The sequence below is a fragment of the Mytilus californianus genome, unplaced genomic scaffold (genome assembly GCF_021869535.1).
Source record: "Mytilus californianus isolate M0D057914Y unplaced genomic scaffold, xbMytCali1.0.p SCAF_4, whole genome shotgun sequence".
Classification (NCBI taxonomy): Eukaryota; Metazoa; Mollusca; class Bivalvia; order Mytilida; family Mytilidae; genus Mytilus; species Mytilus californianus.
The window spans coordinates 118,684,793-119,778,211 of record NW_026262690.1 but is presented as its reverse complement, the minus strand read 5'-3'; the positions used below and the strand labels follow the sequence as shown (position 1 = coordinate 119,778,211).

General features: G+C 33.0%; 17 protein-coding genes and 4 long non-coding RNA genes across 32 annotated transcripts; 12 read left to right on the top strand and 9 right to left on the bottom strand.

Moving 5' to 3' along the window:
- Positions 1-4,372: 4,372 nt before the first annotated feature.
- LOC127699192 (tRNA pseudouridine synthase Pus10-like) lies at positions 4,373-28,741 on the bottom strand. Its single transcript, XM_052202957.1, has 19 exons — positions 28,707-28,741; positions 26,319-26,450; positions 24,850-24,969; positions 24,150-24,236; positions 21,787-21,821; positions 20,681-20,792; positions 19,934-19,995; positions 19,569-19,620; positions 15,671-15,744; positions 14,341-14,426; positions 12,892-13,017; positions 11,563-11,619; positions 10,820-10,896; positions 9,625-9,680; positions 9,006-9,123; positions 8,221-8,264; positions 6,999-7,097; positions 5,978-6,077; positions 4,373-4,511 (listed from the first exon to the last, which is right to left on the bottom strand). The coding sequence occupies exons 1-19, from the start codon at positions 28,734-28,736 to the stop codon at positions 4,452-4,454; spliced, it is 1,527 nt and encodes a 508-aa protein (XP_052058917.1). The 5' UTR covers positions 28,737-28,741; the 3' UTR covers positions 4,373-4,451.
- A 26-nt stretch (positions 28,742-28,767) lies between these two features.
- LOC127699181 (ral GTPase-activating protein subunit beta-like) lies at positions 28,768-86,146 on the top strand. Of its 5 annotated transcripts, XM_052202923.1 has the most exons (30): positions 28,768-28,854; positions 36,849-37,073; positions 37,268-37,466; positions 38,679-38,843; positions 39,669-39,689; positions 42,248-42,487; positions 45,359-45,625; positions 46,158-46,298; positions 51,212-51,421; positions 51,744-51,973; positions 52,543-52,685; positions 53,047-53,147; positions 57,542-57,667; positions 58,590-58,694; positions 59,644-59,736; positions 60,737-61,104; positions 62,498-62,560; positions 65,647-65,757; positions 66,311-66,488; positions 67,234-67,325; positions 67,812-67,942; positions 68,563-68,742; positions 70,206-70,278; positions 71,017-71,190; positions 73,917-74,058; positions 74,622-74,762; positions 75,584-75,835; positions 80,204-80,360; positions 82,010-82,126; positions 83,488-86,146. In XM_052202923.1, exons 2-30 carry the CDS (start codon positions 36,870-36,872, stop codon positions 83,603-83,605), a joined length of 4,542 nt encoding a protein of 1,513 aa, XP_052058883.1. In that variant the 5' UTR covers positions 28,768-28,854; positions 36,849-36,869; the 3' UTR covers positions 83,606-86,146. The 5 variants fall into 5 exon arrangements, with proteins under 5 accessions (XP_052058883.1, XP_052058884.1, XP_052058885.1 ...); XM_052202924.1 differs by lacking the exon at positions 39,669-39,689; XM_052202925.1 differs by lacking the exon at positions 62,498-62,560.
- On the bottom strand, positions 54,802-56,365 carry LOC127699217 (uncharacterized). Of its 3 annotated transcripts, none has more exons than XR_007981130.1 (3): positions 56,218-56,365; positions 55,930-56,070; positions 54,802-54,926 (listed from the first exon to the last, which is right to left on the bottom strand). It is a non-coding gene; the product is annotated as an uncharacterized LOC127699217 (long non-coding RNA). The 3 variants fall into 3 exon arrangements; XR_007981131.1 differs by lacking the exon at positions 54,802-54,926 and adding an exon at positions 55,046-55,073; XR_007981132.1 differs by lacking the exon at positions 54,802-54,926 and adding an exon at positions 55,738-55,782.
- Positions 86,147-89,719: 3,573 nt separating the features above from the next.
- Positions 89,720-90,235, bottom strand: LOC127737208 (putative ankyrin repeat protein RBE_0220). The gene has a single exon (XM_052247741.1). The coding sequence runs from the start codon at positions 90,233-90,235 to the stop codon at positions 89,720-89,722; it is 516 nt and encodes a 171-aa protein (XP_052103701.1).
- A 246-nt stretch (positions 90,236-90,481) lies between these two features.
- LOC127737207 (ankyrin repeat domain-containing protein 50-like) lies at positions 90,482-94,807 on the bottom strand. Its single transcript, XM_052247740.1, has 4 exons — positions 94,595-94,807; positions 92,252-92,361; positions 91,274-91,415; positions 90,482-91,159 (listed from the first exon to the last, which is right to left on the bottom strand). The coding sequence occupies exons 1-4, from the start codon at positions 94,805-94,807 to the stop codon at positions 90,482-90,484; spliced, it is 1,143 nt and encodes a 380-aa protein (XP_052103700.1).
- Positions 94,808-125,959: 31,152 nt separating this feature from the next.
- On the top strand, positions 125,960-127,100 carry LOC127699223 (uncharacterized). Its single transcript, XR_007981138.1, has 2 exons — positions 125,960-126,058; positions 126,715-127,100. It is a non-coding gene; the product is annotated as an uncharacterized LOC127699223 (long non-coding RNA).
- A 34,505-nt stretch (positions 127,101-161,605) lies between these two features.
- Positions 161,606-204,298, bottom strand: LOC127737206 (uncharacterized). Its single transcript, XM_052247739.1, has 4 exons — positions 203,125-204,298; positions 183,257-183,486; positions 174,209-174,470; positions 161,606-168,256 (listed from the first exon to the last, which is right to left on the bottom strand). Exons 1-4 carry the CDS (start codon positions 204,296-204,298, stop codon positions 162,273-162,275), a joined length of 7,650 nt encoding a protein of 2,549 aa, XP_052103699.1. The 3' UTR covers positions 161,606-162,272.
- A 215-nt stretch (positions 204,299-204,513) lies between these two features.
- Positions 204,514-213,619, bottom strand: LOC127699182 (ankyrin repeat domain-containing protein 17-like). 4 transcript variants are annotated; one of them, XM_052202931.1, is made up of 6 exons: positions 213,387-213,470; positions 211,041-211,449; positions 209,554-209,783; positions 208,731-209,028; positions 207,951-208,171; positions 204,514-207,551 (listed from the first exon to the last, which is right to left on the bottom strand). In XM_052202931.1, exons 2-6 carry the CDS (start codon positions 211,255-211,257, stop codon positions 204,552-204,554), a joined length of 3,966 nt encoding a protein of 1,321 aa, XP_052058891.1. In that variant the 5' UTR covers positions 211,258-211,449; positions 213,387-213,470; the 3' UTR covers positions 204,514-204,551. The 4 variants fall into 4 exon arrangements, with proteins under 4 accessions (XP_052058891.1, XP_052058890.1, XP_052058889.1 ...); XM_052202930.1 differs by lacking the exon at positions 213,387-213,470 and adding an exon at positions 213,561-213,619 and having other exon boundaries at positions 204,514-208,171; XM_052202929.1 differs by having other exon boundaries at positions 204,514-208,171.
- An 8,522-nt stretch (positions 213,620-222,141) lies between these two features.
- On the top strand, positions 222,142-240,861 carry LOC127699197 (sphingosine-1-phosphate phosphatase 2-like). Its single transcript, XM_052202964.1, has 3 exons — positions 222,142-222,885; positions 231,194-231,283; positions 235,088-240,861. The coding sequence occupies exons 1-3, from the start codon at positions 222,238-222,240 to the stop codon at positions 235,661-235,663; spliced, it is 1,314 nt and encodes a 437-aa protein (XP_052058924.1). The 5' UTR covers positions 222,142-222,237; the 3' UTR covers positions 235,664-240,861.
- Positions 240,862-248,474: 7,613 nt separating this feature from the next.
- LOC127699185 (tyrosine-protein phosphatase non-receptor type 21-like) lies at positions 248,475-295,452 on the bottom strand. 2 transcript variants are annotated; one of them, XM_052202938.1, is made up of 20 exons: positions 295,312-295,452; positions 292,487-292,712; positions 285,372-285,550; positions 281,398-281,495; positions 280,676-280,746; positions 279,870-280,028; positions 278,758-278,846; positions 276,173-276,254; positions 274,024-274,106; positions 273,166-273,219; positions 269,975-269,999; positions 268,758-268,827; positions 266,721-267,889; positions 266,027-266,149; positions 263,459-263,677; positions 254,469-254,597; positions 254,058-254,132; positions 252,984-253,143; positions 251,930-252,087; positions 248,475-250,724 (listed from the first exon to the last, which is right to left on the bottom strand). In XM_052202938.1, the coding sequence occupies exons 2-20, from the start codon at positions 292,658-292,660 to the stop codon at positions 250,596-250,598; spliced, it is 3,246 nt and encodes a 1,081-aa protein (XP_052058898.1). In that variant the 5' UTR covers positions 292,661-292,712; positions 295,312-295,452; the 3' UTR covers positions 248,475-250,595. The 2 variants fall into 2 exon arrangements, with proteins under 2 accessions (XP_052058898.1, XP_052058899.1); XM_052202939.1 differs by lacking the exon at positions 273,166-273,219.
- Positions 295,453-295,641: 189 nt separating this feature from the next.
- On the top strand, positions 295,642-334,412 carry LOC127699209 (centromere protein F-like). The gene is made up of 17 exons (XM_052202978.1): positions 295,642-295,699; positions 302,807-302,969; positions 305,400-305,612; positions 306,089-306,299; positions 306,908-307,029; positions 307,315-307,663; positions 308,162-308,313; positions 312,275-312,487; positions 313,094-313,245; positions 313,793-313,920; positions 314,722-323,765; positions 324,508-324,699; positions 326,160-326,546; positions 327,007-327,126; positions 328,450-328,606; positions 329,735-330,187; positions 330,907-334,412. The coding sequence occupies exons 2-17, from the start codon at positions 302,832-302,834 to the stop codon at positions 331,101-331,103; spliced, it is 12,228 nt and encodes a 4,075-aa protein (XP_052058938.1). The 5' UTR covers positions 295,642-295,699; positions 302,807-302,831; the 3' UTR covers positions 331,104-334,412.
- Positions 334,413-383,749: 49,337 nt separating this feature from the next.
- LOC127737205 (uncharacterized) lies at positions 383,750-928,478 on the top strand. Its single transcript, XM_052247737.1, has 6 exons — positions 383,750-384,005; positions 844,701-844,930; positions 921,303-921,597; positions 925,147-927,312; positions 927,580-927,885; positions 928,408-928,478. The coding sequence occupies exons 1-6, from the start codon at positions 383,789-383,791 to the stop codon at positions 928,476-928,478; spliced, it is 3,285 nt and encodes a 1,094-aa protein (XP_052103697.1). The 5' UTR covers positions 383,750-383,788.
- LOC127699178 (uncharacterized) lies at positions 474,041-490,078 on the top strand. Its single transcript, XM_052202913.1, has 3 exons — positions 474,041-474,265; positions 481,474-481,831; positions 483,394-490,078. The coding sequence occupies exons 1-3, from the start codon at positions 474,071-474,073 to the stop codon at positions 488,814-488,816; spliced, it is 5,976 nt and encodes a 1,991-aa protein (XP_052058873.1). The 5' UTR covers positions 474,041-474,070; the 3' UTR covers positions 488,817-490,078.
- On the top strand, positions 846,899-852,137 carry LOC127699188 (uncharacterized). The gene is made up of 3 exons (XM_052202941.1): positions 846,899-847,279; positions 848,938-851,261; positions 851,846-852,137. Exons 1-3 carry the CDS (start codon positions 847,012-847,014, stop codon positions 851,885-851,887), a joined length of 2,634 nt encoding a protein of 877 aa, XP_052058901.1. The 5' UTR covers positions 846,899-847,011; the 3' UTR covers positions 851,888-852,137.
- LOC127699218 (uncharacterized) lies at positions 864,021-871,160 on the bottom strand. The gene is made up of 3 exons (XR_007981133.1): positions 871,079-871,160; positions 870,480-870,560; positions 864,021-864,617 (listed from the first exon to the last, which is right to left on the bottom strand). It is a non-coding gene; the product is annotated as an uncharacterized LOC127699218 (long non-coding RNA).
- Positions 902,992-917,453, top strand: LOC127699222 (uncharacterized). Its single transcript, XR_007981137.1, has 3 exons — positions 902,992-903,120; positions 911,619-911,729; positions 917,241-917,453. It is a non-coding gene; the product is annotated as an uncharacterized LOC127699222 (long non-coding RNA).
- LOC127737204 (putative ankyrin repeat protein RBE_0220) lies at positions 918,012-967,440 on the top strand. Its single transcript, XM_052247736.1, has 6 exons — positions 918,012-918,087; positions 953,684-953,913; positions 961,701-962,016; positions 965,251-966,772; positions 967,169-967,324; positions 967,408-967,440. Exons 4-6 carry the CDS (start codon positions 965,519-965,521, stop codon positions 967,438-967,440), a joined length of 1,443 nt encoding a protein of 480 aa, XP_052103696.1. The 5' UTR covers positions 918,012-918,087; positions 953,684-953,913; positions 961,701-962,016; positions 965,251-965,518.
- Positions 967,441-967,913: 473 nt separating this feature from the next.
- On the top strand, positions 967,914-968,347 carry LOC127737203 (ankyrin repeat domain-containing protein 50-like; the record flags this gene model as incomplete). The annotated part of the gene is made up of 1 exon (XM_052247735.1): positions 967,914-968,347. A coding segment is annotated over exon 1 (426 nt), but the record flags the coding sequence as incomplete, so codon positions are not given.
- A 23,125-nt stretch (positions 968,348-991,472) lies between these two features.
- On the top strand, positions 991,473-1,018,341 carry LOC127699198 (26S proteasome regulatory subunit 10B). The gene is made up of 12 exons (XM_052202965.1): positions 991,473-991,589; positions 1,000,307-1,000,386; positions 1,002,646-1,002,685; positions 1,003,207-1,003,327; positions 1,004,447-1,004,561; positions 1,005,455-1,005,604; positions 1,010,479-1,010,602; positions 1,011,379-1,011,440; positions 1,012,240-1,012,360; positions 1,015,940-1,016,020; positions 1,016,695-1,016,766; positions 1,018,164-1,018,341. Exons 1-12 carry the CDS (start codon positions 991,496-991,498, stop codon positions 1,018,280-1,018,282), a joined length of 1,179 nt encoding a protein of 392 aa, XP_052058925.1. The 5' UTR covers positions 991,473-991,495; the 3' UTR covers positions 1,018,283-1,018,341.
- A 7,963-nt stretch (positions 1,018,342-1,026,304) lies between these two features.
- On the bottom strand, positions 1,026,305-1,049,955 carry LOC127699194 (REST corepressor 3-like). Its single transcript, XM_052202959.1, has 14 exons — positions 1,049,758-1,049,955; positions 1,041,004-1,041,060; positions 1,040,573-1,040,644; positions 1,038,661-1,038,713; positions 1,037,043-1,037,204; positions 1,036,518-1,036,633; positions 1,035,384-1,035,447; positions 1,034,173-1,034,273; positions 1,033,318-1,033,522; positions 1,032,317-1,032,391; positions 1,031,701-1,031,758; positions 1,030,786-1,030,976; positions 1,029,341-1,029,453; positions 1,026,305-1,029,078 (listed from the first exon to the last, which is right to left on the bottom strand). The coding sequence occupies exons 1-14, from the start codon at positions 1,049,867-1,049,869 to the stop codon at positions 1,028,982-1,028,984; spliced, it is 1,476 nt and encodes a 491-aa protein (XP_052058919.1). The 5' UTR covers positions 1,049,870-1,049,955; the 3' UTR covers positions 1,026,305-1,028,981.
- A 5,092-nt stretch (positions 1,049,956-1,055,047) lies between these two features.
- Positions 1,055,048-1,092,057, top strand: LOC127699190 (CLK4-associating serine/arginine rich protein-like). 2 transcript variants are annotated; one of them, XM_052202949.1, is made up of 19 exons: positions 1,055,048-1,055,182; positions 1,065,170-1,065,280; positions 1,066,006-1,066,103; positions 1,067,806-1,067,904; positions 1,069,335-1,069,417; positions 1,072,771-1,072,855; positions 1,073,289-1,073,401; positions 1,074,436-1,074,532; positions 1,076,396-1,076,474; positions 1,077,230-1,077,303; positions 1,079,415-1,079,456; positions 1,080,241-1,080,384; positions 1,081,440-1,081,751; positions 1,082,300-1,082,509; positions 1,085,531-1,085,582; positions 1,088,583-1,088,643; positions 1,090,516-1,090,574; positions 1,090,919-1,091,085; positions 1,091,774-1,092,057. In XM_052202949.1, exons 2-19 carry the CDS (start codon positions 1,065,182-1,065,184, stop codon positions 1,091,829-1,091,831), a joined length of 1,932 nt encoding a protein of 643 aa, XP_052058909.1. In that variant the 5' UTR covers positions 1,055,048-1,055,182; positions 1,065,170-1,065,181; the 3' UTR covers positions 1,091,832-1,092,057. The 2 variants fall into 2 exon arrangements, with proteins under 2 accessions (XP_052058909.1, XP_052058910.1); XM_052202950.1 differs by lacking the exon at positions 1,091,774-1,092,057 and having other exon boundaries at positions 1,085,531-1,085,586; positions 1,090,919-1,091,061.
- The last annotated feature ends 1,362 nt before the right edge of the window (positions 1,092,058-1,093,419 follow it).

Sequence of the window (1,093,419 nt, the reverse complement as noted above, 5' to 3'; positions counted from 1 at the left end):
TATTTAAAGTTTTGTAAACAGACTTTCCTGGGAATGTCTGATACAAATTAAATGTCATATGAAAATAATATGTGGTATGATTGCCAATGAAATAACTATCCATTAGACTAAAATGACGTAGTTGCACAGCACAAATTGGAATAGCTACATGTCATAGTTGGTTTTATTTAGCTGTTTGGTGTGATTGGTTGTGAAAAAAATAAAGATTACAAGGATGTTCGCAAGTGACACTTTATTTGAGCTTCACACAGATTCTTACAAAGATGCATGGGAACTTGAGATTCATCACAACATTCACAGGGTTCTCATTAAGGCTAGTCCATGTGTCTAAACTTGAAATAAATTTAATTATGATAAAATTAACAAATGATTTTATGACAGACACATGACACATCCCGATCACACTAGCTTAGTCTTGTCCTTGTCGATTGATTGATTGGTGTTTAATGCCACTTTCAGCACTATTGGCTATTTCATGGCGGTCGATATTTATTGTAGGATGAAGCCAGATTGTCCTTCATCTTTCAAACAGTATGAAAGAATGTGCATTTTTCAATATTTTACTGAAAATTAACATCTTTTTTCATTCATTGCTTTGCATAATGACAAAACAAAATTCATTGGAAAGAAAATTATGCATGCATTGATTGCGTAAATAACATACACAAATTCAAAAAGTGAAGAGTCCCAGGACTCACCCTAAAAATATCCTAGTGAGGACTCTGCTATGATGTTGTTTTATTTCATGGACTTCAAAATTTGTGATTTTGAGGAACAATCCTGCTTGCAGAGATTTGATTTTATGTTTATCTTGACTCCAAATATCAAATCAACCCAAGGGGATTATAATACTTGGAAAATAAGCAATAATCAAACTATTCACAAAAATTTCCCACTTGGCATCTTATATAATAACAGTCATACAGTACATACTAGTTGATTCAGTAAATATGGTCTAATAGGGATGACACTGCAATATCTGAAAATTTCATATAGGAAATGCATATCATGTTTCAGTGTTACCATAGATTTAATTGAATCAACTTTGTGTTCCATATTCTGAAGATGATCGGATATCATGAATAGCAATAAAACTAAGGTCATCTGGTACATAGGTCCACGAGTTTGGCAGGATTTAATAACGATGTAAGGTCATCTGATAAATAGGTCCCTTACTTTAACAGGATAAATTAACAATAGAACTATGGTCATTTGGTACATAGGTCTCGGACTTTCACAGGATCAATTAACAATAGAACTATGGTCATTTGGTACATAGGTCTCGGACTTTCACAGGATCAATTAATAATAGAACTATGGTCATTTGGTAAGGTCTCAGACTTTCACAGGATCAATTAACAATAGAACTATGGTCATTTGGTACATAGGTCTCGGACTTTCACAGGATCAATTAACAATAGAACTATGGTCATTTGGTACATAGGTCTCAGACTTTCACAGGATCAATTAACAATAGAACTATGGTCATTTGGTACATAGGTCCCTTACTTTAACGGGATAAATTAACAATAGAACGATGGTCATCTGGTACATAGGTCCCTTACTTTAACGGGATAAATTAACAATAGAACGATGGTCATCTGGTACATAGGTCCCTTACTTTAACAGGATCAATTAACAATAGAACGATGGTCATTTGGTACATAGGTCCCTTACTTTAACAGGATAAATTAACAATAGAACTAAGTTCATTTGGTACATAGGTTTCGGACTTTCACAGGATCAAATAACAATAGGCCTAAGGTCATCTGGTACATAAGTTCCAAACTTTCACAGGATCAAATTGCAATAAAACTAACTTCATCTGGTACATGGGTCAATGAGTTTGGCAGGATTTAATAACGATAAAACTAAGGTCATCTGGTACATAGGTTCCTGACTTTGTCATGATTATGTTGCAATAAAACTATAGGCTATCTGGTTCAAATGTCCACAAACTAACAATTGTTCCATTACTGCAATGGAAATTGTCTGCCATATGCAGTTTGATAAGTACAGAAATTAAAAGAAACGAAATAAAGATCTTTACATAAAGATCATTACTACATTTATATTTTGTAGTCCTTCACAATTTATATAAAGCATAATAAGTGCATTGGTATTGAGATGTCCCAATAGGATATGCAGATCAGATTGTTGATGTGATATGAATATGAACCCTGTTTTGTACTAGATTGACATCTTACAAAGTCTATCCAAATTTATTTTTGCAAAGAACTCCAATCAAGCCAGTGCTAGGGGCTGTCTTAAACTTGCAGTGAGGTGAGAGGTTTTTTTGCTCCCTGTTGAAGACCTCACTGTGACTTTGAGATGAAGAACAGCAATAAAAGCGCTGTTCCTTTGCTTATTGTGTGTTTTTTTACTGTGCATGTACTGATTTTGTGTCATGGATGGATAACCCCATATCCTTTGTTTTTCTATTAACACACTGATCTCACTAACATGCTACTTAACAAAATCACAGTCCACAGGAAGATATGTCTCCCTTCCCCAACATTATTCTTACTCTAATTCTGAACAGACTTTTTTGTTACTCCAAAATGCAGTGTAACAAAAAGAGAGGCACAGGATACCAATGGGACATTCAAACTCATAAATCAAAAATAAACTGACAACGCCATGGCTAAAAAAGATTAAGACAAACAACAGTACACAAAATACAACATAGAAAACCATAGACTGAGCAACACAAACCCCACCAAAAACTGGGTGTGATCTCAGGTGCTCCAGAAGGGTAAGCAGATCCTTCTCCACATGTTGCACCAGTCAAAGATTTTCAAAAAAAGCAGCAAATATCAATTTTTTAAGTCTGGTTGAACTTGCCATGTGTAAAGCCATGACTTCCTACGCCAATGGCAAGTATGCTTTCTTTCATAGGAATTGAGTGTGTTTGGTCTTATAGAAATGCAGGTATTAAGTGATTCCAATAGCTCACATGATGCTAACAGGGCTGTGTCACCTAGACATCTAAGAAGCTTAACATCCATATTAAATATTTCATGCACATTCACAATGAGAATAAAACTATTAAAATACAACAAATAAAAGGTTCATCATGGTGAAGGCCAGAAAATTGGATGCCATTTGAAAAAGGGATTATTTGGGATATGGGCTTCAATTTAGCCTTTCAAGTGGCTATTTACAGACCTATTGGAAGGTCTTGAAGTCCAGAGCTCCATAAGAATAATTTGTCTAAAATTAAGTCAGACTTGCAAAAAAATTAAAAACAAGTGAAACTGCGAGCTACTGCTCACTGATGATACCCCCGCCCAAATATTTCAGTGAACAAGAAGTTGTTGAGTGATGAATCTGAAAACACATCACAGGGTGTAGATGACTTATATAAACCCTGAAACCAAATTTCAGAAATCCTTTTATTGTAGTTCCTGAGAAAAATGAAACGAAAATTTTCAACTAGGCTATCATGTGTAAAATGGTGTTCGGTAAAAAGGAAGTAGTTGAGTGATGAATCTGAAAACGCATCACACGGGTTAGCTGACTTATATAAACCCTGAAACCAAATTTCAGAAATCCTTGTATTGTAGTTCCTGAGAAAGATGCGACAAAAATATTCATGGGTTGGACTGACGGACTGACGGATGGACCGACGGACAGACAGAGGTAAAACAGTATACCCCCACTTTTTTTAAAGCGGGGGTATAATAATAATTTACAATAAAACTGACTCTGATATTAAGATGTCACCAAATAACCTATTTGAAAAGGGAGGGTTAATTTTATTTTGCTCAAAAATGGTTTTAAAGAAAGATTTTCAAATATATCAATGAAATTTAAATAATTCATAGCATGCTTCAATGCACAAATGTAGTATTATCAACATTTTTCAATGGATTCCACACAAACTGATGTTTTAGGGGTTGTCTTGAATTTGCAATAAGGAGTTAACCTTTGCTTTATTGTGAAATCCTCATTGTGACTTTAGATGAAGAACAGCAAAAAACAAGAATGTGTCCATAGTACACAGATGCCCCACTCGCACTTTCATTTTCTATGTTAAGTGGACCGTGAAATTGGGGTCAAAACTCTAATTTGGCATTAAAATTAGAAATATCATATCATAGGGAACATGTGTACTAAGTTTCAAGTTGATTGGACTTCAACTTCATCAAAACTACTTTGACCAAAAACTTTAACCTGAAGCTGGACAGACGGACGAACGGAAGGATGGACGGACGGATGAACGAACGGACACACAGACTGAAAAACATAATGCCCCTCTACTATCATAGGTGGGGCATAAAAATCTTGTTTCTTGGGGATTTATCTTGTATGGATTTTGCATCAAGATTAAAGATCTCATATCCTTTTCTTCCATGATATAAATCTGATGTACGATAATAAGATTTGAATCTATTTCATTAGTTTTTAGTTTATTTTCAATAAAATTTAAAAACTAGTATCAAATATGGCTAAAGTTCATCAGGTGTGTGGTTATTCTCTAATCTTTTTGGCCATTCCAACTCTACTGACTGAAAAGAAAATAAGAAAAATGGTAATCAAGTTCCAATTCAGTCAACAAATTCTGCAAACATTTATTTTTTTTTTAAATTAGCTCTTACCAGCCAACTTTGCTGATTTCCCTTTGCTATTTTTTTTATGTATTTATACAAGAGAAATTCAACATTTTCATGACATTTTGTAATTATTTATTTTCCCTGTAAGCCAAAAAAATAATAAAAATGCAAAAATAAATCGCTAAATTAGTTTCATACATATTGGCTAACATGTCATAACATCAACAGAACCAAATGATGCTGACAACTGACATTACAAAGATATTGATGAAAGCTTTAAAGGGGCACTAGCTACAAGATATATAAAAAATATAAAATATGATTTTTTTGTTCAATCGATAATGAAAGTGAAATAGTGATATAATATATCGCTTTTAGCAGCCAGTATGGTTCAATTTTTGTCAAAATAAGCTAAAAAACATTGATGATGAATTATTCACTTGCAAGTGAATAATTCAACCTCATTGAATCCCTATTCATGTGAACTTCAATTTAACCCATTAGCTAGAGATGGATACCGCATGCTTTGTGCGTGTTCAATTATTTAAATGAAAAGAATGTCAACATTGAAAGTGAAACAAAGGTAAATCATTTGATTGACTGATTCGATCCACAAAAAATCATTCTTATACAGGTAAAAAACGATGATTAACATATATTTTTAATCTATAATATGAAATTAAACAGACCTAGAAAAATCCAAATGCACGAGTCTGATATCTATTTATGTCTATATTTATGTTTAAATCGCTTATATGGCAATCGGAGGTGTTCAGAGGTCAACTCGACAGTTAATTAGATGGCGTCTAGACTAAAATACACACCAAACGAAGCTACATATTATCGAGCCCATGCCCGGTATATTGTTTATTTTAGACTTTTTTTTATTTGGATAAATGTTTTACATTGTTATAAATCAAATATGAGAATTTGACAGCTAGTGCCCCTTTATAGCCTAAATATTGAGGTCGTATTTAAAGAAAATTGATGAATGATAAAACATCATGGATTACTAAAACACTCAATTCAATAGCTAAAACAGATTATCAAGTTTTTGTCATTTGGCATAATATTTTTTTTCTTCAGCTTTTAAAAATGAGGTCCTATGGTACCCCGGTAATACTACATAGCACAGTGTTAATGTACAGGAACATGTTTTTCATGTCAGTCAATAAAAGAAAGACAATATAAGCTATAGTATAATATAGTATAACAAAGCTATTAACTTTAATCTGATATGGGACAGACTAACGAATGGAACAACGGACTTACAGACACACAGACCAAAAAACATAATGCCCTCTTCTACAGTAGAGGAGCATAAAATAAATGTCAGGTTTAATTATTTGTCACATTCTTCCTATCTCGTTTTTTGCGTTAATAATTACATTATATTAATTACTGATTTGACAATACCTTACCTCTACATCTAAAGTTAATATATCACACTCCATATCGAGTATTGTACAAATGTTTGGTTTTGTTCTACCAAAATCTCCATGCACAAATTCTTTTATATATCTATATGCTGTTAAGGAAACATAGCTTTATATTTACAGTATCCTCACAGCTTCTAGTTTGCTCTTACTAATGCTATTATTTTATGTTAATTGTTAATGTGTTTTTACTAGTAAACAAACATGTAGCGGTTTAATTGTACTTTTAAAATATAAGTCATTTCACAAATAACTTATAATCTACATGTACTTAAAGAAGCGACGAAAACTGTTTACTGATTTAAATCAGGCCCAAATCAATTACCAGTAGTGTAAATTCAAAAATTTTGCTTGCACTTACTATTGCAATGGACCCAAATGGGAGATTATCTAATGCTGCATTGAAATGATGCTATCCTAATTTAATTGCCATTTTTTATTTTTGAGAAACCATTCCAATTAATTTTTTTGCAACTATAAAAACATCACAAAAAAGATGAAATTACAGTATCTACACTGAATTCATTAATTTGCTTTGGTACCAATTTTGTAGATCCTTGTATATTAACAAATTCAATACTGGATATGTAAGACTTTATCTATTACTTGGTCCAGAAGATAATCCACATCGGCTACTGATAATAGTAATTGATTGTTGCTAGTATCAAATTTCCCATATTACCAGTATGAAAGTGAAAAATACCCATATATCTAAAGTTGTTTATTGAAAGCTGTTCAATAATTGTTAAAAATACAATATAAAAATTTGATTTATAATTTTTTTTTTATTGCAATGGTCCAGGTAAGCAGCCAATGGGACATAACTCTGTAGGAGAACTGAACAGTTTTTTTAAGTGATTTTTTTTAATTTGAACAATATTTTCCCCCAATTTAATACATTTTAAACCCCAAATTGTTTTTTTTTATTGTGGCTCCAATTACTTATTTTGCTTTCAAGGTGATATAGAAATTAATTAACACAAAATTTGACTAATGAAAAGGATACGTTCCTGCTTGAGTATTTAGAAGAAGTATAAAATGATGGTCATCTTGTAACTTGGCAGACATACTGTGAACAGTCCTTTCTCTAGTGGCTAGTGGTCTTCTATAAACAGAAATAGTATATTATTGTGTATTTTTCACAGAGGAACTTTAAACTTATATTGTTGCAATGTTTTATGAACATTTTAAACTTGTGAACCTTAAGTCTAGTAGTATTACCGTTAAGAGTATTTTCAGAGGTTTTTCAAGTCAGGAAAATGTTGTCTTCAGCTGTCAGATACTTTGGTGCAAATTAAATGTTTTTATAAGAAATATATATATATATATAAAATAAGAAAACATTCAGATAGGAAACTAATATGCTAGATGAAATTGTGCAAATCTACAGTTCTTGGCTTCAATGACTGCTAGTTGTATGAATTATACAAATAAACTTTAATGGCGTAATGAAATTTAATCTTTTTTCATCATGTTAGAACATTTGTCTTGTTTCAATGATTAGACACTGTCATTTTCAAAAGGCTAGAAGTGATATAAGGTTACATGTGATAAAAGAAGTGAAAAGTTATCTAGTTCCTAAACGACCCTGCTGTCGCATGGTAGCATTCTTTGCCATCAGATTCTGATGTTGTGGATTCTACCACTGACCTGACAGGAAAAACCAACAATTTTAAACATGGTAGTTCTTGCTTTTCTTATGAACATGCAGTATTTAGAAGATAGTAAAAAGACAGATCAGCTTAGCGTCAGAATAATATCTCTGGGTAGAGTGAAATATATTCTTACAGACAGCTATGTCAAATAGCTTGTTTAAAATCTGATTCAGCGTGTCTGTCTTGATGAAAGCAGGATGCATGTGTCTGCGGCTCTTTTCACAAAAATTTTAAAGAGTAAATACACATTTCAGTATAATCTACCAACAATTTTAATCGTTAGATTTTTTTGTGAAAAGAGTCACTGTTTCTTAGCACATTGATACAGTAAAATATCAGCCATGAGTCACTATGTTAAACTTTACCTTTTACACATATATTTTGTCATATGAACATCTCATGTTTTGTGTATGTTGGTAAAGATGTGTCTAATAAGCTTTTTGATGTCTTCTTTTTTCATATATATTAGAATATTTTTATGCATAAAGCTTTTATAAGTGCATCTGATGATCTAGAGGGATAGGATAATTCTCAACTTGTGATCCAGATTAGAATTTAATTTCTTGAACATACCTGTGTAGGACTCTTATTGGTGTCTTTTGCTGCATGACCAAATCCTATAAGGAAAAAACATCAGAACTGCTTCAAATTAAAACTACTAAAGATAATTATTACGAAAGTAAATATCTAATTTATAGAGTAAATAATAAATCAAGATGTAGTCTGTGTAAAACACACTGGTACAACGTGTGATAGCTGGTTTATAAAGTTTCCAGACTGTTTTAGTGATTATGATAAGGGATTCCGTGGTATCAATTCAGAAAACTGACTCTGTCTCTGAATCTAAGTTATGTCCTTTTTTGTTGTTTTTTTCACTACCCACCTACCCAAAATGTTCACATAAAAATCTGTTAATTTACAAATGAAAAACCCTTGCCTTACAAATGACATCAGAAACAAATCTCCTTTGATTCATTTTTAAAGACGTAGCAACACAAGCACAGACTCTTGCTTAACAAATTTTATTGCTATTTTTGAAATTCAAGTTTATAGAAAGAAATTTCAAGAAAAACATTTGTAAACAAAACTTCTACCTAAATTTTTTGTCACATGTATTACTGTGGATAAGTTATTTTTTCGTTGGATACCAATATTAATGTTAGTGGGTTTTGTAGGTACAGGCAAATTACAAATTTAAATGTTCAAAGAATTACAAATTTTTACATCCTTGTATGCAGACATTGGCAAAACCACGAAATCAAATATCCATCTTAATGCAAGTTTTCCTCAATCCATGAAAATTGGTATCCACGAAAATAAATGATTCCACAGTATAAGCCTGTCCCTATCCAACAAACCTTGATAGAATCTAATTGTAACAGTTTATCAGCAGTAAGAGGTTCAGCAGCCCAGCACAATGCTGAGTAACATTTTGTCTTTTCCATTTCTCCTTCCTTTAGATTATTTGTTTCTTCTCTGTAAAAAAAAATGTTCACTTTAAATTATACAGTAAATATATCATTAATTTTGCAACAAAATTAAGATGGCTTCAGAATATTATTTCTCAGTAACAGAAACTACATACCCATTTTTATAATTCTTTTATTAAAATTTAAATTTGTATTTTTTGTGGACATTCTATCTCTGATTTACAATTTTTAGCTGCAGACTTGTAAAACTTTTCATGTAAATGTAACTTTATAGCTTGCTGTTCGGTGTGAGCCAAGGCTCCATGTTGAAGGCCGTACTTTGACCTACAATTGTTAACTTTTTATACATTGTGACTTGGATGGAGAGTTGTCTCATTGGCACTCATACCACAGCTTCTTATTCATATGTGATTTTTTACAAACACAGGCTTTAATAAGTTCCCAGTCGATAAATGTTTTGTAATTATTAAAGAAATTACAGCTCTTGAAAAAAGTTTTCATTAAATTGCCTCCAAGAAAATGAGGTAAAGTTAATGCTGTACCTTACTTTGAAACGATCTGTAGATCTTGAACCTTCACATCTGTTGAGTTTTTGTTGATTTCCTGAAAATTAGCATCAATAAACAAAATGATATGACATACCACCCATTGAAAAAGGACATACAAGAAAGAAGTACATATTTTACACAAAGCATTTCCTAGGCATAGCTGTAACTTTGTAAATATGTAAAATATTTGGGTAATTTTAGTATAAAATGAAAGCTTCCGTGCTTGGGATCACTGTAGAACCCTTGTTAAAAGTTTCTTTGGAATAACAAAAATAATGTATGAAATTCAAATAGGATGGCATATTTTGCCGGTTGCTTCGATCAATCCAGAATAAGGTATAGTTTTGACATGAAATGACTGTCACCTTATTTGAACTTAAGACAAAATAGCTATGAATGCTTGAAATTGCAGAATTTAACAAAGAAAGCAATGGGGCTATGAATAAATGGTTTTATTTCATATACATAATTCATTGATCATCTAACAGTAAAATTATTAGCTTTATGCAGTGAGACAGGAGTGAAATAAATAAACCAGAGAAAATGAAGACTTGTAATTAGAACACTGCACTTGTTAACTTCAACTTTATTGTATTTTTTACTGATTTTGTATGTTTTTCTATGAACTTGTACTTAGTTTTTAGAGAATAAAGCATCTATCTATCTATGATAAGATATTTTGTGAATATTTCTTAATACCAGTAGTTTTTTACTGGTTGACATTCTAGCCTGTGAGGAAATGGTTAATTTATAAGATGATTATGGGCTTTGAGCTGGCTTTCAGTGACTGTTAGTATTCTTACATTGGTTCTTTGTGTCTTTTGTTTTGTTTTGTCTTTTTTCTTTGTGCTTAGTACTTATCTGATTGTGTTGTAACACCACTGTCTAAGGTTAGCAGAGGGTTGAATGCTCCTTATTTATGTGCCTGTCCCAAGCGAGGAACCTGCAAACCAGTTTTTGTCATATTGGAGCTTTTTATAGTATGCATTTTGCTCATTGGTGAAGGCTCCTGTAAAACTCCAGTAAATCTGAGGTATAGTCACTTCAACAAAGTTGTTTAACTGAACCAAATCCTATTTCAACAGTTAATGATTTCTTAAAAATTTCTCTAACAATCTATACAAAACTGACCAATTGCTAGAAAATTGATAAAAAGAATAAATGTTACTTCGAAGCTGACATAGATACACCTACTTGTTGTAAAAATATCATTTCTTCCTCTGTTACTGTAACTTTTCTTGGATTGATCATTTCTACAACAAAGGGTCTACCTGAAATTAAAGGTAAATACACGACCCAATTAATAAAACAACAATAGAAATGCCATCCTTGAATAATAATGTTTTGATCTGTATTATTTAATCTCACAGTTGATTCTATCGCAAGGGATTCTCAGTAAAAACTGTGCACCATACTTTCTCAGGTTTGTACACTCCAAAATGACAGTTTTTGCAGCCAAATAACTAAAAATCCTAGGTGGTGCATGGGCGTTTCTTCTGAAATTTGTTCATGTGTGCACAGAATTTCATATACTACCCTGGAAGTAATTTTGTGTTCTTTAAAAGTCATTAAAAGTTATGCAAAGAATTGATTGCCATATTTTTATTCATGGTTTGAATTGAATTTTATTTTCTTTCAATATATTCTATTTTGTTGTTATACTGTGTATTCCTTTATTTCTTGCGGATACCAACTTTAGTGGATTGAGTAAAACGTGGATATCAAATTTCGTGGTTTTGCTAAAGGGTGGATACAAGCCTAAAGAAAATTTGAAATTTGTTGTACATTTAAATTTGGGGTTCACATGAACCTACGAAATCCAGGAAAATTGGTGTTCCACGAATAATAAAGAATCCACAGAACCAAAGAAAGACAACTCTTGTATAAACATATAGAAATAGAGTGAACTTTCTTAGTTGGTGAAAACTGATATTTACCTGAACCTAACATTCTCACATCTACATCCTCTCTACCTGAGGCTGAAAATCTTCCTTCTGAAAATTTTTAATTTTATTTCATAAATGCATTACTTTTTCAGCAAACAAATAAATGTTGATTATTTTACATGTATAACTAACAAGAGATTAGATTTTTGCAATCATTTATTGTTGTGATTGTCGAAAACAGGAAAAAAATTAAAGAATAATTATTACAATTTCAGAAAATGTTGCGTACAAATTATGCTACCAAATTTTTAATCGATCCATTCCCAATTGAAGCAATAATTAAAAAATCCCTTAAATTTCATAAGTGCAAAATACTCCTTGCTTTAACTTCCTTACTTACACCAAATGGGTGAAATTTATCCCGTAAATCTGACATATAATTATTTTAAATATATTAGCTTAATATATTCTTACTAGTAAATACAAGTATGTGTAATATCAAAGGCAATTGTGCTGTATCATCAATCTGTTATGATATCGATATATGTCAAGAGTAGCAAAAGCTTTATCAAACCCCTAATGATATGTATGCTGTCATGTAATTGATATCAGTCATTGTTATAAAGGCTCTATCAACCCCTTAATAATATGTATGCCGTCATGTAATTGATATCAGTCATTGTTATAAAGGCTCTATCAACCCCATAATAATATGTATGCCGTCATGTAATTGATATCAGTCATGGTTACAAAGGCAATATCAAACCCCTAATAATATGTATGCCATCATGTAATTGATATCAGTTATGGTTGCAAAAATAAAAATAAGAAGATGTGGTATGATTGCCAATGAGACAAGTCGCCACTGGACACCAAATTACATAGAAATTAACAAATATAGGTCACCGTACACCTTTATCAAACTCATAATCTGTATTACATCATGTCACGTGAAAAAACATCTACTCCAGGTGTATAATAAAGTGTATAGGATTTGGCTTTTTCAATATCACAGACCGTATCAAACCCTCAACCTATATATCCTAGAGCAGAGCTCTTGGGATTATATTGGTGTTTCTAGGGTGAGATATTTAAAAAGTCATATGATATTCTCAATTCAAACAATAAAATATTAAAACTATTTAACATATAGCTTACACTTATTCATTAACTAAGGGTTGGATTCAATTTTCAACAATTGAACAATTTCATAGAATATATAAACAAACAGAGAAATGTTAGAGTAAAATAATGAAACCGATACAAGTTGGTTCTATGTCAATTCACCCCTTAATTTTCCCACATCATCTCTATTTTCAAAGATAGAAAAGTTGAAACATCTATCAATAAATATCATCAACAAACCGAGAAACCTTGTACCTTCATATTTAAATGTCTTTTTGATAAGATTACAAATTTCTTCTTCCACTGAGGATTCGCCTTTCCTTTTACCCTCAATTATCCACGGTGTCTGACTCAGCTCTCTGCTGTATTTATTATATCTACCTGAAGTAAACAAATCGATGTGACAACTAATGTTTCCTTTACTGTAAATCAACTAATTTTTATGACATTGGCAAATGAAAAAAGACAATATAAATACAAAATTGCAGTAATTAAACTATTTTTTAAGGCGTTTCTGCTCTGGCCTTCTTCAAATAAACCAATTTTAAGACATTTTGGCCACTGGCCTTCTTTAATTAAACCATTTTTCAGACTTTTTCACCACTGGCCATTTTCAAGTAAACCATTTTTTACGACGTTTTGGCAAATGGTCTTTTTCAATTATAACCATTTTTAAGACGTTTCAGCCACTGTCCTCTCTAGGTAAAACTTATAGGAATTTCTACACAAGAATATATTACCGTATATCGTTTTTTTTCGTGTCGTTTTTTTTTTGCGATTTGATGACAAAATGGGCAGGTTAAATTTTCGCTGAATGTGAAAATACACGCGAAAAAATCACCGTATTGTATTGTTAAAGATGTCAACAACATAAATTTGAATGACTGACAGATAATCGATTACATATAAATATGTGTATAACAAACGAAAATACACATATTCGGAGATCTTTCAATAATGGTTTAAATCAAGTCCATTGTGGCATGGTAAAAAATGATGTTTTAATCAAGTTTGTGATGATATAACAGAGCATTTTGAAAGCATATTTGAGTAAATAATTATATGTTAACACTAAATGTAAAATGTTTGGGTTATGACAACAATCAATAGACGTCGGTAATTAACATTTTTGAACATGTCACTAACTTCATTGTTGTCAAAAGGTATGGCATGTATGATAAGCCAATTTAATTATTATAAAAACAGATATCTCAAGTACACACTCTTGTGATCTACCGGTCAACACAAAAGACTGATTTTATATATAATGAAATTTCATCTTTAGGGTTAATGGGTTAACATATAAATTCTATGTAAACTCGATAATTAGTTTTATCTATGAAACGCTTAAAGAACAGCTGTAAATCTAGGAATATGCAGGGAAATTTATGCGGGGTCAAATTTTCGTGTTTCTGTAGGTGCCACGAACAAAGCGAATATTAAACACACGCGAAAAAACCTGATATACGGTAAATACATTTGAGATTCCTTTTAAATTTAATATACTGTAAATTCAGAAATTGTTCGATATTTTCATCATTGCGAAAATTACTTCTGGATAGATTTTGCCAAAAAATAAAAACATTCTAAATTTTGATAGCATTTCTGAAAATCGTAATAATTACTCTCACTTTTTGGAAATTATTCAATATTCGCAATAATAAATGCACACAAAAATTTCTGAATTGACAGTATTCTACAGACCTGCTACAAATACTGGTTCATGAGAACATTTGATATCCAGAAAATTACACAAACTTTTAGGTGGTGATGGTGGTGTCTTATACAATCTGTAATTATACAAAACAATATTTCACTGATACCTGAGTTTTCCTTCATTATACAAAACAATATTTCACTGATACCTGAGTTTTCCTTCATTATACAAAACAATATTTCACTGATACCTGAGTTTTCCTTCATTATACAAAACAATATTTCACTGATACCTGAGTTTTCCTTCATTATACAAAACAATATTTCACTGATACCTGAGTTTTCCTTCATTATACAAAACAATATTTCACTGATACCTGAGTTTTCCTTCATTATACAAAACAATATTTCACTGATACCTGAGTTTTCCTTCATTATACAAAACAATATTTCACTAATACCTGAGTTTTCCTTCATTATACAAAACAATATTTCACTTATACCTCAGTTTTTCTTCATTATAAAAATGACTGATGATAAAGTTTATTTTTTAGGAAAATTTAGTCTAAATTTAAACTTTTCAATTTTTTTAGGTAGTAACAATTTACCAATAATTTTTGTATAAATGTTACATGAATAACAAGACTATGAAAAAGGAAGTACAGTACATTGGGTTATCTTAAGAGTCGACTTTCTTTGGTAGAGTTGAAAAGAAACAAACAGGGTATATGACACCAGATAATCATAGCAATATAATAGTACCCGTTACATTATTCCATGTTTATCTTGAATTTATTGCTTCTTAGAGTTTTACATCCAAGTTGAATACAAAATGCTATATTGAGATAATGAACATAAAATGAATGATATAAAATGGAATTGAATTGAAAAATATGAGGAATATGGTAAGGTTGGAAATATTTATCCTCTAAACTCTAAAATGAGCCTTTTTCTTTATGAAAAATAATAGAGGAATTTTATTGTGCTAGCAGCATGACACTCTCCTACCACAATAGCAATGGGTTATTTCTCTACAAAGGAACTTGAATTGTCTTACAGCTCTTCTATAAAAGCATGCAAAGCAAACCTTTGATCAACTTGCTTGCTATGTTTGCTTGGATGTTTGCAAACAATAGGTAGGCAGAGTTTCAGTCTGTTTTATATATACTGGGATTTGATTGGACAATAAAAATTGACATGCAATGAAGTTAATGTTTATTGTCCAATCAAATTCCATTATATAGTAAACAGACTGAAACAGATTACCTACCTTTTGTTTACAAACATAGCAAGCAAGTTGATCAAAGGTTTGCTTTGCATGCTTTTATAGAAGAGCTGTAAATTGTCCTAAACTTTGGACACAAGATAGTTTTCTTACCTTTTAAACAAATCTTCTGACATACTGTCTAAAGCTTTCATCACATTGTTTCTGGTAAAAGTATCATCAAGGTTCTGGAAAATTGATGTTTAAATATAAAATCAGGAGAAGATAACCCATTGATTCTAATGATCTTTTAGACGTCTTTCAAATTAGTGCATCTTCCCGTACAATTCCAATGTCATAAATGCTTTTTAATATGTCACAGTAACAGTTGGAAAGCAAGTCCTTGGAAACGTCCGTTGTCGTCAAGTTCTATCAGCAACAATAGCAGGGGGAATTAATTAGGTGGCGCTACAGTCGTCCGTGACGTCAAAAAGTCCGCCAAATCAATCGGCTAAAAGATTGACGTTTAAAGTTTTTATTTCAACTTGTCATGCTTTTATTATATTTGAATTTTTAAATTTGTAGGTTTTGCGACCAATATAGTTTCAATACGTCATACAAACATTATCAAAAATAGCTTGTTATTGCTATTTCTTTATCCTGTCCGTTCTAAAAAAAATTCAACCATCTTTTTTGTTCGCCAAAAACATCGATTTTTCATAACTTGACGTTTGCGTATCCAAATACGGAAAAGAACGGTAATAATCTTAAATTAAACTTGGTAAACTATTTCAAATTTCTGCACAATTTTGAAGCCATCATTTTTTACTATTATACATCAATTTTGGTGACCACCATTCATGTCAATTTGTACCTGGTTTTGGCTGCATTTCTAGTTCAAAACAGTGAAGTTCAACTTCTTTTCATTGTACCTGTTTCCAAAGTACTCTAAAATACTGATTTTATTATAGATATGAATGAAATTGTTATTAAAAATTGTTGTTTTTCACAATTCCATACGATACCTCCATTTTAAAGTAATTAAAACCCTTTTTGATCCCCTACACAAATTGACGGTGACATTGTTTTCTTTTTCAACATACGTCATATAACGTTTACAAAATATGTGTCAGGGTCATGTGCATAGTGAAAATTTACACATTGGACAAGTGAAACAACACACAAAGTTCTTCTTTATGGCGTTTGAAACTATAGGTCTAAGAAAATTTCATTTATACTGGAAGCAAATATGACAAATTAATGATGGCCTATGGATAAACAAAAACACAAAAATAGCAATAGAAAATGCATTGCAAAGAAAATTTCAGGAGGAAAAACATGAAAAAAGGAAATGAAGGTCAGTTAATTATATTCATATTTTAAAAGTTAAAAACCTTGCTTATTAATTATCTCTTTACTAAGTAAGCTATATTAATAAGAGCAAACACTAGCTTTTCAAGTCAAACAAGAAATTAATTCATAGAGATGTGTTCTTACAAAATTGAATTTATTCAAATGGCAAATTTTTGTCAAATTTAATCATCATTGATCATTATTAAAGTAAAATGCACAATATTTGTCATACCAACTTTCATTTCTGATATTAATATCCAATTATTCAGGTAAAATATACAATACTTTGTTTATAAATATGTAAAGCAGCAGGTACAGCAACCTGAAGAGAAGAAGCCCCATTTTTTTTCAAAAAGTTTACTTTCATAAACTATAAAATACCCTGGGAAATTAGACATGGGCTACTGTGCTAGCTAATCTAATAGTTGAATTTTACAATAATGATTTTAAAATTCAAAATTATGTCACTTTCACATATGATTTTAAGCATTACTTTTTAAAAAAAAAAATATCATTTTTTTGGTAAACTTTTCCTTTTTCTGTATGATATTTTCTAGGCAGTACTGTACTGTTGAATTAAGAAACATAGGCTTGAGTTAAAAGGCTTTTTTACTTTGAAGAAACTAAATTGTGACACTTGGTCCCACTTTTTTAAAATATAAATGGTCAGTACTATTTTTTTTTCAGAAAGATTATTTAAATTGTATACAGTATGTTTTATTGCATTAAACATTGTTAGAAGTAGTTAAAAAAAAATCCATTAGGAGTGATCCCATATCCCATTAAAAAAATTAAAAACTGAAAGTAAATTTCATCAGCCAGAGCTAATTTATATCAATTTAGCTAGGTTTCTAGATCTGATTTTTACCAATTTTTTGTCTTTTATTTTTTGACCTGTAATCCTTCTCTGAAAAGTAGGGAAGTATCTCGTCTTAATATTATAATAACATAGTTGTTAATCGACTTTCTATTATTTTCTTCTTGATTTTTGTAAAATAAACTCCTTTTTATTCATTTTGGTGGGTTTTTATTTTTGACTGGTGATATCAAGGGGAGATAACCACTTGCACAATTCGGCAAAAAAACCACCGCTTCGTGTTGAACATAACTTGACGTTTGCATATCCAAAACTGTATTGCCTAGATATTCATATCGAGTGTTTGTCTTAATGAGATGCTTTATTAAATTTAAATTCAGCCCATCATTTGTAGTTTCCTCGAAAATATTTAGATTTTTCGATCAGGAGCCTTGACAATTTTCACACAAACTTCAAGTTTGAAGATAAAATAAAGAATAAAGGACCTTGAGTTGATGTGTAAGTTTTGACGAGTTAAAACTATGTATATTCAAGATTATTTTGATCAATAAGTTTTTACTATGACAGTGGTATTTTAGTGAGTAAAAGTGAGGTTTGTCTCATCCGTAGTTTTACTGAATTGTCACGGTCACGTGACTCTATTGTTGCTGATAGACTTGGGGTCAAACCATGACCTGCTTTCCAACTGAGTAAGAGTCAATTGTTCAATTAAGTCATTTATGTTGATTGACCTCCAATCAACCTGTGTAACTCAGTCATAAAAAAAAACTTGAAATGGGTGTATACATCTTTAGGTAAAAATAATGTCTTCATTAAAAGATCAAGCTTTAAGTTGCTATGGAAAAGTATCAAATCTAAAAGAGACTATCAAAGAATTACCATCATCACAAAATTCCCCCAAAAAAACAAAAAAACACATACAGATACTACAGAAGACACCAAGAAGGTTCTTTAGCTAAAGAGAATTACTGGTATAGCTGAATATACAGTATTGGTTTTGCTCATTGTTGAAGACTGTATGGTAATTTATAATGCTAACTTCTACGTCATATACATTCTGGTGGATAGTTGTCTCACTGGCAATCATACCACATCTTTTTTTTTCACTGAGGTTCCTGACTTGAAACAGACATGTGAATATGTCAATAGAAGGTTTTTGACTGGGAGAACATGGTTTATCTTTTAGTTTTGAATTAGCTTTTAGTAACTGCAAGTACTCTTAGATTTGTATTATGTGTCTTTTGTCTATTTGTTAGTTCCTTTTTTATTGTGCTTTGTGCCAATCTGATGAGTCAAGCCTATTCTAACTAGTTGTTCATATATAGTGCTGTTACACCACTGTCCCAGGTTAGGGGAGGGTTGTGTGCTTACAAACATGTTATACCCCCACATTTCCTATGTTCATGTCCCAAACCCTGAATCTGTAATCTAGTTGTTTTCATTGGTTGTTGTCTATTATATTTGTCTTTTGTTCTTTATTGTAATCTTTGTTCTTCTCTATTAATAGAGGTGTTAAAAAATTCCACATTGAACGACAGTTTAGATGAGTGGCTTGCAAACTTTGTTTGGAAGTTTGACTCAAGCATTGTTATTTATGATTGACACCTTAATACAATAAAAAAAATTCTACTTATCTTATAATACCAAAAATGAATCTGGAAACTGTCTTTTCATCATGATAAAGCTCTCATAAAATTCAATGAAGGTTTGACATAATTAGTGGTGTTTAAAAATACTTTGACTACAATTGGAACCTTAATGTTGATCTACTATTGTTGCTTTTTTTTTGTGGTGTTTCATGAAAAGTTATTTTTGTCTTCAAAATTAGATTTTCGCAAGTCATCCTTATTTTGGTTCAAATAAGGGTCTTAATGCCCCTATTCCTTCTCATATGAAGCTTACCCTGAAATTTTTACTTTTTCTTTTGACGAATAAATCAGGTCTCTCATCTGAACTGAAAGCAATAATTTAATTTTTTTTTTTCATGAATTATACATTTATTTAAAATATGTGTTGAATACACTAAAGGATTAACAACACTTAATTCCTATCAACAAACAAAAAGATTGCATGACCTTGAACCAGTAAGAAATGCTTGTCCTTACTATTAACATATCCATCAGTTAATACAAACACAAATCTTTTTTTTTTTTTCATGAGATAAAGCTTAACAAATCTTTAAAATATTTTTCCCATAATGCATTATCTGCTGAAGAAGTTTTAATTTTCATATGTCTTAACTAAAACCCAACATATACTTGACTTACAGGAATGCACACTCTTTGTCTGATCTGTCATAGGTAAACAACACTGCTATGTCAAACATACTCTGAAATATACAACATCACAGCTATGTCAAACATACTCTGAAATATACAACAACACAGCAATGTCAAACATACTCTGAAATATACAACAACACAGCTATGTCAAACATACTCTGAAATATACAACAACACAGCTATGTCAAACATACTCAGAAATATATACCATCATAGATATGTCAAATATACTCTGAAATATACAACATCATAGCTATATCAAATATACTCTGAAATATAAAACATCATAGCTTTGTCAAACATACTCTGAAATATACAACAACACAGCTATGTCAAACATACTTTGAAATATATACCATCATAGATATGTCAAATATACTCTGAAATATACAACATCATAGCTATATCAAATATACTCTGAAATATAAAACATCATAGCTTTGTCAAACATACTCTGAAATATACAACAACACAGCTATGTCAAACATACTCAGAAATATATACCATCATAGATATGTCAAATATACTCTGAAATATACAACATCATAGCTATATCAAATATACTCTGAAATATAAAACATCACAGCTATGTCAAACATACTCTGAAATATATAACAACACAGCTATGTCAAACATACATTCATATTAAATTCATATTGAACTGAAATGTTAGATAAACACAAATAAAACAGCAACCCAACATTATAAGAGAAAAATAATTAATCTGCCTACCTTCTGATCAAATGGCACATTGATGAGGTTAGATAGCAATGGACCGCACCTTAACTTCCATGCTTCTTTTATTGATACAAAATCTTGCAATGTCATAATTTCATATTCATCTCTGAAAAATAATGACATAAAAACTCTGAATTTCTGTTGTGTAGTATAGAGTCGAAAAGTCATAATTGTCAACTGAAATGAAATAAACATCATCGCTATTTTCTTAAAACAGAAAATAACACTATTTTTTAATTTGCTGCTTCTTTAATCAGAAATGTTGCAGGATTGCTCAAATAACAAAAATGAAAGCCAAGGATGTATAAATGCTTGATTACTGGAGGAGGTTTATGACCATAAAACCCTAAAAAGAATAGACAAATCCATCCAAATTTGCCTGGAGGAGTTGGAACCTTAGCTTTTTTTCAATTTCTGAATTTATCATCATAGAATTTAAAAAAGGAACTTTATAGATGACTTTTCTACAGAATCACTTATTACAGGCTCATGAACAACAATAAAATAAGAACAAGCCGGTTTACTGATTTAATTTTAATGTATTTATTGCTTTGAAATTTTTGGATCTAAATTTCATTCAATAGTATATGTTTATATAAATTACCTACTGGTTTCATATCTAAATGTGCATTATGTACATGCACTTTATGTTGGGATAAATTATCTCCCCTGTTTACATTTCAAATAGTTTGTTGACATTTGTTTTGGGATAATTATCTCCCCTGTTTACATTTCAAATAGTTAGTTGAACATTTTGGGATAAATTATCTCCTCTGCTTACATTTCCAATAGTTTGATGATATTTGTTTTGGATTGCTCTCAGTTGCATAGCCCAAATATCAAAGAAAATAAGGCAATTCACAATATGCAATTTATAGGTAATTAAAGGATGTAATGAAAAACAAAGGTATTTGTCAACTTATTTAGATGAAATCGTACATATTTTGCTTAATTAGCACACCTAGGACAAAAAGTGGAGGAAAATTTGCTGTAAATAGAAAGGACTTTTAAAAAACAAAATTCTTATAAAAGCAATAGTTTCGCATATTCTGATTACACTTTTACTAATAAGTAGTAAAGACAAAATAGGAATTACTTACTTAAACTTGTCTTGTAAATGTATTAAAACAGAATGCTGAAATAAAAAAAAATTTAAAACTGAAAATCAAGTGAGAATGTGTTGTATATATTGACAAGTCAACTTCATCATGGTATCTCATCTTATGAGAAAATGGAAATATTGTAAAAATATATTTTCAGCTTTTTCTTTACTCATTCTTGGCTAGATCATCTTGAGTTTACATTGTAATAGTTATATATAACTCAATGAAGACTTTACACTTACCATCTGACCAGGGCTTCCAAAATTTCCTGACGACAGCCGGACATTTTTCAAAGAAATATTTTTGACGGTCAATGATCAGCTGGATACTTAAATGTAACTGAGAGGATGCATAAATTGATATATGTGTCTAAATAATTAGTAGTGTTATATGCAATAAAATTATTTATAACTGTTTTGTTTTCTTCATTCTTAAAATAAATAAAATATTATCCTCGGTATTGTGTCATTTTTCTGTGTATCGTAATACAGTAACCATCATTGCATCAATCAGCTTCAGTACCTGACTGTTCTCATGTTTTTGTTTCTGTTTATATAATCTATCTTCTCTCTGTGAGTACTTAACACTTTGTAAATTAAGGCCATCTTATTTGAAACTGTTGATGTTGGCTTTAATTGCAGTACAACTTGATCATCAATACACGTGATACTTTTCTTTTTGTGTATTGATTACCTGACCACGTGACTTTTACAACTGATGCGGTATTTATAGATAACATTGAGGAGGCCCGATGAAGGATATTGTTTTAAACCGTGTAAAATCTACTGAACAGTGATAACATTTTTCTTTGTACAATTTCCCAACCTGATTTAGAAAATAAGGAATAAATAAAAACATACTCAGTTGATAAATAATTTAATGAATAACAACATGATATTTTATGTAAGCATATAACAACAATAAAATGTCAGAAGAGCACAATGCTGACAAACACACGCAATAAATATTACAATGAGCACATTGAAAAGAAGCACAGATCACAGCACAAGATTAGAGTTCATTTAGTCTAATTAAAGATTTTACATTCATGAGCTTGCTAAATGCATTGTTCTGATAAACATGGCGGTTACAAACGGATTGCCATTTGCGGATAGCAGGAACAGGGTCAAAGTCTTTAACATCAACACCTACTAAGCTTATCCTCATAAGTTGATCTAAAGCGTCAATACCTAGACTACACCTTAGTCGATCATAATTCCCACGGCGGGACTTAACTTTACGTCGGACATCACCTCTTTCTCTATAACATCGGAAATTGTCTGAATAAATTCGGAGCAGGCATTGTTCTTTTGATATAATTTAGAAGTGATCACGGCACCATTTAACTTAGTTAAATCATTTATTGACTGAAATTTGTCCATTGGTTTTTCCTATATATTTTAGTAAATTTTCCCCTTGAGAGTACCCCAGTATTTAACACGATGTACAGTGTTAAATAAAATAATATATATCATACTTATTCATTTATAAATATCCTTATTTGAAGAATAACTTTTGAATATCAGGATACTTTTAAAACTGAATGCTCATTTAAAATAATATCTATAAAGCGTAATTAAATAGGATGTTGTTCCATACACGCTTACATGTTTGACCTCGTTTACCGGATTACCTTTATGTACATTGTTATGCATCATTAATTCTATTGATAAAGATAAGCTAAGGACACCTCATCAAAGGTAACAAACCTGTAATCAGTGAATGATTTATGGCTTCAATATAACTTATTGAAGGGATAATTGTTTGACAGCTTGTTGTTATTTAAATAAAAGAAAACGTGTTTTTTCTACTTTTTATTGATGTACACAAGCTAAAGACCAAGCCGTACATTTATGTAGCCAGAGGATTAGACTAACTGAGACACTTCAAAGTATCTGAAATATGCTGCTTCTGTTTTATTAAACCCAATTATGACCGAAATATCTTTGTGAAATAGATTGCCACAATTATAAACTAAAATGCCCAAACGGACATGCCCAAAGCCCTAAACGGACATTTTTATCGATCGATAGTTGGTAAAAATTGAAATGACCGTTTCATGAAAATGCCTTGAATAACAAAATGTGGCACACCAATTCTATTTGACCGTTTGAGGCTGAGAGCAGCCGGTCTTTTTATGAAAGTTTCGGTCAAGTCCGGAATATATGACCGTTTTGGAAGCCCTGCATCTGACCTAAGATTTGTTTGTTCCAAAATTGTATTAAATGTTGTCTTATATCCATTTTAATAGTTCTTTCAAAACTGAATACATGTGAAATTGTCGTAAATCATTTGAAATTTTTTTTTCTTATGCACTGGTAGTATTGAAATTAACTGTATATGTATTAAAACCTCCTTACCTCTCTAACAAGAATACAAACAGGTATTGTCAGTGAACATATAAAAGTCTTAAATTCATAATCATCTTCCTCTACAGCTTTTTTAATCTATATAATATAAAAGTTTATTAGTTTCTTAAACATTTTGTCCCAAAATAAAAGATCTGGGATAAATAAAATGACAAGCAGACAGCTACTTAATACAAAAAAATATATATCTGGATGGCAAAATATGTTTTTGTCTGCATCTAAACAAAATGTGAAGATCAATCATGTGACCTGGCTATAGAGCACAATACAGCAAGCTTGTTCACAAAAGTGGTTTTTTTTTACTGTATCAATATGAAAAAACCTTAAAACCTCTACATATCTGGCCCTAGTTAAACAAAATTTAACTTATTCTTATTAATTCAATATCATAACGGTAATGGTGATAAGTCAAAGTATAGACCTTTGTAGATTGATTGATTCATTGTTGGTGATTAACACCACTTTCAGGCTATATCTTGGCATTCAGTTTTTATTGGTGGAGGAAGCCTGAGTGCATGGAGAGATCCACTAACCTTTGGCAGAAAAACTGAAAATCCAAGTAAATTAAGATTGAAGTCGAAACCCACTTGCCATGTGCTGGGTTTGAACTTAGTGTTGACAGACTAGTGATACAGTAGCTAAACTACTCAAACCGCCAAGATAAATCCCCCTAAATAAAGGAATGACATACCTTATGTAGAAATTCTTCATCTATATATGTCTGTAGTATACCTAAACAAACTGGACAAGGCGTAGTTAATGGAAACACATTTTCCTTCTTTAATATTGATTCAACCATCCTCTCAATTTCCTAAAAAAAAGAAAGTGAAACATGTGTAAAGTACCTATGTGAATCACAAAAATGTGCTGACGAAACTCTGTAATTAACCTTTTAATAGATATTCTTTCTTAATTCAACCAGTAAAAAGTGAACGCCTGTCTTCAAATCACACTTTTCAGTCACAAAGGACAAAGAAAACCATTTGCATAATAATCAATCTCTGATTAATCTCATTATAAACATGATAAAGTTGTAGCTTATGAATGAATCTTTATTGCAAAAGCATAAACATGCTATGGCAAAATCAACAACATATATTACATAATGTAAAGCATGGATAGACAGCAGTGAACAATAGGAAAATACTATGACAAATGTCAAGTTATGAGATCTAATATACACTGCAGATTTTATATAATCACATAATTTGGTAGTAAGAGACTTACTAGATGCTTGAAGTAAATTATGCCAAGAACAATAATATTATGGAAAAAATTGATTTCGCACAGATCTATAAGCTTGACAAACAAGAACAAAATGATATTTATCTTCAATAACACACATTTTACAGCATCTACATTAGCGATTTTCTCTAGGAATATTATTGTAATAAACCAACTTCAACTTTAAAGTTTAATGTTCCACTACGTAACTTTTAACAAAACATTATTGTTATAGAAATATATACTGGTATACTAGTATATAACAGTTTTACACCAAACATGTGATTACCAATTTTTTTGCAGGAGGTCCAAAAATCTATTTTAAATTTATCCACAGGTTTTTAAACAAAAATTCTCAAGTGTTAAAACCAAAATGCTCAGTTTGACCTAATGTAAATTACCAACTCAAATCAGTTCAAATATTATAATTAACTTTCAAAATATTTAAATCATAACAATTGTCTGTAATTGTTTGAATGCGGTCAATATGAATAAAAGGAGACGTAGGATATATGATACTGAGACAGCAATCCAACCAGAAAAACGACAAAAATTAACCAAAAGACATCTTAACTATACAACAAGAACTGGAAAGATAAAACAGTTCTGAATTTAGAGGTATTTTCAGTTTAAATTCTACCTTAATAACCTTCCAGTATACCACAAATTTGATAAACTTTATCTTGTTCTATGAAAGCTGACTATTTTCAAAGGCTTTCTGGAAATGTACATGTAACTGACCTAAGATTTTGAATTAAAAATATTTCTTTTAGATTCAATAAAGTGATCACTATAAATTGATATCCAGAAATATCACAAAGTTGAACAAAATCCCTGCTTACAATATGTATATTTACCTGTGTTGTCTGTAAACAATATGTATATATTCACAAAATGTACTTGTGTTGTCATTCTGTAAACAATATGTATATTTACCTGTGTTGTCAATCTGTACACATCTCCTTTTCTCTCACCAATATACCTCAGTATACATCTTGGACAACATCCAATTTCTCTCAATGTTTCAGTTATGTCCCTTAGTAAGTCAGTGTTTGAAGTTAACTTGGTCTAGCAAAAATAAATAAAAAAATCTTATGTAAACATTAGGTGTTTGAGAAAGATTAATATTCCATCATGAATCCAATTGATTAGCCTCGTACATAATGTAGATAGCAAATCAAATTCACTGATGTCTACAAGAGATGATTTTACCTATTCTGACATCAGACTCCGACTTCTTTTAAACTGAGTTTTACTGTGCATATTGCTGTGTTTGTTTATTCTACATTGGCTAGAGGTATAGGGGGAGGGTTGAGATCTCACAAATCATGTTTAACCCCGCCGCATTTTTGCGCCTGTCCCAAGTCAGGAGCCTCTGGCCTTTGTTAGTCTTGTATGTTTTTTAATTTTAGTTCATTTATGTTTTGGAGTTTAGTGTGACGTCTATTTTCATTGAACTAGTACACATCTTTGTATAGGGGCCAGCTGAAGCCTGCCTCCGGTTGCGGTATTTTCTCGCTGTGTTGAAGACCCATTGGTGGCCTTCGGCTGTTATCTGCTCTTTGGTCGGGTTGTTGTCTCTTTGACACATTCCCTATTTCCATTCTCAATTTTATTTATTAATCATTAACTCCAAACCTTATTTACTTAAGTTAGTTTCACTAAATACATGAAATTATGGTTATTGTACATACACATTTCCCTTGGCCATATTATCAATATTAAAATAATATACAGAGCTCTGGATCATCCATTAAATTTATATCTGTATTTATCGAATATAAGCCCTTTAGTGTTTTTTCCGGCGTAAGCTATTCAATCTCAAGCTGCATATTCAAGTAAACAAAACCTGGTATAAATTGAGAAACAGACATCAACTTGAATCAAAATGTCGATCTTTGAAAGTTCAACATACATAAAAATCTAAATACAGTTAAGTTTAATTTTTAACTAAAAACTACAGCGAATGAATTCTTGTGACGAGCCGATCCAGGGCGAACATATTGTAATTTGTAGGGTCGAACGAACACAATACCGGCTTCCAGAAACATAATCACATAGAATTATAGTTATCTCGTACCATTGAAAACTCGTACCAATGTCAACTCGTACCACTAAAAAAAAACTCGTACCAATGCAAACTCGTACCACTGCTAACTCGTACCACGGTAAATTCATACCATTGTAAACTCGTACCAACTTATTTAAATGCATTCAAATGGTGTTTAATGATGAATATATACTTTAATTTCCCTCAATACCTCGTAAATCTGTAAAGTGTATATAATTTGAAATTACAATGACCAATTTGTAGCTAATTTTCCTTGTCTAATTGGATAGAGAAAACCGTGGCAGATTGGCTTTGTTGTCTCCCTTGAGTAGACTCTTTTTTTAAACTTTTACCAGGAACATATATATTGACAGACGCTACCAAAATCCGTAAATCTCGGGAAGTCTCTGGGAGTCCGAGATTTTATCAATTTTATACTGAAAAGCGTATCAGATTCATTTCCCGTTAGATATACTGTTCCCAGCTTTTACTGACAACTATTTGATTTAATTTTTAATCATTCCAAATCAGTATCATTGAATAGATTTGTGTATTTTTCTTTTGTTTCTAAAAGGAATTTTTATTTAACGAAAGAATTTATTTATTGTGTTTTAAATAAACTCATCATAGATACCAGGATTAAATTTTGTATTTACGCCAGACGCGCGTTTCGTCTACAAAAGACTCATCAGTGACGCTCGAATCCAAACAAGTTAAAAAAGCCAAATAAAGCACGAAGTTGAAGAGCATTGAGGACCAAAATTCCTAAAAGTTTTGCCAAATACAGCTAAGGTGATTCTATTCCTGAGCTAGAAAAGCCTTAGTATTTCAAAATTGCAAAAGTTTTGTAAACAGTTAATTTATAAATATGACCATATCAATGATAATTCATGTCAGCACAGAAGTGCTGACTACTGGGCTGGTGATACCAAAACAAAATCATAAAACATTCGTATTTTTTAATATATTTTTAATGGTACGAGTTTGCAGTGGTACGAGTTCTGATTGGTACGACTTCCCAGTGGTACGAGTTTACGTTGGTACGAGTTAACTTTTTTGGTACGAGTTTACGTGGTACGAGTTTACAATGGTACGAGTTAACTTGCTTCCATCACATAATCTCAGTCACAACGTGTTTAAATAAGTGCCAGAAGGAAAGGAGAGAAAATAATGTTTTGTGACAAAAATAAACATTAGATATAACAGTTTTGGAGATATTTATCAATAAAATTGCGCCAACAACATTTAAAGGCAAATTTTAAAGTAAGACGAACTTGAATAATGGGCGCAGCCATCTTGTTCATCAGCGACATCTACAAACGGAAGTTTTGAAATTACCTCCCTTCTGTTTTGGACTGACCAAACCCTATCAGAAGAGACATTACCAGATATGCATTTACCATAAAAACAAACAGAAATACGGTAATTTTGTAAAATAATTTGACTCTTAAATACACTCCACATATTGAAGAAAATAAACCATGATAAAAATAGCGATTTGATATAAGAATCTGTTTTCGGATGCTATATTTTGTCCGAGTATTGACAAAATTGCTGCAGCCGGACCTTAGCAGATTTAGTGTCAAAGTGTCATTGCCCCAAAATAAAAATATTCCAATATCTTTTGTGCACAAAAAAGGGTACGACTATCAAACTGAACTATCAGTGTCAACCTGTTAAAATTGGATACAAGTTAAATCAGCACCTGGACAATATTCAGCACCTATAGAAAAGTCTTATTACCACCCGATCAAATTAACAAGGTACCATTTTGACTAGGTATGAAATGAACTATATTGAATGCCGAAGTATATATATAAATATTATATAGTCGCCGCCATGTAAAATTGGCAGCATTTATTTGAATCAAATATTTTGATATCGTCTTAGTACCTGTTTTGACGCGGACCAGAAATGACGCACCGATTTAATTAACGGTTTTATATTTCGAAACAAAAGCCGTGACGTCATCAACATTTGCTGTACATAAATGATGTTGAAGGTCATCTGACTAAAACAAAGATGCCTAAAACTCTGCCCAGAAATGTTATTATTGCTTAAAATATTAAAGACAATGCAATTTCCACCATTTTATTAAGGTAAAAAAAATTCTACCCTTCCCCGAAAGATTATCAGTCCTATCTCCACTTTGGTCAAGAAAAGTATGTAACCGTATGCTTCCCCATTTTGTGTTTTTCAAATCACGTGACTGTCATTTGACATGTTTGACATGGCTTTACATTTAAGCGGGAATCACTGTAGAACAAATGATCGTCGCCTATATAATTTTCTATGGTTTATCGATTTTTTTCATTCAATGTATGAAGTATACGTATGTACATATATAAATGTATTATTGTCAATGTTGTTTTATGAATGCAATTACTTTTTATTTTCAAATATATGGAATATGTATATCACTTTCATAAATTTTGGACATTTATATATCAAAATATAGGTTACAATTAAATTGATTAAAAATTTGGTGTTACAATCATCATGATCATTAAAATGAATGAAAATTTCAAAAGTTGTTAATAAAATTAAATCTGTTGAACAGTTTTAACTTTAAAGAATCCGGATTGAAGCAATTTTTCGATTATCAGTTACGTACAAGTGGTTTTTACTAGTTTGTTTACAGTGCGTCATTACTTGTACCCATCATTAGTTGGCAGTCGTTTTTAATGTTAGCAAACATGATTTTTATTGCTATTACTGTTTCAAATATCAACTGTTTAATAATTGAAATATAATAACAAGTTATCAATCTTTTATTCCATTCCGTTTTTCTAATTCTTTTAAATGGTAGATTAAATGCAGAGACAAAAACAACCTTAGGTGCGTCATTACTGGTTCCTGGGGATACTACAATGTATGTAGCTTGTTAGTTTGAGATGAGCTTTTCACTTGGCAGAACCTAAAATCTGCCTGAAAGACCATGAATTCTAGTCACTTTGGCACCTGGTTAAATGACACCTGGTCAAATCATCACCCAGAATAGTCAAATCGGCACCTGATGTAGTCATTTCGGCACCCATGTTAAATATGTTGAATATATATATTTTTTCAGTATTTTAAGCAAAAGATTAAAATAAAGAAGGGGGATGGCCAGAATTATTGTTAATTATCAAGTTCTTTTTGTTTCTGTACATGTACATGTATGTATTTTTTTCTGTCAATTTTATGTGTATTCAAGGTATTGGATATTTATTATGCATGTTTTAATCAGTTGATATTGATGAAAGGCTCACCGTCACTCATTATAGTTTGCCCTTTTATTGCTGCTGATTTGTTCATGATTAAACAACAGCTTGGGTAATGGCTTCAGCCATAGAATGTAATAAATTCAAACAATTTACTTATGTTCTAACTGCTTAATAACATGTGATGATTTTTAAAGATGTACTGAACAAAATAAAATCCAACCCCCAAATAATAAAAATTTTGTTTAAATAATCAAAAAGGTGAAAAATATTATTTGGTGCCGAATTGACCAACTAAATGCCGAAATGACTTTGAATAGGTGCCAATTTGACCAGATGCCGATTTGACTTTTTCTATAGGTGCCGAAATAACCAGGTGCCAATTTGACTTTTACCCAAAACCACTTCTGCCCTACCTATTATTGTGATTGCACTGTATAAACCTGACATTCACATAATCCTTAATGTTTTTTTTCTAATGGAAAACAAAGACCTGTAATAAGACCTTACAATTAAGAATATAATGTAATACTAAAATTTATCAAATTCAAAATCAGGATATTATTAAATATAAATGATGAAAATGATTGATTGATTGTTATTTGCCCAAGTTCAGTGTCAAATAGTTCGTGCATATTCAAGACTAAGAAAATGAATTCAAAGTCTTGTATCAAAAGGCAAGGACAAGGAGTGTACTTGTGAGATCAACTTCCTTACTTGTAAGGAAGTAAGGTTGTCCCAATGCTAAGTGTTCAATCATGTTCTCTCTCTCTCTGGTATATTCATTAACTAGAAATTGACCTACTTACTGTAATGCCATTTTTGATACGTTGGGTTTCCTTTTTTATGTCCTGCCTACAATACATGTAGTGAAGGGGCTATATGTTTTCTGGTCTATACACATGTATGTCTGTCCTTCTTGTATCAGATTAAAATTTTTGGTTTAAGGTATTTTTGCAGACACACCAACTTGAAACTTAGAAGACATGTTCATTGTGACTTTTTTGTTAAGATACATTGTATTTTGCTCTTCTCTAATTATGGAAATGTGAAAGTGCAAGCCAGAAATGGTGTCCCATGGATTCATAGTTTTGTTTTATTCTATTTTTTTCCCATTCTTTCTATAAAATTTTTGATATTCCTGTACTTTGTATATATGTGTTTGTATTTTTCTTTTGGTAATGTTCGTATTATCAATAAATGCATGTACAATTCATTTAGCTTTTGATTAACAGTCACCAACACTACACTTATCTAAGAAAATACCAAGCTTACTCAAGGGAAATAACTTCATTTCATACCATCAAGTAAAATAGAGTTGTTTCCATTTTAGTTTTTTTTTTTCCAAAACAGAAAATTTTATGGTTTTATTTTAATTTATCCCAAATCTAACTCTACTAACTGTAAAACAATAACAATGATTAACAGTAACACAAAGTTTTATACTGTTAAATTTTATATTAAACATTCCTTCCCAAAGGAGAGACAAGTCTTGCAATTTAATAAATGGGAGATAACTTTCAAATTATTGGTTTTTCAGGGATCTTCATTAAAGGGAGAACATATTTTTTTTCAATTTTTTGTCAGTTTTGTGATTTTTAAAAGATTTTTTGACTTGGAATATTGGTACATGTTGAATAAGATTTAGGTTAAAACCATGAAGGTCAAGGTACAGTTAATAACTTGAACTAATATAAGCACAGTAGCACATGTATGATCTAATTAAAATTCTACAGATCTCAATATTCTTGTACACAAGCAAGCTTTAAGGGTAGTGACTAAGTGAGTGGTCTGTGCCCTTTTCAGCAGTTTATATCAGTGTATTGAGTATCCAAATTGTATGGATTCATAATATCGTTTATGATATTTATAGAAAGAAAGGAATACCTTTAATAAATAAAAAGTCTCTTTGTTTTGTTTTTATTTTTAACACATAATTAAGTTTTTGAAAGTTGCAATTTTTTTTAGGTAGGAATACAAAATTAATTTTATTTTAGGAAGAAAGGAGGAAAGATTGTATATAACTGGAAAACAAGGATCTCCGCTATAAAACTACTGTAAATAGATCAAAACTGTTCCTAAATTAAAAAAAAAAGATGGACATACATGATATTAAATGCTTCCAACACTGTGAAAAAGGATTAAACATTTTATGCTTTACTGTCCCAGTTGTCTGCCCTTTGTGTGGAGTTGACGTTACAAGTACACCTTGCAGGATACCACCATACATCATCTCTACACCATTTGTCAATGGCAAGGGATATCCATGTTCAGTTATCATCAAGCCAACCGTCGGGACGTTTCTACAAAACTACAGTAACAATTCAGACCTTCATGTTGGTGTAACAGACTCAGCTGGTTGTACTTACGATTACAATGAAGAAGGCGTAAATATCGGCACGGTATGGGACCAGTGCGTTGTGATCAGAATGGTCAAAGAAGATTACAACTTACAAACTCAATGGGACTATGTGCTTAGACAAATAATACAATCTCAAACATGGAGTAGATCGAGATATAATGAAAACTCGCATAACTGTTTTGATTTTGTTCTAACCTTTCTGCACTCCTGTGACCTTGAAAGGACAATGCCAGCAGTACAAACCAAACAAACCTTTTGTGAAGAACTAGTCATCAAGCACACCCACAAAACTGCTGTTTATATTTCTATTTATAGAAAAATTCAGAAGAATGGATTTTATATTCAAAATGTGAACACAGACAAATGAAAAACTACATTTTTTTAGTATTTTATATACTTACAGGTGGTTCTGACTGTTTACCTATCTTTATACAGAAAAATACTGGTTTGGATTTTCCCTTTTAATAAAAAGCACCCAAACAAAATCACTTGTTAAAATAGCATTATAATTTAAAGCATGAAAAACAATGAAGTGGATCAAATTTATATATTCAGTCAACATTGTATTATGGTTGTGGTGTATTTATTCTAGTCAAAATATGTAACTGCCTTTTGATTTTATACATGAATATAACATTTTTATCTTCAGCTGCATTTGTGTATTATAAATTTTTTAATTAAAACATGATAAAATTATTATTTACTTGAGTTGTTTCATGTCAAAATTTTGTTATAGTTATCTCCCATTTCAGACCAATTTTTCACATTTAATGATCTAACATTTCAAAAAATTTAAGAAGGCCCTAGAAGATATTATACTCAAAACTTAGATAATTATGGAATTTATAAAGATTTTTGTCACATATTTTTCTATGCACAGAAATTTGAAATGAATAAATGCTACAAAGATAGTTCAGAGTATAAATTCCTAAATACTAGCAAATTTAGAAAATAAAACTTAACTCATTATTTCATCTTTCCTTGATATTTTATTTTACAACCCAAACGACAAGAAAAGTTCTTTGGTACAGAGGATAAAACTACACATTATTCTTATTAGAATATATATTTGCTCCAAAGTAGGATGTATCCTTTGATGGTTACAATGCATATACATGTACATCTTCGCTATCCAAGGGTTACTATCCAGTCCCCTCCTCTCCACCCTTGGCAGATTAAGCCAATATTTGTGATTACAATGCTGCACCATCTACCTATAGATAAAAGTCACGCCCACTCTGACTACATCATTCTTGACCAATGGCAGTACTTGAATTCTGTTCATTGTGGAGGTGTAAAAATGATTGTGTTTAGTGTTTACTAATTTTGTAAAGCAGAAACCGCAACTATACCATGACATTCCTACATTTGCACTAGAATTAAGAAACATACCCAGGAACTCCAATTAGCTGATTAAGAACTTTAAAACTGAATAAATATCGTCCTCTGATTTGGGGGTAAAGACTTGTTGCACAATCAGCACATGGAAATTGTTTATGTATATTTTCTAAATTTACATGCGATCATCTTAGAGGTGCTTTTTGATTGGATGCAGTCAGTTACAACTGCCACCAATGAATATCATTACCTCCTGGATCCAAAATTCTATCTTAATCCTCAAGGGTTGAGAGGAGGGGACTGGATCGTAACCCTTGGCTTGCGAAGATGATACATGTATAATGGAATTAAATTTGAAACATTGAACTTCCAATGGGCATTTTAACTTCATTAATGACACACCCTCTTGTGGTGGGCAACAATTGAAATTAAGTTTTGATAATATTTTTTTATGTCATTTGTTGCTGTATACATGTCATATTTGTTTTTTGTTCATTGTTTTGAACATAAATCAGGCGGTTAGTTTTCTCGTTTGAATTGTTTTACATTTGTCAATTTGGGTGTTTTTATAGCTGACTATGCTGTATGGATTTTGCTCATTGTTGAAGGCCGTATGGTGACCTATAGATGTTAACTTCTAAGTTATTTTGTCTCTGGTGGAGAGTTGTCTCATTGGTAGTCCTACCCCATCTTTTTATTTTTATATTCAAAGGGAATTATAATGAGCCAGACATTACTTGTATATATATATTTATGAAAAATAAAAAGAACACAACAGTCTACAAAACACCACAGACACACAGAAAAACCAAGGGAACACAACAATCCATATAACACCACACAGAAAAACCAAAGGGAACACTAAAATCCATATAACACCACACAGAAAGACAAAGGGAACAAAACAATCCATATAACACCACACAGAAAAAGAAAGGGAACACGACAATCCATATAACACCACACAGAAAGACAAAGGGAACACAACAATCCATATAACACCACACAGAAAAAACAAAGGGAACACAACAATCCATATAACACCACACAGAAAGACAAAGGGAACACAACAATCCATATAACACCACACAGAAAGACAAAAGGAAAACAACAATCCATAACACCACACAAAAAGACAAAGGGAACACAACAATCCATATAACACCACACAGAAAGACAAAGGGAACACAACAATCCATATAACACCACACAGAAAGACAAAGGGAACACAACAATCCATATAACACCACACAGAAAGACAAAGGGAACACAACAATCCATATAACACCACACAGAAAGACAAAGGGAACACAACAATCCATATAACACCACACAGAAAGACAAAGGGAACACAACAATCCATATAACACCACACAGAAAGACAAAGGGAACACAACAATCCATATAACACCACACAGAAAGACAAAGGGAACACAACAATCCATATAACACCACACAGAAAGACAAAGGGAACACAACAATCCATAACACCACACAGAAAGACAAAGGGAACACAACAATCCATATAACACCACACAGAAAGACAAAAGGAACACAACAATCCATATAACACCACACAGAAAGACAAAGGGAACACAACAATCCATATAACACCACACAGAAAGACAAAAGGAACACAACAATCCATATAACACCACACAGAAAGACAAAGGGAACACAACAATCCATATAACACCACAGTGCACAAAAAACACACTGCAAAACAACACATACAGAAAACCAAAAACTGAGCAAAACAAACCAGCCAAAAAAACGGGGGGGGGGGGGGGGGGGGGGGGGGGGGTTTGATATCAGGTGTTCCTGAAGTATTAAAAGTTCTATAATGTAGATACATTCAATGTGTTCTGACCAGCAAAAACTGGATGATTTAGGAAATATGAACCTGAAGCTGAATTAATTTTTCAGGAGATCCATATTTATAACCATATGATACTGTAAATTCAGAAATTATTGCGAGGTTTTTATTAATGCGAATAATGCGATTGCATGAGTATCGCAATAATAAGACCTCGCATTATGGTATCTAATACATATATTTCTATTCACTTTTTCCTGAAATCGCAAAAATTAATCTCGCATTTTTTCCAATTTTAAAAAAATCGCAATAATAAACGCACGCAATAATTTCTGAATTTACAGTATATCATTTTGTATGCATGCATGCATCCCATAGTTTGGGTCTCATTTTAATTTGGAAACATGGGAGAACCATTGCTTTCAGCTTTTGCATGCATAGATGCTGACTCAAAATGAGAGCTTGATAATTGCCATTTTTAACCGAAAAATATATTTTTTCAGGTGAGAAAGTGATTTGCTGTGGTTATGTGAATTTTCAGTATTATTGATGCAATTAGTCAGCTTTGAAGTTGGGAAATTTTTAAGCTTTTCGGTTATAAGTGCAATGCATTAACAAAAACAAACAATTACGAAGCCATGATAATTTTGACTGACTGGTGGTGTGTCTGCATGTAAATATTCTTTATAATCTGTAGGTCTTGTAGTGCATTGGCAACATGTATTGTGAATGGGCATCACTGCAGGGAGAAATACAATGTGACAAAGCTAACCAGAGTGTGCTACACAAGTTCCCAGCGACAGTTGGAAGAGATGTTGCCTACACGGTGGTTAAAAGTATTGCTCAGAACTTGAGCATTGCTGGTAGTAACTCAGAACCTAGTCACTTGGTATCTGACAAAGAAGTCAAATGGACTATGGAGGTGAGTTGCATCAATATGGTATTCTCGTTGGTGCCTTTAAGGCTTTTAGCACCATGGTAAAATTTATTGAATTTATTTCCATACCTGTAGCCTTGTAAACTGAATTCTTCCAAATTTATTTACAAATATACCTATTTCTTTTTGAAAATTCTATCATTTGAATACTTTTGATCAAATTGTTTACATTTTTCCAGGTATTGTGTTTTGGTTTAAGTTTACCTTTAACAGAACAAGACACTATCAAGGAGTGTGTTGGTGTGTATTGTGATTGGCTGTCAGCTTGTACAGAGCCTAAGGCCTGTGTACCCAGACCTGTCATGGAAAACCCTAACCCATATACTCAGGATATTATACATCATTTACTCAACTTGTTTGTTCCAAGACCAGGGTCAGGTAAGACTTGTGAATCAATAAATAATTGTGATGGCTAATGTCACAGATAGGTAGAATATACAAATAGATGTGAAGGCAGATGTCACATATAGGTAAGACATGTGAATCAATACAAGGAATTGTGAAGGCAGATGTCACAGACAGGTAATACATGTGAATCAATACAAATAATTGTAATTTGTATTGATTCACATGTTTTACCTGTCTGTAACAGACAGGTAAAACATGTGAATCAATACAAATATGATATCAGTGACTGAAGTACTGTAAATTCAGAAATTATTTGCGTGCATTTATTATTGCGATTTTGTCATTTTAGACTAAAATGCGATTTTAATTTTTGCGATATTGAGAAAAAATCCTGTTTTATTCATATAAAAAATTTCAAAATGCAAGTTTAAATTATTGTGATTTTAACCCTGTCGCATTTTTCGCAATAATAAAAACATCGCAATAATTTCTGAATTTACAGAATTGCATATGGAGCCAAGTTCAGGGTCCACTTATTTAATTAGACATTTGATTTTACTCAAATTTAGGTTGCCACTACATCACATAAAGTTGACTATAAACATTTTAACATCATTGGGTCATTACCTCTACTGGTGGACTATCAGTCCCTGAGAATATCACCAGCTTAGGAAGTACTGACTTTGGTTTATAACAAACATTTCTAAAAAATTTCTGTTTATAAATTTTGAAATTATAAAGAAACTAAGGTTTCAACTACCTCCAGCAAAGATGATGGATTTCGCCATTTTTATGTCCTTTTTATATGGTCATATAGCTCTTCGACTGTTTCAAGTCTTATACATAATTGGCTTTCAAATATTAGGTTTTGATCGTTCCTGATGAAGATAAATCCAGAAAAGTGGTTTGGACACATGAAACTTATAAAGTGTTATTGTCATTTTTTTTTAAGGCCATTTAGTTTTTTACTTGCACACATTTTATATTTAAGCTACCGGTACCCAAATAAATAGGTTTCTGAATTATTTTTTTTCATAAAGTATGAAAATAGTATTAAATGACAATATGATGAATCTACATAGGGACTGATAAAAAATCTGGCTGAAGGACAGGAAATAAACATTTTTTACATCACTTTTTTTTAAACAGTAATTTGAACTTGTGCAATATTGGAGGAATTTCTGGAGATTATTTGTAGATTTCATTTATCATTTTGTGAAATTATATGCTATTTCTATTTAGTTTTGGACCTTGTTAAAAGACAAGCCTTGCTATGTCACAGAACTCTGAGAGCTATAGAAGAAGTTGCTACAAAGTCCACCATTTTGACTAGAGATACATGGGAAACTTTATTAAAGTTTTTATTGGCTGCCAATGATAGTCTGCTATCGCCCCCTACAGAAAAAGGTAAAAGGTTTAAGATGGAAAAGTCAAGGTGCCTCTTGTTGCATCATGTTTGATTATACGACCAGTCACCTGTTTTGGAAACCAGAGTTATGTTGAATGCATTTTGAGATTTTGAATGGTTTTTTCAAGTTTATATGTGATTATTGAGTTTGAACTTTTATTTATAAATGATTTGTAAGGTCATAGTTTAATCTATAAAGCAACTGTAGTTGATTAAAGTCATCAATGACTGAATGAATTTAATTTAAACATGTTCGATAACGCATTTTGTCAAATTTTATTTTATTTAAAAAATTGAATAAAGGCTTAAAGAATGATGAGGAGGTACTGTTCACTGCTGGTAGAAAACCCTGACAAAGTTGAATTGAATGCTGAGTTAGATCCCCTTATAATTGAGTGTCTGGATGGGGGATTCTGTATTCTTTAATTTTTTAAGCCATTTTTCTCTATTCTTTATATTTGTTGCCCTATATTCTCTTTTCTTTATGTTTTTTAACACCCCTTTGTTCTTTATTCTTTTTTTTTTTTGGCCTGTGTTTCTCTATTCTTTATTTTTTTGGCTCATTTTTCTTTAGTATTGGTCCATTACCGGTATACTCGATTGTGTAAACCCCATCCAGACCCTCATAATTATAATAACTGTCTGTACATAATAAACATTGCTTAAGTGTATATCTCTGCAGTTTATATTGCAAAATTTAACACTTTATAAGTATATTGATGTTTGTGAAACATAATTATAATTCTGCACATAAAGCGATTTGATATTCATTGATTTGGTATGTGTAGTATAGAATTTGCATGTTTTTGTTTTCCTTCATGCAGACGACACTGGCCTGAGTTCATGTAAGTGTTTAAATGCTTGTAACATGTATATAGTGTACTAACAGTATCATTTCTCATCGGCAGATGCTAGGTTCAGCTTATTTAAAATACATCAAAAATATTCATACAATGAAATACTGTTAAAGAAACTGTGGAAGAACCAAAATTTTGCCACCACAAATCAGAATTTTTCAATTGTTGATGATACCTAATGTCAAAATGACCTTACTAACCTATTTGAAGGTCATTCTTCATAGATATTTAGTTTATTATATTGTAAACTAGAACCACTTAAAAATTTTATACTTTTACTCATTTTTCTTCAAAATAAAGATTGAAACTTGTAGGAATTAAACATTTTTTTACCTTATGTCATTTATTTTATTCTCTCACAAGTTACAGCATAAACCATTTATGTTTTAACCAATTTTATTGCATCTGTTTGAATTCTATTAGAAATTTAAAAAAGAACGAGCTGTTTGAAAGAAAAATAGCTATGGTGGAACTCGGGTAAATGTACGGTACAAGCACATGAATTAAGGCGTTACCCCATAGCAATATTTATTTCAATACTTAAAAGTGTTTGATTGGTATAATGGAAACAAGGATATGGCACATGGCAGAAAATCCCTGCTTACAAATGACAAAATAAAAGGAAATGAACCTTGCTTTCATTTGATGTTCTTCATCTCATTGATGTCTTCTACATGGAGCAAAAGACCACACCTCACTACAAGTTTAAGACAGCAACTAGCACTAGTTTATGTAGAAAACTTAGCTAGATGCTAGCTTTGATAAAATTTAGAAGTTGAACTAACCAGTTGCAATGAAATTGGTTAACACATGCCTGGATTTTTGCTGTAAAACAGTTTTTTATTTAAAAGATGAGATATGATTTGGGATATTGTAACAGTGTGTTGTGTGATTGCATGTATGAAGATAGGTTTTCAGCTGATCTTTGGATGGCAGATGACATTATTCTTTTCATTGATGTAATTTATGAAAACAGAGCAAGGTTTTGCTTAAGCTTGTTTGCTGTGAGGTAGTTTGTAAAACCTTGACAGCTTTAGACTGTATATTTTATTATTTGGTGCTAGTATTTTTGCTTTCTCACACTAGTAAGTAGATGTTTAAAAACAAGTATTCTAATAAAAGTGATAAGTTTGGGTTAATCTTATATAATTTTAATGCCTTGTCTATGTTTACAATAGTTTTAAACTTAAATTTTTTAATTGCTTGAAAAAAAATTTCAGTTTAGGCACATATAAAAATTCTCATGTCAGATGACTTGAAATGAGGGGAGACAATTTGTTGTTCACTTCATTTACATCACATAAAAATAGTAAAGAAATATTATTCACTTCATTATTGCCCTGTCTTTTGAATTGCTTGAAAAACATCTTAGTTTAGGCACATACAAAAATTCAGATAAATGATATGAGTTGAAATGAGGGCAGACATTTTGTAGTTCACTTCATTTACATCACACGAAAAAAATAATAAGAAAAATATAATTCACTTTGACATTTTTTTCATCTACAGTTCTGTTAAATCAGCATATTAGAAAGAAATGCATTGCTTATGTTTTGACTTTTTACTGTAGTCTTTAAAATACTTTTGCAGGGCATTTGTTTTTAATATTTTCTCTCTGATACCTTAAAGTGAATGGATTTTTCAGCATTGAAGACCTACTGCTTGCAAAATCTGGGAATTGCTTATGTCCCTTGAAATTTCTATTCTGAATAACATTGTTTCATTTGCTGAAAAATGAGTATTGTTGATTGTGATCTTTAATAAGCTGTTGTAAATACAGAACAAACTGGTCAAATAGGTTTTTCAGTCACACTTTTGTAATCTGTCTGATGTTTTGATTTAAAAATAAGAAGATGGGGTATGATTGCCAATGAGACCAAAGACCAAATGATGTCAAAGGTTAGCAACTTTAGGTTACAGTACAGCGTTCAACAAGGAGCAAAACCATAATTAAAATGACGAAACAGAGAGAGAGAGAGAGAGAAATTCTTCATAAGATTGAAAGTTTTAAGAAATATTATTGGATAAAACACCTAATGCATTTTGGGTAATATTTTAAAAGCTTATAGACTAACTTTGTGATTGGTTAATAATGTTCAGGAAATTTGATATTTAGCACACCTTAATATTTTTTTTATCGATTTTGGTTTACAAAATGAATAATCAAATTACCCACAATCCCTCAGTTTCTCAAACTAAAAGAAATGAAAGAATGACAGGAATAGACCATAACAACCAATATAAACTGAATGATATTCAAAATAACATAGAAGAGAGAGCGAAAGTTTCATCAGATCACAGGTTTTATAAGATATAAGTAGATAAACACCTAATGCTTTTTGGGTAATATTTGTATGGTTTGAAAACTGTCATTTATTATTATTTTCAGTTTTCAAACTGTACAAGTATTACCCAAAAAGCATTAGTGCTTATCTACTTATATTTCATAAAACTTGTGATCTGATGAAACTTTCACTCTCTCTTTTATGTTAATTTGAATATCATTCAGTTATCCAGTTTTAATCTGATTTAAATCTTTATTACAGACGATATTGGTGACCATTTATGTGAGCGAGTATTAAGTGTGTTATTTGAGATCTGGTTGTTGGCCTGTTACAAATGTTTTCCATCACCATCATTATGGAAGACATTCAGGAACATGTGTGTTAACTGGAGACATCATGAGACATTAGTAGTTCAATGGCATAAAGTGAACCATGCACTGACAGCCAGACTTCTCAAGTTTTTATATGGACCAGATTATCCTATATTACAGCTGGGCAATGGTAGGTATTACTTTTTTATTTATTCTGACTGGTTCCCTGTAGGTGTGAATTGTGATACTCTTCACTGATGGCCAGACTACTCCATTTTTAGCTCACCTGACCTGAAAGGTCAAGTGAGCTTTTCTCATCACTTTGCGTTTGTCGTCCTGCGTCCGTCGTCCGTAAACTTTTACAAAAATCTTCTCCTCTGAAACTACTGGGCCAAATTTGACCAAACTTGGCCACAATCATCATTGGGGTATCTAGTTTAAAAAATGTGTCCGATGACCCCGCCAACCAACCAAGATGGCCGCCATGGCTAAAAATAGAACATAGGGGTAAAATGTAGATTTTGGCTTATATCTCTGAAACCAAAGCATTTAGAGCAAATCTGACATGGGGTAAAATTGTTTATCAAGTCAAGATCTATCTGCCCTGAAATTTTCAGATGAATCGGACAACCCGTTGTTGGGTTGCTGCCCCTGAATTGGTAATTTTAAGGAAATTTTGCCGTTTTTGGTTATTATCTTGAATATTATTATAGATAGAGATAAACTGTAAACAGCAATAATGTTCAGCAAAGTATGATCTACAAATAAGTCAACTTGACCATTTTTCGTAAATTTTTGTAATCTTTTACAAAAATCTTCTCCTCTGAAACTACTAAGACAAATTTAACCAAAATTGTCCACAATCATCATTAGGGTATATAGTTTAAAAAATGTGTCCGATGACCCTGCCCGCAAACCAAGATGGCCGACATGGCAAAAAAATAATACATAGGGTAAAATGCAGTTTTTGGCTCATATCTCTGAAACCAAAGCATTTAGAGCAAATCTGATGGTATAAAATTGTTCATTAGGTCAAGATCTATCTGCCCTGAAATTTTCAGACCAATCAGGCAACATGTTGTTGGGTTGCTGCCCCTGAATTGGTAATTTTAAGAAAAATTTTCAGCTTTTGGTTATTATCTTGAATATTATTATAGATAGAGATAAACTGTTAACAGCAATAATGTACAGCAAAGTTAGATCTACAAATAAGTCAACATGACCAAAATTGTCAATTGACCCCTTAAGGAGTAATTGCCCTTTATAGTCAATTTTTTACAATTTTCATAAATTTTGTAAATTTTTGTAAATTTTTACAAAATATTTTCCACTGTAACTACTGGGCCAAGTTCATTATAGATAGAGATAATAGTAAGGAGCAAGAATGTTCAGTAAAGTAAGATCTACAAACACATCACCATCACCAAAACACAATTTTGTCATGAATCCATCTGTGTCCATTGTTTAATATGCACATAGACCAAGGTGAGCGACACAGGCTCTTTAGAGCCTCTAGTTTATATGGACCAGATTATCCTATATTACAGCTGGGCAATGGTAGGTATTACTTTTATATTAATTCTGACTGGTTCCCTGTAGGTGTGAATTGTGATACTCTTCACTGACGGCCAGACTACTCCATTTTTTATATGGACCAGTTTATCCTATATTACAGCTGGGTAATGGTAGGTATTACTTTTAACTGTGGATTTATTATTATTAGTTGGATACCAATTTTAGTGGATTTCATGCTTAAAGGTGACCAAAGAATTTAAAGGTTAAACAAAGTACAAATTTTCTATAAGCTTGTTTGCAGACTGATACAAAACCACAAAATCAAATATCCACGAAAATACAACATTCCTTCAATGAGGGTGGTAAAGGGTTATTTTCGTGCAATGTTTTTTGCCATTTTTATTTCACGTGCAGCCGTGAAAAAGGTTTGTTATTCACCGTGTTTCGTGAAATTGGTAAAAAGATCAACATGCAAGAAATTTTTAATTGTTTGTTCATCGTGAAAAGGCAATTTTATTTCACGTTCTTCCGTCCAGATACCCCCCCCCCCCCCCCCCCCCCCTTTACGCCCCTCTTCAATCCACAAAAACAAATGAATCCACAGTATATTAATCATGACTGGTACCCTGTCTGTGTGAATTGTGACAGTGTTTGCATGGTAGCAGACTTGTTCAAAGAGGGAAGGTTTTGGATTCAGTCTATAGTCATGTGAAACCAAAGTCTTTTACAATTAAAATTGTGTTTTTCAATAAGCACACATCATTTAAGAGTAGGAGCACAGCTTGGTCTGCTCAGAGTAAGAATATATCCTGGTGTGTTGCTTCTATGTTTTCTAGCAGACTGTTGCTATAAATAGTGAGCTAGGACATTTAAAGTCTAGATCAGTATGTCAGGGAGTACATTCATATATTTTATGACATTGAATATATGCATGTTATCTTTGCTGATGAACATAAACAATTAAACAATCAAATCACTTTTTAAGCATGCATGGACCTGGTTGCTGTACCATATATTCTATCATTTGGGGGCCTTTGTGGCCGAGTGGTCTAAGTAGTCAAACTACTGTATCACTAGCCTGTCAACACTGAGGTCGTGAGTTTGAATCCCACACGTGGCAGGTGTGCTTGACTCCAATCTTAATTGACTAGGATTGTCAGTTTCCTACCGAAGGTCGGTGGTTCTCTCTAGGCACTCTGGCTTCCTCCAACAATAATAAATGACCGCCACAAAATAGCACAATATTTCTATAAAGTGGCGTTAAACACCAATCAATCAATCAATTATATTCTATCATGACTATATATTTTGTCATAACCTTGACTAGAGTCATTGTCAAAGTTAAATAAGGTTGGCATGGAGATCATATTTACGCTCAAATGTTTTATTGCATTTAGTTTTCTGCTGCAAAAGTTTTATTGTTTATATCAGAATACAATGTTTAGTATTTCTTCTTTTTTTCTCTCAATTGGCTTCTTTTATGAGAACCAATACTTATCATTTATCATTGTGAAATGAAATAATTATATTTACTTTCTTATTTCAGTTCAAGAGGAGGGAGGATCCCAGTTGATACCTGATGATATGTCTTATGACACAATAGCCCAGTGTTGGTTCAGATATCTCCACGTATTAAACAATCCTGTAGACTTATGTCATCCAGATATCATTAGTAATACACCAAAGTTCCGACAACATACCATGCCAGGGAATGGTGTGGTAGACCCTATACAGCATGAATGTCTTAACAAACTGCCATATATCTTCTTCAGGGCAATGAGGGGTATATCCATAATGGTTAATGCATTTCTAGGTAAGGGTATGTCATATATTGCAGTTCAATGAAAATTCTGACCAAATTACAATCAAGTTACAGTAAACAAGAATTATGTAATTATCAATTGACAGTTCTTAGGTTTTGTAATGTATAAGCATTATTATTACTATTTAATTGTCTTCATAGAAAAAAAAAGAAGAAAATATTTGAATTGATGAGGTGGTACTAATTGGTTACGATAAAAACTTTAAAAAAGTATTTACATCAATAACTAAAAGGAGATATGGCCGGGGTACATTTCAATTAGACAGCAACCCAATAACACAAATAATCAAAATACATCTAGAAGTTTATAAACTGTCTTCAACAATAGACAGTTGTCTGTAGAATTTCTCAAGTCTAAATTGTCAGGAGTTTAAACAAATGTGAATAATTAATTAGAAACTATCAATGCAAGTTTGTATATATATTAACTTGATAAACAAAACTAAATAAAGAATCCTAGAAAATAACGAAAAAAACAAAATAAAGTTTCTTCTTTATAACATTTGTTATCTCCCCTTTTCAGGAATTGCTCAGTCTGTAAAAGCTGAAGATGAGCTTTATACAACACAAATAAGTCGACAAATATCAGGTCCTTCCACACCACCCGGACAAAGAAAGCCAGGTCGTCCTATATCATCTGTTATAGCAGGCACTTTACAGAAAGGTAAGAGACACCACCTGGACAAAGAGAGCCAAATCGTCCTTATCATCTGTTATAGCAGGCACTTTACAGAAAGGTAAGAGACACCACCTGGACAGAAAAATCCAGGTCTTCCTATATCATCTGTTATAGCAGGTACTTAACAGAAAGGTATAGAGACCACCTGGACAAAGAAAGCCAGGTCGTCCTATATCATCTGTTAAAGCAGGCACTTGACAGAAAGGTAAGAGACACCACCTGGACAAAGAAAGCCTAATCGTCCTATATCACCTGTTATAGCAGGCACTTTACAGAAAGGTAAGAGACACCACCCGGACAAAGAAAGTCAAATCGTCCTATATCATCTGTTATAGCAGGCACTTTACAGAAAGGTAAGATTATGAACACAAGCATGACAAGCATTTGTCTACTTGGACAGAGAACCAGACTGCTATACTGTGAAAGTATTATTGTTAGTTGGTTACCAATTATCTCAGATTTTGTGGTTCCCTACAAAAATGAAATATAGTATGCAATGAAATCTAGATGCTAAAAAATGAGCTATAAGTCAGTGAGACAGCAACCCAACAACATACAACCAAAAGACATCTAAAGGTCAATATACATAGTGGTAGGTACGCTCGATTCCAATCTTAATTGACTAGGATTGTCAGATTTCCTACCGAAGGTCGGTGGTTCTCTCTGGGCTGGCTTCATCCACCAACAAAAACTGACCGCCACGAAATAGCTCAATAGTGTGAAAGTGGCGTTATTCACCAAATAATCAATCAATCAATCAAATTTAGCTTGGACTTTGGATAAAGAATTGAATTAAACAGAGAATATTAAAGTTTTCCAGGCTAAATAGCATTGCCCATAAGATAGAAGAGATTTGATGTCATGCAAATAAAGAACATCAAGTTATCTCTTTATGTACAATATTGATTACAACAAGTATGTTTTCAACTGCTTTGACTTTCAGGCTGGCTAAAGGCCTTAGTAACATTATTTTAAATTTGAATTGTAAATATTACATTTCAATGCCCGCTGTTCAGATAAAGGAAGAAATTATTATGATGATTACAGGGTTTTAAGCTAGGATTCTGAGGGCTTTAGCGTTATACGAAACCAACCTTATAATGGTAACAGCATAAGTCTAGGGCAGTTGTTACATGGGCTTTATTACATGCAAAAAACATGTTTATGTGATCTTTCATTTTCTTTTTCATCATTTCAGTAGTATACAAATAAATTAAACAATAAAGAATAAAACAAAACAAACTGTTATGTTAATAAAGATGCATATCACATATAAAAAGTAGCTTTTTGACATCTAAAATAGCTACTATTGTTAACATAAAATAGCTACTACATGTAATTGCCTGAAAATAGAGCTGCAAGCATCTTTGATCCGAGACAAGTCCCTATAGGAATACACCTGAAAGATTGAAATAGTAAGAGTTAAGTTTCCTGTCCTTAGCCATATCAGCTGAGGGTCTGGATGTGGTTTACAGCAAGGCCGTAACTACCATTGAGGCAAGTGAGGCAATTGCCTCACTAAAATTTCAACACTGAATTTTTTTTTTTGGTGTATTTGTTTATGGTAATAAAATTTGAAATATAGTCATTTGTTTTTTCTGTCTCAACCTTAATTTCTTCTATAACTTGAGTCACATCGTTCCTTTTAAGTTGTTCTTCCCGGATATAACTCAGCATCTCACCGGGTTTCTCGATTACATTAACCTAGTAACGGTAATCATCATGGATCTCTGGTTAAAAACAGGCTCTTGCAGAAAAAGGAAAAACGATACTGAAGGTGAGGAAGGAATAGTTCTAGTAAACTAACTGCTGTGGTTTGTGATCACAACAGGTGTTAAGCAGGTATTAAGAGTTCGAGTATTGAATATATTTTCATTGGAACTAATCCAAAAACTATAAATAGACTGACAAATCAAGTACTGGGGCACCCGCATGGGAGCAGTCCTGTCTGCGTATTAATTTCCCTGTTTTCCCCAACTTTATTTGTTCTCTTTACAGATAAACAAAATATAAATAATATGAAACCTGCATGGATTAGTTTTTATCCATGTTTCTTTTACCTTAAAATTTTTAAGAACATCCCGTAATCCAATTTTGACATTATTGAGGGACGGTAGGAGCTTTAAAACGGGATTTCGTATTTTCTAATTCGTGACTATGGAATTTCGTGTCTACTAATTCAGGATTTCGGGTTCAGACCCCCTCCTACCCCCCTCATTATTGGATTCTCGATCTAAAATATCGACGAATGTTTGCTGTGAACATTCTTTTTCTGCCCTGAGATGACTGAACACATGGGAAAGAGCATGCATGAGTGGCGAGTGACTGTGCCGTCTGGTCTTGTCATGCTCCATGTTCATCGCAATAAGGATGTCAGCAGACCAAATATTCTGAAACGATTTGACGAAACCGGCCATAGAAAAATTGGCAAACTCCTATTTGAATAACAATTGCTACTGAGTCGATGTTTGTTCTCAAGATTGATATTTGGATGTTTATCTGACATATGAATTTAGATAAAGTTGTTAAAAATTTGGTGTTAGTACATGTCTTAAAATATGAAAAATATATAAAAAGTTTCCAAAAATAAAAACGATGTCAAGCTCTCTGTAAATGCCCAGAATGCAGGATTTTACACCATCTATCCCAGACCCCCTGCCAAAAGAATACAAAAAAAAAGTCCAAAAAATAAAGAATAGGGAGTTATAGGGGGTGCTTACATATAAAAATAGAAAATCATTGTCAAAATGAATTAAGATGAAGAAAAATGAAGACCCCCTCCAAAGACTTCCTTATCTATGCATCATGACTGAAAAGACCTTCATTTGTTTTTAACCTTAGAAAGATGGAGACAGATCTTACGTTGGTCTATCAGTATTGAGATTAATTTTAATTTGAGAAAAGGATTAATTTGAGTTATCTATCTCGGAACATAGGAGCTCCTACAGGTGGAGTTTTATAGTAGACACAGTACAGTAGAAACGAATACAAATGGTGTCGATTTTAAATCAGAACTGGACAGAAACACGTTTGATTTTAAAAATTATAACGGATTTCAAGATAATTGATGTTTTTAAATCTGAGTTACCGTGTTCGTCTTTCGATTAATTACTTTGGTATCATGAAACTATGGTAAAAGTGATCGTATGATAAATTGATTAAAATCTAAAATGCTGACTGACAACAAATTATGACACCTGTTGTGACCGTTGATTAGCTTTGGGTCGTAAACTTGTCATAAATAAGTCACCCGTTAAAGTTGTAGATTTTCTCAGAAATATCTATTTTTACTTTTACAAATTTAAGTGACGTAATTGATCAGAAAAACTTTTGTAATTTAGAAAATAGTTTCGTAGTTGACGAAAATGACGAGTGCTGGCAAATTACTGGTGATGAAAGCTTATTTTAAGCATTAAATGAAAATAGAAAAGATGTTGTAATTATTGAAAATACCCAATATACACAATTAAAAATAATTTTAATTTGGTGAATATAAAGTTGATGCTCTGTTAATAATTTATACATCTCAGCCTTTGTCTTCAGGAAATAGAATATCCTTAGTTTGATGAATCACCAAAAATTGTTATTTGTCGAATTTTTATACGACCGCAAAAAAATTTTGGTTTTAGCACTCTAACTTTAGTTTAAGTGAATGGATCTCTATGAAATTTTACCATAAGGTTCAATACCACACAAGGAAGGTTGGGATTGATTTTGGGGGTTATGGTACAAACAGTTAAGGAATAAGGGGCCAAAAAGGGGCCAAAAATAAGCATTTTTGTAACTTGCAGACATAACTTGTGTGTTAGTGTATGGATCTTTCTGACATTGTACCACAAGGTTCCATATCACAAAGGGAATGCTGGGATTGATTTTGGGGGTAATTGCCTCAAAATTTTAGGAATTAGGGGACAAAAAAGGGACAAAAAACAGGCATTTTTCTAGTTTCATGACAATTACTTGTGTGTAAATGTTTGGATCTGGAATTGAGTTTTGGGGTAATTGCCCAAAACGTTTAGGAATAAGGGGCCAAAAAGGGGCAAAAAATAAGCATTTTTCTAGTTTCCAGACAATAACTTGTGTTCAAGTGTATGGATCTCTCTAAAATTGTACTGCAAGGTACCATACCACAAAGGGAAGGCTGGGATTGATTTTGGGGGTAATTGCCTCAAAATTTTAGGAATTAGGGGCCAAAAAGGGGCAAAAAACAAGCATTTTTCTAGTTTTAGGACAATAACTTGTGTGTAAGTGTATGGATGTTTATGAAATTGTGCCACATGGTTCCATATCACAAAGGGAAAGCTGGGTTTGAGTTTGGGGGTAATTACTCAAAACGTTTAGGAAATTGGGGCCAAAAAGGGGCCCTAAAACAAGCATTTTTCTAGTTTCCAGACAATAACTTGTGTTCAAGTGTATGGATCTCTCTGAAATTGTACTGCAAGGTACCATACCACAAAGAGAAGGCTGGGATTGAGTTTGGGGTTGATGAATCATTAGGGGGTTCTAAAAATTTGGGGGAGGGATTTTTTTTTCCTTTTTTTCCTTTTTCTTTCTTTAAAATTTTCCATTTTAAATTGGTTATTTCTGATTTATATATAAAAGCAAATAATAACTATATGGTTTGAACAGGTAAATTAAAAAAAATTAAGTTCTTAGACCACATTCATTCTTTGTCAGAAACCTATGCTGTGTCAAATATTTAATCACAATCCAAATTCAGTGCTGTATCAAGCTTGAATGTTGTGTCCATACTTGCCCCAACTGTTCAGGGTTCGACCTCTGCGGTCGTATCAAGCTGGGAACAGCGGAGCATTTTATTAATGATTAGTTAATACAGTTGTGTAAAGATTTATGACTTTTTGATGTGTGTAATTAAATAAGATTTTTTTCAATTACAGGTTCAAAAATGGCAGCAACAGTAACTACTCCCAAATCATCAACCCTACCCCCAAACCTAAGTGGTCATGTGTCATTTGATGCTAGGCAACCGTTAGCTTCTTCAAGACCCAGATGTAATAGTATTCTTCATCTTTTTGGTGCTTGGTTATTTGATGCAGCTCTAGCCAGAGTGTCTCTTCATCCTTCTCACAAAGAAACTGCCGATAAAGGTGAAATTTGTAGTAATGAAAATTTATATATTTTAGTTTTTATGGTGAATAATGATATTATGATTAACCTTGATCAGTAGCTAAAAATAGTACAGTGAGCTTACCATAGGTAAACTTGTAACCTATATTTACAGACATACCATACAGAAACTGTATAATATTTTTTTCATATCTGTTAAATCAAACAAATGTTAAATCAGAGTACTCACAGCATATGAAAAATATATATATAGATATCACGAAAATTTAGAGTTGTCAAACTAGTTTCTTGAAATCTCAAACTTTCTACTTTTTAATCTCAATGCCTCCTTGTATTTTACAGCAAGGACTGAGAGCAGATCCAGTTCCTTCACAGATTCTCGTCATGCCTCCATATCGCTGGACTTCCCTGTCATGGGTCTGAATGGTGACAATACCTATGAAGCAGGAAGAGCTGAAGCTATAGGAGCATTATGTAGAATATTCTGTGCTCACAAAACAGGGGAGGCAATTCTACCTACATATTACTCCAGATTTTATATTGCTATGTATTATGGACTTCAAACTGGAGATGTATGTTTTGATATAACTGTTCAATTAATTAACATAATGAAATAATTGATTTTGATTAGCTCATGTGCTAGAAATTACACTTATTAACTTTTAATGTCCTTCTAATGAAAGAATTTTTTGATACAAATTTAAAGAAAATTAAGGAAATGTTGCAGCATTGTCATGATGAGAAAAAATAGGTTTACTTATACAGTTTTGCTTGTAAATAAGACCCTTTCTTTGATATGATATTACACAGAGACCTGATCAAATCAATATGGTAAGTCCAAAATGTTGACAGTTTACATTACTTTTTCCAAGCCAGATATTTTTATATTTGCATGGATGTATAGTTGTTTCTTTTTTATCATATTTCATGATTAATAGATGTTTTTGAGTCTTCAAATTTTGTCTTCAACAACCGTTGTTGAGTGGCAGGTCTAAAGACAATACAAAAAAAGGTATGATTGCCAATGAGACTACTATCAACCCAGAGATGCAATGACATGGATTTAACTATCTGAGTTCCTAAATTTAAATTCCAGTATATACATGAGCAATTAACACAATTCTTTGTCATTTTATTGTAGACGATGAGTGGACAGGTGTTATCCAGTATTTTTTTTAATTCCTGTGATCTTCTCAGAGTAAATCTTGATGGTGTACAGCTCTTAGTGCCATATATACTGACATCTATTCAACTTATACTGTCTGAAAATAGTTTACCATTCAAGTAAGTAAAGCAGCTGTAATAAGTAAACCTTAAAATAGACTTTCTTATATATGTGAAAACTTTTTCATGCTTGATTTCTCTATTTTAAATATAATGTAGATAGAATGATAGCGTTAAAGAGATCCTGCATCTACCTTTTACTGTCTGTATTTTAATTGTTATCTGTATTCCACTTTTTATTTAAATTTTGGAACAGTAGAATTACGAAGTGCCTGTATTCATCTGTGAGATCTGTAGAATAACCGAGATCTTATATCCATTTGTTTACTGTATTTCCGATTGACAGGATTTTGTATCCAGCTTATACAGACAACCCAATGATTTACAGAGATTTTTAATTCACTTGTTATCTATATTTCAGGTTAAATGATGACAGGACAATAGAATTACGGAGATCCTGTATCCACCTTTTGTTATCTATGTTGTGTTTACCTTTACATTTTAAAGACCTAAAGATTAAAGGTAAAGCATATTTCATGACTTTTATTTTTGTTAAAAGAAAAAAAATCATTTAATGTAAAGAAACATTACTTTAATAAGTATCACACTTTTTTGTAACATTGAACATTGAAGTCACAAAAGTGTCCATGTCATCATTCAAATTGTCGTCTGATATCACTTTTTTGAGTATGACACATAAAAATATCTTGACAGAATTCAATCAAACTTGCACAAATTCAAGACATACTTACTTAAATTCTGATCCTAGTGATCTTTAAGGTATGCTGTACGAAAATATTGATTTTGCCATTTTCACTTATATAATTTGTAGATGGTAGACGACAAATTTGTTTTTGGAGGCTCACTCATTTTTAGCTCACCTGGGCCCGAAGGGCCCCATGTGAGCTTATGCCATCACTTGGCGTCCGTCGTTGTCCGTTGTCTGTTGTCGTCGTAAACTATTTCAAAAATCTTCTCCTCTGAAACTACTGGGCCAAATACCTTCAAACTTTAACTAAATGTTCCTTAGGGTATCTAGTTTATAAATTGTATCCGAAGTTTTGATCCATCGACAAACATGGCCGCCATGGCTAAAAATAGAACATAGGGGTCAAATGCAGTTTTTGGCTTATATCTCAAAAACTAAAGCTTTTAGAGCAAATCAGTCGTGGGGTAAAATTGTTCAATTGGTCAAGATCTATCAGCTCTGAAATTTTCAGACGAATCGAACAACCCATTGTTGGGTTGCTGCCACCGAATTGGTAGTTTTAACAAAATTTTGCAGTTTTTTGTTATTATTTTGAATATTATTATAGATATATATAAACTGTAAGCAGCAATAATGTTCAGCAAAGTAAGATCTTCAAAAAAGTTAATATGACCATAATTGTCAATTGACCCCTTAAGGAGTTATTGCCCTTTAAAGACAATTTTACACAATTTGTTCATCAAGTTTGCTAACATTTAAAAATCTTCTCCTCTGAAACTACTGGGCCAATTACCTTCAAACTTTAACTTAATGTTCCTTAGGGTATCTTGTTTATAAATTGTATCGGAAGTTTGTATCCATCGACAAACATGGCAGCCATGGCTAAAAATAGAACATAAGGGTCAAATGCAGTTTTTGGCTTATATCTCAAAAACTAAAGCTTTTAGAGCAAATGTGACATGGGGTAAAATTGTTTAATTGGTCAAGATCTATCGGCCCTGAAATTATCAGACGAATCAAACAACCCACTGTTGGGTTGCTGCCACCAAATTGGTAGTTTTAACAAAATTTTGCAGTTTTTTGTCGAGCCTGCGACTTTTGTCGCAGAAAGCTCGACATAGGGATAGTGATTCGGCGGCGGCGGCGGCTACGGCAGCGGCAGTGGCGGCGTTAGCTAACTTCTTAAAAGCTTTATATTTTGGAAGGTGGAAGACCTGGATGCTTCATACTTTGTATATGGGTGCCTCATGTTACGAAGTTTCCGTCAGTCACATGTCCAATGTCCTTGACCTCATTTTCATGGTTCAGTGACTACTTGAAAAAAAAGTTAAGATTTTTTGTAATGTTAAAATCTCTCTTATTATAAGTAATAGGATAACTATATTTGGTATGTGCGTACCTTGCAAGGTCCTCATGCCCGTCAGACAGTTTTCACTTGACCTCGACCTCATTTCATGGATCAGTGAACAAGGTTAAGTTTTGGTGGTCAAGTCCATATCTCAGATACTATAAGCAATAGGTCTAGTATATTCGGTGTATGGAAGGACTGTTAGGTGTACATGTCCAACTGGCAGGTGTCATCTGACCTTGACCTCATTTTCATGGTTCATTGGTTATAGTTAAGTTTTTGTGTTTTGGTCTGTTTTTCTTATACTGTATGCAATAGGTCTACTATATTTGTTGTATGGAATGATTGTAAGGTGAACATGTCTAGCGGGCAGGTGTCATCTGACCTTGACCTCATTTTCATGGTTCAGTGGTCAAAGTTAAGTTTTTGAGTTTTGGTCTTTTTTTCTAATACTATATGCAATAGTTCAACTATATTTGGTGCATGGAAATATTTTATGATCTATTTGTCAGTCACGCAGGTTTTATTTGACCTTGACCTCATTTTCAAGGTTCATTGCTCAGTGTTAAGTTTTTGTGTTTTGGTCTGTTTTTGTCGAGCCTGCGACTTTTGTCGCAGAAAGCTCGACATAGGGATAGCGATCCGGCGGCGGCGGCTACGGCGGCGGCGGTGGCGGCGTTAGCTAACTTCTTAAAAGCTTTATATTTTAGAAGGTGGAAGACCTGGATGCTTCATACTTTGTATATGGATGCCTCATGTTACGAAGTTTCCGTCAGTCACATGTCCAATTTCCTTGACCTCATTTTCATGGTTCAGTGACTACTTGAAAAAAAAGTTCAGATTATTTGTAATGTTAAATTCTCTCTTATTATAAGTAATAGGATAACTATATTTAGTATGTGCGTACCTTGCAAGGTCCTCATGCCTGTCAGACAGTTTTCACTTGACCTCGACCTCATTTCATGGATCAGTGAACAAGGTTAAGTTTTGGTGGTCAAGTCCATATCTCAGATACTATAAGCAATAGGTCTAGTATATTTGGTGTATGGAATGATTGTAAGGTGTACATGTCCAACTGGCAGGTGTCGTCTGACCTTGACCTCATTTTCATGGTTCATTGGTTATAGTTAAGTTTTTGTGTTTTGGTCTGTTTTTCTTATACTGTATGCAATAGGTCTATTATATTTGGTGTATGGAATGATTGTAAGGTGTACATGTCCAACTGGCAGGTGTCATCTGACCTTGACCTCATTTTCATGGTTCAGTGGTTATAGTTAAGTTTTTGTGTTTTGGTCCGTTTTTCTTATACTTTATCCAATAGGTCTACTATATTTGGTGTATGGAATGATTGTAAGGTGTACATGTCCAACTGGCAGGTGTCATCTGACCTTGACCTCATTTTCATGGTTCAGTGGTTATAGTTAAGTTTTTGTGTTTTGGTCCGTTTTTCTTATACTTTATCCAATAGGTCTACTATATTTGGTGTATGGAATGATTGTAAGGTGTACATGTCCAACTGCCAGGTGTCATCTGACTTTGACCTCATTTTCATGGTTCAGTGGTCAAAGTTAAGTTTTTGAGTTTTGGTCTTTTTTCTTATACTATTATGCAATAAGTCAACTATATTTGGTGTATGGAAATATTCTATGATGTACATGTCAGTCTCGCAGGTTTTATTTGACCTTGACCTCATTTTCACAGTTCATTGCTCAGTGTTAAGTTTATGTGTTTCAGTCTGTTTTTCTTAAACTATAAGCAATAGGTCAGCTATATTTGTTGTATGGAAGGATTGTAAGCTGTTCATGTCTGCCTGGCATGGTTCATCTGACTTTGACCTCATTTTCACGATTCATTGGTCAATGTTTAGTTTTCTTGGTTAAGTCTGTTTCTTAGAAACTATAAGCAATAGGTCAACTATATTTAGTGTATTGAATGATTGTAAGGTGTACATGTATTTCTTGTTTGGTTTATATGACCTTGACTTCATTTTCTTGGATCATGTTAAGTTTATGTAATAGTTGTAGTAAAGCTTTCATTTAGGACTATCAACATAATATCAATGGTTAGTAAAGAAGGCGAGACATTTCAGTGTGTCCACTCTTGTTCTTAAACTATAAGCAATAGGTCAACTATATTTGTTGTATGGAAGAATTGTTAGCTGTACATGCCTGCCTAGCATGGTTCATCTGACCTTGACCTCATTTTCATGGTTCATTGGTCAATGTTTAGTTTACTTGGTTAATGTTAAGTTTATGTGACAGTTGTAATAAAGCTTTATATTTAGGACTATCAACATAATATCAATGATTAGTAAAGAAGGCGAGACATTTCAGCGTGTGCACTCTTGTTGTTGTTATTTTAAATATTATTATGGATATATATAAACTGTAAGCAGCAATAATGTTCAGCAAAGTAAGATCTACAAAAAAGTTGATATGACCATAATTGTCAATTGACCCCTTAAGGAGTTATTGCCCTTTAAAGACAATTTTACACAATTTGTTCATCAAGTTTGCTAACATTTAAAAATCTTCTCCTCTGAAATACAGGTGAGCGATTCAGGCTCTTGAGAGCCTCTTGTTTGGTAATAGGGGATATGTGAAGAATTTCAGGAACACTGAAAACCAATAATCAGTTTACCAAGGATGTTAAGCAACCAACAATCAATCAATCAGTTTACCAAAGTAGATATCTAGTTATAAATATAATTATTTTTGGGTTTTGCATAAATTGGACATAAAGTAGAATGAGACATACGCTGTTTGTCAGCTCTTAATCATCTAAAGTCTGGAATTCTTTCATTAGTTTACATTTTTTAATTATTATAATATAACAGGTGTTTTAAATGTCTATTTATAGATTTTGTACCAGCAGACAATGTCAACCAAGTAACAACATTCATTTCACTGCGGAAAAGGATTACAGAATTACTACTGAGAGCTTTGTTGATAGAGACTGATCCTACAAATACTCAGATGTTATTAGGTAAGATCAAAACAGCATTTAAGTTAATCCTTAAGAATGTTCACTGGTTGTGTCAGGTATCTTCTTGTCATATTTTAAGCTCTTCTGGCTTTTTAGCTTAAATTGCAGTGAGAAAAATATTTGAGAAGTAACCTCTACTTTAATTTCATAATTTCATGAAGTACAGCTTAAACAAACTCTGCAAGATCTGGTTTAGTCCTTAAATTTTTTTATAAGATTTTCACAGGGAAAACTTAAATAAAAAAAGTTTTAACAAAAATTCCAAACTCCAAGACAATGGGAAGTCCATAAAAACTGACAAAATCAAACTCTATTAAACACTATCTGTCAAATTCTATCTATATATGTGTAGAAATATAAAGAGCATATGTTTCCCTACATATTTTCAAATGGTTTTATCTTAAAAAGAGGCAGACAGATGTTTATCTTTTTTCTGTCATAATATTTCTTATTTATCAAACGTCTTTCAACATATAGCTACATTTTACTTTGTTGCATGTATTTTGAAACACATCAGTGAACTTTCATAAGTATAACACTTTTATTTAAAATGATATTTGAACAATTCACCATTTCAGAATCTAATGCATTCTGGGTAATACTTTCAAAAGGGTAAAGTAATTATCTTTTATGGGTATGAACAATGAGATTACCCATAATCCTTTAGATTCTGAAACCACGAATTGTTATAATGTTTAGATACCATTTAGTTTGAGCTAATTTTCTGTCATTTTGTTTTCAAATTTGGTACAGTTAATGGCTTATACATGATACCAATTCCTTTATGACTTTTAGGTTGTCCAAAATCCTAAATGATTACAAAATCTGAGGAATATTGCATTATTTAAAAAAAGTAAATAAATTTTGCTTTGTCATTGAGTCATAATTGTGTAGTTTTAACACTGTCATTTGTCGTGACCAGGTGGATTAATGTTAGCTGTTCAGGACCAAGCGATGTTTGAAGAAGCAGAACAGAACACTTTACAGCCTCAACATGATACAAGTACAGACTCAGAGGCACATGCAGGTAATAAAGCAATGTATATGTTTAAATTTATTTGATGAGGCTACAGTGTAAATATTGGGGACCATGAAAACACAAAATATCATATCAAATGATTGCCTAAACCTGTAAAACCGATAAGTGGCATTCATTAATTTCAGTTCTTTCATGGTATTGTTAGCCATTTTTAATGACTCAAAATGTTTCTGATTGTTAGAAAAAAGTTTTTTAGACTATATTGATGTGCTACTTAAGGAATGACTGTAATATTTTTTCTGTCTATGAAGAAATAACATCAAAAATGTGGTTCACACTGAATAACCCGCGTAGCGGGTTATTTTAAAGTGTGCACCACATTTTTTATGTTATTTCGAATAGACAGAAAAAATATTACAGTCATTCCTTATAATTTAATTCTAAATTTCATTATAAACCGGAGTAAATCATGAAAAAACGTTGACGACGTAACGGTCACATGACAAAATTATGTCTATGAGCTGATAAACAAAACAACGTCAGCCAATCAGAAGACGCGTTACATCCAAAATTAAATTATTTCAGTATAAACTATATTGATGTGCTACTTCAGTATACATGAGCAAATTTAAATGAGACAGGTTGTAAACATGATCTGAAGCCAGTTGTACGAACATGGCATTAGCCTAATGGGCCATTAAGTCTTCATTAAGCATTTACAATGCATTAGGCTAATGAAGACTTAATGACTCATTAGACTAATGACACGTTTGTACAACCGGCTGCTGGATATCACTGTATGCTGTATACAATAAAAAGGCTTTTATAACCATAAAAATTCTTCTTATTCATCTTAAAGTTTACAATTGATAAAATAATTCAAGTCTATGTGTCATGTAATTGGGTGAAAGCACGATTAATAAGAAGAAACAGAAACAGCAGCAAGATCCCAGAGTTTTATGTATGAAGGTTTAAACGTCATTTTCATCTTTATTAGATACAAGCCATACAAGTGTAGGGACTACATCCTCAGACTCAAGCTATCAAGAATCAGCCTATCAGAGACTGCCTCAGGCATCACATGATGTTGGTAAGTAATCAGCCAATCACAAACTGCCTCAGGTGTCACATTATGCTGGTAAGAAATTAGCAAATCATAAACTGGCTCTAGTATCACATGATAATGGTAAGTAATCAGCCAATCACAAACCACCTTCAGGCATCACATGATGATTGTTAGTAATCAGCCAATCACAGACTGCCTCAGGCATCACATGATGTTGGTAAGTAGTCAGCCAATCACAAACTGCCTCAGGCATTGCATGATATTGTTAGGTAATCAGCCTATCACAGAATACCTCAGGCATCCTATGATGTTGGTAAGTAATCAGCCTATCACAGACTGCCTCAGGCATCACATGATGTTGGTAAGTAGTCAGCCAATCACAAACTGCCTCAGGCATTGCATGATATTGTTAGGTAATCAGCCTATCACAGAATACCTCAGGCATCACATGATGTTGGTAAGTAATCAGCCTATCATAGACTGCCTTTGGCATCCCATGATGTTGGTAGGTAATCAGTCTATCACAGACTGCCTCGGACATCACATGATAATGGTAACTAATCAGCCTATCACAAACTGCCTCAGGCATCCCATGATGTTGGTAAGTAACCAGCCTATCACAGAATGCCCCAGGCATCACATGATGTTAGTAAGTAATCAGCCTATCACAAACTGCCTCAGGCATCCCATGATGATGGTAAGTATTCAGCCTATCACAGACTGCCTCAGGCATCACACGATACTGGTTAGTAAGTAGCCAATCATGTTAAATATTTTGGTTAAATTTTGCACTTGTGTGCAAGTGGTAGTTTTACAATATTATCCTTTAAAGGCTGAGTATCTTGTTATCTTTAGACATATTCTCTACCTATATTTGTAAAATTTGGATATTTTTAAATACTTGATAATTTTGAGTTTCTTAACACCACAATTGCACACAATAAGTATATCATGGTTAAACTATGAATGATCACAGTAATATAAAACAGAAAAAATTAACACAATGACTTGATGTTGATTACAGAATCTGCCTATGGACTGTTTGGACAAGCAACATCAGAGGTCTGTACCCGGTTGATGGTCAATTGGAAGACAGATTTGAACACAGCATTAGCAGCCATGGAATTACTAAGTGGTCTGGCAAAGGTTCAGATAAAACCACCCAATCTACTGATGTGTAAACGCACAGTCAAATGGATCTGTGACTTTATTGTGTTCCAGTGTAATCGTCCCTCACAGCACCATACTAGAGATCTACACTCCATGATTGTAGCAGCCTTTAAGTGTTTGACACTATGGTTGGTGGAGCACAGTAGACTGTTGTATGACAAAGAATGTTTACATAATGTCCTAGAAGTGGTAGAACTTGGTATATCTGGGTCAAAATCACAGGTAAGGAAAAAACTAGCTTCTCAGACACATCTGTTATTTTAAATACTCAGTTTCAGAAATTAACAGGGCAATTGGTAATTTACTTTTGAGTACTCCAGAGAAAATAACATCACTACAATGAGTGAAATCATTTGGGTAGTTTTCAATCAGCACAGCAATCAGTGACATGTTAAAAAATGTTAATTAGTGATGATCTATTGTTTGTTGTTATAAGCCGAACTCTGAATTCTGTCTATTTTAGTTTGTAGGACATGTATTTATTTGAAATTGATTACCTGTCAGTCAATTAATTTTATGAAGTTTACATCTTTAAAAGTATATCACAGTGATTTTTTCGCTTGTATTTTCCAATTTAGGGAAAATTATACACAGTGAACTTTTAATCTGCCCATTTTGTCTGATGTGAAAAAACTTACACTAACTTCCATAAACTATTAAAGTTTTAAAAAATACACCTTGACAGGGCTGTTTATTGGGGTTCCTGGCTCAACTCCTTTACACTGGTTAATTAAGGGTTGAAAAAATGAGGCAAGCACCCAAACTCTAATCAATTTCAAATTCCAACTGATCTAAGACTCTTAGATCAAAGATGTTTTCTAATTTAAGAGAAACCTTAAAATTGCTCACATGGATGGTGGGTCTCACATGAGAGTGGCTTATCTCAGAGTAATGAAAGGTAAATGATATTTTGCTGATGTACACCTTACCTTTGCAAAAATCAGATATGAGAATTAAGTAAGATTAAAACTTATAGTTGCAGATATTTTTAGAATGTTTGGTACCTGATAGAAATAATCATAAGGTAAAAACTTCATATGTATTGGAATATTTATAATTATTACCCTATTGATTTTACCTGACCAAAAGTAGCTTCAATGGTTTCATAACTTAAGTAGGTTCTATTTTTAGAAAAGGTAATCTGTTAGTTATTATTCTCAATTCACAGTACAATTTTATGATGATGTTAATGAAATGATATGAAATCAATATTTACCTTTTCTTAAAATAAAATCTTCTAAAATATAAAGCCATTTAAACCATATCCAGTCATGTCAAACGAATGAAATGATACAAGGGGAAACACCATATGTTATGTATATATAAACAAATTTTAGCATATTTATATAAATTAAAATATTTTGATACTGTAAATTCAGAAATTATTGCATGGTTTTTATTAATGTGAATAATGCGACTCCTTGAGTATTGCAAAAATAAGAACTCGCATTCTGATATCTGATAGGTATATCTATATGAAGCTTTTCCTAAAATCGCAATAATTAAACTCCCATTTATGTTCATTCTTCAAAAAACGCAATAATAAATGCACGCAATAATTCATGAATTTACAGTAGAATCAGGAATATTGTACAACTGTATAACTGCATTTCAGATAAAAGCAACCGAGGCATATTCTGTGACATTAAAGGACTCAAAATCTGTATCATTAAATAAGGTATCAGCGTGATGCTTGTCAATAGCTGCTACTAACCACACGATTAGATGAAACATTATCACTATGTTTCCACACTGACATTAACAAAATCACTTTAATGAATTTTTTTTATTTTCAAATTTATTAATATTTAGAAAATTTGCTTAGTATGAATATTATGCTTTAGTTTGAGGGATTTTATTCCCAATAGTTATTCAGTATTTAAATAACATCCATTCTTATAGGGCTACAGATGACAGAATCTGTAGGAACTGTATGAATCACCAGTTGTTTTATGTAATTTATTAATTATTCTTTATATCTCCTAGCATTTCATGGAATTTTTCATGAATGACATATAACCTATCTTCCTTGAAGTTAATTATAAATTATATTAAATTATTACAGAGACAAAATGTAGTTATAAGACAAAGCGTCACATTTTTAATAAGATCATTGAACTTTAATCAAGAAATTGTCAGTGTGGAGAAGAAATAATTCTTTCACTATTAAAATATCCAAAATCCTGTTTGAAATTGCAAGCAACAGTTTTTCCCCAGCTTAATATGCTTAACCCAAAAGCTATACAGATATAGTCATTTTTTCCAATGCAGTTGATGAAGCATTTTAGAAGTATGAAATTGATAGCATGGTAAATTATTGCCTTACAATATAGTGAATGTTGCCTGTTTACAGCTTACAGTTTACTGATTACAGAACAGTGTAAAACTAGTTATAGCGAGTGAATTATTTACACAGCCTTCAGGAGTAGAAAAAAATGCAAAAATGTCAAACTTTGGTTTTCTCCTGCATGAATACCTTAAAAAACAAAAATGCTATGAACTGCTGTAAAGTCGTCCAGAAAGTTTTTTTTTTAGATTTTGTTGAGCATGCGACATTTATGTCAGATTTGTCCAGATGTTATGGACTGACACCATTTGAAAATTGTTTGCTTTTGGTATAAATAAAGGACAGAATAATTTTACCTTGGTCACAGACAATTTTTTTGATATCAACATCTTTTGTTTTTATGCCCCCGCTGTAGCGGAGGGGGCATTAAGTTTTACCCTTGTCTGTCTGTACATCCGTATGTACGTCCCGTCTGTACATCCCAAAATTGTTTTCCGTTCTCTTAACTTTAGTTTGCATCAACCAAATGTTATGTAACTTATACACTATGCTTATTACCACAAAACAAAGATCAAGTTTGAATTTTGGTGGCGTCACTTTTACTGTTCTAGAGTTATGCCCCTTTACAAATGGAAAAATTGCTGAATTTTTCGTTTCTGTTCTCTAACTTTAGTTTGCCTCAACCAAATGTTATGAAACTTATACACAATGCTCATTACCACAAAACACAGATCCAGGTTTAATTTTGGTGGGTCATTTTTACCGTTCTAGAGTTAAGCCCCTTTACAAATGGAAAAATTTGCTGAATTTTTCATTTCCGTTCTCTAACTTTAGTTTGCTTCAACCAAATGATATTAAACTTATACACAATGCTCATTACCACAAAACACAGATCAAGTTTGAATTTTGGTGGGTCATTTTTACCGTTCTAGAGTTAAGCCCCTTTACAAGTGGAAAAATTGAGGAATTTTTCGTTTCCATTCTCTTACTTAAGTTTGCCTCAACTAAATGTTATGAAACATATACACAATGCCTATTACCACAAAACTCAGATCAAGTACAAATTTGGGTAGCATCACTTTTACAGTTCTTGAGTTATGTCCCTTTATAATGTTATATGCAAGCGGGGGCATCATCTGTGTCCCATGAACACATTTCCCATTTATTTTACATAGCCCTATTGATAAAAACTGTATAGAATTGATCAAATGTCAGCAACTAGGTATCTGGGAAGCTTGTTTCTGTGGTACTTAAAGTAGGATTGGTTAGTATGGAGATGTACAATTGTTTTAATGGTATTATGTCAGAACAAAGGACGATAATTGTACTGATAGTTTATTCGGATGATGTGTTTTCTCAGTATTAATATTGGATGTTTCATACCCTCAGAGATTATTTTCCCCCATTCAGTTTGTTCACATCTTGAGGGAAACTCTCAAAAGGAGCCTTATTTCCTTGAAAAAGTTAGCCTCCCTCAAAGAAGTCGAAAACCTACCCTTAAACAATCTTTTCCTACGCAGATATGTACTTTTTTTCCATAACCTCATGAGAATTAGAATTTGATTATTGAAGACAACACATTCAATGAACTTTGTTTTAACTTCAGTCAAAACGACAGAATTTTTGTTTTCAGATATTGATCCAAAATTTTCCCATATTTTCTCTTCAATGATAACATATTTAAAGAAACCTTTTGACAGCAATGAGTCTTACTATCAGAATTATAATTACCAAGGCCCTTTAAATAGTAAGAAACACATTGGAATAATTTATAATGAATGATTGTAACAATTTCTTACTAACTGTAAAAGCACAAGCATTTTTGTTGCATATTAATTGAAATTATATCAAGTCACGCTTTATCTTAACCCAGACTTCAGTAGGGTCATTGGTGTGGGCAAATTTTTTTCATATTACTTGATACAATTTCAGTTCTCTTCGTCAAATTTAGTACAGAAAAAGATTGAATACCATATGGATTCATATCAAATAAACTCTTTTAAGAAAAATATTACAAGTTTTCACATAGAAATGATGATTCAAAATCATTTTCACATTGACTTATCACTTAATTATTGATTTATTTTGAGCAAATTTTTTCATAAAAAATTTCTTGTTACTGTGGGAATATTTACTTGAATATATCTAAAATACAAGGATATTTTTTGTAATATTATAAAAATTTATCAGTGACAAATATTGAAATTCAAATGAGCAAAAAAAATACTCTTTGACAATAAGAAGTCTAGTTAGGACCGTGTCCTTTTATAGGTTCATAATAAATTTTCTAAAAAATGGAGAAAAAAAATTAATTGCAATTTCTTGAAATCTGGTTTTTACTATGACTTCTAAAATGTAAAATGGACTAGTAACCATTTTACAGTGTTGTAATATTTTAAGAAATGAAAGTCTTGAATTTGAAAGTACGATGTAAGTTATTGCCCTGAGATTAATTTCTTGGTGTACTGTAATTGCAGAATCGTGCCAGTGATGTACCAAAATTCAAAGGAGATAAGGAGTTAATGCCAGCATCAATGAGAGTAAAGGAGGCTGCTGAGGGTGTACTCACTGTCATAATTCAACATGTGGTAGGCACATTTTGTATGTTTGTAGGTTTAATAATTCCATAAACGAATTTTACAATAAATTACCATTTTCAATGACTATTTATACAATGAAATTACAATACAATAGGTGTGTATATCTGTTTTTAAATAATAATAGTTACACAAGATTTTGAGAAAAAATATATTGACACTGTGTGGTGAAAATTACAGGCATATTCGGACAAGATCCATTTTAAATTACTAAATAAAATTTTAGTACCTGGGAAGTAAAAGTTTGTGATTTAGCCAAATTACAATGTATTCTGATTTGAAATTAGAAATCTTAATATATTTGGTAGAAAGATATAGATAATTCTTTTATCTGATATGATAAATAAATCAGTTAGTTTGATTTGAAATTAGAAATCTGCAAGAACTTAATATAATATATTTATTTGGTAGATATGATATGATAAAAAAAATCAGTTTTATTGTCTGTTTTGAATGTTTATGAATGACTGCTGTAAACAAAGATAAATTTCAGACAATATGTAATACAATTATAATTTTAATTTAACTGATGTTTTTTTTGTAGGGAGCTTTTCCTCCACCATGTGGCCCAGAATCTTTGTTTTCATTATTGGATGAGAAATCCTTACTGAAGTACTGTAAAGGCAATTCTTTACCAGAGGCTGGATCTCCATTTAAATACTTTGTATTGGATAACTCAATTATAGTTGGGTTACTAGAACAGCCATTAGGAAATAATGAAGGTATCAGTTTAGGGAATAGCGCCAAGTTTCATGTGTCTAATGTGAGAGTTTCACACACTAAGGGAGATAATACAACAAATCAGTTGAACGATAAAAAAAAAAACATATATAAGTAAACTTACTTTTAGAATGATTTAATTTAATTTCCTAGCGAGCAACACCAACAAAACTGTCCATTTCGACCTCCGGCGTTGTTCAAAATACAACTGACGTTGCAATTTCAATTGTGACGTCAATCACATGCAGCCCATATTTTATTGTAATTAGAACATGGCCTTGCTTCCAAAGCGAAAGAAGGACATCATATTAGAATTTGTCTTAAATTGTGAAAAAGGATTTTAGATTTCAATGTCCTGTGAAATTTTACTCAGTTATCACTTAAAGTAAATAAATCCAGTTGTTTGCATAGGCTGACAAGTGTCCTCATCTTTCTTTGAGGATTTCCTTTACATCCAATCTGGTTTGACCCCATAGCATAAACAGCCTAATTAAGAAATTTGTTCTGGTAAATATGCAATTAACCAAAAACCATTGTATATGCTTCAATCAATCATAGATTTGATTTTTGCAAATATGAGTAATGATGTCATTTGTCAATACATAGTGATTTTTTTCAGCTTCAAAGTAATTTAAATTTTACAAAGAATATTTAATTTTTATGCCCCGCCGTAGCGGATTGGACATAAAGTTTTACCCTTGTCCGTCCCAAAATTGGTTTCCGTTCTCTTACTTTATTTTTTTTTAGATCCATTACCAACAGTTACAGCTTTAATAAGAGGACCATTTGGAAGACATGCATGGACCATGCAATTACGACATTCACCGAGAAATAATAAAGTAAGCTGACACTCGCTCATTTCTAAAAGTATCAAATTACCTCATCAGAATAACCACCTCTGAAATGGGATCACCAATTTTGTGAAAAGGGCTGAAATGTTCTTAAGAAACTAAAGAACTATAACCTTCAATATTAGTGAAGAAATATGTACAGTGGTAGGGTCAGCTTAATGTGAAATTTTCTCAATATTGTGGTCAAATACATGTATTTTTGTGAAAAGGATAAATGAAAGCAACATAAAAATTTTTCTCAATATGTCAAATACATGTATCTTTGTGAAAAGGATAAATGAAAGCAACATAAAATTTAGACATATCTATTTCTAAACGGTGGTAATATGACAGAGTACAATGGGAAAAAAGTAAGGGTTAGCACAATTTTTATGCAGAAATTTTAACTTATAACATTTGTTTAGAGATTTTAAACACATAGTAGTTTTTGTTCAGATGGAAGAGCAATCAACTGTAATGTAAAACTTTTTACAGATAAATTCTCGATCAAGATCACGTTTGACAGACCCAGGTCGACCATTACCTATGGAGAATGTTGGTATTCATCACAATATAAAACACAGATACTTCCCAGAATCAGCTGATAAGATACCACCCTCCAAAGCGTAAGTTGTTAGAACAATAGTTTAAAATCATTGTCCTTTTAGAACTAGGAATATCTAGAATGATCCTTCAAATACTTGGCAATGGCTTATAGGTCTCTTTAAAGGTGGTCAATATTTACCTGAGTGTGAAGATGGCTGGTCACGTCAACCACTTTGGTTGAAGTTCAAGACTAGCTTCAATCGTAAGCAAAAATGGCAAGGTACAATTGATTTAATGTTATTGATAAAGTTTTCTTAAAATTAAAAAAAAAAACCTGTTTAACCCATCATCTGTAGTTCTTTGAATTTTTCTGCAAGCTGGTAATAATTTTTTTTTTTTTTCTCAACATTATAGTAAAAAACAATGGTAAGTCCAAAAAGTCTGTCAGCATATTTATATTTTTTATTCTAAGGAACTTTTAAGGTATTTTATTTCTTGGAAACTCCAGATTAACATGTAGAGCAAAAAAAAAGAAGCTTTATATTGATTAAAAAATAAAATAAAGTAAAGACTTTGGAGAGGAAGTGAGTCTATGAAATAGCAAATTAATATGACATTTCTTAAAATATGGAAATGAATACATTTGTACATCAAAATATTAAATAGTGATCAATTTATTTCATTATTTTGTTTGTTTCAGAGATAAAAGTATACCCACATTAGAATCTCTTGTGAAAGACAACGATCGTACAGATCTGAACAAACTGAAATCATTTATTGACAAAGCTGTACAGTTTGAAAATGAAATCAGTAGGAGGAGTAAACTCAACATGAAACAATCACCATTTCCTAGCCAGGATATTGAATGTAAAACTCCAAGGTATGGCTCTAACTTTGAAATAATTTCCCAACTAGGATATTGATTGAAAAACTGCAACTATGAGACTACAATAAACATGAAAGAGGGTATAGATGGGAGGGTTGTTATTTCTGTATTCTTTAATTGACTATTTTCATATTACCGACTTTTGACTCCGGATTATATAATTTGTCGACTGGTTACCTTGGACATCATGGTACTTGGTCAAGTAAGAGCAACCAAAATAAGTAAAATCAAACATATAATCGGTGTAATTTGAGGGGAAAGTTTACTGTTTTCTGATGATTTTGTAGTGAAAAAAAAATATTAACCAGGTAATTTTCCCCCAAAATTGTACCGATTGAAAGCTTGGTTTTACTTCTTTAGCTTGCTCTTACCTGACTTGGTACCATGATGTCCAAGGTAACCAGTCAACAAATTATATAATCCGGAGTCAAAAGTCGGTAATATGAAAATAGTCTATTGTTCGTGCCATTTTTCTCGATTCTTTTTTTTTTAGTCTGATTATTCTCTATCATTTATAATTTAGTACCCAGTTAGACTTTAATCTTTTTTAGCCCCCTACCGACGAATTCAAAGGGGACTTTAGGTTTGCACTCCGTCCGTCTGTCCATCCGTCAGTCCGGCAAATCAGCTTTCCACACTTTTTTTCTTCGTTCTTGAAGATATTGATTTGATATTTGGTATATAGTTTTATCATGACAAGTTATAGATCAAGTTCGAATTTTGTTTCGGTCTGATGATTAAACCAGAGTTATGGACCATAACTCTGGACCATATCTAATGTTAGAGTACTATGTTAAACCATATTTCTGTACAAAGGGAGATAACTCAATTTTTTAAAAGACATTCTTTGTTAAATTATTTGAAGAATTTTTTGGCAGGTTTGTTTGTTATTTAGTATAAACTAATTTTCTGAATGCTATAGATATAAAAAAAAATTATGAAGAGAAATCCTTTAATTATATAATAATTTATTTTTATTAATGTATATATTTCAAAACATTGCATTGTGTAGATAAAAGTTGTTGACATTTTATAGATAAGTTACAAATCTATATTAGTTTGTGACAAATGAAAGAAAAAATATTTGGAACTATTAATTATATTTGATTATAATTTGAAAATAGATATACACTGTATTACATCATATCTAATTTTAGAGAACTATTAATCATATCTAATGTTTTTTTCACTCATATAAATCAGTTTTCCACACTGTTTTTAGTCATGCTTGAAGATATTGACATGATATTTACTTTTTGTTTACACCATGACAAGTTATAGAACAAGTTAGCATTTTGTTCCAGTATAATGAATTTTTCCCCGGTAGGGGACTATGTATTGCCATGCAATACTCTCAGAATGCGTGTTTATTTCTGACTTTCTTCTGCCTGCATTTTTTTTAAAAATTGTATGGTGAAAACTAGTGTACTTAACAGTTTGAAATTGTTTCATTTCAGAATTACACAGGAATACCAGACAGCTAGATTGTTCCTATCTCATTATGGTTTCTTGTCATTAGAAGCTTTAAAGGTATGGTGAATACTCTGTTTAAATGACCTTATATTGTAACAGAAGTAAGATGTTATTTGCATGGCAGGATCAACACAAATATGTATTTATACCTTGTTCTATCAACTAACGTAACATGTTATATGTTTTTGAGTTGTATGGATTTTCTATTTTTATTTGCTTTTTGCATTTCTTTTCAATTATCACAAAAATTGCTGAATTTTTACTTCGTTTTTTTTTTATATAATACACTTTGATCAAAGGGATATAACTACTTTCAACAACAACAACAAAACAACAACAACAACAACAATGTTCCATTCTTTAAACACCAATAAAATCAAAGGTACAGAGAATGACATGCGAAAAAGAATAAAAATAGTACATGATATGGTAGGGTAAGTGTAGTAAGATATACAATATGAAGACAACATGATAGAAGTTGGCATAGTTACCAACCTCTAGTAATGAGAAATCATGTCAATCAAAATGCTTGTAAAAATGTGCTTGCCAAATTTGTTAAGAGCTTTGCTGAAGCATTTCAACAGAAAGTCATATTTGACCTAGATAGAATTTTAATCTGCTACAATCATAAAGGAAGCTTTATTGAAAACAGAATTAAGAAAATATGGTATCATTGCCAATCTGACATCTTACCATAGACCAAAGGACAAAGATATAATTGATATGAATTGAGGTTCATCTTTATGTTTTATGTTTTGTTAAATGTACTATAAATATTTATAAATATAATTGTAGGATAATAATAACAGCAGTATACCACCAGCTTTAGTTATGTTAGATACAACCAATTCGGGATTGTTTACAGATTTGGAGATATTAGATACTGTGACTTCACGTGACAATGATACTGTTCATATATTCTATGTTAAATCTGGTCAAAAGAATTTTCATGATATTATAGACAATGTAGTAAGTAGTGTTATATATCTTCCTAGTTCAGTTTTTAGTGGGCAATATTCTGGACAGTTATTTCTATAGTGCATTTATTAATATATGAATATTTTTACTATTTTCACATGGAACATAGTTAAATAATTTTTTCCATTTTTACAATTTTCAAGAACTGTTCCCCCCCCCCCCCCCCCCCCCCCCCCCCCCCTTATTTGCATGTTTTTATACGACCGCAAAAAAAATTTTGTGGTCGTATATTGGTATGACGTTGACGTTGGCGTCGTCGTCGTCCGAAGACACATTGGTGTTCGCACTCTAACTTTAGTTTAAGTGAATGGATCTATATGAAATTTTACCATAAGGTTCAATACCACAAAAGGAAGGTGGGGATTGATTTTGGGGGTTATGGTACCAACAGTTAAGGAATTAGGGGCCAAAAAGGGGCCAAAAATAAGCATTTTTGTAACTTCCAGACATAACTTGTGTGTTAGTGTATGGATCTCTCTGACATTGTACCACAAGGTTCCATATCACAAAGGGAATGCTGGGATTGATTTTTAGGGGTAATTGCCTCCAAATTTTAGGAATTAGGGGCCAAAAAGGGGCAAAAAACAAGCATTTTTCTAGTTTCATGACAATAACTTGTGTGGATCTCTCTGACATTGTACCACAAGGTTCCATATCACAAAGGGAATGCTGGGATTGATTTTGGGGGTAATTGCCTCCAAATTTTAGGAATTAGGGGCCAAAAAGGGGCCAAAAATAAGCATTTTTCTAGTTTCCAGACAATAACTTGTGTACAAGTGTATGGATCTCTCTGAAATTGTACTGCAAGGTACCATACCACAAAGGGAAGGCTGGGATTGATTTTGGGGGTAATTCCCTAGAAATTTGAGGAATTAGGGGCCATAAAGGGGCAAAAAAAACCCAAGCATTTTTCTAGTTTCAGGACAATAACTTGTGTGTAAGTGTATGGATCTTTATGAAATTGTACTGCAAGGTTCCATATCACAAAGGGAAAGCTTGGTTTGAGTTTGGGGGTAATTGCCCTAAATGTTTAGGAATTTGGGGCCATAAAGGGGCCAAAAAACAAGCATTTTTCTAGTTTCCAGACAATAACTTGTGTTCAAGTGTATGGATCTCTCAGAAATTGTACTCATACATATGAACCTCCCAACGGGAGTACAATAATCCCGTTTTCAGGGGTCTCCTCCCGTTGAAGACAAAAAAAAAATCCCGTGTATGAAATATTTCATGAATGAAAAATTTCAGCCCAACATATCTGGTGTAACTGACATTACCTGAAGTTATATTTTATCTGTAAATCAATTAACATGCATAATTATATGGCTTCACTTGTCACCTTGGGTGTCAAACATACTGGTAATCAACGATTGTTACCTCAGGCTAATTGCCGTTGTGTAATAAAACTTTGTATTTAAAATGAATGTTGGGTTACTTCCCTTGATTTATCCAGTTTTAAGTTATTTTCCTTTAAATAATGTAAATTTTTAAAAGAATATAAATAAAATATAAATTGAACAAATAATCATAAAAGGATGGTCATTAAATGATTTTAAATGTCTTAGGACAAATAAAAAAATAATAATTTGAAAATTATTTGAGGGATCTATACTTCCTTTTAAGGCTTAAATTGAAATTTATATAATAACTATGACCCATGATCATAGTTTGAATGTGTTACTTATCATGCATTAAACATCTACTTGCATCATAAAGATAAAAAAAAAAAATCTACTTGCAAATAGATAAGCAAATGTTCTGATTGCAATGAATAATGGTAAAAAGGATATGTATGACCTAAAAAATTTAAAGAACATACTGATAAAGAAGAATGTTAGATTGAACAAGTTCAAAGTTTAAAAAGATAGAGAAAATTTATAAGTACAAGGGTACTATAAACATAATACATTCGGATGGAAAGTTGAAGAAAACACACTTTAACAGACAATTTCTACAGCACATGGTTACATTTACGACAGAATTTATGTCGATTAAAAACCTCCTGATCTGAGTCCTAATCTCTTGACCAAAATTTCCCAAACTCCTGATCTGAGTTTCACAGTCCAATACATGTATGTGTACTGCAAGGTACCATACCACAAAGGGAAGGCTGGGATTGAGTTTGGGGGTGATGAATCATAAGGGGGTTAAAAAAATTGGGGGGGGGGGGGGGGGGGTTCCTTTTTTTTCTTTAAAATTTTCCATTTTAAATTGGTTATTTCTGATTTATATATAAAAGCAAATAATAATGATATGGTTTGAATAGATAAATTAAAATTTTTTAAGTTCTTAGGCCACATTCATTCTGTGTCAGAAACCTATGCTGTGTCAAATATTTAATTACAATCCAAATTCAGTGCTGTATCAAGCTTGAATGTTGTGTCCATACTTGCCCCAACTGTTCAGGGTTCGACCTCTGCGGTCGTATCAAGCTGCGCCACAGCGGAGCATTTTATTTAATAATTACTTTATACTCTGAGCCTATTCAGTAATAAACAAATACCTTAAATTAAAACTTGCTGTCTGATAGTTTAAACAATATTTATTCAGATAAATTTCCACATACAATTAATTACTAATTTGAAAAAATTGTAAATAACTTTTTTAACTGACAGAAAATGATAATTTTATCTTTCTGAAAGTCTCTAATATTAAAAGGTTTTAAAAAGAAATTCAAAGTAGGGAGGCTTTAGATTCGCAAAAATGTTTTCTTATTATAGACATCAAGAAGTAATGTACAGTCACAGTTTATTGAGTTCCTTCATTCACTTGGATGGCCTGTAGATGTAAGAAAGCATGCTGGTTGGACTGGACACATAAGTACAAGCTGGAAAGTCATGGAACCAGAGGAAGATATCAGTGGTAAGTTTGTATCATGTTTTGACTGGGTCCCTGTTCAAAAGATACAGAAAGTATGCTTGACTATCAGTGATAAGTTTCTCTGTCTTAACAAGACAGAGCCCGAGGATATTGTTCTCATAAGATTTTCTGACAATATTCTTTGCAATTTATACAGTCTATTTCCATTTGGTAACATTGAAATAAACTACAATAATGTATATATATTTATCATCTCCTAGTAAGGCATCTATTTTTGCTTTAATTAACTGAACTGAAGTTAAACACTGTAAATACAGAAACTTATTTGTGCAATTTTCATTGCCATTTTTGAACAATTGATTAAAATACAAGATTTATTGTTGCTATTTCAGGAGTTTCTGCAAACAAATGATTCCATCAAAATTTAAAATGTATGAATTTTTATTTTTGAGGAACATATTTATTCACAATTTTTGCAATAATAAAAACATCACAAACATTTCTGAATTTTCTTTAATTTAAAAGCGAAATGTTTAATATGTCAACACATCAGTTGAAAATGTTTCAAGATATATTTTGGTAAATGACTTTTGATATATTTACAGCATCAGATTACCAGATGAGTACGGGTGGGAGTGTGTATGATGGTAGACAACAGGTATTATACTGGGCAGATGTTTCGTCAGAGGTCGCTTTTGTTGTTCCATCTACAGAATCGAGAATATCATCTAGTAACAGTTCTGGAGGTAAGGTGGAAAGACATAATATATATTTGTTCATGGTCCAAGTTAATTCCGGAGACCAGACAGAGAAGGATTCTGGTTGTGTCATGTGTAAAGTTTTGACCTATGTAGGTTGATTTTCAGCAAGAAAAAATGGGAAATATAACTTTATTTTTTTAACTGCTAATTTTCTTTTTTGTATGAAATATGTGAAGTATAGGATAGTGAGACAGCAACCCAGAGAAATATAACCAAAAAGACATCTACATACAGCTCTACACAATAGACAAGTGTCTATATAATATGTTGAGCTCTACTTTGCCTGGATTGAATATAAAAAAGTTGTGAATAAGTGAAACAGAACAAGTAGAGATCTTCTATCAACACCAAATTCTCAAAAATAACGAAAAACATTAAGATATAACAACCACTGAAAAAGGAAAATAACTTGAGACAGACACATTAGCATGTAGCAGAGTTAAGCTAGTTATCAAAGATAATAGTTCTCCCTCTTTACCCCTATTTTTGCTATTTTTACCTATTATGTCTGTTTGTTTTGTTCACACATCGTTGTCAATATAATGGAATTGTATGTGACTGTCATACAAGTGAGAGGTTTAGCTAGCTATAAAACCAGGTTTAATCCACCATTTTTTACATAAGAAAATGCCTTTACCAAGTCAGGAATATGATAGTTGTTATCCATTCGTTTGATGTGTATGAGCTTTTGATAGTGCCATTTGCTTAGGGACTTTTAGTTTAGAATTTTTGTCGGAGTTCGGTATTTTTGTTATTTTACTTTTTTCAATCTTACAGTTTGTCTCTAATCAAAACATTTATTCCAGATAAATCTCCTCTTTTGACACACAAAATGGCTGAGAGGGCTGCATCAGACATATCTATTAACAAGCCAAAGACTCTGTCATTAGATAGAGCTGATCATGTAGACAAGATAAAGGGAGACAGTCCAAATTCCCCACACGATCAACCAATTTTCAAGAAGTCTGGTCGTCAACCTGCTCTGATGGCTGGTCCAGATATAAAAATATTAGTAGTTTGGTTGGAGAACTTCCAGGATCATGAGAACTTCCCTACTGGTATGTTTATTGTTTAGTTTGATTGGTATAAAACATACTGTGAATTCAACTACTGTTGCTTTTGTGGGAAAAGGCGAATCAAAAGTTTAAATGTTTAGCAAAGTACAAGTTGTCTATAAGCTGTATGCAGGTTTCTACAAAATAAAATATATAAAAAAGTTACAATTCTGCCTCGAACAAAAAAAATTGGTACTCAGGAACAAATAAATCCACTGTATTTTCATTGGTCCTTTTTTTGGTGGAAGAAGACTTCAAGTCTTCTGAAAGCCTTTACTGCCAGCTGTAAAATCATTGAACCGTCACCAGGACGTATGCCGTATCCCTTTCTGTGCTTTACAATTTCATAACAACTTCTGTGCTATATCTTGACACCGATGTTTACACATGATCTAAACATCTGCATCATTTAATTTATTAGTTAGGCTTGAAAAATGATCACTATCGTTAGTGTTATAATTTCTCATGTTTTAATGTATTAATATCAACCCTTTTATTTATGTAAATTATTATATTTCATCTCATCTTACATGAACTTTATTAGTTTACTTGTAACCGGATGTCTTTAAAGTAGAGTTTGTAGTACGCATGCGTGAATTTGGTATCGGGTCAGTTCGCCCTGATTACATGTTCGCCCTTGGTCTGTTCGCCCTGAGTTAGTCCCCATAGAGTACGTTCACCCTGGGTTACTTCTCCTTACTTTTATCGTGGAAGTATTATATTGACTGCTTATATCAAGGACGTTTTATATGTCCTTGCAATTATTAAAAAATAATAATATTATGGGTATTAAAGTTTAATAAACTTATTCAGATATTTATATGGTATAAATTCTCGAAATTCATGAACACACATGAAAAAAAATTGATTAAAAGTTGATGGTTTGTTTTGGAGCATTAATAGGTCATGATAATAATTTTCACTGATTGTTGTAATAATTGTCTTTGGTAGATTAATAATTGGAATTATCGGAATAAAACAACTGGATTATTCGGGTTAATTTAAAGCATGTTGGTTACGTATCTGCGCATGTGCACAAATGGGAAATTTAATTGTGCATCTGAAAGTTTCAAAATAATGATAAACATAATTGTCATATATTCATACAATCCATCTTGAGTTAAAGTCAAGTATATATGTGGAGAGTACGACTTCAAATCAATGATGCTTGAAAAAAATACATGGATTTAGTTGTTCCGTCTGCGTTCAGATCTTTAATGCAATCAATTAAGTCATATTCCAGTTTTAGACAACATGTGTTTTTTAAAAAGAAAGTTAGAATATCTAAGTATGTTATTGCGATAATAAAGAGTCAAGCGCACACGTGAATCTGCTGGTGTTTTACACATCAAATGATGCACCGTCTGTTGACAGAAATATCAATGTACAAACTAATGTCTGTTGACGGATTCCATTTCGAAAGTACGTAGTTTTCATGTCGGTCATTGTCGGAATGTTCCCAATGATGGCCTTTATTGCCTTAATACGTTTCAAAGTTTTAGAAGTGATAAAAAAACGGGATTTAACAACTGAATAGTCCAGCTCTTTACTGTACCGTTATTCATCATTAAGGTACACACAAAAATGACACATTTCGAGGCTCGAGTACGGAACCAGTAATTCCTTGCTGTCAATAGTTTTATTTTCATGAAAAATTTCAGAAAAGGGCTGTGTGACTCCTGACGGAAAATGCCTTTCCTACCCTTATACTTTTGTGTAAAAATATTAGATGAAAAACAAATATGATATATGGGTCAAGCACTTTAAATGAACGGGTTTGAAATGCTAAAAGAGTGAAGCGAACACGTGATTCTGTCAACTGACGGTGCATCGTTTGATGTGTAAAACACCAGCAGATTCATGTGTGCGCTTGACTCTAAATTATCGCAATAACATAGCAAGGTCATCACCTGACATGACTGGTCAATCCTTGGCCTGACACATATCTGCATTGGATATATTTAGAATTTGTATACGACCGCAAAAAAATTTGGCGGTCGTATATTGGTATGACGTTGGCGTCGTTGTTGTCCGAAGACACATTGGTTTTTGCACAATAACTTAAGTTTAAGCGAATGAATCTCAATGAAATTTTACCATAAGGTTCAATACCACAAAAGAAAGGTTGGGATTGATTTTGGGGGTTATGGTACCAACAGTTAAGGAATTAGGGGCCAAAAAGGGGCCAAAAATAAGCATTTTTCTAGTTTCCAGACAAAAACTTGTGTTCAAGTGTATGGATCTCTCTGAAATTGTACTGCAAGGTACCATACCACAAAGGGGAGGCTGGGATTGATTTTGGGGGTAATTGCCTCAAAATTTTAGGAATTAGGGGTCAAAAAGGGGCAAAAAAACAAGCATTTTTCTAGTTTCAGGACAATAACTTGTGTGTAAGTGTATGGATCTTTAGGAAATTGTACTACAAAGTTCCATATCACAAAGGAAAAGCTGGGTTTGAGTTTGGGGGTAATTGCCCTAAACTTTAGCTGGGTTTGAGTTTGGGGGTAATTGCCCTAAACGGTTAGGAATTTGGGGACAAAAAGGGGACAAAAAACAAGCATTTTTACAGTTTCCAGACAATAACTTGTGTTCAAGTGTATGGATCTCTCTGAAATTGTACTGCAAGGTACCATACCACAAAGGGGAGGCTGGGATTGATTTTGGGGGTAATTGCCTCAAAATTTTAGGAATTAGGGGTCAAAAAGGGGCAAAAAAACAAGCATTTTTCTAGTTTCAGGACAATAACTTGTGTGTAAGTGTATGGATCTTTAGGAAATTGTACTACAAAGTTCCATATCACAAAGGAAAAGCTGGGTTTGAGTTTGGGGGTAATTGCCCTAAACGTTTAGGAATTTGGGGCCAAAAAGGGGACAAAAAACAAGCATTTTTACAGTTTCCAGACAATAACTTGTGTTCAAGTGTATGGATCTCTCTGAAATTGTACTGCAAGGTACCATACCACAAAGGAAAGGCTGAGATTGAGTTTGGGGGTGATGAATCAAAAGGGGGTTCAAAAAATTGGGGGGGGGGGGGATTTTTATTTTCCTTTTTTTCCTTTTTTTTTTTTCTTAAAAAATTTTTCATTTTAAGTTGGCTATTTTTGATTTATATATAAAAGCAAATAATAATGGTATGGTTTGATATCATCAAAAATTGAATTATTGGGGTTCTTTGATATGCTGAATCTAACCGTGTATTTAGATTCTTAATTTTTGGTCCCGTTTTCAAATTGGTCTACATTAAGGTCCAAAGGGTCCAAAATTAAACTTAGTTTGATTTTAACAAAAATTGAATTCTTGGGGTTCTTTGATATGCTGAATCTAACCGTGTATGTATTTAGATTTTGCATATTGGACCATAATAGGTAAATTAAAAAATTTTAAGTTCTTTGACCACATTCATTCTGTGTCAGAAACCTATGCTGTGTCAAATATTTAATCACAATCCAAAATTCAGAGCTGTATCAAGCTTGAATGTTGTGTCCATACTTGCCCCAACTGTTCAGGTTTTTTTTTTTAAAGTTAACTATCTGCCTTTGACAGAAAACTTTCAAGTGAAACCAAATCAATTACTGTTATAATTGTTTGGCGAAATTGCATTGCATCAAGTTAACCATGCTGAGGCGAATGTATGGAATTTAGTCATAGAAAATTTAATTTGAATCAACAGTATTTGCAGATTTTTATGTTAAGTATAGTGAGTTTTGGTTGAGTTATGAGTATTATTATTTTTGGAAGAAAAAAATAAGTCGAAAACAATAATGGGACAAAGCAGACTGGTTTGGTGGGCTGCTTTTATTGTAATTCAAGTTACCTTTTATGCATCTTCTTCCACCTCAGAGCAATCAGCTCTTTGATTATCATGTTCAGTTTTGTGGATTGAGGTAAAACTGCATTTAATGTGGATTTGAATGGTTTTTAAAAATTCTCAATAAAAGTGTTAAAGAAAAATGAAATTTAGTTTACATTTAGTGATTCACACATACTCATGCAAGTTCATTGGTTTTTTAAAAGTGTTTGCATAGTAGAAAATTAGTTTATATTGCATTTGTCAGTGATTTTGTATTGAATAACATATCACTTTGCAACAGTGAAACAAAAACATTGAATCAGCTCATTAAAAATTTGATAGCTTATTTTTTAAAATTTTATGAAATCTTATATCCTTTTCAACATTACTTGTATAACATTTTGAAAGTAGGAAACATTTTGTCAGTTAGGATTAAAATTAAACATCAGTCTCATGAGATATGAATCAAATATATTCATCACTACATATGTGACACAGTACATCATAGTATAAAAGTTGAATTTTGGTCACCGTGACCTATATTTTAAGCTTGAGTAGTTTTAATAAAGTTTACTATTACAGAGGATATACTGAGTGTGACAAGGACAGGTATGGAACACCTGAATACTTCATTGATGTCATCGACCACCAAATCAGCAGAGAAAGATACCTTCATAATCTTTATTCATGCTTTACAAAATGGTTTGTTTAGGATACACATGCAGGGCATAACAGGAAGGTAAGTGTCACTAAACTGTATATCTATACTACTAAAATAACGAAGTCCAATTTGTAAGCCGACATGGCGTCAAAACGATAAATCAAAGAATTCTACTTTATATATAACTAATAAAGTACAACAGTGATGTTGAAAAATTACACCATTCCAGGCCCTTTTGTTTTCCACATAATTAAGGAAGTTCGCTTGTCATGTTTTGGAATTTTTGTCAGATTTTCGGAATCCTCTGGTTTTATCTATTTGAATGCCTTAAAAAATTTTGCCCATTGACCCCCATTTTTCATTTAAAAAATCTTTTACATGCATAGTTATAAGCCATCTGTAAAAGTCTTATAAAATCTTCATTATTTTTTAATAGTTTTTGAGAACTTTAACTTGTTAATGATAAAGCTATGAAAAATCAAGAGAGAATATTCTTCCGCCAAAATTTCAATGGCTAATATCTCGAAAGCAAGCACATTGACCTATATTTTGTTTTTGCTCTTTTTGTTCCTTTATTTATCCCCTATCAATATGTACTAGTGTTATGAAAAGCTTGTTATTTTGAAACTGAGTAGCGAACTTCCTTAAGATTGTCAATAATTTACAAGTTCTGGGTCGAATCAGATACTAGTATTGATAGTATATATCACATGTAGTTTCCGTTTGTAACCTGCTGCCTTCTGTAAATATCTCCTTTATCTAGAGAATCTGGAATTCTTCCAGAAATTGTTTTATACCTATGTTACACTATATAACTAGTAAGTATTTAATATATCTGTATGCTAACCAACCAAGATGGCTGGCTTTACTACAAGGAAAACAAAATAAAAGAGATTTTTGAGAAATTGTAATAAACCGACGGTATGGTAAGGTAATTTTTTTACCATTGAATTAAATATATAATATAATATTCTTCCCATGTTTAGCATCAGTCTTTTAGATATCAGTTATAATAGGTTTTCATTTAGGTTCCTTTTGATCATTTAGCTACCGATGTATTCAAGTATTAATCTATCTTGGCTTTCAAATTTTTTGTTTTAAATGTTCTGATGAAGATTATTCAGAAAAGCACTTTTGATGCATCAAATTTATTGAGTGTTAATTTCCTGTTTTAAGTAAATTCCTCTAATTCTTACTCGATTTATCCGTTTCCTGACCTGTTGATTATTTTTATTTAATCAACATGTGGTTTGTTTCATCTCAGTTCTTCATTGGTCAAAATTCGATTATGACGTCAAATTTTCTTGCTTTCCTCTGAAATTCCTATTGTGACGTCATGAAAAAAGGCAAACCATGCCTGATGACGTCACGTAGAAGGAACACATATTTTGCATGTCTGAAAAGACGGCTTAAGATTGCTTGCATATCGTCTAAAAATCATTAGAGAAACAGATTCCACCACCAAATTTCATGCAATACAATATTTATCCACTCTGGACAGTTAAATTTTAATTATTTAAAACGCTCGGCGAGCCTCGCATTTTAAATTTAACTGTCTTGAGTGAATAAATATCTTATCACACTCGATGCAGTTGTAGAATCTATATGTATCTACAGAAGCTGATTCATGTCGCCTTTATATAAATCTGCCTTATGATAATATCACCATATACCATAGATCATTAATGATGGAATTTGTCAGATCATCAAATGTATATTTTCTTCAGAATCAATATGGCAATACCATTGATAGATGGGATGGTGGTCAGTCGACGTACGTTAGGACCAATGGTCAGACAAACAGCAATTAATATTGGTAAAAGAAAAAGATTGGAAAGTGAAACGTAAGTTGCTGGTTCAGCAAGAAACATGATAATAATAAACAAGCAATTTAAATCACATACATACAATGCTTTTCATCAACAGGAAAAATATAAATCAGACAAGCTATATAGTTATATTTAGATACATTGTTGAAAGGTATATGTTTTCTGAGCAGACAGTTGAATCATGAACAGGTAAACAAAAGAAAACAATCAACTATCAATACATCGTTAAAAGGCAATTAATCATCTTTACAACGTGCAATTTACAAACCTGAGTTTAAATTTCCCATTGAGTTTATATTATGAGATATTTGGATTAATTGAATGGTTATGTAAAATTAAGAATGGAAATTGGGAATGTGTCAAAGAGACGACAACCCGACAAAGAGTGGAAAACAGCCAAAGGCCACAAATGGGTCTTCGATACAACGAGAAAATCCCGCGATCGGAGGGGTTCTTCAGCTGGCCCCTAAACAAAAATGTGTACTAGTTCAGTGATAATGAATGTCATACTCAACTCCGAAATATATAAAAGAAACTAAAATTAAAAATCATACAAGACTAACAAAGGGCAGAGACTCCTGACTTGGGACAGGCGCAAAAATGCGGTTGGGTTAAACATGTTTTTTAAGATCTTAACCCTTTCCCTATACCTCTAGCCAATGTAGAATAAACAAACACATAGCAATACGTACAGTAAAACTCAGTTTAAAAGAAGTCCAAGTCCGATGTCAGAATAGGTAACAGGAGAAACTAAACAAAATGACAATAATACATAAATTAACAAAGGACTACTAGCAGTTACTGACATGCCAGCTCCAGACCTCAATTAAACTGATTGAAAGATTATGTCTTCATCATATGAATAACAAGCACAATCCTTCCTGTTAGGGGTTTAGTATCATACCATCATAAAATATATGAGAAGAACATAACCCATATCAGGCCAAAAACTGGTTTTAGAATGAATGTGTTTATTTCCGATGCAAAGACCCTATGAGTGAATCAATATTAAAGCCAAAATATGCCACCTTTAATGACCTGACAACAGTATTGTAACTATATCCCTTCTTAATAAGTCTGTTTAAAGGTATTGTTAGCTTTTGAGGTGAACATATTATTGAGAGTTTTGGGAACAAGACAAACTATTTAATATTTCATTATCAGTTTTAAACAAAGATGTCTTTTCAAATAGATAATTGAAAATTTTATGCCAAGACGAAATTATATTAAACTTTTCAATGTGTAAACTAGATTATTGATGAAAATCAAACTAATTTGCATGATAATTCAACTATATACTTTATTGAACCAATGCTATCCATGTTTTATTTAAACCAATAGATATCTTTATTTTTAATCAATTTATCTTTCCTCAGATATCAACCACCACATGTAAGAAGAAAGTTAAAGATTCAGGAGATGGCCAAACAGTATCGTCTAAAAATGTCCGAGCCTGAGTTCTACACGGCACTATTCCATGACGTACCAAAATGAAGATAAATATTCAACACATATCTCTGTTTGAAAATACCTGAATGTTGATATCTACATTGGGCTATCTATCTCAAACTGAAACTGTTGTCATTAATGTTAGATCCATGCAGTATACATTGTCTTTATTTCGTGTTTCTACTTATAAACTCATCTAAATCTCTTGTCTGAAATGAAGATATTGACAACTGTTTGAGGGATCATTGTAAAGACTTAGTAGTGGACCAAATGGAGACATGTATGATGTCTTTTGACGACCACGACCAATACTACTACATAGAGCTTATTATAGAAGGATCTTTGCATATAAATCTGTTTAGCAATGACCCATATCAATATGTTTAGATGATATTAGCAGTCTGAATGCATGCTGATGCAATTAGCTATTACCATTTTCACTTCATTTAGATTATATAAGTGGGCTATGTGTACATAACTGTGTTAAGCTCTAAGGATCATCACTATGTGCACACAAATGTAACACTTTTGTTATGACAACTACACCTACATTTAGCATTTAGATTATATTAGAGGGCTATGTGTACATAAGTGTGTTAAGCTCTAAGCATTATCACTATGTGCATACTCGATGTAACATTATTATGACTACTACACCTACATATAGATTTTAATAGAGGGCTGTGTGCAATGTATCTGTGATATTTTAAACAGCTTTTTACAACATATTCAATCAACTAAACATTTTAGATGGAAGGTAAAACTGTGGATTTTATATTATTTCTGGGATACCAATTTACATTGATTTACAGATGAACAACAAATTTAAATGTTCAACAAAGTAAAAAAATAGTATTGGTTTGTATGCAGACTTTTGTTAAACCACGAAATCAATATTCACGAAATATAATTTTTCATTAATCCACAAAAATTTTACCTATAAATATAGATTAATCCACAGTAGTTTTTCCCATAAAAAATATGTTTGAAAAGGCAACATTTTATTAGCAAATTGTTTGGGGTGTAATATATTGTTTAGAAAAGTTGTTAAGCCTTGCATTATTCTTAAATATTTATTGCACTAAATCATAACCATTTAATAAGTAATTTCAATAACTGAAGTAATCAAATAATTAACACGTGCCAAATTCAAACATCAGTATTCATCATAATACTAACAAAAATATACCTTAGAAAAGATTTGACAGATTTAAAGTAGTAGTTGAACTTTTATTTTGGTTTTCGTAGCATATCTTTCAAATAAAGGAAATTTTCTACTTTCTAATAAGAGAAATATGTTAAGATACTAGTATACAAAGATTAAGCGAGTATGTACACGAATGCCAAATTCATGTTTTGTTGCCTTATTATTTGTAAAAGCTTTGGTTATGTTTAAGCATTGTAATTTAATATTGTTCATCTAGTCTGATATCTGTACTACACATGCAATAGTGCTGTAATTGTTAATAATTGTTAATAAAATATTTATTGAAATTAAAGATGTTTTTAATGAACAGAATCTTATCTAGCTACCAGAAGAATATTTTATGATCGAATCGAAGGAGCTAATTTTTGGTGGATCCCTTTAATAAACTTGGTTGACAACTGCTACTTACTTTGAATTATCAATAACAGCACATTTATTTGATAAAGTAGCACATCTACTTTTCTATTGCAATCTAACTTCCTTAGTCACAAATCACTAAACATTAGAAATCATTCTCATAAAATAAGTAATATATCTCTGCAATAGAAAAATATTTCAGTACAACTATAGCATCACTCTAACAATATATATATATATATTATTCTAATATGACGTTCTTCAAACGCTTTGAGTACACACCCGTGGTAAAATATGAATATATTTTTTGGGCTGTTCCGATCATACTCCCACGTCATATGTTTTTTTGTGAATGAGCTACCCGAAGTCATTGAACGATGACGTAAGAATATAAGCATTTTACGGGAAAATGCATGATTGTGAAACCTAAAATCATGACAACAAGGAAACGTAAACAAACGATGATAAAATGTGTTGTAAGCCTTTTTTTTTTTTACATATAAGTAAAATTATCATTTAAATTTATCCAAACCTATCTAAATACGTTATTGCAAATAGTTTAAGCATGTCACTAGTTCAGTTTGCTCTGTTCTTTTACGTCAATGTAATAGTGTGTTTATTTACGGGAACGGCAAATATTTGCCTTCACCTAGAGCGCCGCGATCCAAAGAATTGCCATATTTGTCCTATTAGAATAGAGATAATTCCTAGGGGCTTGAATTTATACTGCTTATACCACGGGTTTGCCCTTTATTGCCGATATTTTACCCCTTGCTGTCGCTCATGGTAAAATATTTAGCATAAAGGGCCAACCCATGGTAAAATCAGTTTAAATTCAAGCCCTGATGAATTATTTCTTAAATATTCTTTTCAACAGTTGCAGTCTATTGAAAATAAAAGTATGTCTCCTCATTATAGGAACACTAGCAGATATATTTACAATAGAAACACATCTCTCTACGATAGTAACATACTTGATTACAAAAGTGGCATGTATCTCCAAATAAAAGTTATATATTGTCCTACATTTACAGCAGATCCTTTCGGCAAAACACATATATCTTTCACAAGGGACGATACTATTAAATGTCTTATCTGCTATGATATTTAAAAACTCAAAACTAGTAAAGTCACTCTCAAATTGAAATTTGTCAGGTGCATGTTCATAATTGATATAGAAGTGGTAGGATTGCCAATGAGACAACTATCAACCAAACAACCAACTGACAAGGATGCAAACAACTACAGGTCACTGTCATATTTTACAATGAGCAAAGACCGTATAGTAAGCTATAAGAGAACCTCGGAATGACCAAATGTGTTTCAATGCTCGACAGAAAAACGATAAAACATTAAACTTAACAACAGTTGTGGAAAAACACTACCAACAACAACCTAAGTATTACAGCCCCTGTTGTGGAATAGTCACATACAGAATTTGGCGCGGTTGAACATATTTGTAGTACTCAACCCTCCGCTTACCAGTTTTATAAAGAACTAAAATATAATCAGGAACAACAACAAATAGCTGCACAAGATAGTTTATCGCTTAGTAAGATTTACGTATGCCATCACGAGTTGGTTGACTGTTATAGAATATCCGTTCCACAGATGATAGTGGATCTGTTCCTAATGTTGTAACTACAATCACCCCACCCCCACCCCCATCCCCATTTTTCCCGAATTGGACCTACCTAAGTAGATCTATTACCGGGTTTGTACTTACATGAGCAACACGACGGGTGACACATGTGGAGCACGATCTGTCTACCCTTTCGGAGCACTTGAGATCACCCCCCGTTTTTGGTGGTGTTCGTGTTACTCAGTCTTTTGTTGTCTGTTAGTCTTTTTCTTTTTTAGGCATGGCGTTGTCAGTTTATGTTCGACTTATGAGTTTGAATGTCCCTCTGGTATCGTTCGCCCCTCTTTCTTGTGCACATTGAAAAAAGTTCCAAGAATTAGATAGCCTTTGTAGAAAGCTTTAATTTAAAAGTCAAAAGCTCTGCAGAAAACTTACAGGATACCAATAAATTTAACGTTTGAAGTCGTGTGTTTTGTCTACAATAGATATATCAGTAGCACTCCGTTCAAAACAGTTGGAAAGCCAAATTAGATACGAAATTAAAATGCATAATAAAACCTAAAAGAATCTGCTAAATCTGGCGACCGCCGTCTTGGATATTACCCTTAATGCTGAATATCTTATAATGACTCATTTTAATGGTATTATCACCGAAGACCTTATAATGATTGTCATTAGGATTCATTTTGTCACCGTTTATCATCTCTAGAGACCATGTAATGACTCGCATTTGGATTATTTTTACCACTGAAGATATGATAATGGGCCTATTGTTAACGTTAAGCTCAAAAACATCAATGAATTGAAAACAACTGTCTTATTCCTGACTTAGTGCACGCATCTCCTAAATAGACGGGTTCTTTGACATATATTTGTTTTAGACCTGATAATGAGTCTGATGTTCTTACTGATATAACCCTTATAATGACTCGTATTCTTACGACTGACAACCTTAAAATGACCTACAAGTTTATCCACTGACGATCTTATAATTACGGGAACTTTGTGCCGTCACCGAATACCTAATAATAACACTCATGTTTTCACCAATGATGACATTATAATGATTGTCATTAGAACTGCTTTCGTAAATGAAGACCCACTATTCATGTTAATATCTTGTGCTGATTTCAGTGATTGACTAAAACATTCAATTTCGAATATATAATTATCAGATTATGTACATTTAATGTGTGCAAAAATCAGTTAGAATAATGATATAAGATCTGTCTTAATATTAGAATATATCCAATTCAATTCAAAATATTTTATTGTTCAAATATCAAACGTACATTTAAAAAAAGGAATTGGACAAAAGGCAACGCCTATACAAATCCTTTCCCATACAAGATGGATTGAATAATCTGATAGTATATAATATTTTCTGCATGGTAATTCATAGATCATTCATTGTTGCAGTGAGTAAGGGGAGGTAATGCCCCACTTCTTGAAATATTCTATTTGGTATACATATATAAATAATAACTATGTGAACCATTGCAAGTTCACTACTGAAAATGGGTTCGAATTTTATACCACATTAATAAGTAATGGTAACGAATCAAATAGATCGTTTAAGTGATATCTACTCAAATTCACAAACTCACTGCAACATAGTTGTTCTATTTGTAAAAATAACAAGAATTATTAGAACATACGCATACATGTCAGTGATAAGACAAAAGATACATATTTATACATTAAATATTTAAAGATTTAAACTCAGGAGTTAATTTTACAATTAAAATTAACAACAAATGTACAAAACATTAATTTTGCTGCTATTTTAACAATCCTGTTTTGAAAATTAATAGTTTATAGATTATAAAAAGCCTTCATGACAAAAATCTTGATGCGAGTTTTTGTCCTTTTTTCGAACACAAAAACAATACAAACGCATCCCATTCGAGCCCGAGTAGGTTTTTGATTGGTGTTATATTAATTACACACTGTCTATGAATAACATAATCTTTATATATTTATCTTTGCTATGAGTGTTCCTGACAATAAAGCAAGAAAAGGTATAGAGTGTGATTTACATTTGATAGTAGATACCTTTTGAGACAGATCTTGAGATTTGCGAAATGTCTAGAAGTTGAAAAAACGAATACGTTCCTGTTTTGTATATCTTAAAAATTAACTGAATGAAAATTCGGAGAAAAGTTTATAATATGTATCAAATTCACGTTAAACCTTTTTTACAATAATTATATCTATCTATCTGAACCTTTTCATTGATTTTTCTAAGAAAGTGAAAAGTTTCTGATGTATTCTGTTTATTGTACCAAACTTCAAGGGAAATTCAAAACGGTAAGTCCTTTATATAATGCAATGGTAAAACCAAAAGATCAAACACACCAAAAAATTGTCATATTCCTGACTTGGTACAGACGTTTCCTTATGTAGAAAATGGTGGATTAAACCTGGCTTCATAGCTCGCTAAACCTCTTACAATGTGTGAACAAAAGAAACAGACATTATAGGTAAAATGTCAAAAATTGGGATACAGCAGTCAACATTGTGATATAATATAAATTACTATCAAACAAATAGTGAAACAAATCGGCATAAATACACTCTATAGACAAAGTACATAAGGCAAAATGAAAGACAAGAATACATAATTGACAATATAACAATAGGGAATGGCACGGATGAGAGTCAAAATACTGATATGACCAAAGATGAGTTGATCCCTAGACGAGGTAATAGATCGTTTGGTCGTCTGCTCTGAATTTCTACCGATGATGTAAAATTATCGTTTGTGATATTTTGACAATGTTTGACTGAATACAAATTAGCAAGGCGGGTGTTGCATTCAAAACAGTAATACGCCTACCCTTTCCATGCAATATTTCATGTTATGTTCTAATACCTGGATTTGCCTTAACTAATAGATTTACGAGATTTGAACATCTGTTATAAGAAAATTAAAATTAACAAGAATACCGAATTCCATTTTTGTTATCAAGTTACAATGGTCACCATAACTTTTTTTTATTTCTATACACTGCTATTCCGTATTATAAATCAAATCAACGATTTCTGGATAACTCTGATCATTAGCAATGTGTGCAGCTACATATCTGTCATTGTCACGTTTATTAAAGTCTGCTCCTCTATCTAACAACATCTTTACTATGTCTATATGACCACGTTGACAAGCCATCATTGCCGGGGTCTTCCCCGATCCGGTACATTTGTTACAGTCTGCTCCTCTGTCTAACAATATCTTTAATGTGTCTGTATGATTATTTTCACAAACCTTCATTATAGGTGTCTCTCCCCATCCGTCACAGGTGTTATAGTCTGCTCCTCTATCTAACAATATTTTTAATGTGTCTGTATGACCATATTCAGGAGCCTTCATCACAGGTGTCTCACCATATCCATCACAGTTGTTATAGTCTGCTCCTCTGTCTAACAATATCTTTAATATGTCTGTACGACCATTTTTACAAGCCTTCATCAAAGGTGTCTCTCCACATCCGTCATGTTTATTATAGTCTGCTCCTCTTTCTAACAACATTTCTACTATTTTAGTATGACCTTGTGCACAAGCCTGCATTACAGGTGACTCTCCCCAATCCCCACATATATGGTCGTCTGCTCCCCTGTCGACAAACATCATACCTACTACTCTATTACAATGTTTATAAGCCTTCATAAAAGTAGACCTACAGTTATAATCACATAAATTAAAGTCTGTCCCTTTATTTAACAACAATTTTAATATTTCTATATGACCATTTTCACAAGCCGTTATTATAGGTGATTATCCAAAACAATCACATTTATTAAAATCTGCTTCTCTGTCTATCAACATCTTTACTATTTCGATATGACCTTGTTCACAAGCCTTCATTACAGGTGACTCTCCCCAATTCTCACATTTATGATAGTCTGCACCTCTGGATATCAACATCTTTACTATTTCTAGATGACCATGTTTACAAGCCTTCATAACAGTAGACTCACCGTCATTATCACATAATTTAAAGTCTGCCCCTCTTTCTAACAGCAATTTTACTATTTCTATATGACCATGTTGACAGGCCTTCATAAGAGGTGACTGACCGCCATTATCACATTTATTAAAGTCTGCTCCTCTGGATATCAACATCTTTACTATTTCTACATGACCATGTTTACAAGCCTTCATTACAGGGGACTGACCACCATTATCACATTTATCATAGTCGGCTCCTCTGTTTACCAACATCTTTACTATTTCTGTATGACCATGTACACAAGACTTCATTACAGCCGACCGTCCAGGTATGTCACATTTATTATAGTCTGCTCCGTTGTTTATCAACATCTTTACTACTTCTGTATGACCATGTTCACAAGCCTTCATTAAAGGTGTCTGGTCACTAGTATCACATTTTTCAAAGTTTGCTCCTGTGTCTAACAACATCTTAACTATTTCTGTATGACCACGTTTGCAGGTCTATATTAAAGGTGACTCTCCATTATAAAAAGTACCCTTGTTAATATCTACACCATGATTACAACACCACAGAACCAAACAAATATCACCGATAAGACAACAGTTTGATAGAACATCATCATCAGCATCATCATCAACATCATCTTCATCATCTTCATTACCATTATCATTATGGCCATCTTGATCTTCATGGTGACCCCAATCATCATCATCATCAAAACAATAGATACCATCATCATAACCATCATAATCATACCTATTATCATCATCGTTGTCTCTTTTATTACGGATATGCGCGAGCTGTCTCTGGTAAGATATATCAAGTGTTTTCAAATGAAGAAGCAATTGCTCTCTGAACAGAGGCTTCTTCATATTAATGTTACTAAATACATCTTGAACTTTTCCCTTTGACCAATCATCAATCAATCTCTCTATGTACATTTGATGATACTTTTGTGGTATGACAGAAATAAACTGACGGAGACAGTCACTTTTTTCTACTGAAAATCGTTCTTTAATCAAACAGCTATCTGCATTCCTTATGAAGCATTGGATTATTTTTTGCCCATAGAAGACAGTTAGAAAGTCGAATATCTTATCATGTATACTCATGTATACGTTTTCTTCTTTCTTTATGAATGTATCTCTAAAGGAGTCAAGTTCATCCTGTAAAAAAGTCTTGACGTTCCCCTGTCTAATCTGCATGCCTCACATGTGTTCTCAATGATAGTCCTAGTTTCTTCACCCACCTCTTCTGTCAACATTTCTTCTTTTAATTTGTTATTAAAGAGCACACATAGAGCCAAAGCACAGTATTTAGTGTGATGTCCTTTCTAAAGTAGCTTATCGATCTCAGCTTCATAAACTGAAAATGGATTCTGAAAGAAATATTTAACATTAAGTATAGGATTATCATGGTATAATTTACGTAAAAGAGGGAAACAATCATTTAAATTGTAATAGCCAGTAATCTCAGAGGCTTTTGTTTTCAAATATATCTCTGCTATTGACTGTTTTTCAGTTTTTGACAAACACACATTCTCTGATAACAAGTTACATGCACATGATTTGAAGACTGATAAAGATTCAAACTTTTCATCCTGGTATACTTGTAATCGACATGCTGCATTTATTTTTGCTTGCTTTTCTTCAAGAATTTGTTTTATATTCTCCATTACTGGTTCCCAACTTTTGATGTCACTCTGATTAACAGAAAAGTTTCCACATAAATCATCAACAAAAACAATGTTTTCTTGTATGGATTGTAAAACTTTACAATTTCACCTGGATCTGTCACAAGAAGAACATCATTATTTTCCTCTGCCATCTTTAAAGCTGTATGTCGGAGAATGCACGTTTTTCCTACACCAGAACTAGCAGTAATGGTAACACAACTATTTTCCTTTATATATTTTAGTACCGTTTGAGCAGCTCTTGTGTTTATAAACATTTTATCATCATTGTCCTTCCAGTTTTTAAGTGTGTCATCAATTCTTTCTGAAAAACAAATCAAAAAGTATTTAATCTTGACCAAGTCGAAAATTGAAAAAAAATAATAAATTTTCGTGATTTTTGGGGAAAAATAAAGTTCAACATTTTTTAATTTCTACTTACTTTATGATATGTGCATAATTTAATTTTGCTAAAATACTAAACAAATGAGCGCTAATACACAAACCTAAATTATTACACATTGGCTATTGTGTTTATGATCTAAAAACCATCAGAAATAGCCAATGGCAGCTAATTTGGAAACGATGTGAATGCTAATACTTGTCCCGAACGAGCCTTATGTGTAAACGTTTAACAATAAGCTGTTTTACTTTTTTATGTCATTATTTCCAGATATATTATTATAAAGCAAATTTGGCATAAGCTATTTCAATGACAACTTAGCATAGTACAAACAACAAAGACGTTAATTAAATTAAAGTAATAGAAGATGACTAAACTATTTGAGATATCTTGCTGTATAGTTCGAAAAATAGTTTTCCATTGCGATTAAAAAAGTGCAACTACTTTGCAAAAAAGCACGCAATCAGCATTCCTGCATGTTCTTTTTGACAGGACTACCTACTTTACGACTAAACATTTGTTAAAACAACAGCAGATTTAACTGGTGCCACATGTGGAGCAGGATTTGCTAACCCTTCCGGAGCACCATAAGTAAGATAATTGCTGATGCCTTACCAAAACAACCTGTCTGGCCTGTAAATCTTGAAACCTTTAGTGAAATTCAGGCTTAACCTATCAACTTTCATCTCGTCGTTCCATGGTACAAAGTCGACTTCCTAGTGGGCACCTTGACAAGATATAGGAAGATGTGGTATGAATTCCAATGAGACAACTCTCCATCCAAGTCACAATTTATAAAAGTAAACCATTATAGGTCAAGCTACGGTCTTCAACACGGAGCTTTGGCTCACACCGAACAGCAAGCTATAAAGGGCCCAAAAAAATTACTAGTGTAAAACCATTCAAACGGGAAAACCAACGGTCTAATTTATATAAAAAAACGAGTTTATTTTCCACTTATGAGTTTGAATGTCCCTTTGGTATCTTTCGCCTCTCTTTTTTCATGTATGTCATCAAATTAACATAGCCAATCCAAGTGTTTACCTCTTATGTTCCAAGGTACTGTATCATCTTGAGCATTTTTGAACCTTTTAACTTCCTTTTTCTTTCTGCATGATTGCCTTGGAGTTCATCATTGGATCTTTTCAAATTAGCAAACAACTTTTTCAATTCCTCCATTTCATCATTAGAACGTTTAATATCCATCATGATTTCTCTATTTGTCTGGTCCAGGGTTTTGGTTTTTAATAGATCACAGTCCCCCTTCATATGCTGTCCGCCTAATCTTTCAATAGCCTAGTAATTTATACAGAAATTAAGAGCATGTTTACAATTGAGTAACTATCAACATTTGTATAAGTAATTGTATGAATCTCATTACACTGAAGGTAATGTAAATACACCAGACAAACATGACGATTTCTAAAATGCGGGTACCAGTTGAAATACTATCTTTGTTGCCATCTTAGTAGGTATATTAGCATAACAAAAGTTAGCCTTGACAACTAATAATTCCGTATTTTTGGACTCATACAAAAGAAGTTGATTAAGTTGACACATTTTCATTTACCTTGTCAATATATGAAATAAATCATTTTCATTTCATGACCAAACTGACAGAGTAAAAGTGAAAGGTTCTCAATTGAGCAACACGACGGTTGCAACATGTTGATCAGGAGTTGCTTACCCCGAGAACAACATCGGTTCTTGGTGGAGTTCTGTTTTACAGCCAAGTTTCTACGTTTTGTTTTATCGATTGTTGGTTTTCTCGTCAAGTATTACATGTAAAGCCTTATAAACTAGACACTGACATTGCCGATAGAGTTATAGTTTACAATTTACTCCGATAAAGAGACTTACCCCAGATATAATGTCCCATGCTGTGTTGAAGTCTATAGTTCCTACTTTCCCATCATCTAGATGAGCCAGGTAGTTCCTGTAGTATTTTATTGTAGCCAAATCGAAACCTGATGTGGTTTCCATGGCAGTAGGTAAGCTATCAAATCCACAATGAGGATGAGTTATGGTTGTGAGGTTTCGTAGAAGAGTTATTCCTTTTGACACATTCCCCATTTCCATTCTCAATTTATTTATTAAGACAAAATAATTTCTCTTTAGGTTTTTAACAATATTTTCCTGTGCTTATTGTTATTTGCATGCTCTCTTATTTACTTATCACGAGTCATATGTTCATATTACAGGAATCCTGTCATTTGTGGCTGATGTTTTGTATGGCATCGTATGATTATTTAAGAGAGGCTAAAGATACCAAACTCATAAGTCTAAAATAAATTGACATCGCCATGGCCAAAAAGGAAAATAACCAAACAAAGCAAAAGAACTAAAACACAAACAGCAGTATACAAAGCATAGATAGAAGGCTAAAGAACTGAGTAAACATCAATTAGTCTCCAGTGAAGGTGCTCCACTTATATAAAATCGGGAGATGTGGAATGATTGGCAATAATATATCTAATCAACAGAGTTCAAATAAATCAAATTAAAGCAATTATAGGTCACTGTACGGCAATATACAAATCCCATACTCTATAGTCGGTTACAAAAGACCCCGTCATGACATAAGGTGAAACAATTTCATCGAAAAAACAAACGGCATGACTTATACAAAACAACAAATGAAAAATAAATAAGACAGATAGCCACCAACGAATCCCAAGTACGCATGATATTCATTGACAGATTTCGAAAACTTATTTCAAACAGGATAGCACATTCTAATTTTTACGGGGATGTTATTTACCGAGCATGGAAATTAACGATTCGGGTAAACCTATCTATCCTTTAAATAAACTTATTATAAAAGGTTACCAATTCAGCACTGTAATTGGATATTTGAATATTGTTTTTATTGGTATTCATTTTATAATCAGTAAATGAAATCAAACTAAACATTATTTTTTATGTACTAAAAATTAAACATTGAACTATCTGTCTGTAACTGCGAGTACTCTAAGATCTGTACTTAGTGTGGAATGTATTTGAACCCTACCACGTCCATTCTGTGTTATTTTTACTTGTGTTTGTTCTTTGTATCTATTTAATAAGTTAAACCCTTTTCAACTGATATTTTTTTGGTTCTTTAAATGTTGTACCGTTACACTACTGTCTCAGGTTATGGGAAGGGCTGGCCTCCCACTTACCTGTTTAAATAAACTCATCATATATACTAGGATTAAAGTTTAAACCCGCCAAATTCTGTTTGTGCCTGTCTGAAGTCAGGAGCCTGTGATTTAATGGTTAACGCTTGCTGCTATATATCATATTTGTTTTCGTTCATTATTTTGTACATAAATCAGGTTTAAATTGTTTTATATTTGTCTTTTCTGGGCCTTTTATTACTGACTATGCAGAATGGACTTTGCTCTTTGTTGAAGGCCCTACAGTGAGCTATAGTTGTTAATGTATGTGTCATTTTGTCTCTTGTGGAGAGTTGTCTCATTAACAATCATACCACATCTTCCTATTTTTATAAAAAGAAACATGTTTTTGCTAGCTGAATATGCTATACATTGCTATAAAACCAGGTTCAATCCACCATTTTCTACATAAGAAAATACCTGTACCAAGTCAGGAATATGACAGTTGTTATCCACTCGTTTGATGTGTTTGAGCTTTTGATTAGGGACTTTCCGTATTGAATTTTCCTCGGAGTTCAGTATTTTTGTGATTTTACTTTTTACTTGTGTGGTCGGAAAATACCAGAATGCGTATAGAGCGATTTGTTTTTTTAGATATTGATTGAATTTGTTTGTTGAATGTGAAGATAGAAAAACACTTAATAAATTTTGGTTTCGTTAATCAAATACCTTTTCAAGACTTTATTCAGAAAACGTAACACGTTAGTGTTCATTATATAAAAATGACGGCAAATGCTTGATTATTGCATATCTAAATGACAAATCTTTGGGTTTTCAAGTTAAGGATGAAAAAGTCAGTGGAACAGATTTTATTTCCAAGAAGGAATTATCGTGAATAAGAAGAAGCAGTCCTTTTTTTATATCTTAGAAAATATTTTATTTATGAAAAATAAATCGATGTGACATGATTGTCAATCAAACAATTCAAGTCAACGTAGAATTTAACATTTCTAAGTCACCGCACGGTCTCTACCAATTAGCAAACCATTATCGCATAATAGTCTATAAAGGCCCCAAAAGTAAAACATTTCAAACTAAAAAAAAACAACAGCCTGATTTATGTTCAAAACAACAAAACACAAATATGATATACTGCAAAAAAAAAGACAACCACTGAATTATTGGCACCTGACTTGGGATAGGCACGAACAGAATGCGAAGAGATAAGACAGGATTGAAGGCGCCAACCTTCCCCTAACTTGGTGCAACGCCTCAACACAAAAACATTCTATAGTCTTGTTTGCACTTACCAGGAAATCTAGGAAACAGGAGGTTCCACTGTGATTGGTTGATTCTATGTTTCTTTTGTAAGTCCAACAGTTTATTATACTTTTTCTTCAGTGAGGCTTCTAAACATGTTTGAGCAAACTCCCTATCAAAGAAGGTTCTTGCTGCCCGTGGAGAAATTCCTGTTAGTAACAAACTCATTCTAACATAGTGTTCTTCCTCTATAGAAAGGGAGACCATCTTGCTAGATTTTCAGATTAGCAGTCAATAGGATTTCTGCTCTTCTATCAGAATTATAGACTCATAAATAAAATTGAGAATGGAAATGGGGAATGTGTCAAAGAGACAATAACCCGACCATAGAGTAGACAACATGTCTCCTTAAGGAATTGTCACAGCAAAAATTAAACTTGGCTGCTGCTCTATGTTTGAATTTTATGATGACAAAAATGACAAAAAATCTTCTTGACAGCATCAGATAATATTAGGAATACTCCTAAAAAAAATAAAATGCTATATGATAAGTTTCGTATTGATAATAAGAAAACACCTTTTTTCTTTTTCTTTTCTCTTTTGTATTGGAGTAGTTATAGAGGGTAAATCATTCTCCATTAAATTTGTTCGAATGAAGCTATATTTTATTCTTTAGTTTTTTGTAAAGCTTAAGGGTCGTCATCAAATATACTTTTTTTAAAGAGAAGGATGTGGAAGTAGTAACCAAATATGGTATCAAACATAAAACAAATACTTAGCGCAGGCATTGTAGTCCTTAATAATTCGCGACTTGACCAGTCTCACATGAGTTGTGATTTTATAAAAGAAAGCCATGATTGCATCCCAACTTTAGAATCTCATGTCAAATACAAATAAGAGACACAAAAATTATGTGCTTACGGCTTGACATATACGTGATAATTAAGACTGTACCTTCTGTTTCTTTCAATAATACTGTTCGACAATATAGTTTTTGATGTATTTGCTCCTGTGTAGGAGATGGTCCTAATTCATTTCTCCCTTATCAAAAGACTCCCAATTCATTAATTATTTAACGTTTTATTTGAAGTTGTCTTTGGGGATGTATTATCGCTAAACGAAATAAAAAATATCCAGAATATTTTAATACGTTTTTAACATGCATAGGCCAAATCAATATTACAAAAAGATGATTGCATTTTTAATACAATTTACAAAAGTATTATGTCTAAGCATATCTCATAAACATGTTTAACCCCGCCGCATTTTTGCGCCTGTCCCAAGTCAGGAGCCTCTAGCCTTTGTTAGTCTTGTATTATTTTTAATTTTAGTTTCTTGTGTACAATTTGGAGTTTAGTATGGCGTTCATTATCACTGAACTAGTATATATATTTGTTTAGGGCCAGCTGAAGGACGCCTCCGGGTGCGGGAATTTCTCGCTGCATTGAAGACCTGTTGGTGACCTTCTGCTGTTGTCTGTTCTATGGTCGGGTTGTTGTCTCTTTGACACATTCCCCATTTCCATTCTCAATTATATATATATATGTATTCCCCAAAAAAACTTTAGAATACTTACTCATGCGATTTTAACTTGACTAAAAGTTGAAAAAGTTTCTAATATTCCATACTTGATCAAATTAAGGTCCCACTAAAATGACATTAATTGAAATGGTTTATCATTTTATCCTGAAGTTTATATCCAAGGTTCTAGTACTTGTTCAAATGGCAAAAGGTTATCACTTATATATAACTTTGTGATTATGCTCATGGTTTGAATTTACTGAAAGATTAAATATACTTCAGTCTGTCACAACTGTTTGGAATTTCTTAATTTTTAAGTCTCTGAAAAAACTCGTGACACCTGAAATTTCATTGCGGAGACAAATCAGGTAAATACAGTTAAGATATGAAAAACATGGATTTTTCTTGTCTGACATCATACTACAACACCATATTCATAATCCATCGCCACAGACTGCACGTGATTATATTCCACTATTTCCATGCATATCGTCTTACCTTGTAGATACATCCGGTATATCTCCTATCGGAGTTCATGTAATTTCCTCATTTTCGGGTTTTACTCGAATTATATATCTATAATAAACAAAAACAAACACAAACACAAAACAAAATTAAAAACCAATTGTTCAGAGAACAATTGAAGGATTTTCCACACCTAACGATATATTTTGATTCACAAATTTTAATTTTCGGTTTAAAAGGTCAATTCTAGTATCAATTGATAGCTTATTGTTTTCTGATTCCAAAAATATATGGTTTTTATTCATTTTCCGGTCTAAAAAATGTAATAGTTAAAAATGTTGATAGTTAATTTGACACTACTTTCAAAAAGATTTTGTTCAATAAACTTTTACATGAAATAAGTACAAAAAATGGCCATTTCCGGTTTACACAAGGTCACTTCCGGTTTGATTTCTCAAGGTCATATTGCTTGTTACCTAATTCATTTGTAGAAATATGAATTTAAAGCAAAGTTCAATATCTAGAACGTCAAATTTACCTATGACCTTGACCTCAATTTCAAGGTCATAAACCAAGGACCTAAAATCAAAAGACCCTAGGTCTGTAATATGTATGGTTTATGAGTTATATCACCATACGCATAATTCTTAATATAAGAGGGGCGATATCTCCCATTTTATTTCTACGCACCCTTTCAACCAAAATGTATGAGTTACGATATGTCGCAATTAACTATTTGATAAAAAATATGTTGTCGATATCTTGTACTGTTTTTTGAATAAAAGTGAGAATGAGCAAAAATTTAAATTTAGAATATGACCTTGACCATTGACCTTGACCAATTCTTTTACGGTTGCGAAAGAGTAGTGGACACAAGAAAAACAGTGTTTTAGGAGATAAGTCTAACAAAGAAAATTATTCGATTAAACGGTGTCATTTTCAAAAGCGTATAACTGTTCGATATCATATACCACAAATTTAAGCGAAATCTTGTGAAACAATGATATCACGCATTAAAAAAATAGGTTAAAGAAAAAAAAAATAACAATCATAACAAAAGCAAGAGGTCTTTCCACGGAAAATGAAGTCACTCTTAATGAAAACAAGTGCAAACAAGTAAATTAATTTTTCGAGTATATATTGATATCCAAGAATACAAATATCGAGCACTGATAGTTAAGCTATGCGCTAGGTCCATTTCTGAATAAACGTGTTGTACGTTCACTCTTCGAATATTTATCTCTAAATAGTTTGCTTTTCTATTTGTTGATACATCCTTTTCTGATATCTGTCAAAAGACAACATCGTCATTGCGTTGCCTACTTATAGTTTCTCTCAACTTATAATTTTTGAATGTCCTCTTCGTACCGTCTTCCTAGTTTTCACTATCACTTGACTGATGTCACCACTGGTGGACCCCCTACCCCTCCCGAGAACATCATTCACGTACCACAAAAATGTTCGAAACATACGTCATCACGGACATGCCGTCGTCTGAAACGTCACATGTATCCCCTCATCACCAAGCATGACTATATACTCCGGAAACGTCAACTCCAGGTCATGATGCTAATGACAATACCAATATTCTTTGCACGCGACCACACATAATTAAGCTTCAAGAAACTTTGATTTTTACTGACTTTTAACAAAACTGTTTCATTTGCCAAATGTAAAACAAACTGCAAAACCTGTTAACTGCTGATAACAGATGCTGAATTTACTAGTTCACACATGATCAAGATGTTAATCCAAATTCACAATCAACAAATCTTGTAACTGATATGAGTGTTACATTAGCGGGCTGGTTCATGTCGGAAAATAAAGGTAGTATACAGTAGTATACCGTGAACGAAAAGAAGCTTTAGCAAACGTATGAACGGCATACATATATCAGACATAAAAATGAAACTTGTTATCAATATTTTATCCAGGCTGATAATTCTATTCTTTCTATGTTTGTTCGTATCAACGATAAAATTAAACCATACGAGTAGTAATTGTCATCTTGTAACACATATGTTTACAAAAAATGAGAATATTTGAGTGAGAAAACGGAACTTCAATACCCTATAGTTGCAAAGCTGATGGTACTAGTATTGGTATTCTGTTTAGTTCTTCCTTAATGTTATGAATGTTTTCAACTCCTCCTCGAATTACAAATCACATTATGCTCATGATTTGTCTAATAGTGACCTTCCGTCATATAAACAAAAGTCTATGGGTATTAATAATATTCACACAAAGCTGTATTCACTTGCCTGTTAGGAACTCCATTCTCTGTTGAATTAATGGTTGAAAACTGAAAATTAGATTTTTTTAAACTGTCTGTTGCTAATAAAGATTTCGATGCTACCAATTTAGGCAATATCCTTCATTGTGTAGAAGCTTAATCGAAATTTCCTCCATACTGTATATATCAATCTGTTCCTGTCATATTTTAATCCTATTTCACATTGACATGAAACCTCTTACTAAATCATTAACATTAATTTTATCAGCTCAAAGCCGGGCTTATTGTGGAACTGCCTATTCTAGAGGTGGCGTGAATCAGATGTGGATACTAAAAATTTCCAAAGTCTTTTAGAGTACATACAATCTAAGACTCTTTCATCTTGCAATACTATTAAAACATTTGACTTTTCTACACTTTACACAAGCATTCCCAATTCCAAACTAAAAGACAAATTGAAAGAGTTGATATTACTTTGTTTCATAAAAAAAGAATGGCCAACGTAAATACAAGTATCTTGTTTTAAGGAGGGATAAACCCTACTAAATATCACTCTGATTCAAGCAAAAATCTCTCTGAAACTGACATCATCAAGATGATTGATTTCTTGTTTGACAACATATTTTTTGCGTTTGGAGGACGTGTTTTGCAACAAACATTCGGCATTCCAATGAGAACCAACTGTGCTCCTCTTCTTTCCGACTTATTTTTTTGTATGAGGCTGACTTCATACAAAAACTTCATAGTAGGAAAGAAAAGGAGTTAGCAATATCCTTTAACTTAACTTTCTGCTATATAGATGATGTTCTCCCACTAAATAATTCAAAATTTGGTGACTATGTATAACTCATCTTTTCCATCAAACTAGAGATAAAGGATACTACAGATACAGTTAAGCATGCCTCATATTTTGCCTTACATCTAGAAATTGTCAATTAGAGTCGGTTGAAAACAATACTTGACGAGATGATGTCAGCTACCCAATTGTGAACTTTCCATTTCTTTGTAACAACATTCCCGCAGCGCCTGCATACGGAGTATTTATCTCCCAATTGATAAGATATTCCCGGACTTGTATTTCCTATCATGATTTCCTTGATAGAGGATTGCTGTTCACATTGAAGCTATAAGACCATGAGTTCCAAATGGTGAAGTTGAAATAATCCATTCATAAATGTTAAGGTAGCGATCATGAGTTGGTTGACCGTTACGAACTATCCATTTCACTGATGATATCGAATATGTTGCTAATATCGTAACTACAATTCCGTTTCCTGTCCACGAATATGACCTATCGAATTAGACTATTTATCGGGTTTGTAATAACATGAGCAACACGCCATGTGCCACATGTGCACTCAGGGAAGATTAGTGTTATAGCTAACTGTGTAACTCTCTTTGAATAAAGAATTATTAATTTTATTATTATTATTATATGATTATTACTGTCATTATTGTTATTATTGAATCATATACAGGCAAAAATAACGGAAACAATCTTTAAAAGGCAATTAACTACCTTAGGGACAGGCATATCTCAGTGTTAATCCCCATAGAGTTTAACATGCAGTTTTATATACAGATATTTGGATCAATCCTATAGTTAAGTGAACGCATTATTTTCAGATTTGAGAACAAAACAATCTTTGCAATAATTAATTCTCAGTTTTAAACAAAGATGTCTTTTCAAACAGATAAATACAACTTCTTACGGAGACTTTGATAGGACAAACAAAAAAGTTACCATTATCGAAAGGGAGATTTCTTTTACCATTTTCAACATCAATCATTACTTTCAATTTTCAGAATCGAAAACAGTTATTTTTAAACCTTTTTGGGGCATTTAAGTCTCGCTTGCAACAAAACTTTCGACTCAGTATCTGAGACATAGTAATTGCTATTTGGCCGTGGCGGCGGCATAAACTATTGAAGAATGCTTATATTTCAAAGTTGAAGACTTGGATGCTTTATATCTTGTATGCAGATACCTTATGTAACCAAGTATTTGTCTGTCATATGTCCTTTGTTGTTGACTTTGTTTTCATGGTTTAGTGACTGCTTAAAAAGAAATTATAGTTTTTTCTGTCATGTGAATTTCTCACTCATTATGAATAAAAGGATAACTACATTTGATAAATGGCTTCCTTGTAACCTCTTGACGTCTGGCAAACAGAGTTCACCTGACCTCAATCACAATTCATGGATCAGTGATCAAGGTGAAAGTTACATTACTAATTATAAAAAAAGAAGATGTGGTATGATTGCCAATGAGTCAACTCTTCACAAGAGTCAAAATGACACAGAAATTAACAATTATAGGTCACCGTACGGCCTTCAACAATGAGCAAAGCCCATACAGCATAGTAAGCTATGAAAGGCCCCGAAATGACAAATATAAAACAATTCAAACGAGAAAGCTAACGGCCTAATTTATGTACAAAAAAAATGAACGAAAAACAAATATGTAACACATCAACAAACGACAACCACTGAATTACAGGTTCCTGGCTTGGAACAGGAACAAACATCTAGAATGTGGCGGGGTTAAACATGTTAGCGAGATCCCAACCCCCCCTAACCTTGGACAGTGGTGTAAAAGTACAACATAAGAACGAACTGTAAAAAGCAGTTGAAAAAGGCTACACTCATCAGATGGATAAACATAGAAATACGTCTAACAAAAACACAGAGTGGACGTGGCCGGGTACTTGTATATCCCAACAACAAAAATACACTAAGTACGATCTAAGATTACTCGCAGTTACTGACAACTAGTTCAAAGCCAATAACAACTAATAATAAAAATAATGCATTTAAGACTAAATTATAGTCTGTTTCTAAAATACTATAAGCAGTAGGTCAAATATTTGTGATGCATGGAATGCTTGGAAGGGGTACATATCAGTCTAGCAGACTTCATCGAACCTGGACCACATTTTCATGGTACATTGGTCAATGACAAGTTTTTATTCGAGCGCAAACATTTTTTTGCGTTCGTATAATGCTATGATGTCGGCGGTGGTTGCACCGGCGTCGGCATTGTCTGAAGACAAATTTGGAATGTAAACAATAACTTTAGTTTAAGCAATGGATCTCTTTGAAAATTTATCAGAAAGTTCAATACCACAAAAAAAAGTTTTGGATTGTTTTTTGGGGTTATGGTACCATCATTTTACCACACAGGGAAGGCTGGGATTTAGTATTAGGGTAATTACTCCAAGGGGGGTTCAAAAAGTTTGGGAGAATTTTTTTTTATTTTTGAAGGTTAATATTCTTTTTCTAATTTTTTTTTCAAATTTGAAATTTTTTGAAAGTTTCAAGAAGAAATCTTCAATTGCTCAGTATTGCCCAATAGCACATTTTTACGAAATAGCAAGAAATCTTCAATTGCACAGTATTACGCAATAGAACAGTATTGCGCAATAGCACATAATTGCGCATCAGCACAGTATTGCGCAAAGCACAGTATTGCGCAATAGCACAGTATTGTGCTATATCAAGAAATATTTAATTCCACAGTATTGCGCAATAGCACAGTATTGTACAATATCACAGTATAACTATAGCAAGAAATCCAAAATTGCAATGAATTGTGCAATAGCAAGAAATCTTCAATTGCACAGTTTTGTGCAATAGCAAGAAATTTTCAATTGAAAATAAAAACAAATCTTCTAACCAATTTCAATGGGGTGAATTTAAAGTCTTAAATTTTTGGGGGTTCTAACCTTGTATTACTATTTTGGATATTGGGCCCCATTTTTAAATCGATCTACATTGAGGTTAAAAGGGTCTAAAATTAAAGTTTGTTTGATTTCACCAAAAACTTAATTATTGTAGCTGTATGATATGCTGAATCTTATTGTGCATTTAGATTTTTTGTTTTGGGCCCTGTTTTCAAATTAGTCTATATCAAGATTTGAAGGGTCCAAAATTAAACTTTGTTTGATTTCAACTAAAATAAATTTTGGTTTTTTTTTTATGCTGAATCTAGCCATGTTGTTAGATTTTGGATATCAGACCATTCTAGTGTTTTTTAAGATCTTTGACCACATTTATTTTGTGTCAGAAACCTGTATTATGTTAAACATTTTATCACAAACCAATTCAGACAGTATCAAGCTAGAACATTGTGTCCAAACTTGCCCCAACTGTTCAGGGTTCGACCTCTGCAGTCGTACCAGGCTGCACTCACCAAAGCTTTTTATTATGATTTGTTCTGTTTCTTAAGTACTGTAAGCAATGGTCAACTATATCTGGTATACGGAACGATTACAAGGTGTACATGACTATCTGGCAGTGTTAAATTTTTGTGTTTTGGTCGCACGTTTGTTTTGGTCAGTTTTTTTGCACTTCCACCTCTTCTTGCCGACTTGTTTCTTTATTATTATGAGGCTGATTTCATACAGGAACTTCTTAGGAAGAAAGATAAGAAGTTAGCTATATCCTTTAACTCTACGTTCCGCTATATAGATGATGTTCTCTCACTAAATAATACAAAATTTGGTGACTATGTTGAACGAATCTATCCCATCGAACTAGACATAAAGGATACTACAGATACAGTTAAGTCTGCCTCATATCTTGACTTACATCTAGAAATTGACAATGAGGGTCGGTTGAAAACAAAGCTTTACGACAAAAGAGATGATTTCAGCTTCCCAATTGTGAACTTTCCATTTCTATGTAGCAACATCCCAGCAGCGCCTGCATACGGAGTATATATCTCCCAATTGATACGATATTCCCGGGCTTGTGTTTCCTATCATGATTTCCTTGATAGAGGATTGCTGCTCACAAGGAAGCTATTAAACCAAGAGTTCCAAATGGTGAAGTTGAAATCATCCCTTCGTAAATTTTACGGCCGCCATCACGAGTTGGTTGACCGTTATGGAATATCCGTTTCACAGATGATATCGGATATGTTTCTTATGTCGTAACTACAATACCTTTCCCTTTTCACGAATGTGACTTACCGAATTAGACTATTTACCGGATTTGTAATAACATTAGCAACACGACAGGTGCCACATGTGGAGCAGGATCAGCTTACCCTTCCGGAGCACCTGAGATCACCCCCAGTTTTTGGTGGGGTTCGTGTTGCTTAGTCTTTAGTTTTCTATGTTGTGTCATCTGTACTATTATTTGTCTGTTTGTCTTTTTATTTTTGGCCATGGCGTTGTCAGTTTGTTTTCGATCTATGAGTTTGACTGTCCCTCTGGTATCTTTCGTCCCTCTTTTATATTTTAATTTGGTGTTCGACTTTTTTGTTTTACTTTTTAAGACCAAATAATGGATCTCATCGAATTGTTCTAATCACGCAAGACCTTGCAATGGCTACATTTATCTTGGGAATTGTTCTCGCAAATGAAGTCCTTGTAATTTTACTTGTGGTTGTTTTCACTGGAAACCTTTTATCGACCAATGACTCTCTTTGAATTCTTTAAAGATCATATAATGACGCTTACTGGAACGATTCTCATAACTAACAATTGAAGACATGATACTCTCTTTTTTCTCGATTTTGACATTACCGAGTATGAATCATCACTTAATTTGAACGTATCATGAACAATACGACTATTGACACTAGTGCTTAGCCTTCCGTATGGCACATAAGAGCACCACTTGTATTCGAATGTGGTTGTTTTGCTCTGTCTGAATGTGCTGTGTTTTATGGATTTGTTTTACATTGCATCGTCTTTTATCGTTTTTTTTTTGTCATGGCGCTGTCAGTTTTCTCTACTAATGAGTTGTGAATGTCCCCTTGGGATCTTCAACCTTTTTTTTATTAATATGTATATATCTTAAGACCCTTCATTGTCTCTCACTATACCTTTTATTGTCAATGCATTAGTCCTTGCTATCACTCTTGTGGTGTTTTGTTTTTCCATCGTGAACAATTTGATGATTCTAACGAGATTTCATCACTGAAGACATTATCAGGATTCTTATAATCATTAGATTTATCGTGGTTAACGTGAAAATGACTCTGACGACCCTGTAATGACAATCATGTTCTCACAACTAAATACTTGTAGTGATGGCAGTGCTAGTGATAGAATAATGTAAATTCTGAGTCCAATCTACAATTTATCTACATCTAATTTGTACATACAGTACAATACTTACAGGCGACTGATAATTTTTGTAACATTTATTACAGTCTGCTACTCTTTCTAACAATGCCTCTACTATATCTACAAGATATCATTACAAGTGAGACTGACACAAAGAGTCAGATATATCTTAGTTTACTACGATGTCTGACAACATCTTCACTATTTCTGTAAAACCCTTTTCGCAAGCCTTCAAAACCGGTGACTGACCGTCATTGTCACATCTAGTATAGTCTGCTCCTCTTTCCAATAACAACTTAACAATTTCTGTATAATCATAATCACATGCAGTAAATAAAAGTGACTGTCCCCACCTGTCACATATATTATAATCTACGCCTGTGTCTAAAAACATTTTCACTATTTCTAAATAACCATGTTCACAGGCCAAACGCATAGGTGACTTTGTATAATTAAAATATTCATCACAGGTTACTCTCTTGTAAATGCAAATATGATCCTCTTGTGTATAGACTGCACATTTATCTAACAACATCTTAAGAATTTCAGTATAACCATATTCACTAGCAATCACTACAAGAGACCGACTACTCGAATCGCATTCATTACAGTCTGCCCTTCTGTCCAACAATATCTTAACTATTTCTGTATGTCTATGTACACAGGTCATACTTACAGGTGACTGATTTTGATTGTCAAATTTAGCAAAGTTTGCACCCCTTTCCAACAACATCTGCACTATTTCGATATGACCATATTCACTTTCAATTGTTATAAGTGATAGACCATTATGGTCACATTTGTTTCAATTTACACCATTGTCTATTAACATCTTCACTATTTGTGTAAAGCTATGTTTGCAAGCTATCATTACAGGTAATTGATTATATATGTCATATTTATTGTAGTCTACTTTTTTGTTTAACAATATCTGTACTATTTCTCTATGACCATGTTCACAGGCAGTCATTAAAAGTGACCGACCCCACCTGTCACATATGTTAAAATCTACGCCCATTTTTAACAGCTCTTTAATTATATATGTATGACCATGTTCACAAGCTTTATTGACAGGATACTGACCACCTTAAGTACACTTGTTAACATTGACACCAAGGTTACAACACCACCGAAAAAGAGAAATATCTCCTATATAACACATATGCAGGAAAGCAGTATCATAGTCCCCTTCCACGTCCTCCGGCTTTTCTGCCTCCACCTCAGCCTTCCTGACCGCCGTTGTCTCCTTCGTCGTCTCTTTTTTCGTTGTGTTTGCCATCATCGTCGTTGTCTTCACCGTCCTCCTCCTTGTCATTTTTTCCCTCTTCGTCATTCCCTCCGTCCCTCCGTCCCCATCCTCTTTCTCCTGCTCCTCCTCATTATTATCATTAAATTGATGTTCGTGGTCCTCGTTGCCCTTAACCTTAACCTTTATTTTACATGATGTACGTTTAATACAAATATGTGCCAGATGTGTCTGGTATGGTATATCCAGCGTATTCAGATGCGCTAAAAATATTTTCCTGAATTCAGGTTTCTTCATATTGATGTTATTAAATACATCTTCAATTTTCCCCTTTGACCAATCAGCAACCATTCTCTCTATGAATATCGAGTGATACTTCGGTGAAATAATTACAGTAAACTCGTCCATGTCATTCGTTCTTCTAAATAAGAATCTTTCTTTGATCAAACTGCTCTCAGCATTTTTAATCAGACAAGGGAGAATTTGCTGCCCTAACAAGTGGACTAGAAAGTCAAATACTTTATCGTTGATTATCTTGTACATTTTTTGTTCTTTCCTAATGAATGTATCTTCAAGTGAATTAAGCGCACCTTGTAAAATAAGTCTTGATGTTCCCCTTTCTAGTCTACATGCCTCACATGTGTTCTGTATGATTGTTCTGGTCCCTTCATTCAACTCCTCTGTCAATGTTTCTTCTTTTAACTTGTTATTGAACATAACACATAAAGCCAATACACAATACTTGACGTGATGACCTCTCTTTAGAAGCATGACAATCTGTGCTTTATAAACTAAAAATACATGCTGGAAGACATCTGTAGCATCATGTGCTGGTTTATCATGGTACTGTCTACATAAAAGAGGAAAACAATCATATGAACTATAATATTCAGTAATTGTTGGAGCTTTTGTGTTTAGATATAACTCTGCTATTGACTGTTTTTCAGTTTTTGACAAACACATGTTCTCTGACAATAGGTTACATACACATAAGGTGAAAATTGATAAACATTCAAACTTTTCATCCTTGAATATTTGCAACCTACATGCTGCAATTACTTTTGTTTCTGTCTTTTCAAGGATCTCTTTTATATCCTCAATTACCGGTTCCCAATTTTTCATGTCACTTTGGTCAACAGAAAAGTTTCCAAATAAATCATCAACCAGAAACAGTGATTTTCTTTTGGGATTGTAATAAGTCAAAATGTCACCTGGATCTGTCACCGGAACTATATCATACTCTAGTTCTGCCATTTTTAAAGCTACATGTCGGAGAATGGACGTTTTCCCTACACCAAAACTAGCTGTAATAGTTACACTGGCGTTTTCTTTTATGCATTTGAGAACATGATCGGCAGCTCTTGTTTTAATGAACATCTTATCGTCATATTCCTTCCATTCTTTTAGTCTGTCTTTGTTCCGTTCTGAAATACAAATAAAGGAAAAATATACAAAAAAAACAATATCAAAAATTTAAAACTACTAGGGAAATTTAGAAGGGGGGAGTCCATAAGAACTGATATTTGACTGTCCCTCTGGTATCTTTCGTCCCTCTTTTAAACGCTGTCGTTCAACGGAACAAGCGAAAACAACTGCCTCAATTCTGACTTGGTACAGGCATTTTTTGAAGAAAATGGTTGGTTAAACCTGGTTTATAGCAGACATAATAGATTAATGTGACAATAATAATGATCTAGTAGCCAAAACTGTGTTAACTTATATCACAGATCATTTAATAAAAAATCAAAACAAAGAGGCTAACAAAAAAAGGTGTAGTTAACATACACTATCATAAAATATTATTTCTACCGATCATCCCCCGCGGAAGTCGTCAAGAATACAGTATTATTTTATTTAGGGGGTTCACTCGATACACGTAATCGTTATTAGTCTTAACTTCAAGGTTAATCAAGCAAATTTTATTAAACAATGATTTTATACGGGTTTTTTTTTACCTTTACACAGGGCATAAGGGTCTTATCTCTGATCGTGTTTCTGTGTCCACAATTATGATTCTACGTATTTCACCTGTATCTGTTTGGACAATTCCATGGACGATTCCATACACCATTATGCTTAAGGGGTTTTCATATGTCATGTCAAGATAATGTATACTATTTACCGTTGTCTGCGACAAATAAATATTTTTTTCTGATAAAGTCACTATTCTAAAAACCAATATAAATATAGTTAACATATATATTTTATCTAACTGTGTACATTAATCAGGATGTTAATGACAATATACACCTAAAATTCTTTTTGGTCTATCCCGTTTAACACATGACATTTCCGCGGGAAATCTCTCTTTAGATCGTAATTTAATGGACGTAAATTTGGATTAATGCATATGTAATGTGAATTGTTCTTTGTGTACTATTTTTGATGAATTGATAGGATTGAATGTAATACTATTTTCTTCAACATAATTTGACGTCAGGTTTGTACACATTTAGTCTTTAGTCTATAATCAAAACTGAAGTAGATGTTCTGCATATCCCATCACATTTCAACCAACAAACAACTTATTTCAACTATTGAATAGACCTTTATCAGTTGTATATGTACATATCTATATTTATTTCATCTCATGTCAGTCATACCAACTGACAAAATCAACGGAAACAGTGTATTCGCGAATTCTATGTCTTTCACCTGCTATGGACGATTCCATATACCATTGTATTTTAGGGGTTGTTTACATTTTGAGACGTTATGATAATTGAATATCTAGTCTATATAATACAATTTTTAAAAAGTATAATTCTTCTTATTGAATCTTAAAGTCTCAGTTAATAAATATTCTACGAATTAACTTTAAATAGTTTTAAAAACATAAATTTTCTATTTACTCTCATAATACACAGTAAATAAATTAGTAACAAATTAACTTTACAGATACATGTATAAAGGTGAATTTTTAAAGATCGCAGACCATAAATTTTATCTTTTTATACGACGTCGTATATTGGTATGACGTTGGCGTCGTCGTTATCGTCCGAAGACACGTTGGTTTTCGGACTCTAACTTTAGTTTAAGTGAATGGATCTCTATGAAATTTTACCATAAGGTTCAATACCACAAATAGAAGGTTGGGATTGATTTTGGGGGTTATGGTACCAACAGTTAAGGAAAAAGGGGCCAACAATAAGCATTTTTGTAACTTCCAGACATAACTTGTGTGTTATTGTAAATGCTCTTTTGTTCCGACGTTGGAAAGTTCCGGGCGGAAAGAACTAACTAGCCGAAAAGTTCCGGAGGAACTTATTAACTAGTTACTTTGTTCTTCCTCTGGTTTAAAAGTTCCACCGGAACAAAGTGACTAGTTGAAAAGCTCCAACGGAACATATCAACTAGTTAGAAAGTTCCTTTTTGCCAAATTAGTCAAAACCGGAACTAACAAACTAGCCCAAAAGTTCCAACGGAACTTATCAACCAGTCACAAAGTTCCATTTGGAGAATTGATGCAAAGAACCACATGAGGAAGGGGGGGGGGGGGTATTCTTCCCTCTCTTGAGGGTACTATGAATACTAAATTTGCATGATAATGCAACTTATTTCGTTTAATGTGAGCTATGAAATACAACTTAAATTTTGCATATTTGTCCCCAAAGAAACCCCTTTCAGTGCGTTGGGTATTCTTGTTACTATATAAATATATATATAAAAATATTAATTTTCGCGAACCATTTAGGTCACGGAAATTCCATTTTTTGCCCATCAGTAAGGAGAGTTGTATGAATAATGTGAATACACAGAACCCCGATCAAATTCATCTTTTGCTAAAAATATTTATCATTTTCTGTTTTATATCTCCTAACATCATTCCATTTTTCTCTAATTTCGATTAAAATATGCCAAAACCTGCAGTAAAAATAGATGTATGCCCCAAATAAACAATACCCGATTGGTTGAACTACTATGGCGTCGATGTAAAGCAACGCAAGCCTCGATGTAAAACACACGCTTCCCAAGAGTAAGGAGAGTTGTACAAATAATGTGAATTCACAGACCCCCGATCCAATTTATCTTTTGCTAAAAGTGTTCATCATTTTCTGTTTTGTATCTACCAACAACATTCCATTTTTCTATAATCCCGATTTAAACATGTCGAAACCTGCAGTAAAAATAGATGTATGCCCCAAGTAAACATTCCCCGATTGGTTGAAAAGCTGTGGCCTCGATCTAAAGCAACGCAAGCACACACAAACATTTCCGTTGATATGTTGAACTTCGACCCCGGGATTCAGCCGATTCCCATAGAGATTTTCTTGCGCTCAAATGTAATTCTAAGTGAAGTATACTGGTAAAGTAAAATTATATTCTTTTACAGAAATATTTACACATTTTATCATTAAAGTATTGTCATGCTTCTGCATATTTATGCTGAGCTTTAGTTAAATATAATTGTATACAAATTTTGTTACGTCAGGCATTGAGAGTAAGAATATATTTCGCGCCAAAACAAGAAAATAATCTGTGTCACCAAATAAGTTTATCAGCATCTTTCTGAAATTTTCCAACAGAAAATAGCGTTAATTATAGAGAAATTTTGGTGAGTATTACTTATTAATGTTAAGGTTCTCCAGAGGTGGTTCTTTACACCTTCTTTGCGGTCAATTTAATCCCATTTATCGATTATCCCCGATGGCGATGACACCCAGTCGATTTGTGTTATGAGTGAATATCTTATCTACTTGATGAAATAACTTCTTCATTAACTGTACAGTCATGTAATATTTTTGTAGTTTTTGATAACCGTGCACATTCCCATTGCATGTCCGCAAGATAAATGGGTTATGCATTTGTGAATTGTGTAAGTACAGTTATATTGTGTAATAAGAATAATGGCGGAGGATAAAAATTTGTGACGGTCAGTGCGTGATCACGTGACATTATTATTTGTAAACAAACGGACTCCCCATGTAACACGTGTCGGAACTAACCATACAAGGTGCAATCAATCTTATATTTCACTATTTGATGATATTTCTGTGTCTGTTTGTAGGTTTTGCAGATCAGATGTCATAGTGTACCATGATTGTTCCTGTTCAGTAGTTGTGATTTTTTTTTTATAGAATTAGAAGGTAAGTCTACATTAGTCATTATTTAAATTAAGTCTGAAAAAAATGACTCAACTCTCTGTGTCATTTCCCCCCAATTTTTGAAACATGCATAATTTAAAGAGCATTTGCTTCCCTTGAATCCTCCCCCCCTACAAATTGCCCAAAACTCATACTCATAGTCCGAGATTACTCTGATGTCCAACATCTGTTTTTGCGATTCTGGCATTTTAACTCTTTATTTTCAAATTGAACACACTCGGCCATTCAGCTTATTTGCATCATAAATGAACGAGGTGTAAGATTATGTTTTCCTATTGAATAAGGGTAATTTTTATAAATCAGCTCTCATAATGCATTGTAAATTACTTTTTCTGTTGGTCATGTCACAATCTTTTAAAGTTAAAGTAAAAATGCCAGTATTGATGTGTCAATGTGAAAACTGTCCAACTATGAGAAAATAGCGGGTGGCAGGTCGATTAAACTTACTTAAATGAAGAGAAAAAACTACTGGAGGCTCGATTTATATAGATTATGTTTTCCTATTGAATAAGGGTCATTTGCATAAATTAGTTCCCATATTGTTGGTCATGTGACATTCTTAGAAAGTATAAGTTAAAATGAGGGTGGTACTGGGGGTACCTTCATGACGAATAACGGTAAAAAATCTTGCCAAATGACGTTAACGGTAATTTTTGGTGCATGACGATAAAATGAAGACTTTCTTCAAGACGATGAAAAAATCGACAGATTTTGACGAATCACGTTAATTTTTTCCCAAAAATAACGGTAACGATAATTATTTGAGACCTCTGACGAATCACGATAAGGATATGTTGACGAATCACGGTAAAATGTTAACATATTTGACGCTAACGGTAGCCGAAAATGACCGTTTGACGCCTGACGGTAAAGGGCATTCATACCCTCTAAAATGCCAGTATTGATGGGTCAATGTGAAAACTGTCCAAATATGAGAAGATAACGGGTGGCAGGTTGATCAAACTTACTTAAATGAAGAGAAAAATGAATAAATTGAGGCTTGATTTATATGGATCCAGTCGCCTCCAGAAGCAACGAAGCAGCACATCCACTTTGGACGGGCAAATATCATCTATCTGATATGGGACCAGCTGAAGTCCCACTGCCCTACCTGGTGTCGCAAAACAGTCGTTGGAGGTTAGAGTAATCTCCGACTACAAAACTCAATTCCAATGACAAAAATGCCCTAATCTTAAATTGAAAGCATTGGAAAAGTAAACTGTAAATTATAATTTTGACAATGACCACAATTTGTTTTAGTTCAACGTACATGTAATAATATGCGGAATAATACATGAACTTAATACTGCTTCAAGGTAAAACAGGTTTGTCAATGTAAAAATAAAAATAATTTGTTTGCAAACTTAGGGAGCTACCATTTGATTTTTAGGGGGGGGGGGGGGGGGGGGGTCTAGGATGAAATTTGAAAAAAAGGCAGGATGAGACATAAGGAAAAAAAAGGCAGGATGACAATTTATGTAAAAACAAGTCGGGATAAACTAATAGAAAAAAAAAGGCAGGACAAAATAGAGTGAAAAATAAAAAGGCAGGACAGATTACATCTCGAACTAAAAAAAAAATGCCGGACAAAATTTTTCATCCTACCCCCCCCCCCCCCTTTCCGACAATAAAAATGGAAAGGAAGCTCCCTTACAGTGTTTCCTTCAGAGGGTGTTGGCCTGGAATGGTACCCTGCAGTTTTCATACGCCTGTTCATGAGAAATATTATGGTATGCCTTTGTCCGTCTGTCTGCCCTGATCTGTCTGTTTCTAGCATGTTGTTCACTAACTCAGTAATATTTTCACCAATTTGCATGAAACTCTGATGAACTGATTATATCTACTGACTTGAGCTCCCTTTTTAGGAATTTTATAATATACATTTTCAAAATGTGAGGTTTTATTCATTAAAAAAGGGGGATTTTCATGTTAACGCCCATTAACTCTAAAATTGCTTTGTTCACTAACTCTTCAACGCTTTCACCAATTTGCATGAAACTGTTGTGAATTGATTATTTTATAGATTTTAGGTTTCCCGTTTCAGAGTTATATGGGATTGTATTCATGTATTGATGTGAGCTCCCTTTAGATTGTTTTGGAATTTTAGAATTTACATGATCCAGTTACAATGTACATGTAAGGGGTTTTATTCATTCAAAAAGGGGGATTGCCATGTTTTCGGACATTAACTCGAAAATGCTTTAAGCAGTTGTCATTTGTCATGAAACTTTGGTTAATTGTTTATATATATCTATTGATGCAAGCTCCCTTTCAATTTAATAAATTGTGGAATTTTATTCATAAAAAAGGATGGCTTTCCCAGTTTGCAGATCAAATTCAAAAGTTTGTACATGTACTTCTCTGGCATGTTTCAGTAAATGTGTAAATTATAACTGACATAACTAACTTTGACAATGACCACATATTTTTAAGTTCAATGTACATGAAATATACAAGGTAATGCATGTAGACTCGATACTGCTGCAAGGTTATACAGGGTTGTCAATGAAAAAAACAAAAATTTGTTTGCCAACTTAGTGTTTCCTTCAGTAGTTTTGGTGTGGTATGACACCCTGTCATTTTTATACGCCAGTTTACGGGACGTACTATGGTATACCGTTGTCCGTCTGTCTGTCCGTCGTCGTCGGACATAACTCAAAACCGCTTTAACCAATTTGCATAAAACTTTGGTGAATTGTTTATATCTATTGACATGAGCTCCCTTTCGTTTTTTATAAATTTTAGATTTTACGTTTCTGAGTTATGGGGTTTTATTCATTAAAAAAGGGGGATTTTCCAGTTTTTGGACAATAAAAGCTTTCACCAACTTGCAAGAAATTGTGGTGAATTGTTTATATCTATTGACATGAGTTCCCTTTTGATTTTTATATATTTTAGATTTTACATTTCTGAGTTATTCATGAAAAAAGGGGGGATTTTCCAGTTTCGGACAAAAATCAAAAATGCTTTCAGCAGTATGTATGAAACTTTAGTGAATTGTTTATATCTATATTGATGTAAGATCCGTTTAGAATTTTATAAATTTTACATTTTACATTTCTGAGTGATGGAGTTTTATTCATTAAAAAAGGGGGGGGGGATTTTCCAGTTTTCGGACAATAGCTCAAAAATGATGTCAGCAATTCTCATGAAACTTAAGTGAATTGTTTATATCTATTGATGCAAGCTCCCTTTACATTTTCATAAATTTCTAATATGACTGGGAATTAATTGAACTTTATTTGTTTATAGTCTGACGACAGATTTACTAAGTATTGCGCAACAGCACAGTGTATTGCACAACAGCAAGAAATTTTTAATTTCATCACGTTCTAATGAAGTAACAAGCTTATTTTGCCGAAAGTTAGAATGATTTGATCTACGCTTGAGTAACAAGTACCAGAAGTGATAAAAAAATTGTCTTTATGAAAATAACATGCAACCAACTTTAAAATCAATGCTTTAACCTCCTAAAGAAAATAAATCATTTATGTCTTTGAATTTCTTTACTTTCAAATGAAAAATTGCTGTTTCATCGACTTGGTAAATGTTGAATATTGCCGATGACGAAAGCGACTGAATTTGAGTATCGTAAACAACAGGGCGACTAGATGTCGCTTTTGAAGGTCGGTCAAAGCGAAGTGGTGACCGGGAAAGCGACTTTGTCGCCCCAGTAGCATGGTAATGTGAGCCCTGCACAATGCTTATTACTTTAAAACACAGTCCTGTAATATTTTTTATTCTTCTTTGAATATTGCCTGCTTATTTCAGCAACTATTCTTACAAAACAATCCTCTATTTATCCTAGGTGTTGCACTCAGTATTGTTGATTATATTTATATGTATATGTAGTAAAGTGAATGCAACCCCCTTTTTGAAGGTAAGTAACAGTTAACAAACTTTATCACTTATCAGTAGTTTAGAATGGTTTAAAAAAAAGATCTAATAGATGTTACATGCATTATGCCTTCCTCTCAAAAAGTTTGCATGTGTTTTAAAGTGGTTATTTAGCAATGTAATTTTTTCCCTCAGTATTAACATTAATTTGGAAGTAAGTTAAAGGATTTCAGTTAACCAAAATTATTTCACGCCTAATTTATATAAACAAAATCCCACGTCAATATATAACATGTACAACAATCAAACATCAACCCACGCCAAACTGGATGTAACTGAAAGACATCTAGAGGTCAATATACAGTCTCGAACAAAAGACAAAATAAGGAAAAATATAGCGATTTTTTAGAAGAATTATTATTGCATGTATATTTGCAATATTTAAAATGCATAGTTTAAAATCTTTTGAGTTTTAGGTTAATAAAGTTCATGTCTTTTTCAGGACTTCTGATCCAACCATGTAGTATGGTATGTTTGTGAGATATGGTTTTGGCCAGTAGGATGTTCATGAAGGACCTGTAGTACAAAGTATATCACTGGATTGAGCTCATTGTCTAAGTGTATTATTAAAGTGCTTTGCTTTGAGCTCAGTTCATTGTTATGCAATTCATTCTTTGTGAAATAAAGATTTGACAGACAACTCTCATGTACAAGGAATTGTCAAAGTAGTATCTATTCTATGTACAATGTAAGTAATAGGGAGATAAAAGCATTTTATTTAGATTTGAACCAAACATTTTTTGTCCATTAGCCAAACTAAAAAAACACACAAATTCACCAAACAATGCTACTGGCGCTACTAGCAATATGATGCTAGGTTCTTTTGTTACACCTTTTTTACATCTGTACTGCCTACTGGCGACTCAGTCCTGAGTGTAAATGGTCATTCAGTATGTTAAGAAAAAGACCAAAACTTATAAGGCCTATCTGGCCTAATTGATTTCTAAAATATATTTCGTTGTACATGTTCAACATTTATCATTCATTTGTTTATTTCTTAATTTGTGTGAATTAATTACTACACTTTCATACCATAACAAAACGGCCTTACTGTATTGGTATCACTTATATTTGCATCCATATAACAAAAAAAACTGAAAAGAGAATACTTTTGCAATAGCTTTTTCATATTGAATACTAAAACTTTTTAGATATTTAGACATATTAAGTAGATGTTCATAATATCCACTTGACATTTTATCATATGACTTCTGTAGTTAGTTATGAGTCTTTGAAGCATGCTCAAAAAGGTTCTTTTGTTGATATCATTTTCATACTGGTCAAAACTTGTTTTTGCTTTGACCAGCTTTGAAGGAGATATTTTCAAAAAATTAATAAAGAATAACACAGAAATTCACTTTCTAGCTCATCTAGCCCCAATCATCATGTCAGGCATTGTCATTACTGAAAAAACATTAAATGTCTTCTAACCTGAGAAACAATTTCCACATTTAACCGAAATCTTTTACTTATGATACTGACAATCCCCCACAAAGTAATATAAATAGAACCATACAAATAGTAAGCAAATACATGTTCTCAGATACCATCTCCCATATAAAAAAATCACATTAAGAAAAAAATGAACCTATTATGTGTTCCTCTCCTAGCTACAAAATGTATCCAAAATCAAAGATGTGGAACATATATATTCTATCATAATCATTTGGTAATTAATGCAATTAGTATCTCTTCCATGCCCGTGTTGAACATAAAAAAACTAAATATTACATAAACAACACCCCTAATGCTCATGTTGGTTGTCATTGTGCAACACAGTTAATACATAGAAAACATAAAACATAGAACTCCTTTTGTCATATAAAACAGTGTCAAACATCCAATCATACTATCCACACTGATCTGTGTCCACACTTGTAGAAAATTAAAAACAACAAGGATCCTGGGGCAGATGGCATACCAGCAGAAGTTCTAAAAGCAGACATAAATCTTAATGTGAACATCCTACGTGATTTATTGAATGAAATATTGGAAAAAGAAATACTACCTACTCAGTGCAAAGATGATATCATAATAAAACTACCAAAGAAAAGCAACTTTACAGATTGTAACACCTGGCGTGGTATAACTTTACTATAAGTGCCTGATAAGATACTTTGTAGAATTATTTTAGAACGACTCAAAGACAAAATTGATTCTATTCTACGGGCATAACAAAGTAAATTTAGAACAAACCGTGCATGTATAGATAACATCCTCATATTGAGAAACATTATAGAACAGACACTAGAATGGATATCATCTATATATATAAATTATGTAGACTTTGAGAAAGCATTTGATAGCGTCCATAGAGAGTCACTTTAGTACATCATGAGTATGTATGGAATTCCACAGAAAATAATTAACATCATAATGGATATGTATGATGGTTTTAGATGTGCAGTCAGGCATGATGGAAAACTATCTAACTGGTTTTTCAGAACATCTGGAGAAAGACAGGGATGATTATATCTCCTTTTCTCTTTATATTGGTGGTTGACTGAGTAATGAAGAAGGCAACAACAGAAAATCATGGCATACAGTGGGGAATAACTACATTTTTGGAGGACATGGACTTTGCTGATGATATCAGTCTTTTTTCTCATACACATAAACCATGAAGAAAAAGAAGTATAAAGTTACATCGGAGGCAGCGAAAGTAGGACTGAAAATAAATGTTAAGAAAATTGAGGCGATGAAAATAGCTACAAGGAACAAAAACAGTGAACGGAAAAGAACTGGAACAAGTAAATTCATTCAACTATCTTGTTAGTAGAGTCAATGCAGAAGGAAATATTGAAGAAGAGGTCAACATCCGTATTGGTAAAGCAGCTGCTGCATTATAAAATCTGAACAACATATGGAAAATAACAGAATTTCTAGAAAGACTAAGATTAGATTGTATGTGAGCAATGTTAGATCATTTCTGCTTTACGGTTCAGAAACATGGAAAACAACTTGACAATTAGAAAGTCAAACTAGTTGATTTTAAGGACGCTGTTTGAGACGAATTGTTAACATCAGATGGCCAAATGTAATTTCAAACAGTGAACTATCAGATCATGAGAAGGCAGTGGAAATATATTGCACATATATTGCAAATGGATTACAACCGGCATGTGAAAAAAGTGCTGACAAGGACACCACAAGGGACAAGAAAGCCTGGAAGACCTAAAGGCACACAGAGAAGTGATATAGCAGCAGAGATAAAAAGACATGGTTACACCTGAAATCAGAAAGAGAAAATCGCGAAAGATAGAACGAGTTGGAAGTCCCTTGTTGATGCCTTATATGTTCAAGAACATGAAGAGGATTGAGAAAGTAAGTAAGTCAACGCTGTGTTATTATCTTAATCACTTTAAAAGCCACAAAAAAAATATGGGGAAGAAAATAAACAAAAATGAAAGACAAGAATACAAAAAATGACCAAAGCGCAATAACACAATGACGGATGACGGATGTTTGAGTATCGAGCTACACTGTCCTAGAATATTTCAAAAAATGGATTACACTGTAAAGGATAGCAATATACAAAGACAAATAACAGGGAAACTAAAGTAAAAAAAAAGATACACAACTTCACCACCTAGAATCTATTACTCAAGACCATCTTGTATTATTTGTTAAATAGACACTGATTTTTTATCTATTAAGTCTTGGTATTTTTCTATGAAGTTTTTTGGAAAAGGACTAGACGTCTTTCTATGTAATTCTATGTTCGTTCGCTAATGATATGCCTTTGTGAATACTAAAACGCATCTTTGATGAATTGTTTTCAAGTATCACATAGAATATGTATGGCATAGGTCAACATTTTTCTAAGAAATATATTTAAAAAAATGTGCTTTGTTATTCATTACTGCATTCATTTTACTTTCGGTTTCCTCATTTTCTTTATGACGTTTAATTGAAATTGATGACAGTTCTAATACACGTCAGTCACTGCACAATTTAAAATAAACGTCAATACACAATTTCAATTAACCATAACTGCACAAAAGAATGCCGAAGCTGATATCAAATTATGATTACACCTACGCGTCAAAAATTGTTATGCCTTATGAATGTTTTTTTGTATTCCAATAACTGCGTAACCGCCTTACTCAGCCAAAGCTTTAAAGCTGAAATATAATTTGCAGTATGTTAATGTAAGTGTTACACTTTGAAAAGTCTGATTTACAATTTTTTGAATTTCAGGGGTTAAATTTATTAGGATCAATATTGTTTTTGCCAAAATGTATGATAAGGTTTGATACAACTTTTCCGTATTTTTGGATATTTCTCTAGTTAATGTCAAAATTACTAAACTACATCTATGAATAGTCTTATCTGCATTACAAGTTCATAGCAAATTTTTTCATTTGTGAGTGCGTTAATTGTAAGCCTTCATTAGCTATAAATATAATACTTGGGCGATGAATGTCTGTATTTGTTTTCCAAATTGTTGATATATATGTATTTGTGGAAATAAATATTAATTTGCAGTTGTTGAAATTGGTACCAAATCACTAGCTGTAATTTGCCAAAAAGTTAAACTATTTAATCTTTAATACACAAAATATATTCATTGAATAATTGTAGTTCAGTTAAGAATGTTTAAATGCAATGTTTACCTTAATGGTTTTTGGATCATTCTTATCAGATTAAGTAATGAGGTGAAGGTTGTAAAATAGGGACTTCTAATGGTATTTCTCCTAAGTGTCATTGCATGCAAACAGTGATCTTAGCTATGAATTGTAATCCAATTTATTTGTTTTTAAAATCGTTCTAATGCGAGAATTAGAAGAGACGTAAATTGTCGAAATGAGCATCTGATGCAGATAAATTGGTACCGTTAATGTTAATATGCCACAACGAGCATATCAATCAGCGTTAAAAACTTGCATCACACGTGCAGTTAAATGTTTCCTATAAAAAATTAATTAAAATCAAAAGCTGTCTGGCTTTACTGTTGTTTAAATTAAAACGTTATGGTTGTGTTATCTTTTAAGACATTTACATTAGACGAAGTGAAGTCAAATGAAATGTATTTTATTGTAAATACATGATTCACAAATTACTCAAATGACACACAATATGACTTTTTCCGTCCTGTACACTATTTAAGATATCTATATAGAGGTATATAGAGGCATTTCTGATCTGAACGATAGGTCTTTCTTTTGAAGAAACACACCAGACGATACCTAGTTTCAATGAACTGTACATGTGTTTTAAGGTCCTATACCTCATCGCATATTTAGATTTTTGATACATCCTGGTGAAGTTAAACTCAGAAAAGTGCTCCGAACGCACATAATTTATGAATATCATTATCATTTCTAGCATCATGTCAGTACCTATATGCCTCAGTACTGACATAAATCAAACCATATATTTTGTATATTCATCGTCGATAAATGTAGAAATTATTAAAAACTAAATACACAACTCCCTGTAGCAAAGTAAGGGTAGTTTAATTTTATGTCCCTTTATGTCATATTGCTATTTTCGTATAAAAGTATGTTTGTCAGATTTTTCAGGTGAAGGTAAAACAAAACATGTGCTTTTAACGCATGCATTATATAAAAAATTTGTCACAATGTTTAGTTTATACCTCTTATATTCCATGGTACTGTATCGTTCATCATTTCTTTAATTTCAAAAGAGTTTAACGCCAGAGTTTTCATTGATTCTTTCATCTCCGTTATTTCATCACGAGAATGTTTGATGTCCATCATTATTTGTTGATTGGTCTGATCTAAAGCTTTGCTTTTTAAATGATCACATTCCTGCTTCATTTGCGGCCCTCCTAATCTCTCAATGGCCTTTAAAAGATATGATATCACTTTGTTTATTATAAAAAATATCCTGTCTGTGTCTTCGTTTAAATGTAAGAAAAAAAACCCCATAAATAACTAAGCCCCTCCACCCATCAAACTGGTCATTACAACATTAAGAATCACAGAAATGAATTGTAGATTAGCTTGTTTATCAATTTCTGTGTATACTTTTGAATGTCCCAAAGTGATCTTTTCCTCTCTTTATTTGATATTTTTTTCAAGCTTATATTTAATATACACACATGATTTTGTCTATTTTTGTAGGTTCCTTCAACTGTTTTGGTTCTTCCATACTCGTTGGCTTTCAAATATTCGGCATTGAACGTTCCGGATGAATGTACATTAAAAAAAAAGCTTTGGTCGCATGCAATTTATAACGTGTTGCTTTCAATTTTTATGAAAGTTTATATAAACCATCGTTTTGAAGAGCAATATCTCCGTAATGAATTATCCAACAATTTTTAGTAACAAAGTTTAACGGTAGACATTGGGTTAATAGGTCTATGTAATCCGTTAGATTTTACTGTTAACTACAGGATATTAAATAATTTTGATACAATATTGCAATAATTTCATATAATGTAGTCATTTCAATCTTTTGACTTTGGTATACATCATAATATACAAAAACGTTTTGTATAAATAGTTGATATACGAGGAAAACCATATCACATAGCAAGTTACAAAAGGCCATGAGAAGATTAACGGTCTGGTTTATGTAAAAAAAAAACAATAAATAAATAAAAACAATTAGACAAAAATAGCAACAAACTACGACCACTGAATTACAGAGTCCTGCTTTGTGACAAGGACACACTGAAAATGGATTGGTTTTAAGCAAACTATAAAAATCATATGAAAAAGGCTTACCTCATCAGATCGATATAAAAGCACAAAAGAAAAAAACAACTAGCAAATACACAAAAATGACAAAAAACAAAATGAATAGATATGACAGTACTCGCTGCTGCTTTAATCTAGTTTAAAGCCAATAAAAACTAATAAAAAATCAATTGATATATTGAAGGCATGTAATGTATAAATGTGTATAACAATAATACTAAATTGGTTTGAAGTTATTGATAACAATATTCACACAGATAAGAACAAAATTCAGAGATCAAATTACAGTGTTGAATCATTAATCTTCTATAAAACGTTTATTTAAAGGAGCATTTAGTTTACCTGGACACTGTAAAAATTAGGGTGTAATTTGGTACAGCCATACGTCCAAATTAGATTTTTTGTATTCATGAAAGAACTTAGTTTAAGTTTTCAGTAATTTGTGGTAACAAAATCCTTGAATAAATAATGCACAGGTGATACATAAATAACTTTCATTGAAATTCAAAACTTCATTACAGATACAGACATAGCAAATGAATTAGGAAATACTGACACCGTAAAATGGTGTCAATGGAATATTACCGTTTAAAAATGCAATTTAAAAACAGGGAATGAAAAATCCTCCCTTTTGTGTTAAACTTTTGGGTATTGTTTCCCGTGAAAGCCTTTTTTCCTTGAATTGCAAAAATACCCTTTTAGTAAAGGCGACTTCTAAAAAGCTCAAAACCGGTGAAATATATATTATACCTTTTGAAAGTGATTTTTTTCGGAAAAATATAGAAAAATGAAACCTTGCGTTTTTACATTTAACATGCAAATTTCAAATTGGAATATCTTGAAAGATAGGTAATTTTAGCAAAATGTTTAGTAAAAAATCAACGATACATCTTATCTGTATCGTACACATGTATGTCTCTAAGAACTCATTCGGAAACAGGAAAAAAGCAGGAAATAAATGCTTTCCAAATAATTTTGGCAATCCAAAAGTATCTTTGACGTCAGCAGTATTAGATTTAAATATTTATCTACTGAAAGTTATCCAACCTGACTTTAGATAAGAATTCAAAAAGCTAACTGACGGATTCCGAAAACTATTGAATTTAATCAATATAAGTACTCAATATTTTGAATTATATAAATGAAGTGTTGTGATTACTTCTACAAAAATATAAGAAGATATGTATTACTCCAATAATTAACTAGATGGAACTGCTTTATGTGAATATGACGTATTCTACGTTATTAAATAAGATTTAATCCGGAAAATGGAAGGCACATCAAACATAACCTTGTAAGGAACAGAGCTGTGACGTCAGCCGATTCATCTACCATGATTCCTTTTTATACATTTGTCGCTTCTTAATTCTGTTGATCACCAAACTATATTTATTTTTTCCTTTGTGTTTTTAATTTTAGATAAGTTTAAATAAACTTATCTACTAATTTCTGTTCACTTATTGAATAAATTAAAAAAACCCTTACCGCCTACTTTCCGTCACGGGGAAGAAATCGAACCACCTCTCCGTAGTCTTCATTTATGACTGATATCAAATGCATCGACGAAACCTTTGCTCTATCAGTGCGCGAACTGGTGACAAAATATTATCTCCCCTGTAAACAGTGCGTTCTTCTGACTAGAGGTGATCGGTAAAGAAAAGCGGATGATGCTGTAATTGTTTTGCTTGTTTGAAATGAGCTAGCACAGACGAACTAAGACGTGTCAACATAATGTGAATATGATAATGAATCAGGTAAATTATTAATTGTTAAGTTTGTCACCTCATCGTATCTTCTTATGATAGGTAAATGCGTGAATTTTCGATTTTCAGTGTCGTCAGGGTTCAAACTTGGAATCATGCCATCCTTTCATTATTTTTTTTTTAATACTATCCAATGGTTGGAACACCTTGATTTTCTCCAAATTTGTAAAATTGATCATGTTGCATGATATATATTTTTATCGGGGAAAAGAATTTATATGCCGCAAAGGTTGGCAGTTTTTTATTTGTGTTGCTACGTGAAATAAAAGGAGGTAAATTAAAGTAAAAGAAGGCGCGCTTTTTCAAATAGTAAACAATTTAATTCAGATGCATGGTATTTTGTCAAATGATAAAGAATATCGTAGAAATTTACTAGAAATTCATCTAATTTATGCAATTTTCATTAAAGATATACAATGTGACATACTGAAAGCCGAAAAGGGGTAAAACCACCATACCTTGAACAAATTAGGGGGGAGGGGGGGGATGTCGGATGAAAATATTACGAAATTTAGATTATTTTTATCTGTGGTAACAAGCATTTGGGGGCATTTCTCTGTTCAAACATTGGTCTAATATTTTCAGGTTCTCTTGGATTGCCAAATAATATTATTATCACCTAATTGAATGTTCAAATTATTTTGCAGCAATGTTCTGTATGGAAGGAAGACTGTCATAGAATCCAACAGTTCCGGAGGGGCCTTTAAACTAACTGCTTAACATCAAGATGAATGTAAGATTCAAGTGCCTGATCCAGTGCAAGTTGTAGCCAGTTTTTCCTTGTAATTGTGGCAGAAAAACCACTAGCTCTCAGCTGGGTAATAGACAGTTTCTGGCATTGAAAGGATATCAAACGGATGTTTTATGGAATGATTCTCAAGTACATATAACGATCATATGCATAGAAATGTGGAGCTAGTCTCTTTCATGCAGCAATTTGTAATTCCCAATTTAAACTCCGAAAAGACAAGAGCAAAGAAATGTACATCAATGAGAAACAGTCTCTGTGAATAAAATTATTCCAAAACTTAAATGTGTCATTAGTGTTGCATTATTTATCATAGAGATAATTAGATTACAGTAGGATTGCCCAACTGAAGGCTTTTGTCGGTGATGTTTTGTACATCTTGAAGATTTCTTTAATCAACATTGTTGCCTCCATTGTCAGTAAAACCACGTCTTTCAATATTTTTTGTGGTTTGTTTACATGTAAATTCTAAATGCTCATGTTTTAAATTTCTATTGATAAAGAAACTGAGCAACTGAGCTTTGTAGAAAGATGTCAAGATGAAATAAATGAGTTTTCCTAAAGTTTGTGCATTGCTATTGGACTGTTAAGAGGCCATCTTCTTTGTGTCTTTATTTGGCAATTTCTTTCAATCCAGCATCGAAGTACGTTTTCATAAGAACTGGCTAGGTGATTTTTAGAAAATGCTAGTCACTGAGGGAAAGGAAAGACCCACGAAAGTTCATCTGTATATTCAATTTTGAACATTAACGTATCATATGTTTTGGCATCAACGACATTTAAAATAAGGCTGCAGTTTAAATTTTAGCCTAAAGTTTCATGACTTTTTTAAGCTATATTAGGACATATTTGACAAGTGTCCGACCTTCTCTTTTTTTTTGTGGAGGACCCTGGGGTTTGACACATTTGCATTCTAAAGAAATGTTACAACTGGGACAGAGACGGTCCAAGAATCATAAGCTATGATTGTCTTGTTACCAACTTAAAAAAACTCCACAGGCTTGTTCATATTATGATACGATCCGTTTGCCGTCTTAATTCCACATTTGGCACACTTGACATTTTTATCAAGGATGGGCTATTGGTTTCAGTTTGCATGACATTGTAGTTCACAAAGTTTATGACAAGATTTAATTCGTTTATTAATACGACATGCCAAGTTATAGTCCGAGATTACCCTGATGTCCAACGGCTGTTTTGCAAGACAAGCTGGGGCCGTGCTTGTCTGGGAAAACAGTCTTTGGACGTCAGAGAACTAGCCAAGTTATTCTAAAAAAGCTCCTCGCATGCTACCCGCCTGATTTACAGACTTTCATCAGAGTCTGAATAGGGGGCAGGGTGCCCGGCCGCCCCTTTCAGTGTGAGACAAATTTTGTTAATTACATACGAAATCACTGAAGCAGGACTGGAGCGGGCCCTCTTTTAGGCAGTCAGTGGGCATCCCCTTAGGATTCAACCATTTAACTTCAAAACGGGTGGGGGGGGGGGGGGGGTAGGTTTTTTTTGTCCGAGTCAAACATTTTTCATATATTAATAAATTCAGATTTAACATATACTTTCCAATATGTAGTGTTTGTATAAAAGTATTAACAACAAAATTCATCAAATTGGGGATCATAATATTTTTAAAGAAAAAACCCATAACCCCCTTTTTTTTAAAAAGTTAAATGGTTGTTCCCTTAGGAAAATTTCTGGAATTGCCACTGTTTATACTTTAATATGCAAGTTAAAGATTTCACATGCGGACTTCTGAATCAACACCTGCAAAAGTTTTCAATTATACAAAAGATAAGAAAAATTAATGCATTTTTAATTTGACTCGGATGGATATTTTTATTTTGCACACACTCCAACATATTACATGAACTGACAATAAACATAAATCAAAGTTAGAGAAATGAGTATATTCATATCAAAGAAATACCAAATAGAAATACTCATGATTTTTTAACAAAGACAAAACTAATGCGTAGTGTGTAAGTATTTCAATTTTTTTTTTTAACAGATTTGAATATGGAAGATGCGCATACCTGCACATCATAAAAGTGCAAAGTCTGTTCTTTAACACACGTGGTTAATTTGGATCACATGTTTTGTAGTCCTATATTATAAGAATTCGAAGGTTCATATCATTTACATTCAACGTTTTTATGGGATTTTTTTTTCGCTATCAATGTTGAACCTCGAGGTTACATTAAAAGTAAAAAAAAATCCGATAAAAAACGTTGAATGTAAATGATATGAGCCTTTAAAGTCTTATATTATAGGACTCATGTTTTTCAAACATAATGTGTTGATTATTTATATTATGATGATTTCAATACACTTCACACTTCAATTTGTCACGTATATTGATTACATTATATCGAGTTGTCCCAACGATACACTTATCGGTGTGCTCGATCATACGAATTTACAGACATTGATAAAGACAAAATGACCCAACTTTGAAAAATTCTTGTGGCGAAACTACATTTTGGAACACTTTAAAAATTGGATCCTCAGAAAGCTACATTATTAAGGTTTGATATATATTTAAAAAAAAAAATATGCAGTCAAAATTGGCAGTTTTTTATTCATTATTATGTTGAGCAATACATTGTTCAATTAACAGCATATTTGGCAGCTAAAAAATCATATAACAACAAATTCAGCTTAAAAATATACTTTACTTATAGTGGTTGTATAAAAGTTATATTATGGTTTTGTGTTTTAAGAGATATTCATCCCTATGCATATCGAGTTTTATTTGTTAATTGTCTTTCTTTTTTTTTGACTTTTTCTATCTCTTTCATAAGAAGAGTCACTTTTCTATTGTTCTAGTGTCACTGGAAATCCAACTGCTATCCATTGTTTAAAATCAAATGTATCTAAATATGACATATTCCTATAATCAACGTGCCTCTTGTCAATATTTTTCTTTATGAGGCAATAAGTGGTTTATGCTGAAGGATGAATTTAATTTGTATGTTGTCAGCCTTAATTTTTTCTAGGTCCTGACGTTGTTTAAATTCTTAAAAAACGTGTTATAGATTTCTTTCATTTGTCTTTATAAATCATTACTTTTTCTGTTTAGTCTATTTTTTGTAATATTTCTTTTAACGCTCGGCGCTTGTACATTCCATCATTGTGTTATTGTGAAATGCTAAATTTTTGTATACTTGTCTTTCGTTTTTCCTGCTGCATTTTATCTATATGCCTTTTTGTTTTTCTTTGTTGGCATATTTGTTTGCTTTTATAGTGATTAAGATCAAAACACAATGTTGACTTTTTTGACATTTTACCTTTTATGTCTGCTAATTTTGTTCAGACATCGTTGTAAATATAATGGGATTTTATGCGACTGGCATACAAGTGAAAAGTTTAGCTAGCCATAAAACCAAGTTTTATCACCAGTTTTTATAGAAGAAAATACCTGTACCAAGTCAGGAATATGACAGTTGTTATCCATTTGTTTGATTTGTTTTAGCTTCTGATTTTACCATTTGCTTAAGGATTTTCCGTTGAGGATTTTCCTCGGAGTATTTTTGTTATTTATATTTATCAAAATAATTTATTCAAAAATATGATATAAACCGATAAAATGAATGAACATGACTTGTGCCTTGTATTCATATATACCGCGAGATTTAAAGGAATAAGTTATGAAGTTATCTTTACTCATCTCTTACAATGGTAAAACTTAATTACAGCTTTTTTTACCATGTTTAAATAAAGAATGACAACAATGAGAGGAGAGAATACCAAAGGGAGATTTAAACTCAAAAGTCGAAAATAAACTTACAACGCTATGGCAAATAAAGGCCAAAGAAAAATACCGCTATTCAAAAATTGAAATATTCGTGGGAAACAGGACTATACGGTGCTTATTAAAAATCTCATAGTTCTAATCGCATGAATAGTGTATACATGTTATTTGATAAAACCTACCCCTGCGATTTTATCCCATGCAGTGTCGAAGTCTGTACTTATTACTTTTCCATCATCCAAATGAGCCAGAATATTTCTGTAGTATTTGAATCTTCCTAAATCTGCACCGTGTGTGGTGTCAGTGACAGGAGGTAATCCACCATGTGGGGGGTTTAGATTCGCAAGGTTTGAAAGGAGTGTTATCATTAAGGAAATGTCAAATGTCTTGGAATCAACAACATCTGAAAACATAAAATGCGTCTTGACGAGTTTAGTTCAAGGTTATAACTTTTTACCAAAGATTAGTCAAAATATAAAAAAATATATTTGGGATATTCTCTTTTCAACTTTAAAGGAAAAAAAAATGATTTTCCTTTTTACTGTATGGTTTGTTATTAACGTTTGTAAATCCAATAATATAGATGAAAAGAGTAAGAGTTTTAAAAGGAACAACCATATTTGTTCGGTAAGTCCCGTATCAAATTTATAGTATGATGTCATATCTTAATGTTTTTCAAGTGTTATATTAGAATTGTGTGTTTAAGGCGCGCTTTGCTTGCCTTGTTTGATGTAATTTTTCACTTCTTTTCGACCATAACATATTGCAAAACACCTGTATCGTGCTGGTATTCTGTGGTTAGTCAGCACTTTGTTGTTGACATGAATATCAACTATATGGTCATTTTTATAAATTTCCTGTTTACAAAAATATTTGGCACAACGTTTTGGAAGTTTGGGTCCTCAATTCTCATCAACTTTGTACTTGTTTGGCTTTATAACTATTTTGGTCTGAGTGTCACTGATGAGTCTTATGTAGACGAAACGCGCGTCTGGCGTATTCAATTATAAGCCTGGTACCTTTAATAACTATTTACACCATTGGGTCGATGCCACTGCTGATGGACGTTTCGTCCCAGAGGGTATCACCAGCCCAATAGTCAGCACTTCGGTGTTTACATGAATATCAATTTAATGGTAATTTGATAAATTTCCTGTTTACAAAAGTATGAATTTTTTGAAATACTAAGGATTTTTTTATCCCAGGCATAGATTACCTTAGCCGTTTTTGGCACAACTTTTTGGAATTTTGGATCCACAATTCTCTTCAACTTTGTACTTGTTTGGCTTTATAACTATTTTGATCTGAGCATGACTGATGAGTCTTATGTAGACTTATATAAGATATAAGATATAATTTGATACGTCAGACGCGCGTTTCGTCTACATATGACTCATCAATGACGCTCACATCAAAATAGTTAGGAAGCCAAACAAGTATAAAGTTTAAGGTAGATGGGGTGTCTAAATTAAAATCCATAGAATTTTTTAATAATATGTCAAGATTTAGTTTATATCATGCTGTTCCAAAAAAAGTAATAAAATAAATAGGTCACGGTGCTTATTTTCACGCTAGAGGTTGCGCAAAATTGACAGATTTTGTAAAGATTATGCATGGAAAACTCAATTTTTTGCCATAAAACGGAAACTACACCATAGAATTTTGAGATAAAATATGAGAAGATAGCTCTAATATTATGCTTTCAGATAAGAAAAAGAAAAAAATATGGTCACGGGACATGTTTTCTTGCTACATAATAAAATAGGTAGATTCCTAACACATTCTATTGTAAAAGTAACTTTATCTGAATTATCTGTCCTTACATTTGAGTTGCCTCCCCTTATGTGGCAAAGTTGGAAAAAATGGAATCAAACAAAATTATTCTAGTTGTTTTAAAATACAACCATAAATATGATAAAACATGTCATTTTCTATATTGAATTAAAAATTCTTGCACATGAATTACCTACTACACTCGAAATTTGCACATCTTATTAAAGATTTAGACCGATTTGTTTCTGTTTTTTTCAAAATCCAAGATGGAGGAAGACACCCTATCTACCTTAAGAGCATTGAGGACCAAAATTTCCAAAAAGTTGTGCTAAATACGCCTAAGGTTATCTATGCCTGGGATGAGAAAATCCTTAGTATTTCGAATAATTCATACTATTGCAAACAGTAAATTTATAAACAAAATACCATATAATTGATATTCATGTCGACACCGAAGTGCTGACTATTTGGCTGGCGAAACGTCCACCAGCAGAAATGTCAGTAGCCCAACGACCCAACGGAATCTAAATCGAACAGCAAAATTCCTATAACGTTAACCTATCTGATGGAGTTTTAATTACTGACTTCTGAGCTGTTGGTACTTTCTGTGATTAACAGACAACAGTATCGACCCAGAGATGGTGAACATTATGTTATGCATATAATTTTGTAATTCAGTTTGATGTTTTTTTTTTACTTTATCAAAGTTTCGAATGAAGTGGAAGCTATATAGTCCATATTGGGATACTAAAGCTGTTAAAAAAAAGTTAAGAGGTAGAACGTCTGAAATTGATTATACATAAAATCACAAAAATACTGAACATCAAGGAAAATACAAAACGGAAAGTCTCAAATCAAATGGCAAAATCAAAAGCTCAAACACAAACGAATGGAAACGTAAGTTTAACGGTCACCATAACTATTGGTTGACTGATAAGATGTGCATGTGTCTCAATTCACTTTTTCGTGATCTTATTTCTTAAGATATCAGAATAGTCTTGCATCGATTGTGCCCTATTCCCGATTCTGACAAATCATATTGCGTGTGGTTTTCATGGTCTGTGATGCATATGTAACAAGAGACGCTTTCACTGTCGATGAAATCGATTTCTTGGCCTTTGGAGTTCATTCGATTTTTACATGTATTGTTTCTTACAGATTGATCTTTGAAATTTGAGGATCGGTAAATTACTGCTGCCTCAATTACGCACTGATCCTGACTAAATTTTTAAGTGATATGAACCGGACTAAGCGCAAAAGTTCGATCCTATAATTTACTCTTACACTCATAGAGGTGGTATGATGCCAACAATTCATCGAGACCGAAAGACAAACATGCGCACAACTACTTGCCGCTGTATTGTCTTCGACAATAAATAAAAATAATTCTGTATTATTAGCAACGAAAGGTCCCTGAAAACAAATATTAACAAAAGAAAAAACACACACATGAATGCTAACAAATAATAAACGAAAAACAATCATGACAGAAGACAGCAATCGACGACAGTTGCTGAAAAAAAGGTTTCAAGCTAGAGTCCGGCACACACATAATGTGGCTCTTTGCATTACTAACGCAGTGGTGTAATAACATTAACGGTACAAAAAATAAAGCCAGGAACCCGAATAAACGGCCATGTAAAGGTTTTTTTAATATTCAGATAAATATAATGGTTTTTCATTGCTAAATGTATGAAATTAAAAGTCGATCTGCTTCATATTTATGAATATTTTAGCCTGAAATAGGAATAGATTTGTTTTTGTCTATTTTTCAAGAAATGTTTCAACATTTTTTTGTGGTTATTTTATGTGGCACAAACCATCGTCCATATAAATTTTTATTGAAGAGTAAAGAATATGGTATATAAATGAATATTTCAGTCAAAATATTAGTCGGAGAATGTTGGCGCCACTGTGATTTTTTTCTTCAGAAAACTGTCATAAATTTTGCAGAAATCTGCAAAAAATCTGGTTTTTATAGTAGTCCCTTTCATAATGACGGCATAAAGACGTCGCTTATGACGTAATTGGTAAAAATATGTTTTAACTAAAACAATTGGACATAAAAACATATGTTGTAATCAAGTTTACACAACATTATCACAGTGAAAAAATTTCAAATTTGTGCGTGAGTGAGCCAGCTCATTTAAGTGCACTAGACCTGCCAGATACGAGATTCGACAATAGTTTTTTTTATCAGTGATAGGATAACGTCAGGATAATGACATTTATATGATTTGTACATGCATGTTTTACTATAAATGCTTTTAAGAAGGTTGGCTAGAATGATCAACAGTTTATTTCAATTGACTTCAAAAGATTGTTCATAATTGGTTTCGAATCTATATGACCCTTCATTAAGTTGATATACTTATCTTCAGATGAAATTATCATGAAATGATGTACGGAAAATTGTATGGTGATCGATTTATCAGACCAAATGAGAATGTGCTATTCTTACACTGCAACATTACTCTTAACTAGCGTGGAATCTTTAGAATAAGGTAAGTAACTGTGACAACTACTAGTATACAACTCAAACATCTACATATGCGCTTAATATACTTACTGGGATTCAGAGAACACTTAATTTGTTTTTCTAAACTTACTACGAACTGGTGGAAACAAGAGGTTCCATTGTGCTTGGTTGATTGTATTTTTCTTTTTCAATTCAAGCAGTTTATTATTTTCTTTCATCAGTGAGGCAGCTAAAGATACTGGAGGAAATTGACTATCGAATAATTTTCGTACGGCACGTGATGAAATTCCAGTTAGTAACAAATTCAATCTTGCATAGTTTTCTTCCTCAGAAGAATTAGACGCCATCCTGATGGATAATGTCAGCTTAATCAGGGGAATATACTTTTTCCATAAAATAATATATTACTTTTGCAGCAGAAAGTCATAGTAATAGCTGAATGATGAAAAGTTGAATTTAGCTTTTACGATGACAAAAATCTTCAGCTTCATTACCTCCTGAAAAGTAAGTAATATTAACTGAATTGACTATTATAGGAACAAATGACTTATGCGTTTTAATGTGTTTTTTTTTTCTTTTCTGTCAAACGAGTACGTTTACGGTCGTTGCTTTTATGTATTCTGTATTCCTGTCATGTAATGTTGTAAATTTAGCGTTATATTTAACATTGCCATCGTGTGCGAGGTTTGGCTAGCCACAAAACCAAGTTCAACCCACCTTTTTTTCTATAAATGTGCTGTTCCAAGTCAGGAAAATAGCAGTTGTTATATAATAGTTCGTTTCCATGTATGTTGCATTGGCATTTGTTTTTTTTGTTGCACTTCAGTGTTTCTGTTGTTTCGTTGTTTTCCTTTTATAGTTAATGTGCTTCCCTTGGATTTTGTTTGTAACCCGGATTTGTTTTCTCCCAATCGATTTATGACTTTTGAACAGCGGTATACTACTATTGCCTTTATTTATGTATCACATTTTATTTCAATTAGAATCCGTTTGATGAGGATTTGTTGTTTATTTGGACCATTTTTTATTAGACAAATGTATATTAAAAATTGATTGACTGCATAATATAAGACTAAATGTTTTATAATTTTAAAGAAAATGTTTCAATCATTTTCATCTTCACCTGCATATGGGATATACATTTCTCAACTTATTCGGTATTTAAGAGCTTGCAGATGCTACTCAGACTTTGTGAAACGTCACCAGTGTCTGATCAGAAAGTTGATGAACCAAGGAAATGTCAAAGAACGTCTCGTTCATTTTCTAAAAAACTTCATCGGAAGATACCAAGAACTTGTTTATAATAATTCTGTATAAATAATACACGAACATGTAGATTCTAAGTACTGATGTTGTTTATCATCTTAATATCGTTTCTAGTATTCTTCTTTGTTGCCTTTGTGAATATTACTCTTACTGTTTAGTCAATTTTTGGTAATGTTAATTTGACGTTGCTCGGTACTTAAACATCCCGTCATTGTGTTGTTGTGCTATGGTTAATTTTTGTATTCTTGTCTTTCGTTTTTGCTGGTGTGCTGTATCTGTATGCCTTTTTGAGTTTCTTTGTTGACATATTTGTTTGTTTTATAGAGATTAGGTTATAACACAATGATGACTGCTGTACCCCTTTTTTGACATTTTAACCTATTATGTCTTTTATTTTTTGTCGTTGTCAATAAAATGTAATTTTATGCAATTGTTTTACAAGTGTAATGTTTAGCATGCTATAAAACCAGGTTTAATCCACCTTTATCTACATAAGAAAATGTTTCTACCAAGTCAGTAATATGACAGTTGTTATCCATTCGTTTAATGTATTTGAGCTTTTTATTTTGCCATTTGATTAGGGGCTTTCCGTTTGGAATTTTCCATGAAGTTCAGTATATTTGTTATTTTACTTTTTCCTATATGTTTGTCTATATTATAATATTTCTTTACAGTTATACTTAACAACATAATCTTCCTAAAGTAAAAAACAATAACACCTAAAAATAAACCCCAAATCCTTTATCTTATGAGAGGAAAATAAACAAAGCAACACACATATAAATATATATTTCATAAATCAAAGAAAAGGAGGGGCGAAAGATACCAGAGGGACAGTCAAACTCATAGATCGAAAATAAACTGACAACGCCATGGCTAAAAAAGATAAGACAAACAGTCAAATAGTGGTACACAACACACAACATACAAAACAAAAGACTAAGCAACACGAACCCCACCAAAAGCTGGGATGATCTCAGGTGCCCCCGGAAGGGCAAGCAGATCCTGCTCCTCATGTGGCACCAGTCGTGTTGAAAATAGTTCAATGAAGTTCTTGAAAAATTCAGTTATTTGCCATTACCAGGCAAGTTTTATTGCGATATCATATAAGATCGAGTACTATATGGCTTTGAAACTTGACGACTGTAATGATTTAAGTAGAAAATACGCAAAAGTTTAAATCCCTCAAATGAACCTCGTTTTTGAGAGGATAAAATATCGTAACTTAAATTATTGAAAGTTAACAAAGTGGTCAGTGGAGTCTGAAAAAAAAAAATCCACAAAATGAAAAAAAATCTGAAATAGATCAACACTTCAACCTTCCCTTAAAGTTATTTTTTTTAACGGACGGGTGATTGAAAAGATATAACAGAGACACTGATTAAACGTTGATGAGGCAGCATCAAACTGCTAAAGGCAAACAATCATTATGATATCTTCCTTATAATTTAGAACGCTGGGCAATTTGTATAGTATACACAATGCTAATTGGTGAGACAGTCTTTTTAAAAATGTGTTTGAGCTTTTTATTTTGGAAAATGATAAAAAAAAACTCGATCGTCAAATCGTTTGATCCGTTGTTTATCGAAAAAATTAGTCCCTCTTCTGATTTGACAGAAACGAAGCAACAAGAATGCACGGATTGCTGAGCATTCCTCCTACTCTTTTAAAACGTATCTGAAAACAGGAAGTTTGTTTGACAGAATTTTTGAAGCTCACTCAGCACAACCAATATCAACATTTTATTAACGGAATTTATTTTACGAAAATGAACATCAATAACATTTCATTTCAACATAAATTAAAAATGTTGACTCCTTGGCTGAAGATACCGTCGGGGAAGAACGACAATGACCATAAATAATTCATTAACTGAGGAATTCAAATTTATACAAAGCATGTAAAGTTTATTGTTTGCATGACAATAAATATAATCTTGTCTGATTTAAAGACTGCGTTGTTCTACTTGGCATAGTTCTGAAATGATCTGGTAATAAGTTTTGATCGAATTGTATCAGCTTTTTAAAACATAAATTAAGTTATTATTGTCCACATCACCAGTCAGTTCACACTGAACAACGGGAGTAAATCATTCTTCCCCTAAATTATCTTTATTTTAGGTTAGCATGGAAAGGTCGCATAATATTTATTTTCATTTACTAGGACTGGATCGATGTCCCTGATTGTGAACCGTAAGTCCCCGATTGTATCATCACCTCAGTATTTAGTGCAGCTTCAATAATTGCAGGATTTAAAATATACATTTACAAGGTTAATTTAGACATTCGAACGCATACAATTTTTAAATTAAATTTTGATTAGTACCTTCCACATTGTTTGGATTTCTTCATAAATAAAGAATAGTTTAAGGATGTTCGCTCCTCTTGTTTTTGAATTATTGTCAGTTATTCGGAAACCTCTGGTTTTGATCATGTAGTGCCATTTAAGATTTTACGGACTAACCCCTTCTTTTCTTTCCATTATTTGAGAACACATAGTTTATAATGTTATCTTGGAAAATCTTATAAAGTCCGTGTTATTTTTTCATTGTTTTTGAATGGATAAAGGTGCCAATGTTTAATGAATAAAAAGTCTAGAGAGAATTATTTCCCGCCAAATTTTCATTGGCTTATATTTAAAATAAAAAAGGCACGCGTACTCTTCATTTGTACTTGTTTTTTAGGTTCTTTATTTATATACAATCAACTGATTACGGACTTTTAAAAAAAACTCATTGTTTTGAAACAGAGTAGCGAACATCCTTAAGGTTATAAATATCTGCTATTTCTATTCGATAATTTGAATGGAGGAAACAAAAAATTTTAATTACGTGAAAAGATCATGATATAATGGATATCGTACTGTTACACGGTCACTAATATTTCTCAAACAGTTTAGCTATAGAAGACCTTTCATTTTGATGTAACATCAAAAATTTATGAACAGTTATTCTTATAATTTGATCTGATCTAGATTTTAAATTAGATAAGTATCTTCAACACGCATCTCCAATAGTCATTTATATAAAATAAGACGGTATTTTCCATTTTTTGCAATTCATTAATTCGGATGTAAAAAAAAAGATGTAGATTAATTACCTCTTTTATTGTTGAAAAACCATGCATTTTTTATAACACACAGTTCTCTTATGTAGACACATTAGCAAGGAAGTAAACAATTTATAAGCTAATGTTGATTTATTGTTGATCGTAATCTAAGATTTTTTTTTAATAATATAACAACACAAGAAGATCAAAACAACATTGAAGGTTATAGATTTTGGCTGATTCTAGACATCGTTACAGATGTAAAAGAGGGACGAGAGATACCAGAGGGACAGTCAAACTCATAAATTGAAAATAAACTGACAACGCCATGGCTAAAAATAAAAAGACAAACAGACAAATAATAGTACAAAAGACACAACATAAAAAAACTACAATACGAAACCCACCAAAAACTGGGGGTGATCTCAGGTGCTCCGGAAGGGTAAGCAGATCCTGCTTCACATGATACACCGTCGTGTTGCTTATGTTATTACAAATCCGATAAATAGTCTAACTCGGTAGGTAACATTCGTGAAAAGGGAAGGGTATTGTAGTTACGACACAAGGAACATATCCGATATCATGTAAACTAACACTTACAATTACATGAAAGAATTTCAACATATCAAATTGTAAATCCCTTGATCTCCTTTTGAATAAAAATACTAAAAATGCTCTTTAAATGCATTTTCGAAATGTCTGGCTATACGGTAAACTACAAATAAACTATTTAGTAATCATAGATACCAGAATTAAAATTGTGTACGTCAGACGCGCGTTTCGTTTACAAAAAAGACTCATAAAGTAACAGTAGTAAACTGCTGTTCAATAGTCATAATTCGATTAAGTAAAAAAAAAATCCGGATAACAATCGTAAACCGAGGGAAAAACATAAACTTTGAAAGGAAAACATCGAAACAACTAAATTACAACAAAAGCAAACGCCAACTTACATAGACACGGACACAACTTACATATTCCTGACTTGGTACAGGACATTTTAAGAAAAAAAATAGTGGGTTGAACCTGGTTGTATGGCTAGCCAAGCCTCTGGCTGATACGGTAATGTTAAAAGTACCGTGACATGAATACAGTACAAACAAACGCAAGAACATTCAGCACTGAGAATAAATAATCAAACAATATAATAGTACATTACAACATGTAAATGACAGAATGACAAAGGACACCTCTCATGAATTAATTACGACACAACAGGACACCAAAAACAAAATATGAACAGCACGTCTCATGAATGAATTTTGTGACGTTCATAATATCACAGGTAAATTTCAAAAAATAAAATAGATATGTTTTATTTAGAAACACGTACAAGAATATAAATTGGGATTGAGTTTGTAATGGTGTTATTTTATGTATTTTCTAACCACGACAACAATATTAAAATGAAATTGTGTTTATAAAAAAGATGTGGTATGTTTGCCAATGAGACAACTCTCCATAAGAGACCAAATGAAACAAAAATTAACAACTATAGGTCATCGTACGGCCTTCAACAAACAACAACAAAGCCCATACCGCAGAGTCAGCTATAAAAGGCCCCGAAATGACAAATGTAAAACAATTCAAACGAGCAAACTAACGGCATAATTTATGTACAAAAAATGAACGAAAAACAAATATGTAACACATCAACAAACGACAACCACTGAATTACAGGCTCCTGACTTGGGAGAGGCACATACATACAGAATGTGGCGGGGTTAAACATGTTAGCGGGATCCGAACCACCCCCCTTACCTGGGAAGTGGTGCAACAGTACAACATAAGAACGAACTATAAAAATTAGTTGAAAAAGACTTAACTCATCAGATGGATACAAATAGAAATACTACACAGAGTGGACGTGGCCGGGTACTTGTATATTCCAACAACAAAAAGACTCTTATTACAGATCTGAGAGTACTCGCAGTTACTGACAGCTAGTTCAAAGCGACTAACAACTAATAGAACAAATCATGCCTCTAAGACTAAATTATTAATCAGTAAACATCCAACATCCAATGGATTTAGTGTAAAGACTTCATAAACGGTCAGAGAAAAGCATGACCTTGTGCAATGCCAAGATACAGGTATCGACAGATTGTGGATCCATGAATGTGTATATGTATATAACAATAATATTTAGTTTGCTTTTAATTTATTGATAACAAAATCAATATTAATACCAATATGAAACAATATTCAATGATCTAATTACAGCGTTGAATTGGTTACCTTTTAGAATTAGTTTATTTAAAGGATTGATAAGTTTACCAGGATCGTTTGTAAATTTCCGGGCACGGTAAACAACATTTCCGTAAAAATTAGCATATACTATCCCGTTTGAAATAAGTTCCTACATATACAACCAAACTTCAAAACCAAATCTTTATATCTATGGAAGAATTTAGTAAAGGTTTAAGTAATTGGTGGTAACAAAATTCCTGGCTTAATAATTTACCAGTGATACATAGATTACATTCGTTAAAAACAAAATCGTCACAACAGACACGGGCATAGCGAACGAATTGTGAAATATAGACACCGTAAGATGGTGCCAAAGGCACATCACCATCCCAAAAAGGAAAATTAACAATAGGGATGGTGCTATTATATGTATTTTCTGACCATGTCTGTTTTTCTTCTAAATTAAAACTGTGTATAAATTGATAAATAAGGCAAGATAATGTAAGACTAAACAGTAAAAACACACGATAAAACACAACAAAAAACAAAACCCTGTAGAGGAACCACGAGTAATCGACTATTCTGACAAATAAGACATATGTGCAATGTATCAAAAATACAGAATTTGAAACCACAAACGAAATAAACAAACAACGACTCAGCACAAAATGACCGACGGACCCATGCATATGAGAAAGAAACATCAAAATCCCCGGAAATAGTGATGCTACAAATGTAATTTACATCAACATTTGTATTCAAAAACTTACGATAAGTCCCATAGGAGCAAAATCAAAGCTCACTATTTTTTTCAAAATTTGATAACACTGGTCCTAAGCAAACGAAAATCAAAAATCTACATTACTTGTTTATAGACTTTGCCATATGGGATCAATTTGTTATTTAAAATAGTTCTTTATCACAAAAGAAATTAATTTTGAGTCTTAAATCTGCGAATGTTGCTTGCAATATTTTGTAGTCATATCGTAAGAATTATTCAAATCTGAAAATGCTTGGTTTACTTTTTAACAAGATTTTCCAGTTCGATTTCTAAGTAGACGAAAACACTTATAGAGTTTGCCTTGCTATTGACATTCAGTTTATCCGTTTGTGTACTTTTTATGCATTACGAACGTTCAATTCATTCTTACAATACACTTCTCAGAACAAACTATATTCATTTGTTATTTAATGTACCACGTTGTTTGAAATCCATATTTTCGTTTTTTTTTAAATGAATTTAAAGACAAAAATACCTTAATCGTTTAATTAACTTACGTGATCAAATCCAAAATTCAAAGTTAGAATAATTCTTCAACACAAATATCAAATAACTTTTTAAAGTCATACTCTATTTTTCTTTGTTAAAACACATGTTTGTTAATAGAATGACGTTTACAATTAGATTTGTTAAAAGACAAACAGAATTGTTTAGAAACAGATTTTGAATTGTTTCCTCTTCGTGGTTTTGGTTAAAACCCACTCAAGTGTTGGATAGAATAACGAAGAAGGAAATACAATCTACCATCTATTGTTAATTCATCGTCGATCTAATATTTGAAAATAATATAGTACAAAGATAGTTAATTCAATTATCTTTTTGAAATACATAGATACAGGAACATGCATGTTTTAATACTTTATAGGTGAAATAATACTTGTACAAAATAACATATGATTTCGCTATTGTGCTTTGTATTGAATGTGTTTTTTTTTATATATCTGATGAATTTTAAGTCAACTTTTGATAAATTAAGATAACACACTCTAATTAATTTTACTGATTTTTATTGTCTTCTCTTGCTAACAGTTGGGATAGTGTTCAGGTGGTATTGGGTTTTTACGAAAAAAGGAAAATAACAAAAATACAGAACTTCGAGGAAAATAAAAAACGGAAAATATATAATCAAATTCCAAAATCAAAAGCTTAAACACATCAAACAAATAGATAACAACTGTCATATTCCTGACTTGGTACAGTCATTTTTTTAATTGGATAATGGTGGATTAAATATGGTTTTAAAGCTAGCTAAACCTTGCACTTGTATGACAGTCGCATATAGTTTCATCATATTGACAACGATCTGTGAACAAACCAAACAGACATAAAAGGTAAAAATGTCAAAAATAGGGAGACAACAGTCAACATGATGTTATTATCATTATCACTATAAAACAATCAAAAATCACTGTAAAACAAACAAATATGAAACAAAAAAAGGCTTCTAGACAAAGCACATTAGCCAAAAATGAAAGACAAGTATACCTTTTTTTTTTATCATAGAACAATAACGCAATGACAGGATGTATAAGTACAAAGCCAAGATAATCGGATATCATCAAAACAGACTAAACAGTAGAAGTAGTATTCTGGACAAATAAAAGAATACTATAACACGTTATTGAGATGATAAACAACGTCAGTACCAAGAATCTACACTTCAAGACCATCGTGTATTATTTGTGAAGTTGATACGAAGTTTTTATCAGCAATGTCTTGGTACCATCCGACGAATTCTTTTTTAAGAAACAGGACGAAACGTTCTTTGACATTCCTCTGGTTCATCAACCTTCTACTCATAATACTGGTGACGTTTTACAAAGTCTGAGTAGCAGCTGCAAGCTCTTGAATGCCGAATAAGTTGGGAAATGTATATCCCATATACCGGTGAGGTTGGTATATTGCTACTATGGTGGTGGAAATTGATAAATTCAAAATTAAGGTCCTCACGTTTGTCATTGATTCTGGTACTGCGATGACCACGTATGTCAAATTCGAGGTACAAGTCTAAAAACGAGGCTGGTGAAGCTGTGTCTGTTGTTTCTCTAATATTCTAGTTCTGATGAATATTTAATGGAATCCAATCAGAAATTTTGGATTTTAAATGGTAAGAACATCATCAATATATGAAAGAGGGGCGAAAGATACCAGAGTGACGGTCAAACTCTTTGATCGAAAATAAACTGACATGGCTAAAAAGAAAAAGACAAACAGACAAATAATAGAACACAAGACACAACATAGAAAACTAAAGACCAAGCAACACGAACCCCAGCAAAAACTGGAGGAATGTGAAATTGAATGATCATCTTGTTTTTGACAAGTGTCTGAAGGAACTTCGACTGATGAAAATAAAAAGAGGCGCACAGTTCTTTCACATATGAATGCCAACAACTGCTTCCTCCAAAATCACCAAATATGCTGTCAATAAGGAACTCCAGCATACTGACCACTTGTTTCTATGTGTAGTATGTTTTACCTATTTGTTCACTATTTAAAAAATAAGCCGTTTGGTATCCCAAAGTAATAATTTTTTTTGCTTCCATTTTCATGTTCAAAAGTGTTGTGGATTATTTCTTTCCGAAGATTTTTCAATTTCACATGGGGAATGGTGGAAAACAAGTTTGAAAAATCAAAAGTTTTGATAGAACTTATTTCAGAAAAAAGTTCGAGTTTTTAATTTATTCAGAAGTTCTTTAGATTTCTTTTTTATGATCCACATATGGTTAATTCCACTACGCGAGTAAACAGTTTCAGAGTATTTCTGAAGACCCTCTTTCACATACAGAAATTTTGTCAATCTTATAAGCAAATCTTAAATGGAACATGCAGATGAGCCGGCAATGTACCGTTGATTGTACAGAATTTTTATGAAGCTTACGTATGCAATTCAGACAAGGTTAGTCCTTCGATTGTCAGTGCAATGTAATCTCATCATCAAATGATATGTTTTTGTATGTGGGATTTCCCAAGTGCTCATTTATTCCCAATTCTTTAACAAGACACTCGTAGTAGAACGGACTGTGGTCGATCCTTCACACAGTTTTTCAACTTATAATGCGACGGTTTACAGTTTGATTTAGAAGAAACACCGACATAGCTAGATAATACTATTAATTATCTAATTACTACCACATTTTATATTAATTAGTTTTGTAATTTTCATTGTTATTAATAAATGTTATATGAGTATTAAAAACCAAATCTTGAATTCTATCCTAATTCTATCCTATTTTGGTGAAATTTCAGAAATTCAAATGTGGCGTCACTTTTTTGCGTTGATCTCTTTGGCTAACTCGGCTGTGCATTTTTATGTGCTGGTTTATGTAGTTTTATGTATCCGTTTTTATTCTGTAGTTAGTCACCACTTCGGTGTTATCCTGAATATCTATTATATAGTCATTTTTATAAATTTACTGTTTGCAAAAGTATGAATTATTCTAAATACTAAGGATTTTCTTATCCCAGACATTTAACCTTAGCCGTATTTGGCACAACTTTTTGGAACTTTTGGTCCTCAATGCTCTTCAACTTTGTACTTGTTTTTGCTTTCGTACTTTTTTTACCTGAGCGTCACTGGTTAGTCTTGTGTGGACAAAACGCGCGTCTTGCGTATTAAATTTTAAACCTGGTACCTTTTGTTAGCTATTATTCGTATGTTTCTCTGTCCTATATGTTCTCCCATTTATTTATATTGTAGTCCTGTCATGTAATGTTGTCATTTTAATGTTATATTTAACATTGCCATAAAAGCGGGAGGTTTGACTAGCCACAAAACCAGGTTCAACCCACCATTTTTTTCTTAAAATGTCCTGTACCAAGTCAGGAAAATGGCCATTGTTATATTATAGTTCGTTTCTGTGTGTGTTACATTTTAATGTTGTGTTTCTGTACTGTTGTGTCGTAGTTCTCCTCTTATATTTGATGTGTTTCCCTCAGTTTTAGTTTGTAACCCGGATTTGTTTTTTTCTCAATCGATTTATGAATTTCGAACAGCGGTATACTACTGTTGTCTTTATTTAGCAGATAACTGATTGTTTTGACCCATTTTGACAAAGTGTCGAGTTCAATTTCTCGTTTGGCCCGTTCTCTGATGTAGTCCTCAACGGAATCCATAATTATTTTGAAGTTATGGTTCCAATTGATGTGTTGGGGTTCTCTAAATCTAGAACCATGATATATAACCTTTCGGAAATGTTGAATTATGTTTAGATCCCCAGAAGCAACATGACCAAAGGGGCTGTAAATATAAGGCGAGACGGACCAGTCATATGTCAGTGGTTATTTTAGGTATTGTTCTAAATCAAAGGTCCTGCAATGCTTGTTTATAGTTAAATACTTTGGGTGCAATGGTTTTTGGTGTAACTGTTGGATACAATTGGACCAGACTGATTTTGAAAATAAAGTGGAATTTTAGACCCCAATATAAATATATGCAACAATTCAAACGAGTTATTTACTCCCTCGTTTCACACTTCCGAAAATGAAGTTTTTCTTAACTAGATATCGTAGAAAAAAAACCCACAGTATAGGGTTGTGCATTTGCAACAAGATTGCCTTTAATTTAACATGTTCAACATAAATATATACAATCAGCCATGCATAAATGCATCAATTTTCACCATACACAAGTCGATTAGAAACGATAAAGTAACATATAAGATGGGTAAAAGGGATGGGAGGTGGGGAATTGTATACCAAATTAACCTTGTCTTTACTATTTTGTAACGAACGTCGCATTGGTCAAACACACCTTAAATTTTCCTTATATACCGACTACCGAATATAGATCGGCACAAAGCACAAACAAACTTACTAACATTAAAAGAAGAGACACAAATCACAGATATAAGAGTACTATAAATTACTGAAAGCAAGTTCAGAGCCAATTACAACTGGTAAATTATTCATGTTTTCCCAGAATAAAGTATCAAGCATTACAGGTGTTGGAATGAGACGTACGTACATTTGTATGCCATGCGGGTGTGTGTATTTGTTTTTTACACAAATACCTGCTAAATTTTTCATTCATACTTTTTTCTCGATGATGTACGCTATTATATACACCTTTTTCTAATTCATTTTCAAAGGACTTCATATAAAAGCGTATATTTCATTTGTTCCAATGTTTATTATATATTTCATTTAAGTTAATATTTATTGTCAATGGGAAATAATACAGGGACGGACAAAGTTTGTGTCTTTTGGGTTTTGGGCTTCAACCAGGCCTTTTTCAATATAATTTTTGTGTTGATATTTCATTCTATTGATTTACTACTGCTCTCCCTTATTTTTCTGACACAAAACTTTAAAACTTAAAGCTGCGAATATTGCTTGAAATATTTTGTAGTCATATCGTTAGAATTATTTAAATCTGAAAACACTTGGTTTACTTTTCAACAAGATTTTCCGGTTCGATTTCTAAGGAGACGAAAACACTTATAGAGTTTGCCTTGCTATTGACATTCAGTTTATCCGTTTGTGTACTTTTTATGCATTACGAACGTACTATTTATCCTAACAATACACTTCAAAGAACAAACTATATTCAACTGTTATTTAATATACCAAGTTGATTAAAATATATAAATTCGTGTTTTTAAAAAAAAATGAATTTAAAGACAAAGTACCTTAATAACTGAATATACTTACTCATCCAAATTTCAAAGTTAAAATAATTCTAGATCTTGATCTCTCTTATTTTTCTTACACATAGCTTTAAAACCCCAGTGTTTGCAACTGCAAAATATATATATAAATCATAAAATTTGCTTTACTGTTAAAAAAATTTAACATGCAATAATGTTGAAAAAATTATGAGTCCCATATTCGTGGTCCTCAAGATCCTTTTTTTTTCACAAAGAATCCAACGTTATCTAATGTATCTTGATATTGCAAGGTTATGATAAAAATGGGGAAAAAATTGAAAAAAAGCAGTCAACATTGTGTTATAATCTTCATCGGTTTAAAAACAAACAACTAAAGACCGCGAACAGATATCGCTAGTAAGTTGAGTTCAACTTATGCATGGTGTTTATTCTATTGCCGATTTAAAGAAGTGATCTCTTTTTTTGTGTGTTTGTCTTGGTTATGTGGTTCAACTTTAAAAGGACGACTCTTTATACAATTTAAAAAAACCAATTAACACCAAATGTAGCCATTTTGGAAGAAAATTTTAACTGTTCGTTAGTTTCCTTGTTTGTGTATATTTACATTGTAAACAACGCAATTGCATTAGTTTAAAACGAACCAAAATTGTATGCGTACATTAATCGATTTTTAAGTAAACGATGTGACTAGATCATCAAACACGAGAAAGCATGTACAATTCAGAAACATCATGCATATGACTTGCTACAAATTAGAATCTCATTCGTTCAAAATTTGTTACATCGTCAAAAACAAATAGTTAACGAATGTTGTATATTTCAATACTGATTAAATTTTTTACCCCATTTACACTGAATATAAAACGTAAGGTTAATTTCTGATTACAACTTTTGCTTTGCATATAAGTTGACAAATGTATAAAATTAGACTTAAGGCAAGAAACAGGCAAGATTGATTCATGTGCTTGAAATGGTTAAAGACCCACACATAGAAATAACTGGTGTCGCTATCAGAACAATACCAGACACGATGAAAGTGCTGATATGTTCCAATCTGGTACTCCTGGCCTATAATGGCTATTACCTGGGGTATATATTTTCCGATTTTCAACCCCCACATCAGTCCTTAGTAAGATATGTATCTTATACATGTAGGGGGGTCTAAATACAGCACACATTTGTTTTACATGCACACGTATAAAAATTGCGGTTTTTATCCAACGCAGTCATAGGTTTGAACGTTGTTTTCAATTTAGACTTGTTCATATAAAAGTACATGTATGTATACATATGCATTTTTATTTTTATGTAATTTTATTTGAACTGACAAACACTAACAGTATAATTTTTCGTAAGCTTACTCACATGTAGTGTGTAAAAACAAATTTGAAAAATAGGCATTTTAATTGCCCAGCTTATTAAAAAACAAAAAAGTCAAGAACTTAACAGAGAAATTTTTAAAATTCTGACATTTTTATTTTTCTGTTAGCAAATTACATTTTTTCAGTATGTAGTTTAAATCAGGTCTTACAATTATATTACATGTATGCACATGTACACATAATTAGTTCAATAATAAACATTGTCCAAGTATGTATTATCATGTTTATAAGATCTAAACTTCATGTAACTGAAAAATGCAAGAGGCAGCATCCTAACAAGAAAAGTGTTTGACATTTTGACAAATAGATAAATTAAAGATAAACAAAATAGGTTACCCAAGTTTTGTAATATTATTATAACTTTAATATTTCTCGTTTCTCGTTTTTTATATAGATTAGACAGTTGGTTTTCCCGTGTGAATGGTTTCACACTAGTAATTTTTGGGGCCCTTTATAGCTCGCTGTTCGATGTGAGCCTAGGCTCCGTGTTGAAGACCGTACCTTGACCTATAATGGTTTACTTTTATAATTGTGACTTCGATGGAGAGTTGTCTCATTGGCACTCATATCACATCTTCCTATATCTATTAAACACACTATTATGCAACATATCTTTAAATAAAAGATCCCCATATTTATGTGTAATACAGTATTTCAAGTGTTCAGCTTCAGAAACAAATTTGAGTGATCTCCCATTGTATGTAATACAACTTTATATGTTAGATTGCATATTGCAAGTTATCATCTTAATACTTTATGTGCATTTTATTTTTTTTAAATATGAACAGGGTATGGTTTACCCTTCAAATTAGCCTTTTTATTGATCCCATTTATTATGTCATACAAAAGAAGTTTACACTTAGCCTGTTGGAATATAAATGGTTTTAAACACAAGGGGTACACCAAATACAGTGATCCTATGTTCATCAACGAATTGAGTAATAAAGATATAATTCGAAAGGGTCGATGCCACAAATGATGGATTTTTGATTCCCCGAAGGTATCACCAGCCCAGTGGTCAGCACTTCTGTGTTGACATGAATTATTATTGTTATGGTCATAATTATAAATTACCGGTGACAAAACTCTGAATTTTTAAAAACTGATGCTTTTCTTTTCATGAATAGATTACCTTAGCTGTATTTGTAGAAACGTTTTGACTTTATTTGTTCAGGCGTCACTGATGAGATTTTTGTTGACGAAACGCGCGTCGGGCGCCAATACAAAATTTCAATCCTACTATCTATGATAAGTTTATTTACAGAAAAAACATTCTCCTTTGAGGATTCACTTTCGTTACCAGGATTAAAATCTGTTAATTTGATACTAACAAAATCAAAGCGCACACACAAAAGATCAGGAGATTTATTAATTTTAGTCCAAAACGCAATCAAATCAGGGGTAACATTTCTCGAATATTCAAATAATGACTGCATGTGGTTAAAATTGAGTAGCTCCTTTTTTAATCTCACAGAAGATGTGTTTCATCTATGACCTCCCCCCCCCTGAAAATTCATCTTACACCCATTCTTTAAATTACGACATATTTGGTCTTAAAGAAAAGGATATTGCAAGGAAAATTGTATTAGCAGGAGACTTGAATGCCGGAACAGGGACTGGTGAACTTATATATAATGATTCATATTCCTAGGATGATCTTCTGCCTTTATTTGATGATGGTAACCCTGATTATGATACATCAGTCGGTTATAGTAAAGACGTGCACATATCTACACGTTGGAAATTACTAAGTGTTATATTTGTGCAGACGGGTCTTCAAATTTTTAAAGGCAGAACCAGAGGGGATTTCATTGGACAATTTACTTGCCATAATCCTCGCGGGAGCAGTGTAGTTGATTAATTAATAGAATCAGAGGAACTATAAGATAAATTTGCCTTTCTAAAGTTTAACTTTTTTAGCTGACCTTTCTGATCACAGTCAGATATCAGTTATGTTTAATATTGATATGATATTATTTTTTCATATCATCGGAGGCCAGAGCTGTGTGAAATTTTAGTGCAAAATCCTCATTCCGATCTAGCCTCCGATGATATGCAAGAAAAAATATCTTTATTTGGTCAGATGAATCTGATTCCCAAAATATGATATCAAAACTGAATGAAATAATATATGAGGCAGCTGATAAATCTTTAGAACAAATATTCCCTAAAAAAACTCTTTTATTTCAAATACAAAAAATAAAACGACACATCCAAAGTGTTTGATTTTTCTTTAATTAAAATGCGTAAACAACTAGATGACAAGGAAAAACTTTTAAAACTATATTATAATGACCCTATAGTAAGAGGGAATTTGTTCAGTTTTTCTAAATATATTAGTTTTCAGATATATTAGTTCAACCCCTTAATATTTTATATTCATATTTAATATTATAAATCTAATATAAAGTGATGGAACTTGGTGTAATCGATTAAATTATAAAATCCTGGCATGGCGCAAGGAAAACAAATAAGAACTTATAGACGATTTAAAAATAATATTGAACTTGAAAAATAGTTACTGTTAAGTAATTATAAAACAATAAAAGAGTTAGAATCAGTGCACATGAACTTGAAATAGAAAAGGAAAGACACAAATAAATACCACCAGGCAAAATATTTTGTAAGTTATGAAATAATGACACTGTGAAGATTAAATTTATTTTCTTCTTCAATGTTCATCACTTAAAACTAAAAGGTCCAGTATCCTCTGAATTTACTAATTTTAAATTTCTAAGTGTCCTATTATAATTTTGTATGGTTTGTTGTGTTATGAAGATCCATTGGTTAATAACATAATGATAGAATTAATAAATAGTTTGATAAAGACTAGAAGAGCAAAATTAAGTAGTCACGAGGAGCACCAGCTCCTCTTTCAATAATACAACGGTACTGATGGTGTTTACTCATACATTATATTTGGGAATACACTGTATTTGTTGTCTCCCTTTTCCTATACAGATTTAATCTTATTGTCATGTATTGTAATTTAAATTAGTTATAAAAAAAAACACTACAATTATTTGTAAATTTTAATTTAAACTGCAATTGTACTGCTCCTCGGGGCGTCTTGATTGACAAATAAAAAAATGTTGTTGTTGTTGATGTTGTAATAGCATAGGATAAGATTATCTGTTTATTCTATTTAAATATTACCTTATCTACATACTGATTAATCAGTCTCACTTGCGGACAAACTTATTTCCCACATGCATTAATACACTACAGTAGTATGCTATACAAACAATAACTTTATTTGTTTTAGCTAACTCTAGTAACTCTGAGGTATAAAACAGTAACTGTTGATATTAAAACCTTAACTATGGATGATTTGGTGAAGAAAGGTGCAACAAAACATTGCTGTTATGGTACTTGCAATAGTGATTCACGTTATACGCACAAAGATTACATGGAGGGAGTGGAATTTATAAGATTTCCAAAGCCATGGAGGGACAGAGAAAAATGCACAAGATGGATAAATGCATGTAGAAGAGAAGGCTTTACAACTGACAGAGTAAAAAAGGATACATACATATGCAGTAAATATTTTGTTGGTGGAAAAGGTCCTACTGATGCTGACCCTGATCCAATTCCTGCTACCACTACAACAAGTGATGTATGTAAATATATTCTAGTATTTGTTGATTACTTTTTCTGATCATTAAGCATAACAAATAATATATCCAAAATGCATCAAATTAGTCATGTGATTTATAAAAAAAACAATTAAATAAATTTACTATTTTTTTTTCTTTTTGATAAATTGTATTCTATATTGTAGTATTTTGTTTTTTTATTTTATTGACTTTATTTTGATTTCAATAATTCTATGAATCCTACCCCTCTTTACACTTTTTTTTTAATTTAAAAAAATCATCTTATTTACCATTTCAGGTTCATAAGCTAGGAAAGAGAAGAAAACCACCAACTCCTAGAAATGTATCAGAAAAACTCAAAAAAACAAGAAAGTGCTTAAAGAATGAGATGAGGGAATACGGACAAGATTTACCAATTTCGGACACAGAAAATACAATGGATTGTTCCAGTACAATGTCTCTAACAATGGAATCCAACAAAACTGATTATGCTGTGCAAGTAAATCCACCTACTAATACAGAAACTACACAAACAGAAAAACATATTGGATTGGACCTTGAGGTCAGAATAGAAAATTCTGTACTAAAAAATCAGAACGCTTTACTTCAGTCTGAAATTGAGCTTCTTCAATGCACATTAAAGGAACAAGAAGATAGTGCACTTGCAAAGACCTCTGAACATGAAACTGTAGTGAAATATATAAATATGTATCTTGATGTCAATAATGTGAAAGAAGATCCAACTAAATTCAAATTCTATACAGGTCTTACAGTCCCACAATTTATGTGCTTATGGGGACATCTTGGTCCATCAGTAAACAAACAAGTATACTGGAACAAAGACTGTGATGTACCTGACAGATCTCCTAAAAAGAGACCAGGACCAAAGCAGAAGATGACACAAATGAATGAATTATTTATGTCATTAATCCGCATTAGGCAAGGTCTATTATTGGAAGACTTGTCTTATAGGTTCGGAGTTAGCAAAACAACAGTATCCCGTGTAGTTTAACTTGGATACAATTTTTGAACATACGCTTAAGTGCTTTTCGAACGAAGATGTTTCCTGATAGGGTCCAAAATTCGTAAACATCTCCAAAAGTCATTCAAGAAATACAAGAATATCAGGTGTATAATTGATTGCACTGAAGTATTTGTTCAACAGCCAAGAAACTTTGGTTATCAAGGAAACTGCTAATCGTCCTATAAGGGACATACAACTTACAAGTTTCTGGTTGGTATTGCACCTAATGGGACAATTGTATATATTTCTGATGCTTTTGAGGGTTCCATTTCTGATAAGGAAATTGTTAAAAAATCAAGATTTTTAGATACATTAAACAATGATGATGAGATTATGGCTGACAGAGGAGTTACAATTGATGACCTACTGATGTCACGAGGAGCAAAGCTGATTATACTTCTTAGGCTCACGAGATAAATTTACACCACAAAGGACATTACCAAACACCGTATTCATGTTGAGCGGGCAATCGGAAGAATGAAAAATACAGAATCCTGCAAAAAATTGTACCATTATCCCTTCAGCCAGTGTTTTCACAGATGATTTTTGTAATTGCTTGTCTTGTTAATTTTCAGGAGCCACTCTTGCAATAAATACATGTATCTATAATCTTATAATTTTTATATTGTATCAGATAAATAGATAAATGAGAAAGAAACTACAAAGTTTTTTGTCATGCATATTATAATGGCAATAAAAAATATAAAAAAATCACAAATATTTAAAAGGAAAAAAGTATGTTCTTTATGTTAAAATCAACTATTCTGGTAAATCGAAGGGAGGTAATCCTCTAGGTAATCTCATATCTCAAAATATTCCGGACAAAGACGAGTGTGGTGAAATTTAACAAGTTTCTTGGCCAAGCTATCCCAGAACACTTTATCAAAAAATATTTTTTCACTAAAACTGTCAGATTCAGACCAAACAAAAAGATCACACCACTGCAGTCCCATTGTTCCTAATTGCATCTGAATTTGAAAATAGTATTCATGATTTCTTTTTAACCTTATCTGGCCACTGGATAAGCGTTCAAGGCAAAAATTTGCTACTTGAGATTTTGATAAACTTTTCTCAAAGTCTCTTACGGAACACTTTTCAAGCATAAATGGACATTTTATTTCCACCAAACCAAAATCATCTTCTCTATTATCAGAAACATCCCTCACTAATCCATCTGGACTACAAGCAAGCTCTGGGTATTTCGGATTGTTTTTGCTTCATTAATGTGTAACCTTTCAAAGCATCATTCTCATGCTCGATTCCATTAGTCATAGCTCTTGTTTTGATCGGATCAGTTTTATAAATAATTTTCTTCAGTTTATTAAACACTGAAGATTCTTTCTTTAGTGTGGACACAGCCTTTGCATTTGATGCTGCTATCCTCATTGTTCTCTGGTGGAACCATTCATCACTTCTCTGATTTTCAACTATTTCATATGGCACATCATTACCATATGCAGATAAGTTATGCAACAACTCTGTTCGTTTTTGCTCCAGATACAATTTTGTGTCGATATTCATTTCATAGTCTTCATAATTGTAAGTAAGCACAGTGGACCACATAGTTTTTCCACAATTATGATATTGTAAATTGTAAAGGAAAACATTTTCTTCTTCAAATGAGTTGTCATCAGTTTACAGTGAAGGAGGACGTGGGTCAAATTCAATAATTTTGTCCACTTTCTTTTTCTTTTCCCCTATGTATGTAGATTCGGTCACCTTTTTGGGTCTTTCTTTTTCTTTCGCCCTACGTTCCATTCACACCTTCTGGATGTGCAAGAAGCTTGATCTGTACCAAACTGCTGTGCATAGTCTAAAAGTGCGAATAAAACTGCTGCTACATGACTAGATCTCCCCATGGACGAACCTACACAGTTACAAGATGCATCTTTCACAAATCCTGTGGCCGATGACACTGTTACAGTTACATTATAAAAAGTGTTAATTCTATAAGATGCCATAACTGTTGATTTAAGAAAATAAAATTTTCAGTTTTACAATCTTTCATGTTTTGTACATCTCCACTTTTAAAATACTGCCTCTCTTTTTGTAGGGGTTTTGATGTGTGAAGGTCCTCTTCTTTTGAGGTCTGTTTTTGTCCTACAAACTGAACACTCTCAATGATGTAATGATTGATATGCCCTTCATTGAAGTGATTTGGGAGATCGGTTGATCCTACTATAGGAGGGACTTGTGGGTTTGATGTGGATTGCAGACTTTCATTGTCTTTGACACCTTGAAGATTCAAGTCATACCATTTTCCATCATCTACTCCAACATTTATAACATCTCTCTTTGATCCAATACAGTCTTTTACTCTATTTAAGGAAAAGGTATTCATTTATGTATTTGCACTTTTTTCATTCATGATCAATTATTTATATGTTTTTCTCCAAAACAAATAATGAATTATTGAAATATGCAATTACCTGTATAATTAACTTCTTGGGATATCTTTAAATGTGTCAATAAATAGTGTATGTTTATAAGATAACCAACAGGAACATATTACATGCATGGTGATTTCATAATCAGTTCTTTAATCTATTTAACTTCATACATAGAATTATATTATATTTTATTTTATTTTAAATAAAATGTATTGCTTTCCTTTGTTTTCAAAGAATGATCAGCATATTCACAAGAATTAGATATAGCTTTGAGGTATATCCAAATTCTTATTTAAAGTCTATGATATTAATTAAACATTCCTTTCATAGCTTATCATTTTTTTATGGAAGAATTAAAATTCAATTATATTTTTTTGCTTTTGTTTCATTTTAGAGAAATTATGCATGTTGTTTTCCATGTGGAAATATGTATTGAAAACAAAGGGAAAATGCATTTAAGTAAATACCTTTCAATTGAAATTGATTTGTTTCCGGTTTTTGTAAGACCTCTACATAATAGCCATCTTTTTAATTGCACATTGGAATGGTTTTCTACTTCTGGATAAATTAATTGAGCTCCAGGTACATCTTTTTCTTTAAGTGTAACATATTGATATGCATTATTGCTAGCCATTGTAAACAGTAATGCTGTAGATGTTTGTCCGCAACATCCGGGTAATCAGAGATAAGAATAGCTATCAACATCTGCATCTCATTAGATGACGTATAACATAAGATAATCTGAACCTATGCTATTAATAAGTTCGGATCTGAAGACGTCTGACACCTATACTATAAAAAAAAAGATGTGGTTTGATTGCCAATGAGACAACTCTCCACAAGAGACCAAAATGACACAGAAATTAACAATTATAGGTCACCGTACGGCCTTCAACAATGAGCAAAGCCCATACCGCATAGTCAGCTATAAAAGGCCCCGAAATGACAATGTAAAACAATTGAAACGAGAAAACTATCGGTCTTATTTTTTTTTTAAATTGAACGAAAAACAAATATGTAACACATAAACAAACGACAACCACTGAATTACAGGCTCCTGACTTGGGACAGGCACATACATACATAATGTGGCGGGGTTAAACATGTTAGCGGGATCCCAACCCTCCCCCTAACCTGGGACAGTGGTATAACAGTACAACATAAGAATGAACTATTAAAATCAGCTGAAAAAGGCTTAACTCATCAGATGGACAAAAATACAAGTGGACGTGGCCGGGTACTTGTACATTCCAACAACAAAAAGACACTAGGAACAGATCTGAGAGTACTCGCAGTTAACTGACAGCTAGTTCAAAGCATCTAACAACTAATAAAAAAATCATGCATCTAAGACTAAATTATCAATCCGTACACATCCAACATCCAATGGATTTAGTGTAGAGACGTCATAAACAGTCAGAGAAAAACATGACCTTGTGCAATGCCAAGATACAGGTATCGACAGATTGTAGATCCATGAATGTTTATTTTTATATAACATACTAGTAATATTTAGTTTGCTTTTAATTTACTGATAACAAAATCAATATTTATACCAATAAAAACAATGATTTTATTACAGTGTTGAATTGGTAACCTTTTAGAATAAGTTTATTTAAAGGAGCGATAAGTTTACAAGGATAATTTCTAGATTTCCGGGCACGGTTAACAACATTTCCGTAAAAATGAGGATGTGCTATCCCGTTTGAAATAAGTTGAGTAAGTATGAATAGCAACTTTTCCTCATTATAATGGCAATATCAAAACTTGACAGCGTAATTATACTAAATTTTGCCATGTCATATGAAAATCAAAACATCTATAACAATATTGCAAAATACACTTAATTCCTTACTATAGATGAAGTTTAACTAGCCAATCACAGAAAAGAGGGCAGCCAGTTTAGGTAATAAAATACTCATCATTGACATGGTCATATTTATAAATTAACTGTTTACAAAACTTTTGAATTTTTGAAATACTAAGGCTTTTCATCCTCAGAAATCGATTACCTTAGCTGTATTTGGCAAAACTTTAAGGAATTTTGGTCTTCAGCTCTTCAACTTCGTACTTTGTTTGGCATTTTTAACTTTTTTGGAATCGAGCGTCACTAATGAGTCTTTTGTAGACGAAACACGCGTCTGGCGTAAATACAGAATTTAGTCCTGGTATCTATGACGAGTTTATTTATTATTAGAAGTAAAAAAAAATATTTTTTTATAATTCAGTTCTTTCCAATTATATATGTTGTTTATTTTCACATATCAATCATCTGTCATACGTCGTCTGCACTTGCACGTACGTTTTCATGGCATCATGAATTGATTCCATGAAAATTAGTGACGTTATCCAAACAAAATGAACGTTAAAACGATGTTGCATTAGAATACTCGTTGGATACCAGTTTCAATTGGTTTCATTGATCAAGCGAACTCCGAATTCAAATGCAAACTCCGAAATTAAATGTTTAAATATTTTGTATTGTCAAGTTTGCAGTTTGTCAAAACTACAAAAGCAAATATCCACGAAAGTTTTCCTCATTCAACAAAAAGTGAGACCGATGAGAATAAATGAATCCAAATTCAGTTTGGAATTTCGTTTTAACTCTCATTTTGGTACGAATTGCCAGACTGAATTAAAGAAAAAGATGATTAGATCATTTGTAAATTTGAAAAGGATGCCGAGCGATGTTATTATCTTTCAATAAAAGACCCCATTTAGGATAAACTAATGTCATGATATGTTGGTTGGTAATGTTACGGATGCACTTCTATCGATAAATAATAAAATGATGAAATCACCGTTCATTTTTCCTCAACATAATTCATATGATTATGCGTTAATTATAAGTGCAGATTAATTTGATCAAATAACTGTCAGATTCCATTTTATATTTGTTTTTGTCCTGGACGAACATATTTACCTCATGCAAAGCTCTGATTCCTTACCCGGTCTTGGCTTTACTTTTTTGTCCTTTTTGGTTAATACTTCATACTTTAAATAAGCTTAGATTTTCAATTATTTTTGCATCGAGCATAACTGAGGAGACATTGATTTATCGAAATTCACATCTGTTGCAGAAAAATGGGTTCTGTTTATGTTATTGACTCCCACTTAACTTATTCTCATTTACCTTGTTTCGTGAGTTCGTTTTTGTGTTCCTCTGTTTTTCTTTCGATGATATTTTCATTCATATCAGTTTCTGTACAACCTATGCTTAAGAGTCTGGATGGAGTCCTTTATTCCTGTTTTTATAAATGACAATTTTTCTCTATTCGTTGTTTTTTTTTTAGTTTGCCAATTATTCTCTATTCTTTATATTTCAGCACCAAATTTAATCTCTACATTGTTTTTTGCAGCAAGTTTTTTCTGTTCTCTATATTTCAAAAATCTTTTTTTTTTTTATTCTTTCTACTATAGCTTTTATTTTCGGCTTTACGTCATCACTTTCTGCACATAACTGTCTATTATGTCAACCCAATCCAGACCCTCATGCCTTTTTCATCTATGAGTACATTAATCTTTTCTGAGACTTATTTTTTTCTCACCCATGTTTTGCGAACATGATTAGTATAGTGGCAATAACAGTTTGTTTGAAAATATGCTGCTGTGCACGTAATTACCACTCAACTTCAGACTGGAAAATGAAGCAGTGGGATCAGCGGGTAACATAATGATAAAAGATACATACTGGTTTGGGCCCATATCTGGTTGGATTTTTGTTTCCTGCTATATCAATCATAGTGATCAAGAAATTGAAGATAAAATCCTTGCAACTAAACAATACACAGAGGGTTGAAATACTTAACATTGAAGAACAAAACTAAATTTCGAAAAAAAATCAATACACATGTAAATTTAGTTCCAAATTAAAGTACGTATTTCCCCTTACATCTCTGTAAATTATACTAATCAAATTACCAACAAAAAATACGTAACAAATGGTGACCAATTTTTTTTTTATATTTCGATGTAACGATAACCAAAATATAAGTGCGTACTCAAAACGTTCTATTTAATTCTTTCGTGAATGGACAGACTGAAGATTTTCATTGGTAAAAAAACTGATACAACACGACGGGTGTCACATTTGGAGCAGGATCTGTTTACCCTTTAGGAGTATCTGATATTCCACCCAGTTTTTGGTGGGGTTTGTGTTGCTTAGTCTTTAGTTTTCTATGTTGTGTCTTGTGTACTATTATTTGTCTGTTTGTCTTTTTCTTTTTTAGCCATGGCATTGTCAGTTTATTTTCGATCTATGAATTTGATTGTCCCTCTGGTATCTTTTGCCCCTCTTTTACTCTAGAAACCACCCGGAAAATATGAAATTTGTTTGAAGTTATGTACAAAAATATTAAAAAGTAAAGCCTGTAAAGAAGATTTGTTTTAGCAAACAGTTTAAGGGGTGTTGTTAAATGATGTGTCTGACTTTTCTGTTTTTGGTAAACTTCGTGAAATAAAAAAAAGAATTGCACAAATCCAGAAATTATAGAGAAATTAAGGTTCCAACTCCCACATACCTTATTATGACTAAAATGTTTGAACTCATCGCTGGAAACCATAATATGACGACCACTTATACTATTATCACTACGTACGACCTTATAATAACTCTTATTGTTGTTCTTGTCATTGAAACTTTATAATATCTCTCAATAGAATGTATTTCTCAAATGAAGACCTCGTGATTTCCCCTGCGGCTGTTCTTTTCTAATCACTAGACATTGTACATGTTATAAGTATGCCCATGTGCACGTAGATTTCTTAAAACGACTCATAGGATTTCTTCTGATCATTTTAGACCTTATTAAGACTCTTTTGAATTTTTATCACTAGAATCCTGATATTGTCTTCAAAGATAATCGTTTCCACTGCATATCACCTTATAATGACTCGTATGTTCTCATCGATGAAAAACCATTATGATTTTTTATGACAGTGCATGAACGATAACAAATGTAATTTCTGACAGTATAATTAACAATTTATTCACAATTAGTTTGTACATACATCCAACAGAATGATAATGAAAGATATGCCTTACAGTGTAAAACATAGAATTTAAAAAGTATAATAAGTATTAAAAGAAAAGATGGACATTTGTATTCAATGTCAAAACAAACTTTTTTTTAAATTATCAAAATCAATAGCTTATCTAGATGAACATTGTAAGAATATATGTCCAATTTCCAGATTCTCAAATAATATCTGGTAAATGATCCACTCACTTAGATCGATATCAAATCCTTAAGGAATAGTAATATATGTCTTACAAAACGAAACAAATGTAAAAAGCCATATGAGTTTCATTAATATCATTATTTCTCCAACGGTATATAAAAGATATCTTACAGAAGTGACACATTTAGTCAGTTTCTTCAAGTAAAAATGTCAACCATTTTACAATATAAACGTGTTTGTATCCCTCAAAATAGTAATAAACATTCATAACAGAAATATGTTATATCCTGCTACAATATTTTCTTATAATTTTGTGACAGCAGTACATGTATACTCTGCTATATTGTAATTCGTTAAGATGTCTCAATTAAAACATTACGCTCATGTATGTTTACACTAAACTTACTTTTCGATTTGCGGGATTTAAATATCAGTAAGTTACTGTGGCCTTAATTGACGCCAGCAAAAAATCTCAGAAACAGTGGCATAATTCTTTTTAAAGATTTAAATCTTACAACAATGAAATCAGCATTTTGTATATGATTATACACTGTTATCATACCCAGGAAGGCTTTGACATAAAACATATCTTAGTATTCTAGTGGCATATCCCAGCCCAAATTTATACATCTCAGAATAATAAAGCATATCTAAGAAAGATGAAAATATGTCAATCGTCGAAAATATGTCAAATTTTGATCTTTTTCTTAACTACATCAAGTTAATTTGAAAAATCCCGAAGTCGTCAGGAAAAGCTTAATTCAAAATGAAATAAAGTATTCGCAAAAAAGTTAGGTTCATTTAGCATATTTCAGTACATAAATAAAATAAATTACAGTAGGAAAGTTACATATATCAAATGTCAGTAAAATATCATATATATATATCTGTACACTGTCAATATACCACAGTACAATATTTATACAAAATTTTTGTGTTAAGAATTCAATACGTAAATATATCAGCCAAATTTGAACATGTAAAGAAAATCTTAAAAACAACATCTTTTGATTCCGCAACAGCAGAAACAATTTTGATTCTTTTCATCCTCATCAGATTCATTACAGTCGTCTTCGCTGTCTAACAACATTCTCACAATTTCTGTGTGACCCTTTTCTTTAGCCATCATTACTGGTGTCCAACCCATACAATCATTTATACTGCAGTCTGCTCCCTCGTCTAACAACAACTCTACTATTTCAGTATGACCATATTCACAAGAAATCATTAAAGGTGTCCGACCAATGCTATCGTATCGATCATAGTCTGCTCCTCTGTCTAACAACAACTGTAATATGTCAGTCAAACCTTTTTCACATGCTTTTGCTAACAGTGTCTGGTCATCTTCATTACATTCATTACAGTCTTCACCGATGTCTAACAAAATTCTCACTATTTCTGCGTGCCCCTCTTCACAAGCCATCATGACTGGTGTCCAACCCATACAATCATGTCTACTGCAGTCTGCCCCTCGATCCAACAACATCTCTACTATTTCAGTATGACCATGTTCACAAGAAATCATTATAGGTGACCGACCTATACTGTCACATTTACTATAGTCTGCTCCACTCTCTATCAACATCTTGAATATTTCTGTATGACCATATTCACAAGCCATCAATATAGGTGACTGATCATAACTATTACATTTATTACAGTCTACTCCTTTGTCTAACAACATCATTACTATTTCCGTATGACCATGTTCACAAGCTTCCATTACAAGTGTCTGATCATTGTCATCATGCATGTTAATGTCTATGCCTATGTCTAACAACATTTTAACTACTTGTGTATGCCCATTTGCACAAGCTTTCATAACAGGTGACTGACCCCGCCTATCACATTTTTTGAAGTCTGATCCTCTGTCTATCAACATCTCCAATATTTCTGTATGACCATGAACGCATGCCTTTGATACAGGTGTCTGGTCATATTCGTCACATGTATTACAGTCTGCTCCGATGTCTAACAACATCTTAACTATTTCTGTATGATTATCTTCAGACGCTATCATCAGAAGTGACCATCCTATACAATCAATTATATTAACGTCTGCCCCTTGATCTATTAACATCTTTACTATCACTGTATGACCATATTCACAAGCTTTCATCACTTGTGACCTACCAATCTTGTCACATTTATTACAGTCTGCTCCTCTCTCTATCAACATCTTCAATATTTCTGCATGACCATGTTCGCAAGCAATCATTCCAGGCGATTGGTCATACTTATCACAAATAGTATAGTCTGCTCCTCTGTCTAACAACATCTTCAGTATTTCTGTATGATCATGCTTACAAGCATTCATGACAAGTGTCTGTGCGTTTTCATCTTGTTGATCAAGGTCTACTTCTTTGTCTAACAACAAATTCACTATTTTTGTATGACCCTTTACACAAGCCTTCATTACAGGTGAGTGGCCCCTCCTATTACATTTATTATACCGTACTCCTTTCTCTAGTAACATTTTTACTATTTCTGTATGACCATATTCAGAGGCCTTCAGTAAAGGTGACGTACTATTACAATCACATTTGTTGTAGTCTGCCCCTCTCTCTAAAAGCATCTTGAATATTTCTGTTTGACCGTATTCGCAAGCCTTCATTGTAGGTGACTGACCATTACAATCACATTGATTCAAATCTGCTCCCCTGGCTAATAGTATCTCTACTATTTCTGTATGTCCAAGTTCACAGGCTTTTATCAAAGGTGACTGAGTATAATAGTCAGATTTATTATAATCTACTCCTTTGTCTAAGAACATACTTAATATTTCTGCATGGCCATGTTTACAAGCAATCATTGCAAGTGATTGACCTATCCTGTTAAATTTATTACAGTCTACCCCTCTGTTTAACAACATCTTGACTAAGTCTGTGTGGCCACGCTCAGTTGCTATCATAATATATGATCGACCTCTGATGTCACTTTGATTCAAGTCCGCTCCTCTATCTAACAGTATTTTTATTATGTTTGTGTGACCATTTTCACAAGCCATAATTAAAGGTGTCTGACCCCACTTGTCACATTTATTATAATCTGCTCCATTGTCTAACAAAATCTTCACTATTGCTTTATGACCATTTTCACAAGCTATCATCAAAGATGACCGACCCCAATGGTCACACATATTATAGTTTGCTCCTCTGTCATGCAACAGTTTAACTATTTTAGTATGACCATGTTCACAAGCCATTAATACAGGTGACCAACCGGTAGAGTCACACGTATTGTAGTCTGCTCCTCTGTCTAACAACGTCTTTATTATTTTTGTGTCACCATATTCACAAGCAACCATTAAATGTGACCGACCCCTTTTGTCACGTTTATTAAATTCTTTGTCTATTTTCAATAACATCTTGATAATTTCCTCATAACCATATTCATAAGCTATCATTACCGGTGACTGTCCACTTTTGTTACATTTATTATAGTCTGCACCACTGTCTAACAACATCTCAATTATTTCTGTATCAAACTGTTCACAGGCAATCATAAGAGGAGACTGATCATCAATGTCACATTTATTACAGTCTGCTCCTCGGTCTAACAATATCTTCAATAATTCTGTTCTACTATTATCACAAGCCTTCATTACAAGTGATTCACCCCGTTTGTCACATTTATTATAGTCTTCTCTTTTGTCTAAAAACTTCTCCACTATTGCTGTATGACCATGCTCACAAGCGATTATGAAAGGTGACTTATCATTATTGTCACATTTATTATAGTCTGCTCCTTTGTCTAACAACATCTTCACTACTGCTGTATGACCATATTCACAAGCTCTTAGTATAGGTGACTGGTTATCTTTGTCACATTTGTTAAATTCTGCTCCCCTGCTTAACAATATTTTTAAAATGTCTGCGTCACCACGATTACAAGCCTTATAGACAGGTGACTGATCATTTCGATCACATGTATTATAGTCTGCTCCTCTCTTTATCAATGTCTCTACTATTTCTGTATAACCACTGTCACAAGCCGCCATCAAAGGTGACAGATAATGCGAGTTACATTTATTATAGTCTGCCCCTCTTTCTAACAAAATCTCTACTATTTCTGTATTACCAAATTGACATGCGTTCATTAGAAGTGAGTTTCCATAAGAGCTACATGCATTAATGTTTTCTTCTCTGTCTAACAACACGTTTACTATTTCTTTATCGCCATGTTGGCAAGCCATCATTACAGGTGACTCTCCAGAATTGTCACATTTACTATAATCTGCACCTATGTCCAACAACATCTTCACAATTTCTGTATGACCATTTTCACAAGCCATACTTATAGGTGATTTGTTCTCTTTGTCACAATTATTATATTCTGCTCCTTTGTTTAACGACATCTTTACTATTTCTGTATAACCATGTCTACAAGCCATAAATAAAAGTGATCGACCCTTTCTGTCACATTTATTACAGTCTGCTCCTACGTCCAACAACAACTTTACTATTTCTGTATGGCCATGTTCACAAGCAGCCATTAAAAGTGTCTGACCCCATCTGTCACAGAGATTACAGTCTACTCCTCTGTCTAAAAACGTCTTTACTATTTCTATATGACCAAGTTCACAAACTTCCATAACAGGAGACTTTTTATAAGTACGGCATTTAGAACAGATTTGACCCCTGTTTAACCAAATACTTATTGCGTCATTATGATTCATGTCACATGTCTCTATTTCATCATTATTATCAAATGTTGTAAAGACTGCACCTCTGTCTAACAACATGTTCAGTATTTCGTTATGACCATATTCAGAAGCCATATCTACAAGTGAACGTCCACTCGAATCGCATTCATTATAGTTTGCCCCTCTGTCCAACAATATCTTAACGGTTTTTGTATGACCTTTTAGACAGGCTACATATATAGGTGACGAGTCTAAATTATCATATTTATTACAGTCTGCTCCTCTGTTTAACAACATCATCACTATTTCTGTGTGATCATTTTCACAAGCTGCTGTTAAAAGTGATCGAGACTGTGAGTCACATTTTTTATAGTTTACACCACTGTCTAACAATATCTCTACTATTTCTGTATGACCATTTACGCAGGCTATCATTACAGGTGGGTTACCATATTTGCTAGATTTATTATAGTCTACTCCCCTGTCTAACAACGCCCTGATTATTTCTGTATGACCATATATACATGCCTTCGTGACAGGATACTGACCGTCGGAAGTACCTTTGTTAATATCGACACCAAAATTGCAACACCACAGAAATAAATCAATATCTCCTATAGAGCAAGAATACATTAAAGCAGTATCATAGTCACCGTCCTCTTCTTCCTGATTGTCCTCGTCTTCGTCGTCATCGACGTCCTCAACCTCGGTATTGTCACTGTCCGTGTCCGCCTCGCTTTGCTCGTTATCATTATCCTCCTCTTCGACTTGCTCGTTGTCATCTTCCACTTCCTCTTCATCCATATCCTCATCATCCATCTCTTCCTGCTCAACATCATTGTATTCCGCTTCGTCCTCTTGCTCGTCGTCTTCGTTCTCCTCCTCCTCTACTTCATCATTGTCCTCCTTCACACCATTACCCTCTTCATCGTCATACTCATCTGACCTATAATTATGGCCATTGTAATCATCATCATCATCATCATCATCATCATCATCATCATCATCATCATCATCATCATCATCATCATCATCATCATCATCATTATTATCATCGTCGTCGTCATCGTCGTCGTCGTTGTCATTATCATCACCAGCATCATGTTCATGTTTATTACATAAGTGTGCTAGCTTTTTCTGATATGGTATATCCAGTTTATTCAGATATGACAGAAACTCATATCTAAATTCAGGCATCTTCATATTAATGTTATTAAATACATCTTGAACTTTTCCCTTTGACCAATCATCAATCATTCTCTCTAAGAAAATCAGATGATCCTTTGGAGATATAACAGTTATGAACTGCTGCATATCATCATTTCTGTATAATAAAAATCTTTCTTTGATCAGTCCACTCGCTGCATTTTTTATCAAGCAATAGGTTATTTCTTTACCAAAAAAATACACCAGAAAGTCAAATATTTTATCATGTATAATCTTGTACATGTTCTGCTCTTTTTTTATAAATGTATCTTTAAGTGAGTTAAGTTCGTCTTGTATGACAAGTCTAGATGTTCCCCTGTCTAATCTACATGCCTCACATGTGTTTTCAATAACAGTCATGGTTTCTTCGTTCACCTCGTCTGTCAAAATTTCATCTTTTAACTTGTTGTTAAACATAACACATAAAGCCAAGGCACAGTATTTTATGTGATGCCCTTTCTTAAGAAGCTTGCCAATCTCTGCTTCATAAACTGAAAATGGATTCTGAAAGAAATCTTTGACATTAAGTTTTGGATTATTGTGATACAGTTTACATAAAAGAGGGAAACAATCATATAGATGATAATAGTCAGTAATCTCTGGAGCTTTTGCTTTCAAATATAGCTCTGCTATTGCTTGTTTGTCAGTTTTTGACAAACGAATTTTTTTTGATAACAAGTTACATACACATGATTGAAAAACTGATAAAAATTGAAATTTTTCATCTTTGAATACTTGTAACCTACATGCTGCAATAAGTTTTGTTTCTTGATTTAGGAGAATTTTATTTAAATCTTCTTTTAATGGTTCCCAACTTCTGATATCACTCTGGTCGACAGAAAAGTTTCCACATAAATCATCAACAACAAACAATATTTTCTTATTTGGATTGTTAAACTTCACAATGTCACCTGGATCTGTCACCGGAATAATATCATACTCTAGTTGTGCCATTTGTAAAGCTACGTGTCGGAGAATAGAAGTTTTTCCAACACCAGAACTAGCTGTTATCGTCACAGTACTGTTTTCTTTAATGCATTTGAGTACATGTTGGGCAGCTCGTGTCTTTATAAACATTTCATCATCGTTGGTTTTCCATTCTTTTAGTGTGTCTTTTATTCTTGCTGAAATATGAATAAAGAAATATTGACATACATGGAACCTACATTCTGTAAACTTTGGTATCATAGTAAAATAGTTGATCTTATAAATAAGCAATTGACTGTTGCTTTACGGTAACCGCTGTTGTGAACTGTTAGTCCTCGCGGAAGCATCAGTTATACAACCAAACCTTGCGGTACATACATGATAAATGACCTTATATTAAAAAAAGCACCGTAAACAACGTATACACTAAGATTCAAACTCATTGACCTCAGATGAATTTGGCTATACATTTTAGATCCGTGATGATCATATAAATCCATATCTTTCTATAAATCTATACATCCTTAGGTTTTAAATGTCTTATTTAAACGTATTTTATGATATACATGTATATAAAATGTAATTTGTGTTGTGTTTAGACCCATCTACCAAGACATTTTTTTGCATGAACACGTATAAAATTGCAGTTTTTATCCAACGCAATCATAGGTTTGAACGTAGTTTTAAATTTAGATGTAGAGCCTAGGCGGTCGAGTGATCTAGCGCGTCGGGCAAAGTGAAGGGCGATTTTGTGTCACGATATCTCAGTAGCATGAGTTCGAATCCAGGCTAGGGAAGAACAAAACAATATGCTCTAAAAATTTACAGATCTAACATTGTTGGGCTGATATTTACACGAATTGTATATACAGAATGTCTTTTCAGCGTTGTATCACGAGCACTGGTGATCCGATGGATATAATCTGTCGTAGAGTTGTCACTGGTTCAGACGTACTAATATATATATATATATATATATATATATATATATATATATATATATATATATAAAGGTTTTAAGATGTGTCAAATATATAAAGTTTAAATTTTATGGGGATGTCATTGCATAATCATTATTGGTGGATCTTTTTGGTGATGTCCGCTTAAAATTCGTTTTCATGTCTTAGAGGATTATTTGAAAAAAAGACAAAAACTCCTTAAATGTCCTGAATTTGTTTGAGTAAAATATAAAAAGATGTAAAAAAAGCCTTCGAAAGAGCTGACTCGAGATAAAGGTGAAAACACCTTATTTTAGATGAAGGAATATGTATATGTAAATTTTTAAAAAATGTCATACTAAGGCATGGATTCCTCCTACATTTGTCTAAATTCATGAATTTGCCGACAAAACATATCACCTTAACTTATTACTTGTAAAAGAAAACAAACTGGACGTTGGTCTTCTTATTTTGTTCTTTCTCGAGTCTTGAGTAGAAAACTCTATTACTGAAATTTCATTAATTTTCTTAGGATGTCAGTGTTGTAAGTATAATTTAAACATATTTATTTATAGTGGATTGGGAAACAAGTTATTGCAACTTATATTAATTCCTTTCCACTTTGTGGGTGCGAGTGTTGCCTGTTTGTCATTAGCCTGCTCTTTTTCGAAATCTACAAGCGTGTCTTTTACGTGCAAGAGATATGGCTCTCTCTTAACACGGGTCAGCCATTTATCGTCCCCTTCCGATGGACTATACTCGCAAATGGTGTCAAGGGAGAGTGTTGTAAGTATATGCTGAACCAACTAACTGCAGGAAGATCGCGTGCGAAAATGAAAGAATTATTTCCTATATCAAATGTAACTTAACTTTACTTTCAATTTCAAAAAGAAAACGAACTATCCACTTCTTTTGAAATTGGGTGGATAGTTGTCTCATTGGCAATCATATCACATTTCCCTATTTTTAAATGACATGCAAAAGTCTGATACAGAACATTAAATAAAATTGAGAATGAAAAAGGGAAATAAAGTTTATTTTCAAAATAATTGCTTTGCTTAATTGCAACCCCCTTTTTTCCGCTTTGTTTCATTGGCTTCAAACCACGTCGTGCCACATCAAGTAGACATTTTTGTTAGATGTATTTCTATTTGTATCCATCTGATGAATTAAGCCGTTATCAACTGATTTTTATAGTTCGTTCTTATGTTGTACTGTTACACCACTGTCTCAGGTTAGGGGAGGGTTGCTACATGTATAGCAGGATCTGAACACCCTTCCGGGTCACATGATATCACCCCCATTGTTTGGTGGGGTTCGTCTTGTTTAGTCTCTAGTTTCCTATGTTGTGTCTTCTGTGCTGTTGTTTGTGTGTTTGTCTTTTTCTTTTTCAACCATGGCATTGTCAGTTTATTTTTGATCTATGAGTTTTACTGTCCCCATGGTATCTTTCGCCCCTCTTTTGGGATCCCGCTTACATGTTTAAATAAACTCATCATAGATACCAGGATTAAATTTTGTATTTACGCCAGACGTGCGTTTCGTCTGCAAAAGACTCATCAGTGACGCTCGAATCCAAAAAAGTTAAAAAGGCCAAATAAAGTACGAAGTTGAAGAGCATTGAGGACCAAAATTCCTAAAAGTTTTGCCAAATACAGCTAAAGTAATCTATTTCTGAGGTAGAAAAGCTTTAGTATTTCAAAAATTCAAAAGATTTGTAAACAGTTAATTTATAAATCTGACTATTTCAATGACAATTCATGTCAGCACAGAAGTGCTGACTACTGGGCTTGTGATACCCTCGAGGAATTAAAACTCCACCAGCAGTGGCATCGACCCAGTGGTTGTAAATAAACTCATGATAGATACCAGGATTAAATTTTGTATTTACGCCAGACGCGCGTTTCGTCTACAAAAGACTCATCAGTGACGCTCGAATCCAAAAAAGTTAAAAAGGCCAAATAAAGTACGAAGTTGAAGAGCATTGAGGACCTAAATTCCTAAAAATTTTGCCAAATACAGCTAAGGTAATCTATTCCTGAGGTAGAAAAGCTTTAGTATTTCAAAAATTCAAAAGATTTGTAAACAGTTAATTTATGAATATCAATGACAATTCATGTCAGCACAGAAGTGCTGACTACTGGGCTTGTGATACCCTCGGGGAATTAAAACTCCACCAGCAGTGGCATCGACCTTTAACCCCGCCACATTCTGTATGTACTGTCTGTCCCAAGTCAGGAGCCTGCAATTCCGTTGCTGTCGTTTGTTGATGTGTAACATATTTGTTTTTCGTTCATTTTTTGTACATAAATCAGGCCGTTAGTTTTCTCGTTTGACAAATGGAAGTAGGTTCTTTGGCATGTTTATACTAAGTATTGCATGTAGACTCGTTTGAATTGTTTTCCATTTGTCATTTCGGGGCCTTTTATAGCTGACTATGCGGTATGGGCTTTGTTCATTGAAGAAGGCCTTACGGTGACCTATAGTTGATAATTTCTTGGTCATTTGGTATTTTTAGGAGAGTTGTCTCATTGGCAATCATGCCACATCTTCTTGTTGATATTGGTTATTCAATGCATTTTCCCTTATTAGAACTTAACGGGGAATGTGTCAAGGAGACAAAAAGCCGATCAAACAGCATAAAACAGCCCAATGCTACTAAACACACAGCGATAAAATGATGCACCAAAAGGCGTGATTCAGATGGCCCCTTAACAAAATTGAGGAGTAGTTCAGGGGAAATGTACGTCACACTAAACTCTACCCATTGTAGAATAAATAAACATATAGCAATATGCATACTGTGGATTCATTTTTTTTCGTGGGTACCAATTTTCGTGGATTGAGAAAAACTTGCATATTCGTGGATATTTAAATTCGTGGTTTTGGCAAAGTCTGCATACATTCCTTTAGAAAATTTGTAATTCGTTGAACATTTAAATTCGTGGTTCCACTGTACCCACGAAATCCACGAAAATTGGTATCCAACGAATATTAATGAATCCACAGTAGTTAAACTAAACTTAAAAGAATTCCAAGTCTGATGTAAGAAAAGGTAACAGAAAAAATGACAACGATACGGCCTTCGGCTGTTGTCTGCTCTATGGTCGGGTTGTTGTCTCTTTGACACATTCCCCATTTCCATTCTCAATTTTATAAATTAAGAAAGGCCTGCAAGCAGCAACCGACTTACCAGCTACATACATCAATTAAACTGATTGATTATGTCTTCATCATATGAAATCAAGCGCTATCCCTCACGTGAACACGATTTAGGTGAACACTTTTTTCATTAATTGGATTTGGACGAAAAAACTTTGCAATTGTTTCTTTTGAATGTAATTGACATCGATATTTCAAAGGCATATATTACGTATTCATCTGTTTAAACTAACTTGTCTGTCTCTATTACCAAAACTATGCACTATTAGTGCAACAATATGTTTGTACAAGACTTTCCTCGCATGGATTTCGAATTTTTCCCATTTTCCCTTAAGATCACGTGACTTTTCGAAAGATACCATTTGACCTAAAACAGACACATTGTCATCAAGTTTTGAATTTTTTTAAATATTCGATAAATCTTCTTTTATTTAAGTCAGGTATGACCAGTGAATGACTTTTGGTGCGAAAACAGTATTCAATTGAGCTTAGGTGGTGTATTTTCGGTTAGTTAAGGTCTAAAATGTCTGAAACCTAAGGCAACGGGTAAATAAAGCAAATATTTTGTAGAAATTTAAAAAAAAATTGACCGTAGAAGCCAAACGAGTTATGAATTTAAATAGGAAATTGAGAAATCAAAAACTGTAACATTTATTGAAATAAAAGTCTTCTACTTTAGATATAATTAATTTATAGTAAAAAATAAATGTTTTATGACTATAACAGTATTATTAGTAAAATTAATTGCCCACTACTGATATTTTAAAGATAAAAAGGGGATCCCTTGACACTTAATTTCTATTGATTTTTTTTTTATCTTCTAAACTCGTGCTGAATGTTACAAAAAATCTTAAACACAGTAGGATAGAGCCAAACAAACCAACCGCAATTGATCTCCATATTTAAAGTTGATGTTTATGTAGTCAGACATTGAATATCAAGTAATTTCTATTAAAGTCATACATTACAGTCTATTCAAATCGAGCTTTATATTTTGTGATATGATATGATATGCTTATTTACTTCACAATGTCCGAGGATAAAAAATATAGCAAAACAAAAGACCACTAATAAACTTGTATGTCTCTTTAGGTGTTAGACCACCAATGAATCGACTCCACTTAAAAACATATATATCCTTTCCCTGCCAAAAATGGTTCTTCAAAACAAGTTGAAAATTAGCAGAAATGAAACTTTTGATGAAAGGAAAATATATCTTTACTTTATACATGAATAACAATGTAAGTTTTTATTCATGTTATCGTCATTTTTTGCATTACTAGATTACAGTTTAACTTACCTCTTGTAGATTTTTATGGATATGATTGGTTAAATGACTACATATATTTGATATAGGGTGTCTTGAAGAAATTGGGGTTAGTTAACATATAGGGTTAATTATCATATGGGGTTAGGAAGTAGTTACTTCCCTTTTAAACAAGAAGAAAATTGAAAGGTTTCAACAGACGAAGAAATTAATAATGAAAGATTGAAATAAATTCATAAAACAAATGTAAAGCTTAGAAGTTGTTATTGTTGGCAATTGATTTTTGTATTGACAAATGGAAGTAGGTTCTATGTCGTGTTTATACTAAGTATTGCATGAGGACTTATTTCCTTTGATAGGCCGTTAGTCTAAAAACCACATGCGAAGATAGTCAGTATGATAACATCGTTACATGATGTGCTAGTGACCTAATACGATATATACGGCGTCAGTAAACTACATATGGAAATTCGAGCTTTGCTCTCGACCCATATGTAATTTACTGACCCCATATATATCGTATTAGGTCACTAACAAACCCTTTAACAAATATTATCATGACAATCCAGTTTCTTGTTCAGTATTTTATTCATGATATTATAAATAAGTTAAGATAGCAGATGAACCATCTTTCTGTGAAGAAAATCCAGAAAGTTCTATTATCATCGAAGCTTATAACACTTTGTCGTTACTGCTGCATATAGAATTAATGTAGATAAATAAAGCGCTACGAGGTCCATTTGGCAAATTTATAATACTTTGTTATCATGTTTACTGTTTACCTCTTATATTCCATGGTACAGTATCTTTCATTATTTTCATATTAGTTGTTACATCTACATGGTCTTCCTTTAACAATTCATAAGATCCCTTGATTTCATCATGGGACTGCTTCAGACTTTTAAAAGATTCTTTCAGCTCTCTGATTTCGTCACCAGAATGTTTGATGTCCATCATTATTTCTTGGTTGTTCCGATCGAAAGGCTTTATTTTCAAATGGTCACACTCCTGTTTCATTTGCTGTCCTCCTAATCTCTTACAGGCCTAGAAAAGATATGATTTTATTTTTTCTTTTCACGAAATATCTAATTATATATATGTGGTCTAGAGCGCTGGACATGAGGCTAAGCGATTGGTGCTGTAGTGTATCAAAGGTGTGAGTTCGAATCCCGTTGAGGGACAAAAATTTGTCAGCATAAAAGTCTAATTCTAACACTGTTGGGTGTAATTTTCAGACTTATATAAATATTTGTATTAACCCTGTGTCTCAAACACACTGAGATCCAGTGGGCATATATATTGTATGGTTGTCACTTGCTTAGACTTGTTTGTATGATATACTTATTTCTAGTGACTGTATAATGAATTGATTCATTATCCCATACGGTATATAAAAATTGTTGAGTTAGATTGCTGACAAATAACAAATACATTGTGTATTAAATAATAATATAACATCTTCACACGCTTAAAAAACACATGTCTTAGGTCTATCTCTAGATTCGCCTTACGTGACAAGGTAACACTACGACTATTGAAGTTATATTTTTATATAGCGGATGTGGTCGTGTGGTCTAGAGCGCTGGACATGAGGCTAAGCGATTGGTGCTGTAGTGTATCAAAGGTGTGAGTTCGAATCCCGTTGAGGGACAAAAATTTGTCAGCATAAAAGTCTAATTCTAACACTGTTGGGTGTAATTTTCAGACTTATATATATATATATATATATATATATATATATATATACAGCACAAACAACATATATATATATAAACACGTCTAAATTGAAAACAACATTCAAACCTATGATTGCGTTGGATAAAAACCGAAATTTTTATACGTGTGCATGCAAAACAAATTTCTTGTTAGAGGGGTCTTAATACAGCACAAACAACATTTTCCAAAAGACCAAAAAAGTAAAAAGTATATATAAATTTTTCATACGTTTCGGCCATTACGGCTTTCTTCATTGAAATACATTACAACATTGAAACAACAATTACACCGCTTGGATACATTACGTTATAATAACTACTATGACGTTTATTTGTCGCGTATTTTTCTTTTTTTTTTTTTTTTTTTTTATAAATAATTTCACTATCTTTCATACATTGTGTTGAGTCCATCAGGATCTAAAGTTTTTTATTTTTTTATCCAAAGGCTTCTTTAGTTTTTCTGTAAATTTCTGTTCCAAATACTCTTTCTATGGCGGTAACTTTTAAATTTTTCATCGAATGATTATGCTGAATGAAGTGGTTTGCTACTGGATCGTCTGTTTTGTTTGTTCGTATTTTTGAAAAGTTCAATAGCATCCGTTGATAAAGTGTATCACCTGTTTGTCCTTCATATATAAGTTTTTCGCATTTTGTACAGTTAATTGCATATACTACGCCCACGGTTTTACAGTTTATTTGTCCCTGAATGGTATATTCTTTCCCGGTGTTGTCACAAAATACCTTGGTTTCATTTATGTGTGAGCATAATTCACAATTTTTACCGCATGGTCCACAGCCATTAGTTTGTTTATAAAATTGTAAGTTGTGCTTCTTGTGTACTAAGATATCTTTTATGTTGTTGTCGCGTTTAAATGCTACGATAGGCGGATCGGGGAATATTTTCTTTAGCCTGTTAGATTGATGGAGAATTTTAAGATTTTTTCTGAGAATTGAATGTATATTTGGAAGCGCTTTGGAAAAAGTAATCACCAAGGGTACTCTGTCGTTTTCTTTCTTTGGTTTGTACTGTAATAGATAGTCTCGGTTTAAAATGTCGACTTTTTTTAATTGAACTTCAGTTGACGAGTTATTGTATCCACGTTTTTTCAGGTGCGTTTTTATTTCTTCTCTTCTTATTTTGTAATTTTCTTCTGTTGAGCAAATTCTTTTGACACGAATACCGAGTCCATATGGTATAGCATTTTTTACAGAATTTGGATGGCTTGACGAAACATGTAAGTGCTGGTGTTTATCTGTCGATTTTGTAAAAAGATCTGTTTTAAGTTGTCCGTTTTCTATGTTTACAAACACATCAAGAAATTCGATTTTTTCAGTTGAGTAACGCATTTCTGTTTTAATTCGCGTTTTAATTCGCTGTTTTAATTTTCTTCTAGTCGGCACAAACTTAAAACCTTTCGACCAAATCGGCTATAAGTTTTCCCATGTCTACTTTTCTTCTAGTCGGCACAAACTTAAAACCTTGATGGACTTTGTCATTGAAAATAATAATTTTAGCTTTAACGGAAAGCACTTTTTACAAACAGAAGGAACAGCTATTGGTTCCCATCTAGGCATGAATTATGCTTGCACCTACCTCGAACAATGGGAGGAAAATTTATTCCAAAACAGCAATTTACACCCGTTTTCATATTGGAGATGTGTTGATGACATCTGGGGAATATGGGAACATGGTTTAGATGAATTAAAAAAATTTCACGAATTGTCCAATAATTTACATCCGCGAATTAAAACAGAAATGCGTTACTCAACTGAAAAAAATCGAATTTCTTGATGTGTTTGTAAACATAGAAAACGGAAAACTTAAAACAGATCTTTTTACAAAATCCACAGATAAACACCAGTACTTACATGTTTCGTCAAGCCATCCAAATTCTGTAAAAAGTGCTAAACCATGTGGACTCGGTATTCGTGTCAAAAGAATTTGCTCAACAGAAGAAAATTACAAAATAAGAAGAGAAGAAATAAAAACGCACCTGAAAACACGTGGATACAATAACTCGTCAACTGAAGTTTAATTAAAAAAAGTCGACATTCTAAACCGAGACGATCTATTACAGTACAAACCAAAGAAAATAAACGACAGAGTACCCTTGGTGATTACTTTTTCCAAAGCGCTTCCAAATATACATTCAGTTCTCAGAAAAAATCTTAAAATTCTCCATCAAGTAAATGTTAGAGTATTCAGTATTTGTTGGCAAGTCAGACATCGTCTGTTACCACACGACTTGCACCATCCTGCAGTTGAACAGATTTTACTAGAGGAGACGTCAGCTCTCACAAATAAGTCTTTCAGACTTGCTGGTCTCCGAAAAGCTAAGACAGGAGGATTGGGAAAGATCTTGGATAATTTTGGGTGATTGGCAATAGTTTGCCAATTGGCACGTATCAAACGTGAAAGGTTAGTAAAGACGGGATTGTATGTTAAAACAAACGGAACTATTTTGTTGCGCCTCTTCTGTTTGTACTGTAATAGGTCATTGCGGCTGTTGTTATTAGCACGCGCAAATCCCTTATCTATGTCCAATTTCTTATAACCTCGTTTGGTAAAAAAACCGCGAAGTTCCTGTAACCGTTTAGTGACAGCCTCCTCAGAGGAGCAAATCCGCTTTACTCTGAGAGCTTGACTGTATATATACAGCTCGTCTAAACATCAGCCCAACAATGTAAGATCTGTAAATTTGCTTTCGCAAATTTTTTGTTCCTCCCTCGCCGGGATTCGAGCTCATGCTATTGAGATATCGTGACACCAAATCGCCTGCACTGTATCCGACGCGCTAGACCACTCGACTACCTTGGTTTCACTTAATAAAGCTTTCGGTGGCCGGATGTTACCTTTCCTCGTCAGTTTTAATCTAGCGTCGTAATACAGTACATGATGTATAAGGCATGAAGATGGTATTGTTACAGATCAGCTGAATTATCTATAGTATATGAGACGTGAATTACCGGAAAACAAAATAGCGGAAAATTGTTGTTATTGTTGAAAGAAAAAAAAAAGAATGTGCGCTTTTTTAAGTTGCAAATTTCCAATTTTGACGAAAAGTATGGGTAAACTTGTAAATTGACGTATTCAGTGTTCCAAAAAAAACCCCTCTTTTCCTCGAAAAAAAACATATGAGAAAACACATGAAAACTACTCATATAAAAAGAAGATGTGGTATGATTGCCAATGATACAACTCTCCACCAGAGACCAAATGACACAGAAATTAACAGCTATAGGTCACCGTACGACTTTAAAAAAAAGATCGATGACATATACTTTATTTGCTTTGTTTGAATTAGAAATTGAAAAATATTTTTTTCAATACTGAAAATGTTTTTCATTCTTACGTATCTTTTTTGGCGTAATCGAAATAAATAACACTTTAAATTGAACATCAAGAACCTTAATCTCTATAACTTTTAATTATAACCACAAAGCTTGACATACCTGGACAATTTATCTTCAATAAGTCAGCTATACAAATGAATGACCATCATATATATAAAATGCGTGAAAAGGCTTAAATAAACGCAAGAGTAGTATACCGCTGTTCGAAAGTCATAAATCGATTTAGAGAAAACAAATCCAAATTACAAACTAAGACCGAGGGAAACGAACTGTAAGAGAACAACTGCCATTTTCCTGACTTTTTAAGAACAAATAGTAGGTTGAACCTAGTTTTGTGGCTACTCAAACCTCGCGCTTCCATTGCAATGTTAAATATAACACTTAAAGGACAACATTACATGACAGGACTGCAGTAAAATTAATGCAAGAACTTTCAGGACAGACAAATACACAAATAAACAATACAATTTAACATTTCGACATGCCAATAGTTATCAAAGGTACCAAGCTTATAATTTAATACTCCATCTACATACGACTCATCAGTGACGCTCAGATCAAAATAGTCAGAAAGCCGAACAAGTATAAAGTTAAAGAGCATTGATGACCCAAAACTCCAAAAAGTTGTGCCAAATACGGCTACGGTTATCAATGCCTGGGATAAGAAAATCCTTAGTACTAGTATTTTGAATAATTCAAACAGTAAGTTTAAAAAATAAAAAAAAACAATTAAAAAAAAAGAACATATGATTGATATTCATGTCAACACCGAAGTGCTGACTAACCATAGAATAAAAACGAACACGTAAAACAACCTATGGCAGCACATAAAAACAGCACAACAGAACCACACATTGATTATCACACGACCAGATCGACGCTACAAAGTGACGTTACAGGTAAATTTCGAAAAATTTGATATACAAAATGTAGTTCAAGATTAGGTTTGAAATTATCGTATTTGTTGTGTTTTATAACAATTACAAGACTATAAATATATAATTAACGCATAAGGTTTCTTTTAAGTTTGACGAAGTTGTCTTTATATATATAAAAAGAAAAATGGTATGATTGCCAATGAGACAACTCTCCACAAGAGTCCAAATGACACAGAAATTAACAACTATAGATCATCGTACGGCCTTCAACAATGAGAAAAGCTCATTACGCATGGTCAGCTAATAGAGCTGATTGTTAGAAACGTTTCACAAGAAAATACATATAGTAGGGTGCCCAATGTCCAAAAAGTCCTCTAGTTATCGAGTTTAAGTTAACGGATAACACACGGCTGATTATTTTGCACATTGTAGGAAGATCATTATATTTTACAATCATGATTGTCGTCGTAAGTTCCCGTGCTCACAATTTTCTAAATTTCGTGTTTTTAAAAGGTACCACCAGATACCGTATTGTACGGGGAATCTTTAACATGAAAAATTAAATTATTGCGCTCTTTGTTGGTAGTTAAAACAGTCCCTATAATATAGTTTATATATTAAATATATCATATAACGAAATCGAAAAGCATTTAAATGATTTTGATATAAGTATTTCAACATTTTAGTAAGAGTAAAATTTTACCCGAAATTTACCCTATTTTCATCGAAAGCAAAATAATTACGTGTATCATCACAATATTTTTTACTCTGATTTAAGCAATAAGACACAGTGCATGTGTGTGCCAAATTGCATGCGTGAAATAAAAATCGTTTTGAAGAAATTAGCAATTAAAAACACAAATTAAGTCACCATTTTGGTATTGATTAAACACGGATTATCTCGTGCCATTAATTATTTTGTTGCTTACACTATTAGGTCATTAACAAGGACAGAGGTCACTCAAAACATTTGTCTTTTCTGCTTGTTGTGTGGTTGATTTATTTGTTGTGAATAGCCAACTAACTTTATAGATTGTCACTTTGTTCGGAGAAATCTGTTTTGTGTCTGTTTTTCAAAACTTTAAAGTTTTTATTGAATAAATATTTTGTTATAATTGTAGTATAAGAATCAAATCGGTCGGTTTTGTTTCACACCCGGAATATGGCACATCAAAAGTCTTGTATGATGTTTTCGACCTAAATCCCACTAGGTGGGAACGACAACAAAAATATACCACCGTTCGTGTAACAAAAAAAAAACAGATACAACAGACAGCAACCAACGACAACCACTTAATTGCAGGCTCCTGATTTTGGACAGACATATACAGAATTTAGAGGGGTTGAACATGTTTGTGATCCTTCAACCCTCCCCTGACCTGGTCAATGGTATAACAACACAGCATAAGAGAAATCTGCTGAAATGGCTTGACTTATCAAATCGGCATGAAGCACAAAAACAACTAACATGAAGACAAAAAACACAAAGTACCGATATAATAGTACTCGCCGTTAGGGTAGAACATTTTATATTCTGAAGAAAGGGATGGGGCTGGCGGCGCGAAAATTTATTTTCACTTTTGTACACATTCATATCCTCAACTATCCTGCATTTCATGTTGAAGAGTGTTCATTCTCATCCTGTCTTGTGCAAAGTCAATGATTTCAGTTCATACCAGGCCAAGTAATTCATTTTCAAAATCCTCATTCCCTCCCTGTTTTCGAAATCAAATGGGTGTTCCCTTAATGAAAACTAATGAAAGGACGTCATCAATAGTCTGAGAAAAGTATGATCATAAACATCATTACCGTAAAAACTAGCTTTTGTTATAAATCAGGCCGTTAGTTTTTTTTTTCAAATGAATTCTTTCATTTTTTTCATAACTGGCCTTTTTATAGCCGACCATACGGTATGAGTTTTTCACATGGTTGAAGGCTGTACGGTTGCTTATAATTGCTTGCTTCCACATCTCCTAAGTTTTATATTATACAACAAGTATAACATAAAATTAACACTATCAATGTTCCATGTAAATGAATTAAGGTCAGATGCATGAACTCTGCCACAAAATCACGTACACCTTGTTACCATTCCATACACCAAATATATTTAACCAACTTCTATCTGAAACTGTACGGACTAGACCACTGAAACTTAACCTTATTCACTGATCCGTAAAATTAGGTCGAGGTCAGGTGAATCATGTCTGACGGTCATGTAGACCTTGCAAGGAAACCATATATTAGTAACCAAATATAGTTATCCTAAAACTCGTGATAATTGAGACTTTCACATGACGAAAAAAGCTATACAGTTTTTCAGCAGTCACTTAACCATGGATATGAGTTAACCATAGGATAATGATTATATGACGGAAACTTCGTAACACAATGGATATATATTGTCTGCTCAATGGTCGGGTTGTTGTCTCTTTGACACATTCCCCATTTCCATTCTCAATTTTAAAGTATGAATCATCCAGTTCCTCTGCCCTCTGAAATATAAAGCTATACAAATAGTTTACGGTGTTACCGCCACCACCATCAGATTGTATTCTGTATGCCTCGCATTCTGCTACTTGCGTCGAATGCGATTTAAAAAAGAACAACTGAAATTAGCTCTCTTACCTAAACCTAGTCGATGGGCTTTCACCTTAACAGTAGACAATGAAACGTAATAGCTACTACTAGCTTCGGTAATTTTTCTATGTTGTTTCGCTCTTATTAAAATTCTGATCTTTATTAACTCGCGTGCTCTTATATATATGATCAAATGAGGATAACGAAATCAGAGATCTATATTTTAATTAGATTGATGTTGTTTACAAGTGTTTGTAAAATACATCGATGCTGTTCAAAACTTTCTTTTTGTAGATAATCTTTAACTTCATGTCAATTGTAGGCCAATTTATGTTCGATAAGTCATGTACATTACACTTGATATAAGTGTGAAAGATGGAGTGATTAGCCTGCTATTTCTAATTCTCATTTTGTTTTCATAATTTGTAACATAAACCCTCCCCCTTTTTCACCGTTTGCAGTTTGTTTTTTATTTCTGTAAAGCAAATATATGCTCAGACCTGCTAATTCAATGAATTCTGCGTTAATATTCATCAGTATGGGAACTAAGTACTATTTGATGTGCTTCCACGTTCACCAAAAAAAATTGGATATTTACCCAGAAAATCATGACGAACACCTTATATCAAAAGACGGAAAAAATAACATTTTGGGAGGGCAACTTATAAATGTTAATATCTAAAAAACATCTCCGAAGATCACTTGTATCGAATCTTATGTAAAAATTCCGATTTTGGAACTTTTAAAAGGTCAAGGTCACTATTATTTAACAGCTGAATGAAAATTGTAAATGTGCACCCTATAAGTACAAATGTCAATCTCGAACCATATTTGGCAATAAAATTATCAAATTAGTCCTAAATATAGAAACTTTAGTTATAATCCTTTGAATTATTCGAGTTTATTTTGCTATAAACGCAAATATGTAGGGGTGGCCAGCTGTCTAAACGTGACTCTACGTTTTCCTTGAAATTTTAGATTTGACCTTTGACCCAAATTTAAGAAAATCGTGACCACTGTAGACAACGACGACATCAATATTTCGACGAGGCTTGTTCTCCTCTTTCCAATGATATAAAATATAGCCGTGTGTTATTCCGTTAACCCAAATCGATCACATTTGTTGACTGGGCACCCTACTAATAGTTTCAATTACTGCTGACACTTTGTAAAGATTAATCATTCCTTACCCTATCTATAAATTGTACACTAACCAAGCCTCACCCTAGACCTTGTCATAGTGATTGATTAAAATCTCTATATTCAAAGTCTAGAAAGTGTATACATATTTCATTAAACCTACCCCAGATATATTGTCCCATGCAGTGTTGAAGTCTGCAGTTCCAACTTTTCCATCATTAAGATGAGCTATGTAGTTTCTATAGTATTTGATTCTGGCTAAATCTGCACCAGGTGTGGTTTCTATGGCAGAGGGTAAACTGTCAAATCCCCCATGAGGAGGATTTATGGTCGTTAGGTTTCTAAGGAGTGTTATTATTAAGGTAATGTCAAATTTCCGGGAATCAGGAACATCTAAAAAAAATAATAAAGTGCATCATGGATGTGTTATGTTTACAAAGTAGAACAGATTCCTGTAATTTAGTGGTTGTCGTTTGTTTATGTGTTACATATTTGTTTTTCGTTTATTTTCTGTACTTAAATAAGGCCGTTAGTTTTCTCGTTTGAATTGTTTTACATTGTCATTTCGGGGCCTTTTATAGCTGACTATGCGGTATGGGCTTTGCTCATTGTTGAAGGCCGTACGGTTACCCATAGTTGTTTATTTCTGTGTCATTTTGATCTCTTGTGGAGAGTTGTCTCATTGGCAATCATACCACATCTTCTTTTATTTTATTTACATTAACTTGATATGCTTAATCCTGTATTATCGTTTTTACACGCTTTTCCTTTGCTGATTTTACGGTATTTTCAAAAAAAAAATAACGAGAAAGACAAACACGGCTATAAAAGGTCCCGACATGCAAAAATGTAAAACAAAAAAAATTACGAAAAGAAAATTATGAAAGACTCAAAAGATCTGTACGGAGCACAAAACAACTTACAAGAAAACACTAGACATCAGAATCTGAAGTTACGGAAAGCTAATTCAAAGCCAATTGCTACTCAAAGAAAATCATGTCCTCCCAGATTCATATTGCAAAATCCTACCGGCTTTATACTTTATTCATATGATTCGCACTACGTGATTGTGGCCCTTTTGATTAAATTACTTCCCTTAGTTATAGATTGAAAATATAAATTATTTCAAATTTGCGGATAATCCAGTCATTTTCCGTCTTAAATCTTAACCCAAACTATCTTTGAAAACGGATATTTACAAAAATGTTGTGCAATTCTAAGGGGGAAATGCTTAAAATTTGACTGGAATGGGAAAGATGAAATCATCACGTTTTTAAAAGAATTTTGGCCGAAAACTTTAAGAAAGCTGGTCAGATAAAAGTTATTAAACTTGAAAATTCAACCTACATGGTGTTTCCGTATATGCGGACAAATCATGAAAAATATCTTCTTGTATCTTTATTTCTATTTTGAGTTTTGCTTTTCTTAGGATTTTTTGTTATTTTATATAGCAATAATTTTACGGTTACGCTTCCGATTTTCAAACTAAAAAAAGCAATTAGCAAAGTACCATAAAATTTGACTTATGTGAAGTACACAAAGTTGTGTAATGAAAATTATAAGTAAACAGGATTTACAGGATTTTGGATCATGAGATTTCAAAACTGTATGTTTTTCAAATATATATATTTCAATATACATTTAGTTATGATTGAAATTTTCAAAAGGAAAATCAATATCAGTCCCGTTAAATACGATAAATTTAGGGTCATTAGCACATGTTATGATTATCTGCATTTACAAGAAATTTTGGAATTATGAGATTTTGCAGTAAATGATATAAATAAATGCCTAATGTTCTTACCGGCAATTATAGAAGAGGTATCTTACTTTATTTTTTACACTTACCAGGTTTTCGAGGAAACAGGAGATTCCATTGCGATGGGTTGATTGTTCTTTTCTTTTTCAATGCAAACAGTTTATTATGTTCTTTCTTTATGGAGGCATATAAACTGGCCGGAGCAAATTCATAATCAAAGTAATTTCGTGCTGCACGTGGAGATATTCCAGTAAGTAACAAACTCAATCTTACATAGTTTTCTTCCTCTTGAGAAATGAATGCCGTCATAATGGATTATATAAATTATCATCCAGAGGAGTATACTCTTCTTACAAAATTATGATTAATTTTGTAGACGATTGTCAAAGCAATAGCTGATAGATAAAATGTAAATGTTGTATATTTGACTTTCACGATGAAAAAATCAAGATTACTTCATCTTTTTGAGAAAACATCAATAATATAACCTGAAGAAAAAAAAATACTGAATACAAAGCTATATCAACAATTTATTTTTTATACGGAAATTGTTGAAGGAAACATATTTTTAAATATAAAACTTTGAAAGTATGTTACTTCATATTTAGACTATTTAACATTTTTAAACAACTCTGATAGATATCATCCATACTTAGTCTTTTATTGTATAATATACAGTTATTGACTTTTAATACGCGCGACAACTCTTTGAGGGGTCGTAGGTGGCCTGTTGAAATCAAAATTTCTGTCTTTATCAAATACATCCTCATTTTCTAGTGGCAGTTCAAATTTACCCGACCTACATCCCGGATGGTCTCTTTACAAGACCTACATATTATGAGTATTGTTAACTTGTTCACATCCTGAACATTCATGAAATATTTGCCACTGGACCTTAAGCAACCAACAATCAATCAATCAATTAATGGTGTAATATAAGGAATGCTTAAAACCAAGAGATATGATGTTTACCTAGGCCAACTGTTGTTTTACTATATTTTTTTTTTATCATCTTAAATAATTGATATTTTCTCAAGCTAAGTAACTACTCCTTTTGTATTAGATATAGCATCTGCATGGTCACGTAATTTATTGACATAGCCAAACTCCGTAACCCATTAGTCAAAACGAACTAACAATGCCATTACAAAATAAAGAAAAACTAACAAAAGACAAGTAAAAGCCTTCACAAAAAATCATAGAAAAAACTAAAGACGGATCAAACGAACCTTAACTAAAAGCCCCTGTCTATGGACAGGGTTTAGAAGACTTTTTCGGGGTTTAAAATGTTTGCTTGCATCAATCATCCCTAACCTGTGATAGTTGTATATTACAGCACAGCATACGATTAAACTATCAAAATAAGTAGATGAAGGATGATAGTTGGTTCTGAGGTGAAAGAACGTTCCATTTACTGTCTTCATTTCGAGTGGCTAACAATCTCCGAATTCATGAGTCAAAAGCCCAGTTTCGACAAAGACCGCCATTTTTCAAACCTTAGCCGAAATATTTGCACAAAAAAGCAAAACAAATGGACATTATCTGAAACACATACCTAGTAACAACACGAACGTTATCATATCCATTGCACCAGATTCACATTTCAAGACTTAATGTAATTTCAATTATGCTCGTGGTCAACATAGATGAATTTAAATATAAATATTGAACAGTTGAGCAGTTGATTAAACCAAAAAGAATAAAAACTGCAAATTTATACTAGCAATAGAACAATATCCGTATTTTCAATTGGTACTGGCTACTGGGCTGTTGATTACCCTTGGGGTATAACATCAAACGTACAAATTTTACAGTAACAATTAACAGTTAATTTACATGTTGCACTATTTGTATTCGCACTCTTTTTTTAAATCTAAAAAACTTACAACGTCTGATCTGGATTTCAAAGTAAATAAGAAGTCTGCAATACAAATTTGATATAAATATCCATAGTCAGACTGTATTTTCCAATTGTCGTAGTACGTACGTGTTTGTTAATAGAATGATGCATAAAAATAAACTTCCAAAGTTATTTAAAAACCAACTATTTAAATGTTTCCTTGTCGTCTTTTGTTCAAAATGCACCCAAGTTTTGTATAGAATAAAGAAGACGCAAACCTTACACTCTGTCATCTATTGTTAATAAATCGTAGATTGTTATCTAGTAATTTGAAATAATATAGCATAGAATCAATCAGTGTATTTATTCGTTTGAGATGCGTTTATCACCTTACCGCTAAAATAATAATAGTATAAAGGCGATTACTCTGTTGCTCTTTATTCTAAAATGGGTATTTCATATTCCATTTCTTCTTTTTAAATTATCTTCTAATGTTGATTTAATTGCCATTTTTTTTCTTTCTTTATTGCATTGTTTTCTCCTTTTCCAGCCGTTAAGAGCGTTTTATCTAGAAATGCAGTCACGATTTTAAAAACGCACTCATGTGGACAACCCACTATCACGAAACTCTCATCAAAATGGTTCACACATGCTGAAAATACCTATAAATAATATGTATTATGGTATTTGCATTGAAAACCCCAGTTCTTTTCTTTTTATTAAAGTTAAACGGAACTTATTGTGTCACATGATAGTAACATGGGGTTACGCACTGTCTTAGCTCGTTCTTTTATCATTCACTTTTTTCGTACCAGTCATAAACAAGCTTTGCACTAAAATTTATATGGTCAGAATGTCAAGTCTAGTTAAGAACATTGATAACTCACCATTTGGTGGATATAATTACTGAGACTTTGAAGAAAGTATTGAACGCAGCCTATTCTTGAAAATAGCGGGTTCTACATGTAGTCAATTGAAATCATTCACTGTTAATCACTTGAGGGTCTCTTTCGATTAATCACTGATAAAGGTTGAATTATTTTATATCTCTACCTGTGTGACGTTTACATTCTGACGTCAAACACGCGATTCTTTGCCAGATTTAATGTTAAAATTACGATTCGGTCTCAACCTGAGATGCAGCAACTCAAGTACAGGTTTAACAGTCCATTTCTACTACTTATGTTTCCCAATTATAACTTATTCCATTGAAGTAAGAAATAGGTCATGCAAACTGTTCTGTCTGAGTCTTTCGTTTCAAAAAACAACAACAATATACTAGTTACAAAAATATTGAACTCCAAAGAAATTCAAAAATGGAAAGTACATAATGAAATGGTGAAAATCAAAAGCTCAAACACATCAAACAAATGGAAAACAACTGCCGTATTCCTGACTTCGTACCGGAATTTCCTTAGATAGAACATTGAGGATTAAACCTGGTTTTGTACGTAGCTATAAGCATCTCATTTGTATGGCAATCGTATAGAATTTGCAAAGACTTTGATGGACACTTCATGTTTAGGTAGGGAGAGTTGAAAAGGGAAGTTTATATTACAATTTAACAAAGTTTTTTTATCACTTCATTTTCCAAACATTATTTGGAAGAATATATAGTTTAGCACTTTGCCGGCTAAAAAAAACTAAATTTATTCATTTTTTCAATGCACATGTTTAAAAAAGAAATACCGAGTACCTTCCTCCTTTTGCTATTTGATTTATTCTTTATCACGCAAATATCCTATACAACAATGAAGAAGGCAGTAAATAAATCTATCAGCTATTTATCGTTGACAGTAATCTAAGACTGTTTTCAATAATATAACACCACAGGAAGATGAAAACAGGGGATAATGTTAAAGAAGTAAATGTAAATTGTTATTGCGTAAACGAATGTCAACACATGAAATGCCACACTTGATTTCATTTTTAATCAAAATACCAGAACATTATTTCAATACATGAACGTTCCTTAATTATTTTACTACATTGTATACTGCCAGTTTCGGTTACATCTCTATCTATGTTCACAAACTTGCAATTGGCCTTCCAAAATGAAGGTCAGAACTCGTTCAAATGTTAGCATTATCTATAAATGCAAAGAACAATTGTAGACGGAACCAAAAACATGGTTTGGTATGGATAATTAAGAAAAAGTAGAGGGTTGGCATATAGAGTGTTAAGGCTATAATGCGAAAGATGCATATAGTAAACGAAATTTAAACAATGCGTAAAAAGATATAGATTGTATCAATATCTTTGATATGATATTTTTTTTTAAACAAACGATTATTCAATTATATTTAAAATACCACAGTATTTCTAGTCCCAATTCTTCTTCTTTTGATGTGAACTAAAACAAATTATTTGACATGCGTGATCGGATCTGGATTTGAAAGTAAACAGATATCTTTAACAAAATATCAAATGACTATCGATGATTAGACTGTATTTGACAATTGTACAAAATCTGAACGTGTTTTTTTTTTTTAATTTAACCACGTTTATCACTAGGTCTGCTGAAATAAACTAAATTCATTCATTTTTAATTGCACATAATTAAGAAAAGAAATACCGAATACCTTCCTCCCTTTGCTATTGATTGTATTCTTTATCACGAAAATATCCTATACAACAAAGAACAAGGCAGTAAATAAATCTATCAGCTATTGTTAATTTATCGTTGAAAGTAATCTATGACTGTTTTCAATAATACACACCACAGGAAGATGAAAAAAATCTTTGATGGTTATAGATATGAACTGGGTTTTTTTGGGAGGGGGGATAATGTTAAAGAAGTAAATGAAAATTGTTCTTGCGTAAACAGGTCGGGAACACTACCTTATATGGAAATGCATGAATTAGCATACTTATGTCCTCGCACATGTAATTGTTTATTTACGTGTGACGCAATTTATTTTTACCTGGGTTTTTGACCAATCCACTAAATGAGTAACAATGCATGATGGACTACTACGTGTTTACTAGTACAATCAACCGAGAACGCGTGTTATTTACTGAAATACAACACATTTTTTCAGGCATTGCGGGATTAACAATTTCGCTTAGTTTTTCATTTTTTGTATCCACATTTATTGTTCGTGATATGAAGTATTCGTTCCATGCTCAGATTAACGAAGAGTTATTTCTATGCAAAAAAACGAGTGTTTGAATAACCCGATGTATAGCCATTAACATGATTGATGATGACACGGAGATTTCATGTATTCGTCCACAAGACAGCAACGAAACAACAGTGAAAAACACAATGACCTGTAAGACAAACTTACTAGTGTAAATCTAGCCGTTTATAACAACCGGTGCTATTATTCGATGTATAGATAGTTAAAAAAGATAAGGGATCGAACCTTGGATTTTATGTTTGTTAAAAAGGGGAAGACTTAGAATGTGTCAAATATCTGTTGGGGTCACTAAAATTTCAGCTTTTTCTGATATTGTACCTTCTTTTATGATTAAAAAGTAATTTAAATCGAAAAAAAGTATGTTTTTATTAATTTGTCTTTAGAAACAACAGCGTATAATCATCAATCGGGGCCATTTATAGCCGATTATACCGTACGGGTTTTTCTCATTGTTGAAGGCAATACGAATGCCTATCATTACTTACATCCACTTCATATAACTTAAGTGGATAGTTGTCCCGCTGGCAATCATACCACATCTCCTTTTTTGTGTATACAAACATCTTTCAGAAAGATCGGTTATCCATTATTTGATATTTACTGTATAATACTAAGTAATATTTTCATATTTAGAATTTGACAGGTACAGACCATGCATAAAGCCTATAGCATCCATCATATTTCATCAAAACTGCTCAAGACATTTTTTATGCCCCTGCAACTGAAATTTTACCCCTGTCCGTCCTTCCGTCCGTCTGTCCTATCATGGGTATGTAGTTATTCTGCATAACTTCTCCCACAGTTTGAATCTTATGAAGTTTTCACTTTGCTGTCTGTTGGTATATAGACATATATATTTAAGGTGTGCGTGTAGTCCGGGTTTGATTTTTATCAATATTTGCTCTTTTGGGAGATATTTGAACTTTGTCATTTTTTGGAGTATTTACTTGCATAACACAATTACCCATAAGACAAACTTACTAGTGTAAAGTTAGCCGTCGATAACAGCCGGTGCTAATATCCATGAGTGCAGCAACTTTCGTATAGATAGTTAAAGAGAAATGTGTGATCCTTGAATTTTGTGATCATAAAAAAGGAGAAGACTTAGAGTTTGTCAAATATGATTAACTACTTTTACAAGGCGAAAAAGAAAGTCGAATAGTGAAGCTCGTAAACAATACTTTTTTAATCTGAGCATGCAAATTGAAGATTGTGTTATATATTTCACAATGAACATATTCGCAGAACAAAATATTTATTTTGAGAGTCCCAGATACTATATTAGTTGACAGTTTTTCCACTTATTCCACGTGTTTTCGAGTGGTAGTAAACTCGTAGTAGCCCACAATGCATTGTAGTTCATTGAGTCGATTGGTCAGTTTTTCAAGGTCATTTTGGCCTTGTCTTTTGGAAATTACTATGCAAATATATTCTGACGTCAGGAAATCTAGAGTTCTCGACCTGGTAAACGAATGTCAACACACAAATTCCAACACACTTGACCTTATTTTTAATCAAACTATTATTCTAATACATTCCTTAAACGTAATATTACATTGAATACTGCTAAATTGGGTTACATCACTATCTATGTTCACAAACTTGCGATTAACCTTCCAAAATTAAAGTCAGAACTCATTCAAATGTTAGCATTATCCATCAAATGCAAAGAAAAATTGTAAATCTACATTACTTTGTGCGAAATTCTTTGTTGTAGGGTCATTACTCTAAATATTTGCAATACATTTGTTTTAACCCATTAAGGATGCAAGAATTCAATTTGGTACACTATAACTGTAAATATATCGATTTGGTTATAATATCAAATCTACTTAAGTCCAATGATAACTGCACAATTTCAGGAATTTATAACTAAAACTAAAAATTGTTGACTTAAGTATATTTATCAAAATAGCACGAATTTTATATGTAGTCAACTACAAACATCCACTGTCAATCACTTGAGGGTCTCTTTTGTTCACTCAATGATTATTTCTGGTCGTCCATGTCCATTAACGGTTTGTGATTGTCCCATCAGCTACACCTATGATCAATGATATATCAAACATTGGATGCAGCAAGCCCAATACAAGCTTAACAGTGTATTTCTACTACTTCGTACTTTCGATAAAAGATAACACAGATAAAACTAGGTCTGCTCTATATTTCAATTTAGATGCATATGACAATAACAGTAGCTCAGAATAAAACTTTACGTCAATGAAGGTCATATTAGCTTTCCAATTGTTAATATTGCCTTTTCAGCGACTTTTCATCAGCGCCTGCAAATAAAGTATCTACCAGTCGATAGTATAGTTTTCAGCTTGTGATTTCTTGCATGATTTCCTTGATAGTTGGTTTAAGGTTGATTAGGAATCAAGATTCTTTGTGGTAAATTAGAGTCCGCCCGTTAACAACATTTTCGGTCTCGATCATGTTTTGGTTGACAGATTTATCATGAATGACCAGTGACTTGTCCTGCTTTAGTATATTGCAACTCTTTTTTTTATATATTTGTAGTCGAAAACAAAAACATGGTATTGTATTCGAACAGCGGTATACTACTGTTGCCTTTATTGATGATTAAGAAAAAGTAAAAGGTAGGCATGTCGAATGGTTTATGCTATAATGGGAAAGAAGTATTTAGTGAACGAAATTTAAACAACTCGTCAAAGGATTCAGATAATATTAATATTTTTGATACGATAATTGTTTTTAAAACAAAAGATTATTCAATTATATTTAAAATACCACAGTATTTCTAGTCCCAATTCTTCTTCTTTTGATGTGAACTAAAACAAATTATTTGACATGCGTGATCGGATCTGGATTTGAAAGTAAATAGATATCTTTAACAAAATATCAAATGACTATTGATGATTAGACTGTATTTGACAATTGTACTAAATCTGAACGTGTTTTTTTTTTTAATTTAACCACGTTTATCACTTGGTCTGCTAAAATAAACTAAATTCATTTATTTTTTAAATTGCACATATTTAAGAAAAGAAATACCGAATACCTTCCTCCCTTTGCTATTTATTTTATTCTTTATCACTAAAATATCATATACAACAATGAACAATGGCAGCAAATAAATCTATCAGCTATTGTTTATTTATCGTTGACAGTAATCTAAGACTGTTTTCGATAATACAACACCACAGGAAGATGAAAACTATCTGTGACGGTTATAGATACCAACTGGGTTTTTTGGGGAGGGGGAAATGTTAAAGAAGTAAATGAAAATTTTTATTGCGGAAACAGATGTCAACACATCAATTTCAACACACTTGATCTTATTTTTAATCAAAATACCAAACTATTATTTTGATACATTCCTTAAACATCATATAACATTAAATACTGCTGAATTGGGTTACATCGCCATCTATGTTCACAAACTTGCGATTAGCCTTCATAATTCAAAGTCAAAACTCATTCAAATATCAGCATTGTCTATCAAATACAAAGAACATTGTAAATCTACGTTGAGTGAAATATTTGGCTGTAGGGTCATTAATCTAAATATTTGCAATAATATTTTTTTTAACTCATTAAGGATGCAAGGCTTCAATTTGGTACACCGCAACTTTTTTCTATTTAATAAGTTGATTTGGTCATGATATCAAACATAGTTCAGTAAAATGATAACTGTAAAATTTCAGGAATTTATAACTAAAACTAAAAATTATTAATTAAAGTCTATTCTTCAAATAAACTGTTATCACAGAGATATGTCTCGCTTTTTGGTAATTTCGATAATGCAAATGTTGAAATTAAAATAGCAACACTTTAACATGCAAGATTTGCAAAATATTTAAAGTCAATGAACCATGACTGAAGGTACATGGCTAAACAATCTCCATGGAAATGAGATGTGCCAATGCTAATACAATACATACCAAATACCATTGACTTATCATAAGTAGTTCCCTTTAAACAAACCTAAACACAAACTAATACATGTAAACTAAGCAAAATTTCAAAGTCAATAAACCATAACTGAGGGGGTGGGGTCAAATAATCTCCATGGTAATGAGATGTGCCAATGCTAATACAACTGCATACCTAATATCATTGACCTACTATTAGTGGTTCCCCATAAATTGACCTAATCACAAGCTAATACATGAAAACTAAGCAAAAGTTTCAAAGTCAATAGACCATGACTGAGGGGGCAGGGCCAAATAATCTCCATGGAAATGAGACATGCCAATGCTTATACAATCACATACCAATTATCATTAACTTACCACTAGTGGTTCCCCATAAACTGACCTAATCACAAACTTATACATGAAAATTAGCAAAAATTTCAAAGTCAATAGACCATGACTGAGGGGGCGGGGCCAAATAATCTCCATGGAAATGAGATATGCCAATGCTTATACAACTGCATGCCAATTATCATTAACTTACCACTAGTGGTTCCCCATAAACTGGCCTAATCACAAACTAATACATGAAAACTAAGCAAAAGTTTCAAAGTCAATATACCATAACTGAGGGGGTGGGGCGAAATAATCCCCATGGTAATGAGATGCGCCGATACTAATACAACTGCATACCAAATATCTTTGATTTAACACTAGTGGTTCACCATAAACTAGACCTAATCACAAACTAATACATTGTTGACGCCGCCGCCGTCGCCGCCGCCGACGCCGGAAACAGCATACCTATGTCTCGCTTTTTGACTCCGTCAAGCGAGACAAAAAGCGCGAATTCTACATGTATTCAACTCCAATCATCCACTGTCAATAACTTGAGGGTCTCAATGATAATTTTTGGTCGTCCATGTCCAATAACGGATTGTGATTGTCCCATCAGCTACACCTATGATCAATGATATATCGAACATGGGATGCAGCAAGCCCAATACAAGCTTAACAGTGTATTTCTACTACTTCGTACTTGCGATAAAAGATAACACATATAAAACTAAGTCTGTTCTATATTTCAATTTAGATGTAAATGACAATAACGGTAGCTTAGAAAAAAAACTTTACCACAATGAAGGTCATATTAGCTTTCCAAGTGTGAATATAGCTTTTTCAGCGACTTTTCATCAGCGCCTGCAAATTAAGTATATACCAATCGATAGTATTGTCTTCAGCTTGTTATTTCTTGCATGATTTTCTTGATAGTTAGTTTAAGGATTAGGAATCAACGATTCTTTGTGGTAAATTTAGAGTCCGACCTTCAACAATATTTTCGGGCTCGATCATGTATTGGTTGACAGATATATCATAAATGACCAGGGATTTGTCCTTATTGATATAGTCATTTGTGTATGTCTCTCGTCGACTTATGGCTCTCGCTTTAGTATATTCTAACTCTTTGTTTTATATTTTAGTCGGAAACAAAAAGATGGTATTGTATTCGAACAGCGGTATACTACTGTTGCTTTTATTGATAATTAAGAAATAATGATAATAAATAAAAAGTAGAGGGTAGACATATCGACTGGTTTTTGTTATAATGAGAAAGAAGTATTTAGTAAACGAAATTTAAACAACTCGAAAAAGGATTCAGATAATATTAATATCTTTAATAGGATATTTTTTAAAACAAACGATTATTCAATTATAATTAAAATACCACATTATGTCTAGTCCCAATTCTTATTCTTTTGATGTGAAATAAAACAATTTATTTGACATGCATGGTCGGATCTGGATATGAAAGTAAACAGACATCTTTAACAAAATATCAAATGACTATTAATGATAAGACTGTATTTGACAATTGTACAAAATCTGAACGTGTTTTTTTTTTTAATTTAACCACGTTTATTACTTGGTCTGCTGAAATAAACTAAAAATTATTCATTTTTTCGTTGCACAAAGTAATACCGAATAACTTCCCGTTTATGCTGTTGCGGTCGTGTATCTCATATAAAACAATGAACAAGGTAGTAAATAAATGTATCAGCAATTTTTGATTTATCGCTGAATGTAATCTAAGATTGTTTTAAAACATACAACACCACAGGAAGATGAAAACAATCTTTGATGGTTATCGTGTGGGATAATGTTAAAGAATGAAATGAAAATAGTTATTACGTAAAACAATGTCAAAACATCAAATTCTAATGCGCTCGCCTTGTTTTCCTAACAAATACCAAACCTTTGTTTCAATGTATTCCTAAAACATTTTGCTAAATAGTTCACTGCTAGTTTAGGCTGCATCGACATTTATGTTCAGAGACTTGCTATGAGTCGACTGAATATAAAAATAGGAAGACATGGTACGATTGCCAATGAGACAGCTAGCCACCATATACCAAATAACATTGAAGTTAACAATTATATGTCACCGTTAAAGACAAAATTCATCCAAATGTCACCATACCCTACCAAATGCAAATAAAATTGTAAATCTGCATTACTTTGTGAAATACTTTTCTATAGGGGTCATTACTGCGAACATTTGCAATCCAAAAAAAATTACTATATCAAAGCTACAAGGCTAACAATTTGGTACGTCAGAAGTGCGATTCGCTTACATACATTCACTTTAAATTTTCACATTCTGTGGGCAATAACTCTCATAAGAGGTTCTTTGATAGTTAAATTCAAATGTCTCTTTAAATTCCTATTTCTTCACATTGGTTTGAATATGAAAATCAATCAAAAAGTGGTGACTTTCACAGAAAATTTTTCTTTGTTGCACTATTGTTTTTGCATTCTTCTTCTTTCGATCTGAATTTTGAAACTCATTACTCTGATTCAGAATCAAAAAAAAAACCAAGAAGTCTGCATCACAACTTTAATATAACTATCCATAGTCAGACTATATATTCCAATTGTCGTAATACGTGTTTGTTAACAGAATGCTGTATATAACTGAACTTGCTAAAGGAAACAAAGTTATTCAAAAAACCAACAATTGAATAGTGTCATCGACATCTTTTGTTTGAAATACACGCAAGTTGTGTTGTATAGTAGAAAGAAGCAGCAAATCCAACAATCTATCATCTATTGTTAATTTATCGTTGATTGTAATCTACTATTTCAACATAATAAGGCATACAAGAATTAATGTATTTACTCGTTTAAGATGTTATTTGAGACTTTTTTGTTACAAGATTATTTGTTTAAAGTTGATTCTCTATTTCTTTTAATTTCAAAACTGCTTTTTATGTTTAATTACTTCTTAGTAAACTTATAAAATTATTTAATTGCCCATTTTATTCGTCGCGGGTGATAATTTTTTCATCGAGTTGCTTAATCATCCTTACACCTTCATCATAGGGCAGTATGTTTTTTACTATACTATGCTTAATGATACATACAAGTGTGCACTATGTTATTAGAAGGTCAATTGTAAAGAGAAAACGTTATAGATTTTATAGTTGACTAATGACAATAACAAAAATCGGTATACCTCGGTCGGAATGGGTGTTAATAGTTCCGGATCGACAAACTTTGGGCAGAGCGGGTGTTAATTTTAAACATTTGCATCAAAATACTTTACCAAATGTAAATTTACATAACTTAATGATATACTTTGCTGTAGGGGTCATTACTATGAATATTTGTAATACAAAAATTTTAATTCATCAAAGATATAAGTATTAAAATTTGGTACGCAAGACGCACGTTACACTTACATAAAGCGCATCAGTAGCGATCGAAACAGAAACGTTGAAATTATATTTGGTGTTAAAATGAAATGTGGATTTGTAAACCTCAACTAAAATATGAACATTGCCGGAAATGTTATGCAGTCATCGAAATCTTGGAAACATTAGCTAAGTAGCCGGTTTTCGGTCTGAAATGATTAATAAGAAACCTTTCTAAAATTCTAAAATCCAGAAATTCAAAAATCATATAGTTTTTCAACTGTTTCGATTCCTATACACTTGGTGGACTTATATTCGCCTAGATGGTTCCTGGTGACAGTGAATCTAGGAAAACGCTCTGGATATCTACAAGATGTTGTTATCAATATTTAGAACAATTGCTCGATTGTCCAAAAAAATCATCCTCCTGTTCGAATTTTAAATAAATGTAAAAAACATGTAGGAGTTATATTTGTATTGAGATTCAATTATCTTATTTATTACATAGCTATTAATCAATCTGAAACGTTATACATTTCATTAAGAAAACAATTGCTATGTCACATTATTTCCAATTCGAATTCTTATTTTTCTTGAAAATCAATTTTATAATCCATGACACACATGTGATATGATCAATATTTCAAAGTAAATATTACTATCGCACCTGCCTGTTCTTATGTTGTGCTATTTCACCACTTTCCCCTGCAATTATGGGAGGGTTGAGCGTTCACAAACAAGTTTAACCCTGCCAAATTCCTTATGTGTCTATCCCAAGTCATGAATAAGCTTGTAGTTCAGTGGTTGTCAATAGTTCATGTCATATTTGTTTTACGTAATTTGTTCTGTTATAAAGTATGTTGCTCGTTTTTCTAGTTGGAATTATTTCTCTTTTTCCTTGTCCTTATAGTTGACTATACTGTATACGGTATGGTTTTTTTTTTTTTGCATTGTTGAAGGCAGAACTTTTACCCATTGTTAATGATTCACTTATTTGAACTCAAGTGGACATTTGGTGCATTTGCAATCATGCACATCTCATTGTTTTATGTTATATTACACATAAATTATAAATAAATAGAGTCAGAGTGCCTGTGTCAATTGTTGTTGTACGTGTTTGTTTTTATGAATGAAGTGTATAGAAGATCATCCTTTGATGAATAAAGTAATTCAATAAAAGTATTTAATTGTTTTATCCTCGTATTTTTTTTTTAAACACACGAAAGACTAAAAAGGAAGAATGGAGAAGGAAATACTTCAGTTCATCATCTTTTGTTTATTGAAGTTGATTGTAATCAGATATTTTGAAATAACACAACAAAAAATAGTTTGCAATTTGAAATTACATTCTACACTTTAGATAATAATTCGACAAACTCAATATGTAATTTATCTATTGATCTTTATTTTGAACGTATTTTAATCAGTATTAATTCAACTTATAAGATATCTAATTTCATTTTCCCACTTTATCTTATTCATTTTCGTCGTCTTCCTCACTCTTACATATTTTTCTATGAATCTCAGTGTATGACCAAACTCAGTAAAGACACGTCATTGTTACATTTGGTTGATAAATTCAACAATACCTAACGTTATCTTGATGATATTGTTTCGTTGAATAATCCAGAACTCTCTAAAAATACTTCTGAAAATTACCCAAAGGAACTTACTTTAACCAAATCTAACTTAAACAGCAGTAGTTGTCCTTTCCTAGATGTAGACAGTTCACTTTCTAAAGAGGCCTCCATACTAAAATTTACGACAAAACAGACGATTTTTCAGTCCCTATTGTTAATTTCCCTTTTTTAGACGGCGATGTTTCTTTGGCTCTATCATACGGTGTTTATATATCCCAACTCGTTCGTTATGCCCGTGTGTATAGTGATGTCATATATTTTAGTGAACGTAATCAATGCATCACGGGTACATTATTAAGTCAGGTATTCTGTTACCATAAATCAATTTTACTAAATTCTTTCATAGATTCAACGATTTGATTTAGTAAATATGGTTGTACCTGTAGAAAACTTCTTAAAAACGGAATTTCACATCCTAAATTTTACGATAATATTGTACTAAAAGCGCGGAAATCACTATCCATGAACACTCATCAAACCTTTAAAAACACTTATTAGTAAAAATTACCTTACGATGTTATAATTAGATCTATGAATATAGTTAACATTTGCACTTAAATCGATTTTGTCATTAGCAAATTAAAACATAACTAAATTTGTATTCTTTGCAAACGGGATGTATAAATACGCATCCACGTTGAACTTCATGTTTCTATATAGGTGTTAGCTATCCTACAACCTGTCAATACTTTTATTTTTGGCATTGTACAAGTCATGTCTTGTCTGACTGTCCATGACGTTAAAATTGCTAAATCCCTGGGATGTGTTTAGTTGATTTTAGTCTCTGATGCATGATTTTTTTTTAATAATTGTTTTTGGCTTTTAACTAGCTTTCAGTAACTGCGAGTACTCTCAAATCGTACTTTCTTTTTAATTTGACCTATTGATACATTTTTTAATGCTTATTTGTTATTGAATGTTTACTTAACTAGGGTTATATCTCGTCTCTCTATTTTTAATATATACCAGCTTTGATAAGTGAATGTTCGGTATGACTATAAATTTTCACTTCTATTCTATGAACTATGAACAACAACATATTATTAGGTTGTAAACATATTTCCGTTTTCCATTTAAACTGCATACCTTCAACAAAACTTTTTTCATTTACCTGTGTACATTATTCTATTTGGCGGCATTTTGTTAATTTTTTTTTTATTCTGAAATTGATAAAAATATAACCCCTTATTTTACTGATTTTTGTTTTTTGTTTATTTACATAGATTAAATGTATTCGTTCAGTGTATGTTCACTTTTCTTAATATGTCTTTTGATTGAGTTAAGCCATTTTCATTGGTATCTTATAGTGTGTCTTTTTTATGTTGTGATGTTACACTATTGTTTCTGATAAGGGCTTAGGTTGGTGCCTATTAAACGTTTAAACCCGCTGCTTTGTTTGCCACTGTCCTTAGAAATGAATCTCATATTCAGTAGTTGTCGTTTGTTGAGATGGTTCATAACTGTTTCTCGTTTCTCGTTTTTTTATAAAGATTATACCGTTGCTTTTCCAGTTTAATTGGTTTTACACATGTAATTTTTTAGGGCCTTTATAGCTTGTTGTTCGGTGTGAGCCAAGGCTCCGTTTTGAAGACCGAGCTTTGACCTATAATGGTTTACTTTTACAAATTATGACTTGGATAAGAAGTTGTCTCATTGGCACTCATATCACTTCTTCTTATACCTATATTATAGGCATGTCAAGGAGTACTCGAGTACTCGTGTATCGCTTGGTAGTACCGAGTATCGATTACCAAAATTATACTCGACTAAACGTTTCCCTGTTTAATGGTGTTGCTTTCTTAAGTTAAAACAAATAATTTTTTTATTGAGAGCGCCTCCCAGGAAACTAAATATTAATTATAAAACAATAATAAAAATAAAAATACGATTCGAATGTTTGCGTTTAACTGTTATTTAAAATTCCTCTAAACAGAGGTAGGATATATGACCAAGAACACTTTTCCCAGGCTTACATTTTTTATAATCTAAGTCATCCCCCACTACTGTACCATCAGAGCATATATTTTCATCAGCAGGACTGTAAGATAAACAGTGAGTTACCTTACAAAGTTGAGAAATCGCCTCGTCCCAGAAATAATATTCTTAGATAAGAAAACATTCGTTGCATCCTGTGTCGATCCTCAGTAAATGATCAAATGCATCAGTAAGTTCTAATCATTACCCCTTTGTTGATCAATTGATGTATTTGTTAACATTTCCCAAATACGGTTGTTTGAGTAATAATTTTTCTATAGATATTAATTAATAACTTAATTAGATTATTGCTACATAATTATGGCAAACAATTTCCCATTATCTAGTCCTAGGTAATCAAGTTGAGGATTTTAAGTTCATAAGACAACAACCCTCATTACATAGAAAGTAAGTAAGTAAGTAGTTTATTCAAGTGTCACATATTGATTGATATGAATATAAGCAACATTATACAAATATATACACATAAAACAATCAATATCCAGCCATAAAAACGTCTTATGAGACAATATCAAATTTAAAATTCTATAAAAATTTCATAAAATGGTATAGTTTTGTGTTTCCATTTTGTTAATGTTTTACCGAGCGAGTACTCGAGTATCGCTCGTTAAATCGAACGAGTACTCGATTAGTAAATCTTCACCGAGTTGACATCCCTACGATATTATGAATAGTAAAAATAAAAATTTGCAACAAGAATCGGGACTTATTTCTCGTATATATATATATATATATATATATATATAAAAACACAAAAGGTTTTAAGAAAGGCAAGGAATGCAATAATTCTGATGTGAGCCAACTTAAATGACAGATGATTTTGAAATATCTATCTATTGATCATTATTAAAATGTTGTTATAAAATTTCAAATATTTTAATTATAAACATTGCATGTAAAAGCCCTATACAAGATGGTTTACATTGTCTTTATATAATATGATAAAGTTTTTTAGCCGGTCAAAAATAATTCAAATGTAATTCAAAATTACAATGACAATGTTATTGGGATGCTATTGACTGCATTTGCAAATTAAGGGATATTGTCATTGTAATTACGTTAAATTGATCAGTATGTTCCAAGTCAGAAATATGACAGTTGTTATCAAATAGTCCGTTTCTATGTTTGTTGGCTCTTGTGTTTTGGCTGTTCAGTTTTTCTGTTGTTTCGTTGATTTCCTCTTATGGTTGGTGTGGTTCCCTCGGTTTTGGTTAGTGACCCGGATTTTTTTCTCGCTTAATCAATTTATGACTATTGAACAGCGGTAAACTACTATTGTTTTTCTTGACATGAAATTTATAACTTTGACATGTTATCAATTCTAGTTCTGTTTTTGAAGATACCCATTACTCCTACCTCATAAGATTAAGCAGTCCCAGAAATAAGAGGTAAGTCTTTTGAAAAGTGCCAGTATTTCTCTTACATGTCTTTACAACATGAATATAACCTTGTCAATACAACTGGTGTCATAATGTATCACACAAATATTTAAAAATTACATAAAATGGAGAACGGAAATGGGGAATGTGTCAAAGAGACAACAACCGGACGCAAAGAGCAGATAACAGCCGAAGGCAACCAATGGGTCTTCAACATAGCGAGAAAATCCCGCACCCGGAGGTGGGCCTTAGCTAGCCCCTAAATAAAAATATGTACCAGTTCAGTGAAAATGCACGTCAGACTCACTCGAAAACATATAAATGAACTAAAATTAAAAAACATACAAGACTTACAAAGGCCAGAGGCTCCTGACTTGGAATAGGCGCACAAATGAGTCGGGGTTAAACATGTTTTGTGAGATTTCAACCCTCCACCTGTACCTCTAACCAAGGAAGAATAAAGAAATATACAGCAATGATTATAGGTATGAAGGTTTTAATAATTTTTGATATTATTTTACACTATTTTCTGACTTGAATGTTGATTAATGATATCAACTATATCTTTGTAACCTTTTCTAGTAGCAATATTTAAAGCTGATTGACCCTTAGAGTCACATCTATTATAGTCTACCCCTCTTACCAGCAACAACTTTACTATGTCTTCATGTCCGAGCTCACAAGCCTTCATTAAAAGAGACCCACCCACATCATCAAATAAATTCTGGTCTGCACATCTGTCAAATAACATTGATACTACTTCTGCATGACCATTATCACATGCCTGCAATATATGTGATTGACTTATCTTCTCGCATTTATTATAATCTGTGCCTCTGTCTAACAACAACTTTACTATTTCTATATGTCCCTGTTCACAAGCTATCGTTAACGGCGACTCATTCCAATCATCACAGTCATCATAGTCTGCTCCTCTGTCTAATAGCAACATTACTATTTCTGAATAATCATTTTCACAAGCCACCATTAAAGGTGATTTACCGCACCTGTCACATTTATTGCAGTCTGCTCCCTTGTCTAACAATATCTTTACTATTTCTGAATAACCATGTTCACAGGCCTTCATCATAGGTGACTCAGCCCACATGTCACATTCATTACAGTCTGCTCCTCTGTCTAACAACATCATAACTATTTCTGTTTGGCCATGTTCACATGCCTTAAGTAAGAGTGACTCACCATCATCGTCCCATATATTATGGTCTGCTCCTCTGTCCAATAACATCATTACTATTTCTGTATGACCCTGTTCATATGCTATCATTAAAGGTGATTGACCCAACCTGTCACATTTATCATAGTCTGCTCCTTTGTCTAACAACATTTTGGCTACTTCTGTATAACCATGTTCACAAGCCTTCATTAAAGTTGGCTCTTTCGAACTGTTACATTTATTATAGTCTGCTCCTCTGTCTAACAACATCTTTACTATTTCGGTATGACCATGTTCAAAAGCCTTCTTTATAGGTGAATTATTATCATCATCACATTTATTAAAGTCTGCTCCTCTGTCCAATAGCATCTTAACTATTTCTGTATGACTATGTTCACAAGCCGTCATTACAGGTGACTCGCCATCATTATCACACTTAGTATAGTCTGCTCTTTTATCCAACATTATCTTCACTATTTCTGTATGACCATGTTTGCAAGCTGTCATTAAGGATGACTCGCCATAAAAATTGCATCTTTCACTGTCTGCCCCACTGTCTAACAACATTTGCACTATTTTTGTATGACCATTTTCACAAGCTTTCATTACAAGTGACCGACAATAATCATCATATTTATTATAGTCTGCTCCTCTGTTTAACAACATCTTTGCTATTTCTGTATGACCAAGTTCACACGCCCTCATCAAAGGTGACTGTCCCCAGAAGTAGTATCAATGTCAGACTCACTCGAAAACATATAAATGAACTAAAATTAAAAAACATACAAGACTTACAAAGGCCAGAGGCTCCTGACTTGGAATAGGCGCACAAATGAGTCGGGGTTAAACATGTTTTGTGAGATTTCAACCCTCCACCTGTACCTCTAACCAAGGAAGAATAAAGAAATATACAGCAATGATTATAGGTATGAAGGTTTTAATAATTTTTGATATTATTTTACACTATTTTCTGACTTGAATGTTGATTAATGATATCAACTATATCTTTGTAACCTTTTCTAGTAGCAATATTTAAAGCTGATTGACCCTTAGAGTCACATCTATTATAGTCTACCCCTCTTACCAGCAACAACTTTACTATGTCTTCATGTCCGAGCTCACAAGCCTTCATTAAAAGAGACCCACCCACATCATCAAATAAATTCTGGTCTGCACATCTGTCAAATAACATTGATACTACTTCTGCATGACCATTATCACATGCCTGCAATATATGTGATTGACTTATCTTCTCGCATTTATTATAATCTGTGCCTCTGTCTAACAACAACTTTACTATTTCTATATGTCCCTGTTCACAAGCTATCGTTAACGGCGACTCATTCCAATCATCACAGTCATCATAGTCTGCTCCTCTGTCTAATAGCAACATTACTATTTCTGAATAATCATTTTCACAAGCCACCATTAAAGGTGATTTACCGCACCTGTCACATTTATTGCAGTCTGCTCCCTTGTCTAACAATATCTTTACTATTTCTGAATAACCATGTTCACAGGCCTTCATCATAGGTGACTCAGCCCACATGTCACATTCATTACAGTCTGCTCCTCTGTCTAACAACATCATAACTATTTCTGTTTGGCCATGTTCACATGCCTTAAGTAAGAGTGACTCACCATCATCGTCCCATATATTATGGTCTGCTCCTCTGTCCAATAACATCATTACTATTTCTGTATGACCCTGTTCATATGCTATCATTAAAGGTGATTGACCCAACCTGTCACATTTATCATAGTCTGCTCCTTTGTCTAACAACATTTTGGCTACTTCTGTATAACCATGTTCACAAGCCTTCATTAAAGTTGGCTCTTTCGAACTGTTACATTTATTATAGTCTGCTCCTCTGTCTAACAACATCTTTACTATTTCGGTATGACCATGTTCAAAAGCCTTCTTTATAGGTGAATTATTATCATCATCACATTTATTAAAGTCTGCTCCTCTGTCCAATAGCATCTTAACTATTTCTGTATGACTATGTTCACAAGCCGTCATTACAGGTGACTCGCCATCATTATCACACTTAGTATAGTCTGCTCTTTTATCCAACATTATCTTCACTATTTCTGTATGACCATGTTTGCAAGCTGTCATTAAGGATGACTCGCCATAAAAATTGCATCTTTCACTGTCTGCCCCACTGTCTAACAACATTTGCACTATTTTTGTATGACCATTTTCACAAGCTTTCATTACAAGTGACCGACAATAATCATCATATTTATTATAGTCTGCTCCTCTGTTTAACAACATCTTTGCTATTTCTGTATGACCAAGTTCACACGCCCTCATCAAAGGTGACTGTCCCCATATATTACATGTATTACAGTCAGCTCTTTTGTCTACCAATTTCTTTAATATTTCTGTATGACCAAGTTCACAGGCCATCATTAATGGTGACTGGGCAAAAGTATCACATCTAGTCAAGTCTGCTCCTCTGTCCAACAGTAACTTTACTATTTCTGTATGACCATGCTTACAAGCCTTTATTACAGGTGACTTCCCATAATTGTCACGCTTATTACAGTCTGCTCCTCTGTCTAACAACATCTTTGCTATTTCTGTATGACCAAGTTCACACGCCCTCATCAAAGGTGACTGTCCCCATATATTACGTGTATTACAGTCAGCTCTTTTGTCTACCAATTTCTTTACTATTTCTGTATGACCAAGTTCACAGGCCTTCATTAATGGTGACTGAGCCCATTTATCACATCTAGTAAAGTCTGCTCCTCTGTCCAACAGTAACTTTACTATTTCTGTATGACCATGTCCACAAGCCTTCATTACAGGTGACTGACTATCATCATCACATCTATTAAAGTCTGCTCCTCTTTCTAACAAGATCTTGACTATTTCTGTATGACCATGTTCACATGCCTTCATTAAAGGTGACTCACTATTATCATCACATCTATTTACGTCTGCTCCTCTTTCTAACAAGATCTTGACTATTTCTGTATGACTATGTTCACATGCCTTCATTAAAGGTGACTCACTATCATCATTACATCTATTAAAGTCTGCTCCTCTTTCTAACAAGATCTTGACTATTTCTGTATGACCATGTTCACAAGCCTTCATTAAAGGTGACTCACTATCATCATCACATCTATTAAAGTCTACTCCTCTTTCTAACAAGATCTTTACTATTTCTGTATGACCGTGTTCACAAGCTTTCATTAAAGGTGACTCATCAAAATAAATATAGTTGTTAACATCCACACCCAAATTACAACACCATAGAACCAAAGAAATGTCACCCATTACGCAGCATTTCAAAAGAACATCATCATCATCATAATGAAGAATGTTTTCCATAGGTTTAGGTTGATCTAAGATATGTGCTAGCTGTCTTTGGTGAGATATATCTAATGTATCTAAATGAAGCATAAATTGCCGTCTAAATTGTGGCATCTTCATATTGATGTTACTAAATACATCATGTAATTTTCCCTTTGACCAGTCATCAATCATTCTCTGTATGTACATCTGATGATACGTTGGTGGTATAACAGTAATAAACTGATCCATCTCATCGTTGCTTTCTAATAAAAACCTCTCATGGATCAAACTACTATCTGCATTCTTTATCAAGCATTGTATTATTTTCTGTCCAAAGAAGTAAGCTAGGAAGTCAAATATTTTATTATGTATTATCTTGTACATGTTTCCGTCTTTCCTAATAAATGTATCTTTAAGCGAGTTCAGTTCATTCTGTAATAAAAGTCTTGGTGTTGTCCTATCCACTCTACATGCTTCACATGTGTTCTCAATAATAATCCCAGTTCCTTCATTTACCTCATCTATCAATATTTCATCGTTCAATTTGTTGTTAAATATGACACATAAAGCCAGAGCACAATATTTAGTGTTATGCCCTTTTTTGAGGAGCTTGTCAATATCTGCTTCATAAACTGTAAATGGATTCTGGAAGAAATTTATAATATTAAGGTTAGAATTATCATGGTATAATTTACATAAAAGAGGAAAATAATCATATAAATCACTATAGCCAGTAATCGCAGGGGCTTTCTTTTTCAGATATAACTCTGCTATTGATTGTTTTTCAGTTTTTAACAAACATATGTTCTCAGACAAAAGGTTACATTCACATGACTTGAAAACTGATAAAGATTCAAACTTTTCATCCATATATACATATGAGTGACATGCAGCAATAATTCTTGTTCGTTTGTTTCCAAGAAGCTTTTTTATATCCTCTATAACAGGTTCCCAATGTTTAATGTCACTCTGCTTAACAGAAAAATTTCCGCATAAATCATCCATAACAAACAATGTTTTTGCTTTAGGATTGTAAAACCTTACAATGTCACTTGGCTCTGTAACCAGAAGAACATCAAACTCTTCTTCGGCCATTTGTAAAGCTACATGTCGGAGAGTGGCAGTTTTTCCTACACCAGAACTAGCAGTTATAGTAACACAACTGTTTTCCTGTATACATTTTAGTACATGCTTTGCAGCTCTGGTGTTTATAAACAGCTGATCGTCATTTTTCTTCCAGGCTTTAAGTGTTTCTTTAATTCTTGCTGAAATATAAATAAGAAACATTTTATCATAAATTTCATATATACTAGTAATAGCCCGTGATTAAAATATTCCTATGGTCAGGTGCAAAGAACACTTAAATATTCACTGTAGTTCATCAAAAACAATCTTCAGACAATTTCAAGACATTAACATGATTTCTAAGTTAAAAAAAAACATCTAACATTCAAAATATTAACCTGTTCTATTGTTTTTATGTCTAACATTTTATTCTCTCAGCGTTAAACTCTGACAGTCAAAAGGATTATTACGTTCTACCAAAGTCTATTTCTATAGCTCTCCCATTATTACCCGACTTGGATTTCAAAGAAGTTAATCACCTAAAACTATAAAAAAAATTGACTTGTTGTAAGACTATATAGAACCTGAAAATTCGACCTTGATTGTTCTCTTCTTAATTGGTTTACGAGATTTTAACATGGGTAAACCATTGTAACCTGCAGCGATATCCATACGGCTGATATTCCAAAGAATCAACATATCCTTCTGTTTACTGCTAATATATAAAAAAATATGTCATGAAACTAATCTCAAATTTACCTCTTATATTGCAAGGTACTGTATCATCGTGGGAAGTTTTCAACCTTTTAACTTCATCTGTCATTTCAATATGATCCTCTTGGAGTTCTTCGTAAGATCTTTTCAGTTCACTATGATCCCCTTCGAGTAGTACTTCGTGAAATCTTTTCAAAGTGTTAAGTGACTCTTGTAGATTCTTCATTTCATCTTTAGAACATTTAATATCCTCTATTATTTCTTTGTTTGTCTGGTCTAGTGTTCTGGTTCTTAGTTGATCACAGTCTTGTTTTATTTTCTGTCCACCTAATCTTCCAATGGCCTATAAATTTTCACAAAAATTAAAAACAGTCTTTGAATGTCTAATTACTAATAATAAATTTCATGTCAATAAAAAGATAATTTAAATGCATGTGACAACTCGTTATGTCTTTTTGTTTGTACATCTGTAAATCAAAAGGTCATTGCATTGTTTTTGTATCCAAGAGTATATATAAACACAAAAATGTCTAGTCTGCCTTTCCTTTATGATTAAATTTATAACGGAAGTCTATTAGAAACTGGTTTTAATGCTGGTATCACATAAACTTCACATTATCAATTATCTATGAAAACGAAGTCAAGGTCAAATACTTATGTTTAGAGATAGTAAGTGCATGTTTCTATTTAGATCCCAGCAGATTGCATCATGTTTTAACTGTTTATCCAGTAAAAAAAACTGAAAACCTGTATTTCCAATCAAGAAAAACAAATTTAATCATGAACAAACTGGAAACTTGTCTATAAAGAGCAGATCTGATAGCTTTAATAGCGCTTAATGGAAACAGGTTTCACTGATATTACTTACCCCAGATATAATGTCCCATGCAGTGTTGAAGTCTGTGGTTCCTACTTTCCCACCATCCAGTTGAGCCAGGTAGTTCCGATAGTATTTGATTCTAGCTAAATCTGAACCTGGTGTGGTTGCCGTTGCAGTGGGTAAACAGTCAAATCCACCATGAGGATTGGTTATGTTCTTAAGGTTTCTTAAAAGTGTAATCATTAATGTAATGTCAAATGTCTTGGATTTTGGGTCATCTGAAAAAATCAATAACTTCATCATTGTCTAGTGTTTCTTCTTTGTATTGATCTGATGAATTAAGCCTTTTTCAACTGTTTTTTTTTAAGTTTGTTCTTATGTTGTGCTGTTACTCCACTGTCCCAGGTTAGGGGATGGTTGAGTGCTCCAAAAATGTTTAACCCCACCACGTTCTTTATGTGTCTGTCCCAAGACAAGAGCCTGTAGTTCAGTGGTTGTCGTAGGTTCATGTTTGTCATATTTGATTTTCGTTAACAGCTGTTTTGTTACAAACTAGGCCGTTAGTTTTTTCAATTGAATTAATTCATATTTTTCATGTCGGGGCTTTTTATAGCCGTCTATACAGTATGGGTTTTTCTCATTGTTGAAGGTAGTACGGTTGCCTACAATTGCTTACATCCAATTATTTTGAACTTTGGGGGATATAGTTGTTCATTGGAAATCATATTTCATCTCCTTATCTTTATATCGAAAAGATTAACCAAAGTGAAAACAAAATATATTAAACTTGATATGAACATGATGAAATAATCTCTCTTTTGAGCATACTACCAAGTGGTAATTGTAATTGTATGAGCTTTCATTTTATTTTATTTTTTCATGCTAATACAGTAGGAACCTTATTCATTCGTTGTGCTAAGCATATCCCTCACTTGAAATTCAAAATAATGGAAAACAGGAAGTAGGTTCTAACAGATCTGAAAAGCCGTCATAGTTTCAAATAATCACTGCTAAGCTGCTGACTTAATAAGAATCATTCTGTTCAGTAGTGCTTGGGAAAAGTGTGATAAAAGACTGTATATTCATTCAACATACTAAAAACTTCAAAATTTTAGTTAACAGGAGGTAGTGTATGTAAAAAAAAATCACCAAAGATACCAATATAAATAAGAAGATGTGGTATGAGTGCCAATGAGACAACTCTCCATCCAAGTCACAATGTATAAAAAGTTAACAATTATAAGTCAAAGTACGAGACAATGATCAAATACCACAAGTTCTCAAATATTTTTATTTTCATTTTTTTTTTTATAAATTCTGCACTAAAACTGTAAATAATACTGTTGAATAATGCCCTATTTTTGCAAATATACATTTCATGAAATTGTATATTCTTTTTAAATTTTGAATTTGGGACAAAAACATGTCACATTATTTTTCAATGAGGAATTACTGTTAATAATATATTGCTCATGTGCTTTGTGTTTCTTACACAGGTTCTTAGAAAAGAGATTAATCTGGCTTTGTGAACTTACCAGGATATCGTGGGAACAGGAGGTTCCATTGTGATCGGTTGATTCTGTGTTTCTTTTTTAAGTAGAGCAAGTTGTTGTACTCTTTTCTCAATGAGGCAGATAAACATCTTGGAGCAAATTCACTATCAAAGAATTTTCTAGCTGCACGTTCAGAAATTCCTGTTAGTAATAAACTCATTCTAACATAGTTTTCTTCCTCTGCAGAAAGGGAGGCCATCCTGTTGGATGTGCTAATCAGAGGAATGAACTTATATCAGAGCTATAGACTTTTTCCTTTAGAGCAGTGGATTGTATAAGCAATGGTTAATACTTGGTTAACAGTTACTGATCTATATTTGTCTTTTATGATGACAAAAATTTAAATTACTGCTCCATTCATGATGACATCTGATAAAATCTGGAATATTTCCTAAAAAAGAATGAAATAAATCTAAATAATTGAGGGCTAATATGCACACACCTTTTTTTCATTTACTTTATATGGAAATGGCTTTAGAATCTCAAATATATATATAAAAAGTTTTCACAAAACTAGAAAAATGGAATTCCTTCAAACAACATTTTAATCAAGTTAATCACTAATTTAAATGTTAATGTGAGCTTTATATGGTTACTCTTATAAGTTACATGTAATACAAAGACCTGTTTTTTTACTCTTGGGTCGGGTTGTTGTCTCTTTGACACATTCCCCATTTCCATTCTCTATTTTACCTCTTACAATATTCTCAGAATAATGTCCTTGAAACGTTTAAAATGACTGAATAATATGCAGAAAATATGTGAGAAAAACTACACATATCAAACTAACAAGTGGGTAAGCTAGGGCATATACCAAACAAGAGTAATTAGATTTTTCTGAAAATTTCAAAGCCATCTTTTCCCAAAAAAAAACAACACATTATCAAACAAACAAGGAGGCAAAGGCATTTACCAAACAATAGTAATAAGATCTTAGTGTAAATAATAAAATAGAACTCTGAGTTCTTTGATTCTGTAAATTAAGACTTTTATCAGAAATCTTCTCCTCATCAACTATAATTTTAAGACAAAATTGGTAATTTTGAGAAAATTGATAAACTAACCCGCTGCAATTGTTTGCACCTGTCCTAAGTCAGGAATCTGATGTTCAGTAGTTGTCGTTTGTTGATGTGGTTCATAAGTGTTTCTCGTTTCTCGTTTTTTATATAGATTAGACCGTTGGTTTTCCCGTTTGAATGGTTTTACACTAGTAATTTTTGGGGCCCTTTATCATTGTTTATAGCTTGCTGTTCGGTGTGAGCCAAGGCTCCGTGTTGAAGACAGTACTTTGACCTATAATGGCTTACTTTTAAAAATTTTGACTTGGATGGAGAGTTGTCTCATTGGCACTCATACCACATCTTCTTATATCTAAAACAATTTGAAGCGAATTTCGGAAGTTTGTGAGAAGTTATCTTTGGTCGAGTAATACATGGGTAAATGAAAAAGAGGAGATGATTTTTTTATGAGTTGTCCAAACAGAATCAAAGATTGTCTTTGGAATTCCTGTTTTCCATCCATTAGAAAAAAGAGGACTCTAGATTCTTTATACATACAAAATTTGCTTTAAATTGCCTAATAATTCTCTACGAAGATTTAAATATTAGTTTGAAAGATTTTAATAGGAACTGTGTATGACAAGTCTTATTTTGTTTTTATTCAATTTTCAAGATATCTTATAAACTAATAGTATACTGTTTACTGGTTGAGGACAAGTAAGTAAAAGCTGGCATATTTTGCAACAACTGTGTTTCATCAAAAAGCAATACTGCTTGGGGGAACATGACACCATCACTTTATGACGTATTGATCTTAGAAAATTAATTTATAATTACTGTTTACAGAAAAAATTATTATAATATCAAAGCTTGCTTTAAAAATTGATTGGGAAACTGGGACACAATAAATTTGTTTGGAATAAATGCTATGACATTTTTCTCAAACAGTATCATAATTTTCAAGATACAAACGAAAATGTTAAAATAGGTCAAAATCCTCATGTAATGGCAATATAAAACTCCTAAACGAAATCAGTCTTGGGGAGATCTTGTATTGCTAATAATTTTGACTATAGCCTTTTTACCTTTTCTGTTCCCCTTTTATACTTTCCATGATAAATCTCAAAACAGTTAGATTTTTCATTTTTTGTTTACTCTGCTTATTAAATTACTGCCCACCCACTTGCCCACCCCACCCCTTTTTTCTTCACTTGCAAACAAAGATTTACACTATACGTAAGTATAAATCCTTGTTGCAACGCAACAACAACAACAAAACCCTTGTGTTTTGAATGATTGTCAAAATTTATCAATAAAACTAAATACATACAGATAACTTTGTCTTCAGTTGGTTGTTTTTTTTATATCAAATACATTGCATCTCTGTACACTGCAGTTCACTCAAAGAAAAAATTCCTTCTCGAACGTTTCCATTTGATGCTTTGGTTTGAGATTTAATTTTATTCTGATAATTCCTTGAAAATAAGTGTATTATTAAACTTACAAATATGGAAATATGGTAAGTACAGTGGCTTGAGAAATCCTTTGTTTATCTTAGTTACATAAATTTCCTACTTTCGTTTCTGATGGTCCATTCGCCCCAATTACATGTTCGCCCTAGGTCCGTTCGTCCGTAGAATCCGTTCGCCCTATTTAATAAAAAAAATATATTAATATTTCTGGTATTTAGGTTTTCATATACCTATGCAAACATTTATTTTGTAAATAAAGAAAATACCAATAGTTTTAAGCAAATTGCTTGTTAGCGGGCAATGCATGGCTTCTTTGTTACACTTTTTTTTATTTAGAATTTATTTTGAATACTGTTGATCGCTCCAGGAGAGAAGGGGACTGGATCTTCACCCTTTGCTAGCGAAGATGAAGGAAAACAAGTGATTTTGAGTCTAAATACCGAAAAGGACGCAACGTATCTAGTACTAAACAAATCCTTGGAGTTTCCGCTATGATATAAAAAAAATTAAAACAATGAATATTCAGTGCAAACAATGTAAAATAAAAAATATCAATATCCTGTATCCAAGCGCCTGTGGGTTTTCCAAGCACTGTTTTAATGTCTTATAGTTTCAAGTTTCTCTCCGGCATCTCAATTATATATGTAACCAGAGACATATAATACAATTGTATTATAGGTCTCTGATGTAACTGTATATTGTTTTGCGAGTATTTCATACAATAAACAGGGATGCTCGGCTCCTTCACAAAGTTTCAATTGTAAAATATAATTTTTGAGATTCATTACGTATAAAACTTTATTAAAATCAAACTTAATATGTATGTGACAACAATAGTTTGGTATTTCAGAAAACTAAATAGATCTTAACTTTTCGTTTATTTTACAATATAATATAAACAAACATTCGACTGTTAGCTGTGACCACTTATCCTAATTTTTAAGTGAACTTTTTTTATTTTTCTACATATGAAATTTAGCGGTCTTAAATAATTTGATCTTCTTATATTCTTTAGATAATTAAATGACTGGCATGCCGACAATCACCAATCCTAACAGCTGTGATCACAAGAGTTTCGCAATCAGTGGTGTTAATACGATATGGATACTATAATCGGTCAAACAGATTTTATGGAATGCTTTAATCTATTTAAGACCATTGTGTATAAACAAATTGAAATATAAAAACTCCATTATTTTACTCACTACATACGTCAATCGCTCGGATTGAAACTGTGTAGATATAAAATCAAATTAGAGTTGTCTCTCTTTACACATTTCACCAACCCTTTATCCTTGATGGGTTTTTCTCTCCATTTCAACCCGTTTGTCGCGCAATATATTGTCTTCTGAATAGTTAAATTAGAATAAGATTTGATTTAGATATGTGCAAATTAGTGTGAATCAGTGCTATTTTCCAGGCAACTTAATGGCATGATGAAAAAAGAGACGACATCAAAAACAAAAGTGCACAAACCACCATACAGAAAAACTACATGTATTTATTCATTAGTCAGAAGATGCTCTGACGTCTGACACACTTTTTAAGGACCTGCTTGGGTCGTTTAATTAACCATGTGTTGTTCGTTCACAGTGGTGTTTTTCTTTGTCTAATAAAATTGAGAATTGAAATAGGGAATGTGTCAAAGAGACAACAACCCGACCAAACAGCAGAAAACAGCCGACGGCCTCCAATGGGTCTTCAACACAGCGAGAAAATCCCGCACCAGGAGGCGGGGTTCAGCTGGCCCCTAAACAAAATGTGTACTAGTTCAATGAAAATGGACGTCACACTAAGCTCCAAAACATATAAATGAACTAAAATTAAAAATATACAAGACTAACAAAGGCCAGAGGCTCCTGACTTGGGACAGGCGCAAAAATGCGGCGGGGTTAAGCATATTTTGTGAGATCTCAACCCTCCCCTATGCCTCTAGCAAATGTAGAATAAACAAACACACAGTAATACGCACAGTAAAACTCAGTTTAGAAGAAGTCCGAGTCCGATGTCAGAATAGGTAACAGAAGAAACTAAGCAAAATGACAATGATACATAAATTAACAAGGGACTACTAGCAGTTACTGACATGCCAGCTCCAGACCTCGATTAAACTGATTGAAAGATTATGTCTTCATCATATGAAAATCAAGCACAATCCCTCCCGTTAGGGGTTTAGAATCATACCATCATAAAATATGAGAAGAACATAACCCATATCATGCCAACAACTGGTTTTAGAATAAATGTGTTTATTTCCGATGCAAAGACCCTATGAGTGAATCAATATTAATACCAAAATATGCCATCTTTAATGACATGACAACAGTATCATAACAATATCCCTTCTGAATAAGTCTGTTTAAAGGTTTGGTTAGCTTTTGTGTGAATGTCGACATGTTTGTGCTTTGTATAGAATATTACCTTAAAAAAATGGGATGTGAAATACCTGAACGTATAAGGTGTCTGCATGTTGATTCATATTTACGAATGATGTCCTTGTTCCGATGATAAAATTTAGTAAATGTTTTGACTAGTTTGTGATATCGAAAACCCTTGTGTAATAATTTTTCAGTAATACAGAGATTTCTTTCGTTAAAACCAAATACGTTGTTACATACACGAGCGAATCGAACAAGTTGAGATATATAAACACCATAAGATGGAGACAAGGGCACATCACCACCTAGAAATGGATAATTAACAATAGGAAATGAAAAATCATCTCTTTTATCATAAATGTTGGTATTAAGCTTCCCGTTAAAGATATAGATATCAAGATCCAGGAAAGGGCAATGTTCATTGTTAGTATTAGCTTTATTTTAAGTAAGTTTAGCAGGATATATCTCTTAAGTTTATTTACTTGGAGGAGTCAGAGACATATATACACACATATATGTGTATAATATGTGTGTATATATATATACTCTCTGGATGAGTCGAATGTTTGTGGTTGGTGTGGTCTTTTCACGGTGATGTCAAAATTTTTCGATTATAATGGATATTTTATTTATCTACAATAAGAGGTCAAAAAGTGTTTCACCATTCGCAAATTCTGCTATTATGTTTGATACAAAACACAGTTTTTAATAAAATTGCAATAACTTATTCCAGGTCCGATTTTGATGAAATCTTCACTGTCAAACTTATAAATGTCTTAAGATGTTTATAGTCACGACTAAATATTCTAATGACATTTGATTATACTGAGAAATCATCCTTTTCAAACAAAAAATGAAATAAAATGGGTTTTTTTTTCATCAGGCATATTAATTTGTGCAGAAGTTCTCTAAAGTTAAAATCAAACAAGTATTTAAAAAATATCGGCTAAATGCCATTCAAATCGTGCAAGTAATAACTGAGGGGCCTGATGGGGGGGGGGGGGGGGTCTCATCACGATTCACGAGTTGGTTTTTTTTTGTCAATCACGATTCACAGAAAATAAATTTCCATGATCATGGATCACGAATGTATAAAAAAAAATCTGTAGAAAAACGGATCACGATAGCGAAAATGCGCCGATCACGAAGAACGAAAATAACCCATCAGGCCCCTCATAACTGAAGGAGAACTTTTTTAAAATGTGATTTCATATGAATATATAGCGGAATTTTCAACACTTTTGACCTCTGACTTTTATATATACTACCGAGAAGATTTCATACAGTGATTTTGGATTTTTATATCAATAAAATCTTTTATAGTAATGTAAAAACATCATGTACAGGAACAGTTGATCGGGTTGACCTCTATAGATGTATTTTGATTTTGTTTCGTTTGGTTACTATCTAATTATACATCATATATATTATTCATGTAAATGTATAATAATTGATATTATTCTAATTCTATATAATTATGTTCCACTGTTACCAGCAATAATCATATTAAACCAAATGTTATTTTGCATGTTTGTTTGTTTATTTGTTTGTTTGTTTGTTTTTAAATTTATAACCAATAAATCGTTCACTAAGCACGGTATGTTTTCAGACAAAAACGTGCTTAAATTTTAAAAGCACCATATGGAATAAGCCAATAAACCGATAATTCCACTTTTTAACATAGAGGTTGGATTTCTTTGGATTGTATTCAAATAAAGTTTACGTGTAATAGTTTATTTTAGCTTAAAAGATGGTTCATACAATAGTTTATGTTGATTTGGGTTAATTGCTATATATACAAGTGATGTTCTAAGGTTTTCTTATTAAGAACCTTAGCATGCATGCGCTTGAGTTTTTTCGTGAAATGTTGATATGCTGTTTCCAAGACAGGTTAGTTTCTTATACTTAGTACTAAGCATTTGGTACGTTTATATCTTTTTGTGACTTCTCCCTTGAGGGTGGAACGATACTAAATAGGTCAACGTGATATGGTCTGCTGCATGACTACACAAGCTTTTTCCGATCATTCTCTCTCATCGATGACTTGTTGGCTATGACCAATTGTGTGTATGTCCTGTTACTACATAGTATTGCAGTTTGTTTAGTATTCTCTTATTTCGAATGCAATCAAGGGTCTTGGAAGAGTCGAGGTAGATATCTTCTACACCGTCTAGAGCAAATGCAAGTTATTGGCGTAGCGTGTTGTGTTTCTGAGCTTCCTTGTTGCAATAAAACATGCTGACATTTGGTATGTATTTTGTATTTGTCTACATGTTGCTGGCGATAATATGTTATAAGAAACCACAGCACAGACAACATGGGAATGATACAAGTTGGTGATATAATAATATGGGTTTCCTTTTCTAAATATAGCTGTAACTTTTGCCTGTTTCAAGTCTCCTGGCGAACCAACAAAATGATGCATAGCAAAGCTGCAATAGGTCGTCTGTACATTCCCTTTGAAACCTCGCAGGTATAATATCAGTTTGTCGGTCTTTACAATCATGGCTTTTACTTACGCTTCTACGCGACAGCTCGCTATCTCTGTCATTAGTGTAATTATATTGTTTACTGTTGGCTTTGGTACTTTTTGTTACCTTCTCTAGTGAAGACTTATTGATGTTGTCTCAGTGTTCAAGATGTTAAAAGTGGCTATGAAATTCAAAGCATAGAATCGTCTTCCGTTGAATATTTTAGAGGAGTTTTATCTGTGAAGTCTGTATTTAATCCGTTTATAACTATATTGCACAAGAAGCGTTTCTATTTGTAAGGGGTTTATACTGTTTGTCTCCTAATTCATATCTGGTGCTTATAATATAGAGTGTAGGAAATACATTCCGGCATTTTATTTATCTTACCTCCTATACATTTCTAGGAATATCATTGGTTAGAATATACCGCGTGGAGACCGTGTATATTTCATATGGGGTTAGTAGGCGGGGTTTATTCTAATACACGGTTAGTAGTGGTGTTATGTCCCTTTATAAAAACAATACGGCGTTGATGAAAAATCTGAAACGTTTCTACAAAGAAAGAAATTGATGATGAACGATTGAAATAAATGCAGAAAACATATTAAAAGCTAACAAGTTGTTATTGTTGGCATTTGTTTTTGTATAGACCAATAGAAGTAGGTTCTTTATATTGAAGACTTGATCAGTTTGATAGGTCACTAGTCTAAATGCCACATGTTAAGATAAATTCGAGAGCTTTTTCTCTCATCCCATATGTAATTTACTGACCCCATATATATCGTATTAGGTCACTACCACACTATGTATATAACTGACGTTCATTTCAATCTTGAATCTAAGAATATCAAAAATAACCCAATAAAGGATTTCGAAGTATCAGTGACAATAATATTTCGAGGAATATTTCGCCTTTTTGGATTGCAAATGACCGAAAATGATAGACGAAAATGTTCACTACAAGCAAATTTTCTACCCTTGAAACTTGACTGAATGTGAAATTTTGAAATACAAACACATTTATCATGAAAAGGATAGACAATAGATTTAAGAAGACGTGGTATGAGTGCCAATGAGACAACTCTCCATCCAAGTCACAATTTGTAAAAGTAAACCATTATAGGTCAAAGTACGACCTTCAACACGGGGCCTTGGCTCACACCGAACAGCAAGCTATAACTTGAAGGGCCCCAAAATTACTAGTGTAAAACCATTCAAACAGGAAAACAGACTTTATATCAACGGGGCAAACAAAACAGACATTAAAAAAAATAAAAAGCCGACAAGGAACAACACTTAAAAATAAAGCAAAGCCAACACGAACCACTGTTAAACAAAACTAGGGGTGATCTCAGGCGCTCCGGAACGCATATATGTGGTAAGTAGATAATGCTCCTCATGAGGGCACCTGTCGTGTCTCGTATAAGTACACACCCGGTCAATTGTTTTATTCGGTCGCGTTAAATTTTCAAAAGGTAGTAACAAACGGAGTCCCAAAAGCTGGGACTATTTAAACACTAACATATATTGGACATACTAACATAGTTAATTAGCTAGTATATTAGTCCTAACCAAAAGCGACGCGTCAGCAATAGTTAAAGGAGGATGGTAATGGGGGTACCTTCAGGACGAATAACGGTAAAAAAATCTTGCCAAATGACGTCAACGGTAACTTTTGGTGCATGACGATAAAATGAAGTCTTTCTTCAAGACGATAAAAAAATCGGCTGATTTTGACGAATCACGTTAATTTTTCAGTTCCTACAAAAATAACGCCGGGTAACGCATGATAATTATTTGAGACCTCTAACGAATCACGATAAGGATATTTTGACGAATCACGGTAAAATTTTAATCAATTTGACGCTAACGCCAGTAACGGTAGCCGAAAATGACCGTTTGACGCCTGACGGTAAATTTAGGGCATTCCGATGATACCCTCGTAAAGTGCTATAAGACAATTTCCAACAAAATAACTTAATAAGTTATAATTATTATATAGAATATGTGCGGTTAATAGGGAAAGCTTTCACGTAATCAATTTACAAGAAATCAAATCTAATTGGGCGTCATCAGATTTTTAGTCACAGGCACTTGTCTCTGAAAGCTATTTTTATTTCAGAGACAAACTTCCTGTGTTTTTAGTCCATAAATCAAGGCCGTAACTAGGCATATTATTTTAGTGAGGCAGAATTGTTCGCCGAGTTGAGGGAGTCGAAAAAAATGAGCCGAGCGAAGCGAGGCGAAATATTTTGGCAGGGTATGGGATAAATGGTGCAAAATCCTGCATTCTGGGCATTTCCAGAGAGCTTGACATCGTTTTAATTTTGGACACTTTTTATATATTTTTCATATTTTAAGACATGTACATGTACTAACACCGATTTTTAACAACTTTATTTAAATTTATATGTCAGATAAACATCCATATATCAATTTGAGTCTGCCGCCAGAACATAGAACAAACATCGACTCAGTAGAAATTAACGGTTATTCAAATTGGAGTACGCTAATTTTTTCTATGGCCGGTTTCGTTAAATCGTTTTGGAATATTTGGTCTGCTGACATCCTAATCGCGATGAACATGGAGCATTGCAAGACCGCACATTCTCTCGCCACTCATGCATGCTCTTTCCCAAGTTTTCAGTCATCTCAGGGCAGAAAAAGAACGTTCACAGCAGACGCTTGTCACTTGGAGAGTTAATAAAAGCACAAGAACACGTAATACGTTTGGGTAAAAATCCTGATGTGCGTATACTAGAGCTTGCTGAAGGGAATTGGGAACAGATTCCTTATCTGTGAACTTTGTTTTCAATCTTAAAATCTCCTGCTGCCAGTCTTCAATGTCTGGCAAATCCGTGTTGTATGCTTCTTTTATTTCATCTATGCATTCGTCTGTCAGGTAGTCAAACTTTCCAGGTAAAAGGTATTAACCAATCATCATTTGTCGCTGTTATTGTGGGAATCTTGTGGGAGGAGGGGGAGGGGGGAGGGGTCCGATCCCGAACTCCCGAATAAAAATCACACGAAATTCCGTAGTCCCGAATTAGAAAACACAAAATCCCGTTTTAAAGGTCCTATACTGTCCCTCAATAATGTCAAATTGGATTACGGGATGTTCTTTCAAATTTTAATGTTAAAGAAACATGGATAAAAACTAATCCATAAACCCATAGATTAGGTTTGAAGTTATATTCAATACTTGAACTCTTATCCTCTGTTGTGATCACAAAAAACATCAGTTAGTTTACTAGAATTATTCCTTCCTCACCTTCAGTATCGCTTTTCCTTTTTCTGCAAGAGCCTGTTTTAACCAGAGATCCATGATGATTACCGTTACTAGGTTAATGTTAATCGAAAACATCACCCGTTGAGATGCTGAGTTATAGCCGGGAAGAATAATTGTAAAGGAACGATGACAAGTTATAGAAATTGAGGTTGAGACAGAAAAAACAAATGACTATATTTTGTATTTGATTACCATAATAAAATACAAAAAAAAAAAATTCAGTGTCGAAATTTTAGTGAGGCAATTGCCTCACTTGCCTCAATGGTAGTTACGGCCTTGTAAATATAAACCATTTAAACATGTTAACTAATAAGTTTGTGAGATACTTAATTTTTTTTATTGTGTACATAAATCATCGATAAGAGTAGAAACATTAAAATTCATATTAATATTGAATCACTATCCTACACTGTAAAATTGAATGCCCAGATTGTTGAACAGAGTTCTCTCCCCTATTCAAGAATTGTCGCTGTTGCTTAGGTCAAGATTAGTCACATCGGGACCTACACACTCCACAGTTTACATTGTACACTACCTCAGTGCAAGGGAAGTATATATTTACAAAGTGAAAATGGGTTCTGTTATAAATAATTTATTAGGACTGAAAGACCCATCTCTTGTGGCTAATTTTCAGAAATATTGTCAAATTGAAATTTTACCAGGAACTGAGGAAAAGGATTCTGAGTCTGACTACCTGTCATCCTCATCTCATGTGACCTATGGAGATTTACACCAAAGACTTACTAAAACCAATGGGTTTGTTCAGAATAATAGCAATGGTGTCATTAACAACGAACACTGTAGTCAAAATGGGTCTATACACTCAAATAATGTTGACCACATGGAAAATGTGCAAAAAGACTGTACACAATCCGAGAATAAATCAGAGACCAAGTATATTGTGCATAGCAAATTTCTATATTGGACTTTTCGATTGGGAGCTGGATTTGGGAATGAATTCTTTTATTTGACATTTTTCACATTCTGCTTATGGAATCTCAACAGCTTAGTAATGCGACAAATGGTCATTATTTGGCATGCTGGAATGTATTTAGGGCAAGCGGCAAAAGATATAATTGAGTGGCCTCGTCCTTCTTCACCACCATGTGCCAGGTTAGAGAAAAGGTACTTGGAAGAATATGGAATGCCGTCAACCCATGCCACTGTTGGGGTTATAATTCCCTTTGGACTAATAATTATTGGCCATAGACATTATGAGGTAATTATTTAAATCAGCACTAATTTGATTATTTCACAAAAAATCATGCGATAAAAAATATTTGTAAGTCATGACCATTTTAGTATAACTTTTGATCAGTTTTAGCCGTATGATGTTTTGTGAAAAGAGCCACAGTTCAATAAGTGCAGTGTTGATTAATAGTATACATGTATGTAGTCCAAATAATTATGAGTCGGATGATATAATGACGTCTTGAAAGGCTATTTTAATTTTTTTCTGTGATGCCTTCCATTCAAGACGTCATAATTATTTGGACTACATGTAACATGTATGCACATTCGATTCCAGTTTATCTGCCATCAACCATTAAGAATTATGGGCGCAGCTAGTTTATGAAGATACATGTAACACGGTATTCAGAATTAAGAGTATGGCTAATCCTGATTGGTCGATATGTGCACCCGTTATTTTTTATTATTAGAGACTTCGTGCAATCTGCATTATACCAAATGCAAAATCTATATTTTCCTCAGCCCTAACAGAACTGAGAAATCTTTTCTACGCTAGGATGAGACACATGTTTTTAAGTGCAATATTGATAGGCAAGGGAAAAAAGTACAAATTACGTTAATTTAAGAAGAGCTACTGGAACCTATATTTTCTTTTACCAAAAAATACTGTCCTAATAATTCTAGCAAGTTTTCGTTAAAAAAAAATCAACTTTCTAAAGAAAAGTCTTTACCTCGAAAAAGGCTACCATTGTCGCCTATAGGGAATTTAATTGTTTTTTGCAATCTGTACAGTAAACTTCCTCTATACATGCTATACATGTAGGGAAAAAAGCAATGTACGTGTACTTCTGTTTATTCCATTATTGTTCATACCATAGTTTAGATCAATTTCCAAACATGGAAACAACTCCAAGGGCAATGTAATTTGAATTTATACTATTGTTTGCATGCTATTGAAAATGGTAACAAGGCACTACTGCACCAACATATTTCAACACTCTGTCATAAAAGAAAATTTGGCAAGATCAGAACATTTAGACATGTTGGAGACCAAAACAAATAGCACCTCATATTTTTTTTTATTTTACTTTGATCAGATAAGGTAAGAAAAAATTAACAATTAAATAAAGTTTTAAAAAATAAAACACAAATTTTTATCAAAATTCCTTAAATAAAATAAGCATTACAATATTTGATTGATTAATAAAATAAGCATTACAATATAAAAGTCAATATTTGATTGATTGTTGGTTTCTTAACATCCAGTGGCAAATATTTCATGTATGTTCAGGAGGATACAAAATTTGATTGTGTTTGAATAAACATACATGTATCTTATAATATTAAAAGTTGATTGATGGTTGTCATGGTATACATGTATACATGTATATATAGGTTGAACGTTGTTTTCAATTTAGACTTGTTTATATCATGTACATGTATACATTGTATATCTATAGTTATGCATACAATATTACATGTACTTATAGCATGTGCAACTTAGCAAGCCATATTAAGTAAAACTTTAAAGCCCAGAATATCATTCTTTACTTTGTGAACCAACAACATCAACTACATTTTTGTAATTACACAAACCTTCTAAATCTTGGAAACCTACCAGTCCCAGAGTGTCTAGAGACTAGAATTCATTGAACACATTAATTACCTTCAGGCATTTGTACTAAAATTCATGTCCAAGCACAGATTTGAGTATCATCCAGGTGGGAGAGATTATTTAGGGCTCCAGGAGGACACCCCCTAAGGTCACAAATTCACTTTTAACATTTTAACAAACTATGCTGATCTGATTCTTGGTTTTTTACCTTTTCAAAGGTCACAGGTCCTTTTACATGTAAATTAGACTCAGGTCAGATTTGACCATCATAATAACCATCTTGGAGCTTCGTCATTGTTTGAGGAAAGATTTATTTTTTGTGGTTGAAATTATTTGATTTTCAAATTCAAATCAAGCTTTTGCTAAGCAAAAAATATGAGTGTTTAATTCATGTTACATGTAGTTGATCTGTATGATAAAGATTAACTACATTGTAGTTAGCTAGAAGTAAAAATTATTTATCTTGATATTTTGAAACATTTTAAATATGATTTATGTTGTGAGCTGGTACAATGTACATTGAAAAACCTGATTCTTTTATTTTGTCTAATACAAATTAAAGGAAGATGTATACATAAAATTGAGAATGGAAACCGGGAATGTGTCAAAGAGACAACAACTCAACCAAAGAGCAGAAAACAGCTCAATGGCATCAATGGGTCTTAAACACAGCGAGAAAATCCCGCACCCAGAGCCGGGCTTTAGCTGGCCCCTAAACAAAAATGTATACTGGTTCAGAGAAAATGGACGTCACACTAATCTCCAAAACATATAAATGAACCAAAAAAACAAACATACTAGACTGACAAAGGCCAGAGGTTCCTGACTTGGGACAGACACAAAAATGCGGTGGGGTTAAATATGTTTTGTGAGATCTCAACCCTCCCCCTATACCTCTAGCCAATGTAGAAAAAACAAACACACAGCAATACTCACAGTAAAACTCAGTTTAAATACATGTACATGTACATGTATATATATATATTTGTATAAAGTTTTGTATAAATGTAAATGTTACTTTGTTGAGCATGTTGAATATGCATGTAATATTTATGGTTGGACATTATGCACCTGTCATTCAGCAAGTTCAGTCAGAAAACCATGTTTAATACTTTAGTGTAATTGTTTGGCTATTTTTGTATCATGTGTATTGGGCAATTTGGCCTTGATATCCAATGTATAGTCTTATAATAGGATCAAGGTGAGCTGTATTTGCCACAAGACTCCGAAAACATTCAATTACTATTATAAAATACATCATTCATGTACATGTAAATCATCTACACTAATTATGCAAATTTTATTTATCCGGCAACATGATATACATGTAAGGAACTTGGAAGAATAAATCAGACGTCTAATTACCCATTCTTGTTCTTATAGATTGCATTCTCCTGTTTTAGATTGACAGAAATGAACCAGTGATCAAACTGATCAATGCCAAAAGAATTTTCTTCTGAAAAAAAAACTTTTTCCTTTTCAAATCATAACAAAGTATACACCAAACAGAATTTTAACTTTTTCATGTCATTTAAACATGTTTAAATTTAATTACAAAATTGATACAAAAGCACCAGGGTTCTTACTTATCATGCTAAGTTTTTTTTTATACATGTAGGAGAGTCCAGGGACTCACCATTATTGGCCTTTTTGAGTCCAACAGTTATGACAGTGTGAAGAATACACATGTATGTGTACATGTGCAATGTAGTTGTCTTAGTTTTATTCAAGCCTTCATCATCACAACATACACGTAGAGTAAGGCAATAAAGTCAGAGTAAGATTGTTTTTTTGTCACTTGATAAGAAATGATGATGTAACTGAACTCAGCTGATACAATCTTGATGCATCTTAGGACTCACCAGTTCAAAAAATGCTGAGTCTAGGACTCGTGGACTCATTTAAATGACAAGCCTAAACAATGCAACATTTGCATGTAATTGAGGTATGAGAAATCCCCGTCTGATATCCATTTTACCCCCATAACCATTCATTGTTTCATATTTAGACAGTCAAATATTATTAGATATATTTTGAATATACTGTAAAAAAAAAATTCGTGGATACTAATTTTCGAATTTTTCATGTATTGCTGAAAAATTGTATTTTCATGGATATTTTATTTCATGGCTTTTCCAAATCTCTGCCCACAAGCCTACAGAAAATTTATATTTTCTTTGAACATTTAAATCTGTACATGTAGTTAATTTATACCCACCAAATCCACAAAAATTGATCATATCCCACAAAGAATGAACAGTGGATATACATGGTATAATAAATTTGAAATGGTAGAAAGACTTGAACTAAATGTTGACCACTGTGAACATGATTTCTCACTTCTTGCATGTGGTTTTAACTCTTAATTCTGTCATCCTCTAAACATGCTAAACTATAAGGTTTAAAACCCCCTCCTTTTGTCTGTGGTGCAAACTACATGTAGTTGTCTCATTTGCATCATACCACGTCTCCTTATTTTTATACGCCCGTTTACGGGACGTATTATGGTATACCGTTGTCCGTCTGTCCGTCCGTCTGTCCGTCCGTCTGTCCGTCGTCAACATGTCGGACATTAACTCAAAAACGCTATAACCAATTTGCATGAAACTTTGGTGAATTGTTGATATCTATTGACGTGAGCTCCCTTTCGTTTTTTATAAAATTTAGATTTTACGTTTCCGAGTTATGGGGTTTTATTCATTAAAAAAAGGGGGATTTTCCAGTTTTCGGACAATAAGTCAAGAATGCTTTCACCAACTTGCAAGAAATTGTGGTGAATTGTTTATATCTATTGACATGAGCTCCCTTTCGATTTTTATAAATTTATGATTTTACGTTTCCGAGTTACAGGGTTTTATTCATAAAAAGAGGGGGGATTTTCCAGTTTTCTGACAAAAACTCAAAAATGCTTCTGCAATTTTTATGAAACGTTGGTGAATTGTTTGTATGTATTGATGTAAATTCCCTTTAAAATTTTATAAATTTTACATTTTATATTTCTGAGTTATGGGGTTTTATTCATTAAAAAAAGGGGTGATTTTCGAGTTTTCGGACAATAACTCAAAAATGCTGTCACCAATTCTCATGAAACCTTGGTGAATTGTTTATATCTATTGATGTAAGCTCCCTTTCTATTTTCATAAATTTCTAATATGACATTGAGAATTAATTGAACTTTATTTGTTTATAGTCTGACAACAGATTTACTAAGTATTGCACAACAGCAAGAAATCTTTAATTGAATATAAATTCAATTCATATAACCAATTTCAAGTTCTTTGACTACATTTATTCAGAAACCTATAATATGTCAAATATTTAATTACAATCCAAATTCAGACCTGAATCAAGCTTGAATATTGTGTCCATTTTTGCCCCAACTGTTCAGGGTTGGACCTTTGCGGGCGTATCTAGCTGCGCTCAGCGAAGCAGTTTATTATATTTAAAGAAACCTAAAGCCGAAGTAAAATATCGCTTATTATCAATTCAAAACTGAAAAAGAAATACTGAACTATTCGACCCAAGATTTTAAATGCCTGACAAACACAAATAAAGAAATATGTAGAAGGTAAAACAGTCACACATGTAATGCATGTAGAATATTTTCTTTCATGCAGTATCTGTATGTCCATCATACTAATAATACTAGGTATACATGTTCTTAATGTAAATGTGAAGGATAAACTCTCTCAAGTGTAGCATTCTGTAGGACTACAAAATCTAAGGCAAAACTACATTGTTATGTCACAAAATCTTCATAAATATAAAACACCCACATAGGGGATGATACAATGTACTTGTTTATAAGTACAGCATATGAGTAGTACAAGGAATTAAATGTGAGATAATCGTCAAATTAATTTAAATGCCACAGACAGTATATGAGCATTTTTATTATTGTGATCAATATTGTGAATTTTAAACCGATGATTGATCAAATTTTATTGACAGAAACTTATCAGTGGTCTGCCCTTGGTGGTTCATTATATTTACATACTTTGGAAAAAAGAATTGTATGAATATTTTATTTGGGTCATTGCTACTCTTTTGTGTTAGCACAGTTGATAATAAAGAAATAAAAAGTTAGGAAACTAATGTACATACCCTAGTTTGTAGGCAAATAATATATAGATTTTATACCTGTGCACAGACAGTTGACATAGATTTTATACATACAGACAATTTATATAGATTTTATACCTACAGACAATTTATATAGATTTGACACCAGTTAGCATTAACATGATTTGTAAATCCCTCTCAATCATTGATTAAAACTTGAGTATTAAATATATATATAGGAATCAGCTGGTCTGTGAGTGATGACCAACTTCTTTTCACACAAAATAAATAATGATGTATACATGACATTTGCAAACAGGGTCAAGTATTAAAGTTTTCAATAAGACTATATATAATAACACTATTGTTATATTCCACAGGATAAAGTGATATATTCCACAGGATAACCTGATATATTTATCTCTTCGTGCAGTTGTTGCCACAGGCGTTTGGGTGCATATTATAGATATTGTATTTGTCATTTTTTGCTTAAAATATTCAATTTTCTATATTTCAACCATATATCTATCACTACTACTCATGTCTCTCCTAGTTTCAAGTGAATTTATTCGCACTGATACAACCCCTTATTTTACTATCATACTAAAAACCAATGTTTAGTATGGATACTAAAATAAGGGTTGCATCATAGTTCACTTGAAACTATGTGAGACATGCCCAGTAGTAAGATATACATTTATGTGGTTTGACAAAAACAATATCCATATCATGCACCCAAAGGCCTGTGGTTGTTGCTATTTAACTTTTTTTGTTGTCTGGCTTTATTCTGAGTGGTGTTCTTGCTAAGTATTGGTCACGAGTGGTGCCAGAGGGGTTGTTGTAGAGGGTTCTCTGAATTTAGTGGAGTTTTGACTGAGTATTGGTCCTGAATTATGCCAGATATATGTAGGTTGCTAAAGGAAGTTCCCTGTCTTCCTTAAGGAGAGTTTTTACTGAGTATTGGTCATGAATTATGCCAGATATATGTAGGTTGCTAAAGGAAGTTCCGTGTCTTCCTTAAGGAGAGTTTTTACTGAGTATTGGTCATGAATTATGCCAGATACATGTAGGTTGCTATAGGAAGTTCCCTGTCTTCCTTAAGTAGAATTTGTACCGTGTATTGGTCCTGAATTATGCCAGATACATGTAGGTTGCTATAGGGGGGTCCCTGTCTTTCTTAAGGAGAGTTTTTACTGAGTATTGGTCCTGAATTATGCCAGATATATGTAGGTTGCTATAGGAGGTTCCATGTCTTCCTTAAGTAGAATTTGTACCGTGTATTGGTCCTGAATTATGCCAGATACAATTGTAGGTTGCTTTAGGAGGTTCCCTGTTTTGCTTAAGTAGAGTTTGTACTGAGTATTGGTCCTGAATTATGCCAGATAAAATTGTAGGTTGCTGTAGGAAGTTCCCTGTCTTCCTTAAGGAGAATTTTTACTGAGTATTGGTCCTGAATTATGCCAGATACAATTGTAGGATGCTGTAGGAGGTTCCCTGTTTTTGCTTAAGTAGAGTTTGTACTACGAATTGGTCCTGAATTATGCCAGATACAATTGTAGGTTGCTATAGGAGGTTCCCTGTTTTGCTTAAGTAGAGTTTGTACTGAGTATTGGCCCTGAATTATGCCAGATACAATTGTAGGTTGCTATAGGAAGTTCCCTGTCTTCCTTAAGGAGAATTTTTACTGAGTATTGGCCCTGAATTATGCCAGATACATGTAGGTTGCTATAGGGGGTTCCCTGTCTTGCTTAAGTAGAGTTTTTACTGAGTATTGGTCATGAATTATGCCAGATACATGTAGGTTGCTATAGGAGGTTCCCTGTTTTGCTTAAGTAGAGTTTGTACTAAGTATTGGTCCTGAATTATGCCAGATACAATTGTAGGTTGCTATAGGGGGTTACTTGTCTTGCTTAGGTGGAGTTTTTACTGAGTTTGACATATGAAAAATGCATTAAGCATATACATGTACAATGTATGTAGCTCCATATGGGAGGGGGCCTCCCTCCAACCACTGAATTCACTTCCGGTATATATAAATAAATATATATATATATAAGAAAAATTGATAAAAGATAGTATATATATATGTATACTATACTTGCCACTATACACCATGTACTGTGTTACAACCCTAGTTAAAGCCAACTAAGAAAGGCATTACCCAACTAACGAAAGCTATATTTTTATATAGTCTAGTAGATTGTGTGGTCTAGGGTGCTGGACACAGTGCGGGCGGTGTTGCAACTATATCTTTGCAGATCTAACATTATTGGGCTTTTGAGACGAAGTATATATACATTATGGTGTAAGCCATGTATAACCACAAGTTATCCGATGGAGAACGTCTGTCGTAAAGTTGTAACATATTTAGACGTATATATATATATATTTAAATAATTTCTACAGTTGCCAAAAAAGTAGCAAATTCACAAAAATATAAAATATGAAATAAGTTTTATTAGGTCATAGACTCAAAGTTCATAGGACCCATAATGCTATATCCTATCTTTACTCAAATATAAAGTATGTTTATTTTGAACCAAATTGTTCATTGGAATTCAAAATGAATAAACTGAATTCTTTATAAGTTTATATGTTATCATAGTTTAGTTAAATACACATTAAATTCTAATTGCATGTAATTTTTTTTTATTTTCAGTTTGACTTGACCATTCCTTTAATAGTTGCATTTTTTTGGGCAACAGTTTGTGGACTGAGCAGAATTTATTTGGGAATGCATTCAGTTTTGGTAAGTGTCTAGTCAGATGATTAATATAAAAACAAGGAGATGTGGTATGATTGCCACTGAGACAACTATCCACCAAAGTTCAATGAAGTGGATGTAAGCAATTATAGGCAACTGTACGTCCTTCAACAATGAGAAAAACCCATACTGTATAGTCGGCTATAAAAAGCCCCTACGAGAAAAATATGAAACAATTGAATTGAGAAAACTAACAGCCTAATTTATAACAAAACAATTTACGAAAAACAAATATGACAGACATGAACCAACGAACAACCACTGAACTACAGGCTCCTGACTTGGGACAGGCACATAAAGAATTAACATCATTATTAGTGTTGGGAATCTGCTGAATAATTATGATCTATTAAACAAAATAATTGGACAGCAATTTCTTAGTAATAATAGTGTTTTTTGTATAAGTTAATATCATGATAATGTAGAATTAAGTAACATACTTTCCCTTATGAATAAAAGAAAGAGTTGGGAAAACGTCAATGAGACAGCATATAGTACTTGTGCAAGTCATATATGTAGCTACATACTCTGTCACAGTGTGGTTTTTAGTTCCAACCCTGCACGTGGCAGGTGGGACTGCCATCAATCTTACTTGACAAGGATTGTCAGTTTTCCAGCTGAAAGTTCAGTTGTTCTCTCCGGGCACTCTGGTTTCCTCCACAAACAAAAACTCAAAACGCCACGAAATATCCAAAAGTAGTGTTAAACACCAAAAATCAATCAATCAATCCCTTATGAATAATAGAATGTGTGCGATATATGTCAATGAGACACGTCACAGCATGTTATAATTGTGAACCTGGTGTATGTCGTATAGTTTAAGTGACATATTGAATTAGAATTACCCAAACATATAGAAAAACTAAAACAGTGTATATATGTGCAAAATGGATATTTTATGGGTTATTTATAAGGGGGTGTCAAAAGGCTTCTGTTAAAAAATAACATTTTATTGATTTTTTTAAAACTTTTATCAATAATTGATCATTTAAATTGAAAATTATAATCAATTTATCAAAAAATTTCCATAATTTATCAATTTTTGATTATAATCAATAATCTATATTTCTTTATAAAAATAAGGAAATGTGGTGTGATTTCCTATGAGGCAATCACTGTGTGTATTCACATGCCTGTTTTGGTTTGATGGTGGTGTTGGGTTTCTGCCTTATCATCATAAATCATATCATGACATTACATGCATTTAAAATTATGTTAACAAGTCTTATTACATGTAGGTTCTTGCATAAAACGCATACTTGGACATAGTTTGAAAAATCCCCAGCATCCTGCCATGTCTGACATTACATCGATGTTAGCCATTTATTGGGGGTCATAATCCATGGACCAGGTACTTCTTTGTTTTTAATATGAAAAATCAGTGATGCTGAGATTGGAAAACAAAACTGTTGTATTATTCCAGAATATCACTTTTAAGTATAAATTATAAATTTTCAAAAAAAGTAAAAAGTAAAATGAAATAATGTTATTATATTTCACTTGTTAAATTTCATTTAGATTTTACCTTTTATTTCCTGTCTTAATCTTAGTTGTAACTTTATTACCCTTAATTTATACCTGACAATTTTATTACACATTTGTTATCAACTGTTCCTCTGGTCAAAACAAGTGAAAGTCCAGTATGTCAGACATAGTAAGTGCTGCCACTTTTCAGAAAAAGTCTCTTGATTCTATAACCTGAATAATTCAGTCCCTCCCCGTAATCGATCTCTCCTACTTGCGAGGGCCTGAATTCCTTACACGATAAAAACTCTTCACAAATCCTGGATTTTGATTGGTGCCCTGTAGAAGAGGTGACCAATCAACAATTGGCTCAATTTTATCGAGATAGGTAAATCCCGAGCTAATTCCGAATGATTGATTGAAGATTTTTCATTGTCAATGCATTCAGGCGTTAATGGAGTAATCGTAGATCAGCTGAATATAACGACTGAATTATTCGGGTTATTGATTCTATTGTATTTTTGGAAAGGGGGTGGATCTTGAATGTCATTTCACAAAAAAAAATGTTTTTGGTGATTAGGCCAATATATAATATAGCTCCATTTTATGTCACCCTACCTTCCCTAAATTTCCAGGCATACTCATCATGCCCATACACTTTTTATGGACATTTATTTGAAACCATGTTAAAGTCCAGACATTTTTGGTTGACCACAGTTAAAGTCTAGAACATTTCCTTGTATAGTCGTTGTATTTAAGGAAATAAAATTATTTTACCTAAATACTAACCTATCCTATTTGTCTCTCAGGAGGCAGGAAACAAGAATATATATATATATGAGTTCGAATCCTGGCGAGGGAAGAACAAAAAATTTGCGAAAGCAAATTTACAGATCTAACATTGTTGGGCTGATGTTTAGACGAGTTATATATATATATATATATATAAACAAGTCTAAATTGAAAACAAGGTTCAAACCTATGATTGCGTTGGATAAAAACCGCAATTTTTATACGTGTGCATGCAAAACAAATTTCTTGTTAGAGGAGTCTAAATACAGCACAAACAACAATTTCCAAAAGACAAAAAAAGTGAAAAAGTATATTTTAACAAAACGCATTTGACTAACAGGTCGAACAACAAATGTTCTTAAACCCTGCTGACTGCCATTGGCGATTGCCAAATAAAAGGATCACCGATGTAATAAATGGATCTTAATTATAAATTTAATACTAAACAGAAAACAATAAACTTGCGGAAAAGATGATATACCGCAAACAAAAGGTGCAAAGGTTTTTGTACACCATATCCGGATTTCGACAATTAATGCCTCTTCAGTGATGTTAGGAATCGAAACGGTATTTGGAAAGCCATACAATTTACCTCAATTTAGGATAGACTCTTGAATTTTGAAGAGTCAAAATAGGATGAACGGATCATATATTATTTTGGAATGTAGGACAGAAAGTCACAGACAAAAAGTCATGGACAAAAAGTCACAGGACAAAAAGTCACAATTCAGTTTTGAGATTATTTTTCTTTGAATAAGAAAACACTTATTTTTAAAAACATGAATTGTATTTTTATTGAATTATTATCTAAGCAACTTTGTAAACAAAATGTATTCTGAAAAAACAATAATGATTATATAATTGTTAAGAAAACAAAAAAAGAAATAATTTCAAGAACTTTTTCTTATATATTCAAACAATGTTAAATAAATTATTTGTGACATTTTGTCCTGTGACTTTTGGTCCTATCAAATTTGTGACTTTTTATGTCCTGTGACTTTCTGTCCGTTTACCATATTTTGCATTATTATTGTACATGTTGTATAGTATACCGTTTCTAGATACACACTGTAGGAATAATTGATTTTTAAAGATGCGATAAAAAAATTGGATGAAAAAATACTGTGATGAATTATCAGTACATGAATCCCTTTATAAAACTAAATTATCTAAGTTATCTCCATCGATAATAAAAAATTTAAACAGCTTTTATTCAAACAAAAGCATTATTTGGGTAAAAAAAGATCTTATCATGAGATTTAATTGTTAAAAATTTCTTTATTTTAATGAAAGTCCAAACAAGTAAATTCTTTCTATGCATCAAATGTGCTAATATTAATAAAAATCTGGCCCACTCAATTGAAACTATTTGCAGACAAAGATTAATTATGTACCCCAACCCCTCCTTTTTTATCATGATTTTTTCAAACAAATAAACATGCTTAGAATCTTTGCTCAACAGTCATACACAAATTGTCATACTATTGATCTTTGACTAATTAGAAGTCTGTATACATTTTTATTTGTTTTCAGGATGTCATTGTTGGAGCAGCCATTGGAATAATCCTGATCCCACTCATGTTACCCTATGTTGAAGCCTTGGATTATTTTCAGATTACCAGCATGTATAGCCCTCTGGTTGTGGTGGGAGGCGAAATATTTTTATTGTACATATACCCAAATTCAACAATTTGGAACACAGCCAAGGGTGATACTGCTACGGTGGTAGGCATCGGAGCTGGTATTGCTGTTGCAACATGGTTTAACTATCAGTTAGGTTTTACCATCCCATCAGATGTGGCTAAGCCATATCATATACCATCCCTAATTACATGTATATCAATGATACCTTTAGCTGAAGTAAGACATCTAATAGGTATTCTAGTTCTAGTCATTGTAAGGGCTGTTGCCAAGCCTATCACTCACAAACTGTTTTGTCAATATTATAATGTTGATAGCAAAGATGAAGAAACACAGAGAAAAATAGGAATGGAAAAACCACAAAAGTTTGTTGCCTACTTTTGTGTGGGATTCGCCGCCATATTTATAGTCCCCAATCTGTTGCGGCCTTTAGGATTAATGAGAATGTCATTTTTTACTGAAATGTAAATGTGTATTGAAACAGTGCAATCAATTAGTTTGTATTTTTATTTTTTTATTTGTAGACTAGCTGTTTATAAATATATTTGCATTAATTTTTTAATTTTTTAATGTTTTATAATTATATGAGGGCCCTGATATTAATGCATGATTGTTGGACTAATGTGACAATCCTTGTAGGATTTATCGTACTCTGGATTCATTTGTTGTCGTGGATCAAGTAAAATTGGATATTTGAATTGATTTCATGGTTTTGCTAAAGAAAATTAACTTGGTGGTTCACGTTTACTCGCGAAATCCACAAAAAACTGGTATCCCATGAAAAATAATGAATCCACAGTATTAGATGTAATGACATGCACCTATTGACACTTAAAATCTGACAGAAGGGGTCCATGTAAAAATTTATTTAAGAAATTTTTCTCATCTGCACCAGTTGTGGTTCAAACTTTTTAAGAGTTCATTTAATTTCATATAATGAGGATTATGGCAATAATCAGACTCTTGTTACGATTTTTCATAAATATACTGTGGAATTTTTTCTTGAGGACCAATTTTATGTGGACCGAGGAAAACTTGTATTTTTCGTGGATATTTGATTTCATGGTTTTGCCAAAGTCTGCATATATAATTTTACCTATAGAAAATGTGTACTTCTTTGATCAATTAAATTCGTAGTTCAGCCTTACCCACGATTTCCGTGAAAATTGGTATCTCAGGAATAATAATGAATCCACAGTACTTGTAATAGAAGTATTTACACTTGTATGCGAATGTTGTCCGCCATTACTTAAAATCACACAAGTTCCCGTAAAATTTGACATCACAATTTAAAAAATCTGATGTCATAATTAAAAAGTGATTGTTGCTTGACGTCAGAAGGTTATTAGGAGCAGATCTAAGGTCATTCAGAGACAAAATTCAGCTAAATACCAAAAGTTTAAATATGTTTATTCAAATGGATATTTTATCATTTTGAAAAATTTGGGAAGAGCTAATAAGGAGTTTACTATGTTGAAAACACTTGAATGGTGCATGCCCACTGCCAGTATATACATGTCATGTTTTAAAAGGATTTATGAAAAGGAAATTTTAAATATATTTTAATTAATCAGGATCAAAGATTTCATATAAAGTATCAGTTAATGATCCATTGTACATACGTTATTTTACATGTATATATTCAACACATGAGTAGGAGAGCATTAAACACATTTTACAAGAATATATAAAGACTACATTTTAAATATTTTTTATCATTTCATGATTTCTCCCAGTTTAAAATGCAACCAATATATCATAATAATTATGGTATTTACTATAAAGTCTCTGTGGTGATGCTTTTATATGTTTTGCTTACATGTAAAAAAAAGGGTCTGAATGGTACATATTAACAGAAAAGAGAATATGGCCCCAAAAATACATAACAGAGAAAGATTGGCAAAACAATTAAGAATAGAGAATAATGGGCTGCCAAAATATTACAAATAGAGAATAATGGGCTGCCAAAATATTACAAATAGAGAATAATGGGATTCTAAGATATAAGGAATAGAGAATGATGGACCAAAAAAAGACTTAAGACTACAGAAAAATGGCCTAAAAATCTAAAGAATACAGAATTGTAGACCTATAGAGCCTCCATCCAGACCCTCCTAAAGTAGAATGATAATGGGATACTTTGTATAATTATAAGTAATATTTCAAAAAAGTACTGTAAGGAAAAAAATTAAATTGAAATCCCAAATTCAAAGATCTCATTTAAGAAATTCCTGTTTTAACATTACAACAACAAAGAGCATAAATAAAAATATTTAAATTAGACAGAAAAAGGTTGTTTTCCTGGTAATACTCAACAAGTTCATGGTTACCTACTTGTAGGATGAATTGGAACAGTTAGGTGATATTAATCAATCTGAAATTGTCTAGTTCAAGGACAGTTTAAAAAGTACTACCTGAACCTGAGAGTTTTGATTCATTTGTTGTAGTATAACAAAAACTGTTAAATATCTTCCTGTAATTTGATAACGTTATATAAGACAGTTGGGTAATAACTTTGTACGGGTAGTCCTTACAATAATTAGGCCAAAGTAGCTTGATTTGATAATTCTTTCAACAATAACATAAAACTGTCAAAAACTGTGAAAATTTTATTATTAAAATCATAAAGAAATAAATATATGTATAAAACTGTCATAAACTGTTAAAAATTTTATTATTAAAATTAAAAAGAAATAGATATACATGTATAAAACTGTCATAAACTGTTAATTAAAATTAAAACGGAGATATTAATTATTCAAATATTATAAATAATATAGGAACATTTTATGAAAGATCTTTAGATTACTTTCCGTCAGTTCTGATAGCAATGGATATTCACACATCTCTAGATCAATGTTGGCTTAGATTTTCTTCAATTAATGGGATATATTGTTTCTCATTTGTGTATAATACCATAACTACATGAATTTAATCACTTGCTAAATCAGAAATAAATGTAGAACTATCTGAACATTTTTAAATTGATTTTATGTTGCTTGTATTTATAAGATTATATTCAACACAATACAGTTTAAATTGCAGAGTAAGAAATTTATTCTCCACATGTAATTGTAAGATGTTTTTTTGATTTTTTTGTGTTGTCCGGTTGCTGTCTAATAGATGTATAGTAAATTATACAACTGGTTTACTTTTATTCATCTTGACACTATGGTGCCAATATCTTGACACTATGATGCCAATATATGTTATTGAAAATTATTCATTTATCATCCTTTACTATAATATAAGGTAAAATTGCCAAAAGACTCCCCTCCTAAATTATTCAAATCTATTAGGAGATTGATTTGTAAGTTTTTTTTAGATATATGATTAAAAAATATCCCAAAATTTCAAGGAACTTTTTTATTGGTTCTACCCAGGCCCATATTTGGGATGCCTCTGAGGGGGTAATTAGAGGTCATGACACTCTGACTTTAAAATAGTCCAAATTTCAATCTTTGCTTTGATAGTATTTTTTTACCCCCTTGCTTAGGGTATGCTACATATACCCTAGGTAAGAAAAAAAAAACTTCATATTGAATATTCTTGTGTCATAAACTTGAATGTCACCTTAAATTTTGAAATTGATTTTTGCACCTAATGTACTGATACAACTGATGATGTACCATGGGCCGACTTTATTAACCCATTTCTGTTATCAAAGCTATATCAACTTTGCACATGGTGTCATTATTTAACTTATTGAACTATGAACCTTTGTATTTAAAGCTTTGATTTGCTAAGATCAGGTGACATTTTTAGGACAATGAGCTCGGGTATTTGTCTTACCTTTGACCTTTAGGTTACATAACATGACATCATATTTTTCTGTTATATATTGTTATAGATAATAGGTCAATGGAAAAGTACGAAATAGGAAATTTGATTAAATTTTTTTAACAATTTTGATTTGATTATTGGAAAAATTCATTCATAAGTTCACTTGATAAGACCTATTAGAGAAATGTTTTGTATGTCCACAATTCTTAGATATTCATTAAATAATTATGCAGTTATGATCTTCCGGTGATTATTTCTATTGATAAGCATGTGTACATGAAATTAGGACCATATATTTTTGTCTGATAGATAAGTGTCATAAAAAATGGACAAAAGATTGTATTTGACCAATTAATTATTGATAAAGAAGAGCCAGTGTAAAAATAGTTGTCTGGTCAACTAAGACTGATATCTCTTATTTAAGATATAAGCTCCTTATAGAGATTTTATGTATTGAGGCCATGTGAAATTAATTCCATGATTTTTTATCTATCTTACAAATGTTTTAAAATTTTAAAGTTTGATTATTTTGCAAATTGTAAGAACAAATTTTTTTTTTGAAATATCCATTAGATACAAAAAGTGAATAATTGAAGGATATACAATTTTTTGTTGTTGGGATGACGGTTTGGAGGAAGGATAAGTTCTTATCAATAAATTTTAAAAGAAGGAATTATGAAAAAGACATAAGTAGTGAACTGGATTATTGTTCCATGAAATTATACATGGATTTAAGTCATTATTGAATAGTTTTTAATTCTTTGAAATAACTTTGACCTGAGAACAAATAACAAACATAATCTATCAAAACATATACATATATTATAGAATATATTGATACAAAGTCTTTCAGTCAGCAAATACTCATTATAGATTCAGCATTGACATTTTCATTTTAAACCATGTCTATTTATAGTTTTCTTGAGACTTTTTTACATATGTTAATTTTGCCATACAAAACGTAAAATTGAAAAGAGAAGAATTTCAATTTCAGCAATTATGTTAATCGATAGTTAACCATGTCCTTATAAAGGTGACACCACCATGATAATAGGAGACTAGAGAGTTTTGGGAAGGAAAAGGGGGAGGGTGGACAAAAGCTTACTTTATGGGAGGATGTCTATTGTCTAGCTGCAAAGGTTATACCTGGTTATTTTAAATCAAATCCATTGTTTTCAATTACAGGCCCATGAAGAGCATACAAGGTCCACAGGAAGACCTGTTACCCTACCTGTTCACATTATTTCAAAGCCTACCAGTTTTTGCTCTCTCTTCTAAATACCATGTACTTGGCAACAAAGTGGCTAATTTTAAAGTCTTTGGTGTGACTCTGTAGGTTTGAAAACCACAGCCTACTTGCACTTAAGTTAATCAGTCTGTCACAAAACCTATGAAGCAGTTTGAAGTGAAATCTGCCTTGTTTAATTCTGCATTTGTTGCCAGTATTCCCAAGAAAAATTGTTTGTTGTCAGTTTTACCAAGTTACAATTTTTGTTGCCAGTATTTCCAAGTTAAATTGTTTGTTTCAAGTATTTCCAAGTTAAATTGTTTGTTTCAAGTATTTCCCAGTTAAATTGTTTGTTTCCAGTATTTCCAAGTTAAATTGTTTGTTTCCAGTATTTCCAAGTTAAATATGCTGGTGAGGCATTAAACCACTATCAATCAATTAACTACAGTCAAACCTGTATACAAAGTTTATTCTCGGGACAAGAGAAAACTGACCTTGCAAGAGAGATGACCTTTGGATTGAGATTTAAATGGATCGGTATTACTACAGTGAGACATGGAGAGGGTGACCCGACAAGTCAAGTCTTTGTCTAGATAGAGGGGACCTTTATAGCAGGTTTGATTGTATGTTAAACGAAAATAAAGTGGATTAATCTTTTTTAAAAGAGTTTTCTTTCTTCCCAAGTATGAAAACCCAGTTGATATTGAGTGTGTTTATGATTTGCTTGTAATGATCTTTAACAGATATTATATGTATGTGAAGGTCCTTTGTTTGTAATTTTTTTATTGTATATTCTGGCTATTTACATGATTGTACTTCATATGTTTAATTTACTGTAAATCATTTATTCATTTTTGTCTCTGTCAAAAAAAGTCTCATTGATTTTAAACAATCCCAAATATCCTTGTTTTTATGCCAATTTTTAATGAAAAGAAAATCATATCTTATACTTAGAATTATAAGTAAAACCCAGGAAATAGATACTAGATCATTTTCTCTACGGTTTTTAAGTGTAACAAAGGAAGTAAACATTGATAAGGCCATCCTAAATTAATTCTATGTTTAAAGTCGACCTTGCAAAACCTGCAATAAAGGGATAAAACTAAAAAACTTTAAAAAGAATATAAGGTTGGGAAAGAATGGCAAAATTTACCTTTCAATGACATAACTTTTCATTTGTCATTTTATAAAACAACTTAATTGTTTTTTTTAAAGAGATATGAATATTATGAAATTTTTAAATATTTTGATTATGTGAAGTCTAAAAAGTGAATTATTGAGTGACATTTCAAACTTTTTATGACTGGTGTAAACAAGTAATTAGATAATCAGTTCAATACTGTAAATTCAGAAATTATTGCGAGGTTTTTATTAATGCGAATAATGCGACTAGGTGAGTATCGCAATAATAAAAACTCGCATTTTGATAACTGCAACATAGATCTGTATGTAGATTTTTCTGAATTCGCAATAATTAAAATCGCATTCTTGTGTATTTTTGCAAAATCGCAAAAATAAATGCACGCAATAATTTCTGAATTTACAGTATACTATCTGTTTTTTTCTCTTTTCTGAACCCAATTATAAACAGCTGATGTTAAACATAGAATTATTTTTGGATGATAATAATTGTTAGGTAATAGTATGTGAACCTTTGACCTTTCATTGTTTACATACAACATTAGTACATGTAGCTCTTTATATTTAAATCAACCACGAGACTGACTATAAAAAGGTCATCATAAATTGGTTTATAAGTTTCAGATCAACTGACTTCTTTTCTGTTAGTTAATTTTTTTATCGTTTTATTTTGGTTACATGCAGCAACATGCATATTCAGGATAAATAGTTTCAAAATAATTGAAAAGCAAAAAAAAATGTCTATACTTGGAAAAAAACTTTAGTTTGATTTTGATCTTAATTGACATGGATTGCCTATTCTCCTGCTGAAGGTTGGGGGGTTCTGTACCAGTACTGCAGCATCCTCCAGCAATAAAATATTCACACCATGATAAAGACGAGAGTACTATAAATCGTGTTAAACACCAACAATCAATCAATCAAACAAGTTAACTTCAGTGACCTTTAAATTGTAAACTTTAGTCTTCAAATGGATGTTTTTGATTTTACTGCAAAGCAGGGAAGATAAATGTCTGTGTTAACAATTTTATTATATGTATCATCTTTATAAATTTGGAATGCATATTTTGATGAAATATATAATTTTTTTATATTTCAGAAGCATAATTAAGAAAAAGTTTTAACTTTAGACTTTTCTTATTTTTAAGAATTGTGTGGTTATTATGATGGCATAAAAAAACAACCCAAAGAACATGAAAATGAAACATAAGATCTTGAAAAAAAATGAGATTAAGATCCTAGAGGTGCCCTCTATGATGGGCAAATAACCTTAGGATATTTTTGTGGTGAGAATAGCATGATTGTGAAATAGATGAGGTTCCTGAAAGGGAGTGGCAAGAAGAGAAATAAAAACGTTTATTTTACTATCAATGGAAAATAGTTTTAAGGTTGAATGGTACTTTTGTAATTATTGGCAATCAAAATATGCTGTTAAAAAAATAAGCATTACCATCTTTGTATTAAAATCAGAACATTATTATTGTCTTTTTTCTTTTATGATATATGACAAAGTCAAAGTTCATAATCTTAAATATACATCTGTAGTACATTGTATCGTTTAAAAACAAATATGAATAATTAAGAGCAACAGACTCTATAGAGAGGTTATATATATATAAGAAATCCTATGTAGGTAAAATGCCTTGTACAAGAAAGAAAGATATGTTAATAGTTCTTGCTGTGATATGTGTGACTGGCAATGTATTTAATTCTACTGTGAACAAAGTAAATAAAATTCATATCATTGTTTCTAACTTGATTATTCTTTTCGCCATGAATGATAATATTATATAATAAAATAAGCATGCCTCCGCTCAAGCTTCAAACAAATGAAATTGGACAGACCAACGTACAAGGGTAACACTTAATGCCCCTGTCAACTGCAGGGGCATAATAAAATAGCAAAGATGGTGATGATGTATAAGTGTTCAACGTCCAGTGGCAAATATTATATGTACATCCAGACAAGAACATGTGAATGTGATATGAATATTCTTTGTACTAGACAGACACACAGCTCAGTGTCACTCATCCAGATTTTTAACATGCTAGATTAAAAGATAACAGTCTGTAGGAAGTCTAGTCGCCCTACTAGGAGACATTGGTATGACTGAGCTTAACCAATCCTTGCTCTTACTATTAAATGCTGTGTGCTTAGCTCATAAGCAGCAAATACCAATTTTCAAGTATTAGGTTTAAAAATAACTAATGAGTTCATTATCTGATTTAATTATTGGAAAAATTACCGTATTGAATACTTCGTAATTACGGTACCAACTTTGATGCACATTTGGACAATAAATGTCTCCAGTGATGCTCAATGCTAAAATATTTGAAAGTCCAACACCTGATCAAAACTTTGAAGAGCTGATAAAACTGACAAGGACCCAAAGTAAAGGTAAACTTGGACAAGGAATCGGGGGTGAGGGACTTTCCTTAATTTAAAAGATTTTGAAATTTTATAAAAGCAAATTTATATAGAACACAATATCCTTAGTTTCATGACTACCAAAGTACTTGCTTAATGGGCTGGTGATACCCTTAGGGCCCAATCTCAAGGTAAGACACTGGGTTATTTTCCAGTCAGATTTGTGCTTTGTTTTTGCAGGAGATGGGGCAGATATATCTTTGCTATGTTCAATATTCACATCTCTGGTCTTGTACAATGCTTTCAAATGAACAGTGAAATGTTCACAATAGGAGTAAAGTCTACCTAAAAAAAGGGAAAATTTCTAGATATACAGTATTACAAGTTTTTGTTTTCTGTATTTGAGTAATTGATGTCCATGTAATCAAGCTCAGTACAATATCTGTCCATTATGGACAATGGAAACCAAAAGTGCCATGAAGGAAAACTAAATCTGCCTACGGTCAACTTACCCAAGGTGAGATGAAGCTTAGGGTTTTTGGTTTTCTTATTTCATATCAAGTCTCTTTTTTTTTTGAGAATTTGGTGTTGATGGCAGATCTTTGATTGTTTCTGTTTAATTCATTCACAACTTTTCTAAGAATCTTGACAATTTATAGCTTGACACCTGTGACTGTCTATTGTAGAACACTATATGTTGTCCTCTAGATGTCTTGAAAGTGCTCCAATATGTAGAATTTTTGCCAGATTTTTTTATGAAATTATATGGCAATGTCTCATACACAAGTTCAATCAATGCCTATCAATCCATATGAAATTGCATTGTAAGTGCTCTCAAGCCTACATTCCTTTTCAAATTCTAATGAAATTTATATCCGTTATGTCTTGGACAAATTTGAAGATCAGTCCTAGTCAAATTTTTTTTCAAGAATTATATCCCTTTGAAATGTAATTTATATTAAACATTGCATTGTAAGCATTCTCACAACTACATTTTCTTGTCAGATTTTTAAGAAATTATATCATAGGTTTATATCAGCAAGGTCTTGGAAGAGTTTGATATTCAGCACCAATCAACTATTTTAGCAGTAGATATGTCCCTTGAAAATATAAATCATTGTAAGCAATTATATGCCTACATGTACATTTCTTGTAGGATATTTGTGAAAAGGTATTAAATAGAGTTATTTCCCTTAAACATAAAAAATGTGCATCATTAGGGGACATTGGAATGCTGTTCTTTTATATGTTTCTTGTTATAGATGGCAAAAACAAAAACCCTGAATTTAATTTAAAGACCTTTATAAAGTTTGTGAATTTATCTTCATCAGGAATACATGGAGTCAACATCAAAATATCTTTATGAATGAGTACATGTTGAACTACAGAAGAAATAGTTTAGAAGATCACATTGCCAATAAACTCAATTTGCTCGTCCCCTTAACATGCATGAAATATTTGCCACTGGATGTTAAGCAAGCTACAATCATCAATTAATTTGCAACCATTAGATAGATCATTGATGCTCGCAATTATGCAAATGCAATACAGTCATCATTTTATTATGCAAATGCAATACAGTCATTTTCTTAACCGTTGTTGTCACAATGACACTCATACCTCTTCAACTTTATACTCTATTTGACCTTTTTAACTTTTTAGCTCACCTGGGCCAATGACCCTGTCATCCAACGAACATGGATGCCATGGCTAAAAATAGAACATCGGGGTTAACTATAGAAGTCTAAGGGAAAATTGTAAAAACAACAATTTCAAATGGTCACAACTTGAAAACTAATTTAAATAATGATAAGGGGTCTTCAGTAACTATTGTAAGACTACAATGGGATGACCTGCTTTTAATTTAACTACTGGGCCAAATTAAACTGAACTTGGCCTCAATCATTATTTGGGTATCTAATACTATTAATTATGATTTAAACCTTATTTTACATGATTTAGAAAACAACAGTAGATACAGATGAGAGACACAGGCTCTAGGGAGCCTCTAGTTTGATTCCAGCATCACTGATGAGTCTTTAGAGATGAAAGACACATCTGGCGTACACAATTTTAATACTGGTATCAATGATGAGTTTGTTTAACCACATCGCTTTATTTTTATGTCATGCAATAAAGAAAGTCACATATTTATAATTTTAAATATTTTATTTCAACAAGAACAACTTATTTATTAAAATAAGAATTTAAAATGTGTATTACACAGTAAAACAAGGTCTAGCACCATAAATCAATTATGTTTTGCATGAATAAAGCATATATTTACACATGTGTAAAGCTTAATAAAAAAGTTTATACAAATAAAATAGTATATTGGAATAAAAAATCTATATACAATTACAACCAAATGACAAGTTCTCATATTAACCTTCATTACTGTAAATCTACTGGTCTGAAATAAAAACCTTTATATATTTATTTTGCTTGTCAAGCCAGACATTTCAACCTTTTTCTAAACTTACAAAAATAAATTCTATGTGTGAAGAAAAATAAAATATTTACAATTACTGACCAAAGATAAGCATACAATAAAATTGTACAAGGACTAAAATATATATTGAGTACAATTATTAGTCAAAATTTATACATAATTTATTTTCAAAACCGTTTCACCCTAAAAATAAAGTTAACTGGTGGTATATATTTCATTAGAAAAAATAAACATATATTATATAAATAAACGCATTTTTGTGCCTGTCCCAAGTCAGGAGCCTCTGGCCTTTGTTAGTCTTGTATCATTTTTAATTTTAGTTTCTTGTGTATAATTTGGAGTTTAGTATGACGTCCATTATCACTGAACTAGTATACATATTTGTTTAGGGGCCAGCTGTAGGACGCCTCCGGGTGCGGGAGTTTCTCGCTGCATTGAAGACCCATTGGTGGCCTTCGGCTGTTGTCTGCTCTATGGTCGGGTTGTTGTCTCTTTGACACATTCCCCATTTCCATTTTCAATTTTACTATAAGTAAAGGACTTTTGACACTAAAAGCCATGTACATGTATTTCACTAAATATTACATTAAATCTAATGGACACTATGATGTTGTCTTAAACAAATATAAAGTCCTCATTGGGCTGTGATATTGTCTAGACAACAATCATGTCCTCATTGATGCTTTCATATTGTTTTAAAATTGATTGTCATATTGTCAATAACAAAAATGATGCCTACATGGACAGTGTCACTATTCTTCTCATGACTTCAAAATATTCAGATATTTGACTATTTTTCCACAATACTGGAGGTTTCTAATGGTTGATCTTAATCCAAAAATCTTGTTTATTTGGAAATACACAAAACTGCACTTAACTTGTTAACTTATAAGTCTCATGACAATTTAGAAGTTGACATATTGTAAAGACACCTGTCTTGTGTATGTTGACCTTGAGATGTCTCGGTTATTTTTGTTGTTGGTTTGCTGTCTTATTAATATATACCCCACAACTGTTTTCTGAGTTAACTATACAAAATCAGGTTACAATTGTTATATCAAGGCCAGGTAACTTTCACTTAGAGAATTATGCACAAGATTGTAAAAATCGAAAGGAAATTATGAAAGATACTTTTAAAAAAGCCATCTGACAACACAAGTTTCACTTAACTTTTTATAAATTCAAGATATTGTCTAAACAAAGAGGAAGACTATCACAACACTCTTGACTATCAAAATCTGCCGTGCCCTCAACCCATTTGCCGTCGGTCAACTTTATATCTTATTAAAGGTGAATAAAAAATTTAAATACAAATAAAAAAAAAATTTCAACAAACAAGCAAAGTATAATATTTATCACACTGTTTGCTTGAACATGTATACATAACATTGTTTTCTTACCAAAATAACAATATTTGGGAAACCAATTTTCTATTATTTTGTTTTTTTATATAAATGGGACAAGCATAAATTATACTGCATACATTCTTTTCCTTCAATATTGTTATAATGGCAGAAATGAGTCACAAACTTTTAATGTTGTTAGGTTGCTGTTACTTTACATTCTATCATGCCTGATTAAATCCTATATTAAACATTTTGACAAATTTGGGTTCATATGACACTCACTCAGCGAAGTAAAGTACTGTAAATTCAGAAATATTTATTACCAGTATTATTGCGATTGCTGAGCATTGGACAAGAATGCAAAATAATTAAAGAGATTACAGAAATGATACACTTATAATGGTATCAGCATTTACAATGCAATTTTTTTTTTGAACAACCTATCCAGTAGCAATTTTTCTCAATTATAAGAAAATCATCTCAAAATTTTATAAATTTACAGTATTAAACAAAATATAGATGTTCTATGCCTCTGTTAGTAGTATATGCCACAATACAAGCTGGTTCCCTGATAACTTCATTTCAATAGTAACCAGTAATCGTAAATATAAAGCTGTTTATAAAAGACTTAAATTGAAAATTCAAAATGTTAAAGGGTAAAGGTCAAGTTCATGGGAAAATAAAATGCTCCACTGGGGCACAGCTTGATACGACCGCAGAGGTTGAACCCTGAACAGTTGGGGCAAGTATGGACACAACATTCAAGCTTGATACGACACTGAATTTGGATTGTAATTAAATATTTGACACAGCATAGGTTTCTGACACAGAATGAAAGTGGTCTGAGAACTTAAAAAATTTTAATTTACCTATTCAAACCATATCATTATTATTTGCTTTTATATATAAATCAGAAATAACCAATTTAAAATGGAAAATTCTAAAGAAAAAAAAGGAAAAAAAAATCCCCCCCCCCCAAATGTTTTGAACCCCCTTATGATTCATCACCCCCAAACTCAATCCCAGCCTTCCCTTTGTGGTATGGTACCTTGCAGTACAATTTCAGAGAGATCCATACACTTGAACACAAGTTATTGTCTGAAAACTAGAAAAATGCTTGTTTTTGGCCCCTTTTTGGCCCCATTTTCCTAAAAATTTAGGGCAATTACCCCCAAACTCAAACCCAGCTTTCCCTTTGTGATACGGAACCTTGCAGTACAATTTCATAAAGATCCATACACTTACACACAAGTTATTGTCCTGAAACTAGAAAAATGCTTGTTTTTTTGGCCCCTAATTCCTAAAATTTTGAGGGAATTACCCCCAAAATCAATCCCAGCCTTCCCTTTGTGGTATGGTACCTTGCAGTACAATTTCAGAGAGATCCATACACTTGAACACAAGTTATTGTCTGGAAACTAGAAAAATGCTTATTTTTAGCCCCTTTTTGGCCCCTTCTTCCTAAGCTTTTTGGTCAATTGCCCCAAAACTCAATTCCAGCTTTCCCTTTGTGATATGGAACCTTGCAGTACAATTTCATAAAGATCCATACACTTACACACAAGTTATTGTCCTGAAACTAGAAAAATGCTTGTTTTTTTGGCCCCTAATTCCTAAAATTTTGAGGGAATTACCCCCAAAATCAATCCCAGCCTTCCCTTTGTGGTATGGTACCTTGCAGTACAATTTCAGAGAGATCCATACACTTGAACACAAGTTATTGTCTGGAAACTAGAAAAATGCTTATTTTTAGCCCCTTTTTGGCCCCTTCTTCCTAAGCTTTTTGGTCAATTGCCCCCAAACTCAATTCCAGCTTTCCCTTTGTGATATGGAACCTTGCAGTACAATTTCATAAAGATCCATACACTTACACACAAGTTATTGTCATGAAACTAGAAAAATGCTTGTTTTTTGCCCCTTTTTGGCCCCTAATTCCTAAAATTTGGAGGCAATTACCCCCAAAATCAATCCCAGCATTCCCTTTGTGATATGGAACCTTGTGGTACAATGTCAGAGAGATCCATACACTTACACACAAGTTATGTCTGGAAGTTACAAAAATGCTTATTTTTGGCCCCTTTTTGGCCCCTAATTCCTTAACTGTTGGTACCATAACCCCCAAAATCAATCCCCACTTTCCTTTTGTGGTATTGAACCTTATGATAAAATTTCATTGAGATCCATTCACTTAAACTAAAGTTAGAGTGCGAAAACTAATGTGTCTTTGGACGACGACGACGACGACGCCGACGACGCCAACGTCATACCAATATACGACCACAAAATTTTTTTTGCGGTCGTATAAAAATTCAGTAAGAAAAAATACATTTAAAGATTAGAATAGACATGCACCACATAATCATTGATATATACTAGTAGTAATAACAAATCATTTAAAAATCTAGACAGCTTAGGGATTCAGTCAATAGCATGAATATCTATAATTCTGTAAATTCTGAAATTATTTGGAACTCTTGACCTCTGGCAAAAATGTGAAATATAATTAATGCGATTGCTAAAATTTTATGAAGCAAAATCACTCCTAAAATTATAAATGCAAATTCTTATTATTACGAAACCGATTCTGTCACATTTACTAATAAAATCATCCAAAAATTTCTCAATTTACAGTAAGTGAAAGTAATTCACTAATGTCCTTTCTGTTTGTAACTGCAGCGATTATTTTTTGTGAATGTCTAAATTAATTTTGATTCATTTAAGAGAATATCTAAGATTTTTTGGGACAATTTGTATTTGCGATTCCATTTAATCAACAAACTTTCAAAAATGAATTGCTTGCAAAAGTTAGTTTTTTTACAGTACTTGCTTCTTAATGTGCTAAGTTCCATTGGGTGCTTTTGCATCAATGCTATATAGTTCATGTAAAACAAATCCAAGACTACTTGATTATTTTTCATGAATTGTATTTACCTTTTCCGACAGTATAAAGTTGTCCTTTCTAGTTTAATGTATGGAGTATAAGTTCTATGTATTATCACTGGCTTAGATCAGATGGATGTTTTAATTCATGAAATTTTACTCTTCCATTGTAAACACCTTGTAAATCTTGTTAAATAAATTTCTCAAATCAACCTTGTGTTTTTAAGGTACTGTATTAATGTTTTGTGTATAAAATTGTATTGTCCTAAAGTCTGCACCATAAACATTCTTTGGTTTCGTATTCCTGCCAGAGCTTTTGGTAAATCTATATCCTAAAAAACAAATTATAAAATAAAGTTGAGTATCTTCACCATTTTTTATTTATAAACTACAGTCAGAGTATTAATTTATTAACACAATTTCCCTGCAATAATTAATAAACTATTTTATACATCTTTCAGTAAAACAGATTTTTTTTGGCCATACTATAAATAAGGTTAACCGTTATGTATTTTTATCCTTGTAAAATTACCAATTTAATTCAATTTTTTTCAACAAAATTATTTAAATTCAAATGTATGTCTAACATTCTGCTTTGTTTACATATCTAAAGACATAAGGGGAGTATCGTCGGTCCCCCCATATCCCATTTTATCTCTGTTCACAGATCAACATCAAGTTTGAAGTATGATTTTTTTTTTTTAAATATGGTCTAGATAGTTAAATGATGAGTTTTGTGTGCAGTCAAATCTGGTTTAACCCTACACATTTTGTATCTGTACCAAGTTTTGATTGTAGTTGTTTGTCTTTGTTTGTTTGGTTTTTCTATTTTCTCTAATATAAAGAGTTTTGACCAAACTTGTCTAACTCCTTTTTTCAGCAGTTTACATTTGATTTATTGTTTCTCAAGTGCAAAGGTTAATTTATAAAAACATAAAAAAGATAACAGAAATAACCAAGAATAGTGAACATACCTAGCTTCTTATGTTCACTATTCTTGGTTATTTCTGTTATCTTTTTTATGTTTTTATAAATTAACCTTTGCACTTGAGAAACAATTAATCAAATGTAAACTGCTGAAAAAAGGAGTTAGACAAGTTTGGTCAAAAACTCTTTATATTGGGGAAAATGGAAAAATTACAACAGACACACACACACACACCTTTTTCCCCCCTTTCCTTCATTGAAATTTACTGCATCTATGTGATGCAGAATCTTCCTAACTTATAGCATTTCACTGGACAGAGATCAATTCAACCATTGTTTAGAATTAAGAATGAAAATAGATAAACAAAATTATTTTTTTTTCTGCAAGGCAAAAAATAGAATTTAAATGAGATAGGGGAGATAACCATTACATTTTTCCAGAAATTCTGTTTTAAGATACCTCACCATCTTATGTCCAGGTAATACTCTTTGTTTATAAAATTTTTATTATTCATCTTAAAGAAGGCAAATTAGATATTTCATTTTTAACAATTTTAACAATTTTGAGTGGTTTTACCAAAAAAAAAAAAAATATTGAAAGAAAACTTACATGGTTATGTTCTAAGCACCACTTCATAACCTGTGTGAGTATGACTACACCAGTTCTCCCCACTCCAGCACTACAATGTACCACTATGGGGGATTTCTTCCCACTGCCCTCTTCACTTTCTGCTAATCTTTGAACGGAGTCAACTTCATCTAAGAATCCTGCATTAAAGAAAAAAAAAAGATAAATTTGTTAATTATCTCCCCTGAATTTTACCTGTCAGGATTACACCCAGGGACAAACTACATAAGAGGATAAAAGCAGCCAATTATGCAGTGTTTCTTTAATGATATTCAAAGTAAACAAAGGCAAAGACTTAGTTCATCAACAGAACACGCTTATTTCATGGAATAAATGTTGACATATTTTGCTTCAAATAGGTTAGACTAGATATAGTTTCTAACTTCTATGTCATGTTCTCCGGTGGAGAGTTGTCTTATTGGCTATCATACTACATCTTCTTATGACACTCTTTTGATGCAGCTTTGACATATCAGATTGCATAAAAACAATCAATTTCCCCATAGGCAACAATAGTAGCCTTTTTCAAGAAACAGAATTTAGAAAGTTAATTTTTTTAACAAAACCTTGCTAGAATTAAAGAAAAATTATAAGAACAGTATTTTTAGTCTAAAAATTATAGGTTCCTGTTGCTTTTCTTAACGTAATTTGTACTTGCATCGCTTGTCTATCAATTTTGTACTCAAAAACATGTCTCATCACAGCATAGAAAAGACTTCTCAGTTCTGTTAGGGCCAAGGAAAATCTATTATTTTGCCTTTAGTATAATGCAGAGTGCACGAAGTGTCTAGTAGTAAAAAATACCAGCTGCACACATTGACCAATCAGAATTAGCCATTTAAATACGTAATTTATCTCCCTTTATTTTACTTCCAAAATAATTCCTACTTATCATCTGGACAACTATCATCTGGCCAATCAATGTACAACAAATATCATAATTGTACTCGTCCCATACATCTTTGCCACAAAAACCCATTATTTGGCCAATTAGTTTAATAAACATGTAAAATTTGTCTCCCCTTACTTCACTTACCCAGAAATCCATACATATCGTCAGGACAACCATGATCTGGCCAATCAGTGTACTGTAAATGCCATATCTGCCTTTCCTTTTTAGAATTAGTATGGACTACAGAAATTCTGTTTGTGATGTAACACAAGGAATCATTGCAAAACAACAATGTCACCTCAAACTGAAAAAATTAAAACAGCACATAATTAGTTTTGTTTTCAAATATTGTTGAAACCTTTTCATCATGTATTGTAAAAACCAATCCTATAAAACCATTTTAATTTGTTTGTTTGATTGTAAAAGTTTAATGCAATATTTTATCCATTTGGAATTTTTTATATCAATTTAATTTGTGAGAAAATCAAATTACCACCATTTCACATTAAATAGTTGACAAATCCGTCCAAAGTAAAGAAACTTAGCAGTGGTTGTCATGTGACATCCTTATAGTTTTTTCGTTATTTGAAGAATTTGGTGTTCATTACAGATCTTGCTTCTATTTATTTTATTCCCAATTTCTAAATACTTGTGACGATTAAGGGCTTGACATATAGCATAACTTATTAGTATCAGTAAACATAAACTGAAATATTGAACTGTATATCATAACTTATATCACATCAAAATTGACAACCAACAATAGCATGGTTGGAAGCGAAGCCTTGTGAGCTGGTAGAAACCATGGGAAGTTCTTCCATCTAGATACCAAGCATTTAGAACAATGTCATGTATCATATAAAAGTAAAACGAACTCAAGTTACATTGTTAACAAACTATGTTTTTCTATATTTATCTTATCTTTTTTACTGTATAACCCTTTATTGCTACTTTTACTTTTCATTGTTTCTCTCAACTTGACAACACAAATTGTGACCTCAAATTCAAGATACCAGTTTGGGTACTTCAGTAAATAATTTCCGTATTTAAATTGTCCTGATGATGCCTGCCTTGCAGACCATTTGAAGTGTTGTTGTCAATTTTGATTATTATTTAAGTGTTGCATTCATTTGCATTATTTGACAACCTGGCATACAAAGGTATCCACTTCATGGAGTTTAATTTATATCACATCAGTATTAGTATTCACAAACTTACAGGTCCAAATGTAATTCTATGCTCTGGTCCAACCTCTTGTGGCCAGTAAGGATAACATTTCTGTCTACCCATCTCCTGAAAAAGTTATAAGTACTTATATTCATATATGTAGAGGCAGAACATTGTTTCTGGAGTATTGATTACAGTAATAATGACCTTAGGGCAGTTCCAGAATTAAATGCATTTGGGAAGGGGGGGCACTTTTTTTTTACCCTTACCACCCATTATATAAAATTACTTACTATTTTTACAAAATTTGATGGAAGTTGCAACCATCAACAATTAATCTATTTAACTGCAAGACATTAGTATTCCACACATCAAATTTTTTGTGAGAGATGAAATTCATATAAAAGGTTTAAAGTTTTCTTTTTTTCAACTATATAAGATCAGAAAAAAAAATCAACATACCACCAAATCTGTAAGCATGGCTATTACATCAACTTCTTGTTCCCAAATCAGCTGCCAAAAATCTATACATGTGTTCTGAAGTGGTGCTTGTGTGGCAATATACCACCAAACACGATCTCCGACTGAAAGCTGAAACATAATATATAAAAAAAATTAAACTTATGAGCAGAAATTAATGTAATGATAACTGAAACAGAAATAACATTGTTAACGTCACATGACTTATATTTTACCCACATTTTATTCAACTATGGGTTGAACAGTCTTTGACAGATTAATTGAGCCAAAAAAAAAAAAATATTTCAAAACTTAACTGATCTCTGATTGTTGATTTAAACAGAGCTTAACCCTTTCCCTTTCACACCGGTACAGCTTACCGGTGAAGCAAATTTTAAGATATTTTTTGGGCATTTAGTCTTGTTCCATCGTCATTTGCTGACGTACAGATATGGTTAAGGGCTCAAATCAATCCTCAGGATACCAGCAATATGATTGAATGTGCATCAAACTTCTATCATTATCAGTTCATAGTCAATTCGCCTCTTACTGACATGTATTTATTCTGTAAAAACCTTTTTTTTTCTTCGAATTTTAAAGAATATTTTCAAAAAGAAGTGCATAGAAAACTATCCTTTTTGGGGGAATTATGACTTTTTTCAATAACTGTGCAGTGACTTTTTGAAGAATGGTATTAAAATAATAGTTCTAACTTGTACACTAGTTAAAAATGTAATTTCTAGTGTACCAGCGCAAACACAAACTTGAAATGCGCTAAAAATCCGTAGTCCTTTCTTAAAGATTTTATCGTAAAAGAGATAAAAATCACTGAAATGTCCTAAATTTTTTTAGCAAAGTTGAAATAGATGTAACAAAACATGGTTTCGTAAGTGTTTGGGTATGATAAAGTTGAAAACACTTTTGTTTAAATGAAGGAAAATGTATATGTCAATGGAAACAAGACAGATGAAGAACTGGATTCCTGCTATATTTGCGCAAAAAACCATGCATTTGGCCATTTGGCATCAAACATATATTATCTGAACACATAATTTCTAATAGAAAACAAGCTGGGTGAGGATCTTCATATGTTTTTTTTTTTCACGTCTTGAGTAGTAGACTTAAGTACTTAAATTTCAATATATTCCTAACGATGCCAGTGGTGCAGGGGAATGCTGAACAAACCCAAGGCGGAAAGATCGCGTGTTCGATTCTCACTGCCGGAGGTTGAAAAATTATTTCCTATATTAAATGTAACTTAACTTAACTTTACTTTCAATTTCAAAAAGAAAAACCAACGAAATACTTATGTTTGTTTTTAAAAGAATGTGTGTGCCAAATTGCCCCCCCCCTTTTGCCCCCATTTACTTCCTCGGGTTCGGTCCAGGGTACGCCACATCAAGTTATCATTAGTAATTAAATGAAATTTCCCTTAGAAAAACAAAATTTAGGTTACTGCTTGACTGAAATCGATTTAGACAAAAAACTAGTGTCCGAGTTTGAAATTGGACGAAAAGAGCGTCTGAAATCAGTTATTTTGAATGTTACGGACATCGAGATTTCAAGGCATATAGCACGCATTTCCTCTTTTAATACCAATATGATAACTTGTATGTCTTTAACAGACTTGGGGCATTGTGTTTCCACCAAAACCTTACCCTATTAGCGCAACAATATGTCTCTACACGACTTTTGTCCCAAGGATTTCGTATTTTTTCACATTTTCTCCAAAAGTCACGTGACATTTCGAAACATCCCACGTGACCAAAAAAGGACGAATTATCTTTAAACGTAATTTTCTGAAATATTTGATCAATTATCTTTCATATGAGCCCAACATGGCATGTGCATGACCATTGGTGCGAATGCAGTATTCAATTGAACTTTGATAGTGTCTTTTCGATAAGTAAAGGTCTAAAATGCCTGAAAGGGAAAGGGTTAAGCCAATTAACCCTTTCCCTTTCACACCGGTACAGCTTACCGGTGAAGCAAATTTTAAGATATTTTTTGGGCATTTAGTCTTGTTCCATCGTCATTTGCTGACGTACAGATATGGTTAAGGGCTCAAATCAATCCTCAGGATACCAGCAATATGATTGAATGTGCATCAAACTTCTATCATTATCAGTTCATAGTCAATTCGCCTCTTACTGACATGTATTTATTCTGTAAAAACCTTTTTTTTTCTTCGAATTTTAAAGAATATTTTCAAAAAGAAGTGCATAGAAAACTATCCTTTTTGGGGGAATTATGACTTTTTTCAATAACTGTGCAGTGACTTTTTGAAGAATGGTATTAAAATAATAGTTCTAACTTGTACACTAGTTAAAAATGTAATTTCTAGTGTACCAGCGCAAACACAAACTTGAAATGCGCTAAAAATCCGTAGTCCTTTCTTAAAGATTTTATCGTAAAAGAGATAAAAATCACTGAAATGTCCTGAATTTTTTTAGCAAAGTTGAAATAGATGTAACAAAACATGGTTTCGTAAGTGTTTGGGTATGATAAAGTTGAAAACACTTTTGTTTAAATGAAGGAAAATGTATATGTCAATGGAAACAAGACAGATGAAGAACTGGATTCCTGCTATATTTGCGCAAAAAACCATGCATTTGGCCATTTGGCATCAAACATATATTATCTGAACACATAATTTCTAATAGAAAACAAGCTGGGTGAGGATCTTCATATGTTTTTTTTTTTCACGTCTTGAGTAGTAGACTTAAGTACTTAAATTTCAATATATTCCTAACGATGCCAGTGGTGCAGGGGAATGCTGAACAAACCCAAGGCGGAAAGATCGCGTGTTCGATTCTCACTGCCGGAGGTTGAAAAATTATTTCCTATATTAAATGTAACTTAACTTAACTTTACTTTCAATTTCAAAAAGAAAAACCAACGAAATACTTATGTTTGTTTTTAAAAGAATGTGTGTGCCAAATTGCCCCCCCCCCCCCCTTTTGCCCCCATTTACTTCCTCGGGTTCGGTCCAGGGTACGCCACATCAAGTTATCATTAGTAATTAAATGAAATTTCCCTTAGAAAAACAAAATTTAGGTTACTGCTTGACTGAAATCGATTTAGACAAAAAACTAGTGTCCGAGTTTGAAATTGGACGAAAAGAGCGTCTGAAATCAGTTATTTTGAATGTTACGGACATCGAGATTTCAAGGCATATAGCACGCATTTCCTCTTTTAATACCAATATGATAACTTGTATGTCTTTAACAGACTTGGGGCATTGTGTTTCCACCAAAACCTTACCCTATTAGCGCAACAATATGTCTCTACACGACTTTTGTCCCAAGGATTTCGTATTTTTTCACATTTTCTCCAAAAGTCACGTGACATTTCGAAACATCCCACGTGACCAAAAAAGGACGAATTATCTTTAAACGTAATTTTCTGAAATATTTGATCAATTATCTTTCATATGAGCCCAACATGGCATGTGCATGACCATTGGTGCGAATGCAGTATTCAATTGAACTTTGATAGTGTCTTTTCGATAAGTAAAGGTCTAAAATGCCTGAAAGGGAAAGGGTTAAGCCAATTAACCCTTTCCCTTTCACACCGGTACAGCTTACCGGTGAAGCAAATTTTAAGATATTTTTTGGGCATTTAGTCTTGTTCCATCGTCATTTGCTGACGTACAGATATGGTTAAGGGCTCAAATCAATCCTCAGGATACCAGCAATATGATTGAATGTGCATCAAACTTCTATCATTATCAGTTCATAGTCAATTCGCCTCTTACTGACATGTATTTATTCTGTAAAAACCTTTTTTTTTCTTCGAATTTTAAAGAATATTTTCAAAAAGAAGTGCATAGAAAACTATCCTTTTTGGGGGAATTATGACTTTTTTCAATAACTGTGCAGTGACTTTTTGAAGAATGGTATTAAAATAATAGTTCTAACTTGTACACTAGTTAAAAATGTAATTTCTAGTGTACCAGCGCAAACACAAACTTGAAATGCGCTAAAAATCCGTAGTCCTTTCTTAAAGATTTTATCGTAAAAGAGATAAAAATCACTGAAATGTCCTAAATTTTTTTAGCAAAGTTGAAATAGATGTAACAAAACATGGTTTCGTAAGTGTTTGGGTATGATAAAGTTGAAAACACTTTTGTTTAAATGAAGGAAAATGTATATGTCAATGGAAACAAGACAGATGAAGAACTGGATTCCTGCTATATTTGCGCAAAAAACCATGCATTTGGCCATTTGGCATCAAACATATATTATCTGAACACATAATTTCTAATAGAAAACAAGCTGGGTGAGGATCTTCATATGTTTTTTTTTCACGTCTTGAGTAGTAGACTTAAGTACTTAAATTTCAATATATTCCTAACGATGCCAGTGGTGCAGGGGAATGCTGAACAAACCCAAGGCGGAAAGATCGCGTGTTCGATTCTCACTGCCGGAGGTTGAAAAATTATTTCCTATATTAAATGTAACTTAACTTAACTTTACTTTCAATTTCAAAAAGAAAAACCAACGAAATACTTATGTTTGTTTTTAAAAGAATGTGTGTGCCAAATTGCCCCCCCCCCCTTTTGCCCCCATTTACTTCCTCGGGTTCGGTCCAGGGTACGCCACATCAAGTTATCATTAGTAATTAAATGAAATTTCCCTTAGAAAAACAAAATTTAGGTTACTGCTTGACTGAAATCGATTTAGACAAAAAACTAGTGTCCGAGTTTGAAATTGGACGAAAAGAGCGTCTGAAATCAGTTATTTTGAATGTTACGGACATCGAGATGTCAAGGCATATAGCACGCATTTCCTCTTTTAATACCAATATGATAACTTGTATGTCTTTAACAGACTTGGGGCATTGTGTTTCCACCAAAACCTTACCCTATTAGCGCAACAATATGTCTCTACACGACTTTTGTCCCAAGGATTTCGTATTTTTTCACATTTTCTCCAAAAGTCACGTGACATTTCGAAACATCCCACGTGACCAAAAAAGGACGAATTATCTTTAAACGTAATTTTCTGAAATATTTGATCAATTATCTTTCATATGAGCCCAACATGGCATGTGCATGACCATTGGTGCGAATGCAGTATTCAATTGAACTTTGATAGTGTCTTTTCGATAAGTAAAGGTCTAAAATGCCTGAAAGGGAAAGGGTTAAGCCAATTAACCCTTTCCCTTTCACACCGGTACAGCTTACCGGTGAAGCAAATTTTAAGATATTTTTTGGGCATTTAGTCTTGTTCCATCGTCATTTGCTGACGTACAGATATGGTTAAGGGCTCAAATCAATCCTCAGGATACCAGCAATATGATTGAATGTGCATCAAACTTCTATCATTATCAGTTCATAGTCAATTCGCCTCTTACTGACATGTATTTATTCTGTAAAAACCTTTTTTTTTCTTCGAATTTAAAGAATATTTTCAAAAAGAAGTGCATAGAAAACTATCCTTTTTGGGGGAATTATGACTTTTTTCAATAACTGTGCAGTGACTTTTTGAAGAATGGTATTAAAATAATAGTTCTAACTTGTACACTAGTTAAAAATGTAATTTCTAGTGTACCAGCGCAAACACAAACTTGAAATGCGCTAAAAATCCGTAGTCCTTTCTTAAAGATTTTATCGTAAAAGAGATAAAAATCACTGAAATGTCCTGAATTTTTTTAGCAAAGTTGAAATAGATGTAACAAAACATGGTTTCGTAAGTGTTTGGGTATGATAAAGTTGAAAACACTTTTGTTTAAATGAAGGAAAATGTATATGTCAATGGAAACAAGACAGATGAAGAACTGGATTCCTGCTATATTTGCGCAAAAAACCATGCATTTGGCCATTTGGCATCAAACATATATTATCTGAACACATAATTTCTAATAGAAAACAAGCTGGGTGAGGATCTTCATATGTTTTTTTTTTCACGTCTTGAGTAGTAGACTTAAGTACTTAAATTTCAATATATTCCTAACGATGCCAGTGGTGCAGGGGAATGCTGAACAAACCCAAGGCGGAAAGATCGCGTGTTCGATTCTCACTGCCGGAGGTTGAAAAATTATTTCCTATATTAAATGTAACTTAACTTAACTTTACTTTCAATTTCAAAAAGAAAAACCAACGAAATACTTATGTTTGTTTTTAAAAGAATGTGTGTGCCAAATTGCCCCCCCCCCCTTTTGCCCCCATTTACTTCCTCGGGTTCGGTCCAGGGTACGCCACATCAAGTTATCATTAGTAATTAAATGAAATTTCCCTTAGAAAAACAAAATTTAGGTTACTGCTTGACTGAAATCGATTTAGACAAAAAACTAGTGTCCGAGTTTGAAATTGGACGAAAAGAGCGTCTGAAATCAGTTATTTTGAATGTTACGGACATCGAGATTTCAAGGCATATAGCACGCATTTCCTCTTTTAATACCAATATGATAACTTGTATGTCTTTAACAGACTTGGGGCATTGTGTTTCCACCAAAACCTTACCCTATTAGCGCAACAATATGTCTCTACACGACTTTTGTCCCAAGGATTTCGTATTTTTTCACATTTTCTCCAAAAGTCACGTGACATTTCGAAACATCCCACGTGACCAAAAAAGGACGAATTATCTTTAAACGTAATTTTCTGAAATATTTGATCAATTATCTTTCATATGAGCCCAACATGGCATGTGCATGACCATTGGTGCGAATGCAGTATTCAATTGAACTTTGATAGTGTCTTTTCGATAAGTAAAGGTCTAAAATGCCTGAAAGGGAAAGGGTTAAGCCAATTAACCCTTTCCCTTTCACACCGGTACAGCTTACCGGTGAAGCAAATTTTAAGATATTTTTTGGGCATTTAGTCTTGTTCCATCGTCATTTGCTGACGTACAGATATGGTTAAGGGCTCAAATCAATCCTCAGGATACCAGCAATATGATTGAATGTGCATCAAACTTCTATCATTATCAGTTCATAGTCAATTCGCCTCTTACTGACATGTATTTATTCTGTAAAAACCTTTTTTTTTCTTCGAATTTTAAAGAATATTTTCAAAAAGAAGTGCATAGAAAACTATCCTTTTTGGGGGAATTATGACTTTTTTCAATAACTGTGCAGTGACTTTTTGAAGAATGGTATTAAAATAATAGTTCTAACTTGTACACTAGTTAAAAATGTAATTTCTAGTGTACCAGCGCAAACACAAACTTGAAATGCGCTAAAAATCCGTAGTCCTTTCTTAAAGATTTTATCGTAAAAGAGATAAAAATCACTGAAATGTCCTGAATTTTTTTAGCAAAGTTGAAATAGATGTAACAAAACATGGTTTCGTAAGTGTTTGGGTATGATAAAGTTGAAAACACTTTTGTTTAAATGAAGGAAAATGTATATGTCAATGGAAACAAGACAGATGAAGAACTGGATTCCTGCTATATTTGCGCAAAAAACCATGCATTTGGCCATTTGGCATCAAACATATATTATCTGAACACATAATTTCTAATAGAAAACAAGCTGGGTGAGGATCTTCATATGTTTTTTTTTTTCACGTCTTGAGTAGTAGACTTAAGTACTTAAATTTCAATATATTCCTAACGATGCCAGTGGTGCAGGGGAATGCTGAACAAACCCAAGGCGGAAAGATCGCGTGTTCGATTCTCACTGCCGGAGGTTGAAAAATTACTTAACTTAACTTTACTTTCAATTTCAAAAAGAAAAACCAACGAAATACTTATGTTTGTTTTTAAAAGAATGTGTGTGCCAAATTGCCCCCCCCCCTTTTGCCCCCATTTACTTCCTCGGGTTCGGTCCAGGGTACGCCACATCAAGTTATCATTAGTAATTAAATGAAATTTCCCTTAGAAAAACAAAATTTAGGTTACTGCTTGACTGAAATCGATTTAGACAAAAAACTAGTGTCCGAGTTTGAAATTGGACGAAAAGAGCGTCTGAAATCAGTTATTTTGAATGTTACGGACATCGAGATTTCAAGGCATATAGCACGCATTTCCTCTTTTAATACCAATATGATAACTTGTATGTCTTTAACAGACTTGGGGCATTGTGTTTCCACCAAAACCTTACCCTATTAGCGCAACAATATGTCTCTACACGACTTTTGTCCCAAGGATTTCGTATTTTTTCACATTTTCTCCAAAAGTCACGTGACATTTCGAAACATCCCACGTGACCAAAAAAGGACGAATTATCTATAAACGTAATTTTCTGAAATATTTGATCAATTATCTTTCATATGAGCCCAACATGGCATGTGCATGACCATTGGTGCGAATGCAGTATTCAATTGAACTTTGATAGTGTCTTTTCGATAAGTAAAGGTCTAAAATGCCTGAAAGGGAAAGGGTTAAGACAATTTGCATCCACAAGACTAGTTGTTTTGTTTTATTGTGTCTCTGGGTTGATATCCTATACTTTAATACCCCAAATCATTTATTCATATTTTGTTTACCGTGTAGCGATATTAAAAAGCATATGAATTTCTAAATAACTGCACATTATGAATGAACTATACTCATAAGAAGAAACAGAAATATAAACAAATAGGAAGACACTGGACCTTACCATACCAGTATGGAAAAAGTAATGCATTCTTTGTAAGACAGAATATTATTACCTTGTCATGACCTTCATATTAACATACCACAATAAATTGAACTATGCAGGCAAACAATATACCTATGATTTTTTAGACATCATTGATTATTTTTTTAAGACAAAGACCCATCCTAGCAAATATATTTCTCTTTAAAAACATTAAATCTTTCCATATTTTCTGACAGTGTTTAATGAAAATGGGATTTAAAAGTCTTTTTTATACACATTGATACTATAAAAGCAAGATGAAAAAATAAAAGACAACAAAAACTTGAACAGTTCCTTTTTCCATATCACTATACAATGTACACATATCAATATAGGAAATTTTAAAATGCAATGATCATTTGCAATGCAAAAATATATGTCTCAACTGGATATTAGACCATTAGTGTTGTTTCTTCCATTTTTACCTTTATATGAGAACCATTAACATATCCCGAGTGATTGTCTTTCCTTGGAGCAAGTTTTACTCTGGATGCATCATAAGGTAGAACATCTTTGAATCGATTTCTTTGCTCATTTTCTGGAAGTTTTGACACAGAACAATCAGTATTTGGATTTTTCTTTGGAATTTCCTCAAATTCTTTAAAAACTAAATTTTCAGATAACTTAGTTTCCAAAATTTTTCTCTGCAAAATAAAAAAATATACATGTACATTTAGAAGCACACTGACAGCTAAAATTGTTAATATCATATCATTCTTTTTATCCTTAATGATAATACATTTTATCCCCATCCCTTTCCGTCCAGTATATATGTAAGCTGTCTAATGCATATCTACCCGGTATCTTTTTATCCTTGTATAACTTCAAACTGGCAAAACCCACTCAGTGGTCTTGAGCACGACTACAGTGTGAGAGGTTGTGGGTTTGACCCTGGCAGAGTCAAACCCCAAAGACTTTAAAGTTAGGGGGAAAAACTTCAATAAAGAATTGAAAATACTAAAAATTAATCAAATGTTAATAACATTATGCACTGCACTTTATTGATAAGTTTTCAATTATCTATTACAGCTTAAAGGGGCATTAACTGTCAAATTTGTGGACTGATTTGACTCAAATTCTCATATTTGATTTATATCATACTAAAACATATATCCAAATTACAATAAGTCTAAAATAAACAATTAACAATGCATGGACTCAATAATACAACAATACAGCATTTTGTGTGTATCTAAGTCTAGACGCCGTTTAATTAACCATTGAGATGACCTTCGAAGACTGCTGACAGTCATATAACCCGATATAAACATAAATATAAATATAAATATATAGCGACCATTGCAATTGGATTTTTATAGGTCTGTTTGATTTCATGGGACAGGTTAAAATAAATTGGTTCGCCGAGCGCAGCTGGATACGACCGCAGAGGTCCAACCCTGAACAGTTTGGGCAAAAATAGACACAATATTTGTGCTTGATACAGGTCTGAATTTGGATTGTAATTACAGCTCTTTTCATAATGCTAGCAAGACAAAGGTTTGTTTGACTTGCTTGCTTTGTTTGTATAAATGTTTGTTCAAGCATTGTAATTAAGATTGACATCTGCAAACAATAAAAGTAGGCGGAGTTAAAACCTGTGTTAAGGTAAATTTGCTTAATTGATAATGTCCAATCAAATTTAAATATAATGTATACAAGTTTAAATCCGCCTTTTTATGTTGTTTTCAGATGTCAATCTTAATAAAAATGCTTGAGCAAACATTGATACAAACAAAGCAAGCAAGCCAAACAAAAGTTTGTCTTTCTAGCATTATGAAAAGAGCTGTAAATATTTGACACATAATAGGTTTCTGACACAGAATAACTGTAGTTAAAGAACTTAGAATTGGTTATTCAATTTATATTCAATTTACTGATTTTGTGCAATACACTTTGCTGTTGTGAATTGACATCCACCTCCCCCCAAAAAAAATTACCCCCCTTTTTTTTTGCTTTTGTGCAATACACTATGCTGTTGCGTATTGCTAAAATTAATATTCCTTAATAGTAACTTCTAAAAATAAAATGACAGCTAATCATCTCAACACAATACAACATTTTTTTATACATAATTTAAAAGCAGTGTAAGGGAGGTAATCAAAATGTTGTGTTTGGATTACCTCCCTTACACTGCTTTTTAATTGTCTTAAGTAATTGTCCATTAACCAGGAAACCCTTGTTTTTGCCCCTTATTCCTAAACGGTTTGAGCCATAACCCCCCAAAGCAAATCCTAACCATCCCTTTCTGGTAATGAATTTGTGGTATAATTTCAGAAAGATCCATACATCGTTCCACAAGTTATTGTCTGGAAACTAGGAAAATGCTTATTTGGGCCTCTTTTTGGCCCCTTATTCCTCATCTGTTAGGACCATAACCCCCAAAATCAATCCCAACCTTCCTTTTGTGATTATAAACCCTTGTGTTTAAATTTCATAGATTTCTATTTAATTATACTAAAGTAATTGTCCGGAAACCAACTGTCTTCGGACGATGCTGACGACGACGATGACGTGATACCAATATACAACCGCCAATTTTTTTGCGGTCATATAAAAATAAGTTAATCATAGTTTTTACCTGTATAAGAATAATTTTTTTGTGAATCTAATCAGTAAACGAAATTGTTTACCTTTGTTTCACTTTCAATGTTGACATTCTTTTCCTTCTAATAGCTGAACACGAATGTAGCATAACCCATCTCCAACTAAGGGGTTAAATTGATATTCAAGTTCATATGAATACAGATTCACATGAGGTCAAATTATTCACTTGCAAGTCAATAATACATCAGTAATGTTTTTGAGCTTATTTTGACAAATTTTGGTAAAACTAACTGCTTACAACGAAATATTACTTCAAAATTCTGCTTTTAGTAATACTTGAAATAAAAAGATTCCTATTCTAAATTTTTGTCTAAATCGTAGCTAATGCCCCTTTAATACTTTAGATTTGTTTTTGTTTTTTTTTCATTCAACACATGTAATAAACAAACCCTTTCATCTTTAGGTGCTCTACTTTCATCATTCATCAAAGCTAGAACCATTGGCCTTGACATTGACAAACCATTCATAGCAGCCATCTTTAATGGTCCCATTTTCAGCTTGATAGTACCTTCCTGTTTATACACAATATTCATTTTACACAGATTATACAAAAAAAAACTTTGTTGATTATCAGAAGAATATGACTCACTTAAAAAATACAATATTTATAAACAGCTCTAATGGAGCAGGAACTGCTTACCCTTATGAAACACTCACAATTTTAAGGAGGTTTGATTGACATTTTTCTGTGTAATGTTTCACTGTCTTGTTTTTGGTGTTCTGTCCCTTTTAAGGCATGTTTTTAATTGTTTACTAAGGATTGTCGTTCTTTATTAAGGTTTTTAGGTAATTTTAGCACTCAATTTCATTTTTAAAATAAACTTTCTGATATCTATTTTTGTGCATTGATTTACTGATGCAATTGACTTCCAGAAGATTTTTTTTTTATCTTTCTGTTTCCTTAAATAATTATGAACTGTTCTGTAAATATTTCAAACCATAATACACAATAAGGTGTATTTGTAAACTAGAACTTTTTTTTATTCATACAGTATATATGAAATCATATTTTTATTTCATTCATAAAACAACTTTTTCACAATTTTTGAGAAATCAAAAGACATAAAATAAATTATAAATTACTTGATCAGAATCAGAATCTGTATCCCTTTCAACTTCCTGATCTGGTTCCTGTGTGCTATCACTTTTAACCAGAGCTTCAACTGGATTCTCTAATCCTGCTGCTTTCTCTGTTGTCACTTCAGGTATGACAGATTTATCAGAAGAACCAGTTGCAGGGTTGTCTCCTGAACTCAATGAATTTGGATTAAACTGACCCGACCTATTAGCAATCATTAAACGACGGAAACTCTCCCTCCGTACAACAACCTCTTTAGATGTAGAGGGAGGTGGTGCTTTGTTAGGGGCCACATATTTTATTTGGATGGGTGTGTCCTCTGGAGGTTTATTATGAGCATCTTCTAATTCACTGTCTGTATCTTTCAAATGAAATGTTGTTTCTGAATAATCACTAGAGGCATCATCTGTTTCCACATGACTGATTATTATAGGAGGTGGATTGGTAATTGGTTCACTAGATGGATTTATTTCTTCCACATTCTCTGTAGGAAAGTCATGAACTCTGACCTCTTCAATAGATTCTGTATCAGGGGGAGGTAATCCCATATTTTTGCGAGAAATAAGATCAGGACTATCACTAACATTAGTTCTAGTTGTCTGAACAGCCAGATCTGGTGTACTACTACTTGTCCTGGGATATGGGGGTGGGGGTTTATATTGAAAAGGTAAAGGGTCATGGAATATATTTTCTGTAGGATATTCCTGTGGAAGTCCCGTTAACTCTGGAGAACTATACGTGGGCTGTATTATAAGGTTACTAGTTCGTTCTCTATATTGCATGTAATTCTGTTTTTCCTCTTGAAACACATTTGCATATAATGTATTATTGTTATAGTTGTGTATCGTCTCACTATTTACATAATCACTTTCTTGCCGACTATAATTAGAAACGTCGGACCCAATGTCAGGGTGACTGTACGTTATATTTTCCTGCGGTGCAGAATACATTTGTGAGTTGGAAATATTTCCTTTCTGTTGTTGCACACGGTGTCTCATGACTTGATCATAACTAGGACTTGGCCTATAAGCTGGTAACATTGCCTGTCGGGGATCAGGCTGAGTGGGACTGTTCTGAGATTCAGCACTATTGTATCTACGACTGCCTGTTTCTAAACTTTGCTGTGATTGTCTGAAAAAATCCTCTGCTGATGTAGTTGTTGATTGGGACAATTCTGTAAAAAAAAATTAATGAGTTATTGATATATCAATATGCCAAAGTATAATATGCATTATTGACTTATTGATGGCTACTTAATGTCTAGCAGAAAATATAACATGCATATTCAGAACACAATAATAAAAAAAATTTTATATCCTGAAATGTTTCAGACTGACAAGCTGAAGCTTTGTTTATTACATAAGGTCATAAGGTCAAAGTCTGTTTGAAGCATGTTACCCTTTTTAAGTAATTTATATTATATTTCCTGCAAATCAATTGTAGCTCTTATTTAAATGCTGCATGCTTGGTAGAGAGGCAGCGATTAACCATTTAAAAATTTTAACCAATTAGGGACTGTGCCCAAGACCTTTAGCACTAATGGCAAGCATGCTACTATGAGATTACTGATTGAGTTGCTCAACATTTTAAATCATAAAGCTATAAAGTTTGAAAACATATCCTGAATTGGTGACAAAATACTTCTTCCTTAAACTTAAACATATATACAATCATTAATCGTCTTACTTTAAAACTGCAATAAATCTTTCACAAAAGATTGGCACATTTACAAATATGAATAAAATGTTGTCACCGAAAATCCACTTCTTAATGTCAGGTAATGCTTAGTGTCTATCTAATGGATGGAGTACAAGACAAATTTACCCAATTAAGATGATAGGAATGGCCTTTATCAATAAAAACCAACATTTTAGATACCTCTAGCATCAAATGATCTAAAAATATGTATTGTCTTTGTTTGTTTAACTTCCATTATGAGTCAAAGAATTTTTTTATTAACAAGAATGAAGAATGTTATTTTAACAAAATTTTTACTGTCAATTGTCATGTAGGGTATCCCACTCCCACCTCAGTAAACATACCTTGATCAAACCTTTGGTCCTGTGATTGATACGAAAGCTGTGAATATGTTAATGAAGTCTGTGATTGTGTCTGGAATGAAAACGTCATATTTTATTTACAAACAATATAGAGAAAATTGGTACAACATAAGTAAGCAAAATACTAATGTCCTTGAGTTATCATCGTATCCCATTTGTAAATAACAGATTTTTAAAACTAAGTTCAACACAGCGATTAAATCAAAATATTCATTTCTTCTCCCATCCTTCCTTTTTTTCTTTAATGGTTGTATAAAAATAAGGAGATATGGTATGATGGCTTATGTGATGACAACTGTCTATCATAGAATATAGATGAAAATGTAAAGTTATCAAACTTGTTCATGATGGTTAATAATATATTCTGCCCCTGATTGACTACTGCTGTATTATTTGGGGTGAATGTAAAAATGAAGGGATAGCAAGAATTTTAAAACTCCAAAAAAGGGCAGCAAGATTAATTCTAGATGCAGTTCCTTTATCCCCCTCAGCCCCCTTATTTAAAGAACTTGGGTGGATGACAGTTGACAATAGAATAAAATACCACAAATATTTACTTCTATATAAATGTATGCGTATGGAAGCACCAATGTACCTAGTTCAAAAGTTTAAACTGAAATCAGATAATAATCCTTACTCCCTGAGAGGCGTCACTCAAGGTAATCTGATAGTTCCTAAGCCAAAAGCTGAGCTATTTAAGAAATCTTTTGTTTATTCTGGATCAGTGTTATGGAATGGACTACCAAACAAAATGCGTAAAGCTCAAAACACTTATACTTTTAAACAAAGTATCAAGAAGTACTTGACTACATGTACATCTTGAACAGCCTTATATCTTATCATGTTAGTAATATTACATTGAACTAATTGACTGTAAATTAACTATGTGTAAATATCTGTTTTTTGATTGTATTGTAATTTGTATGTGAGGGCCTCAGGGAAGATTAGTTTATTGTAACTAACTGAGTTTACCCTCTTTAAATAAAGAATTTATTATATATTATTATTATTAATAAGACAACTATCTATCATAGAATATAGACAAAAATGTAAAGTTATCAAACTGTCAAAGATCTAAAAGTATTGGTTTAAATATCCTACTATCATGTTGTCCACAAAGGGATGTGTAAAAATTTAGCAATTTATTTATTTAATCAAAGTTCTATAAATCATAATTATAAATATAACACAAATCTTACCAGAGGGTCCATTGGAGGTAAATCTCTGAAAAGATAAAAAGAAAAAATTAAAACGGGACAAAATTTATATTTATGAAGACTTAAAATCTTATCTAATTTGAATCTTCACATAAAAAAATCTCAAATATGAAAACAACGATGTTTAAGTACTATTGATCAAAACAAATACAGCAATAATCATAGAATGTACCCTGATGCATAATTTTCCACATTTCCTACTATTGTTCTATCTATACACATTGGTTTAATATGTATACACTACTGTGTCTTATACCATTTTTTATTATTTACACTTTCTATAATAATTAAAATTTCATTTGCTGTTTACAGTTTACATCTGATTAGATCATAGTTTTCAAGTGATCCACAAAAATTTTAATACTTTATTTTTATTATATAATCTTCCTTATGTAGGTGCAAGGTATGAAAAGCCTTCCTGTCAGTGAGGACCTGAAGTAACCTGACAAAGCATTTTACTATTCTTAAATTGCTCTGCATGATGTTAACATCTAATCTCAATCTTAAGAAATTTCCTGTAAATAACAAAATAATCACAAGCTTGGCATACAATTGACTAATTGATTGATGGTCCTGCTAAACGTCAGCGACAAATATCACATAAAAATTCAAGGTAATAACATGTTTAAAAGGTCATATTCATTCCCTGTTTAAGACCAGACAGACACACTTATTCAGATTTTTAATCTCCTACTTTACAATTTATCAGGCACCAGGAAAATATGTCATTCTACCTGAACACATTATTTTAACTCATAGATGACCAGTCTTTGCTTTAGTTCTTAAATCCTGTGTAATTGGTAGAGAAGCAAACTACCAGTTTTAAGTCCAAAGTTTAACCTGTCAAGGATTAAAACCACCACCTTCCTCACTCTAGGTATGCAATCTACAAGAAGACCATGGAGGCAGTTGCTCTCTTCATGAAAATTTACTATTCAACCATGATCATTTAATAAAACTATGCTTTTAACTGAATCATTGATAATTAAAGATAATTCCTAGATACATAACCAACATCAAAATTTGTATACTCCTCTGAAACTACATATCAAAAAATTTTGAAACTTTGTGGGTAATGCTAGCAGATCCAAAATCTAGTGCTAAGATGATTCTGAGAACTCTTTAAGGAAATCACATTTGTGCAACTTTCTTTCATAATAATCTATTTCTTCAAAAATTTATAAAACTATATACCGGTAAGCATCTAATCAAAAAACCTGTAAATAAAAACTACTAGAAAGTTAAATAAATGTGACAACGACATATGAATGTTAACATTCCCCATGAATACAAATGAATTATAAATGTTCCTGTGTTCCTGTTCAACATGGTTATAATTTGTTTTGTACCTGACAACACCAAACCTATCGATTTAGCAATTGCATTACAATTTAAATATCAATATATTTTCCTGTAAAAATTTGAGAGATTCAGATTAAACAAGAGTGCAAATGTTGAAATGTCTTGTCTGCTTAATTAATGATAACTGAATAATATGTTGACAGTCTTTAAGATAAGGGTCTTACTACATGTATCAAAAACACTGAAGCTTAATGAACTATGCAGTATTGGTTTTGCTCATTGTTAAAGGTTGTGGTACCTGAGTCAATGATCTAAGTTAGAAAACTAAATATTGACTTTATGATAAGGTCAGTCATTGAACTATGAAATAAGATCAAACATATGCCTCACAGAAACTTCACAACATTTTAACAAGTGAAATTTGCCATTGTCAACACTTTTGTTGCAGTCCCCACTGCTGGAATAACATCAATTATCATTTTATGCCAGGCCTGACAAAAATATATTTCACTTATCATCTCCCCTAACATGTGTGGTTGAAATATAATATTGAAGAGAACAGAATCAGAAAGAAGAAATATGGAGGAATATAAAAGAAGAAATATGTTATAAACATTATGTAGCAGTTGTAAGTATATTTAGGTTTCAATAAGAAATATTTAGATTTAAGTATATATTAGATTGGTAAATTGAAGATATATAGACATGATATATATGAATGTGGAAGCCTGAAGACATTCTATAAAGTCATTTTCAGGAGCCAAAATTTTACTCTTAAATTTTAAGATATGAGTGATTCCCCTTTCAATGAAGTAATACTATTTTACCTGAAATGTAGGTAATGGTAATAAACAGCTATTCCCTGCTAATTTTCATCATAAATATATTTATATAAATAACTTAACTACCATGGGATATGTATTGCAAACAAACTTATAGCAAAGCTGTCATTAACATGAAGATACTAACATATTAAAGTCATAAACAATTTTTTAATAATTTACATTTACTAAAGTTATTGTCCGGAAACCAAATGTCTTCGGACGACGACGACGACGTGATACCAATATACAACGGCAAAAATTTTTGCGGTCGTATAAAAAGGACCAGTATTACTTGATGACGAAGGGGAATATCTAAATTCAAAATTTTATAAGAGTCAAATTTAGACTTTGGTAAATGACTTTCTTCAAAAAGCTTTTTGGAATCACATTGGGAGAAATGATTTAGAAATCAGAATTGTAAGTTAAAAGAATAGTTAAAACCCTGACCTACATATCAGATTTACAAGCACAACCTTACAGCAAAATTTATCCTAATTTATACACAATATGGATTCCTTAATGGTAACATTTTTTTTAGAACAGAGCTACAGGAATATTGAGTTGAAGAATGCCTTACTTACTTTACTGTTAAGATTAAGAAAATAGGAGTAATGACTTTTGTGACTAACATTTTTGGTTACAAACACAAATATATAATGCATTTTGGAAGGGGAAAGTGTAAGGGTGCTTGGGTAAGTTTTCTCTGCTATATTTTAAAAAAAGTGAGGGAAAAAAAGTGACAATAATAATTCTTTAATAATTTAAAAGCTTTTTTCAACTCAGACATTTAAGATTAATAAAATTTAAATTAGTAGGAAGTCCTTTTCACTCATAAAATCAAAAATAATTAGAGAGAATTTTTGTTACCTTCCTCTATTATTCAAAATTGATTTAATGATAACAACCCCCCACCGTTAAAAATACTAAGTGTTGAAATTCTAGTGTTCCATAGTAAAGGAGATCTTATTACTAGTATGTATATCAAGCCAGATGATAATATAGATGTTAGTCTTGTCACCTGTTGAATCATGCATGAAATATGCTTACGATATATACATGTTGCCCGTCTCAGGAAATTCGTTCAAATCTACAACACTTGAACTGCAATCATAAACCATGCACAAGCAGTGAATAGGTGTTTTCTTAAAACTCAGCAAATAAATGATGGAGAAAAATAATTTTGTTGTTTGAGTAAAATTGTCGTATTTTAATTTGTCAGTTATGTACAAATTAAACCATTGTTATAATAATCTTTTACAACAAAAAATAGACTTTCATTTAGGTTGATAATTTTGTTATAATGGCAGCCCATCACAAACCAATACTTATTCAAAAATAAATTTTCCAAATTTGTGCATATTTAAAGTGTACTTCTCCTTTGATATACAACCACCCTTATCTTTTGCTACAATTTCACTTGTTTAAAAGGAGGCTGTATATAGAGGGTACACCATATACAAAAATTGCACACAAAAAAAAAAACCGAAAAGAATAAGCTGTGAATAGTAGATATTTTGACTACTCCTTACAAAATGAAAACAAAATACTATCCTCGGCCCAGATTTCTTTTTTTGACATAGTGGATTGGAAACACTCAAATATGTACATTTTTTAATATGAAAATAGAACTTTTGCAATAATTCAACAATCTGCATTGGAGTAGTTACAGTTACATGTATTTTTGATTTAATTTTCTTGGTAATCATCAACATTCATTCTATTCACTAAAATTGATGTGAGCATAAATAAAGTATTACCTTAATTGCAAATGAATAAATCTTTTAGTGCAAATGCATGTCTCCAATTGAACATTCAGGTGGGATGAGCTAAAGCCAATCAAAATGTGGGAGGAGCTAAAGCCAATCAAAAGGTGGAAGGAACTTAAGTCAATCAAACTTTTATTACCTTGGAGTTGTTTTATTCATCCTGTAAAACTTTTGTTGTAACAAACCGAATCTTCTCACATATTTTGCTGTATCACTATCTTCCTGTAAAAAGTTGAAGGTATACAAAATCTTAGTATTTCTTCCATTAAAAGTTGAAAGTACACATTTTTAGTATTTCTTTCTGTAAAAAGTCTTACATAAACAGAATTTTTCTCATTTCTTTCTGTTAAAAGTTGAAAGTATATAGTTTTTTTAGTACATTTAACTCTCGTTGTCTCGAACTGTTAAATGTTGTAAGTATATTGTTTTTTTAGTACATTTAACTCTCATTGTCTCGAACTCAGTTGACTTGAAATATGGATGAGTGGAAGTCTTCCCGTGTTCCTAAACATTGTTCCAAATAAAATATATGTATTTCGACTCCTGATGAGTCGAAATTTCAGTTGACTCAAACCAAATTTATGGTCCCAATATTAACAAAGGCATTCAAATTGTATTATTTATCTCAAACTAATACACATATGTCTAAACATGACTGTTGGGGATTTAAATGGATTGAAGAGTTCACATGACAATACACATGTAACTAAATTTCCGGTCACTGACCTCTGTATTGATTTATGACATTCTTTTCCCCGAGTTTTTACCTATGATTATTTTTCATCTCCATGATAACAAGTGAAACTGCGAGCTACTGCTCACTGATGATACCCCCAGCCAAAATACTTGACAGTAAACAGGAAGTTGTTGAGTGATGAATTTGAAAACGCATCACACGCTATAACTGACTTATATAAACACTGAAACCAAATCTCAGAAATCCTTGTAATGTAGTTCCTGAGAAAAATGTGACGAAAATTTTCAACTTGGATGTGTTGTGTTAAATGATGTAAGTTTTCGGTAAACAGGAAGTTGTTGAGTGATCAATCTGAAAACGCATCACACGGTATAGCTGACTTATATAAACCCTGAAACCAAATTTCAGAAATCCTTGTATTGTAGTTCCTGAGAAAGATGTGACGAAAAATTTTCATGGGATGGATGGACGGACTGACAGACTGACGGATTGACGGATGGATGGATGGACTGACGGATGGATGGACAGACAGACAGAGGTAAAACAGTATACCCCCACTTTTTTAAAGCGGGGTATAACTAATTAGTGATACATAGTTTATGAAAACTTATTTATAATGTTTGAAAAACAATTAACCGTAATCATACACTTATGAGCTTGGTTGTGCAGAGTAGTGATTAAGACTTAGTGATCAACTCAAATCTTTAATCTTTTTGTACTTTATCTTGCACAAAAAGATTGAAATAAAAAAAAATGGAAAGAAATCTAAATTTTCTAAAATCTCTTTTATACGAGAATGAACAATTTTGTCAACTTTGAATCACGCTAAGATCAATTGAACAAGTGAAACTGCTAGCTACTGCTCACTGATGATACCCCGCCCAAATATTTTGGTAAACAGAAAGTTGTTCGAGTCATGAATCTGAAAACGCATCACACGGTATAGCTGACTTATATAAACCCTGAAACCAAATTTCAGAAATCCTTGTATTGTAATTCCTGAGAAAGATGCGACAAAAAATATTCATGGGATGGACGGACGGATGGATGGACGGACTGAAGGATAGACAGAGGTAAAACAGTATAACCCCACTTTTTTAAAGCGGGGGTATAACTAATCTTTCGGCTTAAAACTACAGGAAAAAAATGTAACTGTTCATGTAAGAGACGCGAAATCATATAATTTTATTATAACAATTAAAGAACTTTACATACAGATACATTGATCTCAGACCAGAATATCAATCCCCTTCCCATATTCAACAGGATTTTTTTTAGCCTTATCAAGCTAAGCAAGAGTTGTAAGCAAGAGTTGTATCCCTTGTTTTGTCAAATTTCCAGTATTGAGTTTGAGTTGAACTACTGTTATCTTGAAATATTTCTCTGGTCCAACTGACTTTGAGATAACGAGAGTCTACAGTATTTCTTTATGTTATAAATTGAAGGTATTTTTTTTCAATGCAATACTAATGACATTAAAAATATGCTTTTTTCCTTTACTGATGGTACTTATTATACTAAGATAAGTATCTCATGAAGTATTACTTAATAATTATATAACACAAAATCTACATAAGAATTATAACATTACCATATGGTACTGAGATGAACTTTTGGATGTGTCTATTTCTAACGTTTTCTTACTCTGGTTAAGACGAGCTATTTCATTCCACCTGAAATAGTAAACATAATTACTATAATTAAACAAGCATTCTCAGAGTATTGCATGGCAATACATAGTCCACTACCGGTTAAAAATTCATTGTATTGAAACAAAATGCTAACTTGATCTATAACTTGTCATGGTGTAAACTATATAACAAATATCAAGTAAAAATTGTGGAAAACTGATTATTTAAGTAAATTTTTTAAGTCTAAGGACCATAACTCTGCACACAAATTCATCATACCGGAACAAAATTCAAATTTGATCTGTAACTTGTCATGATAAAACAATACACCAAATATCAAATCAATATCTTCAAGCATGCAGAAAAAAATTCAGCAATTTTTCCATTTGTAAAGGGGCATTACTCTAGAACGGTAAAAGTGACGCCACCAAAATTCAAACTTGATCTGTGTTTTGTGGTAATAAGCATTGTGTATAAGTTTCATAACATTATATTGAGGCAAACTAAAGTTAGAGAACGGACACGAAAAATTCACCAATTTTTCCATTTGTAAAGGGGCATAACTCTAGAACGGTAAAAGTAACGCCACCAAAATTCAAACTTGATCTGTGTTTTGTGGTAATAAGCATCGTGTATAAGTTTCATAACATTTGGTTGAGGCAAACTAAAGTTAGAGAACGGAAACGATAAATTCAGCAATTTTCCATTTGTAAAGGGGCATAACTCTAGAACGGTAAAAGTGATGCCACCAAAATTCAAACTTGATCTGTGTTTTGTGGTAATAAGCATTGTGTATAAGTTTCATAACATTTGGTTGAGACAAACTAAAGTTAGAGAATGGAAACCAATTTTGGGATGTACGTACGTACGTACAGACGGACAAGGGTAAAACTTAATGCCCCCTCCGCTACAGCGGGGGCATAAAAAGTGTGGAAAACTGATTTGCCGGACTGACGGATGGACAGACAGACAGACGGAGTGCAAACCTAAAGTCCCCTTCGACTTGTCGGTAGGGGACTAATAAAGTTTGATTAGTAGGAAATATGTGGGGAATACATCAATGAAAATGCAACCTGACTATACAAATAACCAAAAGATATGCTCATCTTGGATATACTTTATTCTCACAACTTTCCTGGAATAGCAATCACACAAATCTCTCTCTCTCTCTCTTCTCTTTAATTAATGCAAAGTTAATTGGACGAAATGCAGACTTTCTTTCAATAGCTAGCACATTTGTATAAAAACCTGTTTCTTGAGTTGTATAAAAACATAATATAAAATAATCAATTTTTCTTTATAAAGTTTGTTCACTTTCTAATTTTGTGCCATTAAACATTCATTAGAAACCAAAATGGTCAAGATGTAAGTTAACTCAAGTTAATGAAACATGATCTATATTTGGCATAAAGATGGCAGACTCTCCCAGAAGCACCTTTTAACCTCATATACATCAAGACAGCAACCAGACTACACAATCAAAGCATTTGTGAGCACGGAAGGGTAACCATTGCTTTCATTTTTGGAATATGAACTTAACATTGTATCTAGCAGTGAATCACAGTTAGACCAATTATATTTTTTTAATTGGAGTTATCTTTCCTTTGATCATAATTATGCATTTGCAGCTGAACCTATTTTTATATCTGACAGATAGATTCAAAACTTCATAGGGAAAGAATATACTTTTCTGTTTCAACCAATTTTTAATCTCATGCATTGGAATATTAATATCAAGTATTATAGTTGTCTATCGAAATTCTACATGAAAACTTCAATGGTAATAGATCTTTTTACCTAACAAATCACTAATAAATACTGTATAGTGGGTTATTTTTTCATGGGGTGTTAATGTTCTCTTATTTTGGCGGTAAAATGAAAATCGCGCACGAAAATTTAGACATACATTCAGTACTTCCAAATAGGTAAAGCGTTTTGTCAACGATCTATATTTTCCTGTAGGCAGGTCGATAATGGTAATCTTGTTTTAACAACATAAATATCAAAGGGCATTGTACATACATGTATTTTATAAAATGAGTTTTGAGTTAAAATATATACCCTCATTAATTAGTGTCAAATAATTAAAGAGTGTAAGGTACTCTGTGAGGTATTTTAACCTTATTAATTAGTGTCAAATTATATAAGAGTTGAAAGTTCACTCTTGATATTTTTATAACCTAATAAGTCAAAGGTCCGGTTAATTTTGTAATTAATCAAGTGTAACATTTACAAGTAGCTTATACACCTGTGACAAATATCTGAATTGCCAGTATTCTTTTGATTAACTGTATCAGAATATAATCAATAAATAACAGGTCAATCGGATAGAAAAATTATTTAATCATTTCAATAGACACTAGTTTGATTGACCTTTTATTTACTGCAACCATTTCAGTATCCACCAAAATATATAATTGGGAATTGAGAATTCGCCAAAATAAAAACCTCCAAAATATTTCGTATATTTGCCCCTAAATCACGAAATTTTACACTCGTGAAAAAACGCCACTATACATTAGTAACAATTTATAGGGAATCTTACCTGAAAAATACTGTAGCCTCTCCATGAAGATATCGGGCAAACATTCCCTGATAAAATGTTCCTAGATAAAGTTCCCTCCCTTTCTCATCCTACAAAAAACACAGCAAAACATAGTATACATAGTAACTTGTCATTTGATTTCCAGTTTACATTTGAGAATTTCTCTTAGAATTTTGTTGGACATTTTCTTGCTTTTTCATTGCAATTTCTTATAGAACATCAATAAATAAAAGAACATGCTATAGTACAATTAAGAATCTCCTGTAGGGAACCCTCCTTAGGTAACACGGTCACATCTAAAAATTGCCTCAGGGAATCCGGTCTCTTCTTAGGCATGTTGTTTGAAAACAACAGCAATCCATATAACAAATTTAAAAAAAATATTTTTAAAGGTCACAGGTCCTCTTACATGAGGCATTAGGTTGCAAGGTTGCCTGCCAAAGCCCAAGTTTGCAGGTCGGATTTGACCATGTTGGAGTCATAAATTTTCAACAGTTAAAAATGGTAAATGCAAAACAGTTTATTGATTGTTGAAGAAATTTTAAAAAAAGTTGTCGGTTCCATAGTACATAAATGCCGAATACATAAGAAAATCTGCAATAAATTCACAATTTTAAAGGTTAATCAAAATCTGATTTGAAATATTTCATGGATCAGTTTTCCTGTATGTGAAATGTATAATGACTAAAATTGAATAATTAAGCCTGTATAAGGACTCAAGCAAAAATGTTTGGCAATTTTTCTCTGAGTGCTAACTATGTACTTTAGTTATAAATTAGGAAGTAAAAATGCTAACATGCTAAAACTGCTGACAACAAAGGGACAGAATCTATAACCTTATAGCAGTACTTTTGTGTCAAACCCTTTAATGTTTGTAACTTTTTTCCATGGCATTTTATTTGATGTCTGATGAATATCCTCCTTAAATCCCATCTTTTTCAATCAGGAAAAAAGATTAGCAGGGCCCCAGCAGCAAATTATTTGTGCCCCTAAATTTTATCTGAAATTGACAGTGCTAATGTTTATCTTTTAAATTGTGGGCAGTTGTTCCTCTTGATGGAAAATGTTAGTTTTTTTCCTGTCAAATCAGTACTTAGCCTATTTGCAATTACCTTAGCAGCATAGTAATCCATTCCATACCCATCCATCATCTGTATATCCTTGATGTAATTGATTTCAGCTTTAACATGATGTACACCATGTAAATTTATGTAACAATTCAAGGCTTCATGCATCATTTCTGTAACTGTGGTCTCATCCTTACACATGGTCTGTTAAAAACAAACTTTTATTTAGGGCTGTTCGAGGAATAGTTGTATGGGGGCTTGGAAGGCACTTTTATTAAAATAATATGGATGGTGATTATTTCAAAAAGATGGCCTGAACCAATATAGGAAATAAACAATTTAAAATGTTATTCATCATGGAGTAAAATAAAAATTGCCTTTCAACCCCCCTATACATCTATTTCTGGAATTACCCTTATACAAAAATTACGAAAAGATTAAGTTCAGTGGCCAAAGAAGCAATTTTGTTCATATTTCATTAAATTTGAAAACTAAGACTATACTGTGATACTGTTTGAACTTGTGAAAAAAACCTAAAAAAAAAAAGATACTACATAATGCATTGATAATAAAAATGTTTTTTTTTATGGACAAGAGATAACCCACTGCTGATGTTATGTACAAAAATGCTTTCCTTCAAAAGTAAATTATGCTGATTTAAAATAATAACACAGCATAAAGATATTCTAAGGAGAATAATTTATTCTAATCCATTTTACAGGAGTCATTTTTTTCACCCATTTTTCTCTTTTTATAAAGATAAAAAAAAAAACAACATCCTAAGCTTTTTACCAGATAAATATGACAGCGCAGAAATTTGTGACTTAGAATAGTAGTAACACAAAAATTACCTTAGGAAACAAAGCGTTATCTTTGAAGTAATCTTGAGCATTCTTATCTTCTTGATAGTCATCAAACTCAGCTGGAAAGATAAAAAATAACATTATAGGTAAATAAAAATGAAATAACTTTAGTGAGCAAGTTCACAACACCCCATGCCATACACTTATTCAAACAAGCACCAGCTCTATAGTCGTTTTACATCAAACTTAAATTCTTGTTAGAATAAATCCTGTAATATTATGTATATAAAATTTTTTTCTCTATTTCAATGCAGTGTAAAAGAGATCTCTCTGTCACTGAATGTAATTTTTATTTGTTTACAAATTTCATTCCATTTTCAATTAATTGTGAGCACTTGGGAAGAAATGAGCTCAAAATCAATAGTGATCCCCCGTTTTGAGTCAATCCGATGGAATGGTACTGCGATCAATTTCAGAAGAAAAAAATTTGTCAGGAAAAATAACTTGTAAGTCAAGAACATTTCAGTATAACTTACAATCAATGTTTGAAAGTAATAAGTTTTTTTGTGAAAAGAGCTACTGAAGTTTTTCTCAGTGACAATGACCTTTGAATTAATAGGGATCTTCCTCTCATTATATATGAGGTATATTTATTGAAAGCTGATAAGAAGTACCAAAAAAAAATAATTTATCAATGTAGAAATGTTTGACTATATATCATGTATATTATATTAAGGTTTTTTTATAACACATCGTCAAGTGGACTTTACCTTGTAAACTAAGAGCAGAAAGACGAACAGCCTGATCTACAGACAAAGGAATTCTTCCATCCACAATATCATTTTTCAGTTGGAGGAAATATTGAAATCTACAAATGTAAAAATATACAAATAAAATTGAGAATGGAAATGGGGAATATGTCAAAGAGACAACAACCCAACCAAAGAGCAGAAAACAGCCAAAAGAACTTTTAATACTATTGTTTTCATTTTAACATGTATGAATAACCTTAAATTAGGGAAGCAGAAGTCATTTTACAAAATCATCAAAATCAAATATAACATTACTTTAGCTAATAGCAGGTCAAACATGTCTTGGCTTATTTTCTAGAACATATAACTCAAGAAAGTAAAAAGTAAGGAATTAAAGATCAAGTATTAGTTTTTCTATCTTTCAGATACATTGTACAGACATTATTAAGTTGATTAAGGTTCTGCCACTGTATATATGATGGTAGTGGATAATAAAATTGTCATAATGAATTGTAACCATCTGCTTATATATTTTTGTCAAGGGAAATAGCTTCTAGGTAGGAAAACTGCCTATACAAATCAAGTGGAATGAGCCTGGTGTACTGGGAGTAGGAAAGCTGCCTATACATTCAAGTGGAATTAGCCTGGTGTACTGGGAGTAGGAAAACTGCCTATACAAATCAAGTGGAATGAGCCTGGTGTACTGGGAGTAGGAAAGCTGCCTATACATTCAAGTGGAATTAGCCTGGTGTACTGGGAGTAGGAAAACTGCCTGTACAAATCAAGTGGAATTAGCCTGGTGTACTGGGAGTAGGAAAGCTGCCTGTACAAATCAAGTGGAATGAGCCTGGTGAACTGGGAGTAGGAAAGCTGCCTATACATTCAAGTGGAATTAGCCTGGTGTACTGGGAGTAGGAAAATTGCCTATACAAATCAAGTGGAATGAGCCTGGTGTACTGGGAGTAGGAAAGCTGCCTATACATTCAAGTGGAATTAGCCTGGTGAACTGGGAGTAGGAAAATTGCCTATACAAATCAAGTGGAATGAGCCTGGTGTACTGGGAGTAGGAAAGCTGCCTATACATTCAAGTGGAATTAGCCTGGTGTACTGGGAGTAGGAAAATTGCCTATACAAATCAAGTGGAATGAGCCTGGTGTACTGGGAGTAGGAAAACTGCCTATACAAATCAAGTGGAATGAGCCTGGTGTACTGGGAGTAGAAAAACTGCCTATACAAATCAAGTGGAATGAGCCTGGTGTACATGGTGTACTGGGAGTAGGAAAGCTGCCTATACATTCAAGTGGAATTAGCCTGGTGTACTGGGAGTAGGAAAACTGCCTATACAAATCAAGTGGAATGAGCCTGGTGTACTGGGAGAAGGAAAGCTGCCTATACATTCAAGTGGAATTAGCCTGGTGTACTGGGAGTAGGAAAACTGCCTGTACAAATCAAGTGGAATTAGCCTGGTGTACTGGGAGTAGGAAAGCTGCCTGTACAAATCAAGTGGAATGAGCCTGGTGAACTGGGAGTAGGAAAGCTGCCTATACATTCAAGTGGAATTAGCCTGGTGTACTGGGAGTAGGAAAATTGCCTATACAAATCAAGTGGAATGAGCCTGGTGTACTGGGAGTAGGAAAGCTGCCTATACATTCAAGTGGAATTAGCCTGGTGTACTGGGAGTAGGAAAATTGCCTATACAAATCAAGTGGAATTAGCCTGGTGTACTGGGAGTAGGAAAGCTGCCTATACATTCAAGTGGAATTAGCCTGGTGTACTGGGAGTAGGAAAACTGCCTGTACAAATCAAGTGGAATTAGCCTGGTGTACTGGGAGTAGGAAAGCTGCCTGTACAAATCAAGTGGAATGAGCCTGGTGAACTGGGAGTAGGAAAGCTGCCTATACATTCAAGTGGAATTAGCCTGGTGTACTGGGAGTAGGAAAATTGCCTATACAAATCAAGTGGAATGAGCCTGGTGTACTGGGAGTAGGAAAGCTGCCTATACATTCAAGTGGAATTAGCCTGGTGAACTGGGAGTAGGAAAATTGCCTATACAAATCAAGTGGAATGAGCCTGGTGTACTGGGAGTAGGAAAGCTGCCTATACATTCAAGTGGAATTAGCCTGGTGTACTGGGAGTAGGAAAATTGCCTATACAAATCAAGTGGAATGAGCCTGGTGTACTGGGAGTAGGAAAACTGCCTATACAAATCAAGTGGAATGAGCCTGGTGTACTGGGAGTAGAAAAACTGCCTATACAAATCAAGTGGAATGAGCCTGGTGTACATGGTGTACTGGGAGTAGGAAAGCTGCCTATACATTCAAGTGGAATTAGCCTGGTGTACTGGGAGTAGGAAAACTGCCTATACAAATCAAGTGGAATGAGCCTGGTGTACTGGGAGAAGGAAAGCTGCCTATACATTCAAGTGGAATTAGCCTGGTGTACTGGGAGTAGGAAAACTGCCTGTACAAATCAAGTGGAATTAGCCTGGTGTACTGGGAGTAGGAAAGCTGCCTGTACAAATCAAGTGGAATGAGCCTGGTGAACTGGGAGTAGGAAAGCTGCCTATACATTCAAGTGGAATTAGCCTGGTGTACTGGGAGTAGGAAAATTGCCTATACAAATCAAGTGGAATGAGCCTGGTGTACTGGGAGTAGGAAAGCTGCCTATACATTCAAGTGGAATTAGCCTGGTGTACTGGGAGTAGGAAAATTGCCTATACAAATCAAGTGGAATTAGCCTGGTGTACTGGGAGTAGGAAAGCTGCCTAAACATTCAAGTGGAATTAGCCTGGTGTACTGGGAGTAGGAAAATTGCCTATACAAATCAAGTGGAATGAGCCTGGTGTACTGGGAGTAGGAAAACTGCCTATACAAATCAAGTGGAATGAGCCTGGTGTATTGGGGGTAGGAAAACTGCCTATACAAATCAAGTGGAATAAGCCTGGTGTACTAGGAGTGGGAAAGCTGCCTGTACAAATCAAGTGGAATGAGCCTGGTGTACTGGGAGTAGGAAAGCTGCCAATACAAATCAAGTGGAATGAGCCTGGTGTACTGGGAGTAGGAAAGCTGCCTTTACAAATCAAGTGGAATGAGCCTGGTGTACTGGGAGTGGGAGTAGGAAAACTGCCTGTACAAATCAAGTGGAATGAACCTGGTGTACTGGGAGTAGGAAAGCTGCCTTTACAAATCAAGTGGAATGAGCCTGGTGTACTGGGAGTAGGAAAACTGCCTATACAAATCAAGTGGAATGAGCCTGGTGTACATGGTGTACTGGGAGTAGGAAAATTGCCTATACAAATCAAGTGGAATGAGCCTGGTGAACTGGGAGTAGGAAAGCTGCCTATACATTCAAGTGGAATTAGCCTGGTGAATTTGGAGAAGGAAAACTGCCTATACAAATCAAGTGGAATGAGCCTGGTGTACTGGGAGTAGGAAAGCTGCCTGTACAAATCAAGTGGAATGAGCCTGGTGTACTGGGAGTAGGAATACTGCCTTTACAAATCAAGTGGAATGAGCCTGGTGTACATGGTGTACTGGGAGTAGGAAAGCTGCCTATACAAATCAAGTGAAATGAGCCTGGTGTACTGGGAGAAGGAAAACTGCCTATACAAATCAAGTGGAATGAGCCTGGTGTACTGGGAGAGATTGACAATAAAATTTACTTCATAAGTGCATAACAAAACACTATGGGAAAATCTGAATTATGGTATAGGTTGTTATGCAGGGAAAATTCATAACAGCTTACATACATGAAAACATGTTCTTTCCATAGGATTGTAAAGGCAGGTATACAGGTTGTCAAACCAAGGAGTTGTTTCCCTTTGCAAAATTCTAAAATTGGCTAAAAGTCAGTTATTTTGAAAATAGTCTATTCAGGCTTTTAGATTGATTGCTGGAGTGTTGATCCATTATGTCCAGTTGATGGCTTCTGAAAGGTCTTTTCTTGCCAGGCTAAAAACTGCAACTTAAAATAGAATTTTTGTTTATGATTACCTTGCTACTTCATCCGCCAGTTTATGAGCTCCAGGTATATAAAACATAACTCCAAAATATAACCTGGGTGAATTGGAGGCTTGGGCATGTTTGTCTAACTGTTTCTTCAAAGGTCGATCTAATTCTATCCAGTGAAACTGTAATTTTTTAGTCACATAACGTAATCCAAAATACTGAGTCTGGAAGAAATATAAACTATGTTAACAAGGAAAATATCATGACAATTTGATAATTCCAATGCCCTTTAGTGTACATGTATTCTTTAATAGTAATATTATATATATTGATTTATATAAAAGTAAGAGAGAGTTTGCTGCATGTTGATCTCATAATAACTTTCAGATGAAAACAGCAACAAAAGTGTTGTTCCTTTGTTTTTGTATTTTTTTATGTGTGTGTAGTGATTTTGGTTTCAAGAATTGATACACCCTATCCTTCCTTTTCCATTATGTATAATTAAGACAATTTTGCAAAATTTTTAGCTTAAAAATAGGAAAATATAGCCATTTAACTTTTTGAAGTCAACATCACAGATATTAAAATAAAATATGTATGTCCATGAAGACTAGGGCATACTAGCAATATGTTAAGATACATGCTGTTGTAAATTATATATCTGCTATTACATGTATTACTGCAGACCTTATTATAGTAAAAGAAAATTTAAAATTTAGCCATTGCAACTGTTTCAATAATTTGTTAAATCAACATTCAAAGGGAAGCATTAATTTTTTACTGTTGTATTTTTTTTAAATAAATAACAATTTTCAAGGTCCAGGTCCTTTGTCAAATATGCTGTAAATTTCTATACAGGAACATTCAGAAATGATATCCTTATTGTACACAAAAATAAAAAAAATCTTCAATAACAATGCTATTGATACTTTTGTATGTTGAATATAATTTGTTTATCATTTATATCTCCAATCATGATAAAAACATAATGTATAGTTGTCTTTGTAATCTCATCCTTATTTACACATAACTTCTTTGTCTGAATTATTTACAGATAACGAACAATCAGATAATTCTGATAAGACAATCATGTTAGATAACGTGTGGTAAACATTTTAAACAGATTTAAAACCAATCAAAGGTAAAAAAAATGTAAGAAAGGTCTTTTGAAGTCATCAATAAAACAACAAACAAATGAGTCAATGATGAATAATAAAATTTGTCTTTTTTAAAAATGTTATATATATCACTGACCACGCATACATGTAATAAATTTAAAAACATGCAATAAAAAATAAAAAAAAATAATAGAACTTCATTTCTGATTAAGTAGAAAAACAGCATATTTCTTCATAAAATCTGTCATCACAATAATGACACTTATACATGTATCAGAATTTTAAGAAATGTATTGTCACCAAAAAAATCTAAAAAAATATTTTCACCACAATCTTTTCACCAACCTAATGTTGTAACTGCTTATTATTTTGAAATATGCAACACTATGATACATTTTAATCATTGTCATTTAATTCATAGACAAATGAATTGATACGACCGCAGAGGTCGAACCCTGAACAGTTGGGGCAAGTATGGACACAACATTCAAGCTTGATACAGCACTGAATTTGGATTGTAATTAAATATTTGACACAGCATAGGTTTCTCACACAGAATGAAAGTAGTCTAAGAACTTAAAAATTTTTAATTTACCTATTCAAACCATATCATTATTATTTGCTTTTATATATAAATCAGAAATAACCAATTTAAAATGGAAAATTTTAAAGAAAAAAAAGGAAAAAAAAATCCCCCCCCAAATTTTTTGAAACCCCCTTATGATTCATCACCCCCAAACTCAATCCCAGCCTTCCCTTTGTGGTATGGTACCTTGCAGTACAATTTCAGAGAGATCCATACACTTGAACACAAATTATTGTCTGGAAACTAGAAAAATGCTTGGGTTTTTTGCACCTTTTTGGCCCCAAATTCCTAAAAGTTTAGGGCAATTACCCCCAAACTCAAACCAAGCTTTCCCTTTGTGATATGGAACCTTGCAGTACAATGTCATAAAGATCCATACACTTACACACAAGTTATTGTCATGAAACTAGAAAAATGCATGTTTTTTTCCCCTTTATGGCCCCTAATTCCTAACATTTTGAGACAATTACCCCCAAAAACAATCCCAGCCTTCCCTTTGTGGTATGGTACCTTGCAGTACAATTTCAGAGAGATCCATACACTTGAACACAAGTTATTGTCTGGAAACTAGAAAAATGCTTATTTTCGGCCCCTTATTCCTAAACGTTTTGGGCAAGTACACCCAAACTCAATTCCAGCTTTCCCTTTGTGATATGGAACCTTGTAGTACAATTTCATAAATATCCATACACTTACACACAAGTTATTGTCATGAAACTAGAAAAATGCTTGTTTTTTGCCCCCTAATTCCTAAAATTTGGAGGCAATTACCCCCAAAATCAATCCCAGCATTCAAACCCTCAATCAGCATCATTTAACAGTAATATCTAAAAATGGAAATTACATAATAAAGGTATTAAAATAGAAAATGACATCATAGTCATGGCTAAAAATAAACAAAATCCTTAATCAGCAACATTTTACAGTAATATCTAAAAATAAAATTCCTTTGTAACCATAAAAGCCCATTTAAATACATCATGACAGATATTAAAATAGAAAATGACATCATAGTCATGGCTAAACATAGCAAAAACCTTAATCAGCATCATTTAACAGTAATATCTAAAAATAAAAATTTCTTTGCAACCATAAAAGTAAAATAGAAAATGACATCATAATCATAGCTAAAAATAAACAAAAATTTTTTTTATTACCAAATTTTAAATGGAGTTTATTAAACTAAAACAATAAATTTGCAACCATAAAACCCCATTTAAACACATCATAAAAGTATTAAATAATTCAACTACATCATAAGGCTATAAAAATAGAAAATGACTTCATAGTCAAGGCTAAAGGTAAACAAAAAACCTTCATCAGCAAAATTTTATATTGGCAAATTTCCAATGAAGTTTATTATACTAAAATTGTTGGCAAATTTCCAATGCATTTATTAACAATAAAGTTATTGGCAAATTTCCAATTTACATAATTTAAAAGCAGTGTAAGTGAGATATTTAAATGAGTTTGAATTACCAACCTTACACTGTTTTTAAATAATGTTTTGTACTTATTTATCTATTAACCTGGAAACCCTTGTTTTTTTCACCTTTTTTTCCCCTTATTATTTAAAGGTTTGAGCCATAACCCTACCCCAAAGCCAATTCTTAAATTCCAATGTAACCTAAATTTACAATATACATAACTTCAATTTAAGTTTTTGATAAAATCAAACCACATCATTATTATTTGCTTTTATATCTAAATCAGAAATAATTAACCAACTTTAAGTGGAAAATTTTCACACATCACGCCCCCCCAAACTCAATCCCAGCCTTCAGTTTGTGGTATGGTACCTTGCAGTACAATTTCACAGAGATCCAATTACTTAAACACAATTAATTGTTGGAAACTAAAAAAAAATGCTTATTTTTAACCCCTTTTTTAGCCCCTTATTCCTAAACATTTGAGCAATTATCCCCCAAACTCAATTCCAACTTTCTCTTTGTGATCAGAATTAACCAACTTAAAATGGAAAATTTTAAAGAAAAAAAAAAGGAAAAAAAATCCCCCCCCCCCCCACAAAAATTTTTTGACCCACTTCCCTAAGTGGTATGGTACCTTTAAGTACAATTTCAGAGAAATCCATACACTTGAACACAAGTTAATGTCTGGAAACTAAAAAAATGCTTATTTTTGCCCCCTTTTTTGGCCACTTATTAATAAATGTTTTGGGCAAACATTTTACAATAATATTTAAAACTGAAATTAATTTGTAACCTTAAAATTAAATAGAAAATGACATCATAGTCATAGCTAAAAATAAACAAACTATTGGTAAATTTCCAATGGAGTTTATTATATTAAAACAATAAATTTGCAACCATAAAAGCGCATTAAAATACATCATAAAAGTATTAAAAAAAATTTAACTACATCATAAGGCTATTAAAATAGAAAATGACATCATAGTCAGACTAAAGGTAAACAAAAAACCTTCATCAGCAAAATTTTATATTGGCAAATTTCCAATGAAGTTTATTATACTAAAATAATTGGCAAATTTCCAATTTACATAATTCAAACATAGTGCAGGTGAGATATTTAAATGAGTTTGAATTACCAACCTTACACTGCTTTTAAATAATGTTCTTTACTCAATTATTTGTCTATTAAAATGGAAACCCTAGTTTTTTAACCTTTTTTCCCCTTATTCCTTAAACGAAAAAAAAATAATTACCCCTTTTTTGACCCCCCCCCTATGATTCATCACCCCCCCTTCCCCCCAAACCAAGCTCAATAACAGCCTTGCCTTTGTGGTATGGTACCTTGTAATACAATTTTAGAGAGATCCATACACTTGAACACAAGTTATTGTCTAGAAACTAAAAAATGCTTATTTTTCACCCCTTTTTAGGCCCCTTATTACTAAACGTTTTGGGCAATTACCACAAAACTCAATTCCAGCTTTCCCTTTGCGAAATTGAACCTTGTAGTAAAATTTCAGAAAGATCCATACACTTACACACAAGTTATTGTCATGAAACTAGAAAAATGCTTGTTTTTTGCCCCCTTTTGGCCCCTTATTCCTAAAATTTCGAGGAAATTAACCCCAAAATCAATCCCATCATCGACCCTTTGTGATATGGAATCTTGTAGTACAATGTCAAAGAGATCCATACAATAACACACAAGTTATGTCTGGAAGTTACAAAAATGCTTATTTTCGGCCCCTTTTTGGCCCCTAATTATTTAACTGTTGGTACCATAACCCCCAAAATCAATCCCCACCTTCCTATTGTGGTATTGAACCTTATGGTAAAATTTCATAGAGATCCATTCACTTAAACTAAAGTTAGAGTGCGAAAACCATTGTGTATTCGGACGACGACGCCGCCGACGACGCCAACGTCATACCAATATACGACCACAAAATTTTTTTGCGGTCGTATAAAAACTGTAAAATATCTGTAAAATTACTAACTCAGGGGCAGCAACCCAACAACGGGTTGTCGGATTCGTCTGAAAATTTCAGGGCAGATAAATCTAAATCTGATGAACATTTTTGCCACCTGTCAGATTTGGTCTAAATGCTTTAGTTTCAGAGATATAAACCAAAAACTGTATTTTACCCCTATGTTCTATTTTTAACTAAGTCGGCCATGATGGTTGGAAGGCGGGGTCATCGGACAAATTTTTTAAACTATATACCCTAATAATCAGTCAGGGGTACTACTTGTACAAGTAATTTTTATTTACTTGAAGAAGTAAATATTAATATACTTATATAAGTAAATTTGTAGGATACTTATACAAGTGTATTTTATTTACTTGTATAGGTAAAAAAAAATTGGGCTTAGTTATGTCCCTTAGACATTCAGATTTTTTACCTATACAAGTGAAAAAGTCATCCTATCTTCTTTTCTTGAATTCTTAGGACTTCTTTGCTCAAATAGAATTTTTAATTGTGTCCTTTGCAGATGTCTTTACTAATCGTTTAAGTGTAATTTCATGGACAATGAAAATCTCATTTGTCTGTTATCTTCAGAACACTGCTCATTTACAAGCCCCCCAAGGGGCAATTTTTGAATTTTTTTTTGAAAGATTACAAAAATTTACGAAAAAATTGTTTAAAATTGACTATAAAGGGCAATAACTCGTAAAGGGGTCGACTGACAATTTTGGTCATGACAACTTATTTGTAGATCTTACTTTGCTGAACATTATTGCTGTTTACAGTTTATCTCTATCTATAATAATATTCAAGATAATAACCAAAAACTGCAAAATTTCCTTAAAATTACCAATTCAAGGGCAGCAACCCAACAACAGGTTGTCAGATTTGTCTGAAAATTTCAGGGCAGATAGATCTTGACCTGATAATCAGTTTTACCCTATGTCAGATTTACTCTAAATGCTTTAAATTTGGTTTCAGAGATATAAGCCAAAATCTACATTTTACCCCTATGTTCTATTTTTAGCCATGGCCGCCATCTTGGTTGGTTGGCGGGGTCATCTGACACACTTTTTAAACTAGATACCCTAATGATGATTGTAGCCAAGTTTGGTTAAATTTGGCCCAGTGGTTTCAGAGGAGAAGATTTTTGTAAAAAGCTAACGACGACGGACGACGGACGCCAAGTGATGAGAAAAGCTCACTTGGCCCTTCGGGCCAGGTGAGCTAAAAACATAAAAATCCTGACCAACTCTACAAGAAACCCTAACTTACATATTTTTTTATTCAAACCATTTCCCTATGAAAGTAGGATGAACTATTGCAAAGGTATATCTATGACCTGTATGAAACAAACTTTATCATTTCAAGGAAAATATTTTGTAATGTTATTTCTAACTAAAAGGGCATTAGCTCCTATATATTTAGACAAACAAATTAAATATGATATTTTTATTCAAACATTAATAAAATGGAAATATTCAAATAATAAATCACTATTACATGTAGTTGCCGGTTTGAATCAATTTTGTAAAAAAAAGGCTATAAAAATGGCTGATATACATGATATAATGGTATTGCAAGATTTCAAAAGAAACATAAACAAACACTGAAGGGTTTTATTCATATCTGTGTCATTGGGTTGCTGTCTACTGATGTATATACCACTGGGGTCCGCATCTCTTGATGTTTACCACAGGGGTTCACATCCCTTGATGTTTAACACTTGGGTCCACATCTCTTGATGTTTACCACTGGGGTCCACATCTCTTGATGTTTACCACTGGGGTCCACATCTCTTGATGTTTACCACTGGGGTCCACATCTCTTGATGTTTACCACTAGGGTCCACATCTCTTGATGTTTATCACTGGGGTCCGCATCTCTTGATGTTTACCACTGGGGTCCACATCTCTTGATGTTTACCACTGGGGTCCACATCTCTTGATGTTTACCACTGGGGTCCACATCTCTTGATCATACCACTTAGGTCCACATCTCCTTTTATTTCTATTGATCTGCACACATAATAAAAAGAAATGATAAAAGGTCCATTTACCTCCTCAAGTTCAATCCTTTGAGCTATACTGTCCAAACATTGTTGACCTGTACTCTCGGAGGTTAGTGTACATTCTAAATAGGAATTGTCCAGCATGTGTACACCAACAACCAACGCATTCTTTGATGATATTTCATAACGTCTTGTTCTTTTAAATTTTATACCAAATGGCATTTTTTCAAGTAATCATTAGTTATCTTGTCTTCAAAATAATACACCACAAAATCTGAATATAAAACAAACAGGAAATAATGAGTAAATACATGAAATACAATGTATATCAAACTCCAAGGTTTTTTTTAATAAAACACACTCCAAGGTTTTTTGGAATCATTTCCAAAGTCAAAGTCTAAATACTTAGAAAACAAACATGTCATTGTGATAGACAAAGGAAATAAACTCAGGAAAATGAAATAGAAATATTGTCAGATCTATTACAGTTGTTTAACATTAATAAATTGCAGTTTACAAAAATATTTTGGTCAAGTCTTCACATTTAGTTACCTTTGGTCCAGTGATTGACAGTCATAAAGTGCATCAACATTAAAATACAAGAATGCACATGCTAAATGTCTCGCCTTCTTTACTAATATGTGATTAAATTATGATGAAATATTGAACTAAAAATTGAAACGAAACGCACAAATTAAAGTCTACAATAAATTTTAAAATAAAATCAACTGGCCTCCAAATTTTAAAATAAGTTTAAAAAATATACTAGACTGGCCCTTCAAATTTTAATGGTCAAGGGATGAAGGTTTTTTGTTACCACCCTGCGGCTCTTTTCATAAAAAATCTTACGATTAAAATTGACAGTAAGTTATACTGAAATATGAATGACTATTGAGTATTTTAATTCTTAATATTTTTTGTGAAAAGAGCTGCAGGATAGGCCTGTAATACAGGCTGAATCAGCCAGTGAAAATTTTGAATGGAATACATAAAAGTTGATAAGGGGGCCCTGGGTGATATGAGAAAAAAGGTTTACTGGCCACAAGGGCTAGAATTCACTGTAAATCTATCAGCCTGAAAGGCTAGCTATCTCAAATCAAAATCTACTGGCATTCCAAATTTTATTATATATTGAAAATTTGTTACCATCCAGGTGAGGTCTGCAAAGAAGGCTGAATCAGCTAGGGAATATTTTTGAAATTTTAGAGCCTAAATTTTCCTTTCTGAGCATACCTGAATGCGCTGTTATTCAGATGTAAAATCAATTCATCTGCAAGTTTAAAAACTTTTGTAACACTATTCAAATCATTAAAGTTTAAGTCAACCGACTGATGATAAGCCCTCATCACAATTACAAGTATCAACATGCTTAGAAATTACCGGTATGTCTCCAGTTCGAATATTGATTTCATCAGAAGATTTGTCATGTTCAACATGGACTGGAGTACAGCATGTCTGACACAAATAATTTTCCAAGAGCTGACTATGACTCTTGAGAGAATACTCAGAATAGACCTATGAAAGGGATTAGAAAGTGAAACAAAACTACATGCCATTTCACTTAGACATTTTTTTTTAAAAACAAATGGATCGATTTGGCAGTTCATCTTTCATTGGGATGAGTTGAAATTAACTGACTCAGAAAAACTCTCCTTAATCAATTATCATGATAATCCCGTTTTCTTATTTGTATGCATTTTTATTGGAATTGATGCTGTTTTCTTTTACAAAAAAAAATAATTAATAATTTATTTCAACCTGTTTCCATACAAGAAACTGCTTATCACAGTGTTCTGCCCAGGCCCTTTTAGCATCATGGCCAAATGATGCTATATTGGTTTAATGTGGTGCTATCTGGAAGGATATTCTAAAAGATTGTATTATGAATTTGATGCTGTAATTTCAAGAAACAATATACTATGTAGAATTATTTTTGTCAAGAACAGAATTAAATCTGAAAAGTCTAGGGAGATCACTGGAAACCATGGAAACCAGTCAGGTTATGATATATATCTAAATACCACAAAATACAAACGTTTGGATCAAGAATCACGAGGCGACATTGTCTGAGGAATTTTACTGAAAATCGAGGGCGACATAAACTTCTCGCTGGAGCTTATCTAAGAGCGAAGTGGGGAGTCCTATGGCGACTTTCACTTCGCCTGGTGTTGTGACCCCTGAGAATAGTGACATAAATTTGTACAATGTAGGAAATATATGGGAAAGTGAACGAATTTGAAAGTTGTGTATTAAAACATTTGGAAACTTTCTTCGTGTTCTTGAATCTTAGATTACTTTCTGAGAATCTGTATTTTCCCACCTTTTAAAAATATATACATAAATGTATTGCAACCAAAAATTAAAGAATTAAATTTGTTACATCCCTGAATATGCATTTGAAATATGAACTGCCAGTTAGGCAATGATACATGTACAAGGAGCCTTTTGTAGGTTAAAACTACAGTATATTTTAACTATTTGTGTCAGAGCGGACCAAATACTGAACTTTGAAACATGTAGAATACAATTTCAAGTTCTGACACTTTACTAGAACTTATTACACATTTTTTTTTCATGTAGCTGTGTGTGGTTTTATCTAATGTCATTTGATGAAATATCACTGAAGTTTTCTATAAAATGATTAAAATGCAATGAAAGACAAATTAATCAAAATGTGTGTATTCCTGGTTCTATTTGACGGACTATTGATGTGATAACCTGAATAGCAGACGAAGCCTTATAGTGAGATAGAATTAAGAAATTCGTTTAGTAATTAGTTACATGTATAATAATATCTGCAAATAATTTTTACCAACACCTTCGTGTTCTTCAGGATACAGTATACGTTTCTATGAGTAAAATAAACAGCTTACCTATGTTCACTTAGGTGTGAAATAGATGTTTTTCAAATTACGCATCTTTTGTAATCTATAACTAAATAATCGAATGCAAATCAATGTATCATTGATGCAGGTGTGTCCAGGTAGAAACATTTGTCAACATTTCAAAATGTCGTAAATCGTTTCGTGCCACGGATGTCGTAATGTCGATGTTATCAATTCATTAAATTATGCTAAATTCAAAGATTTACAAAATAAAAAAGAATTGTTAAAAATAAAAGTTTATACGTTTAAAGTACGAAAATAGTTTTTAAATGATATTTGATTTTATACGATAATGTATTTTTGGCATATTTGCGCACGCGCACTTAATTAATGAGGGAAATTTGAAAATATAAACAGCAACTTGTTGAGTACCTAGGTATTTGAAAGGTTTCTTCCATGTTTTATTCTTTTACATTACTAGAAAACAACCCTATGCGAATCTTTTCATTTTAAACCAATCGAAAGAAAATTAATTCATATCAAAACAGATGCTTATATTACAATAGAATAGATTATTAGAATATATTTCCCAAATAATTTTACAGGGTCTATAATTTCTAAAAGGGCATAAAAATCAGTTACAATTGATTGACATAATTGATAATTACAACAAAATACATCACAGTGTACATGTATATTTGGTATATTAGCATCGGTCAGAATCCGAGGTTCAACCATATGAAAATGAATGCACAATTAAACAATAAAATTATCGTCGATGATTGCAAGTTCGTGCTTTTGGGGATTCCCACTTATTTTGTGACGTCATGCATAAGTATTTATCATCGGCAACGTGCTACTTCAAAAAAACTTAATCGGATATTTTGCATTGCATTTTTACTAATATCGGCTTGAAAAAGAGAAGTTGTGTATGTTCTTGAATATTATTTGTTTAAACGTCTATTTCCACTATGACTGTTTTACTCCTATCCTAGAATTTCGTTGAATTCTTGGGAAAATCCTTTCAGCAATGTTTTGGACATCTCAACAATGAGTCATCATCTATATTTAGGTTATGTGGCGCTCTTTTTCTTTTTTTAAGGTCAAGGGTATTATTTTTCAAAGTTTGTATGTGAGCGGATTTTTTAAGATCAGAAAATGATTTGATTTATTTTGATAAAACAAAACCTATGGAATATTGGCTCGTAAAATAAATTTAATCTTATGGTATTGAGTGCAAATTGAATGAAAAAATACTTTGATGCATTAATCACATTGTGACATCGTTGTAGTTATCTTAAATGTGTTTCAATTGTTTAATTCTGGACTTTCTAATTGACCATTGAAGGTCACGTGTAAAAATTAGAATATTTGTTGTAGGGAGAATACAAAAGTTAGTATGCCCCAATTTCTCTTTTTTTCGAGATATTCATTTGTTATTTGATCTCAAATTTATTATGTAATGCTCAAATACATAATACAATAGGCCTGACTTATATATTGTTGCACATGCGCAAAAGCCAACGTCCAAGACAAAGGTTACGAACTTACAAGCATGTCTACTTATTTTACGGAATCGGGTCAAAATACGAAACATAGAAAGATTGACCATGTTTCTGAAGCTATTCATCAATAAAGTGTATCAGACTGTTTGCAAATAAGTAAAGAATATTTACATTCACAGTGGATAATAGTTGCTCCAAGGTTGTGATTTTTTTCTTCTGTTTCGAGTTAGGGTAACGAACTTCCAATCATCGAGGATACACAAATTGTATTCTAACTCATTTTTCGTTAAAACAGTGATTGATTGGAACCACCTTGAAGACACTAGTGCGCGCACCAAGCATTGAGATCTTCAGAATTGTTCTCTAAGCCTTGTCAATAAATTGACGGCACTCTCTCTACTGTTGTATTAAAGCCAGTGTTGCCTATTGGTATCCACAATGTATTCATACAGATACAGATATGCATTCTTATGAAATTATTTACTAGTATCAATATTCAAACAGGATCTCCTTAATTCAAAACACTCGCCAATATAACAGCCCATTTTTTCCATAAGAGATACTTTTTTTTACATGTATGTCAAGAGCCATAAAAATTTGGAAGATTTATTTAAGTTTTTAAAATTATAACAAATATTAGAAATGTATTGAAACAATTCTTCTCTTTTGATATCATAAAGTGGACATTCTAATAAAAATGAAGCTCATCCTACCAAGTGAACAATTTAAACAACAGTCAGGGGACTTATTGAATGAGTGATTTTCTAAATCACTGATTCAAGTAACATTATGTCCATAAAGGTTGGAAGTAAGAGTTGTCTTTCTTTAATAATCACCTATTTAAGTATTACAAATTAATCATAAGACTAAGTGATTTAATTTTATTGTAGCTTTAAATATAGAATACTAATGATCCAGTGACTAATTGTGTTGCTAAAATTATCAGAACCAACATCTGTGTTGATAGGATGACCGGGTCATGTCAGGTGATGACCTTGTACTAAATCTAGGATGATGACATAAAAATCACTTGTTTAAGTATCATACCTCAATTTCCTTCCAAAAAATCACTTCTTTAAGTATCATTATTTTAATAACCCCCACTAATTTCAACACCCCACAACAGTGAAATTTTGATTGCGAACAGTAGAATTTTATTACACAATCTATAAGATGAAACCTTGAATTTTACAGGAAAAATACTCCCACTGCTGGGAAAAATCTGTTAAGAAAGTATCAGTTCATTATGTAAAGCCATTTTTATAGCATTTTTTCAACTAAAATAGAATTTGCAGCTAAATGATTGTATCAAAGGCATAAACCTTGATGCTTAAAAGAAGCAAAAAGTTCATTTTTTTCATTTTACTAATGAAAATATATTATCTAAACCTACAAATGTATGTGTTTAAAATTTTGGTAAAACTACAAATACACAATTTGTGACAAAACTTCGAAATTTTCTACTTAAATAAGTGATCTAAAAATCACTTATTTCAATAAGTCCCCTGACTGAACAAAGACGTTCGGATCTATCAATACTTTTTTTATGCCCCTGCCGTAGCGGAGGGGGCATTAAGTTTTACCCTTGTCCTTCTGTACGTACGTCCGTACGTCCCAAAATTGGTTTCCGTTTTCTAACTTAAGTTTGCCTCAACCAAATGTTATGAAATTTATACACAATGCTTATTACCACAAAACACAGATCAAGATTGAATTTTGGTGGCGTCACCTATACCGTTCTAGAGTTATGCCCCTTTATAAATGGAAAAATTGCAAAATTTTTAGTTTCCGTTCTCTGACTTAAGTTTGCCTCAACCAAATGTTATGAAACTTATACACAATGCTTATTATCACAAAACGCAGATCAAGTTTGAATTTTGGTGGCGTCACTTTAACCGTTCTAGAGTTATGCCCCTTTATAAATGGAAAAATTGCAAAATTTTTATTTTCTTCTAAATATCAAGTAATTTTTAAAATTGGAGTTATCTTCCTTTGTCCATGATTATAGTTGAATCAAATACAATCAATGCTATATACAATGCAATGTTTAATTTTGACTTCCACTGATAAAACACAGATCAAGTTGAATTTGGCTAGTGTCACTTTAACCATTATTGAGTTATGCCCTTTTATAAATCGAAATATTTCAAAATTTTTAGTTTCCATTCTGTAACTTAAGTTTGCCCCAACCAAACATGTACCCTATACACAATATTCATTACCACAAAACTAAGATCAAGTACAAATATTTTGTTTCCGTTTTCTAACTTTAGTTTGCCTCAACCAAATGTTATGAAACTTATACACAATGCTTATTACTACATAATACAGATTAAGTACGAAATTTGGTGGCGACACTTTTACCATTCTTGAGTTATGTCCCTTTATAAACATAAAAATTGCTGAATTTTTTAGTTTGTCTCAACCAATTGTTATAAAACTTATAAACAAACGTTCTAGAGTTATGCGTGTTTATAAATAGAAAATTTGCTGAATTTTTAGTTTTTGTTTTCTTCTTAAGTTAGCCTCAACCAAATGTTATGAGACTTACACACAATGCTTATTACCACAAAACTCAGATCAAGTTCAAATTTGGGTAGCATCACTTTTACCATTCTTCAGTTCAGAGTTCGCGAAAATGGTCGGTCCTGCCGGTCAAAATAAGGCTCGGACCAGTATTTTGAAGGCTAGTGCCGGTCCCGATGACCGATGTAAAAACGGCCAATGTCTGGTACTGGTTTACAGATTTATTATAAACAAACCAAAGCGGCGATCTACACGTGGCCTACTAAATTTGTTCATAGAGCCATCCCTGGCAAACAATCGGCGATTGAACCCTACAATGGAGCAAACAAATACTGTAACAGCCGAGAAAGTGATTCAGATGATGAAATGGATAGTGAAGATGACTTTAAATAAGAACAATCAGAAGACCTGAACTGGTCCTTCATTGTTAATTTGCCTGTGGGTGAATAATATTAATAAAGTTATTTTTCGATAAAATATGTTATTAATTTTATTTCAGGATAAAATTGACAGATTTTGTAGGACTGGCTAAAATTTTGTAGGACTGACAAATAATCGTGCTTTGTCGGTCCCATGACCGACGGGTCAAAATAAGTTTTTGCCAACTCTGTCAGTTATGTCCCTTTATAATTATATGATAGGCAAGCTGGGGCATCATCTGTGTCCACATGTGGACACTATCCACATTTATTTGAATATCCATGATATCTGTCCGTCTCAATTTTTAAAGAGTGAGCGCATATTCTTAATTAAAAAATTGACTGTCTTTTTTTATAATCCTGTGGTTCTAAGTATGAGTTAATTGTTTGATACTTCAGTGTATTCCAAAATGTTAAATAACTTTCACATAGTTTATTTTTAGCATACTTACATAAAGAACCAATTGGTTGGTCAAAATTAGGTAATTTAATCCCTTTGTGAATGTAATCTATACTAGAGTACTATGTACATGATGTATTAACATTATAAATTATGTTATTGTTAACAACATATAAATGCATCATATAATAATCCTTCTTTCAAACCTTCCAGTCTATGACAATATTTTAACATTGATAAAATTATAGTAAAATAAATAGGAAATCTACCAAGCTCTGACATCACAGCTATGTTACTGGCCTTTCTATGAACACCAAGAATATATTTTGTAAATTTATGAGATTTTAGGAAGAATCCTGACCAAAAACTTTTTCTAATATTATATAACCATTATTATCTTCTTTAATTTACATGCAGCTGAATCAGTAGGAAACATTCCCCATATTTCACTGCCATATAATAGTATAGGTTTAATTGTATGATTATAAAGATGTAAAAATGTGGCAATACTAGGGTTAGATGATGACAAGCACATAAATACATGTTTAAATAGTTCACATGTCACTGTTAGTTTCCTAGGCAGGTGTCTCCCCCAGCATATTATTATTTAAGCCTAAACACAAACTGGTTGTTCAGATGCATTTAGAATCGTACAGGTGTGACTCTTAAACATGGCCTACATCATAATCAATTTGTCCATCTCCATACCTGCCAACTTTCATAATTTTGGTGAAAACTACACGATTTTTATCCCTCATCCCAATTGCAGGATTGTGATTGTGAAAAAGCCCTAAAACCAGACTTGTGAAAATCGCACTGAAAATGTTGGTTCCTAAATCTGAACTTTTCCTAATGGAGACAATCGTGATCAGCCGATCAAAATATGTGTTTCTCGTGATAACGTTAATTAGCCTATCAAAATTGGTGTTTCTCGTGATTGCATTAATAAGACCATCCAAATCAGTGATTTTATGATTACATGCCTTTTGCAAAGTCTGCTATAGACTGATTGAGACCTGAACATTCACCACAGTGGCCTGAATGACGTTTCAAAGCACATATCGTCTGTCAACTTCATCAGAAGTCCATCATAGCTCAGAACACTACCAAGTCTGTCAGTAACTTCTTTATACGACCAGATGATGAGCAACTCAAGATGGTCAAGCAAGCATGTCCTTATTTTTATAAATAATTTTTAAATATATACATGTATGTACAGTTAATACCAAAGGTTTTTCCATATAAGACATTGTCAGCAATGTGAGCATGTTGAGTTAAATCAGACTATTAAAATATGAGACAAGTTTCATACAAGTCAATGAAGTGGGATTTCTTTGATACAAATTTTTCATCATCATTATACCATAAGAAGAAAAAAAATATGACACTATTTCCAGAGTACAAAACGGTGAACACTAAAAAACGCCTGGACAATTTATAACCTTTGAAAATGCTGCTGTGCAATAGTTGGCAGGTATGCAGCTCGAGTTTCAATGGAATCTTCTTAATTTGACCTTTTGATTTTACCAGAAATGTGTAACTCTGAATCAACCCTGGCAAAATGGCAACAAACAAGAACAGCGAAGAACATGAAGAAGAGTATTATCAAAATAACTGACATTTTACAAAATATATCTGAAGAAAGCGGGCTGATGAGGGGAATTTATTTTTGGCTTTATTTTCCAAGTGTAAATAAAGTCAGTGATATTTATCAATAGAACAGAAAAAAATATAATTTCTGTAAAATTAGTTACTAAGAGTTAAAGGTGAATTTATAACAAAAATCCATTCCCTTCACTAATCAAGGCTTTTCCAGAATTGTCTGGCACTACACGAACACAGGGGTGTTGGCTATTGATAAAAAATGATAAAAGAAACTCTATAGGACAGTCCATAAGCTGATAAGGAGAGAAGATAAAGGAATTACTTTGCAATAAGATGCAATGCCTATATCTAATTTGTCCCTATGGTGCTATCCAAAAATCTTAGGAAGAACACTTTAATCAGACCCATACCATGCATACAAACAAATGATTTGGAGGTCTTACATCAATTTTGTCTGTCAGGTCCATCTGCCGACCACATTTGGCATAGACTGATTTCTCCCATATACAGTTGAATCAAAGTGAAGCAAACATGTATTTATTAGTTTCAGTTAGGGATTTCATTAAGATACACAGCAATGGATTTCAAAAATTTTGGAGAGAAAAAGAAACAGAAAATGAAAACATTTTGTTTCTATTTTTAGCAAGTGCTGTTTGGATTCAGACTCAGAGCTATTAAATGTTTTGAAATCAGTAATTTAAAAAATCACAATTCTAAAAACTTTAAAAATTGACCTATTATTGCACGATGTGCATAAAAATGAAAGATAGAATAGTTAAAAATATTAATGGTGGTCTACATTGTGCATAACACTGTTTCCACATGCATGTAAATAAGCTGTCTCTTTGACATATTCCCCATTTCCATTCTCAATTTTATGTGTTTGATGAACATTGAATATTGGTATTATTTATTTTTAATTGAAGCTGTATAAACAGCATGATTTAAAGTATCTGTTTAAATTAAAATGTAAAAATCTCAGGCCAGGCCAGCACATCTTTCAATCCCTGTCATCAGAGGACAAACTGTTTCCACATACACCATGAAATGGGTTTCAGTTTACAATAATTTTAATTTTGTCGTTACAGGGGGGAGCTTGTACCCACATACGCCATGAGTTGGGTTCAGGATGAATGGAAGGAGGGTTTGCCTTATAAGGCATTGCAGAAAGTAAATCAACTTGAACAACAGTTTGAAAGACTGAAAAAAGAAAGAGATCAAAAACAGTTTCAGCTTGAAAGCTTAGAACAGGTATGTTTTACATATAATGATGAGGAGATGTGGTATGATTGCTAATGAGACATTGATCCACCAGAGTTATGATTTTTAATATGTTATTGAATAAAGGTTTTCTTATACATACATGACATAAGAAGGATAACAAGAATTACAAAAAATATTAAACATTACATCAGTTCACATTTACATTCGACGACTCAAGAATAAAATGTAAAAAGACAAACAGAACAAAGTACGATATCCTAACTTGGTAAACACAAAAAATGTGATGGGGGTTAAACCAGCTTTTATTTCTAGCTTTAATTAAGGAATGACTGTAATATTTTTTCTTTCTATGAAGAAATAACATCAACAATGTGGTGTACAGTGAATTTACATGCATCATGTGCATAGCAGGTTACTTTAAAGTGTGCACCACATCTTTTAGGTCATTTCGAATAGACAGAAAAAAATATTAGTCTTTCCTTATAATTTAATTCTAAGTTCCATATTTAAGGAGTAAATCATGAAAAAACGTTGAAATCAGTAATTTAAACACATGACAAAATTATGTCTATGAGCTGATGGACAAAAATCTTTCAGCCAATCAGTAGACTGTTTTCCCTAAACAAAGAGAATGAAAAAAAAATGATAACATTGAATAACTGACCCTGTTATTTCCATGATCTAACCATTAACATTTAGAATCTTTTTTTTTGTCTCCTCGTTTTGTGCTTAAAAATCTACAGAACTATTTTGAAATATGACAACAGTATTTTCTGTGCTAATCTTGTTGGATTAATATAGTTAAATTGTTTACCATTGTTGTCCAACACAAAATACAAAATAAAACTTCGATCAGATAAATTTCTGTTTAAATACCTTATTTGGCAGCACTAATCAGTCAGGGGTACTACTTAAACAAGTGATTTCAGAATCACTTCCTTGAGTGATTTTGGCTGTGAAATATTAAAAATTTTCACACAGACTTTTTAAAATCACTGAAACAAGTAATTTTAGAAGTTAAAATATAATCACTTTAATAAATGTTTATAACATTTTCTTGATATTTTTCCCACAAGCTTGATTTTTTTATTGGTAAAAAGACAACAATTCCATTGAAAAAACAACTATGTACATGTAGAAATTGTCTTTTGCTTGATAAGCCTGAAACTTTCACAGTTTTTTTAACATATGCAAAAACTGGAATAGTTTGTAGATCAGGTCATAACCTTGAAGTAGATCATTCTAACTCTAAAGAAAACCAATCAGGTTACCTAATATTGTTGATCTTTGTCTGATAGTAAGAGTAGTTAATGAATTTTTGATTACAGAAAAATTCCCAAGGGTGCTTTTAAAAGCTTTAGCGCACTAACTTACTGCCCAAGCGCACTGGTGAAATTAAAATACAAAGAAAAAGGGATAATTGATTTATGTAGGAAAATTATAGAAAAGATTGTAAAAATATGGAAAATCAATGAAATTAGCATTTGAAGATCAAAGAAAACACTAAAATCACTTAAATAGGTGATAACTGAATTTATCAAATCACTGAAATAAGTGATGATGAAATCACTTGTTTAAGTAGCACCCCTGACTGCTAATTATTTACAAAAACTCTTAAGCACATGATGGAAATAAAAGTTACGTATAAAGAGAAACTTATGGTCCTGTGCTGTTGAGTTGAAATGATTTCAAAGATAAATTCAAAAGTCATGTGCCTGTGGATTCATCCTTATTTGTCAGTCAGGGGTAATACTTATACAAAGTTATGTATATTTACTTGAAGATGTACAAATAAGTTGGAATAATCTCCCCTTAATCTCCAAAAACATCTGTTAAGTAACTGGGCAAGGCCTTCAAAAATTGTTCCCAAGAGGCTGGTAAATAAGCGTATTTTGAAGATAACAAACAAATTAGATTTTCTTTGTCCTTGGAATTTTATTTTATGAATAGTAAAGACAACTTTAAATGAAAAACAAGAAAACACTTAAATTACAGCAATGTAGGCAAGGGAAATTCAGGAATAGAAGAAAATATGACTTTTTTACATTTTATCAGAATATCTAAGGGATATAACTCTACCTCCAAAACAATTTACCTGTACAAGTAAATAGAAATGACTTGTGTAAGTATAACTTCTCACTGTTTGTGGGATACTATATGTCGTTGATTATGTGGGCAATGGTTAACCACAAATTTAAGTTTTCAATTACATGTAAATACAAATTTTCTATAGTAGCTGGAATGCAGAGTTTGTTAAAACCACAAAAACCTCAGGACAAAATCATGTAAAGCAAAATACAATTTTCCTCAAAGACAAAATATTAAATGAATTGTTTTCTCTTTAGTTTTTATTGTCTCATGACCATGATGACAATTTGCACACATTGTTATTAATTTACATTACTTACAGACATCAGGTATTGAATAAAAAGATTTAATCTATTTTTTGTATTTCAGGCTCTTCAAATTCAGAAAAGAAAAGTAGATGAAGAGAAAAATCAGTATTCAGGACTTAAAAGGGAAAATCAGAATTTGTCTGAGACATGTCAGGAAATAGAGAAAAAGAGAGAGAAGTTAGCCCATGATTTGCAACAGAAAGAGAATCAGTTGTCTTGCCTGGATGGGAAACTGTCTCATACAAAGTCACAGTTAGATGCTGAAACTAAAAAAGTATTTAAATATAGACCAAATTATTTGCTGGAATTCTCTGATATTGCTGTTTTGTTAATATCAATATTTAATTGAAGTAAAAAACATTATTTAAAAATGAAGATTGAAGGAACATGTCATATTTAAGTAATAGAATGAAGTGATTTAGTGATGATGATCATGAGAAAATATTACAAATAAATATATTCTAACAAGTTGATTGATGGACATAGAAATGAGAAAATAATACCTGGTTGTGGGGGGGGGGGGGAGAGCAAAAACTTAAGTGGAAGAAAGACATTTACACTGTATGGCTTAAGAAAAAAACTCACCCTGTTTGGAAACTTTAGGTTTATAAAGTCATGGCAAAAATACTATCTTTTATAAACAAAATATGAAAGAAGGAACAAAACAACAATAAACATAATAAGTTTGCCTGTGTAAAAGGGTCAGGACTTTTTGTACTAAAATTTCATATCTTAATAATGTTTTCTCAGTCAGGACAGACACAGACAGAGTTGGAAAGAATACAGAGAGATCACCAAGAGACAGAAAAGAAACTAGAGAAGTTAACTAGTGACCACAATAAGTTACAGGAGTACAGTAACCAACAAAGGGCTCAGATAGATCAGCAGGCAGACAAAATTAAACACCTGGAAAATGACTTGAAAAAAATAGCAGATAGTGCTTGCAGTGTATCTACATCAGGTAAACAGCTCAACTGTATATAACATGTACAACTGAAGCAAATGTATTTATTTTTTCTCAATCATTCGTTAAGGGTAAACTGTTAGCCTTTTGTACAGCTAAAGTGAAATTTGCTCTTTCAACTCATCAGATTAAAGGTCAACTATGCATTAAATATACAACTGAAGCAAATTTTGTTTATTCCTCTAACCAGGTTAAGAGTTAGCTATACATGTACTGCTTCAGTGAATTTTGCTTTCCAACTCATCATAGATTGCTCTGACAGTTTTTTGGGAGTGTGGGATACCATTGTGAAGTAGATAAATTATACACAATTTGTTTCCTTATTCATTTTTCTTCATACATAATGAATAATTAAAGTTTTTATATTTAATGAAAAGATAAACAAAATATATATTCAAAAAAGATGTATTTACCTCAAATTACCAGATAACACACTATTTCAAAATGAATCGTTCAAGGGCACCAAGAATCACCAATTATGTACCTTGTATTACAGTGACCATGATAGCTATCTGAAGTTCATCATTTGAATATATATTTTAGTAGAAAGAGATTGTACATGTACATGAATAAAACCTTCACATATTAAAACAACTTATTTCCAGGTGGGAATAGTGGGTCTGATTCAGGACTTCAAGAAAAACTACAGCAGATAAATGTACTACGTGAAAGGGATGCTCAAGAACTGAAGCAATTAAAGGAGGAGTACAATCACCTAGAAAAGAAGGTAAATGTTTTGTGAAAAATGCCTTTTTGTTAACAGCTAACCCTGAAAGACTTTTAATCCATTACAATGCAGCAGTTGGATTTTAGTTTTGAAGATTGACTCATATCAATATTTTGCAGATAAAGTGTTTATGAAAAAATTAATTTCAATCTATTGTAAGGCAAAACATTGAATAATTGAAAATAGTGTACTCCTGTTAACATTTTTGAAATCTGAAACTTTTTTCAATAATGAATAAGGTTTACTTTGAAATACCAAAATGTAACATTTTTGTTTTGCCAACAGACAGCACAAGAGATTGAGAGATACCAGACTGAGTTGGCCAAATTGAAATCAGAAACAACAGAACAGCTGATCAAGATAGACAACTTTAATGCAGCTAATACTAAAAAAGAACAAAGCAGCTTTCCAGGCCAAGGAACTACTACACAAAGCATGGTTCAGAATAGGAACCATGTTGATAATGATCCATTTGGATTTGGTATTGGAAGTACAGGCAATAATAGAAATAAGACTAAAGATAATGATGCCTCAGGGTTTGGACTTGGATTTGGAAACACATCAGCAACCAGAAATCGATTTGGACAAGGAAATAACCAGAATTCAGCTCCTCCTGGTTTTGGCAGTACAAATGGTACAAATAAACATGGACAGAAGCCATTTTCATCTTAAATTGTAAAAAATGTGAAGATATAAGTTTTGATAAAGACTGTCATTTACGAGTCTTTTTCTAAGCAAGCTTCAAATCATTCAGAATTGATAATTTTTTTAAACAGTTACTTTTTCAGTGACTTAAGATATTTGAACATCGAACTTTTGAAGGCTGTGTTACCATGAAATTTTCCTATCACCCCATCTTAATTATGGCTAGCAAGGTAAAAATGAAATTTAAAGAAGGATCAAAAAGTGAAAGCCGAATGTTTTTTTTGTTTTCATAGATAAAAGAAAATTGTGTGAATCATTATTTAATGTGTAGGGTATCGAATGACTACTTTTAAAACTTCAGACCACCAAAAAAGTTTATTTTGTTCTTATTTACAACCTCCAAATGTTTGTTTCATTAGTGTGTCTTTTAATCCCCCCTCCAGCCCAATATTTTTTTGTATTAGTCTTTACCTGCATTCTTTCTTAGTAGGTTCAGATACCAGCAGTTGGTCGTCCGGAAACTGGCAAGATGGGTTATCATCTGCAGCTTCAAAGCATATATCACAGTTGGAGACCCAGGCTGATAGATTAAAGAAAGAGAAGGATCAAAAACAATTCCAACTAGAAAGTTTAGAACAGGTATGTATTAGGACTGTTACATAAAAACATACATGGGACCCAGGGAAGGCACTTCCAAAGCTCAACTATGGGTTGGTGTCATCTATGTTTTTGCATAGTGGAAATGTAAGTGAAATTTTAATTTGCCTCTTTAGGTGGTTACCCCATTTTTAAAGTGCCTTCCCTCGGTACCATATATGTTTTAATGGAGCAGCCCTTATAGAAAACGATCAGAAACGTTCTGAATTGAAAGGTTAGACCCGGGTCAAGGAAGTTCAGAGACTTATCCACCTACTAGTTACTTCTGGATATGTGGTAGAAAGAAAGTCAGTAATAGTTCCAGCTACCTGGATTTTTTTACATTAATTAGGATAAAACTAGGGATGCCAACTAGGTGAAGAATTACTCATCAAGTACTTATTGGTTTTACAGACCAATACTTGAGTACTAGCTCTGGTAAATATTTACAAAGTGGGAAAACAAACAGTGCCAACAGTGTGTGAGGAACAACTCAATGGATTAAAATAGATTATAATTTACCAGCTTCCTCTTGATGTGAATGTTGGCAATTTATGTGAGCAGACAAAGACAAGAAATGAAATTTGAATCAATTTTGTAGAACATGTGTAAACATTCGCTATGTTACTACCCTGATGAACGTAACCATAGAACATTTAAAGCTTGTTTTGGTGACAAGAAAATGTTACTGGGTCAAATGGATGTTAATACTCTACACAATTATCTGTGATTAGATAATGTATATAGTCCTAGGAAATATATACCAAAATTAATAGCTTATTTACAACATGTGCTAATTAAGAAAATAGTACCATAGTCATTAATTTAGTGAACACCTATCTATTGAATATAAATGATATCAAATTTAAACAAAATCATTCAACAGTTACATTTTGTAATCGTTAAGAAAGCCCATTTTATAATACAAAGGCAGTATGTGTGAGAGTCACAGGATGTGATAGCAAATTTTTTTGTATTTTGGAATATTTTCTTACATGTAATTGTCACCGTTTTCGTAAGGCCAGACTTTTTAGCTCATCGGGCCCAAAGGGCCCCATGTGAGCTTATGCCATCACTTGGCGTCCGTCGTCGTCGTCGTCTGTCGTCGTAAACTATTTAAAAAATCTTCTCCTCTGAAACTACTGGGCCAATTACTTTCAAACTTTAACTAAATGTTTCTTAGGGTATCTAGTTTATAAATTGTATCCGAAGTTTTGATCCATTGCCAAACATGGCCGCCATGGCTAAAAATAAAACATAGGGGTCAAATGCAGTTTTTGGCTTATATCTCAAAAACTACAGCTTTTAGAGCAAATCTGACATGGGATAAAATTGTTCAATTGGTCAAGATCTATCAGCTCTGAAATTTTCAGATGAATCGAACAACCCATTGTTGGGTTGCTGCCTCCAAATTGGTAGTTTTAACAAAATTTTGCAGTTTTTTGTTATTATTTTGAATATTATTATAGATATATATAAACTGTAAGCAGCAATAATGTTCAGCAAAGTAAGATCTACAAAAAAGTTAATATGACCATAATTGTCAATTGACCCCTTAAGGAGTTATTGCCCTTTAAAGACAATTTTACACAATTTGTTCATCAAGTTTGCTAACATTTAAAAATCTTCTCTGAAATACAGGTGAGTGATTCAGGCTCTTGAGAGCCTCTTGTTTTATTATCTGTTTAACGAGATCCACCGACTCCAATTTCAGGATTTCAGAATAAAAATAAAAGAAGTGCTTTTTACTTTTATTTTTATTTTTCCGGCCGACTGTTACGAAACCCTCAGAACAAAAATAAAATCTGTGGTTAACGATACCCACTTTCGTCATCGGTAATATTTAATTTTTACCAAGTCGATGCCACAGCAATTTCAAAGTAAAGAAATAAAAGGCATAAACGATTTATGACTTCAAAAAAGAGGTTAAAGCATTGATTTTTTAAGCTGGTGGCATGTTTTTTCATAAAAACAATTTTTTAAAACCACTTTCGCCGGTACTTGTTACACGAGAGAGTACATCAAATCATTCTAACTTTCGGCTAAATAAGTTATTACTTCATTTGAACTTGATGAAATTAGCCTGAAGTAAATTTGTAATCCATGTATAGCATTAAAAACGTCATATTCCTTTCCAAAAAGCGTATCAAACATCGTTTATTTTTGTAAAGTTTTTTCCGACATTTAAATTATTGGGTATATTTTTGAACAACTCCGGATCGGAGTCGGGATTTCATCGGAAGCAGACCCACTATGACCAAAATCCAGATTCTTGCGATAATGACTACAGACAAATGAATGGCACTGCTGACAGACAAAAATTGATCCCAAAAGGAAAAATTACGCATTCCACACGCATTAACGTACTTTTGGTCAGATATTTTTTATTAATGTTTATATTTCCTTTTTAATGCATTTTTTCAATTTATAAGTTAATGTTGCTCAACCACGTCTATTACACCAGAGACATATATACACATGTGTATATAATGTGTATATATGTCTCTGATCACACTAATATAACATAATTTTATTTCCAAGCTTAACAGTTAATTGAATATATCTTCTTAATGAAAAATAATTAATTTCATGAACATGATAACAGAGTAGTTTTTTTAATTGAATTGTATATACAGTATAAACATGTAACATACACTAAGAGGTTCCTGACTGGTAATATACATATATATAGTGTATATGCAGGGAGGTTGATATATTTGCCTGGTGCATATGCATGGATCTATAATTAGATGACATACAGAATCAAAAGATATTTTTTATGTTCATATTAATAGAAGGGTTAATAATATACTTGTCTGTTTTCATTTCATTGTTCTTGTATTTTGATAAATTCTTTAAAAAAAAAAAAAAATGGTCACTTATAATGGTTTTATTTTTATTTTTAGTGTCGACTGGACCAACTTTGCACTTTTATTTATATTTTTTTTCGTCCCCTCGACCCTAATTTTTTACAAATTTTCTCGATAAACAGATTAAAAAAAAAAGTCTGGCCTAACAGATATAGAAATATGAAGTTTTGGTATGATTGCCACCAGAGTTAAAAAATGAAGTGGTAGTAAGCGATTATAGGCCACTGTACAGCCTTCAACAATGAGAAAAACCCATACCATATAGTTGGCTATGAAAGTCTGTAAAAATATTCACTCTAATGTTACCAATATTGCAGGAAGGGCCAAAGGCATGTAAGCCGAAATTGTCGGCCCAGAAAAGCTTCTGTGTAGCCCACCACTTTAAAAGACATGTCTCCATCATAATTTCTAAGCAGAAAATTTTGGTGGCATTTTAAACAATAATTTGGAACAATACACGAAACATATTATAACTACAATTAATTAGTGATAACTATTTAATTTTCTGTTTGGCATTCACAAGAAAATCAATTTTATGAAAACGAGGACAATGTCCTAGCAGGAAACTGTTTAGTTGAGTATCATTTTGATAGTCATTACTCAGTCCAACAGGGCGATACTCGAGTATTTGAGTTCTCGTTGACATCCCTAGATAAAACTGAGAGATGACATGAACTAAAGAATACAGTTGATCATTCTTAAAAAAATTCATCAGTAAAATTTCCTTAATGGTGTACTTCAAAAGACATGCTTACAGTATACCTGTTAAAATATTTTATTTTTATGACCCACAGTTTTTTCTATTTTGTTAATCACAAATCTTTGTGAATATGTATTTATATGGATCAGAAGTAGCAGTTCAAGTTTTCATGCTAGGCATCTCTGCCATTTTGTACCCTTCTTCCTTCCTAATCAATTATGGCATAAGCAAACACCACCAATCAATCAAATCCTAATCAATTAATTGGTTTGTTTTTTTTTTGTTGGCCAGAATATGTATGAATAATGGACACTGCAAGCATTAATCAACAGTTATTATTATTCATGTCATAAAGGGTACTATATCGATGATAATTACTTTACTTTTATTACAGGCACTGGCTAACCAGAAGAAGAAAGTAGAAGAAGAGAAGAATTTAGGAGCCTCACTACAAAGAGAGATCCAGAATATGTCTGAGTCATGTGAAGATGTAGAGAAGAAAAGACAAAAAATAGCACAAGAACTTCAGATTAAAGATAATAAATTATCTATAGTGGAAGGGCAGCTCAGTCATGCAAAAGCACAGCTAGATACAGAGTTGCAAAAGGTAAAACAAAAGCATATCACATAATTATAGGTAATCCCTATGCCAATTTTGTGAATGGGCTATCTAGCATTCCTAGACTCAGTCAGTGTTGCAAACATTCAGGTTCAGTCTCTTGTTAATTTTTTATTTAAATTAACTACTTTGTTAAACCTTCATGGAATTTTACAAAATTTTGATAGAAACTAGTCATGAACAAGAGAGAGCATCTAAAGTATTTTTTTTTTCATGTACATGATGTATGCATATATTTAATTCTGACAAGTCATTAATATTTTTTTTTTTTTTTTTGCAATTTACATAGTCAGGATTTATACAAGGATATAGGGTTCTGATTTGGAGTTTCAGACAGTTGCAGGTCTTTTCTTTTAGCTTTAGAGTCCTTCAAATATTAAAGTGTTGAACAAATTAAACAGTATAATTTATGATTTCTGCTATCCAGTGATGTTAAAATGCATTATTGCTTGAAGATGTACTCTGAAGTTTTAGAATAGTATTTTCACCATACAATCAATTTGATGTCCAGAGAAACACAGGTTTTTTTAAGTTGTGGGTACAGTTGCCTAAAGCCAAAACAAAACATTTGATATTGATTTCTTTTTTTGACAGACTGGTAAGCTACAGATAGAACTAGATAAAACCCAGAGAGAACACCAGGATTACATGAGAAAGATGGAGCAGACTGCTGCAGAACAGAGTAAACTACAACAGAGAGCACAGATGGCTCAACAAGAATTACAACATACCCAGGAAGCTATCACGTAAGTACTGGTGGAATGCCTAAAAGTCAATAATATCTTCATTGGTTGTTGTTGTATATATGATTGCCAATGAGACAACTCTCCACAAGAGACCAAATGACACAGAAATTAACAGCTATAGGTCACCGTACAGCCTTCAACTATGAGCAAAGCCCATACCGCATAGTCAGCTCTAAAAGGCCCCAAAATCACAAATGTAAAACAATTAAAACGAGAAAACTAACGGCTGTGTTTATTTTATTGGTTATGTTGTTCTTGTCTTTGTTTTTCCTTATACAGTAAATTTACGCCAAGGGGATATTTTTGGTTGACTTGTGTTGTTGTGTTGCTGTCTTTGAGCTTTTAATAAACGCATGTTAGAATCAGCATCTGAGTTGTTGCTTTTATTTAACGTTTAAAAATATTAAATAAAAAGAAGCTTTGAAAATAACTGATTGATCCATAATTTTAATTTCAATATTTTGTTGATAGTACAAAATTGAGATTAAAATTTTTGTTATTCTATCAATAAAATTGCGTATTTTAATTAAAATGATATATTTTTCAGTGCACTGAAAAAGTCAGAAACGGATCATCAAAAGAAGTTGGAGTTAAAAACAGAAGAGCTAGAAAAATTAAGGGATGAACAGAAAACTATAAAAGATTCAATTACAGAGAAAGACAGAATGATGCAAGGTACTATAAAGGGAAATATTATTTTGTTTAAAACTTAAACACCACTCAACCTGAAAATTATGAAAAAGGTGAAACATGGGTTGAAAGCCTACATGTATACTCAACCATAAAAGAAATGCACCACCATTTATTTCATTGAAGAGAACATTCTCTGTTGTACATAAGTTTTACATAAGGGATTGAAATGAGTATTGATTTTGACTTCATATTCCTGGAGTCATCAACATCTATTACAGTAGCTGAAAATGAACATTTCTGAATTTTCATTTTTGACTAAGAAAAAACATTAAACAAAACGTTTTGCCAAAAAATGGGAAACCAAAGTTGTGTGTATCTTTTCACCTGAAAGCAATGAAAATAACTGATGTTTATTTCTTAGTCTATTTTTTTTTTTGCAATTCCCAATTTTAAATTGACTTATCTCTGACAATTTTTTGTGGACTCTTTGTTATTGTAGACGAAATGTCCATTTTTACCATTTAAATAAAAAATTCCCAATGAAAATTGAAAACTAAAAACGAACCTTTAAGGACACTAAATGGTCTGTAACTATTTTTTCCAATTCAGAGATTGAACTGTAGCATATTTTTTAGTGTTCAATTTCATTCACAGTCGAATGACGAATTCATACTATAAAATTCAACAAAATAAATATTTTTGGTGCATTTTAATTATAGCTATTGTGATGAATACTAGCATAACAATTTCTCGTTCTGCTTAAATGCTGTGACATACTAAACCATTGAGATAATGTTACATTTTCTTCCTTTGTATTAAATTTTTTTCATAATTTGATTACAGAGGCTAAGAAAAACTGGCAGCAGACAGAACAGTGCTTGAAAGGAAACCTCCAGGAGAGGGAAAATGAGGCAAAGACTGCTACAGAGAAAATGTTATCAATGGAAAAGGAGTATAAACAAATGCAGAACGAGTATCAAGGATTAAAGAACCAGATCAGTGATAACAAAGCTACAATCGATAAAAAGGATAAAGAATTACAAAATGTTAATCATCAGTTAAACCAATGCCAGGAAGAGTTGAATACACTACAGTCTAAACTGACAAAAAGTTCTGAGGATTATCACTGTCTTACGACAAAACATGATCAACTACATTCTAGTCACCTGACCATGACCAGTCAGATTCAGGACTTCAAGAAACTGATGGAGAGTAAAGACCAGACCATCGAGGAGCTGCAGGGTAATATGGATAAACTAGAGAAAGAGAAGGAAGACAGAGAAAACGAACTGCAGACAGAGATCACAGACATCCATCATAAACTTCAACAGGCACACACAGCAACAGAAGAGAAAATCAAAGAAACAACTTCACTAGAAATGCAGATTCTTTCTGTTCAGATGCAGGCAGATAGTTGTACATACGAGAGCATGGAGAAAGTCAAACAGATGGAAACTGAACTGAATCAGCTGACAACAGACTTAGAAAAGAAGCAGGATGTACTAGTTTGTAAAGAAAAAGAATTGTCTGAGTTTGGTGAAAAGTTTAACGACATGAAAAAAGACCATGATGAAAAATGTCAACAAAATGGAATTCTGCAAGAGAGTGTTGACTCCCTGACTGGAAAAGTTAGTGATTTAACTGCTCAAATTGATCAGATAAAGAATGCATTGACACAGAAGGACAGTGAATTAACAGATTTAAAGCAACAGGTGGCCTCAGTTGAGGACAAGGCTTCACAAGATTTGCAGATCATGTCTACTGAGCTAGAAACAGTCAGATCACAGGCCAAGGAGGTTTCTGATGAGAAGGAAAAGATTGCTGATATACTCACACAGAAGCAAACCCAGATTGACGAATTAGACAAAGTACTTTCTGAGTTAAGAAGCGAAAAAGATGAACTTCATCGAAAATCAGTTCAATTGACTGAATCATACTTGGACCTTACGGAGCAAATACATACCAAGGCTACACAGTTAGAACAAGCAAATGATGCTCTGTCTCAATCAAACTCACAACTGGAGATAAAGAAGGAAGAAGTTCTGCAATTACAGACGGAAGTGGACAGTCAAATTTCTAAGAAAGACGAGATTATTAAAGAAATGGAGAATCATGTTAAAGAACTAAATGAAAAATTAGAATTGTCAGAAAATACTGTTGCTATTAAAGAAGATGAAATCAAATCCTTGAAGGAAGAAGCGATTGAATTGCAGTCTCAGACTACCAGCTTTGGGAAACAGCTCCAGAGCCTTAGTGAGGAAGTTGTTAGTTTGAAATCTCATGTGGAAAATTTGAAAGAAAAGCTTTCCAATGCATCTGAAACTGTAGATGCAAAAAATTGTGAAATGGAATTGGTGATGAATGAACTGTCTCAAATTAAAGAAGAAAGTGGGAACCTTGTTAAAGGACTGGAAGAGCGAAATGGTGAAATTTCTGAACAGTTAAATAGATTGTTAGAGGATAAGGACAAGCTTTCAGAAATTGTAAGCTCAAAAGAGAAACAGATTGAAGACTTGGTGAAAAGAGACATTGAAGGAAAAACAAACATTGAAAAGATGATGAAAGATTGTTCAGCATTACAAGAAAAGAATGAGGCACTAAATACATCAGTGTCTGATCTGACTGCAAAACTTCAACAGGCAGATGAAACGGTAACAAGGATGTCAAGTGAACTTCAGGAAAGTTGTAAACAGTTGGAAGAGATCAAAGGACAAGCAGCTGAGGGACATTTATCATTGAACAAGAAAGTCTCAGAACTAAAACAGGAATTACAGGATGAAAATGTTAACAAAAATAAACTTGATGACGTTCTAAGAATAAAAATGGAGCATATTTCGTCATTGGAAAGTGAGTTGCAGGAGGCTAAAAATGAAAATAAAAGTAGCTCAATTCAATGTAGTGAACTGACAGAAAAAGTGTCAGCTTTACACGATGAATGTGACAAAGTGCAAGAGCAGCTTCAACAAGCCAGTGATGCTTTAGATTCAAAAACTAGTGAACTTCTGAAGCTTACATCTGAAATGGAGGATCTAGGTAGGGAATCTGGAGAATTGAACATGAAGCACGATAATGATAAAACAAATCTTTGTCAACAAATCTCATGTTTGACAGAGGAGAAAGACAAACTACAGCATCTACTGGAATGTAAGGAGGAATCCTACATGGCTTTGGACAAGACTTTGTCAGAACTTAGAACAGAACATGAACAGTTAAATGAGAAAGCTGGAAATCTTCTGAGCGAACTGACTGATTTACAGCAAGTTCACAGCAATAGCCTGTCTCGCATGCAACAGGCAGAGGAAACTGTTACCCAGAAAAATCAGGAATTGTCCAATATGAAAAACCATCTTGACAAGTTACAAGAGGAAACTGCATTGACATTGGGAAACATTTCATCTGAAAATTCAAAACTAACGGAAGATGTTGAGAAGATGAAGGTTGAAAAAGAGAAACAGGGAGATTTAATCAGAGCATTACAGGAGGAGAAATCATCATTAATTAAAGAAAAGGAAACTTTGAATGAGAAGTGTCAGCAAATGCAAACAAAACTTGACATGTTACAAATGGATTTGGAGGACCAAGAGGAAGGCATAAATGGAGTTCAAGAAAAGGCTGAAAAATTAGAAGAGATTGTCAACAACCTTAAAGATACATTACAAAGTAAAGACACAGATTTGAAAGCTGCTAAAGAAGAATTGAATAATGCAATGTCAAAGATAGATAATCTTACCCAAGAACATGAAGATCTTACAGAGAAACATCAAACCATTTCAGAACAATTTGATCAGCAGACAACAGCTATGTTAGAACAGACGTCATGTCTCCAGCAAGAGAAAGATAAACTGAAATGTCTCCAGGAAGAATGTCAGACAATAAAAAATCAAATGGAAACCCAGAATGTTTCATATGGAGAGAAAGAGCAGGAACTATCAGAATTGACAACAAAATGTCAAGGTCTTGATGGAACCGTGAATAATTTGAAACACGACCTTGAAACAAAAAGTCAAGTTTTACAAGACATGGAATTGAAATGCATGCAGCTGCAGGAAAAACTAGAATCTCATCAGGACAAATTGAATGAAGGAGAAGAGAGAACCAGTCAGATGTCAAAACACATGGCTGAATTAGAAAGTCAGCTTACAAGTACTAGGGCACAATTGTCAATTAGGGTAGAAGAAACTGAGTCACTCAATAATAAATTTTCTAGTCTGATGGAAGAACTTGATGATAAAAACAAGGCAATGAATGAATTAGAGTCCACCCTGGCCAAACATCGTGAGGCTATACAACATTTAGAGAACAATGTGATGAATGTAACATCGGAGAAGGAGTCACTGTCTGTCAGTACGTGTAAGGATATTGAAAACATGAGAATCAAACTTGAATTCAAACAGGATACCCTGGAACGTAAAGTTAGTGAACTACAGAAATTACAGATAAACATAGTTGATATGGAGAAAACAGTACAGAAATATAAAACAGATTTGGAACAGAGAAATACAGATTATAAAAATCTTTCTGATAAGTGTGCTCAGCTTCGAGAGTCCTTGGACAATTTAACGCAAGAAATGTTAGAAAAGAATGAACTAAGTCAAAGAATGCAAGATTCTTCAGACATGATGGAAAGTAAGTTGAAAGAAGTCTTACAGAAATGTAACGACAAAGAAAATGAATATTCTACTGAATCTAGTGCACTCAAAGGAAAGTTGGAAAAGATGGAATTGGAGATGGATGAAAAGCAAACACACATTAAAGAACTTAATGACAGAATTCGAAATATGCAACAAAGCTTTGATGTTAGTAAAGCAACATGTGAAAAACTGACACCAGAAAATGAGTCTCTGAAGCACGAACTCAATCAGTCTAAATCAGAAAATATTCATTTGAAAGAAAGACTGGAGGAATTTAGTGAAACTCTGAACATTCATAAAACGAAAGGCGTCGACATGGAAAATGAATTAAAACAAAAAATTGACCAGTTATTGAAGGAGAAAACTGATCTGAAAGATGAAATGAGTAAACTTAGTACAGAACTAGACAGTGCTAGTAATTTGTGCTCAGAAAGACAAGATGAAATAGACACATGTAAGAACACTGTAGCAAATCTAGAATACCAACTAGAACAATTTGTATGTAAAGCGGAAGTTCAAAACAAGGAAATACTTGAAAATTCTGGTGAACTAAAATCACTGCAAAATCAGTTCACAGCATTGAATGAGGAGAAGGACAATTTGATGAATTTAAAAGATCAACTTGAAAATGACCTCAGTGTCTGTAGGAATAAACTTGGTCAGCAGGATGAATTGTTGGGAGAGAAAACTTCTGAAATTGAAAAATTGAAGAATTTAGTTGGAATGATTGAAAAATCTAAAGAAGACTTAGAGACTGACATTGCCAGACAAAATGAACAGTCAGGCATGCAGGAAAAATCTTACAATGAAATGATTCATGAACTTAATTTAAAGGTCGATTCACTCCAAGGTCAGCTACAAAATTCTAAAAGTGAGATGTTAGAAACAGAAGGTCACATTAAGGAGTTGAATAGGGAGAAAGATGACCTGGAGATAGCAATGTCATACAAACTGGAGACCATCCAAAACAGACTGAAGAAGACAGAAAATGAAAAGTGGGAACTGCAACAAGAATTGAACATATCCAAAACAAAGGAGGCAGAACTTGGTCTAGGAATAACTAGTAGTCAATCAGAATCAGACTCACTACAACATCAGTTAGCAGAGATGGAAGAAAGTCTTACAAAGGCCAGGTCAGATGCGGAAAACCAAGATCACAAGTTCCAGGAAGAGACTAAACAGTTAAATGATCAGCTCAATACAGTCAGGTGGGAGCTGAAGCACAAAGAGGAACACTTGTTTGAAGTTGAAACAAAACTGGAAGAGATGACAACAGAAATTGCCAGTAAAGAAAAACTGTTTAATGATACCAAAAATAAATCAGAATACAAAAGATCTTGTATGGCAGATAAAATTACCAAGTTGGAAAATAATCTGAAGGAAAAGCAGGACGAACTTGAAAAATTACAGAAAGAGATTCATAACTTCTCCATTCAAAAAGAAATTAATGACTCCGAACAGAAACAGATGCTGGACATGCACCAGAAGGAAAAGAACGGCATGATGACTGAATTTGAAAATCAGATGAGTATAACAAAGAACAAATTTGAAGAGGAGAAGGATGAACTTAGATTAATGTTGTCTCAGGTGGAAGATGTATGTTCACATTCAGAAAAGGAGTTAGAGTCTGTCAGATTGGAGTTAAATGACTTGAAAAATATATCTAATGTCAAGAGTGTTGAGGAGTCACAAATGGTGGCTGGTCTGAGAAATGAAGTTGGTGAACATCAGAATATGAAACTAGACTTTGAACAGCAGATAGAGAAATGTAATCAAGAAATAGCAAGTTATCAAGAAAAGGTGAATGGTATGGACCAACTGATTTGTAATCTTCGGTCACAAATAGAAGAATTACTAGTATCTGTTACAAAAACTGAGGAGGAATGTAGTACAAAGGTTATTGAGGTGGAACAAATGTCACAGAATCTTAATACTATGGAGGAAAAGCTTGAGGAAGAGACAAGTAAAAACCAGAGGGAATTACAGAAGGTACAAAGAGACCTTGAAGAAGTTAGATTATCTGTTGAAGAGAAAGACAAAATAATTAAAGATTCTCAAAGTGAAATTAATTGTCTTGTCGCTGAAAAAGATCAGTTCATTGAAAATATTTCTAGACTAGAGAGAACAAATGAGACATTGGAAGAAAAACTTTCAAGTCTGCAACAGAACCTGTCATCTGTAGCCTCAGAGAAGGCAAGTACAGAAATGACTGCCAGTGAAACTACATTTGCCTTAGAAACAATGCAGAATGAAGTTCTGTTGCTTCAGGAGAAACTTGTGACATGTGAAACAAAGATGTCATCTATGGATGATGAGATGAATAAATTAACAGTGGAACGGGATGATCTTAAACAGCAGCTGCTTTATATTACAAAGGAGAAGGAGTCTACAAAAACATCATATGATGAACTTGAATCTCAATCTGAGCAGGAAATTACTGACTTGAAAGAAGAGTTATCTACCTTGAAAAGTAAATTGATGGAGGAAGATACTAAATTTAGGGAAAAAGAGAATGAAAATATTTCTCTTCAGACTAAAATAACTGATTTGGAGAACAATGTTACTGAACTTCAATCTGAAACAGAAAATTTAAAACAGAAAATAGATTTTCTTTCTTCAGAGTCAGGTGAAAGAAAGCAAGAATGCTTTGGAATTGAACAAAATCTTAAAAATTTACAGAATGATCTGGGTCAGTATGAAAGAAAATGTTCAGATCTGGAGTCTGAAAAGATATCTTTAGAAGAAAACATTACAGCAATACAACAGGAGTTGGCAGTATCCAATGAAAATCTACAGTTAATGAAAGATGAATTGTCATTGGTGAAAAATGAACTTATTTCAACCAATAGTTCGTTGGAACACAAAAATGAAGCAATAGAAGAACTCACCAAAGATATAAATAGTTTGCATGAAACAATATCTATGAAGGAGATCGAAATTCAGGATCTGAAATCAAATAGATCTTCTCAGAATGTACTTGAGCAGAACCAAATGAAAGAAGTTAATGAAGTTCAGAGAGAAGTAGAGCAATTAAGGCTTCAATTGGAGGAGAGAAATCAGGAATATGACCAAGATAGTGTAACCAAGTCCAGCAGATTATCTGAATTAGAGTCTGAACTCGATACAGAGAAGGAAAGGGTATGTTTCCTTACCGATCAAGTTGAAAGTTTAAAAAACGATAAGGAAATGAGTGAAAGGAGCAAAGCTTTACTGGAAGAAGAAATGTTGAGTCTTCAACAGGAGAAGGAAGATCTAGAAAATAAACTCATAGATAACATCTCAGAAGTGAATGTGCAGAAAGATCAATTTCAACAGTTACGCAATCACATTGAGCTTCTGGAAAGTGAGAAGAATGATTTAGCCACACAGATTACAGAGTCTCAATCGCAGCTTATGTCAACACAAACATTCTCACAAGATGTTCAAAGTCAAATGGATGACCTTTCTAATATGAACGAGGAAGTAAAAAGTCAACTCACAATAGCCAAAGAGGAAAGGGACCGGTTGCAGGAACTTTTTCAGCAATCGGTTGAGGAATCAGAAAGAAGGAAGAAAGAGCTGGAAGGAACAGTAAAACAACTTCAACAAGAAATTGACAATTTTAGTACTGATAAATCTGATCTAACTGACAAACACAGAGATCTGGAACAGAAATGTAGTCAAATGTTGGTTGAAATTAAAGATCTGGAAAATAAAAACCTTGACCTCACCGATCAGCTAAGGACAGTTGAAAATGTTAAGTCTGATTTGGATGTTAGACTGAATGAAGTTCAAAGTTCTCTTAAGGAGAAAGACATAGAATTAAAGGACAGTGAAAGAATGATGAAGGATTTTGAAAATGAGGCACAAAATTGGAAAAATCTCCATGATGAGCTAGTGAGCAAAGATGAAGAAAAGAATGTTGCTGGAGGTAGATTAGAGGCAGAACTTTGTGAACTCAAATCTGACAATAAAACTCTGAATGTAGAAAAATCTGAGTTGTTGGAAAAAGTGAAATATTTGACGACAGATTCGGATAATTTAAGAATGGAAATTGAAGCTTTGAACATGGAATTGTCAAATGTACGAACTGACAAAGACAATCTACAAAGTGAATTTCAGCATTTAAGTATAGAATTTGAAGAGAGTAAAAATCAACAAAGTAAATTATTTGAAGAAGCAAATATGTTGGACAGTAAACTGAAAGAGGCTATGAATGAACGTGAAAGACTTTTGTCAGATGTAGAATCGATTGCGCAAGAGAAAGATGTTTTGATTGAAACAGTTGAAACAACAACAAAAGCTGGACTCACAGATTTCAAAAACACACTGGAAAAACTTCATGACACTATAAAGAAATACGAGGAGTCCCTTCAAGCTAAGAGAGCACTTGTTGTAGAAAAGGAAAACCAACTATTAGAAAAGAGAAAAAATATTGAGATGTTAACTAACCAAACAGAACAGAAAGATGGTGAAATAGAAAGACTGACAGAACAAATAGACGGATTAATAAAGGAGAAAAAGGCTGCAGATTCTGATATTGAGACATTTAAAGACGTAATTGAAGGACTTGAAATGGACAATGAAGCTCTTACGGCAGAGAAGTCTTCTTTGGAATCAGAATTGAAGATTACCAGTACCGAACGAGATGACCTAATGTCAAAGGTTAAGAGGTTAAATAAGGAGGTGAGAGAAATTGAGTCTCATAAAGACTCTCAATATCAAGTCGAGAAATCTGAATGGGACACGTGCAAAGTTGAACTAGAAAATAGAATAGAAAGTTTAAACGCTGAACTAATGGAAATGCAAGACAAACAACTGACTCTTTCACAGGAGGAGGATGAATCAAAAGTTGAGATCAGTAGATTGCAGCAGAATCTTACAGAGTCCCAAGACCAGTGTCAAAAGTTTGAAAATCAAGTTATCTCCCTTAATGGTAGAATTGATTTACTGAACGCTGAATTTTTGGAGACGAAAGATAAATATGAAGTATTACAAAAATCTGAAAGTGAACTGAAAACAGAGAAAAATCAAATACTTTCTGAGTTAAAGGAAAATTCTGAAAACAGCTCACAATCAATTGCAAAATATGAACAGATGGTTGAGGAAGTTAAATCTTTACAGAAAGAAGTGCTATCATTGACTAGTGAGAATATCAAATTGGAACAACAAAATGCTACCAAGGAAAGGGAGAAGGGTGAACTTCTATCACAGTTCTTGAGTCTTGAGGATCAAAAAGCAAGCCTTAAGCAGACTAATGATGCCTTACTGCTGGAGGTAAGTGTATAGAGTTCAAGATTACTTATGAAATGAACAATAAACCATGGAGGTCTTGATAATATAACAAATCAATTGATTATATTGGAAGACAAGTTAAAAATAAATGACTGAAGCCATGACATTTATATAAGCTAACACATATAACTACCATTAAGCATCCGCATGAATGAACCAGAAAAGGAAATGTGGGATAGTTGCCAAGGAGACAGAAACCCAATAAAAAAACATCTAGAGGTCAACATATAGTCTTCAACAATTGATAGATGTCAATACAATTAAGCTGTAAATCACAAAGAGTGTTAAATACTATCTTAGGAAGTGGTTTAACTTTAGATTAAAGACTTGCACAATACACATATTTGTCATGCTCATGATTATTTTTCTTCAAAATATATCAAATTTTACAAATATGTAATGAAACCCTACTCATTTTCATTAATTTTAATTGAATATTGAATAATATAGGATATCATTAGCAGTAAAATTGTGAGATTGATTCCAGTCCAGTAATGTCATCTGTCTGATTCTATCCATTTCTTTGACTTGACGTTACGTAATGGACTTACTGGCCAACATCATGGGTATTTATATGATTTATTAATGATGGAAATTAGGGGACGGGTAAGTCATTGGCTGATGGTGCAGTTGTTTATTCAACAAAGTACAATTAACTTAAAGTAAGAAAAAAATATATCCTAATGTACTTAACCGTTCTGTTTATTCATTATGGTTTCTGTAGGTGAAAGATGCAGAAAATGAACTGAAAAACAAATTTAGTGAATTGGATACCTGTAAAACACAACTTATAACACTGGAATCACAATTATCTAGTAAAGATGATATGCTGTGTTCACTCAGACTGGACCTGACAGAAGCACAAGCTTACCAAGAGAGATATACACAGTCTAAGCAGCTATTAGATTCTACAAAGGTAAATAAACTGAAAAAAGTATGTTATATTCTCAAGATGTAAAGGGCTAATTTTAAACAATCAAAGACTACTATTCATTTATTTTTGTGGATACCAATTTTCTTAGGTTGAGGAAAAGTATTTTCGTGGATATTTGATTTCATGGTTTTGCCAAAGTCTGCATACCAGGCTATAGTTCTTTGTTTACCAAAGACATAAATTTGTGGTTTACCTATGAACATGAAATCAATGAAAACTATTATCACTTGAATTTTAATGATTCCGCAGTATAATGCCTGAACAGAAAAAAGTAAAAATGTCAATTTTAAACAAATTTTTAATCTACCGTGGTCTATAAATCCTTAAATGCAAAAAGAGAAATAGTCAATTCCAAAATTGACCTCCATTTTCTAATCAGAAACAACATCTTAACATTTAAAACAATGTATTGAATGGTTTTCAAGAATAGAAAATTTTCTTTGACATAAATTTGATTTACCAGTCAGGGATATAACTCTATAGGGTTATTACAGAAAAATAACATACATTTGTTATTGTGGACTAAAAAATTAAAGAACTGTGATAACATATGTATGTTACATGTTTCAAAGGGACAATATACATCATTAGTTTAGTTAAAATGCATACAAGTTCTATTGATATTACTGTTGTCTTTATGTATACTTAACTATTGAAAGATATAACAGTTCATAGTTTGCCAATTTTGTATAGTACACCTATGTTATTACAGAAAAAGTATGCCTGTAATAACTAAAGGGTGTTATCACAGCTTCTCTATATCACTCCAAAGCATTTGCTGAGGCATACATCATGCTTAATTACAATGTATTTTAATTCATTGTAAGAAATAATGACCAGAGCATGTAATGAGGTTCTGCGCAAGCTTCCCAGTAATTCCCAAGTGTCTCATATAATAAGTTACATTCCTTTAATAACTAAGCCTTGTTATTACAGCTAAATTTATCCCTTAAAAGCCTTGTCTCATTGATTTACAATGGTTAATCAAAAATGTATTAATTTAATTGAAAAATTAGTTATCAAGGCTATGCATTTAGTTTCTGCGCAAAGTCTCAAGAGTTCCCTAGAGCCCACTATAAATTAAAATATTTTTGATCTATTTTACAAATAACAAACATATGTTATTACAGATTTATAAAATTTAAGGAATAAAGAGTAGACAACTCATGAAAGTATCAGTAATAACACACGCAAGTTATTTTCTGTAATAACCCTATAGAGTTATATCTCTGACTGTTTACCAAAAATATTTCTTAATATTTCGCGTTCGTCATCAGGAATTCAGCTAGAAGGTTGGACAGCTCCAAGTTAGACTTCCTGTTTACTACCCAAAAATTTATCTTAAAATATATTTTTCAGTTTTAAATTCAAAAATAGAATTGACAGTTTTATTTACTTGAATGATGTGTTCTTTGAAAAAAATGCACTTATTTTTTACACAGGCTGAAATGCACAAAAAGACGGAGATTATGGAGAAGGAGATAAACGAAAAGAGCAAAGAATTGCAAGTCTGTATTAAAAACCATGAAACAGAAATCCAGAATTTGTCTCAAAACTATGAAGCACAAATCAAAACAATTAATATGGAACATAAAACAGAGATAAAGAAACTTGAGGAGACAAATTCTCAGGAAATGTCTAAACTCAGTTTGGAACATTCAGAGGAAATATCTGAATTAAAAAATTCTTTGAGTAAGATAGAGGAAACACAGGTTGTAAGTAATGAGGTGGTGGAATTGAAGACTTCATTGGAAAAAACAGAAGAAGAAATAAAAGAATATAGAGAAAAAATCAAGGCACAGGACGAAGAAATACAGAAATCTTCTGAGGTATTTTTTTCTTTTTAAAATTCATCTATCCACAGGTCAGAAACCATTTGTCATTTGTCTTAACTATATCTTTTATGTTTCTTTTGTAGAGAATTTGCTTAATTTTTTTCAGTACATTCAATTTTTTACAGTTGTTAGAATTTATCTATAAAATTTAACAGAGCTTGTTGGCTCCTTTTTTTGCTCCTCAGTAAATCTGATTGATAAATATCAGTTTTATATCAGTAGCTGAGAATAGGGTATATGAAACCTTCTGACAAAAGTTTTTAAATCTAACAAAAAAATGTAGAAAAATACCTTATTTTTTTTACCTGAAATTTCCATATCTGAAAAATCGGTGAAAACATGATAAACATATAAAATGATAGATCAAGTGAAAAGAAAATGTCAGATTCATGCAAAGATGCATTGTGGTTACTGGCTTATATAAATTACAAATATACAATGATATTTTATCAAGGTTTTGATCAAATGGGAAAGCAGATGTTCAAGGCTTCAAACAGAACTAACAGCAGAGAAGTCGAAATATATGAAGCTACGTCAACAGCTAGAAAGAAAATCTCAATCCAGTGACGAGACAGTAAGTTTACTTTGTTTTATATACAATGACAGGGATGTTTGGATATCTATACAATCTCTGGATTTAAAGGACTTTGAAAACCTTAAGACAAATGGAACAAAACCAGTTGCATTTGATAAAATTTGTGCACCTTATTTCTTCTTTATTAGTGATTACTTACTCTATTGACAAAGTTAGAAATAGACATAATCCATTTCAATGCAAGTTGTTTGGCTATCATCTTCTAGTATGGAATATTTTAATCACCCACCTACAACTGTAATATTCTGTTCTGCTCTGTGTGTGTGTGTCCATTATACAGTTTATCACTTCGTCCAGGATGCAGGTGCACTTGACTCCAATCTTAACTGACTATGATTGTTAGTTTTCCGACTTCCTCCGCAAATAAAACTGACCTCCACAAAATAGCACAATAGCGCTGGAAGTGGTGTTAAATCCCAATCAATCAATCGATGAAACAATCTGTCCAGGGGTCCTTCCCCTGTCAGGTTTAAGTTTAGGTTTAAGGTAGCTGTGTCTCCTTTTAACAAGGCAGACATTATGTTCTGGGCCAAAACTTTTATCTTTTGACACTGGCTCATGATGTTTGGATAAAGGCGTATTACAATAAGACGTTTTATTAAATGACTATAAATTTCTGTTCTCTTACTGGCTAAAAGCCTAGGAAATCGTCTTTGATAAAACATTATATTCATCATGGCAAAAATCACGAGGTTGATATAAGATTTGTAACAGCGTCAGTGTACCTAAATATAGATATTCCAAGGCAAAGTCAATGACATAGGTTTATGATGTCATGTAAGTTTGTGTTTGTGTTTTTTTTTTTTCTTTTTCTTCTTGTTTTCAATGTATTTTTTTAGTAAGCTTTATTGAATATTTCAACTTATGAAAATTAGCAACTGCAAAAGCAGATGATATATTTAGTAGCAGTTTTAAAACTATCTTGAAAAAATACTAGAAAATTGAAGAAGGATAAAAAGTCATATAATAAAACAATTGTTGAATTTTGATTTCAATTGATACAATAATTTATCAACCCTAGAGATATGACACGGGGTTGATAAATCATTGTATCAACCTCATCAATAGTCCATTATTGTAAAGTGTTGCATATAATTATGACAGTCATGTCACTTTGACCTTTGACCTCATGGTCAAAATACTTTATTCATTGATTTTGACCTTTCGTTTCCCTGGAAAAATCACTTTTTATCCTTTGAAGTAGGCTATTGATATTTGGAGCACTGAATGAGAATGTTGACCTAGATGTCAATGTTGATTTGCATTTGTGTTTATTCTTTATATTAATTGTTAATATTTCAGAGTATAAAAGAATTGGAAGCCAAAGTGACAGAACTAACAGAGGAGAAAAACAAGGTTATTGAAGAGTGTAAAGAGGCCTTTATTAAAAGGAATTCACTGCAGGCTGAAAACAAACGTCTGTCTGCCACGGTCAAAGCTTTGTCTCATAAATTAAAAGGTACTTGTATTCAAATAGTTAATGCCTAATTACTGGCAAATTTAAACATCAATGACAAATAAAATGAACCTAAACATGCATTTCACAAAAATTTGATATCTGGAAAAATGAATTCATCAGGCTACCATACTTGAAATGAAATTCAGATGAACAATAATTTTCTATACACAAATGATCATAGTTTTGTTGCAGTCAACTTTACAGTTTTACAATGACAGAAGCATTCACAGGCGAGAGACAGAGATCTACTGAACCCGTCACAACTTTATACCGTTGAAAGGGTTGAGTAGACATCACTCCTCACGATATACCTGATTTACAGTGTCTTAATTTTTTGTCTGGCTGTCCTTCTGTTCGTCCATCCCTTTATCCAACCATTATTTCCGTCACACTTTTCTCAGGTACTATTGAACATAATGACTTTTTATTTAGCCAGCAACTTAACAGTGATGAGTTGCAATATTGGAACACTTTTCAGATCTATAGGACACAAACTTTCTGTCTGTAGAAACTTTGAATTTTATAACATGTACCTCTGAACAGAATTACTTAGAATTCATTTAGTAGCTTGACAAATGAGTTGTAATATATGAGCACTTTTTAGAGCTGTATGACGCACTCTTTCTGTTTGCAGATACTTTAAATTTCCCACTATGTTGAATCAACTAAATATTTTTCTTCACATTTTCTCAAGAACTACTGAATAGAATGACTTTAAATTTGGTAAGCAGCTCAACAGTAATGAGTTGCAATGTGTGTTAGTCTTTTTGACCTGTCAGACACCTATATCCTGTTTTACGATATTTTAAATTATGAGTGGGGTATGCAAAGCACAACAACACATGCTTTCCTGTTCAAATTGTGTGCAAACAGTCAATTTTTGTTCAAGTCAATGTCGTCATTTGATAGGTATATGAATTGTTACTTCTTCCAGTTCCTTGAAGTAACAAAGTTCTATAATTTACGTGTAAATCATACTACAAACACATAAAACTGTATGGTGGCCTATAGTTACTAACATCTGTCAATTGTCGGTTTGGTAGTTATCTCATTGTCACATCTTCTTATTTTTATACTGACTGTCTATAGTGCTCAATTGTATCAAACAGAATTATGTTTTATTTACAGGAGACCATACCAAGCCAGTATCTTCTTCAGAAGAAACAAAAAAACCTACACAATCTACTGTTTTAACTACAAAGACTGATATCTCAGAGACAAACTCTCTAGTTAGTGGAAAATCTAAAATTATAGATTCAAGACATTTATCATCATCAAATTCTAAAAACAATCATCCAACTATATTTAGTTCAACAGACTGTGCTATAATTAGACCTACTCCTAAACATCCTGCGGTTAGTCAGGAAGTGACTATGTCTTCAGAGCAATCCGAGTCTGGTCGTAGAATGAGTATTTCCAAATCAACTAGTTCTTTACCTGCAGGTGAATCTAGTCAGAGAATGACTAGATCACATAGTGTTGCTGCAGTTCAACAAAAAACAGTTTCTCCTTTGACAAAAATATCTGAAAAACGAAAATTGCCACAAGATATAGAGAACAGCCAGAAGAAGCTTAAATCAGGTTTGTATTTCTTCATTCAAATAATTCCAGACAAGATACATTTACTAAAACTCTGTTGTATATTTAGCATATAAATAATGTGTAAACTAGTTTTATATATCAGTATTAATACTGCTTTCTAAATGTGTCTTGCAGAACTACAGTTTTGGGAAAGTTTGAATATAATTTTTGTAATGACCACCTGTTTGTCTTTGTTAAAAGTTGTGTACACCTACATATTCCTTAATAAAAGTTAGATTTTCTTAGTTATCTCCCCTTATAATGCTATGCTGGAATTTTTTGTTTGAATCAACAAAATATTCTGTATTCGTGAAAACAAACCTCAAAATGATATCATAAAACACATGCTTTTCCTCATTTTGTTGAGAAATCTTACAAATTAACTTTCTCAAAATTTGGACGTTTTAGGGCTCTGGACCACTTGTTTTCTGTTATTTTACAATTCTAGATGGTAGAAGACACCCAATTTACCTTAATGAAGCTTCCTCATAATCTTCACCTTATAATGCCATTGTGTACCTTCTTAATATTTTTTTTTATCTGAATTAGTTTTGGGGTTTCCTCAATAGCAAATCATGGTCTTTGTAGGGGGCATGTGTATCATTTTGTCAGCTTTACTTTCAGTACCGCTAGTTCAGTTTGATAATGTGTATCAGAAAATTGTTTAGATTGTTTGTAATTTGTGGACATTAACTGTACATAATTCTTTTTTTCAATAGATTTCCATGTAGAGAAGAAGCCACTCAGTACGATAACTAATAGTCCTTTAAAGAAGATACGGGAAGAATCACCTCGTGCTTTACCAAAACGTACACTCAGTTTAAAGCGATCCCCTGAGGTACGAAAAAATCTAAGACGTCCGAATAGTCCAGAAGAAACAAATAATACTGACAATCAAGACTGTAAAGTGTCATAGCAAACTTATTTCAAGATTTGTATTGGGTCAATAGCTTTCAAGGACTTTACGTGGTATAGTGTGTTCAGTAGCATTCAAGGACCTCATGTAGTATTGGAATTGAAATTATAAATGATTGATTTTTTTCTACTTGTAACATAGTTTATCATTATATTGTTACTATTGTATATCTCTGTGCTTGTTTAGGGCTATTCCATTAAAATGTATGTGGGAGGGTAGGAAGGGAAGTTTAATTATTGAATGTGGGTCATGGGTCTTTTTTCCGTATGCGTCTATTACCATTATGCAAAATTATCTAAAAAATGGTTCTTGGTTGTAGGGATATTTTGAAAGTCCCTTCCTACCCTCCCACATACATTTTAATGGAATAGCCCTTACAACCTATATTCTGTGCTGAATTATTATTTTGACAGGATTATGTATGGAATTATCACAATTATATGAAATAGAAAAAAAAACATGATAAAAGTTTGACATTAAATGAAATAAAAGAAAACATTTTATATTGAATGCTTTAACAAGAAAACAAAGAATAAGTTAGATCATTTTACACATTTTTATGCTACATAGCAAGAATGTAAAGGAGTAGGTCCAGTAAGACCCCTTTCTTCACAATTTTAGCATTTGAGTTAAATTTTAGACGGTTTCCGTCTTAAATGGAAGTGGCCGCATTTGTGTTCATTCTTAATATTTAAATGTAAGTTGTATTTGATGATAATACATAATATATATAAAGGATGAGAGTGAACAGGGATGTTGCCACTTTCATTTTTGACAAAAACCATCTGAAAAGTGACATATTATTGCATATTTGATAGATTTTTCATATTTAAGCTTGAATCTGACTGCTTTAATGATAAAATCAGTTCAAATCTGTCACATAAACTAATTGAATCGACTGAAGTAGACACTTAAGTGTTTAAAAACTGATCAAAATCTTTCATCAGATGAACCTGAAATTTGAGGCCAAAATCGGCCCTTACCGGACCTACTCCTTTACTATGTATTCTATGAAATTATCTGGGTTATCTCCCCTTTTACAAATTTTTGAAAAAATATGTTTTTTTTGTTTTATTTTGGCAAACAGTTATTAAATTTACTGCAATCAAAGATGGCAGCTGTTGTTATTTAAAAGATTGCAAAAAGTGCTTTGATAATTTTTAATTGACCTATTTGAGTATTTTATTTTATCTGTGAAAAGCCTTACCTCATATTATATTTTTCCTACATATTTCCTAAAAAAACTTACTTATTTTGTTTAACAGATTATTTTGCAGATATGTATAAATCATTTCATTATATTTTGACCTAGATATGTAGTCCTCTAATAATGTGTTATACATTCACTTTTACATGCAAATGCAATGCTTAAAGGGAAAATAGTTTATTTCCAAGTATCCATATCTGATAACCTATAAAAAAAAGTTGATGTATTTTGATTGTTAAAGATTCTGTTATTATTAGGTTAAGTTTCAGTGGAAGGAAATAACTACGCTTCTGATAGGTTTTTATGTTTAGCAGAAAGAACAGTATACCAACTTATTTCACTGTTACCCTTTTTTGGTGAGTAGTCCTTTTTAGACTACGTCACGATTTATTTTCGTGATTTTTGTAAATTTGTTACTGTATTCATAAATGAAAAGTGTGATTTTTTTACGACAATTTCTTTTTGCGTTATTTGTCTTGTCACGAAAATAAATGGCTTAAATAAAATTACTTGATTTACAGTATATGCCAGAAAACCTTTAGCAAGACATTGTCTAAATCTTTTGACTGTTTAAGCGATTTTTGTTTTATGTTACTTTTCTTTAGAAAAAGAAAAGAGTAAGTCAGTTTGTTATCCTTTAAGTTGAATATTGAATTGTTGACTTGTATGATTTTCCGGAAAAAAAACACTTTCCTAAAATGATGTCTGCTATATGCTTATGAAATAATGAAAATATGTATTCAAACTCTATAACAAACCCTTGTAATGAATATATATTAAAGTCTCAAGGATGGTACCTATAAGAAATATACCAAAGAATATCTAATAGATAGGCTATTTCTATGTCAGTGTCAGTCATTTTTGAGAATGCTGTTAGTATACAACACATATGTAGATATTTCAGTTGAAACAGCAAAAGAAATTATATAAAATTACTTGGATAAATTTAAGGTGATATTACTTTCTGATGTAAAGGTTATAGGGGTTATTGAACTTTTTCAATTTTATTTGAAGGAATATGCAGAATTCTTAATAAGAAAGTTAGTGTATTTGATAATATATTTATTGAAAAGAAGTTTTTTATTCCCAGCCTAAGATGATAAAAGAGCATTACCTTTTCTGGTTTGTGCATCTGTTTGGAATTTAGTTTGGGTTAAAAATAGGTTCAAGTTTTGGTTTACGGTAGTTTGTGGGTTTGTGGTCACATCAACTTGAAATTTAGTACGCATGTTCGTTTTGCAATTACCTGCACACAAAAACATGTAATTGTGTAAGCAGGGTATTATGTCTTATGGACAAATATTCTTTCAACTAATATACAGTTGGATCGAATACAACTGCCTTTGTTTGTTATTGATTTTAGTAGTGTGTTGAATCAATTTTAGTTTATCACATATGTGTATGAGGCTAATCTATGTGGTGATTTTTATACAAGTTTCATAAATATTGTGAAGTCTCTTTTTATCATGTGAAGAAAATTATTCAAGTAATTTGTATGTATATATATATATATATGAATCATTGTTGAAGCCATGATGGTATAAATAAGTTGTTTAAGCCAGAAGTTACATTATTTTCAAATTGTTTTACTAGTATGGTATAAACCAAACAGTTGCAACATACAAATTTTCTTCCTTATTTATTTATAGATTTGTTCATAGAAAAATTCAATTAGACTAAGTTATAAAAAATAGTATTTATTATCTATGCACTGTTTCTACATACTGTTTAAGAAGGGTGTAAAATAGTAACCTTATAAAACTGCATTGATGATACTTTGTTTTAAACTTTGAAAAATAAACATCTGTGAGTATGTGACTAACACAACAGTGTAAATTGAATGCTACGAAAAATTAATATGTTTCCATTATATTCACTTTGACCTCTGTCTTTACTCTGTAATCTCATTACAATTTTATTACGCATGTCTATACCTTGTATTAGAAGTGCAACCTACAAAATGGTGTAAACCAAACTTAGGATATTTTGTATATAATGTTCCCCACCCAGTGACTATATTGAGTTATTACATGTTATTGTTTTGTGTTGTCATATTTTTATTTTGATGTAGTTATTATTTATAATACAAAGTAACATTCTTTTATGATTCTTTTCTATAGTTGAGGCAGAGTTGGAAGAAAAAGACCTTGTCAGTTGAATGAGAATATAAATTTGTCTTTAGTTCTGTGTCTGTGAATTAGGCATGTGTGTCAGTTGCTGCTTTTTGGCTGTTCTACTTTGACTTTTTTTTTTGCTCACATTCCCATAGGACTAGTGTGATCTATTTCAACCACTGTACTTTGGTTCTTTGATCATTAACTTTTGCTTTTTAAATTTTCTGAAAATCTAAATGAACTAGGTCAACCTGCAACAAAAATTCCTTATGTTTTCCCAGTCAAAATGTAAAAACATGAATGTTACAGGTAATAATGGATTCTTTTTACTCAATTTTCAAAATTGTTTTTTTCTGAAATAACTATGAAACATTAAGAAGATGTGATATTGGTAACCAATGAGACATCTATCCACCAGAGGCCAAATAACATAGATGTAAGCAACTGTAGGTCATTGTACGGCCTTAAACAATGAGCAAAACCCATACTGTATAGTCAGCTAAAAAAATCCATGGTATGGCAAAATGTATAACAGTTCAAACCAAAAAACTAACGACCTAGTTAATGTAGATAAACAAATATGATCGACAGCAACCAATGACAACCACTGAATTACAGGCTCCTTACATGGGACAGGCACATATAAAATGAAGTGGGATTAAACATGCTTGTGAATGCTCAACCCTCCCCTAACCTGGGACAGTGATGTAACAGCACAACATAAGAAAAAACTAAAAAAATCAGTTTAAAAAGGCTGCTTGAGTCATCATATTGATAAAAAGAACCAAAAAACCCAAAGTACTTATCTGATACTACATGTAATTGCAGTTACTGAAAGCTAGTTCAAAGCCAATTACAACTAATAAATAAATCATGTTTTCCATAAGAAAATCAATCAGGATACATCCAATGGATTAAGTGTAAAAACTTCAAAATAGTCTTGAGAAAAACATCAGTTGTGTAATGCCAAAATATAATAATCGATAGGTTGTGAGACCACAAGCCTGTGTTTTTTTTTAATGAAAGAAATAATATTTAAGGTCATGAGAACATTTTGGGGTGATTGGATCACATACATGGTAGCTATGATGCTGTATATGTTCTTGATCTTCAAAATTGGAAATCATCTCTGCTCAAATTAATAGCCGTAGCCTGGTCATACCTTTTTTAACCAGACGTTAGCCAGCTCAACAATTTGTTCAATGTATGTAATAAGGTCATTTTAATGAGAACCACTAATGGTAAGTCAAAGATATTTGGTAGTTGTATAAGCATTGACACATCTTATTTTCCCCAGTGTAATGTGTTGCAGGGGACAGAAATACCGGTAGTCAATCCGTCAGGTCTTGTTAGCACTCTCACATGTACAATTCTTGCCAATTTTATGAAACTTATATTGTAGGTTTATATCAGCAATGTCTTGGACAAGTTCTAAAATCTGTGCCAATCAATTATTTTTAATAATTATGCCCTTGGGAACATTAATTATATGGAAAATTGCATGGTTAGCGTCCTCATGTTTACAATTTTTGCCATATTTTTATGAAACTTATATTTTTTACGTTTATATCAACAATATCTTGGACGAGTTCAACAAATCAGTGCCTATCAATCATTTTTACAACAGTTATGGCCCTTAGAAATATTAATTATGTGGAGAATTGCATTGTTGGTGCTCTCATGTTTACAATTTTTGCCAGATTTTTATGAAACTTATATTTTTTACGTTTATATCAACAATATCTTGGACGAGTTCAACAAATCGGTGCCTATCAATCATTTTTAAACAGTTATGGCCCTAAGAAATATTAATTATATGGAAAATTGCATTGTTGGCGCTCTCATGTGTACAATTCTTGCCAGATTTGTATGAAACTTACATAATAGGTTTATATCAGCAATGTCTCAAATAAGTGCGGATCAAAGATGAGTATGCCCTTTGGAAATATCAAATATATTGAAAATTGCTCTCACGTCTTCAACTCTCTAAGATAATTTAAAGAAGTTTTAAAAAAGACCAGAAGCATTTTTTGTTTGTTTATTGCCCTTGGACAGATAAAATATGTGCAATGAGGACATTCTAACTTTCTAATTTTATTTCATCTGAAATAATTTGGTCTCTCCTCCTTCATAAAAGTCTATTGACTTTGCAAGATTTGATTAGTTTACAAAGATATTTTGCCATTTAAATTTCAACATACATACAGGCATGAAATATCTGTTATAAGTTTATTTTAGAGACTACATTTAGATAAGTCTAGTGTTAAAGTTTTGAAAACATCAATAAACCTTTTCAATAAATTTTTGAAAACATTAAACCTTTTCAATCCTTCATGATTCATGAAAACTTTTACAGAAGAGAGATACCATCTAAGGTATAAAAAAAAACAAAGTTAGCATTTAGGTGCATTTTGTGTGGTTTACGATTTTAAAAGTTAAATAACTTTGTCAAACCTCCATGAAGTTTCCATGTGGAAGTTTAAAAACAAACTTGGCCACAAGTTTATTGTTATTCTTAATCAAGATAAACCCCTGAGTAAAATTTTTATATTTATCTTCACTTTGATCTCGCCTGCAATCAAAATTGCAAGATGCGAGAGAGAGGGAATACTCTTGATTGGTATCTAAAGATCTAAGAGTAAGACTACGAGCACATGTTGCTAGTGAGCTGAGACACATGGTGACCGTAAAACTTATGTAGTGTCGATTTAGTCAGTTGGATCAGTTTTTGTGAAACGATCACACACTGCTAATTAAGTCTATAGTTTGAACATTCACGAGCGTAACTTATCAATTTTGATATTTAAACGTCAAACCCCCGGTTTTTTGGTGAGGTTCGTGTTACTCAGTCTTTAGTTTTCTATGTCGTGTTTAGTGTACTGTTTGTCTTTTGTGCGTTTTTTTGTATTTTGCCATGATATTGCCAGTATGTTTTCGACTTAAAAGTTTGAATATCCCTTTGGTATCTTTCGCCTATGGAAAATTGAAATCATAACGTTTGTCAAAGATTCTAGTTTAAAGTCGTTATAAAGCAGACCTTCTAGTTTCGAGAGTTTCCCGGTAATCACAAGTTCTCTGGGACATACTAGTGTGAGGTACAAACAGGCCCTGAAATGTAGATTACTGAGTGACAGGACATCATCAATATAATTGAAAGAGAAATTAAAGAGCTTTGCAAGATGGTTTTTCATTTTGTCACCGAGAAGGTTTCATATGAGTACAGAAAAAAAGTCGGTCAGTAGTGGTTAGTACCCATTGGACTACCGACGGCCTGACGAAATACATTGTATCACTCAACAAATTTGTTGCTGACCAAAAAGACCACCATTTTGATGATATCATCCTCGGTTGATTGTTTACTTTAATCAGTGCGGTTTTTCATAAATTAATTTTTCAAAGTAGGAGAAATATACTTTGTCTGTCGCAATATCTCAATACACTGACAGAAAGAAGGTTCATAACAATAAAACAAGTAGCCTTTAAAAATGTTTGTTTTTAACTTTACATATTTTTCATAGAGCTGTCACACGAATGAGACAACAAATATTGTTTGAAATAAGCCGCTATTTCCGCTTGGGTTTGAACATTACAATTCACACGAGTACTGGCTTTTGTGTGCACATGAAGACGTATAGTTGGTCATTTAAACAATAGAAGCAGAGCAGATGAGATGGGTTCTACAAATGCATGCTGCCAGTTAAATGTGTAAAGAAAAGAGCGACATGACGTTAGTGATATAAGAAACAAATCTAAAATATAAGAAATAAGTTATGTTTTCCTTAATTTCGATCAAAAGTATAAAGTATTATTTTTAATTTCTACCCTTCAGTTTCTCAGATTATTAAAAAAAGTTGGAAGATGAATGACGATAAAGTTGAAATCTTTTTCAATTCAAAAAAATTATCAATAGAAATTATGAGCTCTTAGAGTGACTGTGCAGTCCGTTAAGTGGAAAACCCAGGCATACCGTTCAAAAATACTAAAATTAAATGTTTTACTTCCAAAAACCAAGCTTTTATTCGAACAAAATACGAAATTATTGCTTGCCCACCTTTATAGTCTTTATAGAGAATTCAAAGATGTTTCTGGTAACGCAACAGTTTGAATAGGGAAAATACCATTTCGATCAAGTGTTGGTTACAAAATTCATTTTTTTATTCTTTTAGGTCAAAACGGCATAAAGTAGACGTGTTATTTGTTCGCCCAAAAAAGATTGGGTGGAAAGATCTGTGACAGTCAGTGTGTGCGTAACCAGTTATTCGACTGAAGTTACTACGTGTATTCTATATACTTCAGCATCAGGACCAAGTCAGACGTTTACAAGTATAAGCGCATGAAGTGAAGAAATAACAAAATTGAGAGTCGCTGACCTTGCAAACTTGTGTCGTTATGATTTTTACCACGGAGAACGTCAAAATATTCTTTGACCCGCGATACAAAAACGGCCTTTGTCATTTGCATATCCAAAAAACAAACGTAGTCGCCGATAAAACAGGTCATTGGACGATATATTTCATTCCCTTAGTTATTTATTGTCTAAAGATGGCGCTTTTTGTGTTTTGTATTGCTTTCCAGGATCTATTTGACCCAAAGCAGAACCCTAAATATGTTCAAATGTCATTCCGTGACTGAAACAACGCCATAGGCGATTGAAAGTCCATGCTCACAATGAGCGATATCTAAAGGGGTTAGAAATGAAGGACAATTTCTTATCGATTTCGAATCTGGAAAAACCTTCTGTCACTCAAAGTCTGATTATATACCATATGAAGAAAGGTTGCACGAAATCGGGCGGCTTTAATATCTATAATTAATATCATAATTTGTGTAGGTTAAAGAAACATTGCATGCAGAGGTAAATAAAACAAGGAACTATCAGGAGAAAACGGCGATTTAACTTATTTTTGTTGAAAAATTGTTTTTGTAAATTGGAAAGCTTCGTTTGACGAAACATTGGAATGGCACATTTCGAAAGTATACATAAAATATCTTTCGCCTAGCACACAGAATGAGCTTCCAATTTGGTGTGAGCAGGAGATTAGAGAAATCATTTTAAATCGATGAAACCAATCATCTTTTTTCAGTGTTATTGCTGAGAAGTTTACTGATTGTTCTCATCAAGCTTAGGTCTTGATTTGTTTTCGATATATTTACAAAAATAATGTCAAGAAAATTTTTCAAATAGGTACAAAGGTACCTGAAGGCACTTTGCGAAACCAGATAGACATCGCGAGTGGACACTTTGGCATGGCTACTAAAGCGCTATATACAGGTTCTTGGCATTTTGCAAGAAATTGAGAACGAAACAAGTGGAAATTCTGATGCCATCTCATACAAATCACCACTACAGGGTTTCGAAATTTTAATAGTTGCTGTGGTTACCCAATTTGTACTTAGATACAAAGGAACTTTGTCGATTATACTCTAACTGTTGCATATGATTTGTCGGAAGCTCATATTCAAGCTAGAGTTTTGGTGGATACAATGTATGATATACGTAAAAACAGTTTTGAATCTTTCCAAAAAGCGTTTTGGACGCATTAAATTTATAAAGTGTTGTTTTCCTTTTTCTCTTCGTCGTTTATTCAATAGACATCTATCATTAAAGCAGACAAGGAAATTACCCTAACAAAACCGCGTACATCATACATACAAAAACAGAGCAAACACGGCAACAGAAACAGTTGAAGAGCCTTTTAAAATAAATATGGTTATTCCGTTTTTTGACCATCTAATGAGTCATCTAGACACAAGATTTCCATAGGAAATTTAAACCATGCTCTTTGGTTTTCATCTTATGATGTGTTACCTAGACAAACTGAATGAGGATTTACTGCAACTATTTGTAAAAGAATACAAAAATGATATTTCCCGCACGTATTTAATCGGTGGCTAAGAATTTTAGTTGCATTTTTATTTTATTGTATGCAATTTGCAATAAAGGCAAAGTTTGAAGACCTAAAGTAAGTGTGTAAGACAAAAAAATTCTAAATTACAAATACTGAAATCTGACAGGCTAATGTTTTTATTGTCTTTTTGTGGTTTTACTTCGAGTTCATTGGGCCAAAATAAAAAAAAAAGAGGCCTGCTCAAATTTTCTTCTTTAAGTTTAACGCAGTGTTATATAACCGTATTTCACAATAGCATAGTTTGATCGAAGAATTGAATAAAAATGCACCGAAAACTTTTTTTTATCAAATAAGCCAATTCTGGTTATTAATATCATACAATGAGATTTATACGTAATGCTGTTGAAAATAGTTTGTAGTCGTTCATGTAAAATAAGAATTAAAAGTGTCTACACGCATTGTATTTAAAACACCATACTTTTATGTAATGTACAGAATATATTGTAAACTACTTTAAGTCAGACGAAGGTATAGTGGCTTACAAGATTTTGTAAAGGTATACGAATCCGGCCTTAAAAAGATCAAATTGACTATTTATGTGCAAAAATAGGCAGCTATTTTCTGTTAAGACACACTAGCGTTTTATCTTGCGTAGACGAGTGTAAATAAATTTCAATGTTTTTCTTAAAAATGATAATATTCTTTTTAAAGAATGAAAACACATGATCTGTAAAGTTTCTCAAATTTCTAAAGAATATGCTATTTTAATATTGTAAAATTTCTCTGTATTACGAAAATTTATGAAAAAAATAAGAACTGGCAATTCGAACCTGTCATACCTCCTGTTTCATTGATAGAAATAGCATAACTCATCCAGTGCCCGGTTTGATGTTCACTGAAACTATCAAACACGTGTGTGTAAAAAATGCAAATTAATCTGTTTTCAGATAAACAAAATATAAATTAATTATAATTTAAAGGCATTCAAATGAGGAACTTCCAACTAAGTTAAATTATTATATTAAATTAGTCTTGAAGTATAGATTCTAGGTACTCACAGACGTTGTTTATCATCTTAGTAACGTGTTATAGTGTTCTTTCATTTGTCTTTGTAAATTATTAACCTTTACTACTGTTTAGTTCATTTTTGGAAACATCCTTTTGACGTGGCTCGGTACTTGTACATCCCGCCACTGTGTTATTGTGCTATGGTCATTTTTTTGTATTCTTGTCTTTCATTTTTTTGCTAATATGCTTTGTCTATATGCCATTTTGTTTTTCTTTGTTGACATATTTGTTTGTTTTTATTGTGATTAAGATTATAACACAATGTTGACTGCTGTAACCCTATTTTTGACATGTTTACCTATTGTGTCGACGAGGGGGGTTTTAACGACCTTGACTACTCATGAGGGTTTTGCACGGTCGGTTAATGTTATTATGTCTGTTTGTTTTATTTTACTTTTTATGAGTTATTAAGGATAAGGGTCTGGTAATCATTTATCCCATCAACAATTAAACTTTGGAATAATTTGAACATATTAGTTTGAAATGTAGACTCATTATCAAAATTCAAAGTAGAATTAAAAAACCACGACATTCGAAATGAGAATCAATCTAAACATTATTTATATGGTCCAAGAAAAATGAATATAATATTAACCCAATTTAGATGTTCGGCATCCTTCTTGAATTGTGACTTGTTTAGAGCTAACATTATATCTGATCCAACATGTAAATGTGGTTTGGATATTGAGGACATGCACCATTTTTTCTTTGATTGTCCTTTCTATCTATTAGTAAATGAAAGGACTATTCTTTTTAATGGTCTCAGCTGGCTTCCCGAAGGCTGCGAGTTGGACTTAAAACTATTGGTTTTTGGAAAAGAAACTCTTTCCTATGATCATAATGTGCAAATTGTTAAACAAGTATTCAATTTTATAAAGAGATCAAAACGATTCCTCGTAGTATAGTATCAGCATAGGTAAAACGCACATCATCATCATTATCATCATCATCCTAATCTCTGTCGTTCTTTCCTCATTCCCTCTCCTTTTTTAGTATAGTTTAGTAATATTTATGTTGTTTATATTATATGATGCATGCTCATGTTCAATTTGTATTGTTATATATATTGTATTGTGGTGAAGACTTTATAAGTATGTTTTACTTGTGTCTGATCCTTTTTTGCTTTGAGCAAATAAAATATGTTCAAACTAAAAACTGGTAGGGGGTCTTCATTTCTGTATTCTATCATCTTTTATGCCATTTTTCTCGATTCTTTATTGATTTTGCTCATCATTCTCTAGTCTGTAACCTACGGAATCGTATAAGGAGCATAGATAAGTTGAACTATCATTGAACTTTTTTTTCAGAGTAAAAATTTTGACATTTAAAATCCTAATATTTCGACTTTGACTCAAAATTTTTACTTTTAAAATCTTGAAATTTCGATTTTTTAAAAATTTAAGTTTCGACTTTAAAAACCTCAAAATTTTGACCTTTAAAGCCCTCAAAATTTTGACCTTTAAAAATCTCGAAATTTCGACTTTCAAATCAAAAATTTTGATTCTTAAATCTAAAAATTTTGACTCTTTAAACCTCAAAATTTCGACTTTGAATATTGAAATTTCTACTTTTTTAAAACACAAAAACCCACAAAAAATCGATCTTTTAAAGTAAAAATTTTAGCATTTTAAAAGTCAATATTTCGAGATTTTGAAATTGAAATTTTTAATCCATATTTTAAAGACCAGTCTGTACCTATCATTTCTTATACCTATACAACCAATTGCAACTAAAATTTTTAATTACAAACACGCGTTGCAGGATCTAGATATTTACGACTTCAAGTCTAAACCTCCTGATTGCACCTGTGCTAGTCCCCCATTCACATATAATCCGTCTGGTATTACCAGTGACCTTAACATTGTCGATAACATTTCTCTGCGAAATGTGTTATCCAAAGGCCCGAAATATCGTGAGCCTTAATACATCAATTGGAAACACAACTTCAAAATCATGATGGATTCAGTCGAGGATTATGCCAGGTAATGGTTTAACGCAAGAAAGAAGACGAATGGATTTAGGCTGTGAGGTCGTTGATTCAAATCAGAATTAAGAAACTGAATGGGTCTATTAAGGCTGTGAGGTCGTGAATACAAATCAGAATTAAGAAACTGAATGGGTCTATTAATACTATTGCTAAATCTATCTTTAAAGACCATAATGTTGCAAAACAGTTGTCCTACCTCCATGACAAATATGGTGCTGTCCCCGCAGATAAAGCCTCAAACAACATCGTTTTTGTGTGTAAATCACATTACATAAAATGCTTGATAAATGAATTAGGTATTGACAATTCACTTGGAAACTCAACATTTAACCACCACGACACTTACTTATGAGGAAATCCTGGGAAATCATAGGTCTGATCTATGTTCCTTTGGAATTTCCACCAAAGACGAAGAACAGGATTTTCCATCACTGTATTGGATACCTAAACTACATAAGTGTCCTCACCATCAACGGTATATTGCTGGGTCCTCCAAGTGCTCCAAGAAACCCCTATCTAAATTATTAACATCAATTTTATCAGCAATCAAAGCCGGGCTTCAAAGTTATTGTGAAACTACCTATTCTAGAGGCGGCGTGAATCAGATGTGGATACTAAAAAATTCCAAAGATCTTTTTGAATACATATAATCTAAGACTCTTTCATCTTGCAATAGTATGAAAACATTTGACTTTTCTACACTTTACACAAGTATTCCCCATTTCAAACTAAAAGACAAATTGAAAGAGTTGCTTTGTTTCATAAAAAAGAATGGCCAACGTAGATACAAGTATCATGTCTTACGGAGGGATACATTCTCCTTTGTAAAAAAAAATCACTCTGATTCAAACAAAAAATTCTCTGAAACTGACATTATCAAGATGCTTGATTTCTTGATTGACAACATACTTGTTACGTTTGGAGGACGTGTTTTTCAACAAAAACTGTGCCCCTCTTCTTGTCGACTTGTTCCCTAATTCATATGAGGCTGACTTCATACAGGAACTTTTTATGAAAAAAAAAGAAGTTTGCAGTATCCTTTAACTTTACTTTTCGCTATATAGATGTTCTCTCACTTAATAACTCAAAATTTTGTGACTATGTTGAACGCATCTATCCCATGATCGAACTTGAGATAAAGGATACAACAGATACAGCTACATTTAAGTCTGACTCATATCTTGATTTACATCTTGAAATTGACAATGAGGGTCGGTTGAAAACAAAACTTTACGACAAAAGAGATGATTTCAGCTTCCCAATTGTGAACTTTCCATTTCTATATAGCAACATTCCAGCAGCGCCTGCATACGGAATATATATCTCCCAGTTGATATGATATTCCAGGGCTTGTATTTCCTATCATGATTTCCTTGATAGAGGGTTGCTGTTCACAAGGAAGCTGTTAAACCAACAGTTTCAAGTGGTGAAGTTGAAATCATCTCTTCGAAAATTTCACTAACGACATCACGAGTTGGTTGACCGTTACAGAATATCTGTTTCACAGATGACGATGGATATGTTCAAATCATCACAATCACAATCCCGCAATCCCGTCCTTATTTTCCTCGAATGTGACCTACCGAATTAGACTTTTCCCCGCGTTTGTACTTACATGAGCAACACGACGGGTGCCACATGAGGAATATGATCTCCCGGAGTCCTTGAGATCACCCCAGTTTTTAGTGGGGTTCGTGTTGCTTAGTTTTATATGTTTTGTTTTGTATTCTATTGTTTGTCTTTTGGTCTTTTTATATTCTTGCCATGGCATTGTCAGTTTATTTTCGGCTTATGAGTTTGAATGTCCCTTTGGTATCTTTCGCCTCTCTTTTAAAAGATATTTTGTTTCTCAGTTTATAAGTGAAATGAAAAATGTACTATTTACTGGTAGCTCCAATGACCCGAAAATCTGATTGCTGGTGAATAAATCACACAGAATTCCATCTCACCGTAGACTGCTAAAAATAGCTTGCATTTGTTTCTTACGCACGTGTCAAATAGTTAAGCCATATTTATAAGGACGAAAACTTACATAACAATTAATCAAGTTCACAGGCGCTTATGTAGGATTTGGATAATTTTCGTTTTCATTGTTTGCACTGAATATTCAATTTTTCTATATATAAACCACATACTGAACAATACTAAGCTTGACCTTGATTTGGATAAATTTATGCACTCGTAAAATATTCCTTATTTCACTATTTATACTATCCCTTATTTTACTATCCATACTATCCCTTATATTGATAGTAAAATAAGGGATTTCCGTTAAGAATTTTCCTCGGAGTTCGGTATTTTTGTTATTTTACTTTTTATGTTACTGTCCATACTATCCTTCATTTTACTATCAATACTATCCTTTATTTTACTATCTATACTATCCCTTATTTTACTATCCATAGGAACCCTTATTTTACTATCTATCCTATCCCTTATTTTACTATCCATACTGACCCTTATTTTAATATCTATACTATCCCTTTTTTTACTTACCATACGAACCCTTATTTTACTATCTATCCTATCCCTTATTTCACTATCCATACGAACCCTTATTTTACTATCTATCCTATCCCTTATTTTACTATCCATACGAACCATTGTTTTACTATATATCATATCCTTTATTTTACTATCCATACAAACCCTTATTTTACTATCTATCCTATCCCTTATTTTACTATCCATACGAACCCTTATTTTACTATCTATCCTATCCCTTATTTTACTATCCATACGAACCATTGTTTTACTATCTATCATATCCCTTATTTTACTATCCATACAAACCCTTATTTTACTATCTATCCTATCCCTTATTTTACTATACATACGAACCGTTATTTTACTATATATCCTATCCTTTTTTTACTATCCATACGAACCATTGTTTTACTATCTATCCTATCCCTTATTTTACTATCCATACAAACCCTTATTTTACTATCTATCCCATCCCTTATTTTACTATCCATACGAACCCTTATTTTACTATCTATCCTATCAATTATTTTACTATTTATACGAACCCTTATTTTACTATCTATCCTATCCCTTATTTTACTATCCATACGAACCATTGTTTTACTATCTATCATATCCCTTATTTTACTATCCATACAAACCCTTATTTTACTATCTATCCTATCCCTTATTTTACTATACATACGAACCGTTATTTTACTATCTATCCTATCCTTTTTTTACTATCCATACGAACCATTGTTTTACTATCTATCCTATCCCTTATTTTACTATCCATACAAACCCTTATTTTACTATCTATCCCATCCCTTATTTTACTATCCATACGAACCCTTATTTTACTATCTATCCTATCAATTATTTTACTATCCATACGAACCCTTATTTTACTATCCATACTATCCCTGATTTTACTATACATGTGAGATGACAGGGAACAAACCTTACATATTATTTTATACTCGATTTCACAACAATTTGAAGACATTGGGACTTAAATCACAAACCCCTAACCTTTTTACAGGTATATGTTCTTTACCAGTGAAGAACTGATTTGATTTTTCATTTATTTTTCCAGTATAATGGGCACTGATTTTTGTATTGCATCTTAAATTTTGGACATTTTGATAAATATGAATAAAGAAAAATCAGCGGGCCAGCAACCTTGCACAATAAAATAACAAGTAAAGACATTTATATTGGCTGTTTGCGATATATAAAAATTCAAAGTCTTGAAATTATCAGAAACTCACTTCGGAAATTTGAATAAAGTTCACAAATGCTAGGTTCTAACACTCGACTGAAAGAAAATATTTCTGACTTATTTAGCTACTGCATTAAAATCCATTAAACTGGGACCAAAATGCAGCTATAAAAAGATTTCAATATTCTGTATTTCTGTCTATTTTTTATTGAGTAAGTTTTGTTAAAATTCATATGCATCTATATATCTTTGCTTAAACATCTGCTGATATCTTAATTGTACATTTTAATACTCTGGACTATTTTGCAGCTTGACATATTTAATTTGTTTAAGACCGTATGTTTATTGAATGAGTGCATGCGTGTGTGCGTTCATATTCACATTAGAATAGAAAAACAAAGGATATGGGGTATCCATCCATGACACAAAATCAGTAAATGCACAACAACAAAAAAAGAATGATTTGACTTAAAATCTTATAATTAGAGCCATTTTTCCCTTCAGTGTTTATTTCACAATATGACCATCTTCAAAAAAACTTTCATTTTGACTTATATTCAAAGAAGCGAAATAACGAAATGGCCGTGTTTTACTTTCATTGTCATGCATGATGAATTCGCCATCTTATAATTATGATTATTTTTTCATCAATTTATGTGATGGAATTTAACCTTTTAATTACTTTGAAGTCGAATCAGTTATTGAGAAGTAATTCTGGCTTCATAGCAAACGAAACATTGTGAAATACAATGAACAATAAGTTCGCGCAAGCGTAATATTCTATGGTTTACTTGGCTGTTAACCTGTTTCAAAATATCTATCAGAAGTGCGGACATACTATTAGATAGCATACCTTCGAATTTCCTCAAGGCCATCCTTCGAAATTATTGATTACATATTTTACCATTCTGTCTGATATTTGGAGAATACCTATATTGACCAGAATAGACCGGATTATTCTTCTTGTAAAACATATTGTTGATTGGTTTGCTATTTGTAATTACATTCATAATAACAAGCTTTCCATGCTTGTTAATTTCGTTTTCATGAATTGCTAATGTCTTGTAAAATACAACATAATTCTTCAATAATCTGTTTACACATCAACAAATTTAAAGTTGAAAACAAATGTACAAACAATGTAAAAATGTAAGATCATGCAAGCTCACCTGGGAAAAGGCCACACGAGCTATTATTTGTTCTCCGTCGTAATCGGTTAACTATTACAATAAAATCTTTTCTCTGTATTGAACTTTATAGAATTGTAAGGAATTTCCTATACAATTCATGCATCATTCCACTCTCACTGGTAAAAAAGACGATGTCCACCAAGGGAAACTCTGTTATTGTTTAACATGTAGGAGCCTTGTATCGATTACGTGAGTGTGCGGTGTGGGTTTTGCTCTATGTCGTACCTATAGTTGTTAACAAATACATCGTGTCTTCTCTGTGGAGACTTTCTCATTGGCAATTATACCACATATTCTTATTTATAAATTTGATATGGTCAATTTTGAAATGTCTATCTTGGAAAGCTAACATGTAATTTTGATATTTCCTCTCTATATATATTTCTTATTTCGTGCTAATTCAATTGTTATGACTCTAGGTTTATTCAGCTGAACACTATGAACTTACACCTCTTGGTCAACCCGGAATCAAATTTCACACAGAGAATTCATTGAAGGTCATGTCAGTTGAAAGTTTTTAATCAAACTGATCATTTGTAACTCATTCCCTGAAATTATTACGCCAAATATTTTCAATTTGAGGACAAATACAAATTAAAGACAAGTGGTATGGTTGCTTATGAGACAGCTTGTCCAAAATAATCGGATTTAAGCAACTATAGGTCACCATACGGTCTCTAACAGTGAGCAAAATCCATGCAATATTTTCAGCTATAAAAGGCCTCGACATGACAAAATGTGAAACAATTCAAACGACAAAACAACAACTATAAGCGAAAAACAAATATTATATACAGCAACAAACGACAACCAATGAACTTCTTGTTACTGGCTTGGTTCAGGCACATAAGGAATGTGGCATGTTTAAACATGCTTGTGAGCGCTCGAACCTCCCCTAACCTGGGACAGTTGTGTAACAGCACACCATAAGAAAAAATGTAAATATCAGTTGGAAATGGTTTGACTCGTAAGATATTTAGTTCATAATTATCAGGCGCATAACTGTGGCCATGAAGCCACAGTTATCCCTAATGAATTTGCATGTTTTGTACTTTAAAACTGTTAGCAAAAATCTGTTTAAATTTGTTATTATGAGACCATCTACATAGGTTCTTGGTCTTGTGCTGATATACAAAGCGACCGTTGTGCCACGCAGGTACGTGTCTACTAAGCTATTTAGAACTTTCATATTCTTTTTTTGGAGTGCCACAAATGTAGACGGAGTTATCGTAAAGCAAGTCCGATTTATAACAAAGAGCAGCATATATCTAATTATTATAGCTGGTAAGCCAGGTGAGCGGTACAGACTCAACTGAGCCTCTTGTTTATAAATGTAATGTGCATTTTCCACAATTTCATTAATATATATTTTTTAAAAAGGTGGAATTAAACTGTTGACATGTGTGCGTGGTTGTAAAGAATTTTAATTCTAATTTAAAAACATATCTTGCGAAATCTTGCATGTAATTAGTAGCACATCTGTTTAAAAAATCAATGTTGCGTTTATATTTAAAGCAACGTCTACCACTCCGATTCCACAACAGTACTCTACAGCACCAATATGATCGCAACTCAGATACTCCTCAGAGCTTTAGTAATCGCCGCTATGTGCGGAACAGGTAAGTTCTATGTTAAATAAAAAAATCCCGACTTTCCTGTGTTTCTAAGAGTGGTTGTTTTAAATTTAAAAAAAGGGGAAATAGACCAATTACTTCAACTCTCTATCACTTGAAGGGTTCATACTTTGTTGCGATTAGTAATATTTGTATGCAGAAGTGCATTAAAGTTTGTATTTTGGAAATGGGTATAGGGGTCACACATTTCAAGAGTTAAACACAATCCATAATTCGAATTTAGTACTGAATAGTTTTTTAATTCTATAATTATTGTTTCTCATCTACAGTGCACGAGCTTTGATAACTGATGTTTATTATATATAATAATCTTAAACATATAGTGTTAAAACAGTATAGAACTTTTCGGCTGATTGATTGATTGATTCATAATTTGTTTGATTAAAGTCCAGTCCACTATTTCATACATATTCAGGATGGGAACACGTACATAAACACTATATCTAGATCAGACATGTATAGGCTCTGCAAAGTGGGTTGACCGAGAGGAAGGGTGGTACATTTTGACTGCCAATCAAAAATCAGTTTATGTTGAAAAGGGACAAAATTTGTATATATATGCAATAGGCCAGCTATGGGCTCTTCAAAGAGTTGTCGCAAGATTCCTTATAATAATATGCAGATAATGAAACACGCTATCTACACGAGTTGTCAGAAATAATTCCCTCATTCAGAAGGGACTTTGGATGTAATGTTTTTTAACATGTTATGAAGTCAAAGTAAACCAGTGATATTTTCACGTGAACTGAAATAAAAATCCAATCCCAAGATCTGTATGATACACATCCTATTAGTTTCTGTTTAAAACAAGTACTTTTGCTATCGTGTTCAGTAGATTTTTGTCTGCGTTTCCGATTGCCATTGCAACAGAATGGATACAGCAGGGTTTGAAGGTTGTTACATAATGCATCTGCCGTACCGATAGCCGGTAATAGCTAGGACGTGATGTATTAATACAGATTTCTTTCAAGCTGGAATATATAAAATGATCAACTTTTTACAATTAGAAAAAAGTCTGACGCCTCGCCGCACACACTTTACTATTAATTGTTTACATTGACTCTTTGTATTGCTTATCACTACTTCAGTCATAATAAAAGTATTACAAACAAGAGGCTCTCAAGAGCCTGAATCGCTCACCTGTAATTTTTTGCTTAAATCTTTCATCAATGATTATTTTTGCTTTTCAATATATATTAATGAATGGCTTAAAACTTCCATTGAAATGTTCTTTGTATCAGTCCTATTTTCTTCAAAATTAAAGAAATGCATTTTACCCCTATGTTTCATTTTAGCCATAGTGGCTATGTTTCTTGACGTAAAGAAAGTAAAATACACAATTTATACTAGATATTCTGAAACTCATTCAGCCCAAGTTTGGCTGAAATTGATTCAGCAGTTTCAAAGGAGAAGATTTTTTTAAAGTAAGCAAACTAAATGAACAAATTGTGAAAAATTGATTTTAAAGGGCAATAACTCCTTAAGGGGACAATTGACAATTTTGGTCATACGAATATATTTGTAGATCTTACTTTGCTGAACATTTTTGCTGTTCACAGTTTATCTTTATCATTAATAATATTCAAGATAATAACCAAAAACTGCAAAATTTCCTTAAAATTACCAATTTAGTGGCAGCAACCCAACAATGGGTTATCAGATTCAACTGAAAATTTTAGGGCTGATAGAACTTTACCTAATGAACACTTTAACCACATGTCAGATTTGCTCTAAATGCTTTGGTTTTTGAGATATAAGCCAAAAACTGCATTTTACCCCTATATTCTATTTTTAGCCATGGCGGCCATGTTATTTGACAAAACAGTAAATAAAACATAAACTTTATTCTAGATACCCTAAGCATCATTCAGCTTAAGTTTGGTTGGAATTAGTTCAGTAGTTTCAGAGGAGAAGATATTTGAAATAGTTTACACCAGACGGACGACGACAGACGCCAAGTGATGGCAAAAAGGATACTATCAACAACAAAACAAAAATAAGAAAGAGCAAACACATTGTGTGCTGCTAAAAATATATTTATTCGATCTTAATAGAAAAACAAAGGATATGGGGTATCCATCCATGACACATTAGTTTGTTTTCTATATGTATATTATTTCTTAACTAACTTCATTTAAATTTCCATTGTTAGGTTACTCTCTCCATAAGTGTGAAAGTGCAGGAAATGGTTATTGCACCCGTCACCATTGTGAATATGGTTACCATCTGGAAACGGACCCAAAACTCAGTGATTGTAATGACTATAAAAATTGTTGTCGACGTAACAGTAAGTAACAATACTTAGTTGATAATATTTCATTTACAGGCAGTATAAACACAATATTGAAAGTTTCTTATATGATTGATTGATTGTTGGTGTCTAACGCCACTTTCAGCACTGTTGGCTATATCCTGGCTGCCATTTTTTATTTGTGGAGGGAACCAGAGTGCCCAGAGAGAATACTTCGACCATCGACAGGAAAACTAGCAATCCTAGTTAATTAAGACAGGAGTCGAACACACCTTTCACTTGCGGGGTTCAAATTTACAACATCAGTGTTGACAGGCTCGTGATTGCTGTATAATGACCTACTTAGACCACTCGGCTACCGATACCCTTTATGTATCTGAGGATAATCCTTCATTTACAAGCAGTATAAATTCACCATTGAAAATTCCTTAACTTAAAAATCCTTTATTTACAAGCCGTATGAATACACCATTAGAAGTTCCTTGTCTGATTGATTGATTGTTGGTGTCTAACGCCATTTTCAGCACTATTGACTATATCGTGACTAACAGTTTTTATTGGTGGAGGAACAATGAAATACTTCTTTGGATTCTGAATCGGCGAATTGACTGACAGATATGCTAATTGTGGATTTATATGATTCCTTAGAATACTAGCCAATTTCAATACATGAGGCTAAAGTTGTGTTTGTTTGTTTGTTTGTTTTACATTCTCTTGTTGGTAAGTTTTATAGAATAGGCCTTAAGTCAAAAAACAAATATAACAACAAAAATATTTCAAAAAAGCACCAGAAATCAAGAAAAAGGAAACATCTGAGCTCTAGTCAAGTGCATGTCCAAATTTTAGTTAATTTGAAAAAATATTGAAACATTCTATTGTAAAAATGAAGTTTGCAAGATAAAGTAAATGAATACGACGAATATGATGTGAAAAAATTAGCGTTAAATGAATGTTGACTGTATCACAGTTTTAGTCATATCTGTGTGTGTTTTCATCTTTTGTGTTTTGTCATCACATATTGTTGGTTGGTTTTGAAATTTGACTTTACATATATGTATACAAAAACAGACAGGGCAAGACACAGGCAATGAAAAATCGTTCTAGAAAGACCATTTATTGTTATTACTTATACTAGTTGATGCTATGTGCAATCCGAATGTTGAAGTGACTTATGTTAGACACGTGTTTTTGTAAAATGTTTTCAAAGATTATACATACAAGTACTAGTAAAACCTTGAAATCAATAAGGAAAAATAGAAAATTACATACTTTCTTTTTAAAAATAACTGCAAATCTAGATGATTTAAAAAAATCGCTGGCGATTTCAAAATATCAATGGTTCCACAAAAAGGTTTTGAAAGACTGTTGTTAAAGAAGTAACTGTAATATTATAAGCCAGAAAAAATGTCCCCGTGATTGCCTCGGAGATATAAACATTCAAAAAATTGGTACAAAACAGTTTTCTTGATTTTTCATCAATCTGATTAAAATTAAATCCTTTAATTGCCCCAGTTCTGAGCTGGATACAGTGCAATCGGAGTTCCCACGATCTCACAGAAGTATGTGTTGAAATCCCGCCGATGGAGGAGCAAACATTTCTAACCACAAAAATGAAGATCCAACATTGTTTGAATTAATCTGAGAGATCTTGTGTGATATTGAAAAAGCCATACCATATACACTTTATTATATACATGTACTTTAAGTACAACTAAATTAGACGTTTTTTCACGTGACATGATGTAAAACATATATATAAGGTTTTTAATATGACTGATATCGATAACGCGACGTCATATAGATTAGGGGTTTGATAAAGCCTTTGCTAACATGACTGATATCGATATCATCCCAGTTGGCTGATACAGCACGATTCCAATCGATTGTATTACACATACCAATTTACTTGTATTTACTACGAAGTATATACTAAATGATTTTTTTTTGTGTTAGCGTTGTACGACTGTACGTTATCTAGCGGAGACTTCATTTTTAACAAATAACTCTTCTAACTAGAATGATATATTCTTTCAACGCTTATGTTAATATCGATATTGCAGTATGTTCCTGTTAGTTAAGAAGTCTCTGAAAGCCTGTGAGAAGCTGCATTCTTCAGATTTTTTTATCATTAAGAGTTTTTATTTCTCCATTATTAAATGATTAAACAAACATTTTCTTATATATAAGCAAGGACATTTCCAATAAATCTGTGTGCAAAATATGATATGTAGTAGAGCTTTATTGATAGATTTATTATTCACAAGAGATGTAGTTATACTATTTGGATTACTAATAATTTTTGTAATTGACACATTAAAATATAATTAAATTCTTACCTTTTTTTCTTTTCAATTGTTTGAACTATTGTACTTTTATGTAGCGCAGGATCTGTTACCCGTCCAGAGAACCTGAGATCAACACCGGTTGTTTTGTTTGGGTCTTTAGATTTCTGTGTTCTGTTTTGTATACGGTTGTTTGTCTTTTTGGTCGTTTTTCGTTTTTAACCCAGAAGGGCCAAGAGAGCTTTCCTCATCACTTGGCGTCCGTAGTCCGTCGTCGTCGTCGTCGTCGTCCGTCGTCGTCGTCGTCGTCCATCTCCGTCGTCGTCGTCCGTCGTCGTCGTCGTCCGTCGTCGTCGGCCGTCGTCGTCATCTTCGTCAGTCGTCGTCGTCGTCCGTCGTCGTCGTCGTCCGTCGTCGTCGTCGTCCGTCGTCCATCGTCGTCCGTCGTCCATCGTCGTCGTCGCCCGTCGTCGTCATTAACTTTTTACATTTTGAACTTCTTCTAGAGAACCACTGAATGGAATGAAACCAAAGATTACATGAAAGTTCCTTATGAGGTGCTGACCAAGTGTTGTTACTTTGAAGCCGATCCATCATCTAAGATGGCCGCCAGCGGGGGGACTTTGTTTAACATAGGACTCTATGGACAATACATACAAATGTCTTCTTTTAGAGAACCACTGAATGGAATGAAACCAAACATGGCATAAATGTTCCTTATGAGGTGCTGCCCAAGTGTTGTTACTTTGAAGCCTATCTATCATCCAAGATGGCCGCCAGCGGGGGACTTCGTTTAACATAGGACTCTATGGACAATACATACAAATGTCTTCTTTTAGAGAACCGCTTGATTGAAACCAAACATGGTATGAATGGTTCTTTTGAGGTGCTGACCAAGTGTTGTTACTTTGAAGCTGATTTGTCATCCAAGATGGCTGCCAGCAGGGGGAGTAAATTTAACATAGGACCCAATGGGAAATACATACAAATGTTTTCTACTAGAGAACCACTGCATAGAATGAAACCAAACATGGCATGAATGTTCCTTATGAGGTGCTGACTAAGTGTTGTTACTTTGTAGCCGAACCATCATTCATGATGGCCGCTAGCAGGGGACCTAGTTTAACATAAAACCCTATGGAAAATACAAACAAATGCTTCTCCTAGAAGTGCACTGAATGGAATGAAACCAAACATGACATAAATGTTCCGTATGAGGTGCTGATGAAGTGTTGCTACTTTGTTGCCGATCAGTTTAAGATAGCCACCATGATTTTTTTATTAAAATACGGGGCCAATATTAAACCAAATTTGACCTGAATCATTATTAGGGTATCTGCTATGATTTTAATCTATTTTTACATGATTTCCAAAACCAAAGTAAAATCAGATGAGCGACACAGGCTCTTGGGAGCCTCTAGTTTGCCATGGCATTCTCTGTTCGTTTTCGACTTATTAGTTTGAATATCCCTTCGGTATCTTTGGCCTCTCTTGTTGTCTCATTTCGTATTTTCATTTAAGTGAGGATTTGGTTTTGGAGTCAGGAATATGGTTGTCTGTGTTATATTTCATGGACAAACTAACTTGACTCCAGACAATATAGAGTATGTTTGCGCCCGTCCATCGCTGAAGTCTGAATATCAAAGTTGGTTAACTTCTGTTATTGGTTTTCCGTCATGTTGATATTTACAGTCAAATGAAAATTTAAGAGAGCATTTATTATTTGGAATATTTCTTTAATATGTTACTTATAAACATGTTGTAGAACTATATGACCATCAACAATTAAAATGTGTAATGGCGAGTTTTCATTATTGCGATATTCACAATTAATCACAGTCACAAAATGTCTGCAATTTTCACTGACACCTCATTCAATTCATTCTAATCTTTTTTCAGAACCTGGATATGGAGGATATGATGCAAAATATGAACCAAAATATAATCCAAAATATGCACCGGGATATAATCCAAAATATGCACCAGAGTATAATCCAAACTATGCACCAGAATATAAACCAAAATATGCATCAGGATATAAACCAAAATATTCACCAGAATATAAACCAAAATATGCACCAGGATATAAGCCAAAATATGCACCAGGATATAAACCAAAATATGCACCAGGATATAAACCAAAATATGCACCAGGATATAATCTAAAATATGCACCAGCATATAAGCCAAAATATGCACCAGGATATAATCCAAAATATGCACCAAAATATGCACCAGAATATAAACCAAAATATGCACCAAAATATGCACCAGAATATAAACCAAAATATGCACCAAAATATGCACCAGGATATAATCCAAAATATGCACCAGGATATAATCCAAAATATGCACCAGGATATAATCCAAAATATGCACCAAAATATGCACCAGAATATAATCTAGAATATTAAAGAACAGAATGTCTCCCATAAGAAAAGCTGAAAACGAAATCTACTATGATTTTTTTTTTCAAATAAAATTTGAGAAATTGTCATTTGTCTCTGTTATTCTGGTGTGCAGATGACTGATCACATGATTAGCGAAAGGATTAAATATATTTGTTCTAAAATGCTCTTCAACTGTTTCTGCTGCCACGGTTGATCTACTGCTGTGCGCGGTTTTGTTGCGGTAATTTCTGCTACAATGATAGTCCCCTATTAAAAAAAGGTGGTCCATACAGTTTTTGCGCAATTGTGCAATCACAGCGACTATTAAGATTTTGAAACTCCGAAGCGTTGAATTGAATTGGATGGCATCAGAAAGTTCATTTGTTTTGTTATCGATTTCTTGTAATGTCAAGAACCTGTTTATTGTGATTGAGAAGTCATGTCAATGTGACTACTATCGAGGTCCATCTGGTTTCACAAAGTGTAAACAGACAGACACCGTTTATCTGGATCAAAAATATGCTCCTCCTGGTCATACAATTCTAAAGGATTTTCAACTGGCGGGTTTAACTTTCATTTAATAATCTTCCTTCATTTACTGGAACCATTGATAAATAAAGTCATTTTCTTACGTAAAATTAGGACAGTTTGGCAACAATTGACACTCACATAAGTCAAACAATTCGAGCGCCATTGTCCAAAGTATTTTGTATCAAACAATTCTTTAATACCGGACATCGCTCAAAAATCCCCCGTGCCCTTGCACCCTCTGAATTTGGTCAGATCGAACCCCAAATTACGAAGATTTATCAACACACAGTGTGATATTGTTTATGCATCAGTAATATCCTAACTTCTATCACTTGATATACTTGCTGAACATTATCTTTGTAAATACATCGAGTACAAATCGAAAGCTGAGCTTGATTAAAACTTTCATTACACTCATCAGTCATAACACTGAAAAATGGAGATCGGATTTATCGATGTAAAATGTTTTCTCTGATCTCTGGCTAACAACAATGTGGACGCTCATTCTGTGTTCTAGGGAAAGATATTTTCCGTATGGAATTTTTCGAAATATGCCATTTCAATGTTTTGACAAATGTTGCTTTCCACTTAACAAAATAAGTAAGATCACCACCTCCGTCTGAGAGTTACTTGTTCCAGTTAAAGTAGTAATTATATCTTATATTGATATTACCGCCACCCATTTTCGTTCAATATTTTCTTCATACGCCTTGTTCAGGTTTTGAGAGGCAGGTTTTTTATTTCAGAAACATAATCGATAAGAAATTGTGTTTCATTTCTGACGCCTTTAGATGTCTCTCACTTTGAGCATGGATTTTCAATCGCCCTCGTTTATTTGAACAGCGGTATACTACTGTTGCCTTTATTTATCATAAATTGCGCTTTTCTAGTCGCGGAATGGCGCTTGAACAAATTAAGAGTTTTGCAATGTGGCAAATTGATCCAGGAAAGTAATACATAATGCACAATAAGTTTCATCTTTAGACACTGAACAACTAACCAAGAAAATATATCGTCCCATAATTTGTTAAATCGGCGATTATGTTTATGGATATATAAAGACAAAGACAACTCTCTGTCGGCAAAAACAATATTCCGACGATTTCAGCAGAAAAAGTCATTCGACACAAGTTTGAAAGGTCAGCGTCTCCCAATTGTGTTATTTCTGTACGGTGTGTGCTCCTACTTGTAAACGTTAGACTCGGTCCTAATACTGGTACCGATTTTGATAGAACACATGATGTAACTTCAGTCGCACCAATGGTAACGACAGTGCCGGTCGCAGATTTTTCTACATTATATTTTATGGGCTAAAACACATCTATTTTTTTATGCTACCGATAATCTCTTTTAACTTTTCGAACTAAGTAAGAAAAATATCGCAAAACTAACATTGATCGAAATGGTATTTTCACTTTTTTTAATTGAGCCGCACAACTATTTTGAGAGATTTTAAGAGGTTCCCATTAATTTGTTTGGATTTGAAAATGTTTTAACTTGAGCGTGAGTGATTATTATATGTATCTTTTCCTACTTTTTTACTATCAGAAAACGGGAAGAGTAGAAAATGAAAAAAAAAATCACTTTTAATTTATACTTTTGTGAGATATTCTTAAATTTTGTATTAAGAGTGACACAAATTTTTTCCTAGTATATCTTACGGCATGTCGCTATTTCATTACAAATTTAACTGACAACATGCTTTCCTTTGAGATTCAATCATTCAAACCCCGTATTATCAGCTCTGCAGCTTTAAGTAAAATGACCAATTATTAAAATTGAGAATGGAAACGGGGGATGTGTCAAAGAGACAACAAGTTGAGCAACCCGACAAAAGTGCAGAAAACAGTCCAAGGCCACCAATAGGTCTTCAACACAGCGGGGAAATCCCGCAACCGCAGGCGGGCTTTAGCTGGCCCATAAAGAAAAAATGTGTACTTGTTCAGGAAAATGGACGTCACTAATCTCCCACATGAACATTTGCACACATACACAATTACCCGTGTGCATGTTTATTGTTCAAAGCTAAGCCCAGGAATCGGCTAATTAAACAATAAATCTCTGTTTCTTTAATTTGACAGAAATGTAATAAAATATATAAAATTCAAACAAACGTTAACTGTTTTATTTCAATGAAACTTGACCTGGCGTTGTCTTTTGGTGTTACTCCTGACAAAATATATAATTTTCTGACTTTAATCTATTTTTTATCGGAAACATTGAGGGGGAGCCTCCTCCGATTCTATAAACTTTACGTTTATTTATTGTTTGGAAAATTCGGCATAGAATGCAATACCTTGACTCAGGATGATTTAAAATTGCAATTTATTCAGTAAACTTTGGTTTAGTGCCTATATGAACCATATATTCATATTATTAAATCTACATGAACCGTAGATTCGGTTCAGTGTCATTATATATTTGTTTATCTGTAGCTTCCATGAAAAATACAGAATATAAAATACGAAATAAAGAAGTTACAAAGTTGGTTATAACTAAAGTCGGCGGTTGATATGACAACACCATAGACTATAGAAGAAGACAAGCAAATGTCCATAAAACAGAACTTACAAATGAAAAAGTGACAAATTCAAACCAACCAACAATAGGGAAAGATAAGACATTCATTTTCTATAAGAGCCCACTTTCGTCTTGTTAATGAAAAGTAAAGATACAGTCGCAAGTCGCATTCGGTGATGGTATTAATTTAGGGAACCAGGTTTATTCTACCATTTTCTACATTAGGAAATGCGTGTATACGTACCAAGTCAGAAATATGACAATTGTTTTCAATTGTTTCATGTGTTTGAGCTTTTGAGTACACATTAACTTCAGAGGAAATGACCTCAAACTTACTATTAAGACCATTGTTTAAACGTTTCATTGGAAGCAACAATCCTTCAAAGAAATCCTGATATAAAAACAAGCGATGGCATATCGTGTCGAATACATATGCAAGAGTTTCTGGAATTTTGGTACATAAAAACCATATATTTTACAATGGTAAATTGAAATCGTTACTTACCAACCCTCATTTCTGGAGTTTCTTATTGACGAATTTGGAGGAAGACTTTTTCAACAAATTGTCGACATTCCTATGATAACGAGCTGTGCGCCTCTCCTTGCTCATCTCTTCTTATTTTCATACGAGTATGAGCTCTTCCAGACACGTCAAAAACAAGAAGATCAAAGAAACCCGATCATTTAATTTCTCATTTAGATATATTGATGCTGTTCTTTCCATTACAAATCAAACATTTTAGAAATGAAAGAAACAACAGACACGGCTTCCTCTGTGTCATTTTTTTTTACTTATACCTCCAATTTGACATCAGCAGTCATCTCAATACAATATATGACAAACGAGACTATTTTAATTTTGAAAGTATAAATTTCCCCAACTTTTGCAGCAATATACCAACTTCACCTGCATATAGGATATAAATTTCCCAACTCGTTCGGTATGATATTGCAGCTGCTATTCAAAATTCATAAAAAGTCACCAGTCTGAGCAGAAAGTTGATGAACCAGGGTTATATCAAAGAACGTCTCGTCCTTTTTTCTAAAAAAAAGTCCATCGGAAGATACCAAGACCTTGTTGATAGATATTCCGTATGAACTTCACAAATAAAACATCATGATGGTTTTGAGTTATAGTTTAAGTACCGACGTTGTTTATTATCTCAATTGCGTGTTAAAGTGGTCTTTTGTTTGGCTTTGAACATTATTAACATTTACTGTTTAGTCCATTTTTGGTATTATCCTTTTGTTCTGGCTGGGTTCATATACATTTTTATACATCCTGTAATTGTGTTATAGAGCTATGGTCATTTTTGTATTCTTTGTCTTTCATTTTTGCTTATGTGCTTTGTCTATTACCATTGTGTTTTTCTTTGTTGACATATTTGATTGTTTTTATAGTGATTAAGATTATAACACAATGTTGAATGCTGTACCCCTTTTTTTTTACCTTCTATACATGTTTGTTTTGTTCATACATTCTTGTCAATTTAATTGAATTGTGTGCGACTGTCATAGAAGTGATAGGTTTAGCTAGTTATAAAACTAGTTACAATCCACAATTGTCTACATAAATACCAAGTAAGGAATATGACAATTGTTTTCCATTCGTTTGATATGTTTGAGCTTTTTATTTTTTCCATTTGATAAAGGACCATCCATTTTGAATTTTCCGTGGAGTTCGGTTTTATTGTTATTTTACTTTTTTTCATGTCTTTGATATATTTTGATAGAAAACTCGTTTACTTCCTATCCAAAATGTAAAATCTGACATGCTTTATTGGCGGTTCATGTGTGTTAAATGATGCAAAACAAAATGAAATTCTTATTATGTAATGAAATAGATCACATAAATGTTTCAACATAAAACTTCTAATGTAATTCATTTGTAACAGTCATTTTAATTGGACACGCTATACTACTTGAGATGCAACATTCATGATTCAATTGCAAAAATGATCACCACATAAGTACAGTTACCTGTGACGTGTCTTGTTGATTGAAATAGCTGGTACTAAGCTCTTAAAAGGATCACAGATATGTTCCACACAGCCCTCTTTTAAAATTAATTTGTAGTTGAGTTTTTCAGAAAAATTACGACGCATTGGTATGCACATAGTGATAATGTGTAGATCTAAAGTATACATGGCCCTCTAACATAATCTAAATGTAGTGAGATTGCACACAGTCTTTTATTGTAACCTAAACATAAAGATATTGGTCATATATATTAAAGCAGACTTATATGCCAGAGCCTTCTTTTATTACTCCATGTAGTGATATTGCTCATCGCTGCTAAACAGACTAATATGCACAAAGCCTTTTATAATAAGATCAATTAGGTGATATTGGTCATGGCGTTCCAAGTTTATCTTAAATGTCTTCTATGGTTCAATACCAAGTCTTTTGCTTATTAATTTACATCTGACAATAGCTATGTTTTTAAGATGTGGTATGATTGCCAAAGAGACAACTCTCCTCAATAGACCAAATGACACAGAAATTTACAACTATAGGTCACCGTATGGCCTTCAACAATAAGCAAAGCCCATACCGCATAGTCAGCTATAAAAGGCCCCGAAATGCAAAATGTAAAACTATTCAAACGAGAAAAATAATATGGCATAATTTATGTATAGAATAATGAACGAAAAATAAATATGTAACACAGCAACAAACGACAACCACTGAATTACAGGTTCCTGACTTTGAAACCATTTTTCACAATGTATGATTCGATCCTGCTAAAGATACCAGTAAAACATTAATGCAAATGTGTGTTGAATTATTATACAATTTTGATGTGTTACACTACTCATTTTCACCGGTTCCACTGCAACTCTCACATAATTCAATACACCATTTCTTAAAAATCGTTGACTTGTATAAGTAACTATAATCTATTCTAAAATTCGATATGTCATACCATAATTAGGTCTTTTCACTTTTCCGTGGAAAGACCTATTGGTTTTGTTCTGATTATTATTATTAGGTCTTTCCACTTTTCCGTGGAAAGACCTTTTGGTTTTGTTCTGATTATTATTATTAGGTCTTTCCACCTTTCCGTGGAAAGACCTTTTGATTTTGTTCTGATTATTATTATTATTATGATTTTTTTTTCTTCCGCCTACTTTTATTTCCTTCGCTGTTTTTTTGTTTCGCAAGATGTCGCTTAGACATATGGTACATGATATCGAACAGTTAATACGCTTTTGAAACTGACACCGCGTAACCAAAAACTTTTCCATGTATGAACACTGTTTTTCTTGTTATTTCTTATACGTCTCAACCGTATAAGAAACCGACAAATTTATTTTGCCAAATTGCTCGTTATATCCTCAGGATGATTTGATTAATTTGACTCAAGCTATCCGGAGACTCCATATGAGAGTTATTCCCCCTTATGCATTTGATATAAGTGATATGCATTTATAACTGGTAAACCATAAGTGATAGAGACCTAGGGTCTTTTGATTTGAGGTCCTTGGTCCATAAAAGAGAAAATAAAGTCAAGGTCAAAGTTCTAGGTCATATTCTAAATTTTGATTTTGGCTTGTTATCACTTATTTTCAGAGATTGTATAAGATATCGACAAAGTATTTTTACAGAATTGTTAGTTGCGACATGTAACACGTAAATTTTACTTGAAAGGGTACGTAGACATTTAATGGGAGTGTTCGCCCCTTTTATATCTTATATTAGCTGTATGGTAATATAACTCATTAACAATATATAGTAGAGACCTAGAGAGTTTTGATTTGAATTTTGTCTCACGACCTTGATATTGGGTTCAAGGTCAAAGTTTGATTTGACGTTCTAGATTTTTACCTTTGCTTTAAATTTTAATGTATGCCTGATAAAGCTATGGTAATGTGTGCATTAAGTTGCAAGCCATATGACCTTGAAAAAATCAACCGGAAATGACCTTTTGTAAACCGGATGTAGCTATTTCTTGTCCATATTTAATGTAAAAGTACTTAGAACCATATATTTTTAGAATCAGGCTCAAGTAAACTATCAAATGATACCGGAAGTGACCTTTTTCAAACCGGAAGTAACAAATTATCTTTCTTATTTCAAACAAAAATGTATAGAAACCATATGTTTTTAAATTCAGCGTATAATAAGCTATCATTTGGCGCTGAAAATTACATTTCTAACCGAGTTTTAATATTTTTCACATCAAACTACATCGTTTCGGGTGGAAAGACCTTCAATTGTTCTCTGAACAATTGGTTTTTAATTATTATTTTTTTTCTTCCGCCTAATTTTTTTTCTTCGCTGTTTTTTTGTTTCGCAAGATGTCGCTTAGACATATGGTGTATGATATCGAACAGTTAATACGCTTTTGAAACTGACACCGCGTAACCAAAATCTTTTCCATGTAAGAGTTACCTCCCCGAACACTGTTTTTCTTGTTATTACTTATACGTCGCAACCGCATAAGAAACCGACTAATTCATTTTACCAAATTGCTCATTATATCCTCAGGATGATTTGATAAGTTTTGACCGAAGCTATCCGGAGACTCCATATAAGAGTTATTTCCCCTTCTGAATTTGATATAAGTGATGTGCATTTGTTACTGAAAAACCATAACTTATAGAGACCTGAGGTCTTTTGATTTGAGGTCCTCGGTCCAAAAAAAAGAAAATAAGGTCAAGGTCAAAGGTCAAGGTCATATTCTAAATTTTGATTTTGGCTTGTTATCACTTATTTTCAGAGATTGTATAAGATATCGACAAAATATTTTTACAGAATTGTTAGTTGCGACATGTCGTAACACGTAAATTTTAGTTGAAAGGATATGTGGGCATTTAATAGGAGTTTTCGCCACTTTTATATCTAATATTAGCTGTATGGTAATGTAACTTATTAACAATATATAGTAGAGACCTAGAGTGTTTTGATTTGAGGCCCTTGTTTCATGACCTTGATATTGGGGTCAAGGTAAAAGTTTGATTTGACGTTCTAGATTTTGACCTTTGTATTTAACTTTTAATGTATGCCTGATAAAGCTATGGTACTCTGTGCATTAAGTTGCAAGCCATATCACCTTGAAAAAATCAACCGGAAATGACCTTTTGTAAACCGGAAGTAGCTATTTCTTGTCCATATTTAATGTAAAAGTACATAGAACCATATATTTTTGGAATCAGTGTCAAGTAAACTATCAAATGATACCGGAAGTGCCTTTTTCAAACCGGAAGTAACAAATTATCTCCCTTATTTCACACAAAAATGTATAGAAACCATATATTTTTAAATTCAGCGTATAATAAGTTCTCATTTGGCGCTGAAAAAACTTTCTAACCGAGTTTGAATATTTTTCACATCAAAATATATCGTTTCGGGTGGAAAGACCTTCAATTGTTCTCTGAACAATTGGTTTTTTAATTTATCTAGCAGTTGTTCAAAGATTTAAAGAGGAGGGGAATGAAATGAACACAGTGCATACTGGATGGATCTAAAGATAGTTGTACCCTCAATACAGCATAACTTGTGTATGTTTTCGTTAGCCTTACCTACTATAAGGTTTAGTGCCGACCAAAGACAAATGTCATTATTGAACAAGTGCTATTAATGTCTGTTTCCTTTGTTTTAACTATTCAAAAACGTTTTGAAAAACAAAAAAATAATTTGTCTACCAATCCCTATTTTTTCAGCATATTATCGGAAACACTAGTATAACTTGTGTGTCTTATACTCATTTCAGTATGAGATTAGAGAACTCAATATAGATATCACACTCTGGTATTTTCAAATAGATATATGTGATGCTTATTTATGTTCCGAGGACTCAAGGTGTGTAGAACTCAGGCTCCGACATTTTAGTACGATACTGTTTGGCCATCACCTGAATCTTTAACATTTTTTTTGTCATGTGGTGGCTGATATCCGAGGAAAGATAAATTGATCATAAATTTAAAAATAATAGATATGGGTGTCAATAAAACATGATTACCATTGGTTAAATTATGATTTTTAAACTAATTTAATTTTACCAATAATCTCTATTTAGACAATACAAAAGTTTCATCTATTTTTAACCGCGGTAAGAAAGAAATAGGTTTACAAAGTGTTAAAATGGTCTTAAGAGTTTAATATTTAAAAAATCTGGCCAAAATGGTACACATCAAAAATTTAAAAAGCTGTGATATAACTAAAGATACTAACTTACTATTTTTTAGACATCACAATAAAAATTAGCAAGTTATGACACAATGATTAATAACACATCATTTGTGTTAAAACACCACCTTTCTTCCAATTGTTCCATAATTAATATATATAGTTGCACTGACAAAAAACTAAAAACTAAAAAAATAATGTTTCTTTACAGCATCACCAAAATGTGCTGACTTTGGAGCATATGATGAACTTTTATGGAGAGATTCGTTTTATTGGGTATTGATTCTTTTGAAAAAGATGCATTAAAAAACAAATTGATACATTTTTGATAATTTAAGATTAAGTGGAGAAGTAAGGCCATAGTTTGCCAAAAGTAAACCTTGTCCTTTTATATATCTGTATGACGCGACATTTTTGTCAAACACCTATAATCAGTTATTACACGGTGTGTTTTGGTCTTGATGTGTCTTCCTCGGTTTTAGTTTGTAACCCCGATTTGTTTTCATTCAATCGATTTATGACTTTTGAACAGCCGTATACTACTGTTGTCTTTATTTGGTTCCAACACTGACAATAATGCGTTCGCCTATATATTGGATCAATATTAATGCGTGATAACTCAATGGGAGATTGAAGCTGAGATTTGTAAATTCGTTGTTTATAAGGTAATTGCCTTTAAATGCTATATTGTTTCCTTTTTATGCCTTTTCTTGGTTCAATTGTTTACTCATGATATGTATAATAACAAGCGCATTTTTTAATCAACTGAATCAATAGAATTGTTCCTATACAAGTAATCCCCACAAAAAAAACGCTCCCCAAAAACAAAACAATCAAAATACTAAACAAAACGAAAATGAAAATGGCGGAACATATTGACATTCAGTAGAGGTTAGAGTTTGTTTCATATACCGATGACTAAATGGTGATGTATTATTATGTCAGACAAGATTGGTCTCAACACTGTACTTTCATTAAAGTAACACTGGAGGTATCCTGGGTGTTTTTTTTCAGAGACTTCAAATTGAAAATTATAAAAAGCTGTGTCTAAACTTTTTTAAGTAGAAACCCTTACATAAGAATATCTAATATTTTTAAGACAGTAAATTTAAACTATACAAATAATCAGCTAGATATTACTGATAACCTTTTGCCATGTGAACAAATACCTTGGATCCAAAGGAACGGAGACGTCATGTATATTTATTTGAGTTGTAAATTTGAAACCTGGATAGATAAAAAGTTATTTCAATAAAATCAATAGTGTTTGTTTATTAACAAACACGTTACCTAGGATTGCAGTTGTGTTAAATTAGGATAAACTTGCACCGTATCAGGGTCTCAGATGTTTTGACATAAAGAAAGGTATAGGAATTCATTTTTATTTTAAAGATTCAGAACAACTTAAAAATACGTGAGTACGTAGTCTTCTGTTTATGCGACGTAAAAGGTATATGTTTAGATAAAAAAAAAATGTATACTGACCTGTAACTTGAGTCAAGTTTTTTGTTTAATCTGATACGACATACACATGTTTATAACGTTTGATTTTCCAAAAACTTATAAATGTCGATAAACCTTTTTTTTCAAATTCCAAAATAATTTACCTTGTGGTATAATAACCCCTCAGATTAGATCGGCGTCGTTATTATTTTCATCTGACGTGGCATCTAAAAATTATTACATTTGCAAATTTGTGCTGAATTGAAATACATGGTATTTATTATGATCATGTACAAAAACTAAATTAACAAAAATATCGAACTCGGAGGAAAAGTCAAAACGGAAGGTCCCATATCAAATGGCATTGAATAACCCATATTTCAGTCAGCACTTACATGTCATATATCCAAGTGAACTTTAAATTAAGGATACTACTGGTACTAGATGGACTGCTTCAAACCTTGAACTCGTACTCAATATTGACACAGATGGACGACTTCACACTAAAATTTATGACAAACGCGATAATTTCATCTTCCCAACTGTCAATTTCCCATTTCTCAGCAGACACATACCCTCTGCTCCGTCGTTTGGTGTTTACACATCTCAATTGATACGTTATGCTCGTGCATGTTCTCACCATACGGATTTTAAATACAGGACTGTACTCCTCACGCAGAAACTGCTCCAATAGTTATGAGGAGGAAAGATTAAAAATGACACTCCGTAAATTTTATGGACGTCGTCAAAAGCCCTCTTTTAAAATTAATTTGTAGTTGAGTTTTTCAGAAAAATTACGACGCATTGGTATGCACATAGTGATAATGTGTAGATCTAAAGTATACATGGCCCTCTAACATAATCTAAATGTAGTGAGATTGCACACAGTCTTTTATTATAACCTAAACATAAAGATATTGGTCATATATATTAAAGCAGACTTATATGCCAGAGCCTTCTTTTATTACTCCATGTAGTGATATTGCTCATCGCTGCTAAACAGACTAATATGCACAAAGCCTTTTATAATAAGATCAATTAGGTGATATTGGTCATGGCGTTCCAAGTTTATCTTAAATGTCTTCTATGGTTCAATACCAAGTCTTTTACTTATTAATTTACATCTTACAATAGCTATGTTTTTAAGATGTGGTATGATTGCCAAAGAGACAACTCTCCACAATAGACCAAATGACACAGAAATTTACAACTATAGGTCACCGTATGGCCTTCAACAATAAGCAAAGCCCACACCGCATAGTCAGCTATAAAAGGCCCCGAAATGCAAAATGTAAAACTATTAAAACGAGAAAAATAATGGCATAATTTATGTATAGAATAATGAACGAAAAATAAATATGTAACACAGCAACAAACGACAACCACTGAATTACAGGTACTGACTTTGAAACCATTTTTCACAATGTATGATTCTATCCTGCTAAAGATACCAGTAAAACATTAATACAAATGTGTGTTGAATTATTATACAATTTTGATTTGTTACACTACTCATTTTCACCGGTTCCACTGCAACTCTCACATAATTCAAATCACCATTTCTTAAAAATCGTTGACTTGTATAAGTAACTATAATCTATTCTAAAATTCGATATGTCATACCATAATTTATCTAGCAGTTGTTCAAAGGTTTAAAGAGGAGGGGAATGAAATGAACACATTGCATACTGGATGGATCTAAAGATAGTTGTACCCTCAATACAGCATAACTTGTGTATGTTTTCGTTAGCCTTACCTGCTATAAGGTTTAGTGCCGACCAAAGACAAATGTCATTATTGAACAAGTGCTATTAATGTCTGTTTCCTTTGTTTTAACTATTCAAAAACGTTTTGAAAAACAAAAAAATAATTTGTCTACCAATCCCTATTTTTTCAGCATATTATCGGAAACACTAGTATAACTTGTGTGTCTTATACTCATTTCAGTATGAGATTAGAGAACTCAATATAGATATCACACTCTGGTATTTTCAAATAGATATATGTGATGCTTATTTATGTTCCGAGGACTCAAGGTGTGTAGAACTCAGGCTCCGACATTTTAGTACGATACTGTTTGGCCATCACCTGAATCTTTAACATTTTTTTTGTCATGTGGTGGCTGATATCCGAGGAAAGATAAATTGATCATAAATTTAAAAATAATAGATATGGGTGTCAATAAAACATGATTACCATTGGTTAAATTATGATTTTTAAACTAATTTAATTTTACCAATAATCTCTATTTAGACAATACAAAAGTTTCATCTATTTTTAACCGCGGTAAGAAAGAAATAGGTTTACAAAGTGTTAAAATGGTCTTAAGAGTTTAATATTTAAAAAATCTGGCCAAAATGGTACACATCAAAAATTTAAAAAGCTGTGATATAACTAAAGATACTAACTTACTATTTTTTAGACATCACAATAAAAATTAGCAAGTTATGACACAATGATTAATAACACATCATTTGTGTTAAAACACCACCTTTCTTCCAATTGTTCCATAATTAATATATATAGTTGCACTGACAAAAAACTAAAAACTAAAAAAATAATGTTTCTTTACAGCATCACCAAAATGTGCTGACTTTGGAGCATATGATGAACTTTTATGGAGAGATTCGTTTTATTGGGTATTGATTCTTTTGAAAAAGATGCATTAAAAAACAAATTGATACATTTTTGATAATTTAAGATTAAGTGGAGAAGTAAGGCCATAGTTTGCCAAAAGTAAACCTTGTCCTTTTATATATCTGTATGACGCGACATTTTTGTCAAACACCTATAATCAGTTATTACACGGTGTGTTTTGGTCTTGATGTGTCTTCCTCGGTTTTAGTTTGTAACCCCGATTTGTTTTCATTCAATCGATTTATGACTTTTGAACAGCCGTATACTACTGTTGTCTTTATTTGGTTCCAACACTGACAATAATGCGTTCGCCTATATATTGGATCAATATTAATGCGTGATAACTCAATGGGAGATTGAAGCTGAGATTTGTAAATTCGTTGTTTATAAGGTAATTGCCTTTAAATGCTATATTGTTTCCTTTTTATGCCTTTTCTTGGTTCAATTGTTTACTCATGATATGTATAATAACAAGCGCATTTTTTAATCAACTGAATCAATAGAATTGTTCCTATACAAGTAATCCCCACAAAAAAAACGCTCCCCAAAAACAAAACAATCAAAATACTAAACAAAACGAAAATGAAAATGGCGGAACATATTGACATTCAGTAGAGGTTAGAGTTTGTTTCATATACCGATGACTAAATGGTGATGTATTATTATGTCAGACAAGATTGGTCTCAACACTGTACTTTCATTAAAGTAACACTGGAGGTATCCTGGGTGTTTTTTTTCAGAGACTTCAAATTGAAAATTATAAAAAGCTGTGTCTAAACTTTTTTAAGTAGAAACCCTTACATAAGAATATCTAATATTTTTAAGACAGTAAATTTAAACTATACAAATAATCAGCTAGATATTACTGATAACCTTTTGCCATGTGAACAAATACCTTGGATCCAAAGGAACGGAGACGTCATGTATATTTATTTGAGTTGTAAATTTGAAACCTGGATAGATAAAAAGTTATTTCAATAAAATCAATAGTGTTTGTTTATTAACAAACACGTTACCTAGGATTGCAGTTGTGTTAAATTAGGATAAACTTGCACCGTATCAGGGTCTCAGATGTTTTGACATAAAGAAAGGTATAGGAATTCATTTTTATTTTAAAGATTCAGAACAACTTAAAAATACGTGAGTACGTAGTCTTCTGTTTATGCGACGTAAAAGGTATATGTTTAGATAAAAAAAAAATGTATACTGACCTGTAACTTGAGTCAAGTTTTTTGTTTAATCTGATACGACATACACATGTTTATAACGTTTGATTTTCCAAAAACTTATAAATGTCGATAAACCTTTTTTTTCAAATTCCAAAATAATTTACCTTGTGGTATAATAACCCCTCAGATTAGATCGGCGTCGTTATTATTTTCATCTGACGTGGCATCTAAAAATTATTACATTTGCAAATTTGTGCTGAATTGAAATACATGGTATTTATTATGATCATGTACAAAAACTAAATTAACAAAAATATCGAACTCGGAGGAAAAGTCAAAACGGAAGGTCCCATATCAAATGGCATTGAATAACCCATATTTCAGTCAGCACTTACATGTCATATATCCAAGTGAACTTTAAATTAAGGATACTACTGGTACTAGATGGACTGCTTCAAACCTTGAACTCGTACTCAATATTGACACAGATGGACGACTTCACACTAAAATTTATGACAAACGCGATAATTTCATCTTCCCAACTGTCAATTTCCCATTTCTCAGCAGACACATACCCTCTGCTCCGTCGTTTGGTGTTTACACATCTCAATTGATACGTTATGCTCGTGCATGTTCTCACCATACGGATTTTAAATACAGGACTGTACTCCTCACGCAGAAACTGCTCCAATAGTTATGAGGAGGAAAGATTAAAAATGACACTCCGTAAATTTTATGGACGTCGTCAAAAGCCCTCTTTTAAAATTAATTTGTAGTTGAGTTTTTCAGAAAAATTACGACGCATTGGTATGCACATAGTGATAATGTGTAGATCTAAAGTATACATGGCCCTCTAACATAATCTAAATGTAGTGAGATTGCACACAGTCTTTTATTATAACCTAAACATAAAGATATTGGTCATATATATTAAAGCAGACTTATATGCCAGAGCCTTCTTTTATTACTCCATGTAGTGATATTGCTCATCGCTGCTAAACAGACTAATATGCACAAAGCCTTTTATAATAAGATCAATTAGGTGATATTGGTCATGGCGTTCCAAGTTTATCTTAAATGTCTTCTATGGTTCAATACCAAGTCTTTTACTTATTAATTTACATCTTACAATAGCTATGTTTTTAAGATGTGGTATGATTGCCAAAGAGACAACTCTCCACAATAGACCAAATGACACAGAAATTTACAACTATAGGTCACCGTATGGCCTTCAACAATAAGCAAAGCCCACACCGCATAGTCAGCTATAAAAGGCCCCGAAATGCAAAATGTAAAACTATTAAAACGAGAAAAATAATGGCATAATTTATGTATAGAATAATGAACGAAAAATAAATATGTAACACAGCAACAAACGACAACCACTGAATTACAGGTACTGACTTTGAAACCATTTTTCACAATGTATGATTCTATCCTGCTAAAGATACCAGTAAAACATTAATACAAATGTGTGTTGAATTATTATACAATTTTGATTTGTTACACTACTCATTTTCACCGGTTCCACTGCAACTCTCACATAATTCAAATCACAATTTCTTAAAAATCGTTGACTTGTATAAGTAACTATAATCTATTCTAAAATTCGATATGTCATACCATAATTTATCTAGCAGTTGTTCAAAGGTTTAAAGAGGAGGGGAATGAAATGAACACATTGCATACTGGATGGATCTAAAGATAGTTGTACCCTCAATACAGCATAACTTGTGTATGTTTTCGTTAGCCTTACCTGCTATAAGGTTTAGTGCCGACCAAAGACAAATGTCATTATTGAACAAGTGCTATTAATGTCTGTTTCCTTTGTTTTAACTATTCAAAAACGTTTTGAAAAACAAAAAAATAATTTGTCTACCAATCCCTATTTTTTCAGCATATTATCGGAAACACTAGTATAACTTGTGTGTCTTATACTCATTTCAGTATGAGATTAGAGAACTCAATATAGATATCACACTCTGGTATTTTCAAATAGATATATGTGATGCTTATTTATGTTCCGAGGACTCAAGGTGTGTAGAACTCAGGCTCCGACATTTTAGTACGATACTGTTTGGCCATCACCTGAATCTTTAACATTTTTTTTGTCATGTGGTGGCTGATATCCGAGGAAAGATAAATTGATCATAAATTTAAAAATAATAGATATGGGTGTCAATAAAACATGATTACCATTGGTTAAATTATGATTTTTAAACTAATTTAATTTTACCAATAATCTCTATTTAGACAATACAAAAGTTTCATCTATTTTTAACCGCGGTAAGAAAGAAATAGGTTCACAAAGTGTTAAAATGGTCTTAAGAGTTTAATATTTAAAAAATCTGGCCAAAATGGTACACATCAAAAATTTAAAAAGCTGTGATATAACTAAAGATACTAACTTACTATTTTTTAGACATCACAATAAAAATTAGCAAGTTATGACACAATGATTAATAACACATCATTTGTGTTAAAACACCACCTTTCTTCCAATTGTTCCATAATTAATATATATAGTTGCACTGACAAAAAACTAAAAACTAAAAAAATAATGTTTCTTTACAGCATCACCAAAATGTGCTGACTTTGGAGCATATGATGAACTTTTATGGAGAGATTCGTTTTATTGGGTATTGATTCTTTTGAAAAAGATGCATTAAAAAACAAATTGATACATTTTTGATAATTTAAGATTAAGTGGAGAAGTAAGGCCATAGTTTGCCAAAAGTAAACCTTGTCCTTTTATATATCTGTATGACGCGACATTTTTGTCAAACACCTATAATCAGTTATTACACGGTGTGTTTTGGTCTTGATGTGTCTTCCTCGGTTTTAGTTTGTAACCCCGATTTGTTTTCATTCAATCGATTTATGACTTTTGAACAGCCGTATACTACTGTTGTCTTTATTTGGTTCCAACACTGACAATAATGCGTTCGCCTATATATTGGATCAATATTAATGCGTGATAACTCAATGGGAGATTGAAGCTGAGATTTGTAAATTCGTTGTTTATAAGGTAATTGCCTTTAAATGCTATATTGTTTCCTTTATATGCCTTTTCTTGGTTCAATTGTTTACTCATGATATGTATAATAACAAGCGCATTTTTTAATCAACTGAATCAATAGAATTGTTCCTATACAAGTAATCCCCACAAAAAAAAACGCTCCCCAAAAACAAAACAATCAAAATACTAAACAAAACGAAAATGAAAATGGCGGAACATATTGACATTCAGTAGAGGTTAGAGTTTGTTTCATATACCGATGACTAAATGGTGATGTATTATTATGTCAGACAAGATTGGTCTCAACACTGTACTTTCATTAAAGTAACACTGGAGGTATCCTGGGTGTTTTTTCAGAGACTTCAAATTGAAAATTATAAAAAGCTGTGTCTAAACTTTTTTAAGTAGAAAACCTGACATAAGAATATCTAATATTTTTAAGACAGTAAATTTAAACTATACAAATAATCAGCTAGATATTACTGATAACCTTTTGCCATGTGAACAAATACCTTGGATCCAAAGGAACGGAGACGTCATGTATATTTATTTGAGTTGTAAATTTGAAACCTGGATAGATAAAAAGTTTATTTCAATAAAATCAATAGTGTTTGTTTATTAACAAACACGTTACCTAGGATTGCAGTTGTGTTAAATTAGGATAAACTTGCACCGTATCAGGGTCTCAGATGTTTTGACATAAAGAAAGGTATAGGAATTCATTTTTATTTTAAAGATTCAGAACAACTTAAAAATACGTGAGTACGTAGTCTTCTGTTTATGCGACGTAAAAGGTATATGTTTAGATAAAAAAAAATGTATACTGACCTGTAACTTGAGTCAAGTTTTTTGTTTAATCTGATACGACATACACATGTTTATAACGTTTGATTTTCCAAAAACTTATAAATGTCGATAAACCTTTTTTTTCAAATTCCAAAATAATTTACCTTGTGGTATAATAACCCCTCAGATTAAATCGGCGTCGTTATTATTTTCATCTGACGTGGCATCTAAAAATTATTACATTTGCAAATTTGTGCTGAATTGAAACACATGGTATTTATTATGATCATGTACAAAAACTAAATTAACAAAAATATCGAACTCGAAGGAAAAGTCAAAACGGAAGGTCCCATATCAAATGGCATTGAATAACCCATATTTCAGTCAGCACTTACATGTCATATATCTAAGTGAACTTTAAATTAAGGATACTACTGGTACTAGATGGACTGCTTCAAACCTTGAACTCTTCCTCAATATTGACACAGATGGACGACTTCACACTAAAATTTATGACAAACGCGATAATTTCATCTTCCTAACTGTCAATTTCCCATTTCTCAGCAGACTCATACCCTCTGCTCCGTCGTTTGGTGTTTACATATCTTAATTGATACGTTATGCTCGTGCATGTTCTCACCATACGGATTTTTAATACAGGACTGTACTCCTCACGCAGAAACTGCTCCAATAGTTATGAGTAGGAAAGATTAAAATGACACTCCGTAAATTTTATGGACGTCGTCAAAAGCCCTCTTTTAAAATTAATTTGTAGTTGAGTTTTTCAGAAAAATTACGACGCATTGGTATGCACATAGTGATAATGTGTAGATCTAAAGTATACATGGCCCTCTAACATAATCTAAATGTAGTGAGATTGCACACAGTCTTTTATTATAACCTAAACATATAGATGTTGGTCATATATATTAAAGCAGACTTATATGCCAGAGCCTTCTTTTATTACTCCATGTAGTGATATTGCTCATCGCTGCTAAACAGACTAATATGCACAAAGCCTTTTATAATAAGATCAATTAGGTGATATTGGTCATGGCGTTCCAAGTTTATCTTAAATGTCTTCTATGGTTCAATACCAAGTCTTTTACTTATTAATTTACATCTTACAATAGCTATGTTTTTAAGATGTGGTATGATTGCCAAAGAGACAACTCTCCACAATAGACCAAATGACGCAGAAATTTACAACTGTAGGTCACCGTATGGCCTTCAACAATAAGCAAAGCCCATACCGCATAGTCAGCTATAAAAGGCCCCGAAATGCAAAATGTAAAACTATTCAAACGAGAAAAATAATGGCATAATTTATGTATAGAATAATGAACGAAAAATAAATATGTAACACAGCAACAAACGACAACCACTGAATTACAGGTACTGACTTTGAAACCATTTTTCACAATGTATGATTCTATCCTGCTAAAGATACCAGTAAAAGATTAATACAAATGTGTGTTGAATTATTATACAATTTTGATTTGTTACACTACTCATTTTCACCGGTTTCACTGCAACTCTCACATAATTCAAATCACCATTTCTTAAAAATCGTTGACTTGTATAAGTAACTATAATCTATTCTAAAATTCGATATGTCATACCATAATTTATCTAGCAGTTGTTCAAAGGTTTAAAGAGGAGGGGAATGAAATGAACACATTGCATACTGGATGGATCTAAAGATAGTTGTACCCTCAATACAGCATAACTTGTGTATGTTTTCGTTAGCCTTACCTGCTATAAGGTTTAGTGCCGACCAAAGACAAATGTCATTATTGAACAAGTGCTATTAATGTCTGTTTCCTTTGTTTTAACTATTCAAAAACGTTTTGAAAAACAAAAAAATAATTTGTCTACCAATCCCTATTTTTTCAGCATATTATCGGAAACACTAGTATAACTTGTGTGTCGTATACTCTTTTCAGTATGAGATTAGAGATCCCAATATAGATATCACACTCTGGTATTTTCAAATAGATATATGTGATGCTTATTTATGTTTCGAGGACTCAAGGTGTGTAGAACTCAGGCTCCGACATTTTAGTACGACACTGTTTGGCCATCACCTGAATCTTTAACATTTGTTTTACATGTGTTGGCTGATATCCGAGGAAAGATAAATTGATCATAAATTTAAAAATAATAGATATGGGTGTCAATAAAACATGATTACCATTGGTTAAATTATGATAATTTAATTTTACCCCTAATCTATATTTAGACAATACAAAAGTTTCATCTATTTATAGTCGCGGTAAGAAAGAAATAGGTTCATGAAGTGTTAAAATGGTCTTAAGAGTTTAATATTTAAAAAATCTGGCCAAAATGGTACACATCAAAAATTTAAAAAGCTGTGATATAACTAAAGATACTAACTTACTATTTTTTAGACATCACAATAAAAATTAGCAAGTTATGACACAATGATTAATAACACATCATTTGTGTTAAAACACCACTTTTCTTCCAATTGTTCCATAATTAATATATATGGTTGCACTGACATAAAACTAAAAACTAAAAAAATAATGATTCTTTACAGCATCTCCAAAATGTGCTGACTTTGGATCATATGATGTACTGTTATGGAGAGATTCGTTTTATTGGGTATTGATTCTTTTGAAAAAGATGCATTAAAAAAAACAAATTGATACATTTTTGATAATTTAAGATTAAGTGGAGAAGTAAGGTCATAGTTTGCCAAAAGTAAACCTTGTCCTTTTATATATCTGTATGCGTGACATTTTTGTCAAACACCTATAATCAGTTATTCCACGGTTTGTTTTGGTCTTGATGTGTCTTCCTCGGTTTTAGTTTGTAACCCCGATATGTTTTCATTCAATCGATTTATGACTTTTGAACAGCCGTATACTACTTTTGTCTTTATTTGGTTCCAACACTGACAATAACGCGTTCGCCTAACTATTTGATCAATACTAATGCGTGATAACTCAATGGGAGATTGAAGCTGAGATTTGTAAATTCGTTGTTTATAAGGTAATTGCCTTTAAATGCTATATTGTTTCCTTTTTATGCATTTTCTTGGTTCAATTGTTTACTCATGATATGTATAATAACAAGCGCATTTTTTAATCAACTGAATCAATATAATTGTTCCTATACAAGTAATCCCCACAAAAAAAACGCCCCCCAAAAACAAAACAATCAAAATACTAAACAAAACGAAAATGAAAATGGCGGAACATATTGACATTCAGTAGAGGTTAGAGTTTGTTTCATATACCGATGACTAAATGGTGATGTATTATTATGTCAGACAAGATTGGTCTTAACACTGTACTTTCATTAAAGTAACACTGCAGGTATCCTGGTTTTTTTTCAGAGACTTCAAATTGAAAATTATAAAAAGCTGTGCCTAAACTGTTTTAAGTAGAAAACCTGACATAAGAATATCTAATATTTTTAAGACAGTAAATTTAAACTATACAAATAATCAGCTAGATATTACTGATAACCTGTTGCCATGTGAACAAATACCTTGGATCCAAAGGAACGGAGACGTCATGTATATTTATTTGAGTTGTAAATTTGAAACCTGGAAATATAAAAAGTTTATTTCAATAAAATCAATAGTGTTTGTTTATTAAACAAGCACGTTACCTAGGATTGCAGTTGTGTTAAATTTTGATAAACTTGCACCTTATCAGGGTCTCAGATGCTTTGACATAAAGAAAGATATAGGAATTCATTTTTATTTTAAAGATTCAGAACAACTTAAAAATACGTGAGTACGTAGTCTTCTGTTTTTGCGACGTAAAAGGTATATGTTAAGATAAAAAAAAAATTATATTGACCTGTAACTTGAGTCAAGTTTTTTGTTTAATCTGATACGACATACACATGTTTATAACGTTTGATTTCCAAAAACTTATAAATGTCAATAAACCTTTTTTTTCAAATTCCAAAATAATTTATCTTGTGGTATAACAACCCCTCAGATTAAATCGGCGTCGTTATTATTTTTATCTGACGTGGCATCTAAAAATTATTACATTTGCAAACTTGTGCTGAATTGAAATACATGGTATTTATTATGATCATGTACAAAAACTAAATTAACAAAAATATCGAACTCGAAGGAAAAGTCAAAACGGAAGGTCCCATATCAAATGGCATTGAATAACCCATATTTCAGTCAGCACTTACATGTCATATATCCAAGTGAACTTTAAATTAAGGATACTACTGCTTCAAACCTTGATCTCTTCCTCAATATTGACACAGATGGACGATTTCACACTAAAATTTATGACAAACGCGATAATTTCAACTTCCCAACTGTCAATTTCCCATTTCTCAGCAGACACATACCCTCTGCTCCGTCGTTTGGTGTTTACATATCTCAATTGATACGTTATGCTCGTGCATGTTCTCACCATACGGATTTTAATTACAGGACTGTGCTCCTTACGCAGAATCTGCTCCAATAGTTATGAGGAGGAAAGATTAAAAATGACACTCCGTAAATTTTATGGACGTCGTCAAAAATTGGTTGATCTACACGATGTGTCTGTGTCTTAACTAAATAATGACATTTTTTTTTTATCTCGTTTCACATAATTTAACCCTTTTCATATGATTATAAAAAAATCAAGATTTATATATACGTCACAAAATACGTCACTGTTTGTGGTGTGCTATGAAGTTTTCCCTTGTTATTCTGTGGTTTACATGTTGAAATATACCATTATATTATTTTTTTATGCGTTTCTCTGTGCTTAGTGTTCTTGCGTTTGTTTGTACTGTATTCCTGTCACGCAGTGTTGTCATATTTTAGCGATATTTGTTTACATTGCCATATAAGGAGGAGGTTTGGCTAGCCATAAAACCAGGTTCAACCCACCATTTTTTTCTTGAAATGTCCTGTATCAAGTCAGGAATATTGCAGTTGTTATCAAATAGTCCGTTACTATGTATGTTGTTGTTTGTCTTATGTTGCACTTAAGTGTTTCTGTTGTTCCTTTGTTTTTCTCTTATAGTTGATGTGTTTTACGGTTTTAGCGTGTAACCCGGATTTGTTTTCTCTCAATCGAAATCGAAATGACTTTTGAACAGCGGTATTATTTCCCTCGAAATATGTTTGAAATATTTATCAAGATTCAAGAGACCAAATACATTTATGGATTGAATTATAGAATAAATACAGATATTATGAAGAACTTATATATTACTAAATAGTGTTTCCTTTAACTATTAAGGGATACTAAGTCAAAAGCTGTAAACTTAGTCTATTGTTACAGCAAATATTCAATAAAGATATTGTTACGTTAGGTTAAGTATATAGTACACTAAATATATATAACATGACAATAGAACCATTAAATATGTTCTACCAATGCGTAAAGCTCAAAATATCTAGCAGTTTGAAAAATTATTAAAATAGTTAACATTTTAACAAATTATCAAAATAGTTACATATCATATGATATGGGTCAATTTGACACAAATAAATGGGATGCATAGGGATATATTTTTATAGTTCAGTATTACAAAAAGACAGTAAACCTTTAAACGGAAGACTGTTTTGGTTATTTATGTAATACATAACTATGTATGGGGGCGGGGGGGGGGGGGGAGGGGGCTTTGTGGTCGAGTTGTCTAAGTAGTTATTACTGTAATCACTAGCCAGTCACCACTGAGGTTGTGAGTTCGAACCCCTTACGTACGGGTGCACTCGACTCCAATCCTAATTGACTAGGATTGTCAGTTTTTCTATCGAAGGTCGGTTTTCTCCGGGCACTCCGGCGTCCACCACCAATAAAAACTGGCTGCAACGAAGCTGTGCTTAAAAGTGGCGTTAAAACACAGAAAATCAAATCAAATCATAACTATGTATGTATTTCCTTAGATTACAGTGTTGTGATTCTTACTGATAAATAAAAAATATTTAATAAACTTATCAATAGAGAATGTAAGAGTTATAAATCCTTCCAGTATCGAATCAATGCTCACAGACCTAAAATACCCCCTGAACTAAAAAAAAAACCTGCAGAGGTTTTGAAGAAGAGCTAGAAAATGAAAATGACAGTTTACGATGCGTTCGAAACGTTTTTTTTTTATTGTCCTTCATCATTTACGCTTTTACCCAAAATATTAGAACCAATAGAATTTTAATCGCCCGAACGAGTCAAGAGCTATATGTATGACAATAAGGAATATATAAAGAATTGCCAATATTCATATAAAGTCAATTTTACAAGAAAGATAGTCCAGTAGATATGTACTAAGATAATTGATCACTGTACGGTAGAAGCATGGCACTTTGCACAGTGTAAGTTATGATGCTAATGATCATTTTCTGAAATGACGCCTATTTAAATTTGGCTGACAAAATGTCTTGGAAATACAACACTATACACGTGATGATGTCTACAATTATGCAAGAGCTCAGTTCATACTCAAATTAAGAAATAATTCCTTCATGTCATGCTCTATGCCCATTTTAACATGGGTAGGCATTCAATTTGTCGATATTTTACACTGAGCGTTAGTGAGGTGTAAAATATGGTCAAATATAATGCATACCCATGTTAAAATGAGCATAGATCATGACATGAAGGAATTATTTCGATTCTAATAGGACACATACAGTATTTTTATAGGTCGAATCGTACAAAAATACCGTAGGAATATTTGGCTGTTCCCGTTTCCTCTTCATGAATTATATACATTTCATTTTCATACTTAATAAGTTTAAACACTAATAGCAGGTTAGATATATGATGTTTAAATAACAATATATAATTTAGTTTTATGTAAGTTACTAAAAAATATTTATTTTATTAGGATAAAAATGAAATTAACGAGAATGTAAACAATCAGGTGTGCGTATGTGTCAAACATATGTTATGCTCATTAGAACACGGCTTTGTTTACAAAGAGAAATAAGGACGTCATATTAGAATGAAAGTTTTCTAAATAGTACCTAGTTTTTAGCTTTATTGTTCACAACTCTTCTTACAATTGGAATAATTATACAAATCTCCCCATGAAAAATTTACAAAAATGCGAAAACAAACGGATATTATAAGTTTTCCAAGACAAGAAATATAGACATTAATTGTACAATCAAAAGTATTATGAAAGTTATTCTTAAATTGAATATATTTTGCTACATTTGGTTTGTTTGAAGCAGTTTTTATAGTCAGCGTACGAGGAAGATTGGAAATTTTCAGATTTTCAGAATTTTTAAATATTTTTATCTCATTTTGCATTTTTTAATCCAAACATTTTTTAAATTTTCTTTACACGTTTGAAATGAATTATTTTTAAATTTCTAAATTATTGACTGCATATCGCAATAAGTGAAAAAAAAAGTATTTGAAGTAATGTGGACCATAGACATCCAAAAATGTTTTACTGTCTAATGCTTAAAATCCAACAATTGAACAACAATTAGGTACTTATTTCATTTACTGCGTTGAAATATTTTGTCTTTAAAACATAGATAGTTCCAAGCAATTACTGTTGCTACAGACTGAAAAAACTGGAAAAGTTCTGACTTTCAAACTTTTATATCTTTTCTTCATTTTTATAAGTCTGTTCACCGCGTCTGGACCTGCGTCGCTGCATGTAATTGATTGAGGTAATGTGTATACTGGAGCATAACTTAATCATTTCTGATATCAAGAAAAATTTGACAAAAATTTTCCATTTGAAATTAGAGTTGCTCAATTTCGAAGTATCGACAAACATAAAGTTGCTACATGACAGATGTAAAGATTGCTTACTCGCTACATCAACCATTATCAAGAATCAGACTAAATATAAAATCAGTTTCAGTATTTTGTGTGTATTTTAGACATGTTAGACTAGACACCATTTAACTATCCATCAAGATTACCTTACCTGCAAACTAATAAAACATCTGTTATTGTTTTTGCTTATCTTGACGATATTGAACCAATCTAACTGCTCTTAGTGAAATGTTATATCTCTATTCAGCTTTTTTAGAAACCAAAAAATAATCATATTTTAACTTTTTGTCTCATTCGTAGTGAATGGCCTTTTAATATATTTGACAAATTAATTGTAGCATATCAAATCTTTCAAAATCATAAAAATAAAAAGTATATCCAAAATGTAAACATGGAAAACAGCAAAATTATCATTAGTACACGAAGATATATAAAATTTCCAAAATGATTGTGATGACTTAAATGTGAACTTTGAATAAATACGAAGATGTGGTATGATTGACAAAGAGGCAACTTTCCACCAGAGACTAAATAACGTGGGAGCTAGTAACTATGTGTTACCGTACATCCTTCAACAATGATGAAAACCCATAGCATATACCAACTACTCCTTTACAAATCTGTTGTTCAATATATTGACAAGATCTACCAAATATGAATATAACTCAACCATCAATTGGCTCCACATTAGGAGTTAGTGCCCTTTAAAATTGTATGAACTCTTAATATGTATTTGGATATCATTTACTTTCTTATATGCAAAATACACTTCAAGGAGATGAATAAAAATATGAGGAACTATACATTAAACATCCAAAAGATCTGTTCAGACATTTCAATTCATTTATATTTTATTTTACAGTAAATATACCAGATTTCAAAGTGGTTTTCTTCATGTGATGGACGCCAAGCAAGATTTAATCCAACTTAAATGCCAGGAATTATTGTCATATAGTGAATAACTATGATTTGAAAGTTTGTAATTAATATCTTTTGCTGGATAGAATTCTGTCAATAGTAAGGAAAGGAATAAAGGAGACTTAACTATGGCATCCCTTTCTGTAGAGGAAGAAAACTATGTTCGAATGAGTTTGTTATTAACTGGAATTTCTCCTCGTGCAGCTAGAACTTTCTTTGATAGTGAATTTGCTCCAGCATGTTTAGATGCTACAATAAAGAAGGAGTATAACAAATTGCTTGACTTAAAAAAGAAGCATAGAATCAACCAATCACAGTGGAACCTTCTGTGTCCTAGATTTCCCGGTAAGTACTGAAATTTTTATTTCATAATAAAATGTTTCCCTTTCCTAGATTCCCAAAAAGTATAAACAAAACTGTGCTTTATCATGTTTATATATATTGTTCATAGCCAAACCTTCTGTTTCAGAACGCATTATGGTATACCGTTGCCTGTCCATGTCAATCTGTCTGTCCTTCCTTTCATTCCTCCCTCTGTATATCCCGAAATTGATTTCAGTACTCTAACTTTAGTTAGCCTGAACCAAATGTTATGAAATTTATACAAAATGCTTATTACCACAACAAAATTGCTCAAGTTTTAATTGGCCTGGCATCCCTTTTACAAATGTTTTATAGCTCTAGATTTATGCCCCTTTACCCTCTCTAACCTTAGTTTGCCTCAGCCAAATGCTATGAAACTTATGCACAAAGCTTAAAACAACAAAATAATCCCAATCAAGATTGAATTTTGGTGGCGTCACTTTTACTGTTTTATTTAGAGTTATTGCTGAATTTTGAGTTTCTGTTCTCTAACTTTAGTTTGCCTCAACAAAATGATAGAAAACTTAAACACAATGCTTATAACTTAAAAACACACAGTATGTTTGAATGTTGGTGGTGTCATTTTTACATTTCTAGAGTTATGTTTAAGTTGACGAAAAGATATGTGAGGAAACTAAATAGAAGTATTTTTGAAAAGTTTTATTCTGGAGTGTTGATTTTTACATCCCAGATAGGGCAAAATTTTACAAAATCGTACAGATTTCAACCAAATGTAGATATAGTTTTTTATGCCCCCCTTCCGAATTTTTCATTTCCGTTTTGTAACTTAAATTAGCCTCAACCAAATGTAATGAAACTTATACTTAATGCTTATTACCACAATAATACATATCAATTTTGAATTTTGGTGGTGTCACTTTTACCATTCTAGAGTCATCATATGTCCCTTTAAAAATGAAAAAAAATGATGAATTTTTCGTTTCTGTTCTCTAACTTAAGTTAGTCTCAACCAAATGTTATGAAACTTATATACAATGCCTATTACCACAACATACAGATCAAGTTCGAATTTTGGGGGTGTTCAAGAATTATGCTCTTTACAAATGGAAAAATTGCTGAATTTTCGTTTCTATTCTTACGGTTCTCTAACCTAAGCTTTCCTCAACCAAATTTTTTGAAACTTAAACATAATACTTATTACCACAAAACTCAGATCAAATACAAATTTTGGTAGAGTCACTTTTACCGTTCTTCGGTTATGTCCCTTTATAATTTTATATGATATGCAAGCAAGGGCATCATCTGTGTTCCATGGACACATTCCCCTTTTATTTCACAATTGTCTGTAATTACATTAATTTAAGCTAGAACCTATATATATCCCCCTCCCCCTCCTCAAATCACACTTATCTGAATATGATACGAAAAGTGATACACAAATTGTGTTTATTTGATTATCTTATCAAGCATCATGAAACCATATTGCCACATTCCATAAAAAGCGTTAATAGGTCTAATGATAAAAAAAAGTACAGAATTCAAAAGAAATAGTAGCAGCTTGGTTTATATTCTTGTTCCTGGCTTTTAGATTTGTTAAACATGTTTGCGAGCATGGTGAGTGCTAGTTAACCTCCTTTGAATAGATAGGTTAAACATGTTTGTGAGCATCTTGAGCCCCAGTTACCCGCCTCTGAATAGTGGTATTAAATTTGTGGTAATTTTTTTTCAAAACTGTTAAATTTATGTTCCTTTGAATCGCTTATTCACAACTGTAATCAATGAACATGATGGCCTCACAATACAATTTTTAAGTAAGAATATTTCCAAGTATTGATTTGGTTAAAAATGTATTAATTAACAAACTTGCTATTTGCCTTTACTTTTATTATCTTTATTACTTATTGTATTTTCTAGATGTACCAGATTCTAAAACATTCGATGTGACTTTGATGATATTATTACTGAGGAACTTGACTCCAATGACCCCTCCTCTTTGTGGATTTGACCGTCTACCTTCTGCAATGGAAACCACACCAGCTGCAGACTTCACAAGGATCAAACACTACAGGAATTACCTGGCTCATTTGAATGATGGCAAACTAGACACAGGGTTCTTCAATACTGCTTGGAATGATATAACTAAAGTATGTATATACATATTCTGTAAATATACTGAAGAGATGAGTAGACGTTCATTTCTGTACACTTAAAAATACTTTGTGTATTGTGTCTAGATGTCCTTGTTTAATTCACGAGAAGGTAACACCTCCCGAAACGACAGATGATTTTATATCAGCTATAATTGAATAAGGGGATAAGGCATCTGCTCAAAGCTAGGCAGTTTTATTGTAGAAGTATGAAGTAAAAAGTACATGTTCCAGCCCAAGCCGGGAAGGAAGTAAAGAATTAAATCTATTCTAAAATTGTTAGGTTGATTTTCTAGGCACTTTATATACATTATGTACATATAGAAGTCTATAAAAGTTTGGGAAAGCATCTTGGATAAAGGAACTAAATGTACATCATCCTAACGGCATTAATAAGAAATACTGACAGTTTTATTTTTCACTCATTTTGAAATGTAAATATACACAGTCACGTATATTTGAGTATCGAGTTTTGTTTTATAAATATACACAGTCACGTATATTAGAGTATCGAGTTTTGTTTTATATTATGATGTTCAAGATTTTAGATTAGATCAATAGACCAAAACTTACCTGTATTACTAAGCTATTCTACATATACAATCAAAATTGTTAAAACTATTGACACTGACGAAGGCTATTTGTTAAGCCGAAATATTTGTCAACACGATTTAATAACAACGTATAATACCATTTTATATAAGTACTGTTGTGCAAATCTTTAGATTTATATTATGTATATATATATGTAGGACTCAAATTTATGGTGGGTTCCAAATCTATGGCAGATTCCTAATCTATGGCAAATGAGACGTTACTTTAAATTGTGTAATTTTCAGGGGGAAAGAGTAACATATAACGTCACATACGCCATATTACATCGTCGCCGTCGCTAACGATGGCTGAACTCATAGATTTGATCACCATTCCAGATGAAGTTATTTCCCTCTGCATCAATGTGCGGATTGTTTAAAGAAAGATGTGACCTATTATCCGGAAGAGGGTCAAAATGTGATGTATTGTCAGAATACCGCGATGAATAAGGGCGCCGTATATTTTAGAAAAGGAGTTGTAGTAAATATTTTACCGTCTACCGCTGGCAAAGTTTATAACATGATAGACAAAATAACCGGATACCAATTTGATTTAAATCGTCATCAAATAAAAGAGTTATAAACGATGAAATAAATATTATGTGAAAATTCAAACTGTTCATTTTTATTAATTTTATTATGTATACGGGACACATCATGATTAGGTTGAATTATGGAAAGTTTATTTCACAAATGTTTATAGACCTTTCCACTGGTTTAAGACGAGTCATTGGTCGTATATGTACTGCTTTGTTTTCCATTTGCATAACATTTGACATAGATATGGAAACAACAAAAATCCGCCATAGATTAGGAAATTACAAAACTTGCCATAGATTAGGATTGTAAAAAATCTGCCATAGATTTGGGATGGCATGATGTCACATTTGCCATAGATTTTGAATCTGCCATAGATTTGGAACCAACCATAGATTTCATGCCTTTATATATATATATGTATATATCTATCAAGATTCATTTAGCAATGGTTATCCGATTCAAGTCTCCTGTTGGAAGATATCTGAAACAAAATTACAAAAAAACATATTAAATTCAATTTGCCTTATAAAAACGGGAGCGTAGCTATAATCCGACAATCCGAATTTCCGACAGTCCAGTAGTCCGACAGTCCGATAGTACTAAGTTCCGAAAATCCGACAGTCCGTCAACCCGACAGTTCGATAGTCCGACACGAAGCCGTGCTGCTGCAAAGGATGATCTCGTCTACATATAAGCTTATTAGCATATTGCCGAAACGGGAGCAGTGTTTTAAACTTAAAGAGTTGAACGTGTTGTAATGCATTTGTTTTGATAACTTGAATAGGAATAGTGTCATAATGTTATATTTTCAAGATGCAGTAACACTTTCAGAAGATTTTTTATAGTTCATGATTTGGAATGAAATCTCGATAAATTGCGTCTACTTTTATATAATCAAAATAATACCTTATCATAATAAATGATCTTGTATGGCAATATAAATTGCTGTACAATCTAGTCTTTTTTGGGTTTAATTGCCAAACCTGAACTTTTTGCTGATAAATGATAACAGTTTCACTTCTATGTACATTATGATATGGACATAAGCATTCCTAGTCATAGAGTCATCACGACATGACACAAATTATGTGAAAAAGATCAGAATGAAGATGGGCAATGACATGGAGACAGTATTTATTCACACACAGCAGACAAAGAACATGGTGGTTAAGACCGATGGCTGCAATGCTGACAATTTAAAAAACGGAAAGGCCTTTATTAAAAAACAATGCATTTTATTTTATAGCAATACAAATACACTACCCAAAACTTTATTTAGATTTACTCAACACGAAAACCGTTGTCAGAATGTCAGAATGTCACTTTATTTTGAAACAATGGAAAAAAATATATATTCATAGCAATTTTCTAACCGATTTATTCAATACAAAAAATGTTTGCAGAATGTCAATTTATTATGAAATAATGAAAAAAATATGTTAAGGTTCCGAGGAACCCAGTGTCTTGCCTACTTTGTGGAGCTAATAAATGTTTTATAAACTTTAACTGCAGATTGTATGTAATGTTAACTGGAAGAAAACTACGTACATAATTAAGTAACATACAAAAAAAAAGGAAATATATTTTTACAAAATTTCCTTCTAGATACTAGCTTTTGACCATAAACAAGGTACTAGTTTGGTAGATATCCAGGATTGTTTTCAAAATTTTAGAAACTTTAACTGCAGATTGTATGTAATATTAACTGGCAGAAAAACTATGTCCATTTATAATAGAATACGGATAAACAGGAATTTTTTTTTTACAAAATTTATTTCTTGATACTATCTTATGATCATAAACAAGCTTCTGTCCAAGTTTGGTAGAAATCAAGGATAGTTTAATAAAGTTATTAAAATTTCAAAAAACTTTAACTACAGAGTAAATATCTGTGGACGCCGCCGCCGACGACGCCGAAGACGGAATGTAGGATCGCTATGTCTCGCTTTTTCGACCAAAAAAAAGACTCGACAAAAATGAATTTTGGTTAGTGTATTGATATATATATATATTTTTATCATTGTTTCATAATAAACCAAACCAAAGGTGTAGGGTCTGAACAGACTTTTGGCAAGAAAATGTAGGGTGTGAAAGTGAAAGGGGGCAAACGTGTTTTCCGTGGATTCCGTTCATTTGCGGTTCGTATGGGATTATTGTAGTCCAAATAATTATGACGTCTTGAAAGGCTTTTTTATTTTTTTTCTGTGACGCCATCCTAGCCTTTCAAGACGTCATAACTAGTTGGACTAGAATTATTGCAGCCCTGTACAAGACGTCATACTGACTGATTTGATAATTTTCTGTGTGAAAAAATATACCAATTTACCAACTTTCCATGTCTTTATAGGCATATTTTTTCAGAGAAGAGCAACCGCGCGCGCGTCGGACTATAGGACTATCGGGCTGTTGGAATATAGGACTGTCGGACTAATGGGCTGTCGGACTATTGGGCTGTCGGATTATAGGACTGTGGGATAATTTAATAGATCTGACCACCATAAAAAAAATGTTATACACAATTGTAAAATTTAATCATGGTTCAGTGACAACTGGGAAAAAATGTATAGTATTCTGAATTTCTCTCTTATGAGTAATATGATATCTATATTTGGTATGTGGGTACCTTGTAAGGTCCTCATGCTGCCAGACTGTGTTCACTTGACCTCGACCTCATTTCATGGATTAGTGAACAAGGTTAAGTTTATGGGTCAAGTCCATATCTCAGATACTATAAGCAATAGGTCTATTTATTTGGTTGTATGGAATGATTGTAAGGTGTACATGTCCAACTGACAGGTATCACTGACATTGACGTTATTTTCATGGTTCAGCAGTTTTAGTTAAGTTTTTGTGTTTTGGCTTGTTTTTCTAGTACTATATCCAATAAGTCTACTATAGTGTGTGTATGGAATGATGGTAAGGTGTACATGTTCAACTGATAGGTGTCATCAGAACTTGACCTGATTTCATGGTTCAGTTGTTATATTTAAGTTTTTAGGTTTTGGTCTATTTTTCAAATATTGTATGCAGTAGGTCAACTATATTTGGTGTATGAAAATATTTCACTATGTACAGGTCAGTCAGGCTTGTTTTTTTTTTGTAACCATGACCATATTTTTATGGTTCATTGCTCAAATTTAAGTTTTTGGTTTTTTGGTCTGTTTTACTAATACAGATACAATGTATTAGCAATAGGTCAACAATATATGATGTATGGAATGATTGTAATGTGTATATATATATATATATGTCTGTCTGGCAATTATCATCTGACCATGACCTCATTTTCATGGTTAATTGGTCAATCTAAAGATTCCCTGGTTAGGTTTCTTCTCAGATATTGTATGCAAAGTGTCAACTATCATTGACTTTAGTTAAAGCATGTAATGATTGTAAGGTGTACATGTCTGTCTAGCAGGGTTCATCTGACCTTGACTTCATTTTCATGGTTCATTTATCAATGTTAAGTTTTCCATGTTAAGTTTGTTTGAACATGTATTTCCAGTTTTGTTTACTTGACCTCGTCCTCATTTTCTTTGATCATGATAAGTTTATGTGATAGTTGTAGTAAAGCGTCTTGTGTAGGACTATCAACATAATATCAAAAGTGGTAAAGAAGGTGAGACATTTCAGTGTGCACATGTACTCTTGTTCACCCTCTTTTGCGTTATAAGCTAAAACTAAAGAAGATATAGAGAAGCTCAACAGACAAAATGATTAACAAAACAAGATCACCAAAAACAGATATTTTTGTCATGAATTCTATTCTCTTCTGAATAGTTGCAGAGTGTCCTTTGTTGAATATACACACAGACCACGGTCAGCAACATAGGCACTTTAGAGCATCTAGTTTTAAAAATAGATGAGAGATCATCAAGTGTATAATGTAATATGCTTAATTCATTGATTTCTATTGATATGTATGCAATCCTATTGTGTTTTTTGTTTTTGGTGAATTTTATGAATTAATTGTAATTGTGTTTTCCTTATATTTATAAAATCAAACTTTTCAATTTCAAAGGTTTTGGAAGTTATATAGATGTTCTTGATTGTTGTATATAATTATTACCACACTTTCGGCATGTTTCATCTAACCATATACATGAGGCTTATTTCAACAAGCATATGCACATTAAGAAAAAAAGGAAGTCTTAGAGAAATCCAAAGGGAGCAAGCCCAGGTTAAAAAAGTCAAATGAATGAGTGATTCAACAGTTTGTTTGTCTTTTAATATCCTTAGGGTTCATGTATCAAATTTAGTTTTCTTTGTTGGAGATTTTTTGCAATGTTTCTGGATGCGTTATTTCCTAATTTTGCATTTTCTTGTATCAAAGTTACAAGCACTTTGAATTGTGACAAATATTTCAATGAATGGTTTCCCTTATGAATAAGTATAATAATAAATCCATAGTACTTTACCAAGGTGATTGCTGTCTATCAGATTTGTTTGAGCTGTAAGATAATTGCCATTGATCATTGGTTCTTATTGAGACAAAGTATTCCAAGACTCCCTTCTGAACCTGCAATTTTTATTCAAGTTAACAAGAATGACAAAAGGGAAATAACTCATAGAATTATTCAAAAATAATTATTGTATATTTGACAGGCCGTAGATAGATTAGGTGGACAGCAAATGAAGCAGGAGTGTGATTATCTAAAAACCAAATCACTAGATCAAACCAACCAAGAAATAATGATGGACATCAAACATTCCAATAATGAAATCCGAGAGCTGAAAGTATCATTTGAAAGTTTGATAAAATCTCATGAATTACTTCAAGAACACCATGCTGAAGTGAAGAAATCCCATGAGACATTACAGGATGACCATAGGAAAGTAAAAAAAGAAATGGAAAAAATAAAGACTTCACAAAAGGATTCTGTACCTTGGAATATAAGAGGTAAACAGATTGAGGGGACTTGGGGTTCATCTACTCAATATATTGGGAGATCAGATAATAATTCCTGGGAATGAGATTAACCATCTCAATTGTTGATAGGTTGATTTCTTGGGTAGAGGTTAGATAAGCTAGTCTGTTGATAATTTTTAATGTTAGAGGTTTCATGAGAGATCAGGTTAGTAGTTTCTGATGCTAGAGATCAATTCTGGAAAGAAAGAAGTCCACAGGGAGGTGAATTTGATAGCATGAAATGTCAGAAGTTAACACAGTGAGGTCAGGTTGATATCTTGAAGATCAATATTTAAAAGGTTTCTTGGTTGATCACAGGTAGAAACCCTTGGATTTTCGAATTAATCAGAATGTCAAATCTGGCAATATTGTTATCTAGAAAGTATTTTGCTTCAGCTTTTTGAGGCGGTTTGTACCTTTATGGTTTTACATAGCGCAATATTTTAAACTTTTCTGGTAGATTGATTTGTAACTTTCTCATTAAATGTCGTCCCTCGTACCTCGTTGTTTCAAAAAAATCTTCTACTTTATCAGAGTAATTCCTTTTCACATATTGAATGACGATTGTGTTTACCCTTTTTGTGTTTGGGCATAAATTATAGAAAATATAAAGACAATGTAAACAGAAAATATTAGCACTACCAGATCAACAAAAGACAATTTTGTCATAAATTCTATTCTAGTCTACATTATTGGATAGTGTCCATTGTTGAAGACGCACATGGACCTCAATAAGCAACACAGGTTTTCTTGAGCATCTAGTTTGTTAAGGCTGCCATTTGTCAATTTTGTTGAATTGTGTATCAATCAAACATAACATGAAATTAAAGAGAAAAGTTATTAGCAGCAAAATTATGGCATTGTTTATTATTGTATAAAGTGAAAAATATTTTAACACTTTATGCAAACTCATAACAATTAAACATAGGATACTAATGATAAGAATGAATTTTTAAGAAGGTTATAAAAGTAATCTTGAGAACCTTGATTAACAAGAAACAAATTATAAACACAGATTTTATACATCAATCAGCTGATTATTCCTGTAATGAAATGATGAACTGCTGCGGATTCAGTTATTTTCATGGGTACCAATTAATGTTGATTGACGAAATCTTGCATTTTCGTTGATATTTAATTTTGTTGTTTTGCCAAATTCTGCATTCAACACACGCAACTTGGTATCCCACAGATGATAATGAATCCACATTATACTATCCAGATATTTCTATGTTAGTTAGGATAAAATATTTCTTTATTTATATTTCAGCAAGAATTAATGACACACTTAAATTATGGAAGGACAATGATGATAAGATGTTTGTAAACACAAGAGCTGCCCAGTATGTACTCAAATGTTTAAAGGAAAACTGTTGTGTAACCATTACGGCTAGTTCTGGTGTAGGGAAGACAGCAACACTCCGACATGTAGTTTTACAAATGGCAGAGGAAGAATATGATGTACTTCTAGTGACAGAGCCAGGTGACATTCTGAGGTTTTACAATCCAAATAAGAAAATTTTGTTTGTTGTTGATGATTTGTGTGGAAATTTTTCACTTGACCAGAGTGATATAAAAAGTTGGGAACCACTCATGGAGGATATAAAACAAAACATTAATCAAAAACAAACAAAAATACTAGCAGCATGTCGGTTACAAGTGTACCAAGATGAAAAGTTTGATTCTTTATCAGTTTTCAAGTCATGTGTATGTAACATGTTATCTGAGAACATTTGCTTGTCAAAAACTGAAAAAGAATCAATAGCTAAATTGTATCTCAATGCAAAAGCCTCTGAGATAAGTGACTTTTATGATATTTATGACTGTTTTCCTCTTTTATGTAAATTGTACCATGATAATCCTGTACTTATTATAACAGATTTCTTTCAAAATCCATTTTCAATTTATGAAGCAGAGATTGATAAGTTTCAGAAGAAAGGACATCACACTAAATACTGTGCTTTGGCTTTATGTGTCATGTTTAACAACAAATTAAAAGAAGAAATGTTGACAGAAGAGGTGGGTGAAGAAACTAGGACTATCATTGAGAACACATGTGAGGCATGCAGATTAGACAGGGGAACATCACGACTTGTATTACATGATGAACTTGACTCACTCACACATACATTCATAAAGAAAGAAAAAAATATATACACAATTTTACATGATAAAATATTTGACTTTCTTGCTAAGATCTATGGACATAAAATAATCTATTGTTTGATAAGGAATGCAGACAGTGGTTTAATTAAAGAAAGGTTTTTATTAGAAAGACATGATGACATGGATCAGTTCATTACTGTTATACCTCCAGCTTATCATCAAATGTACATACAGAGAATGATTGATGACTGGTCAAAAGGAAAATTACAAGATGTATTTAGTAACATCAATATGAAGATACCTCAGTTCACACAGAAATTTCTCAGCTATTTGATTACTCTAGATATGTCTTACCAGAGACGACTGGCAAATATCAGTGATGAAGGTAAACCATGTAAAAACATTTCTTTAATGATTTTTGAGGAAGGCAATACCTATGAAACTTGTTTATTACATTGTTGTTATATAGGAAATACTTCTTTGGTCAAGTGGTGTTGTTGTCATGGGGTAGATATAAACAGGTGTACATATAATGATCAGTCGCCCATAAATATTGCTTGTGAAAAGGGCCATACAGAAATAGTAAAGATGTTGATAGACAGAGGAGCAGACTATAATAATTGTGATAGAGATGGTCAGTCACCTGTAATGAAGGCTTGTATACATGGTCATACAGAAATAGTAAAGATTTTGTTAGACAGAGGAACAGACTATGATAAATGTGACTTGAGGGGTCAATCACCTGTAATGATGGCTTGTGAACATGGTCATACAGAAACAGTAAAGCTGTTGTTAGACAGAGGAACAGACTATAATGAATATGACAGTACGGGTCAGTCACTTGTAATGAAGGCTTGTGACCATGGTCATACAGAAATAGTAAATATATTGTTAGAAAGAGGAGCAGACTATGATAAATGTGACTTGAGGGGTCAGTCACCTGTAATGATGGCTTGTGAACATGGTCATACAATAATAGTAAAGATGTTGTTAGACAGAGGAACAGACTTTAATGAATATGACAGTACAATTCAGTCACCTGTAATGAAAGCTTGTGAATATGGTCATACAAAAATAGTAAAGATGTTGTTAGACAGAGGAGCAGACTATAATAAATGTGACTGGAGGTATCAGTCACCTTTAATGAAGGCTTGTGAACTTAGTCATATCGAAATAGTAAAGATGTTGCTAGACAGAGGAGCAGACTATAATAAATGTGATGAAGATGACAGATCACCTTTAACGGCGGCCTGTGAACATGGTCATACAGAAATAGTAAAGATGTTGTTAAACAGTGGAGTAGACTTTAATAAATGTGACAGGTGGGGTCAATCTCCTGTAATGAAGGCTTGTGTACATGGTCATACAGAAATAGTAAAGATGTTGTTAGACAAAGGAACAGACTGTAATAAATGTGACAATTGGGGTCAGTCACCTGTAATGATGGCTCTGTTAGTTGGTCATACAGAAATAGTGAAGATGTTGCTTGATAAAGGAGCAGCCTATAATATTCGCGATGAAGATGACAGGTCACCTTTCATGGCGGCTTGTAAACATGGTTATACAGAAATAGTGAAGATGTTGTTAGACAAACATGACAAAGGAGTAGACTATAATAAATGTGACAGGATTCGGCAAATCACCTCTAAAGGCGGCTTGTGAACATGCTCATACAGAAATAGTAAAGATTTTGTTACACAGAGGAGAAGACTATAATAAATGTGACTTGAGATGTCAGTCAGATTTAATGATTGCCTATAAAAGATGTTACAATGCTATTTTTGCTATGATTCATCAACATTCCTGTCAGAAAATATTTTGAAACTAAAGTTTAAGCAATTTTTAAATGTGTTAAAGGCTTCCATTAATGCTATGTTAATATTCAAACTTGTGTGTGGTATATGTAAGTACCTTTTAAATTGAAATTTTGATAGTCTAACTTTTTTCTAGAGACATACTACTTATTGCTTATATTGCTTAAGGAATTCAGGTCAGGTTTAGGAATTTGTGTCAGATTTCCGGTCTCCTTGGTATTTCCCTACGATACAGGATAAAAATATTGTGCCCCATAACACCCATTGTTCTTTTCATTTAAGACTTCAATAGCTCATAAAAGGTCATTTACCAAAATTTAAGAAGATGCTGGATTTCTTTTCTTTTCTTTTTGAGACCCAAATAATACCAATGCAAATAAAATATTTAGAAAAGGAGCCCCATAACCTACCAATTTTTTTTAGCTTATTGTGTTCCTTAACTAATGCTCTTCTGACTTATAGTATCAATTTAAAATTCTAAATTTTATTTAATTTCACCTAAGTACATCCTTAACCTATTAGAGATAGATGTTTTTAAATTGGTTGCTATAACTGATATACGTCTGTTATATTTACAAAATACAAATATTATGACAAGACATGTTTTAGTCATTGCTTCTATGGTTAAACCTATTTGAGATATAGTATCTGTCTGTATTTTTTTTTTTACAAAATTCAAATAGTGACGAAGAGCAAGACATTTTAGAATGAAATAGACATTGTACTTCGACGAAAAATTTGCTATTAGCGTAAAATAATGTAGAGAGACGAAAAATGATTAATATATAGTATTTGGCCTTGAGTTTCGCTAAAGAGACATTCATTATTGAAATGTGCAAATGGTGCCGTCAATTTGGTACCGTTAATGTTATCACCTGATAATATCAAGTCTACAGTACTAAGATCATGAAAGTCATTATATGATTTTCAATAATGAGAACATAAGAGTAATTATTTGGTCTACAGATGTGAGAACATGAGTCATTATAAGGTCTACAGTAGGGAGAACATCAAAGTTCTTATAAGGTCTACAGTAGTGATAACATAAGTCATTATTTGGTTGACAGTACTAAGAACATGACAGTCATTATAAGGAATACAGTAAGCAGAACATGAGAGTTATGATTTGTGTTACAGAAAGGAAACATATGAGAGTCATTTCTAGGTTTACAATGGGGTAGAACATGAGAGTCACTATAAGGTCTACATCAGTGATAACACGAGTCATTATTTGTTCTATACATGTAGTTCTGAGAGCATGAGTTATTATAAGGTCTACATTAGGCAGAACATGATAGTTCGTATTTTCTATACAGAATGGATTAAATAGGGGCGAAAGATACCAGAGGGACATTCAAACTGAAATGTGGAAAATAAACAGACAACCTTAATGCAAAAAAAAGTAAAGACCAACAGACAAACAATATAACACAAAACACAACATAACAAAAATAAAGACTGAGAAATGCTAACCCAACTAAAAACTGGGGATAATTGCAGATGCTCCGGAAGGGTAAGCAGATGCTGCTCCACATATGGCAACTGTCGTGTTGCTCATATTATTACAAACCCGGTAATAAGTCTAATTCGCTAGGTCACATTCGGGAAAAGGGTACGGGATTGTATTTACGACATTAGGAACATATCCGTTATCATCTGTGAAACCGATATTCCATATTCGTGATGTCATCAGGTAAAACTTACGAAGGGATGACTTCAACTTCATCACTTGGAAATCTTGGTTTAATAGCTCCCTTGTGAGCAGCAACCCTCTATCAAAGAAATCATGATTGGAAATACAAGCCATGGAATAATGTATCAACTGGGAGATAAAAACTCGGTATGCAGGCACTGCTGAAATGCTACATAGAAATGACAAGTTTACAATTGGGAAGCTGAAATCATCTCTTTTTTTGTAAAGTTTTGTTTTCAACTGACCCTTATTGTCAATTTCTAGATGTAAGCCAATATATGAGGCAAACTTTACTGTATCTGTTGTATCCTTTATCTCAAGTTCGATGGGAAGATTCGTGCAAGTTAGTCACCAAATTTCGAATTATTTAGTGATAGAACATCATCTACATAGCGGAAAGTAAAGTTAAAGAATACTGCTAACTTCTTTTCTTTCTTCCTGAGAAGTTCCTGTATGAAATCAGCCTAATATGAATAAAGGAATAATTCGACAAGAGGGACACAGTTTGTTCCCATAGGAATGCCGATTGTTTGTTGAAAAAACACGTCCTTCAAACGTAACAAATATGTTGTCAATCGAGAAATCAAGCATCTTGATACTGTAAGTTTCCGAAAATTTGTTGTTAGAACCAGAGTGATTATAAGGTCTTTAATACTCATAATATGACAGTTATAACAAGGTATGTAGTAGTGAGAATATAATAATCATTATGAGGTCTATAGTCCACAGTATTAAAACATGAGTCATTATTTGTTTAACAGTAGTGAAAACATGAGAGTCATTAGGCTACAATGGTGAGAAAATGAGAGTCCTTATAATGTCTACAGTATTATGAACATGGTAGTAATTATGTTCTTTACAGCAGGCAGAACATGAGAATTATCATAAGGGTCAATGTACTTACGACTAGAGTCAATATTAGGTGTACAGTAAAGAATAATATGTGAGCCATTACAAGGTCTACAGTAAACAGAACATGACAGTTCTTATTTGGTCTACAGTACTAAGAGCATCAGTCATTATTAGGTCCACAATAGGGGGAACATGATGGTCATTACAAGGTCTACAAAAGTGCAAAAATGAAAGTCTGCATGATGTCTACATTAAGGAGAACACGAGGAACAATATCAGGTCTACAGCACTTAGATCATGAGAGTCATTATAAGATTTTCAATAATGAGAACATCTAAAAAGTAAAATCACAAAAATACTGAACCCCGAGGAAATTTCAATCGTAAAGTCCCTAATCAAATGGCAAAATCAAATGACAAAACACATCAAACGAATGGATAACAACTGTCATATTCCTGACTTGGTACAGGCATTTTCAAATGTAGAAAATGGTGGATTGAACCTGGTTTTATAGCGCTAAACCTCTCACTTATATGACAGTCGCATCAAATTCCGTTATATTTACAACGATGCGTGAACAAAACAGACATAATAAACAAAAGTCAAAATATGGGTACAGCAGTCATCACTGTGTTACAATCTCAAAACAAACAATCATTTACAAAAAGGCACAAAATCATCTATCAAATTAGAAAACACATTCATTGCTTTGCGTGTCTGACGTCAGAAAATGTAAAAGTCACATAGGAAAAAAAATTTGTCGTTCAATGTTTATTCAAACAATTATAATTTCACATTGGGAAATTGGGTATACAGAGTTAAAAAAATCAAAAGTTATGTTAGAATTAATTTCAGAAATAGACCGAGATTAAAAATTGTCCAGAAGTTCTTTAGAATTTTTAAGAATCCACATATGGTTAATACCATTACGTGAGTAAAATAATTGTGTCGTTTGTCGTTCAGAGTATTATCAAATTTATAATAGAACAATAACATAATGACAAGTAATAGAACAATAACATAATGACGGGATCTTTTAAAGTACAGAGTCACGTTATAAGAACCAAAGAAACACAAAGTCTTATATACAAAACACACCAGCAAAAATGAAAGATAATACAAACACATTGACGGGATGTATAAGTACCGAGCCACGTCAAATGGGTATCACAGAAAATAAGTAATTATTAGATATACAAGAGTGAGAACATGAGAATTAATATAAGGTCTACAGTTATTAGAACAGGAGTCATTATTTGGTTTACAGTACTAAGAACTTGACAGTCATTATAAGATTAACTGTACTAAGAACTTGACAGTTATTATAATGTTAACAGTACTTAGAACATGACAGTCATTATAAGTTCTACAGTACGAAGAACATGACATTCATTGTAAGGTATACAGTACGAAGAACATGAGAGTCATTATAAAAGAGGGACGAAAGATACCAGAGGGACAGTCAAACTCATAGATCGAAAACAAACTGCCAACGCCATGGCCAAAAATAAAAAGACAAACAGACAAATAATAGTACAGATGACACAACATAGAAAACTAAAGACTAAGCAACACGAACTCCACCAAAAACTGGGGGTGATCTCAGGTGCTCCGGAAGTGTAGGCAGATCCTGCTCCACATGTGGCACCCGTCGTGTTGCTTATGTTATTACAAATCCGGTAAATAGTCTAATTCGGTAAGTCACATTCGTGAAAAGGGAAGGGTATTGTAGTTACAACATAAGGAACATATCCGATATCGTCTGTGAAAAGGTTATTCCATAACGGTCAACCAACTCGTGATGGCGTCCGTAAAATTTACGAAGGGATGATTTCAACTTCACCATTTGGAACTCTTGGTTTAATAGCTTCCTTGTGAGCAGCAATCCTCTATCAAAGAAATCATGATAGGAAACACAAGCCCGGGAATATAGTATCAATTGGGAGATATATACTCCGTATGCAGGCGCTGCTGGAATGTTGCTACATAGAAATGGAAAGTTCACAATTGGGAAGCTGAAATCATCTCTTTTGTCGTAAAGTTTTATTTTCTACCGACCCTCTTTGTCAATTTCTAGATGTAAGTCAAGATATGAGGCAGACTTAATTGTATCTGTAATATCCTTTATCTCTAGTTCGATGGGATAGATTCGTTCAAAGTCACCAAATTTTGTATTATTTATTGAGATAACATCATCTATATAGCGGAACGTAGAGTTAAAGGATATTGCTAACTTCTTATCTTTCTTCCTAAGAAGTTCCTGTATGAAGTCAGCCACATAATAATAAAGAAACAAGTCGGCAAGAAGAGGGGCACAATTAGTTCCCATTGGAATTCCGACAGTCTGTTGAAAAACACGTCCTCCAAAAATAACAAATATGTTGTCAATCAAGAAATCAAGCATCTTGATAATGTCAGTATCAGAGAATTTTTTGTTTGAATCAGAGTGATTCTTTACAAAGTAGGATTTAACCCTCCCCAAGACAAGATACTTGTATCTACGTTCGCCATTCTTTTTAATGAAACAAAGTAATACCAACTCTTTCAATTTGCCTTTTAGTTTGGAATGGGGAATACTTGTGTAAAGTGTAGAAAAGTCAAATGTTTTAATACTATTGCAAGATGAGAGAGTCTTAGATTGTATGTACTCTAAAAGATCTTTGGAATTTTTTAGTATCCACATCTGATTCACGCCACCTCTAGAATAGGCAGTTTCACAATAACTTTGAAGCCCGGCTTTGATTGCTGATAAAATAGATGGTAATAATTTAGAAAGAGGTTTCGTGGAGCACTTGGAAGACCCAGCAATATACCGTTGTTTGTAAGGACACTTATGTAGTTTAGGTATCCAATACAGTGATGGAAGATCCAGTTCTTCATCTTTGATTGAAATTCCAAAGGAACATAGAACAGACCTATGATTATCCAGGATTTCCTCTTTGGTAAGTGTCGTGAGGATATATGTTGAGTTTCCAAGTGAATTGTCAATACCTAATTCATTTATCAAGCAGTTTATGTAATGATATTTACACACAAAAACGATGTTGTTTCGGGCTTTATCTGCGGGGACAACATATTTGTCATGGAGGTAGGTCAAGTGTTTTGCAACATTTGGGTCTTTAAAAATTGATGTAGCGTGGGTATTGATATGCCCATTTAGTTTCTTAATTCGGATTTGTATCAACGACCTCACAGCCTTAATCCATTCGGAAACAGTATCTACGTCTTCTTTCTCGCGTTTAGCCCATTGCCTGGCATAATCCTCGACTGAATCCATCAGTATTTTGAAGTTGTATGTCCAATTGATGGATTTAGGCTCACGATATTTCGGACCTTTGGATAACAAATTTCGCAGGAAAGTGTTATTGACAATGTTGAGGTCTCCGGTAATAACGTGGCCAGCCGGATTATATGTGAATTGGGAACTAGCACAGGTGCAATCAGGAGGTTTAGACTTGAAGTCGTCAATGTTGAGATCCTGCAAAACGTGTTTGTAATTGAAATTTTAGTTGCAATTGGTTTGGTATAGGTATAAGAAATTATTGGTACAGACTGATCTTTAAAATAAGGAGGTATTTTCGACTGAACTAATTTATGATGAAGGATATTGCCTAAGTTGACGCCAACGAGACCTTTGTTGGCAAAGGAAAGTTTAAGAAAAGATCTTTTCTCTTTTTCATCTTTTCCAATGCGAACTGGTTTGAAAAGTCTATGACTTGCAATATCCGAAATGATAGCTGTAAGTTTGTATTGGTTTGAATGAGGGTTTGTAACAGTGGTTTCCAAACATAAATTGAACAGAGAATGAAGTTTTGAAAGGGGTAATAAATACAGTTTCGTGCGAATGTGATGAATACCTAATGGCTTTTGTATAAATGGCAGCAAGTCATTAATAGAGACATCATGCAAAGTAGGTGATGTATAATGACGATGACCATGACTGCGTCTACGTCGAGGAGTAGAGTTGAAAATATTCATCACATTCACAGAGCAACAGGAAGGACTAGATAGAATACCTATACCATCAATTCTGTCATTGCAACCATATGGTGTTGCAGTTCCCAATTGTCGAATCCAGTAGTCTTCTTTTTGTCTACGGAGAGGCTTTGCAAGTTGAGGATTGTTAGTCTTGTGGTATATTTTTTCGATTATACGAACTGTCATAGAAACGATGGAATGATCAGGCTGATTAAAATGCTGGTACAGAATGTCGTTTGCATTGAGGTTGATATCTGATCTATGGCCGCACATACGTTTGTTTAGCCTTCCTTTCGTTTCACCGACGTAAACCAATCCACAAAGGTTACACTCTAATCCGTAGACGACATTTATAGATTTACAATTCAGATCATCGTAACTTCTAGTAAAGTAAGACTTTTTAGTTAAATTGCTAGTGAATTGAGCGTCTGTTATTAAAATTTCACAAGTTTTGCAGCCATTGGTTCCAAATTTCGAAATGAGACAGTGTTGTTCAGAGTTATCAAAATCCACAATGTCTTTAAGGAGAACTGAACATGGCTGTGTATGTATAATATTGCTATTGTCACTAGTATGATGATCTGAGTGAGTCATGATTGGGATATTTGTCATGTCTGGTGATGAGGGGACACCTGCCTTATCAGACGACACCGTGTCAATGGTGACGTCTGTTTCGGACCTTTTTATACTGGGCGACGTCCGAGCCAGTATCCTGTTTGATCTTCGTAAATTCATAAGGTATACAGTAAGCAGAACATAAGTTATTATTTGTGTTACAGAAAGGAGAGTCATTTCTAGGTTTACAATAGGTAGAACATGAGGGTCATTATAAGGTCTACATCAGTGATAACACGAGTCATTATTTGTTCTACAGTTCTGAGAACAAGACAGTTATTATAGTTTCTACAGTAGACCGAACATGAGAGTTCGTATGTGTTCTACAGAATGGATAACATATAAGAGTTATTTCTATGTGTACAATGAGAAGAGTATGAAGGTCATTATAAGGCCTACAGTAGCGAGAACACGAGCGTTATTATGAGGTCTACAGTAAGCAGAACATAAGAATTATCATAAGGTCATTATAAGGTCTAAAGATCTAAGAACATCAGTCATTATTAGGTCAACAGTAGGGGAAACATAATAGTCAATATAAGGTCTGCAAAAGTCTGAAAATACAAGTTTTTATGTGGTTACAGTAAGGAGAACATGACGGACAATATCAGTCTACAGTACTAAGATCATTAGAATCATTATAAGATCTTCAATACTGAGAACATCAGAGTAATTAATAGGTCTACACTAATGAGAACATGAGAGTCATTACAAGATCTTAGATAGTGAGAACATGACTGTCATTATTACGTCTTCAATAGAGAAATCTTAGGATTTATTATGAATTCATCAATAGTGAGAACATGAGAGCCATTAGGTCTTAAATAGTAATAATATGACAGTTTTATAAGGTCTTCAATATTTAGAACATAAGTCATTATACAGTACCTACGACATGAGTCATTATTGGGTCTGCAGATGTAAGAACATGAGAATCATTATTGGGTTACATTAATTAGAATATGTAAGCCATTCACAGGTCTACAGTAAAGAGAACAAGACAGTCCTCATAAGGTCTACAGTACTAAGAACATCAGTCATTTAAGGGTCAACATGATAGTTATTATAAGGTCTGCAAAAAATGCAAAAGTGAGAGTCTTTAGGAGGTCTACAGTAAAGAGATCATGACTGACAATATCAGGACTACAGTACTTAGAACATGACAGTCTTCAATAAGGAGAACAATAGAGTAATTATTAGGTCTACAATAGTGAGAACATGAGGGTCTTTATAAGGTCTACAATAGTCAGAAGACGACGGTCATTATTACGTCTACAATAGTGAGCTCATTAGATTCATTATGAGTACATCAACAGCGAGATCATGTGTGTCATTATTAAGTCTTAAAAAGTAAAAATATGACAGTGTTATCTGACTTACAGTACTAAGAACATAAGTCATAAGATTGACAGTAAGGAGAACAAAAGTCATTATTGTCGAGCCCGTGACATTTATGTCGCGAAAGCGAGACATAGCGATCCAAGATTTTGTCGTCGGCGTCGGTGTCGGCGGCGTCAACGTTTAGGTCGAAGACAAAGTCGGAGGGGACTTTAGGTTTGCACTCTGTCTGTGTGTTTGTCTGTCCGTCAGTCAGTTCGGCAAATCAGTTTTCCACACTTTTTTCTTCGTGCTTGAAGATATTCATTTTATAATCGGTATATAGTTTTATCATGACAAGTTACAGATCAAGTTCTTATTTTGTTCCGGTCTGATGATTTTGTGCAAAGTTATGGTTCTTGGACTTACAGTACTAAGAACATAAGTCATAAGGTTAACAGTAGGGAGGACATAAGTCATTATTGTTACCGTCTGATGATTTTGTGCAGAGTTATGGTCCTTGAACTTAGAAAATTCACTTAAATAATCAGTTTTCAACATTTGTTTTCATTATGCTTGAAGATATTGACTTGATACTTGTTATATAGTTTAATTACACCATTACAATTATTGATCAAGTTAGAATTTTTTCCCAGTACAAAGAATTTACGATGAACCGGTAGGGGACTCTGTATTGCCATGTAATACCCTCAGAATTCTTGTTTATGACCAAAATAAAGCATCAAGAGCAAAATTTTTAAAAAACTTATTTTCATTTTTCCATATTCTACTGATAAAAGGACTTAGTTTAGTTTACAGTTTACAAGAAGACACAGTCTGTGGTAAAAAAAATTTCACACATCAAATACTTTGTGAAACCTTCATAGAATTTTATAAAACTTTATGATAATGTTTGAAGTAAACTTTTAAAAATGCATTTTTATTTTCAGTATTTTTCTGATAGATGTACTTATTTTTCTAAGTTTAACATTTACAGACAGTCTTGGATTCAATTATTTTGACATGTTAAGTTTGTAAACGGTCGTTAGGAAGAAAGATGAAGAAATAAGTCCAATGTCCAAAATAGTCTGTAGACTCCCTTTGTTTTTAGCAAAAGTCTATTAATATTGATCTTCATCCATGTCATTATCTCTTTGCTGTATTGAAAGCAAAACAAATTTAATAGCGAAATCGGTCAACAAAATTAGATTTACAATTACGTAACAAGGATACACGGATCATTTTATTCCTTGTAATTTTGTTATTGGTCTTGAATGACAATTATTTTAATGCGATTTCTGCGGAACTATAGTAAATACATAAAAAAAAAATAAAAGATATGATCAGCAAAATAAGATCTAAAAATAGGTCCACATTTTCGAAATCGTCAGTTGATTGTATAAAGAGTGATTGCCCTTGATTGACTTTATTGTCCTGGCTGTGTTTTTGCTATAGGATTTAAGCTTGATTTGTTTTTTAAATCGAAAGATACATTTAGCAAGGTCTACGATTAAGTTGATTTGGTCATAATCATAAGTCTTTTCCTTATAGGAGTTATAGATAGAATGAAACATGAATAGTACAAGGCGACAATAATATCATTTTCCTCATTTCCGACCCATATCTTAATTTTGGATATGCATAATAGATCGTTTTAGCCACGCTGATTCGATCAGAAAATACAGTGTAGATGATATTATCAAAATGCTGGACTTTTTGAATCGACAATATGTTTGTTGAGTTTGGATGATTGATATTTCAACAGATAGTCGGTATTCCAATGGGTACTAAATTTGACCACTTCTGGCCGACTTGTTTATGTGACTCGTATACAGCATAATTCATTCTTAAAGACAAAAAGAAAAAGCACATATGCAAAATTCTTTAATTTTACTTTTAGATACATTTTGTATATTGATGATGTCCTATCACTGAATAACCCATATTTCAGTCAGTTCTTGGATCTCATATATCCTATTGAACTTTAAATTGATGATACTAATGATACATGAAGGAATGCTTCATACCTTGATCTTTACTTAAATCTTGACACAGATGAACGACTTCACTAAAATGTATCACAAACGGGATGATTTCAACTTCCGAATTATAAATTTTTCATTTCTCAGCAGTAACATACCATCTGCTCCATCGTATGGTGTTTACACGTCTGAAATGATATGTTATGCTTGTGCATGTTCACACTATACGGACTTCATATACAGGAGTGTGCTTCTTTCGCAGAAACTGTTCCATCAGAGTTATGAGGAAGAAAGATTAAAAATGACACTCGGTAAACTTTAGGGACACCACCACGAATTGGTTGATCTATACGACATGTCTGTGTCTAAACCAACTTAAGAAATGTCTTAGATTGTGGTTTAACGTCTATGTCGTCTGTCTACTAAGTAGCGAACATGACCTTTACCCGAATATGACTGTTTTACCGATTGTTAATTTGCTTTGAAATACGATGTGTCTCAGTATTTTGTTCATCAAACATTCATGTGTTTATTTTTGTTGTTTCTGATGTGGTTTCGGTTAGATAATATGTTATGTTTATATAATATGTTATGTCTTATCGTTTGTAGTCCAAATAATTATAAAATAGCCTTTCAATACAGTCATTGTCATGGTAATTGTTTGAACTGGTATTGTGAAAATAATTGTATATAGTTCAAGATTACAATTTGTCACTGATTGTGATGTTTGTCGTTGATGGAAGATGTTCATTGTTGTTCTGCGGTTTGCATGTTGGGTCGACTATTATATTATTTGTTTTGTGCTTTTCTTTGTGATGAGTGTTCTTGCGTGTGTTTGTGTTGTATTATTGTCGGGTAGTGTTGTAATTTTTGCGCTATTTTTTTTAACATTGTCATATAAGCGGGAGGTTTGGCTAGCCATACAACAAGGTTCAACCCACCATTTTTTCTTAAAATGTCATGTACCAAGCAGGCATGGGGTAATCGTAATCAGTAATCGTAATCAGCTGTAATCGATTACATTTTGCGGTGTAATCCCATGCAATCAGTTATCATGCTATTTCTGATTACAAGTTATCATAATGTAATCGATTACATTGGGAAAACAGGTGAAATTATGATTACTTTTAGATTACTTTTATATTACATTCATATGATTACTTGTTGATTACAAATTTTGTATATGATAACTGTTTTTGATAGACAATATCAAAATAAGAAAATGTGATGCATTTATGAAAAATTATCAAACTAGTATTCACTATGATGGATCATTCTTTAAAGTGATTAATCATATATAGTCTATACAAATAGATTAGTATTACCAAGTTGGGCATGTAGAGTGAAAATGTGGGTTTAATTTTTTAAACAGTTCATTAAAGGAGTTAACCTTTGTAAATGTTTCAATGTGTGAATGAGCTCTTGTGATTTTGGTATAACTATATGGAAATTCAATAGCATAAAACATTTAGTCCCAATTTGACTTTGATGGTTGACATAATTGAGCCCACTTAATTAATAAAGGAATTTAGAACCAAATGTTATATTTTTGACAATTTATATAAATTTTGTTTTCCATAAATATTTGTATATGTGCTTTCTAACTACATTTGTATATCATCAAGTATTAAAAATTTTCAAACAATTAAATACATAATGAAAATAAACTAATTATAAATTTATTGATATTGCAATTAAGATAATTAAATTGTAATACCCCAGCTAACCTATTGTTTGTTATAAAATAGAAGTAGTGATTAACTCCTGTAACAACATTTGGATGTTTCAATTATATCAAGATTCAAGTTTTGTGTTAATTTGGCAGTTGGCAAGTTTAAAAAAAAAACAATGTTTTATCTTATACCCAGAGAAAGGACACTTGTCTATGCTATCAAACTTTGCACATGTTACACTGCTTCTTTTCTAAATTCTTATTTAAAAGATGAATAGATTAAGGATATAAAATAAGTCACAAAAATTAGCTGTTTCGTGAGGATAAAATCTTTATAAGAAATTCTTTAATATTATGATATACAATGTAGTCCTAAGTAATCATGATTACTTTATTAAAAGTAATCTAATGTAATTGATTATATTAAATTAGCAAAGTAATTGTAATTTTATTGATTACATTTTAAAGTAATCGACCCTATCCCTGGTACCAAGTAAGGAATATGGCAGTATGTATGTTGGCGTTTGTTTTTGTTGCTCTTCAGTGTTCCTGTTGTTTCTTTGTTTTCCCCCTTATAGTTAATGTGTTTCTCGGTTTTAGTTTGTAACCCGGATTTGTTTTCTCGCAATCGATTTATGACTTTTGAACAGCGTTTTATTAGTGTTGCCTTTATTCGAAGCAGCGACATGTTCACAAACTTTGTTAAAACTACGTAGAAAACCCCGAAAACACCCATGCAATGCGGCTGCATGAAGTAAAACGTCGCGATTTTCACTCAATGTCTTTTTTTTTTTTGTGATTTCAGCCTTTTCTCTTTTGATTTGTTTGAACTCATAAAAAAATGTTTATATCGTAGTATTTGTTTTTTTTGTATTTTTTCATTTGTTTAATTTCTACTGGTACTTATGCTTTATATATCAACAACAATTTATAAATTTCGCATGTTTTTGACGAGAGAAAATCACTTTTTGCCATTAAGCTACACATGTAAATTGAGGTGTGCATTACATCAGTGAGAGCAAGGTCTAAAATCATCGTTAATTCCCGAATCATGAAAATAACTTTAACAAATGTGTACCCCTAGTAACATACTAAGTATTTGTAAATGAAATTAGAAAAAAAAACACCAAAGAAACAGTTCATTTATACAAATCAACAACATAAAACCCAGGTCTGGACAACAAAATTCGAAACATTCGAGAAACCCATATGCAATTTTATATCTTCCGAATAAATGTGTTAAACGGTTCCAGCATTACACCATAAGTAACAATAAATTTTGATTTTTTCAAATACATGTATTAGAATACATCATTATTGGAGTATAAAGTAAAATCCCAAAAATACTGAACTCCGAGGAGTATATATTGATCCTTTATATATTAAAGATAAAACGCAGAACCTTTGACACAATGGCTTTAATATTGCTTCAGTCACACAGTTTATTGGCATTTAAAATTGAAATGTTAATTTTTTCCGATAATACATCATAAGGACCAATTGTACACCTCTTCGAGTCTTCTTTTTACGTGCTCCTCTTCTCGCTGACTTATTCATTTATAATTAGGAAGCAGCTTTTATACAAGGGCTTCTCCAGAAGAACGAAAAGAAAAATGAATTGTCTTTACTTCACTCTCTGCAATAAAGATAATTTAAATTTTGGTGAATATGTGAATGAAAAGTAATACAAAAAAGTTCTTCAAATTGACGATGAGAGTCGGTTAAGAATTAATTTTAATGTTTACATATATTGAAATGATTTAAAAAAACACAAAAGTCATATTGTCGGAATATATCTGGTATTTTCTTTTATAATTTTACAGTATGGTGGTCTTGTGGTAGCATACTATCGTGCATATTCAGGCCGAGAACATATTAGTTCAGGTATAATATAAATATAAATATTGGTTTTAAATAAAATTGAACAACCTTTAAATGTCCTTGTTCCCAAGGTTAAAGAACACACTTATCTGACAAATATTCCGACTGCAAGCTTGCGGATATATTTTCTAAAACTGAAATATCGAGATGCTGCAAATACGTATTGTCGATATTTTCAATTATTTCGGGTAGTTAAACTTGTACCTCCTTCTGCACTCGTTGTATATTATTTTAGGTATATCGCTCATCATGCTTGATAGTTAAACATTTAATGTTTCGTAATTTTTGCTTTATAGCGAGACTAACGAGAAAACAGTGAGGCAAAAGAAACCAAAGGGGCGTTTAAACTCGAGGACGAAATATAATTAGCCATGCAATCTTTGTAGATATTTGGCAGCATTTTGATCAAAATTATTTTTTTCTTTCTGAAATTGTTGATCATCTAACCCCTTATTTTATTGATTTTGTATTTACATTGCGTCATAGATAAAATTTATTCGTTCAGTGTATGTTCACTTGTGTTTAAAAGTCTTTGGATTGAGCCATTTCAATTAATAATTTAAAGTGTGTCTTTCTATGATGTGGTATTACACTATTGTATCAGATAAGAGTGAAGGTTGGTACCTTTTCAAACGTTGAAACCCGCTGCATTTGTTTGTACCTGTCCTGCGTCAGGAACCTGATGCTTAGTAGTTGTCGTTTGTTGTAGTTCACAAATGTTTCTCGTTTCTCGATTTTATATAGATTAGACCATTTGTTTTCCCGTTTGAATGGTTTTACAATTGTACTGACTTGTCCGTAAATATTTCATGATGTTTCCGAAAGTTGACTTACATTTATTATCTTCTTCGTTACTTTCCCCTCTTTTGTAATTTCCCCTTATTTACATGATCACGTTAATAATTCATCATCATTTATTGACATATCTGCCAGATTCCGGCACAGTGTAAGTTTATAGCATATTGACAATTTGAAGAACTGTTTATTGTAAACATACATAACATGTATTGTGTTTTGATGACGTATAAAACGTAGGGTAAATGGCAATGATGACAAAATATGCCACGTCACCAGATTATTTGTTTTATTGTTTCACAACCGTTTGTTATTACTTGTAAACACACAGAGACAAGATTACACTATAAAAATGTTCTATAAATATTCAAATACCCATTTTGGTAATTTTTGTATGATTCATAGCACCCCCCTCATTTCGATATTTTTAAAGTATGGAAAGCAGTTTGTGTCATAATTTGCATACATAATTTTTGATACTTGTAGAGTTTTCAACACATTAAAAGCTGTACACACCAATTTTGACCCACAGTTATGTTACCAAACTTGATATATTATTATTGCTTTTATTTTTTATGTGAATGTATGGAACACAATTAGTGTCATAAGTCAACTTTGTATTTTTGTATGTTTTGGCAAATTGTTTTGATTGATAGGTTTTATATTGTGTTTTCATTTGTTCTTTCAGCTTTTTACCGTTCACTTTGGAATTATACTCACCTGTCATCATTTGTAATCATTCATTGAACACCAGCATACCTTTGTTATTCATGCTACCTTGTGTTAATAGAGTGGATTATATGACAATAAATATAACGGTTATCTTTAATGAAGTCCATTATTTAATGCCCAGCAAAAAATAGATGGGAGTCATTACAGTAAAAAGACTTAGGAGATTTACCTGGCTAGTGATGTAACTTACCTGGCATTCAAGATGGCTGGTATAGAAAACAATATTGACTCTGCATCAAGTACTACATCCGAGATGATCAACACTGCGGATACAGATAAAAGATTACGCACACTTACCGAGAGTGGTAAAGAACTTTTTGAAAACAAACAAAGACAATTTCTGTTAAAAATGCAAATCGTTAAAAGTGACCTTCAGCTTTTAGCAAGAAACATCGAGCCATATTCTAATGAATTAACATCATTAGAGGAGCTAAAAACAGAATTTATGAGTGGAACTGTCCGTTATGACACAATTTGTAAAGAATACTTAGATTTTCTTTCGAGGAATAACACTGCTGAAGGCATGAATGAGGTTCATAAACTATCAGGTGAAATGCAAGATTTTACACACTTTGTGGAAACAGAAAGTAGACGAATGAACACATTCATTAATGAGTTACGTGCCATAGAGAGAGAAAATTCCTTAGCTAGCAAAAGTTCTAGGAGAAGCCACTCATCCAGAAAAACACATAGTTCCTCCTCTTCATCAGTTCTTGTAAGAGCAAGGGCCAAAGCTGAAGCTGCAAAGGTGAAAGTTCAATTTGCAGAGAAAGAAACTTTGTTATTGAAGGAGAAGGCACTTCTTGAAGAGAAAAAATCAATAGAATCAGCAAAAGTCGAACGCAAGAAAGCCGACATTGAAGCCGATTTAGACCTGCTTTCTCGACAGAAGGAAGCAGTTGAAGCAGAGGCTGAAGCCTTGCAAAATGAATGCGATGAAAATATGTCACAGGTGTTGCCTGATCAACCACCGCTTGATTCGAAATCAAAAACTGCCGCATATATTAATCATGTTCAGCAACAAGTTAGTTCAATTCTTATCGAAAAAGAAAACACACATGTCAGTGGAACATTAGACCCACATGCCAACTCGTTCATTCCCAGGAAAAATGGTAGTGCAGAGACACATGTGTCAGATAATCATCCATATCCGAGTGATAGAACTCTTGCTACTGATTTCACACGTTTCTTGTTAAAACGTGATCTCTTAATGTCAAGGTTCAATATTTTCAATGATAAACCCGAGTATTATCCATCCTGGAAGGACAGTTTCAAGAAAATAGTTAAAGAGATTGATGCAGATTCAAGTGAGGAAATAGACCTCTTGTTAAAGTGGACTGGTCCTAATTCTAAAACACAAGTTCAAAGTATCAAAGCTGCGAACACTAACAATCCGTCAAGAGCTCTGAAGCTAATCTGGCAGAGATTGAATGAAAGGTATGGTAGCCCAGAGCTTATAGACAGTGCACTCAAGACAAAGCTAGCAGCTTTTCCTCGCATTACAAACAAGGATTATTTTAAGTTGTATGATCTGTCAGACATCTTGTCAGAAATATCATCTGTGAAAGAAAATGACAATTACAAGGTTATATTTTCCTATTTTGACTCGTCAATTGGTGTAACGCCAATCGTCGCTAAGCTTCCATATCAGCTTCAGGAACGATGGACTACTATGGCCGTCAATTATAACGATAAACACAAAACAATATATCCGCCATTTCATGTATTTGCTCAGTTTATTCAGCAACAAAGCAAAGTAAAGAACAATCCGAGTTTTTTATATGAAAGTCAACAGGCAAACACTGGTTTTAAGGATAAACTACCAACAACAAAAGGGAAACTTAATGATGTTCGTAGCAGGAAAACAGACTTTGCTGAAACAAAAAATGAGAGAAGGCATCAAAGTGTGGATCCGAGTGAGAAATGTTTGATTCATGGGACAAACCATACACTTAATGATTGTAGAACATTTAAAGCAAAGCCAATACAAGAACGTAGGCAATTTTTAAAGTTGAACAAATTATGTTTCGGGTGTTGCTTGTCGATATCACATTTTAAACGGAACTGTCCTAACGCATTAAAATGTGGGGATTGTGGAAAAACAGATCACCCTACAGCACTGCACATAAAAAACCGAGAGCAACAATCTACAGAGCCATCAGGTCATGGCGGGGAGCGTTTTGATGAGGAACACCAAGTTCAAACTCCTATAAAATCAGCCTGCACACAAATTTGCATGGATAAATTTGGTGGCAAATCTTGCGCAAAGATCATACCAGTAGAAGTGTATCTTAGTGACAATCCGGATAGAAGGCTAAAAGTATATGCTTTGATGGACGATCAATCGAATAGGACTTTAGGAAAATCAGAACTCTTCGATTACTTTGGTTCTACGAGTGTCTCTGATTTTATCTTGTCAACATGTTCCGGAAAATCTCAAGCATCTGGTCGAAAGCTTAGTGGTCTAGTCGTCGAGTCAATAGATAAACAAACTCAATTACATGTGCCTGACATTTTAGAGTGTAACCTCATTCCAGATTCTCAAGACGAAATACCGACTCGGGAAGTTGTTTTGTTTCACCATCATCTCAATGATCTCGTGGACTTTATCGAACCTCTTGACGAAGAGTCTAAAATCTTGCTCTTAATTGGACGCGATCTCGTCTCTGCTCATCATGTGCTTGATCAAAGAATTGGCTCTGAGAATGCGCCTTACGCACAGAAACTCCCTCTGGGATGGACAGTTATTGGCGAAACTTGTCTCGGAAAACTACACCATCCAGACGAAACTCGTGTTAAAAAGACATACTTACTTTCTTCGGATAGGATATCAATATTTCCACCGTGTACAAATGAACTTAAAATTGATGAAGTGCGTACACTTGAAGTTAATGAAACTGCATACGACAACATTGGAAAAGATGTGTTTATTCGCCGTCTTGATGATGATAAACCTGGACTGTCACGTGATGACAGAGAATTTATTGAATCTATGGATACAAACTTTTGGAAGGACTCAAGTGGTAATTGGTCCGCCCCACTACCGTTTCGACAAGATCATCAAGTTCTACCAAATAACAGGAATCTAGCATGGAAAAGAGCCAAAGGTCTAGATGCAAATCTTCGCAAAGATCTTCAGAAGCGTGAACATTTCTTCACGTTTATGAACACAATTCTAGAAAAGGGTCATGCTGAGAAGGCCCCACATATCAACGATGATCAGGAACAATGGTATTTGCCTATATTCAGGGTTTATCACCTCAAGAAACCTGGAAAACTTCGTGCTGTGTTTGATTCCTCTGCACAATTTGATGGCGTGTCTCTCAACAATGTGTTGCTTAGTGGACCAGATTTGACGAATAATTTAATCGGTGTTTTGCTCCGCTTCCGAAGGGAGCAAGTGGCCATTATGGGCGATATAGAACAAATGTTTTACAGTTTCAAAGTGGATGAAAAACACAGAGACTATCTACGATTTTTCTGGTACACCGACAATGATTTTGACAAGCCTCTAACAGTGTATCGCATGTGTGTGCACGTATTCGGCAATAGTCCTAGCCCTGCTATTGCATCATACGGACTTAGAAAAACTGCCATGGAAGGAGAAAATGAGTTTGGCTCCGATATGCTTGATTTTGTCACTAGAGACTTCTACGTTGACGATGGGTTAACTTCAAAACCTTCTACCGCCGAAGCAATTGATCTCATGAAGAGAACCAAGTCAGCTTTAAAGTCTATTGGTAACATTCGACTGCACAAGATATCTTCAAATGTTGAGGAAGTTATGCATTCATTTGACAATGACGATCTTGCAAATGGTCTTAAGGATCTCGACCTTAGTTCCGATATTCTTCCAGTACAACATAGCCTCGGTATGAACTGGGACCTGAAAATTGATACTTTTATGTACTGCATCGATAGAGATATCAAACCATATACTCGTCGAGGATTATTATCCACAATAAACAGTATATTTGATCCACTTGGATACTTAGCGCCAGTAACTATTAAAGGAAAATTACTGCTCAGGTCAGTTATGACAGGACATATCATGTGGGATGAACCATTACCGGAAGAGATTTACAACGAGTGGGAATCTTGGAGAACGTCACTCTTCGATTTGGAAAAAGTAAAATTTAAACGGATGTTTGTACCAACTTCATTTAGCTCAGCGAAAATAAGGAAGATCCACATTTATTCCGACGCATCCGAGAAGGCAATAGCCACAGTTGGTTACTTACAACTAGATGACAATACGAATTTTGGTTTCGTTATGGGGAAGGCCAAGGTTGCACCCAATCACGGCCATTCGATTCCACGCTTAGAACTATGTGGGGCATTGCTAGCAACAGAGATAGGACAAACACTATCCGACCAGTTAGATATACCTTTGTCTGATATTCAGTATTATACCGATAGTAAAGTTGCACTAGGGTACATCTTCAATTCATCACGACGATTTTACAATTATGTTTCAAACCGTGTTGCAAAAATTCACACAGTGTCAAATTCCGAGCAATGGTCTTATGTACACACAGATGGCAACCCAGCCGATCTGGGGACTCGATCAATAATTCCTTCAAAATTAGAAAATAGTATATGGCTATCTGGTCCGGTGATAAAAAATGATGTCGATCAAACTCTTGAAAGCTTTTTCTCTCATTAATCCTGACACCGATAACGAAATACGTCCTGAAATTACAAGTAGAAAAACAACGAGTCTCGAGGAGTTCTCCTTAGGATCACAACGATTCGAAAGATTTGGAAACTGGAAGTCACTCGTTAGATCAATTACACTGATAAAAAACTTTCTTGCCAATAGAATCTCAAAAGACACTAGGTGTCGGTTCAGGGATGCGGAGAAGTTCGTCGTTGGAGTGGTGCAAAACGAAATCTTTTCAGATGAAATCGATTGTATTAAAAATGGCAGGCCGCTCGGTGGACATAGTGCATTGTTGCAGTTAAGTCCATTTATCGACAATGAAGGCATTCTGCGTGTTGGTGGGCGTATCAAAATGTCAAATGTACAACCAGACGAAAGGAATCCGATTATAATACCAAGTAGACATTGGATAGCAACTTTGATCATTCGTTTCTTTCATCAAAAGATACAGCATCAAGGCAGACAATTTACATCGGGAGCAATACGAACAGGAGGATACTGGATAGTAGGTGAAAAACGTCTAGTTTCTTCACTAATTCACAAATGTATAACTTGCCGTAAGCTTCGCAGACTTACCGAACAACAAAAAATGGCTGACTTGCCTAAGGACCGTGTGATTCCAGAAACACCATTCACGTCAATTAGTATCGATACCTTTGGACCCTGGTCTGTCATTAGCCGACGTACGAGAGGTGGAGTCGCAAATGCAAAACGTTGGGCAATCATCTTTACTTGCATGGTCACGAGAGGTGTACATCTTGAAGTTGTTGAGGAAATGAGTTACTCGTCGTTTATTAACGCCTTCAAGCGATTCATAGCTATTCGAGGAGAAGTAAAACTTATCAGGTCTGACAGAGGTACTAATTTCGTTGGAGCCACTGACCAACTAGGTATCGATAGTATCAATGTAGAAGATGGACCTATTAAGGAACATTTATATGATAATGGCATAGAGTGGCATTTCAATTCACCTCATTCATCTCATATGGGAGGTATATGGGAAAGAATGATTAGAACAACGCGATCAATCCTGGACTCCATGTTATCAAAACTTCCCGGAAAAGAACTATCGCATGAAGTGTTGGTAACATTGTTAGCGGAAGTGTCGGCAATAATTAACTCCAGGCCTTTAACATGCGTACCTACGGACGCAAATGAGCCATTACCTCTCACACCTAATCTTATCATCACTCAAAAGCCTAGTGTATTGATTCCAAAGGATGTGTCATTCGATTGTAAAGACATGTACTATGTACAGTGGAAGCGTGTACAATACCTTTCGGACGTTTTCTGGAAACGTTGGCGAGTGGAATACTTGCAAACTTTACAAGCTCGACAGAAATGGACTCAAGAAAGAGAAAACATTCAAGAAGGAGATGTCGTGTTGCTCAAGGACAATCAAGTTAATCGTTTAAGTTGGCCAATGGGAATAGTCACTAAAACATTCCCTAGCGCTGACAATTTAGTACATAAGGTAGAAATTCGTATAGTGCGTACTGTGGACAAAGACTGTGTCAAACCAGCTTTCTTTATTAGACCAGTGACAGAACTTGTGCTATTGTCTAAGAACTGGTGAATAGTGTAGTGGCATAAATAACATGCCAGACGGGGAGTGTACTTACTTGTCCGTAAATATTTCATGATGTTTCCGAAAGTTGACTTACATTTATTATCTTCTTCGTTACTTTCCCCTCTTTTGTAATTTCCCCTTATTTACATGATCACGTTAATAATTCAGCATCATTTATTGACATATCTGCCAGATTCCGGCACAGTGTAAGTTTATAGCATATTGACAATTTGAAGAACTGTTTATTGTAAACATACATAACATGTATTGTGTTTTGATGACGTATAAAACGTAGGGTAAATGGCAATGATGACAAAATATGCCACGTCACCAGATTATTTGTTTTATTGTTTCACAACCGTTTGTTATTACTTGTAAACACACAGAGACAAGATTACACTATAAAAATGTTCTATAAATATTCAAATACCCATTTTGGTAATTTTTGTATGATTCATAGCACCCCCCTCATTTCGATATTTTTAAAGTATGGAAAGCAGTTTGTGTCATAATTTGCATACATAATTTTTGATACTTGTAGAGTTTTCAACACATTAAAAGCTGTACACACCAATTTTGACCCACAGTTATGTTACCAAACTTGATATATTATTATTGCTTTTATTTTTTATGTGAATGTATGGAACACAATTAGTGTCATAAGTCAACTTTGTATTTTTGTATGTTTTGGCAAATTGTTTTGATTGATAGGTTTTATATTGTGTTTTCATTTGTTCTTTCAGCTTTTTACCGTTCACTTTGGAATTATACTCACCTGTCATCATTTGTAATCATTCATTGAACACCAGCATACCTTTGTTATTCATGCTACCTTGTGTTAATAGAGTGGATTATATGACAATAAATATAACGGTTATCTTTAATGAAGTCCATTATTTAATGCCCAGCAAAAAATAGATGGGAGTCATTACAACAATAGTCAATTTTGGACCCCATTATAGGTTTTTCGGTGTAATCCAAGGCTCCGTGTTGAAGACCGTACTTTGATCTATAATGATTTATATTTACAAATTGTGACTTGGATGAAGAGTTGTCTCATTTGCACTCATACCACATCTTCATATCACTATATCGTAAAACAAACAACAGTACACAAAGTTTTCCCGTTTGAATTGTTTTACATTTGTCATTTCGGGGCCTTTTATAGCTGACTATGCGGTATTGGCTTTGCTCATTGTTGAAGGTCGTACGGTGACCTATATTTTTAGTTTCTGTGTCATGTGGGCTCTTGTGGAGAGTTGTCTCATTAGCAATTATACCACATCTTCTTTTTTATATCTACAAACCACAACATAGAAGCTAAAGACTGAGTATCATGAACACCACCTAAAAACCGGAAGGGATCGTATGTGTTTTGAAGGCCAGCAGATCCTGCTCCAAATGTGTCATCCGCCCTGTACAAACCTAGTGATGAGTCTAATTTGGTTGGTTAAATTCGAGAACAAGAGAACGTTATTGGGGTTACAACTACTGGAACAACCATTCGTCATCTTTATAACAGATATTCCATAACGAGATTCATAAATGCACATATGCTGAATACAATCGGACTACATTTGTTGGATATGAATGTTTAAAAAAAAAGGGCAGACGAAGATTTTAAATCAAAATAGACTATATAAGACTACCGCATCAAAAGCTGGCTATCGTTTCACAAAAGGTCGTAAATCGTGAAATAGGTCGTACGACCATCTTTACGATATGCGACCGTTTCACAAATATTTACGACTTACGACTTACGAGAAATATTGGTCGCAAATTCCCGACTGGGTCTAAGCAGTCGTAAATCGGTAAATTTGCCAATAGCGGGAATAATGGAAGTCGTAGACTTGCATGAGGTTCAATTGTCAGTCTAACATTAAGAAGTCATGCAATTCCAACACTTCTGCGGGTGTTAAATCCTTTTATTTTTTTATAATTTGAGCTCCTGCCATACACCTTATCGCTATTTGTCCGCCATTACTGGACATCACACAGGTTCCCGTAAAATTTTGACGTCATAATACAAAATATCTGACGACACAATGGAAAAGTGATTGTTGTATGACGTCAATAGTTCAAGCGGGACCGATTTTCAGGTCAGCCGGGATCAGCGATAAGCTGTATTCTGTCTCAATACTAGTAAACAATTTATCTCCCTTGAAAGACTTTAAATATAAGAAACAAAACGGTAAACGGTCATGTATTACGATACGTGTTTTTCATCTATGAAATTGAATAATAAATGTTTATCCTGATAGAGTTATCATATCTGCATTTACGACAGATTTTTACTCTTTTTATATTCATGTATATATAGACGTGGGCCGTATTCGTCAACTAAACTTTTAAACAAGAGTTCGCACGAAATGTCCAGCCTGCTATACTAATCATGATTGAATATTCGTTGAAAGTCTTTAGTCTTTAAATACATGGATTTTACTCCATATAACAAATGCTCAGTAGTGCAGGAGAAAGGTCCAAACAATGAAATTTGAACATTGGTATGTGAACAAATCATGATGAAAATGCACAGAGATAAGAACACAACAATCATCCGAACTAAAAAAATATAGATCTCCTATATCTCCTCCTATCTCACGAGGTCAACATCTGAAAATCGTCAAATCGGTAAATTGGAACATTTTGTTTATAAATACATCATTAGAATTTTTCTAGTACAAAAATAGAAACAAAATTGCAAAGAGGTAAGGACAACAATTCCCATTGAATTCATTTCACATCATGGTCATCATGTTACAAAAAGTCTTTTTGAATCTTTTTTTTATGCTCACCCCGACCAGGAACATATATATTAGATATACTGTTCCCAGCCCCGACCGTGCAGATAAGTTATATATACTCTAAGGCTCCTGTGTAAGTTTTCTTGTTTAGTAAAGAAAAGGGAAATACGCCTTTGCGTTGTAAAAGGTTTGTAGCTTTTAAAAAATATTTCTAGTGACTTTTTTTTATATTTCAGGCTTCTCTTAAATTGTAACATATTTTGGAGAATTGCGTTTTAATGCCGATGTTTGATTGTTTCTATAAAATTTATTCACAATTAAAGAATTGTTAAATTCGAGACGATTTAGAACTTGACCTGTCTAATGTTGAACACTATATATTGCCCTCCTAGTGTGGTTTCTTCTTGTTTGATTGCTGTCTTATTGACGTTCACCCCATATGGTATCGACTCTGTTTGCTCCTATAACACGTTGTCCCTAGGTTCGTTTCCACACATTTTTTATGTCAGTATTGTGCCCGGTCAGTGGCATGGGAGGGGGCAAACTAGGTAACGTTGTATGAAGGGGCCATGTAAAAAGTCTATGCATTTACCATACATGTAGCTCCATAATGGGGCCCGGTTCCATTTCCCCATGCAAATCTGCCTCTGCTTCAAATCATCTCTTTATAGTATTTTAACCAACTTTCGTTATCCAGTACATGACGCAGACCTAAACTCTTTGTGGTGAATTCTTTTATTTCAAGTTCAATGTAAAAGATCCAATGAAGTAGGTAAGCCAGATAATATCATAACAGCACAATGACCCAGGTAAACATTTAATCAGAGGCTTTAAGAACGTAGTAAAAATTTCATGTTGATTATTACACAACAATGCTCTCCTATATGGCTGTATTGCTCACCAGTGACCTGGATAGAGTCAGAGATAAAAATTATAATATACTATTCATAGTAAGGCTCTACATTTCAATCAAACTATAAAGAAAGAAACAAAAACATTAATAAACAACAACTTGAAGACATAGGTAGTTTTCTTGTTTGAATTGTTTTACTTTTGTCATTTCGCGGTCTTTTATAGCTTACTATAGGGTATGGGTTTTGCTAATTTTTGAAGGCCGTATTGTGATATAAAATTGTTAACTTAAGTTCTACGACATTAAGACTCTGTTGGAGAGTTGTCTGATAGGCAATCATACCAACATCTCCCTTTTTTACAGCGGATTACCGCGAGGGCATGCAGGTATATTGTTCCCACGTGACTTGCATTATTGACTGATAACCGAACGTATTTCGTATAATTACGCGGATATTATCGAGTGCAAAATAACATTCCTTATCGCATGTAATATATCAATTTCATCAATAAATATTCATGAAAATAATTTTGAAGAACAAAGATAAATGATATGAAAATGCTTTGTCGTATGAAATATATATATATATATCAATTGCAATAACAAATCGAGAATACCGAACATTTGTATTAACGCATGCGGAAGAATATCTCAAGAACGTTTTGAGGGAAAATATGAATGCCAACTCAAATCCAATTTATTAGAAAAACGAATTAATACAGAAGAGTGTCCACCATGCACTTTCACTGCACTATTGTTAGAATAGTAGAATAGAATGATATACAAATGGATGAAAATTACATATAACTGTTATATACAAACATTAATATAATATATAACAACAAACCAGAGTAAACCGATAACAAATGGCAATATTATAGTTATTACGGTGAGGTTGAATTCCATCATTTATTCATCATCCACACACGATCTCAGTTGTCTCAGAAAAAAATATACATATATACTTTAACCTCACTTTCAGGTATAGACTAGAGATGTGATTTTTTTTTCTGAGACAAGTGCTTGTGACCATCCACCAGAACTTGCGGTCATCAGATGTTCAGTATTTTGATTCATAAATTAAAAGAAATCATACTTAATAATGTAATTTTACCCTGGAATCCGCAACTGAGCATATCTTGAATATGATAGCTAAGGAAACTACCATTTGATTTTTAGAGGGGGAGGCTAGGATATAATTTAAAAAAGGGCAGGACAGGAGTTTTGAGTAAAAAAAAAGGCAGGATGAACAACTTGGCAAAAAAAAACCAGAGGCTCTCAAGAGCCTGAATCGCTCACCTGTAATTTTTTGCTTTAAATCTTTCATCAATGATTATTTTTGCTTTTTAATATATATTAATTGATGGCTTGAAAATTCCATTGAAATGTTCTTTGTATCTGTCAAATTTTCTTCAAAAGCAAAGAAATACATTTTACCCTAATGTCCATTTTAGCCATAGTGGCTATGTTTCTTGACGTACAAGAAAATAAAATACAAAATTTATACTAGATACTCTGAAACTCATTCAGCCCAAGCTAATACTGTTCAAGATAATAACCAATAAAATGCTCCGCTGGGCGCAGCTTGATACGACCGCAGAGGTCGAACCCTGAACAGTTGGGGCAAGTATTGACACAACATTTAACCTTGATCCAGCACTGAATTTGGATTGTGATTAAATATTTGACACAGCATAGGTTTCTGACACAGAATGAATGTGGTCTAAGAACTTAAAAAAATTTAATTTACATATTCAAACCATATCATTATTATTTGCTTTTATATATAAATCAGAAATAACCAATTTAAAATGGAAAATTTTAAAGAAAAAAAAAGGAAAAAAGGAAAATAATTGTGGATAGTGTCCACATGTGGACACAGATGATGCCCCTGCTTGCATATCATATAGTTATAAAGGGACATAACTGAAGAACGGTAAAAGTGACGCTACCCAAATTTGAACTTGATCTGAGTTTTGTGGTAATAAGCATTGTGTGTAAGTCTCATAACATTTGGTTGAGGCTAACTTAAGTAGAGAACAGAAACTAAAAATTCAGCAATTTTTCTATTTGTAAACACGCATATATCTAGAACGGTTGTGTATAAGTTTTATAACATTTGGTTGAGACAAACTAAAGTTAGAGAACGAAAACGAAAAATTCTGCAATTTTTATGTTTATAAACGGACATAACTCAAGAATGGTGAAAGTGTCACCACCAAATTTCGTACTTAATCTGTATTATGTAGTAATAAGCATTGTGTATAAGTTTCATAACATTTGGTTGAGGCAAACTAAAGTTACAGAATGGAAACTAAAAATTGTGCAATCTTTCGATTTATAAAGGGGCATAACTCAATAATCGTTAAAGTGACACTACCCAAATTCAACTTGATCTGTGTTTTATCAGTGGAAGTCAAAATTAAACATTGCATTGTATGAATCATTGATTGTAGTTGATTCAACATGGACAAAAATTACTTGCTATTTAGAAGAAAATAAAAATTTAGCAATTTTTCCATTTATAAAGGAGCATAACTCTAGAACGGTTGAAGTGACGCCACCAAAATTCAAACTTGATCTGTGTTTTGTGGTAATAAGCATTGTGTATAAGTTTCATAACATTTGGTTGAGGCAAACTTAAGTTAGAGAACGGAAACTAAAAATTTTGCAATATTTCCATTTGTTAAGGGGCATAACTCTAGAACGGTTAAAATGACGCCACCAAAATTCAAACTTGATCTGTGTTTTGTGGTAATAACCATTGTGTATAAGTTTCATAACATTTAGTTGAGGCAAACTCAAGTTAAGAGAACGGAAACCAATTTTGGGACGTACGGACGTACGTACGTACGAACAGACGGACAAGGGTAAAACTTAATGCCCCAAACGCTACGGCGGGGGCATAAAAATATCCCTCCCCCAAATGTTTTGAACCCCCTTATGATTCATTACCCCAAACTCAATCCCAGCCTTCCCTTTGTGGTATGGTACCTTGCAGTACAATTTCAGAGAGATCCATACACTTGAACACAAGTTATTGTCCGGAAACTAGAAAAATGTTTGTTTTTAGGCCCCTTTTTGGCCCCAAATTCCTAAACGTTTAAGGCAATTATCCCCAAACTTAAACCCAGCTTTCCCTTTGTGATATGGAACCTTGTAGTCATTTTAGAGAGATCCATACACTAACACACAAGTTATTGTCCTGAAACAAGAACGGTTGTATAAAAATGCTTGTTTTTTGCCCCTTTTTGGCCCTTAATTCCTAAAATTTTGAGGCAATTACCCCCAAAATCAATCCCAGCCTTCCCTTTGTGGTATGGTACCTTGCAGTACAATTTCAGAGAGATCCATACAATTGAACACAAGTTATTGTCTGGAAACTAGAAAAATGCTTATTTTTGGCCCCTTTTTGGCCCCTTGTTCCTAAACGTTTTGGGCAATTATCCTCAAACTCAATTCCAGCTTTCCCTTTGTGATATGGAACCTTGTAGTACAATTTCATAAAGATCCATACATTTACACACAAGTTATTGTCATAAAACTAGAAAAATGCTTGTTTTTGTCCCCTTTTTGGCCCCTAATTCCTAAAATTTGGAGGCAATTACCACCAAAATCAATCCCAGCATTCCCTTTGTGATATAGAACCTTGTGGTACAATGTCAGAGAGATCCATACACTAACACACAAGTTATGTCTGGAAGTTACAAAAATGCTTTATTTTTGACCCCTTTTTGGCCCCTATTTCCTTAACTGTTGGTACCATAACCCCCAAAATCAATCCCAACCTTTCTTTTGTGGTATTAAACCTTATGGTAAAATTTCATAGAATTCCATTCACTTCAACTAAAGTTAGAGTGCGAAAACCAATGTGTCTTCGGACGACGACGACGACGACGACGCCAACGTCATACCAATATACGACTGCAAAATTTTTTTGCGGTCGTATAATAACTGCAAAATTTCCTTAAAATTGGGTTATTAGATTCATCTGAAAATTTCAGGGCTGATAGAACTTTACCTAATGAACACAGGAATAGTTTATGTTATGCATATTACGTGCTTTTGATGGTTCTTTTATTTCTGTTGATAGTTTTGACTTTTTAACTCTTTACACTGCATTTCCACATAAATTTATCAAACAAAAGTTTTCCTATTAAATTATACGGTCGTTTGATAATTTTCTGAATGCAATTACATTTGCTGCAAAAAAGTGAAAATAACACGTTATAAATTTCCTGAGTCAGAAGCGCTTTTCTTGATTTACACTTATCAGGAACGCTCAAAGCAAATATAACTGACGTAGCTTTCCAAATGATTGTATGGCTAATTATATATCGTCGGGAGATATATCGAAATCATAGCGGACCAAGAGACGGTTAATAAAAACACTTAGGACTAAGATTGATCGTGGGTTAACTGAATTGTTCATGACTTATGATCAAACTAAATGGTAAGAACTCCAGACCATGTGAAAATTTACAATTAACCTAAAAATAGTTTCTATGATTTACCATTGTTTACTTGGTTGTAAACCTGTTTCAAATACCTATCAGAAGTGTGGAAAATCTCGCAGATAGCATAATTTTTATTTCCACAAGGTCATCTCCCGAATTTATTGATTACAAATTTTTCCATTCTGCCATATAATTGGAGAGCAAAACCTATATCAACCAAAATAGACCGTAACATAAGTCAGATATTATTCTTATTATAAAACATATTGTTGATTGATTTGTTATTTGTAATTACATTTAGTACTGTGGGATTTAAATCTATTATAACAAGCTTTCCATGCAGATTAATTACGTGCTCATGAATTGCTAATGTCTTGTAAAAGACAACATCATTATTTATTAATCTTGTTTATGCATCAACACATTGAAGTTGTAAAATAGAATGTATAAACAATGTAAAAATGTGAGCTCACCTTGGAAAAGGCCACATGAGCTATTATTTACTTGTTTCCCGTCGTAACCGGTTAACTTTATCTTTTCTCTGTATCAAACTTTATAGAAAATGGGGAAAATGTTCTAAAAAATTCCTGCCTCATTCCCCTCCATCCTGGTAAAAAAGATGATATCAGCCAATGGAAACTTTGAAGTTGTTCTATATGCTATGCCTCTTATCGCTTACTATGCGATATATGAGTTTGCTCATTGTTGAAGGCCTTTATCTTACGATGACCTATATATAAGTCACAGTAATATCTAATGAATTTGCATACTTTGTACTCATATATTGAAATTTGTTATTGTCAGACCATCTACATATATTCTTTGTCTTGTGCTGATATACAAATAAACCATTGTCCCAAGCAGGTCCGTCTCTACTACGCCTTCTAGAACTTTCATATTCTTTTTTGAGAGCCACAGACGTAGACGGAGTTATCGTAACGCAAGTCTGATTTACAACAAAGAGACTTTCTAGAAGTACATGAACCAAGCAGCATATGTATAATTACAGTTGGTAAGGCAGGTGAGCGGTACAGATTCAACTGAGCTTTTGTTTTTAAATGTTATGTACATTTTCCACACTTTAAATAATATATATTTTTTAAAGCCGGAATTCAACTGTTGACAGTTGTGTGCGTGGTGGTAAACCATTTTAATTATATTTTAAAAACATAACTTACGAAATCTTGCATGCCATTAGTGGCACATCTGTTAAATAATCAATGTTGCATTTGTATTTAAAGCAACGTCTACAACTAAGATTCCACAACAGTAATCTACAGCAGCAAGATGATGGCATCCCAGATACTACTCGGAGCTTTAATAATCATCGCTATGTGCGGAACAGGTAAGTTCTATGTTTTATAAAAAACATCCCGACTTTCCTGTGTTTCTGAAGTGGTTGTTTAAAATTATAAAAAAAAATAGACCTATTACTTCCTCTTTCTATCATTTGAAGGGTTCATACTTTGTTGCGATTTGTAATAATTGAATGCAGAAGTGCGTTGACTTTGTATTTTGGAAATGGGTATAGGGGTCACACATTTTTAGAGTTAAATACAATCCAATAATTCAAATTTAGTACTGAATAGTTTTTTTAATCTATAATTATTGTTTCTTATCTACAGTGCACGAACTTTGATAACTGATGTTTATTACATATACTAATCTTAAACATATAGTGTTAAAACAGTATAGAACTTTTCGGCTGATTGATTGATTCATAATTTGTATGTTTAAAGTCCAGTCCAATATTTCATACATATTCAAAATGGGAAAACATCAAAACTATATCTATATCATACATGTATAGGCTCTGCAAAGTGGGTTTACCGAGAGGAAGGGTGGTACATTTTGACTGCCAATAAAAAAATCAGTTTATGTTGAAAAGGGACAAAATTTGTATTTATATGCAATAGGCCAGTTATGAGCTCTTCAAAGAGTTGTCGCCAGATTCCTTATAATAATATGCAAATAATGAGAAACGCTATCTACACGAGTTGTCAGAAATAATTCCCTCATTCAGATGGGACTTTGGATGTAATGTTTTTTAACATGTTATGAAGTCAAAGTAAACCAGTGATATTTTCACGTGAACTGAAATAAAAATTCAATCCCAAGATCTGTATGATACACATCCTATTAGTTGCTGTTTAAAATAAGTACTTTTGCTATCGTGTTCAGTAGATTTTTGTTTGCGTTTCCGATTGCCATTGCAATAAAATGGATACAATAGGGTTTGAAGGTTGTTACATAATGCATCTGCCGTACCGATAGCCGGTAATAGCTAGGACATGATGTATTAATACAGATTTCTTTCAAGCTGGAAAGTATAAAATGATCAATTTTTACAATAAGAAAAAGAAGTCTGACGCCTCGCTGAGCCTTACACACTTTACTATTTATTGTTTACATTGACTCTTTGTATTGCTTATCACTACTTCAGTCATAATAAAAGTATTGCAAAAAAGGATACTATCAACAACAAAACAAAAATAAGAGAGAGCAAACACATTGTGTGCTGCTAAAAATATATTATTCGATCTTAATAGAAAACCAAAGGATATGGGGTATCCATCCATGACACAATTAATTTGTTTTCTATATACATATCATTTTTTAACTAACTTCATTTAAATTTCCATTGTTAGGTTATTCGTTCCATAAGTGCAGGAAATGGTTATTGCACCCGTCACTATTGTGACTATGGTTACCATCTGGAAACGGACCCAAAACTCAGTGATTGTAATGACTATAAAAATTGTTGTCGACGTAACAGTAATTAACTATACTTAGTTGATAATCCTTCATTTACAGGCAGTATAAATACAATATTGAAAGTTCCTTATATGATTGATTGATTGAACAATCGATTAATTGGTGGTGTCTTACGCCACTTTCAGAACTGTTGGCTATATCCTGGCCGCCAGTTTTTATTTGTGGAGGGAGCCAAAGTGCCTAGAGAGAACCTACGACCATCGACAGGAAAACTAGCAATCCTAGTTAATTAAGACAGGAGTCGAACACACCTGTCACTTGCGGGGTTCAAATTTACAACATCAGTGTTGACAGGCTCGTGATTGCTCTATAATGAACTACTTAGACCACTCGGCCACCGATACCCTTTATTTATCTGAGGATAAATAAAGGCAACAGTAGTATACCGCTGTTCGAAACTCATAAATCGATAGAGATAAAAACAAATCCGGGTTACAAACTAAAACTGAGGGAAACGCATCAAATATAAGAGGAGAACAACGACACAACAAAAACACAACATTAAAATGTAACACACACAGAAACGAACTATAATATAACAATGGCCATATTCCTGACTTGGTACAGGACATTTTAAGAAAAAAATGGTGGGTTGAACCTGGTTTTGTGGCATGCCAAACCTCCCGCTTTTATGGCAACGTCAAACACAACACCAAAACGACAACATCACATGACAGGACCACAATACAAATAAATGGGAGAACATATAGGACAAAGAAACACACGAATAATAGCTAGCAGAAGGTACTAGGCTTAAAATTCAATACACCAGACGTGCGTCTCGTCCACACAAGACCAACCAGTCACGCTCAGATAAACAAAAGTTTGAAAGCCAAAACAAGTACAAAGCTGAAGAGCACCGAGGACCAAAAAGTTGCACCTAACACGGACAGGATTTTCTGCCTGGGACAAGAACATCCTTATTATTTAGAATAATTTATAATTTTGCAAACAGTAAATTTTATACAAAATGACTATATAATAGATATACATGATAAAACCAAAGTGGGGACTAACTACAGAATAAAAACGGATACATTACATAACACAACTTAATCCAACATATAATAATACACAGCCGAGTTAGCTAAAGCCTCAACGCACAAAGTGACGTCACATTTGAAATTCTAAAAAAAACACACAAAGTGACGTCACATATGAATTTGTAAAAACATTTCCCAAAAATAAGATAGGGTTAGGATTGATTCAAGATTAGATTTGTAATACTGCCATTACATTTATTAATAACAATGAAAATTAAAATACTTATTAATATCAAATTGTGGTAGTAATTAGATAATTAATTGTATTATCTAGCTATGTCGGTGTTTCTTCTGAATCAAACTGTAAACCAAATATATCGTATAAATTTATAAAAACAATTTAATAAATGAAGGGGGTGATTAATTATCTATACCATAACACACGAATATAACAGAAAATACGTTAAGACATTTGACAAAATCCGACGAGAACAACAAATATAACATCAAAATTAAATACATGAATTTGGGATAGAAAGGTACCGTGACACGTCTTATAGCAATGCGGTTTCACACTCAGCAAAACAGTCACAATCGGGAATAAGTCACGTTCGGTAATTAAAAGATCAGACGACGTAATGACAAACCACAATCTGATAATCCTTCATTTACAAACAGTATAAATTCACCATTGAAAATTCCTTACCTTAGAAATCCTGTATTTACAAGCCGTATGAATACACCATTAGAAGTTCCTTGTCTGATTGATTGATTGATTGATTGATTGTTGGTGTCTAACACCATTTTCAGCACTATTGACTATATCGTGACTAACAGTTTTTATTGGTGGAGGAACAATGAAATACTCCTTTGGATTCTGAATCGGCAAATTGACTGACAGATATGCTAATTGTGGATTTATATGATTCCTTAGAATACTAGCCAATTTCAATACATGAGGCTAAAGTTGTGTTTTTTTTGTTTCTATGTTTTACATTCTCTTGTTGGTAGGTTTTATAGAATAGGCCTTAAGTAAAAAAAACAAACACAACAACAAAATATTCCAAAAAGCACCAGAAATCAAGAAAAAGGACACATCTGAGCCCTAGTCAAGTGCATGTCCAAATTTTAGTTAATTTGAAAAAATATTGAAACATTCTACTGTAAAAATATAGTTTGCAAGATAAAATAAATGCATACGACGAATTTGATGTGAAAAAATGTTAAATGTATGTTGAATGTATCACAGTTTTAGTCATATCTGAGTGTGTTTTCATCTTTTGTGTTTTGTCATCACAGATTGATGGTAGGTTTTGAAATTTATCTTTACATATATGCATACAAAAACAGACAGTGCAAGACACAGGCAATAACAATTCGTTCTAGATCATTTATTGTTATTACTTATACCAGTTGATGTCAAAAGAACAATGGTTCCACAAATGAGTTTTGAAAGACTTTTGTTAAAGAAGTAACTGTAAGCCAGAAAAAATATTTCCGTGATTGCCACTAAGATATAAACATTCAAAAATTTGGTACAAAACAGTTTTCTTGATTTTTCATCAATCTGATGAAAATTAAATCCTTTAACTGCCCCCGTTCTGATATGTCGTTCTGATATGTCGCGCATCAAAGCGCTGGATACAGTGCAATCGGAGTTCCCACGATTTCACAGAAGTATGTGTTGAAATCCCGCTGATGGAAGAATAAACATTTCTAACCACAAAAATGAAGATCCAACATTGTTTGGATTAATCTGAGAGATCTTGTGTGATATTGGAAAAGCCATACCATATACACTTTATTATATACATGAACTTCAAGTACAACTAAATTAGACGTTTTTTCACATGACATGACGTAAAACATATATATAAGGGGTTTGATATGACTGATATCGATTACGCGACGTCATATAGATTGAGGGTTTGATAAAGCCTTTGCAAACCTGACTGATATCGATATCATCCCAGTTGGCTGATACAGCACGATTCCCATCGATTGTATTACATATACCAATTTACTTGTATTTACTACGAAGTATATAACAAATGAATTGTTTTTGTGTTAGCGTTGTACAACTATACGTTATCTAACGGAAACTTCATTTTTGACAAATAACTCTTCTAACTAGAATGATATATTCTTTCAACGCTTATGTTAATATCGATATTGCAGTACGTTCCTGTTAGTTAAGAATCTCTGAAAGCCTGTGAGAAGTTGCATTCTTCAGATTTTTTATCATTAAGAGTTTTTATTTCTCCATTATTAAATGATTAAACAAACTATTTCTTATATATAAGTAAGGGCTTTTCCAATAAATCTGTGTGCAAAATATGATATGTAGTAGAGCTTTATTGATAGATTTATTATTCACAAGAGATGTAGTTATACTATTTGGATTACTAATAATTTTCGAAATTGACACATTGAAATATAATTAAATTCTTACCTTTTTTTCTTTTCAATTGTTTGAACTATTTTACTTTTATGTAACGCAGGATCTGTTACCCGTCCAGAGAACCTGAGATCAACACCGATTGTTTTGTTTGGGTCTTTAGTTTTCTATGTTCTGTTTTGTATACGGTTGTTTGTCTTTTTGGTCGTTTTTCGTGTTTCGCCATGGCATTCTCTGTTCGTTTTCGACTTATTAGTTTGAATATCCCTTTGGTATCTTTCGCCTCTCTTGTACAAATTTCCCAAAAAATTTGCATTGTTATAGCGTTTCTGTTTATTATTCTACTTCATGAAATCTTTTTTTAGAAAGGCAATTGGCAATTATACGAGTTTAAGAAAAAAGACAGGATTTCACCCTTAGTAATATCCGGCATTTGGTATTTCATAGAATTGAATTTGTTTAGTTGTGTTTTGGTCTTCTGCAACACCGATATGATGAAATTGGGCGGGTACTAAGTATTTGACCGTTTTCGTTTTACAATCATCCAAAGAATCGACAATGTCTCTTTTCGTATTTTTATTTAAGTGAGGATTTGGTTTTGAAGTCAGGAATATAGTATATCTATTGTCTATGTTCATTTCATGGACAAACTAACTTGACAATTTAGAGTATGTTTGCGCCCGTCCATCGCTGAAATCTTAATATCAAAGTTGGTTAACTTCTGTTGTTGGTTTCCGTCATGTTGATATTTACAGTCAAATGAAAATTTAAGAGTGCATTTATTATTTGGAATATTTCTTTAATAATGTTATTTATAAACATGTTGTAGAACTATATGACCATCAACAATTAGAATTGTTACTGCGAGTTTTGATTACTGCGATATTCACAATTAATCACAGTTAAAAAATGTCTGCAATTTTCACCGACACCTCATTCATTTCATGCTAATCTTTTTCTTCAAAACCTGGATATGGAGGATATGATTCAAAATATGAACCAGAATATAACCAAAAATATGCACCGGGATATAATCCAAAATATGCACCAGAATATAAACCAAAATATGCACCAGAATATAAACCAAAATATGCATCAGGATATAAACCAAAATATGCACCAGAATATAAACCAAAATATGCACCAGAATATAAACCAAAATATGCATCAGGATATAAACCAAAATATGCACCAGAATATAAACCAAAATATGCACCAGAATATAAACCAAAATATGCATCAGGATATAAACCAAAATATGCACCAGGATATAATCCAAAATATGCACCAAAATATGCACCAAAATATAATCCAAAATATGCACCAGGATATAATCCAAAATATGCACCAGAATATAATCCAAAATATGCACCAGGATATAATCCAAAATATGCACCAGAATATTATCCAAAATATTAAAGAACAGAATGTCTCCCATAAGAAAAGCTGAAAACAAAATCTACTTTGATTTTTTTTTTCAAATAAATTTTGAGAAATTATAATTTGTCTCTGTTGTCCTGGTGCTCAGATGACTGATCACATGATTAGCAAAAGGATCAAATGTATTTATTCTAAAATGCTCTTCAACTGCTTCTGCTGCCTCATTTGCTTTATGTCTGTGTCGCCCTGCTGCATGTGCGCGGTTTCGATATGGTAATTTCTGCTACTATGATAGACGCCCTTTCAAATAATCGATGATCAGTACAGTACAGTTTTTACGTATAACACCCCTCGTGTAAACTTAAAGTCTTGATTGAATATGAGCTACCACAAAATCACATGCAACAGCTCGGAGTAATATAGACAAAGGCTGTATGAAAGAGAATACACATTGAGTAATCACAGCGACTCTTAAGATTTTGAAACTCTGAAGCGTTGATTTGTATTGGATGGCATCAGAAAGTTCATTTGCTTTGTTTTCGATTTCTTGTAATATGTTCATAGAGGTTTAGAAGTCATGTCAAAGTGTCTACTATCGAGGTCCATCTGGTTTTACAAAGTATAAACAGACAGACACCGCTTATCTAGATAAAAAATGTGCTCCTCCTGGTCATACCATATATAAAATTCTAACGGATTTTCAACTGGCGGTTCAACTTTCATTTCATAATCTCCTTCATTTAATGGAACCATTGATAAATAAAGTCATTTTCTTACGTAAAATCATGACAGTTTGGCAACAATTGACAATCACGTAAGTCAAACAATCCGAGCGACAATGTTCAAAGTATTTTGCATCAGACAATTCTTTAATACCGGACATCGCTGAAAAATCCCCCTTACCCTTGCACCCTCTTAATTTGGTCAGATCGAACCCCCAATCACGAAGATTTGCCTACACACTGTGTGAAATTGTTTTTGCATCTATGCGTACAAGTTAAAGAATAAAAAAAAAATCTTAACTTCTATCATTTGATATACTTGCTGAACAGTATTTTTCTAAATACATCGAGCACTAATCGAAAGCTGAGCTTGATTAAAACTTTCATCACACTCATCAGCCATAACATTGAAAATTGAGATCGGATGTATCGATTTAAAATGTTTTCTCTGATATCTTGCTAACAACAATGTGAACACTCATTCTGTTTTCTAGGGAAAGATATTTTCCGTATGGTATGGGTTTTCTTTCGAAATATGCCATTTCAATTGTTGACAAACGGTGCTTTTCAATTAACAAAAAAAGTAAGATCACCATCTTCTATTGAGAGTTCCTTGATCCAGTTAAAGTAGTAATTATATCTATTATTGTTTTTACCGCCGCCCATTTTCGTTCAATCTTTTCTTCATACGCATGCTCAGATTTGGAGTGGCAAAAGGTTTTTTCAGATACGAAATCGGTTTCAGCATGGATTTTAAATCGCCCTCGTTTATCGTTCATGGCGTTCTTTTAGTCGCGGAATGGCACTTGAACAAATCCAAGGTCATGCGATGCGTCAGATAGATCCAGGAAATTAATACATAACGCACAATAAGTTCCATCTTTGGACACTGAATAACTAAGCCAAGAAAATATTTTTACGATCCAAAAACGGGAAGAAAATGAAAAAAAAAAAACAACTTTATACTTTTGTGCGAAGTTATTGAAAAAAAACGTTTTATGCCCCCACCTACGATAGTAGAGGGGCATTATGTTTTTCGGTCTGTTCGTTCGTTCGTCCCTCCGTTCGTCCGTTCGTCCGTCTGTCCCGCTTTAGGTTAAAGTTTTTGGTCAAGGTAGTTTTTGATGAAGTTGAAGTCCAATCAACTTGAAACTTAGTACACATGTTCCCTATGATATGATCTTTCTAATTTTTATGCCAAATTAGAGTTTTAACCCCAAGTTCACTGTCCACTGAACATAGAAAATGATAGTGCGAGTGGGGCATCCGTGTACTATGGACACATTCTTGTTTCTTATATTTTGGATTAAGAGTGAGTCTATTTTTCCCCAGTATTACTTACGGCATGTCGCTATTTCATTACAAATTCAACTGACAACATGCGTTCCTTGTAGATTCAATCATTCAAACCCCGTCTTATCAGCTCTGCAGCTTTTAAAATGACCAATTATTAAAATTGAGAATGAAAACGTGGAATGTGTCAAAGAGACAACAACCCGACAAAAGAGCAGAAAAACAGTCCAAGGTCACAAATGGGTCTTCAACACAACGACAAAATCCCGCAACTGCAGGCGGGCTTCAGCTGGCCCCTTAACAAAAATGTGTACTTGTTCAGAGAAAATGGACGTCACACTGAACTCCTACATGAACATTTGCACACAAAAACATTTACCCGTGTGTATTTTTATTGTTCAAAAAACATGTCAAAGAGGGGCGAAAGATACCAGAGGGACATTCAAACTCATAGATCAAAAAAAAACTGACAACGCCATGGCTAAAAAAAAAAAAGACAAACAGAAAAACAATAGTTCACAAGAAACAACTAGTTAAAGCTACGCTCAAATACCGGCTAATTAAACAATAAATTTCTGTTTCTTTGATGTGACAGAAAGGTTATGAAATATATAAAGTTCAAACAAAAGCTAACTGTTTTATTTCAATGAAACTTCACCTGGTGTTGTCTGTTGCTGCTACTGTGGACAAATTATATATTTTTATGACTTTAATTCATTTTTTTATCGGAAATACGGAGGAGCATCCTCCTCTGCTTCTATACATTTAAGGTCATGTCTTCGCGTTTATTTATTATTTAGAAAATTTGGCGTTGATGGCAATTCATTGACTCGGGATGATTTAGAAGCATGTCCCCGACTTAACATACATGTATGTGTTGTTACACGTTGTGTTGGGTCTTTCAATGTCTTTAGCTATTATTGTCGTAGGGTAGCTGTCTCGTTTTCTCTTTTATTGAAATATATGAATATTAGAAAGTATATGAGTAATTATCCGGAGAATAATTTTTCAACTGGAATAGTTGGCCACAATATTTACACTATGATAATATCGCTGGTTCGGAATTTTTTTGTTGTTGCATATTTCGTTAAGATGTTTTTAGATCGTAACACACGAAAGTATCAAATTACAATTTATTCATTAAACCCTACGTTTAGTGCGGTATTTGAACCGTTTATTTAAATTGTTAAATCTATATGAAAAAAGTAAAGTCACAAAAATACTAAACTCCGAGGAAAATTGAAAACGGAAAGTCCCTAATCAAATGGCAAAATCGAAAGCTCAAAAACATCAAACGAATGGACAACAAGTGTCATATATTCCTGACTTGGTACAGGCATTTTTTTATGAAACGAAAAAGTGAAAAATTCAAACCAACCAACAAAAAGGGAGATATAAGACGTTCACGTTCTATAAGAGTCCCGTTTCGTCTTGCTAATGAAAAGTAAAGAAAAAGTCGCAAGTCTCATTTGGTGTTTGAATCACACAAAACGATCAAGTACAAGAAAATTCAATGTAACAAACAAAAACTTTTGGAATCGCATGAACTTCAAATTAAAGACGCGAGACCAGGTGCGTCATACCGCCATACTGATCCATTCTCTGTCAAAATGTCACATTTGGGAATTGGACACAATCAGTAAAATTTCAAATCAGATGATTATTCTGGTATCTAACGATCTAAGACCGTAAAATCATATCGCTAGTAAGTTGAGACGCTGACACGTTGTATCGGCATGAACAAGGAAAGAAGTACAGTAATGTGGTTACACCAAACGAAGCATATTGATATTTTTACTAGTCAATGTCGTTTGCATAAAAGTTCGGCAATCGTGAAAATCAAAGAAATTTTGATAGAAATGCAAACTACAGTGTATGTGATACCATACCGGAGATTTATAGATATTCCATATGCAGGAGTTTCCAACCGTGACCAGTGTCTGAGCAGAAAGTTGATGAGCCAAGGTTATGTCAAAGATCGTTTCGTCCTATTTCTAAAAAATTTCATTGGAAGATTCCAAGACGTTGTTAATAATTATTCCGTATCAAATTCACAAATAATACATGATGGTCTTGAAGTATATATTCTAGGTACTTACGGTGTTTATCATCTTAATTACGTGTTAAAGTTTCCTTGTTTTGTCCTTGTATATATTTTAACCTTTACTGTTTAGTCCATTTTTGATTATATACATATGACGTGGCTCGGTACTTATACATCACGCCATTGTATTATTGTGGTATGGTAAATTTTGAATTATTGTCTTTCATTTTTGCTTGTGTACTTTGTATATATGCCATTTTGTGTTGAAACAGTTATTTCTTTTATTAGTGATTAAGATTATATAACCATGTTGACTGCTATACCCCAATTTTGGACATTTATACCTTTTATGCCTGTTTTTTGCTCACACATTGTTGTCCGTATAGTGGAATTGCGACTGTCATACAAGTGAGAGGTTTAGCTAGCTATAAAACCAGGTTTAATCCACCATTTTTCTACATAACGAAATGACTGTACCAAGTCAGGAATATGACAGTTGTTTTCCATTCGTTAGATGTGTTTGATGGTTTGATTTTGGCATTTTATAAAGGATTTTCCGTTTTGTATTTCCCTTGCAGTTCGGTATTTTTGTTATTTTTCCTTTTTCTGGACTGTTGGTGTGTAAAATACATATAGTTTGGTATAATAAAGTCATTTTAAGGTCAACACCAATCCTCACTACTTTTGTCAACTGTTATGTGTCAGGAATTGTTGAGAAGCAAAACTCACAGTATTCCATTATTTCATATTCAAGTCTCTAACTCATACAAACATTGAATTATTTAATAAAGCATTAACTACGATTTTGAAATATTCATAAAAGCATAACATTGAAATAACATTACGCTACTGAGCAGTCAGTTTTCTTCAATTTTGTCAAAATAAGCTGACAACATCGTTGATGTATTATGGGTTTGCTAGTCAATAATTCAACCTCACATGAATCCGTATATTCAACCCCTGTTGCAGATGGGGGTGCATGTGAAAAGTTTGTAGTGTTTGAAACGAATGTCAAGTGAAAAAAGGACCATAGCAGCAGGAAGACCAATTTCCTTGATTTATTCCATCCAAATTTAGTCGTCTACAGGTTACGAGTAAATGAATTACATTTGATTTATATGTTGTATCTATGAGATGAGACCAACAAGATCTAAAAAAAATTCGACTCTACCTAGTTGCACGTGCGAACCTATCACCTTGTAATTTATGATGTTTACCTATCTGTTTATTTTTGGAAATATAACAGGGTAACAGGCCCATTGACAGTTTTCGTGGGTCATATCGATATATAATTAGATCGCGTCCAGGAAAGAAAATACACAAACTATTCTTACTTTATTACGATTCTAGGCATTATGTATTGTTTTCTATGGAACTTTTGAAGTTCTGAGAATAACCTTTTCAGTGTGAGTATGTTAAATTAAATTTGAGAGTTGGAATGAATTCGGTGGGTATTATTTTGATGGAGAGGACATAAAACTATTTAATTCAAAGCCATATACATGTTCTGTTTACAATCGATAGCGTCAGCCAGTTCTGTTGGACATGGCATGTTTTTGGTTTTGTTTTCTACCTCCTGATTTGGTCTCTTTCCGATCCATTACAATGTGTTTTGGCAATTATGCGGTTTAAAATTTAGGGCTTAAAATTTTTTTCTGTATTCGAATTTTTGGCATTTCAGTATATGGGAAACATAATTGGCGTGAATCTGTCTTCCATGGCATTTTTTCGGGTTCCGTTTTCTACCTTCTCATTTGGCCTCTCTCCAATCCATTACAATGTGATTTGGCAATCATGCGGTTTAAAATTTAGGGCTTAAAATTATTTCTGTATTCAAATCTTGGGCATTTTAGTATGTGTTAAACATAATCTGTCTTCCATGGCGTTAGACGACTTGATGAGAGGCTATAAACATGCCATATCCAATAAAAAAAGGCGTAGAATCATAAAAACAATACAATATATGATAAAACAACATAATCCTAAGTCAGGAGTGTGGGGTTTATTTGTTTATTTTATTTAATCGTATAATTAAAAAAAGCAAAATGAGGATGTTAAATTTGATGTATGCCTTTTTGTGCTTCTTTGTTACATTTGTTTGTTTTTATAGTGATTCAGATGATAACACAATGTTGACTGCTGTACCCCTATTTTTGACATTTTTACCTATTGTGTCTGTTTGTTTTGTTCACGCATCGTTGTCAATATAATGGTATTTGATGCGACTGTCATAAAAGTGAGAGGTTTAGCTAGCTTTAAAACCAGGTTCAATCCACCATTTATTACATAAGAAAATGCCTGTACCAAGTCAGGAATGTGACAGTTGTTATCCATTCGTTTGATGTGTTTGAGCTTTTGATTTTGCCATTTGAGTAGGGAATTTTCCTTTTTTAATTTTCCTCGGAGTTTAGTATTTTTGTGATTTTACTTTTTGTATGTTTGTTTGAACATTTTAATCAATTGTGTTGCAGTAATGACGCACTGAATGATAAGCTAGTGATGCATCTGGGAACTAACAGTCCACAAGAAGAGTGCTTTTTAATTCAGTCATACTACAAAAGGGTTTCTTGTTTATCGGAATACAATATTCATACATTTTTCTTGTTGTTTTTTTTTTTTCATTTTCATCGTGAAGGTAAGATAAGTTTGCATTATTATTGTTTGTACAACTTATGTGTCACTGTTCTGTGGGAACAAATTTATTCATGATTTATTTTTCATTCGTTTGTCTTAAACTTTAAAGAACTAATGAGATATCTATGATAGTTTCAAACGTAAAAGATATGGCATAAAGATAGAACGCAATCACTGTTGTCGTCTCTTTTCATATTAAGGGTCAATATATCAACGGACGAAAGCAATGTTATAAAACAGTATTGATACACTGATTACTACACTGATGATACCATTGGAGACAAACCGTCAACTAGTTAAGTCTTTATGATATGATATGATAAAATTAATTTTTTGATTTCTTTTAGGGGTCCACATGTGATTCGTCGCATTATGAAATATGAATGAAATGTATATTTGGTCATTTTAAACTATAAAAAAATGTCTTTCTTTGTTGTAAATAAACAAGTAATTAGCTAGCTAAAGGCTATTGGGAAATCAGAAATCAAAAAGTACACTGATTTGTTAATTGTTATAAACGAACCAAGAACCAGAATGAGTAAATAAGCATTACATTTTTAAATGTCATTTTTTTTTCATTTTCCAGTCGAAAAACAATGGTGGATTATTCAAGTCAAACTTTAATTACTGAGATTGCTACAATAGTTTAATTTTGTTTTGTTTCTTCACAACCCAATTTTTCCTTATGTTGTATTTGTTATAATTCATTGTGTTTATAATTATATTTGTGTGTTAGCATGGAAGGCCGTCATAGCTTGTTTGAATAGAGCAATACATAAGTTCAGAGGTTCGATATTCAATCTTCACAACACATCTTAGATTAGTTTTAGTGTTACTTAGATTCATTGTTCATATACCATATTTTGATTTAAATAGTATATAATCTGATTGAATACACATTCTCTAACTTCAGTCATTGAAAAAGGAGTCCATCCTAATATAATGACTATGAACACATTTAGATACTTACGCCAATAATATTAGAAAATAGAAAATTAGACATAAAATAAACGACAAAGGATTTGGCGGCTTTTCAAGTTTTCATCAAACTAAGCTGACAGACAAAACGCACTTAGAAGTTAGGTTTACAGTTTCAAGCTAAGACTGTGATGTTACTGAAAGTCAGATAATTCTAGGATTATGTGTGGTAATTCTTTGGTTTATCGGAAAACAATCTTCATACGTTTTATTGTTACTTTTCATTTACATTGTGAACGCAAGGTAAGCCTGCATTTTAATTGTTTAAACAATTTATGTATCCCAGTTTTGTAGGAACGGAACGAACATTTTTCATTATTATTTTTTCATTTGTCCATCTAAACGTTTTTAGAACTACTAAGATATCGATGTTACATGTAGTTTTAAACGTTGATATGTCATATAAATATAACTCAACACTGTTATTGTCGTCTGTTTTCATACTAAAGGTCAATATATTAAGGGACTATTAACGAAAACAATGTTATCAATCAGTATTGATTCACTGATTACTTCACTGATGATAACATCGGAGACTAACAGTCAACACGTGCAGTCTTTATGATATGCTTTATTAAAATGAATCTATTTGGTTTTGTTTAAGGGGTCCATATGTGATCGACACATTATATTTATACATGAATGAAATGTAAACTTGGTCATTTTAAGCTACAAAATAATTAATTTCATTGCTGAAAGTAAACAAGATACGTGTCAGCTGAAGACTATTTGAAACATCAGAGAGTAATTATTGTATAGTTGTAAACGTATCAGATTTAGTGAAAATCAATACAATTCTAACTAAAATTTAAATGCATTCATTATACCCGTCAAAATACATGGATGGATATCTCAAATCAAACTTTAATTACTGAGATTGTTACAATAGTTCAAATGATGTGTATTAACACCACCCTTAATTCGCCTTACGTTGAATTTGTTATAATTCATTGTATTTCTATTTCTATTTGTGTGTTTGCATGTCAGGCCATCATATCTCAAATGGTTTATTTATCAAACTGTTTGAATAGAATAATACATCAGTTCAGAGGTTTGATATGCTATCTTTTAAAGGTTCGTTCTAGGGTCAATAAGATGCATTGTTCCTCTACCATATTATAATCCAAATAATATATAATCTGATTGAATACACATTCTTTTACTTCAGTCATTTAAAAAGGAGTCCATTCTGATTAAATGACAATGAACAAACTCCGATACTTTTTACCAAAAATATTCAAAATTTGAAAAACATTTAATAAAACGACAAAAAATTTGGCGACTTTGCAAGTTTTCGTCAAACTAAGCTGACAAAAGAAAAACACTTAGAAGTCAGGTTTATAGTTTCAAGCTAAGACTGTGATGTTACTGAAAGTCAGTTAATTTTAGGATTCCTTGTGTTAATTCTCTGGTTTATCGGAAAACAATCTTCATTCTTTGTATTGGTACTTTTCATTTACATTGTGTACGCAAGGTAAGCCTGCATTATAATTGTTTGAACAATTTATGTATCCCAGTTTTGTGGGAACGAACATTTTTCATTCCTTATTTTTTCATTTGTCCATCTAAAAGTTTTTAGAACTACTAAGATATTGATGTTTGTTTTAAACGTTACAGATATGGCACATAGATATAACTCAAACACTGTTGTTGTCGTCTGTTTTTATATTAAGGGTCAATATATCAAGGGACAATTAAGGAGAATAATGGTATCAATCGGTATTGACTCACTGATTACTTCACTGATGATACCCTCGGAGACTAACAGTTCACACGTGCAGTCTTTATGATATGCTATGGTGGAATGTAAATTTGGTCATTTTGATCTACAAAATAATTATTTTCATTGCTGAAAGTAAACAAGATACGTGTCAACTGAAGGCTATTTGAAACATAAGAGATAATTTATTCTAGTCAAACTTTAATTACTAAGATTGTTACAATAGTTTAAATGATGTGTCTTAACACCATCCTATTTCGCCTTATGTTGTATTTGTTACAATTCATTGTATTTGTATTTCTATTTGTGTGTTCGAATGTCAGGCCGTCATAGCTCTTATTGTTTCTTTACTTAATTGATTGAATAGAGAAATACATAAGTTCAGAGGTTTGATATGCTATCTGTTTAAGGTTCGTTCTAGAGTCAATACGATGCATTGTTCCTCGACCATATTGTAAGCCAAATAGTATATCATCTGATTGAATACAAATTCTTTTACTTTAGTCATTTAAAAAAGTAGCAGGTATACCTGATACAATGACAATGAACGAATTAAGATACTTACGCCAATAATATTAGAAAATTGACAAACATAATATAAACGACAAAGGATTTGACGGCATTTCAAGTTTTTATCAAACTAAGCAGACAAACAAAAAACACTTAGAAGTCAGGTTTACAGTTTCAAGCTAAGACTATAATGTAACTAAAAGTCAGATAATTTTAGGATTCTTTGTGGTAATTCTCTGATTTATCGGCAATTAATTTTCATACATTTTTCGCAGTACTTCCCATTTACATTGTGTACGTAACAATTTATGTATTACATTTTTTCGTATTTATTTTTTATTTGTCCGCCTAAACCACTAAGATATTGATGTTTGTTTTAAACGTTAAAGGTATGGCATATAAAAATGACTCAAACACTGTTGGTGTCTGTTTTCATATAAAGGGTCAATATGTCAATTACAATTAACGAAAACAAAGTTATAATTCAGTATTGACACACTGATAAGTGAACTTGTGATAGCTTTGGAGACTAGCAGTCTCTAAAACAAAATGTATTTCAATGTTGAAAATAAAAAAAAAGATATGTGTCAGCTATGGCTATTCAAAACATCAGAATGCAATTATTCTACGGATTTTTTCAATTATTGTAAATGTATCAAGAACTCAGAATGAGTTGAAATGCATTACGTTTCTAATTGTAAAATATTTTTCGTTATTCAAGCCGAAAAACATGGGTATATAATTCAATTTAAACTTTAAACGAATTCCTATTTCTCATTATGACGTTGAATTTGTTTTAATTCATTGTATTTATAATTCTATTTGTGTGTTTGCATGTCAGGCCGTCATAGCTCAAATGGTTTCTTTACTTAACTGTTTGAATAGAGCAATACATAAGTTCAGAGGTTTGAAAGTCAATCTTTTAAAAGTATTTTAGGTTCGTTCTAGCATGTCTAGGATCAATAAGATTCATTGTTCCTCTACCATATTTAAATTCAAATATAGTTAAATCTGATTGAATACACAGTCTTTTACTTCAGTCATTTAAAAAGGAGTCGATCCTGATATAAGTACAATAAACGAATTTAGATACTCACGCAAATAATATAAACAAATTGACAAACATTTAATAAACGACAAAGCTTTTGGCGGCTTTGCAAGTTTTCGTCAAATTAAGCTGACAAACAAAAAGCTCTTAGAAGTCAGTTTTACAGTTGCAAGTTAGGACTATGATGTAAGAGAAAGTTTTTGTATTGTGTGTGTTATTTCACTGGTTTATTGGAAGACAATCTCTTGCTGTTTTCTCATTACCTTTTATTTTCAGCGTGTACGTAAGGTAAGATTGCATTATTATTGTTTGAACAACTCCTATATCATTGGTATGCGGAAACGAAATGTTTTCATGATTTATTTTTCATTTTTTCGTCTAATCTTTTTTAGAACTATTATTATATCAAAGATTTTTTCAAAGGTAAAAAGAACAATTAAAGAAATTATGTTATCAATCAGTATTGACTCACTGATTACTTTACTGTTAACTTATAACTGTACTTAACTGATGATGCCCTCGGAGACTAACAGTCCACACATGCAGTCTCTATGATATGATATAATAAAATTAATCTTTATTGATTCGTTTTGGGGGTCCACATGTGATTCAAAACCATAATATTACATGTGTAACGTGTAACCAGGCGTTTATATCTTCAACGAACGTTCCAGTAAATACTTGGATCCAAGTTGTCCATAAACAATACGGCAATACTTTTAACTATCTGTATGTTATAAAACACAATGAACTAAAATATACCAACGGGCTCTCTGCCGATATAAAGTAACTACTAACAATTATATATATATATATACAAATATAATACAATCTTACAGCCTGTCCCCAAATCGGACGGTCTGTCACTATAAGACAGTGTGACAGGTACAGTATGTCTCTACCAGACATTGCGTGCTGGTACAGCTATCCGCCGAGTGGGACAGTCTGTCACTACCAGACAGTGCGGACTGGTACAGCCTGTCGTCCGATTGGGACAAACTGTTACTACTAGACAGTAACGTAACGGATAATTGCAGTCTGTCCCATACAGTCTGTCCTCCGTATGGGGCAGTCTGCTCTGCCAACTCTTACACTGGTCTTCTTAATAAGAATATCGACAGAACCCGAATTGTATTCCTCAATTACCTATATACACCAGGGCAAATACAATATTTTCTGGATAGAGGTGTTCTCTAAATGTTCTCCATACTGAACACAAGAATCCCTCACAAACATCCCCATACCCTTGGACCCAACTACCGACTTTCCCGCCAAACGTCTAAATCGACACAACTCTTCCTTCATCTTGAAACATGTATTGACACAACAAGATTCTTCTTATTCGTAACCTTAGCGACAAATATACATTACATAACCCACGCCTCAATCTACATGAGTCCCGCATGTATCTGTTAAAATTACAAAATTAAATTCAATAACATTTATACACAAGATTTATTTTATTTTACTCTATTACATAATCAGCCATCAAGACTTGTTTCTTAATCTCACGACCACCGTTGTCCTCCTCTTATCTCACTGATGCACGCTTCCTTTTCTTTGGGTGTTTTATCCTAGTGCACTAATTGCAACCATCAAAATATTCTCTAATGTCGGATTTCAAACCTTGCCAAGAGTAAGACTGGCGTATTTTCTTTCTGGTTTTATGCATACCTAAGTGACCAGCATATTTTTTCTCATGACAGTATTCTAAAACCTGCTTGCGCTCAGACATTGGATTTACCGCTTGTAATTTCACAACGTTCTGTCCCCGGTCGTCGAGGCGTCTAACTACTATATCACATTGGAGCTCTAAACAATCAAACTGACTCCATCATTACCTTAGAAAGAATCCCTTATTGGATACCTTTGTATTGTGGCCTTTGACCATCTGTCAGCCACTGTCTAACTTGTTTAAGGTCCGAGTGATTTGATTGTAATTCTATTAAAGTCAAGTCTTTACCTTTGTCTGGCATCTGACTTGCAACTATATTGACCTCTCTTTGTTCTCTCGTAGAACAAACACGGTTCGTTTTTGATTGTCTGTCTGAAGTTACCCGACATGGTTTTCTGTGAACATCAGCTTTTCTATTTTTGGTACCTTGAAAAAGTAGGGGACCTTAAAGTTATCGATATGAAAAAAACTGTTGTTGTCTGTTTTCATATTAAGGGTCAATATATCAATAACATTTAACGAAAGTTATAATGCAGTATTGACACACTGATAATTGAACTGATCATAGCTTTGGAGACTAACAAAATGTATTTCAATGTAGAAAAAAAAACAAAATATGTGTCAGCTATGGCTATTCAAAACATCAGAATTCAATTACTCTACTGATTTTTTTTAATTATTGTAAACGTATCAAGAACTCAGAATGGGTAAGAATGCATTACGTTTCTAGTTGTAAAATATTTTTTCGTTATTCTAGCCGAAAAACATGGGGGGATAATTCAATTTAAACATTAAAAATGTGTTGTTTACAATAGTTTCAATGTTTTGTCTCAACGAATTCCTATTTCTCATTTTGACGTTGCATTTGTTATAATTCATTTTATTTATAATTCTTTTTGTGTATTTGCATGTCAGGCCGTCATAGCTCAAATGGTTTCTTTACTTAATTGTTTGAATAGAGCAATACATAAGTTCAGAGGTTTGAAAGTCAATCTTTTAAAAGTATTTTAGGTTCGTTCTAGCATTTCTAGGGTCAATAAGATTCATTGTTCCTCTACCATATTTTAATTCAAATAGTAAATCTTCTGAATGAATACACATTCTTTCAGTTCAGTCATTTAAAAAAGGTGTCAGATATACCTGATATAGTTACAATGAGCAAATTTTGATACTAACGCAAATAATATAAACAAATTGACAAACATAAAATAAACGACAAAGGATTTGGCGGCTTTTCAAGTTTTCATCAAATCACTAAGCTGACAAACAAAACGCACTTAGAAGTCAGGTTTACAGTTTCAAGCTAAGACTATAATGTAACTAAAAGTCAGGAAATATTTGGATTATTTGTGTTAATTCTCTGGTTTATCGGCAGACAATCTTCATACTGTTTTCAAAGTATTTTTAATCATCTTCGTGTACGTAAGGTAAGCTTGCATTATTATTGTTTGAACAACTTATATATCATTGGCATTTGGGGGCGAAATTTTATTATTTAGTTTTCATTTGTTCGTCTAATCGTGTTTAGAACTATTATATCAAAGATTTTTTATCAGTTAAAGATATGGCATATAGATAGAACTCAAACATTGCTGTTGTCGTCTGTTTTCATATTGAGGTTTATATATCAACGGACAATTAACGAAAGCAATGTTATATATCAGTTTTGACAAACTAAATCTTTTTGGATTTGTTTAGGGGTTCCACATTCGATGCATTATAGGACATGAATGAAATATAACCATGGTCATTTTGATCTACAAAATAATTAATTGCGATGTTGAACGTAAACAAAATATGTGTCTGCTGAAGGCTAGCTGAAACATCAGAGATCAATTATTCTATAGATTTTTACAATAGTTGCAATCGTATTTAAATCAGATTTATTGAAAATCATAACGTTTCTCACTTAAATGTAATTTCTTTCATTATACCAGTTCAACTGTAATTACTGAGATTGTTACAATAGTTTAAATGTTGTGTCTCGATATAACCTTATTTCGCCTTATGTTGTATATGTTACAATTCATTGTATTTCTATTTCTATTGGTGTGTTTGATTGTCAGGCCGTCATAGCTGAAATGGTTTATTTACCTTATTGTTTGAAAAGAGCAATCATACGTTAATTGGTTTAATATGCAATCTTTCAGAAATATCTAAGGTCTGTCCTTGGGTCATGCACGAAAAACGCCATCTTGTCCGGAAGACCATTAATAAATTTCGATAAAACCTCATGTTCTGAATTTGACAGAATTTGTGCTTTTTCGACTAAATTACAGTAAAAATAAATCTTCAATAGCTTGACCTGAACTTAGCCGAATGTTTTGAAAAATTTCGTTTGTCATCAACATTGTTGATCTTTGACCTGTAAAATCCAAATATTGTGTTTTAAGCTGATAATACAGTCCAATTAGAATTGGAAGCCCTTTTCACATCATGAAACCATGTCAGCGCTGGACCTTTGAGATGCAGGTGAAATGCTGCAATTTTTCGTTTAGGATCTTTCAGTTGAGTAAGATTCGAATTCAGCGGCATTTTCTTGTGGATAACCCGAAAATTCCCTACACTTAACAATTTTCTCCATTGGAATGGTAGCGGGTGAATATGGCGAAGTCATTAATGAAGTTGTGCTTCAGTCTTGTATATTGTAAATGAGAAATGTCCGTCCGAGGAGTAGATTTTGGAATGGTGGTTATGTTGTCAAACGAACGTGTGGGGGTCAATAATGATTTAAATTCGTCTTATTGAATGGCTTGCTTTGATATAAAACTGTCACTTAATAAATATCCAGAGAGGTCACTAGAAATTGCATTATACATGTGTTCAGTAGTAGATTCAGAAATGTTTGGGGTTATTTTGTCGTCATCAAAAGTTACAGACTTACTCATACTCTTATTACTGTTTGATTCATATGTATTAGAAAGCAATCATGAACGTAAACTCGGTAAGTCTGGCGAGACGATTCTTACCGAGAGCCTCATCTGTATACACATAAAGCACATAAATTCTTCAACAGTGACAATTTCCTCATAACAATAAAACATATGATTATGCGCAATCAACAACAATCAAAGCGACGATGCACAACAGCCATAATTTGGACAGCAATGGTGTAAGATTAATTCCATCTAATAAAAAGCATTAAATTTGTATAAAAACCGGCTATTTCTCATTTGACTGCATTTTCTAGAATTTTGAAGATCACAGCTTAATTTTGGTGAATGTTTTCGAAGAATTACATTTGTCTCACGGATAAAACTATTTACGGTGTTGATTTGTTCTTCAAGTTTCAAATCATCATTCTGAAATTGTTCCGAATATTTGTCGCCTTGGTATTTATTCCAACATACAATGGAATAAACAGGTATTTCCAAAAACACTACTTCAACTGTTTTATATGTAGCGACAAGTGCATAAATTCGCCTGAAGTTATAAATTATATCATTGGCCGAGGAAGAGTCATGTGATCGGAGACTTATATGTCTATTTTAATGATTAAAATCAGTTAAGTCGCAAGTTCCTAGCCACACTTATAAAACATTGTTTTTATAGTGTCGTACAGCTTCTTCAATCTGTGCTACTAAATATTTATAACTGTCTCTTGTTGTTGCTCCCTTTTTGTACCAAAAGCAAACGCTAGATTCAATTGGTAAATTTCTTCGTAATTTTAGATATTTTCCTTTACTATCGGACAAAATAATAGTTGTCTTCTTAAAACTATGGTGATGTGGAAGTTTGTTTCTAAATTTAACAATCACGCTGTAGTCCCCCAATATTCAACGTCCTTGGGCGACTAATAAAGGACGAAATCGTTTCTAAAATCTAATTTTACTGCTCTCAATATATTTGTGTGTGGCTACCTTAACATGTGGTGGGAAAGAGAGAGAGAAAGAGAAGCATGCTAATGAAGTATGATACAGAGGATATAGATGGTTATACTAATTACAAACATCATCCTGGAGCACCCCTGTGATTCCGGTATAATATGTACTGAACTACGTTTCCAACAATCATATACAAATCAAGTATATAACAACAGCTTAAAACATTCATATAATCAGCAATTTAATAAAATACTAGTATAAAACCTGCATTTGACATTGACCTGAGTTTACTCATTAGGTGTTTTTTGATTTCATACTTAAATTTTATTTTTGAATTCATATGAATACCTTTTACATAATCTAGCAAAGCATTCCAGTTTTCAATACCACTATAACAGAAAGAAGACGGTTCTACATCTTTCACATTTGGAACCTAAAAACTGTAAGCAGTTGTTCTAGTATTCCTATTCGAGGAAGTTCTTGAAAAAACATTTTTTAAAGTATTCTGGACATTTGTTGTGAAAAACATTAAAAACATGATTCAGACGAAGTTGTTTCACTCTGTTACAAACATTCAATAGTCCCAATTCTTCAAATTCATTTACAGTGAATCCTCTTCTCTCAAGAAGATATAATGTAAAACGTATAAGTTTATTTTGAATAACTTGAAGCTTGTCTTTACAACAACAAAACAATTCATGCATACAATTTCTATTCATATTATGACTATTCAATAGATTTTGAATGAGTAGTGGAATTAAAGCTGCAGGTGGGGAAGTTGTTTGTGACTACAGAGAATTTTATTTGCATATACGCCTGTGATGGTCTCATTAGCATTTACCACACCTTCGATATCTGTAACGAATTAAGTTCTTTGGATTGTCAAGTGGCCAATGTTATACAAAACTAAATTTAAATATAAATTTAATGAACAAAACAAAAGTAAAGTAAATTCAACATAAATGAAAAAATGAAATGAATACATGCAAATGTAACTAAATAAGCACACACAAAACAGAACTAAATATAATATTATGAAATAAACAAAATGAATCTAAACAATTACAGTCTGCACACCTCCATCAACTCTGCACACTTCCCGGTAAAGGCTGAACGTTGCACGTACTGTAGAATAACTTTGGGTTGTTACCCTTGAATTTCTTTTGAAATAAAACGGACAGAAAATAACTATTTTCACACATTTTTGGTTGATTCTAAATTGATGAAAAGAACACTAGATTTTATACTTTTACTGCAATGATAACTTCAATGAGCAATGACGACTTGAAACTGCATAATACTGCACGGACTGCTCGATTCGTTTAACATATATTTAAACGGACTTCTTTGTAAGTTTCTAACGGATAATTTCACCGACTCCAGGCGTTGTAATTGATATCAGCAAACATCGAGTTGTAACCATATTACTAATAATACCATTTGTATCTCCGACACCATATATCACCAACCAGTCGACGGTATTTACTACGTGCTGTACGCACACCAAAACCGGGCCTAAAAACCCATGCAAAATAAATATTGAACCCAAAAATTACTTACTTTATCTATACATTTGCATGGTATAGCAATTATTCGGACATTCTGGACCGCGAGCAAAAAATATCATCTCGATAGCAAAAAAGACCTCAATGAACTATATAAATAAGTAAAAATGTCTTACCTGAGTGTTGTAATAATACGCGTTGGGATATCCATGTCCTAAACTGAACATTATAATACCCAATGTTAGCGAAAATAAGCCCTAACATAAAATATAGTCTTATGTGAAATAGATATATATAAATAAATAAATGGAGTTTGTTACAATATCATTCGTGGGTTGCCTGAATCCACGTATCTCCAGGTTATAAAGGAAACTTGTTCAGATTAAGACATGCCACAAATGCCAAACTTTTTACAATCATCCCTTCGTAAATTTTACGGACGCCATCACGAGTTGATTTACCGTTATGGAATATCCGTTTCACAGATGATATCGGATATGTTTTTTATGTCGTAACTACAATCCCCTTCCCTTTTCACGCATGTGACCTACCGAATTAGACTATTTACCTGGTTTGTAATAACATGAGCAACACGACGGGTGTCACATGTGAAATAGGATCTGCCAACCCTTCCGAAGCACCTGAGATTACCCCTAGTTTTTCGTGGTGTCGGTGTTCCTTAGTCTTTAGTTTTCTATGTTGTGTCTTGTGTACTATTATTTGTCTGTTTTTCCTTTTCTTTTTTAGCCATGGCGTTGTCAGCTTATTTTCGATCTATGAGTTTGAATGTCCCTCTGGTATCCTTCGCCTCTCTTTTTTAACATGATCATGTACAGTATTTTAGTAGTGACCTGAGATAACCTGACCAGGTACAGTAAAACAGTGGTGACCTGAGGTAACCTGAACATATTGGTGTTTTGTAAAGCTGACAGTATTGTAATGGTGACCTGAGGTAACCTATTCATTTTCAGTCATACAGAGGTGACCTGGGATAACCTGAAAATATCTATGTTTTATTAAAGCTGACCTGGGGTAACATGATCATGTACAGTAATACAGAGGTGACCTGAGGTAACCTGACCATGTATGGTATTGTAGTGATGACCTGGGGTAACCTGACTTTGAGAGATTTAACTAGCTATAAAACTAGGTTCAATTCAATATTTTCTACATGAGAAAATGCCTGTACCAAGTCAGAAATATCCATTCGTTTGATGTGTTTGAGCTTTTGATTTTGCCATTTGATAAGGGACTTTCCATTTTGAATTTTCCTCGGAGTTCAGTATTTCTGTGATTTGACTTGTTTTGTTTGGTATTGCAGTGATGACCTGGGGTAGCCTGAATAAATATATGTATTGCTAAGGTGACATTTGGTTATCTGAATACACATATATATTCAGGTTACACCAGGTCCTTACTGCAATACCATATATGGTCAGGTTACCTTACGTCAGCTTTTCAAAGCAAAGATATTTACAGCTAACCCCAAGTCACCTCTGTATTACTTAAATGGTCAGGTTACCTCAGTTCAACTCAGTTTGACTAATCATGGTCATGTTACAATACTGTCAGCTTTACAAAACACTAACATTTTCAGGTTACCTCAGGTCACCACTGTTTTACTATACATGGTCAGGTTTCCTCAGGTCACCACTACAATACTGTACATGATCATGTTAGAAAAGAGAGGCGAAGGATACCAGAGGGACATTCAAACTCATAGATCGAAATTAAACTGACAACGCCATGGCTAAAAAAGAAAAGAAAAAACAAACAAATAATAGTACATAAAACACAACATAGAAAACTAAATACTAAGCAACACCAACACCACCAAAAGCTGGGGGTGATATCAGGTGCTTCAGAAGGGTTGGCAGATCCTACTTCACATGTGACAACCGTCGTGTTGCTCATGTTATTACAAACCGGGTAAATAGTCTAATTCGGTAGGTCACATTTTGATAAGAGAACGGGATTGTAGTTACGATATAAGGAACATATCCAATATCATCTGTGAAACGGATATTCCATAACTTTCAACCAACTCGTGATGGCATCCGTAAAATTTACGAAGGGATGATTTCAACTTCACCATTTGGAACTCATGGTTTAATAGGTTCCTTGTAAGCAGCAATCCTCTATCAAAGAAATCATGATAGGAAATACAAGCCCGGGAATATCGTATCAATTGGGAGATATATACTCCGTATACAGGCGATGCTGGAATGTTGCTACATACAAATGGAATGTTCACAATTTGGAAGCTGAAATCATCTCATTTGTCCTAAAGTTTTGTTTTCAACCGACCCTAATTGTCAATTTTTAGATTTAAGTCAAAATATGAGGCAGACTCAACTGTTTCTGTTGTATCCTTTATCTCTAGAACGATGGAATAGATGCGTTCAACATAGTCACCAAATTTTGAATTATTTAGTGAGAGAACATCATCTATATAGCGGAAAGTAAAGTCAAAGGATATTGCTAACTTCTTTTCTTTCTTCCTAAGAAGTTCCTGTGTGAAGTCAGCCTAATAAGAATAAAGGAACCGGTCGGCAAGAAGAGGGACACAATTGGTTCCCTAGTTCAGCTTTAAAAAACACAAATAATTTCAGGTTACCAAAGATCACCTCTGTATGACTGAACATGGTCAGGTTACCTCAGGTCACCTCTGTATTACTGTACATGGTCATGTTAACTCAGGTCAGCTTTACAAAACACTAATATTTTAAGGTTAACTCAGGTCACCACTATTTTACTGTACATGGCCAGGTTACCTCAGGTCACCACTACAATACTGTACATGGTCATATGTTAATCTAGGTCAGCTTTACAAAACAGAAATATTTCCAGGTTACCCCAGGTCATCACTGTATTACTGTACATGGTCAGGTTACCTCAGGCCACCACTAAAATACTGTACGTGGTCATGTGACCCCAAGTCAGCTTTACAAAACACTCATATTTCAAGGTAACCTCAGGTCACCACTGTATTGTTGTTTATGGTCAGGTTACCTCAGATCACCATTGCAATAATGTACATGGTCAGGTTACCACAGGTCACCATTGCAATACTGTACATGATCAGGTTACCTCAAGTCACATTTACTTTAAACTTGTATATTCAGATTACCTGATGTCAACACTGCAAAAACATACATTTGCATGGTTACCTCAGATCACCTCTTTATCACTGAACATGGTCAGGTTACCTCAGGTCACAACCGTATTACTGTACTTAGTCATAATACCCTAGGCCAGCTTTACAAAACAGGTCAGCATTGTATTACTGTCACCCATTGTTCTATCCAACCCCCCTTTTCGTTTTCATTATATCGGGAATCACTAAAGCATGACTGTAGCTGGCCTATTAAGGCAGTCAGTAGCCCCCCCCCCCCTTTTATAAAAAGTTCTGGATCCGCCACTGTCACCACTTTATTACTGTACATGGTCAGGTTACCTCTGGTCACTTTTGCATTACCTAAACGGTTTGGTCATTTAAACAAATTTATTTTTCCTGAAAATCCGAAATTAATTTTACCATCCACCCCCTGTCATCACGCACACATAAGATAAATGATCGGTGCCTAAGGTATGAAAATAATTAAATCGCCTGGCACTTTGGTATTAATTCACATTAAAATTTGGTAATAATATTGATCCAAATATGGAATTATATTTTCGTGCGAATTAATCGATGACAAATTCCCCTGGTTACCTGAAGGCAACTATTACCTGAGGTCCTACATCAGCGGACCTTTTATCCATCTGCGAGTAAATCATGAAAAAACGTTGATGACGTCGCAGTCACATGACAAAATTAAGTCTATGAGCTGATAGACAAAACACTTTCAGCCAATCAGAAGACGTGTTACATCCAGAATTAAATTATTCTAAAATATGTTGAGAGCGATGTTATGAAAGTACATACTAAAATTCATTTTCTATGCAATTCTCTCCTAGAATTTCCACAATTCACTTGAGTTACAATTGATTTCTAATTTTTTTTAGAAGTTGTATTCGACAAATGTGTATTTTATAGCAAATTTATTTCGTCAGTGACTCAATATTCATCTTTTGAGATTTGCTGAGGTTTTGCAGATATACTTGTCAGACATAAAAACTGTTTCATTGTGTACCAACCCCCCTTTCCCCAGTAAAATATTTTGTTATGGCACTCCCACAGCGGTATGTTTTTTTTTGGTAATGACCACCCTAACATGCACCAGAGACATCTATGTCTCTGCATGCACCGACCCCCTCAGATGACAAATAATAACTGTTTCCTTATAGTCGACAAATAGGTTGTTTTGCTTGGGATGACTTCAAGGATTTGTACGGAAAATTTTGTATTGACACAAACAATTGACAAAAGATGGTTGTTTTTTTTTATCGTTGAATTTGAAAAAAAAGAAGAAAAATTATTATGTTTGTTAAACCTGGGAACAGTCTATCTTACTATATATATAAAAGTCTAAATTGAAAACAACGTTCAAACCTATGATTGCGTTGGATAAAAACCGCAATTTTATACGTGTGCATGTAAAACAAATTTCTTGGTAGATGGGTCTAAATACAGCACAAACAACATTTTCCAAAAGACCAAAAAAGTGAAAAAGTAAATATTAACAAAACGCATTTGACTTACAGGTCGAACAACGTATGTTCTTAAACCCTGCTGACTGCCATTGACGATTGCCAAATAAATTGATCACCAATGGATCTTAAATATAAATCTAATATCAAACAGAACAATAAACTTGCGGAAAAGATGATATACCGCAAACATGAGGTGCAAAATTTTGTACACCATATCCGGATTTCGACAATTAATGTCTCTTCAGTGATGTTAGGGATCGAAACACATAATTTACCTCAATTTAGGATAGACTCTTGAATTTTGAAGAGTCGAACTAGGATGAACGGATCATATAAACCCGAGGGAAAATATAACACAAGCCCAAACGAAAAAATATAAACAAGTCTAAATTGAAAACAACGTTCAAACCTATGATTGCGTTGGATAAAAACCGCAATTTTTATACGTGTGCATGTAAAACAAAATTCTTGGTAGATGGGCATAAATACAGCACAAACAACATTTTATTGCATAGATAAGTCAATCAGAAACGAAGGCCCATGCAGTTATTTCGATGTGCATTTCTTTTAGACAATAAATACAAATTAAAAAAAATCGCACTTGCTCTATCTCAAAAAGATTTTTACAGTGTAGTGTACTACTATTGTGGCAAATGATATCAAAATTATAGAAAAGTCTACCGGCTCTTACTCAAAATATGGATAATTCTATGTTAAGGGAGTCTAGAATTCAGTTTGACAGCTTCAGACATACTAATTTTTTACCTTTCTTTTTAACTAGACCAAATCTAGTCCGAAATTAATCTGACGTCGATTGGCTGTTTTGCCAGACAAGCTGGGGCCGTTGGACGTCAGAGCTTGTCCCATATCAAAAAGTGGATATTTGCCCGTCCAAAATAGATACGCTGCTATGTTGCTTCTGGAGACAACTGACGGCCTTGGGTATATATAAATCGGTCACCATTTTGTTCATTTGTTATTTATCTCTTCATGTATGTAACTTTCATCTACCTACTACCCAATATTTTCTCATATTTGGACAGTTTTCACAGTGACCCATTTTATTTGTTGACTACATATAAATAGTTATCAAAGGTACCAGGCTTATACTTTAATACGCCGACGCGCGTTTCGTCTGCATAAGACTCATCAGTGACGCTCAGATCAAAATAGTTAGAAAGCCAAACAAGTACAAAGCTGAAAAGCATTGATCACCCAAAATTCCAAAAAGTAGGTATTTAATTAACAACTAAATAAAAACACAAGTGCAGACCCATGGTCCGAGACAAAGTTTTAAGCATAAACGACGTATTTTTCAACGGAGCTCCCTTTGAATCCCTTTTTTCAGGTTCGAATTTTGTTAGTCATACAACCGTTTCGTCTACAAAAGATACTTAAGTGTCGCTCGGATCACAACTGTTTGAAGAACAAATCAAATATATTGTTAAATATCCGGATGAGCTATTTTTAGATATTTTCATTTCGTGATCATGTGACCATAAAACACAAAAGTTATTGTTTTATTTCACAACATTGACTTTCCACATAAGTTTTAGTAAATGTACCATAATAAGAAATACATAATGATATTATTAGAACTACTTATTTTGCCAATCGTTTCACTAGTACTTGACAACATCTTTTGTAGGGAAATCTATGCATTCCATTTCAACAGATGTAATGTATAGTTTGAATTTACTACGGTCAAAATAAGAGGCACTGTATTTCTATATTTCAAACGGAGTGGTATATTGATTTGAATTCTGCAATATATTTCATAATTTGAAATATAATAACAGTGAATAAGGCATGCAGTCAAATTTCAAACATGACTGTAAGATACGATCCGTGCTCTTAAAGCCCTCTGGTTTCGGTCAGTGGAAAAACAATAAGGTTTTGTAATTAAAGTCGAACCAGAAAAGTGTAAAAAAAAATTAAATAACAACATATAAAACATCGATAAAAATAAAAGATCAAATCAATTTAAAATTGAAAAAAAATAGGTCTCGACTTTTGATCAGGATCTTTTCATTCTACATGAAATTACTTCAACAGCTGGTTTTAAACTTGCCTTATCATAGATTTTACAGATATAACATACATTTTAAGTCATTGTTTATCTTATGTTTTTTTTTACCGAGAATTGATTCAAAATACACGAATACAGTGTTGTCAAATGAGGGGATAATAAAACGTTTTAGACCTGGTTGGTCTTGCCATGTAAACTCCAGTTTCGTTTCGATCTATCGAAATAAAACTCTAGTAAATTATGTTTATTTGCTGCCCATATAATAAATCATTTAGGGATTAACTTATTCCCGCATGAAATATTTAAAAGAAGAAGCGAAGAACACCAAAGAGACAAAGAAACATTCAAACTCATACGTAACAGACAAACCGATAAGCAGAAACAATTTAGGAAAACGACGAAAGAACAAACAGTTTGTTAACAAAACACTTTTTAGAAAAACGATAAAGTTTCTTGTGGAGAGTTGTCTCATTGGCAATCATATGCAAGCAGATTATGCACCTTTTGTTGCACCCTCTATATTACTCATATTATTACAAAGTCGGTGATACGTTTAATTCGGTGGTGCTACATTTGAGGACAGAGGACGAGATTGTGTTAACGACAATCAGAACATATGATAAATAGTTTTGAATGTATGAGGGTCTGTATAAGTTGCACTGCTACTTTTAATTTATAAGCGTAGTATCATAATGTTTAAATAATAATTAAACAGCTTTTTTTAGTAGTGATACATTGATGTGTGTACACCTTTATAAAAAAGGTCGTTTCTAAATTTAAAATCCAAGCCATTAGAATGAACAGTTCGGATATCAATTCTGTAAATAATGTAAAGTTTTTTTATAAACTTATTCTCCATTTAATTGTCATGTATGTCTTACCTCCTTCACCGCATTTGATTTATAACTAGCAAATTAGCAGCTATCTTGCAAGAAGCAAGAACTGCTCATCCTTCCAGAACATATATGTTCACCTCCAGCGTTTTGGGGTTCGTGCTGTTAGTTGTGTGTACATTTTTGTTTTTGTGTTATATGTTGGTTGTCTGTGTCTCTGTCATTTTAGTGTTCTCATTTTTGTTCATTGTCCTTTTGGCACTTTGTATATAAAGAAGATGTGGTATGAGTGCAAATGAGACAATTCTCCATCCAATTCATAATCAGGATGGGGAAAAAAAAAACCTCAAAGTAATAACTATCCCTTTTATTTTGTTGTTGTTGTAAAAACCACTTTTTAGTACAAAAGGGCACATATTTATTTTATTTGAAGAACCTTTTCCCGAAGAACTATACATCTATCTGGTATTATATGGTCAACACATATCAAAGAATTTTGTAATATTCCTTGACTTTAATATACATGATATATCTTCTTTATTATTAAAAATAAGTCGACCTCTGTTTAAGAAAAAGTTGTTTTATATTTGATGGATTCCCTCCTCCCCTCCCCTTCTAACTTAAAAAATCATGTTCCTGACTGTCAGGAAAGATGCAGAAACATGCAGCGGGTATGGATAGTTTTTTCCACCGGCAAACAATATTGCAGTTTAAGGCAACAATTCTCCTTCTGCGTACTTTATTCTAATAACGAAAATCAGCATGATTTTTCAGGGGAATATAAGAAAGAGGGAAGTAAACCAATGTTAATATGCTGAGATCGCTATTTATCTTTTTACAAATAAAAAATGACACAGGAAATAGACATGATTACTTTTCCGGATGCGGGAAGCGGGAATATAAAAAAAAAAATTATTTTTCCGTTTTGAAAAAAAATATGTGCGGGCGGGTCCGTCGAACAAGGAATTAAATTGGTGTGGCCTAAGAAATAATGAACAACGTTTATGGTGTTAATGTATGAGAATAGGCTGCACTGCTAATTCAATTTTATTAGTGAAGTGTCATAATGTTTCAATAACGTAAAGACTTGAACATTTAGACATAAAAGCCTTTTCAATAGTGAGATATTACTATGCGTGTACAATTTTATAAAATAGTAAGGTCGTTTTTAAATTGAGCATCCAAGCCATTTAAATGATAAGCTCTGATTTCAGTATGAGGTATAATGTTTAAATATCGTCTTTGTATAGGGCGGTTTTTTAAAGAACGTAGTATCGTTCAGCTCCATTTAACGTTATAAATGAGTTTAAAACCAGTTTTGAAAAGCTTATTAGTACAATAACTATTTATATGCATTTAGTCATTCTACATATGATGGTTATAAAACAAACACAGATTTGGAGTTTGATCAATTCACGTACAATATTTTCAATAGAAATTATTATCTGGATATGCAAATGTTTAAAACTTGGTTGACATTATATAATCCTTTATAATATCAGGTTTTCGATTCGATAAATCGAAAAAGGAACAAAGTAAGTTATTTTTTATTGGTTGTCAATATGTAATACTATTATCTGATAGAATCACTTAATTTTCATGGTTATTATTTTGACCATGGTAGCACAAATAAATTGTTCTATTTTGAACATTAAATATTTTTTTTTATGACATAGCCTACACATTACTCATTCTTTTGATTACATTGACATGAAAACTGGAAACTGCATCTTTGTCTATGCTGTTTCATGTGACAACGCATTTCGATATATTAAAAAAGAAATATTTGAAAGAAAAAGTATGGAATGCTCGGTTGTATCATAAATAACGACATGTTTCGTTTTTAAGGTACTTATTTCTGGAAAAATACTGAAATTGTATTTCTTTTTTATATGTGTCAGTTTTATTTGTTAATTTTCTAGTACCTTTTTAAGTTGGCCTTATATGGATTGGCTATTATTGTTAGGTCCTTGTTTTCATTCTTTTTAATTGAGTTCCAGATACATTTTCATTAGCGATATAAAATAAAAAGCAATAAATAGAGAGTTGTAGAGAGTTGTCTCAATGGCAATCATATCACATCTTCTTATTTTTATATTCAAACTCTTGAGTAAATACAAAAAAATAGAAAAACAACGATTGGACAAACACTAAATGACAATTACTATCTAGGAGTGAAGGCTAAGCAACACAAACCCTCCCAAAATGAGAAGTTACCTCAGATCCCGAGGATGGACAAGCAGATTTTGTTTCTTTTATTGCACCCGTCATATTGCTAATACAATTACACATTAGATGATGTTACATTTGAGGAAAAGGGAACGGGCTTGTGGTCACGACAATTTGAACAATATACGCGATCATATGGGACACAAATATACGGTCGATTAGTTGTCAATAAATGTGACAACATTTTATTTTTACCACTAGGAACCCTTGATTCAATATCTTATTTGTTGAATGTTTACCTGACGATCCCTGTGTTCGGAAATCACAATTTTTCATTGTAACAAATATAAAAGATTGTTTGAATGTAAGAGGGTCGGAAAGGTAAGCACGGCTACATTTATTGTCGTAGTGTCATAATAATTGAATTACATAGACAATTTAACATTGAGACATTAAAGCACTTTTAGTAATGACCCATGTATATGCGTGTACACTTTAATAAACAGAAAGGTCGTATTTAAACTATACATGTAAGCCATTTAAAAGAATTCATCAGATTACAACATGAGATATACTGCATTCCTCTGTGTAAATAGTGTTATTGAATACGTCTTTTTATAAACTGATTCTCGTTTAGCGCCATTTCACGTCAATAATTGGTTTAAAACCTGTTTCGAAAAGCTTGTCAGTACAATATCTATTGATATGAATTTTTTCCTTCTACCTTTTATGGTTATGAAACAAAACGGATTTGTTATATCATACACATACAGTATTTTAAATAAAAAATTATCAGTAGGATAAGAACACGTTTTGGAACCTTGCTGATGTTGCCATTATAGCAGCAAATGATATTTTAGTATATTGAAATAAGAACAAAGTAAGTTAATATATTTTTGTTATCTATATGTAAATCTATTATTTAAAGAATCACTTTCTTATTCCCTCGAATGTTCGTTTTTATTTTTACCATGGCTTTGAAAAATAGCTATTCTTTTTCACACATTTAATATCATTTGATGACATAGACTACACATTACAATTTGTTTCATCATTTAAGATATCAAATCAGACAAGACTACTCTTATGGTAAAGATATAAAACTGCATACAAATTGTGGTTCACCTGTAAATACCAATATTGTTAATCCATAATATTTTTTTATTAAAAAAAAGTGTTATATATATTTCTTTCAAATCTATGTTACACAATTACATTATACTTATTTTTACAAACTTTGTAACAGATTAATGAGCAAACAGAGCAAAAAGATAACGTCTCTACATGTATTAACAAAATTTTGGCAATCTTGCTTCAAAATAAAAAGTGCTATTTTACTTGTGCAATATCATGATCTACTCGGAACAATATTTACCATGATTCATGCAATTCTGTTAGTTACACAGATTGGTGTTAAAAGAAGGAAGGCTTTGGATCTCAAAAAACATTTTAATCCCTATATATTCAGTTGCCTGCCCAAAGTGAGGAAACCTGCCTGCAGTCTTCTTGCAGTCCGGAATTTTTCCGTTTAATTCATTCTCAATTTTTAAGACTTATTTGTTTCTTGGTTTATTTTCTTATTGATTGTGTCTCATTGAAATGTATCCAACATCTCCTTTCGTTTATATTGTTGACTTTAACGTTTATTAAGAAGACTTTTTAAGGTTTAAAGGGGCATAAGCTACGAGATACAGAAAACAAAATAAATTATGATTGTTTGTATTTTTTTGTATAAGCATTTATGAAAGTGAAATAGTAAAATAATACTTTTTTTCGACATTTTGGTTCAGTTTTGTCAAAATAAGCAAAGAAACACCACTAATGTGTTATTGACTTGAAGTGAATAATTAGACCTCACTGATTAAATCCGTATCCATGTGAACATAAAATAAACTTGGCTAAAGATTGGTTACGCATGAACTTTTAAAGAAAAAGAATGTCAACATTGGAAGTGAAACAAGAGTAAACCATTTGGATGACTGATTCGATTAACTAAAAATCAATCACATATAGGTATAAACGATTATTAACGTATTGTTTAAATCTATTATATGAAATCAAACAGACCTAGAAAAATCCAATTGCACGAGTTCGCCAACTATTTACATCTATGTTTATGTTTTGATCAGGTTATGTTACATTTGTTTTTTCGTCAACTATTGTATTTGTATTCATATTGTATGTTTCTCTGTAAACTTGTTATTAGTTTTTTTTAATTTGGATATACGCTTTGTATGCTATAAGTTAAATATGAGAATTCAATTTAATCAGTGGACATGACTTTGACAGCTTATGACCCTTAAAAGGTTGTTGCAATTGTGGGATGTATTTTATTCAAGTTCTTATAAGTAACCTCTGGTTATGTATTTTTCAGTCCTGTCGTTTCATTCATGTAGTATTGCTTTTTTAAAAAGTGAAACGAAAGATACCAGAGGGACATTCAAACTCATATATCGAAAACAAACTGACAACACCATGGCTAAAAACAAAAAAGACAAACAGACAAATAATAGTACACAAGACGCAACATTGAAAACAAAAGACTAAGATGATGATGATGGATGACTGTTCAACGTCCAATGATATCAAATTATATTAATCAAAGGAACACATTAATGACATATGAGTATGAGCGATGCTTTTTAGATTTATCACCAGGTTTGTAATAACAAGAGCAACACGACGGGTGCTACATGTCGAACCGGATCTGCTCCCCCTTCCTAAGCACCTGAGATCAACCCAAGTTTTTGGTGAGGTTCGTGTTGCTCAGTCATTAGTTTTCTATGTTGTGTTGACATGAATATTAATTATGTGGTAATTTTATAAATTTCCTGTTTACAAAAGTATAAATTTTTCGAAATACTAAGACTTTTCTTATCCCAGGCATAGATTACCTTAGCCGTATTTGGCACAACTTTTAGGACTTTTAGGTCCTCAATGCTCTTCAACTTTGAACTTGTTTGGCTTAATAACTTTTTTGATCTGAGCGTCACTGATGAGTCTTATGAGGACGAAACGCGCGTCTGGCGTATTAAAGTATAATCCTGGTACCTTTGATAACTATTTACACCACTGGGTCGATACCACTGCTGGTGGACGATTCGTCCCCGAGGGTATCACCAGCCCAGTAGTCATCACTTCGGTGTTGACATGAATATCAATTATGTGGTCTTTTTATAAATATCCTGTTTACAAAAGTATCAATTTTTCGAAATACTAAGACTTTTCTTATTCAAGGCATAGATTACCTTAGCCGTATTTGGCACAACTTTTTGAAATATTGGGTCCTCAATGTTCTTCAACTTCTAACTTGTTTGGCTTAATAACTTTTTTGATCTGAGCGTCACTGATGAGTCCTTTGAAGACGAAACGCGCGTCTGGCTTATTAAATTATAATCCTGGTACCTTTGATAACTGTTGTACGTGTACTATTGTTTGTCTATTGGTCTTTGTCTTTTTTAGACAAGGTGTTGTATGTTTATTTTCGACATGAGTTTGAATGTCCCTCTGGTATCTTTCGCCCTTCTTTTACTAGACTGACACGCTGAGCTTGATTTTAAACATGTTTGTTCACACAGTTACAGTTTACAGGAATGCATATCGCCCCAACCAAAAACTGCCTAGCAGATCAGTTTCTTCTTTTAAAAATTAGAATCTTCGAGTCAGACATCCACATATAGTCCATATATAGATATGTATAATGATTAACTCTGGATGACTTTGGTTTATTTGAGTTGAAATCGGGGGTTGTAATATTGAAACATAGTAGAAATTGAATGATATTTACGTTACTATTTTATTTCAAATATTGATATATAAATGAGTATGACATTTTTTTCAATTCAAACCTAAATAGGATCAAATTTGGAAAACACTTCATTGGCGATACCTTTTTCTACAGGTCTGTTAGGGGATAATATTAATAATCACCCTTTTCAATTTGATTATTAATTCAACTTCTAATTGCAAATCTCTTTTTATAAAATTTTGACTTTTGCCTGGTAATTTAGTGCTTAAAAAGATAAATCATTGTAACAATAATTTAAAATCATTTCCAAATCTTTAATGTTTTGTCCAAAAGAATTTTTTTTTCTAAAACTACAGAAGGATAAATGAACCTGCGATTAAGGATGGAAAGTGATTAGATATAAGAAGATGTGGTATGAGTGCCAATAAGACAACTCTCAATCTAAGTCACATTTGTAAAAGTAAACCATTATAGGTCAAAGTACGGTCTTCATCACGGAGTCTTGGCTCACATCGAACAGCAAGCTATAAAGGGTAAAAAAAATAACTAGTGTAAAACCATTCAAACGGGAAAATAACGGTCTCATTATTATAAAACGAGAAACGATTTGTTGCACAACTATTGTCTTAATGTGCATTTAATAGTAAGTAACAGTTATTGATTTCTATACGTTCTTTTCTCCTACACTCAATTTCTAAAAATGCTGCTAGGTACATGTACGAAGTGCTTTTTTTTGTTTATCGCTCTATTTCTTTAACACGTGGAGTAAGCTCTGCTTACCCTGACGTAGCACCTGAGATCACCACCAGGGTTCGAATAGCTAATTCTTTGGTTTTCAATGTTGTGTATTGTGTACTGTTATTTTTTTGTTTGTCTTTCTTTGACTGCATCTTGCATTAATTTGTAGGATCCTTTACAATAGATAATTTAGCTGATCTGTAACATTTCCATCTTCATGCCTCTTTTATCATGTACTATGTTACGACGCTAGATTAAAACTGACGAGGAAAGGTAACACCCGGCCACCGAAAGCTTTATTTTTGACAAACCTAGGTGGTCGTGTGGTCTAGCGCGTCGAGCATAGTGCAGGCGAATTGGTGCGACGCTATCTCAGTAGCATGAGTTCGAATCCCGGCGAAGGAAGAACAAAAAAAATTGCGAAAGCAAATTTACAGATCTAACATTGTTAGGCTGTTATTTAGACGAATTATATATACATTCTAAATCCTTGATCTCATCCATAGAAATAGAAGTCATGGTCACAGAAAATATATACCACCTGCTCTGCACACCGTGACAATTGATAGTCTGTTAACGTCTGTTCAAAAACCTTTAGAAATTCATCATATCAGAACTAAATTATACTTCATTCCATTGTCAAAACTATTTCAAGAGGCCCAAAATACTTCCGTTACTGATTCTCGAACTGTTTTGTATAGATTAGTTGCAATAATCATGGACATTGCTAACCATAGACTATTCAAACCCGTATCGACTTCATCCAAAAATGAGGAAAAACGTAATTTTTTTAATGTAGAATTCGCCAATAAAGGTTTAGATGCTGTAAATATGAGCAATATTTTCCACCAGAAATCTGTACAAAAAACTATACCTGATTACTTCAAAAATAAAGCTACACCTGTTATTTCTTATACTTACACCTAGTCTATTGCATCCAAGATTTTCAACCACAAGAGGGTTTTAGAGGCCTTTAACCCCAAAGATGTGAAATCCAAGCCTCCGGATTGCTCATGTGCATCGTCGCAATACAATTATAGCCCAGCAGGTCATGTTATTACTGGCGACCTTGGCATCGTTACCAATGAACAACTATGAAAGTTGTTAGCCAAGGGACCAAAATATAGAATTCCCCAGCCCATCAACTGGAAAAAGATCTTCAGGTTACTGATGGATGCAGTTGAGGACTATGCAAGAAAATGGGTAAAGCGCGAACCAGACGAACCAGAACTGGACACTTTGTCTGAATGGATCAAAGCTATTCGATCATGCATTCAGAAGCGCATTCAAAAACTACGATGTACTATGAGCACAAGAGTTACTAACCCTTTCAAGAATCCGGAGGTTGTGGATGTTTATCCTCTTTGCATGACAAATATGTCGTTGTTCCAGCAGATAAAGCCTCCAATAATATTGTCTTCATTTGCAAAAACCATTATTTGCAATGTCTCACAACAGAGCTTGGAATAAATAGAACTACTGGTAATCCTACATATTCTTTAACAACATTTACCAAGGACGAAATTTTACAAAAATCACAAATCTGTCCTTCTTTCTTTTGGTATCAACATCGAAGAAAACGAAGAAAATTTACCGTCATTATAATGAGTACCAAAACTTCACAAAACTCCATATAAAGAACGATACATAGCTGGGTCATCAAAATGTTTGACTAAACATCTTTCTAAAGTACTGACTACTATTCTTTCTACAGTTAAAGATCGGCTTCAAAAATATTGTGATGATATATATTCTTCCAGTGGTGTTAACCAGATGTGGATTCTCAAAAATTCGAAAGATCTACTGCTTAATCTTCGATCACAATCTTTGCAATTTTGCAGCAACATAAAGACTTTTGATTTTTCTACACTTTACACTACTATTCCCCATGCTCAGTTGAAAGATCGACTTCACCATCTCATTAAACAGAGCTTTTTCTATAAAAATGGGAATCGTAGATACAAATTTCTTGTTTTGGGTTACAATAATTCATATTTTGTGAAGAACTACACTAAATCTACCAGAAAATATACTGAGGATGATATTATCAAAATGCTGGACTTTTTGATCGACAATATATTTGTTGAGTTTTGAGGATTTATATTTCAACAGACAGTCGGTACCAATGGGTACTAATTGTGCATCCCTACTGGTCGATTTGTTTTTGTACTCGTATGAAGCAGAATTCATTCAGAACCTTCTTAAAGACAAAAAGAAAAAAACACCTTGCGAAATTCTTTAATTTTACTTTCCGATATATTGATGATGTCCTATCATTGAATAACCCATATTTCAGCAAATACTTACATCTCATATATCCCAGTGAACTTGAAATTAAGGATACTACTGATACTAGAAGGACTGCTTCATACATAGATCTTTTCCTCAATATTGACACAGATGGACGACTTCACACGAAAATCTATGATAAACGGGACGATTTCAACTTCCCAATACGTTTTGCTCGTGCATGTTCACACTATAGGGACTTCATATACAGGAGTGTGCTCCTAACGCAGAAACTGCTCCAACAAAGTTATGAGGAGGACAGATTAAAAATGACACTCCGTAAATGTTACGGACACCATCACGAATTGGTTGATCCATACGATGTGTCTTTGTCCAAACTAACTAAGGACATTTTTACCACGTGTTAGATTGTGGTATGTCATTACGTCGTCTGATCTTTTAATTACCGAACGTGACTTATTCCTGATTGTGACTGTTTTGCTGAGTGTGAATTCGCATTGCTATAAGACGTGTCACGGTACTTTTCTATATTATGTTATATTTGTTATTCTCGTCGTATTTTGTCAAATGTCTTATCGTTTGTAGTTGTAAATCTTATTTTTTTCTGTTGTATTCGTGTGTTATGGTAAAGATGATTAATCACCCAGTTCATTTATTAGATTTTAGTTTGGGTCAACTAAATTTATTCGATATATTTAGTTTACAGTTTGATTTAGAAGAAACACTGACATAGCTAGTTAATACAATTTATTATCTAATTACTACCACAATTTTATATAAATTAGTATTGTAATTTTCATTGTTATTAATTAAATTTTATATCAGTATTACATGCCTAATCTTGAATTATATCCTAATTCTATCCTATTTTGGGGAAATTTTTTGAAATTCAAATGTGACGTCACTTTGTGCGTTGATCTCTTCGGCTAACTCGGCTGTGACTTTTTATGTGCTGGTTTAGATTGTTTTATGTATTCGTATTTATTCGGTAGTTAGTCACCACTTCGGTGTTATCATGTATATCTATTATATAGTCAGTTTTATAATTTTACTGTTTGCAAAAGTATGCATTTTTCTAAATAATAAGGGTGTTCTTATCCCGGGCAGAAAACCTTAGTCGTATTAGGCACAACTTTTTGGAATTTTTGGTCCTCAATGCTCTTTAATTTTGTACTTGTTTTGTCTTTCGAATTTTTTTGATCTGAGCGTCACTGGTTAGTCTTGTGTGGACAAAACGCGCGTCTGGCATATTAAATTATAAACCTGGTACCTTTTGATAGCTATTATGCGTGTGTTTCTCTGTTCTATATGTTCTCCCATTTATTTGTATTGTAGTCCTGTCATGTAATGTTGTCATTTTAATGTTATATTTAACATTGCCATAAAAGTGGGAGGTTTGGCTAGCCACAAAACCAGGTTCAACCCACCATTTTTTTCTTAAAATGTCCTGTACCAAGTCAGGAAAATGGTCATTGTTATATTAAAGTTCGTTTCTGTGTGTGTTACATTTTAGTGTTGTGTTTCTGTTGTGTCGTAGTTCTCTTATATTTGATGTGTTTCCCTCAGTTTTAGTTTGTAACCCGGATTAGTTTTTTTCTCAATCGATTAATGAATTTCGAACAGCGGTATACTACTGTTGCCTTTATCCATGACGTCAAATACACATGATGACGTCTTCTTTATTCTGACTTTAAAATGTTTGTTGAAAAGATTTTAGTAAAGAAAGGACACAGATTTTAGTAAAGAAAGTTAAAAAGGCCAAATAAAGTACGAAGTTGAAGAGCATTGACGCCGTATATAAAAAGAAACATAGTTGATGAGAAACAGAGAATTTTGGCCGGAAAGAGATTAGAGACTTACATATATCTCAGCTTTAAAAAGCATGGAAACAAAACGGGTAGACCTATACTGTAAGCAGCAAACATTATCATCAATACATTGAATTATAAAATTTACAAAAATGGCAAAATAATCATGATGAGTTAATTGGTTGATGTATAAAAATTAGAAATTGTGGTATGCTTGCTATTGAGATAATTTTTCAGCAGAGACAAAGTAACGTAAAAGCTAGCAACTATATGTTACAATACAGCCTCCAATAATGACCGAAACCCATACCACATTCGTCTACATAAGATACATCAGTGACGCTCAGGTCAATATAGTAAACAAAAAAAAAAAGCCAAACAAAGAGGAAGAGCATTGATGACCCAAAATTCCAAAAAGTTGTGCCAAATACGGCTAATATTATCTGCATGAGACAAGAAAATCCTCAGTATTTAGAATAATTCATACTTTTGCAAACGGTAAATTTATAAAAAATGACCATATAATTGATATACATGTCAACACCGAAGTGGTGACTAACCACAGAATAAAAATTGTAATTGGCCTTTAAATGATAATTTTCATGAATTTTTAATATGTTATTGTATGTTATACAATTTGTTAAATGCAAAATGTACATAAAGGAGACAAAACAAATCAGTACAGGAATTATCATAATAAGCATCAAATTGACCTGTTCAGACATTTAAGTTCATTTATTCCTTATTTTGCAGTAAATATACCAGATTTCAAAGTGGTTTTCTTCATAACAAGGACAACAACCAAGATTTTTGCCAACTTTAGTGCTATGAGTTGTTATCAAATATCTAATTACTTAACTATAAAGAAGCATACTAAAGGAATACTAATAAATAAGACTTTACTATCTCACTATAATTAGCAAAGGTAAACAGAAGACTTTAAAATCGGTCGGTAATTAGCAAAGGAATAAGGAAGTCTACTATCTGTCTATAATTAGTAGTCTTCTGTCTGTCTAAATTAAGCAAAGAAATAAACGAAACTTTACTATCTGTATATGATAGACAAAAGAATTAAGAAGTCTACTATCTGTTTACAATGAGCAAAGGAATAAAGAAGTCTACTATCTGTCTAAAATTAGCAAAGGAATAAAGAAGTCTATAATTGGCAAAAGAATAGAGAAGACTTTATTATCTAGCTGTCTATAAATAGCAAAAGAATACAGAAGACTTGACTATCCGTCTATAATTAGCAAAGGTATAAAGAAGACTTTAATATCTATCTATAAATAGCAAAGGAATAAAGAAGAGTTTACTGTCTCTGTTAATATCAAAGGCAAAATGAAATCGTTACTATATGTCCTTAATTAGCAAAGGAATAAAGAAAACTTTACTATCTGTCTATAATTAGCAAAGGAACAGAGAAGATTTTACTATCTGTCAATATTTAGCAAAGGAATATTGAAGATTTTAATATCTGTCTATATTTAGCAACGGAATAGAGAAGATTTTACTATCCGTCTATATTTAGCAAAGGAATACAGAAGACTTAATTATGGCATCTCTTTCTATAGAGGAAGATAACTATGTTCGAATGAGTTTGTTATTAACAGGAATTTCTCCTCGTGCAGCAAGAACATTCTTTGATAGTAAATTTGCTCCTGCATGTTTAGATGCGACATTAAAGAGAGAGTATAACAAATTGTTTGACTTGAAAAAGAAACATATCATCAATAAGTCACAGTGGAATCTTCTTTTTACAAGATTTCCTGGTAAGTGCAGAAATTATTTTTTATAATAACCTTTTCTAATACGTATACTAAGTTCATGAAGTAAATGAACACTAACCCGCAGTATACAGATGTAATATTAATAGAAAAATTTCTGTTCAATTGATAATCATTTGATATTCTGGGGGATACCAATAGGATTTTTTTTCAGGTTGACTATTGATTTTTATGCGACCGCAATTTGTTTGCGTTATCATTTTATCATGTTGTCAGCGCTGTCATCGTCCTCCTCTGAGGACATTTGGTTAACTTGTGTATTAGTGTATAGATCCTTATGAAATTGTAGTATAATGTTTCCTACCACATAAGAAAGGTTGGGTTTAATTTTACGGGTTATTGTCCTAGCTGTTAAGGAATAATGGGCCAAAAAGTAACCAAAAACAAGCATTTTAATTGTTTCAGAACAATACCTTGTGTAAAGGTGTATGGATCTCTATGAAATTTTACCTCAAGGTTCCATACCTCAAAAGGAAGGTTGCGATTGCTTATTGGGGTCATGGCCAAAAATATTAGGAATTAGGTAAAAAAGGCGGAAAAAATAGGATTTTCTGGTTTCCTGAAAATAAAACTTTTGATGTGCCCTTGCCTTGTTGTCTTCAGGAATTAATCAGATAATATACATTTATGAAATATTGTTGCATACCTAAGCATTTCAAATGAAAGTCTGTTTAAATTTGTTCAAAATTGGGCTTAATAGGACTCAACCCACTTTGAAAATATCCAGATGTTAAATGTTAAGTATACAGTATCATTTTCTTTCATTGCTAAGATTATGATACAATGATTATTTATATGATCGTGGCCTGTTATTTTTGGCTCGGATTTAGAGATATTTATGAAATCACATTGATCAGAGTATGATATGAAAATTTGTTACCAAAAATATTTTTATTTGATTGGCTTTCCAGCATCATAAAATAGTATTGTGACACTCCCATTGGCTATTTTTTTTATGTAATTTATGACTTTCAATGGTCAAAACAAATGTTCATTCCCTCAATAGCAACATAGATCTGTAATTTCTTCAATTATGTACAAAACACTAACACCTTTAACTGAGATCTTTATTTCAAAAACAGTTTTAAAATGTCTGATATCAAATTTTGGTATCAGAAAAGGTCATATGAAGTCAAACTTGTATGTGCTTTCAACAATGAATAAAACCAATGAACTATACCAAAGACTAAAAGGCTGGCTTCAACAATGAATTAAACCCATATTTTACACCAAAGACTAAGGGCTGAGGTCAACAACGAGTAAAACCTAAATACTAAACTAAGCTCCAAAGGGCTGCGTTCAACAGTGAATAAAACCCACAAACTAGTTCTACACCAAAGACCTAAAAGGCTGTATATACTATATATCCCAAAGATGTCAGAACTGCCTTCAACAATAAATAAAACCCAAACTGTAGTACACAATAATAGGTCTAATTGGTATTGAAAACAAAAAAGGGGAAAATGAATGGCTTGATTTATGAAGGAAGACACAAACCAATTACAAATACTCCTTGTTCCTGGCTTGTTGTGATATTAAACATATTTGTGAGCTTCAGTAACCCTCCTATAAACCTGTGGAAGTGGTATAACAGTACTGCATTTTTTTCAAAGTCTTAAAATTAGGTTCCTTTGAATCTTTGGTATTGTATATTCACAAATTTAATGAATGAATTACCAGACTATACTCCAGTGAACAAGGTGAATTTCCCAATTAATTTTGAACAACATATTTATTGACCAGACTTGCCATTGCATTTACCCTTATATTACCTTCACATTGGGGGTATTTAGTTATTAGGGTTTCTGTGCCTTAGTTTATTTGTTATCTTGACCAATTTCTAATAATCCAAAGGAATGAATTTCAGCGGAACTTTCACATACTAGTAATCTATATTAGAAAATTTACTTGAACATCTATTTTCATTTTGATTAAAATGATTTCTGGGTTTTCCAATTCAGAATTGAATGCTTCTTTTTGTAAATTCATTGGGGCGTAAATGCGTTACCCGAAGTACATTTTAAATGAACATGGACTTTGTCTTTTCATTTAATTCATAAAATGACTAATAAATCCGCCATTTACAACTCCTCCGAAAGCAGTGCACATTCCACTTGAAACTTTTTTTTTTATTAAAACGATTTCTGGGGTTTCAAAAAAGAAAAAAAATCTGTTTGCATCTGCAACTCTCGCAAAACTTTTAGTAGAGATGCCCAGGATATTGAAGAAACAGGAGCTGATGTTTATAAAATTCATGTATAAATCGAACATCAAGCATGTTGAAGTAAAGTAATTTGCATCGTCGGCATGCAGTTTAAAGAACATATAAGCTGTCTCTGTAGCTAACTCCTCAAATTAGTCATTAATAATAAATATTTTCTACAATAACAAAAGGTGCACGCTCTGCTATAAAAATTTGGGAACAAAAAAGGCGATAGCATAGATATTGAAATTTACTGTATTGATATGATTGATGACCAATTACAAATCTGTTCACTTTTCAGCAATTGTAGTCCACTTATGCCCCCCAAACCATCCGAATTCGGATGTGTACAGGGAACCCCTCTCCTCATTTTATATAGTTTTGTATAGATTGTTCATCGAGATAGGTTTGTTTATCAATATCAAGGACTTTGCCAGTCTTTTAAACTCACATTACTTCTGGTTACTTTTATTATCTGATGTATAATCTAGATGTTCCAGATTCTAAAACATTCGATGTGACTTTGATGACACTATTACTGAGAAACTTGACTCCATTGACCCCTCCTCTTTGTGGATTTGATCGTTTACCTTCAGCAATAGAAGTGACACCAGCTGCAGATTTAGCAAGGATCAAACATTACAGGAATTACCTGGCTCATCTGCATGAAGCCAAGATAGACAATAGTTTCCTCATCACGGCATGGACTGATATAACTGGAGTATGTATACATGTAATTTGTTAACCGAATTTTAGTTACCTTTTGAGACATTTGAAATAAATTAATAAGACACCATACTAATTGATGGCCATAACCACACTTATGATAATCAATTACAGAATATATATATGTTTTTGATTGTTTTATTGTCTCGCCTGTTACGACAGTTGCAGAATGGAAAACATAGGAATGCAGCACAGCTGGAGACAGAGGTCGAATTATTGTACGGTGTACAAGTTTTTTACCATGTGATTTATTATTTATAATGAGTAACAGGATAACTTTATTTTGTATACTAGTCCTTGCAATATCTACAGACAAAATCCATCGGACCTTGGTATGATGGATCAGTGGTTAAAGATTTTGGATTAGGTCCATATCTCAGATACAGTTAAAAATTGGTCAACAATGATTTATAGAATGATTTCGTTAATATGTACGACATCATTTGATGTTAAACTAATTTTCATGGTTCATTATTCAATGCTACAATGGTTATAGCTATGGCTTAGACAATACAATAGAATATCTTCAAACATTGCAACGCAATAACTAAACCTCATTTATTTCACCTCCAAGCTACAATCAATTTGACTCTTACCTGGAAATGGGTTATGTATGTGCTAAGCATGTTCAGTTTTCAAAAAAAAAAGTCAACACTGAAAAGTGACACAATGGAGCGACGCCGGGAACAAAAATCAGTGTAAACAGGTAAAACAATGATTACCACATTTTATAAAATTTATTTGGACAAGGAATCAAACAAAAATAAAAAAAACATCATTATATATTTGCAGATGCGTGTCTGTGTCTGTGTTTTTATATTAATGTTTATGTTAACTAGACGGTTTCCTGTTTAAAATATAAACGAAACGCTGGCACATTTAAAGAGTACACATGCATTGTTTATTATTCTTGGCACTTCTTATAAAATTTCGTGGTCTGGTCTATTTGTCAGATATTATATAGCTATATGCAATAAGTCAACAGTATTTGGTGTATGTACTGATTGTAAGGTGTACATAAAGTTGAGAATGAAAATGGGAAATATGTCAAAGAGACAACAACCTGAACAAAGAGCCGAAGGACTTTAATCGGTCTTCAATGCAGCGAGAGCATTCGGAATTCGGCTTCAACTCACCGGTGGTAAGCGGATGGTCGTAATGTAAAGTTACGGTTAGCCGAAAATTGAAGACAACTCTGGAGGTCAGTTTTTCTTTTACGATTATCGTGCAGTAAAAGGTTTATTCGAGCTAAACCGTTTGTTTCATACATACTAATCGTGAGTGCTTTGATATTGAAATAAAATTTGATACATAAACTCAAACAACAAAAATGATGAGGATGGTCGTAATGAAAATTTGAGATGGTCGTATCTCTTTAATAAATAGGTCCGAATAAGGAGGCAAGTCAAGATTTTTAAACGTGTCTTTTATTATATGAATTTGGTATATGATATATTTGTGAAGTTGTTTTTTACATACAACGTGTAATAGAGATTTCCAATAAAATGACTTTACTCGACGTAACCGACCTAACTCAACGTATATCGTCCTAATGCATCAAAGCAGGACGGAGGGGAGCATACACTGCATGCATTTTTTGCTCTTTGAACACGCATTTTTTGCTGATATAAACTTAATGTAAAAATCAACCCCAACTACTTTTTGTAATCTTTAAATATTTTTTTATTAAATGTTTAAGCGATTTTATTGACAAAATTATTTTAATGGAATAAATAAGCTAGCAACTTATAATCAAATACACCCATCATTTCTTGTCATTTCACTTGACCCATATTTCAGTTCTTCTCAACATATGAATTTTAAAAACTACCAAGTAAACATTTAGCATGAAAATATTGAAATAATGAAATCCGAAGCGAGAAGGTTATCTCTTTTTTTGTTTTTATAAGTTTTAACGTTTAAAAAGTGGATTCCAACACACCCGAATGTCAAAGGTGTACGCGACTAACTTTTAAAAATAATTATTTTTCTATAATTTAATTCAAGATAATTTGACGTGGGCAGAAATTCATATCATTGATACATTTATCAAAAGTACTTTTTAAGTCTTTAATTATAATAATGCACGGGACGAGGTTTTGATCATGTATACCTAAACGTGCATTTGCAGATACAGGGGGAAGAGGGCGTACTCCCCCCTTTCGATCGCCAAGTAATTTTGAACATCTCACATTTTCCACGTTATCTATACAAATGTTTAGTATAAAATCGTCCAATATTTTTTCGCGTTGCTTCGCTCGGCAGTATAAATTCAATTATCGGGAACTTCGCCCTCTTTCAAATATCTTAGATCCGGCCATAATCACAAATTGTATAGCACCAAAAAAATAATTAAATGATTGTCGTTTGACTTTGATAAATACGTTTTAAAAACAACAATGTTTGAACATTAGACATCTCGCACGAGATTTAAAAGTTTAAGACTACATACTGAATTGGATTTTTTCCTGGATTTTGAGCTCACTTAACACGGAAATGTGATACTGGCGTGTAATCTAATGGACACATATTCTTGTTTCTGATGTTTCTTTTAATATAAATATTTATTTATTTAGTTATATATAATCCCACTATCAAATAATCATGTATCTTTTACTGATAAATTATCATTACATTTTATAGAAACCACATATAATCTGCTATACAGTTATGAACACTAATGGTCCTACAGACACTCTGTGCTTTTGACATGGCACAAGGTCTTGCTTTTCTAGAGTGTTTATGTACTTTTTTACTTAATTTGTGGTATGTACAAAAAAGAAGATGTAGTATGATTACCAATGAGACAACTCTTCACAAGAGACCAAATGACACAGAAATTAACAACTATAGGCCACCGTACGACCTTCAACAATGAGCTAAGACCATACCGAATACTCAGCTATAAGTGGCCACAAAATGACAAATGTAAAACAACAAAAACGATAACACTAACGGCCTAATTAATGTACAAAAAAATGAACGAAAGCACAGCAACAAATGATAACCACTGAATTACAGGCTCCTTACTTGGGATAGTCACCGCAATACATAATGTGGCGGAGTTAAATATGTTAAAGGGCCCACTTACCTGGGACAGTGGTGTAACAGTACGAAATAATTGATTGATATTATAGACTGGATAATTATTCTGTATTTATTAGTTGTAGTTGTTTTTAAGATAGTGTTCAGTAGCTATGAATACTCTAAGATCGGTACATGGAGTTTATTTTGAAATACTAGCAATTGCTTTTTTTGTGCTTCGTTTTAGTCGGACGAGTCAATCCCTTTCTTACTGTTTTAATTATGAGTAGACATGATCATTTGATAAACATACTTCTATGATCTCTATTGGCTTTAACTTGGACATTTATAAAAATTATGTAGCAAAGACATGCATGCATAAAATAAGTTCTCGACATAAATTGGCTAAAATATCAGATAAGAATTTAGCCTCAAGCTGTAAAACTCACAAGCTATAATAAATACGACGAAGATTAAGCCTCAAGCGATAATATCTATGATGATGATGATACTGATGTATGTCTTATATCCAGCGATAAATATTACATATATATTAAGGATGATGAAATGATAGCGATTCGCTGGATCGAATTGTTCAACAAAATAATTGAACCCGTAATCGAGGCAGACCTGCTACCAGTCAATTCCATATTTAAAAAAAACCTGTTTATATATTTTATGCTTTAAGTGCATATATTATTATTCTAGCAACACTTGTTTTGTTTTGATATCACTTTTTGTTGCATAATTTGTTTGATTTTCTCCTTGTTTCTTTGTATCTAAAAGCGTAGTTTTTATTGTAAAATGGTGTTTCACAGCTTCCATTATCCTTGTGACTTGCTATTTTACTAATATCCAGTAGGCATGCAATTATTATTCTAAATAGTAAAAAATATTTTTTAACAAGTAAAGATTACCCCGTTTTGATCCAGACTTCCTTACCACTAGCATCTAAGATACATACACTGACAAAATATTGTACCCGCACTCATATTACAATCACCCTGTCTGTCCGTCCGCTAGTCTGTCCGTTCAACAAATATTTTCACTGTTCTCTTCAAAAGCATTAGTATGCTTAGCATGCATAGCATGCATTCTTTTTTCGATTTATTCCTTACACTCCTGGGGACAAACTATCAAACAGAGTCCAAATAGTGTGAATTACGACTACAGTGGCTCGGGCTGTCGTCAACAATAAGCAAATACTCATACCGTATTATCAGATACTAGTATATAAGGCATTAACTTTGAAAATGTAAACTTTTCAAACGAAAATAAACATTTTTACAAGAGTAAAATTAACACAAAAATGACAGAAAGTAACCAACGACATCCACTGAATTGAAAGCATCTGACTTGGAAAAGCCTATATAGAATTTGGCCTGATTAAACGCGTTTACCAGCGCTCAACACTCTGGTGTAACAGCACAATATAAGAAAAAAAAACCTGTAAAATTCAGTTGGAAATAGCTCAACTAATCAATATTGAATCAAGCTCAAAACAATTACATTTTAATGATGAAAGACACAGAGTACCGATCTTAAAGGACCCCCAGGTACTGAAAGCTGATTCTTAAATGTTAAATTACCTGAGAATATTAAACGTATTTAATTAAAAAAAAAAAAACCCAAAAAAATAAGGAGATATGGTATGATTGCCAATAAGAAATGAAGTTGATGTAAGCAATGATAGGCAACCGTACGGCCTTCATCAATGAGAAAAATCCATACCGTATAGTCGACTATAAAAGGAACCAACTTGAAAAATATGAAACAATTCAATTGAGAAAACTACCAGCCTTATTTAAAACAAAACAAGTTACGAAAAACAAATATAACAGATATGAACCAACGACATCAAGTGAACCACAGGCTCCTGACATGGGACAGGCACATAAAGAATGAGTGCTCAACCCCCACCCCCTAAGCCTGGGACAGTAGTGCAACAGCACGACATAAGAACAACCTGTAAAGACCTTCCTTCAGAGAGCTTGGTCTACACATATATACATATTCAAAGTAATTATTGATATAAAATGTGTTTTCAGCCGTGTATCACCTTTAATGGTGATCATATGCATGGATATGTCGTAGAGTTTAACTTTTATATATAAATATATACCTCTAATGCGAGACAACAATTGAAACTAAAATTTTTTGCTTAAATCAATCAATATGTGATAGTTTTAGAATCAACTTCTAATTGGATTAGTAAGAGTTGTCTTAATCCAAAAACAACTATGACAATATCAAGCCTTACTTATCAAAAGTACATTTTAAAACGAAAATTACTGTAAAGACTGAAGTGGCAATATAGTTGTCTTAAAAGTGTATAAATTGGCATTTTCGTCCACTTTTAATCAGAGATACCTGGGACAGGAAATTATTTAGCCAATTACTATGAACTATTAATTGATATTTTACTATCCACAGCGGTCAATGTTTATATGCAGATTAGTCATCAATTGCTAATCAAGTACACCTTCAAAATTACAATCTATATAACGAATTGGTGTACACATTTATTTACATATATCATTATTAATTACAAAATTCTTTTTTTTTTATGTTAGTTGACTTTTATTTGAAAGAAAAGTGTATGTCAACTATTAAAATTTAAAGAAGTACAAGACCTGTATTAATTATTTTTAAATATACACATCCCTTTGTCGAACGTTTTCCCTTGGGGAAAAAATCGGAGATTATAAATAAACAAGATTAACCACAGAAGAAGAGATCGTTTGAAATGATGCTTAATAAAGTATGATGCAATCCCAGTTATCAACTTTAACAGAGACAAATTCTGACTAACACTTTGAATTCGATATTTCTGAAATTGCTAGAAAAATCTCTGTCATATAATAAATACCCAGGAAATTAAATGTTATAAAACATAAAGGGACGAAAGGAAAAAGGGACACCAATCTGATAACGTCAAATAAAAGCATGTCAAATATTAAATAATAAAAGGTTCATTTGCAAAGTATATAAAAGAACAAAGTCATGGTCAAAACCATGAAAGACAACTCAAATCGTATGATAGGTAAAGATACGTGTATATACGTGGTCTTATGACAGTGACGTTTTGGCGGGAATCTCAATAATCACGTGATATATAAAAATGATGATTTCTTTCGTTTTTCATTATCTTAGAAATACTTGATATTGATAAAATTTATCCTGAATGGGTTTTATAGTTTAGGAATACTGAGTTAAAACTTGAATGACGCATTTAACAAAATTAATAGGTTAGCAATAACCGGTCCCGTTACGTGCGTACGTCGAGTTAGGTACGTATGTCATTTTATTGGAAATCTCTAATAAAGCAATTTCGGTACGTGTAACACTCAATTCAACATTTTAAAAAGTTTTCAAATCTTAGTTTTTTGGAAAAAAGTAAAATAAAAAAAATACTGAAATCCGAGGAAAATTCAAAACGGAAAGTCCCTAATCAAATGGCAAAATCTAAAGATCAAACACATCAAACGAATGGATAACAACTGTCATATTTCTGACTTGGTACAGGCATTTTCTTATGTAAAAAATGATGGATTAAACCTTGCTTTGAAGCTAGGAAATGAACTTTGCATTTCATTGCCACGTGAGCCATACACATATATTTTGGGTGTCTCAAAACACCATTCTTTTTTAGTTGGTGTTTCCATCAAATATTTTGGAAACTTCTGGTGACATGGTAACTTAGCCTTGTAAACAGTAAAAAGGGGTGAAAATGTGATCGGTTAATTCCGGTGACAGTTATAATCTTATATGGAATGAAATGTAACGAGAAATTTTTACTGTAGTACTGAACAGAATAAAACTTCTCACATGCCAAGTTTTTTATTATTTGAAACACTTTTATGAAATGTATCAATGTAACAAAGACTAATTGGGGAAAACAAAGGTGGTATTACTCTATAATAATAAATCAATACTACTTTACCAAAAGCTACTAATCAGGTTAATTTTGTCTATGAGAGCTGTGTGAGCTGTTAGATGATGCAATTGATTATTGGTTCTTATCGAAGACGAAAATCTAAATTGTCCCTAGTGAACCTGCAAGTTTTTTTGAATTGATCGAGAATAACAAAAGCGAAATAAATCATAAAATAATTGCGGAAATAAATATTGTGTAAAACTATAAATATTACGTGAAAAGTATCGTTCTATATTTTATAGACTATAGATAGACTAGGTGGGCAGCAAATGAAGCAGGAGTGTGATCATCTAAAAACCAAACCATTAGATCAAACCAACAAAGAAATAATGATGGCAATCAAACATTCTTATAATGAAATCCGAGAGCTAAGAGAATCATTTGAAAGTCTGAAACTGTCACATACTGAAACGAAAAAATCTCATGAATTATTACAAGAACACCATGCCGAAGTAAAGAAATCCCATGAGATATTACAGGATGACCATACAGAAGTAAAGAAAGCCCATGAGATATTACAGGTTGACCATAGGAAAGTAACAAAGGAAATGGAAATATTGAAGACTGTTCAGGAGGATACTGTGACTTGGAATAGTAGAGGTAAAAAGTTTGAGGGGACATGGGGTACACAAATTATTGAGAGATCAGATTTTAATTGATTTCTTGGAATGGAATACACCATCTATTCATTGCTGATAGATTGATTACTTGACTAGAGGTTAACAAGGAAGGTCAAGCTCATAATTTTGGATGTAAAGGAATATGAAATGGGATGTCAGATTAGCACTTTTGAATGTGAGGTTTAAACATAGGAGGTCAGGTTAATTCATAGGATGGTAGAAAGCAATCCTAGGAGGTCATCTTAATACCTTTAAATGATAGGTCATGTCAAAACTCTTCAAAGAAACCATTGGATTTCAGATTAATGAGAATGTCAAATCTGGAAATATTATTATCTAAATAAATTATTGCTTCAGCATTTTAAGGCAGTCTGCAACTTGAATTCTTGCTAACAATTGATTTTTAACTCAATTACGTAGAAAACTGAATAAACATGTAATTGCTTGTGTACATTGCGGAAATGATATTACGTGATTTTTTTTTGGTTTGGCAGCAATAGCAAAATGACAGAGTAACATGTATAAGTAATAGCCTTTAAGGTTTACCATTAATTCAGTGCAAAATACTTGTAGCTGTGTGAATCTTTCACAAGAAAATAGTCTGAACAACCAAATGAATTCCGTGAAAGGAGACGAATAGAGAAATTTGTGGTTTTAGTAAAGTATATATTATTTTGGCGTCAGGTTGAATTATAAGCATTACACTTGTCCTACTTAATAAAGTACACAAACATGAACATGTATTATTTAAAATTATACAGGAATTATAAAACATCTGATAATTGTAGATCACAAAATATATTACATAAATAAGGAGATATGGTATGATTGCCGATGAGACAACTATCCACCAAAGTTCGAATTAAATTTCATCACTAATGTTATTGATGCATGGCATTTCTTCCACAAAGTACCATTGCTTTCCTGCGTTTACCTTAACTTTTGGTTGTAAAGGATGATTTGCTAGCTCCCGGTGCTTAGTGAAGTAATAACAAAACCTTTTGAAGTCATACCAGTTTTTAAAAGTGTTTTAGAAGATCTTTATCTTCTTTTAATAGCGTTACATTCATATGACTGCCGTACACCATATTTACCTAAAAGGAAACAAGCTTCTCACTTTATAATATCGTCTTGATCTGCAGGGTGTAAATGTTTTTTGTCTTCTCTCGGCAGTATTAAATGTTTTCAACTTCGTACTTTATTTAGTCTTTTTAACTTTTTTGATTCGAGCGTGATTGATGAGTTTTTTTGTAGACGAAACGCGGGTCTAGCGCAAATACAAATTTCAATCATTGTATCTATGATGAGTTTATTAATCTATATGGTCAAAATACTTAAATGTCTAGAATATATAAACAAAACAGCTATAGGCATTAAGCAAAACTTCAACACAAATTTTAAAATTGAAATTCCTGTAAAGAAAGATTTCCTTGTCTGGATGAAAACTTAATTTGTGCTTTTTATATAATGAAATGATAAACAATTGTATCCAGATATTTCTATGTCAGTAATAATAAACTTTCCCCTCATTTATTATTTCAGAAAGAATTAATGACACACTAAAAGATTGGAAGGACAATGATGATACCATGTTTATAAATACACGAGCTGCCCAGTACGTACTTAAATGTATCAAGGAAAATAATTTTGTAACGATCACGGCTAGCTCTGGTGTAGGGAAGACAGCAACACTGAGACATGTAGCTTTACAAATGAGAGGAGAAGGATATGATGTACTTATGGTGACAGAGCCAGGCGACATTCTGAGGTTTAACAATCCTAAAAAAGAAACATTGTTTGTTGTTGATGATTTATGTGGAAACTTTTCAGTTGACAAGAGTGACATTAAAAGTTGGAAACCAATACTTAACAATATAAAGGAAAATCCGATGAAAAATACAAAAATACTTGCAGCATGTCGGTTACAAGTGTACCAAGATGAAAAGTTTGAATCTTTATCAGTTTTTAAGTCATGTGTATGTAACATGTTATCAAAGAACATTTGCTTGTCAGAAACTGAAAAGAAATCAATAGCGCAATTGTATCTCAATGCAAAAGCCTCTGAGATAAGTGACTATCATGATATTTATGACTGTTTTCCTCTTTTATGTAAATTGTACCATGATAAGCCTGAACGTATGATTACAGATTTCTTTCAGAATCCTTATTCAGTTTATGAAGCAGAGATTGATAATTTTATGAAGGAGGGGCATCTTTTTAAATATTGTTCTTTGGCTTTATGTATCATGTTTAACAACAAATTGAAAGCAGAAATGCTTACAGAAAAGGTGAATAAAGAAACCATGGACATTATTGAGAACACATGTGAGGCATGTAGATTAAACCGGGGAACGTCAAGACTTTTATTTAAAGATGAACTTGAATCACTCACATATACATTTATAAAGAAAGAACAAAACATGTATAAAATTTTACATGATAAAATATTTGACTTTCTTGTTAAGATCTATGGACAAAAGATAATATCTTGCTTGATAAGGAACGCAGACAGTGGTTTGATTAAGGAAAGATTTTTATTAGAAAGAAAGGATGACACGGATCAGTTTATTACTATTATACCTACAGAGTATCATCAGATGTACATACAGAAAATGATTGATGACTGGTCAAATGGAAAATTACAGGATGTGTTTAGTAACATCAATATGAAGATACCTCAGTTCAGAAATAAATTTCTCTGCTATATAAAAACACAAGATATATCTTATCAGAGACAACTGGCAAATATTTGTGATGAAGAAAACCGATTTAAAAACCCCTTTTCAATGATGTGTTATGATAATGACACCTATGAAACTTCTTTATTACATTGTTGTCATATAGGAGACACTTCATTGGTCAGGTGGTGTTGTGATCATGGTGTAAATGTAAACAGATGTACATCTAACGATCAGTCACCAATAATGATTGCTTGTAAACATGGTTACATAGATATAGTTAAAGAGTTGTTAGAGAGAGGAGCAGACTATAATAAATTTGATGATAAATGTCAGTCACCTATACTGAAGGCGTGCGAACGTGGTCATATAGAAATAGTAAAGATGCTGTTAGACATAGGAGCCGATTGTAATAAATGTGACAAGATCACTCAGTCACCTGTAATGTATGCTTGTAAACATGGTCACATAGAAATAGTAAATATGTTGTTAGATAGAGGAGCAGAATTTGATAGATGTGATGGGCTGAAATATCAGTCACCTGTAATGCTGGCTTGTGAACAAGGTCATACAGAAACAGTTAAGATGTTGTTGGACAGAGGAGCAGACTGTAATAGATGTGATGGATATGATAAGTCACCTGTAATGCTGGCTTGTGAAAATGGCCATACAGAAATAGTAAAGATGTTGTTGGACAGACGAGCAGACTGTAATAGATGTGATGGGTATAGTAATTCACCTTTAACGATAGCTTGTAAACATGGTCATACAGAAATAGTTAAGATGTTGTTAGACAGAGGAGCAGACTACAATAAGTGTGACGGCTATAGTCTGTCACCCTTAATGTATGGTTGTGAACATGGCCATACAGAAATAGTAAAGATGTTGTTGGACATAGGAATAGACTACAATAAATTTGACGTGTCTGGTCGGTCATCTTTAATGAAGGCTTGTATAAATGGTCATACAGAAACAGTAAAGATGTTGTTAGACAGAGGAGCAGACTGTAACAAATGTGACAGCCTTGGTGACTCACCTTTAACGAAGGCTTGTAAACATGGGCAAACAGAAATAGTCAAGATGTTGTTAGGCAGAGGCGCAGACTGTAATGAATGTGATGATGATGGTCATTCATCTGTAATGTCTGCTTGTGAATATGGTCATACAGAAATAGTGAATCTATTGTTAAATAGTGGAGCAGGCTACAATAGATGTGATTGGAAGATGGATCAGTCACCTCTTATGAAGGCTTGTGAACATGGTTATACAGAGATAGTAAAGATGTTGTTAAACAGAGGAGCGGACTGTAACACATGCGACGTGTATGGCTTGTCACCTGTAATGTATGCTAGTGAGCATGGTCATACGGAAATAGTAAAGATGTTGTTAGACAAAGGAGCCAACTGTAATGAATGTGACGAGTATGGTAATTCATCTTTTACAAAGGCTTGCGAACATGGTCATACAGAAATAGTAAAGATGTTGTTAGATTGGGGAATAGACTGTAATAAATGTGGCAGGTATGGTCAGTCAGTTTTAATGTATGCTTGTGAACATGGTCATACAGAAATAGTGAAGATGTTGTTAGACAAAGAAGCAGACTGTAATAAATATGACTCGAATGGTCAGTCAGCATTAACGTATTCTTGTAAACATGGTTATACAGAAATAGTAAAGATGTTGTTAGACAGGGGGGCAGACTGTAATACATGTAATGATCATAATCATTCACCTCTAATGAATGCTTGCGAACATGGTCATACAGAAATAGTAAGGATCTTGTTAAATAGAAGAGCAGACTGTAATAAGAGAGGATGGCAGGGGAAGTCAGCCTTAATGTATTCTTGTGAACATGGTTATTTAGAAATAGTAGAGATGTTATTAGACAAAGGAGTAGACTGTAATAAATGTGATTGTGGTGATCAATCACCTCTAATGTATGCTTGTGAACATGGCCATACAGAAATAGTAAAGATGTTGTTAGACAGAGGAGTAGACTGCAATAAATGTAACTGGAGGGATCAATCACCTGTAATAAAGGCTTGTGAACATGGCCATACAGAAATAGTAAAGATGTTGCTAGACAGAGAGACAGACTGTAATAAGTGTGACTTTAATGGTAAGTCCCCTCTTATGAAGGCTTGTGAACATGGCCATACAGAAATAGTTAAGATATTGTTAGACAGAGAAGCAGATTGTAATAAATGTGATGATTCTTGTCAGTTACCTGTAATGATGGCTTGTGTAGATGGTCATACAGAAATAGTTAAGATGTTGTTAGACAAAGGAGCAGACTGTAATAAATGTGATGAAGTTGGTCAATCACCTGTAATGAAGGCTTGTGAACATGGGCACACAGAAATAGTAACAATGTTGTTAGACAATGAAGTCGACTGTAATAAGTGTGACTTTAATGATAAGTCCCCTCTTATGAAGGCTTGTGAACATGGTCATACAGAAATAGTCATGATGTTGTTAGACAATGGAGCAGACTGCAATAAATGTGATTGTCATGGCGAGTCACCTGTAATGGAGGCTTGTGAATATGGTCATACAGATATAGTAAAGTTGTTGTTAGACAATGGAGCAGAATACAATAAATGCAATGAATATGGTTATTCACCTGTATTATACGCTTGTCAATATTGGCATACAGAAATAGTGAAGATGTTGGTAGACAGAGGAGCAGACTGTAATAAACGCAACAGGAATGGCCAGTCACCTGTAATGCATGCTTGTGAACATGGTCAAATAGAAATAGTGAAGATATTGTTAGAAAAAGGAGCAGACTGTAATAAATTAGATAGTGATGGTCAGTCACCAGTAATGTATGCTTGTGAGAATGGTCATATAGAAATATTGGAGATGTTATTAGACAGGGGAGCAGACTGTAATAAATGTAATACAAATGATCAGTCACCTTTAATGAATGCTTGTGAACTTGGTCATACAGAAATAGTGAAGATGTTGTTGGACAGAGGAGCAGACTGTAATAAATTTGACTTTGTTGGTAAGTCACCTCTTATAAAGGCTTGTAAATATGGTCATATAGAAATAGTGAAGATGTTGTTAGACAGAAGAGCAGACTGTAATAAATGTGATGATGATGGTCAGTCACCTCTAATGAAGGCCTGTAAATATGGTCATACAGAAATAGTGAAGATGTTGTTAAACAGCAGAGCAGAATGTGATAAATGTAATGAAGATAATCAGTCACCGTTAATGAATGCTTGTGAACATGGTCATACAGAAATAGTGAAAACGTTATTGGACAGCGGAGCAGACTATAATAGATGTGGCAAGAGAGATCATTCACTCCTTATAAGGGCTTGTAAATATTGTCATACAGAAATAGTGAGGATTTTGTTGGATAAAGGAGCAGACTGTAATAAATGTGACAGGAGTGACAAGACACCTCTAATGAAGGCTTGTAGACATGGCCATACAGAAATAGCGAAGATGTTGTTAGAAAGAGGAGCAGACTATAATAAATGTGACAGGAGTGAGCAGTCATCTCTTATGAAGGCTTGTGAACACGGTCATATGGAAATAGTTACAATGTTGTTAGACAGGGGAGCAGACCATAATAAATGTGACTGGACGGGTCAGTCAACTCTAATGAAGGCTTGTGAACATGGTTACACAGAAATAGTGAAAATGTTGTTAGACAGGGGAGCAGACCATTATAAATGTGACAGGACGGGACAATCAACTTTAATGAAGGCTTGTGATCATGGTTATACAGAAATAGTAAACATGCTGTTAAACAGAGGAGCAGACTATAATAAATGTGATGATGATGGTCAGTCACCTGTAATGAAGGCTTGCGAACATGGTTACACAGAAATAGTGAAAATGTTGTTAGACAGGGGAGCAGACTATAATAAATGTGATGATGATAATCCGTCACTTTTTATGAAGGCTTGTGAACATGGTCATATGGAAATAGTAACAATGTTGTTAGACAGGGGAGCAGACCATAATAAATGTGACAGGACGGGACAGTCACCTTTTATGAAGGCTTGTAGACATGGGCATACAGAAATAGTGAAGATGTTGTTGGACAGAGGCGCAGACTATAATAAATGTGATGATGATGGTCAGTCACCTTTAATGAAGGCTTGTAGACATGGGCATACAAAAATAGTGAAAATGTTGTTGGACAGAGGAGCAGACTATAATAGATGTGACAAGAGGGGCAGGTCGGCTTTAATCATAGCCTCTTCTTTAGGTTTTGGTGCTATAGCTGCTATGATTTATCAACATTCCAGTCAGAAAGTAGATTGAAATTAAAGTTAGAACTTTAATTTTAAACATTTTTTAAATGCTTTAAAGTCTGTCATTAATGCAATTTTAAGTTTTAAACATGTGCTTAGTTTATTTTGATTCGTGTTACATTGACAGTTTGATATTGAAAGCCTATTATAATCAGGTATGTTACTATAGTAGAGAGATATGGTTTATTGTAAAGAATACTCTGTTAGTGTAGTATAGTTATCACATATGCTTCGATTTTTAGGAAAGCTGCATTTATGTTGAAAAGACTTTTGGATTTATTGTTAGGAAAATGCATAAATATTGAAACATGTAGTTCTATGATAGAGAAGTAGTCTTAGTTTAAAACGATATGTTTCTTTGGTTAAGTTGTTTGTGCCTAGGAAGACAGACTTCGACTAAATAAATCACTTATGTTTACATGCTTACTATGCTATCATTTAAAAAAAATTGCAGTGCTGGATATGTAAATCAAATTCAATGTTCTCAATATTAATAAACATATTAATGTTAAGGACTAAATTTGATTTTTTTGTAGATTTTGCCTCCAACTTGGACATACTTAACTTTAATGGAAATCGAAGAAATAAATATTTACTATAACTTGATAAATATGTTGAATGAAAAAAAATCTTTTTTTATCTTCTTGACAAATTATGTCCAAAACAATTTCCTTAACTTTGGAAAATTTTAATTATTTATTCTTACATGTTTATGTTTCGTTTCTTTTTGTAATTATTTGTCTTCTCATTCTAATTAGGCATTGTTAATCAAAGATTTTATTTTTGTTTAATGGAAATATATGTTTTCTTATGAATGATTACTATTCTCATCAATGGGCGCCATAATTGGATCAATGAAATATCTTGTAGTGCGTATTGATGTTTTAACAAATTAAATGAAGATAAATTTCTTATTATATTTCAACAAAACGAATTTGTTCGCTAACTTTCATCTTTAAGGTTTGATAAGATATACAACGCTTGTACTGTGGATTCATTATTATTCGTTGGATACCAATTTTCATGGATTTCGTGGATACAGGTTAACCATGAATTCAAATGTTCAACGAATTACAATTTTTCAATAGGCTTTGTATGCAGAGATTGTCAAAAAACGAAATCAAATATCCACGACAATGCAAGTTTTCCTCATCCACGAAAATTGATACCCACGAAAATAAATGAATCCACAATTTTATATTTTGTGTTTTTAAATACTGATGATTCATATATTTTAGTGTTTCAATTTTCGTAGATTCTTGATTTCATGGTTTTGCCAAATTTTTCATATAAGCCCATAGGAAATCAAAATTCGTAAAACAGTTATATTCGTTGTTCAACTTTCTCAATGAAGTCCACGAAAAACGATACTAAAAAAAAAATTCCACAGTGTTTGGCCTCGAGCAACACTGTAGAGACATTATTGTAATGTGCTAATGATGCAGTAAAATTGGTGCTGTTAATATTATCACCTGACCTGATATCAGTACGAGTCGTGATAAGGTCTACAGTAGTGAGAACATGATTGACAATATAAGGTCTACAGAAGGGAGAACATGGTAGTCATTATAAGGTCACCGGTAGTGAAAACATGGTAGACAGTATTAGGTCTACAGGAGTGAAAACATGGTAGACAATATTAGGTCTACAGGAGTGAAAACATGGTATACATTATTAGGTCTACAGGAGTGAAAACATGGTATACATTATTAGGTCTACAGGAGTGAAAACATGGTATACATTATTAGGTCTACAGTAGTGAGAACATGGTAGACAGTATTAGGTGTACAGGAGTGAAAACATGGTAGACAAAATAGGTCTACAGTAGTGAGAACATGGTAGACATTATAAGGTCTACAGTAGTGAGAACATGGTAGACATTATAAGATCTACAGTAGTGAGAACATGGTAGACATTATAAGGTCTACAGTAGTGAGAACATGGTAGACATTATTAGGTATACAATAGTGAGGTAATGGTAGACATTATAAGGTCATCAGTAGTGAGAACATGGGAGACAGTATAAGGTCTACACTAGTGAAAAACATGGTAGACAGTATAAGGTCTACAGTAGTGAAAAACATGATAGACAGTTTACGGTCTACAATAGTGAGAACATGGTAGATATTATTAGGTCTACAATAGTGAGAACATGGTTGACATTAGGTCTACAATAGAGAGAACATGGTAGACTGTATAAGGTCTACAGTAGTGAAAAACATGGTAGACAGTATACGGTCTACAGTAGTGAGAACATGAAAGACATTATCAGGTTTACAATAGTGAGAACATGGAAGACAGTATAAGGTTTACAGTTGTGAAAAACATGGTAGACAGTATACGGTCTACAGTAGTCAGAACATGGTTGAAATTATAAGGTCTACAATAGTGAGAACATGGTTGACAGTATTAGGTCTACAGTAGGGAGAACATGGTATACATTATTAGGTCTACAGTAGTGAGAACATGGTAGACAGTATTAGGTGTACAGGAGTGAAAACATGGTAGACAAAATAGATCTACAGTAGTGAGAACATGGTAGACATTATAAGGTCTACAGTAGTGAGAACATGGTAGACATTATAAGGTCTACAGTAGTGAGAACATGGTAGACATTATTAGGTATACAATAGTGAGAAAATGGTAGACATTATAAGGTCATCAGTAGTGAGAACATGGGAGACAGTATAAGGTCTACACTAGTGAAAAACATGGTAGACAGTATAAGGTCTACAGTAGTGAAAAACATGATAGACAGTTTACGGTCTACAATAGTGAGAACATGGTAGATACTATTAGGTCTACAATAGTGAGAACATGGTTGACATTATGTCTACAATAGAGAGAACATGGTAGACTGTATAAGGTCTACAGTAGTGAAAAACATGGTAGACAGTATACGGTCTACAGTAGTGAGAACATGAAAGACATTATCAGGTTTACAATAGTGAGAACATGGAAGACAGTATAAGGTTTACAGTTGTGAAAAAACATGGTAGACAGTATACGGTCTACAGTAGTCAGAACATGGTTGAAATTATAAGGTCTACAATAGTGAGAACATGGTTGACAGTATTAGGTCTACAGTAGGGAGAACATGATAAACATTATAAGGTCTATATGGTTGTCAGTATTAGGTAGCAATACACACTTAGAAGTTTAGTTTCGCATTTTGGCCATGGTGATTTCTTTTAAATATGAAAATGTTTGTAGAATAAAATTGATTTTTAGATAGTTATAACCTTCTAATTGGGTTTATATGAATATTTAGATTGTTTTTAGCATGTTTTATAGACCATTTGTCTGTTTGACAGTCCATATCTTCACATCCGTACCGTCCATAGGTCCAGAAATTATTGTAGTGTTTTCAACAAAGATTTGACCCTCGATCTTTTCAATTCAATTTTATGGAAAAATGAGCAAAAATGCAAATGATTGTTTGAGACCTCTTGGTAGATGAATGTGTATGTTTTCAGGAAAGGTCCCCTTCTACTGGATTGAAATTCTCCTTTGGACCAAATTTTGGAGACTTTTGAGACATTTTCATCCCCCTTTTTGCAATATTTTGAATCAAATGAATGCAGATTGTTGCCATGGTTACACCAAAAAGAGATATTTCACCATTACGACTATTGGAAATCAAATCTATGGAAGGTGCTCATTCCATAAATATACACAAATATTAAGCCTTTTTTGTTAGAAAGGAAGGGAGAGAGGGTGGTTAAAAATTATGAGTATCAATTTTAAGTTTTTATCCTAACTGTGTATTGCTACCTTAGGTCTACAGTAGTGAGAACATGGTAGACATTGTTAGGTCTACAGAAGGGAGAACATGGTAGACATTATTCAGTATACAATAGTGAGAACATGGTAGGCATTACTAGGTCTACAGTAGTGAGAACATTGAAGACACTGTTATGGTAGACTGTATTAGGTCTACAAAAGTGAGAACATGGTAGACATTATAAGGTTTACACTAATGATAACATGGTAGACAGTATTAGGTCTATAGTAGTGAGAACATGGTTGACATTATTGGGTCTACAGTAGTGAGAACATGGTAGACATAATTAGGTCTATATTAGTGAGAACATGGTAGACATAATTAGGTCTATATTAGTGAGAACATGGTAGACATTATTAGGTCTACAGATGTGAGAACTTGTACACATTTTTAGGTCATCAGTATTGAGAACATGGTAGACATTATAAGGTATACAGTAGTGAGAACATGGTAGACATTTTTAGGTCATCAGTAGTGAGAACACGGTAGACGTTTTAAGGTATACAGTAGTGAGAACATGGTAGACAGTATTACGTCTACAGTAGTGAGAACATGATAAACATCATGTCTACAGTAGTGAGAACATGGTAGACATTAATAGGTCTACATTAGTGAGAACATAGTAGACATTATAAAGTCTACAGTTGTGAGAACATGGTTGACATTATTAGGTCTACAGTAGTGAGAACATGGTAAACAGTATTAGGTCTACAGGAGAGAGAACATGGTAGACATTATAAGGTCTACAAAAGTGAGAACATGGTAGACAGTATAAGGTCTACAATAGTGAGAACATGGTAGACAGTATAAGGTCTAAAATAGTGAGAACATGGTAGACATTTTTAGGTCATCAGTAGTGAGAATATGGTAGACATTATAAGGTATACAGTAGGGAGAACATGGTAGTCATTATTAGATCTACAATTAGAACATGGCAGACAGTTTTAGGTCTACAGTAGTGAGAACATGGTAGACAGTATCAGATCTACAATAGTGAACATAGTAGACAGTATTAGGTCTACAATAGTGAGAACATGTTAGACAGTATTAGGTATACAGTAGTGAGAACATGGTAGATAGTATTAGATCTACAATACTGAGAACATGTTAGACAGTATTAGGTCTACAGTAGTGAGAACATGGTAGACATCATAAGGTCTACAATAGTGAGAACATGGTAGACAGTATTAGGTCTACAGGAGTGAGAATATGGTAGACATTATTAGGTCTACAGTAGTGAAAAACATGATAGACAGTTTACGGTCTACAATAGTGACAACATGGTAGATATTATTAGGTCTACAATAGTGAGAACATGGTTGACATTAGGTCTACAATAGAGAGAACATGGTAGACTGTATAAGGTCTACAGTAGTGAAAAACATGGTAGACAGTATACGGTCTACAGTAGTGAGAACATGAAAGACATTATCAGGTTTACAATAGTGAGAACATGGAAGACAGTATAAGGTTTACAGTTGTGAAAAACATGGTAGACAGTATACGGTCTACAGTAGTCAGAACATGGTTGAAATTATAAGGTCTACAATAGTGAGAACATGGTTGACAGTATTAGGTCTACAGTAGGGAGAACATGATAAACATTATAAGGTCTATATGGTTGTCAGTATTAGGTAGCAATACACAGTTAGAAGTTTAGTTTTGCATTTTGGCCATGGTGATTTCTTTTAAATATGAAAATGTTTGTAGAATAAAATTGATTTTTAGATAGTTATAGCCTTCTAATTGGGTTTATATGAATATTTAGATTGTTTTTAGCATGTTTTATAGACCATTTGTCTGTTTGACAGTCCATATCTTCACATCGGTACCGTCCATAGGTCCAGAAATTATTGTAGTGTTTTTCAACAAAGATTTGACCCTCGATCTTTTCAATTCATTTTTATGGAAAAATGAGCAAAAATGCAAATGATTGTTTGAGACCTCTTGGTAGATGAATGTGTATGTTTTCAGGAAAGGTCCCCTTCTACTGGATTGAAATTCTCCTTTGGACCAAATTTTGGAGACTTTTGTGACATTTTCATCCCCCTTTTTGCAATATTTTGAATCAAATGAATGCAGATTGTTGCCATGGTTACACCAAAAAGAGATATTTCACCATTACGACTATTGGAAATCAAATCTATGGAAGGTGCTCATTCCATAAATATACACAAATATTAAGCCTTTTTTGTTAGAAAGGAAGGGAGAGAGGGTGGTTAAAAATTATGAGTATCAATTTTAAGTTTTTATCCTAACTGTGTATTGCTACCTTAGGTCTACAGTAGTGAGAACATGGTAGACATTGTAAGGTCTACAGAAGGGAGAACATGGTAGACATTATTCAGTGTACAATAGTGAGAACATGGTAGGCATTACTAGGTCTACAGTAGTGAGAACATTGAAGACACTGTTATGGTAGACTGTATTAGGTCTACAAAAGTGAGAACATGGTAGACATTATAAGGTTTACACTAATGATAACATGGTAGACAGTATTAGGTCTATAGTAGTGAGAACATGGTTGACATTATTGGGTCTACAGTAGTGAGAACATGGTAGACATAATTAGGTCTATATCAGTGAGAACATGATAGACATAATTAGGTCTATATTAGTGAGAACATGGTAGACATTATTAGGTCTACAGATGTGAGAACTTGTACACATTTTTAGGTCATCAGTATTGAGAACATGGTAGACATTATAAGGTATACAGTAGTGAGAACATGGTATACATTTTTAGGTCATCAGTAGTGAGAACACGGTAGACGTTTTAAGGTATACAGTAGTGAGAACATGGTAGACATCATGTCTACAGTAGTGAGAACATGGTAGACATTAATAGGTCTACATTAGTGAGAACATAGTAGACATTATAAAGTCTACAGTTGTGAGAACATGGTTGACATTATTAGGTCTACAGTAGTGAGAACATGGTAAACAGTATTAGGTCTACAGGAGAGAGAACATGGTAGACAGTATAAGGTCTAAAATAGTGAGAACATGGTAGACATTTTCAGGTCATCAGTAGTGAGAATATGGTAGACATTATAAGTAATACAGTAGGGAGAACATGGTAGTCATTATTAGATCGACAATTAGAACATGGCAGACAGTTTTAGGTCTACAGTAGTGAGAACATGGTAGACAGTATCAGATCTACAATAGTGAACATAGTAGACAGTATTAGGTCTACAATAGTGAGAACATGTTAGACAGTATTAGGTATACAGTAGTGAGAACATGGTAGATAGTATTAGATCTACAATACTGAGAACATGTTAGACAGTATTAGGTCTACAGTAGTGAGAACATGGTAGACATTATAAGGTCTACAATAGGGAGAACATGGTAGACAGTATTAGGTCTACAGGAGTGAGAACATGGTAGACATTATTAGGTCTACAATAGTGAGAACATGGTAGACATTATTAGGTTTACTGTAGTGAGAACATGGTAGACATTGTTAAGTCTATAGTAGTGAGAACATGGTAGTCATCTTTAGGTCATCAGTAGTGAGAACATGGTAGACATTATAAGGTAAACAGTAGTCAGAACATGGTAGGCAGTGTTTTGTCTACAGTCCTGAAAACATGAAATACATTATAAGGTCTACAGTAGTGAGAACATGGTAGACATTATTAGGTCTACAGTAGTGAGAACATGGTAGACATTTTAGGTCATCAGTAGTGAGAACTTGCTGGACATTATAAGGTAAACAGTAGTTAGAACATGGTAGACATTATTCTGTTTACAGTAGTGAGAACATTGTAGACATTATAAGATCTACAGTAGTGAGAACATGGTAGATAGTATTAGGTCTACAGTAGTGAGAACATGATAGACATTATAATGTCGACAACAGCGAAAACATGGTAGCCAATATGAGGTATACAGTAGTGAGAACATGGTAGACATTATAAGGTCTATAGTAATGAAAAATTGGTAGACCTTATTAATTATACAGAAGTGAGAACATGGTAGACACTATAATGTCTACAATAGTGAGACCATGGTAGACATTATAAGGTGTATAGTTGTGAGAACATGGTAGACATTATTTGGTCAACAGTAGTGAGATTATGATAGACATAATTAGGTCTACAGCAGTGGGAACAGTCATGATAGACATTATAAGGTCTACAGTAGTGAGAACATTGTAGACAGTACTAGGTCTACAGAACATGATAGACATTATAAGGTCTACAATAGTGAAACATGGAAGACATTATTAGGTCTACAGTAGTGTGAACATGGTAGACAAAATTAGATCTACATGGTAGATATTTTTAGGTATTCAATGGTGGAAACATGCAAGGTTTTTATTAGTGATAGCATTAGAAGTATAATGATGTCTTCCGTAGATAGAACAGAGTCATTATGAATAGTCACTTGTGATAATATGAGCCATTATGAGGTCTGATGTGGTTACAGTCATCATTGTGAAGATCTTCCGTGGTGAGAACATAGTCTCATTATAAGGTCTCATTGGTGAGAACATAGTCTCATTAAAGGGTCTCAGTGGTGAGAACTTGGTCTTATTATAAGGTCTCAGTGGTGAAAACTTAGTATTATTATTAGGTCTCAGTGGTAAGAACATAGTCTCTTAAGGTCTCAGTGGTGAACACATAGTCTCATTATAAGGTCAACATAGTCTCGATATAAGGTCTCAGTGGTGAAAACATAGCCTCATTAAAGGGTCTCAGTGGTGAGAACATAGTCTCATTATTTAGTCTCAGTGGTGAGAACATAGTCTCATTATTGGGTCTCAGTGGTGAGAACATAGTATCATTATAAGGTCTCAGTGTGATAACATAGTCATATAGGGTCTCAGTGATGAGAACATATTCGCAGTGAAGGGTCTCAGAGATGAGAATATAATCTCATTAAAAGGGTCTCAGTGGTGAAAACATAGTCTCATTATAAGGTCTCATTTGTGAGAACACAGTCTTATTATGAGGTCTCAGTGGTGAGAACATAGTCTCATTATAAGGTCTCAGTGGTGAGAACATAGTCTCATCATAAGGTCTCAGTGGTGATCACATAGTCTCATTATAAGGTCTCATTTGTGAAAACATAGTCTCATTATAAGGTCTCAGTGGTGAGAACATAGTCTCATTAAAGGGTCTCAGTGGTGAGAACTTGGTCTTATTATAAGGTCTCACTGGTGAAAATATAGTCTCATTATTGAGTCCCAGTGTTAATAACATAGTCTAATAAGGTCTCAGTGGTGAACACATAGTCTCATTATAAGGTCAACAAAGTCTCAATAAAAGGTCTCAGTGGTGAAAACAGTCTCATAAAAGGGTCTCAGTGGTGTGAACATAGTCTCATTATTTAGTCTCAATGGTGAAAACATAGTCTCATTATTTGGTCTCAGTGGTGAGAACATAGTCTCATTATAAGATCTCAGTGGTGATAACATAGTCTAATAGGGTCTCAGTGGTGAGAACATAGTCTCATTTAAGGGTCTCAGAGATGAGAATATTATCTCATTATAGGGTCTCAGTGGTGAAAAAATAGTCTCATTATAAGGTCTCATTGGTGAGAACGCAGTCTCATTAGAAGTTCTCAGTGGTGAAAACATAGTCTTATTATAAGGTCTCAGTGGTGAGAACATAGTCTCATTATAAGGTCTCAGTGGTGAAAACATAGTCTCATTATAAGTCTCAGTGGTTTGGAACATAGTTACAATAAAGGGTCTCAGTGGTAAGAACATTATAAGGTCAATATAGTCTCATTTGTGAAACCATAGTCTCATTATAAGGACTCAATGGTGAGAACATAGTCTCATTATAAGGTCTCAGTGGTGAAAACATAGTCTCATTATTGGGTCTCAGTGGTAAGAACATGGTCTCAGTGGTGAAAACAGTCTCATCAAAGGCTCGCAGTGTGAGAACATAGTCTCATTATTTAGTCTCAGTGGTGTGAATACAGTCTCATTATTGGGTCTCAGTGGTGAGAACATAGTCTCATTATAAGGTCTCAATGGTGATAACAGTCTCATAGGGTCTCAGTGGTGAGAACATAGTCTCATTATAGGGTCTTAGTGGTGAAAACATAGGTCTCAATGGTGAGCGAATGAGAATTTAGTTCTTCAGCGTCTAATAATAAGATTCATGAAGGATACAAGGCTTAGAATTATGTATGCCAGATGCACATTTCGTCTACAAATGACTCATCAGTGACGCTCAAATCCAAAAAAATTAAAGGTATAATAAAGTATGAAATTGACGACTCAAAATTTCGAAAGCTTTTGTTTAATACAGCGTAGGTAATCATGATAGTCATTGAAAGGTATTACTATGTCTAATTATAAAAACGTGGGATTGATGAGACTTTCACTGGTAATAGCATTTACATCATTAAGATATTGTCACTGGTAAAAACACGAAATGCATTACAAGGTTTTAAGTTATTTGTAGGCCTTCAGTGGTAATAAAATGAAAGTCCTTTTAAGTCCAATAGTTTTAATGACATACATTATTATAAGGTCTTCAGTGGTTATAACATTATAGTCATTATTTGGTCTTCAGTGGTAATTATATGAGAGTCAGGTATTATTATATTATATTATATTACGTAGGAGCCCCGGTGTCCGAGTGGTCTAAGTAGTCCTAATACTGTATCACAAGCCAGTAACACTGAGGTTGTGAGTTTGTACCTCGAACGTGGCAGATTGCTATCAACTCCAATTTTAATTGACAAGGATTTTCAGTTTTCCTCCCGAAGCTCGGAGATTCTCTCTAGGCACTCCTGCTTCCTCTACCAAAAAACTTACCGCCACGAAGTAGCCAATAGTGCTCAAAGTGGCTTACACACCAAATAATCCATCGATGAATCATTAATCATTTAATAGGTATTTCGTGGTAGTAACAAAAGAGTCATTGTGAGGTCTTCAGTGATGAAAACGTAAGTCATTGTGAAGTCTTCACTGTTGAAAACGTAAGTCATTATGATGTCTTTAGTGCAGTGGTAATAGAATTAGATGGAATATGAGGTCTTCAGTAATGAACATATAAGTCTCATTGTTAAGTCTTCAGTGGTGTGAACATATGCGTCATTATTAAATCTTTAGCTGACATAACATTGAAGTGATTAATAGGTCTCCAGTGCTGATAACATAGTTTTATCATTATGTCTTCAGTAGTGATAATATGAGAGTCATAATACGGTTTATAATGGTGAGAGGTTGAGAGTCATTATAAGGTATTTAGTGTGGTAAGAGGATTAGAGTCATTATTAGGTCTTAAGTGGTAACAACGTGAAAGTCATTTCTGTGGATTCGCTATTTTTCGTGGGTACTTATGTTCATGAATTGAGGGAGAAATTGTTTTTTTTTTTTGATATTTGATTGTATGGTTTTGTCAAAGTCTGCATAGAAACCGTTAGAATTTGAACATCTTCGGTAATGAAAACAACAGAGTCACTGTGAGGTCTTCATTGTTGAAAATTGGTCTTAATGTTAATAACATGAGAGTCGGTATTAGGTCTTTCGTTGTTATAACATGAGTCATTCTAAGATCTTCAGTAATGAAAACACGAGAGTCATAAAAGGTCGTCAGTAATGAAAACATGAGAGTCATTAAAAGGTCTTCAGTAATGAAAACACGAGAATCCCTGTAAGGTCTTCAGTATTGAAAACATTAGAGTCATTTTAGGTCTTTCGTGTTGAAATCATTATTAGGTCTTCAGTGTTAATAATATTAGAGTCGGTATTAGGTATTTCGTTGTTATAACATGGGAGTCATTACAAGGTCTTCAGTGGATAACATGAGCCATTTTAAGGTCTTCAGTAATGAAAACATGAGAGTCAATGTGAGGTCTTCAGTGTTGAGAACATTAGTCATTATAAGATCTTCAGTGTTGACATTATTATAAGGTCTTCAGTGTTAAAAGCATTATTAGGAATTCAGTGTTGAAATCATTATTAGGTCTTCAGTGTCGAGAACATTAGTCATGATGAAGTCTTCAGTGTTGACATCATTATTAGGTCTCCAGTGTTGAGAACATTAGTCACTTCCTTAACAAAGGAATCAACGCATAACATCCAATGAACTCAGAAATGACCAATAGAGAAAGAACTTTCCGTCCAAAACTGAATGTGGGTTCAATAGAGTATACAGGTAATTGAAAGGTACAATGAGGGAATGTTTGAACATGAATACGAAAGACAAAATATCATAGATGTATTAAATATAATAAGCAAATACCTATATCTATATGATTTAAACTATAAACTATATTCTAACTAGCTAAATGATCTTTCTATCATCCATGGTTATCTTTCTGTCAAGGACATCATCTATTGCCATCAGGTGATTTAAATTTTGTTTCAATAAACAAGGTGATATTAATAAATGTATGTTCATTGAGATAATCATGAAATTTATCAGTGACTACTATCTTTTGAGATGAATGTTTTTTAGACTTTAGTCAATCCTCGACTAGCATAATATGATATGCAATGACCTGTTGTTGACCTTCATGTTCCTATTATTGTACTGTTCTTAATTCTAGACATTAAGCATATGTACGTTATTCAAAAACTTGTGATGGTCTGCATAGCAAAGCGTTGGATTTGATATAATTCGTTGAATGCTTTGTTTTAAGCTATATGTTCTCACTTGTTCTGTTCTTCTTTGGTTTTGGTATTTGCAATAAATCAGTTAGGGGTCTTGCAATCTGCTTGAAATTTGGGAACACCGAAAAGCCCCATGCGACGCGACTGCAGCAAGTAAAAAGTAGCTTTTTCACTCAATGCATACTTTTTCGCTTTTTCTCTATTGAGTTGTTTGCACTTAGTGAAGTTATTTCAAGACACTAGTTGGAACATACCTAAATGGAATAAGTAGTTTTTAAATGATGTTCTCAATTTAAATTCTGATATCTGATGGTCTATAAGGGGAGGGGGCAGTTTTTCATGGCTGAGTAAACAAAAGTTAAATATTTTAAAACATGTTTATTCCTATCAAGTACTTATACTGTATAAAAGAGGGGCGAAAGATACCAGAGGGACATTCAAACTCATAAGTCGAAAATAATCTGACAACGCCATGGCTAAAAAGTAAAAAGACAAACAGAAAAACAATAGTACACAAAACACAACATAGAAACCTAAAGACTAGAGGCACCCTTGGTGTTGCTCATGTTAGTACAAACCCAGTAACAAGTCTAATTCGGTAGGTCACATTGTGAAAAGGGGACGGGGTTGTAGTTACGATATTAGGAACATATCCGCTATCATCTATGAAACGGATATTCCATAACGGTCAACCAACTCCTGATGACGTCCGTAATATCTACTTAGTGATGATTTCTACTTCTTCATTTGGAACTCTTGGTTTAATAGCTTCATAGTAAGCAGCAAACCTCTATCAAGGAAATCATGATAGAAAATACAAGTCCGGGAATATCGTATCAATTGGGAGATATATACTTCGTGTGCAGGCGCTGCTGGAATGTTTTTAAAAAAATATGGAAAGTTCACAATTGGGAAGGTGAACTCATCTCTTTTGGCGCTATAACATATCTGGAATAGCTATGACAATTTCAAAATACGAAGTCTGTTAGGGAGGGTAAGTTTTTTATGGTTAGGGGTTAAATTTTTCATACTTGTAATGCTTTATCACTATATAACATAGATGGAATAGCTATGACAATTAAAAATCTGAGATTTATAGGGGGTTCAGTTTTCCATGGTAGAAGGGTAAATCTTATATGGCCGAGTAAAAAAAAATCTATACCTACCAAGTACTTATGAAAACTGTCATCCCTAAATAGACTTCTGATTTTCAAATTGTCATAGCTATTCTAGCTATGATATATAGTTATAATACGCTAATAAGTCATGGTAGGAATAAACATGCTAGAAATTATTTTTAAACATATTTACTCAGCCATTATTGAACTCTCCATCATGGAAAACTGCCCTCCAAAACAAATACTAGTAGTGTAGATTTTCGTGACATGAATTTAAAGGATATACAGGGGTTTCAATTTCCCAGGGGGATTATTTTTTCCAAATGGGATTTTTACCCCGGTTTCAATTTTCTCATATGAAATTCTAAAATACAGGAATCCATATTAAGTTCTAGTTAATTGCTACAAATCCGCAACATATATGCTTTTAAAAGATACAGAATTTTCATTAAAAAAAAAAACGGTTCCTAACATCAGGTGGCCTGCGTTTCACATAAACACTTTTAAGACGAAATTGATCGTAAATATACTATAATGTTCCTGACTTACGATCAATTTGTTTTGTTAGAAGTTTTTGTAAAATGCAAGCAAGGACGTCGAAATTCGACAGAGGGATTTTCTTCTTTTCCAAACAAATATATTAAACGGTTACAACATGGCACCAAAAGTAATATTTAAAAAAGTCACCAACTTTAATTTTTTCTAATATTGAAATACATCATTACTGGAGTATTTTGTGTCTATATATATTTAAGATAAAATTGATAACCTATGCCACAATGTGTTTAATATTGCTTCAATCACATAGATACACAATAGAATGTGACGACTTTAATTCATAAATCTGCTGTACCCTAATTAGGTCTTTCCACTTTTCGGTAAAAGACCTATTGTATTTGTTCTGATTATTATTAGGTCTTTCCACTTTTCGGTGGAAAGACCTATTGTATTTGTTCTGATTATTATTTTTTTTTTCTTCTTCCGCCACTTTTATTTCTTGCGTATAAATTTTGTTTCGCAAGATGTCGCTTAGATGTTTGGTATATGATATCGAACAGTTTATGCGCCTTTGAAATTCACCCTGCGTAACCGAATACTTTTCTTTATAGGAGTTATCTCCCCGAACACTGTTTTCCTTGTGACTGCATCTCCTCCGTAACTGTATAAGAAAGCGACAAATTTATTTTATAAAATTGCTCGTAATATCCTTCGCATGATTTGTCCAATTTTGACCGAAGCCATACGAACACTCCATATGAGAGTTATTTCCCCTTATGCATTTGATATAAGTGATATGCATTTCTATCTTGTAAACCATAAGTGATAGAGACCTAGGATCTTTTGATTTGAGGTCCTTGGTCCAAAAAAAAAAGAAAATAAGGTCAAAGTCAGAGGTCAAGGTCATATTTTAAATTTTGATTTTGGCTTATTTTCAATTCTTTTCAAAAACCGTATAAGATATCGACAACATATTTTTACTAAATTGTAAGTTGCGACATGTCGTAACACATAAATTTTGGTTGAAAGGGTACACTAACATTAAATTGGAGTTTTCTCCCCTCTTATATTAAAAATTAGGCATGTAGTGATATAACTCATTAACCATATATAATTAAGACCTATGGTCTTTTGATTTGAAGCCCTTGGTTTATGACCTTGAAATTGAGCTCAAGGTCATAGGTAAATTTGACGTTCTAGATATTGACCTTTGCTTTTACCTCATATGTATACATGATAAAGCCATGGGACTTTTTGCATTACGTTGCAAGCCACTTGACCATGGAAAAGCCAACCGGAAGTGACCATGTGTAAACCGGAAGTAGCTATTTTTTTGTACTTGTTTAATGTAAAAGTATATTAAACCATATATTTTTGGAATCAGTATCAAGTAAACTATAAAAAAAAACCACAAGTGACATTTTTCAAACCGGAAGTAACAATTTATCTCCCTTATTCAGAAAAAAAAAATGTATAGAAACCATATATTTTTGGAATCAGTGTACAATAAGCTATCATTTGACGCTGGATATGACATTTTAAACCGAATTTTAATAGTTCTATATCAAAATAGATTTTTATGGGTGGAAAGACCTTCAATTGTTCTCTGAACAATTGGTTTTTAATTTAATTTTTTTTTCTTCTTCCGCCACTTTTATTTCTCCCGTATAAATTTTGTTACGCAAGATGTCTCTTAGATGTTTGATATATGATATCGAACAGATTATGCGCCTTTGAAATTCACCCTGCGTAACTGAATACTTTTCTTTGTAGGAGTTATCTCCCCGAACACTGTTTTCCTTGTGACTGCATCTCCTCTGTAACCGTAAAAGAAAGCGACAAATTTATTTTATAAAATTGCTCGTTATATCCTTCGCATGATTTGTCCTATTTTGACCAAAGCGATACGAACACTCCATTCTATCTTGTAAACCATAAGTGATAGAGACCTAGGATCTTTTGATTTGAGGTCCTTGGTCCAAAAATAAGAAATTAAGGTCAAGGTCAGAGGTCAAGGTCATATTTTAAATTTTGATTTTGGCTTATTTTTACTTCTATTCAAAAACCGTATAAGATATCGACAAGATATTTTTACTAAATTGTAAGTTGCGACATGTCGTAACACATAAATTTTGGTTGAAATGGTACGCTTACATTAAATTGGAGTTTTCTCCCCTCTTATGTTAAAAATTAGGCGTAAAGTGATATAACTCATTAACCATATATAATTAAGACCTATGGTCTTTTGATTTGAAGCCCTCGGTTTATGACCTTGAAATTGAGCTAAAGGTCATAGGTAAATTTGACGTTCTAGATTTTGACCTTTGCTTTTACCTCGTATGTGTACGTGATAAAGCCATAGGACTTTTTGCATTACGTTGCAAGCCACTTGACCATTGAAAAGCCTACCGGAAGTGATCTTGTGTAAACCGGAAGTAGCTATTTTTTGTACTTATTTAATGTAAAAGTATATTAAACCATATATTTTTGGAATCAGTATCAAGTAAACTATCAAATAAAACCGGAAGTGACATCTTTCAAACCGGAAGTAACAATGTATCTCCATTATTTTGAAAAAATGTATACAAACCATGTATTTTTGGAATCAGTGTACAATAAACTATCATTAGACGCTGAATATGATATTTTAAACTAAATTTTAATAGTTCTATTTCAAAATAGATCTTTATGAGTGGAAAGACCTTCAATTGTTCTCTGAACAATTGGTTTTTAATTTTTAACAGTTTTACTTATTATATATGTCTGTTTAGTTTACTCACAAATTGTTGTTATGACTCAATATAATGGAATTCTGAGCGAATGTCATACAAGTGAGAGTTTCAGCTAGCTATAAAACAATGTTTAATCCACAATTTTCTACATAGGGAAATGCCTGTACCAAGTCAGGGATATGACAGTTGTTTCCATTTGTTTGAAGTCTTTAAGATTTTGTTTTTGCCTTTTGATAAAGGACATCGTTTTGAATTTACCTTGGAGTTAAGTATTTATGTTATTTTACTTTTTATACAGTTCATTGATATTCTAAATTGAAATTTTAATCTTTTCCGATAATACTTCATAAGGACCAATTGTACGACTCTGCGGGTCCACTTGTTTCGTGCTCCTCTTCGATCTCGCCGACTTTCAAATTTGTAAGCAGACTTTATACAAGGGCTTCTCTAAAAGAGCGAAAATAAGCAAACATTTTCTTCAACCTCTCGATCTGACAAGAAGATAATTCAAAATTTGGTGAACATGTTAATAGAAAGTAAAACAAAAATTCTTCTTCATATTTAGATATTGGTAATAAGAGTTGGTTGATAACTTAACTTTGTGTTTATGTATATTGGCATGATTTAAATGATACATATATCGAAATATAGATGAGAGTTTCTTCTGTCATTTTACAGTTAGGTGGCCTTTTTGGTAGTGCACTCTCATAATATTCAGATCGAGAACATATAAGTTCAGTTATTAATATTAAAATTGATTTGAACTGGATAGATACACTAACTGGATTTTTGAATATTATGGTTCCCAAATTGAAAGAACGAACTCATCGGATAAATATTCTGACGTCAAGCTTGTGGGTCTATTTTCTTAATCTAAATGCCAAGATTCTACAAATACGTTTTGTCGATATGTTTCATTTTTACGGGTAGTTAACCTTCAAGCTCCTACTGCACTCGTTGAACCTTATTTTAGGTTTATCGCTCATCATGCTTGATTGTTAAATATTTTATGTTTTATAATTTTTGCTTTTGGGCGAAACAAACGAGAAACCAATCTTCAAGAGGGGCATATGATACAAAATGGACATTTAAACTCATAAGTCAAATACAAAGAAACAATGCCATGGAAACCAAGAAAAAAAAAACGATAAGACAAACAACGGTACACAAAACAAAACAAGGAAAACTGAAGACTTAGCTACTTGAACCCCACCAAAAACCGGGGCTGATCTCCGGAAGGATAAGAAGATTCTGCTCCACATGTGGTATCCGTCGCTTTAATCATGCAAGTACAAACCCAATGATAAGTCTAATTCCGTAGGTCACATTCGAGGAAAAGAGAACGCGATTGAAGTTACAACAATCGGAACATGTCCATCGTTATCTGTTTAACAGATATTATAAAAGTTTAACGAGAGTCTTATGTTTTGGATATGAGTGCTTAAAAAAAAGGGCAAAAGAACATTTCAAATCAACAAAAGACTTTGACTCTCGGCCACATGATATTATAATACTATGAACCGCACCGAAAGCAGAAATAGTATATATTCTATGTACATTATTTGTCAAAGGGACGAACATGTTATACAATCGAGAGACAGATGATCATTTAAACAATATTTAGTATACTAATATGTCATGTATGTATAAATGTACAATGGTATGTATCTTGTTTTAGTCGACAGAACTATTGTATAAATATATGTTTTGGAAAAATGTTGTTGGTTCATAATTTTAAAATGAAAAAAAAAACGCTTTATTAACTAGGAGCGTCCGGATCGCTTTCCTGGATTTAAGTTCATTAGGAATGGTCAAACCTCAAAAATTGAAGAGTACTTGAATACATGAGCTATATGTCCGATCAAAACAATCACAACAAACAAATCACGAGAAATCACGAAATCAAAACCCGACACAGAAAACTACGAATTGAGCAGCACGATTAAGCTAACAAAAGAATATAAAAGATATATAAAAAAATTACTTGAATACATGAGCTTCATGTCCTATCATTAAATACTCATATTCAAAACATGTACTCCTATTGTGCCAAAAATTGATAGCCAAGGATCTATATATTAAGTTCTTGAATACATGAGCTATATGTCCGATCACATCAATCACAACAAACAAATCATGAGAAATCACGAAAGCGAAACCTGACACAGAAAACTACGAATTGAGTAGCACGATTCAGCCAACAAAAGAAGATAAAAGATAAACATAAAATACACATTTTTGGTTTCGATGAACCAGAAAGGTACATGAGTGTTACCTGTTTTTGACAATCTTTCCATTCAGAAGCACTTGATATCTGGTCTTTAAATGGGGTTCAGTTAGCCCAATCTTAGTGAGTAATATTTTATTCGTCCATGTCGAGCGTTTGTATCTGCGTTAATAATTGTTGAAATTCTTATAAACAGACGTAATATAATTTTACTTTTGTTTCGTTGATACATTTTTGAATCTTTTTTGGGGTGTTATTTGTTATTGTGAGGGTGTAGCATTAAAAGACCTTCACCTTTTTTCGTTACCATTGAGACAGTAATTATAACTACAGGTAGAAAGCACACGGACAAATTTGATTATTTTGTAAAAATGTTCTGTCTGTATAACTTAACAGTTTTTAAATCTGTGTATAGTTAATAATTAGGTTCAAATTGGGTTCATGAGATTATTGATTGCTGGTTGATTGGACCATTGATACAATTCCTGATTGATTTCTCGTTTATGGTGTTTGGAATATAATTCAGAAGAACCGTGGCTATGAGAGAACCGAAAACCCAGAATTTCAGTTACTCATCTAACTTAAAGTTACATGCCAACAAAACATATAGAACAAAAGTCAAAAGTTATTTATGTGAATAGAAAAACCAAAGAGAGACATGAGTCTCTGTTTCATTACTTGAAAGAGATTATCGGGTTTCCAGGTTGGAGTTAGGACACATATTTAAAGCGAGGCGCGTGAAAATGTAAAATTCTTGTTTTAAATAAATTTTGTATATGTGTCATTCTAAACGTTTGTATAAATATGGGAAAGTGGGTATTTCGTAATGAGACAGCAACCCGATAATGTTTTAACTGCAGGTTTGCGCTATTAATTTCAACTTACATCTTTTTCTTGATGTTTACAAGATGATGATAAAATAAATGCATAATAATATATATTATCTTAAACCAAGGTATGCGATGTATGATTGAATTTAACTTGCCAAGAACATCAAAACGTTTGTCACTAATGGAGCTGGAAAGACTTACCCATCTGCAGATACCGGGTTCACTCCTAGTTTTGTTTTAAAGGGGTTCGTCTTATTTTTATTTATCTTATTTATTTATTTATTTAACTTTTTTTATTTATGTATTTCTTTATATTTTGTAAGCATGTTTTTAATTTCTCTGTAACCTTTGTATTGCATGGTTTTACGAGAAATAAACTATCTATCCATCTCGTTTTTACCTTCGTATTTATTGATGAGTTTCATGCTATGTTTTACAGGTAATAGATATAGGAAGATGTGGTATGAGTGCCAATGAGACAACTCTCCATCCAAGTAACACTTTATAAAAGTAAACCATTATAGGTCAAAGTACGGCCTTCAACACAGAGCCTTGGCTCACACCGAACAGCAAGCTATAAAGGGCCCCAAAAATTACTAGTGTAAAACCATTAAAACGGGAGTCTTGTTTATCCTTTGTCATGGAAAACTGGCTTGATTGTCTTCCAAAACTTTGCATTCATGAAAATTTTATGGTAAGATGATTTACAAGAAAAATGGTTTATGAATTCAATGATGTCTTATGCATGTTATGATTTGCTAAGAATCATTTACAGTGATTTAATCACCTCGTTTGAATTGTTTTGTATTTTGACATGTTGGGGTCTTTAATTAATAGCTTACTATTATTTATTGGTTTTGCTGACATTTAAAACATTACTATGTGAACCTACATATGAGTATCAGAAAAGGGCTATTTTAAGACAAACAGTTCAGGATATACGTCAGTGAGACAGAAGCCTAAGAACAAAACAAACCAACAGACAAATCGAGGACACAGTTTGTTCTTCAGCGATAACCAGGTCTCTACAATATGTCATCAGGAGTGTATAAAAATATAGAAAAAAAATGTATGAAGATTTGCAATACGTCAACTATTGACGAAGCTCTTGATTTAGAACTGTGACTAGAAAGGTTAATACAAAGAGTAAATGGACCAACATACCTCACCGCTGATTTTTGTCTTAATTTGAAGATTGACAAAAAAAAAATCTTTGAAGAAAGAATGTCGTAGAGTGCTAATGTGGTTCAGATTTATGAAAATTCTGATCAAGGGTCAGAAAGAAGAGGGGGTAAGAAACCCCTTATGATAACTAATAAAATTTTAAATAGAATCATGGACTGGTTATGTTGTTGAAATTTAATTGTTACATTTACACCTTATAATTGCCAGATGTTGATGACTAAATCCCCCGTCTCAAACATTTGAGAAAATGACAAAATATAAAATCTCCAAGAAAATGTTCAATCCGGCATTTTTTTTTAATCTTACATTTATATATGCAATAATACTCAACAACATATATAGACATTTTCAGAAAAGTGTTTGTTACCATACGATGAAAAACAATGAAGAAATGGGTACAGTAATAGTACAACTTTGTCTAAGCTTCAACGAGGAAAAATGATGAAGCTCATTATTGGTTATTTAAACCCAAAACAAACTTAAAACCATAATAACATTCTTTATGTGTAAAAGTCAACATCATTTTTATGATTTTGTATCAATATTTTACGCAAATAAGTCAATTTATCCAGTACAGTAGAATATGCCAATATTGTGTTCCCACTTATTTTATGAAACGCCACAAAAATGGGATATGATCATATTCTTGACTTGAATCGAATGAAAATGTCGATTAGTGTTGCATTTACAAACAATGCAAAATCATTCACAGGGCTAACGAAAAATATTTTACACGAAATTTGATAAAATAATGATTATGCATATATTCCTTCAACACTTAAAACATGAGAGTTCATTTAATATAAAAACAAAAACTGAGAATATATATATAATATATTTGTCGGACTCGGAACCGCGACGGTACTCCGATCTTAAATATGTATCAAAATATAAAAATATGTGTCAAGAAAGGAAACGAATTTCCCGAATTTTTCATATATCACACAGGAGTCAAACAAGATGAAAATTTATCACCTTTTTTATGTCTTTGTTCCTAAATGATTTAGAAAATTACTTTGTTGAAAATAATATAGAAAGTCTAGATAATATTTTATATCTGTGCTTGGAATCATTACAAATGTATTTTGAATTGTTTATAATACTGTACGCAGATGATACTGCGCTATTGTCTGCAGAAGGATTACAAAAATTCCTTGTATGTTTTGAAGAATACTGTAAAAAAAAATGGACACTTAAGATTAACACAAACAAAACTAAAGCAGTGATTTTTAGTCAGAAGAAAGTAAACATAAATCAGAGTTTTATGATATATGGAGAAAGCATTGACATAGTTGATTCCTACTTCTACTTTGGTGTACTTTTCAATTACAACGGTAGCTTTTGTACTGCGCGAAAACAACTTCTCGATCGGGCACAGAAGTCTGTGTATGCTTTATACCGAAAAATTAAAAATATATGTATACCGTCGATTCTAAGCTTAAACTTTTTGAATCATTAGTTAGTCCTGTATTATTGCATGCTTCAGCGGTATGGGGAATTTAAAGTAAAGATAGCATTGAGAAAATACAACTTCAATTTTGCAAAAAACATTTTGAAATTTAGAAGCAATACACCAATTATATGGTTTATGAGGAACTCCTAAGATTTCTATTACTATTGTTAAACGTAAAATGGTGTTGTTTTGGAATAGTTTACTATTGGGGAACAACAAGTTATCTTCCATTATATATAGATAAATGCTCAAATTACATTTTCAATATCCAACAAAATTTAAATGGATTACGTAGTATGTTAAATCCATATTTGACGAAAATGGAATTAGTTTTTTTTTGGCAAGATCAACTTCCATTGGATAAACTGAGTTTAAAGAACAGAATTTCATGACAACTGAATATCAGATCAATTTTTCCAACATTGGTTTTCCCAAATGAATAACTCTTCTTTAATTACTACAGTTAAAGCCGTGTGACAGGATTTAAAAATAAGAAAACTCAGATGCACAAATTAAAAATTTCCTGTAGAAACGGGAAGATGGTCTGGAATACCAAAAAATGTGCGAATTTGTCATCTCTGTGGAAATAGAGTAGGACATGAGTTTCATAATCTGTTCAAATGTCAAAAACAGGAAATAAAACTGCTTAGAAATAAATATATACCACAATATTATACCGTAAATCTAACGGAGTACAAAATAAAATCGTTTTTAATATCTTGTCATGTAGAACTTTACAAAAACGTAGCAATATTTGTAAAATACTTGCACGATATACGATATTTATGATTTATGTTTGTCTTTTTGGAGTTGAATGTTATGGTAATTTGTAAATTGACATTTTGCTGTATTTTACCATGCATACATCATTATGTTTAGTGTAAGTGTATTGAATATAAATATGTGATATGTGCATATATGATGTCCTCTGTGTCTGAAGTTTCATAATAAAAGTATTGTCTAAAGTATTATTGTCCGAACCGCAATTGTCACGCTGCATGCGATGGTCCACGCTGAAGTGCGATGGTGACATTGTGACGCTAACTTGTTGATAACTACGCTGAAGTGCGACGGTTTAGCTGTGAATTTCACGTTAATGTCACGATTGAGAGTGATGGTGTATTCTAGCTAAAATGCAATGGTCTGAAGTATTAAAGAACCACATTAAATGATCGAGGTAGTGTAGTGGTTAGCGCGCTAGCTTGGCATTTGGGAGATCGGGTTTGATATTTGACGGGTCAGGTCAAACCAAAAAATAATAAAATTTTAATTTGCTAATCATCCTCTACGCATGCAGAAGTATGGAGTCGAAAAATAGACTGGATGGCTCCAATTTAGTATAATTGATTAGAGTGGGAAGAAATATCTTTATAAGGAGTCTGCAAGTGCGTTAAAAAAAACGGGTTCAGCGTGTCGGTCTATAGTAGTAAGCAGGGTCCATCTCATTTTATCATATATAATTTGTTCTCGTCATATCATAGCTGAGAAATTGCTCACAACACTCATTCATTTATTTATATGATATCGTAACAGTTTTTAAGAAATAAAAGCCACCAATTTTATTCGTGTTTGACTTATAGCGAGACGTGACGTGTTTTTTGTGAAAATCCTGAGAATTAGCTGCTTCTCTTAAATTTTCCACACAAAATCAATTAAAACATACTTGAAGAAAAGTCAATTAAGATTAAGATCAACACATTTTACTAGTCGTACAAAACGTTTGCGGCATACTCCAAACATTGATTAGCCCATCTGCAGAACAATATTATTTTTTAACAGCTTTGTTCCCTATAATTTGTTGCCTGACTTGGTTTTACATATTTTTGTAACCTCCCCCTTCAATGCTTAAAACTGTTCTGAACTTGAATAGTTCTTTACTTTGTTTTTCCTTTCCTTTGTTTGCATTAAACCTTCATCTACTAAATCTTATCCTCCTGCCTGCGAATCCATGTTATATTAGAAAACGTCACAATAATCAAACCGTTATGCCAAACTATCGCACTTCAGTGAAAGGATCATCGTACTTCGGTGTGGACCATCGCACTTCAGAGTGATCTCGCACCTCCGAGTCCTACATATATACTCAGTATATAGATGTTTATACTACGGTATGAAATGCATAAACAATATTCGGTACAAAAAGTCTTAATATGGCTTGAAAACCCACCAACCATGTCAAGCTCGGAGAGCAGACGAGGAGAGAGGTGAAAGATACCAAAAGGAAATTTAAACTAAAAAAAGTCGAAAATAATCTGACTTCAGTAAAGGATTAAAACTATTTCGCCGATTCTGTTTGCTTTCTATACAAACTTTCCCCTGTTAATATAATTCAATCAGTAATATTTCAGATAGTAAAAGAGAAAAATCCATTATTTTTTCGATTTTCAGTAATGGTACAACGAGCTAAAGGTGTATGCAACTTTTTTTTTACCAAAATCTGTGACATAGCGCAATTACTGCATGTAACTTTTAGTTACCTTAATACAAACAGTTGGAAAGCCTAGTACAAGACAAATAGTGGATAATTCTTTTTAACATAGAGGTTTAGAGCCAATCAAGTTTACATCAAATTCTAATGGATGCTAATAGTATTAAAGTGTTTAATATATTCTTTGCTTAAAACATTTTTCAATATATTTTCATATTTACGTGAAATTAAGATGTTGTTCAGCGCTGCATGTCGCTATTGAAGGTTTTTGATACAAAATTGCAAATTTTCCATGTTTTTTTTTGTAAAAGTTTGCTATGAACTTATATTCAAAAGTGTATATATAGATTTTGTTTTTGGCTGAAAATTATCTTCTTTTAGATCCTTTTTATTAACTCGCAAAGTTTGCCAAAATCTGTAAAAATTGCAGTTTTGATCTATCTTCGGGCGTTTTCGTCGGGTCTTAAATAAATTTAGTCATAAACCTTGGTTCATAGCAATAAAGGTATAAAAAAATCTCCACTGTACTGTATATAAGTATTTGTAAATATATGCATATTTCTGTATATATTTTGCACCCTCTCTGCACCTATGTATCTGAAACGGTTTTCAGAATACAATACTGTTTTGTTATTGTTAAATCTAAATTAGCTTGCAATGCTAGAGGTATACTTGGACAGCCTATCAGTACTCAGATCGTTTATAATAACGAGAGTAACTAATGGTTTCTAGGAGCCTGAAACTCTCACTTTTGAAAAATAGTTAACATTAAATCATTAAATAAAATTTTGTCTCAGGGTATTGGCAGTAAAATGTATCAAGTAATAAAAAATATGTATTCAACCACAAAATCTTCAATTAAGATTAGTGATAAACTCACTAACTGGTTTGAAGTAACTAGAGGGGTAAGACAAGGGGATTCTTTAAGTCCCACCCTTTTCAAAATTTTCATAAATGATCTACCTCAAATTTTTAAACAGGACGACTGTGATTCCTTGAAAATATTGGAAGCCTCCTAATTGCTGATGATATTTTGATAATGTCTGAAACTAAAGAGGGTCTTCAATCAAGTTTAAACCATTTGTCCCAATACTGTGATAAATGGCAGTTAACTGTAAATTGTAAAAAAAAAAAACTAAAACAATGATTTTAAGCACAAGTAACAATAGGAAAAATCTTAACCATTCTTTTGAATATAATGGTGATAAATTAGAGCAAATACAAAAGTTTAAATTTCTTGGGAATATCATTAGTCAGAATGGAAATCTTATTCATTCAGCACAAGAATTAGCCAAAAAACCTATGAAAGTAATGTATTCTATAAAAACATATTGTAATTCAATTCATCAGACTCCTGTGGCTTTGTCAAACCATTTATTTAAATCACTCGTTAGACCAATATTAACTTATAACAGTGAAATATGGTATATGGATGCATACTCATTCTTTTATAAAGCTTCAATTAGAGGAGATACAATGATAAAAAAGTAGATACTCTTAATTTCATTGACAAAAGTCTACCTGATAAAGTACTAAATAAATTTAATAAGTTAACTTTAGGAGTAAAAAATGCTCTTGTAATATAGCTGTTCGATCTGAATTAGGCGGTTACCCTATTGATTGCTTTATAAAAAGACAAACTCTTCTTTTTCATGATAGACTTTTAAGGGAAGAAACTAGCCCCCTACTAAAAGAAACACTAAATTTGGCAAAAACTTTCCATAATTCAGGTATTTATTCTTGGTACTCCTATGTTAATCATGTCAGAAGTCAAAATGATTTAGAAATTGTTAACCAAAATAAGGATGAAAATAATAGGCTAATATACGAACAAAATTTAGAAAACTATGAAAATTTATATAATGATAAAATATTAAATTTACAAGAGAATAGTAAACTCCAACTTTTTATAAAAATTAAAAAAAAGCTATAACTTTGAAACCATACCTACTTTCTCAAAACTTTGAACATAGACAATTAATTTGTTAATTTCGAATAAGTGACCACTGTTTATTAATAAAAACTGGTAGATACAGGAAAATTCCCAGAGATTTAAGACTATGTACCCATTGTGATGTACTACATGATGAGTTCCATTTCTTTTTTAGATGTAAAATAAATGAACAATTAAGAAAAGAATTTTTAATTGAAAATAAATATAATAACTTAAACGATATAAATCAATTAAAACATATCCTCAATCCTGAAAAAAAACAGGACACTAACAAATTAGGCTCCTTTTTAAAAAAAGTCACTAAGACTGAGGGCAGGGATTCCTTGATATTATTTGAATCTCTTATATATACATTGCGGTTTTTATCCAACGTAATCATAGGTTTGAACGTTGTTTTCAATTTAGACTCGTTTATATATTTTCGTTTGGGCTTGTATTATATTTGCCTTCGGGTTTATATGATCCGTTCATTCTATTTTGACTCCTCAAAATTAAAGAGTCTATCCTAAATTGAGGTAAATTGTATGGCTTTCCAAATACCGTTTCGATTCCTAACATCACTGAAGAGACATTAATTGTCGAAATCCGGATATGGTGTACAAAAACCTTTGCACCTTTTGTTTGCGGTATACCATCTTTTCCGCAAGTTTATTGTTTTCTGTTTAGTATTAAATTTATAATTAAGATCCATTTATTACATCGGTGATCCGTTTATTTTGCAATCGCCAATGGCAGTCAGCAGGGTTTAAGAACATTAATTTTTGTTGTTCGACCTGTTAGTCAAATGCGTTTTGTTAAAATATACTTTTTCACTTTTTTGGTCTTTTGGAAAATGTTGTTTGAGCTGTATTTAGACCCCTCTAACAAGAAATTTGTTTTGCATGCACACGTATAAAAGTTGCGGTTTTTATCCAACGCAATCATAGGATTAAACGTTGTTTTCAATTTAGACTTGTTTATATTTTTTCGTTTGGGCTTGTATTATATTTGCCTTCGGGTTTATATGATCCGTTCATTATATTTTGACTCCTCAAAATTAAAGAGTCTATCCTAAATTGAGGTTAATTGTATGGCTTTCCAAATACCGTTTCGATTCCTAACATCACTGAAGAGACATTAATTGTCGAAATCCGGATATGGTGTACAAAAACCTTTGCACCTTTTGTTTGCGGTATACAATCTTTTCCGCAAGTTTATTGTTTTCTGTTTAGTATTAAATTTATAATTAAGATCCATTTATTACATCGGTGATCCGTTAATTTTGCAATCGCCAATGGCAGTCAGCAGCGTTTTAGAACATTTGTTGTTCGACCTGTTAGTCAAATGCGTTTTGTTAAAATATACTTTTTCACATTTTTCGTCTTTTGGAAAATGTTGTTTGTGCTGTATTTAGACCCCTCTAACAAGAAATTTGTTTTGCATGCACACGTATAAAAGTTGCGGTTTTTATCCAACCCAATCATAGGTTTGAACGTTGTTTTCAATTTAGACTTGTTTATATTTTTTCGTTTGGGCTTGTATTATATTTGCCTTCGGGTTTATATGATCCGTTCATCCTATTTTGACTCCTCAAAATTAAAGAGTCTATCCTAAATTGAGGTAAATTGTATGGCTTTCCAAATACCGTTTCGATTCCTAACATCACTGAAGAGACATTAATTGTCGAAATCCGGATATGGTGTACAAAAACCTTTGCACCTTTTGTTTGCGGTATACCATCTTTTCCGCAAGTTTATTGTTTTCTGTTTAGTATTAAATTTATAATTAAGATCCATTTATTACATCGGTGATCCGTTTATTTTGCATTCGCCAATGGCAGTCAGCAGGGTTTAAGAACATTTGTTGTTCGACCTGTTAGTCAAATGCGTTTTGTTAAAATATACTTTTTCACTTTTTTGGTCTTTTGGAAAATGTTGTTTGTGCTGTATTTAGACCCCTCTAACAAGAAATTTGTTTTGCATGCACACGTATAAAAATTGCGGTTTTTATCCAACCCAATCATAGGTTTGAACGTTGTTTTCAATTTAGACTTGTTTATATTTTTTCGTTTGGGCTTGTATTATATTTGCCTTCGGGTTTATATGATCCGTTCATCCTATTTTGACTCCTCAAAATTAAAGAGTCTTTCCTAAATTGAGGTAAATTGTATGGCTTTCCAAATACCGTTTCGATTCCTAACATCACTGAAGAGACATTAATTGTCGAAATCCGGATAAGGTGTACAAAAACTTTTGCACCTTTTGTTTGCGGTAAACCATCTTTTGCGCAAGTTTGTTGTTTTCTGTTTAGTATTAAATTGATAATTAAGATCCATTTATTACATCGGTGATCCGTTTATTTTGCAATCGCCAATGGCATTAAGCAGGGTTTAAGAACATTTGTTGTTCGACCTGTTAGTCAAATGCGTTTTGTTAAAATATACTTTTTCACTTTTTTGGTCTTTTGGAAAATGTTGTTTGTGCTGTATTTAGACCCCTCTAACAAGAAATTTGTTTTGCATGCACACGTATAACAATTGCGGTTTTTATCCAACGCAATCATAGGTTTGAACGTTGTTTTCAATTTAGACTTGTTTATATTTTTTCGTTTGGACATGTATTATATTTGCCTTCTGGTTTATATGATCCGTCCATCCTATTTTGACTCCTCAAAATTAAAGAGTCTATCCTAAATTGAGGTAAATTGTATGGTTTTCCAAATACCGTTTCGATTCCTAACATCACTGAAGAGACATTAATTATCGAAATCCGGATATGGTGTACAAAAACCTTTGCACCTTTTGTTTGCGGTATACAATCTTTTCCGCAAATTTATTGTTTTCTGTTTAGTATTAAATTTATAATTAAGATCAATTTATTACATCGGTAATCCGTTTATTTTGCAATCGCCAATGGCAGTCAGCAGGGTTTAAGAACATTTGTTGTTCGACCTGTCAGTCAAATGCGTTTTGTTAAAATATACTTTTTCCTCACTTTTTTTGTCTTTTGGAAAATGTTGTTTGTGCTGTATTTAGACCCCTCTAACAAGAAATTTGTTTTGCATGCACACGTATAAAAATTGCGGTTTTTATCCAACCCAATCATAGGTTTGAACGTTGTTTCAATTTAGACTTGTTTATATTTTTTCATTTGGGCTTGTATTATATTTACCTTCGGGTTTATATGATCCGTTCATCCTATTTTGACTCCTCAAAATTAAAGAGTCTATCCTAAATTGAGGTAAATTGTATGGCTTTCCAAATACCGTTTCGATTCCTAACATCACTGAAGAGACATTAATTGTCGAAATCCGGATATGGTGTACAAAAACCTTTGCACCTTTTGTTTGCGGTATACAATCTTTTCCGCAAGTTTATTGTTTTCTGTTTAGTGTTAAATTTATACATCGGTGATCCGTTTATTTTGCAATCGCCAATGGTAGTCAGCAGGGTTTAAGAACATTTGTTGTTCGACCTGTTAGTCAAATGCGTTTTGTTAAAATATACTTTTTCACATTTTTTGTCTTTTGGAAAATGTTGTTTGTGCTGTATTTAGACCCCTCTAACAAGAAATTTGTTTTGCATGCACACGTATAAAAATTGCGGTTTTTATCCAACCCAATCATAGGTTTGAACGTTGTTTTCAATTTAGACTTGTTTATATTTTTTCGTTTGGGCTTGTATTATATTTGCCTTCGGGTTTATATGATCCGTTCATCCTATTTTGACTCCTCAAAATTAAAGAGTCTATCCTAAATTGAGGTAAATTGTATGGCTTTCCAAATACCGTTTCGATTCCTAACATCACTGAAGAGACATTAATTGTCGAAATCCGGATATGGTGTACAAAAACCTTTGCACCTTTTGTTTGCGGTATACCATCTTTTCCGCAAGTTTATTGTTTTCTGTTTAGTATTAAATTTATAATTAAGATCCATTTATTACATCGGTGATCCGTTTATTTTGCAATCGCCAATGGCAGTTAGCAGGGTTTAAGAACATTTGTTGTTCGATCTGTTAGTCAAATGCGTTTTGTTAAAATATACTTTTTCACTTTTTTGGTCTTTTGGAAAATATTGTTTGAGCTGTATTTAGACCCCTCTAACAAGAAATTTATTTTGCATTAAAACGTATTAAAAATTGCGGTTTTTATCCAACGCAATCATAGGATTAAACGTTGTTTTCAATTTAGACTTGTTTATATTTTTTCGTTTGGGCTTGTATTATATTTGCCTTCGGGTTTATATGATCCGTTCATCCTATATTGACTCCTCAAAATTAAAGAGTCTATCCTAAATTGTGGTAAATTGTATGGCTTTCCAAATACCGTTTCGATTCCTACCATCACTGAAGAGACATTAATTGTCGAAATCCGGATATGGTGTACAAAAACCTTTGCACCTTTTGTTTGCGGTATACCATCTTTTCCGCAAGTTTATTGTTTTCTGTTTAGTATTTAATTGATAATTAAGATCCATTTATTACATCGGTGATCCGTTTATTTTGCAATCGCCAATGGCAGTCAGCAGGGTTTAAGAACATTTGTTGTTCGACCTGTTAGTCAAATGCGTTTTGTTAAAATATACTTTTTCACTTTTTTGGTCTTTTGGAAAATGTTGTTTGTGCTGTATTTAGACCCCTCTGACAAGAAATTTGTTTTGCATGCACACGTATAAAAATTGCGGTTTTTATCCAACGCAATCATAGGTTTGAACGTTGTTTTCAATTTAGACTTGTTTATATTTTTTCGTTTGGGCTTGTATTATATTTGCCTTCGGGTTTATATGATCCATTCATCCTATTTTGACTCCTCAAAATTAAAGAATCTATCCTAAATTGAGGTAAATTGTATGGCTTTCCAAATACTGTTTCGATTCCTAACATCACTGAAGAGCCATTAATTGTCGAAATCCGCATATGGTGAAAAAATCCTTTGCGCCTTTTGTTTACGGTATACCATCTTTTCCGCAAGTTTATTGTTTTCTGTTTAGTATTAAATTTATAATTAAGATCCATTTATTACATCGGTGATCCGTTTATTTTGCAATCGGCAATGGCAGTCAGCAGGGTTTAAGAACATGTGTTGTTCGACCTGTTAGTCAAATGCGTTTTGTTAAAATATACTTTTTCACTTTTTTGGTCTTTTGGAAAATGTTGTTTGTGCTGTATTTAGACCCCTCTAACAAGAGATTTGTTTTGCATGCAAACGTATAAAAATTGCGGTTTTTATCCAACGCAATCATAGGTTTGAACGTTGTTTTCAATTTAGACTTGTTTATATGTTTTCATTTGGGCTTGTATTATATTTCCCTTCGGGTTTATATGATCCGTTCATCCTATTTTGGCTGCTCAAAATTAAATAGTCTATCCTAAATTTAGGTAAATTGTATGGCTTTCCAAATACCATTTCGATTCCTAACATCACTGAAGAGACATTAATTGTCGAAATCCGGATATGGTGTACAAAAACCTTTGCACCTTTTGTTTGCGGTATACCATCTTTTCCGCAAGTTTATTGTTTTCTGTTTAGTATTAAATTTATAATTAAGATCCATTTATTACATCGGTGATCCGTTTATTTTGCAATCGCCAATGGCAGTCAGCAGGGTTTAAGAACATTTGTTGTTCGACCTGTTAGTCAAATGCGTTTTGTTAAAATATACTTTTTCACTTTTTTGGTCTTTTGGAAAATGTTGTTTGTGCTGTATTTAGACCCCTCTAACAAGAAATTTGTTTTGCATGCACACGTACAAAAATTGCGGTTTTTATCCAACCCAATCATAGGTTTGAACGTTGTTTTCAATTTAGACTTGTTTATATTTTTTCGTTTGGGCTTGTATTATATTTGCCTTCGGGTTTATATGATCCGTTCATCCTATTTTGACTCCTCAAAATTAAAGAGTCTTTCCTAAATTTAGGTAAATTGTATGGCTTTCCAAATACTGTTTCGATTCCTAACATCACTGAAGAGACATTAATTGTCGAAATCCGGATATGGTGAAAAAAACCTTTGCGCCTTTTGTTTGCGGTATACCATCTTTTCCGCAAGTTTATTGTTTTCTGTTTAGTATTAAATTTATAATTAAGATCCATTCATTACATCGGTGATCCGTTTATTTTGCAATCGCCAATAGCAGTTAGCAGGGTTTAAGAACATTTGTTGTTCGATCTGTTAGTCAAATGCGTTTTGTTAAAATATACTTTTTCACTTTTTTGGTCTTTTGGAAAATATTGTTTGAGCTGTATTTAGACCCCTGTAACAAGAAATTTATTTTGCATTAAAACGTATTAAAAATTGCGGTTTTTATCCAACGCAATCATAGGATTAAACGTTGTTTTCAATTTAGACTTGTTTATATTTTTTCGTTTGGGCTTGTATTATATTTGCCTTCGGGTTTATATGATCCGTTCATCCTATATTGACTCCTCAAAATTAAAGAGTCTATCCTAAATTGTGGTAAATTGTATGGCTTTCCAAATACCGTTTCGATTCCTAACATCACTGAAGAGACATTAATTGTCGAAATCCGGATATGGTGTACAAAAACCTTTGCACCTTTTGTTTGCGGTATACCATCTTTTCCGCAAGTTTATTGTTTTCTGTTTAGTATTTAATTGATAATTAAGATCCATTTATTACATCGGTGATCCGTTTATTTTGCAATCGCCAATGGCAGTCAGCAGGGTTTAAGAACATTTGTTGTTCGACCTGTTAGTCAAATGCGTTTTGTTAAAATATACTTTTTCACTTTTTTGGTCTTTTGGAAAATGTTGTTTGTGCTGTGTTTAGACCCCTCTAACAAGAAATTTGTTTTGCATGCACACGTATAAAAATTGCGGTTTTCATCCTACGTAATCATAGGTTTGAACGTTGTTTTCAATTTAGACTTGTTTATATGTTTTCGTTTGGGCTTGTCTTATATTTGCCTTTGGGTTTATATGATACGTTCATCCTATTTTGACTCCTCAAAATTAAAGTCTATCCTAAATTTGAGGTAAATTGTATGGTTTTCCAAATACCGTTTCGATTCCTAACATCACTGAAGAGACATTAATTGTCGAAATCCGGATATGGCGTACAAAAACCGTTGCACCTTTTGTTTGTGGTATACCATCTTTTCCGCAAGTTTATTGTTTTCTGTTTAGTATTAAATTTATAATTAAGATCCATTTATTACATCGGTGATCCGTTTATTTTGCAATCGCCAATGGCAGTCAGCAGGGTTTAAGAACATGTGTTCTTCGACCTGTTAGTCAAACGCGTTTTGTTAAAATATACTTTTTCACTTTTTTGGTCTTTTGGAAAATGCTGTTTTTGCTGTATTTAGACCCCTCTAACAAGAAATTTGTTTTGCATGCACACGTATAAAAATTGTGGTTTTTATCCAACGCAATCATAGGTTTGAACGTTGTTTTCAATTTAGACTTGTTTATATTTTTTCGTTTGGGCTTGTATTATATTTGCCTTCGGGTTTATATGATCTGTTCATCCTATTTTGACTCCTCAAAATTAAAGAGTCTATCCTAAATTGAGGTAAATTGTATGGCTTTCCAAATACCGTTTCGATTCCTAACATCACTGAAGAGACATTAATTGTCGAAATCTGGATATGGTGTACAAAAACCGTTGCACCTTTTGTTTGCGGTATACCATCTTTTCCGCAAGTTTATTGTTTTCTGTTTAGTATTAAATTTATAATTAAGATCCATTTATTACATCGGTGATCCGTTTATTTTGCAATCGCCAATGGCAGTCAGCAGGGTTTAAGAACATTTGTTGTTCGACCTGTTAGTCAAATGCGTTTTGTTAAAATATCCTTTTTCACTTTTTTGGTCTTTTGGAAAATGTTGTTTGTGCTGTATTTAGACCCCTCTAACAAGAGATTTGTTTTGCATGCAAACGTATAAAAATTGCGGTTTTTATCCAACGCAATCATAGGTTTGAACGTTGTTTTCAATTTAGACTTGTTTATATTTTTTCATTTGGGCTTGTATTATATTTCCCTTCGGGTTTATATGATCCGTTCATCCTATTTTGACTACTCAAAATTAAAGAGTCTATCCTAAATTGAGGCAAATTGTATGGCTTTCCAAATACCGTTTCGATTCCTAACATCACTGAAGAGACATTAATTGTCGAAATCTGGATATGGTGTACAAAAACCGTTGCACCTTTTGTTTGCGGTATACCATCTTTTCCGCAAGTTTATTGTTTTCTGTTAAGTATTAAATTTGTAATTAAGATCCATTTATTACATCGGTGATCCGTTTATTTTGCAATCGCCAATGGCAGTCAGCAGGGTTTAAGAACATTTGTTGTTCGACCTGTTAGTCAAATGCGTTTTGTTAAAATATACTTTTTCACTTTTTTGGTCTTTTGGAAAATGTTGTTTGTGCTGTATTTAGACCCCTCTAACAAGGAATTTGTTTTGCATGCACACGTATAAAAATTGCGGTTTTTATCCAACCCATTCATAGGTTTGAACGTTGTTTTCAATTTAGACTTGTTTTTATTTTTTCGTTTGGGCTTGTATTATATTTGCCTTCGGGTTTATATGATCCGTTCATCCTATTTTGACTCTTCAAAATTAAAGAGTCTATCCTAAATTGAGGTAAATTGTATGGCTTTCCAAATACCGTTTCGATTCCTAACATCACTGAAGAGACATTAATTGTCGAAATCCGGATATGGTGTACAATAACCGTTGCACCTGTTGTTTGCGATATACCATCTTTTCCGCAAGTTTTTTGTTTTCTGTTTAGTATTACATTTATAATTAAGATCCATTTATTACATCGGTGATCCGTTTATTTTGAAATCGCCAATGGCAGTCAGCAGGGTTTAACAACATTTATTGTTCGACCTGTTAGTCAAATGCGTTTTCTTAAAATATACTTTTTCACTTATTTGGTCTTTTGGAAAATGTTGTTTGTGCTGTATTTAGACCCCTCTAACAAGAAATTTGTTTTGCATGCACACGTATAAAAATTGCGGTTTTTATCCAACGCAATAATAGGTTTGAACGTTGTTATCAATTTAGACTTGTTTATATTTTTTCGTTTGGGCTTGTATTATATTTGCCTTCTGGTTTATATGATCCGTTCATCCTATTTTGACTCCTCAAAATTAAAGAGTCTATCCTAAATTGAGGTAAATTGTATGGCTTTCCAAATACCGTTTCGATTCCTAACATCACTGAAGAGACATTAATTGTCAAAATCCGTATATGGTGTACAAAAGCCTTTTCACCTTTTGTTTGCGGTATACCATCTTTTTCGCAAGTTTATTGTTTTCAGTTTAGTATTAAATTTATTATTAAGATCCATTTATTACAACGGTGATCCGTTTATTTTACAATCGCCAATGGCAGTCAGCAGGGTTTAAGAATATTTGTTGTTCGACCTGTTAGTCAAATGCGTTTTGTTAAAATATACTTTTTTACCTTTTATGGTCTTTTGGAAAATGTTGTTTGTGCTGTATTTAGACCCCTCTAACAAGAAATTTGTTTTGCATGCACACGTATAAAAATTGCGGTTTTTATCCAACGCAATCTTAGTTTTGAACGTTGTTTTCAATTTAGACTTGTTTTTTATCTTTTCGTTTGGGCTTGAATTATATTTGCCTTCGGGTTAATATGATCCGTTCATCCCATTTTGACTCCTCAAAATTAAATAGTCTATCTTAAATTGAGGTAAATTGTATGGCTTTCCAAATACCGTTTCGATTCCTAACATCACTGAAGAGACATTAATTGTCCAAATCCGGATATGGTGTACAAAAGCCGTTGTACCTGTTGTTTGCGGTATACCATCTTTTCCGCAAGTTTATTGTTTTCTGTTTAGTATTTAATTGATAATTAAGATCCATTTATTAAATCGGTGATCCGTTTATTTTGCATTCGCCAATGGCAGTCAGCAGGGTTTAAGAACATTTGTTGTTCGACCTGTTAGTCAAATGCGTTTTGTTAAAATATACTTTTTCACTTTTTTGGTCTTTTGGAAAATGTTGTTTGTGCTGTATTTAGACCCCTCTCACAAGGAATTTGTTTTGCATGCACACGTAAAAAAAATTGCGGTTTTTATCCAACGCAATCATAGGTTTGAACGTTGTTTTCAATTTAGACTTGTTTATATCTTTTCGTTTGGGCTTGAATTACATTTGCATTCGGGTTAATATGATCCGTTCATCCTATTTTGACTCCTCAAAATTAAAGAGTCTATCTTAAATTGAGGTAAATTGTATGGCTTTCCAAATACCGTTTCGATTCCTAACATCACTGAAGAGACATTAATTGTCGAAATCCGGATATGGTGTACAAAAACCTTTGCACCTTTTGTTTGCGGTATACCATCTTTTCCGCAAGTTTATTGTTTTCTGTTTAGTATTAAATTTATAATTAAGATCCATTTATTACATCGCTAATCCGTTTATTTTGAAATCGCCAATGGCAGTCAGCAGGGTTTAAGAACATTTGTTGTTCGACCTATTAGTCAATTGCGTTTTGTTAAAATATACTTTTTCACTTTTTTGGTCTTTTGGAAAATGTTGTTTGTGCTGTATTTAGACCCCTCTAACAAGAAATTTGTTTTGCATGCACACGTATAAAAATTGCGGTTTTTATCCAACGCAATAATAGGTTTGAACGTTGTTTTCAATTTAGACTTGTTTATATGTTTTCGTTTGGGCTTGTATTATATTTGCCTTCGGGTTTATATGATCCGTTCGTCCTATTTTGACTCCTCAAAATTAAAGAGTCTATCCTAAATTGAGGTAAATTGTATGGCTTTCCAAATACCGTTTCGATTGCTAACATCACTGAAGAGACATTAATTGTCGAAATCCGGATATGGTGTACAAAAGCCGTTGCACCTTTTGTTTGCGGTATACCCTCTTTTCCTCAAGTTAATTGTTTTCTGTTTAGTATAAAATGTATAATTAAGATCCATTTATTACATCGGTGATCCGTTTATTTTGCAATCGCCAATGGCAGTCAGCAGGGTTTAAGAACATTTGTTGTTCGACCTGTTAGTCAAATGCGTTTTGTTAAAATATACTTTTTCACTTTTTTGGTCTTTTGGAAAATGTTGTTTGTGCTGTATTTAGACCCCTCTCACAAGGAATTTGTTTTGCATGCACACGTATAAAAATTGCGGTTTTTATCCAACGCTATCACATGTTTGAACGTTGTTGTCAATTTAGACTTGTTTATATTTTTTCGTTTGGGCTTGTATTATATATGCCTTCGGGTTTATATGATCCGTTCATCCTTTTTTGACTCCTCAAAATTAAAGAATCTATCCTAAATTGAGGTAAATTGTTTGGCTTTCCAAATACCGTTTCGATTCCTAACATCACTGAAGAGACATTAATTGTCGAAATCCGGATATGGTGTACAAAAGCCTTTTCACCTTTTGTTTGCGGTATACCATCTTTTCGCAAGTTTATTGTTTTCTGTTTAGTATTAAATTTATAATTAAGATCCATTTATTACATCGGTGATCCGTTAATTTTGCAATCGCCAATGGCAGTCAGCAGGGTTTAAGAACATTTGTTGTTCGACCTGTTAGTCAAATGCGTTTTGTTAAAATATACTTTTTCACTTTTTTGGTCTTTTGGAAAATGTTGTTTGTGCTGTATTTAGACCCCTCTAACAAGAAATTTGTTTTGCATGCACACGTATAAAAATTTCGGATTTTATCCAACATAATCATAGGTTTGAACGTTGTTATCAATTTAGACTTGTTTATATTTTTTCGTTTGGGCTTGTATTATATTTGCCTTCGGGTTTATATGATCCGTTCATCCTATTTTGACTCCTCAAAATTAAAGAGTCTATCCTAGATTGAGGTAAATTGTATGGCTTTCCAAATACCGTTTCGATTCCTAACATCACTGAAGATACATTAATTGTCGAAATCCGGATATGGTGTACAAAAGCCGTTGCACCTTTTGTTTGCGGTATACCCTCTTTTCCTCAAGTTAATTGTTTTCTGTTTAGTATAAAATGTATAATTAAGATCCATTTATTACATCGGTGATCCGTTTATTTTGCAATCGCCAATGGCAGTCAGCAGGGTTTAAGAACATTTGTTGTTCGACCTGTTAGTCAAATGCGTTTTGTTAAAATATACTTTTTCACTTTTTTGGTCTTTTGGAAAATGTTGTTTGTGCTGTATTTAGACCCCTCTCACAAGGAATTTGTTTTGCATGCACACGTATAAAAATTGCGGTTTTTATCCAACGCAATAATAGGTTTGAACGTTGTTTTCAATTTAGACTTGTTTATATGTTTTCGTTTGGGCTTGTATTATATTTGCCTTCGGGTTTATATGATCCGTTCGTCCTATTTTGACTCCTCAAAATTAAAGAGTCTATCCTAAATTGAGGTAAATTGTATGGCTTTCCAAATACCGTTTCGATTGCTAACATCACTGAAGAGACATTAATTGTCGAAATCCGGATATGGTGTACAAAAGCCGTTGCACCTTTTGTTTGCGGTATACCCTCTTTTCCTCAAGTTAATTGTTTTCTGTTTAGTATAAAATGTATAATTAAGATCCATTTATTACATCGGTGATCCGTTTATTTTGCAATCGCCAATGGCAGTCAGCAGGGTTTAAGAACATTTGTTGTTCGACCTGTTAGTCAAATGCGTTTTGTTAAAATATACTTTTTCACTTTTTTGGTCTTTTGGAAAATGTTGTTTGTGCTGTATTTAGACCCCTCTCACAAGGAATTTGTTTTGCATGCACACGTATAAAAATTGCGGTTTTTATCCAACGCTATCACATGTTTGAACGTTGTTGTCAATTTAGACTTGTTTATATTTTTTCGTTTGGGCTTGTATTATATATGCCTTCGGGTTTATATGATCCGTTCATCCTTTTTTGACTCCTCAAAATTAAAGAATCTATCCTAAATTGAGGTAAATTGTTTGGCTTTCCAAATACCGTTTCGATTCCTAACATCACTGAAGAGACATTAATTGTCGAAATCCGGATATGGTGTACAAAAGCCTTTTCACCTTTTGTTTGCGGTATACCATCTTTTCGCAAGTTTATTGTTTTCTGTTTAGTATTAAATTTATAATTAAGATCCATTTATTACATCGGTGATCCGTTTATTTTGCAATCGCCAATGGCAGTCAGCAGGGTTTAAGAACATTTGTTGTTCGACCTGTTAGTCAAATGCGTTTTGTTAAAATATACTTTTTCACTTTTTTGGTCTTTTGGAAAATGTTGTTTGTGCTGTATTTAGACCCCTCTAACAAGAAATTTGTTTTGCATGCACACGTATAAAAATTTCGGATTTTATCCAACATAATCATAGGTTTGAACGTTGTTATCAATTTAGACTTGTTTATATTTTTTCGTTTGGGCTTGTATTATATTTGCCTTCGGGTTTATATGATCCGTTCATCCTATTTTGACTCCTCAAAATTAAAGAGTCTATCCTAGATTGAGGTAAATTGTATGGCTTTCCAAATACCGTTTCGATTCCTAACATCACTGAAGAGACATTAATTGTCGAAATCCGGATATGGTGTACAAAAACCTTTGCATCTTTTGTTTGCGGTATACCATCTTTTCCGCAAGTTTATTGTTTTCTGTTTAGTATTAAATTTATAATTAAGATCCATTTATTACATCGGTGATCCGTTTATTTTGAAATCGCCAATGGCAGTCAGCAGGGTTTAAGAACATTTATTGTTCGACCTGTTAGTCAAATGCGTTTTCTTAAAATATACTTTTTCACTTATTTGGTCTTTTGGAAAATGTTGTTTGTGCTGTATTTAGACCCCTCTAACAAGAAATTTGTTTTGCATGCACACGTATAAAAATTGCGGTTTTTATCCAACGCAATAATAGGTTTGAACGTTGTTTTCAATTTAGACTTGTTTATATTTTTTCGTTTGGGCTTGTATTATATTTGCCTTCGGGTTTATATGATCCGTTTATCTTATTTTGACTCCTCAAAATTAAAGAGTCTATCCTAAATTGAGGTAAACTGTATGGCTTTCCAAATACCGTTTCGATTCCTAACATCACTGAAGAGACATTAATTGTCGAAATCCGTATATGGTGTACAAAATCCTTTTCACCTTTTGTTTGCGGTATACCATCTTTTTCGCAAGTTTATTGTTTTCAGTTTAGTATTAAATTTATTATTAAGATCCATTTATTACATCGGTGATCCGTTTATTTTACAATCGCCAATGGCAGTCAGCAGGGTTTAAGAACATTATTTGTTCGACCTGTTAGTCGAATGCGTTTTGTTAAAATATACTTTTTCACCTTTTTTGGTCTTTTGGAAAATGTTGTTTGTGCTGTATTTAGACCCCTCTAACAAGAAATTTGTTTTGCATGCACACGTATAAAAATTGCAGTTTTTGTCCAACGCAATCTTAGTTTTGAACGTTGTTTTCAATTTAGACTTGTTTATATCTTTTCGTTTGGGCTTGAATTATATTTGCCTTCGGGTTAATATGATTCGTTCATCCCATTTTGACTCCTCAAAATTAAATAGTCTATCTTAAATTGAGGTAAATTGTATGGCTTTGCAAATACCGTTTCGATTCCTAACATCACTGAAGAGACATTAATTGTTGAAATCCGGATATGGTGTACAAAAGCCGTTGTACCTTTTGTTTGCGGTATACCATCTTTTCCGCAAGTTTATTGTTTTCTGTTTAGTATTAAATTGATAATTAAGATCCATTTATTAAATCGGTGATCCTTTTATTTTGCAATCGCCAATGGCAGTCAGCAGGGTTTAAGAACATTTGTTGTTCGACCTGTTAGTCAAATGCGTTTTGTTAAAATATACTTTTTCACTTTTTTGGTCTTTTGGAAAATGTTGTTTGTGCTGTATTTAGACCCCTCTAACAAGAAATTTGTTTTGCATGCACACGTATAAAAATTGCGGTTTTTATCCAACGCAATAATAGGTTTGAACGTTGTTTTCAATTTAGACTTGTTTATATTTTTTCGTTTGGGCTTGTATTATATTTGCCTTCGGGTTTATATGATCCGTTCATCCTATTTTGACTCCTCAAAATTAAAGAGTCTATCCTAAATTGAGGTAAATTGTATGGCCTTCCAAATACCGTTTCGATTCCTAACATCACTGAAGATACATTAATTGTCGAAATCCGGATATGGTGTACAAAAACCTTTGCACCTTTTGTTTGCGGTATACCATCTTTTCCGCAAGTTTATTGTTTTCTGTTTAGTATTAAATTGTATTTAAGATCCATTTATTACATCGGTGATCCGTTCATTTTGCAATTGCCAATGGCAGTCAGCAGGGTTTAAAAACATTTGTTGTTCGACCTGTTAGTCAAATGCGTTTTGTTAAAATATACTTTTCACTTTTTTGGTCTTTTCGAAAATGTTGTTTGTGCTGTATTTAGACCCCTCTAACAAGAAATTTGTTTTGCATGCACACGTATAAAAATTGTGGTTTTTATCCAACGCAATCATAGGTTTGAACGTTGTTTTCAATTTAGACTTGTTTATATTTTTTCGTTTGGGCTTGTATTATATTTGCCTTCGGGTTTATATGATCCGTTCATCCTATTTTGACTCCTCAAAATTAAAGAGTCTATCCTAAATTGAGGTAAATTGTATGGCTTTCCAAATACCGTTTCGATTCCTAACATCACTGAAGAGACATTAATTGTCGAAATCCGGATATGGTGTACAAAAACCGTTGCACCTGTTGTTTGCGGAATACCATCTTTTTCGCAAGTTTATTGTTTTCTGTTTAGTATTAAATTTATAATTAAGATCCATTTATTACATCAGTGATCCGTTTATTTTGCAATCGCCAATGGCAGTCAGCAGGGTTTAAGAACATTTGTTGTTCGATCTGTTAGTCAAATGCGTTTTGTTAAAATATACTTTTTCACTTTTTTGGTCTTTTGGAAAATGTTGTTTGTGCTGTATTTAGACCCCTCTAACAAGAAATTTGTTTTGCATGCACACGTATAAAAATTTCGGATTTTATCCAACATAATCATAGGTTTGAACGTTGTTATCAATTTAGACTTGTTTATATTTTTTCGTTTGGGCTTGTATTATATTTGCCTTCGGGTTTATATGATCCGTTCATCCTATTTTGACTCCTCAAAATTAAAGAGTCTATCCTAGATTGAGGTAAATTGTATGGCTTTCCAAATACCGTTTCGATTCCTAACATCACTGAAGATACATTAATTGTCGAAATCCGGATATGGTGTACAAAAGCCGTTGCACCTTTTGTTTGCGGTATACCCTCTTTTCCTCAAGTTAATTGTTTTCTGTTTAGTATAAAATGTATAATTAAGATCCATTTATTACATCGGTGATCCGTTTATTTTGCAATCGCCAATGGCAGTCAGCAGGGTTTAAGAACATTTGTTGTTCGACCTGTTAGTCAAATGCGTTTTGTTAAAATATACTTTTTCACTTTTTTGGTCTTTTGGAAAATGTTGTTTGTGCTGTATTTAGACCCCTCTCACAAGGAATTTGTTTTGCATGCACACGTATAAAAATTGCGGTTTTTATCCAACGCAATAATAGGTTTGAACGTTGTTTTCAATTTAGACTTGTTTATATGTTTTCGTTTGGGCTTGTATTATATTTGCCTTCGGGTTTATATGATCCGTTCGTCCTATTTTGACTCCTCAAAATTAAAGAGTCTATCCTAAATTGAGGTAAATTGTATGGCTTTCCAAATACCGTTTCGATTGCTAACATCACTGAAGAGACATTAATTGTCGAAATCCGGATATGGTGTACAAAAGCCGTTGCACCTTTTGTTTGCGGTATACCCTCTTTTCCTCAAGTTAATTGTTTTCTGTTTAGTATAAAATGTATAATTAAGATCCATTTATTACATCGGTGATCCGTTTATTTTGCAATCGCCAATGGCAGTCAGCAGGGTTTAAGAACATTTGTTGTTCGACCTGTTAGTCAAATGCGTTTTGTTAAAATATACTTTTTCACTTTTTTGGTCTTTTGGAAAATGTTGTTTGTGCTGTATTTAGACCCCTCTCACAAGGAATTTGTTTTGCATGCACACGTATAAAAATTGCGGTTTTTATCCAACGCTATCACATGTTTGAACGTTGTTGTCAATTTAGACTTGTTTATATTTTTTCGTTTGGGCTTGTATTATATATGCCTTCGGGTTTATATGATCCGTTCATCCTTTTTTGACTCCTCAAAATTAAAGAATCTATCCTAAATTGAGGTAAATTGTTTGGCTTTCCAAATACCGTTTCGATTCCTAACATCACTGAAGAGACATTAATTGTCGAAATCCGGATATGGTGTACAAAAGCCTTTTCACCTTTTGTTTGCGGTATACCATCTTTTCGCAAGTTTATTGTTTTCTGTTTAGTATTAAATTTATAATTAAGATCCATTTATTACATCGGTGATCCGTTTATTTTGCAATCGCCAATGGCAGTCAGCAGGGTTTAAGAACATTTGTTGTTCGACCTGTTAGTCAAATGCGTTTTGTTAAAATATACTTTTTCACTTTTTTGGTCTTTTGGAAAATGTTGTTTGTGCTGTATTTAGACCCCTCTAACAAGAAATTTGTTTTGCATGCACACGTATAAAAATTTCGGATTTTATCCAACATAATCATAGGTTTGAACGTTGTTATCAATTTAGACTTGTTTATATTTTTTCGTTTGGGCTTGTATTATATTTGCCTTCGGGTTTATATGATCCGTTCATCCTATTTTGACTCCTCAAAATTAAAGAGTCTATCCTAGATTGAGGTAAATTGTATGGCTTTCCAAATACCGTTTCGATTCCTAACATCACTGAAGAGACATTAATTGTCGAAATCCGGATATGGTGTACAAAAACCTTTGCATCTTTTGTTTGCGGTATACCATCTTTTCCGCAAGTTTATTGTTTTCTGTTTAGTATTAAATTTATAATTAAGATCCATTTATTACATCGGTGATCCGTTTATTTTGAAATCGCCAATGGCAGTCAGCAGGGTTTAAGAACATTTATTGTTCGACCTGTTAGTCAAATGCGTTTTCTTAAAATATACTTTTTCACTTATTTGGTCTTTTGGAAAATGTTGTTTGTGCTGTATTTAGACCCCTCTAACAAGAAATTTGTTTTGCATGCACACGTATAAAAATTGCGGTTTTTATCCAACGCAATAATAGGTTTGAACGTTGTTTTCAATTTAGACTTGTTTATATTTTTTCGTTTGGGCTTGTATTATATTTGCCTTCGGGTTTATATGATCCGTTTATCTTATTTTGACTCCTCAAAATTAAAGAGTCTATCCTAAATTGAGGTAAACTGTATGGCTTTCCAAATACCGTTTCGATTCCTAACATCACTGAAGAGACATTAATTGTCGAAATCCGTATATGGTGTACAAAATCCTTTTCACCTTTTGTTTGCGGTATACCATCTTTTTCGCAAGTTTATTGTTTTCAGTTTAGTATTAAATTTATTATTAAGATCCATTTATTACATCGGTGATCCGTTTATTTTACAATCGCCAATGGCAGTCAGCAGGGTTTAAGAACATTATTTGTTCGACCTGTTAGTCGAATGCGTTTTGTTAAAATATACTTTTTCACCTTTTTTGGTCTTTTGGAAAATGTTGTTTGTGCTGTATTTAGACCCCTCTAACAAGAAATTTGTTTTGCATGCACACGTATAAAAATTGCAGTTTTTGTCCAACGCAATCTTAGTTTTGAACGTTGTTTTCAATTTAGACTTGTTTATATCTTTTCGTTTGGGCTTGAATTATATTTGCCTTCGGGTTAATATGATCCGTTCATCCCATTTTGACTCCTCAAAATTAAATAGTCTATCTTAAATTGAGGTAAATTGTATGGCTTTGCAAATACCGTTTCGATTCCTAACATCACTGAAGAGACATTAATTGTTGAAATCCGGATATGGTGTACAAAAGCCGTTGTACCTTTTGTTTGCGGTATACCATCTTTTCCGCAAGTTTATTGTTTTCTGTTTAGTATTAAATTGATAATTAAGATCCATTTATTAAATCGGTGATCCTTTTATTTTGCAATCGCCAATGGCAGTCAGCAGGGTTTAAGAACATTTGTTGTTCGACCTGTTAGTCAAATGCGTTTTGTTAAAATATACTTTTTCACTTTTTTGGTCTTTTGGAAAATGTTGTTTGTGCTGTATTTAGACCCCTCTAACAAGAAATTTGTTTTGCATGCACACGTATAAAAATTGCGGTTTTTATCCAACGCAATAATAGGTTTGAACGTTGTTTTCAATTTAGACTTGTTTATATTTTTTCGTTTGGGCTTGTATTATATTTGCCTTCGGGTTTATATGATCCGTTCATCCTATTTTGACTCCTCAAAATTAAAGAGTCTATCCTAAATTGAGGTAAATTGTATGGCCTTCCAAATACCGTTTCGATTCCTAACATCACTGAAGATACATTAATTGTCGAAATCCGGATATGGTGTACAAAAACCTTTGCACCTTTTGTTTGCGGTATACCATCTTTTCCGCAAGTTTATTGTTTTCTGTTTAGTATTAAATTGTATTTAAGATCCATTTATTACATCGGTGATCCGTTCATTTTGCAATTGCCAATGGCAGTCAGCAGGGTTTAAAAACATTTGTTGTTCGACCTGTTAGTCAAATGCGTTTTGTTAAAATATACTTTTCACTTTTTTGGTCTTTTCGAAAATGTTGTTTGTGCTGTATTTAGACCCCTCTAACAAGAAATTTGTTTTGCATGCACACGTATAAAAATTGTGGTTTTTATCCAACGCAATCATAGGTTTGAACGTTGTTTTCAATTTAGACTTGTTTATATTTTTTCGTTTGGGCTTGTATTATATTTGCCTTCGGGTTTATATGATCCGTTCATCCTATTTTGACTCCTCAAAATTAAAGAGTCTATCCTAAATTGAGGTAAATTGTATGGCTTTCCAAATACCGTTTCGATTCCTAACATCACTGAAGAGACATTAATTGTCGAAATCCGGATATGGTGTACAAAAACCGTTGCACCTGTTGTTTGCGGAATACCATCTTTTTCGCAAGTTTATTGTTTTCTGTTTAGTATTAAATTTATAATTAAGATCCATTTATTACATCAGTGATCCGTTTATTTTGCAATCGCCAATGGCAGTCAGCAGGGTTTAAGAACATTTGTTGTTCGATCTGTTAGTCAAATGCGTTTTGTTAAAATATACTTTTTCACTTGTTTGGTCTTTTGGAAAATGTTGTTTGTGCTGTATTTAGACCCCTCTAACAAGAAATTTGTTTTGCATGCACACGTATAACAATTGCGGTTTTTATCCAACGCAATCATAGGTTTGAACGTTGTTTTCAATTTAGACTTGTTTATATTTTTTCGTTTGGGCTTGTATTATATTTGCCTTCAGGTTTATATGATCCGTTCATCCTATTTTGACTCCTCAAAATAAATAGTCTATCCAAAATTGAGGTAAATTGTATGGCCTTCCAAATACCGTTTCGATTCCTAACATCACTGAAGATACATTAATTGTCGAAATCCGGATATGGTGTACAAAAACCTTTGCACCTTTTGTTTGCGGTATACCATCTTTTCCGCAAGTTTATTGTTTTCTGTTTAGTATTAAATTGTATTTAAGATCCATTTATTACATCGGTGATCCGTTCATTTTGCAATTGCCAATGGCAGTCAGCAGGGTTTAAGAACATTTGTTGTTCGACCTGTTAGTCCAATGCGTTTTGTAAAAATATACTTTTCACTTTTTTGGTCTTTTGGAAAATGTTGTTTGTACTGTATTTAGACCCCTCTAACAAGAAATTTGTTTTGCATGCACACGTATAAAAATTGCGGTTTTTATCCAACGCAATCATAGGTTTGAACGTTGTTTTCAATTTAGACTTGTTTATATTTTTTCGTTTCGGCTTGTATTATATTTACCTTCGGGTTTATATGATCCGTTCATCCTATTTTGATCCTCAAAATTAAAGAGTCTATCCTAAATTGAGGTAAATTGTATGGCTTTCCAAATACTGTTTCGATTCCTAACATCACTGAAGAGACATTAATTGTCGAAATCCGGATATGGTGTACAGAAACCTTTGCACTTTTGTTTGCGGTATACCATCTTTTCCGCAAGTTTATTGTTTTCTGTTTAGCTTTAAATTTATAATTAAGATCCATTTATTACATCGGTGATCCGTTTATTTTGCAATCGCCAATGGCAGTCAGCAGGGTTTAAGAACATTTTGTTGTTCGACCTGTTAGTCAAATGCGTTTTGTTAAAATATACTTTTTCACTTTTTTGGTCTTTTGGAAAATGTTGTTTTTGCTGTATTTAGACCCATCTAACAAGAAATTTGTTTTGCATGCACACGTATAAAAATTGCGGTTTTTATCCAACGCAATCATAGGTTTGAACGTTGTTTTCAATTTAGACTTGTTTATATTTTTTCGTTTGGGCTTGTATTATATTTGCCGTCGGATTTATATGATCCGTTCATCCTATTTTGACTCCTCAAAATTAAATAGTCTATCCTAAATTGAGGTAAATTGTATGGCTTTCCAAATACCGTTTCGATTCCTAACATCACTGAAGATACATTAATTGTCGAAATCCGGATATGGTGTACAAAAACCTTTGCACCTTTTGTTTGCGGTATACCACCTTTTCCGCAAGTTTATTGTTTTCTGTTTAGTATTAAATTTATAATTAAGATCCATTTATTACATCGGTGATCCGTTTATTTTGCAATCGCCAATGGCAGTCAGCAGGGTGAAAGAACATTTGTTGTTCGACCTGTTAGTCAAATGCGTTTTGTTAAAATATACTTTTTCACTTTTTTGGTCTTTTGGAAAATGTTGTTTGCGATGTATTTAGACCCCTCTAACAAGAAATTTGTTTTGCATGCACACGTATAAAAATTGCGGTTTTTATCCATAGCAATCATAGGTTTGAACGTTGTTTTCAATTTAGACTTGTTTATATTTTTTCGTTTGGGCTTGTCATATATTTGCCTTCGGGTTTATATGATCCGTTCATCCTATTTTGACTCCTCAAAATTAAAGAGTCTATCCTAGATTGAGGTAAACTGTATGGCTTTCCAAATACCGTTTCGATTCATAACATCACTGAAGAGACATTAATTGTCGAAATCCGGATATGGTGTACAAAAACCTTTGCACCTTTTGTTTGCGGTATACCATCTTTTCGGCAAGTTTATTGTTTTCTGTTTATTATTAAATTTATAATTAAGATCCATTTATTACATCGGTGCCCCGTTTATTTTGCAATCGCCAATGGCAGTCAGCAGGGTTTAAGAACATTTGCTGTTCGACCTGTTAGTCAAATGGGTTTTGTTAAAATATACTTTTTCACTTTTTTGGTCTTTTTGAAAATGTTGTTTGTGCTGTATTTGGACCCCTCTAACAAGAAATTTGTTTTGTATGCACACGTATAACAATTGCGGTTTTTATCCAACGCAATCATAGGTTTGAACGTTGTTTTCAATTTAGACTTGTTTATATTTTTTCGTTTGGGCTTGTATTATATTTGCCTTCAGGTTTATATGATCCGTTCATCCTATTTTGACTCCTCAAAATTAAAGAGTCTATCCTAAATTGAGGTAAATTGTATGGCTTTCCAAATACCATTTCGATTCCTAACATCACTGAAGAGACATTAATTGTCGAAATCCGGATATGGTGTACAGAAACCTTTACATTTTTGTTTGCGGTATACCATCTTTTCCGCAAGTTTATTGTTTTCTGTTTAGCTTTAAATTTATAATTTAGATCCATTTATTACATCGGTGATCCGTTTATTTTGCAATCGCCAATGGCAGTCAGCAGGGTTTAAGAACATTTTGTTGTTCGACCTGTTAGTCAAATGCGTTTTGTTAAAATATACTTTTTCACTTTTTTGGTCTTTTGGAGAATGTTGTTTTTGCTGTATTTAGACCCATCTAACAAGAAATTTGTTTTGCATGCACACGTATAAAAATTGCGGTTTTTATCCAACGCAATCATAGGTTTGAACGTTGTTTTCAATTTAGACTTGTTTATATTTTTTCGTTTGGGCTTGTATTATATTTGCCGTCGGATTTATATGATCCGTTCATCCTATCTTGACTCCTCAAAATTAAATAGTCTATCCTAAATTGAGGTAAATTGTATGGCTTTCCAAATACCGTTTCGATTCCTAACATCACTGAAGATACATTAATTGTCGAAATCCGGATATGGTGTACAAAAACCTTTGCACCTTTTGTTTGGGGTATACCACTTTTTCCGCAAGTTTATTGTTTTCAGTTTAGTATTAAATTTATAATTAAGATCCATTTATTACATCGGTGATCCGTTTATTTTGCAATCGCCAATGGCAGTCAGCAGGCTGAAAGAACATTTGTTGTTCGACCTGTTAGTCAAATGCGTTTTGTTAAAATATACTTTTTCACTTTTTTGGTCTTTTGGAAAATGTTGTTTGCGATGTATTTAGACCCCTCTAACAAGAAATTTGTTTTGCATGCACACGTATAAAAATTGCGGTTTTTATCCATAGCAATCATAGGTTTGAACGTTGTTTTTAATTTAGACTTGTTTATATTTTTTCGTTTGGGCTTGTCATATATTTGCCTTCGGGTTTATATGATCCGTTCATCCTATTTTGACTCCTCAAAATTAAAGAGTCTATCCTAGATTGAGTTAAATTGTATGGCTTTCCAAATACCGTTTCGATTCCTAACATCACTGAAGAGACATTAATTGTCGAAATCCGGATATGGTGTACAAAAACCTTTGCACCTTGTGTTTGCGGTATACCATCTTTTCCGCAAGTTTATTGTTTTCTGTTTAGTATTAAATTTATAATTAAGATCCATTTATTACATCGGTGATCCGTTTATTTTGCAATCGCCAATGGCAGTCAGCAGGGTTTAAGAACATTTGTTGTTCGACCTGTTAGTCAAATGCGTTTTGTTAAAATATACTTTTTCACTTTTTTGGTCTTTTGGAAAATGTTGTTTTTGCTGTATTTAGACCCATCTAACAAGAAATTTGTTTTGCATGCACACGTATAACAATTGCGGTTTTTATCCAACGCAATCATAGGTTTGAACGTTGTTTTCAATTTAGACTTGTTTATATTTTTTCGTTTGAGCTTGTCATATATTTGCCTTCGGGTTTATATGATCCGTTCATCCTATTTTGACTCCTCAAAATTAAAGAGTCTATCCTAGATTGAGGTAAATTGTATGGCTTTCCAAATACCGTTTCGATTCCTAACATCACTGAAGAGACATTAATTGTCGAAATCCGGATATGGTGTACAAAAACCTTTGCACCTTTTGTTTGCGGTATACCATCTTTTCCGCAAGTTTATTGTTTTCTGTTTAGTATTAAATTTATAATTAAGATCCATTTATTACATCGGTGATCCGTTTATTTTGCAATCGCCAATGGCAGTCAGCAGGGTTTAAGAACATTTGTTGTTCGACCTGTTAGTCAAATGCGTTTTGTTAAAATATACTTTTTCACTTTTTTGGTCTTTTGGAAAATGTTGTTTTTGCTGTATTTAGACCCATCTAACAAGAAATTTGTTTTGCATGCACACGTATAATAATTGCGGTTTTTATCCAACGCAATCATAGGTTTGAACGTTGTTTTCAATTTAGACTTGTTTATATTTTTTCGTTTGAGCTTGTCATATATTTGCCTTCGGGTTTATATGATCCGTTCATCCTATTTTGACTCCTCAAAATTAAAGAGTCTATCCTAGATTGAGGTAAATTGTATGGCTTTCCAAATACCGTTTCGATTCCTAACATCACTGAAGAGACATTAATTGTCGAAATCCGGATATGGTGTACAAAAACCTTTGCACCTTTTGTTTGCGGTATACCATCTTTTCCGCAAGTTTTTTGTTTTCTGTTTAGTATTAAATTTATAATTAAGATCCATTTATTACATCGGTGATCCGTTTATTTTGCAATCGCCAATGGAGTCAGCAGGGTTTAAGAACATTTGTTGTTCGACCTGTTAGTCAAATGCGTTTTGTTAAAATATACTTTTTCACTTTTTTGGTCTTTTGGAAAATGTTGTTTGTGCTGTATTTGGACCCCTCTAACAAGAAATTTGTTTTGCATGCACACGTATAACAATTGCGGTTTTTATCCAACGCAATCATAGGTTTGAACGTTGTTTTCAATTTAGACTTGTTTATATTTTTTCTTTTGGGCTTGTATTATATTTGCCTTCAGGTTTATATGATCCGTTCATCCTATTTTGACTCCTCAAAATTAAATAGTCTATCCTAAATTGGGGTAAATTGTATGGCTTTCCAAATACCGTTTCGATTCCTAACATCACTGAAGAGACATTAATTGTCGAAATCCGGATATGGTGTACAAAAACCTTTGCACCTTGTGTTTGCGGTATACCATCTTTTGCGCAAGTTTTTTGTTTTCTGTTTAGTATTAAATTTATAATTAAGATCCATTTATTACATCGGTGATCCGTTTATTTTGCAATCGCCAATGGCAGTCAGCAGGGTTTAAGAACATTTGTTGTTCGACCCGTTAGTCAAATGCGTTTTGTTAAAATATACTTTTTCACTTTTTTGGTCTTTTGGAAAATGTTGTTTTTGCTGTATTTAGACCCATCTAACAAGAAATTTGTTTTGCATGCACACGTATAATAATTGCGGTTTTTATCCAACGCAATCATAGGTTTGAACGTTGTTTTCAATTTAGACTTGTTTATATTTTTTCGTTTGGGCTTGTATTATATTTGCCTTCGGGTTTATATGATCCGTTCATCCTATTTTGACTCCTCAAAATTAAAGAGTCTATCCTAGATTGAGGTAAATTGTATGGCTTTCCAAATACCGTTTCGATTCCTAACATCACTGAAGAGACATTAATTGTCGAAATCCGGATATGGTGTACAAAAACCTTTGCACCTTTTGTTTGCGGTATACCATCTTTTCCGCAAGTTTATTGTTTTCTGTTTAGTATTAAATTTATAATTAAGATCCATTTATTACATCGGTGATCCGTTTATTTTGCAATCGCCAATGGCAGTCAGCAGGGTTTAAGAACATTTGTTGTTCGACCTGTTAGTCAAATGCGTTTTGTTAAAATATACTTTTTCACTTTTTTGGTCTTTTGGAAAATGTTGTTTGTGCTGTATTTGGACCCCTCTAACAAGAAATTTGTTTTGCATGCACACGTATAACAATTGCGGTTTTTATCCAACGCAATCATAGGTTTGAACGTTGTTTTCAATTTAGACTTGTTTATATTTTTTCTTTTGGGCTTGTTTTATATTTGCCTTCAGGTTTATATGATCCGTTCATCCTATTTTGACTCCTCAAAATTAAATAGTCTATCCTGAATTGGGGTAAATTGTATGGCTTTCCAAATACCGTTTCGATTCCTAACATCACTGAAGAGACATTTATTGTCGAAATCCGGATATGGTGTACAAAAACCTTTGCACCTTGTGTTTGCGGTATACCATCTTTTCCGCAAGTTTATTGTTTTCTCTTTAGTACTAAATTTATAATTAAGATCCATTTATTACATCGGTGATCCGTTTATTTTGCAATCGCCAATGGCAGTCAGCAGGATTTAAGAACATTTGTTGTTCTACCTGTTAGTCAAATGCGTTTTGTTAAAATATACTTTTTCACTTTTTTGGTCTTTTTGAAAATGTTGTTTGTGCTGTATTTAGACCCCTCTAACAAGAAATTTGTTTTGCATGCACACGTATAACAATTGCGGTTTTTATCCAACGCAATCATAGGTTTGAACGTTGTTTTCAATTTAGACTTGTTTATATTTTTTCGTTTAGGCTTGTATTATATTTGCCTTCAGGTTTATATGATCCGTTCATCCTATTTTGACTCCTCAAAGTTAAATAGTCTATCCTAAATTGAGGTAAATTGTATGGCCTTCCAAATACCGTTTCGATTCCTAACATCACTGAAGATGTATTAATTGTCGAAATCCGGATATGGTGTACAAAAACCTTTGCACCTTTTGTTTGCGGTATACCATCTTTTCCGCAAGTTTATTGTTTTCTCTTTAGTATTTAATTTATAATTAAGATCTTTTTATTACATCGGTGATCCGTTTATTTTGCAATCGCCAATGGCAGTCAGCAGGGTTTAAGAACATTTGTTGTTCGACCTGTTAGTCAAATGCGTTTTGTTAAAATATACTTTTTCACTTTTTTGGTCTTTTTGAAAATGTTGTTTGTGCTGTATTTAGACCCCTCTAACAAGAAATTTGTTTTGCATGCACACGTATAACAATTGCGGTTTTTATCCAACGCAATCATAGGTTTGAACGTTGTTTTCAATTTAGACTTGTTTATATTTTTTCGTTTGGGCTTGTATTATATTTGCCTTCAGGTTTATATGATCCGTTCATCCTATTTTGACTCCTCAAAATTAAATAGTCTATCCTAAATTGAGGTAAATTGTATGGCTTTCCAAATACCGTTTCGATTCCTAACATCACTGAAGAGACATTAATTGTCGAAATCCGGATATGGTGTACAAAAACCTTTGCACCTTTTGTTTGCGGTATACCATCTTTTCCGCAAATTTATTGTTTTCTGTTTAGTATTAAATTTATAATTAAGATCCATTTATTACATCGGTGATCCGTTTATTTTGCAATCGCCAATGGCAGTCAGCAAGGTTTAAGAACATTTGTTGTTCGACCTGTTAGTCAAATGCGTTTTGTCAAAATATACTTTTTCACTTATTGGTCTTTGGAAAATGTTGTTTGTGCTGTATTTAGACCCCTCTAACAAGAAATTTGTTTTGCATGCACACGTATAAAAATTGCGGTTTTTATCCAACGCAATCATAGGTTTGAACGTTGTTTTCAATTTAGACTTGTTTATATTTTTTCGTTTGGGCTTGTATTATATTTGGTCCGAGGACACAGTTATCGTCCTTATATTTTCGTTGTCTACAAATATAGTCCCTAGTGTGGACAGTGTATAACTTCCAAATTTTTTTCATACACTTTCCAAATTTATTTCTTTATATTTTATGCATGAAATATTAAGTAAGGGGAAGAAATTACATGTTAAAAAAATTTGGGTGCTGAATCTTTATGTTAAGTAGTGATTTGGTCCAGTTAAAAAAGGTCAAAAACTAGTATGTCTGAAGCTGTCAAACTGAGTTTTAGACCTCCTTAACATAGAATTGTCAATATTTTGAGTTAGAGCTGGTAGACTTTTCTATAATTTTGATATTATTTGTCTCAATAGTAGTACACTACACTGTAAAAATCTTTTTGAGATAGAGCAGGTGCGATTTTTTTTATTTGAATTTATTGTCTGAAAGAAATGCAGTACGAAATAACTCTGGCCTAAGAGATGAATTCAGGAAATGTAGATTCTGTACTTTGGCAACTTCCCTGAATGGTTTGCTGGCTTCAATTTGTCAAACTGAATAAAAGTAAAGGATTTAAATCTTAAAATTATTTTAAAGGAATTCTGTTAAAATGTCCAATTTTGACATTATACGGCTAAAATAAGCGTTTTAAAGCAGTGTCCATTTTTAAGCCTAAGAGGCATGCTGACTTTCTATCTGACAGCTTTATATGTTTTGTTATTTGTGTTTCTATGATTAATTCAAATTCTATTAACCATTTGTGAACTCTGAATGTAGAGAAAAGTAAATTATCACAGAAAAAATGTGCAAAATGTGTTGTATTTAGGCCCTGGTCGAACGGCCTGTTTGATGTATGCGAAATGTTAAGAGCTTTGTACATAAAATTTGTAGTCCATTATAAATATTTCACTAAATCTGTAAAAAAAAGCATTTGTCAATGATCTGTGCACCTTATACATTTCATATACTACCTTTATTTTCATCTATAGGATAGTATGTGGTTCAAATATATGCCAGTTGAGACTAAAACTGCATGCAAGATTTTCATTGAAAAGTGAAAAAACTATGCATCAGACCATACTATCTGCAAAAGAAGTTGAATGCAAGAGTCCTTTTTCAATTAGACTTCTTGTATCATGACATCTTAGCATAGAAATAAACAAAAAGTTACAAATTTCCATTTCGTATAGCTTCTGTATGCATTTTTATATGTAAATATGTGCTACGGCCTAAATTGTCTTAATAATGTTCAGTCGTACATGGCCTAAGACCATTTTATACTCATGTGGTATGCTTTTTATAACTCTTCTTTCCATTTAAAGTACATTTAATATGTATGGAAGAATAATTTATGGTTAAAAAACTTCAAAAACTTCAAATTGGTTGAAAAAAATGCATGTTTATATAAGGCTCCCCTTAATTCAAAAATCTCTATTTTCAGGCACAGGCTCATATAAATTTGACTTTTGGATAATTGTAATAAATCTGATTAATAAAATGAGTATTCAGTTGCTTTAAATACTAAATATATTATATTTTAGAGCATTTAAAAAGCAAAGTTTTGCAATATTTAAATTTTTTAAGACCAAATCTTGGTAGTTGAAATTATTTGAATTAAACGTCAAAATTAAACATCCAAATTGCAATATTAAAATGGCCATAGTTTCTAGGATATATATCCTATAGCCATGAAACTTAATCAACTATCTTATAATTCCCTAAGCCTAGGTCATGCAAAGTTTTATTAGAATTGGTCAAGTCTTTCTATACTATTAGGTCCGAGGACACAGTTATCATCCTTAGATTTTCGTTGTCTACAAATATAGTCCCTAGTGTGGACAGTGTATAACTTCCAAATTTTTTTCATACACTTTCCAAATTTATTTCTTATATTTTATGCATGAAATATTAAGTAAGGGGATGAAATTACATGTTTAAAAATTTGGGTGCTGAATCTTTATGTTAAGTAGTGATTTGGTCCAGTTAAAAAAGGTCAAAAATTAGTATGTCTGAAGCTGTCAAACTGAGTTTTAGACCTCCTTAACATAGAATTGTCAATATTTTGAGTTAGAGCTGGTAGACTTTTCTATAATTTTGATATTATTTGTCTCAATAGTAGTACACTACACTGTAAAAATCTTTTTGAGATAGAGCAGGTGCGATTTTTTTTATTTGAATTTATTGTCTGAAAGAAATGCAGTACGAAATAACTCTGGCCTAAGAGATGAATTCAGGAAATGTAGATTCTGTACTTTGGCAACTTCCCTGAATGGTTTGCTGGCTTCAATTTGTCAAACTGAATAAAAGTAAAGGATTTAAATCTTAAAATTATTTTAAAGGAATTCTGTTAAAATGTCCAATTTTGACATTATACGGCTAAAATAAGCGTTTTAAAGCAGTGTCCATTTTTAAGCCTAAGAGGCATGCTGACTTTCTATCTGACAGCTTTATATGTTTTGTTATTTGTGTTTCTATGATTAATTCAAATTCTATTAACCATTTGTGAACTCTGAATGTAGAGAAAAGTAAATTATCACAGAAAAAATGTGCAAAATGTGTTGTATTTAGGCCCTGGTCGAACGGCCTGTTTGATGTATGCGAAATGTTAAGAGCTTTGTACATAAAATTTGTAGTCCATTATAAATATTTCACTAAATCTGTAAAAAAAAGCATTTGTCAATGATCTGTGCACCTTATACATTTCATATACTACCTTTATTTTCATCTATAGGATAGTATGTGGTTCAAATATATGCCAGTTGAGACTAAAACTGCATGCAAGATTTTCATTGAAAAGTGAAAAAACTATGCATCAGACCATACTGTCTGCAAAAGAAGTTGAATGCAACAGTCCTTTTTCAATTAGACTTCTTGTATCATGACATCTTAGCATAGAAATAAACAAAAAGTTACAAATTTCCATTTCGTATAGCTTCTGTATGCATTTTTATATGTAAATATGTGCTACGGCCTAAATTGTCTTAATAATGTTCAGTCGTACATGGCCTAAGACCATTTTATACTCATGTGGTATGCTTTTTATAACTCTTCTTTCCATTTAAAGTACATTTAATATGTATGGAAGAATAATTTATGGTTAAAAAACTTCAAAAACTTCAAATTGGTTGAAAAAAATGCATGTTTATATAAGGCTCCCCTTAATTCAAAAATCTCTATTTTCAGGCACAGGCTCATATAAATTTGACTTTTGGATAATTGTAATAAATCTGATTAATAAAATGAGTATTCAGTTGCTTTAAATACTAAATATATTATATTTTAGAGCATTTAAAAAGCAAAGTTTTGCAATATTTAAATTTTTTAAGACCAAATCTTGGTAGTTGAAATTATTTGAATTAAACGTCAAAATTAAACATCCAAATTGCAATATTAAAATGGCCATAGTTTCTAGGATATATATCCTATAGCCATGAAACTTAATCAACTATCTTATAATTCCCTAAGCCTAGGTCATGCAAAGTTTTATTAGAATTGGTCAAGTCTTTCTATACTATTAGGTCCGAGGACACAGTTATCATCCTTAGATTTTCGTTGTCTACAAATATAGTCCCTAGTGTGGACAGTGTATGACTTCCAAATTTTTTTCATACACTTTCCAAATTTATTTCTTTATATTTTATGCATGAAATATTAAGTAAGGGGATGAAATTACATGTTTAAAAAATTTGGGTGCTGAATCTTTATGTTAAGTAGTGATTTGGTCCAGTTAAAAAAGGTCAAAAATTAGTATGTCTGAAGCTGTCAAACTGAGTTTTAGACCCCCTTAACATAGAATTGTCAATATTTTGAGTTAGAGCTGGTAGACTTTTCTATAATTTTGATATTATTTGTCTTAATAGTATTAAGCTACACTATAAAAATCTTTTTGAGATAGAGCAGGTGCGATTTTTTTAATTTAATTTATTGTCTAAAAGAAATGCAGTACGAAATAACTGTGTTCTCTGGCCTAAGAGATGAATTCAGGAAATGTAGATTCTGTACTTTGGCAACTTCCCTAAATGGTTTGCTGGCTTCAATTTGTCAAACTGAATAAAAGTAAAGGATTTAAATCTTTATTTTAAAGGAATTCTGTTAAAATGTCCAATTTTGACATTATACGGCTAAAATAAGCGTTTTAAAGCAGTGTCCATTTTTAAGCCTAAGAGGCATGCTGACTTTCTATCTGACAGCTTTATATGTTTTGTTATTTGTGTTTCTATGATTAATTCAAATTCTATTAACCATTTGTGAACTCTGAATGTAGAGAAAAGTAAATTATCACAGAAAAAATGTGCAAAATGTGTTGTATTTAGGCCCTGGTCGAACGGCCTGTTTGATGTATGCGAAATGTTAAGAGCTTTGTACATAAAATTTGTAGTCCATTATAAATATTTCACTAAATCTGTAAAAAAAAAGCATTTGTCAATGATCTGTGCACCTTATACATTTCATATACTACCTTTATTTTCATCTATAGGATAGTATGTGGTTCAAATATATGCCAGTTGAGACTAAAACTGCATGCAAGATTTTCATTGAAAAGTGAAAAAACTATGCATCAGACCATACTGTCTGCAAAAGAAGTTGAATGCAACAGTCCTTTTTCAATTAGACTTCTTGTATCATGACATCTTAGCATAGAAATAAACAAAAAGTTACAAATTTCCATTTCGTATAGCTTCTGTATGCATTTTTATATGTAAATATGTGCTACGGCCAAAATTGTCTTAATAATGTTCAGTCGTACATGGCCTAAGACCATTTTATACTCATGTGGTATGCTTTTTATAACTCTTCTTTCCATTTAAAGTACATTTAATATGTATGGAAGAATAATTTATGGTTAAAAAACTTCAAAAACTTCAAATTGGTTGAAAAAAATGCATGTTTATATAAGGCTCCCCTTAATTCAAAAATCTCTATTTTCAGGCACAGGCTCATATAAATTTGACTTTTGGATAATTGTAATAAATCTGATTAATAAAATGAGTATTCAGTTGCTTTAAATACTAAATATATTATATTTTAGAGCATTTAAAAAGCAAAGTTTTGCAATATTTAAATTTTTTAAGACCAAATCTTGGTAGTTGAAATTATTTGAATTAAACGTCAAAATTAAACATCCAAATTGCAATATTAAAATGGCCATAGTTTCTAGGATATATATCCTATAGCCATGAAACTTAATCAACTATCTTATAATTCCCTAAGCCTAGGTCATGCAAAGTTTTATTAGAATTGGTCAAGTCTTTCTATACTATTAGGTCCGAGGACACAGTTATCATCCTTAGATTTTCGTTGTCTACAAATATAGTCCCTAGTGTGGACAGTGTATAACTTCCAAATTTTTTTCATACACTTTCCAAATTTATTTCTTTATATTTTATGCATGAAATATTAAGTAAGGGGATGAAATTACATGTTTAAAAAATTTGGGTGCTGAATCTTTATGTTAAGTAGTGATTTGGTCCAGTTAAAAAAGGTCAAAAATTAGTATGTCTGAAGCTGTCAAACTGAGTTTTAGACCCCCTTAACATAGAATTGTCAATATTTTGAGTTAGAGCTGGTAGACTTTTCTATAATTTTGATATTATTTGTCTTAATAGTATTAAGCTACACTATAAAAATCTTTTTGAGATAGAGCAGGTGCGATTTTTTTAATTTAATTTATTGTCTAAAAGAAATGCAGTACGAAATAACTGTGTTCTCTGGCCTAAGAGATGAATTCAGGAAATGTAGATTCTGTACTTTGGCAACTTCCCTAAATGGTTTGCTGGCTTCAATTTGTCAAACTGAATAAAAGTAAAGGATTTAAATCTTTATTTTAAAGGAATTCTGTTAAAATGTCCAATTTTGACATTATACGGCTAAAATAAGCGTTTTAAAGCAGTGTCCATTTTTAAGCCTAAGAGGCATGCTGACTTTCTATCTGACAGCTTTATATGTTTTGTTATTTGTGTTTCTATGATTAATTCAAATTCTATTAACCATTTGTGAACTCTGAATGTAGAGAAAAGTAAATTATCACAGAAAAAATGTGCAAAATGTGTTGTATTTAGGCCCTGGTCGAACGGCCTGTTTGATGTATGCGAAATGTTAAGAGCTTTGTACATAAAATTTGTAGTCCATTATAAATATTTCACTAAATCTGTAAAAAAAAAGCATTTGTCAATGATCTGTGCACCTTATACATTTCATATACTACCTTTATTTTCATCTATAGGATAGTATGTGGTTCAAATATATGCCAGTTGAGACTAAAACTGCATGCAAGATTTTCATTGAAAAGTGAAAAAACTATGCATCAGACCATACTGTCTGCAAAAGAAGTTGAATGCAACAGTCCTTTTTCAATTAGACTTCTTGTATCATGACATCTTAGCATAGAAATAAACAAAAAGTTACAAATTTCCATTTCGTATAGCTTCTGTATGCATTTTTATATGTAAATATGTGCTACGGCCTAAATTGTCTTAATAATGTTCAGTCGTACATGGCCTAAGACCATTTTATACTCATGTGGTATGCTTTTTATAACTCTTCTTTCCATTTAAAGTACATTTAATATGTATGGAAGAATAATTTATGGTTAAAAAACTTCAAAAACTTCAAATTGGTTGAAAAAAATGCATGTTTATATAAGGCTCCCCTTAATTCAAAAATCTCTATTTTCAGGCACAGGCTCATACAAATTTGACTTTTGGATAATTGTAATAAATCTGATTAATAAAATGAGTATTCAGTTGCTTTAAATACTAAATATATTATATTTTAGAGCATTTAAAAAGCAAAGTTTTGCAATATTTAAATTTTTTAAGACCAAATCTTGGTAGTTGAAATTATTTGAATTAAACGTCAAAATTAAACATCCAAATTGCAATATTAAAATGGCCATAGTTTCTAGGATATATATCCTATAGCCATGAAACTTAATCAACTATCTTATAATTCCCTAAGCCTAGGTCATGCAAAGTTTTATTAGAATTGGTCAAGTCTTTCTATACTATTAGGTCCGAGGACACAGTTATCATCCTTAGATTTTCGTTGTCTACAAATATAGTCCCTAGTGTGGACAGTGTATAACTTCCAAATTTTTTTCATACACTTTCCAAATTTATTTCTTTATATTTTATGCATGAAATATTAAGTAAGGGGATGAAATTACATGTTTAAAAAATTTGGGTGCTGAATCTTTATGTTAAGTAGTGATTTGGTCCAGTTAAAAAAGGTCAAAAATTAGTATGTCTGAAGCTGTCAAACTGAGTTTTAGACCCCCTTAACATAGAATTGTCAATATTTTGAGTTAGAGCTGGTAGACTTTTCTATAATTTTGATATTATTTGTCTTAATAGTATTAAGCTACACTATAAAAATCTTTTTGAGATAGAGCAGGTGCGATTTTTTTAATTTAATTTATTGTCTAAAAGAAATGCAGTACGAAATAACTGTGTTCTCTGGCCTAAGAGATGAATTCAGGAAATGTAGATTCTGTACTTTGGCAACTTCCCTAAATGGTTTGCTGGCTTCAATTTGTCAAACTGAATAAAAGTAAAGGATTTAAATCTTTATTTTAAAGGAATTCTGTTAAAATGTCCAATTTTGACATTATACGGCTAAAATAAGCGTTTTAAAGCAGTGTCCATTTTTAAGCCTAAGAGGCATGCTGACTTTCTATCTGACAGCTTTATATGTTTTGTTATTTGTGTTTCTATGATTAATTCAAATTCTATTAACCATTTGTGAACTCTGAATGTAGAGAAAAGTAAATTATCACAGAAAAAATGTGCAAAATGTGTTGTATTTAGGCCCTGGTCGAACGGCCTGTTTGATGTATGCGAAATGTTAAGAGCTTTGTACATAAAATTTGTAGTCCATTATAAATATTTCACTAAATCTGTAAAAAAAAAGCATTTGTCAATGATCTGTGCACCTTATACATTTCATATACTACCTTTATTTTCATCTATAGGATAGTATGTGGTTCAAATATATGCCAGTTGAGACTAAAACTGCATGCAAGATTTTCATTGAAAAGTGAAAAAACTATGCATCAGACCATACTGTCTGCAAAAGAAGTTGAATGCAACAGTCCTTTTTCAATTAGACTTCTTGTATCATGACATCTTAGCATAGAAATAAACAAAAAGTTACAAATTTCCATTTCGTATAGCTTCTGTATGCATTTTTATATGTAAATATGTGCTACGGCCTAAATTGTCTTAATAATGTTCAGTCGTACATGGCCTAAGACCATTTTATACTCATGTGGTATGCTTTTTATAACTCTTCTTTCCATTTAAAGTACATTTAATATGTATGGAAGAATAATTTATGGTTAAAAAACTTCAAAAACTTCAAATTGGTTGAAAAAAATGCATGTTTATATAAGGCTCCCCTTAATTCAAAAATCTCTATTTTCAGGCACAGGCTCATATAAATTTGACTTTTGGATAATTGTAATAAATCTGATTAATAAAATGAGTATTCAGTTGCTTTAAATACTAAATATATTATATTTTAGAGCATTTAAAAAGCAAAGTTTTGCAATATTTAAATTTTTTAAGACCAAATCTTGGTAGTTGAAATTATTTGAATTAAACGTCAAAATTAAACATCCAAATTGCAATATTAAAATGGCCATAGTTTCTAGGATATATATCCTATAGCCATGAAACTTAATCAACTATCTTATAATTCCCTAAGCCTAGGTCATGCAAAGTTTTATTAGAATTGGTCAAGTCTTTCTATACTATTAGGTCCGAGGACACAGTTATCATCCTTAGATTTTCGTTGTCTACAAATATAGTCCCTAGTGTGGACAGTGTATAACTTCCAAATTTTTTTCATACACTTTCCAAATTTATTTCTTTATATTTTATGCATGAAATATTAAGTAAGGGGATGAAATTACATGTTTAAAAAATTTGGGTGCTGAATCTTTATGTTAAGTAGTGATTTGGTCCAGTTAAAAAAGGTCAAAAATTAGTATGTCTGAAGCTGTCAAACTGAGTTTTAGACCCCCTTAACATAGAATTGTCAATATTTTGAGTTAGAGCTGGTAGACTTTTCTATAATTTTGATATTATTTGTCTTAATAGTAGTAAGCTACACTATAAAAATCTTTTTGAGATAGAGCAGGTGCGATTTTTTTAATTTAATTTATTGTCTAAAAGAAATGCAGTACGAAATAACTGTGTTCTCTGGCCTAAGAGATGAATTCAGGAAATGTAGATTCTGTACTTTGGCAACTTCCCTAAATGGTTTGCTGGCTTCAATTTGTCAAACTGAATAAAAGTAAAGGATTTAAATCTTTATTTTAAAGGAATTCTGTTAAAATGTCCAATTTTGACATTATACGGCTAAAATAAGCGTTTTAAAGCAGTGTCCATTTTTAAGCCTAAGAGGCATGCTGACTTTCTATCTGACAGCTTTATATGTTTTGTTATTTGTGTTTCTATGATTAATTCAAATTCTATTAACCATTTGTGAACTCTGAATGTAGAGAAAAGTAAATTATCACAGAAAAAATGTGCAAAATGTGTTGTATTTAGGCCCTGGTCGAACGGCCTGTTTGATGTATGCGAAATGTTAAGAGCTTTGTACATAAAATTTGTAGTCCATTATAAATATTTCACTAAATCTGTAAAAAAAAAGCATTTGTCAATGATCTGTGCACCTTATACATTTCATATACTACCTTTATTTTCATCTATAGGATAGTATGTGGTTCAAATATATGCCAGTTGAGACTAAAACTGCATGCAAGATTTTCATTGAAAAGTGAAAAAACTATGCATCAGACCATACTGTCTGCAAAAGAAGTTGAATGCAACAGTCCTTTTTCAATTAGACTTCTTGTATCATGACATCTTAGCATAGAAATAAACAAAAAGTTACAAATTTCCATTTCGTATAGCTTCTGTATGCATTTTTATATGTAAATATGTGCTACGGCCTAAATTGTCTTAATAATGTTCAGTCGTACATGGCCTAAGACCATTTTATACTCATGTGGTATGCTTTTTATAACTCTTCTTTCCATTTAAAGTACATTTAATATGTATGGAAGAATAATTTATGGTTAAAAAACTTCAAAAACTTCAAATTGGTTGAAAAAAATGCATGTTTATATAAGGCTCCCCTTAATTCAAAAATCTCTATTTTCAGGCACAGGCTCATATAAATTTGACTTTTGGATAATTGTAATAAATCTGATTAATAAAATGAGTATTCAGTTGCTTTAAATACTAAATATATTATATTTTAGAGCATTTAAAAAGCAAAGTTTTGCAATATTTAAATTTTTTAAGACCAAATCTTGGTAGTTGAAATTATTTGAATTAAACGTCAAAATTAAACATCCAAATTGCAATATTAAAATGGCCATAGTTTCTAGGATATATATCCTATAGCCATGAAACTTAATCAACTATCTTATAATTCCCTAAGCCTAGGTCATGCAAAGTTTTATTAGAATTGGTCAAGTCTTTCTATACTATTAGGTCCGAGGACACAGTTATCATCCTTAGATTTTCGTTGTCTACAAATATAGTCCCTAGTGTGGACAGTGTATAACTTCCAAATTTTTTTCATACACTTTCCAAATTTATTTCTTTATATTTTATGCATGAAATATTAAGTAAGGGGATGAAATTACATGTTTAAAAAATTTGGGTGCTGAATCTTTATGTTAAGTAGTGATTTGGTCCAGTTAAAAAAGGTCAAAAATTAGTATGTCTGAAGCTGTCAAACTGAGTTTTAGACCCCCTTAACATAGAATTGTCAATATTTTGAGTTAGAGCTGGTAGACTTTTCTATAATTTTGATATTATTTGTCTTAATAGTATTAAGCTACACTATAAAAATCTTTTTGAGATAGAGCAGGTGCGATTTTTTTAATTTAATTTATTGTCTAAAAGAAATGCAGTACGAAATAACTGTGTTCTCTGGCCTAAGAGATGAATTCAGGAAATGTAGATTCTGTACTTTGGCAACTTCCCTAAATGGTTTGCTGGCTTCAATTTGTCAAACTGAATAAAAGTAAAGGATTTAAATCTTCATTTTAAAGGAATTCTGTTAAAATGTCCAATTTTGACATTATACGGCTAAAATAAGCGTTTTAAAGCAGTGTCCATTTTTAAGCCTAAGAGGCATGCTGACTTTCTATCTGACAGCTTTATATGTTTTGTTATTTGTGTTTCTATGATTAATTCAAATTCTATTAACCATTTGTGAACTCTGAATGTAGAGAAAAGTAAATTATCACAGAAAAAATGTGCAAAATGTGTTGTATTTAGGCCCTGGTCGAACGGCCTGTTTGATGTATGCGAAATGTTAAGAGCTTTGTACATAAAATTTGTAGTCCATTATAAATATTTCACTAAATCTGTAAAAAAAAAGCATTTGTCAATGATCTGTGCACCTTATACATTTCATATACTACCTTTATTTTCATCTATAGGATAGTATGTGGTTCAAATATATGCCAGTTGAGACTAAAACTGCATGCAAGATTTTCATTGAAAAGTGAAAAAACTATGCATCAGACCATACTGTCTGCAAAAGAAGTTGAATGCAACAGTCCTTTTTCAATTAGACTTCTTGTATCATGACATCTTAGCATAGAAATAAACAAAAAGTTACAAATTTCCATTTCGTATAGCTTCTGTATGCATTTTTATATGTAAATATGTGCTACGGCCTAAATTGTCTTAATAATGTTCAGTCGTACATGGCCTAAGACCATTTTATACTCATGTGGTATGCTTTTTATAACTCTTCTTTCCATTTAAAGTACATTTAATATGTATGGAAGAATAATTTATGGTTAAAAAACTTCAAAAACTTCAAATTGGTTGAACAAAATGCATGTTTATATAAGGCTCCCCTTAATTCAAAAATCTCTATTTTCAGGCACAGGCTCATATAAATTTGACTTTTGGATAATTGTAATAAATCTGATTAATAAAATGAGTATTCAGTTGCTTTAAATACTAAATATATTATATTTTAGAGCATTTAAAAAGCAAAGTTTTGCAATATTTAAATTTTTTAAGACCAAATCTTGGTAGTTGAAATTATTTGAATTAAACGTCAAAATTAAACATCCAAATTGCAATATTAAAATGGCCATAGTTTCTAGGATATATATCCTATAGCCATGAAACTTAATCAACTATCTTATAATTCCCTAAGCCTAGGTCATGCAAAGTTTTATTAGAATTGGTCAAGTCTTTCTATACTATTAGGTCCGAGGACACAGTTATCATCCTTAGATTTTCGTTGTCTACAAATATAGTCCCTAGTGTGGACAGTGTATAACTTCCAAATTTTTTTCATACACTTTCCAAATTTATTTCTTTATATTTTATGCATGAAATATTAAGTAAGGGGATGAAATTACATGTTTAAAAAATTTGGGTGCTGAATCTTTATGTTAAGTAGTGATTTGGTCCAGTTAAAAAAGGTCAAAAATTAGTATGTCTGAAGCTGTCAAACTGAGTTTTAGACCTCCTTAACATAGAATTGTCAATATTTTGAGTTAGAGCTGGTAGACTTTTCTATAATTTTGATATTATTTGTCTCAATAGTAGTACACTACACTGTAAAAATCTTTTTGAGATAGAGCAGGTGCGATTTTTTTAAGTTAATTTATTGTCTAAAAGAAATGCAGTACGAAATAACTGTGTTCTCTGGCCTAAGAGATGAATTCAGGAAATGAGATTCTGTACTTTGGCAACTTCCCTAAATGGTTTGCTGGCTTCAATTTGTCAAACTGAATAAAAGTAAAGGATTTAAATCTTTATTTTAAAGGAATTCTGTTAAAATGTCCAATTTTGACATTATACGGCTAAAATAAGCGTTTTAAAGCAGTGTCCATTTTTAAGCCTAAGAGGCATGCTGACTTTCTATCTGACAGCTTTATATGTTTTGTTATTTGTGTTTCTATGATTAATTCAAATTCTATTAACCATTTGTGAACTCTGAATGTAGAGAAAAGTAAATTATCACAGAAAAAATGTGCAAAATGTGTTGTATTTAGGCCCTGGTCGAACGGCCTGTTTGATGTATGCGAAATGTTAAGAGCTTTGTACATAAAATTTGTAGTCCATTATAAATATTTCACTAAATCTGTAAAAAAAAGCATTTGTCAATGATCTGTGCACCTTATACATTTCATATACTACCTTTATTTTCATCTATAGGATAGTATGTGGTTCAAATATATGCCAGTTGAGACTAAAACTGCATGCAAGATTTTCATTGAAAAGTGAAAAAACTATGCATCAGACCATACTGTCTGCAAAAGAAGTTGAATGCAACAGTCCTTTTTCAATTAGACTTCTTGTATCATGACATCTTAGCATAGAAATAAACAAAAAGTTACAAATTTCCATTTCGTATAGCTTCTGTATGCATTTTTATATGTAAATATGTGCTACGGCCTAAATTGTCTTAATAATGTTCAGTCGTACATGGCCTAAGACCATTTTATACTCATGTGGTATGCTTTTTATAACTCTTCTTTCCATTTAAAGTACATTTAATATGTATGGAAGAATAATTTATGGTTAAAAAACTTCAAAAACTTCAAATTGGTTGAAAAAAATGCATGTTTATATAAGGCTCCCCTTAATTCAAAAATCTCTATTTTCAGGCACAGGCTCATATAAATTTGACTTTTGGATAATTGTAATAAATCTGATTAATAAAATGAGTATTCAGTTGCTTTAAATACTAAATATATTATATTTTAGAGCATTTAAAAAGCAAAGTTTTGCAATATTTAAATTTTTTAAGACCAAATCTTGGTAGTTGAAATTATTTGAATTAAACGTCAAAATTAAACATCCAAATTGCAATATTAAAATGGCCATAGTTTCTAGGATATATATCCTATAGCCATGAAACTTAATCAACTATCTTATAATTCCCTAAGCCTAGGTCATGCAAAGTTTTATTAGAATTGGTCAAGTCTTTCTATACTATTAGGTCCGAGGACACAGTTATCATCCTTAGATTTTCGTTGTCTACAAATATAGTCCCTAGTGTGGACAGTGTATAACTTCCAAATTTTTTTCATACACTTTCCAAATTTATTTCTTTATATTTTATGCATGAAATATTAAGTAAGGGGATGAAATTACATGTTTAAAAAATTTGGGTGCTGAATCTTTATGTTAAGTAGTGATTTGGTCCAGTTAAAAAAGGTCAAAAATTAGTATGTCTGAAGCTGTCAAACTGAGTTTTAGACCTCCTTAACATAGAATTGTCAATATTTTGAGTTAGAGCTGGTAGACTTTTCTATAATTTTGATATTATTTGTCTCAATAGTAGTACACTACACTGTAAAAATCTTTTTGAGATAGAGCAGGTGCGATTTTTTTAAGTTAATTTATTGTCTAAAAGAAATGCAGTACGAAATAACTGTGTTCTCTGGCCTAAGAGATGAATTCAGGAAATGAGATTCTGTACTTTGGCAACTTCCCTAAATGGTTTGCTGGCTTCAATTTGTCAAACTGAATAAAAGTAAAGGATTTAAATCTTTATTTTAAAGGAATTCTGTTAAAATGTCCAATTTTGACATTATACGGCTAAAATAAGCGTTTTAAAGCAGTGTCCATTTTTAAGCCTAAGAGGCATGCTGACTTTCTATCTGACAGCTTTATATGTTTTGTTATTTGTGTTTCTATGATTAATTCAAATTCTATTAACCATTTGTGAACTCTGAATGTAGAGAAAAGTAAATTATCACAGAAAAAATGTGCAAAATGTGTTGTATTTAGGCCCTGGTCGAACGGCCTGTTTGATGTATGCGAAATGTTAAGAGCTTTGTACATAAAATTTGTAGTCCATTATAAATATTTCACTAAATCTGTAAAAAAAAGCATTTGTCAATGATCTGTGCACCTTATACATTTCATATACTACCTTTATTTTCATCTATAGGATAGTATGTGGTTCAAATATATGCCAGTTGAGACTAAAACTGCATGCAAGATTTTCATTGAAAAGTGAAAAAACTATGCATCAGACCATACTGTCTGCAAAAGAAGTTGAATGCAACAGTCCTTTTTCAATTAGACTTCTTGTATCATGACATCTTAGCATAGAAATAAACAAAAAGTTACAAATTTCCATTTCGTATAGCTTCTGTATGCATTTTTATATGTAAATATGTGCTACGGCCTAAATTGTCTTAATAATGTTCAGTCGTACATGGCCTAAGACCATTTTATACTCATGTGGTATGCTTTTTATAACTCTTCTTTCCATTTAAAGTACATTTAATATGTATGGAAGAATAATTTATGGTTAAAAAACTTCAAAAACTTCAAATTGGTTGAAAAAAATGCATGTTTATATAAGGCTCCCCTTAATTCAAAAATCTCTATTTTCAGGCACAGGCTCATATAAATTTGACTTTTGGATAATTGTAATAAATCTGATTAATAAAATGAGTATTCAGTTGCTTTAAATACTAAATATATTATATTTTAGAGCATTTAAAAAGCAAAGTTTTGCAATATTTAAATTTTTTAAGACCAAATCTTGGTAGTTGAAATTATTTGAATTAAACGTCAAAATTAAACATCCAAATTGCAATATTAAAATGGCCATAGTTTCTAGGATATATATCCTATAGCCATGAAACTTAATCAACTATCTTATAATTCCCTAAGCCTAGGTCATGCAAAGTTTTATTAGAATTGGTCAAGTCTTTCTATACTATTAGGTCCGAGGACACAGTTATCATCCTTAGATTTTCGTTGTCTACAAATATAGTCCCTAGTGTGGACAGTGTATAACTTCCAAATTTTTTTCATACACTTTCCAAATTTATTTCTTTATATTTTATGCATGAAATATTAAGTAAGGGGATGAAATTACATGTTTAAAAAATTTGGGTGCTGAATCTTTATGTTAAGTAGTGATTTGGTCCAGTTAAAAAAGGTCAAAAATTAGTATGTCTGAAGCTGTCAAACTGAGTTTTAGACCCCCTTAACATAGAATTGTCAATATTTTGAGTTAGAGCTGGTAGACTTTTCTATAATTTTGATATTATTTGTCTTAATAGTATTAAGCTACACTATAAAAATCTTTTTGAGATAGAGCAGGTGCGATTTTTTTAATTTAATTTATTGTCTAAAAGAAATGCAGTACGAAATAACTGTGTTCTCTGGCCTAAGAGATGAATTCAGGAAATGTAGATTCTGTACTTTGGCAACTTCCCTAAATGGTTTGCTGGCTTCAATTTGTCAAACTGAATAAAAGTAAAGGATTTAAATCTTTATTTTAAAGGAATTCTGTTAAAATGTCCAATTTTGACATTATACGGCTAAAATAAGCGTTTTAAAGCAGTGTCCATTTTTAAGCCTAAGAGGCATGCTGACTTTCTATCTGACAGCTTTATATGTTTTGTTATTTGTGTTTCTATGATTAATTCAAATTCTATTAACCATTTGTGAACTCTGAATGTAGAGAAAAGTAAATTATCACAGAAAAAATGTGCAAAATGTGTTGTATTTAGGCCCTGGTCGAACGGCCTGTTTGATGTATGCGAAATGTTAAGAGCTTTGTACATAAAATTTGTAGTCCATTATAAATATTTCACTAAATCTGTAAAAAAAAAGCATTTGTCAATGATCTGTGCACCTTATACATTTCATATACTACCTTTATTTTCATCTATAGGATAGTATGTGGTTCAAATATATGCCAGTTGAGACTAAAACTGCATGCAAGATTTTCATTGAAAAGTGAAAAAACTATGCATCAGACCATACTGTCTGCAAAAGAAGTTGAATGCAACAGTCCTTTTTCAATTAGACTTCTTGTATCATGACATCTTAGCATAGAAATAAACAAAAAGTTACAAATTTCCATTTCGTATAGCTTCTGTATGCATTTTTATATGTAAATATGTGCTACGGCCTAAATTGTCTTAATAATGTTCAGTCGTACATGGCCTAAGACCATTTTATACTCATGTGGTATGCTTTTTATAACTCTTCTTTCCATTTAAAGTACATTTAATATGTATGGAAGAATAATTTATGGTTAAAAAACTTCAAAAACTTCAAATTGGTTGAAAAAAATGCATGTTTATATAAGGCTCCCCTTAATTCAAAAATCTCTATTTTCAGGCACAGGCTCATATAAATTTGACTTTTGGATAATTGTAATAAATCTGATTAATAAAATGAGTATTCAGTTGCTTTAAATACTAAATATATTATATTTTAGAGCATTTAAAAAGCAAAGTTTTGCAATATTTAAATTTTTTAAGACCAAATCTTGGTAGTTGAAATTATTTGAATTAAACGTCAAAATTAAACATCCAAATTGCAATATTAAAATGGCCATAGTTTCTAGGATATATATCCTATAGCCATGAAACTTAATCAACTATCTTATAATTCCCTAAGCCTAGGTCATGCAAAGTTTTATTAGAATTGGTCAAGTCTTTCTATACTATTAGGTCCGAGGACACAGTTATCATCCTTAGATTTTCGTTGTCTACAAATATAGTCCCTAGTGTGGACAGTGTATAACTTCCAAATTTTTTTCATACACTTTCCAAATTTATTTCTTTATATTTTATGCATGAAATATTAAGTAAGGGGATGAAATTACATGTTTAAAAAATTTGGGTGCTGAATCTTTATGTTAAGTAGTGATTTGGTCCAGTTAAAAAAGGTCAAAAATTAGTATGTCTGAAGCTGTCAAACTGAGTTTTAGACCCCCTTAACATAGAATTGTCAATATTTTGAGTTAGAGCTGGTAGACTTTTCTATAATTTTGATATTATTTGTCTTAATAGTATTAAGCTACACTATAAAAATCTTTTTGAGATAGAGCAGGTGCGATTTTTTTAATTTAATTTATTGTCTAAAAGAAATGCAGTACGAAATAACTGTGTTCTCTGGCCTAAGAGATGAATTCAGGAAATGTAGATTCTGTACTTTGGCAACTTCCCTAAATGGTTTGCTGGCTTCAATTTGTCAAACTGAATAAAAGTAAAGGATTTAAATCTTTATTTTAAAGGAATTCTGTTAAAATGTCCAATTTTGACATTATACGGCTAAAATAAGCGTTTTAAAGCAGTGTCCATTTTTAAGCCTAAGAGGCATGCTGACTTTCTATCTGACAGCTTTATATGTTTTGTTATTTGTGTTTCTATGATTAATTCAAATTCTATTAACCATTTGTGAACTCTGAATGTAGAGAAAAGTAAATTATCACAGAAAAAATGTGCAAAATGTGTTGTATTTAGGCCCTGGTCGAACGGCCTGTTTGATGTATGCGAAATGTTAAGAGCTTTGTACATAAAATTTGTAGTCCATTATAAATATTTCACTAAATCTGTAAAAAAAAAGCATTTGTCAATGATCTGTGCACCTTATACATTTCATATACTACCTTTATTTTCATCTATAGGATAGTATGTGGTTCAAATATATGCCAGTTGAGACTAAAACTGCATGCAAGATTTTCATTGAAAAGTGAAAAAACTATGCATCAGACCATACTGTCTGCAAAAGAAGTTGAATGCAACAGTCCTTTTTCAATTAGACTTCTTGTATCATGACATCTTAGCATAGAAATAAACAAAAAGTTACAAATTTCCATTTCGTATAGCTTCTGTATGCATTTTTATATGTAAATATGTGCTACGGCCTAAATTGTCTTAATAATGTTCAGTCGTACATGGCCTAAGACCATTTTATACTCATGTGGTATGCTTTTTATAACTCTTCTTTCCATTTAAAGTACATTTAATATGTATGGAAGAATAATTTATGGTTAAAAAACTTCAAAAACTTCAAATTGGTTGAAAAAAATGCATGTTTATATAAGGCTCCCCTTAATTCAAAAATCTCTATTTTCAGGCACAGGCTCATATAAATTTGACTTTTGGATAATTGTAATAAATCTGATTAATAAAATGAGTATTCAGTTGCTTTAAATACTAAATATATTATATTTTAGAGCATTTAAAAAGCAAAGTTTTGCAATATTTAAATTTTTTAAGACCAAATCTTGGTAGTTGAAATTATTTGAATTAAACGTCAAAATTAAACATCCAAATTGCAATATTAAAATGGCCATAGTTTCTAGGATATATATCCTATAGCCATGAAACTTAATCAACTATCTTATAATTCCCTAAGCCTAGGTCATGCAAAGTTTTATTAGAATTGGTCAAGTCTTTCTATACTATTAGGTCCGAGGACACAGTTATCATCCTTAGATTTTCGTTGTCTACAAATATAGTCCCTAGTGTGGACAGTGTATAACTTCCAAATTTTTTTCATACACTTTCCAAATTTATTTCTTTATATTTTATGCATGAAATATTAAGAAAGGGGATGAAATTACATGTTTAAAAAATTTGGGTGCTGAATCTTTATGTTAAGTAGTGATTTGGTCCAGTTAAAAAAGGTCAAAAATTAGTATGTCTGAAGCTGTCAAACTGAGTTTTAGACCCCCTTAACATAGAATTGTCAATATTTTGAGTTAGAGCTGGTAGACTTTTCTATAATTTTGATATTATTTGTCTTAATAGTATTAAGCTACACTATAAAAATCTTTTTGAGATAGAGCAGGTGCGATTTTTTTAAGTTAATTTATTGTCTAAAAGAAATGCAGTACGAAATAACTGTGTTCTCTGGCCTAAGAGATGAATTCAGGAAATGTAGATTCTGTACTTTGGCAACTTCCCTAAATGGTTTGCTGGCTTCAATTTGTCAAACTGAATAAAAGTAAAGGATTTAAATCTTTATTTTAAAGGAATTCTGTTAAAATGTCCAATTTTGACATTATACGGCTAAAATAAGCGTTTTAAAGCAGTGTCCATTTTTAAGCCTAAGAGGCATGCTGACTTTCTATCTGACAGCTTTATATGTTTTGTTATTTGTGTTTCTATGATTAATTCAAATTCTATTAACCATTTGTGAACTCTGAATGTAGAGAAAAGTAAATTATCACAGAAAAAATGTGCAAAATGTGTTGTATTTAGGCCCTGGTCGAACGGCCTGTTTGATGTATGCGAAATGTTAAGAGCTTTGTACATAAAATTTGTAGTCCATTATAAATATTTCACTAAATCTGTAAAAAAAAGCATTTGTCAATGATCTGTGCACCTTATACATTTCATATACTACCTTTATTTTCATCTATAGGATAGTATGTGGTTCAAATATATGCCATACATCTTAGCATAGAAATAAACAAAAAGTTACAAATTTCCATTTCGTATAGCTTCTGTATGCATTTTTATATGTAAATATGTGCTACGGCCTAAATTGTCTTAATAATGTTCAGTCGTACATGGCCTAAGACCATTTTATACTCATGTGGTATGCTTTTTATAACTCTTCTTTCCATTTAAAGTACATTTAATATGTATGGAAGAATAATTTATGGTTAAAAAACTTCAAAAACTTCAAATTGGTTGAAAAAAATGCATGTTTATATAAGGCTCCCCTTAATTCAAAAATCTCTATTTTCAGGCACAGGCTCATATAAATTTGACTTTTGGATAATTGTAATAAATCTGATTAATAAAATGAGTATTCAGTTGCTTTAAATACTAAATATATTATATTTTAGAGCATTTAAAAAGCAAAGTTTTGCAATATTTAAATTTTTTAAGACCAAATCTTGGTAGTTGAAATTATTTGAATTAAACGTCAAAATTAAACATCCAAATTGCAATATTAAAATGGCCATAGTTTCTAGGATATATATCCTATAGCCATGAAACTTAATCAACTATCTTATAATTCCCTAAGCCTAGGTCATGCAAAGTTTTATTAGAATTGGTCAAGTCTTTCTATACTATTAGGTCCGAGGACACAGTTATCATCCTTAGATTTTCGTTGTCTACAAATATAGTCCCTAGTGTGGACAGTGTATAACTTCCAAATTTTTTTCATACACTTTCCAAATTTATTTCTTTATATTTTATGCATGAAATATTAAGTAAGGGGATGAAATTACATGTTTAAAAAATTTGGGTGCTGAATCTTTATGTTAAGTAGTGATTTGGTCCAGTTAAAAAAGGTCAAAAATTAGTATGTCTGAAGCTGTCAAACTGAGTTTTAGACCCCCTTAACATAGAATTGTCAATATTTTGAGTTAGAGCTGGTAGACTTTTCTATAATTTTGATATTATTTGTCTTAATAGTATTAAGCTACACTATAAAAATCTTTTTGAGATAGAGCAGGTGCGATTTTTTTAAGTTAATTTATTGTCTAAAAGAAATGCAGTACGAAATAACTGTGTTCTCTGGCCTAAGAGATGAATTCAGGAAATGTAGATTCTGTACTTTGGCAACTTCCCTAAATGGTTTGCTGGCTTCAATTTGTCAAACTGAATAAAAGTAAAGGATTTAAATCTTTATTTTAAAGGAATTCTGTTAAAATGTCCAATTTTGACATTATACGGCTAAAATAAGCGTTTTAAAGCAGTGTCCATTTTTAAGCCTAAGAGGCATGCTGACTTTCTATCTGACAGCTTTATATGTTTTGTTATTTGTGTTTCTATGATTAATTCAAATTCTATTAACCATTTGTGAACTCTGAATGTAGAGAAAAGTAAATTATCACAGAAAAAATGTGCAAAATGTGTTGTATTTAGGCCCTGGTCGAACGGCCTGTTTGATGTATGCGAAATGTTAAGAGCTTTGTACATAAAATTTGTAGTCCATTATAAATATTTCACTAAATCTGTAAAAAAAAGCATTTGTCAATGATCTGTGCACCTTATACATTTCATATACTACCTTTATTTTCATCTATAGGATAGTATGTGGTTCAAATATATGCCATACATCTTAGCATAGAAATAAACAAAAAGTTACAAATTTCCATTTCGTATAGCTTCTGTATGCATTTTTATATGTAAATATGTGCTACGGCCTAAATTGTCTTAATAATGTTCAGTCGTACATGGCCTAAGACCATTTTATACTCATGTGGTATGCTTTTTATAACTCTTCTTTCCATTTAAAGTACATTTAATATGTATGGAAGAATAATTTATGGTTAAAAAACTTCAAAAACTTCAAATTGGTTGAAAAAAATGCATGTTTATATAAGGCTCCCCTTAATTCAAAAATCTCTATTTTCAGGCACAGGCTCATATAAATTTGACTTTTGGATAATTGTAATAAATCTGATTAATAAAATGAGTATTCAGTTGCTTTAAATACTAAATATATTATATTTTAGAGCATTTAAAAAGCAAAGTTTTGCAATATTTAAATTTTTTAAGACCAAATCTTGGTAGTTGAAATTATTTGAATTAAACGTCAAAATTAAACATCCAAATTGCAATATTAAAATGGCCATAGTTTCTAGGATATATATCCTATAGCCATGAAACTTAATCAACTATCTTATAATTCCCTAAGCCTAGGTCATGCAAAGTTTTATTAGAATTGGTCAAGTCTTTCTATACTATTAGGTCCGAGGACACAGTTATCATCCTTAGATTTTCGTTGTCTACAAATATAGTCCCTAGTGTGGACAGTGTATAACTTCCAAATTTTTTTCATACACTTTCCAAATTTATTTCTTTATATTTTATGCATGAAATATTAAGTAAGGGGATGAAATTACATGTTTAAAAAATTTGGGTGCTGAATCTTTATGTTAAGTAGTGATTTGGTCCAGTTAAAAAAGGTCAAAAATTAGTATGTCTGAAGCTGTCAAACTGAGTTTTAGACCCCCTTAACATAGAATTGTCAATATTTTGAGTTAGAGCTGGTAGACTTTTCTATAATTTTGATATTATTTGTCTTAATAGTATTAAGCTACACTATAAAAATCTTTTTGAGATAGAGCAGGTGCGATTTTTTTAATTTAATTTATTGTCTAAAAGAAATGCAGTACGAAATAACTGTGTTCTCTGGCCTAAGAGATGAATTCAGGAAATGTAGATTCTGTACTTTGGCAACTTCCCTAAATGGTTTGCTGGCTTCAATTTGTCAAACTGAATAAAAGTAAAGGATTTAAATCTTTATTTTAAAGGAATTCTGTTAAAATGTCCAATTTTGACATTATACGGCTAAAATAAGCGTTTTAAAGCAGTGTCCATTTTTAAGCCTAAGAGGCATGCTGACTTTCTATCTGACAGCTTTATATGTTTTGTTATTTGTGTTTCTATGATTAATTCAAATTCTATTAACCATTTGTGAACTCTGAATGTAGAGAAAAGTAAATTATCACAGAAAAAATGTGCAAAATGTGTTGTATTTAGGCCCTGGTCGAACGGCCTGTTTGATGTATGCGAAATGTTAAGAGCTTTGTACATAAAATTTGTAGTCCATTATAAATATTTCACTAAATCTGTAAAAAAAAAGCATTTGTCAATGATCTGTGCACCTTATACATTTCATATACTACCTTTATTTTCATCTATAGGATAGTATGTGGTTCAAATATATGCCAGTTGAGACTAAAACTGCATGCAAGATTTTCATTGAAAAGTGAAAAAACTATGCATCAGACCATACTGTCTGCAAAAGAAGTTGAATGCAACAGTCCTTTTTCAATTAGACTTCTTGTATCATGACATCTTAGCATAGAAATAAACAAAAAGTTACAAATTTCCATTTCGTATAGCTTCTGTATGCATTTTTATATGTAAATATGTGCTACGGCCTAAATTGTCTTAATAATGTTCAGTCGTACATGGCCTAAGACCATTTTATACTCATGTGGTATGCTTTTTATAACTCTTCTTTCCATTTAAAGTACATTTAATATGTATGGAAGAATAATTTATGGTTAAAAAACTTCAAAAACTTCAAATTGGTTGAAAAAAATGCATGTTTATATAAGGCTCCCCTTAATTCAAAAATCTCTATTTTCAGGCACAGGCTCATATAAATTTGACTTTTGGATAATTGTAATAAATCTGATTAATAAAATGAGTATTCAGTTGCTTTAAATACTAAATATATTATATTTTAGAGCATTTAAAAAGCAAAGTTTTGCAATATTTAAATTTTTTAAGACCAAATCTTGGTAGTTGAAATTATTTGAATTAAACGTCAAAATTAAACATCCAAATTGCAATATTAAAATGGCCATAGTTTCTAGGATATATATCCTATAGCCATGAAACTTAATCAACTATCTTATAATTCCCTAAGCCTAGGTCATGCAAAGTTTTATTAGAATTGGTCAAGTCTTTCTATACTATTAGGTCCGAGGACACAGTTATCATCCTTAGATTTTCGTTGTCTACAAATATAGTCCCTAGTGTGGACAGTGTATAACTTCCAAATTTTTTTCATACACTTTCCAAATTTATTTCTTTATATTTTATGCATGAAATATTAAGTAAGGGGATGAAATTACATGTTTAAAAAATTTGGGTGCTGAATCTTTATGTTAAGTAGTGATTTGGTCCAGTTAAAAAAGGTCAAAAATTAGTATGTCTGAAGCTGTCAAACTGAGTTTTAGACCCCCTTAACATAGAATTGTCAATATTTTGAGTTAGAGCTGGTAGACTTTTCTATAATTTTGATATTATTTGTCTTAATAGTATTAAGCTACACTATAAAAATCTTTTTGAGATAGAGCAGGTGCGATTTTTTTAATTTAATTTATTGTCTAAAAGAAATGCAGTACGAAATAACTGTGTTCTCTGGCCTAAGAGATGAATTCAGGAAATGTAGATTCTGTACTTTGGCAACTTCCCTAAATGGTTTGCTGGCTTCAATTTGTCAAACTGAATAAAAGTAAAGGATTTAAATCTTTATTTTAAAGGAATTCTGTTAAAATGTCCAATTTTGACATTATACGGCTAAAATAAGCGTTTTAAAGCAGTGTCCATTTTTAAGCCTAAGAGGCATGCTGACTTTCTATCTGACAGCTTTATATGTTTTGTTATTTGTGTTTCTATGATTAATTCAAATTCTATTAACCATTTGTGAACTCTGAATGTAGAGAAAAGTAAATTATCACAGAAAAAATGTGCAAAATGTGTTGTATTTAGGCCCTGGTCGAACGGCCTGTTTGATGTATGCGAAATGTTAAGAGCTTTGTACATAAAATTTGTAGTCCATTATAAATATTTCACTAAATCTGTAAAAAAAAAGCATTTGTCAATGATCTGTGCACCTTATACATTTCATATACTACCTTTATTTTCATCTATAGGATAGTATGTGGTTCAAATATATGCCAGTTGAGACTAAAACTGCATGCAAGATTTTCATTGAAAAGTGAAAAAACTATGCATCAGACCATACTGTCTGCAAAAGAAGTTGAATGCAACAGTCCTTTTTCAATTAGACTTCTTGTATCATGACATCTTAGCATAGAAATAAACAAAAAGTTACAAATTTCCATTTCGTATAGCTTCTGTATGCATTTTTATATGTAAATATGTGCTACGGCCTAAATTGTCTTAATAATGTTCAGTCGTACATGGCCTAAGACCATTTTATACTCATGTGGTATGCTTTTTATAACTCTTCTTTCCATTTAAAGTACATTTAATATGTATGGAAGAATAATTTATGGTTAAAAAACTTCAAAAACTTCAAATTGGTTGAAAAAAATGCATGTTTATATAAGGCTCCCCTTAATTCAAAAATCTCTATTTTCAGGCACAGGCTCATATAAATTTGACTTTTGGATAATTGTAATAAATCTGATTAATAAAATGAGTATTCAGTTGCTTTAAATACTAAATATATTATATTTTAGAGCATTTAAAAAGCAAAGTTTTGCAATATTTAAATTTTTTAAGACCAAATCTTGGTAGTTGAAATTATTTGAATTAAACGTCAAAATTAAACATCCAAATTGCAATATTAAAATGGCCATAGTTTCTAGGATATATATCCTATAGCCATGAAACTTAATCAACTATCTTATAATTCCCTAAGCCTAGGTCATGCAAAGTTTTATTAGAATTGGTCAAGTCTTTCTATACTATTAGGTCCGAGGACACAGTTATCATCCTTAGATTTTCGTTGTCTACAAATATAGTCCCTAGTGTGGACAGTGTATAACTTCCAAATTTTTTTCATACACTTTCCAAATTTATTTCTTTATATTTTATGCATGAAATATTAAGTAAGGGGATGAAATTACATGTTTAAAAAATTTGGGTGCTGAATCTTTATGTTAAGTAGTGATTTGGTCCAGTTAAAAAAGGTCAAAAATTAGTATGTCTGAAGCTGTCAAACTGAGTTTTAGACCCCCTTAACATAGAATTGTCAATATTTTGAGTTAGAGCTGGTAGACTTTTCTATAATTTTGATATTATTTGTCTTAATAGTATTAAGCTACACTATAAAAATCTTTTTGAGATAGAGCAGGTGCGATTTTTTTAAGTTAATTTATTGTCTAAAAGAAATGCAGTACGAAATAACTGTGTTCTCTGGCCTAAGAGATGAATTCAGGAAATGTAGATTCTGTACTTTGGCAACTTCCCTAAATGGTTTGCTGGCTTCAATTTGTCAAACTGAATAAAAGTAAAGGATTTAAATCTTTATTTTAAAGGAATTCTGTTAAAATGTCCAATTTTGACATTATACGGCTAAAATAAGCGTTTTAAAGCAGTGTCCATTTTTAAGCCTAAGAGGCATGCTGACTTTCTATCTGACAGCTTTATATGTTTTGTTATTTGTGTTTCTATGATTAATTCAAATTCTATTAACCATTTGTGAACTCTGAATGTAGAGAAAAGTAAATTATCACAGAAAAAATGTGCAAAATGTGTTGTATTTAGGCCCTGGTCGAACGGCCTGTTTGATGTATGCGAAATGTTAAGAGCTTTGTACATAAAATTTGTAGTCCATTATAAATATTTCACTAAATCTGTAAAAAAAAGCATTTGTCAATGATCTGTGCACCTTATACATTTCATATACTACCTTTATTTTCATCTATAGGATAGTATGTGGTTCAAATATATGCCAGTTGAGACTAAAACTGCATGCAAGATTTTCATTGAAAAGTGAAAAAACTATGCATCAGACCATACTGTCTGCAAAAGAAGTTGAATGCAACAGTCCTTTTTCAATTAGACTTCTTGTATCATGACATCTTAGCATAGAAATAAACAAAAAGTTACAAATTTCCATTTCGTATAGCTTCTGTATGCATTTTTATATGTAAATATGTGCTACGGCCTAAATTGTCTTAATAATGTTCAGTCGTACATGGCCTAAGACCATTTTATACTCATGTGGTATGCTTTTTATAACTCTTCTTTCCATTTAAAGTACATTTAATATGTATGGAAGAATAATTTATGGTTAAAAAACTTCAAAAACTTCAAATTGGTTGAAAAAAATGCATGTTTATATAAGGCTCCCCTTAATTCAAAAATCTCTATTTTCAGGCACAGGCTCATATAAATTTGACTTTTGGATAATTGTAATAAATCTGATTAATAAAATGAGTATTCAGTTGCTTTAAATACTAAATATATTATATTTTAGAGCATTTAAAAAGCAAAGTTTTGCAATATTTAAATTTTTTAAGACCAAATCTTGGTAGTTGAAATTATTTGAATTAAACGTCAAAATTAAACATCCAAATTGCAATATTAAAATGGCCATAGTTTCTAGGATATATATCCTATAGCCATGAAACTTAATCAACTATCTTATAATTCCCTAAGCCTAGGTCATGCAAAGTTTTATTAGAATTGGTCAAGTCTTTCTATACTATTAGGTCCGAGGACACAGTTATCATCCTTAGATTTTCGTTGTCTACAAATATAGTCCCTAGTGTGGACAGTGTATAACTTCCAAATTTTTTTCATACACTTTCCAAATTTATTTCTTTATATTTTATGCATGAAATATTAAGTAAGGGGATGAAATTACATGTTTAAAAAATTTGGGTGCTGAATCTTTATGTTAAGTAGTGATTTGGTCCAGTTAAAAAAGGTCAAAAATTAGTATGTCTGAAGCTGTCAAACTGAGTTTTAGACCCCCTTAACATAGAATTGTCAATATTTTGAGTTAGAGCTGGTAGACTTTTCTATAATTTTGATATTATTTGTCTTAATAGTATTAAGCTACACTATAAAAATCTTTTTGAGATAGAGCAGGTGCGATTTTTTTAAGTTAATTTATTGTCTAAAAGAAATGCAGTACGAAATAACTGTGTTCTCTGGCCTAAGAGATGAATTCAGGAAATGTAGATTCTGTACTTTGGCAACTTCCCTAAATGGTTTGCTGGCTTCAATTTGTCAAACTGAATAAAAGTAAAGGATTTAAATCTTTATTTTAAAGGAATTCTGTTAAAATGTCCAATTTTGACATTATACGGCTAAAATAAGCGTTTTAAAGCAGTGTCCATTTTTAAGCCTAAGAGGCATGCTGACTTTCTATCTGACAGCTTTATATGTTTTGTTATTTGTGTTTCTATGATTAATTCAAATTCTATTAACCATTTGTGAACTCTGAATGTAGAGAAAAGTAAATTATCACAGAAAAAATGTGCAAAATGTGTTGTATTTAGGCCCTGGTCGAACGGCCTGTTTGATGTATGCGAAATGTTAAGAGCTTTGTACATAAAATTTGTAGTCCATTATAAATATTTCACTAAATCTGTAAAAAAAAGCATTTGTCAATGATCTGTGCACCTTATACATTTCATATACTACCTTTATTTTCATCTATAGGATAGTATGTGGTTCAAATATATGCCAGTTGAGACTAAAACTGCATGCAAGATTTTCATTGAAAAGTGAAAAAACTATGCATCAGACCATACTGTCTGCAAAAGAAGTTGAATGCAACAGTCCTTTTTCAATTAGACTTCTTGTATCATGACATCTTAGCATAGAAATAAACAAAAAGTTACAAATTTCCATTTCGTATAGCTTCTGTATGCATTTTTATATGTAAATATGTGCTACGGCCTAAATTGTCTTAATAATGTTCAGTCGTACATGGCCTAAGACCATTTTATACTCATGTGGTATGCTTTTTATAACTCTTCTTTCCATTTAAAGTACATTTAATATGTATGGAAGAATAATTTATGGTTAAAAAACTTCAAAAACTTCAAATTGGTTGAAAAAAATGCATGTTTATATAAGGCTCCCCTTAATTCAAAAATCTCTATTTTCAGGCACAGGCTCATATAAATTTGACTTTTGGATAATTGTAATAAATCTGATTAATAAAATGAGTATTCAGTTGCTTTAAATACTAAATATATTATATTTTAGAGCATTTAAAAAGCAAAGTTTTGCAATATTTAAATTTTTTAAGACCAAATCTTGGTAGTTGAAATTATTTGAATTAAACGTCAAAATTAAACATCCAAATTGCAATATTAAAATGGCCATAGTTTCTAGGATATATATCCTATAGCCATGAAACTTAATCAACTATCTTATAATTCCCTAAGCCTAGGTCATGCAAAGTTTTATTAGAATTGGTCAAGTCTTTCTATACTATTAGGTCCGAGGACACAGTTATCATCCTTAGATTTTCGTTGTCTACAAATATAGTCCCTAGTGTGGACAGTGTATAACTTCCAAATTTTTTTCATACACTTTCCAAATTTATTTCTTTATATTTTATGCATGAAATATTAAGTAAGGGGATGAAATTACATGTTTAAAAAATTTGGGTGCTGAATCTTTATGTTAAGTAGTGATTTGGTCCAGTTAAAAAAGGTCAAAAATTAGTATGTCTGAAGCTGTCAAACTGAGTTTTAGACCCCCTTAACATAGAATTGTCAATATTTTGAGTTAGAGCTGGTAGACTTTTCTATAATTTTGATATTATTTGTCTTAATAGTATTAAGCTACACTATAAAAATCTTTTTGAGATAGAGCAGGTGCGATTTTTTTAATTTAATTTATTGTCTAAAAGAAATGCAGTACGAAATAACTGTGTTCTCTGGCCTAAGAGATGAATTCAGGAAATGTAGATTCTGTACTTTGGCAACTTCCCTAAATGGTTTGCTGGCTTCAATTTGTCAAACTGAATAAAAGTAAAGGATTTAAATCTTTATTTTAAAGGAATTCTGTTAAAATGTCCAATTTTGACATTATACGGCTAAAATAAGCGTTTTAAAGCAGTGTCCATTTTTAAGCCTAAGAGGCATGCTGACTTTCTATCTGACAGCTTTATATGTTTTGTTATTTGTGTTTCTATGATTAATTCAAATTCTATTAACCATTTGTGAACTCTGAATGTAGAGAAAAGTAAATTATCACAGAAAAAATGTGCAAAATGTGTTGTATTTAGGCCCTGGTCGAACGGCCTGTTTGATGTATGCGAAATGTTAAGAGCTTTGTACATAAAATTTGTAGTCCATTATAAATATTTCACTAAATCTGTAAAAAAAAAGCATTTGTCAATGATCTGTGCACCTTATACATTTCATATACTACCTTTATTTTCATCTATAGGATAGTATGTGGTTCAAATATATGCCAGTTGAGACTAAAACTGCATGCAAGATTTTCATTGAAAAGTGAAAAAACTATGCATCAGACCATACTGTCTGCAAAAGAAGTTGAATGCAACAGTCCTTTTTCAATTAGACTTCTTGTATCATGACATCTTAGCATAGAAATAAACAAAAAGTTACAAATTTCCATTTCGTATAGCTTCTGTATGCATTTTTATATGTAAATATGTGCTACGGCCTAAATTGTCTTAATAATGTTCAGTCGTACATGGCCTAAGACCATTTTATACTCATGTGGTATGCTTTTTATAACTCTTCTTTCCATTTAAAGTACATTTAATATGTATGGAAGAATAATTTATGGTTAAAAAACTTCAAAAACTTCAAATTGGTTGAAAAAAATGCATGTTTATATAAGGCTCCCCTTAATTCAAAAATCTCTATTTTCAGGCACAGGCTCATATAAATTTGACTTTTGGATAATTGTAATAAATCTGATTAATAAAATGAGTATTCAGTTGCTTTAAATACTAAATATATTATATTTTAGAGCATTTAAAAAGCAAAGTTTTGCAATATTTAAATTTTTTAAGACCAAATCTTGGTAGTTGAAATTATTTGAATTAAACGTCAAAATTAAACATCCAAATTGCAATATTAAAATGGCCATAGTTTCTAGGATATATATCCTATAGCCATGAAACTTAATCAACTATCTTATAATTCCCTAAGCCTAGGTCATGCAAAGTTTTATTAGAATTGGTCAAGTCTTTCTATACTATTAGGTCCGAGGACACAGTTATCATCCTTAGATTTTCGTTGTCTACAAATATAGTCCCTAGTGTGGACAGTGTATAACTTCCAAATTTTTTTCATACACTTTCCAAATTTATTTCTTTATATTTTATGCATGAAATATTAAGTAAGGGGATGAAATTACATGTTTAAAAAATTTGGGTGCTGAATCTTTATGTTAAGTAGTGATTTGGTCCAGTTAAAAAAGGTCAAAAATTAGTATGTCTGAAGCTGTCAAACTGAGTTTTAGACCCCCTTAACATAGAATTGTCAATATTTTGAGTTAGAGCTGGTAGACTTTTCTATAATTTTGATATTATTTGTCTTAATAGTATTAAGCTACACTATAAAAATCTTTTTGAGATAGAGCAGGTGCGATTTTTTTAATTTAATTTATTGTCTAAAAGAAATGCAGTACGAAATAACTGTGTTCTCTGGCCTAAGAGATGAATTCAGGAAATGTAGATTCTGTACTTTGGCAACTTCCCTAAATGGTTTGCTGGCTTCAATTTGTCAAACTGAATAAAAGTAAAGGATTTAAATCTTTATTTTAAAGGAATTCTGTTAAAATGTCCAATTTTGACATTATACGGCTAAAATAAGCGTTTTAAAGCAGTGTCCATTTTTAAGCCTAAGAGGCATGCTGACTTTCTATCTGACAGCTTTATATGTTTTGTTATTTGTGTTTCTATGATTAATTCAAATTCTATTAACCATTTGTGAACTCTGAATGTAGAGAAAAGTAAATTATCACAGAAAAAATGTGCAAAATGTGTTGTATTTAGGCCCTGGTCGAACGGCCTGTTTGATGTATGCGAAATGTTAAGAGCTTTGTACATAAAATTTGTAGTCCATTATAAATATTTCACTAAATCTGTAAAAAAAAAGCATTTGTCAATGATCTGTGCACCTTATACATTTCATATACTACCTTTATTTTCATCTATAGGATAGTATGTGGTTCAAATATATGCCAGTTGAGACTAAAACTGCATGCAAGATTTTCATTGAAAAGTGAAAAAACTATGCATCAGACCATACTGTCTGCAAAAGAAGTTGAATGCAACAGTCCTTTTTCAATTAGACTTCTTGTATCATGACATCTTAGCATAGAAATAAACAAAAAGTTACAAATTTCCATTTCGTATAGCTTCTGTATGCATTTTTATATGTAAATATGTGCTACGGCCTAAATTGTCTTAATAATGTTCAGTCGTACATGGCCTAAGACCATTTTATACTCATGTGGTATGCTTTTTATAACTCTTCTTTCCATTTAAAGTACATTTAATATGTATGGAAGAATAATTTATGGTTAAAAAACTTCAAAAACTTCAAATTGGTTGAAAAAAATGCATGTTTATATAAGGCTCCCCTTAATTCAAAAATCTCTATTTTCAGGCACAGGCTCATATAAATTTGACTTTTGGATAATTGTAATAAATCTGATTAATAAAATGAGTATTCAGTTGCTTTAAATACTAAATATATTATATTTTAGAGCATTTAAAAAGCAAAGTTTTGCAATATTTAAATTTTTTAAGACCAAATCTTGGTAGTTGAAATTATTTGAATTAAACGTCAAAATTAAACATCCAAATTGCAATATTAAAATGGCCATAGTTTCTAGGATATATATCCTATAGCCATGAAACTTAATCAACTATCTTATAATTCCCTAAGCCTAGGTCATGCAAAGTTTTATTAGAATTGGTCAAGTCTTTCTATACTATTAGGTCCGAGGACACAGTTATCATCCTTAGATTTTCGTTGTCTACAAATATAGTCCCTAGTGTGGACAGTGTATAACTTCCAAATTTTTTTCATACACTTTCCAAATTTATTTCTTTATATTTTATGCATGAAATATTAAGTAAGGGGATGAAATTACATGTTTAAAAAATTTGGGTGCTGAATCTTTATGTTAAGTAGTGATTTGGTCCAGTTAAAAAAGGTCAAAAATTAGTATGTCTGAAGCTGTCAAACTGAGTTTTAGACCCCCTTAACATAGAATTGTCAATATTTTGAGTTAGAGCTGGTAGACTTTTCTATAATTTTGATATTATTTGTCTTAATAGTATTAAGCTACACTATAAAAATCTTTTTGAGATAGAGCAGGTGCGATTTTTTTAATTTAATTTATTGTCTAAAAGAAATGCAGTACGAAATAACTGTGTTCTCTGGCCTAAGAGATGAATTCAGGAAATGTAGATTCTGTACTTTGGCAACTTCCCTAAATGGTTTGCTGGCTTCAATTTGTCAAACTGAATAAAAGTAAAGGATTTAAATCTTTATTTTAAAGGAATTCTGTTAAAATGTCCAATTTTGACATTATACGGCTAAAATAAGCGTTTTAAAGCAGTGTCCATTTTTAAGCCTAAGAGGCATGCTGACTTTCTATCTGACAGCTTTATATGTTTTGTTATTTGTGTTTCTATGATTAATTCAAATTCTATTAACCATTTGTGAACTCTGAATGTAGAGAAAAGTAAATTATCACAGAAAAAATGTGCAAAATGTGTTGTATTTAGGCCCTGGTCGAACGGCCTGTTTGATGTATGCGAAATGTTAAGAGCTTTGTACATAAAATTTGTAGTCCATTATAAATATTTCACTAAATCTGTAAAAAAAAAGCATTTGTCAATGATCTGTGCACCTTATACATTTCATATACTACCTTTATTTTCATCTATAGGATAGTATGTGGTTCAAATATATGCCAGTTGAGACTAAAACTGCATGCAAGATTTTCATTGAAAAGTGAAAAAACTATGCATCAGACCATACTGTCTGCAAAAGAAGTTGAATGCAACAGTCCTTTTTCAATTAGACTTCTTGTATCATGACATCTTAGCATAGAAATAAACAAAAAGTTACAAATTTCCATTTCGTATAGCTTCTGTATGCATTTTTATATGTAAATATGTGCTACGGCCTAAATTGTCTTAATAATGTTCAGTCGTACATGGCCTAAGACCATTTTATACTCATGTGGTATGCTTTTTATAACTCTTCTTTCCATTTAAAGTACATTTAATATGTATGGAAGAATAATTTATGGTTAAAAAACTTCAAAAACTTCAAATTGGTTGAAAAAAATGCATGTTTATATAAGGCTCCCCTTAATTCAAAAATCTCTATTTTCAGGCACAGGCTCATATAAATTTGACTTTTGGATAATTGTAATAAATCTGATTAATAAAATGAGTATTCAGTTGCTTTAAATACTAAATATATTATATTTTAGAGCATTTAAAAAGCAAAGTTTTGCAATATTTAAATTTTTTAAGACCAAATCTTGGTAGTTGAAATTATTTGAATTAAACGTCAAAATTAAACATCCAAATTGCAATATTAAAATGGCCATAGTTTCTAGGATATATATCCTATAGCCATAAAACTTAATCAACTATCTTATAATTCCCTAAGCCTAGGTCATGCAAAGTTTTATTAGAATTGGTCAAGTCTTTCTATACTATTAGGTCCGAGGACACAGTTATCATCCTTAGATTTTCGTTGTCTACAAATATAGTCCCTAGTGTGGACAGTGTATAACTTCCAAATTTTTTTCATACACTTTCCAAATTTATTTCTTTATATTTTATGCATGAAATATTAAGTAAGGGGATGAAATTACATGTTTAAAAAATTTGGGTGCTGAATCTTTATGTTAAGTAGTGATTTGGTCCAGTTAAAAAAGGTCAAAAATTAGTATGTCTGAAGCTGTCAAACTGAGTTTTAGACCCCCTTAACATAGAATTGTCAATATTTTGAGTTAGAGCTGGTAGACTTTTCTATAATTTTGATATTATTTGTCTTAATAGTATTAAGCTACACTATAAAAATCTTTTTGAGATAGAGCAGGTGCGATTTTTTTAATTTAATTTATTGTCTAAAAGAAATGCAGTACGAAATAACTGTGTTCTCTGGCCTAAGAGATGAATTCAGGAAATGTAGATTCTGTACTTTGGCAACTTCCCTAAATGGTTTGCTGGCTTCAATTTGTCAAACTGAATAAAAGTAAAGGATTTAAATCTTTATTTTAAAGGAATTCTGTTAAAATGTCCAATTTTGACATTATACGGCTAAAATAAGCGTTTTAAAGCAGTGTCCATTTTTAAGCCTAAGAGGCATGCTGACTTTCTATCTGACAGCTTTATATGTTTTGTTATTTGTGTTTCTATGATTAATTCAAATTCTATTAACCATTTGTGAACTCTGAATGTAGAGAAAAGTAAATTATCACAGAAAAAATGTGCAAAATGTGTTGTATTTAGGCCCTGGTCGAACGGCCTGTTTGATGTATGCGAAATGTTAAGAGCTTTGTACATAAAATTTGTAGTCCATTATAAATATTTCACTAAATCTGTAAAAAAAAAGCATTTGTCAATGATCTGTGCACCTTATACATTTCATATACTACCTTTATTTTCATCTATAGGATAGTATGTGGTTCAAATATATGCCAGTTGAGACTAAAACTGCATGCAAGATTTTCATTGAAAAGTGAAAAAACTATGCATCAGACCATACTGTCTGCAAAAGAAGTTGAATGCAACAGTCCTTTTTCAATTAGACTTCTTGTATCATGACATCTTAGCATAGAAATAAACAAAAAGTTACAAATTTCCATTTCGTATAGCTTCTGTATGCATTTTTATATGTAAATATGTGCTACGGCCTAAATTGTCTTAATAATGTTCAGTCGTACATGGCCTAAGACCATTTTATACTCATGTGGTATGCTTTTTATAACTCTTCTTTCCATTTAAAGTACATTTAATATGTATGGAAGAATAATTTATGGTTAAAAAACTTCAAAAACTTCAAATTGGTTGAAAAAAATGCATGTTTATATAAGGCTCCCCTTAATTCAAAAATCTCTATTTTCAGGCACAGGCTCATATAAATTTGACTTTTGGATAATTGTAATAAATCTGATTAATAAAATGAGTATTCAGTTGCTTTAAATACTAAATATATTATATTTTAGAGCATTTAAAAAGCAAAGTTTTGCAATATTTAAATTTTTTAAGACCAAATCTTGGTAGTTGAAATTATTTGAATTAAACGTCAAAATTAAACATCCAAATTGCAATATTAAAATGGCCATAGTTTCTAGGATATATATCCTATAGCCATGAAACTTAATCAACTATCTTATAATTCCCTAAGCCTAGGTCATGCAAAGTTTTATTAGAATTGGTCAAGTCTTTCTATACTATTAGGTCCGAGGACACAGTTATCATCCTTAGATTTTCGTTGTCTACAAATATAGTCCCTAGTGTGGACAGTGTATAACTTCCAAATTTTTTTCATACACTTTCCAAATTTATTTCTTTATATTTTATGCATGAAATATTAAGTAAGGGGATGAAATTACATGTTTAAAAAATTTGGGTGCTGAATCTTTATGTTAAGTAGTGATTTGGTCCAGTTAAAAAAGGTCAAAAATTAGTATGTCTGAAGCTGTCAAACTGAGTTTTAGACCCCCTTAACATAGAATTGTCAATATTTTGAGTTAGAGCTGGTAGACTTTTCTATAATTTTGATATTATTTGTCTTAATAGTATTAAGCTACACTATAAAAATCTTTTTGAGATAGAGCAGGTGCGATTTTTTTAATTTAATTTATTGTCTAAAAGAAATGCAGTACGAAATAACTGTGTTCTCTGGCCTAAGAGATGAATTCAGGAAATGTAGATTCTGTACTTTGGCAACTTCCCTAAATGGTTTGCTGGCTTCAATTTGTCAAACTGAATAAAAGTAAAGGATTTAAATCTTTATTTTAAAGGAATTCTGTTAAAATGTCCAATTTTGACATTATACGGCTAAAATAAGCGTTTTAAAGCAGTGTCCATTTTTAAGCCTAAGAGGCATGCTGACTTTCTATCTGACAGCTTTATATGTTTTGTTATTTGTGTTTCTATGATTAATTCAAATTCTATTAACCATTTGTGAACTCTGAATGTAGAGAAAAGTAAATTATCACAGAAAAAATGTGCAAAATGTGTTGTATTTAGGCCCTGGTCGAACGGCCTGTTTGATGTATGCGAAATGTTAAGAGCTTTGTACATAAAATTTGTAGTCCATTATAAATATTTCACTAAATCTGTAAAAAAAAAGCATTTGTCAATGATCTGTGCACCTTATACATTTCATATACTACCTTTATTTTCATCTATAGGATAGTATGTGGTTCAAATATATGCCAGTTGAGACTAAAACTGCATGCAAGATTTTCATTGAAAAGTGAAAAAACTATGCATCAGACCATACTGTCTGCAAAAGAAGTTGAATGCAACAGTCCTTTTTCAATTAGACTTCTTGTATCATGACATCTTAGCATAGAAATAAACAAAAAGTTACAAATTTCCATTTCGTATAGCTTCTGTATGCATTTTTATATGTAAATATGTGCTACGGCCTAAATTGTCTTAATAATGTTCAGTCGTACATGGCCTAAGACCATTTTATACTCATGTGGTATGCTTTTTATAACTCTTCTTTCCATTTAAAGTACATTTAATATGTATGGAAGAATAATTTATGGTTAAAAAACTTCAAAAACTTCAAATTGGTTGAAAAAAATGCATGTTTATATAAGGCTCCCCTTAATTCAAAAATCTCTATTTTCAGGCACAGGCTCATATAAATTTGACTTTTGGATAATTGTAATAAATCTGATTAATAAAATGAGTATTCAGTTGCTTTAAATACTAAATATATTATATTTTAGAGCATTTAAAAAGCAAAGTTTTGCAATATTTAAATTTTTTAAGACCAAATCTTGGTAGTTGAAATTATTTGAATTAAACGTCAAAATTAAACATCCAAATTGCAATATTAAAATGGCCATAGTTTCTAGGATATATATCCTATAGCCATGAAACTTAATCAACTATCTTATAATTCCCTAAGCCTAGGTCATGCAAAGTTTTATTAGAATTGGTCAAGTCTTTCTATACTATTAGGTCCGAGGACACAGTTATCATCCTTAGATTTTCGTTGTCTACAAATATAGTCCCTAGTGTGGACAGTGTATAACTTCCAAATTTTTTTCATACACTTTCCAAATTTATTTCTTTATATTTTATGCATGAAATATTAAGTAAGGGGATGAAATTACATGTTTAAAAAATTTGGGTGCTGAATCTTTATGTTAAGTAGTGATTTGGTCCAGTTAAAAAAGGTCAAAAATTAGTATGTCTGAAGCTGTCAAACTGAGTTTTAGACCCCCTTAACATAGAATTGTCAATATTTTGAGTTAGAGCTGGTAGACTTTTCTATAATTTTGATATTATTTGTCTTAATAGTATTAAGCTACACTATAAAAATCTTTTTGAGATAGAGCAGGTGCGATTTTTTTAATTTAATTTATTGTCTAAAAGAAATGCAGTACGAAATAACTGTGTTCTCTGGCCTAAGAGATGAATTCAGGAAATGTAGATTCTGTACTTTGGCAACTTCCCTAAATGGTTTGCTGGCTTCAATTTGTCAAACTGAATAAAAGTAAAGGATTTAAATCTTTATTTTAAAGGAATTCTGTTAAAATGTCCAATTTTGACATTATACGGCTAAAATAAGCGTTTTAAAGCAGTGTCCATTTTTAAGCCTAAGAGGCATGCTGACTTTCTATCTGACAGCTTTATATGTTTTGTTATTTGTGTTTCTATGATTAATTCAAATTCTATTAACCATTTGTGAACTCTGAATGTAGAGAAAAGTAAATTATCACAGAAAAAATGTGCAAAATGTGTTGTATTTAGGCCCTGGTCGAACGGCCTGTTTGATGTATGCGAAATGTTAAGAGCTTTGTACATAAAATTTGTAGTCCATTATAAATATTTCACTAAATCTGTAAAAAAAAAGCATTTGTCAATGATCTGTGCACCTTATACATTTCATATACTACCTTTATTTTCATCTATAGGATAGTATGTGGTTCAAATATATGCCAGTTGAGACTAAAACTGCATGCAAGATTTTCATTGAAAAGTGAAAAAACTATGCATCAGACCATACTGTCTGCAAAAGAAGTTGAATGCAACAGTCCTTTTTCAATTAGACTTCTTGTATCATGACATCTTAGCATAGAAATAAACAAAAAGTTACAAATTTCCATTTCGTATAGCTTCTGTATGCATTTTTATATGTAAATATGTGCTACGGCCTAAATTGTCTTAATAATGTTCAGTCGTACATGGCCTAAGACCATTTTATACTCATGTGGTATGCTTTTTATAACTCTTCTTTCCATTTAAAGTACATTTAATATGTATGGAAGAATAATTTATGGTTAAAAAACTTCAAAAACTTCAAATTGGTTGAAAAAAATGCATGTTTATATAAGGCTCCCCTTAATTCAAAAATCTCTATTTTCAGGCACAGGCTCATATAAATTTGACTTTTGGATAATTGTAATAAATCTGATTAATAAAATGAGTATTCAGTTGCTTTAAATACTAAATATATTATATTTTAGAGCATTTAAAAAGCAAAGTTTTGCAATATTTAAATTTTTTAAGACCAAATCTTGGTAGTTGAAATTATTTGAATTAAACGTCAAAATTAAACATCCAAATTGCAATATTAAAATGGCCATAGTTTCTAGGATATATATCCTATAGCCATGAAACTTAATCAACTATCTTATAATTCCCTAAGCCTAGGTCATGCAAAGTTTTATTAGAATTGGTCAAGTCTTTCTATACTATTAGGTCCGAGGACACAGTTATCATCCTTAGATTTTCGTTGTCTACAAATATAGTCCCTAGTGTGGACAGTGTATAACTTCCAAATTTTTTTCATACACTTTCCAAATTTATTTCTTTATATTTTATGCATGAAATATTAAGTAAGGGGATGAAATTACATGTTTAAAAAATTTGGGTGCTGAATCTTTATGTTAAGTAGTGATTTGGTCCAGTTAAAAAAGGTCAAAAATTAGTATGTCTGAAGCTGTCAAACTGAGTTTTAGACCCCCTTAACATAGAATTGTCAATATTTTGAGTTAGAGCTGGTAGACTTTTCTATAATTTTGATATTATTTGTCTTAATAGTATTAAGCTACACTATAAAAATCTTTTTGAGATAGAGCAGGTGCGATTTTTTTAATTTAATTTATTGTCTAAAAGAAATGCAGTACGAAATAACTGTGTTCTCTGGCCTAAGAGATGAATTCAGGAAATGTAGATTCTGTACTTTGGCAACTTCCCTAAATGGTTTGCTGGCTTCAATTTGTCAAACTGAATAAAAGTAAAGGATTTAAATCTTTATTTTAAAGGAATTCTGTTAAAATGTCCAATTTTGACATTATACGGCTAAAATAAGCGTTTTAAAGCAGTGTCCATTTTTAAGCCTAAGAGGCATGCTGACTTTCTATCTGACAGCTTTATATGTTTTGTTATTTGTGTTTCTATGATTAATTCAAATTCTATTAACCATTTGTGAACTCTGAATGTAGAGAAAAGTAAATTATCACAGAAAAAATGTGCAAAATGTGTTGTATTTAGGCCCTGGTCGAACGGCCTGTTTGATGTATGCGAAATGTTAAGAGCTTTGTACATAAAATTTGTAGTCCATTATAAATATTTCACTAAATCTGTAAAAAAAAAGCATTTGTCAATGATCTGTGCACCTTATACATTTCATATACTACCTTTATTTTCATCTATAGGATAGTATGTGGTTCAAATATATGCCAGTTGAGACTAAAACTGCATGCAAGATTTTCATTGAAAAGTGAAAAAACTATGCATCAGACCATACTGTCTGCAAAAGAAGTTGAATGCAACAGTCCTTTTTCAATTAGACTTCTTGTATCATGACATCTTAGCATAGAAATAAACAAAAAGTTACAAATTTCCATTTCGTATAGCTTCTGTATGCATTTTTATATGTAAATATGTGCTACGGCCTAAATTGTCTTAATAATGTTCAGTCGTACATGGCCTAAGACCATTTTATACTCATGTGGTATGCTTTTTATAACTCTTCTTTCCATTTAAAGTACATTTAATATGTATGGAAGAATAATTTATGGTTAAAAAACTTCAAAAACTTCAAATTGGTTGAAAAAAATGCATGTTTATATAAGGCTCCCCTTAATTCAAAAATCTCTATTTTCAGGCACAGGCTCATATAAATTTGACTTTTGGATAATTGTAATAAATCTGATTAATAAAATGAGTATTCAGTTGCTTTAAATACTAAATATATTATATTTTAGAGCATTTAAAAAGCAAAGTTTTGCAATATTTAAATTTTTTAAGACCAAATCTTGGTAGTTGAAATTATTTGAATTAAACGTCAAAATTAAACATCCAAATTGCAATATTAAAATGGCCATAGTTTCTAGGATATATATCCTATAGCCATGAAACTTAATCAACTATCTTATAATTCCCTAAGCCTAGGTCATGCAAAGTTTTATTAGAATTGGTCAAGTCTTTCTATACTATTAGGTCCGAGGACACAGTTATCATCCTTAGATTTTCGTTGTCTACAAATATAGTCCCTAGTGTGGACAGTGTATAACTTCCAAATTTTTTTCATACACTTTCCAAATTTATTTCTTTATATTTTATGCATGAAATATTAAGTAAGGGGATGAAATTACATGTTTAAAAAATTTGGGTGCTGAATCTTTATGTTAAGTAGTGATTTGGTCCAGTTAAAAAAGGTCAAAAATTAGTATGTCTGAAGCTGTCAAACTGAGTTTTAGACCCCCTTAACATAGAATTGTCAATATTTTGAGTTAGAGCTGGTAGACTTTTCTATAATTTTGATATTATTTGTCTTAATAGTATTAAGCTACACTATAAAAATCTTTTTGAGATAGAGCAGGTGCGATTTTTTTAATTTAATTTATTGTCTAAAAGAAATGCAGTACGAAATAACTGTGTTCTCTGGCCTAAGAGATGAATTCAGGAAATGTAGATTCTGTACTTTGGCAACTTCCCTAAATGGTTTGCTGGCTTCAATTTGTCAAACTGAATAAAAGTAAAGGATTTAAATCTTTATTTTAAAGGAATTCTGTTAAAATGTCCAATTTTGACATTATACGGCTAAAATAAGCGTTTTAAAGCAGTGTCCATTTTTAAGCCTAAGAGGCATGCTGACTTTCTATCTGACAGCTTTATATGTTTTGTTATTTGTGTTTCTATGATTAATTCAAATTCTATTAACCATTTGTGAACTCTGAATGTAGAGAAAAGTAAATTATCACAGAAAAAATGTGCAAAATGTGTTGTATTTAGGCCCTGGTCGAACGGCCTGTTTGATGTATGCGAAATGTTAAGAGCTTTGTACATAAAATTTGTAGTCCATTATAAATATTTCACTAAATCTGTAAAAAAAAAGCATTTGTCAATGATCTGTGCACCTTATACATTTCATATACTACCTTTATTTTCATCTATAGGATAGTATGTGGTTCAAATATATGCCAGTTGAGACTAAAACTGCATGCAAGATTTTCATTGAAAAGTGAAAAAACTATGCATCAGACCATACTGTCTGCAAAAGAAGTTGAATGCAACAGTCCTTTTTCAATTAGACTTCTTGTATCATGACATCTTAGCATAGAAATAAACAAAAAGTTACAAATTTCCATTTCGTATAGCTTCTGTATGCATTTTTATATGTAAATATGTGCTACGGCCTAAATTGTCTTAATAATGTTCAGTCGTACATGGCCTAAGACCATTTTATACTCATGTGGTATGCTTTTTATAACTCTTCTTTCCATTTAAAGTACATTTAATATGTATGGAAGAATAATTTATGGTTAAAAAACTTCAAAAACTTCAAATTGGTTGAAAAAAATGCATGTTTATATAAGGCTCCCCTTAATTCAAAAATCTCTATTTTCAGGCACAGGCTCATATAAATTTGACTTTTGGATAATTGTAATAAATCTGATTAATAAAATGAGTATTCAGTTGCTTTAAATACTAAATATATTATATTTTAGAGCATTTAAAAAGCAAAGTTTTGCAATATTTAAATTTTTTAAGACCAAATCTTGGTAGTTGAAATTATTTGAATTAAACGTCAAAATTAAACATCCAAATTGCAATATTAAAATGGCCATAGTTTCTAGGATATATATCCTATAGCCATGAAACTTAATCAACTATCTTATAATTCCCTAAGCCTAGGTCATGCAAAGTTTTATTAGAATTGGTCAAGTCTTTCTATACTATTAGGTCCGAGGACACAGTTATCATCCTTAGATTTTCGTTGTCTACAAATATAGTCCCTAGTGTGGACAGTGTATAACTTCCAAATTTTTTTCATACACTTTCCAAATTTATTTCTTTATATTTTATGCATGAAATATTAAGTAAGGGGATGAAATTACATGTTTAAAAAATTTGGGTGCTGAATCTTTATGTTAAGTAGTGATTTGGTCCAGTTAAAAAAGGTCAAAAATTAGTATGTCTGAAGCTGTCAAACTGAGTTTTAGACCCCCTTAACATAGAATTGTCAATATTTTGAGTTAGAGCTGGTAGACTTTTCTATAATTTTGATATTATTTGTCTTAATAGTATTAAGCTACACTATAAAAATCTTTTTGAGATAGAGCAGGTGCGATTTTTTTAATTTAATTTATTGTCTAAAAGAAATGCAGTACGAAATAACTGTGTTCTCTGGCCTAAGAGATGAATTCAGGAAATGTAGATTCTGTACTTTGGCAACTTCCCTAAATGGTTTGCTGGCTTCAATTTGTCAAACTGAATAAAAGTAAAGGATTTAAATCTTTATTTTAAAGGAATTCTGTTAAAATGTCCAATTTTGACATTATACGGCTAAAATAAGCGTTTTAAAGCAGTGTCCATTTTTAAGCCTAAGAGGCATGCTGACTTTCTATCTGACAGCTTTATATGTTTTGTTATTTGTGTTTCTATGATTAATTCAAATTCTATTAACCATTTGTGAACTCTGAATGTAGAGAAAAGTAAATTATCACAGAAAAAATGTGCAAAATGTGTTGTATTTAGGCCCTGGTCGAACGGCCTGTTTGATGTATGCGAAATGTTAAGAGCTTTGTACATAAAATTTGTAGTCCATTATAAATATTTCACTAAATCTGTAAAAAAAAAGCATTTGTCAATGATCTGTGCACCTTATACATTTCATATACTACCTTTATTTTCATCTATAGGATAGTATGTGGTTCAAATATATGCCAGTTGAGACTAAAACTGCATGCAAGATTTTCATTGAAAAGTGAAAAAACTATGCATCAGACCATACTGTCTGCAAAAGAAGTTGAATGCAACAGTCCTTTTTCAATTAGACTTCTTGTATCATGACATCTTAGCATAGAAATAAACAAAAAGTTACAAATTTCCATTTCGTATAGCTTCTGTATGCATTTTTATATGTAAATATGTGCTACGGCCTAAATTGTCTTAATAATGTTCAGTCGTACATGGCCTAAGACCATTTTATACTCATGTGGTATGCTTTTTATAACTCTTCTTTCCATTTAAAGTACATTTAATATGTATGGAAGAATAATTTATGGTTAAAAAACTTCAAAAACTTCAAATTGGTTGAAAAAAATGCATGTTTATATAAGGCTCCCCTTAATTCAAAAATCTCTATTTTCAGGCACAGGCTCATATAAATTTGACTTTTGGATAATTGTAATAAATCTGATTAATAAAATGAGTATTCAGTTGCTTTAAATACTAAATATATTATATTTTAGAGCATTTAAAAAGCAAAGTTTTGCAATATTTAAATTTTTTAAGACCAAATCTTGGTAGTTGAAATTATTTGAATTAAACGTCAAAATTAAACATCCAAATTGCAATATTAAAATGGCCATAGTTTCTAGGATATATATCCTATAGCCATGAAACTTAATCAACTATCTTATAATTCCCTAAGCCTAGGTCATGCAAAGTTTTATTAGAATTGGTCAAGTCTTTCTATACTATTAGGTCCGAGGACACAGTTATCATCCTTAGATTTTCGTTGTCTACAAATATAGTCCCTAGTGTGGACAGTGTATAACTTCCAAATTTTTTTCATACACTTTCCAAATTTATTTCTTTATATTTTATGCATGAAATATTAAGTAAGGGGATGAAATTACATGTTTAAAAAATTTGGGTGCTGAATCTTTATGTTAAGTAGTGATTTGGTCCAGTTAAAAAAGGTCAAAAATTAGTATGTCTGAAGCTGTCAAACTGAGTTTTAGACCCCCTTAACATAGAATTGTCAATATTTTGAGTTAGAGCTGGTAGACTTTTCTATAATTTTGATATTATTTGTCTTAATAGTATTAAGCTACACTATAAAAATCTTTTTGAGATAGAGCAGGTGCGATTTTTTTAATTTAATTTATTGTCTAAAAGAAATGCAGTACGAAATAACTGTGTTCTCTGGCCTAAGAGATGAATTCAGGAAATGTAGATTCTGTACTTTGGCAACTTCCCTAAATGGTTTGCTGGCTTCAATTTGTCAAACTGAATAAAAGTAAAGGATTTAAATCTTTATTTTAAAGGAATTCTGTTAAAATGTCCAATTTTGACATTATACGGCTAAAATAAGCGTTTTAAAGCAGTGTCCATTTTTAAGCCTAAGAGGCATGCTGACTTTCTATCTGACAGCTTTATATGTTTTGTTATTTGTGTTTCTATGATTAATTCAAATTCTATTAACCATTTGTGAACTCTGAATGTAGAGAAAAGTAAATTATCACAGAAAAAATGTGCAAAATGTGTTGTATTTAGGCCCTGGTCGAACGGCCTGTTTGATGTATGCGAAATGTTAAGAGCTTTGTACATAAAATTTGTAGTCCATTATAAATATTTCACTAAATCTGTAAAAAAAAAGCATTTGTCAATGATCTGTGCACCTTATACATTTCATATACTACCTTTATTTTCATCTATAGGATAGTATGTGGTTCAAATATATGCCAGTTGAGACTAAAACTGCATGCAAGATTTTCATTGAAAAGTGAAAAAACTATGCATCAGACCATACTGTCTGCAAAAGAAGTTGAATGCAACAGTCCTTTTTCAATTAGACTTCTTGTATCATGACATCTTAGCATAGAAATAAACAAAAAGTTACAAATTTCCATTTCGTATAGCTTCTGTATGCATTTTTATATGTAAATATGTGCTACGGCCTAAATTGTCTTAATAATGTTCAGTCGTACATGGCCTAAGACCATTTTATACTCATGTGGTATGCTTTTTATAACTCTTCTTTCCATTTAAAGTACATTTAATATGTATGGAAGAATAATTTATGGTTAAAAAACTTCAAAAACTTCAAATTGGTTGAAAAAAATGCATGTTTATATAAGGCTCCCCTTAATTCAAAAATCTCTATTTTCAGGCACAGGCTCATATAAATTTGACTTTTGGATAATTGTAATAAATCTGATTAATAAAATGAGTATTCAGTTGCTTTAAATACTAAATATATTATATTTTAGAGCATTTAAAAAGCAAAGTTTTGCAATATTTAAATTTTTTAAGACCAAATCTTGGTAGTTGAAATTATTTGAATTAAACGTCAAAATTAAACATCCAAATTGCAATATTAAAATGGCCATAGTTTCTAGGATATATATCCTATAGCCATGAAACTTAATCAACTATCTTATAATTCCCTAAGCCTAGGTCATGCAAAGTTTTATTAGAATTGGTCAAGTCTTTCTATACTATTAGGTCCGAGGACACAGTTATCATCCTTAGATTTTCGTTGTCTACAAATATAGTCCCTAGTGTGGACAGTGTATAACTTCCAAATTTTTTTCATACACTTTCCAAATTTATTTCTTTATATTTTATGCATGAAATATTAAGTAAGGGGATGAAATTACATGTTTAAAAAATTTGGGTGCTGAATCTTTATGTTAAGTAGTGATTTGGTCCAGTTAAAAAAGGTCAAAAATTAGTATGTCTGAAGCTGTCAAACTGAGTTTTAGACCCCCTTAACATAGAATTGTCAATATTTTGAGTTAGAGCTGGTAGACTTTTCTATAATTTTGATATTATTTGTCTTAATAGTATTAAGCTACACTATAAAAATCTTTTTGAGATAGAGCAGGTGCGATTTTTTTAATTTAATTTATTGTCTAAAAGAAATGCAGTACGAAATAACTGTGTTCTCTGGCCTAAGAGATGAATTCAGGAAATGTAGATTCTGTACTTTGGCAACTTCCCTAAATGGTTTGCTGGCTTCAATTTGTCAAACTGAATAAAAGTAAAGGATTTAAATCTTTATTTTAAAGGAATTCTGTTAAAATGTCCAATTTTGACATTATACGGCTAAAATAAGCGTTTTAAAGCAGTGTCCATTTTTAAGCCTAAGAGGCATGCTGACTTTCTATCTGACAGCTTTATATGTTTTGTTATTTGTGTTTCTATGATTAATTCAAATTCTATTAACCATTTGTGAACTCTGAATGTAGAGAAAAGTAAATTATCACAGAAAAAATGTGCAAAATGTGTTGTATTTAGGCCCTGGTCGAACGGCCTGTTTGATGTATGCGAAATGTTAAGAGCTTTGTACATAAAATTTGTAGTCCATTATAAATATTTCACTAAATCTGTAAAAAAAAAGCATTTGTCAATGATCTGTGCACCTTATACATTTCATATACTACCTTTATTTTCATCTATAGGATAGTATGTGGTTCAAATATATGCCAGTTGAGACTAAAACTGCATGCAAGATTTTCATTGAAAAGTGAAAAAACTATGCATCAGACCATACTGTCTGCAAAAGAAGTTGAATGCAACAGTCCTTTTTCAATTAGACTTCTTGTATCATGACATCTTAGCATAGAAATAAACAAAAAGTTACAAATTTCCATTTCGTATAGCTTCTGTATGCATTTTTATATGTAAATATGTGCTACGGCCTAAATTGTCTTAATAATGTTCAGTCGTACATGGCCTAAGACCATTTTATACTCATGTGGTATGCTTTTTATAACTCTTCTTTCCATTTAAAGTACATTTAATATGTATGGAAGAATAATTTATGGTTAAAAAACTTCAAAAACTTCAAATTGGTTGAAAAAAATGCATGTTTATATAAGGCTCCCCTTAATTCAAAAATCTCTATTTTCAGGCACAGGCTCATATAAATTTGACTTTTGGATAATTGTAATAAATCTGATTAATAAAATGAGTATTCAGTTGCTTTAAATACTAAATATATTATATTTTAGAGCATTTAAAAAGCAAAGTTTTGCAATATTTAAATTTTTTAAGACCAAATCTTGGTAGTTGAAATTATTTGAATTAAACGTCAAAATTAAACATCCAAATTGCAATATTAAAATGGCCATAGTTTCTAGGATATATATCCTATAGCCATGAAACTTAATCAACTATCTTATAATTCCCTAAGCCTAGGTCATGCAAAGTTTTATTAGAATTGGTCAAGTCTTTCTATACTATTAGGTCCGAGGACACAGTTATCATCCTTAGATTTTCGTTGTCTACAAATATAGTCCCTAGTGTGGACAGTGTATAACTTCCAAATTTTTTTCATACACTTTCCAAATTTATTTCTTTATATTTTATGCATGAAATATTAAGTAAGGGGATGAAATTACATGTTTAAAAAATTTGGGTGCTGAATCTTTATGTTAAGTAGTGATTTGGTCCAGTTAAAAAAGGTCAAAAATTAGTATGTCTGAAGCTGTCAAACTGAGTTTTAGACCTCCTTAACATAGAATTGTCAATATTTTGAGTTAGAGCTGGTAGACTTTTCTATAATTTTGATATTATTTGTCTTAATAGTATTAAGCTACACTATAAAAATCTTTTTGAGATAGAGCAGGTGCGATTTTTTTAATTTAATTTATTGTCTAAAAGAAATGCAGTACGAAATAACTGTGTTCTCTGGCCTAAGAGATGAATTCAGGAAATGTAGATTCTGTACTTTGGCAACTTCCCTAAATGGTTTGCTGGCTTCAATTTGTCAAACTGAATAAAAGTAAAGGATTTAAATCTTTATTTTAAAGGAATTCTGTTAAAATGTCCAATTTTGACATTATACGGCTAAAATAAGCGTTTTAAAGCAGTGTCCATTTTTAAGCCTAAGAGGCATGCTGACTTTCTATCTGACAGCTTTATATGTTTTGTTATTTGTGTTTCTATGATTAATTCAAATTCTATTAACCATTTGTGAACTCTGAATGTAGAGAAAAGTAAATTATCACAGAAAAAATGTGCAAAATGTGTTGTATTTAGGCCCTGGTCGAACGGCCTGTTTGATGTATGCGAAATGTTAAGAGCTTTGTACATAAAATTTGTAGTCCATTATAAATATTTCACTAAATCTGTAAAAAAAAAGCATTTGTCAATGATCTGTGCACCTTATACATTTCATATACTACCTTTATTTTCATCTATAGGATAGTATGTGGTTCAAATATATGCCAGTTGAGACTAAAACTGCATGCAAGATTTTCATTGAAAAGTGAAAAAACTATGCATCAGACCATACTGTCTGCAAAAGAAGTTGAATGCAACAGTCCTTTTTCAATTAGACTTCTTGTATCATGACATCTTAGCATAGAAATAAACAAAAAGTTACAAATTTCCATTTCGTATAGCTTCTGTATGCATTTTTATATGTAAATATGTGCTACGGCCTAAATTGTCTTAATAATGTTCAGTCGTACATGGCCTAAGACCATTTTATACTCATGTGGTATGCTTTTTATAACTCTTCTTTCCATTTAAAGTACATTTAATATGTATGGAAGAATAATTTATGGTTAAAAAACTTCAAAAACTTCAAATTGGTTGAAAAAAATGCATGTTTATATAAGGCTCCCCTTAATTCAAAAATCTCTATTTTCAGGCACAGGCTCATATAAATTTGACTTTTGGATAATTGTAATAAATCTGATTAATAAAATGAGTATTCAGTTGCTTTAAATACTAAATATATTATATTTTAGAGCATTTAAAAAGCAAAGTTTTGCAATATTTAAATTTTTTAAGACCAAATCTTGGTAGTTGAAATTATTTGAATTAAACGTCAAAATTAAACATCCAAATTGCAATATTAAAATGGCCATAGTTTCTAGGATATATATCCTATAGCCATGAAACTTAATCAACTATCTTATAATTCCCTAAGCCTAGGTCATGCAAAGTTTTATTAGAATTGGTCAAGTCTTTCTATACTATTAGGTCCGAGGACACAGTTATCATCCTTAGATTTTCGTTGTCTACAAATATAGTCCCTAGTGTGGACAGTGTATAACTTCCAAATTTTTTTCATACACTTTCCAAATTTATTTCTTTATATTTTATGCATGAAATATTAAGTAAGGGGATGAAATTACATGTTTAAAAAATTTGGGTGCTGAATCTTTATGTTAAGTAGTGATTTGGTCCAGTTAAAAAAGGTCAAAAATTAGTATGTCTGAAGCTGTCAAACTGAGTTTTAGACCCCCTTAACATAGAATTGTCAATATTTTGAGTTAGAGCTGGTAGACTTTTCTATAATTTTGATATTATTTGTCTTAATAGTATTAAGCTACACTATAAAAATCTTTTTGAGATAGAGCAGGTGCGATTTTTTTAATTTAATTTATTGTCTAAAAGAAATGCAGTACGAAATAACTGTGTTCTCTGGCCTAAGAGATGAATTCAGGAAATGTAGATTCTGTACTTTGGCAACTTCCCTAAATGGTTTGCTGGCTTCAATTTGTCAAACTGAATAAAAGTAAAGGATTTAAATCTTTATTTTAAAGGAATTCTGTTAAAATGTCCAATTTTGACATTATACGGCTAAAATAAGCGTTTTAAAGCAGTGTCCATTTTTAAGCCTAAGAGGCATGCTGACTTTCTATCTGACAGCTTTATATGTTTTGTTATTTGTGTTTCTATGATTAATTCAAATTCTATTAACCATTTGTGAACTCTGAATGTAGAGAAAAGTAAATTATCACAGAAAAAATGTGCAAAATGTGTTGTATTTAGGCCCTGGTCGAACGGCCTGTTTGATGTATGCGAAATGTTAAGAGCTTTGTACATAAAATTTGTAGTCCATTATAAATATTTCACTAAATCTGTAAAAAAAAAGCATTTGTCAATGATCTGTGCACCTTATACATTTCATATACTACCTTTATTTTCATCTATAGGATAGTATGTGGTTCAAATATATGCCAGTTGAGACTAAAACTGCATGCAAGATTTTCATTGAAAAGTGAAAAAACTATGCATCAGACCATACTGTCTGCAAAAGAAGTTGAATGCAACAGTCCTTTTTCAATTAGACTTCTTGTATCATGACATCTTAGCATAGAAATAAACAAAAAGTTACAAATTTCCATTTCGTATAGCTTCTGTATGCATTTTTATATGTAAATATGTGCTACGGCCTAAATTGTCTTAATAATGTTCAGTCGTACATGGCCTAAGACCATTTTATACTCATGTGGTATGCTTTTTATAACTCTTCTTTCCATTTAAAGTACATTTAATATGTATGGAAGAATAATTTATGGTTAAAAAACTTCAAAAACTTCAAATTGGTTGAAAAAAATGCATGTTTATATAAGGCTCCCCTTAATTCAAAAATCTCTATTTTCAGGCACAGGCTCATATAAATTTGACTTTTGGATAATTGTAATAAATCTGATTAATAAAATGAGTATTCAGTTGCTTTAAATACTAAATATATTATATTTTAGAGCATTTAAAAAGCAAAGTTTTGCAATATTTAAATTTTTTAAGACCAAATCTTGGTAGTTGAAATTATTTGAATTAAACGTCAAAATTAAACATCCAAATTGCAATATTAAAATGGCCATAGTTTCTAGGATATATATCCTATAGCCATGAAACTTAATCAACTATCTTATAATTCCCTAAGCCTAGGTCATGCAAAGTTTTATTAGAATTGGTCAAGTCTTTCTATACTATTAGGTCCGAGGACACAGTTATCATCCTTAGATTTTCGTTGTCTACAAATATAGTCCCTAGTGTGGACAGTGTATAACTTCCAAATTTTTTTCATACACTTTCCAAATTTATTTCTTTATATTTTATGCATGAAATATTAAGTAAGGGGATGAAATTACATGTTTAAAAAATTTGGGTGCTGAATCTTTATGTTAAGTAGTGATTTGGTCCAGTTAAAAAAGGTCAAAAATTAGTATGTCTGAAGCTGTCAAACTGAGTTTTAGACCTCCTTAACATAGAATTGTCAATATTTTGAGTTAGAGCTGGTAGACTTTTCTATAATTTTGATATTATTTGTCTCAATAGTAGTACACTACACTGTAAAAATCTTTTTGAGATAGAGCAGGTGCGATTTTTTTAATTTAATTTATTGTCTAAAAGAAATGCAGTACGAAATAACTGTGTTCTCTGGCCTAAGAGATGAATTCAGGAAATGTAGATTCTGTACTTTGGCAACTTCCCTAAATGGTTTGCTGGCTTCAATTTGTCAAACTGAATAAAAGTAAAGGATTTAAATCTTTATTTTAAAGGAATTCTGTTAAAATGTCCAATTTTGACATTATACGGCTAAAATAAGCGTTTTAAAGCAGTGTCCATTTTTAAGCCTAAGAGGCATGCTGACTTTCTATCTGACAGCTTTATATGTTTTGTTATTTGTGTTTCTATGATTAATTCAAATTCTATTAACCATTTGTGAACTCTGAATGTAGAGAAAAGTAAATTATCACAGAAAAAATGTGCAAAATGTGTTGTATTTAGGCCCTGGTCGAACGGCCTGTTTGATGTATGCGAAATGTTAAGAGCTTTGTACATAAAATTTGTAGTCCATTATAAATATTTCACTAAATCTGTAAAAAAAAGCATTTGTCAATGATCTGTGCACCTTATACATTTCATATACTACCTTTATTTTCATCTATAGGATAGTATGTGGTTCAAATATATGCCAGTTGAGACTAAAACTGCATGCAAGATTTTCATTGAAAAGTGAAAAAACTATGCATCAGACCATACTGTCTGCAAAAGAAGTTGAATGCAACAGTCCTTTTTCAATTAGACTTCTTGTATCATGACATCTTAGCATAGAAATAAACAAAAAGTTACAAATTTCCATTTCGTATAGCTTCTGTATGCATTTTTATATGTAAATATGTGCTACGGCCTAAATTGTCTTAATAATGTTCAGTCGTACATGGCCTAAGACCATTTTATACTCATGTGGTATGCTTTTTATAACTCTTCTTTCCATTTAAAGTACATTTAATATGTATGGAAGAATAATTTATGGTTAAAAAACTTCAAAAACTTCAAATTGGTTGAAAAAAATGCATGTTTATATAAGGCTCCCCTTAATTCAAAAATCTCTATTTTCAGGCACAGGCTCATATAAATTTGACTTTTGGATAATTGTAATAAATCTGATTAATAAAATGAGTATTCAGTTGCTTTAAATACTAAATATATTATATTTTAGAGCATTTAAAAAGCAAAGTTTTGCAATATTTAAATTTTTTAAGACCAAATCTTGGTAGTTGAAATTATTTGAATTAAACGTCAAAATTAAACATCCAAATTGCAATATTAAAATGGCCATAGTTTCTAGGATATATATCCTATAGCCATGAAACTTAATCAACTATCTTATAATTCCCTAAGCCTAGGTCATGCAAAGTTTTATTAGAATTGGTCAAGTCTTTCTATACTATTAGGTCCGAGGACACAGTTATCATCCTTAGATTTTCGTTGTCTACAAATATAGTCCCTAGTGTGGACAGTGTATAACTTCCAAATTTTTTTCATACACTTTCCAAATTTATTTCTTTATATTTTATGCATGAAATATTAAGTAAGGGGATGAAATTACATGTTTAAAAAATTTGGGTGCTGAATCTTTATGTTAAGTAGTGATTTGGTCCAGTTAAAAAAGGTCAAAAATTAGTATGTCTGAAGCTGTCAAACTGAGTTTTAGACCTCCTTAACATAGAATTGTCAATATTTTGAGTTAGAGCTGGTAGACTTTTCTATAATTTTGATATTATTTGTCTCAATAGTAGTACACTACACTGTAAAAATCTTTTTGAGATAGAGCAGGTGCGATTTTTTTAATTTAATTTATTGTCTAAAAGAAATGCAGTACGAAATAACTGTGTTCTCTGGCCTAAGAGATGAATTCAGGAAATGTAGATTCTGTACTTTGGCAACTTCCCTAAATGGTTTGCTGGCTTCAATTTGTCAAACTGAATAAAAGTAAAGGATTTAAATCTTTATTTTAAAGGAATTCTGTTAAAATGTCCAATTTTGACATTATACGGCTAAAATAAGCGTTTTAAAGCAGTGTCCATTTTTAAGCCTAAGAGGCATGCTGACTTTCTATCTGACAGCTTTATATGTTTTGTTATTTGTGTTTCTATGATTAATTCAAATTCTATTAACCATTTGTGAACTCTGAATGTAGAGAAAAGTAAATTATCACAGAAAAAATGTGCAAAATGTGTTGTATTTAGGCCCTGGTCGAACGGCCTGTTTGATGTATGCGAAATGTTAAGAGCTTTGTACATAAAATTTGTAGTCCATTATAAATATTTCACTAAATCTGTAAAAAAAAGCATTTGTCAATGATCTGTGCACCTTATACATTTCATATACTACCTTTATTTTCATCTATAGGATAGTATGTGGTTCAAATATATGCCAGTTGAGACTAAAACTGCATGCAAGATTTTCATTGAAAAGTGAAAAAACTATGCATCAGACCATACTGTCTGCAAAAGAAGTTGAATGCAACAGTCCTTTTTCAATTAGACTTCTTGTATCATGACATCTTAGCATAGAAATAAACAAAAAGTTACAAATTTCCATTTCGTATAGCTTCTGTATGCATTTTTATATGTAAATATGTGCTACGGCCTAAATTGTCTTAATAATGTTCAGTCGTACATGGCCTAAGACCATTTTATACTCATGTGGTATGCTTTTTATAACTCTTCTTTCCATTTAAAGTACATTTAATATGTATGGAAGAATAATTTATGGTTAAAAAACTTCAAAAACTTCAAATTGGTTGAAAAAAATGCATGTTTATATAAGGCTCCCCTTAATTCAAAAATCTCTATTTTCAGGCACAGGCTCATATAAATTTGACTTTTGGATAATTGTAATAAATCTGATTAATAAAATGAGTATTCAGTTGCTTTAAATACTAAATATATTATATTTTAGAGCATTTAAAAAGCAAAGTTTTGCAACATTTAAATTTTTTAAGACCAAATCTTGGTAGTTGAAATTATTTGAATTAAACGTCAAAATTAAACATCCAAATTGCAATATTAAAATGGCCATAGTTTCTAGGATATATATCCTATAGCCATGAAACTTAATCAACTATCTTATAATTTCCTAAGCCTAGGTCATGCAAAGTTTTATTAGAATTGGTCAAGTCTTTCTATACTATTAGGTCCGAGGACACAGTTATCATCCTTAGATTTTCGTTGTCTACAAATATAGTCCCTAGTGTGGACAGTGTATAACTTCCAAATTTTTTTCATACACTTTCCAAATTTATTTCTTTATATTTTATGCATGAAATATTAAGTAAGGGGATGAAATTACATGTTTAAAAAATTTGGGTGCTGAATCTTTATGTTAAGTAGTGATTTGGTCCAGTTAAAAAAGGTCAAAAATTAGTATGTCTGAAGCTGTCAAACTGAGTTTTAGACCCCCTTAACATAGAATTGTCAATATTTTGAGTTAGAGCTGGTAGACTTTTCTATAATTTTGATATTATTTGTCTTAATAGTAGTAAGCTACACTATAAAAATCTTTTTGAGATAGAGCAGGTGCGATTTTTTTAATTTAATTTATTGTCTAAAAGAAATGCAGTACGAAATAACTGTGTTCTCTGGCCTAAGAGATAAATTCAGGAAATGTAGATTCTGTACTTTGGCAACTTCCCTAAATGGTTTGCTGGCTTCAATTTGTCAAACTGAATAAAAGTAAAGGATTTAAATCTTTATTTTAAAGGAATTCTGTTAAAATGTCCAATTTTGACATTATACGGCTAAAATAAGCGTTTTAAAGCAGTGTCCATTTTTAAGCCTAAGAGGCATGCTGACTTTCTATCTGACAGCTTTATATGTTTTGTTATTTGTGTTTCTATGATTAATTCAAATTCTATTAACCATTTGTGAACTCTGAATGTAGAGAAAAGTAAATTATCACAGAAAAAATGTGCAAAATGTGTTGTATTTAGGCCCTGGTCGAACGGCCTGTTTGATGTATGCGAAATGTTAAGAGCTTTGTACATAAAATTTGTAGTCCATTATAAATATTTCACTAAATCTGTAAAAAAAAAGCATTTGTCAATGATCTGTGCACCTTATACATTTCATATACTACCTTTATTTTCATCTATAGGATAGTATGTGGTTCAAATATATGCCAGTTGAGACTAAAACTGCATGCAAGATTTTCATTGAAAAGTGAAAAAACTATGCATCAGACCATACTGTCTGCAAAAGAAGTTGAATGCAACAGTCCTTTTTCAATTAGACTTCTTGTATCATGACATCTTAGCATAGAAATAAACAAAAAGTTACAAATTTCCATTTCGTATAGCTTCTGTATGCATTTTTATATGTAAATATGTGCTACGGCCTAAATTGTCTTAATAATGTTCAGTCGTACATGGCCTAAGACCATTTTATACTCATGTGGTATGCTTTTTATAACTCTTCTTTCCATTTAAAGTACATTTAATATGTATGGAAGAATAATTTATGGTTAAAAAACTTCAAAAACTTCAAATTGGTTGAAAAAAATGCATGTTTATATAAGGCTCCCCTTAATTCAAAAATCTCTATTTTCAGGCACAGGCTCATATAAATTTGACTTTTGGATAATTGTAATAAATCTGATTAATAAAATGAGTATTCAGTTGCTTTAAATACTAAATATATTATATTTTAGAGCATTTAAAAAGCAAAGTTTTGCAATATTCAAATTTTTTAAGACCAAATCTTGGTAGTTGAAATTATTTGAATTAAACGTCAAAATTAAACATCCAAATTGCAATATTAAAATGGCCATAGTTTCTAGGATATATATCCTATAGCCATGAAACTTAATCAACTATCTTATAATTCCCTAAGCCTAGGTCATGCAAAGTTTTATTAGAATTGGTCAAGTCTTTCTATACTATTAGGTCCGAGGACACAGTTATCATCCTTAGATTTTCGTTGTCTACAAATATAGTCCCTAGTGTGGACAGTGTATAACTTCCAAATTTTTTTCATACACTTTCCAAATTTATTTCTTTATATTTTATGCATGAAATATTAAGTAAGGGGATGAAATTACATGTTTAAAAAATTTGGGTGCTGAATCTTTATGTTAAGTAGTGATTTGGTCCAGTTAAAAAAGGTCAAAAATTAGTATGTCTGAAGCTGTCAAACTGAGTTTTAGACCCCCTTAACATAGAATTGTCAATATTTTGAGTTAGAGCTGGTAGACTTTTCTATAATTTTGATATTATTTGTCTTAATAGTAGTAAGCTACACTATAAAAATCTTTTTGAGATAGAGCAGGTGCGATTTTTTTAATTTAATTTATTGTCTAAAAGAAATGCAGTACGAAATAACTGTGTTCTCTGGCCTAAGAGATGAATTCAGGAAATGTAGATTCTGTACTTTGGCAACTTCCCTAAATGGTTTGCTGGCTTCAATTTGTCAAACTGAATAAAAGTAAAGGATTTAAATCTTTATTTTAAAGGAATTCTGTTAAAATGTCCAATTTTGACATTATACGGCTAAAATAAGCGTTTTAAAGCAGTGTCCATTTTTAAGCCTAAGAGGCATGCTGACTTTCTATCTGACAGCTTTATATGTTTTGTTATTTGTGTTTCTATGATTAATTCAAATTCTATTAACCATTTGTGAACTCTGAATGTAGAGAAAAGTAAATTATCACAGAAAAAATGTGCAAAATGTGTTGTATTTAGGCCCTGGTCGAACGGCCTGTTTGATGTATGCGAAATGTTAAGAGCTTTGTACATAAAATTTGTAGTCCATTATAAATATTTCACTAAATCTGTAAAAAAAAGCATTTGTCAATGATCTGTGCACCTTATACATTTCATATACTACCTTTATTTTCATCTATAGGATAGTATGTGGTTCAAATATATGCCAGTTGAGACTAAAACTGCATGCAAGATTTTCATTGAAAAGTGAAAAAACTATGCATCAGACCATACTGTCTGCAAAAGAAGTTGAATGCAACAGTCCTTTTTCAATTAGACTTCTTGTATCATGACATCTTAGCATAGAAATAAACAAAAAGTTACAAATTTCCATTTCGTATAGCTTCTGTATGCATTTTTATATGTAAATATGTGCTACGGCCTAAATTGTCTTAATAATGTTCAGTCGTACATGGCCTAAGACCATTTTATACTCATGTGGTATGCTTTTTATAACTCTTCTTTCCATTTAAAGTACATTTAATATGTATGGAAGAATAATTTATGGTTAAAAAACTTCAAAAACTTCAAATTGGTTGAAAAAAATGCATGTTTATATAAGGCTCCCCTTAATTCAAAAATCTCTATTTTCAGGCACAGGCTCATATAAATTTGACTTTTGGATAATTGTAATAAATCTGATTAATAAAATGAGTATTCAGTTGCTTTAAATACTAAATATATTATATTTTAGAGCATTTAAAAAGCAAAGTTTTGCAATATTTAAATTTTTTAAGACCAAATCTTGGTAGTTGAAATTATTTGAATTAAACGTCAAAATTAAACATCCAAATTGCAATATTAAAATGGCCATAGTTTCTAGGATATATATCCTATAGCCATGAAACTTAATCAACTATCTTATAATTCCCTAAGCCTAGGTCATGCAAAGTTTTATTAGAATTGGTCAAGTCTTTCTATACTATTAGGTCCGAGGACACAGTTATCATCCTTAGATTTTCGTTGTCTACAAATATAGTCCCTAGTGTGGACAGTGTATAACTTCCAAATTTTTTTCATACACTTTCCAAATTTATTTCTTTATATTTTATGCATGAAATATTAAGTAAGGGGATGAAATTACATGTTTAAAAAATTTGGGTGCTGAATCTTTATGTTAAGTAGTGATTTGGTCCAGTTAAAAAAGGTCAAAAATTAGTATGTCTGAAGCTGTCAAACTGAGTTTTAGACCCCCTTAACATAGAATTGTCAATATTTTGAGTTAGAGCTGGTAGACTTTTCTATAATTTTGATATTATTTGTCTTAATAGTAGTAAGCTACACTATAAAAATCTTTTTGAGATAGAGCAGGTGCGATTTTTTTAATTTAATTTATTGTCTAAAAGAAATGCAGTACGAAATAACTGTGTTCTCTGGCCTAAGAGATGAATTCAGGAAATGTAGATTCTGTACTTTGGCAACTTCCCTAAATGGTTTGCTGGCTTCAATTTGTCAAACTGAATAAAAGTAAAGGATTTAAATCTTTATTTTAAAGGAATTCTGTTAAAATGTCCAATTTTGACATTATACGGCTAAAATAAGCGTTTTAAAGCAGTGTCCATTTTTAAGCCTAAGAGGCATGCTGACTTTCTATCTGACAGCTTTATATGTTTTGTTATTTGTGTTTCTATGATTAATTCAAATTCTATTAACCATTTGTGAACTCTGAATGTAGAGAAAAGTAAATTATCACAGAAAAAATGTGCAAAATGTGTTGTATTTAGGCCCTGGTCGAACGGCCTGTTTGATGTATGCGAAATGTTAAGAGCTTTGTACATAAAATTTGTAGTCCATTATAAATATTTCACTAAATCTGTAAAAAAAAGCATTTGTCAATGATCTGTGCACCTTATACATTTCATATACTACCTTTATTTTCATCTATAGGATAGTATGTGGTTCAAATATATGCCAGTTGAGACTAAAACTGCATGCAAGATTTTCATTGAAAAGTGAAAAAACTATGCATCAGACCATACTGTCTGCAAAAGAAGTTGAATGCAACAGTCCTTTTTCAATTAGACTTCTTGTATCATGACATCTTAGCATAGAAATAAACAAAAAGTTACAAATTTCCATTTCGTATAGCTTCTGTATGCATTTTTATATGTAAATATGTGCTACGGCCTAAATTGTCTTAATAATGTTCAGTCGTACATGGCCTAAGACCATTTTATACTCATGTGGTATGCTTTTTATAACTCTTCTTTCCATTTAAAGTACATTTAATATGTATGGAAGAATAATTTATGGTTAAAAAACTTCAAAAACTTCAAATTGGTTGAAAAAAATGCATGTTTATATAAGGCTCCCCTTAATTCAAAAATCTCTATTTTCAGGCACAGGCTCATATAAATTTGACTTTTGGATAATTGTAATAAATCTGATTAATAAAATGAGTATTCAGTTGCTTTAAATACTAAATATATTATATTTTAGAGCATTTAAAAAGCAAAGTTTTGCAATATTTAAATTTTTTAAGACCAAATCTTGGTAGTTGAAATTATTTGAATTAAACGTCAAAATTAAACATCCAAATTGCAATATTAAAATGGCCATAGTTTCTAGGATATATATCCTATAGCCATGAAACTTAATCAACTATCTTATAATTCCCTAAGCCTAGGTCATGCAAAGTTTTATTAGAATTGGTCAAGTCTTTCTATACTATTAGGTCCGAGGACACAGTTATCATCCTTAGATTTTCGTTGTCTACAAATATAGTCCCTAGTGTGGACAGTGTATAACTTCCAAATTTTTTTCATACACTTTCCAAATTTATTTCTTTATATTTTATGCATGAAATATTAAGTAAGGGGATGAAATTACATGTTTAAAAAATTTGGGTGCTGAATCTTTATGTTAAGTAGTGATTTGGTCCAGTTAAAAAAGGTCAAAAATTAGTATGTCTGAAGCTGTCAAACTGAGTTTTAGACCCCCTTAACATAGAATTGTCAATATTTTGAGTTAGAGCTGGTAGACTTTTCTATAATTTTGATATTATTTGTCTTAATAGTAGTAAGCTACACTATAAAAATCTTTTTGAGATAGAGCAGGTGCGATTTTTTTAATTTAATTTATTGTCTAAAAGAAATGCAGTACGAAATAACTGTGTTCTCTGGCCTAAGAGATGAATTCAGGAAATGTAGATTCTGTACTTTGGCAACTTCCCTAAATGGTTTGCTGGCTTCAATTTGTCAAACTGAATAAAAGTAAAGGATTTAAATCTTTATTTTAAAGGAATTCTGTTAAAATGTCCAATTTTGACATTATACGGCTAAAATAAGCGTTTTAAAGCAGTGTCCATTTTTAAGCCTAAGAGGCATGCTGACTTTCTATCTGACAGCTTTATATGTTTTGTTATTTGTGTTTCTATGATTAATTCAAATTCTATTAACCATTTGTGAACTCTGAATGTAGAGAAAAGTAAATTATCACAGAAAAAATGTGCAAAATGTGTTGTATTTAGGCCCTGGTCGAACGGCCTGTTTGATGTATGCGAAATGTTAAGAGCTTTGTACATAAAATTTGTAGTCCATTATAAATATTTCACTAAATCTGTAAAAAAAAAGCATTTGTCAATGATCTGTGCACCTTATACATTTCATATACTACCTTTATTTTCATCTATAGGATAGTATGTGGTTCAAATATATGCCAGTTGAGACTAAAACTGCATGCAAGATTTTCATTGAAAAGTGAAAAAACTATGCATCAGACCATACTGTCTGCAAAAGAAGTTGAATGCAACAGTCCTTTTTCAATTAGACTTCTTGTATCATGACATCTTAGCATAGAAATAAACAAAAAGTTACAAATTTCCATTTCGTATAGCTTCTGTATGCATTTTTATATGTAAATATGTGCTACGGCCTAAATTGTCTTAATAATGTTCAGTCGTACATGGCCTAAGACCATTTTATACTCATGTGGTATGCTTTTTATAACTCTTCTTTCCATTTAAAGTACATTTAATATGTATGGAAGAATAATTTATGGTTAAAAAACTTCAAAAACTTCAAATTGGTTGAAAAAAATGCATGTTTATATAAGGCTCCCCTTAATTCAAAAATCTCTATTTTCAGGCACAGGCTCATATAAATTTGACTTTTGGATAATTGTAATAAATCTGATTAATAAAATGAGTATTCAGTTGCTTTAAATACTAAATATATTATATTTTAGAGCATTTAAAAAGCAAAGTTTTGCAATATTTAAATTTTTTAAGACCAAATCTTGGTAGTTGAAATTATTTGAATTAAACGTCAAAATTAAACATCCAAATTGCAATATTAAAATGGCCATAGTTTCTAGGATATATATCCTATAGCCATGAAACTTAATCAACTATCTTATAATTCCCTAAGCCTAGGTCATGCAAAGTTTTATTAGAATTGGTCAAGTCTTTCTATACTATTAGGTCCGAGGACACAGTTATCATCCTTAGATTTTCGTTGTCTACAAATATAGTCCCTAGTGTGGACAGTGTATAACTTCCAAATTTTTTTCATACACTTTCCAAATTTATTTCTTTATATTTTATGCATGAAATATTAAGTAAGGGGATGAAATTACATGTTTAAAAAATTTGGGTGCTGAATCTTTATGTTAAGTAGTGATTTGGTCCAGTTAAAAAAGGTCAAAAATTAGTATGTCTGAAGCTGTCAAACTGAGTTTTAGACCCCCTTAACATAGAATTGTCAATATTTTGAGTTAGAGCTGGTAGACTTTTCTATAATTTTGATATTATTTGTCTTAATAGTAGTAAGCTACACTATAAAAATCTTTTTGAGATAGAGCAGGTGCGATTTTTTTAATTTAATTTATTGTCTAAAAGAAATGCAGTACGAAATAACTGTGTTCTCTGGCCTAAGAGATGAATTCAGGAAATGTAGATTCTGTACTTTGGCAACTTCCCTAAATGGTTTGCTGGCTTCAATTTGTCAAACTGAATAAAAGTAAAGGATTTAAATCTTTATTTTAAAGGAATTCTGTTAAAATGTCCAATTTTGACATTATACGGCTAAAATAAGCGTTTTAAAGCAGTGTCCATTTTTAAGCCTAAGAGGCATGCTGACTTTCTATCTGACAGCTTTATATGTTTTGTTATTTGTGTTTCTATGATTAATTCAAATTCTATTAACCATTTGTGAACTCTGAATGTAGAGAAAAGTAAATTATCACAGAAAAAATGTGCAAAATGTGTTGTATTTAGGCCCTGGTCGAACGGCCTGTTTGATGTATGCGAAATGTTAAGAGCTTTGTACATAAAATTTGTAGTCCATTATAAATATTTCACTAAATCTGTAAAAAAAAAGCATTTGTCAATGATCTGTGCACCTTATACATTTCATATACTACCTTTATTTTCATCTATAGGATAGTATGTGGTTCAAATATATGCCAGTTGAGACTAAAACTGCATGCAAGATTTTCATTGAAAAGTGAAAAAACTATGCATCAGACCATACTGTCTGCAAAAGAAGTTGAATGCAACAGTCCTTTTTCAATTAGACTTCTTGTATCATGACATCTTAGCATAGAAATAAACAAAAAGTTACAAATTTCCATTTCGTATAGCTTCTGTATGCATTTTTATATGTAAATATGTGCTACGGCCTAAATTGTCTTAATAATGTTCAGTCGTACATGGCCTAAGACCATTTTATACTCATGTGGTATGCTTTTTATAACTCTTCTTTCCATTTAAAGTACATTTAATATGTATGGAAGAATAATTTATGGTTAAAAAACTTCAAAAACTTCAAATTGGTTGAAAAAAATGCATGTTTATATAAGGCTCCCCTTAATTCAAAAATCTCTATTTTCAGGCACAGGCTCATATAAATTTGACTTTTGGATAATTGTAATAAATCTGATTAATAAAATGAGTATTCAGTTGCTTTAAATACTAAATATATTATATTTTAGAGCATTTAAAAAGCAAAGTTTTGCAATATTTAAATTTTTTAAGACCAAATCTTGGTAGTTGAAATTATTTGAATTAAACGTCAAAATTAAACATCCAAATTGCAATATTAAAATGGCCATAGTTTCTAGGATATATATCCTATAGCCATGAAACTTAATCAACTATCTTATAATTCCCTAAGCCTAGGTCATGCAAAGTTTTATTAGAATTGGTCAAGTCTTTCTATACTATTAGGTCCGAGGACACAGTTATCATCCTTAGATTTTCGTTGTCTACAAATATAGTCCCTAGTGTGGACAGTGTATAACTTCCAAATTTTTTTCATACACTTTCCAAATTTATTTCTTTATATTTTATGCATGAAATATTAAGTAAGGGGATGAAATTACATGTTTAAAAAATTTGGGTGCTGAATCTTTATGTTAAGTAGTGATTTGGTCCAGTTAAAAAAGGTCAAAAATTAGTATGTCTGAAGCTGTCAAACTGAGTTTTAGACCCCCTTAACATAGAATTGTCAATATTTTGAGTTAGAGCTGGTAGACTTTTCTATAATTTTGATATTATTTGTCTTAATAGTAGTAAGCTACACTATAAAAATCTTTTTGAGATAGAGCAGGTGCGATTTTTTTAATTTAATTTATTGTCTAAAAGAAATGCAGTACGAAATAACTGTGTTCTCTGGCCTAAGAGATGAATTCAGGAAATGTAGATTCTGTACTTTGGCAACTTCCCTAAATGGTTTGCTGGCTTCAATTTGTCAAACTGAATAAAAGTAAAGGATTTAAATCTTTATTTTAAAGGAATTCTGTTAAAATGTCCAATTTTGACATTATACGGCTAAAATAAGCGTTTTAAAGCAGTGTCCATTTTTAAGCCTAAGAGGCATGCTGACTTTCTATCCGACAGCTTTATATGTTTTGTTATTTGTGTTTCTATGATTAATTCAAATTCTATTAACCATTTGTGAACTCTGAATGTAGAGAAAAGTAAATTATCACAGAAAAAATGTGCAAAATGTGTTGTATTTAGGCCCTGGTCGAACGGCCTGTTTGATGTATGCGAAATGTTAAGAGCTTTGTACATAAAATTTGTAGTCCATTATAAATATTTCACTAAATCTGTAAAAAAAAGCATTTGTCAATGATCTGTGCACCTTATACATTTCATATACTACCTTTATTTTCATCTATAGGATAGTATGTGGTTCAAATATATGCCAGTTGAGACTAAAACTGCATGCAAGATTTTCATTGAAAAGTGAAAAAACTATGCATCAGACCATACTGTCTGCAAAAGAAGTTGAATGCAACAGTCCTTTTTCAATTAGACTTCTTGTATCATGACATCTTAGCATAGAAATAAACAAAAAGTTACAAATTTCCATTTCGTATAGCTTCTGTATGCATTTTTATATGTAAATATGTGCTACGGCCTAAATTGTCTTAATAATGTTCAGTCGTACATGGCCTAAGACCATTTTATACTCATGTGGTATGCTTTTTATAACTCTTCTTTCCATTTAAAGTACATTTAATATGTATGGAAGAATAATTTATGGTTAAAAAACTTCAAAAACTTCAAATTGGTTGAAAAAAATGCATGTTTATATAAGGCTCCCCTTAATTCAAAAATCTCTATTTTCAGGCACAGGCTCATATAAATTTGACTTTTGGATAATTGTAATAAATCTGATTAATAAAATGAGTATTCAGTTGCTTTAAATACTAAATATATTATATTTTAGAGCATTTAAAAAGCAAAGTTTTGCAATATTTAAATTTTTTAAGACCAAATCTTGGTAGTTGAAATTATTTGAATTAAACGTCAAAATTAAACATCCAAATTGCAATATTAAAATGGCCATAGTTTCTAGGATATATATCCTATAGCCATGAAACTTAATCAACTATCTTATAATTCCCTAAGCCTAGGTCATGCAAAGTTTTATTAGAATTGGTCAAGTCTTTCTATACTATTAGGTCCGAGGACACAGTTATCATCCTTAGATTTTCGTTGTCTACAAATATAGTCCCTAGTGTGGACAGTGTATAACTTCCAAATTTTTTTCATACACTTTCCAAATTTATTTCTTTATATTTTATGCATGAAATATTAAGTAAGGGGATGAAATTACATGTTTAAAAAATTTGGGTGCTGAATCTTTATGTTAAGTAGTGATTTGGTCCAGTTAAAAAAGGTCAAAAATTAGTATGTCTGAAGCTGTCAAACTGAGTTTTAGACCCCCTTAACATAGAATTGTCAATATTTTGAGTTAGAGCTGGTAGACTTTTCTATAATTTTGATATTATTTGTCTTAATAGTAGTAAGCTACACTATAAAAATCTTTTTGAGATAGAGCAGGTGCGATTTTTTTAATTTAATTTATTGTCTAAAAGAAATGCAGTACGAAATAACTGTGTTCTCTGGCCTAAGAGATGAATTCAGGAAATGTAGATTCTGTACTTTGGCAACTTCCCTAAATGGTTTGCTGGCTTCAATTTGTCAAACTGAATAAAAGTAAAGGATTTAAATCTTTATTTTAAAGGAATTCTGTTAAAATGTCCAATTTTGACATTATACGGCTAAAATAAGCGTTTTAAAGCAGTGTCCATTTTTAAGCCTAAGAGGCATGCTGACTTTCTATCTGACAGCTTTATATGTTTTGTTATTTGTGTTTCTATGATTATTTCAAATTCTATTAACCATTTGTGAACTCTGAATGTAGAGAAAAGTAAATTATCACAGAAAAAATGTGCAAAATGTGTTGTATTTAGGCCCTGGTCGAACGGCCTGTTTGATGTATGCGAAATGTTAAGAGCTTTGTACATAAAATTTGTAGTCCATTATAAATATTTCACTAAATCTGTAAAAAAAAGCATTTGTCAATGATCTGTGCACCTTATACATTTCATATACTACCTTTATTTTCATCTATAGGATAGTATGTGGTTCAAATATATGCCAGTTGAGACTAAAACTGCATGCAAGATTTTCATTGAAAAGTGAAAAAACTATGCATCAGACCATACTGTCTGCAAAAGAAGTTGAATGCAACAGTCCTTTTTCAATTAGACTTCTTGTATCATGACATCTTAGCATAGAAATAAACAAAAAGTTACAAATTTCCATTTCGTATAGCTTCTGTATGCATTTTTATATGTAAATATGTGCTACGGCCTAAATTGTCTTAATAATGTTCAGTCGTACATGGCCTAAGACCATTTTATACTCATGTGGTATGCTTTTTATAACTCTTCTTTCCATTTAAAGTACATTTAATATGTATGGAAGAATAATTTATGGTTAAAAAACTTCAAAAACTTCAAATTGGTTGAAAAAAATGCATGTTTATATAAGGCTCCCCTTAATTCAAAAATCTCTATTTTCAGGCACAGGCTCATATAAATTTGACTTTTGGATAATTGTAATAAATCTGATTAATAAAATGAGTATTCAGTTGCTTTAAATACTAAATATATTATATTTTAGAGCATTTAAAAAGCAAAGTTTTGCAATATTTAAATTTTTTAAGACCAAATCTTGGTAGTTGAAATTATTTGAATTAAACGTCAAAATTAAACATCCAAATTGCAATATTAAAATGGCCATAGTTTCTAGGATATATATCCTATAGCCATGAAACTTAATCAACTATCTTATAATTCCCTAAGCCTAGGTCATGCAAAGTTTTATTAGAATTGGTCAAGTCTTTCTATACTATTAGGTCCGAGGACACAGTTATCATCCTTAGATTTTCGTTGTCTACAAATATAGTCCCTAGTGTGGACAGTGTATAACTTCCAAATTTTTTTCATACACTTTCCAAATTTATTTCTTTATATTTTATGCATGAAATATTAAGTAAGGGGATGAAATTACATGTTTAAAAAATTTGGGTGCTGAATCTTTATGTTAAGTAGTGATTTGGTCCAGTTAAAAAAGGTCAAAAATTAGTATGTCTGAAGCTGTCAAACTGAGTTTTAGACCCCCTTAACATAGAATTGTCAATATTTTGAGTTAGAGCTGGTAGACTTTTCTATAATTTTGATATTATTTGTCTTAATAGTAGTAAGCTACACTATAAAAATCTTTTTGAGATAGAGCAGGTGCGATTTTTTTAATTTAATTTATTGTCTAAAAGAAATGCAGTACGAAATAACTGTGTTCTCTGGCCTAAGAGATGAATTCAGGAAATGTAGATTCTGTACTTTGGCAACTTCCCTAAATGGTTTGCTGGCTTCAATTTGTCAAACTGAATAAAAGTAAAGGATTTAAATCTTTATTTTAAAGGAATTCTGTTAAAATGTCCAATTTTGACATTATACGGCTAAAATAAGCGTTTTAAAGCAGTGTCCATTTTTAAGCCTAAGAGGCATGCTGACTTTCTATCTGACAGCTTTATATGTTTTGTTATTTGTGTTTCTATGATTAATTCAAATTCTATTAACCATTTGTGAACTCTGAATGTAGAGAAAAGTAAATTATCACAGAAAAAATGTGCAAAATGTGTTGTATTTAGGCCCTGGTCGAACGGCCTGTTTGATGTATGCGAAATGTTAAGAGCTTTGTACATAAAATTTGTAGTCCATTATAAATATTTCACTAAATCTGTAAAAAAAAAAGCATTTGTCAATGATCTGTGCACCTTATACATTTCATATACTACCTTTATTTTCATCTATAGGATAGTATGTGGTTCAAATATATGCCAGTTGAGACTAAAACTGCATGCAAGATTTTCATTGAAAAGTGAAAAAACTATGCATCAGACCATACTGTCTGCAAAAGAAGTTGAATGCAACAGTCCTTTTTCAATTAGACTTCTTGTATCATGACATCTTAGCATAGAAATAAACAAAAAGTTACAAATTTCCATTTCGTATAGCTTCTGTATGCATTTTTATATGTAAATATGTGCTACGGCCTAAATTGTCTTAATAATGTTCAGTCGTACATGGCCTAAGACCATTTTATACTCATGTGGTATGCTTTTTATAACTCTTCTTTCCATTTAAAGTACATTTAATATGTATGGAAGAATAATTTATGGTTAAAAAACTTCAAAAACTTCAAATTGGTTGAAAAAAATGCATGTTTATATAAGGCTCCCCTTAATTCAAAAATCTCTATTTTCAGGCACAGGCTCATATAAATTTGACTTTTGGATAATTGTAATAAATCTGATTAATAAAATGAGTATTCAGTTGCTTTAAATACTAAATATATTATATTTTAGAGCATTTAAAAAGCAAAGTTTTGCAATATTTAAATTTTTTAAGACCAAATCTTGGTAGTTGAAATTATTTGAATTAAACGTCAAAATTAAACATCCAAATTGCAATATTAAAATGGCCATAGTTTCTAGGATATATATCCTATAGCCATGAAACTTAATCAACTATCTTATAATTCCCTAAGCCTAGGTCATGCAAAGTTTTATTAGAATTGGTCAAGTCTTTCTATACTATTAGGTCCGAGGACACAGTTATCATCCTTAGATTTTCGTTGTCTACAAATATAGTCCCTAGTGTGGACAGTGTATAACTTCCAAATTTTTTTCATACACTTTCCAAATTTATTTCTTTATATTTTATGCATGAAATATTAAGTAAGGGGATGAAATTACATGTTTAAAAAATTTGGGTGCTGAATCTTTATGTTAAGTAGTGGTTTGGTCCAGTTAAAAAAGGTCAAAAATTAGTATGTCTGAAGCTGTCAAACTGAGTTTTAGACCCCCTTAACATAGAATTGTCAATATTTTGAGTTAGAGCTGGTAGACTTTTCTATAATTTTGATATTATTTGTCTTAATAGTAGTAAGCTACACTATAAAAATCTTTTTGAGATAGAGCAGGTGCGATTTTTTTAATTTAATTTATTGTCTAAAAGAAATGCAGTACGAAATAACTGTGTTCTCTGGCCTAAGAGATGAATTCAGGAAATGTAGATTCTGTACTTTGGCAACTTCCCTAAATGGTTTGCTGGCTTCAATTTGTCAAACTGAATAAAAGTAAAGGATTTAAATCTTTATTTTAAAGGAATTCTGTTAAAATGTCCAATTTTGACATTATACGGCTAAAATAAGCGTTTTAAAGCAGTGTCCATTTTTAAGCCTAAGAGGCATGCTGACTTTCTATCTGACAGCTTTATATGTTTTGTTATTTGTGTTTCTATGATTAATTCAAATTCTATTAACCATTTGTGAACTCTGAATGTAGAGAAAAGTAAATTATCACAGAAAAAATGTGCAAAATGTGTTGTATTTAGGCCCTGGTCGAACGGCCTGTTTGATGTATGCGAAATGTTAAGAGCTTTGTACATAAAATTTGTAGTCCATTATAAATATTTCACTAAATCTGTAAAAAAAAAGCATTTGTCAATGATCTGTGCACCTTATACATTTCATATACTACCTTTATTTTCATCTATAGGATAGTATGTGGTTCAAATATATGCCAGTTGAGACTAAAACTGCATGCAAGATTTTCATTGAAAAGTGAAAAAACTATGCATCAGACCATACTGTCTGCAAAAGAAGTTGAATGCAACAGTCCTTTTTCAATTAGACTTCTTGTATCATGACATCTTAGCATAGAAATAAACAAAAAGTTACAAATTTCCATTTCGTATAGCTTCTGTATGCATTTTTATATGTAAATATGTGCTACGGCCTAAATTGTCTTAATAATGTTCAGTCGTACATGGCCTAAGACCATTTTATACTCATGTGGTATGCTTTTTATAACTCTTCTTTCCATTTAAAGTACATTTAATATGTATGGAAGAATAATTTATGGTTAAAAAACTTCAAAAACTTCAAATTGGTTGAAAAAAATGCATGTTTATATAAGGCTCCCCTTAATTCAAAAATCTCTATTTTCAGGCACAGGCTCATATAAATTTGACTTTTGGATAATTGTAATAAATCTGATTAATAAAATGAGTATTCAGTTGCTTTAAATACTAAATATATTATATTTTAGAGCATTTAAAAAGCAAAGTTTTGCAATATTTAAATTTTTTAAGACCAAATCTTGGTAGTTGAAATTATTTGAATTAAACGTCAAAATTAAACATCCAAATTGCAATATTAAAATGGCCATAGTTTCTAGGATATATATCCTATAGCCATGAAACTTAATCAACTATCTTATAATTCCCTAAGCCTAGGTCATGCAAAGTTTTATTAGAATTGGTCAAGTCTTTCTATACTATTAGGTCCGAGGACACAGTTATCATCCTTAGATTTTCGTTGTCTACAAATATAGTCCCTAGTGTGGACAGTGTATAACTTCCAAATTTTTTTCATACACTTTCCAAATTTATTTCTTTATATTTTATGCATGAAATATTAAGTAAGGGGATGAAATTACATGTTTAAAAAATTTGGGTGCTGAATCTTTATGTTAAGTAGTGATTTGGTCCAGTTAAAAAAGGTCAAAAATTAGTATGTCTGAAGCTGTCAAACTGAGTTTTAGACCCCCTTAACATAGAATTGTCAATATTTTGAGTTAGAGCTGGTAGACTTTTCTATAATTTTGATATTATTTGTCTTAATAGTAGTAAGCTACACTATAAAAATCTTTTTGAGATAGAGCAGGTGCGATTTTTTTAATTTAATTTATTGTCTAAAAGAAATGCAGTACGAAATAACTGTGTTCTCTGGCCTAAGAGATGAATTCAGGAAATGTAGATTCTGTACTTTGGCAACTTCCCTAAATGGTTTGCTGGCTTCAATTTGTCAAACTGAATAAAAGTAAAGGATTTAAATCTTTATTTTAAAGGAATTCTGTTAAAATGTCCAATTTTGACATTATACGGCTAAAATAAGCGTTTTAAAGCAGTGTCCATTTTTAAGCCTAAGAGGCATGCTGACTTTCTATCCGACAGCTTTATATGTTTTGTTATTTGTGTTTCTATGATTAATTCAAATTCTATTAACCATTTGTGAACTCTGAATGTAGAGAAAAGTAAATTATCACAGAAAAAATGTGCAAAATGTGTTGTATTTAGGCCCTGGTCGAACGGCCTGTTTGATGTATGCGAAATGTTAAGAGCTTTGTACATAAAATTTGTAGTCCATTATAAATATTTCACTAAATCTGTAAAAAAAAGCATTTGTCAATGATCTGTGCACCTTATACATTTCATATACTACCTTTATTTTCATCTATAGGATAGTATGTGGTTCAAATATATGCCAGTTGAGACTAAAACTGCATGCAAGATTTTCATTGAAAAGTGAAAAAACTATGCATCAGACCATACTGTCTGCAAAAGAAGTTGAATGCAACAGTCCTTTTTCAATTAGACTTCTTGTATCATGACATCTTAGCATAGAAATAAACAAAAAGTTACAAATTTCCATTTCGTATAGCTTCTGTATGCATTTTTATATGTAAATATGTGCTACGGTCTAAATTGTCTTAATAATGTTCAGTCGTACATGGCCTAAGACCATTTTATACTCATGTGGTATGCTTTTTATAACTCTTCTTTCCATTTAAAGTACATTTAATATGTATGGAAGAATAATTTATGGTTAAAAAACTTCAAAAACTTCAAATTGGTTGAAAAAAATGCATGTTTATATAAGGCTCCCCTTAATTCAAAAATCTCTATTTTCAGGCACAGGCTCATATAAATTTGACTTTTGGATAATTGTAATAAATCTGATTAATAAAATGAGTATTCAGTTGCTTTAAATACTAAATATATTATATTTTAGAGCATTTAAAAAGCAAAGTTTTGCAATATTTAAATTTTTTAAGACCAAATCTTGGTAGTTGAAATTATTTGAATTAAACGTCAAAATTAAACATCCAAATTGCAATATTAAAATGGCCATAGTTTCTAGGATATATATCCTATAGCCATGAAACTTAATCAACTATCTTATAATTCCCTAAGCCTAGGTCATGCAAAGTTTTATTAGAATTGGTCAAGTCTTTCTATACTATTAGGTCCGAGGACACAGTTATCATCCTTAGATTTTCGTTGTCTACAAATATAGTCCCTAGTGTGGACAGTGTATAACTTCCAAATTTTTTTCATACACTTTCCAAATTTATTTCTTTATATTTTATGCATGAAATATTAAGTAAGGGGATGAAATTACATGTTTAAAAAATTTGGGTGCTGAATCTTTATGTTAAGTAGTGATTTGGTCCAGTTAAAAAAGGTCAAAAATTAGTATGTCTGAAGCTGTCAAACTGAGTTTTAGACCCCCTTAACATAGAATTGTCAATATTTTGAGTTAGAGCTGGTAGACTTTTCTATAATTTTGATATTATTTGTCTTAATAGTAGTAAGCTACACTATAAAAATCTTTTTGAGATAGAGCAGGTGCGATTTTTTTAATTTAATTTATTGTCTAAAAGAAATGCAGTACGAAATAACTGTGTTCTCTGGCCTAAGAGATGAATTCAGGAAATGTAGATTCTGTACTTTGGCAACTTCCCTAAATGGTTTGCTGGCTTCAATTTGTCAAACTGAATAAAAGTAAAGGATTTAAATCTTTATTTTAAAGGAATTCTGTTAAAATGTCCAATTTTGACATTATACGGCTAAAATAAGCGTTTTAAAGCAGTGTCCATTTTTAAGCCTAAGAGGCATGCTGACTTTCTATCCGACAGCTTTATATGTTTTGTTATTTGTGTTTCTATGATTAATTCAAATTCTATTAACCATTTGTGAACTCTGAATGTAGAGAAAAGTAAATTATCACAGAAAAAATGTGCAAAATGTGTTGTATTTAGGCCCTGGTCGAACGGCCTGTTTGATGTATGCGAAATGTTAAGAGCTTTGTACATAAAATTTGTAGTCCATTATAAATATTTCACTAAATCTGTAAAAAAAAGCATTTGTCAATGATCTGTGCACCTTATACATTTCATATACTACCTTTATTTTCATCTATAGGATAGTATGTGGTTCAAATATATGCCAGTTGAGACTAAAACTGCATGCAAGATTTTCATTGAAAAGTGAAAAAACTATGCATCAGACCATACTGTCTGCAAAAGAAGTTGAATGCAACAGTCCTTTTTCAATTAGACTTCTTGTATCATGACATCTTAGCATAGAAATAAACAAAAAGTTACAAATTTCCATTTCGTATAGCTTCTGTATGCATTTTTATATGTAAATATGTGCTACGGTCTAAATTGTCTTAATAATGTTCAGTCGTACATGGCCTAAGACCATTTTATACTCATGTGGTATGCTTTTTATAACTCTTCTTTCCATTTAAAGTACATTTAATATGTATGGAAGAATAATTTATGGTTAAAAAACTTCAAAAACTTCAAATTGGTTGAAAAAAATGCATGTTTATATAAGGCTCCCCTTAATTCAAAAATCTCTATTTTCAGGCACAGGCTCATATAAATTTGACTTTTGGATAATTGTAATAAATCTGATTAATAAAATGAGTATTCAGTTGCTTTAAATACTAAATATATTATATTTTAGAGCATTTAAAAAGCAAAGTTTTGCAATATTTAAATTTTTTAAGACCAAATCTTGGTAGTTGAAATTATTTGAATTAAACGTCAAAATTAAACATCCAAATTGCAATATTAAAATGGCCATAGTTTCTAGGATATATATCCTATAGCCATGAAACTTAATCAACTATCTTATAATTCCCTAAGCCTAGGTCATGCAAAGTTTTATTAGAATTGGTCAAGTCTTTCTATACTATTAGGTCCGAGGACACAGTTATCATCCTTAGATTTTCGTTGTCTACAAATATAGTCCCTAGTGTGGACAGTGTATAACTTCCAAATTTTTTTCATACACTTTCCAAATTTATTTCTTTATATTTTATGCATGAAATATTAAGTAAGGGGATGAAATTACATGTTTAAAAAATTTGGGTGCTGAATCTTTATGTTAAGTAGTGATTTGGTCCAGTTAAAAAAGGTCAAAAATTAGTATGTCTGAAGCTGTCAAACTGAGTTTTAGACCCCCTTAACATAGAATTGTCAATATTTTGAGTTAGAGCTGGTAGACTTTTCTATAATTTTGATATTATTTGTCTTAATAGTAGTAAGCTACACTATAAAAATCTTTTTGAGATAGAGCAGGTGCGATTTTTTTAATTTAATTTATTGTCTAAAAGAAATGCAGTACGAAATAACTGTGTTCTCTGGCCTAAGAGATGAATTCAGGAAATGTAGATTCTGTACTTTGGCAACTTCCCTAAATGGTTTGCTGGCTTCAATTTGTCAAACTGAATAAAAGTAAAGGATTTAAATCTTTATTTTAAAGGAATTCTGTTAAAATGTCCAATTTTGACATTATACGGCTAAAATAAGCGTTTTAAAGCAGTGTCCATTTTTAAGCCTAAGAGGCATGCTGACTTTCTATCTGACAGCTTTATATGTTTTGTTATTTGTGTTTCTATGATTAATTCAAATTCTATTAACCATTTGTGAACTCTGAATGTAGAGAAAAGTAAATTATCACAGAAAAAATGTGCAAAATGTGTTGTATTTAGGCCCTGGTCGAACGGCCTGTTTGATGTATGCGAAATGTTAAGAGCTTTGTACATAAAATTTGTAGTCCATTATAAATATTTCACTAAATCTGTAAAAAAAAGCATTTGTCAATGATCTTTGCACCTTATACATTTCATATACTACCTTTATTTTCATCTATAGGATAGTATGTGGTTCAAATATATGCCAGTTGAGACTAAAACTGCATGCAAGATTTTCATTGAAAAGTGAAAAAACTATGCATCAGACCATACTGTCTGCAAAAGAAGTTGAATGCAACAGTCCTTTTTCAATTAGACTTCTTGTATCATGACATCTTAGCATAGAAATAAACAAAAAGTTACAAATTTCCATTTCGTATAGCTTCTGTATGCATTTTTATATGTAAATATGTGCTACGGCCTAAATTGTCTTAATAATGTTCAGTCGTACATGGCCTAAGACCATTTTATACTCATGTGGTATGCTTTTTATAACTCTTCTTTCCATTTAAAGTACATTTAATATGTATGGAAGAATAATTTATGGTTAAAAAACTTCAAAAACTTCAAATTGGTTGAAAAAAATGCATGTTTATATAAGGCTCCCCTTAATTCAAAAATCTCTATTTTCAGGCACAGGCTCATATAAATTTGACTTTTGGATAATTGTAATAAATCTGATTAATAAAATGAGTATTCAGTTGCTTTAAATACTAAATATATTATATTTTAGAGCATTTAAAAAGCAAAGTTTTGCAATATTTAAATTTTTTAAGACCAAATCTTGGTAGTTGAAATTATTTGAATTAAACGTCAAAATTAAACATCCAAATTGCAATATTAAAATGGCCATAGTTTCTAGGATATATATCCTATAGCCATGAAACTTAATCAACTATCTTATAATTCCCTAAGCCTAGGTCATGCAAAGTTTTATTAGAATTGGTCAAGTCTTTCTATACTATTAGGTCCGAGGACACAGTTATCATCCTTAGATTTTCGTTGTCTACAAATATAGTCCCTAGTGTGGACAGTGTATAACTTCCAAATTTTTTTCATACACTTTCCAAATTTATTTCTTTATATTTTATGCATGAAATATTAAGTAAGGGGATGAAATTACATGTTTAAAAAATTTGGGTGCTGAATCTTTATGTTAAGTAGTGATTTGGTCCAGTTAAAAAAGGTCAAAAATTAGTATGTCTGAAGCTGTCAAACTGAGTTTTAGACCCCCTTAACATAGAATTGTCAATATTTTGAGTTAGAGCTGGTAGACTTTTCTATAATTTTGATATTATTTGTCTTAATAGTAGTAAGCTACACTATAAAAATCTTTTTGAGATAGAGCAGGTGCGATTTTTTTAATTTAATTTATTGTCTAAAAGAAATGCAGTACGAAATAACTGTGTTCTCTGGCCTAAGAGATGAATTCAGGAAATGTAGATTCTGTACTTTGGCAACTTCCCTAAATGGTTTGCTGGCTTCAATTTGTCAAACTGAATAAAAGTAAAGGATTTAAATCTTTATTTTAAAGGAATTCTGTTAAAATGTCCAATTTTGACATTATACGGCTAAAATAAGCGTTTTAAAGCAGTGTCCATTTTTAAGCCTAAGAGGCATGCTGACTTTCTATCTGACAGCTTTATATGTTTTGTTATTTGTGTTTCTATGATTAATTCAAATTCTATTAACCATTTGTGAACTCTGAATGTAGAGAAAAGTAAATTATCACAGAAAAAATGTGCAAAATGTGTTGTATTTAGGCCCTGGTCGAACGGCCTGTTTGATGTATGCGAAATGTTAAGAGCTTTGTACATAAAATTTGTAGTCCATTATAAATATTTCACTAAATCTGTAAAAAAAAGCATTTGTCAATGATCTTTGCACCTTATACATTTCATATACTACCTTTATTTTCATCTATAGGATAGTATGTGGTTCAAATATATGCCAGTTGAGACTAAAACTGCATGCAAGATTTTCATTGAAAAGTGAAAAAACTATGCATCAGACCATACTGTCTGCAAAAGAAGTTGAATGCAACAGTCCTTTTTCAATTAGACTTCTTGTATCATGACATCTTAGCATAGAAATAAACAAAAAGTTACAAATTTCCATTTCGTATAGCTTCTGTATGCATTTTTATATGTAAATATGTGCTACGGCCTAAATTGTCTTAATAATGTTCAGTCGTACATGGCCTAAGACCATTTTATACTCATGTGGTATGCTTTTTATAACTCTTCTTTCCATTTAAAGTACATTTAATATGTATGGAAGAATAATTTATGGTTAAAAAACTTCAAAAACTTCAAATTGGTTGAAAAAAATGCATGTTTATATAAGGCTCCCCTTAATTCAAAAATCTCTATTTTCAGGCACAGGCTCATATAAATTTGACTTTTGGATAATTGTAATAAATCTGATTAATAAAATGAGTATTCAGTTGCTTTAAATACTAAATATATTATATTTTAGAGCATTTAAAAAGCAAAGTTTTGCAATATTTAAATTTTTTAAGACCAAATCTTGGTAGTTGAAATTATTTGAATTAAACGTCAAAATTAAACATCCAAATTGCAATATTAAAATGGCCATAGTTTCTAGGATATATATCCTATAGCCATGAAACTTAATCAACTATCTTATAATTCCCTAAGCCTAGGTCATGCAAAGTTTTATTAGAATTGGTCAAGTCTTTCTATACTATTAGGTCCGAGGACACAGTTATCATCCTTAGATTTTCGTTGTCTACAAATATAGTCCCTAGTGTGGACAGTGTATAACTTCCAAATTTTTTTCATACACTTTCCAAATTTATTTCTTTATATTTTATGCATGAAATATTAAGTAAGGGGATGAAATTACATGTTTAAAAAATTTGGGTGCTGAATCTTTATGTTAAGTAGTGATTTGGTCCAGTTAAAAAAGGTCAAAAATTAGTATGTCTGAAGCTGTCAAACTGAGTTTTAGACCCCCTTAACATAGAATTGTCAATATTTTGAGTTAGAGCTGGTAGACTTTTCTATAATTTTGATATTATTTGTCTTAATAGTAGTAAGCTACACTATAAAAATCTTTTTGAGATAGAGCAGGTGCGATTTTTTTAATTTAATTTATTGTCTAAAAGAAATGCAGTACGAAATAACTGTGTTCTCTGGCCTAAGAGATGAATTCAGGAAATGTAGATTCTGTACTTTGGCAACTTCCCTAAATGGTTTGCTGGCTTCAATTTGTCAAACTGAATAAAAGTAAAGGATTTAAATCTTTATTTTAAAGGAATTCTGTTAAAATGTCCAATTTTGACATTATACGGCTAAAATAAGCGTTTTAAAGCAGTGTCCATTTTTAAGCCTAAGAGGCATGCTGACTTTCTATCTGACAGCTTTATATGTTTTGTTATTTGTGTTTCTATGATTAATTCAAATTCTATTAACCATTTGTGAACTCTGAATGTAGAGAAAAGTAAATTATCACAGAAAAAATGTGCAAAATGTGTTGTATTTAGGCCCTGGTCGAACGGCCTGTTTGATGTATGCGAAATGTTAAGAGCTTTGTACATAAAATTTGTAGTCCATTATAAATATTTCACTAAATCTGTAAAAAAAAGCATTTGTCAATGATCTGTGCACCTTATACATTTCATATACTACCTTTATTTTCATCTATAGGATAGTATGTGGTTCAAATATATGCCAGTTGAGACTAAAACTGCATGCAAGATTTTCATTGAAAAGTGAAAAAACTATGCATCAGACCATACTGTCTGCAAAAGAAGTTGAATGCAACAGTCCTTTTTCAATTAGACTTCTTGTATCATGACATCTTAGCATAGAAATAAACAAAAAGTTACAAATTTCCATTTCGTATAGCTTCTGTATGCATTTTTATATGTAAATATGTGCTACGGCCTAAATTGTCTTAATAATGTTCAGTCGTACATGGCCTAAGACCATTTTATACTCATGTGGTATGCTTTTTATAACTCTTCTTTCCATTTAAAGTACATTTAATATGTATGGAAGAATAATTTATGGTTAAAAAACTTCAAAAACTTCAAATTGGTTGAAAAAAATGCATGTTTATATAAGGCTCCCCTTAATTCAAAAATCTCTATTTTCAGGCACAGGCTCATATAAATTTGACTTTTGGATAATTGTAATAAATCTGATTAATAAAATGAGTATTCAGTTGCTTTAAATACTAAATATATTATATTTTAGAGCATTTAAAAAGCAAAGTTTTGCAATATTTAAATTTTTTAAGACCAAATCTTGGTAGTTGAAATTATTTGAATTAAACGTCAAAATTAAACATCCAAATTGCAATATTAAAATGGCCATAGTTTCTAGGATATATATCCTATAGCCATGAAACTTAATCAACTATCTTATAATTCCCTAAGCCTAGGTCATGCAAAGTTTTATTAGAATTGGTCAAGTCTTTCTATACTATTAGGTCCGAGGACACAGTTATCATCCTTAGATTTTCGTTGTCTACAAATATAGTCCCTAGTGTGGACAGTGTATAACTTCCAAATTTTTTTCATACACTTTCCAAATTTATTTCTTTATATTTTATGCATGAAATATTAAGTAAGGGGATGAAATTACATGTTTAAAAAATTTGGGTGCTGAATCTTTATGTTAAGTAGTGATTTGGTCCAGTTAAAAAAGGTCAAAAATTAGTATGTCTGAAGCTGTCAAACTGAGTTTTAGACCCCCTTAACATAGAATTGTCAATATTTTGAGTTAGAGCTGGTAGACTTTTCTATAATTTTGATATTATTTGTCTTAATAGTAGTAAGCTACACTATAAAAATCTTTTTGAGATAGAGCAGGTGCGATTTTTTTAATTTAATTTATTGTCTAAAAGAAATGCAGTACGAAATAACTGTGTTCTCTGGCCTAAGAGATGAATTCAGGAAATGTAGATTCTGTACTTTGGCAACTTCCCTAAATGGTTTGCTGGCTTCAATTTGTCAAACTGAATAAAAGTAAAGGATTTAAATCTTTATTTTAAAGGAATTCTGTTAAAATGTCCAATTTTGACATTATACGGCTAAAATAAGCGTTTTAAAGCAGTGTCCATTTTTAAGCCTAAGAGGCATGCTGACTTTCTATCTGACAGCTTTATATGTTTTGTTATTTGTGTTTCTATGATTAATTCAAATTCTATTAACCATTTGTGAACTCTGAATGTAGAGAAAAGTAAATTATCACAGAAAAAATGTGCAAAATGTGTTGTATTTAGGCCCTGGTCGAACGGCCTGTTTGATGTATGCGAAATGTTAAGAGCTTTGTACATAAAATTTGTAGTCCATTATAAATATTTCACTAAATCTGTAAAAAAAAGCATTTGTCAATGATCTGTGCACCTTATACATTTCATATACTACCTTTATTTTCATCTATAGGATAGTATGTGGTTCAAATATATGCCAGTTGAGACTAAAACTGCATGCAAGATTTTCATTGAAAAGTGAAAAAACTATGCATCAGACCATACTGTCTGCAAAAGAAGTTGAATGCAACAGTCCTTTTTCAATTAGACTTCTTGTATCATGACATCTTAGCATAGAAATAAACAAAAAGTTACAAATTTCCATTTCGTATAGCTTCTGTATGCATTTTTATATGTAAATATGTGCTACGGCCTAAATTGTCTTAATAATGTTCAGTCGTACATGGCTTAAGACCATTTTATACTCATGTGGTATGCTTTTTATAACTCTTCTTTCCATTTAAAGTACATTTAATATGTATGGAAGAATAATTTATGGTTAAAAAACTTCAAAAACTTCAAATTGGTTGAAAAAAATGCATGTTTATATAAGGCTCCCCTTAATTCAAAAATCTCTATTTTCAGGCACAGGCTCATATAAATTTGACTTTTGGATAATTGTAATAAATCTGATTAATAAAATGAGTATTCAGTTGCTTTAAATACTAAATATATTATATTTTAGAGCATTTAAAAAGCAAAGTTTTGCAATATTTAAATTTTTTAAGACCAAATCTTGGTAGTTGAAATTATTTGAATTAAACGTCAAAATTAAACATCCAAATTGCAATATTAAAATGGCCATAGTTTCTAGGATATATATCCTATAGCCATGAAACTTAATCAACTATCTTATAATTCCCTAAGCCTAGGTCATGCAAAGTTTTATTAGAATTGGTCAAGTCTTTCTATACTATTAGGTCCGAGGACACAGTTATCATCCTTAGATTTTCGTTGTCTACAAATATAGTCCCTAGTGTGGACAGTGTATAACTTCCAAATTTTTTTCATACACTTTCCAAATTTATTTCTTTATATTTTATGCATGAAATATTAAGTAAGGGGATGAAATTACATGTTTAAAAAATTTGGGTGCTGAATCTTTATGTTAAGTAGTGATTTGGTCCAGTTAAAAAAGGTCAAAAATTAGTATGTCTGAAGCTGTCAAACTGAGTTTTAGACCCCCTTAACATAGAATTGTCAATATTTTGAGTTAGAGCTGGTAGACTTTTCTATAATTTTGATATTATTTGTCTTAATAGTAGTAAGCTACACTATAAAAATCTTTTTGAGATAGAGCAGGTGCGATTTTTTTAATTTAATTTATTGTCTAAAAGAAATGCAGTACGAAATAACTGTGTTCTCTGGCCTAAGAGATGAATTCAGGAAATGTAGATTCTGTACTTTGGCAACTTCCCTAAATGGTTTGCTGGCTTCAATTTGTCAAACTGAATAAAAGTAAAGGATTTAAATCTTTATTTTAAAGGAATTCTGTTAAAATGTCCAATTTTGACATTATACGGCTAAAATAAGCGTTTTAAAGCAGTGTCCATTTTTAAGCCTAAGAGGCATGCTGACTTTCTATCTGACAGCTTTATATGTTTTGTTATTTGTGTTTCTATGATTAATTCAAATTCTATTAACCATTTGTGAACTCTGAATGTAGAGAAAAGTAAATTATCACAGAAAAAATGTGCAAAATGTGTTGTATTTAGGCCCTGGTCGAACGGCCTGTTTGATGTATGCGAAATGTTAAGAGCTTTGTACATAAAATTTGTAGTCCATTATAAATATTTCACTAAATCTGTAAAAAAAAGCATTTGTCAATGATCTGTGCACCTTATACATTTCATATACTACCTTTATTTTCATCTATAGGATAGTATGTGGTTCAAATATATGCCAGTTGAGACTAAAACTGCATGCAAGATTTTCATTGAAAAGTGAAAAAACTATGCATCAGACCATACTGTCTGCAAAAGAAGTTGAATGCAACAGTCCTTTTTCAATTAGACTTCTTGTATCATGACATCTTAGCATAGAAATAAACAAAAAGTTACAAATTTCCATTTCGTATAGCTTCTGTATGCATTTTTATATGTAAATATGTGCTACGGCCTAAATTGTCTTAATAATGTTCAGTCGTACATGGCCTAAGACCATTTTATACTCATGTGGTATGCTTTTTATAACTCTTCTTTCCATTTAAAGTACATTTAATATGTATGGAAGAATAATTTATGGTTAAAAAACTTCAAAAACTTCAAATTGGTTGAAAAAAATGCATGTTTATATAAGGCTCCCCTTAATTCAAAAATCTCTATTTTCAGGCACAGGCTCATATAAATTTGACTTTTGGATAATTGTAATAAATCTGATTAATAAAATGAGTATTCAGTTGCTTTAAATACTAAATATATTATATTTTAGAGCATTTAAAAAGCAAAGTTTTGCAATATTTAAATTTTTTAAGACCAAATCTTGGTAGTTGAAATTATTTGAATTAAACGTCAAAATTAAACATCCAAATTGCAATATTAAAATGGCCATAGTTTCTAGGATATATATCCTATAGCCATGAAACTTAATCAACTATCTTATAATTCCCTAAGCCTAGGTCATGCAAAGTTTTATTAGAATTGGTCAAGTCTTTCTATACTATTAGGTCCGAGGACACAGTTATCATCCTTAGATTTTCGTTGTCTACAAATATAGTCCCTAGTGTGGACAGTGTATAACTTCCAAATTTTTTTCATACACTTTCCAAATTTATTTCTTTATATTTTATGCATGAAATATTAAGTAAGGGGATGAAATTACATGTTTAAAAAATTTGGGTGCTGAATCTTTATGTTAAGTAGTGATTTGGTCCAGTTAAAAAAGGTCAAAAATTAGTATGTCTGAAGCTGTCAAACTGAGTTTTAGACCCCCTTAACATAGAATTGTCAATATTTTGAGTTAGAGCCGGTAGACTTTTCTATAATTTTGATATTATTTGTCTTAATAGTAGTAAGCTACACTATAAAAATCTTTTTGAGATAGAGCAGGTGCGATTTTTTTAATTTAATTTATTGTCTAAAAGAAATGCAGTACGAAATAACTGTGTTCTCTGGCCTAAGAGATGAATTCAGGAAATGTAGATTCTGTACTTTGGCAACTTCCCTAAATGGTTTGCTGGCTTCAATTTGTCAAACTGAATAAAAGTAAAGGATTTAAATCTTTATTTTAAAGGAATTCTGTTAAAATGTCCAATTTTGACATTATACGGCTAAAATAAGCGTTTTAAAGCAGTGTCCATTTTTAAGCCTAAGAGGCATGCTGACTTTCTATCTGACAGCTTTATATGTTTTGTTATTTGTGTTTCTATGATTAATTCAAATTCTATTAACCATTTGTGAACTCTGAATGTAGAGAAAAGTAAATTATCACAGAAAAAATGTGCAAAATGTGTTGTATTTAGGCCCTGGTCGAACGGCCTGTTTGATGTATGCGAAATGTTAAGAGCTTTGTACATAAAATTTGTAGTCCATTATAAATATTTCACTAAATCTGTAAAAAAAAAGCATTTGTCAATGATCTGTGCACCTTATACATTTCATATACTACCTTTATTTTCATCTATAGGATAGTATGTGGTTCAAATATATGCCAGTTGAGACTAAAACTGCATGCAAGATTTTCATTGAAAAGTGAAAAAACTATGCATCAGACCATACTGTCTGCAAAAGAAGTTGAATGCAACAGTCCTTTTTCAATTAGACTTCTTGTATCATGACATCTTAGCATAGAAATAAACAAAAAGTTACAAATTTCCATTTCGTATAGCTTCTGTATGCATTTTTATATGTAAATATGTGCTACGGCCTAAATTGTCTTAATAATGTTCAGTCGTACATGGCCTAAGACCATTTTATACTCATGTGGTATGCTTTTTATAACTCTTCTTTCCATTTAAAGTACATTTAATATGTATGGAAGAATAATTTATGGTTAAAAAACTTCAAAAACTTCAAATTGGTTGAAAAAAATGCATGTTTATATAAGGCTCCCCTTAATTCAAAAATCTCTATTTTCAGGCACAGGCTCATATAAATTTGACTTTTGGATAATTGTAATAAATCTGATTAATAAAATGAGTATTCAGTTGCTTTAAATACTAAATATATTATATTTTAGAGCATTTAAAAAGCAAAGTTTTGCAATATTTAAATTTTTTAAGACCAAATCTTGGTAGTTGAAATTATTTGAATTAAACGTCAAAATTAAACATCCAAATTGCAATATTAAAATGGCCATAGTTTCTAGGATATATATCCTATAGCCATGAAACTTAATCAACTATCTTATAATTCCCTAAGCCTAGGTCATGCAAAGTTTTATTAGAATTGGTCAAGTCTTTCTATACTATTAGGTCCGAGGACACAGTTATCATCCTTAGATTTTCGTTGTCTACAAATATAGTCCCTAGTGTGGACAGTGTATAACTTCCAAATTTTTTTCATACACTTTCCAAATTTATTTCTTTATATTTTATGCATGAAATATTAAGTAAGGGGATGAAATTACATGTTTAAAAAATTTGGGTGCTGAATCTTTATGTTAAGTAGTGATTTGGTCCAGTTAAAAAAGGTCAAAAATTAGTATGTCTGAAGCTGTCAAACTGAGTTTTAGACCCCCTTAACATAGAATTGTCAATATTTTGAGTTAGAGCTGGTAGACTTTTCTATAATTTTGATATTATTTGTCTTAATAGTAGTAAGCTACACTATAAAAATCTTTTTGAGATAGAGCAGGTGCGATTTTTTTAATTTAATTTATTGTCTAAACAAAATGCACTACGAAATAACTGTGTTCTCTGGCCTAAGAGATGAATTCAGGAAATGTAGATTCTGTACTTTGGCAACTTCCCTAAATGGTTTGCTGGCTTCAATTTGTCAAACTGAATAAAAGTAAAGGATTTAAATCTTTATTTTAAAGGAATTCTGTTAAAATGTCCAATTTTGACATTATACGGCTAAAATAAGCGTTTTAAAGCAGTGTCCATTTTTAAGCCTAAGAGGCATGCTGACTTTCTATCTGACAGCTTTATATGTTTTGTTATTTGTGTTTCTATGATTAATTCAAATTCTATTAACCATTTGTGAACTCTGAATGTAGAGAAAAGTAGATTATCACAGAAAACATGTGCAAAATGTGTTGTATTTAGGCCCTGGTCGAACGGCCTGTTTGATGTATGCGAAATGTTAAGAGCTTTGTACATAAAATTTGTAGTCCATTATAAATATTTCACTAAATCTGTGAAAAAGCATTTGTCAATGATCTGTGCACCTTATACATTTCATATACTACCTTTATTTTCATCTATAGGATAGTATGTCGGTGGAAAGACCTATTGTATTTGTTCTGATTATTATTTATTTTATTTTTTCTTCTTCCGCCACTTTTATTTCTTGCGTATAAATTTTGTTTCGCAAAGTGTCGCTTAGATGTTTGGTATATGATATCGAACAGTTTATGCGCCTTTGAAATTCACCCTGCGTAACCGAATACTTTTCTTTGTAGGAGTTATCTCCCCGAACACTGTTTTCCTTGTGACTACATCTCCTCCGTAACCGTAAAAGAAAGCGACAAATTTATTTAATAAAATTGCTCGTTATATCCTTTGCATGATTTGTCTTATTTTGATTGAAGCGATACGAAAACTCCATATGAGAGTCATTTCCCCTTATGCATTTGATATAAGTGATATGCATTTCTATCTTGTAAACCATAAGTGATACAGACCTAGGATCTTTTGATTTGAGGTCCTTGGTCCAATAAAATGAAAATTAGGTCAAGGTCATATTCTAAATTTTTATTTTGGCTTATTTTCACTTATTTCCAAAAACCGTATAAGATATCGAAAAATAATTTTTACTAAATTTTTAGTTGCGACATGTCGTAACATGTAAATTTTGATTTTAAGGGTACGTTGAACGTAAAAGGGAGTTTTCTCCCCTCTTGTATGTAAAAATACGCGTATGGTGATATAACTCATTAACCAAATATAATTAAGACCTATGATCTTTTGATTTGAGGTCCTTGTTTTATGACCTTGAAATTAATCTCAAGGTCAGAGATTAATTTGACATTCAAGATTTTTACCTTTGCTTTTATCTCATATGTATACATGATAAAGCAATGAGACTTTTTGCAATAGGTTTCAAACCATTTAACCTTGAAAAATACAACCGGAAGTGACCTTGTTTAAACCGGAAGTAGCTATTTTTTGTACTTTATTAATATAAAAGTATATAGAACCAGATATTTTTCAAATTAGTGTCAAGTTAATATTCAAATAGTATCGGAAGTAACATTTTTTAAACCGGAAGTAACAAATTATCTCCCTTATTTAAAAAATATTGTATAAAAACAATATATTTTTTGAATCAGCGTACAATAAGCTATCATTTGACGATTGTATTGACATTTAAAACCTAATTTTACTACTTTCATATTAAAATACATGGTTTTTGGTGGAAAGACCTTCAATTGTTCTCTGAACAATTAGTTTTTAATTTTAATTTGAATCTATTGTCTAAAAGAAATGCACTACGAAATAACTGTGTTCTCGGGCCAATTGCGGTTTTTATCCAACGCAATCATAGGTTTGAACGTTGTTTTCAATTTAGACTTGTTTATATTTTTTCGTTTGGGCTTGTATTACATTTGCCGTCGGGTTTATATGATCCGTTCATCCTATTTTGACTCCTCAAAATTAAAGAGTCTATCCTAAATTGAGGTAAATTGTATGGCTTTCCAAATACCGTTTTGATTCCTTACTTCACTGAAGAGACATAAATTGTCGAAATCCGGATATGGTGTACAAAAACCTTTGCACCTTTTGTTTGTGGTATACCATCTTTTCCGCAAGTTTATTGTTTTCTGTTTAGTATTAAATTTATAATTAAGATCCATTCATTACATCGGTAATCCGTTTATTTTGCAATCGCCAATGGCAGTCAGCAGGGTTTAAGAACATTTGTTGTTCGACCTGTTAGTCAAATGCGTTTTGTTAAAATATATTTTTTCACTTTTTTGGTCTTTTGGAAAATGTTGTTTGTGCTGTATTTAGACCCCTCTAACAAGAAATTTGTTTTGCATGCACACGTATAAAAATTGCGGTTTTTATCCAACGCAATCATAGGTTTGAACGTTGTTTTCAATTTAGACTTGTTTATATTTTTTCGTTTGGGCTTGTATTATATTTGCCTTCGGGTTTATATGATCCGTTCATCCTATTTTGACTCCTCAAAATTAAAGAGTCTATCCTAAATTGAGGTAAATTGTATGGCTTTCCAAATATCGTTTCGATTCCTAACATCACTGAAGAGACATTAATTGTCGAAATCCGGATATGGTGTACAAAAACCTTTGCACCTTTTGTTTGCGGTATACCATCTTTTCCGCAAGTTTATTGTTTTCTGTTTAGTATTAAATTTATAATTAAGATCCATTTATTACATCGGTGATCCGTTTATTTTGCAATGCCAATGGCAGTCAGCAGGGTTTAAGAACATTTGTTGTTCGACCTGTTAGTCAAATGCGTTTTGTTAAAATATACTTTTTCACTTTTTTGGTCTTTCGGAAAATGTTGTTTGTGCTGTATTTAGACCCCTCTAACAAGAAATTTGTTTCGCATGCACACGTATAAAAATTGCGGTTTTTATACAACGCAATCATAGGTTTGAACGTTGTTTTCAATTTAGACTTGTTTATATTTTTTCGTTTGGGCTTGTATTATATTTGCCTTCTGGTTTATATGATCCGTTCATCCTATTTTGACTCCTCAAAATTAAAGAGTCTATCCTAAATTGAGGTAAATTGTACGGCTTTCCAAATACCGTTTCGATTCCTAACATCACTGAAGAGACATTAATTGTCGAAATCCGGATATGGTGTACAAAAACCTTTACACCTTTTGTTTGCGGTATACCATCTTTTCCGCAAGTTTATTGTTTTCTCTTTAGTATTTAATTTATAATTAAGATCCATTTATTACATCGATAATCCGTTTATTTTGCAATCGCCAATGGCAGTCAGCAGGGTTTAAGAACATTTGTTGTTCGACCTGTTAGTCAAATGCGTTTTGTTAAAATATACTTTTTCACTTTTTTGGTCTTTTGGAAAATGCTGTTTGTGCTGTATTTAGACCCCTCTAACAAGAAATTTGTTTTGCATGCACACGTATAAAAATTGCGGTTTTTATCCAACGCAATCATAGGTTTGAATGCTGTTTTCAATTTAGACTTGTTTATATTTTTTCGTTTGGGCTTGTATTATATTTGCCTTTGGGTTTATATGATCCGTTCATCCTATTTTGACTCCTCAAAATTATATAGTCTATGCTAAATTGTGGTAAATTGTATGGCTTTCCAAATACCGTTTCGATTCCTAACATCACTGAAGAGACATTAATTGTCGAAATCCGGATATGGTGTACAAAAACCTTTGCACCTTTTGTTTGCGGTATACCATCTTTTCCGCAAGTTTATTGTTTTCTGTTTAGTATTAAATTTATAATTAAGATCCATTTATTACATCGGTGATCCGTTTATTTTGCAATCGCCAATGGCAGTCAGCATGGTTTAAGAACATTTGTTGTTCGACTTGTTAGTCAAATGCGTTTTGTTAAAATATACTTTTTCACTTTTTTGGTCTTTTGGAAAATGTTGTTTGTGCTGTATTTAGACCCCTCTAAAAAGAGATTTCTTTTGCATGCACACGTATAAAAATTGCGGTTTTTATCCAACGCAATCATAGGTTTGAACGTTGTTTTCAATTTAGAATTGTTTATATTATTTCATTTGGGCTTGTATTATATTTGCCTTCGGGTTTATATGATCCGTTCATTCTATTTTGACTCCTCAAAATTAAAGAGTCTATCCTAAATTGAGGTAAATTGTATGGCTTTCCAAATATCGTTTCGATTCCTAACATCACTGAAGAGACATTAATTGTCGAAATCCGGATATGGTGTACAAAAACCTTTGCACCTTTTGTTTGTGGTATACCATCTTTTCCGCAAGTTGATTGTTTTCTGTTTACTATTAAATTTATAATTAAGATCCATTTATTACATCGGTGATCCGTTTATTTGGCAATCGCCAATGGCAGTCAGCAGGGTTTAAGAACATGTGTTGTTCGACCTGTAAGTCAAATGCGTTTTGTTAAAATATACTTTTTCACTTTTTTGGTCTTTTGGAAAATGCTGTTTGTGCTGTATTTAGACCCCTCTAACAAGAAATTTGTTTTGCATGCACACGTATAAAAATTGCGGTTTTTATCCAACGCAATCATAGGTTTGAACGTTGTTTTCAATTTAGACTTGTTTATATTTTTTCGTTTGGGCTTGTATTATATTTGCCTTCGGGTTTATATGATCCGTTCATCCTATTTTGACTCCTCAAAATTAAAGAGTCTATCCTAAATTGAGGTAAATTGTACGGCTTTCCAAATATCGTTTCGATTCCTAACATCACTGAAGAGACATTAATTGTCGAAATCCAGATATGGTGTACAAAAACTTTTGCACTTTTTTTTTGCGGTATACCATCGTTTCCGCAAGTCTATTGTTTTCTGTTTAGTATTAAATTTATAATTAAGATCCATTGATTACATCGGTGATCCGTTTATTTTGCAATCGCCAATGGCAGTCAGCATGGTTTAAGAACATTTGTTGTTCGACTTGTTAGTCAAATGTGTTTTGTTAAAATATACATTTTCACTTTTTTGGTCTTTTGGAAAATGTTTTTTGTGCTGTATTTAGACCCCTCTAACAAGAAATTTTTTTTGCATGCACACATATAAAAATTGTGATTTTTATCCAACGCAATCATAGGTTTGAACGTTGTTTTCAATTTAGACTTGTTTATATTTTTTCGTTTGGGCTTGTATTATATTTGCCTTCGGGTTTATATGATCCGTTCATCCTATTTTGACTCCTCAAAATTAAAGAGTCTATCCTAAATTGAGGTAAATTGTACGGCTTTCCAAATATCGTTTCGATTCCTAACATCACTGAAGAGACATTAATTGTCGAAATCCGGATATGGTGTACAAAAACTTTTGCACCTTTTATTTGCGGTATACCATCTTTTCCGCAAGTTTATTGTTTTCTGTTTAGTATTAAATTTATAATTAAGATCCATTGATTACATCGGTGATCCGTTTATTTTGCAATCGCCAATGGCAGTCAGCATGGTTTAAGAACATTTGTTTTTCGACTTGTTAGTCAAATGCGTTTTGTTAAAATATACTTTTCACTTTTTTGGTCTTTTGGAAAATGTTGTTTGTGATGTATTTAGACCCGTCTAAAAAGAGATTTGTTTTATATGCACACGTATAAAAATTGCGGTTTTTATCCAACGCAATCATAGGTTTGAACGTTGTTTTCAATTTAGACTTGTTTATATTTTTTCGTTTGGGCTTGTATTATATTTGCCTTCGGGTTTATATGATCCGTTCATCCTATTTTGACTCCTCAACATGCACGCACACGTATAAAAATTGCAGTTTTTATCCAACGCAATCATAGGTTTGAACGTTGTTTTCAATTTAGACTTGTTTATATTTTTTCGTTTGGGCTTGTATTATATTTGCCTTCGGGTTTATATGATCCGTTCATTCTATTTTGACTCCTCAAAATTAAAGAGTCTATCCGAAATTGAGATAAATTGTATGGCTTTACAAATACCGTTTCGATTCCTTACATCACTGAAGAGACATTAATTGTCGAAATCCGGATATGGTGTACAAAAACCTTTGCACCTTTTGTTTGCGGTATACCATCTTTTCCGCAAGTTTATTGTTTTGCTGTTTAGTATTAAATTTATAATTAAGATCCATTTATTACATCGGTGATCCGTTTATTTTGCAATCGCCAATGGCAGTCAGCAGGGTTTAAGAACATTTGTTGTTCGACCTGTTGGTCAAATGTGTTTTGTTAAAATATACTTTTTCACTTTTTTGGTCTTTTGGAAAATGTTGTTTGTGCTGTATTTAGACCCCTCTAACAAGAAATTTGTTTTGCATGCACACGTATAAAAATTGCGGTTTTTATATAACGCAATCATAGGTTTGAACGTTGTTTTCAATTTAGACTTGTTTATATTTTTTCGTTTGGGCTTGTATTATATTTTCCTTCGGGTTTATATCATCCGTTCATCCTATTTTGACTCCTCAAAATTAAAGAGTCTATCCTAAGGTAGCAATACACAGTTAGGAGTTTGGTTTCGCATTTTGGCCCCGGTGGATTTTTCAAATATGAAAGTTATTGTGTAATAAAATTCATTTTTAGACAGCTGAGTACTAATTTAGCCTTCAAAGGTGGTTTATAAGAACATCAAGATTATTTTTTACATGTTTTATGGGCTAATTTCTGTTTGACTCTCCGTATTTTCATAGCTAGACCAGTCATCGGTCCAGAAATTAATGTAATGTTTACAAACACTTTTTTTCTACACGAAGTTTTTGACGCAATTTTACAAAAAAATGAGACGAAAGACATATGATTTTCATTGGATTTATTGAAAGATATATGTAAACAGTTTCAGAAAAGGTATTACTTGAAGTGATTGAAATTCTACTTTTGGTCAAATTTTGGGAAAATATGTGACATCTTTTCCCCCCTTTTTGCTATATTTTATAACAAAAAAATGCAGATTGTTGCCATGGATACACCAAAAAGAAATTATATTTTACCATTTTATATACTGGATATGAAATCTATGGAAGATTCTGATTACATACATATGCACATATATGACACAAACAGTAAGCTTAATATTGCAAGAAGGCAATGAATAGGGGATGGGAAAATTTATGAGGGAAAATTTTCACATTTTTTCCTAACTGTTTATTGCTACCTTATGGCATACTTACCAAGTTCAGAATTGTATAATTTAAGACTTTTCATACCACAAATCTATTGATATTTAGATTCTAAATCAACTTTTGAGGGGATTAAGTGTTTAAGAATGACAATACATGTCAATTTTATTGTTTTCAGTCCTTAGCAACCAAAATTAGACATTTTGACACAAGGCTTATAAGTGTACTCTATTTGCTGAACCCTTGCTTCTGAAGGATTGTGCAGTATGTAGTAGCCTTAGTATTAAAGTTTTGTATTTTTTCTTGCGAATATATCAAATTATTATTTTTATCAAGATTTCATGTTACATTTTGACAAATATTAAATGTATAGTTGATTCAGCTGTAAGAAATTGATTCCCCATTACCAAGTTTTTTAATCAAGTCTTTGGTATACATTAAACATAAAGATTAACATTTTCATGCTTGAAATTGTTAAATTTTGTACAATTTTGCATCATCAGAGGTCTTATAAAGATTTTCAACATTAAAAAACTGACAAAAGAGGTATAGTTTTTAAGATTTTGCCAAAAATTGAGGTAGAAAAAAGATTTTACACTTTGACTTGGCACCTTTCTTTAAATAAGTTTTTGTCGCGTTTCACTGTCAACTGCTAACCTTCATAAAATATTCATTACTCAAACAATTTTCAAAAATAAAAGGCCATTTTACTCGTTTTAGCTAGCAGAACACAGAAAATTAGTTAAAAGGGAGAATTTGAAAAAAATATTTACTATTAAGGTAGCAATACACAGTTAGGAGTTTGGTTTCGCATTTTGGCCCCGGTGGATTTTTCAAATATGAAAGTTATTGTGTAATAAAATTCATTTTTAGACAGCTGAGTACTAATTTAGCCTTCAAAGGTGGTTTATAAGAACATCAAGATTATTTTTTACATGTTTTATGGGCTATTTTCTGTTTGACTCTCCGTATTTTCATAGCTAGACCAGTCATCGGTCCAGAAATTAATGTAATGTTTACAAACACTTTTTTTCTACACGAAGTTTTTGACGCAATTTTACAAAAAAATGAGACGAAAGACATATGATTTTCATTGGATTTATTGAAATATATATGTAAACAGTTTCAGAAAAGGTATTACTTGAAGTGATTGAAATTCTACTTTTGGTCAAATTTTGGGAAAATATGTGACATCTTTTCCCCCCTTTTTGCTATATTTTATAACAAAAAAATGCAGATTGTTGCCATGGATACACCAAAAAGAAATTATATTTTACCATTTTATATACTGGATATGAAATCTATGGAAGATTCTGATTACATACATATGCACATATATGACACAAACAGTAAGCTTAATATTGCAAGAAGGCAATGAATAGGGGATGGGAAAATTTATGAGGGAAAATTTTCACATTTTTTCCTAACTGTTTATTGCTACCTTATGGCATACTTACCAAGCTCAGAATTGTATAATTTAAGACTTTTCATACCACAAATCTATTGATATTTAGATTCTAAATCAACTTTTGAGGGGATTAAGTGTTTAAGAATGACAATACATGTCAATTTTATTGTTTTCAGTCCTTAGCAACCAAAATTAGACATTTTGACACAAGGCTTATAAGTGTACTCTATTTGCTTAACCCTTGCTTCTGAAGGATTGTGCAGTATGTAGTAGCCTTAGTATTGAATGTTTTGTATTTTTTCTTGCGAATATATCAAATTATTATTTTTATCTAGATTTCATGTTACATTTTGACAAATATTAAATGTATAGTTGATTCAGCTGTAAGAAATTGATTCCCCATTACCAAGTTTTTTAATCAAGTCTTTGGTATACATTAAACATAAAGATTAACATTTTCATGCTTGAAATTGTTAAATTTTGTACAATTTTGCATCATCAGAGGTCTTATAAAGATTTTCAACATTAAAAAACTGACAAAAGAGGTATAGTTTTTAAGATTTTGCCAAAAATTGAGGTAGAAAAAAGATTTTACACTTTGACTTGGCACCTTTCTTTAAATAAGTTTTTGTCGCGTTTCAGTGTCAACTGCTAACCTTCATAAAATATTCATTACTCAAACAATTTTCAAAAATAAAAGGCCATTTTACTCGTTTTAGCTAGCAGAACACAGAAAATTAGTTAAAAGGGAGAATTTGAAAAAAATATTTACTATTAAGGTAGCAATACACAGTTAGGAGTTTGGTTTCGCATTTTGGCCCCGGTGGATTTTTCAAATATGAAAGTTATTGTGTAATAAAATTCATTTTTAGACAGCTGAGTACTAATTTAGCCTTCAAAGGTGGTTTATAAGAACATCAAGATTATTTTTTACATGTTTTATGGGCTATTTTCTGTTTGACTCTCCGTATTTTCATAGCTAGACCAGTCATCGGTCCAGAAATTAATGTAATGTTTACAAACACTTTTTTTCTACATGAAGTTTTTGACGCAATTTTACAAAAAAATGAGACGAAAGACATATGATTTTCATTGGATTTATTGAAAGATATATGTAAACAGTTTCAGAAAAGGTATTACTTGAAGTGATTGAAATTCTACTTTTGGTCAAATTTTGGGAAAATATGTGACATCTTTTCCCCCCTTTTTGCTATATTTTATAACAAAAAAATGCAGATTGTTGCCATGGATACACCAAAAAGAAATTATATTTTACCATTTTATATACTGGATATGAAATCTATGGAAGATTCTGATTACATACATATGCACATATATGACACAAACAGTAAGCTTAATATTGCAAGAAGGCAATGAATAGGGGATGGGAAAATTTATGAGGGAAAATTTTCACATTTTTTCCTAACTGTTTATTGCTACCTTATGGCATACTTACCAAGCTCAGAATTGTATAATTTAAGACTTTTCATACCACAAATCTATTGATATTTAGATTCTAAATCAACTTTTGAGGGGATTAAGTGTTTAAGAATGACAATACATGTCAATTTTATTGTTTTCAGTCCTTAGCAACCAAAATTAGACATTTTGACACAAGGCTTATAAGTGTACTCTATTTGCTTAACCCTTGCTTCTGAAGGATTGTGCAGTATGTAGTAGCCTTAGTATTGAATGTTTTGTATTTTTTCTTGCGAATATATCAAATTATTATTTTTATCTAGATTTCATGTTACATTTTGACAAATATTAAATGTATAGTTGATTCAGCTGTAAGAAATTGATTCCCCATTACCAAGTTTTTTAATCAAGTCTTTGGTATACATTAAACATAAAGATTAACATTTTCATGCTTGAAATTGTTAAATTTTGTACAATTTTGCATCATCAGAGGTCTTATAAAGATTTTCAACATTAAAAAACTGACAAAAGAGGTATAGTTTTTAAGATTTTGCCAAAAATTGAGGTAGAAAAAAGATTTTACACTTTGACTTGGCACCTTTCTTTAAATAAGTTTTTGTCGCGTTTCAGTGTCAACTGCTAACCTTCATAAAATATTCATTACTCAACCAATTTTCAAAAATAAAAGGCCATTTTACTCGTTTTAGCTAGCAGAACACAGAAAATTAGTTAAAAGGGAGAATTTGAAAAAAATATTTACTATTAAGGTAGCAATACACAGTTAGGAGTTTGGTTTCGCATTTTGGCCCCGGTGGATTTTTCAAATATGAAAGTTATTGTGTAATAAAATTCATTTTTAGACAGCTGAGTACTAATTTAGCCTTCAAAGGTGGTTTATAAGAACATCAAGATTATTTTTTACATGTTTTATGGGCTATTTTCTGTTTGACTCTCCGTATTTTCATAGCTAGACCAGTCATCGGTCCAGAAATTAATGTAATGTTTACAAACACTTTTTTTCTACACGAAGTTTTTGACGCAATTTTACAAAAAAATGAGACGAAAGACATATGATTTTCATTGGATTTATTGAAAGATATATGTAAACAGTTTCAGAAAAGGTATTACTTGAAGTGATTGAAATTCTACTTTTGGTCAAATTTTGGGAAAATATGTGACATCTTTTCCCCCCTTTTTGCTATATTTTATAACAAAAAAATGCAGATTGTTGCCATGGATACACCAAAAAGAAATTATATTTTACCATTTTATATACTGGATATGAAATCTATGGAAGATTCTGATTACATACATATGCACATATATGACACAAACAGTAAGCTTAATATTGCAAGAAGGCAATGAATAGGGGATGGGAAAATTTATGAGGGAAAATTTTCACATTTTTTCCTAACTGTTTATTGCTACCTTATGGCATACTTACCAAGCTCAGAATTGTATAATTTAAGACTTTTCATACCACAAATCTATTGATATTTAGATTCTAAATCAACTTTTGAGGGGATTAAGTGTTTAAGAATGACAATACATGTCAATTTTATTGTTTTCAGTCCTTAGCAACCAAAATTAGACATTTTGACACAAGGCTTATAAGTGTACTCTATTTGCTTAACCCTTGCTTCTGAAGGATTGTGCAGTATGTAGTAGCCTTAGTATTGAATGTTTTGTATTTTTTCTTGCGAATATATCAAATTATTATTTTTATCAAGATTTCATGTTACATTTTGACAAATATTAAATGTATAGTTGATTCAGCTGTAAGAAATTGATTCCCCATTACCAAGTTTTTTAATCAAGTCTTTGGTATACATTAAACATAAAGATTAACATTTTCATGCTTGAAATTGTTAAATTTTGTACAATTTTGCATCATCAGAGGTCTTATAAAGATTTTCAACATTAAAAAACTGACAAAAGAGGTATAGTTTTTAAGATTTTGCCAAAAATTGAGGTAGAAAAAAGATTTTACACTTTGACTTGGCACCTTTCTTTAAATAAGTTTTTGTCGCGTTTCAGTGTCAACTGCTTACCTTCATAAAATATTCATTACTCAACCAATTTTCAAAAATAAAAGGCCATTTTACTCGTTTTAGCTAGCAGAACACAGAAAATTAGTTAAAAGAGAGAATTTGAAAAAATATTTACTATTAAGGTAGCAATACACAGTTAGGAGTTTAGTTTCGCATTTTGGCCCCGATGGATTTTTCAAATATGAAAGTCATTGTGTAATAAAATTCATTTTTAGACAGCTGAGTACTAATTTAGCCTTCAAAGGTGGTTTATAAGAACATCAAGATTATTTTTTACATGTTTTATGGGCTATTTTCTGTTTGACTCTCCGTATTTTCATAGCTAGACCAGTCATCGGTCCAGAAATTAATGTAATGTTTACAAACACTTTTTTTCTACACGAAGTTTTTGACGCAATTTTACAAAAAAATGAGACGAAAGACATTTGATTTTCATTAGATTTATTGAAAGATATATGTAAACAGTTTCAGAAAAGGTATTACTTGAAGTGATTGAAATTCTACTTTTGGTCAAATTTTGGGAAAATATGTGACATCTTTTCCCCCCTTTTTGCTATATTTTATAACAAAAAAATGCAGATTGTTGCCATGGATACACCAAAAAGAAATTATATTTTACCATTTTATATACTGGATATGAAATCTATGGAAGATTCTGATTACATACATATGCACATATATGACACAAACAGTAAGCTTAATATTGCAAGAAGGCAATGAATAGGGGATGGGAAAATTTATGAGGGAAAATTTTCACATTTTTTCCTAACTGTTTATTGCTACCTTATGGCATACTTACCAAGCTCAGAATTGTATAATTTAAGACTTTTCATACCACAAATCTATTGATATTTAGATTCTAAATCAACTTTTGAGGGGATTAAGTGTTTAAGAATGACAATACATGTCAATTTTATTGTTTTCAGTCCTTAGCAACCAAAATTAGACATTTTGACACAAGGCTTATAAGTGTACTCTATTTGCTTAACCCTTGCTTCTGAAGGATTGTGCAGTATGTAGTAGCCTTAGTATTGAATGTTTTGTATTTTTTCTTGCGAATATATCAAATTATTATTTTTATCAAGATTTCATGTTACATTTTGACAAATATTAAATGTATAGTTGATTCAGCTGTAAGAAATTGATTCCCCATTATCAAGTTTTTTAATCAAGTCTTTGGTATACATTAAACATAAAGATTAACATTTTCATGCTTGAAATTGTTAAATTTTGTACAATTTTGCATCATCAGAGGTCTTATAAAGATTTTCAACATTAAAAAACTGACAAAAGAGGTATAGTTTTTAAGATTTTGCCAAAAATTGAGGTAGAAACAAGATTTTACACTTTGACTTGGCACCTTTCTTTAAATAAGTTTTTGTCGCGTTTCAGTGTCAACTGCTAACCTTCATAAAATATTCATTACTCAACCAATTTTCAAAAATAAAAGGCCATTTTACTCGTTTTAGCTAGCAGAACACAGAAAATTAGTTAAAAGGGAGAATTTGAAAAAAATATTTACTATTAAGGTAGCAATACACAGTTAGGAGTTTGGTTTCGCATTTTGGCCCCGGTGGATTTTTCAAATATGAAAGTTATTGTGTAATAAAATTCATTTTTAGACAGCTGAGTACTAATTTAGCCTTCAAAGGTGGTTTATAAGAACATCAAGATTATTTTTTACATGTTTTATGGGCTATTTTCTGTTTGACTCTCCGTATTTTCATAGCTAGACCAGTCATCGGTCCAGAAATTAATGTAATGTTTACAAACCCTTTTTTCTACACGAAGTTTTTGACGCAATTTTACAAAAAAATGAGACGAAAGACATATGATTTTCATTGGATTTATTGAAAGATATATGTAAACAGTTTCAGAAAAGGTATTACTTGAAGTGATTGAAATTCTACTTTTGGTCAAATTTTGGGAAAATATGTGACATCTTTTCCCCCCTTTTTGCTATATTTTATAACAAAAAAATGCAGATTGTTGCCATGGATACACCAAAAAGAAATTATATTTTACCATTTTATATACTGGATATGAAATCTATGGAAGATTCTGATTACATACATATGCACATATATGACACAAACAGTAAGCTTAATATTGCAAGAAGGCAATGAATAGGGGATGGGAAAATTTATTAGGGAAAATTTTCACATTTTTTCCTAACTGTTTATTGCTACCTTATGGCATACTTACCAAGCTCAGAATTGTATAATTTAAGACTTTTCATACCACAAATCTATTGATATTTAGATTCTAAATCAACTTTTGAGGGGATTAAGTGTTTAAGAATGACAATACATGTCAATTTTATTGTTTTCAGTCCTTAGCAACCAAAATTAGACATTTTGACACAAGGCTTATAAGTGTACTCTATTTGCTTAACCCTTGCTTCTGAAGGATTGTGCAGTATGTAGTAGCCTTAGTATTGAATGTTTTGTATTTTTTCTTGCGAATATATCAAATTATTATTTTTATCAAGATTTCATGTTACATTTTGACAAATATTAAATGTATAGTTGATTCAGCTGTAGAAATTGATTCTCCATTACCAAGTTTTTTAATCAAGTCTTTGGTATACATTAAACATAAAGATTAACATTTTCATGCTTGAAATTGTTAAATTTTGTACAATTTTGCATCATCAGAGGTCTTATAAAGATTTTCAACATTAAAAAACTGACAAAAGAGGTATAGTTTTTAAGATTTTGCCAAAAATTGAGGTAGAAAAAAGATTTTACACTTTGACTTGGCACCTTTCTTTAAATAAGTTTTTGTCGCGTTTCAGTGTCAACTGCTAACCTTCATAAAATATTCATTACTCAACCAATTTTCAAAAATAAAAGGCCATTTTACTCGTTTTAGCTAGCAGAACACAGAAAATTAGTTAAAAGGGAGAATTTGAAAAAAATATTTACTATTAAGGTAGCAATACACAGTTAGGAGTTTGGTTTCGCATTTTGGCCCCGGTGGATTTTTCAAATATGAAAGTTATTGTGTAATAAAATTCATTTTTAGACAGCTGAGTACTAATTTAGCCTTCAAAGGTGGTTTATAAGAACATCAAGATTATTTTTTACATGTTTTATGGGCTATTTTCTGTTTGACTCTCCGTATTTTCATAGCTAGACCAGTCATCGGTCCAGAAATTAATGTAATGTTTACAAACACTTTTTTTCTACATGAAGTTTTTGACGCAATTTTACAAAAAAATGAGACGAAAGACATATGATTTTCATTGGATTTATTGAAAGATATATGTAAACAGTTTCAGAAAAGGTATTACTTGAAGTGATTGAAATTCTACTTTTGGTCAAATTTTGGGAAAATATGTGACATCTTTTCCCCCCTTTTTGCTATATTTTATAACAAAAAAATGCAGATTGTTGCCATGGATACACCAAAAAGAAATTATATTTTACCATTTTATATACTGGATATGAAATCTATGGAAGATTCTGATTACATACATATGCACATATATGACACAAACAGTAAGCTTAATATTGCAAGAAGGCAATGAATAGGGGATGGGAAAATTTATGAGGGAAAATTTTCACATTTTTTCCTAACTGTTTATTGCTACCTTATGGCATACTTACCAAGCTCAGAATTGTATAATTTAAGACTTTTCATACCACAAATCTATTGATATTTAGATTCTAAATCAACTTTTGAGGGGATTAAGTGTTTAAGAATGACAATACATGTCAATTTTATTGTTTTCAGTCCTTAGCAACCAAAATTAGACATTTTGACACAAGGCTTATAAGTGTACTCTATTTGCTTAACCCTTGCTTCTGAAGGATTGTGCAGTATGTAGTAGCCTTAGTATTGAATGTTTTGTATTTTTTCTTGCGGATATATCAAATTATTATTTTTATCAAGATTTCATGTTACATTTTGACAAATATTAAATGTATAGTTGATTCAGCTGTAAGAAATTGATTCCCCATTACCAAGTTTTTTAATCAAGTCTTTGGTATACATTAAACATAAAGATTAACATTTTCATGCTTGAAATTGTTAAATTTTGTACAATTTTGCATCATCAGAGGTCTTATAAAGATTTTCAACATTAAAAAACTGACAAAAGAGGTATAGTTTTTAAGATTTTGCCAAAAATTGAGGTAGAAAAAAGATTTTACACTTTGACTTGGCACCTTTCTTTAAATAAGTTTTTGTCGCGTTTCAGTGTCAACTGCTAACCTTCATAAAATATTCATTACTCAACCAATTTTCAAAAATAAAAGGCCATTTTACTCGTTTTAGCTAGCAGAACACAGAAAATTAGTTAAAAGGGAGAATTTGAAAAAAATATTTACTATTAAGGTAGCAATACACAGTTAGGAGTTTGGTTTCGCATTTTGGCCCCGGTGGATTTTTCAAATATGAAAGTTATTGTGTAATAAAATTCATTTTTAGACAGCTGAGTACTAATTTAGCCTTCAAAGGTGGTTTATAAGAACATCAAGATTATTTTTTACATGTTTTATGGGCTATTTTCTGTTTGACTCTCCGTATTTTCATAGCTAGACCAGTCATCGGTCCAGAAATTAATGTAATGTTTACAAACACTTTTTTTCTACACGAAGTTTTTGACGCAATTTTACAAAAAAATGAGACCAAAGACATATGATTTTCATTGGATTTATTGAAAGATATATGTAAACAGTTTCAGAAAAGGTATTACTTGAAGTGATTGAAATTCTACTTTTGGTCAAATTTTGGGAAAATATGTGACATCTTTTCCCCCCTTTTTGCTATATTTTATAACAAAAAAATGCAGATTGTTGCCATGGATACACCAAAAAGAAATTATATTTTACCATTTTATATACTGGATATGAAATCTATGGAAGATTCTGATTACATACATATGCACATATATGACACAAACAGTAAGCTTAATATTGCAAGAAGGCAATGAATAGGGGATGGGAAAATTTATTAGGGAAAATTTTCACATTTTTTCCTAACTGTTTATTGCTACCATAATTATGGCATACTTACCAAGCTCAGAATTGTATAATTTAAGACTTTTCATACCACAAATCTATTGATATTTAGATTCTAAATCAACTTTTGAGGGGATTAAGTGTTTAAGAATGACAATACATGTCAATTTTATTGTTTTCAGTCCTTAGCAACCAAAATTAGACATTTTGACACAAGGCTTATAAGTGTACTCTATTTGCTTAACCCTTGCTTCTGAAGGATTGTGCAGTATGTAGTAGCCTTAGTATTGAATGTTTTGTATTTTTTCTTGTGAATATATCAAATTATTATTTTTATCAAGATTTCATGTTACATTTTGACAAATATTAAATGTATAGTTGATTCAGCTGTAAGAAATTGATTCCCCATTACCAAGTTTTTTAATCAAGTCTTTGGTATACATTAAACATAAAGATTAACATTTTCATGCTTGAAATTGTTAAATTTTGTACAATTTTGCATCATCAGAGGTCTTATAAAGATTTTCAACATTAAAAAACTGACAAAAGAGGTATAGTTTTTAAGATTTTGCCAAAAATTGAGGTAGAAAAAAGATTTTACACTTTGACTTGGCACCTTTCTTTAAATAAGTTTTTGTCGCGTTTCAGTGTCAACTGCTAACCTTCATAAAATATTCATTACTCAAACAATTTTCAAAAATAAAAGGCCATTTTACTCGTTTTAGCTAGCAGAACACAGAAAATTAGTTAAAAGGGAGAATTTGAAAAAAATATTTACTATTAAGGTAGCAATACACAGTTAGGAGTTTGGTTTCGCATTTTGGCCCCGGTGTATTTTTCAAATATGAAAGTTATTGTGTAATAAAATTCATTTTTATACAGCTGAGTACTAATTTAGCCTTCAAAGGTGGTTTATAAGAACATCAAGATTATTTTTTACATGTTTTATGGGCTATTTTCTGTTTGACTCTCCGTATTTTCATAGCTAGACCAGTCATCGGTCCAGAAATTAATGTAATGTTTACAAACACTTTTTTTCTACACGAAGTTTTTGACGCAATTTTACAAAAAAATGAGACGAAAGACATATGATTTTCATTGGATTTATTGAAAGATATATGTAAACAGTTTCAGAAAAGGTATTACTTGAAGTGATTGAAATTCTACTTTTGGTCAAATTTTGGGAAAATATGTGACATCTTTTCCCCCCTTTTTGCTATATTTTATAACAAAAAAATGCAGATTGTTGCCATGGATACACCAAAAAGAAATTATATTTTACCATTTTATATACTGGATATGAAATCTATGGAAGATTCTGATTACATACATATGCACATATATGACACAAACAGTAAGCTTAATATTGCAAGAAGGCAATGAATAGGGGATGGGAAAATTTATGAGGGAAAATTTTCACATTTTTTCCTAACTGTTTATTGCTACCTTATGGCATACTTACCAAGCTCAGAATTGTATAATTTAAGACTTTTCATACCACAAATCTATTGATATTTAGATTCTAAATCAACTTTTGAGGGGATTAAGTGTTTAAGAATGACAATACATGTCAATTTTATTGTTTTCAGTCCTTAGCAACCAAAATTAGACATTTTGACACAAGGCTTATAAGTGTACTCTATTTGCTTAACCCTTGCTTCTGAAGGATTGTGCAGTATGTAGTAGCCTTAGTATTGAATGTTTTGTATTTTTTCTTGTGAATATATCAAATTATTATTTTTATCAAGATTTCATGTTACATTTTGACAAATATTAAATGTATAGTTGATTCAGCTGTAAGAAATTGATTCCCCATTACCAAGTTTTTTAATCAAGTCTTTGGTATACATTAAACATAAAGATTAACATTTTCATGCTTGAAATTGTTAAATTTTGTACAATTTTGCATCATCAGAGGTCTTATAAAGATTTTCAACATTAAAAAACTGACAAAAGAGGTATAGTTTTTAAGATTTTGCCAAAAATTGAGGTAGAAAAAAGATTTTACACTTTGACTTGGCACCTTTCTTTAAATAAGTTTTTGTCGCGTTTCAGTGTCAACTGCTAACCTTCATAAAATATTCATTACTCAAACAATTTTCAAAAATAAAAGGCCATTTTACTCGTTTTAGCTAGCAGAACACAGAAAATTAGTTAAAAGGGAGAATTTGAAAAAAATATTTACTATTAAGGTAGCAATACACAGTTAGGAGTTTGGTTTCGCATTTTGGCCCCGGTGTATTTTTCAAATATGAAAGTTATTGTGTAATAAAATTCATTTTTAGACAGCTGAGTACTAATTTAGCCTTCAAAGGTGGTTTATAAGAACATCAAGATTATTTTTTACATGTTTTATGGGCTATTTTCTGTTTGACTCTCCGTATTTTCATAGCTAGACCAGTCATCGGTCCAGAAATTAATGTAATGTTTACAAACACTTTTTTTCTACACGAAGTTTTTGACGCAATTTTACAAAAAAATGAGACGAAAGACATATGATTTTCATTGGATTTATTGAAAGATATATGTAAACAGTTTCAGAAAAGGTATTACTTGAAGTGATTGAAATTCTACTTTTGGTCAAATTTTGGGAAAATATGTGACATCTTTTACCCCCTTTTTGCTATATTTTATAACAAAAAAATGCAGATTGTTGCCATGGATACACCAAAAAGAAATTATATTTTACCATTTTATATACTGGATATGAAATCTATGGAAGATTCTGATTACATACATATGCACATATATGACACAAACAGTAAGCTTAATATTGCAAGAAGGCAATGAATAGGGGATGGGAAAATTTATGAGGGAAAATTTTCACATTTTTTCCTAACTGTTTATTGCTACCTTATGGCATACTTACCAAGCTCAGAATTGTATAATTTAAGACTTTTCATACCACAAATCTATTGATATTTAGATTCTAAATCAACTTTTGAGGGGATTAAGTGTTTAAGAATGACAATACATGTCAATTTTATTGTTTTCAGTCCTTAGCAACCAAAATTAGACATTTTGACACAAGGCTTATAAGTGTACTCTATTTGCTTAACCCTTGCTTCTGAAGGATTGTGCAGTATGTAGTAGCCTTAGTATTGAATGTTTTGTATTTTTTCTTGCGAATATATCAAATTATTATTTTTATCAAGATTTCATGTTACATTTTGACAACTATTAAATGTATAGTTGATTCAGCTGTAAGAAATTGATTCCCCATTACCAAGTTTTTTAATCAAGTCTTTGGTATACATTAAACATAAAGATTAACATTTTCATGCTTGAAATTGTTAAATTTTGTACAATTTTGCATCATCAGAGGTCTTATAAAGATTTTCAACATTAAAAAACTGACAAAAGAGGTATAGTTTTTAAGATTTTGCCAAAAATTGAGGTAGAAAAAAGATTTTACACTTTGACTTGGCACCTTTCTTTAAATAAGTTTTTGTCGCGTTTCAGTGTCAACTGCTAACCTTCATAAAATATTCATTACTCAACCAATTTTCAAAAATAAAAGGCCATTTTACTCGTTTTAGCTAGCAGAACACAGAAAATTAGTTAAAAGGGAGAATTTGAAAAAAATATTTACTATTAAGGTAGCAATACACAGTTAGGAGTTTGGTTTCGCATTTTGGCCCCGGTGTATTTTTCAAATATGAAAGTTATTGTGTAATAAAATTCATTTTTAGACAGCTGAGTACTAATTTAGCCTTCAAAGGTGGTTTATAAGAACATCAAGATTATTTTTTACATGTTTTATGGGCTATTTTCTGTTTGACTCTCCGTATTTTCATAGCTAGACCAGTCATCGGTCCAGAAATTAATGTAATGTTTACAAACACTTTTTTTCTACACGAAGTTTTTGACGCAATTTTACAAAAAAATGAGACGAAAGACATATGATTTTCATTGGATTTATTGAAAGATATATGTAAACAGTTTCAGAAAAGGTATTACTTGAAGTGATTGAAATTCTACTTTTGGTCAAATTTTGGGAGAATTTGAAAAAAATATTTACTATTAAGGTAGCAATACACAGTTAGGAGTTTGGTTTCGCATTTTGGCCCCGGTGTATTTTTCAAATATGAAAGTTATTGTGTAATAAAATTCATTTTTAGACAGCTGAGTACTAATTTAGCCTTCAAAGGTGGTTTATAAGAACATCAAGATTATTTTTTACATGTTTTATGGGCTATTTTCTGTTTGACTCTCCGTATTTTCATAGCTAGACCAGTCATCGGTCCAGAAATTAATGTAATGTTTACAAACACTTTTTTTCTACACGAAGTTTTTGACGCAATTTTACAAAAAAATGAGACGAAAGACATATGATTTTCATTGGATTTATTGAAAGATATATGTAAACAGTTTCAGAAAAGGTATTACTTGAAGTGATTGAAATTCTACTTTTGGTCAAATTTTGGGAAAATATGTGACATCTTTTCCCCCCTTTTTGCTATATTTTATAACAAAAAAATGCAGATTGTTGCCATGGATACACCAAAAAGAAATTATATTTTACCATTTTATATACTGGATATGAAATCTATGGAAGATTCTGATTACATACATATGCACATATATGACACAAACAGTAAGCTTAATATTGCAAGAAGGCAATGAATAGGGGATGGGAAAATTTATGAGGGAAAATTTTCACATTTTTTCCTAACTGTTTATTGCTACCTAAATTGAGGTAAATTGTATGGCTTTCCAAATACCGTTTCGATTCCTAACATCACTGGAGAGACATTAATTGTCAAAATCCGGATATGGTGTACAAAAACCTTTGCACCTTTTGTTTGTGGTATACCATCTTTTCCGCAAGTTTATTGTTTCCTGTTTAGTATTAAATTTATAATTAAGATCCATTTATTACATCGGTGATCCGTTTATTTTGCAATCGCCAATGGCATTCAGCAGGGTTTAAGAACAATTGTTGTTCGACCTGTTAGGCAAATGCGTTTTGTTAAAATATACTTTTTCACTTTTTTGGTCTTTTGGAAAATGTTGTTTGTGCTGTATTTAGACCCCTCTAACAAGAAATTTGTTTTGCATGCACACGTATAAAAATTGCGGTTTTTATCCAACGCAATCATAGGTTTGAACGTTCTTTTCAATTTAGACTTGTTTATATATATATGTTTGGTTTTAAATTAATAGTTTTAAAAAATCCATTTTGTAACATCTTGTGATCCGTTTATTTGGCAATCGCCAATGGCAGTCAGCAGGGTTTAAGAACATCTATTGTTCAACCTGTTAGTCAAATGCGTTTTGTTAAAATATACTTTTTCACTTTTTTGGTCTTTTGGAAAATGTTGTTTGTGCTGTATTTAGACCCCTCTATCAAGGAATTTGTTTTGCATGCAGACGTATAAAAATTGCGGTTTTTAAATAACGCAATCATAGGTTTGAACGTTGTTTTCAATTTAGACTTGTTTATATTTTTTCGTTTGGGCTTGTATTATATTGGCCTTTGGGTTTATATGATATTTTCATCCTATTTTTGACTCCTCAAAATTGAAGAGTCTATCTTAAATTGAGGTAAATTGTATGGCTTTCCAAATACCGTTTCGATTCCTAACATCACTGAAGAGACATTAATTGTCGAAATCCGGATATGGTGTACAAAAACCTTTGCACCTTTTGTTTGCAGTATACCATCTTTTCCGCAAGTTTATTGTTTTCTGTTTGGTATTAAATTTATAATTAAGATCCATTTATTACATCGGTGATCCGATTATTTTGCAATCGCCAATGGCAGTCAGCAGGGTGTAAGAACATTTGTTGTTCGACCTATTAGTCAAATGCGTTTTGTTAAAATATATTTTTTCACTCTTTTGGTCTTTTGGAAAATGTTGTTTGTGCTGTATTTAGACCCCTCTAACAAGAAATTTATTTTGCATGCACACGTATAAAAATTGCGGTTTTTATCCAACGCAATCATAGGTTTGAACGTTGTTTTCAATTTAGACTTGTTTATATTTTTTCGTTTGGGCTTATATTATATTTGCCTTCGGGTTTATATGATCCGTTCATCCTATTTTGACTCCTCAAAATTAAAGAGTCTATCCTAAGTTGAGGTAAATTGTATGGCTTTCCAAATACCGTTTCGATTCCTAACATCACTGAAGAGACATTAATTGTCGAAATCCGGATATGGTGTACAAAAACCTTTGCACCTTTTGTTTGCGGTATACCATCTTTTCCGCAGGTTTATTGTTTTCTGTTTTGTTTTAAATATAATAATTTTAAAAGATCCATTTATTACATCGGTGATCCGTTTATTTTGCAATCGCCAATGGCAGTCAGCAGGGTTTAAGAACATTTGTTGTTCGACCTGTTAGTCAAATGCGTTTTGTTAAAATATACTTTTTCACTTTTTTGGTCTTTTGGAAAATGTTGTTTGTGCTGTATTTAGACCCCTCTAACAAGAAATTTGTTTTGCATGCACACGTATAAAAATTGCGGTTTTTATATAACGCAATCATAGGTTTGAACGTTTTTTTCAATTTAGACTTGTTTATATTTTTTCGTTTAAGCTTGTATTATATTTGCCTTCGGGTTTATATCATCTGTTCATCCTATTTTGACTCCTCAAAATTAAAGAGTCTATCCTAAATTGAGGTAAATTGTATGGCTTTCCAAATACCGTTTCGATTCCTAACATCACTGAAGAGACATTAATTGTCGAAATCCGGATATGGTGTACAAAAACTTTTGCATCTTTTGTTTGCGGTATACCATCTTTTCCGCAAGTTTATTGTTTTCTGTTTAGTATTAAATTTATAATTAAGATCCATTGATTAGGTACCAGTCTTGTATTACAATTTCAGTTTCCGGTGCATGTCAAAACATGGAGTTAAATAAAATAGTCCCAATTTTTCTGAATTTTTTTCTGCACTGCCTATAAACTGTTTGATTAAAACTTTGTGATGAATTGAAAGTACTATTTAAATGTAACAAAAATATTGCATCTTTTTTCAGAAATTAAATTAGGAAGGTGGAAGGATCTAATGTTTACTAGAAGTGGTGCGGTCGGATGAAAACAGCAAACAGAAAGTAGAAAAAGGAAGTTTTGACTTCGAGGTTGATTAACTTTTTATTCTTCGTGGCAAGGTGCCCTTTTTTTGCATGAAATCATAGTATAACATTACTAAATGCATGATCTGTACACAAAAAAAATTTTCTATGTAGCATTTTTGAATAAAATTTTTTTGAAGATCAGCTGTTTTGCATGTAAGCCTATGGAGCAATCAATTACAAGACTGCAACCTGGGTAGTGATTTTTGGAATTTTTTTTCATGTTAAAAATGCAAATTTCCCAGGATGCTGCAACTGATTTACATATTCTGGGTACTATACTACCTCATGGTATTTTTAAAATGGATCCTCAGTGGAAAGTTGTGCAATTAGCAGGCTTAATTTCAAAAATTGACCAAAATGTCCAAAATTCCAAGGGTTGCCAAATTTGGTCGACAGTATTTGCAGTCAATCAAAGAGAAAGGGGTTTAACTCGTGGTCCAAAATATGGTCGTCTAAAAGTAAAGTGGCCAAATGGAAGAAAAAAATTTTATCTGGCTCACAGATTTATGTTTATGTTACAAAATGACCTAACAGAGATAGCTGCGGATTTACATGTTTCACACCTATGTCACAATAGTTTGTGTATTAATCCTGAACATTTGTCTCTAGAACCTCCCAATATAAATAATAGCAGGCAAATATGTAAAAATTTAGTTCCACAAACCTGTCAGACACATGGAATGTACCCAGAATGCATAATTTAGTTGCAGTATGTAAGTAAAATACAGAAATGTCACTTTGTATAAGAATGATCAGCACGAGTTCTCCGTTTACTTCTTAAAGTTTTTTCTGAATCCAAAAGATCTTTCTGATATGTCTCCTTTTCTACAGATTTTTCATCGTAAAGTTCAAATCTTTCAAGTTTCGAAACAGTTCGTTCATGTTTAACAACAGGATTTTTTTTACGCAACTGGTGGTATTCATAAATTTCGTCTTCCCTTTTCAGTTGATGAATCGGACGCGAATTTGGAGAAAGTGGTACACCAAGAGCTTCACATTTTAAAACAGCTGATTCTCCAGGTCTATGATTAATTCTATGTGCAGTGGAGTGAATTCTAGCAGGAAAATTTCTCTGGAAGGTAATATCTTTAGGATTAGACTTATTATATCCTCTGTTTGTAGCTTCACATTTTTGCGTACTTGTACCGAATCGCGTTTTCTCTAAGTTCTTTCTCCCAAATCTAATGTTCATACAGTTGCGTACCAGGTTTTCATCATCCTCTGTCATGTATAAGCATCTGGCATGTTCAGGCAAGAATTCTTTTCCCCAGAAATCACCTTCTGTCCCTTTACAAATATAGGAATAGGCGCGGCATGTATCTCCACAATGTCCTGTGTAACAGTCAATTATACAATCTGCTACATAACTTAGTCTATTTACAAGTCTATTCAATTCCCCAGCAGCCTCCTTGATAGCAAAGTTATATTCCACAGTGCACCTGTTGGTTAAATCCAAGGAAAATCTCCTGTGAATCTTCTCACGGTCTGCTTTTGTCCTTCCGGGAAACATAAATTCACTAAAATCTGCCTTATCAATGCTACGCAATTGGGTTGACGCCAAGTGTCTTGGATCGCGCAAGTTTTCTGGTGTCAGGTTAACAACTTCACTATGTTTCTTGCTGAATCCTCTGTAGGCATGGCTGTCCCCATCTGTAGTTAACTGTCCAATAACTAGAGGCTGTTCATCTTCTGCTAACTGATCTGCCAGTAATTCACCATACAATTCCTCATTACCAATAGAGTCCCATGGTTTTAGGTTTGCCGAACAGTGGCCTTGGTGTCCAGGACAAATTGCGTTCTCTCCAGTTGACCTTAGATAACTGGCTGTTTTGCAGAGCTTATTGGCATCATGTACAGCAATGATCTTCTTCCTAGCTGTCACATTTTCAACAATAGTGGTTGTTGCTTGTGTCCCAGGTTGAAAGGGAGTCCTTGTTCGAGATCCAAACAACGGATTGTTGTATCGAGTGTCACACTCAGCAGGTATCGGTGTGTCGGTTGGGAACCCTGAGCGCTCTAATGCTTGTCTTACAATTTGTCGCTGCTGTTTCATATCTTCTCTGTTCATATTGACCAACATCTCACCGCATTCATTGGACTGTCTCTGCATGTCGGTCCTCGATGGAGCTGGATGGCTAACGGTCCGCATCAATTGGCACCATGCAGTATTTGAAATACCTGTATCCGCAAGTCCAATTTGCAACCTTCTGTTGGGGGCACCTGCTTTCCTGCCCTTTTTTCCTTCCTCCCCTATCTCTTCATACAAGGGGTACATCAAGGACTCATATTTACACATGGTACAAACCACTTTTTCTCTCCAACACATGGTTCTCTGCTCTTCGGCATCATAGTCAAATTGAAAGTTCCCCTTACAGCCTGGTGACTGCTCCAAATGTTCATGAAAGGCTCTGGTGAATAGTTTACAGGTTCTATCTGCATGTAAAAACCTATATGTGTTCTTGTCTCCTCTGATTAAGTTGTCTGTATATCTTTCAAATACACTGGGTTCCCCAGGCTGTGGTCTCAGTACAGATATAACTTTTGAGTTATCTACCTTGGTTACATTTTCCTTCAAAATTGTCAAGGCTTTGTCATTCAAACTTTCTTCTTTGGTCTTGGCAGCATCTGGTCTAACATATTTCTTCCTAATTTCAGTCTTTTCATCCCACTCAACAACAGGAATTTGTCTCCTATCATCATCACCTTTCTTAAACTGAACACTTTTGGACTTACTTGTATATGGCATCTTTGAACTCTGATGCCTATTTTGAAAATACTTCTGAATTTATACTTTTCCAACATCATCAATCAACTGTGTCAAAAGTCAAAACACCCAAAAAATGCAACTGACAGCATTCAAATGCCAGATATGGCAGCCTCTTAGAACCTTACTGATGATAATGACAATTCAATAGAATTCCACCACATGACAGTAAAGACCCAATTCTAACCTAGGTGTGAAGTACCATAAAATCATCAAGCAGTCAAAAGAATCTACACACATTCTGCTACACAGTGGCTCCTAATTATCAAGAATTAAAACAAACACTAAGAAAACAATCTAACTTTTATTTGACAAAAAGCAATTTTTTTACAATACAGTAATTAAAAATACATAAAAATTACATAATATTAAAATATACAGTTTTTTCTTTAATAATTGCAAAGTTCAATGTATTATGTACAAATATATCACACATTAGGCCAAAAATCTCCAATAGAAAAAATTTACAAGCAAAAATTAGAGTTGACCCTATATACAAAAAAAAAAAAAATCTTAAATATCCCAAAAAAGGGTACAACTCTAAAAAATGTAATTTAAGCTGCAATTTAATGGTAAAACAAAAATAATTTGGCATACAAGTCAGAATATGGTTCTTCTTTCTTAAATAATTTTTTCGTAATTTTCCGAGCAATGTTGAATTGGTTGTAGGTACCAGTCTTGTATTACAATTTCAGTTTCCGGTGCATGTCAAAACATGGAGTTAAATAAAATAGTCCCAATTTTTCTGAATTTTTTTCTGCACTGCCTATAAACTGTTTTATTAAAACTTTGTGTTGAATTGAAAGTACTATTTAAATGTAACAAAAATATTGCATCTTTTTTCAGAAATTAAATTAGGAAGGTGGAAGGATCTAATGTTTACTAGAAGTGGTGCGGTCGGATGAAAACAGCAAACAGAAAGTAGAAAAAGGAAGTTTTGACTTCGAGGTTGATTAACTTTTTATTCTTCGTGGCAAGGTGCCCTTTTTTTTGCATGAAATCATAGTATAACATTACTAAATGCATGATCTGTACACAAAAAAAATTTTCTATGTAGCATTTTTGAATAAAATTTTTTTGAAGATCAGCTGTTTTGCATGTAAGCCTATGGAGCAATCAATTACAAGACTGCAACCTGGGTAGTGATTTTTGGAATTTTTTTTCATGTTAAAAATGCAAATTTCCCAGGATGCTGCAACTGATTTACATATTCTGGGTACTATACTACCTCATGGTATTTTTAAAATGGATCCTCAGTGGAAAGTTGTGCAATTAGCAGGCTTAATTTCAAAAATTGACCAAAATGTCCAAAATTCCAAGGGTTGCCAAATTTGGTCGACAGTATTTGCAGTCAATCAAAGAGAAAGGGGTTTAACTCGTGGTCCAAAATATGGTCGTCTAAAAGTAAAGTGGCCAAATGGAAGAAAAAAATTTTATCTGGCTCACAGATTTATGTTTATGTTACAAAATGACCTAACAGAGATAGCTGCGGATTTACATGTTTCACACCTATGTCACAATAGTTTGTGTATTAATCCTGAACATTTGTCTCTAGAACCTCCCAATATAAATAATAGCAGGCAAATATGTAAAAATTTAGTTCCACAAACCTGTCAGACACATGGAATGTACCCAGAATGCATAATTTAGTTGCAGTATGTAAGTAAAATACAGAAATGTCACTTTGTATAAGAATGATCAGCACGAGTTCTCCGTTTACTTCTTAAAGTTTTTTCTGAATCCAAAAGATCTTTCTGATATGTCTCCTTTTCTACAGATTTTTCATCGTAAAGTTCAAATCTTTCAAGTTTCGAAACAGTTCGTTCATGTTTAACAACAGGATTTTTTTTACGCAACTGGTGGTATTCATAAATTTCGTCTTCCCTTTTCAGTTGATGAATCGGACGCGAATTTGGAGAAAGTGGTACACCAAGAGCTTCACATTTTAAAACAGCTGATTCTCCAGGTCTATGATTAATTCTATGTGCAGTGGAGTGAATTCTAGCAGGAAAATTTCTCTGGAAGGTAATATCTTTAGGATTAGACTTATTATATCCTCTGTTTGTAGCTTCACATTTTTGCGTACTTGTACCGAATCGCGTTTTCTCTAAGTTCTTTCTCCCAAATCTAATGTTCATACAGTTGCGTACCAGGTTTTCATCATCCTCTGTCATGTATAAGCATCTGGCATGTTCAGGCAAGAATTCTTTTCCCCAGAAATCACCTTCTGTCCCTTTACAAATATAGGAATAGGCGCGGCATGTATCTCCACAATGTCCTGTGTAACAGTCAATTATACAATCTGCTACATAACTTAGTCTATTTACAAGTCTATTCAATTCCCCAGCAGCCTCCTTGATAGCAAAGTTATATTCCACAGTGCACCTGTTGGTTAAATCCAAGGAAAATCTCCTGTGAATCTTCTCACGGTCTGCTTTTGTCCTTCCGGGAAACATAAATTCACTAAAATCTGCCTTATCAATGCTACGCAATTGGGTTGACGCCAAGTGTCTTGGATCGCGCAAGTTTTCTGGTGTCAGGTTAACAACTTCACTATGTTTCTTGCTGAATCCTCTGTAGGCATGGCTGTCCCCATCTGTAGTTAACTGTCCAATAACTAGAGGCTGTTCATCTTCTGCTAACTGATCTGCCAGTAATTCACCATACAATTCCTCATTACCAATAGAGTCCCATGGTTTTAGGTTTGCCGAACAGTGGCCTTGGTGTCCAGGACAAATTGCGTTCTCTCCAGTTGACCTTAGATAACTGGCTGTTTTGCAGAGCTTATTGGCATCATGTACAGCAATGATCTTCTTCCTAGCTGTCACATTTTCAACAATAGTGGTTGTTGCTTGTGTCCCAGGTTGAAAGGGAGTCCTTGTTCGAGATCCAAACAACGGATTGTTGTATCGAGTGTCACACTCAGCAGGTATCGGTGTGTCGGTTGGGAACCCTGAGCGCTCTAATGCTTGTCTTACAATTTGTCGCTGCTGTTTCATATCTTCTCTGTTCATATTGACCAACATCTCACCGCATTCATTGGACTGTCTCTGCATGTCGGTCCTCGATGGAGCTGGATGGCTAACGGTCCGCATCAATTGGCACCATGCAGTATTTGAAATACCTGTATCCGCAAGTCCAATTTGCAACCTTCTGTTGGGGGCACCTGCTTTCCTGCCCTTTTTTCCTTCCTCCCCTATCTCTTCATACAAGGGGTACATCAAGGACTCATATTTACACATGGTACAAACCACTTTTTCTCTCCAACACATGGTTCTCTGCTCTTCGGCATCATAGTCAAATTGAAAGTTCCCCTTACAGCCTGGTGACTGCTCCAAATGTTCATGAAAGGCTCTGGTGAATAGTTTACAGGTTCTATCTGCATGTAAAAACCTATATGTGTTCTTGTCTCCTCTGATTAAGTTGTCTGTATATCTTTCAAATACACTGGGTTCCCCAGGCTGTGGTCTCAGTACAGATATAACTTTTGAGTTATCTACCTTGGTTACATTTTCCTTCAAAATTGTCAAGGCTTTGTCATTCAAACTTTCTTCTTTGGTCTTGGCAGCATCTGGTCTAACATATTTCTTCCTAATTTCAGTCTTTTCATCCCACTCAACAACAGGAATTTGTCTCCTATCATCATCACCTTTCTTAAACTGAACACTTTTGGACTTACTTGTATATGGCATCTTTGAACTCTGATGCCTATTTTGAAAATACTTCTGAATTTATACTTTTCCAACATCATCAATCAACTGTGTCAAAAGTCAAAACACCCAAAAAATGCAACTGACAGCATTCAAATGCCAGATATGGCAGCCTCTTAGAACCTTACTGATGATAATGACAATTCAATAGAATTCCACCACATGACAGTAAAGACCCAATTCTAACCTAGGTGTGAAGTACCATAAAATCATCAAGCAGTCAAAAGAATCTACACACATTCTGCTACACAGTGGCTCCTAATTATCAAGAATTAAAACAAACACTAAGAAAACAATCTAACTTTTATTTGACAAAAAGCAATTTTTTTACAATACAGTAATTAAAAATACATAAAAATTACATAATATTAAAATATACAGTTTTTTCTTTAATAATTGCAAAGTTCAATGTATTATGTACAAATATATCACACATTAGGCCAAAAATCTCCAATAGAAAAAATTTACAAGCAAAAATTAGAGTTGACCCTATATACAAAAAAAAAAAAAATCTTAAATATCCCAAAAAAGGGTACAACTCTAAAAAATGTAATTTAAGCTGCAATTTAATGGTAAAACAAAAATAATTTGGCATACAAGTCAGAATATGGTTCTTCTTTCTTAAATAATTTTTTCGTAATTTTCCGAGCAATGTTGAATTGGTTGTAGGTACCAGTCTTGTATTACAATTTCAGTTTCCGGTGCATGTCAAAACATGGAGTTAAATAAAATAGTCCCAATTTTTCTGAATTTTTTTCTGCACTGCCTATAAACTGTTTGATTAAAACTTTGTGATGAATTGAAAGTACTATTTAAATGTAACAAAAATATTGCATCTTTTTTCAGAAATTAAATTAGGAAGGTGGAAGGATCTAATGTTTACTAGAAGTGGTGCGGTCGGATGAAAACAGCAAACAGAAAGTAGAAAAAGGAAGTTTTGACTTCGAGGTTGATTAACTTTTTATTCTTCGTGGCAAGGTGCCCTTTTTTTTGCATGAAATCATAGTATAACATTACTAAATGCATGATCTGTACACAAAAAAAATTTTCTATGTAGCATTTTTGAATAAAATTTTTTTGAAGATCAGCTGTTTTGCATGTAAGCCTATGGAGCAATCAATTACAAGACTGCAACCTGGGTAGTGATTTTTGGAATTTTTTTTCATGTTAAAAATGCAAATTTCCCAGGATGCTGCAACTGATTTACATATTCTGGGTACTATACTACCTCATGGTATTTTTAAAATGGATCCTCAGTGGAAAGTTGTGCAATTAGCAGGCTTAATTTCAAAAATTGACCAAAATGTCCAAAATTCCAAGGGTTGCCAAATTTGGTCGACAGTATTTGCAGTCAATCAAAGAGAAAGGGGTTTAACTCGTGGTCCAAAATATGGTCGTCTAAAAGTAAAGTGGCCAAATGGAAGAAAAAAATTTTATCTGGCTCACAGATTTATGTTTATGTTACAAAATGACCTAACAGAGATAGCTGCGGATTTACATGTTTCACACCTATGTCACAATAGTTTGTGTATTAATCCTGAACATTTGTCTCTAGAACCTCCCAATATAAATAATAGCAGGCAAATATGTAAAAATTTAGTTCCACAAACCTGTCAGACACATGGAATGTACCCAGAATGCATAATTTAGTTGCAGTATGTAAGTAAAATACAGAAATGTCACTTTGTATAAGAATGATCAGCACGAGTTCTCCGTTTACTTCTTAAAGTTTTTTCTGAATCCAAAAGATCTTTCTGATATGTCTCCTTTTCTACAGATTTTTCATCGTAAAGTTCAAATCTTTCAAGTTTCGAAACAGTTCGTTCATGTTTAACAACAGGATTTTTTTTACGCAACTGGTGGTATTCATAAATTTCGTCTTCCCTTTTCAGTTGATGAATCGGACGCGAATTTGGAGAAAGTGGTACACCAAGAGCTTCACATTTTAAAACAGCTGATTCTCCAGGTCTATGATTAATTCTATGTGCAGTGGAGTGAATTCTAGCAGGAAAATTTCTCTGGAAGGTAATATCTTTAGGATTAGACTTATTATATCCTCTGTTTGTAGCTTCACATTTTTGCGTACTTGTACCGAATCGCGTTTTCTCTAAGTTCTTTCTCCCAAATCTAATGTTCATACAGTTGCGTACCAGGTTTTCATCATCCTCTGTCATGTATAAGCATCTGGCATGTTCAGGCAAGAATTCTTTTCCCCAGAAATCACCTTCTGTCCCTTTACAAATATAGGAATAGGCGCGGCATGTATCTCCACAATGTCCTGTGTAACAGTCAATTATACAATCTGCTACATAACTTAGTCTATTTACAAGTCTATTCAATTCCCCAGCAGCCTCCTTGATAGCAAAGTTATATTCCACAGTGCACCTGTTGGTTAAATCCAAGGAAAATCTCCTGTGAATCTTCTCACGGTCTGCTTTTGTCCTTCCGGGAAACATAAATTCACTAAAATCTGCCTTATCAATGCTACGCAATTGGGTTGACGCCAAGTGTCTTGGATCGCGCAAGTTTTCTGGTGTCAGGTTAACAACTTCACTATGTTTCTTGCTGAATCCTCTGTAGGCATGGCTGTCCCCATCTGTAGTTAACTGTCCAATAACTAGAGGCTGTTCATCTTCTGCTAACTGATCTGCCAGTAATTCACCATACAATTCCTCATTACCAATAGAGTCCCATGGTTTTAGGTTTGCCGAACAGTGGCCTTGGTGTCCAGGACAAATTGCGTTCTCTCCAGTTGACCTTAGATAACTGGCTGTTTTGCAGAGCTTATTGGCATCATGTACAGCAATGATCTTCTTCCTAGCTGTCACATTTTCAACAATAGTGGTTGTTGCTTGTGTCCCAGGTTGAAAGGGAGTCCTTGTTCGAGATCCAAACAACGGATTGTTGTATCGAGTGTCACACTCAGCAGGTATCGGTGTGTCGGTTGGGAACCCTGAGCGCTCTAATGCTTGTCTTACAATTTGTCGCTGCTGTTTCATATCTTCTCTGTTCATATTGACCAACATCTCACCGCATTCATTGGACTGTCTCTGCATGTCGGTCCTCGATGGAGCTGGATGGCTAACGGTCCGCATCAATTGGCACCATGCAGTATTTGAAATACCTGTATCCGCAAGTCCAATTTGCAACCTTCTGTTGGGGGCACCTGCTTTCCTGCCCTTTTTTCCTTCCTCCCCTATCTCTTCATACAAGGGGTACATCAAGGACTCATATTTACACATGGTACAAACCACTTTTTCTCTCCAACACATGGTTCTCTGCTCTTCGGCATCATAGTCAAATTGAAAGTTCCCCTTACAGCCTGGTGACTGCTCCAAATGTTCATGAAAGGCTCTGGTGAATAGTTTACAGGTTCTATCTGCATGTAAAAACCTATATGTGTTCTTGTCTCCTCTGATTAAGTTGTCTGTATATCTTTCAAATACACTGGGTTCCCCAGGCTGTGGTCTCAGTACAGATATAACTTTTGAGTTATCTACCTTGGTTACATTTTCCTTCAAAATTGTCAAGGCTTTGTCATTCAAACTTTCTTCTTTGGTCTTGGCAGCATCTGGTCTAACATATTTCTTCCTAATTTCAGTCTTTTCATCCCACTCAACAACAGGAATTTGTCTCCTATCATCATCACCTTTCTTAAACTGAACACTTTTGGACTTACTTGTATATGGCATCTTTGAACTCTGATGCCTATTTTGAAAATACTTCTGAATTTATACTTTTCCAACATCATCAATCAACTGTGTCAAAAGTCAAAACACCCAAAAAATGCAACTGACAGCATTCAAATGCCAGATATGGCAGCCTCTTAGAACCTTACTGATGATAATGACAATTCAATAGAATTCCACCACATGACAGTAAAGACCCAATTCTAACCTAGGTGTGAAGTACCATAAAATCATCAAGCAGTCAAAAGAATCTACACACATTCTGCTACACAGTGGCTCCTAATTATCAAGAATTAAAACAAACACTAAGAAAACAATCTAACTTTTATTTGACAAAAAGCAATTTTTTTACAATACAGTAATTAAAAATACATAAAAATTACATAATATTAAAATATACAGTTTTTTCTTTAATAATTGCAAAGTTGAATGTATTATGTACAAATATATCACACATTAGGCCAAAAATCTCCAATAGAAAAAATTTACAAGCAAAAATTAGAGTTGACCCTATATACAAAAAAAAAAAAAATCTTAAATATCCCAAAAAAGGGTACAACTCTAAAAAATGTAATTTAAGCTGCAATTTAATGGTAAAACAAAAATAATTTGGCATACAAGTCAGAATATGGTTCTTCTTTCTTAAATAATTTTTTCGTAATTTTCCGAGCAATGTTGAATTGGTTGTAGGTACCAGTCTTGTATTACAATTTCAGTTTCCGGTGCATGTCAAAACATGGAGTTAAATAAAATAGTCCCAATTTTTCTGAATTTTTTTCTGCACTGCCTATAAACTGTTTGATTAAAACTTTGTGATGAATTGAAAGTACTATTTAAATGTAACAAAAATATTGCATCTTTTTTCAGAAATTAAATTAGGAAGGTGGAAGGATCTAATGTTTACTAGAAGTGGTGCGGTCGGATGAAAACAGCAAACAGAAAGTAGAAAAAGGAAGTTTTGACTTCGAGGTTGATTAACTTTTTATTCTTCGTGGCAAGGTGCCCTTTTTTTTGCATGAAATCATAGTATAACATTACTAAATGCATGATCTGTACACAAAAAAAATTTTCTATGTAGCATTTTTGAATAAAATTTTTTTGAAGATCAGCTGTTTTGCATGTAAGCCTATGGAGCAATCAATTACAAGACTGCAACCTGGGTAGTGATTTTTGGAATTTTTTTTCATGTTAAAAATGCAAATTTCCCAGGATGCTGCAACTGATTTACATATTCTGGGTACTATACTACCTCATGGTATTTTTAAAATGGATCCTCAGTGGAAAGTTGTGCAATTAGCAGGCTTAATTTCAAAAATTGACCAAAATGTCCAAAATTCCAAGGGTTGCCAAATTTGGTCGACAGTATTTGCAGTCAATCAAAGAGAAAGGGGTTTAACTCGTGGTCCAAAATATGGTCGTCTAAAAGTAAAGTGGCCAAATGGAAGAAAAAAATTTTATCTGGCTCACAGATTTATGTTTATGTTACAAAATGACCTAACAGAGATAGCTGCGGATTTACATGTTTCACACCTATGTCACAATAGTTTGTGTATTAATCCTGAACATTTGTCTCTAGAACCTCCCAATATAAATAATAGCAGGCAAATATGTAAAAATTTAGTTCCACAAACCTGTCAGACACATGGAATGTACCCAGAATGCATAATTTAGTTGCAGTATGTAAGTAAAATACAGAAATGTCACTTTGTATAAGAATGATCAGCACGAGTTCTCCGTTTACTTCTTAAAGTTTTTTCTGAATCCAAAAGATCTTTCTGATATGTCTCCTTTTCTACAGATTTTTCATCGTAAAGTTCAAATCTTTCAAGTTTCGAAACAGTTCGTTCATGTTTAACAACAGGATTTTTTTTACGCAACTGGTGGTATTCATAAATTTCGTCTTCCCTTTTCAGTTGATGAATCGGACGCGAATTTGGAGAAAGTGGTACACCAAGAGCTTCACATTTTAAAACAGCTGATTCTCCAGGTCTATGATTAATTCTATGTGCAGTGGAGTGAATTCTAGCAGGAAAATTTCTCTGGAAGGTAATATCTTTAGGATTAGACTTATTATATCCTCTGTTTGTAGCTTCACATTTTTGCGTACTTGTACCGAATCGCGTTTTCTCTAAGTTCTTTCTCCCAAATCTAATGTTCATACAGTTGCGTACCAGGTTTTCATCATCCTCTGTCATGTATAAGCATCTGGCATGTTCAGGCAAGAATTCTTTTCCCCAGAAATCACCTTCTGTCCCTTTACAAATATAGGAATAGGCGCGGCATGTATCTCCACAATGTCCTGTGTAACAGTCAATTATACAATCTGCTACATAACTTAGTCTATTTACAAGTCTATTCAATTCCCCAGCAGCCTCCTTGATAGCAAAGTTATATTCCACAGTGCACCTGTTGGTTAAATCCAAGGAAAATCTCCTGTGAATCTTCTCACGGTCTGCTTTTGTCCTTCCGGGAAACATAAATTCACTAAAATCTGCCTTATCAATGCTACGCAATTGGGTTGACGCCAAGTGTCTTGGATCGCGCAAGTTTTCTGGTGTCAGGTTAACAACTTCACTATGTTTCTTGCTGAATCCTCTGTAGGCATGGCTGTCCCCATCTGTAGTTAACTGTCCAATAACTAGAGGCTGTTCATCTTCTGCTAACTGATCTGCCAGTAATTCACCATACAATTCCTCATTACCAATAGAGTCCCATGGTTTTAGGTTTGCCGAACAGTGGCCTTGGTGTCCAGGACAAATTGCGTTCTCTCCAGTTGACCTTAGATAACTGGCTGTTTTGCAGAGCTTATTGGCATCATGTACAGCAATGATCTTCTTCCTAGCTGTCACATTTTCAACAATAGTGGTTGTTGCTTGTGTCCCAGGTTGAAAGGGAGTCCTTGTTCGAGATCCAAACAACGGATTGTTGTATCGAGTGTCACACTCAGCAGGTATCGGTGTGTCGGTTGGGAACCCTGAGCGCTCTAATGCTTGTCTTACAATTTGTCGCTGCTGTTTCATATCTTCTCTGTTCATATTGACCAACATCTCACCGCATTCATTGGACTGTCTCTGCATGTCGGTCCTCGATGGAGCTGGATGGCTAACGGTCCGCATCAATTGGCACCATGCAGTATTTGAAATACCTGTATCCGCAAGTCCAATTTGCAACCTTCTGTTGGGGGCACCTGCTTTCCTGCCCTTTTTTCCTTCCTCCCCTATCTCTTCATACAAGGGGTACATCAAGGACTCATATTTACACATGGTACAAACCACTTTTTCTCTCCAACACATGGTTCTCTGCTCTTCGGCATCATAGTCAAATTGAAAGTTCCCCTTACAGCCTGGTGACTGCTCCAAATGTTCATGAAAGGCTCTGGTGAATAGTTTACAGGTTCTATCTGCATGTAAAAACCTATATGTGTTCTTGTCTCCTCTGATTAAGTTGTCTGTATATCTTTCAAATACACTGGGTTCCCCAGGCTGTGGTCTCAGTACAGATATAACTTTTGAGTTATCTACCTTGGTTACATTTTCCTTCAAAATTGTCAAGGCTTTGTCATTCAAACTTTCTTCTTTGGTCTTGGCAGCATCTGGTCTAACATATTTCTTCCTAATTTCAGTCTTTTCATCCCACTCAACAACAGGAATTTGTCTCCTATCATCATCACCTTTCTTAAACTGAACACTTTTGGACTTACTTGTATATGGCATCTTTGAACTCTGATGCCTATTTTGAAAATACTTCTGAATTTATACTTTTCCAACATCATCAATCAACTGTGTCAAAAGTCAAAACACCCAAAAAATGCAACTGACAGCATTCAAATGCCAGATATGGCAGCCTCTTAGAACCTTACTGATGATAATGACAATTCAATAGAATTCCACCACATGACAGTAAAGACCCAATTCTAACCTAGGTGTGAAGTACCATAAAATCATCAAGCAGTCAAAAGAATCTACACACATTCTGCTACACAGTGGCTCCTAATTATCAAGAATTAAAACAAACACTAAGAAAACAATCTAACTTTTATTTGACAAAAAGCAATTTTTTTACAATACAGTAATTAAAAATACATAAAAATTACATAATATTAAAATATACAGTTTTTTCTTTAATAATTGCAAAGTTCAATGTATTATGTACAAATATATCACACATTAGGCCAAAAATCTCCAATAGAAAAAATTTACAAGCAAAAATTAGAGTTGACCCTATATACAAAAAAAAAAAAAATCTTAAATATCCCAAAAAAGGGTACAACTCTAAAAAATGTAATTTAAGCTGCAATTTAATGGTAAAACAAAAATAATTTGGCATACAAGTCAGAATATGGTTCTTCTTTCTTAAATAATTTTTTCGTAATTTTCCGAGCAATGTTGAATTGGTTGTAGGTACCAGTCTTGTATTACAATTTCAGTTTCCGGTGCATGTCAAAACATGGAGTTAAATAAAATAGTCCCAATTTTTCTGAATTTTTTTCTGCACTGCCTATAAACTGTTTGATTAAAACTTTGTGATGAATTGAAAGTACTATTTAAATGTAACAAAAATATTGCATCTTTTTTCAGAAATTAAATTAGGAAGGTGGAAGGATCTAATGTTTACTAGAAGTGGTGCGGTCGGATGAAAACAGCAAACAGAAAGTAGAAAAAGGAAGTTTTGACTTCGAGGTTGATTAACTTTTTATTCTTCGTGGCAAGGTGCCCTTTTTTTTGCATGAAATCATAGTATAACATTACTAAATGCATGATCTGTACACAAAAAAAATTTTCTATGTAGCATTTTTGAATAAAATTTTTTTGAAGATCAGCTGTTTTGCATGTAAGCCTATGGAGCAATCAATTACAAGACTGCAACCTGGGTAGTGATTTTTGGAATTTTTTTTCATGTTAAAAATGCAAATTTCCCAGGATGCTGCAACTGATTTACATATTCTGGGTACTATACTACCTCATGGTATTTTTAAAATGGATCCTCAGTGGAAAGTTGTGCAATTAGCAGGCTTAATTTCAAAAATTGACCAAAATGTCCAAAATTCCAAGGGTTGCCAAATTTGGTCGACAGTATTTGCAGTCAATCAAAGAGAAAGGGGTTTAACTCGTGGTCCAAAATATGGTCGTCTAAAAGTAAAGTGGCCAAATGGAAGAAAAAAATTTTATCTGGCTCACAGATTTATGTTTATGTTACAAAATGACCTAACAGAGATAGCTGCGGATTTACATGTTTCACACCTATGTCACAATAGTTTGTGTATTAATCCTGAACATTTGTCTCTAGAACCTCCCAATATAAATAATAGCAGGCAAATATGTAAAAATTTAGTTCCACAAACCTGTCAGACACATGGAATGTACCCAGAATGCATAATTTAGTTGCAGTATGTAAGTAAAATACAGAAATGTCACTTTGTATAAGAATGATCAGCACGAGTTCTCCGTTTACTTCTTAAAGTTTTTTCTGAATCCAAAAGATCTTTCTGATATGTCTCCTTTTCTACAGATTTTTCATCGTAAAGTTCAAATCTTTCAAGTTTCGAAACAGTTCGTTCATGTTTAACAACAGGATTTTTTTTACGCAACTGGTGGTATTCATAAATTTCGTCTTCCCTTTTCAGTTGATGAATCGGACGCGAATTTGGAGAAAGTGGTACACCAAGAGCTTCACATTTTAAAACAGCTGATTCTCCAGGTCTATGATTAATTCTATGTGCAGTGGAGTGAATTCTAGCAGGAAAATTTCTCTGGAAGGTAATATCTTTAGGATTAGACTTATTATATCCTCTGTTTGTAGCTTCACATTTTTGCGTACTTGTACCGAATCGCGTTTTCTCTAAGTTCTTTCTCCCAAATCTAATGTTCATACAGTTGCGTACCAGGTTTTCATCATCCTCTGTCATGTATAAGCATCTGGCATGTTCAGGCAAGAATTCTTTTCCCCAGAAATCACCTTCTGTCCCTTTACAAATATAGGAATAGGCGCGGCATGTATCTCCACAATGTCCTGTGTAACAGTCAATTATACAATCTGCTACATAACTTAGTCTATTTACAAGTCTATTCAATTCCCCAGCAGCCTCCTTGATAGCAAAGTTATATTCCACAGTGCACCTGTTGGTTAAATCCAAGGAAAATCTCCTGTGAATCTTCTCACGGTCTGCTTTTGTCCTTCCGGGAAACATAAATTCACTAAAATCTGCCTTATCAATGCTACGCAATTGGGTTGACGCCAAGTGTCTTGGATCGCGCAAGTTTTCTGGTGTCAGGTTAACAACTTCACTATGTTTCTTGCTGAATCCTCTGTAGGCATGGCTGTCCCCATCTGTAGTTAACTGTCCAATAACTAGAGGCTGTTCATCTTCTGCTAACTGATCTGCCAGTAATTCACCATACAATTCCTCATTACCAATAGAGTCCCATGGTTTTAGGTTTGCCGAACAGTGGCCTTGGTGTCCAGGACAAATTGCGTTCTCTCCAGTTGACCTTAGATAACTGGCTGTTTTGCAGAGCTTATTGGCATCATGTACAGCAATGATCTTCTTCCTAGCTGTCACATTTTCAACAATAGTGGTTGTTGCTTGTGTCCCAGGTTGAAAGGGAGTCCTTGTTCGAGATCCAAACAACGGATTGTTGTATCGAGTGTCACACTCAGCAGGTATCGGTGTGTCGGTTGGGAACCCTGAGCGCTCTAATGCTTGTCTTACAATTTGTCGCTGCTGTTTCATATCTTCTCTGTTCATATTGACCAACATCTCACCGCATTCATTGGACTGTCTCTGCATGTCGGTCCTCGATGGAGCTGGATGGCTAACGGTCCGCATCAATTGGCACCATGCAGTATTTGAAATACCTGTATCCGCAAGTCCAATTTGCAACCTTCTGTTGGGGGCACCTGCTTTCCTGCCCTTTTTTCCTTCCTCCCCTATCTCTTCATACAAGGGGTACATCAAGGACTCATATTTACACATGGTACAAACCACTTTTTCTCTCCAACACATGGTTCTCTGCTCTTCGGCATCATAGTCAAATTGAAAGTTCCCCTTACAGCCTGGTGACTGCTCCAAATGTTCATGAAAGGCTCTGGTGAATAGTTTACAGGTTCTATCTGCATGTAAAAACCTATATGTGTTCTTGTCTCCTCTGATTAAGTTGTCTGTATATCTTTCAAATACACTGGGTTCCCCAGGCTGTGGTCTCAGTACAGATATAACTTTTGAGTTATCTACCTTGGTTACATTTTCCTTCAAAATTGTCAAGGCTTTGTCATTCAAACTTTCTTCTTTGGTCTTGGCAGCATCTGGTCTAACATATTTCTTCCTAATTTCAGTCTTTTCATCCCACTCAACAACAGGAATTTGTCTCCTATCATCATCACCTTTCTTAAACTGAACACTTTTGGACTTACTTGTATATGGCATCTTTGAACTCTGATGCCTATTTTGAAAATACTTCTGAATTTATACTTTTCCAACATCATCAATCAACTGTGTCAAAAGTCAAAACACCCAAAAAATGCAACTGACAGCATTCAAATGCCAGATATGGCAGCCTCTTAGAACCTTACTGATGATAATGACAATTCAATAGAATTCCACCACATGACAGTAAAGACCCAATTCTAACCTAGGTGTGAAGTACCATAAAATCATCAAGCAGTCAAAAGAATCTACACACATTCTGCTACACAGTGGCTCCTAATTATCAAGAATTAAAACAAACACTAAGAAAACAATCTAACTTTTATTTGACAAAAAGCAATTTTTTTACAATACAGTAATTAAAAATACATAAAAATTACATAATATTAAAATATACAGTTTTTTCTTTAATAATTGCAAAGTTCAATGTATTATGTACAAATATATCACACATTAGGCCAAAAATCTCCAATAGAAAAAATTTACAAGCAAAAATTAGAGTTGACCCTATATACAAAAAAAAAAAAATCTTAAATATCCCAAAAAAGGGTACAACTCTAAAAAATGTAATTTAAGCTGCAATTTAATGGTAAAACAAAAATAATTTGGCATACAAGTCAGAATATGGTTCTTCTTTCTTAAATAATTTTTTCGTAATTTTCCGAGCAATGTTGAATTGGTTGTAGGTACCAGTCTTGTATTACAATTTCAGTTTCCGGTGCATGTCAAAACATGGAGTTAAATAAAATAGTCCCAATTTTTCTGAATTTTTTTCTGCACTGCCTATAAACTGTTTGATTAAAACTTTGTGATGAATTGAAAGTACTATTTAAATGTAACAAAAATATTGCATCTTTTTTCAGAAATTAAATTAGGAAGGTGGAAGGATCTAATGTTTACTAGAAGTGGTGCGGTCGGATGAAAACAGCAAACAGAAAGTAGAAAAAGGAAGTTTTGACTTCGAGGTTGATTAACTTTTTATTCTTCGTGGCAAGGTGCCCTTTTTTTTGCATGAAATCATAGTATAACATTACTAAATGCATGATCTGTACACAAAAAAAATTTTCTATGTAGCATTTTTGAATAAAATTTTTTTGAAGATCAGCTGTTTTGCATGTAAGCCTATGGAGCAATCAATTACAAGACTGCAACCTGGGTAGTGATTTTTGGAATTTTTTTTCATGTTAAAAATGCAAATTTCCCAGGATGCTGCAACTGATTTACATATTCTGGGTACTATACTACCTCATGGTATTTTTAAAATGGATCCTCAGTGGAAAGTTGTGCAATTAGCAGGCTTAATTTCAAAAATTGACCAAAATGTCCAAAATTCCAAGGGTTGCCAAATTTGGTCGACAGTATTTGCAGTCAATCAAAGAGAAAGGGGTTTAACTCGTGGTCCAAAATATGGTCGTCTAAAAGTAAAGTGGCCAAATGGAAGAAAAAAATTTTATCTGGCTCACAGATTTATGTTTATGTTACAAAATGACCTAACAGAGATAGCTGCGGATTTACATGTTTCACACCTATGTCACAATAGTTTGTGTATTAATCCTGAACATTTGTCTCTAGAACCTCCCAATATAAATAATAGCAGGCAAATATGTAAAAATTTAGTTCCACAAACCTGTCAGACACATGGAATGTACCCAGAATGCATAATTTAGTTGCAGTATGTAAGTAAAATACAGAAATGTCACTTTGTATAAGAATGATCAGCACGAGTTCTCCGTTTACTTCTTAAAGTTTTTTCTGAATCCAAAAGATCTTTCTGATATGTCTCCTTTTCTACAGATTTTTCATCGTAAAGTTCAAATCTTTCAAGTTTCGAAACAGTTCGTTCATGTTTAACAACAGGATTTTTTTTACGCAACTGGTGGTATTCATAAATTTCGTCTTCCCTTTTCAGTTGATGAATCGGACGCGAATTTGGAGAAAGTGGTACACCAAGAGCTTCACATTTTAAAACAGCTGATTCTCCAGGTCTATGATTAATTCTATGTGCAGTGGAGTGAATTCTAGCAGGAAAATTTCTCTGGAAGGTAATATCTTTAGGATTAGACTTATTATATCCTCTGTTTGTAGCTTCACATTTTTGCGTACTTGTACCGAATCGCGTTTTCTCTAAGTTCTTTCTCCCAAATCTAATGTTCATACAGTTGCGTACCAGGTTTTCATCATCCTCTGTCATGTATAAGCATCTGGCATGTTCAGGCAAGAATTCTTTTCCCCAGAAATCACCTTCTGTCCCTTTACAAATATAGGAATAGGCGCGGCATGTATCTCCACAATGTCCTGTGTAACAGTCAATTATACAATCTGCTACATAACTTAGTCTATTTACAAGTCTATTCAATTCCCCAGCAGCCTCCTTGATAGCAAAGTTATATTCCACAGTGCACCTGTTGGTTAAATCCAAGGAAAATCTCCTGTGAATCTTCTCACGGTCTGCTTTTGTCCTTCCGGGAAACATAAATTCACTAAAATCTGCCTTATCAATGCTACGCAATTGGGTTGACGCCAAGTGTCTTGGATCGCGCAAGTTTTCTGGTGTCAGGTTAACAACTTCACTATGTTTCTTGCTGAATCCTCTGTAGGCATGGCTGTCCCCATCTGTAGTTAACTGTCCAATAACTAGAGGCTGTTCATCTTCTGCTAACTGATCTGCCAGTAATTCACCATACAATTCCTCATTACCAATAGAGTCCCATGGTTTTAGGTTTGCCGAACAGTGGCCTTGGTGTCCAGGACAAATTGCGTTCTCTCCAGTTGACCTTAGATAACTGGCTGTTTTGCAGAGCTTATTGGCATCATGTACAGCAATGATCTTCTTCCTAGCTGTCACATTTTCAACAATAGTGGTTGTTGCTTGTGTCCCAGGTTGAAAGGGAGTCCTTGTTCGAGATCCAAACAACGGATTGTTGTATCGAGTGTCACACTCAGCAGGTATCGGTGTGTCGGTTGGGAACCCTGAGCGCTCTAATGCTTGTCTTACAATTTGTCGCTGCTGTTTCATATCTTCTCTGTTCATATTGACCAACATCTCACCGCATTCATTGGACTGTCTCTGCATGTCGGTCCTCGATGGAGCTGGATGGCTAACGGTCCGCATCAATTGGCACCATGCAGTATTTGAAATACCTGTATCCGCAAGTCCAATTTGCAACCTTCTGTTGGGGGCACCTGCTTTCCTGCCCTTTTTTCCTTCCTCCCCTATCTCTTCATACAAGGGGTACATCAAGGACTCATATTTACACATGGTACAAACCACTTTTTCTCTCCAACACATGGTTCTCTGCTCTTCGGCATCATAGTCAAATTGAAAGTTCCCCTTACAGCCTGGTGACTGCTCCAAATGTTCATGAAAGGCTCTGGTGAATAGTTTACAGGTTCTATCTGCATGTAAAAACCTATATGTGTTCTTGTCTCCTCTGATTAAGTTGTCTGTATATCTTTCAAATACACTGGGTTCCCCAGGCTGTGGTCTCAGTACAGATATAACTTTTGAGTTATCTACCTTGGTTACATTTTCCTTCAAAATTGTCAAGGCTTTGTCATTCAAACTTTCTTCTTTGGTCTTGGCAGCATCTGGTCTAACATATTTCTTCCTAATTTCAGTCTTTTCATCCCACTCAACAACAGGAATTTGTCTCCTATCATCATCACCTTTCTTAAACTGAACACTTTTGGACTTACTTGTATATGGCATCTTTGAACTCTGATGCCTATTTTGAAAATACTTCTGAATTTATACTTTTCCAACATCATCAATCAACTGTGTCAAAAGTCAAAACACCCAAAAAATGCAACTGACAGCATTCAAATGCCAGATATGGCAGCCTCTTAGAACCTTACTGATGATAATGACAATTCAATAGAATTCCACCACATGACAGTAAAGACCCAATTCTAACCTAGGTGTGAAGTACCATAAAATCATCAAGCAGTCAAAAGAATCTACACACATTCTGCTACACAGTGGCTCCTAATTATCAAGAATTAAAACAAACACTAAGAAAACAATCTAACTTTTATTTGACAAAAAGCAATTTTTTTACAATACAGTAATTAAAAATACATAAAAATTACATAATATTAAAATATACAGTTTTTTCTTTAATAATTGCAAAGTTCAATGTATTATGTACAAATATATCACACATTAGGCCAAAAATCTCCAATAGAAAAAATTTACAAGCAAAAATTAGAGTTGACCCTATATACAAAAAAAAAAAAAATCTTAAATATCCCAAAAAAGGGTACAACTCTAAAAAATGTAATTTAAGCTGCAATTTAATGGTAAAACAAAAATAATTTGGCATACAAGTCAGAATATGGTTCTTCTTTCTTAAATAATTTTTTCGTAATTTTCCGAGCAATGTTGAATTGGTTGTAGGTACCAGTCTTGTATTACAATTTCAGTTTCCGGTGCATGTCAAAACATGGAGTTAAATAAAATAGTCCCAATTTTTCTGAATTTTTTTCTGCACTGCCTATAAACTGTTTGATTAAAACTTTGTGATGAATTGAAAGTACTATTTAAATGTAACAAAAATATTGCATCTTTTTTCAGAAATTAAATTAGGAAGGTGGAAGGATCTAATGTTTACTAGAAGTGGTGCGGTCGGATGAAAACAGCAAACAGAAAGTAGAAAAAGGAAGTTTTGACTTCGAGGTTGATTAACTTTTTATTCTTCGTGGCAAGGTGCCCTTTTTTTTTGCATGAAATCATAGTATAACATTACTAAATGCATGATCTGTACACAAAAAAAATTTTCTATGTAGCATTTTTGAATAAAATTTTTTTGAAGATCAGCTGTTTTGCATGTAAGCCTATGGAGCAATCAATTACAAGACTGCAACCTGGGTAGTGATTTTTGGAATTTTTTTTCATGTTAAAAATGCAAATTTCCCAGGATGCTGCAACTGATTTACATATTCTGGGTACTATACTACCTCATGGTATTTTTAAAATGGATCCTCAGTGGAAAGTTGTGCAATTAGCAGGCTTAATTTCAAAAATTGACCAAAATGTCCAAAATTCCAAGGGTTGCCAAATTTGGTCGACAGTATTTGCAGTCAATCAAAGAGAAAGGGGTTTAACTCGTGGTCCAAAATATGGTCGTCTAAAAGTAAAGTGGCCAAATGGAAGAAAAAAATTTTATCTGGCTCACAGATTTATGTTTATGTTACAAAATGACCTAACAGAGATAGCTGCGGATTTACATGTTTCACACCTATGTCACAATAGTTTGTGTATTAATCCTGAACATTTGTCTCTAGAACCTCCCAATATAAATAATAGCAGGCAAATATGTAAAAATTTAGTTCCACAAACCTGTCAGACACATGGAATGTACCCAGAATGCATAATTTAGTTGCAGTATGTAAGTAAAATACAGAAATGTCACTTTGTATAAGAATGATCAGCACGAGTTCTCCGTTTACTTCTTAAAGTTTTTTCTGAATCCAAAAGATCTTTCTGATATGTCTCCTTTTCTACAGATTTTTCATCGTAAAGTTCAAATCTTTCAAGTTTCGAAACAGTTCGTTCATGTTTAACAACAGGATTTTTTTTACGCAACTGGTGGTATTCATAAATTTCGTCTTCCCTTTTCAGTTGATGAATCGGACGCGAATTTGGAGAAAGTGGTACACCAAGAGCTTCACATTTTAAAACAGCTGATTCTCCAGGTCTATGATTAATTCTATGTGCAGTGGAGTGAATTCTAGCAGGAAAATTTCTCTGGAAGGTAATATCTTTAGGATTAGACTTATTATATCCTCTGTTTGTAGCTTCACATTTTTGCGTACTTGTACCGAATCGCGTTTTCTCTAAGTTCTTTCTCCCAAATCTAATGTTCATACAGTTGCGTACCAGGTTTTCATCATCCTCTGTCATGTATAAGCATCTGGCATGTTCAGGCAAGAATTCTTTTCCCCAGAAATCACCTTCTGTCCCTTTACAAATATAGGAATAGGCGCGGCATGTATCTCCACAATGTCCTGTGTAACAGTCAATTATACAATCTGCTACATAACTTAGTCTATTTACAAGTCTATTCAATTCCCCAGCAGCCTCCTTGATAGCAAAGTTATATTCCACAGTGCACCTGTTGGTTAAATCCAAGGAAAATCTCCTGTGAATCTTCTCACGGTCTGCTTTTGTCCTTCCGGGAAACATAAATTCACTAAAATCTGCCTTATCAATGCTACGCAATTGGGTTGACGCCAAGTGTCTTGGATCGCGCAAGTTTTCTGGTGTCAGGTTAACAACTTCACTATGTTTCTTGCTGAATCCTCTGTAGGCATGGCTGTCCCCATCTGTAGTTAACTGTCCAATAACTAGAGGCTGTTCATCTTCTGCTAACTGATCTGCCAGTAATTCACCATACAATTCCTCATTACCAATAGAGTCCCATGGTTTTAGGTTTGCCGAACAGTGGCCTTGGTGTCCAGGACAAATTGCGTTCTCTCCAGTTGACCTTAGATAACTGGCTGTTTTGCAGAGCTTATTGGCATCATGTACAGCAATGATCTTCTTCCTAGCTGTCACATTTTCAACAATAGTGGTTGTTGCTTGTGTCCCAGGTTGAAAGGGAGTCCTTGTTCGAGATCCAAACAACGGATTGTTGTATCGAGTGTCACACTCAGCAGGTATCGGTGTGTCGGTTGGGAACCCTGAGCGCTCTAATGCTTGTCTTACAATTTGTCGCTGCTGTTTCATATCTTCTCTGTTCATATTGACCAACATCTCACCGCATTCATTGGACTGTCTCTGCATGTCGGTCCTCGATGGAGCTGGATGGCTAACGGTCCGCATCAATTGGCACCATGCAGTATTTGAAATACCTGTATCCGCAAGTCCAATTTGCAACCTTCTGTTGGGGGCACCTGCTTTCCTGCCCTTTTTTCCTTCCTCCCCTATCTCTTCATACAAGGGGTACATCAAGGACTCATATTTACACATGGTACAAACCACTTTTTCTCTCCAACACATGGTTCTCTGCTCTTCGGCATCATAGTCAAATTGAAAGTTCCCCTTACAGCCTGGTGACTGCTCCAAATGTTCATGAAAGGCTCTGGTGAATAGTTTACAGGTTCTATCTGCATGTAAAAACCTATATGTGTTCTTGTCTCCTCTGATTAAGTTGTCTGTATATCTTTCAAATACACTGGGTTCCCCAGGCTGTGGTCTCAGTACAGATATAACTTTTGAGTTATCTACCTTGGTTACATTTTCCTTCAAAATTGTCAAGGCTTTGTCATTCAAACTTTCTTCTTTGGTCTTGGCAGCATCTGGTCTAACATATTTCTTCCTAATTTCAGTCTTTTCATCCCACTCAACAACAGGAATTTGTCTCCTATCATCATCACCTTTCTTAAACTGAACACTTTTGGACTTACTTGTATATGGCATCTTTGAACTCTGATGCCTATTTTGAAAATACTTCTGAATTTATACTTTTCCAACATCATCAATCAACTGTGTCAAAAGTCAAAACACCCAAAAAATGCAACTGACAGCATTCAAATGCCAGATATGGCAGCCTCTTAGAACCTTACTGATGATAATGACAATTCAATAGAATTCCACCACATGACAGTAAAGACCCAATTCTAACCTAGGTGTGAAGTACCATAAAATCATCAAGCAGTCAAAAGAATCTACACACATTCTGCTACACAGTGGCTCCTAATTATCAAGAATTAAAACAAACACTAAGAAAACAATCTAACTTTTATTTGACAAAAAGCAATTTTTTTACAATACAGTAATTAAAAATACATAAAAATTACATAATATTAAAATATACAGTTTTTTCTTTAATAATTGCAAAGTTCAATGTATTATGTACAAATATATCACACATTAGGCCAAAAATCTCCAATAGAAAAAATTTACAAGCAAAAGTTAGAGTTGACCCTATATACAAAAAAAAAAAAAATCTTAAATATCCCAAAAAAGGGTACAACTCTAAAAAATGTAATTTAAGCTGCAATTTAATGGTAAAACAAAAATAATTTGGCATACAAGTCAGAATATGGTTCTTCTTTCTTAAATAATTTTTTCGTAATTTTCCGAGCAATGTTGAATTGGTTGTAGGTACCAGTCTTGTATTACAATTTCAGTTTCCGGTGCATGTCAAAACATGGAGTTAAATAAAATAGTCCCAATTTTTCTGAATTTTTTTCTGCACTGCCTATAAACTGTTTGATTAAAACTTTGTGATGAATTGAAAGTACTATTTAAATGTAACAAAAATATTGCATCTTTTTTCAGAAATTAAATTAGGAAGGTGGAAGGATCTAATGTTTACTAGAAGTGGTGCGGTCGGATGAAAACAGCAAACAGAAAGTAGAAAAAGGAAGTTTTGACTTCGAGGTTGATTAACTTTTTATTCTTCGTGGCAAGGTGCCCTTTTTTTTGCATGAAATCATAGTATAACATTACTAAATGCATGATCTGTACACAAAAAAAATTTTCTATGTAGCATTTTTGAATAAAATTTTTTTGAAGATCAGCTGTTTTGCATGTAAGCCTATGGAGCAATCAATTACAAGACTGCAACCTGGGTAGTGATTTTTGGAATTTTTTTTCATGTTAAAAATGCAAATTTCCCAGGATGCTGCAACTGATTTACATATTCTGGGTACTATACTACCTCATGGTATTTTTAAAATGGATCCTCAGTGGAAAGTTGTGCAATTAGCAGGCTTAATTTCAAAAATTGACCAAAATGTCCAAAATTCCAAGGGTTGCCAAATTTGGTCGACAGTATTTGCAGTCAATCAAAGAGAAAGGGGTTTAACTCGTGGTCCAAAATATGGTCGTCTAAAAGTAAAGTGGCCAAATGGAAGAAAAAAATTTTATCTGGCTCACAGATTTATGTTTATGTTACAAAATGACCTAACAGAGATAGCTGCGGATTTACATGTTTCACACCTATGTCACAATAGTTTGTGTATTAATCCTGAACATTTGTCTCTAGAACCTCCCAATATAAATAATAGCAGGCAAATATGTAAAAATTTAGTTCCACAAACCTGTCAGACACATGGAATGTACCCAGAATGCATAATTTAGTTGCAGTATGTAAGTAAAATACAGAAATGTCACTTTGTATAAGAATGATCAGCACGAGTTCTCCGTTTACTTCTTAAAGTTTTTTCTGAATCCAAAAGATCTTTCTGATATGTCTCCTTTTCTACAGATTTTTCATCGTAAAGTTCAAATCTTTCAAGTTTCGAAACAGTTCGTTCATGTTTAACAACAGGATTTTTTTTTACGCAACTGGTGGTATTCATAAATTTCGTCTTCCCTTTTCAGTTGATGAATCGGACGCGAATTTGGAGAAAGTGGTACACCAAGAGCTTCACATTTTAAAACAGCTGATTCTCCAGGTCTATGATTAATTCTATGTGCAGTGGAGTGAATTCTAGCAGGAAAATTTCTCTGGAAGGTAATATCTTTAGGATTAGACTTATTATATCCTCTGTTTGTAGCTTCACATTTTTGCGTACTTGTACCGAATCGCGTTTTCTCTAAGTTCTTTCTCCCAAATCTAATGTTCATACAGTTGCGTACCAGGTTTTCATCATCCTCTGTCATGTATAAGCATCTGGCATGTTCAGGCAAGAATTCTTTTCCCCAGAAATCACCTTCTGTCCCTTTACAAATATAGGAATAGGCGCGGCATGTATCTCCACAATGTCCTGTGTAACAGTCAATTATACAATCTGCTACATAACTTAGTCTATTTACAAGTCTATTCAATTCCCCAGCAGCCTCCTTGATAGCAAAGTTATATTCCACAGTGCACCTGTTGGTTAAATCCAAGGAAAATCTCCTGTGAATCTTCTCACGGTCTGCTTTTGTCCTTCCGGGAAACATAAATTCACTAAAATCTGCCTTATCAATGCTACGCAATTGGGTTGACGCCAAGTGTCTTGGATCGCGCAAGTTTTCTGGTGTCAGGTTAACAACTTCACTATGTTTCTTGCTGAATCCTCTGTAGGCATGGCTGTCCCCATCTGTAGTTAACTGTCCAATAACTAGAGGCTGTTCATCTTCTGCTAACTGATCTGCCAGTAATTCACCATACAATTCCTCATTACCAATAGAGTCCCATGGTTTTAGGTTTGCCGAACAGTGGCCTTGGTGTCCAGGACAAATTGCGTTCTCTCCAGTTGACCTTAGATAACTGGCTGTTTTGCAGAGCTTATTGGCATCATGTACAGCAATGATCTTCTTCCTAGCTGTCACATTTTCAACAATAGTGGTTGTTGCTTGTGTCCCAGGTTGAAAGGGAGTCCTTGTTCGAGATCCAAACAACGGATTGTTGTATCGAGTGTCACACTCAGCAGGTATCGGTGTGTCGGTTGGGAACCCTGAGCGCTCTAATGCTTGTCTTACAATTTGTCGCTGCTGTTTCATATCTTCTCTGTTCATATTGACCAACATCTCACCGCATTCATTGGACTGTCTCTGCATGTCGGTCCTCGATGGAGCTGGATGGCTAACGGTCCGCATCAATTGGCACCATGCAGTATTTGAAATACCTGTATCCGCAAGTCCAATTTGCAACCTTCTGTTGGGGGCACCTGCTTTCCTGCCCTTTTTTCCTTCCTCCCCTATCTCTTCATACAAGGGGTACATCAAGGACTCATATTTACACATGGTACAAACCACTTTTTCTCTCCAACACATGGTTCTCTGCTCTTCGGCATCATAGTCAAATTGAAAGTTCCCCTTACAGCCTGGTGACTGCTCCAAATGTTCATGAAAGGCTCTGGTGAATAGTTTACAGGTTCTATCTGCATGTAAAAACCTATATGTGTTCTTGTCTCCTCTGATTAAGTTGTCTGTATATCTTTCAAATACACTGGGTTCCCCAGGCTGTGGTCTCAGTACAGATATAACTTTTGAGTTATCTACCTTGGTTACATTTTCCTTCAAAATTGTCAAGGCTTTGTCATTCAAACTTTCTTCTTTGGTCTTGGCAGCATCTGGTCTAACATATTTCTTCCTAATTTCAGTCTTTTCATCCCACTCAACAACAGGAATTTGTCTCCTATCATCATCACCTTTCTTAAACTGAACACTTTTGGACTTACTTGTATATGGCATCTTTGAACTCTGATGCCTATTTTGAAAATACTTCTGAATTTATACTTTTCCAACATCATCAATCAACTGTGTCAAAAGTCAAAACACCCAAAAAATGCAACTGACAGCATTCAAATGCCAGATATGGCAGCCTCTTAGAACCTTACTGATGATAATGACAATTCAATAGAATTCCACCACATGACAGTAAAGACCCAATTCTAACCTAGGTGTGAAGTACCATAAAATCATCAAGCAGTCAAAAGAATCTACACACATTCTGCTACACAGTGGCTCCTAATTATCAAGAATTAAAACAAACACTAAGAAAACAATCTAACTTTTATTTGACAAAAAGCAATTTTTTTACAATACAGTAATTAAAAATACATAAAAATTACATAATATTAAAATATACAGTTTTTTCTTTAATAATTGCAAAGTTCAATGTATTATGTACAAATATATCACACATTAGGCCAAAAATCTCCAATAGAAAAAATTTACAAGCAAAAATTAGAGTTGACCCTATATACAAAAAAAAAAAAAAATCTTAAATATCCCAAAAAAGGGTACAACTCTAAAAAATGTAATTTAAGCTGCAATTTAATGGTAAAACAAAAATAATTTGGCATACAAGTCAGAATATGGTTCTTCTTTCTTAAATAATTTTTTCGTAATTTTCCGAGCAATGTTGAATTGGTTGTAGGTACCAGTCTTGTATTACAATTTCAGTTTCCGGTGCATGTCAAAACATGGAGTTAAATAAAATAGTCCCAATTTTTCTGAATTTTTTTCTGCACTGCCTATAAACTGTTTGATTAAAACTTTGTGATGAATTGAAAGTACTATTTAAATGTAACAAAAATATTGCATCTTTTTTCAGAAATTAAATTAGGAAGGTGGAAGGATCTAATGTTTACTAGAAGTGGTGCGGTCGGATGAAAACAGCAAACAGAAAGTAGAAAAAGGAAGTTTTGACTTCGAGGTTGATTAACTTTTTATTCTTCGTGGCAAGGTGCCCTTTTTTTTGCATGAAATCATAGTATAACATTACTAAATGCATGATCTGTACACAAAAAAAATTTTCTATGTAGCATTTTTGAATAAAATTTTTTTGAAGATCAGCTGTTTTGCATGTAAGCCTATGGAGCAATCAATTACAAGACTGCAACCTGGGTAGTGATTTTTGGAATTTTTTTTCATGTTAAAAATGCAAATTTCCCAGGATGCTGCAACTGATTTACATATTCTGGGTACTATACTACCTCATGGTATTTTTAAAATGGATCCTCAGTGGAAAGTTGTGCAATTAGCAGGCTTAATTTCAAAAATTGACCAAAATGTCCAAAATTCCAAGGGTTGCCAAATTTGGTCGACAGTATTTGCAGTCAATCAAAGAGAAAGGGGTTTAACTCGTGGTCCAAAATATGGTCGTCTAAAAGTAAAGTGGCCAAATGGAAGAAAAAAATTTTATCTGGCTCACAGATTTATGTTTATGTTACAAAATGACCTAACAGAGATAGCTGCGGATTTACATGTTTCACACCTATGTCACAATAGTTTGTGTATTAATCCTGAACATTTGTCTCTAGAACCTCCCAATATAAATAATAGCAGGCAAATATGTAAAAATTTAGTTCCACAAACCTGTCAGACACATGGAATGTACCCAGAATGCATAATTTAGTTGCAGTATGTAAGTAAAATACAGAAATGTCACTTTGTATAAGAATGATCAGCACGAGTTCTCCGTTTACTTCTTAAAGTTTTTTCTGAATCCAAAAGATCTTTCTGATATGTCTCCTTTTCTACAGATTTTTCATCGTAAAGTTCAAATCTTTCAAGTTTCGAAACAGTTCGTTCATGTTTAACAACAGGATTTTTTTTACGCAACTGGTGGTATTCATAAATTTCGTCTTCCCTTTTCAGTTGATGAATCGGACGCGAATTTGGAGAAAGTGGTACACCAAGAGCTTCACATTTTAAAACAGCTGATTCTCCAGGTCTATGATTAATTCTATGTGCAGTGGAGTGAATTCTAGCAGGAAAATTTCTCTGGAAGGTAATATCTTTAGGATTAGACTTATTATATCCTCTGTTTGTAGCTTCACATTTTTGCGTACTTGTACCGAATCGCGTTTTCTCTAAGTTCTTTCTCCCAAATCTAATGTTCATACAGTTGCGTACCAGGTTTTCATCATCCTCTGTCATGTATAAGCATCTGGCATGTTCAGGCAAGAATTCTTTTCCCCAGAAATCACCTTCTGTCCCTTTACAAATATAGGAATAGGCGCGGCATGTATCTCCACAATGTCCTGTGTAACAGTCAATTATACAATCTGCTACATAACTTAGTCTATTTACAAGTCTATTCAATTCCCCAGCAGCCTCCTTGATAGCAAAGTTATATTCCACAGTGCACCTGTTGGTTAAATCCAAGGAAAATCTCCTGTGAATCTTCTCACGGTCTGCTTTTGTCCTTCCGGGAAACATAAATTCACTAAAATCTGCCTTATCAATGCTACGCAATTGGGTTGACGCCAAGTGTCTTGGATCGCGCAAGTTTTCTGGTGTCAGGTTAACAACTTCACTATGTTTCTTGCTGAATCCTCTGTAGGCATGGCTGTCCCCATCTGTAGTTAACTGTCCAATAACTAGAGGCTGTTCATCTTCTGCTAACTGATCTGCCAGTAATTCACCATACAATTCCTCATTACCAATAGAGTCCCATGGTTTTAGGTTTGCCGAACAGTGGCCTTGGTGTCCAGGACAAATTGCGTTCTCTCCAGTTGACCTTAGATAACTGGCTGTTTTGCAGAGCTTATTGGCATCATGTACAGCAATGATCTTCTTCCTAGCTGTCACATTTTCAACAATAGTGGTTGTTGCTTGTGTCCCAGGTTGAAAGGGAGTCCTTGTTCGAGATCCAAACAACGGATTGTTGTATCGAGTGTCACACTCAGCAGGTATCGGTGTGTCGGTTGGGAACCTGAGCGCTCTAATGCTTGTCTTACAATTTGTCGCTGCTGTTTCATATCTTCTCTGTTCATATTGACCAACATCTCACCGCATTCATTGGACTGTCTCTGCATGTCGGTCCTCGATGGAGCTGGATGGCTAACGGTCCGCATCAATTGGCACCATGCAGTATTTGAAATACCTGTATCCGCAAGTCCAATTTGCAACCTTCTGTTGGGGGCACCTGCTTTCCTGCCCTTTTTTCCTTCCTCCCCTATCTCTTCATACAAGGGGTACATCAAGGACTCATATTTACACATGGTACAAACCACTTTTTCTCTCCAACACATGGTTCTCTGCTCTTCGGCATCATAGTCAAATTGAAAGTTCCCCTTACAGCCTGGTGACTGCTCCAAATGTTCATGAAAGGCTCTGGTGAATAGTTTACAGGTTCTATCTGCATGTAAAAACCTATATGTGTTCTTGTCTCCTCTGATTAAGTTGTCTGTATATCTTTCAAATACACTGGGTTCCCCAGGCTGTGGTCTCAGTACAGATATAACTTTTGAGTTATCTACCTTGGTTACATTTTCCTTCAAAATTGTCAAGGCTTTGTCATTCAAACTTTCTTCTTTGGTCTTGGCAGCATCTGGTCTAACATATTTCTTCCTAATTTCAGTCTTTTCATCCCACTCAACAACAGGAATTTGTCTCCTATCATCATCACCTTTCTTAAACTGAACACTTTTGGACTTACTTGTATATGGCATCTTTGAACTCTGATGCCTATTTTGAAAATACTTCTGAATTTATACTTTTCCAACATCATCAATCAACTGTGTCAAAAGTCAAAACACCCAAAAAATGCAACTGACAGCATTCAAATGCCAGATATGGCAGCCTCTTAGAACCTTACTGATGATAATGACAATTCAATAGAATTCCACCACATGACAGTAAAGACCCAATTCTAACCTAGGTGTGAAGTACCATAAAATCATCAAGCAGTCAAAAGAATCTACACACATTCTGCTACACAGTGGCTCCTAATTATCAAGAATTAAAACAAACACTAAGAAAACAATCTAACTTTTATTTGACAAAAAGCAATTTTTTTACAATACAGTAATTAAAAATACATAAAAATTACATAATATTAAAATATACAGTTTTTTCTTTAATAATTGCAAAGTTCAATGTATTATGTACAAATATATCACACATTAGGCCAAAAATCTCCAATAGAAAAAATTTACAAGCAAAAATTAGAGTTGACCCTATATACAAAAAAAAAAAAAATCTTAAATATCCCAAAAAAGGGTACAACTCTAAAAAATGTAATTTAAGCTGCAATTTAATGGTAAAACAAAAATAATTTGGCATACAAGTCAGAATATGGTTCTTCTTTCTTAAATAATTTTTTCGTAATTTTCCGAGCAATGTTGAATTGGTTGTAGTGATTTTTGGAATTTTTTTTCATGTTAAAAATGCAAATTTCCCAGGATGCTGCAACTGATTTACATATTCTGGGTACTATACTACCTCATGGTATTTTTAAAATGGATCCTCAGTGGAAAGTTGTGCAATTAGCAGGCTTAATTTCAAAAATTGACCAAAATGTCCAAAATTCCAAGGGTTGCCAAATTTGGTCGACAGTATTTGCAGTCAATCAAAGAGAAAGGGGTTTAACTCGTGGTCCAAAATATGGTCGTCTAAAAGTAAAGTGGCCAAATGGAAGAAAAAAATTTTATCTGGCTCACAGATTTATGTTTATGTTACAAAATGACCTAACAGAGATAGCTGCGGATTTACATGTTTCACACCTATGTCACAATAGTTTGTGTATTAATCCTGAACATTTGTCTCTAGAACCTCCCAATATAAATAATAGCAGGCAAATATGTAAAAATTTAGTTCCACAAACCTGTCAGACACATGGAATGTACCCAGAATGCATAATTTAGTTGCAGTATGTAAGTAAAATACAGAAATGTCACTTTGTATAAGAATGATCAGCACGAGTTCTCCGTTTACTTCTTAAAGTTTTTTCTGAATCCAAAAGATCTTTCTGATATGTCTCCTTTTCTACAGATTTTTCATCGTAAAGTTCAAATCTTTCAAGTTTCGAAACAGTTCGTTCATGTTTAACAACAGGATTTTTTTTACGCAACTGGTGGTATTCATAAATTTCGTCTTCCCTTTTCAGTTGATGAATCGGACGCGAATTTGGAGAAAGTGGTACACCAAGAGCTTCACATTTTAAAACAGCTGATTCTCCAGGTCTATGATTAATTCTATGTGCAGTGGAGTGAATTCTAGCAGGAAAATTTCTCTGGAAGGTAATATCTTTAGGATTAGACTTATTATATCCTCTGTTTGTAGCTTCACATTTTTGCGTACTTGTACCGAATCGCGTTTTCTCTAAGTTCTTTCTCCCAAATCTAATGTTCATACAGTTGCGTACCAGGTTTTCATCATCCTCTGTCATGTATAAGCATCTGGCATGTTCAGGCAAGAATTCTTTTCCCCAGAAATCACCTTCTGTCCCTTTACAAATATAGGAATAGGCGCGGCATGTATCTCCACAATGTCCTGTGTAACAGTCAATTATACAATCTGCTACATAACTTAGTCTATTTACAAGTCTATTCAATTCCCCAGCAGCCTCCTTGATAGCAAAGTTATATTCCACAGTGCACCTGTTGGTTAAATCCAAGGAAAATCTCCTGTGAATCTTCTCACGGTCTGCTTTTGTCCTTCCGGGAAACATAAATTCACTAAAATCTGCCTTATCAATGCTACGCAATTGGGTTGACGCCAAGTGTCTTGGATCGCGCAAGTTTTCTGGTGTCAGGTTAACAACTTCACTATGTTTCTTGCTGAATCCTCTGTAGGCATGGCTGTCCCCATCTGTAGTTAACTGTCCAATAACTAGAGGCTGTTCATCTTCTGCTAACTGATCTGCCAGTAATTCACCATACAATTCCTCATTACCAATAGAGTCCCATGGTTTTAGGTTTGCCGAACAGTGGCCTTGGTGTCCAGGACAAATTGCGTTCTCTCCAGTTGACCTTAGATAACTGGCTGTTTTGCAGAGCTTATTGGCATCATGTACAGCAATGATCTTCTTCCTAGCTGTCACATTTTCAACAATAGTGGTTGTTGCTTGTGTCCCAGGTTGAAAGGGAGTCCTTGTTCGAGATCCAAACAACGGATTGTTGTATCGAGTGTCACACTCAGCAGGTATCGGTGTGTCGGTTGGGAACCCTGAGCGCTCTAATGCTTGTCTTACAATTTGTCGCTGCTGTTTCATATCTTCTCTGTTCATATTGACCAACATCTCACCGCATTCATTGGACTGTCTCTGCATGTCGGTCCTCGATGGAGCTGGATGGCTAACGGTCCGCATCAATTGGCACCATGCAGTATTTGAAATACCTGTATCCGCAAGTCCAATTTGCAACCTTCTGTTGGGGGCACCTGCTTTCCTGCCCTTTTTTCCTTCCTCCCCTATCTCTTCATACAAGGGGTACATCAAGGACTCATATTTACACATGGTACAAACCACTTTTTCTCTCCAACACATGGTTCTCTGCTCTTCGGCATCATAGTCAAATTGAAAGTTCCCCTTACAGCCTGGTGACTGCTCCAAATGTTCATGAAAGGCTCTGGTGAATAGTTTACAGGTTCTATCTGCATGTAAAAACCTATATGTGTTCTTGTCTCCTCTGATTAAGTTGTCTGTATATCTTTCAAATACACTGGGTTCCCCAGGCTGTGGTCTCAGTACAGATATAACTTTTGAGTTATCTACCTTGGTTACATTTTCCTTCAAAATTGTCAAGGCTTTGTCATTCAAACTTTCTTCTTTGGTCTTGGCAGCATCTGGTCTAACATATTTCTTCCTAATTTCAGTCTTTTCATCCCACTCAACAACAGGAATTTGTCTCCTATCATCATCACCTTTCTTAAACTGAACACTTTTGGACTTACTTGTATATGGCATCTTTGAACTCTGATGCCTATTTTGAAAATACTTCTGAATTTATACTTTTCCAACATCATCAATCAACTGTGTCAAAAGTCAAAACACCCAAAAAATGCAACTGACAGCATTCAAATGCCAGATATGGCAGCCTCTTAGAACCTTACTGATGATAATGACAATTCAATAGAATTCCACCACATGACAGTAAAGACCCAATTCTAACCTAGGTGTGAAGTACCATAAAATCATCAAGCAGTCAAAAGAATCTACACACATTCTGCTACACAGTGGCTCCTAATTATCAAGAATTAAAACAAACACTAAGAAAACAATCTAACTTTTATTTGACAAAAAGCAATTTTTTTACAATACAGTAATTAAAAATACATAAAAATTACATAATATTAAAATATACAGTTTTTTCTTTAATAATTGCAAAGTTCAATGTATTATGTACAAATATATCACACATTAGGCCAAAAATCTCCAATAGAAAAAATTTACAAGCAAAAATTAGAGTTGACCCTATATACAAAAAAAAAAAAAATCTTAAATATCCCAAAAAAGGGTACAACTCTAAAAAATGTAATTTAAGCTGCAATTTAATGGTAAAACAAAAATAATTTGGCATACAAGTCAGAATATGGTTCTTCTTTCTTAAATAATTTTTTCGTAATTTTCCGAGCAATGTTGAATTGGTTGTAGGTACCAGTCTTGTATTACAATTTCAGTTTCCGGTGCATGTCAAAACATGGAGTTAAATAAAATAGTCCCAATTTTTCTGAATTTTTTTCTGCACTGCCTATAAACTGTTTGATTAAAACTTTGTGATGAATTGAAAGTACTATTTAAATGTAACAAAAATATTGCATCTTTTTTCAGAAATTAAATTAGGAAGGTGGAAGGATCTAATGTTTACTAGAAGTGGTGCGGTCGGATGAAAACAGCAAACAGAAAGTAGAAAAAGGAAGTTTTGACTTCGAGGTTGATTAACTTTTTATTCTTCGTGGCAAGGTGCCCTTTTTTTTGCATGAAATCATAGTATAACATTACTAAATGCATGATCTGTACACAAAAAAAATTTTCTATGTAGCATTTTTGAATAAAATTTTTTTGAAGATCAGCTGTTTTGCATGTAAGCCTATGGAGCAATCAATTACAAGACTGCAACCTGGGTAGTGATTTTTGGAATTTTTTTTCATGTTAAAAATGCAAATTTCCCAGGATGCTGCAACTGATTTACATATTCTGGGTACTATACTACCTCATGGTATTTTTAAAATGGATCCTCAGTGGAAAGTTGTGCAATTAGCAGGCTTAATTTCAAAAATTGACCAAAATGTCCAAAATTCCAAGGGTTGCCAAATTTGGTCGACAGTATTTGCAGTCAATCAAAGAGAAAGGGGTTTAACTCGTGGTCCAAAATATGGTCGTCTAAAAGTAAAGTGGCCAAATGGAAGAAAAAAATTTTATCTGGCTCACAGATTTATGTTTATGTTACAAAATGACCTAACAGAGATAGCTGCGGATTTACATGTTTCACACCTATGTCACAATAGTTTGTGTATTAATCCTGAACATTTGTCTCTAGAACCTCCCAATATAAATAATAGCAGGCAAATATGTAAAAATTTAGTTCCACAAACCTGTCAGACACATGGAATGTACCCAGAATGCATAATTTAGTTGCAGTATGTAAGTAAAATACAGAAATGTCACTTTGTATAAGAATGATCAGCACGAGTTCTCCGTTTACTTCTTAAAGTTTTTTCTGAATCCAAAAGATCTTTCTGATATGTCTCCTTTTCTACAGATTTTTCATCGTAAAGTTCAAATCTTTCAAGTTTCGAAACAGTTCGTTCATGTTTAACAACAGGATTTTTTTTACGCAACTGGTGGTATTCATAAATTTCGTCTTCCCTTTTCAGTTGATGAATCGGACGCGAATTTGGAGAAAGTGGTACACCAAGAGCTTCACATTTTAAAACAGCTGATTCTCCAGGTCTATGATTAATTCTATGTGCAGTGGAGTGAATTCTAGCAGGAAAATTTCTCTGGAAGGTAATATCTTTAGGATTAGACTTATTATATCCTCTGTTTGTAGCTTCACATTTTTGCGTACTTGTACCGAATCGCGTTTTCTCTAAGTTCTTTCTCCCAAATCTAATGTTCATACAGTTGCGTACCAGGTTTTCATCATCCTCTGTCATGTATAAGCATCTGGCATGTTCAGGCAAGAATTCTTTTCCCCAGAAATCACCTTCTGTCCCTTTACAAATATAGGAATAGGCGCGGCATGTATCTCCACAATGTCCTGTGTAACAGTCAATTATACAATCTGCTACATAACTTAGTCTATTTACAAGTCTATTCAATTCCCCAGCAGCCTCCTTGATAGCAAAGTTATATTCCACAGTGCACCTGTTGGTTAAATCCAAGGAAAATCTCCTGTGAATCTTCTCACGGTCTGCTTTTGTCCTTCCGGGAAACATAAATTCACTAAAATCTGCCTTATCAATGCTACGCAATTGGGTTGACGCCAAGTGTCTTGGATCGCGCAAGTTTTCTGGTGTCAGGTTAACAACTTCACTATGTTTCTTGCTGAATCCTCTGTAGGCATGGCTGTCCCCATCTGTAGTTAACTGTCCAATAACTAGAGGCTGTTCATCTTCTGCTAACTGATCTGCCAGTAATTCACCATACAATTCCTCATTACCAATAGAGTCCCATGGTTTTAGGTTTGCCGAACAGTGGCCTTGGTGTCCAGGACAAATTGCGTTCTCTCCAGTTGACCTTAGATAACTGGCTGTTTTGCAGAGCTTATTGGCATCATGTACAGCAATGATCTTCTTCCTAGCTGTCACATTTTCAACAATAGTGGTTGTTGCTTGTGTCCCAGGTTGAAAGGGAGTCCTTGTTCGAGATCCAAACAACGGATTGTTGTATCGAGTGTCACACTCAGCAGGTATCGATGTGTCGGTTGGGAACCCTGAGCGCTCTAATGCTTGTCTTACAATTTGTCGCTGCTGTTTCATATCTTCTCTGTTCATATTGACCAACATCTCACCGCATTCATTGGACTGTCTCTGCATGTCGGTCCTCGATGGAGCTGGATGGCTAACGGTCCGCATCAATTGGCACCATGCAGTATTTGAAATACCTGTATCCGCAAGTCCAATTTGCAACCTTCTGTTGGGGGCACCTGCTTTCCTGCCCTTTTTTCCTTCCTCCCCTATCTCTTCATACAAGGGGTACATCAAGGACTCATATTTACACATGGTACAAACCACTTTTTCTCTCCAACACATGGTTCTCTGCTCTTCGGCATCATAGTCAAATTGAAAGTTCCCCTTACAGCCTGGTGACTGCTCCAAATGTTCATGAAAGGCTCTGGTGAATAGTTTACAGGTTCTATCTGCATGTAAAAACCTATATGTGTTCTTGTCTCCTCTGATTAAGTTGTCTGTATATCTTTCAAATACACTGGGTTCCCCAGGCTGTGGTCTCAGTACAGATATAACTTTTGAGTTATCTACCTTGGTTACATTTTCCTTCAAAATTGTCAAGGCTTTGTCATTCAAACTTTCTTCTTTGGTCTTGGCAGCATCTGGTCTAACATATTTCTTCCTAATTTCAGTCTTTTCATCCCACTCAACAACAGGAATTTGTCTCCTATCATCATCACCTTTCTTAAACTGAACACTTTTGGACTTACTTGTATATGGCATCTTTGAACTCTGATGCCTATTTTGAAAATACTTCTGAATTTATACTTTTCCAACATCATCAATCAACTGTGTCAAAAGTCAAAACACCCAAAAAATGCAACTGACAGCATTCAAATGCCAGATATGGCAGCCTCTTAGAACCTTACTGATGATAATGACAATTCAATAGAATTCCACCACATGACAGTAAAGACCCAATTCTAACCTAGGTGTGAAGTACCATAAAATCATCAAGCAGTCAAAAGAATCTACACACATTCTGCTACACAGTGGCTCCTAATTATCAAGAATTAAAACAAACACTAAGAAAACAATCTAACTTTTATTTGACAAAAAGCAATTTTTTTACAATACAGTAATTAAAAATACATAAAAATTACATAATATTAAAATATACAGTTTTTTCTTTAATAATTGCAAAGTTCAATGTATTATGTACAAATATATCACACATTAGGCCAAAAATCTCCAATAGAAAAAATTTACAAGCAAAAATTAGAGTTGACCCTATATACAAAAAAAAAAAAAATCTTAAATATCCCAAAAAAGGGTACAACTCTAAAAAATGTAATTTAAGCTGCAATTTAATGGTAAAACAAAAATAATTTGGCATACAAGTCAGAATATGGTTCTTCTTTCTTAAATAATTTTTTCGTAATTTTCCGAGCAATGTTGAATTGGTTGTAGTGATTTTTGGAATTTTTTTTCATGTTAAAAATGCAAATTTCCCAGGATGCTGCAACTGATTTACATATTCTGGGTACTATACTACCTCATGGTATTTTTAAAATGGATCCTCAGTGGAAAGTTGTGCAATTAGCAGGCTTAATTTCAAAAATTGACCAAAATGTCCAAAATTCCAAGGGTTGCCAAATTTGGTCGACAGTATTTGCAGTCAATCAAAGAGAAAGGGGTTTAACTCGTGGTCCAAAATATGGTCGTCTAAAAGTAAAGTGGCCAAATGGAAGAAAAAAATTTTATCTGGCTCACAGATTTATGTTTATGTTACAAAATGACCTAACAGAGATAGCTGCGGATTTACATGTTTCACACCTATGTCACAATAGTTTGTGTATTAATCCTGAACATTTGTCTCTAGAACCTCCCAATATAAATAATAGCAGGCAAATATGTAAAAATTTAGTTCCACAAACCTGTCAGACACATGGAATGTACCCAGAATGCATAATTTAGTTGCAGTATGTAAGTAAAATACAGAAATGTCACTTTGTATAAGAATGATCAGCACGAGTTCTCCGTTTACTTCTTAAAGTTTTTTCTGAATCCAAAAGATCTTTCTGATATGTCTCCTTTTCTACAGATTTTTCATCGTAAAGTTCAAATCTTTCAAGTTTCGAAACAGTTCGTTCATGTTTAACAACAGGATTTTTTTTACGCAACTGGTGGTATTCATAAATTTCGTCTTCCCTTTTCAGTTGATGAATCGGACGCGAATTTGGAGAAAGTGGTACACCAAGAGCTTCACATTTTAAAACAGCTGATTCTCCAGGTCTATGATTAATTCTATGTGCAGTGGAGTGAATTCTAGCAGGAAAATTTCTCTGGAAGGTAATATCTTTAGGATTAGACTTATTATATCCTCTGTTTGTAGCTTCACATTTTTGCGTACTTGTACCGAATCGCGTTTTCTCTAAGTTCTTTCTCCCAAATCTAATGTTCATACAGTTGCGTACCAGGTTTTCATCATCCTCTGTCATGTATAAGCATCTGGCATGTTCAGGCAAGAATTCTTTTCCCCAGAAATCACCTTCTGTCCCTTTACAAATATAGGAATAGGCGCGGCATGTATCTCCACAATGTCCTGTGTAACAGTCAATTATACAATCTGCTACATAACTTAGTCTATTTACAAGTCTATTCAATTCCCCAGCAGCCTCCTTGATAGCAAAGTTATATTCCACAGTGCACCTGTTGGTTAAATCCAAGGAAAATCTCCTGTGAATCTTCTCACGGTCTGCTTTTGTCCTTCCGGGAAACATAAATTCACTAAAATCTGCCTTATCAATGCTACGCAATTGGGTTGACGCCAAGTGTCTTGGATCGCGCAAGTTTTCTGGTGTCAGGTTAACAACTTCACTATGTTTCTTGCTGAATCCTCTGTAGGCATGGCTGTCCCCATCTGTAGTTAACTGTCCAATAACTAGAGGCTGTTCATCTTCTGCTAACTGATCTGCCAGTAATTCACCATACAATTCCTCATTACCAATAGAGTCCCATGGTTTTAGGTTTGCCGAACAGTGGCCTTGGTGTCCAGGACAAATTGCGTTCTCTCCAGTTGACCTTAGATAACTGGCTGTTTTGCAGAGCTTATTGGCATCATGTACAGCAATGATCTTCTTCCTAGCTGTCACATTTTCAACAATAGTGGTTGTTGCTTGTGTCCCAGGTTGAAAGGGAGTCCTTGTTCGAGATCCAAACAACGGATTGTTGTATCGAGTGTCACACTCAGCAGGTATCGGTGTGTCGGTTGGGAACCCTGAGCGCTCTAATGCTTGTCTTACAATTTGTCGCTGCTGTTTCATATCTTCTCTGTTCATATTGACCAACATCTCACCGCATTCATTGGACTGTCTCTGCATGTCGGTCCTCGATGGAGCTGGATGGCTAACGGTCCGCATCAATTGGCACCATGCAGTATTTGAAATACCTGTATCCGCAAGTCCAATTTGCAACCTTCTGTTGGGGGCACCTGCTTTCCTGCCCTTTTTTCCTTCCTCCCCTATCTCTTCATACAAGGGGTACATCAAGGACTCATATTTACACATGGTACAAACCACTTTTTCTCTCCAACACATGGTTCTCTGCTCTTCGGCATCATAGTCAAATTGAAAGTTCCCCTTACAGCCTGGTGACTGCTCCAAATGTTCATGAAAGGCTCTGGTGAATAGTTTACAGGTTCTATCTGCATGTAAAAACCTATATGTGTTCTTGTCTCCTCTGATTAAGTTGTCTGTATATCTTTCAAATACACTGGGTTCCCCAGGCTGTGGTCTCAGTACAGATATAACTTTTGAGTTATCTACCTTGGTTACATTTTCCTTCAAAATTGTCAAGGCTTTGTCATTCAAACTTTCTTCTTTGGTCTTGGCAGCATCTGGTCTAACATATTTCTTCCTAATTTCAGTCTTTTCATCCCACTCAACAACAGGAATTTGTCTCCTATCATCATCACCTTTCTTAAACTGAACACTTTTGGACTTACTTGTATATGGCATCTTTGAACTCTGATGCCTATTTTGAAAATACTTCTGAATTTATACTTTTCCAACATCATCAATCAACTGTGTCAAAAGTCAAAACACCCAAAAAATGCAACTGACAGCATTCAAATGCCAGATATGGCAGCCTCTTAGAACCTTACTGATGATAATGACAATTCAATAGAATTCCACCACATGACAGTAAAGACCCAATTCTAACCTAGGTGTGAAGTACCATAAAATCATCAAGCAGTCAAAAGAATCTACACACATTCTGCTACACAGTGGCTCCTAATTATCAAGAATTAAAACAAACACTAAGAAAACAATCTAACTTTTATTTGACAAAAAGCAATTTTTTTACAATACAGTAATTAAAAATACATAAAAATTACATAATATTAAAATATACAGTTTTTTCTTTAATAATTGCAAAGTTCAATGTATTATGTACAAATATATCACACATTAGGCCAAAAATCTCGAATAGAAAAAATTTACAAGCAAAAATTAGAGTTGACCCTATATACAAAAAAAAAAAAATCTTAAATATCCCAAAAAAGGGTACAACTCTAAAAAATGTAATTTAAGCTGCAATTTAATGGTAAAACAAAAATAATTTGGCATACAAGTCAGAATATGGTTCTTCTTTCTTAAATAATTTTTTCGTAATTTTCCGAGCAATGTTGAATTGGTTGTAGGTACCAGTCTTGTATTACAATTTCAGTTTCCGGTGCATGTCAAAACATGGAGTTAAATAAAATAGTCCCAATTTTTCTGAATTTTTTTCTGCACTGCCTATAAACTGTTTGATTAAAACTTTGTGATGAATTGAAAGTACTATTTAAATGTAACAAAAATATTGCATCTTTTTTCAGAAATTAAATTAGGAAGGTGGAAGGATCTAATGTTTACTAGAAGTGGTGCGGTCGGATGAAAACAGCAAACAGAAAGTAGAAAAAGGAAGTTTTGACTTCGAGGTTGATTAACTTTTTATTCTTCGTGGCAAGGTGCCCTTTTTTTTGCATGAAATCATAGTATAACATTACTAAATGCATGATCTGTACACAAAAAAAATTTTCTATGTAGCATTTTTGAATAAAATTTTTTTGAAGATCAGCTGTTTTGCATGTAAGCCTATGGAGCAATCAATTACAAGACTGCAACCTGGGTAGTGATTTTTGGAATTTTTTTTCATGTTAAAAATGCAAATTTCCCAGGATGCTGCAACTGATTTACATATTCTGGGTACTATACTACCTCATGGTATTTTTAAAATGGATCCTCAGTGGAAAGTTGTGCAATTAGCAGGCTTAATTTCAAAAATTGACCAAAATGTCCAAAATTCCAAGGGTTGCCAAATTTGGTCGACAGTATTTGCAGTCAATCAAAGAGAAAGGGGTTTAACTCGTGGTCCAAAATATGGTCGTCTAAAAGTAAAGTGGCCAAATGGAAGAAAAAAATTTTATCTGGCTCACAGATTTATGTTTATGTTACAAAATGACCTAACAGAGATAGCTGCGGATTTACATGTTTCACACCTATGTCACAATAGTTTGTGTATTAATCCTGAACATTTGTCTCTAGAACCTCCCAATATAAATAATAGCAGGCAAATATGTAAAAATTTAGTTCCACAAACCTGTCAGACACATGGAATGTACCCAGAATGCATAATTTAGTTGCAGTATGTAAGTAAAATACAGAAATGTCACTTTGTATAAGAATGATCAGCACGAGTTCTCCGTTTACTTCTTAAAGTTTTTTCTGAATCCAAAAGATCTTTCTGATATGTCTCCTTTTCTACAGATTTTTCATCGTAAAGTTCAAATCTTTCAAGTTTCGAAACAGTTCGTTCATGTTTAACAACAGGATTTTTTTTACGCAACTGGTGGTATTCATAAATTTCGTCTTCCCTTTTCAGTTGATGAATCGGACGCGAATTTGGAGAAAGTGGTACACCAAGAGCTTCACATTTTAAAACAGCTGATTCTCCAGGTCTATGATTAATTCTATGTGCAGTGGAGTGAATTCTAGCAGGAAAATTTCTCTGGAAGGTAATATCTTTAGGATTAGACTTATTATATCCTCTGTTTGTAGCTTCACATTTTTGCGTACTTGTACCGAATCGCGTTTTCTCTAAGTTCTTTCTCCCAAATCTAATGTTCATACAGTTGCGTACCAGGTTTTCATCATCCTCTGTCATGTATAAGCATCTGGCATGTTCAGGCAAGAATTCTTTTCCCCAGAAATCACCTTCTGTCCCTTTACAAATATAGGAATAGGCGCGGCATGTATCTCCACAATGTCCTGTGTAACAGTCAATTATACAATCTGCTACATAACTTAGTCTATTTACAAGTCTATTCAATTCCCCAGCAGCCTCCTTGATAGCAAAGTTATATTCCACAGTGCACCTGTTGGTTAAATCCAAGGAAAATCTCCTGTGAATCTTCTCACGGTCTGCTTTTGTCCTTCCGGGAAACATAAATTCACTAAAATCTGCCTTATCAATGCTACGCAATTGGGTTGACGCCAAGTGTCTTGGATCGCGCAAGTTTTCTGGTGTCAGGTTAACAACTTCACTATGTTTCTTGCTGAATCCTCTGTAGGCATGGCTGTCCCCATCTGTAGTTAACTGTCCAATAACTAGAGGCTGTTCATCTTCTGCTAACTGATCTGCCAGTAATTCACCATACAATTCCTCATTACCAATAGAGTCCCATGGTTTTAGGTTTGCCGAACAGTGGCCTTGGTGTCCAGGACAAATTGCGTTCTCTCCAGTTGACCTTAGATAACTGGCTGTTTTGCAGAGCTTATTGGCATCATGTACAGCAATGATCTTCTTCCTAGCTGTCACATTTTCAACAATAGTGGTTGTTGCTTGTGTCCCAGGTTGAAAGGGAGTCCTTGTTCGAGATCCAAACAACGGATTGTTGTATCGAGTGTCACACTCAGCAGGTATCGGTGTGTCGGTTGGGAACCCTGAGCGCTCTAATGCTTGTCTTACAATTTGTCGCTGCTGTTTCATATCTTCTCTGTTCATATTGACCAACATCTCACCGCATTCATTGGACTGTCTCTGCATGTCGGTCCTCGATGGAGCTGGATGGCTAACGGTCCGCATCAATTGGCACCATGCAGTATTTGAAATACCTGTATCCGCAAGTCCAATTTGCAACCTTCTGTTGGGGGCACCTGCTTTCCTGCCCTTTTTTCCTTCCTCCCCTATCTCTTCATACAAGGGGTACATCAAGGACTCATATTTACACATGGTACAAACCACTTTTTCTCTCCAACACATGGTTCTCTGCTCTTCGGCATCATAGTCAAATTGAAAGTTCCCCTTACAGCCTGGTGACTGCTCCAAATGTTCATGAAAGGCTCTGGTGAATAGTTTACAGGTTCTATCTGCATGTAAAAACCTATATGTGTTCTTGTCTCCTCTGATTAAGTTGTCTGTATATCTTTCAAATACACTGGGTTCCCCAGGCTGTGGTCTCAGTACAGATATAACTTTTGAGTTATCTACCTTGGTTACATTTTCCTTCAAAATTGTCAAGGCTTTGTCATTCAAACTTTCTTCTTTGGTCTTGGCAGCATCTGGTCTAACATATTTCTTCCTAATTTCAGTCTTTTCATCCCACTCAACAACAGGAATTTGTCTCCTATCATCATCACCTTTCTTAAACTGAACACTTTTGGACTTACTTGTATATGGCATCTTTGAACTCTGATGCCTATTTTGAAAATACTTCTGAATTTATACTTTTCCAACATCATCAATCAACTGTGTCAAAAGTCAAAACACCCAAAAAATGCAACTGACAGCATTCAAATGCCAGATATGGCAGCCTCTTAGAACCTTACTGATGATAATGACAATTCAATAGAATTCCACCACATGACAGTAAAGACCCAATTCTAACCTAGGTGTGAAGTACCATAAAATCATCAAGCAGTCAAAAGAATCTACACACATTCTGCTACACAGTGGCTCCTAATTATCAAGAATTAAAACAAACACTAAGAAAACAATCTAACTTTTATTTGACAAAAAGCAATTTTTTTACAATACAGTAATTAAAAATACATAAAAATTACATAATATTAAAATATACAGTTTTTTCTTTAATAATTGCAAAGTTCAATGTATTATGTACAAATATATCACACATTAGGCCAAAAATCTCCAATAGAAAAAATTTACAAGCAAAAATTAGAGTTGACCCTATATACAAAAAAAAAAAAAATCTTAAATATCCCAAAAAAGGGTACAACTCTAAAAAATGTAATTTAAGCTGCAATTTAATGGTAAAACAAAAATAATTTGGCATACAAGTCAGAATATGGTTCTTCTTTCTTAAATAATTTTTTCGTAATTTTCCGAGCAATGTTGAATTGGTTGTAGGTACCAGTCTTGTATTACAATTTCAGTTTCCGGTGCATGTCAAAACATGGAGTTAAATAAAATAGTCCCAATTTTTCTGAATTTTTTTCTGCACTGCCTATAAACTGTTTGATTAAAACTTTGTGATGAATTGAAAGTACTATTTAAATGTAACAAAAATATTGCATCTTTTTTCAGAAATTAAATTAGGAAGGTGGAAGGATCTAATGTTTACTAGAAGTGGTGCGGTCGGATGAAAACAGCAAACAGAAAGTAGAAAAAGGAAGTTTTGACTTCGAGGTTGATTAACTTTTTATTCTTCGTGGCAAGGTGCCCTTTTTTTTGCATGAAATCATAGTATAACATTACTAAATGCATGATCTGTACACAAAAAAAATTTTCTATGTAGCATTTTTGAATAAAATTTTTTTGAAGATCAGCTGTTTTGCATGTAAGCCTATGGAGCAATCAATTACAAGACTGCAACCTGGGTAGTGATTTTTGGAATTTTTTTTCATGTTAAAAATGCAAATTTCCCAGGATGCTGCAACTGATTTACATATTCTGGGTACTATACTACCTCATGGTATTTTTAAAATGGATCCTCAGTGGAAAGTTGTGCAATTAGCAGGCTTAATTTCAAAAATTGACCAAAATGTCCAAAATTCCAAGGGTTGCCAAATTTGGTCGACAGTATTTGCAGTCAATCAAAGAGAAAGGGGTTTAACTCGTGGTCCAAAATATGGTCGTCTAAAAGTAAAGTGGCCAAATGGAAGAAAAAAATTTTATCTGGCTCACAGATTTATGTTTATGTTACAAAATGACCTAACAGAGATAGCTGCGGATTTACATGTTTCACACCTATGTCACAATAGTTTGTGTATTAATCCTGAACATTTGTCTCTAGAACCTCCCAATATAAATAATAGCAGGCAAATATGTAAAAATTTAGTTCCACAAACCTGTCAGACACATGGAATGTACCCAGAATGCATAATTTAGTTGCAGTATGTAAGTAAAATACAGAAATGTCACTTTGTATAAGAATGATCAGCACGAGTTCTCCGTTTACTTCTTAAAGTTTTTTCTGAATCCAAAAGATCTTTCTGATATGTCTCCTTTTCTACAGATTTTTCATCGTAAAGTTCAAATCTTTCAAGTTTCGAAACAGTTCGTTCATGTTTAACAACAGGATTTTTTTTACGCAACTGGTGGTATTCATAAATTTCGTCTTCCCTTTTCAGTTGATGAATCGGACGCGAATTTGGAGAAAGTGGTACACCAAGAGCTTCACATTTTAAAACAGCTGATTCTCCAGGTCTATGATTAATTCTATGTGCAGTGGAGTGAATTCTAGCAGGAAAATTTCTCTGGAAGGTAATATCTTTAGGATTAGACTTATTATATCCTCTGTTTGTAGCTTCACATTTTTGCGTACTTGTACCGAATCGCGTTTTCTCTAAGTTCTTTCTCCCAAATCTAATGTTCATACAGTTGCGTACCAGGTTTTCATCATCCTCTGTCATGTATAAGCATCTGGCATGTTCAGGCAAGAATTCTTTTCCCCAGAAATCACCTTCTGTCCCTTTACAAATATAGGAATAGGCGCGGCATGTATCTCCACAATGTCCTGTGTAACAGTCAATTATACAATCTGCTACATAACTTAGTCTATTTACAAGTCTATTCAATTCCCCAGCAGCCTCCTTGATAGCAAAGTTATATTCCACAGTGCACCTGTTGGTTAAATCCAAGGAAAATCTCCTGTGAATCTTCTCACGGTCTGCTTTTGTCCTTCCGGGAAACATAAATTCACTAAAATCTGCCTTATCAATGCTACGCAATTGGGTTGACGCCAAGTGTCTTGGATCGCGCAAGTTTTCTGGTGTCAGGTTAACAACTTCACTATGTTTCTTGCTGAATCCTCTGTAGGCATGGCTGTCCCCATCTGTAGTTAACTGTCCAATAACTAGAGGCTGTTCATCTTCTGCTAACTGATCTGCCAGTAATTCACCATACAATTCCTCATTACCAATAGAGTCCCATGGTTTTAGGTTTGCCGAACAGTGGCCTTGGTGTCCAGGACAAATTGCGTTCTCTCCAGTTGACCTTAGATAACTGGCTGTTTTGCAGAGCTTATTGGCATCATGTACAGCAATGATCTTCTTCCTAGCTGTCACATTTTCAACAATAGTGGTTGTTGCTTGTGTCCCAGGTTGAAAGGGAGTCCTTGTTCGAGATCCAAACAACGGATTGTTGTATCGAGTGTCACACTCAGCAGGTATCGGTGTGTCGGTTGGGAACCCTGAGCGCTCTAATGCTTGTCTTACAATTTGTCGCTGCTGTTTCATATCTTCTCTGTTCATATTGACCAACATCTCACCGCATTCATTGGACTGTCTCTGCATGTCGGTCCTCGATGGAGCTGGATGGCTAACGGTCCGCATCAATTGGCACCATGCAGTATTTGAAATACCTGTATCCGCAAGTCCAATTTGCAACCTTCTGTTGGGGGCACCTGCTTTCCTGCCCTTTTTTCCTTCCTCCCCTATCTCTTCATACAAGGGGTACATCAAGGACTCATATTTACACATGGTACAAACCACTTTTTCTCTCCAACACATGGTTCTCTGCTCTTCGGCATCATAGTCAAATTGAAAGTTCCCCTTACAGCCTGGTGACTGCTCCAAATGTTCATGAAAGGCTCTGGTGAATAGTTTACAGGTTCTATCTGCATGTAAAAACCTATATGTGTTCTTGTCTCCTCTGATTAAGTTGTCTGTATATCTTTCAAATACACTGGGTTCCCCAGGCTGTGGTCTCAGTACAGATATAACTTTTGAGTTATCTACCTTGGTTACATTTTCCTTCAAAATTGTCAAGGCTTTGTCATTCAAACTTTCTTCTTTGGTCTTGGCAGCATCTGGTCTAACATATTTCTTCCTAATTTCAGTCTTTTCATCCCACTCAACAACAGGAATTTGTCTCCTATCATCATCACCTTTCTTAAACTGAACACTTTTGGACTTACTTGTATATGGCATCTTTGAACTCTGATGCCTATTTTGAAAATACTTCTGAATTTATACTTTTCCAACATCATCAATCAACTGTGTCAAAAGTCAAAACACCCAAAAAATGCAACTGACAGCATTCAAATGCCAGATATGGCAGCCTCTTAGAACCTTACTGATGATAATGACAATTCAATAGAATTCCACCACATGACAGTAAAGACCCAATTCTAACCTAGGTGTGAAGTACCATAAAATCATCAAGCAGTCAAAAGAATCTACACACATTCTGCTACACAGTGGCTCCTAATTATCAAGAATTAAAACAAACACTAAGAAAACAATCTAACTTTTATTTGACAAAAAGCAATTTTTTTACAATACAGTAATTAAAAATACATAAAAATTACATAATATTAAAATATACAGTTTTTTCTTTAATAATTGCAAAGTTCAATGTATTATGTACAAATATATCACACATTAGGCCAAAAATCTCCAATAGAAAAAATTTACAAGCAAAAATTAGAGTTGACCCTATATACAAAAAAAAAAAAAATCTTAAATATCCCAAAAAAGGGTACAACTCTAAAAAATGTAATTTAAGCTGCAATTTAATGGTAAAACAAAAATAATTTGGCATACAAGTCAGAATATGGTTCTTCTTTCTTAAATAATTTTTTCGTAATTTTCCGAGCAATGTTGAATTGGTTGTAGTGATTTTTGGAATTTTTTTTCATGTTAAAAATGCAAATTTCCCAGGATGCTGCAACTGATTTACATATTCTGGGTACTATACTACCTCATGGTATTTTTAAAATGGATCCTCAGTGGAAAGTTGTGCAATTAGCAGGCTTAATTTCAAAAATTGACCAAAATGTCCAAAATTCCAAGGGTTGCCAAATTTGGTCGACAGTATTTGCAGTCAATCAAAGAGAAAGGGGTTTAACTCGTGGTCCAAAATATGGTCGTCTAAAAGTAAAGTGGCCAAATGGAAGAAAAAAATTTTATCTGGCTCACAGATTTATGTTTATGTTACAAAATGACCTAACAGAGATAGCTGCGGATTTACATGTTTCACACCTATGTCACAATAGTTTGTGTATTAATCCTGAACATTTGTCTCTAGAACCTCCCAATATAAATAATAGCAGGCAAATATGTAAAAATTTAGTTCCACAAACCTGTCAGACACATGGAATGTACCCAGAATGCATAATTTAGTTGCAGTATGTAAGTAAAATACAGAAATGTCACTTTGTATAAGAATGATCAGCACGAGTTCTCCGTTTACTTCTTAAAGTTTTTTCTGAATCCAAAAGATCTTTCTGATATGTCTCCTTTTCTACAGATTTTTCATCGTAAAGTTCAAATCTTTCAAGTTTCGAAACAGTTCGTTCATGTTTAACAACAGGATTTTTTTTACGCAACTGGTGGTATTCATAAATTTCGTCTTCCCTTTTCAGTTGATGAATCGGACGCGAATTTGGAGAAAGTGGTACACCAAGAGCTTCACATTTTAAAACAGCTGATTCTCCAGGTCTATGATTAATTCTATGTGCAGTGGAGTGAATTCTAGCAGGAAAATTTCTCTGGAAGGTAATATCTTTAGGATTAGACTTATTATATCCTCTGTTTGTAGCTTCACATTTTTGCGTACTTGTACCGAATCGCGTTTTCTCTAAGTTCTTTCTCCCAAATCTAATGTTCATACAGTTGCGTACCAGGTTTTCATCATCCTCTGTCATGTATAAGCATCTGGCATGTTCAGGCAAGAATTCTTTTCCCCAGAAATCACCTTCTGTCCCTTTACAAATATAGGAATAGGCGCGGCATGTATCTCCACAATGTCCTGTGTAACAGTCAATTATACAATCTGCTACATAACTTAGTCTATTTACAAGTCTATTCAATTCCCCAGCAGCCTCCTTGATAGCAAAGTTATATTCCACAGTGCACCTGTTGGTTAAATCCAAGGAAAATCTCCTGTGAATCTTCTCACGGTCTGCTTTTGTCCTTCCGGGAAACATAAATTCACTAAAATCTGCCTTATCAATGCTACGCAATTGGGTTGACGCCAAGTGTCTTGGATCGCGCAAGTTTTCTGGTGTCAGGTTAACAACTTCACTATGTTTCTTGCTGAATCCTCTGTAGGCATGGCTGTCCCCATCTGTAGTTAACTGTCCAATAACTAGAGGCTGTTCATCTTCTGCTAACTGATCTGCCAGTAATTCACCATACAATTCCTCATTACCAATAGAGTACCATGGTTTTAGGTTTGCCGAACAGTGGCCTTGGTGTCCAGGACAAATTGCGTTCTCTCCAGTTGACCTTAGATAACTGGCTGTTTTGCAGAGCTTATTGGCATCATGTACAGCAATGATCTTCTTCCTAGCTGTCACATTTTCAACAATAGTGGTTGTTGCTTGTGTCCCAGGTTGAAAGGGAGTCCTTGTTCGAGATCCAAACAACGGATTGTTGTATCGAGTGTCACACTCAGCAGGTATCGGTGTGTCGGTTGGGAACCCTGAGCGCTCTAATGCTTGTCTTACAATTTGTCGCTGCTGTTTCATATCTTCTCTGTTCATATTGACCAACATCTCACCGCATTCATTGGACTGTCTCTGCATGTCGGTCCTCGATGGAGCTGGATGGCTAACGGTCCGCATCAATTGGCACCATGCAGTATTTGAAATACCTGTATCCGCAAGTCCAATTTGCAACCTTCTGTTGGGGGCACCTGCTTTCCTGCCCTTTTTTCCTTCCTCCCCTATCTCTTCATACAAGGGGTACATCAAGGACTCATATTTACACATGGTACAAACCACTTTTTCTCTCCAACACATGGTTCTCTGCTCTTCGGCATCATAGTCAAATTGAAAGTTCCCCTTACAGCCTGGTGACTGCTCCAAATGTTCATGAAAGGCTCTGGTGAATAGTTTACAGGTTCTATCTGCATGTAAAAACCTATATGTGTTCTTGTCTCCTCTGATTAAGTTGTCTGTATATCTTTCAAATACACTGGGTTCCCCAGGCTGTGGTCTCAGTACAGATATAACTTTTGAGTTATCTACCTTGGTTACATTTTCCTTCAAAATTGTCAAGGCTTTGTCATTCAAACTTTCTTCTTTGGTCTTGGCAGCATCTGGTCTAACATATTTCTTCCTAATTTCAGTCTTTTCATCCCACTCAACAACAGGAATTTGTCTCCTATCATCATCACCTTTCTTAAACTGAACACTTTTGGACTTACTTGTATATGGCATCTTTGAACTCTGATGCCTATTTTGAAAATACTTCTGAATTTATACTTTTCCAACATCATCAATCAACTGTGTCAAAAGTCAAAACACCCAAAAAATGCAACTGACAGCATTCAAATGCCAGATATGGCAGCCTCTTAGAACCTTACTGATGATAATGACAATTCAATAGAATTCCACCACATGACAGTAAAGACCCAATTCTAACCTAGGTGTGAAGTACCATAAAATCATCAAGCAGTCAAAAGAATCTACACACATTCTGCTACACAGTGGCTCCTAATTATCAAGAATTAAAACAAACACTAAGAAAACAATCTAACTTTTATTTGACAAAAAGCAATTTTTTTACAATACAGTAATTAAAAATACATAAAAATTACATAATATTAAAATATACAGTTTTTTCTTTAATAATTGCAAAGTTCAATGTATTATGTACAAATATATCACACATTAGGCCAAAAATCTCCAATAGAAAAAATTTACAAGCAAAAATTAGAGTTGACCCTATATACAAAAAAAAAAAAAATCTTAAATATCCCAAAAAAGGGTACAACTCTAAAAAATGTAATTTAAGCTGCAATTTAATGGTAAAACAAAAATAATTTGGCATACAAGTCAGAATATGGTTCTTCTTTCTTAAATAATTTTTTCGTAATTTTCCGAGCAATGTTGAATTGGTTGTAGGTACCAGTCTTGTATTACAATTTCAGTTTCCGGTGCATGTCAAAACATGGAGTTAAATAAAATAGTCCCAATTTTTCTGAATTTTTTTCTGCACTGCCTATAAACTGTTTGATTAAAACTTTGTGATGAATTGAAAGTACTATTTAAATGTAACAAAAATATTGCATCTTTTTTCAGAAATTAAATTAGGAAGGTGGAAGGATCTAATGTTTACTAGAAGTGGTGCGGTCGGATGAAAACAGCAAACAGAAAGTAGAAAAAGGAAGTTTTGACTTCGAGGTTGATTAACTTTTTATTCTTCGTGGCAAGGTGCCCTTTTTTTTGCATGAAATCATAGTATAACATTACTAAATGCATGATCTGTACACAAAAAAAATTTTCTATGTAGCATTTTTGAATAAAATTTTTTTGAAGATCAGCTGTTTTGCATGTAAGCCTATGGAGCAATCAATTACAAGACTGCAACCTGGGTAGTGATTTTTGGAATTTTTTTTCATGTTAAAAATGCAAATTTCCCAGGATGCTGCAACTGATTTACATATTCTGGGTACTATACTACCTCATGGTATTTTTAAAATGGATCCTCAGTGGAAAGTTGTGCAATTAGCAGGCTTAATTTCAAAAATTGACCAAAATGTCCAAAATTCCAAGGGTTGCCAAATTTGGTCGACAGTATTTGCAGTCAATCAAAGAGAAAGGGGTTTAACTCGTGGTCCAAAATATGGTCGTCTAAAAGTAAAGTGGCCAAATGGAAGAAAAAAATTTTATCTGGCTCACAGATTTATGTTTATGTTACAAAATGACCTAACAGAGATAGCTGCGGATTTACATGTTTCACACCTATGTCACAATAGTTTGTGTATTAATCCTGAACATTTGTCTCTAGAACCTCCCAATATAAATAATAGCAGGCAAATATGTAAAAATTTAGTTCCACAAACCTGTCAGACACATGGAATGTACCCAGAATGCATAATTTAGTTGCAGTATGTAAGTAAAATACAGAAATGTCACTTTGTATAAGAATGATCAGCACGAGTTCTCCGTTTACTTCTTAAAGTTTTTTCTGAATCCAAAAGATCTTTCTGATATGTCTCCTTTTCTACAGATTTTTCATCGTAAAGTTCAAATCTTTCAAGTTTCGAAACAGTTCGTTCATGTTTAACAACAGGATTTTTTTTACGCAACTGGTGGTATTCATAAATTTCGTCTTCCCTTTTCAGTTGATGAATCGGACGCGAATTTGGAGAAAGTGGTACACCAAGAGCTTCACATTTTAAAACAGCTGATTCTCCAGGTCTATGATTAATTCTATGTGCAGTGGAGTGAATTCTAGCAGGAAAATTTCTCTGGAAGGTAATATCTTTAGGATTAGACTTATTATATCCTCTGTTTGTAGCTTCACATTTTTGCGTACTTGTACCGAATCGCGTTTTCTCTAAGTTCTTTCTCCCAAATCTAATGTTCATACAGTTGCGTACCAGGTTTTCATCATCCTCTGTCATGTATAAGCATCTGGCATGTTCAGGCAAGAATTCTTTTCCCCAGAAATCACCTTCTGTCCCTTTACAAATATAGGAATAGGCGCGGCATGTATCTCCACAATGTCCTGTGTAACAGTCAATTATACAATCTGCTACATAACTTAGTCTATTTACAAGTCTATTCAATTCCCCAGCAGCCTCCTTGATAGCAAAGTTATATTCCACAGTGCACCTGTTGGTTAAATCCAAGGAAAATCTCCTGTGAATCTTCTCACGGTCTGCTTTTGTCCTTCCGGGAAACATAAATTCACTAAAATCTGCCTTATCAATGCTACGCAATTGGGTTGACGCCAAGTGTCTTGGATCGCGCAAGTTTTCTGGTGTCAGGTTAACAACTTCACTATGTTTCTTGCTGAATCCTCTGTAGGCATGGCTGTCCCCATCTGTAGTTAACTGTCCAATAACTAGAGGCTGTTCATCTTCTGCTAACTGATCTGCCAGTAATTCACCATACAATTCCTCATTACCAATAGAGTCCCATGGTTTTAGGTTTGCCGAACAGTGGCCTTGGTGTCCAGGACAAATTGCGTTCTCTCCAGTTGACCTTAGATAACTGGCTGTTTTGCAGAGCTTATTGGCATCATGTACAGCAATGATCTTCTTCCTAGCTGTCACATTTTCAACAATAGTGGTTGTTGCTTGTGTCCCAGGTTGAAAGGGAGTCCTTGTTCGAGATCCAAACAACGGATTGTTGTATCGAGTGTCACACTCAGCAGGTATCGGTGTGTCGGTTGGGAACCCTGAGCGCTCTAATGCTTGTCTTACAATTTGTCGCTGCTGTTTCATATCTTCTCTGTTCATATTGACCAACATCTCACCGCATTCATTGGACTGTCTCTGCATGTCGGTCCTCGATGGAGCTGGATGGCTAACGGTCCGCATCAATTGGCACCATGCAGTATTTGAAATACCTGTATCCGCAAGTCCAATTTGCAACCTTCTGTTGGGGGCACCTGCTTTCCTGCCCTTTTTTCCTTCCTCCCCTATCTCTTCATACAAGGGGTACATCAAGGACTCATATTTACACATGGTACAAACCACTTTTTCTCTCCAACACATGGTTCTCTGCTCTTCGGCATCATAGTCAAATTGAAAGTTCCCCTTACAGCCTGGTGACTGCTCCAAATGTTCATGAAAGGCTCTGGTGAATAGTTTACAGGTTCTATCTGCATGTAAAAACCTATATGTGTTCTTGTCTCCTCTGATTAAGTTGTCTGTATATCTTTCAAATACACTGGGTTCCCCAGGCTGTGGTCTCAGTACAGATATAACTTTTGAGTTATCTACCTTGGTTACATTTTCCTTCAAAATTGTCAAGGCTTTGTCATTCAAACTTTCTTCTTTGGTCTTGGCAGCATCTGGTCTAACATATTTCTTCCTAATTTCAGTCTTTTCATCCCACTCAACAACAGGAATTTGTCTCCTATCATCATCACCTTTCTTAAACTGAACACTTTTGGACTTACTTGTATATGGCATCTTTGAACTCTGATGCCTATTTTGAAAATACTTCTGAATTTATACTTTTCCAACATCATCAATCAACTGTGTCAAAAGTCAAAACACCCAAAAAATGCAACTGACAGCATTCAAATGCCAGATATGGCAGCCTCTTAGAACCTTACTGATGATAATGACAATTCAATAGAATTCCACCACATGACAGTAAAGACCCAATTCTAACCTAGGTGTGAAGTACCATAAAATCATCAAGCAGTCAAAAGAATCTACACACATTCTGCTACACAGTGGCTCCTAATTATCAAGAATTAAAACAAACACTAAGAAAACAATCTAACTTTTATTTGACAAAAAGCAATTTTTTTACAATACAGTAATTAAAAATACATAAAAATTACATAATATTAAAATATACAGTTTTTTCTTTAATAATTGCAAAGTTCAATGTATTATGTACAAATATATCACACATTAGGCCAAAAATCTCCAATAGAAAAAATTTACAAGCAAAAATTAGAGTTGACCCTATATACAAAAAAAAAAAAAATCTTAAATATCCCAAAAAAGGGTACAACTCTAAAAAATGTAATTTAAGCTGCAATTTAATGGTAAAACAAAAATAATTTGGCATACAAGTCAGAATATGGTTCTTCTTTCTTAAATAATTTTTTCGTAATTTTCCGAGCAATGTTGAATTGGTTGTAGGTACCAGTCTTGTATTACAATTTCAGTTTCCGGTGCATGTCAAAACATGGAGTTAAATAAAATAGTCCCAATTTTTCTGAATTTTTTTCTGCACTGCCTATAAACTGTTTGATTAAAACTTTGTGATGAATTGAAAGTACTATTTAAATGTAACAAAAATATTGCATCTTTTTTCAGAAATTAAATTAGGAAGGTGGAAGGATCTAATGTTTACTAGAAGTGGTGCGGTCGGATGAAAACAGCAAACAGAAAGTAGAAAAAGGAAGTTTTGACTTCGAGGTTGATTAACTTTTTATTCTTCGTGGCAAGGTGCCCTTTTTTTTGCATGAAATCATAGTATAACATTACTAAATGCATGATCTGTACACAAAAAAAATTTTCTATGTAGCATTTTTGAATAAAATTTTTTTGAAGATCAGCTGTTTTGCATGTAAGCCTATGGAGCAATCAATTACAAGACTGCAACCTGGGTAGTGATTTTTGGAATTTTTTTTCATGTTAAAAATGCAAATTTCCCAGGATGCTGCAACTGATTTACATATTCTGGGTACTATACTACCTCATGGTATTTTTAAAATGGATCCTCAGTGGAAAGTTGTGCAATTAGCAGGCTTAATTTCAAAAATTGACCAAAATGTCCAAAATTCCAAGGGTTGCCAAATTTGGTCGACAGTATTTGCAGTCAATCAAAGAGAAAGGGGTTTAACTCGTGGTCCAAAATATGGTCGTCTAAAAGTAAAGTGGCCAAATGGAAGAAAAAAATTTTATCTGGCTCACAGATTTATGTTTATGTTACAAAATGACCTAACAGAGATAGCTGCGGATTTACATGTTTCACACCTATGTCACAATAGTTTGTGTATTAATCCTGAACATTTGTCTCTAGAACCTCCCAATATAAATAATAGCAGGCAAATATGTAAAAATTTAGTTCCACAAACCTGTCAGACACATGGAATGTACCCAGAATGCATAATTTAGTTGCAGTATGTAAGTAAAATACAGAAATGTCACTTTGTATAAGAATGATCAGCACGAGTTCTCCGTTTACTTCTTAAAGTTTTTTCTGAATCCAAAAGATCTTTCTGATATGTCTCCTTTTCTACAGATTTTTCATCGTAAAGTTCAAATCTTTCAAGTTTCGAAACAGTTCGTTCATGTTTAACAACAGGATTTTTTTTACGCAACTGGTGGTATTCATAAATTTCGTCTTCCCTTTTCAGTTGATGAATCGGACGCGAATTTGGAGAAAGTGGTACACCAAGAGCTTCACATTTTAAAACAGCTGATTCTCCAGGTCTATGATTAATTCTATGTGCAGTGGAGTGAATTCTAGCAGGAAAATTTCTCTGGAAGGTAATATCTTTAGGATTAGACTTATTATATCCTCTGTTTGTAGCTTCACATTTTTGCGTACTTGTACCGAATCGCGTTTTCTCTAAGTTCTTTCTCCCAAATCTAATGTTCATACAGTTGCGTACCAGGTTTTCATCATCCTCTGTCATGTATAAGCATCTGGCATGTTCAGGCAAGAATTCTTTTCCCCAGAAATCACCTTCTGTCCCTTTACAAATATAGGAATAGGCGCGGCATGTATCTCCACAATGTCCTGTGTAACAGTCAATTATACAATCTGCTACATAACTTAGTCTATTTACAAGTCTATTCAATTCCCCAGCAGCCTCCTTGATAGCAAAGTTATATTCCACAGTGCACCTGTTGGTTAAATCCAAGGAAAATCTCCTGTGAATCTTCTCACGGTCTGCTTTTGTCCTTCCGGGAAACATAAATTCACTAAAATCTGCCTTATCAATGCTACGCAATTGGGTTGACGCCAAGTGTCTTGGATCGCGCAAGTTTTCTGGTGTCAGGTTAACAACTTCACTATGTTTCTTGCTGAATCCTCTGTAGGCATGGCTGTCCCCATCTGTAGTTAACTGTCCAATAACTAGAGGCTGTTCATCTTCTGCTAACTGATCTGCCAGTAATTCACCATACAATTCCTCATTACCAATAGAGTCCCATGGTTTTAGGTTTGCCGAACAGTGGCCTTGGTGTCCAGGACAAATTGCGTTCTCTCCAGTTGACCTTAGATAACTGGCTGTTTTGCAGAGCTTATTGGCATCATGTACAGCAATGATCTTCTTCCTAGCTGTCACATTTTCAACAATAGTGGTTGTTGCTTGTGTCCCAGGTTGAAAGGGAGTCCTTGTTCGAGATCCAAACAACGGATTGTTGTATCGAGTGTCACACTCAGCAGGTATCGGTGTGTCGGTTGGGAACCCTGAGCGCTCTAATGCTTGTCTTACAATTTGTCGCTGCTGTTTCATATCTTCTCTGTTCATATTGACCAACATCTCACCGCATTCATTGGACTGTCTCTGCATGTCGGTCCTCGATGGAGCTGGATGGCTAACGGTCCGCATCAATTGGCACCATGCAGTATTTGAAATACCTGTATCCGCAAGTCCAATTTGCAACCTTCTGTTGGGGGCACCTGCTTTCCTGCCCTTTTTTCCTTCCTCCCCTATCTCTTCATACAAGGGGTACATCAAGGACTCATATTTACACATGGTACAAACCACTTTTTCTCTCCAACACATGGTTCTCTGCTCTTCGGCATCATAGTCAAATTGAAAGTTCCCCTTACAGCCTGGTGACTGCTCCAAATGTTCATGAAAGGCTCTGGTGAATAGTTTACAGGTTCTATCTGCATGTAAAAACCTATATGTGTTCTTGTCTCCTCTGATTAAGTTGTCTGTATATCTTTCAAATACACTGGGTTCCCCAGGCTGTGGTCTCAGTACAGATATAACTTTTGAGTTATCTACCTTGGTTACATTTTCCTTCAAAATTGTCAAGGCTTTGTCATTCAAACTTTCTTCTTTGGTCTTGGCAGCATCTGGTCTAACATATTTCTTCCTAATTTCAGTCTTTTCATCCCACTCAACAACAGGAATTTGTCTCCTATCATCATCACCTTTCTTAAACTGAACACTTTTGGACTTACTTGTATATGGTATCTTTGAACTCTGATGCCTATTTTGAAAATACTTCTGAATTTATACTTTTCCAACATCATCAATCAACTGTGTCAAAAGTCAAAACACCCAAAAAATGCAACTGACAGCATTCAAATGCCAGATATGGCAGCCTCTTAGAACCTTACTGATGATAATGACAATTCAATAGAATTCCACCACATGACAGTAAAGACCCAATTCTAACCTAGGTGTGAAGTACCATAAAATCATCAAGCAGTCAAAAGAATCTACACACATTCTGCTACACAGTGGCTCCTAATTATCAAGAATTAAAACAAACACTAAGAAAACAATCTAACTTTTATTTGACAAAAAGCAATTTTTTTACAATACAGTAATTAAAAATACATAAAAATTACATAATATTAAAATATACAGTTTTTTCTTTAATAATTGCAAAGTTCAATGTATTATGTACAAATATATCACACATTAGGCCAAAAATCTCCAATAGAAAAAATTTACAAGCAAAAATTAGAGTTGACCCTATATACAAAAAAAAAAAAAATCTTAAATATCCCAAAAAAGGGTACAACTCTAAAAAATGTAATTTAAGCTGCAATTTAATGGTAAAACAAAAATAATTTGGCATACAAGTCAGAATATGGTTCTTCTTTCTTAAATAATTTTTTCGTAATTTTCCGAGCAATGTTGAATTGGTTGTAGGTACCAGTCTTGTATTACAATTTCAGTTTCCGGTGCATGTCAAAACATGGAGTTAAATAAAATAGTCCCAATTTTTCTGAATTTTTTTCTGCACTGCCTATAAACTGTTTGATTAAAACTTTGTGATGAATTGAAAGTACTATTTAAATGTAACAAAAATATTGCATCTTTTTTCAGAAATTAAATTAGGAAGGTGGAAGGATCTAATGTTTACTAGAAGTGGTGCGGTCGGATGAAAACAGCAAACAGAAAGTAGAAAAAGGAAGTTTTGACTTCGAGGTTGATTAACTTTTTATTCTTCGTGGCAAGGTGCCCTTTTTTTTGCATGAAATCATAGTATAACATTACTAAATGCATGATCTGTACACAAAAAAAAATTTCTATGTAGCATTTTTGAATAAAATTTTTTTGAAGATCAGCTGTTTTGCATGTAAGCCTATGGAGCAATCAATTACAAGACTGCAACCTGGGTAGTGATTTTTGGAATTTTTTTTCATGTTAAAAATGCAAATTTCCCAGGATGCTGCAACTGATTTACATATTCTGGGTACTATACTACCTCATGGTATTTTTAAAATGGATCCTCAGTGGAAAGTTGTGCAATTAGCAGGCTTAATTTCAAAAATTGACCAAAATGTCCAAAATTCCAAGGGTTGCCAAATTTGGTCGACAGTATTTGCAGTCAATCAAAGAGAAAGGGGTTTAACTCGTGGTCCAAAATATGGTCGTCTAAAAGTAAAGTGGCCAAATGGAAGAAAAAAATTTTATCTGGCTCACAGATTTATGTTTATGTTACAAAATGACCTAACAGAGATAGCTGCGGATTTACATGTTTCACACCTATGTCACAATAGTTTGTGTATTAATCCTGAACATTTGTCTCTAGAACCTCCCAATATAAATAATAGCAGGCAAATATGTAAAAATTTAGTTCCACAAACCTGTCAGACACATGGAATGTACCCAGAATGCATAATTTAGTTGCAGTATGTAAGTAAAATACAGAAATGTCACTTTGTATAAGAATGATCAGCACGAGTTCTCCGTTTACTTCTTAAAGTTTTTTCTGAATCCAAAAGATCTTTCTGATATGTCTCCTTTTCTACAGATTTTTCATCGTAAAGTTCAAATCTTTCAAGTTTCGAAACAGTTCGTTCATGTTTAACAACAGGATTTTTTTTACGCAACTGGTGGTATTCATAAATTTCGTCTTCCCTTTTCAGTTGATGAATCGGACGCGAATTTGGAGAAAGTGGTACACCAAGAGCTTCACATTTTAAAACAGCTGATTCTCCAGGTCTATGATTAATTCTATGTGCAGTGGAGTGAATTCTAGCAGGAAAATTTCTCTGGAAGGTAATATCTTTAGGATTAGACTTATTATATCCTCTGTTTGTAGCTTCACATTTTTGCGTACTTGTACCGAATCGCGTTTTCTCTAAGTTCTTTCTCCCAAATCTAATGTTCATACAGTTGCGTACCAGGTTTTCATCATCCTCTGTCATGTATAAGCATCTGGCATGTTCAGGCAAGAATTCTTTTCCCCAGAAATCACCTTCTGTCCCTTTACAAATATAGGAATAGGCGCGGCATGTATCTCCACAATGTCCTGTGTAACAGTCAATTATACAATCTGCTACATAACTTAGTCTATTTACAAGTCTATTCAATTCCCCAGCAGCCTCCTTGATAGCAAAGTTATATTCCACAGTGCACCTGTTGGTTAAATCCAAGGAAAATCTCCTGTGAATCTTCTCACGGTCTGCTTTTGTCCTTCCGGGAAACATAAATTCACTAAAATCTGCCTTATCAATGCTACGCAATTGGGTTGACGCCAAGTGTCTTGGATCGCGCAAGTTTTCTGGTGTCAGGTTAACAACTTCACTATGTTTCTTGCTGAATCCTCTGTAGGCATGGCTGTCCCCATCTGTAGTTAACTGTCCAATAACTAGAGGCTGTTCATCTTCTGCTAACTGATCTGCCAGTAATTCACCATACAATTCCTCATTACCAATAGAGTCCCATGGTTTTAGGTTTGCCGAACAGTGGCCTTGGTGTCCAGGACAAATTGCGTTCTCTCCAGTTGACCTTAGATAACTGGCTGTTTTGCAGAGCTTATTGGCATCATGTACAGCAATGATCTTCTTCCTAGCTGTCACATTTTCAACAATAGTGGTTGTTGCTTGTGTCCCAGGTTGAAAGGGAGTCCTTGTTCGAGATCCAAACAACGGATTGTTGTATCGAGTGTCACACTCAGCAGGTATCGGTGTGTCGGTTGGGAACCCTGAGCGCTCTAATGCTTGTCTTACAATTTGTCGCTGCTGTTTCATATCTTCTCTGTTCATATTGACCAACATCTCACCGCATTCATTGGACTGTCTCTGCATGTCGGTCCTCGATGGAGCTGGATGGCTAACGGTCCGCATCAATTGGCACCATGCAGTATTTGAAATACCTGTATCCGCAAGTCCAATTTGCAACCTTCTGTTGGGGGCACCTGCTTTCCTGCCCTTTTTTCCTTCCTCCCCTATCTCTTCATACAAGGGGTACATCAAGGACTCATATTTACACATGGTACAAACCACTTTTTCTCTCCAACACATGGTTCTCTGCTCTTCGGCATCATAGTCAAATTGAAAGTTCCCCTTACAGCCTGGTGACTGCTCCAAATGTTCATGAAAGGCTCTGGTGAATAGTTTACAGGTTCTATCTGCATGTAAAAACCTATATGTGTTCTTGTCTCCTCTGATTAAGTTGTCTGTATATCTTTCAAATACACTGGGTTCCCCAGGCTGTGGTCTCAGTACAGATATAACTTTTGAGTTATCTACCTTGGTTACATTTTCCTTCAAAATTGTCAAGGCTTTGTCATTCAAACTTTCTTCTTTGGTCTTGGCAGCATCTGGTCTAACATATTTCTTCCTAATTTCAGTCTTTTCATCCCACTCAACAACAGGAATTTGTCTCCTATCATCATCACCTTTCTTAAACTGAACACTTTTGGACTTACTTGTATATGGCATCTTTGAACTCTGATGCCTATTTTGAAAATACTTCTGAATTTATACTTTTCCAACATCATCAATCAACTGTGTCAAAAGTCAAAACACCCAAAAAATGCAACTGACAGCATTCAAATGCCAGATATGGCAGCCTCTTAGAACCTTACTGATGATAATGACAATTCAATAGAATTCCACCACATGACAGTAAAGACCCAATTCTAACCTAGGTGTGAAGTACCATAAAATCATCAAGCAGTCAAAAGAATCTACACACATTCTGCTACACAGTGGCTCCTAATTATCAAGAATTAAAACAAACACTAAGAAAACAATCTAACTTTTATTTGACAAAAAGCAATTTTTTTACAATACAGTAATTAAAAATACATAAAAATTACATAATATTAAAATATACAGTTTTTTCTTTAATAATTGCAAAGTTCAATGTATTATGTACAAATATATCACACATTAGGCCAAAAATCTCCAATAGAAAAAATTTACAAGCAAAAATTAGAGTTGACCCTATATACAAAAAAAAAAAAAATCTTAAATATCCCAAAAAAGGGTACAACTCTAAAAAATGTAATTTAAGCTGCAATTTAATGGTAAAACAAAAATAATTTGGCATACAAGTCAGAATATGGTTCTTCTTTCTTAAATAATTTTTTCGTAATTTTCCGAGCAATGTTGAATTGGTTGTAGGTACCAGTCTTGTATTACAATTTCAGTTTCCGGTGCATGTCAAAACATGGAGTTAAATAAAATAGTCCCAATTTTTCTGAATTTTTTTCTGCACTGCCTATAAACTGTTTGATTAAAACTTTGTGATGAATTGAAAGTACTATTTAAATGTAACAAAAATATTGCATCTTTTTTCAGAAATTAAATTAGGAAGGTGGAAGGATCTAATGTTTACTAGAAGTGGTGCGGTCGGATGAAAACAGCAAACAGAAAGTAGAAAAAGGAAGTTTTGACTTCGAGGTTGATTAACTTTTTATTCTTCGTGGCAAGGTGCCCTTTTTTTTGCATGAAATCATAGTATAACATTACTAAATGCATGATCTGTACACAAAAAAAATTTTCTATGTAGCATTTTTGAATAAAATTTTTTTGAAGATCAGCTGTTTTGCATGTAAGCCTATGGAGCAATCAATTACAAGACTGCAACCTGGGTAGTGATTTTTGGAATTTTTTTTCATGTTAAAAATGCAAATTTCCCAGGATGCTGCAACTGATTTACATATTCTGGGTACTATACTACCTCATGGTATTTTTAAAATGGATCCTCAGTGGAAAGTTGTGCAATTAGCAGGCTTAATTTCAAAAATTGACCAAAATGTCCAAAATTCCAAGGGTTGCCAAATTTGGTCGACAGTATTTGCAGTCAATCAAAGAGAAAGGGGTTTAACTCGTGGTCCAAAATATGGTCGTCTAAAAGTAAAGTGGCCAAATGGAAGAAAAAAATTTTATCTGGCTCACAGATTTATGTTTATGTTACAAAATGACCTAACAGAGATAGCTGCGGATTTACATGTTTCACACCTATGTCACAATAGTTTGTGTATTAATCCTGAACATTTGTCTCTAGAACCTCCCAATATAAATAATAGCAGGCAAATATGTAAAAATTTAGTTCCACAAACCTGTCAGACACATGGAATGTACCCAGAATGCATAATTTAGTTGCAGTATGTAAGTAAAATACAGAAATGTCACTTTGTATAAGAATGATCAGCACGAGTTCTCCGTTTACTTCTTAAAGTTTTTTCTGAATCCAAAAGATCTTTCTGATATGTCTCCTTTTCTACAGATTTTTCATCGTAAAGTTCAAATCTTTCAAGTTTCGAAACAGTTCGTTCATGTTTAACAACAGGATTTTTTTTACGCAACTGGTGGTATTCATAAATTTCGTCTTCCCTTTTCAGTTGATGAATCGGACGCGAATTTGGAGAAAGTGGTACACCAAGAGCTTCACATTTTAAAACAGCTGATTCTCCAGGTCTATGATTAATTCTATGTGCAGTGGAGTGAATTCTAGCAGGAAAATTTCTCTGGAAGCTAATATCTTTAGGATTAGACTTATTATATCCTCTGTTTGTAGCTTCACATTTTTGCGTACTTGTACCGAATCGCGTTTTCTCTAAGTTCTTTCTCCCAAATCTAATGTTCATACAGTTGCGTACCAGGTTTTCATCATCCTCTGTCATGTATAAGCATCTGGCATGTTCAGGCAAGAATTCTTTTCCCCAGAAATCACCTTCTGTCCCTTTACAAATATAGGAATAGGCGCGGCATGTATCTCCACAATGTCCTGTGTAACAGTCAATTATACAATCTGCTACATAACTTAGTCTATTTACAAGTCTATTCAATTCCCCAGCAGCCTCCTTGATAGCAAAGTTATATTCCACAGTGCACCTGTTGGTTAAATCCAAGGAAAATCTCCTGTGAATCTTCTCACGGTCTGCTTTTGTCCTTCCGGGAAACATAAATTCACTAAAATCTGCCTTATCAATGCTACGCAATTGGGTTGACGCCAAGTGTCTTGGATCGCGCAAGTTTTCTGGTGTCAGGTTAACAACTTCACTATGTTTCTTGCTGAATCCTCTGTAGGCATGGCTGTCCCCATCTGTAGTTAACTGTCCAATAACTAGAGGCTGTTCATCTTCTGCTAACTGATCTGCCAGTAATTCACCATACAATTCCTCATTACCAATAGAGTCCCATGGTTTTAGGTTTGCCGAACAGTGGCCTTGGTGTCCAGGACAAATTGCGTTCTCTCCAGTTGACCTTAGATAACTGGCTGTTTTGCAGAGCTTATTGGCATCATGTACAGCAATGATCTTCTTCCTAGCTGTCACATTTTCAACAATAGTGGTTGTTGCTTGTGTCCCAGGTTGAAAGGGAGTCCTTGTTCGAGATCCAAACAACGGATTGTTGTATCGAGTGTCACACTCAGCAGGTATCGGTGTGTCGGTTGGGAACCCTGAGCGCTCTAATGCTTGTCTTACAATTTGTCGCTGCTGTTTCATATCTTCTCTGTTCATATTGACCAACATCTCACCGCATTCATTGGACTGTCTCTGCATGTCGGTCCTCGATGGAGCTGGATGGCTAACGGTCCGCATCAATTGGCACCATGCAGTATTTGAAATACCTGTATCCGCAAGTCCAATTTGCAACCTTCTGTTGGGGGCACCTGCTTTCCTGCCCTTTTTTCCTTCCTCCCCTATCTCTTCATACAAGGGGTACATCAAGGACTCATATTTACACATGGTACAAACCACTTTTTCTCTCCAACACATGGTTCTCTGCTCTTCGGCATCATAGTCAAATTGAAAGTTCCCCTTACAGCCTGGTGACTGCTCCAAATGTTCATGAAAGGCTCTGGTGAATAGTTTACAGGTTCTATCTGCATGTAAAAACCTATATGTGTTCTTGTCTCCTCTGATTAAGTTGTCTGTATATCTTTCAAATACACTGGGTTCCCCAGGCTGTGGTCTCAGTACAGATATAACTTTTGAGTTATCTACCTTGGTTACATTTTCCTTCAAAATTGTCAAGGCTTTGTCATTCAAACTTTCTTCTTTGGTCTTGGCAGCATCTGGTCTAACATATTTCTTCCTAATTTCAGTCTTTTCATCCCACTCAACAACAGGAATTTGTCTCCTATCATCATCACCTTTCTTAAACTGAACACTTTTGGACTTACTTGTATATGGCATCTTTGAACTCTGATGCCTATTTTGAAAATACTTCTGAATTTATACTTTTCCAACATCATCAATCAACTGTGTCAAAAGTCAAAACACCCAAAAAATGCAACTGACAGCATTCAAATGCCAGATATGGCAGCCTCTTAGAACCTTACTGATGATAATGACAATTCAATAGAATTCCACCACATGACAGTAAAGACCCAATTCTAACCTAGGTGTGAAGTACCATAAAATCATCAAGCAGTCAAAAGAATCTACACACATTCTGCTACACAGTGGCTCCTAATTATCAAGAATTAAAACAAACACTAAGAAAACAATCTAACTTTTATTTGACAAAAAGCAATTTTTTTACAATACAGTAATTAAAAATACATAAAAATTACATAATATTAAAATATACAGTTTTTTCTTTAATAATTGCAAAGTTCAATGTATTATGTACAAATATATCACACATTAGGCCAAAAATCTCCAATAGAAAAAATTTACAAGCAAAAATTAGAGTTGACCCTATATACAAAAAAAAAAAAAATCTTAAATATCCCAAAAAAGGGTACAACTCTAAAAAATGTAATTTAAGCTGCAATTTAATGGTAAAACAAAAATAATTTGGCATACAAGTCAGAATATGGTTCTTCTTTCTTAAATAATTTTTTCGTAATTTTCCGAGCAATGTTGAATTGGTTGTAGGTACCAGTCTTGTATTACAATTTCAGTTTCCGGTGCATGTCAAAACATGGAGTTAAATAAAATAGTCCCAATTTTTCTGAATTTTTTTCTGCACTGCCTATAAACTGTTTGATTAAAACTTTGTGATGAATTGAAAGTACTATTTAAATGTAACAAAAATATTGCATCTTTTTTCAGAAATTAAATTAGGAAGGTGGAAGGATCTAATGTTTACTAGAAGTGGTGCGGTCGGATGAAAACAGCAAACAGAAAGTAGAAAAAGGAAGTTTTGACTTCGAGGTTGATTAACTTTTTATTCTTCGTGGCAAGGTGCCCTTTTTTTTGCATGAAATCATAGTATAACATTACTAAATGCATGATCTGTACACAAAAAAAATTTTCTATGTAGCATTTTTGAATAAAATTTTTTTGAAGATCAGCTGTTTTGCATGTAAGCCTATGGAGCAATCAATTACAAGACTGCAACCTGGGTAGTGATTTTTGGAATTTTTTTTCATGTTAAAAATGCAAATTTCCCAGGATGCTGCAACTGATTTACATATTCTGGGTACTATACTACCTCATGGTATTTTTAAAATGGATCCTCAGTGGAAAGTTGTGCAATTAGCAGGCTTAATTTCAAAAATTGACCAAAATGTCCAAAATTCCAAGGGTTGCCAAATTTGGTCGACAGTATTTGCAGTCAATCAAAGAGAAAGGGGTTTAACTCGTGGTCCAAAATATGGTCGTCTAAAAGTAAAGTGGCCAAATGGAAGAAAAAAATTTTATCTGGCTCACAGATTTATGTTTATGTTACAAAATGACCTAACAGAGATAGCTGCGGATTTACATGTTTCACACCTATGTCACAATAGTTTGTGTATTAATCCTGAACATTTGTCTCTAGAACCTCCCAATATAAATAATAGCAGGCAAATATGTAAAAATTTAGTTCCACAAACCTGTCAGACACATGGAATGTACCCAGAATGCATAATTTAGTTGCAGTATGTAAGTAAAATACAGAAATGTCACTTTGTATAAGAATGATCAGCACGAGTTCTCCGTTTACTTCTTAAAGTTTTTTCTGAATCCAAAAGATCTTTCTGATATGTCTCCTTTTCTACAGATTTTTCATCGTAAAGTTCAAATCTTTCAAGTTTCGAAACAGTTCGTTCATGTTTAACAACAGGATTTTTTTTTACGCAACTGGTGGTATTCATAAATTTCGTCTTCCCTTTTCAGTTGATGAATCGGACGCGAATTTGGAGAAAGTGGTACACCAAGAGCTTCACATTTTAAAACAGCTGATTCTCCAGGTCTATGATTAATTCTATGTGCAGTGGAGTGAATTCTAGCAGGAAAATTTCTCTGGAAGGTAATATCTTTAGGATTAGACTTATTATATCCTCTGTTTGTAGCTTCACATTTTTGCGTACTTGTACCGAATCGCGTTTTCTCTAAGTTCTTTCTCCCAAATCTAATGTTCATACAGTTGCGTACCAGGTTTTCATCATCCTCTGTCATGTATAAGCATCTGGCATGTTCAGGCAAGAATTCTTTTCCCCAGAAATCACCTTCTGTCCCTTTACAAATATAGGAATAGGCGCGGCATGTATCTCCACAATGTCCTGTGTAACAGTCAATTATACAATCTGCTACATAACTTAGTCTATTTACAAGTCTATTCAATTCCCCAGCAGCCTCCTTGATAGCAAAGTTATATTCCACAGTGCACCTGTTGGTTAAATCCAAGGAAAATCTCCTGTGAATCTTCTCACGGTCTGCTTTTGTCCTTCCGGGAAACATAAATTCACTAAAATCTGCCTTATCAATGCTACGCAATTGGGTTGACGCCAAGTGTCTTGGATCGCGCAAGTTTTCTGGTGTCAGGTTAACAACTTCACTATGTTTCTTGCTGAATCCTCTGTAGGCATGGCTGTCCCCATCTGTAGTTAACTGTCCAATAACTAGAGGCTGTTCATCTTCTGCTAACTGATCTGCCAGTAATTCACCATACAATTCCTCATTACCAATAGAGTCCCATGGTTTTAGGTTTGCCGAACAGTGGCCTTGGTGTCCAGGACAAATTGCGTTCTCTCCAGTTGACCTTAGATAACTGGCTGTTTTGCAGAGCTTATTGGCATCATGTACAGCAATGATCTTCTTCCTAGCTGTCACATTTTCAACAATAGTGGTTGTTGCTTGTGTCCCAGGTTGAAAGGGAGTCCTTGTTCGAGATCCAAACAACGGATTGTTGTATCGAGTGTCACACTCAGCAGGTATCGGTGTGTCGGTTGGGAACCCTGAGCGCTCTAATGCTTGTCTTACAATTTGTCGCTGCTGTTTCATATCTTCTCTGTTCATATTGACCAACATCTCACCGCATTCATTGGACTGTCTCTGCATGTCGGTCCTCGATGGAGCTGGATGGCTAACGGTCCGCATCAATTGGCACCATGCAGTATTTGAAATACCTGTATCCGCAAGTCCAATTTGCAACCTTCTGTTGGGGGCACCTGCTTTCCTGCCCTTTTTTCCTTCCTCCCCTATCTCTTCATACAAGGGGTACATCAAGGACTCATATTTACACATGGTACAAACCACTTTTTCTCTCCAACACATGGTTCTCTGCTCTTCGGCATCATAGTCAAATTGAAAGTTCCCCTTACAGCCTGGTGACTGCTCCAAATGTTCATGAAAGGCTCTGGTGAATAGTTTACAGGTTCTATCTGCATGTAAAAACCTATATGTGTTCTTGTCTCCTCTGATTAAGTTGTCTGTATATCTTTCAAATACACTGGGTTCCCCAGGCTGTGGTCTCAGTACAGATATAACTTTTGAGTTATCTACCTTGGTTACATTTTCCTTCAAAATTGTCAAGGCTTTGTCATTCAAACTTTCTTCTTTGGTCTTGGCAGCATCTGGTCTAACATATTTCTTCCTAATTTCAGTCTTTTCATCCCACTCAACAACAGGAATTTGTCTCCTATCATCATCACCTTTCTTAAACTGAACACTTTTGGACTTACTTGTATATGGCATCTTTGAACTCTGATGCCTATTTTGAAAATACTTCTGAATTTATACTTTTCCAACATCATCAATCAACTGTGTCAAAAGTCAAAACACCCAAAAAATGCAACTGACAGCATTCAAATGCCAGATATGGCAGCCTCTTAGAACCTTACTGATGATAATGACAATTCAATAGAATTCCACCACATGACAGTAAAGACCCAATTCTAACCTAGGTGTGAAGTACCATAAAATCATCAAGCAGTCAAAAGAATCTACACACATTCTGCTACACAGTGGCTCCTAATTATCAAGAATTAAAACAAACACTAAGAAAACAATCTAACTTTTATTTGACAAAAAGCAATTTTTTTACAATACAGTAATTAAAAATACATAAAAATTACATAATATTAAAATATACAGTTTTTTCTTTAATAATTGCAAAGTTCAATGTATTATGTACAAATATATCACACATTAGGCCAAAAATCTCCAATAGAAAAAATTTACAAGCAAAAATTAGAGTTGACCCTATATACAAAAAAAAAAAAAATCTTAAATATCCCAAAAAAGGGTACAACTCTAAAAAATGTAATTTAAGCTGCAATTTAATGGTAAAACAAAAATAATTTGGCATACAAGTCAGAATATGGTTCTTCTTTCTTAAATAATTTTTTCGTAATTTTCCGAGCAATGTTGAATTGGTTGTAGGTACCAGTCTTGTATTACAATTTCAGTTTCCGGTGCATGTCAAAACATGGAGTTAAATAAAATAGTCCCAATTTTTCTGAATTTTTTTCTGCACTGCCTATAAACTGTTTGATTAAAACTTTGTGATGAATTGAAAGTACTATTTAAATGTAACAAAAATATTGCATCTTTTTTCAGAAATTAAATTAGGAAGGTGGAAGGATCTAATGTTTACTAGAAGTGGTGCGGTCGGATGAAAACAGCAAACAGAAAGTAGAAAAAGGAAGTTTTGACTTCGAGGTTGATTAACTTTTTATTCTTCGTGGCAAGGTGCCCTTTTTTTTGCATGAAATCATAGTATAACATTACTAAATGCATGATCTGTACACAAAAAAAATTTTCTATGTAGCATTTTTGAATAAAATTTTTTTGAAGATCAGCTGTTTTGCATGTAAGCCTATGGAGCAATCAATTACAAGACTGCAACCTGGGTAGTGATTTTTGGAATTTTTTTTCATGTTAAAAATGCAAATTTCCCAGGATGCTGCAACTGATTTACATATTCTGGGTACTATACTACCTCATGGTATTTTTAAAATGGATCCTCAGTGGAAAGTTGTGCAATTAGCAGGCTTAATTTCAAAAATTGACCAAAATGTCCAAAATTCCAAGGGTTGCCAAATTTGGTCGACAGTATTTGCAGTCAATCAAAGAGAAAGGGGTTTAACTCGTGGTCCAAAATATGGTCGTCTAAAAGTAAAGTGGCCAAATGGAAGAAAAAAATTTTATCTGGCTCACAGATTTATGTTTATGTTACAAAATGACCTAACAGAGATAGCTGCGGATTTACATGTTTCACACCTATGTCACAATAGTTTGTGTATTAATCCTGAACATTTGTCTCTAGAACCTCCCAATATAAATAATAGCAGGCAAATATGTAAAAATTTAGTTCCACAAACCTGTCAGACACATGGAATGTACCCAGAATGCATAATTTAGTTGCAGTATGTAAGTAAAATACAGAAATGTCACTTTGTATAAGAATGATCAGCACGAGTTCTCCGTTTACTTCTTAAAGTTTTTTCTGAATCCAAAAGATCTTTCTGATATGTCTCCTTTTCTACAGATTTTTCATCGTAAAGTTCAAATCTTTCAAGTTTCGAAACAGTTCGTTCATGTTTAACAACAGGATTTTTTTTACGCAACTGGTGGTATTCATAAATTTCGTCTTCCCTTTTCAGTTGATGAATCGGACGCGAATTTGGAGAAAGTGGTACACCAAGAGCTTCACATTTTAAAACAGCTGATTCTCCAGGTCTATGATTAATTCTATGTGCAGTGGAGTGAATTCTAGCAGGAAAATTTCTCTGGAAGGTAATATCTTTAGGATTAGACTTATTATATCCTCTGTTTGTAGCTTCACATTTTTGCGTACTTGTACCGAATCGCGTTTTCTCTAAGTTCTTTCTCCCAAATCTAATGTTCATACAGTTGCGTACCAGGTTTTCATCATCCTCTGTCATGTATAAGCATCTGGCATGTTCAGGCAAGAATTCTTTTCCCCAGAAATCACCTTCTGTCCCTTTACAAATATAGGAATAGGCGCGGCATGTATCTCCACAATGTCCTGTGTAACAGTCAATTATACAATCTGCTACATAACTTAGTCTATTTACAAGTCTATTCAATTCCCCAGCAGCCTCCTTGATAGCAAAGTTATATTCCACAGTGCACCTGTTGGTTAAATCCAAGGAAAATCTCCTGTGAATCTTCTCACGGTCTGCTTTTGTCCTTCCGGGAAACATAAATTCACTAAAATCTGCCTTATCAATGCTACGCAATTGGGTTGACGCCAAGTGTCTTGGATCGCGCAAGTTTTCTGGTGTCAGGTTAACAACTTCACTATGTTTCTTGCTGAATCCTCTGTAGGCATGGCTGTCCCCATCTGTAGTTAACTGTCCAATAACTAGAGGCTGTTCATCTTCTGCTAACTGATCTGCCAGTAATTCACCATACAATTCCTCATTACCAATAGAGTCCCATGGTTTTAGGTTTGCCGAACAGTGGCCTTGGTGTCCAGGACAAATTGCGTTCTCTCCAGTTGACCTTAGATAACTGGCTGTTTTGCAGAGCTTATTGGCATCATGCACAGCAATGATCTTCTTCCTAGCTGTCACATTTTCAACAATAGTGGTTGTTGCTTGTGTCCCAGGTTGAAAGGGAGTCCTTGTTCGAGATCCAAACAACGGATTGTTGTATCGAGTGTCACACTCAGCAGGTATCGGTGTGTCGGTTGGGAACCCTGAGCGCTCTAATGCTTGTCTTACAATTTGTCGCTGCTGTTTCATATCTTCTCTGTTCATATTGACCAACATCTCACCGCATTCATTGGACTGTCTCTGCATGTCGGTCCTCGATGGAGCTGGATGGCTAACGGTCCGCATCAATTGGCACCATGCAGTATTTGAAATACCTGTATCCGCAAGTCCAATTTGCAACCTTCTGTTGGGGGCACCTGCTTTCCTGCCCTTTTTTCCTTCCTCCCCTATCTCTTCATACAAGGGGTACATCAAGGACTCATATTTACACATGGTACAAACCACTTTTTCTCTCCAACACATGGTTCTCTGCTCTTCGGCATCATAGTCAAATTGAAAGTTCCCCTTACAGCCTGGTGACTGCTCCAAATGTTCATGAAAGGCTCTGGTGAATAGTTTACAGGTTCTATCTGCATGTAAAAACCTATATGTGTTCTTGTCTCCTCTGATTAAGTTGTCTGTATATCTTTCAAATACACTGGGTTCCCCAGGCTGTGGTCTCAGTACAGATATAACTTTTGAGTTATCTACCTTGGTTACATTTTCCTTCAAAATTGTCAAGGCTTTGTCATTCAAACTTTCTTCTTTGGTCTTGGCAGCATCTGGTCTAACATATTTCTTCCTAGTTTCAGTCTTTTCATCCCACTCAACAACAGGAATTTGTCTCCTATCATCATCACCTTTCTTAAACTGAACACTTTTGGACTTACTTGTATATGGCATCTTTGAACTCTGATGCCTATTTTGAAAATACTTCTGAATTTATACTTTTCCAACATCATCAATCAACTGTGTCAAAAGTCAAAACACCCAAAAAATGCAACTGACAGCATTCAAATGCCAGATATGGCAGCCTCTTAGAACCTTACTGATGATAATGACAATTCAATAGAATTCCACCACATGACAGTAAAGACCCAATTCTAACCTAGGTGTGAAGTACCATAAAATCATCAAGCAGTCAAAAGAATCTACACACATTCTGCTACACAGTGGCTCCTAATTATCAAGAATTAAAACAAACACTAAGAAAACAATCTAACTTTTATTTGACAAAAAGCAATTTTTTTACAATACAGTAATTAAAAATACATAAAAATTACATAATATTAAAATATACAGTTTTTTCTTTAATAATTGCAAAGTTCAATGTATTATGTACAAATATATCACACATTAGGCCAAAAATCTCCAATAGAAAAAATTTACAAGCAAAAATTAGAGTTGACCCTATATACAAAAAAAAAAAAAATCTTAAATATCCCAAAAAAGGGTACAACTCTAAAAAATGTAATTTAAGCTGCAATTTAATGGTAAAACAAAAATAATTTGGCATACAAGTCAGAATATGGTTCTTCTTTCTTAAATAATTTTTTCGTAATTTTCCGAGCAATGTTGAATTGGTTGTAGGTACCAGTCTTGTATTACAATTTCAGTTTCCGGTGCATGTCAAAACATGGAGTTAAATAAAATAGTCCCAATTTTTCTGAATTTTTTTCTGCACTGCCTATAAACTGTTTGATTAAAACTTTGTGATGAATTGAAAGTACTATTTAAATGTAACAAAAATATTGCATCTTTTTTCAGAAATTAAATTAGGAAGGTGGAAGGATCTAATGTTTACTAGAAGTGGTGCGGTCGGATGAAAACAGCAAACAGAAAGTAGAAAAAGGAAGTTTTGACTTCGAGGTTGATTAACTTTTTATTCTTCGTGGCAAGGTGCCCTTTTTTTTGCATGAAATCATAGTATAACATTACTAAATGCATGATCTGTACACAAAAAAAATTTTCTATGTAGCATTTTTGAATAAAATTTTTTTGAAGATCAGCTGTTTTGCATGTAAGCCTATGGAGCAATCAATTACAAGACTGCAACCTGGGTAGTGATTTTTGGAATTTTTTTTCATGTTAAAAATGCAAATTTCCCAGGATGCTGCAACTGATTTACATATTCTGGGTACTATACTACCTCATGGTATTTTTAAAATGGATCCTCAGTGGAAAGTTGTGCAATTAGCAGGCTTAATTTCAAAAATTGACCAAAATGTCCAAAATTCCAAGGGTTGCCAAATTTGGTCGACAGTATTTGCAGTCAATCAAAGAGAAAGGGGTTTAACTCGTGGTCCAAAATATGGTCGTCTAAAAGTAAAGTGGCCAAATGGAAGAAAAAAATTTTATCTGGCTCACAGATTTATGTTTATGTTACAAAATGACCTAACAGAGATAGCTGCGGATTTACATGTTTCACACCTATGTCACAATAGTTTGTGTATTAATCCTGAACATTTGTCTCTAGAACCTCCCAATATAAATAATAGCAGGCAAATATGTAAAAATTTAGTTCCACAAACCTGTCAGACACATGGAATGTACCCAGAATGCATAATTTAGTTGCAGTATGTAAGTAAAATACAGAAATGTCACTTTGTATAAGAATGATCAGCACGAGTTCTCCGTTTACTTCTTAAAGTTTTTTCTGAATCCAAAAGATCTTTCTGATATGTCTCCTTTTCTACAGATTTTTCATCGTAAAGTTCAAATCTTTCAAGTTTCGAAACAGTTCGTTCATGTTTAACAACAGGATTTTTTTTACGCAACTGGTGGTATTCATAAATTTCGTCTTCCCTTTTCAGTTGATGAATCGGACGCGAATTTGGAGAAAGTGGTACACCAAGAGCTTCACATTTTAAAACAGCTGATTCTCCAGGTCTATGATTAATTCTATGTGCAGTGGAGTGAATTCTAGCAGGAAAATTTCTCTGGAAGGTAATATCTTTAGGATTAGACTTATTATATCCTCTGTTTGTAGCTTCACATTTTTGCGTACTTGTACCGAATCGCGTTTTCTCTAAGTTCTTTCTCCCAAATCTAATGTTCATACAGTTGCGTACCAGGTTTTCATCATCCTCTGTCATGTATAAGCATCTGGCATGTTCAGGCAAGAATTCTTTTCCCCAGAAATCACCTTCTGTCCCTTTACAAATATAGGAATAGGCGCGGCATGTATCTCCACAATGTCCTGTGTAACAGTCAATTATACAATCTGCTACATAACTTAGTCTATTTACAAGTCTATTCAATTCCCCAGCAGCCTCCTTGATAGCAAAGTTATATTCCACAGTGCACCTGTTGGTTAAATCCAAGGAAAATCTCCTGTGAATCTTCTCACGGTCTGCTTTTGTCCTTCCGGGAAACATAAATTCACTAAAATCTGCCTTATCAATGCTACGCAATTGGGTTGACGCCAAGTGTCTTGGATCGCGCAAGTTTTCTGGTGTCAGGTTAACAACTTCACTATGTTTCTTGCTGAATCCTCTGTAGGCATGGCTGTCCCCATCTGTAGTTAACTGTCCAATAACTAGAGGCTGTTCATCTTCTGCTAACTGATCTGCCAGTAATTCACCATACAATTCCTCATTACCAATAGAGTCCCATGGTTTTAGGTTTGCCGAACAGTGGCCTTGGTGTCCAGGACAAATTGCGTTCTCTCCAGTTGACCTTAGATAACTGGCTGTTTTGCAGAGCTTATTGGCATCATGTACAGCAATGATCTTCTTCCTAGCTGTCACATTTTCAACAATAGTGGTTGTTGCTTGTGTCCCAGGTTGAAAGGGAGTCCTTGTTCGAGATCCAAACAACGGATTGTTGTATCGAGTGTCACACTCAGCAGGTATCGGTGTGTCGGTTGGGAACCCTGAGCGCTCTAATGCTTGTCTTACAATTTGTCGCTGCTGTTTCATATCTTCTCTGTTCATATTGACCAACATCTCACCGCATTCATTGGACTGTCTCTGCATGTCGGTCCTCGATGGAGCTGGATGGCTAACGGTCCGCATCAATTGGCACCATGCAGTATTTGAAATACCTGTATCCGCAAGTCCAATTTGCAACCTTCTGTTGGGGGCACCTGCTTTCCTGCCCTTTTTTCCTTCCTCCCCTATCTCTTCATACAAGGGGTACATCAAGGACTCATATTTACACATGGTACAAACCACTTTTTCTCTCCAACACATGGTTCTCTGCTCTTCGGCATCATAGTCAAATTGAAAGTTCCCCTTACAGCCTGGTGACTGCTCCAAATGTTCATGAAAGGCTCTGGTGAATAGTTTACAGGTTCTATCTGCATGTAAAAACCTATATGTGTTCTTGTCTCCTCTGATTAAGTTGTCTGTATATCTTTCAAATACACTGGGTTCCCCAGGCTGTGGTCTCAGTACAGATATAACTTTTGAGTTATCTACCTTGGTTACATTTTCCTTCAAAATTGTCAAGGCTTTGTCATTCAAACTTTCTTCTTTGGTCTTGGCAGCATCTGGTCTAACATATTTCTTCCTAATTTCAGTCTTTTCATCCCACTCAACAACAGGAATTTGTCTCCTATCATCATCACCTTTCTTAAACTGAACACTTTTGGACTTACTTGTATATGGCATCTTTGAACTCTGATGCCTATTTTGAAAATACTTCTGAATTTATACTTTTCCAACATCATCAATCAACTGTGTCAAAAGTCAAAACACCCAAAAAATGCAACTGACAGCATTCAAATGCCAGATATGGCAGCCTCTTAGAACCTTACTGATGATAATGACAATTCAATAGAATTCCACCACATGACAGTAAAGACCCAATTCTAACCTAGGTGTGAAGTACCATAAAATCATCAAGCAGTCAAAAGAATCTACACACATTCTGCTACACAGTGGCTCCTAATTATCAAGAATTAAAACAAACACTAAGAAAACAATCTAACTTTTATTTGACAAAAAGCAATTTTTTTACAATACAGTAATTAAAAATACATAAAAATTACATAATATTAAAATATACAGTTTTTTCTTTAATAATTGCAAAGTTCAATGTATTATGTACAAATATATCACACATTAGGCCAAAAATCTCCAATAGAAAAAATTTACAAGCAAAAATTAGAGTTGACCCTATATACAAAAAAAAAAAAAATCTTAAATATCCCAAAAAAGGGTACAACTCTAAAAAATGTAATTTAAGCTGCAATTTAATGGTAAAACAAAAATAATTTGGCATACAAGTCAGAATATGGTTCTTCTTTCTTAAATAATTTTTTCGTAATTTTCCGAGCAATGTTGAATTGGTTGTAGGTACCAGTCTTGTATTACAATTTCAGTTTCCGGTGCATGTCAAAACATGGAGTTAAATAAAATAGTCCCAATTTTTCTGAATTTTTTTCTGCACTGCCTATAAACTGTTTGATTAAAACTTTGTGATGAATTGAAAGTACTATTTAAATGTAACAAAAATATTGCATCTTTTTTCAGAAATTAAATTAGGAAGGTGGAAGGATCTAATGTTTACTAGAAGTGGTGCGGTCGGATGAAAACAGCAAACAGAAAGTAGAAAAAGGAAGTTTTGACTTCGAGGTTGATTAACTTTTTATTCTTCGTGGCAAGGTGCCCTTTTTTTTGCATGAAATCATAGTATAACATTACTAAATGCATGATCTGTACACAAAAAAAATTTTCTATGTAGCATTTTTGAATAAAATTTTTTTGAAGATCAGCTGTTTTGCATGTAAGCCTATGGAGCAATCAATTACAAGACTGCAACCTGGGTAGTGATTTTTGGAATTTTTTTTCATGTTAAAAATGCAAATTTCCCAGGATGCTGCAACTGATTTACATATTCTGGGTACTATACTACCTCATGGTATTTTTAAAATGGATCCTCAGTGGAAAGTTGTGCAATTAGCAGGCTTAATTTCAAAAATTGACCAAAATGTCCAAAATTCCAAGGGTTGCCAAATTTGGTCGACAGTATTTGCAGTCAATCAAAGAGAAAGGGGTTTAACTCGTGGTCCAAAATATGGTCGTCTAAAAGTAAAGTGGCCAAATGGAAGAAAAAAATTTTATCTGGCTCACAGATTTATGTTTATGTTACAAAATGACCTAACAGAGATAGCTGCGGATTTACATGTTTCACACCTATGTCACAATAGTTTGTGTATTAATCCTGAACATTTGTCTCTAGAACCTCCCAATATAAATAATAGCAGGCAAATATGTAAAAATTTAGTTCCACAAACCTGTCAGACACATGGAATGTACCCAGAATGCATAATTTAGTTGCAGTATGTAAGTAAAATACAGAAATGTCACTTTGTATAAGAATGATCAGCACGAGTTCTCCGTTTACTTCTTAAAGTTTTTTCTGAATCCAAAAGATCTTTCTGATATGTCTCCTTTTCTACAGATTTTTCATCGTAAAGTTCAAATCTTTCAAGTTTCGAAACAGTTCGTTCATGTTTAACAACAGGATTTTTTTTACGCAACTGGTGGTATTCATAAATTTCGTCTTCCCTTTTCAGTTGATGAATCGGACGCGAATTTGGAGAAAGTGGTACACCAAGAGCTTCACATTTTAAAACAGCTGATTCTCCAGGTCTATGATTAATTCTATGTGCAGTGGAGTGAATTCTAGCAGGAAAATTTCTCTGGAAGGTAATATCTTTAGGATTAGACTTATTATATCCTCTGTTTGTAGCTTCACATTTTTGCGTACTTGTACCGAATCGCGTTTTCTCTAAGTTCTTTCTCCCAAATCTAATGTTCATACAGTTGCGTACCAGGTTTTCATCATCCTCTGTCATGTATAAGCATCTGGCATGTTCAGGCAAGAATTCTTTTCCCCAGAAATCACCTTCTGTCCCTTTACAAATATAGGAATAGGCGCGGCATGTATCTCCACAATGTCCTGTGTAACAGTCAATTATACAATCTGCTACATAACTTAGTCTATTTACAAGTCTATTCAATTCCCCAGCAGCCTCCTTGATAGCAAAGTTATATTCCACAGTGCACCTGTTGGTTAAATCCAAGGAAAATCTCCTGTGAATCTTCTCACGGTCTGCTTTTGTCCTTCCGGGAAACATAAATTCACTAAAATCTGCCTTATCAATGCTACGCAATTGGGTTGACGCCAAGTGTCTTGGATCGCGCAAGTTTTCTGGTGTCAGGTTAACAACTTCACTATGTTTCTTGCTGAATCCTCTGTAGGCATGGCTGTCCCCATCTGTAGTTAACTGTCCAATAACTAGAGGCTGTTCATCTTCTGCTAACTGATCTGCCAGTAATTCACCATACAATTCCTCATTACCAATAGAGTCCCATGGTTTTAGGTTTGCCGAACAGTGGCCTTGGTGTCCAGGACAAATTGCGTTCTCTCCAGTTGACCTTAGATAACTGGCTGTTTTGCAGAGCTTATTGGCATCATGTACAGCAATGATCTTCTTCCTAGCTGTCACATTTTCAACAATAGTGGTTGTTGCTTGTGTCCCAGGTTGAAAGGGAGTCCTTGTTCGAGATCCAAACAACGGATTGTTGTATCGAGTGTCACACTCAGCAGGTATCGGTGTGTCGGTTGGGAACCCTGAGCGCTCTAATGCTTGTCTTACAATTTGTCGCTGCTGTTTCATATCTTCTCTGTTCATATTGACCAACATCTCACCGCATTCATTGGACTGTCTCTGCATGTCGGTCCTCGATGGAGCTGGATGGCTAACGGTCCGCATCAATTGGCACCATGCAGTATTTGAAATACCTGTATCCGCAAGTCCAATTTGCAACCTTCTGTTGGGGGCACCTGCTTTCCTGCCCTTTTTTCCTTCCTCCCCTATCTCTTCATACAAGGGGTACATCAAGGACTCATATTTACACATGGTACAAACCACTTTTTCTCTCCAACACATGGTTCTCTGCTCTTCGGCATCATAGTCAAATTGAAAGTTCCCCTTACAGCCTGGTGACTGCTCCAAATGTTCATGAAAGGCTCTGGTGAATAGTTTACAGGTTCTATCTGCATGTAAAAACCTATATGTGTTCTTGTCTCCTCTGATTAAGTTGTCTGTATATCTTTCAAATACACTGGGTTCCCCAGGCTGTGGTCTCAGTACAGATATAACTTTTGAGTTATCTACCTTGGTTACATTTTCCTTCAAAATTGTCAAGGCTTTGTCATTCAAACTTTCTTCTTTGGTCTTGGCAGCATCTGGTCTAACATATTTCTTCCTAATTTCAGTCTTTTCATCCCACTCAACAACAGGAATTTGTCTCCTATCATCATCACCTTTCTTAAACTGAACACTTTTGGACTTACTTGTATATGGCATCTTTGAACTCTGATGCCTATTTTGAAAATACTTCTGAATTTATACTTTTCCAACATCATCAATCAACTGTGTCAAAAGTCAAAACACCCAAAAAATGCAACTGACAGCATTCAAATGCCAGATATGGCAGCCTCTTAGAACCTTACTGATGATAATGACAATTCAATAGAATTCCACCACATGACAGTAAAGACCCAATTCTAACCTAGGTGTGAAGTACCATAAAATCATCAAGCAGTCAAAAGAATCTACACACATTCTGCTACACAGTGGCTCCTAATTATCAAGAATTAAAACAAACACTAAGAAAACAATCTAACTTTTATTTGACAAAAAGCAATTTTTTTACAATACAGTAATTAAAAATACATAAAAATTACATAATATTAAAATATACAGTTTTTTCTTTAATAATTGCAAAGTTCAATGTATTATGTACAAATATATCACACATTAGGCCAAAAATCTCCAATAGAAAAAATTTACAAGCAAAAATTAGAGTTGACCCTATATACAAAAAAAAAAAAAATCTTAAATATCCCAAAAAAGGGTACAACTCTAAAAAATGTAATTTAAGCTGCAATTTAATGGTAAAACAAAAATAATTTGGCATACAAGTCAGAATATGGTTCTTCTTTCTTAAATAATTTTTTCGTAATTTTCCGAGCAATGTTGAATTGGTTGTAGGTACCAGTCTTGTATTACAATTTCAGTTTCCGGTGCATGTCAAAACATGGAGTTAAATAAAATAGTCCCAATTTTTCTGAATTTTTTTCTGCACTGCCTATAAACTGTTTGATTAAAACTTTGTGATGAATTGAAAGTACTATTTAAATGTAACAAAAATATTGCATCTTTTTTCAGAAATTAAATTAGGAAGGTGGAAGGATCTAATGTTTACTAGAAGTGGTGCGGTCGGATGAAAACAGCAAACAGAAAGTAGAAAAAGGAAGTTTTGACTTCGAGGTTGATTAACTTTTTATTCTTCGTGGCAAGGTGCCCTTTTTTTTGCATGAAATCATAGTATAACATTACTAAATGCATGATCTGTACACAAAAAAAATTTTCTATGTAGCATTTTTGAATAAAATTTTTTTGAAGATCAGCTGTTTTGCATGTAAGCCTATGGAGCAATCAATTACAAGACTGCAACCTGGGTAGTGATTTTTGGAATTTTTTTTCATGTTAAAAATGCAAATTTCCCAGGATGCTGCAACTGATTTACATATTCTGGGTACTATACTACCTCATGGTATTTTTAAAATGGATCCTCAGTGGAAAGTTGTGCAATTAGCAGGCTTAATTTCAAAAATTGACCAAAATGTCCAAAATTCCAAGGGTTGCCAAATTTGGTCGACAGTATTTGCAGTCAATCAAAGAGAAAGGGGTTTAACTCGTGGTCCAAAATATGGTCGTCTAAAAGTAAAGTGGCCAAATGGAAGAAAAAAATTTTATCTGGCTCACAGATTTATGTTTATGTTACAAAATGACCTAACAGAGATAGCTGCGGATTTACATGTTTCACACCTATGTCACAATAGTTTGTGTATTAATCCTGAACATTTGTCTCTAGAACCTCCCAATATAAATAATAGCAGGCAAATATGTAAAAATTTAGTTCCACAAACCTGTCAGACACATGGAATGTACCCAGAATGCATAATTTAGTTGCAGTATGTAAGTAAAATACAGAAATGTCACTTTGTATAAGAATGATCAGCACGAGTTCTCCGTTTACTTCTTAAAGTTTTTTCTGAATCCAAAAGATCTTTCTGATATGTCTCCTTTTCTACAGATTTTTCATCGTAAAGTTCAAATCTTTCAAGTTTCGAAACAGTTCGTTCATGTTTAACAACAGGATTTTTTTTACGCAACTGGTGGTATTCATAAATTTCGTCTTCCCTTTTCAGTTGATGAATCGGACGCGAATTTGGAGAAAGTGGTACACCAAGAGCTTCACATTTTAAAACAGCTGATTCTCCAGGTCTATGATTAATTCTATGTGCAGTGGAGTGAATTCTAGCAGGAAAATTTCTCTGGAAGGTAATATCTTTAGGATTAGACTTATTATATCCTCTGTTTGTAGCTTCACATTTTTGCGTACTTGTACCGAATCGCGTTTTCTCTAAGTTCTTTCTCCCAAATCTAATGTTCATACAGTTGCGTACCAGGTTTTCATCATCCTCTGTCATGTATAAGCATCTGGCATGTTCAGGCAAGAATTCTTTTCCCCAGAAATCACCTTCTGTCCCTTTACAAATATAGGAATAGGCGCGGCATGTATCTCCACAATGTCCTGTGTAACAGTCAATTATACAATCTGCTACATAACTTAGTCTATTTACAAGTCTATTCAATTCCCCAGCAGCCTCCTTGATAGCAAAGTTATATTCCACAGTGCACCTGTTGGTTAAATCCAAGGAAAATCTCCTGTGAATCTTCTCACGGTCTGCTTTTGTCCTTCCGGGAAACATAAATTCACTAAAATCTGCCTTATCAATGCTACGCAATTGGGTTGACGCCAAGTGTCTTGGATCGCGCAAGTTTTCTGGTGTCAGGTTAACAACTTCACTATGTTTCTTGCTGAATCCTCTGTAGGCATGGCTGTCCCTATCTGTAGTTAACTGTCCAATAACTAGAGGCTGTTCATCTTCTGCTAACTGATCTGCCAGTAATTCACCATACAATTCCTCATTACCAATAGAGTCCCATGGTTTTATGTTTGCCGAACAGTGGCCTTGGTGTCCAGGACAAATTGCGTTCTCTCCAGTTGACCTTAGATAACTGGCTGTTTTGCAGAGCTTATTGGCATCATGTACAGCAATGATCTTCTTCCTAGCTGTCACATTTTCAACAATAGTGGTTGTTGCTTGTGTCCCAGGTTGAAAGGGAGTCCTTGTTCGAGATCCAAACAACGGATTGTTGTATCGAGTGTCACACTCAGCAGGTATCGGTGTGTCGGTTGGGAACCCTGAGCGCTCTAATGCTTGTCTTACAATTTGTCGCTGCTGTTTCATATCTTCTCTGTTCATATTGACCAACATCTCACCGCATTCATTGGACTGTCTCTGCATGTCGGTCCTCGATGGAGCTGGATGGCTAACGGTCCGCATCAATTGGCACCATGCAGTATTTGAAATACCTGTATCCGCAAGTCCAATTTGCAACCTTCTGTTGGGGGCACCTGCTTTCCTGCCCTTTTTTCCTTCCTCCCCTATCTCTTCATACAAGGGGTACATCAAGGACTCATATTTACACATGGTACAAACCACTTTTTCTCTCCAACACATGGTTCTCTGCTCTTCGGCATCATAGTCAAATTGAAAGTTCCCCTTACAGCCTGGTGACTGCTCCAAATGTTCATGAAAGGCTCTGGTGAATAGTTTACAGGTTCTATCTGCATGTAAAAACCTATATGTGTTCTTGTCTCCTCTGATTAAGTTGTCTGTATATCTTTCAAATACACTGGGTTCCCCAGGCTGTGGTCTCAGTACAGATATAACTTTTGAGTTATCTACCTTGGTTACATTTTCCTTCAAAATTGTCAAGGCTTTGTCATTCAAACTTTCTTCTTTGGTCTTGGCAGCATCTGGTCTAACATATTTCTTCCTAATTTCAGTCTTTTCATCCCACTCAACAACAGGAATTTGTCTCCTATCATCATCACCTTTCTTAAACTGAACACTTTTGGACTTACTTGTATATGGCATCTTTGAACTCTGATGCCTATTTTGAAAATACTTCTGAATTTATACTTTTCCAACATCATCAATCAACTGTGTCAAAAGTCAAAACACCCAAAAAATGCAACTGACAGCATTCAAATGCCAGATATGGCAGCCTCTTAGAACCTTACTGATGATAATGACAATTCAATAGAATTCCACCACATGACAGTAAAGACCCAATTCTAACCTAGGTGTGAAGTACCATAAAATCATCAAGCAGTCAAAAGAATCTACACACATTCTGCTACACAGTGGCTCCTAATTATCAAGAATTAAAACAAACACTAAGAAAACAATCTAACTTTTATTTGACAAAAAGCAATTTTTTTACAATACAGTAATTAAAAATACATAAAAATTACATAATATTAAAATATACAGTTTTTTCTTTAATAATTGCAAAGTTCAATGTATTATGTACAAATATATCACACATTAGGCCAAAAATCTCCAATAGAAAAAATTTACAAGCAAAAATGAGAGTTGACCCTATATACAAAAAAAAAAAAAATCTTAAATATCCCAAAAAAGGGTACAACTCTAAAAAATGTAATTTAAGCTGCAATTTAATGGTAAAACAAAAATAATTTGGCATACAAGTCAGAATATGGTTCTTCTTTCTTAAATAATTTTTTCGTAATTTTCCGAGCAATGTTGAATTGGTTGTAGGTACCAGTCTTGTATTACAATTTCAGTTTCCGGTGCATGTCAAAACATGGAGTTAAATAAAATAGTCCCAATTTTTCTGAATTTTTTTCTGCACTGCCTATAAACTGTTTGATTAAAACTTTGTGATGAATTGAAAGTACTATTTAAATGTAACAAAAATATTGCATCTTTTTTCAGAAATTAAATTAGGAAGGTGGAAGGATCTAATGTTTACTAGAAGTGGTGCGGTCGGATGAAAACAGCAAACAGAAAGTAGAAAAAGGAAGTTTTGACTTCGAGGTTGATTAACTTTTTATTCTTCGTGGCAAGGTGCCCTTTTTTTTGCATGAAATCATAGTATAACATTACTAAATGCATGATCTGTACACAAAAAAAATTTTCTATGTAGCATTTTTGAATAAAATTTTTTTGAAGATCAGCTGTTTTGCATGTAAGCCTATGGAGCAATCAATTACAAGACTGCAACCTGGGTAGTGATTTTTGGAATTTTTTTTCATGTTAAAAATGCAAATTTCCCAGGATGCTGCAACTGATTTACATATTCTGGGTACTATACTACCTCATGGTATTTTTAAAATGGATCCTCAGTGGAAAGTTGTGCAATTAGCAGGCTTAATTTCAAAAATTGACCAAAATGTCCAAAATTCCAAGGGTTGCCAAATTTGGTCGACAGTATTTGCAGTCAATCAAAGAGAAAGGGGTTTAACTCGTGGTCCAAAATATGGTCGTCTAAAAGTAAAGTGGCCAAATGGAAGAAAAAAATTTTATCTGGCTCACAGATTTATGTTTATGTTACAAAATGACCTAACAGAGATAGCTGCGGATTTACATGTTTCACACCTATGTCACAATAGTTTGTGTATTAATCCTGAACATTTGTCTCTAGAACCTCCCAATATAAATAATAGCAGGCAAATATGTAAAAATTTAGTTCCACAAACCTGTCAGACACATGGAATGTACCCAGAATGCATAATTTAGTTGCAGTATGTAAGTAAAATACAGAAATGTCACTTTGTATAAGAATGATCAGCACGAGTTCTCCGTTTACTTCTTAAAGTTTTTTCTGAATCCAAAAGATCTTTCTGATATGTCTCCTTTTCTACAGATTTTTCATCGTAAAGTTCAAATCTTTCAAGTTTCGAAACAGTTCGTTCATGTTTAACAACAGGATTTTTTTTACGCAACTGGTGGTATTCATAAATTTCGTCTTCCCTTTTCAGTTGATGAATCGGACGCGAATTTGGAGAAAGTGGTACACCAAGAGCTTCACATTTTAAAACAGCTGATTCTCCAGGTCTATGATTAATTCTATGTGCAGTGGAGTGAATTCTAGCAGGAAAATTTCTCTGGAAGGTAATATCTTTAGGATTAGACTTATTATATCCTCTGTTTGTAGCTTCACATTTTTGCGTACTTGTACCGAATCGCGTTTTCTCTAAGTTCTTTCTCCCAAATCTAATGTTCATACAGTTGCGTACCAGGTTTTCATCATCCTCTGTCATGTATAAGCATCTGGCATGTTCAGGCAAGAATTCTTTTCCCCAGAAATCACCTTCTGTCCCTTTACAAATATAGGAATAGGCGCGGCATGTATCTCCACAATGTCCTGTGTAACAGTCAATTATACAATCTGCTACATAACTTAGTCTATTTACAAGTCTATTCAATTCCCCAGCAGCCTCCTTGATAGCAAAGTTATATTCCACAGTGCACCTGTTGGTTAAATCCAAGGAAAATCTCCTGTGAATCTTCTCACGGTCTGCTTTTGTCCTTCCGGGAAACATAAATTCACTAAAATCTGCCTTATCAATGCTACGCAATTGGGTTGACGCCAAGTGTCTTGGATCGCGCAAGTTTTCTGGTGTCAGGTTAACAACTTCACTATGTTTCTTGCTGAATCCTCTGTAGGCATGGCTGTCCCCATCTGTAGTTAACTGTCCAATAACTAGAGGCTGTTCATCTTCTGCTAACTGATCTGCCAGTAATTCACCATACAATTCCTCATTACCAATAGAGTCCCATGGTTTTAGGTTTGCCGAACAGTGGCCTTGGTGTCCAGGACAAATTGCGTTCTCTCCAGTTGACCTTAGATAACTGGCTGTTTTGCAGAGCTTATTGGCATCATGTACAGCAATGATCTTCTTCCTAGCTGTCACATTTTCAACAATAGTGGTTGTTGCTTGTGTCCCAGGTTGAAAGGGAGTCCTTGTTCGAGATCCAAACAACGGATTGTTGTATCGAGTGTCACACTCAGCAGGTATCGGTGTGTCGGTTGGGAACCCTGAGCGCTCTAATGCTTGTCTTACAATTTGTCGCTGCTGTTTCATATCTTCTCTGTTCATATTGACCAACATCTCACCGCATTCATTGGACTGTCTCTGCATGTCGGTCCTCGATGGAGCTGGATGGCTAACGGTCCGCATCAATTGGCACCATGCAGTATTTGAAATACCTGTATCCGCAAGTCCAATTTGCAACCTTCTGTTGGGGGCACCTGCTTTCCTGCCCTTTTTTCCTTCCTCCCCTATCTCTTCATACAAGGGGTACATCAAGGACTCATATTTACACATGGTACAAACCACTTTTTCTCTCCAACACATGGTTCTCTGCTCTTCGGCATCATAGTCAAATTGAAAGTTCCCCTTACAGCCTGGTGACTGCTCCAAATGTTCATGAAAGGCTCTGGTGAATAGTTTACAGGTTCTATCTGCATGTAAAAACCTATATGTGTTCTTGTCTCCTCTGATTAAGTTGTCTGTATATCTTTCAAATACACTGGGTTCCCCAGGCTGTGGTCTCAGTACAGATATAACTTTTGAGTTATCTACCTTGGTTACATTTTCCTTCAAAATTGTCAAGGCTTTGTCATTCAAACTTTCTTCTTTGGTCTTGGCAGCATCTGGTCTAACATATTTCTTCCTAATTTCAGTCTTTTCATCCCACTCAACAACAGGAATTTGTCTCCTATCATCATCACCTTTCTTAAACTGAACACTTTTGGACTTACTTGTATATGGCATCTTTGAACTCTGATGCCTATTTTGAAAATACTTCTGAATTTATACTTTTCCAACATCATCAATCAACTGTGTCAAAAGTCAAAACACCCAAAAAATGCAACTGACAGCATTCAAATGCCAGATATGGCAGCCTCTTAGAACCTTACTGATGATAATGACAATTCAATAGAATTCCACCACATGACAGTAAAGACCCAATTCTAACCTAGGTGTGAAGTACCATAAAATCATCAAGCAGTCAAAAGAATCTACACACATTCTGCTACACAGTGGCTCCTAATTATCAAGAATTAAAACAAACACTAAGAAAACAATCTAACTTTTATTTGACAAAAAGCAATTTTTTTACAATACAGTAATTAAAAATACATAAAAATTACATAATATTAAAATATACAGTTTTTTCTTTAATAATTGCAAAGTTCAATGTATTATGTACAAATATATCACACATTAGGCCAAAAATCTCCAATAGAAAAAATTTACAAGCAAAAATTAGAGTTGACCCTATATACAAAAAAAAAAAAAATCTTAAATATCCCAAAAAAGGGTACAACTCTAAAAAATGTAATTTAAGCTGCAATTTAATGGTAAAACAAAAATAATTTGGCATACAAGTCAGAATATGGTTCTTCTTTCTTAAATAATTTTTTCGTAATTTTCCGAGCAATGTTGAATTGGTTGTAGGTACCAGTCTTGTATTACAATTTCAGTTTCCGGTGCATGTCAAAACATGGAGTTAAATAAAATAGTCCCAATTTTTCTGAATTTTTTTCTGCACTGCCTATAAACTGTTTGATTAAAACTTTGTGATGAATTGAAAGTACTATTTAAATGTAACAAAAATATTGCATCTTTTTTCAGAAATTAAATTAGGAAGGTGGAAGGATCTAATGTTTACTAGAAGTGGTGCGGTCGGATGAAAACAGCAAACAGAAAGTAGAAAAAGGAAGTTTTGACTTCGAGGTTGATTAACTTTTTATTCTTCGTGGCAAGGTGCCCTTTTTTTTGCATGAAATCATAGTATAACATTACTAAATGCATGATCTGTACACAAAAAAAATTTTCTATGTAGCATTTTTGAATAAAATTTTTTTGAAGATCAGCTGTTTTGCATGTAAGCCTATGGAGCAATCAATTACAAGACTGCAACCTGGGTAGTGATTTTTGGAATTTTTTTTCATGTTAAAAATGCAAATTTCCCAGGATGCTGCAACTGATTTACATATTCTGGGTACTATACTACCTCATGGTATTTTTAAAATGGATCCTCAGTGGAAAGTTGTGCAATTAGCAGGCTTAATTTCAAAAATTGACCAAAATGTCCAAAATTCCAAGGGTTGCCAAATTTGGTCGACAGTATTTGCAGTCAATCAAAGAGAAAGGGGTTTAACTCGTGGTCCAAAATATGGTCGTCTAAAAGTAAAGTGGCCAAATGGAAGAAAAAAATTTTATCTGGCTCACAGATTTATGTTTATGTTACAAAATGACCTAACAGAGATAGCTGCGGATTTACATGTTTCACACCTATGTCACAATAGTTTGTGTATTAATCCTGAACATTTGTCTCTAGAACCTCCCAATATAAATAATAGCAGGCAAATATGTAAAAATTTAGTTCCACAAACCTGTCAGACACATGGAATGTACCCAGAATGCATAATTTAGTTGCAGTATGTAAGTAAAATACAGAAATGTCACTTTGTATAAGAATGATCAGCACGAGTTCTCCGTTTACTTCTTAAAGTTTTTTCTGAATCCAAAAGATCTTTCTGATATGTCTCCTTTTCTACAGATTTTTCATCGTAAAGTTCAAATCTTTCAAGTTTCGAAACAGTTCGTTCATGTTTAACAACAGGATTTTTTTTACGCAACTGGTGGTATTCATAAATTTCGTCTTCCCTTTTCAGTTGATGAATCGGACGCGAATTTGGAGAAAGTGGTACACCAAGAGCTTCACATTTTAAAACAGCTGATTCTCCAGGTCTATGATTAATTCTATGTGCAGTGGAGTGAATTCTAGCAGGAAAATTTCTCTGGAAGGTAATATCTTTAGGATTAGACTTATTATATCCTCTGTTTGTAGCTTCACATTTTTGCGTACTTGTACCGAATCGCGTTTTCTCTAAGTTCTTTCTCCCAAATCTAATGTTCATACAGTTGCGTACCAGGTTTTCATCATCCTCTGTCATGTATAAGCATCTGGCATGTTCAGGCAAGAATTCTTTTCCCCAGAAATCACCTTCTGTCCCTTTACAAATATAGGAATAGGCGCGGCATGTATCTCCACAATGTCCTGTGTAACAGTCAATTATACAATCTGCTACATAACTTAGTCTATTTACAAGTCTATTCAATTCCCCAGCAGCCTCCTTGATAGCAAAGTTATATTCCACAGTGCACCTGTTGGTTAAATCCAAGGAAAATCTCCTGTGAATCTTCTCACGGTCTGCTTTTGTCCTTCCGGGAAACATAAATTCACTAAAATCTGCCTTATCAATGCTACGCAATTGGGTTGACGCCAAGTGTCTTGGATCGCGCAAGTTTTCTGGTGTCAGGTTAACAACTTCACTATGTTTCTTGCTGAATCCTCTGTAGGCATGGCTGTCCCTATCTGTAGTTAACTGTCCAATAACTAGAGGCTGTTCATCTTCTGCTAACTGATCTGCCAGTAATTCACCATACAATTCCTCATTACCAATAGAGTCCCATGGTTTTATGTTTGCCGAACAGTGGCCTTGGTGTCCAGGACAAATTGCGTTCTCTCCAGTTGACCTTAGATAACTGGCTGTTTTGCAGAGCTTATTGGCATCATGTACAGCAATGATCTTCTTCCTAGCTGTCACATTTTCAACAATAGTGGTTGTTGCTTGTGTCCCAGGTTGAAAGGGAGTCCTTGTTCGAGATCCAAACAACGGATTGTTGTATCGAGTGTCACACTCAGCAGGTATCGGTGTGTCGGTTGGGAACCCTGAGCGCTCTAATGCTTGTCTTACAATTTGTCGCTGCTGTTTCATATCTTCTCTGTTCATATTGACCAACATCTCACCGCATTCATTGGACTGTCTCTGCATGTCGGTCCTCGATGGAGCTGGATGGCTAACGGTCCGCATCAATTGGCACCATGCAGTATTTGAAATACCTGTATCCGCAAGTCCAATTTGCAACCTTCTGTTGGGGGCACCTGCTTTCCTGCCCTTTTTTCCTTCCTCCCCTATCTCTTCATACAAGGGGTACATCAAGGACTCATATTTACACATGGTACAAACCACTTTTTCTCTCCAACACATGGTTCTCTGCTCTTCGGCATCATAGTCAAATTGAAAGTTCCCCTTACAGCCTGGTGACTGCTCCAAATGTTCATGAAAGGCTCTGGTGAATAGTTTACAGGTTCTATCTGCATGTAAAAACCTATATGTGTTCTTGTCTCCTCTGATTAAGTTGTCTGTATATCTTTCAAATACACTGGGTTCCCCAGGCTGTGGTCTCAGTACAGATATAACTTTTGAGTTATCTACCTTGGTTACATTTTCCTTCAAAATTGTCAAGGCTTTGTCATTCAAACTTTCTTCTTTGGTCTTGGCAGCATCTGGTCTAACATATTTCTTCCTAATTTCAGTCTTTTCATCCCACTCAACAACAGGAATTTGTCTCCTATCATCATCACCTTTCTTAAACTGAACACTTTTGGACTTACTTGTATATGGCATCTTTGAACTCTGATGCCTATTTTGAAAATACTTCTGAATTTATACTTTTCCAACATCATCAATCAACTGTGTCAAAAGTCAAAACACCCAAAAAATGCAACTGACAGCATTCAAATGCCAGATATGGCAGCCTCTTAGAACCTTACTGATGATAATGACAATTCAATAGAATTCCACCACATGACAGTAAAGACCCAATTCTAACCTAGGTGTGAAGTACCATAAAATCATCAAGCAGTCAAAAGAATCTACACACATTCTGCTACACAGTGGCTCCTAATTATCAAGAATTAAAACAAACACTAAGAAAACAATCTAACTTTTATTTGACAAAAAGCAATTTTTTTACAATACAGTAATTAAAAATACATAAAAATTACATAATATTAAAATATACAGTTTTTTCTTTAATAATTGCAAAGTTCAATGTATTATGTACAAATATATCACACATTAGGCCAAAAATCTCCAATAGAAAAAATTTACAAGCAAAAATGAGAGTTGACCCTATATACAAAAAAAAAAAAAATCTTAAATATCCCAAAAAAGGGTACAACTCTAAAAAATGTAATTTAAGCTGCAATTTAATGGTAAAACAAAAATAATTTGGCATACAAGTCAGAATATGGTTCTTCTTTCTTAAATAATTTTTTCGTAATTTTCCGAGCAATGTTGAATTGGTTGTAGGTACCAGTCTTGTATTACAATTTCAGTTTCCGGTGCATGTCAAAACATGGAGTTAAATAAAATAGTCCCAATTTTTCTGAATTTTTTTCTGCACTGCCTATAAACTGTTTGATTAAAACTTTGTGATGAATTGAAAGTACTATTTAAATGTAACAAAAATATTGCATCTTTTTTCAGAAATTAAATTAGGAAGGTGGAAGGATCTAATGTTTACTAGAAGTGGTGCGGTCGGATGAAAACAGCAAACAGAAAGTAGAAAAAGGAAGTTTTGACTTCGAGGTTGATTAACTTTTTATTCTTCGTGGCAAGGTGCCCTTTTTTTTGCATGAAATCATAGTATAACATTACTAAATGCATGATCTGTACACAAAAAAAAATTTCTATGTAGCATTTTTGAATAAAATTTTTTTGAAGATCAGCTGTTTTGCATGTAAGCCTATGGAGCAATCAATTACAAGACTGCAACCTGGGTAGTGATTTTTGGAATTTTTTTTCATGTTAAAAATGCAAATTTCCCAGGATGCTGCAACTGATTTACATATTCTGGGTACTATACTACCTCATGGTATTTTTAAAATGGATCCTCAGTGGAAAGTTGTGCAATTAGCAGGCTTAATTTCAAAAATTGACCAAAATGTCCAAAATTCCAAGGGTTGCCAAATTTGGTCGACAGTATTTGCAGTCAATCAAAGAGAAAGGGGTTTAACTCGTGGTCCAAAATATGGTCGTCTAAAAGTAAAGTGGCCAAATGGAAGAAAAAAATTTTATCTGGCTCACAGATTTATGTTTATGTTACAAAATGACCTAACAGAGATAGCTGCGGATTTACATGTTTCACACCTATGTCACAATAGTTTGTGTATTAATCCTGAACATTTGTCTCTAGAACCTCCCAATATAAATAATAGCAGGCAAATATGTAAAAATTTAGTTCCACAAACCTGTCAGACACATGGAATGTACCCAGAATGCATAATTTAGTTGCAGTATGTAAGTAAAATACAGAAATGTCACTTTGTATAAGAATGATCAGCACGAGTTCTCCGTTTACTTCTTAAAGTTTTTTCTGAATCCAAAAGATCTTTCTGATATGTCTCCTTTTCTACAGATTTTTCATCGTAAAGTTCAAATCTTTCAAGTTTCGAAACAGTTCGTTCATGTTTAACAACAGGATTTTTTTTACGCAACTGGTGGTATTCATAAATTTCGTCTTCCCTTTTCAGTTGATGAATCGGACGCGAATTTGGAGAAAGTGGTACACCAAGAGCTTCACATTTTAAAACAGCTGATTCTCCAGGTCTATGATTAATTCTATGTGCAGTGGAGTGAATTCTAGCAGGAAAATTTCTCTGGAAGGTAATATCTTTAGGATTAGACTTATTATATCCTCTGTTTGTAGCTTCACATTTTTGCGTACTTGTACCGAATCGCGTTTTCTCTAAGTTCTTTCTCCCAAATCTAATGTTCATACAGTTGCGTACCAGGTTTTCATCATCCTCTGTCATGTATAAGCATCTGGCATGTTCAGGCAAGAATTCTTTTCCCCAGAAATCACCTTCTGTCCCTTTACAAATATAGGAATAGGCGCGGCATGTATCTCCACAATGTCCTGTGTAACAGTCAATTATACAATCTGCTACATAACTTAGTCTATTTACAAGTCTATTCAATTCCCCAGCAGCCTCCTTGATAGCAAAGTTATATTCCACAGTGCACCTGTTGGTTAAATCCAAGGAAAATCTCCTGTGAATCTTCTCACGGTCTGCTTTTGTCCTTCCGGGAAACATAAATTCACTAAAATCTGCCTTATCAATGCTACGCAATTGGGTTGACGCCAAGTGTCTTGGATCGCGCAAGTTTTCTGGTGTCAGGTTAACAACTTCACTATGTTTCTTGCTGAATCCTCTGTAGGCATGGCTGTCCCCATCTGTAGTTAACTGTCCAATAACTAGAGGCTGTTCATCTTCTGCTAACTGATCTGCCAGTAATTCACCATACAATTCCTCATTACCAATAGAGTCCCATGGTTTTAGGTTTGCCGAACAGTGGCCTTGGTGTCCAGGACAAATTGCGTTCTCTCCAGTTGACCTTAGATAACTGGCTGTTTTGCAGAGCTTATTGGCATCATGTACAGCAATGATCTTCTTCCTAGCTGTCACATTTTCAACAATAGTGGTTGTTGCTTGTGTCCCAGGTTGAAAGGGAGTCCTTGTTCGAGATCCAAACAACGGATTGTTGTATCGAGTGTCACACTCAGCAGGTATCGGTGTGTCGGTTGGGAACCCTGAGCGCTCTAATGCTTGTCTTACAATTTGTCGCTGCTGTTTCATATCTTCTCTGTTCATATTGACCAACATCTCACCGCATTCATTGGACTGTCTCTGCATGTCGGTCCTCGATGGAGCTGGATGGCTAACGGTCCGCATCAATTGGCACCATGCAGTATTTGAAATACCTGTATCCGCAAGTCCAATTTGCAACCTTCTGTTGGGGGCACCTGCTTTCCTGCCCTTTTTTCCTTCCTCCCCTATCTCTTCATACAAGGGGTACATCAAGGACTCATATTTACACATGGTACAAACCACTTTTTCTCTCCAACACATGGTTCTCTGCTCTTCGGCATCATAGTCAAATTGAAAGTTCCCCTTACAGCCTGGTGACTGCTCCAAATGTTCATGAAAGGCTCTGGTGAATAGTTTACAGGTTCTATCTGCATGTAAAAACCTATATGTGTTCTTGTCTCCTCTGATTAAGTTGTCTGTATATCTTTCAAATACACTGGGTTCCCCAGGCTGTGGTCTCAGTACAGATATAACTTTTGAGTTATCTACCTTGGTTACATTTTCCTTCAAAATTGTCAAGGCTTTGTCATTCAAACTTTCTTCTTTGGTCTTGGCAGCATCTGGTCTAACATATTTCTTCCTAATTTCAGTCTTTTCATCCCACTCAACAACAGGAATTTGTCTCCTATCATCATCACCTTTCTTAAACTGAACACTTTTGGACTTACTTGTATATGGCATCTTTGAACTCTGATGCCTATTTTGAAAATACTTCTGAATTTATACTTTTCCAACATCATCAATCAACTGTGTCAAAAGTCAAAACACCCAAAAAATGCAACTGACAGCATTCAAATGCCAGATATGGCAGCCTCTTAGAACCTTACTGATAATAATGACAATTCAATAGAATTCCACCACATGACAGTAAAGACCCAATTCTAACCTAGGTGTGAAGTACCATAAAATCATCAAGCAGTCAAAAGAATCTACACACATTCTGCTACACAGTGGCTCCTAATTATCAAGAATTAAAACAAACACTAAGAAAACAATCTAACTTTTATTTGACAAAAAGCAATTTTTTTACAATACAGTAATTAAAAATACATAAAAATTACATAATATTAAAATATACAGTTTTTTCTTTAATAATTGCAAAGTTCAATGTATTATGTACAAATATATCACACATTAGGCCAAAAATCTCCAATAGAAAAAATTTACAAGCAAAAATTAGAGTTGACCCTATATACAAAAAAAAAAAAAATCTTAAATATCCCAAAAAAGGGTACAACTCTAAAAAATGTAATTTAAGCTGCAATTTAATGGTAAAACAAAAATAATTTGGCATACAAGTCAGAATATGGTTCTTCTTTCTTAAATAATTTTTTCGTAATTTTCCGAGCAATGTTGAATTGGTTGTAGGTACCAGTCTTGTATTACAATTTCAGTTTCCGGTGCATGTCAAAACATGGAGTTAAATAAAATAGTCCCAATTTTTCTGAATTTTTTTCTGCACTGCCTATAAACTGTTTGATTAAAACTTTGTGATGAATTGAAAGTACTATTTAAATGTAACAAAAATATTGCATCTTTTTTCAGAAATTAAATTAGGAAGGTGGAAGGATCTAATGTTTACTAGAAGTGGTGCGGTCGGATGAAAACAGCAAACAGAAAGTAGAAAAAGGAAGTTTTGACTTCGAGGTTGATTAACTTTTTATTCTTCGTGGCAAGGTGCCCTTTTTTTTGCATGAAATCATAGTATAACATTACTAAATGCATGATCTGTACACAAAAAAAATTTTCTATGTAGCATTTTTGAATAAAATTTTTTTGAAGATCAGCTGTTTTGCATGTAAGCCTATGGAGCAATCAATTACAAGACTGCAACCTGGGTAGTGATTTTTGGAATTTTTTTTCATGTTAAAAATGCAAATTTCCCAGGATGCTGCAACTGATTTACATATTCTGGGTACTATACTACCTCATGGTATTTTTAAAATGGATCCTCAGTGGAAAGTTGTGCAATTAGCAGGCTTAATTTCAAAAATTGACCAAAATGTCCAAAATTCCAAGGGTTGCCAAATTTGGTCGACAGTATTTGCAGTCAATCAAAGAGAAAGGGGTTTAACTCGTGGTCCAAAATATGGTCGTCTAAAAGTAAAGTGGCCAAATGGAAGAAAAAAATTTTATCTGGCTCACAGATTTATGTTTATGTTACAAAATGACCTAACAGAGATAGCTGCGGATTTACATGTTTCACACCTATGTCACAATAGTTTGTGTATTAATCCTGAACATTTGTCTCTAGAACCTCCCAATATAAATAATAGCAGGCAAATATGTAAAAATTTAGTTCCACAAACCTGTCAGACACATGGAATGTACCCAGAATGCATAATTTAGTTGCAGTATGTAAGTAAAATACAGAAATGTCACTTTGTATAAGAATGATCAGCACGAGTTCTCCGTTTACTTCTTAAAGTTTTTTCTGAATCCAAAAGATCTTTCTGATATGTCTCCTTTTCTACAGATTTTTCATCGTAAAGTTCAAATCTTTCAAGTTTCGAAACAGTTCGTTCATGTTTAACAACAGGATTTTTTTTACGCAACTGGTGGTATTCATAAATTTCGTCTTCCCTTTTCAGTTGATGAATCGGACGCGAATTTGGAGAAAGTGGTACACCAAGAGCTTCACATTTTAAAACAGCTGATTCTCCAGGTCTATGATTAATTCTATGTGCAGTGGAGTGAATTCTAGCAGGAAAATTTCTCTGGAAGGTAATATCTTTAGGATTAGACTTATTATATCCTCTGTTTGTAGCTTCACATTTTTGCGTACTTGTACCGAATCGCGTTTTCTCTAAGTTCTTTCTCCCAAATCTAATGTTCATACAGTTGCGTACCAGGTTTTCATCATCCTCTGTCATGTATAAGCATCTGGCATGTTCAGGCAAGAATTCTTTTCCCCAGAAATCACCTTCTGTCCCTTTACAAATATAGGAATAGGCGCGGCATGTATCTCCACAATGTCCTGTGTAACAGTCAATTATACAATCTGCTACATAACTTAGTCTATTTACAAGTCTATTCAATTCCCCAGCAGCCTCCTTGATAGCAAAGTTATATTCCACAGTGCACCTGTTGGTTAAATCCAAGGAAAATCTCCTGTGAATCTTCTCACGGTCTGCTTTTGTCCTTCCGGGAAACATAAATTCACTAAAATCTGCCTTATCAATGCTACGCAATTGGGTTGACGCCAAGTGTCTTGGATCGCGCAAGTTTTCTGGTGTCAGGTTAACAACTTCACTATGTTTCTTGCTGAATCCTCTGTAGGCATGGCTGTCCCCATCTGTAGTTAACTGTCCAATAACTAGAGGCTGTTCATCTTCTGCTAACTGATCTGCCAGTAATTCACCATACAATTCCTCATTACCAATAGAGTCCCATGGTTTTAGGTTTGCCGAACAGTGGCCTTGGTGTCCAGGACAAATTGCGTTCTCTCCAGTTGACCTTAGATAACTGGCTGTTTTGCAGAGCTTATTGGCATCATGTACAGCAATGATCTTCTTCCTAGCTGTCACATTTTCAACAATAGTGGTTGTTGCTTGTGTCCCAGGTTGAAAGGGAGTCCTTGTTCGAGATCCAAACAACGGATTGTTGTATCGAGTGTCACACTCAGCAGGTATCGGTGTGTCGGTTGGGAACCCTGAGCGCTCTAATGCTTGTCTTACAATTTGTCGCTGCTGTTTCATATCTTCTCTGTTCATATTGACCAACATCTCACCGCATTCATTGGACTGTCTCTGCATGTCGGTCCTCGATGGAGCTGGATGGCTAACGGTCCGCATCAATTGGCACCATGCAGTATTTGAAATACCTGTATCCGCAAGTCCAATTTGCAACCTTCTGTTGGGGGCACCTGCTTTCCTGCCCTTTTTTCCTTCCTCCCCTATCTCTTCATACAAGGGGTACATCAAGGACTCATATTTACACATGGTACAAACCACTTTTTCTCTCCAACACATGGTTCTCTGCTCTTCGGCATCATAGTCAAATTGAAAGTTCCCCTTACAGCCTGGTGACTGCTCCAAATGTTCATGAAAGGCTCTGGTGAATAGTTTACAGGTTCTATCTGCATGTAAAAACCTATATGTGTTCTTGTCTCCTCTGATTAAGTTGTCTGTATATCTTTCAAATACACTGGGTTCCCCAGGCTGTGGTCTCAGTACAGATATAACTTTTGAGTTATCTACCTTGGTTACATTTTCCTTCAAAATTGTCAAGGCTTTGTCATTCAAACTTTCTTCTTTGGTCTTGGCAGCATCTGGTCTAACATATTTCTTCCTAATTTCAGTCTTTTCATCCCACTCAACAACAGGAATTTGTCTCCTATCATCATCACCTTTCTTAAACTGAACACTTTTGGACTTACTTGTATATGGCATCTTTGAACTCTGATGCCTATTTTGAAAATACTTCTGAATTTATACTTTTCCAACATCATCAATCAACTGTGTCAAAAGTCAAAACACCCAAAAAATGCAACTGACAGCATTCAAATGCCAGATATGGCAGCCTCTTAGAACCTTACTGATGATAATGACAATTCAATAGAATTCCACCACATGACAGTAAAGACCCAATTCTAACCTAGGTGTGAAGTACCATAAAATCATCAAGCAGTCAAAAGAATCTACACACATTCTGCTACACAGTGGCTCCTAATTATCAAGAATTAAAACAAACACTAAGAAAACAATCTAACTTTTATTTGACAAAAAGCAATTTTTTTACAATACAGTAATTAAAAATACATAAAAATTACATAATATTAAAATATACAGTTTTTTCTTTAATAATTGCAAAGTTCAATGTATTATGTACAAATATATCACACATTAGGCCAAAAATCTCCAATAGAAAAAATTTACAAGCAAAAATTAGAGTTGACCCTATATACAAAAAAAAAAAAATCTTAAATATCCCAAAAAAGGGTACAACTCTAAAAAATGTAATTTAAGCTGCAATTTAATGGTAAAACAAAAATAATTTGGCATACAAGTCAGAATATGGTTCTTCTTTCTTAAATAATTTTTTCGTAATTTTCCGAGCAATGTTGAATTGGTTGTAGGTACCAGTCTTGTATTACAATTTCAGTTTCCGGTGCATGTCAAAACATGGAGTTAAATAAAATAGTCCCAATTTTTCTGAATTTTTTTCTGCACTGCCTATAAACTGTTTGATTAAAACTTTGTGATGAATTGAAAGTACTATTTAAATGTAACAAAAATATTGCATCTTTTTTCAGAAATTAAATTAGGAAGGTGGAAGGATCTAATGTTTACTAGAAGTGGTGCGGTCGGATGAAAACAGCAAACAGAAAGTAGAAAAAGGAAGTTTTGACTTCGAGGTTGATTAACTTTTTATTCTTCGTGGCAAGGTGCCCTTTTTTTTGCATGAAATCATAGTATAACATTACTAAATGCATGATCTGTACACAAAAAAAATTTTCTATGTAGCATTTTTGAATAAAATTTTTTTGAAGATCAGCTGTTTTGCATGTAAGCCTATGGAGCAATCAATTACAAGACTGCAACCTGGGTAGTGATTTTTGGAATTTTTTTTCATGTTAAAAATGCAAATTTCCCAGGATGCTGCAACTGATTTACATATTCTGGGTACTATACTACCTCATGGTATTTTTAAAATGGATCCTCAGTGGAAAGTTGTGCAATTAGCAGGCTTAATTTCAAAAATTGACCAAAATGTCCAAAATTCCAAGGGTTGCCAAATTTGGTCGACAGTATTTGCAGTCAATCAAAGAGAAAGGGGTTTAACTCGTGGTCCAAAATATGGTCGTCTAAAAGTAAAGTGGCCAAATGGAAGAAAAAAATTTTATCTGGCTCACAGATTTATGTTTATGTTACAAAATGACCTAACAGAGATAGCTGCGGATTTACATGTTTCACACCTATGTCACAATAGTTTGTGTATTAATCCTGAACATTTGTCTCTAGAACCTCCCAATATAAATAATAGCAGGCAAATATGTAAAAATTTAGTTCCACAAACCTGTCAGACACATGGAATGTACCCAGAATGCATAATTTAGTTGCAGTATGTAAGTAAAATACAGAAATGTCACTTTGTATAAGAATGATCAGCACGAGTTCTCCGTTTACTTCTTAAAGTTTTTTCTGAATCCAAAAGATCTTTCTGATATGTCTCCTTTTCTACAGATTTTTCATCGTAAAGTTCAAATCTTTCAAGTTTCGAAACAGTTCGTTCATGTTTAACAACAGGATTTTTTTTACGCAACTGGTGGTATTCATAAATTTCGTCTTCCCTTTTCAGTTGATGAATCGGACGCGAATTTGGAGAAAGTGGTACACCAAGAGCTTCACATTTTAAAACAGCTGATTCTCCAGGTCTATGATTAATTCTATGTGCAGTGGAGTGAATTCTAGCAGGAAAATTTCTCTGGAAGGTAATATCTTTAGGATTAGACTTATTATATCCTCTGTTTGTAGCTTCACATTTTTGCGTACTTGTACCGAATCGCGTTTTCTCTAAGTTCTTTCTCCCAAATCTAATGTTCATACAGTTGCGTACCAGGTTTTCATCATCCTCTGTCATGTATAAGCATCTGGCATGTTCAGGCAAGAATTCTTTTCCCCAGAAATCACCTTCTGTCCCTTTACAAATATAGGAATAGGCGCGGCATGTATCTCCACAATGTCCTGTGTAACAGTCAATTATACAATCTGCTACATAACTTAGTCTATTTACAAGTCTATTCAATTCCCCAGCAGCCTCCTTGATAGCAAAGTTATATTCCACAGTGCACCTGTTGGTTAAATCCAAGGAAAATCTCCTGTGAATCTTCTCACGGTCTGCTTTTGTCCTTCCGGGAAACATAAATTCACTAAAATCTGCCTTATCAATGCTACGCAATTGGGTTGACGCCAAGTGTCTTGGATCGCGCAAGTTTTCTGGTGTCAGGTTAACAACTTCACTATGTTTCTTGCTGAATCCTCTGTAGGCATGGCTGTCCCCATCTGTAGTTAACTGTCCAATAACTAGAGGCTGTTCATCTTCTGCTAACTGATCTGCCAGTAATTCACCATACAATTCCTCATTACCAATAGAGTCCCATGGTTTTAGGTTTGCCGAACAGTGGCCTTGGTGTCCAGGACAAATTGCGTTCTCTCCAGTTGACCTTAGATAACTGGCTGTTTTGCAGAGCTTATTGGCATCATGTACAGCAATGATCTTCTTCCTAGCTGTCACATTTTCAACAATAGTGGTTGTTGCTTGTGTCCCAGGTTGAAAGGGAGTCCTTGTTCGAGATCCAAACAACGGATTGTTGTATCGAGTGTCACACTCAGCAGGTATCGGTGTGTCGGTTGGGAACCCTGAGCGCTCTAATGCTTGTCTTACAATTTGTCGCTGCTGTTTCATATCTTCTCTGTTCATATTGACCAACATCTCACCGCATTCATTGGACTGTCTCTGCATGTCGGTCCTCGATGGAGCTGGATGGCTAACGGTCCGCATCAATTGGCACCATGCAGTATTTGAAATACCTGTATCCGCAAGTCCAATTTGCAACCTTCTGTTGGGGGCACCTGCTTTCCTGCCCTTTTTTCCTTCCTCCCCTATCTCTTCATACAAGGGGTACATCAAGGACTCATATTTACACATGGTACAAACCACTTTTTCTCTCCAACACATGGTTCTCTGCTCTTCGGCATCATAGTCAAATTGAAAGTTCCCCTTACAGCCTGGTGACTGCTCCAAATGTTCATGAAAGGCTCTGGTGAATAGTTTACAGGTTCTATCTGCATGTAAAAACCTATATGTGTTCTTGTCTCCTCTGATTAAGTTGTCTGTATATCTTTCAAATACACTGGGTTCCCCAGGCTGTGGTCTCAGTACAGATATAACTTTTGAGTTATCTACCTTGGTTACATTTTCCTTCAAAATTGTCAAGGCTTTGTCATTCAAACTTTCTTCTTTGGTCTTGGCAGCATCTGGTCTAACATATTTCTTCCTAATTTCAGTCTTTTCATCCCACTCAACAACAGGAATTTGTCTCCTATCATCATCACCTTTCTTAAACTGAACACTTTTGGACTTACTTGTATATGGCATCTTTGAACTCTGATGCCTATTTTGAAAATACTTCTGAATTTATACTTTTCCAACATCATCAATCAACTGTGTCAAAAGTCAAAACACCCAAAAAATGCAACTGACAGCATTCAAATGCCAGATATGGCAGCCTCTTAGAACCTTACTGATGATAATGACAATTCAATAGAATTCCACCACATGACAGTAAAGACCCAATTCTAACCTAGGTGTGAAGTACCATAAAATCATCAAGCAGTCAAAAGAATCTACACACATTCTGCTACACAGTGGCTCCTAATTATCAAGAATTAAAACAAACACTAAGAAAACAATCTAACTTTTATTTGACAAAAAGCAATTTTTTTACAATACAGTAATTAAAAATACATAAAAATTACATAATATTAAAATATACAGTTTTTTCTTTAATAATTGCAAAGTTCAATGTATTATGTACAAATATATCACACATTAGGCCAAAAATCTCCAATAGAAAAAATTTACAAGCAAAAATTAGAGTTGACCCTATATACAAAAAAAAAAAAAATCTTAAATATCCCAAAAAAGGGTACAACTCTAAAAAATGTAATTTAAGCTGCAATTTAATGGTAAAACAAAAATAATTTGGCATACAAGTCAGAATATGGTTCTTCTTTCTTAAATAATTTTTTCGTAATTTTCCGAGCAATGTTGAATTGGTTGTAGGTACCAGTCTTGTATTACAATTTCAGTTTCCGGTGCATGTCAAAACATGGAGTTAAATAAAATAGTCCCAATTTTTCTGAATTTTTTTCTGCACTGCCTATAAACTGTTTGATTAAAACTTTGTGATGAATTGAAAGTACTATTTAAATGTAACAAAAATATTGCATCTTTTTTCAGAAATTAAATTAGGAAGGTGGAAGGATCTAATGTTTACTAGAAGTGGTGCGGTCGGATGAAAACAGCAAACAGAAAGTAGAAAAAGGAAGTTTTGACTTCGAGGTTGATTAACTTTTTATTCTTCGTGGCAAGGTGCCCTTTTTTTTGCATGAAATCATAGTATAACATTACTAAATGCATGATCTGTACACAAAAAAAATTTTCTATGTAGCATTTTTGAATAAAATTTTTTTGAAGATCAGCTGTTTTGCATGTAAGCCTATGGAGCAATCAATTACAAGACTGCAACCTGGGTAGTGATTTTTGGAATTTTTTTTCATGTTAAAAATGCAAATTTCCCAGGATGCTGCAACTGATTTACATATTCTGGGTACTATACTACCTCATGGTATTTTTAAAATGGATCCTCAGTGGAAAGTTGTGCAATTAGCAGGCTTAATTTCAAAAATTGACCAAAATGTCCAAAATTCCAAGGGTTGCCAAATTTGGTCGACAGTATTTGCAGTCAATCAAAGAGAAAGGGGTTTAACTCGTGGTCCAAAATATGGTCGTCTAAAAGTAAAGTGGCCAAATGGAAGAAAAAAATTTTATCTGGCTCACAGATTTATGTTTATGTTACAAAATGACCTAACAGAGATAGCTGCGGATTTACATGTTTCACACCTATGTCACAATAGTTTGTGTATTAATCCTGAACATTTGTCTCTAGAACCTCCCAATATAAATAATAGCAGGCAAATATGTAAAAATTTAGTTCCACAAACCTGTCAGACACATGGAATGTACCCAGAATGCATAATTTAGTTGCAGTATGTAAGTAAAATACAGAAATGTCACTTTGTATAAGAATGATCAGCACGAGTTCTCCGTTTACTTCTTAAAGTTTTTTCTGAATCCAAAAGATCTTTCTGATATGTCTCCTTTTCTACAGATTTTTCATCGTAAAGTTCAAATCTTTCAAGTTTCGAAACAGTTCGTTCATGTTTAACAACAGGATTTTTTTTACGCAACTGGTGGTATTCATAAATTTCGTCTTCCCTTTTCAGTTGATGAATCGGACGCGAATTTGGAGAAAGTGGTACACCAAGAGCTTCACATTTTAAAACAGCTGATTCTCCAGGTCTATGATTAATTCTATGTGCAGTGGAGTGAATTCTAGCAGGAAAATTTCTCTGGAAGGTAATATCTTTAGGATTAGACTTATTATATCCTCTGTTTGTAGCTTCACATTTTTGCGTACTTGTACCGAATCGCGTTTTCTCTAAGTTCTTTCTCCCAAATCTAATGTTCATACAGTTGCGTACCAGGTTTTCATCATCCTCTGTCATGTATAAGCATCTGGCATGTTCAGGCAAGAATTCTTTTCCCCAGAAATCACCTTCTGTCCCTTTACAAATATAGGAATAGGCGCGGCATGTATCTCCACAATGTCCTGTGTAACAGTCAATTATACAATCTGCTACATAACTTAGTCTATTTACAAGTCTATTCAATTCCCCAGCAGCCTCCTTGATAGCAAAGTTATATTCCACAGTGCACCTGTTGGTTAAATCCAAGGAAAATCTCCTGTGAATCTTCTCACGGTCTGCTTTTGTCCTTCCGGGAAACATAAATTCACTAAAATCTGCCTTATCAATGCTACGCAATTGGGTTGACGCCAAGTGTCTTGGATCGCGCAAGTTTTCTGGTGTCAGGTTAACAACTTCACTATGTTTCTTGCTGAATCCTCTGTAGGCATGGCTGTCCCCATCTGTAGTTAACTGTCCAATAACTAGAGGCTGTTCATCTTCTGCTAACTGATCTGCCAGTAATTCACCATACAATTCCTCATTACCAATAGAGTCCCATGGTTTTAGGTTTGCCGAACAGTGGCCTTGGTGTCCAGGACAAATTGCGTTCTCTCCAGTTGACCTTAGATAACTGGCTGTTTTGCAGAGCTTATTGGCATCATGTACAGCAATGATCTTCTTCCTAGCTGTCACATTTTCAACAATAGTGGTTGTTGCTTGTGTCCCAGGTTGAAAGGGAGTCCTTGTTCGAGATCCAAACAACGGATTGTTGTATCGAGTGTCACACTCAGCAGGTATCGGTGTGTCGGTTGGGAACCCTGAGCGCTCTAATGCTTGTCTTACAATTTGTCGCTGCTGTTTCATATCTTCTCTGTTCATATTGACCAACATCTCACCGCATTCATTGGACTGTCTCTGCATGTCGGTCCTCGATGGAGCTGGATGGCTAACGGTCCGCATCAATTGGCACCATGCAGTATTTGAAATACCTGTATCCGCAAGTCCAATTTGCAACCTTCTGTTGGGGGCACCTGCTTTCCTGCCCTTTTTTCCTTCCTCCCCTATCTCTTCATACAAGGGGTACATCAAGGACTCATATTTACACATGGTACAAACCACTTTTTCTCTCCAACACATGGTTCTCTGCTCTTCGGCATCATAGTCAAATTGAAAGTTCCCCTTACAGCCTGGTGACTGCTCCAAATGTTCATGAAAGGCTCTGGTGAATAGTTTACAGGTTCTATCTGCATGTAAAAACCTATATGTGTTCTTGTCTCCTCTGATTAAGTTGTCTGTATATCTTTCAAATACACTGGGTTCCCCAGGCTGTGGTCTCAGTACAGATATAACTTTTGAGTTATCTACCTTGGTTACATTTTCCTTCAAAATTGTCAAGGCTTTGTCATTCAAACTTTCTTCTTTGGTCTTGGCAGCATCTGGTCTAACATATTTCTTCCTAATTTCAGTCTTTTCATCCCACTCAACAACAGGAATTTGTCTCCTATCATCATCACCTTTCTTAAACTGAACACTTTTGGACTTACTTGTATATGGCATCTTTGAACTCTGATGCCTATTTTGAAAATACTTCTGAATTTATACTTTTCCAACATCATCAATCAACTGTGTCAAAAGTCAAAACACCCAAAAAATGCAACTGACAGCATTCAAATGCCAGATATGGCAGCCTCTTAGAACCTTACTGATGATAATGACAATTCAATAGAATTCCACCACATGACAGTAAAGACCCAATTCTAACCTAGGTGTGAAGTACCATAAAATCATCAAGCAGTCAAAAGAATCTACACACATTCTGCTACACAGTGGCTCCTAATTATCAAGAATTAAAACAAACACTAAGAAAACAATCTAACTTTTATTTGACAAAAAGCAATTTTTTTACAATACAGTAATTAAAAATACATAAAAATTACATAATATTAAAATATACAGTTTTTTCTTTAATAATTGCAAAGTTCAATGTATTATGTACAAATATATCACACATTAGGCCAAAAATCTCCAATAGAAAAAATTTACAAGCAAAAATTAGAGTTGACCCTATATACAAAAAAAAAAAAAATCTTAAATATCCCAAAAAAGGGTACAACTCTAAAAAATGTAATTTAAGCTGCAATTTAATGGTAAAACAAAAATAATTTGGCATACAAGTCAGAATATGGTTCTTCTTTCTTAAATAATTTTTTCGTAATTTTCCGAGCAATGTTGAATTGGTTGTAGGTACCAGTCTTGTATTACAATTTCAGTTTCCGGTGCATGTCAAAACATGGAGTTAAATAAAATAGTCCCAATTTTTCTGAATTTTTTTCTGCACTGCCTATAAACTGTTTGATTAAAACTTTGTGATGAATTGAAAGTACTATTTAAATGTAACAAAAATATTGCATCTTTTTTCAGAAATTAAATTAGGAAGGTGGAAGGATCTAATGTTTACTAGAAGTGGTGCGGTCGGATGAAAACAGCAAACAGAAAGTAGAAAAAGGAAGTTTTGACTTCGAGGTTGATTAACTTTTTATTCTTCGTGGCAAGGTGCCCTTTTTTTTGCATGAAATCATAGTATAACATTACTAAATGCATGATCTGTACACAAAAAAAATTTTCTATGTAGCATTTTTGAATAAAATTTTTTTGAAGATCAGCTGTTTTGCATGTAAGCCTATGGAGCAATCAATTACAAGACTGCAACCTGGGTAGTGATTTTTGGAATTTTTTTTCATGTTAAAAATGCAAATTTCCCAGGATGCTGCAACTGATTTACATATTCTGGGTACTATACTACCTCATGGTATTTTTAAAATGGATCCTCAGTGGAAAGTTGTGCAATTAGCAGGCTTAATTTCAAAAATTGACCAAAATGTCCAAAATTCCAAGGGTTGCCAAATTTGGTCGACAGTATTTGCAGTCAATCAAAGAGAAAGGGGTTTAACTCGTGGTCCAAAATATGGTCGTCTAAAAGTAAAGTGGCCAAATGGAAGAAAAAAATTTTATCTGGCTCACAGATTTATGTTTATGTTACAAAATGACCTAACAGAGATAGCTGCGGATTTACATGTTTCACACCTATGTCACAATAGTTTGTGTATTAATCCTGAACATTTGTCTCTAGAACCTCCCAATATAAATAATAGCAGGCAAATATGTAAAAATTTAGTTCCACAAACCTGTCAGACACATGGAATGTACCCAGAATGCATAATTTAGTTGCAGTATGTAAGTAAAATACAGAAATGTCACTTTGTATAAGAATGATCAGCACGAGTTCTCCGTTTACTTCTTAAAGTTTTTTCTGAATCCAAAAGATCTTTCTGATATGTCTCCTTTTCTACAGATTTTTCATCGTAAAGTTCAAATCTTTCAAGTTTCGAAACAGTTCGTTCATGTTTAACAACAGGATTTTTTTTACGCAACTGGTGGTATTCATAAATTTCGTCTTCCCTTTTCAGTTGATGAATCGGACGCGAATTTGGAGAAAGTGGTACACCAAGAGCTTCACATTTTAAAACAGCTGATTCTCCAGGTCTATGATTAATTCTATGTGCAGTGGAGTGAATTCTAGCAGGAAAATTTCTCTGGAAGGTAATATCTTTAGGATTAGACTTATTATATCCTCTGTTTGTAGCTTCACATTTTTGCGTACTTGTACCGAATCGCGTTTTCTCTAAGTTCTTTCTCCCAAATCTAATGTTCATACAGTTGCGTACCAGGTTTTCATCATCCTCTGTCATGTATAAGCATCTGGCATGTTCAGGCAAGAATTCTTTTCCCCAGAAATCACCTTCTGTCCCTTTACAAATATAGGAATAGGCGCGGCATGTATCTCCACAATGTCCTGTGTAACAGTCAATTATACAATCTGCTACATAACTTAGTCTATTTACAAGTCTATTCAATTCCCCAGCAGCCTCCTTGATAGCAAAGTTATATTCCACAGTGCACCTGTTGGTTAAATCCAAGGAAAATCTCCTGTGAATCTTCTCACGGTCTGCTTTTGTCCTTCCGGGAAACATAAATTCACTAAAATCTGCCTTATCAATGCTACGCAATTGGGTTGACGCCAAGTGTCTTGGATCGCGCAAGTTTTCTGGTGTCAGGTTAACAACTTCACTATGTTTCTTGCTGAATCCTCTGTAGGCATGGCTGTCCCCATCTGTAGTTAACTGTCCAATAACTAGAGGCTGTTCATCTTCTGCTAACTGATCTGCCAGTAATTCACCATACAATTCCTCATTACCAATAGAGTCCCATGGTTTTAGGTTTGCCGAACAGTGGCCTTGGTGTCCAGGACAAATTGCGTTCTCTCCAGTTGACCTTAGATAACTGGCTGTTTTGCAGAGCTTATTGGCATCATGTACAGCAATGATCTTCTTCCTAGCTGTCACATTTTCAACAATAGTGGTTGTTGCTTGTGTCCCAGGTTGAAAGGGAGTCCTTGTTCGAGATCCAAACAACGGATTGTTGTATCGAGTGTCACACTCAGCAGGTATCGGTGTGTCGGTTGGGAACCCTGAGCGCTCTAATGCTTGTCTTACAATTTGTCGCTGCTGTTTCATATCTTCTCTGTTCATATTGACCAACATCTCACCGCATTCATTGGACTGTCTCTGCATGTCGGTCCTCGATGGAGCTGGATGGCTAACGGTCCGCATCAATTGGCACCATGCAGTATTTGAAATACCTGTATCCGCAAGTCTAATTTGCAACCTTCTGTTGGGGGCACCTGCTTTCCTGCCCTTTTTTCCTTCCTCCCCTATCTCTTCATACAAGGGGTACATCAAGGACTCATATTTACACATGGTACAAACCACTTTTTCTCTCCAACACATGGTTCTCTGCTCTTCGGCATCATAGTCAAATTGAAAGTTCCCCTTACAGCCTGGTGACTGCTCCAAATGTTCATGAAAGGCTCTGGTGAATAGTTTACAGGTTCTATCTGCATGTAAAAACCTATATGTGTTCTTGTCTCCTCTGATTAAGTTGTCTGTATATCTTTCAAATACACTGGGTTCCCCAGGCTGTGGTCTCAGTACAGATATAACTTTTGAGTTATCTACCTTGGTTACATTTTCCTTCAAAATTGTCAAGGCTTTGTCATTCAAACTTTCTTCTTTGGTCTTGGCAGCATCTGGTCTAACATATTTCTTCCTAATTTCAGTCTTTTCATCCCACTCAACAACAGGAATTTGTCTCCTATCATCATCACCTTTCTTAAACTGAACACTTTTGGACTTACTTGTATATGGCATCTTTGAACTCTGATGCCTATTTTGAAAATACTTCTGAATTTATACTTTTCCAACATCATCAATCAACTGTGTCAAAAGTCAAAACACCCAAAAAATGCAACTGACAGCATTCAAATGCCAGATATGGCAGCCTCTTAGAACCTTACTGATGATAATGACAATTCAATAGAATTCCACCACATGACAGTAAAGACCCAATTCTAACCTAGGTGTGAAGTACCATAAAATCATCAAGCAGTCAAAAGAATCTACACACATTCTGCTACACAGTGGCTCCTAATTATCAAGAATTAAAACAAACACTAAGAAAACAATCTAACTTTTATTTGACAAAAAGCAATTTTTTTACAATACAGTAATTAAAAATACATAAAAATTACATAATATTAAAATATACAGTTTTTTCTTTAATAATTGCAAAGTTCAATGTATTATGTACAAATATATCACACATTAGGCCAAAAATCTCCAATAGAAAAAATTTACAAGCAAAAATTAGAGTTGACCCTATATACAAAAAAAAAAAAAATCTTAAATATCCCAAAAAAGGGTACAACTCTAAAAAATGTAATTTAAGCTGCAATTTAATGGTAAAACAAAAATAATTTGGCATACAAGTCAGAATATGGTTCTTCTTTCTTAAATAATTTTTTCGTAATTTTCCGAGCAATGTTGAATTGGTTGTAGGTACCAGTCTTGTATTACAATTTCAGTTTCCGGTGCATGTCAAAACATGGAGTTAAATAAAATAGTCCCAATTTTTCTGAATTTTTTTCTGCACTGCCTATAAACTGTTTGATTAAAACTTTGTGATGAATTGAAAGTACTATTTAAATGTAACAAAAATATTGCATCTTTTTTCAGAAATTAAATTAGGAAGGTGGAAGGATCTAATGTTTACTAGAAGTGGTGCGGTCGGATGAAAACAGCAAACAGAAAGTAGAAAAAGGAAGTTTTGACTTCGAGGTTGATTAACTTTTTATTCTTCGTGGCAAGGTGCCCTTTTTTTTGCATGAAATCATAGTATAACATTACTAAATGCATGATCTGTACACAAAAAAAATTTTCTATGTAGCATTTTTGAATAAAATTTTTTTGAAGATCAGCTGTTTTGCATGTAAGCCTATGGAGCAATCAATTACAAGACTGCAACCTGGGTAGTGATTTTTGGAATTTTTTTTCATGTTAAAAATGCAAATTTCCCAGGATGCTGCAACTGATTTACATATTCTGGGTACTATACTACCTCATGGTATTTTTAAAATGGATCCTCAGTGGAAAGTTGTGCAATTAGCAGGCTTAATTTCAAAAATTGACCAAAATGTCCAAAATTCCAAGGGTTGCCAAATTTGGTCGACAGTATTTGCAGTCAATCAAAGAGAAAGGGGTTTAACTCGTGGTCCAAAATATGGTCGTCTAAAAGTAAAGTGGCCAAATGGAAGAAAAAAATTTTATCTGGCTCACAGATTTATGTTTATGTTACAAAATGACCTAACAGAGATAGCTGCGGATTTACATGTTTCACACCTATGTCACAATAGTTTGTGTATTAATCCTGAACATTTGTCTCTAGAACCTCCCAATATAAATAATAGCAGGCAAATATGTAAAAATTTAGTTCCACAAACCTGTCAGACACATGGAATGTACCCAGAATGCATAATTTAGTTGCAGTATGTAAGTAAAATACAGAAATGTCACTTTGTATAAGAATGATCAGCACGAGTTCTCCGTTTACTTCTTAAAGTTTTTTCTGAATCCAAAAGATCTTTCTGATATGTCTCCTTTTCTACAGATTTTTCATCGTAAAGTTCAAATCTTTCAAGTTTCGAAACAGTTCGTTCATGTTTAACAACAGGATTTTTTTTACGCAACTGGTGGTATTCATAAATTTCGTCTTCCCTTTTCAGTTGATGAATCGGACGCGAATTTGGAGAAAGTGGTACACCAAGAGCTTCACATTTTAAAACAGCTGATTCTCCAGGTCTATGATTAATTCTATGTGCAGTGGAGTGAATTCTAGCAGGAAAATTTCTCTGGAAGGTAATATCTTTAGGATTAGACTTATTATATCCTCTGTTTGTAGCTTCACATTTTTGCGTACTTGTACCGAATCGCGTTTTCTCTAAGTTCTTTCTCCCAAATCTAATGTTCATACAGTTGCGTACCAGGTTTTCATCATCCTCTGTCATGTATAAGCATCTGGCATGTTCAGGCAAGAATTCTTTTCCCCAGAAATCACCTTCTGTCCCTTTACAAATATAGGAATAGGCGCGGCATGTATCTCCACAATGTCCTGTGTAACAGTCAATTATACAATCTGCTACATAACTTAGTCTATTTACAAGTCTATTCAATTCCCCAGCAGCCTCCTTGATAGCAAAGTTATATTCCACAGTGCACCTGTTGGTTAAATCCAAGGAAAATCTCCTGTGAATCTTCTCACGGTCTGCTTTTGTCCTTCCGGGAAACATAAATTCACTAAAATCTGCCTTATCAATGCTACGCAATTGGGTTGACGCCAAGTGTCTTGGATCGCGCAAGTTTTCTGGTGTCAGGTTAACAACTTCACTATGTTTCTTGCTGAATCCTCTGTAGGCATGGCTGTCCCCATCTGTAGTTAACTGTCCAATAACTAGAGGCTGTTCATCTTCTGCTAACTGATCTGCCAGTAATTCACCATACAATTCCTCATTACCAATAGAGTCCCATGGTTTTAGGTTTGCCGAACAGTGGCCTTGGTGTCCAGGACAAATTGCGTTCTCTCCAGTTGACCTTAGATAACTGGCTGTTTTGCAGAGCTTATTGGCATCATGTACAGCAATGATCTTCTTCCTAGCTGTCACATTTTCAACAATAGTGGTTGTTGCTTGTGTCCCAGGTTGAAAGGGAGTCCTTGTTCGAGATCCAAACAACGGATTGTTGTATCGAGTGTCACACTCAGCAGGTATCGGTGTGTCGGTTGGGAACCCTGAGCGCTCTAATGCTTGTCTTACAATTTGTCGCTGCTGTTTCATATCTTCTCTGTTCATATTGACCAACATCTCACCGCATTCATTGGACTGTCTCTGCATGTCGGTCCTCGATGGAGCTGGATGGCTAACGGTCCGCATCAATTGGCACCATGCAGTATTTGAAATACCTGTATCCGCAAGTCCAATTTGCAACCTTCTGTTGGGGGCACCTGCTTTCCTGCCCTTTTTTCCTTCCTCCCCTATCTCTTCATACAAGGGGTACATCAAGGACTCATATTTACACATGGTACAAACCACTTTTTCTCTCCAACACATGGTTCTCTGCTCTTCGGCATCATAGTCAAATTGAAAGTTCCCCTTACAGCCTGGTGACTGCTCCAAATGTTCATGAAAGGCTCTGGTGAATAGTTTACAGGTTCTATCTGCATGTAAAAACCTATATGTGTTCTTGTCTCCTCTGATTAAGTTGTCTGTATATCTTTCAAATACACTGGGTTCCCCAGGCTGTGGTCTCAGTACAGATATAACTTTTGAGTTATCTACCTTGGTTACATTTTCCTTCAAAATTGTCAAGGCTTTGTCATTCAAACTTTCTTCTTTGGTCTTGGCAGCATCTGGTCTAACATATTTCTTCCTAATTTCAGTCTTTTCATCCCACTCAACAACAGGAATTTGTCTCCTATCATCATCACCTTTCTTAAACTGAACACTTTTGGACTTACTTGTATATGGCATCTTTGAACTCTGATGCCTATTTTGAAAATACTTCTGAATTTATACTTTTCCAACATCATCAATCAACTGTGTCAAAAGTCAAAACACCCAAAAAATGCAACTGACAGCATTCAAATGCCAGATATGGCAGCCTCTTAGAACCTTACTGATGATAATGACAATTCAATAGAATTCCACCACATGACAGTAAAGACCCAATTCTAACCTAGGTGTGAAGTACCATAAAATCATCAAGCAGTCAAAAGAATCTACACACATTCTGCTACACAGTGGCTCCTAATTATCAAGAATTAAAACAAACACTAAGAAAACAATCTAACTTTTATTTGACAAAAAGCAATTTTTTTACAATACAGTAATTAAAAATACATAAAAATTACATAATATTAAAATATACAGTTTTTTCTTTAATAATTGCAAAGTTCAATGTATTATGTACAAATATATCACACATTAGGCCAAAAATCTCCAATAGAAAAAATTTACAAGCAAAAATTAGAGTTGACCCTATATACAAAAAAAAAAAAAATCTTAAATATCCCAAAAAAGGGTACAACTCTAAAAAATGTAATTTAAGCTGCAATTTAATGGTAAAACAAAAATAATTTGGCATACAAGTCAGAATATGGTTCTTCTTTCTTAAATAATTTTTTCGTAATTTTCCGAGCAATGTTGAATTGGTTGTAGTGATTTTTGGAATTTTTTTTCATGTTAAAAATGCAAATTTCCCAGGATGCTGCAACTGATTTACATATTCTGGGTACTATACTACCTCATGGTATTTTTAAAATGGATCCTCAGTGGAAAGTTGTGCAATTAGCAGGCTTAATTTCAAAAATTGACCAAAATGTCCAAAATTCCAAGGGTTGCCAAATTTGGTCGACAGTATTTGCAGTCAATCAAAGAGAAAGGGGTTTAACTCGTGGTCCAAAATATGGTCGTCTAAAAGTAAAGTGGCCAAATGGAAGAAAAAAATTTTATCTGGCTCACAGATTTATGTTTATGTTACAAAATGACCTAACAGAGATAGCTGCGGATTTACATGTTTCACACCTATGTCACAATAGTTTGTGTATTAATCCTGAACATTTGTCTCTAGAACCTCCCAATATAAATAATAGCAGGCAAATATGTAAAAATTTAGTTCCACAAACCTGTCAGACACATGGAATGTACCCAGAATGCATAATTTAGTTGCAGTATGTAAGTAAAATACAGAAATGTCACTTTGTATAAGAATGATCAGCACGAGTTCTCCGTTTACTTCTTAAAGTTTTTTCTGAATCCAAAAGATCTTTCTGATATGTCTCCTTTTCTACAGATTTTTCATCGTAAAGTTCAAATCTTTCAAGTTTCGAAACAGTTCGTTCATGTTTAACAACAGGATTTTTTTTACGCAACTGGTGGTATTCATAAATTTCGTCTTCCCTTTTCAGTTGATGAATCGGACGCGAATTTGGAGAAAGTGGTACACCAAGAGCTTCACATTTTAAAACAGCTGATTCTCCAGGTCTATGATTAATTCTATGTGCAGTGGAGTGAATTCTAGCAGGAAAATTTCTCTGGAAGGTAATATCTTTAGGATTAGACTTATTATATCCTCTGTTTGTAGCTTCACATTTTTGCGTACTTGTACCGAATCGCGTTTTCTCTAAGTTCTTTCTCCCAAATCTAATGTTCATACAGTTGCGTACCAGGTTTTCATCATCCTCTGTCATGTATAAGCATCTGGCATGTTCAGGCAAGAATTCTTTTCCCCAGAAATCACCTTCTGTCCCTTTACAAATATAGGAATAGGCGCGGCATGTATCTCCACAATGTCCTGTGTAACAGTCAATTATACAATCTGCTACATAACTTAGTCTATTTACAAGTCTATTCAATTCCCCAGCAGCCTCCTTGATAGCAAAGTTATATTCCACAGTGCACCTGTTGGTTAAATCCAAGGAAAATCTCCTGTGAATCTTCTCACGGTCTGCTTTTGTCCTTCCGGGAAACATAAATTCACTAAAATCTGCCTTATCAATGCTACGCAATTGGGTTGACGCCAAGTGTCTTGGATCGCGCAAGTTTTCTGGTGTCAGGTTAACAACTTCACTATGTTTCTTGCTGAATCCTCTGTAGGCATGGCTGTCCCCATCTGTAGTTAACTGTCCAATAACTAGAGGCTGTTCATCTTCTGCTAACTGATCTGCCAGTAATTCACCATACAATTCCTCATTACCAATAGAGTCCCATGGTTTTAGGTTTGCCGAACAGTGGCCTTGGTGTCCAGGACAAATTGCGTTCTCTCCAGTTGACCTTAGATAACTGGCTGTTTTGCAGAGCTTATTGGCATCATGTACAGCAATGATCTTCTTCCTAGCTGTCACATTTTCAACAATAGTGGTTGTTGCTTGTGTCCCAGGTTGAAAGGGAGTCCTTGTTCGAGATCCAAACAACGGATTGTTGTATCGAGTGTCACACTCAGCAGGTATCGGTGTGTCGGTTGGGAACCCTGAGCGCTCTAATGCTTGTCTTACAATTTGTCGCTGCTGTTTCATATCTTCTCTGTTCATATTGACCAACATCTCACCGCATTCATTGGACTGTCTCTGCATGTCGGTCCTCGATGGAGCTGGATGGCTAACGGTCCGCATCAATTGGCACCATGCAGTATTTGAAATACCTGTATCCGCAAGTCCAATTTGCAACCTTCTGTTGGGGGCACCTGCTTTCCTGCCCTTTTTTCCTTCCTCCCCTATCTCTTCATACAAGGGGTACATCAAGGACTCATATTTACACATGGTACAAACCACTTTTTCTCTCCAACACATGGTTCTCTGCTCTTCGGCATCATAGTCAAATTGAAAGTTCCCCTTACAGCCTGGTGACTGCTCCAAATGTTCATGAAAGGCTCTGGTGAATAGTTTACAGGTTCTATCTGCATGTAAAAACCTATATGTGTTCTTGTCTCCTCTGATTAAGTTGTCTGTATATCTTTCAAATACACTGGGTTCCCCAGGCTGTGGTCTCAGTACAGATATAACTTTTGAGTTATCTACCTTGGTTACATTTTCCTTCAAAATTGTCAAGGCTTTGTCATTCAAACTTTCTTCTTTGGTCTTGGCAGCATCTGGTCTAACATATTTCTTCCTAATTTCAGTCTTTTCATCCCACTCAACAACAGGAATTTGTCTCCTATCATCATCACCTTTCTTAAACTGAACACTTTTGGACTTACTTGTATATGGCATCTTTGAACTCTGATGCCTATTTTGAAAATACTTCTGAATTTATACTTTTCCAACATCATCAATCAACTGTGTCAAAAGTCAAAACACCCAAAAAATGCAACTGACAGCATTCAAATGCCAGATATGGCAGCCTCTTAGAACCTTACTGATGATAATGACAATTCAATAGAATTCCACCACATGACAGTAAAGACCCAATTCTAACCTAGGTGTGAAGTACCATAAAATCATCAAGCAGTCAAAAGAATCTACACACATTCTGCTACACAGTGGCTCCTAATTATCAAGAATTAAAACAAACACTAAGAAAACAATCTAACTTTTATTTGACAAAAAGCAATTTTTTTACAATACAGTAATTAAAAATACATAAAAATTACATAATATTAAAATATACAGTTTTTTCTTTAATAATTGCAAAGTTCAATGTATTATGTACAAATATATCACACATTAGGCCAAAAATCTCCAATAGAAAAAATTTACAAGCAAAAATTAGAGTTGACCCTATATACAAAAAAAAAAAAAATCTTAAATATCCCAAAAAAGGGTACAACTCTAAAAAATGTAATTTAAGCTGCAATTTAATGGTAAAACAAAAATAATTTGGCATACAAGTCAGAATATGGTTCTTCTTTCTTAAATAATTTTTTCGTAATTTTCCGAGCAATGTTGAATTGGTTGTAGGTACCAGTCTTGTATTACAATTTCAGTTTCCGGTGCATGTCAAAACATGGAGTTAAATAAAATAGTCCCAATTTTTCTGAATTTTTTTCTGCACTGCCTATAAACTGTTTGATTAAAACTTTGTGATGAATTGAAAGTACTATTTAAATGTAACAAAAATATTGCATCTTTTTTCAGAAATTAAATTAGGAAGGTGGAAGGATCTAATGTTTACTAGAAGTGGTGCGGTCGGATGAAAACAGCAAACAGAAAGTAGAAAAAGGAAGTTTTGACTTCGAGGTTGATTAACTTTTTATTCTTCGTGGCAAGGTGCCCTTTTTTTTGCATGAAATCATAGTATAACATTACTAAATGCATGATCTGTACACAAAAAAAATTTTCTATGTAGCATTTTTGAATAAAATTTTTTTGAAGATCAGCTGTTTTGCATGTAAGCCTATGGAGCAATCAATTACAAGACTGCAACCTGGGTAGTGATTTTTGGAATTTTTTTTCATGTTAAAAATGCAAATTTCCCAGGATGCTGCAACTGATTTACATATTCTGGGTACTATACTACCTCATGGTATTTTTAAAATGGATCCTCAGTGGAAAGTTGTGCAATTAGCAGGCTTAATTTCAAAAATTGACCAAAATGTCCAAAATTCCAAGGGTTGCCAAATTTGGTCGACAGTATTTGCAGTCAATCAAAGAGAAAGGGGTTTAACTCGTGGTCCAAAATATGGTCGTCTAAAAGTAAAGTGGCCAAATGGAAGAAAAAAATTTTATCTGGCTCACAGATTTATGTTTATGTTACAAAATGACCTAACAGAGATAGCTGCGGATTTACATGTTTCACACCTATGTCACAATAGTTTGTGTATTAATCCTGAACATTTGTCTCTAGAACCTCCCAATATAAATAATAGCAGGCAAATATGTAAAAATTTAGTTCCACAAACCTGTCAGACACATGGAATGTACCCAGAATGCATAATTTAGTTGCAGTATGTAAGTAAAATACAGAAATGTCACTTTGTATAAGAATGATCAGCACGAGTTCTCCGTTTACTTCTTAAAGTTTTTTCTGAATCCAAAAGATCTTTCTGATATGTCTCCTTTTCTACAGATTTTTCATCGTAAAGTTCAAATCTTTCAAGTTTCGAAACAGTTCGTTCATGTTTAACAACAGGATTTTTTTTACGCAACTGGTGGTATTCATAAATTTCGTCTTCCCTTTTCAGTTGATGAATCGGACGCGAATTTGGAGAAAGTGGTACACCAAGAGCTTCACATTTTAAAACAGCTGATTCTCCAGGTCTATGATTAATTCTATGTGCAGTGGAGTGAATTCTAGCAGGAAAATTTCTCTGGAAGGTAATATCTTTAGGATTAGACTTATTATATCCTCTGTTTGTAGCTTCACATTTTTGCGTACTTGTACCGAATCGCGTTTTCTCTAAGTTCTTTCTCCCAAATCTAATGTTCATACAGTTGCGTACCAGGTTTTCATCATCCTCTGTCATGTATAAGCATCTGGCATGTTCAGGCAAGAATTCTTTTCCCCAGAAATCACCTTCTGTCCCTTTACAAATATAGGAATAGGCGCGGCATGTATCTCCACAATGTCCTGTGTAACAGTCAATTATACAATCTGCTACATAACTTAGTCTATTTACAAGTCTATTCAATTCCCCAGCAGCCTCCTTGATAGCAAAGTTATATTCCACAGTGCACCTGTTGGTTAAATCCAAGGAAAATCTCCTGTGAATCTTCTCACGGTCTGCTTTTGTCCTTCCGGGAAACATAAATTCACTAAAATCTGCCTTATCAATGCTACGCAATTGGGTTGACGCCAAGTGTCTTGGATCGCGCAAGTTTTCTGGTGTCAGGTTAACAACTTCACTATGTTTCTTGCTGAATCCTCTGTAGGCATGGCTGTCCCCATCTGTAGTTAACTGTCCAATAACTAGAGGCTGTTCATCTTCTGCTAACTGATCTGCCAGTAATTCACCATACAATTCCTCATTACCAATAGAGTCCCATGGTTTTAGGTTTGCCGAACAGTGGCCTTGGTGTCCAGGACAAATTGCGTTCTCTCCAGTTGACCTTAGATAACTGGCTGTTTTGCAGAGCTTATTGGCATCATGCACAGCAATGATCTTCTTCCTAGCTGTCACATTTTCAACAATAGTGGTTGTTGCTTGTGTCCCAGGTTGAAAGGGAGTCCTTGTTCGAGATCCAAACAACGGATTGTTGTATCGAGTGTCACACTCAGCAGGTATCGGTGTGTCGGTTGGGAACCCTGAGCGCTCTAATGCTTGTCTTACAATTTGTCGCTGCTGTTTCATATCTTCTCTGTTCATATTGACCAACATCTCACCGCATTCATTGGACTGTCTCTGCATGTCGGTCCTCGATGGAGCTGGATGGCTAACGGTCCGCATCAATTGGCACCATGCAGTATTTGAAATACCTGTATCCGCAAGTCCAATTTGCAACCTTCTGTTGGGGGCACCTGCTTTCCTGCCCTTTTTTCCTTCCTCCCCTATCTCTTCATACAAGGGGTACATCAAGGACTCATATTTACACATGGTACAAACCACTTTTTCTCTCCAACACATGGTTCTCTGCTCTTCGGCATCATAGTCAAATTGAAAGTTCCCCTTACAGCCTGGTGACTGCTCCAAATGTTCATGAAAGGCTCTGGTGAATAGTTTACAGGTTCTATCTGCATGTAAAAACCTATATGTGTTCTTGTCTCCTCTGATTAAGTTGTCTGTATATCTTTCAAATACACTGGGTTCCCCAGGCTGTGGTCTCAGTACAGATATAACTTTTGAGTTATCTACCTTGGTTACATTTTCCTTCAAAATTGTCAAGGCTTTGTCATTCAAACTTTCTTCTTTGGTCTTGGCAGCATCTGGTCTAACATATTTCTTCCTAATTTCAGTCTTTTCATCCCACTCAACAACAGGAATTTGTCTCCTATCATCATCACCTTTCTTAAACTGAACACTTTTGGACTTACTTGTATATGGCATCTTTGAACTCTGATGCCTATTTTGAAAATACTTCTGAATTTATACTTTTCCAACATCATCAATCAACTGTGTCAAAAGTCAAAACACCCAAAAAATGCAACTGACAGCATTCAAATGCCAGATATGGCAGCCTCTTAGAACCTTACTGATGATAATGACAATTCAATAGAATTCCACCACATGACAGTAAAGACCCAATTCTAACCTAGGTGTGAAGTACCATAAAATCATCAAGCAGTCAAAAGAATCTACACACATTCTGCTACACAGTGGCTCCTAATTATCAAGAATTAAAACAAACACTAAGAAAACAATCTAACTTTTATTTGACAAAAAGCAATTTTTTTACAATACAGTAATTAAAAATACATAAAAATTACATAATATTAAAATATACAGTTTTTTCTTTAATAATTGCAAAGTTCAATGTATTATGTACAAATATATCACACATTAGGCCAAAAATCTCCAATAGAAAAAATTTACAAGCAAAAATTAGAGTTGACCCTATATACAAAAAAAAAAAAAATCTTAAATATCCCAAAAAAGGGTACAACTCTAAAAAATGTAATTTAAGCTGCAATTTAATGGTAAAACAAAAATAATTTGGCATACAAGTCAGAATATGGTTCTTCTTTCTTAAATAATTTTTTCGTAATTTTCCGAGCAATGTTGAATTGGTTGTAGGTACCAGTCTTGTATTACAATTTCAGTTTCCGGTGCATGTCAAAACATGGAGTTAAATAAAATAGTCCCAATTTTTCTGAATTTTTTTCTGCACTGCCTATAAACTGTTTGATTAAAACTTTGTGATGAATTGAAAGTACTATTTAAATGTAACAAAAATATTGCATCTTTTTTCAGAAATTAAATTAGGAAGGTGGAAGGATCTAATGTTTACTAGAAGTGGTGCGGTCGGATGAAAACAGCAAACAGAAAGTAGAAAAAGGAAGTTTTGACTTCGAGGTTGATTAACTTTTTATTCTTCGTGGCAAGGTGCCCTTTTTTTTGCATGAAATCATAGTATAACATTACTAAATGCATGATCTGTACACAAAAAAAATTTTCTATGTAGCATTTTTGAATAAAATTTTTTTGAAGATCAGCTGTTTTGCATGTAAGCCTATGGAGCAATCAATTACAAGACTGCAACCTGGGTAGTGATTTTTGGAATTTTTTTTCATGTTAAAAATGCAAATTTCCCAGGATGCTGCAACTGATTTACATATTCTGGGTACTATACTACCTCATGGTATTTTTAAAATGGATCCTCAGTGGAAAGTTGTGCAATTAGCAGGCTTAATTTCAAAAATTGACCAAAATGTCCAAAATTCCAAGGGTTGCCAAATTTGGTCGACAGTATTTGCAGTCAATCAAAGAGAAAGGGGTTTAACTCGTGGTCCAAAATATGGTCGTCTAAAAGTAAAGTGGCCAAATGGAAGAAAAAAATTTTATCTGGCTCACAGATTTATGTTTATGTTACAAAATGACCTAACAGAGATAGCTGCGGATTTACATGTTTCACACCTATGTCACAATAGTTTGTGTATTAATCCTGAACATTTGTCTCTAGAACCTCCCAATATAAATAATAGCAGGCAAATATGTAAAAATTTAGTTCCACAAACCTGTCAGACACATGGAATGTGCCCAGAATGCATAATTTAGTTGCAGTATGTAAGTAAAATACAGAAATGTCACTTTGTATAAGAATGATCAGCACGAGTTCTCCGTTTACTTCTTAAAGTTTTTTCTGAATCCAAAAGATCTTTCTGATATGTCTCCTTTTCTACAGATTTTTCATCGTAAAGTTCAAATCTTTCAAGTTTCGAAACAGTTCGTTCATGTTTAACAACAGGATTTTTTTTACGCAACTGGTGGTATTCATAAATTTCGTCTTCCCTTTTCAGTTGATGAATCGGACGCGAATTTGGAGAAAGTGGTACACCAAGAGCTTCACATTTTAAAACAGCTGATTCTCCAGGTCTATGATTAATTCTATGTGCAGTGGAGTGAATTCTAGCAGGAAAATTTCTCTGGAAGGTAATATCTTTAGGATTAGACTTATTATATCCTCTGTTTGTAGCTTCACATTTTTGCGTACTTGTACCGAATCGCGTTTTCTCTAAGTTCTTTCTCCCAAATCTAATGTTCATACAGTTGCGTACCAGGTTTTCATCATCCTCTGTCATGTATAAGCATCTGGCATGTTCAGGCAAGAATTCTTTTCCCCAGAAATCACCTTCTGTCCCTTTACAAATATAGGAATAGGCGCGGCATGTATCTCCACAATGTCCTGTGTAACAGTCAATTATACAATCTGCTACATAACTTAGTCTATTTACAAGTCTATTCAATTCCCCAGCAGCCTCCTTGATAGCAAAGTTATATTCCACAGTGCACCTGTTGGTTAAATCCAAGGAAAATCTCCTGTGAATCTTCTCACGGTCTGCTTTTGTCCTTCCGGGAAACATAAATTCACTAAAATCTGCCTTATCAATGCTACGCAATTGGGTTGACGCCAAGTGTCTTGGATCGCGCAAGTTTTCTGGTGTCAGGTTAACAACTTCACTATGTTTCTTGCTGAATCCTCTGTAGGCATGGCTGTCCCCATCTGTAGTTAACTGTCCAATAACTAGAGGCTGTTCATCTTCTGCTAACTGATCTGCCAGTAATTCACCATACAATTCCTCATTACCAATAGAGTCCCATGGTTTTAGGTTTGCCGAACAGTGGCCTTGGTGTCCAGGACAAATTGCGTTCTCTCCAGTTGACCTTAGATAACTGGCTGTTTTGCAGAGCTTATTGGCATCATGTACAGCAATGATCTTCTTCCTAGCTGTCACATTTTCAACAATAGTGGTTGTTGCTTGTGTCCCAGGTTGAAAGGGAGTCCTTGTTCGAGATCCAAACAACGGATTGTTGTATCGAGTGTCACACTCAGCAGGTATCGGTGTGTCGGTTGGGAACCCTGAGCGCTCTAATGCTTGTCTTACAATTTGTCGCTGCTGTTTCATATCTTCTCTGTTCATATTGACCAACATCTCACCGCATTCATTGGACTGTCTCTGCATGTCGGTCCTCGATGGAGCTGGATGGCTAACGGTCCGCATCAATTGGCACCATGCAGTATTTGAAATACCTGTATCCGCAAGTCCAATTTGCAACCTTCTGTTGGGGGCACCTGCTTTCCTGCCCTTTTTTCCTTCCTCCCCTATCTCTTCATACAAGGGGTACATCAAGGACTCATATTTACACATGGTACAAACCACTTTTTCTCTCCAACACATGGTTCTCTGCTCTTCGGCATCATAGTCAAATTGAAAGTTCCCCTTACAGCCTGGTGACTGCTCCAAATGTTCATGAAAGGCTCTGGTGAATAGTTTACAGGTTCTATCTGCATGTAAAAACCTATATGTGTTCTTGTCTCCTCTGATTAAGTTGTCTGTATATCTTTCAAATACACTGGGTTCCCCAGGCTGTGGTCTCAGTACAGATATAACTTTTGAGTTATCTACCTTGGTTACATTTTCCTTCAAAATTGTCAAGGCTTTGTCATTCAAACTTTCTTCTTTGGTCTTGGCAGCATCTGGTCTAACATATTTCTTCCTAATTTCAGTCTTTTCATCCCACTCAACAACAGGAATTTGTCTCCTATCATCATCACCTTTCTTAAACTGAACACTTTTGGACTTACTTGTATATGGCATCTTTGAACTCTGATGCCTATTTTGAAAATACTTCTGAATTTATACTTTTCCAACATCATCAATCAACTGTGTCAAAAGTCAAAACACCCAAAAAATGCAACTGACAGCATTCAAATGCCAGATATGGCAGCCTCTTAGAACCTTACTGATGATAATGACAATTCAATAGAATTCCACCACATGACAGTAAAGACCCAATTCTAACCTAGGTGTGAAGTACCATAAAATCATCAAGCAGTCAAAAGAATCTACACACATTCTGCTACACAGTGGCTCCTAATTATCAAGAATTAAAACAAACACTAAGAAAATAATCTAACTTTTATTTGACAAAAAGCAATTTTTTTACAATACAGTAATTAAAAATACATAAAAATTACATAATATTAAAATATACAGTTTTTTCTTTAATAATTGCAAAGTTCAATGTATTATGTACAAATATATCACACATTAGGCCAAAAATCTCCAATAGAAAAAATTTACAAGCAAAAATTAGAGTTGACCCTATATACAAAAAAAAAAAAAATCTTAAATATCCCAAAAAAGGGTACAACTCTAAAAAATGTAATTTAAGCTGCAATTTAATGGTAAAACAAAAATAATTTGGCATACAAGTCAGAATATGGTTCTTCTTTCTTAAATAATTTTTTCGTAATTTTCCGAGCAATGTTGAATTGGTTGTAGGTACCAGTCTTGTATTACAATTTCAGTTTCCGGTGCATGTCAAAACATGGAGTTAAATAAAATAGTCCCAATTTTTCTGAATTTTTTTCTGCACTGCCTATAAACTGTTTGATTAAAACTTTGTGATGAATTGAAAGTACTATTTAAATGTAACAAAAATATTGCATCTTTTTTCAGAAATTAAATTAGGAAGGTGGAAGGATCTAATGTTTACTAGAAGTGGTGCGGTCGGATGAAAACAGCAAACAGAAAGTAGAAAAAGGAAGTTTTGACTTCGAGGTTGATTAACTTTTTATTCTTCGTGGCAAGGTGCCCTTTTTTTTGCATGAAATCATAGTATAACATTACTAAATGCATGATCTGTACACAAAAAAAATTTTCTATGTAGCATTTTTGAATAAAATTTTTTTGAAGATCAGCTGTTTTGCATGTAAGCCTATGGAGCAATCAATTACAAGACTGCAACCTGGGTAGTGATTTTTGGAATTTTTTTTCATGTTAAAAATGCAAATTTCCCAGGATGCTGCAACTGATTTACATATTCTGGGTACTATACTACCTCATGGTATTTTTAAAATGGATCCTCAGTGGAAAGTTGTGCAATTAGCAGGCTTAATTTCAAAAATTGACCAAAATGTCCAAAATTCCAAGGGTTGCCAAATTTGGTCGACAGTATTTGCAGTCAATCAAAGAGAAAGGGGTTTAACTCGTGGTCCAAAATATGGTCGTCTAAAAGTAAAGTGGCCAAATGGAAGAAAAAAATTTTATCTGGCTCACAGATTTATGTTTATGTTACAAAATGACCTAACAGAGATAGCTGCGGATTTACATGTTTCACACCTATGTCACAATAGTTTGTGTATTAATCCTGAACATTTGTCTCTAGAACCTCCCAATATAAATAATAGCAGGCAAATATGTAAAAATTTAGTTCCACAAACCTGTCAGACACATGGAATGTGCCCAGAATGCATAATTTAGTTGCAGTATGTAAGTAAAATACAGAAATGTCACTTTGTATAAGAATGATCAGCACGAGTTCTCCGTTTACTTCTTAAAGTTTTTTCTGAATCCAAAAGATCTTTCTGATATGTCTCCTTTTCTACAGATTTTTCATCGTAAAGTTCAAATCTTTCAAGTTTCGAAACAGTTCGTTCATGTTTAACAACAGGATTTTTTTTACGCAACTGGTGGTATTCATAAATTTCGTCTTCCCTTTTCAGTTGATGAATCGGACGCGAATTTGGAGAAAGTGGTACACCAAGAGCTTCACATTTTAAAACAGCTGATTCTCCAGGTCTATGATTAATTCTATGTGCAGTGGAGTGAATTCTAGCAGGAAAATTTCTCTGGAAGGTAATATCTTTAGGATTAGACTTATTATATCCTCTGTTTGTAGCTTCACATTTTTGCGTACTTGTACCGAATCGCGTTTTCTCTAAGTTCTTTCTCCCAAATCTAATGTTCATACAGTTGCGTACCAGGTTTTCATCATCCTCTGTCATGTATAAGCATCTGGCATGTTCAGGCAAGAATTCTTTTCCCCAGAAATCACCTTCTGTCCCTTTACAAATATAGGAATAGGCGCGGCATGTATCTCCACAATGTCCTGTGTAACAGTCAATTATACAATCTGCTACATAACTTAGTCTATTTACAAGTCTATTCAATTCCCCAGCAGCCTCCTTGATAGCAAAGTTATATTCCACAGTGCACCTGTTGGTTAAATCCAAGGAAAATCTCCTGTGAATCTTCTCACGGTCTGCTTTTGTCCTTCCGGGAAACATAAATTCACTAAAATCTGCCTTATCAATGCTACGCAATTGGGTTGACGCCAAGTGTCTTGGATCGCGCAAGTTTTCTGGTGTCAGGTTAACAACTTCACTATGTTTCTTGCTGAATCCTCTGTAGGCATGGCTGTCCCCATCTGTAGTTAACTGTCCAATAACTAGAGGCTGTTCATCTTCTGCTAACTGATCTGCCAGTAATTCACCATACAATTCCTCATTACCAATAGAGTCCCATGGTTTTAGGTTTGCCGAACAGTGGCCTTGGTGTCCAGGACAAATTGCGTTCTCTCCAGTTGACCTTAGATAACTGGCTGTTTTGCAGAGCTTATTGGCATCATGTACAGCAATGATCTTCTTCCTAGCTGTCACATTTTCAACAATAGTGGTTGTTGCTTGTGTCCCAGGTTGAAAGGGAGTCCTTGTTCGAGATCCAAACAACGGATTGTTGTATCGAGTGTCACACTCAGCAGGTATCGGTGTGTCGGTTGGGAACCCTGAGCGCTCTAATGCTTGTCTTACAATTTGTCGCTGCTGTTTCATATCTTCTCTGTTCATATTGACCAACATCTCACCGCATTCATTGGACTGTCTCTGCATGTCGGTCCTCGATGGAGCTGGATGGCTAACGGTCCGCATCAATTGGCACCATGCAGTATTTGAAATACCTGTATCCGCAAGTCCAATTTGCAACCTTCTGTTGGGGGCACCTGCTTTCCTGCCCTTTTTTCCTTCCTCCCCTATCTCTTCATACAAGGGGTACATCAAGGACTCATATTTACACATGGTACAAACCACTTTTTCTCTCCAACACATGGTTCTCTGCTCTTCGGCATCATAGTCAAATTGAAAGTTCCCCTTACAGCCTGGTGACTGCTCCAAATGTTCATGAAAGGCTCTGGTGAATAGTTTACAGGTTCTATCTGCATGTAAAAACCTATATGTGTTCTTGTCTCCTCTGATTAAGTTGTCTGTATATCTTTCAAATACACTGGGTTCCCCAGGCTGTGGTCTCAGTACAGATATAACTTTTGAGTTATCTACCTTGGTTACATTTTCCTTCAAAATTGTCAAGGCTTTGTCATTCAAACTTTCTTCTTTGGTCTTGGCAGCATCTGGTCTAACATATTTCTTCCTAATTTCAGTCTTTTCATCCCACTCAACAACAGGAATTTGTCTCCTATCATCATCACCTTTCTTAAACTGAACACTTTTGGACTTACTTGTATATGGCATCTTTGAACTCTGATGCCTATTTTGAAAATACTTCTGAATTTATACTTTTCCAACATCATCAATCAACTGTGTCAAAAGTCAAAACACCCAAAAAATGCAACTGACAGCATTCAAATGCCAGATATGGCAGCCTCTTAGAACCTTACTGATGATAATGACAATTCAATAGAATTCCACCACATGACAGTAAAGACCCAATTCTAACCTAGGTGTGAAGTACCATAAAATCATCAAGCAGTCAAAAGAATCTACACACATTCTGCTACACAGTGGCTCCTAATTATCAAGAATTAAAACAAACACTAAGAAAACAATCTAACTTTTATTTGACAAAAAGCAATTTTTTTACAATACAGTAATTAAAAATACATAAAAATTACATAATATTAAAATATACAGTTTTTTCTTTAATAATTGCAAAGTTCAATGTATTATGTACAAATATATCACACATTAGGCCAAAAATCTCCAATAGAAAAAATTTACAAGCAAAAATTAGAGTTGACCCTATATACAAAAAAAAAAAAAATCTTAAATATCCCAAAAAAGGGTACAACTCTAAAAAATGTAATTTAAGCTGCAATTTAATGGTAAAACAAAAATAATTTGGCATACAAGTCAGAATATGGTTCTTCTTTCTTAAATAATTTTTTCGTAATTTTCCGAGCAATGTTGAATTGGTTGTAGGTACCAGTCTTGTATTACAATTTCAGTTTCCGGTGCATGTCAAAACATGGAGTTAAATAAAATAGTCCCAATTTTTCTGAATTTTTTTCTGCACTGCCTATAAACTGTTTGATTAAAACTTTGTGATGAATTGAAAGTACTATTTAAATGTAACAAAAATATTGCATCTTTTTTCAGAAATTAAATTAGGAAGGTGGAAGGATCTAATGTTTACTAGAAGTGGTGCGGTCGGATGAAAACAGCAAACAGAAAGTAGAAAAAGGAAGTTTTGACTTCGAGGTTGATTAACTTTTTATTCTTCGTGGCAAGGTGCCCTTTTTTTTGCATGAAATCATAGTATAACATTACTAAATGCATGATCTGTACACAAAAAAAATTTTCTATGTAGCATTTTTGAATAAAATTTTTTTGAAGATCAGCTGTTTTGCATGTAAGCCTATGGAGCAATCAATTACAAGACTGCAACCTGGGTAGTGATTTTTGGAATTTTTTTTCATGTTAAAAATGCAAATTTCCCAGGATGCTGCAACTGATTTACATATTCTGGGTACTATACTACCTCATGGTATTTTTAAAATGGATCCTCAGTGGAAAGTTGTGCAATTAGCAGGCTTAATTTCAAAAATTGACCAAAATGTCCAAAATTCCAAGGGTTGCCAAATTTGGTCGACAGTATTTGCAGTCAATCAAAGAGAAAGGGGTTTAACTCGTGGTCCAAAATATGGTCGTCTAAAAGTAAAGTGGCCAAATGGAAGAAAAAAATTTTATCTGGCTCACAGATTTATGTTTATGTTACAAAATGACCTAACAGAGATAGCTGCGGATTTACATGTTTCACACCTATGTCACAATAGTTTGTGTATTAATCCTGAACATTTGTCTCTAGAACCTCCCAATATAAATAATAGCAGGCAAATATGTAAAAATTTAGTTCCACAAACCTGTCAGACACATGGAATGTACCCAGAATGCATAATTTAGTTGCAGTATGTAAGTAAAATACAGAAATGTCACTTTGTATAAGAATGATCAGCACGAGTTCTCCGTTTACTTCTTAAAGTTTTTTCTGAATCCAAAAGATCTTTCTGATATGTCTCCTTTTCTACAGATTTTTCATCGTAAAGTTCAAATCTTTCAAGTTTCGAAACAGTTCGTTCATGTTTAACAACAGGATTTTTTTTACGCAACTGGTGGTATTCATAAATTTCGTCTTCCCTTTTCAGTTGATGAATCGGACGCGAATTTGGAGAAAGTGGTACACCAAGAGCTTCACATTTTAAAACAGCTGATTCTCCAGGTCTATGATTAATTCTATGTGCAGTGGAGTGAATTCTAGCAGGAAAATTTCTCTGGAAGGTAATATCTTTAGGATTAGACTTATTATATCCTCTGTTTGTAGCTTCACATTTTTGCGTACTTGTACCGAATCGCGTTTTCTCTAAGTTCTTTCTCCCAAATCTAATGTTCATACAGTTGCGTACCAGGTTTTCATCATCCTCTGTCATGTATAAGCATCTGGCATGTTCAGGCAAGAATTCTTTTCCCCAGAAATCACCTTCTGTCCCTTTACAAATATAGGAATAGGCGCGGCATGTATCTCCACAATGTCCTGTGTAACAGTCAATTATACAATCTGCTACATAACTTAGTCTATTTACAAGTCTATTCAATTCCCCAGCAGCCTCCTTGATAGCAAAGTTATATTCCACAGTGCACCTGTTGGTTAAATCCAAGGAAAATCTCCTGTGAATCTTCTCACGGTCTGCTTTTGTCCTTCCGGGAAACATAAATTCACTAAAATCTGCCTTATCAATGCTACGCAATTGGGTTGACGCCAAGTGTCTTGGATCGCGCAAGTTTTCTGGTGTCAGGTTAACAACTTCACTATGTTTCTTGCTGAATCCTCTGTAGGCATGGCTGTCCCCATCTGTAGTTAACTGTCCAATAACTAGAGGCTGTTCATCTTCTGCTAACTGATCTGCCAGTAATTCACCATACAATTCCTCATTACCAATAGAGTCCCATGGTTTTAGGTTTGCCGAACAGTGGCCTTGGTGTCCAGGACAAATTGCGTTCTCTCCAGTTGACCTTAGATAACTGGCTGTTTTGCAGAGCTTATTGGCATCATGCACAGCAATGATCTTCTTCCTAGCTGTCACATTTTCAACAATAGTGGTTGTTGCTTGTGTCCCAGGTTGAAAGGGAGTCCTTGTTCGAGATCCAAACAACGGATTGTTGTATCGAGTGTCACACTCAGCAGGTATCGGTGTGTCGGTTGGGAACCCTGAGCGCTCTAATGCTTGTCTTACAATTTGTCGCTGCTGTTTCATATCTTCTCTGTTCATATTGACCAACATCTCACCGCATTCATTGGACTGTCTCTGCATGTCGGTCCTCGATGGAGCTGGATGGCTAACGGTCCGCATCAATTGGCACTATGCAGTATTTGAAATACCTGTATCCGCAAGTCCAATTTGCAACCTTCTGTTGGGGGCACCTGCTTTCCTGCCCTTTTTTCCTTCCTCCCCTATCTCTTCATACAAGGGGTACATCAAGGACTCATATTTACACATGGTACAAACCACTTTTTCTCTCCAACACATGGTTCTCTGCTCTTCGGCATCATAGTCAAATTGAAAGTTCCCCTTACAGCCTGGTGACTGCTCCAAATGTTCATGAAAGGCTCTGGTGAATAGTTTACAGGTTCTATCTGCATGTAAAAACCTATATGTGTTCTTGTCTCCTCTGATTAAGTTGTCTGTATATCTTTCAAATACACTGGGTTCCCCAGGCTGTGGTCTCAGTACAGATATAACTTTTGAGTTATCTACCTTGGTTACATTTTCCTTCAAAATTGTCAAGGCTTTGTCATTCAAACTTTCTTCTTTGGTCTTGGCAGCATCTGGTCTAACATATTTCTTCCTAATTTCAGTCTTTTCATCCCACTCAACAACAGGAATTTGTCTCCTATCATCATCACCTTTCTTAAACTGAACACTTTTGGACTTACTTGTATATGGCATCTTTGAACTCTGATGCCTATTTTGAAAATACTTCTGAATTTATACTTTTCCAACATCATCAATCAACTGTGTCAAAAGTCAAAACACCCAAAAAATGCAACTGACAGCATTCAAATGCCAGATATGGCAGCCTCTTAGAACCTTACTGATGATAATGACAATTCAATAGAATTCCACCACATGACAGTAAAGACCCAATTCTAACCTAGGTGTGAAGTACCATAAAATCATCAAGCAGTCAAAAGAATCTACACACATTCTGCTACACAGTGGCTCCTAATTATCAAGAATTAAAACAAACACTAAGAAAACAATCTAACTTTTATTTGACAAAAAGCAATTTTTTTACAATACAGTAATTAAAAATACATAAAAATTACATAATATTAAAATATACAGTTTTTTCTTTAATAATTGCAAAGTTCAATGTATTATGTACAAATATATCACACATTAGGCCAAAAATCTCCAATAGAAAAAATTTACAAGCAAAAATTAGAGTTGACCCTATATACAAAAAAAAAAAAAATCTTAAATATCCCAAAAAAGGGTACAACTCTAAAAAATGTAATTTAAGCTGCAATTTAATGGTAAAACAAAAATAATTTGGCATACAAGTCAGAATATGGTTCTTCTTTCTTAAATAATTTTTTCGTAATTTTCCGAGCAATGTTGAATTGGTTGTAGGTACCAGTCTTGTATTACAATTTCAGTTTCCGGTGCATGTCAAAACATGGAGTTAAATAAAATAGTCCCAATTTTTCTGAATTTTTTTCTGCACTGCCTATAAACTGTTTGATTAAAACTTTGTGATGAATTGAAAGTACTATTTAAATGTAACAAAAATATTGCATCTTTTTTCAGAAATTAAATTAGGAAGGTGGAAGGATCTAATGTTTACTAGAAGTGGTGCGGTCGGATGAAAACAGCAAACAGAAAGTAGAAAAAGGAAGTTTTGACTTCGAGGTTGATTAACTTTTTATTCTTCGTGGCAAGGTGCCCTTTTTTTTGCATGAAATCATAGTATAACATTACTAAATGCATGATCTGTACACAAAAAAAATTTTCTATGTAGCATTTTTGAATAAAATTTTTTTGAAGATCAGCTGTTTTGCATGTAAGCCTATGGAGCAATCAATTACAAGACTGCAACCTGGGTAGTGATTTTTGGAATTTTTTTTCATGTTAAAAATGCAAATTTCCCAGGATGCTGCAACTGATTTACATATTCTGGGTACTATACTACCTCATGGTATTTTTAAAATGGATCCTCAGTGGAAAGTTGTGCAATTAGCAGGCTTAATTTCAAAAATTGACCAAAATGTCCAAAATTCCAAGGGTTGCCAAATTTGGTCGACAGTATTTGCAGTCAATCAAAGAGAAAGGGGTTTAACTCGTGGTCCAAAATATGGTCGTCTAAAAGTAAAGTGGCCAAATGGAAGAAAAAAATTTTATCTGGCTCACAGATTTATGTTTATGTTACAAAATGACCTAACAGAGATAGCTGCGGATTTACATGTTTCACACCTATGTCACAATAGTTTGTGTATTAATCCTGAACATTTGTCTCTAGAACCTCCCAATATAAATAATAGCAGGCAAATATGTAAAAATTTAGTTCCACAAACCTGTCAGACACATGGAATGTACCCAGAATGCATAATTTAGTTGCAGTATGTAAGTAAAATACAGAAATGTCACTTTGTATAAGAATGATCAGCACGAGTTCTCCGTTTACTTCTTAAAGTTTTTTCTGAATCCAAAAGATCTTTCTGATATGTCTCCTTTTCTACAGATTTTTCATCGTAAAGTTCAAATCTTTCAAGTTTCGAAACAGTTCGTTCATGTTTAACAACAGGATTTTTTTTACGCAACTGGTGGTATTCATAAATTTCGTCTTCCCTTTTCAGTTGATGAATCGGACGCGAATTTGGAGAAAGTGGTACACCAAGAGCTTCACATTTTAAAACAGCTGATTCTCCAGGTCTATGATTAATTCTATGTGCAGTGGAGTGAATTCTAGCAGGAAAATTTCTCTGGAAGGTAATATCTTTAGGATTAGACTTATTATATCCTCTGTTTGTAGCTTCACATTTTTGCGTACTTGTACCGAATCGCGTTTTCTCTAAGTTCTTTCTCCCAAATCTAATGTTCATACAGTTGCGTACCAGGTTTTCATCATCCTCTGTCATGTATAAGCATCTGGCATGTTCAGGCAAGAATTCTTTTCCCCAGAAATCACCTTCTGTCCCTTTACAAATATAGGAATAGGCGCGGCATGTATCTCCACAATGTCCTGTGTAACAGTCAATTATACAATCTGCTACATAACTTAGTCTATTTACAAGTCTATTCAATTCCCCAGCAGCCTCCTTGATAGCAAAGTTATATTCCACAGTGCACCTGTTGGTTAAATCCAAGGAAAATCTCCTGTGAATCTTCTCACGGTCTGCTTTTGTCCTTCCGGGAAACATAAATTCACTAAAATCTGCCTTATCAATGCTACGCAATTGGGTTGACGCCAAGTGTCTTGGATCGCGCAAGTTTTCTGGTGTCAGGTTAACAACTTCACTATGTTTCTTGCTGAATCCTCTGTAGGCATGGCTGTCCCCATCTGTAGTTAACTGTCCAATAACTAGAGGCTGTTCATCTTCTGCTAACTGATCTGCCAGTAATTCACCATACAATTCCTCATTACCAATAGAGTCCCATGGTTTTAGGTTTGCCGAACAGTGGCCTTGGTGTCCAGGACAAATTGCGTTCTCTCCAGTTGACCTTAGATAACTGGCTGTTTTGCAGAGCTTATTGGCATCATGTACAGCAATGATCTTCTTCCTAGCTGTCACATTTTCAACAATAGTGGTTGTTGCTTGTGTCCCAGGTTGAAAGGGAGTCCTTGTTCGAGATCCAAACAACGGATTGTTGTATCGAGTGTCACACTCAGCAGGTATCGGTGTGTCGGTTGGGAACCCTGAGCGCTCTAATGCTTGTCTTACAATTTGTCGCTGCTGTTTCATATCTTCTCTGTTCATATTGACCAACATCTCACCGCATTCATTGGACTGTCTCTGCATGTCGGTCCTCGATGGAGCTGGATGGCTAACGGTCCGCATCAATTGGCACCATGCAGTATTTGAAATACCTGTATCCGCAAGTCCAATTTGCAACCTTCTGTTGGGGGCACCTGCTTTCCTGCCCTTTTTTCCTTCCTCCCCTATCTCTTCATACAAGGGGTACATCAAGGACTCATATTTACACATGGTACAAACCACTTTTTCTCTCCAACACATGGTTCTCTGCTCTTCGGCATCATAGTCAAATTGAAAGTTCCCCTTACAGCCTGGTGACTGCTCCAAATGTTCATGAAAGGCTCTGGTGAATAGTTTACAGGTTCTATCTGCATGTAAAAACCTATATGTGTTCTTGTCTCCTCTGATTAAGTTGTCTGTATATCTTTCAAATACACTGGGTTCCCCAGGCTGTGGTCTCAGTACAGATATAACTTTTGAGTTATCTACCTTGGTTACATTTTCCTTCAAAATTGTCAAGGCTTTGTCATTCAAACTTTCTTCTTTGGTCTTGGCAGCATCTGGTCTAACATATTTCTTCCTAATTTCAGTCTTTTCATCCCACTCAACAACAGGAATTTGTCTCCTATCATCATCACCTTTCTTAAACTGAACACTTTTGGACTTACTTGTATATGGCATCTTTGAACTCTGATGCCTATTTTGAAAATACTTCTGAATTTATACTTTTCCAACATCATCAATCAACTGTGTCAAAAGTCAAAACACCCAAAAAATGCAACTGACAGCATTCAAATGCCAGATATGGCAGCCTCTTAGAACCTTACTGATGATAATGACAATTCAATAGAATTCCACCACATGACAGTAAAGACCCAATTCTAACCTAGGTGTGAAGTACCATAAAATCATCAAGCAGTCAAAAGAATCTACACACATTCTGCTACACAGTGGCTCCTAATTATCAAGAATTAAAACAAACACTAAGAAAACAATCTAACTTTTATTTGACAAAAAGCAATTTTTTTACAATACAGTAATTAAAAATACATAAAAATTACATAATATTAAAATATACAGTTTTTTCTTTAATAATTGCAAAGTTCAATGTATTATGTACAAATATATCACACATTAGGCCAAAAATCTCCAATAGAAAAAATTTACAAGCAAAAATTAGAGTTGACCCTATATACAAAAAAAAAAAAAATCTTAAATATCCCAAAAAAGGGTACAACTCTAAAAAATGTAATTTAAGCTGCAATTTAATGGTAAAACAAAAATAATTTGGCATACAAGTCAGAATATGGTTCTTCTTTCTTAAATAATTTTTTCGTAATTTTCCGAGCAATGTTGAATTGGTTGTAGGTACCAGTCTTGTATTACAATTTCAGTTTCCGGTGCATGTCAAAACATGGAGTTAAATAAAATAGTCCCAATTTTTCTGAATTTTTTTCTGCACTGCCTATAAACTGTTTGATTAAAACTTTGTGATGAATTGAAAGTACTATTTAAATGTAACAAAAATATTGCATCTTTTTTCAGAAATTAAATTAGGAAGGTGGAAGGATCTAATGTTTACTAGAAGTGGTGCGGTCGGATGAAAACAGCAAACAGAAAGTAGAAAAAGGAAGTTTTGACTTCGAGGTTGATTAACTTTTTATTCTTCGTGGCAAGGTGCCCTTTTTTTTGCATGAAATCATAGTATAACATTACTAAATGCATGATCTGTACACAAAAAAAATTTTCTATGTAGCATTTTTGAATAAAATTTTTTTGAAGATCAGCTGTTTTGCATGTAAGCCTATGGAGCAATCAATTACAAGACTGCAACCTGGGTAGTGATTTTTGGAATTTTTTTTCATGTTAAAAATGCAAATTTCCCAGGATGCTGCAACTGATTTACATATTCTGGGTACTATACTACCTCATGGTATTTTTAAAATGGATCCTCAGTGGAAAGTTGTGCAATTAGCAGGCTTAATTTCAAAAATTGACCAAAATGTCCAAAATTCCAAGGGTTGCCAAATTTGGTCGACAGTATTTGCAGTCAATCAAAGAGAAAGGGGTTTAACTCGTGGTCCAAAATATGGTCGTCTAAAAGTAAAGTGGCCAAATGGAAGAAAAAAATTTTATCTGGCTCACAGATTTATGTTTATGTTACAAAATGACCTAACAGAGATAGCTGCGGATTTACATGTTTCACACCTATGTCACAATAGTTTGTGTATTAATCCTGAACATTTGTCTCTAGAACCTCCCAATATAAATAATAGCAGGCAAATATGTAAAAATTTAGTTCCACAAACCTGTCAGACACATGGAATGTGCCCAGAATGCATAATTTAGTTGCAGTATGTAAGTAAAATACAGAAATGTCACTTTGTATAAGAATGATCAGCACGAGTTCTCCGTTTACTTCTTAAAGTTTTTTCTGAATCCAAAAGATCTTTCTGATATGTCTCCTTTTCTACAGATTTTTCATCGTAAAGTTCAAATCTTTCAAGTTTCGAAACAGTTCGTTCATGTTTAACAACAGGATTTTTTTTACGCAACTGGTGGTATTCATAAATTTCGTCTTCCCTTTTCAGTTGATGAATCGGACGCGAATTTGGAGAAAGTGGTACACCAAGAGCTTCACATTTTAAAACAGCTGATTCTCCAGGTCTATGATTAATTCTATGTGCAGTGGAGTGAATTCTAGCAGGAAAATTTCTCTGGAAGGTAATATCTTTAGGATTAGACTTATTATATCCTCTGTTTGTAGCTTCACATTTTTGCGTACTTGTACCGAATCGCGTTTTCTCTAAGTTCTTTCTCCCAAATCTAATGTTCATACAGTTGCGTACCAGGTTTTCATCATCCTCTGTCATGTATAAGCATCTGGCATGTTCAGGCAAGAATTCTTTTCCCCAAAAATCACCTTCTGTCCCTTTACAAATATAGGAATAGGCGCGGCATGTATCTCCACAATGTCCTGTGTAACAGTCAATTATACAATCTGCTACATAACTTAGTCTATTTACAAGTCTATTCAATTCCCCAGCAGCCTCCTTGATAGCAAAGTTATATTCCACAGTGCACCTGTTGGTTAAATCCAAGGAAAATCTCCTGTGAATCTTCTCACGGTCTGCTTTTGTCCTTCCGGGAAACATAAATTCACTAAAATCTGCCTTATCAATGCTACGCAATTGGGTTGACGCCAAGTGTCTTGGATCGCGCAAGTTTTCTGGTGTCAGGTTAACAACTTCACTATGTTTCTTGCTGAATCCTCTGTAGGCATGGCTGTCCCCATCTGTAGTTAACTGTCCAATAACTAGAGGCTGTTCATCTTCTGCTAACTGATCTGCCAGTAATTCACCATACAATTCCTCATTACCAATAGAGTCCCATGGTTTTAGGTTTGCCGAACAGTGGCCTTGGTGTCCAGGACAAATTGCGTTCTCTCCAGTTGACCTTAGATAACTGGCTGTTTTGCAGAGCTTATTGGCATCATGTACAGCAATGATCTTCTTCCTAGCTGTCACATTTTCAACAATAGTGGTTGTTGCTTGTGTCCCAGGTTGAAAGGGAGTCCTTGTTCGAGATCCAAACAACGGATTGTTGTATCGAGTGTCACACTCAGCAGGTATCGGTGTGTCGGTTGGGAACCCTGAGCGCTCTAATGCTTGTCTTACAATTTGTCGCTGCTGTTTCATATCTTCTCTGTTCATATTGACCAACATCTCACCGCATTCATTGGACTGTCTCTGCATGTCGGTCCTCGATGGAGCTGGATGGCTAACGGTCCGCATCAATTGGCACCATGCAGTATTTGAAATACCTGTATCCGCAAGTCCAATTTGCAACCTTCTGTTGGGGGCACCTGCTTTCCTGCCCTTTTTTCCTTCCTCCCCTATCTCTTCATACAAGGGGTACATCAAGGACTCATATTTACACATGGTACAAACCACTTTTTCTCTCCAACACATGGTTCTCTGCTCTTCGGCATCATAGTCAAATTGAAAGTTCCCCTTACAGCCTGGTGACTGCTCCAAATGTTCATGAAAGGCTCTGGTGAATAGTTTACAGGTTCTATCTGCATGTAAAAACCTATATGTGTTCTTGTCTCCTCTGATTAAGTTGTCTGTATATCTTTCAAATACACTGGGTTCCCCAGGCTGTGGTCTCAGTACAGATATAACTTTTGAGTTATCTACCTTGGTTACATTTTCCTTCAAAATTGTCAAGGCTTTGTCATTCAAACTTTCTTCTTTGGTCTTGGCAGCATCTGGTCTAACATATTTCTTCCTAATTTCAGTCTTTTCATCCCACTCAACAACAGGAATTTGTCTCCTATCATCATCACCTTTCTTAAACTGAACACTTTTGGACTTACTTGTATATGGCATCTTTGAACTCTGATGCCTATTTTGAAAATACTTCTGAATTTATACTTTTCCAACATCATCAATCAACTGTGTCAAAAGTCAAAACACCCAAAAAATGCAACTGACAGCATTCAAATGCCAGATATGGCAGCCTCTTAGAACCTTACTGATGATAATGACAATTCAATAGAATTCCACCACATGACAGTAAAGACCCAATTCTAACCTAGGTGTGAAGTACCATAAAATCATCAAGCAGTCAAAAGAATCTACACACATTCTGCTACACAGTGGCTCCTAATTATCAAGAATTAAAACAAACACTAAGAAAACAATCTAACTTTTATTTGACAAAAAGCAATTTTTTTACAATACAGTAATTAAAAATACATAAAAATTACATAATATTAAAATATACAGTTTTTTCTTTAATAATTGCAAAGTTCAATGTATTATGTACAAATATATCACACATTAGGCCAAAAATCTCCAATAGAAAAAATTTACAAGCAAAAATTAGAGTTGACCCTATATACAAAAAAAAAAAAAATCTTAAATATCCCAAAAAAGGGTACAACTCTAAAAAATGTAATTTAAGCTGCAATTTAATGGTAAAACAAAAATAATTTGGCATACAAGTCAGAATATGGTTCTTCTTTCTTAAATAATTTTTTCGTAATTTTCCGAGCAATGTTGAATTGGTTGTAGGTACCAGTCTTGTATTACAATTTCAGTTTCCGGTGCATGTCAAAACATGGAGTTAAATAAAATAGTCCCAATTTTTCTGAATTTTTTTCTGCACTGCCTATAAACTGTTTGATTAAAACTTTGTGATGAATTGAAAGTACTATTTAAATGTAACAAAAATATTGCATCTTTTTTCAGAAATTAAATTAGGAAGGTGGAAGGATCTAATGTTTACTAGAAGTGGTGCGGTCGGATGAAAACAGCAAACAGAAAGTAGAAAAAGGAAGTTTTGACTTCGAGGTTGATTAACTTTTTATTCTTCGTGGCAAGGTGCCCTTTTTTTTGCATGAAATCATAGTATAACATTACTAAATGCATGATCTGTACACAAAAAAAAATTTCTATGTAGCATTTTTGAATAAAATTTTTTTGAAGATCAGCTGTTTTGCATGTAAGCCTATGGAGCAATCAATTACAAGACTGCAACCTGGGTAGTGATTTTTGGAATTTTTTTTCATGTTAAAAATGCAAATTTCCCAGGATGCTGCAACTGATTTACATATTCTGGGTACTATACTACCTCATGGTATTTTTAAAATGGATCCTCAGTGGAAAGTTGTGCAATTAGCAGGCTTAATTTCAAAAATTGACCAAAATGTCCAAAATTCCAAGGGTTGCCAAATTTGGTCGACAGTATTTGCAGTCAATCAAAGAGAAAGGGGTTTAACTCGTGGTCCAAAATATGGTCGTCTAAAAGTAAAGTGGCCAAATGGAAGAAAAAAATTTTATCTGGCTCACAGATTTATGTTTATGTTACAAAATGACCTAACAGAGATAGCTGCGGATTTACATGTTTCACACCTATGTCACAATAGTTTGTGTATTAATCCTGAACATTTGTCTCTAGAACCTCCCAATATAAATAATAGCAGGCAAATATGTAAAAATTTAGTTCCACAAACCTGTCAGACACATGGAATGTACCCAGAATGCATAATTTAGTTGCAGTATGTAAGTAAAATACAGAAATGTCACTTTGTATAAGAATGATCAGCACGAGTTCTCCGTTTACTTCTTAAAGTTTTTTCTGAATCCAAAAGATCTTTCTGATATGTCTCCTTTTCTACAGATTTTTCATCGTAAAGTTCAAATCTTTCAAGTTTCGAAACAGTTCGTTCATGTTTAACAACAGGATTTTTTTTACGCAACTGGTGGTATTCATAAATTTCGTCTTCCCTTTTCAGTTGATGAATCGGACGCGAATTTGGAGAAAGTGGTACACCAAGAGCTTCACATTTTAAAACAGCTGATTCTCCAGGTCTATGATTAATTCTATGTGCAGTGGAGTGAATTCTAGCAGGAAAATTTCTCTGGAAGGTAATATCTTTAGGATTAGACTTATTATATCCTCTGTTTGTAGCTTCACATTTTTGCGTACTTGTACCGAATCGCGTTTTCTCTAAGTTCTTTCTCCCAAATCTAATGTTCATACAGTTGCGTACCAGGTTTTCATCATCCTCTGTCATGTATAAGCATCTGGCATGTTCAGGCAAGAATTCTTTTCCCCAGAAATCACCTTCTGTCCCTTTACAAATATAGGAATAGGCGCGGCATGTATCTCCACAATGTCCTGTGTAACAGTCAATTATACAATCTGCTACATAACTTAGTCTATTTACAAGTCTATTCAATTCCCCAGCAGCCTCCTTGATAGCAAAGTTATATTCCACAGTGCACCTGTTGGTTAAATCCAAGGAAAATCTCCTGTGAATCTTCTCACGGTCTGCTTTTGTCCTTCCGGGAAACATAAATTCACTAAAATCTGCCTTATCAATGCTACGCAATTGGGTTGACGCCAAGTGTCTTGGATCGCGCAAGTTTTCTGGTGTCAGGTTAACAACTTCACTATGTTTCTTGCTGAATCCTCTGTAGGCATGGCTGTCCCCATCTGTAGTTAACTGTCCAATAACTAGAGGCTGTTCATCTTCTGCTAACTGATCTGCCAGTAATTCACCATACAATTCCTCATTACCAATAGAGTCCCATGGTTTTAGGTTTGCCGAACAGTGGCCTTGGTGTCCAGGACAAATTGCGTTCTCTCCAGTTGACCTTAGATAACTGGCTGTTTTGCAGAGCTTATTGGCATCATGTACAGCAATGATCTTCTTCCTAGCTGTCACATTTTCAACAATAGTGGTTGTTGCTTGTGTCCCAGGTTGAAAGGGAGTCCTTGTTCGAGATCCAAACAACGGATTGTTGTATCGAGTGTCACACTCAGCAGGTATCGGTGTGTCGGTTGGGAACCCTGAGCGCTCTAATGCTTGTCTTACAATTTGTCGCTGCTGTTTCATATCTTCTCTGTTCATATTGACCAACATCTCACCGCATTCATTGGACTGTCTCTGCATGTCGGTCCTCGATGGAGCTGGATGGCTAACGGTCCGCATCAATTGGCACCATGCAGTATTTGAAATACCTGTATCCGCAAGTCCAATTTGCAACCTTCTGTTGGGGGCACCTGCTTTCCTGCCCTTTTTTCCTTCCTCCCCTATCTCTTCATACAAGGGGTACATCAAGGACTCATATTTACACATGGTACAAACCACTTTTTCTCTCCAACACATGGTTCTCTGCTCTTCGGCATCATAGTCAAATTGAAAGTTCCCCTTACAGCCTGGTGACTGCTCCAAATGTTCATGAAAGGCTCTGGTGAATAGTTTACAGGTTCTATCTGCATGTAAAAACCTATATGTGTTCTTGTCTCCTCTGATTAAGTTGTCTGTATATCTTTCAAATACACTGGGTTCCCCAGGCTGTGGTCTCAGTACAGATATAACTTTTGAGTTATCTACCTTGGTTACATTTTCCTTCAAAATTGTCAAGGCTTTGTCATTCAAACTTTCTTCTTTGGTCTTGGCAGCATCTGGTCTAACATATTTCTTCCTAATTTCAGTCTTTTCATCCCACTCAACAACAGGAATTTGTCTCCTATCATCATCACCTTTCTTAAACTGAACACTTTTGGACTTACTTGTATATGGCATCTTTGAACTCTGATGCCTATTTTGAAAATACTTCTGAATTTATACTTTTCCAACATCATCAATCAACTGTGTCAAAAGTCAAAACACCCAAAAAATGCAACTGACAGCATTCAAATGCCAGATATGGCAGCCTCTTAGAACCTTACTGATGATAATGACAATTCAATAGAATTCCACCACATGACAGTAAAGACCCAATTCTAACCTAGGTGTGAAGTACCATAAAATCATCAAGCAGTCAAAAGAATCTACACACATTCTGCTACACAGTGGCTCCTAATTATCAAGAATTAAAACAAACACTAAGAAAACAATCTAACTTTTATTTGACAAAAAGCAATTTTTTTACAATACAGTAATTAAAAATACATAAAAATTACATAATATTAAAATATACAGTTTTTTCTTTAATAATTGCAAAGTTCAATGTATTATGTACAAATATATCACACATTAGGCCAAAAATCTCCAATAGAAAAAATTTACAAGCAAAAATTAGAGTTGACCCTATATACAAAAAAAAAAAAAATCTTAAATATCCCAAAAAAGGGTACAACTCTAAAAAATGTAATTTAAGCTGCAATTTAATGGTAAAACAAAAATAATTTGGCATACAAGTCAGAATATGGTTCTTCTTTCTTAAATAATTTTTTCGTAATTTTCCGAGCAATGTTGAATTGGTTGTAGGTACCAGTCTTGTATTACAATTTCAGTTTCCGGTGCATGTCAAAACATGGAGTTAAATAAAATAGTCCCAATTTTTCTGAATTTTTTTCTGCACTGCCTATAAACTGTTTGATTAAAACTTTGTGATGAATTGAAAGTACTATTTAAATGTAACAAAAATATTGCATCTTTTTTCAGAAATTAAATTAGGAAGGTGGAAGGATCTAATGTTTACTAGAAGTGGTGCGGTCGGATGAAAACAGCAAACAGAAAGTAGAAAAAGGAAGTTTTGACTTCGAGGTTGATTAACTTTTTATTCTTCGTGGCAAGGTGCCCTTTTTTTTGCATGAAATCATAGTATAACATTACTAAATGCATGATCTGTACACAAAAAAAATTTTCTATGTAGCATTTTTGAATAAAATTTTTTTGAAGATCAGCTGTTTTGCATGTAAGCCTATGGAGCAATCAATTACAAGACTGCAACCTGGGTAGTGATTTTTGGAATTTTTTTTCATGTTAAAAATGCAAATTTCCCAGGATGCTGCAACTGATTTACATATTCTGGGTACTATACTACCTCATGGTATTTTTAAAATGGATCCTCAGTGGAAAGTTGTGCAATTAGCAGGCTTAATTTCAAAAATTGACCAAAATGTCCAAAATTCCAAGGGTTGCCAAATTTGGTCGACAGTATTTGCAGTCAATCAAAGAGAAAGGGGTTTAACTCGTGGTCCAAAATATGGTCGTCTAAAAGTAAAGTGGCCAAATGGAAGAAAAAAATTTTATCTGGCTCACAGATTTATGTTTATGTTACAAAATGACCTAACAGAGATAGCTGCGGATTTACATGTTTCACACCTATGTCACAATAGTTTGTGTATTAATCCTGAACATTTGTCTCTAGAACCTCCCAATATAAATAATAGCAGGCAAATATGTAAAAATTTAGTTCCACAAACCTGTCAGACACATGGAATGTACCCAGAATGCATAATTTAGTTGCAGTATGTAAGTAAAATACAGAAATGTCACTTTGTATAAGAATGATCAGCACGAGTTCTCCGTTTACTTCTTAAAGTTTTTTCTGAATCCAAAAGATCTTTCTGATATGTCTCCTTTTCTACAGATTTTTCATCGTAAAGTTCAAATCTTTCAAGTTTCGAAACAGTTCGTTCATGTTTAACAACAGGATTTTTTTTACGCAACTGGTGGTATTCATAAATTTCGTCTTCCCTTTTCAGTTGATGAATCGGACGCGAATTTGGAGAAAGTGGTACACCAAGAGCTTCACATTTTAAAACAGCTGATTCTCCAGGTCTATGATTAATTCTATGTGCAGTGGAGTGAATTCTAGCAGGAAAATTTCTCTGGAAGGTAATATCTTTAGGATTAGACTTATTATATCCTCTGTTTGTAGCTTCACATTTTTGCGTACTTGTACCGAATCGCGTTTTCTCTAAGTTCTTTCTCCCAAATCTAATGTTCATACAGTTGCGTACCAGGTTTTCATCATCCTCTGTCATGTATAAGCATCTGGCATGTTCAGGCAAGAATTCTTTTCCCCAGAAATCACCTTCTGTCCCTTTACAAATATAGGAATAGGCGCGGCATGTATCTCCACAATGTCCTGTGTAACAGTCAATTATACAATCTGCTACATAACTTAGTCTATTTACAAGTCTATTCAATTCCCCAGCAGCCTCCTTGATAGCAAAGTTATATTCCACAGTGCACCTGTTGGTTAAATCCAAGGAAAATCTCCTGTGAATCTTCTCACGGTCTGCTTTTGTCCTTCCGGGAAACATAAATTCACTAAAATCTGCCTTATCAATGCTACGCAATTGGGTTGACGCCAAGTGTCTTGGATCGCGCAAGTTTTCTGGTGTCAGGTTAACAACTTCACTATGTTTCTTGCTGAATCCTCTGTAGGCATGGCTGTCCCCATCTGTAGTTAACTGTCCAATAACTAGAGGCTGTTCATCTTCTGCTAACTGATCTGCCAGTAATTCACCATACAATTCCTCATTACCAATAGAGTCCCATGGTTTTAGGTTTGCCGAACAGTGGCCTTGGTGTCCAGGACAAATTGCGTTCTCTCCAGTTGACCTTAGATAACTGGCTGTTTTGCAGAGCTTATTGGCATCATGTACAGCAATGATCTTCTTCCTAGCTGTCACATTTTCAACAATAGTGGTTGTTGCTTGTGTCCCAGGTTGAAAGGGAGTCCTTGTTCGAGATCCAAACAACGGATTGTTGTATCGAGTGTCACACTCAGCAGGTATCGGTGTGTCGGTTGGGAACCCTGAGCGCTCTAATGCTTGTCTTACAATTTGTCGCTGCTGTTTCATATCTTCTCTGTTCATATTGACCAACATCTCACCGCATTCATTGGACTGTCTCTGCATGTCGGTCCTCGATGGAGCTGGATGGCTAACGGTCCGCATCAATTGGCACCATGCAGTATTTGAAATACCTGTATCCGCAAGTCCAATTTGCAACCTTCTGTTGGGGGCACCTGCTTTCCTGCCCTTTTTTCCTTCCTCCCCTATCTCTTCATACAAGGGGTACATCAAGGACTCATATTTACACATGGTACAAACCACTTTTTCTCTCCAACACATGGTTCTCTGCTCTTCGGCATCATAGTCAAATTGAAAGTTCCCCTTACAGCCTGGTGACTGCTCCAAATGTTCATGAAAGGCTCTGGTGAATAGTTTACAGGTTCTATCTGCATGTAAAAACCTATATGTGTTCTTGTCTCCTCTGATTAAGTTGTCTGTATATCTTTCAAATACACTGGGTTCCCCAGGCTGTGGTCTCAGTACAGATATAACTTTTGAGTTATCTACCTTGGTTACATTTTCCTTCAAAATTGTCAAGGCTTTGTCATTCAAACTTTCTTCTTTGGTCTTGGCAGCATCTGGTCTAACATATTTCTTCCTAATTTCAGTCTTTTCATCCCACTCAACAACAGGAATTTGTCTCCTATCATCATCACCTTTCTTAAACTGAACACTTTTGGACTTACTTGTATATGGCATCTTTGAACTCTGATGCCTATTTTGAAAATACTTCTGAATTTATACTTTTCCAACATCATCAATCAACTGTGTCAAAAGTCAAAACACCCAAAAAATGCAACTGACAGCATTCAAATGCCAGATATGGCAGCCTCTTAGAACCTTACTGATGATAATGACAATTCAATAGAATTCCACCACATGACAGTAAAGACCCAATTCTAACCTAGGTGTGAAGTACCATAAAATCATCAAGCAGTCAAAAGAATCTACACACATTCTGCTACACAGTGGCTCCTAATTATCAAGAATTAAAACAAACACTAAGAAAACAATCTAACTTTTATTTGACAAAAAGCAATTTTTTTACAATACAGTAATTAAAAATACATAAAAATTACATAATATTAAAATATACAGTTTTTTCTTTAATAATTGCAAAGTTCAATGTATTATGTACAAATATATCACACATTAGGCCAAAAATCTCCAATAGAAAAAATTTACAAGCAAAAATTAGAGTTGACCCTATATACAAAAAAAAAAAAAATCTTAAATATCCCAAAAAAGGGTACAACTCTAAAAAATGTAATTTAAGCTGCAATTTAATGGTAAAACAAAAATAATTTGGCATACAAGTCAGAATATGGTTCTTCTTTCTTAAATAATTTTTTCGTAATTTTCCGAGCAATGTTGAATTGGTTGTAGGTACCAGTCTTGTATTACAATTTCAGTTTCCGGTGCATGTCAAAACATGGAGTTAAATAAAATAGTCCCAATTTTTCTGAATTTTTTTCTGCACTGCCTATAAACTGTTTGATTAAAACTTTGTGATGAATTGAAAGTACTATTTAAATGTAACAAAAATATTGCATCTTTTTTCAGAAATTAAATTAGGAAGGTGGAAGGATCTAATGTTTACTAGAAGTGGTGCGGTCGGATGAAAACAGCAAACAGAAAGTAGAAAAAGGAAGTTTTGACTTCGAGGTTGATTAACTTTTTATTCTTCGTGGCAAGGTGCCCTTTTTTTTGCATGAAATCATAGTATAACATTACTAAATGCATGATCTGTACACAAAAAAAATTTTCTATGTAGCATTTTTGAATAAAATTTTTTTGAAGATCAGCTGTTTTGCATGTAAGCCTATGGAGCAATCAATTACAAGACTGCAACCTGGGTAGTGATTTTTGGAATTTTTTTTCATGTTAAAAATGCAAATTTCCCAGGATGCTGCAACTGATTTACATATTCTGGGTACTATACTACCTCATGGTATTTTTAAAATGGATCCTCAGTGGAAAGTTGTGCAATTAGCAGGCTTAATTTCAAAAATTGACCAAAATGTCCAAAATTCCAAGGGTTGCCAAATTTGGTCGACAGTATTTGCAGTCAATCAAAGAGAAAGGGGTTTAACTCGTGGTCCAAAATATGGTCGTCTAAAAGTAAAGTGGCCAAATGGAAGAAAAAAATTTTATCTGGCTCACAGATTTATGTTTATGTTACAAAATGACCTAACAGAGATAGCTGCGGATTTACATGTTTCACACCTATGTCACAATAGTTTGTGTATTAATCCTGAACATTTGTCTCTAGAACCTCCCAATATAAATAATAGCAGGCAAATATGTAAAAATTTAGTTCCACAAACCTGTCAGACACATGGAATGTACCCAGAATGCATAATTTAGTTGCAGTATGTAAGTAAAATACAGAAATGTCACTTTGTATAAGAATGATCAGCACGAGTTCTCCGTTTACTTCTTAAAGTTTTTTCTGAATCCAAAAGATCTTTCTGATATGTCTCCTTTTCTACAGATTTTTCATCGTAAAGTTCAAATCTTTCAAGTTTCGAAACAGTTCGTTCATGTTTAACAACAGGATTTTTTTTACGCAACTGGTGGTATTCATAAATTTCGTCTTCCCTTTTCAGTTGATGAATCGGACGCGAATTTGGAGAAAGTGGTACACCAAGAGCTTCACATTTTAAAACAGCTGATTCTCCAGGTCTATGATTAATTCTATGTGCAGTGGAGTGAATTCTAGCAGGAAAATTTCTCTGGAAGGTAATATCTTTAGGATTAGACTTATTATATCCTCTGTTTGTAGCTTCACATTTTTGCGTACTTGTACCGAATCGCGTTTTCTCTAAGTTCTTTCTCCCAAATCTAATGTTCATACAGTTGCGTACCAGGTTTTCATCATCCTCTGTCATGTATAAGCATCTGGCATGTTCAGGCAAGAATTCTTTTCCCCAGAAATCACCTTCTGTCCCTTTACAAATATAGGAATAGGCGCGGCATGTATCTCCACAATGTCCTGTGTAACAGTCAATTATACAATCTGCTACATAACTTAGTCTATTTACAAGTCTATTCAATTCCCCAGCAGCCTCCTTGATAGCAAAGTTATATTCCACAGTGCACCTGTTGGTTAAATCCAAGGAAAATCTCCTGTGAATCTTCTCACGGTCTGCTTTTGTCCTTCCGGGAAACATAAATTCACTAAAATCTGCCTTATCAATGCTACGCAATTGGGTTGACGCCAAGTGTCTTGGATCGCGCAAGTTTTCTGGTGTCAGGTTAACAACTTCACTATGTTTCTTGCTGAATCCTCTGTAGGCATGGCTGTCCCCATCTGTAGTTAACTGTCCAATAACTAGAGGCTGTTCATCTTCTGCTAACTGATCTGCCAGTAATTCACCATACAATTCCTCATTACCAATAGAGTCCCATGGTTTTAGGTTTGCCGAACAGTGGCCTTGGTGTCCAGGACAAATTGCGTTCTCTCCAGTTGACCTTAGATAACTGGCTGTTTTGCAGAGCTTATTGGCATCATGTACAGCAATGATCTTCTTCCTAGCTGTCACATTTTCAACAATAGTGGTTGTTGCTTGTGTCCCAGGTTGAAAGGGAGTCCTTGTTCGAGATCCAAACAACGGATTGTTGTATCGAGTGTCACACTCAGCAGGTATCGGTGTGTCGGTTGGGAACCCTGAGCGCGCTAATGCTTGTCTTACAATTTGTCGCTGCTGTTTCATATCTTCTCTGTTCATATTGACCAACATCTCACCGCATTCATTGGACTGTCTCTGCATGTCGGTCCTCGATGGAGCTGGATGGCTAACGGTCCGCATCAATTGGCACCATGCAGTATTTGAAATACCTGTATCCGCAAGTCCAATTTGCAACCTTCTGTTGGGGGCACCTGCTTTCCTGCCCTTTTTTCCTTCCTCCCCTATCTCTTCATACAAGGGGTACATCAAGGACTCATATTTACACATGGTACAAACCACTTTTTCTCTCCAACACATGGTTCTCTGCTCTTCGGCATCATAGTCAAATTGAAAGTTCCCCTTACAGCCTGGTGACTGCTCCAAATGTTCATGAAAGGCTCTGGTGAATAGTTTACAGGTTCTATCTGCATGTAAAAACCTATATGTGTTCTTGTCTCCTCTGATTAAGTTGTCTGTATATCTTTCAAATACACTGGGTTCCCCAGGCTGTGGTCTCAGTACAGATATAACTTTTGAGTTATCTACCTTGGTTACATTTTCCTTCAAAATTGTCAAGGCTTTGTCATTCAAACTTTCTTCTTTGGTCTTGGCAGCATCTGGTCTAACATATTTCTTCCTAATTTCAGTCTTTTCATCCCACTCAACAACAGGAATTTGTCTCCTATCATCATCACCTTTCTTAAACTGAACACTTTTGGACTTACTTGTATATGGCATCTTTGAACTCTGATGCCTATTTTGAAAATACTTCTGAATTTATACTTTTCCAACATCATCAATCAACTGTGTCAAAAGTCAAAACACCCAAAAAATGCAACTGACAGCATTCAAATGCCAGATATGGCAGCCTCTTAGAACCTTACTGATGATAATGACAATTCAATAGAATTCCACCACATGACAGTAAAGACCCAATTCTAACCTAGGTGTGAAGTACCATAAAATCATCAAGCAGTCAAAAGAATCTACACACATTCTGCTACACAGTGGCTCCTAATTATCAAGAATTAAAACAAACACTAAGAAAACAATCTAACTTTTATTTGACAAAAAGCAATTTTTTTACAATACAGTAATTAAAAATACATAAAAATTACATAATATTAAAATATACAGTTTTTTCTTTAATAATTGCAAAGTTCAATGTATTATGTACAAATATATCACACATTAGGCCAAAAATCTCCAATAGAAAAAATTTACAAGCAAAAATTAGAGTTGACCCTATATACAAAAAAAAAAAAAATCTTAAATATCCCAAAAAAGGGTACAACTCTAAAAAATGTAATTTAAGCTGCAATTTAATGGTAAAACAAAAATAATTTGGCATACAAGTCAGAATATGGTTCTTCTTTCTTAAATAATTTTTTCGTAATTTTCCGAGCAATGTTGAATTGGTTGTAGGTACCAGTCTTGTATTACAATTTCAGTTTCCGGTGCATGTCAAAACATGGAGTTAAATAAAATAGTCCCAATTTTTCTGAATTTTTTTCTGCACTGCCTATAAACTGTTTGATTAAAACTTTGTGATGAATTGAAAGTACTATTTAAATGTAACAAAAATATTGCATCTTTTTTCAGAAATTAAATTAGGAAGGTGGAAGGATCTAATGTTTACTAGAAGTGGTGCGGTCGGATGAAAACAGCAAACAGAAAGTAGAAAAAGGAAGTTTTGACTTCGAGGTTGATTAACTTTTTATTCTTCGTGGCAAGGTGCCCTTTTTTTTGCATGAAATCATAGTATAACATTACTAAATGCATGATCTGTACACAAAAAAAATTTTCTATGTAGCATTTTTGAATAAAATTTTTTTGAAGATCAGCTGTTTTGCATGTAAGCCTATGGAGCAATCAATTACAAGACTGCAACCTGGGTAGTGATTTTTGGAATTTTTTTTCATGTTAAAAATGCAAATTTCCCAGGATGCTGCAACTGATTTACATATTCTGGGTACTATACTACCTCATGGTATTTTTAAAATGGATCCTCAGTGGAAAGTTGTGCAATTAGCAGGCTTAATTTCAAAAATTGACCAAAATGTCCAAAATTCCAAGGGTTGCCAAATTTGGTCGACAGTATTTGCAGTCAATCAAAGAGAAAGGGGTTTAACTCGTGGTCCAAAATATGGTCGTCTAAAAGTAAAGTGGCCAAATGGAAGAAAAAAATTTTATCTGGCTCACAGATTTATGTTTATGTTACAAAATGACCTAACAGAGATAGCTGCGGATTTACATGTTTCACACCTATGTCACAATAGTTTGTGTATTAATCCTGAACATTTGTCTCTAGAACCTCCCAATATAAATAATAGCAGGCAAATATGTAAAAATTTAGTTCCACAAACCTGTCAGACACATGGAATGTACCCAGAATGCATAATTTAGTTGCAGTATGTAAGTAAAATACAGAAATGTCACTTTGTATAAGAATGATCAGCACGAGTTCTCCGTTTACTTCTTAAAGTTTTTTCTGAATCCAAAAGATCTTTCTGATATGTCTCCTTTTCTACAGATTTTTCATCGTAAAGTTCAAATCTTTCAAGTTTCGAAACAGTTCGTTCATGTTTAACAACAGGATTTTTTTTACGCAACTGGTGGTATTCATAAATTTCGTCTTCCCTTTTCAGTTGATGAATCGGACGCGAATTTGGAGAAAGTGGTACACCAAGAGCTTCACATTTTAAAACAGCTGATTCTCCAGGTCTATGATTAATTCTATGTGCAGTGGAGTGAATTCTAGCAGGAAAATTTCTCTGGAAGGTAATATCTTTAGGATTAGACTTATTATATCCTCTGTTTGTAGCTTCACATTTTTGCGTACTTGTACCGAATCGCGTTTTCTCTAAGTTCTTTCTCCCAAATCTAATGTTCATACAGTTGCGTACCAGGTTTTCATCATCCTCTGTCATGTATAAGCATCTGGCATGTTCAGGCAAGAATTCTTTTCCCCAGAAATCACCTTCTGTCCCTTTACAAATATAGGAATAGGCGCGGCATGTATCTCCACAATGTCCTGTGTAACAGTCAATTATACAATCTGCTACATAACTTAGTCTATTTACAAGTCTATTCAATTCCCCAGCAGCCTCCTTGATAGCAAAGTTATATTCCACAGTGCACCTGTTGGTTAAATCCAAGGAAAATCTCCTGTGAATCTTCTCACGGTCTGCTTTTGTCCTTCCGGGAAACATAAATTCACTAAAATCTGCCTTATCAATGCTACGCAATTGGGTTGACGCCAAGTGTCTTGGATCGCGCAAGTTTTCTGGTGTCAGGTTAACAACTTCACTATGTTTCTTGCTGAATCCTCTGTAGGCATGGCTGTCCCCATCTGTAGTTAACTGTCCAATAACTAGAGGCTGTTCATCTTCTGCTAACTGATCTGCCAGTAATTCACCATACAATTCCTCATTACCAATAGAGTCCCATGGTTTTAGGTTTGCCGAACAGTGGCCTTGGTGTCCAGGACAAATTGCGTTCTCTCCAGTTGACCTTAGATAACTGGCTGTTTTGCAGAGCTTATTGGCATCATGTACAGCAATGATCTTCTTCCTAGCTGTCACATTTTCAACAATAGTGGTTGTTGCTTGTGTCCCAGGTTGAAAGGGAGTCCTTGTTCGAGATCCAAACAACGGATTGTTGTATCGAGTGTCACACTCAGCAGGTATCGGTGTGTCGGTTGGGAACCCTGAGCGCTCTAATGCTTGTCTTACAATTTGTCGCTGCTGTTTCATATCTTCTCTGTTCATATTGACCAACATCTCACCGCATTCATTGGACTGTCTCTGCATGTCGGTCCTCGATGGAGCTGGATGGCTAACGGTCCGCATCAATTGGCACCATGCAGTATTTGAAATACCTGTATCCGCAAGTCCAATTTGCAACCTTCTGTTGGGGGCACCTGCTTTCCTGCCCTTTTTTCCTTCCTCCCCTATCTCTTCATACAAGGGGTACATCAAGGACTCATATTTACACATGGTACAAACCACTTTTTCTCTCCAACACATGGTTCTCTGCTCTTCGGCATCATAGTCAAATTGAAAGTTCCCCTTACAGCCTGGTGACTGCTCCAAATGTTCATGAAAGGCTCTGGTGAATAGTTTACAGGTTCTATCTGCATGTAAAAACCTATATGTGTTCTTGTCTCCTCTGATTAAGTTGTCTGTATATCTTTCAAATACACTGGGTTCCCCAGGCTGTGGTCTCAGTACAGATATAACTTTTGAGTTATCTACCTTGGTTACATTTTCCTTCAAAATTGTCAAGGCTTTGTCATTCAAACTTTCTTCTTTGGTCTTGGCAGCATCTGGTCTAACATATTTCTTCCTAATTTCAGTCTTTTCATCCCACTCAACAACAGGAATTTGTCTCCTATCATCATCACCTTTCTTAAACTGAACACTTTTGGACTTACTTGTATATGGCATCTTTGAACTCTGATGCCTATTTTGAAAATACTTCTGAATTTATACTTTTCCAACATCATCAATCAACTGTGTCAAAAGTCAAAACACCCAAAAAATGCAACTGACAGCATTCAAATGCCAGATATGGCAGCCTCTTAGAACCTTACTGATGATAATGACAATTCAATAGAATTCCACCACATGACAGTAAAGACCCAATTCTAACCTAGGTGTGAAGTACCATAAAATCATCAAGCAGTCAAAAGAATCTACACACATTCTGCTACACAGTGGCTCCTAATTATCAAGAATTAAAACAAACACTAAGAAAACAATCTAACTTTTATTTGACAAAAAGCAATTTTTTTACAATACAGTAATTAAAAATACATAAAAATTACATAATATTAAAATATACAGTTTTTTCTTTAATAATTGCAAAGTTCAATGTATTATGTACAAATATATCACACATTAGGCCAAAAATCTCCAATAGAAAAAATTTACAAGCAAAAATTAGAGTTGACCCTATATACAAAAAAAAAAAAAATCTTAAATATCCCAAAAAAGGGTACAACTCTAAAAAATGTAATTTAAGCTGCAATTTAATGGTAAAACAAAAATAATTTGGCATACAAGTCAGAATATGGTTCTTCTTTCTTAAATAATTTTTTCGTAATTTTCCGAGCAATGTTGAATTGGTTGTAGGTACCAGTCTCGTATTACAATTTCAGTTTCCGGTGCATGTCAAAACATGGAGTTAAATAAAATAGTCCCAATTTTTCTGAATTTTTTTCTGCACTGCCTATAAACTGTTTGATTAAAACTTTGTGATGAATTGAAAGTACTATTTAAATGTAACAAAAATATTGCATCTTTTTTCAGAAATTAAATTAGGAAGGTGGAAGGATCTAATGTTTACTAGAAGTGGTGCGGTCGGATGAAAACAGCAAACAGAAAGTAGAAAAAGGAAGTTTTGACTTCGAGGTTGATTAACTTTTTATTCTTCGTGGCAAGGTGCCCTTTTTTTTGCATGAAATCATAGTATAACATTACTAAATGCATGATCTGTACACAAAAAAAATTTTCTATGTAGCATTTTTGAATAAAATTTTTTTGAAGATCAGCTGTTTTGCATGTAAGCCTATGGAGCAATCAATTACAAGACTGCAACCTGGGTAGTGATTTTTGGAATTTTTTTTCATGTTAAAAATGCAAATTTCCCAGGATGCTGCAACTGATTTACATATTCTGGGTACTATACTACCTCATGGTATTTTTAAAATGGATCCTCAGTGGAAAGTTGTGCAATTAGCAGGCTTAATTTCAAAAATTGACCAAAATGTCCAAAATTCCAAGGGTTGCCAAATTTGGTCGACAGTATTTGCAGTCAATCAAAGAGAAAGGGGTTTAACTCGTGGTCCAAAATATGGTCGTCTAAAAGTAAAGTGGCCAAATGGAAGAAAAAAATTTTATCTGGCTCACAGATTTATGTTTATGTTACAAAATGACCTAACAGAGATAGCTGCGGATTTACATGTTTCACACCTATGTCACAATAGTTTGTGTATTAATCCTGAACATTTGTCTCTAGAACCTCCCAATATAAATAATAGCAGGCAAATATGTAAAAATTTAGTTTCACAAACCTGTCAGACACATGGAATGTACCCAGAATGCATAATTTAGTTGCAGTATGTAAGTAAAATACAGAAATGTCACTTTGTATAAGAATGATCAGCACGAGTTCTCCGTTTACTTCTTAAAGTTTTTTCTGAATCCAAAAGATCTTTCTGATATGTCTCCTTTTCTACAGATTTTTCATCGTAAAGTTCAAATCTTTCAAGTTTCGAAACAGTTCGTTCATGTTTAACAACAGGATTTTTTTTACGCAACTGGTGGTATTCATAAATTTCGTCTTCCCTTTTCAGTTGATGAATCGGACGCGAATTTGGAGAAAGTGGTACACCAAGAGCTTCACATTTTAAAACAGCTGATTCTCCAGGTCTATGATTAATTCTATGTGCAGTGGAGTGAATTCTAGCAGGAAAATTTCTCTGGAAGGTAATATCTTTAGGATTAGACTTATTATATCCTCTGTTTGTAGCTTCACATTTTTGCGTACTTGTACCGAATCGCGTTTTCTCTAAGTTCTTTCTCCCAAATCTAATGTTCATACAATTGCGTACCAGGTTTTCATCATCCTCTGTCATGTATAAGCATCTGGCATGTTCAGGCAAGAATTCTTTTCCCCAGAAATCACCTTCTGTCCCTTTACAAATATAGGAATAGGCGCGGCATGTATCTCCACAATGTCCTGTGTAACAGTCAATTATACAATCTGCTACATAACTTAGTCTATTTACAAGTCTATTCAATTCCCCAGCAGCCTCCTTGATAGCAAAGTTATATTCCACAGTGCACCTGTTGGTTAAATCCAAGGAAAATCTCCTGTGAATCTTCTCATGGTCTGCTTTTGTCCTTCCGGGAAACATAAATTCACTAAAATCTGCCTTATCAATGCTACGCAATTGGGTTGACGCCAAGTGTCTTGGATCGCGCAAGTTTTCTGGTGTCAGGTTAACAACTTCACTATGTTTCTTGCTGAATCCTCTGTAGGCATGGCTGTCCCCATCTGTAGTTAACTGTCCAATAACTAGAGGCTGTTCATCTTCTGCTAACTGATCTGCCAGTAATTCACCATACAATTCCTCATTACCAATAGAGTCCCATGGTTTTAGGTTTGCCGAACAGTGGCCTTGGTGTCCAGGACAAATTGCGTTCTCTCCAGTTGACCTTAGATAACTGGCTGTTTTGCAGAGCTTATTGGCATCATGTACAGCAATGATCTTCTTCCTAGCTGTCACATTTTCAACAATAGTGGTTGTTGCTTGTGTCCCAGGTTGAAAGGGAGTCCTTGTTCGAGATCCAAACAACGGATTGTTGTATCGAGTGTCACACTCAGCAGGTATCGGTGTGTCGGTTGGGAACCCTGAGCGCTCTAATGCTTGTCTTACAATTTGTCGCTGCTGTTTCATATCTTCTCTGTTCATATTGACCAACATCTCACCGCATTCATTGGACTGTCTCTGCATGTCGGTCCTCGATGGAGCTGGATGGCTAACGGTCCGCATCAATTGGCACCATGCAGTATTTGAAATACCTGTATCCGCAAGTCCAATTTGCAACCTTCTGTTGGGGGCACCTGCTTTCCTGCCCTTTTTTCCTTCCTCCCCTATCTCTTCATACAAGGGGTACATCAAGGACTCATATTTACACATGGTACAAACCACTTTTTCTCTCCAACACATGGTTCTCTGCTCTTCGGCATCATAGTCAAATTGAAAGTTCCCCTTACAGCCTGGTGACTGCTCCAAATGTTCATGAAAGGCTCTGGTGAATAGTTTACAGGTTCTATCTGCATGTAAAAACCTATATGTGTTCTTGTCTCCTCTGATTAAGTTGTCTGTATTATCTTTCAAATACACTGGGTTCCCCAGGCTGTGGTCTCAGTACAGATATAACTTTTGAGTTATCTACCTTGGTTACATTTTCCTTCAAAATTGTCAAGGCTTTGTCATTCAAACTTTCTTCTTTGGTCTTGGCAGCATCTGGTCTAACATATTTCTTCCTAATTTCAGTCTTTTCATCCCACTCAACAACAGGAATTTGTCTCCTATCATCATCACCTTTCTTAAACTGAACACTTTTGGACTTACTTGTATATGGCATCTTTGAACTCTGATGCCTATTTTGAAAATACTTCTGAATTTATACTTTTCCAACATCATCAATCAACTGTGTCAAAAGTCAAAACACCCAAAAAATGCAACTGACAGCATTCAAATGCCAGATATGGCAGCCTCTTAGAACCTTACTGATGATAATGACAATTCAATAGAATTCCACCACATGACAGTAAAGACCCAATTCTAACCTAGGTGTGAAGTACCATAAAATCATCAAGCAGTCAAAAGAATCTACACACATTCTGCTACACAGTGGCTCCTAATTATCAAGAATTAAAACAAACACTAAGAAAACAATCTAACTTTTATTTGACAAAAAGCAATTTTTTTACAATACAGTAATTAAAAATACATAAAAATTACATAATATTAAAATATACAGTTTTTTCTTTAATAATTGCAAAGTTCAATGTATTATGTACAAATATATCACACATTAGGCCAAAAATCTCCAATAGAAAAAATTTACAAGCAAAAATTAGAGTTGACCCTATATACAAAAAAAAAAAAAATCTTAAATATCCCAAAAAAGGGTACAACTCTAAAAAATGTAATTTAAGCTGCAATTTAATGGTAAAACAAAAATAATTTGGCATACAAGTCAGAATATGGTTCTTCTTTCTTAAATAATTTTTTCGTAATTTTCCGAGCAATGTTGAATTGGTTGTAGGTACCAGTCTTGTATTACAATTTCAGTTTCCGGTGCATGTCAAAACATGGAGTTAAATAAAATAGTCCCAATTTTTCTGAATTTTTTTCTGCACTGCCTATAAACTGTTTGATTAAAACTTTGTGATGAATTGAAAGTACTATTTAAATGTAACAAAAATATTGCATCTTTTTTCAGAAATTAAATTAGGAAGGTGGAAGGATCTAATGTTTACTAGAAGTGGTGCGGTCGGATGAAAACAGCAAACAGAAAGTAGAAAAAGGAAGTTTTGACTTCGAGGTTGATTAACTTTTTATTCTTCGTGGCAAGGTGCCCTTTTTTTTGCATGAAATCATAGTATAACATTACTAAATGCATGATCTGTACACAAAAAAAATTTTCTATGTAGCATTTTTGAATAAAAATTTTTTGAAGATCAGCTGTTTTGCATGTAAGCCTATGGAGCAATCAATTACAAGACTGCAACCTGGGTAGTGATTTTTGGAATTTTTTTTCATGTTAAAAATGCAAATTTCCCAGGATGCTGCAACTGATTTACATATTCTGGGTACTATACTACCTCATGGTATTTTTAAAATGGATCCTCAGTGGAAAGTTGTGCAATTAGCAGGCTTAATTTCAAAAATTGACCAAAATGTCCAAAATTCCAAGGGTTGCCAAATTTGGTCGACAGTATTTGCAGTCAATCAAAGAGAAAGGGGTTTAACTCGTGGTCCAAAATATGGTCGTCTAAAAGTAAAGTGGCCAAATGGAAGAAAAAAATTTTATCTGGCTCACAGATTTATGTTTATGTTACAAAATGACCTAACAGAGATAGCTGCGGATTTACATGTTTCACACCTATGTCACAATAGTTTGTGTATTAATCCTGAACATTTGTCTCTAGAACCTCCCAATATAAATAATAGCAGGCAAATATGTAAAAATTTAGTTTCACAAACCTGTCAGACACATGGAATGTACCCAGAATGCATAATTTAGTTGCAGTATGTAAGTAAAATACAGAAATGTCACTTTGTATAAGAATGATCAGCACGAGTTCTCCGTTTACTTCTTAAAGTTTTTTCTGAATCCAAAAGATCTTTCTGATATGTCTCCTTTTCTACAGATTTTTCATCGTAAAGTTCAAATCTTTCAAGTTTCGAAACAGTTCGTTCATGTTTAACAACAGGATTTTTTTTACGCAACTGGTGGTATTCATAAATTTCGTCTTCCCTTTTCAGTTGATGAATCGGACGCGAATTTGGAGAAAGTGGTACACCAAGAGCTTCACATTTTAAAACAGCTGATTCTCCAGGTCTATGATTAATTCTATGTGCAGTGGAGTGAATTCTAGCAGGAAAATTTCTCTGGAAGGTAATATCTTTAGGATTAGACTTATTATATCCTCTGTTTGTAGCTTCACATTTTTGCGTACTTGTACCGAATCGCGTTTTCTCTAAGTTCTTTCTCCCAAATCTAATGTTCATACAGTTGCGTACCAGGTTTTCATCATCCTCTGTCATGTATAAGCATCTGGCATGTTCAGGCAAGAATTCTTTTCCCCAGAAATCACCTTCTGTCCCTTTACAAATATAGGAATAGGCGCGGCATGTATCTCCACAATGTCCTGTGTAACAGTCAATTATACAATCTGCTACATAACTTAGTCTATTTACAAGTCTATTCAATTCCCCAGCAGCCTCCTTGATAGCAAAGTTATATTCCACAGTGCACCTGTTGGTTAAATCCAAGGAAAATCTCCTGTGAATCTTCTCACGGTCTGCTTTTGTCCTTCCGGGAAACATAAATTCACTAAAATCTGCCTTATCAATGCTACGCAATTGGGTTGACGCCAAGTGTCTTGGATCGCGCAAGTTTTCTGGTGTCAGGTTAACAACTTCACTATGTTTCTTGCTGAATCCTCTGTAGGCATGGCTGTCCCCATCTGTAGTTAACTGTCCAATAACTAGAGGCTGTTCATCTTCTGCTAACTGATCTGCCAGTAATTCACCATACAATTCCTCATTACCAATAGAGTCCCATGGTTTTAGGTTTGCCGAACAGTGGCCTTGGTGTCCAGGACAAATTGCGTTCTCTCCAGTTGACCTTAGATAACTGGCTGTTTTGCAGAGCTTATTGGCATCATGTACAGCAATGATCTTCTTCCTAGCTGTCACATTTTCAACAATAGTGGTTGTTGCTTGTGTCCCAGGTTGAAAGGGAGTCCTTGTTCGAGATCCAAACAACGGATTGTTGTATCGAGTGTCACACTCAGCAGGTATCGGTGTGTCGGTTGGGAACCCTGAGCGCTCTAATGCTTGTCTTACAATTTGTCGCTGCTGTTTCATATCTTCTCTGTTCATATTGACCAACATCTCACCGCATTCATTGGACTGTCTCTGCATGTCGGTCCTCGATGGAGCTGGATGGCTAACGGTCCGCATCAATTGGCACCATGCAGTATTTGAAATACCTGTATCCGCAAGTCCAATTTGCAACCTTCTGTTGGGGGCACCTGCTTTCCTGCCCTTTTTTCCTTCCTCCCCTATCTCTTCATACAAGGGGTACATCAAGGACTCATATTTACACATGGTACAAACCACTTTTTCTCTCCAACACATGGTTCTCTGCTCTTCGGCATCATAGTCAAATTGAAAGTTCCCCTTACAGCCTGGTGACTGCTCCAAATGTTCATGAAAGGCTCTGGTGAATAGTTTACAGGTTCTATCTGCATGTAAAAACCTATATGTGTTCTTGTCTCCTCTGATTAAGTTGTCTGTATTATCTTTCAAATACACTGGGTTCCCCAGGCTGTGGTCTCAGTACAGATATAACTTTTGAGTTATCTACCTTGGTTACATTTTCCTTCAAAATTGTCAAGGCTTTGTCATTCAAACTTTCTTCTTTGGTCTTGGCAGCATCTGGTCTAACATATTTCTTCCTAATTTCAGTCTTTTCATCCCACTCAACAACAGGAATTTGTCTCCTATCATCATCACCTTTCTTAAACTGAACACTTTTGGACTTACTTGTATATGGCATCTTTGAACTCTGATGCCTATTTTGAAAATACTTCTGAATTTATACTTTTCCAACATCATCAATCAACTGTGTCAAAAGTCAAAACACCCAAAAAATGCAACTGACAGCATTCAAATGCCAGATATGGCAGCCTCTTAGAACCTTACTGATGATAATGACAATTCAATAGAATTCCACCACATGACAGTAAAGACCCAATTCTAACCTAGGTGTGAAGTACCATAAAATCATCAAGCAGTCAAAAGAATCTACACACATTCTGCTACACAGTGGCTCCTAATTATCAAGAATTAAAACAAACACTAAGAAAACAATCTAACTTTTATTTGACAAAAAGCAATTTTTTTACAATACAGTAATTAAAAATACATAAAAATTACATAATATTAAAATATACAGTTTTTTCTTTAATAATTGCAAAGTTCAATGTATTATGTACAAATATATCACACATTAGGCCAAAAATCTCCAATAGAAAAAATTTACAAGCAAAAATTAGAGTTGACCCTATATACAAAAAAAAAAAAAATCTTAAATATCCCAAAAAAGGGTACAACTCTAAAAAATGTAATTTAAGCTGCAATTTAATGGTAAAACAAAAATAATTTGGCATACAAGTCAGAATATGGTTCTTCTTTCTTAAATAATTTTTTCGTAATTTTCCGAGCAATGTTGAATTGGTTGTAGGTACCAGTCTTGTATTACAATTTCAGTTTCCGGTGCATGTCAAAACATGGAGTTAAATAAAATAGTCCCAATTTTTCTGAATTTTTTTCTGCACTGCCTATAAACTGTTTGATTAAAACTTTGTGATGAATTGAAAGTACTATTTAAATGTAACAAAAATATTGCATCTTTTTTCAGAAATTAAATTAGGAAGGTGGAAGGATCTAATGTTTACTAGAAGTGGTGCGGTCGGATGAAAACAGCAAACAGAAAGTAGAAAAAGGAAGTTTTGACTTCGAGGTTGATTAACTTTTTATTCTTCGTGGCAAGGTGCCCTTTTTTTTGCATGAAATCATAGTATAACATTACTAAATGCATGATCTGTACACAAAAAAAATTTTCTATGTAGCATTTTTGAATAAAAATTTTTTGAAGATCAGCTGTTTTGCATGTAAGCCTATGGAGCAATCAATTACAAGACTGCAACCTGGGTAGTGATTTTTGGAATTTTTTTTCATGTTAAAAATGCAAATTTCCCAGGATGCTGCAACTGATTTACATATTCTGGGTACTATACTACCTCATGGTATTTTTAAAATGGATCCTCAGTGGAAAGTTGTGCAATTAGCAGGCTTAATTTCAAAAATTGACCAAAATGTCCAAAATTCCAAGGGTTGCCAAATTTGGTCGACAGTATTTGCAGTCAATCAAAGAGAAAGGGGTTTAACTCGTGGTCCAAAATATGGTCGTCTAAAAGTAAAGTGGCCAAATGGAAGAAAAAAATTTTATCTGGCTCACAGATTTATGTTTATGTTACAAAATGACCTAACAGAGATAGCTGCGGATTTACATGTTTCACACCTATGTCACAATAGTTTGTGTATTAATCCTGAACATTTGTCTCTAGAACCTCCCAATATAAATAATAGCAGGCAAATATGTAAAAATTTAGTTTCACAAACCTGTCAGACACATGGAATGTACCCAGAATGCATAATTTAGTTGCAGTATGTAAGTAAAATACAGAAATGTCACTTTGTATAAGAATGATCAGCACGAGTTCTCCGTTTACTTCTTAAAGTTTTTTCTGAATCCAAAAGATCTTTCTGATATGTCTCCTTTTCTACAGATTTTTCATCGTAAAGTTCAAATCTTTCAAGTTTCGAAACAGTTCGTTCATGTTTAACAACAGGATTTTTTTTACGCAACTGGTGGTATTCATAAATTTCGTCTTCCCTTTTCAGTTGATGAATCGGACGCGAATTTGGAGAAAGTGGTACACCAAGAGCTTCACATTTTAAAACAGCTGATTCTCCAGGTCTATGATTAATTCTATGTGCAGTGGAGTGAATTCTAGCAGGAAAATTTCTCTGGAAGGTAATATCTTTAGGATTAGACTTATTATATCCTCTGTTTGTAGCTTCACATTTTTGCGTACTTGTACCGAATCGCGTTTTCTCTAAGTTCTTTCTCCCAAATCTAATGTTCATACAGTTGCGTACCAGGTTTTCATCATCCTCTGTCATGTATAAGCATCTGGCATGTTCAGGCAAGAATTCTTTTCCCCAGAAATCACCTTCTGTCCCTTTACAAATATAGGAATAGGCGCGGCATGTATCTCCACAATGTCCTGTGTAACAGTCAATTATACAATCTGCTACATAACTTAGTCTATTTACAAGTCTATTCAATTCCCCAGCAGCCTCCTTGATAGCAAAGTTATATTCCACAGTGCACCTGTTGGTTAAATCCAAGGAAAATCTCCTGTGAATCTTCTCACGGTCTGCTTTTGTCCTTCCGGGAAACATAAATTCACTAAAATCTGCCTTATCAATGCTACGCAATTGGGTTGACGCCAAGTGTCTTGGATCGCGCAAGTTTTCTGGTGTCAGGTTAACAACTTCACTATGTTTCTTGCTGAATCCTCTGTAGGCATGGCTGTCCCCATCTGTAGTTAACTGTCCAATAACTAGAGGCTGTTCATCTTCTGCTAACTGATCTGCCAGTAATTCACCATACAATTCCTCATTACCAATAGAGTCCCATGGTTTTAGGTTTGCCGAACAGTGGCCTTGGTGTCCAGGACAAATTGCGTTCTCTCCAGTTGACCTTAGATAACTGGCTGTTTTGCAGAGCTTATTGGCATCATGTACAGCAATGATCTTCTTCCTAGCTGTCACATTTTCAACAATAGTGGTTGTTGCTTGTGTCCCAGGTTGAAAGGGAGTCCTTGTTCGAGATCCAAACAACGGATTGTTGTATCGAGTGTCACACTCAGCAGGTATCGGTGTGTCGGTTGGGAACCCTGAGCGCTCTAATGCTTGTCTTACAATTTGTCGCTGCTGTTTCATATCTTCTCTGTTCATATTGACCAACATCTCACCGCATTCATTGGACTGTCTCTGCATGTCGGTCCTCGATGGAGCTGGATGGCTAACGGTCCGCATCAATTGGCACCATGCAGTATTTGAAATACCTGTATCCGCAAGTCCAATTTGCAACCTTCTGTTGGGGGCACCTGCTTTCCTGCCCTTTTTTCCTTCCTCCCCTATCTCTTCATACAAGGGGTACATCAAGGACTCATATTTACACATGGTACAAACCACTTTTTCTCTCCAACACATGGTTCTCTGCTCTTCGGCATCATAGTCAAATTGAAAGTTCCCCTTACAGCCTGGTGACTGCTCCAAATGTTCATGAAAGGCTCTGGTGAATAGTTTACAGGTTCTATCTGCATGTAAAAACCTATATGTGTTCTTGTCTCCTCTGATTAAGTTGTCTGTATTATCTTTCAAATACACTGGGTTCCCCAGGCTGTGGTCTCAGTACAGATATAACTTTTGAGTTATCTACCTTGGTTACATTTTCCTTCAAAATTGTCAAGGCTTTGTCATTCAAACTTTCTTCTTTGGTCTTGGCAGCATCTGGTCTAACATATTTCTTCCTAATTTCAGTCTTTTCATCCCACTCAACAACAGGAATTTGTCTCCTATCATCATCACCTTTCTTAAACTGAACACTTTTGGACTTACTTGTATATGGCATCTTTGAACTCTGATGCCTATTTTGAAAATACTTCTGAATTTATACTTTTCCAACATCATCAATCAACTGTGTCAAAAGTCAAAACACCCAAAAAATGCAACTGACAGCATTCAAATGCCAGATATGGCAGCCTCTTAGAACCTTACTGATGATAATGACAATTCAATAGAATTCCACCACATGACAGTAAAGACCCAATTCTAACCTAGGTGTGAAGTACCATAAAATCATCAAGCAGTCAAAAGAATCTACACACATTCTGCTACACAGTGGCTCCTAATTATCAAGAATTAAAACAAACACTAAGAAAACAATCTAACTTTTATTTGACAAAAAGCAATTTTTTTACAATACAGTAATTAAAAATACATAAAAATTACATAATATTAAAATATACAGTTTTTTCTTTAATAATTGCAAAGTTCAATGTATTATGTACAAATATATCACACATTAGGCCAAAAATCTCCAATAGAAAAAATTTACAAGCAAAAATTAGAGTTGACCCTATATACAAAAAAAAAAAAAATCTTAAATATCCCAAAAAAGGGTACAACTCTAAAAAATGTAATTTAAGCTGCAATTTAATGGTAAAACAAAAATAATTTGGCATACAAGTCAGAATATGGTTCTTCTTTCTTAAATAATTTTTTCGTAATTTTCCGAGCAATGTTGAATTGGTTGTAGGTACCAGTCTTGTATTACAATTTCAGTTTCCGGTGCATGTCAAAACATGGAGTTAAATAAAATAGTCCCAATTTTTCTGAATTTTTTTCTGCACTGCCTATAAACTGTTTGATTAAAACTTTGTGATGAATTGAAAGTACTATTTAAATGTAACAAAAATATTGCATCTTTTTTCAGAAATTAAATTAGGAAGGTGGAAGGATCTAATGTTTACTAGAAGTGGTGCGGTCGGATGAAAACAGCAAACAGAAAGTAGAAAAAGGAAGTTTTGACTTCGAGGTTGATTAACTTTTTATTCTTCGTGGCAAGGTGCCCTTTTTTTTGCATGAAATCATAGTATAACATTACTAAATGCATGATCTGTACACAAAAAAAATTTTCTATGTAGCATTTTTTAATAAAATTTTTTTGAAGATCAGCTGTTTTGCATGTAAGCCTATGGAGCAATCAATTACAAGACTGCAACCATTACATCGGTGATCCGTTTATTTTGCAATCGCCAATGGCAGTCAGCAGGGTTTAAGAACAATTGTTGTTCGACCTGTTAGTCAAATGCGTTTTGTTAAAATATACTTTTTCACTTTTTTGATCTTTTGGAAAATGTTGTTTGTGCTATATTTAGACCCCTCTAACAAGAAATTTGTTTTGCATGCACACGTATAAAAATTGCGGTTTTTATCCAACGCTATCATAGGTTTGAACGTTGTTTTCAATTTAGACTTGTTTATATTTTTTCGTTTGGGCTTGTATTATATTTTCCTTCGGGTTTATATGATCCGTTCATCCTATTTCTAATATTTTGGACTCTTCAAAATTCAAGAGTCTATCTTAAATTGAGGTAAATTATATGGCCTTCCAAATACCGTTTCGATCCCTAACATCACTGAAGAGACATTAATTGTCGAAATCTGGATATGGTGTACTAATTTTTTCACTTTTTGTTTGCGGTATACCATCTTTTCCGCAAGTTTATTGTTTTCTGTTTGGTTTTAAATTAATAATTTTAAAAGATCCATTTTGTAACATCTTGTGATCCGTTTATTTGGCAATCGCCAATGGCAGTCAGCAGGGTTTAAGAACATCTGTTGTTCGACCTGTTAGTCAAATGCGTTTTGTTAAAAATTATACTTTTTCACTTTTTTTTGGTCTTTTGGAAAATGTTGTTTGTGCTGTATTTAGACCCCTCTATCAAGGAATTTGTTTTGCATGCACGAGTATAAAAATTGCGGTTTTTATCCAACGCAATCATAGGTTTGAACGTTGTTTTCAATTTAGACTTGTTTATATATATTGACTTAAAGAAAGACAAGGACTATAGTACTAAGTGTCTGCATTGTTTATTTTCATTGTTTATATGTAAACCTGTATATCATGTATAATGTTTTAAGCCATTGGCCCCGGCATATGGGCGTAAAGTGCTTTTCCTATAAAGAATTAAACACGTACTCACCCTTTATCTTCTTTCAGTGTTTGGACTTTTGCTCGTACAAGTAATTCATTATACGAACTATCATTTATGTTCTTATTCAATACTTCAAACGAACATAAATTATTTATAAAGAAAAACTCAACACCGTTATTTGGTTATCAGCTCGCCCCGACAGCACAGAAAGCTTATTTTATTACAAATAAAAACACAAATGTCCAATTTGCTGTCATCGACCGCTGCCATCGCATATAAACACAATCTACAATAGAAAAGTATTTTATAAGTTGAAGAACAAAATCTTTACAGTAATACATATCATATATACTATTTACTACATAACATACTATGTACTTTCCTGTGAGGTCTTGAAAGGGATATATAGTTGACCCCCCCCCCCCCCCCCCCCCCCCCCCCCATATCCTGGGTTAGGAACTTCCTTTTAAAAATGACTGGATCCGGCCCTGTAGTCAGTAACAGCACAACATTAGAACAAACTATAAAAATCAGTTGAAATTAAAAGGCTTAACTCATCATGCAGGTACCTTAGAGGTACATCTAACACAGAGTGGACGTGGACGGGTACTTACATGTACATTCCAACAACAAAAAGACACTAATTAAGTACAGATCTGAGAGTACTCGCAGTTACTGACAGCTAGTTCAAAGCCAATAAAGATCAATAACAACTAATTAAAAAAATCATGTGTCTAAGACTAAATTATCAATCAGTACACATCCAATGGATCTAGTGTAAAGACGTTATAAACAGTCAGAGAAATCATGACCTTGTGCAATGGCAAGATACAGGTATCGACAGATTGTATATCCATGAAAGTGCATATGTATATAACAATAATATTTAGTTTGCTTTTAACTTACTGATAACAAAATCAATATTCATATACCAATAAAAACAATATTCAGAGATTTAATTACATCATAGGCGGATCCAGGGGGGGGGGGGGGGGGGGGGGGGGCCTGGGGGGCCCGGGCCTCCCCATTCGTGGGAAAAATTTGGTTGATTATATTGGGAATCACTGAAGCATCACTGGAGCAAATATTGAAACAAATAAAGGTAGGTTGGGTGTCTTCCGCATCATGGATCGTAAAATAGCAGAATTAATAGTGTGCATCATGGCAGGCTTAAAAATCTATACAAATTTTGAGAGAGAAATCATTGGTGATTTATTTGAAAAACGTTCAGTTCAAATGGAAGAAGCTATGTGTTTTATCTCGTTATCTTTTTTTAAATACTAAGAAAATGATTTGTATGATTATACCATGATTTTTTTCCAACTTTGCCAAACAAAAACATATGTATACCGTTTACGGTATCAACTCATGAAAGATTATTTATTTAGTTCATTACTTAAGGTTTGAATAAAAACACCACTTTATATTTTTATTATGTTGTTCATAGATAGTAGCAGACTGGTTATCCAGAGAAAAAACTTTGTTTTGCAATTACTTGCAGCAGAGACATATAAATACATCATGCTTATCAGCATAATCGGTTTTCCGGTGACCGATGCATTTCATTGGTCGTTACATAGATTCTACTAGAGTTGCGAATCTCTTGTATGATATGTCTCTGCTTGCAGGTTATTAGTATATATAAAGTTGATTGAACCCATTGCAGTTCGTTTTGATCTTATCATACATTTCGGTCTTCAGATAGGCCATTCAAAAACGAAAGTAGGATTTTGCAGTATTCCATTTTTAAGTTGGAGGTTGAATAGAAGTTAAGTCAAACACCAGAACTCAAGGGATCAACATATGGAAATCAAACTGTTGAATCAAGAGGAACTGGTAGGAATTGACTAAATTGTAAAAGTGACTCTCACACAGTCACAGATCAAAACGAAGGCGCAGGAAATGAAAAATATGGCAACACCCAAAATAGTACTTGTACTTGTGTACAGACATACATATTCACTTGTAAAAGTTTTAAGCATGACATTCCTTTGTTATGTTCCCTTAGACATATTAAAATGTAATATGAGGAAGTCGCTACCTTAAATGCCAGCTTACCAAGACTTGATTGTTGGTTGCTTAATGTCCAGTGGCAAATATTTCATCCATGTTCAGGACGAATGTCCTACATATAGTTTTTGTCTAAAATAAAATAATAAGTTCAGATGGAAAATGTTTAGGGAACGATCATTGAACTTCAAAAGGTGGGAGGGGGTATGGTTTTTTTCTTAAAAAATATTCTGATTCCCAAATTAATGAAAAAAAAATATGCTGTTCAAGCAGAGAACAAAAAAAAAATATTCTAAATCCAGATTTCCCCATACCTTCTAGTGTTTAATTTTGACCAAATAATTTTGATTGACAGTCTTGGAGAGCTTTGCATGAATTTTTTTTTGACTCAGACAAAAAACCATGCCTCCCCCATCATCATAGTGAAGCTAAATGGTTGCTCCCTTATGGTCCACATTGTTTTCTGCTGAGAATTAATTTATTGGAGATTTATATAAATGACTGTGAATGCTTACATTCATTATATTGTGCCATTTTCATATCTGTTTTTCTTTCTTTGCAAATTTTACAAAATTTAAAACAATAAGACATTTGTTTAATTTCAAAACTATGAATACCTAACAGTTATAATTAGTGTTATACAATCCATAACTTTATTAAATTAATTTTTTGTTGATTTTCATGAAGAGGTGGAGGATTTGGAATATCTTTTTCATCAATATTTAAATAAAAGTTGTAGGTAATTTTTGTTTTTTTTTATTGCAAACAATGCTTTCGGTTTGTTGAATTATATATACATATTTTTACTTTCTAAATTAGGTGGATGTTCAAATTGTATTCCCAGTTTCCTGCATCTTAAATATATGTGATCAGCAAGAGGATCATACTGATTGTTAAAAGAAGAGTTTGAATTTTATAGTGAGCCTGTTTAGAATATTGTTTTGATCAGGTTTTTCATTTTCATCTAAGCCTAAGGAACCATAAATAGGATTGTTAAGTTGATAATCTAAAGATTTTGCTATTTTCTGGGATGCTTTTTAAAATTAAAGGGGAGAAACTGCTCAGCAGTATTAATGTATTCCTGATCATCTTCTGTTTGTGGGTTTCTACATCAATTTCATGTACTAATTCAGAGTCAGTTTTATGTCATTTCTTACATTTTGGTTTTTTAGCTGATTTTTTTGTGGTCCACTTACTTTTCAAGTTTTTATACAACGGCAAAATAAAATTGAGAATGGAATTGCGGAATATGTCAAAAATTTGCTTTCTTATAATGCTATCATGTCTTCGTTGTTGTCCGAAGACTGACATTTGGTTTCCGCACAATAACTTTAGTTTAAATGAATGGATCTCTATGAAAATGTACCAGAAGGTTCAATACACAAAAGGAAGGTTAGAATTGATTTTGGGGTTTATGGTACGAACAGTTTAGGAGTCAGGGGCCAAAAACAAGCATTTTTGTAGTTTTCTAGACAATAACTTATGTGTAAGTGCATGGATCTTTCTGAAATTGTACCACAAGGATCCATATCACAAAGTGAAGGCTGAGATTGACTTTGGGGGTAATTGCCTAAAACGTTTTTGAATTTTTTGTTAGGGGGGGGGGGGGGGTTTAATTTTTTTTCTTCAACATGTTCAAGATTTTTCAAAATTTCAAATTTTTTCAATCATATTTTGGGCCTTTTTTTTCCATAATTTTCGGGGTTTTTCTCCAAAAATTTCAAATTTTTACATTGATTATTTCTCATTATATATAAATGCAAAAAATTCTGATATGGCAGGAGATATACACCAAACAGGGTGAGTAAATTATTTTATCACAGGGATTTTCCAACCCTCATTTTGGGTCCAAATCTGGGCCAAATCTTTTTTTCCCAATTTTCATCTCTAAAATTCCCAATTGTATATAGACATTGTCGCCAGATTTTGTTTGTGTCATATCTTGGTTTTTGTTGAGCCTTCAACTTTTGTTGAAAAAGCGAGACATAGCGATCCTACATTCCGTCGTGGTCGAAGTCTGCGGCGGTGTCCACAAATAATCACTCTGTGGTTATAGTTTTTGAAATTTTAATAACTTTCTTAAACTATCCTGGATTTCTACCAAACTTGGACAGAAGCTTGTGTATGATCATAAGATAGTATCCAGAAGTAAATTTTGTAAAAAAAAAATCAATTTTTTCCATATTTTACTTATAAATGGACTTTTAGTTTTTCTGCCAGGAAACATTACATTCACTCTGTGGTTAAAGTTTTTAAAATTTTAATAACTTTCTTAAACTATCCTGGATTTGTACCAAACTTGGACAGAAGCTTGTTTATGATCAAAAGCTAGTATCTAGAAGGAAATTTTGTTAAAATTTTGTACCTGTTTTTCTGTATTTTACAAGTTTATAAATGGACTTAGTTTTTCTTCCAGTTAACATAACATACAGTCTGCAGTTATAGTTTTTAATTACATTTATTAGATTCATAAACTATCCTGGATTTTTACCAAACTTGGACAGAAGCTTCTTACAATCAAAAGATAGTAACGAGAGGAATATTTTTATGAAGTTTTTTCCTCATTTTTGTTGAGCCTGCGATTAACAGCAAAAGTAGGCGAGACACTGGGTTCCGCAGAACCCTTACAAATTTTTTGTTTACAAATCTAATGAATCTTGTTTGCAATTCATGCAGTTATTCCTTCTCAGAATGCAGAATTTTGTACCTGATTTTTAAAAAAATTTTGAGAGGGGTGGGGGGGGGGGGGCATGTCCCCAAACCCCCCTAGCAAGTTGTCCCTCCATATAAACGGACTAATATATTTCCACCAAAGCCAACATTTCATGAACATTTATTCCCAATTGAATGGACCCTGGGCCCCTTCCTTTAAGTACTAGGAAAATCACTGTATAGGTAATTTGTGCATTTTTCCTTTGGTGTGTACTTCCTGATAATGTCAGCATCAGTCAACTGGTCATGATAAAAAAAAATATTATTGGGTCAGTTGGCAATTGACATGCGCGAGTGCATCCCTTTAATTCACAAAATTGCACATGATTTTTTTCGCAGAAATGCACGAGTTATTTGGTGAATGAAACACTTGTCATTGTTTCAAACTTTCAGTAATTAAAAGTCTTTTAAGCCTTTTTGAGCAATTCACTGATTGTGTGAAAATTTGAACAGAAAATATACTAAAACCTGATAAAATTGCGTTATCTGCAGAATTATTGATAGCTTTCCTTACTATTCACAAGGGCATATAGCTAACATATCGTCCATGCTATTCCGATTTGAGTTTTTATTCATAAATAGTCTGGCATGGATGCTGCTGCTGCTCTAAGTTGTCTTCTTTTTCTGTTTCTGTTACAATTCATATTTAGATGCAACACATAAATAGTGACCAAAAAGGTACCGCTTTCGCATAAGAGAAGATAGAAAAAAAAATGAAATGTACACATTTTCAACATTTTTGTGGGACTATCATATAAAATTAAGGAGATGTGAAGTTAGAGACTGCTGCTGAATAGAAATGTTCAGGCTCTCTGATACCTGTTTTCAAATTAGTCTATATTAAAGTTTGAAGGGTCCAAAATTAAAATATGTTTGATTTCAACTGACATTAAATTTTTGGTGTTTTTTATATATGCTAAATCAAATCTGCGATCGTATCAGGCTGCGCTCGGCAAAGCATTTTACTGCTTTTTGGTGGGTCCTTTTTTTTCTTTTGATCATGTTATTAATTTGTAGGTGTGAAGTTGCTAACTATAGCCATAAGTGTTTATTTCTTTAATAGGTTACCAATTAAACAAACACCTGAAGGTCCACTTACGGTAGTTCATCCTGATCCTAAGGTCAATATTTAGTTTGACACAACTGGTCTCTATTTGCTTTCTTGTTTCTCTACTTGGTACTGTAGTTTCTCCGGTTAATGTCACATTGTATACTTTGATTAAATTGTTTAGGCGCAGGATCGGAATTCTTCAGGGCTTAGCGTTTCTTGGAATCACCCTGAACTCTTTAAATATTCTCCTATTATATTTGCTGTTATCTCGTATGTCTGTTTCTTTGTTGGCACTAGTAGTGTCTGGAGATCTATTGTGATGTTATGTATCTCCAGCTGTCTTTTCATTTCTTCTCGTTCCTGGTGGTATCTTGTACAGGTGAGTAGAAAGTGTTCTGTGCTTTCTTCTTCGCCACATTCGCAGTATGGCATGAGGGATTGGCCTATCTGATGGTGGTATTTATTTAGTCTATTGTAGCCTGTCCTAAGTTTATGTTGTTAAGAGACTGCTATCTATTTTTTAGGAAAAGGGGGAGAGGTGATGAAAGGGGTGGAGAGGGGGTCTCATCCCAATTTCCTAGTCCAAATAATTATGATATCTTGAAAGGCTATTTTATATTTTGCTTTGACACCTTTCCCTGCTTTAAAATTAGAAAATTCTGGAATCACTGACTTGTTTTGTGAAAAATCCCAACCAAGATAAATTTTTGTTTGACAATTTGAGAGTTTGAAGGTTCAATGCGTATGATTTTAATGCTCAGGTATGATTGATGTTCTGTCAGCCGTAAGCAATCAGACTATTTATCATCAATATTACTCTTGTCAAAGTGACATTAAGCTGCATAAAAACATTTTTGTTCTCATAAATCTTTGGTAGGCAGTCAGAGAATTGTCCGATGTATTTCTATCCCAAATTCCAGATAGAATTTCCCGTTGTTAAAGTCAGCCAATCCTGGCGTCCCGAATATGGTCTTCAGAATATTAATTAAGAGAAAAACCATAGCCCCCTCCCCCTTAACTATAGCCCCCTCCACGGTTAAATGGATGGTGGTTCCCAAGCACAGTTTAAGTCAGCAGTTATCTATTACAAAATAAGAAGATGTGATATGTCGTCAGATTGTCATTGAGACAATAGCTACCAGGGATCAAATGAAGTGGCTGTAAGCAATTATAGGCAACCTTACTGCTTTCAACAATGAGAAAAAAACATACTGTATTGTCCGCTATAAAAGAACCTGATATGAAAAATGTGAAACAATTCAATTCAGAAAACTACATGTAACAGCCTGAATTTATAACAAAACAATGTAACAGACATGAACCAACAACAACCACTGAACCACAGGCCCCTGAGGCCATTCAAAAAAGATTCTTGGTTTCCCCTAACCTTATGACAAATTATCAATGATACTTTAATTACATGTTTGATAATTTCTTTTAAAATGTTTAATTTATCATTCTTTAAGCATGTTAAGTTTAATATATCTTATCATTATAAATGTTATATACAGTACTTGTACATCAAGATATAACGTCGAACAAGTTTTTGTTCAATCTGTTCTGTCAGTGGTTTAACATGTTTAGGAAAATTATTGTCATGATTGTCGGGGAAAATTGCATTTGCCTCATTTCACAAAAAAAAAAAATTTAAAAATGAAATGTTTTCCTGCCTGCAGACATTTATAATATTTTTTTTGTGTAATTGGAAACCAGCATTCAATTTTCAATGGCCTGACATGGGACAGGCACATAAAGAATGTGGCAAGGTTAAACAAGTTTGCTGGCACCAAACCCTCCCCTTACCTGGGACACTGATGTTACAGTACAACATAACAACAAACAATAAAAATCAGTTGAAAAGCTGTCAAACGATATACTTGAAAGAGCAATGATTTACTGAAAATACGAGAAAATGAGAGAAAAAATCAAACAAGGAACTGAAAGAGCATCACGTACATGTATAATTGAGATATATATTGTTATTGATTATGCATAATAAGTGAATGGATCGTTCAAACTTAAACTGTAAGAGACAGTATATTAGTAATAGTTGTTTTTGTAGAATAGCCATAAAAATATTTTTTTAAGAACATAGACTAATGATATGAAATTGTTTTGTCGTGAGAAATATATATATCAATAACAAATCAAGAATACCGAAAATGTGTGTTAAGGCATGCGTAAGAATATCTCAAGAACGTTTTGCAACAAACGCGGGAAAATATGAATGTCTACTCAAATCCAATCTATTAGAAAAAAACGAATTATTACAGAAGAGTGTCCACCATGTACTTGCACTGCACTGTCATTAGAATATAGTAGAATAGAATGCTATACAAATCGATGATAATTATATATAACTGTTATACAAATATTAATATAATATATAACAACAAACCAGAGTATACTGATAACAAATGATTATATCACTACAATATAATAATTATTATGGTGATGTTGAATTCCCTGTCATTTATTCATCATCCACACACAAACTTGTCTCAGAAAAAAATATATCTGTGTACCTTAACCTAACTTTCAGGTATAGAGATGTGATTTTTTTTCTGAGACAAGTTCCTGTGACCATCCACCAGAACTTGCAGTCATCCGATGTTCAGTACTTCAGTACTCTGATTTGTCTTGCCTTGATGGAGTCAAAAAGCAAGACATATAGCTATGCTGTTTCCAGCAGCAGAAACATCAACAATAGTTTGTGATTAATGATTTATGGGAACCACTCAGAGTAAATGTTATTTGGTATGCAGTGCTAATAGCATTGACACATGTCTTATTTCCATAGAGATTATTTGGCCCCGCCCCCTCAGTCATCAAGTCTATTGACCTTTAAACTTTTGCTAAGTTTACATGCATTAGTTTGTGATTAAGTCATTTTATGGGGAACCACTAGATTAGTGGTAGGTCAATGATATTTGGTATGCTGTTGTATTTAGCATTGGAACATCTCATTTCTGTATAGATTATTTGTCACTGCCCCCTCGGTCATGGTCTATTGACTTTAAAACTTCTGCTTAGTTTACATGTTAAAGTATTGCTATTCTAATTTCAACATTTATATTTTGACTATCAACATAACAAAAAGGCGAGACATACATTTGTATCTCTTTCTGTTTGTTAACTGTTTATTTTCATTTTTGCCTACTAAAATCTATGATAGATAGAGAGAAACTTTGATTAGCAAAAATGATCTGACAGCAAGACAAGATCACCAAATAAGTTTACACATGGCCAAAATCATTTGACGACACCTTATTAGAGTTAACATGGTTAATGCTCTTAAATGATAATTTTACAATTTTGTTGGTGTTTTTATTTAATACTTAAAATTTATAAAATAGGAAGCAACTTAAATTAGCAAAAATGACCAGCAATACAAGATCTAAAAAACAGTCAAAATGGCAGAAACAGTCTGACGGCTCCTTATTGGACTTGCATGTCAGTTTGACAACTATTATGAAGCTCTGCCAAATAGGTCATGGTCCAGCATCTGCAACTTTCAAGTAATAAGTAATTTTCTATAAAGTTGCATTACTATCAGTACATATCAGTTTGTCTAATATTTTGTTAGGAACTACTTGTTAAAGATCAAATGATATTTTCTATAAAGTTGCTTTAATTACTATTAGTACATCTATCAGTTTGACAACTATTTTGAGAAACAGTCTGATGGCTTCTTATTGGACTTGCATGTCAGTTTGACGACTATTACGAAGCTCTGCCCAATAGGTCATGGTCCAGCATCTGCAACTTTCAAGTAATAAGTAATTTTCTATAAAGTTGCATTACTATCAGTACATATCAGTTTGTCTACTATTTTGTTAGGAACTACTTGTTAAAGATCAAATGATACTTTCTATAAAGTTGCTTTAATTACTATTAGTACATATATATCAGTTTGACAACTATTTTGAGGCCCTGCCGTCTTTGCTTGGTCCAGTGACTCAATTAATTAGCAATTTTAAATGTTAAGTTTTCTGCTTAAAGCAATTTGATAAGAACTACTCGCATGACTTGTGATAGATCATTGACATCTTTTATAAAGATGCATTACTATCAGTACATCTCATTTATTCTACCATTTTGAGCCTCTCTCCTACAGTTCATAGTCATGGACAGGCCATGTTAATTACTTATGTTCATCAATATCATCTAGACTTCATTTACTCTCTAAAATCAAGAAATTTCTAAATATTGATTCAAGAAAATTATTTTATAATGGCTATATTCTCCTACTGATAGATTATTGTTGTATTATTTGGAGTGGTTGTGCTAAAAATGAGCTAGTCAGAATAATAAAATTGCAGAAAAGGGCTGCAAGACTTATTTTAGATGCTGATCCACTTTCATCATCAGCTCCACTGTTTAAACAGCTTGGGTGGATGACAGTAGAGAACAGAATCTCATACCACAAATCTGTTTTGATGCAGAAATGCCTTAAGAACAAAGGCCCTATATATCTCACTGAAAAATTTAAAGAAATGCCAGAAATAAACCAATATTGTTTGAGGAATGCGTCTTGCAAAAATTTACAATTTCCAAAAACCAAAACAGAGCTGTATAAGAAATCTTTTATATATTCAGGATCTATTTTATGGAATAACTTACCAATATCCCTGAAAAAATCAACCTCAAGTACAAGCTCATTCAAAAAAGATTTAAAAAATTTCTTGTTGGAACATTAAGAAGCTGTGTAATTTTATATGTATATTAATTTTCACACACTTACTCAAACTTAAGATATTGTTGAGGTAATTTGAATGATGCCAATACTATATGAATTTTTAATTTTTACCTGTTTTGAAAATTGTATATTTCATAACAATTTTTTTTTTCATTTTTTCATATTTGTGTGTTTGTTTGATATTTCGTAATTGTTTGTTATATTTCATTGTATTTCATGAGGGCCTCAGGGAAGATTAGTTTTATAGCTTACTGTGTAACCCTCTTTAAATAAAGAATTATTATTATTATAATTATTATTATAGTCCAGTAACTTTAGAAATGGGGTTTGGGCTTTTAGAGACAGGCCCCCCTGTGACTAAGGTTGTGGAAGGTGAGATATAGGTGTTGTTTTTTTCTGGCAGCGTCGTTGTTGGCAGTGTCAACAATTGTTAGGTTTTCTGCTTAAGTCAGTTTGATAGGAAATTACTTGTAATTGACCAATGATAATTTCTATAAAGTTGCATTACTATCAGTACATATCAATTGACAACTATTTTACTGCCCTGTCCCTGTAGGGCAAAGTATAAAAGTGACTTTCAATTTATTACCAATTTTCAAGGTTAAGTTTTCTGATTACAATAAGTTAGTTTGATAGACAATGATAATTTCTTTAAACAAATTAAAGTTGCATTACTATCAGTACATATTAGTTTGTATACCATTTCGATGCCCTGTACCCTAGTTTCCTTTTTCTGAATATTCTGCCGACAGGCAAGACATAACTCCATGTGAACAGCTTATTAGTGTTTTTGCCTAATATCTTGAAAACATTTAAGCAACCAACAATCAATCTATAAACGATTTTGTTTGGATTTTTTTACCCTTTTTTGCGTTTTTGGCAAAAACTAAAAAAAGATAGAGAAAAATTGTAAACAGAAAAAAAAAATGACCACCAATTCAAGATCAACAAAAAAAATTGTCATGAATTCTATTCTAGACCACATACTGGAGAGTGTCCATTGTTGAAGATGCACATAGACCTAGGTGAGGAGCACAGGCTCTTTAGAGGTTCTAGTTTCAACTTTATAATCAATCTTTTTAAAAAACAAAAAAATGTACCATAAAATAAAAGAATGAATAGTCGGTTAATAATCCCTTCTCATATGTTATGAATCTCTCTTAAACTACAGCACATAACAATGGCATAAAAAATATGTGCAGTATGTCAATGAATAAGCAACCAAATGACAAAATTAATTAATAGGCATCTGGAGAACATGAAATCTTCAATAATAGACACCATTTTCAGCATGTTCAGCTCTACATACACTATATCAGTTTTTTTAATGGGGGTTTTAATTTTTCTTTTTGTTCGTGGCAGCTACATTGACACGAAAATAAAATCCAGGGAAAATTTCCCTGCATTTTCCAAGCTTTATCACTGTTTATAGGTTTCATTCATGATACTGTTGATTAAAACTATCTTTTGATTATAATGAAGAATAAAATTAAAAAAAGTTGCATTTACATGGATATTTGCACTGTTATTCCATAAAGAAAATTATCAGAATAATCCATTCTGTAACCATGGTAACATGCCTCTTTGTACATGTTGTACAGTTGTACATAATTTACTCAACTTGAATGTTCTCCAAATAATGTGTAAATGATTTGTAGTACACAGTTGTTTACATCTTTAATGATACACTACATGGATTCCCCCCTGTATTTTCCAAATATGGGGATTATTTTATCATATTTCTAATTTTTTTTGGCAGGCAACTGAATATGTGACATGGTTAAACTTTGACACAGATGCGAAGGCAAGACTTTAATATGCTGTTTCTTGCGGTGAAGATGGCTTCAACAATGTATTAGTTTGTGATTAGGTAAGTTTAAGGGTAACCGTTATCAGCATAGGCACATCTCATTTCCATTTAGATTATTTGGCCCGGCCCCTAAGTCATAGTTTATTGACCTCAAACATTTTACTTAGTAAACACTTGTTAAAATTGGCGATTAGGTCAGTTTAAACTGTTTAAGGGGAACCACCAATGGTAACTCAGTAATATTTGTAATTGTCCTTTGCCTATATCACTCAGCTCAAACCCTCCATAATTTTCGTATCAAAGCTTTGACACATGAGCAGACATTATCATCAATGTCAAAATGTCTGAGAAGAAGTTGTCAATGACATCACAACTTCTGAGGAGACATTATCAAGCTTAATTTCATCAATTGAAAAACTGTCTAACATCATGTCTAAAGGAGTAAAAAAAAAACAGTAATCAGGGTAATAGAACAATAAACAGATGATCAGGTTTTCTATCTATAGATATCGTAAAATATAAGCCTCTTGACACAATGTGAAGTTTTGTAACTCATTCGCTGCACTCACTTGCCGAAAAGGTTCACACCTAGGCTCACGACTGATAATTTTCGATATTAATGTGTAGAAAACCTGATACTCTATACGTATGCAATTGTATTAGCATTGATACATCTCACGCCCTCTCTCCCTCAATCATAGTCTATTTGCTTTGAAACTACCGGTATGCATAGTATACATGTTAAAGTTTGTGATTAGGTCAGTTTAAGATGAACCACTAATGAAAAACAATGGTATTTGGTGTGCACATCTCATTTCCATAGAGATTATATGGCCTTGCGCTCTCATGTTATGGTTTGTTGACTTTGAAACTTTTGCATGTTAAAGGTTGTGATTAGGTCAGTTTAAGATGAACCACTAATGGTAGTTCAATGGTATTTGATTTTACAGTTGTATTAGCATTTTCACATCATTTCCATCAAGATTATACGGCCTTGCCCTCTCATTCATGGTTTGTTGACTTTGAAACTTTTGCATAGTTTACTTTTAAACTTTGTTTTTAGCTCACCGTTACGAAGGAACTGTGAGCTTTTGCTATCACTTGGCGTCCGTCGTCGTCATCTGTCGTCGTCCGTCTGGTGTAAACTATTTCAAACATCTTCTCCTCTGAAACTACTGAACAAATTCCAACCAAACTTAAGCTGATGATGCTTAGGGTATCTAGGATAAAGTTTGTGTTTTATTTACTGTTTCGTCAAATAACATGGCCGCCATGGCTAAAAATAGAACATAGGGGTAAAATGCAGTTTTTGGCTTATATCTCAAAAACCAAAGCATTTAGAGCAAATCTGACATGGGGTTATAGTGTTCATTAGGTGAAGTTCTATCAGCCCCGTAAATTTTCAGTTGAATCTGATAACCCATTGTTGGGTTGCTGCCACTGAATTGGTAATTTTAAGGAAATTTTGCAGTTTTTATACGACCGCAAAAAAATTTATTGTGGTCGTATATTGGTATGACGTTGGCGTCGTCGTCGTCGTCGTCCGGCGTCGTCCCAAGACACATTGGTTTTCCCACTCTAACTTTAGTTTAAGTGAATGGATCTCTATGAAATTTTACCACAAGGTTCAATACCACAAAAGGAAGGTTGGGATTGATTTTGGGGGTTATGGGACCAACAGTAAAGGAATTAGGGGCCAAAAAGGGGCCAAAAATAAGCATTTTTGTAATTTCCAGACATAACTTGTGTGTTAGTGTATGGATCTCTCTGACATTGTACCACAAGGTTCCATATCACAAAAGGAATGCTGGGATTGATTTTGGGGGTAATTGCCTCAAAATTTTAGGAATTAGGGGCCAAAAAAGGGGCAAAAAAGAAGCATTTTTCTAGTTTCATGACAATAACTTGTGTGTAAGTGTATGGATCTTTCTGAAATTATACTACAAGGTTCCATATCACAAAGGGAAAGCTGGAATTGAGTTTGGGGGTAATTGCCGAAACATTTAGGAATTGGGGGCCAAAAAGGGGCCAAAAATAAGCATTTTTCTAGTTTCCAGACAATAACTTGTGTTCAAGTGTATGGATCTCTCTGAAATTGTACTGCAAGGTACCATACCACAAAGGGAAGGCTTGGATTGATGATGGGGGTAATTGCCTCAATATTTTAGGAATTAGGGGCCAAAAAGGGGCAAAAAACACATTTTCTAGTTTCCAGACAATAACTTGTGTTCAAGTGTATGGATCTCTCTGAAATTGTACTGCAAGGTACCATACCACAAAGGGAAGGCTGGGATTGAGTTTGGGGGTGATGAATCATAAGGGGGTTCAAAAAATTTGGGGGGGGGGATTTTTTTTTTTCCTTTTTTTTCTTTTTTTCCTTTTTTTTTTCTTTTAAAATTTTCCATTTTAAGTTGGTTATTTCTGATTTATATTTAAAAGCAAATAATAATGATATGGTAGGAGATACACACCAAACAGGATGTGTAAATTATTATATAATAAGTATTGTGCAATAGCAAGAAATTTTCAATTGCACAGTATTGCACAATAGCAAGAAATCTTCAATTGCACAGTATTGCGCAATAGCAAGAAATCTTCAATTGCACAGTATTGCACAATAGCAAGAAATATCCAATAGTACAATATTGCGCAATAGCAAGAAATTGTCAATAGTACAGTATTGCGCAATAGCAAGAAATATTTAATTGCACAGTATTGTGCAAAAGATGATACTTCGTATAAATTGCTTATTTCTTGACCAATTTCAATGCGGTTTTATTCTTGAATTCTTGGGGTTCTTTAATATGCTGAATCTAACCGTGTATTTAGTTTTTGGATTTTGGGCCCCTTTTTAAATTGGTCCACATTGAGGTCCAAAGGGTCCAAAATTAAACTTTGTTTGATTTCATCAAAAATTGAATCATTGGGGTTCTTTGATATGCCGAATCTAACCATGTATTTAGATTCTTAATTTTTGGTTCCGTTTTCAAATTGGTCTACATTAAGGTCCAAAGGGTCCAAAATTAAACTTAGTTTGATTTTAACAAAAATTGAATTCTTAGGGTTCTTTGATATGCTGAATCTAAACATGTATTTAGATTTTTGATTTTGGGCCCAGTTTTCAAGTTGGTCCAAATCGGGGTCCAAAATTAAACTTTGTTTGATTTCAACAAAAATTGAATATATGGGGTTCTTTGATATGCTGAATCTAACCATGTATTTAGATTTTTGATTTTTGGGCCCCGTTATCAACTTTGTCCACATTGAGGTCAAAAGGGTCCAAAATTAAACTATGTTTGATTTCATCAAAAATTGAATTCTTGGGGTTCTTTGATATGCTGAATCTAACCATGTATTTAGATTTTGGATATTGGACCATAATAGGTGAATGTCCAATTTAAAATTTTTAAGTTCTTAGACCACATTCATTCTGTGTCAGAAACCTATGCTGTGTCAAATATTTAGTCACAATCCAAATGCAAAGCTGTATCAAGCTTGAATGTTGTGTCCATACTTGCCCCAACTGTTCAGGGTTCGACCTCTGCGGTCGTATCAAGCTGCGCCCTGCGGAGCATTTTATTGGTTATTATCTTGAATATTATTAATGATAAAGATAAACTGTGAACAGCAAAAATGTTCAGCAAGGTAAGATCTACAAATAAGTTCATATGATCAAAATTGTCAATCGACCCCTTAAGGAGTTATTGCCCTTTAAGGACAATTTTACACAATTTGTTCATCATGTTTTCTAACTTTAAAAAATCTTCTTCTCTGAAACTACTGAACCAATTCCAATCAAACTTAAGCTGAATGATTCTAAGGGTATCTAGAATAAAGTTTGTGTTTTATTTTCTGTTTCGTAAAAAAACATGGCCGCCATGGCTAAAAATAGAACGTAGGGGTAAAATGCAATTTTTGGCTTATATATCTCAAAAACCAAAGCATTTAGAGCTAATCTGATGAGAGTTAAAATGTTTATTAGGCCAAGCTCTGTCAGCCCTGAAATTTTCAGATGAATCTAACAACCCATTGTTGGATTGCTGCCACTTAATTGGTAATTTTAAGGAAATTTTGCAGATTTTGGTTATTATCTTGAATATTATTAATGATAAAGATAAACTGTAAACAGCAAAAATGTTCAGCAAAGTAAGATCTACAAATAAGTTCGATGACCAAAATTGTCAATTGTCCCCTTAAGGAGTTATTGCCCTTTAAAATCAATTTTTCACAATTTGTTCATTTAGTTTGCTTACTTTATAAATTATAAAATCTTCTTGTTTGAAATTGCTGAATCAATTTCAGCCAAACTTGGGCTGAATGAGTTTCAGTAACTTTCAGAGTATCTAGTATAAATTTTGCATTTTATTTTCTTGTACATCAAGAAACATAACCACTATGGCTAAAATGAAACATAGGGGTAAAATGCATTTCTTTGATTTTGAAGAAAATATGACAGATACAAAGAACATTTCAATGGAAGTTTTAAGCCATTCATTAATATATATTGAAAAGGAAAAATAATCATTGATGAAAGATTTAAGCAAAAATTACAGGTGAGCGATTCAGGCTCTTGAGAGCCTCTTGTTAGTATGAACTAAGGAGATGTTGTATAATTGTGAATTCTAACCTGACGTTCTTCAAACGCTTTGAGTACACACCTGTGGTAAAATATGAATATATTGTTAGGGCTGTTCCGATCGTACTCCCACGTCATATGCTTTTTTGTGAATGAGCTACCCGACGTCATAGAACGATGACGTAAGAATATATGCATTTTACGGGAAAATACACGCTTGTGAAACCGAAAATCATCACAACAAGGAAACGTAAACAAACGATGCTAAAATGCGTTATATAAGCCTTTTTTGTATAAATATAAGACATATAAGTACAATTATCATTTAGATTCATCCAAACCTATCTAAATATGTTATTGTAAATAGTTTAAGCATGTCATTTATTCAGTTTGCTCCGGTCTTTTACGTCAATTTAATAGTGCGTTTATTTATGGGAACGGCAAATAATGCCTTCATCTAGAGCACTTCGATCCAAAACAATTGCCGTATTTGTCCTATTAGAATCGAAATAATTCATGGGGGCTTGAATATATCGTGATTTTACCACGGGTTGTCCCTTTATGCCGATATTTTACCCCTCGCTATCGCTCAGGGTAAAATATTTGTCATGAAGGGCCAACCCGTGGTAAAATCACGATATATTCAAGCCCCCATGAATTATTTCTTAATGAGACAACTACCTAACCAAGAACAAATGATGTAAATATTAGCATCTATGGATCACATTACAGCCTCAAACAATGGGCAAACTACATACAACATAGCAATCTGCAAAAGGCTTAGACATGACAAAATGTCAAACAATTCAAATGAGAAAAAATCCTTTGTCCTGATTTATGTACAAAACAACAAATAAAAACAAATATGATATACAGCAACTTCTGACAACCATTGAATTAATAGCTCCTGACATTTCACAGGGACAAACAGAATGTAAGGGGATTAAACCAGAAATGTTTAAATTCATCAGTCCTGTCACTGGTAAATTTTGACAAGGATTACCAAAAAGCTTGAGTGTTTTATAATAAACATAAGTACAGAAAATGACACCCAAGCCACTAGGACTGATTAAACTCAAATAGATTTCAACAACTCTGTTGATGGAGTTATAGCACAACATAAGAATAAACTGTAAAAAATCAGTTGAAAAGAGCATGACTCATCAGATTGATATGAAGCACAAAAAAAAACTACTGAAAACACTAGAACAAACTAGAAGACTTAGTAGTGATTTGAGAGTACTCACAGTTACTTAAAGCCAGTTCAATAAAAAAAATTAATGAGACATCTCTGTGTTAACATAATTTCTGTCTATTAAGACATGTATATCCTTCAAATGTTCATAGAAGAACAAGCAGTAACAAAAACTACACAGTAAACTCAGTAAATGTTCACAGAAGAACATGCAGTAACAAAAACTACACAGTAAACTCAGTAAATGTTCAAAAAAGAACATGCAGTAACCAGGGACAGTCTATACTATAGTTAGTATAGAAAGTCCCTGCAGTAACAAAAACCACTCCGTGAACTTGGTAAATGTTCATAGAGGAACATGCAGTAACAAAAACTACTCAGGGACATTGGTAAATGTTTATAGAAGATCATGCAGTAAAAGAAACCAACTCAGTGATCTTGGTAAATGTTCATAGAAAAAACATGCAATAAAAAATAGCACAGGAAAAGTACTTAACTCTAGAATAACAGTATAAAGCAAAAATACAAAAACAAACCAATAATGATTTTGGATTCCTGATGAAGGTAAATCAAGAAAAGTGCTTATGACCAATCAAATTTTAAAGAAATTTTTTTTGGGGGGGGTTTATAGGGGTTTTGCCCATAAATTAAGGTAATTGACAAATTTTAGTATTTTATCTTATCTTTGCAAATCACAAGAATAAAAAGTTTAGACAAAAACTGTAAAGTATAAAAGTGATTAGCAATACATGGAGATCTACTAAAACGCCTAAATAACCATGATGACTTAAACCATGAACTTTAAAAAAAAATAGGAAGGTGTGGTATGATTGCCAATGAGACTACTTTCCACCAGAGACCAAATGATGTAGAAGCTACTGCCTAGTATCTATACATGTAGGTCACCAAACAGTCTTCAACAATGAGCAAAACCCATACCCCATTGAAAGGATTGCATACACATCATTTCATGTTTTGTTTATAATCTTAAGATCTACCAAATATAAATATAACTGAACCATCAATTGGCTCCATATCAGGAGTTACTGTTTTTTAAAAGAAAATTTTCATGAACTTATAATTTGTTTTTGGATATTATCTACTTTTTAATAAGCAAAATGCACATAAAGGAGATTAAAAAAATCAGTACAGATATTATACTGGTAAACAAGCATCCAGTTGACCTGTTCAGACATTTTAATTCATTTATATCTTATTTTGCAGTAAATATACCAGATATCATAGTGTTTTCTTCATAAGATGGACAACAACCAAGATTTAAGCCAACTTGAATACCATGTATTATTGTCACATAGCAAATAACTATGATTTAGAAATTGTAGTAAAGATCTATTGCTTGATAGAATTCTGCCTAAAATTAGCAAAGGAACAAAGAAGACTTAGTCCTTTGTTAATTTATGTATCATTGTCATTTTGCTTAGTTTCTTTTGTTACCTATTCTGACATCGGACTCGGACTTCTTTTAAACCGAGTTTTGCTGTTCGTGTCGCTGTGTGTTTCTTTGTTCTACATTGGCTAGAGGTATAGGGGGAGGGTTGAGATCTTGCAGGACATGTTTGGCCTTGCTGCATTGTTGCGCCTGTCCCAGGTCGGGAGCCTCTGGCCTTTGTTAGTCTTGTATGTTTTTTAATTTCAGTTCATTTATATGTTTTGGAGTTTAGTATGACGTCCATTTTCACTGAACTAGTACACATTTTTATTTAGGGGCCAGCTGAGGACCACCTCCGGGTGTGGGATTTTCTCGCTGCGTTGAAGACCCATTGGTGGCCTTTGGCTGTTATCTGTCTTTTTGACATATTCCCCATTTCCATTCTCAATTTTATTAACTATGGCATCTCTTTCTGTAGAGGAAGAAAACTATGTTAGAATGAGTTAAATATAACTGAACAATCAATCGTTATTCATATTGCTCTGTAAATGATAATTTTCATGAACTTAAAGTCTTTTTATGTGTTTTTAGAAATTACTTACTTTTTTATATATGCAAAATACACTAAAATATCAGTATATAAAGGAACTATACCAAAAAGCATCCAATTGACCTGTTCAGACATTTAAATTCAGTTATATCTTATTTTTCAGTAAACACATGTTAAATATACCAGATTTCCAAGTGGTTTTCTTCATAAGAGGGACAACAACCAAGATTTAATCCAAATTGAATGCCAGGAATTATTGTCATATAGTGAATAACTATGATTTGAAAGTTATTAATTAATATCTTTTGCTTGATAGAATTCTGTCTACAATTAGTAAAGGAATAAAGGAGACTTAACTATGGCATCTCTTTCTGTAGAGGAAGAAAACTATGTTCGAATGAGTTTGTTATTAACAGGAATTTCTCCTCGTGCAGCTAGAACCTTCTTTGATAGTGAATTTGCTCCAGCATGTTTAGATGCTACAATAAAGAAGGAGTATAACAAATTGTTTGACTTAAAAAAGAAGCATAGAATCAACCAATCACAGTGGAATCTCCTGTTTCCTAGATTTCCTGGTATGTACAGAAATTCTTATTTCATAGTACAGAAATTCTTATTTCATAATACAGTGCATCCCTTTTCTAGATACCCAGAAAGTATACACAAAACTTTGCTTAATTATGTTTATATATATATATTGTTCATAGCCAAACTTTCTGTTCAGAAATATTTCCTATTACAGATGATTTAAATATTATCCTTTTTCAAGTATGACTGTATCTGTTTTTATATGCCCATTTACGAGACGTATTATGGTTAACAGTTGTACGTCCATGTCAGTCCTTCTGTCTGTCCGTCCATCCGTCCCTCCATACATCCCAAAGTTGGTATATGTTTTTTAGTTATTGCCCTTGGACAGATAAAATATGTGCAATGCAGATGACAATGTTCTTTTATTATGAATTAAATTTCCCAGCATTGGAGACTATACCTTTTTGTTATATTAAGGAGTCTTTTGCATAACAACTGTTAAGATGTACTGTTATTTCCTTGCTTTGTGATCTGAGGAATTGGAAAATATGACCAAATCTTGCTGTTTCAAATGAGAGTCTGTTTAGATATGGTTTTTCTTCACAATTGTCTGTAATAACATTAAATAAAATAAGAACCTATAACTAGCCCCCCCCCCCCCCCTCCTCCTCAAATCTCACTTTACTGAGTATGATACGAAAAAGTGATACAGAAATTGTGTTTATTTGAATGGCCTATACAGCATCATGAAACCATATTCCCATATTCCATCATAAGCGTTAATAGGTCTAATGATAAAAATGGCATATAATTAAGAAAGAAATAATAGCAGCTGGGTTTATATTATTGTACCTGGCTTGTAGGTAGGTTTGTGAGCCCCAGTTACCCTCCTTTGAAATATGGTATTACATTTTTTTCCCCAAAAATTATGCTCCTTTGAATCGCTTATTCACACCTGTGATCAATGAACTCACTATACAATTTTTGAGTAAGAATATTCCCAAGTATTGATTATGCTAAAAATATTATATGAACAGACTTGCTATTTGCTTTTACTTTTATAATCTTTATTATCTTATGTATTTTTTAGATGTTCCAGATTCTAAAACTTTTGATTTGACTTTGATGATACTATTACTGAGGAACTTGACTCCAATGACCCCTCCTCTTTGTGGATTTGACCATTTACCTTCTGTAATGGAGACCACTCATGCTGCAGACTTAGCAAGGATCAAACACTACAGGAATTACCTGGCTCATTTGGATGATGGCAAACTAGACTCAGGGTTCTTCAATACTGCTTGGAATGATATAACTAATGTATGTATATATATATAGGTTTATTTAACTGATTTTAGGTCACCTGTTGGAAGATATCTGAAAGAAAATTACAAGAAACCATATTAATTTGCCTTACACACACTTGTAAAATTTATTTATGGAAAATATATGTTTCTGATTTTAATCGTCTCACCTGCAACAAAATCTGCAGAATGTGAGACATACATGGATCATGTAACATGATATAGGGATGCATATTTGGGACAGCTGCATCATCGGTGACAGCAGCAGCTTTGTTAACTATTTGTAAATAACACCCTTTATATTTTAAAAGCTACTAGACCTGGATGCTTCATACTTTGTATACAGATGCCTTATATTTCAATGTTTTCATCTGTCATATGTCAATTGTGCTTGTCCTCATTTTCCTATTTCAGCAAGTGCTTGAAAAAAATGTAGTTTTTGTGGAACCTGTGACTTCTGTCGCAGAAAGCTTGACAAAGGGATACTGATCCAGCGGCAGTGGCGGCGTTAACAAACTTCTTAAAAGCCTTAACCTGAACCTTTCATTCTTTGTATATATAGATGCCTTATGTTATGAAGTTTCCGTCACATGTCCATTGTACTCGACCTCAGTTTCATGGTTCAGTGACTACTTGAAAAAAAATTAAGATTTTTAGTATTCTGAATTTTTCTCTTGTTATGAGTAATAAGATAACTATTTTTGGTGTGTGCGTACCTTGTAAGGTCCTCATGCCTGTCGGATAGTTTTCACTTGACCTGTACCTCATATCATGGATCAGTGAACAAATTAAAGTTTATTTGATAGTTGTAGTAAAGCTTTTTATTTATCAACATAATATCAACGGTTAGTAAAATAGGCGAGACATTCAGTGTATGCACTCTTGTTTACCCTTTTTTGTGTTTTGAACAAAATCTAAAAAAGATAGAGAGAAGCTCAACATACAAATCGATTAGCAATGCAAAGACAAACAAAACAAAGATTTTTGTCATGAATTCAATTCTCGTCTTCATTTGTAGAGAGTGTCATTTGTTGAATATGCACATAGACAAAGGTGAGTCACACAGATTCTTTAGAGCATTTAGTTTTAAATCTAGATAAGAGATCATCAAGTGTATGATAATCTAATCTATGCTTAATTCGTCAATTTTTATTGATTTATTTGTAATGAGACCTATTATTATCTTGTCTGTTATCAACAATATCAATGATATCAACAGAGGAAGTTTTAGATATGTTATCTTTTCTTATTATCTTAATTATTGTGCCGACTGCAGCAGTAGTTTAATCCAAGAAAGTTTGCAAATTTCATGGAAAACTTCAAATAGTTTATAAGATTGTCCTTGTTGTTTCATGTGATTGGAATTTTATGAATTAATTGGAATTGTGTTTTCATAAATGTTTGTAAAATCAGACTCTTGAATTTCTAAGGTTTTGGAAGTTGTATAGATATTCTTGTTTGTTGTACATATTTATTACTACACTTTCGGCTTGGTTCATGTTACAGTATAAGTATACTATACGGTAACATGCATATGCACATTAAGAAAAAACTAGCATATGCACATTAAGAAAAAAAAAAAAAAATCTTAGAGAAATTCAAAGGGAGCAAGACCAGGTTCAAAATATAAAATGAATGAGTGATAAACAAGTGTGATCTTTTAATATACTTAGGATTCATTTATTGTTGATGGTATCAAAATTAATTTTCATGGTTCAAGAAGATTTTTGGTTTTGGGTACCGAATTTCCTGATTTTGCATATTCTTTTATCAAAGTAACAAGCACTTTGAATTTTGCCAAGTATTTGAATAAGTGGTTTCCTTATGTAAAATGTATAAATATAATGAGAAATCGATAGTACTTTACTGAAAGCTATTTATATGTTGATTGCTGTCTATCAGATTTGTGTGAGCTGTTATATGATTGCCATTGTTTGTTGGTTCAGGCCAAGTATTGCAAGAGTTAAAGAGACTCCCTTTTGAACCTGCAATTTTTATTCAAGTTATCAAGAATAACAAAAGAAAAAGAAGTAATAAAATAACTTCAAAATAATATGGTATATCTTACAGGCCATAGATAGATTGGGTAGACAGCAAATGAAGCAGGAGTGTGATCATTTGAAAACCAGACCTCTAGATCAGACCAACCAAGAAATAATGATAGACATCAAACGTTCCAACAATGAAATCCGGGAACTAAAAGAATCATTTGAAAGTCTGATAAAATCTCATGAACTACTACAAGAACACCATACAGAAGTAAAGAAATCCCATGAGATATTAAAGGATGACCATAGGAAAGTAACAAAAGAAATGGAAACAATAAAGACTTCACAAAAGGATACTGTACCATGGAATATAAGAGGTAAACAGTTTGAAGAGACTGGGGGTACATCTACTCAATATCTTTGGAGATCAGATTTTAATTGATTCCTACAGGGAATGTGATTAACCATCTCTATTGTTGATTGTTTGATTTCTCTAATTCTTACTCGATTTATCCCTTTCCTGACCTGTTGATTATTTTTATTTAATCAAATAGTGGTTCGTTTGATCTCAGTTCTTCATTGGTCAAAATTCCATTATGACGTCAAATTTTCTTGTTTTCCTCTGAAATTCCTATTGTGAGGTCATGAAAAAAGGCGACCATGCCTGAGACGTCACGTAGAAAGAACACATCTGTATTGCAGGTCGTTTGAAAAGAAGAATTAAGGTTGTCTGTATATCGTCTAAAATCCTCTGAGAAACAGATTCCACCACCAAATCTCGTGTGATACGATATTTATCCACTCTAAACAGTTAAATTTTAAATATTAAAAACGCTCGGCGAGCCTCGCGTTTTAAATTTGAAAATTTTTAAACTGTCTCGAGTGGATAAATATCGTATCAAACTCGATGCAGTGATATAATCTATATTTCTTGGGTAGATGTTAGTAAAGGTTGTCATGTTGATAACTTTTTATGTTAGAGGTTATCAACACGAGAGATCAGGTAAGTAGTTTGAGAGAAATCAATACTTGGAAGTCATCTAAATACCTTTCAATGAAAGAAGACAACAGGGAGGTGAATTTGATAGCATGAAATGTCAGAGGTTAACACAGTGAGGTCAGGTTCATATCTTGAAGATCAATATTTATAGGACTCTTGGTTGGTAAGAGGTAGAAACTTTTGGATTTTCAAATTAATCAGAATGTAAAATCTGGTAATATTGTTATCGAGTAAGTATATTACGTCAGCTTTTTGAGGCTGTTTGTACCTTTATGGTTTTGCATAGCGCAATATTTTAAACTGTTATGGTAGATGCTTGATTTGTAACTTTCTCATTACTTGGCGTCCCTTTTACCTCGTCGTCTGTTAACTTTAAAAAAATCTTCTCATTTATCAGAGTGATTCCGTTATACATGTTTAATGATGATTTTGTTTACCCTTTTGTGTTTGCGCAAACATTAAAGAAAATAGACTGTAATAAACAGACGAACATTTCAGCACTACCAGATCAACAAAAAAGACATTTTGTCATAAATTCTATTCTAGTTCACAATATTGGAGAGTGTCCATTGTTGAAGATGCACATTGACCTTCATAAGTAACACAGGGTCTTTGAGCCTCTAGTTTCTTAAGGCTGGCATTTGTCAACTTTATAGTATTGTGTATCAATTAAACAATACGTAAAATGAAATAAAGGATTTTGTAATTGGAATTATGTTGGAAAGAGAGAAATTATAAACAGCAAAATTGTGTCATTGTTAAGTATCGCAAAGTTAAAAATATTCCAACACTATATGCAAACTCACAACATTCAAACATAAAATAAATAATGATAAGAATGAATGTTTAAGAAGGTTATAGAAGTAATCAGGAAAACGTTGGATTACAAGAAACAAATCATTCCCATATAATTATACACACATAGTAATACAGCAGTAGAAAACAGGAATCCCGCGAATAATAATGAATCGACAGTATGTTATCCAGATATTTCTGTGTTAGTAAGGATACAATATTTCTTTATTTATATTACAGCAAGAATTAATGATACATTTAAAGAATGGAAGGACAATGATGATACGATGTTTATAAATACAAGAGCTGCCCAGTATGTACTCAAATGTATAAAGGAAAACAGTTGTGTAACTATAACGGCTAGTTCTGGTGTAGGAAAGACAGCAACACTCCGACACGTGGCTTTACGGATGGTAGAAGAAGGATATGATGTACTTATAGTCACAGAGCCAGGTGACATTCTGAGGTTTTACAATCCAAATAAGAAAATTTTGTTTGTTGTTGATGATTTTTGTGGAAACTTTTCACTTGACCAGAGTGACATAAAAAGTTGGGAACCAATCATGGAGGATATAAAACAAAATCTTAATCAAAAACAAACAAAAATACTTGCAGCATGTCGGTTACAAGTGTACCAAGATGATAAGTTTGATTCTTTATCAGTTTTTAAGTCATGTGTATGCAACATGTTATCAAGGAACATTTGCTTGTTAAAAAATGAAAAAAAATCAATAGCTAAGTTGTATCTCAAAGCAAAAGCCTCCGAGATAAGTGACTTTTATGATCTTTATGACTGTTTTCCTCTTTTATGTAAATTTTACCATGATAATCCTGAACTTATTATTACAGATTTCTTTCAGAATCCGTATTCAATTTATGAAGCAGAGATTAATAAGTTTCTGAAGAAAGGGCTTCACGCTAAATACTGTGCTTTGGCTTTATGTGTCATGTTTAACAACAAATTAAAGGAAGAAATATTTATAGAAGAGATAAATAAAGAAACCAGGACTATTATAGAGAACACATGTGAGGCATGCAGATTAGACAGGGGAACATCACGACTTGTATTACAGGATGAACTAGAATCACTCACACATACATATATAAAGAAAGAACAAAACAAGTACAAAATTTTACATGATAAAATATTTGACTTTTTTGCTAAGATCTTTGGACAAAAAATAATCTGTTGTTTGATAAAGAATGCAGACAGTGGTTTAATCAAGGAACGATTTGTAATAGAAAGAAAGGACGACATGGATCAGTTTATCACTATTATACCTACAAAATATCATCTGATGTACATACAGAGATTGATTGATGACTGGTCAAATGGAAAAATTCAAGATGTATTCAGTAACATAAATATGAAGATGCCTCTGTTCACACAGAAATTTCTCTGCTATTTTTATACACTAGATATATCTTACCAGAGACGACTGGCAAACATATGTACAAATAATAATCAGACACCAATAATGATTGCTTGTAATCATGGTCACACAGAAATGGTAAAGATGTTGTTAGAGAGAGGAGCAGAATCTGATCATAATTGTTCGTCTCTCGTCTTGAAGGCTTGTCAACGTGGTTATACAGAAATATTAATGATTTTGTTAGACAAAGGAGCACACTGTAATGCATGTGACTCGATGGGTCATTCACTTGTAATGAAGGCTTGTGAATATGGTCATAGAGAAATAGTGAAATTGTTGTTAGACAAAGGAGCAGACTGTAATAAATGTGATGATCAAGGTAATTCTACTTTAATATATGCTTTTGGAGATGGTCATATAGAAATAGTAAAGTTGTTGTTAGACAGAGGAGCAGACAGTCATAAATGTAACAGGAGGGGTCAATCTCCTGTTATGAAGGCTTGTGATTATGGTCATATAGAAATAGTGAAATTGTTGTTAGACAGAGGAGCAGACTGTAATATATGTGATGATGACGGTAATTCACCTGTAATGTATGCTTTTGGAGATGATCATATAGAAATAGTAAAGTTGTTGTTAGACAGAGGAGCAGACTGTAACAAATGTGACAGGTGGGGTCAGACACCTGTAATGAAGGCTTGTAAACAAAGTCATATAGAAAGCGTAAAGATGCTGTTAGACAGAGGAGCAGACTGTAATAAAAGTAACAGATTGGGTCAGTCACCTTTGATGAAGGCTTGTGAACTTGGTCATACAGTAATAGTAAAGTTGTTGTTAGACAAAGGTGCAGACTACAATAAATGTGATGATGATGGTAATTCGCCAGTAATGTGTGCTGTTGGAGATGGTCATATAGAAATAGTCAAGTTGTTGTTAGACAGAGGTGCAAACAGTAATAAATTAAACAAGTTGGATCAATCACCTGTAATGAAGGCTTGTGATCATGGTCATACAGAAATGGTAAATTTGTTGTTAGACAGAGGAGCAGACTTTAATACATGTTGTTATGATGGTTCGTCACTTGTCTTGCAGGCTTGTAAGCGTAGTTATATAGAACTAGTAAAAATGCTGTTAGACAGAGGAGCAGACTTTAATAAATGTGACAGGTTGGATCAGTCACCTGTAATGGAGGTTTGTAAACGTGGGCATATAGAAATAGTAAAGATGTTGTTAGACAAAGGAGTAGACTGTAATGAATGTTCCTGGGGGGGCCAGTCACTTATAATGATGGCTTGTAAACATGGTCATAGAGAAATGGTAAAGTTGTTTTTAGACAGAGGAGCAGACTGTCATAAATGTAACAGTCGGGGTCAGTCTGCTGTAATGATGGCATGTGAACATGGTCACACAGAAATAGTAAAGATGTTGTTAGACAGAGGAGCAGACTACAATAAATGTGACAGGTGGGGTGAGTCATCTGTAATGAAGGCTTGTAAACAAGGTCATACAGAAATAGTAAAGATGTTGGAGTAGACTTTAATAAATGTGATGAGTATGGTATTTCACCTGAAATGAAGGCTTGTAAACATGGTCATACAGAAATAGTGAAGATTTTGTTAGACAGAGGAGTATACTTTAATAAATGTGAAAAATATGGTATATCAGCTGTAATAAAGACTTGTGAAAATAGTCATACAGAAATAGTAAAGATGTTGTTAGACAGTGGAGTAGACTTTAATAAATGTGATAAAGATGGCATATCATCTTTAATGGAGGCTTGTGAACATGGTCATACAGAAATGGTAAGGTGTTGTTAGACAGAGGAGAAGACTTTAATACATGTTATTATGATGGTTCGTCACTTGTCTTGCAGGCTTGTAAACGTGGTTATATAGAAATAGTAAAGTTGTTGTTATACAAAGGCGCAGACTACAATAAATGTGACAGGTGGGGTGAGTCACTTGTAATGAAGGCTTGTAAACATGGTCATACAGAAATAGTAAAGATGTTGTTAGACAGAGGAGCAGACTACAATAAATGTGATGAAGATGACAGATCACCTTTAATGGCGGCTTGTGAACATGGTCATACTTAAATAGTTAAAATGTTGTTAGACAGAGGAGCACACTGTAATAAATGTGACTGCAGGGTTCAGTCAGTTTCAATAATTGCCTATGCAAGTGGTTACAATGATATAATTGCCATGATTCATCAAGATTCCAGTCAGAAAATAGTTTGAAATTAAAGTTGAAACAATTAAAGCCTATTAGTAATGCTATGTTTATATTTAAACTTGTGTGTGGTATATTTTAATACCTGTTACTAGTATATTGAATATTTGATATTCTACCTTTTTTTCAAGAGACATACTAGTTATTGCTGATATTGCTTAACCTTTTAGTGATATGTATATTTAAATCGGTTACAACTATTTACAAAATACAAATTTTATGACAAGAAATTTAAGTTAAAGGGACATTGTACTATGATAAAAAAAATTGCTATAACTGTGCAACAATACATGTAATAGTAAAAGGGACATTGTACTATGATGAAAAAATTAGATATGTTTAACATTTTTTGATAGACAACTGTAATTAGGTATGTTACCATAGTAGAGAGATATGTTTTTATTGTAAAGAATAATATGTTGATATAGTATAGTTATCACATATGCTTTTATTATAAAGCTGCATTTATGTTGATAGACAAGCTATACTTGATAAGAATATTTATTTATAGTCGATGAAATGCACATATGAAACATATTGTATCTAGATATTACTAGTTTAAAAGATATGTTCTTTTGAATAGACAAGTTAAAAAGATTAGAATATTTACTTATCGTAAGTGAAATGCACAAATATAAAACATATAGTTCTATTATAGAGATACATTACTAGTTTTATACAATATATTTCTTTTGTTAAGTGATTTATGATTATGGAGAAAGACTAAATATGCCACTATTGTTTACATGATCTCATTAAAAAAGATTTGGCAGTACTCTAAATGTAAATCAAATCAATGGTCACAATATGTAATTTGAACAAAGTAACGTTCAGGAATACTAACTATATTAAATTTTTGTGTTAGTTTCCATCCAACTAAATAATGCTTAACTTGACTAAAAATTGAAAAAAATAAATATTTTTAATAAATTTATAAAAATATTGTATGAAAAGGTTCTTTTTTTCTTGACAAAACATATTATCTAAAAATTAGTTCCTCAACTTTGGAAAATTTCGATTAATTCATTCTTTTTGTTTATGCTTTGTTTCCTTATGTCATTTTTGTCTTCTCATTCTAACTTATCAAAGTTAATAAAGGTTAATCATAGATTTTATTTTTGTTTAATGTATTTATGTGTTCTGATGATTGATTGTTATGCTCATAAATGGGCACCATAATTGACTCAATAAATAATTTGTAGTTTGTATTGATGTTTTTACAAATTAAATGAAGATAATTTGCTAATTATATTTCAACAGAAGAAATTGTTTGTTTACTTTCATCTTTAAGGTTTGGATATCTCTTCCAAGTTTGTATTATGTTTTGGATTTCTCAATACTGTGAATACAAATATGTTCGTGTGTATCAATTTTCAGGTGATAGAGGAAATATTGAATTTTCGTGGACACTTGATTTCGTGGTTTTGTCAAAGTTTTCTCAAACAAGCCTATGGGAAATTTCAACATCGTAGAACACTTACACTACAAACTGCTCAGAGTCTGAAAAGACCATATTTTGTGCTCGACCAGTAAAGTCCAGCACAGATTTTACTCGACTAGACTCCACATTATCTCGACAATGCTTAACTGTACTCGACTTGGGTCTCGATTTTACTTAATAAGTCTGATTCAGTACATGATAATCTTGGTGTAGTCTGAAATGGTCTCGACCAAGGCTCGACCAGTCTCCACCTGTCTTGACCAGTCTTGACCTACAAATGTAGCCTTGACTGGTCTGAATCAGCCCATCTAACTAAATTGAATATTGATCTTACAAAATTCCAGGTTATTTGGTAGTTTGGTTCATTGCTGTGAAATTAAAGAATTTAATTAGAAATGTAATAGGTAAAAAAAACTAGAATTTTCAGTTATGATTTAATTCAGATAGTCATCTTTAATTATTTCTGTAACTTTTTCAAATCAACTTTGATTTTCATAAAACTCTACAGCTATCTCAATTATACATTGATCTTACAGAATAACAGGTTGTTTGGTAGCTAGATTTATTGCTGTCAAATTTTAGGATTTAATCAATAGGTAAAAAAAGCTATAATTGTCAGTCGGACTGAATTCAGATAGTCAACTTTAAATTTGTTTATTACTTTTTCAAATTAACTTGGATTTTAATAAAACTATACAGCTATCTCAGTTGTATATTGATCTTACTGAATTGCAGGTCGTTATGTAGTTTGGTGTATTGCTGTCAAATTTAAGGATTTAATTAATCTAGGTCAAAAAAGCTAGAATTTGCAGTTCGGACTAAATTCAGATAGTCATCTTTAAATTTTTTTATAACTTTTTTAAATCAACTTGGATTTTCATCAAACTATACAGCTATCTCAATTATATATTGATCTTATAGAATGCCAGATTGTTTGGTTCTTTAGTTTATTGCTGTCAAATTAAAGCATTTAATTGATAAGTAATTAAATAAGCTAGAATTTTCAGTTCAGACTGAATTCAGATAGTCACCTTTAAATTTGTTTATTACTTTTTCAAATCAACTTGGATTTTCATAAAACTATACAGCTATCTCAGTTGTATATTGATCTTACTGAATCCCAGGTTGTTATGCTGTTTGGCATATTGCTGTCAAATTTAAGGATTTAATTAATCTAGGTAAAAAAGCTAGAATTTTCAGTTCGGACTAAATTCAGATAGTCATGTTTAAATTCTTTTATAACTATTTCAAAGCATCTTGGATTTTCATCAAAATCTACAGATATCTCCATTATATATTTATCTTACAAAATACCAGGTTATTTGGTTTTTTGATTTTTTGCTGTCAAATTTAAATATTTAAACTATAGGTATCTATTTGAAAATTTTAGCCTTTTTTACCTATTAACTAAGTCCTTAAATTTCACAGCAATACACCAAAATACAAAATAGTCCCTTATCAGTTACTGTACTGGCATAAAATTCTAACTTGATCTATAACTTGTCATGGTGTAAACTATATAACAAAATTCAAGTCAAATTAACTTCTGTCAATATAATCAAGCATGACGAAAAAAAGTGAGGAAAACTGATTTTTTTAGTGAATTTTCTAAGTCTAAGGACCATAGCTCTACACAAAATTATTAGACTGGACCAATAGTGAAACGAATCTGTAACTAGTCATGATAAAAATATAAATCAATCGTCAAATCAATATCTTTAAGCATGACCAAATAAAATGCGGAAAACTGATTATTTGAATGAATTTTTAACTTCGAGGACAATAACTCTGCATTAAATCGTCAGACCCGAACAAAATTCAAACATGATCTCTAACTTTTCTTGATAAAACAATACATCACATATCAAATGAATATCTTCAAGCATGATAAAAAATGTGGAAAACTAATTTGCTGGACTGACGGATGGAAAGACAGACAGACGGATGGAGTACAAACCTAAAGTCTATTGTACAGTGGTTATAAATAATAGGAATATGAACTGAATTTTAAACTACAATTTACTTATTTTTGCATGACAAGTTTGGGTGGCATCAACTGTTACACAATTACCCTGATTTTCGACAGAAGCATATTTCGTTCACATTGATTCTTTCCAGAACATCCACATTTGAAAAAAATCTTGACCATCACAAATGGAAGACAATTTAACGCCTGTCGAACAGATATGCAATTGTTAATTGATACAGATTTTAAATCTCTTATTTTTTCCTGGTAATACGTTTCATTTTTATTTTCCTCAACTATAAGAATTAACTTTTGTGAGTAAATTTGTCTTGATTTAGAGACATATCTACCTGAGTCATTTTTCTACAGTATGTCAGTTGTTTGATGAAAATTGCTCATTTAGTATTAATATTTAAGGCTAATTTAACCTCAAACTCTTTGAGTGTAACTGCAGTAGGCTTTTTTATAAGAATTTTTAAATAAAAAAGAATCACCTTTTTTACAAATTCACTGAATTTAATCAGGGAATCTGTAAAAAAGATCTTAATTATTTTAGTGATTTTGTAAAATCCCTAGTCAAAATCAGGGATTTTATAAAATCACTAATCAGTTCAGTTATTATACAAAATCCCTGAAATTTCAGGGATTTTACAAATTCACTGTAACATATATACTATATCCCAAATTATAATAATAGATGTATTTCTAATATAAGGTTAAACAATTTCAGTGATTTTGTTGGCTGTTGTAAACCTCATCAAAAAGATAATCATATAACTATTGAATGTAACCATGAAACATATGTAGTTTTTTTTTTAGGAATTTAGGAAAATCAAGTTTAAAAAAAAACACATGCCAAACAAGAAGCACCTTAATAAGGTTTAATTACCCTCAGTATAGGTGTGGTTTTTAGGTAAAAGAATTTTTTTTTTAACAAAACTTTAAAACTTTAAAATTAATATAACAAAATTATTATATAAGATAATTTGATTTAACTATCTCTATTTGATCAATCTGAGAATCATGTAAGGATGTAAAAATCTGTTTTTATATATATCTTTATTTTATTGTTGCTGTTGTCATGTCAGTTAAAAAGGAATTTATTTTAACAGTTAAAATTTTTAGTTCTCATTATGTTTTCTGAATTCTGTTAGTCACCGTTAAATTTTTTAATAACTTTTTCAAATTACCTTGGATTTTCATCAAACTTTTCAGCTATCTTTATTAAATATTTTTCATACAGAATGCCAGGTTGTTTTTGTATTTTTGTGTATTCCTGTCAAATTTAAGGACTGAGTTAATAGGTATAAAAAAGCTAAAATTTTCAGTTTTTACTAAATTCAGATAGATACCTATAATTTAAATATTTAAATTTGACAGCAATAAACCAAATTACCAAATAACCTGGTATTTTGTAAGATAAATATATAATGGAGATAGCTGTATAGTTTGATGAAAATCTAAGTTGCTTTGAAATAGTTATTAAAAAATTTAAACATGACTATCTGAATTTAGTCCCAAATGAAAATTCTAGCTTTTTTTACCTTGATTAATTAAATCCTTAAATTTGACAGCAATATGCCAAACAACATAACAACCAGGGATTCAGTAAGATCAATATACAACTGAGATAGCTGTATAGTTTTATGAAAATCCAAGTTAATTTTAAAAAGTAATAAACAAATTTAAAGGTGACTATCTGAAAACAGTCTGAACTGAAAATTCTAGCTTATTTAATTACCTATCAATTAAATGCTTAAATTTGACAGCAATAAACCAAAGTACCAAACAACCTGGCATTCTATAAGATCAATATATAATTGAGATAGCTGTATAGTTTGATGAAAATCCAAGTTGATTTGAAAAAATTATAAAAAAATTAAAGATGACTATCTGAATTTAGGCCGAACTGCAAATTCTAGCTTTTTTTGACCTAGATTAATTAAATCCTTAAATTTGACAGCAATACACCAAACGACCTGGGATTCAGTAAGATCAATATATAACTGAGATAGCTGTATAATTTTATGAAATTCCAAGTTAATTTGAAAAAGTAATAAACAAATTTAAAATTGAGGATCTGAATTCAGTCCGAATGAAAATTCTAGCTTTTTTTACCTATTAATTAAATCCTCAAATTTGACAGCAATAAATCAAACTACCAAACAACCTGGCATTCTGTAAGTTCAATGTATAACGGAGATAGCTGTAGAGTTTTATGAAAATCCAAGTTGATTTGAAAAAGTTATAGAAATAATTAAAGATGACTATCTGAATTTAATCAAAACTGAAAATTCTAGCTTTATTCACCTATTACATTTCTAATTAAATTCTTTAATTTCACAGCAATGAACCAAACTACCAAATAACCTGGAATTTTGTAAGATCAATATTTAATTTAGTTAGATGGGCTGACTCAGACCAGTCAAGACTAAATTTGAAGGTCAAGACTAGTCGAGACAGGTCGAGACTTATCGAGACTGAGTGGAGACTGGTTGAGACAGGTCGAGATCGGTCAAGCCTTGGTCGAGACCATTTCAGACTACACCAAGATTATGATTATCAAGTACTGAATCAGACTTATTAAGTAAAGTTGAGACCCAAATCAAGTACAGTTAAGTACAGTTAAGTACTGTCGAGATAATGTTGAGCCTAGTCGAGTAAAATCTGTGCTCGACTTTACTGGTCGAGCACAAAATATGTTCATTTTAGACTCTGAGCAGTTTGTAGTGTTACATTCGTTGATCACCTTTCTCAACTAAAGTTGTGCAAATTGTGCAGTAAAATTCGTACCGTTAATATTATCACCTGACCTGATGTCACTACGAATCATTATAAGGTCATTAGTAGTAAGAGCATGATAGACATTATAACGTGTACATTCGTGAGAACATGGTAGACTATGTTCGGTCTACAGTGAGTATGCGATAGATATTATTAGGTCTACAGTAGAATATAATAATCAATTACAGGTCTACAGTAGAACATAAAAGTCATTATCAGGTCTACAGTAGAACATAATTATAGTCATTATCAGGTCTACAGTAGTGAGAAAAGGATAGTCATTTAAAGGTCAATGATAGTGAGAACATGAAAGTCATCATAAGAATTATGAGAAAAGGATAGTCATTATTAGGTCTACAATAGTGAGAATATGAGATTTATCATAAGGTCAACAGTAGTCATAGCTTGATACGTATTATAAGGTCTTTAGTAGTGAGAACATAATTGTCATTATCGTATTACCTCCTATACATTTCTACGAATATGATTGGTATAAAGCAACCGCGTGGATACCGTGTATATTTCATATGGGGTTATTGTTGTGGTTTATTTCAATGCACGGTTGATAGTGGTGTTATGTCCTTTTGTAAAATCAACACGGTGTTGAGTAAAGATCTGAAAGGTGTTTTAACAGACGAAGAAATTGATGATGAACGATTGAAATAAATTCATAAAACACATTTAAAGCAAACAAGTTGTTATTGTTGGCATTTTTTGTCTCGCCTTGACGGAGTCAAAAAGCGAGACATAGGTATTCTGTCATCGGCGTCGGCGGCGGCGTCAACAATGTATTAGTTTGTGATTAGGGTCTAGTTTATGGTGAACCACAAGTGGCAGGTCAATCATATTTGGTATGCAGTTGTATTAGCATTGGCACATCTAATTTCCATGGAGATTATTTGGCCTTGCCCCCTCAGTCATGGTCTATTGACTTTGAAACTTTTGCTTATTTTACATGTATTAGTTTGTGATTCTGTCAGTTTATGGGGAACCACTAGTGGTGGGTCAATGATATTTGGTATGCAGTTGTATAAGCATTGGCATATCTCATTTCCATTGAAATTATTTGGTTCCGCCCCCTTAGTCATGGTCTATTGACTTTGAAAATTTTGCTTAATTAACATGTATTAGTTTGTGATTAGGTCAGTTCAAGGGGAACCATTAGTGGTAGGCCAATGTTAATTGGTATTCAGTTGTTTAAGCGTCAGCACATCTCATTTTCATGGAGAATATTTGTTCCCGCCCCCTCAGTCATGGTCTATTGACTTTGAAACTTTTGCTTAGTTTACATGTGATTAGATTAGTTTAAGATGAACTGCTAATGTTAAGTCGATGATATTTGGTATGCAAATTTATTGGCATTTCAAAGTATTGTTTCCATGGAGATTATATAGTCCCTCCCCCTCTTCATGGTTCATTGACTTTGAAACTTTTACATAGTTTACAAATTAATGTTTGTGTTTAGGTTTGTTTAAAGAAAACTACTTATAATAAGTCAATGGTATTTGTTATGCAGTTGTATTAGCATTGGCACATCTCATTCTACATGGAGATTGTTTAGCCATGTACCTCAGTCATGGATCATTGACTTTGAATATTTGCATAACTTATGTAACACGTTAAAGTATTGCTATTTTATAATTTCAACATTTGCATAACCAAAATTACAAGACATATCTCTGTGATAACAGTTTATTTGTATAGACCAATGGAAGTTGGTTCTCAATACTAAGTATTGAGGACTTGGTCACTTTGATAGGCCATTAGTCTAAATACCGCATGTTAAGGTAGTCAATCCCTTACTGAAAAAATCAGCCTCCTGCAAATAGTTGCTGCAGGTCTGCTGCGAACTTGCTGCAGACTTGCAGCGAACACAGAGTGTGTATTTGCAGCATGTTTGCTGCAAATACGCTGCAGGTCTGCTGCAAAGAATTTACCATGCAAATGAGTGTTTGCTGCAGACCTGTTGCAAACATTTATATGCAAATGAGTGTTTGCGGCAGACATGCAGCAAACATTTTTATGCAAATTAATATTTTACCTTCGTGTTTGCAGCAGACCTGCTGCGTGTTTGCTGCAGACCTGCGGCAAACATTTATATTCAAATTAATATTTCTCCTGTGTGTTTGCTGCAGACTTGCAGGAACTACATACATTATACAGTTAACCAATGTCATGTTGTGTACACATCACAATATCTATATTAATTACACAGCGAATTCTGAAAAAGTTAGGTTACATACAAACATATAATAATTCAAATACTTTATCATTTGCAAAATTATCATAGCAAAAGTTTATACCTTTGAGAAATTAATTTAAAGTTTTTTTGTTGCTCAAGTACGTGCATGACGTATTTAGAAATACAATTATTTTGTACAGCTATTTAATTGATATTGTCACATAATTTAACTTGAACTATAACAACATATTTTTCATATGTTATAATCTCCAAACATACTTGAGAGTACTGTATATTTGTTACTTCCACAGTTTGAAAATGTTTTTTCAAACCTTCAAGTTCGCGATCATGCAGGTATTTGTGAAGGGGACGAATTTCATATGTTTAGACTTCTGCGAACAATTTGTACTTACAAGTAATGTCTTCGAAAACTAAACTTTTAATTTCCAACCTAATATGCTCCCTGAATACTCAAATATAACATGATTCAAACACCATCAACATTTTCAAATTTCAAATCTTTATCTTCCAGGAAGTTACCAATAGGCATGCTCAGTCATTTTATGTAATTCTTGCAATGCTCTTGCAAACATATATAATTGTCAAAGATTTCTGCAATCTAGCTGCGAACATCCCTTATATTCTGGTTTTTCCTGCGATCTTACTGCAAACATAATTGTTTCTGCAAACTTGCCGCAAGCTTGCAGCAAAACGCTGCAATGTTTGCAGGAGGTTCGCAGCTAGCTGCAAACTTCTGCAAACATTATTCAAAGGGTTCCTGCAAGCTTTTTGTTTGCAGCAAACCTGCTGCAAGTCTGCTGCAGACCTGCTGCAAACATTTAAGTTCTGTAAGGGATGAGATAAATTCGTTGCACGGTGTATTGGGAACTTAATACTATAAATATGGGACATTAAATTCTACATACATCGTATTCGGTTACTAGCACACTATGTAACTAATATTATTAGGTCTACACTAGAGAGAACGTAGTTACTGTATAAAAAAAAAGAAGACCATAAGTCACCATACGGCCTTCAACAATGAGTAAACCATACCACATAGTCAGTTATAAAAGGCCCCGAAATGACAAAAATAAAACAATTCAAACAAGAAAACTAACGGCCTGATTTATGTACAAAAATGGACGGAAAACAAATATGATATACATCATTAAACGACAACCACTGAATTACAGGATCCTGACTTTGGACAGGCTCATACAGAATGTGGCGGGGTTGAACTAGTTTGAAAATGCGCCGACCATCCCACTAACCTGGACAGTTATGTAACAGTACAACTTAAGGACAAAGTATACAAATCAGTTGAAATAGCTTACCTCATCAGATCGATACATAGCAGAAATACATCTAACAAAAACAGAGTGTACGTGGCACTGTTCTTATACATTCCCACAACAAAGAAACACCAAGTAAAGATCTGAGAGTACTCGCAGTTACTGGTAGCTAGTTCAAAGCCAATAACAAATAATACAAAAAATCATGCATCTAAGACTATAATATCAATCAGTATAATATTCTTGTTGCTTTGAAACATTTAAATACAAAAGTACTTAGGTGGGTCAATATGTGTAATTCATTTCAGGTAGGCGACAATGGTAGCATTGTCTTCCATTCCAGTCCATATCGTAATTTTGAATATGTATGATGTCTCGTTTGGAAGCTCAGATATTTTCTTAGACTTCGTTAAAATTCGAATGTTGAATGTTGAAACGAATGTTGAATGTTGAAAACGGATGTTGAATGTTGAAAAACGAATATTGAATGTTGAAAACGAATGTTGAAATGATGAAAACGAATGTTGAATGTTGAAAATCGAATGTTGAAAACGAATGTTGAAAACGAATGTTGAATGTTGAAAACGAAAGTTGAATGTTGAAAACGAATGTTGAATTTTGAAAATGAATGTTGAATGTTGAAAATCGAATGTTGGAGACGAATATTGAATGTTGAAAACGAATGTTGAAAGTTAAAAATCGAATGTTGAAAACGAATGTTGAATGTTGAAAATGAATGCTTAAAATTTTTTTTTTTTAAATTGAATGTTGAATGTTGAATGTTGAATATTGAACCAACTTGACATCCGTATTTTAAAGTACTTGAATACATGAGCTATATGTCCGATCAAAACAATCACAACAAACAAATTACGAGAATTCACGAAAACAAAACCAGACACAGAAAACTACGAATTGAGCAGCACGATTCAGCTAACAAAAGAAGATAAAAGATATAAAAAAAAAACATTTTTTGTTTCGATTAACAAGTACTTGAATACATGAGCTGTATGTCCGATCATTAAATACTCATATCCAAAACATGTACTCATATTTTGCCAAAAATTGATAGACAAGGATGTATAATAAGTATTTGAAAACATGAGCTCTATGTCCGTTTAAACAATCACAACAAACAAACAAAAAATAAAAGATATGTCACAGTGAACCGGACATACACCAAGTTATCGTGATGGCTAATATCAGACAGTGACTTTGATACCACTTTTATTAACTGCAAATACATATTTATTTCAACATATACAAATATTTCAACAAATTCGGAAAACAATTACATTCATTCATAACTTAAATATAAAGCCACAAACTAAAATGAGACGAGAACTGACGGACTAATGAATTCGACAAAGCACTTTAAAATTACGCCGTGAATTAATATCGCCAATAAAACAATTTATAGCTGTAATTCAGTAATTTTGAACTTTACTATAAAAATATGTAAAAAGTACGGAAAAGCCGTATTGTATCTTATTGTAGATTTTTATGATAAAACAATCATAATATTTCCATATAACATTTAATGAATGAAATTCTATCGAGAAACTGTAAATAAAACTTTTCAAATAACAAAATTAACTAACCTGCAAATATTGCTTTAGCATTTAAGCATCCACACAGAAAGGCAGTTATTCAGTTAATGAAATACTAAATATCTATATATATAAGGCGTACATTTATTTTTCCCGCGTGCGTGCAATTATATTTTATTCTATTTAAATCGTTCAGGTGTGTAGTGACGTGTATATGAAATTGTGCAGTGACGTGTATTAGAAATGTCGTCAGTCTCAGTCAAACGTCATAATGAGTATGATGAAACAGAAAATTGAATTAATGAAATAAATGAACTGATGAATGACAAACCAACATTTAATTGTACACATAAATACGACGGTGACATATTCCCCCACCAAAAAAAAAATTCATCCCTGAATTATCGTAGAATGTATATCGGCAAATACCCTATACAAAATATTTATAAATTCCGCTCATTTTATCCATCGTGGCTTCCATATGACGTGCCCATGAGGCACTCAATGACTGAGTAGGATGTACTCCATCAACTAACATTGAATAAATATAACGAATTTTACTTTTACACCTCTTATGAACAAAAGCGTGTAAGAAAGGGGTTACAACATCATTTTCTAAGTTCCTCTGTACAATATATGTATTCACTGAGTGTAAAATTATATTTAATTGTTCCTGCATTCTCTCGTAATCAGACTCATATTTCAGGCGGACAGTTTTACCAATAAATTTCCTGTGAGTGTTCCATTTCTGGAAACTCATTGTTGTTATAGTTGCGAAAACAACTTCACATCCTATATTTTTCATACGTTTCTCAACATCTGACATAGCTTCTTGTATAAGTGCAACATGATCCTTCTCTAAATAAAGATATGATTCTTCATATTTTTCGTTCTTGATACGCACCAAAGAACATATATCTGGAATCCCGGCAACAAAATATACTATCTTAGGATGAACGATATTATGAAGTCGTTTTTCAGCCAAACTATTCAACCTATCATAAGTACCACCAGGAATAATGTTAACCTGCTTACAATCTACCTGGCTCATGCTACTACCACGACTTGACGCAAAAATGTAAGAACTACTATACATACCTGGAATGTAAAACAATACGTCTATGTACTAACACTGTTAATTTATCAAACTTTCCGATCGACCTCTCAATATGCTCAGGTGGCCACCGCCTGTGCATATCAAGATTATCGAGCAAAAAACTTCAAAGAAAACAGCAATATACAAGGAAATGTAAAAACAAAAATAAACAAAAATAAGTACTTTCCCTAAAAATACAAATAATCACCATAGCGATCTGGCTTCCTAGACTGTCTAGATGTGCGACGTAAAACCGGTTCATTGAACTGTTCTACAGGTACATGTATACTTTCTGGAACGCTACTTACCTCGTTGAAAATATCTGAATTCTGAGCAATTAATGAGGATTGCTCATGCGTTAATCTACTACTAGTATTAAGTGTCTCATCAATATGTCGACTCGAGAGACCCGTAAGTGTTCCATATGTAGAACTTGCATTACCTGTTCCATTACTCAAATTTTGAATATCTGAGTCATGAGTTTGATTCCTTTGGGATTCCGAAGCTATTGGACTCAATGGACTAAACTCTTCAGCCGAGGGATTAAGAGAACTACTTGGTATGGCCTTGTACTGACCTGGTTGTACAAAAGGCATTAAAGCATAATCAGAATCAGAATCGGACTCATCTGAATACTCATGAATACTTCCTGTACATTCCGTATCTTTTACAGATTCTACAATCTGTGACTCATCGTCGACTCTATTGGATTCACTTGTGCACTTACTATTTCTTTCTTTCTTACTGTGATGTACCAACTCTTCGGTTGGCAAAGAATAAATGGGTAACAGTAGATTCCTATGCACTGTCTTGGTCTTCGACTTACTTTTACCATACTCAGGTTTTATCACATAAACGGGGATATTATTATCAGGTTGAGATACTACAATGAAAGGCTCTCTATTCCAACGGTATGCTAGCTTTTGTCTACCTTTTATATGTATGTTCTTGAGAAGAACTCTATCTCCCTTCTTCAAAACTGAATTTCTCACCTTTAAATCATACCTGGTTTTATGTCTCCTGCTAGCTTTCTCTGTAACTTTTGCCGCTGTCTTGTAAGCATACTGCAATCTCATTTCTTACTGACTAGCATACGATTCATGACTCTTACCTTGAGATACGTCTCTATCAACGCCTAGAAAAGCGTCGATCGGGAGACGAGGATGCCACCCAGACATTAAAAAATGAGGGCTGTATCCCGTACTCTCGTGCTTTGTAGCATTATAGGCATGTACTAAAGGCGGGACGTAACTTTTCCAATCTGACTTCTGTTCGTCGTTCAAGGTTCCAAGCATGCTTTAAAGTGTGGAGTTAAACCTTTCGCACTGACCGTTTCCACTTGGGTGAGCTGGGGTTGTCCTTGATTTCTTTATACCGGCAATTTAACATAGCTCACTAATGACTCTGGACTCAAAGTTTCTGCCTTGGTCGCTATGTATACGTGCGGGAAAGGAATAATGTTGAATGAAGAACTCCCAAAGGCATCTAGCCGTAGTCTGGACTGTCTGATTCCGTGTAGGAATTGCCTGGGCATACCTTGTAAAATGATCAGTTATTACGAGTATATTTTCATAACCTCCCTTTGATTGTTCTAAACAGAGAAAATCTATACAAATCATCTCCAATGGTTGACTTGTCTCTATACTTACTAGTTCAGCAAATCTACTACTCTTAGTTTTCCTTAGTATGCAGTTGCGACAAGTCGCCACCTTACCTTCTACGTCCTTATTCATTCCAGGCCAATAAAATCTGGAATAGACAAGATATAGAGTACGATCCCTGCCTTGGTGACCAGCATCGTCATGTAAACCTCTCAAAGCAATATCCCTGTAAGCAGCTGGTAAAATAAGCTGATATATAGTCTCATCGTTAAGTTTACTTACCGTATAGAGGACTTCTTTCTTAATTACTAATTTATCCCAGTCGTAAAGTAACTTGCGTGTACCTAAAGGTTGCTTACCAATTTCTCTCTTCGTAGGTTTATGTCCTGCTTTTTTTAATTCAAGTGCCCTCGCTATATCTTCGTCTTTCTTCTGCTCTACAATCCAAGAAATGTCTGAAAAGGTATCTAGCTCGGGGTCATCCTTATCGACTATACCTTCCAGAGTTTGAGACATACAAATGCTCTCAGCGGGTGGACAGCTGGAAGAAACTAAAATAGCCTCGCATATAGCTTTAACAGCATCGCTAAATAATTCCTGATGGTCATAATCAATCATTGACAAACTGTCGGCGTCAACGTTCGACTTACCACTCCTATATACCAAACTAAAATCATAATCTGCTAACTCTGCTATCCATCTCTGGGATGTAGCGTCTTATTTGGCTATACCCAAGACATAAGTAAGCGGATTATTATCCGTGCGGACTTCAAACTTATTTCCATAAAGATAGTCTCGAAATTTATCAGAAACCGCCCTTTTCAAAGTGAGAAACTCTCGTTTATGGGCCGGATACAGCTTCTCCGCAGCACGTAGCGCTCTACTAGCATATGCTATTACCCTTTCGATACCATTCTGGCGTTGATAAAGTATGGCGCCTAATCCATCACCACTGACGTCTATATTCAAAATGAATGGTAGACTATAATCGGCAAAAGCCAGAATAGGGGGACTAGTCAATACCTCTATCAGCTTTTCTCTGGCAGCTTGCTGTTCATCGCCCCATTTCCACTTCATTGGCTTGGGTTTATTCTTCTTCTTAGATTTCTGTTTCTTGTTTGTTTGGTGTCCTACCAGAAGATCATTTAGTGGTCTTACTATTTTAGCATAATCTCGTACGAACTTCCTGTATGTGAATCCTAAAAATCGTCTGAGACCTCTGACATTCTTTATTTCTGGCCAGTTTCGTACCGCCTTTACCTTTTCTTGGTCTGTTTTAATTCCCTCTTCAGAGACAATAAATCCCAGGTATTTAATTTCTCTCCTAAAGAACTCACACTTACTTCCTTTTAGTTTAGGCCATGCTTCTTTAATCTACTGAATACAGACTCTAGTCTTTTCATATGCTCTTCAGCTGTCTTAGAAAAAATCACTATATCATCCAGATATATTAGGCATTCTCTCAGATGTATCTCACCCATGTATCTCTCCATGAGACGCTGAAATGTCGCACAAGCATTGGTTAACCCAAAAGCTAGCCTGTGTTACTCATAAAAACCTAGAGGACCGAGACTAAATGCAGTCTTATAACGATCAGACTCTTTAAGGTAACACTGCCAATAGGCCGACCTAAGGTCAATTTTACTAAAATACTTACTTCCTGTCAAACAATCTAGTGTCTCATCTATTCGTGGAAGACTTTGGGCATCACGAATAGTCTTCTTGTTCAATTTCCTAAAATCAAGACAGAATCGAAGACTTCCATCTGGTTTCCTCACAATTTCAACATTGGAAGAGTAGGGACTAGAAGATTCTTTTATGGCCCCTGCTTCCAACATTTCCTTCAAATGTTCACGGACCTCTTCGTACAATGACGGTGGTATGCGTCGATATGGTTCCTTAAAAGGAATGTTGTCTGTTAATTTAATCTCATGTTCCACTAATGTAGTGAACCCTAGATCCGTTGGTCCTGTAGAAAAGATCGACTTCCACTTAGTTAACAAACCTTTTAATTGTACTTTTGTACTGTCAGGCAAGTCCTCTCTGACGTTAATACCAAGTTCTTCAAGACTCTCCTTACCTCCATTAATTGTCTCAGTATCTGACAATGTATGTTCATTAAAACCATCACGTACAACAGTAACTCCACTTAACTCACAAAGGACTGTTTTAGGTTTGATAACAACAGGCTTTGCTGTTATATTACAAATCCTAACAGGTACTCTCTGTTTACCGCTACCTTTGACTGATACTACTCTGCGACAGACAACCACCTGATCTGACAACTCACTCAAAATAGAGCGGTTCTCGGTTACTAAAGTCTCAGTATTTGCGTCACCTTTTAGCTTCACTATTCCAGATATGGTCATTACTGATGAAGGAAACAGTTTAAACGGTCGTTTATTGGAAGAACGCACCACTCCTGGACTGACGAAAAGGCAACATCCCACTGTTTTGGTATCGAAATATCATCATCAAGACAGTGTACTAACTCCATACCTAACCGTAAAATGTTTGTACCAACTATAACCGGTACTTTATCTGTATAATCAGACCTAGGAACAACCAACATAGGAACATAGAAAGACTCGCCATGAAGAAAAGGTATCTGGACCTCGACCTCAACATAACCAATATACGGCAGTTTCGAACCACCAGCAACACTGACTGATAACTCAAATTCATCCAAATCTTTAACTACGGGGACAGGTTTCATCAACTTCAAAACATGATCAGAAACTGTTGAAATCATCGAACCACTATCAATCAAAGCTTTACACTTCATCGAATTAACCTGTATAATTGACTGATTCTCCATACCTACCATTCTATCTAACAAAGATTTAGTCTTACTTAATTCTGATTTAAATATAGGGCTATACTTACTTTCTAAGTCTCTAGTCTGCCCTGCGACAGAGACTAGCCGAAGTTTAAATTCTGATTGTGATTCTGAAATTTGTTATCTGTTCCTGACTGTCCTCTGTTACCTCCTCTATAATTATTACAGCCCCTTCCATTACCTCTATAATTATTATATCTACCTCTCTGTGTACCTCTATTATTCCAATAATTACCTGAACCTTGTGGTTTATTGTTTTGTTTATTCTGTTGATCATCACCTTGAGAATCTTTAACTTTCTTCAACTCACCTTCGAAATTATCTAGCCTTTTATTAAATGCATCTAATTTCTGTATAAGTACATTCATATCTGATGCAGCAGTAACTGGTTGATGTGTGACAGTAGTTGTAGGCTTAGAAGCAACCAAAATTTGAAGCTCTAGTTCAATTGCTCTTACCTCTTTCCTTAATTCATCAAAGTTTTTGAAAGTGTCATATTTGTATCTAGTAGCATTTGTCAGTGCAGAATCCCTGATACCTGACCAAAACTTTGTTCTCAACATATCATCTCTAACTTCTGAAGTTAATTTACCTTTATCATATGCTTTCTGTAATATACCCTCTAATTTCATACCGTAATCCGCCACTGATTGACCCTCTTCTGCTTCTCAGTATAAAAAGTGTCTCATTTGAATAGACATTTCCGTAAATACCTTCTAATTTTTCTAGAATATTATGTGGAGTAGCAGACTCAGGAAGAGTAAGCAGGATATTACGGGCTTGATTTTTCAAAGAATTTCTCATACACTGTACTATGATTAACTCCGGGTACAAGTTTTCTCGGAGCAAACATTTAACTTCAAATTTCCACACGTCAGATGAAGCTTCACTCTTTGCATCCCCATAGAAAATCGGTAACCGTGGTCTTTGGTACGTTGGTGTATTACCAGTAACGTCATGAGTGTGATTTCCCAAATTAAAACTAACTTTCGGTTTCACCTGATCATTTAGACCTGAAAAATCGTGATAGTCTTTCTGAAAGGGGGAGGGGGGGAGGGTGGTGGTCTGGACGGAAGCTTATCAGTAGGTGGTTTCAGAGTACTAGTAGTATACCCTGTCGGTATGCTTCCTTCTTTCTTAATCAACGGGTTACCATAAGATATAAGTCATACTCCTCATTAGTAAGCACTTTATATTTACCATGTTTAGACAAAAATGCTATCATTTTTGCATTATCAGTCTCTGTCATATAAGTTCATGACCTTTAATATTACCCTCAGCTTCGGTAACAGATGTGTTTCCATCAGCCATAATCAAAGCAGAATACTCAATGTATAAAACGGAACACAATACAAAACGTAAACAGACACATAAGATAGACAAGACAAATAATGAAAATGATGATGATGAAAATGTCAACTTACCGTCAAATGATCTAACGTGCATGTGAAATCTGACAGTGCAAGCACCAGGTGTTCATGCAACAATGCACACAAAAATGCAAACTGAAAAATATAAGTAATAAGATAAATTATGACATCTTAAAACAAATATATATGTAATACTCAACAAGATAAATAATATATAATACTTGTAATCAAATATTTCTAGGTAATTCATGTTAATTATTATGATTGTTATTCTTAAATTATTTAAATATCAGTTCCAATCTAATAAAATACTGTCTGGGTTCAATACACTATTGTTTACTTCGTTGATATCAAAACCAGTCGAATCCACCGCGGAATGTGTAATGAAATTGACATCTGTGATGATTATAAACACACAACGAAAATATGTACTATATAGCTACTCAACTGGAACGTTATCGACACAACACAATATATAAATGAATGAATTTATATTTCCTTTTGTTATCGGTGTAAAATTAAACATTCACCAAATTAATACACTCCATTGGTTTGCGCAAAATATGAATATTTTCTAAACATTCATTACCAATATGCCATTATATGTTTTCAATCCAACTCCGGAAATTGTTTACAACTTTTTCACTATATACCTCAACAGCGCTGTATACTTTTGGATTATCGTGCCGCCGAGTAGATATCTTGATGAACTGTTATCCAAATAAATTCAAGTACGGGACAGATTCTCCAACAACTCTAAACTAAGAAAAACCGTGGCACCAAAACTAGGTCATTTCTCTCTCTGAAGGCTGCATTTGTCACAGTGAACCGGACATACACCAAATTATCGTGATGGCTAATATCAGACAGTGACTTTGATACCACTTTTATTAACTGCAAATACATATTTATTTCAACATATACAAATATTTCAACAAATTCGGAAAACAATTACATTCATTCATAACCTAAATATAAAGCCACAAACTAAAATGAGACGAGAACTGACGAACTAATGAATTCGACAAAGCACTTTGAAATTACGCCATGAATTAATATCGACAATAAAACAATTTATAGCTGTAATTCGGTAATTTTGAACTTTACTATAAAACTATGTAAAAACTACGGAAAAGCCGTATTGTATCTTATTGTAGATTTTTATGATAAAACTATCTACATGTGTCTTACAATATTTCCCTTCACACTGGTGTTAAACTGATAATCGTAACTGGAATTACGACGATCCCAATATGGCGACGGCAGAAATAGGTAAAATCTTTTCAGTAATTTTTCTCAAATGTAGCCCGTTGTTGTCAAGAGTTACTCAGCTGCAAGGTTTTTCTATACCATTACATCATATTTGAATCGTAACGGTGCACTATAATTGTGTAAGCGCTTAGAAAATTGCCGTCGAAAAATTCGGGATGATCATCGTAATTCGATGGCATTTTTCTTGTTTGATAATCGTAATTTCTTTATGGGATAATAGTAACTGTAAAATAATAAATGTGTTTTCCAGCTTGTCAATGGTATTTTGTGTGTAAAAACGGCAATGTCCAGTTAAACGATGACATTAACGCGCAAAAAAAAAAATAATGAAGCAACTTACAGGTTAATATATTATTGAGGACAAATTTACATACTTCAGATTCAGATTCAGATTCTTTATTAAGATAACTAATATTACATTAGTGTTCTCCATTACAAATCATATAATAATATACAAAACAACATTTCAAAGTTTCACATGTAATATATATATATATATAAAATAATACAGTTGTACCCATATTTTTAAGAATTGTTTCTTATTTCTAATGCATCTCTAATAAATTTGTATAAATATTTACATTCAGTAATATTTTGTGGATTTAAAAGTTTAGAAACTGAAAAATAATCATTACCCAAATCTTTTAAATCTAAACCATAAGATTGGAAAAAAGTTTGCCTTATATCTTTATATTTATCACAAGATATCAAAAAATGTTCTTCAGTCTCTACTTCAGTGCAAAATTTGCAAAAACGTTGTTCTCTTGGAATTTTGGGTTTATTATATCTACCCCGTTCTATATTTAAACAATGAGCACTGATACGTAGTTGTGTAATTTCACTTTTTATATTTTTGGTAAGATTGGTTTGAAGATAGAAGGGAACAAAATTTGGAACAAAAATATTACTTGTATATATATCTCGAGTTATAACTGACAACAATATGCATAACCTTTTAATATATACATGTACCTGTTAAAGATATGGAAAATGAAGCAGCTGTCGAGTCAGTTATTGTGGTAAATAGATAATTTAAATTCTTTCAAAGTTTCAATGTTGTTTTCGCGTTTAGGTTTTTTTTTTTTTGGAAGTGGGGAAGGGGGAGGGGGGTATTAGCATTCTCCCATATCCCAAAAGTGCAATCCTTTCAAATGAAAGTCCCGTATACCACATTTCAATATACCATATATTTTGCCTCAAGTATTGCATATATCCATCGAATTTTAAATCAATAAAAGGGCAAGTTTACCTCCCCTATCTCAATATTCCCTATACTTCCTATATAAATATATATAAGTTATAACATGGATCAGGTTTTTTTGGTCTTCGGCAATATATGAAAGGGGTTCTTTTTAAATTTCAGCAGCACGCCAGAAGTGACAACACCCCTTCCCCCGTGCCTTATACAGACCTCCTTTATCATAAGATCGCTGTCAGTTTTGAGTTCCCTGTTGTTTATATTCGGGGATGAGTCCACAAATTATGTAAAAGGGAAATGGGGGTTGGGGGGTGCTATAAACTGAACGTTTATACTTATACTTAATTTCTGCAAGAAATGAACAAAATTTTCCATCAGTTACTTAACTGCATTATTGGATTTAACAGTTGACACTTTGATTGGAAGATATCAGTTTTCATTTTGCACATTTTCTAATATTTAAATAGAAATACATATAGTTTAATTTTGGAGTGAAATGTATCCCGGTTAAAATAGCCGTTCATATTTTTCAAGTGAATTCACTTTTTACACTGATATTTTATATGATTTTAAAAATTAAATTCAAATATTTTGATTAAATACCCATGTATTTTAGGACGTTTCTTTAAACAGGGTGGATGGTAAAGGATATAGAATAGTTACCAGTTTATTGTTACTATTGTTTATTGTTACTTGTGTTTATTGTTACTTGTGTTTATTGTTCCTTGTGTTTATTGTTCCTTGTGTTTATTGTTACTTGTGTTTATTGTTCCTTGTGTTTATTGTTACTTGTGTTTATTGTTTTTATTAGCCTTAACTAAATGGCGCGTATAGTTTTGCGAAGCATTTGAAAGACTGAAAAAAAAACACAAATATATATAGTATATATATATGTGTGTATTGGTCCTCAGAAGGCATAATATGTAGATCATCACGGTCGAAACTGGTTTAATTACAAAGACTTAAATAGATAATCAAACAAATATTTTGTGCTTCAGAAAAATGCATTACAATTATGAAAGGCTAATTCTTGTTTTCATTTGATAGAAAAGTACTAAGTATATGGTAATTATGCAAGTACAAAAATGTTCTTTGTTACCTTCAATATTTTTTCTCTACAATAACCTCCATGCATATGTATGCAGCATATTTTTCATATACCAAGTATTTATGATTTCTTGAATCAGTTTGTTTCTGATATGGCGGAATATGCGCTATGATTTCTTAAAGTTGCAGTCATTCTTTGAATAAGTATAGCTTGTAAGGTAATTTAAGGCCACATCAATTTGATTTCTTGATCTTCGGGCTTTTGGACAAACTATTAAAGAACACAAATCCATGTTTGCCAATGAACTCCACGTCACCATGTGCTTAACTCCATAACACACAAAGCATTCCAACTTTTCTCTACTCTTATATTATCATTAAACGTTTTAAGGATGTCATATTATTAGAATGCCAAACTAAATTGGTGTTGTTAAAATCTATAGATATTTTCTGAGATATCGAAATGTCAGTGACGGTCATGAAGTTACTAAGCATTTTTATAGTATTAATGGGCTATACAACTTTTTACACATTCAAAAAGGTGTGACATTTGTTTTCAAGACCGTATTTAAATAGAATACCAAACAATATTTTTTTTTAACTCTAAACATGAAGAAATTTTTTTAATTTTCTCCCATATTTTGTGACGGTCCTAGTTCCTGGAGTTTTCAGTATTTTAACATAGTTCGTGTTTCCCCATTTACAAATTTATTGAAGCTGGTCCCCCTTCCAATTTTATGATATTTACTAGTATGTAGCTGTTTACATTAGAACTGTTAATCATATATGCACAAAAAGAAATGTCATAAGATGTGGGAACGTTTTCGTGATTAATTCATCACCATATTTTCATCATATGCTATTAGATAGACGTTTTTCGTGTCAATACCAATCAAACACTATCCAGTTACGATTATCTTCTTATTTATTAAAACCGAAATTACGATTATCATTTTGCGAGTTACGATTATCATCCCGAATTTTTAGACGGCAATTTTCTAAGCGCTTAGACTATTATAGTGCACCGTTACGATTCAAATATGATGTATAGGTATAGAAAAACCTTGCAGCTGAGTAACTCTTGACAACAACGGGCTACATTTGAGAAAATGACTGAAAAGATTTTACCTATTTCTGCCGTCGCCATATTGGGATCGTCGTAATTCCAGTTACGATTATCAGTTTAACACCAGTGCTTCAGAAGCACTTGATATCTGGTCTTTAAATGGGGTTCAGATAGCCCAACCGTAGTTAGTAATATTGTATTCGTCCATGTAGAACATTTGTCTCTGTCTTAATAATTGTTGAAATTTTTATAAACAGATATAAATTAATTTTACTTTTTGTTTCGTTGGTCATTTTTATCTTTGTAGGGGGTGTTATTTGTCATGTGAGGCTGTAGCATTAAAAGACCTTCACCTTTTTTCGTTACCATTGAGACAGTAACTACATTTAGAATGTTATTATTTTGTAAAAATGTTCTTTCTGTATAACTTTACAGTTTTTAAATCAGTGTATTTATAATCATTAGGTACACATTGTGTTCATGAGATTATAAACATGCTGTTTGATAGGGCCATTGATACAATTCTAATCGATTTCTTGTTTATGGTGTTTGTAATATAATTCAGATGACACGTGACAATGAGAGAACCGAAGACCGAGAATTTCGGTTACTCATCTAACTTAAAGTAACATGCCAACAAAATATGTAGAACACAAGGCAAAAGGTATTTATGTGAATAGAAATTCCAAAGAAAGACATGAGTCTCTATTTCATTACCAGAAAGAGATTATCAGGTTTCCAGGTTGGAGTTAGGACATATATTTAAATCGAGGCGCGCGAAAAGGTATAATTCTTGTCTTAAATACATTTTGTATATGTGTCATCCTTAACGTTTGTATACATATGGGAAAGTGGGTATTTCGTAATGAGACAGCAACTCAGCAATGTTTTAATGCAGGTTTGGGCTATACATTACAACTTACATCTTTTTCTTGATGTTTACAAGATGATGATAAAATAAATGCATAATTTATATATTATATTAAACCAAGGAATGCGATGTATGATAAAATTAACTTGCCAAGAACATCAAAAACGTTTGCCACTAGTGGAGCTGGAACGACTTACCCATCTGCAGATACCGGGTTCACTCCTAGTTTTGTTTTAAAGGGGTTCGTCTCATTTTTACAATAGTATTTATTGATGTGTTTTATGCTATGTTATTACAGGTAAGTCTTGTTTATCCTTTGTCATGGAAACTGGCTTGATTGTCTTCTACAACTTTGAATTCATGAAAGTTTTATGGTGAGATAATTTACAGGACAAATGATTTATGAATTTAATGATGTCTTATGCATGTTATGATTTGCTAAGAAACATTTAGTGATTTCATCTTCTCGTTTGAATTGTTTTATATTTTGACATGTTGGGGTCTTTAATAGCTTACTATTCTGTATGGGTTTAGCTAACTATTAAAACACCACTATGTGGAACGACATATGGAATATCAGAAAAGGGCTATTTTAAGACAAACAATTCATGGTATACGTCAATGAGACAGAAGCCTAAGGACAAAACAAACCAACAGACATGTCGACGGCACAGTTTTTTTCTTCAGCGATAACCAGGTCTATACAATATGTCACGTTCTAAATTATCAGGAGTGTATAAAAATATAGAATTAAAAAAAAAACGTAATACATTAAGATTTGCATACGTAAACTATTGACGAAGCTCCTGAAAAATAACGGTGACAAGAAAGGTTAATTTAAAGAGTTAATGTACCAAAATACCTCACCGCTGATTTTTGTCTTAATTTGAAGATTGATAAGAAAAAATCTTTGAAGAAAGCATGGCGTGGAGTGCTATAGTGGTGCAGATTTATGAAAATTGTGATCAAGGGTCAGAGAGGAGAGGGGAGAAGAAACCTAACTAATAAAATTGTTACATTAACACTGATTGCCAGAGATTGATAACTTATACCGCCGCCTCGTATATTTGAGAAAATGACATTAAATATAAAATCCTCCAAGAAAATTGTTCAATCATTTTTTTTAAATCTCACATTTTAAAAGATATGCAATAACACTGAACAACATATATAAACATTTTCAGAAAATATTTTGTTTTTTTGTTATCATCCGATGAAAAACAATGAGAAAATGGGTACAGTGATAGTATAACTTTGTCTTAGCTTCAACGAGAGAAAATGATGATCTCATTATTATTTATTTAAACCCAACACAAAATTAAAACCATAATAACATTCTTTCTGTGTAAAAGTCAACATCATTTTTATGATTTTGTATCAATATTTTACGCAGATAAGTCAATTAGTACAGTAGAATATGCCATTATTGTGTCCCCTTTTTTGATGAAACGCCACAAAGATGGGATATATTCATATTCCCTGACTTGAATTGAATGAAAATGGCGATAAACGTTGCATTTACAAACAATACAAGATCATTCACAGGGCTAACTCAAAATATTTCACACGAATGATTATGCGTATATTCCTTCAACACTTAAACCTGAGAGTCCATTTGATATAAAAATCAAAACTGAGAATATTTATATATAATATATATGTAGAACTCGGAACCGCGATGGTACTCCTATCTTTAATATGTATCAAAATATAAAAACATGTGTCTAGAAAGGAAACGAAATTTCCGAAATTTTCATATCTCACACAGGAGTCAAACAAGGTGAAAATTTATAACCTTTTTTATTTTCTTTGTTCCTGTATGATTTAGAAAAATTATTTTGTTGAAAATAATATAGAAAGTCTAGATAATATTTTAAATCTGTGCTTGGTATCATTACAAATGTATGTTAAATTGTTTATTATACTGTATGCAGATGATACCACCGGTTCCGATTGTATAGCAGCACGTTTTTTACACCTCACAGATTTTTTGAATTTTAAAGTGTTTTAACAGTCTGCTTTCCATCACTTTTTAGTAAAATCACTTATAATATATATACAAATCACATACGCAATATTTTACAGTCCGGAATTCCACACTTTTATTGTGTACATAAAATTTTATCCCACGCACCTGTATATTTTTGCAAGCCAAAATGGCGGTCACCTTGTGATTTCAAAAAATGATTTTGGTACCCCTTTTAAACTTAGACTAGCATAGCTGTCGTAATCATATCGTCAAGTGCAACTATTAAATGAACTTTCGAAAATACTTTTATATTCACTTAGAACAATTTTTTACTGGCAGTGCCAGCCTATCTTCCTGTTTGAACTTTTAATGCAAAAGTCATTTTATACGATTTTAGAACATTGTTTACCATCATGTTAGCTGTTTTATGAACTTTTAATCAACGCCAAGCTAGTTTTTATGATTTTTTTATCAAAATGTTCGTACAAAAACTTACGCACTGAACAAAAAGAAATCATTAAAAAAGAAATTTGAAGCTTCTGATAGGGATTTTTCAGTAGTTGCGATCATTGTAAAAAGGGGCAATTTAGTTATTGAATGTGATGCCGGATTATTTAAGGTTTTCAAAACAGAACTTTATAGACATTTAAACGACCCGTCTTGCTCAAAAGTTCACTCTAGTGCTAAAACTATAGATGAAGAAGGTCAGACTGTGGAAGAAAATATCTTTGTAAAACTAGCCAACCAAAAAGACAATTGTATAAAATCAATCTCTATAACACAACTTTTCATATTTGTAATGGCTCACAGTTCTTGGAGTTCGTGAAGGTGGACCTACCAAAAGTGCTAGAGACTCTGGATAAAAATCTTCTACTTAAGGAAATAAATGAGCGTATCAGAAGTGCTTGTCTTGCAGGTGTTGCTCAATTCGAAACATCATCAAACCCTAATATTGGTTATGATACACAGCCTGAGGGAAATTGGGGAATTACTACACCAAAATTGAATAAACTGTCAATTTCTGATATGTCTTACAATGAATTAACTGAAGATCTCCAATGTGATCATATTCGAGGACCCCCACTCGATTCTCACTCAATCATTATCTGAAACTCAAGATGTTAGCAGTGTAGAAATGGGTTCCCTATCTGTAAACACGTCGCCTATAGACATATACTTACTACAAGATACAAACTCTGACATTATATTTTCTAACGACAATCATGTCCTGCTTTCTCCAACAATCTCCGAAATAGCAAAGAATAATGATAATACACTTATTTATGAAAGTCATGGTACTGATGTTACTATATCTGAGCCTAATGTAAGACCAAGTCATTGTAATGTCAATCAACATATTGCCTCACCAATGCCAACTATTGTAAACTCTGAGCTCACTATTCTTGAACAACAGTTGAAAAAGAAGGGAAAAAAATTAGAAATGTGGTAAAAGAACTAAAAGAACGTGAATACGACCAAAAAGCTGTTGCAAAACAATTAGTCCTATCTCGTTCAAAATCTTAGCATTGGAAAAAAACTGTGACTGATCTAGATCATTCAAATAGATTACTCAAATCCCGTTTCCTAATAGAACAAAACAAAAACCAAGAAAACGAAACCTATGAAACATCTATGTTCGTTGTTAAATCCAGATCATACTTGTATGTCATCTCAATATTCAACAAGTCATATTTTAATAACCCAGACATTCAAACTCAAACGTTACTTGATACTCAAATGGAATTCCTGCGAATGCAATCTCCTCAGTCCGAAAGGCTTTATGACTTTATGTCCAGAATTTGCTCTTTGGAAGTAGAGAAGATTACAATGAAACACGAAATTGAAAAGATAAACAATAAACTTCCAGCATCTAGTAACTCTAACGTAGCTCAACATCAAGCTCACCCCTATATGAGCCAGCATTTAACATGGGGGAACCACCTACTACTGTACAAGTAATTCATCCTCAGCAGTTTGCACCTACTCAAGGCTCTTCTGGTGTACAACCATGTTTTTTACATGTTCCTACAGCTCGATCTAAACCAGAGCAAGTCTTCCAAATGCACACAAACCCAAATTTTGGCCCTATAACGAGGAACCATTTACAATTCAACTCTACGTATAACAACAAAAATATAAGACCACAGGGAGTTCATGTGGGGAAAAAAGGCCATATTAAGGAGCAAGAAACTAACATTAAAAACACTAAGAGTGTGCCAATGAGAACGGAATTTGCGTTAAAAAGTAACACTCCAAACAACACGATAGTGAGTGCAGTAGATGCCGAATGTGAAACTTTACCCACAAATCATTTTTAGAGACGGGCCAAACATCAAATCATCCGCCGAAAACCCAAGGAACACACATGAAAAACTGAGTTTTGTAACATTGAACATTGAGTGCTTTACATCCAATAAGGCATATTTATTAACTTTAATGAAAACCAATTATATAATTGCCATTCAGGAATATTTTCTGTATAATTGTGAAAAATCAAAATTGGAAAGATTCTGTGATGAGGGGAGTCATATAGTTAGTGCAATGACACTTAGTACTGATATTTAAGATTTTAACCTGTATTGTGTCTATATGCCATGTCAAAATTATTCAATGGATTTATTTGAAAGTACTTTTGACGAACTCGGTGAAGCTATGACAAAGTATAGTAACTCAGCAACTATAGGCTTAGGTGACATGAATGCCAGTGTGAATAGGTCAAAGGGTTATCGCCAAGATAAAGTTTTAAAGACATTTTTGGACGAGAAACATATGTCTGTGCCAAAGACTACCCAGAGGACCATACTTATTACCACCATAGCGGGAAACAATCCCAGATTGATTATATATTTATATCTTCAACTCAAATAGATAAAATCTCAGATATAAAAGTCTTGACAGATGAACCGCTTAACATCTCATCTCATATGTCAGTGCAGGCAACCTTGTCATGTTTCTTTTCTACTAAAATTATTAAGTCTGGAAAATCGATTGCAACATTGAAGAAAGTGAACTGGAAAAAACTTGACTATGAAAAATATGAACAACTACTTCAACAGAGCTTAAGCTATATGTTTATCGATAACAGTATTTTTTCATTTATCGAAATGAGCTGTGAAGAACTTTTTAATATATTGAGTTCAACCGTTTTTGAATGTGCACCAACAATTTTTGTTAGAGAAAGGAAACGCTCATGGAATTCTGTGCTGCAACAACTCTGTAAGCAAAGCAAGGATGCACATTGGAAATGGAAAGCCCTTGGCTGTCCGTCTGACAAAAACGACCCTTCAAACAGAAAACGTTTAGATATGAAAAGAGAACATAGAAAATTTCAAAGACAACTGAATGCTGAAGAGCGATATTCTCTGTATCAGAACATTATGAACGCTCATTTTGGTGACAATTCCACATTTCATAAAATTATTCGCCGTCAGAGACAGAATGGAAAACGCTTACTCGATTGTCCGATTATTGATGACGTTCACTTTGATACATCTGATCTTATTCGTGAGGCGTGGACAAATTATTTCACTGACTTATCTACTTATCTAAATTGCAGAATCAACAGTACCGGTCTCAAGTTGAGCTAGACCGTATTTTGCTTCAAGACATACTTGAGCATGAAGATGAAAAAACTATTGAATTTGATATTGAAACTGTTCAAAAATGTATTTCAAAAATGAAAACTGGAAAAGCTGCTAACCAATTTGGAATTTTTGCTGAACATTTTAAATATGGAATGGAAAAAACAGCCAAAATACTTACAAACTTGATAAATGAAGCATTCAAATTTAAGCGAGTCTCGCAGTGTTTCAAAGAAAGTATTGTTTTACCGTTGTTCACAGGTCATGGAAAACCTATCTGCTACCAAAATCCTATCGACGTATTACAGTTTCTCCTGTAATGGGAAAACTCATGGATTCGGTGCATCTTTGTTTAGAGGAACCTAAACTACTAAAGGTACAGAGCAGACTTCATCGTGGTTTTACTGCCGGGGTCAATCCTAATTTGCAGCACTTCCCCTTACTGAGGCAATCATAGAAGCAAACGAATTAGGACAAACTTTATTTACTGCTTTTGTTGATGCGTCATCAGCTTTTGATGTTGTCTGGCATGCCTCTCTGCTAAAAAGGATATTTCAAAGTGGAATTTCTGGACAAAGTTGGCAAATTTTAAATAATTGGTACACAAATATGAACTCCGCAGTCCGTTGGGAAGGCAAATTATCTGCACCGTTCTCTGAACTCCAAGGAGTCCGCCAAGGTAGCGTATGGTCACCTTCCGTCTTCTAACTTTTCGTTGACCCACTAATAAAGAAGTTAGAAAATGACAGTTTGGGTTTAAAAATTGTGGGTATCCCAATGTGTGCAGACGATCTGCTACTTATCTCTTCCAAACCTGATGAACTTCAGACTATGATAAATTATACTTTCTATTTTGCTGAGACAGAAGAGTACAAGATAAGTAAGGAAAAAACTAGTCATGATTTGGAACTCATCTTTAAATTGCAACCTTTGGAATCAAATCAAATGGAAAAATTTCACATCGGCTCAGAAGCATTAGAAACTGTAGAAAATTATACACATATAGAAATAGATAAAGGCTCTCGTGAAGTAGAGGCAACAAGGACAATTGTTGGAAAACGTCTAAAAACTGCAAGACAGACTTCTTACGCACTGATGGGCTCAGGATTACATGGTTTAAATGGACTTAACCCAGAGGTGTCATGTAAACTCTGGTCAACGTTTTTGGTTCCACGTTTGCTATTTGGACTTGTAATAGTCAATCTTTGTGCTAAATATATTTCACGTCTGGACATTTTCTGTAATAACTTACTGAAACAAATTCAAAATCTTCCCGCTAGAGCTTCCAACTCTGGTTTTAGTAAAATCTCTGAGGCACACGGTAGATTATACTGTTTCAAAATCTTGTCAGCCCTAATAAACCAGCTTTTCGATTTTTTTCCTTTTGTAGACAGTTGACGTTTAGCAAGATCATTTTCAACAGAGTCGCTTCTAGCTATGGTACCAAACGTTATCAGAATCTTTTTATGTAGAAGTGCAGTGATAGGTAGTTGACCAAGAAGTAAACCAAAAATATTAAGAACAGCCCACTTTTTAAAGAGTCAAAATACATGTGGAAAATGAAAGTAAAAAAGTCTGTTAATGCCTTTTGGTCTGAAAAGCTGTTTACGGAGGCCAAATCGAAATCGTCACTGTGGTTTTAAACATCAAAAACTGTACAATTGGTGCTGTCAATTCTATAAGAGTGCAGGTTCGGAACAAATGTGTATACGTAAAGCCTGCTATAAAACCAAAATGCTTTTGGATACATACATTCTACAATACCACCGCTCAAAATTTTCAAATGGTTAAAAAAACTTCAATTTTTCCACTGGGTGAGGAAGGAACTGAAAACTTAGAACATTTCCTATATAGCTAGTCGTATTCTCTGCCTTAACAAGTATTAGAGACATTTTTATCTCAAAACTTTATACAGTTGTTTATACCAAAGATTGGAACTGCTGCGTGGTCAGATATATGTGTTAGCAACTCTAAAATGTTACAATTAATCTTGGACTGTAGTCTTTTTAAATGGTACTCTGTGTTAAAGAAAAATGACATTGGTGGAATCAATTACAAGAAGTCTGTGCTATTCTCGTCATGAAAAACGAAGTGCTCTACTTGAAAGTAAATAAAACATTTATAAGTTCTACATAGGTTGTAAATAGAAAAAAATTGTTAATTGTTTAGTGACTGGAAACAGACTGTAAATATAGAGAAACATTTTAATGGATGAACTCCAGGTTATCCTGATAGAGAAGGGACTACAGAAGGTAACAGGTAACAGGCTATTGTCTGAAAGGTGCAGAAGGATTTTAGTTGAATGTTATGATAATTTGTAGATTGACATTTTGCTGTATTTTACCATGCATGCCTTATCATGTTTAGTGTAAGTATAAAAATGTGTTTATGTGTATATATGATGTCCTCTTGTACACCTATATGTCTGAGGTTTAATAATAAAAGTATTGTCTAAACTATTATTGTCCGAACCCCGATGGTCACGATGAAGTGCGATGGCCCACGCTGAATTGCGTTGGTTAACACACTGAAGTGCAATGGTGACATTGTGACGCTAACGTGTTGATAACTACGCTGATTCAAAAGTGCGATGGTCTAACTGTAAAGTTTACGTTGATGTCACGATTGTGAGTGATGGTGTATTCTAGCTAAAATGCAATGGTCTGAAGTAAGAATCACATTTAATGATAGAGGTGGTGTAGTGATTAGCGTGCTAGCTTCGCCTTTGGGAGATCGGGTTTGATTTTTGGTCAGGTCAAACCAAAAAATAATAAAATTTTAATTTGCTAATCATCCTCTAAGCACGCAGAAGTATGGAGTGTGCAAGTGCGATAAAAAAAACGGGTTCAGCGTGTCGGTCTATAGTGGTAAGCAGGGTTCATTCATTTTATCAAAAATAATTTGTTCTCGTCATATCATAGCTGAGAAATAGCTCACAACACTCATTCATCAATTTATATGATACCGTTACAGTTTTTAAGGAATAAAATCCACCAATTATATGCATGCTTGACTTCTAGCGAGATATGACGCCTTTTTTGTGAAAATATTGAGAATTAGCCCATCTGCAGAACAAGATTATTTTTTAACCGCTGTGTTCCCTTTAATTTGTTGCCTGACTTGGTTTTACATATTTTTGTAACCTCCCCCTTCAATGCTTAAAACTTTTCTGGACTTGAATCGTTCGTTACTTTGTTTTTCCTTTCCTTTGTTCCATTAAACCTTCATCTACAAAATCTTATCCTCCTGCTTGTGAATCCATATTGAATTAGAAAACGTCACAATAATCAACCGTTATGCCAAACCATCGCACTTCAGCGAAAGGATCATCATACTTCGGTGCGGACCATCGCACTTCAGCGTTCCCATCGCACCTCCGAGTCCTACATATATACTGAGTATATAGATGTTTAAACTATGGTATGAAATGCGTAAACAATATTCGATACAAAAAGTCTAAATATGGCTTGAAAACCCACCAACCATGTCAAGCTAGAGGAGGGGACTATGAGAGAGGCGAAAGATACCAACTCAAACTCATATATCGAAAATAAACTGACAACGCCATGACTAAAAAGAAAAAAAGACAAACAGACAAACAATAGTACACAAAACACAACATCGAAAACTAAAGACTGAGCATCACAAACTCATCGAAAAACTGGGGTAATCTCAGGTGCTTCTGAAGGGAAAGCAGATCCTGCACCACATGTGGCACCCGTCGTTTTGCTCCTGTTAGTACAAACCCGGTTAAATTGATTTTTGGTTCTTAAACTTCTGGGAGTTCGAAAACTGCACGTCACAGGTGCGTTCAACTTCAATCTAATTTGACTAGGATAGTAATTTGTCATACCGAAGGCCGGTGGTTCTCTCCGGGCACTCCGGTTTCATCCACCAATAAAAACTGACCACCAGGATTAAACCATTGTTGTTGAAAGTTGCGTTAAACACCAGCAATCAATCAATCCTTACTGTTGGTATTGTGAGTCACTTAATAAAGGTTTTTCTAAAAATATGAGTTATGCACACGGAATTCATTTATAAGTTTTGTTCAATTTCACCGTGTATCCTTTGTCAACTGGTCAAAAATATGATACATCAAGTGCATCTGAAATATGAATTAGCATGGTGAGTCTTTATGTTTTTTCATACTGTAAATGAAGCTCACCCTCAGGAATAATGCAACATAACCTTATCATAAGAGAGTTGACTATTGCATTGAGGTTCAAATTGCATAGGTATTACTACAGCGGTATAAGGGACCTGCTAAGAGAGAATTGTGTGTACTTAGTAATAGAGGTTTGACTGTATTTGAATGTAAAATCAAACCCAAGATTGTATGACTTTGCTTTAAAGAATAATACCAAGAAATCAATCAAGAATACATGTATCGACCGTAGTCGTAGATGGACAGGCACCATTATTACCAAATGATAAAAGACGAACATACAGCAACAGTCTGCAAACTAAATCATTCGTTCGTAAATTTAGAAGATATGATAACAACTTCGATGGCTACCTTATATAAGCAGTTAGCTATTTAAAAACAAGATAGGAAACTATAAGCTCTGAAATATGGTATGTACTGTAAGATAAATACTCAATTGGCTGCTACAATGTTGCTATAGAAAATGGTCTTTACCAGTCGATTAAAGAAGTTACTTCTGAGAAGGGAGCAAGAACAATAAAACATTTTTTCGTATTAAACGTCTCTTCTAGTTGATTTTAATGGATATCCAAGGCCACCTTTGTGAATATTTATTTTTTCGCTTAATATTGTAGTGTACTTCCCTCTTGCATTCATCTTTTCTTCGGTTCAGTTACATGTGTTTTCAAAGAACTCTTTCTTTAAGTAATTGTTATAAATAATCAAAATAATAGAGGAATGGCACTATATTCAGAGAGTTGCTGTCGCTACTTGGCCATTTAATGGTCGCAAATACAGCCTAATATCATTTCACATCATTAAAACGAAAAAATTATGTCTCAGCAACATATAGTTTTTTTAAAGAAAGTCTATGGAATTGTAACTGGACATTTGATGATTTTAAGAAAAATTTAAGAACGTGCTTCGCCGATTCTATGTGCATTTTATGCAAACGTTAGCCTGTTTATTCAATAAGTAATATTTCAGATAATAAAAGAGAAAAATCCAATATCAGTTTTTCGATTTTCAGTAGTGGTGCAACGAGCTAAAGGTATGAGCAACTTTTTGCCAATATCTGTGATATAGCGCAATTACCGCATGTAACTTGACCTTAATACAGACAGTTGGAAAGCCTAGTACTAGACAAATAGTGGATATTCTTTTAAACATACAGGTTTAGAGCCAAAAAAGTTTTCTGTATGTGTCATTCGCTGGTCAAATCAAATCCTAATGGCATTTTTAAAAAAAGAGTTTATATCATTTGCTTAAAACATTTTTCAATGGTTTCCATATTTACATGAAATTAAGATGTTGTTCAGCGCTTCATGCCTCTATTGAAGGCTTTTGATACAAAATTGCAAATTTTCCATGTTTTTTGTAAAAGTTTGCTATGAACTTGTATTCAAAAGAGTATATATAGAATTTAGTTTTTGGCTGAAAATGACCTTCATTTAGATGTTTTGTTATCAACTCGCAAATTTGATTTTTGATTTTTCTTCAGGCGTTTTCGTCGGGTCTTAAATAAGTTAAGTCATTGATTCATAGCAGGAAAGGTGTCTAAAAAATCTCCACCAGTTTTAAAACCACTGTTCTGACTGTATATAAGAGTTTGTAAATATATGCATATGTCTACTAGTTCACCTCGTTTCTGAACGCAGATGAACAAAATATATCTATACTTTGTAAGTTTTGGAAACACCATCGCCCAAAAATGGATTTATATATTGAGTAAGATTGTGAACAAGATGGTTAATAAATAAATCATAATAAATGAATAAGATTTATTTAGAGTTGGCATTTTTAGACAGACTAAGTACACAGCTGTCAACCGGTTTATCGAGAGAAATGCTCGTGAAAGAATACATAAGGGTGGTCAAGCATTGCGATCGGATCGTGAAAGATCTGGTTCGGATCGTGGATGTAATTTAAAATTGAAATTCTACTTCAAAATCTGTGATAAATCTTGTATTTCCAGAATACAAAATGCAGAACAAATCCGAAACAAGAATTATGTCTGTCAAAATGATTCAACTCTTCACTCATAAGATAAATAAAATATGCAGTACTTTATGAGAAAACACAAAAGGCGCAACACAAGTCTATGGGATTCATTTAAAAAAAGAACACGTTTTGTACCTATAATGACTACATTCCAATATATAATGATATATTTGAAACTGAATCTTTGGTGTGACAGATAACACAGTAAAATAAAAGTGTTTTTTTCCCCTTGAAACCGTTCATTTTGTATTTAAATACACTGAATTTTGTTGATTTTTCATTAAAATTGATCGTGAAAGATCGGGCAACGCATTACCTTGATCGTGAAAGAAAATGCGCGAAAGATCATCCGAACAAATGAGAAATTCAGAATTTTTTTTCTCGGGTAAACCAGACATATTATAAAGAATATACTATACGTTTCTGGGGGCGCATTAGATTTGAGCGCATTTTGGGATTAATTTCTGTTTACGTTTTCACGCAACGTTGCTAACGTTTGCGAATATTTCAGAGTAAATAGCATTCTGTTTCTTTATTTCACCGAATAGATATAGGAAGATGTAGTATGAGTGCCAATGAGACAACTCTCCATCCAAGTTACAATTTATAAAAGTAAACCATTATAGGTTAAGGTACGGCCTTCAACACGGAGCATTGGCTCACACCGAACAGCAAGCTATAAAGGGCCCCAAAAAATTACTAGTCTAAAACCATTCAAACGGAAAAACCAACGATTCAATCTATATTAAAACGAGAAACGAGAAACACGTATGAACCACATAAACAGACGACAACTACTGTAATCAGATTCCTGACTTGGGACAGGTGCAAACATTTGCAGCGGGATTAAACGTCTTAATGGTACCAAACCTTCTCCCTTTTCTGAAACAATAGTATAGTATAACATCACAACATGGCAATTTAATGAATAATTTAATTCAGTTTGTCACAAGCCACACACATTCAGTTTCGTTGGTCAGAAACAAATCGGGGGGGGGGGGGGGGGGGGGGAGGGATTTGTGTACGATGAATTTTAATTTCCGTATAGACAGAACACTAAAGTCAGGGGATATTTTATCGAGAATGCGCGCAAATTTTATCAAAAGCTGTGCGCAAACTTAAAGATTTTTGTGCGTAAATGCAATGGTAACACTCACAAGTGTAATATGCGCCCGTAGCTCGATAAACGACCGAGAAAACGAAACTTTTATGGATGGAACAATTAAATTTTGACCAAAATTCTTCAATTATCTTCCTAATTAGTGGATTAAAATTGGAAACTATATTACTCTTGTGGTTATTCTGTTGGATGGATAGTCCGAAGAACTTTACCATCATTGTTTATCTATGATTATTTCAATTTGTGAAGACCGAAATTTTATTTTGAAACCACCTGTACTTGTTGAATTTTAGAAAGAGTCATGGTTGTTTTAAGGAATTTACTCCCATCAATTCTCTTGTAGTCTGACACAAGCATGATGGGGAAAGGTTGATGCTTTCAGCACTATATAAATGTATGAATGTTTTGTGTTTTTTTTTTTATTTTAAATGAATTTTTTATGTTATGTTAAGAAAGCGCACATGTCCAACTGAAAAAAAGCGCAAATGTCCTTTTTTTAAAGTGCAAATGTCCTAAACATTAAAGCGCAAATGTCTATTAAAAAGTGCAAATTTCCTATCAAAATGCGCAAACGTTCCGCGCCGGGCCAGACTTAATAATCAGAAAATAATATTTCTTTTACCAATTGATATACCTGCAACTAGTTGAAGCGTGTGATTATTAAAATAAGAATGGACATTAATGCTTTCATTTTTTTTTTCTCTCACTGTTTTTAATCCAACACTTTTCCTTCAAAGTTATTAAAATAACTAAAAAATATCTCCAAGTCTTGATAAAAGGACCTTCAGGAGCGCAAATCTTTGAAAAGGTTAAAGTATATATATATATCTGTAATGCGTAATGCAGCCCCCTGGAAATATATGCATGTGTACGTTTTGTTTGTTGGTTGTTTTTTTGTTTTTGTGTAATGGATGTTACCTTCAGTTATAAGGAGTATCGTTCATGCGCACATCGTATGACAATATTGGATAATTTATTGTTTATTTCGTGGCTACGCTGACATAAACTAAAAAGGTACCAAGATATCGTTATTGATACTCGAATGATTGATCAGTCTGTTCACAATAGCTATACGTCATCGTACCAACTTAGTGGGGGAAATACCAATCAACGTAACTCGCGATCGATTGTGCATGATGCCAGTTTGAACTGTAATTTAGCCGATTAGGTTCTATTCTCAATCTTACATTTATATAAGAAATCAAAACTAATGAAGGACGGAAAAAAGGACTGATATTGCTATAAGGCACCTAGTTGTTTGGTATTATAAGCCTTTAAGATACTCAGATCCAATGCCATTGAACGATCATAGCCCTATTCACCAACAAAAGAGAACCGGAATGAGTTATGCAAATCCAATATTTGCTATACCAATTAAAAATATAAATTACCATATAATTAAATAATGTGTTGAACGTTTTCGTAGCATCAGATCTTTCAAGATCCTTTTCACGGTCCTCAAAAAGCGGTACACAATCTTTCACGATCCAAAAAATCAATCTTTTGTAAATATTTCCATGTTTTACAAAATTTCTGATTTTTCTAACACAAAATAAGTGTAAGAACTATGGCATGGTATTGGTTGCAAAATTTTGATATTTTTCATTTAAATGCAATATTTCTTATTTAATTGGTATATTTCTTCATTTAAATGCAATATTTTTTTATTTGAATGGTATATTTTTTCATTTAAATGCAATATTTTTTATTCAGATGGTATAATTTTTCATTCAAATGGTATAATTTTTCAATCAAATGGTATAATTTTCGTTCAAATGCAATATTTTTTATTCAGATGGTATGATTTTTCATTTAAATGGTATTATTTTTCATTCAGATGGTATAATTTTTCATTCAAATGGTATAATTTTTCAATTAAATGGTATAATTTTCGTTCAAATGCAATATTTTTTATTCAGATGGTATAATTTTTCATTCAGATGGTATAATTTTTCATTCAAATGGTATAATTTTTCATTCAAATGGTATAATTTTGCATTCAATTGGTATAATTTTCGTTCAAATGCAATATTTTTTATTCAGATGGTGTAATTTTTCATTCAAATGGTATAATTTTTCATTCAAATGGTATAATTTTCGTTCAAATGCAATATTTCTTATTCAGATGGTATAATTTTTCATTCAAATGGTATAATTTTTCATTCAAATGGTATAATTTTTCATTCCGATGGTATAATTTTTCATTCAAATGGTATAATTTTTCATTCAAATGGTATACTTTTCGTTCAAATGCAATATTTTTTATTCAATTGGTATAAAATGTCATTTGAATGCAATATTTTTTATTCAATTGGTATAGTAGTTTTTTATTTATATGCAATAATTGCATTATGGGAAATTCTTTGACGTCATAAGATCTTTGCAACAACGTTTGTGATTGGTCGGTAATTGTTCGGATTTCTCCCCTTTCTTTCTAAACTTGAGTGACCAAGAATTAAAAAACGCGTCAGAATATCGCCCCTCTAACTAAATTTGACGTTCGTGCGAGTTCGGGCACTGGCTGTTAATGCCAATAATGGCCAGGACGAGCAAAAAATGCGAGTGACAAGTAATAATAATTAATTTGACACACAACTTGTTCATGGATAGAAACAGATGCCTGCGTGCATGGCAAAAACACCTCCAATGAAAACCTTTTCTGAAGAAACTCTCCTACAGTCTACACATTGAAATAAAAAAAAATACATAGCTAGCCCCCTCCCCCTTCTAAGTCCAGATACATGTAATCATGACGTTCTTTAGTGTTATATCATTTTTTACTTTTCTTGATCCTCAGAGACGTTGCAGGAAGGCACACATGAAAAAAGAATAAAAAGTATCCAGGACGTTACAATTATTTGGACTAAGCCCCCTCTTTTTTACTACATGTAGAAAAAAAATCACCTAATTACGACAGCAGAACCAGAAACCCACAAGTAGAGACATAAGCTGTTATACTCCGGAACTAATTCTTTAATAAAGACAATTCAGGATAAATTTGAACCAGTTACTAACCCATGTTACAACAATAGTCCTATGACATAGGACTTCACTATATGAGGCGTGAACTTCATATTTAATACTATCTATAATATGTGCTCTCATGTCTTATGCTGCAAATCATTTTACATTTAGGATTCGTTGCTGAGCTTTTTTTTACTGTTCTCTAGCTATTATCTAGACCCGTACAAAATATATATAATTAGACACATTTAACAGGGGCGGATCCAAAACCTCGGTGTCTAGAGGGGGAGGGAGTAGGTTCAAATTTAGATATTTGTATAGAGATGTATATATGCGAGTATTGGCAGTAATGGTTATGGTGTGTGTGTGAGGGTAGGGGTTTCAGATCAAAGATCGTTTCTATAATTCTATATCTTTTAGTTTTTACCATTTCACTCTATTCTCTATCCTTTGATCTCTATTATATTTGTCCTAAACATGCGTGACATATTTGCCACTGGACATAAGGCAACCAAAAGTCAATCAACGTATTCTTATATTTCATCATTTCTTTATTATGTTATCTATAGGTTTGGTCCCGACTTTATCTATTTTTTTGCACATTAGGGACGACATCAAAAGTTCAATGTAGGATAAAAAAAACTTATTTCATATAGTTCTTTTTCACTGACCCCCTACCCCCCACCCCCCCCCCCCCCCCCCCTCTTAACTTAATTTGGGAAAAATTGATTGACCAATAAGGATTTATATAAAATCGATGTTAATTAAACAAAACTTGCAGCAATTTTGACCCCCCCCCCCCCCCCCCCCCCCCCAAAAAAAAAACTATTTGAATTAAGTTTTTTATCCTTCATTGATTTTCTGATGTCGTCCCTTATCCTCTCTATGTAAACCCAATTCATGTCCTGATAAATGGTGACTCATGCATAGCATCATTTGTGGTTATTAAAACAAGGAACATATTCATATTATAATAATTAATGTATGCTAGGACTTATAGATAGATGGCATTAGTCCCAGGTCATGTAATAAAGTAGGTCTTATAAAAATACAATAGCATTTTAATTTTGATGATTATGTATATGTTTATATATTTAATAATGCCATTTTTTTGGAAAAAAAGGGTAGGGGCAAGGCGTTTTTAAAACATCAATGGGGCGCGTTTTTTTTTGTTCTTCGGAAGTGAGCCAGAAGAAGTCCATTTCTGTTTTTTTTTTGCATTGGGAAGATCTTCTGGCTCTCTTCCACCTCTTCTTTTTTGATAGGTTGACGGCAGAGGCACATAAAAAACATGGCGTCGTTTAGTCTAAATGAAATTAATAAATTTATGAATGCGGATATATTAGAATGTGAGCTGTTTTATAAACGATTTTATGGTATGACAGCCTTAGTAGGACATCCCTGTAGGACGATAAGCTGGATAAATATAAGAACTACACGGACAATAACAGTTAAGGGACGATTATTTGATATTCTAGGGAAGGGATTTTGATTGATTGGTGTTTAACGCTACTTTCAACACTATTGGGCTATTCCGTGGTGGTCAGTTTAAATTTATAGATGAAGGATGGGGAAGGGAAGATAGGGCATTATTATTCATTTCAATCTGTCGCTAATCATGCCTATTTTTTAGCTCTTACCAGGCAACCATATTCATATATGAAATCCTTCTGTCCCCCACCCCAACAAATAAATAAATATCAAATGGTTTTCCTCTTATTTAACACAAGTTTAAATTGATTGATTGTTTGTTGCTAATTTTAACGCCCAGTGAAAATTATTTCATGCTTGTTCAGGAAAACACGAGTTTAGAAGTCACGTATATAATATAAAAATGAAGAGATGGAATATGATTGCTAATAAGGCAACTATCCACCGGAGTTCAAATATGAAGTGGATGTAAGCAATTATAGATAAGATAAGATAAGATAAGAAAAATTTATTTTAAGTCGGGTTACATGAAATACTACAAACATAAGCTCTGTAGAGCTTTTTGCCGTCATGTAGACAAATGCTTTTTGTAGACAATCGTAAGGCCTTTAACAATGACAAAAAAACCTGATACTGTAAAGTCGTCTATAAAAGGCCCGACATGAAAAGTGTGAACAATTCAAACGAAAAAACTAACAGCCTAATTAAACATAACAAAACAATTTACACAATATCAAATATGAGTCGAGACAGGAACCAACGACAACCACTAAACTACAGGCTCCATCCCTGGGACAGGCAAATAAAGAATATGGCAGGGTGGATATAAAAACGAAGATGTGGTATGATTGCAAATGAGACAACTCTCCACAAGAGATCAAATGACACAGAAATCAACAGCTATAAGTCACCGTACGGCCTTCGACAATAAGCAAAGCCTACACCGCATAGACAGCTATAAAAGGCCCCGAAATCAAAAATGTAAAACAATTCAATCGAGAAAACTAACCGCCGAATTAATGTACAAAAAAATGAACGAAACACAAATATGTATAACAAAGCAACAAACGGCAACCACTGAATTACAGGCTCCTGACTTGGGACAAGCACATACAGAATGTGGCGGGGTTAAACATGTTAGCGGGATTACAATCCTCCCCCTAATCTGGGACAGCGGTGTAACAGTACAACAACATGTTTGTGAGCAACTCATCCCGAAGCTGGGACAGTGGTGTAACAGTACAATAAAATAACAACCTGCACAAATCAGCAAATTAACTCAAAAGATCTGTACGAGACACACAAAAAAACTAACATTAAGACAATAGACACAAAGTACCGACATAAGAATATTTGCAATTACTGGAAGTTTGCTCAAACCTAATTACAACTGGTACTGAAATATATCTTGTTCTCCCAGACTGAGTTATCAATCAGTACACAACGCGCGGCAAAGGATTTATTAAAAAAAAGAAAACAGTCTGAGAAACGTCTGGTTTACGTTGTATATAGATATAAGAAGATGTGGTATGAGTGCCGATGAGACAACTCTCCATCCAAGTCATAATTTGTAAATGTAAACCATTGAAGGTCAACGTACGGTCTTCAACACGGAGCCTTGGCTCAAACCGAACAGCAAGCTATAAAGGGCCCCCAAAAAATAAAAAGTGTAAAACCATTCAAACGGGAAAACCAACGGTGTCTAATCTATTTAAAAAAATATATTTGCATATAAATCCATATACATTGAAACGGTTTTTGAAAAGTGGACCGAACGTTTTGACCATCAAAATTTTGCAATAGAAATGCTAGTTATGACCAAAAGATTTTAACAGCCAGTGCAGGACTCGCACGAACGTTAGATTTAGTTAGAGAGGCGATATTCTGACGCGTTTTTTAATTCTTGGTCACCCATGTTTAGAAAGAAAGGGGAGAAATCGAAACAATTTCCGACCAATCACAAACGTTATTGCAAATTTGACCTTATGACGTCAAAGAATTTCCCATAAAGCAATTATTGCATATAAATAAAAAAAACTACTATACCAATTGAATAAAAAATATTGCATTCAAATGACATTTTATACCAATTGAATAAAAACTATTGCAGTTGAATGAAAATTATACCATTTGAATTGAAAAAAAATACCATTTAAATGAAAAATTATACCATTTGAATAAAAAATATTGCATTTAAATGAAAAAATATACCATTCAAATAAAAAAATATTGCATTTAAATGAAGAAATATACCAATTAAATAAGAAATATTGCATTTAAATGAAAAATATCAAATTTTTGCAACCAATACCATGCCATAAAGAACCATTTGAATCATTAAAAAAGAATGACATTTTTCAAAGAAAAGTTGTTTAGTCATTCGAATTATGAAAAAAAATCTTGTTTGTTTACATATTTAATGTCATTGGAATATCGAGGAGCAATGTACCATTTGTAGTTTTGTAAGAACGGTTTACTTTTAAACCTTGGTTTTTCTCAGGTACTGATCATTATGTAGAACCATTTTGACAAACAGTTTTATTTTTTGGTAAATTTGTCCGTATAATTCATTATATTAGATCAGAATTGACCTTGTCTTCTCGATAAGATTGAATTTACGATCATATACCAGATCCAATCGTAATACTTGACCACCGTTAGGTATTCTTTCACGATCTTTTTTCTCGATATACTGAATGACACCCGTGGAGTATACAAACAAGGAAATAACATACTAAGCTCTAATGAGTTTTAATCGACATAACGTGGTTGTACCCACATTGCACATATTTTGACAGTTTTTTCGCCTATGTTTATTTATGATCCAGACAAAAGTTTACATTCGATGTTTATTTTGTAGATGTATCCTTGTTTACTATATAGTTTCACCAATTTAATCCATCTTGAATCATAGAAAATGGGTTTAAACCGAACTCCAAACGATCCATGATTCTGTAATGAGGAGTACCCAAATTGCATCCATGCTTAAATCCACATACTTATAAATCGAATAACAAATGATTTGTTTTATTTCTCCAAATATTTAGCACAATTTGACATTAGTTCATGCTTACTATTCATAATTTAAGAAATGGATGCTTGTAACATATTTTATTTGCTCATTTTTTAAAGATGACTTTTTGTGGACGTCGCATGGTGACTTTTCGTAGATTTTACTTTTTCCAGTGAATACACCATCTGTTGATATATACTGTGAACGTTTTGTGTATTTCTAAATATATATCTACCTGAAACTTTTGTTAAAATATATGTATAATGTCAAATCATAAAAATACAAATTGTTTCGTCTCAAAGAAAACTTGTGAGATTTACGCTGCTATTTTTGCGAAATTGGTGCAATTTGGGCATTGTGACGTTACAAGACATAAAGTACAATACATAATAAGCATGCAACACAAAATGAAGCACTATAATTAATCATGGTAGTTATAAGCAAATTAAAAGCATGATAAGCTAGGTATTAATTTAAAAGCTAAAGTATATAAAACTGTAAACAAAGCATGATTAGGAAGCTGGTAAAATGCATAGCATAACATATATACATTTATTAAATATGGGATATGATCTAAATGGTAAAATTTATCTTAATAAATTAATTAATAATCTGCACACAAACTGTGCATTTACAGTCATTTCCATTCCATGACTTTAAAATATTTTTAAACCGACCAAAATCAGCTTTTTTCTTAAATCATCAGGTAGATCATTCCATGAAACAGAAGCTGTACATTTAAAAGAGTCTTAACTATAGGTTGATTGTCGAAACCTAGGTATATCTACAATATTAGAATATCTAAAATTATATTTACCATCTTCCAGTACAACTAAATCATGTAAACATGGTTGTGACAATAGGGTGGTGAAGGGTTATATTCGTGCAACGTTTTCTGCCTTTTTATTTCACGTGTTTTCGTGTTTTGACTTTTTTATTTCTAGTTTACTCGTGTTTGATTCGATATGCGTGCTTCGTGTTTCCCCTTATTTATTTTCCGTGTTTCGTTTCGGTACTCAGCCCTTATTTCTAGTGTGTGTCCTGCATTTGATTACACAGTACACCGGGACTAATTCAAAGGATTATTGTTACCTTGTAAGGCTTGTTAGATAAAACTTCCAATTGGCTCTGATCAAGTTTTGTGCTGACTTTAGCTTAGTTCATGGTCACTTCGTACACATTTCGGCCAACTATGAAGGCACAAAATAATACCCCAAGATATGCAATCAAATGCTTAATGGTTTCTTCCGAATATGCGAAGCAGGTACCGTCGTGAGAATTAACGTTAATGTGTATTTATATGTGTTATAATACCTTCTGAAACTAGTGTAATCTAATAGAACTTGATGTATGTTGTTGCCATTCTACTATGCAATTCTATTGCAAATTACTATCAATAATATATCTTTTCTCAAATCAGATGCAATTAGTGGACGTTAAACTGTTAACAGGTGACTGCAGGGTCTTCATGTCCATTAATAATGACTACATGATCCCTAAGAACGGCTGAGTTATAACTTCTAGTACTTATTTCCTTAATATTTACGATCTTTTTTCTCGTGCTTCGTTTCTCCCGATTTTTATTACATCGGATGACCGTGAGGGCATTCCGATGTAGTGCTGCCACAGACATTTCTAACCACGTGACTTTCGTTTTTGACTGATAACCGAACGCAAAATTACATTCCTTATCGCTTGTTATATATCAATTTCATCAATAAATATTCATGAAAATAATTTTTAAGAACATAGATAAATGATATGAAAATGTTTTGTCGTGAGAAGTATATATATCAATAACAAATCAAGAATACCAAAAATTTGTGTTAACGCATGCGGAAGAATATCTCAAGAACGTTTTGCGGGAAAATATGAATGCCTACTCAAATCCAATCTATTAGAAAAATCGAGTTATTACAGAAGAGTGTCCACCATGCACTTGCACTGCACTATTATTAGAATAGTAGAATTATAGAATGATATACAAATGGATGAAAATTATATATACATGTAACTGTTATATACAAATACAACAAACCAGAGTATACTAATTTGTATCACTACAATATAATAGTTATTACGGTGAGGTTGAATTCCCTGTCATTTATTCATCATCCACGCACGAACTTGTCTAAAAAAAATATATCTATGTACCTTAACCTCACTTTCAGGTATAGAGATGTGATTTTTTTTCTGAGACAAGTGCCAGTGACCATCCAACCCCCCCCCCCCTCTCTTCCCCTTACCACCCTCTTATATAAATTTTAACATTCAATAGCCATGTTACGCATACGTCTAATGTTCAGTGATTGAACTTTTGCTCGTACAAGTAATTCATCATACGAACTATGATATATTTTATATCCAACTGCAATGGCTTGGAATTTATCTGATAATAGCGGTCCGAGGATTGAATCTTTGAGTATCCCTTTCTGGATGTCTGCCCAACTGCTGAGTACTCCCTGAAGTTTGATTTGTTGCCTACAATCTGTAAGATAATTTTGAAGTGATTTCACAGATATTGAAAAAAGACCATAGGCAGATTTTTACTGAAAAGATTGCCAGGTGTTAGACAGTCAAAAACATTCGAAAGATCCATGAGTATTGCTGACACATACATATTTTAATCCAGAGCTGTGTTCCAATCTTCAAAGAGTCTCAGCAAAGTTGTCTGCCATCCCTGACCTTTTCTTTGTTACCAGATTTCTTTGATTTCTGTATTTCAAGTTTGGTTTGTTTTGTATTTATCAAATTTTGATCTCAACAGTTGTTTGTGAAAAATAGCTCAGTTCTCTCATGATCAGTCGAGTGAGTACATATATGGTATTGAGTTTAGATGGTTAAATTAATTAATATAAAAAAGAAGATGTGGTATGATTGCCAATGATACAACTCTTCAAAAGAGACCAAAATGACACAGAAATTAGCATCTATAGGTCACCGTACGGCCTTCAACAATGAGCAAAGCTCATATCGCATAGTCAGCTAAAAAAGGCCCAGATATGACAAATGTAAAACAATTCAAACGAGAAAACTAACGGCCTAATTAATGTACAAAATAATGAACGAGAAACAAATATGAAACACAGCAGAAAAAGACAGTGTCATTTTTGGTGTTTTGAATTCTGATATGAGTGATTTGTGGACAGATGGAGGAGGGGGGGGGGATTTATGGAATTTATTTAATTTATTTTTAATATGATTATATATTTAATGAACTCCAAAGCATTCTTAAGATGTATCATATACTATAAAAAAAAAAAAAACACACAACAACAAACGACAACCACTAAATTGCAAATTCCTGACTTGGGACAGGCACATACATACAGAATGTGGCGAGGTTAAACATGTTAGCGGGATCCCAACCTTCCCCTAACCTGGGACAGTGGTGAAGTTACGGATCCAGGGGGTGTCCGGGTTTGGAACCGCCTCCTTTTTTGGGGACGACCAATGCATTTGAATGGGGACATATAGTTGGAGCTCCCCTCTATCCTGGGTTGGGAATCCCCCTTAAAAATGGCTAGATCCGCCCCTGTGGTGTAACAGTACAACATGATCCAACATAAGAACGAACTATAAAAATCAGTTGAAATTAAAAGGCTTAACTCATCAGATGGATACAAATAAAGGTACATCTAACAAAAACACAGAGTGGACGAGGACGGGTACTTCGTACTTGTACATCCCAACAACAAAAAGACACTAATTAAGACAGACCTGAGAGTATTCGCAGTTACTCACAGCTTGTTCAAATCCAATAACAACTAATGAAAAAAATCATGCGTCTAAGACTAAATTATCAATCAGTACACATCCAACATTCAATGATTCATCCACTGAACTAGAAAATTCATTAATAGATTTATATACAGATGATTCTATTTTACATAGTAAAGGTAATAATGTACATGAGATAAATGCTAACCTTCAAAATGATATTTATGTAATTGAAAACTGGTGTTCGCAAAATTGTATGAAACTAAATGACAAAAAATGTAAATCAATGATTATTGGTTCAAAACAGAGGCTTTATTCAACTGGGAACATTTTAGATATCAATGACTCATCTATATTTCAGATGAACAAATAGAGAATGTAGATTGTGAAAAACTTCTTGGTTTATATATCGACAAAAACCTAAATTGGAATGAGCAAATAGATAAAATGTCCTGTAAATATCAAAATAGAATCAACTTATTACAAAAGATAAGAAAGTATTTACCTATGCATATATCATATACGTATTATTTATGTTAATGCTTATATTCTGCCATTGTTTAATTATTTTTGCAATATATGGGGTAGTTGTTGTGAAGGTGGAAAAAAAAATTAATAAATTATTAAAGAAATCTGCTAGGGTTATAGTAGAAGCTGACATAATGACATCCTCCAGTTTATTGTTTAATAGTTTAAACTGGTTAAATGTGGAAAAACGAATTCAATATCAAAAGGCAATACGTGTATTTAAATCATTAAATGATATGGTTCCTAACTATTTACAAGAACACTTTCATTTTACTGATACTCAAAATTATGATTTACGTTCATCTGATGAAAAACTATTAAATCTTCCAAAGCCAAAAACAAATTTTTTGAAGAAAACATTTACATATTCTGGTTCACATATATGGAACCCTTTACCCAATGAAATAAAGATGAGTAATACACTTGTATCTTTTAAAGGGGCACTAGCTACGAGATATATAAAAAATCTAAAGTATGATTTTTTTTGTTCAATCATTGATGAAAGTGAAATAATAATTCGCTTTAAGCAGCCAGTATGGTTCAATTTTGTCAAATTAAGCTAAGAAACAATGATGATAAATTATTCACTTGCAAGTGAATAATTCGACCTAATTGAATCCGTATTCATGTGAACTTTAATTTAACCCCTTAGCTAGAGACGTATAACGCATGCATTGTGCGTGTTAAGTTATTTAAAGGAAAAGAATGTCAACATTGAAAGTGAAACAAAGGTAAATCATTTGATTGACTGATTCGATCCACAAAAAAATCATTCTTATACAGGTAAAAACGATGATTAACATATATTTTTAATCCATAATATGAAACAGACCTAGAAAAATCCAATTGCACGATTTCGCGTTCTATTTATATCTATATTTATGTTTATATCGCTTATATGACCATCGGAGGTATTCGGAGGTCAACTCCGGATAATACTGATTAGATGGCGTCAAGACTTAAATACACACGAAACGAAGCTACATATTATCGACCCCATGCCCTGTAAATTGTTTATTTTAGACTTTTTATAATTTGGATAAATGTCTTACATGGTTATAAATCAAATATGAGAATTTGAGTCAAATCGGTGAACATGAATTTGACAGCTAGTGTCCCTTTAAAGTAAAGTAAAGTAAAGTAATCTTTATTTAAAGTCGGGTTGGATATATACATAATAACAAAGAACATGCGCTCTTAAGAGCTCTTTAACCGACTGATATTAATAAACAAAACATACATGTAATAACATCAGATTCATATACAACACAAACATACAGACAGCACATACATGTATTAATACATAGATAGCACATGCAAAATAAAAGCTAAGCAAGATATATATTAAAACAAATGTTTAATATCAGCACATAGTAACACACAATATGTGTATCCAAGTAGCACATGCAAAATTAAACACTTTAAAGCACAAACAAAAGACTGCAAGCAGCTACAGCACAGGTAATGCATAAGCAAAGCAAATAAATAATAAATAAAAATAACTGCAAAAAAAAAAAAAAAAAAACATAAAACAAACAGCAGGCTTCAAGGTCAAGTCATGTGGCAGCAAGGAGTTACATTATTTACAAGAACTGCAGGTATAACTTTCTGAAAAACACCAGGTGGAGATAAAATTTTTGAACTGGCCAAAAATTGATAAGCTCCTTGCCTCATTTGGCAAGGAGTTCCAGAGTCTTGATGCCTCATAAGTAAAGCTTTTCTTACCATACCTTGTTGTTTTTGACCGTGGTATATCCGCTATGCCTTTGTACCTGAAGTTATATGAATTTTCTTTAATGTTTATTAAATTATGCAGGAATTCTGGACTTGATTTATTAATTATTTTATAAGTCTCTAATGCCATGGTTCTCATTCTTCTGATTTTTAGTGCTGGTAGCTTAGACTGTTCAAGGAGTGTATCGTAAGAATTTTTGTAGTCATCATAAATGAATCTGAGTGCTCTTTCTTGTATTTTTTCTATTTTCTTTGTGTTTTGTTCACCCTTTAAAACAAAATGTTACAATTTTTTTCATAAATTGTGCAAATTAATATGTTTTTTTCATTAATATCTATATACAATTGTATATTGTATATGATATATCATTATAATATTGTATGTACTTTATAAATATGTTATTATTATTTTGAGGACTCTCGCGAAGATTAGTTTTAACCACAGGGACTCGATGAGCAGTTTAGGATTTTTCAGTATACGGATATGGATAGTAAACTGTACATTGCTAGAAAACAAAGAAATATTGATGCCAACGTTAAAAACGTTAATAATGTAATACAAATAGACAGGAAATACGAAAAAAAAATAATTGAAAAACATTGATAATCAAAATTTTAATCTGCTAACCGAGTCCCTGTGGTTTTAACTAATGAGATTATCCTCTTGAAATAAAATTATAGATTATTTATGTATTTATTTATTTCATTACTTAAAGTTTGAATAATAACACCACTTTATTTTTTTTAGTATGTTGTTCAGATAGATAGTAGCAGACTTGTTTTCCAGAGAAAAACTTTGTGCTGCAATTACTTGCAGGTTATTAGTATAAAGTTGATTCAACCCATTACAGTACATTATGATCTATTCATACATTTCGGTCTTCAGATTAGCCAATTAAAAAACGAAAGTAGGATTTTGCAGTATTCCATTTTCAAGTTGCAGGTTAAACAGAAGATAAGTCAAACACCAGAACTCAAAGGATCATCTGCAACACATAGGAATCAAACTGTGGAATCAAGTAGAAACCAACTGGTAGGAATTGACTAAATTGTAAAAGGACTCTCACACAGATTGATCACAAGGCACAGGAAATGAAAGATATGACAACACCCAAAAAAGTACTTCTACTTGTGTACAGACATGACATATTCACTTGTAAAAGTTTTAAAGCATGACATTCCTTTGTTTGTTCCCATAGACATGTTTAAATGTACCAAATAAACAAACAGCTGAATTTCATCAAATAAGGTCCACTTAGTTAGGAAACTACCATTCAATTTTTGAGGAAAAGGGGGAGATGTGATGAATGGGGTCGAGAGGGGGTCTCATCCCGATTTCCTAGTCCAAATAATTATGACGTCTTGAAAGGCTATTTTATATTTTGCTTTGACGCCTTTCCCAGACTGCTTTAAAATTAGAAAATTCTGGAATCACAGACTTGTTTTGTGAAAAATCCAGACCAAGATAAACAGTCAAGGGTCTAACTTAAATAAGTTATTAGAGAAAAATAACATACATTTGTTATTGAGGGCTAAAAAATCAAAAATCTGTGATAACATATGTATGTTACATGTTTCAAAGGGGCATTATACAGCCTTTATTTTGTTAAATTGTGTACTAGTTCTATTGATATTATAATTGTCTTTATGTATATTAAACTTTAAAAAGATATAACAGCCCATAGTTTGCCAATCATGCATAACACATCCATGTTATTACAGAAAAAAATATGCCTGTAATAACTAAAGGGTGTTATTACAGCTTCTCTACATCTCTTCAAAGCCTTTTCTCCTATATATATCACAATGTATTTTAATTTATTGTAATAAATAATGATAAGAGCATGTAATGAGGTTCTGCGCAAGCTTCCTAGTCATTCCCAAGTGTCTCATGTAATAAGTTAAATGCCTGTATTAACTAAGCCTTGTTATTACAGCTAAGTTATCACTTAAAAGCCTTGTCTCATTGATTTACCATGGTTGATCAAAAATGTATTAATTGAATTGGAAAACTAGTTTTCAAGGTTATGTATTAAGTTACTGCGCAAGTTTCAAGAATTCCCAAGTGCTAACTGAAAATAAAAATTTTTATGGTACATTTAAATGATATCAAACATATGTTACTACAGATTAAGAGAAAGTATCCGTAATAACACATGTATGTTATTCTTTTCTCTAATAACTTATTTAAGTTACACCCTTGACTGATAAATTTGTTTGACAATTTGAGAGTTTGAAGGTTCAATGATTTAAATGCTCAGGTATGATTGATGTTCTGTCAGCCGTAACCAATCAGACAATTTATCATCAATATTACTCTGACTGACGTAAAGCTGCATAAAAACATTTTTGTTCTCATAAATCTTTGGTAGGCTGCGTGAGTGAGTCAGAGAATTGGCCGATGTATTTCTATCCCAAATTCCAGATAGAATTTCCCGTTGTTAAAATCAGCCAATCCTGGCGTCCCGAAAATGGTCTTCAGAATATTTATTTAGAAAAAAACCATAGCCCCCTCCTCTTTCAGAGTTAAATGGATGGTGGTTCCAGTGCACAGTTTAAGTCAGCAGTTATCTATTACAAAATAAGGAAATGTGGTATGTCGTCAGATTTCCATTGAGACCAGGGTTCAAATGAAGTGGATGTAAGCAATTATAGGCAACCATACTGCCTTCGACAATCAGAAAAAACCATACTGTATTGTCCGCTATAAACATGATAAAAGACCCCGACATGAAAAATGTGAAACAATTCAATTCAGAAAACTACATGTAACAGCCTGAATTTATAACAAAACAATGTGACAGACATGAACCAACAACAACCACCGAACCACAGGCCCCTGAGGCCATTCAAAAAAGATTCTTGGTTTCCCCTAACCTTAAGACAAATTATCAATGATACTCTAATTGTTTGATAATTTCTTTTAAAATGTTTAATTTATCATTCTTTAAGTTTAATATATCTTATATCATTATAAATGTTATATATATATATACGGTACTTGTACATCAAGATATAATGTCGAACAAGTTTTTGTTTAATCTGTTCTGTCAGTGGTTTAAGAAAAAATATTCTGTTGGGGAAAATTGCATTTGCCTCATTTTGCAAATTTTTTTTTAAAAAATGAAATGTTTACCTGCCTGCAGACATTTACATTTTTTTTTTGTGTAATTGGAAACTAGCTTTAAATTTTCAATGGCCTGACATGGGACAGGCACATAAAGAATGTGGCAAGGTTAAACATGTTTGCTGGCACCAAACCCTCCCCCTAACCTGGGACACTGGTGTAACAGTACAACATAAGAACAAACAATAAAAATCATTTGAAAAGCTGTCAAACGATTTACAGGAAAGAACGATGATTTACTGAACAGACCAGAAATGGACAAAAAAAAACCAAAAAGGAACTGAAAGAGCGTCATGTATAATTGAGATGGTTTTCCCCTTTGAATGGTTTTACACTAGTAATTTTTAGGGCCCTTTATAGCTTACTGTTCGGTGTGAGCCAAGGCTCCGTGTTGAAGACCGTACGTACTCTGACCTATAATGGTTTACTTTCATAAATTTTGACTTGGATGGAGAGTTGTCTCATTGGCACTCATACCACATCTTCTTATATCTATATATACACATGTATTGTTATTGATTATGCATAATAAGTGAATGGATCGTTCAAACTTAAACTGTAAATTTTATAGACTAGAAAGAGACAGTATAACTTGATTATTAAAGTAATAGTTTTTTTAATTCTGTGGTAGCAGAGGGGGCGTTAAGTTTTACCTAGTTGTCCGTCTGTATATCGTACCGTCCGTCCGTCTATCCGTCCGTACGTCCCGAATTTGGTTTCCGATCTCTAACTTTGGTTGGACTCTAAAAAATGTTATGAAACTTATACACAATGTTTATTACCCCAAAACACAGATCAAATTTGAATTTGGATGGCACCACTTTTACCTTTCTAGAGTAATGCCCCTTTACAAATGGAAAATTGCTGAATTTTTCATTTCTGTTCTCTAACATAAGTTTGCCTCAACCAAATGTTAATAAACTTATACACAATGCTTATTGTGAATTAACACAGATCAAATTGGAATTTTGGTGGCATCACTTTTACCGTTCTAGAGTTACGCCCCTTCACAAATGGAAAAAAAATGCTGATTTTTCGTTTCCGTTTCCTAACTTAAGTTTGCCTCAACCAAATGTTATGAAACTCACACAAACTGCTTATTACCACAAAACCCACAAAACACAGATTAAGTTTGAATTTTGGTGGCGTCACTTTACCATTTACAGGAAAGAGCGATGATTTACTGAAAAGACCAGAAATGGACAGAAAAAAAACCAAAAGGAACTGAAAGAGCATCATCTATAATTGAGATATATATTGTTATTGATTATGCATAAGTGAATGGATCGATCGTTCAAACTTAAACTGTAAATTTTATAGACTAGAAAGAGACTGTGTAATTGATTATTAGAAATAGTTTTTTCATCCCGCTGTAGCAGAGGGGCATTAAGTTTTACCCTTGTCCGTCTGTATGTCTTACCATCAGTCCGTCTATCCGTCCATACTTCCCGAAATTGGTTTCCGATCTCTAACTTTGGTTGGCCTCTACAAAATGTTATGAAACTTATACACAATATTTATTACCCCAAAATACAGATCAAATTTGAATTTGGATGGCGCAACTTTTACCTTTCTAGAGTTATGCCCCTTTACAAATGGAAAATTGCTGAATTTTTCATTTCTGTTCTCTAACTTAAGTTTGCCTCAAGCTTATACACAATTCTTATTATGAATAAACACAGATCAAGTTGGAATTTTGTTGGCATCACTTTTACCGTTCTAGAGTTACGCCCCTTCACAAGTGGAAAAAAATGCTGATTTTCGGTTTCCATTTCCTAACTTAAGTTTGCCTCTACCAAATGTTATAAAACTCATACAAAATGCATATTACCACAAAACACAAATTAATTTTGAATTTTGGTGGCGTCACTTTTACTGTTCTAGAGTTATGCCCCTTTACAAATGGAAAAATTGCTGAATTTTTGGTTTCCATTCTATAACTTAATTTTGCCTTATTTTTACTTTTCTTAAGTTATGTCCCTTTATAAAGTTATATGCAACAGGGTGTCACCTGTGTCCAATGGACACATTCCCCATTTATCATGGTTTCTTTTTTATTCATATAATAAATTATCATACATATATCCTATCAATGATTTTAATCTAACACAAAAATAAATGAAAACTAAGATTGTACTACTAAAAGAATTGAGATTGGAAACAGGCAATAATCCTCCCAGAATGTGTCAAATGGACAAGAGCCTGACCAAAGAGCCCAAGGCCACAAATGGGTCTTTAGCGCAGCTAGAAAATCTCGCATCTTCCATCAATACACATGATACAGTTCACTTCAATTATTACCTATTAGGAGATTCTTTTAAAAACATCTTTCCTACTTTGTAACGTACCTTCTGTAGAAAAGAAAAAGTGCACATTATTTTTTTCTCAAGTTTTTTGGCACATTTTTAGCTCACCTGGCCCAAAGGGCCAGTCAAGCTTTGCTAATTCCTTGACATCTGTCGTGGTCCATTAACTTTTACAAAAATCTTCTCCTCTGAAACAAAGTGGTCAAATTTAATTAAACTTGGCCATAATTATCACTTGGGTATCAAATTTTAAAAAGCTGCCAACTGACATGGTCAAAATGGCTAAAGATAGAACATAAGGGTTTAATGCAAGTTTTGTCTATTACACCAATCTTGAAAACCTTTAGAAATAGAGAAAATCTTAGGTTGGCAAAAATATTCAGAATGTTAAGATCTACCTATTGTAAATTAACATCAAATTTGTCAAAGAAATATTTTTAGGAGTTATTGCCCTTAAATGATGAAATTTACCATTTTTACAGCAAATGACCGTGAGGGCACTCCGGTGTTTTGTTGCCACAGACATTTCTACCCATGTGACTTGTGTTTTTGACTGATAACCGAACATATTTCGTATAATTACACGGATATTATCGAGTGCAAAATAACATTCCTTATCGCTTGTTATGTCTTAATTTCATCAATAAATATTCATGAAAATAATTTTTAAGAACATAGATTAATGTTATGAAAATGTTTTGTCGTGAGAAATATATATATCAATAACAAATCAAGAATACCGAAAATTTGTGTTAACGCATGCATAAGAATATCTCAAGAACGTTTTGCAACAAACGCGGGAAAATATGAATGTCTACTAAAATCCAATCTATTAGAAAAACGAATTATTACAGAAGAGTGTCCACCATGCACTTGCACTGTACTATCATTAGAATATAGTAGAATAGAATGATATACATATGGATGATAATTATATATAACTGTTATACAAATATTAATATAATATATAACAACAAACCAAAGTATACTGAAAACAGTTGATTATATCACTACAATATAATAATTATAACGGTGATGTTGAATTCCCTGTCATTTATTCATCATCCACACACGAACTTGTCTCAGAAAAAAATATATCTATGTACCTTAACCTAACTTTCAGGTATAGAGATGTGATTTTCTTTCTGAGACAAGTGCCTGTGACCATCCACCAGAACTTGCAGTCATCCGATGTTCAGTACTTCAGTACTTTGATTTGTCTTGCCTTCATGATGGAGTCAAAAAGTGAGACATAAGTATGCTGTTTCCAGCAGCAGAAACATCAACAATAGTTTGTGATTAATGATTTATGGGAACCACTTGTAGTAGTGGTATGTAAATGTTATTTGGTATGCAGTGATAATAGCATTGACACATGTCTCATTTCCATAGAGATTATTTGGCCCCACCCCGTCAGTCATCAAGTCTATTGACTTTTAAACTTTTGCTTAGTTTACATGTATTAGTTTGTGATTAAGTCATTTTATGGGGAACCACTAGACTAGTGGTAGGTCAATGATATTTGGTATGCAGTTGTATTTAGCATTGGAACATCTCATTTCTGTAAAGATTATTTGTCCCTGCCCCCTCGGTCATGGTCTATTGACTTTGAAACTTCTGCTTAGTTTACATGTTAAAGTATTGCTATTCTAATTTCAACATTTATATTTTACTATCAACATAACAAAAAGGCTAGACATACATTTGAATCTCTTTGTGTTTGTTAACCGTTTATTTTCATTTTTGCCTACTAAAAACCATGATAGGTAGAGAGAAACTTTGATAAGCAAAAATGATCTGACAGCAAGACAAGATCACCAAATAACAACAATGAATAAGTTTACACATGGCCAAAATGATTTGACGACACCTTGTAGAGTAAACATGGTTAATGCTCTTAAATGATAATTTTACAATTTTTTGGTGTTTTTATTTAATAGCTTAAAATTTATAAAATAGAAAGCAACTTAAATTAGCAAAAATGATCAGCAATACAGGATCTAAAAAAGAGTCAACATTGCAGAAACAGTCTGAGGACTCCTTATTGGACTCGTTGCATGTCAGTTTGTTGACTATTACGAAGCCCTGCCCCATAGGTCATGGTCCAACATCTGCAACTATCAAGTAATAAGCAATTTTATAAAGTTGCATTACTATCAGTACATATCAGTTTGTCTACCATTTCCATCGAACTACTTGTTAAAGATCAATGATACTTTCTATAAAGTTGCATTAATTACTATCAGTACATATCAGTTTGACAACTATTTTGAGGCCTGCCCTCTTAGCTTGGTCCAGTGACTGAATTAATTAGCAATTTTGAATGTAAAGTTTTCTGCTTAAATCAATTTGATAAGAACTACTCGCATGACTTGTGATAGATCATTGACATCTTTTATAAAGATGCATTACTATCAGTACATCTCGTTTTTTCAACCATTTCGAGCCTCTCTCCTACAGTTCATGGTCCAGCAATTTTAGAGATGGGGTTTGGGCTTTTAGAGACAGTCCCCCTGTGACTGAGGTTGCGGAAGGTGAGACATAGGTGTTGTTTTTCTGGCAGCGTCATTATTGGTTGTGTCAACAATTGTTTAAGTTTTCTGCTTTTAAGTCTGTTTGATAGGAAATTACTTGTGATGGATCAATGATAATTTCTAAAAAGTTGCATTACTATCAGTACATATCAGTTTACAAGTATTTTGCTGCCCTGCCCCTGTAGGGCATGGTAAAGTGTCTTTAAATTTATTACCAATTTTCAAGGTTAAGTTTCCTGATTAAGTTAGTTTGATAGACAATGATAATTTCTTTAAACAAATTAAAGTTGCATTACTATCAGTACATATTAGTTTGTATACCAGTTCCATGCCCTGTACCCTAGTTTCCTTTTCCTGAATATTCTGCCGACAGGCAAGACATAACTCCATGTGAACAGTTTATTAGTGTTTTGCCTTATATCTTGAAAACATTTAAGCAACCAAAAATCAATCATTCAATCTATAAACTATTTTGTTTGAATTTTTTTACCCTTTTTTTTGCGTTTTTGGCAAAAACTAAAAAAAGATAGAGAAAAACTGTAAACAGAAAAAAAAATTACCACCATTTCAAGATCAAAAATTTTTTTTTTTCATGAATTCTATTCTAGACCACATACTGGAGAGTGTCCATTGTTGAAGATGCACATAGACCTAGGTGAGGAGCACAGGCTCTTTAGAGCTTCTATTTTCAACTTTATAATCATTCTTTTTAAAAAACAAAACATGCACCATAAAATAAAAGAATGAATAGTTGGTTAATAATACCTTCTCATATGTTATGAATCTTTCTTAAACTAGAGCCCATAATAATCAAACCCCATCATCATGATAATAGCATAAAAAGATATATGCAGAATGTCAATGAATAAGCAACCAAATGACAAAATTAATTAATAGGCATCTAGAGAACATAAAATCTTCAATGATAGACACCAATTTCAGCTTTAAATACCCTAAATCAGTTTTTTTTTTAATGTGGGTTTAATTTTCACTATACTTGTAGCAGCTAAATTGACACAAAATGTTACCATGGAGAGTAAATTTCCCTGCATTTTCCAAGCTTTATCACTGTTTATAGGTTTCATACATTATACTGTTAACTATAACTATCTTTTGATTAAAAATGAAATTTAAATAAAATCGCATTTACATGGATATTTGCATATATATGCATTAGAAATGCACTGTTATTCCATAAAGAAATAAAGAAAATTATAAAAGTATTCAATTCTTTAACATGCCTCTTTGTACATGTTGTAAAGTTGTACATAATTTACTTAACTTGAATGTTCTCCAAATAATGTGTAAATGATTTGTAGTACTTAGTTGTTTACATCTCTCAGTAGTTTACTGTCACTTTACAACTTTAATGATACATGGACTCCCCTCCCCCTGTATTTTCCAAATTTGGGGAATATTTAACCTGTCCAATTACATAAATTATGTCGTTTAATCATAAAAAAAGGTTGATGGGGAAAAAAACCTGAAAATCAGTATAACAAAAATCCCCTTTATCACAGCACAGTACACATAACACTAACAATATTTCTAACTTTTTTGTCAGGTACCTGAATATGTGACATGGTTAAACTTTAACAAAGATGCGAAGGCAAGACTTTAATATGCTGTTTCTTGCGGTGAAGATGGCTTCAACAATGTATTAGTTTGTGATTAGGTAAGTTTCAGAGTAACCATTATCAGCATTGGCACATCTCATTTCCATTTAAATTATTTGGCCTGGACCCTAAGTCATGGTCTATTGACCTTGAGCATTTTACTTAGTTTGCATGTTAAAATTGGTGATTAGGTCAGTTTAAACTGTTTAAGGGGAACCACCAATGGTAAGTCAAAAATATTTGTAATCATCCTTCCCTGAAGCTGAGGCTTCCGAAGCTACACAAATCACCTTACAAATATAGATTTATTTCGTCTTCAAGTCATTGTTCCACTACTAAATTGTCTATTCTACTTACTAGTACACTTGGTACAATCAAAAATCTGATAATAAATTGTTCAAATAAGGCCTTTGAAAATAGTGGAATTAACTACTTTTGGAGTGTGAAAAACTCATTGGAAGTACTTGATAAATTGCATGCATATATTGGTGATTTTGAATCTTTTCAAAGTTTTGATTTTTCTACCCTATATACCACTTTGCCTCATATTCTTATAAAGAAAAAATTCACACACCTAATTAAATGGGCATTTAAAAAGTCGGAATGAGAATACATATGTTCAAACTCTTTTAGGTCATTTTTTAGTAGCAACAAACAAAAGAGCTATGTCAATTGGACATGCTTTGATACTATATCTGCCCTTGAATTTTTACTTGATAACATTTTTGTTCGCTTTGGAGATTCTGTATATCGCCAAGTTATCAGAATTCCTATGGGGACTAACTGTCCGCCACTTATTGCGGACCTGTTTTTGTATTGTTATGAGTTACAATTTATGACTAAAATCAGCAAAGACCCATCGAAACAACATCTGATACAAAAATTTAACAATACTTTTAGATATTTGGATGATATATTGGCTCTCAATAATGACGACTTCAGTATGTATACTAAAGAAATTTATCCTGTTGAACTTACTTTAAATAAAGCTAATACTAACAATGACCACTGTCCTTTCCTCGATCTTGGTATCTATATCATTAACGGGAAGCTTAATACAAAAATTTATGATAAAAGGGATGATTTTTCATTTCCTATCGTTAATTATCCATTTTTAGATGGTGACGTTCCCTTGTCACCATCTTATGGTGTTTATATATCTCAACTTGTACAATTCACTCGTGTATGTAACAACGTATTAGATTTTAGCGAGAGAAATTTATGTATCACTGAAAAATTATTACACCAGGGTTTTCGATATCATAAACTTGTCAAAACATTTACTAAATTTTATCATCGGTATAAGGACATCATTCGTAAATATAACTCAACATGCAGACATCTTATACGTTCGGGTATTTCACATCCAATCTTTTATGGTAATATTCTTTACAAAGCACAAAAATGTCAGTATTCACCTCAAAAGCTAACAAAACCTTTAAACAGACTTATTAAGAAGGGATATAGTTACGATACTGTTGTCAGGTCATTAAAGATTGCATATTTTGGCTATAATTTGGAGTTTAGTATGACGTCCATTATCACTGAACTAGTATACATATTTGTTTAGGGGCCAGCTGAAGGACGCCTCCGGGTGCGGGAGTTTTTCGCTGCATTGAAGACCCATTGGTGGCCTTCGGCTGTTGTCTGCTCTATGGTCGGGTTGTTGTCTCTTTGACACATTCCCCATTTCCATTCTCAATTTTATGGTTATAGAACAATGAACAGATTATCAGGTTTTTTATGTATAGAAATTGTAAAATATAAGCTGCTTGACACAATGTGAAGCTTTGTAACTCATTGGCTGCACTCACTTGTAAAAATGTTCAAATTTAGCTCACAGCTGATATTTTACTACATCAATGCAAAGAAAACAATCTATACATATGCAATTTTATCAGCGTTGATTCATGTATCTGATAATTAATGTAGATATGTTGGCCCCTCTCCCTCAGTCATGGTCTTTTGCCTTTGAAACTTTGCATAGTTTACATGTTAAAGTTTTTGATAAGGTCAGTTTAAGATGAACCACTAATGGTCATTCAAAATGTCAATGAATTCAAACAAGAAAAACCAACATTTATGTACAAAACAACAAACTAAAATAAATATGATTAACAGCAACTAATGACAACCATATAATTACAGGCTCCCTACTTTAAACAAGCACATACAGAATGTGGCGGGGTTAAACGAGAAATGTTTTAATTTATCAGTCCACTCACTGGTGACCGGCAAATTTTGACAAGGACACCAAAATATCTTGAGTGTTTTTAATAATAAAGATAACTGCAGAAAAGGTTACATAATCCACCAGGACTGATAAACTAAAAATAGATTTCAACAACTATGTGATAAATATTTGCAGTTGCCAAAACCTCCCCCTTACCAAGGACAATGATGTTACATGCATACATCCCGTTTGAATGGTTTCACACTTGTCTTTTTTTGGGGCCCTTGATAGCTTGCTGTTCGGTGTCAGCCAAGGCTCTGTGTTGAAGACGGTACTTTGACCTATAATGGTTTACTTTTACATATTGTGACTTGGAAGGAGAGTTGTCTCGTTGGAGCTCATACCACATCTTCTTATATCTATATAGCACAAAAAAAAAAAAACATGCAGTAACAAAAACCACTCAGTGAATTGAGTAAATGTTCATAAAAGAAATTGGAGTAAAAAACAACTCAGTGAACTTGCTTAATGTTCATAGAAATACATAACAGTCAAAACAACAACTCAGTGAACTGGGTAAATGTTCATAGAAAAACATACAGTTAAAAAAAAACTCAGTGAACTGGGTAAATATTCATAGAGAAACATACAGTTAAAAAAACTCAGTGAACTGGGTAAATGTTCATAGAAATTCATAACAGTCAAAACAACAACTCAGTGAACTGGGTAAATGTTCATAGAAAAACATACAGTTAAAAAAAAACTCAGTGAACTGGGTAAATATTCATAGAGAAACATACAGTTAAAAAAACTCAGTGAATTGAGTAAATGTTCATTAAAGAAATTGGAGTAAAAAACAACTCAGTGAACTTGATAAATGTTCATAGAAAAACATACAGTTAAAAAAAAACTCAGTGAACTGGGTAAATATTCATAGAGAAACATACAGTTAAAAAAACTCAGTGAACTGGGTAAATGTTCATAGAAAAACATACAGTTAAAAAAACTCAGTGAACTGGGTAAATATTCATAGAGAAACATACAGTAAAAAAAACTCAGTGAATTGAGTAAATGTTCATTAAAGAAATTGGAGTAAAAAACAACTCAGTGAACTTGATAAATGTTCATAGAAAAACATACAGTTAAAAAAAAACTCAGTGAACTGGGTAAATATTCATAGAGAAACATACAGTAAAAAAAAACTCAGTGAACTGGGTAAATGTTCATAGAAAAACACACAGTTAAAAAAACTCAGTGAACTGGGTAAATGATCATAGAGAAACATACAGTAAAAAAAAACAACTCAGTGAAGTTGATAAATGTTCATAGAAAAACATAGTCAAAAAAACAACTCGGAGAACTGGATAAATGTTCATAGAAAAACATACAGTCAAAAAACCAACTCAGAGAACTGAGTAAATGTTCATAGAAAAACATACAGTCAAAAAAACAAATCAGAGAACTGGATAAATGTTCATAGAAAATCATACAGTCAAAATAACAACTCAGTGAACTGGGTAAATGTTCATATAAAAAAATACAGTCAAAAAAACAGATCAGAGAACTGGGTAAATGTTCATAGAAAAACATACAGTAAAAAAAAACTCAGTGAACTGGGTAAATGTTCATAGAAAAACATACAGTTAAAAAAAAAAATCAGTGAACTGGGTAAATGTTCATAGAGATACATACAGTCAAAAAAAAAACAACTCAGTGAAGTTGATAAATGGTTATAGAAAAACATACAGTCAAAACAAAACAACTCAGAGAACTGGGTAAATGTTCATAGAAAAACATACAATACAAACAAAAACTCAGAGAACCGGATAAATGTTCATAGAAAAACATACAGTTAAAAAAAAAACTCAGTGTACTGGGTAAATGTTCATAGAAAAACATACAGTCAAAAAAAAAAAACTCAGTGAACTGGGTAAATGTTCATAGAAAAACATACAGTCAAAAACACCAACTCAGTGAACTGAGTAAATGTTCATAGAAAAACATAAAGTAAAAAAAACCCAACTCAGTAAACTGGGTAAATGTTCATAGAAAAACATGCAGTCAAAAAAAACCAACTCAGTGAACATGGTAAATGTTCATAGAAAAAAATACAGATAAAAAAAACAACTCAGTGAACTGGGTCAATGTTCATAGAGAAACATACAGTAATAAAAAAAAACTCTCAGTAAACTGGGTAAATGTTCATAGAAAAACATGCAGTCAAAAAAACAACTCAGTGAACTGGGTAAATGTTCATAGATAAACATGCAGTCAAAACAAAACTCAGTGAACTGAGTAAATGTTCATAGAAAAACATGCAGTAAAAAACCCAACTCAGTGAACTAAGTAAATGTTCATAGAAAAACATGCAGTCAAAAAACCAACTCAGTGAACTCAGTGAACTGGGTTAATTGTTCATAGAGAAACATGCAGTAAAAAAACCCAACTCAATGAACTGAGTAAATGTTCATAGAAGAACATGAAGTAAAAAACAACTCATTGAACTGATTAAATGTTCATAGAAGAATATGCAGTAAAAAAAACCCAACTCATTGAACTGAGTAAATGTTCATAGAAGAACATGCAGTTTAAAAACAACTCAGTGAACTGATTAAATGTTCATAGAAAAACATGCAGTAAAACAATCAACATGCAATGACAATCAGCTCATGAAAAGCACTTAACTCTAGAATAACTGTAGCATAAATACAAGAACAAACCAATAGTAATTTTGGATTCCTATTGAAGGTAAATAAAAAAAAATAAGTATGACCAATCAAATTTACAATAATTTTTTAGGTTTCATAGGAGTTTTGCCCATACATTAAGGTATTTGACAAATTAAGCATTTTATCTTATCTTTGAAAATCATGTCCATGATGAGAAAAAGTATTGACAAAAACTGTAAACAGTAAAAGTGATCAGCAAAACATGAAGATGAACTAAAATGCCAATATCACCATAATGACTTAAACAATGAACTTTGAAAATAATAGGAAGGTGTGGTATGATTGCCAATAAGACAACTTTCCACCAGAGACCAAATGATGTAGAGAGTCTATACATGTAGGTCACCATACAGCCTTCAACAATGAGCAAACCCCATACCCCATTGCAATGTTTGCATTACACATCATTTCATGTTTTGTTTATAATCTTAAGATCTACCAAATATAAATATAGGAGTTACTGTCTTTTAAAAGAAAATTTTCATGAACTTTAAACATTTGTTAAAGGTGTTTTTAGATATTATGTACTTTTAAATAAGCAAAATGCACATAAACATGATAAAGGAGATTAAAAAAAATCAGTACAGATATTATACTGGTCAACAAGCATCCAATTGACCATGTTGACCTGTTCATACATTTTAATTCATTTATATCTTATTTTGCAGTAAATATACCAGATATCATAGTGTTTTCTTCATAAGTGGACAACAACCAAGATTTAAGCCAACTTGAATGCCATGTATTATTGTCACATAGCAAATAACTATGATTTAGAAATTGTAGTAAAGATCTTTTGCATGATAGAATTCTGTCTAAAATTAGCAAAGGAACAAAGAAGACTTCACTATGGCATCTCTTTCTGTAGAGGAAGAAAACTATGTTAGAATGAGTTATATATAACTGACCAATCAAATGTTATTCATATTGCTCTGTAAATGATAATTTTCATGAACTTAAAGTCTTTTAATGTGTTTTTAGAATTTACTTACTTTGTTATATATGCAAAATACACTAAAATATCAGTATATACAGAAATTATACCAAAAAGCATCCATTTGATCTGTTTAGACATTTAAATTCATTTATGTCTTATTTTTCAGTAAACACATGGTAAATATACCAGATTTCCAAGTGGTTTTCTTCATAAGAGGGACAACAACCAAGATTTAATCCAAATTGAATGCCAGGAATTATTGTCATATAGTGAATAACTATGATTTGAAAGTTATTAATTAATATCTTTTGCTTGATAGAATTCTGTCTACAATTAGGAAAGGAATAAAGGAGACTTAACTATGGCATCTCTTTCTGTAGAGGAAGAAAACTATGTTCGAATGAGTTTGTTATTAACTGGAATTTCTCCTCATGCAGCTAGAACCTTCTTTGATAGTGAATTTGCTCCAGCATGTTTAGATGCTACAATAAAGAAGGAGTATAACAAATTGTTTGACTTAAAAAAGAAGCATAGAATCAACCAATCACAGTGGAATCTCCTGTTTCCTAGATTTCCTGGTATGTACAGAAATTCTTATTTCATAGTACAGAAATTCTTATTTCATAATACAGTGTATCCCTTTCCTAGATACCCAGAAAGTGTACACAAAACTTTGCTTAATTATGTTTATATATATATATTGTTCATAGCCAAACTTTCTGTTCAGAAATATTTCCTATTACAGATGATTTAAATATTATCCTTTTTCCAGTATGACTGTATCTGTTTTTATATGCCCATTTACGAGACGTATTATGGTTAACAGTTGTACATCCATGTCAGTCCTTCTGTCTGTCCGTCCATCCGTCCCTCCATACATCCCAAAGTCGGTATATGTTTTTTAGTTATTGCCCTTGGACAGATAAAATATGTGCAATGCAGATGACAATGTTCTTTAATTATGAATTAAATTTCCCAGCATTGGAGACTATACCTTTTTGTTATATTAAGGAGTCTTTTGCATAACAACTATTAAGATGTACTGTTATTTCCTTGCTTTGTGATCTGAGGAATTGGAAAATATGACCAAATCTTGCTGTTTCAAATGAGAGTCTGTTAAGATATGGTTTTTCTTCACAATTGTCTGTAATAACATTAAATAAAACAAGAACCTATAACAAGCCCCCCCCCCCTCAAATCTCACTTAACTGAGTATGATACGAAAAAGTGATACAAAAATTGTGTTTATTTGAATGGCCTATACAGCATCATGAAACCATATTCCCATATTCCATCATCATCATAAGCGTTAATAGGTCTAATGATAAAAATGGCATATAGTTAAGAAAGAAATAATAGCAGCTGGGTTTATATTCTTGTACCTGGCTTTTAGGTAGGTTTGTGAGCCCCAGTTACCCTCCTTTGAAATATGGTATTACATTTTTTTTCCCAAAAATTATGCTCCTTTGAATCATTATTCACACCTGTGATCAATGAACTCACTATACAATTTTTGAGTAAGAATATTCCCAAGTATTGATTATGCTAAAAATATTATATGAACAGACTTGCTATTTGCTTTTACTTTTATAATCTTTATTATCTTATGTATTTTTTAGATGTTCCAGATTCTAAAACTTTTGATTTGACTTTGATGATACTATTACTGAGGAACTTGACTCCAATGACCCCTCCTCTTTGTGGATTTGACCATTTACCTTCTGCAATGGAGACCACTCATGCTGCAGACTTAGCAAGGATCAAACACTACAGGAATTACCTGGCTCATTTGGATGATGGCAAACTAGACTCGGGGTTCTTCAATCCTGCTTGGAATGATATAACTAATGTATGTATATATATATAGGTTTATTTAACTGATTTTAGGTCACCTGTTGGAAGATATCTGAAAGAAAATTACAAGAAACCATATTAATTTGCCTTACACACACTTGTAAAATTTATTTATGGAAAATATATGTTTCTGATTTTAATCGTCTCACCTGCAAAAAAATTCGCAGAATGTGAGACATACATGGATCATGTTACATAATATAGGAATGCATATTTGGGACAGCTGCATCATCGGTGACAGCAGCAACTTTGTTAACTATTTGTAAATAACACCCTTTATATTTTAAAAGCTACTAGACCTGGATGCTTCATACTTTGTATACAGATGCCTTATATTTCAATGTTTCCATCTGTCATATATCAATTGTGCTTGTCCTCATTTTCCTATTTCAGCAAGTGCTTGAAATAAATGTAGTTTTTGTGGAACCTGTGACATCTGTCGCAGAAAGGTTGACAAAGGGATAGTGATCCAGCGGTAGTGGGGGCGCAAACAAACTTCTTAAAAGCCTTAACCTGGACCTTTCATACTTTGTTTATAGATGCCTTATGTTATGAAGTTTCCGTCACATTTCCATTGTCCTTAACCTCAGTTTCATGGTTCAGTGACTACTTGAAAAAAAGTTAAGATTATTTAGTATTCTGAATTTTTCTCTTGTTATGATTAATAAGATAACTATTTTTGGTGTGTGCGTACCTTGTAAGGTCCTCATGCCTGTCAGACAGTTTTAACTTGACCTGTACCTCATATCATGGATCAGTGAACAAATGAAAGTTTATGTGATAGTTGTAGTAAAGTTTTTTTTAGCACTATCAACATAATATCAAGGGTTAGTAAAAAAGGTGAGACATTCAGTATGTGCACTGTTGTTTACCCTCTTTTGTGTTTTGAGCAAAATCTAAAGAAGATTGAGAGAAGCTCAACAGACAAATTGATTAGCAATGCAAAGACAAACAAAACAGAGATTTTTGTCATGAATTCTATTCTCGTCTTCATTGTTGAATATGCACATAGACAAAGGTGAGTCAGACAGGCTCTTAAGAGCCTTTAGTTTTAAATATAGATAAGAGATCATCAAGTGTATGATAATCTAATCTATGCTTAATTGGTTGATTTTTATTGATTTATTTGTAATGAGACCTATTGTTTACCTTGTCTGTTATTAACAATATCAATGATATCAACAGAGGAAGTTTTAGATATGTTATCTTTTCCTATAATCTTAAGGATTGTGCCGTCTGCAGCAGTAGTTTAATCCAAGAAAGATTGCAAATTTCATGGAAATCTTCAAATTGTGTATAAGCTAGATTGTCCTTGTTGTGTTTCAAGTAATTGGAATTTTATGAATAAATTGTAATTGTGTTTTCCTAAATGTTTTTAAATCAAACTTTTGATTTTCTAAAGTTTTGGAAGTTTTATAGATGTTCTTGTTTGTTATTTATTACCACACTTTCGGCTTGTTTCATGCACATTAAGAAAAAAAGCAAATCTTAAGAGAATTCCAAAAGAATCAAGCCCAGGTTCAAAATATAAAATGAATGAGTGATTCAACAATGTGGTCTTTTAATATACTTAGGATTCATGTATCAAATTTGATTTTCATGGTTGGAGATGGTTTTGCAATGTTTTTGGGGCCGTATTTCCTGATTTAACATTTTCTTGTATCAAAGTTACAAGCACTTTGAATTGTGCCAAGTATTTCAATGTGTCGTTTTCCTCATGTATAAAGTATAATAATAAATCCATAGTACTTTACCAAGCTGATTGCTGTCGATCAGATTTGTGAGAGCTGTGAGCTGATTGCCATAGATCATTGGTTCTTATTGAGACAAAGTATAACTCTCTTCTGAATCTGGATTTTTTTTTATTCAAGTTATGAAGAATGACAAATGGTAAATACCTCATAGAATAACTAAAAAATAATTATTGTATATTTGACAGGCCATAGATAGATTAGGTGGGCAGCAAATGAAGCAGGAGTGTGATCATCTAAAAACCAAACCATTAGATCAAACCAACCAAGAAATAATGATGGACATCAAACATTCTAATAATGAAATCCGGGAACTAAAAGACTCATTTGAAAGTTTGATAAAATCTCATGAATTACTACAAGAACGCCATGCTGAAGTGAAGAAATCTCATGAGATACTACAGGATGACCATAGGAAAGTAACACAAGAAATGGAAACAATAAAGACTTCACAAAAGGATACTGTACCATGGAATATAAGAGGTAAACAGTTTGAAAGGACTAGGGGTTCATCTACTCAATACATTGGGAGATCCCATTTTAACTGATTCCTGGGAATGTGATTAATCATCTCTATTGTTGATAGGTTGATTTCTTGTGTAGAGGTTAGAAAAGGAGGTCTGTTGATGATTTTTATGTTAGCTGTTTCACGAGAGATCAGGTTAGTAGTTTGGGATGCTAGAGATCAATTCTGGAGAGTCATCTGAACACCTTTCAATCAAAGAAGTCAACGGGGAGGTGAATTAAATAGCATGAAATGTCAGAGGTTAACACAGTGAGGTAGGTTGATATCTTGAAGATCAATATTTAAAGAATTCTTGGTTGGTAAGAGGTAGAAACCTTTGGATTTTCAAATGAATTAGAATGTCAAATCTGGTAATATTGTTATGTAGCAAGTATATTGTTTCAGCTTTTTCAGGCTGTTTGTACCTTTATGGTTTTGCATAGCGCAATATTTTAAATTATTCTGGTAGATGCTTGATTTGTAACTTTCTCATTACTTGGCATCCCTCGTACCTCGTCGTCTTTTAACTTTTAAAAAAATCTTCTCTTTTATCAGAGTGATTCCTTTAAACATGTTAAATGAGGATTTTTGTTGAGCCTGTGAATTCTGTCGCAGAAAGCTCGACATACTAGGGATAATGAACTGGCAGCGGAGGCGGCGGCGTTAGTTCACTTCTTAAAAGCTTTATATTTTAGAAGGTGGAATACCTGGATGCTTCATACTTTTTATATAGATACCTTATGTTACGAAGTTTCCGTCTGTCAAATGTCCATTGTCCTTGACCTCATTTTCATGGTTAAGTGACCACTTGAAAAAAAAGTTAAGATTTTTTTGTAATTTTAATTTCTTTATTATTATGATTAATAGGATAACTTTATTTAGTATGTGTGTACCTTGAAGGTCCTCATGCCCACCAGACAGTTTTCATTTGACCTTGACCTCATTTCATGGATCAGTAAACAAGGATAAGTTTTGGTGGTCAAGTCCATATATCAGATACTATAAACAATAGGTCTTCTATATTTGGTGTATGGAAGGATTGTAAGGTGTACATGTCCAACTGGTAGGTGTCATCTGACCTTGACCTCATTTCCATGGTTCAGTGGTCAAAGTTAAGTTTTTGAGTTTTGGTCTTTTTTTCTAATACTATATGCAATAGGTCAACTATATTTGGTGTATGGAAATATTTTATGATGTACACACAGGTTTTATTTGACCTTGACCTCATTTTCACGGTTCATTGCTCAGTGTTAAGTTTTTGTGATTTGGTCTGTTTTTCTTAAACTATAAGCAAAAGGTCAACTTTATACTTGTTTAGCTTTCTAACTATTTTGATCTGAGCGTCACTGATGAGTTTTATGTAGACGAAACACACGTCTGGCGTAACAAATTATAAGACTGGTACCTTTGATAACTACTTGACCTCATTTTCATGGTTCATTGGTCAATGTTTAGTTTTTGTCGAGCCTGTGACTTTTGTCGCAGAAAGCTCGACATAGGGATAGTGATCCGGCGGCGGCGTTAGCTAACTTCTTAAAAGCTTCATATTTTAGAAGGTGGAAGACCTGGATGCTTCATACTTTGTATATGGATGCCTCATGTTACGAAGTTTCCGTCAGTCACATGTCCAATGTCCTTGACCTCATTTTCATGGATCAGTGACTACTTGAAAAAAAAGTTAAGATTTTTTGTAATGTTAAATTCTCTCTTATTATAAGTAATAGGATAACTATATTTGGTATGTGCGTACCTTGCAAGGTCCTCATGCCTGTCATACAGTTTTCACTTGACCTCAAACCTCATTTCATGGATCAGTGAACAAGGTTAAGTTTTGGTGGTCAAGTCCATATCTCAGATACTATAAGCAATAGGTCTAGTATATTCGGTGTATGGAAGGACTGTAAGGTGTACATGTCCAAATGGCAGGTGTCATCTGACCTTGACCTCATTTTCATGGTTCAGTGGTTATAGTTAAGTTTTTGTGTTTTGGTCCGTTTTTCTTATACTGTAAGCAATAGGTCTACTATATTTGGTGTATGGAAGGATTGTAAGGTGTACATGTCCAACTGGCAGGTGTCATCTGACCTTGACCTCATTTTCATGGTTCAGTGGTTATAGTTAAGTTTTTGTGTTTTGGTCTGTTTTTCTTATACTGTATGCAATAGGTCTACTATATTTGGTGTATGGAATGATTGTAAGGTGTACATGTCTAGCTGGCAGGTGTCATCTGACCTTGACCTCATTTTCATGGTTCAGTGGTCAAAGTTAAGTTTTTGAGTTCTGGTCTTTTTTTCTAATACTATATGCAAAAGTTCAACTATATTTGGTGTATGGAAATATTTTATGATCTATATGTCAGTCACGCAGGTTTTATTTGACCTTGACCTCATTTTCAAGGTTCATTGCTCAGTGTTAAGTTTTTTGTGTTTTGGTCTGTTTTTCTTAAACTATAATCAATAGGTCAACTATATTTGTTGTATGGAAGAATTGTTAGCTGTACATGCCTGCCTAGCATTGTTCATCTGACCTTGACCTCATTTTCATGGTTCATTTGTCAATGTTTATTTTACTTGGTTAATGTTAAGTTTATGTGACAGTTGTAATAAAGCTTTATGTTTAGGACTATCAACATAATATCAATGATTAGTAAAGAAGGCGAGACATTTCAGCGTGTGCACTCTTGTCTTGGTTAAGTCTATTTCTTAGAAACTATAAGTCATAGGTCAACTATATTTGGTGTATTAAATGATTGTAAGGTGTACATGTATTTCTTGTTTGGTTTATCTGACCTTGGCCTCATTTTCTTGGATCATGTTAAGTTTATGTGATACTTGTAGTAAAGCTTTATATTTAGGACTATCAACATAAAATCAATGGTTAGTAAAGAAGGCAAGACATTTCAGCGTGTGCACTCTTGTGTTTTTGCTTTTTATGTTTGGGCAAAAATAAAACAAAATAGAGAGACAATGTAAACAGAAAAAAATATCAGCACTACCAGATCATCAATATGTAAAATGAAATTTAGGATTTTGTAATGGAAACAATATTGGAAAGAGAGAAATTATAAACAGCAAAAAAAGGATAAGCATGAATTATTAAGAATGTTATAGAAGTAATCAGGAGAACGTTGATTAACAAGAAATAAATTATACATATAAATTATACACACAGATGTAATATAGCAATTAGCTGATTATTCCTGTAGTGAAATGATGAACTACATTTATTTTCGTGGGTACCAATTTATGTTGATTGACGAAATCTTGCAATTTCTTGGATATGTAATTTTGTTGTTTTACCCAAGTCTGCATTCAACACAGTAGAAAACTTTTAATACATTGAATATTTAAATATGTGGTTCACCTGTCATGCCTGTACCAACGAAATCCAAGCAAATTGGTATCCCACGATTAATAATGAATCCACAGTATGTTATCCAGATATTTTTATGTTAGTAAGGATACAATATTTCTTTATTTATATTTCTATGTCAGTTATGATGATATTTTCCGGAATTTATATTTCAGAAAGAATTAATGATACACTTAAAGATTGGAAGGACAATGATGATAGGATGTTTATAAATACAAGAGCTGCCCAGTATGTACTCAAATGTATAAAAGAAAACAGCTGTGTAACAATTACTGCTAGTTCTGGTGTAGGGAAAACAGCAACACTGAGACATGTGGCTTTACAAATGGCAGAAGAAGAGTTTGATGTCCTTCTGGTGACAGCCCCACATGACATTATTAATTTGTACAATCCTAAAAAGAAAACATTGTTTGTTATTGATGATTTATGTGGAAACTTTTCGCTGGACCAAAGTGACATTAAATGTTGGGAACCAGTCATGGAGGATATAAAAAAAAGTCTGGATAAAAAGCAAACAAAAATACTTGCAGCATGTCGGTTACAAGTGTACCAAGATGAAAAGTTTAATTCTTTATCAGTTTTTAAGTCATGTGTATGTAACATTTTATCTGAAAACATTTGCTTGTCAAAAGTGGAAAAAGAAGCAATAGCTAAAATGTATCTCAATGCAAAAGCCTCTGAGATAGGTGACTTTTATGATATTTATGACTGTTTTCCTCTTTTATGTAAATTGTACCATGATAATCCTGAACTTATTATAACAGATTTCTTTCAAAATCCATTTTCAATTTATGAAGCAGAGATTGATAAGTTTCTGAAGAAAGGGCATTATGCTAAATACTGTGCTTTGGCTTTATGTGTCATGTTTAACAACAAATTAAAGGAAGAAATGTTGACAGAAGAGTTGAATGAAGAAACCAGGATTATCATTGAAAACACATGTGAGGCATGCAGATTAGACAGGGGAACATCAAGACTTGTATTACAGGATGAACTTGACTCACTCACACATACATTCACAAAAAAAGAACAGAACATGTACAAGATAATACATGATAAAATATTTGACTTTCTTGCTAAGATCTACGGACAAAAGATAATCTATTGCTTGATAAAGAATGCCGATAGTAGTTTAATTAAGGACAGATTTTTATTAGAAAGTAATGATGAGATGGATCAGTTTATTACTATAATACCACAAAAATATCATCAGATGTATATACAGAGAATGATTGATGACTGGTCAAAGGGAAAAGTTCAAGATGTATTCAGTAACATCAATATGAAGATATCTCAGTTCACACAGAATTTTCTCTGCTATTTGAAAACACTAGATATATCCTACCAGAGACGACTGGCAAATATCTGTGATGAAGGTAATCCACGTACAAGAACTTTTCTTCCTATGAAGTTTGTGGATGACAATACCTATGATACTTGTTTATTACATTGTTGTTATATAGGAGATACTTCTTTGGTCAAGTGGTGTTGTGATCATGGGGTAAATATACACAGGTGTACATATAATGGTCAGTCACCTGTAATGAAGGCTTGTGAACACGGTCATACAGAAATAGTAAAGATGTTGTTAGACAGAGGAGCAGACTGTAAAAAATGTGACATATTGGGTCAGTCACCTGTAATAAAGGCTTGTGAACATGGTCATATAGAAATAGTGAAGATATTGTTAGACAAAGGAGTCGACTATAATAAATGTGATAATAATGGTAAATCATCTGTAATGTTGGCTTGTGGACATGGTCATACAGAAATAGTGAAGATGTTGTTTGAAAGAGGAGCAGACTGTTATAAATGTGACATATTGGGTCAGTCACCTGTTATAAAGGCTTGTGAACATGGTCATACAGAAATAGTAAAGATGTTGTTAGACAGAGGAGCAGACTGTGATAAATGTGACAGGAGGGGTCAGTCACCTGTAATGAAGGCTTGTGAACATGGTCATACAGAATTAGCGATAATGTTGTTAGACAGAGAAGTAGACTGTAATAAATGTGACAATTTGGGTCAGTCACTTGTAATAAAGGCTTGTGAACATGGTCATACAGAAATAGTGAATATGTTGTTAGACAGAGAAGTAGACTGTAATAAATGTGACATATTGGGTCAGTCACCTATAATGAAGGCTTGTGAACATGGTCATACAGAAATAGTGAAGATGTTGTTAGACAGAGGAGCAGACTGTAATAAATGTGACATATTGGGTCAGTCACCTTTATTGAAAGCTTCTCAACCTGGTCATACAGAAATAGTGAAGATGTTGTTAGACAAAGGAGCAGTCTATAATAAATGTGATAGGTTGGGTCAGTCACCTGAAATGATTGCTTGTGAACATGGTCATACAGAAATAGTAAACATGTTGTTAGACAGAGGAGCAGACTGTAATGAATGTGATGATGATGGTGAATCACCTGTAATGAAGGCTTGTGAACATGGTCATACAGAAATAGTGAAGATGTTGTTAGACAGAGGAGCAGACTGTAATAAATGTGACATATTGGGTCAGTCACCTTTATTGAAAGCTTCTCAACATGGTCATACAGAAATAGTAAAGATGTTGTTAAACAGAGGAGTAGACTACAATATATGTGACTGGTGGGATGAGTCAGCTTTAATAAAGGCTTGTTTATACGGATATACAGAAAAAGTGAAGATGTTGTTAGACAGAGAAGCAGATTACAATAAATGTGACATGTTGGGTCAGTCACCTGTAATGAATGCTTGTGAACATGGTCAAACAGAAAAAGTTAAGATGCTGTTAGACAGAAAAGTAGACTGTAATAAATGTGACATGATTGGTCAGTCACCTTTAATGAAGGCTTGTGAACATGGTCATTCAGAAATAGTTAAGATGTTATTAGACAAAGGAGCAGACTGTAATAAATGTGATGATGATGGTAAATCACCTGTAATGAAGGCTTGTGAACATGGTTATACAGAAATAGTAAAGATGTTGTTAGACAGAGGAGCAGACTATAATAAATGTGATCAGTCAGCTTAAAAAACTGCCTATGAAAGAGGTCACAATGCTATGATTCATCAACATTCCTGTCAAAAAATAGTTTGAAATTAAAGTTTAAACAATTTTTTTAATGTTTTAAAGGTTGTCATTAATGCTATGCTGATATTCAAACTTGTGTGTGGTATATGTGAATACGAGTTCAATTGACAGTTTAATGTACTACCTATTTTCAAGAGACATACAAGTTATTGCTTATATTGCTTGACATATTAGAAATATGTGCATTTAAATCTATAATAAATATTAATATTTATCTGAGTTTTTTTTTTACAAAATACAAATATTAGGACAAAACATGTAATAGTCAAAGTGACATTGTACTATGATGAAAAGATTTGCTATAATTGTAAAAAAAATGTTTTACATTTATTAATAGACTATTGTAATCAGGTATGTTACTATAGTAGAGAAATAGATTTTATTGTAAAGAATAATATGTTAACATAGTATAGTTATCACATATACTTTTATTTCAAAGCTGCATTTATGTTGAATTAAATTTTGTCCACATCAGTCAAGAGTGCCGGCATCTCCTCTTTTTGTTAAAAATATTGTCTCGCAACCAAATTTCAGTAGTTTGGAACCTCAGGCTGACTCGTACAACAAAATTATTTGACAGCATCTACCAAAATTAACCATATTTGCACTTTATTATGTAAATCTATATAGCCGCATAATAATTCAGTAATATTTTTATGTCGGGATGGCTTGTATAATACAAATGACAGCAATATTGGAACACAATGACTACAAAATGTTGTCCGCATCAAATAAGAGAGCCAGCATGTCCTCTTTTTGTTACAAAATATTGTCTCTCAACAAAATTTCAGTAGTTTTGATACCTCAGGCTGACTTGTACAACAAAATTATTTGATTGCATCAACAAAAACTGACCATATTTGCACTTTATTATGCTTATTTAAAAAGCCGCATAAAAAAATCAGAAATATTTTTATGTCAGGAAAAATTGTATAATACAAATGACAGCAATATAGGAACACAATGACTAAAAAATTTTGTCCGCATCAATTTATATTGCCAGCATGTCCTCTTTTTATTCAAAATATTGTCTCCCAACAAAATTATAATAGATTTGATATCTCAGGCTGACTCGTATGACAAAAATATTTTAACCCATGAACCAAAACTGACCATATTTGCACTTTATCATGTTTATTATGTAAATCTATATAGCCGCATAGTAAATCAGCAATATTTTGATGTCAGGATGGATTGTATAATACAAATGACAGCAGTATTGGAACACAATGACTACAATATTTTGTCCGCACAAATTCAGAGTGCCAGCATGTCCTTTTTTTATTCAGTATATTGATACGTAACAAAAATTCAGTAGTTTTGATATTTAAGGCTGACCATGCTGATTCGTACAACAAAATTATTTGACTGCATCAACCAAAACTGACCATATTTGCACTTTATTATGTAAATCTATATAGAGGCATAATAATTCAGTAATATTTTTATGTCAGGATGTATTGTATAATACAAATGACAGCAATATTGAAACACAATGACTACCAAATTTTGTCCTCATCAATTTAGATTGCCAGCATGTCCTCTTTTTATTCCATATATTGTCTCGGAACAAAATTTCAGTAGTTTTGTTACCTCACGCTGACTTGTACAACAAAATTATTTGACGGCATCAACCGAAACAGACCACATTTGCACTTTATTATGTAAATCTAAATAGCATGTTATTGTATAGCCGCATAGTTAAATAGTAATATTTTTATGTCAGGATTGAATGTATAATACTAAAGACGGTAATATTGGAACACAATGAATACAAAATTTTGTCCCCATAAACTTAGAGTGCCAGCATGTCCTCCTTTCGTTCGATAGATTTGTTACGTAATACATTTCAGTAGTTTTTATACCTCAAGCTGACTCGTATAGCAAAATTATTTGACCGCATCAAACAAAACTGACCATATATGCACTTTAGAATGTAAATCTATATAGCATTATTATAAATCAGAAGTTTTTATGCCCCCGCCGTAGCGGGGGGCATTAAGTTTTACCCTTGTCCGTCTATACTGACGTACGTACGTACGTCCCAAAATTGGTTTCCGTTCTCTAACTTGAGTTTGCCTCAACCAAATGACATGAAACTTATACACAATGCTTAATACCACAAAACACAGATCAAGTTTGAATTTTGGTGGCGTCACTTAAACCGTTCTAGAGTTATGCCCCTTTATAAATGGAACAATTGCAAATTTTTTAGTTTCCGTTCTCTGACTTAAGTTTGCCTCAACCAAATGTTATGAAACTTATACACAATGCTTATTACCACAAAACACAGATCAAGTTTGAACTTTGGTGGCGTCACATTAACTGTTCTAGAGTTATGATCCTTTATAAATGGAAAAATTGCAAAATTTCTATTTCTTCTAAATATCAAGTAATTTTTAAAATTGGAGTTATCTTCCTTTGTCCATGATTATAGTTGAATCAACTACAATCAATGCTTTATACAATGCAATGTTTAATTTTGACTTCTACTGATAAAACACAGATCAAGTTGAATTTGAGTAGTGTCACTTTAACCATTATTAAGTTATGCCCCTTTATAAAAAGAAAGATTGCAAAATTTTTAGTTTCCATTCTGTAACTTAAGTTTGGCCCAACCAAACTTTATGAAACCTATACACAATATTCATTAACACAAAACTAAGATCAAGTACAAATTTTTTGTTTCCGTTTTCTAACTTTAGTTTGCCTCAACCAAATGTTATGAAACTTATACACAATGCCTATTACTACATAATACAGATTAAGTACGAAATTTGGTGGCGACACTTTTACCATTCTTGAGTTATGTCCCTTTATAAACATAAAAATTGCTGAATTTTTCGTTTCCTTTCTCTAACTTTAGTTTGTCTCAACCAAATGTTATAAAACTTATACACAACCGTTCTAGAGTTATGCGTGTTTACAAATAGAAAAATTTCTGAATTTTTAGTTTCTGTTCTCTACTTAAGTTAGCCTCAACCAAATGTTATGAGATTTACACACAATGCTTATTACCACATAAATCAGATCAAGTTCAAATTTGGGTAGCGTCACTTTTACCGTTCTTCAGTTATGTCCCTTTATAATTATATTATATGCAAGCGGGGGCATCATCTGTATCCACATGTGGACACTATCCACATTTATTTTTTATGTCAGGATGGATTGTATAATACAAATGAAAGCAATATTGGAAAACAATGAATACTAAATCTGCATCAATTTAGAGTGCCAGCATTTCATCTCTGTATTCGTAATATTGAACTGTCGCTAAAGTCAGTAGTTCAGTATGGTTTGTATAATAAAACTATTCGACCGCATCATCCAACACTGACATGACTGATTTCATTTGTACTTTACAATGAAAAGTATGAGAAGTTCACTTCTGGGAAAAGTATACTGTTAGTATATTATGTCGGTTGATTGATTTTGTTGGTAGCTAAACATCAAGTGGTAAATATTTCATTCATGTTCACAACGAGTATATTTTTTCGGACGTCCCAGATATCATTTATAATCCATAAAGGATTTATCTGACGAAATTGACGAGATTGTTCATAATTAAACACCTTATGTACAATAACACTGTACAATTTTCTTTTGAACATTTTGTCGAAAACTGAATTGTAAATCCAAGGCAAACATGGTGAAATATCCTTGTAATACATAGCGTTAAATTTAGGAAGAGACTGTAAAAAATGGGAACGAAGCAACGTCAACAATGATGTTGATATCTAATGATATAAAAATATTGTTCCGATGCGTTGGATAACCTTTCTATCCGCCTTTTAATTAAACAAAAACTTTCCTTTCCTTGATGATAGCTGCATGTGACCACACGTGTGTACTTTTATAGCCATTGTTTATGTAAATAAGAATATGAACTGAAAAAAAGATTTTTTTAATGTGTATAATATCTATATATAGAGTCTAACAAGTAAAGTAATTTGCTATACTGGGAAAAAGAACAAAACGATTATGTTTTACATAATAAAAGGTAAGGTCTTGTATGAAAAGTCTTAAACACGGTAATTGGTCATAAACAGACCTGTCCACATGTCTGGTCAGTAGCAGAACTGTCCACAGGTCTGGTCAGGAGCAGACCTGTACACAAGTCTGGTCTTGGCAGACCTGTCCTCAGGACTGGTCAATAGCAGACTTGACCTCAGGTCTGGTCTGGAGCAGACTTGTCAATAGGTCTGCAGCAGTCCTAAAAAAGCAGACCTAGGTCTGGTCTACCAACGACGAAGTTAACGTGCCTGTCCGCTTAAAATTTCTCGACTGCACCCATCTGTATAATTGTTAAAGATATTTACTTATCTTAAGTGAAATGCACAAATATTTAACATATAGTTCTATTATAGAGAGACATTACTATTTTCAAACGATATATTTCTTTTGTTAAAAAGTGTTTTGTGATTAGGAAGACAGACTAAATATGATGCCACTATTGTTTAAATGCCTACTATGCTCTCATTAAAAATGTAAATCAAATCAATGGTCACAATATTTAATTTGAACAAAGTAAATTAATGAATACTAAATGTATAAGATTTTTGTAAGAGTTTGCATCCAACTTGGTCATACTTAACTTTAATGGAAATGGAAAAAATAAATATGTTGTATGAAAAGGTTCGTTTTTTTCTTGACAAAACAGATCATCTAAAAGCAATTTTGGAAAATTTGAACTATTTTTACATGTTTATGTTTTGTTTTTTTTTGTCATTATTTGTCCTCTCATTCTAACTAATCATTGTTGATCAAAGATTTTTAATCGGATTTTCGAAGGAAAATTTGGTTATTGATTTGGGGATGTACGGCAGGGCGGGCGGCTGCCAAACAGTGTCCGTTCATTAACATAAAAACGCTTTGACGAAATTTTTTCATATTAAGATATGTTGTATTTCATGTGACTAAATGAAGGTCAAATTCAATTTTCACGATTTTAGCTTTTCTCGTTGTTGAGTTATAGTCCTTTCCCAAGAATTCAATTTTTGATGAATTACTCCATTTCTGTATCAAAGGAAATAACTCATTTTTTAAAAGATTTTTAAAAGACATTGTATTAATGATAAATGACATTTTTGATTTTTTTCTTTTATTTGGTAAATTGTTTGAAGAATTTTGTGGTAAGGTTTGTTTGTCATTCTGTATAAACTAATTTTCTGATTGTTATATATATATATATATATATTTTTTTTTATGAAGTGAACTCCTTTAATTAGATAATAATCTATTTTTATTAAAGGATATATTTCATTTCATTACATTGTGTAGATAACGTTGTTGACATTAATAGATAAGTTGCAGATCTATATTAGTTTGTGACAAATGAAAAAAAAAATATTTGGAACTATCTTTATATTTGATTATAATTTAAAAATAGATAAACATTGTGTAACATCATATCTAATTTAGAGAACTATTTTTAGTGGTTAGATCATACCTAATTTTAGAGAACTATGTTTGCTTTATTAGTTAAACCATATTTCTGTTCAAAGGGAAATAACTCAAACTTATTCCATGAACAAGTAATGATAACATAAGTATATGGATTATGTTCAATTAAATTTAGTCATTAGTTGTCAAAATTTCTTTATAACTATTTTGTTTAAATCATGTGTGTTATGAAAGTAGATGTCACAGTTGTTATTTGGTATTTATTTTTGTTGTGTGTGTAAATGTTTAATTTTTACATGATCCTGTTTGGGGTTCAGATTTCATTATTAATTAGATAATAATTTATTTTGAATATTCGATCACAATCTAAATTCAGAGCTGTTTTAAGCTTAAATGTTGTGTTCATACTTGCTCAACTGTTCAGGGTCCGACCTCTGCAGGAAAATCCGGTTTGCTGTCACTCGACAGCCTCTTGTTATTTTGTTTAATGGATTTATATGTTTTCTTGTGATTGATTACTAAGCTCATCAATGGGCGCCATAATTGGCTCAATTAAATATCTTGTAGATTGTATTGATGTTGTTACAAATTAAATAAAGACAATTTTCTCATTATATTTCAACAAAATAAATGTGTTCGCTTACTTTCGTCTTTAAGGTTTGATTATGGTTAAGGTTATTATGTTACTGTGGATTCATATATTTTCGTGTGTATCAATTTTCGTGGATCGAGGAATTATTGAATTTTTGAGGATACTTGATTTCAAGCCTAATGCAAAATTTAAACTTCGTAGAACACTAACAATCGTTGTTCACCTTTCTCGCTGAAATCCAAGAAAATTGATACTCCAAAAAAAAAAAAAAAAAAAAAAACCACTGGTATTTGGCCTCGAGCATCACTGAAGAGACATTTATTATTGAAATGTGCAAATGGTGCAGTAAAATTGGTATTATGAATGTTATCAACTGACCTGATATCAGAATGAGTCATTATAAGGTCTACAGTAGTGAGAACATGATAGACATTATAAGGTCTACAGTAGAGAGAACATGATAGACATTATTAGATATACAGTAGTGAGAACATGATAGACATCATTAGATATACAGTAGTGAGAACATGATAGACATCATTAGATATACAGTAGTGATACATCATAGACATCATTAGATATACAGTAGTGATAACATGATAGACATCATTAGATATACAGTAGTGAGAACATGATAGACATCATTAGATATACAGTAGAGAGAACATGATAGACATCATTAGATGTACAGTAGTGAGAACATGATAGACATCATTAGATATACAGTAGAGAGAACATGATAGACATCATTAGCTATACAGTAGTGAGAACATGATAGACATCATTAGATATACAGTAGTGATAACATGATAGACATCATTAGATATACAGTAGTGATAACATGATAGACATCATTAGATATACAGTAGTGAGAACATGATAGACATCATTAGATATACAGTAGAAATAACATGATAGACATCATTAGATATACAGTAGTGAGAACATGATAGACATCATTAGATATACAGTAGAGAGAACATGATAGACATTATTAGATATACAGAAGAGAGAACATGATAGACATTATTAGATATACAGTAGAGAGAACATGATAGACATCATTAGATATACAGTAGTGAGAACATGATAGACATCATAAGATATACAGTAGAGATAACATGATAGACATCATAAGATATACAGTAGTGATAACATGATAGACATCATTAGATATACAGTAGTGAGAACATGATAGACATCATTAGATATACAGTAGTGAGAACATGATAGACATTATTATATATACAGTAGAGAGAACATGATAGACATCATTAGATATACAGTAGTGAGAACATCATAGACATCATTAGATATACAGTAGTGAGAACATGATAGACATCATTAGATATACAGTAGTGAGAACATGATAGACATCATTAGATATACAGTAGTGAGAACATGATAGACATCATTAGATATACAGTAGTGATAACATGATAGACATTATAAGATATACAGTAGAGATAACATGATAGACATCATTAGATATACAGTAGTGAGAACATGGTAGACATCATTAGATATACAGTAGTGATAACATGATAGACATCATAAGATATACAGTAGAGATAACATGATAGACATCATTAGATATACAGTAGAGAGAACATGGTAGACATCATTAGATATACAGTAGAGATAACATGATAGACATCATTAGATATACAGTAGTGAGAACATGATAGACATCATTAGATATACAGTAGAGAGAACATGATAGACATCATTAGATATACAGTAAAGAGAACATAGATATACAGTAGTGATAACATGATAGACATCATTAGATATACAGTAGAGAGAACATGATAGACATCATTAGATATACAGTAGAGAGAACATGATAGACATCATTAGATATACAGTAGTGAGAACATGATAGACATCATTAGATATACAGTAGTGAGAACATGATAGACATCATTAGATATACAGTAGTGAGAACATGATAGACATCATTAGATATACAGTAGTGAGAACATGATAGACATCATTAGATATACAGTAGAGAGAACATGATAGACATCATTAGATATACAGTAGTGAGAACATGATAGACATCATTAGATATACAGTAGAGAGAACATGATAGACATCATTAGATATACAGTAGTGAGAACATGATAGACATCATAAGATATACAGTAGTGAGAACATGATAGACATCATTAGATATACAGTAGTGAGAACATGATAGACATCATTAGATATACAGTAGAGAGAACATGATAGACATCATAAGATATACAGTAGAGATAACATGATAGACATCATAAGATATACAGTAGTGATAACATGATAGACATCATTAGATATACAGTAGTGAGAACATGATAGACATTATTATATATACAGTAGTGAGAACATGATAGACATCATTAGATATACAGTAGAGAGAACATGATAGACATCATTAGATATACAGTAGAGAGAACATGATAGACATGATTAGATATACATTAGTGAGAACATGATAGACATCATTAGATATACAGTAGTGATAACATGATAAACTAGAGAGAACATGATAGACATCATTAGATATACAGGAGAGAGAACATGATAGACATCATTAGATATACAGTAGTGAGAACATGATAGACATCATAAGATATACAGTAGAGAGAACATGATAGACATCATTAGATATACAGTAGTGAGAACATGATAGACATCATTAGATATACAGTAGTGAGAACATGATAGACATCATTAGATATACAGTAGTGAGAACATGATAGACATCATTAGATATACAGTAGAGAGAACATGATAGACATCATTAGATATACAGTAGTGATAACATGATAGACATCATTAGATATACAGTAGTGAGAACATCATAGACATCATTAGATATACAGTAGAGAGAACATGATAGACATTATTAGATATACAGTAGTGAGAACATGATAGACATTATTAGATATACAGTAGTGAGAACATGATAGACATCATAAGTTATACAGTAGTGATAACATGATAGACATCATTAGATATACAGTAGTGATAACATGATAAACTAGAGAGAACATGATAGACATCATTAGATATACAGTAGAGATAACATGATAGACATCATTAGATATACAGTAGTGAGAACATGATGGACATCATTAGATATACAGTAGAGAGAACATGATAGACATCATTAGATATACAGTAGTGATAACATGATAGACATCATTAGATATACAGTAGTGATAACATGATAGACATCATTAGATATACAGTAGAGAGAACATGATAGACATCATTAGATATACAGTAGTGATTACATGATAGACATCATTAGATATACAGTAGAGAGAACATGATAGACATCATTAGATATACAGTAGAGAGAACATGATAGACATCATTAGATATACAGTAGTGAGAACATGATAGACATCATAAGATATACAGTAGTGAGAACATGATAGACATCATTAGATATACAGTAGTGAGAACATGATAGACATCATTAGATATACAGTAGAGAGAACATGATAGACATCATTAGATATACAGTAGTGAGAACATGATAGACATCATTAGATATACAGTAGAGAGAACATGATAGACATCATTAGATATACAGTAGTGATAACATGATAGACATCATTAGATATACAGTAGTGATAACATGATAGACATCATTAGATATACAGTAGTGAGAACATGATAGACATCATTAGATATACAGTAGTGAGAACATGATAGACATCATTAGATATACAGTAGTGATAACATGATAGACATCATTAGATATACAGTAGTGATAACATGATAGACATCATTAGATATACAGTAGAGAGAACATGATAGACATTATTAGATATACAGTAGTGAGAACATGATAGACATCATAAGATATACAGTAGTGATAACATGATAGACATTATTAGATATACAGTAGTGAGAACATGATAGACATCATTAGATATACAGTAGTGAGAACATGATGGACATCATTAGATATACAGTAGAGAGAACATGATAGACATCATTAGATTTACAGTAGTGAGAACATGATAGACATCATTAGATATACAGTAGAGAGAACATGATAGACATTATTAGATATACAGTAGAGAGAACATGATAGACATCATTAGATATACAGTAGTGAGAACATGATAGACATCATAAGATATACAGTAGTGAGAACATGATAGACATCATTAGATATACAGTAGTGAGAACATGATAGACATCATTAGATATACAGTAGAGAGAACATGATAGACATCATTAGATATACAGTAGAGAGAACATGATAGACATCATTAGATATACAGTAGTGAGAACATGATAGACATCATTAGATATACAGTAGAGAGAACATGATAGACATCATTAGATTTACAGTAGAGAGAACATGATAGACATCATTAGATATACAGTAGTGATAACATGATAGACATCATTAGATATACAGTAGTGAGAACATGATAGACTAGAGAGAACATGATAGACATCATTAGATATACAGTAGTGATAACATGATAGACATCATTAGATATACAGTAGAGAGAACATGATAGACATCATTAGATATACAGTAGTGAGAACATGATAGACATCATAAGATATACAGTAGTGATAACATGATAGACATCATTAGATATACAGTAGTGATAACATGATAGACATCATTAGATATACAGTAGAGAGAACATGATAGACATTATTAGATATACAGTAGTGAGAGCATGATATACATCATTAGATATACAGTAGAGATAACATGATAGACATTATTAGATATACAGAAGAGAGAACATGATAGACATCATTAGATATACAGAAGAGAGAACATGATAGACATTATTAGATATACAGTAGTGAGAACATGATAGACATCATTAGATATACAGTAGAGAGTACATGATAGACATCATTAGATATACAGTATTGATAACATGATAGACATCATTAGATATACAGTAGTGAGAACATGATAGACTTGATTAGATATACAGTAGTGAGAACATGATAGACATCATTAGATATACAGTAGTGAGAACATGATAGACATGATTAGATATACATTAGTGATAACATGATAGACATCATTAGATATACAGTAGAGAGAACATGATAGACATGATTAGATATACATTAGTGAGAACATGATAGACATCATTAGATATACAGTAGAGAGAACATGATAGACATCATTAGATATACAGTAGTGAGAACATGATAGACATCATTAGATATACAGTAGTGAGAACGTGATAGACATCATTAGATATACAGTAGTGAGAACATGATAGACATCATTAGATATACAGTAGTGATAACATGATAGACATCATTAGATATACAGTAGAGATAACATGATAGACATCATTAGATATACAGAAGAGAGAACATGATAGACATTATTAGATATACAGTAGTGAGAACATGATAGACATCATTAGATATACAGAAGAGAGAACATGATAAACATTATTAGATATACAGTAGTGAGAACATGATAGACATCATTAGATATACAGTAGTGAGAACATGATAGACATCATTAGATATACAGAAGAGAGAACATGATAGACATTATTAGATATACAGTAGTGAGAACATGATAGACATCATTAGATATACAGTAGTGAGAACATGATAGACATCATTAGATATACAGTAGAGAGAACATGATAGACATCATTAGATATACAGTAGAGAGAACATGATAGACATGATTAGATATACATTAGTGAGAACATGATAGACATCATTAGATATACAGTAGAGAGAACATGATAGACATCATTAGATATACAGTAGTGAGAACATGATAGACATCATTAGATATACAGTAGTGAGAACGTGATAGACATCATTAGATATACAGTAGTGAGAACATGATAGACATCATTAGATATACAGTAGTGATAACATGATAGACATCATTAGATATACAGTAGTGAGAACATGATAGACATCATTAGATATACAGTAGTGAGAACATGATAGACATCATTAGATATACAGTAAAGAGAACATGATAGACATCATTAGATATACAGTAGTGAGAACATGATAGACATCATTAGATATACAGAAGAGAGAACATGATAAACATTATTAGATATACAGTAGTGAGAACATGATAGACATCATTAGATATACAGTAGTGAGAACATGATAGACATCATTAGATATACAGTAGAGAGAACATGATAGACATCATTAGATATACAGTAAAGAGAACATGATAGACATGATTAGATATACATTAGTGAGAACATGATAGACATCATTAGATATACAGTAGAGAGAACATGATAGACATCATTAGATATACAGTAGTGAGAACATGATAGACATCATTAGATATACAGTAGTGAGAACATGGTAGACATCATTAGATATACAGTAGTGAGAACATGGTAGACATCATTAGATATACAGTAGTGAGAACATGATAGACATCATTAGATATACAGTAGTGAGAACATGATAGACATCATTAGATATACAGTAGTGAGAACATGATAGACATCATTAGATATACAGTAGTGAGAACATGATAGACATCATTAGATATACAGTAGTGAGAACATGATAGACATCATTAGATATACAGTAGTGATAACATGATAGACATTATAAGGTCTACAGTAGAGAGAACATGATAGACATCATTAGATATACAGTAGTGAGAACATGATAGACATCATTAGATATACAGTAGAGATAACATGATAGACATCATTAGACATACAGTAGAGAGAACATGATAGACATCATTAGATATACAGTAGAGAGAACATGATAGACATCATTAGATATACAGTAGTGAGAACATGATAGACATCATTAGATATACAGTAGTGAGAACATGATAGTCATTATTAGATATACAGTAGAGAGAACATGATAGACATCATTAGATATACAGTAGAGAGAACATGATAGACATCATTAGATATACAGTAGTGAGAACATGATAGACATCATTAGATATACAGTAGTGAGAACATGATAGACATCATTAGATATACAGTAGAGAGAACATGATAGACATCATTAGATATACAGTAGTGAGAACATGATAGACATCATTAGATATACAGTAGTGATAACATGATAGACATTATAAGGTCTACAGTAGAGAGAACATGATAGACATCATTAGATATACAGTAGTGATAACATGATAGACATCATTAGATATACAGTAGTGAGAACATGATAGACATCATTAGATATACAGTAGAGATAACATGATAGACATCATTAGACATACAGTAGAGAGAACATGATAGACATCATTAGATATACAGTAGTGAGAACATGATAGACATTATTAGATATACAGTAGTGAGAACATGATAGACATCATTAGATATACAGTAGTGATAACATGATAGACATTATAAGGTCTACAGTAGAGAGAACATGATAGACATCATTAGATATACAGTAGTGATAACATGATAGACATCATTAGATATACAGTAGTGAGAACATGATAGACATCATTAGATATACAGTAGAGAGAACATGATAGACATCATTAGATATACAGTAGTGAGAACATGATAGACATCATAAGTTATACAGTAGTGAGAACATGATAGACATCATTAGATATACAGTAGTGAGAACATAATAGACATCATAAGATATACAGTAGAGAGAACATGATGGCATTATTAGATATACAGTAGAGAGAACATGATAGACATCATTAGATATACAGTAGAGAGAACATGATAGACATCATTAGATATACAGTAGCGAGAACATGATAGACATCATTAGATATACAGTAGAGAGAACATGATAGACATGATTAGATATACATTAGTGAGAACATGATAGACATCATTAGATATACAGTAGAGAGAACATGATAGACATCATTAGATATACAGTAGTGAGAACATGATAGACATCATTAGATATACAGTAGTGAGAACGTGATAGACATCATTAGATATACAGTAGTGAGAACATGATAGACATCATTAGATATACAGTAGTGAGAACATGATAGACATCATTAGATATACAGTAGTGATAACATGATAGACATCATTAGATATACAGAAGAGAGAACATGATAGACATCATTAGATATACAGTAGTGAGAACATGATAGACATCATTAGATATACAGTAGTGAGAACATGATAGACATCATTAGATATACAGTAGAGATAACATGATAGACATCATTAGATATACAGAAGAGAGAACATGATAGACATTATTAGATATACAGTAGTGAGAACATGATAGACATCATTAGATATACAGTAGTGATAACATGATAGACATCATAAGATGTACAGTAGTGAGAACATGATAGACATCATTAGATATACAGTAGTGAGAACATGATAGACATCATTAGATATACAGTAGAGAGAACATGATAGACATCATTAGATATACAGTAGTGAGAACATGATAGACATCATAAGTTATACAGTAGTGAGAACATGATAGACATCATTAGATATACAGTAGTGAGAACATAATAGACATCATAAGATATACAGTAGAGAGAACATGATGGCATTATTAGATATACAGTAGAGAGAACATGATAGACATCATTAGATATACAGTAGAGAGAACATGATAGACATCATTAGATATACAGTAGTGAGAACATGATAGACATCATAAGATATACAGTAGTGAGAACATGGTAGACATTATAAGGTATACAGAAGTGAGAACATGGTAGACATTATAAGGTATACAGAGGCAGAACATGGTAGACATTTAAGGTCTACAGCAGTGAGAACATGGTAGACAATTTTAGGTCTACAGTAGTGAAAACATGGTAGACATTATAAGGTATACAGAGGCAGAACATGGTAGACATTAAAGGTCTACAGCAGTGAGAACATGGTAGACAATTTTAGGTCTACAGTAGTGAAAACATGGTAAACATTATAAGGTATACAGAGGCAGAACATGGTAGACATTAAAGGTCTACAGCAGTGAGAACATGGTAGACAATTTTAGGTCTACAGTAGTGAAAACATGGTAGACATTATAAGGTCTACAGTAGTGAGAACATGATAGACATTTGAAGGTCTACAGTAGTGAAAACATGATAGACATTATAAGGTGCACGGTAGTGAGAACATGGTAGACATTATAAGGTCTACAGTAGTGAGAACATGGTAGACATTATAAGGTCTACAGTAGTGAGAACATGGTAGACATTATAAGGTCTACAGTAGTGAGAACATGGCAGACAATTTTAGGTCTACAGTAGTGAGAACATGGTAGAAGTGAGAACATGGTAGACATTATAAGGTCTACAGTAGTGAGAACATGCTAGACATTTTTAGGTCTACAGTAGTGAGAACATAGTAGACATTATAAGGTCTACAGTGGTGAGAACATTGTAGACATTATACGGTCTACAGTAGTGAGAACATGGTAGACATTATTAGGTGTACAGTAGTGAGAACATGGCAGATATTATTAGGTCTACAATAAGATCAGATTGTGTCGAAGTGTAGTGTAGAGAGTAGAAAAATCATAACTATTAACAGAATTAAAAGGACCATCAAAAGCACGTATTTTATCTAAAACCTCTAAAGAATTTTTAACACTCGAAAAATAATTAATACCATTATTTTCATTAGCTTTATTACAAAAATTGATAACAAGTAATATATGTCTGCTAGTATAATTATATATGCAATAGGTCTTAACCATTTGTTGTTAATGAGTCTGAGCCAATAAAATATTTGTTTTTGTATTTGTATAGTATATGATGACAAAATAGTATTTGCAAACCGTCATGCTTTTTCAAATCTCAACAGAACATTTAAAATACTATACATATACATGTATATAGATATGAAGTAGAGGAGGGATGACAGCCTAGGTGCTGTGTGAATTTTTTTCATGTCACATGTTATCATTTCGGCTTCTATTGGCAATTTAAAATATTGTAAAAGATCGATTTGTACGTGTTTTGATACCAATTGTATTCTAGTGCATTCGTAAAGAAAGATTTATTGATGATTGAAAATTACTTTTTTACATAAAAAATGTAATGTATTTTTTACTTCTTTTTGGTAAATTGTATCTTTAAAGATTATATTCCGTAATGGTGGGAACTTTTATTCGATGTCTGTAAAAATACAAGGCACAAATTTTTGTTGATATTTCGATAGTTCACAAGTAGAAATTATTGAAATTTGCAACTGTTATAGAAAAAGTCGCTTATTTTAAGAGTTTAATGGACCGACATACCTCACGGCTGAAATTCCACATGGTGATAGAGTATACATTATACGATCATTTTAGCCCTGTCGTAGAGTTTTCCCACGGTGCAGTTTTTTGTAAAATCGCAGTAAAGCGTGATTTTCCGATTTTTTCCTTTTCCATTATCAAACATGGGAACGCTTATAATTAATTACTGAATGAAGATATCAGCAAATATTTGCTATGCAATGAAAGAATAATGTATGCGCTTTCATTTGATATCAAAATTAAATATAATTTGAAAATGCACATGGAGTGAATTTGAAGAATTTCAATTGCATGTGACTTTTTTTTCAATCTTACCGTCTGTCAAAGTATATTAAATTTCTTACATATATCAACCGCAGTCGATTTTGACAAAAAATAGTGGAACAACCTATACTTAAGAAGTTTAAATATATCAAAGTTTGATACAACATACAAATCAACTTTTACAAGCCTTTCTATAATACTAATCGTATAGCAGTTTTACTATTAAATATTCACCTCAATAAAACATCCCTTTTCCTATTTTCCCCTGACTTATGAATTGCTGTGTTTTTCAAAATGAATTAAATATGCATTTTCTTAATTTTTGTAAATAAGATTTGTATCAACGTTTGTGTCTAGGTGTTTGAATAAGTACAGATGTTAGGTTTTAATAACTTGTGAAGTGTTTTTATTATACTCCCGCTTTAAAAAAGTGGAGGTATACTGTTTTACCTCTTTCTTTCCGTCCGTCCGTCCATCCGTCCCACGAATATTTTTCGTCGCATCTTTCTCAGGAACTACATCATAAGGATTTCTGAAATTTGGTTTCAGGGTTTATATAAGTCAGCTATACTGTGTGATGCGTTTTCAGATTCATCACTCAACAACTTCCTGTTTACCGTCAAGTATTTGGGCGGGGGTATCATCAGTCAGCAGTAGCTCGCAGTTTCACTTGTTTTATTCTTGTTGAGTTTTTCGAATAGACTTATTTCAAACAACATTGGAACACATCAGAATAAAATTATAGGCAGTGCTAATTCCATTAAATAAGAACAAGTAAAGTAGCTTAGGTCGTGTAATAAAGCCTTTACATGTACAAGAAGTATACATTTTGATACATTTGAAATAGGGAAAAACCAATGCGTCTGATGATGAATCAATTTTTGTTAAAACACGCTCCATGGCATTATCATTAGACTGGTCTAAATATTTATTCTGCAGACAAAAGTAATACAACGAGCTAAGCAATTAAGGCTTGTGGAGTCATTTGAGTGTGTCGATTATGTTTTAAATGACGCAAATTACCAGACAGGCTATCCAGTGGTGAGTTCACTCTCCATAGATAACTTCAAGGACAAGGCGCTGCATCATTCAGCATGCATTGTTATCTACTGAATGAATTGAAAAAAATAACTGGCTTCTGATGCTTCAAATCAGTCGGAGCATGAAGTTGCTTTCAAAAACTAATAGTAAGCCTACATGATGGTTTGTTTGTGAAAAAAAAGCAATTGTGGTGTGGTATAGTTTGCTAGTTACATATTGTTCCTTTCTTCCAGATCCTTCATGAACCGTAAAAAATTGTGAAAAGCAGTTTACGATCGTTGGAAATTTCAAATTATTTCTATCTATTTACGTCAAAATTTAGTATTCCACAGCTTTACAATTTATTCCTACCTCTCTGATAAATATTTTGCCTGGTTAGTAGAGGACAATTATTTTCATATATGGATAATGATTACAATGGACTCTAATGTGATACTGTACGGAAATGTATACCTTTAGCTGAGTGTGTGATATCCCTGTTTTGAAAACCAGTACACCCCTGCTCAGAGATGGTATGGGTATTGTACAAAGTCTTTATGTAAAAAGGTACAACAGTTATTGAGATTTGGCCAAGGACGCCTTTAAAACCCTAATATTTTTTTTTTAAACTTTGGGTGTGTCGTGGAAGTGTTTGGTCGATATGATGTGGAACATTCTACAAAATCAGCAGAAAGAATAAGGAGTTAAATTGAGAATGGAAACGGAGAATGCGTCAAAGAGACAACATGGTTTATTTCAAATTGTGGCAGATCGTAGGTTCTTCAAGTCATTGAATGCAGATTAATTAGAGATTGTAAGAAATTTCTTTGTGCACCTGAAAATAAACAGGGGTTGATAAGATTTGTAGTTGACAATGCAATCTCGAACTACAATGATTTTGATTTGCAAGAACCTGATGAAATATTCCTAGCGGGGTCTTTTCAAAATCTATAGACTGTGAAGCAATCGTGTGCAGTATCTGTCAGTGACTGAAGATGCAGATATAAGAATTATTCTGCCGCCTCTGCTAATAAAAAGATGGTAAAAAGTTATTTCAATGGTTGCATTATATTAAAATCAAGACACTTATGTTTTATTTCTAATGAGGTCTTTTCCTCAGATGTCAAACATGATGAATTGTGGCTTCAGACTGGAAGCAATGCTGAATCAGTACATGGTGATCTGAATAAACTCAAGTGAAGTCAGCGCTTTCTTAGGATGCTAACTTAGTGAGATTACCTCCTTCAGATATATAATTCAGACAGCACATTCTTCGAGTTTCACTCTAAGTGTATGTTTGGATGAATGCTTGTACATGTATTGCCAAACCACTACCTTATTCACGTTTGGAATATGGATATTCGGAATAGCTCCATAGTTTCAGTATACGCTAGTATTTTTAATCCAATGTCCTATGATATTTTACATGACCTAGTTTGACATGTGAAGGCAAAACTATTTGTAGCAAATCTTGCGTATGCTACATACAGAATTTGTCATGCGCCAGCATTTGTTGTTGTCAGGGCAGTAGTGAATGTTTGTTTGTACTTCACATATATCATGTATATATCGGGCTTTCAAATCGGTTATAGTCAAGTCTGCTATATATGCCATTGTTTGTCTTGTTTAATAAAGAAGAGGGACACAAGGTCTCAATATGCTGTTGCTCTTGTACTGATTTACCTATGAACATAAACAAAAACTTCATGTACTATTGTGTTCATGCTGACATTTATACATGAAGACTATTTTTAGCTCACCTGACCCAAAGGGTCAAGTGAGCTTTTCTCATCACTTGGGGTCCGTCATCGTCGTTAACTTTTACAAAAATCTTCTCCTCTGAAACCACTGGGCCAAATTAAACCAAACTTGGCCTAAATCATCCTAATGGTATCTAGTTTATAAAATGTATCCGATGACCCCGCCTACCAATCAAGATGGCCGCCATGGCTAAAAATAGAACATAGGGTCAAAATGCAGATTTTGGCTTTTATCTCTGAAACTAAAGCATTTAGAGCAAATCTGAAAAACGGTAAAAATGTTCATCAGGTGAAGATCTATCTGACCTGAAATTTTCAGAAGAATCAGACAACCTGTGTTGGGTTGCTGTCCCTAAATTGGTAATTTAAGCAAATTTTGTAGTTTTTAGCTCACCTGGCCCAAAGGGCAGAGTGAGCTTTTCTCATCACTTGGCATCAGTCATCTGTTGTCTGTTGTCGCCCGTCATCGTTAACTTTTACAAAAATCTTTTCCTCTGAAACTACTGAGACAAATTTTATCAAACTTGGCCATAATCATTATTATGGTATCTTGTTTAAAAAATATATCCGATGACCCTGCCTACCAACCAAGATGGCCGCCATGGCTAAAAATAGAACATGGGGATAAAATGCAGTTTTTGGCTTATATCTCTGAAACTAAAGCATTTAGAACAAATCTGACATGGGGTTGAGATCTCTTTGCTCTGCAATTTTCAGACAAATCAGACAACCAGTTGTTGGGTTGCTGCCCATGAATTGGTAATTTTTAGGAAATTTTAGTTTTTGGTTATTATCTTGAATATTATAATAGATAGAGATAAACTGTAAACAGCAAAATGTTCAGCAAAGTAAGATCTACAAATAAGTCAATATGACCAAAATTATCAATTGACCCCTTAAGGAGTTATTGCCCTTTAAAGTCAATTTTTCACAATTTTTCGTAAACTCTTAATCTTTTACAAAAATCTTCTCCTCTTAATCTACTTGGCCAAATGGAATTAAACTGAGTCACAATTATTATTAAAGTATCTTGATTGAAAAATGTATCCGATGACCCTGCCCTACAACCAACATGGTCCCCATTGGTAAAAAAAAGAACATATAGGGGTTTACTATAGAAGTCTATGGGCAAAATGTAAAAAAACAATTTCTAATGGTCACAACTTGAAAACTTATTTAAATAATGATAAGGGGTCTTCAGTAACTATTGTCAGACTACAATAGAATGACTTGATTTTTTTTCTCCAGATAGGTGCAATTTTTTCAGGAAGGGCGAGGGCGGGGGGTGGTGCTAATAATTTCTCCTTGATATGTTCTATTTTCAGAATTATTCAGTGTTACTTTTTCTATCAACCATTATTATATCTTTTCTTTCAGCATACTTATATTGGATGAATGCCCCCCAGACCAGGCGGATTAGTCGGAGTCAGGGGAAGCCCTGCCCAAATTTTTTTTGAAGGGTGTTCCATAAAAACATAAAAAGCATTTTCAACATTATACAGGCCCTGGGTGAAATAAATTTCGGAGCGGAGGAAAGGAAATTTTTTATATTTTGTTAATTATTTTGAATATCATTATAGCATGTATAGATTGAGATATACTGTAAACAGCAAAAATATCAAGCAAAGAAAGATCTACAACATAAGTTAACATGACCAAATGGCAATTGACATCTTATTGGAGTTATAATAATTGTCCTTTAAAGTTATTTTCTGCAATTTATTGGTAATTTTTGTAAATATTTTCAAAAATCGCCTGCTTTTAATTTAACTACTGGGCCAAATTAAACCAAACTTGGCCTCAATCATTATTAGGGTATCTTTATGATTTTAACTTTATTTTACATGATTTCCAAAACTACAGTAGATACAGGTGAGCGACACAGGCTCTTGAGAGCCTCTAGCTTATAGTTCCAACATTCTTTTGTGTTTAAATAATCAATAATGAATTTCAACATTTTTTTCATTAAATCAAGGACCGGGTGTTAAATTTACAGTTCTTATTTCTCCTTATGTTCTTGATGGCATTTTAACAAAACTTTCCCAAAAATATCTAAGTTATATGTTGACATATATTATTGCATAGCTAAATATTAAATATGAATATTTTTGTCGATAATTTCTGTAGATTAAAGATATTTTTTTCATTTTCTAACATGTTGAAATCAAGGGTAAACATCACTAACTCTGGCAATCGGGCATAAATATGACAAGCTGAATTTGTGGAGCAGTCCCAGAGCAGGCTTCCATAGATAAAAATTCTCAGATATCATGAGGGACTACCCAGATATTGTCCGAAATGTCCAAAAATTGTGATTTTTTAAAATCCCCCCATTTGAACATTGACCACAGTTTTCAAAACTCGGCACCACTTTGGCACTCTAGGACATGCCTTAATCAATAGGTATTATATATATTTATCTTCAAAATAAGACCAAAATTAGCCGTGAGGTATTTCGGGCGCATTGCATTTGCGCCAATTTTTACCAAATCCAATCTTTCATTTGCGCCACAATGTTATATTTCATTTGCACCAAAAAATAAAGACTACATAAGCGCCATTTTACAGGTAACATATAACGGAAAAGTTTAAATATTCATTGCTTTATCGCCAATAAGATTTTCTTTTATAGTATTCCCCCTGGGTTATTAATTGAGTTCATACTCATTTCTAAAACAAACATGACAGTCACTTTGGTTTAAAATCATATAGTGTTCACATGTTTGAGGTGTCAAGATGGACATTGTCAATTCGAGGACAAACAGAGAAAATCAGTCTTTAATTTACGATGACCACACATATAGGTTATCTAATGATCAGAAAAAATGGGACAAGTAGTTTAGGCGTACCGAAAAAAACAAAACAACAGATATGGACAACAAAAAAATAAAAAAAACTTTGAACAAACACAACAATGGTTTTCATAGAACGTATCAGTGTTAAGTGCTTTCATTATGGTTCTGTGCTATGATGACTAATTTCTGACGAATATGTTTTATTATGCAAATAAAAACTGTGTTTTAAAATTATTATTTAAAGTTTCTTTTGAATAAATCTATATTTTAAGCTCACCAGTGAGTGGCCCAAAGGTTTAATATTATTAGGACCCTATGGAAAATACATACAAATGTCTTCTTTTGAGAACCACTGAATGGATGGAACTAAACATGACATGAATGTTCCTTTATATGAGGTGTTGACCTAGTGTTGTTACTTTGCAGTCTGTCATGATCATCCAAGATGGCTGCCAGGGGGGAACTTAGTTTAACATAAGGACCCTATGGGAAATACATACAAATGTCTTCTTTTAGAGAACCACTGAATGGAATGGAACCAAACATGGCATGAATGTTCCTTATTAGGTGCTGACTAAGTGTTGTTACTTTGAAGCCGATCCATAGTCCAAGATGGCCGCCAGCAGGGGACTTAGTTTAACATAGGACACTATGGGAAATACATACAAATGTCTTCTTTTAGAGAACCACTGAATGGAATGAAACCAAACATGGCATGAATGTACCTTATGGGGTGCTAACCGAGTGTTGTTACTTTGAAGCCGAACCATAATCCAAGATGGTGGCCTGCGGGGGACTTATTTTAACATAGGACCTATGGGAAATATTTACAAATGTCTTCTTTTAGAGAACCACTGAATGGAATGAAAAGAAACATGGCATGAATGTTCCTTATGAGGTGCTGACCAAGTTTTGTTACTTTGAAGCCGATCCATCATCCAAGGTGGTCGCCAGCGGGGGACTTAGTTTAACATAGAACCCTATGGGAAATACATACACATGTCTTCTTTTAGAGAACCACTGAATGGAATGATAGAAACATGGCATGAATGTTCCTTTTGAGGTGCTGACCAAGTGTTGTTACTTTGAAGCCGATCCATAATCCAAGATGGCCGCTAGCGGGGGACTTATTTCAACATAGGACCCTATGGGAAATACAAACAACTGTCTTCTTATAGAGAACCAGTGAATGGAATGAAACCAAACATGGCATGAATGTTCCTTATGAGGTGCTGACCAAGTGTTGTTACTTTGAAGCCGATCCATCATGCAAGATGGCCGCCAGCGGGGGACTTAGTTTAACATAGGACCCTATATATATGGGAAATACATACAAATGTCTTCTTTTAAAGAACCACTGAATGGAATGAAACCAAACATGGCATGAATGTTCCTTTTGAGGTGCTGACCAAGTGTTCTTACTTTGAAGCAGATCCATAATCCAAGATGGTCGCCAGCGGGGAACTTAGTTTAACATAGGACCCTATGGGAAATACATACAAATGTCTTCTTATAAAGAACCACTGAACGGAATGAAACCAAACATGGCATGAATGTTCCTTATGAAGTGCTGACCAAGTGTTGTTACTTTGAAGCCGATCCATCATCCAAGATGGCCACCAGCTAGGGACAGTGTTTAACAAAGGACCCTATGGACAATACATACAAATGTCTTCTTTTAGAGAACCACTGAATTGATTGAAACCAAACATGGCCTGAATGTTCCTTATGAGGTGCTGACTAAGTGTTGTTACTTTGAAGCTGATCCTTCAACCAAGATGGCCACCAGCGGGGGGAATTCCTTTAACATAGGACCCTATTGGAAATACATACAAATGCTTCTTCTAGATAGGGGTGCACTTAATGGAATAAAACAAAAGTAGAATCAGGTGAGCGACACATGCTCTTGAGAGCCTCTAGGTGATATAATTTGTCCCAAAAATAGTACACTATACACTGTAAAAAATCTTTTTTGGATATCGCAGGTGCAATGTTTTTAATTTGCGTTTTTTGTCTAAAAGAAATGCACTACGAAATAACTGTGTTCTCGGCCATTTTGAAATCTATTACAAAATGAATATATTTGGTTGATAATAATTTTGATCATTTATTGTATATCATATTAATAAATAAAGATAGCATTTATATATGATTTAGATCAGCTAATTTTTGGAAACATACAATTTGATATTATCTTCTATAATTATACTAAAGATTATAATTTTCATTTCCTGTTTTATTGATTTTTCCTATCGAGTTCACCTGTAAAACAATGGTAAACATGAACCTTTGCAGGTACAAAATATGAAACAAGATTGTCAACCTGTGCCAGTAAAATTACACATCTGGATGACCACCTGTTAATTGGCCCAGCAGATAGCAATATTTCACTTCCCTAGCAGTCCATGGTTTATGACCCCCAATAAATGCCTGACATCCAATGTCAGACATAGGGGATGCTGATGATTAATCAGACTATGTCCCAGTGTGTACTGTACTTGTCACCTTAGACACACAACCATTGTTTTTTGTATTTTGATTATCTTCAAGGTAAAATGAATATGTTTTACCGAAAAAATCATGTAAAAAGTAAAATAGCTTTTTATTTTTCAATTGTGTATATAAATATGTGTATTGGTCTGCTTCGTTCTCTATTGTGTTTTCTCGTTTTCTCATTTGTTTTTTTTTTTTTTCACTGATAAATAAAGAATGAGTACAATACATATAATTTTTTTTTTAAATAAAATTTTGTCCGGAATAAAAGCAATCAAATGAATTCAATTAATGTCCATGCCGTACAAAATAAGCTCTCTGGAATAAGCAGTTAAATATGGGGATAAGTATGTATATTCCCTGCAAATAATGACAATTACCAAATTCATTTATTATGTATACATGTATGTATATTGTATAACCATTACAACTGTATATAACTGCTTAAATTTACAATCTCAGTCAACAAATTTCGAATGTCCAGGTGATGTTCACACCTCGAACTGCTTGTAATAAATGGCACGTTATCACCGCAACCGATTGATAATATAAGACAAATCTGTGTGTTGTGTGCAGAATGTCATCCCTTTTCTGGATATGAAGTGAACAATACAGTTTAAGATAATAATAATTAGAAGTGATAAGATTGCCAATGATACATATACTACACAAAAGACCAAAGGACTGCCTTCAACAATGAGTCAAACCCACATAGTACACCAAAGACTAAAAGGCAGCCTTCAACGATGAGTTAATCCATAAACTACACCAAAGACCAAATAACTGCCTTCAACAATGAGTAAAACCCATATACTACACAAAAAAACAAAGAACTGCCTTCAACAATGAGTAAAACCTATACTGTAATAAAGTTTTATAGGTCTAATGGTAATAAAATGTACACAATTCAAATGAAAAATTATCGGCTTGATTTATGCTATAAAGGAAGACACCAACCAACGACAACCGTAGAAATATTCCCTAGTATTGATTTTGCTCAAAATTTTGAATGTCATTTGCTTTACTCTTATTACTTTTATTATCTAATGTATTTTCCAGATGTTCCAGATTCTAAAACATTTGATGTGACGTTGATGACACTATTACTGAGGAACTTGACTCCAATGACCCCTCCTCATTGTGGATTTGACCGTTTACCTTCTGCCATGGAAACCACATCAGCTGCAGATTTAGCAAGGATAAAACACTACAGGAATTACCTGGCTCATCTGGATGAAGGCAAACTAGACACAGGGTTCTTCAATACTGCTTGGGATGATATAACTTGTGTATGTATGTATATATATCAAGGTTCATTTAATTGAGTTTAGGTCACCAGTGTTGGAAGATATTTGAAACAAAATTACAAGAAACCAAATAGAAATTAATTTGCCTTTAACACACTTATGAAATTTATTTACAGAAAATACATGTTTTTGTTTTTTGTCTCGCCTGCGATGAAAGTCGCTTAAAGTGAGACATAGGGACTGCTTTTCAGGCGACAGCGTCAACAATTGTTAAGTATTCTGCCTAAGTTAGTTTGATAGGAACTCCTTGTGATAGATCCATGATATTTTATGTAAAGTTGCGTTACTATCAGTACATATCAGTTTACCGACTATTTTGAGGCCCTGCCCCCTAGGTCATGGTCTACATGGTCTAGTGGCTATGAATTAATTAGCAATTTTCATTGTAAAGTTTTTTGCTTAAGTTAGCTTGATGTGATCTACTTGTGATAGATCAATGATATTTTCTATGAAGTTGCATTACTATCTGTACATATCAGTTTGACGACTATTTTGGGCACTGCCCCCTTGGACATGGTCCAGTGACTTTGAATGAATTAGCAATTTTCATTGTTAAGTTTTACTGCTTAAGTTTGTTTGACATGTTTGATAGGATCAACTTGTGATAGATCCATGATATTTTATGTAAAGTTGCATTACTATCAGTACATATATATCAGTTTGACGACTTTTTTGAGGCACTGCCCCTTTAAACATGGTCCAGTGACTTTTTTAAAATTAATTAGCAATTGTCAATGTTAAATTTTCTGCTTAAAGTTAAATAGAGAGGAACTACTTACAATGATATCTTGTAAAAAGTTACATTACTGTCTGTACATCTCAGTTTGTCGACCATTTTCAGGCCCTGCCCACTAGATCATGGTCCAGCAACTGAATTAATAAGCATAATGTTGCTGTCCATCAGATTGTCTTTTTTGGAAATTTTATGCCCACAGGCCAGACATATCTCTATGCCAACAGTTTATTATTGTCTCACCTGCAACAAATTTTGCAGAATGCAAGACATAGGGATGCATATTTGGGGCATTTGCATCTGCCACGACAGCGACAGTCTTATTAACTATTTGTAAAAAATGTATACTTCAAGACCATCATGTGAATATCTTGTTTATTATGAAGAAAAGGATAGATATGCTGTCAAACCTAGATAAGTCAATTTGACAAAAGAAAACTATTTGACTCATCTGATATAAAAAAGAAGATGTGGTATGATTGCCAATGAGACAACTCTCCACAAGAGACCAAATGACACAGAAATTAACAACTATAGGTCACCGTACGGCCTTCAACAATAAGTAAAACCCATATTGCATAGTCAGCTATAAAAGGCCCTGAAATGAAAAATGTAAAACAATTCAAAAGAGAAATCTAATTGCCTAATTTATGTACAAAATAATGGACGAAAAACAAATATGTAACACATCAACAAACGACAACCATTGAATTACAGGCTCCTGACTTGGGACAGGCACATACATACAGAATGGGGTGGGGTTAAACATGTTAGCAGGATCCCCCCCCCCCCCCTAACCTGGGACAGTGGTGTAACAGTACAACATAAGAACGAACTATAAAAATCAGTTGAAAAAGGCTGAACTCATCAGATGGATACAAATAGAAATACATATAACAAAAACACAGTGGACGTGGCCGGGACGTGAGGTTAGATTCATACGAGGTCACAAGTTAATTGTGGTGTCCTATTTCTAAATTGTACCTTGTATTGTCAATCTGATATGTTAAAGGGGCAGACATATTTTTATTATGCCCCCGCCGTAGCGGAGGGGGCACTAAGTTTTACCCTTGTCCGTCTGTACGTCCATCCGTCTTTCCGTCCGTCCAATTGTTGTTTTTTTTTAAGCTTGAGGGTGGGCATTTGTGTCCTCAGACACTTTCTTTTTTTATTTATTATATGCATGGTTGAGTGAATCCATTAAATACTTTATGAAGGATCTTTGTTTTTTACTCCCTTCCGGCTATTAGACAAACTTCTTTTCTGATTAATCTGGTACTGGCTAATAAAACCATGTATTTTGACTATATGTACTGTGATTTTTCTCGATATTGTCAAGTCTGAATAAGTCAGACGAGAAGTAACATTATCAGACAGTATAAGATCTGTCATTGTCTTCTTTGTTATATTTAATAAACTATTCGAACGTTCCGCATTCGAGTCATCATAAACCTTATTCCCCATGGTCAAATATCAAGGCTGTTGACAAATAAGTTTTCCATGTACATGTAAAAAAAAATCTATAATAAAATTGAGAATGGAAATGGGGAATGAGTCAAAGAGACAACAACCCGACCAAAGAGCAAATAACAGCCGAAGGCCACCAAAGGGTCTTCAACACAGCGAGAAAATCCCGCACCCGGAGGCGGGCTTCAGCTGGCCCCTTAACAAAATGTGTACTAGTTCAATGAAAGTGGACGTCACACTAAACTCCAAAAACATATAAATGAACAAAAATTAAAAAACATACAAGACTAACAAAGACCAGAGGCTCCTGACTTGGGACAGGCGCAAAAAATGCGGCGGTTTAAACATGTTTAGTGTCAGATCTCAACCCTCCCCCTATACCTCTAGCCAATGTAGAAAAAACAAACACACAGCTAGCAATACGCACAGTAAAAACATGTCAAGGGTAAGATGTTATTAACTTGGTGAAAAAAGACAGTTTCTAATGAAATTCTGGTGAAAAAATCAAGCTGTCAACATCAAAATCTGGACAAAAACTATTAGGGGAAAAAGGCATAAAAGTGCCTTCTACCAATCTTTTAGGAAATAGAATAGAGAATGGAAAGTTTATTTATGATTTGTCATCTAATTTATTCAATGTCATAAAAATAAGAAGATATGGTATGAATACCAATGATTCAGCTATCCACCACCTGAGAGCAAATTTGTATCCACAACTGCAGCCCTCAACTGCTAGACAGAATTTTGTAAAACTTTCACAAATTATAATGTGCGAGCACTTTTTATGCCCCCATGGGGGGGGGGGGGGGCATTAAGCTTTACCCTTGTCCGTCTGTACGTCAGTCTGTCCGTACGTCCCAAATTTGGTTTCCGTTCTCTAACTTTAGTTTGCCTCATCCAAATGTTATGAAACTTATACACAGTGCTTATTACCACAAAACACAGATCAAGGTAGAATTTTGGTGTTTTCACTTTAACCGTTCTATAGTTATGTTCATTTACAAATGGAAAAGTTGCTGATTTTTTCGTTTCCGTTCTCTAACTTAAGTTTGCCTCAACCAAATGTAATGAAACTTATACAGAATACTTATTACCACAAAAGTAGATCAAGTACAAATTTGGGTAGCATCACTCTTACCGTTTTTTAGTTATGTCCCTTTATATGATATGCAAGCGGGGGCATCATCTGTGTCTAGTGGACACATTCCCCATTTATCTGATGTTAAAGATACCTATTTCCTATTTGCTCATTCTTTGAATTTTCATATGCCTGTCGAAGATCAAACATTTTATGGTATACCAATGTTCATCAGTCCGTCCAGCCATCAATCCATCAACACTTTGTACGATAACTCAAATTAGATTTACCCAACAATTGGAATGATGGAAGAATGGTCCCTTTTGATTTTAAAAATATTTTGCTATGTTGTTCCAAAGTTATGTAGCTTTAACGTTTTAGAGTTTAAAGCTTTTACATATTCAATTCAGGCAATTTCCACATATTACACACTTACTCCAGTATGCCTTGATTAATTTTGGGGATAAGAAAGTTGTCTATGACGACGGCAGTTGCAAAATATGCATATTTCGTTATTTTATAACGTTTTGAGATATCCATTTTACTTCTTTTTATTCCAAATGCATAATTTTGGGAGGGGGTGGGGGGTTAGGTTCGTAAGTACAAATGGTACTTCGACCTTATTGATTTCTTTTATTGAACAGTAAGAAGAATTTTCTTAAAAGATTTTCCTTAAAGATTTTACTTGATGCATATTAAATGTAACAAAAGGAAATTAAAAGGTTTAAGTACCAACTGCAAATAAATCACAAACAGAATTATCAGAATAACTTTCATTCTATTACATGTTTTTATGTATTGTCGTTCCTCTTTCATTTCTCTGTATTTCGTTTTTTTTTAAGTGGGTGAGGTGAGTGGTTACACGATCTTCCTTTCTTTTTGGTTGTTCTATATTTTTACCATCTTTTTATCTATTGTAATCTATTATCTCTTCTGTCTATTATTTCCTTTTGACTTTTGAAAACATATTCAACTTAGATTTATATATGAAGTAGAAGTCACACAACAACTATAGGTCACCATAAGTCCTTCAACAATGAGCAAAACCCATAACGCATAGTAAGCTAAAAAAGGCCATGAAATGACCAATGTGAAACAACTTAAACAAGAAAACTGACAGCCTAATTTATGTACAAAACAACAAACAAAAAACAAATATGTTATGCAGCAGCAAACGACATCAACTGAACTACTGGCTCTAGTTTTTTGTCGAGCCTGCGACTTTTGTCGCAGAAAGCTCGACATAGGGATAGTGATCTGGCTGCGGCGGCGGTGTTAACTAACTTCTTAAAAGCTTTATATTTTAGAAGGTGGAAGACCTGGATGCTTCATACTTTGGATATAAATTCCTTATGTTATGAAGTTTAATTTCCATCTGTCACATTTCCATTGTCCTTGACCTCATTTTCATGGTTCAGTGACTACTTGAAAGAAAAGTTAAGATTTTTTGTAATGTTAATTTCTCTCTTATTATGAGTAATAGGATAACTATATTTGGTATGTGCGTACCTTGCAAGGTCCTCATGCCTGTCAGACAGTTTTGACTTGACCTTGACCTCATTTCATGGATGAGTGAACAAGGTTAAGTTTGGGTGGTCAAGTCCTTATCTCAGATACTATAAGTAATAGGTCTAGTATATTTGGTGTATGGAAGGATTGTAAGGTGTACATGTCCAACTGGCAGGTGTCATCTGACCTTGACCTCATTTTCATGGTTCAGTGGTTATAGTTAAGTTTTTGTGTTTTGATCTGTTTTATACGCCCGTCAATTTTTGACGGGACGTAATATGGTATACAAATGTTTGGTGTCCGTCCGTCTGTCTGTCCGTCTGTCTGTCCGTCTGTCTGTCTGTCTGTCCGGCGTAAACATGTCGCACCGTAACTTGAGAATGACTTATCCAAATTTCATGAAACTTAACATAGTTGAAAATAAGATTAAAACTTTTTGAGTTACGGGACTTAGTAACTAAAACAGGTGTGTGTGTTTTTTTTTTCACATGTCGCGCCGTATCTCAAAAACAATTTATGATTATTGCTTAAAACTTTACACACTTCTTAGTTATATTAATCTTAAGATCTGTATACTTTTTGGTGATGATTCAAAATTTTATTTTAGAGATATTGAGTATTTCGTTAAAAAAGGGGGAGGGTTTTTCACATGTCGCGCCGTATCTCAAAAACAGTTTATGATTATTGCTTAAAACTTTACACACTTCTTAGTTATATTAACCTTAAGATCTGTATACTTTTTGGTGATGATTCAAAATTATATTTTTGAGTTATTGAGTATTTTGTAAAAAAAGGGGGAGAGGTTTTTCACATGTCGCGCCGTATCTCAAAAACAATTTATGATTATTGCTTAAAATTTTACACACTTCTTAGTTATATTAATCTAAAGATCTGTATACTTTTTGGTTTTGATTCAAAATTTTATTTTTGAGATATTGATTTTTTTTTTTTTAAAAGTGGGGTTTTCACATGTCGCGCCGTATCTCAAAAACGATTTATGATTATTGCTTACAATTTTACACACTTCTTAGTTATATTAATCTAAAGATCTGTATATTTTTTGGTTTTGATTCAAAATTTTATTTTAGAGATATTGAGTTTTTTGTAAAAAAAAAGGGGGGGTTTTCGCATGTCACGCCGTATGTCAGAAACTATTTATGCTTATTGCATAAAAATTAACACACAAGGCGACGGGCGTATCATGCACTCATGGCGCAGCTGTTTATTCTTATACTGTATGCAATAGGTCTACTATATTTGGTGTATGGAATGATTGTAAGGTGTACATGTCCAACTGGCAGGTGTCATCTGACCTTGACCTCACAGTCATGGTTCAGTGGTCAAATTTAAGTTTTTGAATTTTGGTCTTTTTTTCTTATACTATATGCAATAGGTCAACTATATTTGGTGTATGAAAATATAATATGATGTACATGTCAGTCTCGCATGTTTTATTTGACCTTGACCTCATTTTCATGGTTCATTGCTTAGTGTTAAGTTTTTGTGTTTTGGTCTGTTTTTCTTATACTATAAGCAAAATGTGAACTATATTTGTTGTATGGAAGGATTGTAAGTTGTACATGTCTACCTCGCATGGTTCATCTGACCTTGACCTCATTTTCATGGTTCATTGGTCAATGTTTAGTTTTCTTGGTCAAGTCTTAGAAACTATAAGCAATAGGTCAACTATATTTAGTGTATTGAATGGTTGTAAGGTGTACATGTATTTCTCGTTTGGTTTATATGACCTTGACCTCATTTTCTTGGATCATGATAAGTTTATGCAATAGTTGTAGTAAAGCTTTATATTTAGGACTATCAACATAATATCAATGGTTAGTAAAGAAGGCAAGACATTTCAGCGTGTGCACTCTTGTTTAAACTAGTTACAATTTTGTTATAATGACAGTTCACTTGCACTTATGTCATTGCACCAATGCATTACTGGTTTGCTTCCCATTTTGAATACGCCGGATGTATTATGGTATACCGTTGTCCGTCCATCTGTCTGTCCCTCGTCATTATATTGGACAATAACTCAAAAATGCTTTGAGCAGTTTTCAAGAAACTTTGATGACTGGTTTATATCCATTAAAAAAACCTCCCTGTAGTTTTTATAAATTTAAGATACGACATTGAGAAGTTATTGAACTTTATTCTTCAAAAAAGCACCGGGCATATCATACGCTCATGGCGCAATTGTTTATTTAGTTTAGATGTCAGGAAGAACAGGCGGAGGAGGCATTAAGCTTAACCCTTGCCTGTCTGTTCGTCCGTATGTCCGTCCATAGGTTAAGTTTAGATTTGGGTGGTGTCACTTACACCGTTCGCGAGTAATGTTCTTTATAAATGGAAAAAATGCTGAATATGTTGTTACCGCACTCTAACCTAACTTTGCCACAACAAAATGTTCTAAAAGTTATACACAATGCTTATTACCACCAAACACAGATCAATTTTGAATTTCTATTTGGGTGGTGTTACTTTCACTGTTTTTGTGTTATGCCCCTTTATCATGTTGTTTATAAATTGAAAATTGCCAAATTTGCTGGATTGCACACTTTATCATTTTTACTGATCTTGAGTTATGCCTATTTAGAACTGGAAAAAATTCTTTTGTCAGCACTTTTCCTGTTGTATGCACTGACTAAACATTTCATTTCCATGCTCAAAAGTTTAAATAAGAAATTAGAAAAAGACCTTGACCTTTTACTTTGACTTCATTTTCACCATGGACTTTTAATCAATAGACCCAAAATCTCTATCATTTACCTTTTGCATTTATGTTTGAAGAAATGCCATGTATTACTGGTTTGTTATTGTGTCGGAGTAATGCAAGAATTATGCAGACCCATTTTTGAACCTGCAAGTTTTATTGTAGTCAGCGTGAATGGCAAAGGGAAATAACTCGTACAATAATTGTGACAACTACTATTGTTTGCAATACATTTACAGTAACAAGTATCATACTATATTTTGCAGGCCGTTGATAGATTGGGTGGGCAGCAAATGAAGCAGGAGTGCGATCGTCTAAAAACCAAACCTCTAGATCAAACCAACGAAGAAATAATGATACACATCAAAAGGTCTAATGAAGAAATTAAGGGGCTGACGAAATCATTAAGAAATCTGAAACGCTCACATATTGATATGAAAAAATCCCATAAAATACTACAAGGAAACCATAAGAAAGTAAAGAAATCCCATGAAATGTTAAAAGAAGACCATGCATCTATGACAAAAGAAATGGAAATAATTAAGACCTCCCAGCAGGATACAGTACCATGGAATATTCGAGGTAACCAGTAGTCAGATCATATTTAACTTGGGTTATTAGTAAATTGGTTTTGCTCATCGTTAAAAAATGTATGATAACCTATAGTTACTAACATTTTTTAAACATACCACATATCCTTTTGATATCAAATGAAACTTTGAATGGTCGTCTTTCAACCTAGAGCTAACAATCTCGGAGTGATAAGACCTTATCAACCTTTTACAGTAACTTAAATTTGTCTGTATTCTCTAGTTGTTAGTGTCTATATTACATTTGATAGGTACTCAATATTATTGATATGTTCATTCATTGTAATAGGCAATGTTTCTTTGAAATAGTGTCACATATGTTAACATAATTTTCACTCTCTGGTTGTTCAGTTGAATGTTCAGATTTATATAAAAATAAGGAGATGTGATATGATTGATAATGAGACAAATATCTTTTAGAACCTAAAGATGTGACTGTAAGTAACTATAGGTCACTAAAGGTCCTTCAACAATTATCAAAACATACATACAGTAAGCTATACAAGGCCCTGACTACAAAATTGAAATGATTCATACATGAAATCTAGCAACCTGTTGTATGCCAAAACAATTAACAAAATATAAATATGTCAGCCATGCTTCTAACTTAGGACAGACCCCTTGAATAAGGAGGTATTTTTTAGTATGTTTGCAAAGTGTTCTGTCACAACCTAACCTTCAACAGTGGTGAAATATCACAAAGTAGGCGCAAACTGTAAAAATTATTTGAAAATGGTTTGATTCTTTATATTTGCATTGGACACAAAGAACGACAATAGACACACAAGATCTAAGAGTAGTCACAATTACTGAAATGTAATTCAAAGGCCTTTACAATTAGTGAAGAAATCATGTTTCCTAGACTAAAACTATGCATCCAACAGAGGAAAACTAATTATAAGTATTGACTGGATATATGACCATACAAGTTTTAAACAGGATAGAAATACATATTTATTCATGTTTTAATGTATTGATAACCACACAGATGTAGTGCTGTTAAAGACAATTTTCCAATATCTTAATAGTGATAAACCTATAACCTTTCAGAAAAAGTTTATTGAAATGATCGGTTTTATCTTTATTAAGCGATATTTAAGATTGAATTACAGGCTCCAGACTTGGGACAGGCACATATAGAAAGTGGTGGGGAAAAACAGGTTTGCAGGTGCCCTATATTCCCCTAACCTAGGGCAGTGGTGTTACAGCACAACATAACACCAAACTATTAAAAGGGCTTAACTCATCAGATCCATACAAAGCAAGCACAAAAACAGCTAACAAAAACAGAAAAGACACAATGTACAGAACTGAGAGTACTTGCAGTTACTAAAAGCTAGTTCAAAACCAATAACATCTTATGCAAAACACATGTTTCTTAGACTATGATATCAATCAGTATACATCCAAAATCATTACAAGGTAATACACATGTCCTTTAGACAGCCTTCTCCTAACCTTGACCTCATTTCATGGATCAGTAATCAATGTAAGTTTTCTTGATTAGCTCTGTTACTAAGACAAAAAAAAATCAACCAGTAAATATTGATTTTGTATGTAATAATAATATAGTAATATAACAATGATATTTGATTTTGAATCAATAAGAAATATGTTAGATGTTAATTATATTGAATCATTATTGATATCTTAGTCCTGATGAAGGTAAATTCAGAAAAGCCTTATAATGGTATGACGATGTTTTTGTCGTTGTCGTCAGAAGCCTCTTAGTTTCCAGACAATAACTTAAGTATAAGTGTATGGATCTCTGAGGAATTTTACCACAAGATTTCATACCACAAATAAAGATTGGTATTGATTTTGGGGTTTTATGTCCTAGCTGTTTAGGAAATTAGGGACAAAAAGGGTGAAAAAAAAGCATTTATCTTGTTTCAGTACAATAATTTGAGTATATGTATATGGATCTCTATAAAATTGTACCACAATGTTCAATTCCAAAATACAAGCGTGGGATTGATTTTTGTGGTTATTGTCCTAACCGTTTAGGAATTATGGGCCATTAAGGGGCCAAAAACAATACTTTTCTAAATTTTGTATAAATTGCTTACCGGTACCTATTTCAATGGGGTTTTATTCAAAGTCTTGAATTCTTGGGGTTCTTCAATATGCTGAATCTAATTGTATTTAGATTTTGGATTTTGTCCCCTTTTTAAAATTGGTCAAACTTGAGGTCTGATGGGTTCAAAATTAAACTTTGCTGGATTTAATCAAAAATTGAATTTATGGAGTTTTTTGATGTGCCGAATCTTACCGTGTTTAGATTTTCGTCTCGTCTGTGAAGAAAATCAAGAAAGGCAAGACATCATGGACCTAGGTATTGCTTTTCTTGCAACGACAACGGGGTCAAAAATTGTTAAGTTTTCTGCTTAAGTTAGTTTGATAGGAACCAGTTACAATAGGCAACCATATTTTCTATGAAGTTAACATTACGATCAGAAAGTCCAAAATTGATTTTACCAAAAATTGAATTCTGGGGGTTCTTTGATATGCTGAATCTAATCATGTATTTATCTTTTTGATATTGGCCCAGTTTTCAAGTTGGTACATATCAGTGTCTAAAATTAAACTTTGTTTGATTTCAACAAAAATTAAATGTATGGGGATCTTTGATATGCTGAATTTAATCGCCTTATTATTTATATGTTGGATTTTGGGCCCTGTTATCAAATTGTTGCACATTGAGGTCCAAAGGATCCAAGCTTAAACTTTGTTTGATTTCATCAAAAATAGTTTTTTTGGGGTTCTTTGATATGCTGAATCTAACCATGTATTTAGATATTGGACCATAATAGGTCAATGTCCAATTTCAAATATTTAAGTTCTTCGACCATATTCTTGAATATTGTGTCCATACTTGCCCAAACTGTTTAGGATTTCACTTTTGTGGTCGTATCAAGCTGTGTCATGAGAAGCATTTTATTTAAACATATTACAAATATATTGTCACTGTTTGGTCTATGGGAGAATTGATGCATACTAAATGCATATTACAAACATTCCAAGAAGAAATTTGAAAAGAAATAAAAACTAATTGACAACAATATATTCCAAGAATAAAAATGAGATTTGTGAGTTTCAACAAAGTGCACCATTGATAATGACAGTAATGTTAAACCCTTAAAAGTGTAGACCAATCAGTTATATTGATCAATTAGTCATTTATTGTACAGAGGTGATTGATTTATCTTTGCTATTTTTATTTCAGCAAGAAATGAACAATTACTCAAAACCTGGAAGGACAGTGATAATAAGATGTTTGTTAACACAAGAGCTGCAGAGCATATTCTCAAATGTATAAAGGAAAACAGTTGTGTAACTATTACAGCTAATTCTGGTGTAGGGAAGACAGCAACACTGAGACATGTAGCTTTACAGATGGAAGAAGAATATGATGTACTTATGGTTACAGAGCCAGGTGACATTCTGAGGTTTTACAATCCAAATAAGAAAACATTGTTTGTTGTTGATGATTTATGCGGAAAATTTTCACTTACCAGAGTGACATTAAATGTTGGGAACCAATCATGGAGGATATAAAAAAGAATCCTAATAAAAAACAAACAAAAATTCTTGCAGCATGTCGGTTACAAGTGTACCAAGATGAAAAGTTTGAATCTTTGTCAATTTTTAAGTCATGTGTGTGTAACATGTTATCAGAGAACATTTGCTTGTCAAAAACTGAAAAAAAATCAATAGCTAAGTTGTATCTCAATGCAAAAGCTTCTGAGATAAGTGACTTTTATGATATTTATGACTGTTTTCCTCTTTTATGTAAATTGTACCATGATAATCCTGAACTTATTATAACAGATTTCTTTCAAAATCCATTTTCAATTTATGAAGCAGAGATTGATAATTTCTTGAAGAAAGGGCATTACGGTAAATACTGTGCTTTGGCTTTATGTGTTATGTTTAACAACAAATTAAAGGAAGAAATGTTGACAGAACAAGTTAATGAAGAAACCAGGATTATCATTGAAAACACATGTGAGGCATGCAGATTAGACAGGGGAACATCAAGACTTGTATTACAGGATGAACTTGACTCACTCACACATACATTTATAAAGAAAGAACAAAACATGTACAAAATTTTACATGATAAAATATTTGACTTTCTTGCTAAGATCTATGGCAAAAATATTATATATTGCTTAATAAGGAATGCAGACAGTGGTTTAATCAAGGAACGATTTTTATTAGAAACAAAAGATAACATGGATCCGTTTATTACTATAATACCTAAAAAGTATCATCAGATGTACATACAGAGAATGATTGATGACTGGTCAAATGGAAAATTACAAGATGTATTTAGTAACATCAATATGAAGATACCTCAGTTCAGGCAGAAATTGCTCTGCTATTTGAAAACACTAGATATATCCAACCAGACAAAACTGGCAAATATCTGTGATGAACATAAATCATTATTTAAAAACCGTTATTCGGTGATGTTTGATGATGAGGATACCTATGAAACTTCATTATTACATTGTTGTTATTTAGGAGATATTTCTTTGGTCAAGTGGTGTTGTGATCATGGTGTAGATGTAAACAGATGTTCGTCTATTGATCAGTCGCCCATAATGAAGGCTTGTGAACATGGTCATATAGAAATAGTAAATATGTTGTTAGACAGAGGAGCCGACTATAATGAATTTTATGAAGATGACAGATCACCTTTAATGGCGGCTTGTGAACATGGTCATACAGAAATAGTAAAGGTGTTGTTAGACAGAGGAGCAGACTGTAATAAATGTAACAGGTCGGGTCAGTCACCTGTAATGAAGGCTTGTAAAAATAGTCATACAGAAATAGTAAAGATGTTGTTAGACAGAGGAGCAGACTATAATAAATGTTACTGGTTAAGTCAGTCATCTGTAATGGACGCTTGTGGACATGGTCATACAGAAATAGTAAAGATGTTGTTAGACAGAGGAGCAGACTGTAATAAATGTGACGGGTGGGGTCAGTCATCTGTAATGGAGGCTTGTGAACATGGTCATACAGAAATAGTAAAGATGTTGTTAGACAGAGGAGCAGACTGTAATAAATGTGACGAGTGGGATCAGTCACCTGTAATGAAGGCTTGTAAAAATGGTCATACAGAAATAGTAAAGATGTTGTTAGACAGAGGAGCAGACTGTAATAAATGTGACAGGTGGGGTCAGTCACCTGTAATGAAGGCTTGTAAAAATGGTCATGCAGAAATAGTAAAGATGTTGTTAGACAGAGGAGCAGACTGTTATAAATGTGACGAGTGGGGTCAGTCATCTGTAAAGGAGGCTTGTGAACATGGTCATACAGAAATAGTAAAAATGTTGTTAGACAGAGGAGCAGACTGTAATAAATGTGACAGGAGAGGTCAGTCTCCTGTAATGGAGGCTTGTGAACAAGGTCATACAGGCATAGTAAAGATGTTGTTAGACAGAGTAGCAGACTGTAATAAATGTAATTGGTTAAGTCAGTCATCTGTAATGAAGGCTTGTAAAAATGGTTATACAGAAATAGGAAAGATGTTGTTAGACAGAGGAGAAGACTGTAATAAATGTGATGAAGATGACAGATCACCTTTAATGGAGGCTTGTGGACATGGTCATACAGAAATAGTAAAGATGTTGTTAGACAGAGGAGCAGACTGTCATAAATGTGATAAATATGACAGATCACCTTTGATGCAGGCTTGTGAACATGGTCATTCAGAAATAGTAAAGATGTTGTTAGACAGAGGAGCAGACTGTTATAAATGTGATAAATATGACAGATCACCTTTAATGGAGGCTTGTGAACATGGTCATACAGAAATAGTAAAGATGTTGTCAGACAGAGGAGCAGACTGTAATCAATGTTACTGGTTTAGTCAGTCATCTGTAATGGAGGCTTGTGTACATGGTCATACAGAAATAGTAAAGATGTTGTTAGACAGAGGAGCAGACTGTAATAAATGTGGTGAAGATGACAGTTCACCTTTAATGGAGGCTTGTGTACATGGTCATCCAGAAATAGTAAAGATGTTGTTAGACAGAGGAGCAGACTATAATAAACTTGACTGGAGGGATCAGACACCTGTAATGAAGGCTTGTAAACATGGTCATACAGAAATAATAAAGATGTTGTTAGACAGAGGAGCAGACTGTAATAAATGTGATGAAGATGACGGATCACTTTTAATTGAGGCTTGTGAACATGGTCATATAGAAATAGTAAAGATGTTGTTAGACAGAGGAGCAGACTATAATAAACGTGACTGGAGGGGTCAGTCTCCTGGAATGAAGGCTTGTGAACAAGGTCATACAGGCATAGTTAAGATGTTGTTAGACAGAGGAGCAGACTGTAATAAATGTGACGAAGGTGACAGTTCACCTTTAATGGAGGCTTGTTAACATGGTCATACAGAAATAGTAAAGATGTTGTTAGACAGAGGAGCAGACTATAATAAATGTGACGGGTGGGGTCAGTCTCCTGTAATGAAGGCTTGTGTACATGGTCATACAGAAATAGTAAAGATGTTGTTAGACAGAGGAGCAGACTGTAATAAATGTGATGAAGATGACAGATCAGCTTTAATGGAGACTTGTGGACATGGTCATATAGAAATAGTAAAGATGTTGTTAGACAGAGGAGTAGACTTTGATAAATGTGATGAAGGTGACAGTTCACCTTTAATGGAGGCTTGTGAACATGGTCATATAGAAATAGTAAAGATGTTGTTAGACAGAGGAGCAGACTAATAAATGTGACAGGAGGGGTCAGTCACCTGTAATGAAGGCTTGTGAACAAGGTCATACAGGCATAGTCAAGATGTTGTTAGACAGAGGAGACTGCAATAAATGTGACGAGTGGGGTCAGTCTCCTGTAATGAAGGCTTGTAGACATGGTCACACAGAAATAGTTAAGAGGTTGTTAGACAGAGGAGCAGACTGTAATAAATGTGATGAAGGTGACAGTTCACCTAAAATGGAGGCTTGTGAACATGGTCATAACGAAATAGTAAAGATGTTGTTAGACAGAGGAGCAGACTGTAATAAATGTAACTGGTTAAGTCAGTCATCTGTAATGGAGGCTTGTGTACATGGTCATACAGAAATAGTAAAGATGTTGTTAGACAGAGGAGCAGACTATAATAAATGTGATGAAGATGACAGATGACCTTTAATGGAGGCTTGTGTACATGGTCATACAGAAACAGTAAAGATGTTGTTAGACAGAGGAGCAGACTGTAATAAATGTGACAGGTGGGGTCAGTCCCCTGTAATGAAGGCTTGTGAACATGGTCATACAGAAATAGTAAAGATGTTGTTAGACAGAGGAGCAGACTGTAATCAATTTGATAGTAGTCAGTCACTGTTAATGATGGCTTGTAAACACGGTCGTTTAGAAATATTTAAGATGTTGTTAGACAAAGGAGCAGACTATGATAAATGTGACAGTTTGGGCAAATAACCTGTAATGAAGGCTTGTGAACATGGTCATACAGAAATAGTAAAGATGTTGTTAGACAGAGTGCAGACTTAAAAACATGTTATTGGATGGGTCATTCATTAATGATTGCCTATGAAAGAGGTTACAATGATATAGTTGATATGATTAATCAACATTCCAGTCTTAAGATAGCTTGAAATTAAAGTTTAAACAATTTTTTAAATGTTTTAAAGCGTGTGATTAATGCTATGTTGATTGTTAAACATGTGTGTATTATATTTTGATACCTGTTATATTGACAGTTTGATATTCTACTTATTTTCAAGAGACTTACTAGTTATTGCTTATATTGCTTAACCTATTAGAGATATATGTATTTAAATCGGTTGTTATAACTAATAATTGTATGTTGTATTTACAAAGTACAAATATTATGACAAGACATTTTATAGTCATTGCTTCTATTGTTAAACCTTTAGAGATATATGTATTCAAATGAGATATAATAATTAAGAGCAATTTTCTGTAACCACCAAGCATTTTATATAGGGGGGTCGGCACGCATAGTCAACCGATTTTCATGAAACTTAGCCAAAACATGTGATCATGTAAAAAAGTAAGAAAAATGCCCACCAAAATATTGCTAGGCCATGGTTGCCATGGCAACCAAGTGAATGAGATTTCCCGCAAATTTTGAGGAATTTAGCATCGAAAAAACAACTACTTTGCAGTCATTCATAATCAAAACCAGGTTTTATTTATTGATATTTGTAAATATTTTTCAGAAACATGATACTTAACAAACAAAATAGCAATTTCATATATAAAAAATATTTTTGCTGAATATTGTCACAACCGCAGAAGCAGAGGTCATTTTTCATTGTTACAGTAGTTGGGTTGACAAATTTCACACATTTTGCATGAACAAAATAGACATTTTTGCATCCACCTCCATTTAAGCTGTGGTTATGAATGAAAAGTATCAATGTTTCTTACCAATAAATTATAACAAAATGTTTGGGATATTGGGTTCTAGGATGGTTGCTATGGAAACAAAAATGTGTCATTTTTGCCTTTTTACCTCTAAAATGTGACCATGTTAAAAATAATCCACAAAAAGTAATAATTATTGAATGACTATGATGTGCAAACTATTGGCAGTTAAATTACCATAAATTTGTCCAGAGGTCAAAGGTAATTGATGACCTTGACCTTTGACCTTGTGAATATTAATTGAATTTTGAAAGAAAATGTAATAGAAAGAGGCATACTATACATGGAGAAAATGTTCAGGACGTTTTAAGCCACTATTTTATTTACATATGAAAAATAAAGAGTCAAGGTCATGTCAAAAGTTCTTAGCAACCACCCTTATTTGATAAAAAAAAGTACCTAGCGACCATACATGATTTCATTCAGGACTATATAAACTATTACATAGACCTAACTTAAAAGGTCTAGGTGGGGGGGGGGGGGGGGGGGGGGGGGGGTTGTCATCACATAAGTTTTAAACAATCATTCATTTAAAGTGTAAAAATGCCTAGCAACCATTCATTTATATTAGGAAAGTGCCTAGCAACCATCTATTTATATTGAAAAAGTGCATAGCAACCATTTATTTATTTAGAAAAACTGCGCAGCAACAATATATTTTAGGTTTCTTTGGGACGACAAAAATCAGAAAAAACATGCAGTTTTCTTTAAGAACACATGTCTAATCCAGAATAGTAAATAATATAGCAAATTCAATTTCATGAAACTGATTACACATTCATATACAAAAATTTAAAAGATGTCGTCCGATGAGACAACTCTCCAGAAGACAACCAAATGTTATTCTTAAGACAGGTCCTTTGAATCAACAAGAAGAAGAGAAAAGGAATATAACTACTAAGAGATCGATGAGTTTATGTCATTGGTTGGGATTGGCCTTTCGAGCATAGACAAAATATTCATTTACAATGACAATTTTTGTTTCCATAGCAACTATCCTAGAACCCAATATCCCAACATTCTGTTATAATTTATTGATTAGAAACATTGATACACACTGTTTTTTTATTTTAAATCGTTTGTGGCTGATGTGCATCTGAATGTACAGAAAATTCCTTTTCAGCATGTTTTGTGCAATATTATTGATCTTCAGATCAAGACACTATCACATTGATTTCCTTAAACATCCATTATCCCCATCACAAAATATAAAATGGTCTTTCCTAACTAATAGAACTACCCTGCATCCGCTCATTACTATGTTTGTATTTCAACAGTGGAAGATTAAGAAAAAAAATTATTAACAAAAATACGTTGTGTGTTTAGCAAAAGTTATTTTTTAATAGAGCCACAGAGCCAATTGAGATTTACTCATAACATTGGGCTAGTCGTCGTTAACTTTAAAAAAAAATTCTCCTCTCAAATTAATAATCGAACAGACTAGGCCAATCAGGATCCCTTTTTTGGCCCCATAATATAGAATTATTACAAATTTGCTAAAAATGTAAACTCTAATGCTATTTATAAGAAAGTGGAATGCGTTTGTTTGATAAATATGAGTCGTCTTTGACAACACAATGGACACGCGTCAGGTACTTGAATTAATATGTCATGCAAAAATACTGAAATTTTAGCATTTGTGCTAATTGTAAGACGGTTTTTGTCTTAAGTGGAAGTGGTGGCACTTGTGTTCAGTCTTAATATTAGAATAACAATATTGTATGTAATGAAAATGCATTACATATATAAATGTTGAGACTGAACATGAATTCGGCAACTTCCATTTTAGACAATAAAAACATCCTAAAAATGAAATTTAATAGCAAATTTGATAGATTTTCATATTTGAACTTGAATTTTAGCATTTGTTATGACCAAATCAGTTCAAATCTTTAACACAAACTGATTGATTCAAGTGAAGTACACACTTAAGTGTCTAAAATGTAACATTTTTGACAAAATTATCTTTTACCGGACTTCTCCTTAAACCAGATTTGGACACAATCATCATTAGAGTATGTACTTTAAAAATGTATCCCATGATGGCTTTCATGGTTAAAATAGAATATAGGAGCAAAATGCAAGTTTAAATTGTCTATCATCATGAAAATTGTTATAAATAGAAAAACCTGACAGGATCTTTAATATTCCGAGTGAAGGGATCTACCAACTATCTATTTACAGGGGAGTTTCTGGCCTGAAAGAATGAATTTTAACCTTTTTTATGCCCCGCTGAAGCAGACGCGGCATTAAGTTTTACCCTTGTACATCTGTATGTACGTCCGTATGTCCCAAAGTTGGTTTCCGTCCTCTCATTTTAGTTTGCCTCAACCAAATGATATGAAACTCATATACAATGCTTATTGCCACATAATACAGATCAATTTCGAAATTAGGTGGCGTCACTTTTACCGTTTTGGAGTAAATTAATGTTCCTTTATAAACATAATAATTGCTGAATTTTTCGTTTCCGTTCTCTTACTTTAGTTTGCCTCGACCAAATGATATGAAACTTACACACAATGCGTATTACCTCAAAACACAGATCAAGTTCGAAATTGGATGTGGAGTTACGTCCCTTTATAAACTTAAAAATTGCTGAATTTTTCATTATCGTTCTCTAATTATAGTTTGCCTCAGCCAAATGTTGTTAAACTTGTATACAACGCTTATTGCCACATAATACAGATCAATTTCGATATTGGGTGGCGTCACATTTACCGTTTTGGAGTTATACGCCATTATAAACATAATAATTGCTGATTTTTTTTTCGTTTCCGTTCTCTTACTTTAGTTTGCCTCAACCAAATGTTATGAAACTAATACACAATGCTTATTACCACATAATACAGATCATGTTTGAAATTTACTGGCTTCTCTTTTATAATTCTTGAGTTATGTCCCTTTATAAACATAAAAATTGCTAATTTTTCCGTTCATTCTCTTACTTTAGTTTGCTTCGACCAAATGTTGTCAAACTTATACACAATGCTTATAATATTACCACAAAATACAAATCAAGTTTGAAATTTGGGGGTGTCACTTTTACAGTTCTAGAGTTATTTTTGTTTACAAATGGAAAAATTCCTGAATTTTTCGTTTCTGTTCTCTAACTTAAGTTAGCCTCAACCAAATGTTATGAGACTTATACACAATGTCTTTTACCACAAAACTCAGATCAAGTACAAATTTGGCTAGCGTCACTTTTACAATTCTTTAGTTATGTCCCTTTATAACTTCATAAATATGATATGCAAGCGGGGGCATCATCTGTGTTCCACGGACACATTCCCCATTTATGTTTTGTCTATTTTGCCTATTATCTTGAAAACAATAAAGAATAAAGAGAAACATTTAATTTAATAGATTATCAGCAGCACCAGATCTATTTCGTTTAAATCGTCAGCTGATTTTTATTGGAGTTATTGTCCTTTAAAGACTTTTTTGTGTGCGTTTTTGCCTAATATCAAAAATACCATATTATAGCAGAAGGAAACTTTAAAATTCAAAAATTATTCAAGACACGATTACAAATAATTCAACATGGTTAAATTCGTTTGACAACCCCTAATTAGAGTAAATACCTTTTAAAGACGATTTGGGGTAACAATCGTCATTTAGTATTAACATAAATATATCAATATAGAATAAGCTATGTATAGCTACAAGAGTAAATAAATAAGACTTACATAATTGGGATAAGGAAACAAGAAAAATTGCTGTTATTTGAATTTGTCTCCCTTAGTATTCATTTAAGGGCAAAACGCCTATATGGAGTAAAATGAAAATTTCGAATATGTTGATTTAATGATTAGTCTTGTTGGTAATTTTTGCTATTAAATTGTTCATGTATCCATATAAGTTTCAATAGAAATAAGGATTTGTTATATTACTTTCTATCCATGTATTGCAGTTTCAAGATTAAGAACATAAAAGTAAAACAGGAGGCCCCTGGGAAACGATATTATGATTCAACTGGTATTTTTTCGTGAAATTGATAAAATACTTTGGAAAAAACAGCATTTGTAATTCAAGTAAGAACAGGAGACAAAGTAGCTGGCGATCAACTGAAATATACATGAGTAAACTCATGTATGTGAATTATTTAAGAAACACAATTACTGTTCTTAAAAGAAATTTGAGATTCTAATTGGAAGAATGAATTACAACTTTAGTTTCAAAATTTCAGAATTTTTACCTAAAGCACCAATACAAGGATGGTTGCTATGCATTTTCTAATTATATGAGAATGCTTGGTAAAGTCTATGTTAAAAAGATTGACCCATTAACTTTTAATTAGGATCTATAACATAGTTCGTATTAATCTGAACCCAACTATGTATGGTTGCTAGGTACTTTTATATCAAGTAAGGGTCGTTTCTTAGAACCTAAAACATGACCTTGACCTCTGGCATTTTGCTTTCTTACCAAATTAAAGCAAAATTTGGTCTAAATTCTTTTCCTAAATACTTTTTGGGTTTATTTGTTACAATTTCATAACAAAATTAAATAAAAAAGACTGAAGGTCAAAGTCAAGGTCATCAATAAGCTTTGACCTTTAGGACAACTTTCAGGTCATTGAATGCACAACATTTCCCAAGTGATTTTTGTTTTGTATCTGTCACTGTTTTAAAGCTATTTTGATAACAATGTCAAAATTCTTTTTCAAAATACCAAAAATGACGTTTTTATGTTCCCATAGCAACCACCCTAGCAACTAATTTCCCAAACTTTTATTGATAAATTATTCCTAGGCAACAGTGATAGTTTACATTTTTTATCTTAGTATAATTGGTTGTGGATGCAAAAGTGTAAAATTATGTCATGCAAAATGCCTATAATTTGCCTTCTTGAATACATTGAAAACTCTACTATTTAAATCAGTGCTGCCCCCTTCTTCCCCTTTTGTCAGAAATAATTTTTATCTTTCATCTTACTCATAAAGTGTTATATTTTAATGAACAAAAGTCAAAATATTCATAAAACTTGAAATGTGTGCATGATTACTGCTTAAAATGGGTCATTTTTGTTCGTCAAAATATGCATTTTTGAGGCAAAATCCAAAGGGACCCGTTACCATTGCAACGGGGGCATAAACAAATTTTTTGTCAACACAATTCTTGTTTGTTTATCGATAGCTACCAATAAACCAAATTTCAAGAAAATCTGAGACTATGAGTGCCGCAACTTGGTTGGTGGTTACAGAGAATTGCTATTTAAAATATCTGTCTATATTATTTACAAAATTCAAATAGTAACTAAGAGCAAGACAAATGGACATTGCACTTTGACGATAAATTTGCTATTAGCACAAAACAATGTTTTACTTTTATAGAGAGACGAAAAATAATTAATTTACAGTATTTGGCCTCGAGCTTCGCTGAAGAGACATTCGTTATTGAAATGTGCAAATGGTGCCATCAATTTGGTGCTGTTAATTTTATCACTTGAACTGACATCAGTGCGAGTCATTATAAAGTTTACAGTAGTGAGAACATGAGTCATTATAAGGTCTACAGTAGTGAGAACATGAGAGTCATTATGAGATCTACAGTAGTGAGAACATGAGAGTCAATAAAGGGTCTACAGTAGTGAGAATATGACAGTCATTATAATGTCTACAGTAGTGACAACATGAGAGTCATTATGATGTCTACAGTAGTGACAACATGAGAGTCATTATGAGGTCTACAATATTGAGAACATGAGTCATTTTAAGGTCTACAGTAGTGAGAACATGAGTCATTATAAGGTCTACAGTTGTGAAAACATGAGAGTCGTTATAAGGTCTACAGTAGTCAGAACATGAGAGTCGTTATAAGGTCTAGAGTAGTCAGAACATGAGTCATTATTTGGTTAACAATACTAAGAACATGAGTCATTATAAGGTATACAGTAGGCAGAACATGAGAGTTATTATTTGCTTAACGGAAAGGATAACATAATGAGAGCCATTACTAGGTTTACAATGGGGAGAACACGAGAGTCATTATAATAACATTAGTGATAACATAAGTCATAAAGGAAACAGTAGTATACCGCTATTCGAAATTCATAAATCGATTGAGAAAAAAACAAATCCGGGTTACAAACTAAAACTGAGGGAAACGCATCAAATATAAGAGGAGAACAATGACACAACAGAAACTCAACACTAAAATGGAACACACACAGAAACGAACCATAATAAAACAATGGCCATTTTCCTGACTTGGTACAGGACATTTTAAGAAAAAATGGTGGGTTGAACCTGGTTTTGTGGCTAGCTAAACCTCCCGCTTTTATGGCAGTGTTAAATATAACATTAAAATGACAAGATTACATGACAGGACTACAATACAAATAAATGGGAGAACATACAGGACAGAGACGCACACAAATGATAGCTATCAAAAGGCTTATAATTTAATACGCCAGACGCGCGTTTCGTCTACATAAGACCCACCAGTGACGCTCAGATCAGAAAAGTTCGAAAGCCAAAACAAGTACAAAGTTGAAGAGCATTGAGGACCAAAAGTTCCAAAAAGTTGTGCCAAATACGGCTAAGGTTATATGCCTGGGATAAGAAAATTCTTAGTATTTAGAATAATTCATATTTTTTCAAACAGCAAATTTATAAAAATTACTATATAATAGATATACATGTTAACACCGATGTGATGACTAACTGCAGAATAAAAACGAATACATAAAACAACCTAAATCAGCAGATAAAAAAGGCACAGCCGAACAACGTATTATATGTTAGCAGAAGAAATCGACGCACAATGTGACGTCACATTTAAATTTCTATAAATTTCCAAAAAAATAGGATAGAGTTCAAGATTAGGTTTGTAATAATGATATAAAATGTATTAATAACATTGAAAATTACAATACTTCTTAATATAAAATTGTGGTAGTAATTAGATAATTAGTTGTATTATCAAGCTATGTCGGTATGTCTTCTAAATCAAACTGTAAACCAAATATATCGTATAAATTTAGTTGACCCAAACTAAAATCTTATAAATGAAATGGGTGATTAATTGTCTTTACCGTAACACACCAATAGAACAGAAAAAATAAGATTTACAACTACAAACGATAAGACATTTGACAAAATCCGATGAGAATAACAAATATAACATCAAAACTAAATACATGGATTTTGGATAGAAAAATACTGTGACACGTCTTATAGCAATGCAAATTCACACTCAGCAAAACAGTCAGAATCGGGAATAAGTCACGTTCGGTACTTAAAAGATCAGACGACGTAATGGCAAACCACAATCTAACACGTGGTAAAAATGTCCTTTGTTAGTTTGGACAAAGACATATTGTATGAATCAACCAATTCGTGATGGTGTTCACAAAATTTACGGAGTGTCATTTTTAATCTGTCCTCTTCATAACTTTGTTGGAGCAGTTTCTGCGTTAGGAGCACACTCCTGTATATGAAGTCCGTATAGTGTGAACATGCACGAGAATAACGTATCAACTGAGATATGTAAACACCATACGAAGGGGCAGCGGGTACGTTACTGCTGAGAAATGGGAAATTGATAATTGGGAAGTTGAAATCGTCCCGTTTATCATAGATTTTCGTGTGAAGTCGTCCATTTGTGCAGGAACATATATATTGATTAGATATTGGTTAAATATACTGTTCCAAGATCTGTGTCAATATTGAGGAAAAGATCAAGGTATCAAGCAGTCCTTCTAGTACAAGTATCAGTAGTATCCTTAATTTCAAGTTCACTGGGATATATGAGATGTAAGTATTGGCTGAAATATGGGTTATTCAATGATAGGACATCATCAATATATCTGAAAGTAAAATTAAAGAATTTCGCAAGGTGCTTTTTATTTTTGTCTTTTAGAAGGTTCTGAATGAATTCTGCTTCATACGAGTACAAAAACAAATCGGCCAGTAGGGTGCACAATTAGTACCCATTGGAATACCAACTGTCTGTTGAAATATCAATCCTCCAAACTCAACAAATATATTGTTGATCAAAAAGTAAGAAGATAAGAGTCATTATAAGGTTTTAGATAGTGAGAAAATGACTGTCATTATTACGTCTACAATAGTGAGATCAAAAGATTCATTATGAGTTCCTCAATAGCAAGAACATAAGGGTCATTATTAGGTCTTAAATAAGTTAAATAAGGTCTACAGTACTTAGAACATAAGTCAGTATTGTCCCCGCGAACACGTTTCGGGGGACATAGAAATACCAGCGTCTGTGCGTCCGTCAGTGCGGTCTTGTTAGCACTCGCAATAGATATAATGAGTATATGGAATAATGTAATATTAGCGATCTCATGTGTACAATTCTTGCAAGAATTTTATGAAGTTTATATCAGCAATGTCTTTGACGAGTTCGAAAATCAGTGCCGATCAATTATTTTTAAAAGAGTTATGCCCCTTGGAAATATCAATTATATTGAAAATAGCCTGATGAGCGCTCTAATGTGTACAATTCTTGCCAGATTTTTATGAAATTTATATTATAGGTTTATATCATCTATGTTTTTGACTAGTTCGAAAATTGCCGAGTAATTATTTTAAAAGAGTTATGCCCTTGGAAATATTGACTATATGGAAAATTGCATTGTTAGAACTCTCATGTGTACAATTCTTGTTTTCTTGATTTTTATGAAAGAGGTAGGGCCAATTTCCCCTGAAATTTCTTTCACAGAAGGGCCAATTTCAAAAAGTGCTGAAAGAATAAAATTTACGATAAAAAAATGAAATAAAAATGTTTTTTGGTGATTTTTATGTATTATGTTATGTCTTGAACAAATTAATTTAACCCCCAAAAAAAAGGATGAAAGTCAAATATGCGGAATTTATCGTGTTTTAAGGTTGGAAAAACAGGGAATCCCCCTAGAAGGACACTTCAAACCAAAACAAAGTTATGTTTTTTGTTGTTGTAATTTATACAACTTTTCCCCTCAAAAATGAAATTGGTGTATTGTGTCCTTAATACCTAAAAAATAACTTTTTTAATAAAAAGTGGAACATCACTAAATTTTACCTATATAGATGCTTAATATCGACTTAGTTTTCAAGAGTCGCCGTGGCTCCATCGGTAGCGCTTAAAACTGTAAATAATTGATTGTTTTAAAGATGGGGTTCAAATCTCACGCTAATTTTTCTCATTTTTTATGTTGAAATACTCAAATGTTATGTTTCTATCACATTTTTTCGGATGTTTGTTTAATTCAAAGAATCACGCTGAAGTAGGTGCTTGTACATAACCAATAACACGAGAATTGATTATATAGCAATGAAGCCCAAATGTTGTGTGTGTTATACACATAACGAAAAAAGGCCATAGCAGCAACATGTTGTCCGGTTCATATAGACGGTAAACCTTAAAAGCTGGAACAGTGTATAGATATAGATACATCCAGATTGAGGAAAATAACATCCCAGTTATATGCGTCCGATATTTTTTTGGCTTCTTGGCATTAAAACAGAGACCGATCTTGAATTAGATTAGCTGATTTATATCTTGTATTTATATTTAACCCCCCTTTTTAAGCGCCACTTACGGGCATTCAGTTTTTCGGTCTGTGCGTCCGTTCGTTCGTTTGTCCGTCCGTCCTTTCGTTCATCCGTCTGTTCGTTCGTCCGTCTGTCCCGTTTCAGGTTAAAGTTTTTGGTCAAGGTAGTTTTTGATGAAGTGGAAGTCCAACCAACTTGAAACTTAGTACACATGATCCCTATGATATGATCTTTCTCATTTTAATGCTAAATTACAGTTTTAATCCCAATTTCATAGTTCACTGAACATAGAAAATAATAGTACGAGTGGGGCATCCGTGTACTATGGACACATACTTGTTTAATATTTTGTTAGTTTTAAGTTAAACAAAGCTGTGAAATACGTGTACGCTACAAATCACCTACCAACATTAACACGCTAACTGAAGCACCATGTTTTTTTTAATACAAAACTAATTTTGAATATCTATTAGTTGATAATTCATATTTTAATGCTCCTCAGGGGCATTTACAAACAATATTGGTTTTGATAAAAAAAAAATCAATAGTCTTGGCCTTAATTATTGTAGGAATACCTGTTCAAGGTATGAAAATAGATGATGTGACGTGTTTTCATATACTATAACTAGTATCTATCGGGCTATTTAAAAACATGATTTACCTAGCTAATCAAATGAAAAAAAATCGCGGGAAAATGTCCCTACCTCTTTACAATGCCATTTTACAAGAATTTTATGAAAAAAAAAGTTTATATTAGCAATGTCTCAGTCAAATTTAAAAATCAGTGCCGATCAATTATTTTTAAAAGAGTTATGTCCCTTGAATATATTGATTATATGGAAAATTGCGTTTTTAGCGCTCTCATGTGTACAATTCTTGCCAGATTTTTATGAAACTTGTATCAGGTTTATATCAGCAATGTTTTTGACACTTTCGGAAATCAGTGCTGATCAAATATTTTTAACGAGTTATGCCCCTTGGTAAAATAAATTATAACGGAAATCGCAATGAATGTGCTCTGAAGCCTTCATTTCTCAAAGATATTTATAAATTGATTTAAAGAACAAAACAAAAAGGGTATTATTTAGTTATTGCCCTTAAACCTTGGATAGATAACATATGTGCAATGCGGGGGACATTGGAACTCTGTTCTTTTATAAGGTTTACAGTAGTGAAAACTTGAGAGTCATTTTTAGGCTACAATAGTGTGAAAATGAGAGTCATTATAAAGTCTACAGTACAAGTAATATGTAAGACATTATAAGGTCTACAGTGGGCAGAACATAAGAATCATCAAAAGGTCTACAGTACTTACGACATGAGTCATTGTTATGTCTACAGATGGGAGAACATGAGAATCATTATTAAGTCTACAGTAATGAGAATATCTGAGCCTTTACAAGGTCTACAATAAAGAGAACATTACAGTCTTTATTAGGTCTACAGTAAGGGGAACATGATAGTCAGTATAAGGTTAACAATAGTGCAAAAATGCGAGGCATTGTGAGGTCTACAGTAAAGAGAACATGACGGCTAATATCAGGTCTACAGCACTAAGGACATGAGAGTCTTTATAAGATCTTCAATAAAGAGAACATCAGAGTAATTAATAGGTCTACAATAGTGAGAACATGAGAGTCCTTATAATGTCTACAATAGTGAGACGATGGCGGTCATTATTACGTCTACATTGATGAGTCCAAGAGATTCATTATGAGTTCATTAATAGCGAGAACATGAGGGTGATATAACGTCTAAAATAATGAAAATATGACGGTATTATAAGGTCTATAGTACTAAAAACATAAGTCATTATTAGATCTACACAGTACAAAGAATACGAGATTCATTATAAAGTCTACAGTACTAAAAACATATGAGTCATTATAAGGTCTACATTATTAAGAACATGAGAGTTATCAGGTTTACAGTAGTGAGAACATGAGTCATTATAAACTCCTTAATTTTGCGAACATGATAGTCACCATTCGGTCTACAATAGTGAGAACATGAGTCATTATCAAGTACTAAGAACATGACAGATATTCTTACGTCTACAGTTGTGAGAACGTGTGAGTCATTATAATTTCTACATTAGAGAAAACATGACATTCATTATAAGGTATACGATATTGAGAACATGACAGTCTGTTTTAGGTCTACGAATGTGAGAACATGACAATCATTGAAGGTCTACCATTGTGAGAACATGACAGTCACTATAAGGTCTACAGTATGAAGAATACGAGTTATTATAATGTTTACAGTAGGGCAATCTTCAGAGTCATTATTAAGTCTTAAGTAGTGAGAAAATAAGAGTCGTGATATGGTATTTAGTGGTGAGAACATAGTCTCGTAATTATGTATACAATATTGAGAGCATGAGCGTCGTTTTAATGTCTACAGTAGTGAGAACATGAGTCATAAAATCTTCAGTGATAGTCCTTTTAGGTCTTAGGTCTTCATAAGTAGAACATGGGTCATTATGATGTCCACAGTAATGAGAGCAATGACTAATATAAAGGTCTATAGTAGTGAGAACATGAGCGTCATTATCAAGTCTAAAGTAAGGGGGACATGAGAGTCATTATATGCTTTACAGTGGTGAGAACATAGTCTCATAACTATGTATACAATAGCGAGAACATGAGCGTCGATTTAAGGTTTACAGTGGTTAGAATATGAGTCATAAAATCTTCGGTGATGTGATAGTCATTTTTAGGTCTTCGTAGGTAGAACTTGGGTCATTATGATATCTACAGTAATGAGAACAATGCGTAATTCTAGGTCTATAGTAGTTAGAACATGAGCGTCATTATCAAGTCTAAAGTAGTTGGAGCATAAGAGTCATTATATGCTTTACTAGTGGTGAGAACATAATCTCATAACTATGTTTACAATAGTGAGAACATGAGCGTCGATTTAAGGTTTACAGTAGTGAGAACATGAAGCATAAAGTCTTCAGTGATGTGAACATTAGAGTCATTATAAGGTCTACATTGGTGTGAATATAAGGTCATGATGAGGTATTCAATAGTCATAATTTATGTATTCATTTGTTTTTAGTAATTAGAACAAGGTTTATATTAAGGTCTTCAGTGGTGGAAACATGCATGTTTTTTGTTAATTTGTCTTTTAATTGAGTTAAGCCATTTCAATTGATATTTCATAGTGTGTCTTTCTATGTTGTGATGTTACACTACTGTTTCTGCAGGTTAGGTCGAAGGTTGGCACCTATTAATACGTTTAAACCCGCTGCATTTGTTTGCACCTGTCCTAAGTCAGGAACCTAATGTTCAGTGGTCGTCGTTTGTTGGTGTGGTTCATAAGTGTTTCTCGTTTCTCGTTTTTTATATAGATTAGACCGTTGGTGTTCCTGTTTGAATGGTTTTACACTAATCATTTTAGGGCCCTTTATAGCTTGCTGTTCGGTAGGGGCCAAGGCTCCGTGTTGAAGGCTGTACTTTGACCTATAATGATTAACTTTTACAAATTGTGACTTGGATGGAGAGTTGTCTCATTGGCACTCATACCACATCTTCTTATATCTATATAGTCATAAGGTTTGTGATAGATATAATATTAGAATTATAATGACGTCTTGAGTGGATATAACAGAGCCGTTATGAAGTGATCAGTGGTGATAATATGAGAATCATTATGTGGTCTGGTGTGGCTTTATCACTACTGTCATTATGAAAGTTTTCAATGGTGAGAACATAGTCTCATAATTAGGTCTCAGTGGTGAGAACATGAAAATCTGTATTACACCTTCGGCGTTAATAACAAACCTCATCAAAGATACCAGCGACTCTTTTCACAAAATATATTACGATTAAAATTGATCGTAAGTTATACTGAAATGTGTGTGACTTACGAGTATTTTTACTCTTTAGATTTTTTGTGAAAAGAGCCGCAGGCATATAATTTTGCACACCAGACGTGCGTTGTGTGTACAAATGACTCATCAATTACGCTCGAATCCATAAAGTTTAAAGGGTAAACAAAGTACGAAGTTGAAGACTCAAAATTTCGAAAGGTTTTGCCAAATACAGCTAACGTTATCATGAAACTCATTTAGAGGTATTATTCCCTATGTATATATATGATATTTATCATAAGACTTTCACTGGTAGTAATATTTAGATCATTTAGAGGTTTTAAGTGGTAATAACATGGAAGTCATTAAAAGGTTTTTAGTAAATGTAAGAGAAGAGTCATTATTACGTTTCTAAATTTCAACTCTCCACCAGACACCAAATGACATAGAAGTTAACAACTATATGTAACTGTACAGCCTTAAACAATGAGCAAAACCCATACCTCATAGTCAGCTATAAAAGGCCCCGAAACAACTCAATACAAACGAAAAAGATAACGGCCTGATTTATGTCCAAAATAATGCACGAAAAACAAATATGAAATACAGCAACAAACGACAACCACTAAATTCAGGCTCCTGACTTGGGATAGGCACATACAAAATGTGTCGGGTTGAATATGATTCCTGGTATCAAACCCTCCCCTAACCTGTGACAGTAGTGTTACAGTACAACCCAAGAACAAAGTATAAAAATCAGTTCATTCAACAAGGCAAAAATAATTATTAAACCTATTGTGATAACAAGGTAAAAGCCATTTTGAGATAATTAAAAATATATATATTCATCATAACATAACCTATAAAATGCTTCACGTACATGTATTTTTTTAAAACCTATGATTGGTTTAATTCGGCAGCACATGGAACCTTTAATAGTTTTAATAACGCTGCGTTTGTATGCATGTTTATCCTTAATTACTTTTTTAACTTTAAACATATAGGGTTGATTAACCAACAAAAAAATAATTATATGCAACTGGATTTATAATTATAAACCGATGTGTTTGCCAGTGCTATTCACTTAAAAAAGAAACAAGGAAATTTGAAGAACCAAAATCTATTTGAAAGGTTATTCTCTAGCTTTATGTCCAATGACATTATTACCTAACCCCTGTATTAAATTTACGGAAACATCAATATAAATACTAATTCTTTTGATTCTCTGGAACTTCACATAAATATTCCATTAGGTACAAAATGGCATAAAAAGCTACAATCAGGTACGAAATGGAATATTTATAAGAAATGGTCAATTACGCAATTGTCAGGTACGTTAGAGGCATTTTTCAGGTCTTCATAGGTAATAATTTGCGAGTCATTTTGAAGTCTTGAGTGGTACCAACATGAAAATCATTATTAAGTCTTCAGTACTTCTTCTTAAATGGCAATAATTTTAGAGTCATTAATAAAGGCAACAGTAGTATACCGCTGTTCGAAACTCATAAATCGATAGAGATAAAAACAAATCCGGGTTACAAACTAAAACTGAGGGAAACGCATCAAATATAAGAGGAGAACAACGACACAACAAAAACACAACATTAAAATGTAACACACACAGAAACGAATTATAATATAACAATGGCCATTTTCCTGACTTGGTACAGGACATTTTAAGAAAAAAATGGTGGGTTGAACCTGGTTTTGTGGCATGCTAAACCTCCCATGTCTATTCGCCTGTTCATCTGCAGTAGAAGGGCTTCTTGTATCACTCTCAGAATCTTCTCCGTCATAAATCTGTTCTGTGGAGTGGGAGTCCCCTTTAGATTCTTATTCCTCATGATCATCCTTACCTTTGGTCTCATCTCTGACAGTTGAGGCTGTATCATAAACTACAATAAGTAGATAATCCTCATCTTAATTCTCATAGATGTCTGATGTCTTGTTCTAGTTCTAGTTCGAGGAACTGGTTAATTTATTGGTGCTGGAGTCCTTTCAGCTACTAGTATGTATCCAACAAGCAGTAAAAGGTTACTATGCAAGTACGCTTCCGGCCCTCACCACTCTCGTTCTGCAAAGTAAATACAAATAGTTCCTAGTTTGGTTGGTCCATGATGTTTTACATATCATCCTCATATCTATCGACAATCTTCTGTGTCCCATCATAGGCATCAATCTTAAGTAGTACAAGGTCTCCTTTTTCCAATGTAGCAGTCTTTTCTTCAGATCACAACCTACCTTATGTCGACTGCCTTAGACATGTTATATGCAAGTTCATAATTCTTTCCTTATCGTTGTAGTTCCTTGACATGCTTGAGCCGGAACTGGTGTTCGGCCGCAAGCAATGTCTATGGGTAGGTTGTCGTCTCCGCTTAACATCGAGAAGTATAGAGACTGTAACTTTCTTCAAGTGTAGCGTAACTACAGACATAGACTAATGGTACGACATGTGCTTTCCAGTTGATCGTTTGATGTCGCTGTAGTGTACCAAGCATTCCCAATAAGGTTCGGTTGGAACGCTCTGTCTTGTCGTTTTTCATAGTAGGATTGGGGGCTGTTCTTGATTTCTGTGTTAACTGATGTAGCTCCTATCTCACATTACTTTATAAATTAGCACCTAAGTCAGAGTGTAGTCTGTTAGGTATATCATAATGAATCGCAAAGTTTTTGATTAGTCCTTCTGCTGTTGTTCCATCTGTTTGAATCCTTGTGGGCACTGTTGGTGCAAATCGATTGAAATGGTCCGTAAACACAAGTATATTCTGCCTTCTTCCTTTAGATGTTTCCAAGGTCAGAAAATCTAAATATACTTACTCCAACGGTTGTTACGAAGTGATGCTCTTCAAAGGCACTTTGTGTGGTTCCTTCTTTCTCTATAGACACTGTTGCAATGATGTATTCTAATTTCACTCGTTTATGTCTTTGGAGTAGATGGTCTATTGCGCACTAAAGAGTTTGTGCGACTATTTTGATGCACCAGATGCGATTTTCGACAAATAATGTCTCTTCAGTGATATTTGGAATATCCAAACTCTAATACAAATGTTGAAGAGCGGATCAAACCAAAAAGTACCTTAGTTAGAGCCCAATTCGGTCAGAGCTTTGCAAGAGGGAGATATATTCCTTAATTCAAAATAATTTCCGAAACTTAAGTAACTTTTGATGGTATTCAAGCTGATTCAATTCAATGGATGATTTTACTTCCTTTTCTCCCCAATTTCTAGCTTTTTGTTCTCTATTGTTCTTTTCTTTTTTACAGAGTTGGCAATTACTGGCAATCAGTAAGCGGTCTTGCCTCAATCTGCTTTATATGAAGATGATATCCGGTCATATCCTGGAAAACCAACGAAAAAAAACCTCCGTTCTTCGGCCAAGTAAGTATACGGTATATTTTCTCTGTGTCTGTATCTACTGCATTTGTATCCCTATCTTCTATTTTTAACAACAGTCGCCGTGTTATGGGTGGATAATTTTCCCAATTGTTATTTTTAAACTAGTTTCCCTGCGTAGCTTTAAGGTAAAGTTTGGTAATGGAATCAACAGTATTTGACTGATATCTCAAAATACAAAAGCGATTAAAGCAAAACTGACATTGTACAGATTATCAACAGGTAAAGGTCTAACTACCTTGCAATTTTCCACTAAATTAGATAACTTATTTTGGACTGTTCGGTTTTTATCTTGAAAACTGTTATACATAGAGAGAAACTTTATGTAGTAAAAATAACCGGCAAAGCAGGATATACAAATAAGTCCGCAAATTGTCAATTGACTCCTTATTAGAGTAAACGCCGATGAATGACAATTTTTTAAATAAAATAGCCTTTCATAATTATTTGGACTTTTATTTTTTGTTATTTAATCTTGAAATTTTATGAAGATCGAAAGATTTGTTTAACAGCAAAATAAAATAAGTGCGAAAGAGACTACAAATAGAATAATTCAATATGACAAAAATCATCAGTATAGAATGAAACATGGATAGTAAAACTGATAAGTAACACCAGAGCTACAAATAAGTCAAACTGATTGAAATTGTAAATCGACTCCTTACAGAAGCTGCTGCCTCGGAACCTCAATTTTAACCATTATTGTTTTTTTTTAATTGCTTTTAATCTTTCTAATTCTATTGAATAGTTGCCATCCAACACAAATGTTCGTGGTGCTTCGAACTATTTTAATGCAAATATATCCGTTTGTCGCTACAGGATTCTTGGATCATGCCTTTTGTTTTGTTTTGTGTATCTAGCGACATTTTAATCTTGAGAATTTGGTATATTTATAACCGGAAGAAAAGTGACATTGGGAACTTTTACCATAATTCGAATAGTGCTTCGTATAAACTCTCGTTTTAGATTGAATATTTCTCGTTTTAGTTTTAAATTGAATATTTCTTGTTTTAAATGTTTCTATATTCTTAAATATAATGTTTTTTTTATTTCAAATACCCAATGAGATTATAAATTTACTATTTTACAACTTAATCCGATGGCAGTTAGGAGTGCGAAAGATAATACATGTATCTTACACTCAACTACAAAAGAAGCAAATATCGCTATTTTACCAAGTTTAGCCGGAGGACAATAATCCGATTATTAGTATATGTAAGAGAATGATAATCCCTTTCTTCATGATTAAGTACGAGCGTTAGCGAGTACTTATCATGAAGTAAGGGATTATCATTCTCTTACAAACTTAGAATATTGTAAAGTGCTCAAGGCTTAAATGATCTCTTGATTGGTTGTATTTAAGAATTAGTTTCATTGTCAGTGCAATATTTATAATTAATGCATGACTTCCTTTTTAGGCATGGTTTCATTTATGGATTAGTTTTAGTGATGTAAGGACCTTCTTATAATTTTGGAAAATATAATAAATTATGTTTTATACATTAGATGACACAACAAAACAATGAAATGTTGAGAAATTTTTCCTGATTGAGAGTATGAATGTAAATCATGTAATATTTTAGCGAGGAATTATCTTTTTGTTTATATCCATTTCAAATCAATAAATTCATTATTTGGGTTACAAATAAATTTTATTTTACAGCCAATATTTTAGTCCAGTTCTTTACATCAAATACTACTTCATTATGTCAGGGAAATGTTCAAATACAATGCCTTTAAAATAGTTTAAAATATATTCAAAAGTTAAACTAAATTCTTTTTTTTAGAATTTTATCAGAATATTGGAAATTACTATTCTCAATAACCGCGGACCCAGTAACCAATGTTACTGCACCAGTAAACTTCATCTGCTTTTGATTTTTTTTTTTGTTTGTTTCAAAATTCAACTTTAATTTAGTCAGTTTTAATCACAAATTCTTTCAAGCTGATAAATGGGCTTCGGGGCATTTGTAACTCATTTATAGAAACTCTTTGTTTTGAACTATAAGTAGGCCTAAACAATAGGATAATCCCTTACGAAGAACATGATTTCATTCATTCTTCACAATTAAGAAACACCAAATCCTACAATTTTATTGGTCGAGAGCACTTTGCTATATTCTAAATTTATGTTTTGTAAACTGTTGCTTGGGCAGTCTTCCCCTAGCTTTCAAACTGTACACTTGTGAATAAATTTGTATATACTGTATGCGTTTAAAGCAGCCACAGTGTCGATTATAGATCAACAGACTTTAATGTAACCCGTGCCGAAATTTACGGGGTTATATATTTATTAGTTGAAATATGGCTTTGAACTAGCTTTCAGAATTTCCGAGTATTCTTACATCTTTGAGTTGTGTCAATTGTGTTTCTGTTATTTGTTGTTGTGCAAAGTACCGATTTAAAGGTTAAGCCCCCAAGATACCTTTTTACAGTTTGTTCTTTTGTTGATTTTTTATACACCACTGTCCCAGGGAATGGCCGTAACCGTAAATTGCATAGAGGCGGAAGAGGCAACGTTCAGTATCTGAGAAAAAACAAGGTTAAACTACGAAAGACAGATAGCTCACCGAAATTTCAAAGAAATAAAAATGTTAACAAACATATTTTTTTTTCATATTTTGAATGCTTAAACTACTTTTCTCTGAAAAATATCGTTCCATATTACTGTTTAAAATGGTTCTTAAAGTAAATTTGTTTTAGTATACTTAGAAACTTTGAAAAAATGGGAATATTTTTAAAAATTTGATATTTCGGATCGTGAAAGATCCGGTACCGCTTTATGATGATCGTGAAAAGGATCGTGAAAGATCTGTTGCCGCTTATTTGTTATTGTAAAAATCCATGAAAACGATCCGTTGAAATCATTATTTAAACCTATGATAAAATCGAGAATGGAAATGGGGAATGTGTCAAAGAGACAACAACCCGACCAAAGAGCAGAAAACAGTTAGCCGAAGGCCACCAATGGGTCTTCAACACAGCGAGAAAATCCCGCACCCGGAGGCGATCTTCACCGGCTGGATATGGATACTTTATATATTTATAATAGGTATATCATAAGATTGAATTTTCATGACTTATTCCGCTCTAGTTTCGTTTGTGAATGGAGCTATATGATAGTTCAATGCCCGCAGTGGATCTGATTTTTTTTAATACCACATCGACAAGTTGCCCTATAACAATATAAGTCCGTCTGTCCGTCCTGTATAAGTTTTATGTCGTATGAAAGTTAAAATTGTCTCATTTAATTTCCATTAATTGTTATGCACAGTCATATGTCTATATACAAAGAAGATCCTTCTTGATTTTTTTAAAAATCGGAGAAAACAAAAATGTTTAAAAAAAAACGCAGGATATTAAATAACTGTCATACTCCTGACTTTCATAAGAAAATGGTAGGTTAAACCTGATTTTCTAGCTAGCTTACGTAAATTACTTACTTCTATATACCATATGTAAAATAGCTTGTTAATTTTACAGCTTTTTACTTGTACAATGTTGTATGAGATGTAATTGTTAAATGTATCTGTACCTGGATCACGTCTCTACTGTGCTCTTCCAATCAAATATTGAATTGATTGAATTGTATAAAATTGAAAGCCTGCTTCTGTTTGTAAATTAACCTTGTGCCATTATTTTTTATAAATGAAATATCATCTTCTTATAGTCTGTCTTAGTGCTAATTCATATATATGGTTTTAAATAGGGTTTTCAATATATAATATGTATATTTGGCACGGGTGCTGTGTTTATAACAATTATTTGTTTGCTGCATGCTTTGTTTTATTTTAAATTGTACTGAAATGTTTTTACAGGGCCTATTCCGCGAAAAGGTCATCAGAGCTTACGTTTCAGTTGTTTGTCAATATGCCGAATAAAAAAAGTTTTACTTACTTACTTACTTACTTACTTACTTACTTACTTACATATTCAATTTTGAATTAAATTATTGCAATGTAATACTAAAAAGTATAATAAAAACTAGGGATGGATACAGAATTTTTTAACGGGGCGTAATTCAATAATTAAAAGACTCAGAAGAAATATCATACCACTAAACGTAGAGATCGAGACGAAACAAAGCTTGAACCAGTTCATGCTACAAATGACATTTTCCAATCAAAATGGGCGTACTACCTCTTCACCCTATGAATCATTTACTGTAAACATATATATTTCGATATTTCGATAAAAAAAAAGAACAAATACTTATAATAATGTCCGTGTGCGTATATCGCGTAAGTTTGCGGTAGTTAATGAAACTCTTTTTTTTTTTTAATAAATTACGTCCCTTCGTATCATTTCCGCTGGCTCAAAGATGGCAACAACAGATAGTACCCGTGAAAAAGCTTTGGCTGACTATAGAAAAAAGCTTCTCGAACACAAAGAACTCGAAGCTAGGTTGAAAGAAAGTATGTTCACAAGCAAACGTTGTAAACTAGACTTAAAATAACTCCCATCAACATTTAAATTGTGTAGACTATTTGCTCACATAATTCCATAAACTTGCTTTGTCATCCTAAAAATAGTGAAATATCAAAATGTTACACATGCAAATGACAGACATTATAAGTTATATGGTTCGCTACTGACCCTCTACGGATCTATAGAGGGTTAGTAAAATCCATAAGGGGTGAGACTCTCTATCAGTCTATGGTCCATAGGGGGGCCAGTAGTGAACTGTATAACTATAACAAATTTATCGCACACAGGACTTTTCCTGTGGCGTTTTGTAGAAAAATAAACAATGAAATACAACAACATAAATAGTCGAATAGATGACGTCACCATTAACAGTAGACATGACGTCATGATCCCCCTATGAAATTTACTAACCACCTAAGGAGCCATAGGAGGTCACCACATGATGGCATTTAACCAATCAAAACGTCATAATTTACCTGCGGTTGGATATTTGTTTCTATCAACAGGATGATTGACTATCAATTTACAATAATACATTGATAGTCAACCTTCCAAACTATCTATGCATATGTTTATACAGTGTCAGTGTGTCAACTTAGTAATAGTTATGGTATTGAATCCAGTGTTTTAGACCGCCTTGATGGTCTTTTGGTAGCTTGTTCACCTTGAGTGCAGGAGGTTTCTGGGTTTTTTATGAATTTATCAGAAAATTATATTCCATCATGTTATTCAATCCATCTTGTATGGGAAAGGATTTGTATAGGCACTGCCTTTTGTCCAATCCCTTTGTTTAAAGGTACATTTGTCATGATTTGATATTTGAACAATAAAATATTTTGAATTGAATTGAATTGAAGGTTTCTGGGTTAAACTAAAGACTTTAGAATTGGTATTTGCTGCTACTCTAAGCACACAGCATTAAGGAGGAAGAGCAAAGGCTCGGAGTCAGAATAATGAGTCTGAGAAAGGTGATCTGTATTCCTGCGGACTGTTTAATTTTATTGTTACCTTGTGAAATAGCACATTTTAAATTTGACTCAGCGTGTCGGTCTGGTACAATGCAGGGTTAATATTCATATAACATAATATTTTTTAACGATTAAATGTTCTTGTCCTGAATATGAATATTAATTTGCCGCTGGACGTTTAGTAGCCATCCATTATCATCATCCAGTGGTTTAGTACAGACTCTAAACAATACTTTTCATAGAAATAGAGATACAACATAATGTATATACTTAGATAAAAATGATATGATTCAGTAAAATATGCTACTTATTTAATATGAGTTGTGTTTATATGTTACTTGTTTATTCTTTAATCAATAAAATACTTTTAATGTTGAGAGCACAATGATGACATTATTCATGTTATTTGACCACATAGAATAGAATATTTTATTTTCCAAATAACAGGGCCCATAAAGAGCATATAAATCAAGTACAACGATAGAAGTAATTTAGTCAACAATAAGACATTACAATATAAAATATATATCATTGTATCACCATAAGCCTCAGTCAGAATCTGACCAAATGCAGTGTTCTCCCAAGGATTTTTGGATAGCGCTGTGGTAAGCGCGTGATTTTCAACAATTCTCACTCTCAGTGCGCGGTTTGTTCGTAATTAATTTATGTTTTTTTATATATGATGCTATTGATGTTTGCTCTTGTAATGATGTTCTCATGGAAGTTACCCATTTGTTTGTTAATGTTATTGTTTGAAAATAGATGAAGAATCATTTTTTATCTCCATTGTAAATTCATATAATCAAACAAAAAATACAAATATAAATTTTATTCATCATGTTCATTGTCATGATTAAACTGTAGCATACATTTCATAACAAAACATAATATTTAAACAATAACAAATATCTAAACTTTCAATAATTTAAAGCATCAAATCAAACAGTTACTATTTTGTTCTTAACTTCAAGCACTAAATTAAACACACTGACAATAATAAATTAGCTAAACTAAATGTCTATATCTATAAAAGTCACTAAAAACCACAAAGTTAGTCAGTTGTTATCTTTCTCTTTCTGATTTGACCAAAGGCTGACACACATGCTGAAAAGTTAAAGTCACTTGTGGATGGTCCTTCTATAGAAATAGACATCAACTGGTTGAAAACTCTTTGGCTGAGGCGGTTCCTGAGAACAGACTTAATTTTAGCCATAGTGGAGAAGGACCTCTCACAGTCTGCTGTTGACACTGGCAAAACCAAGGCAATCATGGAGTACTTGGCAAGAGCTGGATATAAGTCACTCATCTGTATTACTTTGTGCAGGGCATCTCTCAGTGACAGATCCTTCATGCTGACTGCCATGAGTTGTCTAAGAGAGAGGAATTCTGTCTTTACCATCTCAAAGGACCCAACTGGAGTGAAGTGATCTGACAGGGTCTAAAACAAAAAAATAAACATGAATTATATTAAACAGTCTAACAATTAATAACAACTCAGAATTGGCAGTATCTTCATCACTTGAACTTTGGTGGATAGGTGTCTCATTGTCAATCATACCACATCTCCTTATTTTTATACCAACTCAAATTCGATACCAGCTGTAAAACAAGACACATACATCATCATCAATGTTATGTTTTTCTTTCTATTTTTTTCTCCAGTAAAAGTTATATATATTTTCTGTGTTTTCAGTACTTTAAAATAATCTTAGATCATCCTATAAAGCATTTCAATTACAAAAGGTATTGTTTATTGAGTAACATTATTTACCTTCAGCTTTTGATGTTGGACCCACTCAGGGGTCTTCTTTATCAATAAGGTCTGGATCAAACACTGACAAGGCATCAAGAATGTTGGTGTCTGGAAACCTCTGGTGAAGATTCTCAACAACATTGTAACGTTGATGTACTGGGGGTAAATCTTGAATAGAAATTTCACAATTAAAATTATGACAAAAAATATGACAAACAATTCAAACTTTACATATCATTTGGTTAGAAGTTGTCTCATTGGTAATCATTCCACATCTTCTTGTTTTTGTTTATCTGATTATTGTCTATTAAATTCCACTTTAAAAATCATGCTAAATTGGTTGGTGATACAAAAAGTGAAATACATCAGCTAAAAATTTGGTGCAGTCCTTATGATTTATCTTAATATTTACCCTTTCTTTGAATGATGTGATGTCAGTCTCTGAGCCTTTTACACCATAACTCTGCAAGTTGCTGGAATCTGGTTGGTAGATTGGTCATATTGTCAGCAGGGTTCTCAAGTAGATGTAGAAGTGTCATCTGTGTTCAGGAAGTCAACTGATGTCTTTTGGAAGATCTTGGATAATCTGTTGAGATGAGGTAGAACATCCCCAAGCATGGCAAGGGTACAAACAAAGAAAGGACTCTTAACAAAAGTAGCAAGACCTGCTGCAGTGGCATCATGACGTTCTGATGCTTCACGCGCAAGGCTGGTTATAAGTGAGAGAAGGCACTGGCTAACAGCACAGACTGCAGTTTCATGTGACAACCAGCGAGTATCACCGACCTCTTTCAGTTTGATGGCAGGGTCACCAAGAATGTGCTGCAAAAAAGAAATATATATAAGATTTCAATTATCAAATAGAGTCAATGTACACATACAAAATATAATTTTAGTATCATTTTACAATGATGATAGTTTTCTCATTGGCAATTATAATATCACATTTTCTTATATGTAGTTGATATTTTCAATATGTATAACAGATTATTGTCTCCTTAAAATTTACCAAATTATCTGGCTGACAAATTGCTTAAATTACCGTGATCACTGATTACTAAATGTTAATATACCTCTAACTGCTTTAAACCACTCATACGGACTGCTGAGTTCTGGTAATAGTAGAAGAGCTGTTTCAGTATAGACTTGAATTTCTGGAGATAGGGTATGTTGTTTGAAGCTTGTGCTGATGCCAAGGCCAACCTATGTGCAATGCAGTATATGTTGATCATTCACTATTTTATAATGTTATAAAACTAATAAACAATGTTTATTACCACAGAAAACAGATCAAGTTTGAATTTTAGTGTCATCACTTAAACTGTTCTAGAGCTATGCCCCTTTACAAATGGAAAAAAAATGCTGAATTTTTCGTTTCAGTTATGTAACTTAAGTTTGCCTCAACCAAATGTTATGAAACTTATACAGATCAAGTTTGAATTTTGGTGCTGTCACTTTTACTGTTTTTGAGTTATGCCCTTTACAACGTTGACAGTACAAATGAAAAATTGGTGATTTTCCGTTTCCGTTCTCTAACTTAAGTTTTCATCAACCAAATGTTATGAAACCTATACACAATACTTATTACCACAAGTTCAGATCAAGTACAAATTTTGGTCATTTACGAAAAAGAAATATGACAGACAGAAACCAACGACAACCACTGATCTACAGGCTCCTGACTTGGGAAATGCACATAAAGAATTTAGTTGGGTCAAACATGTTTGTGAGCCCACAACCCACCCTTAACCTGAAACAGTGGTGTCACATCACCATATAAAAACAAACTGTTAAAGTCAGTTGCAATTAGCCTAACTAAAATGATTGGTACATGTTGACTCTAAATTATTAGACATGTTAGAGAAACATATTTCACCACCATAAATCTAACGCAAACAATATTTCTCAACTCTTGACAGTTGAATTTTTATACGACCGCAAAAAAATTTTGAGGTCGTATATTGGTATGACGTTGTTGTCGTCGTCGTCGTCGTCGTCCGGCGTCGTCGTCCGAATACACAATGGTTTTCGCACTCTAACTTTAGTTTAAGTGAATGGATCTCTATGAAATTTTACCATAAGGTTCAATACCACAATAGGAAGGTGGGGATTGATTTTGGGGGTTATGGTACCAACAGTTAAGGAATTAGGGGTCAAAAAGGGGCCGAAAATAAGCATTTTTGTAACTTCCAGACATAACTTGTGTGTTAGCATATGGATCTCTTTGACATTGTACCACAAGATTCCATATCACAAAGGGTCAATGCTGGGATTGATTTTGGGGTTAATTGCCTCAAAATTTTAGGAATAAGGGGCCAAAAGGGGGCAAAAAACAAGCATTTTTCTAGTTTCATGACAATAACTTGTGTGTAAGTGTATGGATCTTTCTGAAATTTTACTACAAGGTTCCATTTCACAAAGGGAAAGCTGGAATTGAGTGTTGTGGTAATTGCCCAAAACGTTTAGTAATAAGGGGCCTAAAAAGGGGTTTAAAATAAGCATTTTTTAGTTTCTAGACAATAACTTGTGTTCAAGTGTATGGATCTCTCTAAAATTGTATTACAAGGTACCATACCACAAAGGCAAGGCTGTTGTTGAGCTTGGTTTGGGGGGAAAGGGGGATGGGGGTGATGAATCATAAGGGGGGCGGGGGTCAAAAAAGGGGTAATTTTTTTTTTCCCTTTTTTTTTTGTTTAAAATTTACATTTTAAGTTAGTTATTTTTTATCACGAAGAGAAAGTAGGAATTGAGTTTTGGGGTTAATTGCTCAAACATTTATGAATAAGGGGCCAAATATTGGTCGAAAATAAGGATTTTTTTAGTTTGCAACAAAAACTTGTGTTCAAGTGTATGGATCTCTGTGAAATTGTATTGCAATGTACCATACCACAAATTGAAGGTTGTGATGGAGGTGGGGGATGATGAATCAAAAGGGGGTTGAAAAAATGTGTGGGGGGTAGGATTTTTTTTTTCCTTTTTTTTTCTTTAAAATTTTCCATTTAAAGATGGTTGTTTCAGATTTATATATGAAAGAAAATAATAATGATACGGTTATATATCATGAGGAATTGAAATTTAAAATTATGTATATTGGAAATTTAGGTTACATTGGAAAGTAATAATTGGCTTTGGGGGGGGGGGGGGGTGGTGGTGGTGGTGGTTATGGCTCTAATGTTTAAGGAATAAGGGGAAAAAAGGTTAAAAAACAAGGGTTTCCATTTTAATAGACAAATAATTGAGTAAAGAACATTATTTAAAAGCAGTGTAAGGTTGGTAATTCAAACTCATTTAAATATCTCATCTACACTGCTTTTAAATTATGTAAATTGGAAATTTGCCAATAACTTTATTGTTAATAAATGCATTGGAAATTTGCCAACAATTTTAGTGTAATAAACTTCATTGGAAATTTGCCAATATAAAATTTTGCTGATGAAGGTTTTTTGTTTACCTTTAGCCTTGACTATGAAGTCATTTTCTATTTTTATAGCCTTATGATGTAGTTGAATTATTTAATACTTTTATGATGTGTTTAAATGGGGTTTTATCATGTTTATGGTTGCAAATTTATTGTTTTAGTATAATAAACTCCATTTAAAATTTGCCAATAAAAAAATTTTTGTTTATTTTTAGCTATGATTATGATGTAATTTTCTATTTTACTTTTATGGTTGCAAAGAAATTTTTATTTTTAGATATTACTGTTAAATGATGCTGATTAAGGTTTTTGCTATGTTTAGCCATGACTATGATGTCATTTTCTATTTTAATATCTGTTATGATGTATTTAAATGGGCTTTTATGGTTACAAAGGAATTTTATTTTTAGATATTACTATAAAATGTTGCTGATGCTGATTAAGGATTTTGTTTATTTTTAGCCATGACTATGATGTCATTTTCTATTTTAATACCTTTATGATGTAATTTCCATTTTTAGATATTACTGTTAAATGATGCTGATTAAGGGTTTTTTGCTATGTTTAGCCATGACTATGATGTCATTTTCTATTTTAATATCTTTATGATGTATTTAAATGGGCTTTTATGGTTACAAAGGAATTTTATTTTTAGATATTACTTTAAATGATGCTGATTAAGGATTTTTGTTTATTTTTAGCCATGACTATGATGTCACTTTCTATTCTAATACCTTTATGATGTATTTAAATGGGCTCCCATGTATTTAGATTTTTGATTATTTATACATGTTACCAAATTGGTCCACATTGAAAAAAAACGGTCCAAATTTCAACTTTATTACATTACATCAAACATTGAATTCTACATATTCTTTGATATATTGAAATTAACAAACAATTTAGTTTATGGATATTCCACCATAATAGGTAAATTAAATTTTTTCCAGTTCTTACACCACATTCATCCTGTGTCAAAAACCTATGCTGTGTCAAATATTTAATGACAATCCAAAGTCATAGCTGTATCAAGCTTGAATTTTGTGTCCATACTTGCCCCAACTGTTCAGGGTTCGACCTCTGCGGTCGTATCAAACTGCGCCCCAGCGAAGCATTTTATTAATATTTAAAACGCAGTGCAAGCCTCATGATTTAAATTTTAAAATTTAACTGTTGTGAGTTGAGAAATATTTTATCTGACTGTAGTGTTATATATATGTATCAAACTGGTTAAAACCAGTTTAAACTCCTTGCTTGGAAACAGGCACATAAAGAATGTGTCAGGGTTAAACATGTTTGTGAGGGCTCAATACTTCTCCTTACCAGGGACATAGTGTAACAGTACAGCATAAGAACAAACTGCATAAATTAGTTCAATGAGTTTTTGAGTGATTTATCTCATCAGATCAGCATGAAGCACAAAAAAACTTACATAAATCATTTGAAAATACAAAAGACATGAAGTACTGATCCAAAAGTACTCAAAGTTACTGAAAACTTATTCAAAGCCAATATCATGTCCCCCCTGACAAAAGTATCAATCAATACACATCCAACAGATTAAGTGTAAAGAAGTTATAAACAGTCTGAGAAAAGAATGACCTTGTGCAATGCCAAAATATAAGTACATGAAAATGTACACAAGTGTACATATAATATTGATCTAGGACAATAAGTTTTCCAAAAACTAGTTTTCATAGTCAGCTCTCTTTTAGATTAAAGATGAAAAAAGAGACCAGCTTTAGTGAAGTTAACTGTTATGGATATACTTCACCATGTTTTTTTTTGTCTTTTCTTTTGGGGAGATACCTTAAAGGTTGTGATTTCCTAACCCAACACGTTGCATGTGCATTCAACTCCAATCTTAATTGGATATGATTGTTGGTTTTCCTGCTGAAGGTCATGGTTCTCTCCAGGCAATCCAGCTTTCCCCATCAAGAAAACTTACCGCCATGAAATAGCCATTAGTGCTGAAAGTTGTGTAAAATGTGTGTCAATCAATCTTTGAAATTGATGAGACCCTCATTGGTAATTATTTTTATTCCAGGGCATAAAAATAATAAATGTTAAACATCCTCATCATACTCATACTCTCTCAAGGAAATGACTTGTATTGCAAATTTCTTATTCTAGAATAGAATATGTAGAAATATAAAAGTCATTGTCAGTTAACATTCAACAATTTGAACTACTTTTTGTTAATTTGGCTACTTACAGTGTACCTTCAAAATTATTCTTTAAGGAATTCATTGCATACTGTGGATTCATTATTATTCGTTGGATACCAAATTTCAGGGAATTCGTGGGTACAGGTGAACCACAAATTTAAATGTCAAAGAAATACAAATTTTAAATAGAATTGTATTCAGACTTTGTCAAAACCACGAAATCACATATCTACGAAAAGGCAACTTTTCCTCAATCCACGAAAATTGATACCCACGAAAATAAATGAATCCACAGTATCATTCATGTGATCTGATCTCAAAACAAAAATGAAGGTAATATTGGTTGTCATATTTATTGAGATGTGGAGTAAACATTCATTTTTTTTTTTTATTTCAGTGAGAGAGAATTCCAAAGAATTAAACAAACAGTATGATAAATCAGAAAATGATTTAAAAGCTCTACAGAGTGTTGGACAGGTTTGTATACATTACAGTTCATGTGCATTTTGTCATTTCCAAACCTCCATGATGGGAGTGGGCAAACTTCTAGAAAGTCCCCTGATACATCCTGTGGGCAAACTTCTAGAAAGTCCCCTTTGTCTATCCTATAGAAATATTTAACCTACTTTACATAGGAAAAAATTGAATTCAATATTTTGAGATAAATTCTCGGTTTAATTTGAGTTGCCCATAGTGGTTAGGTGGAAATTACAACATCCTGAGTGACATGAGCTGGAGAATGGATTGTTTTCTAGATAACTGTGTTCACATATTGTTATATATTTTATGAGGTTTTATGCATTTGTTAGGACATTCAATTTTCTGATCTACTGGTACATGCATTTTTATACGACCGCAAAATTGCGGTTGTTTATTATGTATCACGTCGTCGTTGTCGTCCGAAGGCATTTGGTTTCTGGACAATAACTTTAGTATAAGTAAATAGAAATCTATGAAATTTAAAAAAAGGTATATAAGTTACAACCACAAAAGGAAGGTTTGGGATTGATTTTGGGGGTTATGACAGTTTAGGAATTAGCCGCCAAAATAGGGCCCATATAAGCATTTCCAGTTTCCAGACAATAACTTGTGGAACGGTCTATGAATCTCTCTGAAATTATACCACTAGTTTCCATACCACAAAGGGATGGTTAGGATTGACTTTGGGGGGTTATGGTTCAAACCGGTTAGGAACTAGGGGCAAAAAAGGGGGAAAAACAAAAGTTTCCTGGTTAATGGACAATTTAAAAGCAGTGTAAGGGAGATAATCCAAATACATTTAAAGTACAATGTTGTGTATGTTTGGATTACCTCCCTTACATTGCTTTTAAATTATGTATAAAGAAATTTTGTATTGTCTTTGAGGTGATTAGCTGTCAATTTATATTTTGAAGTTATTATTAAAGGAATATTAATTTTAGCAATGATTATGTATGTCATTTTCTATTTTAAGACTTTTATGATGTATTTAAATTGGTAATTATGGTTGCAAACTCATTGGAAATTTGAATTGTGATTATGACCATATTGTGAGGGAAAGAATTTTTTTTTGGAAAAAAAGGGGGGGAGGGGGGTAAAATAAAAATAAAATTTCTTCAGATATTATTTTTTTTTGCAAAAAAAGGGGGAGGGGGGTAAAAAAATTCGTTTTTTTTTTAAGGGGGGGGGGGTCGATACACAACAGCATAGTGTATTTCACAGAAGCAAAAAAAAAGGAGGGTAAATTTTTTTTTTTTTTTGTGGGGGGGTAAATTCGCAACAGCATAGTGTATTGCACAAAAGCAAAAAATTGAATATAAATTCAAATCATATATTATAACCAATTCTAAGTTCTTTGACTACAGTTATTCAGTGTCAAAAACCTATTATGTGTCAAATATTAAATTACAATCCAAATTCAGACCTGTATCAAGCTTGAATATTGTGTCCATTTTTGCCCCAACTGTTTAGGGTTGGACCTCTGCGATCGTATCCAGCTGCGCTCAGCGAAGCATTTTATTAAATTTATGTTACTCATTTGAACATAAGATGACCTCTCTTAAAATCTGCCTTCAAATTTTCAAAGTTTTACCCTTGTCCGTTTGTACATATGTACATACGTCTGTATGTCCCAAAATTGGTTTCCGTTCTCTAACTTGAGTTTGCCTCAACCAAATGTTATGAAACTTATACACAATGCTAATTACCACAAAACACAGATCAAGTTTGAATTTTGATGGCGTCACTTTAACCGTTCTAGAGTTATGCCCTTTATAAAAGAAAAAAATGCAAAAATTTTTAGTTTCCGTGTTCTAACTTAAGTTTGCCTCAACCAAATGTTATGAAACTTATACACAATGCTTATTACCACCAAATACAGATCAAGTTTGAGTTTTGGTAGGGTCACTTTAATCGTTCTAGAGTATGCCCCTTTATAAATGGAAAAATTACAAAATTTTTAGTTTCCGTTCTCTAACTTAAGTTTGCCTCAACCAAATGATATGAAACTTATACACAATGCTTATTACCACAAAACACAGATCAAGTATGAATTTTGGTGGCGTCACTTTAACTGTTCTAGAGTTATGCCCCTTTATAATTTATCATTTGCATTGATGAGATCTCACATTTTTACCAGTAAACAATGATTCATAATAAGGAATGCACACATTAATTTCTGAATTTACAGTATACAACTATCAATTTTTTTGACTGTGCATTTCTGTATTCTAAGAATTTTTTTTCTTTTTTATTTAGATTGTTGGAGAAGTATTGAAACAGTTAACAGAAGATAAATGTATGTATAGTAAAATCTAATTGTCAAATGGTATAATGTACAGTCAAACCTGTTATAAGGTCATTTCTATTAAGTGAAAACCAGCCTTGACCTTTCTGTACATATATGTTTTATTGTGTTTGACTTATTGCACAGTCGCAGTTGTCTATATTCCATTCAGTCATCAAGTGTATTTGTTCAAACACATTTGTAAAATTCAATAAAAGGCAGCTAAAAATGTGCATAGAGAAATACCTATACAATGAATCATAGTACTGATCATAAATTATGGTAAGGCGTTATAAAAAGGGCAATGTGCTTAAAATTTTCTTCAACAAAAAAGGCAGGACCTTATCTCATAGAAATTGGACAAGGAACAGTGCCTTCAAAAAAGCTCATTTAGGACACACTAGTACTGGTTTGTATTTAAAATTAAATGATTCATTTTTGATGCATTAAAGTAAATAGCTTAATTGAAGACTGTAGTTGTTTACAAAGGATATACTGTTTATCATTGATTGATATCATATTTTATTTTACAGTTATTGTTAAAGCCACTAATGGTCCTAGATATGTAGTTGGATGTCGTCGTCAGTTAGATAAATCTAAACTTAAGTCAGGAACCAGAGTTGCATTAGATATGACAACCCTAACTGTTATGAGGTAAATTTTCACTATTTCTCAGGATCATTACAGCTCATAAAGAAGACTACTGGACACCATTTTCTGTTGGGACTGGCAAGATATCTTTTTATCATATAAGAACTCACATAAATTTAACTCTTTTTTAAATCCAGCTAACGTTCTGCTAAGACCAATGATAAATGGTTATATTCACTGAATTGAGGCAAAGCTGGTAATTCCTCAAGACATGGTCAAAAGGATTTGAGATGAATTATAGCAAAATGGGATATGCACCGTATGGGAAAGATGTTTATGATACAAAGTCATACTAAGCAATATTAAAACTACATGCTTAAGACCTACCTAAAAAATGTTTTGCATAGTTAGAGTCAATGGTAAAATTCCTGAAACACTCTCAAGATGATTCTCATTCCTGCTTAAAAACAGCTTTCTGAAAAGTACAAACAAATTGCATTAATTCATTTAACCATCCTATAATGATGACCCTACTTTAGACTAAGATTCATTTTGGAGTCATTATGTAACTCCCCTGTGACATTATGGTGTAGATAATGCAGTCCCTGTACTGCCAGATGGCAACAATTGCAATTGGTATATACATGCCTAACTAAATGCCTTAGTGTTCTGTAAATTAAAATAAATTTATATGCATTTATAATTATAATTGTTGAACAATGAAACAAAAATGAAATTAATTATTGCTATTTCAGGAAATAATACGAACAAATAATGCTATCAAAATTCAATATGCAGGTGTTTATTTTTCCAAAACTTATCCTGTCAACGATAAAAACATCACAAATATTTCTGTACTTATTTTTCATCTAAAGTATGTATATCAGCATGATACTCATGGAAAATTAATAAATTTACCAGTAAATCTTGTCTAGACCATTCAGAACTCCCAGATTTAGACCAATCAAATCTCCCAGATTTAGACCAATCAGAAATTGCAGATCTAGACAAATCAGGGGTCCCAGATCAAGACCAATCAGAACTCGCAGATTTAGACGAATCTGAACAACAAGTCATTAACATACCAGTAATTCAACACCAATTTTAGTTTTCCATTTACAGTAATATGATACTTATACTATAATAATGAGAATAACTATTTTGTATAATTCTTAATTTAAGATATCTTCCCCGAGAAGTTGATCCACTAGTATACAACATGTCTGTAGAAGATCCTGGTGATGTTAGCTACAATCAGGTCGGTGGATTGGGAGAACAAATCAGAGAACTCAGAGAAGTAAGTCTCATTAATAAGGCAAAAAATAAATATATATGGCAGAAAATGGGTAGGTTGATAGGTTAAAATGATTTTTTTTTTTTTTTAATATTTTACATGTACCATTTAGGGAAATATCCAGGACTTTAAAAGTGCTGAACAAGCAATGTCTGTCATTTTGCCCCGTCCGCAGCAGAGGGCATAAAGTGTTACCTTGTCCGTCTGTATGTCAGACTACCAAAAAATTGGTTTCCGTTCTCTCACTTTAGTTTGCCTCATCCAAATGCTATGATACTTATACACCATGCATATTACCAAAAAAACACAGATCAAGTTTGAAGTTGTCGTCACTTTTACCGTTCTAGAGTTATGCCCCTTTACAAGTGGAAAAATTGTTTAACTTTTCTTTTCCGTTCTCAACCAAATGAAATGAAACTTATACACAATGCTTATTACCACAAACTTAAAATCAAGTTCTATTTGGGTGACGTCACTATTACCGTTCTTGAGTTATGTCCCTTTATAACTGTATGCAAGCAGGCACATCATCTGTGTCCCATGGACACATTCTCAATTTATTTATAAATTTCAGGGTAGACATGATTCTTAAGGGTAGGTAGGGAGGAAGGAGATACAACTATATTTTTTCAATAAACATGTGATGTAAGTTCAGAGATTTCTATGACATTTTTATCCTTGATAAAAGTGCTATAAAAAAAAAGCGTTAATTAGTAAGACTTTATTTGTTGTACTAATTGAGTTCACCTTTATCTTTCCATTTCAGATGAAATACATTAATTACCTTTTATGAAGGTTGTGTTATTCCATCTTTTTTGTATAGAAACACCTGATCAACACTGTATATTTTATTTTTCATTTGAGTACATACATGTATGATTATCCATTCTTTTCAGGTGATAGAATTACCATTAATGAACCCAGAATTGTTCCAGCGAGTTGGTATAACACCACCTAAAGGTTGTTTGTTATATGGTCCACCTGGTACTGGAAAAACATTACTAGCCAGAGCTGTGGCAAGTCAACTAGATGCTAACTTTTTAAAGGTAACCTACTTATACACACTTTACTTTCTTCTTTTTAATACTGGCTCCAGGTGTTTATTTATAGTGGTTGCTCATTATTTAAGTTGAACAGGATTTGCCCCAAATTGATTTGGTTTTGATGCGGAATGCTATGTAATCCCATTACTGTTTTTAGAACTGAACTAAACTGACTGTTGATTGGACTTTATTGTGTCTTTAATCGCCATGAAGACACATTTAATTTTTTCATCAATCCACAAATTGGTATCCATGAAAATATTAAAAGAATCCACAGTATCTATTTCTTTCAGAAACAAAAAAGCAAAGGGATGACTATAGGGGCAGAGGGGAGCACAGAAAGGGAAGAAGGGTGCAAAGGGGAGCACAGAAAATCAAAACGAAATCCTTGAAAATGAATTGCAAACAAATTGTATATGGCCAAATAGGCAAAATGGCAAGCAAAATGTCTTTGTTTTTTATCAAATATGAGATTTCAAGTTCATAAAATATTTACAGTGTATGTAATATTAAAGTAATCAAGTTTTAATATGCACAAATAATCTCAATGACACACAGTGCTTTCAGTTTGTGAAACATTTCAAAAGTATACCTTCACTTTGTACTTTCTACTTCTGGAAAGTCATTTGTTTTCATAGTTTACAAATTTTTATCAAGATGTATTCAAAAGTCTAATAAATATTACCCTTAAAACATGATATAAACTAGTGAAAATAAATTCCTACAAAAATTTTGGGATTATATAACATAATAATTATGATAATTTATGACAAGAATAACCCAAGAAAACTGACCACCAAAGGTCCGGAAACGGTAATATTTTCCAGTTATGTCGTAAACTGACAGCTATTTGTCCTAAATGACAGGTTGGGATTTAGTACAATTTAATTTTTTTTACAGAATTAATTTCGGTCAATTCATTGAGATCTGGTTTCTTTGTCACCATTTTGCACTCGTTTTTATACGACCGCAAAAATTAAAAATTTTTTGGTCGTATATTGGTATGACGTTGGCGTCGTCGTCGTCGTCGTCCGGCGTTGTCCGAAGACACATTGGTTTTCGCACTCTAACTTTAGTTTAAGTGAATGGATCTCCATGAAATTTTACCATAAGGTTCTATACCACGAAAGGAAGGTTGGGATTGATTTTGGGGGTTATGGTACCAACAGTTAAGGAATTAGGGGCCAAAAATAAGCATTTTTGTAACTTCCAGACAATAACTTGTGTGTAAGTGTATGGATCTCTCTGACATTGTACCACAAGGTTCCATATCACAAAGGGAAGGCTGTTATTGATTTTGGGGTAATTGCCTCAAAATTTTAGGAATTAGGGGCCACAAAAGGGGCAAAAAACAAGCATTTTTCTAGTTTCATGACAATAACTTGTGTGTAAGTGTTTGGATATTTCTGAAATTGTACTACAAGGTTCCATATCACAAAGGGAAAGCTGGAAATGAGTTTGGGGGTAATTGCCCGAAACGTTTAGGAATTGGGGCGTCCGGCGTCGTCCGAAGACACATTGGTTTTCGCACTCTAACTTTAGTTTAAGTGAATGGATCTCCATGAAATTTTACCATAAGGTTCTATACCACGAAAGGAAGGTTGGGATTGATTTTGGGGGTTATGGTACCAACAGTTAAGGAATTAGGGGCCAAAAAGGGGCCAAAAATAAGCATTTTTCTAGTTTCCAGACAATAACTTGTGTTCAAGTGTATGGATCTCTCTGAAATTGTACTGCAAGGTACCATACCACAAAGGGAAGGCTGGGATTGAGTTTGGGGGTGATGAATCATAAGGGGGTTCAAAAAATTTTGGGGGGGGGATTTTTTTTTTTTTTCTTTTTTTTTCTTTTTTTCCTTTTTTTTTCTTTTAAAATTTTCCATTTTAAGTTGGTTATTTCTGATTTATATTTAAAAGCAAATAATAATGATATGGTAGGAGATACACACCAAACAGAATGTGTAAATTATTATATAATAAGTATTGTGCAATAGCAAGAAATTTTCAATTGCACAGTATTGCACAATAGCAAGAAATGTTCAATTGCACAGTATTGCACAATAGCAAGAAATCTCCAATTGCACAGTATTGCGCAATAGCAAGAAATATCCAATAGCACAATATTGCGCAATAGCAAGAAATTGTCAATTGTACAGTATTGCGCAATAGCAAGAAATATTCAATTGCACAGTATTGTGCAAAAGAAGATACTTAGTATAAATTGCTTATTTCTTGATAAATTTCAATAGGGTTTTATTCTTGAATTCTTGGGGTTCTTTAATATGCTGAATCTAACCGTGTATTAAGTTTTTGGATTTTGGGCCCCGTTTTTAAATTGGTCCACATTGAGGTCCAAAGGGTCCAAAATTTAACTTTGTTTGATTTCATCAGAAATTGAATTATTGGGGTTCTTTGATATGCCGAATCTAACCGTGTATTTAGATTCTTAATTTTTGGTTCCGTTTTCAAATTGGTCTACATTAAGGTCCAAAGGGTCCAAAATTAAACTTTGTTTGATTTTAACAAAAATTGAATTCTTAGGGTTCTCTGATATGCTGAATCTAAACATGTATTTAGATTTTTGATTATGGGCCCAGTTTTCAAGTTGGTCCAAATCGGGGTCCAAAATTAAACTTTGTTTGATTTCAACAAAAATTGAATATATGGGGTTCTTTGATATGCTGAATCTAACCATGTATTTAGATTTTTGATTATGGGCCCAGTTTTCAAGTTGGTCCAAATCGGGGTCCAAAATTAAACTTTGTTTGATTTCAATAAAAATTGAATATATGGGGTTCTTTGATATGCTGAATCTAACCATGTATTTAGATTTTTGATTTTTGGGCCCTGTTATCAACTTTGTCCACATTGAGGTCAAAAGGGTCCAAAATTAAACTTTGTTTGATTTCAACAAAAATTGAATATACGGGGTTCTTTGATATGCTGAATCTAACCATGTATTTAGATTTTTGATTATGGGCCCAGTTTTCAAGTTGGTCCAAATCGGGGTCCAAAATTAAACTTTGTTTGATTTCAACAAAAATTGAATATATGGGGTTCTTTGATATGCTGAATATAACCATGTATTTAGATTTTTGATTATGGGCCCAGTTTTCAAGTTGGTCCAAATCGGGGTCCAAAATTAAACTTTGTTTGATTTCAACAAAAATTGAATATATGGGGTTCTTTGATATGCTGAATCTAACCATGTATTTAGATTTTTGATTATGGGCCCAGTTTTCAAGTTGGTCCAAATCGGGGTCCAAAATTAAACTTTGTTTGATTTCAACAAAAATTGAATATATGGGGTTCTTTGATATGCTGAATCTAACCATGTATTTAGATTTTTGATTTTTGGGCCCCGTTATCAACTTTGTCCACATTGAGGTCAAAAGGGTCCAAAATTAAACTTTGTTTGATTTCAACAAAAATTGAATATATGGGGTTCTTTGATATGCTGAATCTAACCATGTATTTAGATTTTTGATTATGGGCCCAGTTTTCAAGTTTGTCCAAATCGGGGTCCAAAATTAAACTTTGTTTGATTTCAACAAAAATTGAATATATGGGGTTCTTTGATATGCTGAATCTAACCATGTATTTAGATTTTGGATATTGGACCATAATAGGTGAATGTCCAATTTAAAATTTTTAAGTTCTTAGACCACATTCATTCTGTGTCAGAAACCTATGCTGTGTCAAATATTTAATCACAATCCAAATTCAGAGCTGTATCAAGCTTGAATGTTGTGTCCATACTTGCCCCAACTGTTCAGGGTTCAACCTCTGCGGTCGTATCAAGCTGCGCCCTGCGGAGCATTTTATTTGTTTTGTAATCCCTTTCCTGTAATAAAACTGCCACTTCGGTAGAGTATAATAATCCTAAGGGCCTCTCCCAATAACCATATTAATGCCTCAAGGAAATATTGGCTAATGATTGCTAATCACTTTTTACCTGTGTTTTTATTCACACCTGACAGGAATCACAAGCTCAGAACTAATATCATAAATTAAAATTCTATTACAACTTTCTTCATTATTGAATTCCTTTTCAGCAAAGACAATCGGCTATTCTAATTTAAAATTAAAACTTGATTTAATTTACCTAAACAAAAGTAATTTTTCATGAGTCAAATATGTGCGTTATTTACTATGTAATACGCATGCATGAATTTGTCTTCACCAGATTAGACACTTCATCATAAAATGCAAAATGATGTCATGCTAAATTAAACGAATGCAACTATTATCTGTTATATTTGAACACATTTAAAGGTGATAAAATTAAAAATCCAGTGCTTTCCAATCAATTTGATTAACAGAACGAATCCCAGAAATGAATCAGGAATTACTTGTACTTCAGTATTGTCGTGAAACTTCCAGTTTAATTTGTCTTCAAAATCAAAATTAACATTAGCAATGTCTGTGAAATTTACCATTTTGAGTCATTCGGTAAGAATATTCATGAAGTAAATGCGATAAAACAGTCAACACAAGTTGGTTGATGCTATGAATCTAGTGTGAATAATTTTGTCAGTTTGAAAAGGGGGCCCAACTTTTAAGTCATCTGAAATTGACCGAAATTGTGTAAAAACAATTCTGGATCCTTTCTGACCACACACAGTTAATATGGAAATTGGTAGGAGGTGAAATTTTAAGGGTAAAAGAATATAGCGTCATGGTACCTGTGAAATTGCATATCAAACAATTGTATATATAGTTAATCTTGCCTAAAACAAATCCTGGAGAATTTGTATTTCATGTTGATTTCATGTGCATGTTTATAGTTTTACTGCAGAGAGAATTTATAGTAAAACAAAGTCTTTTTAACAGATATATGTATTTCTCCTACCAAAAATATTATCAAAATATTTATAGGTTGTCTCCAGTGCTATTGTAGATAAATATATTGGTGAAAGTGCCAGACTGATCAGAGAAATGTTTGCTTTTGCCAGGGACCATGAACCATGTATTATATTTATGGATGAAATAGATGCTATAGGTATGTTGTAATAGTTATTGCTGCCAAATTATGGTTCTATTGCTATAAACCTATTTATGCTATTTGATCAAATAATTTCTGATCTTTGTGTATGAATAAAAAGTGGTAAACACCATTGAAACAAATAACTAAAAGACATCTTAGAGGATAACATACAGTCTTCAAAAATAGCCAGATGTTGTTACAATAAGTCTAGTTTTAGATTGTCCTGAGTTGTTATGCATTGAATAAGACTTTTAATGATTTGCCATCAACACCAAATTCTACAAATGAAAACAAATGTTAAGATATGACTAAAGTCAACCACTAGCAAGGTCCCTGACTAAAGAAATGTACATGAAAAGTTGGCAGGGATGAACTATTTTTTATGTATATATTGTAAATTCAGAAACTTTATTTGTTTTGCAAAAAAAAAAAAAACATGTATGCAGCATTTTTTGAAATTACAATAACTAACCTTGCATTTTTGACAATTGTTTTACAATTGCAGTAATAATTGAACACAAAATTTCTGAAATTATAGTTGTTCATGACGTATCCTGTTTTCGGTTTCTGGCATTCTGCATTTAGAGCTCCTAGTTTGAGATTCATCTGTGTAGTGAATTATCTGAAATCTGCTCATGAACCATTTGAAATAAGTAACAGTAATTATTGTTGAGACTTGATAATCTTTCTAATAGTTCATATTGTAAACACAGTATGGTTTAAATATAATTGCCGATTGATTGCTGTTTTTATGATGTATTTTAAAATACTGTTTTAATATTTATTTTTAGGTGGAAGAAGGTTTTCAGAAGGTACATCAGCAGACAGAGAAATACAGAGAACTCTCATGGAGGTATGGATTTTATAAACTGTCTAACAGTTTGATATCAAATTTTCTGTTGATAATAATGGCTGTTCCAGAAATGAATGTATGGAGGGGTCAAAAGGCACTTTTTATTTTGCCCTGTCATGCATAAAGTTTTTATTTAATTTTTTTCCTATAGTTGATCAGGCTATCTTTCAAAAATAATCACTATTGTTCCTTATTGGTATTATTTTAGTAGGATTTTCTATATTAATTGAATTTTGAATAAAACAGCATATTCACCTGGAGAAAAGTGATATTAACCGTGCTAAACATCACACACTTTTACATGTAACATTATGGTAAAATGTTTGATGTACAATTGGTTTTGGTATATTTGTTATTAGATACATTGTTTTCTATCGGAATATGGAATAAAAGAATTACCGTCTTTTGTTTTGGTAAATATGTGGTTTAATTGATTTTGAAAAACTGCTATTCATTTCTGCCATCGACTTCAGTGAAAATTGGTTTTTCAAAAGTCAAGAAAACTGCATATTTACATCAAAGACAATAATTGTATAATATTCAGATTTTAATAGGAGTGCCTTCTGAAAATTTTGAAATTAAAAAAGACCACGTGAAACAAATTAGCTTTATTTCCAGTAAATGGATTTACCTGAGTTCTTCCTGAGCAATCCCCATTTCAGCAGCTATTTTTGTAAAGGTTCTTTACAATTTACCACTTGTAACAATACCGGTACTTCTGCTGTCTTTTAATGAAAACTTGTAAATGTTCAAATTCTGTTGAAGAAATTGTCACTCGTGTTTCTATTTTGTTTTGTAGTTGTTGAATCAAATGGACGGTTTTGATGCTTTAGGTCAGGTCAAAATGATAATGGCAACAAACAGACCAGACACATTAGATCCTGCCTTGTTACGTCCTGGGAGATTGGACAGAAAAATAGGTAAATTTGAAGAGTCCAAAATACTTCAATGTAAGCAACTATAGATCACTACATCCTTCAACAATGAGCTAAATCCATTCTTTATAAGAAAGCTATAAAAAGATATGACATCATGAAAGTTCGCAACCGTGTGTCATTTCTTAAAAATAAGAGTTGGGTACCTCGTGCTATATTAAGGTATATAAGTACAACATGATGTCAAGCTCTAAATAGGCCGGAGTAAATAAATTTTTATACGACCGCAAAAATTGAAAATTTTTTGGTCGTATATTGGTATGACGTTGGCGTCGTCGTCGTCGTCGTCGTCTGGCGTCGTCCGGCGTCGTCCGAAGACACATTGGTTTTCGCACTCTAACTTTAGTTTAAGTGAATGGATCTCCATGAAATTTTACCATAAGGTTCAATACCACGAAAGGAAGGTTTGGATTGATTTTGGGGGTTATGGTACCAACAGTTAAGGAATTAGGGGCCAAAAAGGGGCCAAAAATAAGCATTTTTGTAACTTCCAGACAATAACTTGTGTGTAAGTGTATGGATCTCTCTGACATTGTACCACAAGGTTCCATATCACAAAGGGAAGGCTGTAATTGATTTTGGGGATAATTGCCTCAAAATTTTAGGAATTAGGGGCCAAAAAAGGGGCAAAAAACAAGCATTTTTCTAGTTTCATGACAATAACTTGTGTGTTAGTGTTTGGATATTTCTGAAATTGTACTACAAGGTTCCATATCACAAAGGGAAAGCTGGAATTGAGTTTGTGGGTAATTGCCCGAAACGTTTTGGAATAGGGGGCCAAAAAGGGGCCAAAAATAAGCATTTTTCTAGTTTCCAGACAATAACTTGTGTTCAAGTGTATGGATCATACCACAAAGGGAAGGCTGGGATTGAGTTTGGGGGTGATGAATCATAAGGGGGTTCAAAAAATTTGGGGGGGGGATTTTTTTTTTTTCTTTTTTTCCTTTTTTTTTTTCTTTTGAAATTTTCCATTTTAAGTTGGTTATTTCTGATTAATATTTAAAAGCAAATAATAATGATATGGTAGGAGATACACACCAAACAGGATGTGTAAATTATTATATAATAAGTATTGTGCAATAGCAAGAAATTTTCAATTGCACAGTATTGCACAATTGCAAGAAATCTTCAATTGCACAGTATTGCGCAATAGCAAGAAATAGTCAATTGCACAGTATTGCGCAATAGCAAGAAATATCCAATAGCACAATATTGCACAATAGCAAGAAATTGTCAATTGTACAGTATTGCACAATAGCAAGAAATATTCAATTGCACAGTATTGTGCAAAAGAAGATACTTCGTATAAATTGCTTATTTCTTGATCAATTTCAATGGGGTTTTATTCTTGAATTCTTGGGGTTCTTTAATATGCTGAATCTAACCAAGTATTAAGTTTTTGGATTTTGGGCCCCGTTTTTAAATTGGTCCACATTGAGGTCCAAAGGGTCCAAAATTTAACTTTGTTTGATTTCATCAAAAATTGAATTATTGGGGTTCTTTGATATGCCGAATCTAACCGTGTATTTAGATTCTTAATTTTTGGTTCCGTTTTCAAATTGGTCTACATTAAGGTCCAAAGGGTCCAAAATTAAACTTAGTTTGATTTTAACAAAAATTGAATTTTTAGGGTTCTTTGATATGCTGAATCTAAACATGTATTTAGATTTTTGATTATGGGCCCAGTTTTCAAGTTGGTCCAAATCAGGGTCCAAAATTAAACTTTGTTTGATTTCAACAAAAATTGAATATATGGGGTTCTTTGATATGCTGAATCTAACCATGTATTTAGATTTTTGATTTTTGGGCCCCATTATCAACTTTGTCCACATTGAGGTCAAAAGGGTCCAAAATTAAACTTTGTTTGATTTCATCAAAAATTGAATTCTTGGGGTTCTTTGATATGCTGAATCTAACCATGTATTTAGATTTTTTATTTGTGGACCCGCTATCAAATTGGTTCATATTGAGGTCAAAAGGGTCCAAAATTAAACTTTGTTTGATTTCATCAAAAATTGAATTATTGGGGTTCTTTGACATGCAAAATCTAACCGTGTATTTAGATTTTTAATTTTGGGTCCCGTTTTTAAATTGGTCTACATTAAGGTCCAAAGGGTCCAAAATTAAACTTAGTTTGATTTTAACAAAAATTGAATTCTTGGGGTTCTTTGATATGCTGAATCTAAACATGTGTTTAGATTTTTGATTATGGGCCCAGTTTTCAAGTTGGTCCAAGTTGGGGTCCAAAATTAAACTTTGTTTGATTTCAACAAAAATAGAATATATGGGGTTCTTTGATATGCTGAATCTTACCATGTATTTAGATTTTTTATTTGTGGGCCCTCTATCAAATTGGTTCATATTGAGGTCAAAAGGGTCCAAAATTTAACTTTGTTTGATTTCATCAAAAATTTAATTATTGGGGTTCTTTGATATGCCAAATCTAACCATGTATTTAGATTTTTAATTTTGGGTCCCGTTTTTTAAATTGGTCTACATTAAGGTCCAAAGGGTCCAAAATTAAACTTAGTTTGATTTTAACAAAAATTGAATTTTTGGGGTTCTTTGATATGCTGAATCTAAACATGTGTTTAGATTTTTGATTATGGGACCAGTTTTCAAGTTGGTCCAAGTTGGGGTCCAAAATTAAACTTTGTTTGATTTCAACAAAAATTGAATATATGGGGTTCTTTGATATGCTGAATCTAAACATGTATTTAGATTTTAGATTTTTGGCCCAGTTTTCAAGTTGGTCCAAATTGGGGTCCAAAATTAAACTTTGTTTTTTTTCAACAAAAATTGAATATATGGGGTTCTTTGATATGCTGAATCTTACCATGTATTTAGATTTTTTATTTTGTGGGCCCGCTATCAAATTGGTTCATATTGAGGTCAAAAGGGTCCAAAATTAAACTTTGTTTGATTTCATCAAAAATTGAATTATTGGGGTTCTTTGATATGCCAAATCTAACCGTGTTTTTAGATTTTTAATTTTGGGTCCCGTTTTTTAAATTAGTCTACATTAAGGTCCAAAGGGTCCAAAATTAAACTTAGTTTGATTTTAACAAAAATTGAAAAAAAAAAGATTTTTGATTATGGGACCAGTTTTCAAGTTTGTCCAAGTTGGGGTCCAAAATTAAACTTTGTTTGATTTCAACAAAATTGAATATATGGGGTTCTTTGATATGCTGAATCTAACCATGTATTTTGATTTTGGGCATTGGACCATAATAGGTAAATTAAAAAAATTCAAGTTCTTAGACCACATTCTTTCTGTGTCAGAAACCTATGCTGTGTCAAATATTTAATCACAATCCAAATTCAGAGCTGTATCAAGCTTGAATGTTGTGTCCATACTTGCCCCAACTGTTCAGGGTTCGACCTCTGCGGTCGTATCAAGCTGCGCCCAGCGAAGCATTTTATTCAATTTAATTTTGAATGACATTAGACTAGAAATATGTCAAAACTCACAAAATATGAAATCATTTTATTCCTTTATGTCTATTGTTCATAATATTTTTTTTAATGTGAATGAATTTATCATGAAAAAATTTAATATTTCAGAAATTCCACTTCCCAATGAGCAATCACGACTTGAAATTCTCAAGATTCACGCACAGCCTATAGCAAAACATGGTGAAATAGGTAAGACTTTTTCTAGTAAGAAAAACACAATGAAAATGCATAGACATCTTTTGAATGAAACATTACATATGCTTCAAAAGTTCTCTGCTGGTTTTGATAATCTTAAATGTACCATGCATCAGAGGTTAGGAGGATTTAATGTGTTTTGCTTAAAGTTATTACACAGAGAAGACTGTTGTCATCTGGATTAAACATTTATAAAGTTCTTGTTTATGAATTGTGTTTCTTTCTCACAGATATATATCAGAAGGAAAAAACTCTGTCATTTAAAAAAGTCCTTTAAAAAAAATAATTAAATTTGTCCCTATCAGCACATGATCAAGGCTGAAAACTATATTCAATAAGCAATGTATACCAAAACCTTTACGGTTTAGACTGAGTTCATATCTATGTGTCTATACCATTCTTATGGTTACTGTAAACCAACCAATTGTCTCTGGGTATTTATTTACACTTCTTTTGCAAGTAGAAAAATTATGAGACTATAAATGTCAAACTGGTATCTTCTTTAACATGAATACATTAACAAAGTTGGATAATGGCATTAATAAGTTACTGCACAGTTGGCTAGAAAGGGCTAAACTGTGTAAAGAAACATTATCTGTAAAAAAAATAACTGGTTTAAAATTTATAAATATGAATGAGTAATAACTCCAAACATTTAAATATTGTAGATTGGGAAGCAGTAGTTAAATTATCTGATGATTTCAATGGAGCAGATCTGAGAAATGTTTGTACTGAAGCAGGTAATTATTGAGATGGTTATTCCATGTACATATTATTTCAAAACTTGCAAAACAGGTTTAATAACCAAAACTGTTTAAATTCAGCATTATTTTGCCTTGATGGCCGATCAGTCTAGTAGGTTTAACTATTGTATCACTAGCCTGTCAACACTGAGTTTGTTAGTTCGATCCCTGTCACATGGCAGGTGCTTTAGACTTAAATCTCAATTGACTAGGACTGTCAGTTTTCCTAGGTAAGGTCGGGGTTCTCTCAGGGCACTCCGGCACTGACCACCACGAAATAGCCAATCGTGTAAAAAGTGGCGTTAAACCACAATTAATCAATTAAAATCTGCTTTACTTGAGTGAGTTTAAACCATAATTTATGTAAATATGGCAGAATATCGCAACTAATAATGTTGTTAAATTTATGCAATACTGTTAATTCAGAAATGTTTACGATGTTTATATGTTAGCAACCTGATAATTTTCACAAATATAAAACTCGTACTGTGGTTTAATTAGTTTTGTGGGTACCAATTTTCGTGGATTGAAGAAAACTGGTATTTTCATGGATATTTGAATTTGTGGATTTGCCAAATAGATATAAGAAGATGTGGTATGAGTGCCAATGAGACAACTCTCCATCCAAGTCTAAATTTATAAAAGTAAACCATTATAGGTCACAGTACGGTCTTCAACACGGAGCCTTGGCTCACACCGAACAGTAAGCTATAAAGGGCCCCAAAGTCTGCATACAAACCCATAGAAAATGTGTACTTTGTTGCACATTTAAACTTATGGATTACCAATATGTATAAAAGGCACAAAAATTGGTATCTCATGATTAATAATGAATCTACAGTATTTTAAATGTTGATACTGTTATTTGAATAAAGAATTTCCTGAAATCGCAATTGTTTATCTGGCATTTGTGTTCATTGTTCGACAATCACTATAATAAATGCATGCAAAACATTTTGAATTTATAGTTTTATCATTTCCAGTTCTGAATTATTGATAATTAGTTTTTTTTACACACACAACATAATAGAAATTTTGTTGTTTAAAAAAGAAACGAGAAAGATACCAAAGGGACATTCAAACTCATAAGTCGAAAATAATCTGATAACACAATGAGAAAAAAAGATGAGTTATTTTTTAACCATTTCTGATCTAGCTGGAATTAATGAGGAGATTTAAAATTATAGAAATGCATTTCAACATTAAATGTAGATATACATAAATCAAAAAAAGATGTGGAGTATAAATCAATGAACCAGCAACCCAACCACCCAAAAAACTAAAATATGTCACATTTAATGCCAGTATTCAGATTGTCATAATATTTGAAAGGCGGAATCATTTAACATACATGTATAAACATTTATTTTATTGTTGAATATTTTTGATTACAGGTATGTTTGCTATCAGAGCAGAGAGAGATTATGTAATAGAAGAAGATTTTATGAAGGCTGTCAGGAAAGTTGGTGATAATAAGAAGTTAGAATCCAAGTTGGACTACAAACCCCTTTAAAAACTGAACTAAACATTTATTATTGTGTTATTATTGATAAAATAAAAATTGTCATCAACTATGTGTTTCTGTATCACCAATGACAACAGTTGTTTGCCAAAACATTTGCATTTGATTGGAAGGAATTTATATGACATCAACAATTGATCAGTTTTCTGACTAGTGTTAAAAGTATGATTGCCAATTAACAACTATCCACCAAAGACCAAAGGATGTGAAAGTCAATATCTAAAATCACTCTACACTGAGCCTTCAACAATAGGCAAAAGCCCATACCTTAAGAAAGTGGCTATAAAAAGCTCAGAGAAATTGAAATGTTTTCTAGTTAGTTTTCAGATTTTGTAAAGAAATTTTATGCAGAGAGGGAGTGACACAGACTGTAAATCTTGTCTTGTAAGTGCTCTCATGCAATTCTTGTCAGATTTTTATGAAATTTACATCAAAGGATTATATAAGCAATGTCTAAGACATGTGAAAATCAGCATCGATCATTTTTACTGTTCAGGAGTAGTGGTCCTCAATATATTGGAAAATGATACTGTCATTTCTGTTCAATAACTTATAAAATATTCAACTAATGGTTATATGATATTTAGATCCCTTGGAATATAAATTCTATGGAAAATTGCATTGTAAGCCCTCCTATGTATATATTCCATGTCTGGTTTTTGTCGAGCCTGCGACTTTTGTCACAGAAAGCTCGACATAGGGATAGTGATCCGGCGGCTAAGGCGGCGGCAGCGTTAGCTAACTTCTTTAAAGCTTTATATTTTAGAAGCTAGAAGACCTGGATGCTTCATACTTTGTATATAGATGCCTTATGTTACGAAGTTTCCGTCTGTCATATGTCCATTGTCCTTGACCTCATTTTCATGGTTCAGTGACTACTTGAAAAAAAGTCAACATTTTAAAGTAAAGTTAATTTCTTTCTTATTATGAGTAAAAGGATAACTATATTTAGTATGTGCGTACCTTGCAAGGTTCTCATGCCCGTCAGACAATTTTCATTTGACCTCGACCTCATTTCATGGATCAGTGAACAAGGTTAAAATTTCGTGGTCAAGTCCATATATCAGATACTATAAGCAGTAGGTCTACTTTATTTGGTATATGGAACGATTGTAAGGTTTACATGTCCAACTGGTAGGTGTCATCTGACCTTGACCTCATTTTCATGGTTCAGTGGTCAAAGTTAAGTTTTTGAGTTTTGGTCTTTTTTTCTAATACTATATGCAGTAGGTCAACTATAAATGGTGTATTGAAATATTTTATGATGTACATGTCAGTCTCGCAGGTTTTATTTGACCTTGACCTCATTTTCACGGTTCATTTCTCAGTGTTAAGTTTTTGTGTTTTGGTCTGTTTTTCTTCAACTATATGCAATAGATCAACTATATTTGATGTATGGAAGGATTGTAAGGTGTATATGTCTGTCTGCAGGTATCATCTGACCTTGACCTCATTTTCATGGTTCATTGGTCAATGTTAAGTTTTCATGGTTAAGTTTGTTTCTTAGATACTATAAGCAATAGGTCAACTATATTTAATGTCTAAATTGATTGTAAGGTGTACATGTCTGTCTGGCATGGTTCATCTGACCTTAACCTCATTTTCATGGTTCATTGGTCAATGTTAAGTTTTCTTGTTTAAGACTGTTTCTTAGAAACAATCAGCAATAGGTCAACTATGTTTGGTTTATTGAATGATTGTAAGGTGTACATGTATTTCTCTTTGGTTTATCTGACCTTGACCTCATTTTCTTGGATCATGTTAAGTTTATGTGTTACTTGTAGTAAAGCTTTGTATTTAGGACTATCAACATAAAATCAATGGTTAGTAAAGAAGGCGAGACTTTCAGCGTGTGCACTCTTGTTAAGAAAAGGTTTAAATGAACAAAAAAGATAGCGTTGGAGTTATTGGCCTTAGTTAGATTAAATTTATAATGTTGCTGCAGACATTGGTCCCCACTTCTTTTATCAATTTTATGTTATCACATGCCTGTTTTTAAAATAAGTTCATTTGATTGTCTGCATCACAAAATCTTGCAAGGCCCTATAGGTCTAAGTTGAACCACCAAAGGAGGCCTAAAGTTGCATCAGGGTTACATCGTTTTCAAACAGATTTTAAAACCCTTTCATCTTTATCATGCAACAGTAGTAGACATGTACATTAAATTTAATGTGAATTAAAAGAATATGCTGCAATGAGACAACAACCCAAAAACACAGGTTTGCCAAAAAACACCTCTAGAGGTCCCGGTTTGAAAAGCATCTTCAATATATGGCAAGCTTAAATTGCCTTGACTGCATGTAGAAGATCAGTGTGCTTATGTCAGCTTACAATTATATAATAGTTTCATTAGCATGTCTATGTCTTGTTTTATTATGAAAGGGTGTATTGGACCCTCAGTTTGCTTCCGCAAAAATGTTCTTCATGTAATGTTTTGTGAATAAGTCCGTTAAAGAAAATGACATAGTTTGATAACTTGCAATTATTTGGGTTGAACCAGATGATACTTAAAAAAGAGTGATTTTTACTTTTTTAACCAGGTTTTCTGAGGAAAAATCAGGTTATTAAATTGATGAAGTATGGCGGGCAGGCAGCTGCCAACAGTTTCCATGCAATAACTATTAATGAACCATTCAACCAATGCTTTTTAAATTTGATAAAATGACAAAATGGAGGTCAAGTTTGATAATGAAGATTTTCAGTTTTACTGTTAAGAAGTTATGGTCCTTGATATATTGAAAAATTGCACTTTGTCGTTTCCGTTCAATAACTTATGAACCCTTCTATCAATGGTTTTCAAATTGTAATATGTTGTTACTCACTTACTGATGACAAAATATTGGTCAAATTTGATATTGATGAATTTCATTTTTACTGTCCAGGAGTCATGGTCCTTGATAGACTATTAATGGGCACTTTGTTGTTTCCCTGCATACTTTATACATTGGCGTGCAAACATCATATTTTTACCTGCGTTATGATACCCAAGTTGTGGCAGGTAAGCAGGTCTGGTAACCTCTCGACTCTGTCCAAAGACCTTTGATAGAAAAATTGGAAGTTTACATTTAGTCTGCAGCTTCATGCTGTTGAGTTGTAGGGGGCAAGACATTTTTATACGACCGCAAAAAAATTTTTGTGGTCGTATATTGGTATGATGTTGGCGTCGTCGTCGTCTCCGGCGTCGTCCGGCGTCGTCCGAAGACACATTGGTTTTCGCACTCTAACTTTAGTTTAAGTGAATGGATCTCTATGAAATTTTACCACAAGGTTCAATACCACAAAAGGAAGGTCGGGATTGATTTTGGGGGTTATGGTACCAACAGTAAAGGAATTAGGGGCCAAAAATAAGCATTTTTGTAACTTCCAGACATAACTTGTGTGTTAGTGTATGGATCTCTCTGACATTGTACCACAAGGTTCCATATCACAAAAGGAATGCTGGGATTGATTTTGGGGGTAATTGCCTCAAAATTTTAGGAATTAGGGGCCAAAAAAGGGGCAAAAAACAAGCATTTTCTAGTTTCATGACAATAACTTGTGTGTTAGTGTATGGATCTTTCTGAAATTGTACTACAAGGTTCCATATCACAAACGGAAAGCTGGAATTGAGTTTGGGGGTAATTGCCGAAACGTTTAGGAATTGGGGGCCAAAAAGGGGCCAAAAATAAGCATTTTTTTAGTTTCCAGACAATAACTTGTGTTCAAGTGTATGGATCTCTCTGAAATTGTACTGCAAGGTACCATACCACAAAGGGAAGGCTGGGATTGATGAAGGGGGTAATTGCCTCAATATTTTAGGAATTAGGGGCCAAAAAAGGGGCAAAAAACAAGCATTTTTCTAGTTTCAGGACAATAACTTGTGTGTAAGTGTATGGATCTTTCTGAAATTGTACTACAAGGTTCCATATCACAAAGGGAAAGCTGGGTTTGAGTTTTGGGGTAATTGCCCTAAATGTTTAGGAATTTGGGGCCAAAAAGGGGCCATAAAACACATTTTTCTAGTTTCCAGACAATAACTTGTGTTCAAGTGTATGGATCTCTCTGAAATTGTACTGCAAGGTACCATACCACAAAGGGAAGGCTGGGATTGAGTTTGGGGGTGATGAATCATAAGGGGGTTCAAAAAATTTGAGGGGGGGGGGGGGGTTATTTTTTTTTTTTTTTTCCTTTTTTTTTTCTTTTAAAATTTTCCATTTTAAGTTGGTTATTTCTGATTTATATTTAAAAGCAAATAATAATGATATGGTAGGAGATACACACCAAACAGGATGTGTAATTTATTATATTATAAGTATTGTGCAATAGCAAGAAATTTTCAATTGCACAGTATTGCACATAGCAAGAAATCTTCAATTGCACAGTATTGCGCAATAGCAAGAAATCTTCAATTGCACAGTATTGCGCAATAGCAAGAAATATCCAATAGCACAATATTGCGCAATAGCAAGAAATTGTCAATTGTACAGTATTGCGCAATAGCAAGAAATATTTAATTGCACAGTATTGTGCAAAAGAAGATACTTCATATAAATTGCTTATTTCTTGACCAATTTCAATGGGGTTTTATTCTTGAATTCTTGGGGTTCTTTAATATGCTGAATCTAACCGTGTATTTAGTTTTTGGATTTTGGGCCCCGTTTTTAAATTGGTCCACATTGAGGTCCAAAGGGTCCAAAATTAAACTTTGTTTGATTTCATCAAAAATTGAATTATTGAGGTTATTTGATTTGCCGAATCTAACCGTGTATTTAGATTTTTAATTTTGGGTTCCGTTTTCAAATTGGTCTACATTAAGGTCCAAAGGGTCCAAAATTAAACTTAGTTTGATTTTAACAAAAATTGAATTCTTAGGGTTCTTTGATATGCTGAATCTAAACATGTATTTAGATTTTTGATTATGGGCCCAGTTTTCAAGTTGGTCCAAATCGGGGTCCAAAATTAAACTTTGTTTGATTTCAACAAAAATTGAATATATGGGGTTCTTTGATATGCTGAATCTAACCATGTATTTAGATTTTTGATTTTTGGGCCCTGTTATCAACTTTGTCCACATTGAGGTCAAAAGGGTCCAAAATTAAACTTTGTTTGATTTCATCAAAAATTGAATTCTTGGGGTTCTTTGATATGCTGAATCTAACCATGTATTTAGATTTTGGATATTGGACCATAATAGGTGAATGTCCAATTTAAAATTTTTAAGTTCTTAGACCACATTCATTCTGTGTCAGAAACCTATGCTGTGTCAAATATTTAATCACAGTCCAAATGCAAAGCTGTATCAAGCTTGAATGTTGTGTCCATACTTGCCCCAACTGTTCAGGGTTCGACCTCTGCGGTCGTATCAAGCTGCGCCCTGCGGAGCATTTTATTACATCTACTGTGCAGCCACTTTCTGTTTGTTGATAGTTTGCAATTTTACAACACTCATTGTACAGGGAAACCTTTTATCATTCTTTTCTTGGCTTCTATAAAAGGGAATGATCAGTAATGATTCAAGATACATGACATGTTACCTCCATCAATTACATACAGTGATGCAGGTCAAGGCCAGTTATTGGTCTTGTTAATATACTGCCTCCTTAGTATTATCAATATTAATGGCAGATATATGTACATGTAGGCTTCATTAAGTGTCTAATTTGAATAGTGTCACAAAACGAAATTCAAGAGGAACAGTAGAGGCCTTTTCATGCCCCTGCTGTAGCAGAGGGGACATTAAGGTTTACCTTGGCTGTCAGTATGTATGTCCCGAAATTGGTTTCCGTTCTCTAACTGTAGTTTCCCTTAACCAAATGTTATGAAACTTATACACAAAACTTATTACCAAATAAATGGGGAATGTGTCCATGGGACACAGATGATGCCCCCGCTTGCACATAACGTTATAAAGGGACATAACTCAGGATCTGTAAAAGTGACGCTACCCAAATTTGTACTTGATCAGAGTTTTGTAGTAATAAGTAGATATAAGAAGATGTGGTATGAGTGCCAATGAGAAAACTCTCCATCCAAGTCAAAATTTATAAAAGTAAACCATTTTATAAGCATTGTTTATAAGTTTCATAACATTTAGTTGAGGCAAACTTAAATTAGAGAACAGAAACAAATATTTCAGCAATTTTTCCATTTGTAAAGTTGCATAACTCTAGTACGGTAAAAGTGACACCACCAAAATTTGGACTTGATCTGTGTTTTGTGGTACTGTAATTAGCATTGTGCATACGTTTCATAACATTTGGTTGAGGCAAACTAAAGTTAGAGAACAGAAACAAATATTTCATCAATTTTTCTATTTGTAAAGGAGCATAACTCTAGAACGGTAAAAGTGACGCCACCAAAATTCAAACTTGATCTGTGTTTTGTGACAATAAGCATTGTGTACAGGTTTCATAACATTTGGTTGAGGCAAAATAAAGTTAGAGAACGGAAACGAAAAATTCAGCAATTTTTCCATTTGTAAAGGGGCATAACTCTAGAATGGTAAAAGTGACGCCACCAAAATTCAAACTTGATCTGTGTTTTGTGGTAATAAGCATTGTGTATAAGTTTCATAACATTTGGTAGAGGCAAACTAAAGTTAGAGAACGGAAACCAATTTTGGGACGTACGTACGTACATAAAGACAGACAAAGGGTAAAACTTAATCTACGGCAGGGGCATAAAAACACAGATCAAATACAAATTTGGATGCCGTTTTACCGTTCCTGAGTTATACCCCTTTATAAATGGAAAAATTGCTGAATTTTTCGTTTCCATTCTCTAACTTTAGTTTGCATCAACCAAATATTATGAAACTTATACACAATGCTTATTACTATAAAACTCAGATCAAGTTCGTATTTGGATGGTGTCATTTTTACAGTTCTCTAGGTATGTCCCTTTATAAGGTTTTATGCAAGCGGCGGCATTATCTGTGTCCCATGGAAACTTTCTAAATTTATTCTGATTTTATTCTGAAGCTAAGCAGCGTAATTATACATACATGTTTTAGACCTTTGAAAGTTTTACAGACAATAATATAATTTGGTTAACCCTTATGGAATATCTGAGTCATAGATGACCTCAGATATATACCAATTGTCATAGCACCAATCCTGTTCTCTTTTTCCATAATCGTTACATCAACATCACCTAATTTGTAGTTACCATTAGCAATGCAACTGGTACCAGGTGTGTACCCTACCTGAGCACCCAAGATCCCGAGTTTTTGGTGATTTTTCTATTCCTCATTCTTTACTTTTCTATGTAGAGTTTAGTAGACATCTTTCATTTTTTTTTCCACTGTATTGAGTTTTTCTTTGAGTATTTTGTTTTTTATTGTCCTTTTGGAATCTTTTAACGTTTTTTTTTTGCAATGGTTAACTCGACAGGTGTCTCCTTTCAACTACAAAACCCCTTAAAACATGGGTTACTTTTTCTAAGAGTTCATATTGTGTTACAAAAAAGGTTGCTGTCTCAATGAAATATACCTGACATCTTCCTTTATTCATAGAACAAAACCATAACTAAATGAAATCAGACCAGGACTGATGCACACACAACAATGATCTAAGATTTAAATTTGGCAAAATAAAATCATATTAAAATTCATGTGCACTGGAAGAGTTGGTATATCTGGTTCTGCATACTATATTGTCTAGAAGTCAAAGCTGGAAGTGGGTCACTTCTTTCTGGTGACCTCTTCACATGTTATTATTTAGGGATCATAGATTTATTCTTACAAGGAAGCTCAGAGCATGCTCGGAGGATGCTCGGAGCTTTTTAAGTAGGCTCTTCTCTGCAGTTTATGTGATAATAATTATCATGATCCATTTATAATATCTTTGGCACCAAGTGTTTCTGATGAAAGTTAATCCAGAAAAGCACTACCAATGCAGGAATTTCAGTGTTTCATAGTATAGAATAATGATGTAAATAAAGGCAACTGTAGTATACCACTGTTCAATAGTCATAATTCGATTAAGCAAAAACAAATCCAGGTAGTGTAAAAGACAAAAAATATAATGAGTCATGTATTTTACAAAACTTTATTTCACTGATACATCACATGACATACATCATGTTAACACATGCAATTTGTAATGATCATATAAAACCTTACAGTAGTCCTTCTCTTGTAGCACAACGGTCAACAATGGATATGGTTTAATGAACATTCAGGTCACTGACCCAAACAATTTTATGGCCTTATACTATAAGGATTTTTGTATCCCCCCACAAACAATGTTTTGGACGTTATAAACAATAATCAACCAGTCTGGCTATCCATATGTCTTCCCATGAGCCTCATAAGAGTATAACACTACATATGGATGCATACCCTATCCTTCATTTTAAGGGGAGTTAATCAAATATATTCACTGCAATAATGCAATATGTGGTCAAAGTCTCTCAGAGAATATCTTTTTACAGTGAATTCACTCACAATTCTTAGTAGTTTGTTTCTATATTTATTTTCCTTTTTGCTTTGAAATTTTCAAAAATATTTTCCCCTCCAAAAAAATCAAAAGCGTTAAAGAGCCTCAAAAAATAAACTAGAAAGGGCTCAACGCATAAAGAAGTATCAGTAAAAAATAGTAGGTTTTCAGTAGTCCTTAAAGATATAGCAGTAATCATTGACTTCACACCATATTAGTCCATTTATCTACAATAAAAGTCTGAAAAATGTGTTACTTTACTAATACAAAATGGTGGATCTTCATAAAACCCAAACAAACAGCTTTTGTTCTTTTAAATACAACTTGCTGATAGTGAAACAGATTAACAACTACTTAGCCTTAAAAATGAAAACATTTATAAGTTGTTATTTTAAACTTGGAGTCATGAAGTTTGTGAAAAAAGTGTATTATGTATGAAGACTAGTAAGTATAAAAAAATCACCATCTTTTAGAATATTTATAAAAGAAATGTTTGACAATGAAGATGATCAGCTGTCTTTCAAATATTATTAACATACAATACAGAAATGATATTACTGTTAAACATTACAAAGTACTATATTCATATGCATTAATACAGGCCGGTGAGGATAAGGGTGGTATAATAGGGATAGTTTCATGAAAATTATCCTTCTATTGCCAATTTTGACATTTTTTCATCCTATTTGTTGACTGGCATGCTTTAGGTATGCTGATAGCTTTAGCTTACAGTAACCTTCAAACAGAGAGGAGCCCAGTGAACACATGCACAAGTACTCAGATCTGAGAGAAACTGATCTGGGTATGGAAATCTAAAGAAAGTAATTTCAAGTTATTAACCAATATCCAGACTTTCCCCTATTTTTTCTCATTTTTTGGATTCATTTTGACCTGAAACCAGAAGTAGTCATTCCTGAAGAGTATTCGTTCACAGTCAGTAGTTATTTCACCATTTACACTCTTTTTTGAAGTTCCGCTACCACCTTAGAGTATGGTCCAGAAATGGAAAGAAAGCCCAACACTCCAGAATTGAAATTGTCTTCTATTTCCATTTTTAAGTTCAAAATCGGGTTCAAACTGCACCTCTAATCTGATGAACATAACAATAAGTAGCGTCAGTACATGGTGATGATGTTGACTCTAATTTTCTGGAAAATTGCAACATACCCTTTATTTTAGAGATGAAATATTTATAATCCACGATTTGCTGCTGTTTAAGTGAAAAAAAAATGAAACTTTCACTCATTGATAATGCTGATGAAAACTACAAATACTAACGCACTGAACAAAAAACATGAATAAAATTGCAAGATGATTCATATAAAATTTGGAATCTTATTAAACTATTTCTATAATCTATACAAATATAAAAATAACCGGGAATGAAGTTTGTTGATTTAATTCAAAAAGTTCCAGTTCTTAAAAAAATATTTCACACTATGTATGTACCTCCAAGTGAAAATGCTGAATTACAGCATGTATAATTGAATGTGTACAATTGTATGCTTGTTTGGTAGATGACAATAAAATCAATATTTCTTTTGTTTTATACTACCTATTGAAAGAGTAACAAGTTAATATTAGCCAATCGTATCATTGGAGAGTTATCAAAAATGTGACTTAAAAACATATGTGATCAGTTCGTTACTATATTTACAATGATAGTTCATACTGTAGTTCACCTAGAACAAACAAGCAAACTTTAATTTTATGCACAAAGTACATCTTCTATTAGTTCAGCTGTAAGATATACAATACAAACTTTAAAGACAGTCATAAATATCTAATAGACGGACATGTTCACAATGTGGACACCTGTGTTACATAGTACCATATAAAAATAAAGCACCTTACACCTCAAACAAAAGTGCAAACATCAAAAACACTTATTCTCAATATACAAAAATCTGAGAAAACAAAATAAATAAATATCTTTACAGGTAACAACAAAAATAAAATGTACAAACAAAAACATCCCACTTATTCACATTTAGTGATGCAATGATGTGATACGTGAAAAATTCCTTGAACTATAAAAATCAGGAAACCATTTTGAACTGGTTCAAGTGTCAGTTGTCTGATGCGATCCCTTTAATACTACATAATGTTAATATGGCCAACTGTAAAACTATAGCCATAGACAATAATGCCTGAATTACATTTCTTGCACTGTCTGCAGATTACATTTTAACTGGCATCACATGCACAACATCTGGTGGCAGGCCTCAACTGAGCACTTAACATAAAAAATCCCTTTAATCATCCAGTAAATCCTACGAAGGTGTTGTTATAGCTGGCTTTGGTGAAGAGGAATTTGGTTTGATAAGGGGTGGTGGTTGCTGTAATATTGTTCGCTGGTTTGGTATCAATCTGCAATAATATAATAGTAATATGTAAACTTATACATTTTTTTCTCAATGCGTAGAATTTCTGAAAATAGCTAAATTTTGAAGATAATATAACATATGTGCCTGTTATGTTTGAAGACCTTGGCATGGTTCTAAAAAAATTATAATGTCATTCTAAAAATCTTGACCATTAGAAAAAAGCTTTACAAAACACATGACAAGAATTTCTTACAAATGGGAGACAATATATTGATGGAAAATAGAAGATGCAACTATAATCTCACCTGTGTTGTGATACATTAGGAACTTTGATCGGCGAGGTTCCTTGTTTCAGTAATGGTGGTGGTGTTCCAGAGCTAGGAGCAGAATTGTCTGGTTCTTTTATATCAACTTCCATCTGAAATATTGAAATAAACCTACAATGTAACTTTTTATTGTCTACCAGTGCATACAAAATTAAAAAAAACTTGCATACTTTAGAATTTTAGAGTCACATATACTTACAATTGAATATTTTGAAGATAGAACATAATTCAGAATTTGTCAATTTCCTAACTTAATGGTTACAGGTAACTACTGGTACCCATAATTTTTAACTTTCATTAACTTAAGGTACACTGGACTGGTCCTTACAGATCAATTTACACAAAAATATTGAAATGTCATGAAAAATAGCCAATTGTTTCCTGTGATAATCCAATATTTTATTGAAAATAGTATTCATTGTGTTGATAGGAAATTCAGATTACACACAGTATCACAGATCAGGAAATACACTAATTCTATTTATTCAACTGATTTGTACTTTCTGAGAAAAATGCAACAAAAATTTCATACATGGCCATTATGTGTAAGAATGTTTAAGTATTCAGTAAACAGCAAGTTGAAGATAAATGAATGTGAAACCCATCACACAGAATAGTATGCTCACAAAAAGCTTGTTTTTCACAAAGTACAATAACAATAACAAAAACACGGAACTCCAAGGATAATTCAAGACGGAAAGTCCCTTATCAAATGGCTAAATCAAAAGCTCATACACATGAAATGAATGGAAAGCAACTGGCATATTCCGGACTTTCTGTAAAACTCTTTACTGTGGATTAAATATTTTTGTGGGATATTAATTTGTATGGTTTTCTTTGGTTAAAGTGAATAACAAATTTCCTTTAGTCATATGTACAGAATTTGTCAAAACAAGGAAATCAAGTATAAAAAAGAAGATGTGGTATGATTACCAATGAGACAACTCTCCACAAGAGACCAAATGACACAGAAATTAACAACTATAGGTCACCGTACAGCCTTCAACAATGAGCAAAGCCCATACCACACAGTCAGCTATAAAAGGCCATATATGCCCATAAAAGAAAAATCCAAAAATATATAGATTAAGTAACCCCCAAAAAATAAATCCGAAGTATTTAGATTTGATTTTTGATTTTTTGGTGTTTTAACGCCACTTTTAAGCACAGCTTTTGGGCTATTTCGTGGTGGCCAGTTTTTATTGGTGGAGGAAGCCGGAGTGCCCGGAGAAAACCACTGACCTTCGATAGGAAAACTGACAATCCTAGTCAATTAAGATTGGAGTCGAGTGGACCCGCACGAGCGGGTTTCGAACTCACAACCTCAGTGTTGACTGGCTAGTGATTACAGTAGTAGAACTACTTAGACCACTCGGCCATCGAGGCCCCCGAAGTATTTAGACATGTGATTTATGTCAACAAACCTTTTCTTCCTCCTTATCTAAATCATCATCGTTGGTATGTTCTGTTCCGTGTTCAGCTTCAAATTCAGCTAATACTTCATCCAAATTATATCGTCTACGAAAATTGATGAAGAAACTTCTAACATGAGCCTCTGTCTTGTTTCCTATCACTTCGGCTATTGCCTGAAAATCCTTGCCATATTTCCTTACTCCTAAAAAGGAATTTCAACAAATATAAAATCAGGCAAGTCAATAACTCCTGAATACTTTTACTAACATTTTTAAAACTGAGCTGACCTCGAATACACAGAACAAAGAACTTTATGGATTTTTTTTTACAACTAATGTGTCTTATATCAGAGTGTAACAATTCATTGAATATATCGAATCCTACTTATTTCCTTCAAGGTTATATTTACAGTATAAAAACCGCTGCTAACAGAACAAATAATATGTAATCATGTTTTCACTTCTGAAAGACACTGCTATCAATTTTTACATGTTTTTTTTTCAGAAAACATTTAAAATTAGTTCAAAATGAAATAATAAAATCAGTTTGACATCAGATTTTTTTTCCTTCATCTGTTCATTTTGAAAGAATTATCCCCCTTATGCATATGATGTAAGCAGCAAAATGGTGAACATTTAAAAAAAAATAAAAATGTTCATTCCTACAATTGTATGTATTGAATCTTTCCTGATAATATTGCAATAACTACTAAAAATATTTCTCTTGTATTATTACACCTCAATCCTATATTGTTATATATCGTTTTGAAACTTGATAACAAAATTTAGTTTCTGGGGGACATGATATTATGATGAGAAGATTTACCTTTTGTTGTGTTCAAGATTATAACAATATTTAATGCCTTGCTTTTGTAATTAAATATAGAAATGAAATACATTTTAAAAATTTACAGCAGATTTTTTTACCTTGAACAGCCAACAAAAGCTCTTCATTCGTCCAACGAGCATTAATCCTTTGGTTGCCCTATAAATACAGGAAGCTTTCGTTAAAAATAAAATCTATCAGACAAAGTAAATCTTTACAACACATCTTATGTTTAACTAGTATAGTAAGCAACAATATTCAAGGTTTTAATTTCTGTAAAATAAGTATATATAATATGATCTACAACAAATATCAACTAAGTACCATACGGTTGCTTTTTTCATACATAGCATCCAAAAACATTATGGTAAATAGATGGCTATCTTTTTAACACCTTCTGGTTACAAACAATCCTCTACAAACGAGGACACCAATATTGTTTTGTTGGCCTTTTGTTTATGTCCAATTTGTGTAAGTTTTTCACCAGCAATAATTCGAACACATAATGTTGCATTTATTTATATTCTAGGGGAATAACTCTTGACACTTCTTGTTAAAATTTCATGAATATTTTGATTTTCACATAAAAATAAATTTTAAAAAATTAACATAATTTCCCAACAATATCAGAGACAAAGACAGGGATTTAGAAACAAAGAAGTTGTTTAACTGCCATGAGAAGCAATTTTATGGTCATACCAGGCTATAAATATTTACCTCTGGTGGTCTCAGTTCATCTATACAACCCATCTTATGTTTCTGCATACTTATCATTTGTTTATGATTCTGAACCTGTAAAATCATAAAGACAGTAGTTATCAGTATTTTAGATCACACTTCAAGTTATTCTAAATATTATTGGAAAACAGTCTGATCAATTTTGGGAAAAGCCAAAAAAAAAAAAACTCATTGCGGAATCAAATTTGGTAGGACTGGTTCAGAATTTAGGGAATTCTGTATAAATTTCCAAACAATTCTCATTTGGAATGGATCATTTTACCAAACCAGAGGATAACTAGAAAAATCTAGTTCACTTTATGATTACTGAAAATCCAATGATAAAGTTATTTATTTCTGTTTTTTCTTTTTTCACAAATAATTATTTATAACCAAAATGCCTGTCCCCTACAAACTATATAAAGCTTTTTCTAAATGGATTATTAGCTTTTTTCATAAATCCTTATATCCTGTTAATATTTGGGATGAATACTAAAACATTTTAAACAAGAATGTGTCCATAGTACACGGATGCATATGCCCCACTTGCACTATCATTTTCTATGTTCACTGGACCGTGAAATTGGGGTCAAAACTCTAAAATTAGAAAGATCATATCATAGGGAACATGTGTACTAAGTTTCAAGTTGATTGGACTTCAACTTCATCAGAACTACCTTGACCAAAAACTTTAACCTGAAGCGGGACAGACGGACCAAAGTTCCTCATATCTGGAATGGCAAAAGTGAAAATCATCAGCTATAAAATCAAAAAGGAGTATACTGTTTACAATCTCAACTTCAAAGCAAAACTGATTTATTGTAAGAGATTTTGAAGGATGCATTTTTCACTTTTTTAGCTTAACAATTCATTCAACACAAATTTGTGTTTTAGTATGAAATTAGGAAAGTGTTTTAAATACCTTCAAAAGCACTTTTAATCCCCCTTTTTTTTTAAAATTTGAACTTCTTCTAAAATATTAATTATAGATATCAACTAACTTGTCTTTTAAGGGAGACAAGATCAGCTTCTGCATTTTTGAGAACAGCATCTGCTTGAGCTGGAGGTCCTGAGGTAAAAAGAGACAGATCTTCTGCAATGATAAACATTCCACGTGGAGGTTTCCTCTTGTGTTTCATGGGGTTATGTCTGTGTTGGCCGTGGTCATGTCTGTTTGGTCCAGCACTTCTCATTACACCGGTTCTTCTGTGTAAAAAAATAAAAACAGACTGATTAAACTCTTTAAAAAAAAAGGGGGTTTAACAGACAGAAAGAAATAGATAATCTTAACTTTAGTCTGCTGAATACAAAATTTATCAATTTTTACTATGAATAACAAAAAAGATTTCCTGAATACATATATTCATGGTACAAAAAACTTGGTTAAAAACATATTAATTTGCTTTAATATGACTTTTTTTCTCATTCAAAAATAAATTTAGGATCCAGCAGAACAAATTCCTAAATCTTTTTAAAGTCACTAAATTTCCTCCAAAAATATGCCACATCTAAAACTGCACAGTATGTTAATGTCTTCTGCGTTGAAAATTTAATTTTGTTTTTGTAGTGATGCCATCAAATCAATTGATAACTTATAAATAAGAGTTGTCTCCCTGAAATGTTATTTAGTTAGCATAGTTTGAATGAAGAACACTGATCCTTTGGTTAAAACCAGTAACACGCTCGTCAGCCTAGTTAATTATACTTTTCCGAACAGTAAGTCTGATAAAATTGGGAATTTTTAGTGATATAATTAATGATTGTCCAATGAAATTTTGTATTGACCAGTGATAAATGATAATTGACAATGGACCAAATGTCCAGTGAACCATTCAAATCTTTGCCATAGTTCTTACCTCCAATACTGGAAACATGAACTACAAAGAGAACCTTTAGGTGTTGGGTTTAATGTTGAGGTAGATATACCACAATTGGAGCAAGTGTCTTTTTCCTGCTTCTGAAAAAAAAAATTAATACTTTTAAAATGGTTTCATAACACTTTCAATTTTGTTTTTATTTTACATATATAATTATCCTTATAAAATTTGTTTAGTTAATAATTAACTTTCTCTTAAGAAAAAGTTGCATTTAAACCTTACACCTGTTGTATGCAACAATCATTGCCATGTTGGAACAGATTCAAAAGGACTTTTTTTTAAGTCAATATTTATCCTATAATTGACAAAACAGTTTTTGCTGGTCTTGCCAACAAAAAATCTGCACATCTGACATTTCACTGAACCATTTGCACATTTGATGCAGCATAGAACAATTTGTAGGGGACTCATGCAATTGTCAAAGACAGACTTGGTCTTTCAGTCATAGAAAAACTTTTCTCAGTACTCAGAATACAAAATATTTGCTTGAAACACCACTATAATCATACTCTGAAGTTATGACTGCACGACCAGGACTGTCTTGTCGCCATTACTGATTCAACATAAAACAAGAAGCGATATCAAATTTCTTTAAATAATATTAGTAATAGGTACACTTAACAGAAATATTTATCAAAACTCGTTCTAAAGCTACAATTTTGGGATAAAAACTTTCATTCTCACATATCTTACATATATTTGTCTCTAGGAATATGTGTCCATTCTATCAAACTGTAGTCAAGATTATATATGTACATTTCTTTGAAGATTCAAAGATAGCAACAAAAGCATCTTATTTTTTAACTTTACTTTTTTTTTTATTGTAGTTATTAAACCATATTTTAAGACGTTCCGGCCACTGGCCTTCTTCAGTTTCAATAAAGACTCTGAAGAAGGTCAGTAGTCGAAACGTCTTAAAAAAATAGTTGAATTACTACAATAATGTAATATGTGTTCCCTATTGAAATTTTGAAACAAGAATATACCAGTATTGCTTCTATTTAAATTGTGTTGAATGCATTATCACATTTCTAAATGATAACTTTGAGTTTAATGCCTAGAAAGTGTTCAAAATTACTGGATTGGAAACTAAAACATGACATTATATGGACTGATGGTATGTAATAAATTGTATTTAAACTGTCCAATGTTATTCTCTTTCAAATACCATGACTACATGTATTACATACCCCATTCTCTTTGTTGGCATCATCAGCATCAGATTTCTTACTTTCTATATCTGAATCTTCTTCACTGCAAATATTGAATTTTTTAATTATAATACACATTATAATATGGTTTTAAAATGAACGTTTGATTGCATAAACAATTTAGTGAATAATGACAATAAAAAAATATGGATAAAATGTATATATATGTAAGACTCAGATAAGAATAAAATGACCATCAGTGGTTGTTGTTGGTTCATGTCTGTCATATTTGTTTTTTGTAAATTGTTTTGTTAAAAATTAGGCCGTGAGTTTGCTCAATTGAATTGTTTCATATTTTTCATGTCAGTACCTTTTATAGTCGACTATACGGTATGGATTTTTCTTATTTTTGAAGGCTGTACTGTTGCCTATAATTGCTTACATCCACTTCCTTTGAACTTTGGTGGATAGTTGTCTCATAATGATTGGCAATCATACCACAACTCCTTATTTTTGTATGTTTTCACATCAGTGGAAGATTATATTCCCCACTTAAATTCAAGTCCAAGATTTCACATCATTTGCAAACAATTAGTTTAATTCTAAGGCCTATTCCAAACAGTTAAATCATGCAAATACTAAACATGATACTGTGTGTTGGTTTATTCTTACCCGGCTAGAGGTAAAGGGGAGGGTTGAGATCTCACCAAACATGTTAAATCCTTCCACATTTTCGCCTGTCCCAAGTCGGGAACCTCTAGCCTTTGTTATTCTTTTTGTTTTTTTTTCTAGTTTTGGTTCATTTGTATGTTTTGGAGTTTTGTGTGGCGTCCATTTCGCTGACTTAGTACATTATCAGGGGCCAGCTGAAGCCTGCCTCCTGGTGCTTTGAAGACCCATTGGCGGTCTTCATGATAAACTTTTTTACTTTAATTTTTACCATAAACACAAACATCTTTCGAGTTGTTTCTCATGTAGATTTTATTTCATCTAAAAATGAAAATCTTGAAGAACTGACGCTATGCATAGGCTGTTGGGTATTTGGTACAGTTGTAACTATAAAGACTGGTGATGCTTAAAACAAAAATGCATAATGCTTCAATGAATAAGTACTCCAATTAAGGAGTACCAACCCTGTGAAAATACATCTATCTAAATGAAAAAGTCCAGTACCTGTCACCATTCTTTGTTAGTTTTCTGGCTTGTCGATCCATCAGACTTGTTCTTGATCTTGTTTTCTTCCATGAATAGTAATACTTAACCAAACTGGCTATTGATTTGTCGGGCAGCTGCAAAAGTTTTATTAATAATCACTGACCTTCCGGTACATCATCAACATGTGTAATATTAAACCTCAATATTTGTTTCCCTTCTTTCTCATAATTTTACCATATACTTATCTACATCTAAAGTCAATTTACTTAGTTTCATTGTAATTTAATCTGTTGATAGAATTAGATCAGAACAACACACCGCCATGAACAGTGTTCAAACTAACAACCTCAGCCACCAAGGCCCCTGTGTTACTTAAAAGCTAAGACTATATTCAGAAAAATGCTTGACAAAAACATACCAGTGACTTTTAAGAATTGTATTATGTAACCCTTAGCCAAAGTCTATCTACATAAAATTGAAAACATATAAGATTTACCTTGAGTTAGTACTTGACAAATTATTTCAATTATTACAATAACTTACCATTTGCCTGATCCTGTGAAAACTTTTGCCATGGAAACTGAATGCCTGTTCAAACAAAACTTTATCTTCTACAGTCCACTCATCTGGGAATGGTGTGAAGTTTGGTAGGTCTGACAATGCCTTATCAATGTTATGTTTATGCCAAAACAACATGCCCAAAGCCTGCAAATATAAACAGTTTTTCCTTTAAAATGAGAAAATGCTACTCATTTTGAACTCTACAATTCTCTATGTTTTTACCAATGGAAATAGATACATATCAAATATATGTGTGTTATACAGGGTTTCTTGCTAAAGAACTGTAATAGGGTTTTTGAAAATATTTGGGGTTGTAAGCCTGTCAGATATCATTGTGCATCACTGAAACCAATTCTAATCAAGTGTTATACACCATGTACACATTTTTTTAAAGGAAGTTTTTGTTATAGATGTCAGTGAACAAAATGACAAAAATTTACATTGTTTTGATCAGTTCTATTGCATATTTTTACTGTAAACACACATTTTTTATTTGGCCTAAGCAATGTGTAGGTAAATTGATCAGGATTCTATTTTTCATTTAAAACTAAATTATAATACTAAATTTCTTTGCTTTTCCTCTATTTTTTCACTGTGATTGCATTCAAAATATAGAAATCTTGTATGTCACCAAAATAATAACATGCACATTTACCTTCCTATTATCTATAAATGATTACAGTAAATTCAGAATTTCTTGCAATGTTTTTATTAATGTGAAAAATGCGACAGTAACAGGTTTGCATTATAACTCCCATTCATAATTTCAGGAGTGATTCCGGCCATAAAAACGAAATAGGTTGGTTTGCCCTAACCCGACCGACCCATAAAAAAGCACCCGAGTCAAAATCTTTTTTTATTCAAAATTCGCGATGTTATTTTTTTTGCAGAGTTTTGTCGTAAACGAATCTCTCTTGAGTTTGTTGCATAGAATAACCTGATCCGATCTGACTGCGCTTTATCACAGGACAATTTGTGTTATGTATTAAAGCCTCCAATTGATACGGATGAAAAACAACATGTTACTGTCTAGTACAAATAAAGGTTGGATTAAAATCAAAACCCGTTGTTTCCAACAAATTCTATCGTTTTGAAAACGCAAAAACATGGAAAGAGGTGTTTGATAGTGTGATGATGATTTCAGGCTACGGAAAACTGATGAAATTTGTGTGACTGTCTCTGACCGATCAGGACACTCGTTTGAGCCCGATTTTGAGGAACCAATCCAAGTTGTTCAGGAATTTGATTCGGCATTAAAATTTGATTAAAATGATATTATTCTGACAGAAGTTCTGTCAACAGTGTTTTGTTCAAGTGTTTTGTAATTTGAATTTTGTATTCAATGAAAATAATATTTTCCCCTATTTCTTCTCTAAAAGTAAAAAAAAAAAAGAATTTCCCTACCTACCTACCCACACCTGAGACTGGTGGGTAGGGTTTGGGCAAACAGAAATATTTTTAAGTCTGGCCTCTCCTTCACAAATTTCTGCACTCGCATTTTTACCAATAATCAGTGATTCACAATAATAAGTGAATGAATTAATTTCTGAATTAACAATATTTGTTTCAGTTTGGAAACTATGTTGTACAAGCCAATTACCTGCTCTGTGTTGTATCCATGCTTCTCTTTAGCAATTACCACATATTCATCAACTGAAATAATTAACATCACTTATAATTAATGTTTGAAATTCAAATTTAGATAAATGCCATGATATTTTACAGTTATGGGTTTTTTGCTTGTGTGAGAGCTGTCTACTAATAGTTTTTATCATTACATTTTTTTATTTCTTTAAATTCATCTGAACTTTGGTGGATAGTTGTCTCATTGGCAATCATACCACATCTCCTTATTTTTATATTGATTGCAGGGTTTGTTGCTCGTGCTGTGTGGATGCTGTAGAATATGACACCGTTCTTGTAGTGTATGCCCTTATATTTTACAGTTATGGGTTTTTTGCTTCTGTGAGAGCTGTCTACTAATAGTTTTTATTACCGGTATTACATTTTTTCTATTTCTTTAAATTCATTTGAACTTTGGTGGATAGTTGTCTCATTGGCAATCATACCACATCTCCTTATTTTTATATTACAACATAATCATGATAATAATAACCTTATACATTTGTATTTAACTACAAAATCTATCTTAGTGTGATCGATGGGTGAAAGTTAAACATCTGATAGGCAATCTTTTTAACTATAATCAGGAGAACAGCTCTCAAGGTTCCAGTCTGAAGGAAGACATGTTGCCTCACTCAGCTTTCTTGGTGTGATCGATGGGTGAATGTTAAAAAATTATTGCACAATCTTTTGACCATAATCAGGAGAACAGCTTTCACCCACTCTGGTCCCTAATCTTTGATCTTACCCCTAAATGTTGAGTGCTTGTGAAACAAGCATCAAAGTTGCCTTGTTGCTGCTGGGGATAAGACAGAAATGAGCATGGTACCTTGAGACCACCAAGGTTGATCTATCTCATAGTTATTGCCACAATGGCTAATTTATCTGGTTATTCACATTTGTCCACCACTTAGAGATTAGAGTTAAATGTTTGAAACAGTGAATCAACATGAGGTGAAAATAATAAAATTTTCTTTTTATTCTAGGTAATGATCTTACCATAATAATAGAGGCACTATCCAACAACTGGGAATTTTGACTGACAAGACCATTCATTCATATGAATCCTTTAAATGTGGAACTTTATATCTCTTTCATTCATTTCTTTTTTTGTCTGTTTTTTTTTTACTGTATTACAAACTCTAACTTGATTCATGTTGGATGTGCAACATGTGCAAGTGATTCATTAAACAATACACAAAGTTTGATTGCTGCAATCAGCAACTTTTTCTTGTGTGGAATGGTGTTCCAAGGAAACCCACAATTAATAATAAATTCCCCTCTGTTTCTTGAAGTCTCTTAGAGATTGTAAGAAACAGATTACCTTAAGAAAGAGCTTAACTTTAGAAAGAGCTTACCTTTAGAAAGAGCTTAACTTTAGAAAGAGCTTAACTTTAAAAAGAGATTACATTTAGAAATAGATAAGATTTAGAAAGAGATTACCTTTAGAAAGAGCAAACGTTTGGAAAGAGCTTACCTTTAGAGAGAGATTACCTTTAGAAAGAGATTACATTTAGAAAGAGCTTACCTTTAGAAAAAGATTACCATTAGAAAGAGCTTACCTTTAGAAAGAGATTACCTTTAGAAAGAGCTTACCTTAAGAAAGAGCTTACCTTTAGCATGTTTAGAAAGAGATTACCTTTAGAAAGAGCTTACCTTTAGCATGTTTAGAAAGAGATTACCTTTAGAAAGAGATTACCTTTAGAAAGAGCTTACCTTTAGAAAGAGATTACATTTAGAAAGAGATTACCTTTAGAAAGAGCTTACCTTTAGAAAGAGATTACATTTAGAAAGAGATTACCTTTAGAAAGAGATTACCTTTAGAAACCTTTAGAAAGAGATTACCTTTAGAAACCTTTAGAAAGAGATTACCTTTAGAAAAAGATTACCTTTAGCATCAGGAAGATCCCAAGCTGGTGCCCATACTAGAATGGCATCATTTCTACCTTCAGGTTTTATATCTGAAAATAAACAGTTTATTTGTATTCATCAAATAATTCATTTAATTGTCCATCATATATTTTCATATTGTTATCAATATACTTGTTAAAGGTAGTCCCCACCTATTTTAATTTCAAGTTCTTAAGATTTTTATTTTGAAAAAGAAAAGAAATGCAAATTGAACTTTTAAACTAACTGACTGCATATATGGGAAAAGTGTTAGTCCACATGAAAGACAATGAAAGCTCTGTGTACCAAAATATGGTTCAGGATGAGCCATTCAACACCAAATATCCGTCCCTGAAAGTAAAACAAATCCCGGCATGAAACCCAACACGTGCTAAACATACATAATTTTAGTTTGGCCTCAAGTGCTTACCTGGATTATAAATTGGAACTTTAGCTTGGAAATCATCTCCTACTCGCATTCCATTATCTATGAAGAAACAAATATCTTATTTATATACTGTTGTCAAAAACTAAACATTCAAAAGTCAATTCCATTCAGAAATGCTTGTTATGACTGGTTTGAATATATGATTTCAAATATGACCCTGTCCCTCTCCATCACAAACTTTACAAAATATGCATGTTCATTAGTATCCAAATCAAACAGAGCACTTCACAGTCATGACAGTTAGTAAATCTGAAAGCTGACATCTGACCTTAACTCAAGGCCACATCTCAGTCATGGGTGAAATTAACAGCTGGTGATATCAACTACACTTCCTGGGTATACTAGATCCCAAACCAACATTTTAATTTCATACATTTTCCAAGCTTTAATGCATTACTTCTTTTTGTTATGCATTAAAAAATAAATGACAATTATGTATTTGGTTTTTTTAAAATATCAAATTGCTTAGAACCCCTGGATCCTGTGCATGTGTATCACACATGAATAGATCACAGTGAAGGATATGAAAGTAGTTTCGGCAACATGGTTTATCGAAGTGTAAACCAAGGGAAAAAATTTTAATGGACCAATCGGATTCAAGTATTTGTAGATATGCAAATCATATAAGAATTATACATGTACTAAATGTTTGATGGAAAGACGCAAACGGGCCACCAACTGAGCCATGAGGCTACATAGTAATTGGTGGATGAGGGTCCTGTCATGCCTGTGGTCCCTTGTCCCTAAACAAAATCTTTTCTATTGACAGGGGTTAATTTGTAATTTTACTGTTGGGGCCTGTGCCCATGAAATTAGGGAAAAATGTGATATTTTGGAGAATTCTGCAAGATTATAAAATCATATTCATTTGGAGTAGAGCCAATATTCGGACCAAAATTGTGTTACAGATAATGCCCATATTAACTACAATTTTTGTCAGTCATTTAACCTTCCGGCTATTACATATACTTTGTATGTACTTGTAAAGTGATGGGGTACAAAAAGTGAATGCACAAAAGTAGTACAAAGACGATCTTTTGGAATGACAGGAGATGCCAAGAAGATCAAACATTGTTAAACTATACATGTGCTCTGTAATCTGGCCATAAAGAGGAATTAAACTCAGCATATGAACTAATTCACATGGAAATGAAATTATGTACACAAATTAAGTATCTGATATATATATTGTCCTTTTAAATTTTTCTGAACTAAAATATCAATCATTCATTGGGTCAACAGATTTATACATCTTTGATGATATAAATAAAACAAGAGGCTGTCAGAGTGACAGCAAACCAGATTTACCTGCAGAGGTCGAACCCTGAACAGTTGAGCATTAGTATGGACACAACATTTAAGCTTAAAACAGCTCTGAATTTGGATTGTGATTGAATATTTGACAAATCATAGGTTTGTGACACAAAATGAATGTAGTCAAAGAACTGAAAAATTTGAAATCAGACATTTACCTTATTCTGTTCAATATCCAAAATCTAAGTACACTGTTAGAATCAGCATATCAAAGAACCCCAAGAATTCAGTTTTGATGAAATCAAACAAAAGTTTAATTTAGGACCCTTTGGACCTCAATGTGGAATTATCTAATTAATAATGCAAATAAATACAGGTTTAGATTCAGCATTTCAAAGAACCCTATATAAACTGTATATTCAATTTATGTTGAAATCAAACACAGTTTAATTTTGGACCCCGATCGACCAACTTGAAAACTGGGCCCAAAATCAGAAATCTAAATATATGTTTATTAATAGACAATATAAGCTTAGTTTTGAAAGGAGTTCGCTTCATCAAAAAATATATATATATAGCATTCAGAAAATTAGTTTGTACAGAATAACAAACAAACCTACCACAAAATTCTTCAAACAAATTAACAATTTACCAAAGAAAAGAAAAAAAGAATCCAAAATGTCATTTATCATTAATACAATGTCTTTTAAAAATCAATAAAACTTATCTGTAATTATCTTCAAAATGTCTAATACTGAACAGAAAATTCCTAACTATAATTATACAGTCCTACGGAGCTTATAATCATCAACACTTAGGAAACAGAGTATTTTCAAATAAATCTGTGACTCCAATTATAATTCTGTGATTGATATTTACCACATGCTTTGTTATCTGATAACAGGTGAAAATAATTTAATAAAATGCTCCGCAGGGCGCAGCTTGATACGACCGCAGAGGTTGAACCCTGAACAGTTGGGGCAAGTATGGACACAACATTCAAGCTTGATACAGCTCTGAATTTGGATTGTGATTAAATATTTGACACAGCATAGGTTTCTGACACAGAATGAATGTGGTCTAAGAACTTAAAACTTTTAAATTGGACATTCACATATTATGGTCCAATATCCAAAATCTAAATACATGGTTAGATTCAGCATATCAAAGAACCCCAAGAATTCAATTTTTGATGAAATCAAACAAAGTTTAATTTTGGACCCTTTTGACCTCAATGTGGACAAAGTTGATAACGGGGCCCAAAAATCTAAATACATGGTTAGATTCAGCATATCAAAGAACCCCATATATTCAATTTTTGTTGAAATCAAACAAAGTTTAATTTTGGACCCCGATTTGGACCAACTTGAAAACTGGGCCCATAATCAAAAATCTAAATACATGTTTAGATTCAGCATATCAAAGAACCCCAAGAATTCAATTTTTGTTAAAATCAAACTAAGTTTAATTTTGGACCCTTTGGACCTTAATGTAGACCAATTTGAAAACGGAACCAAAAATTAAGAATCTAAATACACGGTTAGATTCGGCATATCAAAGAACCCCAATAATTCAATTTTTGATGAAATCAAACAAAGTTTAATTTTGGACCCTTTTGACCTCAATATGAACCAATTTGATAGCAGGCCCACAAAATAAAAAATCTAAATACATGGTAAGATTCAGCATATCAAAGAACCCAAAGAATTCAAGAATAAAACCCCATTGAAATTGATCAAGAAATAAGCAATTTATAAGAAGTATCTTCTTTTGCACAATACTGTGCAATTGAATATTTCTTGCTATTGCGCAATACTGTACAATTGACAATTTCTTGCTATTGCGCAATATTGTGCTATTGGATATTTCTTGCTATTGCGCAATACTGTGCAATTGAAGATTTCTTGCTATTGCGCAATACTGTGCAATTGAAGATTTCTTGCTATTGTGCAATACTGTGCAATTGAAAATTTCTTGCTATTGCACAATACTTATTATATAAAAATTTACACATCCTGTTTGGTGTGTATCTGCTACAATATCATTATTATTTGCTTTTAAATATAAATCAGAAATAACCAACTTAAAATGGAAAATTTTAAAAGAAAAAAAAAAAGGAAAAAAAGAAAAAAAAAAAGAAAAAAAAATCCCCCCCCCAAATTTTTTGAACCCCCTTATGATTCATCACCCCCAAACTCAATCCCAGCCTTCCCTTTGTGGTATGGTACCTTGCAGTACAATTTCAGAGAGATCCATACACTTGAACACAAGTTATTGTCTTGAAACTAGAAAAATGCTTATTTTTGGCCCCTTTTTGGCCCCCAATTCCTAAACGTTTCAGGCAATTACCCCCGAACTCAATTCCAGCTTTCCCTTTGTGATATGAAACCTTGTAGTACAATTTCAGAAATATCCAAACACTTACACACAAGTTATTGTCATGAAACTAGAAAAATGCTTGTTTTTTGCCCCTTTTTTGGCCCCTTATTCCTAAAATTTTGAGGCAATTACCCCCAAAATCAATTACAGCCTTCCCTTTGTGATATGGAACCTTGTGGTACAATGTCAGAGAGATCCATACACTTACACACAAGTTATTGTCTGAAAGTTACAAAATGCTTATTTTTGGCCCCTTTTTGGCCCCTAATTCCTTAACTGTTGGTACCATAACCCCCAAAATCAATCCCAGCCTTCCGTTCATGGTATTGAACCTTATGGTAAAATTTCATGGAGATCCATTCACTTAAACTAAAGTTAGAGTGCGAAAACCAATGTGTCTTCGGACGACGCCGGGCGACGCCAGACGACGACGACGACGCCAACGTCATACCAATATACGACCAAAAAATTTTTAATTTTTTGCGGTCGTATAAAAACACTTAGTGTAATCAAACTTGATGTATATAATTACCATTTCTGTTCAAAGGGAAATAACTCAATCACATAATAACAGTCAGAGCTCAGACACAAGTCTAAATCTGCTTTTGACTCATAGAGGTCTTAATTTGTAGGTTTCAAGATTTGTCTCCCTTTAATTTAAGACAAATTATGACTTCAATAAGTCAATTAGTGTTAAGCGAGAAATATTTGACCAGAAATTGGTCAACTTCAAGACCCAAGCATATTTATAAAGAGGTCATACATCTACATGAAATTATGACAACATTGAAAGACAATGCTTTATCTTCTAAAGAAAAATATGCATGAGAGTCTAAAAAAACGGAGATAATATTTATTTACTTTACAATGCAACCATCTATAACCACACAAAATGAGGAAAATAATCTAATGATAAGTAATAATGTTCAATTAGATAATTAAATATAGATAGCTCAGGTCCTTGTGAACTCTCAGACAGGTTTATGATGTCATAGGTGGTGCACTTTGGCCACCAATTAAAATTAAGTCTTTTCATAAACATAAATAGACCTAAACAAGTCTGTCATTTTCTGACTTAAATAAGTCTGAAAATGAAAACACATTTTTATAATAAATACATTTTTTGACTTCTGTAAGTCAAAAACAAAAAACAACTTGTTTATGTCCGAGCTCTGACTGAATAAGTACTACTTTTGGCTACTGAAGGGGTACATGTACAACTCAACAACGAGAAAAGATAAAATCATGAAAATTGAACTTGACCATCATTTAGTCACAGGAAACAACATATCTAAATTTGAAAAAATTTCGTCAAAGCGTTTTCATGTTAATGAACAGACATTGCCCGCCCGCCGTACATCCCTTAATCAATAACCGATTTTTCCTTTGAAAATCCGGTTAAAAATGTGGTGCACACTTTTAAATAACAGGCTACACGGGTTATTCAGTTTAGATGTTATTTCTTGGTAGACAGAAAAATATTACAGTCATTCCTTAATGTTATAAAGTCAACGATTCCTAGATTTAGGAGGAATGAAGATAAGCGCGATATGACAATGAGTCTGCAAACATTTAAAACTTGATAAACAGCAACTCCAGTCATTCCCAAGGTCGCCGGACATTTGGCTAAGTCCAGTAAAAATTGGTTTGGTCCAGTTAATATGACCAGTAATTTTTTTTAATTTTGTCCAAATCATATGTGTAAATGTCCTGTAAACATGGTAATAAAGTGTTAGGTCAAGTTAAAGAGAATGTTTTACTGGACCAAATGTTCAGTTAATTTCTCAAAGCCTTGGGAATCACTGCAACCCTAAAATTTAAGAAAGTTTTAACAGAGATAAGTCTCTTCTGTGCAACCTTATCAAAAACTCTATCAATTGCTGAAGACCTCAGGTATAGAAAAAGCATGCATAAGTCTTGCTTCCATACTTATCCTTGTAGGTAAAGACTAAGAACCATGTAAGATCATAAATCTAGAGGTCAACATTCATTTGTACTTTAAGTCTTCAATCAATAGACAAATGCCTCTACAATATATCAAGATCTGCTTATCCTTCCAGAGCACCTGAGATCACACCTGTTTTTTTGGTGGGGTTCATGTTGCTTAGTCTTTAGTTTTCTTTGTTGTGTTTTATGAACTGTTGTTTGTCTTTTCTTTGTTTTTTGTTTTTGGCCGTGGTATTGTAAGATTGCATTCCACTTCATGTAGTGAGTTTGAATATCCCTTTGGCATCTTCCACCTCTCTAATAAATCCTAATTGTTTTGAGACTTCTTTTTTTTATTTCCAAAAGTATCGTATAAAGTTATTAATTACCATCCAGTAACAACAACATCTACAGAAACTACACAAAATGACAAAAGTGTATGTAAATTTCACAAAAACTAAATACCAAGGATCTTCCATCTAAAACAAAAATTCCTTAAAACATGTAAAAAGACAAAAAAAATTACAACTCGCTGCCATGAAGGATCAATATTTCCATCCTTAAAAAATTCTTTGTTTGATGTTGCCTACCCCTGCCTTGTAGTGTTGGGTAGGTAGGTAAGGATTTTGGTTTTTTTTTGTCAAACAACATAAGTTACAAGTTTTAGACAAGAAAACGACGTTAAAAGCAGGAAAAAATCTGTAAAAAAAAAATTGAAACGATTTGTCTCATAAAATTTTTCATGTCTAGGCTGCTTTTTTAGGTGGGTACATGTAGGTAGGCAACATGAAACAATTTAAATTTTATTTTTGGCCTATTAAAGTAAGATATCGTTTATACTAAAAAAAAACGTCACGATAATGTGGACTTACAAGTACTATCTGACAATAATTCATGAATTTTGAGTTAGCTATAACCATGATCACATGAAAAAGACCATTTCAATTACAAAATTTCTACAGAGAAAAATCACTCTGATATATGAAAGGAAAAGAAGTGACTTTCACTTTTTGCAAGAAACTCAGAAACACTGATTTCTAAAAGTGTAATGATCACTTGCTTTCATTTCATATATAGTTTTAAAAAGGCATTCATTTCATGTAGTTCATGAATTTACTGATCTTTGAAATAAAAATATATATGTACTAGAACACACCTGCAACACAGCGGGTCCGCGACTGAATTAAAGTACAATGAGTACCTACGCCTTATTTTTAGTCTGGATTTTTAGTATTGGTATTGTCATCTGATAAAGTCTTGCTGGTGCACAATTTCTCTGCTTTCAAAATCTTTGTTTAAACCCGTCCTGGTTTTCTTACTACAACCGGAAACTTGTGACAATGATTGAATTAAGTAGTGTCAATCCCTGTATAATGTCGAAGTTCAGGTGTGATTATGACTCGTGTATTATAGCTAATCCCAAATACACCATTTGGTGGTGCGCCAGCTGAAGAGGCGGAACGTACAGATTAGGTAACAGGTGACATATACTATTGGAATTGGTATCGTATTGGATCCCCAAATTGTTAATTATTGGTAATATTGATAATGCAGAAAACAAAAGGGCCTGGAATGGTGTAATTTTTAATCAACACCATTGTCCTATATTAGTTATATATAAAGTTGAATTATTTGATTCGTCGTTTTTACGCCATGCCGGCTCACAAAATGGACCTAGTCATTTTAGTAGTATAGATGTAACATTTTACAGAAAAATTTAAGCCACAAAAATTTGGCTGAAATTTTCATCATGACACACATAATTAATCATATGTCATATAACTGAAATTTGCATAATGAAAAGGTCGATTTCAAAGCAGATAGCTCACGAAATTTTTAAATATATATGAAAAAAAGTAGATATCTCACGAAATTTTTAAACATATTAAAACAAGCATTCTATGAATATTGCATGGCAATACATAGTCCCCTACCGGTTACAAATTCATTGTAATGGAACAAAATTCTAACTTGATCTATAACTTGTCATGGTGTAAACTACATAAAAATATCAAGTCAAAATCTTCAAGCATGACGAAAAAAACTGTTGAAAACCGATTATTTAAGTGAATTTTCTATGTCCAAAGACCATAACTCTGTACAAAATTATCAGACTGGAACAAAATTCCAACTTGATCAGTAACTTGTCATGATAAAACTATATACTAATTAACAAAATCAATATCTTCAAGAATGACAAACAAACCTACCACTAAATTCTTCAAACAATTTACCAAAGAAAAGGAAAAAAATCCAAAATGTCATTTTGTCTTTTAAAAAATGAGTTATTTCCCTTTGAACAGAAATCTACTATTTAATAAGTATTTCATAAAAAATTTAATTCTAGGGAAAGGGCTTTAACTGAACAAAGAGAAAAGCTAAAATCGTGAAAATTGAACTTGACCTGTAACTTGTCATGATAAATCAATAAACAAAATATCAAATCAATATCTTCAAGCACCAAGAAAAAAAGTCTGGAAAACTGATTTGCCGAACTGACAGATGGACAGACAGACAGACAGACGGACAGACAGACAGACATACGGACGGAGTGCAAACCTAAAGTTCCCTTCGACTTGTGGCTGCCAGTTTTTATTGGTGGAGGAAACCGGAGTGCCCTGAGAAAAACACCGACCTAATCGATAGGAAAACTGACAATCCTAGTCAATTAAGATTGGAGTCGAGTGCACCCGCATGAGCAGGGTTCGAACTCACAACCTCAGTGTTGACTGGATAGTGATTACAGTAGTAACTACTTAGACCACTCCGCCACCGAGGCCCCTCTCAGGTCAAATGTCGCAGATTCCCAAATAGCGACAAGGTCTATTTAGATTTTATGAACTACCACAATTGATCTGAGTCGTTCAGGGAAAACAAGTCATGAACATAGTTGCGTGAAGTTATTTGCTGAGAGACGTTTAATTTGTCTAGGAAAAAGCACCAGTTGGAAGATCATTCTCCCTGTTAAAAATATTGTTTTCTTCGAAGTTGGAATCAGAGAATTTTTTTTTTTGGAAAAAAAAACATTACCCCTCCCACAACTTCAGAGTTAAATAGTAGTTCCCTACCGTTTTTTTGTTTTTTCTGTATTCTAATTTCTTTTTTTACATTCTTTATTTTTTTTTTTTTTTAACGTCTTTTATTTTAAACGCCGGAATGAATGCTGGTCAAACTTACCGTGATCCGAATCTTCTCCGCTACTGTCGTCTGAAAATTCGTTTGGACTAGCACCTCTTGATCGCCTTCCATTTCTTATATCTGCCGCGTTTTTGTGATCAGCCATAACCATTTTAATGTTCACGATTTCAATTAATTCCAAAGAATCAACTTTTCCGTGTTTTCCCGTGTTTCAGTCCTGTAACAATGGAGTTAGATTGTCTATTCCACCAAAACTTAGGGCAATCGATGAAAAAAGTTTGTACATATAAATAACGATAACTGATGGTTTTTAATTGAAATGTACTATTAATTATTATAAATGGGTGGTATTTATTGCAATTATAAGTTTTATTTTTTCCCTAATTAAACTTATACTGTATTTCCGTTTCTTCTAGATATTCATCCGCGCCAACATACAACTATGATGAACAAAAACGTACACCTACGACGTTCCTGCGCTCCATATAATCAAACAATAATTTTTTGATATTTTGGCCGAAAAAAAAATAAAAACATATTAATTAAATCTTTTTGCAGTATGTTTATCACAACTGATGAAATTTTTATCAGATTTTGTGAAAAAAATATATTGATGAGTACTGCTACAACATGACCAATATTCATTAAATTTAGGCGATAGAAACTGGCTGAATAAGGGAAGACTTGCTTGTTAAGGTAAAAATATATACAAATAATACAATCAATTAAATTAATATGTGACTAAACAACATTTTCGATACTTTTATGATGTATGCATAAGCTGTCAGTGTTGGTACACATTGTACACCATACATTTACCATTGCATCGCCAATCAAAGTACTACGTGTACTATTGGCACGGTTGACTTATGTACGTGTTGGGTGTCATGTTATGAAAGTATCAATGCGTCTATGTTCTATTCGACTCAATCAAAGTGTTTAAGAGGGGAAATTAACATCCAAGGCTAACTGATACAACACGTTTTGACTCAGCCTATTAAAAAAAAAATGAATAATAGTGTCGTATCGTTCCGACCCGGTCGGTCTGTACTATTTGACTATGTATCCCGACTAAGTCTCTCAAGTGATTTTTTAACATTTAAGTACAAATTGCACTTATGATAACATAATTTCTTGATAACACCACAATAATAAAATGACTAAGCAGGTGACTCTAACTAATTATCATCTGTTATCAGCCTGCTATAGGTTTTTTACCAAACCCTTCGGATTTTTACCGTGTGCCTGGGAACAGTATATCTAACTATGTTCCTGTCAATATATATGTTCCTGCGTGTGCTCAGTAATACAAATTTTAAACCAATATATATTTTGACAGAAACTATATTTTCTCATTTGATATCATTATTCGATTATATATTTCTGTTAGGAATATGAATTTTGAGTTTCATTTACGTATCTCATAAGATTTTTTTAAATAAAAAATAAATTGTGTTAGTTATGGTAAGGTTAAACGACGAAGATTTTTTTTTAATTAAAAATCACCTAACACAAAAGTTAAATGCAAGGATGTCTTGTATTCTAGATGACCGTCAAATTCGTTAATGAACAGCATCATGTGTTCTTTAGAGCTGAAGACTGAAGGGGCGTTTAAAATTAAAATGCCCGTGACATATTTACATTTTCAGAAAATTTTTAAACTGCCTTAGAGAACGATAATATTTTCACTTGGAATTGTATAAATATTGACAAGCATTACTTTTTCCACAGGCCATAAGTGTCACTTTGCCGATTAGAAAAATTAATAGAAAGTAGATTTTTCATCTGTATGACTTCATACATTGTCTAAATTTTAAACTAGGTTAACTATTAATACAGAATTGGTGATTTATAATATTTTCTGTTATACTCTTTGTTAGATTTTACTTTTTAAAAACTTTTTGTCATGTAGCTCCAAACGTTTCTACGTATTTATACACCCCTCCCATTCAAATGTTTAGCTTTCAGGTTATTGGTGAAGGTAAATCTAGGAAAGCATTTCGGACGCACAAAATGTATAAAGTGTTATTTTCATTTGAAAGACATTTTAACATATTTATACATTTATTTAACTAACTTTTTGTTTTCTTTAGAGACTCTAAAGAACCTGTAGTTCAGTTGGTGGCTTTTGTTGGTTCATGTCTTTCATAATTTGTTTTTCGTAAATTAATTGTTTTGTTATAAATTAGGCCGTTGGTTTTCTCTATTGAATTGTTTCAAATTTTTCATGTCGGGCCTTTTATAGCTGACTTTTAATACTGTATGTGTTTTTCTCATTGTTGAAAGTCGTATAGTTGCCTATAATTGCTTACATCCACTTCATTTAAACTTTGGTGGATATTTGTCTCATTGGCAATCATATCACATCTCCTTATTTGTATACTGTGTCATTCACCTGCATAGATGTTCATCTTCATCAATGACCACTCTCAACAATTGTAGACTAGTAATTAATTTTATGACTAAAGTCTCTCTCGTATCGTATCGTATCGTATCATATCGTATCGTTTTTGCCCAAAACATTTGTAAAATTTGTCATTCAAGGTCAGTATATCCTGGAAGAGGTGAAATGACTATTTCCGCCTTGTTTGCCTACTTGTAGATCATGCCTTGCTGATAATTTTTTGTAATCAATTTCTATATATCGTATCATCCCCAAAACGTTAAAAAGCGTAAAAATCGCTAGATAAGGTCAATACCTCTTATAAGGTGTCGTCTGACAATTTAGGCTATGTTCGACCTATTCAGTTGTAGGTCTTGTCTTGCTTTTTTATTGTTTGTACGAACTTTGACATGTTTGAGAGATAATGGGTACGAATGATGTTCTACGATGTCGGGACATCTGTCAGATATGAAGACAATAACTATCAAATAACATATATTATGTTGGTTTTTTTTCTCGCTATTAATTTATACTTTTTTCTCCTACAATAGGAGAAATCTGCCTACATGCCTCCAAATAATTTAAGGCCCTGTGATCTCATCTTTTTGGTCACACAGTCTTGTAGCTTGTTTTGTTGGATGAAATAGAAGTTGTTGATGGTAGAGCACCAACACTACAACCCGGCACCTTGTATTACAGGATCAGCCAAAGACTGAGTGATCGTTCTTCCGTTGGCTCAAGTTTTAATTCCTTACTCATCCATGCTATTGATCCTTTCTCTCTGTTGTTTTAGTCTTCCTTGATAAATCTGATAGCTTCGATTTAAATAAGTCATTGTATACATGTCGACGTACCCATTTAGATATGGATTTCAGATGGTGGATAAATAAAGTCAAAATGACTTATCAATTTGAAACCCCATGATTATGATGTTACACTATACAAATCTGAATGCTCCCCGGTATTATTTCTATTTTCTTAGTATTTGATTTTGAATAAATCACTGGACAAAAAATAAAATTATACACTATATATGTGAAAAATAGTGAGTCTATTTATTTTACTCAACTTAGTACCCATATGATTTAAATTTTAAACTGTTGTACAGCCTTTTTACATATATCTTAATATGGTTATTAAAACTGAACTTGTAATCATTATCATTCTACTCCTTAATTTGTTTTACAGTTTTTTCACAAGAGATGTTTACACAACTATTAATAAAACAGTCGCTTTCTAGGCAGACTTTCTTCCAACAGTCATTGCCTGAAACTTTTCAGGAAAGCAAATAAATGAGAGGAATGAATAATATATTCCCGATGATGACTACCGGTACCTTGAGTACCAACCGGACAGAAAATTTGATGGCACAAGTGACATTCATTTTACTGACATGATAGATGTTAGATCATGCCGCTGATATCTGCCTCAGCATTAGTTTGATATTAAATTTTTGGCAGTGACTCTTTTGCCGGCGCCGGCAAAATAAAAAAATTGCTAATTTCTGGCTAAGAGAAAGCCAATTTTGACAGTAAAAAATGATTTTTTTTTTACAGACATGCAATTCAAAGAGCTGATGATTATGACTTATTTCAAAAGCATATTAATTTAAACATTTTTGAATTTTTATCCCGGCTCATTGGATAAGATGCCACATGAGAAATTATGAATTTCAACATACTTTTATATCCTATACATACACATTTTTAAACTGAAATTAATCATTTGTATGACTTCGACCTGGGACTATATTATACTAATAATATACTGTCAATATGTGAACATATATTTGTTCCGCATAATACTTGTTCCCCCTGGAACAAAACTATGGATAATAAAAGTTCTTGGGAACAAACATTTCATAATATTATTTCCACCTTCATAAGATATTTTCCTGGAACTAAAACGTCATATGGTTTCATAATATTTGTTCCTTTAAAGAAAGAGTGTCATTTGATTTTTTACACCTGCTTACATCTTAATTAATGTTCACCTCACAAGACATTTACCTGCACATATTTTTAATATTTTATTACTGCATGCTGCACTGTGATCATATAATAAATATTTCTAGAACTTTAATCATCTAATAACCATGATAACTTATTATTCCTGGAACATTTATAATATAGCCAATATTCCAATATGCCTGGAACCTTTATAATATAACAAATATTCCTAGAACTTTTATAATATAACAAATATTCCTGGAACTTTTTATAATAAAACAAATTTTTCCTGGAACTTTTATAATATAACAAATATTCTTGGAACTTTTATTATATAAAACATGGTCCATAATATTTATTCCAAAGAACTTTTAGCATGTCAACGTATATTTGTTCCGCCTAACAGAAGTTCCACTGGAAACTTTGTTATAAACAATGTCATAATATCTGTTCCTGTTGGAACAAATATTCTATACCATTAATTCCGTTAGGAACATTTACTGTAATATTTATTCCAGTGGAAATAATATTCCAGAATATTGTTTCCATTTGGAACTTATATTATGAAGGAACTTCTATTCCGTGACAAGCATATATAACAAAAGTTCCATTGGGAACTTTCCTTACGTAATATTTTATCCTTTGTGAAGGAAATTTTCTTATAGCATTGGATAAAATATTATATAAGGAAAGTTCCCAATTGCACTTATGTTATATGCTAAAAGTTCTTTGGAACAAATATTATGGGGGAACTTATATTCTGTCACAATTATATTATGGCCCAACTTCGACCCAGGAATCAGATTCATGATTTCAAGTTAAATAAAACGGAACTTAATAACAAATTTCTTCTCATGTTGACGTTTTAATGGTTTCGATTATGTTATTTCTGCTTTAATACAACTTGCGTGAAAATGAAATACAAATTGTACCGATAGCAAGGACGAGTAATTTTGGGGCCAAAGTAGGTATTTCATAAGTGACAAAAGTATGTTGGTGATTACCTCCCTTTGTTAATTCGTCAGAGACGAAATGCTAGACCCATTTGAGCGCAGTATTAAACAATTTTATAGTCATTAGCCACATTAGCACAAAAAAGGAGAGGCACACACTATTCAGAATTGTATTACAGGTGAGAGAAATTGTAAAGATTTACATTTGCATGCGCGCAGTTTGTTTGTGCCGGCATGGGATAATTACTAAATTAGCCATTGATTGGCATAATTTGGCCTACTTGAATTACTTCTTAGTTCTACATAAGTTAATAAGAGTGGCCGCCTTCAAAATGCGCGCTGACACCTTTATCATATAAGTTCTGTTATCTGCAGTTTGAGGTATGCTAGATCTGTGTAAAATAGCTCTACCAGGGTATAAGAAATTATCCACTTTTGCATTTCTATTGCGATGCCCACTTACCATATATGTACTGATTACATTCCTCAGTTATTTCGGAGCACCCCTCTAAAGCTGCGAAGGTACAGTGGAAATTGTGTACACTCGCTAACGGGATTAAATTATTATGGAGATGTGTCACTAACCTGTTTGTATTAATATTTACATGGAACCCCACCCTAACACAAAGTGATCTGTTATTATGGCAGAGGAAGCCAAAGTACTCATAGAGAACCAATGGGACAGTCAGCAGAAACAGACAAACCTAAGAGATATCAGCAGATCATACCTGCCAATCTCTGAAACCTTCAAAGAGGGAGATCTCCCCCTCAGCTATGACAGCTGAGGGGAGTTGTGCGCGAACGACATTTTCAAGTTAAATATATGATTTGTTTATTGATTCATCTACAAAACACCAATATGAGTTAAAAGATATACTTTATTTCTTAAATTCATGGTTATAATCTATATGTACAAGTGTTTTTTGTTTTTTTTTGCCTTTTTTAATACCCCTGAGTCTCATAACTTATAACATTCCATATTTTGAGTTTGATGTGAGACCCACACTAAGCATGCTTTCAAACGTCGTACAGACCACCAGAAGAAACCATAAAGTTGATTGAACATGATGTGCAAAATGAAGATTCATTGCCAAGTTTCAGTGAACTCGGTTGTAAAAATTAAAAATCTTTCATTCAGTCTGCTTGACATTTTGATTTGCAGTTATCTATTTCTTCTTTTTTACACTGCCGATTAGTCCAGAAAAAGACCTCTATCTTGTTGGAGTTGACATAGCAGAAATGAATTTCGATTACTTATAAATCGAACATAAAAACTACTGACCAAAGTTTTCAAATGATCGCAGATTGTTTTATTTATTTCTATTGACAGTAATGAAAAAGCCAGAGAATTACGAATGTGGGTCATTCCGGGTTAAAATATTTGAAAGTGGGAGATTCAATACTCCCGTGTGGGAGCGGACTGGCAAGTGGGAGATTCCTGGAATTTTGCCATTTGAGTGGGAGTCTCACGCTCAAAACGGGAGGGTTGGCAGGTATGCAGCAGATTGGTCTCAAGGTCAAAGAAGGGGGCAACTTTGACCAACTGAGGCCCCCCAAAGTACCCATTCTAGTGTTAACTCCAGTCAGGATACCAGAGAAGTGTATGGGAGAATGAAAATCACCCTGCAATAGTACTGAAATTTCCAGTGCCCTGAGTCAGAATCAAACCTGGGACCTTCAGCACTCTAGCCATCGGTCTTAACTACTAGACCACGAACCCAGACTACAGTAGTAGAGGGCCATAGTCATAGGCCTTATGACTATTGCTATTTAGAGAATCTGCAACCCTTGACCCATAAATTTGCAACAACTGAACAATTGACGTTGTTCAACAATGACTTATGCATTGTGGCATCAGACATTTTCTTTGTGACATCAAACAAAATTTTATGAGAAAATTTGTGATGACCAGTAATGGTGTGCAAATAGTGATATATTATGTTTATTCGTCTATGCGTTTCAAAACTTTACACGTCGAAGTATGTCTCGTGAGACGACTCTTTCGCATTTGGTCAGTCCAAGGTTTCCAGTTTATCCCTTTATTGGGTTTGTTTGGTTGTTCCTGGCCGGCAAGGTCATTCATGATCTAGTTATTCCTTTCTTCAGTTATTCAGTTTACATTCATGTCAACCATATACCGTATATCTGGTTTTTTTTCACGATTTGATTACAAAATGGGCAGGTTAAATTTTCACTGTGTATTGTTAAAAATGTAAACAACGTAAACTTGATTGACTGACAGGCAATCAATTGCAAATGAATATGAGTACATGTACTACAAATGAAAATACACATAATTCAGTGAACTTTCAAGGAACATAAAATATGTACAGACATTGGGGCACGCTAAAAATTGAAGATTTTGATCATTACAGATAGACAAATAACTGTGTAAATGTGATTTATTTTTATTTTTTATTTTACATCAGATGCAAATTGTTCGTGTTATGACACCAATCAATAGATCGTCACTAATTAACATCTGTTAACCTGTCACTGATCGCTGTGTTGTCAAAAGGTGTGCCATGCATGATTAATCATTTTAATTATTATACAAACAGAGATCTTAATTAAGCATACACTTTCTTGTGATCTACCGAACAACACAAAAGACTCGACAATCAACAGTATAATATATATATGAAACTTTCAAACAATGATAAATCTGGGAATATGCTGTGAAATTTATGCGGGTCAAATTTTCGCGTTTCTTTAGCTGCCGCAAACAAAGCGAAAATTGGACACAGTGTCACACGCGAAAAATACCCAATATACAGTAATAGTTTTGTTTGTATTAGGTTTACATTATTCTAGCTAAGTTGTACCTAATCATGCTAATAGTATGTACTAATCCATGATTTTGTAATTCGGGGTAATTGTGATTATTGTTTTTTTCATATGTATATATATATATATATTTATAAGTCTAAATTGAAAACAACGTTCAAACCTATATTTGCGTTGCATAAAAACCGCAATTTTTTATACGTGTGCATGCAAAACAAATTTCTTGGTAGAGGGGTCATAATACAGCACAAACAACATTTTCCAAAAGACCAAAAAAGTGAAAAAGTATATTTAAACAAAACGCCCGCTCCAGTCATGCTTCAGTGATTTCCTATATAATCAACCAAATTTTTCCCACAAAAGGGGGGGGGGGGGCCTGGGCCCCCCAGGGCCCCCCCTGGATCCGCCTATGTATATATATATATTTATATTTATTTATCATTTTACATACCCTAATCGGCCTTGTATAGTTCGTACTTGTACATTGTCTGCACCCCTTCTTGCCACGAGAGTTCAGGAAAAAACTCCAGTAATTTCAAATTGTGTGTGATCGTTTGCAGCATTTTCATGGAAAAACCTGTTTTCCATCATCAAATAGAAGTTGAAAATGCTTGTAAATCATTTGTAAATGATTCTAGAACACTTCAGGAGTGTTTAAATAAATCAAAATCACAAAAAAAAACAATTTAGGAACTTGTGTATGTTTAAACTGGAAGTTCCAATAATATGACTATTTTGTGTAAATGAAAATAAATACGGTGAGAGTGTACTGAAAATCCATACTTAATAGATATCACTAGAATACGACTTTGAAAGTAAAACAGTTCCATCCTTGAGTAAAATAATGTTTAAAATATCTATTTTATTAAATGTTAAAATTGAGAATGGAAATGGGGAATGTGTCAAAGAGACAACAACCCGACCATAGAACAGACAACAGCAGAAGGTCACCAACAGGTCTTGAATGATCTAAAGCTAAAACAAAACACATGCGTCAGTATGAAACATCAAAACGGAACGAATAACTGATTACGTTTTGTAGTTTTTACATCGTTATGCATAAGCTATATGGTATTCACACTAAGTTATCAATATTCTATGTGGACCAGGAGTTATCCTTCTTTGTATATTGTATTAACTGACTCTCCCCCTTTAATTATTGAACAATTATTGTCTGTTATGTGTATAATAATCATAATTATATTGTATTGTCTATATTTGTAACTTGATTGATATGCTTGTAATGAGCCCTATGTTTAGGAAAATAAAAATATTCTATTCTATTTTATAACTGGTTCCAGGTTAACTTCTACACTTTTTTCGTTCCATAAAATTCAAGCAGACTCCAGTTTATTTTAAGCAATGCAGTGAAAAGAAACAAGAAATTTGTAGTGAAGCATTTAATTTTGAAATTTATCAGTTTATATTTGATATTGAATAGAAATTACATATTAATATGGATTAGGTAAAATTATGAGTTTTGAAAATGATAAGAGCGCCCTCTACAATTTCAATAACAAACATGGTGGGACGTAAACAAACCTCACGAAATAGATTTTTTTCTCTTATTTCTTGCTTATTGTACTCTACAGTCTGCACCCCTGTCTGGCAGGTTCAACTTTGGAGAATGAAACCGCAGACTATACAAGCCTGAATTCAGTACATATTTAATGAGACAACTATTCACAGGAATTAAAATAATGTGGATGAAAGCAACTTTAGATAACTGTAGAATGCTTAAGATATTATATATATACATGTGCATTTGTAAACATTGTATATATACATAAATTGGACCTGTCAGACTTTGGTTTATTTTTTTTTTAAAAGCCTTCAAGTCAAAATACATGTGTATCCTTAAGTCATTAAGTGCAATTTTGTTATATTCACAAGGAGTAAATGTCCTTCACATTATAAATTCACAAATTCTGTACTCCTGTTTGTTTTCATTAACTAGCATGACCAGTTAGTTCTGGCTGGGAAGAGCTAAATATATCATGTTGCAGGTCTTGGCTAGCATTTCATAAAAATTATAGGAGTCAGGACTTAAGGAGGAAACATTTAATGTCAAAGATTGGCAACTCCATTGAAATTACGGCCGGCTACTTTTTCGTGTACTGACAAAAAAGTCTGACATACACATGTACATGTATCCCTTTTTTTTCTCTTTTTTGTCATATTTCAAAAATAGTGTACGAAAAGTTTCAGATTTTATGAACAATAATAGTAAAATTTTACAACAAAAATTAAAATTTTACAAAGTCACAGAAAGAGGTGTGGTGTGTAATTTTTGTTTATTTCTTCCTTGTTTTTGTGGTTCAATTAAAATTGAATATTTATACGATTTCATGTCAGAAAGAGAAGTAGAGGTATTATTTAGTATTTTTTGTTATAAAGTTTTAGATGTTAAACATTGTTGCCAATGTGGTTTTATACGGTCAATCTGGTTATATACGTCTCTACTGATGTAAATATAGATAATCTACATTTTACATGTGGTTACAAATTACAACAATCATAAATTGTGCAAACTTTTGTGAAACATTACAGGTGTGTTATTATATCCATCCCAATGAGCTCAATAACTAACTCAAACCAAAGATCATTACTATTAATAAATTGAACTCAAATTTCATGTTTGTAAATAATTACTAAATATTTAAAATTGAGAATGGAAATGGGGAATATGTCAAAGAGACAACAACCCGACCATAGAGCAGACAACAGCCGAAGGCCACCAATGGGTCTTCAATGCAGCGAGAAACACCCGCACCAGGAGGCGTCCTTCAGCTGGCCCCTAAACAAATAAGTATACTAGTTAAGTGATAATGGACGTCATACTAAACTCCAAATTATACACAGGAAACTAAAATTAAAAATGATACAAGACTAACAAAGGCCAGAGGCTCCTGACTTGGGACAGGTGCAACAATGCGGCGGGGTTAAACATGTTTTTTGAGATCTCAACCCTCCCCCTATACCTCTAGCCAATGTAGGAAAAACAAACGCACAACAGTACGCACAGTAAAACTCAGTATAAGAGAAGTCCGAGTCCGATGTCAGAAAAGGAAACAAACGAAAATAAACAAAATGACAATAATACATAAATAACAACAGACTACTAGCAGTTACTGACATGCCAGCTCAAGACCTCAATTAAACTGATTGAAAGATTATGTCTTCATCATATGAATATCAGGCACAATCCCTCCTGTTAGGGGTTTAGTATTATACGAGAAGAACATAACCCATGTCATGCCAACAACTGGTTTTAGAATAAATGTGTTAATTCCGATGCAAAGACCCTATAAGTGAATCAATATTAAAGCCAAAATATGCAATCGTTAATGACCTGACAACAGTATCGTAACTATATCCCTTCTTAATAAGTCTGTTTAAAGGTTTTGTTAGCTTTTGAGGTGAATACTGACATATTTGTGCTTTGTAAAGAATATTACCATAATAGATTGGATGTGAAATACCCGAACGTATAAGATGTCTGCATGTTGAGTTATATTTACGAATGATGTCCTTATACCGATGATAAAATTTAGTAAATGTTTTGACTAGTTTATGATATCGAAAACCCTGGTGTAATAATTTTTCAGTAATACATAAATTTCTCTTGCTAAAATCTAATACGTTGTTACATACACGAGCGAATCGTACAAGTTGAGATATATAAACACCATAAGATGGTGACAAGGGAACTCACCATCTAAAAATGGATAATTAACGATAGGAAATGAAAAATCATCTCTTTTATCATAAATTTTTGTATTAAGCTTCCCGTTAATGATATAGATATCAAGATCGAGGAAAGGACAGTGGTCATTGTTAGTATTAGCTTTATTTAAAGTAAGTTCAACAGGATAAATTTCTTTAGTATACATACTGAAGTCGTCATTATTGAGAGCCAATATATCATCCAAATATCTAAAAGTATTGTTAAATTTTTGCATAAGATGTTGTTTCGATGGGTCTTTGCTGATTTTAGTCATAAATTGTAACTCATAACAATACAAAAATAGTTCCGCAATAAGTGGTGCACAGTTAGTCCCCATTGGAATTCTGATAACTTGACGATATACGGAATCTCCAAAGCGAACAAAAATGTTATCAAGTAAAAATTCAAGGGCAGATATAGTATCAAAGCATGTCCAATTGACATAGTTCTTTTGTTTATTGCTGCTAAAAAATGACCTAAAAGAGTTTGAACATATGTATTCACATTCCGACTTTTTAAATGCCCATTTAATTAGGTGTGTGAATTTTTTCTTAATAAGAATATGAGGCAAAGTGGTATATAGGGTAGAAAAATCAAAACTTTGAACAGATTCAAAATCACCAATATATGCATGCAATTTATCAAGTATTGTATACTTGAACAACTCTGGGGTCCTTCAACTAAAATCTATGTAAAATTTTGTTTGCAGGATCCTGTCTTGGGACAGACACTTAAAGAATGTGTGTATGGATGTCTGTTTGTTTTTAGCTCACCTGGCCTGAAGGGCCTGAAGGGCCAAGTGAGCTTTTCTCATCACTTGGCGTCCGTCGTCCGTCGTCGGCGTTAACTTTTTACATTTTGAACTTCTTCTAGAGAACCACTGAATGGAATGAAACCAAACATGGCATGAATGTTCCTTATGAGGTTCTGACCAAGTGTTGTTATTACTCGCTGCATTTTGAAGACCTGTTGGTGGCCTTCTGCTGTTGTCGGTTCTGTGGTCGGGTTGTTGTCTCTTTGACACATTCCCCATTTCCATTCTCAATTTTAAATGTCTTCTTTTAGAGAACCACTGAATGGAATGAAACCAAACATGACATGAATGTTTCTTATGAGGTGCTGACCGAGTGTTGTTACTTTGTAGCGGATCCATCATCCAAGATGGCCGCCAGCGGGGGACTTAGTTTAACATAGGACCCTATGGGAAATGCATACAAATGTCTTCTTTTAGAGAACCACTGAAAGGAATGAAACCAAACATGGCATGAATGTTTCTTATGAGGTGCTGACTGAGTGTTGTTACTTTGAAGCCGATCCATAATCCAAGATGGCCGCCAGCGGGGGACTTAGTTTAACATAGGACCCTATGGGAAATACATACAAATGTCTTCTTTTAGAGAACCACTGAATGGAATGAAACCAAACATGGTATGAATGTTCCTTATGAGGTGCTGACCGAGTGTTGTTACTTTGAAGCTGATCCATAATCCAAGATTGCCGCCAGCAGGGGACTTAGTTTAACATGGGACCCTATGGGAAATACATACAAATGTCTTCTTTTAGAGAACCACTGAATGGAATAAAAGCAAACATGGCATGAATGTTCCTTATGAGGTGCTGACCAAGTGTTGTTACTATGAAGCTGATCCATAATCCAAGATGGCCGCCAGCAGGGGACTTAGTTTAACATTGGACCCTATGGGAAATACATACAAATGTCTTCTTTTAGTGAACCACTGAATGGAATGAAACCAAACATGGCATGAATGTTTCTTATGAGGTGCTGACCGAGTGTTGTTACTTTGAAGCCGATCCATAATCCAAGATGGCCGCCTGCAGGGGACTTAGTTTAACATGGGACCCTATGAGAAATACATACAAATGTCTTCTTTTAGAGAACCACTGAATGGAATGAAACCAAACATGGCATGAATGTTTCTTATGAGGTGCTGACCGAGTGTTGTTACTTTGAAGCCGATCCATAATCCAAGATGGCCGCCAGCGGGGGGACTTAGTTTAACATAGGACCCTAAGGGAAATACATACAAATGTCTTCTTTTAGTGAACCACTGAATGGAATGAAACCAAACATGGCATGAATGTTTCTTATGAGGTGCTGACCGAGTGTTGTTACTTTGAAGCCGATCCATAATCCAAGATGGCCGCCTGCAGGGGACTTAGTTTAACATGGGACCCTATGAGAAATACATACAAATGTCTTCTTTTAGAGAACCACTGAATGGAATGAAACCAAACATGGCATGAATGTTCCTTATGAGGTGCTGACCGAGTGTTGTTACTTTGAAGCCGATCCATAATCCAAGATGGCCGCCAGCGGGGCACTTAGTTTAACATGGGACCCTATGGGAAATACATACAAACGTCTTCTTTTAGAGAACCACTGAATGGAATGAAACCAAACATGGCAAGAATGTTCCTTATGAGGTGCTGATTAAGTGTTCTTACTTTGAAGCTGATCCATCATCCAAGATGGCAGCCAGCGGGGGACTTAGTTTAACATAGGACCCTATGGGAAATACATACAAATGTCTTCTTTTAGAGAACCACTGAATGGAATGAAACCAAACATGGCATGAATGTTCCTTATGAAGTGCTGACCAAGTGTTGTTACTATGAAGCCGATCCATAATCTAAGATGGCCGCCAGCGGAGGACTTAGTTTAACGTAGGACCCTATGAGAAATACGTACAAATGTTTTCTTTTAGAGAACCATTGAATGGAATGAAACCAAACATGGCATGCATGTTCCTTTTGAGGTGCTGACCAAGTGTTGTTACTTTGAAGCTGATCCTTCATCCATGATGGCTGCCAGATGTGGACAATGTTTAACATAGGACCCTATTGACAATACATACAAATTTCTTCTTTTAGAGAACCACATACTGAATGGATTGAAACCAAACATGGCATGAATTTTCCTTATGAGGTGCTGACTAAGTTCTGTTACTTTGAAGCTGATCCTTCATCCATGATGGCCGCCAATGGGGGGACTTCCTTTAACATAAGACCCTATGGGAAATACATACAAATGCTTCTTCTAGAGGTGCACTGAATGGAATGAAACCAAAACATGGCATAAATGTTTCTTATGAGGTGCTGACTAAGTTCTGTTACTTTGAAGCTGATCCTTCATCCATGATGGCCGCCAATGGGGGGACTTCCTTTAACATAAGACCCTATGGGAAATACATACAAATGCTTCTTCTAGAGGTGCACTGAATGGAATGAAACCAAAACATGGCATAAATGTTTCTTATGAGGTGCTGATTAAGTGTTGCTACTTTGTTGCCGATTTACTGTTCAAGATGGCCACCAGGATTTTTTATTAAATTACAGGACCAATATTAAACTGAATTTGGCCTCACTCATTATTAGGGTATCTGTTATGATTTTAATCTATTTATACATGATTTCCAAAACCAAAGTAGAATCAGGTGAGCGACACAGGCTCTTGAGAGCCTATAGTTTAATACCATGAAGATGTTTTATAAATGCTTTATTGTTTGATTTTACTTAATTTCTATACCCACATACTTCATCCCATTTATAAGGCTAAAAAGAATTTTTATAATGTAGGAATTCAAAACATGCCAAAATAAAATAAAATTTATGGTGACTATTTTGTTAACAGACATTTACAATCATGTGGCAAGAAGCAAGAAAACAAGAAAAGAAGATTAGGGGTTTGATGGTGGATTATAAGAAAAGAGCAGAAAGAAGACGAGAATTTTACGAAAAAATTGTAAGTTCATGTACAGGTTGCATTGTCATGATTGTACTAATGTACATATGTTAAAAAAAAGTGTAGCAATATAATTCTACTCCAAAGTACTGTATATAACTTTAGATAAAAAAAAGTAAGAAGATACCCAAATAAAACCATGAAAAACTCAGGTGTTAATGGCCATGGAGGTAAAACATTTCCAACTCCCATATACATGTGTCAAATCTGAAGTACTTGCTTTAAAAAAAACACACAATTCAGAAACAGCTTTAAAAGCAGGACGATATCAAGACAACATGATGGCCAAAAGAAAAACAAAATAGGAATAGTCCACAAAACATCAAACAGAAAACTCAAGAGTCAGCAACATAAATCACACCAAAAAACCAGGAATGAACTCAGGAATCTCCAGAAGCATGAGAATTTCTGCTCCAATAGTGGCACACTTTATGTTGCTCATTGAGTAAAATCAAGTGATAAGTCGCATTAGTGTGATAATTTTTAAACAAAGAAGGTAGAGTGAGTTCTTGCTAAGACATATAGAACATATATCCTTGATCATATGTGGCATAGATATTCTGTAATGGTTAACATGAAGGCATCTTTCAAACTTTGAAAGAAATGACTTCAACTTTAACCTTTTAGAGCCTATAGTAAGATATTACATGTTTATATTGGATTAGTGAAGATTTTGATAATTTCTATTTTATTTTTATACATGATCTGATATCTTTTCATTTCAGAAACTAGATCCTGCACAGTTTGTAAGAGCATATGGCCGACCATGTAAGATTAACTTAGATCCAGCAGTAGCATATGCCGCAGAGAGTCCTCAGAGCATGTCAGTATTTTAAATTTTAAAGCATTCTCATTTCTGTTGCATAGGTTTTCTTACATGTCAGACTTAGGTAAGAGTTAAGCCTGGTAAAATTCTTTTACATGTTTAGATACATTTAAAAGAAACAAAATGTGAAAATAGATTTGCATCTATATATATATAGATATATATACAGAGATTTGTATGGGAAAAAGACTTCAGAACACAATGAATTAACTGTGTGATTTTAATTAAATACAGAAAATGTCAGATTTAATTAACAGAACCAAATATAAGGCTGCATCAAATTCATTATTGAGTTGCAGATTCTTTGTCCACACTATCTTGAAAGGGTCTACCCAAAATATAATTAATTTTTATTATAATGTTTGTCAATCAAAAGTTCATTTTGTAAATATATATATATATAAGGCCAAAAATCAAATTTGAATTGTATGATGTTGCCTACAAACCCACTTAAAAATTGGCCTACCGGAAAAAATTTACGAAACAAATTGTTTCAATTTTCTTTTTTAAGATTTTTTACTGCTCTTACATCATTTCTTGTCTAAAACATATGCATGTAACTTATTTTGTTGGCCAAAAAAAAAAAAAAAATCAAACACAGAATTTTTTAAGGGTGGCATAAATGTGTGTTTTCCAATCTGTATTTACTAGTTTGTAAATGACTCCTTCCATTGTTTTTATACGCCCGTTTACGGGACGTATTATGGTATACCGTTGTCCGTCTGTCCGTCCGTCATCAACATGTCGGACATTAACTCAAAAACGCTTTAACCAATTTGCATAAAACTTTGGTGAATTGTTTATATCTATTGACGTGAGCTCCCTTTCGTTTTTTATAAATTTTAGATTTTACATTTCCGAGTTATGGGGTTTTATTCATTAAAAAAAGGGGGATTTTCCAGTTTTCGGACAATAACTCAAGAATGCTTTCACTAACTTGCAAGAAATTGTGGTGAATTGTTTATATCTATTGACATGAGCTCCCTTTCGATTTTTATAAATTTTAGATTTTACGTTTCCGAGTTACAGGGTTTTATTCAGAAAAAAAGGGGGATTTTCCAGTTTTTGGACAAAAGCTCAAAAATGCTTTCAGCAGTTCTTATGAAACTTTGGTGAATTGTTTATATCTATTGATGTAAGATCCCTTTAGAATTTTATAAATTTTACATTTTACATTTCTGAGTAATGGGGTTTTATTCATTAAAAAAGGGGGGATTTTCCAATTTTTGGACAATAACACAAAAATGCTGTCAGCAATTCTCATGAAACTTTGGTAAATTGTTTATATCTATTGATGTAAGCTCCCTTTTGATTTTCATAAATTTCTAATATGACATTGAGAATTAATTGAACTTTATTTGTTTATAGTCTGAAAACAGATTTACTAAGTATTGCGCAACAGCACAGTGTATTACACAACAGCAAGAAATCTTTAATTGAATATAAATTCAATTCATATAATAATTTCAAGTTCTTTGACTAGATTTATTCAGAAACCTATAATATGTCAAATATTTAATTACAATCCAAATTCAGACCTGTATCAAGCTTGAATATTGTGTCCATTTTTGCCCCAACTGTTCAGAGTTGGACCTCTGCGGGCGTATCAAGCTGCGCTCAGCCAAGCAGTTTATTATCAATTTTTGTTATTTCCTAACTTTGTGACATCAACATATATTTAACATTTGATAAATAACAGGATGCCATGGCAAGGTCAGGAAGATAATATGATAGACAGATTTGATGTGCGAGCCCATCTTGACTACATGCCACAGACCAAGATTGTAGCCCCTCCAACGTAAGTATTAAAACAAGATCCTTTTTTCAGTCTGCATTCGACTCCAATCTTAATTGACTAGGATTGTCAGTTTTCGTACCAAAGGTCGGTTTGTCTTTCTGGGCACTCCAGTTTCCTCTGCCAATAAAAACTGACTGCCATGAAATAGCAAATAGTGCTGAGAGTGGTGTTAAACACAATCAATCTTAGCTTACTGGCCCAGAACTGGTGCTCTCAAATTTAAAGCTTGTTACTCCTCTGTTAAGATACTTGTGACTGGCCCCACTACATTTTCACTAGCTTGTGGTTAATTGTGAAAGCTGATCTTTGTTTGCAAAGTTGAAAAAAGCTTCTTCTTTTTTATATATATAACACAATTTTAATTCTATAAGAGCTTGGACTTTCTTAGTCAGTTGTGAAATATACTTCATCTTTTTGAGGGAGGAGCCTTGGTGGATTAATGGTCTATGATCTTCATCTACAATGATCACTGAAGTTGGGAGTATAAATTGTGCTAGTGGCTAGGAGCCTTTATTTTACTAGGATTGCCAGTTTTCTCATTTCAACAAAAACCTGTAGAGGTCATACCTTACAGCAATCCACTTTACTTTCAACTTGAGACTTTGAGATAAAAAAAAAAAGCAATAAACAAACTGTTCCTTTGCTTTGTCTTGTATTTTTGGACTTTGTGTAATGAATTAATGCACCCATTATACACTAATCTGCCAGTAGTAAACATCTATGTTTAACAATCTTCATTCAACAATTGATAAACAAATTGAATACTGTAAATTCAGAAATCATTGCGAGGTTTTTATTATTGCGAATAATGCGACTGGGTAAGTATTGCAATAATAAGAACTCGCATTCTGATATCTGATGCATATATTTGTATGCAGCTTTTCCTGAATTCGCAATAATTAATTTTGCATTTATGTCCATTCTTCAAAAATCGCAATAATAAATGCACGCAATAATTTCTGTATTTACAGTATATTAAATATTTTTAAAAAGCATATTGGTGCATTGCTTTTTTTTGAGAAACAATACAACAATGAGTATGATCCTCTAAAGACTATTTATTTCCAATATACTGTACATGTATTCTACGGAGTGATTTTAATGAACACAACTATAGAATAAATTTAACTTACTATTGCAGTTTAAACAAATGACAAGCAATCAGCATCTCCTCCATTGTTGACAAACAAAACAACTTAACTTCATAAAATACATAAACAAAGTTGAATCATTCTATTTATAAAATTATTTGTAACAACTTTTCTTTAGGGTTCGCTGAATAATTTGACAGGTGAGCTTTATTTGAGGATAAAATAAATATTTATTACAAACAAATGTCCATGCGCCTTATATAAGGATGCATTTTTTATTCAGAAGAATTTGATAATTAAAATATTGCAGCAAATAAGTATCAAACATCACATTTTCAGATTGAGTAAGAGAGAAGAAGAAGAGGAAAGATCTATTAACTATGAACGTTACAGAATTATTGTAGAAAATGAATGTGCTGGATGTAGGTATCATTATATAGTGATTTCTGTCCCTGTCCAACATACCCTCATTTTCAAGTTAATAGTCCAAATTTTCTGTCTTTCACCAGAGTCGACCCACTTTGCAGAGCTATCTAGGATTTTACTGTTAATGTTTAGTCCTGACTATGCATGAAGTATTTGCCACTGGACCTTAAGCAAGCAGCAATTGGACAATCGATATATAAATAGTGTTTTGGAGAAGGCCAATTGTATAATTAGGTGGGAATATAGAATAGTTGTAGAAAATAAATGTGCTAGATTAAAGTGCACTATAAAGTGTAAACATGATAAAGGGAGAGATAGATTTGGTGGGTTTGGAATATAATATGTTGAAACTGAAGAAAGTAAGAAAAGAAAAAAAAACCAAAATGATGTGGCAAACACTTGGAATGGAAAATAATGTATAATGTATCAGTAATCCAATTGTTTTTTTAATTTCTATTTAAAGACAATCAGTTATATTTTCTGCTGTTGTAGCTGTTTATGAAAAAAAGATACTGTCAATTATGTATATCAGAAAGGCCAAAATTAATATGTTCTGTTTCCAATTTTGAAAGGGGAGGGTGTGTCAGCCAGTTATTTTATATTTTTTATAACTTTTATAATCGTATATTGGTATGACGTTGGCGTCATCTTCGTCCGAAGACACATTGGTTTTCGCACTCTAACTTTAGTTTAAGTAAATGGATCTCTATGAAATTTTACCATAAGGTTCAATACAACAAAAGGAAGGTGGAGATTGATTTTGGGGGTTATGGTACCAACAGTTAAGGAATTAGGGGCCAAAAATAAGCATTTTTGTCGAGCCTTCGACTTTTGTCGAAAAAGCGAGACATAGCGATCCTACATTCCGTCGTTGTCGGCGGCGGCGTCCACAAATATTCACTCTGTGGTTAAAGTTTTTGAAATTTTAATAACTTTCTTAAACTATCCTGGATTTCTACCAAACTTGGACAGAAGCTTGTTTATGATCATAAGATAGTATCCAGAAGTAAATTTTGTAAAAAAAAAATTCCATTTTTTCCGTATTTTACTTATAAATGGACTTAGTTTTTCTGCCAGGAAACATTACATTCACTCTGTGGTTAAAGTTTTTGAAATTTTAATAACTTTCTTAAACTATCCTGGATTTCTACCAAACTTGGACAGAAGCTTGTTTATGATCATAAGATAGTATCCAGAAGTAAATTTTGTAAAAAAAAAATTCCATTTTTTCCGTATTTTACTTATAAATGGACTTTTTTCTGCCAGTTAACATTACATTCACTCTGTGGTTAAAGTTTTTAAAATTTTAACAACTTTCTTAAACTATCCTGGATTTGTACCAAACTTGGACAGAAGCTTGTTTATGATTAAAAGCTAGTATCTAGAAGGAAATTTTGTTAAAATTTTGTTCCATTTTTCCGTGTTTTACTTATAAATGGACTTAGTTTTTCTTCCAGTTAACATTACATACAGTCTGCAGTTTAAGTTTTTAAAACATTTATTAGATTCATAAACCATAGGCGGATCCAGGGGAGGGGGGGGGGCCCAAGCCCCCCCTTTTGTGGTAAAAATTTGGTTGATTATATAGGGAATCACTGAAGCATGACTGGAGCGGGCCCCCCCCTTAGGTCAGTCAGCGGGCCCCCCCCCTTATGAAAAGTTCTGGATCGGCCACTGTAAACTATCCTGGATTTTTACCAACCTTGGACAGAAGCTACCTACAATCAAAAGATAGTATAGAGAGGAATATTTTTATTAATTTTTTTCCTCATTTTTGTTGAGCCTGTGATTAACAGCAAAAGTAGGCGAGACACTGGGTTCAAAGGAACCCTTACGAATTTTTGTAACTTCCAGACATAACTTGTGTGTTAGTGTATGGATCTCTCTGACATTGTACCACAAGGTTCCATATCACAAAGGGAATGCTGGGATTGATTTTGGGGGTAATTGCCTCCAAATTTTAGGAATTAGGGGCCAAAAAGGGGCAAAAACAAGCATTTTTCTAGTTTCATGACAATAACTTGTGTGTAAGTGTATGGATCTCTCTGACATTGTACCACAAGGTTCCATATCACAAAGGGAATGCTGGGAATGATTTAGGGGGTAATTGCCTCCAAATTTTAGGAATTAGGGGCCAAAAAGGGGCAAAATACAAGCATTTTTCTAGTTTCATGACAATAACTTGTGTTTAAGTGTATGGATCTTTATGAAATTGCACTACAAGGTTCCATATCACAAAGGGAAAGCTGGAATTGAGTTTGGGGGTAATTGCCCAAAACGTTTAGGAATAAGGGGCCAAAAATAAGCATTTTTCTAGTTTCCAGACAATAACTTGTGTTCAAGTTTATGGATCTCTCTGAAATTGTACTGCAAGGTACCATACCACATAGGGAAGGCTGGGATTGATTTTGGGGGTAATTGCCTCAAAATCTTAGGAATTAGGGGCCATAAAGGGTCAAAAAAACAAGCATTTTTCTAGTTTCAGGACAATAACTTGTGTGTAAGTGTATTGATCTTTATGAAATTGTACTACAAGGTTCCATATCACAAAGGGAAAGCTGGGTTCGAGTTTGGGGGTAATTGCCCTAAACGTTTAGGAATTTGGGGCCAAAAAACAAGCATTTTTCTAGTTTCCAGACAATAACTTGTGTTCAAGTGTATGGATCTCTCTGAAATTGTACTGCATGGCACCATACCACAAAGGAAAGGCTGGGATTGTGTTTGGGGTGATGAATCATAAGGGGGTTCAAAAAATTGGGGGGGGGGATTTTTTTTCCTTTTTTTTTCTTTAAAATTTTCCATTTTAAATTGGTTATTTCTGATTTATATATAAAAGCAAATAATAATGATATGGTTTGAATACGTAAATTATAAATTTTCAAGTTCTTAGACCACATTCATTCTGTGTCAGAAACCTATGCTGTGTCAAATATTTAATTACAATCCAAATTCAGTGCTGTATCAAGCTTGAATGTTGTGTAAGGGGTTTATTTTTTTGCTAGTTTCACTTTTAAGTGATTAAATAGCAATAATATTCCCCCCACGTAATTTTGACTGCTTATGTGATGTAAAACACTGACAATAAATATATTCTTATATCTCTTGTTTAGATCCAGAATAACAATTATATTACTCTCAGTCTTCACAAGGAACTTTTTAATCTACAAGCCCGAAGCTGAATTTTACGAAAATTTGAGTTTGATTCTATTGGTTTTTACAGGACCGATAGCTTTTTTACAAGCCTGGGCTAGTGGGCCTGTAGTTGAACTGTACTCTGGCATTGTTTACTGACTAACTATGTACAGATTTCTTTTGGGCATGGTTAATTGACAAACTAATCTAATTTCAGTGACAGAAGAACAAGCTTTATATCAGATCTACATTGATGAACAGTTTGGGAATGTTGACAAATCCAAGGATGAAGAAAAGAAAAAGTAATTTATTGTAGAAAATTTAAATCAGCTTGTTTCATAATAAGATTACTGTTCAGTGAACAGTAATCTTATTAATAATAATCTTATTTGTTGACATCTGAATATTAAATTCAACAGTTTTATACAACTCAACCTAAATAAATCCATAGTACAGTAATTTTTAGATTTAAATTACAAGGAGAACTTGTCCTAATTTTCATGTGTTAAATTTTAATATTTTTTTCATACGGGGGCACATCAGAAGGATTCTTTCAGAAATTTCCTACGTCATTTAAGGACCTGGAAAAAAATGGAAGTTGGGTGATGATGGCAGATGGATTTTACTATCACTCAAAAGGTCTCCTTATTGTATTTTTGAAACAGATGTTCAATGGGGATATGCTGTTCTTATATTGTTATTGAAAAATTTTGATAATTTTTTTTAACTCTTCAGACTGGAGGGAAAGAAAGCTGCTATAGCATTTGTGTATGAAGACAGTACACCTATTCTCAAAGATGATGATGACAGTGAAAGTAGTGACACAGACGTAGAAGATGTTGATTTAGGTAGGTATTTACTTATCATTTGACACTTTAACATGACAGTGAAAGTAGTGACATAGACGTAGAAGATGTCGATTTAGGTAGGGATTTACTTAATCATTTGACACTTAAAAAAAAGTCCATTTTCTCTGCACTAGTACACATTTTTGTTTATGGGCCAGATGAAGCCTGCCTCTGGGTGCGGGATTTTCTTGCTGTGTCGGAGACCCATTAGTGACCTTGGGCTGTTTCTGCTCTTTGGTCGGGTTGTTGTCTCTTTGACACATTCCCCGTTTCCATTCTCAATTTTATACTGCATTTTCTTTGTGCTCCTCATAAAAAGAATTCATTTAGAACATATATTTGCCATTTAGTCTGACAATTGGTCTGTCCTAAAAGATATTAATAGTAAAAGTTTACTTTCAACTAAAATCTTTCTTTTCACAGTATTTATAAGTGCTATAATTTATGAAACAAATGGGAAGTTTATCACAATGACTATACTAACATCAAGGTTTTATAGCCCCTTAAAAATGGAATAGCTGAGACATTACAAACTAAGTTTAACTCCACTTATAATGAATCCAATATTTAATGCTTTTAAAGAGTAATTTCTTTTCATCCTTTATGAATACCTCTTATTTCCAATGAATCAGGAAGGCTAAAAACCAAAAATTTGAAAGCAAAGGATGTGTAAGAGTTGTCACAAGATGATGAGCTACATGACCAAAAGGGACCTAAAAATAATAGCCATCTAAGGTCAACTTTGCCTGAGAATTCTTAGTTTCTTAATAATTTCTATATTTTGAAAAATAATGCGATATAGTATGGTTGCATATAAGAAAACTGTCCACTAGAGTTCAAATGACATGGATGTAAGCAACTATATAGATCTATATGGAAGTATACATTACTTGTTAAAACAACAAAATCTAACATCCACAAACTTGTTTTAACTCAATCCATAAAAATTTATACCCACGAAAATAAATTAATCCACAGTATAACATTAGAAGACTTTTCTGTAAGAATAAGACCTAATTATTTAATCACTACAGATATAACACTTGATGTTGACACACTGAACAATGAACAGAAAAGATTACTAAATGAATGTGCTCAGCAGTATGGAATGAAAGATGATGATTTTGTCAGGTAAGTGAATGTGCCTGTGATGTTGACAGTACTTAGCTTTGTTTAATTATTTTTTAGCTCACCTGGCCTTAAAGGCCAAGTGAGTTTTTCTCATCACTTGTCGTCTGTTGTTAACTTTTACAAAAATCTTCTCCTCTGAAACTACTAGGCCAAATTTAACCAAACTTGGCCACAATCATCATTAGGAAATATAGTTGTAAAAAATGTGTCCAATGACCCCGCCTGAGAACCAACATGGCTGACTTGGCTAAAAATAGAACATAATTGTAAAATGCAAGTTTGGTCCATTATCTTGAAAACCACTTAGAATGGAGAAAATCTGTCGAAAAACAAAAATGTTCATAATGATGAGATCTACATATTGCCTATTTCTTTCAAAACTCTCAGACGATATCTGATAGGAATTACTGCCCTTAAATGATGAATTTTACTGATTTTTTTCATGTTTACCTAATATCTGAAAACTGTAATAGATAGATAGAAACATTATATACCAAAAATGATTAACAAGACGAGATCTACAAATACATGTAAGTCCACATGGTTGAAATCATCAGAAAACTCCTTACTGGAATTAATGCCCTTTAATGACAATTATTATCAATTTTTTGCATTTTTGCCTAATATCTGAAAAACTATGATAGAAACTTGATTAGGCAGAAATCGTCTGACAACCTCTTATTGGAGTTATTGCTCTTTGATAATGATTTCTACCATTTTTTTTGCGTTTTTGCTTAATATCTGAAAAACTATAATAGATAGATAGAAACTTAAAGTAGCAAAAATGATCAGCAGGACTTGATCTACAATTAAGTCAAATAGCCGAAATCATCAGTCGACTCATTGTAGGAGAATTTGCTCTTTAATGACGATTTTTACCAATATTTTACGTTTTTGACTACTATCTTGAAAACTGTAAAAGATAGCTTGACACTTTCAGTAGCAAAAATGATGTACAAATAAGTAAAATTTTGCGGAATCGTTGTTTTACTCTTCATAGGAATAATTGCCTTTATTTATATTTTTTTACCATTTTTTGTGTTTTGGGCAAAAAACTAAAGAAAATAGAGAGAAACAGAAAAAAATTATCAGCAATACAAGATCAACCAAAAAAATAAGGTTATTGTCATGAATTCTATTCTAGTCCACAATGTTGGAGAAGGTCCATTATAGACCTAGGTGATCGACACAGGCTCTTTAGAGCCTCTAGTTTATTTTCAAGATAAAAAATTTATGGAAAGTTGTAAAAATTTGAAAACAAGTTCAATATAATTTATTATTGCAAAAAACAAGTGCATTTTTTATTGTAGTTGTTGTGTACAGAAACTGAATGTTGTATGTAAAAAAAAATTTCCACTGGCAATCCAAATTCCTGCAGTTCATCCCATTCAACCGACTTTGCAGAACCTACAAATTATTTTAGTTGATTTATTGTTTAAATTGTTCTTGTCCTGAATATTTATGAAATGGTTGCCTTTGACGATTAGCTTCAATAAATTTGCCTAAAAATTCATTTTGAAAGTATGTCTATTGATTGATTGATGTTTTCTTAATGTCCAGTGGAGGGAATCTCTTTATTATTTTAATGTATGTATTACATTGAATTACTATACTTCTATATACTGTGATTGAAGAAATTATTGTTTACATTTATTATTGCAACTTTTAAGCAATGGAAACAAATGAGAGATTAATTATTGTGATTTCAGGAAAGCTGCATACAAATGATGCTATTGAAATTCAAAATGCCAGTTTTTATTTGGCAAAAATAAAACATCGCAATAATTTCTGATTTACAGTAGTTGTAGGATAAATCATTGGACTTTCAGATTCTTATTCTGTTACTTAATTTATTTTCAACAGCATGTTACAAAAAGACAAAGAGGAAGCTGAGGCTATGAAACTAGCCAGGATATTAGAGGAGGAAAAGGCACAGTTTGCTGTATGTATTTGAGAACATTATTTCTTGCCTTTCAATGAGTGAAAGGTTGTTGAATATTGGTTTTTTAATTATATTTATATAAATGGACTTAGTGGTCTCTTGGTAGCAAGATGTCCATGCTTTGGGAGACCTTGATTTGATCCCTACTCATTTGGGACTAAGACTTTAAAAATTATTTTTACTAGTTCTCCCCTCAGCATGATTCCTTTTGGAGTAAAAGCTGAGCAAAGATTGATTGATCAGGCCTGTAGTTTGAATAATGTGTCCAACTGGGGTGCATTCTTTCCTGTGTCTAGTACTTTGAAAGCTGACACTCAAGAAAATAGGTTGTAAGTCTAGTACAAAAAGGGTCATATTGTAATCACTTAAGCATGATTTTGTCCTAAAAATAGAAAACATATTGAGGAATGCTTTCTGGAAGTTAAGCATTGTTCCATTGTTATCATAGACATAAGCAATTGCCTTTTCGCTGTTTGGTTCCTGGCCCATGTTTGAGAGTTGAAATTTTTGAATGAAAGATAATTTTCTTTGAAAAGAGATATAAAGTCTTCACCTGTTCCTATAATTAAGTCAAAGATGATTTGTTTACTGCTGGATTGCAAATTTTATTGTTGAAATATAAAGTAAGAATCATAAATTACTATTTTCTCTTTTGAAATTGTTGTCAGGAAAAAAATAAATATATAAATTTTGCTTGAAAATAATTTTGTATCCCTGAAATGCAAACGAATAAAGAAAAAAATTATTTTTTACAGGGAAGGAAATCAAGAAGAGAAAGAAGAGCTTACAAAGAAAAAAGACTTGCAGGGAGAAAGCTAAGTCCCCCAAGGTAAAGAGAACTGTATTTATGAAATTTTATATCTTTATTAACAAATTACAACGATGTTTTAGCCAATAAAATGTCTACTGTCACATTATTGTCCCCCGTGCAATGTGAAGCGGGGGACATAGAAACATCGGGCGTCCATCCGTCTGTTCAGTCTTGTTAGCACTCTCATGTGTACAATTCTTTCCAGATTTTTATGAAACTTGTATCATAGGTTTATATTATCAATGTCTTGGACAAGTTAGAAAATCAGTGCCGATCAATTATTTTTAAAAGAGTTATGCCCCTTGGAAACATTAATTATATGGAAAATTGCATCGTTAGTGCTCTCATGTGTTCAATTCTTGCCAGATTTTTATGAAACTTGTATCATAGGTTTATATCAGCAATGTCTTTGACGAGTTCGAAAATCCGTGCCAATCAATTATTTCTAAAAGAGTTATGCACCTTGGAAACATTTATTATATGGAAAATTGCCTTATGAGCACTCTAATGTGTACAATTCTTGCCAGAATTTAATGAAATTTATATTATAGGTTTATATCATCAATGTTTTTGACGAGTTCAAAAATCAGTGCCGATCAATTATTTTTAAAAGAGTTAGGCCCTTTGGAAATATTGATTGTATGGAAAATTACATTGTCAGTGTTCTCATGTGTACAATTATTGATTCACTCATAGGGTCTTTGCATCGGAAATAAACACGTTTATTCTAAAACCAGTTGTTGGCATGAAACGGGTTATGTTCTTCTCATATATTTTATGGTGGTATGATACTAAACCCCTAATGGGAGGGATTGTGGTGTATTTTCATATGATGAAGACATAATCTTTCAATCAGTTTAATTGAGGTCTGGAGCTGGCATGTCAGTAACTACTAGTAGTCCCTTGTTAATTTATGTATCATTGTCATTTTGCTTAGTTTCTTTTGTTACCTATTCTGACATGGGACTGGGACTTCTTTTAAACTGGGTTTTACTGTGTATTGCTGTGTGTATGTTATTCTACATTGGCTAGAGGTATAGAGGGAGGGTTCAGATCTCACAAAACATGTTTAACCAGCCGCATTTTTGAGCCTGTCCCAAGCAAGGAGCCTCTGGCCTTTGCTAGTCTTGTATGTTTTTTTAATTTTAGTTCATTTATATGTTTTGGAGTTTAGTGTGACGTCCATTTTTATTGAACTAGTACATATTTTGTTTAGGGGCCAGCTGAGGACCACCTCCGGGTGCGGGATTTTCTCGCTGCTTTAAAGACCAATTGGTGGCCTTCGGCTGTTGTCGGTTCTTTGGTCGGGTTGTTGTCTCTTTGACACATTCCCCGTTTCCATTCTCAATTTTATTAATTACTGCCAGAATTTTATGAAACTTATATCATATGTTTATATCAGCAATGTCTTTGACACTTTCGAAAATAAGTGCTGATCAAATATTTTTAACGAGTTATGCCCTTGGAAATATTAATTATAATGGAAATCACATTGCATTTGCTATGAAGCCTTCATTTCTCTAAGATATCAATAAAAAATTTTAGAGAACAAAAAAATGCTTTTTTTAGTTATTGCCCTTGTATATTGGATAGATAAAATATGTGCAACGCGGGGGACATTGGAACTCGGTTCTTTTATTTTCACTGAAAAGAATTAGTTTTTGAAAGTTTTGCTATTAGTTAGTAATTAGTAAATGTCACATTATTGCTCAGTATATGCACTCAAAAAGAAATGCTTTAATGGGTAATTGTCTCATAATAGAAAAGAATTTTGGGATATGCAATAAGATATGTCATGTAAAGGGAGATAACTCACTCATATCCGGCTTAAATTGGAGAAGATAACAAAAGCGCAACCAAAAACTAAGCAGGTTGATACAGATGACTTGACCTTTAATTACCAGATTTCTACCTGACCAATTTTGATTTGAAGCCCTGAATAATTTTTTTTATGAGAATAAAATAGTATGACCGCTTGGCAAAAATTTCGTTTCCACTAGTATGGGTTAAGCTGCAATTGTAATGTAAATTCAAGAGAATGCTAAAGTAATAATATGTCAGAAAGAATATTTGATGATCATGTGTTTGTAATAATATTAAGTAATGAGTTTGAATACATTATTTTACAGCTATGCTGCCAGAGATAGTCCTAAATATGAACCTTATCAAAGGTAAGCATAAACTTTGTATAGGAATGTTCAGGAATTCAATTTTTTCTGAATACGTCTGTAATGTTAATCATGTGACATGAAACAACCGTCAATCAATCATTGATTTGAAGCTTTTGCAGTAAGATTTAGGAAAAAGGTCACACAGTCAACAAGTCTATTTACTATTTCCATCAGTAAATTTAAGAAAACCCTGAAAAAAGAAATAAGTAAATATCAGTAATTGTTGGGATTTATTTTTGTTAGATTGAAAAAATCGAGACCACAGTATTGATGTCACATTGGCAATATTTTGACATACATTGAAACCTTGTACCTTTTTCTTTGATTTCAATATGTTTCAGACTTTTGCACACAGCAAATCGATGGAAATTCTGCATTTTATTTAGTATTTAAAATTGTTGTTTTGATCTACTACTATATTTATGAAAATTGATATTCTGCGAACAAATAGTACTTGCATGGTCTACAGAAATTTTGATAGTTATCTGATAGTCTCAAGTAAATGTTTGTTATCTAGTAATCAATTTTTGTTCTTGGCAGAATACTTTTAAATTATCTTGTTTATTGAAAGCTACTTCTAGTTTGCTTACAATTAAGCTCTAACTGTTTGAAGAATGGATGGAAAGCTAGATCTGATATTGTTTGTTAGTTATATTATTATTGTATTGTTTTCTGCTATGATTCTTTTATCCCATTGTGTATATATTATGTATTGCCATAGCATGTCATATTAATGCTCTTGGGAATTAAATATTCTTTTATTCATTCAATTTTGTCCTTTCAGGTCATCATCATCTTCCAAATCAAGATCAAGATCACCAGAGAGAAAAGACAAATTGTTGTTTATAACAAGTTTTGGAGGTGACAGTGACGAAGAAAGAACAGTTCAGGGGCCATCACTCCCTAATACTGATAAGACAGATAAATGGTCGGTGTTTATTGTAGTTTTTCTGGGGACCATCGGTGAACAGTTACATAAAAACAGCCATCATTCTGTTAATTGTCATTTTTACATCAATACTTTTGTGCCCATACATTAAAGATGTAGAGAAAATGGACCGTATGGCCTAAGCGAACAATATAGATACGTGGACTAGATTTATACACAGAAGACATTGAAAGAACTGTGTTGATAACAAGCTTTTGGAGAAATGAACATTTGTTTTCATAACTTGTGTGAGTCTGCATAAAAACAAACAATTGTTTTGTTTGTAAGGCAGTAATATTTAACTTTGCTATTTGGTATGCTGTCTTCCAGAAGTCAAAGTTATTTCCCCTGTTGGAAATATTTTTCTTTTTGAAAATTTTCTTGTTGGTTAAGAAATTATTGTTTAATGATTACTTAAGATTTGAAAATGAATATTTGTATTTATAAAGAAGATTTAACGTCCAACAAATGTAATTTTCAGTTAATGAAATTCTGAATCTTAAGGTCACTTCAAATTTATTTTTAGTCTATTTATTCACTTACAACAATTATTCAGCATATAGATCTCTATTAATTTAAATGAATATCTTCATTTTACATACAAAAACCGCTAAATATCACACACATTTTATATATTTGAAAAGAAATAAACTTTTGAAAAGTAAATCTTCAGCTACTGTAAATAAATCAACATTTTTGCTGAACTAAAAATATACACCACCATTCATACATATACATGTATTCTGTAGTTAGCCAATATTAGAGTTTTTTTTAACAAAAAATTATAACGAAGTATTTTGTAGCCCTAATCAATATAGAACTTTTCTTGTCACATTCTTGGATCTACAGGCTATTTATTAAACGTTGCAGTTGTTTCTCATATTAATTTACAATGAATAAGTTTTCATCCAACAATATGGGATTTAGCGTATGTGTTTTCAATGAAAAATGCATGCATGAATACATGAAAAAAAATGGTAAAGTTCAAAAAAAAAGAAATTAACCAACTATTATCATATGATAAAAAAATTTCACGTTTTGTTTTCTGCTTTTAGGGATAAAAAAGCTAAAAAGAAAAAAGACAAGAAAAAGTATAGGAGGTCACGATCTCGGTCACCATCTTCAAGATCAAGGTCACGTGATCAGAGAGAAAGGGAAAAAGTAAAAAAAGCGACAGTAAGATCCAGAAAAGAGAAGGAAAAACATAAAAGAAGTTATAGTCGTTCCTCAAGTCATAGTTCATATTCCAGCAGGTCATCTCGTAATTCAAGTTCACGTTCAAGATCAAGATCAGTGTCAAGGTCAAGATCAAGATCCAGAAGTAGATCGTATTCTTCAAGGTCATCGTCATATGATTCTAAGTCAAGGTAAATATTGGTAGTAGATCCAGACTTAAATGACATGTTGACCTCAACATTAGGAAGTAACTGATTGCTTTAAAATGTTTATGGAATTAATGATACCTGATAGATTTGAATTTTTGATTTTTGATTGACCAAGAAATTTTATCCAAATATTTGAACTTTTCAATAAAATAGGATGTATTGCAGAAATTCAGTTAGAATATGTTTTTAGGATTTTATGTAGTCTTTTAATATGATCCGTAAGAAACAGATTAAATGGAAATTGCTGTATATCAATTTAAAATGCTAAGACCGAATGAAATGATTGGATGTAGAAAGATAAAAATAGAAAAAAATTACTTGAAAAACAATTGTTTTTTTTTTAAAAGAACCATTTCCTAGATTCGGACAATAGACTTGAATTGGATTGAATAATCTTCCCTGAAAGGGGTTTGTTTGATAAGGCCAAAAAATTATCTCTATTTTTAGCTAAAATTCCAAAATAAAGAAAGTTATATATTTTGAATTAAGATCAACTTAGAAGTAGTTTTTTGAATGCATAATTTATTTAGGTCGCGGTCACCACAGAAGCCTGTTGTAGCACCTCCTATAAAACGTTATAGAAGAGAAAGTTTATCATCTAAGTCAAGCGAGTCTGAAAGTGATCACCGAACATCATACCACAGCAGAAGAGATGATAGACATGACAGACATGACAGAGGTGACAGGGGTGACAGGAATGATAGGAATGACAAGAATAATGATAGGAGTTCTGGTCAACGGTAAGTAATGTGGATTCATTGCTATTCGTGGGATACCAATTTTCAAGGATTTCATTGGTATAAATAAACCATGAATTTAAATGTTCAACAAAGAACCAGTTTTTATAGGCTTGTATGAAGACTTTAGCAAAACCATGAAACACATATCCAGGAAAAATGCATGTTTTCCTCAATCCACAAAAATTGGTATCCATGGAAATAAACGAATCCACAAAAGTAGTTTTTTATTAAGGTAAATTTGTAAACAGTTTCCAACTCATCCCAAAAATATCCATCAATTTCAATAATAGGTATTATAAATTTGAAAATAAATCAATCAATTATACTTTTATTTTATTGTTTACCACACCTTTACTAACATTGTTTTCTGTAATTCTTAAAATATTTTAATCTTTTTTTGAACTGGTTATTTATTCAATTTGATAAAATAAAAAATAAAATCATTATGCTCAAAAGCATTATAGTATTTAAATATGTTCTTTTGTTTGATTGTATTTTATATGCAAATGTATTATTTCTTTAATTTCTTTGAACTGCATTGTTCAAAATATGTTAACATAACAAAACACTGTAAGATTTTGGCCAGATTTTTATGAAACTTAATGAAAGGGTTTATATCAGTATTTAAAAGTCAGTACAGATTAATCATTTTTTAAGGAATTATTCCCCTTGGAAATATTCATTCATGATTTATATTGAAAATTGCTGTGAAAGCGTTCTCAAGGTTCATATTCTTGTTATATCCAACAAGATACTGTGGTGGAGTCGTGTTCTCTAATGATTATAAGAAAAAGATTGTGTTCTATCAGATATTATCAAGCATGTTTGGAACGTCACATTAGTGAAACGGAGGAAGGCAAGAAAAATTGATATCATAATTGAATTTGACCAATGAAAAATTGATATCATAATTGAATTTGACCAATGAAAAATTTATATCATAATTGAATTTAACCTATGAAAAATTGAGATCAAGTGAACCACACATTGATTATAAATTGTTTAGGGAAAGTAGTAATCTGATAAGAGCTTAAGAAAATGAAATACCCTACATAATTGGCTGTATGCCTATGATGGAAGAATGAGTAATGAAAAATCTAGTTTACAAAAAAAAAAAAATTATTCAAATAATCTCTGTTGAAAAGCTTCTAATGTTGGTTTTGCTTTCATGCACCTAATGTTATGCAAAGTAAGAATCACATTGTTTAATTTTCAGGTGACTCTAAATCTATAAAGCTAGTAGTGTTTGCATTATATTAATCCATGTTAATCCATGTTTATAAAATATGCATTATTTATCATATGATATGATGAATAAGCATAAAAGACTCATTTTATTGTCTAGTCTGTGACAAATGTTGCAGAAAGCAAAACATATGGATGCAGCCATGGTGACAGCATTAACTACTTTGTATAAAGCTTATAGATTTCAGAAGATAGAAGAGCTGGATAATTCATATGTTGAATACAGATGCACTATGGTCCAAGTTTCTGTCTTGCATAAATCTTGATTTTGACCTCTTTTGTATCATGTATGGTTCAGTGACTGCTTAAAAAACTTGTTTTTAACACATGATTTTTTTCAGTTATTATGCATAATAGGACAACTATATTTGGTATAGAGAATCATTGCGAGGCCTATATGTCAGTCAGACAATATCGTGTAGAATTATTGTAAGGCTGGCAGGTTTCATCAGACCGTGACCTCATTTTCATGGTTTAATAATGAGTGTTCAGTTTTCTTGATTAGGTTCTTTTCTCATTTACTATAAGCAAAAGATCAGCTATATTCAGTGTACAAGAATGACTTAAGGTGTTCTTTTCCGTATAGCAAGGGTTCATCTGATCTTGAACTCATTTTCATTCATCATTGATAATGTTTTAAAGTTTTTGTAATACCTGTAGTTAGACCTTAATCATAAAATTACATCATGACAATAAAATAGGCTGGACATTTCAGTGTGTGCACTCTTGTTTTGTAAACTGATAGAAAAGAAAATGTGCACAGACCATAGGCAGAGGTGCCAAATGCACACATTTAGGAAGTTATGAGGAAAATCAACATTTAGAATGATTTAGCATTATCAATTTTACTTTCAAAATTATAATAATCCAGTGTAATAAGGACTGAAAAATAAAAGTTTTGTAAGGATTTCAAATTTGGTTATTTTGTCATAATGACATCAGACTTTTTGGTAATCAGGTATACAAATTTGCAGAAAATTAGTCATGCTTTTTAATGAGATTTTACGAAAAATCATGAAAAAAAATTATAAGCAGAACAGATAACAGTGCATATGTGGAAGAACTGTGGAAAAAAAGTCACAGATTTTGGATGCAATAGTATCTTAATTTTTCTATTGTTATGAGGTAAATTCCCCCTCTATTAATACTAATTTAGTTGGAGATGATTATATGAGTCTTAAAAAAATATAAGCGTCCTCCCCAACTTACAAAGAAAAAGAAAACCCCAAAAACTCAACACAAAAAAGAAAAAAGAACACACTGAGGAATAAAAAAGATATGGTAGCAAAAAAAAAACAACAAAAAACAAAACTCAAGGAAATAAATCCCCCTTGCAATATGTGCAATCAGTTGAATATTTAAATTTGTGGTTCCATAAAAATTGGTATCCAATGAATAATTATAAATCCACAGTATTTTGGTAGCTACTGATTAAAGATACTTTAGATTGTATTAGCATTTTCTGTATCCTCGTATATATATATGCAGTCATTTCTAGTCTGATAGGTGACTTACAGTTGAAAAAGGTGTTTGGGTTTATTCCTTTGTTTTCCTGTGCCAATCAAGATTATCTCCCCTTTGACCAGGTCCACTGACCTTTCACATCCTAATTATTTTTGTTGTGGGCATCAGGGGAAATTTGCCACTGGACTCTGAGCAACCAACAATAAAAATCACTTGTTAATTACATCAATGTAAAAAAAAAACATCTATTTACATGTACTTTGCAGTGGATCTATAATATAATATGATTTACATTGAGTTTTTTTTTTGTAGGTCAAAAATTGAGACCAAGATACCTGGTAAAAGTGCATCTTTAAACCTTCAAGTCAGTAAGAATGAAGTCTATGTAATGATAGAACAAATATTTTTGGTTCTCCCTGCTTAGGACATAATAAAACAATTTCTAGATTTTCTTCCAACTTTTTTTAAATTTGTTTGTGATATTATTTTTAACCGTAAATAACAATACTTTAAAGGAATAAAAAAAATTTAAGGATGGCGAATGGACATCTGATATATGCCTCATGAATTCAGGGAAATTTTCAAAGCGTTAAACGCAAGAGGTTTTTGAATATACTCTTGTCAGGAAATTCTGAAAGAATATAGGAACTTTAATGGTGTACGGATTTGAGAATCTAGAAATATTTTTATCATGTCTATAAGAATTGGCACTTTGAACTTGATTTCTAGTCATTTTTTCACCTATTATTTCATATGTAACAACAAAATATAAGTATTACTTAGATGTCTAGATACAAATTTTTAAGCAGATAAAGTTCAGATTGTCTAAATTTTCTATGACTTTTATAGGCTTTTGTTCTGTAAGAATATTAAATTTGAAAATAAGTAATATTTATGTTAATAAGGTAAAATTTCAACCTGTTAGTGTTAATATCTGTTTCTAGTATGTGTTTTTAAAGAACACAAATTAGGGAAAAATAGAAAATTTTAAAGAATTTAACTCAGAGGTTTTGAAATATATGTTTGACTGCCTTTCATTTGATAAAAGCTTTTATTTTGGTATCAAATGTTTGATAATTATTTCTACAACACCAGCAGTTATTCTAGTTTGGTCAAGCAGAGTTATTCTATATTGGTCAAGCAGATTGTCTTTACAAGTTGAGTGTTTGACCATCTGACTGAATGTCAGACATACACTTCTTATTTTCTAAAGTCAGTTTAAAATTAGCAAATTTTTTAGTTCAACATTTTTAGTATTGAATTGGAGGATATTCAAAGCTATATGATACATTTGTCTTAAATGTTGAAATGACCCTAATTTAGCTTTGTTTTTATGCAGTTTATTGATTTCATATCTTTATTTGGAAAAAAGTAATGTCTTGAATAAATGTAACTTTTTAGAAAATATCTTATACATAATGGGTAGCAAAATTTACTTGGTCACAAATTTTTAGATCAATTTTATATCAGCATGTAGTATTTTTGAGAACCATAGGTCACATGGATAAGATTGATAAAACCTTCACGAACTTACCCCCCATAAAGCCTTCAGAGTTTTGGTATAATTTATACTCTACTGAAACATTGGCTTGCATGAGTTTTCATATAGTAGAAGTTCTTTGGTAAAGTGGTTAGAAATATAACCGATTTATGCCCCTGCTGCAGCAGAAGGCGCATTAATTGTTACCCTTGTCTGTCCCAAAATTAGTTTCTGTTCTCTATCTTAAGTTTGCCTCAACCAAATGTATAAAACTTATACACAATGCTTATTACCACAAAAGACAGATTAAGTTTGAATTTAGGTGGCATTTACCGTTCTAGAGTTATGCCCCTTTATACCGTTATATGCAAGCGGGGGCATCATCTGTGTCCTATGTACACATTCTCCATTTATTTAATTTGCCTTTTAAAGCATTGTTAAGTATCAAACCCTCTCAACCATTGACATCAATAATATTTTCTTGAACAGGAAATAAAATCAAGAGCCTGTATTAAAATCAGTGGTTGTCCTAGGTAACTGTATGTTATATTTTTGTTTTCATTTATTGTTTTGTCATGAATCAGGCTGTTGGTTTTTTGGTTTGAATTGTCACATACTTTGTCATGTAGGGGCCTATTATAGCTGAATTTACCCTATTGATTTTGTTCATTGTATAAAATGAAAACAACACGTTATAAATTTAATGCTTTTCTTAGTTTACCTTCATCAGGAACGCTCAAAGTCGAATATTTGAAAGCCAAGGATGTATAAAACCGAAACCGTTGAAGAGCTATATAATCAAAAATATAAGACATGCAGTGACTTGTATGTATCTAGTTGTCTCATTGGCAATCATACCACTTCTCTCTAATTTTTGTTCATAAACAATGTGCTTGTTTTACATCTTAATGACATTGAACTCATAGTAGTAAGGTCATGCTTATTGGAGAGGATAGATTTTAATTCATTATTCATTATAGAATGCAAAAATGAACCAATGATCAAAATGAAAGAACATTTAATTTTATTCTAACTACGTAGATTTATGAGCAGGATATGTAACCCTAAGAAACTAACTGTGGATTCATTGTGGGTACTAATTTTTGTGGATAGAGGAAAAAATGTATTATCGTTGATATTTATTTCGAGGTTTTGCCGTAGTCTTTATACAACCCTGAAAGAACAGTTAATTTTATTTTAACTACGTAGATTTATGAGCAGGATATGTAACCCTAAGAAACTAACTGTGGATTCATTGTGGGTACTAATTTTTGTGGATAGAGGAAAAAATGTATTATCATTGATATTTATTTCGAGGTTTTGCCATAGTCTTTATACAACCCTCTAGAAAATATGTACTTTGTTAAACATTTAAATTTGTGGTTCAGCTTTACCAATGAAGATCACAAAAATTTGTATCCCATGAATGATGATGAATCCACAGTATTGTCACGAAATAGAAGTTCATTCATAATATTAGTTCAAATGGAAAAAAACATTCTGGAATATTATTTCCACTGGAATAAATATTACAGTATATGTTCCTACGGAATAAATAGTATAGAATATTTGTTCCAACAGGAACAGATATTATGACATTGTTTATAACAAAGTTTCCAGTGGAACTTCTGTTAGGCGGAACAAATATACGTTGACAGTTTTACATGTATTAGATAAGAACAGTCTTACTAACACCCTTAATGAATTTAACCCAAATACACATCCCATGATGGATAAATAACAGACATCAGTGGAAAGTTGCAACAAAGGTTTTTATTTTCACCTCACGAAGATAATATTTATCTTTAGTTTTTGCATCCTTTATTTGCATTCATAGTATAAAATCTATTTGTACCAATTTTCAATTTAAATATGAATTTGTAGGCAAAATTAACACCACAAGAGAAACTGAAAAGGAAGATGCAGGCTGCTCTCAACAAATCTTGTAAGTATTGAAGGATGGTAGACTCTCCACTTTTATAAAATTCCTGTATTCTAATGTTGTAAAATTTTATTTCATGGCTAATGATTTGATGACACTGGAGTGAGATGCATGAGTGCCTTCTTAGGGCTTTTATTTCATGAAGATTTAGAGAAAAGAGAGAATATAGCAAGGTGCAATAAAACATGTATTCCAGGTTTTATTGAGGAATGAAATAAAGATATAAATGTAATGTAGCCTGTAGGGAAAGGTTATTGTTTGATTCAAAGCATAAGGAGATATTGTCCTTATTAGCCCTACAGACGAAGCTGAAGAGATGGGTTTTCACTCCGTCCATCTGTCCACCAGTATGTCCATTAGTCTGTCTCCCCAAAAAGTTTTCCTCCCAAGGATGAAGTTGAAGGGGACTTTAGGTTTTCACTCTGTCCATCCATCCACCAGTCTCTCTCCAGTAAGGTTTCCTCCCAAGGATGAAAGTGAAGGGGACTATAGGTTTTCACTCTGTCCATCCACCCACCAGTCTCTCTCCAGTAAGTTTTCCTCCCAGGGATGAAGTTGAAAGGGACTTAAGTTTTCACTCCATTCTTCCACCCACCAGTCTGTCTCTCCAGTAAGGTTTCCTCCCACGGATGAAGTTGAAGGGGACTATAGGTTTTCACTCTGTCCATCCATCCACCAGTCTGTCTCTCCAGTAAGGTTTCCTCCCAAGGATGAAGTTGAAGGGACTATAAGTTTTTAGTCTGTCCATCCATCCACCAGTCTGTCTCTCCAGCAAGGTCTCCTCCCACGGATGAAGTTGAAGGGGACTATAGGTTTTCACTCTGTCCATCCATTCTCCGGTTGTCTCCCCAGTAAGGATTCCTCCCAAGGATGAAAGTGAAAGGGACTATAGGTTTTTACTCTGTCCATCCATTCTCCTGAAAGTGAAAGGGACTATATATTTTTTCACTCTGTCCATCCATTCTCTGGTTTGTCTCTCCAGTAAGGTTTCCTCCCAAGGATGAAGTTGAAGGGGACTATAGGTTTTCACTCTGTCCATCCATCCACCAGTCTGTCTCTTCAGTAATGTCTCCTCCCATGGATGAAGTTGAAGGGGACTATAGGTTTTCACTCTATCCATCCATCCACCAGTCTGTCTCTCCAGTAAGGTTTCCTCCCAAGGATGAAGTTGAAGGGGACTATAGGTTTTCACTCTGTCCACCCATCCACCAGTCTGTCTCTCCAGTAAGGTTTCCTCCCACGGATGAAGTTGAAGGGGACTATAGGTTTTCACTCTGTCCTTCCATCCACCAGTTTATCTCTCCAGTAAGGCTTCCTCCCACAGATGAAGTTGAAAAGAACTATAGGTTTGCTCTACTCAATTCACCAAACCATTCATTTAATCTGGCTGTCCAGAAGATTTTCCACACTGTTTTCTGTAATGCATTAATCTATTGATTAGATATTTGGTATATAGTCATTAGGAGTTACAGATCAAGTTGTAGTTTTGTTCTAGTTTAGCTATTTTTTTTACAGAAGTTGTGACCGTTTGACATAGAAAATTGCTTGGAAATATCAGTTTCCACACTTTGTTGTTTTCGAAGTTTAAGTTTTGTTCCTGTTTAGCAGTTTTTGCAGAAGTTAGGGCCCTAGGAGTAGGACATAAAAAACTGCTGTAAAATACGAGCTTTTAGGGAAATAAAAACCTAAAAGCCATAGTGTTTGGGCTTGCAGTTGATGACAATATCTGCATCTTTAGATGAATATTATGACCAAATTAATAATTAAATGGGAAGTTGCAACTACATCAGTATTAAATTAATGCTTGTCCCGCAAAATTATAAATTTTACAGCCGGTAGTGGACATTGTATTACATATGCTTGTTTTATTTTTAGTCAAAGCAGACAAAAAGGCTGAAGTGGAAAGAACCATAAAATCTGAACAAGAACGACTTGTAAGTTGTTCATAGTTAAGAAGATTAATGAGTGTTAAATAAGTTATTACTAGAGTTAAACTTCCCTCAATATGAAAAATTAAGTCTATTTCCCATTCTATAACATCTTGATTACTTAACTTAATGTTGTTCAACAGGTAATTTTGGCATCAATTTATAGATTGATTGAACTTAAAAACAACAGTAGATTTCTGAATTTCCTGATATTAAAAACAATATCTTCATTTATACAGTAATTGTCTATTTAAACTTCAAACGGGAGGTAAGAAATATTTAAGTCTAACTCAACCATCAGTTGAGAAATGTTTTTTAAAAGTCTAATAGTAAGATTATTTTTATATAAGGACAGAGAGGAAGAACTAAGAATTAGAGCTCTTGAGATGAGACGGAGGGAGAGGGAAAAAAGACATAGAGATAGAGGAGATAGTAGCAGTGATGACAGTCGAAGTCGAAGCAGGAGTCCTGATAGTGTACCATCGCCAGCTGGATCTGGTTCAAAGAGGAGGAAAAGGTAAGTCATGTGGAAAGAGGTCAAAGTAAAAGTCCTGATAGTGTACCATTGCCAGCTGGATCTGGTCCAAAGAGAAGGAAAAGGTAAGTCATATGTAAAGAGGTCAAAGTAAAAGTCCTGATATTGTACCATCGTCAGCCGGTTCTGGTCCAAAAGAGGAGGCGAAGGTAAGTCATATGTAAAGAGGTCAAAGTAAAAGTCATTGACTGTTAATTAGACAACAACTGAATAACACAAATCACCAAAAGACATCTATACCGGTAGGTGTTTCTATATCATAGAGTAAAAAAAGTTGTGAATAGATTAAACAGAAACTATTAAAGATCTGCCATCAACACCAAACATTCTAAAGAAAAAAAAAAATGACATAAGACAACCACTGATATAGTTCCTGATTTGGGACAGGCACATGACTATGTAGTGGGTTCAGACAAGTTAAAGAAATCTCAACCCTCCCACTTTTAATCACAATCTGTGGACTATAAACAAAACGTACATAAAAGAATTTACAATGAAACTCAGTACAGGAAAAAAAAAAGATTTAAGTCTAAAAGATTGGTATAATAAGATAGCAAAAACACAATTACAAAAAAAAAACCTATAATATATACTGTATCAAAGATGTATTCTTGTTAAAAAAATTCTTTATAAAGGCTGTAAATTCTAATTTAGTAATATTATTTTGTAGGTCACAATCTAGGTCAAGGTCAAGAGAAAGAACAAGTCGATTTACAGATCACAGATAATTCTTTATTTAATTTAATAGACAAAATGATATTCATTTTTTTATTGAAAATAAAGTTAATGTAAGTAAATATTCATAAATTAAATGTTGAAATGTCATTGATCATGATATGTCTGTACATTGTAAAAATCACCAGATTTAGCCAAAATATCTGAAAATAATGTGTAATCTATTTTGACCATATTTGTTTTCCATTGTTATGACATTAAAATGAACTTGTTACAATCTGTCAAGTTTGTTTTTTATCAATTCCTTTATGATATATTATGTTCTTGCATTTGACAATCTTTCCTTTACAGTATGTTATAGACAGTGTGGATAGCTTATAACTGTGGGTGTATTCGACTCCAATCTTAATTGACTAGGATTGTCAATTTTCCTACCAAAGGTCCATGGTTCTCTCCAAGCACTCTGGCTTCCTCCACCAATAAAAACTGGCTGCCATGAAATAGTGCAATAGTGCTGAAAGTGGTGTTAATCACCAACAATGAATCAATATAACAGTGTGGATAGCTACAAAATCATTTAAGATTTTTGATGTTAGTCTGTATCAATGTATTTAGAGGGTCAGAACATTGCTGGTAAATATTTTAGAGTGTGGTTATGTTGCAATCACCTTGTTAGTCTGGTTGTTTGTCGGTCTGTTCATCAAACAAATTTTTTCATCTCACTTTTGACAATATTTAAAATTTTTCAATATGTTGAATGAATTAAATTTTTCATCATACTTTTCTCAATTACAAATGAACAGAATGCATTCATATTTTGTCAACAGCGTTATAATGATGATCTGTAATGTGTTTGTGCTTTTTGGGTCAGTCAGACACCTACTTACTGTTTTCCAACACTTTGAATTACAAGTGGGGTAGGCTTTGCACAACAACGCATGCAGTTCTTGGTTCCTTTATAGAATTAAATGCTTACCCTGTCACTGTACTTGGCCTCACTCCAATCAAGTTCATGGGATTGTTGTCACTCCCACTTGCCAGAAATAAAAAAAAAAACTAGCCCTTACATTAACGAAAATGGCTGTTCCCTTAAACTCTCTTTGTATAGAATAATGCTATTAAACAATACTGCATTAGCCGTGGTGGATCCAGAACTTTTTATAAGGGGGCCCACTGACTGCCAAAATAGGGGGCCAGCTACAGTCATGCTTCAGTGATTCCCTATATAATCAACCAAATTTTTCCCACAAAATGGGGGGCCCTAATTAACAGAAATAATTACACTAGGAATATACATATGAAAGATACAATCTTATGACTGGACATCCCTAAAAATTTGCTCTTTTTTGCTTAATGTTTATTAGATTACTTAGATAATTTTATGTCCTGCCTACGATAGTAGAGGGCATAATTATTTCTGGTCTGTATTCCTCTGTCAGTTTGTCTGTGCCATATCCGGTGAATGTAGTTGAGCTTGAAGTTGTGGTCTCACAACTTTTAAACTTATTACACATATTCATTATGATGTAACTTTTTAAAATATATGCCAAATTCGGGTATTGACCCAGATTTCGCTTTTCACTGAGTATGGAAATTGTGTTTTGTTAGTGTGAGCAGAGCATGGTGTCCTATGGACACAAT

What these genes read in the sequence shown, in the direction of transcription:
- LOC127699194 (XM_052202959.1), bottom strand. Translation starts at nt 1,049,869, where the DNA reads ATGGTTATGGCTGATCACAAAAACGCGGCAGATATAAGAAATGGAAGG. An exon ending in AGTTCCAATTTATAATCCAG is followed by an intron (nt 1,040,645 to 1,041,003) that starts GTAAGCACTTGA and finishes GTTTATTTTCAG; the next exon opens with ATATAAAACCTGAAGGTAGA. An exon ending in CCTAATGTATCACAACACAG is followed by an intron (nt 1,029,079 to 1,029,340) that starts GTGAGATTATAG and finishes ATATTATTGCAG; the next exon opens with ATTGATACCAAACCAGCGAA.
- LOC127737204 (XM_052247736.1), top strand. Translation starts at nt 965,519, where the DNA reads ATGCGGAAAATTTTCACTTACCAGAGTGACATTAAATGTTGGGAACCA. An exon ending in GTCATACAGAAATAGTAAAG is followed by an intron (nt 966,773 to 967,168) that starts GTGTTGTTAGAC and finishes GAAATAGTAAAG; the next exon opens with ATGTTGTTAGACAGAGGAGC. An exon ending in ACGAGTGGGGTCAGTCATCT is followed by an intron (nt 967,325 to 967,407) that starts GTAAAGGAGGCT and finishes TAAATGTGACAG; the next exon opens with GAGAGGTCAGTCTCCTGTAA.
- LOC127737205 (XM_052247737.1), top strand. Translation starts at nt 383,789, where the DNA reads ATGGCATCCCTTTCTGTAGAGGAAGAAAACTATGTTCGAATGAGTTTG. An exon ending in TCTGTGTCCTAGATTTCCCG is followed by an intron (nt 384,006 to 844,700) that starts GTAAGTACTGAA and finishes TGTATTTTTTAG; the next exon opens with ATGTTCCAGATTCTAAAACT. An exon ending in ATTAGACAAAGGAGCAGACT is followed by an intron (nt 927,886 to 928,407) that starts GTAATAAATGTG and finishes ATTTATTAATAG; the next exon opens with ACTATTGTAATCAGGTATGT.
- LOC127699209 (XM_052202978.1), top strand. Translation starts at nt 302,832, where the DNA reads ATGAGTTGGGTTCAGGATGAATGGAAGGAGGGTTTGCCTTATAAGGCA. An exon ending in TTGCAGTGTATCTACATCAG is followed by an intron (nt 306,300 to 306,907) that starts GTAAACAGCTCA and finishes ACTTATTTCCAG; the next exon opens with GTGGGAATAGTGGGTCTGAT. An exon ending in ATGATGCCTTACTGCTGGAG is followed by an intron (nt 323,766 to 324,507) that starts GTAAGTGTATAG and finishes TGGTTTCTGTAG; the next exon opens with GTGAAAGATGCAGAAAATGA.
- LOC127737208 (XM_052247741.1), bottom strand. Translation starts at nt 90,235, where the DNA reads ATGTTGTTAGAAAGAGGAGCAGACTATAATAAACATGACGGATGTGGA.
- LOC127699188 (XM_052202941.1), top strand. Translation starts at nt 847,012, where the DNA reads ATGAAGCAGGAGTGTGATCATTTGAAAACCAGACCTCTAGATCAGACC. An exon ending in TGTACCATGGAATATAAGAG is followed by an intron (nt 847,280 to 848,937) that starts GTAAACAGTTTG and finishes TTTATATTACAG; the next exon opens with CAAGAATTAATGATACATTT. An exon ending in ATCAGTCACCTGTAATGGAG is followed by an intron (nt 851,262 to 851,845) that starts GTTTGTAAACGT and finishes TCTTTAATGGAG; the next exon opens with GCTTGTGAACATGGTCATAC.
- LOC127699182 (XM_052202930.1), bottom strand. Translation starts at nt 211,257, where the DNA reads ATGGCCTCCCTTTCTGCAGAGGAAGAAAACTATGTTAGAATGAGTTTA. An exon ending in CATGGGACATTATATCTGGG is followed by an intron (nt 209,029 to 209,553) that starts GTAAGTAATATC and finishes GAAAATTTATAG; the next exon opens with GCCATTGGAAGATTAGGTGG. An exon ending in AGTACCTTGCAATATAAGAG is followed by an intron (nt 208,172 to 208,730) that starts GTAAATTTGAGA and finishes TTTATATTTCAG; the next exon opens with CAAGAATTAAAGAAACACTT.
- LOC127699185 (XM_052202938.1), bottom strand. Translation starts at nt 292,660, where the DNA reads ATGCCATTTGGTATAAAATTTAAAAGAACAAGACGTTATGAAATATCA. An exon ending in TTCTGCTCTTAGTTTACAAG is followed by an intron (nt 280,747 to 281,397) that starts GTAAAGTCCACT and finishes TTATCTTTCCAG; the next exon opens with CTGAGTTTGATGACTATCAA. An exon ending in ATGAATAAAACAACTCCAAG is followed by an intron (nt 273,220 to 274,023) that starts GTAATAAAAGTT and finishes TTATGATTGCAG; the next exon opens with TTCAAGTGTTGTAGATTTGA.
- LOC127737206 (XM_052247739.1), bottom strand. Translation starts at nt 204,298, where the DNA reads ATGAGGGCGTGTGAACTTGGTCATACAGAAATAGCAAAGATGTTGTTA. An exon ending in CATGGGACAATATATCTGGG is followed by an intron (nt 174,471 to 183,256) that starts GTAGGTTTAATG and finishes TATCTTTTCTAG; the next exon opens with GCCTGTAAGAGATTAGGAGG. An exon ending in TGTACCATGGAATATAAGAG is followed by an intron (nt 168,257 to 174,208) that starts GTAAACAGTAAA and finishes TTCATATTTCAG; the next exon opens with CAAGAATAAAAGACACACTA.
- LOC127699192 (XM_052202957.1), bottom strand. Translation starts at nt 28,736, where the DNA reads ATGAACAAGATGGCTGCGCCCATTATTCAA. An exon ending in GACAAAGAGTGTGCATTCCT is followed by an intron (nt 19,621 to 19,933) that starts GTAAGTCAAGTA and finishes TATTGCTTTCAG; the next exon opens with TTCAGATGAGAGACCTGATT. An exon ending in TCAGAAGATTTGTTTAAAAG is followed by an intron (nt 14,427 to 15,670) that starts GTAAGAAAACTA and finishes GTATAATTACAG; the next exon opens with ATTGTATAAGACACCACCAT.
- LOC127699178 (XM_052202913.1), top strand. Translation starts at nt 474,071, where the DNA reads ATGACACTATTACTGAGAAACTTGACTCCATTGACCCCTCCTCTTTGT. An exon ending in CATGGACTGATATAACTGGA is followed by an intron (nt 474,266 to 481,473) that starts GTATGTATACAT and finishes TATATTTTATAG; the next exon opens with ACTATAGATAGACTAGGTGG. An exon ending in TGTGACTTGGAATAGTAGAG is followed by an intron (nt 481,832 to 483,393) that starts GTAAAAAGTTTG and finishes TTATTATTTCAG; the next exon opens with AAAGAATTAATGACACACTA.
- LOC127699198 (XM_052202965.1), top strand. Translation starts at nt 991,496, where the DNA reads ATGGCAACAACAGATAGTACCCGTGAAAAAGCTTTGGCTGACTATAGA. An exon ending in CTCTACAGAGTGTTGGACAG is followed by an intron (nt 1,000,387 to 1,002,645) that starts GTTTGTATACAT and finishes TTTTTTATTTAG; the next exon opens with ATTGTTGGAGAAGTATTGAA. An exon ending in TACAGAGAACTCTCATGGAG is followed by an intron (nt 1,011,441 to 1,012,239) that starts GTATGGATTTTA and finishes TTTGTTTTGTAG; the next exon opens with TTGTTGAATCAAATGGACGG.
- LOC127699197 (XM_052202964.1), top strand. Translation starts at nt 222,238, where the DNA reads ATGGGTTCTGTTATAAATAATTTATTAGGACTGAAAGACCCATCTCTT. An exon ending in TTGGCCATAGACATTATGAG is followed by an intron (nt 222,886 to 231,193) that starts GTAATTATTTAA and finishes TTTTATTTTCAG; the next exon opens with TTTGACTTGACCATTCCTTT. An exon ending in TGGGAATGCATTCAGTTTTG is followed by an intron (nt 231,284 to 235,087) that starts GTAAGTGTCTAG and finishes ATTTGTTTTCAG; the next exon opens with GATGTCATTGTTGGAGCAGC.
- LOC127737207 (XM_052247740.1), bottom strand. Translation starts at nt 94,807, where the DNA reads ATGGGGAATGTGTCAAAAGGAATAACTCTTCTACGAAACCTCACAACC. An exon ending in CAAGTATACCAGGATGAAAA is followed by an intron (nt 91,416 to 92,251) that starts GTTTGAATCTTT and finishes TGATGATAATAG; the next exon opens with GTATGATTATGATGGTTATG. An exon ending in ATGATGATGCTGATGATGAT is followed by an intron (nt 91,160 to 91,273) that starts GTTCTATCAAAC and finishes CCTTTAATATAG; the next exon opens with ACCTGCAAACGTGGTCATAC.
- LOC127699181 (XM_052202923.1), top strand. Translation starts at nt 36,870, where the DNA reads ATGTATTGTGAATGGGCATCACTGCAGGGAGAAATACAATGTGACAAA. An exon ending in AATGGTTAATGCATTTCTAG is followed by an intron (nt 45,626 to 46,157) that starts GTAAGGGTATGT and finishes TCCCCTTTTCAG; the next exon opens with GAATTGCTCAGTCTGTAAAA. An exon ending in GCCATTAGGAAATAATGAAG is followed by an intron (nt 66,489 to 67,233) that starts GTATCAGTTTAG and finishes ATTTTTTTTTAG; the next exon opens with ATCCATTACCAACAGTTACA.
- LOC127699190 (XM_052202949.1), top strand. Translation starts at nt 1,065,182, where the DNA reads ATGTGGCAAGAAGCAAGAAAACAAGAAAAGAAGATTAGGGGTTTGATG. An exon ending in ACTGATAAGACAGATAAATG is followed by an intron (nt 1,080,385 to 1,081,439) that starts GTCGGTGTTTAT and finishes TTCTGCTTTTAG; the next exon opens with GGATAAAAAAGCTAAAAAGA. An exon ending in GTGCATCTTTAAACCTTCAA is followed by an intron (nt 1,085,583 to 1,088,582) that starts GTCAGTAAGAAT and finishes ATGAATTTGTAG; the next exon opens with GCAAAATTAACACCACAAGA.